General features: G+C 35.9%; 5 protein-coding genes, 2 long non-coding RNA genes and 11 pseudogenes across 21 annotated transcripts; 11 read left to right on the top strand and 7 right to left on the bottom strand.

The window, feature by feature from the left end:
• Window positions 1-229,261: 229,261 nt before the first annotated feature.
• Window positions 229,262-651,335, bottom strand: TAFA2 (TAFA chemokine like family member 2). Of its 3 annotated transcripts, XM_036237812.1 has the most exons (7): window positions 623,567-624,267; window positions 620,611-620,658; window positions 603,277-610,168; window positions 355,846-355,952; window positions 271,952-272,104; window positions 270,949-271,073; window positions 229,262-232,924 (listed from the first exon to the last, which is right to left on the bottom strand). In XM_036237812.1, the coding sequence occupies exons 3-7, from the start codon at window positions 603,306-603,308 to the stop codon at window positions 232,913-232,915; spliced, it is 429 nt and encodes a 142-aa protein (XP_036093705.1). In that variant the 5' UTR covers window positions 603,309-610,168; window positions 620,611-620,658; window positions 623,567-624,267; the 3' UTR covers window positions 229,262-232,912. The 3 variants fall into 3 exon arrangements, with proteins under 3 accessions (XP_036093705.1, XP_016006243.2, XP_016006240.1); XM_016150757.2 differs by lacking the exons at window positions 620,611-620,658; window positions 623,567-624,267 and adding an exon at window positions 651,304-651,335; XM_016150754.2 differs by lacking the exon at window positions 620,611-620,658 and having other exon boundaries at window positions 608,633-610,168; window positions 623,567-623,964.
• On the top strand, window positions 343,571-343,689 carry LOC118614076 (annotated as a pseudogene).
• On the top strand, window positions 349,930-350,048 carry LOC118614704 (annotated as a pseudogene).
• LOC118614673 lies at window positions 432,040-432,158 on the bottom strand (annotated as a pseudogene).
• LOC118613835 lies at window positions 488,763-489,596 on the top strand (annotated as a pseudogene).
• Window positions 651,336-653,556: 2,221 nt separating the features above from the next.
• Window positions 653,557-757,916, top strand: USP15 (ubiquitin specific peptidase 15). Of its 5 annotated transcripts, XM_016150748.2 has the most exons (23): window positions 653,602-653,706; window positions 656,568-656,745; window positions 671,801-671,928; window positions 685,260-685,390; window positions 692,029-692,155; window positions 698,183-698,328; window positions 702,516-702,577; window positions 711,021-711,107; window positions 716,862-717,006; window positions 739,291-739,464; window positions 740,804-740,962; window positions 741,041-741,265; window positions 746,072-746,155; window positions 746,246-746,340; window positions 746,441-746,632; window positions 747,529-747,644; window positions 747,809-748,081; window positions 748,458-748,528; window positions 748,862-748,977; window positions 749,634-749,783; window positions 751,387-751,490; window positions 754,142-754,230; window positions 757,451-757,916. In XM_016150748.2, exons 2-23 carry the CDS (start codon window positions 656,708-656,710, stop codon window positions 757,631-757,633), a joined length of 2,895 nt encoding a protein of 964 aa, XP_016006234.1. In that variant the 5' UTR covers window positions 653,602-653,706; window positions 656,568-656,707; the 3' UTR covers window positions 757,634-757,916. The 5 variants fall into 5 exon arrangements, with proteins under 5 accessions (XP_016006233.1, XP_016006237.1, XP_016006235.1 ...); XM_016150747.2 differs by lacking the exon at window positions 656,568-656,745 and having other exon boundaries at window positions 653,557-653,706; XM_016150749.2 differs by lacking the exons at window positions 656,568-656,745; window positions 711,021-711,107 and having other exon boundaries at window positions 653,561-653,706.
• Window positions 683,602-683,910, bottom strand: LOC107513741 (annotated as a pseudogene).
• On the top strand, window positions 723,119-731,153 carry LOC107513739 (annotated as a pseudogene).
• Window positions 757,917-775,821: 17,905 nt separating the features above from the next.
• Window positions 775,822-775,940, top strand: LOC118614699 (annotated as a pseudogene).
• A 14,041-nt stretch (window positions 775,941-789,981) lies between these two features.
• MON2 (MON2 homolog, regulator of endosome-to-Golgi trafficking) lies at window positions 789,982-886,559 on the top strand. 4 transcript variants are annotated; one of them, XM_016150759.2, is made up of 35 exons: window positions 789,982-790,512; window positions 803,486-803,549; window positions 811,661-811,788; window positions 812,752-812,883; window positions 815,572-815,701; window positions 818,153-818,250; window positions 818,919-819,044; window positions 823,522-823,716; window positions 828,782-828,906; window positions 829,297-829,433; window positions 830,191-830,344; window positions 833,815-834,047; window positions 835,773-835,854; window positions 836,356-836,540; window positions 837,381-837,493; window positions 837,841-837,945; window positions 838,315-838,395; window positions 838,474-838,547; window positions 838,633-838,723; window positions 842,007-842,108; window positions 843,262-843,372; window positions 844,801-844,976; window positions 846,903-847,065; window positions 848,617-848,910; window positions 850,673-850,871; window positions 854,970-855,598; window positions 859,430-859,573; window positions 860,186-860,203; window positions 860,490-860,618; window positions 864,145-864,335; window positions 873,622-873,682; window positions 874,830-874,953; window positions 877,843-878,050; window positions 880,250-880,332; window positions 885,874-886,559. In XM_016150759.2, the coding sequence occupies exons 1-35, from the start codon at window positions 790,402-790,404 to the stop codon at window positions 886,035-886,037; spliced, it is 5,160 nt and encodes a 1,719-aa protein (XP_016006245.2). In that variant the 5' UTR covers window positions 789,982-790,401; the 3' UTR covers window positions 886,038-886,559. The 4 variants fall into 4 exon arrangements, with proteins under 4 accessions (XP_016006245.2, XP_036093597.1, XP_016006247.2 ...); XM_036237705.1 differs by lacking the exon at window positions 789,982-790,512 and adding an exon at window positions 808,618-808,698 and having other exon boundaries at window positions 803,487-803,549; XM_036237704.1 differs by lacking the exon at window positions 803,486-803,549.
• On the bottom strand, window positions 799,934-809,007 carry LOC107513746. Its single transcript, XR_001597623.2, has 2 exons — window positions 806,794-809,007; window positions 799,934-800,079 (listed from the first exon to the last, which is right to left on the bottom strand). It is a non-coding gene; the product is annotated as an uncharacterized LOC107513746 (long non-coding RNA).
• PPM1H (protein phosphatase, Mg2+/Mn2+ dependent 1H) lies at window positions 856,213-1,148,287 on the bottom strand. Of its 4 annotated transcripts, none has more exons than XM_016150766.2 (10): window positions 1,147,595-1,148,282; window positions 1,064,317-1,064,482; window positions 1,052,369-1,052,713; window positions 1,044,541-1,044,653; window positions 1,008,896-1,008,980; window positions 994,047-994,165; window positions 970,649-970,712; window positions 967,048-967,155; window positions 949,959-950,110; window positions 856,213-856,456 (listed from the first exon to the last, which is right to left on the bottom strand). In XM_016150766.2, the coding sequence occupies exons 1-10, from the start codon at window positions 1,147,837-1,147,839 to the stop codon at window positions 856,387-856,389; spliced, it is 1,467 nt and encodes a 488-aa protein (XP_016006252.1). In that variant the 5' UTR covers window positions 1,147,840-1,148,282; the 3' UTR covers window positions 856,213-856,386. The 4 variants fall into 4 exon arrangements, with proteins under 4 accessions (XP_016006252.1, XP_036093599.1, XP_036093600.1 ...); XM_036237706.1 differs by lacking the exon at window positions 856,213-856,456 and adding an exon at window positions 889,470-891,221 and having other exon boundaries at window positions 1,147,595-1,148,287; XM_036237707.1 differs by lacking the exon at window positions 856,213-856,456 and adding an exon at window positions 910,399-911,296.
• On the top strand, window positions 884,561-884,679 carry LOC118614047 (annotated as a pseudogene).
• LOC118613827 lies at window positions 891,235-984,161 on the top strand. Of its 3 annotated transcripts, XR_004955936.1 has the most exons (4): window positions 967,950-969,350; window positions 974,566-974,663; window positions 979,032-980,181; window positions 983,234-984,161. It is a non-coding gene; the product is annotated as an uncharacterized LOC118613827 (long non-coding RNA). The 3 variants fall into 3 exon arrangements; XR_004955935.1 differs by lacking the exons at window positions 979,032-980,181; window positions 983,234-984,161 and adding an exon at window positions 891,235-895,569 and having other exon boundaries at window positions 968,444-969,350; window positions 974,566-974,900; XR_004955934.1 differs by lacking the exons at window positions 979,032-980,181; window positions 983,234-984,161 and having other exon boundaries at window positions 974,566-974,900.
• Window positions 895,566-898,664, top strand: LOC118613826. Its single transcript, XM_036237708.1, has one exon. The coding sequence runs from the start codon at window positions 895,862-895,864 to the stop codon at window positions 896,705-896,707; it is 846 nt and encodes a 281-aa protein (XP_036093601.1). The 5' UTR covers window positions 895,566-895,861; the 3' UTR covers window positions 896,708-898,664.
• On the top strand, window positions 950,528-950,643 carry LOC118614186 (annotated as a pseudogene).
• On the bottom strand, window positions 1,031,376-1,031,497 carry LOC118614802 (annotated as a pseudogene).
• On the bottom strand, window positions 1,123,705-1,123,823 carry LOC118613884 (annotated as a pseudogene).
• Window positions 1,148,288-1,148,488: the final 201 nt, after the last annotated feature.

Raw genomic sequence — 1,148,488 nt, 5'->3', positions numbered from 1 at the left:
TTCAGTTTAGAGAAAGACTTTACAACAATAAATCAAAATCCAAAGAAAAAAATGAAAAAGTAATAATTCAATTACATAACTTGAATAAATAATGTGGCTGTTTTATATTCCACATATGAGTGAAATCACATGATTGTTGTCCTTTTCTATCTGACTTATTTCACTCATCATGATACACTCAGGATCCAACTATGTTGTTGCAAATGGCAATATTTCATCTTTTTTTATGGCTGAGTAGTATTTGCATATTGCATATACAAATTAGTAATTATATTTGCACACTGTATATACAAAAAGTGGTAATTGTATATCTGTAACATATTTTCTTTAGCCAATCATCAGTAGAAGAACACAGGTTTTTTCCATGTCTTAGCTATTGTGAATAATGCTGCATTAAACATCAGGATACATATTTCTTTACAAATGAGCATTTTCAAATTTTTCAGATAGATTCACAGAAGGGGGATTGTTGGGTCATATAGCAGCTCCTAGTTCTTTGAGAAACCCCTATTCTCTTTTCCATAGTGGCTGCACCAATTTATATTCCCATTGGCAGCATATGAGTGTTCCCTTTTCCCACATCCTCTCCAACACTGATTGTTTATTGTCTTATTGATAATAGCCAATCAAACAGGTGTGAGGGGGTATCTCATTGTGGGTTGATTTGCATTTCCCTTATAACTAGTAATATTGAGCATCTGTTTACATAATGTGTTGGCCATCTGTATGTCTTCCTTGGAACAATATCTATCCAGGTCCTCTGCCCATTTTTTTAATGTATCGTTTGGGAGTTTTTTGTTGCATTGTGTGAATTATGTATATATTTTGGATATTAACCCCTTATCTGAGTTATTGTTTGTAAGCATCTTCTCCCATTCAATTGGTTGCCTTGTTTCGTTGATGATTTTTTTTTGCTATGCAAAAGAGAAACATGAATGAAATGACAAGACAATTGACAAATTGAGAACAAATATTTGCATCATATAAAATAAAGGGCTAATATCACTAACATATAAAAAATGAATAAAAATTGAGGAGGAAAATGGATAAAAATCCAATAGAAAAAGACATGTAGAGATAATTCACAAAACAGATAAAATATCCCTTAAACTTGAAAAAAGAAAATGTATTTAATCATACTTATAATTAGAACTAAAAATATACCGAGAATCTGTTTCTTATCTCAAAAATAGATAAAACCAATAAAAGCCTGACAAAACAAATCTACTGTCTAGAATTTTTGGGAGCTGGTGAAAACAAGCACTCCTGTATATTGCTTGTGGGAGTGCAAACTGGTGAAAAATTTTGGAGTACAATTTAGCAAAATATATCAAAATTACATATTCACTTACCTATTAATTCAGCAATCCCACACTTAGTAATTTACCCCAAAATACATATGCAAAGTACATTCATTGCTGCAATGACACAGCCACCTCAATGCCCATACGTAGGAGAGGTGTTAAACATAATATAGTAACTATACATTATGGAGAACTGTGCATCTGTAAAATAAAATGTTTTTAAAAAGAAGACAATCACTATGAATGGATAGGGGTTGATTTCAGGTTCTGTTATTACATGAAGAAAGCAAAAGAAAAAGTTTAATGGAAAATATAAGGGGAAATAAAATACATACATCTGCTCATTTCTTTAAATGGAAACATGGAAGGGATAAATAAGAAACTAATGAAAGTTCACATGGCAAGGGATTCATAAGGGTTTAGCAGTTCATGCATAGAAACTGGGTGGAAAGAATGGGAGAATAAAACAGATTAGATGGAATCATTGGAGAGGCAGTAAAACTACTCAGTATCTTTTTAAAAACTTCTAATTCTTATAACCATATTAATGTTTAGACATTAAAATAAATAAACACAATCAGTAGAAATGGGGTTGGAGGCTGAAATAGAATAAAAGCAGAAACAAATGTAGTTCGCTATACTGTAAATGAATAATATAACTCATGGCACAAAAGAGAATAAAAATAACCTTAGAAAACAATATTTGACTATAATAATAACTAAGACTAAACATAAAGAACTATATTCAAGTATTGTCCTCTTGTTGGTAGGTTTGTTTAAGAAACATGGGTTAGCAGTTTTGAAGCTATTTTATGCATATTCTAGGTTTGAGCAAATATGAAAAATGTGCATAATGAGAGCTAGGTTTCTCACTGTTGTAGAAAGGAGTTATAAATAAGGAACTAGGGAAGGCTAGAATGTATCCTGTGATGTTAGATGTACATTAGAAGTATCAGTATGAAATCATGGTTTTATAGAGAAGTGAGGGTAAAGAAACAGACTTACTAATTTTATGTTCTTTTTCAGGATAAAAAACTATTATAGGGAGAATGTGCTCAAAATGAGTGAGTGAAACAAAAGAGAAAACATCTAGGATATAGAAATTCAACACAGGTGTAACATTAAGAAAATTACAAGGAAAAGGGTAAAGAGAAATGGAAGGATGAGAATATTTTTTGAGGCTTATTGATGAACCAGTCCAGATAGGAAAAGGACGCAAAACTCCTGGAAAGATGTCTCTAAGATAAAAAATTATGAACATATTGGATTGTCTGATATATTTTATCCATAGGGAGAAGAGTTTTATGTCTCTGGCAAAGAGATGTGGGAAAATTATTACCAGATAATTAGAACAAGACATATTAAAAATGAGGCATTTATTAATTCCAATAAAATTTAAAAAGACTCATTGGAAAGGACAAGTAATCATAATATTTGACATTATGATTCTCAACAGCAATTTTAGATGTAAGATGATCATAAAGTATAATTTTTAAAGAACTTTGAACCTATACTTTTATGTCCAGCCAAGTTATTATTTGAAACTCAGAGTTAATAAAATTATTTTTGTGCATTCATGGTTTCAGGAGATTGGTCTCATTATATAAAAAAAAGTGTGGTAAGTAGAAAATTTGAAAAAAAAATGACAGAAATAAGTTCTAATATAAGAATAATTACTATCTATTTATCAAACTTGCCTATTGCAACTAGAGGCTCCTGGATAAAATTAAAGACAAAATAATATTGAACCATATGTTGCATTCAGAGACATATATATAAAGAATGATAGTAGGATTGAAAATAAAAGGATGAAAAAAAAAACAGGCAAAAATGAACTAAAATGACACCAGAAGAAATTTGAGTATCTGAAAAAAAAAGAGGCAAAAAGCCTCATAAAGACAAAGACAAACATCATATGCTTTTATAAATAACAATAGAGTATAAAGATAAAACCACCATAGTCAAATAAGCACGTAAAAATTCAGCCTCAAAATATATCAAGCAAAAGCTGGTATGGTGAAGAGATTTTAATAAATGTGGACCACAGTTTGTCATACTGTGTACTATGAGCCAAATCCTTCCTGCCACATATTTTTTAATAAAGCTTTATGGGACATAGCCACTTGTGAATCTGCATGTTATCCATGGATACTTTAGCACCACAATGACAGATGAATAAGTGTGACAACCATTTGACCCACGAAGCCAAAATATTTATTGTCTGACTCTTTACAGAAAAAGTTTGCCAATCTCTGATATAAACAGTTCAAATATTAAGTTCAAGCTCTTAAGTATTTATAGAATGCTACACCCAACAATCAGAGAATGCACATTCTTTTCATGCAAATGGAGAACATTTACAAAAAAGACATCATATTCTAAGCCACAAAATGGAAGCTCTCAAAAAAACCTGCACAATTTCAATATTATAAAATTAAATTACATATTCATTTTTAATGAACAAAAAAATCACTGTGTGAAAACCAAATAACATTCTAAAATAACCTCTGGTATACAAAATGAATAATTAAATGGAAACTACTAAAAATTAAAGTTCAATATATGTGGAAATAAATGAAGACAACCCAAAGGAGAACAAGAAACAGTGACTTAATTCAGAAATTGCTATAGCAAAGTGGTCAGCCACCATATCCATTTTCTATTCAAAATACATATCTAAGATTTCAAATGTATTAGCCTGAAATTGTTCATAGTACCTCTTATGCATTTTTAAATTTCTTCTATCTGAAATTTTGCTTTATTTATCACTGTGATTTTATTAAATTATATCTTTTCTTTTCTCTCTTGATCAGTGTTCCCAGAATTTTGTCTAAATTATTACCCTCTAAAAAACAATTTCATTTTATTAGTGATACTGTCTCCTTTGTTTTTCAGTCATTAATTTTTGCCATGTTTTATTTCCACTCTTTTCCTTTCTTAAGATTTATTTGCTTTTTTCCCCCTTCCTTGAATTATGTGTTTAGCTTGTTAATTTTTAATTTTTGTTTTCGTTCTTTTAAAAGTTTCTTTTTAAAGTTTACAGTTTTTGCAGAGTAAGGTGATAACAAAGAAAATAAAGTACTTTATTAAGTGCTTAAACATACAGTATTTTAGTACTTAATAATAAAGGATTTATTTATTTTTCTCCTTCTTTTTTTTTTTTTTATCGTACCTTTTTTAGCACCAGGGTGATCCCAGAGCATTGTAATGCCAGTGTCTCCTTAAAGATACACTCTTAGAATGGTAATTTAAATTTAGTACTCCATAACCACATTTGATGCGTCAATTTTTCATTAATGTGATATTTTCAAACTTTATCGGGATTTTTTTTTAAAGATATGCTCCTTAAAAGAATAAAGAAAGATAAAATAACAGTAAAGATGCAGGACCAGATAATCCAAAAATAAAAATAAAAATAAAAAGACAAGATTGATGTTCCAATCAGCTTCTTTGTGTCTTACTTTTAAATATGACTAGATAGCTATAATGATCTGAGAAATATGAAGAAGAGTAGAAAAATGGTATCTCAAAGTGAGGGCTTCGCAGCAGAGCTGCTGACCAGCACCTGCAGCTCTGAACAGGGAGAGACAGGGCTTTTATTCTACAGTTAGATTGCCTGGGTTGAAATAATGACTTCAGGAGTGATAGCTGTTTTACCTTGAGTGTCACTAGATTCACAAAGGCTGTTTTAGAATTAAGACTGTTAGAACACTTCGTACCTGTTAGGTGTTTTGAGGATTATCTAAATTAATCTATAGAAAACATTTGAGTGCCTGGTAGAGGTTATCAGTCAATAAGTGGTTAGTATTATTATTATCTCCTCATATAAGTAAAAAGCAATCTATATATAGTAGCTAAACTCATAGTAATTTTCCTTTTTGAGAATTTCCTCAGTGGCATAGTAGCTAAACTCATAGTAATTTTCCTTTTTGAGAATTTCCTCAGTGGCCTTCTCTATTTTACAAAATTCTATGCCACTACTCTCCTACCTGTAGAATTGCACCATTCACAGGGGTAACATGTGGCTATTTAAATTTAAAATAATGAAATTACATAAAATTTACAATTCTGTTCCTTAGTTATGCTTGACATATTTCACATGCTCAGTATTCAGGTGGGGCTAGTGATTACCATCTTGGATCATCACAAAAAGTTCTCATGGGCCACAATGATAGAGAGAGACACAACTTGAAGCTGAGCCAATCACATTCTCTCTCATGGAAATCTGAAATTTGAGTGAAGAAGCATGGTGCCCAGAAGCAGGTAGGACCAAGTACCATGTTATCAACACCTTAGGAGAAAATGCCTGATCCTGGGTGTGAGGAGATAACCTGGTAACTGGCCTCTCCAAAGCATGTGTATTGAACAATTCCCTAGACTCTTCAATATACCCTAACAAATGATAAGGTAAAGGAGATCTACTTAAGTTCTCCTAAGTAGTTGCTTTACATTTAACTTTGCTTATGATGCTTTTCAAGTAAAAATTTTTCTAATTTGTTTTATTAAGTCAGATCTGCCTATTATTTTATCACTTTTGAGATTAACAGTATTAGGAAGTCCTATTCATTTCCACACTTAAATTTCTTCTAATACTTGTGTAGGTGTATATTATTTATGTTTGTCTTATTTCTATAGGATTAATTCCCCAAAGCAGCCTTGCTAAGCATATCTGTTTATTTTATTGTTTCAACACTACAAAAAAAAATGGTAAATAATATAAAGCATCCAAAAAGCTATAAAGCAACAATTAAGTTCCCTGACACCCAGACCCATAACTCTGCAGTTCCCTTCCCTAGAGGAAAACACATTTATCAGTTCTGTGAGATGTACTAGCAGAGATAATTTTTTCTTTTATGGTATTACATTTAGATTTCCAGTCAGCTTCCAATTTATTCAATTTGGTTTAAGGCAGAATTTCAATTTTTTTAAAAAATAGCCAATTATTCCAACATCATTTATCTATAGAATAGTGTATTATTTTTCTGAAGATTTTTAAATGCCAGTATTTTCATACTCTCTCTCTATATCTGTACGCCTATTATTCTCGACCCTCTCTTCTATACCACTGACCTTCATTTTTCTAGTCTCACATCATTTGTGAAATATTTCTAAATTATGTGTGAAAAGACTAAGATAGAATTAAAGAGACATAACAAAGAAACTAACTTTATTTGTAATTGATTTATTTAATGGTAATATTGGTTAATGAAATCCAGTAAGTTTCAGCTGTACACTATAACAGTAAGAAATATATATATTTACATTGTGCATTCACCTCCCATAGTTAGATTTCTTTCCATCACCACATATTTGACCACTTTTTACCCATCTACCTCTCCTCTCCACCCTCCCCTCTACCCTCTGGTAACCACTAGTCTATTGTCCATGTCCATGAATCTCTGTTTGTTTGTCCTGCTCATTTGTTGCTTTTAAGTTTATATCCCATATATAAGTGATATCATGTGATTTTCTGCTTTTTCTATGTGGTATAGTATGCTGAGCATGATTATCTCAAGGTCCATCCATGTTGTCATGAATGGCAGTATTTCATCTCTTCTTATGGCTGAGTGATATTCCATTGTATACATGAACTACAGCTTCTTTATCCAGCCATCTACTGTAGGACATTTCAGTTGCTTCCATGTCCTGGCCACCGCGAATAATGCTGCCATAAACATCGGTGTGTAAATATCTTTTCGAATATGAGTAGAGGGATTGCTAGACCATATGGTAGATTAATTCTTACTTTTTTGAAGAATCTCCATACTTTTTCCCATAGTGGCTGAATCACTTTACAGCTCCACTAGCAGTGTATGAGGATTCCTTTTTCTCTGTATCTTTTCCAACATTTGTTATTACTTGTCCAATTGATAATAGCTATTCTAACAGGTGTGAGATGGTATCTCATTGTGGAGCATCTTTTTATATATTCGTTGGCCAGTTTTATGTCTTCTTGGGAGAAGTGTGCAGGATCTCTGCCCATTTTTTGATTGGATCATTTGTTTTTTGTTGTTATTGCGTTATATAAGTTCTTTGTATATTTTACATATTAGGCTCTTATTGGAGGTGTTGCCTGCAAATATATTTTCCCATTCAGATGGTTGTCTCTTTACCCTGTTGATGATTGCTTTTGCTGAGCAGACGCTTTTTTGTTTGATTTAGTCCCATTCATTTATTTTTGCTTTTACTTCCCCTTGCCTTTGAGGTCAAATTCATAAAATCCTCTTTAAGTCCAAGGTCCTTGAGTTTAGTTTGTATGAGAAACTAACTTTAAATAACAGTTAATTTTGTGACAAAGCAAAGCTCTTCTCACTGTTTTACCTTTTCAATATTCTTATGTCTAGAGGAACTTTTAAATCAAATTTGTAATATCCATTTAACAAGATTGGTTTGAATTTATAAAATTTTTGGAAAAATATATTTTGTAATAAAAATAGTCGTCAGGAAATAAATAGACAATATATACTTAAGTACTTTTTTCAAATTATAAAACACTTTATGTTATTATTAGAAAACATTCAACATTGAGAAGAAACGAGTTAAGAATAAAATGTTAAAGTATGCCTGTCATGAGACAATATTCTTTTTGTTGTACTTTGATTATCTTTTATGATTACAAAGTAGCTAGGTGGGATTGCAAGACTGTATTTAGAACAAGCATGTAGAGTTGATTTTAAAAAAATGACAGCATTAAAAATTAAAAAGTTATTGCATATATAGACAGGTGTAGAGGTCAGATTTGTCAGTGATGTAATAATCAACTTGGTTCCTTGACTCAGAGCTTTTCTTAATTCACATACTTCACTGTAAGGAAGTGTGGATGTTTCCGCATTCGTTGCCATATTAGGCTCTGGCATGTTATGCCAGACTTAAATTTTTCCCATTCATATCACCTTGAGGTCATCATGTCTTTATAAGGATTGTTTTAAAAATCACAAAAGCGACTCTGTATTGTTATTGCTAATCTTTCTTTTTAATGAGGCGATTACATGTATATTCATAAAATTCTCCTTTCTCACCACCTTTTGGGAACTATTTAAAAATGATTTCTATCCTTAGCATCCCCAAATGTGAAACAATTTGCCTATCAATTGGCCCGATTTCCATTACTTTTGAGAAGCTTATCAAATTCCAGCAATCTTTCACATTCTGGACAAAGGGCAGCACTAAATAGATATTTAACAATAGAATAAAAATAAAATAAAAACCCTGAAACTATAGTAGGTGTAAGCTACATACAGTGCAATGAATAATAGTGACATTCATGGGATGTGTATTATATGAAGTTCTAGTTAAGGGTTCAAAACTAAACATATTTACATAATTGTTTTTTAAGTATGATAAAAGTCAGTTAATTCATTTGGAAAAAGGACTAGTTCTGCCCTCACAATCCAAGGAATGCCAGCAATAAAGTTTGATTGTGGGTTCAGACTGTACCTTCTGGGTACTTCTCTACTATTGGCTTTATCAAAAGCCACTGCAGACTACATATAAGCAGAGCATAATGCCATTGGCACTGATAATGCCATGAGCCAGTTAGGTCTAGTTTGTGTCGAGACAAATATTTTCCCAGGTGAAGGGAGATAAATACTTGGCCAACTTCCTAAAAGGACCATTTTATTATCTCTTAAATAAGATTATTGGAATGACTATTACTATTTTTCTCACACCTACCTTTATCGATCATTTTTAAAATACAATTCAAAAATATATATCGCCAAGTTATACCAATACTTTGAGTTTCAGTTTCATATATAATACACAGTATTTTCTAAACATTTCTTTTAGATGTTTTATACCTTAAGATCAGATAGTCTCAAACTCAACTCATGAACTTCTCCAACTCTGGTACTTTACATTGAAATCACCAAAATACATGTAGCTCATGACTAAGAGTCATTTTTATTCCCCTTAGTATAATATCCAGTTGATCACCTAGTCCTACCAATTTTGCATTCTGAACATCAGAAGCACCCAGTTTTCTCTTGAGCATGATTACCAACTTGCTAACCCAAACAGTTTTAATTCTTGTGCTGCTAAAATGCCTTTCTTATTCACACTTCATCTCATCTTGTCCCCCTTAAACTATTTATCAACAGCTTAATTTTCTTTTTTCAATACTCTAATCATATCACCTCCCTATTACCACTTAAAAAATGCCATTGGCTTTTTATTACTCTTAATATAAAGAAGTAAATTAACAATATGCTCTGTACCGTCATATTATTCCATGATACCTCTCTTACTCTCTGGGCTCTAGTTACCACTGACATTGGTATAGGCTTTTCTTTTTGCTGACAACTTGTGTTTACATCTCTTTCTCTATTTTAAAGTTAACTAAAATATCACTTCTTCATGGAAACCTTTACTTACACATCCCCTCCTAACTTACTATGTCAGGTTCAACTGATATATGTCTCATAATTCCCTATGCTTTTTCTTTGTAGAGGTTTTCAATATATATGTGGGCTTATATTGTTTTATATCTATTTTGTGAGGTGACTGTCTCATAAATGCAGATGCAATGAAAGAAGAAGCCATGTCTATTTTGTTCATGATCATATCTTCATCATTTACTTGTGTTAATGAATAAGTAAATATATTGTGTCCTTACTATAATGCTATGTATAATCCACTCTACTAGCTTGATAAAGGATACAAAAATAAGATCGTTCTTTTCTTCAAGTTTTTTAAAAAATCTAAGTCTTATAGCCCATTCATTTCCATATTTAAATCTGCAAACTCCCTCCCTCACCTTTCCAATACTCCTCATCCTCATTACCGTGCTTTTTTTCTTAGTACTTCTCATTTAATATACCATAAGACTTACTTTATCGTGTCTAGTGAGAATAGGAATTTTTGTCACTTACGTTGAATGATGAGTCCAAGTTACTTAAAACAGCTTTTATCACATAGTAAGCATTTAGCAAATATTTGTTGGATGAAGCAATGGATGAATTTCCAAAAATAATTAATTACAAAATGTCTTATACATAAATGTTATCTCCCACAACATTGACTTTCACCTTAGTTAACTACATAATACACCTATAGTTGTACTCTCAATAAACATGATCCTTCCCCTCCCCCACCACCCCAACTGCTGGAACACTTGGCAATGTCTGGAGATGTTTACAGTTGTCACAATATAGGGTGGGGAATGATATTGGTATCTGGTATAGAGTACAGTGATGTTGCTAAATAAACATCCTCAGTGTATAGGCAGTGCCCACAACCAAGAATTATGGGGCCCAAAATGTCAGTAGTCCAGAGGATAAGATATTCTGAACTATAGTCTCTCTTGTTCTGTGCCCCTGCATTTCTTTCCATTTACTTGTGTTACTTTCTCTCTCAGGCTCTTAAGTTGTGCCCCCCGTTCTCTCACTTTTTTGCATCTTAAGCTTACCATTGTGCCCATGAGATTTGATTAGTGCTACTTATGATAAATTTTTTAAAAGTTGTTGTTTTTCGATTTACTAAATGAGATGCCTTATTTCATTTTCTCTCTCCTGTAGAGCCCAGAACGTGGAGGTATCCTAGCTTTATCTGTTACCAGGCTGTTTGAAATTAGCATGGTTACCTAACCTCTTTTTGATTTAATTTATTAATTTAAAATCAATGTTACTTTAATAATATTTCAATAGCTTCCATTTATTTTAGAGACCAGAAACCAGAGACTTAGCCCAAAGACATATATCCTCAAAGTTTGATACCTGATGTAACTGCTCAGAGCACTGAATTTTAGGCTCCATCTGATTTCAAACAGCATAAGTTTCCCTTTCAACTGGTTCTTCAGGAAGTGTACAGTCACCCTATAGAATTTGGGCATAATTCCCCAAGGACTCCTATTATTTCACATTTAAAATGTTAATTGGAAATTATTCATATTCTGTGAAATAAATTATACTTGAGTACTAAATAATGTAAAATTGAGCCAAATAAAATAATGTGCATCTCCCAGGACAGAATTATTCAGGAGATCTTATTTATCATAGTATTCTCAGTGCCTAGTATGTTATTATCACATAGTAGGTGTTCAGTAAGTATTTGGGGAGAGGGTAAATAAATGTATAGCATTAATGACCAATCTTTCTTTACTAGTATACATGTAAAATCCCTCTCTTTAAAATAAATTTTATTCCTACTTTTCTAATAAATTAGTAGAAAATAATTGGATTGATATTCTGAGAAAGATTCTGAGTCTGTCTAGAAGCTTACTGGGAGAAAAATGGCGGGCTAATTACCAATGTCTAGTATAAGGTATAGGAATGGCAAGTGGCAATACAAGTGATATGCATTTAGCACCCATTTCCACAAAGCTAGGGATCTCTCTCTCTCAATATTAAATAGGGTCCTCGTTCTCTTATGTCATATTGTGTTTATGATAACAACTGCATTTTATAGCAGTTGACAACAGTGTACATAAGACTTGTTACTTGCTTGTATTAAAGTAGTCTCAGCTTCCATTTCTATATATGCAGATTGAGCCAGGCTGAGTCCACTTTGGCATTGTGTGTGTGTATGTGTGTGTGTTTGTGTGTCTGTGTGCATACGTGCATACGGGCACGCATATGTGTATGGATTGAAGTAAGATGTACATGAGGAGAGGGGAGGTTCTTGAGGTCTCTTAAAACAGATACTTAATCACTGTTGCTGAGCATTAATGTATTAATTTGGATCCAGAAAAAAAAGAAGGAAAATATTTTTTGTGAATATACCTGTAAAGGAATTTGGTGAGAAGTGGGAAATTAAGAAGGCATGACCCAGGTGGGTACTAGACTTATCAGGGGGATCACTTTGTGAATTATATAAATTTCTAACCATAATGCTGTACACTTGGAGCTAATATAAAGTAATGTTGAACATCAATGTAATTGAACAATAAAAATAAATTTTTTTAAAGGCATGGCTTTTGGTTTTAAAGGTGCTATGAATGAAGTGGGATATACATGTATTCCATTGCTGTATAACAAATTACCACAAAATTAGAAGCTTAAATAATATCCATTAATTATTCCAAAGTTTCTGTAGGTCAGAAGTCTGAGCACAGCTTGAATGAGTTCTCTGCTCAGGTCTTATAAGGTGATCGAAGTGTTGGCCAGGTCTGGGGTTTCACCTGAAACTTGGAATCTCCTTCTGAGTTCACATTGTTCTTACCAAAATTCAGTTCCCTGCAGCTCTAGAACTTATGGAAGCTTGTAGGCCAGTAGGAAAATCTGACTTCTAGAATTTCTTAAATGGCTTATCTGATTAGATTAGGTCCACTAAGAAAAATCTTTCTCAAAATTAACTAATTTGAGACTTTAATTACCTCTGCAAAAATCCCCTCAACTTTGCCATATAACAACCTAATCACGGGAATAACTATTCCGTCCCATTCACAAATCTTACCCGCTTTCAAGGGGAGAGGTTACGTAGGCATGCACATCAGGGGATAGGTATCCTTAAAGTCATCTTAGAATTCTGCCAACCATAAGTCCAGCAAGAGGAGGAATTAGGGAGCTGATTTCACACCCATTATTTCTTTTGAGTCTAAGGGACAAAAATACAGTACTGGGAGAGAACTGTTATAACTATAGTTGTTGTAAGCTATCAAAATGTAGTTTTTAAATATAGATTTGACTTCTTTTTTACATACAAGCTAGTTATACTGGTTCAATTTTAGACATTAAATTATAGATTATGTTAATATGATTTCTATGGCTTTAGTGATATCTCCTCTGATTAGTCACCAAAACAAATGCACAAAAACAACCAGCCAGCCAACACTGAGCAATAACGAAATGGTAGAGATTTGCTCCCCTCTGTGGTGGACATGCTCTGTCTGCTAAAGCTTACTTTTCTGAGATACCACAGTCTGTAGAATTTTTTAAGATTCTCGATGTGTTTTTAATAAAAGAAAATAACTCGAAACCTAAGAACTACAAGAAAAGTGTTCTATTACAAAGAATTGTACTATATAGTTTACTGTGTCCTAAATGTCTACCTGACAGTCACTTTGAGGAAAAGTGAAATTTTCACTTTCAGTTTCACCAGTATTTTATGTTAAACTGTCCTATGGTTCCTTGTATTTAGTATTAACCTCAATTCTGAGTTGTTATGTGACATGATGGAGATAATCACTATTTCTATGTGGTCTGTAAGTAGAAAGAGAAAGTATAATTCTAATCTATTCTCATAAAATAAAACCTTTCTATTCTTCTTTTCCCAATTTTCCTCCCTTTCATTGGATAATGCTCTTCAGAAAACACGATCGAGTTGGCTTGTTAACAAAATTATGACAACAGAATTAAATATCAAAATTATCAACAAAAACTATACATTACTGCTGTTGATAAAAGGGCTGCAAATTGCAGATACCTCTGCAGATTGTCTGCTTTCCTTTGATGGAATTCTAAAGCTAAACAGTCACTAGAAAATCCTTTCCTTTACACAGACCATCAGATTCACAGGGGATTCTGACAAGCTGGAATTGCTTTTTTTGGAGTTGGGGGAGGGACTGAAGAGGAAGGGCATACTTCAGGATAAGGGTTTGGATTGTTTAAAATATATAAGAAGCATTCTAATGCAAGAATCACATTTCCCACAGTTGCCTTGCTTGGAAGAAACACTAAAGCTCCAATTCAGAAATGATCCATTGCATTTACATATGATTTCATGATTTTTAAAGTGCTATCAATATGTTACTTAAGCCTTGCTACAACTGTGTTCAGTCTAATAGTAAAAGGGAATAAGGAAAAGAGTAGGACTCCATTCTATACATAGGAAAGGTAAAACTAAAAAAGAAAGAAAGAAAGTAACTTTCACATTATATAGATAGTGTTAAAGGGACATTTAATTATATTTCCATACATAGAATAGCCTATTCCCTATTGTGCAGAAGAGAAAAGACAATTAAAGAAAACCAAGAGATGCATAAGACAATAGGAAGGGCATGAACATTGATGCTTAGAAAACCTATACATAATTCTAGGATTTTTCTCTTTGAAAAAAAATCTGGATTTTTCCAGCACTAAAATGAATCAATTAGCCCTTGTTCTTCTGGTGAATCTAATGTTTATTGAGTCGCAAGTCTGCTGTGTTTATATGCAAATAACAGTCACTTATATTTTAATAACTTAATGACTGACTTTCACCCCCACCAAGAAGTAATAATAGGGATTTAACCTCTTTGACCATAAACAATAAGAAACATCATAAGGAACAACAGTTTTTGGACATTGGAAAATAGTAATGCCACTCTGAGAGAAAGGCAACAACCTAAATAAAGGCTACAACATATTAGTTAATTGTCTGGAAACCAGGAGGAGGAATCCATACAGAACCCAATGATCTTGCTGAGTTGAGCAGACAAAGGTTAGAGTTTAAAGAGGTCAAAGTGGCTGGACTTTGCAGAGAAGAATACTGTCCATTCTTCCTCAGTGCTTGAGTTGACAGGGACATAATTATCTGTTTTCAAATTGTGGGCATGGGAGCACTGTGTAACACTTTTCCATGAAACACAAATTACAGATTATTTTACAGATTAATTACAAATTATTTTAAATACATGAGTTACTCTCATGGACATATCCATATTTGTATCAAAGAAGGAGTCACTCATTGGTGAGAAAGTAGGCAAAATATGATCCATTTGGCCTTTGCTTATAAAATTAATTTTACAAACTTAAAAATAAAATTGAAGACTTAGCTAAATCAAAAAATGATATTCTGTGAATAAAAATAAGTGTGATTTATATTACATTTTATTTTATTAAGTTTTACTGTTTTCAAGACCATGTATAATATCAGTGAACTGACTAGGGGTAGACGATTTAAGGATAAACATTAAAAAAATGCCCTATTATCCAAAATTACAATATGTAGAATTGATTGATTTTTTTAAGCCATAACAAATAATATCATTGCAGCTTTCACCTGCATTGTATATTTGATAGCTTTGAGTTAGTCAATGTAACTATTGTCTATTTAAGGCAATTAATTTAACATCATTCTTACCTATGTGTAGACATTATTTTCCATTCAAAAATATTTATTGAATATTTACTCTGTGCTAAGCACTGTTTATAGTGAAAGAACATGAACAAAAGTCCCTACCCTCATAGACCTTGTGTTTTATGGGAGGAGACAGGTTTAGAATAAGTGCTAAAGTGAAAATAATTAAAGCTGAGATGGTGAATATGAATTCTTGGGTTGAAAGAAGGGAAGGCAATTTTAAATATGTTGGTCACTTGAAAAAAGTAACTTCAGACAGTAGCATGGCAAGGAATTTAGTGTGTTTAGAGTAGACGAGAGAGAGTAGAAGAGTTCAAAGAAGTAATGAGCAAGATCATGTAGTACCTCGTAGGTCAAAGTGAAGTGCCTTGGGTTTTATTCATAAATGAATTTGAATGATTGGGAAGATTTTGAGGCAAGAAATAGAATCAAATTTATATTTTAATTTAATCACTTAATTTAATTGTGTAAGCTGCTGGATTGAGTCTAGATTGGAGGAGGGAAAAGATACAAGTTGGAAGCACTGTCAGGAGGTTATTGCCATAATCTAGGTAAGAGTGATGGAAACTTGATCAAGGAATGCTGTAGTGGTTGGATTCTTGGATATATTTTCAAGTTAGAGCCAAGAGCATTATGTGACATATTAGAAATGGGGTCGAAATAAAAAGAAAGCCCAACTTATTGCAGGTTTCTGACCTGAACATCTAGAAGAATGGAATTGACAACTAAGACAGGCAAGGTTGTAGAGAAGCAGGCTTGGTGGAGATTATCAGCTCAGCTTGGATTTGTTAGGTTTGAGATGCCAGTTGGACATCCCAGGAGAGATTTCATTAAGTCATGTGTTGATAATCAATCTTTGCTCTCTCTCGTTTACAATTTACCTGCTGATAAAACTTAGAAGGAAAGAGAAGCACTGTGGTATCACAAGTGAAAAGCCCAACCATATTATATTATCATCGCCTCTGTTAATGATACCTTAATATGGGCTATGGTAGTAATAAGATAGGGTACAGATTAACCAAATTTCTGATGATGATTGTTCATTTACTCCTCTCCCACTCAAGAGAGTGTATTGATGTGTAAAATTTGATGACTGTGAATATAGTTTGAAATAATGAAGACAAATCAGTAACAAATTTCAGTACTTTACCCATTATTGGAAAAGCACTCTAATTACCACAAGAACTGAAAAAGATAAAGCGAATTCAATCAACGTTACTTTAAAATTGCAAGCTTTTTCAGAAATTATAGTAGGAGGAAAAAATACTTCAGTTTTAACCTTTAATCATAGACCCTTTACTTCCTAAGACCTATTTATAAATGCATGGAAGCTTGTATCAGAATCATAACTGAATAGCAGATAGACATATTTGTTCTCAGAATCATTCTTTCATTAACGTTTTGTGAAAGAGGCTGTGTGACCCTCTCATTCCATAGGTTAAATTCTCTCCTAAGAGTCATCTGTGTCCTTCATATAAACCTTCATCTACTCTGTCCCATGACTTAGTGAATTATTCTAAAATATGTCCTTCATAGTTCAGGTTTAGGCTGACAGTATGAATTTATAGCACACATGGATGTATATAAAAGGTTATGGTTTTAGAATAATGATGGTTTTATTATTTGATCCTGCTTCACACCAAAACTCAGTTGACTAAAAGGAATAATGCAAAGGCATCCTAAATGATGCTAACTGTCTATACTAATTTACAAAGGTTACTCAATGAAGCTTTCCAAGACTTCTGCATCACAAATGTAACTATTAATTATTATGTTACTAGGATATCTGTAATCACTTCAGAATTAACCTTTATATCCTCAGGATGTTTGTATTTATAAGAATCACTTGCTGTCTCACAGAGAAACTAATTAGTCAACAAATGATAAGTACAGAAAGAACACAAATTAGTTCTTTGTTTACTGCTACATGGTTGTACCATATAACTTGTATTGTAATTAAAATGTTTTACATTGTAAACAAAACATTTAATTCAGGGATAGATAATAACAACAGTTTGAAATTTTCCAAGATACATATTGACAAATTCACTACAGTTTACAGTTTAGGCAACTCACAATGCAAGAAAGAAAAGGTGGAAGAATAACTGCAATATAGCCATTATCAAGAGACCTTCCTCTCTTCCATTGTCAGTTTTTGAATTTCTGACTAAGAGATCCTCTCTTCATAAAAGCCAGCAATATTTTGGAATAGAGAAAACAATAATATCTAGACAGGAGGAATGGGTTATTTTTTAATGTAGCAAAACATTTTTTCAATGATATCTCATAAAAAGTAGTGTTTCCAATGGAGAAAAAGAAATCTTGACTGTCAATTACCCATACAATTATGAGTACCACTAAGCCATGTCATTAACCTTCTTCTCCTTTAATAAAGAATTGAAAAGAGGCAACAATTTTGGGGTTAAAATTTTAGTTATCTTTATTTTGTATAAATGAAGGCCTTGATTGTGGCTACTAATTTTGTTTTATTAACAAAATTCAGTTTATAGTGCTAAAAAACCAAAACATGCAAAAATGTGGGTCATAATTTTTTTTACTATGGTGATGATAGACTTAAATTGTCTTCTATGTATTCAGATTTTATCCCTTCAATTAAATAACTTTTTATTTTATTTCCAATGATTGTAATTCATTCTTTTATATATTTTCTTTGTATTCTATAACTGAACATTTTTCTTTCATTTTATAATAGTTTCTCCTGGACAGTGCTTGGCAAATTTATTTTTAAAAGTCACTTTCAGATTGCTCTTTATTATTATTTTTTTTTAATTTAACTGGTCAGATCCTTTTGACTTTTAATGTTGGTGTCATTCCGATATTAATAATCTTCATGGATATCAAAATATGACTTCATAGGTTGATTTGAGGTACAAGTTTATTACTTTGTTTTTCTCTGCAGTGTTCATCCTTTGTTGTATAGCAATTCTGAAATTTTCCCTACCTAGCACCTCCAGTGGTCTAGATCCTGACCATTTAGCTACCTCTGCTTCCTCCCATCCTCCAACCAGAGGGATTTAAATACTTATAACCCCAATGATACTTACAAGGTGTTTTTTTTTCATTGTGTTTTGCAAACAGTGAAATCTCAGTCAGCCCTTGCTTCCTATCTATGAGACTTGCTTCTGTTTCCCTACCTACATTGAGCACACCTACTAGCATTTTCTATCAGCAGGCAGAAAATTCTTTGGCTTTAGCCCTATTTATCACATTGTATTTTGATCCCATTAAAGAGACGCTTATCTAAAATTAATAAGTCTTCTAAGGTTTTCAGACTATTCTTCTGAGGTGACAAAAAATGTTGCATGATTTCAAAGAAAACATGCCAAGACTGTTAGTTTTACTCTCTATTCTTCATTCTCACCCATGTTATTTATTAGACATTCCTTTATATCCTGGCAGTAAATTATCAAACTTCATTTCTACTGTGGTTTAGCAAAGTGAAAGTTTTTGACATAAGAATAGCAAAGTGGTTAAAGGCATTGATTCTGACAGTAGAATCTTAAGGTTAAATCTTACCACTTTAGCAAATAATTATGTTTTAAGAACTTCCAGACTATCATATAAAGATAATTGTATTACTGCAAAATAATAATAATTAAGAAGAATAAATGAACACTGCCTGAATCATAGTAAGTATCCACTAAATAATATTTTCATTATTTATATAGTTACAACCAGTTCCTTACCTTATGAACCATCTTCTACTTCAAATTATGAACTTTAGCTAGAAAAAGTTGAAAATATCACCTTCAACTTCAAATTCTTCAGTTTATACTCAGGCATTTAAATTTACTGAAAATATATTTACAATTTCTTTGATTATCAGTATTCATTCATCAAGTGTCAGAAGAATGCTTATGAGTTGGAGGTTTTCATGTTTTGTGTGACACTCTCCAACTACTTTTGGGATGTAACCTCCTAAAAGAACAAGCAACTCTGAGTTGCCATGTACAACATGCTCTTCACCATTGAGTCACCAAGCACTACATTAATGTTTTATAGAATGAAAAATGGAAGTCTGTTTACCCATAAGGAAAATTCTCCCTATAATTCTTGGAATGTGAACTATTTGCTTACTGTAGTTGTAAAAGGTCAGATAGTGGAGGAAGATAGTTTTGTTTTCCCTTACTGACTTTATCACTTACTATGTGGCTTTTAATACATTATTTAATATATTTGGCCCTCATTTTTCATCTCTGTAAGGGATTTACATTTCCCCCTTTTAAAACAGATTTATTTTTAAATTCCAGTGGGTAACCATAATTACAGTTGTCTAATCTCAATAGTATAATAACTTTTTTAAAATATTCATTATCACCTTTATCCTCTGCCTTAAAGTCATAAAACCATAAAATGTGTAACAGAAATAGTTAGCTGAAACCTCCATTTCCAACCTCCTTCCCTTGTGTCTGACTTTTGTTAGAGACCAGGAAAGCAAAAGCTCGACTTTCTAACTTCTCTGGTAACTAGGAGAAGCCACGTAACACAGTTCTGGCTAATGAAATACGTGTAGAAGTCTGCTTACACCTCTTCCCTTTCTTTCTTTTGCCTGTTTGAAACATGGATGTGGTGCCTAGAAATCCCTTTCTACTTTTTTTTTTGCTTATTTTTCTGGTACTTTCTTCTCTAGTTCTACAAAATATGCTTACAATATTTATTGATTTATAAAGTTTAGACATATCTTAACTTTCCTTTGGAAATAATGGAGCATACATTCAACTCCATATCCCTCCCTATCCTTTTAATATTGTTATATTAAACATGGATATGGTGCCTGGAGATAAATAGCCATCTTACTGTCACTGGGCAACAGCTAATATGCTGAAGAGGGTAGGATGGAGAGAAAGGAAAAAAAAAAAAAGCTTGGTTTCCTAAGAGAATTGAGTTTCTGTACCATATCTGTATTACCTATTTCTAGAAGTATTCTTATATGAGGAAAAAAAGAGTCATCATTTGATTTAAGACACTTGACTGTTTTTCTGGTATTTGCTACTAAATGAATTACTATCTAACTTATATTCAAGTTTTAGGTCTGAGTAAATGAGAAATTGGGGAAGCAATGTTAAAATAAATCTAAAAATCTGTGGTCATTCAGAAATTAGTTATAATCTTGAATGCTTGTATTTTCTTCATATAACCTATTTTCTCATACTTTTGTTTCTTTCCCTATATTATTTAAATTAAAATTTTATTTAAAATGATATACATATTAATCAAAAAGCACAGAAATACGTATAATGCAAAGGTTGCAATTCTCTGTACTGTGTTACAAAGTAATTTATGCTAATTGTACAAAGTAGCTATGCAGCTACTTAGATGAAATCCCCTTCTACTTTTTTTTGCTTATTTTTCTGGTACTTTCTTCTCTAGTTCTACAAAATATACTTACAATATTTATTGATTTATAAAGTTTAGACATATCTTAATCTTCCATTGTTACAGATGATTATATAGCCTACATGCAACTCCATATCCCTCCCTATCCTTTTATTATTGTTATGTCATTCATTTTATTAAAATTATTAAAAAGCTTTTAAACTACCATGAACAAAATGGTGTATGCCTGTACTTTTTCGTTTATGCAGATTTCCCCCTCCAAAATTTTTGCCTTGAAGTTTTACAAAATATGCTTAATGGTGAGTGTATTTCATTCATTTTACTGAACTCTTAATGGGTCTACTCATTTAGATGACTGACATGCTTGAGTTTTGAGACCTTTTCTGTTATATTTGTTAACTACTTTTTTCTATTTTTTTGTTGTTGTTCTTCTGATATTGTATCTCATAAGGTCTTATAGTCTGTTTTATTTTTTATCATTTTTCTCTCTCAAGTTGCTTTGTATTCTATTTTCTAGATTTCTTTGATTTTCATCTAATCTTTCTGTTGGATTTATTTTTCATTTTAGTGATCATATTTTAAACTTCCAAGATCTCTTTCTTGTAATTTAAGTAGTATTGTATTGTTTTCTATGTATGCGATTATTTTGTAGACCTCAAAGGTGTATGACAATTGGATTTTCTTAAACATTTATAGGGTAGAAAGGATGGACGTTTTCTTTTGTTCTGTGAGAGAACAATATTTCTTCCAAGTTTGCATTTTACTAGTGTTTATTTTACTCTATCCATTGCTCATTTTTAAGGGTTTACTCAAATGTCTGCTAATAATCGATTCATCCATTATATTTAATAATGAAATAGTTTAAAAATATTTATATTATTTTATGTACTTGTTTGTTTTATTTGTTATTTGTATTATTTAATGTAACTTCTGCGAAAGGAAGGTAGATCTGTATCAAGTGTGTTTGTGAAAAGAGCTTGCTTTTTTCACTGGGGAAATTTCAGCTGGCAGTTTTTCCAGAATCTCTGAAGAGTAGCGACCAGGATGTTGGCCTTTTATTTGAGGGCTGAGGATGTGGATCTTAGAAGTTAACTTTTTGTTATAGAGACTTTCCACTTCATTCTTTATTTTCACCTCCATATGTTAAATTCTGCCTTCAGTCTCTACTTGGTGTCAAATTATCAGAGTGAGGCTGTAGATGTTTGAATCTTGTAACTCTGTAAGAAGGGTTAAGGGAGAGAAAACATTCATTCCTCCAAATATTGACTTCCAACCAATCTACATGTTAAATTATTTAAATTGTTCCTATGCAAACTCTCTTTTTAAATTTTCAATTACAGTTGACATTCAGTAATATTTTATATTAATTTCAGATGTACAACATAGTGGTTAGACATTGTTATAATTTGTGAAGTGATCCCTCATTAGTCTAACACCCAGCTGGCACTATACATAATTATTCAAATATTATTGTCTATATTGTCTATACAGTACTTTACATCTCCATGACTATTTTGTAACTGCCAATTTTTACCTTTTTCATACAACCCACCAATTATATTCTTTTTTAAGCAGCATCTTTGTGATTGGAACATCTCTGTGACTCAGTGAGTCTAATCGGCTTTCTTCTCATTTGTATCAATGAGAGAATATGCTATTATATTCCTTTTCTGTATATATATGTTTATTTGCACAAAAGTTTATAAAGCCTCTTACCTACAATTCTTCCATTTTTATCTTTATCAATTTCTTTTTTCATGGATATGTTTTAGTGCACGCTGAGAAAACTAAGAGACAGGCATATGTAGTCAATCTATATATACAGTAAATGATATATTTTAGATGCTGTATCATAAATTTATACAGTATAACAAAACTAAGATTAGCTGAGGGCATATGAAAAATAGCAATTAGAATGGTTTCTGAAATGCTTATACATCTATGAATATGGATTTGAGAGTGGTCTCTCAAAAGAGCCAGTCAGTTGGCAAAAGAAAAGCAGAATGATGAGTAAATATTTGGAAAATATTGCCAGTTAGAAAGACTTAAAGTAACTGGGTGCATTTAGCCTAGAGGCGATAAGCTGGCAGTGAGAGATGATTTAATGTTCAATATGATAACTAGTTCTCCTCCTGTCTTCCATCTACAAGCAAGCAAAATATAGTGCTTGCCTCAAAAAAAAAATTTTTTTAAAAGAATCTTCCAATGCCAACATACCTATTTAGTGAGTTGTGGCATTTCTTTCACATAGACTGATAAAATCTACACAAGTATTACAAATTCAATATTATATGAAAGAATGTATGAATGTAATGCAAAAGTCCAGATTTAAACAAGACAGAATTACATAATAACAAATATAGGCAGTCCTCAATTTTGCATGTAGATGGCACTCATTGCGTTAGTTTCTTGTGTCTACCACAAGCCATTATTATAAACTTGGTAGCTTAAACAATAGAAATTTATTCTTTCATAGTTCTGGAGAACAAAGTCCAAAATCAAACTCAGCAGGGCGTTTTCCTCTGATTCTAGGGCAGAATCTCTTCTTTGCCCTCTTCCAGCTTCTGATGGCCACCAGCCTTCCTTGAATTACAGGTACATTACTCCAATCTCTGCCTCCATTAACACGTGCCCCTCCTCTTCTCTCTGTCTCCTATAATGTCTGGCTCAAATTTAATTCCATTGTTCTCTTATAAGGACATTTTTCACAGGATTTAGGGCTCACTTGGATAATCCAGGTGATTTCATCTCAAGATCTTTAATTTACAGTGGTAAAGGTCCTTTATCCTAATAGTCACAGGTCCCAGAGATTAGGACATGGACATTCTTTTTGGGAGCCACCATTCAACTTACTGAGACTATATATTTTGGAACCACGTCCTCACATTGATTTCAGTTATCATGAAACTGTGATAAGCGAGAACTCCCTGTAATTTATACTAATTATCTGGGTTTTCTAGATGAAGAGTTAAAACCTGGAAACATTTCCCAAATCATCCAGTTTAGCTTAGTGTGACAAAAGAGAACATCACAGATGTGAAGAACCAGGGTATAATATTTTACGTGCCAGTACTCTACCAATAGAAATTTGAAGACAAGGCTAAAACTATGGACAGCAGGGCTTCTATGACTATCCATAAAGTAGAGCCAGATGCCTCAAGATGATACCAAACTTCCACAAAAATTCCTATAATTAGTCATTAGTCCATCTTCATGGAGTTATAAAATATCTGAAATATGCAGTGTAACATCGTTGTGGGTATGTATGTTTTTAAAGAGTTAAATTCATATAGTAAAGTAATTATTCATTTCTTCTTTTATATTTAAATATATTGTGGAATTGAAATTTATGCTATTACTGGTTTTAAATTAATACTGATTTTATTACTCTTGTTAGTTTGCAAATGTTCAAGGGAAAGGAATATCAAACTATTGGTAATTAACAATAGAATACACAATAATTTAGTATGTTCTCAACATAAATAAGTAAGAGTATTTAAAGCAAACAAAATGAATGTAATCTTTATGTGAATAATCTAAATATCAATGGGAAAAGTGAATATTATAGTGATGACATTAAATGGCTAGTATCAAATCACCAAAATATAAGAATACTGTATTTGTTATTTAATTAGCACTCTTAAAATGTGTGTTAATTATGTAGTTTTAATTTTGATTTGATGAACAAAAAAAGGATACAATAAAGAGAGGGCATTACTCCAGTGGAGCCATTGACCCAGATGTTCTGGTCAAATATTTTCAGGAATTAATCTAATATCAACAGTTCAATGGTAAGAAAGTAGTCTGTGGGTAGGTCTATATTTCAAGTGAAAATGTTATTTATTCTAAGTTAAGAGAAAGTTATATTGATTTAGGTGAATGCATTAATATTAAAATCGGTTTGAATCTTGAATTCATTACTTATTAACTCTGTGACCATGTATAAGTTCTTTAATTTCTCTGTACCTCAGGTTTCTCATTTGTGATAGAGATAGTAATACTACTTTCATTGGTTGTTGTTAAGATTAAATGAGTGACTTTTAACTTTATGCTTAAAGTACTAAGACCAGTAAGACTTTAGCTATAACAATGATCATTTTAAAAAGAATCTGCTGGTAGAATCCTCATCAAATCTTTTAGAAGTATCTTCTTAAGTACATACCAGCCAAAGGTATCAGTTCAAATTCTTAGCTACCCAATTATAAGTGCTAGAGACTAGAAGTAAGCTAAAATACTTTACTCAACAGTTTTAACTAAGTTCATTTAAAAATATATTTAATGCCTTCTTTGTGACAGTTATTGAGCTGGAAAGTAATTGAATTATAAAGATGAGTAAATATTAGACTCAACCTTCAAAACTTTACAGTTTAGTTAGGAAGATAGGTAATTATACAGTAACTCAATACAGTCTTTATTCAAAAAGTAATTGGATACCAAGTATTACAAGTGGTGCTATGAAGAAAGGGTCCAGAATAATAAAGGGAGAGTTATTTTTTGCCCTGCAGGTTTTGTAGTTGTGTCATAAAATGAATTTACTTACACTTCCTCAGTGGGACTCTAAAGTCTAAGATTGATAAGGATAAGGTATGAAATAGAGTGTGTCCATAGATCTGGGAGTAATTGAAAGCAAAGGGCATGCATAATGGGATGAGGATAAATAAGGAAGGCACATTTTCTGGGAGCTTTATACACCAGGATGAAAAGTATATTTTCTTCAGTGACAAAGGGAAATTGTTCATGAATGTCCTTTTTTTTTTTTTTTTTTTTGATCAGTGAAAATGGCATATTGAAGCTATATTTTAGAAAGAATGATTTAATTTGTAACCTAGTATGAATTAAAATAGAGAAAGTGAAAGTAAGAAATCAATTACAAGGCTACTTGTATATAAATATCAGTCTACACAAGAGATAACGAGAGTCTAAGCAATGTATTTGGGAATGTGAGTGGCATATATAAACAACACTATGGCATTCAGTTCATCAGGACTTACTGGTTGCCTGTAGAGGAGAAAAGAAAAGTCAAAGAAATCCCTGGGTAATGAGATCCAATAAAGAGGAATGAAATCTTGTGAAATGAAGGATGATGCTAGGTGAGCATAAAGTCACAGAAACAAAGACAGATATTTTCATAAAGGAGAGGTTGCCCATCACTAACAAGTACCACTATAAATTTCAGAAGAGTGAAGTCTGAGAAAAGGTTATGACATTTGGGTGGTTACTGGGAACTTTTAAGAGAATTTTTATTTTAGGATTTGGAGGTAAAAGTTAGATAACTTATCTAACTTATCAGGCTTAATAACTCTCTCTCTCAATACACACACACACATATGTGTACATATATACACACATACATATATATAAGCATATATATGTATGTATATATATGTATGTATATATACATACATATATAAGCATATATATGTATGTATATATGTACACATATATATGTCATTTCTTTACACACACACACACAAACATGCACACAGCACACAATATACGTATGTTGTATCAATGATGAGAAAACAAGAAAAATAAAGATTCATGAACAACAAGGAAAAAAATTTAAAGAAGAGTGATGAGCCTTGTAAAGTGTGCAGTCTGTTTTTGAGAGTGGAGAGAGAGAGAAAAAGAAGAATAAGAAAGGAGGAGAGAAAGGCATATTACGAATTCTCAGTTCAAGGGACCAAAAGTGGTACAGTATGAGTAGAGTGCAGAAATAGATGGACAGGGAGTTTTAGCAGGTTTTTATAAGCCATATTAAAGATTTTAGTCTTTATTCAAAAAGTAATTGGATACCAAGCAACCCCCTTCGGCAAGAGTTGTCATAACTAGATTGCATTTTGAGATCGCTCTAGCCGTAGGGTGGAGAAGAGTTTATATAGAAGCCAGGGCAGATAAAGAAAGATCGCTTAGTAAGGTATTGCAATAGACTAGAATATGAAACTGATTTAATAAATGATTGGAAAAGGGAGAAGTTGATAAATGTATAGGATATTTAGGAGATTCATTTGACTGATAGTGATGGATGGCATGGGAGTGGAGGTGAATAAGTTGTCAAGGATATCTTTTTGGGCACAGTTAAGTGAATGACGACATCGCTTATGGAAGTAGGGAACTCAGGAAGGACATCATGTTTTGGAGCAAGTGAACTTAAAGTGCTTTGTCTTTGAGATATCACATTTGGTAATCCTTCCAGATTTCATAATGGAAAGGTCATTAGCAAATGAATATACTGGTCTAGAGTCTAGTGAGAAGTCTAGGTCCAAGCTATGAGGGTTCTAATAGCTGGACAAAGAATAAAATTACAAAGTTATGGTTAACAGAGTAGCAGGAAATCCAGGATATTGAATGTCAAGAAGACAATGGAAAGAAAGTTTGCTATTGTTAAATTTTGTTTTTGTTTTTCTGAGAGAGAGGTGGTAATCAAAAATGCCTAACCTTTCTGAGAGGTCAGATAAATTGGGAAGTTAAAAAAATGCCATATGGCTTTGGAGATATGGAGATTATTTAATAAGTTTTACACAAAATCATTCAGCAGAGTGGGAAAGTGGAAAACAGATTAAAGTGGATTGGGGTGAGAGTGAAGAAATAAATATGGAAAAAAATAAAAAACTTGTTGAAGAAGTTTATCTTAAGAAGAAGAGGCAGGGTGGGAACTCTTCTAGTGATTATGAAGTAACTGGAACTGAATTTACCTTCCTGACATACCTTCCATATGGACAAAGCATGTGGAACAACTCTTTTCAGACACTGGTCTGCAGAGAAGGTGGCATTGTGACCCAGGAAGGAATGAGGTGTGCCCCAATATTGCCCTGCTTTTCTGTCTAGAGATAACTTTGGCAAGCAGAAATATCCTAAAACATTTATGGAATTCTGACAAATGAAGAGATAGAGAGGAGCATTCAGTAAGGGGTGGTGGTGAAATCTGCAGAACAGATTCACAGAAGGAAACTGTACAAGGAAAGAGCTCAAGAAATCTTGAATCTACTGTTGAATTATAAGCCACAAATGCATAGGTGTTATATTAGATGATGCAGCACAAGTTATGACTCATAATTTGTCATGTATTAAATAATTTTGTATTAAATGTTATGAGGGAACTGGAGAGACAAGGAGATTTGTGGTTTTTTTCGATGTAAACAGATGCCAAAGACTTGTGACATTGTAACACCATTTTCTCACCTCTTACTCATGATGGGAGATAGGAAATTAGTCAACAGTGGTACCGTTGAAAATAAAGAAAATGAAGAAATGATGTGTGGGCCAGAAAAGAAAGACATGGTCTGCATACCAGTAAAAGACCTTTACATGCCCTGATTACAAAACTGAAATACATAAGAATTTCTCCTCTATTATTCTAAATATATATTGATTAATACTACATCTAATATAGACCCATTAATTTTGTAACATATTTTTAAACCTACTTGTTTATATAGACAGTGGCCACAAAAAATATTTTCTTGGGTGCTGCATGTTCTATGGGCAGCTGTTTTTAAAAAATGGCTACTCTAAAAATGTCTTAACAGTCTTACAACAAGCTTCAAATCAATTGATTTCATCTGCAAATAACAATTGCCTAGCAAAAAATAAAAATAAAAAAGTCCAGTAATCTTTAAAGAATAACAAAATCTGGTATTCTACAATATAAATTTTACAATACCCAGAACCAAATAAAAAACTCATAAAATATGTGAAAAAAATGACCTCAAATAGGACAAATATCAGTTTACACACATAGACACAGAAATAGTGGAAATGTTAAAATTAACAGAGAACTATTATTTTTCTAGCTTTATTGAGATATTGACATATGACATATATAATTTTAAAGTGTGCATGGAGAAAAGAAAGCCTCTTCAATAAATGGTGCTGGAAAAATCAGAAAAGCCACATGCAAAAGAATGAAACTAGACTGCTATCTGTCACCATATACCAAAATTAACTCAGTGTGGACCAAAGACATAAATATAAGGCTTGAAACAATAAATTGCATAGAAAAAAAGTACTCATGGACCTGGATTTAAAAAGGATTTTATGAATTTGTCCTCAAAGGCAAGGGAAGTAAAAGAAAAAATAAATGAATGGGACTACATCAAAGTAAAAAGCTTCTGCACAGCAAAGGAAACCATCAACAAAACAAAGAGGCGAACAACTGAATAGGAGAAGATATTTGCAAACAATGCCTCTGAATAAGGTCTAAATATAGAAAGTACTCATACACCTCAGCAACATCAACAACAAAAACAATCCAATTAAGAAATGGACAGACCTGAGCAGACACTTCTCCCAAGAAGACATACAGTCAACAGACATATGAAAAGATGCTCACCTTCACTAGCTGTTAGGGAAATGCAGATAAGAACCACGATGAGATACCATCTCACACCTGGTAGAATGATTGTTATCAAGAAGACTAGTAATAACAAGTGTTGTTGAGGTTGTGGGGAAAAATGAACCCTCATACACTGCTGGTGGGAATGTAAACTGGTACGGCCACTATGGAGAACAGTATGGAGGTTACTCAAAGAATTAAGAACAGAACTACTGTTATGACCCAGCAATCCCTCTTCTGGATATATACCCCCAAAATTTGAAAACATTTATCTGTAAAGATATATGCACCTTGATGTTCTTACAGCATTATTCACAGTGGCCAATGGAAACAACTAAAGTGCCCTTTGATAGATGATTAGATGAAGAAGATGTGGTACATATATACAATGGAATATTACTCAGCTATCAGAAAAGATGAAATACTGCCATTTGCGACAACATGAATGGTCTTAAGATTATCATGTTAAGCGAAATAAGTAAGAAAAAAAAAGTTGAGAATCATATGATTTCACTCATATGTGGGATATGAAACTGAAAGCAACAAACAAGACAAAAAACAAACAACTCATGGACACAGACAACGGTTTAGTGATTACAGAAGGGAAAAGGGGTGGGGGGAGATAGATAAGGGTAAAGAGAGTCAAATATGTGGTGATGGAAGGAAATTTGACTTTGGATGGTGAACGTACAATGCGATATACAGATGATGTATTATTGAATTATACACTTGAAACCTATATAATTTTATTAACCAATGTCACCTAAATAAATAAAGATGTATAATGTGATGATTGGATACACATATATATTGTAAAATGATTACCACAATAAGTTTAGTTAACACTTCCATTCCCTCACATAAGTACAATTGTGTGTATGTGGTTATAACATTTAATATCTATTTTCTTAACAACTTCAAGTATATAATACAATATTAATACAACAAGTATATAATACATCCCCAGATCTTATTGATATTATAGCTGGGAGTTTGTACCCTTTGACCAACATCTCTCTCCATTTCCCCCACCCCTGGGCCCTGTCAACCACCAACCATTTCAGTCTGTTTCACTGAGTTCAGCTTCTTTAGATTTCACATATGGATAAGATCATACAGTATTTGTCTTTCTCTGTCTGACTTATTTCACTTAGCATAATGAACTCATATCTATCCATATGGTCACAAATGGCAAGGTTTCCTTCTTTTTTTTTATAGCTGATAATATTCCATTGTTTACGCATTAGTATACCCTATATTCTTCATCCATTCATTCTCTGAGGAACTTTTACATGGTTTTCATGTCTTATCTGTTGTTAATGATGCTACAGTGAACGTGGGGGCACAGACATCTCATTGAAATAGTTTCATTTTCTTTGGAGATAAATATGTATATATCTATATATGCATACACACACATGCATACACACATATACACACACACACATGTATATACATATACATGTGTGTATATATGTGTATATGTATATTAATACATATATGTACATATGCATATATATGTATACATATACACGTATATATACATATGTATATGTATACATGTACACACATATATATATACATATATACGTATGTATATACATACACACACCTATAAGTGAGATTGATAGATCATATGACAGTTCTGTTTCAAGATTTTTGAGGAACCTGAATAGTTTTCCATAATGGCTGCACCAATATACGTTCCCACCAAGGGTGCACAAGAGTTCCCTTTCCTCCACATCCTCGCCGACACTTATATATCTTGCTTTTTTTCTGATAATAACCATCCTAACAGGTGTGAGGCGATATCTCATTGTAGTTTTGATTTGCCTTTCCCTGATAATTAGTGACGATTGGCACATTTTTTTGTACCTGTTGACCATTTGTGTGTCTTCTTTGTTGAAATGTCTATTCAGTTTCTCTGCCCATTTTTTAATTGGATTATTTGAGGGGTTTTGTTCTGTTTTGTTTTTTGTTTTTTGGTTTTTTGGGTTTTTTTGCTATGGAGATGTATAAGTGTCTTTTACCTTTTGGATATTAACTCCTTCTAGAGTAGATGATTTGCAGATATGTTATCTTATTCCTTTTCATTTTGCTAATTGTTTCTTTTTTTTGTACTGAAAGTTTTTAGTTTGATTTTTTTCCACTTATTTATTTTTGCTCTTGTTATTTACTCTGGTGTCATATTCAAAAACTCTTTGTCAGAACTAATGTCAAGGAGCTTTTCCTCTATGTTTTCTTCTAGTAGTTTTATACTTTCAGGTCTTATATTAAGTCTTTAATCCAGTTTGAGTTAATTTTTGTGACTAGCATAAGATAGGTGTCCAATTTTATTATTCTGCATGTGGTTATCGAGTTTTCTCACACCATTTATTGAAGAGACTATCATTTTTCATTGCATCTTCTTGGTTCTTTTGTCAAATGTTAGTTGGTCATATATGAATGGATTTATTTCTGTGTGCTCAGTTATGTCCCATTGATCAAGGTGACTCTTTATGCCAATTCAATATTGTTTTTGATTACTATAGCTTTGTAATAAAGTTTGGAATCAGGAAATGTGATATCTCCAGCTTTGTTCTTGTTTCTCAGGATTGCTTGATACAGTGGAGTCTTTTGTAGTTCCATATAAATTTTAGGATTTTTTTCTATGAATATAAAAAATACCATTGGAATTTTTAAAGGAATTGAATTGAGTAGTATGGACATTTTAACAATATCAATTCTTCCAATCCATAAACGTGGGATATTTTTCCATTTATTTGTGTCTTCAATATTTTTCATCACTGTTTTATAATTCTAAGTATATAGATCTTTCACTTCCTAGGTTAAATTTATTCCTACTTTATTGTTTTCAATATTATTGTAAATGGGATTTTTAAAAAATTCTTTTTCAGATAGTTTGTTGTTAGTGTACAGAAACACAACCAATATTTTTATGTTGATTTTGTATTCTGCAACTTTACTGAATTCTTTTACTCTAATAGTTTTTTTGATGGAATCTTTAGGGTTTTTTATATATAAGATCATATCATCTGTAATCAGAGATAGTTTTACTTCAACTTTTCTAATTTAGAAGTTTTTTATTTCTTTTTTTCTTGCCTCATTGCTCTAATTCAGACTTCTGGTACTATGTATATTGAATAAGAGTGGTAAAAGTGGGCACCCTTGTCTTGTTCCTAATCTTAGCAGGGAAGCGTTCAATCTTCACCATTGAGTATGGTATTTTCTGTGGATTTTTCACATGTGACCTTTCTTATGTTGAGCTATGTTCCTTTTATGCCCATTTATTGAGAGTTTTTGTTATGAAAGTGTGTTGAATTTTATCAAATGCTGTTGAAGCTTTCTGATTCTTCAGTTCAATCATTCTACATTCTACAATTCTTCAACTCCAGGATTTCTGCTTGATTTTTTTTTTTAATGGGTTCTATTTCTTTGGTGAACTTACATGTTCATGCATTGTTTTCCTAATTTCATTCAGTTATCTACCTATGTTTTCTTATAATTCACTGAATTTCTTTAAGAGGATTAATCTGAATTCTTTGTCAGACAGTTCATAGATCTTTATTTCTTGGGATCAGTCATTGGAATTTTTTTAGTTTCTTCGTTGGGAACCTGGTGCTATGGAAACTGCCAGGAAAGGCAGGAGCTGTTTCGGGCTACTGGAGCAGGCAGGCACCAGATGAGACCAGGCCACAGAATTGCAGTCACCTGGGAAAGCCTGGTCTTATGGAAAGTACCTTGTTCCACATGAGATGCGTGAGGCCACAGTAGCTCTCAGGCATCAACGTGAGCTGGGAGCTTGGGTTGGCTGGAGCCCACCCCTAATATGTTACATGGATGCTGCCTAAGAGTTGCTAGGGCTAGTTGGTGTCAGACTGTGCTGGGGGCCTGGATTCGAGGAGTCTGACAGGGGCCTACAGAGGCTGCAACCTGGGGCCACTGGAATCAGTAGGTACTGGGTGGGGGTACTGGAGGCACAGGAGTCTGGTATCAAGGGAGTCCCCTAGGGTCACTGGAGCCAACAGGTGCCATGGTGATACAGGGCCTGGTTTTCTAGGGAGCCCTACACTAGAAGCTGCCTGAGGCCTTGCTTTTGCCTGAGTCACTGGATAGGCTCTGGGGTGGGGAAGACCTGCGTTCATTGGAGCCTGCGGGGAGCCACTTAGAGCTATGGGAGTCCACCTGGTGTTGGAATAGACAGGCTCTGACATCCATGGTAACATCAGGTGTTCACTTTACTCTCCTTCTCTCATGAGAAAGGTGTCTCTCCTCATGCTGGGCTGCCCGGATGTGGTTAAGGATACTGGGGGTATTGTGAAGCTTTTTCGTACTCTCTTCAATGTGTCATTTTGTAATCCTGTACCTCACTTGGTTTCTATAATCTTTCACCTGGAATTCTTGGCTCTTGTGAAGGATTTTCTTCACAGTTTGGAGGTCGGGGAGGAGAAATGGTAGAAATTCGTATGCTGCCGTTTTACTGAAGTACAGACTAAAACTACAAAATAGTTATTAATATGTGGAATTATACAAAGGAAAATATAGACGTAATGAAGAGAAATAATATAGATGTAATGAAGAGAAATAAAAAAAAATCAATGAAATAAAACTTCTAGAAATGAGAAAATTCATGACTGAAATGAACAAGTCAGTGCAAGGTATTACTAGCAGACTAAATACTACAGAAAAAAAAGAAAGATCAGTGAACTTAAAGATAATAGCAATAAAAACTATCCAAAATGAAGTCCAGAGAGGAAAATGAAAAAAAAAAAATTAAAAAGCTTCAATGACCTAAGCTACAGTATCAAGCATTCTAATTCCATTGAATTTTTTTAACTACTTGCTATATCTTTATGTTTATTATTATTTGAACTTAATGTTTCATGTTTCAAGCTTCATAATGGGGAAAATATAAAAGATCTAAGAATATGAAGCTTCTACTAAAGTTTCTGTTTTTCTCTTTCATTTTACCCTAAAGACTACATTTCTTTAAATAAAACAAAATTTAAAATAAAGAAGATAACTAACTCCTTTATGTTCTTCAATTCAGAATATGTGTTTACTAAACATTTTTTTAAATTTCCAGATACTTTTGCCATTTGTTTTCATATCAAGATTTATTGATTTTGTTTTAATATGCCTTACAACTAAATAGAAGAAATACCAAATTATCTCAAAATTGAGTTTTTAGTTAAAATTCAGTATACAATGTTGTGAATCTATTACAAGTTAAGCTAATACTACATTAAGCAATAAATATAATAGAACAGTCTGAATGTAGGCTAATTTAAAAAAACGCATTTGAAGGATTTTTTTGTAGAAGGCACCTATGCAAGCTAGACTAGCAGCAACTCAGTGGATCTAGCAGTAACTATAGGGATCCCCTTCGTAGTGGGCTTACAATGTGCTTATGAACACCTGCCAGGTTCAAATGTGAATTTGCATGGTGCTTTTTTATTATATATTTCTAAAAAAATTTATATATATTCCTCATTTGTAAATTGTTACTGGGATGTGTAACAGTAATATAAGTATGGTAACAGCTAATCTTTACTGAAAACTTGGCCTCTACAAGGATTTCGTATAAGCTTTTTTCCCCCTATAATCCTCACAAGAGCCTTAAGTAAGCAGGATTATTATACCTGATTTAAAGAAGAGGACACTAACGTTTAGAAGAACCAAGAAAGGTACCTTAATGTATAGAGAATATATGAGAAACAGCTTGTCTCATCTGAAATTAGTTAATATAGGACAATAACCAATGGAAAATAGAGGTGGATAAATAGTTTGAATAAAATAATTTTTTTGAGAGCCAGAATAAGGTGTTGGTAGAAAATGAAAAGAATGTTTAACAGTTTGATTTTCGAATCAGACCACAATTCTCATCTTTATCACTTACTAGTTAAATTACCTTGGCCAAATTTCCCTGGATATAAAATAAGGATATTACTAATACCTCATAGGATTGTTGTGAAGATTAAATGCAGTGATGGAGACAGCGGATGGTGGAAGCAATTAGCACATGATCAATAACTTTCAGTTATTGACCATGATTCTATACATAAAGGATGATCATTGAAGGTTATTGAGCAGGGGATAATGTTGCAAAAGTTTTTAAGACATCTCTCTGGTGTAACTACTGAATTAGAAAGGACATGAATTGGATGTAAAAAAATGCCTGTTAAGGAGCTGGGGCCTGATAATAGCAGGGATGGGAAGCAAGGGGGGAAAATAAAATGAGGAAAGGGACAGGGACAAGGACAAGGAAATGAAAGTAAGAGACATTTATGAAACATCTGCAAGTCTCGGATAAGGTCTGAATAAAGAGTTCAGGCCTCCAAATTTAAATAATTACAGAATTTTACCAATGGACTTTCATCTAGATGCATCAAATGTTTTAATTTCATCTGCAACATTCCTGCCAAATAGTTATAGAACACATAATAAACTCTGCTGACAGGAATAAGCTCTTAAAATAGATCATTACTTCAGCCAACTTTAACTGTATAAAAGCAAACGCCTCATTATATGGAACTGAAATATATCTATCTAGCGTCTCCAATACTAATGTCCAATTCTGTGGTATCTGATCCCATTTCCATACCAGTCCTTCAGATAGCACACCTACTAAATTTTCTACAGTCCCTCAGCCTGATCAGTTGTTCATAGGCTGTGTTTTTTAATCTTCTCACTATCCTCATTCTTCCTTGATGAGTTCTGGTCTGTCATGTTCCCTTTCAAAGAATGGAGCTCTATATTTGGCCTCTCCACTTGAACAGTGTTCACAACCTAGTGTGGTATAGGGAAGCTTAACAGTTAAGTACATATAGTACTTAACAGAGCTGCGCTCAGAGTGCTAAAGATAGATAAGTATCAACTCATTCTGCCTAGAAAATGACTTCTGTGAGGACAAAAGTCTTCACAACAGAGTAAGATTTGAACTTGGAAAATTAGGAATTTCTGAGTAGAAAGCGAATGATGTTGGTCCATATGTTTCAATGTATGGAGTTTGATGAAAAAGTACAGCATGATGGAGAAAAACTATGACTCCCTGGTGGATGAATGAAATTTAGAGTTCTTATCAAATAATGTTCATGAAGGATAAACAAGGCTCAAAAAGAAGGTAACAGACTGTGAATGATCCAGCGTAGTATGCAAATGTTACAAAATAACATATCTATTACTTAAAATGTTCGATTATTAATGCTATTAAGGTGACTAAAATTACTAATTTATTTTGTTTATACTTGTTTCTGTTATAAAGCTATGTTTTACCCAACCTGAATTTAAACACTTAATTCATTAGATCCAACCCTGCAAGTCATCAGACAAGCATATTAAGTTTTTTTCTATGATGATTCTGTCATATCTTTTTCTTACCTTCCCATTATCCCATATTTCCCAATTTTTTCATCACTTTATGACATAAAGTACAGTGGCTAGAGCATAGTATTATGAGTTCTGACTAATATCATACATCACATACAAAAATTAAAATGTACCATAGACTTAAATTTAAAATGTAAACCACTAAAACTTCTAAAAGAAAATGTAGGAGAAAATCCTAGTGACCTTGGGTTAGGTAATAGTTTTTTATATATAAAAAAGAAAAAAGAAAGGTAAATTGAATTTCATCAAAATTAAGAAATTTTGATTTTCTTTAGTTTTTTTAGAATTTTATTTTAAAATTACAGTTAATACACAGTATTATATTAGTTTCATGTATATATCATAGTGGTTAGACATTTATATACCTTATGAAGCAACCACCCTGATAAGTACCTATCTGATACCATACATAGTTATTACAATATTGTTGACTATATTTCCTATGCTGTACTTTACATCTCTATGACTATTTTTATAACTAGCAATTTGTACTTCTTACTCCCTTTACATTTCTTACCCATCCTCCCAAACCTCCTCACATCTGGCGATAATCAACGACTTCTCTGTATATATGAGTTTCTTTGTGTTTTGTTTATTTTGTTTTTAGATTTCACATATAAGTCATATCATATGGTATTTGTCTTTATTTGACTTACTTCAGTTAGCATGATACGCTCTAGATCCATCCATGTTGTTGAAAATGGCAAAATTTTATTTTTTTTATGGCTGAGTAATATCTTATTGTATATTTGCATCACATTTCTTTATCCATTAATATATCAATGCACACTTAAGTTACTTCCATATCATGACTATTGTAAATAATGCTGCAATGAACACATGGGTGCGCATGTCTTTTCAAATCAGTGTTTTGGATTTCTTTGGATAAATACGCAGAAGTAGAATTGGATCATGTGGATGATAGTTCCATTTTCAATTTTTTGAGAAACCTCAGTTTTGCTTTCCATAGTGGCTACACCAATTTACAAACCCAACAAAAAGGGACAAGGGTAATTTTTGCCCTACTTCCTCCCCAACACTTGTTGTTTGCTGATTTATAAATGACAGCTGTTCTGACAGGTGTGAGGTGATATCTCAGTGTGGTTTTAATTCACATTTTTCTGATGATTAGTGACGTTGAGCATCTTTTCATGTGCATTGGCCATCTGTATGTTCTCTTTGGAGAAATGTCGATTCAGGTCCTCTACTTAGTTTTTATTTGGATTTTTTTTTGAGTTAAATTTTATAAGTTTTTTTATATATTTTTGATATTATCCCTTATCAAATGTATCATTGGCAAATATCATCTCCCATTCAATAGGTTGTCTTTATGTTTTGTTGATTGTTTCCTTCACTATGCAGAAATCTTTGTTCGATGTTGTTCCATTTGTTTATTTTTAATATTGTCTCTTTTGACTGAGGAGACATATCCAAAAAAAATATCGCTAAGAATGATGTTGATTTTTTTTAGGGGTTTAATGCTTTCAAGAGTTATATTTAGGTCTTTAATCCATTTTGAGTTTATTTTTGTATATGATGTAAGGCAGTTGTATAATTTTGTATTTTATATTTATCTGTCTAGATTACCCAACACCATTTATTAAAAAGACTGTTTTTACTCCATTGTCTGTTCCCACCTCCTCTATCATAGATAAATTGACCATGCAGGTTAAGAGTTTATTTCTGAACTCTATTCTGTTCCATAGATAGGTACGTATGTTTTTATGCCAGTTCCATACTGTTTTGATTACTAAAGCCTTGTAATACAGATCAATATCAGGTAGCATGATACCTCTAACTTTGTTCCTCTTTCTCAACATTACTTTAGCTGTTCAGGGTTTTTTGTGGTTCCATATAAGTTTTTGGATTGCTTGTTCTAATTCTGTAAAAACTGCCATTAGTATTTTGTTATGGATTTTATTTAATGTATAGATTGCTTTCGGTAGTATGAATACTTTAACAATGTTAATTCTTCTTGTCCATGAGCACAGTATAGACTTGCATTTGTTTTTATCTTCTTTGGTTTCTTTCATCAACGTTTTATAATTTACCGAGTATGGTCTTTTTACCTCTTTGGTTAAATTTATTCCTAGATATTTTATTCTTTTTGATACAATTGTAAATGGTATTATTCTCCTATTTCTCTTTCTGATAGTTGTTGATGTATAAAAATACAACTGATTTCTGAATATTAATTTTGTATCCTGCTACCTTACTGAATTTTTTATTAATTCTGTTAGTTTTTTGATAAACTCTTTAGGATTTTTTCTATATAATATCATTTCATCTGCAAATAATGATACTTTTACTTCTTCTTTTCCAATTTGAATGCATTTGATTTCTTTTCCTTGCCTGATTGCTGTGGCTAGAACTTCCAATGCTATATTGAATAAAAGTAGTGAAAATAGGCATCCTTATCTTATTCCTGATATTAAAGAAAAAGATTTTAGCTTTTTACCATTGAGTCTAATGATGCTATGGGCTTGTCATATATGACCTTTCTTATGTTGAAGTATGTTCCCTCTACCTGTACTTTGCTGAGTGTTTTTATTATAAATGGATGTTGAATTTTGTTAAAGGCTTTTTCTCCATCTATTGATATGATCATATGATTTTTGTCCTTAATTTTGTTTATGTGGTATATCACATTAATTGATTTGTAGATAATGAATCAACCTTACATCCTTTGCATCCCTGATATAAACCCCACTTGATCATGGAATGTGATCTTTGTAATGTATTGCTGAATTTGGTTTCCTAGGTTTCGTTGAGGATTTTTGCATATATGTTCATCAGGAATATTGGCCTATAATTTTCTATTTTTTGTATTATTTTTGTCTGGTTTTGGTATCAAGGTAATGCCAGCCTCACAAAACAAGTTTGAGAGCCTTCTTTCCTCTTAAATTTGTTGTAATAATTTGAGGATAGCTATTAATTCTTTTATTGTTTGGTAGACTTTACCTGTAAGGCCATCTGGTCCAGGACTTTGTTGGGAGCTTTGGATACTGATTCAATTTTATTAGTAGTTATCAGTCTGTTCAAATTTTCTGATTTTTTTTTCTAATTTAATCTTGAAAGATTATATTTTTCCAGGAATTTATCCATTTCTTCCAGATCGTCTATTTTGTTGGCATATGATTATTTTTAGTTTTTATATAAATTTTTATATTTCTGTGGTGTTGGTTGTCACATCCCTTTCATTTCTGATTTTATTTATTTGGGCCCTCTTATTATCTCGAACTGGTGAAATAATTATCAGTTATGTTTCTTCTTTCAAAGAACCAGCTCTTGGTTTCATTGATTTTTTTTCTATTTTTTGAAGATACTACTTTGTTTATTTCGCTCTGATCTTTATCATTTCCTTCCTTGTACACACTCTGGGCTTTGTTTGTTCCTCTTTTTCTAGTTCCTTTAGTTGTAAGGTTAGAATGTTTATTTGACATTTTTCTTATTTCTTGAGATAGGCTTGTATTGCTATAAACTTTCCTCTATGAACCACTTTGGCTCTGTCCCAAGGATTTGGGGTCGTTGTGGTTCCATTTTCATTTTCACAAGGTATTTTTTGATTTCTCCCTTGACCTCATTGTTAACCCATTTATTGTTTAATAGCATGTTATCTAGCCTCCACGTATTTGTGAGTTTTTCAGTTTTTTCCTTGTAATTGATTTCTAATTTCATACAGTTGTGATTGGAGAAGATGCTTGATAAGATTTCAGTCTTCTTAAATTTATTGTGATCTAATGTGGTCTGTCTCGAAAATGTTTTATGTGCACTTAAGAAAAATGTATATTCTGCTGCTTTTGGGTGGAATGCTCTAGAAATATTAAGTTCACTTGGTCTAATGTGTCATCGAATGCTATTGTTTCCCTGTCAATTTTGTGTCTGATGATCGATGGAATATTAGGTTCCATACTATTCGTGATCTCTCCCTTTATGTCCGTCAATATTATATAGTTAGGTGTTCCTACATTGGATGTCGTTACAAGAGTTATATTTTCTCGTTGAACTGATTCCTTTATCATTATGAAATGCCCTTCTCGTTTCTTGTTACAGCCTTTGTTTTAATGTCTATTTTGTCTAATATGACTGTTGCTATCCCAGCTTTTTTTCTTTTCCAGTGGCATGAAATATATATTTTTTTCATCTTTCAGTCTGTCTTTTGGTCTGAAGTGGGTCTTTTATAGGCAACATATATATGAGTCTTTTTTTTTTTTAAATCCATTCAGTCGCCTTATATCCTTTGATTAGAGCATTTAGTCCATTTACATTTAAAGTAATTATTGATGGGTATGTATTATTGCCTTATTATTGTTTTCTGATTGTTTTTGTAGTTCTCTGTTTTTTTCCTATTCTCATACTCTCTTGTGTGTTGATGACTTTCTATAGTGTTGTGTTTGGATTCCTTTCTCTTTATTTCTTGTGCATCTTTTATTGATTTTTGGTTTGTAATTACCATGTGCTTTATATATACCAAGCTATGTTTATAGTAGTCTGTTTGAGTTGATAGTCACTTAAGTTAGAACACATTCTAAAATCACTATCATTTTTATCACCCCCTTCACATTTTTTCATCGTTATTTTTTTACTTCTTGTGTGTGTGTGTGTGTGTGTGCTTGTGTGTATTGTTGTAATTACATATTATCTTTCTACTTTTGTCTTGCACTAGCTTTATAATTGGTTAATCAGCTACTATCATTACATGTTTGCCTTTGTCAGTGAGAATTTTTTCTTTCCTATATTTTTTACTCATATTTTTTTTCTGCTTAACGAAGTCCCTTTAACATTTCTTATAATAAGAGTTTAGTGGTGGTAAACTCCGTTAGCATTTTTTTTTTGACCCAGGAAACTCTTTATCTCTCCTTTGTTTCTAAACAATAGACTTTATGGATAGATTAATCTTTGTTGTAGGTATTTACTTTCCATCATTTTGAATATTTCATGCCATTTTCTTCTGGCCTGCAAAATTTTGTTGAGAAATAAACTGATAGTCTTATGGGAGCTCCCTGCTTTTCTCTTGCTATTTTTGAGATTCTCTTTGTCTTTAACCTTTGGCATCCTAATTATGTTGTGTCTTGGTGTGGCCTCTTTGGATTTATCTTCTTCAATAAATAATAAGTTGGACTTCATTAAAATTAAGATTGGGAGAAAATAATTACAAAAAGAGTACTAATTATTCATTCCATTATTTAATCTATAAAATTCAAATGAATATATAAGTGACAGAAAGCAAATCACTGATTACCTTCGAGGGGAGTAGGGAAGGGCAAGTAGGAGGCATTATAAATGGGCTGAAGGAAACTTAAAGATGATAAATGTGTTTATCATTGTGACTGTAGTAAGAGTTTCACGGATATATACATATTTCAAAATTATCAAATTGTTCACTATAAATATGTGGAGTCCATTGTGTGTCAAATTACTTCAAAAAAAATGTTTTAAATGTCAAATGATTCGATTTGAACATAGCTTCCAATGTTTGCTAGATGATGGATCTCTCTTATCCCTAGTCTTTGTCTCTGTGTGTCATGGTACTCACTAATGATAAAACAAAACTGACATTTCTGGCCATTTCTTAAGAACCCAGAAGTGAAAGATTATGATTCGGAATTAAAAGCATCTCCTACAGTCTGGAAATAACTTTAATAGGAGACCTGATTAATCAGAAGGAAGAAAACACTAGTGCTGAAAAATTTATTATAAATGATATAGTAACCCTGTGGATACCTCAATTAGAGTATTTATCATAGTTTCTCTAAATGTTTGTTTTACTTTTCTGCTTCCCTGCTTAGACTGGGATTTCTTTAAAGAAAATAATTTGAGTCATTTTTCATTGCCTAGTATAGTTCCCTGGAACATACCTGTGCCCAGTAAATATTGGTTGAATGAGTAACTGATTTAAAAAATAGAAAACATATTTTATGCCATAAATGAAATCTCATAACAGGGGGAATACTAAGAATTATTCACCAAAAGTAATTGGGAAAATGGTAGGAAATAATATCAATCAGCTCAGAAAATCATAGCTATTCTTATTTAAATACCTTTTGCGTTAAGGACACTTTTTACAGAGTACTTCTGATCCTTAAAATGAACATATAAGCCAGGCATTATTATGCTTCTTACAAAAATAAGGAAATATTATATTCACAGAGTTAAATGACTTGTCTGAGGTAGTTAATTCTTTAAGTAATTGGTGGACCTATGATTTCTTTTGGAGTTCAGACTTAAAATCAGATCTATTGAGTGTAACCACTATGCTTTTCCATTATACTTTGCTGGTGCCTAGCAGGTACATAGAAATTGACAGGAAATTAATTATCATGATTTGAATTTTAAATCATAATAAAATACAGTGAATAGTCTTCCTTCTCCATTATTGATCTAAAAGGGATATAATTGAAACACATCTATAGAACAGTATTTTCTATTAAAAAGTCTAGTTCTATGAGCAACGGCTGGGTATACTTTTACCTATATGGAAAACAAATTCTAGGACCAATGCACTCTGGTTCTGAGGCATTACATAGGAGTGATAGAGAACTTTAATTCTTTAGATACTTGCCAGAAGTTTTATTTAGCTAAAAACATTACCCGATAAGTTCTTGACTTTCCTTACCAAAAATGTCATCTTCTATTAGATATAACAAGTGATGGTGAAATCACAGGTGATGTGTGGGTTCAGATTAAATGAGAGAGGAATAGAAGTGATGTTATTGGGGAATTGTATTACCAATTGCTTGGTCAAATGAAGAAAATGGATATTTTCCTGACACAGATCAATATCAAAACTGGCCATCTTTTAGAACTTCTAATGTATGTTTCAGTCTAGAATGATTACATTGGACTGGTTCCGGTATACCTCCTCTTTCATTGTCATCATCTTGATCCACAGCATACTTCAATATGCTTGTCAATAATAATTAGGCAATAAGAATATAGATAAATATAGCAATGTGGGGATATAAGTAAATATAGCTATGTGTCTATAGTACTGAAGAAAGTTTATGTAGATGAAGGTTTTGGAGCCATATGTATAGAAATGAGATCAAAGCTTTGAAAGTAAAAGATGTCTATAAGGGAAGGAGTATACACAGAGAAAAGAGCAGCAGGCCAGTGATGAAAACTATTACCCAAAGAGGTGGGGTAATATAAACATGTTTAAGAAAAGTTAAGGTATTTGCTATATGGGAGTTGTCAGGTTTTGGTATCAATTAATGTCCATTTTCTAGGTTAAGAATTCAAGTGTCCTGTAAGCCAATAGCTCACTCTGCAATGAGATCTCTTATGGTACTATGTTAAACTTAAAGAAAGGTACTTGGAAACATAGAAGCATTACAATATGGTAAAATTAAATACACATATATCCAATTAAAAATATACTTCTGTGACCACTGATACCATCTTGGTCAAATATCTTATATATGATACTCATAGGAGCTTTGTGGCCCTTTAGAGAAACTCATTTTCTGGCAAAAGTTTGAAAGCATTTCTGGCATTTAAAAAGTATCAATGAGGGAAAAAGCAAGAAGGATGAGTGGTAAACTCTCATTAAAAAAACTTGTACACTCAACAGAATGACTCTTTGCAACCTCTCAGTGAGATAGGACATCTTTAATTTTAACTGAAACAGCTCGCGTTCTATATTTTTTAGCTTGGCTGGCATAGAGGTCACAAATGTACTATGTGACAAGTTGGAACTGCTCACATATTACCCTAAATTTAGATTTGACCTAGATTTTTTTTTCTGAAATGATGAGAGACATGGCAATAAAATGAAACTTTCCTGCTTTTATCATTTTCTACTTACAAAGTTAAAACCATAAAATAGATTGTGCTTACGGAAACTACTGAGCTCATCAAATTCTGTCTCTTTAAAATGATTAAGGAATTTTATCCCTCAACCAGCCCTGAATTGCTTTCTAAGTGACCTTGTAGCATTTCCTGAATACTCTTTCTCAGCAGACATGTACAAATATATACAAATGTGAGAATAAAATTATGTGAACTATAATAGCATTCAGTTTGAATCTTTGATATTTCAAATGCTACCCCAAATGTGCACTACAGTTGCTATTGTCACAGAAGAGTATAAAAGCAATACAGTGTACATTATTGAGTACTATAAGGTGAAATGTACTCTGCTGCTGGGGCTTTGCCTACCTTCAAAAAAAGAGAATCGAACAGGCAAGATATAATTCCATAAGAATTTTATTAACAATTAAATATGAAAACAACTCAATCAGCAATAGAGTATTTAGAAGAGGAAGTGATCACTTTAAGTAGGAATGACAGATTAATTGATAATGTCTTTGCGAAATTATACAACAGTGCAGATCCGGCCCATCACAAGCTACTCAGAGCTAAAGAGTTGATTCCTTCTAGTAGGATTGCCCTAGTGACTCTTGCCTTTGTTTCTATTTCAGGGATCTCATTTGCATCTTACTGCCAGCTGCTTACATCCACTGATGGGCACCTCCACAATTGCGTCATAATATATCCCAGTAAACATTTATAATGAACTCCAGCTAACCCTCTCAAACTCTTCATTTTGGATTACACAATAAATCAAGTGAGTAATACATACCATTAGATTCAACCCTAAATATACAGATGCAACAAGAATGGTTAGCAAAGGTGCTATAGAGTAAGTGTATTATTATCTGTCAGGATTTAGCCCTGACCAGGCAAAGCAGTTGGTGTTTAGACCACTCATGTCAATGTGCTTTCTATGCAGTGAGTGATTAGTGAGCCCTAAGGACTAGAAGAAGGGAGTTAGCTAGGGGCCAGGAAAAACACAAGTATGTGGGAGAGAGCTACTGTGCTCTCCCTGACCAATCAAAGCAATGAAAGATCTGACGTGTGAAAAAGAATTTAACATATAGGTTAAATTACAGGCTTGGTCCTTGAGTCTAAAGAGAGAGCTGATTAAAGAAAGTAGGAGAAAAATAGGGTTTAGAACAGAGAAGGCATAGGAAGAGTGTCAGTTAGAGCCTAGAGAACCCAAGGAATTCCACAGAAATGAAGGAAAGGACTATTAGAAAAAGGTCTAGAGCTGGCTAGAATATAAAAATATGTGAGAGGTGCTATTCTAAATAACATGGTGGGGCAAGACTCAGTAGAAGGTCTCATTTAAGCAAAGAGTTGGATGGTTTTATGCTAAATTGGAATGGCCTAATTCAGAAAAGATCTTTGATATTTAACAACAAAAAAAAGAAGACCAAACAGTAGCAACATATTGAACAGGAAGAGAAGACTGGGTGGCTATAAGGCTTCAGAGGTAGGTAAGTAGGCAGGAGCAAGATCACAAAGGATTCTGTGGATCACTTAAAGTTAAATTTTTGTTTTAATATTGAGAAAAGTAGGAAAGGTTTTAAGAGAGAAAGATTTTCAAGCAGGAGAATGAAATGCATTTTAGAGAACTCTGATTTACACTTTTGAAGTTTCAATTTGGCAGTTAGGTTGAAAATGTATTAGAGTGAGGCAAGAATAAATGTTGGGACGTGGCTTAGGTGCCTGCGATGAGGTTAGTTTAGACCAGTTCATAACAGTAGAAATGAACAAAAGAGAATAGTACTTCATGGCTGATTGGATGTGGGCAATGAGAGGTAAAGTCAGAAATGAATTTTAGGTTGATGTTATCAACACGTGAAAGATTGGGAAGGCCATGTAGGGAGATAGGATTCATCAGAGTTAAAGCAGGTTTGAAGGATTCTAAGAGAGGGTAGAGTGGGGATGCCTCATTAAAGATGGCTCCTCGGAGCTGAATGGGATGAAACTGGCATAATCTGGTTTTAAGAGAGTCTCGTTTGTAAATACAAATTCCACTATTGCCAACTTTCATCCCCGGTTTATTTTCACACAGCTGGCAGAAGGATTCTTTTGAAATAAAATGAGAGTATTTTTCTGTATATTAAAATTCTTCCAATAAATTCCCATCTTCCTACAAGGCCTCACATGATCTGCATTCTTCACCCTTGTTCTCAGCCTCTGCAATCCCTGCTGCAATTTTCTGTCACTCTCCAACTTGCTCACTTTCTTCTGCCCCAGTAGTTTCCTTACTTGTTCATGATTATACCAGGTAATTCCTATCTCTGCCTGGAAAGGTTATCCTCCAGATATCCTTATGGATTACTCCATTAATTTATTAATGTCTCTACTCAAATCTCACTTTATCAGAGACACTCTCATTGACAAACATTTAAAATAACACTCATTTTCTCTGTCCTTATCTGGTTTATATCTTTTTCTTAGCCTTCATCACAACTTGATTAATTATATAGTTCTGTGTTTATTAAGAATATAAGTTCCTTCAGCATAAAGAATTTTTTATTTTCTTCCCTGTTGTAACTTTAATGCATAGAACGTAGTATGCACTTAATTCACACTTACCAATTGACTATAGATTTTGTTCAACATTTCAGCTCACCAATTTCCTCTTTTCTTACACCTCTGCCCTTTAAAAATACTAGTAGAAGCTCTTAATAAATCTCCACTAATTCAGCTTTCCAGTTTAACCAGTGTCATTTGTTTTCTCTATTAAGTCTGATGTCTGGAGAATACTGAATCTCACAGCTGTTTGACTACTTGTTAGCATTCTTATTTACTTCTACCAGTAAATCAATGGCATTGGTTCCCAATCTGTTTCTACCAGTGGGACTTGTCAGTGTCATTACATTAAGTAATTTATTATTATGTAAATCAATATGATATGAATGTAAAAGGGAAAAATTGTTATTTCTGTGAAAACTAATTTGAATAATATGGAAAGACTTGATAAATGGGACTTATATTTAAAAACATTGCTATTGGCTGAGGGAAAAAATGTTATAAATATCCAAAATTATTTGCTCAGTATGTGATATATATCTTTCCTTATTCTATTTTAAGTTCAAACTTGAAATCTTAGAGGATGCCTTATTTTAGATGATGCCTTATGAGTGCGGTTTATGCCAAAAGTATGATATTGAATTTTAATTAGTGAAAAGTAAAGGCTGGACATCAAAAATTGATAAAATTACATTTATGTTTTAGGTTAAAATAGTGTTTAGGACATTCATGCATATATTCTCCAATTTAACTGTTTCTCCTCTCCTTTGCCCCCCATTAATTCTGCTGAAATTTATTAGGCAGATGGACCTCTTTTTAACTTAAACCCATTGTTGCTCCATATTCTGCCCTTTCCTCTTTCATCTCAGCACATCTCTTGTATAAACTGGGATCTGTGGACAATGATTGACCTTACTTCTATGTCGAAAAGAGGGGAAAATATGATTAGCTTCCTGTTGTGGAAGAGAAAAATGTGATTGCAGTGTTACATTTTTGTTGTTCTTGACCTGAATACTTAATACTTCCCCTGGAAACTTGGTGTCAAGTTCCCCTGTGACAGCGGCACACAGGGCATACCTATCCCATTTGACAACTTCTTATATCCATTCTTTTAATTTTTTCCCCCAGTTTTATTGAAATACAATAGACAGTTAGTTGCTTGTATTTACATTGTACAATTCAATGAGTTTTTTAAAATTATTGTTGGCATACAATAATATATTAGTTTCAGTTGTACAGCATAGTGATTAGAGATCTATATAACTCACAAAGTGAATAGCCCACTAAATCTAGTATCCTTCTTTCCCCTTACATATTCATCACAATGTTGTTAACTATTTTCCTTATGCTATACTTTATATTTCCATGTCTATTTTGTTAACTACCCATTTGTACTTCTTAATCCCCTGGCCTTTATTCACCATTCCCCCCATTTAGTAGCCCTCAAAATATTCTCTGTATCTATGAGTTTATTTCTGTTTTTGTTGTTGTTGTTTATTTTGTTCTTTAGTTCCTACATGTACATGAAATCTTGTGATAGTTGTCTTTCTCTATCTGACTTATTTCATTCAGCACAGTACCTTCTAGGTCCGTCAAGTCAATATCTTCTTCCATACCCTTCCTTTTAGTCTGTGCTTGTCTTTTAATCTGAAGTGAGTCTTTCGTAGGAAGCATATGTAGGAGTCTCAATTTCTTACCAATTCAGCCACTCTATCTTTTGGTTAGAGCACTTAATTGTATCCATTCTTATCTTGCCCCAATTTAATTTCATTCCTAATTTTTACTTATTCCATATCTGACCTCCTATTGGGAATAAACTTAAGGACATGTCAAAATCATCAAGACAAAATGAACATGAAGCTAGAGAGAAAAAAGAAAGAAAAAATGACAGGGACACTAGAGATTTAGGAAATACAAAAATATATGTCTTAAAAGGCCAATAAATAGGTTGAAGGTAGACCACAAATTGAGTTCTAACAGAGTAAAAATGAAAAAAAAAAAGCAAATAAAAACAAGTTAATTTCTCAGAAGAAGCAAAATAGCCATTCCAATATCATCCTGTTTCCCTAGGTAAGGTTCTCTGGAGATGAAATAATTTCCATGTGTGCCTGCCTTCTTTTGAAATACTTTTGTACCTCTTCTATACCACTCTAGTAATAATTTACCTATGTTATATATATTTTTCAATTATATATTTTTATCTCCTTAAAGAGATGACTACTCCTTTTAATTAAGCCCCCACCTGCATTAGTTTGCTAGGGCTGCTATAACAAAATATAACAAACTGGGCGGCTTAAAATAACAGAAACCTATTGTCTAATAGACCAGGAGGGCCAAAAGTCTAACATCACGGTGTCAGTAGTCATGCTTAGGGAAGGATCGGTTCCAGCCCTTGCTCCTCATTTCTGCCTGTGTACCTGTCTGTGTTCAGATTTCCCCCATTTTATAGGGACACTAGTCATATTGCATTAGAGGCCCACTCTACTTTCGGGAGCATTACCTCATCCTAATTTAACTAATTACATCTGCAATAATTTTGTTTCCAAATAAGGTCACATTCTGAGTTACTGAGGGTTAAGACTTCAACATATTAATGGTGTTGGGAGGAGAGAGACACAGTTCAACCCATAATATTACCTAACACAGACCTTCGAAGATAATAGAAACTTAGTAAATTCATGAGAGAGATTAAGAAGTGAATGAGAAAGTATGTGCATAAATGAATGAAAGTATGAATGTTACATTTTCCTTTTTCTATTTTCTTTTTCCATTATTTTGCCAATCTTATGGCTTATCCTCTAAAAGTTTGATTCACTTTGCCAACACTAATAACTCTAAGAAGCCAACTCTGCAAGTACACAAATGGACAGATACAAGTATTTAAGAACTTTACACAGTTTTTTTTCCCCTTGAATATAACTATCTTTCAGTGGAAAAAATGTTGACCACTTTTTATAACAAATACAAACTTCACTGTATATAGGGTCCTAGTTCTTACCTGAATATAAAAATGGATTACAATTTTAGTCCAAGATTGTGTAAAACTTAATACAATATGTTTAAAGAATCCTTCTTTCCAACATTGAAAAGTGCAATAATCAAATCATTCTTAAACCCTTATTTCCATAATAAGACAACAGGGTATCTGTATGAAAATGACAATCTGAACGAATTGCTGAAATGCTGGAGTGCTCAGTCATGCATAATGAAATTAAAGTGAAAGTCTGAGCAATAATTTATTGAATATAGAGCTTCACCATATAGTCAGTTTAAATATATTAAGTAAGTTAAAACATTCAGTTACATATGTATCCATTAATCCACTGGTAATTATAAACTCTGCTTTATAAGCCATAATAACTAAGTCAGCTTACTATGACTTTAGGTTTTTTTGTTTTATTTTTTTTTCTTCTAATGGCACTTCCTTTTTTAATAGCGAAACAGTTCTTACATTGAAGTATGCATTAGCAATGCTTACATCTTCTCTTTGAAATAGTGGGTGATTCATCATTAGGACAGGTTTCTTACAAATGACTCATTTAACTCAGCATGCAATCTTAATTATAAAAAAAAATTCAATGACTTAATATCTGTGATGGCTAAAAAGACACACATACACAACTTACATGCGCTTTATTGCCAAATTTTAAAATATTAAAGTGAGACAAGATGATTTTCTTCATCTTCTATGAAGAAAACAATCTTAATAAAATAAGTTGTAGCAAATAATTTTATTCTTAGTTACCGGACTGAATTTTGAGAGCCAGTAATACAAAGAACTGACAGCAGTAACATATGATTTTTTCAATTGTCACGACCACTGTGTCTTTCAGTTGACAATCTAGTTTTCAACCTATTTAGCTTTTTAAATCTTACCTTACAGAAACAATCTCATTATATTTCCCCTTCTTTCTCTTTATTTCTATGAACAGCATCACCATTCTCTTAATCAACTATTACTGAATAAACTTTATTCATCCATTCAACAAAGACCCAATGATTACCTGTTGAATCTTGGTGGAACTGTTCTGGCATCTGAGGATACAAAGGTAAGAAAAGACAACCTGCAAACAAAAACCATATCAGACACTATTTCACACTCACGAAACGGGAGGGGAAAAGTGCATTAAAAAAGCATTAAAATACTAAGTTTTGTGGAGGATATGGATCAAAAGGAATTGTTACACACTGTAGGGAGAGTACAACTTGATATAAAAACACTGGAAAACATTTTGGCATTGTCTAGTAAAGTTGAAGATACACATACCATATGCCAAGAAATTCCACTTTTAGGCATATATCCTAAAGAAACTTCATGCATGTATGCACTAGGACATATACAAGCATGTACACAGCTATAGTGGCAATTATCCATAGGCCCAGTATATGTCCTGGCTTTCCAAAAGTGAATGATAGCCAGTGGGGTGATAGTGAGAGGTGAGTATTTAGGTGATGGTGGTGGTGGTATTCTTTCTTGCCTTTGTTATAATTATTTTGTAGGAATTTAATTTTAAAGGTAAAAGGGATAAAGAAACACTACTAATTATAAAAATGAGATACTCATAAAAATAGGAAAACAATCAGAAAAATATAAACTAATAACAATAGAAATGATAATCAAAAATCATAGAAATAAAAATAAAGCTATTGATGTAAAAAGTAATTAGAAAAACTTTATACTATACTTACATAGTCAAGAGAATTAGTGAATGTGAACATATACTCAAGAATCACCCAAAACGCAGTTCAGAAAGGTGCTCTTAGTGAAATCCATGCCAAACCCACAACAGTGTCCTACACTGAGTTTAAATATTGCTCAGTAGCTTTGTGATTTAAATGATGCTTCCAGAACTCAACTTATATTTTAAGATTAACTCTTCCCTGACTGATCCTGCCTTCAGCAAGATGTGAGGCTCAAATCTCTGCCACCTCCTCTGTGTGTTCTGACACTGGCTCAGGCATTTCGTTGCTATGTGAATTTGTGACTAATTTTTCTCTGCAGTGTGTTTGTGTATAAAATTAAGAACATAATAGTACCTTCCTAGTATTTTAAGGTTAAATGATATATTATATGTAAAATGCTTAGTGTTTGAAATACAGAATTTTCCTTTTTTTAAAAAATTTTTATTTCATTTTTTAATAGTTCCCATTGCTAATTCTCCAGATGTATCCATCTTTTCTTCTGCAGTGTCTAATCTAATACTAATCTCTTCCGATAATATTTTTCATACTAGACATTATAGTTTTTGTCTTTAGAAATTCAGTATTGGTCTTTTTTTTAATATATGTCATGTTTCAACTTTATATAATTGATATTTCCTCTACCTTTTTGAACGTTTGTAACAGTGTAAAACTGCATCAGAGTTTATGTCTTCTAACACTATGATCAGTGTCATTTCTGGGCTTGTTTACATTGGTTAATCTTTTTCCTCATTATGGGTTTTATTTACCTGCTTCTTTTCATCCTAGCAATATTTGATTGAATTTTAACTTATTGGGTCTGGAATTTTATATTTCTATAAATATTCTCGAGCTGTTTTCTAGAATACAGTTATGCTACACAGAAACAGTTTCATCCTCTCTAAGCTTGCTTTTAAATTTATTAGGTAGAACCAGAGTGGTCTTTGGTCTAGGGATAATTTTATTTTACTATTAAGGTGATACCATTCAGAGTACTCCACATAATACACATTAAATTTCAAAATTTTACAGTCTGGCAAGGGAAAATGCAAACTATTCCTGGCCCGGCTTTGAGTTTATAGAGATTATTTCCCTCTGCTCCTTTCGGGTGTTTCTTTCCTGCTTTGGATAATTTCCTCATATGCAAATGCTAATCAGTGTTCAGAATCTCAAGGGAGACTCTCAAGATCTCAAGATCTTTGAAACCCATTCTCTTTTTTTTTTCTCTTATTCTCTGTGAAACACTGTACTCTGCTATGTGAATTCTATCTACCTTGGCCTTCCTATCCTCTGAAATCAGTCTCCTCCACTTAGGAAGACTGCCATATATTGTTTCATATATTGTTTTTCATTTTTTTAGCTGTTTCAGGTGGAAGGGTAAATCTGGTCACTGTTCACCCAGTTGGCCAGCCACAAAAGTCACGTTAGCTTTCTTAATAAGACACTTTCCTCTGAATCTTGTCTAGCCTTTAGCATGTTACATTGCACAAAATAAATGAGGATATGTACCTGTGTATTTAATAATGACACAGTTAACTTCAGATGGGAAAACAGGCATCATTACATTCAACATGTTATTCAGCTATCTTGTCCAATGGAGTTTCGTTGGTCCTTTAGTCACTGAATCCCAATAAAGTTCTAATTAATTACTTCATACTTGCAGTCATCCCTTCTTCCTTCTTCTGACTCTTCTCTTCCCATTTACTTCTGTGAAACAGTAAAAACAACAACAGTCTTCTCCTATTTTTTTTTTTTTTTTTTTTGCATGATGATGCAGACATTTTCTTTGCAGATTTTGTTTTTTGGCCTTCACTCAGGTCCTACAAACTTTACTTTTCGAAACAAAGGCAGTATTTTCTCTAAGTAAAACGATCAGATCAGATGTTGAGATAGTAAATATAGTGGTTACATACCCAGTTTTGGACTTAGACTGCTGGGTTTTAATTCTGATCGTTTCTGCTGCTTGTACCCTAAATGACTTGGAGCATCAGTTTTACCATCTGAAAACAAAGATAATTATACACCATACGCCAAAGAGTTGTCCTGAGAAGGGCAACTTTTTACAATGTCCAGTGCACAGAAACTGTTCAATAAGTATGCGTTATTTACAAGAAATATGAACATAAAATCTTCAAGTTGCCACTTTCCTGGGACTTAACAACAATTAAGTAGCAAAGCCTGAATGTTTCTTCATCTCTTCTTGAATGTTCAGAAATGCTGTGACTATTACTACCCCTCATTCTGATCATATGGCAATCAATGTAAATTAGGCCATCATAGTACTATGGTATTGGTGAGAGACCTGTTTCTGCTGCCAATATAAGTTTGAGACCCCTTAAGTTTTCTGAAAGTCTTCACACAATGATGTATAACTCCATATCCATTACAGTTGTTAAAATTAAAAACACAATACCAATTGTCAACAAAGATATGGAGCAACTGGAATACTTACATATTGCTAGTGGGAATATAGTTTAACGCAACTATTCTGAACGGACGTTCGAAATTTATTTATCAAGTTAAATATATATTTACCATGCTACATAGCAATTCCACTCCTATGTATTTATCTAAAAGAAGTTAAAAATGTATGTCCACAAAACAACTTATCCACAGATTTCCTTAGCAGCCTTATTCAGAATAGCCAAAAACAAAAAGAACTCAAATGTCCATCAACGTGTGAATGGATAGAAAAAATTGTGATATACTTATTCAATGGAATCCTAATCAGCAATAAAAACAAACAAGTATTTATATATACATTAACATGGATGAATTTCAAAATAAATATGCTTACTGAAAGAAATCAGAAACACAAAAGTGTACATGTGGTACGATTTCATTTCAATGAAGCTTTAAAACAGACAAAATTTTAGTTCTAGAACTAAGATCAGTGCTGGTCTAGGTAGGGGTGGGGAATTTGAGTAAAAAAGAGACACAAGAAAACTTTCTAAATCTGTATTTTGGTAATGATTAAATGGTCATATACACGTGTCAAAATTTATCAGAATATGCACTTAATATGTGTTTATTTTGTTAATGTAAATTATACCTCAACAAAGTTTAAAAAAGATTTTAAAAAACACAATTGACAACATTTCTACAAAGACAACCTACATTCTTAGTGTATATACCATTTAAACATTTTTCACTTATTACCACTTAAAAACAGTATGTTCCTTCGGAGTCTTTAAATTTTCTGTTCTTCTTTGCCTGCAGTGCTCTTGCCCAAAATGACAATGAGATTCACACAGCTACTTCATTGTGACCTATGCTGAATGTTATCTTATGAAAGACATAGTCCACAATATCCTATGTAACCTAGTTCACCTGCTCCCTCCTCCCATCATTTCATCCTCTCATCTTGCTTGATTTTTCTTCATAGCACTTAATACTACTTATACACTATATGTGCATTTGTATATTTGTTTATTGTCTACTTTCTCCCACTGCTCAAAAAGGCAAGACCTTTGTTCCATTCAGCTCTGTATCCTCAGAGCTCAAAACATGTAGATGCTCACGTGTAAGTACTCACTAATAATTGTTAGCAAGTGAGAATGCAATGGTAAAACTGTCTGTACAGTAGTCAGCAAAGAAAGTGATTGCTGCTGTTTTAAGCCTAGCTGGAGTTAAAATTGGAGGCAATGCAATTAAAATTATAGGAGAGTAGAGCAATGGTCTTCAACCCTGGCTGCAAATTAGTAGTACCTGGAGAGCTCTTAAATAAAATACTGCTAATATCCAGGCCCTGCCTCCAGAGAATCTAATTTAATTGATCTGGAGTTGGGTCCAGATATTAATTTTTAAAAGTTCCCCAGGCGGTGTTAATGTGCAGCCAGGGATGAGAACCAGTGATACAGAACCGTTCACCCTTGTCCTTTGACTTTTGCTGAGGCATCTCTTCAGTATCCTCATGGGCCGAAAACTGTGGCCACTTTCTTGGCTTCAAAAATCAACTCTTCCAGGCAGGGAGCAAGGAAGACATGATTCTAGGCATTTTTTTAGTAGCACATGTCAGTGAGGATGTGTCAGTGTGTGTGTATCTGCAAGTATATGAATGTGTCTGTAAGTGTGTCTGTGACAGAGAGAAAGACAGAGACAGAGACAGAGACAGAGACAGAGAGTATGTATTCTAAGTATTTGAAATATACTTTTAGATTTGTTCAGAGAGGCACACACACAGTTGGATAATTTAATAATTTAAGTGCCATAACATTTGTTTGGTTTGCATGGTTGCATGATTTTTTAAGTATTGTGAAAAATAGCATCCTAGTCAACAAACCATTCTTTTTCAGCTGGAATTCTAAGATCAAATGCCAGCTGTGGGGGCTAACATCAGGCCTGAGATACTGGCTAGAAAACTAGATGCAGTGCCAAGGAACCTACAATAAATAAAATGTTTAAATATAAATAAAATGTTAAAAATAATAATACTAAATAAAAAATTAAAAAATAATTAAATAAATAAATGAGCAAATAAATAAATAAATAAAAAGAAGGCCACCCCAAAGGTGCTGCTTCCACTTGGTGCTCTGCATGTTAGTTCGGCACCACAGGAACCAATGGAGACCTGCAGCAGGAGAAACAGAATTCCTTCCCTCCTGCAGTTTTCCTCCTGCACCCTCAACTAGTAGAGGCTGACATGGGCCAGCTGGCCAGGGAGAATTATCTGTATCACAAGCAAGGCAATGAAGGGTAGATTTGGAACTGAGAAGCAATAAACTGATAACTGCCCTTCTCCTACCCCTCTCACCCCACCGATATCTAACACTGTTCACATCAAACTTCCAAAAGTTCGAGTTCTGTGTTTTTAATAACTGATTATTGTGTTATAAGGTTTTACATAATTGATTTTGTTATAGGTTTATTAAAAAATGATCTATATCTAGCAATTTCTCTTTCAAGATCTGTTTCTAATAAATTAAAAATCCCAGAACATCAGTAGCTTTCCAAAGACATCGGTGGCAGTGACCTTATGGTTAATATTTCTTGGATACTTTGAAGATAAAACTTAGCGTGTACTAAGTGAACCCATTATTACATAAATATCAATCATTATTCATAAGTGCAATTAATAATGAGTACATTTTTCTCATCTACCAAAGATACTTCTAATATATAACTAAGTTGTATAGAATTAATTCACTTTTATTTTTAATAAGTCTCTTAAGAACTTAAACAAATATAACTCATTAAAAATCATCTTTTTCCTAAATATTAATTTAAAATATTTAGAGATATCCTTAAAGCAATAAATGAATTTAATGCCCTTTTGAAAATATCATTAATAAAATAATACTTTAAAAAATCAGCTGCTTTTCTAATATTTTTTGCTATAGAGTTTTACTTGCAAATGCTGTTTAGTTGGCCAACTGATAAAAGAGAATTATTTTCTTGCTCAGTATTTGAGAGGAGAATGGAATCTGTAATGGCCCAAAGTACTGTACTCTGTCTTATTTATAGAGAAATTCCACATAAACATGTATATAAATAAACTATAAACCATATAGAATATTTGTTTGTACTTAATATAACTACTCACTATGCTTTTATGTTATTTGGCTCTACGTGGTGTGTCGAAGAAAACAGTGAATGTTGAATACAGCAAATAAAACCTTGGTATTTATAGAGTATCCCCTCACAAAATGCAAAGTGCATTGAAATAGACTATCTCATACTATAAACAGAATAAACTGTAGGATCTAGGTTCCTACTAAAGGCACAAAATCTAAGAGACCAAACAAGCAAGAGAAAGACATCCCCACTGCTTGGAGCCCCCACAAAGCAATATGCTTCTACATAACACCACCCTTAAGAAAGAAACACAGCCCCAGTTGCCTGTGAGCTGGCTCAGTGCAGCATCAGTAATGTCGCACAGTGTACAAGCTAGACCCACTATGCAGGTCACTTCATAGAGGTCAGGCCAGTTATGTTTTCTTTCACTGGTTGTGCCAAACTTCTGTAAGCTGCTTATATAAAGAGAAAATGATATCAAAATCCCTGAATCTGTCCAGCTGTCTTAAGGAACCATTTGTCTCAAAGAAACATTTGTTAACATTTTCCCTGAGAACGCTTTTCTTTCAAACACATTGTAAAACTCTCTGACAATACTTCTACTGGAGAGTTTGCCTGATAAGGAACATTAATAGAGAACCAGTATAGATAAACCTCAGTTGGAATTCCGAGACCCTCTAAGATATTTCTTCTTTTTTTACAAAGCCCAAGGTACTCATTTACCATTACTGATATTATCATTTAAACACAAATAAATAAATAAATGAATGAATGAATGAATGAATGAAAATTCTAGTGAATGCTCAAATCACAACCAATCACAGTGAATTAACTGAGTTTCTGTGAAGCAGTGTAACCTAAACAATATGGTGATTCTGACATTCCAGAGTAGAGCTAAATGGTGTAAAGGTTCTCTCTAAACCCAGTGAAAACTGTCATTTTACTTACTTGATCTCATTTACAATTTGGAAAGTCTGGAAGTCAATGTCAAAACCAATCACTTCAAACTTTCTGAAAATCCTGACATTTTTATATTGATTATATGACCATCTGAATAAAGTAGAAATGTAAGCTACTCTTGACTATTTGAGGGTTAGTTTATAAATTAACTAAGTCCTGTGGGCGTCACCCCTCTCTCTTCAGTTGTTACATTTAAAAAAATATATAATGCTCCATGGATAAAATGTTTAATTGCAATTAGATGTGGAAAGTATGTGAGTTAGTGTCAAGACCAGTCACCTCAAACTTTCTGAAAACCGCGACATTCTCATACTGATTATATAACCATCTGAACAAGATGGAAATGCAAGCTACTCTTGGCTATTCAAGGGTTAGTTTATGGTTAGGTCCTATAGACCTCACCCATCTCTCTTCCATTATTATACTTTAAAAAGTATAAAAACTCTTCCAAAAACATTCATATCTCTTTTATTAAGTCCCCATACTAACCTCAGTTACACAAACAACATGTAAGGTATAAAAAAGAGTGATAACACTGTAATAATGAAACATCAGAAAAAGAATTGGAAAAAATAATTCCTTTCACAATGCAACAAAAAGAATAAAATACCTAGGAATAAATTTAACGAATCATGTTGAAGACCTATATAATGAAAACTAGAAGACCCTATTAAAAGAAATTGAAGACAATACAAAGAAATGGAAAAATATTCTGTGTTCATGGATTGAAAGAATCGACATAGTTAAAATGACCATTACCTAAAGCAGTGTACAGATTTAATGCAATCCCCATCAAAATCCCATTGGCATTTTTGAAGAAATAGAACACAAAATCATCAGATTTGTATGGAAGCACAAAAGACCCCAAATTGACAAAGCCATCCTGAGAAAAAAGAATGAGGCTGGAGGAATAACTGTGCCCAACTTCAAATTATAATACAAAGTGATAGTAATCAAAATGGCATGGTATTGGCAGCAAAACAAACACACAACCAGTGGAACAGAATCAAGAGTCCAAAAGTAAACGTATATTTATATGGGCAAATAATTTTCGACAAAGCCAAAAACATACTGTGGAGAAAGGAAAGCCTTTTCAGTAAATGGTGCTGAGAATATTGGAAGACCACCTGCAAAAGAATGAAACTAGACTATTGTTTGTCACCACACACCAAAATTAACTCAAAATGGATTAAGAACGTGAATATAAGACCTGAAACAATAAAATGCAAAGAAGAAAACATAGGAACGAAACTCAAGGACCTTGGACTTAAAGAGGATTTTATGAATTTGACCTCAGAGAAAAGGGAAGTAAAAACTAAAATAAATGAATGGGACTAAATCAAACTAAAAAGCTTCTGCTTAGCAAAAGAAATCATCAACAAGGTAAAGAGGCAACCATCCAAATGGGAAAATAAATTTGCAAGCAACGCCTCTGATAAGGGCCTAGTATCCAAAATATACAAAGAACTCATATGACTCAATAACAACAGAAAAACAAGTGATCTAATCAAAAAATGATCAGAAGACTCAAATAGACACTTCTCTCTAGAGGACATACAAATTGCTAACAAATTTATCAAAAGATACTCACCATCGCTAGTTATTAGGGAAATGCAAATCAAAACCACAATGAGATACCATCTCACACCTGTTAGTATAGCTATACTCAACAGGACAAGTAATAACAAATGTTGGAGAGGATGCAGAGAAAAAGGAACCCTCACACACTGCTAATGGGACTGCAAATTGGTACAGCCACTATGGAAAACAGTATAGAGGTTCCTCAAAAAGACTAAGAATTGATTTACCATGTGATTCAGCAATCCCTATACTGGGTATTTACTGCAAAGACTTGAAAACTCATATCCATAAAGATAGTTGCACATCGATGTTCATAGCAGCATTATTCACAGTGGCCAGAGCATGGAAGCAACCGAAGTGTCCTACAATAGATGACTGGCTAAAGAAGCTGTGGTACATATATACAATGAAATATTACTTACCCATAAAAAGAGGTGAAATACTGCCATTTGCGGCAACATGGATGGAACTCAAGATAATTATGCTAAGCGAAATAAGCCAAACAGAGTTGAAAATCACATGATTTCACTTATATGTGGGATATAAACCTAAAAGCAACAAACGAACAAGACAAATAAACAGAGACTCATGGACATGGACAAAGGACTAGTGGTTACCAGAGGGTAATAGGTGGGAGAGGAGGGGAGAGTTAGATGAGGTAAAAGGAGTCAAATATAGGGGGATAGGGAGAGGGAAAAGTGGGTTAAGGGAAACAAATACATGGTAGCCGAAGGAAACTGGACTTTAGGTGGTAATCACACAATGGAATATATAGATGTCAAAATATAATGTACACCTGAAAATTATATAATTGTATTAACCAATGTTACTCCAATAAACTTAATTAAAAAATTTTTTTAAAGGGTGATAACATTAGTGACAGATAAAGCTGGCAAACTGATCGTAATATTGATGAAAAACATTACTTTTTTTGTTCCCAGCATATTTCCTTTTTATCCGTACTGTTCTCATTCTCTGTCCATGTACCTTTCCTAGATTTAATTAATAGAACCTTGTTCTCAGCAAACTAATCTAGACATGCCAATGGTTAATTTTAAGTTAAGTTTAGCAAACTAAATGGCGAAAGTGTTTAATCTTTCAGAAAGGCATTTGCATTATAGGGCTTCAGTTTAATTTTTGATGTTGATTGTTCCATGCGCTATATCAGGACACTTATTTTGTACTACTTCATTTCTCAGTTCCACCTTTTATTCCAGCTACTGGAGAAGTTACAAGTTCTATTAACTTTAGCAAGCTTTGATCAGTTGAAATCTAAAAGAGCCTTTCCTCAGCTCTGCGCCATGTTCTTCTCATTTGCTTCCCTGAGTCTCTAGAATGTTTCACTGTAGGATATCCACAAGAAACCTCTTGGCATTCACACATGTGAAAGGACATTTTGTGTGGAAGGAATGGAAATCTGAAGTGAGAATATACATCATCCTGGGAACTTGCCAGTGGTTTGGTCATCTGAGCAGGTGCCTGAAAGGAAAAGATTGGATGACCAGAGATAAGGAAGCCTGGGTAGAGAATAGGGATAGACAAATAGAAGTTGGCAAAACATGTGAAGATTTCTGTATAACTGGAAAGCAGCCATCATGGAAGAGGCACTAAGCAACCAAATAGACAAAATTATTAGTCTTCTTTCATCATAAGCACCCCAGAGCTGTCATAAAGGGTAGATGAATAGAGTACCCTTGGTAGCAAATGAGGAGGCTGTTTTGGGCCCAACAGCAGGGACTGCAATGTACCAAGGTCTGTCTTACTAATGCTGCTGCCTTTAAATATCCAACCTGTCAAGAACAATAACTATTCTTGAGCCTTTGGTTTAGTGGCAGGTAGATTAACTGTGTGGAAGGGCCAGAAGTTCATCCTCATAGAGATAACCACCTATTCCAGGTATATGCTGGCCTTTCCTGCCCTCAGAGACTTAGCCAACACCACTGTCTGTGGGCTTATGTAATATCTAATTCACAAATATGCAATTCTAGCAACACAGCACCCAATCAGGGGATGTACTTCACAGCAAAGAATGTATGAGAGTGAGCTCATTATCATGGGATCAAGTGATTATAATACATGCTGCGTCATTCATAAGAAGCTAGCCTCATAGGACACTGTAATGCTTTCCCAGATGCACAGCTGAAGTGCCAATTCAAAAACACATTCTAAAAGAATAATATGTTATCCCTCAGGATATGATACATGCATTAAATCATAGACCATTATATATCCTATTTCCCCAAAAAGAAGAAACCATGGATCCAGGAACAGAAAGTTAGAAGCAGAAGTGGGCCACTATCTTCAGTTATCTACTGAGGAACTTGGTATTTACCATCCCACAGCTCTGCAGGGTTAGAGATCCTAGCATCCAGAAGAGGTGAAGTTTTACCAGGGGACACAATGAAGGTTTTGTTGAATTATAAGCTATGATGGCCACCAGGATACTTTGTAATCCTTGTGTATAGGAACCAGCAGGCAAGAGGTGAGGTGATTTTGGGGGGAGTAATTTATCCTAATCACCAAGAGGACACAGTATTGTTTTAGCACAATGGAGACAAGAAGGAATGAGTTAGACATAAGCGATCCACCTGGGTGCTTCTCGATATTCTTTTTCCATTGTAACTGTGAGTGCAGCAACTCCGACATGAAAAGAGTATGAAGCTGCTTTTATGAAGTCCCTGAAACTTCTCTCACCCATTAACATAGTAAATCAGAAGCAACAATACGTCTGAAAATGAAGAATAAAGGTTAATGCCACTATTAAATATTTAAAATATTTAAGGATGGTAATGCCCATTACATCCGCTATTAATAGATTTGTTGGACTCTACAAAACTACATGAATAATGGCAGATAATTTTGAGCTCCATAAATTTTTTTCAAGTGGTAGCTCCAATCACAGCTGTCATGCCAAATGAGGTATCTTCACTGAACAGAATAATGAAACACACAGTACTAGGTGTGCAGTAATTGCTCTGGTCAGTGCACTCTTCCTAATCTTCATCAATAAGGAGGATCAAAAGCAGTTATGTGTTGTTTTGCATAGGAAAGCACATATACTCCATTTGCTCTATGACCATATTCATTCTCCTGTTTTGTCATAGTATAGCCCTTAATTATCTTGATATTACATAGAGTATCATGCTGTTTCTAAATCAATGACATCATGGGAACAGAACTTGCTGAGCAGATATGGAATTACCTCTAGAGGCCCTAAGACGACATATGCATACTAGTGGGTAGGAGATAAATCTCAGATATGCTCAGGGGCTACCAGATTGGTGAAATGTTAAGGGTGCAATAATCTGAAGCATACAAGTATACAAAGTCTTACAACTTGGACAACCTGGCCACTAAGAAATAAGGCATGTGGTACATCTTGAATTTTGGAGGCAGTACAGACATATCATGCTTTGGAATAGTGCTCTATCCCGTTTTTCAGGTGACCTGAAGACTGCCAGTTTTGACTAAGGCCTACAGAAGAGAAGTCCCTAGTGCAGTATCAGTCTGCACTGCCTACTGCCTTGTGGCCATGTGGCCAGAAGATTTCATAGTGATAAAGGCAGCCATGATAGGTGGAATGCTGTGAAATTTTCAATAAGCCCAAACAGGAAAATTTTGTAGCATATCCCTGAGATTTTTGAGGAAGGCCATGCTTTTTCTTTTAGAGAACTGCTTGCCATTTAAAAACTGTTCCAGTTATGCTATTCATCTCTGGTAAAGATGGAGTGTCTGGTGATGAGACAAGTGATCATGTGAGCAAAAAAATTAGAAACTGGATATTATTGTAGCAAACCTTATGGTTCTGAATCATAATGATTGGTGGGGTCAGCAGCAATTCCTTGTGCATTGGAAACTGTACACTTAGAATATGGTCCAAGTAAGTACAGAAATTATGAATAAAGCACATGAACCAGTAGCCCAGATTTCCATTTCACCCATCTCTGCTGCACTGACATCTTTTTTCAGCCTAGTCATTTGGTCTTATGAGGGATTTCTCATATCCAACTGATAGAGGGGGGGGAAATCTTTATCAAAACTGACACCTTTATATATATATGATGCACTGTACTGATAATATTATTGCTGAATTTGATTTATTATACTCTTATAATATATATATATATATATATTTTTTTTTTTTTTTTACTTTCCCTTCCCACAGTTCTTCTACCAAGAGCACCAGAACTTAGAAAATGCCTGCCTGGTTCCAAGATAGATCAGTACAATGTGTGGCATTACATTAATTCAGAGACGGCTGCCATACTAGAACCCTATCAGAAGTGGACCTAAATGTCAGTGGTGAAGGGAAGTCTCCCACCCCTCAATCCCACACACGCACAGTGGGAAGAACTGAGGGAAGCACATCTGATCATTCAGTTCATTTAGAAGAAGTAGCCTGAAATATGATATATTCCCTGGGTAGTAGCAAAAGGACTGGCTGGTTAAGAGGCCTAAAAGAGTAAGATTAGATATAAGATAAGAAAATTTGGGGGAGAAGCATATAGTAAGACACTTGAAAGAAGGCCCAAGTAGTAGGATCTTTGTGTATTGTGCCAATATCACCAGAGGGCAAATAACACAGAGGAGGCATTGCAAAACCCAGTGGGTAAAGTGATGCGGTCATCTTCTTTCCTCAGTCACTCCAGTACTGGCACAACTGGCCGATGAGTGGAATGACATTCGTGGCAGAGAAAGAGACTATGCATAATACTGGCAGCATTGGCTCTGTTTCATCAAGGCTGATCTAGCTACTGCCACTAATGAAATTGCAGACTTCCCACAGTAAAGGCTTGCAATGAGCCTTCAATATGCTATCATTCCTTAAGGAGACTACTCAACCTCTTTGGAGCAAGTTTATTGGATGAACTCCTTCAGCCCTGGAAGAGGCAATGATATATCTTTACCAAAACTGACACATACAATGGATGTGTATTTATTTTTCCTGCCTACAGATCTATTGCCAGCAGCACCAGAACTTATAGAATGCCTTCTCTGTTGGCTTAGTATCCACATAACATTTTCTTTTAGATTTTTTGAGGTTATGCCACTAGGCAAACACTTAAAGCAGATGACGTGCCAGTCAGTGGTGAAGAATATCTAAAATGACTAATGGAGAAGGGAGATGAATTATATTATTTATAGCTTCTGGACCAACTGCAGCAGCCAGAACTGTTTTTCCAATAAACCTCTCATATTAAGTCTTTGTAGAGTTTATGGTTGGCACCAAGTTAAGGAGGACTCCGTGCTATTTAGGATTTAGTAAAGGATGTAAACACCACAGAGTCTATCAGGCTAACCTCTTGCTAAATAACTGTGGGATTACTAGTTTTGTGCAGAATTTGTCTGACTTGCTCAGTATGACATTCAATGCCTCACCTCAGGCTTGTGCTCTATACCTGTTGTTCTGGGCCTTCTCTGATGTGCAAGCACAGAACATCCTGGGTCACCCAGTCAGCATTCACACAGGCAAAATTCATAGTGTAAAAGGGTTAATGCCTGCAGGGCACCTTCGTTTATAAGAGCTGAAGACAGATGAATGAATATTTGTCCTTTCATCTTCTTGGCAGACAGTTCTAAGACATATTTTCTATAGCTCTTAAGAAGGTGATTTGGGATTGAGCACCAGTCATGATGGACAACTTAATAAAACATCCTTGTGTTCTCTCTCCTTTTCTGCTCAGTACCATAGTCCCTCACCCTTTACTCCCCGTGATCTCTTTTCAAATAAACAATATGAAAGTAAGCTTTTATCACAGGCTATGGTTTTACGAGCTTCTGTCTAAAACATAGTTAGATTTGTCTCTGTGTATAGTAAATCTTCTTTCATTTAAGTTTGCACTAAAAAGAGTTCTTACCTTTATACTTTGCTATTAATTAAGCAATTATAATGTTATTTGAGCATTTGCAGCTCTTTACTGATTATAAAGACTAATACAAACTCTGTGGACATGTTCATGCAATTGAGAAATACACAAAAGAGAAAATATAGTACATCTATAATACTGTTATGATAACTCCAGTTAACATTTATTTGAGACTTTTTTATGCATAATGTGAGTGTCCATTTCCAAAAAAGGAAATGGACCATGCTCCCACTACTCTTTTGGAATATGATTTTTAAAAAATTTATAGAAATAGATTCCCAGTACAGTCATGCAGTGCTTAATGATGAAGGTATATTCTGAGAAATGCATCTGTAGGCGACTTCATTGTTTTGTGAACATCACAAGGGTACTCACACCAACCTATATGGTACAGCCTACAATATACCTAAACTAGATGATGTAGCCTACTGTTCCTAAGCTACAATCTATTCAACATTTTACTGTACAGAACAACATGAAATTACAGCAAGCACAAGACAAATGCAATCAAGAGACATGGTAAGCACAAGATGTCTGAGGCTGCTGCCTGGATACTGGCACACTGTTTTACAGCAAACTTTTTTAGAAGTTAGAGAGTACGATCTAAAATAACAATAGAAAATATAATATAGTAAATACATAAACCAGTAATACAGTCATTTATTATCATTGTCAAGTATCATCTACTGTACATAATTGTCTGTGCTATACTTTTATATAGCTGGAAGTACAGTAGGTGTGTTTACACCAGTGTCACCACAAACACGTGATTAATGCATTTCAGTATGACATTATGATGGCTATGATAGGAATTTTTCAGCTCCATTAGCATCTTATGGGATCACTGTGGTATATGTTGGTGTGTCATTGACTGAAATGCCATTCTATGACATGTGACTACATAGATATTTCATATCAAGAATATAAATATACTTTTTTATTTTAACAAAACAGCATATTCTGTTAGATTGTGCCATAATTTATTTAACCTTTTACCTATCAACAGGTTGTTTTCCAATTTTTTGTAAACAATGTAAAAAATTTTTTATAAACAGTACTCCAATATTTTCTAGACAATGCACTTGTATGAGTTGTCTAGTAATTTTCTTAAACCATAGGACTAAAATCAAATTTGTGGGCCAAAATATACATAATTTTTAAAAACTTACATATAGATAGAAACTGTTATCTTATGAAATATTATCCCAGTTTTCAATGCCAACAATATTTTTTCATTTATTCACCAACATTACTATCTTCCTTGGTAAAATCTGTTCCTTCCTCTCCTCCCCATCACACCCTTCTCACTCCCTTTCCCCTGCCTCTGTCTGTCTGTCTGTCTCTCTTTCTCTCTGTCTCTGTCTCTGTCTCTGTCTCTTTGTCTCTCATTTCTTTAGTGCTTAGCTACCTCAGGATTATTTCAGCATTAGAAGACTGCCACTAAACTATTTGTTTCTTAAGGGTCTGGTGCTTTTAAATGAAGGGTACTTTTAAACATTTTTCACTTACCTTTATGAGTTTGAGCATTAACATTTTGGGAATAAAAGATAAAGCTAGACGACAGAGGGAATGCAGTTAGCATTACTATGATGGCTAGGTGGAGGGCCAGGGGAGGAGGGAGCAACTGGGGGGATCGTTTTATGAACTAGATATACGTCTAACCAATGTACTGTATACTTGAACTAATTTAAATAAATTAAAAAAAGATAAAGCTAGTTTGATTGCTCCATATATAAATGACTAAGGAATTATGAGATCCTCACAGAGCATGAGATCTGGAGAGCAGAGGAGAAAAGTAAGAACAAATAGCAAAAGAAAAAGTGAAAGAGAAAGCATATATAAGAGCAAAAGAGAACAAAGGAGAGGACAGAATAAGGGGTGGGGGGAGAGAACACAAGTTAGTACTCATGTAGATTTAAGAAAAGAAAGGTATTTAAAAAATAGGATTGGCACAGGTGATAGGTGATGAGGACATTTGAAAGGGAGAATGAACAAGAGCTTTTAAATGGTCTGTGTTAAGAGGTGCAATAGAGACATCTGAAAAAACTTTAGTAAAATTTATCATTAATGCTATTGTTCAAATAGAAAAAAAAAAGGAACAGGGTAATGCTGAGTCCCAGGTCCTTCACCTGCTCGTCAGTGATTCAGGTGTTTCATCAGAGCTTCTTGTGTGTTGAAGAGTAATTATGGGCAGCTCTGGATCAATGAGAAAACACTCAGCCTCAAGTCAGAAGATTTAAATCCAGGCTCTGGTATCACCTTTTAGGTGATAATGAGAGAGTCACTTTTAAAGCCAGCCATCTGAACCAAAATTTCTTCAGTAGGAAATTTTAAAAGATAACATTATTGAACACTCTGGGTTTCTAGACTGGTTAAGTATATAATTTTTGAAGGAAAAAAAAAGATTTGCAAAATGTCTTCCACATAGTAAGCAAGCAGTAAATGTTTGCTGAATCCAAAAAGATCATAATTCTTAGAAACAATCCAAAATAAAATATGCAAACCAATGGGAATTAAATTAGGCAAAAGGATTTTACAACTCTGTTAAATGGTTAAAAGGTCTCTTTCAAGAAATATTTGGCTAAAACCCAGCAGTATTATGAATTATTATGATTGTTTAAATGTACTTAAATATTAAAAATATTTATAAAATACAGGAATTTTCAGCTTTTTCAATTTCTACATATTTGTTATTTTTACAATGTCCAAGAGTTTTGGAGGGAGGGAGTTGTTTAATTTTAATTATCATAGTCTATTTGATTGACATTAAAAAATTTGAATGATTTAGAAAACTGACAGCTATGTAAATTGATTTCTTAGAAGATATCGACTGAGGAAACCATAATAATCTAATGTTAAAATATGTACTTTGAATATTTTTAAAATATGAATTATTGATCCATCTAATAGCTCCCAAAGAGCTATTAATGTCCATCATTAAAATTATTTAATGACTTTTTAAAGCAATAATTACTCACCTAATTGACCATAACAGTTGCTTTGGTAGAGTTATGGTATGTCATTTAAATCTAGTTAAAGACTTTTTTAAAACTATGATTATTAGTTCATTGTACTCGTCACAGAAAAGTAAGTAATTACTACTACAAATTGTCAACTGTAGAGCACAATTAACAGCTCACTCTTGTTCTGTGGAGTAATTTTCAACATTATAACATCAAGGTGTCATAACAGAAATGAATTTACCTGTCAAGATGGTTTGTAAGTTTAAATGTGCTGGTTACTGTACCCTCAATGAATTAAATCCATTTACCTAACTTCTTTTCCTCACACTTTTTTTTTTCTGTTCTCCCTCTCTCCGTCTTTTAACCTCCCCACTTCTTTACATCATTTACTATATAATTAACAATTTTACAGTGTTCTCAGGTATACTGCTTGACACTGGGATCACAAGTTGAATAAAATTTATTCTCTTTTTCATATCCTAGTAAGGAGAAAAGTTGATGAAAAGTCGTGGTACAGTATGCTAAATATTATGATAGATATTCACAATAGCATCACAGAAAGATGTCTTCTAATTCATATTAGAAAGTCAGAGAAGGATCTCTGGGAGTGATCATGGTACAGAACCTGAGCCCTTATGGAAAGCAGTCTATTCAAGTGGATCTGGAGAGAGGGGCTGCATCTGTGTGTGGACCATAGCAAGAATTCATATTTGACTTATCTCAACTTCTAAACATCAAGTGAGTTAAATTATCCTCTTTGGGATTTGACAGAAGTAACACATGAGTCATCTATTGTTTCGGATCCTAGTGTCTCCTGCTGTTTATTTATCTGAAGTAGTATCATGGTTTCTACAGAAATAGAAGACAGTCACTCAAAATGTCTTTGCTTCACTTACTGAATAATAAGTCCTCTTTTCCTGCCATTACTGACAAAAAAAAAAAAAAAAAAGGGATGGTGAATTCAGGGACTGATAGGATTTATGATAGCTAGAAAAGCCTAGAATTGGAGTATCCATTGCATAATTAGCTGAGATTCTAAAGGAGATGATAGAAAACTATATATTAAGATTTTCCAAAAGCAAAGGAATTATAGAAACAGTACAGCTCTGTTACAATTTTCTGAGGGACATTCCCAACATCAAGTTGTGCTGAAAATGAGGCTATCATGAATATAAATGATCACTCTTTCTAGGACAAATAGCAGGTGATACTGTAACCTAGGAATTTATAACAGCAAATTTCTATCTTTAGATTGTGTGCATGTATTTGTTGGTTCAGGATTTGAAACAGGCCTAACAAATATTACAGGCCTAATAGTAATATATGCAGCCAAGAAACAGAATCTGATGAATAACCTACTGTGTTTCATTTAAGTATGGCTGGAATATGAAATGTGTAGATGTGTGTGCACACATGTTCTTGTGTAGCAATTGTGCTATGTGGATTGGGTAGTAGGGAGGTCATGAAATATGAAGCTACAGAGATAAGTAGGGAAGTGACATGTAGGCTTTACATGGCCAATTTAGGAATTTGAACTTCATCCTAGAGCTTACATAGAGGACAGCCGAGAGTCAGTATGGAACAACAATGTTGGTTTCTGTAAAATTTACTCTGACACCTGAATGAAGGATAAATGAATCAGGTGGGGATCTGAGTGAAATTAAGACAATCAGTAAGGAGGTTTTGGATATTGCAATAATTTAATCGAGAGAAAATCCACATTTCAATTAAGCATTACCAATAACATTAAGAGAAAATGAGAACAAGATGAAGAGTTATGAGGATGAATTGTAGTAATGGTTGCAAAATAATGTCAATGTATTTAATAGCACTGAATTGTACATTTAAGATGGTACATTTTATGTTCTGTATATTTTGAACGATAAAAAAATGAAGAAGAAAGAGGAAATGGCAAATGAAAGAAATATTTGAGAGGCAGAATTATATTTAGGGGTCAAATGAATATGAGGATAAATAAAAGGAAGGACTCTTTGGTGAATCTTTTATTTCTGCATTGTGCAACCGAATGGGAAATGTAGACATTCTCAGATTCAGGGAAAAAAAAGAGATAGGGTAGATTTTTTGATTGGAAGAAGGGTGACAGGATAGATCATGTGTTTGTTGTTGGACATGTTGATTTTGAGGTGTCTGTTGCCACTTAGTTTATGATGTCCAATAAGATATGAGAAATATAGATGTGGGCCTGAGGGGAGAGGTCTGAGTGAGGGATATTGGAGACATAAATCTGAGTTATAAAATTTCAAGTCATAAATAGGAGTCATAAAATTTGAACTTAAAACTACGGGGCTGGCAAAGAGAATGCCAAGGAGGCTTAGCCAGGATGAGAGCTGTTTTAAGCTGAGGATTGAACCATGGTTACCCCTGCATGAATGGGGCAAGTGGTGGCAGAGTATCCTGGAAGAATGAAGAATAAACTGTCAGAAAGGGAGAAAAGGGACTGGAGAGATTGAGATCATAGGATATAAGAGAAGATAAGGTCTCAAAAGAGAGAGCACAATGGTACAGAAAAAGTATGTAAAAGAAGGACATTCATTTATGATTAGGTAGTGTGAATAGAATGTTGGATACAAAATAAGCAGGGCTAAGAGTGAATAGATAAGGGAATGCCAACAAGGGGAGATGTATAGTTCAGACATGATCTGGACATATAGTTCATACTCGCTATGGAAGGAAGTAGAAAATAAAGGCTGTAACCACAGGGAGTTGAGGAGTGCATAGGTGCAGGGTGAAGCAGGTTTTTGTTTACTTCTGTTTTCTCATTTTATTTTTAGATGGGAGACACTTAGGTCTGCATTTCGCTTAAAAAGAGTGTGTGGAGCGGGGTTAAAGGTTCATGATAATATAAGAAATAATTAGGAGAGTGGGTTTCTGAAACATGGGTGCTGTTATCAGCCTAGAATAGAAGAAGGAATGATATGTTTGTTAAGAAAGCAGCCAGGAAGGAAAGGAAAGATTATAGAGAGTCGCTTGGGAATTCATGCCATTTGTCCTCTATTTTGAGGCAGAATAATAATACTGTTACAAGCCGGGGCTCTGAAGAAAGACATTGTGGGTTCAAATACCAGTCAAACTGTTTGGGAAAGTTACTTCTTTTAAGCCTGTTTCCTTTTTTGGAAAAAATGAGATGATATAGAGTTAATTGAGATAATATGTATCAGGTGGTTAATATATTGTATAAATGCTAAATTCATGTTACAAGCCATTGTTTTCTTTAGGAAAAAAACTGAGACAATTACCAGTTGGCTAAAGAAGTCAGTAACATTGTGAAGGGGTTTAGTAAATAGGATTGGGATTTGGGAGAGTTGGCCAACTATAAGTGTCACATGACATTGAGAATTTTGCTAAATGAAGATGGGAAGCCAATAATACTATTCTTCAAAAATACTGTGCTGGAAAACCCAGTTGTTTCACAGCTTCCATCTCATTCTTCCTCCACGCATTCTAGCATTTAATGGCTCCCCATTAAAGTTTTTTTTTTTTCAACTAATACTTATCGATCAGCTTCTATATGGCAGCTGTTATTCTAGGCTCTGAGGATACAGCACTAAATAAAACAGACACTTTCTGTCCTTATGGAATTTCAGTTAGGCAGGAGAATTATAATGAGCAAGATAAATTAATGCAATAGATAGCACTAATAGAAATAGGAGGAAGCAGGGCTACAGAGTTAGATAGGATGACAGGGAAGGCTTCACTTAAACAGTGACAGTTGAGTAAAGATCCCAGATTGGTACAGGATCAAGTTATGTGGAACTGAGGTGTTCCAGGCAATGACAACAGCAAATACAAATACCCTGCGGCAAAAACATACCTAGTATGATCTAGAAACAGTAACATTAAGGTGACTGGAAATAGAAAGCTAATAGGACATCATAAGGATATTGGCTTTCACTCTAAGTGGGAAAGGAAGCCACATTTTAAAAGCCTTGCCTTTGCTGATCCTGTTCTGCTCAGCAAGGGGAAAAAAGGAGAGGCAGGGAGAGCAGTTAGTCTACTACAAAAACACAGTCCAGAGATACTGATGGCTGGGACTAAGTGGTAGCTGAGTGGTAGCAGAAGAGGTGTGAGAATGCTTGGATTCTGGATACATTTGGAAGGCCAAGTCAAATTTAAGGTATCAGCTATGGAAGTGATATTGTGATGTCCATCTCTCTTACCATTGCGCCTGCCTTTCATTTGCTTCTAACGATGGGGACAGATATCAATTCTACTTCACCTTAGAATTTCCTCAAATTGCCTTCTGTTTATTTCTGACATCTAACATCATAAATTTCAGAATAAAATTCAAGGATTAGGACATTATTATTTAGGCTTCCTCTGTCATTATTTAAATTTATTCTGATATAAATGTTATGAGTTTAGTTTAAAAAATAATATCTAATACCTTGACCTTATGCAAATGAGAACTCTTATTAATCTCAATTTTTCTGGTGATAGAATTAGGATATTAATTTCTGCCCTTCCAAATTTATTCACTGGAGTATTCAGGTCAAAACTGATAATGTATGCTGTAGAAAATGTCATTTGTTATTTGTATCACTTCTCATATATAAACACCTGCTAAAGAATAACTTTACCTTTTACAATTTTTCAGTCCTCTGTAGTTATAATCAGATTGCTTACATTCTGTTCATCTCTGATCCTCTATGTTACAGAGCAATAAGTAGAAACTAGAACGAGTTGATTCTTCTCAATGTACTATTATAGAGGTTGACTTCAGCTATTTGTTACAAATAAATATTTTGAAATAAAATCACGACCAATATCATTTTTTAGGTTTCTTTAAAAAAATTTGCTTGTCTTTCTTACTTGTCCCATTTAGTCCTGCAGCAGAATTTTAAAGTATAAATACCTGACATCACATATTAAAACCCAAGGTCACTAACAATTGACATTTTTGTTTGAATGTCCACACACTCATCATGAAATGGAAGAGAACCAAGTTATTTAATTTAGTCACAGTCCTATGATTAGGTATGGTGTACTCCAGCAAACCATTACGAATATTTCTTTGTTAGAAATTAGCCATTTTAGCTGGAGTAGAAAAATAAAATTATAGAAGTATAATCACATGGAGAAACTGATTTTGTGGCAAAGTTCAACCCATTTCATTTTTAAAAAATATTTAACTATTTTTATATTAATGAGGTGCATATACAAGTTAAAAAGCAACTTGATTATAATGCATTGTTAGTTATCCAGAGTTTTAAGCTGTTTCAGGAAGATATTACTAGGCTGTCAGTTTAAATAAATAAATAGTACTATTGAAAAATTTAACCTTTGAGTAAAAAACATAAATTTTTCTACTAGGGTTTTTAAATACAACTACACAGTGTTTTAGAACCAGTATAATTTTTTCCCACTTGTTTGACCTTTAAAAAAATAAGCCTTAAATATTTTTCTTCTTTTTGCATTAGTTCCTAGTAATATATTTAATTTATATTTACCTGGACCACATACTTCATAGAAAGTATTAAATTATATAATACTTCAAGACAATGGGAAACCACAGAAATTGCATATGTTATCAAAAATTTATTTATGAAATATGTTTGGCTGTTTTATAATTATTCATCTTTTAAGAACACGTTCTGCAAATAAACCTGTCTATTTAAAGGAAAACCATGTGTATATAACAAGCTATTTCTTATTCAGAAACAATCTGGTCTCTGTTTAATCACTGTGGTAGGAAAACTGTAGGTTTTAGTCAAGTCCTCTATCTCATACAATCTGAGTGACTAATGTAAAATGTTAGCAGTACCTGGAACATTTGAAGGTGTAGTTATGGGTGAATAGAATCAGATTAGAAAACAGATAATGTCTTTAGTCAAAAGATTCTCTGAGAACTCACTTTGAGCTGGCCACTGCCAACATGGAAAATATTCCAGGTGGACAAGATGCTTAATGCTGTGTTTCTAGATCCACATTTTCCCCTTACATTTTACTATCTCTGACATTGTGGTACCTTTTGCAACAACCAAATGGCATTTTAGCTTCGATGAAACATGCTGATTCTAATTCCCTTTACTAAAATAGCATTTTTCAAAAAGAGAATAAGTAGACCAAACTGCCTGGAGTGAAGAGGACGTGGGTTAAAGATATGAATAGATCCCAATCCCTTTTCTTATACCACTGTGTGGGAGATCTTATATTAATATTTATGTACCATGCTCTTAACCATGTATATGTGTGAAAACACCTTATTTTCTCAAGTTGTGAGCTACTTGAAGCCAAGGATGTTATCATATTCTTCTATGTCCTCCAACATGTATAGAATAGGCACTTACACAGCTATGAATGGAGATATGATCATGGAAACTTGAGTGACAAAAGGAAGTATTTCTCCTATTTCTCCCATTTCATTTGTTTTTATTCTGTAACTCACAGGTACTTTTTAAGGTCTCATTTGCTTGAATTTTTAAACATGTAGGTATTATAAAAAAATGTGTGTGCATGTATACATACAACCATAAATTTTTTTTATTATGGTAAAATCTATTATATTCAGTAATATTGTATGAACATTTACATTCACTGAAGATAATAAAACATTTGACCTGGAGCTTTATCTATATTTTAACAAATACCAGATTAAAAGTTACAATTATAGTAATTTTAGATATTTTGTTCTTTAACTTGCTCACAATCGTGACTACATCTGTAAAATATTATGTCTCTCATTTTGAGTTCTTCTAAATAGGAAGCACATAATGAGCCCCAACTAAATATTTGGGCATGGATTAAGGTGATGTTCTTGGCTAGCTGGATTTTTCCTCATGACAGAGGGTGTGTGTGTGCATGGGTGTGTGTGTGTGTGTGTAGCCTCTACTGTGGAGCTATGCTCAATACCAAAACTCTCTTCTCCCCTGTTGCCAAAGAGGCAGATGGAATCCTGCAGATATGGCTTGTATTTTGCAAAAAAAAAAAAAACCTTTCTCATCTGCTTTTAGAAATTTAACTTAGTTCAGGGGAATTTCAACTGCAAGAGCAAGCAAGCAAGCAACTTGCTCATGCTGTTGTGAACAAAAGATTCCAGAACCACGTGCACCAGTTCTTCTGGAGGCCTACAAAGGTAGCATCCTTTTTCCTCTTCTGCCCACATGCTCTCCTGCTCAATCCTCCCAGGCTTTGTCAGCCCTCCTATCTAGTTTCTATTTTGTGGATTCAGTTGACTCCTGGTTTCACAAAAATCAGTCTGTTAATTTTGTTTGGGATTTCTTGTTGCTTTTGGATAATTCTTAGGAAAGATAGTAAAAAATGCTAACTTTACCTCATCATCTTTAAATCAGATATTCTTTGGAATTGTTTCCGTTAAAGGAAGAACAATCAAATGTACTTTTATTATAGGTGCAATAACTTTCTAAGGAACTACTATCAGAATTAATTGATGAATAGCAAGCTGTTCTTATATATTTATTCTTCCCTCCACTGAGTTACTGCTACTTTTTTTACCTCTGGCTCTGAGCTCCAGGCCACATTTGTAAACTGAATTCTGCCTCACCAAAAATTATATAAATTCCCATGACTGTCTCCTAAGTTGAAGCAAAACATATTAGTTACTGTTGAGCAAGGTCATTTTTTTATTGGTCAGCTCTTTGCCAACTGCCCTATAAACATGGAAGAGCATTCGTATACCTTTGGGCAAATTCTGTTCTAAGTATTTGCCTTTTATTCTGTCTGGTGGCCCTATTTATGATCTTCTTCATCAGCAGTGTGTCCCTGGATCCCAGGGTTTTTTTTTGTTTTGTTTTTGTTTGTTTTAAGAATTCTGTTAAGCAGATTAGATTTCTACTCTTTCTCTGGGCACTTATATTTTAAGCTTTTCCAGTATTTGGGAGATTTACAACCTAATGCTTTCTCGACCTTCCTGTGGATGACTTCTCTGTCATGTCTCTGAACCTCTCTGAACTTCAAGACTTAGAAATGCATTCAGCCAGCCCTGCCTACTTCATTCTAAACCTCGAGCTCTCAATTCATCATATCCTGAAACCCCAGTCTCTACCTCAGCAAACCAAATATGAGCATCTTATCAATATAAACAGAACCCACACCCACTAATTTTCTGCTATGTCAACCACCTTTTATTGAGCTATGAATATCCTCAGATATACTAATTTTTTTAAATTTTACAGAAAATAGCATTCTCCATAGTCTTTAGAAGTAGGGTAGAAGCTATTTGTTAAATACTTTATGCCTAGCACTGCCTATGTCAGTTTAAAACAGATAATGTTTTAAGAATTAAGAGAAGCACAACATGAAAAGTAAAAAAGAGTGCCAAATTGTAGCTGAGTTGACAGCTGTGGCCTAGATCTAGAAGAGCTAAAACAAGAGTGCTCTCGATTTAAAATGAATCCTGTGAAAGTCTTGAATGGCTGATCTCAGAGAAACTATGTTTAAATATCCACAGTATAAAATTAAAGAACTCTCTTTTATACACAAAGCAGTAAGTGGCAGGAATTCAAAGTTGGTCTCTTAAATTCCTACAGGCTTTTCCAGAATATTTATTTGGATCTCTCTGTTTATCTCCCTACAAATTAATTGTCAATGTTTATGTATTAGCCTTTGAGAATTGATCAACTCAACAATTAATAAAATGATAGAAAGTCTGAATGTTATTGAAAAAATTATTTCCATAGGCTTAAAGAATAAGATGCTATCTTGAGGAATTATTATTATGAACATTTACCAGAATACTATTATGCTCAGGTTACAATATCATTAATAAGAGTGTTTTATAGCATGCAAATGTATTAAAAATAAAATTAATATAAATTGAATTAACTTCCAATTAAAAGACTGCTTAGTTCATTTGTTTTTCTTCTAATTGAAAGAATGAGGCAATTATTTAATCGTTGACGTAATTATTGGTTTCACTGAGGTCTTCTATTAGAAGAAAAGTTAGATTATTAGTATAAATTTGGAATGATACAGCTCTTCCTGCAAAAATAATAAACTGAACTGTATAAAGACAAAATATAGACATATTTGATTACATTCAAAGAAATAAAAAAGGTATAATGATGATGAATAGATTATGAACAAAGATCAAAGACATGATAAATTGAGAAAAATATTGGCAAAACATGAGACAGATAAAAGTCAATACTCCTATCACTAGCAAATGACTATAGATTGAGAAGAAAAATACAACCTAAAGAAAAATCAACAATGATATGAGTAAGAATGTTATAGAAGTAGAAATCCAAATATTCAATGAATGTATGAATTCCCAAGTTTATTCATAGCTTGGGCAAATGCAAATAAAAGGAACAACAAGGTGCTATTTTTAAACTGTCATGTTGGCAGAAATTTAATATACAACATCCAGTGCTACTAAGAACATGGATAAATGTATATCTTAATTTATTATAAGTCAAAGTGTAAATTGCTACAAATGTTTGGAGACTAGTCTGGTGATATCTATTAAAAATGAATGAAACTTGAATTTACTGTTTGGAGTGCATTCCACAGAAATAAAAGAATTAATATATAAGAATACACACACACACACACACACACACACACACACACACAAACAAATGAATAGGAAAAATTAATACAAAAAACAACCAAAATGGACAACAATAGGTAAATGATTGAATCAATAGTGTTGCTTTCATTCAATGAAATAATGAACAGTTATTAAAAAGTATGTCTAGTCAGTATAATTCATATGAAAGAATACCCAACATATACTGTTAAAAGGAAAAAGAAGTTGCAATATAATGTGTACTAAATGGTCTTATTTTAATAGAAACAAACAATTGCAAAAATAAGAGTATCATTTGTGTGGGTTTGTATATTTGCATATATTTAAATAAGCAGGAGGAAATAGTATATGGATCAGGCCATTAATACTGGTAATTCTGCAGATAAAGATGAGAGTTTGAATACAAAATTCAAGTGCAATTTGATATAAGAATTACATAAAATAAAACCTTAAATATAAAAACTTATTAAAATAATCATACCATTTTTCTACCTGATTCTTATTTTGGTATAAGAATTGAGGTTGGAATCAAATTTTAGTTTACTTTCCCAAAGATTAATTAGTTGTTGGAGCACCATTTATTGAATGACACATCTTTTCGTTCATCCATCTTCATGTGTACTGCTACCACACTGTTTAATTTCTGTAGCTTTATAAAAACAACCTATAATATAATTGAAAAACTCTATCATTACTTTTTATTATAATTTTTTAAAATACTATTTCATGAATTTTGCCATGTAAACATTTTGTTAAATTCCTAAAAAGTCTAGTGGACATTTGATTACAATTACATTTAATTGACAAATTTGTTTAGAGAAAATTTTGACTTCACTATAAATTCATACTTTACTCAATAGTTATTTCCAAAAAAAAAAGTATATATTTTTATTTATTTAAATATTCTTTCAGTACATCAGCAAACTTTTCATTTTCTTCCTCTCAGTTCTGCACATTTTTTATTCGAGAATGAGTTTTGAAAATATGATAAGCTATCTTGATTCAAACTTAGTTGTACAAACTTAGTTGTACCTTAAGTAGGTACACTAAGTTTGAGCTTGAATAATTCAGGAAACTACCAAACATGCTTCTATGGCTAGAAACATGCTACAGTGGCTTGACATGGTTCTTAATCCAAAATGTATTCCATGTTTTTACAATTCATAAATAATACTTTATTCTAAGTTCTTTATTTTTTAGTCTTATTCTTTATTCTAACTTGCCTCATGCTAATAATTTTTTCAATATATATGAGGGGAAAGAACATGGAACTGAAGCAAATTACGACTTTTGTTAACTCTTTTGGGGACATTTCTAGATAGAATATAGTACATTTCTCATGTTATAGCTTATTGAGTTATAATGTTATAATAAACATTTTTAAATACCTTTATATTTGAGATAATTTCCAAGATAAGTGTATATAATATAAAAATATTTTTAAAATCTAGAAGCAAAGAATACAAATGTGATATAACGGGCATAGTATTATATCCTAAACCAATAAATTAGTCTGAATTTTATCTTTCTGTGTAGCAAAATATGCTCAACTAATTCTTATTCATTAGTGATTATACTAGATGCTGGAAATGTACTGGATGCTGAGGACATAGAAATGAATATTACTTGAGTGTACATACAAGTAAACCAGCAATTACAACATACAATGTAATATTTGCTATTTTAGTCATAAGCTCAGAATGCATGACAGGCTCCTTGGCTCTTCAAGCTTTTGATGAGAGAGAGAATATAGTGTTTGAGGAAAGGCTTCTGAGGGAAAGTGATGTTTAAGCTGAGAATCAAAGGAGGGGTAGGAGTTAGTGTATAGAAAGGAGGGAGAAAGTTCTGACAGATGCCTCAGTGTGAGAAAGAGTGTAGTAGTTTAGACATTGATAAGTACAAGACAAAGAAGTGTATTTAAGTTTGCTGTATTTTGTTATTATTTAACCCCGGAAATGGTAAAAAAAAAAAAATCTAATACCCCCACTATACACATAATACTTGTAAATGTTAAAAAATGTTGATATTCAGTATTAATGAAATGCCTAGCAACAAAATAGACATAACTGTAGCTATATCTTAATTCTTAACATACTAAAAGTTTTAACTGCAATTATGTGAACCTCAAAACATCTTTGGTTATAATTTTCTCTAGTTTAGCATTTTTTTAATTCTTAAAGCATTTAGAAATACTGAAACAGTATTATATTTTACCCAAATTTTTAAGAATTCACCTAAAAAGAACTAAAGAAATATAGCCACAATCAAATAACTGAGTTAGTTTTCAATGAGGAATATTTTCTTCCAAATGAGATAAGCTGAAATAGAATTGATATACATAATTTGAGCATGTACTCAAATATTTAATATGCAGAGCTTGCGGAAAAGTAAAAAGGGAAGACTTCAAAAGAGTCAGAAGGGCAAGCAAAATAGTCTTTTTGGCACAAGAAATACTAATTCAAGTAGTATCGATATTAAATACATTAGTGCTCTCTGTAGCAAACCCTTATATTCTCAGCATTAACTCTCATTATTATACTTTTGTCCTTCATGTCTTCCCTGCAAATAGCCTAGCTCATGCCACCTCCTTTCCTTTATTTACATAGGTCTGGTGGCGGACATGTTCACCTACTTCCTTCAAGAGCCTCCTCAAGCTCCTCTTCATGAAGCTTTCTGTTAGCACTCTTACTCATATCAATCTTCCCATTCTCTGAAGCACCAATATGATCTGTAACGTGCAGTTTGGCATCATTTAGCAAACAGTGATTGGTACCTACATCATGTCAAGCACTGTACTAGGTGCCAGGGAAGCAGTAATAAATGATGCCTTCTTTCAAGTTGCTCACAGTCTAATCAGGGAGACAAACATTGGGAAAAAAAATATGAAAAGTGCTATATTAAACATATTCAGGAAATGCATTACAAGAACAGAGGCTGGAGGGTTGGTTTAGTCATATTCTATGTTTATTCTGGTGTTTCTAGGTGAGAATATGTTTCCTTACCTTTTCTAGCCTCTAGAGACTACCCCTATTCTTTAGCTCACGGTCCCATTCCTTCATTTTTAAAATTAGCAACAGTGAGCTAAGTCCTTGTCACACTTACATCTCTGATTCTCTTTCCTTTGCTTCTTTCTTTCAGTAATGAGAGTCCTTATGATGACATTGAGCCCACCTGACAATCCGGCATAATCTCTCCATGTCCAATTCAGCTGATTAGCAACCTTCATTCCATCTGATACCTTAACCCCTCTTCACAGTGTAACTCAACATATTAAAAGGTTCTAGAGATTAGAACTTAGAATTTTGGGGGACCATCATTATCTCTACTGCAGTGCTAATAAAATTTTTGCCCTTCTCTGATTGGACAAGGCAGAACCAGCTTTTCAGGGTCCTACAGAGAGTGTAAACAAGATTCAACATCCTCTCTGCCTCCCAGAAAATATAGCACCTTGATGGTACAATGAGTAATGAAAACTTTTAGCTTCCCTTAAATTAGGGGTATTATCTTTCTCAGGAGGTGCATCTGTTGAATCTGTTTTACGTGTGATGAGGCTTACTGGGTTAAAAGCAATAAAGCCTGTTTTCACTGCTCTCTTTGGAACTCAATTTTAACAATTTTAATAATGGAATATTGGCCAAGATTTTACTGTTCGGTCATCAGATTAAAGCTTATCCTGACTAGACATTGCTATGAAGAATATCCAAGTGCCATTTCTGTACAGTGGATTAGATAACAGCATTGTTTTAGCAGGTTTTTATGCTGATCATGAGTTCAAGCCTCATTAATGATAGGCTGAAGGATTCATCTAGTCATTCACCATGATTTTGTTGAAAACTACTCTCTTCAAGGCAATGGGCTAACAAGTGAGGATTCAGAGGAAGTAAAGACTGATGTAATCTTACCTACACAAACTTAGCATTTTACCAGGAGATAGAGATGTGAAACTCCTAATTATGCAATGAATTATTTAATTAGAATTTATGGCCAGTGCTGTAAAAGAGAACACAATTCTATATATCCAATAATTCTCTAGCTATCATCAATTAGGATAGAAAGAAGAGCTCATAAGAAGAAAACAAAAGCACTAATGAAGTAAAAATTTTAGCTGTTTAGTTCACCACTGTGTATATATTACTTTGCACAGTGCATGGTATTTACTAGAAACTTATTAAATATTTACTAAATGAGAGAAGATGCTAGAATGGAAAAAAAGTATTTTCATTAAGAATTATATTATTAAAAATGTATACTATTTGGACAGCAGAGCTGCCTTACATAAACCATGTTTCCCATAGGTTTACACAGAGGGGAAATTTTTTTTCTGTATTGAACAACATATCCCTTCCTGTTTTTTACCAGGTATTTGTTTGGGCTCCCTCACATACTGGAGTAGTAGGCGTAAAAGCAATCTGATATATCTCAGATGCTTGAGTAAATAGAGCTGGCATGCTCAAGTCTATAGTTTAGAATGAAATCTAAGACCTAGATTCATTCAAATTATACCTAACTATAGAAACAAATATGAGAAGGGGCAAATATGAGACCCAGAGTAGCAAAGAGAGGACAAAGCTGGCAAGTGCTAATGAGAAGTCAAGCACAGAGATTAGGAATATTTTTGTTAACATTTATCTGATTGCATTTGTACAGACTACCCTCTTCTGTCTCGGGGTGTCTTATGAAAGTTATAGACCCCACATTCCATGTTAAGCTCCTAAAGACTTTTAGATATTCTGATAACTGACAATACTTACTTTCAGAAAAGGAGGTGTGTAATCAATGGCAGAATTATTCTTCTCTTCTAAATTAGCATGAAATAAAACTAAAGAAAATATATGACATGGAGACAAAAAAACTCTATTCATTTTGTTTTCACATTATGCATAATATCCTAATATTGTAATAAAATTAGCTATATAGCTTTTTTACATTATGTATCACATCTCCAGAAAAGAAATCAGTTTTAGCCTTTCTTATTATTTTCTTCCTTTTCCTTTTATTTTCTTTTTAATCTGTCCTGGAAACATTAAGAAAGGCAAAGTAGTCTCACAATTCTTTCAGTCAAAGAGAAAATAACCTTGAAGTCAAATAAAGAATGTCTATCATCTAAAGTAGAGATGAAGGAGAACTGATTAAAATCAGAATTCCCATCACTTCATCTCTACTAACCACACCAAAAACAGGAGCTATTGATTCCTTTAATTAAAAAAGATCTGATATGGAAATACTACATTGAGACCAATTCCACATGGACAAGTCTGTTAGGATTTCTGTTTTTGTGGCTCATACTTCAGAGATAGACATGCTTAAATTTGCAATTAAATATTATAGGGATATGATACATGCTCATCCACTGAAAAATCCCAAAGGGAAAGAGAGTAGAAACAAGAGGAGAGAAATGTGGGAAAGTAAATGAACTCTTATGTACAAAGGGGAAAAGAGAATAAGAATCCACAGCACAGAACAGTGAGTCAAAGGAACTATAATAGAAAATAAAGGAAAAAGTAAAAATTAATGAGAGCAGGTCATTAAAATAAAGGTAAATTATGCAGTGATCACTCAAATCCCCCAAAGTGTATAACCAGTATACTATGAAATGAAATTTAGAGTGGGTACAGACATGTGTTAAATACCAACATATAAAGATTATTTATGTATCATTCCCTAAAAATCTGAATAAACCTTGTTTATTTAGACTCTACGTGTCCCTAATACTGTCATTTCATAAAGTTAAAACTAAAGATAGGCCTTGGTTAAGAAATAGGAGAGTGTACAGTTTAGATTCTTTCTTTCTCTTTTCTTTCTTTCTTTCTTTCTTTCTTTCTTTCTTTCTTTCTTTCTTTCTTTCTCTTTCTTTCTTTCTTTCTTTCTTTCTTTCTTTCTTTCTTTCTTTCTTTCTTTCTTCTTTCTTCTTTCTTCTTTCTTTTTAACTAATAAGCACTAATAACTATAATTTAAAGGAAACATCAGTTTTCTGAAAGTATGCAGGTCGATCTTAGTTAATGACTTTATATAGTTCTTTTCTTTCTCATATGATAGTATTTATAACATACATGTGGCAAGAGAAAAGGGAATAAGAAATGAAAGGCAAGATAGGCAGGAAAAGAGAGAGAAAGGAAAGAGAAAGAAAGCGTGCCACTTCATTAATGGACCTGGTCATTAAATTTTCATTGCAAGTTATTTCAGTTTTACGTTTCAAGTCCTTCAAGTTAAGATGCTTACATTTATTCTGTTTATTAAGTGGCAAACTGGTTTAATGTTCTTAGGTCTGGGACCATGATGCTGGCAATTGAAGCAGAGCCAGTTCTCCACACTTATAAAACTGTCCTAAATATCTTTTCCTTTGTGTATCATTAATAATTAATTTTTCTCTCTCTGGGACAGACTCTTTTATATTTGCACATGGGGCAGTTCTAAAATGCAAAATTCAGCATAAAAGGAATAAACTACTGCAGCAACTTGCAAAGTTCTGAACAGAAAAGCATAAAATAAACCTACAAGAAATGATTTTTTTAAAAGGAAGTAAATGAAGAAACATAAACTGTGAGACAGAAAAAGATGCTGAGAAAATGAGGTATGGGTCAATTTAGTGGATCGACTCTAAAGCTCTTCCAGACATAGCATCTGGTCACCTGGTTGTTTCCATTGGAAAGACTGATTCCTGCAGACTTCTGTCAATGATTCCTCTCCTTGAAGGACCACAGATGATTGATTAATCTGTCAGTAAGCTATAAACATTTCAAAGGCAGTTTTTCTACCATGTTTGTGGGACCTCAAAGCTCAAAAATATTTGGCCAATTAAAAAATGTTTTTGACATTCTATCGCAGTAGTAAAGAGGGAAACTATTGCCATGTATTACCATCCAGTTAAAAAAGATTTAGAACAAAGATTTAAATCAATTTTAGAGGCATAGTTTATAAATTAAAGAATTGGTGATGATATTCAACTTCAGTCTTCGCAACAATAGAGAGGGAACAATCCTTCGAAAACAGAAAATAATTTGAAATCACAGAATGTGTAAGTTATTTTAACTGCGATCATTGAAGATCTGAGGAAGCCATTCATAATTAGGATGGCTGCAAGAAAAAGATGGTGTCCTTCTCTTTGCCGAGAGAGAGAGTCCTTTTAAATGTCCAAGACCTGGTTCACAGAAGAGTTTATGAACAACTAAGATTAAAATTAGGAGCAAATAATAGACCTTATTTTCTAGAAATGAGATTGGGAAGGAGAAAGTGAGGAAGGAAAAAAAGAAATGCAACAATGTATTGACCACTCTAAAGATCTTAACTGAAAGCATTCTTGAAGTTCTTATCATCATCAATAATAATAATAATAACAATAATAGCAACAACAATAATTAAAGTTTACTGAATATATGCCAAAGAACTACACAGTGTTTTACATGCATTTTCCACTTAATTTTTAAAATAATGCTATGAAATTGCAATTATTTTCCATCTACAAATAGAGGAACCAAGACACAAAGTTTAAATAACCTGTAACCGAGTTAATAAACAGTTATTTGAACAGGGAAGCTTAACATAAAGAATTGTTAACTAAAAATAGAACATTAATAAGGGATACGGAAAACTCTAAAGAACTACAGGAAAAGCAGGATAGGGAGGCACCCCTAACTCCAGGCTTAAAGAGAGCTCGCAGGGAAAGAAAAAGTCTGTGGGAGCCCCACTTCACCAGGCTGAGATCCAGATCTCTTTGAAGAGTTGGGGCTGTGGTCCACTGGATGTCAGAGAAGTCTGCTGAAGGGCGCAGGCTGGGGCTGGAGGGCAGAAAACAGCTGGGTGGGGTGCCAAACTCTGGACTGCATGTATCACTTAGTCTGCCTATCATTCAGCAGAAAAAAAAACAAACTGGCAGCTGTGGTCCAGGCAGCCATACCATTTGTCCAAGAAGGAAATGAGAAACATGGAAAGGAGGAAGAGAAGCTCTTGCCTCAAGCATGGTTCTTCCATCACCCTCTATTCCAATACAGTGAACATTGTGCTCGCTGGAAACCGAGAAGCACTGCTGACAAAAGTCCAGCTCCTGTATCACAGAGCAGGGAAGAAAGGGCTGGGTTTTGAGCTGAGAGTTTATAAATTGGTAACTGGCACAACCTGTGATGACAAACAGTATGTAATTTAAGAGTGAACCATTGCAGAGAATTTTCGTATTTTGAAAAATAATCTGGGGCGAAACCATTTTAAATATTTTTAAAACCTTGATATTTCTGCATTCATTTTAATTTGTTTATACTAGAAAATGGAAAGCCTGAGAAATTACCCAAATCCATGAAAGAGTCTTGTATATGATGAGGTATGTTCTTCAAATAAGAGTTTTGGAGAAATATAATTTTTTAAATGCCAAGGAAATACCAGTAACCATCAGGTTCTGCAAATGTACAAGTTATGCATGCTGTGCGATATAGAAGTTTTGTCTCCTTGAATTTTCCTTGCTGAAGGACTTGAGTTAGGTCTGTTTCATTTTTTTCTCTGTCTTCCCTACTTAATACTCAATGTCTCTCATTATCTCAAATTATCAACTTTCTGTTCAGCATTTTTGCCCATAGGAGCCAAGGCTTCTCCCTGGTCTCTCATTAGGGCCAAAGCCACCCCTAATGATTGAGTAAGTTAGATATCTTTCCTGAGAGTAGTATGAGAAGTACTGTCCACATCTGAATAAACATTTGTGTCAGTTGATGGATATTACAACACACTTCTTACCTGTAGCCGAGATGACAAATATCCTGACCCCCCAAAAAACAGCTATAGTGATACTCTCTTTTTCAACAGTATCCTGATAGTGCCCACTCTCTCACTTGCAAGCAACAGGGGATCCAGTACTCCAGTTTCTCATTGGTTATATTCCAAAAGTAGTCATCAGTGTGTTAAAATGTTGAAATAAATACAAATACAAATTATAGAAAAGTTGGCAGAAAAATACAGTAAAATATTTTTTTATACTTGAAGATCGGCAATAATTCTCTCAGCTTCGGAAAAAAATTAAAAAGTCATAAAATATTGGCAGTTTCAAAATTATAGAAGCACCTTTACAATGAAAACCAGTAAAATGGAGTCATACAGGAAAGCAAAAGACTTGTAAATGTAGGCGATTATGTATGACAAAGAATTAATGAATGTATTATGTATAGATTACATTTAGATTTATGAGAAAAATATCGACACCCAAGAGATATGAAGGCAAGAATTATGAATAGATCATTAGCAACCAAGTAAATACAAATACTGTAAAGGTGAAAACAGTTCATTCTCACTGCTAGACTTAGACATGCATATGAAATTAATTAAAATACCATTTCAACTGTACTGACTTGTGGGGAGAGGAGTTCCACTAAGCTTTTTATGAGTAAACAAATATGTTAATACAATGCTTGTTGAATTTGATTTGGCAAAACTCTTTAGACAAGCAATATACTGACATGTAACAAATACAAAAAAAAATTTTTTCATATGGTCCCAGGAATGTCACCCCTGGAAATTTATAAAGATAATCGAATGGATGAAAAAAATCCATAGATAGAAGCTCATCACAGATTGTCAAATAATAACCACAAACACATATACATACACATACCGTCTATGTTTTTTGAGTAATACATAAAGAACATGAAAAAAATATTCAAGTATTAAAGTCATAATTTTGAAGACCATGTAAAGACAGAGACAAAGTTTGTGGTGTAAATGGAAAAAGAATAAAAATAAAAATAAATGAAAGCAATTTATACTGTGACAGTAATTATGTAATACATTCAGAGATTTGTTCCTGGTAGGATAGACCATTTGTCATTCTCAGCACTGTCAAGAAAATTATAAAAATTGTGTTTGCTCTGGAAATAAATTAATTAAAATTTTAGTTCACACTAAACCCTGTTAAAATTTTAATCTACAGAGAGGGGGAAATTTTAGAACTAGAAGAGAAGGTGAGATTTCTTCCCATTTAAGGAAACCCAAACTGCCCTGAAATAAACATTTCTCTCTGCTCACTTAACTATAGAAAGGCAAAATAAACTCATGAAGACAAGGGAGCTGGAGCATGTTTGAAATTATTAGATCACCCGTATGTCAAAGAAATTAGTCACAAGTTCTTCTCTAAGCTAAAGTACCTATGGACCCAGCTGCAAGGAACAGTAAAAATTCTAATGTCCACAGACATCGTTAAACTAAGAATTTTGATAATAAATTACAATAATAGCTACATTAATTTCAAGAAAAATAAATCACTGAACTGCAGATATGCCTAGGGATTTCTCATTTTTATGAACTGGTGATGAAAATACTCAAATGTTTCTCACCTTTTAGGTACTACCACATGAGAGTGAAATCTTTTTTTATTAACTTGGCTTATATTTTTATTAAAGATAAATATACGATAATGTAAGGAGACACATAATTCTACAAAGATTTTTTTTTAAGTAACCTTTTTGTACACCATTTTCCCTCTCCAGAGAATTCATTTTTAGCTAAATCTTTTCATATTTACTTCCTTATCCCTAAATAATTGCTTATAGTGACACTTGAAAAGTTTCATCTCCATTTTTAAGTACTATAAAGTAAGTAGAAATGTCTCCCAAAACACACACACACACACACTTGCTCACACACACACACACACACACACACACACACAGCTCCCAAACCTCCAACCTCTGTATTTGGTTATGATAAATATTCTATTTTACTTTACTAGATTCATGATAGTCATAGCTGAACTACTTTCTCTACCATGAATATTTTTGCTTTCCTAAACAATATTTTATTTTTCCTGTAGTTAATTTTTGCCCTCATTTGCTTAGCTTCTATGTACTTACCATTGATTTAAATACCCAGATTCTGAATCTCTCCTCAGTACTGTGAAACAATTAATTATTGGATTACTTTCATTTTTTTTTTTTAATAAATCTTTCCAGAACCATTTGTCCTGCATTAGCTTGGATGTCCTCCGAACCTGATGCATTATTGCTTTGTTGGAAACCTTTCACTGATCTCTTGGGCATTTCATTTGCTTCCCATGTGTTTTGGAGAACTGTATTTTTTATTCCAAATCTTTCCCTAGTTGGAAATAAAAATTCTAGATAGGATAGGAAATAATTTTCCATCAGTATTATTAAGCCATTGCTCTATTATCTTCCAAATTCCAATGTGTCTATAGAGATTATCTAATGTCAATCTGATTGTTGAAATTGTGGATATTCTTGTTTGTATTATTTGGAAATTTTAGAGTGGCGGGCATCCCAGTGGGTCTGTTTCTTCCAGTGTATCCCAGGTGGGGGAACTTTTGATCTTGGAAATGATGTTCATGTCTACATATTGTTCTTGAGTTGTTTCTTTGATGATTTTCTATACTCTTAATATTTTCTCTTTCCGGAACTCATATTGTTCTTATGTTGGACAATTCGGACTGGTCTTTTAATCTCATTATTTCTCTCTTGCTGTTAATATCCTTTTCTTTTTACCTATTTTCTGGAGATTTCCTAACTTTCTCACTCTTTTTTAAGTTTTTCATTTGTATATTTTCAAAATCCAAGAGCTCACTTTTATAACTAAATGTTCTTTTTAATAGCATATGTTCCTTATTTTATGGGTGTATTTTCTTATTGCCCTTAAAAATGATGTTTTAAATGTTTTCTTCTTCCTTAAAAGTCTCTATTCATTTTTAATTGAGAGGCCATATGAGATAGTGGTTATTGCCATGGACTCTAGTAACTAAGTGCCTGCATTCAAGTCCTGGCCCTACTACCTATTAGTTATGTAACCTTGGGAAAGTTTACCTTTCGGTTCTTCTGTTTCTTTATGTATAAAAACTATATGATAGAGTTGTTCTGAATATTATAGACTAATACACATAAAGTGCTTATCACAATGTTTGACATAGTGTGAGCCCTATATGTGTTATGTTAAACAAGAAGCTGATTATTTGTTTTTCCATGTTAGTTTTGACTTTGCCTTTCATAGATCATTTCTTTAAACATGTTGTGATCTCCACTACATGGTCAGATCAACTACTTGAGAGTACTGAAAAGATGACTGGAAACTCTGTACATGTCAAGGGTCTTTTCATTTGCACACTTTACTGTAGGCCATTTAGTTGGGGAATCCTGGATGTCATCATCAAGTCCCTTGCCTGAAGAGTACTCACCTGTCTGCCTGAAAAGAGAAGATGGCCAGGGATTTAAACCTTTCTATAAGGTATTTCCGTCCACCACTCTCCTGCATGCTTCCTGGAGAATACACTCCAGTGCTCCATCTGGAAGGAATGAGCTAAAGTAGGGAGAAGATCTGGGTGTCTAACTTCCTCTTGAACTAATTTCTCAATTTAAGTTAGTTCCACGATTTCTCTGTTACTGTCTTGAGAGTCATATGTTCTGACCTGGTGAGTTAGCAACCATTTCACTATTTCCAGGTCCAATGCTCTTGACAGAAGTGCTTTTATATCTTGTTACAAAAATCTTTTCTATTTTTAATGCAATTTTACAGGGAATAAAGGTAAATGTGAGTGTTAAATTTACCATCTTTAACCAGAAGTTGAAGTGACAATATAAGACAATGAAAAGCAATTATCAGTGGGGGAAAAAAATTGTCTAAGTTGTACCTAGGCATTTATCTCTATAAATGTCCCTTTCTTAACGAGCATTGATATTTGGGACACTTCTGAATTGTACCCTGTGCCCATTTAAAAAATTTTCTCAATAGCAAAGCCAAAATTAAACCTTAGTTCTGAATCCATCCACATAGTATTCTACCTAGCCAGCACTGGCTCTCTGCAGAAAAATTTCCAGTAGCACTAGCTAGCATTCAGCATCAACCAGCAAGCATTGCCTTCTCCACTTTGTGCTTAAGCATGTAAACATATATGAGGTTGTCATTTATGAGGTGTTATATATCAAATGTTTTTGCCATCTTCTCCAAAATGAGATTTAAAAAGGGATATAGTACTTCTGAAATAGCAAGGACTGCCCCCCCCAACCCCCGCCTTTGAAAATGATTCAGAAAAGCTCAGCAGAACAGAATGAAAAGGTGCGGTAGGGTAGCAGCCAGAGCACCACCCATTTTGTGTGTGTGTGCATGGCATGGTGAGAGACAGTTTACTTTTATGTTTGAATTTGGTACAAGCAGCACTGTATTTTTAAACAGAATGTCCTTTATGGTAAGAATTATTTCAGAAAATGTCTTTTTCACCTCATACTTCATTTGAGAGAAAACAAAGACATTAAATTGGGAGTAGGTGTATTTCTTTTGTAAAATGTGGTTTCAGCAATGCTAATTAATATTGCCTGGCTTAGCTATTCATCTATTCTGTTTTTTAATTAAGTAAAATTCTAATTGAATGGAAATATTTTATTTCATGTCTCCCTAAATATCACTATGGAGTTTAAAGCTACACCTATCACTAAAACATTATTTCAGTGGAGCCATGATGATACCGTAATCCCTACTTCAGAAAAGTTCGTACTGGAAAACTGTAACCATTTCAGTACTGTACCATCAAACCTACTATACATACAGGGTGACAGCAGCATCTGGAGCAGAACACCTCTTTTGAAACACTGTGTCTGTCCATGACATGTTATAGCTGATCCAAATATTTCAAACAGTATTAATATCAAAAGTACACAGTGAATGATTTAAGCATATAAGAAAAACTAAGGAGTGAAACATTTCTCCTCCTTCCTACATCCTGTAAGATCAGATCCTGGAATTATCAATCCGGTCTTCAAATTTCTCTGGATTAATAAAATGTATCTTACTAGATAAAAACCTATATTCAGTTCTTAGACTTAAGTAAACTCCAGATGTTCTGTTAAACACTCAAGTTGAGACAGCCAGGGTGATAGCTGTTTTGATGTGCAAAAAGATTTTAATTCCTAGAATTTTAATTCCTCATTGTATTTCTAGAATTTTTTTTGCTTGGCACACATTAAAATTAGACCACTGATCATGATTTTTAAAAATTAACTCTATTTATAAATGCATACATATATTACATATCTATGTATTTTGTATATCTAGGTATTTTTTTAAGCAAAATGTGATGAGACTTTGCAAATTTACCAATCTCACAAAAGTGTCTCTCCACTGACCAATATAACTCACACCTCCAACTTTGTATTAGGCTTTGACTTGGAGAGGAATGATGGATAAGATTATGTCATCATGTAGAAAAGTAAATTATCTTAGGCAAAAATATTCATTATAAAATATTAGAAACTTAAATACCGATTACCCATTATTTTCTTTTCTTAAATCATACACAAGATGTAAGACAGAAATGTGCCCTTGTTGCCTGGCTGAATGATGAGTGCATGTGTCAGATGCTGCCTATTCAAAAACGCAGGCAGTCCCTGATAAAGATTGAAATTGTAGAGAATATTAATGGAAAGACAAGAGTCTAAAGTTCTTCTGTAGAGGCTATTACTTGACGCAAATGAAAAATGCAGAGTATAGTGCTCTGGGCTCTTTTGCCCATTCTGTTGGATTGAAAAGGCTCCAATTATTCCATTTATTACGTTGATGAGTTTTTATAACATGAAATGAATTTTGTGATTAATGAGGATTTTATGTACTCTGTACATGAAAAACTTCATCTACAAAAAGCAAATAACATTATTTTCTGGCTAGTGAAGGTGAAAATGAAATGCAAAACAAAGTTGATTGACTTAAATTTAATATATAAAAGGTAGCACTAGTTAATAGAGTATTGATTAAAGATATAAAAAGAGATGGTGACAATTCATCAAATATCCTTGTTCTAGGTCTTCAGGGTGGCTGCTTAATAAACATCTTTTCTTATAACTGATTTATATTATTATATTACTCTTTTTATATCTTGTTTCTTTTTCTTATAGACATATCAAAATCACACACTATTATTACCGTTACATACCAATGCAAAAAATATTATTTAAAAAACTCTTAGTTATTTAAACATCTTAAATGGTATTGATCTTACAATAAGAGCAGGTGCCAAAGGGGTGAGAAGGAGTTTAATTCAAACACCGTAGCCTGCATTAGTCAATTAATTCAGGGGCAAAGCTATAATTGAAAAATAAAGAAGTATATCTATAATCTGAATGTTTTATCTATATAATATTAATTTTGCAACTAATTTGAATATATGATCATTCATACATGAAATTTATGATTTGTTTCTATAAAACATTTGTACTTAGGACCATCTTTAAAATATACCAAACCAAATTGTAAAAGAATTTTTAAATCTTAGAAAAATGCTTGTTTTTTTTTACTGAATTTATCTTTTCCACTTTACAAGGTAGACTCTCCACATGAAGACAACTTATATCCTACACACACACACACACACAAACACACACGCACACGCACACGCACACGCACACGCACACACTCCAGCTTCAGTTGAATTCTTAGAACTGTGGGGAAAAAATCCGCAAGCAGCCTCTCCCCAGGGTTATGCAAAAACAATTCCAAATCCTAATTCAAGAAAATATTTAACTACTCCATATGCAACAACTTCCTCCTTTGTTTTCCTTGAAATTATTACACAAAGCAATGGACAAGTCTCTGAAGACTATACTTTTACTCTCATGAGATTACTTCATGGAGTGTATACCATTCTGCAATTTGAAAATCTTGGAAGTGAATATGGGGGAAATCACCCTGTTAAAAGCATAGTGTTTTAAGCATTTTCTTCTTTTTCTTAATTCACAGATAACTTTGCTCTATGTTTGGCCATTTGAACCTAAGAAATAAATCAGCAACTCTGTGAAATAAGTGCCAATCAATCCTATTCCATGTCACTCTCTGGACACTGTGCTGGAATAATTTTGAACCCTCATGAGGAAGCTGCTGAATATGGTTAAATGTGATTATTAATCACTAGCTATGCTCAGGATCAGTAGAGCTACACATTAAATTTAGCTTAGCCTGAATTATGCCTGAAAATACATTGAAACTAAATATGGTTCAAAAGACCATACAACCCAAATTTTCCAGCCCAATCCCAGTATTAAATATTATATTTCATTGTTAGCACATATACCTGGTTATTTTGAAAGATTTAGCCACTTTATATATTATTGATAGTCCATGTGTCATGATATTTATCTACCGTATTCTAATTAAATTTTCCTCTTGCTGCTATAATAAATACAATTCCATATGGAAATAATATGGAAATGCCATGTTTTCAAAATCCATGAGCATATTTTTCTTTAAAATGTTAGTGTAAACAATAAAAGAATACTACAATGTTTGCCATGCTGCTTTATAGTCACCAAATTATAAATGAATGTTAGTTACAATGTGCAAAATATCAATCACTGCTCAGTCTAAAAAAGTAGGCTAAGGGATTTTTCCTCAATCACAATACAGGAACACAGTATGCAAATACATGTAGCTATCTGTAATAACTTAGGTTTGTAATATTTCAGTTTACAAAATAATTTCACATTTTTTAATGTTTTGTGAAGATTAACTTTATAGTTTCCCATTTAAAGGAGGCAAATGTGCTAGAGCAAGACTCTAAATGATGTGGTCTTGTCAATTTAGTCTTATCTGTCTGGGTCCTTAGGAGAGATGTTCTGACTAAGGAAGTGGGGCAGACAGCCACCCCCAGGCAGAAGTGTTTCCATGCTGCTGCTTATTGATATCTTCCCTTTTAATATTTCAAGTAGTATAGAGGGAAATGAAGTCAAGATACTCAAAGATGGCCCAAGGAAATTTGAGTGGAAGTTGAGAGAATAGATGATTCTGAACATAATTAAATAGAGGTTTATATTCATGCCTTGGTTACTAGGAAGAGCCCAGCTGATCTTAACAAAAAAAAGTACAAACCGAAAAAATAAATATGACCTTAAAAATAAGAGTGTAATAATTATAAAACAAGGACAGAAATTCTTCAACACTTCTTATCCCCTTCCCTTAGATCTGGGTGGAGTTGTGACTGATAGAACCATATAGTACAATGCGTATAATGCCATATGACTTCTGAGGATAATTCATATAAAATCATGCAGATTCTGCTTTGTTTTATTGGAACACTCACTTTTGGAGCTCCAACCTCCATATCTGACTACTTTGAAGCCTTCATGCTACCCAAAGCCACCAGGAAAATCATCCAGAGATATTCGTGAAGATGTTTCCAGATAATTTCAACCCCTGGTCATTCAAGTTACTTACAGCCCTCTGGGTCTTCCTAGCTGTGGCCTGAACATTGTCGTAACTAACTACCCATACTGTGCCCTTTCTAAACTTCTGATTCACAGAACCTGGGAGCATAAGAAAACAAACAGTGGTTGTTTTGTACCTTTAAGTTTTGGGGTAGTTTGTTACACAGTAATAGATAACAGATACAGTGAATAATTTTGATAAATGTCAGGGCAGGGTTTTATTCCCCACTTCTTCGGAGGAGCAAGGCTTTGGTGAGATAAATAAGAAACTCAGTTTGCTTTGTAGTGGATACAAAATAGCTAAGAGAGGTAGTCAAAAGCAGCAAGATAAAGTGTTGTTTTGTAGTTATTTCCCTCTGGAAAATGTGAGAGATCTAAATTTCCCCTTCACACTCAGTGTAAAGACTGAATGATCTGCTTCCTCTTCTGCATCAATAACACTGAGAAATAGAAGAACCTTGCCTATTCCTGAAATATAGTCTGGATTTTAGAAGGAGGACATAGTGGTGGAAATTACAAAAAGGAACGTACAGAGGAGGGGAGAGAGAGAAGGTAGAGAAGAGACTCCAAAATGCCCACCTGAGGTGGATGCTGTGTGTACCAATAGATGAGTTCAGGAAAGTTTTGCGCTGTGCTCTGGACTTATCTACTTATGATTCCTGCTGGTGGTTATGGAAACAATATGGGTATTATTTTGGAAGGTTTCTCTAGTTCACTGTTAAATAACCATTTTGCAAATAATTTCAGTAATTCACAGTTTTAAAATCTGTTAGCAAAGTTGTTGAAATGAGAATGTTGACATGGGTGGGGACCTCACAAAGAAACAGAGTAGCCACAGCTGGCAGTAGGGCTGCTATCATTACATAAATTTAGGACTCAGAGAGCAGCAGAAGGAATGAAGGGAAGGTGAGCATACTTTAGCCTCAGAAGTTATACACTCTCAAGTGCAGTTTTCTAACAGTTCAGTGCTTCTAGCATCTGGAAACCAGAATCAAAAGACCTGCAATAAACTGAACACCACCCTCTAGATACAAACAGGATATGAAGAGAAAAAAAAAATTGGTGTAGGAACGGAAATTAATTTTAGTTCTTTAGATCTATGCAGTTATACAATCAGCAAAAGGAGTTTCACTTTCCCACTTAATTTGGAGAAATTGAGATACAGTAAAATATAGAAAAGAATCACCCGAAAGCCTAATCCAATAGACTGCTATCAGTTCTCAGAGAAAGCCAATTTTTTAGAATTTGATGGCTTCACTTCTTTCTTACTCACCAGGAGTTTCTATTTCTTCCAGGAATCCCTATTTATTTGTAATTTTAAAATATCATTCTTTAAACATTATCTGACCAGTTTCCTTCCACAAACAAAAAAGGAAGGTTGATGTTTTTATAATTTGTTAATAAATTTCAGTACAAAAAAAATCTTGTCTTGACAATGACAAGACCTAATGTATTTCAAAGATACTTTATAACTAGGCTGGGATTTCTGGGAAGATGGCAGGGAAAAAAAGACCATGTTTATTTGCATTTTAATAGAGTAAGAATCCCATTTTGAAAACTGCTGCAGTTTCATTTTAAACCAAGCCATGTCTGAATACATGCATTTCAGCATTTTTAAACACCTCTGTTTTCCATTAAACCAGTACATACATTTGATTTCCTCAGTTGACTCTTCACCGAAATAACGTTATACAGAAAAGAGCATGAGCACTTAGGACAATCCACTGACAGCCCTAACAGTAGTCATGTGGTATGTTCCATCTCAGTGCCCAGAAGAGTACCAAATCTGACAAAATAGATTCTTACTCTCTTAAACATACTCCACTACACTAGCCTAAGGTGACTCCATAAGATTAACACTTTTTAAATGAATATTTTGTTTACATATGCTTCCTTGGCTCTAAACCAAATTAATTGTGTTAACTCAAATATTTTATTTTGCCCGGTGACCTTATAAATCACACGGAACATCTAAAAAAAGGTTTATTACCAAATATTTACCACTGGTAATGTGAAGGAATTATGGTATCCATTCATATAGGAAAGAAACTAGAAAATTGGAACTATTGAATTACTGCTTATATAATGAGGTTTATAACTTCTAATTTTAAGTTAGTGGCACTTATTCCTCTAATGGGGAAACTAAGTTTCACTAAAGTTAATTAGAAATAAATTCATTACATTGAGAGATTATTCTACCTATCAGTAAAACCGATGCTAGGATATTTTGAAACTTGTCACTCTAAAACTCATAAATCTTGAAAATAACTTTATCATTTCTTAATTAAATAAATATTAACCTCTCATCTCCTCCTCCCCTTCTGTTTCAGAAAATAAATTATCCTGTCTTTTTTTTTTTTTTTTTATGGCTGCCTTTTGGAAAAAAGTCTTTTTCTAATGGAAGATACTATAAGAAGTTGAAAGTGATGGACTTTCAGGAATAAACAGACCTGGGCTCAGACCTTCATACCTCACTGCTTCCTAATTCCCAGATGTGTGACCATAAAGAAATTATGCAATCACTTTGCAGCTATAGGTAAAGAGTTTGCAAAACCCTTTTCCCTGTGGCATGGAAATTTGGCCATCGGTTAACTTTAGCCAGATGACTCCTGCATGGTAAATTATATCTGGACAGGGTGGAACTATAAACATACTATGAATACCTTATGAGAAAGCCATAGGTATGGACTTCCCTAAATATAAAAAGACTCTTGCAACTAGGATCTTCCTTACAAGAATGCTGGAAACTATGCTTGTGGTTGTTCAAAGGTTGTTGGCTTCTATGGAGCATGATGCTTCTAGGCCAGACCCATTTTTCATCCTCCTGATGAATTTCATCTCCTAATACTTGAGCTGTTGGCTGGACTGCTGCATGGTTTCCTATAGGAGAAAAATGTATGGGGCTTCCCTGCTGGCATTCCATGTTCCTGTTTGGTATATCCTTCTGAGCATTCTAGTATCAGATATGACCTGTGATAGTCTTGTAAGTCTGAATGTTTAGCTGAGCCTAAGAAGACCCCCTGCAATGAGCAGTGAACAGAGATAATAAAATCTAGTGATACTGAGAATTAAAACAGATTGTACATAAATACATACACCTATATTGATTCAAACACACACACACACACACACACACACACACACACATATTTCTGCACATATGTAGTAAGAGAAAGCTTATTGCATTAGAGTTTTACCAGAATATAATTTTGATAAATGTAATTTATGATGTCAGTGTTCTGATAATTATAAGTTTGAAGCAGGCAGGGATAATTACTTTCATTTTAGTGTTCTGAAGGCTGCCACATAATAGATGTTCAATTTATATCTGTATTTTCCTATTAGTGAAGATCCCAAATTGAGATCTGTGGAAAGCCAACTCCTTTATAATTTTGACAGGAGTTATTCTAAATAGGAAAAAAAAAAAAAGATTTGTGGCCCAAATAAATTTGGGAAACACTTAGTTAGGTAATGCTAAACATATTTTCTTTTTATTACAGGACTTCTTGCAACTCTCCAAAATAGAGTGGAGTGGGAGAAATAGACATATACTTACTGCTTGTGCAATTCCATCCCTATCTTTTTTAGGGCCAGCTTTTAAGATGGCTTTTTTGTGCAGGAAATACTGCCAAAAATCTAAAGCTGGGTCCTCTTAAAGCTGTAAGTGTCCTCGGCTATAAACAGAGACAACTAATTCTCTCATATACAAGTGAGTGGAATGAGAATGGAAAGATTTACTGAATTTCCAGAGATCCCACAGCAAGCAATATGTCCCTACAAAGCTCATCCTATTGTTGACTGAAAATTGCTCATACAATTTGCCACAGCTTGTCTGTATTATACTTCCTGCCCCCTGCCAACACCCTCCCACACACACACACATACACACATTATTGCAGATGGTAACACAATAAGATGAAGTAGATAATTGAGCATATGTTCAAGAACCAGAAGGATCCTCAGATGTTATGTCTATGGTAGTGATCTAGCCTAGTCCTCGTACATGTAACTACTGGAATGTTTGTTCTCTACAAGGACAAGAGGAAGTTTTGTATCTGCTTTTCCCAGTCTCCCTTGGATCCTCAACCTTCAGCTCAATCATAACAAACCTGTGGCTTCCTTAGTGTTTCTAAAGCTCTCTAACATTTTGAGATCTTGTAAGGCAGTGGTCCCCAGCCTTTTTGGCACCAGGGACTGATGCTCCTATGAGAATCTAATGAGTGATGGTGTAAGGTGCAGCTGAGGCAGTGATGCTAGCACGGGGGAGCGGCTGCAAATACAGATGAAACTTTGCTTGCTTGCCTGATGCTCACCTCTGCTATGCAGCCTGGTTCCTAACAGACCATGGACTGGTACTGGTCTGTGGCCCAGGGGTTGAGGACCCCTGGCCTACCAGGCATCTCCACATAGATGACCTTGTGGGCACGAGTCTAAAACCCATTCATTTCTTCCTTCTCATAGACCACAGCTGCTCCTCTTCTGAGCTTTATATCATCCTAACAGAATCACTAGTAGTCATTCACCATTACTGGAAAGTTAATAACTGTCTTCCAGTGAGCTGTTTCACAAAATCAATTCATCATGAAATATCTCAGTTGATGTCTACTAGTTTCAACATGGCTATTTCCAAACATTTTCTATTTTTCTTTAAGCCCTGATTCCTAACTCTACCATCTTCATTTTCTGGAATGATACTACCTTATAATTTCATAAGAGAGTTCTGATATCAACTACCTCATCTTGCTGCCTGTTCACCTTAAATCTTCTCAAATCTCAGTCACTCTGTCACCCTTCTCCTGTTAGAGAAAGAAAAATCACTCTTTCTCTCTATCTACCTTAAAAAGGAGAAAAACCTTGTGGCAATTTAAAAAAATACCCAGGTTTAAGGATCAAAGAGTCTCGGATTCAATTCCAAGTTTATTCAATTATTACCTGTATGATCTTTAACAGCTTTTTTGTTTTATTCATCTGTAAAGCAGGAAAAATAACTACCTCAAGACTGAGGTGATGATTGAAAATGGAAGAGCTTTGGAATGATGCCTTTACCCTATTCTTGATCCTGCTTCCTCTTGGTAATGTCTCCCCTACTCTCTACAATATTTACTCTCTCTTTCCCATCAGTAGACTTGTAACCTTAATCTTTTTAAACTGAAATTGTCATTTGAGACTAAATACCCTTTTTCTAGTCCAGATTGCCTGAAAAATGTTTCATCACCACATAGGGGGTTTCCAGATTCAGCAAATAAAAATATAGGACACCCAAGAATTTCAAGTTCAGATAAACAGTATTTTTCAGCATAAATTTTTTAGTATGAGTATGTTGCTTGCAATATTTGAGACATACCTATTCCAAAAAGCATTCATCATTTATCTGAAATTAGAATTTAACTAGGCATAATGTATTTATCTGGCAGTGTTAACCATATATTACTTAGAGATAGATAGGATCTTAGAAAAACTTCTGCTTTAATCCTTTCAAGGGACTTAAATAGAAAGAGTGTTGTGAAAGTGAAATGAGTTAATGTATGCAGAGTACCCAGAAAAATGCAGGGCATATGGTAAATATTTGTTAAATGGTTCCTATTCACTATATCTTTGGAAATTCTTATAGGTGCTTCTATTAATACTGACAAATATTATTTTATAGATGATAAAATATAGGCCCAGAAAGAGTAGATCACATTATCAAGGTCTTGCCGGTATGGTGGAAGCTCATGTCCTCTAACTGCTAAGCTGATGCTTTTCATACTATTCCATTCTGTCATTGGTTCCAATTTGTGCAACAATATGTGGTATTACTATAGAGTACTAGTGTCTTGGCCAAAGCGTCAATATAGTTTAAAAAGATGAATCTGCTCTCATAAAAGAAGGAGAAAAGAGAAAGTAAGAAAGAAAGGAAAGAGAGGAAGAGAGGGAATGCATTATCACTCTGGGTTTCCTGGTTTAATGAAAGTAAGCTCATTGTAGATAATAAAGTGCTAATACATTTTTACTTCTGCTGAGTGATTCATGCAACTGAAAAGATTCCTGTTATCTTTATCCCTCACCTACCAGTGGATAACACACTCTCTCTTAATAGTCATTTACATTAGAATTGGTGAAAACAACTATTTAAAATGAACTGTTTGTACTTAGTCCATAGCCTAGAGAATTCAGCTCTGAGAAAAACAAACTGCTTGCTGTCTTCCTTCTCTACAATGGATGAAAATGTGCCTGATACCACTGTCTAGGTCTTCAGCTGTGAGATATTACCAACATAACAGGACCAAACCATTGATGGGTACAGAGGCAGAATACTCTCAAGTTGTCTCACACTTGAAAAACACACTGGACTATGTCTCGTATGACCTACAACCCCCCGCACAGTATGAAAAAACACTCTACTGAAGAAACAAGGTCTAGTTACAAACAGCTGCAGAAGTAACTAGAAGAAATACACTTTTGACTTTAAGCATTCAAAGATATAATAAGCATTTAAACTGACTTTATTTTGAATTGGCAATGTCAAGCCTACTATTCACTTGAATGGACTCATGAGAAACCTGATCTTATAATTTAATTCTTGAAAAGTAGAGGACTAATATTTATTTGATTTTGAAACTAAATGGCTATAGCAATTAATCACAGTATAACAAACTCTCCCAAAATACAGGTTGACTTGAACCAGACACATTATATTATGTATTATGTAAGGATAAGTATTGTGATGAAGAACAGCACACATTTGAATTACTATTACTATCTATTAACTTATTTAAGAGCCAATACTTAGTTTTCTTATTAAAATTGTCACTTTCACCATCTTGATTGAAAATCAGTGACAAGTGTTTTAGACTTATGTTTTTTACTACATTTTGGGGGTAATTTCTGGACCGTAGGAGTTACTCGATGTCATCAGTAAAAATAAAACCATTAAAGAAAAGTGCAACACTAACCTATCTAAAAAAATCACTTCTAAATAATAGCTTCAATCACTTCTTCTTGGCTAGCAGCAGGGTTTGCTAAAACTGTTAGTGCTCACAGTGACCCACACACTTGGATAAGTTTTATCTTACACTTTGTGGAGTGAAAATAATTAGGGGAGCAAATATGTTTTACCTCAGTTAGAATTCTAGGAGCAGCTTACAGGAGACTTGTGCAACAACCAATTTGTGGTAGCCAAATCAGTCACAAGCACTGTGCAGGGGACATTTTGCAAGATGGGTTCACCATAGATAGGACAACTTTTGATGAAGAACCATTAGGGTAACTAGGGCCTACTCATCATCAGTGGGGACCTGGCTGGTTCAGTTAAGTTTAGTACTTTTCCAGGCAAACATAATCAGAGGACTATTGTCCAAAATATTAGGCATTTCAACTAAAATCCCTAAATATAATTTAGAAGATAAAGGATATAATTAAGATGACTCAAACATCATAATCAATGAAGTACATGTTGCTAATGGAAAAAAAAAAATGTAATAAGCTTGTTGCTCAACTCAGCTCAAGGCCAAGCCATAAACATCTTGGAACAACTGCTAAATGAACACGTATGGACTTCACTTCCTTCCTTGCTTTCACCACCACCCCTCATTTGCATTTTGGGACTAACCAAACCCTATCAATCTAACCAGCAGTTCTTCATTTGCATGAAAGAATTATACTTCGTGTCTTTTGCCTTTATTAACTCCGCCATTCCTTGTTCTCTTCAGAGCATAGTTTGGGTTGCCACATGAATCCGTGTCTCCTGGTTTTGAATCCTTTAAGGCCCTCAAATAAACTTTTAAATTATTTTCATAGCCTCGCATCTTCGGTTGTTAACAATATAAATTAATAAAACACCAAATAGTTAACAAAAATCCTGATTTTGTTGTAAACCTAAATTTATGTAAAAAATTATCTTAAAAATAATTAACAAAGATACATATAAACAAGTATTACATGTAAAGTAATAATAAAATAGTGATTGTAGTTTAACCAATTTTAAGCTCTAAACTTAATTTTTCTTACAAGTGCCAAATTATACTTTTTGAATTATTTTTTTGTTATAAAAACCTATAATTAGTCATAAATTTGATATATAAATAGCTATTATAATTTATAAAATTTTTAAACAAAAAGTATAAAACTGTCAAACCAATAAATTCAAATTTTGCATTATTTAACAAGTTGTATTATTTTCCTAAAACAATTATTTTTAATGTATATATGATGCATACTGTATTTCTGTGGTGAAAGTTCTGAGTTTAATATGTTTATCTGCTTTTTAACTGTGGGAAAACAAAACAAAATTTACCATCATAGCCATTTTTTAAGTGTGCAGTTCTGTGGCATTAAATATATTTGTATTTTTGTGGAACCATCACCTCCATCCTTCTCTAGAAATTTTTCATTTCTCAAACTGAAACTCTGTCCATAAAACACCAATTTCCTCATCTCCCCTTCCTCCCAGCCCCTGGCAATGACCATCCTTCTTTCTGACACTATGGATTTTACTACCCTAGGTACTTCACATAACTTTAATCATAAAATATTTCTCTCCTGATGACTGACTGACTGCACCCAGCCTAATATCCTCAAGTTTCATCTACGTCATGCATGTGTCAGAATTTCCTTTTTAAGGCTAAATAATCTTTCATTGTGTGTATGTGTTACATTTTATTTATCCATTAATCTGTCGATGAACACTTGGTTTGCTTCCACCTTTTGGATATTGCACATAATGCTGCTATGAACATTGGTGTACAAATATCTGTTTGAGATTCTGCTTTCACTTATTTTGGGTACATACACACAAGTGAAATTTCTGGATCGTGTGATAATTCTATATTTAATTTTTTTAGTAATTGTTATGCTGTTTTCCACAGCAGCTATATAATTTTACATTCTTATCAGCAACCAAGTAACACTTTTGATTCCAGTCCTTTTTAGCAGTGCCCTCATCTTGAAGCCCAACTGCCTAATTTGGACTGACCATGTTTGTTGTTAATGAAAATATCTTCAAAAATTATGCTGGTAGTCCTCAAAAGTCTTTGATTTTAATGAATGAAGATTTCTGCTTAAAGCCCTGTTAGTATTCTGCAATGGTTATTCTTAACTTCTGCCTATTTGGGGCTCTACATTAGCATGTGTGTGTATTCATGTAACAGAGAGAAAGCTACATCTCTATGTCTACTTAGGAAAACCAGTCGTCTTTTTGTTATCTTATATTCGTTTGTAGTTGGTTCAATATCTCTCGTCCTTATTAACTTCTTGTCCTGTTTACCAGGACTGAGTTTTCTTTAGGTGCAATCTCAGATTTACCAGTGCTGTCCCTAACAAGTGATGTCCCTAGTCACATTCCCAAGATAAGGGAAATTCTGCCCTGGCCCTGGGATCAGTAAGCTCACGGACCCTGTCTTCTTTTCCTGGGCTCCTCAGGTGGCCACAAGTTCCTCTACTGTTAGGACCTCATCCTCACCATCACATCTTCTTAGTCACTCTTAACTGTTGGCTTCCTGCCAGGTACCAATTTCTGGACTCTTGCATTCTCCCTTTTTTGAGGCAGAAAGAAATAACCCCAGAGCATCACTCTGTTAAGAAAAATATCACCTGTCTAATTCATTCTGATATTTTCTAATTCCTCCTTTAAACAGAGAAAGTAATTTAGGATATCTGTAGAAAAATATATAAAAGAAAATAGATACTTTTTAAATTTTCTTTATAAGAGAGAATTTCTATCCTTAAATATAATGGAATAAATCAAAGGAACTATAACATTTAATATATCTGTACATAAAGAATTTCTACAACATGGATGGACATGGAGGATATTATGCTAAGTGTAATGAGCCAGACATAAAAAGACAAATACTGTGTTATCTCATATTTATGTGGAATCTAAAATAATCAGACTCACAGAGGCTGAGAACAAGTAATTATCAAAAGGTACAAAATTTTAGTTACGTAAGATAAATAGTTCTGGATGTCCACTCTTTAGCATAATGTCTATAACTGTATTATATATTTAAAATTTGTTAAGAGGATAGATCTATGTTAAGTGTTTTTACCACAATAAATACATAAGAATAGAATACTAAAAGGAGTGGGTGGAAATTTTTGGAGGAAATGAATATGTTTGTGGTATTAATAGTGATGACTGTTTTATAGCTATGTACTTATCCCCAAAATCATGAAGTTTCAGGCATTAAATATGTACAACCTTCTACAAGTCATTCATAGGTCAAAACAGTTGTTTTTTTTTTTTTAAGAAAGACGACATGTGACCTAGGAAGAAATGCCTCAAAATATTATCGGTAATTAAATCAAGTGTTGGGCTGATCAGAGATTTGTTTTTCAAAGACATTTTTTATGTATTTTTTAAAAGAATTATACATTACATCAGTGAAAATAAATAAAGTAATTGATGGTTTTTTAAAAAATGCAAAATAGTGGAGGCATATCATCTTGGTGTAAATCTTGTGTTCCACCACAAAGTACTGTCTGGTCTTGGTAAATTATATAAACTCTCTGAACCTTGGTTTACTCATATGAACATTAGATATGATATTTTTAACCTGAAGGTTCCAGTATAAGGGCTATGAGTAAATATAAATGTGAAGCAACAAAATGTGATATGTAATAACCGCTCAACATATGAAAGCTAATATTACATCTTGTTGTAAAGTTTTTACTTTTTAATCATGCTTTTCCCAACCTTTGGAGTGCAAAGGACACTATGTTTAGTGCACTAAAGCTGTGGCTGGCATTATTCAACTTGGCAGGAAGTTCATTTAAACACCTTTAACACTTAAAACTTTCCCAGCCCTACCTGTCTACCTGCACTAATGATCCCCAGCAGTAGGAGACCTACCTTTTATTCTTCCTTTAAGGCTCTGGAATCAACATAGTGACTGATTGTATTTCTCACATTCTGTCCTTCACTTTCAACACTTTGTTTAGAGTACTAATAACATCTTAGAAAGTAAACTTACGTCAACCCAGGTAAACTTCGTTTTCCCCTGGCACCATCTTGCTGAGTCATTAAATGCCTTAGAGTAAATCCTCCTCCTCTGCAGCTTAATAGAGAGTCACTCAGAGTTGTGGAATCAATTATGTTCCCCTTTCCTTCTTCTCTTTACAGAAAAGAAGTGACAAATGACACACAAAGGCCTGGTTAGAGAAATGAGTCAGTTTTCCCTTAACTGCAACTTAATCAGCATGGTAGCCTCAGTGCTAATGAACATTAGTCTAACCAAACATCAGCTGGAAGTAACCCAGAGCAATTCTCCAAGACAATCATTTTATAGGTGACAAAATTGAAGTCAAAAGAAAGAGTCAACTACTGGGACATAGGAGGCACTGAATACAAACTTGTTGAATGAATGAACTTTTACATCGGAGGGCTAGATTGAAGTTCAAAACATGATAGCTAATATTTTGTAAGGTCTGACTATTGTTACATACTATTCTAAGTGCTTTGTGTGATTAGCTTAGGAGACCCTTGCCACACAACACACATTTTACGAATAAGAGAACTGAGGTATACAACAGTTTAGTGATTCTGCTAAGACCACATAGATGATAAGTGGTGTAGGTAGATTTTGATTCCCAAAACTCTGTCTCTAAATCATATACTCTTTAATAAATATACCATACTCTCTTTCAGAGTAGGACGTCAGTTCAGTATTTCTATTTTAAAAATAGCTCTTAAGTCTCTCCATTTCTTTAGATCATTAATATTAATCAAGTTCAGCCACCGTCCTCTCTCACCTCTATTCCTGAAACGGCCTCCTAATTAGTCTTCTTATCTCCAACCTCCCCCCTCTACTATTCTCTCCAGTACTGTCAGACCAATCTTTCTGAAAGACAAATTTAATCATACCATTCTCCATGGTTAAAACTTTACAATGCTTCTTCATTATTTTTGGTATATAATTCAACTTACTGGCTCATAGGACCCTTGCTAACCATTTTCCCCTTGAAACTGATACACCAGTCTATTGAACTTCCTACAAAGCCGTACTCTCTTTGACCTCTAATCTGGTCCATGCTTTGTCCTTGCCAGCTAACTTCTATTTCAGGTTTCATCTTACACATCACTTACTTTTGAAAGACCCACCCACCCTCTCCCAAGTCTTGCTTGGGTTCCCCTTCTTTGTATCTGATTCAGCAAGGAACTGATCATGTCGTTTTGGATCTTTGCCTATTGCCTTTTAAGTTGCCTATTTCTCCCATTAAATCATTTTCTAGGGCAAGAATCAAACTAAATTTGCCTGTTCATCATTGGATCCCATTTGCATAGTAAATCTGTTAACCTCTTTGTACTCAGTTTCCTCAAATAAAATGGGGATTGTGGTACCTTATTGAATTAAATGAGAAAAGACATAGAAAGTATGTAGTACCTTGCACATAGTAATGACTTAACAAATGGCAATAAATATACATTTTCAATATATATACGCTTTGTGGTATTTCATTAGGAAGTAAATATAATTATATAAAATACCAGCTAAAATGATGTCTAATATGTTTAAAATGAAATGAAAATTTCATTTTGAATAGTTGAAGTAAAAGAAATGCTATGAGAGAGGGTGAAGAGAGAGCAAAGGAAAGAGGCAAGGTAGAGAGAAGGAAAAGCAGGGAGAGGAAGCAGCTGGCCTTCCAGTGAGCCTGCAGGGTTCAGCTTCATCTTATGCAAAGCCCCCATAGTCCAATGAAGCTCAGCCCAGCTTCCCGGAGGAAGGAAGACTCTATTGGGTTCAAACAGGAAGTACTCAGGGCATGTTATTTCAATTTGGAATATTTCACATTACTGAAGACATTCCCATCTAAATTCTAAACATAAAAATTTAAATAAAAAAAGAATTGCATTATCTGTTTGCTAAATTTCATATTTTTTAAAAAAGAAACAAGACATTTATTCTACAACAAATTGTGAAAAATGTAAACATTACAAAAGATTTCTAAGCTAACGATTTTAAACACATTCATGCTAAGTACAACTAGTCTACCAGCAAAGTGTTTGGTAGTTATTAGGTTCTTCCCACTTTCATTTCTAGAGTCAGATAGAGAGCAGGACAACTTTAGTTATATCAAAACACAAGCATGTGGCTGTCTTGGTGTCTAGGGTGGGGGTAAGCAGGATTGTAGATGGTTAACACCAATCAGCACAACATACAATTCAAAGACTTCTTAAACTTAGCTCAGTTTTGTTAAGCAGCCTTCAGGGGGAGGGGTAGTGAGAGTGAATAGGAATTGTGTATGAAGGTGTTTTTGTCATTTTAGACTTCAAATTCACAAAGATCTGCTTCATGTATTTTAGGGAAACATGATTATTTAGTGTGGAATCTCTGTTCCAAGAGGAGTTCCTAATCTGTGGTTGTGTGCATAGGAAACTGCTCTCTGAGAACCTAACAGCTTAAAAAATAAGCCACAGATGTGCCTGTGTGGGCTGTGGCCCTACTACTGTGAGGTCCATATTCACTTAGACCACTCGCCCTGATTTTCAAATGTCGACACCGTTACTATCAGAGAGGGCTAAATTTTTAAACATGTTCTTAATTCAGCCTTTTATACCATCTAGCAATAGTCTCAAAGAAGTCCTGTATCTCCAGAATTAACACTTTCTTGTCACCTGCCCAGGACTGCACAGTCCATAACTTTATCAAGGTCAAAATAAAGGAGCTGCTGCATTCACCTGAAAATCCATACTTTTATATGGGCTCATACTGCCTCCTCTCCAGAAGAATGTGGTCCATCTTAAAAAGAGAGCTGCACCAGAGTGATGGTTCTCCAGCGTAATGAACCAGGCATTCTGTAGGCTGTCACTATAAATACATATACCTCTGTGTGTGTATTTGTGTAAAAAATGGTTTGCAGTATAATATATATACGAAAAAAAATTTTATTAAAAATAAAATAGGAGACAAAGTTCTTGTGGTAATTCGACTTATGAACATTAACTATATGACAGACATCATGCTAAGCACTTTGTGTGTGTCCCCATTTATCCTTACAATGACCTTGAGAGAGATTTGTTGTTATCTCTGTGTTACTATATAGAAATTGGGGTTCATAGAGGTTAACTAAATAGACCAAGCTGACACATCAGTGCATAGCAGAACTAAAATTCAAGCCCTGCTGAAACTTCCTAGCCTGAAAGACTAGGTCGTAGCCCCAAACCACAGCTCAGATTATCCTCATTTATTTGCCAAATGAATTACCATCATAAAGGTACCTGATTTGGGGCAAACACAAACACAGAGGCAAGCAAAGGTCCTGGGTGATGCAGCTTAAAATCCAAAGGGATAAATGAAGTCAAGATTGGGCCTATCCAGAATGCACCCCAAACTATGAATAATGCCATTCCCTTTTAAATCCACCCTTATGATGCCAAGCTACCAAGCATTTCCTTGACCGGAGAATACCACAGTTTTCTGGAGGACACTAGTGCTTCCTACTCGCCTTATACTCAAGCCCATGCCTCAGCTTCCTATTTACTCATCTTATAAAGACCCTCCAGATCAAATAATAATATCAAACAAAAGTAACTTTTTATTTCATTAAAGGACCACTTCATGCCAGAACAAAGATTCTTACAGCTTAATCTTATTTTTATATCAAACATCTTAGTTGAAAAACAATTTACTGTCATGGATTTTCCCATATTCCTACTCCCAAAACATATCCCGAATATTTATCTTCTAGGAAGTTCTGTAAGAGCAGATTATGTATGTATTTAGGTACATTGGATTATGATCTATTAGACATTTAAAATAACATAAGCAATAACTAAAAATACAACCTTCCAATTTTCCAAAGAGAACTTAATAGGCCAATTTTCCATACACTTTCTGACAATGAAGGAAAGGAAACAAATATGTGACTATTGAAGCAAGACAATATTCTTCAAAAACTAAAGTAAAAATAGGAAGTTGATCTCCATGTAAAATTAAGAAGTTACATAGCATGTTGTAGTACTTCTCAGATTTTAAAGTACATGTAAGTTACTGCAGATCTAATTAAATTTGAGGTTCTATCTCAGTAATTCTGGAGTAGGACGGACATTCTGTATTTCCGACAAACTCCCAGTTGATGCTGCTACTTCTGGTACAGGTACAGGTACACTTTGAAGAACCAGAGTCTGGTGGTTAAAGCAAGGGCTCTTGAGTTAAATAACCTGGGTTTGTATCTGGCTCTGCAGCTTAACAACTGTGAGAACTTGGGTGTATTATTTAACCCTAAAGCTGTTCAATATCTTCTGTAAAGCAGGGCTAATCAGAATATTGTTATATAAGATGATGTATGTGAAGCATTTATCACAGTGCTTAGTGCATAAGAGATAATTAGCAGAAGAATCAGAGAAAGGAGGAATTGGTGAAGAATCGATGTATTTTCTGTTGATGCAGCTGTTTAATGAACACGGGGGATGGATCCTCAGCCTTCTCAAAACTGTGAAATACTGTGGGTGGGGAACTATGTATTTACTATTTCTCAGCTGTTTCAATATTTATGCATATATATTTACTATTTCATAATAAGATAGTGTCAACTCACATTTTTATGCAACCTTTCTCCAAAAAAAGTGAGAATGAATAAGGATGAGCACCCCTTAACATCTAAAGAGCAGATATGAATGGGGCACCCATGTGAGCTTTTTCGCTAAGCCCAAATCTTGGGGCTGGCTCAGAAGCCAGGATTTTCAGTCCTGAACTCCCAAGACCGCTGACACAGGACTAACTCTGCTACTGCTAAGACTGCTGAGACATTTCAACTGCCACTCAGAGCTAATTCCTAGTCAGAGGAACTCCTAATCAGCCAGTGATGATAAAATATTTTCAAGAGGAGTACAAGGTACCTAGTAGGGAGAGAAAAACTTTTTAGACCAAGGAAACAGCATGTGCAAAAGCAATTGTGATGAAATAGAGCATGGTGGGAAAGAATCATTGAAAGAAGGTTAGTATTGTGGGAGAGCAAAGGACTAGAGGCTACATGGCATGAGATGAGGGTAGATACTGGGGCAGGTGCCAGACCCAGAGGCCATACGAAGGAACTGTGTCTTGATCTTAAGAGCATTAATATGTTTTAAGTAAGCATCGACGTGATCGCATTACAAAATAATGTACTAGTTTCAACATGACGTAAGGCCTGGAATGAAGCCAGAGCTGACGGTCTCCAGTTAGGAGCCTATTTAAGTAGTTGAAGACAACGGTGGTAGAGTGAGAGAGGGGATGGTGGTGCACAGGCACTGGAAATGATTAAAGGATTTTAAACGGGGAATTAGAACTTCAGATTGTTGTTTTAGAAACATGCATGGTAAATCGAAGCTGTCAAGCCCAAAGGAAGACCAGTTAAAAGGTATGGCAAAAGTATAGGAAGAAAATTTGAAAGTCTGTACTAAGATTGTGAGGTTAGAGAGGAGAGGATGGATTTAAGAAATACTTACAAATTAGAAGCCCTTTTTTAAAACCAAGTTTTGGTGGTCTCCCAGAATTCAGTGACATCAATAAGGGAAAGATACAGAAAAAGGAGAAAGGGATTTGAAAGGCTGGGTTAGAGGTTCAGGACTTGGCAACATGACTTAGTTGATACACAGTTCAGCAGCCTAATGAGTGTCTTCCCTCAATCCTTCCACCATCTTGCTAATAAAATTTCAATAGTTATCAGAACAACACTATATATGTCAAAATAATATCATTTAAATCTAATTTTCCAAATATTTTCATAAAATGGAACTGTATTCTGACCAAGGAGTTGATATCCAATGTTTTAGGAACCAGACCTCAAATGTCACGTTTAATCGACCGTAACTTGACGTGTGAATATGCTATATGCATACGAACCATTTTGCCAAGAGACAGCTTGAGTATGTAAACCAGATGGGACCTCAAGAGTAACACTGGTCATCACAAGGTTTAGCTATCGAAACGTAAAACTAGAGAAGCAAATTTTATGAACTGAAATGCATTGGGGGTTAATAGGTCAATGTGCTATTGCATTAATTGCTATAATGGCACTAAGCAATCACACAGATGGATTGGCAAAGCAATGTACCCATGAATGGCTATTATAGAACCATCCTGAGTTTGTTTTTATTTTGAACTATCTATCAAAGAGCTGGAAGAGACACCTGGCAATGCCTTTAAAGGAGATGCTGTGACTTAGGAGTAGTTACCACCATGATGAGTGTCTATTTAGTCTTCATCACAGAGCGCTGGATGGCAATGCAGCCTGGGAAAGTTTCAGGGACATAGCTCACCTTTGATGATGAAGAGATCAGTGCTTGGAAAGAACTCAAGCTTTGAAACTAAACTAGATAAACCTGGTTTTGCACTTCGGTGTTGCGCTTCCTGGCTTTGTGATCTTTGGAAAGAGAACTGGACCAGATGTTTACTTTTGAAATAATAAGAACTGATTTATGCCATATGTAAGGACTAAAATGCTAATATACAAAAAGCACATGGAAGAGTGACAAAAACATAGGTGCTCATCAAATGTATGCTCTTTTTTCTCTTGTTTCTACAAAAGTAATTCAAAACTTCAGTGTACATAAAAATATCCTAGGGTGCTAGAACCTATAATAAAAATCTAGGTGCTAGAACCTATAATAATATAGATTCCTACACTTTACTTTCCAGTAATTTTAACATATAGCTCTAGAGTAGTACTCAGAAATATATATTCCACAGCACCTACAGTGACTGATGCAATGATATGCAGACTGACTACACACTGAGAGACTGGTAGGAGAAAACTGAGATAGTTACTCAAGGATACAAAGGGGCAATCCTGGCACCACTACAAAAAAATAGGAGTCAAGTTCTGATTCAAAATATACTAAAAAAAAAAAAACAAAAACAAAACCAAGTTTCCTGGAGTGGACCAGAATCTCCACAGCAAAGGAAGGTGTTCATTATCTAGGGCCAAATGTAGAATTTTCCACAAAAAGCCAAATGTCACTGACATTAAAGACCATGTTCTGCTGTCACCTCAGGTCTAAGATAAAACCATAAGCAATGGTCCTAGGACCAAGAATATTTAATTGATAAAGGTTAACTGTTATTTAAGCTTGGTGAATGAGTTTTCAGGAAAAATAAAACAAACATTTGAGTATTAGGATATATGTTTTTCTATTCAAATCCATCATTTTCTGCATTTTTGTTTTTGTTTTGCTACTTCAGGATTCTTGAAGAGCTGAGTCAGCTTCTCATTACTCTTCACTTAACATTTTTTTTGTTATTCATTTCTGTACATGGAGCTCTTACATGAAGAACAGTGAGTTAGTCTTCTCTGTACAGGATATAATATTTTAAACAATGCTCTCACATAGTAGCAGGTACAATGAGATTCTACCTGAATTTCCAAAACTGTTCATCTGACTAAGCAAGCTCCATCCATTTACCTCCACAGCCAACTTCTCACACCACTACTGGCCAGTGAGGGGACTCACCATGCTCGTTCCCTGGCATTTTTCCATTCATCCAATAGCCTGGCTCTTCGAGACATGTGAATACATTGAGTCACTCAGTGCTGAGTGGTAGTAAATCACTGCTCTGCACTCCTGAGTTCCACTGAAGCCCCTGACAAGAAAACCTTATAAAAAGAGATCACTCGATATAATACTCGTGTTCTAGATATGATTTGGCAAGAGCCAGAGGCCACAAAGGGGAGGAAAAGGGGAAAGGAAGAAGATGTAGCCATGAAGCATGAATCGAAAATGAAAAGAAAAAGATAAGAAACATTTTAGACTCCTTCTTTTAAAATAGCTTTGGCATATGAGAGAATGAGAAAGGATTTTGCCCTAATCACAATTCTTTGGGAACAAAACAAAACTGGGCTTTGTAAATAAGAATTTAGGACTTAGGAGAAAAATAATTTAAAAGTCACTAAGTATCATTTCAAATTCTAGTACACTTTCAAAAGCTCCAAAAAATAACTCCAAATCTCTCTCTCTATGTTTAGGTCTTTTAATGGCCTCAGAGAGAAATCAAAGAACTGGTAATCGGTACTTTTTAGATTAAATTCTAAGTGCCCCAGTCAGAAAATGGCACTTTCTTCTCTTTAAAGGTTTATGTACTATGTAACCTTACTGAGTACAATCAGGTAAAGAACATAGAAGAAAAGACGTGATTCTGAATTAAGACCAAATTTCAGAAGTACTGGGGAAAAGGAAGACCCCAGAAAAGGGGAGAGAAAAAAACAGCAATCTGTATCTCTCAAAGTTTTTAAGACACAATATATTGTACTGTATCTACAGTCTTTGTAGCTGCAAGATGTTGCCTCGAGCTAGAAAAACAAATGAATTAAGGAATGGTTTGTTTTAAGAAAAGTAACAATAAGGGATGTCATGAGGTCCCCTGTAAGTAATCAATTTTATATAGTGCTCTCTAACTGTACTGAAATGTATTTCTTTACATATTTCCCCAGTCATATTTATTACTTAAAGTAAGTTTTACCTGCTTCTGGTTTCCATCGTAAAGCCTTGAATGCGCCTGAAGTTTAGTGAATAAAAAACTTATTTTTATGAAGGAGAAAAGAAAACTCTTTAAAGTTTTTTATATACTTCCCCTTGAATTATTCCTGAAAAACTTGAATGAAGTACTATATTCATTTAGCAAAAGTTCATGGAGTAGCAATTGTTCCAGGCTCTCTGCTTTCAAGGTTTAAGGCTGCTTCATTTATGAAGACTTGCTATGCAACTCGACACCATCAACACATCTAACTTTGCTCCCTAATGCTGAGGTAGCTTCCTGCCACACACACAGCACACCCTTCCTATTAAATGAATGGCCGCAGGGGGAATGGGCATGTTTACATTTTATTTCTGTTCATCACTGGCCTACGCACCTTATCTTGCCCTCCCATTAAGATTATCAGGCTACTTGACCCACACTGTATTTCATCACTAGCCCTAGAAAAAGTTTGAGCTCTCACAAGTACAGGAGCAGAGTACTTTGCTACCTAGTTCATTGTGATCTTGTGCAGTAGATATGGTAACAAGGCCAACTCGTTATATGCTCACCTTCCCTAAGACCACCCCACCCTGTCCTTTCTTCTAATAATTAGGCTTCTATTGTCCCTATGCCAAAGACCCTCAGGTAGTCCTAATTTGTCATGATGACTTTAAATACCAGCTTGCGCCACAAGGCTACCCACAATATGCACCTATCTAGCCCAGCCTCCTCTCTGGCCTCTCCAACAATAACAGCAAAACAAATGTATGTGTATGTGCATGTTTTTTATATATATATATATATATTTAATTTATATATATATTTATATATAAATTAATATATATATAAAATACACGCACGCGCACACACACACACACATATATGTAATACACGCACATACACACTACAGTCATACTCCACCAATTAGAGTTCTGTGAATGAGGCGTTTGGTTCCATATCTCTGTACCTTTGAATGTTCTTTCTCTCTGTGTGAAAAGCTAATTCCATCCATCACATCCTTCAAAACTCTACTCAAACACAGAATCTCCTAAAGTTTTCCCTATCCTTAAGCCTCTGTCACCTCTGCCCCAACAATCTACTGCACACAAATCTATAGTGACTTTTCACTGTTCACTTACTGGTCCATTACCCTCAAGCACTTTGACTCATTGATTTATTAGCTTGTTGCCATTTTAGGAGCTCTTTTTATGTCTGCTTCTATGCTAAGTACCCAGACCTCTGTTGTAGCATTTAATTCTTGGAAGTCAGAAATAGGAATTGTTTTGTCTATTTTCTCAAAAGGGAAAGCAACTTAGAAAAAAAAAAATTGTTCAAGGACCTATAGCTAGTAGAGAGTGAAGCAGTGATTTAAACCTAAGTCTGCCTCCAAAGCTCTCAGTTTTCACTAGTTTGCAATACTGGTCCTCTCTCTTCAAAGACTTTGGCAATGCTTTGCCATTACTGGGTACTAAATAGATACTTACTGATAAAACTATGTGACTGAATGAATAAACAAGTTCATGTTATGTTAACCTACACAGTATTATCCTGGAGAACATCACTAATTTAATGACAAATTGAGCACCTAGCTCAGAGTCTCTCCTTTAAAACCTGCCATCATCATGGGGGAAATGGGATGCCCCATCTAACATGTTCAGGGGAAGAAGGCCTTCAATATACTTCTCTAAAGACATCTTCTCCTGATTCCCTTTCTCTAATAACTGACTCTTCTGTGCAGGGATATGACCCCGGAAAGTCATGTTAGCAGTACTTAACATATTCCAGGGACAAAGTTGATTATATTAGGAAAGATACTTGACCAGAGATGTGCCAATTAGATTCTCTCTCCCAAAAATTTAGAATCAGGCTGGTAAACTGAACAGAGAAAATGTTTAAACTCCAGATTGTGAAGTGGCTTCCTTTGTTCCTGTACATGCCAAGCAGCGAAGTCTGGTATACAGAGAGAGAATACTGAAGCAGATACATAGAGTAGAAACCAAAATGATACATAATGTCACTTGAGTTATTAATGTTTTATGCTTACTTTTATAGCATGGCTTAGTGCCAGGCTGCCCTTGGGTTTGTTCCATGAACTCTCTCTCTATATATAATCCAATAAATTTTCTTTATTCTTTTGCTTGATTTGCATGGAAAGTTTTAACTGAGGTAATTCTTCATCACTTTTCTTCAGTCACATAGACCTTGGCGGCATCCCAAATAGCTCTACCTCCAGCCTCACTAGGGCCAACATCCCCCTTCTGACCACAAACTTATGTTTTCCAATTTGATTTTTCAACTAATTTCTCTACCTATTCATTAATCTCAATTAATTCTCTAGACCATTAGCACCTCCGCCTTCTCCCTATCCAAAAGCACCATGTTGCATGCGCACTTCCCTCTCTATTCAGTTTAAATGCATGATCTTTCACTTCCATCACTCGTCCATACACTTAACTTCCTTGCCATGTTGATCTATTTTACAGACAAATAAACCGAGACACAAAAGGAGAAGCACCTTCTCAAGGTTACACAGCTAGTAAGAGGCAGAGCCTAGATTAAAATCTAGGCAGTTCTGGTACTATAGAATGTATTCATTCATATTTCTTCACATGAAAAATATAAATACCATTTTATAGAAATTCTCTCGATGTCCCACCAACAAATCTAAATGTGGGTATATGCCCCCATCCTTTTTGCCTTTCTTCCCTCCCATCAGTTAGAATAATCTTTCTGTTTATCTCTGGGTTTTCATTCCCTGCCTCCCATCTTCTCAGAAATCTTACTCGGGTTAGTACACTCTCTCTTCTGTATCTAAATCCTCATGTTCTAAATTTTGAGGATTTTACTGTGTTTATATTCCAAACGTTTTGTTATTTATTTTCCTATTGTATTTTTAACAACACAGAGGTATTTCTTGGTCCTGATATTTCTTTTTTAGTTTTACCGTTTTCTTCTTTAAGGCTTAAGAAAACTTTTCCTATCTCTCAAAGGACATTCATTATATTTTGAAGATTACTTTGTTTCATTTTATCTGTGTCATCCATGAACCTTTCATCTCTGTGATAATTTTGATCTGTCTTTCATGATTGAGGTTTCTAAAGTATGTTGTTTGCTCTTTTGCTATAAATATATTCTTAAAGCACTAAGGGCTTGATGGATCACTGTATGTGGGGGAAGAGCTTCCCATTATGAACTGAAAGCTGTAAGGAGTGTGATCTGAGCTTTCTGTTTGGGGACTCTAAAATATATCTAGGTAGGTACAAGTTTGACATAAGTTATGGGTTGAATTGTAGTCCCCCCAAATTTATATGTTGGAGTCCTGACCCTCAGTACTTCAGAACATGAACTTAATTGTTGCAGATATAATTAAGTTAAAGTCAGACTGAGGTAGGATGGGCTCCTGATCAAATATGACTTTTTTCTTATAAAAAGGGCAGTTTTGGACACAGCAACACACACACAGGGAGAACATCATGCGAAGGTTAAGGCAGAGATTGGAGTCATGCAATAAAAGTCAAGGAAGCCAAAGATGGCAAGCAAACAACCAAAAGCGAGGAGAGAGGCATGGAACAGATTCCCCCTCACAGGCCTCAGAAGGAACCAGCTTGGCTAACATCTTAGACTTCTAGCCTCCAGAACTGCGAGAGGATAAAACTTTTGTTTAAGCCACCTGGTTTGTGGTATTTTGTTATGGCAGCCCTAGAATACTTATACAACACCTCTTGATGCCCTCCAGGAGTTTGTTTCCAGCTCCTGCCTTTTAAGGAGCGGGATGAGGAATACCAAGCTGGAATGCCCATTTGTCAGTGTGTAAACTTTCACTCTGTTCCTTTGTTTTTAGTCTTGTACTTCACCACCTACTCACGTGCACACACACACACACACACACACACACCTCCTGTTGTGTCAGGTGTCCTGAGCTTTTTGGTTTAACTTCTTCACAGAAGTCCTCTGGATTGCTGTGTGGGAAGATGGTGGTCCTGGGTGCGCTGACCCTGGCAATGGATCAGCAACCCCATTTGCTCCACCCACAGTACCTTCAAAATCCTTCTCTGGTCTTCCTACGCCTGCAGATTACTTTCCGTGGTACATGGTGTCACTAAGATCTGAAGCTCTATGAAAGGTCTTAATTCCTTTTAGGGTACTGAAAATGTAACCATGTTAGTATCTCCCGCTGCAGTAGCCTAGTTTCTAAGTTTATATGCTCCATAATTATCATTTCTCTGCTTTCTGGTTTTCAAAAAGTGTGTTGCTTTCTCATTATCACTATTGTGGATACATATTTTTCTTAATCCCTTTTATCTCATTTTAGTTGACTTTCTGTAGGAGCAGAGGCAAACATATATGAACAATTTCTATCAGCAAAACTCCATCAGCATTTAAATACGTTTCTAAATTTGCACCTCTTTTGTTTCCACATCTCCCATTAACTAGTGTTCTGTTAGCCGCCTCCTCCTCACAAACCTTCAGTTTTTTATACTCTAGTTCATCACCCCCCCTTCAGTCCTCACACCTCATCTAGCTTCTGCCGCTACACCAACTCCATTAAAAGTGTCAAGATAATGTCCCCTAAGACATCAATGTTACTAAAAATCCCACAGACGCTCTTCAATTGACTTCTTATCAACACTGGTTCGATAATCATCCCCTACTTCTTTTTCCTTTCCTCTCTTTGCCTCTTGTGACAGGTCATTCTCATAACTTGCCTTCTATGTTGGTACCTCCCTTTGTAATAGCCAAGGCTATGCCTTTTCAGTCTCCTTTGTTGGCTGAGTCTCCTCTACTTGAACTTTAAATGTTGAGCTTCCCCAGGGATCTCTCCAAGACACATTTCTCTTCCAAGGCTACTCTGCATGGCGATGCATTCTACTCCCATGGCTTTACTTACTAGCCATTTTCTTATGATTCTTAGATGTGCTTCTTCAGTTCAGACTGAGTCTGGGACCCATTGGCCCATATATTTGATGTTGTCTTTCAGATTTCTTATAGCTATTTCAAACTAAATATGTAAGTAATAAAAGAAAATATAACATACCAGGACCATTATATGAGAAACGGAAAAGCAGGAGTGTGTATAGGAAATCGCAAAGTAATAGCCAAAAGTATAGGTGATATTAAGAGTGCTTGTTGTCAAGTAAAACAATGGAATAAAGTAATACAAGCATGAATTTATAAAGCAAGGTATTATTAAGATCTGTCAAGGATCAACACTTGGAGAAAATAGAAATTAGGTGAGATAAGTTTTGAAAGAATGGTTTGGCCAAACTGTGGTTGTGCTAGCGTGGAGGCATTTAGTGATGATGTGTGAGATGAAGGTGCCAGAAACTAGTATTTTTCTGTCTTCATAATTTGTCCTGATGTTGGTTCTGATCGTAGATTTAATTATTATTATACGATTTATGTGTAAAATGTTTATATTTTCAAATCATCCATTTGTTATTATCACTTATTTTTACTGCCATATGGGGATACAGACAGAGCTAAATTGGACTCTACAGCTTTATTCCATAGTTTGGCCCTACCAGCTAGATCCTGATTTAAAGTCCCTACCTCTGTATAATTCCAGTCAGATTTCATGAGATAGAGAGCAAGGTCAGTGGAAGGCATGACCTCTGTGAGGTCTGCGGAACTGTTTCTTGTCCCTCTTATGAATTCTTAGTTTTCCTCACCAGTGAGGTAGTACAGACTTTCCAGGAAAAAAAAAAAAAAAAAAAAAAATATATATATATATATATATATATATATATATATATATATGTAGGTATCTAGTATCAACATTATTTTCCCTCCTGTGTTGTTGTGGAACGAACTATGCTGGTTTGTTGCAACAACCATATTGCCAATTTTTCTGCAAGAAGTGTCATACAAGGGGCATATATTGAGCCTTTTGTTTTCTTTCTCCCATAACTCTGATCCCAAAAGGTTATAAAATGCTTCTCCAGGGCCACGAGTCAGATTACATTGTCCTGCAATTCTGTCATTCTGACGGTTCTTTAGTTTTCTAAGTCTCATCTTGAATCCAGTTTTTAAAATTGTTTCTCTTTATTTGACATGGACATTCAGTTTCACAAGGCACCACAGGCTCTAAACAAAACTCTACCTTTCAGCCATACCTTTTTCCTAAGGAACTGGTCTTTTCCCTATGCTTTCTGTCCTGCTACATCCCCATAGTTTAGTCAACAGATTCAACTTGATTCTATTTCTTTTTGGAGCTGTAACTGCCCATTCTTAACCAATTATTAAGAAATGGAACCCATTTTATGTTCCCATCTTAAAGCTGAGAAAAATTACACTCAGACTTGTTAAATTATTTTAGCAAATTCATAAAGCTGGTTAAATGAGAGACTGTCTATAAAATACTTTGCAAAGAATTATACTTCTCACTACTTCCACACCACTGCCTGGCTAAGTCATGATTATCTCTCATCCAGATTATTCCAATAGGTTCTTAATTGATCCCTCTACAGTTTATTATTCATTCTCACACAATGGCTCAAATGATATTTTTAAAACACATTTTTAATTAGGTCATTCTGTAGCTCAAATCCCACAGTGGAATCCATCTCACTTGGAGTCAAAACCAAAGTCCTAATGGCACCCTATGAAGTTCCATCTGATCTGGCCCTTTATTACATCTCTTAGTCTATTTGAAACTATTTTCACTTGTCTGCCCCTGCCACATTGGCCTCCTCACTGTAAAGGAGTACACAAAGCATGCAGCCTTATTTAGGCCTGTGCACATTTCTTCTCCATCTAGACGGTTGGCCTCTCTCCTCAAGTATTTTCCTGGCTAGCTTCTTTACCTTATTGAGTTCCCTGCTCAAGCATCATCTTGGCAACTTGCCTAGGGACCCAGTTTCGATTATAACACTCCCATGGCTCCCTGAACTTCCCAGCCTCCACACTGTTGTATTTGCCTCCATAATACCTTTCACTATCTGAGATACTCCACGTTTTAATTAATTTGTTTGTCTCTTCTCTTCTCACACACATACACATACACAGATACGCATGTGCGTGTACATACACACAGATAACATTGTAAGTCGTAACAATAGGAATTTGTACCTGTTTTGTTCTTTCCTATATCCCCAATGAATAGAAAACTACTTGGATACCTGTTACATGTTGGTTGCCCAATAAATATTTGTCAATTAATAATGAAAACTCTTTCACATAGTAGACCTTAATAAAAATGTGGTATTTTTATTATTGCTGTTGGTGTTATGCCACTGTATTAGTCAGGATGAGAACCCAGTTCTTCTGATGTGGCATCTCAATGGTCTTACTCATCCCAAAATACTGTGGGTGAGAAAATAAAGAGGGAATGAATTGTAACAGAAATAAATAAACAAACAAACAAATAAATAAAAAGGACTCCAATATGTTAATAAGTTTTCATCAAATATTCACTGAAAATACAAAGAATGCAGCACAACCGTTAAAATATGTTCCAAAATATGTTCCTTCCATGTTATCTTGTAAAGTAGTATAGAGGCCAGTGATGCAAATAATGATTCATGTGTTGTTATCAGAGAATAAGCATTACATGCTTCAAGGTCCGTGGATGTGTATGTACTAAGTATTTGGGGAAGGCATTTCTTAATTGGCAGAAGCTATCTGGGAGAAAAAGTTTATAACTTTTTTATAACTTAAGGAAATAGCAAACCTTCTCCTGACATGAGACTGGAGAGCACTAAATACATATTCTCATATTGGCCAACAAATGGAAATAACTCCCAAAGACTCTCTCCTTAATTTTGCAGGTTATTAGATCATTCTCATGAAGACAGGCATATTAGAGTTTCCTCTAAAGACACCTACTGCCTATTGAAAGAAGTATTACTAGCAGCATGCCTACTCTACTTATGCTTTGTGGGCTACGTCAGACAACTGACAACTTCCTGTCCATGTCACAACATGCCTAACATAGGAAGACCACAGAGTTGGAATCAGTGTCTTTATACTCTTTGAAGGAGCCCCCATGAGCCTTCTTTTTCTCATCTGTAAATGACTGTCATTGCATCCTCCTCATATGATTATTGTAAGGATTAAAGAGATGGTGTATGTAAAATTCCTGGCAAGGAGCCTGGAAAATAGCAGGTGCTTAATAAGTGTTAATTTTCTTTCAATTCCCCCAGATATCCCAACCCGCGGGCCTTTGCTCTGATTAATTCACCTGATCACTTAACCCATGTTAAGTATGTTGTATGTTACCCTTCACTAATAATAGAAAACATTCTTACTCAAAGTTGATCTGTGCCTAAATGAGTGACATAATTGATAGTATTATAGTATCTAAAATGCATCATGGAAGAAAAATTTTTAAGCTGATAATGTAAGTAGCTGACTGACAACTTTTCCTAGGTAAGCCCAAATCAGAGTAGACGCTACAGATGTTGGTAAGAGATGATTTAAAAGGGTTGTAGTGAACAGATATTTTTAATTCTCAGCATCCATGTCCTCTTTTCTTAGAAATTTTGCCTTATGGGACCCAACCCTGCCCCACTCTCATGCTGTGCCTTTAGGGTAAAGTAAATGCCTTCTCTGGGCTGAGAGATGGAACATATGGGTTAGGCTAAATCACACAATGCATTTCACCAGCATCTTCACACTGAATGTCTCAGAAATGGTACCTGTCTGACCATTCAGAGCCAATGAGACCAGTTTTAAGCTCTCAGGTACTCTTCTGCTGCACTGAGTAGGCTAAAAATGTAAACCTAAAGCTGTGGGTAACCCCCATATAAAGCCTAGGAATGAAACTGTTCCAAAGAAATAGAACCAAATATGTTTTCTTGTGTTATAATTTAAATCCCGAATTTAGCAGCATGCATAACAGATATTGTTGGTGCCTTATTTGGCTGCAGGAGCACACTCAGCTGGAGAGCAAAGGTCAGAATTGTTTAGAAAGTATTAGCCCCTAGGAACAGCCATAAATGAATTGGAGGATAAATACCCCCAGCTTTCCGAATCCTTAGAGTCGATGTAACTCTGCAACAAGATGTAAATTTTGCAACATTCCTTAGTTTTGAGCCTTAGTTTTCTACAGAGGCAAACTGTTAATACAGCTTTCCTTGGCTTCCTTCATTTCCTGTCTCACTTTCCCATTCCCTTGCCAATTCTTCCTGGGATTACTTCCAAAATAAAGTACAAAAGCACAGAAATCCTTCTCTTGGAGCCTGCTTCTGAGAGAATCCAACCTAAGACGGGTGATGCGAAAGTAGCTCCTGGGAAGCAGGCCCTCAACGTGGAATTGCTGAATTAGAGCACTCATTGGTTGACAGGCCTCTACAGCTGGTTTGTGCAGTGGAATCCCTGACACGAGATAGGATGGGGCTTATTAAGAACCTTACCTACAGTAAATTGGGATAGGGTACAAATGAAAGGCAATGCACAGGCTTATGCAATATTCTAGCCTTTGAAAGACATGGGAATGTTGTAGTTATAATCATTATAGAGTTGGTAGGCTGCTGTTTTTAGGCGAAAGATCACTGACAAAAGATTGTGCTGAACATCAGGCCCAAGATTTGATTGTGATAATTGTGTTATGAAAGAAGCCGGAAAGAAGACTTCACCCTGGCAAGTCTACTGTAACGTCAGAAACTTGACGGGAAAGGAATGAGGCCCTGCATCTTGGGGTGAAGAAATTGAGGGTAGTTGGAGGAGACGAGCTTGATATAATTGGAGTACAGATGACTGTGAACCCTGTGGCCAGCAGAAGTGGCTCCTTTCTCCTTGTTAGAGGATAACAGCCTTCCCTGCTTGGAGATTCCTAAAAGGCCTCACCTGAGCAGATATTCATAAAATTCTGCTGGTCTTCTTTCAGATCCACCCCAATCATGCCACTTTTTATGCCACAGTCTCTCAACAGAGACCTTTAGAACAGATTCATTCTTTGTTGTGGAGGGCTGCCCTGTGCATGGTTTAGCAGTATACTGGCCTCTACCCACTAGATGCCAGTAATGCTCCCCAATGGTGACAATCGAAAACATTTCCAGACTTGGTCAAAAGTCCTGGGTTGGGGTTAGGGGGAGCGAGAAGGCAAAATCACTAATAAGATCAAGCAGGAAAATACTATCTGTGCTGTGGGAAGAAAAGGAACTTTTTTTTTTTTTTTTATAGAAAGAGCTGTGGGACCACACTAATATGTATCAGCAGGAATTGGGAGAAAATATGTGGGAATGGTTCTCGATGATCCTGGCTATGATGGGGTGACTAATGCCCCCCGACTAAGGTGTACATTAACTAATCCCTAGAATTTGTGAATATGTTATTTTACATTGCAGGTGTGATTAAGTTAGAGATTTTAAAATGAGATTACCCTGGGCTAGCATAGTGATTATATTTCTTCCCTATTTTAACTCTTCTATGTTACGATGGTTTTAAATACAGAATTCCATCTCCTGACCATATAAAGCCCTTCATAATCTAATACCTGTATTCTTCTCAGTCTCAATCCCAGCAGTTCCCCAAGCACAAGTTTCCTAAACTCATCTGGCTTCTCTGTATGAATTTCTACATCACCTCCTCTTGGAAGTCCTCCCTGACTCCTGAAGGCTGACTTAGTCAAGTGCCCCTATTTCTACCCCCATGAACATTTTGTGCAGATCCATTATGCTAAATATCTCACTATATATAGTTCCATCTGACCCTAAACCCCTGAGGGCAGACAACTTTATTCATCTTTAATTTTCTAATACTGAGCAAAGTCCCTTGTATGCAGTAGACTTTTAAAAAATACTTGTTGAAAAAATAAATGTGGGAATGAGCAGGTCGGCATCACATGTGGTATAGCTTCTCTACATAGCATTGAAGGTGTGTAGCAGAATCCATGCATATTTGTTTTCTCAAAAATCCCTTAAAGATGTTCCAAAGGGTCTCAGAACCACCATCCCTCTGGGTATGGAGGAAGAATAAGGCAGCTCAAGTCTTCAAATGGAGTCTGAGCAATGAAAGGTCATCTATAGAGCAATGTAATACACTGCTTTGGAGCAAAGCCTTGTGGCATATTTTCAATGACTTAGCAATGCATTATGTATTGTCAATAATATCCAGACTGCAGCCAAGTAGGTTTGCATGCGACTAGAACACAAGGTCACAGGAGAGTTTATGGTGCTTGTAACTGAACAGCATAAAGTCAATCTTATGTTCAATGAAGGAAATAACAGCACTGACAGCATCACTTTCCAATACGAGACAAATAAATTGCTTTTACGATTAGAGACATGTAACAGAAGTATCCGAACTCCAATTCACTTCCAACAATGAGTTCAGCTCTTATCTAACCGGAGTCTTCAGGGCCAAGCAGGTTATCATAAGACAGCATAACACCATCACAAGATTCTCTCTACAACCTCTCCACTGCAGTAAGACTAACACAAATGCACGTGAGCACATACAATTACACACACACACACACACACACACACACACACACACACCATGTATTATTTCATACCTCTGCCTGACCCAGGCTCAGTGGTGTGCTCCTAATAACAGAGAGTCTCCTTGCTTTGAACTCCTAATCTTTTGCACTCTCTTCTCTGAGCAACGCTCTTTGTCCAGTTCAACTATCAATTTCCTTTTTTTTGAAGAAATCCAGCCCATCTTGTTCAAAATGAGTCACTCCCCCAGTCTATGTCCCTTTGAACAGAGAACATCTTATAATACATTTATAAAAGTTATTTTAATTATTTGTTTACTTACTCTACTATTTCACGTGGAGAATTTCTTAAGGACAGAAAATATGGTTTGCTCTGTTTCATGTCTCAATGCATAGAAGGATGTCTGACGCATTTAAGATACTCAATACATGTTGTTGAATGAATCAAGCATTAGATTACCTCTTGGCTTTCCCATTATTCTTTTAAAAATACAGCTTTAAGGACAGATAAATAATCTTGTTCAGATGATCTGCATGATTATAATTCCATCATCATTTATATCTTGGAAAAGAAAACATAGCTCACCTGGTCTATCCAAGAGGTTAGAGCCCTGTGTACCTAGTAGGAGTCCTCCTCTCCACTGCCCTGTACGCATTAGATGCTAATCCCTACCATAGTAGCTTAGTTTATATGCTCTAGAGCTCCCGTCCTCCTCTCTGTATACTCGGCATCTACCCATCTTGCAAGATTCACTTACAATCTCACCTCTTCCAGAATACCTCCCCAACAAGTTTGGTGCTGACCTATCTCTTCATTCCAAGACTGAAGCCACGGCTATATCTAGCACCTAGCCTGAAGTTGTCCGTGTCTTATCTGTAAAAATTTTAATTTATATCCCCCACAATACTCAGTACTTATAAATCATTTCCTATATTGCTTTTCAGTTATTTTTCCAATCTTATTTCCAAAGCCCCCTGAAAGATAGAAGTCATGCTGATGTTTCCTTTTCAAAGCATTCAATAGATATAGATCATTCACATTGCAACCATATAATTTGGCAAGTACCATATCATCTCATGCAAGAACTGATTAATTCCCTAAATATGACTAAATCTGGGAAGCTTGATTACAAAGATGATATTAAAATAAAATCAAATTTCTTATTTAGTATGAAATAAAAATTTTAAGGCAAAAAAAGGAAAAGAAAATTAGACCTTAGGCTATTTGGTAGATTAGGGCAGTAAATTTTCTTTCCTTGGGCCCCAAATTTTTTGATGAGTACAAAATTAGTACTATAAAATTACAATAGTTTTTCTATGAGCAATAGAAAAGACGTTTATATTCAAAGACGCTGAGAAATTAAAAATCTATCTATAGCAATTTGACAGAGAAGCTTTACAAGTAAATGTCTACAACATATATGTACAAGTAAACAAAACTATACCTCCCAGAATCCCTATAATAATTGGATACGTGTTCTCTTCTCAGTGTTTCACACGTAACTGCATTAGTAAAAGCGTAAAAATATATGTGATTTATAACACCTGATATTATGTGGCCCACCATACTAATTTATGGAGAAAGGTAACTTACATAATTGACTTTCTCTTTCATAGGAAAGGTGAAAAGTATGGGAAAATTACTGTAAGAGTACAGGGTTATATCTTTCCAATTAGAACATTTATAGAAAATATTTTATTGAAATAAAAGAGGGGCTTCATTTCCCAGTTGTTTCCCAATGTTTAAATATTTGTATTATGTAAATTTGGACAATTTGCTTTATTTTTATTTCTTATTAAGATACATTAAGTCTGTGGAGATGTATCTTGGCAATTCTGTTTAGATAATGATTTTGTGAAACGTTTTTAGCCTTCAGGAGAGGAAAGAAATTGCATTTATTCATCACCCACTGTAATGCAGGAACTGTGCTTGTTTACTTAACCCTTATTTCCTGTTCTATCTTGTTAATAAACTTATGTAAAGGCTGATTCAATCAAAAATATTCAGAGCCATTAACATTTTTAGTAGTATTGTTTACAGTATACGTAGCACATAGAAGTATAGCAGGCTCTGGAGTGACAGCCAGTACATGATTCAGATCACAACTGTCCCATCTGCTGTTTGTATGGCTTCTCTGTGCCTCAATTTCCTAACCAAAAAAATAATGACAACATTAAAACTTCTACCTCATGGGTTTGTTGTGAAGATTAAATTGAGTTCAATATTTGTAAATCTCTTAGAACCATGCTCTCTAAATTTCAGCTAATGTTATTTAAAACTAGTTGGGTAATGAATTATTCCCTTTTTTTGTTATAGTTGCTTCTCGGATGTCAGTCATATCCTTGCAGAGTCACCAACATGGAAATGAAATGAGAAACTGAGCTCTCCTAAACATACATTTCTCAATAGATTTATTAAATTAGTACTTTAGAGACAAATGGATGATTAGAGGTTAGCCAAATAATATTATAAATAAATTTTAAGTGGTTTCATTTAGTAAATAATCAAACATTTTCATAAATTACAGGCAGTGATATGCTGGCAAGCTAACTCTCTGGAGAAATAAAACTCTGATTTTTTTGTGTTTGCAGCATTCTGTAGTGTAAATCCTCCCACACTAGGAGAATTTCAAGCTAATTGTGCTTTAACACTGGCTAACACCATTCCTGGATGTTTAACATTTGGTTCTTGTGAGCTGGCATGAGCCCGTCCCACAGACCACTGGTCTAGGGGCACTGTCTACCTCATTCCAGTTCTAATCAGAATCCCTCCAGTGACAGGGGCAGAGGTTACCTTTGTCTTATGCTCCCTTTTCCATTTATTACCTGTTTGGGTTCCAGGTGACTAGAGTGTTTTCACTGCCTATGTATTTAGACAGTCTCCAGCCATATGTCACAAAGGTTTTCATGTGCTAACTTCCAAGTGAGCCCCAAACAGCAGGGTGTAACATAAAGGCCACCACCCCTCAGTTACCAGGCGTGATTCAGCCTCCAGAGGAGTTTTGTTTTACCAGTCAAACTTTCTGAAATATTGAATTAATTAGCAGCCACAAATTAAGAGATTTCACATAAAAACATAAATTCCCATGTTGTCTTACGAAGTTTGAGGACCTGACAACACCGAGGCCACATCCCCATGTGGCAGTGTCTTGTTGCAGCTAAATGGATGCTTCTGCCTTTAAATAGAGGATACGCTGTCCAGATTGCCAAAGTGCCCTCTACTCCTGATGACTCATACCCAGCCAGTTTTGCTCATTTTTATTACTTGCCTGGGCCTGAAAGATTTTGACTTGGGAACTGTAGCATAATGTGTTAGAGAGAGGGAGAGAGAGGGAGAGTGAGAGAGAGAGAGAAGGAGAGAGGGAGAGAGGGAGAGAGGGAGAGAGGGAGAGAGGAAAGAGAGAGAAAGAAACTCTGAAGTGAGACAAATCTGGGAACCAATCCAGCCTCTGCCACTGATAAATGTGTGAACATAAGCAAATGATGAAGCTAGGCCGAGTCTGTTTCTTTTTCTGAAAAATGTAAGTAGAAATGAAAGGCACCTTATAGGATTATAACTGAGGAATAAACATGATCGCCCACAATAACATGTAGCCAAGTACCTACCCATCATAGAATAGGGGCTCTGTACATATTAGCCCTCCGCCCATCTTCCCCCAAGTTGAACTTAGCTTCCATTCTTTCATATTTTGTTCTAATCACTTTTACTGAGTTTAGTGTTTCTTATGCTGTGCTGACTAAATTGAGCTCACTTTCTCACAAGCATTCTTTATTTCTTTTCCTTTATCATTTCATTTGTTCGAAGTTATATTTTCTTTGCACAGTGCTGCTTGTCTCCGAAATGTCAATTACCTCACTGGTCTCATTTTTCGCTCTGGTCACGTCAGTCATCCTAATTGCTTAGGCCATAGGTACATCTGTGGATCCGATCCCTTGTCTCATCTTTCCATGCACAGTGAAAGAAATAGAGAGATATCCAAGTGTTTTAGATCGGAAACAACTGTTTACTGACCAATTCGCAGCCCCGCCCTGCTCCACAGAAAGCAAAGTACAGACTTTCAGTTATAAGATGAATAAGTTCTGAGGCTCAAACTTATAACATGGTGACTATAGTTCATAACAGCGTGTTGTATAATTGAAATGTGCTAAGAGAGTAGAACGATTTTTGCCAGAAAAGGAGAGGAAGCAAATATGTGAGGTGATTGATGTATTAATTAATTTAAAGGCAGTCCTTTCACATATATCAAATCATATTTTTCCTTTAAATGCCTTGCAATTTTATCTATCATTTATACCTCAGTAAAACTGGAAGGTGGGGGGGGGGGCAAAGTGACTTTGCCCTTAATTATGCTCTGTTCTTTCAGTTTAAAGTTTTTTCCTACTGAGTGATATTGGATGAGGTAAAAATTGCCAAAAATCTAACTTACAAACCAGGCACTGATTCTATTCACATTTCTGATGCCTCTATAGGAAAGTATTGTATCACTTTTACTTTAGTTATTAATCTCTTCCTTCCTGGTACATATATACCACCAACAATCTAACTAAATTTAGTTGTAATTTTTACTACTACTAATAAATTTCTCTTCTTTACTACCATCTTCTAATAAGTCCCCAACCCCATTCATTCCACTTCTATAATATGCCTTGGGTCTGTCTATGTCTTTGTATCTCCATTACCATTCAACTAATTCTGAATCGGTCCAATTTTTTGCACAAAAGACTATAATAGCCTCACAGCTGCTCTGGCCACTTATACTTTGACCCACATTAATCTAGTCTCCATCCAGCAGCTAGAGTGATCTCTAATCAAGTCAGATATTATTATTCCCATGCTTGAAATGCTTCAAGAATTTCATTGCTCTTAGGATAATGACACTGTAAAAATGAACTGGTAGTATAACAAGGAATAAGACAGACGTGGGCACTGTCTTCAAGGAGTTTAAAATCTAGTGGCAGACAGAGACAGCACAATAATAAAAGCATAATTAGCTCTATAAATATAATTTTGTAAGTTCTGTGCAGAAATTTTTATAAATATGTATTGACATTAACTTACAGCTGTTATTTATGTTTTGAAGGTTGCTATGAAAAGATTCTGGCAAGTAAAAGAGAGGAAGGTACAAAGCTTTAATTGATAGCAGTTTCTTATAATAATAGAACAGTTTCAAGGTGCTTTGTGCACATTTCCTCACCAACTTTTTGTAAAATCTGTTCTTTTGCAAATATTTATTGACTACTATGCACTAGGCATAGTGTGAGGAAATGACTTTATATAAAGGCAGAAAAGAGAGATTAAAATCATACAAGAAAAAAGGTAGAATTATAATTTTAAAAATTACTGTAAAGGAACGGATGAGGGTGGTGTGATGGATATAACAGGGGCCAAGATTAGGGGTCAGGAAATTTTTTGGCAAAGCTGTAAATGATGAATAGGACTTAAAGAAGAGTTAACAGTTAGTTAAGAAGCGAAGACACAGTCTAAAACTAAGGTATCTAGAGTGTTAAAATGAATTCAGATTAGAAAACTAGAATATAGACAGATTTGGTGAGCATATTATCCCTATTTTGTAGATGAAAAAACTGAGGCTGAGGAAAACTAATAACGTGTTCAAGGTCACTTATCTATAAAGCTTCTCCTCAAAGATTCGAATGCAGATCTACTCTCTGAACCGCAACATTATGTATGCTAGCTCCTTGTGCTCTCTCTACAAAGCTGAAGCATGTATTTAAATCAAGAAGTGTACATTTATCCTGTTATACACGTAAAAGAGCATGTCTTTATTACTTTTAATAATTAAATATAGAATTTTAATTATAAAATAGTTTCACACATTAAAAGCTACATAGTAATTGAAAAACAATGATTCACATGGTAGAGTGTGAGGATTTGTTAATTGCATAATTAATTTTATTGATCTAAAAATCCAAATCACTTAATTACTCAAATCTTATAGTTTAGCAGTCTCTATTGACCGAAATAGTTGGAAGATGGCCAAATTCTCACTCCCTTTTGAACTGCAGGTAAAGAGTACTTCAGGATTTTGTTTTGTTTTGTTTTGTTTTACTGGTCATTTCAATATTTTAAAAAAAATTCTATTATGACATTACGTCTTTGAGGGTCATGTCTCCATATCTTAACATACATATTTCAATGGAGAGAGAAATACAAAATATAGTTCACTGAATGTTTTCTTCCTGGAAGAATGAGGAGTTTCAATGACTTAGGTAAAATAACTACCTAGTCAAGCTGGATCACCATATCCCTTGAACCTTTTCATCTCAGAATCGGACAGGATAGGAAAGGAATACATAGCCAGCCTACTTTTATGTGCTTAAGTCACCTATCAACAGTCATACCTGGTAGTTATCTGGCATATAAATGAAAAACTCTAGTGATGAAATAGCCACTTCTCAAAAGAGTCCATTTACTCTTCAGAAAACTGGATTAGAAAATTCTTCCTCATCTGGAACTGAAGTCTCATTTCTGAGGCTCCCAGTCATTGGTCCCAACTGTCCTGTTTGAGGCACACAGAACAAGTATGGTTTCTCTTCAATATAATTAGCCCATTGGACATTATTATGCATCTGTTAAAATGTCTCTTTATTAACAATTAAAAGCAGACTAACCGTTATGTTACATTTGAGTTTTGCCTCTTAATTGTCAATATAAGTAAGGGCATCTTTCTGATTCTATAGCTCTGCAGAAATGAGTAACTGTTACTATAATGTTCTCTAGGCCTCCCAAGGCTGTTTACTCCTGTTTTTGTCTTGTCAGTTTTCTCTCCATCTTTCTTTCTTGACTGACCATTCTGTTCCTACAAACAGTCATATAAAATACAGTTTACCCTTGAACAACATAGGGCTTAGATCCCCCTATACAGTCTAAACTCCACATACAAATTTTGACTCTCCAGTCATCCCTTAGTGTCTGTGAGTGATTGGTTCTAGGACCCTCAAGGATACCAAATACTCAGATGCTCAAGTCCCTTTTGTAAAATCATGTATATCAATACATACAGTTGTTCTGCATCCGTGGATTCCTAACCATGGATTGAAAATACTGTTTTCCATCAACAGTTGGTTGCATCCATGGACTCAAAACCTAGGGATATGGAGGACCAACTGTATATTTAGTGAAAACAATCTGTGTATAAGTGTGCCTACACAGGCGAAACCTGTGTCGTTCAAGGTCAACTATAGTTGTAACTTCTCTGAGTATGTTCCCAATTCATCTGCATTCCTCTAGAGATCATGGCTCAAAGTGAATTCGACAGTTACTATGTATATTTTTTTCTAAGCTATTTAGATTACAAAATTTAAATAGAAAACTTGCTTAAATTAAAATTTGAACATATTTGTTCAAATGTATTGGTTCACATAAGTGAAAAGTTCAAGGGAAAAATCTATCTTCAGGCCTGACTAGTACAAGAAGGCTGCTAGAAATTAAGTCAGGACCTGTAAGCTGCATTCAACTCTGTTTTGGTTTTATTCTCTGGTAGCAGCTCTCTCTTGCATCCAACCTACATAGGAAAACTGTGGAGAGAGAGCACTCATTTTCCAGTTCTTCTAGCAGAATTTTCAGATCAACGTTAATTCCTGGCCTGCTCACATGACTACTTTTAACTCAACAACTGGATCTTTGGGTTAGTCTATTTCCTTTGGCTGGGCCTTAGACATGTGCCCTTTCCAGAAGGGACCATCAGTCCCATTCAAACTACATGGACTAAAAACAAAAAAATAGTGAGTTTTCTCATACCATAAACAAGAAGGCTGAACAGGTGAAATTTCTGATATTCATTACAGTGTAGTAAGAGCCGTGGTGACAGCTCTTGTATGCCCTGTGATCATACAGAGACAGAGAACAAATGATCTTTTTGAGTACCCAGTACCTAGCACAGTGCTTTGGCCATTAGAGATGCTTAGGAAACATTTGTAAAATTGTTATTGTTATTGTAAAATTGTTACAAGCAAACATAACTGTATGATACCATAAAATGGAGAATTTGTTTTTAAATATAAACAATATAATTAGGACCCAAATATAAATTGAGAATGAACCCAAATACACATCAACAAATGGAAGAGGAAAGTACCAGCAATGTACAAAGAAATTTATATGGATTTAGTTCTTTAAAATAGATGAGGGGGCTATAAAGAAGTTTGGGGAAAATAGGAGGAAAACTATATGCAGGATGATGGAAACTAGGGAAGGAGGGTGTATATCAGTAGAACACCTTAACTGTGAATAATCCATGTAATTATTAAAACTGAAAGCAGAGTAAACATTCTGTTTACTTTGATTTAACTCTCCCCTTTTATCTTAAATTAGAAGATGAAAATAGACAGGTTTTTTGTAATTTTCTAAGTAGTCAGTTTTGGTTCTTGATTACAGCATAGATTTTTCATGGGTTCACAACAAGGCAGAGAATTTGTTGATGCAATGAAAACAATTTCCACATGTTTTAAAAATAAATTTAATGATAGCTTTCCCACTAATATTAAAGTTTATGAAATTCATTTTCAAAAAAGTCATACTTTTCATTATGTCTAAGGAAATAAGAAAATATAAAATGGGAAAATTCATTAATCATTAAAAAATGTATCATTTGAACTATGCAAATTACATTCTAGTAATGGATACAAAGAACAAACAATTAAGCAAACCAATAAAGTAATTTAAATTTTAAAATTAAGCTTCATGCAAGATATAAAATAGGGAGTGATGCAGAGAATGATAGAGAGTGGTTAGGATCAGTATTTCTGAGTAAGTTATATTTTAACTAAGACAAAAATAATGAGAGGGAGCCTTTCATTCAGAGAATGGAAGGAAATGTATCCCAGGCAGAGAGATCAGCACATGCAAAGGCTATAAGGCCAAATGACATTTGCAAATTTAATGAATTGTAAAAAGCTGTAATGTGGCAGGTGATTAAAATGTCTAATGTGCAAAATAGAGAGTTCAAATCATACAGGACATTACAGGCTATGGTAAAGAGTTTAAGTTTAGTTTCAGTTACAAACAATAAGATGCATCAGAGGATTTAAAGTAGGGGAATGATATGATTCAATTTGCATATATATTTCTATAAATAAATTGAAATCAGCAAATATGTGTGCTCTGAGAACCCAATATTTCCATAATTAAATAGTGACCTTAGTTCTCCCACATCATTTGCTCAGGATGATGAAATAGTTTAGCTGTTGTAAAAACTCTCTAGATACCTCAAAATGGAAAATAAATAAGATCTTCTTCTGGAAATGGTAAAGAGAATAATCTCAGAATTGTTAAAGAGGATGTAGAGATAGTTCTAGTAAGGGGTTTGGAGAAGGCCAAATAGATTCTAAGAAAAACTCACTAGGAGAAAAATAGCATTACGTACTCAAGAGCAAACACTTGTTGAACACTTACTATACACAAGGTAATAGTGAAAGCAAGTATGTGTGTAAACATATCTAATTCTTGTAATGATTTACTCTGGCCATAGGTGCTTTACCGTTAAACTCATTTAATACTCATAATAATGAGATAGTTACCATTATTATCTCTATTTACCAGCAAAATAACAGAGTAGTATGTACCTTGACCAAGGCCATAGAGCTATCGAGGGGTTAGAGCTGAGATACGAGTGAGTCCAGGCAGCCTGGCTGCAGAGTCGGCACTCTGAAATATGCTCTGTTACACACAGGAATGGATGAGCTTGCTTGGAACACTTGAATGAATCAATTTTCTGAACTTCTGTCATGGGCCAAGCAAGCTTACATGACACTTTCCTCCCATAAGCAGGTAGAGAGAGGTATAAATGCACTGAAGTACATAGGAAACTTGCAGTCTTTAAAGAGGTGCACCTCTTACTAGGTATATCTCTGTTCCTGAAGGTGAAAATCTCTGTTCTGGAGCCGTCATGACAGGTCCCATCCTGATACATGAACACCAATTATGAGACCTGGAGCACACTTTAGTCAGGTTCCTCTGAGGCCTCTTCTCACCCTGGCTTCAACCTTCTCCTGCCAGCCCAGGTTTAGCAAAGAATCCTGCTACCATTAATATCTGATTGTTTTGGCCTCCCATCAGCAAAAATTCTGTTAAGTCAGTTTAGCAAAAATCCCCCTACCCTTGAGATCTAATCAAGGTCCACTTTATAATTTTCCATCCACAGTCTGCCTTACTCTGCCTGTTGGCTATAAATCCTCAGCTGTCTTTTCTATGTTCAGAGTTGAGTTAGGTTCTATTCTGAAGACTCTCCATCCTACTACAGTGGTTTGAATAAAATCTGTCTTGCCCTTTTTAACAAGTGTCCAGTATGAAAATTTTTATTTATAGACTCTAACTCGAAGAAAGCTTCTGCTTATACCTAGCCATAACACACACACACACACACACACACACACACACACACACACACACTTAAAGTGTATGTATCTAAAATATTTACTTTGGCAAGGCGCAGTACAACAATACTGTCCTGTGGAACTGTATAAATATATAAAATATATCACAAACCATCTAAAGAAGAAAAATCTATTCTATATAAGTTTATATGGTATATATTTAGCTATAATTTAATATATATTTAACCACTACTTTTTCTTCTGTACATGTAGATAAACTAATGTTGGAGGAGACTAAAATATTCATATTTTAATACACCTAACTAAAAAATCCTAAATACTTTAAATTGCATGAACATGTCTTCAAAATGATTATTTTATACAATAAATGGATGGACCCATAATAGGTAAACTTAGATTGACAATAAAATTTAAATTTTCAGAAGCACTCGTAAGGAATATCAGCATGTCTTGTCTTCTCCAATGTCATTCAAAAGAGCAAAGCTTCCTGTTAGAACAACATATGCCTGTTTAAACCTTCTCTAGTTTCTTTTTGATTCCTAATGTTTAAAAAACTCATTCAGATTTCAGAAAGTTATTAAAAGAATAATTCATTGCAAATATTCAGACTATTATGAAATATATAAAGTAGAAAGAGAAATCTCCTTAATTGCATCCCACGGAAATTACTACTTCTAACAGTATGTGTGTTTTATTCCAGGTCTTTTTCTCACTCTCCATTTATATTTTCACCTGCACTTATATGCTGTATATGCATATGTATGTCAAATAGGAGTTTTTGCTGATCATGCTCTTCTAATTCCTTTTTTATTCAACAGTATATCAGTATGCATTGTACATCTTTCCATGGAATATGGACCTACCACAATCCAAGTTAGAGCACGGAAATCTGCTTTTAATCCATTCATAAAATCACATGGCCACTATGTAAACTGGGTCTTTCTCAAGATTTCAGTAAGCTTCTATTACTTTCTATTAATTAAAAAGTTACCAAAGGCCACAGGAAAAAAAAATGAGTACACCTACCAATTAGAGGAGGGAAAGGAAAACTCTAGCTGGAGTCACTCACCATTGCACAGGTCTAAGGGTAAAATGACAACCTGAATTTAAAAGAACTTCCGTAAGGAAATACTTCACAATCACATAACTGTGGAGCATAAAATGGTTTTATAGCTAACAAAAAATATACTGCTCATAATGGAGTAGTGCACTGAAAGCTAGTTTTGGGGAAGACAATTGTTAAAGAAAAGGTCTGTCATCTCTGTCATGTCAGAGTTCTGAGGGTTATGGAAATAGAGTCTATCAGGATTGTAGCTCAGGAAATGGAGTGTAACAGGTCAAGCACCGTATCAATTTGGGGCAGGCCACTGGGCAGAAGTGTTCCTGGCATGGGTCAGTGCCCCAGCCAAAATGAAAAAGAATATAAATAGATCCAATTAAAAGCAATCCCCTTTTGGAGGTCACTTTGGCCTCAAAATAAGACAGGCAGGCATATCTGCCTATTGTATCATTAAGGTTTGGGGGGAGTAAAAAACTGCTCTCGCCTTCCATAACTAGAAGTAGAATGAATAACTAGTGTCGAAGGAATAAAATTAAGTTCCATAATCACAAATAGATTATCTAAGGAGACTTGAGTCAGCTACTTGGATGTTCAATTTCTGTTACATAAGTGTGACCTTAGGAAGTTAACTATTATAATTCATCATGGCTAAACTTCCATAAGCATTAAGAACCAGAGAGCTCAAAAAATTAGTTGGACAATTTGGGGACAAGACCATTTGAGGCAAACTTTTTTTGATGTCTTAATTATACTGGCAGAATACATAAATGAATTCACAACATGGGCCCAAATTTCATAAATATTTATTTATCGAATACTCTGTTCAAAATATTTTGCTAGGTGCATTCACAGAACCTTTCCTAATCTAACCAAGGCAACAGTTATGTGAGAGGAGGATCGTGGAGACTGTTGCTTAGAGTTAAGAAGTGACTTACTGAAAGTCTTTGTTAGCGAACAGAAGAACACTTTTGAACCCAATTCTCCATATACCACAGCTATAAAATTGCTAAACGTTCTACTTCTTTTAAACAAAGCACATTCTGCAACACATGATGTCTGGTAATATACAGTGACAAATGTCACCCCTTTTACAGCAGGGTCCACCAATAAAAAGCCCATTGGACTGCTCATAGGAAACCAGGATTTCAGCCCTATGACCACCCTTAGCTGTGTAATCCAAAGCAAGTCAATTCAACTGACTTTGATTTCCTACAAAATAAGCGGATTGTTGAAAAATATGTGAGGTGTTTTCTAATTCCACAATGCAAACTTTGATGGGTACTAGTATCAATAATGTGAGTTTTGGCTCAAATTCAGTAAAACATGTTTTAAGAATCTACTGAATAAAAGGTACTGTGCTAAATATTTTTCCAAAGTTAGACATTTTATCATCCCAACAATTCTATGGAGTAGATATTATTGTTCCTATTTTGAATATTTAAACAAAAAATAGAATCTCAGAAAGTATAGAAAAATAAGCTCTCTCTGATTACAAATAACATAAACCATAATTTATACATAGATATTCAGACAAGTTTAGTGCCTCTGTCACTGCTATCCAGCTGTCTTTTGGTCATGGTAGGCGAGTTGAATTTATATCTGCTCCATTACCCCAAAACTCCATCTCAAGACCGTGTTAGAGGCTAGGGTTTCAGGAAAACAACATAGAAAAACCCAACAACATCAGCTTTTTTAGGAAGTTGGAGTAAAACTGAAATATATGACACCAACTGTAAGTTGCTCACAACTTTAATCAGCCTGAACCATTCACAGGAAGAAAGTCTATTACTACACTTCTATTTCTAAAACTCAAATCCAGAAATACAGTCTGGCTAAGGGTAGGGAAATGTGATGGCAGCATTTGTGACCCTAGTATTTGAGAGAGTTTCTGAAAGCGACTTTTATGTTTTATCCTTTATTCAGTTTCCAAGGTCCATTTTTACACAAGTTACAATATAGGCTGCAAGACTGGAAGAGAACATGCAAACAGCATCCTTTATTAATGCCTTCTTCCTTTGGAAATACATCTGGATTTCTCCATTTTAGTGTTCTCTCCTTCTGTTCTTGTGCAAAAAAAAACAAAAACAAAAACAAAAACAAAAAACTTAAATTCTGTTTTTTTCTCCAGTTTTATTGAGATGCAATTGACATATAACATTGTATTAGTCCAAGATGTATGACATAATGATTGGGTATCTGTATATTGCAAAATGATTACCACAATAAGTTTAGTTAACATCAATCACTTCACATAACCACAATGTGTTTTTTTCCTTGCGAGAACTTTTAAGACCTACTCTTAGCAACTTTCAAATATACAGTATAGTATTATTGACTTTAGTTACCATGCTATACATTTTCCCCAGAACTTATTTATTTTATAACTGGAAGTTTGTATCTTTTGATCACATCTGCTATGTCCCCCACCCTGTACTTTTCTTCTCTGGCAACCATAAATCTGTTCTTTGTACCTGAGTTCAGGTTTTTTAGATTTCACAAGTAACTAAGATTGTACAGTATTTGTCTTTCTCTGACTTATTTCACTTAGTATAATATTCTCAAGTTCCATCCATGTTGTTACAAATGATAGGATTTCCTTCTTTTATATAGCTGGATAATATTCCATTATACATATGTAAAATATAATTAATATAATATAAATAGTATATAAAATGTAAATAGTATATAAATAGTTTATAAAATATATATTACATTTTCTTTATCCATTTACCTGTAAGTTGTTTCCATGTCTTGGCTATTATAAATAATGCCGCGGTGAACGTGGAGATGCAGATATATCTTTGAGACAGCCATTTCACTTTTTTTGGATATATACTAAAAAGTAGAATTGCTGGATCATATGGTGCAGTTGACTCTTGAACAACATGGGGGATAGGGGCACTGACCACTCCCCTCTGATGCAGTTGAGAATTCACATGTAACTTTTGACTTTCCAAAAACTTAAATTGTCCTTCAGGATCTGCAGGGTTTGGGGGCCCAGGACCCCCACTGATACCAAAATCTGCAGATGCTCAAGTTCTGTATAGAAAATGGTGTAAATCAATACATAGAGTTGGCCCTTCCTTCCATATACTCCCAACCATGTATTGAAAACGGCATAGGTATTTATTGAAGGAAAAAAAAAAATCCAAGTATAAGTGGACCTGCCCCGTTCAAACTCATGCTGTTCAAGAGTCAACTGTAGTTCTGTTTTTAATTTTTTGAGGAACCTCTATATTGTTTTCTATAGTGGCTACACCAATTTACATTTCCATGAACAGGCCATGGAGTTCTCTTTTCTCCACCTTCTCGTCAGCACTTGTTCTCTCTTATCTTTTTGAAAATAGCCATTTTAACAGATATGAAATGATATCTCATTGTGGTTTTTCAAAAGACTTAAATTCTTAAAACCACTGAAAATAATATTTCTTAAGGAATAAGGAAAAACGAGAGTCATGAAGGTCATTCCAGTAAACAAGATAGTGCACATTTTCATAAAAATAAACATACACATACACACACACACACAAACTTCCCCTTTAAAAAATTACTCTGTGTAAAACCAACTATTTGGAATTATAGTAATCTTTACAAATAGCAACAAAATGATAAGGAAATGTGTTCGTGAGTATGCTCTATATTCTGGGGAACATATTCAAAGAACTATAACCCTCAGAAAGTTGAAAACTGCTACTTAGATATAGAGCTAAAAAGTTGAAGTCTACTAAAATTAATTGGACCATAATCAGTAAAATACATTAATTTCTATTTTAGTTGGGTTAAATATAATGAGGATTATTAAATTACCTAAATGGCAATTGGCACTTGGTGCTATTGGATAACTCATGTTGGATAACTTTGTCACTTACCATTCACATTGAACGATTTATGGAACATGCAAAAATCAGTTTACATCACTGTCAACATAATCCCAATTTATTGCTATGATTCGTGATATCATAGATGGAAGCTTGTTAACTGAATAAGATACTGTACAACTTATTCTTTTATAAAAAATAATAGTCTAGGGAAAATAATGAATTTTTGTCTTTATTCTGAGTTGCATATTGGCAACACTTAAACAATTTTTTGTGCCAAAAGATGTAAGGTGCATTTCCTGACCATCCGAGTCATATAGTCTCTCCATGTTTTCTTCAGGTTTTATTGGTTTATTTAAAATATCCTTCTTATTATAGTTATTTGTATTTATATATTCTCCTCAAATAGATGAAATTCTCTTAAATAGAGACTTTAAAAGATTAAATGTCTAGCTGCAGGATATGAAATGGCTTAGGAGATGAGACTGGGAGGAAGATTATTATAGCAATTCAGGGCTTGGATAGAGAAAGGGCAAGTGGAATAGATTTTGAATTTATTTGAATTAAACAGATACAGAACCATGAGTAAACTGAAAATGTGTGGTGATACTTGTCAAGAATGTCTCCACTATTCTTGACTTCAGAAACTCTGTCAGTAGTGGAACTTTCTTCTGTGAAAAAATAAGAGGAGCAGTTTGGGAGATGGGGCAAGGTATTTCAAGAGTTTATTTATATGTATTAAGTTTGAGATGCCCGTAGAAAATGCTAGTGAAAATAAATATCTGGTTATAGGAGTGAGGAATGTAGAACTCAGAACAGACGTTTGAGTTGGAGCAATACAGGAGTCACTACCACATACGTTACATTGTAAGTCACGTCTTAAACACTTTAGAAAAGAGTACAGAAAGGGAATTTAGAAGGGTCTGAGACCAATTACTTGAAAACTCTGCTATTGAGAAATTGTGAAAGGAGTTGAAGTTACCAAAGGATGTGGAGAAAAAGAGCCAGAAAACCAGAAAGAACATTAGATGACAAAAGAGAAAACTTTCAAAGAGGAGTGATTAACAATATTATATTCAGCCAAGTATGATAATACTTCTGTATTATAGGAGTCACTGGTAACCTTAGCAAGAGAATAGTGAATTGGAAGGGCCATGCATGTGAAGAAAATAAACAAAAGTGTTTGCAAAAACTTTTTTACAAAACTTAATAGAAAGAGGTGGAGGAATAGAGTGGTAGATCTATTAATCAGGGTAATTTATGCCAGCTGCCACTAATAGACAAACCCAAAGGCTTTACACAATAAACGTGTGTCTCACTCACATAGACGATGACCCACCGGTGCCCCATCATGTAGTTATGCCACCTGGAACATGTGGCCTCTGAGTTTACCATGGCAGGGAAAGGATCCCTGGAAAAGGTATATCGGCTCTTAGTGTTACATATACTTTTACTCACAATCCATAGCCAAGAACTAGTCCTGTGGCCCAGAAAAGTTAGGAATTTTGAGAGAGTGCTGGAAATAATTGGTGCATACATACTACTTTTCCACAAAAATTGAAGCAGCATTTGGGGTCAAGAAATATTTTCATTGGTTGTTTTCTTTGGTTTTAAGATGGGAGATATTAGAACACATTTATCTGATGAGAATAGTCTAGGAGAGAGAAAGATAAAAAGAAAAGAAGCAGCAGAGAAGAAAATCTCAGAAGATAAAATTTTATGAGAAGGCAAAAAGAGATGTAATTCAAAACACGAGGGAAGGAACTGGCTCCTGACATTTTATCTGCTGAATCAGTGTCATAAAAGAAAGCAATGGAGATTGGTTGAGGTATATTTATAGACTTAGTGATGAAAAGATGAAGTGCCCATCTGATGACTTCTGTCTCATTACAATGTGAAGCAAGGTTGTGAGCTGAAACTCAAGAGGGTGGTGCATGATGGGATGCAAGCCCAGGAGAGGAGCATGATAAAGATATTATATAGTGCCTGTGAAGAACAGAAGTCTTCACTTGACAACTAATTTTATTTATTTTCTGCTACTTTCCCCCCAAATATTCAGTTCTCTAACCACCCTAAAATATTTAACATAACCTAAATATGCTATGAACTTGCTCAGATTCCATGATTTCATTCTTGCCTTTTCTCTGCCTAGGCTGTTCTCCCCAACATCACCTCATCTGCCTTGCAAATCTTCAGTCATCTTTCATCTCTTGACTCAAGTAGGGGCTCTTTTATGAAGTCCTTTCTGTTCTTCCAGAAAGTTAGTCCCTTCCCTTTCCTAGTAATCCATGTCTTCCCCATGAGACTCTAAGTTTCTGACACAGTGAAAGCTTTATTCTCAGAATTTAGCGCAGGGCATTGCATGAAATGCATAAATGCTCATAATTTCTTGTGGGCCAACTATAGGCATTTAGTAGAGTATAAAGTATATTAAAGATTGTGATTAAAGTTTGTCACTCCAAAAATCTGATAGAAATCTAAACTTTAATTAAATATTTAAAATGACATTCAAAATAGAAAAACAAAATAGAAATCAGCTCATATTTACCAAAGGAAGACGGGTGTTTTCAACCACATAAGAAGCCAGTTCCAAGTCAGAAACACCATAAATAACTAATTAAAATATCTTTTTGTTGTAATAAAAATAAAATGCCTTAAGCAGACTAACCTGCTTTCCCCAACTCATTTAGCAACTTCCTTACTGTGTAAACGACCTTTATGAAACAGGCACCAGCTTTACAGAAGGTATTTTTGAATAATTGAAATATGAAAGCAAAAATTTTAAGGCATGCCATCTGTTTTGTTTTCCTTGGAGCCCAACGATTTTATCTTTCCTAAGGTTCAAACCACCTCATCCTTTATAGCAATTCATTAAAACTTCACTGCAGGGGGAAGGTGAACAGGAGAATCACAGCCATAGGATATGAAAAATAGCTGCTTCTGCTCTGATTTCAGTATTCAAACCTCCCAATTAATTCAGGGTATTTCTATCACTTTGAGTGATTCCTCTCAGCTCAACAGGTTCTATAGGCAGGAAAATTTGAAGCTACTTTCCAGTCTGGCAACTCAATTTTTAACCAGTCTGCATTGCTATTGTTATGTCTTCCATACCATTGTACAAATCCAGTTGCAATCACTAACGTTTGGGTAATAGAGTCTTGGCATATTTCACAAAATTAAATTGAAATCCAAAGTTGCCATCGCCACACACACACCTGCACGTTGTTGGGAAGCAATACATAATTAGTGCGGGTAGAGTTCATGTGGTGCCCTCAAAGGTATTTAGCCAAAGGCAACGTTTTGGAACATAGTCCTTTATCCTTAATTAAACTGTAAAATTAAATGTCATCTCCAAAGTAGAAGTCCCCTTTCCATGGAAAACCCTGAAATGAAACTATAGCACAATGGAATGAACACTAGTCACAAATGTGAGAGCCTCAGTTTTCAGCAATTCTTCCACTACATAGCTGCACAATGTAGAGTATCTCTGAGTCTCAGTTTCCTCAACTGTGAAATGAGGGCATTGGACCCCTTGATTTCCAAGATGAATTGCAGCCATATAATTTTAGGAAATGCGAAGGCTGTCTAGATAAGATGTATGTCCCATTGTGAAACCTGTCTGCATGTTACCACATGCTGTGAAACTCAACAGCTGTTCAATAAATGGTGTATAAGCAAATGAATGCATATTTGTAAGCAGGAATATAAGGAGACTTGTAAGACTCAATGGAATGCAGAGAGAGAGAGAGAGAGAAACAAGGATAATGGGTGGCTAAAAAGAAGGGGTAAAAAAGACAAATGAAATATTTACCTTTATGTGCCATGCTGCCCACTTCTTTGACTCACCTTCTACTTACACTTTTTTCAGGTACTGTTTGCTTCTAAACTAATAGTGAAAGGAATTATTACATTAAAGTACCTGTTTTAATTAGTATTTAGCTCAGCTATCAGCGTCAGAAAATCCAAAATATTAGTGGCTTACTTGAAAAAAAAAGATCAGCTCTCATGTAAATCAGGAATTCAGAGCTGGTGGTGTGGCTCCATGACCATCAGTAACTCAGGCTCTCTCTTATCTTGCTCTCTCATTCTTAAAAGGAAGATTCTATCCATAAGCTGAGCAAGCTCTACTACGTCTGCATGCCAGAGCTCAGAGAATGAAAAGGAGGAAAAAGGTTTGTCTTTCTTTGAGGACACATCACTCCCTGTGCAAAGAACATAGTCACATGGCCACACAAAGATACAAATGAGGCTGGGGAGTTTAGTCTCTTTCTGGGAAACTGTTATTTTCACTAACATTTGGGGGAGTGTCCATTACTTTGAAGGTAAAGGAGAATAGATATGGAGGGATGGTATACTCTGTCGAACTTCTGTACAGAACCTTGTTCTAGGCTCAGTGGCAAAACTGTGAAGTAGCTTTTAGGAACACCTTGTTTCTGTGTCCCTCTCACTCCTGTAACAATTGTTTCCTCCCAGTCTGTCTTAACCTGGTGGAAATTAGACAAATAAACTCCTTAGTTTTAATCTTAGATGTTCATTGTGGTATCTCTCTAACAAATGTTCACGTTCTCAAATAGAATCTCAAGAAGTCAAAACTTAAGATAGAAATGAAATTAATGTCTCAGTAAATATTCTCATCGAATGCATGAATAAAGTCTCATCAAATAAATATTTCAAAAAAGGAAAGAGGGGTTTTATAAGGCACTCTTCCCTGAGCAGCTCAAATGACACAAATGAGTATCACCTAGCCTTTTTAGTGATAGACCCACCTTGTAGCACGTTCATTCTTGTTTTTTCTCCAATAGCTCTTTACTGCACCCTTCCATGGAGTCATGGTTTTCTTCTTCTTGTGTTCTTATTAAATATTACAGACCTACATGATATATAGCAGTTTTATTTTAATACCATAATTACATTTGATCTTCTAAATCTTCGTGAAGATTATGATTTAACACAGTGGAAACTTCAGGTTTCAAGTTCAAAAATATAACTATCAAAATCTTAGTAGACACTGATTTATGGACACTAATATGCTCACTTGTTATTAATAATATGAAATTTTAAGTGAATAATAACTATGCTAACTAAAGCTATAATAATGAAATAAATGATATCTACTACTATAAAAGATTTCAACTTATAGAAGAAATTCAGCTTTAATGTTCCCCACAGTGTCCAGCTATTACAGCAAAGGGATTATTCTTTATTCTATATTGTGAGTCACTTGCCATTCATTTGGTTTGCTTTATAGCCACTATGGTCTACTGGGTGAATTCCAGACTTCAAATTAAATAGCTAAGGAGCATAACAGCTCTTCATATCTATAGAACTCTACATGTTTAAAACAATAGACTGTTTAAAATTGTGCTAAAGCATCTGGTAGGTGTTATTTCATTTAAACATGGTACATTTTTATTCTAAATTAAAATTTTAGGATTCTTTGAAAGATATCACAGTTATGCTTAGGAGTTGGAAAGAACTGGGACACGGTTTCATTACCACCTAGTCTATCAATATGCAAATCAGAGAGCATTTATTCAGGGTTCCCAAGGCAAATCGATTCAGACTTGGTCAAAAATAAAGAATGGTACATAAAATGAGCAAAGATGTGCATAAAAATATCTGGGAAACTCTTAAAAGTGCAAATTCATGCAAATCCTCAGGGTTCAAACATGTAAGGGCATAGAGTGCAGATAGAATAGGAGACTCATCCTTTTTTAATTATAAGGAAATCAGCTGATTTTAATAAAGGTTGTGGTAGGCAGAATACTGCCACCTACCACTCAGCCTAATCCCCAGAACCTGTGACTATTTACCTTACACAGAAAAAGATGCTTAGCAGGTGTGATTTCATGGCAAAGGGCCTTAAATGAGTAAGAGCCTAGATTGTCCAGGTGGGCCTAATCTAAGCACCAGGATCTTTAAAAGTAGAGAACCTGGCTGAGCAGTGTCAAAGGGAGCCATGAGTTTTGAAGAACGGTCAGAGAAATGCACCGTTGCTGGCTTTGAAGATGGAAGAAGGGCTGAAAAACAAGAAATATGGATGGCCTAGAAGCTATAAAAGGTGAGGAAACAGACTTTTTTCCCCTGGAGCCTTAGGAAAGAAATACATCCCTGTTGACACTCTGATTTTCACCCAAGGAGAGCTGTGTTGGACTTCTACAGAACTATAAGGTAATCAGTTTTTGTCTTTTTAAGTTATTGTTTGTGTTAGCTTTCTGTGGTTGCTATAATTAGTATATGAGTGGTCAGAGCATTGTACTTTGAATTTCTATCAAACATTCAAAAATACTAAAACAAAATCAAATGGATTTGAGTAGAGTATGACCTGTTCCTCAAAAGAGAAAATGTTTCCTGTTGCATTTGACAATTGTTCAAATTCAGGTATGGGAGTGTTTCTTTATGGTTTTAAAGCACATGTAAAACAATGTTTTTCAATTTCATCAAAAACTAAAACAGAATAGAGATGTATGGATGAGAAATAAAAGAATACAGGAGGTTGTAAGGGAATAAGAAGGAAACAAAAAAAAATTGAGGAAAAAGGGGGAGACTGTGTACTTTTATCGGGATGAGTAGCCTGATAAAGACTTTAATACTTTTCTATTATAAACAAACCAAAGGCCTAACAAGCCAAAAAAAAAAAAAAAAAAAAAAAAAACCAATATCATGAAGTGGCCTAATAAAAAGCCACAGCTGTTGTACAATGTAGTATTTTTTCCTGATTATGCCAATGCTATTATGTCTTTTGAAGCACATGTGCACCAGTAATTTTTATTCTGTTCTAAATTTGACTCACACTCACTATTCCATTTTCAATCAAAAATGCTTGCATCTATCATCTCCAAACATTTTGATATTTTTACTTCTGTAATAAAATCTGAGTCTGATAAAAACTACATATTTCTCAAATCCTGTATTTAACAATACATTTTAAAATGCAGTTACCCAAATTTCCTTATCTCTTCTATAAGATCACCCACAAGCAAAACTGTAAATGAGGTGAAGCATGTCTTCAAAGGGTTTTATCTTGCAAGAGGCTATAGTCAGTCTCATTGGTTGGAAACCCCAAGGCTGTATGGAAAGCCCCTAAATTGTAAACTCAGGCTGGGATAATATGGGGGGGGGGGGCATGTATGAGGTTTGAGTTTTCATATTTCAAAACCAAAGATTAGATTCAGAAAAAGTGGCTGTTTGAACATGTACTAGTTAATAGTAGATGTCATAACTCTCAAGCTCAGTAAGACTGAGGAATCTTGACAATTGACCTTAGCCCTCATCTAGCTAAATATGCCACTAACCTCATGTGCATTATCTTGGGAAAGCTTCCTTCTCCCACTGAATATTTTCCAATCGAATACCCTCATTTACCAGAAATATGCCAATGCTCACTACCATGTTTATAAAAATACTTAACTTCTGACACTAATCCACAGAGACCTTAGTCTTCCATAAATCTTCATTCTCTATTAATATCTCTATTCGCTTTTTATACTTCATTTCTCTTCTGTACCGTCCATGCAGTGCTTCAGGTGTCTCCATGATTGTTCTGTCAGCATTATGGGTAATTCACAGACCTTCCTTATCACCCGGAATTGCCCCACCGGTGTTCTAAATTTACAGTAAGCTCTAATTAAGGAAACACATAGCAAGCCAGGATCCAAGGATGCCTCCAGACCAGTTACCTTTACAATATATCCTAAGAATTCAGTTTACAAAAAAGCAGTCAGATTTGGATTTTTAAAAAATCTTTTAAGACAATATAGGGAAGAAATTTAAAAGTTGATCCTTTTAAACTGAACTAAGCACGAGTAGAAGAAAGAGATTGCTTTATAAGATGGACTGCTTTTTCTGCTTTAACTGATGCTGAAACTCAAGCATAAGAATCTGCAAGATAATGAAGTGTTAGTGAGGCGCAGCCAGAGCCGTGTGGCAGCCTACCCCTCAGGGAAGTGGGTGATGCTGACGTTGCTGATAGCATGTGTCACCCTTTCAGTGTAGCCCATGCAAGAGGGAGGGGAATGAATGATAAATGGATCAAAGACTTGCACGTTGAAAAACCCATAAAAGTTCGGAAAGTAACAACATAGGATGTTTATTGTTGAGGCGGTTATTTTGCTGTGAAGAAGCATTCGTTTTTAACATTCCATTATAAACATTTTCAAAAATATAGAGTGGTAGGCACAATGGTCCCCCAAAGATGTCTATACCCCAATCCCTGGATCCTGTGATTATATTACTTTACAGGGCAAAAGGGATTTTGCAGATATAATTGAGGTAATGGATTTTAAAATAAGATCACCCTGGATTATCCAGGCGAACCAATCTAAAACCAGAGGACTTTCTCTGGAGTCAGTGATGTGGCAGAAACTGGAGAGATGGAGAGTGTGAGAGGGATTTGACCCATCTTTGATGAAGGGAGGGCATGTGGAAAGCATGAGAAGCAACGTGGCAGCGTCTGGGAGAAAAGATGGAACCCAGCTGACTGCCATCAAGGAAATCAGGAGCTCAGTCCTACAGCAGCAAGGAATGAATTTGGCTAACAACCTTAATACCCTTGGAAACAAATTTATCCCCCAAACGTAGAAAAAAAAACTCAGCTCTGCTGACTGATTGAATTTGGTTTTGTGATTACTATAAGTAGAGGTCCTAGTTGAACTAGTGCCTGGTCTTCTGACCCATAAACTAAGATAATAAATTACAGAAGCAATAGAAAATTCATATGGGGGGGGGAAGAAAGTTTAAAGTGCCGTAACTATCGATATGCCCACTGCTTAGATTCAACAATACTAAATGTTTTATCACTATTTTGTGATTTGCCCAATCATCCCAAAATAAGATCTAATTTCACCACTAAGTATGCGACCATGCATCTCCAAAAAAATAAGGATACTCTTCTATATAACCACAATATCATTATCACAATTAAAGTTGAAAATACAATCAGTTCTATAATGTTCTGAAAACATGAATTTGTTTAATACAACTAATATATAGGGAACAATTCAAGCATAACAGAACTTTGAATTTGTTTATGATTTTTATCAGCAAGCTATAAATACTTTAAGCTTCTTATTTTGGAACAGAATCAAATATAACAGATTGTATTTGGTTTTTATGTCTCTTAAATCTTTTATCTGGAAGAGCACATACTTTTGTAATGACACATTGTTTTAAATTGGATCAAGTTGTCTTAATAGACTGTCTTAGATTTTTTCTGGACTTACGTGATTACTTATTCATGATTTAATTTATATTTTTCCTTATATTTTCTGTAAAATGTTAGATCTAAATTCTTAATTAGAAGCAGGTTAAATATTTTGGGAAGAACAATTTATAGGTGGTAATTGTAAACCCTCCTTCCTTTCCTTTCTTCCATCATCTGGGTCTATTTGTTACCTTGTCTAGATTCTGATGTCAAGAAAAATGTTTAATTCTCCTTTAATCAATTTTCAGAATAAGGATTAGGTAAAATAGGTATATGGCATTTCTAAGAATGATTCAAAATTCAGAAGTCATAAGAGATTAATATAAGTGAACTAGAATTTTAAATGTATGAATCATAGTCATAAAGTCAAAAGAAAAAATAGAAAAAACATTTACTACTCATAGATAATAGCTAATTCCTCTAAAGGAAAAATTCATAAATCAGATTCTAAAACTCCAATAGAAAAATAGAAAAAACAAAACACTTGTCACTATAGAGAAATGCAAATAACTTATAATATGTTCAACAATATTCATCTCGCCTATCCAACTGCCAAAGATCAAAGACTTATCAATGCATTTTATCAATATATAATAAGTACATCGAATTGAAATTATATGGTGAAAGGTGTTCCTATGTGTTGCTTCTGGAAGTCAAAATTGGTACAACCTTTATTGAAGCCCATTTGGTAATGATTATCAAAATTAATCCACATACGCTCTGAACCAACAGTTCTCTTTAAGAATTTAGCCTATGGACATTGTTAAACAGAATCAAAACTAAATGTTCATTAGTTGGAATTGATTAAATGTGAATTTGGGCAGGTTTATAAAATGGGATACTACTCAATAAGGGGAAATAATGAGACATAATACTGTGAAATAATTTTATAGATGTATTAAGTGAAAAAGCGACATGCAGAGCAGTGGTTATAGGCCGGAACTGAGACTTACTAAAAAATAGATGTATACATACAAGTGTACACACACACACATCACACACGAATAGGCATGTATTTGCTTGTATATGTACAGAATATCTGCAGAAGTAACTGACAGTAGTTTCCTCCTGGAATGAGAACTATGTGGCTTGGAATAATGATTGGAGAGGATCTTTTACTGTATATCTTTTTGTACTTTATGAATGTGATGCTTTTGGATATGTTACCTCTCCAAAAATAAAATACATACATGTGACTGGAAGAGGTCACCTAATGAGAGAACCTAATAGAAGAAATTCAATAACTTAATTTTCTCACAGTTCTGGAGACTAGAACTCAGAAATCAAAGTGTCAGTATGGCATGTTCCCACCAAAGGTGCTAGGGAAGAATATTTCCTCACTTCTACATTGTGGTGGCTCTAGGTTTTCCTTGGTTTTTGAGAGAATAACTCCAATCTCTGTCTTTACACAGTCCTCTTCTCTATGCAGTCTCTCTCCAAATTCTCTCCTTAAAAGGATACCAGTCATTGTATTTAGGCCACACCTGCCCACCCAAACCTAGGATGACGTCATCTCAAGATGCTTAATTACATATGCAAAGACTCTCTTTCCAAATAAGGTCACATTCTGACATTTCAATTGGACATGAATTTTGGAGGAGACACTAAGCCTGCTACACACACCTACTGGGGATACTGAGAAATACAGCATTTATTCTAGGCAACATGGATTTGGTGAAAATTGTGGGTTCTGTTACTATGAGAAAGAAGGCAAAACAAATTTGGAGGGGAGAACCTAGCTCTATCTCACTAGACTAGCTGAGTTTTCAGCTTACTGGCTGTTCCTTTTCAGTCTTTATTAGTTTTCTTCCCTTTTTTCAAACTCAGTGTTGAAGAGCCTCAGATCTCAGTTCTTGAATTCCTCCTCTCTAATTGATTTCCCTGGTAATGAGGTTTATATCTAAAAGCCATCATACATGAGCCTCACATCTGCTATCATTGTGCCCAAGCCAGGACCATGAGTGTTTCCCATCATACTCTAGAAAGATGGTCCTTCCTGGACCCATGCAATTCAGTCTGTGCAGCCTATTTGGCAGCCCTGGGACTGGCCACTACACATATCTCTTCATTTCCAGTGCTTCCATTCTCATACCTTGTACTTTTCCCTCTACCTGGAATTTCGATTCCTCATCTGCCTTTTACAACTCATCCTTCAGCTGTCAGCTAAACATGGCTTTTTGAGAGACACTCTTCCCACCTACCGTGACTTAAAGTATGTCCCCTTATTGTATCCTCTCGTGGCTCTACAATTTTCCATTGTAGCACCTATTTCCATTAAACCAAATTACTCATTTATGCAACTGTATTTAATGAAAGGCAGCATGACAGTGACTAAGAACAGACTCTGGAATCAGATCAAGTTAAAATCTTGACTCATAACTTTTTAGCTTTGTGACCTTGGACAACTCGCTTGACTATCTTCAGCTTCCTCATCTGTAAAACAGTAATTACAGTACTACCTGATGAGATTGTGGGAATACAGATTTAAGGATATGAATGTGTTTAAATGCAGTTATGTGAATACATTGGATATACATTATGACTCATGAAATAGTCACATCCATGAAATGGTCATGTGTCCAGAAAGCTATTTATTAACTGTGTGTGACACAAATATAACTTGTGACAGCTGGAGCTTATTTTATAATTGCAGATGATTTGGAGCACTTTTGCATATTTGGTTTAAAATATGTTTCATTAAAAGGGTTTTTGTATGTGTGTGTGGAAGATACCATAGGTTGGCTCAAATACACAATTACTATTTTTCCCCCTTGTCTTGCTCCAAATACTGGATTCTGTGTAGGACACTAGGATTCTAAACTTCCTAGCAGTCAGAAATAACCAGGGGACCAAGTTATGGCCAATGATGAGAGCGCAGAAATTCCTGGGAGGACTTCGCCCTCCCAAATGAAAGGACAGATTCTTACAAGGATGAAGTCTTGGGTGGTGCATTATTTAACCCTTTGATGAATTCCCCTGCCCAGAATTCAGGTGTGACACCTAGCGGTGCAGCAGCATTTGTACCTTCATGAGATCCAAAGCCATATGCTTAAGAACGGTAGAGCAAGAGAAAGGAAAATCAGGTTCTTTGATGACTTCCCTTGTGTGGGATATCCACCCTAGATTTCTTGTTATGTGAAAAACATTAGCTCTAATGTTATAAGAAATATACAAAGTCAAACTATATGTGACAGTAAAACTCTGATCTCCATTTCTATCCCAGGCAACCAAACCACAGTCTACAGCAATGGGCCCAGAATGGTTAGGAGTTTGTCAGGGAAGACTGACAATTATTTTTCTCCCTCTTCTCCCAACTCAGAAGAGCTAGAAGAATTAGAGAAAGCTAATATCTTCTACCAAACCAGTCACATGCCCTACTTCTAGTTCCCCACCTCCAGCATCCCCACACCAACAACCTCCAATCGGAGCACGCATGAAACCTTGTCATTTTTCTACTATAGAGCTTTCCTCCTCTAATTGTCCTTGCATTTCTGCCAAATGCAAATCAGTGTCTGACTCCCTTGTTGTAGAAACTTCTGAACTAATAGCTTCTATTTGTTCTCATTTGGGTGGCCTGTGTTCATTTTACATAACCTCATTTATTTAAACATCTGTTTGCCAGCTTTTCTGTTACTAAAAGCTAAGTGAATTTCTGAAACACCATTGTTGTTGTTTTGTTGCTGTTTTTAATGATCTGTTTGTTGTACTTTACTAATAAGACAAAATGGTCTGTTCTATAGTGCAGTGCTTCTTGAATTACAATGTGTGTAAAAAAACAACTTGGTTTCTGATTTAGTAGGTCTAGGGTGAGGCCCAGGACTCTAGTTCAAACAAACTCCCAGGTGATATTAATGCAAATGGTCTGAGGACTAGGCTACAGTGAATGCCTTCCAGCCAGTATTTAGATTTCTACCTTCAAAAACATTATAATTAAAAATACCAATTTTCTTCTTTTTATGAAGAAAAGAGATGCCAGAAAGGCATATGAGTACAGACAAAAGAGTAAACATGGTTTTTCACGTTCCCCTTGCCTCTAGTCTTTGACTCTTTGGTATTTGGGGCTTCCCTGTTTTTTCTTTTTTGACCTTCTGGGAAGATAAGAGTTTATCAAATGGACTGGAGGACCAAGGATCCAATTTCAATTCCTCATTCAAACACACTTGTGAAATGAGATGAGAAACCATGCTTGACATCCTGGGTACTGCAGTCTTTGACCACCCATCAGTCACACAATCTGGCCCTCCAATATCAAAATGATGATACAGCAGTGCTTTGGTAATGAGATGAAATGTTTTTAGAATGAGCCTGCAAAGTGCTGAGTCTCCAACAGATAAATATGACAATGAGAGATAAGGGAATTCAATAAATATTCTTTCAGTATATGTCACATTTTTACATTCAAAACAAACATTTCCTAAACTGCTCCCTTATACAAACACTGTAACAAAAAAATGGAGAGGCACACTGTAATAATGAGTCTATTTAAAAAAAAAATCACAGGAAGGTGTGCTCTGAATTTTGAGGGAGATTTTACTTTTTGAAAATTTAGTAAGACTGAGCCTGAAACCTTGTCTAAACAAAATTTTCACAAAGGTCTTGTGAACAGAATAGAATCTTTGAATCTAGTGGGTTTTTTTCCTGGACATCTCAAAATGCATGAAATTTACAGTGAATTTGCCATAGTAGTCATAAGGCTCTCTTGAGGCTACCTTCTGTCTCAGTTTTGTGCCACCTTGGTTCTAGGAACATTGTGAACAAATCTACCAAGTACATAGTTTGAGAACTGTGAATCAGTCTATCTGCTCAATTCAGAGACAATAAAGCCATATCTGCATCACTCAGGAATCTGTAACACTTACTGAAAGAGTGAATGGCTATTGTGTCTGCTGATATCTGATAAATGTATATAAAGCATGTGTACAAGCAACTGTATCATAAAGTGATAATCTGACAATCTTTGTGCTCTGATAGCATAATAAAGTGAATATAATCTTAAACATAGCAGATGAATAAGATACCCTAAGGTTTACTTGTACTAAAGCTGCTTGACTAAAGGTTAAAAGGACTCTTTTTTTTGTTCTGTTTTGTTTTTTTCAGGAATGCTTATCATTTTAACTTTTCAATTAGAATTAATGTTTTATATTAGTTTCAGGTATACAGCATAGTGGTTAAACACTTGTATAGTTTATGAAGTGATACCCCCATTAGTCTAGTACCCACCTAGCACTATACATGGTTATTGCAATATTATTGACTTTCTTCTCTGTTGTACTTCACATCCCTATGACTATTTTGTAACTACCAGTTTGAACTTCTTAATCTCTTTAACTTTTTGACCCAGCCACCTAACCCCCTCCCAACTGGCAATCACCAGTTCTCTGTATCTATAAATCTGTTTTCATTTTGTTTGTTTAATTTTGTTCTTTAGATTCCACGTATAAATGAAATAGAGGATTTGTCTTTCACTGACTTTTTCACCTAGCATAATACCCTCTAATTATGGCCAGATAATATTCCATTGTATGTATGTACCACCTCTTTATCCAGTCATCTATTGATGGGCTGTGAAAGTTGCTACCATACCTTGGTTATTATTATAAATAGTGAACATAGGGGCGCATATGTTTTTTTTCAACTTAGTGTTTGGTTTTCTTCAGATAAATAGCTAGAAGTGAAGTTGCTGAGTCACAAGGTAGTTCTATTTTTAAGTTTTGAGGAACATCTATACTATTTTCCATACTGGCTGTACTAATTTGCAATCCCACCAGTTGTGCAGGAGGGTTCCCTTTTCTCCACATCCTGACCAACACCTGTTGTTTTTTTATTTTTATTTTTTTGGATGGACATTCTGATAGGTGTGAGGAGATGTCTCCTTGTGGTTTTAATTTACATTTCCCGGATGATTAGTGACACTGAACATCTTTTCATATATCAGCCATCTGTACGTCTTTAGAGAAATGCCTATTCATTTTAAAAGGACTTATTCTTGATTATAAGCCCTGACTACTCTTTTCTTATAGAATTTATATGAGAAAACTTGTGAATTTTTCCTATCCCTTTGAGATTTAAAGCTTCTTAAAAACTTCAGTGCTATAACCCAGAGATGAAATGAAACCATTAAGGAAGATAGAGTCCCCACCTCCCAGTCTCTGTAGGAGGGTAGGAGCCTAACTTCTGCCGGTGCCTTGTTCCACTTGTAACACCACTTCCTTCATGAAGATAGGAGAAAGTTTTTTTCTTGGATAAGGTCAAATACCAGTGCCCTAAGATTGCTTCCATCTCAGCTTTTAAAAGCTCTTCAGCCCTCTGTTTCAGCTGAGTTGAGCTCAGACTGTTCTGGTTTCTTGTCTCTACTGCAGTCATCTTGAATAAAGTCTTCCTTGCCTGTTTAACTATCCAGTGCAACTTTTGCTTTGATACAAATTATGTAATTTATATTTATGAATATACCTAAGCAGTAGTAACAGACAACATAACAAGAAAATCCTGAGCCGTTTGGATTAGAAAGAGGTACCATTGAATTTGTTTAATTCTTATACCAAATATTAGGTTTATACCATTGCACAGATAAAATGTAAGAAAATAGAGGTACAGGGAGGAGAGGCACATTCCTTGCTCACTATCACACACTCCCACACTAGCTGTTAGGGGAGACTGGAATGTAAATCAACAGTTGTAATTCTGTATGGTAATTGCTTTCAGAGGAGTACATGCACAGAGTCTTTAGAAGGTCAAAGAGAAGAATCTAATTTAGATTGGGAGGTTTTAGAAAGCAAGTGACATTTTAATTACAACTTGAAGGATCAGTAGGTATTAACAAGGCAGAAAGTTAGAGAAGAGTTGATCCAGGTAGTAGGGCCAGCATGCATAAACCATGAAAACACGAGAAGGCACAGCATAATCTGAGATGCCGTGTACTTTAGTGGACGGCTGGTTCATAGGGCATGTGTGAAGCTGTTAATTCTTTTTTTTTTTTTTCTCACCCCACAACACATGCAATAGTGCTTTTAATTCAACTTCCAAAACAAAACCTGTCCATTTCTTTCCATCTTTACCCTACTTAACACTGAAAAACTACACTCTGAGATTTCCATTTCAGAAGTCAGAAGTTTAGAGTTGAGTCGCTATGGCTTGAACAAGGTCATAACACTAGTAATAAAATGGCTAGTGTTAGAATTCAACTACCTGTCACTACCTCCATCATTGCCACCCTGACCTGGTCACCAATTTTTCACTTGGTTCATTCGAACAGCTTCTTAACTAGTCTCCATGCTACCACTCTTTGCCCTCCTACAATCTAATCTTCAGCCTATAGTCAGAATGACCCTTTAAAATTGCAAGTCATATGTAAATCTCTTAGACAAATTTTTGCAGTTGCTTGCTTCCCATTGCCTTTAGAATAAAATTTCCACTTTTTGTTTAAGGAATGGGAGGAAAAATATGTCTGGCCTACTTCTTTGGTTTCATTAAGGGTTTTAGCAAAAGTCTCATAGGCTTTTTCTCCATTTTAAAATCTTCCCCACAGAAGTATCTTTAATTGCAGGATCAATACTTTGGAAGAGGAAGTAGGCAAGGATGGCTCAGCCTCTCCTTTCTGTTTGGGAATCTATGGACTTGCAGAGAACTTGCCAGCAGACCTGCTCTCTGCAAAGCAAAGAAAGGGCCTTGGCCTAGGTGGAGATTTTCTCTTGATAGGCTTCTCTTAGGTACACATCTCAAATGTCACCTGACCATCTTGTTTAAAGCAAGCCTACCTCCCCCATTACTTTCACACAAGAAACATTTCAAAAACAAAATATGAAGGGAATTTAATTAAACATTAATGGTTTTTGTAAAGGAGATTAAGAATTAAAATAACTATAATTGTGTAGATTATATAGTACTTTCTATTGGTTAGTTGAAAGAAATACATCAATAGACAGGTTAGGACTTGATTACATCAAAAATGGTGGTGTTTAGATTAATTGCATAATACCTTAATAATGTAAATTTACAGCTTGCCAGTTCTTAAGAGCTTGAGAAATGTAATTGGGTTTTCTACCTTGTGTGTAATCTCTAATTTTCGTATTCTATTAATCACTTATAATCTCATGTGCAAAAATATGCTGCTGCTCTCAGTTGTCCAAGTAGAAACATTCATTTGTAAATGAATGCAGCTGTAACATGACTCATTAATCTCTAACATCACAGGTGATTTAAAGGACATGACTTTAAAACAATTGTCTTTCTTGTACTATATAAAGACAATTTTTAATGTGCTGTCAATATCTCCTGGTAACTTGCTAGTGGTTATAAGATGAATCTTAACCAAAGTGTCTAGTTTGATTTAGAAAAATCTAAGGCATCATATATCTGAGGCAAACATAGTGCTCTTTTTGAATGATAGTGTTTAAATTCTCACTGTCCATATTCTCCAAAAGAAATGTATTAATAGAAGTGAAGATGCTCAGGCATTACAAAGATGAGATAATTTCTCCTTCAAACACTTCTTTCCATTGATCCTCTCTAACTCCTCATGGACGAAGCTTGGTAAGGCACCTGGGGCATAAGATTATCTTGGCTGCTGTCAAAGTGGCATGTGATTAAACCAAGCTGTTAGGGCTTGCATTTAAAAGTACTGGATTCTTATGCTAAGGAGTTAATCCTTGTATTTCTGATTCAGTTACTTTTGCAGATTCAACCAGGGTTTTTAATTCTATCTCTTCTTTTAAGGGTGATTATTTTGAGGGAGTTCTGATAGCCTAAGTGATATTTGCTATTTCTTTTGGAGATCTTTACATAAATTAAGATAGCCTTAGAAAATTTGCTTTGCTGAAAACATCTATTTTTATAAAGTAAGGAGATCCTTAAATTCTTCTAGCAATTGATTATTATTATTGATTTTGCTAGTGTTTCTAAAACAAAGTAATGTACAAACCACTTTTTAAAATATGTCCTAAGGACTCTTGGTATTAAAATTTAATTTTCAGTAAAGTGACTTAAAATTTATACACACATAAAACTAGACATAAATTCATCTTATTTCTAGATCTAACTACTATAAAACCAAAATAAATGGAAATGTTAAATACTAAAAAAACATACAAAACCAATAAAGTTATTTTATTTACTATGATTGATGACATTGTGTCACTGGAACTAAATTGCCATAGTTGAGGTTTTAATAGTTAAAATATGGAGCTTCAAGTCTAGTTCTATATGTAATACATTTATAAGCTTTTAACTTAATATTCAGAAATTAGATTTTTATAAAAATATTTGGTAAGAATACATTAATAATTCCTACTTTTGTTTGCTGTCTCAGCTCAATCATCCCTTACAAATCATGGCCACTTATATTCTCAATACCAATTTTAATAGTTGATAATCCTGAACACTTTCTTACTTAGCATTAATCTGAATTATAATCTAGTAGTCGATGGAATTTGGAAAATAAGCATTACTCATTTCATATTTACTATAATAGTTACTGCTAATGAAATATAAAAATTGATCTATTCAAATTAGATTTACTATAATACCTCTCACCACAATATTTATATATGGTGCAATTTCAGCACAGCTTGAAACTTCATTTATCCCAGTCAGTTAGTTCCCCACTGATGGTCTCTGATGTACATCAACACTTTTTTCATACACTACATCACAATGTATTTGCCCTTCATCTGTGGCAAGCATATAAATACCAATGTAAATGAAGGCATTGTAATTATGACAATCCTCAACAGTAAATCTTGAACTTGTGAGCACTTATCCCCAGATCCATGGAATTTTTAACTTTAAATGATTATTCATTTAACCACCAAAAAAAAGGGTGAAATTAGTATAGTGTATCAAAGGCAAACCATACCCTTTTCCCTTTTTTTTTTAACCCTCTTCTCCCCATATCCTTCCCACCTCTCCTCAAAGGCAGATACGGAGGGCTCAGCAAGGCTGAAAATGTATCCATCTTCTGTGTGCCTGGTGATTTACATGATCTCACTTAATCCTCATGTCATCTTTAAAAATTAGGCTACAGGAGTTCAGAGAGATTATATAATTTGCCCAATTCCACAAATTAACAATTGTTACAATTGGTTTTCAAGCCTAGTTTTTCCCTCTCCAAAGCCAATGTTCTTTTCCCTGAAGACTTACCCTGAAGAACTCATGCCATCAAATTTAAAGCAAACTCTTTAAGAAGAGATAGCATGTTTACTGTGGTAACCAGAGTCTAGCCTAGTGTGGTGACATTTAATTGCCCACTACTACTTTTCTGTGAGTGAGTGAATGAATGAGTGGAAGAATGAGTAAATTTATTCCTGGACATAACATTTATACCTTTAAATCAATCCAAGTTTAGATGATTATCCCTCCACAACTGGATTGAAACATTACAATGACTGATTTCTGTATGCCTTCATTGACAAACCCAAAAAACATGGAACCAGTGTTCTAGATGAATTGCATTATGGAGCTAACCCTAATAAGTACCTGGGTACTTATTATTTACTAAAGAATCTTAAGCATTATGACATAAGTACAAGGTCAGGCCCTGAATGATACCCTAAAGAAATTAAAAACTGGCAAGAAAGTTCTGGTAATGCATTTACTCTATTAGCCAAAGTAAAAAAAAAAAAAAAAAAAAAAAAAAAAATTTCTTAGTCCTAAAGACATAGACAGTGATCTTATGAGCTGCTAAAAATGACACATTTCTCATACCTCCCTCTCATTGATTCATTTAGCTACTTTATTATTACTACTACTCCTATTACCTGTTTTCAACACTATGCTGGATTCTAAAGAGTATGCCAGAAACAATTTGGTAAATGTTTTTTTGTCCTGAGAAAACATTATCAGACTAGAGGTAAGAAAATAGTTAATCGTAACAACTGAGAATGTACAAGGCAGGAGAAAGACAAATGCTAAATTAACTGACCCTTGCCTTAACTATAATGAGTAATGGCTTCATACCCACTATAATATACAATGCAGTGAGCAACCACCTAAATTCTATTTTTTTCTAATTATTCTTCATTTATGTTTTTAACAAAAGGAATAACTTTTATCAAAAAGTTACCAAAAGGAAGTACGAGAGCTCTAAGCAAGTTTTCTCAGGTTAAAACTGAAAGTATCAGCACCCTGAAGCTTCAAGAAATAGTGACCATGATGAGTTTCCTAAAGATGAACACCAAGTTTTTGGGATAAATACCCAGTAGAGGGAATGCTGAATCATATGGTAGATTTACCCAAAAGATTCGAAAACCTATATTTGCACACTGATACTCATAACAGCATTATTCACAGTGGCCAGGATATGGAAGCAATCAAAATGTCCTATGATAAATGATTGGCTGAAGAAGCTGTGGTACATATATACAATGAAATATTACTCAGCCATAAGAAGAGGTGAAATACTGCCATTTGCATCAATATGGATGGACCTTGAAATAATTATACTAAGTGAAACAAGCCAGACTGAAAAGGTTGACAATCACATATCACTTATATGTGGGATATAAACCTAAAAGCAACAGATGAACAGGACAAACACTCATGGACGTGCACTATAGACTAGTGGTTACCAGAAGTTAGGGGGTAGGAGAGGAGGGGGGAGGTAGACAGGGTAAAGGGGGTCAAATATAGGGGGTAGGGGGTGGATGAAGTAGGTAAAGGGGATTAAATATGTGGCAGCTAAAGGAAAATGGACTTTAGGTAGTAAACACAATAGAATATACAGATGTCAACTATAATGGACATCTGAAAATTATATAATTGTATTAACCAGTGATTCCTCAATAAATTTAATTTTTAAAAAGTTAAAAAAAATAAAGCACCAGATGAGTTTTTATTCTTATTCAAGACTATTGGAATAAAGTAGTTCTCCCCAAAACCTCATATGTCTTAGGAAAAGGAAGAGTAAAGCTCAAATTAATCACCTATCATTCATCATTCCTTGCAGAGAGGTACAACACATTTTAAAGATGGCTACTGTATTTTTTTCCAAAATAGTGTAAAAGTTTCTTTTGCAGAGATATTCTCAAGAAATGCACTAAAATTGGCAACAAAACAAAGTTTTTTTAAAAGTTGTCTCTTTGCCCTGATTATTTCTAATAGAAACATTGCAAAACAAATTTATATATATGAAAAATTTCCACTAGATAAATGGTGTAATTCACACTTAAGTTCTCTCTGATAATAACATGGTATTTGTGAATATAAAGTTAAATTCAGAAATCTTGTGGATTTTATTTTAAGCAATTGAAAAGTTAATTTGAAATATTAAAAAAGAAATTGAAATTATTTGAATTATTTTAAGTTATTAAAATCTTAAATTGAAAAATGAAATTTATAGGTGCATAAACATTTTTCTTCTATTTATTTTTACCCTATTTGGAAATACATTAATAAAGCTGTGTCCATTGATAAGTTGTAAGAAAAGTTTCAGTCTTCTCTTAACATTTTCAATCTAGTTGAAATTGTCTATTAATAGTAATACAAGATTTCATTATGTCACTTGTAACTAAGCTAACTCATAATTATTGGAGCAGTGTTGGGGGTTAATAATGCATTCATTTCTCAGATTGTTTTCTTAGCCATGGAAAATGTGAACCATATTCTTGTGCAGTTTCTTTCAGCTTGTTCCTTGTAGCTTCAGAAAGAATTATACTTAAATATTTCCTATAGAAAGGAGGCAGGCAGGGAAAAGACATACAGTCCACAACAGAGAAATACATTAGGAAATGCCATTATGCAAATTCCTTCAGTGAGCACTTCTTACGTGCCAGGGACTGAAGCCATCACAGGGAATACAATATACAATAATGAACAAGATTGATCTTGTATAGCCCATTATAGAACTCAGACTGGTTGAAAATAGGAGAACATTCCAATATTCAAAACAGCACAATCAAAAAGCTTTAAATTAGCAAGCCCTCTGGGGGAAGAAAATAGGCTTGTCCTGATGGAATTTATAATTAGAAGGCAGTGAGATAAGATATTTGAGAGATGATGAGGAAAGGAACAAGGATGGCTAGAAGACTAGGATTAATGTCTCTGAATAAAATGAAAAATTGAATTTTAGATATAGTCTAGAGTATGATCTGAGTGAAAATACAAACATGTAGCTGCTCAGTGAGTTTGCTCAAACCATAAGTCCATGTATTATGACCATTAGTTACTCTAACAGGTTGTTCTATGTAATCGTTTTGATTTTTAGACATTTAAAATGTATTGCAGAAAACAGATGTCATGCTTTTAAAAATTATTTTGGGAGGAAAAATTTGAAAGATACAATTTCAGCCGACTAGGAGAGGTAAAACATAAAAGCATGTAAAAAAAGTAACATTCATTCATTTGTTCAGTACTTTTTCTTTGACTATTTGCTATGTACCAGGCACTGTTTCTGTATTTTGGGTGTAAGAGAACCGAAAAGAAAATTTCTCCTTTTATGAAGCTTGCATTAAACTGAAAAAGATGAGAAAGCAAACAAATCATAACACAGTGACAGGTGGAAATGTGTGCCATGAAGAAAAACTATAACAGGTGTAAAGAGGTATGGAAAGACTGGTGTGCAGCATAGATAGGTATTTTAGGTATGATGAGCAGATAGGAATGTCAAAGGAGGTGACATTTGACCAAAGACCTGAAGGAAATAAGGAATGAGTCATAGGCCCTTTGGGAAGAGGGAACAGTGAGTTTGTTTAAATGTCCTGAGATGAGAACTTGACCTGTTTGAGAAACAGCAAGGACTATAGGGCTATGAGCAAAGATAGAAGTAGGAGAGGAGGACAGAGAGGTAATCAAATAGGACTTTGTAGGCCACAGCAAAACCTTCGAATTGTATCTTAAATATTATGAAAACCAACTGGAGTTTGAACACAAGAGTAATATCCAAATTGTGTGTTTAAAAAATCTCCTGTTTTGAGAATTAATTATAGGAAATGGTGACAGAAACAGAGATGGTAATTAAAAGGCAATTAACAATAATCTAAGTAAAAATTTGGTGATTTGGAAACAGGTAAGGTGGTCAAAGTGGCTAGATTCAGAATATAATTTGAAAAGTACAGACAGAATTGACTAATGGATATGATTCAATAAGCAAGAACATAAGCAGCGTTCATGACCAAGAAAAAAAGCCTGAGGTCTAAACAGCTGGTTATGTGGTCATGCCATTTACCAAGCTGGACAGTATTAAGAGAAGGGTAGATTTGGTGAGAAACAGAAAATGAGATAGGAACTGAAGAAAATGTAAGAGGAGATATTCAGTGCAGAAATAGAAAGTAAAAGCAAGAAATTGAGAATAAATGAAAGGTGAAGATAGAAGTCTCAAATGACACTTTAAATGCAATGATTGTGTTGGATAGAAATTTAAAAATTTTAAGTTTACTTTGTAATTGAATAGTTTCGTTACCACAGACTGAGAAATAATTCTTACATCACTGGCAGACTTCAGATCGAATAATCATATTATTGTTATATTACATTTCCCTGGAGATCTGTTTTAATAGAGTATTAAAATGTCAGTTGCTTAGAGAACTCAGACAAGTAAAACACAGTAGGTCTGTGAATTCATGTCTTATTGTCAAACCTAAAAGAGAAAGTACAGCAGTCTATGTGTCTTGCTCATGCAGAAGACGATGGCAGCCCTAGAAAATAATGATCTTTCGTGGGGTGGACAAACAGCCAGTGTGCTGTTGTATGCTACTGCTGTGTCCTCCCAGAGCAATTTATTGCTCAGAAGTTTTGAATTTCCCTAAGGAAAAAAAAAAAATCCTTTCATGGGCACAGGTTTCTTTAGTGAATGCTTATGACAGAGCATTTCCTCTTCATTCTCTGTCACAAAGCTGCCTATCAGGAATGAGAAAAGTCAGCTTTGATAAATTGGAAGCCTATTTAAAATTCCCCAACTCAGAGCCATTATCTCTCAATGCCTTTTAGTATTTCTCATTCCCAATTTTCAAGCTAAAAGGACAATAAGGAGAAAAGGCATCCTTCCTAATATAATATATGGCTTTGATTGCTGGAGTTTGGTTGCAAAACAATTTGTAAGTCACAGACATTAATTACATTAACTTCCAATTGCGGTTTTTATAGCTATAAAAAGTATGAGTTGGTTTTAAAAGGAAACACAGCAAGACCACCATTTACACTTCAGCCCCTGACCCAAATTCCCAACACAGATTTTCAGCCTTTGCTTTCTAGTAGCAAAAAATTTGAATAGAAATAACTTTATTAGGTGAGGAGTGTGATCCCATATCAACATGCTATTGAAGTTTATGACAGCTATTCAGTAATAGATCTTAACCTTATATCTGAAAGGAAAAAGTATAAAGTCTTGGCGAGCAGTAGGGCCAATATCAAACCTATTTGCTTTCCAACATTGTCTAAGGTTGCCTAAGAATATCCTAAGTGGCATGGTAGCACAATTAGGGAATCTCCACAAAGTTAGTAGGCAAAAGAATGCAAAACCAAATTTTGAAGAATCGCACATTTAGGCAAGTCATATGCATACTCATCCAACAAAGCTGTTGCTAAGCTCTTTCTATTGGTATTAAACCAAAATCACACCCCCCACCTTCCATCAGTGTGCTGAGTTTGAGTACATTTAAACCTTGCTGACTTTATTGGGATATTTCACACTTGCCCCCAAATAATGTTTTGAAATGCAGATTATCTCAGACCACTAAACAACTCCAGCCAACATAACAGACAGTTCTTCAAATCATTCTATTATTCCTCTTTGCTCAGACTAATCTCTGGACCATCCTGGCTGGCCCCTCTGATACACAGGATTCCTTCCATGTGATTGAGTTTATGCTTGTTAGTACCAATCATATTTTATTGCCTTAGTTCTCCATATTGAGTGATAATATTAAGAGCTGACACCCAACACTACCTAGAGCAAAGTAAGAGTTAAATAAATGTTGACTAGATTAGCAAGTTAATTCTAATACCATAACAGCCCCCTGACTCCTGGAAATCCTCACGATCGAAACAACCATTGATCTGAATCTACATATTGCCTAATATTAGGAAGACCTTCTTTATTTGCTCCAAATTTGTTTTTTTTAAAAAATAGAAATCAGCTTTTCCTTAAAATACAAAGGTATTATTGTTATTAAATACTACTAGAATGAAATTCTGCTGATCAAAACTACTTGAATGATCTAAGTCATTATATAAATGGACTAAGTAGTTTCATATGTGGTGTTCATTACACTATAATTTATTAATTTGGAATCTCCAGGTAATGACACTCTTAAATAAATGAATTTAAGCATAGTGCATGTTCAGTTTTCTTTTTAATGTTACTTCCTATGTCTAAAACAATCTTTCGCTCTGTATTGCTCCCTATATTTGGAGAAAACCTGTCTTTAACAGTAGAGACAGCCTAGAGGAGAGCAAAGAGACTCCTTAAAAGGCAGCCAAAATCATTATTTTAATATTTAAATAAGATGATGCAAAACCTGGACAAAGGTTAAGTAATAGAAAGAAAAAGGATTCTGAAACCAAGCAGTATGATTCAGTTAGAGAAGTAACTTTTACTTATGTAACGAAATTATTGTTTAAAAACTACAGATTAAGGATGGGTACTGAGAAAATCTTAGACAAGATCAGACTCTGTCACTGCCTCCAGCAAGCCTGCTAACATGTCTGAAAACCTGTGCTGGCCTGCATGTGCCATAGCAGCTTGGCATGTCATCATGTATTGCCTTAAAAATGTTCTCGGCATATGAATGTGTATCCATGGAAACTTCAATGCATACCTCTTGAATCCTTCAAATAGCTTTGGTCAGTGTCACTAAAGCATTTGGTCAGCAAACTGGACCTAGTGAATTATGACATATGGTTGAGCCATTTAGGGAGTCTTACATCAGGACCTTGAGGGAGAAAAGAAGTCATTCATAGTCTTAGATTATAACTCCAGGCAGGAAATAAAGGAATCTCAAGTACAATAACCTTTGATCAAGACAATCCTAATGTTCTTTTGGCTTGGCTTGACTTGACTAAACCCTAGACAGGTTTAGTCTAGACTGCAGGCTGCTGATTTCCCTTTTCTAAGAGCATTTACATTGGAAAACTCTTTCTCTCCCTCTTTAAATTGTAAATCTTTTTAAAAGCCTCTTCCAAGTTTTACAACCTAGGAATATCTTTCTCAGGGACCTGGGAGCCATCCCTTTGAAATGTAATACGAAGGAAGATAGACCTATGTCTCCTAGTCTCTGTGGGAGGATAGGAGCCTAACTTCTGTGGGTGCCTTGCTCCAAGTTGTAAACCCAGCACCTATTAAAGTCTTTCTTTAGGATAAGGCAAACTAGCAAATACAGGTGACCTGAATCCCCCTACCAACACTTGTTCTTTAAAAACTCCTGCCCTTTGTTTCCTCCTAGCTAGGCAACCAGATGTGATATGCTCTATCCTTTATTGCTGGTAATAGTATCAGAATAAAATTAACTTATATTTTCCCATCTTTTTCAGTGATTAAAATAATTACTGCTCCTACACCAAGAAAGGAAAAGAGTTTAGGCTTAGAGTCCTCTGGTCCTTCCTCAATAGGCCCATAGGCCTTTGTAGGTCTGCCACCTGCTTCAGCTCTGCCAAAAAAAGTGGAGCACATTTGGGCATTAACCAAGCTCAATGTGCTTCTAGTTGGAGACATCATCTTTTTCCTTTTTTCCTTCCTTTCCTCCTCTTCCCCTGTCTCCTGCTTCTTTCCCTCTCCTCCCTCTTTAATGACAATTATTCACCACTCTTTCTGAAGGACACTTAATTTCTTTAATGAGTGTCCAGTACAGTCAAGTAATTTATATTATCAGACTTTCAGAGAAATAGAATGAAGATGATATCATTCTAATATGCAGGAAATCGCCAACATGGTTCTGCTTCCTACCCTGAAAAGGCTATTGAGGCAAGGAAAGCTGAAGTGCCAGGCCACGTACATGAAGGGGAGAAGGGTGGAGACGAAATAGGCATAGAAAACAATCAGACTGATATCTCAGCAAGTATCCTACCGAAATAGCATGACTGAATCATTCTATCAAAGAAGTGAGACTTTGGCCTCCATTTTTCTGTGAACAATTCAAGTGTAACTCCCTGCCATGAAACAAATTGGTAGGCAACCTGAAAACTAGATTTCGGAGGCACAATCTCAGATTCAGTCTAGACCTACTGGATTTGACCTGCAATGGCATAAGGATCTCAGGTGATTCCAATGGTCATTACAGTTTGAGAAGCCCTGATGGAGAGCATGTTCCAAAATCAATAATAATGGCAGTTCAGCACATGTGTTGAGTACAGTCAAGCAATTTGTTATCACCAACTTTTTTTTTACATGTGAGGAAAGAAAGGAAAGAGAAGTAACTTGTCCAAAGTCACAATGCTAATAGATTGAATCAAAAATTTAAATAAAACTCAAATTGAAACAAGCCATGATTTTTCTGTTTACTGGCTGGTGACCTTGATCAGGTTATCCAAACTTTCTGAGGCTGTTTTCTCATCCAAAAAATGGGAAATTGTATATACATTCCATAGTTGTCATGTAGATTAAATGAAAATACTTGTATAAAGGATCACACATATGTATACATCATTTATATTTTCAATGCTTCTGATAATCTCTAGAAAATAATAGTCAGCCTGTTCAGGAATAAATGTTTAAACATTATGTTGGATATGAGTGAAGGTAACTCCAACAGGAGGTATATGAAACAGTACTGAAGAGATTTTAATCTTCAGATCTTTGTAGAAATAATACATTCCAAGGGCAGAAACTAGAGAAGAAATTGACAGGTCAGATCTCAAAGAGGAAATGAAGTCATGAGAGAAATGTTTAAAGAGGAATCTTTTGTTGCCAATTAGCAGATTTTTTAAATTTAATATCTGTATTAAACCCTCAAGAGTTTAAAGGTAGCATAATCATCATCATCTCATGCTTTTTGCTTTATGCTTTCCCTTTATTTTTTTTTTTTTTGCTTCATTTCTTTTTTCTTTTTTTAAGTCAGAGGTTAACTCCATAGGGTAGAAGATGAGAGACATGAAAAGGTGGAACCTGTTGAGAAGTTGTGAGGTTAAAATCATCTTCCTAGAATCCTGGTACTATAGTAGGTCTGCCAAACCAAGAGGCAAACTGGGAAGCCTCCTGCCATGTTTTCAAAGATACAAAAAAATCTAAAAACAAGCAGTGCGAGATGAGAGAAAAAGAAATGCTGTTACAAAGACCCTCCCTCACTTTAACTGGGGTGCGCGTGCATGCGCGCGCGCACACACACACACACACTATGAGTGTACTCATCCCTTGCATGTAGACATGCTTGCACACCCATAAATACACACTGACACATCCTATATACCCTACCCATCTATCTGTCCCTAGTATATTTTGCTGACCACGGGGTTCTGAAATTATATTGTATGTGGTATCTTTGAAAAAGGAAAAAAAAATTGATTTAAATCTTTAAACGTATTTTTACCTTGCAAGTTATCACCAAGCACATGTAACATGGGGCATCCCGCAGGGCAGGCAGGGAACATGACTAGGGTTTCCAATACAATTTGAACTTTCAATTTCCTAATTATCGCCTGCCTACTACTCCCTAGAATGAACCTGTTAGTGTATTTTACAGTATTAATAGATCTTTTATTAGCAATTATGTTTCAGAATTACTTTTCATATAAAAGCCTTGTACTGACTATATCATCCCATTGATCTTACCTCAATGTGCTCCTTACAGTCATTTCAAATGGCTAATAACTTGTTAATATAACTTTACAGGTACATTTTGTACCTTTCTCTCCACTGACTGTAGACATACCAGCTCATTAAACACTGAAAGAACACAGGCTAAAACCCTTTCTTTTAACAAGCCAGCAGTGTAAAACCAAAGCCTAAGTTTCTTTCCTTATAATGATCTCGCTGTACCACTTTTGTAGTACTAGGAGGCAGGTGTGGGGAGGGAATACCTCATGGAGCTGCTTCGACAGAAGGTATTTAATATTTTGGTGGTATTTCTGGAGTTCCCTTTCAGATATTTGTCTTCTCATTCATATCTCGTGTCATTTCAAAGTCTCATTGGTGCAGTTAGCTGGCTGAAGGAGGAGCATGCCAAGGTCATATTGAACAGTGACACTTGTTTCAAGGCACATTTTCCACTCTAATATGAATTCCAGTCCAGGCTTACCTCTGACAACACAGAAGAGAACGAATTGCTGTCACTTGGCAAAATAGCATCAAGGAAAGTGAGTCTGCAGGAACCCTCATGGGATTGCGGTTGCTAACACAGTTGCTAACTATAAAACACAGGATTTTTCTATTCCCAGTAGTTCTTGTAGTTGCATTTGATTTCTTGGGGGTAAACTTGGAATTAAAGGTGTTTTCACTAGTCCAGTCTGTTTAATAAACTGCTTAGAGGGAAGGGAAAAATATTCCTGAAATTGTTTATATATTCAATAAGAAAACAGAAGCCAGTTAACAATAGAATCAATAAGAATTTAGTAGCATCTCTTGCTGAGTTTACCATATATTTATATGAAACAGATATTGCATACCTGCCAGAAAAAAATCAGCACAGAGCTTAATTTGAATTCCATTACCTCAGTTAAATTAACACAAAATGACAAAATTGTTCAATAATTGTATTTTTATTATACCACTGCTTACGCTTTCAAATAAAATTAGTCAGCTCTTACAAACTGTTTTTCACAGGAGACTCTTTTAGTGAATGCCTGCTTCCGAAGTCTTCACTCAGTGAAAACCCCCACTGATTTAATTCACTTACAGATATTTTCATAACCTCTCTCACACCAACATAAATGTTCATGGGCTACATCCAAGAACTTAACAAGCCTGAGATAACAGCTCGGCCAAGCTATGAACTCAATTCCTACTCTACTTTGAGGGAGAATATGTGATGCTAGCAAAATAATGAAATGCAATACATCAACCTGTCTGCCTAGAGAACTCAACTTGCTCAGAATAAATTAATTTACCAATCTGGAGAGTTGAAATGCAAATGAACCAACATGGCTGCACTACCAATTCCTTCTAGTTTTCACCACGGAATTCCTTTTAAGTGATTGGAACACAGAGATAGAGGTTCTCACTACAGTGCTCCTATAATGTTTTGTACACACTGCTGTTCTAGCATTTTTCAAGGTATTGTATTTATTTTGTTGAATGAATTTCCCCCTTAATAATCTTGGGTCCCCTGAAGGTAGGAAGTATATTTTTGGTTTTACAAATGCTTGTTGAATGAATACTAGACATTTCTGTTTTCAAATGGCTTGAGCTCTTCATTTGCAACTTATATCATGCTTTTAATATTAATACTATTTTATGTTATGTTCGCAGATATTTTAAATTTCAAATCTACCACATTGCTTCATTTTGTTAATCATCTTTCAAAGACCATTTCAAATATAATTAACTGCTATGATCTCTTCCTCCTTTGAATACCCGTAGCACTGGAAATGTATCTCGTTTCAGAACCTTTCTGACTCCCTTTAATTTAGAACTATGTTTTTGTAAGTCTTTTATTTCCCCAAACCCATAATAGGCTAACACTTCCTCAAGGGCAGGGACCACTTTTTCACCACAATTGAGTTTAGCATGCAGCCATGTACATGGTAGGTGTTTGATTCAAGGTAACTTAACCAAAATTATTGATCACGAAATATAGCTCAATACTATAAAAGATATCTTAATGATTTCAAAAATGTAAATAAGGTATAATCCTGGCTTATAAAACATTCTGGACTTAAAAGTAAAATTACTATATATGAAATCTGCCTAATTTAACTAATTCATCAAAGAGATGAGTGTGGACTAAAATAATTTATGGATATCTGCAAAAAGAAAGAACATGTCGAAAGGTAGATAAGAAATAAGAAACATGACTATGAAAGACAAATACCAGAAGCTGTTATAGTATAGCGAAATGAGCTCTGCCATTTGCTATTTCATGTGACCTTGACAAAATTGCATTGCCTTTTGGGGTCTCTAATCGTGCTCACTTTGTTTTGAGAAGAATGAGATTTCTGAAGCTACCTCTAAACTCTAAGATGCTACACAGGTATGAGGTGCTTTTTTAAACACACAGAGGATGTGGGTTCAGAAATAGAAGGAAATGAAGATGGATGGGAAGGGTAAGGTTGTACTGAAAGCTCTCAAAGTCAAACAGAGCAACTTGGATTTGACAAATTAGAGAGTAGAACATGTGCATATTATTTAATGCGGAGAATGATATAAATTAAAAATAGTTTTAAGGTGTATAATTAAGAAATACTCAGCCAAAGTGAAATAAATTTGACATAAAGAGACATGCTGTATGTTCTCAACTCTATGTGGAATCTAAAACTAGAAATAGAGAGGAGTATAATGGTTTCCATGGGGTAGGGGTGGAGCAAATGGGGCAATTTTGGTCAAAGGTTACAAATTTCAAGTTGTAAGATGAATAAGTTCTGGGGGTCTAATATTGTATGTTGACTGTAGATAATGATGATGTATTATATACTCGAAAGTTGCTAAGAGTAGATCTTCAGTATTCTAATCACACACAAAAAAGCAATGAAAGTGTTAACCAACATTATTGTGGTAATCGATATATGTGTATCAAATCATCATATTGTACACCTTAAGCTTACACAATGTTATATGTTAATTATGTCTCAATAAAACTGGAGGCGAAGAGATACAGTAAATTTGTATATGTGAAATAGAACCCAGGCGTCAGTATTTTCTAAAATACGCCAACTGACTACAACGTGAACCAAACTGAAAGTCAGATCACATGCAGTGCATACCACATCTTACTATGCATAAAGTCCACTTGGGGACATTGTCAATATGCATGTTTTGAGGCAGTGGATCTGGGTTGTACCTGAGATTCTTTATTTCTAATAAGCCATAGGTCCTACTGAACTCCTCTTTAAGAAAAAATAAATTTGATGGATAAAAATTTCTAAATAATCTGCAATGCTTCCAAGTAAAAGTTCCTGTATAATGTTATATTTGGGAGAATTTTTTGAAGGATTTTTTAATATTTTGTCCAGTATCATTGAGATATAATTGACATGTAGCACTATATAACTTTAAGGCATACAACATAATGATTTTATATATGTATATATTGTGAAAATATTACTACAATAAATTTAGGTAATATCCATCACCTCAAAATTCTTGTGTTGAACTTCTAAGATCTACTCTCTCAACAACTTTCAAATATACAAAACAGTAGCTATAGTCATTATATTGTACATTATATCCCCCAAACTTATTTATCTTAAAACTGGAAGTTAATACCTTTTGACCACCTTCATCCAACCCCTACCCCATGCCTGTGGCAACTGCAAATCTCATCTTTCTATGAGTTTTTTTTTTTTAAACTTCACATATAAGCAGATCATACAATATTTGTTTTTCTCTGATTTATTTTACTTAGCATAAAGCCCCCATGATCTATCCATGTTTTCCAAAATGGCAGGATTTCCTTTTTATGGCTGAATAAAAATAGTGTTCCATGTGTATATGAATGTGTGTGTGTGTGTGTGTGTGTGTGTACGTGTGTACACATACATACCCAGAAGTAGAATTGCTGGATTCTATGGTTGGTCTATTTTTAATTTTTTTGTGGATCCTTCATACTATTTTCATAGTGGTTGCACCAATTTACATTCCCACCAACAGTACACAATGATTCCCTTTACTCCACACTCTTGTTAGCATTTGTTATTTTTTGTTTTTGATAATAGCCATCTTAACAGGAGTGAAGTGGTATCTCAATGTAGTTTTGATTTGCATTTTTCTCAAGATTAGTGATTTTGAGCACCTTTTCATGTACCTATTGGGCATTTAAATATCTTCTTTGGAAAATTGTCTATCCTGGTCCTTTGCCCATTTTTAAATTGGGTTATTTGTATTTTTTTTTTATTGAGTTATATGAGTTCCTTATGTTTTTTTGGATATTAACTCCTTATCAGATGTGTGGTTTGTAAGTATTTCTCTCATAGGTTGACCTTTCACTTCGTTGATTGTTACCTTTGCTGTGCAGAAGCTTTTTAGTTTGATGTAGTCACACTTGTTTGTTTTTATTTTACCGGCTTTGCTTTTGGTGACATATCTGAAAACAAATGTTAAAACTTTTTCCTTATGTTTTCTCCTAGAAATTTTATGATTTCAGGTCTTACATTTAAGTTTTTAATTTATTGAGTTAGTTTTTCCTATTGGTATAAGTGCCTGATTTCAATCTTTTGCATGTGAATATCCAGTTTTCCTAGCACCATTTGTTGAAGAAACAGTCTTATTTCTATTGGGTATTCTTGGCTCTCTTGTCAAATATTAGTTGACCATATACTCATTTGGGGGCTTTTGACTCTAATCTAGTGTTCATTTGTTATGCCAGTACCATACTGTTCTGATTACTATAGATTTGTAATATAGCTTGAAATCAGGAAATATGATACCTCCAGCTTTGTTTGCCTTTCTTAGAATTGCTTTGGCTGCTTGGGGTCTTTTGTGGTTTCATATGAATTACAGGATTTTTTTTTCTACTTCTGCAAAAAATACCCTGAGAATCTTCTTAGGGATTACATTGAATTTATAGATGTCTTTGGTTAGTATGGATATTTTAACAATATTAATTCTTCTGACCCATAAACACAGGATATTTTCCATTTATTTGTTTATTCAGTTTATTTTATCAATGTCTAATAGTTTTTAGTATAGAGATTTTTAACCTCCTGGGTTAAGTTTTTTACTGTTCTTAATACTATTGTAGATGGGATGGTTTTATTTTCCAGATAATTTCTTGGTGCATAGAAACACTACTGATTTTGAATGTTCGTTTTGTATCCTGCAACTTTACTTAATTCGTTGATAAGATCTAAGAGTTTTTTGGTGAACTCTTTAGGATTTTCTCTATATAAAACCACATTACCTGCAAATAGAGCTCATTTAACTTCTTTCCAATTCTGATGCCTTTTTTTTTTTTTCTTGCCTAATTACTCTGGCCAAAACTTGCAGTACCATGTTGATCAAGACCGGTGATAGTGTGAACCTTTGACTTGTTCCTGATCTTAGAGGAAAAGTTTTCAATCTTTCACCATTAAGTAAACTGTGGGCGTGGGAGGTTTTTTTTTTTTTAAGGTTGAACTCAATTTTTAACACACACACACACACACACACACACACACACACACACACACACACGCAGGTATTGAGTAGGTTCTGGAGACTGAGGATCCAGAATCAAGGAGACTAAGCCAGGAGATAGCTGTGGGAATTTAGGCAAGAGGTGTTCGAAGACTGACGGTGGCACATAAAATGCAGAAGGGGAAGAGCTGAGAAAAATCTTAATGGAATACTGACTAGAACTTGAACAGATAGAGGTAGGATGATGGGACAATGCTAAACATAAAACTGAAATAAAGGAAATGAACAGTAGCACAGTAATAAATGGAACAAGTGAAAAGGAAAACCAATGTAATATTTAATGTTGGATATATATTTGGAAACAGTAGTCAGAATCTGCAGTTTGGGTTATACACCTTTGGAAATTTCTATGAACTTGTTGGACACAGTTTCACAATTCCATGATATTTCTTATGTTCTTTCATCTGCCACCCAGTTTCAAACTCGGTTATGATCCCTAATCACTTACTCATCCAGTCTTTGTTCAGATGATAAATCCCAACTTCTTTTTCATTACCAAGCTCTGACACAGTTTGTTGTCTACAACCTTTCCATTTGTTTCTTTGAAGACTAAATCAGTACTGTCTCTGTGAAGCTTGAAAAATCCACAAATTATAAAGGGGCTGCTTGCCTAAATTTTCCCTTTTGGGTACAATAATCTTAAATGGAATTTTCTTATGGATCCCACCGATCTAGATATCAACCTAAGAAAATACCTGAGCAACCGAAAAGATTGTTTAACTCTGAACCTTGTAAGGATAACATATTTAGTTGAGAGTAATATTCACTACTGTAGAATAGGAATCTTATACAGTACATATTACTTAGCATAATTATATGAAATGTTTTATTAAAAACTATACGTGCAGTGGGACTATGATTCTAATACTGTTAATTCTCGTTAGGGAATGGTGAAAACCTTTTGCCTAATGTGGCACCAGTCCTGATTTGATTGCTCTTCTTGTGTTAAAGTTATGCTGATCATCTCCTGTGGACTCCATATAATTCTTGACTTTGAAAAGTCTGTTCAGAGATGTTACTTTTTTATCCTCCATGTTACCTTTTAAAATTGCCCAAGTTCTACGATAAGTACCTCAATAGGACAGAGAAGAATTGGTTGTTCACCAAGCCTATCCCTCTCTTCTGAGCACAGGAATAGATTATATTTTCTTGCAATGAGGTATGACCATGTGATTAAGGTCTGACCAATGGAATACAGGCAGGGAGCCACACATAAAATTCTTCCATAAAAAAAGCGAGTGGTTCAACATGTTCTGCATCTCTATTGATTAGCTAAAGGGAGATAATTCTGTGGAGCTTGCTTGTGAACAACAAGTTTAAGGTGATAACATCACAAGAAGAGAGCCTGGGTTTCTGTATCACCGAGAGAGCAGTCACTCACCAATCAGAAATATCTGTTTGGACATCATGGAAGAAAAAAAAATAAACTTGTGATAATTTACTGAACTTGAGGTTTTATCTGTTATAGAGGCTAGTATTACCTCAGTTCATAATATACTATATTATTTAGGTCTAGAAATGGCCAAAGTGCTGCATTTCTGCTCTTTGTCTAAGTTGGGCATTGTGTGCTTGGCCCCTCATCTGCTAAGGCATCTACCTATACCTTGGGTTTGCATTTCTAAGCTCTAATTAATTTTCCATTACTTTCTTCCTCAGTAGTAACCAATTTTACTGGTCTAGTTATATTTCAAAAATTATGTGTCGATGTTTTTGCTACTCATTTCTGTACCTTAAAGGAAATAGAAAACAGGAAAGGGAAAGGCATACAACTTCTCAACCAACTTCTCTCATTTTGCAATAGTGAAGGAACACAGCCCTCAGTGACAATGAGACTGGCCCAAAATATCTCTGCATGTGCAGGCAGATGAGCAAAAAATAGTCTCCGAGAACTGAATCCCAAGTTGGAAAGTGGTCTGTGAAGACACTCACATGAAGATTGTCCACCCAGTTGGGCAAAATCAAGATCTGGGAAGTGGTGGCTAGAAATCTGTCTAAGCTGTCAGGCGCCCTACCATTCTAGATTTCTATTCCTCCATCTGCCCATGGACAGATGCACTCATCTTCTCTGTGCTCTGGGCACCCTGCCTCAGCAGATGGCAGATATATTTCCTTTGTGCCCTTTCTTGGTGCTTAGAATTTAAAACATGCTTTACATGTTTTACCAACACCATTCTTTGTTATGTTAGAAAGTTTATACAAGTTAGCTTACATATCCTTTCAAGGACAAATAACTTTTATCCGATCTTCTTGCATGAATAACCATTTTCATATACAAATGTCACAGCACTCCTGACCAAGTTATAGTCCTTACAAAATGCTAGTTCCCTATAATGACAGCTTCCTTCCTGGAGCAGGTTTCTATCTAAATTTTTTCAGGTAGTTAAAGGTTTTTTTTTTTTCCCCGAGTCTTTTATTTCTTAAAAATAACCAGCTCAACATGATTAATATCCCCAAAAGGCATATTTTGGGGTGGCAAATTCTGTTCCCCCTATAAGTTTGTACGTCCTTTAACACAGCAACCATATTTTATATATCACTATTTCTATTGCCAAGAACAATACATGGTACACGGTAAATTCTCAATAAATATTTAAGTGATTTTACAAATAGTCCTGTGACCAAGATGCCTGGGTACTATTTCCTTTGACGTAGAAATGGCTGCTCTCTCCTGTTATTTTTTACTATGCATATGAGAATCAGAGAAATGTACGCTATTGGTTGTAGAAAGAGTTCAGTCAGTCCTAGAGAAATCTCTTCACTAAACCTGTTTTCAGTTCAGACTCAAATATTCTCAAACCATTGCCAACATCATCCCCATCACACTAACTCCTGGAAGTTATTTCTAGGTATATCCTTCTACTCACACAGTAAGAAAATAGCAGGGCAAGTTTACATTCTTGCCCTTATTTCAAGAGAAGGGACTGTGAGGGTACAGTCATCAATCACTCCCTAGAAAGTAACGAGAGGAGTAAAATCTGGGAAATCAATAATAAGGTGAGTGGGCATGTAGGAGACAGATGGCAGAATCTTGAAAATCAGTAATTTCAATGACAACTTCCTTACTCCTGATACTATATGAAAATATTACCGGCATGTTTAAAATATCAAATTCTAAAAAAGAACACTGAGTGTAGTTATCAGAAAATCTTTGGCACTGACCTATTTCTGTATTGACGGCAACTTTTTCTGAATACTTAATAAGAAATTAGTCATTAGGGATCATAAACTACTCATGCAGAAATTCCTCAAAAAGCATGCGTTTTGTAAAGTATGAGTTTGATTTGATTTAGATCTTTATTTTATGGCTCCATGTGGAGAGGTTATTTCTATATTACCATCAATTGCTATAAAAGTTTATGTATACCAGAAGGCTACAAGGTTATAAACATATGTATTTATTTATATATGTGTGTGTGTGTGTATTTATATATATTTGTATTATACCGGAAAGTTATATATGTGTGTGTGTGTATACGAGAGATCTATATGTATATCCATATGTGTCTATATATATATTCCTATAAACATAGGTAGAGATTATATCACCTTCTGGTCTAATTAGAGGTATTTATAATGCTTTTGTTAGCTTGAAAATAATAAGTGGTTTAAATGATAGCCATATCAATAAAGGGGGCTTTCATTTCTTATACCCTTTAAAGCTTTTACTATTATTGGTTTATAACAAAGCAAACATAATAATCCTAAAATTTTATTGTCAATTAAAAAACAACTTCAGCACAGTCCAGAAATTATCTCGTATCTTTTTTAACTTTTGCAACGTTTTTGGAATAGGAATAGAAAAACTATCAAGTTAGTTGGTATTGTTGTAATTAAAGATAAACTAATCCTAAAAGGCAAATACTCTTTCAAATAGTCACTCTGTTACTCCACTGTCCGTAAATATTGAAATCCTAGGTAATGCTTATATTAATCATTAAATAATATTGTTAATAGAATTGTTCAAGGAATAGAATGATTTATTACATTTAAACAGGGAGGTGGTTTATCTTCAAAACAAACACATTGAGAAATACTGGAGTAGATAATAAAAACAATACTAATTCATTAATATATCAGATAAATTTTTATGTCAACGATAGCTAATGGGCAACCATAATTTAAAATTTCCACAGAAAAATAGATGAGTAAAAGACCATATTCCCCATGTGCGTGTGTGTGTGTGTGTGTGTGTGTGTGTGTGTGTGTGCGCGTATGTATATATATATGCATATACATATCAACCAAAATAGACTACAGAGTGAGAAATGAAATCCCCTTAGGAATCAACCCATCAAGTAAAATGGAATTGATTCTCAAAGACAACTCCGCTGTATGAAAAACTGCATAGAGTGGATCAATAATAAAGTGAGAACAAGTCTCCAAGCCATTATAATCCTAACTCCTGTCCCCATAGTTCATATGCCTTAAAATGTAAGATTGAATTTATGCCCCTACAAAAAATTTCCTACTTCATTCTCCAACTTCTAAGTTATCTTATAGGAGGTGATGAATAGAACCTTCAGTTGATCTGAGAATAAATTCAATTTGATTTTTCCTGAGGCAGCATCACTTTATCCCTTGAGTTGAAATAATTCTTAACATTCAAATGAACAAAAGTTAAAAAAAAAAAAAAAAAAAAACAGAAAATATAGCTCTGGAACTATTGAATTGCAGTCCAGATCTGACTATAAGATTTAGGAAGTTTAGTATAAAACCCAAAGTACACAATATGGTGAACATATGGATTCACACATTGGTTGTAAACAGCTCTATGAGGAAAAGTTAAGTGTATTTCAGTCTTTAATCATCCTTTACTACCGGCACAGCCATTTTTAGTGTTTAGAGAGTGACGGGGCAATAATAGAGAAGTGGTCATCATGAGCACCCCTTCCCACATTATGAATTAAGTTCAGTCCACAGTGCAAGAAGGGTATTTTTTGTTTGTTTTTCCCTCTCTTTGTACAAATTTTCTCCTTAAATCCTATGTTTGAAGCCAAGATCATCAAAGTTGCAGGTTAGTGTTTAGGTTCCTCTTCTTGACATTACAACACAGACACAGTCAAAGCAAATGTCATCACACTATGCCAAGAATGTGCTCTCAGCTGCTCTGGATGGACTTCTACTTTTTATGTCTCCCTAAAATTATTTTCTACCTAAGAAGTGAGAATGTGACCATGGTTTAAGCATCACAAATTATACACAAAGCAAAAGGCAAATTCCATTCTAATTACTTAAGGAAAGGAGGCATTAATTCTCCTTAAAAGGAAAATTTGATTTTAAATACGTGTTTATTTTCTTTTAATATGAGACAATTAAAAGATAGCAAAGAAAAATATAAATGGCCATTATGTCACCAGCTGGATAGAACTATCACTAATATTTTAGAATCTTTTTCATTAGTATGTTCATGTATGTATATATACAACCAACATATTTTTATGTAGCCTACATTTTTTACTTATATTTGCTATGTAATTAAAAATTCTTCATAGAAATTATTTTAATGGCTACATATTTTTAAATGATTGTCATACTATTTTTTTAGTTTTTCCAGTTTTATTGAGATATGTAATATATAGTTGTACAACATAATGATTTTATATATATATAGTAAAATGATTACCGCAATAAGTTTACTTGACATATATCTCCTCATATAGTTATAATTTTTTTCTCGTGAGAACTTTTAAAATCTGTTGTCGTAGCGACTTTCGAATATGCATTCGATATTGTTAAATATAGTCACCATGCTGCACGTTATATCCCCAGAACTTAATTATCTTATAACCCCCCAGCCCCTGCCTCTGGCAGCCATCAATCTATTCTCAGTTTCTGTGTTCGTTTGTTATTTTAGATTCCACATATAAGTCAGATCCTACAGTATTTGTCTTTCTCTCTCTGACTTAATTCACTTAACATAATGTCCCCATGATCCATCCATATTATCTTAAATGGCAGAATTTCCTTTTTATGTTATGTTGTAAATATATGCCACTTTTTTATCCATTAATATCCATTTTTATCCATTAATCTACTGATGCTTCCATATCTTGGCTATTGTGAATAATGCTGCAGCGACCATAGGAATGCATATATATTTTAATTTTATTTTTACTTTTTAAGGTTTTTATTAAGATTGCTAACTACAATATTAGTTACAAGCATACACTATAGTTATTCAATATTTATATACTGAAAGAAGTGACCACTATGATCAGTCCATTTATGGATAAGATCACTACGAGCAGCCACTGACACTGTACAACACTATCGCAACATTGTTGAATATTTGCCCATGATGTATACCACATCCTCATGACTTACTTGTTTTGTACCTGAAAGTTTGAATCTCTTATTCCCCTTCACCCTTTTTTTTAATCACTTTTTTTATTTTTAAATCACAGTTAACATTTAGGATTTTATATTAGTTTCAAGTATACAGCACAGTGGTTAGACATTTATATAATTTATAAATGCACATATATTTTTGATTTCCTCTTTTCATTTCCTTAGGATATATATTCAGAGGTGGAATTGCTAGATCATATGGTAGTTCTATTTTTGATTTTTCAAGGAGCCTGTATACCGTTTCCATAATGGCTGTACCAATTTACATTCCCACCAACAGCTCACAAGGGTTCCCTTTTCTCCATATCCACACCAACACTTGTTGGCTCTTTTTCTTTTCCATGATAGCCATTCTAAAAGCTGTGAGGTGATAACTCATTGTGGTTTTGATTTGCATTTTCCTGATGATTAGTTGTGTTCACCTTTTCATCTATTGGCCATTTGGATGTTGTCTAAAGAAAAATGTCTATTTGGTTCCTCTACCCATTTTCAAATTAGATCGTTCTTGAGGTAAATGAGGTTTTAATATTTTTTGGATATTTACAATCTGATATATGGTTGACAAATATTTTTTCTATTCATTAAATTACCTTTTTTTATTGCTTTTGCTGTGCAAAAGTTTTTCACTTTGATGTTTCACTTGTTGACTTTTGCTTTTCTTGAGTTTTCCGGTGTCATATCCAAATAAATTGCCAAGACCAATGTCAAAGAGATTTTTCTGTTTTCTTCTAGAATTTTTATGATTTCAGGTCTTAAGTTTTAATCTTTAATTTATGTCATGTTAAATTTTGCGAGCGATGCAAACTAGGGGTCCAGTTTTATTTTTCTGCATGTGGTTTTCCAGTTTTTCTAGCACTATTTATTGAGGAGGCCATTCTTTCTCCATTGAATGTCCTTGACTCTCTTGTTAAATATTAGTTGACCATATATGTGGGGTTTTATTTCTGGGCTTTTGATTCTGTCTCATTAGTGTATGTGTCTATTTCTATGCCAGTACCGTACAATTTTGATTACTATGGAGCTTTGTAGTGTAGTTCTAAAACAGCAAGTGTGATGCCTCCAGCTTTGTTCTTTCTCAGAGTTGCTTTGGCTATTCAAGGATTTTTGTGGCTTTATACACATTTTAGTATTTTCTTTTATTTCTGTGAAAAATGCCATTGGAGATTGTGATTACTAATGTGATTGCACTGAATCTATAAATAGCTTTGAGTAGTAGAAACATTTTTACAATATTCTTCCAGTCTATGAACATGGAATATCTTTTCATTTGTTTGTATCTTTTTCAATTTCTTTCATCAAAGTCTTAGTTTGTAATGTACAGATCTTTTACCTTCTTAATTAAATTTATTTTGAAGTATTTTTGATGCTATTGTGAATAGGATGGTATTCTTTAGTTCTTTTTCAGATTTTTCATTGTTAGTGTATAGAAATGCAACTGATTTCTGTAGAGAAATCTTCTGGGAGGCACCTCTAACTCAGGGCATTATAAGAAATTGGGTACAGAGTAGTACAGGGTGGAGGTCAGTTAGAACCTTGATTTCTAAAAGAGCTCAATAGGATGCTAAAAGTTGGCATGGTACTGAGGGAAGGCACTTAATCCGAAACAGCATAGGAAACCAGGTTGGCTCATGTTTTGTCCAGAGACTCCAAGAGGCATAGTCAGGTGTGGCCAAGGACTCAACTTGGAATGTAGAGACAGGTGAAATTAAAGGAAAGGTTTGTTGCACTACCCGTTGGCAGTTTCTAAAGTGCATCACTGGTTCTCACCCCAACGGAAAGTGACAGGCTTGCATGTGATTGCATATGTAGGGCAAAGAATTAGTAAGAGATGAAGAATGTGTTGACTCCAAAACATGAATAGGCCTAGTATGTGTGGTCCCTGATTCTGCATAGAGGGGCCTAAGTCTAGAGTAACTGGGCATCAGGTGAGAATCTCCTCCATGTCTAACAAACATGTCAGCACCTTCCAGTATCTTTTGAATGGTTTTTATGGTCCCAATAAAATGTAATAGTACTACCCTATAGTTAGAGGGAACACCTTATAAAAAGAATTCTCTAAAACTCGGGGGCAGATGGGGCCTCTATAGCATTAGAAATGAAGAGGGGGTCATTTAGATGACTATAATTATAGAAGTGGTAAACTCATTGGACCATGCTAATTTTGCACAGAAGGAAATGGGCCACATCTAATATTTTTCATTCACTATGAGCCTTTGCAGTGATCACTATGATGTAAGGATGTGCATTGCGCCAGGCAGTAAATAGCCAGGTGAGGAGAGGGAGGGCCCTGTACAAATACTGGTGGCTCTAAGGGCCTTTGCCTTCCCTTCTTCTTCCTCCCTGGAGCCCCTGTTAGCTTTTCCTCTGGTGGCAGGGCTTCCTTGTGAAGTGAGTTTCTTTGTTCTGCCTGGTTCAGGTGAAATCTGAGGTGGGGCTCAAGATATGTGGTACCTCAGAGGAAATAGGCAGATAGCCCAGATGGCTTTTTAAGAACATTATGGATTTCAGGGTCTGTATAGATACCTGCCAGTTGGTAGATTTTGGCAGCCGTGAGTAATAATTCAGAGCCCAATCAAAAAACCTGCAATAGCCTTCCTTATCTCCTCCCTACTGCATAAAATTTTTAAGGAAAATTTAAATTTCAGTTAAGGAATAATTTCTAATCTCAGTTTCTACTTTTTGATTTTCTCTTGTTACCTTGATCTTACATGTTACTGGGGAAAAATTATTGATGACGTCCCTATGAGCTCTCTTCATATGCAGCTACCTCCCTTTCCAGGGGTCTCAGTCAAGCTCTCCAGGATCAAGGTCTGCCTTCACTAGTGTCATACACATACTTGGAAAAAGTCCCTAGGTCTTCCAAGTATAATACCAGAGCCTTGGCAAGCTGATATGCTAAGGCATTGAGCAATGCCCAGAAAGCTTTTTATAAGAGTTTTGCGTTTATCAAGGAGCTAGTGAACCCCCTTGGGGTTTTAGAAGGCACTGGCACAAAATGTTCAGGACATTTTTATTTGTCCATTAGTTTTTAATTAACATTATGCCAGGGATTGAGTCCATGATATCCAATTCGGTAGGGGGATGAAGAGTGACAGCAGTGAGTGAGAAAGCCGCGTAGGGTTAAGACAGGACAGATGGTTCCAGCATGACCCACCAATCCGGTGGGCACAGGAAAAAAATCTCCCCCCTCCTCGCCTACAAAAATATCTTTTCCTTGTTCCTTTATCCAAAGGTTCACCTTGGGCAGTGATAATACTCTTGCAATCCAATTCACTCTTTGGAGAGGCATGGAGGACCCTGGCCTATTTAAATAATTAAGACCTCTATTGGTCTGTATCATTAGACCATATGGCCTTGATCATGCTGCTCTGGGGAGATAATTGAATTATTACAGCAGCAGTAACACTTTTGAATGAATACAGCAGGCCACACGTGAAAAAAGCAATATGCAATAGCACATAGCAACTCAGTGAGCCTCCAGCAAATGGTCCTGCTTTCCCAATTGGTGTTAGCCACCTGGGTAAGCCAGTGAGTAAGCCATTCACAGCTAAAGGGCATTACCCATGGTTAATCAAAAGTGTGATAATGCAGTCTTGCCAGTTATGTCACTTGTGTCGGTCTCAGACTATTGATAGTGACACTATTGCCTGGGTTTGTATTACTCGTAGCAAGCCCCTACAGACATTTCTCTCACCAGGGCCAATATTGTGACTAAACCAGCCATTGTGAGTCTTATTATGGTGGCAGTACATAATTCAGCAAAATCATAAGGGAATTTCGAGGAGCTAGATTTATTTACAAGTCTTGGAGGGTACACAGTATGCCTGAGGACCACACAGCAAAGTCATGGGTAGAAAGAGAGCATGGACCTTGGGCTTTGCCTTTATTAGGATCCAAAGATGGGGTGTCTAGGTGCTTTAGGTAAACTCTTTGTTGGCCAATTTAAAGCAAGAGCAAGAGCTAGTGTGCAAGAAGAGAGAAGTCACACAGTGGTCATTTATCTAGGTTACCTATGGCTTTCTAAAAGAGATAACTTTGGGGGCGGGGTGGCTCATTCCCTATCTGATCGTTTTGCTGGTAGCTGTGTCATACACAAAGCAATATGTTTATTTAAGATGGATGTTTTTTGAAATGGATGCATCAGAAATCAATGTCAGGTACTTATAGTTAGTTGATTTTATATCCACCAACTTAAGTGATTTCTTTTTATTCTAACAGTTTTTTGGTGGAGTTCTTACGTTTTCTGTATATAAGATCATATCATCTGCAAACAGACATTTTTACTTCTGATTTGGTTGCTTTTTCTTTATCTTGCCTTAGCGCTCTAGCTAGGAATTTCAGTATTACATTGAATAAGATTAGTGAGAATGGTCTCCCTTGTTTTGATGTTAGAGGAAAAGCTTTCAGTTTTTCATTGCTGCGTATAATGTTACCTGTGGGTTTGTTGTATATAGCTTTTGTGATGCTGAGGTGTGTTCTTTCTATACCCATTTTCTTAGCCTTTTTTTCTTTCTATGATAGGATGTTATATCAAATGGCTTTTTCTGCATCTATTAAGATAATATGATTATCTTTGATTCTGTTAATGTGGTATAATATAATACATATATTAAACCATTCATGCATCCCAAGAATAGATCCCATAGAGATCATATTTTTAATGTGCCGTTGAATTTAGTTTACTAGAATTTTGTTAAAGTTGTACATCCATATCAGAGATATTGGTCTATAATGTTTTTTTCATTTAGTATACTTATATGGCTTTGGTATCAGGTAATGATGGCCTGGTAAAATTAGTTTGGGAGTACTCCCTCTTCTTCAGTTTTTAGAAGAGTTTGAGAAGGATTCATTTTAATTTTTCAAATGTTTGGTGGAATTCAACATCGAAAACGTGTTCTTGGGATTTTCTTTGTTGATAGGAGTTTTTTTTAAATATTTAAAAATGGTTCTCCAATTACAGTTAACATTCAATATTAGTTTCTTGTGTATGGCATTTATAGACATTTATATATCTTATGTAATGGCCACCATAATAAGTCTAGTACTGACTGGACACCATACATAGTTATTACAATATCGTCAATTACATTTCCTATGCTGTACTTTACTTCCCCATACCTGTTTTTATAACTGGCAATTTGTACTTCTTAATCCCTTCCCCTTTTTCACCCACCCCTCCAAGCTCTCTTCCATCTGACAACTACCAGTTCTCTGTATCTGTATGTATTTGTTTTCTTTGTCTACTTTGTTTTTTAGATTCCAAATATAAGTGAAATCATATAGCGTTTGTCTTTCTCTGACTTATTTCACTTAGCTTAATACCCTCTCAGTCCATCCATGTCATTGCAAATTGTAAGATTTCATCTTTTTATGGCTGAGTAATATTCCATTGCATATATGTACCACCTCCTCTTTATCTGTTCGTCTATTGATAGACACTAGGTTCCTTCCATATCTTGGTTATTGTAAATAATGATGCAATGAACATAGTGTACTTTATCTTTTTGAATTGGTATTTTGGATGTTTTTGATACCTAGAAGTGGAATTGCTGGGTCCTATGTTGGTTCTACTTTTAATTTCTTGAGGAGCTTTCTTACTGTTTTCCATAGTGGCTGCACTCATTTACAATTCCAAAAAGAGTGCACAAGGGTTCCTCTTTCTCCACATCCTCACTAACACTCGTTTATTGATTTACTGATAATAGCCATTCTGACAGGTGAGATGTGATCTCATTATGGTTTTAATTTGCATTTCCCTGATGAATACTGGTGTCGAGTGTCTTCATGTGTCAATTTGCCATATGTATGTCCTCTTTGGAGAAATGCCTATTTAGGTCCTCTATGCATTTTTAATCAGATTGTTTATTTTTTTGATAAGTTGTATGAGTTACTTATGTATCATGGCAAATATATTCTCCTATTTAGTGGGTAGTCTATTTGTTTTGTTGATGGTTTCCTTTGTTATGGAGAAACTTTTTAATTTGGTGTTATCCCATTAGGTTTTCTTTCTTTTGTTCCCCTTGCCGGAGGAGACACGTCCAAAAATAAAAGCTATGTCAAAATGTTTACTGCCTATGTTTTCTTCTAGATTTATGGTTTCAGGTCTTACATTTAAATCTTTAATCCATTTTGAGATTATTTTTGTATATGGTGTAAGATAGTGGTCTAGTTTCTTCTTATTATTATTTATTATTATTATTAATTAATTATTATTTTGCATGCATCTGGCCAGTTTTCCCAGCAACACTTCTTAAAGAGACCATCTCTACTCCATTGCTTTCTTTATCATAGATTAATTGACCATGTAGGGGATAGGTTAATTTCTGGGCTCTTTATTCTGTTCCTTTGATCTGTGTGTCTGTTTTTATGCCAGTCCTATGCTGTTTAGATTATTATGAACTTGTAGTATAGTTTAATAACACGTAGCATGAAACCTCCATCTTTGTTCTTTTTTCTCAGGATTGTTTTGGCTATTCGGGGTCTTTTGTGGTTCCATATGAATTTTAGAATTATTTGTTCTAGTTTTGTGAAAAATGCCATTGGTATTATGATAGGTATTACATTGAATTTATAGATCGCTTTAGGTAATATGGACAGTCTAACAATATTATTTCTATACTTGAGCACAACATAGCCTTCTATTTGTATTAAATTTCTTTCTTCAGTGTCTTAGTTTTCCAAGTACGGGTCTTTTATCTCCTTGGTTAAATTTATTCCTAAGTGTATTTTATTCTTTTGATGCAATAATAAATGTTTTCTTAATTTCTCTTATAATTCATCAGTGTGTAAAAATGCAACCGATTTCTGATTATTAATTTCATATCCTGCTACTTTACTGAATTTGTTAGTTCTAATAGTTTTTTGGTGGAACCTTGAGGTTTCTCTATATATGGTATCATGTCATCTGCAACTAATGACAGCTTGATTTCTTTCTTTCCACCTTGGATGCCTTTTATTTCTTTTTATTGTCTGATTGCTATGGCTAGGCCTTCTAATACTATGTTGAATAAAAGTGGTGAAAGTGAATGTTCTTGTTTTATTCCTGATCATAAAGCAAAAGCTTTCAGCTTTTCACTGTTGAGTATGTCAGCTGTGGGTTTGTCATATTTGGCTATTATTATATTGAGGTATGTGTCTTCTATCCCCACTTTGCTGTTTTTATCATAAATGGATGTTGGATTTTGCCAAATGCTTTTTCTGCATCTACTAATTTGATCATATGATTTTATCCTTAATTTGGTTATGTGGTATATCCCCTTAATTGATTTGCAGAATTTTAACTAGACTTATCTCCCAGGGACAAATCTCATCTGTCATAGTGTATGATCTCTTAAATGTATGCTAAATTCAATCTGCTAATATTTGTTGAAAATGTTTTCATCTGTGTTCAACAGAAGTATTGGCATATATATAAACATGTACCATATAATGTATAAATATATTATATATATATTATATATATATAAAATATAATATATATTAGTGTCTTTGTCTGGTTTTGATATCCCGGTAATGCTGCCCTCATAAAATAGTTTGGGAGCCATCACTCCTCTTCCAATTTTTGAAATAGCTTGAGAAGCATCAGTGATAATTCTTCTTTGAATGCTAAGATTTACCTGTAAAGCCATCTGGTCCAGAACTTTCATTTGTTGGAAGTTTTTTGATCACCGATTTGATTTCATTATTCAGATTGTCTGTTTCTTCATGATTCAGTCTTGGGAAAATATGTTTCTAAGAATTTATCCATTTTTTCCTAGGTTGTCCAAAATGTTGGCATGTAATTATTAGTATTTTCTTATAATCCTTTGTATTTCTGTGGTGTCAGTTGTCACTTCTCTTTTTTCGTCTCTGATTTTATTTATTTGGATCCTCTCATTTTCTCAATGAGTCTGGTGAAAGGTTTATCAATTGTGTTTATCTTTTCAAAGAGCAAGATCTTGGTTTTACTGATCTTTATTTTTTTGGACCCGCTCTGATCTTGATTATTTCCTTCATTCCACTCAATTTGAGCTTCGTTTATTCTTTTCTAGTTCCTTTAAGTGTAAGGTAGATTGTTTATTTGAGACTTCTCTTATTTCTTAATTCATAGCCCATATTGCTATGAATTTTCCTATTAGAACTATTTGGCTGTGTTCCATAGATTTTGGGTTGTTGTGTTTTCATTTTCATTTGTCTCAATATATCTTTTGATTTCTTCCTTAATCTTGTTAAGCCATTCACTGTTTAGTAGCATGTTATTTACTTCTGATGTGTTTGTGTCTTTTGCAGTGTTTTCCTTGTAATTGATTTCTAGTTTCATACCATTTTGGTCAGAGAAGATGTTTGGTAGATTTCAATCTTAAGTTTATTGAGAAGTGTTTTGTGTTGTGTCCTGGGAAATGTTTCATGAATACTTGAATGTATATTCTATTACTTTTGGATGAAATGCTCCAAAAATATCAGTTAAGTCCATCTGGTCTAATTCGTCATTCAAGGCCAAAGTTTCCTTGTTGATTTTCTTGTCTGAATTATTTATCCATTAATGTCAATAGGGTATAAATGACCCCATCGTTATAGCCTCTTGTTGGATTGATCCCCTTATCATTTTGAAATGCCCTTCTTTGTCACTTGTAATAGCCTTTGTTTTAATGTTGAATTTATCTGAGTGTTGCTACCCTAGCTTTTTGTTTCTATTTTCACGAAATACTTTTTTTCCATCCCTCTACTTTGTCTATGCGTGTCTTTACTCTGATGTGAATCTTTTGTAGGCAGCAAGAAGTGAGTCTCTTTTCTTATCCATTCAGCCACTCTATCCTTTGATTGGAGCATTTATTCCATTTACACTTAAAGTAATTGTCGATGTAGTTATTATCATTTTCTTATTCATATTTTCATCTTTTTTCTTTTCCTTCCTCATCTTCTAACATTTCTTGTAATATTGATTAGGCGGTTATGAACTCCTTCAGCTTTTTCTTGTCTGGGAAGGTCTTGATCTATCTTTTGATTTATAATGATAGGTTTTCTGGGTAGAGTAATCGTGGTTGTAGGTGCTTGCTTTTCATACTTTAAATATTTCCTGCCAACCCCTTCTGGCCTGCTAAGTTCCTGTTGAGAAATCAGCTGACAGTGTTATGAGAGCTCCCTTGTAGATAAGTAATTACTTTTTTATTTTTAAGATTCTTTGTCTTTAATCTCTGGCATTTTAATTATGACGTGTCTTGGCGTGAGCCTCTTTGGGTTCATCTTGTTTGGGACTCTCTGAGCTGCCTGAGTTTGTATACCTATTACCTTCACCAGGTTAGGAAAGTTTTCCATCATTATTCACACAAGTTTTCAATTTCTTGGTCTATCTCTTCTTCTAGTACCCCTATGATGTGAATGTTTGTATGCTTGATATTGTCCCAGAGGCCCCTTAAACTATCCTCATGTTTATTTGTTTTTTATTTATTTTTGCTGTTCTGATCAGGTGTTTTTGCTACCTTATCATCCAGATTATTGATTTGACCCTCTGCTTCATCTAATCTATTGTCGATTCCCTCTAATGTATTCTTCACTTGTTATTGTATTCTTCATTTCTGACTGATTCCTTTTTGTTTCTATCTCCTTGTTTATGTTTCCTCTTTGTTGGAATTCTCACCAAGTTAATCTGTTCTTTTCCTAAATTTATCGAATATCTTTATGTTCAGTGTTTTGAACTCTGCATCTGGTAAATTGCTTATTCTCATTTTTTTTTTCCTGGAGTTTTATTCTGTTCTTTCATTTGGGGCATGTTTCTTTGTGTCCTCATTTTGACAGATTCCTTGTTTTTTTTTCTATGTATTAAGTATATCTGTTTTGTCTTGTCTTGACAGAGGGGCCTAATGTAGTGGGTGTTTTATGGTACTCAGTGGTGCCATCTCCCTGTGCACTTAAGCTGGATGCTCCAGAGGCATCCCTTGTTTGGGTAGTGTGTGTCCTCCTGTTATAGTTAAGCCCTGATTGCTATTGGCATATTAGTGGGTGATACTAACCCTCATACTGACTGGTTGTGAAGGCTCGCTATGACTACAGCAGATTAGCTGTTATATGGGATCTGACCCCACAAAGTGGGAGTTCCTTTAGCAAGAGTCTAATTCCAACTGAGTCCATTCTTTAGGTATGTCATCTATGGAGCTCTGGTGTGGTCTGACGCTAGAAACCAGAAGTGTTACTGAAGCCTCTAATGAGGGGCTACCAAGGAGGTCAATGTCAGCCACTACTTACACCCAGCTTGAGGTGGTCTGGTAGGAACTACAAAGTGATCTGCAGTTGGTTGCTGCTTGTGCCAGGGTTGGATTTGCCTGGGCTAGGCTATTCCGTGAATGAGGCTGATTGCCACTAGTGTCAGCTTTGAGACCCTTTGTTAGGCACCGTGATGTGAGTTGAGGCCAGCTGCCACTCATGCTAGCTTTGTGGCCACTTTGTTGAGGCTACATTCCTAGCAAAGACTGGCTGGTGCTTATGCCAGGCTCAGGGCTACCTGATGGTAGTTAGAATGCAAATTGACACCAGTCACCGCTTGTGCTGGGCTTGGGGTAGCTTAGCAAGAGGTACAGGGCACACCGAGGCCGACTACTGCTAATTTGGAATTTGCGGACTTTTGAGTCATTTTAGGAAAATCTTCAATGCAATCCTTGGCAAGCCACCTGTGTGGAGGAGCCACTAGAAGGGGTTCAATTAAGTGCACAAGTTGGACGAAGAAGAGTCTCAGGGAATCACCAGGGCAGAGTGAACTGTGTAGTCAGGTTAATGGAGAGCTCAGATTTGATGCACACCTGGCTAGCTGGCTGAGGGGAGGGCTCAGCAAAGGAACAACAGCAGCGCCCAACACTTTCCTCCCTAGAGAGAGTTCTCTCAACCCTTGCCCTTCTTGCCCTCGCCATGAAGCTAGTCCCTCTCCATAAGTCTCTTCTGTTTTCCAAGGTGCAACCTCTGCTCTGAAGCCCAGAGTGAGTGAGTTTGTGGGCAGTGAGTCTGTGTGCAGGCCCTTTAAGACCTGTAGCAGCTGGAGCTCCAGCAGCCCTATGTCTCACTCATCTAATGTGGATGCAGTCCTTGCTGTTTTTCAGAGCCAGTTGTAATGGGATTCTTCTTCCTGGGACTTGGTGTTGGGCTAGGACTCCTCATTCCTCAGGGGGATCTCTGTAGTCGAGGTAACCCTCCAAATTATTAATTATAATTACCACGCTGTGGAACATGCCCAATCCACATCTCCACCCTTATCTATCTCAATGTGACAGCTTCTCTATATCCTTAGTTATAAGACTTCTGTTCAGACTCCAGTGGTTCTCCATGATTGTTATTCTATAATTTAGTTATAATTCTCATGTGAATGTGGGAGGAGGTAACCACAGCATTTACCTACTCTGCCATCTTGACCAGAAGTCGTAAATTGCGAGGTTTTTGATTACACATTCAGTCCCCTTACTAGTTATTGGTCTATTCACATTTTCTATTCATGATTCAGTTATCGTAGGTTGTAAGTTTTTAGGAATTGATTCATTTTTCTAGGTTGTCCAGTTTGTTGGCATACAGTTTTTCATAGTAGTCTCTTATGATCCTTCATTTTTCTGTGGCCTCAGTTGTAATGTCTACTTTCAATTCTGATTTGAGTCTTCTCTTTATCAGTAAATGTTATCTAAAGGTATTTTCTAATTGGTTATAATGTGTTTATGTCAGAAAACAGGTTTTAGATTCATTGATTGTTTCTATTGTCTTAGTCTCTAGCTACTCTGATCTTTATTTCCTTCTTTCTACTAATTTTACACTTAGTTTATTTTTCTAGTTCCTTCAGGTGCAATGTTAGGTTATTTGAGATCTTTTTTTCTTAATGTAGGTTTTATATCTACAAATGTCCCTCTTTGAACTATTTTTGCTGTTTCTCATAAGTTTTGGTATGTTGTGCTTCCATTTTTGTTTGAAGATATTTTTATTATTTTTTTCTTTGAAACAAAGTTGTTCAGGAATGTGTTTAATTTTATGTATTTGTAAATTTTCCAATTTTCCCCCATCATTGATTTCTATTTTTATACTGTGTTCATAATAGTAGATGCTTGATATCGTTTACATCTTTTCAAATTTATTGCAACTTGTTTTGTGGCTGAACATGTGCTCTATATTGGAGAAAGTTCCAAGTGCAGTTGGAATAATGTATGTTTTGCTACCGTGGGTAGGAATGTTGTACAAATGTCTGTTAGGTACATTTCATCTGTGGTGTTGTTCAAATTAGCTATTTCCATGTTGATTTTCTGTCTGGATGATCTATCTATTATTGAGAATGGGGTATTACAGTTTCCTATTATTACTGTGTTGCTTTTATGTTTCCTTTTTGTTCTATTAGTGTTTGTTTTATATATTTAGGTGACCAGATATTGGGTGCATAACTATTTTCAATTATATTTTATTGGAAAATTAACCCTGTTTTCATTATATTATAACCTTTTTGTTTCTTGTAACAATTTTTAGCTTAGATTCTATTTTGTCTGGTATAAGTATACCTACTCTAGTCTCTTTTGGTTAGCTTTTGCTTGGAATATCTTTTTCCATCCATTTGCTTCAGTCTATGTGTGTCTTTAAGGCGAAATCCAATCTCTTGTAAGCAACATAGCATTGAAATTTTTTTCAACCCATTCAGTCACCCTGTCTTTTGACTGGAGAATTTAATCCACTTATACTTAAAGTAATTATTGATATGAACTTACCTTTGACATTTTTTAGTTGTTTTCTGACTCTTGTAGTTTCTTATTCTTTTGCTGCTATGACTTTTTGTGGTAGTTTGTTTTGATTCCTTTATCTTAGTCTTTTGTATATGATCTGAAGGTGTTTCCTTTGTGCTTGTAATGAGGCTACATAAATCTTATTACATTCCATATTAAGTTCAGCCAGTAGCTGTACTCCACAGTCATCTCTGGTTGAATGGCATCACAGGCTGTATTCTTTGGCAGGACAATGCCACTGGTTGGAGTCTGAAATTATTCAGTGCTGCAAGCTGGGGTCTGCAATTGCTCCTGGTCAGATGGGACCACAGGCTGTGTTTCCAGGTGGATAGTACTGCTGTCTGAACTTGCAATCAGGCAGGGCTGAATATTGAGCAACATAATCAAACAGTGCTTAAGGCTGTTCACTCTGAAGTTGGATAAAGCTGAAGACTGGACCCTACTGTTGGGCAGTCATTGGCTGTACTATACGATTGGGTGAGGTCGGTGGCCAGGTTCCCTGGTCAGGTGGGGCCTCCACCTCTACCCTGAAAATAGGTGGGGCTTGCTGTGGTCTGTAGTTGAGTGGAGTTTCTATCCAGGCTTCCTGGTCTAGAGGATCCACAGGCTGTGCTCAACAATTGGGCAAGGCTATGGTTGGGCTTTCTCATTGGGCGGGGCTGTAAGCTGGGCTCTAAGACCAGGCAGTATCCTAGACTGGGCTCCAAGGCTGCCTGAGATGACTATTTGGGCATCCTGGTCAGACAGTGAAGGAGGTTGTGTTCACCAGTTGGGTGTGTGTACTGACTTGCTTTCCTGCCTAGGCACACCACAGAGTGTGTTTCTTAGCTGTGTGGCATCTGTGCTCAGACTTTCTACTGGGGCAGAACTGAATGCTATACTCAGCAGTTTGACAGGGCTGCTGACTTGCTTACTTGTCCATGTGGGGCTTCACAACTGATAACGGCCATTGGCTGGGGACCCAAACAAGGTAGAACTGCCAACCGAGTTCCTTGGCCAGATGAGGTCATCAGCTGGCATCTGTGCTTGGGCACCATCTCCAGCAGAAACATGGTCTTCCAGTATTCACACACTGGTTACTATAAGCCATAACCCCCTTGCCCATTTCTGTCTGCTCCCTGGTAGTCCAGGTATACCAATTATCTCAGTGATCCCATGAAGCAAGACCCAAGTGGTCTTCCTAGGAAGCATCCACAATGCTGTGAAGCAGGATATCCACTTTCCTTTTACCCACTAGAGAAATAGTAAGCTGAGGGGCTCCTCCCTATGTGGCACTATGCCAACTTTGGTAAAGAGAAATGATGTCAAAAGTCTTATCTTTCTAGTGTCCTTTTTAGTCTTTGTGATTCAAGGGGGTCTTTCTGACCAACCCCTGGGTCCTGAAATTTTTCAAAGTTTTTTTGTATATTAATAGCTGCTAGTTGGTTTTTTTGTGAGAGAGACCGAAGTCGGGAACCAGCTATTCTGCCTTCTGGATGACATCACCATATTGTTTCTTTTTAATAAGGAAAAAATTACCTGGCTCAGGATTGTCAGTAAAAGGAATACAGATTACCCTTTGTTCTGCCCCTTAGTTATTAGACTGTTATAAAAACTCGACCACTGTCAAGCTTAAAGTAAACAGATATAGAATATAATGTATAGCTCACCTGTGTCGAGCCATAGGAATTCATCTGGTATGATTTTACTGTACAGAGGTATATCTCTGCCCTTATTCCTTGATTCGGTATCAGAAACAAATTGTTTCAGTCCAACACTGTCCAAATTTCTTCCTTATATAGGTTTAGTACACGAAAGCCCACATCTGCTAGCATGTACCTCCACACCCACACACACACATCTTTGTTCCTCTCCTATCATCTACAGTGCTTGATGTAAGAATATCATATATATAAGAATCCCACTGTGATACGATGTGATACAAAATCATATGTATCCCACTGTGCACCATCTACTTTCTGCTCAATTGTTTCCTAGTAGATGTAGGCCCCAAAGGATGTACGAATGTACTAACAGGGAGGGAATGGTCCTGATTTTGCTTTAAAAACCAATACTGCACAGTAGGGGATTGATTGCCAATTTTCTCGTTGCTGCACAATCTGCATCACAGTGCTAGAAGTAGATAGCAAGAACTAAACCTGCTTCATGGTAGATAGGACTATTCTATTCTAAAATGGCAAAATGTATCACAATGTTATATCTTACTTCAGCTCCATATTATCTAGGGTAATTGTAATTTATTCTCAGTCCTACGCTTATGGTAGCCTTAAATGCAGTTAATTTCAAGAATCAATCAGTTAATCAAAACATTAATTTACCCAATGTAACGAAACAATGATAATAATATGGTAATGATGCTACCACTCTAAGTCTAATAACATAAGTGCATATTCATTAATCTGTGAGCCACTGGTGAACACTTAACTGCTATTTTTGCTCTGAGGGTTTCCTGGACCTGGAAAAGTATCGGTCTTCCTGTATCACATACATAGAGCTCTGTGCAGTTTTAGAAAGTGTTTTTCATAATCCCTTTCAAAATGAACTCTGAAGTAAAAATGCTGTACACCATTTTGCAGATGAGAAAACTGAGGTCCTACAAAGTTAAGTAAATCAAGACCCAAACTGAGATCTTTCTGATTTTTGTCCATTAATCTTTACTAGAAAAGCTGTTTTCACCTTAGCTTTTCTTGCGCCCACCATAAGTGTACTTCCAGTGCTTCCCAAACTTTTGAACATAGTTATAATATTTGTCGAGTCACTTTGGGCAAAGAGAGGTGTAATTTGTTCATTATTCTGGGACTTCAACTGTCCCAAAATTTCTGAGGCCTCAAAAGCCTGAAAGATCAATCATTTGACACACTTGTGTATTGTAGACACTGACTGAGAATATCGACTTAGCCGCATATATATAGCTTAATGAGGCTTCCTACTTTTTTCTCCTACCACATTTTAGAGTGTAATTAACACCACTATTAATATGTCACTGAGTATGAATTCATATCAAAATCACAATGATTACTACCTTTATCAGATGTTTTATCTATATAAATATATCTTTGTTTCCTAATTTAAACGTTATAGAAAGATTAATTCAAACATCCAAATTATTACTGGAGGTAGATTAAAGAAACAATTACCTCTTTAGAGAACACAAATGGCTAGAATCTTTCACTCAATGTTTTCTCATCACAGAAACCAGTAAAAAATATTAATTATGATATAACCATGTTCTTTCTAGTGGACCATTAACCTTACTTTCCCATACTATTATAATTCACTTTACTTAACAAAACCAACATCCTTAATGACATATTAGCTCAAATTTAGCATAATATGTCAGGAAGTAAAACTATGAATCTCAGACATAATAACACGTCAGTCTGAGTGAATTTCCTTCTGTGTCTGTCTCACTTTAAAGCCTGTTTTTCCCCTATTGGATTTTGGTTTCTACAAATAACACTTCCTAACCCCCATCACACCATTATGAATAAGTTTTAAACCTTTTTGAATTAAATAACTTAACAGTTTCTTCTCAGCTAACCTTTTTCTCTAGCTAATCTAGAATTTTTTCAGAGATGAATAGATCAAATAATCACATGCAACCTATTTTTTACTTGAGTAATAATTGTTAACATCTTCTTCCAGTATGTCCTATTACCATGAGTAAGATCACATCTATTCACTTTATCAAAGATTAGTCATTTGTAGGAACAGAATTATTAAATAATTTATTTTATTTGTGTTTTTAGTAAAATTATAGTTGAAAGAGATTATAGAATTTTCAAATATGATATATTAGACATTAGCTTTTTCATGGCTAAAAGCTTTTAATCTGCTTTGTTAGTATATTTAGTAATTTAGTAAGTCTCATAGTAAAAAGACAGTCACCTATGAATGAATTGTCCAAAACCTACCCTCAACAATTCTAACACTATAAGCTCATGTTACCTAGGCTTTCAAAACAAATACCTTATATTTGTACTTTTTGCTTTTGACATAGAAATTAAACTAAAAAAAAAAAAATCTTTGTGATCAGCCTTTCTCTTAACCTAAAAAACTTAGCTCAAATCACAGTAAATTTTGTCTGTTTAATATAAAAATAATGTTTATAACAACTCCTGTTTAAGAAATACACAATATGAATATATAAATTTCTTTTTCTATGTAGAGAATCGTGCTTATGAATCAAGAAAAAATTTAAAGATAATTTATAGTGACTCACAATTTGCAGAACATTAAGAGAAAACTTTTTCAAATATATTTATGTCTATCCTCTGCTTAAATAGTCTTCATTAATCTACCCCCAATGACTTCAGGATAAATATTAAGCCCCTTATTAGGCATCCAAGGCTCTTTATGATCAGACCTGTTTGCTTTCCATCCTCATTGCTCACGCCTCCTCACCACACCTTCTGATCCATGTCTGGTCTATCTGATGCTCCTTGAATCTACACACCAGGGCGGTTGTTATTTCATGCTTTTGTCTAGAAACACTTTCTCAAGCTTTTACACCTGATAAGTTCAAATACTGTCTGTTCAGTGAGTGTAATCAGCATTCTTGCTTACCTCGTGCCTGTAGCCCTACTCTGCCACTTGCTCTTCTTATGCTACCTTGTGCACACCTCTCCCTCCATTAAGCATGAAAAATTTCCATAGAACAAAATGTTTGATCCTCCATCAAGAAACTTACAGGAGCTTAGAACATGCATTTTGCACAGTAACTTTACACTTGTTTCTAGTTTAGGTTAACTTGTTTTCCCTCATAACCTCATTTCTTCACTTAATTTGTTTTTACTTTATCATTTTACAAGAACACATTTTCAAATAAATATAGCTGTATTAACTTAAAAGCTGGCCACTGCAAGTTTTTTTTTTTTTAGAGAAAATTGCCTTTATTAGGTAGTATATTTTTAAGCAATGGGGGCAAAGGTAAGCCTCCGCAAGCATGTGTTGACAGCCTTCAAGACAACAAAAGCAGTCATCAAATTGCTCTGCATTAGCTGTGAAGAGAAATTTGTTGGTAAGAATGAAGAAGGGTGGGGAGGGCGGAGAAAAGATTATAATATATAAGATATTTCAGTTAGAATTTTTAATATTACAGGAGGACTTAGGAACAGAATTATCCTAAAATTAATATTAAGTTAATTTCATGGATATATTCCAGACCTGTCTATCATTTCATATATCCAATTTATGTTCTGCTCTCAGGGACAGAATTCTACCTCTGGGATGTCTAGGCACATAGCAGGAACATTGGGAATGGTGCTGTAAGAGAATCCCTAAGCTGAGCTAATTGCAGAGACAGTCAGGTATGTCCATGAGAGCATAGGAACCTCTGATATTTTTAGAAATATCATTCTAGGCATTGACCACAATTATGGAAAGAATGTTAAGTCATTGTGAGGTACACTTTAAGGACAGTATGATACCACGTGATAGTATGGGAGAAAATCTATCATAGTACATTTAACATAAGTATCTGAAAACGCTTAGTGGGAGAGGGCTCCAAAGGACCTTTCTATTGAGAACTAAGGGCAGTAATTTTATAGAATATTAGCATAAGGGTTTACATAATTTCTAGCTTATTTTAAGAATAGTGTAAGAGCAAATACAAATTTCAGGTAAGAGGCTTACTTCTCCTTCTTGAAAATAAAGAGACTTCTCCCCTCTTCTTTTCTTTTGGACATTTATTTTAAAACACTTCTAAGTTCTTTCTCTGTCTCTTTGAAATTTATGTAAATCTTTTTAGAAGTTATGAAGTGTCTTGCTGTATTTATGACCCAGGAATGTCTTTCTCAAGGACCTGGGAGACATCTGTTTGAAATGTGAACATCATGAGAGATAGCACCTTGCCCCCTGTTTCTATGGGGGAACAGGAGCCTAACATCAGCAAGTGCCTGACTTCAAATTGCAAAACTACCTCCTGTCATGAAGATATGAGTTTATTTTCGCTTTGTATCAAAGCAGTTAAGTAATCCAGATAGTCACTCCAATTAGGTGAATTTAGGATGAACTGTGTATGCCAAATGGTGCTGTCAAATATTCTTACCCGAAGGCTAGTTATTATCTTTTAGAACATGTATGCAGTAGGATGTATCTGCCTACGATTTCTTTCCATGTTAGCAGTCTCTTAGCAAATTACCTGTAGTACATATCACATTATGGTTTAATGCTCATCCAATAATAAAACTGTTTTCTTTATTATCCTTGTGGAGAGGTTTTCTGGGTTGGGAGGTTTTCTTTTTAATTATTTCACTGACAGCAATTGGTCAAAAGATGGTTCTCCCAAAAGGAAGGAATTTTTCACTTGGGTAAGCAACCTTTGAGCAATTTGGATTTTATTGATAAAATGGGGAGGAGAGATTATTACACAGAGACCAATATCTTGTACAAAAGAAGGTGGGGAAGAATAGCCGTAGGAGGGAGGGACACAAGGGTGTGTATGAATCACAGTGGAAAATTCTTGTTCAATTTCTATTACAGTGAATTATGGAAATTAACAAATTATTTGTTTGAATGATTTCTCTCCAATAAATACACTGATATCAAAGGGATTGTGTAACTCATATTTTCATCCTTGATATCTAAAATATACTACCATCTAATAGATATTGCTTTTATTATATATAACTTAACATTGCATAAATTTAAAGGTGTACAACATGTTGATTTGATATATTTACATATTGCAACATGATTACCATCATAGCTTTAGCTAAGATTTCTATTACAAAATTATCACTACTTTTGTGTTGTCAGACATTTAAAGTCTAGTCTCATAGAAATTTTGAGCTATATAATATAGTATTGTTGACTAAAATCCCTATTCTGTGCATTAGATTTTCAGAACTTATTTATCTACTTGTTGCAAGTTTGTATCCTTTAATAATATCTCTCCAATTCCCCACCCCCAGACCATGGTAACCATGATTCTACAGTTTCTGAGTTTGGCTTTTTTAGATTCCACATATAAATGATATACAATATTTGTCTTTGTCACCTCACTAAGTATAATGCTCTCAAGGTTCATCCATGTTGCAAACAGCAGAATTTCTTTCTTTTCATTGCTGAGCAAATTTTCATTGTATATAAATACCACATCTTTATCAACTTATCCATTGACAGACACTCAGGTTGTTTCTAACTCTTAGTTATTGTAAATAATGCTGCAATAAGCATGGGAATGCAGATCTTTTTTTTCTTTTGGTGTATATCCAGAAGTAGAATTGCTGGATCATGTATTTATATTTTTAGTGTTTTGAGGAACCTCCATACTGTTCCTCATAGTGGCTGCCCTACAAACAGCACACAATGGTTTTCTTTTCTTCCCATACATGTCAGTTTTTCTTGGCTCTTGTCTTTTTGATGATAGCCATTGTAACAGTTGTGAGGTGATGTCTTAGTGTGGTTTTGATTTTCATTTCCTTTATGTTTGGTGATCATAAAGTTTAGTACCTTTCCATGTACTCATTGCCATTTGTATGTCTTTTTTGAAAAAATGTTTATTTGATTTCTCAGCCTATTTTCTAATTTGATGGGTTGGCTGATTGTTAAATTGTGTGAGTTTTTTTAAATATATTTTTTAACTTAGCCCCTTATATATGCTTTACAAATACTTCTTCCCATTTTGTAGGTTGCTTTTTCATTTTTGTTGATTATTTTGCTGTACAGGTCTTTGGAGTTTGATATAGTTCTACCTGTTGAGTTTTGTTTTTGTTGCTTCTGTTTTTGGGGTCACTTCCAAAAACTCCTTGCCAAGACCTATGTCTATGAGTTTTTTCTCTGTTTTCTCTTAGAAGTTTTATGGTTTCAGGACTATGTTTAAATCTTTATTCTAATTTTTATTAGTGGTAATAAGATAGAGGTTCAGTTTTATTTTTCTGCATATGGTTATTCAATTTTACCAGAACCATTTATTGAAGTAACTATCTTCTCCCATTGAGTATTCTTGGCTCTCTTGTCAAATATTAGTTAACTGTATGTGGGGGTTTATTTCTAGGTTCTCTATTCTGTTCCATTGGTCTGTGTGTCAGCTTTTATGCCATTACAGAATATTTTGATTACTGTAGCCTTGTAGTAGTTGAAATCACGAAATGTGATGCCTCCAAATCATTCTTAGGATTGTTTTGGCTATTGGGGATCTTAAGTCATTTCATACTAATTTTAGGATGTTTTTCTATTTCTGTAAAAAAAAAAAATGCCATTATAATTTTGATAAAGATTGCATCAACTCTACAGATAGTTTTGAGTGGTATAGATATTTTTTAATATCAATTCTTCTAATCCATGAACATGGACTATCTTTCCATTTGTGTCTTTCTTTCATCAAAATCTTGCGTTCATTGTGCAAGTCTTTCACCTCCTGGTTAAATTTATTCCTAAGTATTGTTTTGATGTTGTTTTGAATTGAGATAATTTTCTTCTGTTTTATTTTCATATATTTAATTGTTGATGTCTAGAAATGCAACCAACTTCTATATGTTGATTTTATGTCCTGCAACTTTGCTGAATTTGTCGATTAGTTCCAAAAGTTTTAATTGAGTCTTTAGGGCTTTCTATATGTAAGATCATATCATCTGCAAATACAATTATACTTCTTTTTTTTTTTTATTTGCATGATTTTTATTTCTGTTTCTTGGTATTGCTTTAGCTTGGACTTCCAGTATATGTTGAATGAGAGTGGTGAGAGTGGACACACTTGTCTTGTTCTTGTTCTTTAAGGAAAAGCTCTCCCTTTTTCACCATTGAATATAATGTTAGCTGTGGGTTTGTCGTAATAGCCTTTTTTATGCTGAGGTATGTTTTATCTGTCGAGAGGTTTTATCATGGAAGGATGTTGTATTTTGTCAATTTTTCTGCATCGAGATGATATTTTTATCTTTTCTCTTAATGTGTATCACATTTATTGATTTATGTATTTTGAAACATCTTCGTATCCCAGGTATAAATCTCACCTCGTCATGGCATATGAACCATTATATGTGCTGTTGAATTTGGTTTGCTAATATTTTATTGAGAAATTTTGCATTTATAGTTTATCAGGGATATTGGCCTGTAGGTTTTTTTCTTTCATCCTTATCAGACTTTGAAATCAAGGCAATGATGATATCATGAAATGAATTTAGGATTGTTCCCTACACTTCAATCCTTTTTGGAAGGATTTCAGAAGGATTGGTATTTTTCTTTAAATGTTTTAATAGAATTCTCCAGTGAAGCCATCTGGTCCTGGGGTTTTCTGTATTGGAAGATTTTTTATTACTGATTCAATCTTTTTACTAATTATTGGTCTGTTCAGATTTTCTATTTCTTCATGATTCAGTTTTGGTAAGCAGTTTCTAAGAAATCATCTATTTCTTTGAGATTATTCGATTTGTTGGCATATAATTGCTCATGGTAGTGTCTTTGACTGCTGTGTTTTTTGGTGTTTCAGTCCTAATGTCCTGCCTTCATTCTGATTTTATTTATTTGATTCTTCTCTTTTTTTCTTATTCTAGCTAAAAGTTTATTTACCTTTTCAAAAAACTAACTCTTATTTTTGTCGATCTTTTCTATTGTATTTTTTTCCCTATTTCATTTATTTTCACTTTTATCTTTATTATTTGTTCTGCTAACTTTGTTTTTTTTCTTTAACTGAAATATTTGTCAAGTTGTAGACTTCCATTACAAATTTTTAGAACAGGAGCAGTCATTGTGTAATACACTGTAAAAGAAGAGATCTTCTTACGGATTTGGATGAATGTTTGTCTTTAATACTTTTATTTTTCCATTAATTTGTTTGAAAGAGTAATTGGGTTGACCAGAACTTACAGTCATCTAAACCTGCTTTTGAAATTTGGCTTTTTCTTTGTGGTAGTTTTGTTTGGTTGGTTAGGTATGGCTTTTAATCTCTATTTTTCTAATAACTTCTCTGTCACTACCCTAACACCTTTTCACTATCAAATATTCCTTTAAAGTATACATGTTTCCCAGTATAGATTTTAAGAAAACTTGGAATTTAAGGATATGGCTTTCTCATTTTTAGTATAGGTTACCTCATGGCACTGGACACTCTCCTAATTACTGTCCATTCTAGGGGGAAAATGTTGATATGGCCCTTGAAAATCCCATACCTAATCCACAGGGCTGCTTTAATCAAACCTTTAATTTCAGCAGGTATAAATCATTATTTCTTCCTCGCTTCCTCCACTGTAATACTCATCACCCTGCTATAATAACGTCTTAACTTTTCTACAAGTTCTTCCACCAGACTAAGAGATCCCAGAAAATCAGAAATATATTTACATTTCTATCATTGATATCCAGTACCTTTCCTGGTACTTAATAAATGTTTGCCGATTCAACGAATGATTCATAATTTTTATGAATACAAATGAAATTTGCTTAATGAGACCAGGATGAGAAATAGTTTATCTAGTGTGCATCTCTGGACGATTGGTAGTGACTATTTGGGAGTTATGTTGAGAAAGACTGAATATAAATATAAATAAACATAAATATATGCACACTCTTTGAAAAGACTTCTATAATCAATTAGCAATATTTGCTATGAACTAGTAGAATAATGCTGGCATGAGTGACACATTTATCTCAAGACCAGATAAAAAAAAAAATTATAGTTGGTTTTCAAAGACCCTAATATAACTTAAAGCATTTGATTTTTATAGCAACCTTGTTTCCTGCTTTACAAATGTATAAAAGAAAAAGCAATAAGTCATTTTTCAAACCTTATAACTTATAAGGTTAATAACTAGATGACCAGGGACTCACACCTGACTTTTAATAACAATAACAACAAAATGCCAGAGATATCCTCACTACACCACTATTGCTCTCTCCTCTATTACCTGTAATTATACTCAGCTATGTGTAGGTTTTTTCAAGCAGTATATGTATGGCTACAGTTCGAGTGTAGTTATAGCAAGGAAACAGGCTGGAAAGTGCAAACTGAACTATTTTACCAAAATGTATACAGATGCGTCTCTTGAAAACACCACTCGCATTAACAGGTACTGATTATGTGTTTTTATGCTATATTCAGTTCAATGTCTATATAGGCCAAGTGATTAGAGGTTATTCTAGAGTTTAACAATAGAAATGTTCAGATAATGATTGAAATTTGATGGTGAAATGAAGTTGAACCCCTTTCTTATTTGCTTTATATTTCCTAGAAAAGTTAAGGTAGCCTAAATAAGCAAATATCTCTAACAACTATGAATTAAGTATTATGTAGCTCACAAATATGTACAGAGGAAAAATAAAACATGAGATAGAAACTCAAGAAGGGTGACCTAAGGCATTAGCCTTTCCATGCACTTGATATTTTTCATTCTATTTATTCATAGTCCCCCTCACCCCTCAGTCCACCTCTTCAGTGTCTTAGAAATTGATGATCAGGAGAGAAACAATTCCAGAGATTTCTGCAATTCCCTGTTAATTCTGCGAAGGCCTTGATCTATAGTAATGTGTCCTGAATTAGGGATTGAGGAATAAAGAAGTTACTGGAACAAAGGATGGAAGCCAGGGATGTTGTACAAGATGTGGGAAGACATCTTCTTGTCAGCATAGCTGTGTGGCACTGGCCAAATACATTTTCCACAGGTCTCTGTCCTTGGTTCTCTTATCAAACAATTGGGGTAATAACATAGAGTTTTGTCAAATATGCAAATGTGAAAAATGCTTGGGAAAATGCCAGGCATATACCAACTGTTCAATGATTATAAACCACTAATAAAAATAGATGTGGCTTTCAAAAAATTTTTTAATTTGAATAATAGGAGGAATTTTTAAGACAGTGCTATAGTGGAAAGAACATGAACTCTGGAGTCTATATACCTGGATTTGAATCTAACCTGTAAAACCTCATCATTTCTTAGTGTCATCATTGATAAAATGGACTTAACAATATTTAATTCACAGGTCTTTTGTGAAGATCAAGGCCTTACACATTAAGAAGTCCTTGTAAACTAAAATAAAAAATACTCTATATAAATATGGTTCCTACTTACACTCAACAGAGCCAAGTCTGAGTTGAGGGTGACTGAATCTTCCTGACTAAAATCTCTAATAGGCTTCGTGTAGAATGTCTTTTTCCACCATTAGAGATTATTTCTGTAGCTTATCTTAAATGTTTCTAAAGAAAGAACATATAAAGCTGTTATGTCAATTGTACCATAAAATAGTCCTAGTCATATAACGGATTTATCCTACTCTCTTCCACTCTGACAAGGTAAGAGTAGATTTGCATGGTGACTTAGAGGAGGAGAGCAAAATCAAAAAAAAAAAAAAAAACTAGAGCATGAAATACTATTTTTCAATTTTTCAAGGGCAGAAGTGAGTAATTGATAGGATGGGCAAAGAGTATTAGATTTCAGAGAAAGAAGACCTTAGTAGAATTAAATACCGAAGAGAAATTTCACTAACAAGCAACACAGTTCATCTAAGACCTCGCTTGAACACACAACTTTTGTGTGTGTGTGTGTGTGTGTATTTATATGGACTATACAGTTGGAAAAAATATTTTTGCTGGTTTAAATTTGATGTGAAAGCCATTTTTAAACAGTTCATTTTATTTACTTACTTTACATGCCCATTTGCTAATTCATTCAAGTTAACTACAGACACCATCTATAAATTATCATTTTATTTAATCACTGAGAGGAGGGGGGAGAAAACTATTATCCTAAAATATGTTTAGTATATTGAGTCTTTGATGAACAGTACCCAGTTCTTGATTAGAGTCTTTGAAACTCACTTTGGAAAAACAAGACAGTGTTGTGGCCACTGGCCTTGTGGAAGAGCAGAGCTGTGGGAGGGACCACCTCAGTGGGTCTTGGGGAAATGGGCAGTGTCTCTGCTCTTTAATATGGAAATGAGATGTCTCAGGATAGTTTGAAAACTGTGATTTCACCACATTTCACTGCATCTGCATGAGCCATAGAAATGACAGCAGTATTCCCAATCTCATTTCAAATGTCATTGACAATTGCCTTACCTTACCATTTTTGCTTTGAAACCATAAGTTCTATCTTCTGTTTCTTATCCTAAGACCATATATCTAGACTTCCCTGGAAATAGTAACTTTAGTTAGAACCTTTCGAGATACACTATGGTAATGGTAATTCACACAAAATGGTAAAAAGTCCATGATTCTAAATTGTGTCCTAAACCATACTTGATTAATGCACAAACTTAATGTGTTCCTATTCAGTTTATTCTCTACCTAGTCACAGCAAAGCCACAGAGAGGTCTTTAAGGAGATTAAGATTTAATACTTTAGTAATCAGACTGGGGAATGAAATATAAAGATGAATAAAGGTAAAAAAAATGAGTTTAAGGAAAATTTAACCCATAAAAACTTTCCTCCAGGGTTATAAGTACTTTGGGTATATCTTTCCTTCACTCCATGCTGCACTCAGTGCAATGTCCTGCTCAAATAAGCATTTTATAAAGACCTGTTGGTGATTAAACCAGAGATAACCTTTAATAATACCAGAGCAAGGAACCCAAAGTGCCAAGTTTTATTAAACCTTTTTTAGTATATTCTCTTCCATATTCCCATTATTTAGAATGGTAGAACATTTTAACTTCTCATTTATGTTTTAGGTCAAAATGTTATTTTCTGACATGCTCATCATCCATCTCTGGATAATTTTTATTAGGATCTCACATGTTTATAAGTAGAGATGAGTGCTGCTCTTTGAAAGTTAGTATTTGCAGGTATCTCTTTTTGGGGAGGCTGAACAGTATCCCAGAAAAAAAGGAGGATTTCCTCTGAAGTTTATAAGTATAAAAAATATTTCTGATGGGCTAAAATAAACCAATTTGAGACCAGACTTCAAAATGAATACCAGTGCTCCTGCGAGGGAAATCCTCATAGAGGAAAACTGTGGAGAAATGGCTAGCTGCTGCACAAAGATCTAGGCATGACTGAAGGAGACGTTGAGGCTCTGGCAGGGCTTGTGTTTCAGTGGTATCCATGCTGATCCAGTGTCCCTAGCATCTTCCACGTGTCTAAGGTTAACATCAAAAGGCACGTTCTCAAAGAGAGACACCACCACTGTTGGTGGCAAAGATGGCTACAGTACATATTTTGATGGAATGTGGGTTCATTCTCTTGATTTGCTAAACCTGGGCACATAACATCCTTAGAGTTTTGGCTTCCTTAGCAGCATCACAACCCTGGATGTTCCCATGGGAACAGTGATTTCTGAGGCAAGTAAGGGCCACTTGATTATAACTCCACTGCCTCTGGCCAATTCAGGGGTTGGTGAATTCCTTCTGAAGTGAAACTGACTTCCAGGGCTACATATAAGTAAAAAACACATTCCTAGGTTAATGAGTCATTTTTGGATGTAGAAGAAATATTTGATAAAGTAAACCAAAAAAAAAAAAAAAGACTTGATTTTTTTTTTTCTAGTTAACAGGTGGAATATTAGAGCATCAAAACCTGGAGCAAAATGTAAACATGACCTTATTTGATAATTGAGTTATCCAACTGGTATACCTAAACTTTCCTTCTCCATAATCCAACTTTAAGGACTTTGGGATGATCCGAGATTAAAAAATAATAATAATAATTAATTAAAAATAAATAAAACTAATGGAATATTAAGAATTATAGTAAATCAAAATGTCAATTCTACAGTATATGCAAACTTGAAGTGCCATTTTCTCATTTGCACCAGTTTTCCTGCACAATATCTATGAACTAGTTTAATATGGCTTATTCTATCAGTTTCCTCAGTTTAGCTTCCTGCAACTGAGGCATACATCCTTCATACTGAATAGTGATCACCAAGGGATGCTTATTTCCCGCCCTTGTGATACCTCTCCATTCAGCCTCCTTAAGACAATGCCAATGCCGTGATTTACATACGCATTGAACAGCCCTGATATGTCTAAGGAATTGACTCATCTTGATTTCAGTTGTATCTTTTTCTCTTCCCTGTCCCCTCTTTCAGATATTATGTTCCTCGACCACCTTGTAGAGCAGTCATTTTAAGCTTTCAGCTATCTCAAGCTAATCTGTCGACTTCTTGTACCATGGTACTTCACCTATTTACATGATGTTCAGTGGATTTTCTTTTCCTCATTTTAAAAGTACATAAATGTATAACTGAAAATCCTTTTGTTTTAAAATCTGATTGTTTCTAATAATCTCCTATTTGGATCTTTAATTTTTTCTATCATAATTAGAAATTTAAAAAAAAACTTTCCTGGGTTTTTCATTATTTCAGCAAAATAATTACTAAAAAGCATGTAAAACCTTGCCAATTCTTTAGTATCATATAGTATAATATGATACATATAACTATATGTGTATAAATGATACATAATACACATAATATCATGTATTCTTATAGTATGGATAAATTAGAGCTTTTGGAAAAGATTTAAAGGGAAAAGAGAGCCAAAGTATCTATAATCAAATGTCATGACCCTATTAAATAGGACATGTAGCAGTATAGAAAAAGAAGGTAAATTGTATAAAGTATAAGTAATAATGAGGTAATGCTCTTCATAAGTTCAACAGAAGTTATTATTGCCCCCTCCCCCCACCAGCCAGAGTAGCCAATAACTCACAAAACCCTATTAGGCTCACATGTCAATCTCTACCAAGTCCCAGAGAGAAATGACAAGTGGCCTTTAGCTGCAGGAAAGTGACTGAAGATTTGAGGAAAATAAAGCTACCTTACTTCCAGTATCACATGTGCAGAAGCAAAAATAGCTGTATGACACAAGGAAGTGATCACATCAGTGCGGTGAGCAGACTTATTTGTGGCAAAAAAACATCCAGACATCCATAGTATACATGAAAGAATAGAGATAGAAGTTTGCCTTTTTCCTATAACAGTCCAAGACTAGCAGATAAGCTCCATTTTATTCCATCCACTTACCTCAGATCCAGATTGGCCTGGCAGCCCTACCATCCTACCAGGCATCGTTGTCATATGCATAGTTAAAACGAGTTTCCACCAGGCTAGTCAGTGGAAAAGAAAAAGCGAGCATGAAGAAAACCATCTTGAAGCCTAGTCCAAAGGGGACACGTTTCACTTCTGCTCACGTTCCATTGGCAGAACAGAGCAAATTTCACAGACAGCAGATTTGGACTGGAATTAATGGTAGGGCTCTACATAAATATGGATACGTTTTATTTGGGGTTTGAGAGGGATGGATGGTTGGATGAATATTGGATGGATGATTACCATTTATCAGTGGTTTTATAAATACTGTATAATGCATTTGATCTAGTTGGGGTAATGACTCTTAACTAGCTTTTTATATTTTACAATACCCTGAGCTTAAACAACCATTTACATTGTTTTCAAAAACCTTATTGATCTGGACAGGCTGAAATTGCAGAGGTCAAAGTGTTGAGAATAAGGGGAGTAGGCAAGCAGCAACATCACCTAATGATATCTAAATCAGGACAGCTCTAGACCTTCCCTTTATTGTTACCAAGGATTTACATCGATTTTGCCCATTCTTGATTTTTTAATTAATGTATTACTGTTTGCTAGCTTTCTATATAATGACCAATGAGAGGTACAGTATAAATATGTACGTATGTAATGAATCATTGAGAAATATCCTATCCCCAAAACTAGTAATAAAATGTGCTGTGAGGATGTGGAGAAAAGACAACCCTTGGGTTCTGTTGGTAGGAAAGTAAATTGGTGCAGCCATTATGGAAAACAGTATGGAGTTTCTTCAGAAAATTAAAAATAGTACTGCCATATGATCTAGCAATCCCATCTTTGAGTATATATCCAAAGGAAATGAAATTAGTATCTCAAAGAAATATCTGCACTCCCATGTTCATTGCAACAGTCACGATAGCCAAGATATGGAAATAATTTGTCCATCAGATAAATGGATAATGATGGGGGGCATGTATGTGTATATGAAAATTATTCAGCCACAAGAGAGAAAATCCTACCACTTATAACAGTGGATGGACCTGGAGGACATTGTGCTAAGTAAAATAGCTAGAGAAAGACAAATGCTGTATGTAGAATCACTTACCTGTGGAATCTAAAAAAAAAAAAAATTCACCCTCAGAGAAACCGAGACTAGAACAGTGGTTACCAGGGGATCAGGGGCAAGGGCCTGGGGAGACGTTGGTCCCAGGGTACAAAGTGTCTGACACATTCACTTTTATCATGTGGGAGGGGGTTCTATGACAACCAATTTAAGGATTTCCGGATCAGAGGAGGGAATATGCCATTAATCTTACGGTAGTCTATCAGAAAGGAGAGTCCAAAGAATGTCTTTAACTTGACTTTTTTGAGCTAGACCATTTGTGAGACCTATGTCCAAGCACCACCCTTTTGTTTTCCCATCACATTGATCTCAGCAACATCCAAATAAAGAGAATGGACTTTTCTCAAAAAATAGTCTTTTAGAATTCTGCTGAGCTGTGAGCAGTGGCAGCCTCTTCAGAAAGATGCATAGAAACAGGATCACACTATTTTAATGGAAGCCTCTAACATAGTATTCCTTAGAGCTTTAAGCTTATTTCACTATCAAGAAACTGATCCTTCCATCCTATAAAAATAAATGTTTTCCAGTACAGTTTTCATTTGTATATCGGTATTGCTTACACGAAGCAGACAAATACAGTAAGGAAAACAAAGAAGAATATCTTGCATCCAATGGTTAGACATAGAGGCTTTGCAGGCAGGCCAGTAGATACACATCTACTACTTGGGAATTTCAAATTTGACCAAATTATTTAAACAATCTAAGGCTCAAGTTCCTCATCTGTAAAAGAGTTATGTTTATTTTATAGGTTAAGTAGAAAACATAGAAAATGCTTCTGACAGAGCCTGACACATGGTAAACTGTCACTAAGCATCAATAGTTACTGTTGTTTATCCTTTGACTGACTCTGAATTTAAGAATAATGTTGACCACTTTTACAATTTATGGCAAAATACTGCCGTGGTCTATTCCCAGGTCTGCAACCTGCAGTGTCTTTCATTAGTATTTAAATTGCTTGCAAATATGTACATTTCCACAGCATTTCAAGATAATGTTTTTCTATATGTTTCAGTGGTGACTGATGGTCAAAACATCTGAGACTCAGTATGCTTGGGAAACTGGTAATGAAGCTTATAGAGCTTATTGAAAGTGCCATTTAACAAAATTTATTAGCCCATTCCAAATGTCATCTCCAACTCTATTGTATTTCAAGTTAAACGCCATGCAAAAACACATCTAAAAGACTCCATTACTTGCTTATTTTCAAGGGCATGAGAAAAATGTCACCAGTTTACAATGTAAAATGAGGGTTTCTGTAGTGCCTCTGTGACAAAATCATAGAAAGCTAGCTAAGCACAAAACTGGTAATGATTTATCACTTATTAGAAATAATTAATATTTTGTGATTTTCAAATATTCTTTCAAAATAGAATCTGCTGACGTCACTTTCATAGCATCTTTTTTGTATCTGTTAATGTAACATTTCCTTCCACACTCAGCTGGTGAGATTTCTTTCCTGAAATGTCACCCTCCATAAATAAGTGTATTGTAAGCCTTCCATCACTGTAATAGTTAAATGATGACAAAGCTGAGTAATTGAAACAGAAAGGAAAGTCACCTTGACAGTCCTATAACTGAGAAAGCAGTGTAAGCCACCAGAGCTTGTATTGTGAATAACTTGAGTGAGTTTATATCTATTCATCAAACATTATATTTAAATAATATTTTAGACAAATCAAAGAAATTCTTTTTGGAGTTTTTTTTTATATACTATCAATTACAATAAAATATACTTTGGGAAATACATAAAATTAACCCATAGTTTCTCTAGGCATTATGCAAATTATTGATGTTACCTTGGGCCTTTTACAAAGGAAAGTCACTAAAATAAGTAATAAGTGAAGAGCTTGTTATTGGCCCTTCCTAAGGATTCTGGGATTGCTTAAATATTTGGAATTTTTAAAAATTTATTGTTTAATAGCTCATGATAGGTATTAGTAAACTAAATATTTTAGATAATCTGGTAGAGTTGTGCTAGCCAAAGTGGATATTAGGGAAAAAAACTAAACTACAAGGAATTTAGAAAACTAAGCATGCCTTTTTAATATACAGCTCACTGGAGTAGGATCTTTTTTCCCCTGAATTAAACATGTAATTATATCAAATTGCCATTTGGCTTCTCTAATGTCGACCCTTTTTTTTTTTTTTTTTTAACATTTTCATTATTTTTTATACACTCCAGGAAATGACAGCACTTTCATTATAAAAGTTATTTTTTAGAAAACTACTTTGAGCCACAAACATGTAAAATATTTTATAACTTTTAATGTAAGCAACAACTTTATTTCAATGATCTGAACAGAAATTAAGCTGCCAGCTCAAAATTATTGACATTTAAATTCCATGTAGGAAATACTGTATGACCCAATAATGAAAATTAGAGAGCATTTCATAAAAAATTACAACTCTTAGCCTTAATGTTTATTGCCTATCAAACAGATTTTCCCTAAATTTAATAAAATGTAATGTGTTCCTGCTTTTATGCATTAACATTTCCCATCACACTTTCAATAGCATGATAATTATTGCTTAAAATTAAATTAAACTTGAGCAGGCCTCGAAGTCTTAGTTCAAGAGCCATTCAGTTACCACATGACATGTTTCTGGAAGTGATAGAAATATAGGCAAATATGAGGTCAATTCATCAAGAATATGACTCATAGCACCCCACCAGGCAAGCCAAGTTGCTTTATGGAACAGTTACTAAAGGACTTGTTTTGATGGAAGCAACTGGAGAACTTGCATACTAACTCAATAAGCAAATCAAGGAAGCCATAGGTGCCCCAGATGTGACTGCACAGGTATCGTTGGACTTTTCAGGACCTATGTATTTTAGGAATCCCTGTCCAACATAGCTCTTCTCCACAGAATGTTTATTGCCTATATACAAGATGCTTAGAGTTTCTCTCCAATTACTCTCCCCCTCTCACACATACACTCACATGTCGAGTTATAGGGATGTTTTTCTTTTTTAAAACATTTTTTTACTTAAGCTTACTATTTTCCTTCATGTAAAGCACAATGAAAACAAAAATTAATACCATAAGGATCTTGATAGAGCACTGAAAGTCCAGAAACATCTAAAGATGAAATTTGTAGATTTGTTTCTGACATATATACATATATACATAATCTGTGTGTGCATATATATTTTAAATGTTTATCAGTAAAAATCAGTGGGGGGTTTATTTACCAGTGCTGTGAATAATGTCGCACAGTGTGACACATACAAGTATACTTAAGAAGAAAATAGAACAGGATTTTTTTCTATCAGAATTTCTTTTAGAAAAAAAAATGTATATTATTTCCTAGACCTTATTATTCCCTGTGGAGACATCTGTACCGGATATTGGCAGGGCCAATTGGAGACTGAACTGGAGTCATCACCCCAAAACAGGAGATTAGAGTAAAAGGATAAACATATTGAGTGGGTCTAGATCTAACTATATAGGCCCAGGGTTGGTTCTGGAACTTCCATTAACATAAGTCTTAATGTACTTTGCTGAAAGCAAATTCTTAAAGCGCCAAGCCTGACAATTCTCTTCATTTTTAAATGACCTTTTAAAACTTGTAATAAATCCATAAAGCAGCTATATACTGCTATAACATAATGGAGACAATGATTACCTTGACATTTTTCCCTCTGCATTATCATTTTTGCTTCCATAAGTAATGCCATAAATTTTAAGTACAACCACCCTTTTATATATAGAAAACGGTATTTAACATAAAAATCAGCTTTCAGCATTGTTTGACCTGATTATTACTAAAATATAAATCCCTATACTAGGGCAAGTAGTGCTCAATGGTTTTGAGATTCTGTACAATTACGAATTGTCTTTGCCAAGCTGATTCATACCTGAAAAGCAAAAGATACGATGAGCGGCTTCTTAGTTTAAAACTACTGCATAATTAATTCAATTCGGTATTTCACTTGGAACGTGTTAATAAGCCACTGATGGCTATTTAACTGTCTCTCTTTAGATGACATTTTTTCTTTGGACTCATCATCCCCAAGATGTAGCCCCAATGTTTTTAAAATTGTCTTGTCTCTATATAACAAATATTGTGATTATTAGTCCACTATTGGATTGATTGAAAAGTTCAAGTTAATATTTAATCCTATGCTGGTATGTATCTTTTCCATAGAGCGGACTGACAAATCTTGTTTCCTCAGTTTATCAAGACTGATCTTGATGGTAAGTCACTAGAAATGATTATTCTTTCAATCCATTCAATAGGGAAGAAAACTGAGTTTTGTCTCCTGGCATATTTGTGTATAGCCCATCCCTACAAAACTCTGAAAAAGTGGAAATGCTTGGATAATCTGAAAAGCATAGTCATAAAACATAACCCACTTTTCACATCCCATATCTAAGCTTATATTTTTGATACCGAATGCATAATTCCAAGATTTCTGCTTTTCTCAGCTTCCTCAAAATAGATTCTAAAAAAGGAAACAAAACATGTCATCCCATTTCCTGGGACCCTGGAAGAAACTCAGTGTAAATCAGGGAAAATGATGTTCTTAGATCCTGGCATTTGCAAATCTTATAAAAAGTTAGAGGAATTATTGGTTTTCAAATCTAGATTTTTTTTCCCGTCACTCATTTCTCAGCTGAGATGATTATTCTTATGGGATCTTTCCATTAGCACTAGTGACAGAGGGCCGAAGGTTTTAATTAACAGAATTCAAGAACAGCAAAAATCAGATGGGCTATCGTGATACATTTAAACAGTAGACCTGCCTTACCAATTGTGCCACTGCAAAGACCTTGACTATCAAGATAGCAAGCTACTACAAAATAATGTCTCCTGGTAGAATATTTGGTAGAAATCATGGTTCATACTCTATAAATAGATGACGATAATATGCAACAAACCTTACAGACAATAGAGAGTCAACTCTCAGTAACAATGAAAAAATGAATCCTATTTCAAAACTTAGTTTGGCTGATTTGAACCTGGATATATATTTGTTCACTATGATAATTGTCACTCTCATGAAGAAATGAAAGTTTCCATTATCTCAATGTCCTATGTTAGTTACCCTTTAGCTAATAAGGTAAAAATATTTTTTTAATAAATGTATTAGTTGGAGAACTGCTCAGTAATAATGATTATAACAATGACAACTTATCTGTGAGAACCTGCTTCACATTCATTATCTCAGTAAATTCTCACAACTACAAAGTTAGACACTATTGCCCTTATTTTACAGATGAGAAAATTAGGATTTAGTGACCATAAATAACTTATACCAAGTACTGGAACCTGAACTGGAGCACAGGTCTTTCTGACTACAGACTCCAAGCTCTGAACCACTAAACTAAACCACCTCTGTCTTTTAATGTGAGTATTATTCCATGGAAAGTGAGATTACAGCTACAGAAAATTCCGTATCTTCCTCTCTTCTAGAGAAGAATTGAAGTTTCTAAAATTCACTGACTAGACTTTTAATATTGAGAAAGAAAATTAGAGAAGACAACTTGTCTGGCCCAAAAGCCAGTTTTTATTTCTATCGAGAGTATGTTTGTGCTTGTGTTTAAGACTGAGAATTATGTCACTACCTGCTGCATGAAAGAGCAGCTGTTACTATTTTTAGTAAGCTATTTGCAGAAGACCTTTTAGAATATAAATACGCTATTATACAGCATTTTCTACCAATAGTGTCATTGTTTTCCTCCATATGTTCTTCCTGTGGGTGTCTAATGACTCCCTACATATGAAAAATGACAAGGAACTCTGAGGAATAATTCCAGCAACTATGGCATATGGAGACATGGTTTTCAAGTCCCTTTGCCATAATTTCTAGGCAAAGCAGCAAGAGTACCTGATGGTAGAGGCTAGAAGAATTGTCATCCCCTGCTTGTAAGTTCTGCTGTGTTCTCGTCTGCAAACTGCAGGCTTTGTGCTGACAGTGATAGTGGGAAACAAGGTAAAATTCTGTCAGAATTTGAGTACTTTCTCTCGTCCATCTATAATGAACATTTCTCTACCACAAAGCTTAATTCCATGATTCTATGAAATGAATTGTTAGGACTTTTGCATTTGGTACATTTATCTCTATACCATTTATGAAACTCTCTTGTATTTTGAGTGTTTTATGCTCCTCTGAATCCTTGTGAGGATTTGCCAGACTGACAGGTTTTGATTCAATAAAGACATTTCCAAGTTTATAACTCTGCTTTTCTTCCATGCAAATGGAGAGGACTCTAACACTTTTGACTCCAGGTGGTAGAGATGTAGCGACTCTCCACCCTCTCTGTTCTTACAGATCCTTAAAGGTAGTGATTGTGCAACTTATTTCTCCCACATTCCAGCCACACAGGGATATATTCACTCATCAATTTACTCATTCACAAGTAGTATTGGGCACAATACTAGAATAAGCAACTCAGTACTGCTTTCCATTATATTTTTGTGTGTTTAGTGCTGCTTACTAATACATATGTTTATTTTACTGATTATGTGCCAGTCTCCAGTTTGGTCTTTGGCTTTTAGACATTAACAGAATTTACAGTCTTCATTCAGGCCTATTTTGTGATTCAGCTATTCAAGCAAGTGGCTATTCCTGCTTTCCTTTTCTTTCTTCCTTCCTCCTTTGCTCCCTTCTTCCTTCCCTTTCTTATAGTTCATCAATATACATCTGCTACTTGCCAGATACTGTTTTAGGATCTTGGGAAGCAATGCTGAAGAAAATATAACCTTACCTTGGTCAGTTCACATTTGAGTTAAAAGGGGGAGGAAGGTAGAAAGGCAACGTATGTAGATAATATATTTTGATGAAAGCTTTAATGAAAATGAAATAAAGTCAAGTGGTGGAATGAATGGACAGAGTAGGGTGTTTCCTAATTTTAAAAGGGTAGTTAGAAAAGGTGTCTGTTAGGAGTAATCATTTGAAAAGATTTATGAACAAGTAGGAAGATAACCAAGTGAAGACCTGGGGGGAGTCCCTTCCAGACAGAGGGAAGAGCCAGAGTAAGGAATATGGGGTTTATTTTATTTGATGTGTGGCAGACCATTACAGGGACTTTTTAAGAGGAATGACACACATTTTTAATTCATTTTTTCTGGAAATTTTTATTGAAAAAATTATAGAGTCACATGCAGTTATAAGAAATAATGAGAGATCCCCTGTACCTCTTAACAAGTTTTCCCACTGGGAACATTTTGCAAAACTATAGTCAGTATTACAACCAGAATACTGGCATTGATGCAATCCACTCTGCTTTCATTTGCCAGTATTTTTTATTATAGCCATTAATATGTGTGTAGTGATACCATGTGGTTTTCATTTCCCTAATAGCTAATGATTTTGAGCATGGTTTCGTCTACTTTTTGCCATCTTCATATCCTCTTCAGTGAAATATTTATTAATGTCATTGCTCTGTTTTCTGTTCAAATTGCTTTGTTTTATACTATGTGGGTTTTTTTGTTTGTTTAGATATAATTGACATGTAGCATTGTATTAGTTTTATGTGTACAGCATAATGATTTGATATGTGTGTGTATGTGAATGAAATAGTTATCACATTAGTTTAGTTAACATCCATTACACATAGTTAGAATTTTTTCCTGTGACAAGAACTTTTAAGATCTAATCTCTTAACAATGTTCAAATACATAATACAGTATATTGTTACTGTACATTACGGCACTGTACAATACAACCCTAAGACTTATCTATCTAATAACAACAAGTTTGCACCTTTTGACCACCTGCACCCACTTCACCCACTCACCCCAATTCGCATCTGTGGTAACTACCAATCTGTTCTCTGTACTTATGAATTTATTTATTTTTTTAGATTCCACATATAAGTGATTATATACATATATTTCTCTGACATTTCACTTTTAATAATTCCTCAAGGTCCATGTATGTTGTCACAAATGGCAGATTTCCTTCTCTTCATAGCTGAATAATATTTCATTATATACATATGTATACCACATTTTCCTTATTTGTTCATTTATTGATGGATGCTTAGGTTGTTTCCATGTCTTGGCTATTGTAAATAATGCACCAATGGCCATGGGGATTTAGGTATTTTTTAGAGATAGCGATTTTATTTCCTTTAGATAACTGGAAGTAGAATCACTGGATTACATGGTAGTTCTATTTTTAATTTTTTGAAGAACCTCTGTACTATTTTCCATGATGGCTTCAACAATTTACATTCCCACCAATAGGGCAAAAGGGTTCCCTTTTCTTCATAGCCTTGTAAACACTTGTTATCTCTCTCTCTCTCTCTCTCTCTCTTTTTTTTTTTGATCACCATTCTATAACAGTATGAGGCAATATCTTATTGTGGTTTTGATTTGTATTTCCCCGATGAATAATGATGTTAAGCACCTTTTCATGTACCACTTAGCCATCTGTATGTCTTTGGGAAAATGTCTATTCATGTTTTCTGCCCATTTTCAATTGGATTTTTTTTATTATTGAGTTGCATGAGTTCTTGATATGTTTTGGATATTGCCCTCTTATCATAAACAATTTAACCTTGAGCAACATGGGTTCGAACTTTGTGGCTCCACTTATATGTGGATTTTTTCCAACAAATATATAGTTGGCCCTCTGTATATCCAGGTTTCATACCCACAGATTCAACCAACCTCAGATGGAAAACAGTATATTTGATCCATGGCTGGGAATTCACAGATGTAGAGGGATGATATTCAAGCATCTACGGCATGTGGTATCTGCAGAAGGTCCTAGAACTGAACCGATCCTCTGCGGGCATAAGTAATGACTGACTTTTGGGAGACTCTCAAGTTTATACACAGATTTTTGAATGCACAGGGATCGGCACCCCTAATTCCTGCATGTTCGAGGGTCAGCTGTGTAAGAATTGCAAATATTTTCTCCCATTCTATAGTTGCCTTTTCATTTTGTTTCCTTTGCTGACAGAAACTTAAATTTGATGTAGTCCCACTTTTTTATTTTGCATTCTATTGCTTTTGCTTTTGGTGTCAAGTCAAAAAAATTATTGCCAAAACTAATATCAAAGAGCTTACTCATTTTGTTTTCTCCTGGAGTTTTATAGTTTCAGGTTTCAGCCCAAATCTTTAATCAATTTTGAGTTGATTTTTGTGTATGGCATAAGATGGAGGTCCAACTTCACTACTTTGCATGTGGCTGTTTTATCATCATTTTTTGAAGAGACTATCCTTTCCTGATTGAGTGTTCTTGGCTCCTTTGTCATAAATTGGCCATATACACATGGGTTTATTGCTGGGTTCTCTATTCTGTTCCATTGATCTATAGCTCTGTTTTTATGCCAATATCATACTATATTGATTATTGTAATATAGTTTGAGATCAGGAAGTTTTAAAATTGCTTTGGTTGTTTAGGGTGTTTTGTGATTCTATGCAAATTTTAGGATTGTTTATTCTATTTTTGTGAGAAATTCTATTAGAATTTGGATAAGGATTATACTGAATCTATAGATTGCTTTAGGTAGTAATTAACAATATTAATTCATTCAGTACCTCAGCATGGAATATCTTTATGTCATAAATTTCTTTCATCATTGTATTATAGTTACATACACAGAGCTTTCATCTTCTGGGTTAAAATTATCCCTGGGTATTTTATTCTTTTTAATGCAATTGTAAATAGGATTTTTTTTCTTAATTTTTCTGGCAGTTTGTTATTAGTGTATTGAAATGCAACTGATTTTTGTGTATTTCGTCTCCTGCACCTTTACTGAACTTATTTATTACAACATTTTTGCAATGGACTCTTTAGTGTTTTCTATATATAATGTCATGTTATCTATAGACAAAGACAATTTTAATCTTCCTTTCCAATCTGAAGCCTTCTATTTCTTTTTCTTGCCTAACTGCTCTGTCTAGGACATCCAATACTATGTTTAATAAAAGTTGTGATGTGGGAGCTTTTGTCTTATTCTTCATCTTATAAGAAAAGCATTCAGCATTTCACCAGTGATTAAGATGTTAGTTATGGATTTGTCACATATGGCCTTTCTTATGTTGAGGTACATTCCCTGTATACCCATTTCGTGAAGAGTTTTTATTATAAATGGATGTTGAATTTTTCTGCATCTCCTGAGGTGATCATATGTTTTCTATCTTCACGTTGTTAATGTGTTGTATTTTATCAATCGATTTGCAGACATTGAACCATCCTCCTTTCATCACTGAAAAAATCTCACATGATCATGATTCTTTTAATGTATTGTTGAATTCGGTTTGCTAATATAGTGTTTTTTTTTCATCTGTGTTCATCAGGGATATTGGCCTGTAATTTTCTAGAAGTGTCTTTTTCTGGTTTTAGTCAGAGTAGTGTTGGATTTGTAAAATGAGTTTGAAAATGTTTTGTCCTTTTTTTTTTTTTTGGAAAATTTGAGAAAGATTAGAATTAATTGTTTTTTAAATGTTTAGTATAATTCATCAGTGAGCCATTTTGTCCTGGACATCTGTTTGGGGGGTGGTTTTCCAATTACTAATTATGGCTATTAGTCTGTTTAAATTTTCTATTTCTTCTTAAGTCAGTCTTGGGTTGTATGCTTCTAGAAATTGATCCATTTCTTCTAGGTGTCCAATTCGTTGGTATATAATTGTTCATAGTAGTTTCTTATCCTATTTATTTTGTGGTATCTATTATAATGTTTCCTCTTTCATTCATAATTTTATTTGAGTCCTCATATTTAATTGTTATACTGGGCATGAATCTTTGATTTTTAATATTTTTTATGAATGTATTATGTAAGAAATTACTAATGATCCAAGTGAAATAATAACAGATCTTAGGTTAGGACCTTGTATTGTGCCTTATTACACCTACAAAATTAAAATCTATTTTAAAAAATAAGAGACCTCAGAGAGTGGCTCCGTGGTGTAGTGGTTTGCACGTCTGCTTTACACACAGAAGGTCCTGGGTTCGTGCCCCAGGTGGAGCCACTGACCATACCCCGGGTACACCAGGTCCCCTGCATGCACCAGGGGTGCCAGGCCTCAGGCGCACACTGCAAACATGTGGGAGGAGACACCCCACCTTCAGAGATCCAGTTCTTAAGGGAAACAGCAATATCCATAGGTCAGGGGTGGAAGTTGGGGAGGAGGGAGAATTAAAGAGGGGGAAAAAAAAAGGCCTCAGGTTACTCTAAATTTATTTTTCAAGGATAATCTCAATGAAATAAACAATATATTATTGGCCAAACATTATAAGTCTTTAACATAACTATGTTTCTAAGTGAAGGCAACACTCAAAATTCCCATCAGTCCTCACACTGTATGGATTTCAGAGGAATCCAGAGTGAGTAGATTAGTTCTGGATATAATAAAAAGATTCAAGTCTCTTTGGGAGTGAATCGAAGCTTGTTCTTAGGAATCCTTAGTCAAAGATATTCTTGGATGCCTATAGACTGGAAGAAAAGTTCGTTCAAGAAGACTGAGAAGTTGAAAATGGGGTAGAAGAATTTACCTGAAGATACTGATGTGACTATACAAAGAGCTCTATAATGAGCTAAATTAAACATATATATATATGTATATGTATGCGTGCATAATACACACATATGTGTGCAAAAGATGAGAACACTTTAAGTATAGACCTGTATATTAGAGACTTGTATAACTATTAAGTGGACAAAAGAATTGAAATGCATGGGCAATTTGTGTAAACTTAATCTCTTTAATTTCTCTTAAAAGAAAACCAAAATTCCTATTTTTGCTAAATGCTGATATGTTAAATTGTGCTCGAGAGAATATTGCAAAATATGATAGAAAGAATAAGTCTTTGGGAGTTTGGGAAGAATTAGATTTGACATTCAGCTCTTTCACTTACCAGTTTTGTAGTCTTGAGATAGTTATGTATCTGAATTCATGTCCCATGTAAATTCAGTGATTATGCACAGTCTTACATGACTATAGTATCAAATGAAATTAAATCAAGGGTCCAGTATTGTGTTTTAAAATACAATATCTTTAATTCCTGTTTAACTTCTGCCTGCTCTCCCCAAAATAATCACTCTCTACTGCAGAGGGGTGATTAACATAAGTCATAAGATATTAGACGCATATATAAGGAAGAGATTCTTTTAATGTATACCTCCATTTCACATGGACTGTCTCTCAGAATTATCGAAAGAATTTGTAGATTACAGCACCAAATCCTGGTGGTGGTAATGGACAGTAATCACGAATAGTGTACGAGTGCCAGAAGACCAGGGATAGTAAATGTAGTTCTGATTTCCAAAGATTAAAAAAAATAATAATGATTGGATTTGGGCACAAAAAGTTGGTGTATGCTAGTCTAGGAACTCTGCATGCTATGACTTATGATGTTTTCCTATACACGGCTAAAGGAAACTCCATGATTAAGAACAAGTCAGTGTTTGGTAGCACCAACTCTGTAGCTGGATAGTCAGGATTTGAATCCTGCTCTTCCACTTACTGTGTGAGCTCTGCAAATTCAGTTTCCCATCAGCAAAATGTAAACAATAATAGTACCTACTTCATGAAGTGGCTATGAGGATCCAGCGAGTTAAAATGTGTAGAGGGCTTAAAATCATACATAACATATAGTCACCTCAAAATAAATGTTTGTGAAGTAAATACTTTAAGTTATTGCTTTAATTTTGTCTTTTAAATGAGACTTAACTAATTTAAAGATGGCCTTTTTAAAAAAAATCTCATAATTAGAAGTGAGAAGATCAAACATAATTCAATGCTTAGAATAGCATAAGAACATCATATACATACAATATTTACTCAGACCTATGAATGTTTAAATAACATGTTTCTGTTTGTTACAGTATTAAAAATTTGTAAGAACTACAGTATAATATGACCTTATTTTAATTAACAATGCAATGTTAGAACTCTCACTGATAGGAAACTTCATATGTATTTTACCAAGAGCGTCAAGTGCCAGTTGTCTTCTCTGACACATTCTAATAGCGATAATAACATTAGAACATATCTGTCTGACACTTTTAACTTTACAGAGAATTAACCAATCTTTCACTTAATCTTCCCAATAGTCCTGAACAGCAGAGAAAAAGATATTTATCTTTCAAAGATGAGAAAATTGAGGCTCAAAGAGGTTAAATAATTTGCTTGCCCAGGTTCACAACTTATCAGTTCACGGCCTGATTCTCTGCAGTGCCTTCAAGTAGTGCCTAAATCACAAACCAAAAACCTCTGTCACTCTTATTTTCTACATTCCTTTGAAACAATGCAGGAAGCAAATACCTCTTTCACAATGGAGAAACTGAGCAGAGTATACAATTGTGCAAAATGAACACTGCGCAGCTCTAGGGACTGACCTTCACACGGTGGTGTGTGTAAATAGTGCTCCCTGGAATTGTGAGGTGCCTGACCTACATGACTACATGAGGCACGTGTGAAGCAATTAGTTTCACTGATCCAAAAGCCTAAGTTAGAAGCAGCAAGCAGCAGTAAAACTGACGTCCCAATTTCCATTTCATTGTGTGGTTTCACACAGCAAAGAGGAACAAAGATGAAATCAAACACAAGTAACTTAGAGAGAAAATCTGTCACTCAGGTTGAATTTTCTCTTACTTGAAATTCATCCTGTCTATATTTAATTGAATAGAATGACATTTGATTGAACTGACCTGGAAAGAAAGTGACAAAATACATCCAGATTCAGGCTCTCAAATTTGGCTTATTGTTTAGTGCAGCAACCCCTGAAATTAAATGAACACATACAGGAGATTCATCATAATGCTATCTGTGGAATCCTGTTATAGGGAGACAGCGCTATTACAAAGTCCTCCCACAGTTAAACTCCCAAGATGGACTCGATATTCGGCAAAATACCACATTGCATTTAAGTGAGCCTGGAACTTATTTTTTTTCCATTTTTTCACTTAAATTAGAAATCTTATAATTGGATTTTTTAAAGCTCCTTGTGAAGTTATTATCTATAATCCATTGTCAAGTATTCTTTCTCAGTAAACCTGTAAGAGTCACAAAGAGATATCCCATTACCTTTTCTTTTACAACTGCTACATGGTTCTCTTTGAAACTGGTTACAGTAATGAGTCTTTTAAAAGAGAAAATGGACCATTTTAACTTTTGAAAACTAAATCAGAATCACAAGACAAAAGAGGCCTAATGTTTTGTCAGAGATGAAATGAGGAGGGTCAAATGAGTTTCACATAATATCATTAGGAATGCTACCAGAAATAATTAAGCCAAGAAAAATATTTGTATCTATTAATGTTTAGGGATGTTAGCAGCAACCATCATTAGCTATCATGAGGAAACACCATAGAATTTAAAAATTTTTTAAATCAATTTTGTAAAAGTATAGAATAAATTCATAAATAAAGCATTGAAAGTGAAAATAAAAGGTAACCAATGTCAGCAACATTTTTAGTCAAATAATTGAAATATCTGACAATGAAATAGCACTAGATTGTTTATATGTTCCAGAACAAATAACTTTTAAATTGTAATTCGAGTGTGTTTCCTAAGCCTTTAAAGTTGACAAAATGGAAATATTTTCCATGAGAACTCACATACCAAGACTGATAACAGTGATTAGGTAATATCTTTCTGCCTTTTAGCACTATGGAAATTATGAAAAGCCACTTAATCCCTCAGATTGTTTATCTGTGACATTTGTGATGCCTAGTACAAGAAGTTAAACTATAAATCGGAAAACAAAAGAGATTGGCATAACATCTGCACTACAAATCACAATCATGCTCAATTTACTAGAATCTTCCCTAATAGTTGATACTCAGCATTTGGATGTTAGGAACAACTTAGTCAACAAGAAAGAATGTTGATTAAGTTGTTCTACAAAATGTTTCTGTAGTACATATTTAATCATGCAATGCTTCCTTTAAAAAGCAATGTCTTGGCCGCCTACTGCATCCCAGGCACTGCTTAGTAAGATTTCTAAGAGGTAAAGACTAGGATTGCAGAAGTTAGCTGGACAGCAAACAAATAAGCATTTGTAAGAGGAAAGCAATGGGAACACACGTCTAAATCTGCTTATGGGAGTCAGAGGATACTTGGCCAAGGCATACATTATGAAGAAAAGCTCTAAATATTTTTTTGTCTTACATCATTTTACCAAAAAAAAAAAAAAAAAGATTTGAGACTGGAATATAGATAACCTCCTTATAAGCCACTTTAAAAAAAAATCAATGTAGAACATTTTCAATTCAACTATAAAATATCAACAGAAAAAATATATAACTAAGGTTATATAATTTTTAATAGTGAATAGTTTTTAATATTTAATAGTGAACTTACATAAATGAAGGCTAATTGGGAAAGCTGAGGGGAAGATGGAGGGATAGCTGAGCTTCAGAGATAGAAGTATTTGTAGGAGCAGAGTCCTATGTTCTAAGAACTACATACAAGGACTTGGGTGTGACAGGATTAGTAGTACTATGTAGGCATAGGGGATATGAAGAAGTAGACAGGGGCCAGACAATGGAATATCATTTACATTTGATTAAAAGACAATGGGGAGCCATTGAGGAATTCAGAATTGATGTGTATCAAAATCATATAAGGATTGAAAGTAAAACAGAGGATAGATAAGCAAAGTTTGTATTGAAGTTTGTATTGAGTAAGACTAGCATAAAGTTATGAGTGATAATTGAAGACTTGACTCCAATTCTTTATCCTTTCCTGTATCTAACCTTGCAATGTGACTGTGCCACAACTTTCATCAAGAGGTGGAGTCTCTCATCCTTAGAATGTGAGCTAGCTTTGTGATTTGCTTTGGCCACAGAACATAGCCAAAGTGAATGTGTGCCCGTTCTGAGCCTGAGCCTGTTTATCTTCATTCTCTCAAAATTTTGCTACCTGTGCCATGAGAATAAGCCAAGCTAGTGGAGGGAGAATAAGCCAAGCTAGTGGAGGATGCGACATTACTTGATAGTAGCCTAGTCATTGCATCTAAGATCAGCTTATAACCAGACCCCTAACACATGTGGGAAAGTCCAAACAGCATTGCCTACCCAATCACAGCTACCAGCAGACACAGGTGTGAGCCCAGCCAAGTCCAGCAGAACCCCCTACCTCACCCATAGACTTGGGAGTAGTAATTGAGGGTTGTTATTTTATGCTGCTGTGTTTTGGAGTTGTTTATTACACAGCAGTGAGTTACTGATATATCACTCTAACAAATATTCCCTTTCAAATTCGAAATTAAACATAAACCCTCAGTATAGAATACAAACAATTTGTTAAAATCCTTCTTTTGTAACCTACTTAGGCATTACTGAGGTTCCTAATTATTAATATGGCCTACTCTCATCAAAACTATGGGCTTTATCATCCATCTATCTATCTATCTATCTATCTATCTATCTATCTATCTATCTATCTGGGACATTGGACCTCCCTGCTCTTCATTTCCCAATTTTACATTCATCTGCTTCTCTCTCAAGCATTGCTATGCAGCCTCAGTGCTTTGTGGAATTTATTTGAAGATTTGTAAGCTAAGTAGCTGAAAATTTAATTTATTACCCTTTTCAGGAAGGATATCATTTGAAAAGTAGGTGAAGCTTACCATTTAATTTTTTTCCCACTGCATCTAACACAGTTCCTGGCACATAGGAGAACAAAAATATATGTTAATAAATTAATGGATCTCTCCTTATTCCTCATCCTAGGCAGTTGGCATTATTTCCCTTAGCTTTGCTTTTAAATTTCACTCTAGCTTTACTAATCTTTGTTCATTTGTCTAAAAGTAGAAATATTATTCCTTACATTAACCCTTCCATTTAATATTTCCAATCCTATTTTTTTCTTCCTCCAGAATGTTAATTTATCCCTTTAACATTTTTTCATTCTCTACTGACTCCTTGCACTCAGCCTATAAAACTTTCTGTCCTCTCAAAAAAATATTTTACTTCATCTGCCACCAAAATTACTCTTTTACCTACCCTGCAGCCACTTAATTCCAGTTGAAAAAAAAAAGTGACAAATATAATGCCTCTATATCTTCCTTCTCTATTTAACACATATACTAGCAGGCCTCATACACTTTTATATCATATACAATGTGATTATATTTTCTATCAACATGATTTTTACATGATTGCAGAGCAAACTGAAATGTGGCATCTTTCACAGTTGAAGACCCACCATTTAGTACATATTTTTATGCACTAGATACTATGCTAAACACATTATGTATTTTAACTTATTAAATATTCAATAATAAATATTCAATATTAAATATTCAACAATCCTGTGAGGTAGATAAAAGTATTTTCATTTTGCAAATAAGGATACTGAGACAGTTAATTTCTCTCTCATTTAGTCATTTATGATCTTGGAGTCATTAACTTTCTATGTCTCAGTAGCCCAGGTACAAGTTAATACTCACGATGTACTAATCAATATCAATGATTGCTCTTTGACTCATGGTCTGCCATATACCAACACTGCTCTATTGAAGGTCACCAAAGACCGAAACATCAATTGCCTCTTTGCTATTCACATCCCATTAGATTTTCTATGGGATTTGGTCGTGCTTATTCCCCATACGATATGAGGATACCTGTCTTCATCAATTTTTTTTCTCATTCCTTGGTTCTTAACCCTATTCTTCTCTCTTCTTTGCAGTATATATAAGCAAACTCTTATTTCTCCCATATTAAGAAAAATGCATTCTTTCAATTCTGCCTTCCCTGCATAACCACTACCCTATTTCATTTTCATTTCCATTTTTAAATCTCTCATTTTTCAACCCACTAAAATCTCGATTTTACAATAAGTACTTCATTGAAGCTGCTCGTTCCAAGAGAAGGCTGTGTCATTTCCATTTTTAAATCTCTCATTTTTCAACCCACTAAAATCTCGATTTTACAATAAGTACTTCATTGAAGCTGCTCGTTCCAAGACTAACAATAATCTCTAATTACATATCAAATAAAAACTGTTCACTTCTTATCTGACATAACTTTTCTGAAAGTATCATTGGCACTTTAAACTCAATGCTCATTGTTTCCACTTGTCACTCAACTTGCTTTCATTCCAGTTTTTATCTTATATTTAACTGAAGCTCCATTATCCCATTTTAGTAGGCTCAAGCCCTTCTGGAATTCTCTTTCACATCTCCCTTTCTCTCATCCAGTTCTTTCAGCCAACTCCTCATTTCCAGCTTCACAAAACCCTTCATTAGTGGTTCTTAACCCTAGAGGCATGCTAGAATCGATCACCTGGGAAGCTTAAAAAAACAAACAAACAAATAAAAAACACTTGTCCAGACTCTAATCATAGACCAATTAAGAGAACTTTACAGAGTAAAATAGGGCATGGATAATTTTTTGGGGTCATCAAGTAATTTAAATTGCAACCAGGATTAATATCTATAATTTCACACTCTCCTCAGTATAATAGCCCAAACTCAGGCCCTCATTAGCTCTTCCCTGGATTATTTTAGTCTCTTTTAACTTTTCTTCAAGTTCACAATCTCTCTTAAGACTTTCAATTACATTTTTGCTAAAATCTATAAAACATAACTTTGGACCTGCACTGCCCTGCTCACATAGCTTCTAAAATAAAATTCAATCATTTTCTATAACAGATAGGACCTTCCAGAAAAATGCTTGACATAGTACATACTATTTAGTAATTTGCAATATAATGAAAGCAGATATAGAAAATATCAAAACAAATATGAAATACTTATAAGTCTTCTGTGTACCCTTTCCATTGGTTAGCATAGTGTCATGCAGGGATAGGACTTTGAAAAATATTGAACTAATTTGAAAGGCCATTTTTAAAGGTAAACTGGAAGTTTTCATGTGCTAAGGCAACAAGAGAATGTTTTAAAAAAAATTTTTAATAAAGCTATAGAATATTATTCCAAAAATAAAGAACTTTAAAAAAAGTTATCACAGATCAGTTACTCATTGACCCATATTCTAATCCACATTATGGTATACTACAGTGTATGGATGCCAAGTTAGTCAAAATGGATATGATCACAACACGTACACACACACACAAAGTGCATGTGAAAACTGGTGAATCTAAGTAAGATCTATATTTGAGTTAATAGCAGTATTGTACCAATATCAAATTCTTGGTTTTGACAATATTAGGGTTTTATAATATGTTATCACTAGGGGATGATGGAGAAAGCATACATTTCTATGTGCTATTTTCATAACTTCTTGTAAATCTTAAACAATCAAATATTGTACCCTTGTGTAAATGGCATGATTTGCCTCAGGTTTTTATTAAAAAAAGATTGAGAATTTTATGGCAGCTTCCTCATGAGTTCAGAGGTTTTCCTAGATAGCAAAAGAAGTGCTTTTAAAATAAAACACTAGAAAACAGATTCTCCAAATGTAACTCTTGAGAGTCCATTTTATATCCCAATTTTATTCACCTTTTCTGAATAGTCACAACATTAATCTACTGGGGATAATCTAGTATATTTGAAATTCCATTTATTTTTCCATTGATATGCATGTATTACACTTATATATAATACAGAATTTTCAGTGTTTTAAAGGACATAGTTTAAAAAATGAGAGGCATGATCTATAATCGCAAATAAACTTTGGACAAATTCATAATTTTCAAAATAATATAGTTTTCCACTTTGTTCCAAAGAAATTAATGATATTATACGTGATGCAGAAACTCCAGCACAACTGTTATTCCAGTCTTTGAGTTTAAACAGTATTGAACCATTGCAAAATTCACTTGGAGCCATCTAACGATAAGTTTTATGCATAATTAAAATGAAGGGAGAAGTCATTTCATTCCATGGACTTGTAGGGTGGTATACTTTTAGTTCAATGTCAAAAGCATACTTTACAAACTTAATTTTTAACAAATTTTATACTCTTAGTTGTTCTGCCCAGAAAAGATCCTGGGGAATATGTTAGTCTTTGGAAGTTGTTAACTAATAGACAGAAGGTTTCCAGGGTGTGTCAGCCTCCCATCACGGAAACCAACATATAACTAATAGGCCATGTCAGTGAGTTTTAAAAATACAAAGATCTGCACACCTTCTCTAACATAATGGAACTTCTAACAGGACAATTTCTGAAGTATCTTCCTGTAAGCTTAAGGTGAGTAAAACACAGAAGTCTCTCCCTTTACATTCCTTCAAACTGTACATTTACACAATATTATTACAGAATAGCTTTTCAATTTCCTTTCTCCCTTCACATCAAAAATGAAACAAAATAAATATAGTATAAAATTATACATTCTATAATAACTTAGAACAAAATGGTACTTACATGTTTAAGGCCTTTAAATATTTATAAGACTTTCCTGTAGAACTGAAAACCACAAATGTTAAAGTGACTACAAAAACATGGGCAAAACTGACCTAAGAAATTGCTTGAATGAGACAATGATAAGCAAATATTTATAAATTTGAGATCAAAGAAAATGAACAATTTATTTTAACAGACTGAACAAACAGCATTCAAATAGTCATGGGGATCAAGCAAGAGACAGCCTTCTAAAATGAGATAGAAAGGACAGTTAAAAAATGTTAGAAGAAATATAAGCGACTAACTTTCAAGCTAAAAAATCAGAAACCCACATGCATCCCTGGCAATTTTTTGAAACTGAAGGCTACCTAAATGCTCACTGCTTACTGCTGATTTCTGTGAAGGGAAAGAGTAAACATAAAAAGCAAAGAAAAAGCCCACTTAAAAAAAATGGAAAGGAGAGCGCTCTAGAGGTACAAAATAGTATATAATGAAAATGGTAATTCAGTTCTAACTACTACCTATTTAACTGACAGAGAGCTGCAGTAGTGTGTTAGCCTTGGGGAAACATGTCAGCTAGTCTATATGTTATGTGATTGATGAATTCAGGTAGCTATTACTTGCCAACGATAATTATTATCAATGGATATATTTTTCCATTCCTTTAACAAAAGCATCGTTAAGATGTTAAAACATGTAGGCTTTCAGAGCTCCAAGATTAGGATACAAATAAAATTGTCTCAGTCCACACCATGCCAGAAGAGAAGTTCGCAAAGAAAATGTCACCAAAGCCATGTACAGTCTCACTAGCCACCGAACACAGGACTGGACCCAGGACCAAGTCCATGACAGAAGGCCAGTGCACGTGGGAGACTTTCAGAAACAAAAGCAGTCACATTGGGAGCCAAGAGCCCAAAAGGCGAGTGTCTCTGGCATCACCCGGAAACACTAACTCTTTAGATGATGAGTTCGAATTCTCTTAGCAAGTGTAATTTTACAAGTTAAATACAGTTCAAGTCTGATGAAATCTTCATGACATAGAAGTTCATGTCTGACTCTCTTAAATTCTTAATTTCAAGAAGAGGCTGTTCACAGGCCACGAAATCTCTTGGAAATAAGACTGGAGTGCCTCTTCTGAGCAGTATAAAAATCTTCATCACGATCACCTCAGGAGTTAAGTTCCTACGCATACGGTCAATCTAATCAGCTTTGAGGATCACTTTATTCATTCTTAGTTAATGAGTTACCTACAAAAGAAGAAGAAAATATAATTTCTTAACATAGCTATAATATTAAAACTCTAAACACAATTTAGTATTAGAAATAGGTATCTGAAAATGCTAGTATTTGCTATATTAAATAAATTAAATTTTAGAAGACTACCATGTTCAAATATTTCTAGCTTATAAAAATACATCATTTTTTCTCTATCAGTTCACAATATTTTTAGAGCCACTTGCATAATTACCTCAATGACTCAAACTGTGACCAGGAAGATTATAACTGGTGATGCTACCCATCTGAGACCCAAAGAATGATTCTGGATTTTCTGTACCTTGTACAGGTTTGGTGGACATGCTATAGAGATCAGAAACATGTCATGCCAGGCCTCAGTGAAGAAAGACCTTTGTTCACAGGAATGCTATCAGACCACATTTCAGGAAAGCCCTTGGGAATTGGCTTCATAAAATCCATTCTTGGAATAGTTTAAAATTGAGTATTTGACTCAATTATATTTCAGAAAAAATAGCCATTCATGAGGACAAAAACATCTGAGAAGAACATTTAAGGACAACACAATGTTTTAATAAGTTTTAAAGGCGCCTAAAAATTCTCTTAAAATTGTTTAAAGTAGTATTAATGTTATTACAAATATTACTGAAGTAGATTCACACTGGCTTTTCACACCTACTCAAGTCCAAAGAATGTGTATAGGAAAAAAGAAAAATGCACAGATAGACTACCTGATAAATACATATTATCTCTCTATATGTATATATGTAGATGATAAATTCCTGCTGCATCAAATTTCTAATTATACTACAATATCAGGGTGTTTAGAGTTGCTTAACAGTTCCTTCCTAGCCATGGTCATAACAAAAAGTGAATTTTAAAAAATTTTGTGAATACTTTGGTTTTATTTCATTAAATGATATAGTTACTTGTCCTTTCATAAAACACAAAAAGACTAGTTTTTTGCTTGGTTTTCTTGTTTTTTCTTGATTTTTTTTGTTTTTTAAACAAAACAAAAAGCTAGCTCTAGATTTTGCTCTACCACAGCTAGTCTCAAATGATGCTACATATGAAAGTTGTAAAACTCAAAAGTGTATTTTCTGCAAAGAGGCAGCCATCTTATTTGTCTCTTTGGTCTTTCCCAAGGAAGGAGCCTCTGCATTTTTGAAACTTCTTACTCTCATGCATAGAGGAACTCTGGGAGGATTCTAGAACAATCATAGGTTGGGCAGCAATTTTACTATCAATTTTCCATTCAGTGGTTACTTTACACAAGTTATGGGTATGGCTTCTAGTTTGAGTGTCAGTGTAAGAAGAGCATGGGAAGAAAATAGTACTATTTCTATAAACATTGTGTCACAGATTGGTAGGAGATAACTGATTGTTGTGAAAAATATAGAAACCTTTTATTATAAACTTTCTTGATAAACATTGATTTAACAAATCTTTGATTTTCATTAGCTGAGAAAAATCCACCTGTCTCTTCTTAGTAGAAGAGTTCTCTTCTTAGTAGGAAAAATTATGGAATATAATAGAAGACCATACTTCTAAAAACCTGTGCTTGAAATGCCAGGAAAAGAAAGGAAGTAATACAGACAGGAAAAGAGACTGAGAGAACAAATGCTTTAGCCTCAGCAGTGATTCAGCATAGGCAGCTGGAGGGACATAGTAGAATTAGAGGGATATCATGCGATGACTCCACAAAAGCAAGTGAAGTGACACATCCTCTGGAGTCATTTCAAGCCCAAGTTTCTAACTAATTTGTTGGTGGGCATGATAGATGTATTCTTATGTCTTCGTTCCAAGCTAAGCTAAGTATTTAATCCTTCTGTTTTATATAAAGCCGAGAAGTTACACTGTCAACTATTTATACATTAAAGCTTTGTTTTTAAATTTTAAAAATAGACATCCAGATTTTTCAGTATAATATCAAAGCTTATGTACCTAGAACAAATTTTTTCTCATTAGAGAAAACATACAAATATACATATAAATGCATATAAATATAATTATACAATCCATATCATCAAAAATATCTTAAGTGTTCATTCTTATTATGCTACATTTCTGTCAGCTAAAGTAATTAAAAACAAAAATTTAAACCTTATTAAAAGAAGTAATTGTTTAAGCATGGACTGAAACATAAATAATTTTTTCACACTAATTTTGAATAGTATTCCTAGTTTATTAGTCCTAAAAATATTCTAGCATATTTTATGAGATGAAGAGTAGGACGTGAGTTATTTCTAATATCAGATGAAAGAGGAAAATTGTTTTAGATTTGATTTTTGCAAATTATTTGATTTTGATCGGAAGACGATTGTGGTTCAACATGTAGAGTTCTGGATTTAGGTCAATCTGGTATTAATCATACCAGAGGTGCCATGCAACCTCCAGGACCCTCAGTTTTTTCCATAAGTAAAAAGGGGATTATCCTGTTGACCTCAGAGGGTTGCTGTGAGGATCAAATATTATAATGTCTATGAAAACAGGCTCCGAAGTACCATAAAAACAAAAGTTTTAAAGTTGTTTTTTTAAATACATCTTTAACGAAAGCCACTAATAGTAGAATGAAAGAATCACACTAACAGATAAGTTAGCGTACTACACTTAAGGAATTCAAGCAAAGGCTAAGAAATAACTTATCCTTTTTATGTGGCATAAGTAGGAATATGTCAGCACCCACCCTGACACTCCCAGATTTTACCAAATGAAATGACAAAACCAAAGATTTAAAAATAGATGATTCTGCAATAGATACATTATCATCAGTTTTCATCACCTAATGTGTAATTACCAAATAACATTTGTAAATGAAATGACAGTCTAAAGTTTAGTACAAAGAAACTCAACCTGTTAATTTATACGATCATTAAATAAGACCAAGTGACTCAAGCTTAAATTCTGGCATGCTAGTAGGGGACAACAAATGTCATTTTGCCTACTGTAGACTATGAACTGGAACTTCCTGATACTCAAGAGGTACTTAAGCAATATTAATAGAATCCAACATTTACAATTTTTTCTCATTTAAAAGTAATTTTTTAATATACCAAATTAGGCGCCACTTTATTATTAGAACTTAAATATTACTCTCTTCATTCAAGCTGATTCATTTGGAAGAGGACAAATAGTGCTTTACTGAGGAAGATTTTCAGCAAGTTTCCAGTAACTAAAAGCAGGAGATTGTAATAAGGCCAGTCTTAAAGGATAGGAAATAGCATTTGCTACTGTGAATGTACTGTCTTCTGGTTCTGAGGGCAGTAGTCATAAAATATTGGATAAAGGAGAGCAGTGGTCCTACAATCATTATGACTATGCCTGGAGCTTCATATATAATAATAGCTATCAATAAATTTGCCTTTCTAAAGGTGATATTTTATAGAGCTGTTATTTTTATGTAAATCTTATTTGTGTGTGCTGCACACCAATTCCTTAAGTGAGATCACTCAGCTGCTGAGCACATGCAAGATGCAATGAACACATGCAAGATGCAATAATAATAACAGTTTAATAATAATAATAAACAACAATAGCTTTCTAGTCACAAGCACAAGCTATCTTGGTAATGATTCACCAGGATGAAGAAACAAATCTGCTAACATTAAACTAAAAGTACTAATTCTTTAAGATGAAAGTTTCCATTTATTTCTCTCAGTCCAACAAATCTAGTGTAGGGCCCTGATTAGACTTCTCAAATATTTATACTAAAATTTCTTTTACATCTATTCATCTTTTAAAATAAGAAAACAGAACCAGGTAAATGGCATATATAATTTTATTTAAATTTGAAATCAAGTGAAATCAAATGTTTCATATATTTTGAGCATTGTGAAATATCTTCTGCCTATCTTCAAGTTAAAAGAAATTAGAGAGGCTCAAAAGGAAGGAAATTTAAGAATCTATTCTGTCCCCAAGTGTGAAAGTAGCTTTTATAAAGCTCTTAAAATCATTATATTTACGGAGTCTGTATTTTCCCCTGTTAAAGTCATGCTGACTCAGTTATCATTTGTTGGAGACAACATATTATGGTGAGAGCCATAATGACAAACAGTGTGGGCTCTGTAAGCAAACTGCCTGGATTCAAATCTCTGCCTTATCACTTTCTAACACTGTAAGTTGAATAAATTAAACTCCCTGAGCCTTAGTCTCCCCCTGCGTAATGTGAGAATGGTCTTCTTATTGGTCCCCATATGGTTTCTACTGTGATTAAATCAGATAGTCCCTGCAAAGTGTCTGTCATGCTACATGCTTTTTATGTATTACCAGGTGGTAGCAGTAGTAATTCCCAAACAAGAGACAAAAAGGTGTTACATAGGATACCTATTAGAAGGCATTACTTCTTATTTCTCTATAAATATTGACTTAATTAAAGATAATTTTATATGTCTTACAGTAACAGATCTTGCAATTATTTCCTTTTATATTCTTGTTAATCGGAAAGGTTATATATCAACAATGAAGCACCACTGTTATGGCCAACTTTGGGCACAATATTGTCTTTTCAAGGTAATAGTGGTGGTTAAAAAGGATGTACCTTGAAGCCAGGCTGCCTAGGTTCAATGATCTGTTCTGCTGATATCTTAGTGCATGATCTTGAGTAAAACAGGTATAATATCATTATCTACAGCATTAGATTGTATGAGCTGAGGTACAAGTTAATAGGTCACGTGCTGAGAACACCGCTAGGCACAAAATAAGCATTATACAAGTGGTAACTATTATTCAGAAATATGTACATTTCTAGGAATCTGGATGTACTGAATTCCTAGTTTTTGCCCCTAATTATTTCTGAGCATACGTTTTACTAGTCTACACAGGCACAGAATTCCATTCTTTTTCATCCTTTGCCTTTCTAATGCCATCAGACTTTGCATGCAGACTAAATATTTAGGAAACTAGCACTGCACTTTAGCTATGTAGGCTTAAAAATGAAATCTGGTATAATTATGCCAAAACAAAATGGAGATTTATAAATTTCCTTATTACTATACCCCAGTTTTTTTGAACCTCAGTAGTCCAGTTTGAGTTTTATCATATACCCATTTTTTTGAACTTAGTAGTTCACTCTACGTAAATTTGTGAAATCACTGCCAAATCTCCACAGCATCAATGCGAATTTTATATAATATTAGCTTAATTCACAAAATAATATATTCTCTTCTTCAGTGTGGTCATTAAAATCTTATTATGAGAAACTGTTGAACAATATTTATATTCTTGTGAATACAAAATGAGTCACATACAATAATAGAAGGTAATGCATTATGAACATTGAAAGTCAGTTTCATTTTTTGAAAAGTTAAATTTTTACTGGGATGCTCATGTCATTAGAGAAACATTGAATTTGATGAATATTCTTTAAACAATTAGAAGGCAAGAAATATGTAGCACTACTTCTGAAAGGAGGCGGCAGTTTAAGTGCAATACATGTCCAATTTTTATAATACAGCTGTTAAATAACATCATAAGTAGACACTATTTCAAACTAACATTCCAACAAATAAATTTGATAAAGGTAAAAAGAATACTTTCATAATCCTAAATGCTGATTTTAATGCACTGATCCTGGCTTGGAATGTAAGTGCTGCTTCACTGCAAATTTTTTTTTTTTTTTAATGTAGCTCTTACAGGTACATCAATTAAGCTCTTCACTTTTTGTGTTCTAAATGTGCAATTAAAACATCATTACTCTGCAGTAGCAGGTTTTCTCATTTAAGCTAGAGAAAAGCTGTCATTGAATTGCTCATAACTGTACATGAATGTACTTGTCCTATCTTAAAACACCTCATACAGTGAGGCATTAAAAAATGGAATAATTCAAGAACAAGCTGACCAGACAGTTTTTAGGTATCATGAGGCACTGTAAGTTAATGACATATGAATTGCCTTCATAAATATACCCACCTGTACAAAAATAAGCCTATAATTTACTCTCATGGTGATGGAGGTGATTCTTATAGCCCTGAAAACTGTTACATTTTCATACCATGGTTTAATTTTCCTTCCTAAGAAAGGCTAGTGCTGGATTGGCCTGAACATTTATGTTAACGTTTGGGGAACCACCGGTCATCTGTTTAATACTTTCTTTAGAGTCAACATTTCTACTAAATTACTTATCTGTTCTATAAGTTATTAAAAAATGTAACAACCTATTGTGACGGAACAGAGAGCATTTCTGTAGCTAATTGATATTTATGTGTAACTCAGTGTAGGTACAAAGGTGGACTAAGAAAATGGCATATAATCTTTTTAGATTTAGAACCAGAACATCAAACGTGACTGAGGAGGAAGAGAATTCTTTATTCTGATAAGAGTTTTATGCCAGTGTTACTACCTGCTAGCAGTTTTAGAACTTTAGACAAGTCACTTAAAAATCTCTGCATCTCCAGGGTTCATATCTGCCAAGCGAGTCAGTTTAACTCAGTGAACTTCTAATTCCCTTCTATATTCAAACTACTATGACTTTTCTAAAGAAGCAGTAATTCCAGATGAGATAAACTTAGGTAATCAGGGCAAAGTTATCAGTGGTGTAACCCCTATGTAGACTTCTTTTTTATAAAAAGCCTACTCATTATATTAGAATGTAGAGCTAGTGAGCTTTTACCACAAATACATCTGTCAATGGCTTCTAGCTTCCTGTGCTGTGCAAATGAAAATCTTAACTGGAAATGAATCTTTTGAACAGATGGACCTGCACTGTTTCTTGGAACTTTGAAAGCTGTACAGTGTGTCTGCCATGAACTCTTCTGTGTGACTCATGAAAACAGATGACTGTTTGCATTGCCATTTATGCACATTCATCTACTCAGAAGCACATCAACTGTTTCTCTCTTGATGACATTCACTGTTAGCAAAACATTCCTTGATTTCAATTTTGGTAGTTAACAAATTCCTTTGGGGCATTAGGGAATTTTAAAACTTCTCTTCTCTTCCCCTTTCCATGCTCCCACCCACTACCGTACATTTCTATTTATTCCAGTGAAAAAGGATCCCAAATATTTCATTTAAATTTGAAAGACAACAGTTGATTGTTTCTCTCAGAAATATAAAAAAGTCCTCAAAAAAGGAAAATTATTTTGAATATTTTGAGGAAATCTGAAGATTTTTAGATATCATTCCATATACTAGTATAGTTTGTACATTTTTAGAGACAGTTGAGAGTTTTAATTCCATTGAAAGGTATTTGATATTAGGTTCATTTTTTAGACCTCTCATTTGTAAAGGCATAATTTGAATTGATAGTTTTCATGCACTTTCTGTCATTAAGCCTTACTTTAAAGATTTAAATCTGCTCAAGTACTACTCTCCTCTCCATCCCTCTTTTCCTATAAAATGAGGTTTAGAAATGATTGTGCGTGTTAGATCTTTGAAAAAAAAAAATCCCTTTCTGTAAGTTTCAACATTAGAATCCATTTTCCGAAGTACAGAGAAGTATAGTCAGTGATGTTTAATATGGTGGGTGCTTTTGTTTTTTTCTCCACTTCTGTTTCCCAAATATCGTCTTCCTTGGCTGTTTTTTTGTTTGTTTGTTTTTGATAATAGTCAAAATTCCAGAGTCTCAAATTCTCTGTTGATCAAAATAGGAAGATTTATTTCTTATTGCTTATATGTTGGTATGACATAGCAGATTTAACTATGGAGCAATTTAAATATATAAAGAATGGACCATTAGGTCAGGACACAATCTTCATTTGGTTTATGGAAATTTAGTGAAAGCTTGATGGCTCAATATTTTTCTTTGCTAATTTTCAAACTAATAGGCAGGTTGAATAATGACAGAGGTCCACTAATACACCCAGGGTTTTATATTATCCATTTTCTATTCTTGGGAAAACAATCTGTCGAATTAGGGCCATCATAAATGACAATATTATGTTCACCAATAATGATATATTGGCTATCTGTGGCCCTCATTTCAGTTCAAAGAATGGTGCCCCCTTTATTTTTAACAAAAGATAATTCAGTGCCTTTCTTTACTGACCACAGGGGTAGTTCTTTGCCTGTGATCCCTAAAGCTATATACCACGTTCATCTTTTCCTCTGAAATCAGGATCACCTGGAATGCTAATGATAACTATAAGGAAGAGTAGGTTACGGTTAATCCTGTAACACAAAGTACACATCTGCTGCTCTGTGAGAAATAAAGCAAGACGAGAGCTCATTTCTGGAGTTGTTTTGAATCTTTACTCCTCAACAAAACTTCTGTCCCTTCCTTAGAATCCAACCAACACTAGGATTCAGTACACTAGTGCTCTAATGTGGAGCTAGAATTTTTTTGAGTGTGGAAAAACAAAAATTGTCATCAGGCACAGCAGAAACCTTCTCTCTCTACTTCTCCATTCGAACTTGAAGAGTTTTACATGTTTGCCTAAGGAACAAACACATGTCAGGTACTCCACTGTTCAAAAAATTATTACAGGAAGCAAACCTGGGAGAAAGAGAACATTTCAATAAGCATAAAGGGACAATAAGACAATAACTTCCTTTACCTCCATAAAAGTCACAATGGGGATAGTCTTGTATCATCTCTCCTAGAAGATTATAAACTCTGAGAACATTTTTTATTTCAGAGAAACACATACCCATAAGTGGAACCTAAAGCAGCTTTTACAGGAAATTGATACAAGGATAGTAAGTGCTTCTCATGAATATTTTAGAAAACATTCTGCAAAAACGTAAGAAAAAAGTTCATTAAAATCCAGGAAGAAAGTAAACAGAAGCCAACAGACAATCATTTTAACATAAAAGAGTAAAAGAATTGTAGAAACAATTTATGTAGTAATATTCAATTAGAATTCAAGGATCTAATATTTACAACCATTCATAGACTTGCCTGAATGTCCATGTGTATAGAAATTTGTAATTTAATAAAGCATGAACCTATCTCACATACTCTTTAATGCTGATAAATGAGGCCAAATCATTTAACCAATGTATGGGTCAAACATTCATGGGCAGTCTTATCTCAAACCAGCTTTGTTGATCTCTGCTTATCAATTGTATAATCTTCAACAGTCTGAATGATATCCATGACACTTGTCAGTTGTAATTTGTGATATATATATAGACTTTCAAAAGATTTTTTTAAATTTCTTCCTGAAAGTATTCCTGATATATATAACAAGTACTATTTCAGTTTCCAATATTTGAATAACTTGATATTTGAGAGTCTAACATATAAAGAACTAATAGAGTCAAGAGGAGTGACTAGTAATTTAGAATTCGGTAACAGGGTAGATAATATGAAGCAAAAAACATCTACATGAATTTGTGAGCTAGGATAGTTAAAACTAATAGAAAAACTAATCATATCATAATATAAAAAGTTATTTCCCAGTTTAGAAAAAAAACTTGAGTCAGCAATAAGAACAAATCCCTTTCACTGCTAACCTTTGCCTCTCTACCTAACTATAAGACTAAAATGATGGTATGAGGAAGAACAGAACTTTTGCGTTCTGGTCACCATGTTTACTTGACTTTAGATATGCCAGAGCCAACACAGTCATGAAAGGAGTCAGTGTCGTGACTTGCCATGGACTATTGTGACTGAAGACAAGGATGAAGGTAGAGAAAATGTACAGATGCTTCATACCCTTTAGAAAAAAACAAAGTAGATGGAGAAATATACCACTTAACATTTCTAGACTTCCATTTTCTTCACATTGTTCAAAAATGTGCAAAATCTTTGTTCTTTAATTTTATATATCCCCACTGAATACTTGGAATGATAACATAAGTTTTGTCCGTATGTTTTAACTAATCGGTTTCTAGATCCTAGTCATCATTCCAATCTGTTCCCAACTCTTCAACTTTCACTATCTTAATCAAGGCTTTTATTCCATCAGGTGTGCACAGTTGCAATAATCTCTTAATTTGTCCCCCCGATTTGTCTTGTATCTTATAGTTCTCTTCCTCTTTGCCACCACCGCCATGACAAGAAAACCCTGTATTAGTGTCCTATTACCAAAAAAAAAAAAAAAATTAATTCTTTCTGGTTACATAAAATCTTCTTCATGATTAAGCCTCAACCCACCCAGCTCCATCTCTCCATCTTCCTTTGCCTAAAATACTCTTCTTTCAAACCTCAGAAGAAATGTTACCACTTCATAGTTCATGAGCCGTGTCATTCAACCAGTCAGCACTTTGTCCATACTTCTATTATAAGATATATCTCACCATATTATGATTGTTTATTAACCTGTGTATTTCTCCCACTCAACTATAATGTATTGGAAAAAAGAATATTAGCATATATTTTGTTTTGTTGGTGCTGAGCATCATTTCAGGCACATAAATAATACCTAATATTAAGTAAAAGATTGAAACGATAGATGGGTAGATGGATGCATAAATGAACAAATAGATGAATAAGTGAATTAATACAAAAGGAAAGTGATAATTAATTTCAAGAGAAGGAAAATAAGAGCTACTATTTAGATTCTCCATGAATAGCAAGGGGAATGATTAAGTGACCCAAAAGGTCAGGTCCTCCATTTTTATTTTTTTTAGAGTTATTCCCCCGATTCTGTGGTTTCAGTATTGAAATTATAGATATGCATGGGTCCTGACATCAGCTTCGCATTCGCACCTTGGATATTTAAATTTATTCTCATTTGGAAAAGGTCTCATTTTTAAAACAAAATTAATTCATGAAAATAATAATGCAAGAGAGTAATAGCAATCTGTGATGCTTTAATTGGTGTTAGCCTAACCACTTGGGATGTGGAAAATGTCCAAATAGATAAATCAAGGTTGATTCTGTCATATTCATTACAGTTGATATTTCACATAGAATTTATCCTAATTTTTAAAAAAATATGCTTCCCTCTTGAGTAATTTTTATACTGCTGCTTAACACTGTCAGGAAAATTTTCTCATGAAATATTCTGTGGTGACAGTTATCATACACCTAGGTATTACATGCTCACTTGACATCAGGTATGGTAGTACAATGAAGTATCAAATTTCTTATAATGGAACAAAGTGAACAAATACTACAATGACTGATTCACTCTCAAAATAATCTACTCCCGGCACTGTCCTAGGTGTGGGGGGAAAAAAAGGCAAAAATCACTGCCCCTGTGAAACTGTCAACCTAGAGAGACAAATGAAATATAATGCAATAACTAAAATTTTCAAGTACGTTAGGCTGTGATAAGAAAAAAGTCAAGAGAAAGATTTTTGAGACAAGGATGTACAATTTTAGTTATCATAGATAGGGAAGACTTGCTGAGAAAGCGAGATTTCAGTAAAAGCCTGTAAGAGATGAGAGCCAGTCAGGCTGATAGCTGGGGGAAGAGCATTTCACACAGAGGGAATAGCACATGCAAATGACCTGAGACTAGAAAAATGAGGGCAATATGGTGGCAGTGAAGTAAACAAGAGGGGCAGTAGTAGAAAATGAAGTCACAAAGGCTTGTTCATTCTTCTTTTGTTTATTCAACAAGTGTTATTTTTGCTGTTATTTTACTTGTTAAGGAAAGCTAAATGACAAAAGCAGATATTGTCCTTGTCATGAAGACAGACAACAAGGAACAATATTGTAATTACCGGAAACACACATGACTTCATACCCTCTTTTCAAAAGCCTCATTCCTGGAAGTTGGACCTGAATAGAGCCTAAATAGACACAAGAGAACACAATGACTTCTTTTTATAAGCCCTGGAAGCCATTGTTCTTTCTGTTCAGACAATAAAGAATAGCAAAGTTTTAGGAAAGGAGAGGATAGTAAGCGAGTGTGCGTATGTGTAAGGGATTTAACAGAATTTTTTCCTGGTAAATGTTTTAAGCTGACTGGTGGAAAAGAATTCCTGAATGGATGACTTACATTCATTTATAATCTAGCTAGATGCAGACATCCCCCTAGTATAGAAAAACAGTCTAGAATAAGGTCACTCATCCCTCCACTATAGCTTTTAGCTTTTCCTGTCTAATGAGAAGAGTTTTCAAGGGATGTCCTCTCCACAGACTATTCAGCTATTCTTGGGGCAATGAAGTTCAAGAGAAATGTGAGTTCAATCACGAAGAAAAAATACCATATCTCCACTTTTACGGGGTTCTGCAAGGAAGAGATGGAGAAGGACTTAAACTAATATCTGACGCTGAGAGAAAAGCATGCCTTAGGTGTTACCCCATTCATGGCAGAGTGGTTTGAAATGCATAGCAGAGGGGAAGCCAAAAATGATTTGGTCCATTTAGGCTTGTGCTGCTCAAATATTTATTCTCATAACTTAGAGGCTAAATTGCCTGAGTTTAATCCTCACTCCATTGCTTATTTAGCTCTGTAACTTTGGGCAACCTCTTCACTTCTCAGTCTCCTTGTATATAACATGAAGATAACTAAGGCCTAGTTCATGGGGTGATGACTGTGAGCATTAAGAGACCTAGTATGTGTTAAATGCTCATAATACTGCTTGATCATAGTGAGAACTTTATATTTTTACTAATTGTAGTAAAAATGGAAGTAGTATACAAGCACCAATGAAAGTCACTTATTATGTGATTTCTGACCAAGAAATTAAATGTTTTTCTCATTCGGAAATGTTCCTCCTTAGCAATAATTTTTGCTGCAAATTCTTCTGTAGTATTAATATTATATCAGCTTTCTTTAGGTCTGTGTTTGCATATGGTATCTTTTCCATTATTTTTTATGTTCAGTTTTTATTCTTAAAGTTTACATGAACTTCTGTTAAACAGTATATACACTTGTGTTTTAATCTTTCGATCTGAATTGACAGTTTTGTATTTGTCTTTTAATTGGAGCATTTGCATTTGATGTAATCACTGATAAATTTGAGTTAAAATCTACCAAGTACTTTCTATTTATTCCACTTGTTCTAGATTCCTTTTTTCTTTTGTCTTCTTTTGTGCTCCTTCTAACATTGACAATCACTTCCATGGGTTAAGAAACTCTCAAAACTGAACTAGTCTCTCTTGGTCTTCAGACTCCTCTAGATCCTGGAGCAGTAACTCTTCACTTTTTTGTTGACTTTTCAATGCCTCCAACTATTCCATTTTATATTTTATTAAACTCTTCTGTCTCCTTTGGGAGGGGGGGGTAAAAAAGGAGGCACTTACTAAATATCCAATATCAAAAGTGAAAGTCAAATTGTGTGGGTTCAGTTTTACTGATGAACTTGGTGTTGATTAATCACCAAATTTATGTAATGTGTGAAATTTACCTTTGATATTCTACCTCTATAGTACCTCTGTATTACAATCATGTTTAGATGGAGTATTCTCTCTAAATTTTCATCTAGTGCTCAAAAAAGAGCTCTTCTTAGACTTAGGGTGACTATGTTGTCCAGTTTGCCTAGGATAATTCTGATTTATATATGTTATCCCAACTTCCTATTAAGGTTATCCTGGAAACATGTCCTAGTATGGACAATAAATGCTATCACTCACAGTTACCCTTAGTGTGAAAATTTAATTTTAGTAAATCTTTAATGTTGAAATCTTCAAGCTGCGAATGAATGGCTCTTTAACAGAACTTCAACCACTGAGATAGGCAAAACTGAGCATTCCTTAAAACATTTCTGAAGCTTATTAAATCACATCAAGTTGCTAATAAATTTTTGAGGAAGGATTCCTAAATATAGCTCTGTACTAAAATCTTCAACCTTTCCATCACACAGATGAGACATGGAAGTTGTAGTGTGAAATACTGAGTATAATATTATCGGTGGTGTAATACAAGGTCATAAACTGAGAATCAAAGCCATAACACATACTATTATCTTTGAGATAAAAGATTTATTATAACAAAGAGATCAAATAGCCTTCTTACAAAATCTAGATCTATTCTAAAACATTAATTCTCTCAAGTATATGGTTCACTTACTAAATTCTTTGTCATAGTATAATGACAAAATTCCATTATGATAGAATTTTCCCAGTTTTGCCTAATATTAAAAATGAAAATTACCTCTGAATTTCAATTTCCCCTATTTTCCTTTTCCTTACCATGAATAAAAAGTTGGCTAGGAGGCAATGTGTCCTACATATACTCAGTGTTTATCTGCTACTGCTGATGATAAAGAATATGATGAATTTAAGATATCCAGAGAAGCAAGCAGTAATTATAAGTAATGGTTAAGAGCGTGGGTTATGAACATTATCCAGCCAAGGGCTGATATTGACTTGGCTACTAATTTGTGCGACCTGTTTTTTCACTACAAAAAACAACAACAACAACAACAAAAACCTTCAGTTGTCTTCCTTCTACATAGAAAATAATCCCTTTCTCATCACATTACTGTGAAGGTTAAATGCAATAATCCCTGTAGTGAGAATAAAATAAATGGTAACTCTTAAACACTTTCAAAAGTACTTTGAGATGAATTTTTTCCTAAAACATAAGTTTATCTACTTAAAATTATTCTCGATCCATTGTTGTCATAAAATATTAACTCAAATTATATAAAGCATTTAGTATGGATGTATTTCTGGCTCTTGATACTATGATTGTCCTTTCCAAAGCTATGCATTTCCTGTGAAGTCTGCTTTCTTTTATCTCCAAAGGTTATATTAGAGCCAGGATAAATTATAAAGTATACTATGCGCATAAGGTCTAACAATTTTCTTTTATCTCCCATAAGCAAAAACTTACATATAACACATTTTGTTTGAAATGTACTGAGATTTTAAAAAATCACTTTGTTTTATTTGTTATTCCATAAATAGGAATTATTGGTCTCTGCTAATTGCTGAATATCTATAAACACTTCTGCATGGTGTTTTTGTGATTTAGTGAGAACATTAATGTTGTATTAGTAATAGCAAAATGGGCAAAGGTAGCTCAGTATTCGATAAAACAGTCCTTTACTGCTGCACCAACTACTTCAAGCTAACCTCATCTTAATTTGATTTGCTACAGGCAAACAATTACAAAAGAAAAAACAAAATAAAATTTTTTTAAAAACCACAAACCTAGTACATAGATCCCAGCATACATCTTTCCTTCTCAAGTTACCAAAACATTTTAGCCATAACAGGATATTTTTTTATGAGGCTATCTTTGAATTGTACCAGAGGATATAGAAATATCAGTTGAGTAAATGTTAATGATTGCAGTGGTCAGGAAAAAGAAATTGCCTCCCTCACTTTGTAGCTCTGATAAGTCTTCAAGAGATGTTGCTGAAAAGCCAATGTCTGTTGACTGTAAAGGGGAAACTGTTTCTGCTCCTACAGGATAAACCTGGGGAAAATGCCTTTACAATTAATATAACAGTTCCTAGCTGGCCCATCTGTGACAGGAAATTAGAATGACCCAGATCCTGTGACCATTACAGACATGGAATCCACTTATTCCATCTTTATAGTTTCTATCTAGGATGAATTTCTGAGGCTAATTTAAAAGGGAATATTTGCAAGCAGACTATCCTTCAAAGTACTTCTTTTTTTCTTTTTAAAGGCCTCGTTTGTTTATCTGTGAACATAGGTGGTAAAGGAAGTCTTGAGATATCTCTACATTATTTAACAAGACTAACTATTGTGGAATAATAATGTTTGTAATTCAGTTATGAATACTTAACAAGCATATATAGTCCTTACATTTGGCCATAAACTGTTTTAAGTATTTTACAAATATTAACTCATTTAATCCATATAAAGAAACTATGTGGTAGATATATTATTGTCCCAATCTCACAAATGTGCAAATTGAGGGGCATAGATGTAAAGTAACTTGCTGAAGGCCACCAGCTAATAAGTGGCATGGTCAGAATGTGAAACCATTGAAACTGGTTTCTTAATAATTATACCATCCTTGAAGACATCCTCAACAGAACATCTTTCTTACTGAGACAATGGGACTCACTGTAATGTTGGATGGATGCATGCATGCATGCATGCTCCCAGCAATGTGTCTATTGAGAGTGGTTAAGGCAATGCTAATAGAACTCTCGGAACCATTCTGAAGTCTTCAGCAATTTCGGTGGTTTGTTTGTTTGTTTTCATGAAAAAGTCCTGTTAAACATAGATTCTTACTCCTCTCCCAAGGAACAAGGATTTCTTGCATATTGGGCCCAAACCTATGCATAGAGCTCAAAAATGTTTTTTTATAACTACAGTTCTTAGCTCTGTTCTACATGGTATGACTAACAAATGAGATTATTTTCTTTGGTGTAATAATATATTTTTTTAATAAAAATATTCTTTAGGCATAGATGTGTTAGGATGACAACTTTTTTAACTACTTGCATTCTTTACATATTTTCTCAGAAGACTGCCTTTTCCAAACCTGGCATCTCATAGATATGAGGTATGTATCTAAAGAGGAAGGTCAGAATTATGTCAAAACTTCCACTGTAGATAGGACAAGAAAATGTGTAATCTGAGGTGATATCTCCATTCAGCAGGAAGATCGTGACTATATTTATCTGTGGTATCCAGTTCCTGATCCAGTGACTGGCATTGAATACGTGTTTGATAAATGCTTAGAAAATTAACAATTTCCATATGATTTGGTTCTACCATGTCCACTGACAGGTACCACAAACAGAATAAAAAAATCTCCAAATCTGCACACATAAAAAACATTTCCTAGGCACATGGAAAGACTCCACTTCTGAAATCCCCTATAGTGAGGTGGGTGTATCCATAAGAGTTTTGAGCAAGAATTATAGTCCAGTTTATTGCTTCAGAGCTAATTGTATAACTGGTAGTGCAAAACTCTCCATGATTTTCTTTATCATGGCAACAATATACCAGATCATATCTGCACTGCAGCCTTGGTTCTAGAATGAGCAAGATCCAGAATTGATACTCCAAAGCCACCTAAAATGGCAGTATAGCTATTGAAAGCTGCCAGTTTCTCATAGAATACCTTGTGGAAACTGCTACCTGTCTTTTTTTTTTTTTTTTTTTTAAGTATAGTTTACATACAATATCATAAGTTTCAGGTGTACAACACAGTAATTCCAAATTATATACCTTATGATGTGATCACCACAATAAGTCTAGTAACCATCCATCATCACAGAAAGTTATTATAATATTAACTGTTTCCTGGGGTGTACATTACATCACTGTGACTTATTCTACAAGATGGTACCTCTTACTCCCCTTTACCTTTTTTCACCCATCCCCCAAACCCTCCCCTTTGATAACTATCATTTAGTTCTCTGTATCTATGAGTCTGTTTCTGTTCTGTTCATTTCTTTAAGATTCTACAAATAAGTGAAAATATGCAGTATCTGTCTCTCTTATTTCACTTAGCATAATATGCTCTGTGTCCATCCATGTTGTCGAAAAAGGCAAGATTTCATTCTTTTTTTACAACTGAATAATATTCTATTATATCTCTATATATAATATATACATTATATATTATATATATATTCTATTATATATATATAAGATGTGTGTATACACACACACACACACACACACACATCTTCTTTATCCACTCATCTATTAATACACACCTAGGTCACTTCCATATTGTGGCTATTATAAATAATACCATAGTGAATAGAGAGATTCTTTACAAATTAGTGTTTTGTTTTCTTCAGGTAAATATCCAGAACAGGAATTGCTGGGTCCTATGGTCGTTCTTTTTTTAAGTTTTTGAGGAACATCCGTACTGTTTTCTATAGTGGCCGTGCCAGTTTATAATCCCATCAACAGTGAACAAGGGTTCCTGTTTTTCCACATCCTTGCCAATACTTACTTGTTGACTTTTTGATAATAGACTTTCTGACAGGTGTAGGGCGACACCTCACTGTGATTTTCATCTTGCACTTCCCTGATGATTAGTGACGTTGAACGTCTTTTCATGTGTCTGTTAGCCATCTGTATGTATTCTTTGGAGAAATGTCTCATTAGTTCCTCTGCCTATTCTTTAATTGATTTTGTGATGTTGAGTTGTATAAGTTCTTTTTATATTTTGAGTACTAACCCCTTTTTGGATACATCATTTGCATATATCTTCTCCCTTTCCGTTGTCATTTTGTGTTCTCGATGGTTTCCTTTGCTGTGCAAAAGCTTTTATAGTTTGATGTAGTCTCATTTGTTTATTTTTTTTACCCTTGCCTTGGAAAATATATCTAAAAGATGTTGCTAAGAGCAATGTAAAAGAGTTTACTGTATTTTCTTCTAGGAGTTTTACAGTTACAGGTCTTACATTGAAGTCTTTATCTATTATGAGTTTATTCTTATATATGGTGTACAAAAGTGGTCCAGATTTATTTTTTACAGGTATCTATCCAGTTTTCCGAACACCATTAAAGAGACTGTCATTTCCCCCATTATTTAGTCTTGACTCCCTTATCATAAATTGGCCACATAAGTATGAGTTTATTTTTGCACTCTCTATTCTCTTCTACTGATATGTTTTTTTTTGTGCCAATACCTTAACAATTAACAATTTTGATTATAGCTTTGTGGTATAGTTTGAAATTGGGAACATGATACCTCCGATTTTGTTCTTTCCCAAGATTACTTTGGTAATTCGGGGTTGTGTGTGTGTGTGTGTGTGTGTGTGTGTGTGTGTGTGTGTGTGTATGGATTATTTTTCTGGTTCTGTGAAAAAATGACATTGGTACTTTTACAGGGATTGCAATTAAGTCTGTAGATTGCTTTGTGTAGTACATATATTTGAACAATATTAATCCTTCCAATACATGAGCATGATATATCCTTCCATTTATTTGTATTCTCTTCAGTTTCTTTCATCATTGCCTTATAGTTTTCAGAATACAAGTGTTTTACCACCTTGGTTAAGTTTATTCATAAGTATTTTATTCTCCTTGATGTAATTGTAAATAGGATTATTTTCTTAATTTCTCTGATATCTCATTATTAGTATAGAAATGCAACAGATTTCTGAATATTTTGTGTCCTGCAAAATTACTACATTTATTCTAATAATTTTTGGTGGAATATTTAGGGTTTTCTATGTATAGTAGCATGCTATCTGTTTGCTAATATTTTGTTGGATATTTGCATCTATGTTCATCAGGGATATTGGCTTGTAATTTCCTTTCCTTTTTTTTTTATAGTGTCTTCATCTGGCTTTGGTATCAGGTTGATGCTGGGTTCAAAGAATGAGTTTGAAGTGTTACTTTCTCGTGAAAATTTTGGAATAGTTTGAGAATGATAGGTATTCATTTATTTTAAATGTTTGGTAGAATTCACCTGTGAAGATTTTTATTCCTAGGCATTTCCTCTTAGATTGGGAATTTATTAGTATTAGTATTACTGTTTCAATTTTGTTACTAATAATCTGTTCAGATTTTCTATTTGTTCCTGATTAAGTCTTAGGATGTATATTTCTAGAAATATATATGTTTCTTTAGGTTATTTAACTTGTTGGCATATACTGGTTCATATTATTCTTGTATGATTCTTTGTCCTTTGTTGTGCCAGTTATAACATCTTCTTTTTCATTTTTGATTTTATTTATTTGATCCTCTTTTTTTTTCTTGATGAACCTAACTAGAAGTCAATTGATTCTGTTTATCTTTTCAAAAAACCAGTTCTTAGCTTTGTCGATCTTTTCTACTTTTTTTTGTATCTATTTCATTTATTTCTTCTCTGAACTTTATTATTCTCTTCTAAAAAAGTTTAGGTTGTGTTTAATCTTCTTTTTCTAGTTCTTTTGGTGTAAAGTTAGATTGTTTATTTGAGATTTTTCATATTTCTTGAGGTAGGCCTGTATTACTATGAACTTCCCTCTTAGAACTGCTTTTACTCTATCTCATAGATTTTGGACAGTTGAGTTGTATTTCCATTTTAATTTGTCAAAAAATTTTTAAAATCTCTTTGATTTCTTTCTTTTTTTTGACTCATTGGTTGTTTAAGGAGCATATTTACCATTATGGTCGGAAAATATACTTGATATGATTTTAATCTTAAGTTTATTAGACTTGTTTTGTGGCCTAGTATGTGACCAATCTTGGGGAATATGCTATATTCATTTGAAAAGAGTGTGTATTCTTTAGTTTTTGGATGAAATGTTTTGTAAATACTGATTAGGTCCATCTGGTCTAATGTGTCATTCAAGGCCATTGTTTCCTTATTAATCTTCTGTCTGGGTGATCTATCCATTGATGTTAATGGGGTATTAAAGTCCCCTACTATTCTGATACTGTCAGTTTCCCCTTTATGTGTTAATATTTGCTTAATATATTGGATGCTCTTATATTGGATGTGTAAATATTTATGAATGTTATATTATCTCTTGGATTAATTCCTTTATTATTATGTAATTCCCTCATTTGTCTCTTTTTAAAATCTTTGTTTTAAAGTCTAGTTTGTCTGAAATGAGTATTGCTACCCCACCTTTTCATTTCTATTTGCATGGAATATCTCTTTCCATCTCTTCATTTTCAGTCTACATGTGCCTTTCAATCTGAAGTGACTCTCTTACAGGCAGAATATAGGTGGGTCTTGTTTTTTTATTCATTCAGCCACCCTAACTCTTTTAATTGGAGTAGTTAATCCATTTACACTTAAAGCAATCGTTGATAGATACGTACTTATTGCGATTTTGTTAAATTTTGTTTGGCTGTTTTTGTAGTTTTCTTTATTTTCTCGGTTTCTTCCCTTGTGAGTTCCTTTCTCTTTATTTTTTGCATATCTTTTCTAGATTTTTGTTTTGTGGTAACTATGAGGTGTATGTATATATCAGTCTATTTTAAGCTGATAGGCATTTAGGTTTGAACTCATTCTAAAAACCCTCTATTATTAGTCTACCATCTGCACTTTGTTTTTGACATATTTTAGATATTTTTAGCTATTTTTGTTTGTGAACTCCTATTTTATCTATTTTACTCTTTTAATCTCCATACTAGCTTTTTAAATGGCTGATCCACTGTCTTTACTATATATATATATATATATATATATATATATATATATATATATGCTTTTCCCCATGTGTTTTTTTTTCTTTCACATATTTAAAATTTCCATTTATGACCTTTTCTTCTTCTACTTTAAGAAGATACTTTAACAATTCTTGAAAAACTGGTTTAGTGGTGATTGACAGGTGCACTCACTGGCACTTCCCAGAGAGTTCCTGCAATTCTTCACCCATTCAGCAGGCACCTTTGGATTAGTAAATAGATTTTTTTTACATGTAGTCTAGATACCTTTTAACTTGCTGTTTTATCACAGTGCCCCAGAGCAGGTGGGGGACCCATGCAGGCCCCTCAGTGATATCCCTCCTTACTGCAGATCACCCTGTCAGGGTGAGGTTCCCATGGTTACTGCATCTCCACCTCACCTACCCTGCTATACGTGGTTCCTCTCTCATTTGTTAGGAAGAAACTGTTCAATCAGCTATCAGTTGTTCTTCAGAATAAATTACTTTATACACAGGTGTATATTCAGTATGTCAGTGGGATGAAGTGAGTACAGGGTCTTTCTATGCCTCCAACTTGGACACTCCCTCTACTATCAGTCTTTTATCGGGCCTCTACTGGTGGTTAGAGTGTTTTGACTTCTGTAATTGTATGTTGAAGATTATGCACACACATTGTTTTGAATATTCACAGCAGTTCTAAGAATACCTATGTAGTCATAACATTTGAAAAACACATGATGGTCATGTCCATATTAGTCAAAACTTTCTGAAAATAGGCTGGGTAGGGATATATTTACATCATAATGCTTGCAGGGCACTTTTACACATATTAAAAAACAATATGTTTAATTGGAAAGAGTATAAACTTTGAAATCAGACAGATCTATGTTTGACCTCTGCCACTTTCTAATTACATAGCTTTGGGAAAGTTAATCTCTTTGAGCCTCTTTTTCTTATCTGTACTAAGGAATAATAAGACTTAAAATGTTAGTTATAGTAGCTCTCAGAAATATTTTGTTTATAACATATAGCACAGTACTTGGCAAAAGTTGTCATTCAATAAAACAAAGCTATTAGTAATATCAAAATTACTACTGTTGCTATCTTGATCTTCTATTTTTGGATACTGTTGAAAATACTAACATATCTAAGTTTATTAGGGTCCTCCAGAGAAGTAGAACCGATAGGATAGGGGAAGTCAGTTTTTTTTTCTCTTCAGGCCTTCAACTAACAGGATGAAGCCCATCCACTTTATAAAGGACAATCTGCTCACAGAAAAGTCCAGAGTTTTGTTTAAACAAATATTCAGAAACATGACCCAGCCAAGTTAACATATCACACCAAGTACTACCTTGCCCTTGACTTTCAATTCCTATACTTTATTGTCTGTGAATAAACAAGGTTATTTCATGATTGAACAACAGCTTCAATACTTCTTGAACTTCTTTGTAGTGGTGCTTGAAAGAGACACTCAATGTGACCATTCCCTTTGTAAAACCTTGTGGAGAGGTACTTGGCATCTGCGTTTGGAACATGGATTAGTCTTCATGGTTGGTTTATGGACCTTCCATTTTGTGCTAGATGAAAAAAGAAAAGGGAACTGCTCTGGAGAATCCAGTATGCCTAGTCCAAATTAAAAGATGTGAAATCACAAAAGGGTGAAGAAAAAAGAAACTGTCCATAAATTGTCAGCAAGACTCAACTTAAGTGACACACAACTAAATATGCATCAGCACAAGGTGGCATCATCAATCTCTATCCTCTTAGCAAAATTCACACAGTAGTACTCTGGAAGAGCAGAGCATACTGTGTAAACATTCATCATGAGATGGAGTTGGTATGCATTTGTGGGGAGAGAACCACAGTGCAGAAGAAACGGGAGGAGGATAAGGCCCGTGAGACCTTGACAAGTTGGATAGACTTAACATCACTGTGGAGCAAAAACAAATGACCGTGCTGGGTAAAGTGGAGAATTAAAACTTACCTAATCTATCTATCTGTAATTTCATTAACATCAGAAAGGCGAACTCTTATTGAGAGGTTCCTGGTACTACCAAAAATACTTTTGTCCTTAGTGAGAGGTTACTAGTACCCTAGAAATACTTCTATTCTAGATTTTTTACTCCTCTGATATAAACACGTTTCTTTCATGTTATGTTAACTTTGCCTTTGGTATCATGTAACAGTGTCATATAATTTCACTGAATAGGGTCTCCTTAGACCATTACATACATGAAACATAAATTTGTCAAGGTACTGTTAACAGCTTTTGTCATAAATTTTATTCACAAGGGTATTTCTTTACAGCTGATAGGAGAAATCCTCAATTATAATGTGGAAACAAATAGTCCACATCTTTTATATGCAGGATGCTCTCCACAAGTTGATTTCATTTGTGAAATTTAATGTTAAACAATGGTTGACTAGCTAGACAATTGACTTCAGTAATCTCACAAATCAATCATATGTTGTAATTGAAATTGGAGGTTGAGATTTCTAATCATGATACCTGTTTAAATTATTGTCAGCCAAGGTGTCTATTGAGAATATTCAATTTTATTTCTTTCAAGATAAAATAAAAGCATCTCAATATATGAACCCCAGAAACAGGCTGACCAAATCAACTCTCCCCACAATTACTCAAACAGCCCTTTCAAGGAAATGATATTTTACAGTTGCAAAGCAGAGATTGCATTCAATTATTTGCAAACATCCTTTGAAAAAGAATTTGCAGTACTTGGAATTACCTAGTCTGTATCTCTGTCTCTCATTCCTAGTTTCATTTTAACAATACTAGAAAGAAAATAGGAGACGCAAGGTAAAGGTAAAATATGTTTGCCACCAGCAGAAAACAAGCAGTAAGTAAAGGTAAATAGCCAACAGGTAAGCAGAAACTCAATAGAACAGCCCTTTATTGACTTGAGGCTAATCCCACCATAAATCAAAGGAAGCCAACACTGCTACTTAATAGGAGCAAAACACTAATGTTGAACCACAGGAACTAAAGGTTCATTCAACAGCTAAATAAGTTTCATCTTTAATAAGTTCAATATTAAATATTTTAATAAATGTAATTCTCTGGCTTAGTATGAACTATGAAAATTTTTATTTTGCTAATTTGTATCTTAGATCACATTTCAGTTGGATGGCTGGTTTTGCTCTAAATAATATACATTACTTAAAGATTTTTAAAGTGTTCTAAACTTCAAGCATTAATAAATATATGCGACATTGTAAGGTTCCAATATTCTCATTGGCTGGTAGTAATGTTTAATTATTTTCAATTTAGAGTTGTTATTATGGCCTTACGTACAAAAATCCTTCTCATATAAGTGGAAGAAAAATTTTAAATAATTTAAAAGTCTAATCCCAAAGTATTTATTCAGTATTGGATTTTTCTCTATGAATAGTCAGTTCATCACTAGAAAAGTAGTCTTGTTGAGAAAGAATTTTATTGAATATTTGTTTTATCATGGTAGTGTAATACCAGATGCAAAAGTGGAAAACAATTCAGTTCAATTTTGACATCACAGAAAAATATTTTGATTGTTCTAAGTCAGTATACACTAAGACAAATTATTGAATAAATTGCCTTTGAATGGCATCATAATCAGTTATCCCTGAGTTTTAGGAGGGATATGGGCTATCTGGTATTAAATTGCCAGTATTGCCCCATGGCACCTATACAAACCTCTATCCAACCACTTCTGTACACGACAATGATTTACTGACATTCTATCCACGTGACTGTGAACTCTTAGTAAAGAGTCATGATTTTCAAACTTTGAATCCCTAAAGCCTACCAGAGTATCAGGCATCTAAACCATAGGAGACATTTAATTTATCTTCATACAGAGAATGAACAAATTAATGGACAAGCTTCCCGTAAATGGAATTTGTTAATTCTGCTAAAGAGATTTACATTTATTCTTATTTCAAAAATATTTCTGACTTTACATTCTATTTTAAATAGATGCACGCTCTGCAGCGTTTATAGTGCGTTACCAATGATACCATCCAACTAGGAGGCAAGTTTTAAAAATATGGTACAGTAAATAACATTCAGTTAATGGATCGTGAACTTCCAGTATTTCTTGCAAATATCACATTCAGAAAGAGACTTAAAGGCCACATAATCTGTTTGTAGTTTCTATGTCTTTGTCTCATTTGACAGCCTTGGCTCCCTGGAACTCCTTCTGTATTCTCTTAAAGTCTGGCCTCGCTTGGTTTTCCTACTCTCTGTCCATACTACATGTTCCCTAGTTGTCACTTTCTTCTATATTAGCTACTAAAATATTTTTGATGCTCTTCTTTCAACATATTCCTTCTGAGAGCCTACTTTTTTGTAGTAAAATGAGTTTTTTCACCTTTGTATTTTAAGTTTATTTTTTAAGTATAATTGTTATACAACTTTGTATTGATATTAGTTTCAGGAGTACAATAGCGATTTGACATTCTTATACCTTACAATGTGATCACCCCACTAATTCTAGTTAATTGTATGTCATCATGAAAAGTTATCACAATATTGACTACATTCTCCTTCTTCTCCTTCCTCTTTTACCCATCCATCACCCTCCCTTCTAGTAACCATCCTTTTGCTCTTTTTCTATAAGTCTGTTTTCATCTTGTTCATTTATCTTATTTTTAAATTCCATGTATAAGTGAAACCATATGGTATTGTCTATCTCTGACTTATTTCACATAGCATAATAACCTCTAGATCCATTATGTTGTCACGAATGGCAAGATTTCATTCTTTATTGCTGCATAATATTCCAGTGTGTGTATCACATCTTACATATCCATTCATCTATTAATAGACACTTAAGTTTCCATATCTTGGCTATTGTAAATAATGCTGCAATGAACATAGGGGTACATATATATTTTTGAATTAGTGTTCTTGTTTTCTTTGGATAAACAAAAATGAAATTGCTGGGTTGTATGGTATATCTATTTTTAGTTTTTTTCAGGAAGCTCCATACTGTTTTTTTATAGAGACTGCTCCAGTTTGCAATCCTACCAATGGTACACAAAGGTTCCCTTTTCTCTCCATCCTTGCCAGCACAGGTTATTTGTTGCTTTTTGATAACAGCCTTTCTGCTTGATGTGAAGTGGTGTCTCATTGTGATTTTAATTTGCATTTCCCTGATGATTAGTGATGGTGAGCATCTTTTCATGTGTCCGTTGACTATCCATTTATCTTCTTTGGAGAAATGTCTTTTTGTGTCCTCTGCTTGAATAGGAATTGCACTCAAAAAGCTAATTAGCATAATAATCCTGAGTTCTCCAACTCTCTGAGTGCTGCTAGGTTTCTTGCCAGTATGATCTTTGCATCTTTTCTGCAACATGCTCATTTCTTAATCATCTCTGCACCTTCTAAGAGATAACTACCCAGACTCCTATCTTGATCTCTCCTCATCATGTCTTTATCAACTAATAGCACCCAATAGGTCAAGCCAGAAATATGAATCTTTCTTGGATTTTCCCTTTCATTCACTTTGTATATTTAATTACCAAGCCCTATTGATTCTATTTCCTAGCCCTCCACATCCCCACTATACCACCTTCCCACCTGAGTTCAGGCCCATTATCTTATACTTTCTAAAATGTAATCAGACCCTTCTCTCCTACTTAAGATTCCTCAGTGGGGAACCATTGAACAACATTCAGATCTTTAGCTTAGCATTTAAAGGGCCATCATGGTATAAATTCAGTCTGCCATGACTCCCCTCCCAGGGATTACCCATCATCCCTCTCCACCTTCCACATATTAAGTTATTCTGTGAACAAGCCATGATCTCCTATACTTTCATGCCTTTGCATAGCTCTAATTTTGTTTTTGTGTGTGTGGTAAAGTGAACTAGTCAACTCTACATTTTTGCTCATTTTTTAAGTCATAAATTGATAGCTTCCAGAAATGAGAAACTTACTATTTCTCAGGCAACCCATTCAACACCATCTAGAGCTGACAAGAAAGGATTTAATTTGGGGGGCCTTAATTGTAATCCTTGAAGTCACACAAAACAGATATAATTTTTTCTTTCACATGATATATCTTCAAATAATCTAAAACATGTTACTCCTAGTGCTTCTATTTTCTGAGGTGAATATCCACAAAGTCCTATAAATAAGCCACTTTTTTCTAGCCCACTCAAAGTCGTCCAGAATGTGTCTAAAACTTTCCTGACTACCCCAGCTAGGGTCTGATCATTACAGAGTGAAGCTCAACTCCTTATAACTAACTCTTCAGAGGTAGATTACCCAACAGGAAGCTGGGATTCACTCACATCGAAGAGAGAGGAATTAGGCCAAATCTATGTTTTCCTTCACAATCTCTGCACAAATCATAAAGCATTCAGAATTCTGAGCTGTGGCAAAAATTTTTTCTCAGCTGTACCTTTCACCCCACTCTCCAAAGAAAGAAAATAAAATTGGATCTTGCTTAAGGGATTTAAATTCCACAGAAAATCTGTGAGGAGTAAAGAAGGGAAATAGCCTTGGAGGAATGTATAAGAGGAGATTACTTGTATTTTTTAACAGGAGGGCTGTCACCCAACACAGTAAAAGGAATAAGCGTAGAAGCCCTACTAGCTAGGGTTCCTTGAATTCCTATTCTATTCTTCAAGTCCAATAAGGTACTACTCCTCTTTCATTAAACCACTCCCAGTAACCAAAAACAGGTAAAAGTGTTGCCTCTCCCAGGAATACTTACCTCTGAATAAATATCAAGCTCCTCAGCATTAAAAATAAGTCCCTGACAGAATTTTAACCCTCAGGTCTCAGGTAAGAAGGCAATTGCCCTCACAACTTAATTCACAGAATATAAGCAGTAGCATAAAAATACATCTCAATGTTGCTAATGAAAATTCTGTGATGCTCAAACTAGATTCCATTACAATGTGTGAACATTGATAATTAATTTTAAGATTATAAGCAAAATATTCAGAGTAATAACTACGAATATGTGGCTCAAATACTATAGATGCATTTAAATCTTGCAAGAACCTCAAAGCACTCATGTTGTCCATTTCTCATTTTAATTGCAAAAATATAGGCCAAGTCTTAGAAATACAGCTCTGATGATACATGTTTTTAAGTCTTTGCATGAATTTCTAATAACTCTAAACAAATACCAAGGCACACACTCTCTGCTCTATGAAATTATTATTAAGCAGGTCTTAAATTTAGAACACCAGGTTTGAAATGTTACTTTTACTAATACTACTTCATGGACACCTCACTTGGTATCCTACCTAACTTTTGGACTCAATATCTAATTGACCAAAAATATACCTTCAATATATTAATCCATTTATGTCTACATTTCTTTTAAAATATTTATTATTGTAATTATACAGTTCCTTTTATGCTTTTTTCCAAATGTTCGTATCATCTGAAATTTTAAACCTTTTCTAATATGAATTTCACTCAAGGTCTGCATTTCTTGTTACTATAGTAAAAATTTTTCATTTACCACTCTTCATAAATATTAAATTCAAGGTGTTATACCATAGTTAATTTTCCATTAATTTAAACAACCTAGCTAGAATTCATGGACAGTAATATAAAACATAAAACATGCTCTTCCCACAGTTTTCTGAATCTCACCCGATGACAACCTCCTCATTCTATTTGCTTAGGACAAAAATGTAAGTCATGATATGCCTCATATTACTTTTCTAACCCTAAATTTGAGCACTTATCATATTCACTCCACTCCTGCCACACTAGCAACCATTGCTACCCCTTGAACATGATGTTCCCAGGGCAGCTCCCATTGCAGGTAGTTTGTTTGTACTCTTACCTTTCCCTGGATAGCTCGTCCTCCAGAGAGCCAAGTTGCTCATCCTCTCATCTCCATTAAGACCTGAGTCAGACATGTGAACTCCCTTGCTCAGCACTCTCCTTTTCCCTGCCCTGATTGATTTTCCACAGCACCTATCGCCATCAAATATGCAAGTACTTTATTTTTTTGTCTCTCTCTGTGTGGTAGGTAGAATTCTAAAGGTGCAACCTCCCAAGATTTCTGTCCTCTGATTATTCAGACACTAAGTACTGCTGTGAAGAGACTTCACAATATAATTAAAGGTTTTAATCAGCTCACCTCAAAATAGGGAGATCATCCTGGACTATCTGGGTGGAACCAGTGAGCTCACCTGAGCCCTTAAAAGCAGAGAGTAAGGCAGAAGGGAGCTGGAGGAAAGTGGAGGTCAGAGAGATTCAAAGCATGAGAAAGATTTGACATGCCATGGCTGGTTTGATGATGAAGGAGGCAAGAAAGTCTCCCAAATGACAACCACCAGGGGAACAGAAACCTCATTCCTACATTCACAGAGAACTGAATTCTGCCAATAACCTGAATGAACCTGGAAGCAGATTCTGTCAACCTCCAGAATAAAACACAGCACTGTTATGAAAACGTGAAACACATCCCATGATTTCAGGCATGCGAAATCCAGAGCAGAGTAACATCAACTGTGCCTAGATGTCTGACCTACTGATCAGATATTGTATTAAGTCAATAAATTTGTGGTAAGTCGCTAAAACTGCAGCAATAGAAAACTAATACATCATCTTAAACAGTAGGCCTTATGAGGGCAGAGATTCTCATGTTTGTTTTTCTATGCTGTGCTGCAGAACCTAGAATAGCACCTAAAGATAATGAACATTCAAATACTTGTTGAATTAATGAATATGTACAGTGTGCATTATATACATTCTTTTCTATGAAAATATTTTATAAGATCTTTTGAAATTTTAACCCCGAATATTGAATGAAAATATTTAAAATTAAAATGTAAAAGGTGAATAAATTTGAAAACTCTCTATTCTGTAGTTTGTATTTCTTCAAATTAGTGCTGTCTGTCACTTCCAGGGAGCAGACACAGGAAGTAACCAAATACCACTTCCTAAAGCAGTGGTTTTCAAACTGCATGTTGTAACATATTGGTAGGTCTGAAATCAGTTTTGGGGATTGAGATAGGAAGGAAGGAAATAAAACCAAAAAAAATCAAGACTTTAATTTTAGTATGTGTATGTGTTGTATGTATGCTGGATCACAATGTAATATGTATTTGTTACTATAGGTATTATCAAACTAATTTGAAAACCACATACCTACAGGTCATCTCATTCTGTGCTGTGGACCAGGGTGCAATCTAGGGCCTGACCTGAGGTAGATGAAGGCAAATGAATGGGAAATGTGTCCGTTAAGAATGGTCAAGAAACAAGTACACTATCCTAAATTTGTAATTAAATTCACAAGGGAAGGGAGAGCACTATGAGTAAAGAATTGACACAGATTTTACCACCTTAACTTGAGGAAATGAAGATTTTTCCTCTCGCTATGTTCTTCCTTTGCCTTGAGTACCCCTGATCACTATTCAGACCCACCAACAGGGCAGTCACTGAGTCTCGGTTTAAATCTGGCAACATCTAGAAGGGGAAAGGCTTAGGCTTTAGTCAGCAAATCATAAGATGTTATTTTTCTCCCTTATAAAAAAAGGACTAAAAACCAAATGCTTATCTTTCTTCTGAAATTAGCCAGTTATTTGTGTCACATAAATTTAGCTAGAAAGGAAGTTAGAAATATCTTTGGCACATGGAATCAAAGAATAAATGTTGATTAGAGGAACTTGAAATTGAATCTAGCTCAACAACCTCATATTTCTTTGCAGATGAGGAATTGAACTAAAGGCTTTTGCTCTTCCATTAATTTAACAATGTTACTCTTGCCTTATATGTACCAGTGATTCCAATGTGTACTGTCAGTAGACTGCATAGAGAATAATGTAACTACATTATTCATTCCTCCACTCAGGTGCATACTCCTGGTGGGCAGGGATCAGGCCTTGCATCTTTGTACTCTTCTTAATGTCTATGGTGGTTGTGGAAATTAAGATAATACCTTCAATGCACTTATCAGAGTATCCAGTACAGAGTAAGAGCTACTTAAATGCACTTTTGTTTTTGTTGCTTTGTGAGCATTATAATTATAAAATTTTTGTGCACAGGAAATTCTTAATATCTTATAATTTTTACTGCATTATAGAACAAAATATTTTATGTCCTTAAAATTCATTTATACTTAAAGAGACATTCAAAAATTACAGAATTCATATCTGTTTAAGGAACTTTAAGTAAATGAGTAAAGATGAATAGTAGTTAAAAATTACCCCGAGAATTTCTTCTTAAGTTTAGGAAAAGTAAACAAACCTAGTATTCATGATTCATAAAGTTAATATTTCTAATGAAAATATAAAATCTTGTATAATATGAAGTTCATTTTCCCTTAGGTAAAAATCAGACATAAAAGCTGTAGTGACCATTGCAGTTTGAAATCCATACCAATGGCAAAGGGACAGAAATCCTAAAAGCAGAACGTGACCTCCTTTAGGAGATGTTCTTCAGAGAAAGAATATCAAAACATTAGAAGATACGAAACACGATCTGTTTTTCTGAGGATTCCAACAATGTTACCAGAGATTTTTTCCCTCAAATCTTATAAGCTCTACAGCACCTTTCCCCTTTGCTACTTTACTATTATGTAATTAGCATATAATTATGTGCTCTTTCACATCAGAAAGGCTATTCTTTTCTTAATGACTCTTTGAAAAGTTCTTTATTATTTATGTTTGAAAGTGAGTTTGAAATCAAAAAGCTTTTATGACTTTTCCTTTCTGTCTTTTTAATTTAGGAGTTCTTAAAAGTAATAGAATAGATGGCTAAGGATGCCATAGACAGCCATAACTTTCCACCTTTAAAGTGAGAAATAGGGTTTGAGAAACACATTAAATGTTTGAGATTTTCAAGAACATGTATGCAAAATACTGATGTTCCTACAGCGACTCTTTATTCTTTTCCTTTTCCCTTTGTAGGACAGATAGAAAATGGGTCAGAACAATGTTTCCTGAATCCAGTACAAATACAGGAGGAGGATATAATTCACATTTACAGTGGGAAGTACAATGTGAGTTCAAATTTAGTTCTAAATGAAGAATTTGCCCAACCCATGATCTGCGGTCAGTTCTGGAAGGTACCGCATATTTCTGTTGAAGCCACGCGAACCTCATTGCTGAATGCTTTTTTTTCTAATATTAGGTTTACCCGAGCACTCCAGATTTGATATAGGCAATTATAAGGTAGGGTGTACATTACTGCAAAATTTTAATCATTTCTTGGGCAACTTTGCTTTAATTGATAATCCCAGAAAACCAACATATCATGTATAAGAAACATGATGCCTCTTGGCTAAGAGCAGCTCTTCAGTTACATTGTAACCTATTTCCTGTTTAACTTCTGGACTATCCTGTTTGTGGCTGGGATCAGCCAAGTCAGGGCTTCAGCGGTTGTTTGCTTCACCACAGCCATGGCTACCTTATTCAAGTCTGGCAAGCGGAAAATAACACCAGTGGTTAAAACCATGATCAGGTTACTTCTCAGTAATATTGCTGCTCTTATTGCAAGGCACGAACCACCTCTGTGTAACACTTCTACTGTGGGCAAAGTAATACTGTGCAAGAGAAATTTCAAAAATGTTTCTTTTCTCCTATACTTTTTACACTATTTCCATGGAGATGGTAGAACAATAATAACCTGAGGACCTTGGAAACTGGGCTTCTGTTTAAAAAAAATTTTGATTACAATTGACATACAATATTATGTTAGTTTTGGGTATACGACATGATAATCAGACATTTATATAATTTATGAAGTGATTACCTCAATAAGTCTAGTACCCATCTGACACCACGCATAGTTATTACAATAATATTGACTATATTCTCTATGCCATACTTTATTTAATTCCTTCACCTTATTCACACATCCTTTAAACCCCCCTCTGAGTCTGTTTGTTTTGTTTGTTCCTTTGTTTTTTAGATTCCACATATAAGTAAGTCATATAGTATGTTTTTCTCTGACTTCTTTCACTTAGCATTATACCCTCTAGGTTCATCCATGTTCTTGCACAAGGTAAGATTTCACTCTTTTTTCATGGCTAATAGTCCATTGTATATATGTACTTACTTTCTTATCCATTCATCTATCAATGAACACAGGTTATTTCCATATCTTGGCTACTGTAAATAACACTGTAGTGAACATAGGGGTGCATACATATTTTTTGAATTAGTGTTTTGGATTACTTTGGATAAATAACCAGAAGTGGAATTGCTGGGTCATATGGTAATTCTATTTTTAATTTTTCGAGGAACCTCCATATTGTTATCCATACTGACTATACCAATTTGCTGTCCCACCAACAGTGCACAAATGTTCCCTTTTCTCCACATCCTCAACAGCACTTTTTGTTTGTTAATTTATTAATGATAGCCAGTCTGATCAATGTGAGACGGTATCTCATTGTGGTTTTGGTTTGCATTTCTCTGTTGACTATATGTCCATTTGGACAAATGTCTTCATGTCCATTGCCCATTCTTTAATAGGATTGTTTGTTTTTTTTGGTGTTAAGTTGTATTATTAATTCCTTATACATTTTGGCTGTTAATGCCTTATTAAATGCGTAATTGGCAAATATTTTCTCCCTTTCAGTAGGTTGTCTTTTCATTCTAGATTTCGTTTGTTTGTTTTTTACACTCTGCAAAAACTCTTTAGTTTGATGTAGTCCCATTTGCTTCCCTTGACTGGGGAGACATATCCAAAAATGTTACTAACACAATGTAAAAGTTTTCTTCTAGGAGATTTATGGTTGAGAGTTATGTTCAAGTGTTAAATTCAAAAAGATATATTTTTCTTGACCTTAAAAAGCTTTCAGCTTTTTATCATTATTTTTATAGTATCTCTGATTTTGTATCAGGGTAACACTGGCCTTATAAAATGAGTTGGGGAGCCTTCCCTCCTCTTCACTATTTTGAAATAGTTTGAGAAGATATTCTTTGTGGTAAAATTCACCTGTGAATCCACCTTATCCAGGGGTTTTATTCATTTGGAGTTTGATTACTGATTCAATTTCATTAGCGGTTATTATTAATCTGTTCAGATTGTGTTTCTTGCTTCCTTTTGGAAGAATGATGCCAAGGAATTTGTGCCTTTTTCCAGGTTGTCCAATTTGTTGGCATATAATTGTTCACAATATCTCCTTATAGTCATTTGTATTTCTCTGGTGTTGCTTGTCACTTCTTTCATTTCTGATTTTATTTACTTTGGTTAAAGTTTTTGTTTTTTAATTTTGCTTAGTTTTTCAAAGGACAAGTTCCTGGTTTCATTGATCTTTTCTATTGTTTTTATATCTATTTCATTCCCTTCTTTCTACCCACTTTGAGCTTAGTCCTTTTTCTAGTCCCTTTAGGAGTAAGTTTAAATTGAGATTTTTCTGATTTTTTGAGATAGGCCTGTATTGGTGTGTCTTTCCCTCTCAGAAGGCAAAGATTTTGGGTCACCATGTTTTCATTTTCATTTGTCTCAAGGTATCTTTGGATTTCTTCTTTGATCTTGGTATTAATCCATTCATTATTCAGTAGGATGTTATTTAGCCTCCACATGTTTGTATTTTTCAGTTTTCTCTTTGTAATTGATTTCTAGTTTCATACCATTGTTATTGGAGAAGATGCTTGATGTTATTTCAATCTTTTTTGAGTCTTTTGTGGCCTAACATAGTCTATCATGGAAAATGTTCCATATGCACTTGAAAAAAATGTATATTCTGCTGCTTTGGGGTAAAGTGTCTTAGACATATCAATGAAATACATCTGATCTAATATGTTATTTACGGCTACTATTTCCTTGTTAATTTTCAGTCTGGATGATCTATCTATTGATGTCAATGGGATTTTAAAGTCTCCTACTCTGACTGCTACTATTTCTCCCTTTAGGACCATCAATATTTGCTTTATAGATTTAGGTTCCCCCTTGTTGGATGTGGAGATGATTGAGAGTTGTATCTCCTTGTTAGATTAATCCCTTTATCATTATGAAATGTCTTTGTCTCGTTACAACCACTATTTTGTGTAAGTATTGCTAAGCCAGCTTTTTTTTCCATTTCTATTTGCGTGAAATATCTTTTTCCACCCCTTTATTTTCAGTCTGTATCTTTCAATCTGAACTGGGTCTCTCGTAAGCAGTGTCTTGTTGTTTTATCCATTCACCTGCCTTACTTTTGTGACTGGAGCATACAGTCCACTTACATTTAAAGGAATTATTGATAGCATGTAGTTATTGCCATTATATTGTTTTTGTAATTCTTATACTTTTCTTCTCTTTTGTATATTGATGACTTTATAAAGCATTGTGTTTGGATTACTTTCTCTTTGTTGCTTGTATGTCTTGTAGATTTTTGGTTTGCGGTTACCATATGCTTCATATATACCAACCTGTATATTTAGAGCAGTCTGTTTTTAGTTGATGGTCACTCAAGTTTGAACATATTCTAAAATCACTACAGTTTTTACTCACCCTCTTCATGTTTGCTTTTGTCATATTTTACTTTATGTATTCCTTAATTTATTGTTGTAATCATACATCTTTTAACCTTTGTATGAGCTTTACAGTTGAATAATCTACTGTTTGCCTTTATCACTTAAAATCCCTGTAACATTTCTTGTAGCCTTTAACTTTTTGTCTGGAAAACTCATCATCTGTCCTAAATGATAGCCTTGCTGGGTAGAGTAACCTTGGTTGTAGGTCTTTGAATATTATCTACCATTCCCTCTGGCCTGCATTTCTCCTAAGAAATATTTTCAACATTGTACCCAGCCACAACTGTGATCCTAGATCTGAGACTGGTAGGTAATACCTGAAGAAACACCAAGAAAAAATGCCCAACTGAAACTTGCTACAAACTTTCTCAGTCAGAATCTCCATTCAGACTCTTAATTGGCATACTGTGGGTATGGTACCTGCCTGTTCCTTACCTCTCTGCTCTCATCATGGCTTCTTTATATCCTTAGTTTTGAGACTTCTTTTCAGCTAGTCTTCATGTGGTTCTCAAAGAGAGTTCTATAGTTGTAGTTGTGGGAGGAGGTGAACATAGCGTTTACATACTCCACCATCTTGAAGTTCCTCAAAATGTTGCTTCTTTATGGCCTCAGAGAATTTAGATTGCTCCGTGAGCCAAACTAATATTTATAATTGCACAACTTTCTGCCTACCCATTTGGAATGCCATGACATTCTTTTAGTCAAAAATATCTAAGTAGCTTCATTTTCACCAGCGACCTTTTTCTTGTGAAGTAAAAAAAGAAAAATAAAAGAAAATTATACTTAAGAAACTCCTTCTTTAAAGCCCTCTTGTCTTACATGATGATTTTTTACTTTTTAAATAAGACTATAGACTCTCAGAATTTAAAGGAATCTTAAAAGTAATTTAATACAAACATGTACAGTTGCATTAATCCTCTATCTTCAGTGAAGTCTTCCATTAATAGCTGTCTCCAGGGCAAAAGGGATGAAAAAAAAAGGAAGTGCAATCCATTCTGGTGGATAAGTTTTAGCTAAAACAAACTAAAGGATCTAGATGTAGTCTTTGAGAACTCCTGAGTTTTCAGTCTCTCGTGCCTCTTGTTTTATTACATTATGAAGACTTTGTAAAGCAGAGACTCAAATTTGGACCATTGTGAATTTGGCCCAACAGTGAGTGAAGCAACACTTCTAAAACGATTCACCATGAGAATTTAGATCACATGGTCTTCACCTTTTATTTTCAGTAATCAAAAATCTGGAAATAAATTTATTATGTAGTATAACTAAACATTAAAATTAGTTTCTGGAATGAGACTGGTTTGAACTCTGGCTTCTCCATTAATTAGCTATATGACCTTGGGAAGTCACTTACATTTTGAAGTCTTGGTTTATTCATCTGTCAAAAGTTGTTATATTCTTTGCTGGGCTATTCAGAGGATTAAATGACCTAATTCACATGAAACACTATGTTCAGTATATGTTTTAGGTATCTAATGTTAGCTTTTCATGTCCACCGAAGTAATAAAAACATAAATTTTAATTTATAGACAGGTATTTTTAAAAATTGTTTCAGATCTCAAACCTTCGATGAATTTCCATGAGTGCTATTTTGGACTAAGAGCTAATAGTGTTAGGAAAAAAATTTCATGCTACAAACAGCTTATGAGGAAATTTTATATTGCCAGAAAGTTTTTAATAAATCAGTATGGATTGATAATGCACTGGATTTTGGAATGGTGTGCCAGCATTTAGTCAAGAAGTTAGAGTTACAAACAATTTGACAAAACATAGTTATTTATGATATTGAAAATTTGGTTACTTCTATGTACCTCTGAACAGTCATACACAGAAGTAACTTGGTAAACTGAACCATATACCTGAAGGGATTATAAAATAATTCTCAAATATATCCAAAGTTTTATATATCCAAAGTTTTGAAAAAACTGCTATTGTCAAATAATATTGTAAATTAACAAGTCTCTAGTTTTGTCACTTTTTTAATAAAACATCCTCTTATCCCATTATTAGGTTCTATTCCCCAATTAGTCAATCCTAATCAATAATCTGCTTTCCTGTCACAGCAAAAACAAGACCCAATTTCCACTTATTAATTCTACAAAGAAAAGAATTTAAATTCTGCCAGTCCAAAATATCCATTGAGGTGATTTATCAAAGAATAAAGTTAACTATTTTTCCCTGCTCTCCCATCCCCCAGAAGTCAGTCATTGCAAGCTGCAATACATCACTGCCTGAAGAGTATTATTTTCATATCGACCCATGGAATATACCATTCTATATGAGCACTTAAATCATTGTTTATGGTAACATCAATTAAATATGTCCATATAAAGATTTATATCCTATTAGAAAATTGTTTATTGATCCAGAAATCAGGGAGATCAAAATAAGTACTTTCGTAAAAATGAAAGAATCTTAGTTGGTAAATTTTATTTATTTAATTTTGAGTTTATTCAGATTACTTTTCATGAGAAGAATAAGTGTTTAAGGTCCTCTTCCCAGCATTTCTAACATGTGCCCTTAGGGGGTTTCACATTACTATCAACACCTCATGAAGGAACAAACAGTATTTGTTTATTAGATAACATGACAGTTAATGGCAATTTATAGAAGATGTTATTCTGAATGAAAATGTGCTATGAAAAAAATTTAAAAACTGAAAAAAAAGTGTAATGGAAAACGATACTCTCATTCTACAATCACCACTTACAGATGTCACTGCACATGCCCATGCTGTGAATGCAGAAACATTTTGCTTTCCCAAGCTGGCTGTCCACTTACCCTAGTTGTTTTCACTTTATTCCCAGAGGAACAGCTCCATCCTTTCCGATCCGGAAGAACTTTACATTCCTCTCCCTCTAGACATGGTTGCATATGGCACCACCATTTCTGTTCCACTATTGAAGCTACAGGAGATAGAAAAATGGATTTATTGTTTTCCATTGGGTTTGTTAATTATCTTGATGTATGAAGAGGAACAAAGCCACTTTTTCCCCACCACTGGAAAGACTGGGTTTTGAAGTATGCTTCTTTTTATTTCCTAAAGGGGCTAAAGCTTTTAGATTTTCTAACTAGAAGAATTGTATTTCATTGTGATAAAAACACTTCACATGAGATCTACCCTATTAAATATATACTAGTTGAAGGAGTTTTCATGTGAGTATGCTTCATGAAAACTAATATGTTGGAAAGAAACTGAGTATTCATGCACTGATTTACATGAAAATCAGAGGGCATTAGAGTTAATACATTTTTTTTTACGGTGGGCAGTAACCTTCATCATAAGAAATGTACCATGCTAATGTGACCACTTAAATAGGTCCATATAAAGATGTATATCCTACTGTAATTAGCTGAACCCTTGAGAAATATCTTTATAATATCTCATGTAAATTCTATCCACAACTAAACATTCTCTCATGATGTGTAAGAATGATCTATGAGTTTAGAAATTTATACCATTTAATCAACTATTTTCATATTTTCTTCCCCAATTAATTTGCACACAACACATATCCTCAGCTGGTGAATCAATATTCCACACTATCAGAGTAAGAAACACATGGACATTTTGGAACCTCATTATAATGCCTTTTCTTACAGAATTACATAAGATTTTATACCTCTTTCCATTTCCAAATGCCTTCCAAACAACCTCATATCAACCACCTAATTTATATAGTGTGGTTCCCCCAGGCTTGGCACCAGTCAACAATTCTAGTGGGGTTCTAGTTCTCGGCATTCCCCAGCTGTACTATTTCAATGGGCAATGTGAAAGTCTCACCATCCACGCAAGATGGAGCAGCTCGTGTAGTGCCTGCCACCTGCCCAGGGAAACAGGAGCACTTGACCGTTTGTGACCGTTCTTCTATCTTGTTCTTATTACAGCATCTGTGGAGTGCCACCACCTCACAAGTGCCGGTTTTAACATGGTGAGCTGTACAAACAAAACAAAAGATGAGACCTTTAGAAAACATCGGACATGTCCACCCCTCTTTTTAATTAGAAGTGCATTATGTATAGCTCTATAAGGGACCCACCATGCATGAAACTAGAAATACAGCAATGCTTACTCCACAATTGAGCTTTGATTTGTAAATGTGGTTGGACCGTTTCTGTCAAAACAGTCTGAAATATAGATGCAGTATATGATGCTATGAAGAACATTTATTTGCATATGACTTCTTTTTATGCCTTTTTGTTTGATATGTTTTGTTAATAAAAGTAAGGCAAACCCTTAGACAAAGTACCCTGCAATGGGGGTGAGTATAAGGTCAGGCAAGAAGTGAGGATATGGGAGGATCCCCCTCCTTAGTATTCTTCCACACAATTTCCATGAAAACAAACTAATCTGGTGATTCTTGAAATTGCTATTATTTTCCCAAAAGTTCTAGCTAGTCTCAGTACTCAAAAATCATTCCTTCTAGTTTTGCCTGAGAGGACAAATGGCACCAAGGACAGCCAGAACTTGGATGGATTTATATGTAGCCTAGAAACCCAGTTCAATAAGTTGTGAGGTTTCCCTGCCCAAAGCTACAAAGGTAAAAATTTTTGGACGTTAGTTATCATGTTACGATAAGGTTCCAGTTTGAAGAAGAAGTGCTAGGGGAAAAAATGATGATGAAGAAAAAATTTAATCTGCTAAAAATAGCTTAAAATCAAGCATTTGTTGAGATACTGTACTTTCAGAAGTCTCAGAATTGCAATTGCTATAGAGATCTGAAGTTGTCTAAGAGATAAATATATTGAAACCAAATGTAAAATATCAACATATCATGCATTTATATTCATCTTTCCCCTGGGAAACAAGGGACCACTCTGGAGTAATTCATGTTAGATAGCTTATGAGAGAGAGCAAATCATACATATTGTCATCCTTGTCCCTTCACGTGAGACTAAGAAACTCAGGTGTGACATGCAGTTTTGACATGTAATCCACAAAAGAACTTTCAAGAAGCAAATATTTCCAAGGTCTCAAAGATTTTTCTGCCACTGTAGATACTTATGGAGATTTTTTTTCTGTGTTTGAATCAAGCTCAGAGATGTCTCTACAAAAGCTAAATCTTGAGAGCCAAACTTCCTCTCATGCTATGGAAAATATTTTCTTAGCCAAGGATGATTCCATTTGTCTTGATTGCTTTGTGTTATAGTATACAAGTCATTATACTGCTTTCTACACTGTTCTTAGTCACATTTTAAGTCCTGGGGCTGCGACAATGAAAAAGAGGGATATGGACCTTACCCTCTGAAAGCTCATATTCCTGTGAAGAAAACTAATAACTAAGTTAATGATTGAAACAAACAATATTAGATTTTTAAGTCCTTGAAGGAAATGAAGTAACGTGATTGAGAGTGATTAAGCAGGGAGAGAAGGTATATTTTAGCAAGAGTCCCAGGGAAGACCTCTCTGAGGAGATGATCTAAGAAAGGACAAACATTCCAAAGAGAAGGCGCAGCAATGACAAGGTACTGAAATGGTAAAAAATGTCGTATGTTCTCGGGCAGCAAGAGGACAGCTGTGGCTGAATAATTGAGAGGTCAAGGGAACTATTTCAGAAATGTAGGCAGATCATGTAGGGGCTGGTACGCCTCAGTAAGGAGAATGGATCTTATTCTTATTCTCATTGCAAGGGAAGCCTTTGGGTTGAAATGGTTTCATCTCATTAATGCTTAAGAAGTGTACTCAGGATGTTCTTTAAAGAATATACCAAATGAGGATAGAATGGAATTGGGGAGACTATGAAGAGGTTGCAGTGATAAAGGATGGAACTTAGACTAACAGCATCATTAGAGAGAAGAAATAAGTTAGGTATATTTCAGTGCAGAGTTGGTTTGACTTGCTAATGCATAGGATGTGAGCTGTGAGGGGAAAAAGAATTAAGGATTGGTCCTGAGCAATTAGAAGTTGGTAGAGAAGTCTCGGGGAAAAGATGTGTTGGGTTAAAATATCTGTAGTTCTGTTTTGTCTGTGTTAAGTTTGAGAGCCTTTTAAGATACCTAAGTAGAGATGTAAATCAGGCAGCACCATTTATGAAATAGAGCTTAGGGAAGAAATTCGAGCTGCAGATACACACTCAAGCCATAGGCTGAACCAAATTACCATGGCCAGGTTACCAGCAAATAGAAGGGAAAGGACAGTCTAAACATGTATCTGGAATAGGGAAACAGCAAAAAAAGACTGATAAGGAGCAACACATAAAGACATGGAAAACCAAAGAACAAAATGTTTCAAGAAGGAGGGATCAATCAGCTATGTTGAAAACTTCAAAAAATGAAGACAAATAAATTTAAAAAGTAATACCTAGTGGTTAAGAGCATTGACTCTAAAACCAGAGTAGCTGGATTCAAATCTCAGCAGCTCCTAGCAGCTGTGTGACATTGGACAGGTTACCTAACAGCTCTGGGTAGCAGTGTTTTGTATCTAAAAGAGTGAAATTATTTGTACCATCTTCTTGGGATTGGTTTGAAAATTAAATGAGTTACATATAAAGCATTGACAACACTGCCTGCCTCACAGCAGGCCTTCTTTGTTAGCTTGTATTACTAGCATTTAAACTTTGTAAAAATTTTAGGTGCTGAGGAAAATAAAGTCGTGATTGAAAGTATATGTCTAGTAGAGAATGGGATGTAAAATTATACAGACAATTATAAAATTTTCTTTCCTAGAGTTTTTCTGTGAAAGGAAAAAGGAAATGGAACAACAGCCAGATGGGAACATGGCGTCCAGGGAATTTTTTTAATGGATGCCATAAAAGCATGTTTACTTACTGGAATGATCTGGTAGAAAGAGAAACAGTCAATATAGGCGAGAAAATGGGTAATTTAAAAAGAATGTTCTTGAGAAGGTAAAAGGAATCAAGTTTCAGGGCATGTGGGGGGTGTTGGTATTAGATTGTTGTGGGAACACAATCCTTTTTACCAAGAGAAGGGTGATATGTAGATAGAGGCAGGGAGGTGCTAGTGGATAAGGCAGAGAGACGAGGCATCTCTTTTTCTATGAGAGATGTTTGAAAAGACTAAAAAATATCTCAGAAAGAGGAAAAGTATATTTATTGGGAAGTAGTAGTAAAACTGTCAGGCAGGGAGTTGGCTGGCACATACTATACACTGCAGAGGACACAGTGAAATGGAAGAAGGGGTGGGATTAATGGCAGAATGCAGATATTTCCATGATGATAAATTATTTGGGACACTTGGATTTCCGATAGTGATTTAAGGAAACATGTAAGTCAGGATGACATTAAGCCTGCAAGACTTCGAATGGAAGCTGGGTTATAGATATTAGTAGGGCTTCTTCAGATAGTGAAGCTGTTAGGCAGAGCACTGAGCAGAGACAGCTTCAGAGAGAAATTCGTGATGGCTGCGGCTCTGTTGCCTCCCACTGTACTACTGCGATCAAGAGCATACAGTGAGATTGCACCAACCTCCCCTCCATCCCCCGAAAAAAGAGGCATTTTTTCAGCACCAAAGCCTTTTTACCATCTTTGTCATTTATGGTGGGGAAAGAATTACAAATGAAAACTATTTCCCCCTGCAATATCAAAATTTCGACTTTGACAAAAGGACAAAGTCATTGTGGTTGTCATTAGTACTGTTCATACATTTCTGATTCTCTCCCTTCCGGACTCCTGGTGATACTGTACTTCTCAACCCCATTAAATTGAGATGTGTTGATGTGACTTGCTTTGATGAATGAAATGAAAGCTAAGTAACATGAGTCATTTATGAGAAGCAAAGGATATCAGTCTATGTGAACAATTAACCTATAACAAAGGGGGCAAGAATATATATTGGGGTAAACACAATCTCTGCAATAAATAGTGTTGGAAAAACTGGAAATACACATGCAAAAAAAAATAAATGTATAGTGGACTAAAGACTTAAATGTAAAACCTAAAAGAAAGCATAGGCTGCTAGCAATAGTTTTTGGATATGTCTCCCCAAGCAGGAAAACAAAAGAAAATAAACAAATGGGACTACATCAAACTATAAATATTTTGCACAGCAAAAGAAACCATCGACCAACCGAAGACAACCTACTGGATGGGAAAAGATATATACAATATCATTTATCGACGATACATCCAATAAGGGGATGAAATCCAATTAAAAACTGGTTAGAGTACATGAATAGATATTTTTCCAAAGAGGATGTACAGATGGCCAATAGACATATGAAAAGATGCTCAACATTACTAATCAGCAGGGAAATGTAAATTAAAACCACAATGAGAGATCACCTCACACCTGTCAGAATAGCTATTATCAATAAATCAATGAACAGGTGTTGGTGAGGATGTTGAGAAAAGGAAACTCTCGTGCACTGCTGTTGGGACAGCAAATTGGTACAGCCACTATGGAAAACAGTTTGGAGATTGCTCAAAAAATTAAAAATAGAAATAGACCCAGCAATTCCACTTCTGGGTATTTACACTAATTTGAAAAGAGACATGCACCCTTCTGTTCATTGCAGTATTACTTACAAAAGCCAAGATATGAAAGGAACCTAAGTGTCCATCAATAGACAAATGGATAAAGGTGATACATATGTGTGTGTATATATATAATATATGTACACACGCAATGAAACATTACTCAGCCATACAAAGAATGAAATCTTGCAATAACATGGATGGAATTAGAGTACATTATACTAAGTGGAATCTATAAAACAAAACAAAAACATAGAGAACATATTGGTTGTTGGCAGATGGGAAGGGGTTGGAGGGATGGGTGAAAAAGGAGAAAGGATTAAGTAGTACAAATTGGCAGTTATAAAAATAGTCATGGGGATGACTACTTGATTTATGAGGTGATCACTTCCTATGGTACATAAGTGTCTGATTACTATGTTGGACATCTGAAACTAATATTGTGTGTCAATTGTAATTGAAAAATACATTTAATAAGCTAGTATGTAATTTACCACACTTCTCTCCACCAGCCAGAGCAACCAACTATGTTGATAGTGGAGACTATACCAAGCTGAGTTCTCAAGTGAAGAGACACAGAACAGAGTCCCCACCAACCATGATAGACCTGCGAATGAGAAATAAACCTGAAATTGTGTACGAGTCTCTAAAACTTAGTTATTTGTTACTGCCACAAAACAACCTCCTCTGGCTACACAGTCGTACTTTCTACTGCTCCCTAGATTGTTCATAGGGTATATTTTTCCAAATACATTAGTTGGAGGTAAGTCAGTGAAGTATGACATCTCAAAACCTGGATCATTTATTCTACATTAGAATCAATACAGGATAAATATGAAAAAGAAAAGGCTGTTTAGATAGTCAATGGATTGTAATGAATTATTCCACAATTGGATAATTACATTGGGTAAGGTCACTATGTCAGAGCTCTGGTGAAGAAAGTGTGCTTCTTTGGGGAGAAAGGAAGTGACCGATGCTTTATATGGATGGTAAAATGAGGAGAGGGATGAGGTAGTTGGTACACTGAGAAGAGAGGAATTTTCCCCTTCACATAACATGGTACCAAATGTTAAGAGATTAATAAATGTGACCAGCAAGAGCAAGCCTGAGAGACCAAAGCCTTGCTGCCCTAACCTGCCTATTCACTGCCTATGGATACATAGACACACAGGTTTAGTTTCCTGGTGAGAAATGTAATTTTGTGAAAAATCTCTCTCAGTCTTTATTGTTCTCATTAAAACGAGCTTGCAAAGCTTACTGTGGAGGAGGATAACTAACCTTTTTAAAAAATAGATGAATGGATGTATAATCTCGTAGTCAGAGTTTGAAGGCATAGGTAGAGAGAACATTGACTGTTTGGTATTTTTTATATATGTTAGTACATATACCAAGTGAAGTAAGATACTTTAAAACTGGTAAATGAACTTTTTAGCAGATTCTCATCTAAGCATGACATATGTTCAGTTTTCTTATTTGTCTGATATGTATCTTCGAATGAAAACCAAATTCTTGTAGACAAACAATTTTTCATGTAAACTTCTCACCATTTGGTATGTGTTTAATAAATGGTAAACAATTAAAGAGGTGAAACTAATTCCTGTGGTTTTCTTTTAAAAGGTTAATGAAACTGTAAGAAATTCAAGCAGTTACTAGAATTCTTTACACAGATTCAGATAGAGCTGATGATAAACTAACCTAATCAAATAGGGCTTTCAAATGAACACATAGGCTTCCCAGACAATCTCTTAGTAACACAGTAAACTGATGCAAGACCTCCTGGAGAAGATTTAAATGAAAAAAAGAACATTTTTTAATGTCATAATTCCCAGGTCAAAAAAAAAATATATCTTTTTGTTGTTCCGCTATTTTTTCCTTCCTGGATATGATGTATAAACACAAAATTGCCTCCTCTATTTTTGTGAAATGACACTTAGAGACACACAAGTTAAATTCTTATAAAAAAAAGGGATACTAAGTATTAACCAGCTCTAATTATTGCCTTCCACGCTTATTACTCTTATGTTTTAATTCAATATTAGTATCATTGACTCTATAATGTCCCAGAAATAATGGCCTTAATAGACTGCCACTTAAATCATATCTTAAGACGCCTAAACGTTTTTGCAAAGTTATTATATCTGGTGTGTTCTGGCATGAAATCCTATAAGGAATTTTAGCTAAGCTTTTATTTCCAACTGATTTTTTAACTAATGAAAGGAGCTTCACTATAAGGGGGGAAAAATCGAAATGTGTACACTTACTGAATTTTCACTATATGCCAAGCATTATTCCATTTTATCATCACAGCAACCATTAAAGAGGAAGCTATAATTATCCCCAACTTACAGACAAAGAAACTGAGCCACAGAAATGTTAAGTAACTTCCGAAGGTAAAATAGCTAGGTAAGAGAGAAAACCAGAGATGAGTCCAGGCACTTTGCTTTCTGAAACCATCACCTTAAACAGTATCTTCTAGTGCCTTTTTCTATAAAGCTCCACATCCATGCAACAGACTGCAGTTCTAAATGATGTGGAGGATCGCATGACGTGTATCACTGTCCCCACATGCAATGCTTGGTAGCCTCAGTCTGAGCCTAGTTTCACCTAAACTATACTTGAGTAAACCCTTAAGAAGTCTATTCCCCTTTCAAAGAACTGGTTTGTTCATATCTAAAATGGTTCCAGAGAGCCTTATGAAAACCAAATGAGATAATGTATTTGAAACTACTTTTAAATTGTTTAGCAATTTAAATGTTAATTTTTACTTTTAATATAATCAATAAAAATCAAAATGATGGAGCATACATAAAGATATAGCTGATAGAAAGTTATGTATAGTTTATAAAAGTACATATTTCATGTTTAAAAAATAGATATACACACTTGTGTTGAGATCCATATAAAAAATTAATCTGACACTTATGCTACAGAAGAAAGTAAATTTAGCATCAAGTTGTGAATTTGTTCCTACGTGGTTTCCTCTCCATTGGATTTCAGTTCTTATTTGTATTCCAATTTGTCTCACTGATTCTGAAATTCTGTTTGTCTCTATACACTCCTATTTAATAATTTTACTTGACTAGCTCCCAAGAGAGTACTTTTAAACAGAAATAAAGTGCCACCTACATGCACCAATAGGCATCTAAAATGCAAGCTAGTTAGTGGATTTAGGTTACTGTAAATCACTTTGAATGAAAAAAAATGTGCAGAAACGAAAACTTTTGAGACAGCTAATTTCTCACTGTATTTCATTAGAATGAGGAAATAGGGGACATTTTTAGACTTTCTTGTAAAGCAATCTAAAAGAAATGGTCATTAAATAGATCAATGAAATTTTGAAAGTTTATGAGCTCGGGATTATCAGGGAAGAAAAAGCCAAGTGCTAATGACATCTTTACAAAGCCTGTTTTCTAAAAGTTCTCCATTTTATATGCAAGAAATTAAATTATTGGGGAAAAACAGCTTGCCACTCAAGAAGAATAACCCTAACAGTGCAGTCAGTCCTCTATTAACAAAAGCAAACTCTCACCCAGAGGATGTGCCCCAGTCTACGTAAAAGAGGCAGAACAAAAGAAGATTTGCTATCACAACAATTTTAGGTTCGTTCCCCCTCAGTCTAATCATGAACATCTCGTACACCATTTTAACTGAGAATCAATATTAAGGCAAACCTCAAGGAACAGTGGTCTCTTCACAAACTGCCCAGCAACTTTTGCTTGTAAGGCCTACTAGGAAAAAGAATGAGACGGATCAGATCCATTTCTCTAGAAATTTGGACTAAAAGTCACAGAAATGTCACATAGAAATAGGCATTTGAACCCAAAAGTCATCTTGCATCAGATGATAATTGAGCTTTGTGCACCCCATGGTGATGACAGGGACTCAGAGGAAGCAGACACGAGAGGGAACAAGGCGCAGGTGCAAAGAGGGGTGAGAGATACGATGCCAGCTGCCTTGATGTCTCCGTATTCCTGAAAATTTTCCTGAATTCCTGAAATATTGTACAGATTTCAACAGGCCCCTTTTTTCCTGAGGCAACTCGATGATGTCTCTGTTCCTTGACCCCAAAAATGTGCTGACTAGGGTACTGTCTTTTTAAAATTAAAGTTAAAATTAAAAGCTAATTAGCAGAAGTTTTCATTACCCCCACTTCTAAGAGCAAGAGACAAGTTTACACCTTCAACCTAGGACCCAGGAAATTCAGAATCCAACAGTCATACCTTCTGCTGTAACCTCATAGTGAAAACTGACATTCTGAATGATGACTTTAAAGCCATTTCAAATTACTGTGAAGGGAATATGGTCCATTATACTTTTTTAATGTTTCTAATGGCAAAGGCTAAAAGAAGATTTTTGGCTTAATCTCTCAATCTATCTCTCTCTCTATCTCTCTCTCTCTCTCTCTCTCACACACACACACACACACACACACACGTGAAGGATCAGATTATCCCCAGCCCCTAAACACTATAGAAGTCACACTGTTCTTTAATGATTAATATTCCTGTAAGTGTTCCTAAGGAGGACAACAGTACAGCCCAAGTGATTCCTGAGAAAAATGACAGTGAGTAGAGAGAGCAGTGAAAAGAAAGATGGGATATTTTGGCCCTAATGCATAGTTTTCTGTGCCTGAAGAGTGTAATGTTGAATAAGTCGTTTAGATCTCTGGGTCCCTTTCCTCATCTATAAGATGAAAGAATCAGACTAGTTTTAGAGTAAATTTAAAGATTCCTTCCAACTCTAAAATTCTATTAGTTTATGAAATGATTAAGTTTCATTAGAATGGGTAAAGAAAATGAAAGTCAAAGTAAACAGATGTTTTTAATTGCCTCAAACTAACATAAATTAACTTCATTGAGTCGCTGAACCTGAAGAAAAACTGAGAAGGGAGTCTGTGAAATTTATATTTTTTATATAAATGAGGTCATGAATCTTTACAGTTATAATACATGAGTATTATTCACTATAAAGTCATCCTACATCCTCATATTGTTTTATGTACGAACCAGTTTAATTACTGTTGATTCCATGAGCACATTCAAGTACAAAAGATAATACAGAACAGTGAGGATTCTGAAGTCAGATAGTATAGGTTCAAGTCCCAGCTTTAAAAGACAGTGCTACCTATTCACCAAGTCTCCTTTTTCTTTCCTCCTGGACACACACCTAGACTACATTTTCTAGTCTCCCTTGCATGTGACACATGGAACGTGGTGGGAAATGAGTTATACTTCTTCAAGACCACGCTCATAAAAACTTTCTGCTTCATTAGCCACTCTCTCTTCCGCTTTCAAGTAGAGGTCAGTACCAAAGGTAACCTTGAAGAGCCACTATCAACCAGAGTCCCTGAATGACTATGTAGAGAAGAGATCCATCCCCTAACACTATCTGGTTTCACATACACCAGAAATAAACTTAGGCTATGTTAAGCCAATGATATTTAGGGGTATACCTGTTACAACAGAAAGTATTAACTAATATGCAATAATATTCCTATTGATGGACCTGAGAAGGAATTGGGTACAGTCCAAGTAGGACTACACTTTAAGGGAAATTACACAGTGATTACAAAGAGCAGTGCTATGGTCTGAATGTTTGTGTCCCCTCCAAATTCATATGATGAAAACCTAATGCCCAAGGAGATGGTATTAAGAGGCAGGACCTTTAGAAAATGATTAGGTTTAGTGCCCTTATAAAAGAGGCTCATCTCTTCTGCAACGTGAGGACACATGATGTCTGCAACTCAGAAAACGGCTCCCCCTTGACCATGCTGGCATTTTGATCTTGAACTTTTAGCCTCCAAAACTGTGAGAAATACATTTCTGTTGTTTTTAGGCCACCCAGTGTCTGATATTTTGTTATGGCAGCTGTAACAGACTAAAACACGCAGAGAACAACAATGTGATTCCAAAAATATTGTTTCACCTCTTTCTGTTTCAGTTCCTCAACAGTAAAATGGGAATTATAATATCATATACTGTAAAGGGTTGTAATGAGGATCAATTCATTATTGTTATTATTTATAACTCCTTATATTTGATAAAGAGCATATGTTAACCAATAATTAGTATGTAGGTTAAGAAAAGCTTAGTCTCATAGATCTATTTACATAATGCAGATATCTAAGAGAGACTCATTGACATTAGAGACTTTAAGAATAACAGAGATAAAGTCCTATCTTGCCATTTACACAGGAGAAATTGATGGTTAGACCGCATCTAGGTATTCACTAGTTCAAAATCACAGCTGGAGTATGGAAGATCTATAATTAGAACTCAGCTCTCTTAATTCCCAGTTCAATGTCACTTCTATTACCTACCTCCACATCTCTTTGCTCACCAAATTCCTCTCATTCTGCTTCCTGTTCACCTCAATTTCCCTCACTCTTCCACAACCTTCCCTCTATTGACTTGACTTAGGCATCCTTAGCATCTTCTTTTGGCATAATCATGAGGGGACCCTGACTAGTCTTTTTATTTCCTAGCTTGTTCCTTTACATGCACATAAAGACACACATTCTAATGTGGTAGATCTTTCTAAAATTAAGTCCAGGGTATAAAACCATTCTTGGCTCATCGTAATTCAAAGAATGACTTCAAATTCTTAGGCGTAGCCCAAGCATTCTTCCATCAGCCCATCTCTGACTTTTCCAGCCTCGCTTTTCTGTACACTCTTGTTACACTCCACACTCAAGTCATATAAACTATTTTTAGAATCTTATCTGTAGTCAGGCCACCTCTTACTCTTTCTTGACTCCTTACCCCACTCTGTACACCCTAGGAAATACCTACCCCATCTTTCAAGTTCAGAACATTGTAACATTTACTCCATGAAGCTGTTAACCAATCCCTCAAGTAGACTAGACAACTCTTCCCACCTCTGACTAAATTTTTCTTACTTTTTCTGCAACACTTGTAACAGTTTTCTGTATTTACTATTTATTTTCTTCTACTAAATTGTGAGGCTCACATTCATGATCATTCATTCCTGATTCCCCAGCCGGAGGCACAGTTTGAGATCTATAATAGAAAAATCAATATGCTTTGTGAATAAATGAATAAATAAATGGTTCATCACAAGAGTTTTCAAAAAAGAGAAAAAAAAAACGGTAATCATTTTTCAAGTCCAGGCTTAGATGAACTTACTAGAAATTTTTAAAAACATTGACATTGCCAGTTTGTGGATATGTGGGTCCGTGTTCTTAATTTGTTCTTTCTGAGAGCCAAGTAAGGTTTCAGGAGGAGGGAAACACTCAGTGAGGCCCAGGTTGTGATGTCAGAAGCCCTAGGTTCTGTTTCTAGTACTACCACAAACTCTTTAACCTTTGCTAAATCGATCACAATTCATAAAATTAAAAAACTTAGCCATATATGATAGCAGAACATTTCATGTGATGTTAGCTAAATGTATTTCAACAAGTAGTATTCTGTCCAATGAAATGAAAGCCTAATGTAATCAGCAAAAGTATTCATCAGAGAAGTCATGTGTCTTTGTACTCTGACCCAGGAGATCTTGATTTTTTTGCCCAGGTTGGTCAGGACAATTCTTTGACAGTCACTTTACTTATTTAGAATTCGGTTTCCTTAACTAAAAAATCAGAAGGATCTCTAAGTTTCTTTTCCACTCTAAAAAGGTAGGATATGGTGTGCTATGTACAAATCTAGATGGATAGAGACACCAAAGTCATTTAATTTCAGGAAACAATTATCCCTTGAGAAAAGGATGAACTTCTATTTCCCATGTCTAATTTTGCAGATTGATAATTCCATGCCCATAGTAAGATGTTTTCTACATCTGGGGTATTCTTTGAAGCCAAAAAGATACCTACAAACAGAATAAATCAGTATTATTCAAGAAAAAATGAAATCACTGCCTTCAACAAAATTTTTTCTCACACATGGAAAGATTGCTCTGTATGCGGTGATTGACATGAAAAGCAAATTTAGGTTATCTTTCTTCTGTACTTCAGCAGTTTCAATACGGAATATTCAGGTTCTGAGTGTCATTCTAGATCAAAGGATATAAATCCTAAGTTGTTATTAAGGCAGACTTCAGGCTTATCTTCTTCTAAAATGTTTTTAGTTTTTAAAACATTTTAGTTTTTAGAAGAAAGATGCTAGTAGCTCTTTGAGAAACTATATTTTTAACTACCCAGTCACTGAATAAGGATTTTATACTGTGGTATTAAGATTTTTTTGTTGTTGTTATTAATAGCTTCTGAATATGTCCTTTAAAAATAACTTTATAACTCATTTATGATGTGAAAATCAAATGAGAATAGAGAAGTGATGATGTGTAGTAGGAGGGTCATTGGTTCCTGGTAAGTTGGGAAATCTGTGTCTTTTTTTGCACTCCACTCCTAACTAACCAGGAGACCTCTGCCAACTCATTCACATATCGAAGATCTGTCCATCGCTGATTAAGTTCCAGACATTGTGCTAGCTCCCGAGAATATAAAGTCAAAGGAATGACCATCCCTGCTTTCAAGGAGCTTGGAAAGCTATAAAGGGAGAGAGCCACGCACATGAAAAGTAGAATTGATAAAGGAGCCATGATTAAAATAGCCACAGAATATACTATTAAAAAAAAAAAAAGCCATTTTCACCCAGAGAAGGGCAGGTATAAGAAGATCAGGAAAGAATTCATAAAGATGACGCTTAATCTAAATTTTGCAAGATGCCTGAAAGCTTGCCAAGCCACCTCAGCAATGCCGGCCTCACTTAGTTTCCTGGTCAGAACTAGGTGATTTCTGAACTCCCTTCTGGTTATAAATTTTTATAATATTATATACATGTTTAATAACAATATAGATAGGTATGTTTCTGTTCACATATGTATATATTTAACCATACTGTGTATACTATCCAAAACCCTATATTAAAATATTTCTAATAAAATATTTCTAATTAAAATATTTCTATTATTCCTGTAAAGCTTTTTAAAACACTTACTTTGCTGCTTTAAACAATATCTGCTAGACATCATTTAACTTTTAGGTATTATTCTTAGCCACGAATCTGGGGTGTGTTGGAGTGTAGCTTTATGCAGATGCAAAAAACCCAAGACATAGTGTGAAATGTAGTGGATCCTGACCAAGTGACATCCCACGAATTTATTTTCTTTAAGAGGTCCCTGGTGTTAATATGTTCTTTTGGTAATTTGCCTTTTTCTCCTGAAAGCAAAGTGAGTATGTACAGTAACATGCCCTCCTGGGCAGCGTAAAATGGATACCATTCAGCCAAACTAATTAATGAATCAAAGGCTAAAGCAGCCTTCTGGTGGGAAGCAGGAGTGTCTGGTAATTACAAGAGGAAATGAGACAGATGCCGGCTTTTTCACAGCTGTTACTAGCTGTGTGACTTTGAGCAAATTACTTGCAGCTAAGCTTCAGTTTCCTCATCTATGAAACAATAATAATAAATCTATTTTATTGTTGGGAAAATTAAGAGAAAGCAGGTAAAGCTCAGCTCTGTGTTCAGCATGCAGACAGTGCTCAGTGATCACTGGCTATTATTATTGTTACTACAAATCCAGGGACTCCAATTATCCTTGTGAACACATTCTTCAGGATGAGACATGACAGGTGGCGAATGGTTTTCAGTGAAACTAACTTATGAATCAGGTCCTTAGCAAGTTACTTTCTTATCTAAGAGTCAGTAACATAGATAGCTACATGATAGGTGAGAACACAAATGCTAGAGCCAGACTACTTGGATTCAAATTCCAGCTCTGCCACTTACTTCCTGCCTAACCTTTCACAAGTTACTTAACCTCACTATGTCTCAGTTTCCTCATCGGTAAAAAAAAAAAAAAAAAGAAAAGAAAAGAAAAGAAAAAAGAAAAATCATACTATCTGCCTCATAGCATTGTTGTAAGGATTTCATTAATTAAAACATATGAAGCACTTGCTAAGTATCTGGCCACAGCAAGTATTCTGTAAATGTTTGCTATTGATAAAAATAGAACTTTGCATAACACCTTGGAGACCTAGGAGGTAATGACATCATCCATGTGGAATTAATGGTAATAACGTAGGGAGGAGGCAAGAGAACTAAATCATTAAATCCAGCTACATTCAGAGACTGCAGTATGCTGATCAGCCCTGCAGCTGACCATGAGGAAACCTACAGAACAAAGGAAGATTTCTGCTGGGATTGCTAAACTAACCTTTTACCCATACCATGAAGGGAAAATAGAGTCTTTAAGTTGGGGCCTACACAAAATGAAATCATTCATTCCCTGTGGCTAAAACCATGGTAACCTATGAATCAAAGGCTGGGGATTTTTTTCTTTGCTTTTTTTTTTTTTTTTTGGCTTTGCTTTCTCTTGTCTTTGCTTTCTCAATCTATGGATTGTTACCCCTTCTCTAATAAACTTTCTTTCTAACACTGACTCCGGCATGCATTTGAATTCTTTCCTACGGTCAGTCAAGAACTCTCTCTCACAATACAGGGCTTGAGCTCCCCGCCTGGGGAATTTGCCCTGACCTGCATCAGTGTCTTCTTAGCCTGGTAATAATAGCACTCGCACAGAGCCCTCCTGGGGAGAAGTGTTAAGGGTGGAAAATTTTCAAGTGAGCCAATTTCTGCTTTTGTAATTTTTTTGCTTGTTTAATGTTAACCAGGGTGTGGTTCTAGGAGATGTATTGTGCAAAGATATGCTAAAGGCCAACTTCTGCTTCTGTAATCTGCTTGCTTGTTTAAAGTGGTTCTAGGCTTTATAAGCTGCCTCTTTTGGGAGCTCGTGGCTGATTATCTGACCCTGCTTGGTGGAGAGTCAGTCGCTGGCCGGCTAATAAAGGCTCATAATTAATCTCAATTGGTTCTGGGTGTCTTAGAATTGATCGCACCACAACATTTGGAGGCCCCAGCGAGATCTCTCCAGAGAGGGAGCTCTCCTAAGACCTGAAACTCTGGCCACCTTGGGTGAGGTCCTGCCCTATCCAGGGAGCGGCCACTCGGAAACGTTCCTCAGCCCCAGACACCAGGCAGACTCGCCCAGGAGGGCAGGTGGACAAAAAAGTTCAATTCTGTAATAATTGGCCACGAGCCATCTGGAGCAACTTCACTGGTGAGTAAGAATGAGCTTGGATTTGTCTGTTGGTGGGCCCTAAAGGGAACTACTGGAAGGCTGGATGCAGCAATACTTCCCTAGTTTGGTGAAGGTCTGAGACTGTCACCTGGGCACAAGCCCTAAGCCATGGCACTTCAGCTCAGCAGGCTGAACTAGTAGCAGTGACTCAAGCTCTGCGGTGGGGTAAAAACAAGACTGTTAACATCTACACAGACAGCAGGTATGCCTTTGCCACAACACATGTACATGGGGTGTTATATAAGGAAAGGGGGCTACTGACCTCAAGAGAAAACAAAATTAAGAATAAGCAGGAAATACTAGCCCTTCTTGAGGCAATTTGGCTGCCAACGAAAGTGTCAATCGTCCATTGCCCAGGGCACCAGAACTCGGGCTCTGAGGTAACACAGGGCAACTCCTTCACTGATCAAACAGCAAAGGAGGCTGGCCAAAAACCAGTGGGGCCAATTGACATTCTGCTGGCCCTACCACCCAGGGTGCTAGCAGACACCCCTACCTACACTCCAGGGGAAGTTGAATTATGTAACAAGCTGGGAGGAAAAAAGGAATCTGCTGGGTGGGTTAAGGCTCCTAGATGGCCGTATTGTGGTACCTGAGGCTTTAAGCTGAGACCTTATATATAACCCAGGTTCACCAGAGCACTCACTTGGGAGGGACCAAGTTGATTGAACTGTTGAAAAGAGACTATTACATTCTGGGGCTGCAACGAATGGCCAAGCAGGTATCAGCCCAGTGCCACATCTGCACATAAGTGAAGCCAGGGCCCTCCAAAGGAGTACAGCAAGGGACGAGACTTCATGGACAGGCACCGGGGGAACATTGGGAGTTGGATTTCACTGAGGTCAGCCCAGGTACCTTTGGATTCAAGTACTTGCTTGTGTTCATTGACACTTTTTCAGGATGGACTGAAGCCTTCCCCACCAAGCAGGAGCCAGCTCAGACCTCAGAGCTCAGGACAAGTAGAGAGGATGAATAGGACCCTAAAAGAAACTTTGACTAAGTATGAGCTGGAAACACGAAAACTAGTCCTTACAGGCTCTCCACCTGGTGCAGCAAAAGACCCACCAGTTAGTTTCTGCAACCAGAGCCCCGGCTCAGCCCCTAGTCCAGCCACACAACTACTCTCCGGGTAACTGGATATGGGTGAAGAAAAAACAGCCTGCCTCACTTGAGCTTCACTAGGACAGACCTTTTCCTGTCATCTTGGCCACCCCCACCTCTGTTAAGGTAGCAGGACGCTGCCACTGGATTCACCACATTAGGATTAAGACAGCTCATCCTCTTCAGGCATCAAAACAACGGACCCTGCGCCGGACAGAGGACTCATTAAAGATAAGACTATTACGGGTCCAGTCTGGGCCCTTTTAATTCTGTCTGTCCTCTTCCATTCCTCTGATTGTAACCCCAGTACCCCCATCAGCCTGTGCCAGTTAACTGAGAGCTTACTAGGTCAGAAACTTTTGTCTCCATTTCCATCATCAATGCTACAGGACAACCAACATATCACTTAGACTTACGTGACATCCTTGGGCAGTATTAGAACCACCCATACAAGGGACAGTTCTCCCCAAAGGGAGGATCGAACACTGTAGGAGGGGGCATGTTCAGCGATATGGGACCAAGGGCCAGTTTCTCACTACCCTCATAGCTACTCCTTCCTATTACTACCTAGTAGCCCCCCAAGGGACTTGGTTTGCATGTAATACTAGACTCACTCCTTGTATCAATACTGGCTACTGGTCACAAGGTACTGGAGGATTTTGTTTGTTAGTACATGTTGTTCTGCAAGTATATTTTTACTCTGGGGGTGGGGGTGGGGGAGGGACGTGAACATTTCCAGTATATAGATCACCAAACTAAGAGAGCTCCCATCCTAGTCCCCTTACTAGTAGGTATAGGCATTGCAGGTTCCGCTGCAGTAGGGACCACAGCTCTAGTCACTGGAGATTCCAACTACTGGACACTCAGTGAACAAGTAGACAAAGACTTATAGGATATTGAAACTTCAATATCTCACTTAGAAACTTCTGTAAACTCATTACCTGAAGTTGTCTTACAGAATAGGAGAGGATTAGACCTACTGTTCCTAAAGCAAGGGGTTCTTTGTATGGCTTTAGGTGAAACCTGCTGTTTTCATGCCAATCATTCAGGCATTATTAGAGATAGCCTAGCTTTAGTCAGACAATGGCTCAGCAACAGAGAAGAACACTGGAGGACAGGATCTTGGTATAAGAACACGTTTAACTACTCTGCTTTCCTCTATTGCATGACCCCTAATATTAGCATTTCTATTTGGACCTTGTAAAATTAATTGGTTAACTACGTCTGTCAAAACGGGGTGCAGGCAGTGAAACTCATGGTTCTCAGAACTCACTACCCACCACTCCAGGTTAACGAATCAATGATTTGAATTCCCCTAAAAACCAGTGAGAAATGTCAAGAGTGGAAAATTTTCAAGTGAGCCAACTTCTACTTCTGTAATCTGCTTGCTTGTTTGATGTTAACCAGGGTGTGGTCCTAGGCTTTATAAACTGCCTCTTTTGGGAGCTTGGGGCTGATCTCCTCTAACTCTGCATGGTAGAGAGTCAGTCGCCAGCCGGCTAATAAAGGCTCATAATTCATCTCAATTGGTTCCTTGGGTCTTAGAATTGATTGTGCCACAACACTGACCACTGCCCTGTACTGCCTCTCTAGCCTAAGGGGCAAGAAATCTGGTCAGAAAAAACTGTCAAATTGTTCTGCCACCAAACCTTAACTCTCAAATATTTTTGCCTCATTATTTCCATCCCCCAGTGCTACACTGGCTTCTCACCAAGGATTCTTAGAGTCCTAAAGATTCCTCATCAACATTTACTGACAGGCACTTGTCCCCATTCTTGACTTTGCTTTTCTGATCCAATACTGTGACTCCCTCTCACACTAGTTCTCATTCTTATTCCTTCTCTCTTTCATGCATGACTTCATCATTCATTCATTTAACATTTATTAAAGGCCCATGGTATGCTAAACACAGAAAAGGCAGTTTCTGCCTTAGTGGAGAAGATAAACATTGAACAAACTATGGCTAGAGGCAGCACAGAGAACCGATTCAGGATACAAGATATGGAATTAGATCAGTCCCAGCCTTCTTAATAGCTGTGTCTTGAATGAATTATGTAATTGCTCTAAGCATCAATTTCTTCTGTTGGGAAATGTGAATACCAATGTCCACTTGTAACTAGAAGAATAACCGTCCTCCATTATTATCCACCCCTACTTGCTTCTGCGAATTTGCTTTATACCAAAAAAAAAAAAAGAAAGAAAGCAAATTATTTTACCAGTTACCCTTTGTTTACAGAAACTGATGAGAGAGGATAACTTGCTTTAAAATGTGATCAGTTGAAAAGGAAGAAAAATGTTTTCAAAGCTTTGGAAATAAAAGGTTACCACCACATCTCTGTTTTTTGGAAACACCAAGCAATGAGCCCCATTGGGGAATGGACTGTGCTTAGCATCATAATGTAAAGCTCTGTCCTCTGGCAAAGATACTGTGGGCAGGTATCTTTGCACATTATGTTGCATTTAAGACAACATTTTTCTTAAATTACACTTAAAAAGTAGTCATTGAGAGAACATTTTTAGTGGTGTGTGTATGAGAGAGAGAGATAGACAAACAGACAGATAGACACGGCAGGGGGAAAGTGGGGGGGGGGGAGGGAGGAGGAGGAGAGAGAGAGAGAGAGAGAGAGAGAATGAATGAATGAGAGTGAGTTTAATCCAATAAGTGTGCATCTGAAAGCTAAATAAAAAGAGGAGGTATATCTTCACTACACATTGGTAAAGGACCCTCAGAAGAGATAAAAAATTTAGAGTGGCAAAGCTCAAGTGTCCATTTAATTTATTATCCAAATCATGATCCATTTGAGAATAAAAAGGTTTGCTATAAATGATTATGCTAAAATAATAGGTGTTAACTGGTCTGGGTGCAAAGTGGAACATATAATTACTGCCAGTGATTAACCTGAACTGTTCAGCCAAAGCCCGCCCTCACTAACTATGGTCTTATTCTAGGCTAAATACCAAAGCTTTGAAAAATGTGCTGATCTGAATTATGTTTTATGAACTCTCCTAGGGGTGAGAGATGAAAGGAAATTAAAATCTTAGGAGAGACTAAAATTGATTGGTAGAGAACAAGTTTTCTTGTATATATAGAGAGAATTTACATTCTAAAAAGTCAGTGGCATTCTCTTTCTCTGAAAATCCTATGTTTGGCTTGAGGCTTGTCCAGGTACAATGAAGGTGGTTTCCTGTCTCTTTCAGAAGTCAAAGCTGCTGCATCTATTGTGTCTTTGTACTACATCTGTTCTTTTCCTTTGTTTTGTGACTACAAATATTAATCCTCACGATGATAAAACACCACTATTAATGAAAGGAAAGCAGCCCCAACTATACTGAGTTTAGGAAAAGCACCATAACCAGGGTTGTAAATAATATTGTGCTTAGAGGTGTGTTTGGGGACATCGGATTACAAGCAGTACAGCATGAAAAATCATTAAAGTAAATGAAAACAATGTCAAATATCCCAGAACATAATGCATGTAATTCAAAGCCACAGAGCATATGGAAGAGATCAGATTAAAATCAAGAGAGGGCATGCAAGGTACTGAGAGAGGATAAATGCCAACAGGCATTCCTGTGCTAGGGTAGTGAGACTGGACATCACTTGTAAATTCTTTTAGCAGGAAATTAAATGGGACATCTCTTGCAGAGTTAATCTTTTTAGTAAACCTAGTTAAATTTTCTTCCTTCCTTTCTTTGGAAAAAAAGACCCTCTCCCTCAAATCCTGATAACTGCCCTGGTGACTCAGATCTTCTGATTATTGATAAGGGTCATCAGCCCATTGTTAATCAGAAATGGTTTTAAGCTAGGCAGGGCCTTTAGAGTCTGAGGAAGAAGGGACTTTAAGCTAAAGGTCTTTCTTTTTACTCTTTAAGAAAGTGTTAACCAAGCCTATTCCCCTTTATTCACTTAATAGGCAAATCAATAATAGAAATTAATAGATGTATGATTTAAATAATGAGTTTGTATCTTTTCCTTGTCTAGGGACTGAGGTGGCACTTCAGCAGGAAACCCAAGACCTTACCCTGAGACAGGAAGGGAAAGAGCTCCCCAAGAAACCCCTCTAGGCAGGGACTTCTGAGGGCTGTTCTCAGCAGGAAGTAGATACTGTGGAAGAGACCTCCTATTCCTCAACATCCATACTAATAATAAGGGAATTCATGGCTCTTAGATAAGTGTTAGGCAAGAAAGGGGGTTTCCTGTCAGCCTGCAAAGACACTGAGGTCATCCTATCTCAGAAGGGGTCCACCCTAATCTGCCCACAATTAAGCCAGAAGGCATTTTTTTTTTAACTCACACAAACCGGTAGGCAGAGATTTAGGTACCAGTTTAAGCCAATCACTTGCACCAGTGCAGTGAAGACCCCCAATGACCTTCAACTCACTTGAGTCTCATTATACCATCATTAGAATATGATGCATATGCTCAGAAGTTCATTAATATCATTATAATAGACTGAATTCTGGGAACAAACATGTGCAGAAAGCAAAATGATGAATCACTGAGTCCTGTCAATCTTCATTGTCAATCAAAGAGGCCCACTCCTCTAAGAAAAGTAACCACCCACAGCAAATAGGGCTAAAAACCCCAAAGGCTTTGTTACCAGGCCTTCTGAGCCACGCCTTTCTTGCTCAGGCCCGCTTCCATGTCTGGAAGTGTACTTTTCCTTCTAATAAAACTTTTCTACTGTATTTCGGTGTCTTGCTCAATTCTTTGTTCGAGACATCAAGAACCTGGACAACGTGCCAGGAGAGGACCCCACTCTCTGGTAACTGTAGGACGTGTCACAAATGGAAGAAATTAATAATGCAGGGACATCAGGTCAACTTCAGCCAAATTCAGTAAAACCCAGAAACATTCATTTATGATGTTTTTGATGAACTGGAAAGCTTGAAGAGTTAATAAGGGGAAGAGTATGGAAAGTGGAGGACTAAGAGGGCCTTAATGTTCTCAGCTTGACTAAACTTGAGAAGGGCTTTTTCCAGACTTTAGGCCCTTTTCTTACAGCATTTACTTTAGAAAATTTGTAATAATAAATTCTTCATCTTCCTTTTTGAGATGTAAATCTTCTAGTCACCTACAAGTTTTACAACCCAGGAACGTCCTTCTTAAGCATCGCTAAAGCCATCCCTTTGAAACATAATCATCGAAGAAGCCTGTATCCTAGTTTCTGTGAGATGGTAGGAACCTAACTTTGATATGCACCAATTAGTAAACACAGATGGCCTAATCACATTGACCAATCTCCCCACAGTGTCCTCCAATACCTTTGCACTAACTCAGCCCAGTGTTTAAAAATCCTCTTGCCTTTTATCTCAATGGAGTTGAATGCAATCTCTCTCCCCTTTTGCAATAATCTTCAATAAAGTCTTCCTTGCCATTTTTAACAAGTATTCAGTACATTTAGAAAGTGGGGGGAGGTGGGGGCTGACTGTAGAGCATCTGCTTGGGTAGCTGAAAACATCGTAAGGTCTAAATTAAATTTGCTTGACTAGGACAACTGTGATTTCAGAAGCTCCAAAGGACCTCCTCCTTCCTCACTCTCCAAAAACAATCTCCACCAGATTGCAGAGGAAACAGTTTTTCTAACAAGGAATAATCCTCTCCTCTATAATCAGAGATAAAAGGCTGGTTGAGGTAATGTTTCAGTGTGAAGCATTTCAGAGATGGTGTAATCAGTCAATCAATAGGTATAAATGGGTCATTATAAGATCCTTTCCCATTTGGATTGAGGAGCAGGGAGTGTGAGAAGAATAGAAGGACAAAGAGGGGAGTGGAAGAGATAAAAAGCAAAAAAAAAAAATGAGGTTAATGACAAATTTCACAGGATTTACAGCTTTGCCTAGAGTCTGCCTCATCTACCTCCAACTGGGTTGGGATAAAAAGAAGTTGGGGGCTGAGGTATTTTTGTCATGCAGCTGCAAACACAGGCAGCCACACTAGGCTTGATTAATGAAGATCTTCAGGGTTTGTTTTATTAAACACTTCTGACTTCTTGTAAAGTAGCTTAGATTTTATTTTAGGATATCACCTAAAATCTGACATTGTTTTTCCACTTTTCTTTCCATGGCATGCGTCAAATTAGTGTGTGTATGTGTTTGGGGGTACAGGGAATACATCACAGCCTCAGGTAAAACAAAAATTACCAATCCCCATTCATTATAGATAATGCTATTTTATAAAGAAAAAAAAAGCCTTCAGTGATAAGAATGTTAGGAATAAAACAAATATATATTTTGAAATTATTAATGAATCTTAGAGGGAAAAATATTGTAATACAACTATATATTGCTGCAAAAATAGATTTTATGAAATAACCTACAACCAACACAATAATTGAGTTAAAATAACAATAATTACAATTAAAAGTCAAGAAGAGCTGCAATGTTTACTTTTGCTTAGGGATAGCTGTTAATTAAGTAAAAATAAAAATTTATGAGATTTCGTGCTATTTGCCAACCAGTAAAGCACACAAAACTCTTCTACATGTTTGGATTTTTTCTTATACCTCCTACACTGGGGTCTCCCTTAGGTAACAGTAGGGTTTGGGGCCAGGAGGATCGTTAGACATGGTAGTGTAAATGATTGCTAAAAAAAGTCTATATTTCCATGTAAATATTTGAGCCCAAAAGTATAAGGTTAAATTCTAGGCCTAAAAAAATAAGCTTCCAAAGATTTTTTTTTCCCCTTCTTTTGTTATTTAATCAAGTTTCAACCTCCTCGGTAATTCAGGGACTGTTTAGAACAGGTTTTAACTCAAGTTGACATGTTATGTAATGTAGTATGTATGAACTTGAGTGAAGCAAATATATTTACCTCCTATTTATTTAAGATATCTAGCAGAGACTTGCAATCTGTTTCCCCTAGGAACATTCCAAAGAGGTCTTTTATTTCCTAATAATGAAGAGCACAGCTGACATTTATAATGCTTTTCTAGGAGGTTCCAGAATCTAATATTAAAGCTTGAGGAAAATATTTATTCTTGGAGAATTTATGTCAAAATGCTTTACATGTTTAGTTTTCAACGTACTTTTACATCAAAGGGTCAATAAGTTGTTTGAAAATGACTTACATAAAACACTGCTTACAGATCATTAACTACCTGATGGACAGCCCCAGGCAAGGAAGTCTGAAGTGCTTATAGCCCACAGAAGATCATTCAGAAATATGAAAACAAAGCTATAAAGGGATATCATAAAGAATACAGAAATCAGTATTCATTTCACATAGAATTGTTGTTTAATGCCTATTCCAGTTGAGACAAATTCATGTGAATAGGCTCTGATTTCACATTTCTAATTACACATGATAGAATCAAGTTTATTCCTGAAAACAAAATTAAGAACTTGTGACAGTTTCTCTTTTGTCCCACCAATGTACTTAAGACAGTTATCAAAATCTATTGTAAGAATTGCCTCCCTCTAATAAGATAGGAATTTCTTGAATTTGACACAGAGTAGGTATTTAATAAACATTTATTGAATTGAAATTAACACAAGGATATGCTACGCAGGAAGCTAACAAAATAATCCTTACTTCCTATTCCAGATATGTTATTACTTACTTCATTAACAGAAAATTAGTTCAGAAAAAGGAAATGGCCAAGAGGATCTGTTCTTTAAACTAGTAAAACAGTAGGTGGTTAGTCTTTTAAATTATTTTAAATTTAATTCATTGGTATTCTTAAGTTCCAAGACAAAATCAATGACAAGACCTCACTAGAAACTGTAGAATTCAGCACCCTATATTTACATTTTTTAAAAGAAAATTCAGTGTTGGTAAGTAGGGAAACATGTCCCTTAAATATTTATGTAGCTTAATGTTCCATTCCAAGGCTTTTACTAATAATTCATTTAGAGGAGATTAATATTGGTATTTTCACTTAACCCAGACAATCAAGTTTAGATCATGTAAAAGTGGAAAATTAAATGGCAATCAGAAGCAGGAAAACAGCATGACTACTTTATGAATATCACATACTTTTGTCATCAAGGCTTGTTTGGATGGCCATGCTTTCTCCTGTGAGACAGAGGAAGTCTCTGGAAAAGGGAGAGAAAGTAGGGGAGAAGAAAAGGTAATAATCTAATTATTTTGGATAGTTTGGAAATAAGCCCACACTATTCAGAGGAAAAAAAAAAAAGGAAAGAAAATGAAAAGGGAAAAGGATATAAGGAATAAGAGACTTAGGAGACTGTCTTAGTTCAGGCTGCTATAACGAGACTATAATAGATTGGGCAGCTTAAAAACAGACATTTATTTCTCATAGTTACAGAGGCTGGAGAGCCTAAAATCAAAGCACTGTCAGATCTGGTGTCTGGAGAGAGCTTTCTTTCTGGCTCATAGACAGCTATCTTCTCATTGTGTCCTCGCAAGGCTGAGAGAGATTACCCCTCTCTCATCTCTTTTACTAAGAGCACTAATCCCCTTCACCACAGCCCCACCTAATACCTGCCAAAGGCATCCCCTAATACCATGATGCTGGGAACTAGGAGCTTCAATATATGACTTTGGGGAGGACATAAGCATTCAGTCCATAGCAGAGACTATAAGTTTGGGTGATTTGGGGAGAGTCTGAGAAGTTATTTTCTTGCTAAAAGAGAGGTCCAGTATCAGGGATCAGCATAGCAAAAACTGCCAAGCTCAAGATAAGTGATATACAAAAAGCCCTCTCAGAAAGGTATGAGGCATTATTCACCTCTGGTCCTCACAGTGTCTAAGATCAGAAGTGAGAAGAACCCCTCTTGCTTCAGGTTTCATAGGCTGAGTTTCTTTATTCCCCTTGTACTGGCACCGTATTATCTTCATGGAAGTGGTACTAATCCCCAGTTTGAGAAAATTTCTCACAGTCCAGTATAAGGGGAGAGACTACTTTAGAGATAAGTTTGGAGTGTTCAAGAATTTTTTAAATCAAAAGACAAAGTTAGGTGAGAGTTTACCACTAATTCTAATTAAACTAAATGGGAGGTTCAATGTGTCATAATATCTCCCTCCCATTTAAAAACAAAGAATTTCAAATTTGCATTACATATAATGAAAGCTTTATATATTTAATCTTCCTTAAAAATTCCCTCATATTAAATTATTTACTTTTCTCTTTTAAATTTTTATTTTTTACTTTAAGGAATCATAGGAAAGGAACACATTATTACATTTCACTATAGTGTAGTTTGTCTATGGAATCAATACCTAGATTATTTCTATTTTCTGGCAAAGAAATAATAACTGCAAATATAAAAGGTGCACTTCTTAGCCCTTTTTGTAGTCCATGAAGTGCCAATCATACCTTGAACTTTCTGCAAAGTTGACTAAGATATAGGCAAAAAACATTAATGCCATATATACACACGGCTCCTCTTAAAATCCTATCTAAGAAATGTTGGAAATAGGATATAGTTATCAATAAAAATAGGATATATTGGAAATATGAGAAAATAAAAAATTGAGCACAAAACAGGAAAAAAGTACTATATTAAAATATATTGTTTATAAGAGGATTGCCATCTTAATAATACTTGCAAACAACAAGATATATATGCCATATTTATCAAAACCCACTGTTCTAGCACTGAAATAAAAAGCATGCATAAAAATAATTTTCATCCATAAGCCTCTGTATCAATCAATCACTTATAATTTATTTGTAATGATTAAGTACTTCTGCATATTAAAATCCAAACCAGATCGTTTTCCTCAACTGACACCCTAAAAAATACAAAATATTAACTTTAAGAAGAGTCCAGAATATCACAGTGAAGTTCTTCTCTAACACCTATTATCTCATATGAACTTCATGTGTACTTACAGGAGTAGACAGGGAAAGTTGTCACACTTTACACTTTTAGAAACTGAGGCTCAGAGAAGTTTAGCAACATGTTCAAAAACAAGGTTACATCATTAATAAGTGATAGAGCCAGGAATGAAACTCATGTCTTCAGATTTCAAATTCTAGTTTCATATAGCTGTAAATGATTTAATTTCTAAGAGGTTAGATGATTGTTATAAGCCCTAAACTAATTGTGGTATATTGGAAGTTACTTAAAAATTATTAGGTGATTAAAAAATTAGTTTTATATTTTCTCCAAAGGAAATAATTTCCAATCTAAGAATAGTTTAATCCCTATGAGACTCACATACAAAAGGAAATATTAAACCAAAAAAATAGAGTGGAGGAACCCAGGTGGAGCCTGACTGGATCCCTGAGTTGAAGAGGCAGACTTGTGAGTCTGAGGCCAGAGGGGTGGTAGGGAGCAGTTAGAGTTAACAGAACCATTTACCAAAGAAGAAAAGCTGTATAGAAAGAAAACTTAAGTTTTCAGCAGAGCACTGATCAGTACATGCTTATGAGGGAAATGTCTGGGGTAAGAGGAAGAAATACCCAAAAGGATTAAAAAGAAATAGTAGCCAGAGATCAGTCAAGATTGGGAATAATACTTGGTTTCAATAGCCAGACTGGGAAACTTTTTAATCCATGAGGCACTGAACAGAGAACTCAAAAGGATCTTGCCTCGGTAATAAGGGATACTTACTTCTAGATGACCTGCTGCTCTGGTCCTGCCTTTCTAATCTTAACAGCCAGACCCAGAGATGATAAAACTATTTCCAAGTAACTTAACTGTGCACCATAACAAAGTTTAACAATATTTATAATCAAAAAAAAAAAATACAGCACCTGAAAAAATAATATTCACATAGACTTTCATCCAGTCAAAAACTATTAGACATGCAAAGAAGCAGGAAAATATGACCTATAATAAAGAAAAAATAATATAATTGAACCTGATCCAGAATTCACACAGATGTTAGTATTATCAAACAAATCACATAATCAGCTATTGTACCTGTATTAGATATGCTCAAGAGGTTAAGGGAAAAAATTGAACATGTTAAATATAGAAAATATAAAAACAATCCAAATTAAACTTTTAGATATGAAAACTACAATGTCTGAGATGAAACAATACACTGGATAAGACTACTGATGATTTAGACATTGTAGAAGAAAATGTGAATAAACAAAGACATAGTAACTGAAATTATCTAAAGGGAAAAATAAAATAAAATAAAAAGCTCAGTGAGTTGTGGGCCTAAAATATGAATAATTTGAGTTTCTGAAGGAAAGGAGAGAGTTTGGGAAAAGAAAAACTATTTGAAGAACTAATGGATAAAAATTTCCAACGTTGATAAAAAAATATAAACCCAGAGATCCAAAAAAAGTTCACCAAACCCCAAGCACAAGAAACATTAAGAAAACTGCAGCATGAAACATTATAATCATTTTACTCTGAAAAAACAGAAAATCATAAAAGCTACCAGAGAAAAAAGACCTCTTAAGTACAAAGGAACAAAGACAACAATAATAGCAGATTTGTCATTTGAAACAATGCAAGTAAGAAGCAGTGGAATCTTTTCAAGGATGAAAGATAAAAACTGTAACCCATAATTCTGTAGCCAGCAAAAATATTTTTTACAACTATAGGGAAAACAAAGACATCTTCAGACATTCAATAGCTGAAATAATTTATCACCAACAGAGCTGCATTAAAAGAATTGTTAAAGGAAGTCTTTTAGACATAAGGAAAAATTTTTAAATGAAATTATGGACTTATACAAAGGAATGAAGAGTACTGGACATGGTGTGATTTGGAAAAACGTACTATTTTTCTGATAATTTAATTTTCTTTAAAAGATAACTGAATTCTTTAAAATGACAACAATATAGTTTAAGGCTTTAACAAATGTAGAAATGAAACGTATGACAGCAATAGCACAGAGATCAGGAAGGAACAATGGAAGTACACTATTGTCAGATTTTAACATTATATATGAAACATTATAATATCACTAGAAGGTAGACTGTTAGGTTAAAGATGTGCACTATGTACTCTAAAACATCCACTGCAATAACACAAAAATTTACAGCCAGCAAGTCAACTAAGATATAATGCAATCGTAAAAATTATTCAATTAACCTAAGAAAAGTCAGAAAAATAAAAAATAAAAACGGAATGAAGAACAGATATGACAAATACAAAGCAAAGAGAAAGATGAGTAATTTAAATGTAACCATATAATCACATTAAATAGTCTAAATATTCCAATTAAAAGGCAGAAATAATCAAATTTGAGAAACTTGAAGACACAACTATTTTCTGCATATAGGAAATCAACTATAAATATAAAGACGCAAGTAGGTTATAATAAAAGAATTGAAAAAGATATACCATGCAAATGTTAATCACAAAAGCTGGTGTGAATATTAATTTTACACGAAGTTGATTTTAGTGCAAAGACTATTAACAGGGATAAACAAGAATACAAACAGAGATAAAGAGGTTAGCTCATTGAAGGATATAACAATCAAGCTATACAAAGCATATTTTCTGTCTACAGTGGACTTAAATTAGAAGTAAACAATAGATATCTAGAAATTATCCAAATTTCCAGAAACAAAACAACACATTCTAAATAACTAATGGGTCAAAAAAGATATCAAAAGGGAAAATAAAACTTGTTTTTAATTGAAATTTTAAGTGAAAAATGAAAATATTATCTATTAAAATATGTAGGATGCTTGGAAACTTCTAGACTAAGCAACTATATTATAAAAAATAATAATAATAAGGATCTCAAGTAATGACTTCAGCTTCCATCTTAAGAAACTATAAAAATAAGGGGACATAAAACCTAAAGCAAGGAAAAGAGAGGAAATAATAAAGATTAGTTAAAATCGGTGAACTGAAAAATAGAAAAACAATAGAAAATATCAATAAAATCAAAAGCTGATTCTTTGAGAAGTTCAAAAAACTTTATGAACTTCTAACCTGGGTTATTAGGAATAAATATGAGAAAAAAGTTACCCATAATGAGAGATTTGACATCATTACAGATTTTACAGATATTAAAAGGAAAAAAAATAAAGATAATAACTTTATGCCAATAACTTTAATAATTTAAATGAAAAGGACAAATTCATTAAAATAAAAAAACTACCAAACTTCACTTAAGAAAAACTGGGTGACCCAAATAGCCCATAACTATCAAAGAAATTTAGTTTTCAATAAACGACCTTCCCACAATGAGAATTCCAGGCTCAGATGGCTCCACTTGTTAATTCTACAAAACATTTAAAGAAGAAAAATGCCAGTTCTACCAAAACTCTTTCAGAAAATTGAGTAGAGACTGTTTCTCAACACATTTGCTGAGGTGCTCATTATCCTGACAAAAAACAGCGAACACATTACAAGAAAACTATAGAAAAACTCCTTCATGAACATAAATATACGAATTCTAAACGAAATTTTAGCAAAACAAATTTAACTATTTAAAAATGATAACACACAGTGACCAGATGGGGTTTATCTTAGGAATACACTGATCTGAAAATCAATTACTGTAATCTGCTATATTAATAAACTAAAAAATTATTTTAATAAATACAGAACAAGCATTTGACAAAATCCAACATCTTCTCATAACTCAGCGAATTAGGAAGAAACTACACGATAAAGGAATATCTGTGAAAAACCTACAACTATCATACAGAATTGTAACAAACTGAATACTTTCTCCCTAAAATCAGATACAAGCCAAAGATGTCTACTCACAACACTTCTGTTCACATTTTACTAGATGTTCTGGACAGTTCAATCAGGCAAGATGCATAAATAAAAATCATCCAGATTGGAAAAGAAGAAGTAAAATGTATTTGCTGACAACATAATCACCTAAGTGACTTGAGCAAGGTTGCGGGACACAACATTAACATACGAAAATAAACTGCATTTCTATATATGAGCAACAATTAGAAACTAAAAAAAAATTTAAATAGTATAAAAGTTTTGAAATACTTTAGGGATAAATCTGAGGAAAGATGTACAAGACCTATATATTGAAAATTATAAAACACTGCTGAAAGAAACTAAGGAAGGTCTAAATAAATGGAGACATATATCTTGAGTCAAAATGCTTAACATTAAGATGTCAGTCGATACTCCCCATATTGATCTTTAGATTCACTGCAGTACTAATTGATATAGAAACATAGCTAAAGATTTTGTAGAATTTTACAAGCAGCTTCTAAAATTACTAAAGAAATGTAGAGCCTAAAATATTCAACATGATTGGAAAAGAAAAATGAAGCTGGAGAATTAACACTTCCTGTTATCAAGATTATAAAGCTAGAATAATTAAGACTATATAGTACTGACATCAAAATAGACAAATAGGTGAGTGGAACAAAAGAGAATCCAGAAATAGACCCACACCTATATGGACAATTGGTTTGAAACAAAGAACAACAACAAAAAAAAAACAGGTAATTCAGTACAGGAAAGATAATCCTTTCAACAAATGGTCCTGGAAAAATTGGCAATCTGTATGCGAAATGGACAATTCAGCAGCAACAACAAAAGATAGGTGGTAATTACGGATATGAAAGAATATTCGATGTTGGTAGTCATTAAAAATATTCAAACAAAACAAAAATGAAATATCACTATGTACCTATTAGAATTGCTAAAACTAAAAAGACTAACTAAACCAAGTGTTGGCGATAAAGAAAATGGAAGAACTAGAAGTCTCGGATACTCCTAATAGCAATGTAAAATGAAATGACCAGTTTGAAAATTGGACAATTTCTTAAAATGCTAAATATACCATATGACCCTGTCATTCTACTCCTAGTATTTTCCCAAAAGAGATGAAAGTGTGTCTATATAAAGACTTATAAATAAATATTTATAGCAGATACACACACACACTCAAATCAAAAACTTAAAATAACTTCAATGGCTATCAATAGGTGATTGAATAAATAATTATTGTATAATCATACAATATAACACTGAGTAATAAAAAGGAATCAACTATTGATACAAGCAACAGTATGGATGCTTCCCAAATACTTATGCTAAATGAAAGAAGCCAGATGTAAAGAATATGTATTATATAATTCCATTTACATAAAATTGTAGGAAAAAATCAAACTAATTTATAGTGACAGAAAGCAGATTAGTGGCTTACTGGGACTTTGGAGCTAGCATGAGGCAGAAAGGAGAGATTTTTAAAAAGAAGAATACAAGTAGAAAAATTATAACATTATTTTCAATCTAAGAAAGGATGGAAAAAAGAAATTAAGAAATGAGATTTGAAAATTATTAAAATTGTGCTTTGACTTAAAAAGTCATGAATGCTTAGCAGTTTTAAGTCCTGCTATTTGTCTTTGTGATGAGTGAATAACAAAATTAACTTATCATTAAACTTGTCTTAAATTTGGCACCAAACAATTTTATGCAGCATCTTCCTGTTCCTGGAGTAGAGATACCAGGATCTTTGTGAACCTGAAATTTACTGACTACAGTTTACCATAAATTTAAATGTAGAAACTAACACCTAGGAAGTAGTATAGGTAAGAGGTATGCTTTATTGTGTCTCTTTCTAACAGCTATTAACACTCTCTCAGATTACTAGCTCCAGAGAGAGCAGTTGTGAATTCACAAGAGTAATTCCTAGTGTTTGCTACATAGATGTTGGGCAGCTAACTGATCTCACTGAGCTATTAATCTATTTACTCTAGTTGGATGTAGAACGGTGAGAAGAGTTCACACAGCATCACACCCCAACAGAATCTCTAGTAGCCTTTCAAAGAGAGGCTAATGAATAGGCCTGCCACAGATGAGTGTTCTCCACTGCACAGTGCCAAAGGAAAAAAATTCTCATCCATCAGCTTGCCTGCCAGCCACTGGTAGCAGCCATCTGTCAAGGAAGACTTTTCCTCTTTGGAAAAAAATCAAGGAAAACTAAAATGTAAGCATTCTCTATGGAGTTAGGCACTAATGACCCAGTAAAATTAAGTCTCGGATAGTACCAGGACACTACCCATGAGCTGCAAAAGACAGATGGATGGATTTATAGCTGCTGAATCAGGAAAAAATTCTATGAATTACATGGCAAATTGGCCTAGACTCAGCTGGGCTCAAATATCTGTAAAGAAAACACACATACACACACACACATAAAGCCATGGATGGAGTACTCTATCTAGACACTGTAAGACCTTGCCAGTTTTCAGCCATCTGACTCGAGCCTCCTGGGTTTATAGGCACTCATTTTATTCAATCAGTGCTTCGGTACTAGTAAAGCACATTTCTCTGAATAGGTGATCTCATCTTCCACAAAGTCTCCACAAAGTCAACACCCCTCCCCTTTATTGCCAGTGTTGCAATTAAAGCTGCAGGCATGTGGTGCATACCAGTTCCCTGGACTTACTGATACAAGAGTTTGCTGCCAGTCAATTAATTAGACTTTCTCTCATCCGAAATATTTGACTTTCGATTTTTTGACTTTCAACCACAATAAACATATTTTATAGCATGAACCAGAACACTACACAGAGATAATTCTCCAAATATTTAACAATCATTGTGTCACAGGAATCAGTCTATCAGAATAGGGCAATGATCAAAGAGACCAAGAAATCAGCCATATACAACCCATTACCACCATGCCGATGCCAACTGGTTAGATTATAATGAAACAGAAGTTTGAACAATATTTACTCTTACTATGAGCGATGCATTCACAGGCTTGGTTCTGTTCTATTCTCTTTCATTTGCTTAAATGTTGATCATGACCTATTAAATTTCTTTCATGATCAACTAATGCATCATGGTTTTCAGTTTGAAAAACACTGCCTTTGACATTTTATTAATTTTATATTGTGATAAAATGCACATAATATATAAAATTTACCATTTTAACCATTTTTAAGTGTACAGATGAGTGGCATTAAGTGAATTCATATTGTTGTATGACCATCACCACCGTTCATTTCCAGAACTTTTTCATCTCTCCAAACTGAAACTCTGCACCCATTAAACGTACTTGCTGTTTCCCTCTTTCTCCCCCCAAACCCCTGGCAACCACCATTCTACTCTCTGTCTACTCTATGAATTTGTCTATCCTGGGTATCTGTGGTTACTTTTTAAAACATTATGTTTCTATAAAACAGGAATAAGCATATAATAGCACCACTATCAAAATGCAAAGGTGTCTCATAATTACCTGTTATATTGCTAACTGTCTTCTAAAAAGATATTAAAGATCAGTAGTACAGAGATCTACTAGGTACATGAGATATTTAAAATATTCTATGGAATTTGATCTAAGATAACTGATTATATGGTCTTTCAAGGGAAATGCTCAGCATTAACAATTTTTATTCCCCATTTTTCCCTTGCAGGGCCAAGTGCCAATAGTTTGAACGCAGCGAGAAGCAGCATATTGGATCCTAAAACAGCTCTCAGCCATGAAACAAATGGATAGAAAATACAGCTTCCTTCATTCTCTACTCCACTGGATCTCTATAAAACTTGTACCAAATTTGCACATATGCATTATTATCAAATGTGTGAGTAAAACATACTCTTCGCTTTTAAATTGACATAACAGATAATAATACTTTGTAGATAGAGAACAGTATTACAGAATCTGTTTGTGATTCTCACAGCCAATGTTATTCCTTTTTATCTTCTTTTAAAAAAATAATATGCTGTTCATAGTCCACTACCTAGCAGTATATTATCGTCATCATTTTAACTTTCAGGAAGAAGTCACACGTTAAGCGTTATCACGAATTTAGACTTTATCATTAAGGATGTTGGTCCCAATCTTGGGATTCAGTTTTGATAGGTGTGATGAAGGGGCTTGTGTGAGAACTGAGGCAAAAGGTAGAGCACTTCTAAGAGGGCAGAGGAACCAGAGCCCTCTTGGGGTAGGACCACTCTCCAAGACTCCATAACTTTGTAAGGTAAACAATCAGAAAATATATTCATATCTACAATTTAGAGGTAAAAAACTAAAGTGCCAGAAGATAAAGTGATTTAACCAAGTAGTGGAATCTGGACAAATATATGGGTTTTGTGTTTCTAGTACAGTTTTCTTTCCCTCTAGGGAAGTATTAATTTTCTTATTTGTTCCAGTTTAAGAGTGCATAAAATCAAGTAAACTACATTTACAGTGCTATCATTTGGAATGGTAAGTAATGGATATTTTTACATAAATGATAACTAAAAAGATATCACAGAATTAATTTAAATGGTGCTAAAAAAGCAAAATGTATTTGAAGTAATAAAATTAGTGATCAGTAGATAATATAATTAGCCACAGTCATGAATAATAATACATTGACTGTCTTTATATGTGCCAGATACGTTAGTCACCCTTACTTATGATTTCTCTATTAACCCTCACCACCACCCTAAGAAGTTAATTAATATTCTTGGCTGGGAACTCTGTATTCAAGTTTAAAACCTGCTGACGAAAGAAACTGTACAATTGGAAACTTGCTTTAAGAAGATAAATTTGACAGCTTTCTGTAACTTATATTTATTAGGAGGAAGCTACAGATGAGAAACTTTGATTCAATAACTGAAATCAGGAAAACATGAGAAGGCTTTATTTGGACATGTTTAATTAGTGGTTAATAGCTCAACATTGGGCAGGGGGTAGTTCATCAAGAACTTGGAAATGTACGACAAATATTCAGGGACTTGATGTGCCTAAGAAATAAGCTGAGAAGTCATTTGATACAATAATGAAATCTATGAAGTTTTAGAAGGATAGAGAGTATGGGCAATGATAAGGGTTCAGAAGGCAAAAATCTTAGAAAGGGAGGAGAATTAGCAGCACAAAAAAAGAAGGAAGGTTCAAAGACATAAGAGAAACAGGATGATGCCAGGCAGAGAAAGAAATGGAAAATAGACTCGAGAAGGAGGTTGTGGGCAAATTGTGTCAAATACTTCAGAAAGGCTAAAGATGACCCTTCTGGAGAAAAGCCCTTTGCTGACCTTCAAGAGAACACTTACAAGTCTTAGGGTCGGAAAAAGACTCCGCATGGAGCAAAAGAGATAAAAGTTAATGAGATGTCATTTATTATCCTCATAGTGTAAGACACTATAAAAACAGCAAGGACCACTGTAGTATGTCAGTTTTAAAGAATGCCTCTAAGGAATCCACTGGGCTGCCATATTTTCCATTATCAGAGAGTTCCATGTGTATGCTGTTCTATCCTGCAAGCATCATAACTTGAAATTGGAAGCATCCCTCACTAACAGTTTTTGAACTTTGAAACCAATATATTTGTGAACCTGAAATTTCTCCCACTTTTTAAGACTGGATAGCACAAGTAAAATAACTATTTAATATTTTTCCTCCTGTGGAATATAGATCCTACCAATAGTTTTATCCACGGAGTACAAATGATAAGACAAATTGATAAGAATAAAAGATATGCTAAATGACCAACAAGATTTACTAGTGAGTACGCCTATCGTTTCAGCTCTAAAGCTCAAATTTCTATTAGTTCAAAGTCTAACTAGGGAAAAGTTACCTTAAAGTTGTAAGTTTATCATGCAATAGAACAGGCTGTATTGAAAGGAATTATTAATGGCAAAGTTATAAAATTAACTCAACACAAAACTGTCTCATTTTAGAAGAGTGGGTTTCGTTCAGATTCCGCAACCATCTTTGTGCCTAGCCTTAAGCACTGATGTTATATTTCACCTACACATGCAAAATAAGAATTTTTGTGATTAAAAGCAACAAACTATGTCAGTAATTGTACATCTTATGGATAATAAAATTAGTCTAAATCCCCTTACATGTATATCAGTCACCCTTATACTGGCATATACATAAACACGAATATTTTTTCTAAAATTTTACTAGATATTTTTAACATATAATTACAGTTCATTTATTTAAACTAATATTTTATTAATTTTTAAAACCCAACAAATAGCTTATTCTTTTATGGCTAGCCAAATGAATTCTTAAGAGATTTCTTATTATAAACCACTGAAAAACAAAAACCAAAAATATGTACTCCAGAATAATAACAATAATGACATCTAAGATTTATATGTCACTCCCTATGTGCCAAGTGTAATTTTATGCATCTTACATATATTAACTCTTAGTATTACTACTAAGTCAATTATTATTTACTCAGCAAACTAAGAAAGACAGTAGTGAACCCAGTGCATTTGTTCAGTTTCCCACTCACAATACTCAGCATCTTCAAATGACAGTGGATATTCTTCTGAGACCTGGAGTACCTGTCTGCAGTTTTCCTATCATGTCAAGACTAGAACTTAATGGTTTTGCATACTATAAATTTAAAAACTTATGACTCATATTTCTCTTCTGATATCATTGGAATTTTGAAATTTTGTTCATGTGGATCTTGGGTCTTCCAGTTATAAGCTGTATATTCTTAGGTAAGTAACTTAATTTTTGTGTGCCTCGATCTCCTCAACTGAAAAGTAGGAATATTAATAAGTGTGAAGAGTTAATGTAAGGTTTAAGTGAGATAATGGGTATAAAGCAGAATGGGACCTAACTCTTCAATAGTTGTAAACTTTTGATATTTAACAAGCAATTGATGCAAGTGTCCAATTCACTAATAATGTTGCTAACATCTATTATGTCCGTCTTCAAATACATTTGTCACTAATTATAAACATTCACAAGCATATCTGTCAAGAACTTGCTTTTAAACAAAGCTGAATGGTTTATACTGCCCTCTTCTCCCACTTCAAATTCAGGTAGACTTGAATAAGCAGGCAAACTCTCCTTGAACTTCTCCAAGAGAAAAAGACAAGGGAAGGGTACTTCAACTAATTCTTATTTATAAACATGCTAAATGCTACCCAGGAAATGGATTAGGTCAAGATAAGAGCGGAGAATGGAGTCACGAACTGCATTTTGTAGTACAATGATTCTGGGATATATTGGCCAAGGTTGTTGAGACAAGTTAAGTTTTTATGATACAAGTTTAATAGTTCAATTAACACCCTGTGGAATCATTCTTCCTGGAAGCCTTTTAAAAATTAATAAATTCTAATAGCTTTGAAGCCCTTTCTAGGTCCCAAATGTTTGGCATCTGATCAAAGACTTCCCTTGTAGAAAAAAATAAACACAGATTTCCTGTTCCTATTTTATCACTTAAAGTTTACCCAGATATTGATAAATGATCATTATATTTTTCCTCAAAATAAGCCCTGCTCAACATTTTAATAAATTCTGCCTCTGATTTTCAATGTATCAGAGCTTCCTAAAATGAGTTCTACTCTTCCTCTAATGGGTTAAAAGGTGTTTTAAAGGATTCATAACCATTCTTTGAATTTCTTTAAAAAAAAAATGTAACTTGAGATCATGAATTTTGTGTTTTAAATATAGATATTTCTACTTATATTTAACTACATTTAAAGAGATTAAATGTAGTCTCAGATAAAGACAAGATGATTAGTAGTGTTGACAATCAAAAACACATTAGAATTATTGTTTCACATACTATAATTCCTATTGCTTTAAGGCAACTGCTCTAACAATATCTAAGCATTAATAAAGTTAACATTATGTGGTAGAAATAGCTAGTTACCTAAAAAGCTAATTATGCCCCCTGTATTCCCTTCCTCCTTTCACAGCCATTACTGGAAAGTAGCTACCTGGCTAGAGAATACATTTCCCAGCTTCCCTTGTATCTTGGTGGGGCCATGTGAATAAACTGTAGTCAGTGGAATCAGGAAGAAGTGAAGTTTCCCACTTCCAGTCCTGGAGCAAAAGAATCTCCTATACAACCCTTAGTGATCTCTCTTCTCCCATTAGCCAGCTGAAAGTATATGCAAAAGGTAATCTTGCAAGCCAGACTGGGTGAAAACTAAGACCAACCCACCACAATTCCTGCTGCTCTAGAGTGGATGAGAATAAACTTTTATTGTATTAACCCATTGAGATTTGATAGTTTATTTTCTACAGCTGCTAGATAACCTTAACTAGTCCATGTAGTCAAGTTACTACACAGTAAAGGAAAATTATATTAATGCTATATAACATGTATAAATAAAAACAAACATTTCTCTCAAAGGGGGATTTCTAAATGATAATGCCAACATATAGTTAATAAAACTACATAGTAAACATTATTTTTATAATTTAACATTGATTGCTTACAATGTGTCATTCTATATGCATTATCACATTTCATTCTGAAAACCCTAGCATTGAAAAATACAAAGCACAGACATGTTAAGCAACTTGCCCGATATTATGTATTGGTAATAGTTGATAGAGGATTTAAAATACCCATCATTGGAAGATAATCATGTGGCTAGTAAATAAAGAGAATATAAAAAAAACAAATTAATAATAATAAAGCAAAATTTTCAGTTCACGTTCATTCAAATAGGGCATAATGATATTCGATGACTGTGGGAAATAAGGATATGTAAAGGACATGAACCATGACATAAAGCACACTAAAAACTAGTTGGGGGGTATAAGCCATGCACAAAAATAACTATAATGAAGTATAGTATATGGTAAATATCAGTAATATTACAGAATATGATGAGAGTTTAAATGAAAAATCAGTTGTAGCAGGGAGTCAGAGCACTCTCTCTGAAGCACTTAATCTGGCTCTTTGTAAATGGGTAGAGCTCAATAGATAGAGATGGGAGAAAAAAACTCTTTCCAGTGGACAAAAATGTGGCATAAAACAAAAACAGGAAATGGATGAACAAAGAGCTAGAAAGACAAGTTGGAATCAGTTCATAATGGATCTTAAAGATCAAGGTAAGTTTTGATTAGGTTAAGGACATAACCGAAGCCATTAGCAGAGTTATAAACTAGCTAGATAAATCTAGTAATCAACTATGGGATGGACTAGAGGATTAGTATATAAAAAACCTCATCTTTTTCTCCCTGTGTTAGTGTAATGACTTTTTATATATTTTTTATCTTTCTCTTAAATATTTACCGAAGACAATTCTGAAAATACAGATGAATAAGAAAAAATAACTTCCTAATTTGTCTGCTCTTATCTTCTTTCCAATTTTCCCTTGAAAATATATAGAGAAAATGTTTTGTAAAAATAGCATCAAACAACACTTACTATTCCCTAACCTACTTTTAGCATTTCATAATCATAATGACTGTGTAGCATTCCATCAGTTGACTAATTCGTTTCTGATGAACAGCAGAATAATACCTTTCCCTCAAAGATGGCCACATTCTAATTCCCAAGACCTGTGATTATGTTCCCTTACATGACAAAAGGGACTTTGAAGATATGATTAAGTTAAGGATCTTAACACAGGAAGATTATTCTGGATTATCTCGGTTGATCCGATGCAATCACAAGGTCCATATAAGAGGGAGACCAGCGGTCAGAGTTAGAAAAGACAATATGACAATGAAAACACAATAAAAGAAGTTGGAAGATATTATACTTCTAACTTTGAAGATGGAGGAAGGTACCACCAGCCAAGAACTGCAGATGGCTTCTAGAAGCTAGAAAAGGCAAAGAAATGGGTTTTCTCCTGAATGAACAAAGCCCTGCCAACACCTTGATTTTAGCCCAATGAGACCAAATTTGAACTTCTGACCTTCAGAATTGTGTTGTTCTAAGTTACTAAGTGTGTGATCATTTGTCATAGCAGCAATAGGAAATTAATACATAAGACTTTTGCATTATATAATTAATGTGAGAGATGATAGTGTCATGCAGTAGAGTGGTGGTGGCAGAGATACCAGAGAAGTGGATAAATCTGATATGTATTTTTTAGGAAGATCTGATAGGATAGGCATTGGATGGGATCTATGAGTTCAATTTGAACAAGTAGATAGATAATGAAAACACATATTAAGTTGGGAATGTTGTAGAAGAAACTGGTTGGGCAAGGAAGGAGAAAAGGAAAATGAGTTTTATTTTGAAAGTGTTAAGTTTCAGATGCTTATTAGACATTCAAGAGAGAGCTAAGAAGTAATTGAACATGTTCATATGAGGCTCAATGAAGAAGAGGTAAGGGATAGAGATAAATTTTACTTAGAATTTAGGAGTCATCAGTATTTAGAAGGTATTTAAAACTGTGAGGTTAGATGAAATTATTCCTTTATGTACTAAATATTTAATAAACATCTGCTTTTCTAAGATCAGGGAGTGCAGCAATCCCTGCTCTAATTTTACTCCAGTGAAAGGAGACAGATAATAAACCAAATGAATATATAAAAATATAATTAGGAATAAGTGTTATAATAAAAACAAAAAAGATGGTGTGGGACTCAAGGCTATTTTAAATAAAACAGAAAATCTCAAGAATTTGCAAAATAAATTAGAATTTAAGGTAGCAGAGCATCCTTGCATTGGGGTCAGAGAGGTCTTTATTGAGGAATCATTTAAGCTAAGAATTGAATGACAAGGAAGCAGCCATACTTGTTGGGCAAGTCTGTCTCCTATCTGACTGAGTACTTGAAAGACAAACATATTGCCTTTGTGTTTTGTTTTGTTTTGTTTTGTTTTTTTGTATGCACAGAGTCTGGCATTGAGATAGCTATTATGGCATATAATAATATGTATGTCTTTAAAAAATTATAAGAAAATAATGAGTATTTACTATTAGGTTTGGGAGACCAAAAGAAATAAAAATATTTTGTTTTCCTTTCCAATAGCTCACAAGTTGAAAAGACTACATAATCACAGTGATTGAGAAGGCAATACATCCAGCGGCATGATGCGTATACTACAATATTATATGTTTTGTGAAGACATCCTGATAAAATGAATGAAAAGTGGACGTATATTAAGAAGATAAGATTCTTAAACCTGACCTTACACACAATCGGATTGAAAACCTTGACAAGAAACTCCACTTCTAAAGCTTAAATCTCCTAATCTATAAATAGGATTAAATTTATTTTCCTATCCTATCTGCCTGTGTCAGGACCAAGTCAAGCACAAAGTAAAATTAATAATAATTGCTATAATAGCAAAAATAATACATATTAGGATAATATATTTTAATTAGGATAGCATTAAGAAACTTGAGTGCCAAAATATACTATAGAAATCAAGAATATATAAAAAATTTATACTATATGGTTTTGAGTTACTGGAAATCTTAAACATATACAATCAATGCCTAGACAAGAATTTTATCCCTCAAGAGAGAGATTTTTACTTTTTCCTACTCCAAAGGTCATTTTGAAGTTAGTGCTTTAAAGTTGTTTTCTGTGTTAAGTAGCAGCTATGTCTGCCCTAGGTCTTTAAAGGCTGATGCCATAACTCTTTCCAGTTCTGATGCAGATTACCGAAGCACTGAGCAGCCATAAAATGGCCACAATGAGTGAATTTCAGCACAAAGAAATATCAGTGATATATAAAAATGACCAATATAAACATAAATCAGCCACCTCAAAATGACATACTGACACAATTGTGTGGTCTGCTCAACCAACTTCTACCTTCCTCCAGGCATTTTTCCCCCTAATGCTCCAAACTTCATTCTCAGAAACTTTAAATAACAAGGATGGCTCTGGGGAGCCTCTGCTATTCAGTTACCTTCACTTCTCACTTCCATCATCCTTCAGCAACACCCAAGGCTGCCAACTAGCCAAAACAGACTCTCCCAGGCTTCCACTATCAGCTGTATCATTCTTCATAATTCAGCAGCAGCAGAATGCCTGCTGTCCTCACCATGAGAATGGAATCCACATCTTCCTCCATCGGGACCTTCAGCCAATTGACTGTGATCATTTTTCTGAAGCCCCAACTTTCTATCCTTCTTACTCATCATTAAATCTTCAACTCGTTCTCTCTTTTATATTGTCACAACTTTTTCTTTACCAAATAGAATCTGCCAAACCCCATTCTATAAAAATTGTGCATCTCAGCACTCACAGTCTTTTACCTGTGTTTAACAGGTAGTGCCTCCAAAAACAGTTATTAACTTGGGGTAAGTAATATAACCTTCACTGGGCCTCAGTCTTTCTCATCAGTAAAACTGGGGTGGAGTGAACTAAAATTAGTGGATTTCAAACTTTATTCAATAGTGAGATCCTTTCTTCAAATGCTATTGTTTACCAACGTGTAAAACAAATCCCTCCCAGGAGAGCACCAGCTGATGCATTTGGAATGGAATTCCAGAGCCTGGCCCCTTGGTGCAGTGCCACCCTTTCTTATGATGGCTCCTGGGATATTTCCAAATCACAAGACTCCAAGGAGCTGATCAATAAGTCCCTTTCTAGCTCTAACACTCAAAGGTCTATTACAGTTATGTAGTAAGAACAATTGAGTGGCAAGGAAACTGTAATACTGCTGAGTGCCAACTTCGTTTTATTGAAATGTCCCATAAGCAGTATCTCATGCAGTTCCCCCCACAATGCTGCCACAACACTCTTTTTTACCAATGAAAAGCAGAAACTTAGAGACTGTAAATTGTTTATGCTTGCATATTTTATAAAAGGCTGGGACAGGATTCAAACCCTTACTTTTACCATTGTTGTGTATTACCTCTAAACAAGGTCACTTCTTCCAGCCATTATCACTACTTCATCATATTCTCTTACATATTTTAGTGTCTGGGTGTTTAGTATATCAGACCCATAGAGGATGCTGATATTTACTTATACTAGTGCAAAAGAGAATAAAAGGAAGGAGTAGATTTTGTTTAAAGCACTAAGAAATAACAGTTTTGACTTAAACAATTAGACAAGATAGTATTGGTAAGCTTATAACATTAAAAATTTAAAACCAAGAGACTTTTAAATGTACAAGAAAATTGTGATTACCTAAAAATATTACTTCAAGGATATATTTTTAATTCCTCCTAACCCATTCGGTGCCATCAAGTTCAGAGAACACATTGGATTTCTAGCACTTGTAAAATCTTTCTAATAGTAAAATGAAAAGACAAGCAGATTTCTTCTTATATGAACAGCTGAATCCCAAGTCCTTAGAATACCTCCTATGCAAATCCAAGTATCTCTTGATAATTACAGAAACAGTATAGTTGCAGAAAACATACTAGAGATCTAAACTCGAAAACTTGTTAGATGCTGTATTATTATGCCCTGTTTATCAGCTTATATCTTTTCTCAGATTTTGTTATCTTTCCTCTTTTTCTTCTGGCAGGTGTTCAGGGGTGATTGTACAATTTAGAATCCAAATTTTCACTTCATCCAGATGCCTAATTTGCTAACTATTCACTTGTCAAAAACACATGTTTACTATCTATTACACAATGACTACAGCTCAGAACAGTTTTGGGTTTCCATTTCATGAATCAATACTGGATATCTGACAAATGTCCCAAGAGATTTTTCAGTGCACAGCTCCAAGAAATTTTATTAAATTTCATAAATATACCAATATCTGGGAGGAAAAACTTTCCTCCAAAAAGTTTGCAGTTTCAAAATCATTATACATCCTTCTTTTCAAAATCCATGGGCAAATCTGTGTAATGATAATAAAATTTCACTTAGTCTACAAATTTTGTCGAAAGTTTAGCTGACCTCGGAAAGGGCCACTCCTATACAGAAAACACGAAGGAAAGAAAAAGTCTACACAAGCCTTAATATTCATTCTTGAATTCTTCAAGTAAATTGCATTTGCATCAGTTTATCTCGCCCCGCCAGTTGCCAACACCCTTCATTATGTCAAGGATTTCACTATGCTGTGGATCAATGATGACATAGTGATAGCGAATGCATAGGAAGTTTATGAAGTGGTGGCATGGGCATGGATAGTTCAAATACCTGGACACCAATAGTTAATGATATATTGTGTTCCAACCCTAAATCTGTCACAGCATATTGAAAAAATGTGGGAAACATAAGCATAGACGAACTATAACATCTACATTCATTTCCTTCAGTATTTTTACTTAAGTAATAATAGTATTGTTTCCTCCTTCTTTCCTTCCTTCCTTACTCCCCTCTCCTCCTCCCCCTTTCTCCCTCACACCCCTTTCCCCCTCTCCCCATCCCTCTCTCTCCCTCCCTTCAACCCCCTCTCTCTTCCAAACTGTGAGTTTTAGAAACCCCTAATATCCAGATTAATACCTATCAAAGTAAGTAATACAAAGGTGGGAAGAGAAAGGAGAGGGGAAAGGAGGGAAGGGAAGGGAAGAATGGGAGGGGAGGGAACAGGAAGGGAAGAGATAGAGGGAGACCTATAGTGGTTTACGCTTCGTTTGATAGGAATTTACCTACACACACACACCCCATGCAATTAAATGGAGGCACTGAAACATCTCATTGCAATTTGAAATAACTTTTATGTAAGATAAACATATCTCCTAATTTACTTTCTCTAGCTAGAGGGTAAAATGTTGATATATTCATACTGATGATTAAGTATTTATAACATAGGTGAATGGCTTTAAAATTCTCAATTTTTCTTAGATGGCATCTGTTTTTTGGTTATTTTCAATAGCTTATCTAGAAATTGGTTAAAGTGGATTACAAAGAAGCAAGGGAAGGAGAAAACAAAGGAGGAAGGGAGGGCAAAGGAGGGGGAAAGAGAAAGAGATCCTTAGAAACAGTGTTACTTTAGAGCTATTCTAGGAAATTTTGTGTATCATTTGGACTGTTACTGGTATTAACAAGAAAGGACTCCAAGAACATATTTGTCTTTCATCTTTAAAATTCCATGCATACCTCTCCAAGAGAACACTGAAACCTATATAATTTTATTAACCAATGTCACCCCAATTTAATTTTTAAAAAGTTGTATACTAGATAAGAAATAAAATTTAAAAATGTATAACTAACTTTAAGAGATTTAAGTGTAGAGAAAAAAACATTTTTAATTTATTTTCTGCCATGCCTCAAAACTCATCCCCAAAGTTAAATCAAATTTTTGAACCCAGTTTTCAAAACTAAGTGCTTTTCATGTCTGCAGAGCTTTTAATTTATAGGAAATTTTTATGCATTGTCTCCCTTGAGTTTCACAATCTACCTGTACATTAAATTGGAATTGTTAGCCCTGTTTTACAGATAATCAGTTACACATGATTAAATGAATTGATTTTAAAATGAGCTACAACTGAAAATCAATTATCATATAAAGCAATAAATGCCAGAATTTATGATAAATTTCATGGAAAACCTCAGTTTGGAATATAGTGTACAAATAATTTCATTCTGAAGGAGTCATTGGCACTAAAAGAAAAAATTAATTTGTGTACTAATTCAGTCTGTGGCTACTATACGTAAAACTGTTCATCCTATTCTTCATTGATGATGAGAAATTCAAGATATTGAGATATGGTTCTTTCACATCCTAAATCTTGTAACTTGAGCATCACAGATCTAAAATAAATGACCTATTAGACACTTATAAATACAAGTGGCCGTTTGCCATTAAATCGGGATCAGTATCAAGTAATAAAAGCAATAAATAATGTTGCTTTCATCCCTGCCTCCAACTCCAATCTAGTAGAACTTCAAAGCCACCTAAATCATAATAAAAATGAAACTATGAAGAGTTGAAATGCAGGCAAAGTAAAATTGCTAGAAAACTGAGAAACTAGTGGGAAGGACAGGATATCTGTTCTCTGGGCACCATCCTGGTGTTATAGGTCACTTTATTAGAGGCCCTTCCAAGATTTCACACATAGGAACAGTTCCTCGCTGTGGATTTGCTCAAGCTAGTTCTATCACCCCACTATATTGATACAGGCCATCACTTGCAAAATTCTTAATCTTTTTAGTAAACCTAGTTAACTCTTTTCCTTCCTCCTTTCTTTGGAGAAAGAGCACCTATCTCAAACTTAGATAATTACCTTGAAACTGGCAACTCAGGTCCTTCAGTTATTGATAAGGATCATTGAAACTCAGCATTTTCCTTGGCCCATTATAAGGCAGGGATGTCTTTAAGTCAAAACAGGGCCCTTGGAGTCTGAGAAGGGAGGGGGTCTTTTACCCAAGTTTTTTTTCTTTCTTTTATGAAATATATTAATCAAGCCTGATTTCCTTTACCCTGCTTGATGGGCAAATCAATAGAAATGTAACTAGATATGATTCAAGTAACAAGTTTGTATCTTTTTCCTTGTCTAGAGACTTGGGTTTCACTTCGGCAGGAAACCCAAGACCACCGCCTGACTAAGGTAGAAAGGGAAAGAGCTCCATGAAACCCCAGTAGGCAGGGATGACAACCCTCCTCAGCAGGAAGCAGATAAAGAACAAACCTCCCATTCTTCAACATCCATACTAATGATAAGGGGGTTCATGGCTCTCAGAAAAAAAGGTTAGTCAGGAAAGTTAGATAGGAGGTTTTGGGTCCACCTGCAATGACACTAAGGTCATCCTATTCTAGAAAGGGTCCGCCCTAGTCCACTCACAATTAAGCAAGCCAGTAGGCATATTTGGGCTAGAAGTAACTCAAACAGAGAAACAAGTGAGCAGAAAAATGGGTACTAGTTTCAGCCAGTCACTCGCATCTGCTCAATAATGACCCCAACAACCTTCAACTCACCTGAGCCTCATTATACCATCATTATAATATGATGCTTATGCCTGGATGTTCATGAATATCACTATAACAGAAAATTCTGGGAACAAACATGCACAGAAAGCTAATGATGAGTCACTGAGTCCTGTTAATCTTAGGTGTTAATCAAGAAAGCCCTCTCCTCTAAGAAAAGTAACCACCCGCAGCAAATAGAGATTAAAAAATCCAAAATCTTTGTTACTTTGCCCTTGAGCCTTTGGGCCAGGCTTCTCTCGCTTAGGCCCACTTCCAGGTCCGGAAGTGTACTGTTGCTTTACTTTCCCCTTCCAATAAAGCTATTCTTTTCTGCTGTACTTCGGTGTCTTGCTCGATTCTTTGTTCAAGACATCGAGAACCGGGACAATGCTCTGAGAGAGGCACCCCACTCTCGAATAACAATATCATATGATATTGTTAAGAAGGAATGCTTCCTTCTTCCCCACTAGAATATGAAATACATAAAAGCAAGGACTGAGTTATAACCTTTATATTCCTAGGGCCAGTATAATGTCTAAGCTGCATCAAAATGTTATTAAGAAAACAAAGGAATGATTCATGCTGAGTGAAACATAAATACATTCTCCAAGTAGAGCCTAACCAGGACCAGAAAAAGTAGGACTATGGTAAGAGTTCAGATCAAGGTATTTCATGTATTTGTGACTGATAATTTTGACTATTCATTCACTTCATGTGCATTGTCTAGAGTTATATCTGTTAGGAAATACTATAGTAGTTATTTTTTGCTCTTTAAATAATCTGACAGCATATGGCTAAAAGATCTCATTGAAAAATTGTGTAAAAGAATCTTTTTAATTTTATTCTTTGCATACCAAAATAAGCATAATATCTGTATAATTTTCACTGTTACACCAATTTTTAAATGTTTATAGAAATGTTCTAAAACCTGCTTCTTTGGCTCAAAGCCAATCTCCATAAACGATATTTAACTAAATTAATTTTAGGGCAGGTACTCCTTAACTTTGCCATCTAAGAGCTCAGGGTCTTCAGGTACATCACAGATTCAGATTCAATCCTAGACAAAACACTCAATCTCTGAGCACTTTTGTTTGCAATTCAGTAAAATAAATAGTTGTACCAGATGACCTTAGAGGTTCTATCCTGTTCATAGCATTACGTACTGGTATAACTCCTCTTTGGGAATGTTCATATGAACTCTGCAGTAGTTTCAGTCCTTGAAACCACCAGCATATAAAGATCTTCCTCTCCACTCCAAACCCACCAAGTCCTTCAATATTTATATACTATCAATGGGAATCCAGGCATGACAGTTTAAAATAAGAGGGAGAGGGGATGATTTTTAGAATTCTTACAGCAGAACCTGATGCAGGACTTAAGCATGGACAAAGAGGAACCACATGCCAAAAGCCATCATCATGGCTAGACTTTAAGTTGGCCCCTAAGATACCTGGCTACTGTTGTTCACACCTTTGATTCCTCTCCTTTTTAAGTGTGGGTAAGAATTGTGATTGGCTTCTAACCAGTAAAAGGTGACAAGTGACAGGATGTCACTTCATGATTATGTTATATAAGATTCTGTCTTGCTAGCAGAGTGGCTCTAGAGTCTCTCTTCCTTGCCAGCTGTGAAGAAGCAAGCTGCCATGAAGTGGAAGCTCATGTTGCAAGTAATCGCTAGCAGCCTCTAGGAGTGAGGGCAGCCTTAGTCCTAGGTTACAAGGAGATGATTTGCCAATAACCTAAGTGAACTTGGAAACAAATTCTTACCCCAGTTGAGCTGATGAGATCGCAGACCAAACCAACACCTGAACTGAAACCTGCTGGGATCATGAAGCACTGAACCCAGTTATACCACAATTGGACTCCTGACTCACAGAAACCTTGAGGAAATAAGAATGTGTCGTTTTAAGGTGCTAAATTTGTGGTAAGTGGTTAAGCAGCAATAGATACTTAATATACCTGTGAAAGTAATCCTGGTATCTCCATGCCTGCATTTTGTATAGGGTATTCATTAGTGCCATATACTTAGGTAGTAAAAGCATACTGACCCATGTTATCTCCTCTAGGAAAACAATAGATATAGCTATTTTTCTCACACACACAAAAAAATCATACCATTTTATTCTTTCAGAAAATTTAAATAAAGCATATGTCAGAACATGCATGGGGAACTTATTCTCAAAATAACTGAGTAGGTCTTTGGCTATTCTTTACATTTAGGGTCCACTGATACTGATAGTAACAAATCTTAAATTTATTCACTCATTCATTCATTAAATATTTAATGCACTTTCATTTTATGGAAACTGTGAAAAGTTCTCTTGGGAATACAGACATGAATAAGGCATGGCTAGTGCCCCAAGAGAAATTACAACTTCGTTGCACTAAGTTTTGAGAATCTGTTGCCAATGCAAAACAGTTTAAATTATTTACACTACTGTATGTATTAAAGGATCATAGTTTTAGAGCAGAGCTTTAGAACTTTGCTATAAATACATTATAGCAAAGTAAAATTGCTTAAATGAATCTATATAATCTTTAAAAAAATTGATTTTTGATAAATTACCATGAGTCTTATGAATGAGTATTATTTTAAAAACTGGATATGTGGAAGAGAACCTTGTATGGGAGAAAACAGCAAATAAAGGCACTTTGAGGCAAGAATGAGGGGTGTGTTCAGAGAACAAGTGATTTTGTCTTGAAAAGCATCATGGTTTATTAGAAAAAGCAATAGCAGGATGTAGTGCTAATTAAAAAATGATGGAGGCCTGAACCAAACTGGAATGGAACAGAGAATCCAGAGAGAAAAGATAATGTAGATGTGGACCCTAGAATAAACAGGACAACTGACCGCATGAGACAGATTGATCCTGTGAGAAAAATTGACGATGAAGCTGCAAACCTGCATGAGAAGGAAAAGCATCATAACAGAATTAGGAGCGTTAAGAAGCATTATTGGTTTGTAAGGAGGAAATGGTTCCATTTGATATGTGCTAGATTTAATGGGCTAGTGAGAGGGGAGGCTTGAGAAGATAGGTGAGGAGAATGAGCTCAAGATATGAAGGAATCTCCAAAACAGCAGTTTCAGTTGAGTTAGGTTTACAATGAGTGCAGAAGTGGTAGAGAGAAAATGGACATAGTGACTACATATAACACCTTTTCAAGGTGGCAAAGCAACAAGGATCTTTAATAAGGACATGGGAAAAACTGGAATGAGATTGGAGTTACTTAAATGCTTGTCAGGGTATGTTTTACTAGAACTCAAAGGAGAGCTGTATTTTTTAAAACATGAAAAGAAATACTTTATCAAAAGATTCCATAGAACTATATCAAGCACAAATTTGAAATACAATTCTTTTTCGCACACATCCCCTTTGGAACACAGCAACTCCCTTCTCTGTTAGGGAAAATTAAAGAGGAAAAAAGACTTTCCATCCTTATTTTGAATATAGTGTAAGACACTGGATATATAAAAATGAAATATATGCGCGGCTGCAATGAGTGTGAAAGAACTGATGAAAGTTCGGAGACATCTTATTTTATATATATCTTTGGGCAATTTTCCGACATGCTTTCCATTTCTGAATACAGCACCCTAAGTTGAAGCAATGACAGCTAGATGCACGATTATAACACCTATGTTTTCAGCTATGAAAAGCAAGTTATTTCTTGATGATGAGTGTTATATTCAGACAAGCAGATAACACTATGCCTATTAGTCCTATAATTTGCATTTGTTTTAGAAATTTTTGTTTTTATTTTTAGAATGTGTAACACACAACCTGACAGTAACCAAAGGCTACCCTTTTTCACATCTTCTATAGAATTTAGCACAGTTCTCTGTAGAGAAGGTGCTTAAAACTACTTATTGATATATACACATGTATATATCAATTACATATATTTTTGTATATCAATTTATATATCAATTACAAATATATATTTGTAAATTTGAAATTGTGTGAGAAAATGGATGTAAAATAGCTGGCAAAGTGATCGCTCATTAAATACTTAAAAAACATACGATCTTAGATATACTGAATGACAAAAGAGTTTTGAAATAAAGAAATTGGGAAACGATTTTAAGCTTAGACTCTATTATGTAAAAATATGCTTTGCTAACACCATCATAAAGCAAATAATTTATGAATACATGAATCAGGCAGCTCGTGTGGCTTTTTGACACAGTTCATATTAATTTCCCAGTAGCCAGGGGATCTCACCTTAAATGCAAAATGTTACCCTCAGCTTTTACTCACAGCAAGATCCACTATGCATGGTCTAGCCTGTCTTCACCTTCTCATTCATTCAAAATTTACCTTCTCCTACTGTTCGTTCTCTCTTCTTTTTCTCTTAAGTTTATTGGTTACATTGGTTAATAGTCATATAATTTTAAGGTGTACATTATAATTTGACATCTATATATTCTCTCTCCCCTCTATTATTAAATTTTGTATTTTTCTAATTTTCTTGGGTCTTATGATATATACTTCAGGGAGTAAAAGATCAGTAAAGAAATGTAGCCTTAATTTTTTCTAGAGGTAATGTTTCCTTACAAATATTATGTTATCAGAAGTAACTGTACTGACAATACACCCATATAGCAGGGAGGGTAGGTCCTCCAATTTCCTTGCTCTCCTTTTATAGCAGGAGAATTTCTCAGTCTTTAGCTGGGCACATAACCACTCAGGAAAAGCTAAGCCCAGTCTGTTGCAGTTGCAGGTAGCTATATGATTCAGTTTTGAGGAAAGACATGTGAATAGATGTATTCTGTGTGATTTACTAATTGTGCCCATAAGAGAAAGTAGCTTGTCCTCTACTTCCCCTTTTTTTTGCCATCTTGAACCACAGAGAAGAAGGGATCACACTAGGAGGCTGTAGCAACAAGGGAGAAGAATCCTCAGTCTGGATAAATTCTTGTCACAGAGCTCCAACACCACTACAGAATTTTATGAGGCAGACATAGCCTTCTATCTTGTTTAAAGCAGTATTATTTTGGATCTTGTCATGTTGCTGAACTTATATCCTTGTGATTCCAAAAGGCTCACATATATTATTGAGGAAATAGGAGGTGCTACACTGTAACTTGTTCTTAGACACCAGGCTCATTTTAGGTTCCTTTCAAATTTGTAGTTCCACTTTGAAAAACTGATTACATTCAAATAATCTCAGAACTGTAAGGAGCTTTATGTAACATGTAGTCTGATGTTTCCTGATGTGTATTTAACTGGATAGGCAATAGTCTCATGAGATATGAATAAAGGACATCAAAGTCAAAAAACATTTGGAAAGCACCTAAAATTTATTCTTTTCTTTAAGATTCCCAAGACATATTAGCATATAAAAAATGAGTATTCCTGAATAAAGAAACATTTTTAACTTTTCTCCCCTAGCAATAGAACATAGATTTCAGCCACAATATATATTAACATACTTTATAACTATTATTACATGAAACATTCTTTGGAGAATTTTAAATGACTATATGATGTCTAAGTCCCTACTACAAATGGTTCTTTAGCTCTTGCTTAGATACTTCCCAATAATAAAGAAACTTGATACTTCAAAAGATGGTCCATTTCGCCCACTTTTCACTTTCGAAAATAAAGACATTAATTAAGATGGATACTAATTATTTCTATTAAATGTGTCCACATCCACCTACTGGACCTCAGTCCCATTTACCACATGTATTAAGAATTATTTACCAGTTTAGTGATGACATCTGAAAGTTTAATGAACTCATTAGCAACAGCTCACACACTCCATCTGTCTAGTGTTTCAATTTCCCTTCAGCAATGTTTGATCAATTCATTTCAGTTTCACAAACATGCTACGTGTCAGAGAAGAAAGAATAAATTTAATCCTGCTTTCACCTACTCATCAGATAACATAGCAAATATCACTAAAAGAAAGTCAATTATTTTCTGATAACCAACATGACCAGTTTTATTACTTGCCATTTGACTAGAAATTCAAGAATTGCAAAGCCAAAGAATTATTTAACTAAAATTCACACTTAGTCCTTTGCTTTCATTCTCCTAATCAATAATTGTTGCCTCAGTACTTGGTCATAAATCCATATATGTATGGGCCGCGTTAATTTTTCATTAGTCATGATAATAAAGCACAGTCTATTAGAAATGTGAAAAAACATGAATCTAACAAAATGGTAACATTTACAGTGTAACTAACTTAATTTATATAAGTATACATTGTAATATGTGTGGTAGTACTGATTGACCTAAAATTAAAAATTCTTTTACCAAAATAACCAATATTTGGAAAAGTATCTAAATTACTAGCTTTGACCAATTTATTAATAAAATTGTTGCCTTGGCCAATTTGTTTGTGACCAAGTTGCTTTCAATCAGTTTATCTGCTACCTTTTCATGAATTAACCAAATATACAATTTTTAAAATTGTTTTTTAAAGCTACATTCAATAAGCTTAACAAATCAAACTGATTTCAATCAAATCTCTTCGGCCTCACAATGGTAGTTCCCAGTATTAATGTTGTAAGTTTAATTAAAGAGGATTAATAATGATTCCATTGAGCTTTGCATAATGTGTAAACTGTTGAATAGCCATCTAGTGACTCCACATGTGCTGCTTGATTCTGAATACAAATACATTCTTGAATAAATTAATGTTCTTCTTTCTTTTCCCAATAACAATATGAAATTAAACTTAGTATTATGACATTGGTAAAATGCTTGTGAGTATTAATTAATTCTATTTAAAACTAAAAAGATCTCAGGATACATTTAGTTCCTGAGCTCTTTATTGGACACTTACGTTTTTACAAGAGCATAGACATTTTAAAAGGCTGAACTAAAGTTTGACTTTGGCCTTGGTATTAAGTCCAAACCTGCTATTAGGTTTGGCTTCAGACATGGCCTTGAGAAGGCCAAATAGTCAAAAGCCTACTTAATGCCATTCTAGGCCTCACTGAACTTGTGTGTGGTCAATGGTCATATAATGGGTAGGTTATCATCATTTCTAATCACAATAGTATCATAAGTTAAATAAAGCTGGTAAGTCATTTGGATCTACTGTTATGTGAACATGAAACTTGGAGAAAATCTCATGTTTTGTGCGTATTATGTAATTATTTCAGTCACTAATGCAAATTTATTTTTCTAAGAGTAAAATACTGCAATAATTTATATTTAATAGTGAAAGATGCCAATAGTATGTCAAAAATGATTTAAAACATCCAAAGTATTAAACAAATAGGGAAATATATGTATTTAATAAATATTAGGGGAAAAACACATTAGCTAGATAACTTTATGAAAAACATATCTTTTTGATCCAAAAACTTTTTTGAAATGTAATAACAACAATGCAAATATCAAGGTAGAATAATAGAGATTATATCATAATTCTATATTCTCTAAAATTTTATAGACATGTAACATTAAAAATATTTGAAATTATTTTCAGTCCAAATACAGGGAACTCAAAGTACAAAAAAGAAGGAAGTTTGAGAGAAAAATGTAGTACCTCAAAATATCTTGCTCCCCCACCTACTCTGGTGTGCAGTGAACATCTATTTTCTATCACAAATAATACAGTAGAGTGTCTACAGAAGCATTTTAAAAGATGAGAGGACAGAAAAGATGTGGTTCCTGTTCTATAATGTCAGTGCTTTACACTTTAATACTAATAATTTAAAAACTTGTAAAACTATAAATTTATGATCATACCTCAGAATTTAACTCTATGATTATGAAATTCAACTTTGTCCTTGGCTTCAGTGGGCCAAAAATGTATCTAGGGCACATCTACCAAACATATAAGAATTTTTACATATAAACAAGTATTTTATTCATAGTAATAAGTTAATATATTTTTTCCAAGTTTGGCTCTTAAGAGTGTTTTAACTCCATTTTTGTTAGAATACTATCTTTGTAGACTAACCAACTTAGTTTTGAATCACCAGGTGACCCCTAAACAAGTGATTTGAATGATTTGATCCTGGTTTCCTATAAGTTATGGATTATAACACCTACTTCGCAGTAGTAAAAGGATTTAGTGGGATCATATACATAAGGATCCAACTCAATGCTTGGTATGTAAAGGTTTTCAACAATTGGTACTTTTCATATTCTTCTTCCTCTTGCATATGCCTTTAATGTTTAGAATTGTTGTCTATTTATGGAGCATACAGAAATTATAGAAACACAGAAAGTTGGAAGTCTAAGGGAACTTTAAGAACATCTACTTCATTGTTTTTCATTTTTTAAAGCAGTAAAATCCTTTATCGAATTAAATCCCACATGGAACCCCAATATAAAACTGATCAATTCAGAGTTGCTCTAGTTGAAGCAGAGACAGAGGGCCCTGAATCTACCTGTCCCCTTTCTCTTTGCCCTGAGCACAGATTCTGAATTACCCACTCCTACAGAATTCCAGGACACTGTAATGGAATGGAAAGCAGAAAGCAGAGATCTGCTTTCTGGAAACTAGCTTCCCCCCAAATTGTGTGCCTTGTGCAGGTTGCTTAACCTAATTGGTCAAACTCTTCAGGTTTTGCATTATTTGAAAAGAAGTTTGAAATATTCCACATAAGTCTAATTCACTCTATTTTACCACCAAACTTCTTGAAGAAGAGAAAGCTACATACATAAATTGTTTTATCAAACATTAGCAATTGTGGCAAATTATACTTTCAAAGATGGCAGCAATGAATTCCCCGTTTCTGCATGTTCTTTTGCAGTGCGATCTTGCCACTCACCAGTCCAGAGATGGAGTCTAATTACTCTCCCCCTTGAGTCTAATTATCCTTCTTTATCTGTTCTGACCTGGGTTACTTGCTTGTACCCAACATCATGCAGCAGCAGAATGACACTGTGATTTTCTAAGTTAGATCAGAAAAGGTCATGAAACATACCTACTTCTTTCAGACAGCTAGCTCACTTACCATATTGTCCCTGTCTGGACACTCCCTCTGAATGAGGAAGAATAGTGATAGAAGATGTAGCCTCAGAGTTTTCCAGCAAGCAGACTATATATGAATTTTTGGCATCACAAAGGCTTTGGATATTATTCTGAGTAAGATTATTTTGGAAACATATTATGTTTATGAAACTCTAGTTCTCCTCTCTTTTGGGGCCATAGAAAAATATACTTCTCAGTTCAGCAAGACCTTTTGACTGATGTGGCCAATGAAATATGAGCAGTAGTAATATGTTATTTTTGAGCAGAGGCAGTAAAAATGTCATGCAGGATTCTTCAGCCTGTATCTTCACAAGCCCGAGAAACCAAGAAAACTGCATGTTCCAGCTGGTTAAGCTACAACAAGATAGACTCTCTATTAGCTTGGATCCCTGACGGATGACTAGGAACAGAAATCAATGCTCCTTACCCCAAATATACAAAGGACATGCTGCATGAGTGAGAGCCTTTAGGCGGTTCACCATTGGCATATATTTTAACAGTATAAGCTAGCCTACCCTGCTCAAGAATGAAAGGTACTAGAGGGTTTGCACATAAAAGTGACTTGATGACATATTTTGAAAAGCTCATATCGGTTATTGTGTGAACAGAATATAGGAGACAAGAATGAATTTAGGGACACTAATGAGAATCAATAACAATAGTTCAGGAAAAAGATAACAGTGAAATGTATTAAGGTGGCAACTAAGATGACCATTATCCAAATTAGGACACCTTTTGAGAGTAAAAAAATGCTATCAATAGCCTTGAACTAGGAGTGTGTTGGGAAAAACAAATGGTAGCTGTATGGATGGTGAAAAGTTAAGAATCTATTTTGAAGATATCAACAGGATATGCTGATAGATTGAATGCCGAAAGACAGAGAAAGGGGCATCAAGGATGATTCCCATGTTTTATCTTAGCAACTAGAAAATGGAGATTGGGAAGACTGAGAAAAGAGTAAATTTGGGTCAAGAAGTAAGGAGTCAAAATATGATATTAGAAACGTTAGGTTTGAAATGTATGTCAGATATTATTTAATTATTAAAGCAGCCCCAACCCCCAGGCTGTGGACCGGTACTGCTACACAACCTGTTACGAACCAGGCTGCACAGTAGGAGGTGAGTGGCAGGTGAATGAGCAAAGCTTCATCTGTATTTGCAGCCGCTCCCCAGTGCTAGCATCACGACTTCAGCTCCACCTCAGATCATCAGGCATTAGATTCTCATAGCACAGGTCCCTGGTGCTAAAAAGGTTGGAGACCACCGACTTAAGGAGAGTATCACTTAAAGAGTTAGCTATGTAACTATGTATATAAGGGGAAAAGGTGAGGCTAGAGATTTTAAAAAATTCAAGTCATAGTGTATAAACAGCATTCAAAGCTACAGGACTAGCTGGCCACACCATGGAGTCTAGATAGAGAAATGAAGAGGTCCACTTCTGATAGCCAAATAGATGAAAAGGATCCTTCAAGGATACTGAGGAAAAATGGCAAACGGATATAGAAGAGAACCAATAATAAGAAGGTCTCCAAGAAAAATAACTGGGGTAACTCACTACTCCAAACATCATAGAAAGCTCCCCATCTCCTTGCATTTCATTATGCTCCACCTACAACTCCAACTTCAATTATCTCAAACTTGGCAGTACATCAGAATAATTTGAGGAGGTTTAAAATGCACATTATGTAGCCCTTTTGCAAGATCTAGGGCAGAGCCTAGAGATTCTGTATTCTTAGTAAATTTCCCATGTGATTCTTGTGCAGCCAAAGTTGGTCCCCAAACCAAGGATGAAAATCACTGCACCCACCAAATCCATTAAAATTCTACTCATTTTTCAAGATCCAAGGAATGTCTCTTTACCATTATTCCTTTTCACTGAAATTCATTATCCCCTTTTCTCTCTTAAATCACTGTGTTTATTCTACATGCTAGGCATTGATCTAAATGCTTTCATACACATTAGCTTATTTAATTCTCACAAGCACCATGAATCAACATAGCTTAGATATGGCTTCTGCCCTACTCTTATTGTTTTACTTCTGGCCCAGCTGTGGACATGTGTCCAGCTTACAAAGATCTCCTGTTTCCTTACACCCAAGAGAAATGAGAATTTGGCAGGATGAGCAGGAAGCCAGTAAGATCAATAGCATCGGGCTGTCTGCTGTGTTACGGCTTGTTGCTGGATTCCTTACCTGTGCATCAGCTCTTATTTCTGCTATGAATAACTCCTCTAATTTACAGTTTTGACCTTAGCCTGACCCAGTGACTTTGGCTTCTGCAGAGGGAAATCTGGCAGCCTGGCAGTGCCTTCAGGCCAGTCTGCAGCTCCATTTGCAATAGGTTACAAGTCTCTATATAGTTGTACAGTGACCTGGTGTACAGAGCTTTGTACAATGCTTTGCTAAGAGGTCAACACATGTTTTCTCAACTCTCTTCTTGGAGAAGACATCAACTCATGGGGGACTCTCCTAATTAGATAACTTCAAACAGCAAACAAAGCCTGAATATAAAAATAAGTGAGGGAAAACACTGCAAGAAATATTCAGCTTTAAAATCCTACCGACAGTTGATTTTATCATTTGGACTCATTCTTTTTGAATCAAAATACAGCCATTTCTCTTTATTATCATTCTCTATTCAATAAAATCAATAATACTGTAAAATTTATTGAAGCCGCAACAATTATTTCTAACATCAAATCATGCAAGTTATTTCTTTCATGGTTCTAGTCACTCCAAACTTAATTTTTAAAACACAGCCTTTTTTTTTTAAGTCACTTTCTTAATTTTTCTTTCTCTGTGACTATGATCCTCCATAATTGCTTTTGTTGTTTCAGCTGCTCTGTCTTCACTGTTTTCTGCATTTCTAACTAAATGCTAATCCATTTCCTCTCATTGCCTGAGGGAAAAAATCAGTTCCACCTCAAATTTTACTTTCTTCTGACCATAAATAATACAAAAAACCTGTGAACAGGTATCAAGAAGAAAATAAAAATTACACAGAGCTGAGATTTATTCACTAGTAACAGTAATGTGTTTTTCCTTCCAGACTTTGATATATGTAGATATACATAACTATATTAATTAGAAAATTAGGATAATGCTATATGTAGTTTTTACTGTAATTTTAAAAATATATAGCACATTTCAAGCATTTCCCATATTCTTTGAAAAAAAGGAGACTTAATATTAAAAAAACTAATTATTTTCAATACTGTATATTTTAGCAGACACACCACAATTAATTTAATTATTTTCATGCTGTTGAATGTTTAGAGTATGTTCTATCTTTTACTACTGCAAACAATGCTTCGGTGAGCAACCCAATAGCTATTCTTACACTGTCAAAAGGAACTTTGAATAGTCATTCTTAGACATAGATCTTTGACACAGGTCTGTTTCTCCTAAGATAAATTTACAGAAGTGCAATGTTACTGAATAAAAGAGCACAAACATTTTGTTTCTTCCTTTGTTCAACCAAAAAAATAGGTTGTTTAACACCTGTTTTGTGCCAGACTCTATCTTAAACTCTAGAAATATAGCCATTGAAAGATGCAGCTCATCCTTAAGGGGTCGACAATTTGGCAGGAGATGCAGTAATTAATTGTACAACTGCACTTAGCATCTTCAGTAATGAAATAACGGCAAATATCGTAGATGTTCACTTAACTAACTTCCACTTAGACAACTCTGTTTTCTAATGTTGTCAAAACCAAGCTTTAATTAATGGACTCCCCAACACCAAGAGTAGTATACTCTTAGATAATGGCTACTTGATCCTACTGATTGAATTGTGTACTTACCAAGATTTAGTTGTACGTGTGTCACCAAACATGTTTATATCAATTATATTTGCTACTGCACTTACATAATTTAATCAATTATTAATGTGAAAGTTTTGGTAAGATGTAAGAAAGACAAGTAACTAAAAATGTATTTCTGAGGAGTGAGGTGTGAGTGAAAAAATTTATAAAAGATTAGGAAAATTGATGTCTGGAAATATTCTGCATACAGATCATTCTGCAAATGTCTTAGATTCTTGAATCTCAACATGGAAATTTAGATGATACATTATGTGTGTTGTTTACACAGGAAGATAAGGAAAAGCTCTATTCAGAGGACCCCTCGGAACAGTTGAGTGAATTAATATATATTTTGCTGGTTTTTAATTTTACAGTTTCTTCCTTCAACCAGCTACTAGATTAACTAACCACTGTTGTTCTCAATGACTCTGAATACATAAAACCAAAGCTCTTACAAAATAGTGCCAAACTGCTTCTTTGAAAGTTATTCTAATTATATTCCTTTAAACTAGTTCATAAGTGTCTTTTTACCATAAATTAGCTAGCACTTAATATTCAGAATCTTTGTGAGTTACACATTTCACTGGTATGCTTTTAGCAAATTAATAGTGAAATAGAATGAACTTTTATATATTTATATGTTAGTTGGGAATTTATATTCCTTCCTTTGCGAATTTCTGGCTAACCTATAAAGTGTTCGAAGGTTTTTTCCTTATTGATTTGTAAAAGATTCTTAATATGTTAAAGCTATTACCCTTTTATCTGTCATAGATATTTCTGAATTCTATTTCTTGTATTTTATTTGTGGTGTTTTTAACTAATTTGAGTATTTAATTTTCATATAGTAAAATTTATCATTCGGTATCTTTCATCTCCAAACTTATCTATTTGTGAATAATACAACAACCAAGAGATTTGCTAGGAATTGTAATCAATATTCTATTCTCAGAACCATCTTAACTTATTTTTTTCTTGTTACTATTTCTCTGAGTTTGTAACAAAGATTATGTGGCACACCCTGTAATTTCCATGCGTGATTTCTTCTCTGGTATTTAACATCTCTCCTCACAGAAATAGAAATGAATGTTGTTCTTTATTCACATTATAATCCTTAACCTATTAGTGCTACCTTATAGTTACATAAATTGCAAAGCACTTCTGATATATAATCATCTTAGCAATAATATTTAAATGCAAGTCCTCATCTTGGTGTAGGTACTATGTATATTACATGAAATCACTAATGTTCCTTTAAATGAAACTAATTTGGAACACTTCCTCTCTAAAATATCATTTATATGTCTTATTTGTTAGGTTTGAAATTTTATGACTGAGTCCAGGAATTCATTCCTACATTCAATAACTACTAATCAGATATGTACTCTTAGCAAGAATCTGTGCTAATTGCTGAAAATAACACAGAACAAATAGATATGGTTGCTGCATTCCTAAAGCTTGCATTCTAGTGGAGAAGAGAGAGTGCAAACAAATTATGCCAATAAAAAAAGTAATTATAATTTTAGTAAGTGTTATGAAGAAGGGTAGAGAGCTTCAAGAGCTTGTAATTAGGGTTCTTTGAGGTAATGGCATCAGGGATGAGCACTGGAGGATTGGAAATAATTTTCCAATAGAGTAGACAACATCTGAATTGGCTGAGTGGCTCACGAAATTTGGAAAGAACGCTGTGCTGCCACATCTGTTTTCCATGAGCGTAGCCGACAGCCAGAGCTAATTGAAGCAGGCATGGACATTTGATCCAAGGTGAGCCAATTCTTGGGACTAAACTTAGGAGAATGCTTCTCTGGTGGTAGAACAGTCAACACTGGAAGGAGACCTGGCACATTGCTAAGCCACTGTTTTCTGTGTGTGGAGGAAGAAAGTTGTAGGAGAATAAAATAAAATTATATCAGAGAAGGAGAGATGTGAAAGGCAGAAACAGAAAGGGGATCCAGGCAGCATTTTAGTTTCCCGTGCCAGTTGTCCCCAAGGTCTCGCTCATTCCTGCCCTTATATAGTTATGTGAGATACTAGTGTGCTTCTCATAAATCCCTCTTTTCCCAAAGCTTGTTGAATATAAATTTCTATAACTTTCAACACGGACATGCTGATTCACATAAGTATAAGGGGGGAAGAATATTCCAGAGAAGACAACGTATGCCAAGGCTCAAAGCAGACAAAAGATTGACACATTGAAGGAATCCTTCAAGATGGAAAGAAAAATCATCTGAGATGAGACTAGTCAAGTAGGAAGAGCTGAAATCATATGGGACTTCAAGGGCCACACAGGATTTGCGATATAGCCTACAAGCAATCCCCACATTGTTCCAACTGAAGCAGATAAAGAAGTAAATAAACAAATAAAAAGGCAATTCAATGATTGAGAAATGTGTTCTTCCCAAGAGTTTTCTAATACTTTCCGCAAACATTTTTGGGCACCTATCATATGCCCAGCACTGCAAAAGTGTAGCAGAGGGTAGGGAAGCAGGGAGAAAGATAAAAGCATTTGATTTCCCAGAAAACATTATTTAAGGGGTACATTTTTTAATAATTTTGAAGAAATATAACATCTGTAAAGTTTATGATGAATAATCTTAGAGCAGCCAATTCTCAAGTGAGGAAAACTCTACCTTCAACCCTCCAGGGATATTCTGCAATGTCTGAACACATTTCTGGTTGTTACATCTGGGAGGAGGGGTACTGCTAATGGGTTGAGATGAGGGATGCTGCTAAAATCCAAAGGATAGGTCTTCACGACAAACAATTTTGCATCTCAAATATCAATAAAGCCCTGCCTTACAGGAAACACAGTGATATCAAGGTTATTAGACACAAGGAGAAAACAGTTGAAGAGCAGGAACTTCACCCAGGCTTCTGCCAGAGGTTAAATCTTGCCAATGGCTCTGGGGCATTGAAGCAGGTGATCTTTTACCCTCAAGGAACTTACAGTCTAATGGGGGAGACAGATTGGAAAGATAAACATAGAGTGAAGCTGTCAATACTATCGATAAGCATATGGTAAAACAATGAAGTGGACATCTAGCCCAGTCTAGAGAGATCAAGGAACACTTTCTAGGGGACAGCTGTCTTAGTTGCTGCCTAAGAAGGGAAGAGAAGAATAAAAATTAGCAATAGAAAAATGAGAAGGCAATAGCTAGGCAAAGCTGTGACCGACACGAGGAAAAGATTTCAGGTAGAAGGAGATTTACAGTCAAAAATCTATAGCTGCGAGAGCATATGGAATATCCATGGGTCAGGGTCTCAGGATGTCTAAAGCAGAGAACTCAGGAAGGGGCAAGGCTAGCAGAGATAATAATGGAGGAGTAAAATCTTGCTGTTCTCAGAGGGGCAGTGATTCAAACCTGAGTGCAAAGTTGCAGTAGCCAAGTTAACAAAGCACAGAGTTGTGACTCGGCGTATCGTGAAGTGGGATGCAGTGGCATTTTTAGGTTAATTCTGACTTAATATGCTTCAAGTCTATTTTTATATATGTGCCTGAAGTGCTTCAGTTCTGTATTTCACTGTGCCTGCATATTTATATCGAGAGTGTGATAAATCTGTGATAATGTTATTTGGCATGTTTCACAACCAGTCAGTTTGACTGACACAAGGAAGCAATCTCACGTAGTTTAAAACTTCTTAAATCTACCTAGGTTATAATGCTGTATATATTAAACATCTACCTCCATTGTTCCTTGACGAACCGTCCTTTAATTTTATATACATGATAACTTGCAATATACACCCTACAACCAAAGAGCAGACAAAAAGCTGCACAGATTCTAGGAAAAGAATTCTTACTAAAAGGAACTAGTTGAGAGATGACAGAATGAATGAGCCAGACAAAAAAAATCTCAGGTGTAGAGCAAAACAATCTGATACCAGTTGCCACGTAATATTCTGTGTTTCTAAGGTAACTCCCAACACAGCTTGTTATCTTCAGTATCTATTATACTTTAGAAATTTTTCAGGCTTTTTCTTTTCTTCAAGGTCTTTCACTCTTTTAAATATTCGAGATCTTTAGTTAAACAAAAAAATGTACTATTTTCATGACCAACCTTCTAGGAAAACAATGACCTGTTTCTTTTCTATAGGATTTTAATTCAATTTCTCTTCTGAGACTGTAATACCAAGATAGTAGGAAAGTAAGGACGGTGGTAGAGACAGACACTTGAGAGACCAGAAGCGGAAGTCATGCGGGAAATTTGGAACTTAAGTAAGGCCAAGACCAGCAGTCAGAAGCCAAAAATTATAGACGTGGCAGAAATCAAGGCTAATCAAGGTCAACCATCTGTATAAAAGAGTCAAGATCCCAAGTTGTAAAAATATCTTATACTAATACAAAGCCTCTTTAATTCAACAAAGACTGATGGAGTACCTAATGTACGAAGGGCATTAGACATATGCAATTTTTTTGCTGAAGCAAGTATCAACACTAGAGAGAGGTCAGGCCACAGTCTGCTTGCAGCAGCAAGTGAAGCCCAGTGTAAACATGGTCCATGAGCACTATACCTGCCACAGACAGTGTACAACCATAGTGAGAGCAGACCATGGCTGAACAGTTACATTATATTAGGTCCAAGGCTAGTCCTTTTATTCAAAGTTTGAATAGTCAAAATAAGACTTCTTTTCCTATTTTAGAAGAACTTGTTTCAAGCCAGTACACTTCTTAAGAACGAGGCTGATTCAAAGAGTAGAAAGAAAGCTAAAAAACCAACTGGCTGATAAATAGGGTATCCAAATTGGTCAGAAAGATGACAAAGAAAATAGTAGGCCAGATAGAGTCTGGATTAACCAAGTCATGATTTGAGTTCCTTAACCTCAATATAAAGACTGGTCTGTACCAGATAAAACTTAAAGCTTTAAAGAAAATGCCGGGGGGGAGGGGGGGAGCGGGTTAATGCCATGCTTTTTTGCTCATGATTCAAAGGTGTGTAGAAAATAATTATACTTTACACCATGTAATGAATCAGTTACCTACATCGGTTTCTAAAGCACACAGGGAACAAGGATAGGAGGAAAAAGAAGAAAACAAAATATAGTCCAGTTTGCTCAATTAAGGAGCTTCTCCCACATGGGGTACCTTGCTCTTTGTTTTGGGGGAGGTCAAATTGCCAATATCAAATGCAACTCAGTACCTTCATTCTAATTGCAGATGCTATTTCAGCAGTGTGTTCTTGACTTTTTTAAAAGTTGAACTCTGCCATTCTTGGTATCAGGTACAAATCCTCTGAAATGTCTGAAATTTTCAATTCCTAATCAATAGAATGCATAAATATGTACAAAGAATAAGAGGTCATGTTAAGAACCTGAGTTTATTCAGGTTTGTAAGATTATTATAAAGAGTCCATTTAGAGGATTCTTATGTCAAGGCTCAATGGAGTCAGTGAAACACCTTCTAGAACTTAAACTAAAACATATATTCTAGGACTGGAAAATCAGATGGTACTTAATTTTTCAGAAATCTTAAAGCATAAAAAGTCCTAAATATTTTATGACATTTTAATTTCATCAAAAATGAAAAAATCAAAAATAGTAGCCACAGAGTGAGGCAAACCAAAGAGCTGTTCAACGCTGAAGAAGACATCCTTTCCCTGTGAAATGCCTTACACAACTCATATTTATACCCAAGCCACTATTAGGGCATCTCTCAGGAAATTTCACTGCTATTGAAATACACTAGTCTCAGATTCAGTGTGTGGCTACAACTAATACTGTATAAACCTGAGAGCTGATGAGTGGCCATATACATGGAGAGCAGAGTAGGTCCACAAAAGGAAGAAGGAACCCACATGCAGTGATATTAATCACCATGTGGAAAGAGAGACTATGGGAAAGGTTGCCTTTGTATCCGAATATGTTCGTTAGGTCTTGCAGGAGAACTTCAGAACAATGTTTACCTCACTAAAAGCACATGAGGAAGAAGAGGGCAATCATGGAAGATTACTTCAGAAAAATCTTTTCTGCCTATTACTACAGATCTGAGACCCCTAAGTCTATTTGCTGAATTACTCTATTTTACTCTGTTCTTAAAACAAAGTTGGTACACCATTTAGAAAGAAGTGGGACTCTGGGAAAATTATATTTGGAGAAGCCGAAAAAGTGAGATTGACCAAACGATTGCAGAAAAAGCAAGAGAAAAAATTTAGAACATTGTGTTTCCCATTTTATTCTACTTTAGGTAGTCCATATTTAATCTGTAATACACAGAGGTAAGTACTCAAAGGATCATAAAGGTAAAAACCTGGTTTTGAAAGTTAATTGAAAAAGTTGGAAGATGTTAATTCTAAAGCAAAGAGGTCTAAATAAGAGAGAAGACAGGTGTCTGAAAATATTTAAGGGACCATTGTACTAAAGGAATAATCATGTAACTTCCTGTTATCTATTTTTAATTGGCTGAAGTTATTCAGCATATACTATTATTTTTAATTATGAAAGTAGATGCATATATACACATATAAACAAGTAAGCTCATGTATAAATATATAAATACCTGAGACAGAACTTTCAAACAAGTCCAAATTTTATGTTTCAAAAAATAAAATAGGTGAGCTTGTGAAGTAGTAAGCTGTGGTAATATATAGAAAAAGCTAAAGACTGGTCAGGAGTATTATTGAAGGGAGTCATGCATTGATTAGTAGTTAGAGTATATGACATCTAAGTGTTTTTTTAATCCTGAAAATTCTGGGTTAATTGGTTACTTGAGAAGAGAAAATGTTGTGTCAATAATACTGGAAAAATAATACATACCTGGCTTATAAGAAGTAATTCTAAACGGGTTTAATAATTTCTGTAGAAATGTAGATTATTGCAGTAGAGCGCACTGTAAATGATGAGAGTTTTATAAACTTGTACTTTCTCATTATTCATTTAATAATTTTCCCTAGAACAGCTAAATGAGACTCCATGAGAATTCCACTTTAAACTGTTTTTATATTTTAGCCAATAAAGAAATACTGCAACCTTGAGCATAAGACTGACACGGAGTGGCAAACATCTCCAGTTTGTAAAAGATTCTTATCTAAGTGATTTTCTGAAAAAAAATGTTTCAAGGCATTTTCAGCGAGACTGAAGTCTGGTCAAGTATAGTTTCAATGTTTCAATATTCAGAACTGAATCGTAAACATGGAGTCATTTGTCAAAACAGAAGGAAAAGTTTGCTCTATTGTTATAATAGCACAAAAGAAGGCAGCATTTTATACATACTTTCTAATGGTTATTGAGATACGAAAGCTTATATTACCAAGATTAAGGTCCTAAATAATAATTTAGGTAAAAATGGATCTTTTTTTTAAGGAATTTTAAAGCTCCTTACACCCAGAGATTTCCATTATGATCTAATTTGAAATGAAAGTACACAGAAATAATTTTGTTCTGCTAAAAGAAGAAGTCACTGCGCTTCAACAAAATATCACAAACACAGTAACAGAGAAGTAACAAATTAACTAGAAAGTATGACTCATGAACAATTATTAGCCATGTGAGAATCCATTATGAGCTCATAGAAAATCATCTTTGTTTGATGGGTAACTGGCTGTCTTCTCATCCCTAGATGGTATAGTGTTGCCTGCCTTGCAAACACTCCACAAAGCAATCTCATCAGGCAGTATCGCAAAACTTAGAAGTATACAAACAGTGTGTATTTATTTGTTAATATAATACAGACAATCTAAAAATCAAAGATAATTATTCCAAATATGCTCCAGGGTTTGGTCACCTCCAGATTCTAGCACCCAATATCTCAAGCCCAAAGCTTCTCATTGTCTTGTAAGGACAGGACAAGTGACATAGAGACCTTGAAACATCCTATCATGAAGCATGTGACTGACTCCATAGTCAACTTTTGCTTTATTAACAAGGACAGGATCTTTAGCACAAAATTTTTCCCTACACAGAGTTGATATTAAGGCTTTGAGAAAAAACAGATTTTGAGACATTAAAGAAAATCCTCTAGAGGGATGAGCTAGGTTAGTACCCTTCTGGGAAGATTACTCATTTTCAAAGAAAATATCTCAGCATTCAAAATTACAACCTAATATTTTAAAGTGCTTCAGTGGATCCAGGGGCATAAATGATCATTTGATAACTCTGAAGTTTAAAGTCCTTTATCACCAGGACTCACAGAAAAAAAAATGTGCAAACAAGGTTCTATAAAAATACAAAACAGGATGTTCCTATCGATCGAATAAACGGTTGCCTAATTTCATTTTACAAGACCAAAATTCCTTCACTAACGCTGCAATGAAATGGTTATGTTGAACTAACCACAGAATTCCTTATATAAAATATGTTTTTAGTCCATTTTACAAGATAATATTAAAAGTACTATCAGTCTACATTTTGAAATAAAAATAATATATTTATAGCACAGATTGGGAGTCTATGCTCTTTTTGAAATATCAAACTTCAGCCTAAAAAAATGTCAGTCTTGAAAAATGGTCATCTTAGGACTGATCAATAGTAAGATCTTAGAATATCTTCACAGGTGCTGTCATTGCATGTTTGAAATACCAAATGGATAGACATTTTTTCTATATTTATTAATGTGTTGTAAATATTATTGTGGCTTGATCTCCCATATTTCTTAACCTATTTTCTTCAAGTTATTAAGATTTGGGGCTCGATTTTTCTTTTGATCAAATATACTTTTGTACTTCCAACAATATTTTTCTAAATGATTAGATTCAAGTTCAAAAATACCTCTGAAAGATGAGTAGGGAATCATTCTAGTATTTTTACCACGGTGATACAGCATTTTCATTAATGAGAGAATTTCTTAAAAGTTTATTTGAGAACTCTGTACTCCAATAAATAAAATCAAAACCCCAAAACAAATTCAAGATAGAAAACCATAAACAACTGTTTTTAAATGTTTCCATGATACAAAGGTTGACTTGATTAGAGATAGTCTTTATGCAACTTGAATTTTATTTCAATTGAAATTAAATTAAATATTATTTCAATTAAAATGTAATTGATTTGTGACTAAATGAGAACTCGAATTACAACCTGAAACAACTGCCTAACCAAAGACAGCTCTGAGAATGAGTCACATTTTGATAGAGGCATTTAATGTCTTCCATGAAAATACAAGGAGATTTTGACAACTGTTAAAGTGGTGAAAGTTGTACAATTCTAAATTCAAGCTGTTACTCTAAAACTAGACTCCAGTTCATCTCCCGAGGGTATTTCATCAAACAATTTATATTGTGATCATAGCTTGCAGTCATCCTTTACTTCTTACTGCCCACACAGATTTCTCATACTTCTCTTAGCTGCCTTTCAACCACCTACACTTTGCCTCCCAAACAAGTCCTTTACTTATCCACTGCAACATGTCAGCTCCTATTTTCACTGACCTTCTCAGGGTGATACATACTTATGCACTTTCTAGTAATTTTAATTTTTTTCAACATTAAGATGGACTTGTCTCTCTCATTTCTCCAGCTGTTGTTATTATGCATATGCACATGCTTTGTCCTTATCTGTTTTTGAAAAGGTAAGATTTTATTAAATACTGATGTGTTCACTTTTATTACACAAGTGTGTTTTGGGGGTGATTTTTAGTGGGTGAATTCCCTGAGACCATAATTATCTAATTCATTTAAAGGTCTCTTGGTGCCTAAGTAGTGTCTCTGGCATAAAATAAACACTTGACATATTTTTGAATAAATAAATGATAAATTACCAGAAACAAAATATTTGGAAGAAAAGAAACCAATGAGAATTTGATATCATTTCTGAAAATTAATTGTCTTCAATATTTGATATGTATAAATTATTTTGAAAAAGCCAATTATATGTAAAGTGTATAAGTTAGGTTATAATTATTCACATAACAACATGACTGATCTGAGAAGACTGAAATTTCTTTGTTTTCAAAATGAACTCACAAAGTTTATTTAATGTTTATTTTAGGAATATATATGCATATATATGTATATGAAAAAAATGTTATATCTAAGAAAAAAATGTTTCACCTGCCTTTGACCTCAAGGTCTTCCTGGCACTAGCATTCTAGAAGAGTATTTGCTATAGTGTTTTATAACAATATTAGAAACAACAACAGTAAGGGTGATTGTACTTAGGTAATATATATTTTGAGATAAGACATTTACAGAGTTAGAAAATAACACACAGGCTATAACTACTACACAAATAACCTAATAACTTATTAAAATGGCATGCTAACATGTTTTCTCCCTGAATCCTCTATTAGTGGAACTGTCACTTTTATCTATAGTTGAGTTTCATTTCTCTTTATAACTCTAATGCAATTTGCTTCAAATCAGAAAAAAAAAAATTGTTCATTTGATTGATTTTCTCAACATTAACCTTCCGGTGAACTAGTAATAACTTAAAAATACATTATAAAACAGCTCGATTCTTTTCCTACTAAGAGGTAATGCTCAGTTTCCTCAAAATACTCCCACAGATACATATTTGGAAAAAAATATTAACTTCATGCGTGGGCAAAACATTAAGGAGCTAATTATTATATGTATTGTATATTTCAAAAGCAAGGAATTGCTCCCTATATCACTCGAAGTTTAATTTTATTTCCCAAGAAATGCCTTTCAAAACTATCAATATTTATAAAAGTATTATCAGTAAAATTTAAATTTCTGCATATAGTAGAAACTATACCAACTTATATTTTATGTCACTTTCTTTCCTATGTATTATCATTTTTCTTTTATCTCTATATCAAGCTGATTTAAGAAAATTAACACCAATTATTACTATTTCATAGATTAAAAAAATAAAAATTCAGAGGTAATGTATTTCACCCAAGGGCATTCAGCTCAAACCCTAAGTTCTCATGACTTTAAATTCTCTTCTCTTTTCATCACTCTGATCATATAAGTATCTTAAACACTATTTCAAATTAGTCTTTCAATTTATTTATCTCACATATGCAGTCTCCCATACTCATTGTGAAATTATAAACAAATTATTTGGGAAAGTAGACATGTTCATCGTGAGTGATCAGCTAAGCAGTCATTTTGCTTGGTAATTGAATATCCAGTCTTGTGTCCTGTTTATTTTATTAAATCCAAGTATCATCACCAGATTTGAATTACTAAGTAAATTATTTCCTATTATAGAGCCATCCAAAACATTAATGATACAGAAATGGAATTCACATTATGAAAAAGTAGAAACTATAGAAGAAATAAAAAATATTTCCAGTGGTCTGACAACTTGTATTATAAAAATTATAGAACAGTATGGTTTAATGACTTGATAAGAAAGGCATTCACATGACCAAGACTAAAAGCCTGGTGTGATTGAGCAAAACTTTAAGTACTTCAGTAGGCCAGCATCTGTTTTTTTATAACACTCATGGAAAGATATGAATAATTGTAAGATATAAGAACTTTCCCCCTCAAATATTTTGTCATGTGAACTCATAAAATGTAAATTATTGATCTAGTGGATTATATTAGCTCCTTCAAGCCCTTAAGGTCTGTTATTTTGATAGGTTATTAGGGATTTTTATAAATGATGATTAATGGCAGGAAAAGAATAGTGGTACTATGAAACAGGTACTACATAGTAACAAAAATTGACTAATTCTGGGTCATGCATTTCAACAAAGGTGACCCAAGAGGAGGTGAAAACTGGTTCAAGGGAAGTGAAAACATCTAACTCTCTTTATCTATAAATCACAGATATACATGTAGCATGTTAACAGATATTGTATATCTATCTGTTATTAAAATTCCAAGGGACTACAGCAATGCCATTCTGAACATGCCCAATCTTATCTGATCCTGGAAGCTAAGCAAGGTCGGGCCTGGTTAGTACTTGAATGTGAGACCACCTAGGAATACCAGGTGCTGTAGGCATAATAAAATAAATAAATAAATAAAATTCCAAGGGCGTGCGATCAATTAGAAAAAAGTATATCTAAAAAGCTCCTTAGAGAGCAAAAATGAAAAAAAATGGTTGAGAAACACAGCCCTAAGTACTCAAGTATTACCAAATTCTAATCTTAAGTTTAATAAATTCAAACTCTCTTTGATTTCCTTTAATTATTGCTAGGTCCTAAGGATCAGTTATAAGAATACATTGAATTCTCCAAAATAAGTTATGGAATACTTGTGATAGCTACACAGTATCCATTATATGCCTGGAAATAACTAAATATTTTTCAATGAATGAATTGTTCATGATCAAAGAGAACAAATGCTTTATCATTTTCATTCCTTTTTTAAAGCATGCAACTATGTAATAATATCATAACTTCATTGACTATCAAACCCAGCACACCAGAAAAACTATATTCTATTTTTTGAAATAGTAAGATTCACTCCCCTCATAATAGACCTGTTCTGCTCTGAGTTTATCACAAAAAAAAAAATCTTGACTATATGAGAGAGGAACTACAGTGAAAAAACATTCCTTTTATAGCCCAAAAAAAGTACATATATGAAAGCATACAAGAAAAATAAGTAGGATTACTTCATTTGTTTTAACATTGAATATTCAGAATTTTCCTAATTTTATGCCTCCAAATACATTCTATGCTGAAAACAAAACCCAATCCCTTGAAACAGAGAAAATAAAAAAAATTTAATGTAATTTTAAACTATTTTTTTGTCAACATTATTTTTAATACCAGAACTATGACCATTAATTTCTCAAACTCTTTGTTTTGAGATACAAATATGAAATCTAAATTAAGAGTGTATTTAAAGGAAGAGACTGTATCATTTTAATTATACTAGACGCCAAGCATGAAATACTTGGATTTATCCTCATCGAACGTATAGCTAAGTGTAAAAGTAAGCACTAACAATTAATTATACAGGACGTGGTTCCATAGTGTAGCAGTTAGCTTCTTTGCTTTACACGCAGAAGATCCTGGGTTCATGCCCCACTGGAGCCACAGTCCATGGTCTATGGCCATGCCACCCTGAACAAGCCCAATTTCTGATCTCAGAAGCTAAGCAGGGTCAGGCCTGGTTAGTACTTGGATGGGAGACCACCTAGGAAGACCGGGTGTTACAGGCATAAATGATAATAATAAATAAAATTTTAAAAAGAAATAATTATACAAATAATTAATTATAATAGTAATAAGAGACATAAAGGGTGCAAGGTTCTATGTGATCATATAACAGAGAAACTAACCAAAAAGGATAAGAAAAGCTTTATGAGGGAGATAATAGACCTGAATGATGGCTTACGGTTAGCTAGACAAAGCAATAAAATGCAAAAAGCACAGAGGGAAATATGGTGTAAAGGGGCACAGCACCTTTAGAAACTGCCAAAGACAATGTTTCCATATAATATTGAGTAAAAGAGAAGGTACCTAAGAAGAGGATGAGAGACAAATCACACAGGGCTTTGTCAACCATGTTATGAGTTTTGAACTTTACCTTAAGGTTTCTCAATAGAGAAGTAAAATTATCAAATATATATTTTTAAAAATTCACTTCAGCAGCTGTGTGTACACCTGATTAGAGTTGGGAAATTCGAGTAAGAGGAGAACAGCAATATTTCAAGAAGAGTAAGGCCATGGATGTAGAGAACAATGTTCAAATTTGAAAGACAATTAGGAATTAAAATGAATAGAATTTTACAAGTGATTGGGTAAGATGGCAAGAAAGGTGTCAGGGATGACTCCAAAGATGCTGGCTTGAACAAGTAGGAAGAGAGCAAGAACAAGCTGTGGAATGGGGGACGTGCTGTTAGGAATGCTTTCTGAGCCTTCAGAATGAAACAGCAGCTGTTCTGAGAGGCCAAACAGAAAATCACAAGGATAACGGTATTCTCCCTTGCCTTAGCTGGCAGCAGGATCCGGAAGAAGATGGAAATGTCTTAAATACCTAGAATAGAAGCCATACCAAGTCCAAAATTAGATGCAAGTATCTAGTGCCTATCGAAGCAGCTTCCACAGACACGAGGCAGAAACGAGGCAGGGACTAGTGGAACCAGCCATACCTTCAGAATGTCCTACCTATATTCTGAGAACAGAATTCCAACAGGATACACATGAGGAAGCAATATTAGTAGCCACTGTTTTCAGAGTGGTGAAATGAAAAGTTTTATATACCTCTGTAAGGGAATAAAAAGTAATTAGACGATATGTATAAATATTCCCGTGACAGATATTTGTCATTTTCATTTTCAGAATTTATCTTTCTGTATTTCTCTCTGTATTGAAGGAGGATGAAAGCTTAGATACTTAGATATCTAGGACTTCCTTTCCATCTGGTTTCTGGTTCGATTCTGCCCATAGAGTGTGGCGACCATAAAGATGTGTGCTTAGATCTTCCTCAAAAGAACCTTGCAAAGAACGTAGTTGACCAATGGCCTCCAGTTGCTGCACCTGTCAATGCATCACAGGCTCTCACCAAAGCCACACTTTTCCTGGGCTGCTACCAATCAGTGCCTGAGCGTAGCACGAATACTATAGCCTATCCATTGTTAGACTCTCTCCAGTGGGCAAGCTTTGCTCAAAGTTTCCAAACTGACCTGGCCAAGACTTTTTTCAAAACTGTGCTAAAGTTTGAGGCTCTTCCTATTAAACCTCCTTCCTCCCTACCTTCTCTTCTTTCACAGAGTTTCTCCAAGATCTGAAGGTTCACCTCTATCTACTTCTGCTCCCTCTACCTTTGTACTTCAAAAGTGTTTTCCCCCCAAATTTATTGCACACTGAATCTCATCTTGGAGTTTGCTTCTTGAAAGAAGGTACTCATAAAAAACAGAAGACTGAAGGAAGGAAGAAGTCTTTTTTTTTTTTTTTTTTTTTTGCTTCTGGCTTAAGAAGTGCTAAGGGAGGATAATGTAGATGCCTGTGGGCTTTAGCAGCATTAGCAGAGTCTAGAGGCATTAAGCCTCCCAAGCTCTTGCAATTTCAAGACAGAATTGGTTCCAGACTGCATACCAGTGGAAGTGATTCCTAAAGCAGCAGCAGCTCTTCAGCAAACTCAGTAGCAAATACAATCAGGAACCCTGGGTAACACTGCTTTTCTTTTGCTCCAGGTCGAGGGGCAGTCATAGCTTTCTGCAGTTACCAACATCTGGGTGGTAGTATTACTGTTCCCTGTTTCTTTCTTCAGTCCTTTTATAACCAGGTCCCTAATTTAAACTACCCGAGTGTGATTTCCTTTTTCCTAAGTGAGTGTTGAATGATATGAATGTAACCATTTCAATCTTTGACCTCAGAAATTCTTTTGTTAACTATATAAAGAAATTAAATGTGAACAAAATATATTAATACATTTAATTAATATTAAATGTAAACAAAAATTATTATACACATGTTTTAATATTAGTATTCACAAACAAAACCTCAAAAAAATGTAACAGTGACGATTTCCTTAAGTAATTTAGGGTATATTCTAATGTTTTTCCGTGCTCCTATTAAAATATGTGTTGATAGTTTTTAGATATAGTACAAGCACACATCATTTACTGCTAATTTTACTGCTAAGTGGGAAAAAAAGTGAAGTCCAACATATGCATATCATATGACCTATAAAGTTCCATTCTTTGAAATATACCCTGGGGAAATCGAAACACACATACAATAATGTCCACAGCACTGTCAATAACAACAAACTGGAAAGACCCAAATCCATCAACAGTACGAGATAAATACATCACAGTCTACTCATACAAGGGGATCCTATGGCACAATATGAATGACTCTCAAGAGAAAATGTTGACAGTAAAAAGCAAATCACACTGAAAAAAAAAAGTCCATAGTAGCATTCCATTTTTACAAAATTAAAAAACAAGACAAAACAATAGTCTTTTGTTCAGTCATAGGAAGTCAGGAAAGGCGGTACCTCTGTGGGAGGAGGGGCTCAAACAGGGGAAAGGAATGAGGATCTTTGAGGAGCTGACAATATTCTATTTCTTGTCCTGGTTGGTAGTTGTGCAGTTGTCTGCCTTATAATTATTGTTTTGAGCATAAATATAGATTTTATGCACTATTCTGTAAATGTGAGTGAAATATCTTAAAATAAAGAAAGAGAAGAAAAAAATCAGGATGTGGAAAGGTAAATTCCAGGAAAACAGGACCTTTATCTGATTAATTTAAAGCAGAATCATCAGCTCAGAACAGCGCAGTCTCTCTCATACCAAGTCCATGTCAATAAATGCATAAATAATTAGAAGAGTGAGTGAACACCGAGATCTCAAATATGTTTAATATGTTCATAAATTACACTAGATTAAAAAAAAATATGCCCAGATGCCATCTAATAATTTCTATGTGGAAGAATGATGTATGACTTGATTTCTCTACTTGATATTTTTCCTTCTTATCAAAGTTTTCAAATAAACATGTTATTTTGAAAATTCAATAAAATGTATCATACAATGTATTGCTAAAAGTCCAAAATAGAGTCAGTTTAATGTTATAGCCATTTTTTCTTTTCTTAGGCTTTTAATCCAATTGTTTTAATAAACAGGGTCCTTAAAATAGTGTGAATTATAAATCAGTGTTCTTAAACTTCAATGTACGTCATATTTGGCTACAAATCAGCCTAGGAGAACCTAGTAATATCCTAGCTAAATTGGATTAAATAATTTTAACTGTAAGAAAACCAGCATTCTGGACATGGCCCCAAAGGACCTGCCCCAGCCACCTCTCTCGGCTAACTGTACACCGTAATCCTCGTTGCCTTTCGCTCTCTAGACACTGACTTCTTTTAGCTCCAGAGAATTATGTCTACATAACTTCCACTCCCTTTTCAGATCCCTAGAAAAGACTTCCATGATCCCTCTCTATCCATTTATAGTTTATATACTCTTATACTGAAATTTTATCTTTATAGCACTTTAATCCCATTTATAACTAAATATTTGTCTGATTATCAGATTAATGGATTTCTTCTCAATTATATCATAAGCTCCATAGGGCATGAATCATGTCTGTTCTGGTCACTTATATTTCCAGAACTGGACCAACACTTAACAGACACTCAATATATATACTCAATATATATTTTGTTTCCTGAACAGTCAATTGGATAAATGAACTATCAAACGAACCAATCAACAAATAAAGAGCTACCAAAAAATTTAAATGACTGCTTTCTCATCTAGGCTTTGAACTAAAAATCATCTTATTTTAAATTTTGTTTTTTCTTTAGGGGAAAAAAAGTCCATTTAATCAAAAGTTTCAAACTCAGATTGGTAATTACTTTGTATGACAGTGAACACAACAATCTTAGCTAATCAAGTGAACTTTTTTTGTTTTTTGGTGTATATCTTGTGTATACCCCTTACCTGTATAGTTCACACTAAATACAGATCTTTTTCCAACACAAATATCCAATGACAACTCATTCTTTTAAGATTTAGTTTGGATGTGATGATGGGTAGAGGAAGAAAAGGGAAGAAAATACATCAGCCATGTGAGATTAACAAGTATATTTTTTTGTTGGGAGCTTGGAGTCCTAAACTGAAATGTTTCCTCTCTGATCCCCAATATCTAAAACTGTACCTAATATAATTGCTTCCAAGGGGGAAATACTGCTTATACTTTCTGACTGACTGTCACAATGCTCTGAGCTAATCACTGTCCCTTCCCAAAATGCCCAGTTCGAAAACAATTGTGAGAATTCAGGACTGAAGCTCAGAGGCAGTTTGAGAAATAAAAGTATGTGTTGTGTGTGAGGGATTTTTAGCTCCCAAAGGCCCAGAAGATTTTATTAAGCAGGTGGCATTTTCTGATTTTTAGATAACTCATTTTTCAAATCCAAATGCCCTGGATTTCCACAGGTGTTTTTATACTGTGTTTAAAAAACAGAATAACACAATTCGGCATATGATTGCCCTTGAGAGTACAATACCATTGCATTGGTATTTTGAAGAGCTATTTATTCTGTTCTTTCATCTCCTACATTCACCTGTTCTGTAATGACCTAATCTCTTACCTCTCCCTTTTTTCATGCTCTCCTCTGTGCACACCATCCTTCTGGCCATTTCGCATGGTCCCCAAGCATGCTCTTACTTGAAAGCATTCATACTTACTGCTGCGTTGCCTTCTCAAGTATATTCATGACTGGCTCTATTGGAAACTTTAGGTCTGGCCCAAAGGTTTTTATTTAAAATTGCAATTTCTCATCTATGGCCATACCACCCTGAACAAGCCCAATCCTGTCTGATCTTGGAAGATAAGAAGGGTCAGGCCTGATTAGTACTTGGAAGGGAGACCACCTAGGAAGACCAGGTGCTGTAGGCATTAAAAAAATAAAAAAATAAAGGATTGTAAGCTGAAATGTCCTTGCAATCCATGAGGTCAGCCAAGGGTTGCCTCACCGAAAAAAAAAAAAAATGAAATAAAGTATAATTACAATTTCTCTTGAATACTTTTTATTCTTCTTTCCCCCTTTATTTTTTATAGCATTTATACTATAAAACTGTTGTATATTTCTTTTTATTATCTATCTTTCCACTTCTGAAACAAAACTCCATAAAAACAAGATTTTGCCTTTTTTATGTACTGCTATATCCTCAGCCTTTCGCGTATATACTTGAAAATTACTGAGTAAAACAAATTTTCTATTGGAATTATCCAGTCTAAAATATTCCTGTGAAAACTATCAATAGACTATGAGACTAAGAGTACTAGTTCTCAGAAATAGAAAGCTTTGCCATGGGAAACAGTGAAACTCCTGCTAGATATAAAGCTACAGCTGCTGCCTGGTCAGCCCCATAGATCAGCAAGAAACAAAAGGAGTTAGATATTTATGGGACAAATGACCCTAATGATCATGAACTGGGGCAGGAAAGAATATGTTAGGCTCTCAGATGATCCACTGGGGCATTTCTTGGCATCCCCATGCCCAGTTATAACTATAAATTAGTAAGTACGACAACCACAGCATCAAGAGCATGATAATCCAAAGCTAGGAATCCTCTGGTATGAGGTCTGGGTAAAATATCTGGCAAGCCTCTTTAAAAGCAGAAGTGCTAGCTGAAGGAGAGGGAAATCTAAAATGGCTAGGGGAATGGGCAGAAAATGAGTATCAATAATGGTCTTGGTACCAACTACTTTAGTGGGGATCTCACTATCCCTACTCAAATACATTTCCTTGTAAATTCTAAATAACCAGAATCCTTGATAAGCTTTGGCTGGATTGAGTGAACTTAAGTGAGAAGCAAGCAGATCTGAGGGGCATAAGGAGTGGACTGCAATGCAATATAGCTGATGATTCATTACCAAGATCCATTTTTATCACTGTGTACCTTTCCTCCCCTTGCTGTAAATGTTAGCAGATTAGAATTCCCAGCTCCTCCCTTGTTTGGAGACTCACCTTCTGCTAAAGAGGGGTCACTTCCCCAGGAAGGTACCTCCCTCCCACAGGTGATAGGTCAACAGCCAATGACAAATAGACACAAGGGCAGAAGAGGCTGTCATCTTGCCTCAAAAAGGTACCAACTCTGTGGAACAATTTATGTTTCAGAGACTCCCCAGGACCTGACCAGGCTGTTCTCCAGCTGAGACTCTATTTGTGCTTAGCTTTTACCTCCTGCTCTAACCTGCTACCCTCATTCTCCTACAGAGAGCGTTCTTTCAATAAATAACATCAATGAGAATTCCTGACTTGGCCTCGCTTCTAGGGAACTACACCTAAGACACATGGCACATGCAAATCATCTCTGGAAGAGTGCATCCTAAGGATAGGCCTTTAAAATTCTCACAAATATGCTCATGATGAGCATTACCCGAAAAAATTTTAAAAATCACGAACCCTAAAATAAAGTATCATGAGTAAGAGTCACCAAGAAGAAAATGCCAAAATTTCATAAAATAAAATCATCAGATAAAACTATTTATGTAACAATTTGATATACAATATATTTTGATATCTATATAATGTATAAAACAAAATGAAAATGTGAGGACAGAAATATATCCAAAGCCAAGCCAATTTACAAGAAAAAAGTATGTATAGTAGTATACAATAGATGAAATTAACGCTTACATGGATTGAAAAGCAGATTATACCAGAGAGAACACAGAATTAGTGTGGTAGAAAGTAGATCTGAATAAATATTCTAGAATAAAGCATGGAGACACTTGAAAGTGGAAAATATAAAGACCGAAACACATGGAGAACAGAAAGAGAAGGCTAACATACACCCAACCGGAGTCCTAGTTTAATAAAGATAGTGATGTAGAAGCAATATTGCAAGAGATGATGATGCCTGAATGTTTTTCAAAGTTCATTAAAGACACCAATCCACAGATTCAGGAAGTCAACTAAACTCTAAACAGTATAAATAAAAATTTACTACTAGTAATATATGTCATATGGTGCAATACTACCTAGATTTGATTTCTGCCTCTAATAGTTACTAGCTCGGCAACCTTATACAAATTATTTAACCTTTCTTTTCAGTTTCTGATCTGTAAAATAGTTTTAATAATTGTGCATACCTTAAGGTTGTTATGAGGATTAAATGAGTTGATCATTATAAACCTCTTACAATAGAGCTACTGGGTTTTTAATATTCATGTTTATTATTTTTATCTTGAATACTCTCACAAGGTGCTCTGGATCAGAGACAGATTTCTTATTAATTACTCACAATAAAAATATAAGTGAATAGCCTTTCTTGTCCTAAGCCTTACCCATGATGAAAGGCAGGTCAAATGTGCTACATAAGTATAGGAGAGTCACAGAGAACATGGATTTTTTTCCCACTACATGCAAGAGAGAGATAGTCATTCCCCTCCTGAAAAAGAAAAAAAAAATCTTTTGCTCCTTTGAGATTGAGTGGTTGGAAAGGATCCTAGGTTCTCACTCTAACCTTTTGGAATATAAAATACATCTTTCCAAGGGCAGATAGTGCCCTTTATGGCACCTTGAGAGCTTACCCTAGAGGCCTAATTTAAGCTGCAACCAGTTAGCCTTCTTGGGGAGATAGTCTCCTTTTTAATCAAAACAATTAATTACACAAATGACTATAGATCTAATCCTCAGGGTATGTGCTCGGTATAGGGAATGCAGTTAGTGGAGAGCCAGAGGAGAGAAAGAGCAATTAGGGGGATGGTTTTATAAACTATATAAATGTCTAACCAATGTACTGTATACTTGAAACTAATAATAAAATAAAATTAAAAAAAAAATGTCTCAGGAGGCTGGGGCTTTCTACAGGAGCACTGAGAGATCCAGGGAAATTTCACTTCTCCACAAGTACCTGGCATATATTACTAAGTATAAAAAGTGTTTGTAACATAAATAAAAATTAGTGAAATCATAAAAGAGCAAAACAGAATGAAATACAAGAACATACAAATGAGTGGATCAGCAAAGGCAAAAGCTGGTCCTTTGAATGCTAATAAAAGTGACCAACTCGACGAGACTAATCAGGGAAGAGAGAGAGATGACACAAAGGAGCACTATTCAGGCATAAGGAAGAGATGTAACTATGGATACAGCAGACGACAAGATAGTAAGGAAATATCTTGAATGACTTTATTAGTATGACCACTTCGGAAAACCATCGGTCCTAATCTGGTAAGACTGAAGATTTGCATGCCCTGGATCCAGCGGTTCTGCTCCTCGGGATGTGCTCTCTAAAAACCCCTCCACACAGGCACCAGGAGAGAAGTGCGACAACGTTCACAGAAGCACTGCTTATGGCAACTAAACACGAGAACGCCAAATGTTCATGCACGAGAGCATAAATATGTAAATGGTGGTGACTTCGTATAATAAAATATAGAGCAACAGTAAAAAAAAAAAAAAAATGAATAAACTGCAGCTACATGCCATCGATTACAATAAACGTCACAAATATATTGCTGGGAAAAATAGAGAATTGTAGAAAAACACAGTATACTATCACTACGTAAATTTAATAACAACCAACATTAAGCTATATGTCATTGGACATATATGTACATGGTGAAATTATAAATCAAAGCAAAGGCATTATACTCAGAAAATTTAGAATAGTGATTATTTTGAGTAAGGAGGCAAAGAAATGAAGTCAGAATGGCAGACATACCCTGTTTCAAGAGATTTAAAAAATGCTATATTTCTCGTTTGGGTGGTGAGCATACTGGTGTTCTATTTATGAACACGTCCTAAAATGGACATGTATATTATCCTTATTTTAAGTGTAAAATAGTTTAATCAAAAGGGCATTTTATATGGAAAATACAGAGAGGAAAAAAAAAAAAAAGAAAAGAAGGGAAGAAAGGAAAGAGGGAAGTATGAAGAAATCTTGCCTAAAATCTTCATCAAAAACACCAGTGGCAGGTGGAAATGGGACCGAAACAGCACAGAACCTTACCTTCTCTACTCTACCGGGTTTGGCGCTTTAAGTAGATTTTCTGAGACAATGTATAATCTCCTAAGTTCAAGAAGTATTTTCTTGGCAAAAAGTAAGAAAAGATCTTAGTTTTGGAGGTAGCATAGACCATAACACAACTTAAAAATACTTAAAAGTAGTTTTAAGAATTTTACGCAATATTCACTGTGGGGCAGTCTTTATAAGGGATTCTCTCAGATATGCCATCACTCAGCTTTGGAGATGAAAAAGCATCTTTACCATGAACCCCTGCTTTGCCAGGCTGACACCACCACAGTTACTATAATTCTCCCCTCCAAAACACACACTTCCCTCAACTCTTCTTTATAGGCTGGGAAGGGCACTGGGGCAACTGTCCATCAGGATAATACAGATGACGTGTCCTTTCTTGTTAAGCCCAAGGCAGTGGGTCCTGCGTTTTGCAACTTTTTTTAGAAGGTGAGTATTTAACACTACTTTGTACTTAAGTTTGGTTCTTTGTTGCCAATTGGGAAAAATGGAATAATGTCCTGCTCCACATTTTTTAATTTTGCACTAATAACAATTATAAAAGAATATAAAGTTTCATGTGTGGATCGGTATGTGTGTGTGTGTGTATGTATATATGTATTCATACACACATAAATACATATATCACAAACACATATATACAAACACATACAGTGGAGAGAAAACAAGATTATGAAATTTGAAGGGCCACTTCCTAAAACTCGTATTTCGAAAAATGACTCTTTTTGACTTAACCACGGGGCAAAGATTTTGTCTGATAGGCATCATTCCCTCACCACATCTCTCCTCTCCCTAGTGTTAATGTTCCATGTAATGCTAATTAAATGTACATGTATAACTAATTTAAGTGTTCCGGAATTCAAGGCAGTCTTAACTCCCTCTTCACCCCAAAATAAAATATGAAAGTAAGTTCCTAACCTCTAAAATTTACGGAGGACTGAGAACTGAACTGTAAAATCATATTTCACAGAAAAAATCTAAATTGACTTCTTAGGTTATGAATACTTGATTATGGTAGGAACGGTTCAGAAATAACCCCATTTTAATTCATTTGGAAAGGTAGTTATTCATTATACTGACTCTTTTACTCAGGAAAGAGAACAGAAAGGACATAATTTTGATCTGTCAAGCTTAGCACACAAGTATAAAACAAATATTCTCATTCTGTTCTATAGCAGAATTAAGCCTGCTAAATCTCAAACTAGACGTAGATCCAAACAGTGGTCACAAAGCTACTCTGGCATGAAGAAGTATGATCTCAAAAAGCACTGTAGGGAAACTTACATATATTATATATACACACACGCATGCACACACTCAGGTATACATATATTATTAAGATACATATCATTAAAGAGGCTTTCAGGACAAGAATGACTACAATTTGAAACTTGTCTTCATTATAGCTCAACTCAACATTTCACCATCACTATCTTAAAAATGTAAATGACAGGAGAAAGCCAGAGTCACAATTCCAAACTCTTGAACACTATTGGCAGAAATAGCAGTTATTCTGGAAACATTTAAATAATCATGTTTCTCCTATCGAAGCCATATTAAGGATAACTATCCCTGCATTTTTATTTTACTTAAAGAAAATCATGAACTAGTAAAATGAATAGACCAGTGAAGACAGAACACAATAGTCTGTGTTAAAGGGAGTCACCTTCCAGCTAGCTGAGAAAGAAAACAGAAGACCTTACCTTTATGATGGTTTGCACTGGATACAACTTTTCCCCACAAGGTTACAATAAATATTATTATTAGCAGTTTTCCTTTTGTTGCTTTCTGTAAGTATCTCTTACTCATCCTGCAAATAAAAAAATAATAAAAATCCTAAGTATGTGAAACCATTGCTTTTCCATTACAATTATGCTACATTTAAAGATTTCATAACATGTTAATATATTTAACTCCTGAAAATTACATTTCTTATATTTAAAATGCTGTTCACTGTACATAAACTACAAATAGAAAGAATAAAAATTTTCCAAACAAAGTACCTTGATATGATGCAAAAGATAAAAGAGGTTCTGCCTCAGTCAGTCTTCACTCATTTAACAATGGCCTAAATCAATTGGGAAATATTACCATTTTTCTCTCCATGTAAATATAAAGCTAACTTATTCACAAAATTCAAGGTACAGTTGTTTGAAAAATCTTTAAATAGACTTATTTTACTTTTTTCTCCCCCAAAGATTTCATCTTCACTGCCAAGTCAAATGGTCAGAGTAAGCAGTTTAGATAAAATGAGTTAGATAAATTCCCACACAGAATAAAATCACTCCAAATCTATTATTTCTAATGTGCTTTTTAAAAAATCACCTGGTACAACAGCTTTCTTATTGTACATCTTGAGCACTAGAGATACACAGATGTTTTACTGCTGTTGGACTCCACTATGTACTTATAAGAAGTAGGAGAAAAATGGAAAGGCAAATAGAAAAATATCAACCTAATGTTTTCGAGTTGAGTCCACAAAACTCAGGAAAGCAAAGAAATGTTATAAAAAAAAAATGATAGCTACCTGTCATTGAAGTTCAGCACCTACTTTCTCTAGCAATTTATAGAACATTATTTCAACTGCTCTTCAGAACAAATTTAGGGTGTTTATATATCTATTCCCATTTCACAGATGATGAAATTTGGAAATTTCCCTGAGGTAACATTTAATGATAGAATAAAAATTCAAACCCATAATTGTCTAGTCTTAAAATCTCTATCTATATTAACTACAACATTGCTAATGGGGTAAGCAAAACTAATATAAAATATCATCATTCTGCATTTATTTATGAGGGAGAGAAAATAGATGTCACTCAGTGCCTTCTCAGATTTAGAACCTATACTGAACTCCACTGTTGCTTGACCTACAGCCCTTTATCTTGGTTCTACTGCAAGTTCATGAGGTCACTTCCAAACATGGTCTGATTCCTCTTGAATTCTCTAAGTAAGCTTTTACCTCACACCTTTGTTTCTAATATATTCCATCTCCAAAAATATGACTCACTGGTATCAAAGAAGGAGTCTTTCATACTGATAAATGCATGAAAAAATAAATATATTATGCATGTTTAATACAGAGATATCTTAACATTTCTTGGCCTGGAGATTACACTCATTAATTCAGATGTTGAGAAGGCAATGTTGATTAAGAACATGGACTCGCTCCTGAGTCTGGTTGGATTTGAGTCCAGGCCCTACTGGCTTCTAATTGTGTGATCTTGTATGGTTTCTGTAACTTCTGCTTCAGTTTCTTTTTGTATCATGGAACAATGTATGCTAAGCACCTGGCCCACTGGTTGGCATGTATAAGGAATCAATGACCTGGAGATTAGTGAATGTTCAGTCATTTACGTGTTATGTTTGGTCCTTGAGTGTATGAGAAGACAGTCCCACTCACAAGAAAACTGAATAGAGTTTCAGTGGCACCAGCAGCTCCGAGTTTTACATGGACCTTGCTCTTGTGACATGTCAAGATAATGTACTAAAAGATATAAGTCTGACCTTTTAGATTAGATTGCTTGGTTTAAAATATGGCAGCTCCCTGCCTACTGACTATATCACTTTGGACAAATTAATAAGTCAGGGTATTTTTGTTGTCATTAAAATGAGGATAATAATAATATCTACCTCATCATGTTCTTAGTATGAAGACTACATAATCCATGTAAAGAGTTCAACACTATTCATAGAAGATAATACATGCTCAAGAAATGCTAACACTTACTATGATCATTATTCGTTTAGACTAGTATTTCCCTAGGTGTGCCCGTGAGGCATCATTTCCACGGAATGTTAATACAGTATTAATGAAAAACAGAGGGGGCAAATACATTTGTGAAATTTTGGGTTCAGCAAATTTAACCAGGTTTTTGAAAAAGGAGGTACATTTGCGTGTGCAGCATTTTCCAGAAATCTTTAACCACAAAATAACACTGGATGCTAGTGTCTTCAGGCAACCTCTTAGAGAAATGATCTCATAGAGTAGTCCCTCTCAGTAGACCAAATGCCCATTTTAAATCTTCCATTCTACTGTCTTCGTTTCCTCTTAGCACCCTCAGTATTAGCTTTGTAATCAGATTCTACTTCTTCTCATTTTTCCAACCATCCTACCTCTCTACTTATATCCGATCCCTGCAATATTGTTATTATACTGCATATCGTCTAAAGGAATAAACAGATTAGCAAAACTCATCTGACACTAAGAGCTGCTTAGCATAATTCTTGATAATGGCTTTCATACAGCAAATGGCCTCTGCCCCGAGGTCAAAGACCCATTGTATTTTCCATCCCATTGCGTACCCACCAAATGAGAGAACAAAACTGACAGCTGGTCAAACCGATAACTAGACATATGGGAAAGGAAACACCCACAAAGTCACTAGGCAGTCAAACTAAAAGAGGAAACAGAAAGTAGGTCAACATTTAGAAGTCTCTAAAGACTCATGGCTTCTTCCTCTCATATCACCCACCCCGATCAGTCAGTTACCATCTTCTGTTAACACTCCTTCATAAATAACTCCTAAATGTATAAACTTATTTGAATCCCTATTGCAATACTGCAGTTCAGACTACCAAAACTTCTCATGGGCCACAGCCTCCTAATGGTCTACCTGCCACCAATATTGTGATCCTATGGAACTAATGTCAGGGTCTGTGTCTGCCTTTTTCATGACTATATTTGCAGTATTTAGTACTTATTAAGTGCCTGATAAATACTGTTGACTGAATGTAATGCATTTTCTGTGCTGTAGCCAAATATGTAGCTATAACCTTATGAGACACCATTCATATGACCAACACCTTCACTATTCCCCTCTACCATCAGAGTGGGGGTAGGGAGGAGGCCAAAACCCTTAGCAGCGTATAAAAACCTGTATCAGGGTTAAAATTTTATTTTTGACTCTTTATGACTCTAATCTTATTCCATGCCATTCTTCCCCATCTCTTTCAACATACACATACATTCATAGTCTATATTTTCACTCTACTAAATTTCCTCAATGTCTTCCAGCTAAATTTCACCTCCATGTCACCTGAGGCATATCAGCCGCCCATCCCATTGCCCATCAATTCTTCAAAATGCTAACTTCCTATTCATTAGTCAGAATACATGTATTCCTATTTTTGTTCACTTTGAGCACTCGTCTTTATGTACAACAGCCATGTGCCACACTGTATTATATTTTTCCATTTACTTATCTCCATTCTCCACTCTAAGATCCCTAAAGATGGGGACCGTGTCCCATACATCTGTGAAAACCTAGGGCCTGGTCCGAGATACAGACTGTGTCCCATATATTTCTAGTGCCTTAGAGCCAAATATATTGTGTAGTTGTCATGTGTCATTTCTTTAGGATGAAATTAGGGAAGGATGAACAAGAAGAAGAATGTGAGAAAGAGGTAGGAGTGAAAGAAGGAAAGAGAAAGGCAAAATGGAAAAGAAGAAAAAGGGAGAAATCTGGTCTACAATAAATTTTATTCTAAATTACTTTTAAATAACAATCAAACTTGAACAAACTGAGGTGTAATGGGAGTGATGGAGGATTTTTGACGAAGAGGCAATATTAAAAAAGAAAACCCAAAGAAAAAAAAAAGCTGAATGGCACATTTCTTCTTGACCTTGTATAAGAGCACAAAAGGAGGAGGCATTTCCTTCTTATCAATGTGCTAACGGACAGGTCTCAGTTTAAAAATTTCCACAACAGTCAAGGCCCAAAGGCACTTTCAGAATTGTCACATTCTCTTGTAAAAACAGCAAAATTTAAGTGAATTTTTTTTAACAGCAAAAGCTGAGGCAAAAAGAAACAGGAACCTGAAGGATAAATACACACAGAAAAGGAAACCTTGAAATTGCTCCCCAAGCAGCAACAGCTTGCAAGGAAGCACAAGGGAAATGGGATAATTGAGAACGGTAACCTTGGCAGTGAAGGATGCTGAAGTCAAAAGTTGTCAAAGTAGAGAACTGACAATTAAATCTCCAGACTATCTCCCACTCTTCTCTTCTGTATTACATGTTTTAGTTATACTCACTGAGATTTAGACTTTTGGAAGATTTTGAAACCTTGCACCTCCCCACCAATGTTAAGAATGCCTTTAATTGTAAATAAGCAAGATTTAAAAAAAAAAAAAAAAAACTATTATGCTACTAGAAAAATCATTTCCTCATAAAAACAGAAAATAAGTTTAGCTGGTCAAAAGAAGAAAAGGCAGAAGGAAAAAGGGAGAGAAACCTCATGCACACAGGTGATAAAAGCTGGAACTAAAATCCAACCACTTAGCCTCCCCTTGAGCTTAAGGCACTTCTGCAGAAATAAAGGTCACATAAGACAATACATATAAAAACCATTTTGAGACATTTCTCTCCATTGATTTACTATTAAGGCCAAGCTGGTGTTAACTAATTACTGTGGTATTGGTATCAACAGCCAAAACTAGTACAGGAATCTATCCTTGAAGTAGAATCCAACTGATGAGTAAGTTCCTTTTGTCCTTATAGGGACCAGAATGATCACTTTAATATGTAAATTTCACATTGCTCACCTTACTCCTTGATTAAAATTGCAAGATTTGCCTACCCATTGGAATGAGAGTAAACTGAATTTCTCATTTGAGAGAAGGCTCGACATTATGTCCCCTCTTGACCTCTCTAACCCAACTTCACATCCCTGTTCCCTTCTTTCCTTACACTTCAGCCACATTGGCCTACCTCGTCCCTAGTGCTAAGTCTGATTTAGACCTTACGATAAATGCTTGCTCTGCCTTGAAGACTCTTCCTCCAGTCTTTGCATGGCGAACTTCCGTTGATGACAGCACCTCCTGACCATCCTGCCCTCTAGAGTCCAGAGACACCAAGGCTATGGTGTCTCTTGCTTCCAATATCTTGTAGCACTTTCTTTATTACAATCTGAAATTATCTTATTTACTTATTGTGCACTTAAGTATTTATTTTCTTCTTTCTCCCATTAAAATGTAATTTCCATGGTGGCAGATCCTGTCTAGTAATCACCGTTCCAGCACATAGAATAAAACCTACAACACAGGACAACAGCACATGCTCAATAAAAGAATCAGTGTATCGATTTTATAATCAAAACAAAAGAGATGAATCCTTTTTAATGGAGAATTTTCATTATTTATTTTCATTTAAACAATTAAATTTCTATTATATTCATCATCTAGGAATGTCAATGGCAAGAATAGTGCACGTATTGGTGGAGTGATACAAAATGAAATAAGAGGGGAGACTGGGAGATGAGAAAATGGAAAGGGAGTCAAGATTAATCTTTCAAGAAACATGCAGAGAAGGGTAGCAAAGGTAGAGTGGTAGCTAGAGTTATTTTAACGAGGTGGGAAAGACCCAGAAGGAGGAGATAAGTTAAAGATACCAAAATGAGGGTAGACTATGAAAAGAAAAGTTTTTGTAAACTTTTACATTCTACAAGTATCAGTTATTATTACAATATTAATATAATTACAAAAAGTTGTTTTTGTTATTACTTTTAATTTCCATATCATATAAAAACAAATATATCTTCCAAAACTAAATCATTCTTTGCTTACTAATAGGTTATTAGAACAATCCTACTAAAAGGATATCTAGAGCCACAAGTGTTACTACATTCTTGGTTTTACCCAATAATCGTGTCCAACTTCACTAGAATTTTATGGTAAAGACTACAACTGTGTCTAGGATAACCACGTTATTTATTGAAATAGCAATTATCTTTGAGGCGGATAGTAATATTCCTATTGAGAGTGGATGGACAGAAATAAAGATTCAGTAGATAAAAATGTGTATTCACATGTAAGAGATTCATGTATTTATGCATTTTGTATATATAAGAATATATAGGAATAAATTTAAGAGACAATCATGTAACCCTACCAATAATCCTACATTGTACATTATATCTTCCAGAAACTGAGGTGGTTGGATCTAGTCATTTTTACTATTGTTATTCATTTTGTTTTTATTTTACATCGCATATCTAATATCATCACCTTATGGTATCTCACAGCACACTTACTATATACATTACTTGAACTCTGTCGAACAATTAGGATCTGAACTTCCCATCTTGTAAATTATTAAAAGTTTCTAGAGTTGCCTTTTCATATGCCAGCCATATGATTGGTCAATTAGCTCATATTTTCTCAGGTAAATTCAAAATAAAAATGTGCAATCTAAATCAGTTTCTCAACTCTTTCTGAATCAAAAAGGGAAAATGAGAATTTTAAAACAATTGTTTCATCAATTTTTTTTTTTGATACATCAGTATTCCAGAATAAATCTACCTTTCAGATTCCATTCTGTTAAAAAGTCAGCCCTGGAGATTTAGCCAAGAAAGCTCCCTCCATTGGTTTCTGAGGATTGCCTGGCAGCAAATGCAAGCCTCATTTAAAAACCACAATTTCCTTCTTTCTTCACCCAAATGTTATACTTTTATTCTTTTCCCCACAATACTGCAATTTGGGTGGGTACAAAAACCCAGGAGTGCTTTTACTTTATGCTAGCATTGTACAACCAAAGTGTTGATTTTGTGCAAATGCCTTTGCCATCTACAGACTATAATAATAGGAAATAGAAATGTATTATCGTTTAAATGATTTCTCCAGAAATGTACAATATTCTAAAACTCTAAGCTCTAATACTCAAAACAGACAAAAATGCTACAAGGCAAATAAAGCAATCATTTGAGATTATGGGATAACTAGAAAGACCCCTGAAATGATCAGGGCTAAACTAAACCATAATGAGATGCATTTGTTAGTACAACTGAATCAAATCAATTACCCTCCTTTTCTATCTATAAAATGGGAATGTCACCTATTTTCTTCAGAGAAAGGTCATTATAATAAACAAGAAATCATGTGATAGTTTGAACTTAATCAAAGAAAGACATAATAAATCAGAGGTATTACTATTTCCCCAAAGGTCTTTCTCTCAGAGCATGGACTGGTAAATCAGAAATACTTACCTGAGTATAATCCTGGCTTCGACACATAATAGTCAAATGAATTTGTCAAGTTTACCTAACAACTTGAGCCTTTATTCCCATGAATGAAATGTGTTAATACTATTATATATTGGTAGGATTGTTGTAAGTAATAAATGTGTATAAAGCATTTAACACAAAGTCAGAATAGAGTAGATGCTCAAACAGTAGCTATTATTATGTTATTAATAATATATGGAACATAGCCTCCCAGCTAGGAATGAGTGGGAAATAGAAAGTCTTTGAGCAACAAATAATAGAGCTCATATGTTTTAATCATAGGTGAAAAATGAACCTACTTTTAGGACTTTATTCTAAGTCTATGGAACTGAAGGTAAGAGTGTGAAGCAACAAGCTAAAAATGGAATAGGGCTGGTTAACAGAGTCTTCTTATGGCTCTGCAAACTGAATACTGAGACCTGGATGTCAGAGAATAGGCATCAAATCTATAAATGTACAGCACTCTAGGATCATTGTTTAAGAACAGATATCCTCTGTATTGATATTCCTAGATTATACATAGAATCTGATAGAATACTTTGAAAACAAGTAATAACTGTCAGAGGAGACTCTTGGATCCAGATCTTCTGCCCACTGGCTTAGTTCTCATCACAACGGTGGTTAAAGAATGCTCCACATAGTCTATAATGGGTCCCAAAATTATGTGGTGCATTTTAGCCAGCACTAGAAAGGCTAAAATGAAGTCCTAGCTTTTGACTATCTAGAAAGTTATCAAAAGAAAATCACTTCATTGCCATATTACTGGAGAAAGTAAATACGATTGTATCTCATTACTGTGCCTTATGGACTACAAAATGATCAGTCATTAAGTGGTGCACTTTTTCCATTTATACATAATTATGTGGTCTGGCAAAAGGTAAGTTCATATTGTTGTATAGAATCATGTTGTTCTACCAGACAACAGTCTATTGAGATTAGACATAATGGAGTTGCTACAGCAGAAATGACAACCTTCAATAAAATACAAGGGTTATCAGATAAAATACAGCTTAAATTAGAATTTCCTTTTTTCTGGTTTGTTGAGATATAATTGACATTCAAAAATATTGTGCATATTTAATGTATACTATTTAATACTTTAGGACATGCAATACCCATTACATCACCATAATCAAGGTATACATATATCAAGTTTCCTTATGCCCCTTTGCTTTGTGTGTGTGTTAACATTTAACATGAGATCTACACTCTTAACAACATGCAAATTACACATCATATTTTTAACTATATGCAGTATATCGCATAGTAGATCTCCAGAACTTATTTATCTTCTATAACTGTATTTTATACCATTGGACAACCCCCAGCCACCACTGTTCTAGTTTCTGCTTCTGTCAGTTTGACTATTTTAAAACCCTCATGTAAGTAGAATCATGCAGTATTTGTCCTTCTGTGACTGACTTACTTCCACTTTACATAATACCTTCCAGGTTTAGCCATATCATCACAAGTGGCAGGATTTCCTTCTTTCTTAACACTGAATAATATTCCATTTTATGTATATACCATGTTTTCTTTACCATCCATTTATTGGTGGACATTTGGGGGGTTTTCCTATCTTGGTTATTGTGAATAATGCTGTAACAAACATGGGAATACAAATTTCTCTTTGAGATCTTGATTTCAATTCTTCTGGACATATATCCAAGAGTGAGATTGCTGGATCATATGGTAGTTCTATTTTTAATTTTTTAGAAACCTGCATACTATCTTCCATAGTAAGCATACTGTTTTACATCCCTACCAACAGTGTACAAGGGTTCTCTTTTCTCCACATTCTAACACTTGCTATTTTTTTGTTTATTTGTTTATTTTGAGAATAACCATCCTGACAAGTGTGAAGCGATACCTCACTGTAGTTTTGATTTTCATTTCTCTGATGATTAGTGATGTTGCGCACCTTTTCATATACTTGTTGGCCACTTGTATGGAGATATGTCTACTCAGGTCCTCTGCCCATTTTTTCTTTATTTCTTTGTTTTGCTGTTAGACTATAGAAGTTCCTTATATATTTTAGAAACCAATCCCTTATCAGATTACTCTGAAATTCACATTTGAGTGTTCTATAATTTTAGTTGCCAAATCTGACAATTTTCAACTATATTATTTTGAGCAAGAAACTAACATTGACTTCTAAGCAGAAGGATGCTTGTTAAAGAAAAATAAGCTTAGAATTTCATAGAGGATAGTAAAGACTCAAATAATGACTCTTCATTTGTTTTTTGGTTGACTATCTTCTGCATACAGACCCAAGAAGAGATGTCTAAAAACAATTTCAATTTGCCTGTTGGCTAATTTTGAAGATCTTGAATTGTATACTGTGATTTCAAATGTAGCAAATTTAGTCTCATATCGCAATTAAGAACATGAGGTTTGAAATCAGAAACTGAATGCCAAGACTTTACTATGTACTGGCTGTTACAGACATGCTATTTAACCTCACAAAGCCTCAGTTTCCTCTTCCATAATATGTGGGTTACAACAATACCTGCCTTAAATAGCTGTTGGGATGGTAAATGAGTTAATTTTTGTAAAGTCCTAGCACAGATCCTGACACATAGTAAATGATCAGTGAATGCTAACTATGACAGAGCAGTCATTTACGATTATTCTGTGATTAACTACTTTATTCAGCAGGGATTAATCAGTTGACTCATCTCCATATCTGTCTTATAAACACCACAAGGCATAAAGAAGACAACGCTAACCACATGTCTTTTATTCTAATGTGCCCTATTGAGTCATTTTACTGCTTTCCCATGAGCTATATATAGTCTGAGGGTAGATTTAAATTTCTTATCTCTTTTCACTTCAAAATATTAACCTTAAACTACATGCTTTCTCTGAATTTCTGTACTATATTCATTGCCCCTATCCTTACCATTTATTTACTGATTTTTTTTTTAAAAAAATTATAAACTATTGCTTCTAGGATCCAAATGTGCTCTTCCCAAAGGAAAATATAAACAAAAGGCAGTATGATTATGTGGTATAACCAAAGTGAGATTTCTTACTGAATCCCCCCTACAACAAGCAATATATCATGTCAGTCAATAAGCTCTAAGCAAATTTGAATATAACTGAGCTAAAATTTAAAATTCATTCAAGTTATTTAATTAGAAATAAATGTAGCTTACACAATTTAATATAAAATGTGTGTGTACCACCAAATAATGGCACGTTGATGATGTTCATTAAGGAAGAGCGCTGGATAATTGAAATCTAGAAAACATGAAACCTCATTTTATATTCTATTTCCTCTCCTACAAAAACTTCAGGCAAAAATGTCGACGACTAGAAAAATTTGTATTTACCTCCATCCCGCCTTTTACAGCAATGATGCTATGTGACAACATGGCTAGAGATTAGTGGTAGCAGACACTGTACAGACAGTCCACACAGCGCCCACTGCTGAATGATAGAGATGGTTACACTTCACGACTGTTGACTGAAGTATCACTACATAGAATATGAATGCGAACTTTAATCCTATGTACCTTTGTAATGGTGTCTAAATCACAATCCTAACATTTAATTTTGTGATTACTATGGCAAAAACAAAAACAAAAACAAAAATAAAACAGAAATAGCTCTACACGTAACAGCTAAGCTCCACATACAGGGTTCATAACAAAATATTCTTTTCTTTTTAAATAAAACTTTTATTGTTATTAAAGCAAATAATTTACAGCTATGGAATCAGTGCTAAATATTTGTCTACTCTGTTACCAATGGAGCTAGTTAAGTACTTTTACCCCTTTTACTGCAGTGTACCTGTTCTCTTGGGAAATAAGGCCACAGAAGAAATCCACTCCATCCCAGCTCCTTCTCCTTCATGCTAGCAGAGGAGCAAAAGAGTAAGTGAGGAGGATGAAAAAATTTAATCTTTCAGTGTTCTTTGTTAGGATAAAATTTGTGGTCCTAGAAAAACACATATTCTCACTGTGAATATATAGCTACGGGTCTGAGGGAGTCTTTTCTCTGGGAATTCAGTCATCCACTGTGTCCGTTAATTAACAGCATGCATTCAGGAGAGAAAAATGCCTTCCTCAATATACCAATGCAACACAGACCTCTCCTCAACACAGGATCTTCTCATAGGTAAGTGAACTGAAAGACCAACATTATACATCTAAAAGCCTCCTTTCATACAACCATCCCCCAAAAGGAACCAAAGTTAACATTTCAATCTTACCATCAAAAATTCTAAAAGCAAACAAACCATGAAAAAGACAGTGACAGTTGTGTTGAAAGGCAAGCCATCCTATATCACAACAGAAGCCAGTAAAAAGAGGTTCAAGAAGAGGCCTCTTAATCAAGTTCACTAAAGTCTGCACTTTGCTCTAAAAATAATAGTTTAAGCAAGATTTTTGGACAACGACCTGTATCACAATTAAACTCCAAGCACAAAAACTTCATAATGCAATGAGACAGTGGTCCTGAGATACTTGTATTTTTATAACTACATTTAATACATGCTCCTTGTGTGTTTTTTATATTTATACATAACTTCACATATAATGAGCTCCTTTTGAGCAGGAGTGGAACATGATCAGTTTTTAATATAGCAAAGTGCCATACTCACGTTTCAGTTAATAGATTAAGCAACTGAGAGCTCAACCAATTAAGAATCAAAGCAGCAACTGCTATGTGGTAGAAACCTCAGTCTACAGAAAGCTCTGTAATATATATTGCATTCAGTTTGTTCCTTTGCAACAAGATTTCAGCTCTTTTTAAAATTTCACTTTCTTTTTTATCCTTTCTAATATCTAGGACTTCCTATCCTGAAAAATATCAAACACAAAATACAGTTAGTCCTCTTTTAACATCATCAACAAGTTCTGCACCTTTAAGCTAATGACATATAACAAAATTAATTTTATCATAGGCTAATTGATATAAACAAGAGTTAAGTTCCTACAGTTTCTCCTCAGCATCATAAGGAAATAACATTGAATGAAAAGACGTTATTCGAGGACCTGCTATCTACACTAACTCTATCTTACTTTTGCCATCAACTGTTTCTTTCCTCTTCTAACATTTTCCTTATGAATGAACTTGGTTTCCTCAGTCACCAAGCATGTATTTTTCAGTAGTATGCAATCACTCTGCAAAACAGCACTCAACTGGTTAAATGTGCAATCTTAAGAAATTCTCCCAATGGTGACATTTAAAAGATTGCGAAATTGTGCCCCAAGGTGGTAGTAGAAGCCCATTATCCGAATTTATTCTAGAAAAATTTTCCAATGACACCCTGAAAAGAGGAAAGTCCCACATTAGGGGAGTAGGTAGGATTATAGTCATTGTCATTTCATATTTTCTGAAAACCTACTGACCTTATTTCCTTCCAATTTATATACTCTTACTTCATTGTTGGTAACAAGAATTCAAATAGATCGGATAGAATATTATGTAGAACAACTTGGTTAGATAGCACTACAGTTTTGTGACAATTTAACCAATAATCCCTGAGTTACTCTTCTTGCCATGTACAATGGCTATTATGGTGCTTTGTAAAATAGATAATATTGTGAATAAACATCATTGTGTGTATACACAGTGTAATATTATTCAGCTTTAAAAAGGAATGGAATTCTGATGCATGTTACAACATGCATGGATGAACCTTAAAAACATGCTAAGTGGAATAAGCCAGACACAAAAGTAAAAATATATTATTCCACTTATATGAGATATTTTTAATAGGCAAATTCATAGAGACAGAAAATAGAATGGAGTTTATTGGGAGCTGAGGGGAGGAAGAAATGGAGAGTTATTGTTTAATGGGTATAGAGTCTCTGGGATGATAAAAAAAAAAGTTGTAGAAATGGATAGCGGTTGTGGGTGCACAATATTTTGAATGTATATAATACCACTGAGAACACTTAAAATGGTAAACATGATAAATTTTATGTTATGTGTGTTTTATCACAAAAAGTAAAGGAAAAATGGTAAGACGGTAAGAGACATAACAGCAACAGCTCTGCTCATCAGCTCTGTCATCTAACCTATATTTTCTTCATGGAACTGTTGTATTTGAAATAATGATATATCTGTTTACTTGTTATTGCTCCTCTCTCCTTCTACTAGAATACAAATTCTAAAAGAGCAAGAGCCTAGACTTTCTATTTAAATACTTTACCTCCAGCACTTCATTTTTTTTTTTTTTGTCACAGAGTAAATGCAAAATAAATATTTGTGGAATAAATGAATTAGTAAATGGAAGAAATACTATATATGTCTTTTTGAGTTTTCATTTTGAGTGCATAATCATGTACGTTTTCTTATGTCTGATAACATTTAATGCCTCCATCAGAAGGATACTGTCAACTGTCATTTATCTTATATGTAAGTCCTATCTCCATAACCAGATTCCAAGCTCCTTGAGAAATCAGATACTATAGCTCTGCTTCTTCATAAAATATCTTACCCTTGCATAGTGCTATATGATGTACTAAGAACTTTCACACTCATGATCACATTTGAAACACATGACCATGAGACTAGCAGACATAATCACTTCCATTGCAAAGATGAAGAGAAAAGCTCGAAGAGGTAAGTTGTTCAAGGTCAAAGTTACTAAGTGGTAAATCCAGAACTCAAAACCTGGTTTTCTAGTTTCAGGTCCAAAATTCTTTTCATTAAAAGTTTGATAATGAAAATAATGCTAATGTCATATTTTCTATACTTAAAACAGAATGCTTTAAAATGATTCCTACTCTATTTTTTTATTCTGGGCTTATAGAAATAACTTGATCACACATTTTTCAGGAAGGCTCAAAAATAAGCAGATTCTACATGTCTGAAAATAAATTTAGCTAACTATTGGTCAACATAATACTACTAGAAGGATGGGGTGGGAGGAGAGAAGGAGGAAGATAGAGAGGGAGGGAGGATGTTACTATTTACAGATCTCTGATGGGGCCAGTAGGAGAAGTCAGGTAAGTAAGTGAAAAGAGAACTCAATTTTACCTTCCAGTTTACCTGTAGAAACCATCCAGCTTCAGCCCATTGATTACACATGGAAATGTGAGCTATGTTCTGACATACCCTCCCATTTCTCACAAAAAGCCAAAATTCAGAATCCTACCTGAAATCTCTCAATTTTTTAAATGTTTGCAATTAATTCCACTTTTAAGAACATTATAGATGACTAATACAGCCAATGGGCAGCCAGCGTGTGGCCTCTGATCTAAGCCATCGTTTTTTCTGGGTATGTTTTAGAAGAGACAGTACTTTCTAGACATAGGGTATGTAAACTCTGATTGGATCAGGAAAAAAAAAAAAGCAGAAAGGGAACATATAAAGAGAAATATGACCTTAAATGAATTAGTTTACTTTCTGTTCCTTTTTTTAATCCCCATTGAAAATGGTGCCTGGACTTACGGGCTTCAAATGAGTGCTTTAATATCACATAACTGTGCTTTTATGAGTATTTTAAGTTCCTTAATTCAGAGATGTTTAATACATGAATGCAACTTAAAACTAAGTTTGCCTTCTATGGGAGAATCCGGAGGCTAAAAACTGAGTATTCGTTCTCTGAAGGACAAGATCTGATGCTGTACATTAGCAGTGGCACATAAAGATTATAATTGGGAATGAAAGAAAGAAAAGGGCCTACTGAAAAGCAGATGTCTTGAGCTAGAAGCAGCAATCACAGCATCTGCACTCGGGCATAGGGTGAAAAACACTGGAGGAAAACAATAAAGTACAAGGTATAAAAATACCAAAGAAGTCAGCTGGTTCTTTTCAACTGGTAAGAACAAAAACTACAGAGTACAAAAGGATATTTAGAAGACTGGTAAAAAGCTGAAGTTTTAAATAGCTATGGTTCAGACAAGCTGGAAAATAAGGAGCAAAGTATATGGAGAATGAAATATTTGTACTGAGTTTTTCTCCTAGTGTAAGGTTCAAAGAGCCATTCAGAACTGCCTCAAATTTAGACTCTCTCTCCAAACTCAGTAACATTGCTTACTTGGTGGTACGCTCTTGCAAAAATCACTTCAATTTATTACATATAACTTTCTAGCCTTAAAAGGGTATCTAACATGATTGCCCTGGCCAACATTCTATGCTTGGTTTATATCCTCTACCAACTACATGAAAACACAGAAAGAATGATGAATTTGCAGTAAGAATACTTGGATTCAAGACTTGGTCATTTGCTACTGCTTAAGTAGATGACTTTTGGAGTCATTTAATCTCTATGGGTCTCAGTTGATTGTTTTGTAAGGTGAAGGCACAAGGTTGTTGTGAAGGTCAAGAGAGATAACCTATATGATAATGTCTTACAAGTTTTAATCCTAATAATATATTATCGAAAGAGTCAAAGGTTCATCATTTAACGAAAAGTAGAGCCTCACTGATTATTCAACAAATAGTATTAAAGAGCTACGGTTACTCTAAATACTGGAGACATAGCCGTGAAAATGACAGGCAAGATTCCTACATGCATGGAGCCTACATTCTGATTAAAACTGCAAATTCTCAATTTAAGTTTTGACGATAATATAGTGAGCAAAATAATTCATCTTTCAACTAATAAATTGATTTTAAATAAGTTTGTGATAACGTGTTGCTTGTTTTCCACTAATTTCCATAAAAAAAGACCATAATGGCATAGCTTAATTAAATTCAGAAAGATATTTATCCTGAAATCACATAGTCAAAGTATTGTTTAATACATGTGTCACCAGTACATGGTAATTATTAAACAGCACGGACACACTTGCTATCAGACAAACTTAATGGAAATGCTGCTCACTTAAAATTTGGCTTGGGAAATACCATGTATTCCACCTAAATAGCTGTTATCAAGTGCTTATTTTATACAAGGCCCTATGGGGGACATCCTGATTCTAAGATCAGCAAGCCCCGGTTCCTTCCTTCCTCAAAGGATTCATAATAGAGGAATAAGATTTATTATGATTACCTAAATAAGAGAAAAATGCATGGTGTATTAAAGGAGTATAGTACTTTAGAGAGACAGACCAACCTTAGGGGCTCAAAGGTACCTTCATAATATTTTGACAAATAGAAAAAACTACCAGACTGGTAGTCCAAATTCTGAGTTAGATTTTAGTCAATGTCTTAGCCCAAGTATGGTTATATGAACTAAAGCAAATTATAACAGTTTCCTTATAAAATAAAAAATAAAAATAAAAATAAAACATTAGCAACCTTCCAGCCTTCTCAAATCCTTTTGGAAAAAAAATACAGGGTAGAATAAACAGATTTATCTCAACTTCAGTTACTGCACAGTTTTTGTAGGGCACTAGATAACATATGTGAAGCACCTCACTACTTCTGACACTAAGGACATCCTCAATAAGTGTTGAATCTCAGTTTGAAGTATGAAATAATCGAACTAAACCTGGAAGCATGTGTAAGAGTTTAATAAGCAAAGATGGTAAGAGAGGCATGCCAAGTCAAAGTCTGGGAAAAGACATGGAATTGGCAACACGCAAGGAATAGAAAAAGCAAACAGTCTTATCTGACTTCATCTTAAAGTCTATGGAATGGAATAATAAGAGTTAAGTCTGGAACAATGTATTCAAAAAATAAGAAAACTGAGGCTCTGAGAAGTGAAGTGATTCATCCAATAAGAATCATAAGTGATTGCTTTAGGACCCATATTGAGGTTCTCTGATTACAAATTCTTTGTTCCTTTTACCACATCATCCTACAGCAATATTTGCAGACACATCACACACTGGAAGAACAGTAGAGAAAGAGATTCTGGCTTTCACATTATGTGCTAATTTGCACAAAGGGAGAAGGATGACACATTGCCAGGGAACAGGGTTGCATTGTTCCTTTATTCCTCTTCTTTAGTTCTACACCTTCTGTACTGAGAATGGTATAAAAATAATCAAGTTCACAGAACCCCTGACACCATCTGCTGACACCACACTATACAAACATAAAACGTGGGTGATGATAAAATTTTTAGTCTACTTGAAGGTGTTATCCAATTTGTGAATTATCAGAGGAACATGTGTCCCCCACCATGGTTCACCTTTATTGTTCACTTATTTCTTTATTAACTCTTTCTTTCATAATGTATGAAGAAAAAAAAACTGACCACAAATATATTAAAATGTATTTAAGAAGATAATTGTATGCCAGAAAACTACATAATAGTCCCTAATGGTAAACAGCCATAGTTTTGTACTCTCTACTATTTGGGTTTATAGGTATCACTCTTCTCCTCCATCCATGCCAGCAACTTGATCATTGATGTTATGCCATGTCTAAACAGACTTAATTCCCACCTTCTGACAGGATAACACTATTGATATGATCCTTCCCTTCTTTCAGAATTTTTATTCCTGTGTAAGTCACTCTATCTCAAAAACCAATCAGGAATCTAGTAAGTACATTCAATGGAATGCACCTAAATCTAGAAATAACCCCCATATTCATAACAAATAATTAGCTAATATTTGAAAGGGGATATAGTTAGGCTTTCCTTTGATAAAGGAGAAACAGTTTTTCAAAGCCTCCCCCTCCATTAGGATCAGCCCTAGCAGCTAGAATGTGAATTTGAAGATCTGGCCCAGTACCATGGAATTCACATCACATTTGTCAGTCTGGCTCTCCTGTGGTGCCCCAGCCCTGGAACCTGAGCTTCTACTGTATTCCCAGGCCTGACTCCTTTCAGGCAGCTGTAAAAGACTTTGCTTTGCTCTTGTCTCCCCATCTCAACACACATACCTAGAATACTGTCCTGAAATTCAGCCCTAGCCTTTACTACTTCATGATAGCCTTTCCTAACACTGATTGCTTACTTATACTTCTCCTTCCCTCCACAAGAATCCTCTGGGCTATACTGCTCTCATCTTATTGCCTGAATACCATTCCTCACCTACCAGAATGAACCTTCCCTTAGGATGTACACTGACCCTGATCTCATCTTCAGGCCCTCACAGTGGTAAGGTTAAGTTCTGGGTCCCAAACGTCTCTATCTGTGTCAACTTGCTAGTTTTGATCTCAAAGGGCTAATAGTCTGATTTTAAAAAATATATAGAGAAAAAAGATCAGTTCTTGACATTTATTGCTTTATATTGTTAGCTCTTATAAGCATCTAAAATATCGCATCAAAAAAAAGTGTGTGGTTTATGAATTGGTATGCTATTGAGTGTTATTAAGCAATAATTATGACCACCTTATACGATATTGACAGTGTAATGGCCATACTGAATAGTGAGTCCGTAACTCAAGAGCCAGACTTCTTGCATTCAAAATCTAGTTTTGACATTTACCAATTTAGGCCACTGGGCAAAATTAACAAGTGCCTCAGTTTCTTCACCTATGAAATGGGCGGGGGGTGGGGTACGGAAATGATACCTTTCTCAAAGAGTTGTGAAGATTATTAAATGTGGTAACATATATTAAGTGCTTACAGTAGGGCATCACTCATAATAGATGTTCGACAATTAGATATGGACTACATTATCTAACAAATAATTAGAGGAGTCAGAGAAGATCAAAATTAGTGCTATGCTGAAATCAACTTTAACTTTCCCATGAAGACTTCTCTGACCATCCATAGGACAGCTGGATTTTCCTCCAATGTACCAGTAACTATTTAGCAGGGAGGTTTGGAGAACTAGGCCCTCCTTGACAGCTTACCACCTGCATGAAAGTTCTTTATCTGTTAAATGCAGAAAATAATGTTTCCTACCTAATAGAGTTAGCCTTATTATTAACTTAGTTAAGACATATATAGCATTTAGAAGGATATCTGACATATAGAAAACAGTTAAGTGTTAGCTAATTTCTATTATAAGTGTAGCCCACACAATAGGAAGATGAGATGACAAAACTGGAATATCTCGAAGCAATTAGAGCCAGGAGGTATCCATGTTTCTGAAAAATGGGAAATTAGCCATTAGCTCCAGCCCCAGTCAGGACCCTTTCCACCAAAAGTAAATTAAAATCTTAATTGCAGCCTACAGGAGAACACACCACATGGAAAAGATCACTCAGATAAGAAGGAAGCAATCATAGCCACAACCTCCTTCAAACAGAGAAAGCAGGCAAGTGAGCATAACAGGTACACATAACAACTCACATTTTGCAAAGCTTTTAAGGGATGCAATCTTTCTTGGAAATTCAGCGAGAAATTGCACTTCGAAAGAGCGAATGGATAAAAAGACTCTTAGAATAAAAATTGGGGGCCCCAAGCAAGAATGCAACAATCTAACACACACTGGTATGAGGCAAGAATAGTGTGGACACAAAGGCAGATTGAAAGAACCTAAAGTAATTTCAGTTGACTGAGCCATAGCTATTATCAGATTCTTACTGACCAGGTCCTAGAGATGAATACCCAAATTCTACTCTATACTATTTGTAGTTGTACATAAAGATGCCTTAGTCACATACTAAATTTTAAAGTATATTTATTTTGAATGTAGATTCAGTTATTCTCAATCAAAGATCCTTTGATCCTGCCCCTCCCCAGTGGAGGTTAAACTCTCTGGGGTCATTGGAGACTGTACAGCAGATCAGCTTTCACTATTAACTACCTGTGTGACCTTGGCCAAGTTATTTCATCTTACTCTCCAATCATCTCTTTGTCTAAAAAAAAGGACCTAAGGCTGGAATCTACCAAACAAGAGTAGCATGATTATTAAATTTGTTACCACAAATGAAACACTTAGGATAGTTCATGACAAATAGAAAACATATATACATTCTGTTGTTCCATAAGGTACCAAGTTAAAGGATGTCACCATATGTTGTTTATGACTATCTAAAATAAATTGACCCCACTATTTCAATCAATGTTCTGGAGACCAGAAGAAGCAAAAATAGATAAACACCACCTTAGAATGTTGCGTTCTGCCTTGTTCACCAGAGCACGGTCCCCACGACTAAGTTTATTAAGGTTGATTTTCTCTGGATTTATTTTATGCTTATTTATAATTATATTTATTTTACAAGGAATGAGCTGCTGGAGAACACAGATGATTCTTTTGCTTTCTGCTGCACCTTACATTTAACCTAATGCCAAGAACAAACCACGGTCTCGAAAAGTAAATAATGAAAGATTCACAAATGAGTAGCAAACAAGAAAAAAATTATTCTAAATCCAGAACTACTTGCTAAAATCAGCAGCCTTCTAAACTCATTAACAAAACAAAATTATCATTTTAATGTTTTTTTTAAATAGCTTACTGCTAAAAGCATCACTTTTTAAAGTGAACTGCGTAAACTGTGAAGTCAGATATCTTGAAATGTTTTAACTGAATATCATCATTTCCTTTTGTCATATAAAGATTTTTAAAAATCTTTTGTCTGCCCCAAATGTTCTGAGAAGCTTGTGTATTCTCTATGCATTGGGCTGCTTAAACGTAGAAAAATTATCTGCTTCCCCATCAACCACTGATTTTTTTCCATTACCAAATGAGAGGTTCTAAAGGCCTATGATGACTAGGATAAATCACTCCATTTCTTTCACTCTATTAAAGGAGATATTTTATGTTCCACTGCTACAAAATCCAAGATGAACACCAGAAATAGCCTGAGAGTTGAAGACTCATTTTAAAATGGCACCACAATTTATCCTATTTCTTACTGTATCGTGAGCATTACATTATTCATTAGAAGTTATTTGTTTTTTAAGCAGTTATTATGCAGCCTTTGCTGAACATGGCCTTCTCAGTACACGGTGGTGATTTTGAGGGACGTCTTCCAGAGATAAGGTCACTTTGTAGAATTCCCACCTACGTGACCCCAACGTGTTTGCATAAATATAAACTCACTCTATGACATTCCTGTCATGTTTGCTCAGTGAGCAAGTAATTTGCCACTCTCATTACTCCAGGTACAAGGTACCTTGTGGAAAAATCAATCTTTCTGCTTCATACATCAAAGCTTCCACCAGACATCCAGGGTATTCTGTCTCTAAAATGCAGCTGCAAGATAAAGACACAAGTCTGTTTCAACAACTGCATTGTCCAAAAGGGCTAATGAATGTTACAGCTCACTGGGAAACCCCATCTTGAGGCAGGGAAAATGTCTATATACAAAGCAAAAATGCTGTTTCCTGCAAACCATTTCCTATACCAGAGGGAGGGAGGTCTTAATAGTGGAACAAACAAGTAGCTACAGGGGGTTTAGTTCACAGTGTTTCAGAAATATTAATCTACCATTTCTTCAGGTCACAAATCATTTCCTCTACCTCTTGACAGGCTGGAATTTGACTCTGAAAGACAATCCATTGCAGGATCCTGACTGTCTATAATATGTCAGGCTTCCCCCCAGGGACATAGCCAGCTCATACCAGCAGATGAAACCATTTCAGAGTTTTCATTGGTACTGATTGCTATTTTCTCACCAACATTTCCAACTCGACATCACAGTAAAAGTGCCAGTGGTTAAAAAAAAAAAAAAAAAGGCAGAAATATTTTCATTCTACACCTATCTTCAAATCCAAAGACGGGTAATATGCTAAAATTTTCATGACAGATTATGGTTCAAGTCTATTTTGGAAAACCATTAATTCAAATGTTAACAAATATTAATTGAGTGCCTACTATGTTCTATTCCTGGAGCTGTAGATAAAATAATTAACAAAAGAAACAAGCTCCCTCTCCTCATGGAATTTATATTTCTGGAGAGAAAAAATAAATTAATACAGAAAAATACCAATGTGACAATTTCAAGTATTAATCAGTGCTATTTAAAAAAAAGTCATGTGATAGATAGTGACAGAGGGATGTAGTTATAGAGCAATAATAGATAAGATGGTGAGGAAGATATTAGCCAAAGGAACAAGCCATGAGAAAAAGGAGGGGAAGATATAATTTGGGCATAAAAGAATAAAAGTAGAGAAGTAGTGAAATAGAGAGAAGGCCATATGGTAGGAGTAGATAAGCGGGAGTCAGAAAAATGGTATTGGCATGTCAGATCACAGATACCTAGTTTGCTACGGTAAGGAAGTGCAGTGAGAAACCATTGGAAAGCGGAATTAGTGGGAGCTTTGAAATAGTAGGACTGATGACATGATCTGACATTATTTGAAGGTCTCTTTAAAATGTGTTTTTGCATGGATGAAGAGTTATGGGAAACAGATGTAGTAGAAACAGGAAGAACAGTTAAGAAACTGTGGTCATAGTTGGGGCAAGTTATCATGATAGCTTGACCTAGAAAGGTCTCAGTGGAGATAAAGCAAAATACACATATTTCTGATATATTTTGAATATATAAACCTTGGGACTGTCCAAAGATTTAACGAGAGGATGGTAAAAAGAACATTGGTGTCATTAGTAAGATGAAGAGGAGATAAATGTCAATAATTTTCTTTTGGACATATTAAGTTTGAGAAGGCAGATATCCAAGATACTACTTCGGAAGTTGGGATCACAAAACTAGAGCTTAGGGAGAGGTAAATTCTGGGGCATAGAGATAGTATTGAATAACAAGTAACCGAATAAGCTTACCCTGCATAAGATTAGATATAGGACACTAGTTAAATTTAAATTTCAGGTACAATGAATAATTTTTTAGTATAAATATGTTCCAAACATGCATGGGACAAATACTAAAGTATATTCCAATAGTTTATGAGATAGATGATACATAGATCAATAGATGTGTGTATAAGTGTGTGTATTACATGAAACATACACTAAAAACAGTTATCTGAAATTCAAGTGTAACCCTGGACATCCTATATTATTTTCTAAATCTGGCAAACTTAAGTCAGAGTGAGACTGTAAATAGAGAAGATCCGAGACCTGATCTTTGGAGGTAGATCAGAGGAAGAGCATTTAGGAAGTGTTTATAAAATCCTTAGAAGAAGGAGCCAGTAAGGAGACTGTGGTGTCACAGGCAATGGAAGAAAATGGTGTGCCAAGGAGAAAGAGATGCTCGACTGAGTCTAAACTTTTCACTGTTGCTTAAGGGTTGAATAAAATGAGCTCAAAAAGTGACCATGACATTTGGCAACATGGAAGCAAGACTTCGTGGCTTTTAAAATAGAAGCTACAGCGAAGTAAAGGAAGAGAAGACTCATTGGAATGGAATAAAGAGATGAGGAAGTGGAGATGGTGAACATAGAAAATAGACTGGTAACTATAGGGGAACATAGGCTAGAGGGGATTCAGGAGGCTGTATGTATGTTGGTGGGAATGATCTGGTGGAGAGAAAGAAGAGGATGACTCAAGAGTGAGACAAGAAAATGGGAGGACTAAAGTCCTTAAGAGGAAATGAGATCCAAACCATGATGGATATGTTGACTTTTGAGAGTAGTAAAAACAATTATTCCATTTTGACAGAAAGAAGATAGTGAATGTGAGTATGGTTTCTGTTGGTTTCAAATTTTATAAATAATTCCATTTATAAACACATACATAAAAAATCTCATTTATAATAAAGCATTTTGCTTACATTTTAGTTCATTTGAAATTACCCAGCTATTATATTCCCACTGAAATGAATATAAACATAATCAAAATTAGTTGCTTATTTCAAGATGTTTTGATAGCTAAATGAATTATTGTTAGATAGTTGTTTAGGGAAAAAAAGTGTCCACTTTTATCTTCTCATGGTTGCCTTTATTTTTCAAAAATATGAGAAGTATGAACTAGTCTCTAAACTTTTATAACATCAAAATTGAAGTTTTCTGATGGAAATGAGATATTCCTTCATAACATTTCCCATAACAACTGATCCATACCATACATCATTAAATAGAAAATTTTGCTAATACAAAGTAAAAGCAAATATTGCCAAGCTCCAGAGAAACAAAGGTCAGTTGCTGTGGGAACCACGCTTTGGACCTTCTGACCTTTGCATGTGTTGCATTAATGTGAATATTTGCATTGGATCTACTCCAAAATAAAAATCAGGTATTCAGTGATACAGCTATAAATGTAGCTCAGAAGCAAAGTGACAGTGCTGCATTTTTGGGAGCTCAAAGAGAAAAAATAAAGACATTTAAAAAAATATAATACCTTTATAACATTTCTCTGAGTATTATACAGTCATGTCAGTTACCTGAGATCCTGATTATATTTGTAAATGAACATGAATACTTGCCCCAGAATACTTCATGTTCTTATTAATAGAAGAGTGACAGTCTGGCAAACAAAATTCCCTGGTTTATTAAAGTTTTAGAGTAAGGACTGTCTGCATGGTTCCTGTTATTTTTAAGGCAAAGCTCACAGTTAAAGCAATCTTATATCCTTTCGAATATTTAAAGGAATGTGTCTCCTTTCCATACCCTGTATCTGAAATCAAAGTGACACTGCTATTAGAACTGATAAAATATTGAGGCAGAAAAAAATTGTGATTATTAAACCAACAAATGTGTTGTTATCTATTGCCAACACTTTGCAGATTAAATAGGCTTCTTTCTAAGCACATTTACTATGATTTAAAATTGCCATGTTTACTATCATTGGAGAGTGTTTTCCTCAATTTCCCTATATAGATGAAAGGAGCACAGGGCAAAATTTAAGCTCCGTAAAGACAAAGGACTGATATGTATTGCAGAGTGTCTGGTACCCAAAAGCCAGTGAATAAATATGAATGTCTCAATGGCTGGCCAGAGGACTATGGGGAAGTGAAGCTATGACATTTAGTCAGACAATAAAGAGATCATAAATATACTTTTCTTAATCTGGTGAAAAAAAGATGTATCAAAGATTCTCAAGAACTTCCTGCCATCCCTAAAGCCACAGTTACTGACAAATATCTTAATTCCATTTAAAAACCCTAGTATTTCTGCATCCTTCCACCCTCTTCAAAGGATACACTCTCCCTCCCCCATCTACCTATTCACATATTCAAAAAGTAAAAGAGATCTCACAAAAACCCAATGACAGTCTAGGCTCTCGTGGATAAACATTTCTCCAAAGAGGAAATACAGATAGCCAATAGACATATGAAAAGATGCTTAACCTCACTAATCATCAAGAAAATGCAAATTGAAACTACAATGAGATATCATCTCATACCTGTCAGAATGGGTATCAATAAACAAGTGCTAGCGAGGATATGGAGATAAGGGAACCCTTATACACCATTGGTAGAATTGTAAATTGGTTCAACCACGATGGAAAACAGTGGGAAGCTTCTTCAAAAATTAAAAACGGAACTACCATATAACCCAGCTACTCCACTTCTGGGTATTTAGCCAATGAAATAAAAACACCAATTCAAAAAGACATATGCACTCCTGTGTTCATTGTAGCAGTATTTACAATAGTCACAATATAGAAGCAACAAAAGTGTCCATCAACAGATAAATGGATAAAAACAAGATAAACACGATGAGATACACACACACACACACACGTATACACACACACATATATGATAAAATATTACTCAGCCATGAAAAAATAATCAAATCTTGATATTTGCTACAACATGGATAGACCTAGAGGGGATTATGCTAAGTGAAATAAGCCAGACAGAGAAAGACAAATTACCACATGATTTCACTTGCATGTAGAATCTAAAAAAATAATAAAAAAATAAGCAAGCAAAACGGAAACAAATTCATAAATACAGAGAACAAATTAATAGTTGCCAGATGGGAGGGGTATTGGGGGGATGGGGTAAAAGGGGTCATATATTTGGTGACAGAAAGAAATCTATAACTACAGTTGGTAAATGCATGATATATATATATATATACACATATATATATATATATGCGCCTTACTGTTGAATTGTACACCTGACACTTACTGAATTTTGTTAATCAATGTCACCATAATAAAGCAAATAAATAATATAATAAAATAAAAACAAAAAAGTGAAAATAGCTTAAGGACTTATGGTATATCATCAAGCAGAGTAACACTTGCATAATAGAGGACCCAGAAGGAGCAGAGAAAAAGGGGTAGAAAATTTATTAGAAGAACTAATGGCTAACAATTCCCCTAACCTGGAAAAGGAAACAGATATCCAGATCCAGGAAGCTCAGAGCTCCCAAGAAGTTGAACTCCATGCACATGATAATTAAAATGTCGAAAGTTAAAAATAGAGAATCTTAAAACCAGCAAGAAAAAAAACAACAACTTGTTACACACAAGGGAACCCCCATTAGACCTTTAGCTAATTTTTCAGCAAAAACTTGGCAGGCCAGAAAAGAGTGGCATAATATATTCAAAGTGCTAGATGAGAAAAAATTTCCAATCAAGAATATTCTATCTGGTTAGGTTATCATTCAAAATTGAAGGAGAAATAGTTTTCCAGACCAGCAAAAGCTAAAGAAGTTCATCACCACTAAACCAACTTTACAAGAAATGTTGAAAAAACTTATAAGCTGAAAAGAAAAGGCACTAACGAGTAACAAGAAAACATATGAAACTAAAAATCTCACTGATAAAGCCAAATACAGTAAAGGTAACAGATTAACTACTTAGACAGCTAGTACGGAAGTTAAAAGACAAAAATAATAAAATTAACTATAACCATAATAATTAGTTAAGGGATACGTAAAATAAAGAGAAAAAAATATGACATCAAAAACATAAAATGTGGTGGGAGTAAAAATGTAGAGTTCTTAGAATTCAAACTTAAGTTATTATCAGTTTAAAATAGATTGTTATATATGAGCCTCATGGTAACCATAAAGCCAAAACCTGTAGCAGATACACAAAACATAACGAGAAAGGAATCTAAACATAACACTAAAGAAAGTCATCAAACCACAAAGAAGAGAGCAAGAGAAGAAAGGAAAAGAGAGGAACTTCTAAAATGGCCAGAAAACAATTAACAATGGCAAAAAAAAAAAAAACCCATAACTATTGATAATTACTTTAAATTACTTTAAATGTAAACAGACTAAATTCTCCAATCAAAGACATAGAGTGGTTGAATAGGTAAAAAAATAAAAAATAAAAATGATTCATCTATATGCTGCCCACAACAGACTTACTTGATTGAAGGAATGAAAAAAGATATTCTATGCAAATGGGAGTGAAAAGAAAGCTAATGTAGCCATCCTTATATCAGACAGAACAGACTTTAATACAAGACTAACAAAAGACCAAGAAAGGAAATACATAGTGATAAAGGGGTCAATCCCACAAGAGGATATAACATTTGTAAATATGTATGTACCCAACATAGGTTGAGAGTTAATAAAATTCTGGAATGAAAAAAAAAATAACAATGGCAGTCAAAAGCACAAACTAAGCCAAGATCTAATTATATTAGACTTTCATCTATGCAAAAAACAAAACAAAAAACCCCACTATAAAACATTTAATAATCTACCAAACTCCATGTTTTTCATCTGCCCAGGGATCCTCTAGACTTACATAGAATTACCTCTTCAGTTAAATACACAGCACTCAACAAGTGCTTAGGTCTACATTCACAACATTGTTCGTGATGTTGTGGGGCTACTTCAAATGCTGGGACCTCTTCCCTTGTCAAGCTCTGTGCTTAGAGAGGTTTAGGTTATCGGGATTTTAATCTGTTTGTCTTAATCAGTGCTCCTGCAATATTTGCTCATACCTTATGGATGAGTCTTTGGGCAGATGATTTATTTGATTTTCTTTATTCTTATCTTGCCAGCACTTCTAAAATTGAAAGAAGGATAAAAGAAAGGAGGCTTAGCAGTCACTAGATAACATGTCTCATTGTCAACTGAAATGCTAAATATATATTCTGATTTCTGAAAGACCCCTAGAACCTGAGCTAAGCTTTCAAAGAGAGATGTAACTTTGGACTGTTTGTGTTCTTTCCTTTTGTTTGCCATCAAGCTATTTGTGATATAAACAGCAAATGGAAGATAGTTACCTGAGAACATAGTAACATGGGTAGTACCTTGTCATTTTGTCAGTAAAGATGATCCCAATAATAACTGATTTCATGAGATACTACTTTTCTATACTATTTGATATACATTAAAATGGGTAATGTATATATAGTTAGGAAGCATAATTAATGTGAATGCCTACTAAGCCCATTTAAGAACAAAACAATACCACTGCTCTTAAAGCTCTCTATTTTGTGCTCCTTCACAGCTCTCCTCCTGCTTCTTTCTCCACGTCCAAAAATAATTACTTTCCTTTTTAAAAAAAAAATTTACACCATATATATATGTATTCTTAACCAACATATCACTTCAATTTGCTGGCTGAGGCTTATAAATATGGTATTATATTATGTGTAATCTCCTAAAGCTTGCACCTCAGGGCTGTGTTGGAGACTTCTGTCTACAATTTCTCCCCAGGTGATCCTAGTAGGTTGTGATCTGGCTTGTTCTACCTCTACAATTTGATCACTTACCTTTACCCCTCCCCACTCACCTCTTTTCTAAAAATGTTAAACTCCAGTTCCTCAAGTCTTTTACACCGGGGGTCACCAAACCCCAGGCCACAGACCGGTACCAATCAGTGGCCTGTTAGGAACCAGGCCGCACAGCAGGAGGTGAGCAGTGAGGGACTAAAGCTTCATCTGCATTTGCAGCCCCTCCCCAGCACTAGCATCACCACCTCAGCCTCACCTCAGATCATCAGGCATTATATTTTCACAGGAGCACCAGTCCCTGATGCTAAAACAGTTGGGGATCTCTGCGTTATACCAACTAGTTCCTATGACTAAAAGTTCCCTTCATTCTTCAGATTTCTTTTCAGAGAGCTTTTCTGAATATCACATATAGCTTAGTACCTGGTTTATCTCCATCCAAAGAACATCATCATCAATAATAATGTATTTGTATATTTGTTTGCATATTTTCTGACTCTTCCCATTAGCATCTAAATTCCATGTGAAGAAACTGTCTCATTTTGTTCACCCCTATGTTCCAAACAACAGGGTCTAGAACAGTGGTGGGTTCATAGTAGGCACTCTATAAATATTAAGTAAATAAATTTTATAAAGCTGCTGCTCCTGATACCCAATACCTATTCCCCCAAAAACCCTGAATTAATTTATTTTCACGTTAAAATTAACAGTCTTAGAGAAATTGTTTGATTTGTGTGCTAATTTATTTCTATTAAAATTCTCTTCCCTTCAGACAATAGAATAATAATAGTCTAAGCTATCTGAAAAAAAAATGTGTGGCTTTTGGCAAATCCTGTTATTTTTTAAAGATCTATCATCAGAAATTACTATAGACTTCTATATCTTCAAAGCCATTCTTTTTGGACACCGAAAAATTGACACAATATTATATGTTAGAAGTGTAAACCTCAAAGCATCCATCTATATCAACTATATTACTTAGACAAAGAAAAACATAAATTTGATCAACAGCAAAACATTCTGGCAATTAATGGTGATGATCTAAAGATATAACACAAAGACTACTTTGGCTCTGCAGCCACAATATCAGGTTGAAGGCAAACAACCACAAAAATAAAAGTTTGGATAATTAGATGAAAATATGACAGGTTTTTTTCCTGATGGGACAAACTCCTCCCCCGCCCCTTCCTCCCCCCTCCCTGCCCACCAAACTTGGGTATTTAAGAGGCAGAATAGAAGAGTGAAAGTATAGAGAAATTGTAGATATAAGTTCAAAACTTGGTTCTGCCTCTTACTGGTTTGTACTTGAGCATATTACATATGTTTCTTTCATCAAATATTCACTGAGCACTGCTAGGGCTTAAAATAAGCCTTTGCACTAGTTTAGAGACTTAAAGTTTTAGTTTTCTCCTAGATAAAATGGGAATACTAACTCCAGTAATGATCAATCAAGATAAACCAGGAAACATACTTAGCACAAAAGAAAACACTTGAATAAATTTATGTTTACAATATTTAAACAGGTTATACTAATCCATGCCCTATGTGATTTTTCCTAGTGATTTACAATATAGGTCTGAAATGAAAATTTAGACTCATTCAATTTCATTGGCAAGGATCATATTTTAACTATTGGCCTGAATGTAAAATAAAGGATACTAAAAAAAATAGTTGTACTTACAAATTTTCAGTGTGCCTAAAGGTTTATTAAACAAATGCTTCATTTGGCCTCAATTCTTAGATTCAGTGAAAAAGTACAAAAATTCACCACTTTAATTTTATTCACTAACCAAGATTTTTTTTGCATGTAATATCTTCAGCAGATCACTAGTAAAAATGAGAATCTAAAAGGCAGTCAGATGAAAATGTACATTCAGTATCCATTGAAGATTCAAGAATGTTTTTTCTTATTCCATTTCCTGGTTCTCCATTTCATAACAATTAATTGGTTAAATCTAGAAACATAGTCAAGAAGCATTATTCCGTTTCACAGAGAATTAATGTATCTAATTCAGCAGTACATGAGATTCTTACTGTGTTATAGAACTATTTTATGACTCTCTTAAAAATGTAGTCTCTTATCTTCTCATAGAGTAAGAGATATTATTGTTCAAAAGCCTGTTATTACTAAGCCTTCTAGTAAGTTTGCCAGTTACTTGAAATAACATGAGAAGTACCACAAAAGAGCAATAAACTATCAGTTTTTTTGAAACTACAACTACAAACTCAACATTACTATCACCTTAACATCAAGATTCTAATTGAGAGTTATTAATAGCTATAACAATGAGCCGAATTAAAGAAAATAAATTATTAGCTAACTTCTCAAAAGGTAAGGTGGTCTTGATATTTCATTAATATTGGCAATCAAGTTTGATATCGTATATAAACAAGTATGCAAACTGCAAAGTGCTAAATAAATGTACAGAATTAGTATCACCAGGAAGTCTCAATACCATCAGACAGATCATTGTTACATATATTAAAGGCTATGGAGGCCTCTAGGAAAAATTTCCTCATACCAAATTAGTATGAAATGAGATTTTAATTAGAAAAAAAAAAAGGCTTCCTGTCCTCAGTTATAAAAGCAAATCATAATGCAAAATTCCTTTCTCATACACAGGGGATAACAGCTTTCTGAAAATTACCAAAAGGCAAATACTCATTTTATTAAGTCTCAGAACAAAATGCTTCTGACATCTATTTATTGCTAAAAGGCATGTAGACACAGTCTCACATGCCGGCCCCAAATCTCTATCTTTTTCAATGCTTTATCAATTCATCCGAGTATATATGAAGAAAGCCTAAGTTCAATAATCATGTTGTTAACAAACATCTTTACTAATTTAAATCACCCTTTGAACAAAGAAAGTATTCTAGCTGATTCAGAGTAACTGTAGACATGAAATTAGTTCTTGATGGATTGTCAAGGAAAAGCATAACTATTCTGACATTGAATGTTAATTTGGAAATATAGAAACGTCACCTATATTTCACCACATTGCAGAGTATCACTGTCTGCAGGTTATGAGGATGTCATAAACCCTATGAGGACCTGAATTCCAGGGAAGCTCTAGAAAATACAAAGGAGGTAGATTTTGTAAGCGTCAACCCAGTGTTACATGGTGCTGGAATGTCCTAGAACTTTAAGGCTGTCAAGAAACATAGGCCCAGACACCCAAAATATGACATCAAGTAATGATCCACTAAATATAATATTATTAAAGAACATGAATCTAATTCCATGAAAATTTAGGGAACTCTCTTTACACAGCAACACAGTTTTACCAATATCTGAGAATGAGGGAATGAGCTAAGTAATATCTCATAGTCTTTCCCATTCCTGTATTTCATTATATGATCAAATGTTGCACTCTCCAAACCTAAGCCAAACTGATATTAACTTTTCCCCAAAGTCAGTTATATTCCCTGGCCTGAAGTGTAATTTTTAATTTAAGAGTGATCCAATAGTGCAATTTCAAGAAGCAAGTTTTGAGTGAAGGAGCCTGAATTTCACTGTTAGAGATTTACCAGAGATGACAGTTTATAATCCTATGGATGCAGTGAAAGATGTTCACGGATGAGGAAATCTGGAGAGAAAGGCATCCAAAGCCCTGCACCAGATATGATCAGTCACAAATTCTTAAACCACAACAAGCATTTTGACCTTGAAGTCACAACATTTTCCAGGTTCTATTTTATTGTTTGTAAAAATGGAGGTGAATTACCAAAGTATGAGAAAAACTATGCAATTTCAGAGCATCCTAATAGTGCCTGAGGATGCACGGAAAAGTAAGGCACAAACTCTACTCATGGGAAAAGCTGACGAGTGGGATGTTTTTCTGTCAACTCTGAGTCTCTGGAAGAGACATTTAAATTAGAAATACACATTTGGGAATCACGGCAGATGGGGGTAGGGGGTTAGGACTAAAAGACATGATGATATTAACCAGGAAAAAGTTTGGTATTAGCAGAGCCATAGAAAATGATAAATCTCTGAAGAAATGCCAGGATTTAATGAGAAGCAAAAAAACCAAACAGATGCCCACCAAAAACATGGAGGCTTGAGAAGTGCCAAGAGGGTGAAAGGGTTAGGCACACAGTGTGGGGCAAGAGAATCCTGTGGGAAGGAATTATAAGCAATGACAAGAACGGTAAAGAATCACAAAAAGACTGGAAATCACTCAATGTTTACAGAATGAGGGAAAGAGGGAATTGAGAGTGGTCACATTTAACGGCTTCTAGTTTTGCATAAATTAAAAGGCACAGTAAACAGTGGAAAATCAAAGTGAAAAATTTGAGTATGGTCTTGAGAGTGGTGAAAGTCTGGAACATTCACTGAGTGGATTGTCATCTACGTAAGGAGATCTCAAGTAATATACTTAAGAAAAAAATTTTCTAGGCTACTGAAGGGAAAAAATGATACACTTACAGCCTTTTAAATGTGTAAAGATGATACATTTATTCAATAAGTAATTATTAAAAGAGGTTACGGGAAAGGATAAGGATACCTAAGACAAATCTCTGACATCTAAAATTCAACTATATAGTATGGAGGTTCCTCAAAAAATTAATTAATCCCTCTTGTGGGTATTTACCCCCCAAATTTAAAAATATTTGTCCATAAAGATATATGCACCCTGATGTTCACAGCAGCATTATTGACAGTGGCCAGACAGGGAAACAACCGAAGTGTCCTTTGATAGATAACTGGATAAGGAAACTGTGGTATATATATAAAATTGGATATTACTCGGCCATAAGAAGAGATGAAATACTGCCATTTGCGACAACATGGATAGATCCTGAGAATATCATGTTAAGCTAAATAAGTCAGACAGAAAAAATTGAGAACCATATGATTTCACTTATATATGGGATAGTAAACTGAATGCAACGAATGAATAAGACAAACAAACAGAGACGCATGGGCATAGACAAGTTTAGTGGCTACCAGAGGGAAAGGGGGAGTGTAGGCGGAGATAAATAAGGGAAAAGGGGGTCAAATATATGGTGACGGAAGGAAATTTAACTTTGGGTGGTTCATATACAATGCGGTATACATATGATGTATTATTGAATTGTGTACTTGAAACCTATATAATTTTATTAACCAATGTCATCCCAATAAATTTTGTAACAATTCAACTGTGTAAATAATCAACAATAACATACAAAACGAGGCCTCAAAAGAAGCGTAAGAATTCTATGTGTGCGTGTATGTGCGCCTACGCGTGTATGTGTGTATGTGTGAGCGTGCTTGTGCTTGTATATATGTGTGTGTGCGTGTGTGTGTTGGAACTGGTGGCTATGCTGATCCATCTACATTCTTGTCTCTTTCAGTCCCTCAGGACACAAGGCATACACTAATAAGACGATTTATGGAATTTAGGGATACGATCCACAGCTTGCAAAGAAAGGTTCCATGATTTTATTCCCTGATATTACAATTTGAGTGTTAGGAACATAACTTATATGACTAATTAGACGTGCTAGAAAAGGTCATTCCCTCCTGACTTCCACAAAGCTTTGAGGACAACCAGCAACTGTAGAAACCAAGGTTGCTGAAAAGCTGTGACTCTCTGTCTGTCTCTCAACTCAGTGGACATTTTCTCCAGAGGCTGACTCTGGGGTAAACATAATCAACAAATATCCCCTGGGTTATGGCTTGGGGTACAATGGCATGAATAGTCCCTTTCCTCAAGGAGCTTCCAATTTGACTGGAAATTAAAATTCGCCATAAGAAACCTTAAATGACCTACAGATTTTGTAGGCTGGTCAACAAGTTGAAGAGGCTTGTGCATAAGTCTTACTAAAATTCGTGCTTTAGACTGAAATCTATTTTAAAAAGAAAGGATACGCTTCAAAGAAAGCTTTGGAAGAGGCAGGAATTATGCCGGGTCTTAAAATGAGGTAAAGGTCCAGACCCCATGCAGCACAGCAGAGCACAGCACAGCCAGTCCCAGCATAATTAATACCCCCTTTGCCATCACTCCCGATAAACACCCCATGCAACTCTGAACCATCTGTGTTTCTTCAAAGCTGGTAACTCTCAGCCCTAACACTGCCAATGATTTGGACAACTCTATTTTAGGAGGCATTTGTTCCAAAGATCAGATGTTTGACTGTTTCTTGTCTTCAGGGCTTACAAAAATAAGACAAGTAATTTGCCTGCAAGTTCCCTGCATGGCTTAGGAGTTACATTACGTAAAGATCTTCATAAAGCTTATATTTATTGGTATTTTGTCCTCACGATTTTTAGAAGAAAATAGCCAGGTTTACTTTACATGATACTTTCTAAACAATTCATTTAAGATTGGAAAGCTTGAGTTTAGATTTCTATATTTAAAAAATAAAAAGTAGCAATTTACCATAATTAGCACTCTTATAATCACTCAGCAAGCAGCAGGACTCTCCTTCCCCAGTTCTCTACTCTGTACTCCCACCTTCGCCCAGACTCTGGGCAGCATATCAAGCAAAGAGGCATTGGGATTGGCTCAATCCTCCAAAAACTCTAAACGATCAACAACCCTACCATTTCTCTTACATTCAGTTCTAATCTAGCAAGTTTCATGTGCTACCAAGCTAAGTTGTGTTGAACCCTTTGCATGTCTGAGTTAAATCATGATACTGTACACTCACGCAGCACTTAAATTAGTTTGCCTTGGCTACCAAATTAAATTTCACAAGGATTTCACCGTCGGGTTTAGGTACAGGTACTGAAAATCACCCCAATCTTTAGAAAGTGCACACTTCTCATGCAATCAGTGAGCAGGATTATCTGTCCCAGTTTGTTTTCTGGGGTAGAACAAGAATAAAACCAGGGTTGGTGCCAGAGAAGCTGAAAGCAAGCATCGGGCCCAGACAGTGAGTCACAAATAGAACTGGGGATAAAATCAGATTGATTACAAGGAGTTTAAGTAAGAGAGATCAAGAACTTGAGAAGGTGAAACATCAGAATAATAGCCAGGAAACAAGTAAGGCTCTGGTGAGGGAAGTGAGCGATCAAAATGCAAATGAAACAGGACACAGAAAAGGATATAAAGAACCCCAAAGAAGAAGAACCAAAGCAATGCCAAACAGAAACTAATGCTTCATCCCCACTAGCTAATAGTTCTCATTCAGCTTTTATTAAGGAGAAAGTTAAAATTTTTATCCAAACTCCCCAGTGAAACCTAATGACACTGACGGTTATTTATCCAGTGCCTGGATATTAAGCACTTTAAATACTTAATGTCATTTAAACCACACAACAACCCTCTAAGCATTTATTAATTCTCTATTTTACACATGAGAAATTTAAAGCTCAGAAAGGTAACTTCCTTAAAGTCGCCCAGATAGTAAAAGCCAGAGGTAGGATTCAAAGTGCTACTTTCTCTATAATATGCTATTTACGCCGATGTTTATGCATAGCAAAATGCATGTAGTTCACTTTCTAGAAATGTGCTGTCCAACATGGTTGCCCCTAGCCACATGTAGTCACAGGATTAAAAATTTATAGAATGTATATTGGTTATGAGAGAAGTTGTTCTAATGTGGCACAATAGGGAATGGTATTAAGTGGTAAGTAGGTCATGTATATCTGTTAAAGGCATCAAATTTGAAATTTTTGAAAACACTGCAATAATGAACAACCTCTCCCAGGTCTGAGGCTGTAGGTTTTATTACACTAGAATGAAGTTAAAAAGAAAGAACCAGACAAAAATAATAGGTGGACAAAGAAGGTTCAAAGAAAAGAAACTGAGCATAAAATGATCCTGATTACTAAAATGCCCATCCACATAGAACCTAACAAATCTGCATCTTCCATTGACATTTATAATATAAAGCCTCTAACATTTCTCACAAGGCTTTATGAATATGTGTTGATTATTATGCATAATCCTCCTTGGAGGTAATTCTAATTCGACAGCTTTCGTTAACACAGAAAAAACTGGAAGGAAGACATTGGGGAAGAAATTTACTCAAAGTTGCAAAATTTAAGATGGCACTCTGAAAGCCTATCTATGATTCTGTCCTCAGACTATGAGTCACATTTCTTTGTTTTATAGGATAGAAATCAGGAGGGTGTGAGTCACAGGGGGAAAGTGCATAGGGATCATGATCCTCACTTCCAAGTATCTGTAACATTTCTTATTCATATTTGTTGTGCTACTTTGCTTTCTCAGTAATTTAATCCTGAAGCCAATAAATGGGGTCAATAATAATAGAAGCCAAAGTCCTTCATGCAAGAAAGTCACAATTGGGCAATCTGGTCAGAGAAGAAGTATGCCTGCCTCTAAGGTAGTTTATGCCCACCTAGCCAGAGACAAGACCTTAGGAAAGTCAGATTACAGGAGAAGCTAGATGTGATGTCTTCACAACCCTTCAACAGAGCTCAACATCTGAGTCCTGAGGGCGATGGTTTTATTGTATTCAGAATAAAGGTGACAAAATAAACTTCTATTTGTCTATAGCCAGGCTACCCTCAACAAGCCTGATCTTGCAAGCTAAGCAGGGCCGGGCCTGGTTAGTACTTGGATGGGAGACCACCTAGGAAGACCAGGTGTTGTAGGTGTAAAAAATAAAAAAAATAAAGGATTGTAAACTGACAAAGTCCTTGCAGTCTATGAGGTCAACCAAGTGTTGCCTTGCCTAAAAGTAAAAAACAAACATCAACTTAAATAAGAAACTGGGGAAGTGACTTTCTTGTGTAATAAGAGGAGCACAGGACTAAGAGGTAGACCCAGCTATACTGCTGTCCTGATCAACCTCAGGCAGGACACTTACCCTTGGTGGAGTTAGACACTCAATCGCCCAAAATTCTAATCCCCCAAAATTCTAACATTCTAGGTTTCTGTAATGGAGAGATATGTTCCCTATATTTATTCTGTGTGATTATAAACCTATAGGTAAAAAGAGTGACGAGATATGGGAACATCAGGAAATCCACCCTAATCCCTACTCTCTCCCTCAACATCAGCCCCTAATGCCTTGACTTTAAGAATGAAGACTCAAGGGTAGTTTCAGGTAGCATAAGGAGGGAACAATGTTAAAAGTTCAGCTGGAAGGCATTAAAGTCAAACTTCATTTATTTCACAATTTTGCCATAGGCCATCCCTGTCTTAGGATCTATTACAAATTTTCTATAAAAGGCCTGCAGCTGGCCTCACACTGGAAGTATGAGGGGATCCAGAATATGGGTATACATTCACCATACTGCCCTCTCTCACAAAAATAGCTCAGGGGTCCAAAAGTGTGGGAAACTGAGCAGTCGCCTTGAGTGTCAATCAGGTCGAAAATGCATTATTTAGAAAGCTTGGTTATTTGAAATTAAGAGTTACTCTAAGCCCCATGAAAATGATTAGTGCTATTCATTTAAAGACTCTCTTGGTCCATCAATAAGTAAAGACTACCTAACAGATAACATTAGAAAAGTCTCTTCTAAGAGATTTCTAAAGAAATATGCTCATTGCTAGATTGTAGGACCTGCCATTGTGTTCGCAAGATTTCACTCTAAAATTATTATATACCATTCATTGATTCATTCAACAAGCATTTCAGTGTGTATTGTTGCCAGGCAAGGGATCTAGAACTGACAAAGAATTAGACCGACAAGGCTTTTATTCTCTAAATAGCTATTTTCTAGTTGGAAAGACAGACTATGTTAAAATAAAATTAAAAAAATAAAAAACATTTTATACGTAGTATAAGAAAATGATATGTCTTAGGCTGGATGTGATTTGGAACTTGCTCTGCAATTCCATTTCCTAGATTAATATAGTTTAAGGTTTGAGAGGACCACAAACATGTAGTTTAAACATCCATCCAATCCTTTCTACAAGTACCTCATGAAGCGGTACCACTCCCACCAATTAGGACAAAATCATTTTCCCAAAAGAACCTGTCCCTAAGCCATGTAAACCCAGATTCCCATCCACATATACATTTTTAAATACTAAAGAATAATTATCACCATATCCTGACTGATCTAAGATACCCCCAGGGACTTCGGCCCTTTCTCACGTGAAATGGCATGAAACACTTTGTCATTGAGGTCACTCTCTTCTAAACAGGTTCCAAATTTTGTCTATGTCCCAGATGCCATCCAAAATTAAACATAATAGAGAATAGACATCATATTAGTTATAAATACAAGCCTTGGGGTCTGATATATCTGCGTTAGAACATCAGCTCTAAAACTGCCAACTGTTTGACCTTCAGCAAGTTAATTAACATCTGTTTTCTCATGCAATCTTTCTTGTACTAGGGATCAGAATGTTTCATATTCCTTATAGCTTGATTGTAAGGATTAAATGTGATCTAGTATCTATAATACTTAGTATGGTATCCTATATATAGCGAAAGTTTAATAAATGATAGTTGTCATTGTTTTTACCATCCAGCTATAATCTGACTAGCCCAAAGTAAAACATTGCTGTTAAATCATCTTTGAAGTTGTATAAAATTTACTTGAAGACTATTATCTATTTCCATTTTGCTCCATTTGGTTGCAAGTCTATGTGCATGCTTTTTTATTCTCTGACTTCTTCACTTGCTAACTCACCTACCTCTGATTTGTGCTTTCATTCCACTTTTATGTAGAAAAAAAAAATTATGAGTAAGGACACCTGAGCCATGTGTCACAGTAAAATCTCTTATTCCCAACTGACTGAATCACAGTGAAAATTCCAAACTAATCTAAGATGCTCTCCATTTTTGCTTGAAAAATAATTAAGGAAGGATATATTTCAGGTTTTATGCTTCCTTATCCAAATTATGTACAGATGCTGCATGGAAATGTATTCTTAATAGGTACATTAACTATGATAAAGTTCACTCACATCATTGTCATTCATGTCTAATTAACCTAAATGCCCAGCTGGGAGTAGTAAGAACTTGCACAAGGCAAGGAGAGTGAGCCATGTGGACCTCCCAAACCCCAGTCCTGCCATTTGAATATACAAGGATAGAGGAGGGAAAAGGAGATGAGTATTCAAGATCAAGAGGGTTAACTATCAGGAGAACCTGGCAGGACTACTTTAATAGCATAGCTCTGAAGTCATTGGACACCTTCTTGCGACAAGCAAAGCACTTGTGACATAATAAAATAGTAAGAAAAAGCATAAAACTGCCCCCTAGGAATCAAAGACTGAAGAAGTGCACAATAAACTTTTACATAATTTTCACCTGTCAGAAAAAAAAATATTTAGTTCCCTTTAATAATAAAGTCAAAGTTATATCCAGTTCTTTGTGTAGTATCTTTGACCACTTGGCATCCAGGCTCTGTTTGATCGATGTCACTGGTGAAGGGCTCACCAGCTCCCAAGCCATAGCATCCCACTGATGAAGCCCTCTTTGGGTTAGACATGTCTTCTTTTTATTCATTTTAGTCTCTATACCCTCCCTAACTTCCCCCAGCCCCGGAACTGACCTGTGCACTTTAGAGTGACATATCAGGAAGCTCAGCAGGTAGGAGACTGAACGGAAGGAGCAGGGAAGTATCTGGGGACAGTGCATCTTCCCCTGCTGTCTGTTAAAGCAAGTGGGGCCACTTATTTCTATGAGACAAGCCCTACTAGGAGGCAGAGAAAGATAGGATAAGAAAGTTTGTTACTTGGGTACAGGTCTATCAGAATCGCACTATTCCTATATCAGACATATATTAAAAGGCCCAAGAAGCCATATGCTAAAAAAGAAAAGAGAAAAGACAATAAAAAAGAAAAAAGAAAAAAAAGGAAAAAAGAAAATCCCTTGAATACTTGGGCTAACAGGCAGGCAGAGTCTGGCCCTATGAAATAGAACAACTAAGTTTTGGAAACAGAGGAGAACACTTTGTTCAGGAGCTTGTGAATCTTATGCATATATGTGGTTCTAAAGAGGCAGTACTTGGTATTTTAGGGATACAGGGATTCATAAGTTATATTAGGCATAAGAACCATGCTTGTTTAAAATGCAGACTATTGGGTTCTGTCCTTGGAGATTCTAATTCAGTACCTCTGGTGTGGGACCCAGGAATCTTCATATTTAGCACGAGATGGCTCTTTGGGAAATATTGGGGCCATGGTTAAGAGCTCTGGAGTCAGAAAAATGTGAGTTAATACCTTGGCTTGCCAGTACCAACCACGTTTTTTCTTTTGAAAAACGGAGATGACAATCACAATTCAAATCTTTTTGGGTTGCTACAAACATTAAATAAGGAAATTGGTATAAAGCATATAGCACACCATCTACAGTGCCCCATTAAGCAATTTGTAGCAATTAGTATTTTTATTATTATAATGTATTGATTTCAACTTCCCCTCAAAAAATTACTTATACTGTCAAGACCACACTTCCCAGAGGTGAGAGGAGAAGGTAGAAAAGGTAAAGGGGGTCAAATATATGGTGACAAAGGGAGATTTGACTTTGAGCGTTGAACATACAACACAATATACAGATGTTGTATTATAGAATTGTATGCTTGAAATCTATATAATTTTATTAACTAATGTCATTCAATAAATTCAATTTTAAAATAGAATAAAATAAAACAACTTCAAAAAATTAGAAGACCACATTTCCCTCTTGGCTTCCTTTCTCTAATGCTTTATTTGAAATTCAAAAAGTATCTTTGGAAATAGGGCATAGAGGAATCAACCAGAAGATCTGTTAACTTAATATTCACTGTATTTTCACATCCAATCTTTCTCCCTTTCAATTCGCTGCCTCCAGATACTACCCTTCATATTCTTGCTGCCATTTCTCTTCTACAAGCCCTCTGGCATGTTGCATTTTGCCTAGAAACCCCTTACAACTGCCTTTCTGAATAGCTAAATAGTTCCCATCTGGGAAACACTCAGATCACCCACTATTTCCCCAATGCAATCTTTCTTATCATTGCATTTTGTTTTCTAATTGTATAATGGTCAATTTCTTCATTTATCTCACCTGATCATTGAGTGTAAATCTGTAGTAAGAGTGGGAAATGAGGAAATAGGGCAATTTTTGAAGTACTTGAATCATTATCGAGCACTGATATTAAAATATCTATAGTGTTAATATAACTGATATAAGTGGGCACTAATTTAGATACTAAATGAGACAGTGGATTGTGAAAGAATATTCATCTTTCCACTGACAACTGAATTAATAATAAGTAAATTATATGGAATAGTCTAATAATACAATATTATAAGTATGCTATATGGAATATTAGATAGTGATGTTAAGATGCTTTGAGGGGGAAAAAAAAGGATAAATGGAGAGTTGCCATAGATGCCCTCACTAAGAGAACACACAGACTGGGAGGAGGTGAGGGAGTAGCCAAGTCGATATTTGGGGCAAAAATTCCCTCTGGAAAGGCCAATGCAAAGGCCAAGAGGCAGAGGCCAGTGTGGCTGGGGCAGAACAGGAAAAAGGAAAAGCATAGGATCCAATACTAGAAAGGAAATGGTGGGCTAAGTCATAATGGGATTTACCGGCCATTATAAGGAATTGGCTTTTACTCTGAGAGGCAAAAAGAGCTGCAAGAGTGTTTGTGCAAAGGAATGACAAGAACTGACTTAGGTGTTAAATTAATCACTCAGGCTGCTTGGCTCAGATATACAGTGGAGGAGGGGAGAAAGCAGGGGGACCACTTAGGAGATCATGTACTAATCAGGTCAAAATGATGGTGACTTGGGCCAGAGCAATAACAGTGGAGGGGTTAAGAAGTGACCAGATTTTGGATATAATTTGGAGGTACAGTAAGAAGACTTACTGATAGATCGAGTGTAAGTATAAAAAAAAGAAGTCTCAAGAATGACTCCAAGGTTTTGGGGTGAAGCAATGGGAGAATGGAATTAACACTATGAGGTGGAAAATGCTATCATCTATCAGCTCTTCGTGGACTTGTAGAATTGAGCAATTACATGAATGAGGAGTTAAAAAGATCTGGATACAAATACCAGTTTGGGATCCATTAGCATATTGGTTATATAAAGGCATAAAACTAGATGGTATGACTATGAGTGAGCATATACAGAAAAAGAGAATTCAAAGATTAAGTTCAAGGCCTCAACAATAATGAGAGATCCAGGGGGAAAAGAAGCAACCAGGAAAGGAGACAGAGAAAATGAGGTAGGAGAAAAATCAGGAGTGTGGTGTCCTGTCAGCCAAATAAAGAAAATTTATCAAGGAGAAGTGTTATGATCATCTACGTCAAATGCTGTTAACATGTCAAGTAAGATGAGTGATAAGAGCCGAATATTGGGTCTGGCCTAGTGGGGTTCTTTGCTTATCTTAGGAGCAGGCTTAGCAGAGTGGTGACACAATTAGATATACCATAAAAATGGAAGAAAAGCAAGATTTTCTGCAAAGGAATGTAAAATGATGGAAGTGGAAAGGGGGGAAGTGCAAAAATAACTTTTAAAAAGTATTGGAAAAATAGCAGCATGTTTGTATACCGGTGAAAATGCTCCACTACAGAGGTGAAAAACTGTTGATGGAAAGAGAAGGGCGAGTCTCTAGTGTTATGTCCTCGGTAGGTGAGATGAAATAGGATCCAATGAACAAAGCAAAGGGATCAGCTTTAGATAGGAACAGGGATGCTTTTTCTGTAGCGATGGTTCACAATGCTGGCTGGACAGAAATACTCCCAGGGGAGACTTTTTAAAATACAATTCCCAGGCCCCAACTAACAAGTTCTGATTTAACTGGTCTGGTACAAGAACTGAGGTAACAGTAGTTTTATAAAGCTCCACAGTGATTCTAATGTGCCCACAGGGTTGAGAAACTGCTGCTCCTAGTAGGAGACCAGAAGGTAGATGTTGGTAGGCAGGTAAACGTGCTGGTGGAAGTTTTCTGCTGATTCTTCAGTTTTCTCAATAAATCAGGAAGCAAGACCATCAGGGAAGACTGATGATAAGGAAGATGTGCTCGTTTTGAGAAGAGAGGAGAAAGGATGAACTAAGCATGCACAGATTAGAAGAGTAAAACTAGTGTAGGACAGTATGATGACCAAGAAGCATTCAAAACCCATTTAAGGTGTATGGTTACAGATTTAAAGTGAAACCAGTCAGTCTGTTTTACTCTAGCCTCAAGCAGCTGCACAAGTGCAGAAATAGAGTAGTTGGATTTTAAAAGGGTTATGCTTCTCCAAGTTAAGAAAAAAAGAAGCAAAATGAGAGTGAGTGAATTAAGAATGTATGCAAGGTAGTGAGTGTAATGATTGACTGTGGGATTCAAATGAAAGAGGGTTGAGAGAATATAGAAGCTGAAGGACAATAAAAAGATGGTAGGATTAATGGATTGAAGGTCCTGGAGGGGTTGAAGGATTAATGATGGATATTAGAAGAATGTCAGAATAGTAAAAGGAATGAAAAGATTGTAAATGGTAGTCAGAGAGCAGCACAGCTGAAACTGAAATTATGTGTGGGTTACAGTTACTGGTAATACAAAGGCCAGACAATGACCATGAGATTAAGTGGCTAAGGTAGGAAGTAGGGCAAGACTACTGGAGAAAGCAAGTTTAAGATACTGAGCTGCCCAGGTGGTGGAAGGAATATGTCCATATATATTAAAATTCCCCTAAATTAAAGCAGGAATAGTAATGAACAGTGACAGGAGCTTAAACTGTCAAAAAAAATGTAGAAGAATAATTTAAGGATCAGTTGATGAGAACACCGAGAGGCAGAGGATCATATAGTCTGTCGACATGAGATGTTTCAGGGAGGACAAAAGAGAATGATCTAAAAGTGGCAATGAATAACTAAGAAACCTTCCCTACTTCCAGCCTTGATGGTGGGAGGGCTAGTGGAAGAAAAGAGCCACCCTTAAGATATCCACAAGGGAAACAAGATCCTCTGAAGAGCCAAGTTAATATCAGTAAAAGAAGGTAGATGAACTGTCCACAGAAAAGGTGAAGAATACGGGAGCAAAGAGAGACTTTGAAGGGCCCAGTGGAAAAGTTTTGGGAGATGGGGAAGGGTGAGAGGAGGAGACAGTCAAACCTAATTGGAATTAGAGTATGGGAGAAAACTGGAGTTTCTTGCGGAGGATATTTTAAAGGAATAAAGGGCAAATAAAGGCCAATGGACTCAAAGCAGAACATGATAGTGAGGCTGAGAGCATTTGGAAAATGGAAAAAGAATTTAGGCAGAATCAAGGTCTGGAGTAACAGAATATTCTTAGCCTTCCTGCTGGTACATTCTCCATTTAAAATTTAAAATAAAATTTAGTATAAAGAAATGGATTGAGTTGATTATAGCAACAGTGAAAAGAACAAGAGATTTAGAAACAGAACACTTGCAGTTAAATTTCATTTAGAATAATTAGTAATCAAAATCATTGTTTTTACAGATTTCAACACCAACTGCTCATTGGTTATCACAGCCCTAAAGAGATTTATGGTCACACAAGGTGTCCATTAGCATCCTTATTCGGTTTGTGTTATCCTAGTCAATAGCATACTCTTCTGGAAGAATTAGAGTCACTAATAGTCTTTATGATAAACAATCTCACTAAGCACAGTTTGCAAGGGCTATGGGGTCAATAGGCCAATAAAACTAGATGGGCAATTCAGTATCAAGAACCAAAGCAGAACCAAGTCATCAGCAGAAGTCCACCGAGCTCCCCCAGATCAATCACTGTGCAATTTCCACAAAGAGAGAACAGGCAACAGATATATTAATACAATAGCAGCAGATGGCAAATGAAAAGCAACACAGATCATTTGGTACTTTTGTCATACTTCCTTGATGCCAAAACTATCCAAAAGCCCCTAGGGATTTAGGATCAACCTTGAGGAGAAAGGGAGAAGAAGGGAAATAGAACCTTGAATCTATTTGCCCAAAATAGAAGTGACTATATAACCTTAAATTGGCAAGATTAAGTCTCCTTTCCCTAAGTGAAAACAAAGCCTCGAGAGCTAAACTAAGTTCAGATAGAGGAACGTATAGGTACTTACATTTCTGGGTCCCCTGTATGCTAAGAAGCCACTTCAATAATAGTAGGAAACATGCACTGAGCACTTAGTATGTGATTGGCTTATGCTAAACCGTTTACATGGATTATCACATTCCTCTTCACAGCAATCCTATGAGTAAACGCTGTAATTTGCTCTATTTTGTTCGTTTAAAGCTGAAACCTCATACCTACTCAGAAGCAAAACCAAGATTTGAACTGCTGGATGCAAAGTCTCTGACCCTTCTCATTGTGCTCTGTACTGCCCCTGTCCAGTTGAACAAACCATTTGTATAGTCAACATTTTAGGAAATCACATTAGGACATTAGATTCAGTGGGTATCTCCCAAAGACTTATTATCCCACCAGATTTAAGTTATCCAAGACTTTGGAGCATACTTCCGCAAGTTTTCATCTCCCCTTATAGCATTCTGCGCGAGGCAGGGGGTAATGCCCTGAACAGCAATGTCCGTAGCCCAGCTTGCCAGAGGCCATGAGGCGCGATGGTCCCCAGGAGAGCAGTACTGCCTTTGATAGCCTTGATGTTAACTCCTAAGAGGGGATTTGGTGTCAACATCTTAATGCACACAGTGAGAGCTTGTCTCCCACGTAAGCCTGATAATAGTTGGTTTGATAAAATAAATGATTAGACAGACAGGTGAGAGATCACTGAGAGAAGTTCCCCTTATCCGCAGTTTCAGTTACTCTCAGTAAGCCGCAATATGAAAATATAAAATGAAAAATCCCAGAAACTAAACAATTCATTAGTTTTAAACCGTGTGCCATTCTAGGTAGCGAGACGTAATCTCCCGTCCTCCCGCTCTTTCCGACCCAGGTTGTGAATCATCCCTTTGCCCAGTGTATTCATGAGGTAGATAGAGCACAATAAGATGTTTTGAGAGAGGAAGAGACCGCATCACATAACTTTCATTACAGTATATTATTATGATTGTTCTTTTTTATTATTAGCTATTATTGTTAAGCTCCTACTATACCTAATTTATAAATTAAACTTTATCATAGGCATGTATGTATAATAGAAAAAAAAAGCATATATAGGGTTTTAGGTATCCATTGCAGGTCTGGGGATATATCCTCTGTGGATAATGGAAAACTATCATATTTCCTTTTAGAACATTTAGCTAAAGAAATTATGCTGTTTAACATGTTTCACTTCTCATGCCATCAGTTTAATCATTACAATAAATAACAATAGTTTTTCATAGGGCATTCTATAATTAAAGTATATTATCACTTTTTTCAATTTTAGGATTATGAGCCATTCCACATGTTGTCTCTCAGCTCTCAAAATTAATCCCTGCTATAAACACACCCAGATTAATCCTCATGCTGTATGGCTATATTAGATTGGAAAGCTTAGAAACCCTAGTTCATCCGATACATAAAAATACTTTAATTTTAGATGCAAATATTGTAGTATCCCAATTTAAATCACTGTAATAAAAAGGGCACAATGCCTGATCTTAGGCCATGTGTGCACTCAGCACTGTCCAGCCAGTGTGTAATTGAATACCTTTTAATGCCTTTCCGTAATAAGCCTATTATATGAATGCCATGAATGAAGAATCTACACTCCTACCATGTAATTTTCATTGCAGCTTACTTGTGATTTTTGCGAAACTCTACATGACACAGAATCTTAGATATGCTCTGCTTCTCCCAGTAGCCTCAAAAATCAAAGAGAAATAAACTATTTTAATCTCCAGTGTAGCAGGTGTTGTTTAACTCTAGCTACATGTATCTCTGGTGGTCACTGTCATTTTGTGCCGTCACAAGGACTTTTGTTTTAAAATGTATGGTGGGCTCATATAGCAACTTTATCAAATGAATCATCTTCTTTGGGAAATTGTCTCGAACACAAAAATATACAGCAAACGAATTTTCGTATCAGATTTTTGCCAGTAAATTTCTATTGATAACCAAATTCCTGCATATGGGGCTGTTGCCAGCCTACATAAATACATTTGAAGATAATTCTGGTCACCAATGTTTTTATACTTTGCAAATATTATACCTAAGCATAAATGTCCTCCTTCACCTCATACCTTTTTTTTAACCTCAGCTACATCAACTAACACTATAAATCACTGAGTTATTTTAAATTAAACTTTGTACCAGAAAACTAATTTTCTCATCCAAGGCATTAAAATAATGTATACATAAATAAAGGAGCTAAATAGTATTTTAAAGAGACAATAAGTAGTTTGTCAGTTTTCCTCTTTGGGGAAAACACAGTCCACCAATCGCATGAGGGAGGGTGTCCTTTACAGCAAAAGACAAGAGACTGTGATGCACATGATGCAATGTTATTTTCCCCTTCCACCTGTGTTCAAATTTGAAAAGAAACTTTAAGATGGTAACCCATGCACGAGAGTGGTAATAACAGATGCTTTCCAAAGCTGGGGAATGAAATAGAGAGGTGAAAAGTGAGAAAAAACAACAGTGCCACAGCAAAGAGAGGAGAGGCATCATGCACATGCTGTGTCTTTTAATGCCCAAGAATAGGCCCCCAAAGCGCTTCTTTTCTATTCAGTAGGGCTCTAGATTTTCTGCACCCAAGTGGTTCCATTAACCTTCCACATCCTTCCTCTTCCTGGCAGATACTTGATTCCTTAATATTTTATGAGAGTCCATTCAAAATTATTCTGTGTGGTAGACTTTTTGCTGCATCATGGAGCCACCGAATCAAATGCTCAATGGAGGTTTCCCCAGGCTACAAGCTGCTCTCTCTCTTGGGACTAAGAAACTGTGATCACTGAGCTGGGTTAAAGGCAACCATGAAAGTTAAAAGAAAATTGAGTTTATCCAGCTGAGCTTATTATCAAGTTCCCCAAACTATTTCTACATAATGGAAGTGCCCTATGGAGATCAAGGTAAAGGAGATACTTGTGCTTATGTGAAAAGGAATCTTCATATGCGAATCTGAATTTCTTTCACATCTAGATTTATCTCTGATGCTTCATGGCATCCAGGAAAAAATACAGAATTTGACATCAGATTAAGATACAATCCTAGTTCAATCTCTTAAAGATTCTTAAAAAAAATATTCTTAATAGCTCTGAGCTGTAGTTTTCACATTTATGTAATGGGTAAGTGAAACCTACCTCATTAGTTTGTCATGAGGATTAAATAAAATTATATAGAGTTCTTGGTGCAGAACTTTGACCCAGGAGCTTAAAAATATATCACCTATTTATGGGTCAAAAGTGTTCAAAATAATTTAATAGTAGCAGCTATTATAATATATAGCAGACACAGTAAGAACAATAACAATGACCTTTTATTGAACACTTTGTAAGTGAGGCATCATGCTAAGCATATGCACATAGAATTTCTAAATCTCATTTTAAAAAAACATACAACATGGATGTTATTTAACAGAAAAGTATCCCTGTTAAATGGCATAAACAGCAAGGAGATAACTAGACAGGTAAAAGACATTTCATCCTTGCTTTGAGTCAGAGTTCTGCCAGACAAACTAGCATCTAATTTGACTTAAGGAAGGTTAAGTAACTTCTCTAAGGTCACACAGCTAAGAACTGCCCAGTGCTCATTTTCATTACATTTTCTAAATGTAATAGTTTTCCCTGGTTTATGCAACATATCCCAAAATCTAAAAGCCAAAGAAATCCTTGAAGCCCAAGTAAATTAAATTCATACAAGCTCACCACCCTAAATCCTGTTGTTGCATAGTCCAAGGCTTTCAGATGAATACTGTTTCCCAGAACTCCCCCAACCAGGAACCCATGGAGTAGGCTGAAGTAATACCATACCTATCAGAAAACACCTGCACCTCTAGTCGAACAAGAAAATCCTACAGAGGTGGGCTGACAGTGACCCAAGGTCACAAAACTCCCATTCAGAGTAGCTTAGAGACTTGGAACTAAGGAACAAAAACTCACCTCACCACTAATGATACTAAGGAAGTACTGGAGGAAAGCAATCTTCTCAGGAGTTAACATTGAGTCCGAAGAATCACCCATAAGAATCACAGTCAGTGCCTCAGAAGAGAACTAAACTGTTACATGAGGATGATAAACCACCTCCTACCTTTTTTTTATCATGCTAAAATGAAATCTGAGATATAATATTAATAAACCCTTGGGATCATCAAATATATATCAATGAGATGCTCATTTGCCTGGGAAAACTCTGTCTCAAAGCAGGGATCAATTGACCACATGTTCTCCAGATGTTTCTTCATGCTGTTTGTGACACCTGACAGACACTTTTCTGTATCGCAGAAACTGTGTTTCAAATATTGGACTTGAGCAAGAGTTTCTCTACATTAAGCACATAGAGAGCACAATAGCTAACTCGGAAAAGTAATGAGAGAAGTACCTTAACTGAAATCTAAATAGAGTAATCTTTCACACTTCTCCACTTCTTGAAAGAATTTCTTAATAAACCACTTCCTTATGACATTTAATGTGTGATTGTTTACATACTTAGAATGTTTGGTGAAATATATTTATTTTACAAAATGAAGAATATTTCTATGACTCAGGTCAGGTAAGATTTATGAAAAAATAAGTCCACTTAGCTGATAAACATCAATTAAACCTGCCATGAGTATATGAATAACTAATTACTGATTGTACAGCACCATCAACTGAATCAGGATGAGAAATAGAACTGCAAAGGGCTATATGCAAAGTGTTAAGTTTTACTAATATTCCTTACCATGAAAAAAATGTTGATTTTATGAGAGTATGTTTTATTTTTAGAATGTCTGGTTTTTGACATTATCCAAAATTAATTATTCAACAGTGAATGCCAAGACTGAAGTTCCAAAACTACATTTCAAGCTACTTTTCCTAGAAATACAATGTTTCTCAATCGATAGAAATTTATCATAAGCAACTGCCTATATTATAGTTCTTGAGAAAACTTTATCATGCTCTAATTCATCAAAAGCCACCAGACTGAACTGCCATCTTATCCCCAAATCAATGAGATCGTCTATCTAGCTATTTGTAAGTTTATAAACACCTTATCGAGAACTTGATATGTTACATCACACCAATTTTAAACTCCATCCAATGTATCAGAAACTCTAATTCTTGATATAAACTTATTTCATGATGGGATTTACACAAGCTTTACAAGAATTATAGCTTTAAGAATAATAATGGGATTCCTCAGTATATTCATTACATAGAATTAGAAAATGTAAAATATTTATTAATAAAATTTTGCAATAAGTTAAAAGAATCTTTTTTTAAAGATCAACTTTTAATCAAAACAAACAGAAACAGACTCAAAATACTTGGGGTTTGGCAGCCCCGAACACTCCTCACTGAGTTACACGATCTTAGCCAACTGGGTTTTTAAATTCCACATATATAAAGTAAGAAAAAAACAGTTTGTACCTATTGCATGGACTTTTCTGTGGAACAAAAGGGATAATTTATGAGATACAAAAAGGTATATAATGTTAATATTGAGGGCATTTTCAAGTGAAAGGAAACAGCGAAAATATGTAGCGGCTGCCTTCCCTTACGTGACTGTTCCCTTCACCCACTCTAAGCAGAAGAGCCAAAAATAAGTGGTTGCCTGAAATGGGACCCAGCGAAAAAGAGCGATGCTCTGGCACTGAATTTACTTGAGCCTTGGTATCGCTTCCTTTCTAAATGGCACAGCTTACCTGCTTCTGCCTACGCAGACATATGATAATAGATTTAACAGTGTTGTCTTGCTCGGCTTTCTTATCTCTAAAACTGGCTTTAAAGATAATATATTTAATTCCTGTAGCTTAGTGCTTAGCACAGTCATTTATTCAACAAATAATCTGTTCTCACTTCTGCAGATATAACAGAGAATGGAACAGGGAAATCTCAGGCCCCATTGAGATATTCCCAAATACAGGAAGATAGACAATCAACAGAAGAACTGAGAAAAGTATGCAGTCTTTCAGGTGATGGCAGTGCCAGCTTTGTGGGCACACGGCCTGTGTAAGTATACAAGCCGTAAGCTCAGAAAAGCTTGTGCTTCTTTTAATGCTCTGCTATTACAGCCTTGAAATTCTTAATACTTTTAAACGAAGGACGGGCCCCACATTCTCATTTCCTGGATAGTGGTAGATACTCTGGAAGAAAATAAAGTGAGAAGGGGGATAGGGAGAAGCGTGGTGGGAAGTGGGAGTAGTAGTCGACAGGGCCTCAACAAAACATTGCGCTTTTTGAACACTACACAGAGGTGCCTAGCCAAGGGGACACGATGGGACTTAAAACTTCCTAGAGGAAGGGGCCCTTTTTCTTTGCACAAAACTGACCCCAGGCACCTTATCCTGGAGATGACAATCACATAGATTATAATGTATCACATGCATCTTTCAATTCAGTAGCCCAGCAGCCCTCCCGCTTGTCCAGCTATGAACCACAGAGCTATGCCTCCAGGTGGTTGCTGTTTTCTTATTGACACAGAGGTGCCAGTTAAGCCAGCAGTGGGGCTGCATGTCAAAGAAGGCATCCCTGAAAAGGTGAAACTTAAGCAAAGGTCTGACAAGGTGACCAAGTGAGTGGTGCAGAACAGAGAAGGAGGGAACTAGACAGATGAAGGGAACAGTGAGTACAAAGGCCTTAAAACAGGAGCCTGCCTCATATTCCAAGAATAGCCTACAGGCCAATAAGCCTTGAAGAGGAGGAGAAAATCAGGTCAGAGAGGCAAGAAGAATGGTGAAGCCATTATCAGAACCATGGCTTTCATTCCAACATGGGAAGCCATTGGAGTTCTGCACAAAATATCATGTAATGGATTGTGGGCTGAGAATAGACTGAACTGGCCAAGAGTGGGAGCACAGGCAGTTACGGTAATTATCCCGATGACAATGATGGTGTCTTAGGTCAGGAGAGCAGCAGAAAAAAACATAATGAGAAATGGTCAGATTTTTTCATGTATTTTTGAAAGTAAAGCCAACAGGGTTTGCTAATGAATCTGTTAGAGTGTGAAAGAAAAGGAGAGGAGGCAAGAATGATGCCAAGGTTCTTGCTCACAATAACTGGAAGGATAGTTACCATTAACCGAGATGGCAAAATCTGTCAGTGGAAAATCAGGAAATCAATTTCAGATACATTACATTGGAGGTGTATATTAGATATCACACTAGGCAGTGGGGTAGATATATGAGTCTGGAGTTCAGGGAAAGGGCTGTGCTAGAGACTGAAAATGGGGAATCATCAACATGAAGATATTTAAAGCTAAGGCACTGGATAGGATCACCAAACACTGAAGTCTGACGCCTTTCAATTTTTAAAGGTCAATGAAATAAAGAGGAAAAAGAAAGTGAAAACAACTAGCCAGTGAGTTTAAAGGAAAACTAGGAGGGTGTGATGGCATGGATCCCAGGAAAATGTGTCCAGGAGAAAGAAGAGATGACTGCATGACAGGCTGCTTAGAAGTCAAGTAGGAGGATGCCTGAGAATAAAGATTTGGATGTAGACAAATGAAAGCATGTAGAGAGCCTCAATAAATGGTGGCTATTATGATAATTCAGAAGAAAAGCAGCATGAAAAATTGGTCATATCTATAAACTCCTTCATATAGCCAGTAAGATACTATAGCTGTGAGTTATCATTTGGCTATATTAAAAGAAATGATATTCATTTATTAAGAGAAATATAGTTAATACCAAGTTGTCTGATATGGAAGCCATTAGTCCTATGTGATTTTTGAATACTCAAAATGTGAGTTGTGAGTTAGAAACTAAATTTTTAATTTTATTTAAATGTAATTAATTAAATGTAAAACATATCTTATTCAGCCATTTAAAATATTTTATGTATGTTTCAAACAACTTGTATACATTAATCTGTTTTTTAACTGAAATACAAATGCAGTATGTTCTATGAAAATTTGGAGTCTGAATTGGATATGCTTTAACTGTAAGCTGCACGCCAAATTTTAAAGACTTAGTATCAAAAAAACTAATATATACCATTAATAATTTTATATTGATTACATGTTATAATAATAATATTTTAGATATGTTGGATAAATAAAATATATCAATAAAATTAATTTCGACTATTTCGTTTAATTTTTTTAATGTGGCTAATGGAAAAATTTGAATTCCATATCGATTGACATTGTATTTTATTGGACAGCACTGGTCTGATGGAATGATGTTGTAGGCAAGGAATAAGATTTTGCCGAAATTAAGAACTTTGTCACCTGTTTTGTTATAAACTTCTGTACAACAAATGAAAAACAATGATGTACTGGAAACCACATGATGCTCTTTCTATTTACATGTACTCTTTCTATTTCGTCCACTCATTGGAAAACCCACCTTTGTTCACTGGGTCAATTTCCATCTAGCCATCGAAATTCTGCTCCAGCAATAGATGCTTGAAGAAGGTGAATTTTCTGACCCCTGAAAGTCAAAGTTCTCCCTGTCATCTTATGTAGATGAGATAGGTAATAGTACTAGCACATTAAGCTTGCATGTCTGTGTGCCCTTCAAGACTTCCCCACTTTCAAGCAAGAATGTGTCATTCATTTTTGGATCTCAAGAGCTTAGAGCAAGTCCTGACACATGGCAAGCTTTGAAAATACTTGTTGAATAAAGAAATGTGGACAGCATGTGATGACAGTACAGATTACAAGAATATATACAAGCATACAGTAGGGAAACTCTCATTTATCCAACTGTAAAACTTATCAAAACAATCAAATATGTAAAAAAGAGCCACATAATCTAAAAGAAAAAAATTGAAATGATACTAAGAATGACTAAGTACCTAAGGCACTTTGACAATTTTTTTTCCCATTTAATCTACACAAGAACCCTTAATTGTTATAATAACCTTTAACAGTTACTGAGTGTTATTACTTGCCAGACACTGTGGTAAGCACTTTACATATATTAACATTTTCTGTCTTCACAACTCCATTGTATTGGTTCTATTATTATCCCCATTCAACAGAGCAAAGAAGTTAAGTAACTTGCACGAGGTTACACAACTAATAAGCATCAAAGCCAAGATTAAAATCCAGGCAGTCCCTAACACTTGAAATCTGAAGTAACTATAACCTTAATGCAAAGGACTTCTAAGACATTTACAAATCTGAAAGCCAAGAGAAATCAACCAAAAGTAAATGTTGTCCATAGAAGGATATGCAGGTAATTAATAGTGAGATACCTCAAGAGACCTTGGAAATATGGTAAATAAATATGATCAGAGATGTGAAAGTTCACGTTAAAGATTAATATATTCAGAATGGGTCCATTCATATAAAGCACAAAACTTAGCAGAACAAAGCTATATTATTTCATCATATATACTTAAATTTTAAAAATATAAAATTAAGCAAATGGTTTGGCACAAATGGATACTGGTTTCCCCTTGGGAGGAGTTTACTGTAAACGTGGGGAGCTTTGGGGGTATTGTAAATGATCTATTTACTGACCTGAGTGGTACATGTGGCAATCCTTTAACTCTCTGTAATTTTATGTAAATACAACAACAATAGTGATACCTTAGCACCTTAGATCTAGAGCCCACACTAATACACCAACAGAAAGATGTGAGTATAAGTTAAGTAAGTGCCTCTCTCTACAGCTAAGTCCTGCTCATCACTCCTGTTTCACCTTAAATATCATCTCCCCACTTAAGCCTCTCTAACTCTCCTTTTATGTAGGTCCTTTCTTTTTACCATCATTTACTACTTAGTTAGCATTCGTGATGATTAATTTTATCTCACCTTGACTGGGCCATAGGATGCCAGATATATGATCAAACATTATTCTGGGTGTGTGTGGAAGCATTTTTGGATGAGATTAACATCTGAATCAGTAGCCAGAGTAAAGCAGATTACGCTCCCTAATGTGGGTGGGCCTCATCCAATCAGTTGAAGGCCTAAATAAAACAAAAAGGTTGACCCTTCCACAAGAAAGAGGGAATTTCTTCATGTCTGATTGCCTGAGTTAGGATATTTGTCTTTTCCTACCTTCAGACCCATACTGAAAGATCAGCTCATCCTTGGTCTCCAGCTGACCAGCTTTCTCTGGAACTACATCAATAGCTCTCCTGAGTCTCCATTTTTAAGTGTATATTTCAACAGTATTAAGCTCACATCGTTCTGAAAGAGATAGTCAGAATTTTTTCATCTTGCAAAACTGAAACCCTATATCCATTAAACAACAAGTGCCCTTCCCTCCGCCCCCACCACACCTCAGCCCCTGGTAACCATACCATTCTAGTTTCTGTTCCTATAAATTTTACTACTTTGGATACCTTATATAAGTGCAATCATATAGTATTTGCCTTTTAGAGACTGGCTTATTTCACTTAGCATAATGTCCTTGAGGTTCATTCATGTGGCAACATGTGACAGAATTTCCTTTCATTTTAAGACTAAATAATATTCCATTGTATGTATATACATTTTGTTTATCTATTCATCTGTTGAAAAACATTTAGATTACTTTCACCTCTTGACTATGGTGAATAATGTTGCCATAAACATGGGTATCCAAAAATCTCTTCAAGATCCTGCTTTTAATTGTTTTGGGCATACACCCAGAAGTGGTATTACTACTTCTTTTGGTAGTAGCAATCACATGATAATTCCATTTTTATTTTTTTGAGGAAATTCCATACTGTTTTCCATAGCAGCTGCACCATTTTATAATCCCACTAATAATGCAGTTTCTAATTTCTCCACCTCCATACCAGTACTTGTTATATCCTGTTTTTGTTTTTATTTATAGTAGCCTAATGAGGATCATAATAAATGTAAGATGCTATCTCACTGTGATTTGGACCTGCATTTCTCTGATGATTAGTAATATTTGGCATATTTTCATATGCTGTTGGCCATTCATATGTCATCTTTGGAGAAATATCTATTCAAGTCCTTTATTTTTTTTCAATTTGAGTTATTTGATTATTTTGTTGTTGAGTTGTAGGAATTCTTTATATATTCTGAATATCAATCCTTTATCAGCTATATGATTTGTGTTTGTTGTTCTTGTTATGAGAATAACAACTTATTTCTTGATGTTTTCCTACTGCTAGGTGGGGAGCTCCATAAATTATCATGTCTGTCTCATCTCTGCTATTTACCCAGAACCTATTACAATGACCAGTATATAGTAGGCAGCCAGCCAATGGGACTTGAAAAGCAAAGAATAAATACAAGCTGTACAGCTAGGACAGTACACATGGGCTTTGAGTCATCTCTCTACCATCAGCCCTTACTCACAAGAAAGGTGGGATCATCCTTGGACTAAAGCTTACTGATTTCTTATTAGCTATAGAATTTAGCAAACATGTTCATAAGACTTTCCCTAGATTAGAGTTTTGCCCAAATAACCAGGTGCAAATCAGATGCTAAAAGGTAAGGGTTGAGAAAAAGATGCCTTTAGAGAAGATGACTTGCTGATGTGAGGACAAACAAAAAGGAAGAAGTTAGAAAAATCAACAGAAGAGCAAACTAAGGAGATTTGGTTCAGGAGAAGGCAGCTTCACATCTGTGGATTTTCCTCAAGGGATCCACAGAGCCCAGGAAGAAGAATGGTGCTTACGAAAATGATCTTACCAAGAAAAGATTAAATTCTATGTTGTTTACGGGTAAATACATATTTTAGAAAGTTTTGTAATAAAATGGTTGAAATAAAAGAAGTCAGATGTTTGAAAAAGAAATAGAGGTATTCCCCACCCAGAAAACCTCATAACTGAAAATAACAAAGAATTAACATGCATGTCTGCAATAAATCTGCACAAGTATATACAAGTATGACGGCTCTAATTATACAACTGACTATTGGATGTGAGATGAAAACTAAACAAACCATCAGAGAGAGCAGGGGAGAAAGGTCAGAACCATATGGGAAATCCTTGGTGACTTTATGTCTGAAAAACAAAAGCTACAGAGAGAGAAGAGATAAAGGGCACCGAAAGAAAGAGAAAAGTAAAGATGGTGTCACAAAGGAAATGTAGTTTATCCTTTTTTTCCTTCTCCAGATGACACTGAGGAATATGCCATGAATTTCAAAATAAGTCTGAAATCAATACGCGCAGCTAAAAATATGTCATAGTTTCATTATGAGTTATGGAAAGACTGCCAATAATACTACCTTGGCACTCTTCAAACGACGATCCACAAAGATACCTCTACTTCTTTAGGCTTATATGAGGTAAGAACACCTACTGAAAAGGATTTGGAGACACAGAGAACCTTGACAGTAATATGTAACTGTGTCGATGTTTATTATGCCTATTTCCTCTTAATACAATATCTAGTCAGATAATTTATGTTGAGTACCTGTACCATATATCAGGTATAACCAGGAAGAGTAGGAGTAGAATATTAGCTAAAAATAAAAAATATCTCACGAAATCAATTAACTAGTAAATACGTATACAAGTAAATCAGCGCAGGGGTTCCATATCTGAAATAAATATGAAATAAGTTAACATAAGATGCTTAGAATAGTAAGTGGAATATAAAAAGTATGTGCTAAATAAAAAAGTAAACTGTCTGTGTATGTGTATGTATTATATACATGTATCATTTACTTTTCTCAGATATTGCCTATTGTTTAAAAGAATTATCTATTTGAAAATGGGCAGCAAAAGTCCTGACAAAATGCTACTTAGATTTCGCTGAGACTTTGTGGTTTTGCAATAGAATTAACTGTTCTGTTTGCCAAAGATACTCTAACTTTAAATAAATCTTTAGAGTTTGGCCCTTTGGCTCTTCTGATTTTAAAAATGAGTAGAGCACTCTGGGATAAGCAATTGTTGCAATAAACTGATTTTCATTTTGTTATTATGTTGTTTAAGTGCCTGAAAGGCAATGCGGAGAGAAGGCATATTACAAAAACTACAGAGATACATGGAGGTGCTATCTGCTTGGCTTTAACTTTGAAAGTCTATAAAAATAAATCTGAACACAAAAAGAGACTGTAATACTGTTCTTTAGCATTAGCTGAAACTATAAGGTTAAAATAAACCCCTAAACTGTAACTGTAAGGGTTAAAATAATAGTTAGACTCTATATGTAGTCAAGAACTGTCCAAAGGAAATAAAGAAATGTACCTTAAACAGGATGCTGGGATAAACTCCGCTTGTGCAGTTTAAGGATAAAGGAACCCTGAACTCCAAAGTTATTTTCCACTGTCTGCCTCCCCCAATTCACCCTACTGCAACAGTATGAACTCCCAGATCCCCAACTCATAGAATGCTGGAAATAAAAGGAGTCTTCTAAGCTATTTATATCTCTCTTGAAGAAAGAGACCCAGAGAACTTAAGATTTGCTCATGGTCACACAACCGTATTAATCAGAGTAACACTCAGACCACTTTCTGCCATCCAACACTGACACAGCCGGTTTGTTAATCTTTAAGATGATCACCTTGCCATGTCACTACTTTTCCAATTTTGTCATTTATCACCACTTCTAAACAGTCTTTCAACAATTCTCCTACTTCAAATATGCCACAACCCTAGAATCCTAATCACCATCCAAGTTTCAAAATGTAGGAAATTATTAATTAAGGCTTATCTCTGCCAAACTAATCACTAAGCGCACCTACTATGAAAACTAGTTGATCTTAATGTTAAGGTTTCAGTCTGAGATTTCTGTAAGCTGAAATATTCACCTCATAAGAAAAAAAAAGCTAAATATTAAACAGTTTAACTAATACACACCAGAAAAAAATGCAAAGCACTTTAAGCAATGTGTTAACTAAAATGGCCAAACCCAGAGTAGCAATTTGTCTTCTTCCTGATGTTACTGATGGCTAAGTGGTGAGGAATATAGATTGTCAAAGAAAATACTTCTCATCTCTACACCTACATTTTTTTCTGCTTCTTTTCTTGTGTGCACATGCTTAGTCCCAAGTCTCTACCAATGCTACCATCTATTTAGGTGACGATTGATAGGAAGGCAGACAGAGCCAAGAAAGATCTGTGCTAACCACTTTCTACCACAGACTCTCTAAGGTAAAAATGTGCAAACTACCAGTCAATATATCTGTGCTTTCATTAGATAATTATCTTTCTGTAAGATGATGAAGAAGCTATGAGACTTTCAGTGGAAAAAAAAAAAACCCATAAAAAAGTAAAATATTAAATACTAAAGATTTATTTCAATTTTTTTTCCATACCCAATTTGCTTCGCCTGCCCCTTTCAGAGGTTTTATATTTTTATTCCTTGTTCTTGTAGTCAAGTTATTTTAACTTATACTTCCCTAGACTTCTAGTAGTGAAATACTTATTTTCCTGGGATCAACACAAAAACTTCAAGAACTGACAAAGACTAATAACCTGTTGGAAAGAGAAAGGCTTCCAAAAACACAATACTTGCACTTGATTATTTACAGGAAAAAAAAAAAAGCAGCCAAATTTTTTATTTCTACACATTCATTCTTCATGTATCTATACCATGGTTTTACAATTGGTTATTTTTAGGATTCTTTTTGTGCTTAAAAATTGCATATCTAAAAGCTATAGAAAACTTATAAGATAGATGAGCGTTTAAGAGAAATCATTATATGTCTCAGAATGGGAGGAGCTCCCTGACAAAATATGTGATTGCATACTTATTATATGATTATATATGTAACATATAATATATGTCATATATTATACATATAATATATAATATTATATATGATATATGATATTAATATCATATATTATATATATTACATATTAATTTTGTATATAATCACATAGTACATGTTAATATGTACATAATCACATTATATGTGTGATTATATGCATATATATAATTATATACATAGCCATAGAAACAGCCAAGTGTCTGTTTTTGTACCTAACAAGTTCTTTAGATCATTTCTTCCTAACTTTTATAACTTATAAAAATAGAAAGATATGATCTATTAAAACAGCCTAAAAAACCAAGACCAATTCATAAATATGTAATTTTATTCTGAATAGCACAAGGCTATGTCTTTCACAACTGACTTTACACAAATGAATGGGAATTTTGAAAAACAAATGAAAGGAATCTTCTGGAGTTATAATATGCATGGACCTATACACTATTTTTACTGAAGAGACCATGCCTTAAGTTTCTGTTGGTTGGGTACTTAAATATGAATACTACATGGACTCTGCTTTCAGAAAATTTATAGTATTTCATGAGAAAGAATGAGACAGGAGTAGAAATAAATAGTAGATAAGGAGAGGCACAAGTAAATTATTACAGGAGTCCAAATGAGAGGGAATGAACATATCTGCTGAGAGAGATCAGAGGTTCATATGGAGATGAATTTTAAATAGGCCTTGAAGGATAAGAAGAATTGTGACAAGCGGAAACAGTAAGGGAAATGTTCTATGCTAAAGACAGAATAAACAAAGGCAAAGAAGATGTATTAGAAGAATTGAGCATACTGAAGGCCTGGAGGATATAGTTTTGCTACAACATACAATATCAGGGAACTACTGTAAAACAAGACCAATGTCTAGCTAAAATATAATTGAACAGACAAAAGGAGCCACAAAAATTTACCCAAGGCAAAACTATGAAGTGTCTCTTTGTCCCACCCCCTCCCATTTATCGCTTTCTCCATACAGCAGTAAGGCTCTTCTGGCGGTCAAGAGAAGCAATAAATGATTCAGCTGCCAGTGTTTTCAAAACCCATCGCCTCCTCCTGAGAGCATTATGCAAAGCATTGCTTGAATTTTCCAAAGAAAAAGATGACACTCCCCTTTAAAAAGCTCTAAAATTTTGTATTACCACCATCCGCCTAGTCTGCATTTTTCAGGTGGTTATTTCAGTTGAATTACAGGTCTTTATAACTAGAAGTTTAATGCAAAAGACACTAATCCATTCCTAAATAGGTATAAGTCAGCGCTGGCTTTCAAGTCAGAAAAATAGTTGAGTTACAATAACTCAAAAAAGGTGTAATTTTGGCAAAGTTACATTGTAGGATATGAACAAACACAATGCACATATGATTCAGTTTTTCCCTGAAACTATTAACTACTGCCAATCACTCATTGAGTAATTCACATTTCTTACAGCTTCTACCATCATTTATTTGCTACATTTCTGTGGGCTTTTAGCCTAAAAAAGAAAAAGTGTATGAGTAATAAGCAGTGGCTTCAGTTAAGAAGACATTTGTTAGTAACGTAAGGGACATAAGTTTCATGGTTCCTGTACAGTTGGGGAGTCTACCTCTGTATCTCTCCTAACCTGGAAATACTTCATCCAGAAAAACATCAGGGCATGGTTGGACAAATTTAGTACCACAGAAAGTCATCCATCACAAAGATACAAAGAGGACTGGAGCAAAGTGTGACAAAATCAGACATAAAGATAAGGCATTTCACTGATGACAAATCACTACTACGGACATTTTTTATTTTTTTTTGAAGAGCATATTAAAAGAGGGCATACTTTCTTAAGTCTACCATTATCTGCATTTATTTGGAAATAAAGGTTTAGAAATCAGCTTAAGTGAGACAGTGAAGCTAAAGTATGAACTTAAAGCAACTGCAGAGTTACTACTAGGAAGTAATAATATTAAAAATAAAGGGTTAAAAATCTGCTCAAGATTCTATGGAGAACAATTATCTTTTTTGTGGGAGGGGGTGACAGACAGGACACCATATTATGCAGCATCTGGAGTTCGGAATATAGTAATTTAATTCAAGTTAATTACTTTTAGAAAATAAGACTCATCTGATTCGTAGTATAGATTTGACCATTGTCAATCAACATTTTTTCTATGTATATAGGTTCTTAGTTTAATTCTATAATAAATATTTTTTATCTTTTTTGGGTCCTGATGGAGGGGCAGGAGAAAATAGGCTTGGATGTCTGAACATCAGAGGTGGCTCAGAAAATGTCAGCATTGACTGAGGCACTGAAGCTGTGACCATTCTTCCCAGAAGTCCAAACTTATAGGATCTCCAAAGATCTAAGGAGTTGTCAGGGAGTCCTGAGAAGAGAAACACCTGGGTGCCCAGGGGGCGTTACAGTACCCTCACTCCAGATTCTTCCACAGGGAGTCTGGCTCACACCACCTATCATGCAAACCCCACTGCTCATGGACATCTCACCTCTACCCAAGAGTCGCAGTGTGGTGGCACCTCACTCTAAGCCCCTGCTAGGTGCAGAGGAAGGTTTGTGGCTGAAAGACTATACAGGACAGGCAGCTTAGAGGCCAGAACAGGAAGTGAACTGTGCATGTGTCAGCAGAAAATCTATAGCTTTCCAGGAACTATATGACGCTGCGGTAGTGAGTTTGGGCTTACACAACCCAGAGGCCTCAGTCCCAGATCTGCCTAAGTCTAAGGCCATAGCAACCCTAATGTGCCTGTTCCACTGCACATCCTTAGGGTCACTTGTTCCTCCTGGCAGCTTTCAGGTGTCTCAAATTCATTCCAGAAGACCATCGCTGCCTGCGCCTTGAGCCTTTACCCTAAAAGGAGACTCAGGGCATTACTCTTTCATTCTGACCCAGCCCATTTATCAGCACCCTGCTGTGGGAGAATTTTATACACATTGGAAAAATATCCATCATAATACTGCTTAGGGATATATAAGTAAGGTGGACTGTATGACTCTGGTGAGTTTAAATGCACAGAGAAGATAATCACCATCCTTCAGGGAACTTGGTCCAAATAGTGCTCAATTCTATTTGGGTGAGCTACTTATTATGGTGTTAAATGTAATTTAAGTTTGGTCAAAAAGGGAAACATGTACATGAATGATACTAAGCAACTTCTAGTGTTTGAAACTAGAACAGACCAAAAAAATTGCTAGCTATTGCATTACAACACAAATATTTCAACTTCGGGGACTTTTTCTCATAGCAAGACCTATTTCAGAATTTGTTGACCTACACAAAATCATAAAACCACAGAAAAGATTTATTAATCTGGTCTTCATTTACTTTAAAATTCTTAGAAGCTTACCAGGTACTAAGGTAATAAAACCTTTCCTGAATAAGCATATATCATCACCCCCATAAAGAATATATTGAGGATCTTGATGTAGTAGTCTACAGTATCTGGAAATATTAGTTTTACTAAAAATAGTGTCTTAAATTCTCCATGTTATTAGAGTAATAAAATAATATCTGGATTATAAACTTGCTAGCTGATATTTATTGCTTAATTTACAGAAAACGTTAACATAGATTGGTTCGGCACATAATGTTTACTATATCATTTAAATGAAAAACCAGGGCATGATATTATCTTATATTTGCCTTCATACAATAGATGTTTGTAGAAAATTAAGTTTAATCAAAATATTGTGTTATCAAGTTAATTTTAAATTTAATACATAGTAAAGAGGAGAGCTGAGTTTTTCTGGAAAGGACTATAAAATTGGAAATCCATGGATTTCACAAATAGTCTAATTTACAAATGTTACATGATATTCACAGTGGACACTAGGATGGTAGATATGATTGAACCACGAATCAAGCACATATGATAATTTTATTTAAATCAATTTTCCATGTGCCAGGAAGCTCTAATAATGTCCCAAAATTTATGATGCAATTTTAGTGAATTTAAAATTCAATAGCTCAATAACATATACAAATTTTAAAATTTAATCTCAATTATGACTTATCTGTTAAGATGAGAGCATGAGATTTTGTGGAAGATAATAACACAGAATAACATTTATCAAAACTAGGTTCTAGTAGCCTACTAATTTATGAATGCTAGCTAGCTAGAATTTTCTTAAATACCTTGGGCCTGCATTTGCTAAAGATTTTCAGTAGCCTATGTCAGAATCAAAGGTCTCCACCTTACTCTGTTCTATCTCACTAGATTCTTTTGTAAAGAATTCTTTAGCAATGCATCCCTTTATTGATTTTACATGTTAATTTTCATACACTAATACCTCTTAAATTGAGACAAATACGTAATCCTTGTCTTTTATAGGCGGATTAAGAATTTCATTGGCAAAATAAAATGAAACGACTCTTTCATAGTCGTATTTCTTCCCCTCGATCATCTTCTCAAAATCCAAAAGGCAGGAAGACACAGTAATATTGATTTGATGACTCTGTGCCTTGTAATTTTTCTAAGAATTAAGAGGGGTAAAATGAGCACATTTCAGAATATTTAACAATATCTGAAAATATAGTTGGTTTGTTGGGCTTTTTAGGTTTGCTTATTCTGTTTGTTTGGTTTTTTGTTGTTGTTGTTGTTTTTTTAAGAATCTGAAGTTTTGTTTCACAGAAAAGCAGATGGTGTTTTTGGTTTGGGGGTAGTAGTAGAATTTTGTTTTGTTTGTTGTTGTTTTTAAAAGCAGGTGTGACAATCATTTTCTCCTGCTACTGTATTAGCACATGTAATTGCTAAATTCACAGGCGGCCATCTCAATTCTTTTACCAGCAGATGGTGAAAGTGATTTTAAAAGAGTAAGGATTTTTCAAAAAACATTTCAGAACAGTATGAGATCTGCTCTTTTCCTCAATGAGTGTGTCAACCTCTGATGAACACTAATGGAAGTCACATAACAGCATCTACAGAGCATTTGCCTTTAATTACTTGACAGTTATCCAGATTTTGTGAAATTACTCCCACATTATCTAACAAAGCATTATGTACTTGCAGTAACTTTCTTCAAATCACTTTATAACGATTAGCTAATTAAACTGCACAATACTTCTATAAAATATGTAGGTAGAAAGTTTTACAAGGTTCATTTTACTGAAATTCTAGGCATATCACTGACAGAGATGAGGTTAAATGTAAGTGCAAAACTCACAAGTATTTGTGCCCCCACATCACCCTGCTCATCAAATGCAAATGACTTGCTTTTAGAGTAAGGAGATCTTTGATGGCGTAGGCACTGTTAGTTGCTTCTCCATTAACCATTTTCTTCTTCTTAGTTAACAGAATCCTACTCCTGTTCAGATTGACCACTGTTCAAGGAAAATTATTCTGACACTTGTTAAAATGCTAAGGAAGACTTCATCTAAGACTATCACAATTGAGATACTGAAATAGGGGACAGAAGTCAGACTCAACTCCAAATACAGCCAAGATGGCTGAGGATTTATAGCCAAGGAATAGAGTGAGGGGGTCGGTGGACAGAAAATTACAGAGAGGAGACATCAAGCGTAAGAGAATTCCTGGTACAATGACCTAATAAGATTCTTGCTAAAGACAAACCAAGAAGTTATCATCAAAGGTAGGGGATGAGGAACTTGATCATATCAAGGGTGGAGGGAATCTCACTATACCGATTGGCAGGATTCTTTGTTAACACTGGGCTGGATAAGCCAAAGACAGGATGGAGGCCAAAGCAGAGGCCTAGTCTAGAAGGGGGCTCAGGGGAGCCAAACTAAAGCTTGGTGAAAGAGTGTTTGTCATCATGTATCCAGCTAAAAGTTCAAATCTCCCTTGCAGCTATGTGAGACATATTACATGGTTCTGAACAACAACACATAAAGCAAAGTCTGCTGAAACATTTTGGGAATGTTTCATTTTTCTGATATAGGCAACTGCCTCTTTCCTTCATTTATTTCCTGAATGCAATGAATCCCAATTGGGACCACTGGGATTAAAATTACATGCTAAAAACAGTGGAACAGAAAGAAGGAGCCTAGGACATTGATGAAAATGCGGCACTGTTGATGTAACTCTGGGCCTCTTCCTCCAGACTTCTCATTATGTGAGAAAAATTTGACCATTATAGTCAAGTTTTCTGTAATTCACAACAGAAAGCAATCTTGGTTGAGACATGATTCCCTCAGTCTAATACAGCATGCACGGTAGAATTCTATGTTCAACCAGAGAGAGAGAACTTAAGAGATAATTCTAGAAAAATTAAATATTAAAAATGAATGAACCGTAGACATCTCTCTCTTCAGCATTCATGTAATGCTTGTTTTAAGAATATTCCACCCAGAGGAGAAATTGGGGCTACAAAACATAAGGATTTGTTACTTTTTTTTAATTTAGCATAAGATATTATAATCCATACGTAACAAGAGGATTTCTGGTTAAGCAAAACAGAAATTACAGTATTCCGAATAACCACACAAACACTAACTCTCCAGTTCTCTGGAGCTGAACCTCTCCACCTGGGCAGCAGGGCACAGGGCTTTTCGGAGCACACAGACCCTCCGCATGTCTGCACAGAGCTGCAGACAACTCCCCCACTACCCCAGGGTGCTGAGCAAATATTATCGTGAGATGAAAAACAAAGGGGAAGCCCTCCTCTGAATAATGATTCATAACTGTGACTTGGGTTTTGACAGAATCACAAGTAATTTATTACAAAAATAAAATATTAAATTTACAAATGACTTCTTTTGAAATCATAGGTAAATTTAGTTACCCGATAATAGCACTGTCTCACTCACATTTTGATAATTTCTTCTTTAGTTTAATGCTTTTAATTTAAATTATACATATAAACATATATACATATACATGCATACACATAAATGCATAAATGGGGTTCACACTTTAGAGAAGGGCAATCTTATTTCTCTCATTTTCTTTTTTACTTATCTTCCCATGTTCCCTTATCCTTTGCCCATCTCCTCCAGCCTCCATCTACAAGAGGACTCCATTCTTGCTCCTCAGCTCACCTGCATTGGCAATCTGGAGTGTGGTTCTTTCCTATGGTCTCATATAATCCTATACAGATATCTATCTATGTGCACAGGGATAAATACATACAATTTGCTTTTCATTTTCTTATTAAAATTGAGTCATATTATTAAACTTTTCTTACATAATAATACCACATGGAAATCCCTCTAAATTACCCAGTATAAATTTAATATTTTCATTGTAATGGTTGCAAAGTATTCTGAAGTACAGATATATACCATACTGATGGGTGCTTTGCTTTTGGCTTTTCAACACAATAAAATGTCATAATAAATGTTTACTTATACACTGATGCTTTCTATGGTATAAATTCCCAACACTACATTTCTAAATTTTTCCAAAGACTTTTCAAAGAGGTTATTTCTATCAGCAATATATGAATATCTTTTTCTATAGTCCTACCAATAATCTGTTACTAGTCTTTTTAATTTCTGCTTTTCCAATATTTATGAAGTTACATCTCATTTTTACTTTCATTTGCATTTCTCTAATTTGAGCATCTTTTCATTTTTGTTGACCATTTGTATTTACTCTTTTGTGAATCATATATTCTTAACATTTGCCCATTTTTCTTGGGCTGTTTGCCTTTGTCTTACAAATTTTTTATCCATATAGATATTAACCATAACAAGTACCTGTATTTTCCAGATCTACTATGTGTTTATCAACTTTGTTTGGGTTGCCATATATAGGTTTTTAATTTTTCAATAGTTAAAATTTTTTCTTTTCTTTGTAGATAATGGGTTATTAGTGCTGGCTACTGAGGTTTCCCTAACCCCTATAATTTCTTGAGTCATTTATACATTTTTTTCTTACTTTTTACATTTTAAGCTAAAATTTATTTTTGTATATCGCTTAAGATGGAGATCCATTTTTATTCTCTTCCAGAATTGAAGTCATCATGTTTGTCGATATTAATTCCTTCGATTTATCATATTAATTATTCTCTATCTTTTCTAGTAATCTATTCATCTATTTCTATAATGATCTGATTACAGAAGCTTTATAGTATGCTCTGAAAGCTGATATAAAAAATGCCTACTTGCTGTTTACCTTTTTCACATTTTTGCTGGCTGTTCTTAGATATTTATTCTTCTAAATGAACTATAAGATCATTTTATCCAGTTTAAAAAATAAATCTGATGGGATTCTTACTAAAATTGTATTAAATATATTATGATAATTTGAGGAAAGTTGATGATTCTCATGACATTGCTTCTCCCACCCAAGAACATGATATATCTATCTTTTATTCAAATTCTGCTTTACAGTTTTAATTAGGTATCATTTTGTTTGTATAGGTCTGCAACTCTTCTGGTTAAATTTACTTCCAAATATTTTATATTTTGTAACTATATTATAGGTAGTATTTATAGGTATTTCTTGCTAAAATAAGAAAACTCGATTGATTACTTTTGTTTATATTGTGCATATCTGGCCATCTTACCAAATTTATCATTCATTCTCTAAGTTGTTTTTATTCTCTCTAAATATAAGTCTAGAAATCTACTGTATTGAGTAGGAACAAAGGAGTGAAGCAACAGTACAGACCCAGGAATTAATCCTAAAATTATGTCCATCACATAACATCAATCGTTCTGCCTTTGTGGGAAGGTAAAAAAAATAGAATGTCTACTCTGAGTATCTAATAAATATGTGGATTGAGTAAACTGATCATATGTACTATTACACAGTTTCCACCCACATTATTCTCTTCAGCAAGAAATAAACATTTGTGTGTGTGTTTTTTTGAACATCTGAAATGATTTTGTAAATTAACAGTTTATCAAAAGCCTTGGTGCATTACTTTTTATACAATCATAGCATAGCTGGTTTGTGAACTGAGATTTATTGATTTAATTTTTATTTTATATTTTAAATTTCTCATTTAAAATTTCTTATTTAATTAACTTGGTAATTTCCTTAGCATTTACCATTTTAAGTCCATGCATATAAATTTTAATAACTAAAATCTGTTTGGTGTTTTATACTATGATTCTACCTTCAAAATACTTCCCTAGAAAATGTCCCTGGGTTCAATGCTCCTTCCTCAATGCTCAAAGATCACCCTGCACACATCTCTAGTTAAGTGGCAACAAAATTGCACGATAAGGTGCCTATCCCCTTATATTGTGGGTTTTTTATGGGAACAAGCTATGTTCAGTTATCGCTGTTCCCCCAATATCTAACACACTGCTGACATATTTTTGGTATTAAATGTTTGTTGAATAGAGTTTTATAGGTCACTAAATTTACACTGATTCATTTTATCTTTACAACTACCCTGTAAGAAATGTTTTATTATTAATCTCATTTCTCAGATGAGGAAGTAGACTCGGAACAGCTCAAAGAGTAATTATGCAAGGACTGAAACCTAGTCTTTTCTCTCCCCTACCCATATACTCATTGCTGTTACCCACATGATTGATACTGCATTCTCCAATTATAAATCAGTGTGTGGCTATTTAATCAGTTGTATGTGTCTTTCAATTATACCACCTTTCCACATATTTTTTAAATTATCCTTGCTCCTTTTTCTTAATACAGCCACTTATTCCTGACATACTGGGAAAAAAAAAAAAACCTTCCAATCTCAAATTTCCCTTGCTAAACATTTACAACACGTCATAAGCACGTACAACCTAATAAAACCAGAGAAACTAGAATTCTTTTTACGCTTCTGTATTTTCTAGCAACTTGGCCTACAATTTTTATTTGGATATACACTCTCTGTCCAAGTCTTAATGTTATATAAGTTTGGTTACTTTGGCCGATGAGATTATATGATATCTAATCAAAATTTTATTCTAGAGTTAAACCTTCTCCTTTGTTTTCTGGGAGCTTTTAGTTTAACATGACACCTCATATTCCATATTGCTTTTACATAAATTTAACATCAGTAGAGCGGCGTCTTCCTCTCTTATTTTACAGGTTAAGAAGTTATGGTCTGAAGAGGATAAGCACCTCATTCAGGGTCACAAAAACATTGAAAGGCAGAGCAGAGATGCACATCAGGTCCTGTGACACCAAGTTTAGAGAGCTGTTTTTAGTTTGTTTTTTTTTTAAATTTCACCATGTAATGGGGGTAGAGTTCCAGTTCTCCATATATTTGGTTGGTTGTTTTGAGGATAAGGCAGCCTTCCATGTTTGTTTCACTCTTTTCTATGACATCAAAGGCTTTACTTAGAAAGATTCCCCAAGTTTATTTGGTTTTACTTTGTTATTTACTTAGGCTAAGTAGATCTAGTGCTTTTTCCACAAACAAATGGGAAAAAGCATTCAGCTCCATTTTGATTTCAGAATATTGAATCCTCCTAATCAGTAGAAAATTCAGCTACTCTTTTTCTTTCATTAGAATTCAGTAATTTGAATTTTGATTACAATTGCACTATTTTTGCTACTTGTACTGATTTACATTAAAACCAAAGGGCACATTCATTCTTCATTTGCTACTGTTAAAGATTATGTGCTTTAAAGTTAATATAGAACTTCCAGGAATTTCTGTTTATCTTCATATTTTAACCCAAACCCTTGAAACGTAAGTATCTGCTTCACAACTTAATTCAAAGCAGAATTCAGGAAGTATAAGTTATCTCCCTCAACTCGTTTTTATTTATACATATTAGGCTTGATCTGGTCATCTTTTCCTTAGAGTAGTGTTGCATTTAAACACAATAGAGCTCAAAAGTAGATAACTAAACAGGCAAGTTCATAATTCTGAACTTGGTGGTTTTTTGTTTGTTTTATAATCAATATATATAGTCTATATTTTGCCTTGTTTTCAGATTACATTCTTGTAGAAATTCTGTATTAGAAAATCCTATCATTCCTTTCTAATTATTTCCCATATCCAAATTTATACTGTCATTTTAATGTAGATTTTTTACAAAGTATCCCAAATTATCTCTCTCAAACTCTTTCCTTCTTTCCTCTGTAATGAATTTCCTTTCTGTGAGCTGCTAAAGCTGAGCTATAAGAATGCTCTAACCTCTATGAAAGTGCTCAAGGACTTCAAGTTTACCATATGCCAAATAGCTGTCTCTTCCCCTCGTCCACCCAAATCTGCCACTGCTCAAGGCTCCTGAGACTTGGCATCACCCTATTGAGTCATGTGCAGCATAAGGACATTTCTCTTGGACGGTGGTCCCATAAGATAATGAAGCCGAAAACTTCCTATCACCTGGTGACGCCATAGCCATTGTAATGTCCTATCACAACACACTCTCACGTGTTTGTGGTGATGCCAGTGTAAACAAACCTATTGCACTGCCAGTCATATAAAAGCATAGCACATACTTGTACTCTACATAATAATTGATAATAAACAACTATGTTACTGGTTTATGTATTTACTATACTTTTTACCATTATTTTAGAATGTACTCTTTATACAAATAAAGAAAAAATTTGCTGTAAAACAGTATGCCAGCGGGTTTAAATACTACAGTCCAAGAAAAAAATAAGCATTAGCAAATAAGCTTCTGGACAGTAAAGGAAACCATCAACAAAATGGAAAGGCAACCTAGAAAAAGAAAAAAACATTTGCAAATTAAATACCCAATATAGGATTAATATCCAAAATATACAAGGAACTCATACAACTCGATAGCAAAAAACACAAATAACCCAATTTAAAAATGGGCAAAGGACCTGAATAGACATTTTTCTAAAGAAGACTCACAAATGGCCAATAGGCACATGAAAATGAGCCAATCATCACTACTCATTAGGGAAATACAAATCAAAACCACAATGAAATATCATCTCACACCTGTTAGGATGACTATTATTTGAGAGAACAAGAGAGAGAGAGCAAGAGAGAACACAAATGCTGCCAAGGATGCAGAGAAAAGGAAATCCTGGTACATTGTTGCTGGGAAAGTAAACTGCTACAGTCACTACAAAAAAAAAAAAAAGTAGGTAAGTTTCACAAGAAATTAAAAATAGAACTGCTGTATGATCCAGCAATTCCACTTCTGGGTACATATCCAAAACAATGGAAATCAAGACGTCGCAGAGATATCTGCACTCCTACGGTCATAGCAGCATCATTCACAATAGCCAAGGCATGGAAACAACCTAAGAGTCTGTCGATAGATGGAGAAAGGAAACGTGAGGTATATGCATGTACACGCGCATATAAAATGGAGTGTTATTCAGCCTTAAGAAGAAAATTCTGTCATGTGCAACAACATGGATAAACCTTCAGTGAAATAAGAGACAGAAGAAGACATGGTATCACTTATATGCATACAAACTTTCAGTTATAAGATTAATAAGGTCTGCAAAGCTAATGTATAACAGGATGACTACAGTTGATAACATAGTATTGTATAATTAAAATTTGGTAAGAAAATGAATGCTCCCCCAAAAAATGTGTGCTGATGAATGAGTTAATTAAATCAATGAGGTAATCCTTTCACAATGTATATGTATATAAAATCATCGCATTGTACACTTGAAATTTTTTATTTAAATAAAACCAGAAGAAAAAAAAAAACCACTAATTTCCAGGAGGGGACTGAAACTCAGGAGCAACAACTAAGAAGTCCAATTACTAGAGATGGACTAGTTCCAGGAGCACTTTGATAGCTTCGTGGAATTATGACTCTTTAACCAGGCATAAATGGCGCTGTGAAGTAGCAGATTGCAAGCACATCACTGGCCCCAACTCTGGGAAGCTGAGAATGACATGGAATTGCGCAACACCTATAACATCTAATCAGAGACACATTCAATTGCATTTAATAACCATTAGTCTTGGGGTAAAAGGCCAAAATCCATAATACATCCTAGCAATTTGTGAAAACCATGGGCCCTGCCTCCCACTACAAACTCATCTGATATTACTGTCTACTTAGCATATTCTATGAGCTTCAGCCATGCTAGCATCTAATTTCTCCACATGCAAACCGTCAACAGCGCTCTCTACATTTTCTCTGTCCCCTTTCTATATTCAGGTAACTCCTACTCATTCTTTAGTTTTCCACTCAAATAAGTATAACTTTATTCAGCTCATCACCACAAAAGAGATTGTACAACACTTAATGGCAGAAACTGTGTCCTATTCATCTTTGTGTGTGAGACAGAGGGTAAAATATACAAAACATAAATTTTACCATCTTAATCATTATTAAGTGTACAGTTCAACAGTGCACAGTACATTCACACTGTTTTACAACCAATCTTCAGAACTCTTTCCATCTTGCAAAACTGAAACTTTATGTTCATTAAACAACGACTCCCCATCCCCTTTTCTCCCCAGCCTCTGGCAATGACCCTTCTGCTTACTCTCTCCATAAATTTTACAATTCTAGATATCTCATTTAAATAGAATAGAATTTTGTCTTCTTTTTGTGGCTGGTTTATTTCACTTAGTATAATGTCCTCCAGGTTCACCCATGTTGTCACATGTGTCAGAATTCCCTTCCTTTTTAAGGTTGAATCATATTCCATTATATGTATATCCCACTTTCTGTTTATCTATTCATATCTGTAGATGGACATGGGTTGTTTCCACCCTTTGTCTATTACAAATAAGCTGATATGAACATAGGTGTACAAAATCTCAAGACCCTGCTTTCAATTCCTTTTCATACATACCAAAAAGTATAAATGCTGGATCAATATTTTCAATTTTTAAGTTTTCCACAGCAGCTGTACCATTTTACATTCTCACTAACAGTGCATAAGAGTTCCAATTTCTCATCCTCACCAATACCTATTTTCATTGTTTTAAATCTAATAGGTGAGAGTTGGTATTAATCTTCTTTTATCATCCACACTAGAAAGTCCATGGCTGAGTGAGTATATAGTAAATGTTCAATAAATACTCATGGAGTTAAACTGGAGAAGATGCAGCTCAATAACACCCAAAGAAAGTAGACACATATTACACGGTGTCATTCCATCGTAAGGACACTTGGAATAGAGCTTATTTTGTCTCACTTACAACTCTGCTAACACGATTTCTATCTTCCTACTTCCGTATTTGAGGTGTTTTAAACTATCCAGATATATTTATAACACTAGAGTGGGAGATTTCAAAAATAAATATACAATTTTTGTATGTTTTGCTAGTTAATGAAACATTTTTCTATTTGTATATTCTACTGCATTAAGTAAGTTTCTGAGCTGAAGGCAGGTAGAAGAATAATACCCAAGCTGACCTCGGGGGCGAAATTCACACATTACAAACAAATTTTAAATAGCTCCAGAATAAAAGTGACAAGAGCTGAGGGACTATATCAGAGTGGGTCTTGATCTTTTCTTGTACATCAGGCTTCAGTTAGGAGGTGACATTTGAGTGTATCTTTTTCTGTGTATACATTCTATTGTGTTAAGTGTTTAGAGCAGCACTTGTACTTTACTATAACTAATAATTAATTCAATCAAGAGACATTATTAGTCGCCTGCTAATTATAAACACTGTGCTAGGACCATTGAGTTACAAAGAAGAACCCAAGAGCCTGACTTGCTCCCAAGAACTGACATAAAGACTAGGAATAATCATCTATGTTCCACAGGGGTCCTATACCAGAGAAAGTTCAAAGTCCTCAAATGCAATAATGTAAATGTAAAGAATAAGTTAAAGAGAATCTAAAAGCCATCCATTATGTGTCCAGTGCAATAATTTAATTCTAAAGTATACACTATGCCCCCATTGTTTCTTCCACCAGTGAATGAAACCTGTCCAGCATGCCAAATACATTTTATCAAAAAGCACTGGTAGGCTGGTACAGTTCTTCCAATTTGTAATAGTATAAGGTGCTGGAAATTGAAGTAAAAGTTGAACTAAGTCCTTGAACCATTCAAAATAATGTTCACAGGAGTGTCCACCTTTAAAATACCAAATATTTTGGATTTAAAATTTGAAAAAAACAATCAAGACTAGTGGCAGGAAGAGTAAAAATATATCGGAAGAAAGTAAACTGATACGTTGGGATTTATGGAGTTCCTGCTTCTGAGTAGTAGTATATGAAGGGGGTGATGATCTGTTCGGCACTATCATCCATTCCCCAATAAAGAAGACAACAGTCCATATTTAATATACACAGAAGCAATGAACCCATAAACAGGTCTCTAGTTCCACATTTCTGCACTCCAGGTCCTGACCTGATAATGTGTTGGTCCACCATTGTTTAATAAGATGTCCTTGTGGGTTCGAAGGATATTCCTCACTTAATGGACATCAGCACACCATATCATCATTTAAAACATTTTATAAAAACATGTTCCCTATCTCCTTCTCACATTAGCTGTTCTTCTAGGTGGCAATAGAGATGGCTAAATACTTAAAAACTGAAATTTAAAAAAACTTTATTTCTGCTTGACTGACCTCAGTTTCTTCTTCCATATAGTACGATTTGTTTATTCCCATTTCTGGGCCTTTCCTCATGCTAGTTTACCTACACAGCGTATTTTCTATAACCCTTGTACCATCACCTCCATTACAATCCTGTCAGTATTCTTAATCTTCTCTAACTCATCCATTCTCTAAGCCGAGTACCACTTTCTTTGAGCTCCCCTATTACTCTACACTGTAGAATACACAGTAGTATAATAAGCTTGTGCTTCAGCTACATTTTTACCTGCCTTAATAATGCACATTAAAGCTGCTTGCTCATTTTAAGCCGCTATACAAAAATATGAGACACACAACATGAGCCTCAATCTCAGCATCACTGCTTCAGCATTTTGAACTTGTTGTGTTTGGCTACATATAGGTCTTCTTTGCTTGTTTACTTTTTCAGAGGTACTATGATTAAATCATGAAAATAATCATAATAGCTTCCAGCTTTTGAGAGTTTACTCTGCTTCAGCCACTGTGTGAATCATTTTTCACATATTATCTTAGTCAATCATTGAAACAATACCGTGTAGTTTAGTTGGTATAAACATAATTATTTCAACTAACTATATTAAGAAATTGATAGAGAAAAATAAAGAATTTCTCCTAGAATTCAGATCTCTATGAAGTCTCTTATTTATTACAGATAATATTTGAAACAAGAGTGTTGACTTTAGAAACACATAAAACTGGATGATTTCAAATTCTTTCTCTGCACCTCACAAGCTAAGTAACCTTGACTGAATTCATTAACCACTTTGAGCCATATTTCTTTTTTTTCTTTTTCTTTTTCTTTTTTTCCACTTACAGCACCTGGCATTCCTAGGTGGTCTCCCATCCAAGTACTAACCAGGCCCGACCCTGCTTAACTTCTGAGATCAGACGAAATTAGGCATGTTCAGGGTGGCATGGCCCGTAGCAGCCATATTTCTTTATCAATGAAATAATCTGGTTATGAGTATTAACAAGAATATGTATATAAAGTACAAAAGAAAGTGGCAATCATACAAGAAACACTGAGCAAGTATTTCTTTTACCCTTTTCCTTCTAAATAAATTAGAAGTTCTTTAAGTCAAGAAACATCTTTATGACAATGATAACTCTAGTGTAATAATGCTACCATAAGTAATCAACAAATGCTTTATGATTGAACATTATTATTATTAAGGAAAAAAGATAAATTCATATACAAACCAATTTTAAGGTTTTTTTAAATTCCTTTTAAAGATCTATTTTAAATCTTTTTTTCTTCCTAACTTTGGAATCCATTACCTATTAGTGAGGCCATACAAAGGATATGAAAAACAGCTATTTAACACAGGTTGTCTAGAAACATATTCAGTAACTGAAGAGAAGAATCTCAACCTGGCTTCTGGCTATTAGACTACTTTAAAACTATAGGACATGGTCTGCTTGTCCAAATCTTATTTTATGCATTGTGTAAGAGTGTAATGTATAAGAAGCATGTATCTGTAAGCATCTCTAGTGAAAGACCTACTAGGTACTGAGTGAAAAATAAATCAGGACATACACCTGATGAACTCACAGTCCAACAAAGAAAATATGTATAACAATGTTGTAAATACTTTTTAAAAGGTACAAAAATGATGATATAACAGCACAAAGGAAAAAGATATTCACTAAGCTTAAAGGATCAGAGAACTCAACACATATTTGAACTTGGCCTAGTAGAAGAGTACAATTCACAAGGCAAAGGAGACAAAGGGATATTTCATACAGAGAAAATTGTGAGAACAAAGGCATAGATGCATGAAAAAATTAGGTTATGATATATTCAAAGGATGCCAAGAAATCCAATATGGCTAAAGCAAAGGGCAAATAAAGATGTACAGTCAGAGATAGGATGGGAAAGGAACATACAGTCAGACTGTTAAAGACTTTTACAGCCAAGCTAGAAGCAGAGAGTCAAAACAGAAGTTATGACTATCATTTCAACCCTGAGACTATTTTTATTCTGCCATTTTAACCGAGTGGAATACCAAATTCCTGTGTATTTGTTCTTTATATATACATATTTCCTTGCTTTTTATTCTTGACATTAAATAATCAATTGATTATCTAGTCGATAATGGAGATTACTAGTAGATATCAAAACAGAACTGAACTGATGATGGCTAAAATTACCTACGATAAAACTTATTAGCAACTACGAATTGATGAAAGACTCCATCAATTTTCTTAATAAAATTTATATCTGAATATTTTTTGTTCCCCAAATATTGAATTTGTTAGAAATAATGGCCACAAAAAATATAATGTCAGAAGCTATAATTCGTTAAATGTGATAAGAACAAAACTGGCTGCAAAGGATATACAAAATTTAAATAAACAAAGGAGAGTTAATACATCTGGGATATAAGAAATAAACCCATTTAGTCAAAAGAATTTTTTCTTCAGAAGTTATGGTCTTAAGAATTAAACAGCAAATCAGACCCAGGTTCTGAAGAACTTTACAAAATCAAGGAGTGTGGCAATAACAAAAAGTAAGCTCTTCTGCAAGAAAATGATATAACAGAAACACTATTTTTAGATAATTCATTAGCTAATAAATGTGCATTAGATGCCAACCACAGACCATGAGAGAGGAATCACTGAGAAGTGGTTACAGAAACAAGAATCAGCAGTTAGCGAACTCTTGCAAAAACCATCATGAACATCCGGAATAAAATGGTGGCACTGGGAATGGTAAGTGAAAATTCAGAGCATTTTACGATGAAAAAAAAATGTCATCAGTGATTTATTCTATATAGGTTTAAAAAATAGCAGACTAAAGAATACTTCTGACATATCTGCATTCACTCCAGGAATTTCAAAAACAAGAGGGTAACCCACAATATCTAGTGACCCATTAGTTCTAGAAAAGTGAAGATTGAAAAAAGCCTCTGGATATAGTAAAACAGGTCGTTATGAATTTAAAAGAAGAAATAGGAAAAAATGGGAGAGTACGACAAGCAGGACAAAATACAGAGTGGAAATCAAAATCATAAAGACTGTAGATATAAAAATCCTCATTTAAAAATCATGTGGGAAAGGGTGATCAAAGAAAATTTCCTGGAAAAATAAAATGGGAAAGTTATTTGGGTCTTGAATGATGGATAGGAATCAGATAGACAAAGAGAAAGTGGTAAATAATACAATATTCTTGAATCTACTCAGGTTTGTTATTGCTCTCATGGTGAGAGAAATTAATAAATAGAAGTTATATTCAATAGAAGGTTTGAGCTAGGGCATCAGCCTTGCGTATGAAAAATTGAGAAGAAAAGAGGACCTTAAATTGGTTTCACTAGGAGATACATCAAAGTGATAATTTCACTGTCCTAGCCCTTCCAAAGTTGTATGAGTCCTAAATCCCTGTATTAAAGCCTTCACACTTAGCATTCAGTGACTGGATTCTGTTTTCTTGGCTCGACCCTGCCTACGGGGCATGGTATAAGGGTGTTAGGTCTGGATAACTTAAGGAAGCTAGATATGAGAAAAGGACTGAGCAGTTAAGAAAAGAAGAACAACAATAGAATGAAAAAGTGTGCAATAGAGGAACAAATAGAATGACTTTTTTAAAAAATCAAATGACTTTTACCTAAGAACAAACTGGTCATTGGAAACAGAGATTACTGGCAGCAGTAAATAATCTAGAGGAGCAGCTGGACAGCATAAGATGAGCTGCCAAAAGGAAGAAGCATACAAGAAATACCTGAGGGAAAGTAGGTGTTAAAAAATAGAGACGACAGGCCCAAGATGGAGTCACTTATTCTAAGCCCAAGTCACCAAACCGAGACTTAATACCTAATCTAACTGTAGTTTCAGTCTCTGCAGGAATGTAATCTTAAACCACTCTGTAATTACCTGGCCCACACTAATAAGGTAATCCATCCAATAGACCCCCTTCCATTCCTACTCCCCCAAAATGAGGTCATTGGTTCTTTTCTTGTCCCTGCCCCTTTCTGCCTATAAAAGCCATCCATTTTGTATGGTTGCTCAGAGCTCCTTTCTGTTTGCTAGGTAGGATGCTGCCCAATTCGTGAATTGTTAAATAAAGCAAATTTGATCTTTAAATTTACTCAGACGGATTATGTTTAACAGAGGTAATTATTAAACTGGATCAACTGGATTACAGAGAGTTCTAATCCATGATTAGGAAGTAGAGGATCTATCTTACACAAAAATCTAAGGACCTGAATCGAATTAACTCGTACTTTAGAAATGATTTCCCTGCATACCTCAATACCCCAAATAGTAGTACCAGAAAATAGAACATTTATTGTACTGCCGCCCCAGATAAAAAATATTGATGTGAACTGTATAAAAGAACAGTTTGTTTTTCCCTTTAGATCATATAACACTCATTTTAAAAATGCATGTTTTTATACATCTGTCAATGATAGATTATAGATACTGTTAGTAAAGGTTACTGGGGTTGATTACTTCTTCCTAGGAGCATACATATGGATGCAAATCAAAAATGCACTACAGCAGTGCTGTAAGAATTCTAAGTCCCTCTAACCCTCTCACTTTTATAACATTAACAGTCTAGAACAGAAAAGATTTCATACCTCATTTTAATCAAGTACATAGCCTCCAAAGATGACTACTTATTGCAAACACATAAGTTCATATTTCCTTAGAAAATATTTTTTAGATTTTTTTCAAATTACAGGTTAACAGTATTCTCAAACCTGTCTTTCTATTAGAATCAGATGGAAATTTTTTTAAAATATCAAATCTGAAGCAATTAAGTCACAACCTCTGGGACTGGGGCATAGGCATCATTATTTGGGGAAGGTCCCAGGTAATTCCATGTGCGGACAAGGTAGAAACCATTGCGCTAACATAAATCTCCTTAAAGGAAACCTGATTAGCCCTTGAGAGCAGCAATTTTCAGACTCTGCTGCACTTCAGACCTATCTGGGGAGCTTGGAAATCCCTAGACCCCAGTTGCTGCCTGGACTAATTAAATTATAATCTGAGGAGTGGGAGCCAGCTATTAGTTGTTTTTTAAGTTCCAAATGTACAGCCAAGTTTGAGAACCAAAGCTTTAAACTAGAGGAGGATTTGAAATACTAATCAAAATCATTAGATGTCTGGAAAAAGAATTTCATTAATACAATAAAAATTCTTATTAAAACTCTCCAAATTAAAAAGGAAGAAAAGAACCAGAACGTGTAAAGGTTATGTAAAGATAATGATGCTCTAATAAGTAGACCAGCTATTATGTTAACAATATTAAAAATTAAGCCAGAAACAGAAAAAGACTAAGCAAGACAAAGGGAGAAAAAAAGAACTGCAACCTACTGTCATTAAGAGATATGTGATTGAACCTTTCAATCGTTATATAATTAACAAAATATGTTCCTGTCCTATTCACTACTCTTGCCAAATGTGTAAGTCTAAGAAAATTTTTTAAAGAATTTTAGTAATGGAAAAGGTTTTCAAATACTCAGATATGTAAATTAAGTTACTGAATACCTTCAAAGCAAGAAAAGGTCATCGCTCTTCTCTCACTACCAGTCTAATCAGTAGTTACTGGCCACTCTGGTTCTGTTGCTTATTATTAGCTCACTAAGAACAAAATGTATATTATACTTCAAATGCAACAAAAGGGGTGGTTGAATTAAAATGATTTGATAATATAATTTTTAAGTATTTAATATTCACTTTTCTGTAAATATCTTTCAATGGAAGGTTTGAGTATCAGTTAAAACAGATTTTATAAAGTATAATTAGTTGTGCTGTCAGATGGGAAGACAAATTAAAAGTATGATTCACACTGTTACAGTAGCAATGCCACCCAGGAACAGCTGATCTTTTGCACAATGCTCACAGCGGAATGTAATCCAGTCTCAACAGTACACGTGATTAAAGACTTGCAGGGATACTAGCATTTAAATTATTAATCAACGCAGTTTCCTTTAGTGGGAAAAAAAAAAACTGTATTCTACATAAATGGAGGAAAGATTTTTTTTTTTTTTTTAACTTCTACAAACTGACTGCCTGGTAAAAAGCCTCAGTTATTGCTAGTTCGTCTATGTAACAGCTGAGGAGGTATATACTACCAATTAACAATACATGCTTAAGATAAAGTTATGTGCAAACATCTAGACAGCCAATTATTTGGAGAGGATTTAGTAGTCGTTATAAATGCAAACGCCCAGGCCGAAGCCAGATGAACCAACAGATTTCTAAATTATCTGCACAGCTTCTAATGTAGAAGTAGGTTCGATTCCAGATATTGGTAATCTAGATATTGGTACCCTGAAGCATCAAGGGGGAATAAAAAGAGAAAGCTTTAAAATCACTTTTCCTCTTCACTGCCTAGGAAGAATCTCATAGGTGAAAGTCAAAGATGACATGATTTGCCTTTTCAGCTTCTTCATTGAACCACTATTGGACACACTAGTTATACAATCAAAAGGCAATATGCTTCTCCCCAACAACCTGAGTTGTTATTATTAAATTAATTAAACTAGGAGGCCATTAGACTGAGGTGGCTCTAATGCTATGGCAGGCTAAGTAGGCAAACCAAAATCTGAGCCTGTAAATACCTCAAGGTTATAAATTCAAAACCAAAGGACAGCCAATCACAAACAGCCAACCAAATAATTTCCTTTCTTTGCTCCCACACCTGGACTCTGTAAGTCATTTCCCTGGGTCCTATAAGTAGATGGCTCTTAACCACTTCTACTTTGGCACTGCCATATTGGAATCGTTTTGTTCAACAAAACCCCAAATTTTTAATATGCCTCAGTTTATCTTTTAATATATATTACTTTGAAAATAAAAATCATAAAAATAATTTTAAAGTAGATCCTCCTAGTGAATACAAAGACTCACACACAAATCATCTAAATTAGCTTTTTACTTTGAATCTGGTGAGAGGGAGCAAAGTCTACCACTCCAAAATATGCCTTCTAAGGGATATTGATTATTTTAAGCTGGTTAATTTAAAGCTGTTATAGGTTCAGAATGTGTCTCCCCAGAATGTGCCACCCTAGCATGCAGATTATTTCAAGATGAGGACAATTAAAGCCCAACAAACTAAAGAAAAACATTTTACCTCCCTCTTACCAACCCAAAGGAAGTGAGACATAAAAACCTCCTCCTACGACTTGATGCTCGCCAGAGGGTTGAGGGGCTGGAGAAAGTGGTGAAGGGTTAAAGAAGTATGAATTAGTAGGTGAGAGATGGTCACAAGGATGGGGAGCACAGCGTGGAGAATGTAGTCAGCATTAATGTAGTGCCTAGGAGTAGAGCCAGAGGAGAGCAAGAGTAATCAGGGAGATGGTTCTATAAATTATATAAATGTCTAACCAATGTACTATATATTTTGAAACTAATAATAAAATAAAAATAAAAATAAAAAAAAACTCCTGTTCCTAGAAGGGAGTTATCACCTTAGCATAATATGAACTAGGTGTGGCAGACAGGGAGGAACCTAGGAAGTCCGTTATTCTCCCCTCTGTGTCCCACTGTTTCTGGGTGGCCCAGCAAGAATTTATTTACCAATGTTTGCTCTTTCTCATCTACTTGTGAATTCTCTACTTTCCTTTTCAAGTCCTAGACCCCTGCCTCCCTCTCCTGAGTCCAGAATGGCATATGAGTGTCAACTGCCCCATTAGTCCTTGAGTCCCCTATTCTTATGGAACCCCAGTATCTACATATGTAATTAAGTGTGGTTGCTTTCCTCTGTTAATCTGTCTCATGTCAATTTGATTAGACCAGCCAGAACTAAATAGAAAAAAGAGGAAAATTTTTCTTCTCTCTAATGCCGGTCAGCAATGCATATTATGATCCAATTATTAAAAAAAAAAAAAAAAAAAAATCATTCTTTCTAAGCACAAAATATATTGCAACTTTCCATATGAATTTGTATTATAAACTACATATACTTTATACCAAAATGAAAGACTCAAGTAAACTTTTCTGCCTAAGCAGAAGATTAAATGGTTGATGTGATCAGTATTTCAATTTTTTTTCTTAGCAAGAATTTTGGATATTTTTTTGTCTCCAAATTTTAAAATGGTTCCAAGTATAATATTAAATAAGCAATTTTAATATTAATTATCTCCTTCTCTGAAAGGTGGTCCATGCTTTTCACATCCATGCTAGAAATATTAAAAAGAGCTCTCACGAATTATGAAACAAAATGCCTTATTGTTTGACTTTCCTATTCAGCGCTGTTCACCAAGTGTGCACTGAACTCAGTGGCTTTCCATTGCTAAGCTCGAAGAATGGATGTGCTGCTGTCAGCAGACCCTCTGACTAAAACCTCTTCTTTCGTAAAACTCATTCAGTAACCCTGTACCTGGCCTCTAAGAATAAAATTGCATTTGTATGTCTTACTGTTGGTAGAAAATTTCACTCCTTTTAAAAGCTTAGCTTTCTCTTGGTTGCATTCATTTAATTCTATGGGTCTTTGTCCTTTCCTAGAATATGCAGCCATTCTTTCACTTCGGCTCTCTCTCGCCATAAAATAAATCAATGCAAAATAGCCACTTTTGTGAACATCTGTCTTTCTTTCAGCCAGACTCTTATAATGCAAACATAACAGTCTCCTCATTCTTCTGATCAGTTCTCAGTCATCCTTTGATTGAGGGGAGGGGAGAGGAAGGAGGATGTAAAGAGGAAAGGAAGGAAATCATAACACAGATTTCAATAGAGTAAGGATTTGCCTTCTTTTAGACTAGGAAGTCTTTTTATAAGAATCATGAAAACATTCCTACAACTTTGACCATGATAAAGATGCTCAGAAGCAGCGAAAGGGAGAATTTACCCCTAGAATCTTTCTCTTTGGCCTAATGATTATTTTAGACTGATTCTTTTTAATAAACAACAGACATAGAAAAAGCTCTGAAAACTAAGTAGAAGTTACATTTATAAGGGAAATCTCCAATTGTAAGGGTGTCTCCCTCGCTGTAGCAGTAACAGAAGGATCACTCTAAATTTTTAGAAATTCTTATCAATGGAGAAGGCATGGACTTAAATCTGCACAACAACCATACCCTTGATTATTGTGCTTTGCCTGGTAATCTCCCATAACAGGAAAGCCCCCTCACTCCAACATCTTCTTTTGTCTTTAGCTAGAGAGAATATTTAAGGTGGTATCTTGGGCCATTTCAGGAGTCATTTGATTTTTCTGGGCATTTCCCATATATATAGGAGGTATATATGTTATTAAACGTCTATTTGTTTTCCCCTGTTAACTCACTTTTTATCATGGGGGTGTCTCAGCCAACATCCTAAAAAGATAGAGGAAAATTTATTCTTCCTCCATAACAGCAGAATTATCCAGATTTTGCTTAGCAATAAATATTTGAGTTGTATGACTTTGAGCAAGTTACTTAGCTTCTCTGTGCCACATTTTCCCATGTGAAAATTAGTATTATAATATTACTTCTCTACAGGATATACCGTTGGATTAAAAGGGATAATGTATATAAAACACTTCACTCGCCTGAGTAATTGCCCAATTAAATTAACCCTTACTTTCAAAGTAGAATTTAATGAAGATCTCCAAAATACCTAACGGCCTCTATAAATGCCTTCCAAAATGTATTTGGTGACTCCAGTATCTTTATCTACATTTATCATATATGTCACACTCCACATTCCAAGATATACACCTATTAATGTCACAATATTTTGTGACGAATATTCTAATTGGGGGACTTAATAATTTCCAAAATGAAAATGTGTTTTGAAACTGAAAAGAAAGGAGAAAGGTGACCATATGAGAAAGAATGGAGGATTGGCACACACCTATGTCAGACAGAAGTGCCAGGGTAGAAGAAACACCCCGCAGGCATCCAAACATACTTGCGCACTTTAGATCTGAATGTCCTGATGGTGCTTGGTGTCTCTCAAAATGATGCCTCAGATTCACCTGGAGAGCATTTAAGTGCATATGGGAAAAATTCAGATTTGGGGACCTCAGCCTAGACCTACTGAATTAGAACCTTGGAGAGAGGGAGGTGTTGAGGCCAGAAACTGACATATAACAAGAAACTTCTGCAGAGTTCAAAGTCCCCCTAGTGACTATGATACCAGTAGTCCATGCGCCATACTTGAAGAAACTTTAAGAACTGACATCCAAGTGATGAGTAGCTATGCTTGCTGAATCTTGCCTATTCTTGCCTATATTTACATTGTTTTTCAAACTAGGCACACATGAAGACAATCAATATTTCCTCACTGAACACTTGCAAGTGCCTTTCAATCAGAAAAATCAAGAGCCTAGTTTCTCCAGCAACCAGCAAAATATATGAAATTCATTTTCATGGGAGAATACACTTTGCTTCTCAGTGCTAAACTATAATAGGATATAACATGAAACTAAATGGCATTTGCCATTTTCCTACAAATAACTCGAAGGTATGCTCTTTCAGTATCAAATGAATTATTAAAACAATTCTAGTCAAAACCCCCAAATACCAGTCACTACATAATTGTACATTGTTTAATTACCCTGGCACTAGCACTTATCACATAATTAGATAAATACTAATTATCATTTGAGGCGCTTATAACTAAGTAGAATTAGAGTTATGATAAAGATAATCACAGCTATAGTGAATAAACAAGAAAAGGAGATCATCAATGAAGGCCTTAAAATTAAGCCACTGAAGAACATCTCAAAGGTCATGGGTTTTAGATTTTATCACCTTAGTTAAAAAAAAAAAAAAAAAAAAAAAAAAAAAAACAGTCAAATAGATAAAATTTAGTAAAATGGTGATTCATCTACTGTATCATCATTTCAGAACTAAAAGCTAGCAGCATAAGTTCACCCTTCCCACTCTAAAAATAAAATCCAAGTAAACCTAGACAGTTAGGGCACAGGAATGGCGTGAAAGGGGTGTGCTAATACACATTCCAGCAAATCACTGAAGTACTGCTCAAAAAATGTCCTGAACTGAATTAAGTGTCATCAGAGTTGGAAACGGAAGGATAGCTCATAAGGAGAAAGCTAGGAAATAACAGGAAACAAATTAGGGTAAAGAAAGAAAAAACAAAAGGAAAACCAATCTCAAAGCGAAAAAAAGCACTACTGTGACGAAGTAAGTGCACAGCAGCGCCCCCACCTGGGAAGATCCATCACTACAGTAAAGGCACTTGGAAGCAGATCAATTAGTAAAGGATGAAGATATGGGGGATTAAACTGGAAGAGGTCTCACAAAGGAAGTATCGTGGAAATAAAGAAATAAAAAGGGAAAATTAACAGCCCTCTATGTTCATCCTCCATCCCATATCCCCTAGGCAGGTCTTACCAACACTGTGTTCTATAAAAGAGTACTTTAAATGCCACACCGACTAGGAGCATGAGTGTTAATGCTTATTTAGAAAATGGTTTACTTTCTTTTATATAAGTTATCCTTAAAGTGTATTTCATGCTAATGATTTGTTTAGAATTACTTTCAGATACTCTTTCCCCCCTAGGAATCTGCCCTTGGAATCACAATACAGTATAGGAGAATCGGAAAAGACTCTTTAATTTCCAAATAATAGAGCATGACTTTCCTTTGTCTTTTGAACCTTAGGTGTAAGGAAGTGAGTTAATCGCCTTCCTCAGTTCACAGCACGCTATCATTGTTGCAAAGCCTCTCTCATTTTAGTTTAATTTCCAATGTATTCCTAATCATCCCTTGCCCCCTTGTCTCCCTTCCCTAAACTGCTGGCTATATGTTCTTAAATATGCCATATCCTCATAAAACAGTAAGTTTTATAAATGTGTTTAATTTACAAAAGTGGTGTTAGTTTATGCATCTTTTTATTACTTTTTTCTTAATTTCTTAATATCTATCCAGGTTCTTAATATCTATTCATGTTGTTCTATTTATAACTAGTTTGTTGCCTGGAAGTGCCCTTGTTAAGCATACATCCTTCACATTTTACTTCTTCAGCTCCCTAGTTACAGATATCTATCTCTGTTTCCTCCAACCTTCAAGTACCATTCCCAACACCATCATGAAAGAGAAAGATAATCCTCAACATAGTCCTTTACCTTTGTTAGAATTTTCTATAGTGTATACCTAGGCCTGGGTGAGCAGCCATGGAGCGAGCACAAGCTAACATTATTTCACTAAGTGCTACCAGACTGCTTTCCAGGATTACTAAATTCCTACCAGCAACTGGATGAGAAACGAAGGTACTTTTTCTTCCTGTCCAAGGTACATTTCTTTAGCTCTCCTCCCCACCCTGTGGATAAACATTCTATTTAAATTATGTTTTCAAAAACAGAAGAAGGAAAGTAGTAAGAAAGAAAGGCTTATGTTAGAAAGTAAAAGTTCAACAGCTGGAGCATAGTAATTTCAGTGAAGTAAGAGATAAAATATGCCATAGTTTACAAAGGCTTGGCCATGGAATAGACTACTAGAAACCTAAAAAGTTATACAATGCTGTAATATGGCACATTTTCTATGGAACCCCCCGTTTTCCTTTACAATAAGCTATCTCTCTCATAAATCCACTCTCCCACTTATACCCTGTGTGATCCAAAAGGACACTCTTGGGGCAGCAATCAAACAAAAGGTCCTATCCAGATTACCACTGCCCCTCAGTCTAAGAAACTGCTCTATTATCGCCAAGTAATAAAAACTGGGGTGGGTTGAAATTCTAGATACTATGTCCCTATGATTATGATCGACATTTCAGGAAATCAGTCCAAAGCCCCTGCACTTTAAGAATTGGCAAAGTCAGGGCAATATCCTGCTCAGAGGCTGAAAACAAGCTTAAAAGACTCTATTAAACAGATAAGCCTAATAGCCTCAGGTCCTAATACTAATACACCTCTCTGATCTCAGGCATATTCATTTTCATGTTTATTTTTATTACTATTCTATGAGAACATTGAGTGTCCCAGGATCTCTTGCTATTTACTCTGCCCTGAACTTTCTATCCCCCTATATCCACATGGCTTATTCCGGCTTTGCTCAAGTGTCAATTTAGCAGAAAAGGGCTTCCCTGACACTCTTTGTAGCATTGTGCTTCACACACTCTGCTATATTATCCTTCGAAGCACTTGATCACATAGATCTTCCCACGAGAGTATAAACATCATAAAAGCAAGGATTTTGTCCATTTCTTTCACTGTGCTGTCACGAGCATCTAGAACAGAGTCTGGCCCAAAGAAAGTGGTCAAAATTTATGGAACAAATCCATTTAGATTATGACAGATGCTGAAGGTCCAATAATAAACAAGAGAACTTAGTCCCTGCCCTCGGGGAGCTTCCAATCCTGTTAGGGAAACAGACTATTAGGCTATAGGAATTGTAACAGAATGCAGTTCTGACTCATGCAGCTCTTTCCACTTTGCCATGAGAAACAAGGTACAAAAGCTGGGTTCGATTAGTTTGTAGCAGTTAAGGGAAGGCACTGGCAAGCATGAAAAAAGAAAGCTGTAATGGCCAAGTTAGTTGCCTTTTTTTTTTTTCATCTAGTATTTTGAAAGCTTAATTGCAGTTTTTAGACCCATTCAGATCAAAGATCCCCAAAGAAGTAGCCATGAGAACTCTTTATAGACTTTTATTATTCTAATATGCATTTTCAGTTACATTTTTTACACATGGGGTATTATTTAGGTTTTAAATTATCATGGTAGTGATTTAACTGATGTGCATAAATTTACACATATATATAACTCCGTGTATAGTTTAACAATGAGAACAGAAACTGACAATTTGGAAATGTTTCAGTGGTTATATAACTTGTCCTCATTGAGTCACGATGCTTACTTTCTGACAGCATGAAAGTTATATCTACTAAGACTTATTGGAACTGTGATAGTGTTCAGTGAGCAAGTTACAACACAAAGCTTCAGTCTGTGTGCACTGGGATAGGAATAAAGATCCTGTTTTGTATTTTAAGCCAGACTCTGTTTGACTAAACCTGAGAAAAGTGAAAGGAACTGATGTTTTAAACACTGTCTTAGAATTTAATTCAGAGAGAGAGAGAAGGTGAAAGTTGCTTTGAATGTGAACTTGGGCTGATCATGCAATTTACTCTCCAGAAGCCACCTTTCATTCCTGTTGATGGACAATGCTGTCTAACGCTCTAGAAATCCAATCAAACAGACTAGTTCCTGCATTGAGAGCTTAGGGAAGCATGCCTCAAGATCAGGGGGAGGAGGAGGGGGAATGTTGTTCTGACTGTGACTTGTATAATATGTCCTAAATATGAGTGAATAAAGGAACACAGAAATATTTTGCGAATAATCTGTATGAGAAGTTTATTTTCTCCTGTGTATACTTTAAGTCCCGGGAACCATAAGAGACAAAGTGTTAAGCAGCAGTCATCTAAGCCTGAATTATTGAGGGGAGGAAAACAATATTTGTCAATTTTGCACTATTATTATGAAATTCATTAAATTGATATGTGTATTCTGTGTAGGTATTGTGAGATCATTTTCTATTTTAATCATATCTTTAACCTAATGCATCCAAATTTTTGTCAGTTCAACATATAGCCAATATGAAAGTTATGAGATATTACACATCCTTTCGTCTTTTCTTCCCTAGATTTATTGAGATGTAATTGACCGATACAATTGTAAGATATATAATGTGTATAATATGATAATTTAACATACATATGTATACATTGCGAAAGGATTTCCCTCATCCAGTAAATTAATACAACTATCACCTCACATATTCATCTGTTTTGGTGAAAACATTTAAATTTTACTCCCTTAGCAAATTTCAATCATACAATACAGTGTTATCAACTACAGTCACCATATCATACATTAGATCTTTAGATCATATTCATCTTATAAATGAAAGTTTTTAACCTTTTATCCACCTCTATTTCTCACACCACCCAGCCATGGAGTTATTTTCAAAAGTCTCAAGCATAAGTCAAATGCACAGGTTTGTAATATTTGTGAGTCATAAATCTTCCTTGTTCAATGTCATGGTATTAACATATTAGACTGAAAACATAATTATTCATGAAAAATGGAACAAATAAGTTACTATGTGCTTAAACCACTAGCTTCTTCCACTTGGAAAGTTTTCCTGATGTCTCTAACTTTCTAATCATGTTTTTCTCTTTGTTGCTCATATTTTGAATTGTGAGTAAAGGAAGTAATTACAATTATTTCCACTAAATTATAATTTTCAGAACTATCAAATGAGAATTGACTTCCTCTCTTATAGATTAAAAAATTATGTTACATAAAATAAATTTCTGATTACTATATTTATATTTAGATGTGAAATACAAGTCTGTATGTTTCTTGGTTGTGTTTGGTTTTTGAATGGAACACGCATTGGTAATCATAGCACTGGACTGCTGAGAGTTTTCACCAGCTTCCTCACCGAACTCAGCCTACACCCTTCATCCTTGGATATCATTTTTCTCATGCTACCTAATGGCTTTCCTCAGTGATTACTACATAAATAGCACACATAAAGTGGCTCTGTGACACATCATCTTTGCATCATGTTCAGTGTCTTTCCTAAGTGAAGGAGTGATAGGACCCACGTCAAATGATCTAAGTTCTACAAAAGGGTTTATCACCCACCCACTGGCTGTGAGACATGGAAAATAAATTACTTAACCTCTTTGATGGTAAAACTCACCCTGCCTTCCTAACAGGATTAACAGCATCAAATAAAAGGTGTTTTTATATAGTACGGAAAAGTGTGTGTGTGTGTGTATGTGTGTAGTTGGTTAATAGTAATGAAATTACAAATGTTATTAGATCTTGTGTATGCAGTATTCATTCAAGTAGAAATAAAATACAGCCCTTAGAAAAATAAAGCTCTTTGTGGTGAAACAACTCAATATACATGTATTGGTCATTTTCACCTTCCTCCTCTGCATAGCTGTTTCTCTCAGACTTCTAGGATCAGGAGGAATTTTTTTTAATTTTTAAATCCCAAGAAATAGATTTATAAAATGTTTAAGAATCAAAAGCATATAAACTTTCTGTTATATTTAAAAATCATTCAAATTTTGAATAATTACATAAAAATATGACATTATATAAACTGGTCTCGCCAAAAGCAAAACCAAGGAGAAGACAAGGTCTTCTAGGTTATAGGCTAACGTTCTTCAGCACAAAACCATCTTTTGCTACAAAGTGATTTTCTTGGTTAAGAAATGGACTCCAGAAGAACCTCATCTTGGGGAATTATTTTAAACAGAACACACAAATTATTTCCTTTAAGAAATTCATCTTATATAGCTGAATTTCTTCCTCCAAATATAAACTAAGTCATCAAAGCCATAATTTTCCTATAATTTTTAAGCATCTAATTCCTTTTCAAAATTCAAAGGAAACAAGCTTGCAGGACAGTTTTAAGAATCTTAGTGCACCATATCCCACAACTCATAAAGCATAATGTGCTTCCTTGCAGCATTCTCTTTACATGTAGTTAAATTTAAAAAAGGAATAAGGGGTGAGCAATAGTACTACTGGTTTCTGTTAGCATGACTGCTCTATCTACAGATCTCTACCTGTGTTTTAAGCCAGTAATTTATCGAGATCCAGGACAATGCAATAAATGGTTCCAGTCAAGTCATCACTGAGCAAACACGTAAATGTACTTACCTCTGGGTCTGGTGCCATTACTGTACAGCCTGAGTATTATGTGCAATTTGCATTTTGCCTTGTTCAAAATGGAGATCGCCTTTGTTAGAGACTGACAGGAAATATCATCCCCTGCAAGCCACTAAGTCCAAGAAAGTCTGCACCTTCTTAAACAGGTGACCTGTTGACAGCTGTACTTCTGAGAATACAATAATATCTAAACCCAAAATAAGCTAATCTAAAAGCACTTCAATTATTCAGGCTGCTCCTCCACCTACAGTAAATGGTCAGAATATGTAAATAAAATAACATAACATCTTATGAAAGGTCTCTTTGGTGGAAGGAAGTGAATAGACGTGAAAAGTTGCCCCACAACAGAGCGTACTCAGGAGGCTCAGGAGGAAAACCTACTGTTCTTGCAAATTGCCCAACTTAAATTGAGACTCTCAACAAATGTTTGCTGAAGCAAATTAAAATCAATAAACTTTCCTAAGGCTTAAATCACATAAAATAAGTCAAAGATTATCACCACAATGAAACCCTTCTTTCAATTAGTATTTTTCCTGGTAGATGAACTGGTGCTACTGATAGATACAGTGGGTTATGGCCAGGTTGTAGGTTTACCCTGGCAGTGCCCACACTTCAGGGGGTTGTATATGAGGGTTTTACCATGGCTCATTCCTGTTCTCTAAACTTAGCACCCTCCTTCACAGATGTCGATGGAAGGATCTCCTTCTGAGGGAGCTGTTTGAGGGACATTATTTTGTTGCTTTCTTTTTCATTATCATATATGCCCTCCTTATTTCCCAATAGAATTTGAAACATTTTAAGCAGCGGATAGTGAAACAGACTAAATGAATTCTAGAATGCTCCAAGATTTAGAGTCAAGATTTTACAATATTAAAATACATAAAACGGCTAAGTTAAAAATTAAAATGAATCAGAAACTATTTAGAAAGTAACAAAATCAAAAGAAGTATATGAATCCATATGGAAAGACAAACTCTCCCGGTAAGAAATCCTTGGAGAATTTTTTCACATGACGCTTCCTGTGGGTGACCTTAAGAAACCAGGAAAATAATGTTTTCAATTTGGTCATTAATTCAACAACTGTTTATTGAAAGCACCTATGTACACTGCAATTTTGTTTAACATTTTTCAAATAAGTTTCTTAACTTGGCCTCTGACCAAAGCCGAGTGTATAACATTTAATTATACTCATCACAATACATTTTACCAGAAAACTAAGGTTTTAGCCAAGACTTGTTATATTCTGGTGATATAATTTGGCCCCAGCAACAGAGTTTAGAGACTATTCAGTATTTGTTGAATAGTTAGTATGTCTCTTGAACAGAAATGTTTCTCAAAATACTGTTGCAAACATGCTTCAGCAGGAGGTGGCCTATGCAAGCTGGGAATCTCTGCTGAGTGCTGCAGGATGTGGGAGGCTGAGTTTTTAATAATGTAGGCATTCTACTTTGACTATTAAGAACACAACTTTCATCTTTGCTTCAATGGGAACAATCCCACCTCAGTATATTGGTAGGTGCATAGGTTATCTGTGAACAGAACCAATGTTTTTTCCTCAAAAATAAGGATATTCTCAGTTGCTCAATTGATTCTTATATAGTACATGACACAGATGTATTTAAGCAGAAAACAAATTTAAGGTGAATACTTGTTAACAGTGTTCTGTACTGGTGTGCTCTTTAGATGACAAATTTAAAGTAGCACTCCATCTTGACGCTCCTCACCAAGATGAGTTAGCTGTAAGAGGCTCCTCGGGTCTGTGCTCACCAGTTTTGTGCAGCAGCATAGAACTCTAAAATCAAATTGTGTGTATACGCTCATCAAAATGTGTATGATTGCCTGGAAATTTGTAGAGGAGAAGGACAATAACAACATGTACCTCATACAAAAATGAACTGTTTTCCTTCTCCTCCGCAAAATGGCTTATGCCTAAAACATACTGAAAAGCTGGGTCTTCCCGTTAACTTTCTCCCACAGAGCAAAACCTTAAAAACTGTACATGCCATTGACTTTGACAAATGCCCATAACATTCCAACAGTTACTTGGCTGTGTGAAATCACTCCTGGCTAACCAAGAGTATGAAAATATGTGCTCCCCACTCTCTAAATCTTTACCAAGCTCTTCAGTACCACGGCTGCAAATGCCTTCCTCATCCAGGAAGAGTGTTACTGCCCAGCTGCTCAGAGAGGAGAAGCCAGAGCCAACTCACTGCTTGTGTTAGACGATGGATGTGAGAAGCTAACACTTCTTTGCCCACCCCCGGAATAGACATAGTTCAAGAGTGGCATCTGGCAGATCTAATCATCTGAAGCAAACGTATAGAAGTGCTCCAAAACAGGATGCCAGAAAGCATATTGCTGTCATAGCCTGTCAAAATAAATGGAGAGAAGAATATGCAGAGGAAAAAATACCAATTATCCAAGCTGGAGTGTGCCCAAGTCAGAACAACTAACATATCCTAAATGTATAAATAATCACCCTCAATATTTTAATTATTTCAGTAATTGAGAATTGTCTTTTCTTCATTCATTTCACCTCCAAAACAGCACTCCCTACAATTCAGTCTCTATTAGCAATCTGCTGAGACGTTAATTAAATATTGACCCGAAAAATGTCTGCTACCCATGGCATCACCACAACTCTCCAATCAAAAACCACCTCTAAATTAAGGTAGAGCAAGTTAAGAATTTCATCTCACACCTTTGATTATATTTTAATTGCTAGTACTCAGAAGCCAAGGGATTTTATTTAAAATAAGAATCTAAAAAATTCAAGACAACTATAGTATAATGAAAAAAGCCCTAGATTGGCAGTCAAGAAATCTCAGCTTTCTATGATTGCTCTGTTCTTCTGAACTCTATGAGTATGACTATAAATCATTCATTTATTTATTCTTTTTATTCAACTATTAAGTAAGTGTCTACTCTGAGCTAAGCACTGTGCCAGTTCCTGTCAGTCTCTGATTCTTCATTTGTTTAAAGAACAATATTTATATCTATTCTATCACAAGGTTGTTATGAGAAATAAATGATATTGTTTGTGTGGCAGTTGTTAGTAAACAATAAAGTATACTACACAATTATGAAGTGACTATTATTAAAAACAACATTCCCATCTGCTTGATATGACCTAACCACCACATCAAGAGGTCTATCTGTATATAAACAGAATTCGTGTGCATGTAAATTATGCACATTGTAATACATATGAGCTATAACAAATGAAATATGCTTTGCAGAATTAATAGAAGTAGGCAGAATATTTAGGTAAGAAAATAGCTAAATTTTTTAGATCCTCATACAGTGGCTGTAAATGGGGCCAGAAGAAATTTACAGTTTAGAAGACAGCACATGGAGAGAGGCAACAGAGCATGCTGCATTCGTGCTGTATTCTGGCACATGACTGTGTGGGCTCACTTACTGGCTCTACAACTTACAGATGTTGCCTAGGAAAAGTTGTTTGATCTCTGTGCCTCAGTTTCCTCATCTATAAAATGTGTCCACTTTCCGGAATTGTTGGTAGAGTTAAATGGATTAGCCTGTTATACAGTACACTGTAAGTCTACCTAAGGATGAGCTGTTTACAGTGCAGAGATTTTTGCATCTTTTATATTTAAGGAGCAGTTATCAGCAATAATGTTTATAAATCAATTCAATATGTTTTATGACAAACACATACTATTTCTCTATCCGAATATCTAGAAAAACTTCATGTTACCTACAATATATGGTCTAAAGTCATTCATTAGCTCTTAGAGCCCTATGTTATCATTCATTACCTAAACATTCGTCGCAACTTTTAACGTGAACTCTACAGTTAATTACATCAATATTCCCCCTAATTGCCTCTTCTATTAACATAAACAAACACTATATCTCCCTTCTTAAAAAAAAAAAAAATTGATCTTCCTTAATTTCTTTACTTCCTTTTACAGCAAAACTTCTTGAAAAAATTGTCTATAGTTGCCATCTGAATTTCCCGTAGCATTCTCTCTTGAACCTCTTCTAATTGGACTTTATTTCCTGCTAGTCCCCCTAAAACAGGTCCTGTCAAGACCACTAATAATCTTAACATTGTCAAATCCAACTGTCATTTCCCATGGCTCCTCAGCTTCATCTGCTCAACAAAAGTTGACTTACTGCTCAGGTGCTACTCTTTGAAACACTTCCTTCAATTTCAGACTCTAGAACAGTTTCAATTCTCCCACATCACTTCTCAGGCTCCTTTGCTGGCTACTTCACATCTTTCTGACTTCCAAGCATGGATACAGCTCAGGCCTCAACCTTCAGGTCTCTTGTCGCTCCACATTATCTCCCTAGCTTGTCTCATCTAGTTGTATGGTTTTAAAAATTATCTAAGTAAAGATTTCTTTCGAATTTATATTTTCAGGTCCTTTCTATTTCCTGAAATCCAGGCTCATATTTCAACTTCTATTAGTTGGTTACATTTGGAAACCCAAAAAATCCAAAAGTTAATATGTCTTGAAGAACTCTTGATTATTCTTCTCATACTTGCTTACTATACCCATTTTCCTAATTTCAATATGGAAACTCCATTCGTAAGAAACCTTCTTCAATTACCCTCTTTCTCTCACATTTCACATTCAGTCCATCAGCAAATAACATCAACTCCATGTTGGCAACATCTACAACATTCAACCCAATATCACGGCTTCTACTACTACCCAACCCAAAAGCCCCTTCATCTCTCAGACTTCTTGCAAGAGCCTCCATGCTTCTGCTCTGTCTCCCTATAGACTGTTCCTATACAGCAGCCATAGTGAGCCTTTAACATAAGTCAAATTATGTCACCATTCTCCTCAAATTACCTAAATTGTTCCCCATTTCACTCAGTCAAACCTAATATCTTCACCACAGCCCCATATGGTGCCTTCACTAAGGTCCTAGATGATCTGACCACTGCTTTCTTTCTGACCTCATCCATCACTCCTCACCACCTCCTCCAACCTTCTTTTCCTGCCTCAGCTCCCCTGCTCTTCCTTTTCTTCTAATGCACATCCCTTCACAAAAACATAAGCTCCATGAGTGGAAACTTACATGTTTTATAAACTGCTAAATCCCCTGAACCAAGAACAGTGTCTAGCACATTCATATATTCACTGAAAGAATACACTGAATGAATAAATCTTTCTCTACTGTTTCATTAATAATATGTCCCACATATTGAGTGCAAAGCCAAATGCCTACAATATGACAAATCTTCAATGAAAACTCTGAGGACAAACATTATTATTCCTATTATGCAGATGAGGAAGCTGAATCCTGGAAGGTTGTATTTCACATCCCAGGTCACATAGCTAGAAAGTGGCAGCAGTGAGATTTTAACTAGAGTCTGCACTCTTTTCATTAGGCCTCTCTGTTTACTAAATATTCCAATCATTTTTAGTCCTTAAACTTGTGTTTTTCCCATATCTGGAAAGCCGTCTTCCAACCCTAAATCTTGGCTTTCTGCTACAAATCAAACTTCTCTTGGTAATTTCCTTTTTCAACATCCCACTCATCCATATGAATCATTCCAATTTGTATCACTGTATCAATATGTGGGACATATTATTAAGGATTAAAATGCTTAAAGTTTGTGAAGGACTATAATGTTCTCAAGTATACATGCTTTTCCACAGGTTACTAATTTTTAGGTTTGCTTTAGTCTCATGTGCCCAAATACAATTTAGGACTTTATTTTGAAATGAGTTTCATTAAAATGTCTTCCTGACTCATCTATTGGTCATTGGGAATGTTCTTAACAAGTATTAAATGATAGATTAACCTGAAGACACATATATATGTAAAAGAATAAAAGGTACCTGGATGTCAGAAACTACACACCTCATTGTTGTCATTTGAAAATTATTATCGAAGAACATAGATCCCTATTTGCTCAGACAAATGAAAGGCTCAATGATCAGGATTTTCCTTTCTAGTCCTGCCAACCCTATTTCCCCATTTGTAAACTGGTGACACTCCACAAATGGTCACTGTTAAATACAGATACTGAAATAGGTCTTAATTCTCTAACACAGAGACTAAAGTATATGTGTTAACAGAGTGTGTATTTGCCTGAGCGATTCTATTCCATTCACCTCAAATCTACATTGAAGGCAGATGAAAAAGTCACGTTCCTTAAACACCACTTCCCTAACGACGCTTCTCCTGTGAAACCCTGAGCAGGTCTCTACTACCTGTAGACTAAAGTCTAGACTTCTCAGGCTGACACAGAAAACTTCTCACAACTGAATCCCACTCTCCACAAACTCATATTCCACAACTGGGCATCTAAGACTCGAGGTCAATAAATTTGCTCAATTTTAGGTAACTCAGTTAGGAATTATCTGCACATAATACATTTATTCTGTGCTTTGTCCCCATATCAGGTAAGTTCACCTGCACGGTGCACCCTCACCAGCCCTCACATTATGATCAACATGTTCACCATTCTTCAAAGTACAGACACCTCCACTGAGAAAAAGGAACAAAGTGAAATAAAATTTTCCAACAAAGTAGAACTCTGTCATTATCGCAAACTCAGACAACCCTATCCATTTGTGCCTGTTCCTCTTCTTTTCTGATTACAATGGAGAAAATATCACTATTTTTGTTAAAAACCAATGTCTGTAGCCATGCTCAGAATCCCCTGCCCTCTTGCCTTCACAAAACCTCTTTCCTGAAACTTCAGTATCTCACCCCCTCCTAATTCTAACAGTCAAATATATCTTAATACATCCCAACTGGGAAAATGGAGAGAGGGGTCCCAAACTGAACTCACTCAACCCCTCCACTTGCTTTCTACTCTCCTTAACAGTTTACACAAACTACCTTCATCTTTTTTATACCCATTCTCATTTCAGTCCAGTCTAACCAAATTTCCATCCCTCTTTTCATTAAAGTAACCAATAACCTCAATCTTATCAAATTTAATGGACTCTTTTGTCCTTATTTTTTTTTTGACATTCTCACAGCTTTTAATACAATTTCTCTCACTCTATCTTCCTCAGTTTCCATATCTTTATACTCCCAGCTTTCTTCCTACTTGCCTGGAGATTCTTCTCAGTCTCCCTTTCTGGATCCTTCTCTGTTATCTCAAATCTAAAGGTTCGTTTAGGGTTTAGGCCTGGACCTCTTCTCTATCCTCTACAATATATCTTGAACATATTCATTTCTCTGCATCTTTATTAAACTCATCCCTTTCCAGGTCATCATCCTTGCTAGCTTGGTCCACTGAAACTGCCTCCTATCTGGATTCCCTGTCTAATGTCTCTTCAATTAGCCACTCAGCAAGAGTGACTCTCTTAAATATAAATCAGTTCACTTCATTCTGTGTAATACCCTCAGAGGCATCCCATGGACAGAGAATTTCAAACTCATAATAATCTCCAAGGCCCTGCATCATCCACCTCACCTCCTGCCCCAATTAAACTTGAGCAGTCCTGTGCCCCTATCGCCATTAGCTCACTATGCTTCAGCCACAATAGTCTACCTTCAATTCCTCAAATAATCTAAATTCTTTCCCATATCTTTCCCTTTACACGTGCTGTTCCCTCTTCATAGAACACTCTTCTCCCACTCCATATGGCCAGTTCCTTCAAGTTCAGCATAAACATCACCTGCTTAGAGATGTTTTTCTCATGACCTCACAATTCTCTACCATCGTTTTCTTTATTTGTATACTACATTTTTATTATAGCATTTATCTCAGATATTATGTGTTTGTTTAGGTTTACTTTTTGTTTGTTTGTTTCTTTCTCCTCTAATAGAATTTACCCTGGGCCTAGGTCTGTTTTTTCAACATTATGTCTCCCCTCTGCCTAGCACCATACCTGGTTCATAGTGGGTACTCAAGACATACATGTTTAATGAATCAACAAATATGTGCAAGCTTTAAGAGTACATCTGATTATATGTTATATGATCCCATTTATCTGAAATATCCAGAATTGGCACATTAATAGAAACACAAAGTAGGTTAGTGGTTGCCTAGGGCTGGAGGTAGGTGAAAGGATCATGACTACTAAATAGTTAAGGATTTCTTTTGGGGGTGATAAAAAGTTCTAAAAATGGATTGTGATGATGATTGCACAACTCTTCAAATATACAAAAATCACTTGTACACTTTAGATGAGTAAATTGTATACTATATGAATTATGTACCAAAAATGCTGTTTCCTCCCCTCTCCCACAAAAAGTACATTAGATTAACCCATCAACTGTTATTTTACATTTCACAGATAAAAAATGTACACTAGCCCGCATTTTATTTGTTTTGTGTTACTTAAGGGTGCAATCAAAAGTAAATGAATACAGGATAATGCTAATAAGGCAGTCAATACTCACTACATACTATGAAAGATATTGAAGTAACAAAAAAAAGAAAAAACAGTCTCAACCTTGCCTTTAAGGAGTTTGAAGAATCAATTTAATCCAGATAAGTTGATTAAAAGGAAAAAAGTGAAGATCACTGTATCTTAAGACCCTTCTCCCATCCTCCTCCAACCCTTTTTATTCCAGTTGATGCTTCGGCAACTAGCAGTATACAGAGGTAACCTAACAACCCCTCACCACAGCTTCGGGAAGGGGCTTCCAGAGCGGCCACGTGAGACACTGCGGAACTGCTCAGCCATTCCAACACATGTACAAACCTGCAATAGGTTGGAGTTAATAACTAATATAACCTTTGACCACATTGGAGCTGATGCATACATTTCTATTCTCCTGCGTCTTAGGTGCACAATTCTCGGGTATATTGTATATCACTTCTCAAACATTGCCCACACTGAGATTGAGTCATAGCTTGATTGGGTAAACAGCTTAAAAATGCACCTTGAATAGGCTATTATTTCTTTCCACTTTCTCTTTTCCAAGTATTTCACTTCTTCATCCTGGGACCATTGCTCAAAATAAACTACCTGGGTGAAAGCCTCTGTCTCAAGCTCTACTTTGAGAAGGGAGGGGCCTCGGTTTCAAGCAATCTGCAAAGTCTGTTTCTCTGTTCTCATCATCTTACCAACAGCAACCAAACCCTCTGCATCCAAAGCATGGCATAATGGCAATAAGATAAGAGAGCCATAAATTCTGCTTAGGCCTACACATTTGCCAAGCTAATTCATTCAACAATTCAATCATTCCTTCATCAAATATTGTTTGTTCACTATAAACTAGACTCTCTTTTAAGTTCTGAAAATATAGCAGTGGACGTAAAATCCACTCTTTCCAGAGGTTATATTCTAGTGGGAGGAAACAAACAATAAACAAATTAATAAATGTATAATATGCGAGGTGGTGCTAAGTGGTATAATAAAAAATAAAACAAAGCAAAATCATAACAAATGATGGGGAGAGGTTGTAACCAGAGAATGAATCTCTGAAAAGTGATAGTTGAGCGGAGATCTGGTGAAGTGAGGAAGTGAATCCTAAAACTATCTATCTGGAGGAAACTGTCCCAGGCTAATGGAACAGCAAAGGCAAATACCTGCAGCTAGAATGAACTTGGTATGTTCAAGGAAGAGCAAGGAAGCTGGACAACCGGAGTCAAATGAGCATGGATAGAGGACAATGGCAGGAAATAGGCAAGGTGGCTTTTGAAGACCAAGGAACAAAAGTTAGAATTTATTCTGAAAGCAAAAGGAAGCCATTAGAGAGTTTTGAAAAGGGAAATGACATGATTGAATTTACATTTCTATAAAATCGTTCTAGTTGTTGTGTAGTGAATTTGCTGTGGGAGTACAGAGGTGGCCTCAAAGGGACTAGTGAGAAAGCTGTAACAGTGTTCCAGGAGAGAGATAACAGTAGATAAAAATGTAGGGAGGGATTCAAATGACTTAACCACCTAGAAGAAAGTGAACATGTTAGCTCTGTTCAAGTGCTATTTTTCTTGCAAATGAACATTTGAAAAAAAAAAAAAAGCTATTCATATTTAACCAAAGAACATTTGTAATAAATTTTTAAATAATAAAATATAAAACAATTCTGGAATATCACATAGTGTTTGTACTGTCTACAAAGAAAAACAAACTTTTATTTTTAAGAGCTTATTTTAAGGAGAGAACTTAGATCAGCTCCCCACCCCCACCCCAGTCACAATCTACAAGAAATCAAAGGTCACATGTAAATTATACAAGTCAGGAGGAAAAAGAAAATCCTAGGCTCACTGTTCCATATATGAAAAAATTAAAAGAAATTTCATAAATACATTTAATGAAGGAATTTAAAGAATAAATCAGCACAAGTAAAAGGAGAGTGGAAATTTTTCTTAAGAGTATGATGCTGATTTCTGTCACTCAGAACATCAGTACGAGGAGAAAGCTGAGGTTTCAACTGAAATGATAAGATTTCAGACCCACAGGTTTTAAAAATAAATGTAATACAGTATAATACTTTTTAAAGATTTCCAGAAAACCTCATTTTAAAATATACCCTTTGCTTGTTCATTTATCTCATCTCCTCTAATTACATCTTTAAAGAGACTGCTTGCACGAAGCTTGAACCTAGATGTAAAAACGCAATACTTTTTATGGCACATGAATGCTTTTCACCTCTTTAACGAAAACTTCGTTTATTAATGGCCAACACTTACACAGTATTTACCACATGCTAAATACTATTCTAAGTGCTTTATATACATAAAAGCATTTCATCCTCATAACTGTACTAGGCATGTACTATTATTTGTCCTATTTCACAGATGAGGAAATTGAGGTTCTCCAAAAGCAGTTAAACAAATATGTTGGCTAGACCTCACAGCAGGAAGCCAGAATTCAAACTCCAACCAATATGGCTCTGTGCTCTTACCACTATACATATCTGTTGTACTGTACAGATGATACCTTGGCTTAGGAGGAGGAAAAAAGCAGCCCTGGTGGATGCAATTGAAGAAAAATGAGGGAGGGGCTGGGAATACACATCTCTCTTCAACAACTAATTCTACCACACCAGGAAAGATGCAAACAACATTTTCTAATCCTGCCAAACATCTCACCTGGAAGTGTGATTCACCTTCCATATCACAGACGGCTTCTCATACACCTTCTAGTTGTAGCAGTCAAGTGCTAACTTGCTTTGTAATAATATCAGGGCATTGTGTCAAAGAAGCTAGATTTTTCTGCCGAGTGAAAAAGATCTGATTTCAAATACTAGGCTTCCTTACTCCTTATTCAAGGGGATTTCATTTAAGACTGAAAAATACCCTTGCCATACTAGGATCTTAATAGAAAAGAAACAATTTTATTTAATTCCAGGGGAGGTTTTCCTCCAACTTAACTGAATGACAAATTGAAAATAAAATTCACCAAAGCATATTGTCTTCTTCAAAAGTGGCCTGAAGACTCCAAACTCAAGAAATTTTCCCAGGCAATTCCTTACAATTTGTGCAACTGCCTTAATACACAAAAAACAATATGCTCTCTTCATTACAAACAATGGCTTTTATCTTACAGTACCCATAAACATCCATCCAAGAAGTTTCACCAGATATTAGCATCTGCATTTGCTAAAGAAGCTGAAAGACAGAGAACTTAAATGTCCAGCATAGAATCACCTAAGTAGGTAAAGTATGGAGAAGATACAGGGATATAGCTCCATTAAGAATAAACCATTTGTTCATCTATTGGAGGTGAAAGCCTGACATGTGCCCAGTTCCATGCTTATCAATAAAGCTCCACACAGAATCATTTGAAACTCCCAAGTTACTTAACCACCCTGCAGCTGTTTCCTTATCTGTATAATGAGGCTAATACCTATATCCCAGAATTATTGAGATTAAATGAGGTATGTCGGCATTGAGCACACTGCCTGGCACAAAGGATTTTAATAAAGAAAAACTTCTCAGTCAGAGAGGTCTAATAATGATTGAGTTTCTCTGACTAGAAGGGTGGAGAGAGAAGAGGCTTGGATAACACACATCGGGAATGAGGAATGAAGGCTTCGCCAAACCTGTGAGATTATGGAAAGAGATTAGTCAAATTCTCGACTAATATCAGTTCTTCTTACATCTATACACTGACATAGGAGAACTTTCTCAGAAATTTTCATATATTTATAAAAAAATAATCTTACAAACAAAAAAGCAATTAATTTTTCAGGCACCGAAACAAATTTGATCAAATGTTTAGATTGACCAACTCATTTATTTTTCCATTAATAGTACTATCAATTTCTGTTGCTAAAACTTTTTTTAAAAAGAAAACCAAATGCAGGAACTGAATTATAAATATTTAATTAAGGTAGCTGTTATTAACTTAATCTTATGATTTAGCATGTTATTATACTGCCTGTGTCATCCTTTAGTTCCTCCATAGGTTTTAGCTATTCCAACTATATTAGGAGAAGCTCAGAGACAGAAACTACATCGTATACTTTCTTTTTTCTCTACAACACTTACTATAATTTCCAGTACGTAGTAGATGGTCAATACCTTGAAAAAGCCAATATAGTTGTGAACTAGATTCCATATCAAGTATTGGCAAAGATATGGAGGACACAGAACTCTCACGCATTATTAGAGTCAAAACTGGAGCAAACACTTTGGGGAAATGTTTGTCAGTGTTTACAAAAACTCGATACATACATATCCTATGACCCAGCAATTCTACTACTGGTATATATTTAGTAGATATGCACAAATATATGCACACAACACACACACACACACACACACACACACACACACACACAAAGATGTTCAAAGGAGTATTATATGGAACAGCCCCATACTGAAACAATCTAAAGGTTATTCCAAGATGGAATAAATAAGTAAATTATGTTATATTCATATTATGGAACCCTGTGTAGCAATGAAAATTTAAAAACTCATCACCCTCATATCAAACATGGTGACTCTCACAAACACAATGGTGAACAAAAGAAACCAGACCCAAAGAGGTTTACATTTTATGAATCAATTTATATAAAGGTCAAAAACAGGTAGGATGAATCTATAAATATAGAAGTCGGAAGCCTCTGGGAGAGGCATACAGGAGAGACTACTGGAGCGCTGGTAATAAAAAAAATGTTTATGTGAATTAAAAGCTTCAAGCTCAACATCATCTCTTCCCTCTGCCTATTGCTATCACTGTAATTTGTGAATGTTCTATAGGAATTACAAAACACAGAGGAAAGAACATCATAGCAAAAACATTGGCCTCTAGACCTTCTTTGAGGTTCTGTTGCTCCCATAGGCAAGCTTGGCAAGTTAGTCAAGTTGCTCAAGTTTTCTATATTCCCTCACCTGGAAAAAAAAAATGTATTGTACTAACCTCTTTTATCCCCTAGGCCACACAATATATAGTGATTCAGACTGTAGGTAAAAAGTAAAACAAAAATACGTAATAATTACAATTAATTAAAAATGATTTAACCATCAGAAGAAATTACGGAGAGCTATAATTAGCTAAGTGATGATATTGTAAAGAGGTTTTAATACAAACGAAACTTGGAATCCAAAGATTCCATAGTGCTCTTAACAGAACGGTTCTACGACCAGCCCAGAGCACCCTCAGTCCTCAAACCTCTCCCTCTTCTGAAGCACCACATAACTCGCCCAGCCAATGAAAAGAACCTTCCAGGATTGGCAATGTGGTGGGGCAGGCCACTGCAATGAAGTCTTGCAGTGGCTTGTGCTTGGTTCTGTTTGAATAGAGCAGGGCACGTAGTACTCATTCTGTAAATATCTGTAGATTTGATTTCTTGGGATAAAGAAGTTTTCTGTAGGACAGAAACTTCAATCATATAAGACATGTCTAGGTTTCTCATTTCAGTGGGAAAGTAGTCTTCTTGTAATGTTCACCTTCTTTCTCTAACAGAAACCCTGATTCCTCCGTGAGCGCCCTGCTTCCCTTGCATCTCTCCTGAAGTGTTGGCTTTTTCTCACAATCTTTACACAACTGGGCCTAGAAATGAGGTGTGTGTCCTTGCTTCTCTCTGCAGCTTCCCTCTCTCATTACATTATTGTTATGTGCTACATTCTTTGTCTTTTCCATAAAATTTTCTAGTTGGGAATCTCATCAGATATTTTCCCTAAGTCCTCATCTATTGATGTCATCTACTGATACCTGAGTCATTCCTACTCATCGTTGGACAATTTTAGCTTTTTAGCTCCTAGTTCACTATGACCTATGGCCTCTTCATGAATTTCTCTCCTTCAGTAATCATGTCCTACACCCTATTCTAGCCAGTCACTCCCAACTCATGTTTCTCACTTATTACTTATAAATCCTCCAAAATCTAAATCTCATGCATCTCATTTCCTTATCCCTTCCTATTTTCAAGCTCATTCTTTCTAGTGTCTCAATTCACTCCAACAATGCTTAAATTCCACAGGGATTGTGGAACATTGATCCTACTAAATTTTTACTGTCCTTCACCCTTCCGATGTCTCTGCATCCTCCCAATCTCTCTCCGTTCTCCTGACTTGATTAAAATTTCATGACAAATCATTATAATCATCTATTTGCATACATCCTTAACTATTCTTTCTCACCACCATCATCTCTCACCTGGATTATTGTCTTAGTCTTCTAACACGGCGATCCCCAACCTTTTTTGCCACCTGGAACTGTGCTCCTATGAGTCTAATGCCTGATGATCTGAGGTGGAGCTGGCACTGGGGAGCAGCTACAAATACAGATGAAGCTTTGTTCATTTGTCCCCACTCATCTCCTGTTGTGTGGTCCAGTTCCTAAGAGGCCACAGACTGGTACCAGTCTACAGCCCAGGGGTTGGGGACCCCTGTTCAAACAGTTTTCTCACCGTCTATCTTTACCTACCAACAGTCTATTCTCAACAGAGAAGCCAGAAGGATCCTTTAAAATGCAGTTCATATAATTTCTCTATTCAATACTCTCAGCGGCTTCCGGCTCATTCAGAATAAAATCCAAGGTCCAAGTGATGGCTTACAAGCCCAGCCATGACCAGGGCCCCTTATTTCTGACTTCCCCAAATACTACTCTTTTCACTCACTCCAGGCCGAAAACACTAATCTCCTCACTGTACCTCAAACCCGCCAGATACGCCCCTGCCTCAGGTCCTTTGCACTATCTTCTCTGCCTTGAATGCTCTTATCCTAACTATACCACCATGACTGCCTCCTTTGCCCTCTAAGTTTTGCTCAAATCTCAGCTTCTGAATGAGGCTTACCCTGAAGTCTTTTTTAAAATTGCAACTCTCCACCCAAACCTAGCACTTATACCCCCTCTAAACTCTGCTCTATTTTTCTTTTACTATTGTACTTTCAACTGTCCACTATATAACTTGATTATTATATGTTACTTTTCCCTTGCCCCCTCACTACTAGAATTTAGACTCCATGAGGGATAAAAGTTTTGATCTGTCTTGTTTACTTATACATGCCAAGTACCTAGAGCAATGCCTAGGACATGGTAGATACACGATAAATATGTTGAGATAAATTACATATAAATATGTCTATATGTGTGACTTGCTGGATTTCAATAGAACTGGAATCGGATTGTAGTAAAAACTCCCATATACCTCATTTGCAATCTTTGCATAGGAAGTGGGCTCAAAAAGAATAGAAAATTCCTAACTGACCCATATGTTATAATCTAGAAGTTGATTTCTACATTTTTCCCCATAGGTAAATATCTTATTGTAGATCCATAAGTCAGTCTATAAAGCTATATTTAATTTCGGTTATCTAAAATATTATCTATTATAAAGAGATAACAACTAAGTAAACTATCTTAATATCAGCTAAGAAGTAATGCAAAACAAGAGGAAACTTTTGGAGGTGATGGGTATGTCTTTGACCTTGATGTGGTCATAGTATCATGGATATATGCATATGTCCAAATTTATCCAATTGTGTACACTAAATATGTGCAGTTTTTTATATCAATTATATCTCAGTAAAGCTGTTTATTAGAAAAGAAAAACAAATTAGTAATGAAAAGTATTATTTTACCTTGAATACCAACACTTAAGGACTACCATATTTAAAGAAAGAAAGATGGAAACTTTTATGCTAACTCTGAAGAGGACTTCGAGGCCCTTTCAAGGTTATTAAAAATGTAATCTTTGTTAAGTCTGTTTTCACTTCAAAGCATTGTTCCCCTTATCTCTGTTACAAGTAGATCACCAGCACTGCTCTTACTTTCTAGTCCATGGATAGATTTTTTTCAACTTGTGAAAATGAAATACAAAGAGCTAGAAAGACTGGAGGGCAGGGGTTTCTGATATTACTAGGCAACAGCTGGAAGGAAGGAAACAAAATGACGTTAAGAAAATTTACTTGAGCTGAAAAGAGGTGTACTATAAACGAAGAGGGAGCATCTCCTCTGTGCTCAGACATGAGCAGGGAAGGAGAAAAATCAGTGTCTCCAAGTCTGGTGAGAAATGTGGCAGTGTGTAAAGTGCCTTTAAGGTAAGCAAGATGAGCAAGCTCACTGTTCAATTAGTGAATCAATGAATAAGTGAATGAATTCATAAGCCATGAGTTTACACCTCAAGGGCTGCTTTCACTCTGGGAAGAAAAGTGCCCGGGGAAGAAGTGTTGCATTTCCTCAATAGTCATACTCGCTACCTTTAAAGAGTTTTGGTTTCATTTGCATTGGCTTCAACTTAGCCTTGTTTCTTTCTCTTTCAAATCAGATCTTAAATACAGATCATTGTGTTTCCAGTATACAGATATGTTCCTGGAAATTCAAGTGCAATATAAGTTAAAATCTCAGGAAGTGTATGTTTTTTATTCAGTTACATAGATATAGCACTTTCCAGTTTACTAGCCATTTTGATGGGAAACTTTAGCATGAAAGTGCTTTCAGGAACCACATACCATATATTTGGTATACCATCTATATCTGGTCCAAACCGTTCATTTTAAAGGCAGGAAAATAAGGTCCATACATGGTCAATGATTTGTCTCAGGTCACAAAGCTGGCCTAAAACACAGGTTCCATCCTGCTTTCTTTTCAATGACCTACACAAATAAATCAGGCAAGTATTACTATGTGCATTTTACAAATAAGTGAGGTGTAGACAGGTCATTTGCCTTAAACTGAAAAAATAGTAAGCAGCCCAACTCAAGTAGAATGCTTTTTCTGATATGCATACCTGCCAAAGGGAAATTACGTCTGAAAAAAGAAACAACTGCGAAGCTAGTAAATCTTGGGTAATATCCCCAAATCATCTATTAAAATTTGCATTTTATTATTTTCATATCAAGCTCTATTTAGCCAAAAAAAAAATGTTTCATATTTTCTTTTTTTAAAATACTATTAAGACTCATAACGAAGATTTATTATTGTATTTTTTCTTCTTTTGATTTATAAAAACAACTTGTAATCTCTTGGATAATTTGGAACAATATAAAATCTAGCTTGATAATAGAAGTATTGACTAGATCCTAAATTTCCTTCCATTAGTTTTGTAAACTATGTACAGAGGATTTAAAATGTTATATTTCTCCAAAGGTTTTGTTTTGTTTCTTAACCTCCTTTCCAATTCATCTGTGCTTTTTGTTGACAAAGGCAAACAGGGTTGTGAAGCATGCCCTCTGCTGGTAAAAAGAGGAAAATTGTCATACTTTAAAGCAAAGGACCTGTGAATTATCTGAATATCATTTAATTATCTAAAGATCTAAAATATATGAGGCTACAAATAATTGATTTTTAAACTAACCATCATGTAATTATATAAGCACTTAATATTGAAGATAAAATAGATTTACAAGGCATAGAAACTGAAATTGAATGACAGTATTTATATTTATTTCAGCATTTTATGTTTGTTACTAAGTGAAGTCTAACAAAGGTTACAGCTAGAAAGAGAAAGCTAAATTAATCTCAGATAGATGGAGCCACTCCAGTTTTTCATCATATTTTGCCAAGTAAACTTTCAATTGCTTACCAGCTGCAAAATAGCAATTGCAAGAAGTAACACTGTCATTTAATGAAAGTCACCAAATTCGGTGACCAACATACCTTCTCCCCACTCATTTTCTACCACTTTTCTTCAATAATTCTCTCCAACAATCTTTTTAACATCTGCTTGCAAGGCAAAAAGAGAGCAATCCCAGCTAACTACTACAAGTGTGTGCTTTGGACTGAGGCTGGGTACTTCTGTCAACTATAAACTTAGGATAGATAATATTTCTTACCTCGCAAGGTTGTTTTGTGGACTAAATGGACAATATATGTTCTTTATTAGGCAGTGTTGAGAAACAGGTCTTGCCCATGAAGCATGACACATGTGCTATGATAACGATCTGTCCTATGTGATCTGTCACCTGGCTACCTCTCCTACCATCTCCCTCTGCTCCAGCCACACTGACCTTCTGCTAAGCATACCAAGCCCCTGGGGCCTTTGCACGTGCTGACCCCTACGACTGTAACATTCTTTACACATATAGCCACACAGCTTGTTTCTACAGGTCATTTAGGGCTCTACACATCAAAGTGATCTCTTCTGATCACCCTATATAAAATCACATTCCTTTACTCTTCTTTTCTTTCTAGCATTTATCACTTCCTGTTATTTCAGTGATTTTGTTTTGTTTATAATCCATAGCTTCCCACTAGGAGGCATGGACTTGACTTACTTGGCTCACTGCTCTGTTCACAATGATGAGAAGAGAACCTGGTTCACAGCAGATAATCAATTAAATATTTTTTGAATAAATAAATATTACAGAGATCATGTCTTCTTTGAATGGAAGAATGATCTAATGACTCCTAGAGCCCAATCCTGTGATTTTATAAAGATCATCTCCAATAAACAGACCCCATGCTCCTCCTATTGGTTACTAAGAATATTTTCAGAAGTTCTCATAAATGCACTACCACATACAATATTCTTCTTCTGGATTACTGTCTTTTTCCATTTGATCAATTATTTGAAGACAAATAAAGTATAGCAATCAAAAAAAGCTACAAAAATAACACTTTCCTAGAAATGGTTAACTGGTTAAATGTTCAATATTTCACAATTTTCTACTCTCTTTAAAATTAAGCAAGTAATAGGATAATGCTTCTCAACAAACCGAAAAGAAAAATCAACAGAAAAATAGAAAATTTCAAAGTGTGCACATATGCTAGTACTCAGTTTGTTATCATGACACTGCCAAACCTTATCAAAATAGAAGCATTTTAACAAACTATGACACTCTATAACATCTTCTAAATCTGTTCCAAAAATAATATGCCTAAAATTCATCTTAAAGAAATACTGTATTAAAAATATGCTACTATGAAAGCCCAACTTTAGGATAAGGATACTTGTAATCACTGAGGAATTAGCAAAATGAGGATGTTGTTAACACATCCAAATATTCCTCAGTGGTTTTCTGGCATCGCTGTCTGTCTACCTGCATCAGGATTACACACAAGAAAAATGATTGCAGTCATTTGATGTTTTGAAAAATGCCTGACACTATCCATTTTATTGCCAACATTTTAAGCCCTATATTGCACATGATGAGAGAACTGACCTTTGAAAGAAAATTGTGGGGTCAAATAGAGAAACATAAAATGACAGAAATTGATAGACAGGACTGTTGTCGCAATCATACTTGGATCTTCTCAAATGACCAACTTTTCTAACCAGTAAAATTTTGTTATTTAATCATGTTCCTCAGTAAAAATTTCCCATCCAATTATGTATTACATGAAGGGAAATCCTGTAGCACACATAATCAGCTTTAAAAAAAAAAAAAAAGAAAAGAAACCATGGGGACTTCAGTATCTAGTAATATGTAGAATCATACTGAATGCATAATTTCAGAACTTCGTAATATTTTTCAAAGTAATAAATTATTCAAAATTTAATTAAATGAATTTTATAAATATCATAAGACAAAAAGGTGAACCAGGTCCCGTTAATTATGAAATCTTCATGTTCCCTGGTACCTATCCTTCTTATAGAGGCGTCAAAAAGCAAAGGAGAAAACTCCAAGTTCATCAGAAATAGTTCTCCATTTATTCATTTAACAAGCATTTCTTGAGTACCTAGTATGTGACAGGAACAAATAGCTGCTAGGAATAATCCAACTTTTTAGGGCTGACAAAAGCAATAACATGGCAGAGAGGACTTCTGATTTGGGGGGGGGGGGGTAACACTACCATCATGAAGATGTCTTAAGGAAGTGTCAAAAAGAGACTAAGCATTAGATATGGAGCAATTCATTTGCTATATGTATATAGTTTTACACATACATACACACACATACACAATCATGTGAAAGTCTGATATCATTTCAAATGACTAAACTATCAGCGGTGTTACATTATGTTACTATATCCATTTATCACTCCTAGAAAGTAATTAGAGAATTATATTCCTTTTTTTGCAGACTAAGATACCAATATTCTGGAAACTTTGTAACATATGCAAGGAAAAAATGGGTAAGTCTTAGATCTAAACTCCTGTCTGCTAGCTCCTAGTCCATGGTTTTTCCTATTATAATAATTTCACTGACCATACAGAATTTGTCTGCCTCCCATTTCCCTCTTCAAACACTGATGGGAAAGGCCTTAGTGACAAAGTAGTGTGTATTAAATTAAGTCAATGTACTTCGAATGCCACCCTGAAAGAGATTTTCCAGTAATAGAAATGGGCTGAGGAAGCAACATTGTAATGGTTTTAGATGTGGCTAAGAAACACTTTTCTCCATTAATTTCTACATTTTCCTACTATATTTTTCGAGCATTGAAAATATCTATACAAAAACATTGATTTGAAACTGTAGCATAAGGTAGCCAAAGAGCTCCTGGGCTTGCATTAGGTGGACCAAAATTAAAACTCCCACAATTCCATTAAGCTCTTCTTTAAACCTCAGTTTGCCTCATCTTTAAAGTGGAGCTAGTACCCACTACCACATTTGTAAAATGCTTTTTACATTTAGCACATGAATGCTAAATAAATTATACATTTGTGCCTAATTTTCAAGCATTCTTGAGTTTCATACTGCATGTTCAGCATTATGGCTAGAATCTATAGAAATGTAGAATTTCTAAGGCTTTATTTTTTTAGTTATATTTAGTAGACATTAAATAAGTGATTTAGCAACAAGAATAAGAATCCAGACTTCCTGACGACATAAATCAGAGCAAGGAGAATCATCAATAAATGTTAATTATCTGCCTGTCACATTATTAAAAGTTGTTAAGTCTGTACTTCTCCTAAAGCAAATAGAAGAAACAAAACATTTTGTCTGTAATAAAACTCTAATTTTTATTACTTTTATTTTCCTTTAGGTGAATTCCCCATATTGAAGTCAGTGGGAAGTATACATGTTATTGTTCTCACATCCCAGCATTTCTAACAAAACAGACTGTTGATTAATAATAGTGTCATTGTTGTTGTTTTAACATCTGTCGATTTTTGGTGAAGGCGCAAAGGTGCCTGTGGTCAGAAAGAAGATATTTTCCATTTTTATTAGTACCTTCAAATATCCATTGTTTTTTTTTTTTCCTCGTTGAATTTTCTCAAAGCATAAAAGTAGCGACATCTCTACAGGACTGAAACTGTACGCAAATTATTCCAACTCAGACTTTGTCTTATTTCTAAGATTATTCTACAGAAACTAATATTAGGAAATTCAATGAGAAATGACAATCCAATGAAAAACGCAGTACTCGAAATTTTACCTTACCAATAATGACAAAGAATCAGTACGTTTTTGAGACTGTAATACTGCTAAATATTGCACAATAAAATGCACTCGGAAGAGAAAAAAAAATTTTTCTTAAATCTAAATACTGGAGGGAAATGTAGTTTGCAGAAAATAATATGAGTGCACTCATGCTGCAGACTAACATCACCCTGAAATTTGCCCGGTTAACAAAAGAGTTCAGAGCCTCAACGCACACTTACACATCCTCCTTATTAAAATGCTGGAAATTAATTCCTTGCCCAAGAGGCGTTCATGGTCCCATACTTAAAATCCTGCAGATTCACAAAAGGAACATTTAGATTATCTGCAGATGCTGTCATGCGAATTTAGCCCATTATTGAGCATTTGCAGTTTATGTACAAAAAATTCAGTAAATTCAGTGGGATAGGCTGCTTAAGAAGGATTAGGTTATCAGACTATAAATGAGGTAGAATTTCACTACATGGAAATCGGTGATATAAATTTCAAGCTTTGCAGCTTATAAATATGTGGTATTTATGGTAAGGGCGGCGCAGTAGAAACCAATGCCTGCCACTACCAACCCACAAACCTGTAATCGCATCATGTTAACAGGTTTGAACTAATGCAGGTTTGAGAAGAACAGAATTTTCCTGGTTAGCATAAAAAGTAAGTATTAATAAACACACAATAAAATAAAATACAAAAAAGGAAGACTTCCCGTAGCCTACAGGTACCATATGAGACCTTAGTTCATAGTAAGCCTAAAATTCCAATATCTGATTCTTCAGGCAAACACTACACCCAGATATTTAACACTACGCACATTATTATCACACAGCATGGTAGCTCTGTTGGACTTTATTATTAAAAAAAAAAAATCACCCTTATTACTAGCCTAGTACCACGGTGTGAGTAATGAACTGCATTGTAAGCTGTATAGGATCACTTAATGAACTGAAATAATATGAAATTGGTTTTTGCTGGAATGTGTTGAAGCCAGGTTGTTACATTTAAAACCTAACTTATTCATCCAAATATTCAATCTTCAAATCTTAACCTTCTACAGTTAGGCACTGTGGGAGATTCGATATGTAAATATGATCAATTAGTTGTTAATTGAGCAATGATGTAAAGTCACCTTCAAATATAGTATAATCAAAAGCCAAAATACCATTACACTTTTATAATAACTAATATAATGTCAACAGGGTCTATCTTACAAAGCCTACCCAACTGGTCTCATCAATACATACAGAGAGGAAATTACCAATCTTGAATCCACTTTTCATGAATAGGGCATGGGACACAGTGGATGCTTCTTAAATACTTTATATATGACCGTTGACTGATACCTTAGAGAGCTACTGTGAAACAAATTAACCAAATCTTTAAAATATATATTATTCCACTAAGTTCTATAAATATACATTAAGCTGAAAGACCCTACTAATATCACAAATTTTGAGTCTATGTTAGGCATCAAGATGCAAGTAATTAGAAAGCTACATCCTCAAGGTTACTGTGTAACCTTGCACATTAGTGAACTAAATCTAACTGTGAGATACCAATATCCAGACCTAATCAAACAGTACATTAACCAATGCTGCTAAGTAATTAATTTTGTGTTTGTGAACTGGAAATAATTTGAAAACCATTTTCAGTTTTCAGATACTTTACATATTGGCTGCTATACTTAAATGTACCATAAAGCAATTCAAAGTTAGATTTAACCAGCATTTATTAAGTAGAATTATTAAATACCAAGTATCGGCTTGCACCTTTCCACATAAATTGATGATTCTGATGACCAAACAGGTTTGGAAACCAACCTGCCAGTGTTCAGGTACAGTATCTTCACAAAGCTATACCCAACTAGCTCCAATGATAGGCCAGAAAACCTGAGAAACACCATGCATTTCATCCTTGAAGAGCTCTATTAGCAAATCATTTCCTAATTAGCCAAAATCTGTGTTCTAAGAATGTCTATCACAGTACCTCTTTAAACCAAACAAGCTCTTTTACATAAGAGCGCAGCTCTTCACAAATGTGAAAATAGTTATTACATCTCAACTTCCCTCAAATTTAAAGTTGTTCCACTGTGATTAATCTTTCTGGTAGCATCCTATCTTTTTCCTTCACATAATTTACAACAAATGTTTTGTTTGACTGCTCACATTTTTATATGCTGTGCTCTCCACTAGGACTCTGTCCATGAGTTCAAGGATTGTGGCCATTTTTTGCACTACTGCACAGCCAGCATCTAAAATATAGCACACATTAAATATTTGATGGACAAGTTAAAGAATAAATTATTAAAGGAGGGGGGGCACAAGCCCTAGTCATTTGGTTTATATCACCATAACTTATTTTTAGAGAGAAAGCCATAGGAGAAGAGTAAGTTCCGATTTTATCTAGTCTCCTATATAGAAGAAAATCTCAGTAAATTATTTTTTAAGTAAGCAGGTTTTTCAATGATGAAGACAAAGATTAGCAGCATTTGTTTAGTCTACAAATATTTGTTCTACAAAACACAATGTATCAGACACTGGTGATATAGTGGTGAGCAGAATACATACAGTTCTTACCCTCATGATGTGATAATGAAATTTAAGGGGTTACTATGTAGAGATGCAAAGTAGAATATTTATTGCAAGAGAATTGCATTAAGTTCACATCCTGGCATAGATCTAGTCATGGAACGTCAATCCCAATAACTAGATAATAACCACAACAAGGGGAAACAAAAGATAGTAGTAGACCTCAATTTAAACTAATAAATCATGGAGTCATGAGACTGAAACACAAGCAAATTCATAGAAACGGCAAGCAGAATGGCAGTTGCCAGGGGCTGAAGCGAGAGGAGACCGGGTAGTCATTGTTTAATGGGCATGGAATTTCAGTTTGGAAGAATGAGAAGGTTCTAGAGACGGATGGTGGTGATGGCTGCACAACAATATGAATGTACTTAATGCCACTGAACTGTACACTTAAAAAATTGTTAAAATGGTTAATTTTATGAATATTTTACCACAATAATAATAATAACTTTTTAAAAAAGAAAAAAATGAGTCACACAAGGCAGCTATACCCTGTAATAGTGTGGTACTCATTCGACACCCCTATGTACGGAACTGCTAGTCCTGAATGTGCTACCAAGTTCCACAGCACAAGTATGAGAAACACCACCAACTGCAGGATCTTCAAGTAAAGAAAGACAACTACATTTGACAAATGATACATCATTATGCAACTGGCAAGGAACCTCAAGGACACTGACAGCTCATTTTTTACTCTAATTCCCTTTCAGGAAAGCTCTCCAGAGCTATGAGACTCAGGGATTTTTTTTTCTCTTTAATTCTCTCACCTCCAAAACACAAAGAAATTTTTACTCATCCAGTAAAAAAGCCTTACTCTGAAAATCCCAGGACATGACCACCAGAAATGACTTCAGGATAAAATGAGAAATACTGGCAAAGCTAATTGGAAAACGGTAACTCTGCCTGAATACTCTTAACGTTTCTCAGTCCTTTGTCCATGCAGGCACAGGGGAAACAAAATTTAGAATCGAGATGCAAGTATCATATTAATGAAGGGGAAAAAGAACTTTTTTAAATATAATATGTAAGGCATACTGTAACAACATTCCTCTGTGTCCTTCTCAGAGTCAATCATCCTACCAATCATTCACACGGAAAGCAAAACCAGGAAGTGTCGTCACCAAACCAGTCAAGCTGTCAACAACATTTATTATTGTGTGTACAGAGCACTAGTGGATGACACAAAAGAAAGTCTCATCCTTTGCCCTTCAAGAGCTAATAATAAGGAAGCACAGTGTTCTGTATCATATATTTTGGCCAGGCAGTTGGAATGCAATGATGAACAGAACACAGACTCTGGAGAGAGACAGATCAGCGATATAATCCCAGCTCTACAACTTTTCAGCTACATGATCTTAATAATAGCTAAATTACTGAGGGCTTACCACACACCAGGACAACTGGTCTATAATCTATCCCAGTTAATCCTAATAAGCCCTATAAAATAAATACTATTATTATTTTACTCAAGTTATTTAATTTACCTGAGCCTTGATTTTCCTGGGGGGAAGAAGGACTAATGCCAACATCATACTATTGTTTTGAAAGTTAAGTGAGTTCGCATGTAAAAAATAACTAGGATACTGTAGGCTCCCAATTATTGAATGCTGATACCATCATTTAATTATTGTAAGTTAATAGAAATAGCACATGTTTGGAAAAGTTATTCTAGGGGAGCATTTTAGAGATCTCTACTTTTTTCTTAAACACACTGTCTAAATGGTTTACAAATACACTTTAATTCAGCCAATACATGTATTCTTGTTACATATAAGATACTGTTCCAGGCACTTCAATATACACAAAGATACATGACACAAATCCTATTATTAAGGTATATGAAATTCAATGAATTTATGAGAAAATATATTCTATCGTAAATTAAGGGAGCTAACCGATGACCTAAGGATTGGGGCTTGGTGTGAAATGCCCCCTTTCAGGAGTGTATCCTGTTACAATCTCCACCACTGTTTTGTCTCCTAACAGCAAAATGACTTCTTCCCCTGTGAAATATGACGTTCTACAAGTCAAATACCAGGTAAGTTCACCCAAGCATTGTTGAACATATGTTGATTCCTAATCATTGGTATTCAATTCTCTCAGTAAAAGAAGACCAAGCACACAGCATTCAAACATTCTGTTCATGACAACCTAAACTATTATTCAAACTTACTACTATCTGTTATAATTGTCAGAATGAATGAAAATGAATGATCAATAATGAAAAAGCTTCTTATTCACTTAACATGGCCATGTGCTTTCAATTCCTAGTGAGATTTCCTGAGATAGTTATGGTGAAATCTATCCAGACCATCTATCTCAACTGGAAATCTTATAGTTTGAGAGAATTCAAAAAATTTCCCCAGGGAAATAGGGAGATTATATAAGATAGAGGGTATTCCACAGTAAATAAGTGCTTAGCATGTATAAAATGTCTGAGAGAATTTATATTAACAATATCTGATGCAGTAAATAATGTAAAAAATGCCTATCTTTTCCAGGTAACTCTATCAAAATTAAGTTTTGAAAGTAGTTAACTTGCTGAAATAACAATTGGTCGAAATCCATTATATTTCACCATGAAATCTTTAGTACTATCATTATCCTTCATCTTTCCAAGAAAGAATACCAATACATATATATAGAGAGATAAATGATATCACAATTTATCCACACAAAGCCAAGTAAAGGCTTAAAAACAGTATTTTTAAAATACATCTAGAGATTTCAATTCAACTAAGCTTGAAATTAAGTTATAAAACTGATGTTTCAGACCACACATAACACTTCTAGTTCTTTCATTTCCAATTTACTTATTTGCAATTTCTTAATACTTACATTTTTATTCAATTTTAATTGTATTCATTTCCATTTCAAACACTAAGCCTACCCCACTATAGATGCTGGAAATAGTCTCAACATTGTGGAAACTGATGCCAAGCAGTCTCAATAGGATACTGGGAATTTAGCTTTAGTATATGAAAGTATTTTATTTTATTAAGTTGTTACTAAATGACAACCAATGACAAGTTTCATACTGGCACTAGGCATATAATGCAAATTTAGAACATGATGGGAAAGAGCACCATACAGAGATAAGAATTACAATACAAATGAAAGTGCAACATGCATGACACGTGCAAAGCTCTATAGAAACAGAGGGATGTATCCTCACCACAGTCTCCATCCCTTCATTTCTACCTGGAGAATAACTGGATCTTGAAGGACAAAGAGCTCACTAAGCAGAAACTTCAAACAAAGAAACAAACAAAGAATAGGAAAGGATATTCTCAGTAAAGAAAGATGCAAGACACATGGCCTAGAAGTAGGAATGAGCATGGTGTTTCAGAAAACGTCAATTAGTTGAGTCAATGAGTTGCAGCATAGATGACATTGGGACGGGGACATGAGGGACCAGCAAATAAAATAAGATGAAAGTAGAGATTAGCTACCTACAAACCAGATTGTAAAAATTCTTCTTCTATACCATGCTAAGGAGTTTAGATTCTATAATACAGGCAACAGTTTGTCATGTAAATTTTCCCCTTATGTCCCCTTTAAAAATGATTTCAATGAAAAGATACCACTTTACTCACTCACTCATTTACATTTGAGTAAAAGAGGAATGCTATTTCTTGATAAATGAAAATTATACGAAATTCAAATTTTGGTGTGCATAAATAAAGTTTTACTGAAACCAAGCAATGTTTATTCTTTTGCACATTACCTATGGCTGCTTTTGTGCTACGATGGCAGAATTGAGTAGATGCAACAGAGACAGTGTATCCTACAAAGCCTAAAGAATTTACAAAATTAGAAAAAGTTTGTTGATCACTGTGCTAGGTAATAGCAAAACAAAATGAGGTCTAATTGTGGAGATGAACAAGAAAGCAGACCTATTCAGCTCAGTATGATAAGTACTGGAGTACAAATAATCTCAGAATATTGTAGGAGCACATAGTTGGGACACATTGCCTAACTGGAGAAGAGGGACGATGAATAAGGAAAGGCTTATGAAATTGGATTAAATTAAGAGAAAAAGTGATGAAGAGCCTTACATGCCACGCTGAAGACCAGATTTCATTCTGAAGAAAATGGTAAGCCTTTGCAGAGTTTTCAGATGGGCTGTGGCATGATCGGTCATATTTTGCAACAGCCATCCTGATGGCAATGTATCTAAATTATACTTAATGCCTTTTTCTGGGCCAGCAAACACAACACTGGAAAGTAAAGATTATTTGCTCTGGGAAGAACTGATGAGCACTATTATCAGGCAACCATTTTTCTTATTCATTTTCTCCTTAACAATAGCTGATACTTTTTGAGTTACTATATGCCGGCATTTACTAAGTGCTTTAAATGTATTAACTCATTCAGTCCTCACTCATATGACTTATGCAGGTAATTCTTGGTGAACTTGATACATAAAATACTGTGATTAGTTTTAACCCTCTTCTGATAACATTTTTAGTATTCGAGCCACATATTTGTTCTGTTCCTAGGTAAATATGTTGAACAGTTGCAGCATAATTTTAATTCCCTTTGTCCGACAAGATAGGTAGTTGAGTAATCACTCATTCATCCACTTCAGTTATGTACCAAATGTTCATATCATGTATCAGGAACTGTGTTAGGGAGGCAACGTGCACACAAAAAGGTGGTTCCCATTCGCAGGGTTGAGACAGCTGAATGAGGAAAGCAAACACCGCCAATCTCAGACCTGAAACTTAATCATCCATCAACTCAGGATTATATACTCTTGGATACATCTAATTCTTAAAATCCTCTTACTAAAGCATCTGACTTTTAAGTAATTTTGTGAGTTGATGTTCTGGTAAGGGGGACAGAGACAGAGAGACGGAGAAAATGAGAACAACAAGCAATGATGATGAGAATAAAGGCAAAAAAGAAAGAAATCAATGCTTCGTACATGGTATTTTGGGCCTGTTGTCCAACAGCAAAACTGATGAACTAACAAGGAATTGTTATCTGGAGTGACTATTTTAGGAATAAAGGGGAAAGTGTCTAGGGAAGGGGAAGAAGACCGCTATGGTATGAACAAGAGGTGGACCTCCCTCTGGTGATAACTAGCATTTGCCTTCATTTATACTATACAAGGGGTAAAACCTCTAAATGTTTTGTTTATGTTTTGCCTTTGAGTCAGATCTAAATTTATAATTACATGTATATCTAGGATATGGTATATTTTATAAGTTTACTCACCTTATTAATAAGTTAGATCAAATCAGATGACAAAGAAGTTACCATTTTATTGGAGCACTGCCCACAAAGCACAAGAGTAACAGTCTGAGACCATGGACCATGAGTTAAAGACCATCATTTTGTAACTAAAAAGGTAAAGTGTATCTGGAATTTCATCTCAATTTCCTTCACACCAATATACCTTTGGGACTCACTAGAGAACATTGAGAAAAAATGACAGTATTTCACTCCTCTGCACTTTTTCAATTCACCTGAGATGGATGGCTTTACTACAACATCCACTTCTTACGTCTGAACTTGACCTGCTGTCAAATAGGAGAAAAACAGAGAAAAAACCCAAATAGGGAAAACCACACATCTCCCAAAAACTTCCCACCAACATTTACTTCTCACTTAATTTTTTTCTTTACCGAGAATAATCATCTTTATTGCCAGAAGGTTAGGTAACTTTAGTTACCTTATTAGGAGGTTTATAGAAGAATGAAGTAGAAATTTAAGGTTGTGAAAAGTCAGAAGTGTTGATTAGTGCTAAAGTGTCCTTTTGTGTCTGATTTGATCAAAAGTTTTCCAATATCAGAATCAGCTGTCTTACCTCTATTGCTTGAAACATCCTTTGTTCCTATTTCTCTTGCCTCCCTCCGATGTGAAAACATTTTCTGCATTATGCAGATCCCTCCTTCCCCCTCTCCACACCATAATTTGGTATAATCATCCATGGCTACACCAGAAAAATCAATAAACAGCTCCATGATCTCAGCATTCATTCTCCTTAGCAGATCTGGTATGTAACCCTGGAAATACAGCCTTCTAAAACTCATAGCTTAAGTAACCTGTCTGTATTATACTGATAGAAAATGAATAGTCATGGAGAGTTAGATGAATAGTTGTCTAGAAAGAGATATGGATCTCACCATGCATGATTTCTTCTAAAACGATTCTGTGATAGTGTTCACAATGCCCACTGCTTGATTAGAACAAAACCTCTGCAGATTTGTTTTCACTCTGCAGCTAAAGTTAATGCCCCATGTGAGAAACTATTGTGATTTCTACATAATGACAAACTAATATTTGACAGCTTTCTCTCGGTATGTCATAAATCCAAAAAATGTTACTGTGGACTATTTTTACTTATAGGAAAGATTTTCTACATAAAATTTATCATCCATATTCATGCAAACAAATAAAATTTAGCCAGAACATTTTATTATTGTTTAGCTATTCTAAAACAAAATATGTTTTAACTTGTTTTGTATCATACTTTGTGGAGCACAAGCAGCATTGCATTTTAAAGACATCTAGTAATGAAGAATATGTTTTTATGAGACAAATTGTAGCCTAGTTCAAATTTCATTTTCTAGCTCCAATTTTTAAAAATTGGTTCTTCTACCTTAATTACAATGCAAACTACAGTTTTTACCTACAGAAAAACTCTAATAAAAAAATATTGAGCACTTACTACATGTACTGCCAAGAACCCAAGATAAATAAGTAGCCAAGACTCTAAATTAACTGGTAAGACATATTACCATGGCAAACAATCAACTCTGCTTCATTTTTTTATACCATATATATTTCAGTACATGCAAAATCCCATTTGATGAGGATCACTGATGATTTACGTTTCGGGGGTGGGGGGACCTGCTAACAGTATAATAATTGGGAGACATCCACATCATTCTTTTTAGATAAACATAAGCACTAACCATGAAAAAAGATTAATTACATTTAGTCTATTGCCTTTCTCTAACCCTCCGATAAATCACTGGTGAAATGCAAAGTTTGCTTAAACATTCCATTTGTGTCATTTCCATTGCTCACTCGTTTCAAGAAAATTTACCTGAGTAGATGGATGTAGCCATTCAAACACACACACACACACACACACACACACAGAAGAGAGAAAGGAACGTGTACACCCTCTGCTAGGCCTGCTCACAGTTTGCACCAAGGTGAACCCATGATAGATTTTCTTCGTTCTTGCTAATGTAGATTTCCAGTTTCTTGGCAAAGACCGGAAACCTCGCTTGTCACTAGAACAGGGTGACCTGCCTCTTGATCTGATTTTCTTTCTTCCAGCTCCAGCTTGACTTTACCTTTCATGTTGTACACGTCCTCATTTGTTTCACAAACAGGTCTGATTCCTCCATCATCTGTCAGACAGTGGTCATTTTGTCCAACTTTGTTTTGGTTCGCGGAGCCTGGGAAATGGTCTATATTTTGAATTTGCTGAACAGTGCCATTATTCAGCCTATTCTCTGCATCTTCTATTTTTATCCAAGTTTTCCAATTTAGAAAGCACTCAAAATCATGTATATCTTTTGGGAATTTCAAGTTTAAACACAATGCCTTCAACAAAGGAAAGCACTGAGAATTCTAAATCTGCATTTAAATGCATGACCATGCCGACATCACTTATGTGGCAATATCAAACAGCATGAGATAAATCAAGACACAGCTTGAAATTATAGTTCTAATTTATCTGATTTCATAATAATTTTAGGGCCTTTCCTCTAAAAGCCAATAGCTCAAAGACTTACATTTTTCCCAAGGAATTCTTTCTTTGAATAGCTCTCCTATGGTTCACAAAATGACATACATTAAAGCACTGTTTCTACAATAATTATTTTTTAATTTTTAAATTCGGCTAGACAATATCAACCACATATTTAGAACTATAAATTAGACAAAATCACTGGACTGAAAGAAGACTAATTTAAAATATGTAAATGAAAATTTTCTAGGCTGGACCAAAAACTTGCATATAAGTTACTATTTCAAACTGCATTTCACGTGATAGCAAGATAAAGAAGTAACAGGCAGCATATGGCCTTTTGGCGTGGCTCTAGACACAGGACAGGAACTAGGAAGATAGTTTTTACACTCAAACAAATTAATAAACTAGAGTGTTGTTCAATAGAGTAGGGATAAAAAAAAAAAGCTACTACAAAAAAATAAAATTATCCTCTAGAGAAGTTATATAAATTTAAAAATTTCTCAGAAAGTGAAACTGATTGGGACAAGCAAAGTTAAGAAAACATGTATAGTTTCTTTTTGTTAGGCTTATGATAGATAATGTTTATATTTGTGAAGCACTTTCCATATAAGAACTCCAAACCATTCTAATGATATTTTTTCTTGCATGGAACATCAATGTTATCCTAGCTTAGAGAGAGTAAATTTTACCATGACCCCAAAAGAAAAAAATCTCATGTGTAGTACTTTGCTATATGCCAGTCCCGGTTTGAAGCTTATTTTTGTATTCTAAATCCTCTATACGGTAGATACTATTTCCATTTTAGAGTTAAAGAAATTGAAATACACAGTGGCTAATTAATTTACTCATTTATTACAGGTAGAAAATGGTAAAGCAGAGATTCTAATCCAGGTATTCATATTATTTATGGGTTTAATCACTATGTTTTAATGCTTTTCCATCACCAAGCTCCTTTAGAAAACTATGAAACTCGCTCAGGAGTTTTGAGGTCTTTAGTTCCTAACTCATCTGCTTTAGAGACAGAATCTATTGTCGGATCGATTGGGTTCGAATCCCATGTGGTCATGTCATGAAGGAAGGAAAACAATGCCCCTGTGTTTTCATTTTCATAAGAGAAAATTCCCCAAATATTTCTGTACTATTCTAGTATCATATTAAGTTGTCAAAGAATATATATAAAGGCAAATGTTCGTACTTGTTTCCTATGGATTTGGTCTGGCCTTCTACTATGGCAAGCTAGGCTGGGCTCAAGGACCTAGTCTACCTAATAAGAGCTAGACCAGGAAGGGGCAGGAAGACAGATCATTCACACCTTCACAATGCATCTCTCTTTTCCCTACCTATCTTTAACCTCTGAGCCTTACCCCTCTATCTGCAAGAAGAGAAATTCAAGAAATCTTTGGGAAAGACCTCTTCTGCCAGCCAAAAGCTCAAAGCAGAGACAATTATGAAATAATTCCTATCCACCAGCTACTGAATGCTTACTATGTGGCTAATGCTAGAATCTTCTATGACCAAACATGTCAACACAGCATTAGTATCACATGAGTCACTAGAATGCACCTTAGCTTACAAGTTAAACTAATTGTATAAACTCAGTTAATTTTCAAAAGTTTCCTCTAAACTATTGCTTTAATCATAACAGAAGGTTCTCAAAACTCCTGACAGCCAGCAGTTGCAGTCAACTACAGGCTGACTGGCCACCTGTTGTAAGGTAGGAGCCAAGAACAAATGTGAATAAATTCAGCTTTGTTTATTAAGCAGGAAAAGCGACATCTGCCACAACAGCCAGTACAACCACCCCAAAGGACAAACTATAGACACAACTATCTCCCAATTCCTGGTTGCTTCTATTCACCCCTCTTTTACATCTAACACAGGAGTCTCTGCCACCTTTTAGCTGTACTATGAGAACAATAACATGCTACCACTTGTAAAACATGAGCTAAAACATATGTATTTAATATGTTATCAATAGATATGCATTAGAAAATTTATAAAGATGAATATTTTAAAAGACTGAATAATATGCTGTTAAATACTGAAAAAGGAAAATGTTGCCAGTGTATTTAACTTTTTAATTAAAAGTCAGGTAGGTAACATTTTAAACTCCACTAATTGCTTTTAAACAATCCTTTTACATTTTTATTCCAAGTGAAATCAAACTAGCTATCTCAAACCAGTCAGAATTTATAATCTATAAGGGGAACACCCAGTGGCAGCATTTTGCAGTCAGCTGAAATGACAGAAAGAAAGGAAACTATCAAATTATGGGAAACCTAGCATGTTTGTGATGTGGTAGACAGGTTCAACTGTATGGTATCTTTTTCACATTAATATTATGCTTATTAGGAAGGTATTCTCATAGCCACTTTACTGATAAAAATTATATGTATGAAAGCTCAGCAACTCATTTAAGTTCACAAAGCTAATAATTAGCAGGTCTTCTGCTTGCAAAGCTGCCGACTCCAATAAACAATGCATTATAGAGTTTCTATGTCCCACATCTGAAAATCTTAAATTCATAAGAATGTGGCTAAGTGTCAGATGATATGGCAGAACATCTTGAATTGACAGGACAAACTCTTCTTCTCCTTCCTCCATCCCCTGCCAACACACACACACACACACACCCCAAAATACAAAAGTGTGGAAGAGAAAGTACAATCACCTTGTACTTCTGTATTGCCTCATTAGTTAAGCATAGATCAAGGTTTCTCTGGAATAACAATGAACCAATGTAAGGAAATCTGACTCTAGTCCTCATGAGCATGGCCACATAGATGAACTACATAGGATGAAAGTGCTTCTCTTCCTCTCTCTCTCCCCTTCTCCCCACCCCCTCATACAAACACCACACACCATGCAGAACTCTAAAAAAAAAAAAAAGTTTCTAGACAATAGGAAAAACATAGCAGCAGCACGACAGCATTGTCTGAAAAAAAAAATATGACCTCAGAATGAACACAGAGCACAGTTTTCAGCACTACATTTACCTCCCATTGATCCCTCATATAAATAAAGAGTAATCACAACAATTCTTCCATGGTGTCCCCCAGATGTATTTTATCGACATAAAGGCACACAATTTAACCTACAGAAATAATTCACAATGTCCATTCCCACCACTATTTCATTTTCATCATTCCACTGTTGAGGAGAAGCTCAGATAGGGTCAAAGACATACTAGATTCCTTAGGGTGCTCCAGTAGGATGCCTGAAACCTTCTTATGAGTGAGAAATTGGTTGAGATCGGAAGATAAGATCACGAAGAAGTAGACTGCTAGGAACTGAGAGGCAAGGGAAGACCATCCAATAGGAAGAATCATTTAAGTGCACATTTCAGTGGGCAAGAATTAAGATAAGATAGTATGGGGAAAAGTAAGCCACAAGCGGAAATTACTGAGAAATGAGAAGACCCAAAAGTTGGTAGGCAAGAGAAAAGAGTAAGAGTAGTTAAAAAGATTTTAAGAGGAGACAGGAGCATGGTCTGAAAATGGCAATGAGGAAAGAGGAAGATGTCTTTTCCAGCCCCCAGCCTTGTAGTATGAAGTGAAGGTATAAGAAGAAAATAGCCACCTCTTGCCAGGCCTTCAGTGAAAGCAGCAACCTCAGGGAGAGTCAGTTATCAGAACAAGAAAGTAAAAGTCATATATAGAGAAAAGTCTGAAACGATCACAGATTTTGCTGATAACAGTCCATAGACTCTAAAAAGCACAAAGAAGAAATTTTACGAGTTAGGGAGAGGTGTCATAAGAGGACAAAGACTAAAATTATTAGAGTATGGGACATGGTGGGGTGCAACCTGAGAGACTGAAAGTTCTTATTGTGACTGTCTTACACAAGATTAACAACACGGATTTATCCCAGTAGATTCAAAAGATAGTGAAAGGCTATGAGTGTTGGAGGTAGGAGGGATGAGTTTCTCAGGCCGCTTCTTCACCCTCACTGACTCAGGTGAAAGGCATAAGGAGCTGTGGGCTTAGTCTCAGTGTACATCCAGTCCTCGCAACAACCCTACATACTAGGTACTGTTATTCTTTCCACTTTACTATTTATGAGAAATAGAGCTTAATCTGTAACTAAAAGTCAAAAACAAGAGAGTCACGAACTATCATTTGTCTATTTTAAGAAGAGATGTGTACCTGCAAAGAGAGAGACAAGTTGCAAAGGGTCAAGAGCAAGGGGTAGGCCCTGTGTAACAAAGCCAAGACCTTTTTGACCACTAAGAAGGTCTTTGAGGCCAGACAAATCCACAGAAGAGCATAATGACTGCACTCTGCCTATGCATATACACTTTGAAAGCTTGGAGAAGACGAGTTTAGTAGTCATCTATAGCACAAATTTCTCTCTCTCAACAAAAGCACAAAAATCTCCATGTTCCAGAATAGTGTCACTTATAGAGATACAGATTTTGTAGCATTTGGAGCATAATTCAAATATTTATGGTGGCTGACACTATTGTGAATCTTACTTTTGAGTGCATTCTAAAATTTTCAGGATTAATTTTCCAGGCTAATTTAATTTCTTATCTGATAAGAAAAATATAGCTGATATAGTATGAGGAATATTATATGGAAACAAAAAGTGAATTTCTAACATTAGCAAAGATTTTAATTAGGCTCTGTTTACCTCTATTATCAGATTAGGAAAATATGGCCCATAATTTAAGTAACATTGGAAAGTGTACTTAAAAAGCAGTTATTGATGGTATGCTACTAACCTGGAGATGCAAGACAAATATTCATTCAAGAGATCAGTGGTGAATGGTCATCTACAAACACCTCTGTTGGTAATTTTAACAAATAAAATAATGCTGAACACATGAACAGGAGGATATGGCTATGAGAAGGAAAAAACACACCTGAGAGAGGGTACAGGACAGAATTTAATTCAGTAATACGATTCTTTCCAATTTTATTCAACTCAAAATTTCACTGCTGGAATCCAGTAATACATATGGGCATGGACACAACATGCATATTAAGATTTAATCAACCTTTGCCAATATGACAACAGTTCTGGAACTGTTTTACAAATCAAAAATATATGAAAGGGTTATAAGGAGTAAAAAGTATTGCATTTATATGAATAATTGTGTTCATAATAATTTTAGTATTTCTAATCTGACCAATATGAAATGCTTACAGTCTCAATAACCCCTTGCATGATAAATATTGGCATATTATTATTTGATTTTTAAAATTTTTTAAGTTCCACAGTAATAATGCTTTCAAAAAAAACTCATAAAACTTCTTGATGCATTAATAAATAATCCTGAGGTCTTTCTTAATGAAGCAAAAACAAAAAACCTGCTTGGAGCTACTTAGCATCAAGAATGCTGTCAGCTTCTCTGGCTCTATATTAATCAGAAAAACAGCAACTGAATATGTGGAAGTGCCCATATTCCTCTATTTATCTAAAAAAATCAGAAAAGGAAGCAATATTCTTACTTCCTCATCAATAATTCCCATTTCTTCATGTTTTTTATTACTTTTATTATTGTTGTTATATCCTCAAGGGATTTAAAGAGTCAATAAAAATTTGTGATCCAAACCTTTATCTCTGCCTCTCCCCCAACTAAGGATGTGCCCTGCAACAAAACAGACTGCCAGCCCCCTCCTACAGCCATGTCAGTCCAGCACCTGAAAAGTTAATCTAGCCTGTCAGTGGAGCAGTATTGAGCTAAGCTGTTACCCTTGCTTTTCCAAGGCTTAAATTATGGTGGATTACATCATCCTTTGGCAGAAATATCACCCTTCCTGTGTCTCCTTATGAAACACCACCAGATGCCCACTGACATCATGAGGTTTTTCATGAAAATAGATATTTTCCTGTGTGTCTTCAGAGCTAAAGGTCCATGAGCTAAGGAATTCCCAAAACCTTAAGATAGAAAATAATCAAGAAAAATGATTTCATTCATTGTAGATCACTGATACAGAATATACCAGGCCTTAGGGGAAAGGTTTACTTTTTATAATTCTGCATATTTTTCCTACATTTCATCAAAGACCCTGTTCCCTGTTCCCTAGTGACAAAGGTTTCTGTTAATGAGTAAATGCCTCCTGAAGAGGACTCCACCAATCTTTAATTGCTAACCCCAAACCAAACAACTAATAGAGAAGTTTCTATCAATTATCCTGTCAGAAAACAAAGATAATTACTATAAGTGTCACCAATTTATGTCACCAATCTATGAATAAATTGTGCACCAAACATTCATATGTGAGTTTTGTAGTTGACATGTGTTTTCAGACAGGGTCGATGGTTTAAATTATGGCTAGGTTTTCTGGCTAGCCTATAAAAATCTATTTGAACTACTACGTACCTAAACAAAATAAAAATAGTACTATTTCAATTTTATTTCACTCTTAATTAGAACATTGTTTCTATGGAAAAGTTCAAAGTTCATCCACTCATTCATTTATATTAAACTAAACCATACAATAATGTCATTTTTGTAGGTCAAAAATAGTTGAAAATGACAACTTTACAGGGTTCAACCTGATGTGCTCGTTCAAAAATAAATAAATAAATGTAACTGAATAGCATGAGCCATAAAGAAGCCAGAACAAAGACGTGAAGGACAAAGACCTTATATTTAGACATCATCACATCCAGTTAACACACAAAGGTGTATGAGTAGCAATTTGATGCATTTAACTCAAGGGCAGTTTAAAATAGACACTGCATTTTAAAATTACCAATCACCTTAAGCGGTAGACATCTTCCCCTTTCTTTAAGCCCTTTATTCTGAGTAGGGACAGGATGAAGGTTAAGCCATACTTGGCAGACAAACCACATGAATGAGAGTCAAATGTTTACTAGACTTGCCTACAGCAAGAAGGGCCAAAGACAGCTCATTCTCTATGAATTTATCCATATATAATGGTCTGTAATTCAAATTTTCTTATTATTCCCTTTAGCCTTAATGTTCATTCAAATTAGTTTCAGGTAATAACTAGATTAATCAATTTAATAAGAATATTAAGTCTGTTTTCCATTTGTAAAATCTACAGAATAAATATCTCTGCTTTGTGTAGGCTGCCTAATTATCTAACCATATTTGACTGAGTATATATTAGAGTGAGCCAAGCAAGGTGTGGATCACAATATGATCCCTTATTCAACTCCAAATTTCATAGTTAACCTTTAATTAAATTTATCACAGATTTCTCCATAGTCAATAGTATCCATGTGTTCTATTAATATTATTAAACTCCTACAAAACTATAGTTTGGGGAATTAGATGATATAAGCTTAGAATCCAGTCCAGTTCCAATAAAAGTTTAAATTTTTAATCATCTTTCTGAATATAAAATATCCAATTTTTAAAAAATCAAACAATGCAAAAATAAAGCAAAAATTGGAAGTCAGCTATAATTAGAGTGAGGGTGTAGAATAAGGTGAGCAAGGGATGGTGATTTTTTTTAAAAAAAAGTAACTTTTTACTTGTAAGAAAACAATGATATCCTAAAAGCCAGAACCAATATACCCTACTTTGCCCATAACTACTATACAAAACCATATATGATTAATACTAAATATTGGTTTAAATAAAAATGCTTTATAGATTTAGAGGACATAAGTCACCTCCCAATAACATGTCAAAAATAGCAGTGGGTCTAATTCTTTATAAATCACTATCTGGTACATTATCTTATTTGATGACTCATTCATTCAACTGATATTTATTGAGTGAACACCAGGTGCAAAGCACTATGCTAGACACTGGAGATAGAAGAGTGAATAGACCCTATCCACTTGAGATTATATTCTAACAGGGGAGGTAAGATGTTAACAACCAATTACAAAATAAATTGTTAGCTAGAATGTTAATAAGGTTAAAGGCACAGAAATACATGGTGCTCTGAGAGCATAAGGCATCTAACCTAGTCAGAGAGGATGGAAGGCTTCTTTCAGGGGTGCTATTATCTGAGTTCTGAAGGATCCAGAGTTAATTCATACTAGGCAAATGAAAGAAGTGGGAAGAGAGTCCATGTAGAGTGAGCCACAAATACAAAATTCTAAACAAAGAAAAAAGCATCAGAGGCTATTCAAAAAACTGAAAGGAAGTAGGAAGAGTAAAGGAAGGGTAGCCTGATATGAGCCTGGTGAAGCAAGCAGGAGCCAGATACAATAAAGTTTTTGAACCTCAATCCTATTGATAATTTGGGTCAATAATTCTTTATGAGAGGACCTATCCTGCACTTTTTAGGATGTTTAACAGCGTCTCTAGCCCCTACACACTATATGCCAATAGCACCATTTCCTACTCCCAGCCACTCTGTGAGAACCAAAAAATGTCTCCAGACTTTGCCAAATGTCGTCCTGGGGACAAAATCATCCCTAATTAAGAACCACGGTCACAGGGCCTTATGGATGATGTTAATAAATCTGGCCTTTGTCCTAAAAGCAGTGAGAAGACACTAAATATTTTACAGAATCAGTGATTTTTCAAATAATCTTGATAGGGCAAGAGGAAATTAATTAAAAGAGTGACATTCTACAATTGCCAGAGAAATGACAGCTCTCCAAGCCTACAGAAGAGTAGGTCAACCACTCCAAAGATGTTCTCAAATAGGTAATCTGCCTCGCTGAAAGTAGGAACAAGGCCAATGGTCCTGCAATTTCCCAATGTATAATTTTTATCTGGTTCATTTAGATCTAGGGGCCCTTTTTGCATCTGTGTTCACCATACAGCCTGGCAGTAATGCTCTAGTGTTTGCTAAATAAAACGTTTGTTGATGACTTGGAAGTCCAATATGTATATTGAGGAGGAAGGGCTGGGACTTAGATTAAAAAATAGTATGAAAAACATTGTAGATGACAATTATAAAGATAGAATATGTAGGAATAAGATAAACAACAACAAAAGAAACCTTGATAAATCAAACATCGAAACCAAAGCAAATATCAAATACTGAAAATAAATAAGTTGTGCCACCAGAAGCAGTCATTTTTTTTTTTTAAGAAGTGTTATGGCACCTTATAGACTGGAAGCTGAGACTTCAGCTCTCTTTCCCATCTTGCAAAATGGTGAGTGAAAAAGCTGAGAAGATGGACACTAATGAGAAGAAACCTGGAGCTAAGAAGGCTGATGCTGATGGCAAGATTAAGAAGGGTAACCTCAAGGCCAAAACACCTAAGAAGGGGAAGCCCCACTGCCACCAAAACTCTGTCCTGTCAGAGGAATCGACAAATATTCCCGGTCAGGCTAAGGTATTCCCAAAAGACCATGTACAAGAGGAAGTATTCATTAGCTAAATTCAGAATTGCAAAGAAAAAGAAGGTTCTTGCTGTCATCACAAAACCAACTGGTGGCAACAAGAATGGTGGTGAAACCTTGTGAAATGCCTAGATATTATCCTACCGAAGATGTGCCTCAAAAGCTGTTGAGCCATAACAAGAAACCCTTTGGTCAGCATGTGAGAAAACTTTGGGCGAGCATCATTCCCAGAACCATTCTGATCATCCTCAATGGGCTCCACAGAGGCAAGAGGGTCATTTTCCTGAAGCAGCTGAGCAGTGGCTTGCTACTGTAACTAGACCTCTGTCCCTTGATCAAGTTCCTCTGAGTAGAAGACACCAGAAATTTTTCATCACCACCTCCATCCAGATTGACATCAATGATGTGAAAATCCTCAGACATCTCACTGATACTTCAAGAAGCAGCAGCAGCTGTGTAAGCCCAGATACCAGAAGGGTGATATCTTCAAAAAATATGAGATTACAGAGCAGCACAAGTTAATCAGAAAGCCTTGGACTCTGAAGTTCTGCCAAAAGTCAAATCTGTTCCTCAGCTCCAGGGCTACCTCTGCTCTGTTTGCTCTCACAAATGGGATTTATTTTCACAAACTTGTGTTCTAAATTTATTAAGAAGAACCTAATTAAATCCCTGATCTGTTTTAAAAAAGAGAGGGGGGAAAAAAAGAGTCCCATGGCTACACTAACTTAAGACATTTATTGGTTAGAACAGAAAGTCAACTGTTTTCATCCTTGTTAACTCGATTGCTTCTGCTCTTTAGGAAAAACATGTAATTTGTCACTGTGGATTCTTTTCGCTTCAATTCTGCTGCATTGTTAGTTATTTTTATTTTAATGAGTGCTTGGAAGGTATTTATTATATAATTTAAAGGTAATAAATAAGATAAATCTGGATGAGCTTCTAAAAGACTTGCTATGTACACCCTTATTAAGAAACATAAGGGGGCATATTCTGCAATGACCAGGCGAAAGTTTTTTTTGTCTAGTGCCTCTACCTCTAGCCTTTGTCTATTTCTCTCGCTCTTTCCCATGTGTTGGCTCTGCCAGTGAACTTGCTGTTCCTTCTCCAGCTGTCCTCGTAAACCAGGGCCCATCTGTTCAGGAATGAGTTCCACTCAAACCAAGAACCAAGAAGCAAGAGCCAGTGTACTTAGGCATGCTGGAATGGAAAAACACTGCCGATGGAATTTCTCTGACCCATGAGCCAGGTTAAGCTTCCAACAGCCAAAGCAGTCATTAAACTGTTCTCACTTGAGATCTTGCTCCAAGTTCCAGGCAATTTCCTGATTTTTAGAAAACCGAATGATTCTTAATCCATATATGCCACAAGTAAGTAATATACAACATGTCTGCTTCTAAGTACTTGCAACAGAGGTTCACGATCTTTGATGGGCATCAGAATTACCTGCACTGCCCTTCACAAAGACACATGCCTGGGCCCTACTACAGACTTATGGAACAAGCCTAACTGGAGATGGGGGCAGACCATCAGTTATTTCAACAAAATCCCCAAGAGAACCTGCCCACCAAATTCTGATGTACACCAAAATTTAAGAATAACTCCTCATAGACTAAAGCAATAATTAGTAATGGCAATTATTAGTTTCTCAAGGATAAATATAATTGACAATATAAATTCCTTAATTCCAGATGGTTTCAGCCTCCTCTCCAGATCCAGTTATACAGTATATGCATAATGAATTTTAGAAAATAAATACATACATATCTACAACATAAATATCTACTTTAATCACTTTTCTCATTTTATTTATATATAAGAACTTCTAGACATACCCCCCAAAAAAGAAAAATACAAAATGCCAGGATCTACACCTTATTTGATCACTTGGAAATGTTATCCAAGAAAGTACAACATTCCAGGTTCCTAGAAAGGAAAAGTTTTTTTTACCCATCTTTTCTACCATGAGTGCATTTTGTCTCAATTATTAAAAGAAATGAATACAAGCCATGTTATACATAAAAGTCATAAAACTCCCAGGAAGAAATGAGATTAGTCATCCTTCTGTGTCGAAGGGAGATTAATTCCAGGACTCCCACTGATACAAAAATCCATGGACGCTCAACTCCCTTATACAAAAGACATAGTATTTGCATATAACCTACGCAATCCTCCCATATACTTTAAATCATCTCTAGGTTACTTATAATATCTAAAACAATGTAAATGTTTATAAATAGCTGTTAAACTCTATTGTTTAGGGAATATTAACAAGAAAAAGTCTGCCCGTGTTAGGACAAATGAAACCATGGTAGGCCTAACTACATAGCACATATCAGCAACAATGTAACTTGCTTTGAATATTTTGAATGTTAAACTCTATGCACCTCACATTGGTCCTCTATTTTATTTATTCTGAATCTGTCCAAAAATGACAAATGTTTTTCCACTTAGAGAGCACTCCATGAAAACTGCTGAGTAAGGGCACTGGAATAGGTTCTTCATTCCTAATAAATCACTATAATTTATGTCGCACACTTCCCCTTGGAGAGGATAATAAGAGGCTGATGTGCATAACATATTTCCTCAAAAAAAAAAAGAAAGAAAGAAACGCCTTTTACTGGATACTTACTCATTCTGGACATGCAGTTGTAAAGCAAAATTGACATTTTGAGAGCAGGGCATTAAGCAATGTTGAGAGAGATCAGTTGCCAAATGGAGCTTAGAATAGAACTTTTAAAGTAAATCAGATGAAATTAATGCTACACTGCCCCAATATCAATGTAATCTTTGCCATTAGTATACCTAGGAATACTGCTGAAAACTCAAGGGAAGGAAGTTAAAGGTGGTGACCCAACCACCTGTTGCTTAAACAGTCCTGAGATGCATATACACTTGTGCAATCAACCCACAAACCCCACCATCACTACCATGGCTCATACCCAGTGTCCTATACGTACCCAATCAAATTGAGTACTTCTCAACCTGCGAAGTGTGTAAGATTCACACACTTTGGGGTTCGGGTGTCTGGACTTCTTAAAACAGACACCCAAACCCCGCCTCTGGAGATTCTGATTCAGTAGGTTGAGATTGGGTCCAAGCATTTGCATTTCCAAAGATCTCCCAGGTGATGCAGATGCTGCTGGTCTGTGGACCACACTTTAAGTCACATTCTTCCAAGTGATGTTTTATGATTCCTTTTATACTTCAGGGTTATTTCTGGGTGTTCATATTAACTCTGTAAACTAAGAATGCTGAAGGCAAACCGGTTTGGCCTGTATTATACTACTCTGGGCCTTGCATTTCCCCAGGAAGTACCCTGGTAGGAAAATGCCATTCAACAGACCCAAGTAAATATGATTTTTATATTGCTAAACTCACTAGGAAGTAAAATAGTCAGAATCCTATGTAAGAAAGCCTGACTCCAAAGACCACATTCATCTCATTACACCACAGTTATCATTAAAGTCATGAGGAAATGAAATTACTTGGAGAGGACCAAAAAGAGGCTGAGATCAGAATCTCTGGGAACACCACTTGTTATGGGGTGAGTTGTGTCCTCACCCAAAAAAGATATGTTAAAGTCCTAACTCCCAATCATTCATAATACGGCTCTTTGGAAACAGAGTCTTTATGAAGGTGATCAAGGTAAAATGAAATCATTAGGATTGCCCCTAATCCAACATAAATAGTGTCTTTATTTTTGGAAAGAAATAAAGAAAATTTAGATATAGAGACAGACATGCAAAGGAAAAACAATATAAGAACTCACAAGGGGAAAAAATGGCCTTGTGACTGGAATAATGCACCCACAAGCCAAGAAACACCAATGGTTGCTAGAAGCTAAAAAAGGCCAGAAAGGATTCTCCTCCGGAGCCTTCAGAAACAGCATGATGGTGCAGACATCTTGATTTTGGAATTCTAGAGACTAGAATTGTGTGACAGTAAATTTCTGTCATTTTAAGCCACCCTGTTTGGAGTACTTTTTTTTTTTTACAGTATGCACAGGGAGTAACACAACAATGTTCACAGGAACAAAAGGAAGTGTCGGCAAAGGAAGCTAAGAAGCCGCAGTAAGAGGAGAAGAGTGCTATATCATAGGACCAAAGGGGGAAGAAATAAAACTGAATTTAAAGAGAGAGAAGTAAGAAAATCACAGAAATTACCTACACAATTGTTTTCCCTCTAAAATGACCTTTCTGGGCAGGTGAACAACTGTAAGTGCCCACGTGATTAAGAAATCTCAAAACATGTTTGAGGCATCTCTTGTTAGCAAGAAAGAATAATAATAAACCCCCTTATGTGTCTACAGAATTATTCAAAATGTCTTTATCATTGATTCTCAAAAACAATCTGATGAGGGAGGCACTGTCTCCACTGTTTAAATAGGACGCTGAGGAAGAACTAAACTTGAAGTGAAACTATAAAATGTGCAGCCATTATGTTAACTGTTTCCTTATTTAATATCTACAACGACCTTCTGAGGGAGGTGTCTTATCCACTTTTCTCAGGTCAGGAAACAGAAATGTTAGGTAAATTGTCCGAGATCAAAAAATTGGTATTAGTTTAAAAAAAAAAAAAGGGCATTCAAACTCATATGTTACCTCCAAAACTCGTGTTCCTCCCACTACATTCTAAATAAATGGCCTCCATGCGAACTGCTGGGCTCCGTGAAACCGTTATTAAAATAAGACAGGTATCGAAAGTGGATTTCTGAAACTATGGCTCCCTAACTTCACGGAAATAGCTAAAAGATATTTCTCTTATCTGAGAGACCTTCATACATAAAGTAGCTGAGGAAATCATTCTCACAGAATTGGAGTTTACTGCTGCCAAAATAAAATATATTTCCCACACATGTGTATTAGTTAGAATGCCTTATTGTCAGGTGAACAACTTTAACCTGCTATGTAGTTAGGAAATCTCAAGGTAGAACATGGAGGTTACTATCAGAATCACATGTACTTAGTCCTCTCCTTGATAAGTAATGGGCAATCAGCTCAACACCAACCATATGGTACATTACAATATAAAATTTAAGCATTAATAATAACAGCATGTTTTCTTACCACGCTGAAGATTAAATAAAGATTTATGGTTTAATAAAGATTTCTCACGAGATGTAGACAGTTGTTTTCATAGACTATTCTACTTAATTTTAATGTTTTTTTTTATCTTTAAGTTCTGAAGAAAAATACCAATATTGCTTATAATCCAAGAATCCAGAATAGCAAATGATATAGCATTCTTTTTAATTTTATATATTTATTTTGGAATCAGTTATAAAGGATGTCCAAGAGGCATTTAACTAATCCATGTAGTCTTAATAACTTATATAAATGTATTTTATATGACGACCATGATAGAAAGTCTCTAAAAGGGCTGCCTTCATCGTGGCAGCCACTCCACATTTAAAGAGAATTCCCAGGACTGAGGGAGTCCTCTGCGGGATGTCCTACCAGTCCCCAAGCTCTCTTCTCACAACCAAAAGCACTTGAAGGCTTACTTCTGCTCCAGTGTTCAGGCCAACCCTGATCTCTTAGAGAAACATTACAAACAACTCTAGCCAAAAACTGAGGGTCAGAAAAAATCAGCATCAGTCTCCTTGGCCACTAGCTCAGCTCAGATGCTTGTACCCCAATTTTGATCAGCTTGATTCAGTTCTAGGTTCCACATTCCAGTCTTTCAGTAATACACGTAGTGCATGTATTCCTCCAGATCTTCAACTGATCTGAATGGTTTAGTAAAAATTAAATCCTCAAAAAAATATTTTAAAAGGAGATAGAGCTGTCTAGCCACAATTGATAAAGGCAGAAGCAACAAATATTTATTAGTATGAGTAGTTTCTCATTCCTAAAATAGAAATTTAAAATATGCCACTTTTAATTATTATTTTAATGTGTTTTTAAATCTGCCTTATTTCAGAAGAATAAATAATAGTTGCATTTAATTAAAATTATTATAGCAATTGAATCTCAGTGATTACATGTATCTTTAAATTTTACTTGTGTTTTGTTTTGCCTCAAATAATTTTGGAAATATGCCACATTTTAAGTACCTTACAAGGAGTCTAAGTTCTTCAAAGGGCTATACTGTCTTGCATATAACATGTGATAATTTCATCATATATTAAATCCATAAATCCCTACACGTTGGTTTAAACCATGTGCTGGGGAATTATCATGATTTGTAAAATCTACTGCCATCAAATTAAATGTTGTATTAACAATTATGATAATTACTTTGGAAAAATAGAACAAAGAAAAGCACTAGACAGTAACAAGTGGTACTTGTTCCAACATTCTTTTTTCTATTTTTTATTAATGTAGGGGGGTAACATTGGTTAAAATTACATGGGTTCCAAGTGTACAATTCAATAATACGTCACATGTATATTGCATTGTGTGTTCACCATCCAAAGTTAAATTTCCTTCCATCATACATTCTAAAGCAAATACAATCCTCTTTAATTCAAAATTCTTCTATTAATTACTCAGGAGGCCCGTAACAGTTCTACATAATTTGCAAACCTTTTTCATCTTTGAAATGCATACTTTCAGATACAAGGGTACTTGAGAATCCACTAACAGTATGATCCTAAAGTGAGGGATCTTCCTTTGGAGAAGGAAAGCAGGCAGTGGGTAATAGAAAGCCATGATTTTTTTTTTTTTTTTTGAGGTACCAGGAAAACTCAAATTCCAAAATCTCTTTCCCTCCTTACATATTTTCTGTTGTTTGAACTACTTTTTAGTTTAAGTTCTTACTAATAGTATAACTGGCAACAATTTGAGAATTTTAACATTTTAAAGTTGCTATCATTTTTATATAACTTAGAGTGACAAAAGCTCTATAGGTAAAGATGAAATGGTGAGAGGACATGGATAATGAGGATCCCAGGAATCTGAGTCTAGGGAAGGTGCCACCAAAAGGGAAGAAAAGCCACCAGGTTCTGGGGATAAAGCAAGTCCCATCATGTATACTTCCTGAGAGGTGAAAGCCTGCATAGCTGGATTCTGGCTTACACTAGGCAGGCATCATCATGGCCCAGGCCAATAAACCAAGCATTAATCAACATAACGGTGGCAAGGGACTTTCAGCTCAGACCCCATTCTTCCTTTCACCTGGCTCCAATGTCTGCTTCCTTCCTACTGGTAAATTAACAGCCTTTAGCAGACATTATCTGATGTGCCAAACATCTTGGGGACCAATTGGTTTTGGAAAAGTCCATGAGATCTAGAGTCATTTATCTTTATCTTTTACTCTTCTGAGGTATCACTATTCAAATCCTAGTTGATTAGCTGGGCTTAAAATCTCTCCCAGGTATAATGGAAAGAGAAGGCAAGCAGTAAATCTCCTTCAAGTTTTTAAACCATGTAAGAACAGAACAAGACATAGGATGGTCAGGCAGATTTCTGCTTCTCACATTGGGCAGAACAGGGTCTCTATCTGTGTCCCTTGGACCCTCTGAAAATCACCACGCTTAACATGTTAAGGCCCTGAATACTAGAGACAATATGCCTTTTAGAGGGAAGAACAGACTATATCATCCATCTAATGTAGCAATGGGTTTCTTTTTTGAGAAATTTAACTAGCCCATCAAGCAGACATCTGAGACAGATACTCTCTACTTAATATGGACACAGCCTAAGTCATACAGAGTAAAAAATAAGACTATAATTCTAAGGAAATATAAGTTCCCACAAATTAAATTGATTTCATTCATGCTCCAGTTGTCCTGTTCATTCCCAACATTTTTAATGCTGATAACCTTCTTACCAACTTCTCTGTTCATGCCTGGGCTCACACAGTCTCTTAATCTGTTAATTATCTCTGTTAGTTATTCATCAAATACTATATGCTTCTAGTTGGAATCTAACCAAATAAAAAAAAGTTTCATGCTCTCCTAGGAATAACTTATAAAAGACAAATCTAGATTTCATCATACAGTGCACACACACCATCCAGTACCCTCCAGAGAGATAGTACAGTTAAAACAAAGCTGCTTATCCCTTCCTTTCAAAGCAAAGTAGTGGATTCTAAAAATTTCAGCAGAAAATAAAATACTCAAAAACAAAATATGGGTAAAGTTATTATGCTTTCAAAATTATTTCTACAAAATTTTGCCATGTCTTCTGTTAGAAAATATCAACCTAATGCTTAAGTATCTGGGGCTATTTTAAAAGTTCCTCTTTTAAAAAATTGAGAAACAGTACATATGAGAGAATCTACCATGACATTTTTCCTTTAGCCTTTTCAAAAGCAATAACATTACAATGGCTACCAGAACAGTATGAGAGAAACCTCATCTTCACAATACATATAGCAAACAGCAAGAAGGCTTCCCAAACCAGTACTGCATGCAGAGTCAACAAAAAACAGGAAAGAATGCAAAGTGCCTGCAGTAAGAAAGACCAGAGCAAGGGATCTGAGAGCCAACAGAGAACTTAAGAATCAAAACTGTGATCCAAAGAAAATCTGAGGGAAAACAAGATGAATAGTGAAACTGAAAAGAAAACTAGATAGAGAAATAAGAGGTCCCAGGTAGACAGGATCAAATTAGCCTGTGGACATAACAATGGATTCAGAAAGCAACAGTTCTGTAATTTGCTCTTTAAAACCAAGACTGGATCTAAAAGATTACAGCATGTTCCTGATACTATTTGACCCCAAAATTCGACCTGCTCCCATGTTTGTTATATATCAGAGCTAGAAAAATGAGTCAAGATAAGTCAGTTCCTGTGCTGATTTATTGCTATCCAATTAGGAAGCTCTCGGCTCACTGATCAGAAACAAAGATTAAAGGAAAAAAGATACTATAAAGGCTAAACCTTCTACAATCTTCTATCTCAACCGACTACACACAAAGATATGTAGAACCTAATTTAGTATGGGTTATAAATCACTGCAAATGTTAAAGAAAAAAATGGTAATATTTAAACATATTTCTTCTGAATTCTGGTGTATTGGTATCCAACCAGTAAAAATACTTTTTAAATGAAGCTAAAAATGCCCTTATTTTGAGAATCTACATAGAGCAAACATATCCCATATTAAAAGATACTATGTAAATGAAAAATATTTATAAAAGTATAGAATACTGTACAAATATGAGTAAATATTGTTACTATAATTGTTATTTGGCTCACTTCATTCTAATTGCCTATTCCTTACTGAAAGCAGCAAGAACACTGGTCAGGATCAATACATGGTTAACTAGCACCATGTGGACTGAGGGATTTGTCTTGGTGCAATAGTTATTTAACAGATTACTGCTGCTCTGTTCATTAGATGATGTTAATACTTAAACACCGTATTTGCAAAATCCCAAGAATTTCACATTATATTTTTATTTTTTATTTCTTAGGCTAGCACACATAGAAAATGCATGTAAGAAAACTAAGATTATCTTAAAGTAAGTAAAGTAAAATTATAATTAGGTCAGAAACTGAAGCGTCAACACGTGCTGATTTATTAATAGGTGATGAACATTTTTCAGCAAGAGATTTTGATCAATTCTGATGACTATTTGGCGTATCAGTGGTAGCAATATTTTTAAGACAGAATAAAGTAGGCATGGAGGGAAAGAGGAAAGAAAGAAGAAAGGGCAGGTGTCAGAATGCCTGAATTTTAGATCTTCCATCGATAAACTGTATGATACTTGGCAGCTCAATCTCTCTACACCTCAATTTTCCCCTAATATATAAACTCAGATTATGTCCCAGGAGCATAATGATGATTAAATTAGATGGTATAAGTGACATTATTTTACAAATGATAAAGCCCTATGTAATATAAATGTATTACTACCCCCAATACTCAGCTCAAAAGAGGAAACAATAAGAAATAATGAAGAATAAATTTCATTAGGTGCTGGGTTTATTTGATCACAGAGTACTGTTAAGTTTCATTAATTCAATTTCCAATGCAGATTTTTCAAATTTATTTACCCAAAGTGTTAGGTGGCTTTTTTTTTTTTTTTTTATAAATACCCGTTAAACAGAAAAACTGATTCTCGCCAGATAATTAGGAATTTTCTTTCCTTGAGGTACGCATAGCTGCAAATGTAAAGAAATTTTCATTTCACTATGTGAGATTTTTTTAAAAAAAAAAATAATCCATTGTTCTCCCTTAGCCTTCTGGCCTTCCAGAATAATTTAGTTCTGGATTCCCTGGAATACTGGGAGGTTAGAATGGGGAACATGCAACTGCTTTCTCAGGCAGAGAGTTCCTGAACAGAACCTCTTCCTGAGTCCTTGATGTGTCTTCAAAATATCACAGGAAAAATACCCCAAACCACATACATTCCTGCTTTAAAGAATGTGTTCTGTTAAAGTGATCTCTGAAACGTACTTTTCCAAATAATTTTGGTGATCACTTTAAAATAAAGATAGATATCTGAGAGAGAATTTCCAATCAGGGAAATTCTCAAATATCTGCACTGAATACTTTCAGTAAAAGCAAAAATAAGACAGTAACAATCCCCTTAGGATACTGAAAATTAAAATCCTCCCTCAGCAGTTCACTTTTTCTTAGTTACGTGTCCCAAATTTCTGAATCTTCATTTGTTGTCAGCTACCCCTTTATTTACTGCTCAACATTCCTCTACTGATCATAATGCTGTTATATCGAATTCATATTACTTTTGCCCCTGATGGTTTCTTTTTATTATTATAAATAAGCCATATTATGAGTAAATTCAATATGCAAATGATCCAAATAATAAAATTAACAAAATGTAAAACTAATTCTGGATAACCCAAGGCCTAAAACTTGTTATCATAATTGAAGTATTTCATAGGAGAAGGCAGCACCAACTAGTGTGTGTGACTATTCCAGCTGAGTACTGCATATACATTGAATAAGCCAAAGGAGATGAAACGTATTACCCAAAGATTTAACAATATAGGCAAAATATCTGTAGGCAGGGGGACATTATCAGGCTGCAACTCATGCAGTTGCTCAAGTTACTAAGAAACATCACTAGAAATGTAACAAGATGGAGAAAATTATATTTACACAGAGGCTATATGAAAGAATACTTCACTGAATCTCATGAGGTGGAGTACATCCCACAGTAGATATGTCCGAGCAGCTGTGGTATTATAGCTTCTAGGGATGCAGGTAAGGATTCACTGAGTGAGCCACCAGCAGCCGGCATGGCACCCATCCAAATAAATATTGAATAGAATTTTCTAGAAGGGACATCAAATTATTGCCCTACCAGAGCAGCGAGATGTCACCTACATAATCGGATTTTCATTTTAGATGCTGTACTCTGGCAATAGATTGGAAGGGAGACACTTAAAATCACAGAAAGACATTAGCAGACAATTGTAATCAACCCAGGCAAGAAGTATCTAGCACCTAACTCAATCAGTAATAGTGAGAATAGAAAGGAAGTAGCTGAATTCATGCATGATTTTGAAAGTGGCCATACAGAGAACAAGTAGATAAGGAGAGTAGAGATTGTCCCTAACGAAACATTTTCAGTTGAATTATGGGCAAAAAAGCCCAACAATACTGGGTTCAGGAGGAAGTGGGAGAAGATGAAGAAGAGATAAATGTAAACCCCTTTTTCATATATATTTACTAAAGAGAAATGCTTTAAATCATCTTAAATGTCATAAATAACCTTAAAAGAGGGTCAACATTTATAGGAAAAATAGGATATGAAAACTAGGTTTTCAACATGAAGTCAGTTTACATGTATTATATACATATGCTATTAAGTTTATTGAGTGACATATTAACATAAAGAAAAAGTGAGTCAGAGTCTTACCCAAAAACTTCAGAATGAAAGCAAACCCTCCATAGCTAATGCACAAACAGGTCTGGAGGAAGCTTTGTTACCGTTGCCCATAAAAGAAAGTGCTTTTGAAAAACTTCAAGCTGACACTTGAATGTCAAAAATGAATAATGTACTTAAGTGTGAACTACCCTCAGAAAATGTATAGATTCACAAGTGTAAAACCAGACAAATGTTGGCTAGAGTGATTGCAGAGTCTTGGCCCATTGAGATGTACAGCAAAAATTCCCAACGCCATCTATTCCTTTTATCTTTGAGGTAGCCCATCTTTAGGAAAGACAATTAGGAAATGCCTTTACTGGTACCACTACCGAAGGGCAAAGAAAATGCCTGAGACCATGCCCTCTGCCCCTGAGACACAAATTTTGAAAATTACAATTGCATCTCTTGCCAGTACATCGCAAAAATAAAAATAAAATTTCATTACAAACATCGCACAATTCCACATTTACCCGCGTATGTAAAACAAATGATCACATCCATACAATTAGCTAATAAGATGAAACACCTTCATATAGTTCCCAGTACCTTGGCAGTAAACCCCTAAAACAAAGAGCTAAAGTGACTTTAAGCAAGCCATGTGCTAGAGCTAGCTAGCACTGACTCCCGAGAGTCAATTTTGTGTATTTCTTTCCAACTCCATGTTCAGTGATGTCAAGTCAGTAGCTTAACTCAGTCATGGTGTAAGGATTTATACCACAGACACTGGAAAACACTACAAATCGGAGTTTTTGTCCCCTCCTAGACAGTGGTTGTTAAACCTTTACCAGCCTATTACTGCTCTAAGCATCCTTTTGTCAGTGCTATAAAAAGTAGACTTGGATCCTTTCCCATTTCTCAGTCTGGAAGAGTTCTCCAGGAATTCCAAAATGCCAACATTTTCAATTCTGAAAGTTCACTCTCTCCAAGGGAATATACCTGAACAGCATCCTTGGTATTGCTAAATTATACCAGAGTAAAAAAATACTTTTTTGCTACATCAGCTTCTGGTACTGCTCTAATATGTCAGTTCATGCTACTTGACAGCTAGGAGTCTAATTATCACTCTCTCATTCAAACATTCAGCATTCCTAGACTATTTAGACTTTCAACCCATTGAGGCATACAGATTACTCCTTATTCCTCTTATTATTGCCTGCTTCACGCAAAATGACTTCAGATGCAGAAACAAATGCCCATTGTTTTGTAACAAAGAATGTCAATCATATTACTAACAACCTTGCCTCACAAATATATACTGCATGCTCTGTGTCAGGTGCTGACAGTAGAAAGATGGACCAAGCACAGTCCCTCCTCATAGAAGGTGGCAAGATAAAGTATGGCAGCCAGACATCTAAGCAGCTTCATCCCCACTATATTTTAAATGAGAGGAAGAACAGCGAAGAATATTTCATAATAAGAGTAAGAAGAACAAGAATATTTTGGAATTCCAGACTTTCAAAAGTGTACAACTTCTCATTACATGGATACTTCAGTTCCAAGAAATTCATTTCCTTAATGAATGCAGTGAGCCAGGCACTGTGTATACCTTTCACCCATCCATGAGAATACAGAAAGTGAGAAGCAAACATGCAAATCATTGAGTTTTACTAGAGTATGAGCTACATAAAAGATGCCATTCAGCAATAAGATACACTTTAGTTCTTAGAACTATATCACATGTGGCCAGAAAAAAATGTTTAAATGAATTAAATAAAACCAAAAACATGCAAGCTGGCATTCTTTCAAAAATATTTCTCTGCACCTTCAAACAATATACTAATAAAAATATACTAAATAAATATACTAATAAAACCATTATCTTTCAACCATAGATGTATTTTAAAATGTAAATGATTTTTCTTGTCATAAAACAAGAAAAATGTATATACGTTACATAATGTCAGATTGCTATTGAGTCAAAGCAACATTCAATTGATATCTTGTAATTTATTGTCAATGAAAAATTCTGTAAATGAGAAAATTAATATCTACTAACTCCCATTAACGAATGCAATAAGCAAAATAAAAGCTATGTTAATTTTCCAATTTTCATTAAGACATAATCAAAATACACAATTGATAACAATTAAATCTTCAGACAAAATACAAGTTCATTTTATTAAAAGAAATACACAGCAATCTGTTCCTAAAATAGTTGAATCATGGTGATTTAAAACACATCTTTTGCAAAAATAGCTCCTGAACATAGCTTTTCATATTATAAAAAATTTAACAATTATTCAATGTGGTCTTTTTAAAAGATTTTATTCCAAACCACAATACTCAAGCTACATGATATATCAATTTATATGTATACGTACAACATGTGGAAGGTATCTTGCAACTAGTTTTCATATATGATTTAGATTAGGAGTCAACAAATATTTTCTAAAAAGGGCCAGATAGTAAATATTTTAGGCTTTGCAGTCCTTATGGCCCCTGTTGCAACTACTAACTCTGCCTTTGTAATATGAAAGCAGCCATAGACAATGAACTCATGAGCATGCCAACCTCCAATGGCCAGAAATGGCTAGTTTGCCAAACCTGTCTTCAGTTTTAAAAGTTGATCTGACTCAAGCACTTTCATAAGTACCTCTGACATTTCCCAATATCTCCTTCCTATTTTACCTCTTCATTCAGGGAAAACTGTCTTAACACGTACACTCCAAGAAACTGGTGATTAGAATTTTCATACATTAATACTTTATGTTAAATAGACATCTGCTTGCATAGCCTCTATCAATCTTCCTAATATCTGGCAATGAATAAGCACATAGTAGGTCCTGGGTATAGGTGATCGGTTCTATTGGTCCCATTAAAATGATGAAATTTGCTATGCCTAACGAAAGCTTCAGGGTCTAATCCAAGACATAAATACAAACAAAAACAGAATTTAAGAGAACATGCAAATTTTGTGGAGATATTATTCACAAAAAACAATTGTATTCAAGCACTGATTGTTACTCTTTGCTAAATAGGAAGTGCAGGTTTAAAATTGATCATTTCTTTAAAGTAAGTTATTTGGGCATTATTTGGATAAGTACTAGTTGCAAGATTATTGAGAAAGTTTACCAAGTTCATTCCGGCTTTTTCATAAGTTAATTAGCATTGGCTCTTTCAAGAAATGAAAGATAGAAAAGTTTGGAAGTTTAGTGTTTCCTTAATTGCACAGACATTTCTGAATTGAGAAATAAACCAAAACATTGCAAAGATCCAAAATTTAATCTTCTGGGGTTAGTAAACAAATTATTGATGGTACCATAAAGACTTCCAAAACAAGAATTAGTTTAATTCACTGTCACTCAAATCAAAATAATGAAAGTATATAAAAAGCAAAAGATACACATACATGCAAAAAAAATGAAACTAGATCTCCTTCTTATATTATATATAAGAATAAACTCAAAATGGATTAAAGACTTAAATATAAGACCCAAAACTACAAAACTCCTGGAAGAAAAGATAGGCAGTAAACTCATTGACATTGCTCTTAGTAATATTTTTTCTGCACTGTAAAATGAGAATATTAGAACCTGTCTCATAAAGTTGTTGTGATACTTAAATATTTGTGATCCACTAAAAAACACATAGAAAATGTTGAATAAATGTTAGCCTTTAGTAACATGCTCATTTTTCTTGGTGCTATGTCATTTTATTTACTACAAATTGACCTCACAAATGACAAGAGACTAGCTGCACAGAAAGGAGAACTGGGGTCAAGCAGTTGGGACAGGAGAAATGCACCAGAACACAACTCAATCCATGTGACACAGCCATGCTCTTCTGGTGAGCAGCAATGGATGTCAGGTGAATGTAGTGCCATGCAGGCAGGATGCCAAAGCAATGTTTTGAGCTAGCGACACCAAGCAGACCAGAAATTCAAAAAGCAAATGTATATATAGTGACAGATTCTATGGTTAACAACTACAGCTCAAATACGGAAACTGTCTTCGTAAACACAAACTCAAATATAGCCATGATAGTAAAAGATTTATACTTTGCTTTTTTAGCCTTTTCCACCATTAAAGCCTTAGATTTAATATACTTTCCCATTCTGTTGCCAACAAAGTAACATTTCAAAAATAAAGTTCTAGAACTCTAAAATCTAAGTCCCGACCTTGCAAAATCTGAGTTCACTTCAGTGTCTTCAGCCTGAAGGAAATGGATACAAGGTACAAGACACTTTCAGCTTTGGCTCACTAAAATTTATTTAAAAAGAAAGGGAATGTGTATTTTACTGTGGATTGCATTTTAAAGCAAAGGCAATATAATGGTACTTCTGGAATCTCATAAACTTTGAATAAAAATGAGTTCACACTTAATGCTTTGTTTTATAAAGCTTTTCCAGATACTTGAAGTGTGAACGCCGCTACTTTACATAAAACAACATTGCATTCTATAAAGCTATGTTCTAAATATATAACACTTGGATACATTTCATGGCACTTTAAAATGCATTGTTTTCTAGACCTGCATTTATTGGTGATGTCATAACTAAAGAATTATAAACCAGTGTCACAATTTAAGGTAAGAAATAAGATTCCAACAAAGAATCTTATTTTTAAAATAGTATTTTTATCTTCTAAATATATTTAAAGAACAGAAGTTATTCTCATACATATAATAGGTTTTCTGGATCACTATAGCAGTTAATATTTAACCCATGCATTTCAGAATGATTTTTTTTAATCCTACAATAGAAAAGAGCCTCTCCATCAGATTTTCCACATACCACTTATTGCAATGATAAGTACAGATAATTCCACATTCAGGTACGACTGGCATTAACTTCAACTTGCAGCAGAATTAAACTTATCAAAGATGATTATGTATTATACAGGTCACGATTACTGTTCTGCCACCATTTCAATGACAAATTAGAAAGATCACAAAAAAAATTTTCAAGTGACTATATCTAAATAAAATTTCGATAACAGAGATCAACAGTTAATTCAAGAGATAGTAGCAATCTAAATATATTTTTGACAGTATTTTTCAAACTGCAGGTTATGATCTATTAGTGTGTCCACAAATCAATTTAGTAGTTCGCAGCCTGTATTTTTTTTTACTTAAATGATAAATAGAATAGAAATATTAAAGTCTAACACATGTATAATAAAAATATCTCTTCATAAAATGTTTTTTTCACCTATATGAGTATTTATGTACACACTGGATTATAATGAAAATCTATTTCTTATTATAGGTAATTGCCAAAACCCCCTGAAAGTCAGTAGACAACTATCGTGCATAAATATCTGAGACTCTGACTCCTACTTACAATTTATATAATTCACTTCCCACACAAACCCAAAAATTTAACATACATTCACAATGTCTAAAGTTCCAACAGATAGAGAAAAATGATTCTCCACATTAAAGCTTAAATTTTCATTCCTGACGTTATGACTTACATTTTTGAAAACTAGAAATAAATCTTTTCTCTCTTTATTATTCTACCTCCCTACCTCTGTGTGTATTTGGGGATAAGTGAAGTTGAGTACTACAAGGCAACCAATACATTAGTTAGCTTGCCAACTTCCTAGAAGTCTAAAACATTCTCTTCTCCAGTTCAGCAAAATGCTATTATAGTAACCAATATTCCCTAATTTTCAAAAATACGTATAGAATAGCATGCTTTAAAAGTAACCAGAATGCACGAACATAACATATGTATATGTAATCATCGGTGTGGCATATATTAATAAATAATAAATAGTAGTAGTACCTGGTATAACCAGTCACTGATAGTGATAGTGTATAAGCAGAAGAACAAGAGTATCCTAGAACTTACAGGGACCTGGGAGTTTGTGGGCCTGAGACTCCCCTACCAACCTCATCTCCCTCACAACATACCCATCAGTAATCTGCAATTTTCTAGGGCTGACTTAAGGCAACCACTAGATACTTTTGTCTCTCTGATACAGATCTGAATACCTGGGGATGAACAAACCCTTTAGCCATGATCTTTCAAAAACATTGAGGTCACAAATGTATAGCCATTGAGGAAAAATAAAAATCAAAAACCTCAGAGACACTGACTCATGTGTTCCCCTCTAAGAGGCTACACCTGGAATATAACAATAACGAAAACAGCAAAGTCCACTTCTTAGAAGGGGAGCAGGGGAGGAAATGAGGTGGTTTCTAATACTTTCTCATACTTTCTACCTATGTCCATGAAATTGAAAGACCTGCAATTTTCTTGTCTCACACTGTCTTTTTCTGATTTTGGTGTCAGCAGCAATGCTGTACCTCCCAATGCTATTCTCTAAAAAAAAAAAAAAAAATTGTTGGAATGTTGGAATTACTTATTCCTTGAATGTTGGGATGAATTTACCTCTAATACCCTTGGAGCTCAGTATTCTATTTGTGGAAAGATTTTTATGAACTAAGTTGTAGTGGAAAGTGATTTTCCAAAAATTTTCTCTACTTTGTCTAAGTTTTCAATGTTACTACCGTAAAATTATGCTTCTCTCTCTGATATTGCTAATTTCACAATTGTGTCCCTTTCTTTCTTAATTTTTATTCTTGCTTTTTCTCTTGATTCATCTTGCTAGATATTTGCTAATTATGTTAGTCTTTCCAAGAAAAAACAAATTTTGAGTCTATTGATCCTATCTCTTAAAACTGTTTTCTGAGTTGTGATTATACTTGAGTTTGCTCCTATTACATTGTCTTCTATTTTACTCTCATTTTCAATGTTTTTCTTCCTTTCTTGTTTTACATTATTATTTGTTTCTCATTCCATTTTTTACATTAATTTTGAAATTACATACTCTGCCTTTTCTTTGAAATTTACCCTTAAAATTTTATTATACGTACTTTAAAAGGTAAAGTTTAAAATGAATCAGTATTACCCTCCTTTCAAAAAATATAAGAAATTTAGGATACTTTAACTCATATACTCTACTTTCATTTATATGCTATTGCCAAAATTTCAATTTCGATCATTTTAACAATGTTAATTAGACATTTTGTTACTGATTCTGCAGCAGGTATCTGTTTAGCTGTAACTACAATTTCCGATTTTCTTTGATCACCATTCCTATTTGCATTCAGATTTCCCTTAAGGAATCACCTTTAAGCATATGCTTTAGAATTTTCTTTTTTTGTGTTTGTATTTTTTATTAAATTTATTGAAGTGACATTGGTTAATAAAATTATATAGGTTTCAAGTGTACAATAATACATCATATGTATATTCTCTTGTATGTTCACCACCCAAAGTTAAATTCTCTTCTATCACCATATGTTTGACCCCCCTTACCCTTGTCTACCTTCCTCCAATCCCCCCTTCCTTCTGGTAATCAGTAAACTGTTGTCTGTGTCCATTGTTCATGAGTCTCTATATTGTTCATTTGTTGCTTTCAATTTTATATCCCACATGAGTGAAATTTTCTTTAGTGAAGAATTTGTTGATGACAAACTGTCTAAAAATAATCTTTGTTTTGCCCTTATTCTTGAAAGAGTAATTTGCTAAATATAAAATTTTAGAAAATTTTCTATAATAACTTAAGATATTATGCCTGTCTCTGGCTTCCATTTCTGCTATATGCCATTACTTTCTAGGGACTGTCTTTTTGTTAAGCTAATTATAAGATCTTGGCTATAATGGATGAACCTCAGGTGTAGATTTCATATTTTGTTTACTTTGGATTCCTTGGGTTTTCCTAACCCTCAGAAGTAATATCTTCTATATGTTTTGAAAATTTCTCATTAACTCTTCAAAATTTGTCTCTCCATCACTCTCTCTCCTCTCTCCTTCCAAAATTCCAATTCAATAGATAATAGAACTTTCATTTATTATTTTATTCAGCAATAAGTATAGAGTGCTCACTAGCTGCTAAACACTGATTTAGGCACTGGAAATACAGTAGTGGTTAACAAAGCCCTGTCAAAGCCCTGCCCTCTAAGACCTAACATTCCAGTGAAGCAAGGTTGAGAGTAAATAAGTACATCATAATACATTTGATAGGGCTAAGTGTTTCATCTTCTAGTTCTCTTTCACATGTCATCACCTCTTTTCCCTCTGTTCCCTTTCATTCATTCACTCATTTATTCAAGAAGTAGTTACTATCTACTATGGAAAAAGCATTATTTTAAGTCCCAGGGTCACTATACTAAATATGAATAGTCTATCAGGTGGGATATGGGGAGACATACAATAAACAAATTAGTTAATAAAGGATATGTCATTGAGTAATAAATACTATGGAGAAAAATAAAGCATAATAAGAGATATCACATATGCGGGAGCAAGCAGAGGTTGTCTTTTATTATGGATAGTCAGAGAAGGCCATACTTGTTAAGTCTGCTAATAAGGTATCATCTGAGCAGAAACCTAAAAGAAGTAAAAGAGCAAGCCATGTGACCATCTGAAGTAAAGTATTCCAAGCAGAATAAATGGCAAGATCCAAGGTAAGTTCATTCTGAATAATTTCTTCAGCTTTCTTTTATAGGCCACTAATTCCATGTTCAGCTATGTCTATTGTTTAGGCTGTCCATTAAGGTTTTAATATCAATTTTTATATTTTTCATTTAGAAGTTCAATTTACTTTCTGAATATTTGATTGGTTTATAGTTCCTTGTTCATATTTTAATCCCATTCCTTATTGCTTCAAATTATATTAAACATATATTTTGTTTTGATAATTCTAACATCTGAAGTTTCTGAGGACTAGTTATTGTTGCATAACAGTATTATCACAAACTTAGTAACTTAGAATAAAATATACATTTATTAACTCACAGTTTCTGTGGGTCAGGAATCTGGACATGGACTAGATTGGATCTTTGCTCAGTGTCTCAGATAGCTGCAATCAGGTGTTGGCCAAGGCCATGATCTCATCTGAGACTCGATTCAGGGAAGGACCCACTTCCAAGTTCATGTGATTATTGGCAATATTCAGTTCTTGCAGTTTTCCAAACTGAGGGTCTCACTTTCTTGCTAGCTGTTGGCTAGAGACTGCCCTCAGCTTCTTGCATTATGGCCTTCTCTACAGGCTATCTCACCACATAGCAGCTTGCTTCTTCAAAGCCACCAAAGGGGAGAGTGCCCTCGAAAGATGTGTGATATAATATTATATATGATCATCGCAGAAATGACAATTCATCCCCTTTGTCATATTCTGCTGGTTGAGTCACAGCTTCCACCCATGCTCAAGGAGAGGAAACTACACAGGATGTGAATATTGGAAAGTAAATATCAAGGGGTCACATTAGAGTCTGCCTGTCACTGGGTCTGATTCTGTTATGTAGTTTTGGCTGATTCTCTCACATGGGACCGTGTTGACACTTTGAGTTCATTTTTTTGCTACCTTGTTTAAGAAAATTCTTGGAGGCATAGATAGAAGGAATTTCTAAAGATTAGCTCTGCTTCTACCTTTTCTAAGGAAAAAGGAAATTGAGATGTTGAAATTAGCTTTTGGCTTAAGGGTTTTTATGAATCACACAAGTGGAAAAAATTCAAATTCCAAACTCACATGAGAGTTATATTGTTCGTACAAATTCTCAGGAGTGATTTTTCTTTTTCTCTACAACAATATGAAGATAAACTTATTTTCTTGCCTTGTCTTTCTGCAGAGTGGGTTTTTACTGTTTTTTTCTTTCACTGATGATGCAGTGCTTTTGTTTCTAAAATTGCCCTTTTTGGGTGGGCCTTAGGTTTTACCTCCTGTCCTCTACCCTAAGAAGCCACCAAATAAAAGTTCCTGTAGGAAGATACCTGCAGGAGTGTTACAAGTATTAAAGAAATCCTATAATGGAGTGGTAAAAGGGAAGTCATAAGATGTGAGGGAGAAAAAAATGCTATGGTTCTAGTATAATCTTTTCATATAATTTAATCGTACTGTCACTACGAGGTTACTCAGGAGGTAAAAGAATTTTGGAAACTGGAGGCACCACAGGAATTGGAAAGGTATAATGCTCAAATAAAGTAAAAAGACATTATTCATTCATTTGACTAATATTTATTGAGTATCTACAAGGTATCAGGTCAAATGATTCTCTTTTGGTGACATATCCATGGATACAAGCGACAAAACTCCTTTCCTGCAAGGACTTTACATTCAAGTAAACATTTTACTAAGCCTGAGGACATTATTTATTATAAGGGTAGGAAAGACACAGCAGCAAGAAATCCAAAGAAGGCTCAGAGAAAAGAAATATAAAGTACAAAACTCTACTTGGGCACTTTACTTAGATCTACTCTTCATTTTCAAGATCAAATCGATTATCTTAAAATACTTGTTAAGTCTGCTAATAACAGACTTATTAAAGTATTCCAGGCAGACTAAACAGCAAGATCTGTCCTCACGCTTCCTGTATCTAGATGGGAAACACTGATGGAGGAAAAGATTAAATTCTTATCTCTTTCAATCAGTGAAACGCAATGGAAAGTCCAGAAATAAACCTATGCATATATGGTCAATTAATTTAAGACAAAGGAGCCAAGAATATACAATGGTGAAAGAACAATCTTTTCAATAAATATTAGAAAAATTGGACAGCCACATGCAAAAAAATGAAACTGGGCCACAATCTTATGCCATACACAAAAATTAACTCAAAATGGATTAAAGACTTGAATGTAAGATATGAAGTCATAAAACTACTAGAAGAAAACATAGGGTTTAAGCTCCTTAACATAGGTTTTGGTCATAATTTTTTTAATCTGACACTAAAAGCAACAAAAGCATAAACAAACAAGTGGTACCAAAACTAAAAAGCTTCTGCACAGCAGAAGGAACCATCAACGAAATGAAAAGGCAAGGTACTGAATAGGAGAAAATACTTTCACATGAAATACTTGATAAAGGGCTAATACCCAAAATATATAAAGAAGTAATACAACCCAATAGCAAAAACAAACCAATTAAAAAATGGGCAGATGATCTGAATAGACATTTTTCCAAAGAAGACGTACAGATGACCAACAGGTACATGAAAAGATGTTCTACATCATTAATCATCAGGGGAATGCAAATCAAAACCACAATCAGATATCACCTCATACCTGTTTGAATGACAATCACCAAAAGACAAATAATAAGTGTTGATGAGGAAATGGAGAAAAGGGAACCCTTATGCACCATTGATGGGAAGGCAAATTGGTACAGCCACTATGGAAGACAGTATGGAGTTTCCTCAAAAAATTAAAAATAGGACTACCATATGATCTAGCTATTTCACTCTTGAGTATCCACAGAAAATAAAAACACTAACTCAGAAACATAATGCAACCACCACGTTCACTGCAACATTATTTAAAATAGCCAAGACATGAAAACAACCTAAGTGTCCATTAATGGATAAGTGGAGAAAGAAACTACAGTATATAGATTCAATGGAATTTTATTCAACCATAAAAAATGAAATCTCACCATTTGCAACAACATGGATAGACCTTCAGGGCATTATGCTAACTAAGTCAGACAGAGAAAGACAAATACCATACAAACTCTCTTATATGTGGAATCTAAGAAAAAAATTAATTTAAAAAAATACAGAAATAGAGAACTGATTGGTGGTTGCCAGAGGTAAGGGGTGGAGGGTGAGATAAATGATGTTTTTTAGTTTGAATTAAATAAGATGATGATAATGATGATGATGGTAATAATAATGATGATGATGATGATGATGATGAAGATGGGCTATCCATGTAACCTGACAAGTTAAAGCCCTTTTCTCCTGTGCATGGAGCTTTAACGATTTGAATTTCTTTTTTTTTAAATATTCTCTCTTGACTCTCACTCTTTCTCTCTTGACTCTCTTTCAAAGTGTTTGCTATCATGTATTTGCAGTGGAAAGACATTTTTGGACTGCCCAGCTAAGGAGGACCTCTGTCCTTCCCACTTGAGGGACACCTGTGAGTGAGCCAGTTAGGTCATCTCTGTTCTAAATCTCAGGAAGAAATGTAATGGGGCTGGGGGGGGGGGGGGGCGGTGCAGGGCAGGAGAAGGGCCAAGGAGTACAAGGGCATTGTTTTTGGTCTAGGCCTTTCATCGGAAGACAAAAGATGCTGGAAGTCTGTGCACAGTTCAATCCAAGTTATAAGAGCCAGAGGTTTGGAGACAAAACTTAAAATGACAAAAGGAGTTATTGCATCAGAATATCTCATGTTCATGCTTCCTCATGATCCTGCAATTGTGGTAGAGGGCTAGTCAAGAATTGAGCAGTAGAGGTTCCAGGCCAACTTGGTTTCTTTCCACCCTGAAGATAAACTTAATTAGGTCCAACCCCATTGTCCACTTACGTTGATCTGCTTGGAATGGTGTATAGAAGTAAACTCATCTGCACTGGTTTCATTTTGTTGCTATAACAAACTACCACAAAGATAGCGGCTTACAACAAAAATGTATTACTTTACAGTTCTATAGCTCGACATACTAAAACCAGGTATTGGCAGGCTACATTCCTTGCTGAAGGCTCTAAGAGAAAAGCCATCTAGCCATTTCTTGCTCATTGACAAAATTCAGTTCCTTGCAGTCATAATGATGGTAAATTACAACTATCAGGTGGGCATGACTTCCATGTAAGTCACAGAATCTCCAATAACTGTCACCATAGGCATAACACTGACATTCCTCCCAGCAAGTCTTCCATTGAATTTGCACCATATTATGAACTAGAAGTCCAATTTATGTTGTCTATATTTTTCTAAGTCATCAATATTAATTTTTCTATTTCAACTAACAATATGAGGCTTTGTGCATTTATAATCGAATGCCATGTATACTACTACTTTAAATAGCTGTTTTGCTATATTTAACACTATGCCTAAAAGCAATCCCTCAACATCAGTATACCATGAAGCCTTGTTCTTCCTCCAAAAAATTTAGTTCTAAAAACCAAGCATGGTGCAGGCATTTTCTGCAAGTTGTTTTCATAATGAATACAAGCTTCGCATGAAATTAAAATGTGATACACAACATATATATTTTACTAAGAAAATCTCATTAAGGGGATATGCCATACTTTCAGGAAAAAAATCTGAGCCATACATTTCACTTCCAGGAAAAACCCTACAGCAGTCAAAATGGCAACACTATTTGGGAAGTAAACAAGAATAGGAATTTTCAAATTACAAAAATCGAATCATCAGAAACCTGGTGTAGGCTGAAGTTCTGTGAAAAAACAGTCACTGATTAATGTAAAAGGCTCTTGTTTTCCTGTGTTCTCTTACTAATAAAAATACCATAATAATGTTGAAAAAATGTTCAGTTAAAAACTCCAAATCATACCCAGATTTGCAAAATCAATATTCAGACTGAAAAATGCATCATACTATCTAGGTACATGTCCAGAGTTTAATATATTACAAAACTTTTGTATTTATTCCTAGTTGGTCTCTGTATCATACACAAGATCATCAGGAATGGTTTTTAAAATCATACAGTTTGACCAAGAAGTATTATATATGCTGATGAAAAAATCTGACTGTGTATGTGCGTGTTATCATTAATAGAAGTAGAAATAGAACTCAGTTATGCATGTATGAGAGTTCACCTCAAAAATAATATTTATACCTGTGTTCAGCCTTATTATCCACAAAATGATCAAAGTAAAACAAGTTATTTCTTGCAGGTCAGTAAAAAACCACACCAACAGCCTCCAGAACCATGCCACTTTAAAAAACAGCTGGTTATAATTACTAATGTCAGTGTCATCTAGAGAACACCAATGCATGTAGGAAAATCTTAAGATAAACCCTGTCATTTCTATGTGGCTATAAATGGCAATTTTTCATAGAAAGAATATTGTGAATTAGTAACTGAAAACTAAAAACTAGCAAATTCTCCATACAAATAAAATAAAGGCTGATAACCCCTTCTTTTCCTGAAACATCTCAATGTTTTTAATGTAAGGTAGCACACAAAATTTTATTGTCCTTAAACTATCTAAAGGAACTTTCAAGAAATAGTCAGGGATCTTCTAAATATCCAGGGATCATTGAAACAGCAAATAAAACATCAGATTTCACAATTAGATTTGAATTTTTATGGTATTATTTAAATGGCTTATTTCAACTTGACTCTGTGTTTCTTTATTACTTTCCTTTTTAATTATTTTTGTTTTTACTTTTGATTTGTTTAGTTTCCTCTGAATAGAACGGAAGAGTATTAGTACCAGATCTTCAATCTTATAAACTCCATTCCACAATTCCACAGTGGCTCTAATCTACACACACTGGACCATAATTCCTTTTCCCTTGGCTTCTACAAAAATAGAAACAATAATCCTTATTTACCTCCCTCACTTTTGAAATAAAACGTCAATGCAACTCAGAACAAATCTCTACACAAATTTTCTTTTTAATACAGGAAACTGTGATGCACAATTGTGATGTTCTTATAAATACAATCGAAAGGAGGAAACTAGAATTACAAAAGTGGATCTTCAAAAGATTTTAAATTACAAACACCTTAACAAGAGTTGACATGTTCTCAGTGGCCTCTGTATAGTTCCAATGACACATCCTCAGTTACCTGTGTAAATCAACCACGTAGGCATCTTGGCACTAACAAAGTTGTAGGATATAGCTGTGCAAGAAAGAGATGAGATGGAATTCTCTTTTTATAAGTTCACCTCTGATCTCTTTTGAAAAGCTGAAAAATATCAAAGTTAAGCTATTTTTCCTGCTGGCATTCTGAAAGCAATTATCTTGTCTTCCACCTGCCTCCTTGGAATAGGTCTTACAATAGTTAAGCAAGGGGCTCGTATATCATGCCAGTCAAATCATCAGATGGGCTCACTTTCTGTTAGAATATGGAAATGAAAAAATCCACGGACTCCAAATATTATTCAAAAAATTCAATTTAGACGATTTCTCTTTCACCAAGCTAAATGTTATCTTTGACTTCACAAAGAGGATTTCAGATGTTTTGTCCTACTCAATCATTGTTAAGAGCCGCTGGGAAACACGAACCTGCAGCCTGCATGACTGCATCCATCAGAAATATTGATGATCACAGGTAATCATGTAATAATAGAAATGACAAAGTCCTGATTGAAGTCATCAGTATTTCCAACATCAATGCCCATGCAAATAGAACAATGCCGGTCAGAAACTGTGAGCCTGAATGGCAACAATTTTCTCCATGTTTGAAAAGTTTCTTATGTGGGGACATCACAAAGCACGTACTCTCCAGAAATGAACAAAACCAGCTTACAAATCTCAATCACAAAAGAAGTAGAGTGGTTTTGTATCAGTTTCCACAGAAGAGATTAGCTTATGCTACTGGAAGCCACCAAGAAATGGCCTCTGGTCTCCACACTAGTCACCTGCCCTTTCTTTATTGCTCCATGACAGCTAATGACTCTTTGTAGTATATCTCTGACCATAACAAAATCTTTAAAGGTTTGTTTTATTTATTGTCTGGAAATTACTGATCTGGTGTGTTCTTCTTATGAGTCCATGTTTCAGGGACAGCATCTAATTCTTTATTCTATACATACTTAATACATTACTAAAATTAAGAGCACGCTGAATTATAGTTTTCCAGGGCTTGATAGATAGCCACCTTCAGAAGCTACATGCCCTAGGAGTTCAGCCAAATTGGATTTTAATAGCATGAACAACTTCCACAGGAACATGAACAATAGACAAGAAATGCCTTAAACAATATAATGACACCAGCTAACGCATGCTGAGCAGTTCCTAAATGCCAGATAAATGTGTAAATAAGTTCCTCATACACGTATGCTGAGACCAAGTGCCTTGTTTCTTATATTAAAAAATAGAAACAAATAACATACCACTATTCAAGACTTAATTGCCACCTTTGGATGTTTGAATTTTAGTTCTTCCACATGACAATACAATAGTGACCATGCACGTTGCTTCAGCTTCTATGTGCACGTCACTGCGTTCTTCATTAACAAGGTAAAGGTGTGCTACCACATTTTTTAAAGATGTATTTGGATTATCATGTTTATTATGGTCAATGCACATATGTTGAGTTTTTTCTAATATCTATAATGTTGCAAGGTGGCCTTACTTTCCAAAGATATTTATATACTTGCTTGTTAGTCTTAGGAGTAATATTAATTCACCTAGTCATTCATTATTTCACGAGCCTTCTTTGACCAGCTCTCAGCAAGGAACAAGAGGAAATTCCAAAGGTACAGAAATCAGTTTCCTTTTTAAGATATTTATTGCTTGTGCTGCTTTATTTTCAGAACATTATTGGAAATTTTGAGTTTAAAAAGTGTATTGAGTAAAATACAATATTAGTAATGGATTGCAGAATCTTTCTTAATCTCTTTCAAACACTGATAGAACTGGCACTTTTTTTTAAGCAAACCTCAAAGGATATAATTCTTTCCATAAAGACAAATTGTGTATGTGTGGGGCAGGGCGGGGGGGGGGGGCGGTGGAGTAGAGGGGAGAAGAGCGAGGAAGAGAGACTATATGCCACAAAACTCACCAAACACATATTGAAAAACAGGCTTTAAAAAATGTCAACCAGGAACAATAATCATAAAAAGAAATATATTAAACAATCTGATTTTTCACATGATTTAATTGAAACCCAAAGACTTTTGGTGGCAGCTCTTTGGCTAGGAAATTTATATTGAGTATCCCCTTACTAATGGAGAAAGCAGTATAGCTCATTTCCTTGGCTCTACTAGTAGTTAGGGCTACACCTGTAGTAAGGTAATCTAAACACAAATTCTTTGTAGCTCAAAAAAAAATACCAGTAGAAAAATCCCCTCATTATCTTGGACTCTGAACACCTCACCTAAAGGTTAAATAACCTAGAATATCATTTTAGTGGATCATAAGATATCAGTACACTCTTATTTTCTCTTGTTTTTTCATGTCAATTTTACAGGGGTCGGTGTATAGTTTATTATAGTCTCATCAACCATTTCTTGGTTATAAAACATAAATGTTTCAGCTATCCTAAATTTCTGACTAATTAAATCTGAAGACATGAAATAAGCACAACCTACCATTAATTAGTGTCCTCATATAATTAATGTGAAGTTAACTCTTGTCGATGACACAAACTGCAGAGAGTTCTATTCAAAATGTAAAAAGTATTTTAATAAATGTGTATTAAATGTGTTGTAAACAGGCATTATTCTAGGTACTGTGACCACAGTGACAAAGAACTTGTCAAGTCCCTCTCATGAAGCTTAGAGCCTAATGGTGGAGAGGGTGATACATGCTAGGGAAAACTAAAAGTGGCAGTGTGAAGAAAAGCAACAAGATGTCGGGAGAAAGAGAAAAGACAGATTTGAGATATGTTATGAATGAAGGGTTAATCGTGAGAGCTGATAGAGTAAATGTGAGAAGCGAGGCTAACTTCTAGATATTGGTGCCACTGGGTGGAAGACAGTGCCACTACTGAAATGCAGAAGACCAGAAGCAGTAAACTTGTGGGGATGAGGAAAACACAGTTTTGTTTTAGCCATGTTCTGTTTGAGATGCCCAGGCACATCAGTTCTTGGTGCTTTATCACTACCCTGATGTTTATAGAAATTAACATTAGCAAAATGGGCAGTGAGACTAAACTACTTATATTAGATTTTAGACACTATTTTGTCACACTCATTCTCTAAACATCCTTGCTTAGTCAAAGTTGCTTCTCTGGAGAAAGATGGGTAAGCTGAAAGGTAAAACGGGCCTGAGGACAAATACTCTTGGGCAACATGTCTTGCCTCCGTTATGTTAAAAATGACCTACTCTACAGGTTGAAATACTGAATGACCGAAATGGTAGAGCAAAGTAAAAAAGAGAACAAATCCCCTCATCAGCTAACAGTGCTGACTTTAGTCCTGGAGCAGGTCATTCTTGTGCAATGAGACTGTTTAGAAAGATAAATCAGTGTGGAAATGTAGTTCTTGGATACTCTTGTTCTCATCTGAAGCCACTGAGACCTTTAAAATCTCTCCCACCAGAATAGAACACAGGACAGGGACAGGGCTAAAATAAACTAATCCAAGATATTGTTTTTGATACTAGGAAGTGCCACATCCCATTTACAGCATTATGGAAAAAAAAGACAAGCAAGGCAGATCAGTGGGCAGAAGAAAAGATACAGAAATCTGAAAAAAAAAAATACCACAAATACCTTATCCTAAACACTCGTCTGAAGAGTCTAGAATTGTTCCTTTCTGTGTACTCGATATTTTTCACACTCTTCTTCCATTTAGTCTTCACATCAGTTCTGAGAGGTAGGTATTATTATAGATGAGAAAACTCATGTTCAGAAAAAGTAACTTGTATAGTATATTACAGTGACAGTCAGGATATAATTTTAGGTCTGTTTAACTTCAAATTTCATGTTAGTATCTTTTTTTATAATTTGCTAGATACATTTTTAGTTACACAGGTGGTATACAGTACATTTTATAAAGTAACAGGTGGACTCAGGTGGCACTGAGATCTTCCTGTGCCATGTCTATACAGACAAAAATGAATCCTATAAAACGATGAAAGTAAAGACTGTTCTTGATAATATGAACCAGGATGTTGCACGCTGGTTCACATGTACGTGTTGCTAAAACAAATTAGATCTTTTATGTCTTGACTATGTTATATGTTTATGATAGAAACATTTTTAAAAGTATGTGTTAAGGTGAGGTTGATGGGTACAAACTGGCTTTTTTTGAATTTGCTAAGAGTATTTTGTAGTAACATCTATTTTTCATAAGTGTACAATAATGAATGCAATGATGTTTTATGTATTATCCATTTATTTCCCAGAGCTAACACACACATACACACACACAGGAAAAGGTAATGAATGTATAGAAATGCCAAAATTAACTTCAGATATCTGTGCCCAGGCAGTATATAGATCACCAGGCACATCATTCCAGCTAACAGAATAGCACAGGCATAGTTTTTCTAACATATGTCATTAAGTAAATATTTTTGCACTGCAAAAATTCTTATACTTAATGTTGCATGATCTTGATACTGAAGGGCTCATTGAAAAGTGTTTTTTTAACCCGCCCCCCTCAAATGCTAGTCTCTAATGCAATTTAATTGTTTAGAGAGAGAGAGAGATCTTATGAGCTCATTCATAATTCATGAAAATTCTTAGATGGTGATAAATTTGTTAATTTGGGAATATTTGCAATAAGACATTATATATGTCAAAGCTTCTTTCATCACTAACAAATCCATAGATAGAGAACACTTTGAATAAGAAATTCTATTTCCCTCTTGCTTCTGAAGCCACATCCTTTAATCATCAATTTATTTTTTGTAACGAATAGCATTAAGCAAGATTATATATGCAATATTCACATCTAGTACATCCAGAATCCTTTTATCTAAATAATTTTTTAAATATTTAATGACTACAGGAAACTTGTCACACATTAAAAATGGACATGTGCTATTATACGTTCAGTTACCAAGCACTATACCAAGAACACAACGTTCTTGTTCGTTGTTATTAAATGAAATGTTCATATAATGATAACAGCTATCACTTGAGTACTTACTATATGTCAGACACAAATGAACTACCTACATGGCATATTATATAGTATTTAATATATAAATCATTCAACATACTATTTTATTAAAAAAAAATTAGGAATAAGTAGTAGCCATCATGGGGTACATGCTAGCTGTCCACAAAAATCAGCTCTTCTGATAGTGATATAATTCTAGGTGAGATATGGATGCCAAGCTAGACACTATTTATATATATTCCCATGCACTTAAATATGGCCACATGCCCAAGCTCTTGCCAGTGGACTGTGGGTGGAAGCAATGTGTGCAAATTCCACCTTGCTTGCATGGAAGTCAGTGGACCCAGAGTAGACTCCTCCCCTTTTCATCATTACAATGGCCATTTCAGCTCTATTAACTATAAGAACTGCCAGCTAGATGAAAATAATTTAGCACTGTTATTTAACCACCATTTTGATATTTATTTATTCCAACAGCTTAGCCTACCCTAATTAATATGTCATGCACACACATATGTATGTATATACATTCACACACATATGTATATATGTGTGTTTTATAATCAATAACCAACAGGGATTTCTGTTTTTGCTTTTGTAGGTTTATTAGTCTATTAAGTTCTATAAGAGTAAGTACAGACCAAAACACTGAGAACACCCACATGATCTACAAATAAAACTACTCTTTTCTAATTAAATTGTTAATGATAAATAACATTCCAATTATATGGTTTCAAACAAAAATTTTATAGTTTTCATTTTCAAAAATTCTCACTTGATCCTCATTATACTTCTTTTATTTCACAGATCCCAAACTAAAATTCCAAGCATTTAAGTGCCTTGCCATATAGTTCACAGCCCTCGGCTGGCATAAGCAGCACTAAACCAAAAGAGTCTGTGTTCTTTAGACTACGTCATACGTATCTCTAAAGTTTGACTTGGTAAATTCAGCTAATTTGAACTGTATATTTTAAAAGGAAGTGAATTTTGTCTGATGTTTTACTCAAAATTAGCTAAGATCAGACTTTCCTTCTTCCTACATACTTCGAGTATGTCTGGTGTAATCTGTATTATTCTGAAAAATACAATAGGCCTATGTGGAGAAATAGACCAAAAAAAAAAAAATTGTAAAGTTTAAAGTCTCTCAGAAAAAAGTCTCTAAATTATCTTTAGGTTTTTTTAGCAGGGTAACTCAGTGAGCTTTAAGGAACTAGAAATAGAAGTTGATTTTTAAAATATTTCCAGTGCGAAATCTGTATAACTTTTTTGAAAATCACTTTCCTGTCCTGGATTTCAACAAAGTTTTATTATTGACAAGACAGTTGGGACGGTTAAATTTTTTCCTGCTTCCTAAGGTTTCCTTAGGGTTTTCCAGGTACCTCTCTCAATAAAATCTAATATTCTCCTTATGACTCCTACAAATACTTCTTTTGCTAAGGTTAAACACCACACATAAGTCTGCGTGTATTGGCTGGAAACCTTCCAGAAGCATTCTTTACTCAATTTCATGTCACATTTAAACAATACTTATCTTACTCCCCAAAGAAGGGAGTGAAATAATAACTTTTACCAATTTCTTTTCTTCCACAGAATTAACCAGCTGTTCTAGAGTTATACAACACAAAAAGCAGAAGGAATGAGAATATAATTTATTTCTTATCCCCATAAGTATCCTTATGGGCTAGCATTCAAATAAGACAGTTTTTCTGAAGGCCTTGAAGATGTAAATAGCTGCTTAGGGCAGCATCAAAGTGTCTGGGAAAGAATAATATGAAACTGGGACATCTGAAGAGAAAAAAAAAAGCTCAAAAGTGGAATTCTGATAGAACTTAAGCCTCAATGAATTTTAGATTCCTCCAAGTATATTAGTCTAGATTTAGGTGATTAACTTTCTAAGATATTTAATATAAATGAAAATATTACGTATTCTTCAAATCCTAGATAATTATTTATGAATCCATCAACCATAAAAGGAATTATTCAACACTAGATAAATTATTAAATTCATTAATTAGCAACCTAGAGAATTATTGTTGGCTGACTTGATTAGGTCTCTCCTTAAAACCAACAGTTTAAAGACAGTTCTCTGAATTAATATGACACTAGTGATTTAGAAACTGCAAAACACAGGAACATGGTTTAATGAGATGCTTTTATTCTGTGCTATGTTTCCAGTAATTGACAAAGAAATATTCACTGATATTTTGGCTCAAAGTCATTGCATAAGCTATCCTTTATATAAGAGTAAATTAAAAATTAAAGTTCCTTCTTAAATTAGCAAGTAATGATTATTTAATTACAAAAAAGGAAATGCTTGGTAAATTCTTTCTGGATTGTTAAAGGAAAGTAATACTGTTGGCAAAGAAATGAGGATCACCATTGAGTGTGGCTGACTTCCGAGAAGAAATTTATTTTAATGACTGGATCGTTAAACCCCTCTAAAGCTATGCAATAGATATTATAAAGCATGGAATAAATTTTATAAAGATATAAAACTTCATTTTTCCCTTAGCTGCCAGGATACTACTTTGTTTCAATTCTCTTCCAAACTCTAACAACTTATCAGTATTTTCCAGTATTGCCTATCTCCAGAACTTTCCCTCACTATCCTATATACTCCCTCAACATGATCTCATCCACATCCATGAATTCAACTGCTACCAATATACTGTCAAAACACACACTTTCAACAAAACCTCATTCTGAGTTCCCAGTCTATATTTTATAACCTCTATTTCCATATTACAGGGACCTCAGAATCAACATGTTCCAAATTTACTGTCTCTACTCCCTACCCCGCACACAAATAATGTTAGCCCTCCTGCGTTCTCTCTCCCTCTCTATCAATGGTTTGTCTTCTCCTGCAGTGCTGTCAGTGTTCCTCTGGGTACATCCTGAGTACCTATGGCCTTCCTATCTCCAGGGCAATGCCATGGTTCACAAGGAAGAAGGTAGAACACTAAAATCCTTCACTCTAATTCATTTTGGCCCCTGGAGATCCATGCAGCCCAGTTTATGTGCATGTTTCACAAATTTTCCTGAAAACAATTCCTGAAATTCCAACTATAGCCTTTCTCTCTGTAAGATAATATGTAGTCCAAGTCAGATAGTATTCCCAGTGCCAAGTTATCACCTGCAACTCCTCCTCTCTCCAACCTCAGCTCTCCAGGAACCAATAGATTAACATGTCCTTTTGCAGGCCCCTTTTCTCCAAGAGTCTGTCCACACAAACAGAAGCCTAAGCATACTGCTAGTCTCAAACACACAAATACATATGAATCTCTGTTTAATCTCATCACACACACACACACACACACACACACACACACACACACACACACAATGTCCTCAAATCTGCAAACTCAAAGTTTGCATTTCTCATCACCTATCACCTTCAAGTCTGTCACGGTGGCAGATAGTAAAATGATATTTTAAAAATAGAGCATTAATTTAAAATGTATTTATAAAAATATTTACCAATTTCAAATATTTAATATTTCTGAAAGGTCTATGAGTTTAGAGCCAACATTGTGGCTTGATAAAGGTTTAACAGCATGTCATTATTAAATCTATGATCTAAAATCAGTATTTCTGTCTCAGAATAATTCTAGGATATTCAAGTTAATCTGGTCCAATTTACTTTTTTTCAGAAGCAGCTGCTCATAGAAAGTAAATCAAGTATAACACAAATAGCAAAGCCAATCACTTAATTTCCCTGCATTAACTTTCTATTCCTCCATCACAAATTACCACAAACTTGGCTACTTAAAACAATACCAGTTTATCAGCTCATAGTTCTATAGCTCAGAAGTCCCAGCACAAAGACACTGGTTTCACTGTTCAGGCTTCACAGGTGAAAATCAAGGTGTCTGCCAGACTGCACTCTCGCCTGGAGCTCAGCTCCTCTTCTAAAACCATGTAGTTGTGGCAGATTTCAGTTCCTTGCAGCTGTAGGAGTGTGGTTCCTAATTCCATGCTGTCAGCTGTCTCAGTTGCAGGTTTCTCTCAGCTCAAAGAGAACACCCATATTCCTTGCCACGTGGCCCTCTTTATATTCATAACAAGCAACAGATATTCTCTTTTGTGTCCAAAAAAAAAAAAATTCCACTGACTCTGAATCTCATTCTGTATAGGAAGAGTGTAGTAGACTCACCTGATGAGGTCAGGCTCACCAAGTATAATCTCTCTTTCTTAAAGCCTCATTATAGTAACAGTTCAGGTCTACATTTGAAGCAAGGGAATTATGTAAGGACAGACACCAGAGCGTAGAAATCTTGTGGGGCATCTTAAAATTCTGTCAACCACAATACCTTTTCCTACTTATAATAGTTCTTTCCTACCATGTAAGCATGCACTAGATTGAATTACCTCCTGGGCAAGGATAGGAGGGAAAATGTTTTTCAAAGGAACAATGGACACAGGGGAGAAAAATGTGTGCTGCTGTTATGACTTCTTTGATTTGCCACATATATGAACTTTACAAAATTCTAAAATCTATACATTATTCAATGTAGATCTATTAAATCTATGAATTTCTCTGGTCTTCAGTTTTATAATTCATAAAACAATGATTCTCACTTTGTATGGTCATACATACACACATATTTATATTATAAAATTTACCAGGGACAGAAAAGAAAAACAAAATGCTCTCAACTTTAATATACACAAAGAGTAGTCTCTACAACCAGTTCATGAAAAAGTAGGCTCCTAAGCCTTTGACAAACAGTCTATTTGCTCTTACCATCAAAACCTTCTCCTAAGTATTACTTCTATTTGTAGAATTATAATAATATCCTTGCAATTATTTAATCATTTTAACTTTTCAAGTTACCTTTACAATTACTGTCACATCAATTTTACAATTTAAAAATCCATGTAAAATAGGTAGAGCATATATTCCGTTTCTCATTACACAGATGGAAAAAACCCTGAATTTGAAAAAGGTTAAATGATTTTTCCTCAGCAAGTTAGGAACAGAAGCAAGAGCAGATTTCAATTTACTTTTTGTCTGGCCTGAGGCACTTCCTGTTCCACCACTGCTATGTCAGCTTTATTAGTAAACAATTGTTTTGTTTTGTTTTTTAAGTGTACAAATATCACATATTGTTCATCTTACTTTGCACGGGGCATAGCACATAGTCAGTGTTTGCTGATACAATTAATATTGAACACTGCTGTGTGCCAACTACAGTTCCAAGCTGAGGTGCTGAGGCTGCCTCAACATGAGACACAGCCCTGTCTTCATCAAGTTTGGGTATTACTTTCAAGGATAGTGATGTCTGACTCAGTCTCCAAGGACCACCTGAATGCCTGAGCAGAGTCTTGATATGGGCAATGAAGTCAAGAAAAGACAGTAACTACATAAGGTGCCAAAATAATGACTCATAAACTCATCACAGTGGAACATTTCAATTGAATTTTGAAGAATATCTAATATAATTTTTAAATATAGCCTCTAAGAATAATTTGTGTCATTTACTCATTCACTAAAAAGAAGTTAACATTTAACAGTAACTACAAGTCCACTGTTCTACAGCGATTTTTTTCCATTTAATCCTTGCAACAAACCTTCAAGAGTAAGTGGTATTACTATCCTCATTTTAAAAATGAGAAAATTAAAAATAAGGGGGAAAAAAAACTTGCCCAAAATGTTACAAAGTGGTAGAGCTGAAATTTAAATTCTCAAAATCTGGTTCCAGCATCGAGGCTGTTGCCTCAATAAACATTTGTTGAGTGTCTTCTAAATTCCAGGCACTCAAAAAAATTTTTTTATTATTATTATTAATGGAGACTATAAACTGAAGCAGCACTCTTATCTGAAATGAACTTGCTATGATCTGATATGAATATGAGACAATCTGATCTGAATTGTCTCTTCAACTAGAAAAGATACTATGACGGTTTCCATGTCTTTCACAGTGGTAGTGACCACTTCTTTCTTCTAACATAACTGTTATTGGATGAGTTTTCATTTTAAAGGAGTTTCAGAAAGTAAAGCAATGACACATACTACCCCAACCCACCCTTGTCGAAATTCACTTACATATTTCTCTTGGGTATATGCCAAATACAGCAGGTGTTAATTTTTTAAATACCTCTGTCTTTGAATAATACCTCTCTCCTCTCCACCATAAAGGAAAACAAACTTAAATAAGAGTGAGTTTTTGTTCATCTGAATCTGAACAATATGTTTATAGCTGCAAACCAAAATCACATTTGACTACAAAGACTACATACCTTTTACAAATAAAATTTTATTCTGCCATTAAGAACTCTGGTTTGTCTCCTAAACATTTAACATAAGGCAGAAAAATATGTCTCATATGTTTTAAATATTCTTTTTATGTAGCAACAGTCATAAAGACAGTGGAAAAATTAGTGTAGGAGTATCTTTAGTGTACTAGAGTCTCAACAGGTTATATTTGTCACTAAAATATCTAGAACATCTAAATTGTTAGTAGCCTTAGCATTTATGTGACCTCTTCTTTAATCATCTAATTTAAATTCTTCCCACACTGCTGACTGTACTTGAAGAATGTTTTATTCTCATTGTGTGTGTGCTTCAAAAGAAACATATTAGAAGAGATGCATCAGTATTCTCAGGGTGTTTTTAAACTGAACTCCAAATTCAAGAGATTTATGGCTTAAGTATGAGTACACAGTACATTTTCCAAAATGCCAACCTTTCATCGAAATCTGTAATAGGTATGCAAAGAGACAAAGTCATCTGGCAACTGCACTACATTTTTCTAATATCTTCTCTCACTTTTTTCTATTCCTTTCCATCCAACAATTTTCAAATCGAGTTTACAGGAAAGCTTTTGGAGAACACAAAACCACTTTCCAATTATATGTTTAATACTTAAATACCTAACAGCTTATCTAGTACTCATTTAAATAATGAACCCAATTATGACAATCATTAGCATTTTTCCATTTGCTCTTCTCTAATTAAAATAGTACAGTACAGAAGTGGAGACATAATACAAATGATGCTGAATAGAGCAGTGCAAAGTCATATTCACAAGAAGTGGGAGTGGTCTCTTGGCATATTTACTAATGCACAGTTAAAAATGTTTGCCAAAGCTTGAGAGCAATGTTTGGGCATGAGTGTGCAGTAATTCTTATAAGAAAAATTCTGCTCCCAGAAAGTAGAAAAATAGTCAAAGACGAGTTCTCCCTCCAGTGGTTTATTTACTTCTGTTGAATTTTTTCTTCATAATTAGCAGACCTCATGCTTAGACTGTCATAAACTATCATGTTTATGATTATCATGCCAAGAGCTAAAGATTGGACAAAGAAGTAGTAGAGATATCAGGCATATATCTAAATAAGCTTTCAGAAACACTCTAAAACCCACCAAGAGAATGTTTTATTTTATTTTTACCCATAATCTGTAGAGTTGAAAATAAATCTCATATTTCAAAAGAAAAATCAGTGAGACAGAAGTTATTGTCAAGACATGTTGACATCAATTAAAACTTTTACTAAGGCTTTTCTGATACAATAGTTGTTCCTCCATGCCACATGAGGTAGAGGATATACCCAAAATTAAGTTCTTTTGATGATCTGAATTAAAAGAATATCCAAGTCTCTTACTTTCCTCAAAAAAGAAAAACAGAACCTGTTTGAGGTGCCTCAGAGGCCACTGTATTCATCACACCTGACTTTGAGTTCCAACTAAGACCTAAAAAACCCAAGTGTTGTTGGCTTGTCAGACCCCTGGTTTGTTAGATTTCTCCAAGATAAATACTCCTTTGCTATTTTTTCAGGTCCGAAGCCCCTACTCCACAGCCAACCACAATGATTGCCCCACCCCAGACCGAAATGAGTCTATTTTCCACTGTTTGCACCTGTCCATCCTTAGATCCATCTCTCGGTTCCTGAAACCTCTACCAGCAAAGAAACTATGACTTGTCTTTCTTTTATCAGATCTCCCTATCTGTGCTAGCAGAGGAGGGATGGTAGAGAGAAGAGTCTTCTCTATTCTCAATTATGAAAAGGGGCAATGCTGAAGCTTTTAGGACCATTTCTTCAATTATGAAAAGGGGCAATGCTGAAGCTTTTAGGACCATTTCTTCAATTATTGGTCATATACTATGTTAAGAATCACAGATAGGACTGGATTTTCCCCAGAAACTAGCCAAAGTTAAAGTGAAAAAAAAAAAATCTTATATGAAACTTAAAAAATCTGAAAAAACTATTTGTTCTGAAGCTCATTGCCCCCATTTCTTCCTGAGATGAAAGAAAATTTTTCTCCACTACATTATGTTAGTTACTTATGTTTTATCCCAGTCTTAGTAGATTGAGATAAATTAAGTCTGATTAACCATGCTTCCAGGAGAATAACTTCTAGGCTATATGGTCACAAAAGAAACAAGAATGACAGAAGAAAGTTGATCTAGAAGGTAACCAATGTTAGTTAAAAAAAGCTTCAAGCTGGCATAAGATTCTATGATTCTGGTAAGTAAACATTAATTTCCTCAGAAACATTACTTGCATGTCTTCTTTTATTCATTAATTCCATATTTTACCATATGTCAAGCCCTGATGGAAGGACTGGGAATACAATGTAGAGCAAGACAGGCACAATCCATGATATTATTGAGTTTATATTTTATTAGAGTGATAAAAATCAAAAATTAGAAGGGTACCATAAACCATATGCTAAAATTAATTTAAAATGGATTAAAGATCTACAATGTAAGAGCTAAAATTATAAGACTCTTAGAAGAAAACATGAGGGAAAGCTTTATGACTTTTAATTTGACAACCATTCCTTGCATATAATATCAAAAGCGTAAGTGATAAAAGGAAAAATAATTTGAACTTCCTTAAAATTAAAAATTTTGTGTATCAAAGGACCCTTGCAACAGAGTAAAAAGGCAACTCATAGAATGGGAGAAAATATTTGTAAACCATATATCTGACAACCATATATTTAGACTATACAAATAACTCCTATAACTCAAAAAAAAAATCTGATTTAAAACATGGGCCAAGGACTTGAATAGACATTTCTGTAAAAAAGATATACAAATGGAAAATAAGCACATAAAAAGATGCTCAATGTCAATATAACTAACCATTAGGAAAATGCAAATCAAAACCACACTGACATACCACTTTACATCCATTAAGATACTACCCAAAAACAAAAACAAAATACCCACACAGAAAATAAGTATTGGTGAGGATGTAGAAAAAAATCTAGTTCAAACCCTGTTCACTGCTAGTAGAAATATAAAATGGTGCAGCAACTGTGGAAAACAAACAGTATGGTGGTCCTGAAAAACTTAAACATAGAATTACCATATGATCCAGCAATTCCATTTCTGGGTATATTCCCAAAAGATTTGAAAACAGGAACTCGAACAGCTATCTATATGTCCATGTTCAATGAAGCATTATTCACAATAGCCAAAAGATAAAAGCAACTCAAATGTCCATCAAAAGACGAATGGATAAACAAAATGTGGTATATACACATACAGTGGAATATTATTCAGCCTTAAAAAGGAAAGAAATTCTGACACATACTACAACATAGATGAACTCTGAGGACATTATACTAAATAAAATAAGTCAGTCACAAAAGAACTACTACTATATAATTCTAATTATATGAGGTACTTCAAATAGTCAGACTCATAGAGCAAGTAGAATGGTGGGTGCCGGGAATTAGAGAATGAGAAGAATGAGAAGTTATTTTTTAACGGGTATGAAATTTCAGTTTGGGTAGATAAAAAAAAGTTCTGGACATGGATGGTGATGATGGTTGCACAATAATGTGAACATACTTAATGCCACTGACCTATAACTTAAATATGGTTAACATGGCAAATTTTATGTCATGTACATTTTACCATAATTTTAAAAAATAGATTAATTTCAGATATTGAGAAGTGCTCTAAAGAAACACAGTATGACAAAGCAATAGGAAAAAGTCTGAAGAAAGCATTAGAATGAATTAAAGGAGGAGGTGACATTTTTTCTGAGATCTGAATGACAAGAAACGCTAAGGTATGTAAGGGGAGAAGCATGCATTTTAGGCAGAGAGAAGAGCAAATACATGAGCTTTGCATGTGAAAGACTAGAAAGAAGGCCCATTGGAGTGAGTGCTAGGAATATACTAATATGGAATGACCTACAAGAGATAGGTAGGCATTGTAGGCCAGGGAAGCAGTGTGGATTTTCTTCTAAGGACACTGGAACTTTGGGAGATTTTGTAGCAAGAGAATTATGTGATCTAATTGTTCGTAAAGATTATTTTGGCAGCTGTGTAGAATCAAAACAAATCCATCAGGAGTTGTTATAACAGTACAGAAGAGACATGGCGATGGCTTGGAATAAATGATAGCAGTGGAGATGCAGACAAATGAAGACAGTTAACATATTTTTTAAAGGTAAAGCCAACAAATCTTGCTGATTTATTAATGGATAGGGTAATCATACATTGCCTGTTCACCTGGGACACAACTGATTTCTTTCTATTTCCCTAGTGACCTGTACAGTTGGTGCCTCTTTTACTCTCAACATTACCTCAGCCTGGACAATAAATAATATAGTCATCCTAGCTATGGAGAATAAAAGATAAAGAAGAATCAAGGATGACTCTCCAACTTGACCAACTAGAAGTTTGTGGTATTGATGTTTCAAAAACGGTCTATTAACCACATCACTTAGGAAGGAAAGAATGTAGTTAGAACTCTATATTGCATTTGTTATATTCATGAGTGCTTTTTGTCCATGGTCATTCGACAATCCCATGTTACTCTTTCTATCCGAATTCAGTAGATATGTATGCATCTCAAAACTTCAATAGAAAAAAAAATTAATAAGGCAAATTGAATTAGCCAGCTAAATAACAGTTTAAGTAACTGGCCAAAAAATAAAGAAATAAAGTAATTTTTTAAAAAAGGAGCAGTATGTAGAGGAGTAGCTGCTGTCATAATGGTCCCTAATTCTTCTCCTCATGCAGAGACAAAGATCATGAGAGGTGATCTTTGGTCTGGCAAGGCTGAGGTAGAATGAGCTCTATCCTGGAACGTCTGATGGGTTTCTACTGCTAAGGCGCAAAAGGAAAGATTCTCAAGAAAAATCTCAGGGAAAAAAGCACTAAAGAGAATCACTTGTTCCACAGAAAATGGCACTGGCAATGGGTTAGAAAACACATCAAAAGGGACTAAAGCTACATAAGAATTCTTCTTTAGAATGAGGATAATGACATAAGAATACCTTGCATCTAAATAATTAGATGTGGTGAAGATAGCCCAATGTAAAATTAGAAGTCAAGAAATATGTTTGCACATTTGGAAGTTGTCATTTCCTAAAAAACTCTCAAGTATTGTCAGATTTATTATTTTGCATTGTGGGGGGGGGGGGGACAGGATGATGCAGCCTAAAGAAATACCTATCTACTCTCCTCACAAAAGAAAAAAAATTCTTATAAAATAGTGCTGCTTTTTCTTTCCTTTTATCCAAAGGAGAAACAGCAGCAATGAAAAAAACTCAAGTTTTTTTTCTTAATTCTAAAGTTCAACCAATTTCCTCAAGGCCAAAATAGGATTTCAAATAACCCTGAGATAACTGTTAAACCAAATTAACACCAAAGTTTATACTAGAACTATTCCCCTTTATTAATATTCAAAGGCCAGTTAGTTAAGATTAAAACCTCTCACTACAAAATAAATCAACATTTTTTTAAGTGATGGATAATTGACTGTGAACTGTCAGTTCATGTGATCTGAGTAAAGAAGTAAATAGATTAGTTGTGTTTCAAAGGGAATTGTTGCCTTTCACCTGCTACCCATAGTTTCCAGACTATTTTAAACTCGGTTTTGTGAACCATTACATATGATTTCCAGTATTACCCTAAATGAAAGAACTCTAACAGTGCCCAAAGACTCAATGCTGTTTTGTTTTTTTTTTAATTTCAATAATTGGTTTTGTCAGTTGATAGCCTCAGGATAAGCCAAACAGGATATGAAGAGCAGCAGGACTTAACTAGTGCCTAAATTCAGCTGTTAACATCATGAGGAGGAAAGAGAGAGAGAGAGAGAATATGAATCCCTTTAGGCCAATTCAATCTACTCTATATTCCTGTTGACTTGGTCCAATCTTTTAAGCATATATGATTCACAGAAATATCTGAATGATCTTTTCAAAACCACAAAGCCGAAACAAGTAACTGCTAAAGAGTTATTAGAATTGAAGGTTAGGTGAAGCCCCTATTTTTTCAAGTTCAAGATCAACAGCTGTGGGTAACATATTTGATTACGTTTTTGCCTATGTGAATATCATTCATCTTGCTACCATCATTTGTTTTTATTCCCTTAACAGAGTTCTTTAATCACAGTGTTGACACAGATCCATCAAATATCACTCATCATTGTATCCTGTACTCTAAATTAAGCTGGATATCATTTAGATCTTATCCTTTATGAGTTTTATACTACCTAAATAATCTCAATTCTCACAAGCCTGCCTGAATATCATGTTCCACACATAGTTACCTTCAGGCCCTTACAGTGACTGCTCATTTTACATAACATTAGAATCTCCCTTGGTTTCAGTTCACATTCAGATCTTGGCTTTTTCAGTGGATAAAATAGCTACAGGACTTCAAAATAGTCTCTAACCTCTAGTCCCGAAGAAGAGTTAAACTCTTGGGGAATTTATTCAAGAATTTCAATTAATGGATTGATTTGAAAGCTTTCTCTACAAATAAGTGATTAGCTATAGGAATTTGGACTCAAAATCTCCTGGCAGTCACTTATACATGCATAATCTAATAAAAAAAATTTTCAAACTCTACCACAAAGTTATCAAAATTTCACTGCAAAAGCAAAGAAAATAGAAAATAAAATATGTTTCTAGTTTGGAAAATAGAAGCATACTTTTACAGTTTAAAAAATAGTGAGGTTTTTAAACAGAACAGTTGGCATCACAATCTGCTGATTTAGAAAGAGAAAAGGCTTGCCTCAAGACTGAGTAAGACATTTCCCTTTGGCAATGGAAAAAAAAATTGGAGGTTGAAACAGGGTCACCAGGATTCCTGGGCTAGAGCCTCAAGGTCAACTAAAACACTAGTCTATATTCTCTACCTCTTTTCCACAATCACTTAATCATTCCCTTTTCTTTCTTCCTGGACAAATATTTTTCTAAAAAATAAGTAATTCCAATCACAATCTTCATTTTCCAGAGAAAATATTCTCAGTTAGATCAAGATGAATGAGTAAAATTACCTCTTTTTTGGTTGCTTTGTCCTTTCCAGAAACCTGCCACTTTTGTTAAAACATTTCACAAATCCTTTGGAAGATCTCCAGTTTGGACCTAAATTAGATTCCTAATTAAGACTGGATAATCCTGGCAAAACTGGATTCTCTTCTACATATATACAGATATGTGTTCCTATTCTCCATTGTTTTGTCACTTTCAGGAAATGTGAACAAAAGATCTGAATATTCAAACACACAATATAGCAAAATTAATCAAACAGGCATTGTTAAGTGCTTAATACATGCCAACCATTTTGCCGGATGCAGATACAACCTTTTCTTATCTCAGGTATCAAGACAAAGACTTGGCTTGAAGTCTGAGTACAAGTTCCACACTTCTCATCCAAGTTTCCTGCAATTATCCTAGCCCAAAGTGATTTTTTTCTTTTTTCTAAGCAACTATACCATTTATGTCTATATTTCTCATTTTAATTGAAGGCTATGAATGCCCATTTGACATTAGATAATATCATTACAGAGGTTGGCACATGCTTAGCATACAGTGGATGTATACTAAATATTTGTCTCCCTCTTTAACGTAATGTATATACTAACGTAAATACATGGAAATCCATTACATAACCTCTCTCCAGATATAGACCTTACATTTTCATGGCATGTATATCACAACTTTCCTATTACTAGAGGGTGAAGAAGAGGAGGATCATCAAAATTCCCATGAAGAATTAATCAATTGGTAATCAGACCCAGTAATTCATATCTCATAAAGCTATTTGCCATCTTTTCTCATTACTCATATCTCCAGTGCAATCATTTGAAGGTCCCAAATTAACAGCCACACCTAGGTGATCCCAGTCGCTGTTTATTCATTCACTGATTTGTCAAACTGAAGGCAAAGGGCAAGCTCAATCACAATACATTTCCATAACTGTCTCAGACCTGCTCTAAGAAGATTTTGAAGCACCATTTGAAAAGTTGCTATTAAGTGCTTTTAATGAGTTTCCAAACGGCTGTAAACAGACTATCAAGTTGAGTGATATATTGTTTTCAGTGGATCATTATCTGATGTGATACTGGGCAACAATACTGAACCCTTTGAACATTTTAAATAATTTTAAAGAATAAATAATACCCACTGCTACATCTACTCATCTATTGGCATCTGTGCCCACATGCTTTACCTTCTTTCTTGATAACATGGAGTGATTTGTGCTCGTAAGATCTATTTGTGCACTAGATTTCATCCCCTCACACACGCAGGAACATTTGGCTCTTCTTTCTTCACTCCTATAAGAGCAGATTGTCACTCTACTAGATCATTACCACAGACACACAAACATGCTGTGATTTTATTTCTAGTTAAAAAAGAAAAAAAAGAAGGAAAAAAACCTTTGACTCCATTCCCCTGTACTTTCATCTCCGCGTCACTTCATTTTCTCAGCCCTTTTCAACAAACCTCCCCAAAGGAGTTGTTTGACTCCTATCTCCACTATCTAGCTTCCTAATCTCTCTAACCAGCTTTTATCTCCACCAAAACCACTCCTATCAAAGTCACAAAAGACCCTTCAGCTTGATAAATTCCATGGTTAGTTTTCTGTCTTCATATTACCTGTCACAAATAATCAACCCCATTACCCTGAAATATCTTTCTGACTTCCCCAACACAACACTCACTAGATTTTCCTTCTACTTATTTTAAGCCTCCTATGGTGATTCCTATTCAACTTCCCAACCTAATAGTCCTATTTCTAGAACAAGATCTGGAACACAATAGATGTCCAATACATATATCTGGAATCAATGAATGAATGAATCGCTCAATCAATCTCATTAACAAATGTATTGAAAATCTACTAAAATAGGTTAAGAGATGGCTCCAAGGTTTAATGGTATGATTTTTTTACATATCTGCCTGTTTGCAGGAATATTCTGTCAATGGAGAAAAGGTATGTTTAAATTTCCTTAGACAGTTTCAGAGATATGGCCCCACAAATCATCTCCCTCCAAATCCCATATAATTTTTTAAACTATTATAAGTAAATGAACAATTACCATTTATTATTGATCAGACATTAGTTTCCAGTCAACTTTATATGCCAATAGATGTTTTCTTTGCAATATAAATATATCCCATTTATATCCCCTTTACAACAATACATCCAGTATATTTATGGATATTTGATAGTATACAACTTTATTATTTTAGACTATTATAAAAGGGTTGGCTGTTAAAATTTGCATTTATAATGCATTTTTGCTACAGCTCTGATTTATTTGATTTTCTGTCATTGGTTAGTAGTAAAACCTCCAACAATATTGTCCCTTTGGGAAAACATTATCTGCTTTATGGCACCATTTTTAGGAATGTGATGTGATATAAATCAAAGACTGAATGCATTTATGTTTTTAATATAAGCCACTCTCATGTACATGCCATCAGTTTATCAAGTACTGATGATGAAAATGAAGATTTCAAATATGTGCAATTAAAATAAATGTTTAATGTAAGATCCTATGATGAAAAAAATAGATTGCATATTGGCATCGCTAGAGATTTTTTTTTAGCTAATAGAATTCGTACATTCAAATGAATTTTGGCTTCAAAGCTATTACATATCTTAAAAGCAAAGAATCAACAAGATCCTCTGGAGAGTCTAAATTTTGGCTATAAAGATAATAACTGCTAGAAATTACATATCCAAATAGGTGATGTTCTCCTCAGAGTAATAACCTTGCAAGGCTGTACCATATTCCAATGATAGTGCCATATGCTCAGAACATTTGTGGAACATCACCTTCAAAAACATCACCAAAGTCCACATCACACTTTTGATTGTTCTCAACATGCTCATCGTTTGAGAATGGATTTTTTTTAAAGAACCAAAATTATTTGGTGTCAAGTTCAATAAATCAGGTGAATGATAAAATTGAGTAATACTGTCTCAAATCTAAAACAAGATTTAAATATGAAATTAAAAAGGCAGATGTCCTTGTAAAGATTGTAAATTTGCTCTGAAGGCAAATCTGAAGTTCAAAGAGGCGATCTTTAACACGTACTGAGCAACTGCAGCAGGGTTGCAATGTGTGTAGCCTTTAGGGATGAATACTTTGAGAGATATCACTTTGATTATACATCCAGAAACTTTGTGTTTTTTAAATTCCTTCCTGTGAGTATTTGTAAATTGAGGTACCTATGAATCAACCTTCCTCATCCTTTTCAGGGTTGGTTTCCCAACTTTAAAAATATCTGTATTAGTAAGATGGCTCTTGGCTTTATTAAGAATTTTAGTAAAAAAAAAAATAATTTACCTCTTAAAATTTCAAATGGACACATAACATAGGGAAAAACAAAACAAATGTAGACCTAAATTTTATCCCTGAATTGTCTAATATATTTGTTTAATTTTGGTAACATTGAATGTTATTCTCTTCTAGATACTTTTCTAAACACGTTGAACATGTTATTTTATCTCATCATTACAAGAGCCTTGTAAAATTTTACCTTCATTTATAAAATGATAAAACTAAAATCAGAGAGATTAAGAAAACACTAAAAATCACATAACTCAAAAGAGGTAGAGAAAGGATGGGAACACTGGAGAGTCAATCAAGAACCTGTTCTCTGAACTACAGTGCTATATTAGAGTACTGGCCAAATGATCATGGCAAATTGGAAATATGTATGTTTTAAAGGTAATAATTTGCAGGTATGAGGAGAGATAACAGTAAATTATCAGCCATTGACAAAGATGTTTCTAATAGTGTCATTATACCTACTTGACATCATCCAGATCCCAGGTCGCAGACCTCACCGATAAGACCTTGCTAAGGAATCTGAGTGATGCCGTAAAAACGTCTGGCTTGCATACTCTTAGAAAACTTCCCTACCTCATGATATGTACAACCATGAGAGCATCATAAGCATGGAAACTACAGGAGGAAATGCAAGGTCCTTAAGTGTTTGGACACTGTGCTCGCCACTTAGGCTATACTTGAAAAGAAGGGATATAATTGCCATGCCGCTGGAGTTAACATTTTGAGGGGTAGAGAGTCAAGAAACAAGTAAACAAATTAAATAGCGTTATTCAAATTTATGAAGGAAAAAAGCATGCCAATCTGGTAGAGAATAAAGGGAATGGATAGGAAAGGTCTAGAGCAGTGGTCCCCAACTTTTCTGGCACCAAGGACTGGTGCTCCTATGAGAATCCAATGTCTGATGATCTGAGGTGGAGCTGAGGCGGTGATGCTAGCGCTGGGGAGTGGCTTCAAATTCGGATGAAGCTTCAGTCACTCACTGCTCACCTCTCACTTTGTGGCCAGGTTCCTAAAAGGCCACGGACTGGTAATGGTCCACAGGCTAGGGGTTGGAGATCCCTAGTCTAGAAGACCAGTCAGGCCTAACACACTGAAACCATGTAAGGCCAGATGGTACAGCAGTGAATACAATGCAGAAGTGCCACAGCAAGAAATCATGAATCCAGTATCCTTATCTAAGTGGCACAGTTCAAACAGAATTCTTTTAACAAAGCAGACCCCCATGAGTTGATATGCGAAACTCTCACACTAGTATAAAAAGGTTTAAAGGGCAGAAATCCCTTTTATCTAAAGGGTCCTTCATGCCTGAGTCTGTTAAACCTCGGGTGAGGCTCTGAAAAACACAGATTCTAGGAATTTACACCCATTCTCACCGTCGTCTCATTAAACTCATGTGTACCCTTGCATCGCTTATTTTCTGATTCATAGTACTACAAAAGAAAACTAACATTGCTCAAAGATGAAGAATCCTTTTCTGCCAATCCTCAAGTTTCAACCAAGTCTTTGTGAACTGACCTACCTCAGAAAGCCTGGCTGAGGATGTGATATTTAAACTGAAATATAAAAGATGAGAAGGCATCAGTTATGCAAATCTCAAAGGAAAAAAGGTATTACGGATCTGGTTTAAAGAGTAAACTTTTACAAAGGCTGATACCAGAAAGATGGTTCTCTATATTGCCATATCTTTCTTAATACCTTTTTACATTACCATGTCCCACTATCATGAAACCAGCATCCCACGACAACATGTGGAAATCTATCAAAAGAAGCAGAGGGGTGACTTTTGGTCCTCTTCTTTGGAGCTCTTAATGGTGGACTCTTAATGCCTTTAAGCACAGCCCAACTCCCCAGATGGATCTGAAGACTCCTATCTTGATGTTAAAGTTGTTGCTTAGATTGAGATGTGCTCTTTCAAACACTAGAATCACATAAGACTATAGAGAAAACAGAGGGAAAGTGTGGATGCTCTGTTCTGATTATACCTGAATCAAAAGGAAAGCATTTAAAAAAAAAACAAGCTGAGATAAAAGAACATGTTTCACATCAAAATGTCATTCTATTCATAGATAAGAAAATGCAAAATATTAACTGAAAAAGCAGGGGAATAAAATTTATTTAAAAAAAGGTTTATTAAATTGGGTAATAATGATTTATTATAAATAATTTATATTCCAGGACTATAGGTCTTGATTACAATTCAAGTCTCTCCCCTTTTGTAAATATTCTCAGAAGAAGGTAAATGATCAAATTTTGACTTTTTTTCATGAAAATACCTCTCAAGTGTACAAGGCAACTTCCAATATTTCACTAATGATAACTCCATGTTACAAATAAAGTCAAATCAGCCGGTGGAGCTTGTGTTGCACCATGGGCACAAATGGCTTAGCTTGTCACAGGCAGTGAGCAAACTGTTCCCCAGGCTGCTAACCTGTACTGATTCCCAGGCCTCCCAAATGTCACACCGATTGGCTCAGAGGATGTTGGGCAGGAGGTGCATGTGCCTGTGCATGTCCTCATGGGCACATGCCTGAAATCATACAGCCCTGTGCCCCAGGCTGCAATGATGTTCCATGGGCTTTCTGAATGTATCTCTGACCCCACACTGGAATGTCCACTGTTGTTTATCCCTCCCTTGCTATTTCTAGGTTTTGTAGTCAGCTGGTGCAGTAGTTTCTAATCTCCCTTATTCCCTTTCCATTTCTTCACTGATTATCTGAAAAGCATTTATTGAGTAAGAATTATGTCCCAAGCGCTGTTAGGCACCAAGTGAAAAACACAGACATGATACCTGATTGCACAGAACTTATAATGCAAAAGGAAGAGAGACATTAAATAAATATATCCTTACAACTTGCAATAATACAATTCTATCAGGGGAAGACTAGAAAGGAGTTCATTTAGACTTAGGTTCCCAAAGGCCTTAGTGAAGAAATAATAATTAAACCAAGGCCTAAAGGGTAAGTAGGAGAGAGAGAGAAAAAAAAAAAAAAGTAGAGAGGACATTCAAGGGATAATATAGAAAAAGGCCTAGTAACAATGAGAGCTTGGCACATGTAATGAATTGAAAGAAGTCCTGTCAATGGCTAACATGAAGCTGGCAATGATGAGGTGGGGAAAGAAGTAGGAATCAGATCAAGACTTATAGGTTATGTTAAATATTTTTAGCACAAAGATTGGCCAATGAACAGATCATTGGCCAATAATCTGCTTGATTATATTTTAAATGACTGCTCTCCCTTAGCTCTTTCCATGGGAATGGAATATGCAAATACTTAGATCCATGGAAGAGAACTAAGAAGATGACAAGAGTGGAAGCTAGGAGGCCAATTATAGGGGAAGACAGTAGTCCAGGTGGACTGCATTTCTTTTCAGTGAGTTTCTGCTATCTCCTTGAATCATTTATACTCACTGATTTCTTATGGAAAACCTTGACTTATTAGAGATACTAGGATCACTCTTTTCTTCTATGTGGCAAATCGAATAAACAGTGTGAGAAAAGTTCTGGTTCTTCTCACTGTTTGTTAAATATTAAAGATATTTTAAGTCTTTAAATTCCTTTATACTACAAGGAGATATTTCTTTAAATGCTACTTGGAGAGACACACACATGCACATGCGCGCGCGCACACACACACAGTACTTTTAACCAGAAAAAGTTTACTATATAGGAACAGAAAACACATTTGCCAAAATTTTATTTCAATGATGAATCATGTTGCCTTAACATTTTATCACAGGGGCCCTTAATTTGATGTTCATAAACCTTTAAGGAGAGACTAGGAACTAGCTCTCTGAAAGAACATACAAATACTTAGATCTATTTGTGCTTAGAATTTTCCTGCAGAGGTGTATAATATTCATCAGATTATCAATAGGGTTCAAGAGTGAGTGACTGAGGTTAAACTACCTATGCCTAGCAAGCCTTCCCATCACCCCCATGGGCATATGACCAAGAAGACCTGGCCATTCAGAGTCTTCCCTGGCACTGACAAATGAACAGCAAGAGAAAGAAGCTGTTTGTCCACTGGAGTTGCAAGACTTGGGCTGCAATGGCCACGTCCCCCACCTTACGGAAAAATCCTTCCAAATAGAATAAATGTGTAAAGAAACGGAAACATGGGTTTAAAAAAAAAAAAAACTGGCAGAGAGAGAGATTTGTTATCATTAAATCCCCAGTTCCACTCACTAAGGCCTTAGTTCTTCCTTCTCTTCCTCCAATTGAGATCTAATCCAGTATTCTTCTGAGATACTTGAGCCGATCAATTCTTTTTGATAAGCTGGTGTGACTTGGAGTTCTCTGTCACTTACAACAGAATTAGTCCTGGGTGACAAAGTAACCTCCCAAAACTGAAGAATCATCTCTGCAATATACAGATCTGATATCAGACTCCATCAGAGATTTAAAGATATCAAAACTGAAATTAAACCAAAATAGAAATTCATATTTGACCAATTAACATTGAGAGATACTATGACTTGGAGATCTACACACATTTTACTGGATTTAATTCTAGTAGCATAAATTAAAGCCTAATTAGACACCTGTGGGAAGCTTATTATGTTACATTTACACATTAAATGTTTGCTTAATAAATCTAATAAACCATAAGATGACTTGAGGTTACAAAGCAGATGGCATATTTTAGATAAACTTAAATTACGCAGCTCTCATAAAATTTTTTAATCCTGTACATATCATAAAAGACTCTAAAAATTCCATGAAAGAAAACGATCTATGGGTCTTTTCAATTTGATTCTAGTGGTAACAATAACACAAAGAGCAAAAATTGCTAAATCACAAAATATAGAAACATTCTGTCTAATCAATAGTGTAAGTCTCTAGAACATCCTCCAAATCAATACGATATATAATAATGACAAGCACCTAAGAGTAAATGAAAAAAAAAGTGAATTGTAACACAGCCCAGAACCATTTTCCAAACTATATTAAAAGTGCATTTAACACAAGAATGTGATCAGTCTTCTTAACTTCAGGAACACTGGCAATAAATAAATTTTATCTTTCCTTCTTCATACTAGAGTGTCATAACATTGCAAAAGTCTCACAAAAACTACAAAACAAATAGTTCTGAGACTTGTAGACCACCCTAGCACTTTACTACAGACTCATACCTTAGGCTTTTAGGAGTATATAAATCAAAGTTAATAATTACTGAGTTCAATGACCAGTTATTGTCTGAGGTGTGCATTATAAATTTAATTTCTAGTCAGAGAAATAGCAAGGTAGTAAAATCTCATTGAGAATGAGGTGTTTCAGATAAATAGATTTCACCAAGCAGATGAGGAGGCAAATAATATATTTAGAAGCAGTAATGTGCCTGTCCCTTTCTGGCTGCACTTAATATATATATCATCCCAGACTCACAGCACCCCTACATTGTGGGAAGTACCACTTCCACTTTATAGATAAGATTTAAAAAAAAAAAAAAAAAAGCTCATAGCATAGAGTTACCTGCCCACATCCTTTTAGCATAACAGATGATTGTGGAATGTAAATCCAATCTAACTCCAAGTCCTGTTTCCACCATATTATGCTGCCTCCTCTTAACTATCTTTTTTTTTTAAATTTAGACTATGTTTTAGTTGTAAATGGTCATAAAATGGGAATAAATTATAGATATGAATTTTCTTTTAAAATTGAAAATATTGAGCATGTTTCCTTAATGTCTCAGGGATAATCATCAATATGGAGTTTTTTTTTTTTTTTTCATTTTTCTTTTTTACCCCATTCAGGTAAAGCTTTTGACTATTCCATTTGGTTGTCATTGTGTACTGTATGTATCACAAACACTGCCTCTTCATAATAATAGTTCCCCACACACATATATGTGCACGCATGCGCACACACACACATCTCTTTAGTTTTACTCTTCCAGTCAGTCATGGATGTCCCCATGTTGTTTAAGAACTACAGGTTTCTAAGTCATTAAAATTTTGGAAGAATCCAGAAAGTCAATTTCATGTCTGCATAGTAAAGTCTTTGAAACTGCTATTGCAGAGGCCTCTTCAGTTTATTTCCTTACTTCTAGAAAAAGTTACATTCTAAAAGATTAACATCTCAGAAAGTAGGATTAGATAGAAAATCACCTCCTGATTTTCTATCTAAATGTGGCTGTAATTATACATATACAGTTTTGTCTGGGATTTCTAGGCAAGAAGCTGATTTCTAAACATAGATTTTAGTAATGATTTACAAAATAGATATTTTTAATCCCTTTCACCTGTTAGCATCATTTAAAATATTATTTGTTATAGTCCATGTCATACCTCTTATTGTATCCAGACTTCTTAAAAGTGAGAACCTTCCTAGAATAACGAAGGTGACCATTTGTTGTGCACACCTCAATGCCAAGCCCTGTGCTAAGTAAGCACTGTATGTGCAGTGACTCATTAACTCATAACCAAGCAGGTGTTCCAATAGTGGCTGCACTCATTGTACTCTTCACACTTCAGGGTACCTGTCATATAGACTGCAATGTGAATAATGCTTCTTGGGGATGGACGCACTGCCTAACTCATACAGCGGCCTAAAGGTAGGTACTACTTTGATCCCTATTATCACAGAAATTGAGGAAAATGAGGCTTATAAAGTTATGTAAATGGTAGAGATACATCCGAAAAAGAGATCTTAATCACTATGATAAGCTACATCCTCTAGCTTCCTACCGAAAGCTTTTTAATTGTGACACTCTAAGACATACCTGTTATGGGTTGAATGTTTGTGTGCCCCCAAATTCTTATATTGAAATCCTAACCTTCAAGTGATGGTACTAGAAGGCAGGGTCTTTAGGGGAGTAATTAGGTCATAAATGTGGAGCCCTCCTGAATGGGATTAGTGCCCTTATATAAAGAAAAATGACAGTTTGCACTCTGTCTGTGTTCTCTGTCATATGAGGATACCAAGAGGAGACTAAACCAAAAGGAGGGCTCTTACCAAGAAATGGACAATGCTGGCAATCTGATATCAGATGTCCAGGCTCCAGAACTGCGGGGGTGAAAAATGACTGTTGTCGAAGCCACCCAGTCTGTGGCACTCTGTTATGGATGCCCGAACTAAGACAATACCCACACATGAAGAAACTCAGATTCACATGCACGAACACTCACAATGAAGAAATGGCCTAAATTAGTAGCAGATTATCCAAAAACCACTGTGAATCAGTCTGTTTTTCAAGAGTGCTCCAGAATTAACCAAGATCCAGGAAAGGAAGGTTCTGAGGACTCTGAGAAATCCCTCTAAAATCTTTGGAACATAAGAACAGTTTGAGGAGCCAGCGCTCTACAGTCTAGATTTTTTGACCAACAACCATGCTCACCTGAGATTCCCAAGAGCTAAAATATACTTACCTCATAGACTTGACCCATATGGTACCATGCTGACACCAAATTATCCGACCATCTCCTAAATAAGTCTAAAGGTGCAAAGAATTAACATATCTCTCATCCATAATCATGCTTATCATGAATCTGAACTTACACTGGAGGTATTTTGCATTTACCTGAAGATGTGCACTCATCATACAATAGTGGGTTATCACATTTCCTTAGATTCCGAGTTAGTTCTGCTATAAGCAGACATGGCTCTTTTTTACTGTGGAAAACACGTGGGTTCCCAGGTAGATTTGTAGCTGATTAGCTACAGGAGCCTAGCTTTTGCAAGAGCAATCCATCAGAGGGCGTGCATCATCAGCATCCTACATTGAAAGTTGTACTTTAACACAGAAAAGATAGACCATTCCTGAAGTCTGTTTGAGAGCCCATTCATTTTTCTCATTTTTCACAAAATATTGAGTACCTAATCTAGGTCTAATACCAGATTTAGCATCAGACAATAGTGTATCCAAATAAATAAAGACTAGTATCTGTCCTCAAGGAACTCACAGTCAAAGGAGGAGAAAAATATAAAAATAAATTTTAAAATATGAACAAAGTGCTGAGCAAGTCATCAGCTTTGCCTGTGGGTAAGACAGAAGGTTGTGAAGAGTCACAAGAAAAAAAGCAACATTAATAATGGGTTTTGAATGACAAGTAGGAGTTTGCCTGGTTAAGAAGCTGAGGTGAAGCTAGCATAATTGTAAGAGTGTAAGAGGAAAATTCTTTCCTGCTCTCACTATATTAGTACTTTGTCCTCCCTTGATTATACTTTTTTAAATTTTATTTTAAAGTAGGTAATCTGGGAAGATTCGCTAGGTTATTATCTGGATTAAAATGGAATGGGCTAAATTCGCAAAGAAACTACTCCTATATTTTAAATGTTTTCTAAGTCCATTAAAAAAAAATTAGGACGTGCTTCTATAGTGTAGTGGTTAGTACATCTGCTTCATGTGCAGAAGGTCCTGGTTTCAGATCCAGTGGAGCCATTGTCCATGGTCTATGGCCATGCCACTCTGAACAAGCCCAATGTCTGATCTTGGAAGCTAAGCAGGGTCTGGCCTAGTTGGTACTTGGATGGGAGACCACCTGAGAAGACTAGGTACTGTAGGTATAAATAATAACTAACAAACAAATAAATAATCAGCTATATCACCTTGACTTTTCAACAGTTCATATTCTGAAAACATGAGACATTTTTCTTCAAAAAGTATAACTTAAAGGTCACAACTAAATTAAACATCAACATGTATTAAGATCAAGTTTATACTCCCTGAAAATTATTCTTTCTAGTGTGTATTTAAACTGGCAGCTGGTGACTAATATGTTTTCCACATTGTTACACCACAGCAACATAGAAACCATCACACAGATGTAAAATTATTGCTGAGATGGTGATCCCTGAGATCTTTTCCAGTAAATTCCAAGAGCTGAGCTACCTATTAAAATAACAGTATCAGAAATGTTCTAAATTATCATAGCTTTATTGAATTCCAGAGCTACCATCAAAATCTAAACAATTCCTTTATTATAGAAGAGTAATATATCCTGGACCCACTGCCTCATTAGCTTAAAGTAAGATAATGACAATCAAATATATCCTGGTAGAGAAAAACTAAGCTAGCAACTTATGATATGTAGGCAAACCTATAGCTACCATGTTCAATCCTCATAGATTTTATTTAAAAAAAATTCTGGGGTTATCCTGAGAAGAGTTACTCCATCATCACCTTTTTGTTTTGGCGACAGTCCACTCCAGTCTATAATATCCAGGATGGTACTAGCCTTCATTTCTTTTTCTACAGCACACCTTTAGGTTCATGCAACCTCTAGCCCTGTTGACAATAGATGTGTGAACTCAATTACATGACTTCCACTCATCTGATCAAAGTGCACACTTGGAAAGGTTGAAGAAAAGCATCTGTCAACACTGCCATCTCACACTCTATGTCTAAAATCAGAAGACTCAAACCAGAGGAAATATTGACTGAAATGTTTGCCTTTCGTTCAGAAATGCTGCTTGCCCAGAACTGCTGGCATTCACCTTGCTAACAAAAACACCTTCTTGGAATCTGTAATATTTGCTGTATGTCTACCTGAACACCTTCGTTTCTGATCTCATCCTAAGGTCAAAATCACATGCTTACCCCATCAGAACCCAGCTGCAGTGGTCTATTATTGTCCGGTCCAATATATGAAGGATATCTTAAAATTAAGACAGCAACTAGAGTTGTACAGAAGGAGTATTTACAGACTACATGGCTCCTTGTAAATACCTGGAAGCTGGCAGGGCAGGATGGCAGGCACTGATAGGAATGATATAAATGAAAAATGAGCAACGTCTAATTATTCCAGGGCTGCTCGGACTCAGAGACAAAAGCAAGCAAACTGTGAGTCAGGGATCAAACTCCATCCTCCTCTAACCCTATTGTGCCTATGTACTGCAGTACATATTAATATAACATCAAGCCCTATTTTTAGACCTCTGCAATTCCATGGGCATAAATCATTCCTGTGCCACAATTTGCCTTTGAGTTAGCAATGCCAAGTTTAACATTTTGCAGGATTCTACAAACTATATAATTAAAAGCAAGTGATATTTAAAATGAACAGTGGTAACTTTAATAGAATAAAATTAGCCTAAATATAGATTGTTTGAGAGAATTTATTAAGTAATTAAAAGAAAAAGTAACAAACGTGCCACTTAGCTACTGCTATCTGCACAATGGCTTTCACACTTGAATTTGGAAAGCTGTTCTTTTGCAAAAAAATGCTAATCAAACAGTTTTGTTTTCTTTTTACATAACACTATTCAATCTTCAGTGCTTTTTAGCCAAGAAGGTTTCTCTCTGGTTGAAGAAGGTAAGACAACACAACTAAAGGCACAATTGGTCAAAGTGTCACTTTTCATAATAGTCTATGACGAATGTTGGGGAAATATAATTAAAACGAAATCTTCTCACAACTCAGAAATCCTCTCCTAAAGGTAATAGAAAAAAGAATTCTATTTTTGAAGAAAAACTAAACCAGAATGTAATGTACATCACATGCAATCTGCTAAGAGATTGCCAAGATGGAAGGAAATCTCATCCTCAGACACAAATCATTACATATGTATTTTCAACATAAACAATAACCAGTCCTCAAATAAGAGGACTTGACAGCACCATTTGTCACACACAGTTCATTTTAAATTTACCTGGTTATTAGCTTTATCCACAGGAAAAACAAACCTCACATACTTATGACAGGAGGTAGTTTTGGAACTTGGTACAAGGCTCCCACCAAATTAGGCTCCTGCCCTCCCACGGACACTGGGAGACTGGTAGTATCTTCCCTGATGTTTACATTTCAAAGAGATGGCTCCCAAGCCCTTCTGGAAAATATTTCTGGGTCATAAAGCTGAGGAAAGTCCTATCCAGTTTTCAGAAGGATTTATATACATTGGAAAGAGAAAAGAAAGTACTTAGAACCATGAGATTGCTAAAGTAAATGTTCTAAGAAAAAGTGGGGAGAAGTCTCCTTCCTTATTTTCGACATTGAGAATTGATCCTCTTAAGTTGTATTAGTCCTTAAACCAAACAGTTTCAGTGTGATTACCACAATGCAAACTTGTTTACAGAAGATTCGTGGAAAACTGCAAGTCTCGAAAAGAGAAAATCAAAATGGTTTCTAAACCATTAAATCAGCATAAATTAATATATCATGCCAAACCACATGCATTATGGACTGCAATGATTATTGATAATATATTTCACCAAGGGAAAAGCAAATTCTTAATAAGCCTTTGTTTTCCTAACTGTTTATGACAGGAATGATGATTTCATTTTTAATTTGTTCAGAAGTAAATTTATAATGATAACCAAAGGAAAACACTTTTGCTCCCATGTATGAGATTATATATACAATCATTAGTCATTAAAAATGTATTATATTGAGTACAAAGGAGAGTTTTGCATTCATCTAAATAATGCATGTTACCATACAAAGGACAAAAAGTATAGCAGAGATAGGTTAAATGAATCAACTTACCAAAATTTCCAATCAGTCCTATAGTTAGAACATATATTTGGCTGATGATGCATTCCAGACACATAGTTCAAACTATTTCATGAACCTTCTACCTATATACAGTAATTTTCCACTAAGTGCTCTTATAAAGCATCATCTAATGTTAGCATTAAGAGGGATGTGTAATACCAATCAATAGCCAAATAAAACAAAACCACCAAAAGTCAGAAGGAGATAATGCAGAGAGTAATGCTTTTTGATGAGACTTTAGAGGGCAACATCAAAAGGAATCATCCAGAGGCTGTCACCATTAGTAGATCGCATGCTAACACAGATCCTATTTAATGAAAAATAGGTACAATCCTAGTTCTTGCTACATGTGCTTCAATCTCTCTAGGAAGATACTTTGATAAAAAGGAATATCACGAAGGAAAAGAATCAAGTTTTAATGAAAACAAAGTAAAATCCTAATTTCAGACATCATCCAAAAAGTTGTCTATTTTTTCATGTTTGGGAAGGTAGAGGAAGATGCAAAAGAAAAAAGATGCTTCGATGCTGTCGATCTAAAATCTGCCTTCAGATCCAATGTATTCAGCAAATTAAAAGAAGGTGTAAGAGAATCACTGAAGATGACACTCTGGCCTGCTTGCAGAGAGTCTGTAGAGTAACAGTAAACTTTTCTTTAGTATATTCTCCTTTAATTTACATGAAAAGAGAAGCTGTTTCTCTAACACACACCCCTAACTTCCTACTGTGAAGACAGCTGCCTTACTTGCCTTTCAGCAAATTAAAAGTTAAAATAGCTTCACTGTCAGGAGTACCAGCAGCAATGGAGAGACTTGTAAAAGAGCTTCATTTATTGCAATAGTGTGTTCTATTTTCAAAGGATTCACAGCTACCTTTTGACTCCAGCAAAGAATCTCAAGAAATGATACCCTACCTTTACTCACTATCGCCCTCTGCTGCTCCCCTCATTAACAAAGGGTCAAGACAAAATCCTAATAAGAAACATTCTGCTTCCTTAAATGCTCTGCATACATTGATTTTTGTTTTCATATTTTTATACTGTTAAAATTCACCAGTAATAAAAATGACTCATAAAAAGTTTAAAACAAACTAAAAATTTAGGTCACTCTGCATTTAGGTAAAAGTATGAAGTATTTCTGATAATTCTTTTTTTATTCTTCAGTTACAGTTGACACAAAATATTGTTTCAGGTATACAACACAGTGATTATACAATTATGTACCTTATGAAGTGATTACTCCCAATGAGTCTACTACCTGTATCTGACATCATAGTTATCACAATGATTGACTATATTCCCTACACTGTACTTTATATCTCCGTGATTATTTTTATAACCAGCAATTTGTATATCTTAAACCCTTCATCTTTTTCACCCAGCTCCCCAACCCCCTTTCCATCTGGACACTATCAGTTTGTTCTCTGTATCTATGAGTTTGTTTTAAAAATAATAATGATGATAAATTTGAGAATCGGGACCAATCAGAGTCAATTAGAGTTAATAAATCTACTAGAAAAAAAAGATGGACATCATTTCTTCAAAAGGCAAAGAAGGAAGAATAACTACAGAGAACCTCAAGTATATGCTACCAGAGTCCTAAGTTTGGCTTGCATTTTATTTTTCCAAATAAACCATATTCTATTTCAAAAATGAAAATAGTGAATTAAAGTCATGTTTTAGTCTAGCGACCTCAACATTTTCAGAATTCTGACATAAAGTATTTTCTTAAGTAAAGCTTTTATTCAGAGAGGAAACTGAAACAGGAGGTCAACGAGGAAAGAAATTTATTTCATTAGGATGATATTAATGGACTTCTTAACTCTTCTGAATTTATATTTTCATCAGTGCAAATTCATAACCACCACCTCCTCTTTCCTCACTTATCTTGTAAAAAGCTCACCAGTTCATTTCATTAAAATCTCCTGGATGACTAAAGTAAGAATGCTACTAAACAGAATATAAATTACTTTAGCATTTATTATATTAAATATTATCATTAGTATCTGCCAGAGGCCATTAAAATTACCTTCTTTTTCCTATTTTAAGAAGCCATAAGGAGTATCACATAAAGAATTCATTCTTTCACTGTATTTTCATGGCTTTTTTAGTCATACTTTGTGAAAAACCCTATGAAAGCTTTTATCATGTACCAATAATTTCTAATGTGTGACAAAATTAAATTGCAAAAATCATAATATTTCAATAATTAAACATATTTGTTTAAACCAACAAAGAACAACATTTTATTTCATGGGTCAGGCTGTTAAAAAAACCTCCAAGTAATAAAACATTTAATAATAATGTAAATTAAGACCATTGCCAGGCACATTAAATATGTGATTTAACATCTGCAACAATACTGTGGAGTTGTGCTCATATTCCCATTTTATTGAAAGGTAAAATGGGCTGCTCAGTTCATACAGATACTCAGTGGTAGAGCCAGCTTTTGAATCGGAGTTGACCTAAATTCAAATTCCAGGATTTTAACCACTACTTGCTACCTCCAGGCATATTTACATCAACTATCACAATTGTAGTGGTACAGGTTGTTTTTCTTAGAATGATTTGATTCATAACTCTGAGTTCTCAAATAGTCCTCCAAGAACTTTATTTTTATTAATAATTTTGTCATAGTTCTGATACAGGACATATTCTAATTCAAGGGCATCATTTAATTGAACATGGAATGATATAATTATGTATTGTTGAAATGCCATGTGATTGTAGTCACTTAAGCTAATGCTAATTTCTACAACTAACACAACGCCTTTCTTTTTAAATATTTTCTAAAAATACTGACCCCCTTTGAATAATTTCTCCCCTATTATTTGGCCATTTTCCATTTTTATTTTAATCTTAAATCTAGAAGAAAAACTAATAAATTCATCATGCCCAGAATGTTATCAAACTGAAGACTAATGAGAATTACCTTCCCATTTGCTTGAGCTGTGTACACTTCCCTCTCAGGCCCCCATTTTCTGAGTTTATAAATAAGATCACCTTCATGCTGCTACAGAAGGCCAGTATTTCACACTGTACTGATATTTTTTCCAATTTATGACAGCATATTACAAGAGCTATGGTAAGAGTTTTACAGTTCATGAGTCCCTAGCCTTGGATCAAACCATGCTCAAGCTCAATCTTTTTTCAGTCCTTATTAGCAGAGAGACCATTGTAACTAAACCACCACATATGGAATGTACAGTGCCAGATGCAAATCACAAAACAAACTCAGATACCACTTTCTGTATATTGATGTTTCTATAACTGTCTGATGAAAATATCATCTCAGTAAATTTAAATATACATTCCCTCATCTACCCTCACTCACTCACCCCACTAGCCCTAGTTTCCCAAGGTTATGTCCAATTTCTGCCCTGTGGAGGGAGATGAACTGTACCACAACCCAGAGACTAGGAAGTGAATCTCTCAAACGCCATTTATCTGCACTGGTATTTACTCAGACATCCTGCTTCCTTTCTTGTCCTTGTCTCATCCAAAAGAAATAACAAGTGTTGGCAAGTAGAGACTAAAGAACCTTTGTGCACTGTTGGTGGGAATGTAAATTTGTGTGGCCACGGTGCAAATTACTATGAAGTTTCCTCAAAAATTTAAAAAGAGAACCACCATGTGATCCAGCATTCCACTTCTGGATATTTACCCAAAGAAAAGAAAAACATGAACTCAAAAAAATATATATGCCTCCCCATGTTCATTGCTGCATTACTTACAACAGCAAAGATAAGGAAACGACATAAGTATCCATCAATAGATGACTGGACAAAGCAACTGTGGTATATATACAGTGGAATATTATTCAGTCATAAAAAAAAGAATGAAATCTTGCCATTTGTAACAACATAGATGAACCTTGAGGGCATTATGCTAAAGTGAATAAGTCAGGCAGAGAAAGACAAATACCATATGATCTTTCTTATATGAGAAATCTAATAAATAGATTGATTAATTTGAAAAAGCAAACTCATAGATACAGAGAACAAATTGGTGGTTGCCAGAGGCAGGGGTGGGGATGGGAGAAATAGGTGAACTTTTTTGTTTTGTTTTGTTGTTCTAATTTAAACAAATTTGAATTTAAAACAAAAAAATGTAAGCAAAGATTTTCTGAGGGGCTTCTAGGAAACTTTTGTTCCCCAGATTTAAAAAAAAATAAAAAGAAAGACATAAAAGGAATCACTTCCCTCCTACCCGTTCGGGACACTGGTGTGAGGATATGATGTGTAGGGCCATTTTCCAAACATTAATTGACAAGCTCAAGGACCAAACATTGATGTGATGAGAAATACAGAGGAGAGAGGAGGAAAGGTCTAGGATTCTCACAATCTCACAGAGATGCCATCGAGAACACACATTCTTGACAAAATGAAGTAATTAAAATTTTTTGCTGAACTGCTTGCAGTTCAAGTACTTGCAGCCAAAAGTGAGCCTTACTGATTGCATTGGCCAAAGATGGGATTTATACCCATGCTTCTATGATGCCGAAAACTGCGTATCTGGTTTGGGGAGTAGGGGTAGAAGATGAGGGGAGAAGACAGCCCTCAGTGCCCCTTCACCTGGGAGCCACTTTGCCAACCCTAGGCTGCATGCACCTTTTGGGTGTGAGAAAAGCTTTTATCTTGTATTAGCCATTTTTCTCCATCTCTACGTCACCTATTTCCTGCCTTAAAGTGACCCGTGTTGTCAAACAAGTACAATAAGGTGTTAGCTTTTGGAATGAGACACAATCCTACTGAAGTTAGTCTGCAAAAAAATAAATTGGAGGATGTTTGAGATTCTTTGGTTTCAAATATATATGGTGTAGCTTACCCAAATTTCCCTTTGAGAGACTAAGGAATACCTCAAAAGACATAGGTAGCCATCTTGCAGCAAGGGCAGCTAACAGCAAGGTGCAAGAGGCCCACATGACCACAATTATAAGAGACACATCTCAGGCTTTGTTTTTACTTGTATTATATTGCTAAAGTTCATTCACATTTGTAAATACTGTACTTCATTTGACTACTGTGTTATATTTTGTTGCAAATATATCACAGTTTATTCATCTACTCTACTACTGATATACATTTGGATTGATTCCTGGTAATTCCTTAAATAGCACTAATATGAACATCTTTGTACGTGTCTTCTGTTGTACATGTAAATGAGCTGTACTGGATACCTAGCAGTGGAATTGCTGAGTCACAGTATATATAAATACACAACTTTTTCCAAAAGTGTTCAATGTTTTCTAAAACGATTATACCAATTTGCACTCTGACCAGCAGTGAACATCTAGTGGATCTGTATCCTTTTCAATGGTTGATATTATCAGGATTTTGATTCTTTGCCAAATGAATAAAACGATATTGTATTATTGTCTTAATTTGCATTTCCATGATCACTAGTGGATATGAGATATAATGAACAGTTTTATATGTTTGTTGGTCATATAAGTTCCTTTTCTGTCAATTGTCTATTAAAGACTTTTGTCCATTTTTCTTACTAATTTGTAGGTGTTTTTGTGCTCTACACATCAATCCTGTGACAGTTGAATATCTTCCCCTGGTTTGTGATAGGACTTTTTATTTCCTTTAAGTGATCTCTTGATGAACTAATTTTTTTTATTTTAATGTAATAAAATTCATGTATTTTATAATCGACATGTTTTATACCTTGTTTAAGGAGTATTTTCCTACTTCTAGATCAAAAATACATTCACCTATATTTTCTGTTTAATAATTTGCTTTTGAAATTTAGATCCTTAATCCATGTGAAATTGATTTTTTATATAGTGTGAGGTAAGGATCTAATTTCATATTTTTCTTTACAATTAATGAACTATTTACTCTTTGGGCATTGATCTCTAGTTATAGAAAATGGCTATTACATGAATCTAAAATAAACTATTCAAAAGTTCTGATATTACTTATACAATACTTTTGTACATGAAAGAAAATCTTGCAGAGTAGAAACTAAAGTTGTTTGTTCCATTATATACAATAAGAATAATTATACAAAGGAGAGAAACATGAAGGTAATTTTCTTGACAACTAAGCATCCCCAGTCCCCTCACCACAGCATATTTAAAAATCTATTTTGGCTAATTGAAACATGCACACAAACTCACACATACACGCACCATACACAGAAAGCAATGGCAATGTAGAAAAGGAAGCACAATCATTGTTCCACATGTCAACTTCTATTTTTATTTTTGCATTCCTATTATGATTTGTTTTACAATCTTTTTATATTAGTTATTCTAAGATGAAAGTGAGTTAACCTCCACCTTGTATATAACTGGTTCACAAATAAAGAAATGGCACCCAAAAAGTAAATTGCCAAACGTCCTCTGTCTCAGGGATCTTGTTTCTGTGTTTCTCTACCATTTTACTATATAAAGGGATTTGGTTTCCAATCCATTTAATGAACAACTATTAAACATCTACTATGGGTAAAATGCTCCACTAGATAATATAAAGAACACAAATTTGCTCCAGAATATAATTTCAGAGACATAAATAAATTTAAAATGGGACCAACTATGATAAGTCATGTAATAGAAATGTTAATTGAGTTCAATTATGTTTGTAGTTACTAAGCACCTAAGAGGATATGGCATTGTACATTTCAATGGTCTCATTAAGCGGACTTTTTTTTTTTTTCTTTTTAAAGAGTCCATTTAGTAATTTCATGACATTTGGGAATTTAGAATTGAAACAGTCAACAGTAGTAAGAATAATTATTTGTTAGAGAAAATCCATTTCTAGGCATCCTTCAGCCCATAACATAAACACTGACAAATGATACATGTCGTGAACACATTTGATGAAGGCTTTTCTCCAAATCCAAGAGAGAAGAAAGTACTGAAGGGCAGGGTCTTTCCAAATTCTCCCCTCCTGTTTATATATACAGTCGAACAGTTCCAGCCCATTCAGTTACTTGGCTTTAGGTTTCTACTTACCCAAGAGCAAGACCAGCATTACATAAAATTATAAATATTTTTAATGCCTGCTTTAGGTCTATTTTCTAGCCTTCCTTGTCCTGTATGTTTTCCACACTCTCGCTGCCTTTATTCAGAATCTCAAATGGAGTGGCCCATCCAGGCCTTCCAGTGCCAATCGAGGCATGATTTCGTTGAACTACCCAAGGTAAATTCAAACTCTGCTCACTATTATTCCCACCTCAATGTTCTACCCAGTATCACATCCCCTGCGAGCTTCTGGGTATCTTCCAAAGCAGTCCCAACTGAATCTCACAAATAATGTACACAAAAATGAGAAATTTAGAGAGGCTCCATCCTTCCTAGGGAAGTAAATACACTCGTGAGGCATCCAAATCAGGTAGAAAGAAGTATGGTGCCACAAAAATCTAAAGAAAATCTTCAGTCAAGCAACCTTAGATCAAGTCCAAAGTCCATAACAATTTGTGTGAGAGATTGAGCCAGTCATCTAATTCTACTGAGACTCAGTTACTCAATCTATTAAATGAAAGAAATAATAATAAATTCACATGAATGCTGTAGAAAATGACATGAAGTATAAGAGTATTTGTAAACTATAAAGTGATCTAAAATATAATTTTCACTTTATGGCAATAACAAACCACCAGAGAAGGTATTTAATTAAACATTCCTTAAGACGTTCTGTCATTATGCCTACCTCGCCCATGCTAGAAATAGGACTGTCAACAAATTTATAGAAGACAAGGATAATTTTCAAAATTATGCCTTCATTCAATCATTGACCCATTCATTCAAAAAAAAAAAAAAAGAGTGAACATCAGGCACAGGACATAAACAGTGGCCTCATGGAGTTATATTCTGTCCATGACTCAAAACAGCTGGAAAATATGGAGACAATGCAAGCACAGGGCCACCAATTCCCAGGTGTCATTCTTATGGAAATGGCTGTCATCTTTTTTACTGAAATAAGAGGGGCCATGCTATATGACTTACTTCCTTAAATCAGCCTGTGTGATCTTAAACCATATGACCTGATTTATCATTCTCAACAAGCAAAAGGCAAAGTAGTCTAGCTGAGACCTAGGATTTTCACAACAGAAAGCTTAATGGAATATTTCTTTACCTGAAAAAGTAGGATATTGGCTTCCTGCTTGAGTGACACATTAGCTCTTTGATAATAACAAGTAACACTCAGGGCTCACTAGGCTCTAGGCACTGTTTTAAGCAGATGATATAGTCTGTCTCATTTAACCATTACAACTCCATGTAGTGGGTCCTATTATTATCTTGCCACTTTATAAATGGGGGAAATAAGGCATAAAGAGGTTAACAAATGTACCCTAGGCAACACATCTATTTCTTGATGTCCCCAGGACTCAAATCCAGGCTGCCTGATTATACAGTCCAATCTGTACTTACTGTTCCGTACCTTATAGGTTCCTCTCTAAAGAGTGACTGAAAGTCATAATACACAAAGGGCACGGAATCACTGTTCAGCAGAACCATAGTCACTCCAGAATTCATTCTAAGGCCCTGGGTACCTCAGGAGCATCATTCACATAAGCTTGATGAGAATGGCACCCCCCAGGGTATACAATACACAAACAGCATACTCCCACCAGTGACCCTGCATCTCAATCATATACTTTCTTGCTCACAGTCTTTTTTTCTATTGTAGCTTCTCCACCAGGGAAGGCACAGCCATATCCTCCTTGAATCTTTTTGGGCTCTTCTAGCTAACTCAAAACTCTGTATCTCTCTTCTAGGAATGCCTATTTTATATTCAGTTTACTTTATGGGCACTTTGAACTACCGCTTAGCATTTGGTTACATAATGTTTTGTTTTTACCAAACACATTTATTTACTCAGCTACATGTAAGTTTACTGAGAAAACAGTTTTGATTCTCCCTCCTGGCTATACTCTTCCCTGTACACAAAGGCACACACTACTTACACCTTATATAGTACTAAAAGTTCAATAAGTACTGTTTGGATAGTTGGTAGACTAATTGATTAATCTATTGAATAAATATTCACCTAAACTTAAAGAGCCTCCAAGATCTTCTATGCTCAGACATGTATGCACACACAACATGTGGGCCAGTAAGGTGAGAGAATGAAGGAGAAAATTCTAAAAAGCTTTTCTGGGAAATTATTATAAATATAAAAATCACAAGAAATAGAAACATGTAAGGATTTAGTAAAGGAAGTTTTAAAAGGAGAATTAGCTAACTGGAAAAGTAAGAAAAAGAAAGTCGCTTTATACATTTATACATAAAGTACCTTCTCACGATCTAAAAATCAAATGTTTCTCTCCATCAGTTCTGTCATTTTCCTTCAGAAGATATATCTCCCACATTTCACGTACATCTTAAAATTCACATAGCTTGCAACTTCTATTTTACTTCTTTCTTCTTCTCTCTCTCTCTCACACACACACACAAACCCATATATCCTGACTCCCATCCCACCCCTTACTCCCCAAAATCACCTTTTGACTATGAATTACTAGTTCTGAGTCATCAGAACAGCTGTTTCCTTCATTAACTCGGGCGCCCTCTGCTGGGTCTGCAGCAGTAAAACATACAGCTCTGTAGAACTCATTCCCAACAGAATTTCTGTTTTAATTAATATTAAACTTAATATCTAACAAAACGTAGTACCTAAATCAAGACAAATGGTTTTTTTAAAAACTGCTACACAAATCAAGTGTTTTTGCCCCTGTTTATTTCATTTGCGGTGGAATGATAGAACTCAGCAGGGGATCTCAACGATAACAAAGATGTGATGAAACTGTGCAAAAGAAAATGACCATGAAAAATAAGACCCAGATTACCTAGATATTTGTCAGAAGCCAATGCAGATGAATATGACCAAGTCCACATAAATTCTCTAAGGGCTCTGCAAAGTAAAGAAAAAGCAGCAGCAGCTAAGTGATATTACTAAAGTATTACAAATCAAAGCTGTTGATAATATACTAGCAAATCTGATGCTATAGTTTTTGACCCTACAGTCATACACACACACACACACACACACACACACACACACACACACACACACAACCTAAAATCACAAAGTGCATTCACATTTACTAAGGATAACAGAAATGTAACTCATACATCAAAACAGAAAAGGTAGATACTTATTCCTGTCAAAAGGAAATATTTCTTATTTGATTTGGTACTTACTATAAAAGAGACTAGTTAAATTGACCTAAAACAAACCATCATCAGACTGGAATAAAGAATGAAAATACATCTAAGACCTTTAAGAATGGAAAAAACTGTGTGTATTATATATTTCTTCCCTTAAAATAGACTGGCATTCTGCGATAAATATCTTAAATCTGTTCCCAGGTGATCCTGTAGAATCACCAAATACTCAGGGAACTGGATATTCTCTGGCCTAGAAATTCAAGACCTGAGCTTTTCTCTCCAGAGTCCAGTATAGTGGCAGAACCCCTTGTTACTGAAGGTCTTCACTTGTAGTCTTTTTGATATTGCCAGTCCACCTCCCTTCTCCAGTGTCAAATAATCAGCTTCCAAAAAGTAAACCAAGACTTTAGCCCATGACTAGCTACAGAACTTGAGATCCACAGTGTAAAATGAAAATGCAGTACCCTTTATTCAAAAGGTATTAACAATTTCAAGACAGTGACAAGCAGGAAATCAGCCAAGTAAACCCTTCTAAGCATAGCCCCTCTAAGCACGGGGGTCTGTGTGACTGCATAAGCCACACACCCATGAAGTTGGCCTGCTCTGGTCATGGGTTAGCTAGAGGCTAGCAGTAATAATGTCTTTGTGGGTCCTTCATCGTCAACACTTATCAGCAAAAAAGCTAACATCTTACCATCCTCACAGAAATTTCTTTGCAAGAAAGACATCTTTACTAAGACAAACACGCTCCAGTTTAGCTCCCCAAATGCATACTGGAACCTATTAATAGGGCGTATTTTTGTCCTGTCTATCCAAGTGTCATTTTGGAGACAGAGCATCTGTTCAGAGACCCTAAGGTAACTCATGCAAATTTTTTTCTTTCCTTACCTATGAGGGGCTACATAATTTTAATGGTTAAAAACACAACCTCCAGAGTCAAACTACTTAAGTTCAAATCCCATCTTCACTACTGACCGCCTGTGTGACTTTGAACAAGTTACTTAACCTTTCTGAGTCTGGTTTTAATAGCAGATAATAGCAGTACTACTTCACAGGTTTGCCATTGGGGCTATTTTGAGGCACTACTCGTAAAGACTTTAACTCAGCACTTAGTGCATAATAAATATTGACTCTAATATTATTATATAATAAGAAAAATTTTCAAACATATTAGAGTCCGGATCATGGTTGTCTATGAGCTACCTGACATTTAAAATTCAATTGTGCTTAGTGTGGCTTAATGGTTTACCTTATATAAAAATAACTTTGATGTAGCCCCATGGGTTCCAGATTTTTAAAGATCTTCATTTATTCATTTCATTTCTGCTCCAAATGAGCTCACCAGACACTTAAATGGATAATTTTAATACAATGTACCAAGTGCAACAACTGCTGGGAAACAACTCTCCAAGGATATCTCCTGTTTCTGCACTTTTTGAGCAAAGGCATTAACAGACCTTTTGTTTCAAACTGACTGTTCAGGAATGTTTGTATACCAACCAGCCTTGGAAGATATAGTGTGTGTCTCTACGTGGTAGAGGGCAAATTTGTTTTCTGACCAGAATAAAGATAATGTGTATTTTGAGGGCAAAGTTTGGGCAGGCTTGCTAGCAGCCCTTTTTAAAAGACTGAGGTTTCCAACATTTGTAATTACTCAATTGTGCTACAAACATGCTGTGTGTGTGTAGAATGAAAAGGTAGTCCATGCAGAGGGAACTGAGGTATGAAACAAGCATTGTATGGATGCATAAGTATAAATAATGCAGTAATGTCAATAAGTAAGGTCTAAGACAGGAATTGGGGAGAGATAAGGCTAGAGAGCAACGCAAGGACAGAACCTCGGGGGACTTTGTGTACCAAGTATAAACTTATTTCATAATAACTGTTTAGCTAATGATTTTTCACCACTATGGCCTTTGAAAAGTTATGCCATTATTTGAACAAAGCTTTTTTTAATAGAGCAATATTTTTTTCCCCAAAATCCACTTAATAAATACACTGTCAGATATGATATGCTGATGTTACTATTTTAGGGAGACGTGCTCACCAATTTACTTGACTAATCAGTTTTTAGTCAGCAAGTTGTCTTGTGGAATACGTTTAAGTGCCGCATTTGGATAAATTCAAACATTTTTTGAAAGAGATTTCATCATGGATTCATATACTAGATGTGGTCTTAGGTTTAGCCTTCATTTTGCCCAAAGGTGTTTTTCTGTGCTATCACTTATAAAGTGAATCTTAAGTACAAGATAATCCTAAGTCCAAAAAGGTTGAAGAATTGATGGAGAAAATGGTACAGAAAGGAGATAGTGCCTTCCAAAGAATGATTTCATTGTACTCTACATCCACCAATCACTACCCACACCCAAGTGTTTTCTTCCTCTTTTGGCAAGTATAATAAACCTTCATTTTATGTAGAAATTGGGTTTATTTACTTTCAAATTGTTGTTTATTATTTACATAAACATGTTCCCATTGTTGAATTGCTCTTTTTCTACCTGTGAAAACTGTTTAGGTATCTTAAGTTGGCATGGAAGTCATTATAATTTTTTTCATTAAGATTATTTTTTTTTTTACTTTTAGTTTTTCATTTAGAAATAGGTTCAATGAGTTAAAGTCATTAAATGAGATGTAAGTGTACTTTGAATTGTGTGGTAGGCTCTTAAGAGACAACAAATGCCTTAAGTAGAAGAGCATAGCATGGCAGTTATGACCTAGTGTTCCCAAGTCAGGATACTGGGGTTAAATCCTGCCTCTAGCACATAGTATGTCAACAAGAGCAAGTTTTTCTTGTGACTTAATCTTTCTGTCTGTATGAAAAAGGTCATAGTTCTGATATCGCACTGTTGTAAAAATTTTAAGATTTACTGTATATTGAGCACTCAGAAGTACATAGTAATTACTCAGTTAAATGTTATCTGCTAATATTATTATTCCTTTCATATTTGTAGTTCCTGTAGATCCTGTAGATCTGACAGCAATATGGAGAACAGATTTAAAGGTATGAAGACTGGCAAAAAGAAATCCATTGTAGGTGTGATCAATGTAAGAAAAAATGGGTAGGGAGTAAGAAGCAAGGTTATGGTAGAAAATAATGCATTCTATTTTGGATATGTTGAGGTTAAGGTGCCTGAGTTACATTTTTTTTCTTCTATCTCAGCAGTTTGTTCAGGTCAATTTAATCAATCTCTTCTAAGACAAAACAAAAAATATATATGTATTTAAAAGTTGAATTAGGATTATGCTTTGAAATAGAAACTGCAGAATATGTAGGCCCAAGAATTTTTATCGTTTATTCAGAGTTAATCTATTCAGAGAAATAGCTCTGGAAACCATAGGCTTGTTATTGTTAAGAGTGACTAAATCAATGCACTGAGTTTGCCCTCAGGTAATTCATTACTTTGGAAACTCGGAGGCTGTGAAACAAACACAAATTAAGCTTGTGTTTACCCTGCCCTTCCCAAGGCTAATTATTCATAAGTGCCTAAAAGAAAGGGTTAAAAACAAATCCAGGTAAAGAACAGGAGGTCAACACAGGTATAGGTGACAGATTGTATGCCTTCCGTGCTTTGCTTATTCTTTTACCACTTATAACACATTATTTAGCTCACTATTTCCTTACTGCTTTGGTCCCACTCAACATTCTCAACACTCCCCTCTCATTCCCCTGTCCCACCACCTCCTCATGCAGCTGCACAGAAGGGCAGAGGCTATTCCCGATTCATGTTTATGTCCCCTCTTCCAAGAATAGCATCATATATATTAGATGTTTAACGTGTGCTTAATAAAAAAGGAATCACTGACTGCATAAACCTACTTAGTGATAAGCTACTTAATCACCTCATGGCTCAAAAGACTGGTTCTGAGGACAAGATTGGGGTTATACAATAGGCAGATTCTATTAATTTAAGTCTCTATAGTTGTAAATACCATACATTGTATCTGAATTCATGTGTGCAAGAAGTTACTACAGACATAAAATTAAATTCAGTCTCATGCTTTAAACTTTATTTCCAAATAATTCAGTAAATGACATCATTAAGAAGTTCTACCTTATTTACTGTGCTAGACCCAGAATGTGAATGAGACAGTACTCAATAAATATTTAATTTGCTAATAAATACAGATTCCTTTGTTTTCCTACCCAGAAGTGGGTGCTTTTCTTTTCCATTTTCTTGGATTGTGCACACAAATTAACTTCATCCAAACAGAAGAAAAAATTTTCTTCCTTCTTATGTTTCCCCCAGTAGACTTAAAATAAAAGCATAGGACTTTGTAATAACAGCTGTATTGACAGAAGTATTCTTCCAAGACCATGTCATTTATTATTTTTAAAGTATATTCAAAACTCATTAACAAAGATCAAGTTATATTTTAATTCTGTTGTAATATAAAAAGTAAATAATCTTCTCTATAAGAAGTAGCAATTTTAACTCAAATGGCTGTGATGACAATTCATTGAGTCTCTTCAGATAAATATCTTTATCTAGCAATCAGAGTCCTCATAAACCAACACTTTTACACTCCACCAAAACAGTGGTAACTGAGACTGATAAAGACACTGAAGCTCTGTAAGATGCTAACTTATTATCTCAATCACCAAAAATGTTCTGTCATTTTGACGTTTAATTGAATTTTGCTGAATTCTAATATGATACAAAGTGCTAACCTGCAGAGTAGTTTGTCCAACTCAGATCTATAGATATTCTGGACCAGATAATTCTTTGTTTTAAGGACAGTCCTATGTATTGCAGGATGCTCAGCAGCAATCCCAGGACTTAACCTGTTAAATGCTAGTAACAACTCTTCCTCCCACAACGCTGATAATCAAAAAGGCATTGCCCAATGTCCTAAGGGCAGCAATCCCCAACCCTTTCAGCACTGGGGACCCATCCTCCCATGAGAATCTAATACCTGATGATCTGAGGTGGAGCTGAGGTGGTGATGCTAGTGCTGGGGAGCAGCTGCAAATACAGATGAAACTTGGCTCTCTAGCCCGCTGCTCACCAGCCTGGGGGTTGGGTACCCCTGCCCATGCGAGCAACACTGATATAAAGTGTCTAATGTGTAGTAATTCTTGAAGATCCATAATACGATGATATTCCATTTTCCAACCATTCTGGATATACTATAAGTTTGTCATGCCTTAGTAACATTCCATTACCCAACATATTAGATTAACCCATAAATCCCATTTCCTTGTTATAAAAAATGATAAACATAAATTCAAAGTATTTACTGAAATCATGAACTTAACTTTCCTATGTTTCAACAGGTATTTTTAACAGTAAATTAGAAGACATGGGGTGAGGGGTTCTTCTGAAAAACTGGCTCCATTTTCCCAAGTGACTGGGAAGCCCGAGGGCCTTTACAATCCTGGCTGTAGCCTGACTTGTAATGCCCCGCCCCTTAGCTTTTTCCCTTACTCTCCATAAAAACAGATAAATCATGTCTTTTCAACTGCTATCAGGAAGGCGCCAGAGTTTCTCCTACTATTGCTCAAACTCACATGAATTAGGAAAAATATTACATTTTAGTTCAAAATGAAAGTGATGAAAATGAAATATACAATTCAAGAGGATAAGAAGTAAGTGAATATATAAACTAATCTTGCAAATAAAGTAAAACCAGTTCATGACATTTCACTGGCTCACCCACTCCCTAGGATATATTATGGTAGGAAAATTAATGAAAACTAGGATTTCTCATTAAACTCAGAAAGTGATTATTTGCAAGAGTTCCTCATTTTGTCTCGACATTTTCTGAGCACCCACTAAGTGGCAGGTACTGTGCTAAGGAGGGTGACAGAGGTGAAGAGCATTTTCTCGCATAGATGACATACTCCGCATCATGGTCTTCTCTTCTCTAGGTGGTACTAGGAATCCACTGACACATATTTGATATGCTTTAATTGTTCAGATTTCTGAACATAATATGTTTTCTTTGAGAAGGATATACCTATTTAGAAGGAAGGGTCAAAGGGAAAAGAGAGGGACGGGAAAATGGTATGTTTGGTAACATGTAATTAAACTGTAAAAATCCTTTTGTGAACAAAAGAGAAAATCATGTCAGCAGTTAGCAAACTGAAAACCTGACAAGTGATAAGAATCAACAAATTGCTTAACAAAACGTTAGCTACTGATTACAATGTTGATGCAAAACCAAAAAAGCCAGCTGACACAAAATAATATGCTCAAATTGAAAGCCTCACTAATGAAAAGGGACAATTCTGTAGAGTTCATTGGCTTTTGTGGAAAGAATGTCACATATGAAGCAATAAAAAAAATACATACTTCAGTTCACTAGAAAAGGTAGAAATTTAGCAGGCAAAAGCAGAATGTCAGAGCCAGTTCTCTGCTAAGTAATTACAGCATGAACAGATCACCTACCACTCCCCTTAAATTGTAAGGACTCTGGGTGGCATCCACACACAGAGAGAAATAAAGAGGTAAAATGTGCACTTTCTCTATGAACTTAAGTTTATTCAACAGCAAGTAGTCGGCTCCTACATATTTAAAGAATGTTTGGTATATAAGTCAGTTGTTTTATAGAAACTGAGTACATCCTAAAAGTACAGAGCTTTGGGAGTGTTACCTAGTAGCCCCACGAATCCCTGTGTAAAATTCAAATGACTCACAGGCAATTCAAATAGTAAAGCGTCATTCTAACTGTTAGGTGATTTTTTTCAAATAGGTGAACAAATCTTGGAAAAATTCTGAGCAAAGTATAATATTCTCACATACGTCCCATAGGCACATTTCTAGAAAATTCAGTATATATTAAAATAGTGCCCCCCCATACCTCACTTTGTATTTAAATATGAAATAGCTAAGTTCTAGGTTCAGATGATTATATAAAATTTTCACCTATATATTGTCCAGAAGTACATCCAAAAGGTATACAGAATGTTGGACGATTCTTTGTGGTGCAGGCTTGTCCTATGCACTAAAGGCCTTTAACATCCCTGGCCCTCAGCCACTAAATGTCAGTTTTGCAAACCTTCCCTTCATCGTGACAACAGAACATTTCATAAATATTTGTGCACACTTTTCCATAATTTCCATGTACACACACACACCCTCAAGGGTCAATATCACTCCCCATTAAGAATAACTGGGAATATCCTTACCACAATGCTTAGCTCAGGAATAAATACAAAAACCAGTCAACATGAATATTCTTCTGGTTCTATCAAGGTCAACACAATCAGCACAAAGCTCAGAACCTATGACGGAAACTCTAGAACCTTTTCTCTTTTTGGATAGTGTGATATATAGATACAAAATTTGAAATTGGACAAAACTGAATTGAGAGAAAGAAAAAAACAAATGGAGATTTACTCCACCATCCTGGAAGCCTAATTTCAATTACATAAACAAACAATTCTCCTATAATATGTAAGCCGGACTGATTTTTTCCCATTACTTACAGATGGAAGTTCTCTTGTCCTCTCCTTGCCCTCCAAAGGTGCAACATGACTCAGGGAAAAGAGCAATACATAGCCCCACGAAGGCTCAACAAAGACTATTCTCTTCTTTCTTCCAGTAAGACTGGTACTAAGATCTGATATTGTAAACCAAGAGCCTATTGCAAAAAAGAACCAGTTATTTGGTTTTTTCCAAATGACTCGAGCAAAGCCAAGTTCTTAGCAAAATTCAACTCATGTAACTTGGTATCAAGCAAAATGCCAGTTCTGAAGGACTGGGTAGTTCAATAAATTGCTTAGCACTCCAGTGACAGGTATTACAAGATTGTCGTCCAATTTATGATTTGGAAACTCATCTATTCAACAAAAGTAAAAATCTCTTCATCACAAGATTACAGAGCCAGGGGAGTTTGACTACTACAAGGTGAATAAGATTTGGAAAATTCATTACAGATGTAAAGCAAAGGTAATTTGAAAATGAAAACAAACATTAGAAAGAAAAAAGATAATAAAAATAGATTTTATGAATCATAGTAAACAACCAAATTAAACAAGAAAATAAGCACTTTTAAAGCAAATTTAGAAGTTGATTTACCACCTCTGAATTATTCTACTTATGAATATCATCAGCTCAATTGAGTTAGTAACAAAGCTTGCATTATACAATAAACTGAAAAATCAAATAAAGTGTAATTAGAAAAGCTTCTCTCTTGACTGGTCAGTAGTCAAAAAATGAGGATTTTACTTAGTCTGTGATGTGAACTGATAAACAATGTGAATCTCAGGAGAATTCATATGTGGATAGAAGAAATGCATGGCTTCTTCATCCTGACTGATTTTTCTCTCCTCTCCATGGGTCTCAGGAGAAAAATGCTCTTTTTCATGCTAGATGCATCATGATGAATGCTGATAAGACAGTATTTGACTCATCACTACCTAGACACTTATTCTGCAAGCAATTTTTCAGCTTTGTAAATTCATTGGCTTACACACACAGCAGTAGTTGGGGTATGATTCCTAGATAACGAATGGACAGGGTTTTGTTTTCAAATTATAGATATTTTTATCAGAAAGAAAAGTATATTCCTTTTCATCAATTTAGAAGATTCAAGAATCTTAAGTTATTTTAATACAGTGATCCATGATTGTTATAAATTATTTAACATAAGTATGGATACAGGTGGGTTAGATAGATACAAAGCCAGGTTCAGACAGAATATAACAGTTTTCATCGCGTTTGCAATTCTTGTCAACTCTGATAATTTTCAAAGAAGATATCTGCTTTTTACTTATTTAAAACTGTCATTCTAATACTCATCCAATACAAATAGTAAAGGACAAACCTTTTCAGAATCTGATTCTCCTCCCAGGGCTTAGGGGAACACTGCACGCACACACACACTTTCACGAGCTATCCTTGTAATTCACAACAATAAGTATTAGGTATAAAGACATCCTAAGCTTTTTTTGTAAACAGAATATACGCAGAAAGGTTTATAATTAGCAGTGGTTGGGAAGTCAAAGACGGAAGATATTGACAGACTAAGAAATATAAGAAGCCAGGATAGCATCTTCTAACCACAGTGTTTTGTGGTGAAATATTTGTTAACAGAATTAGCAAGAGTAGGCAACAATTTCTCTTATGGGGAAGGTGGGATGGGGAGTGTTTATAACACAGCCATTCGCTAAGTAAAGCTTTATGGAACAGTAACTGGTAATGTTTGGGAGTTCATGAACCTCTTTGAGAATCTTATAATCTTCAATTTCTTTAACAAAATTTTCATAGAATTTGAGGGAAATCTCTGAGTCCCTAAATCTATCCTTAGATACCCACCTTCAACTCCCCATAGAAGCCTCTGCTTTGGAAAGAACCCTTACCTTAAACATGTGACAGAAATGTAAAGAAAAAGAAGCATTGTACTAGGAATTTGTCTTCAATTGCAACTATTTGGCCAGAAAAGCTCCTATTTCTTACCCTGCTACCTTAAGGACAAATATACCAGAAAACGCCATGCAGACTCTACCCAAAGAGTCCATAAATTTATAGTTTATGGACAAAGGAGCCATGATCTAATGAATTTACATTATAAATGACCATAGCTAAGCTAATGAAGAAGTGAAGATAATACTTAGGAAGTACTTAGGTGTGTTAAACCCTCTACGAGTTGTTTTTACCATATTACCACATTAAATCTTCATAAAACCCTGGAAGTTACTATTCTTTGTCTTAATCCATTCGGGCTGCTATCACAATACCACAGAGTAGATAGTTTATAAACAAGAGAAATTTCTTTTCTTTCTCACAACTCTGGAGCCTGAGGTCAAGGCACCAGAACCGTGAGACATTCAAGTCAAGGCATGTCAAGATATCAAGCATAGATATGTTCTGTGAGAGCCCTTTTCCTGGTTCACAGCCAGCACCTTCTCACTATGTCCTTACAAGGTGGAAGGGGGCCACAGGTCTCTCTGGAGACTCTTTTATAAGAGCACTAATCCTGTCCAAGAGGGCTCCACCCTTATGACCTGACTACCTCCCAAAGGCCTAACCTCCAAATACCATCCACCATATGGTTGTTAGATCTCAACATATGAATTTCAAGGGAACACAAACATTCAGACCATAGCAATCCCATTCAAACACAAACAAAAACAGTGGTTATGAGAGGTCACACTACTGGTAGGTCATAAAAATTGGATTCTAATTCAGATTTCTCTAATTCCAAAGCCCACATTCTATTATATTCAATTTCCCCACAGCTAAGTTTGTTATAGTCAACCACAGTGCTTGGAATACAGTCAGAGGTCAGGGCCTCTTTCTTGGATCGGATACCTAATCTAGTCTAAAAAAATCCCAGCCCTTTCTCATCACCCCTATTCCAACCACCCTGGTAGAAGCCATCATTACTTCCATATGGATTATCATAATAGCCTCCAGTCTCCCAGCTCCTGTCTTTGCCTCCATTCATTCTATTCTGAAAACAGCAGTTAAAGAGATCCTTTTAGAGCATACGATGGATCACAGCATTACCCTTCTGCTAAATCCTGTAATGACTCCTCAACATACTCAGAATAAAAACTGCACTTTACAAAAGTCAACGAAGTCCAACTCCATCACCCCTCAAATGCAACCTCCTTTATGAGGTTTCCTGATCACATTTTTTAAAATTGCACACCAACTCCTACCTCAACATTCCTTATTCCCCTACCCTTCTTTGGTTTTTCCTAAAGCATCTATTATCATTTGACATACCATTAATGTCACTTGTTTGCTTATGCTCTGTTTACTGCCCCCCACCCCCGTAGAATATAAATTTCGCAAGAGCAGAAATTTTTGTGTAATAGTTTACTACTGTAGTTCTAGTTCCTAGAACAATGCCAGACAGAGTAGGTGCACAATCGACATTTGATGAATGAATGAATTAAATGATCGCTGGCACGTCGAGTCTCCGTTGACACAACAGAAGACATTGAATTGTGGAGTCTTCCGAGAGCCTACTTGGATGACAGCTGCTGTAATGGGAGGGCTGCCTCGCTATACTCCACTGCACGCCAATTAAATGCAGCCTTTGAGTGCACACACAGTGCTCAGCAAAGTTTGGTTTCCCCTGGTACAACCAAATGTCTGTTTCACATCCTCTTTTCAGTTCAGTGCACCATTTAAGACATCTAAAACAATGAAAACAAATGCTCATTTTAATTTAAAATCACCTACTTCAGAAGAGGCATGAGCTTTACATTTTAAACAGGCTTGCCAACTGAATCTTTAGTTCAATAATGAGTGCCAAAAGAATTCATAAATTTCATGCCAAAGATCAGCTATAGGATGAAAAATTAATTTGTCCTTGCTGGTGGAATAACTGGACATATAAATGAAGAAACCATATGATTTTATGAAATTGTTAGATGTAGTTAAATGGGAATGAGTGTGGAAGGGGGACTCTCACGAAGCTGTTTACCTTTAATGCCAACTTACGTAGAGATCTTGTCAATCACTTGTTAAAAGGTGAGTTTGGGAGAAATAAAATAAATACGAATAAGTAAGCAAATGTGTTTTAATACTCCTGAAGAAACTAATAGTGAGCAAGATAAGTCATTATTATAATTATTTGGTACCATCATAAGCAAAGCATCCAACACTGTCAAATGAGTACTCTTTACTAAATTACTGAGCGTCATAGAATTCTTAAGTATTTTGTAGGACTCATTTCCCCTATTTAGGGATTATAATTTACAAAGAAGTGGGATAAATTGAAACATTCTACCTCAGAGTATCAACACTACAAGTTGATCTTACTGGAATAACAAAATATAAAATTTTATGATAGAATATGAAGATGATGCCTACTATTTTATAGTTTATACATTTATTTAATATAAAATCAAGTACTGCAATTCAAAGGATTCATTAATGTCTTCTCTTGGTTGGGAATAGGAGGAGTGATATGTTAGCCAGTGTCTATACCAGAGAAGCATCTCTCCAGTTAGGCGGCCATGTGACCTACAACATACATCTTAGTAACAAGCATTGCTTGACACATAGCATGACGTAAAATGCTGTATCACACAGCATGTCATAAAAAGACTAAGGAGCCAACATTTTGGAGAGAGGCTTACTTATTATTTAAAAGTCATAACAAATATATCAGAACCGAAAGGGATCTAGCCCAATTTTCTCATTACACAGACAAGATAATTGAAGTATGGATTTGAGGAGTGACTTGCCCAAGGTCACACATTGACTGAACCAGGACTGAAATAAAGTCTCCTCACCCTCAATTTAATTGTCTCTTCACTACATTGTGGGTACTCAATTAATATTGGTTTTCCTTTCTTTGAAGCAGCAAGAGGAAAGACAGAGAGGGCACTGTCATTTATTATTGTTTATTTGTATTTCTTAATATAAATACTTTGGAAAGACAATACCAGAGCAGCAATGTGTATTTTATTTCCCGAGAGCATGATGTGCTCTTGGGTAAATGTGTTTTATGGAGAGATTTGTCCTGGGAAGTTGGCAGATTTTACTGTAAATATTTTAGCAGTTTCCCATTATTTAGTTGCGGGATAAAATTTTTATCCTAGCCTCCACAGGCTGATGTCTACAGATTATAAGTGGTTTTGTGAGGGAGTGCCTGCAACAAGAACGAAGGTGTTCTTCATTGCAGAATGTTGGGGCAGACATTCAAAAAAGCACTTCCTCCTTCCCAACAAGAACACACAGCATCGGCTATCAGCTCCTTTAGCTTCCCCTCAGCTGCCGAGAATTGCCTTGCCAGAACTCAAGCCCTTCTGGTGCTACCCAAATCTGGTGTCCAAACAAGGTGAATATGATGATGAATACTTACTCCACAAGTCATTGCCAGGGAGCAAGGCTTTGTCAAGTCTACATCACAATTCAACTTCTCTCTGCCCTCAACCCTTTCCCTTCACAGGTGCTGATTCCTAACAAATATCTTGCACCCCAAGCTGTCTCAATGTCTGCTTCCACTCAATCCAACCTAAAACATGCGTCTACTTTCTCAAATAGACACGTTAACCATGAGCTTTCAGCCAGCCTAGAGTGGAGCCCAGTTCAGACTATAATCAGTTTCCCAGTGCTGACTGTATACTAGTGCTGTCAGAAATAGGTTATTTCCTGTGGGAACAGGGAAATTTGAGAGACTAGCTGATCAAAGACTATAGGCATTTCTCACATCAGATCAAAAAGTTAGCACATGGGGCTGAGTGAAAACAGCCTCTACCAGAGAAAGAACAGATGAACCCCTAAGGGTGGATACAAGGGAATGACCCTCTGTTCATGTTTTATTATGATCAGCTTCTCCTGGTAAGTTTTAATCATCCCTATCTTATAATTTTGGAAACAGTCTCAGAGAAGCTAAATAAATTGTCCAAGGTCACGACCTGATGAGAGATGCCTGAAATTACTTTAACAATGAACAAAGTCTTCATTTCATACACAGAAGGTAGGTTTAAAGCCCCTAAGCATCTCTGGAGATGGAAAATTCAGAGAGAATGCTGACTGGGTTCTGAGGCCTGTGTATTCCATTTAGCCTGACCAGAAACATTGCAGGCATAGCACTTACCTGAGCTAATGGGTATGTTTTTTTCTGTAGTGGTTCAACATTGTTGGTGCCTGCCTGGAAGGATCCAGTTCCTGGTGCTGTTGGATGGGCTTTCGCCTAGCCTCGATTTTCAGAAGCTTTACCTGAAATCTTCTCTGTCTCAACTCCCTGCATTGAGGATAAACTTGCTCCTCACAACATTCAAATGAAAAAATTTGGCCTGGCCCTTTGACTGATATGTCATTATTTAAATTTTACTGTATGTTGCAGTTTCATGGTTTTGTCTTTTTTCACAAATAATCTTTGATTTGGCTTTATATTATCTGCTTTTAAAAATTTTTTAACTATAAACAATAAGAGACAATATAGGCAACGAGCTGTGCCCCAAATAGGAGAAACCAATTGTTTATTTTCTGTAGTTAGTTCTGCAGAGACCTTTTTTAGATCCTTACGGGGATTCCTAGGCAAGCCTCAGTGAACACGAAACTCAGTCAACTAAGAAATCTTGACAGAACCATGCTCATTCACTGATCCTGGTAATTTAAGAGACTCAAACTAAATTTTCCTATGGAAATGCACTGGAACTGGCCTTCACACTGGATTGCCATTGTTTCTCTTGTTATCATCAACCACATACAATCGCCCACAAAAGCCTGGCTTTACAGGCTTTACACCACCCAGCAAAAGAGGCATTTTTATCTCCGTGTGTGTTCGCTTCTGGTAGGTTATTATTGTCCCCTTTTTATAAAAGAAGAAACCGGGGCTCATAAAGGTTAAGTGAATTGCCACTTATGAGCTTGTGATCTTAGGGAAGCTATTTAAACTATCCGAGCCAGTTCTGGCATGTATACAATGGAAAAAGTATTACCCACTGTATACACTGTCCACTCCCCTTATGCTCTGCCTGGCCCACACTGAGCCCTTGACTAACATTTGTTGAATGAAAGTCCCAAGTTTAAATGTGATGAGAAAAAGGACTATCACATGAAAACTGAATAGGACAGTCTGGCGAATGGTGGCTCTATCTTTGTTATCCAGAGTTACACACTGGTAAGCAGCAGACTAGAAATTCCAACTTTGTCTCTCAGTCCTCAAATGCCTAAATTCCTTTTGCTACACTGTATCAGGTTTCAGATCACAGCTTTGTTATGTACCAGAACAATTTGGAGCCTAACTTAAGACACAATAATGAAAATTCATGTTGTCTCCCTTGCCTAACTACCCAATATTGCAAAACAGCTGAGAAGAAAGTAGGAGAAAAGATCTACCCAAGTCAGACCTTTCAATAAAATTCTTCGGTTCTACCTCAAGCCAAGTTCCTATGACATTTGTTGAAAGAAGGTATAGCAGTCTATAATTAAATTATTGAGTGCCTGAAATAATTTTTAAATGGTTAATATATATTGAATTGTAAGTATATTTCCTGGCAATGGCTTTAACCACTTCATGTAGATAAACACTCTGCGTGTTTATGACCACCCTGGTATATAAGTACTACTAGTACCTGTCTCTCAGTGGAGAAAAGTGAAGCACATAAGAGATCAAGGAACATGTTTGAAGTTATACTGTGAATAAAGACTTAGCAAAAATTTAAAACCGGGCATCCCAGTGCCAGAGACTACTTGCTATACAAACTTTCTAGGTCTGTCTTTCCAGATTCCTTTGCTGTCAAAGAACCCTAAGAAGTGGCTCAGTTTAAAATTGTACCTATCAACATTTTTCAATAAGAGATGGCTACCCTATGTTAGAGTACCTCCCACTCCCCTCTTGCATAATCCCACAGATGAACAGCCTTCTTTACCTCCCTGAAAATGCTGAGCCCCTTATGCAAAAGGATCCCCCACACATAAAGGGTCACTTGAAGAAAGTCTCGAAATTGTATCTGCAAATTTACATAGGAAAGAACCAGGTATTGTTAAAGGCATGCCTCACCTTCTAGCAAGCCAAGTGATCAATATACAGAACTTAGAGTTTAGAACTAATCATGTAAGAAAAATTTTCACCTGAACTTCTCAAACAATCTGACCAAAGACTATGGAACTAAGACCAATTTTTCATCTGTAAAATCTGTCCAAGGTAACATCCCTACAGCCACCACATGGCACAGCTCCAGCATGTGCCATTCACAATGTCCACGTGATGGGAGCTACCTGGGTCAGTGTAGCACACAACATGAGCAGCTGCTCTGACACATCTGTCATCAGAGTGGTGCCCACAGTCTCATTCACCAAGTCTCCTCTCGATGGTACCTGTTTCTTGGAGACCCTTAGTCAAATTATCCTTTCAAGTTCTAAAACTCTCTTATGTTTCCCATATAAGATAGCTTTTTATCTTTCCTGCAGGAAACAAATGGAACTGGCAAACTCTGACTGTTCTCTATTCTTAAGATGTCTTTGTCCTTCTCTAGAAGATACATGTCAATATATAATCAGATGTCAGCCGAGTCCCTATAAGAAACATCTCACTTTAAAATTAGGCCAGCTTCATGTTTAATATTGCTTCTTCTAAAACGTGGAAAGAGGCTTGCCTCTGGAACCACCTCTACTGAGGCATACAGTCATGACTAGCTATCATACCTGCCAACTGCTTCCGTTCAGGAGAGCTCAACAAGGAGGTAAGATCGCTAAAGCCCTAGGAAGGAATAACTCTATGCCTCCTCCACCCAAAGAGAAAGAGAGGGAAGGGTCCACATTTGGTTGGACATTTGTAGGAAAAAATTAAGAAAAAGAAACCACAAAGAGAGCTGTTGCCGATGTGGCAATATATAAATGTGAGATATTGTTTTAGGTACAGAACAAAGGAGCAAAAGAATAATCTTTCACTCATTTACATATCTGAGTGTCCTGGATTTCTTTATAATTTAAAATATACATTAAGATTAGCCCCAAAGGAGAGACCTCTAGTATTTGGCATCATTTAAGCAACATCCCAGAGCCTTTGGTAGAGCCCCACCTATATCCAGTGTCATAAGCCATCATCACCACATGGCTGGCAGTTTTCTCATTAAGCCCCTGCCCTCTCAAGATGGATTGTTCAAGGAGGCCTATCTTCTCATTTCATAAAAAAAATTGGTCTGGTAGTTATGCCTCAGCCAGGTGGGACTTGGCCTTGATGTCCAATCTGGAAGAGTAAGTCATCATCTACATGTATCGGTTTATTTAAAAGCCTCTTCTCAGTGGGGTATAGGCATAAAATGATGCTTTCTTTCAAGAGCCTCCTAAGTGGTCCCTCCCTTCCCCAATGTGGCAGATCATTTAACAGTGTCCTGAGCAGGCTCCATAACTGCTTAATCACTTTTTAATAGCTTGCCCAGTGTGATGTCCCACTTTGTATCAAATGCAGATCTTTCCCCCCTCCCATCATTGCTCCATTTGTGGTAGAAGGAACCTGAAAGAAGCGCAGGAAAAGATATTCTTTGACTCCTCTTCCTCCTTCTTCTTACAGTGAACATCAGTGGTCTGCTGAGTCATCCCCCACCACTGAAGATTCTCTACCTTTTCAGATGAAAGGACAAAGGTCTCATACCTGAAAATCATTACTGGCTTCCACTGGCCACGGATGCCCAATCTGGACAAAATTCCCAACTCCTCCCTCTCTCGTGAGACACATGTGTGAATTCTTAGCTGACTCTGCCAGGTGTTCTCTCCGAACAGTTCCTTGACATGATGAAATCTAGTTCAAGTCCGGCTTAGCTGGCCAGCTCTCATCTCCTTCTCCCGGTGGCACAGCCCAAAGCCATTTGCTGTAAGAAAGCCCCTCATACTCTGTGGGGTATTGGAAAACAGCTCAAGTCCCGCTACTTTTTGTTACCTGCATGACCAGTAAGAAATACATGCTTTCTTTTTGCCATGCCAAATATTCTCTCTGCCTCCTTTCTGTACTAATATTTCACTAGTTTTCCTTTCCACTGCTTATATAGGTGCAGGGATATACCAACGAGTACTTCGCCAAATCTAAAAAGGAATGACATTTACCTTTTTTACAGGCACCATCCCCCCCCAAGAGAAATTTTTTTTGGAGTCCCCCTCATTTCACCTTGAGAAGCTAAAGCACCTTCCTTCTGCTTGGCATCCTCCTCCCACCCACCATCGCTGCGCTGCTCACCTAAGACTGTTACTCTCTGTGCCTGTAAAGCTCATACTTCTCTCTCATTCCATCTTCTTTTATAGACTGGAACTGGGGGGTCAGCATGCTGGGGATTGGAGGTAGCAAGTCTTCTGCCCCCTTCACCCTAAGTGAAGTGTGTAGCTCCCAATTATGATGGCTTTCTTAAGAATGGGAGGTTTAACCTCTCTGTCCCTAATTTTCAGATCCAGTTCCTATATCCCAGGCAACAGGAAAACTGCCACTCAACATCCTGTTACATGTAGAAGTATGATCCAAGGCTTTAAGAGGCAAGGGGCTGCCTTTTCCATGACCTGAGAATTCTGGATATATTTGATAAAGACAAAATCTTTAGGATGTCACAGGATTAAAAAGAAAAAAATCAAATACAGATTCTGACCTGATAATCTCCTTTTGGAAGCTTTAAAACTTCTAAACTCCATTGGTTTATACAGAGCCTGAGATCAAAAGAATGACTTCCCCTTGGTAAAGTTTGGGTCTTTTTTAAAAATATGACCACTAGGCAATGTACAGACAAGAGGGAGTTGTCTCGCTGATCTTTAATATTAGAGGGACTTTTCTTAGTTACCTGATATATCCAGTTAGAAATCACTCTTTCTAATACCAGCATGTCCCCCTCTCCAATAAAAGATGATCCAGTATGTCTTAATCTGTATGCTGGGCTGCCCCTATTGAGGTATCATGGATTGGACATCCCAACCTGATAGTCTTTCAAATTTATATTTTCTATGACCCATTACCTAACATAATCTTAGGATCACATAGAATCCTATTCTAGACCATGCCTAATTCATAGACTTCAGCTTGAGTGATACATGCTCAGCCTGGACCCGAGCTAGGTCTCAGCACAGACTTAGTATAGCATTTGCTAAGGTATCATTTGCTTTCGATTCCAAGACAAAAACATTTATAAATCCACTGTATGTTCTTAATATAAATCCAAGTAATATTCTTTTGTGTTCTGTATTGTAATTTCTTACAAACCAGCATGAACAGAAATTGGCTCTTAAGAGTTAAAATTCAGGTCTTATAAATGCTGGAGAACAAGATAAGATATAGACCGAGGCGACTTTCTAAAGCTTTTAGAAAGAGATTTTAAAATGGTTCTACAGAGCCCTGAGATTCCATAGAGGTATCATGGGAGCCTTCATGGTGGTAGGAAATTCAGAAGTGTGGCTCCCTGCCTCACTCACTCACGCACAGTCAACCAAAGTAGATCAGGTTCATCTAATTGGTATATTAGGCTTAAGATTTTGTATGAGAAAAAAATGATTTTGTTGCCAAAAAATAAACATGTTATATGAATTTCTTTAGATGAACTGAATACATATCCTCTTGCTTTTGTCAGAAAAGAAGAAAAGGTGCCTGAAGGAACAACTGAACTTGCTTATCAACTACAGTACTATCATAAAAAACAATATGTTAATAACTATGCCAAAACTCAATTGAGATTTTTGAGATTCACTCTTTAGTATTTAGCTATGCCAAATAACTTCCTTCATCTCTCACTCAGCCCCAGAAATGCCTTCATAGGATGATAATATTACGCCTTAGCCTTTATTGAGGTCGATATAAGGAAACACAATATGACAAACATGTCCGCCTTGTGAAATTGCTGTTGAAGATATTGTCCACATCCCTTATATAAAGATACATTAAATAAACTCCCCCTTAGAAAAACATAGAAAAATCTTTTTTTTTATGTTTAGCTACCAAGGAACTGTCATTTAGGTTTTCCTTTAGCTGCCAGCAAACTAAAAGTTAAACTTACTATTCTCAGGCAAAAGGTCGGGAGGAGAACCTATATTTAAGATGATGTTTTCTGACCCAATAATCAATTATCATCCCATTCTCCATTAATTCAGGCAAAATTAATTGAGGAGCTAGTTGCCATGCACTGTAGTATTCACCAAGATTACTAAAACATGATGCTTCCCCTAAAAGGTAGATTTTCCCCTAAAAGGTAGATATATACCAAAAAACCATGAAAATAAAATAAAATAAACAAGAGCAGTTCTTGTTCTTTATTTTCATGATCTTTCTATCATCCACCTTTATTTGTAACCTGTCCCACATTCATTTTTGAAAACAGACATGGTAGTATAGGTAAATAAATGAATTAGCATGCTCTGGAAAAAGAAAGCATTGATTTCAATTTGCCTAGAGGGGTAGATAACTGATATTATATTCTCTCTTAGCCTCCTAAATCATATTTCAGACTGAACCTCTCTTCCAACCCATCCTGCAATCAATAATCAGATTAATTTTCCTAACAGGCCTTTTCTGATCCTGTCACTCATCTGCTCAAAAATATTAACTGCCATACCACATACATTGCCCACAAAATAAAATTTAAAAAAGTTTCAAGTCGGATATCAGAGGTAGTTTGGAACAAAGAACATGGAATCTGCCTAAATGCTTTGTCCCCCATATGTGCTTATAAATGAATAGGACTGGATAACCCATTCCTAGACTGAAATAGCTACATCCAAGGGCTAAAGACCTTATCGTTTTTTTTTTTTTTAATGTCACAATAGACACATGTGTACTTTCACCTAAAGTTCTACTTAATTTTATCCATTTGGGATCTTATCTTATCACCATGCCGGTTATTTAATTTCACACGTTTGCTCACATTCATATCACCACAACCACCACCAAAGCAGGAAGGCAAGGCGTTGGAGTGGAGAACTGATTCGCAGTTCTAGTTTGTAACTTCAAATGTGCCCAAAATCTGACTCCTAGAACCAGAGCGTCTCCAAGAGGTACCTTGAGATGTAGACAGGTTTCCTTCTTTTAAGCAGAAAAAGCATTCTTTTTGCTCTTTACAAATTCAACAACTTTAGCAAACCAAGACCCAAGATCACCCAGCCAATTAGTATCTATCTTGCTGCTTTCAGCTTCTTCCCTTGGTGCCTCTACGAAGCACAATGCACACCCACCAGCCAGTGCTGAAGGCAGTCCACAGTGACTGTCCACTATCCATCAGTGTATTCCTCTTGCCCGCCTCTTGCAGTTGAGTCCTTAGCTGAAAGCCTCCAAAGAGAAAGATAGTGTTCCTAGATTTTGTTACTTGCAGAGTAACCTAAATTGTGTTCTCTATGAAAAGGACTTCTCTACTTTAAACTCAGAGATTGTCCAGAATAACAATATATATGTCCTATTTGCAATATTTGATGTGTAGAAAGATATTTAGAGTCATGTAGAAAAGACCTGATACTTTATAGTAAGACTTCAGTGGCAATTCCATAGCACAATTATATATTGTCTTGGAGAGCAAAGTCTTTTAGCCAGTTTACCGTGATTTCTACTGTAATTTTTTCACTTTTCTAGTGAGAAAATTGTTAGCAAGCTAATTTCTCTCTCCTTCAGATTTGTGTACTTTGTACATAGAATAGATATCTCTATTTCTACACACCCTTGAGCCCAACAGGGCTTCTATGCCATCCATTAGAATAGACTCTATTATTTAGAGTAGTATATTTATGGGGTTAGGAATACTAACAAGACTTGAGAAATAAATTCTTCAGTTATGTTTCATTTAGTCATCAGATGTAGTTACCCAGTGAACAAGTGAAACAAAGCGATGTTAGTCTTTAAGATGTTTATGGTTCTAGGGGGGAATAGGAAACACAATGCAAGGCTGTAGTGTAAAATATTTTCAATAAAGCAGACATTTCTGATTTAATACATTCCTCTGGAACAGCAGGCCTATCTGTAAAATACACAGCAGAATGATATTGCTTTGGAAAATGTGCAAACACCTTACACTGCAGTCAACTGTATCTACGGGGGGCGGTTGGGGGGGAGATGATATCTTGAAGGTTTTTATTGTCACTCATTAGAGAGCATTTTCTAATTACATTCACATTCTCATATTACTAATTTATATGCACAGAGAACAATGTGGAGGAAAAACTTAAAGTAAATATGATTTGCTGCAAGCAACTGGGGAAAAATGTGAACTGATGTCAGTTCCTTACACAGATAAAGCAGCTTAGGAGTAAGATCCCCAGAGAGACCAAGGCACCTTGACACTCCTCAGACTCAGGAATTCACTCTTGACCCAAATGATAGCACTAAAATGTGACTCATCATTCACTGTTTAGAGATTTTACTTATTTGTTGATTGGTTAGAGCATAAAGAGGTCCCAAGTTCTCTGGAAACTTGGATCCCAAATTGTCTAATCTGGATCTGAAGAATAGACGTGAACATTCTGACAATGTTTTCCTTTGCATGATAATTCGTCTCCCATTTAAAAATTTGTGGTACGCTATTCTGAAATTCAGAGTCACTCTCCCCGAGAAGTGAGGCATAGAGCTCTGATAGGGGCAGTGAATACTTTTAGGCTATTTGTACACAGCTGCAGCTACTTGCATGGGTAATTGCTTTTGCCCAAATCAACAGCGTAATTGTGGCTCTAAAGACATAGATTTAAAAGCCACTGAAGTGTCAAATTATATTACAACAATAGAGCCAGTTCTCCAGAAAATATTCATGTTTTAATTTTAATCAAACTCTAAAAATGTGTTGGACCCTTGCTTTAGGACAAAAAAAAAAAAAATGCCACAGTGTTGTGATATCTTGATGTCTGGCATGACAAACAAAGAGGGATGCCTACTACACATACTATAGTTAGAATCTATTAATTTTTCTAGTACCACCACCTTGCCCATTGCTCGGCATTCAATAGTTTTGTTTATAATGAATGAATACAACTTTTCATTTCTACAATTTATATTAGAAATTTAATTTTATATTTTTGTCTGAGGGTATAAGGGCCAGCTATAGTTTTTCGGACAGGTGGATGGTAGCGGCTGTACAAAGCAGGATGGTGATTACAACAAAAATTGATTTATCTGCTACCTCTGCATATGTTTGGTACATTGACCTTTAACTGATCACATCTCATTATTGTATTAGGTGAAGAAGAATATTAGTCTCTGCTTTGGAAAATATTCCAATCTAATTAGACAAGGTTTCTAATTAGATGACATAGTACAGTGAAAAGAGTGTATGTTACAGAGTCTGAAGACTTACATTCAAGTCCCAAAGACTGCCACTTATGTTCTGTGTGCTCTTAGTCAAATCACTGAAACTCAAACATGAGAAAACTAGTAATATACTTATTAGTAATGGATTGCGTGCAGATAAACTGTGGAGGTTGTTTTCATAAAACAAGAAGTCCAGGAGTATGGAGCTTCTGGAGTTAGTTTGCCAATTTAAGGATGCAAGGATCATGTCACTAGAGTTCTCTTGGCCTTTCCCTTTGATTTCAAGAAACCTGTGACAGCTCTGACAATTGTGTCTGTGATAAAAGGAAGAAGAGGAGCAAGTGAGGAGCAGGAAAATGGGGCAGAGGCTTTATTAGAATGCACAAAGTTGTCCAGATCCAAGTAATATTTCTGTTAATAGTTCATTGGCTAGAATTGTCACATGCCACTAGTAGCAAGGGAGGTTAGGAAATGTAGGTTTTTTAAGCAGGACCCATTGCCAGCCTAGTCAAAACTGGGGTTATATAAAAGAAATAGAGAATAGAATGAATAGCTAACTAGCAATGTCTGCCTTGATATTCTTTACAGAGTTGGTGTTGACTATATGAGATAACATATTTGAAGTATTTTCTCAACCATAAAACTGAAAAAAGTTGATTTTTTAAATGCAATAAATGTTATACTATTTTCATATATAGACGATATCATGGAACATTACCTTTACATAAAACATTTAAACAAATATATATATATTACCTGACATATAGTATATTATGTCTGTATCATACACACATGCACACACACACATCCTAAGCCAATAGGAGGGATAAATTTCTTTTCCTTGTGTATTTGAAATAATATAAATTAAAAACATATGATTCAATTATGATCTATAATATTACAGCAAAGTATAAAAGGTTTTTACTCTTGCTTTAAAGAACATGATTTACCCTCGATAATTTTTTTGTCTAAAAATGGGGTATATGCCTTTACCTCATTTACATGTGTTCAAAGTAAACAGTAATTATGCAGTTTGTGAATTAAAACACTCTCCTTCAAAAAAATTAAAAGAACTATAAAAAATTTTAAGCACAAATTTCAAAATAATTTATCTTCAGTATCCAAGAACATAAATAGACACTGTATTTTTTTCTTTCAAGAAGTCTATGAATTTTTTCATATCCTATAAAAACAGTTTGGGAAAAGGAAGATATTTTTATTTTAAAAAATCAACTCAGGAAAGAAGAAACTAGGAAAAAATGTTTCTCAGTGACAATATAATTACAGTACCCTATGAAGAAGCAGTTGGCACGGTAACTTGATTTTTATTGAATTTTAGAGCACAGACAGACATTAAAATGCAATTTGAATATGCATGACGTTAAAGTAGTTAGTGATATTAAGGAGCAGATTGTTTGGAAAGCCTCAGAAAACACCTTATCTACACCTTACCATGCCAACAAAACCTCCCTGAATTATACCAGCTCATTCCTACCTCAGGACTATTGCACTTGCTATCACCGCCCCCATTTTCCAAATGGCTGTCTCCTTTTCATCTTTCTGGTGCCGATTCAAATATCACCTACATAGAGATAACTTCTCTGAACACCCTCACCAAATAACTGACTTCCTCCAGCCCTTTCTTCTCTGAGACACTCACCATCACCTTGCTTTTATTTCTTAATAGTGTTTACAATGATCTGACATAGTTTATTTAGTTTGTTTCTCTTATGCCTTCCCATCAGACTAGAATGAGTTCCACGAAAGTAGGGGTATTGTCTGTCTTGTTTAGAACTCTATCTCCAACACCTCAAAGAAGGTGCATCACAAAGTAAATGCTCCATAAATATCTGTTGAGTAGTAGGGGGGATGGATATATATATGTAAGCTCTGATGGTCTGATAAATTGTGTTCCCTTTAAACTCTTCTGAAAAAATTAATAACTTTAAGATGTATCCCAAATAAGTCATTTAAGCTATAAGCAGCATTCTATACTTAATATAATCTAAACAGACAGAACCTGACATGTAGATCTCAGTAACTAGCTGAATTACATTAATTCAAAGTTTATTTATATTTAATCTATACATATGAAAAAGTAACAAAAGACACTTGGAAAGGGCTAAGCTGCTGCACACAGGTGTACACAGTAGGTAGCATCTCAAATCCTAAATATAATTATTCCATTAAAACATATTATATTGGTATTAGTCTACTGAGACTTAATTACCTCAAGAATACAGCTAAAGAACACAAGACATTCTCCTGGTGAGTTTCTCATAATTTATTAGCATATAAGGACATATTTTTATAGACACTCTCAACTCTCCATGAGACCAAAGTCTTCTCAGTTCTATAAGCCAGATTCCTTAAACTAAGGACTCTTAGATTGCTTTGTCTCTTTAAATTAGCACCTTGCATCTTAGTCCTAGATCTTTCTCCTTCAGATTCAGTCCCTTCCTACCCAACCCAGTTACTAACACATGGTTTAAAAATATAACTACTTTTAATTTGGATGTTTCTATTTATTCTCTCCCCTTTAGTTTCCAAGACAAGATGGTAAAGGTAAGATATGTAGTTAAAAGCAAAACCGAATGTTATTCTCCTTCACTGTCTCCATCACTTTAACAAGGTTCATGTACTTCCAATTCCAGTCTAAAGACTCCATACAAATGAAAAGGAAAAGGCATCGGAAGGTAAGCATGTGATTCCTTATTCAATTCCTTTAAAGCAATTAAAAGGACATGTTCATCTTTAATTGAAATACTCCAGTTTAAAAGTAAAAGGTAATAAATAACTTTACATAGTATACAGGTATGACAATCAAAACTTCTTAGTTCAATATGAAGTTCTAAAAGAAATTATTAGAGTTCAGGCTATAAAAAGACTCATTATAAAAGAAGATAATTTCTTCCTGTCCCATGGTGTAACTTGACATAGCACTGAAGAACTCTTCTGTTTCTTTAAATGTGTTATATGCAGCTAAAAGATATTTTGAATGCCCAAGTTGTTTCCTTAAAGTATTGGCCCATGTGGTGCTGTAGTCAATGGTTTGCCAAAAGGTGGGTTCAGGGGAGAATAAAACAGAAATAAAATAGCTAAACAAAGGATTTTAATAATCCTGAAGAAATTAACATTCAATGTAATGGCCAAAAATATATTTTAATATTCAAGCTATCATTACCAGCGCAACTGCTGCCATAAACTGAGTAGACTATGTTGAATCATTGAGAATCATAAAACTCGGAAGTATCTTGTAAGATGCATTTCCCCCATCTGGAAATTACAACTCATAATATTTTAAAAGGAGCAGTCTGCTCCTTTGAGTGTCAGGCTCCAATAGATAGCCACAATAAATATTTCTTATGGTAGAATCAGAATATGATGCTTGTATTTTTCTATTGTCTCAGTTTTTGAACTAGGCTCAATATGATCAAAGTAATAAAGGGAGACAGTGTTTGGCGCTCTCAGCAACCCCCATAATATGCTTGTTCCTACATTCCTGGGATGCCCTGCCCCTGGAGCTCTGTGTCTTCAAGCTTCTCCTCTCACCTCTCTACCCTTACCCACATCATTCAGCTCAAGAAGTAAGTACTGAACATCCTGTGTGCCAGATCCAAAAAGGGCTGGGTTTTTAGAGCTCTCAAAGGCAAAGTGGTTGGTGGCTGTTGAGGCTATATCTGAAATCCTTTTTGAAAATATCTTGGGAACCCAGCCACGAAATTGTCTTTTCCACCACTAGGGTTCTCTGTCTTGGCCTTTCTTCTCTCCCGAACAGCATTAGGATCCCAGAAGATGATTAGGTACAAGAAAAAGTTAATATGTATATGAGTGTGCCTGTAGGCAGTTGATAGAGATTTCTAGCAAGGTTTAATGTCACTTCCTGTATTAGACAGTGTTCTCCAGTGAAACAGAACCAATAGAGTGTAAATTTATTATGAGGAATTGGCTTATGCGATTATGAAAGCTGCAAGCTACAAATTGAAGACACAGAAAGGGCAGTAGCATAATTCAGGCTTCAGTCCAGAGGTCTGAGAACCAGGAGAGCCAATGAGATAAACTGAGTCAGAGGTCAGGAGAAGCAGCAAGCAATGAGGCAAAATGGGAGGAAAAGGGCAAATTCCTCCTTCCTCTGCCTTTTGTTCTATTCTGTCCCCAAGATTAGGTGATGCCTACCACATTGGGGAGGGCAATGCACTTTACCAAGTCCACTGATTCAAAGTTAATCGCACTCAGAAAAACCCTCACAGAAACATCCAGAAATAATGCTTAATCTAGGCACTCCATACCCCATTTAAACTGACATATAAAATTAACCATCATATCTCCTAAATGGGAATCTTTCCAGAATCCTTCAGGCAGTTAATAACTCCATCCTTCGAGGTCTCAGAACATTTTGTTCATACTTATAAAGGCCTTGACCAAGTTACTTGTAATTACTTAGTGATCTCCATATCCATCTCCATACTTTTAGCTTTAGCACAGAACCTCTCACAGTAAATATTGAAGAAATTTTGCTAAACAATGAATGAATTAGAGAATAAGAATAAATTGTTTTCTGTCTACCATCCAGAGACTCCAAGTCATACAAAGGAGATGAAGCACGTATATAAATAATTCTAACATATGAAATTAATGTGTTATTAGAGAAAGGTACAAACTCTTACAGTCAGTTTCTGATGTCTTCAATACAATCAGCTAGCTGCAAGTCTCATGAACAGGGAGGCAGGTCTATCTCTTGTAGGTACAACCCTGACCGATTTTGTGTCCCTTACCTCCAAGAGGGGTCTAAAGTTAGTCTTGTCATGTTTGGGGTGGTATTATAAGGGAAAACACAAATTCAAAGTAAGAGGCTTAATCACTATTTCACTCCCATGTTCATTGCAGCATTAGTCACAATAGCTAAGATATGGAAAGAACCTAAGTGTCTACTGATGAATGAATGAATAAAGAAAATGTGATACACACACACACACACACACACACACACACACACACACACAGGAATATTATTCAGCTGTAAAAACTGAGAAAATTCTGCCATTCAAAACAACATGGATAAACTTAGAGGATATTATACCAAGAGAAATAAACCAGAGAAAGAAAAATATTGCATGGTCTCACATGTGGAACATATATATGGCTTTTAGGCCAAACTCATAGTAAAAGAGAGTAGAATAGTAGTTACTAGAGGCTGGGCCATGGGGAGAAAGGAGAGAAAGAAAAAAAAGAAAAGGAAGGAAGAAAAAAATAGAATGCTGGTTGCCAGAGGGTGGGGAGAGGGACATGGAAATTATTGTTTAATATGTACAGAGTTTGTTTTGCAAGATAAAAATAATTCTGGAGATGGATGCTGGTGATAGTTGAACAATATGAATGTACTTGATACTGATGAATTATACCCTTTAAAATGGTTAAGATAATAAGTTGTATGTTATATGTATTTTACCACAGTTAACATTAACATTCTGATGTATAAACCACTAGAAAAGAAAAATACTTTAAAGAACATCTGAATGTGTATCTATCTACAGCAAGGAACAATGAATGAGAGGATTACTCTTCTGTATGTTAAAAAAAATGTTTAAAACCTTGAAATTATAAAACAATAAGATGAAAACAAGGGTAAAGATGTCTTTGATCACACCATCCCTTTTATTATTTACTTTAGAAAACTTTTAAGTTCTTTCTCTGTCTCTTTGAAATATATGTAAATTCTTTTAATAGCTTAAATAGGTCTCTTGAGGCTTTAAGATCCAGTAATATCTTTATATGGGAGCCATCTCTCTGAAATGTAAATATCAAGAACGACAGCCCCCTATCTCCCAGTGTCTGTGGGAGGGCAGGAGTCTGATTTGATGGGTGCCTTGCACCAAGTTGCAAAACTACCTCCTGTTATAAAAATAAGTTTGCTTCTCTAAAACCAAGTAGCTAACACAGATGCTCTTCCCAATTACCAGGTGAACACAGGATGAACTATGCCTGATGAGTGCTGTTATCAAGTCTTCTTGCTTGAAGACTAGTTGTTGTTTATCTGAATTTATAAGTAATGAAATCTTATAATTTGGAAGGGTTTTAGATGTCATCTAAAAAAATACTGCATCTACTATATGAATGTCTCTTTGTGGCATTTCACACACACACAAAAAAAGTCCAGCTTTTATATGGTCTAAGAAAGGGAAAGATATCTTCAAAGGTAGAAATGGAAAAGATGGCATTGCTATTAGAAGACACAGCCTGAACAAAGTACATGAAAAAACAAAGAGTGTTTGTAGAAAACTGAGAAATCTAATCACAGTAAAATGTCAAGCATATGTAGAGGCTTGGAAGACAGAACCGGTAATGGAAGTAAGTGCAGCAACCTGAATGCCAGAGAGAAAAGTTGAAAATATTTAAAAAGACTATTAAAATATAACCCAGCTTGTCTCTGAAGGGAACGACATATATGACTCAACAAGGATCTTTTCATGGGAAATATGAAGATCAAGTGCTACACTCCCTTTACGATTCTGACAACTGAGCCTCAATTCCACTCAAAATCTCCACACGTGAATAGAAAACACTAATCACAACTTTTCGTTGCTCTAAGAGCTGGTATTTTAACTGACCATAATTACCTATTTTTTCTCCATAACAGCTAATAGCAGTTGGGGGCATGACTGTTCAAAAGAGCCACTTTCTTTGTTCTCAACAACTCATACTCTGGGCCAGAAGCAATCGTTGCTCTCACTTTTCTTATGCTTTTGCTGTCTCTTACAGTGGCTAAGGCCAGTGGTTCTACTTTTTCTTTGACCTTCCTTCTCTTCTTCAGGGAGGTATCTTATCTATTTAAAGATGATTTGTTGAAACCAAATGAGCAGTCACGGAAATGTAAGAACCCACAGAATGTCCTCTTTCATTTGTAAAATCTGCATTCAAAGACAGATGCATTTAGAGAGAGGCTGTTATTTAAGTATGGCAAATATACCTGTTTTTTTCCCAAATAATGTAAATCTCTCAATGCCCTAATATTATTACAATGGATCTTCAGAAAGGTGGGAAAAGTGAGAAATGGACATCACAATAACCATTTGTATTAACCTGTCATTTTTCTTTTGATGGATATATTAAAAACACAAGGATTGGGGGTGAGAAGAGAAGCGGGGGAAAAGGGTGCATTTTAATTCTTTCCCATGACTTCATTAAAAGAATTTTCACTTCAGCAGATGCTTCTATCAGCAGAGCTGAGATCTAATTTATTTTTGGAAAACAGAGAAAATGAAAATGTTATGAATAGTCTTATTTTAGGCAATCAAAGAGAGCGAACAAGAAATCTAGTATTTGATTTGTTTTTCACAAGTACAGTTCAAAGAACATCTGTGCTTATGCCATGGATCCTTCTGTATAAGGCTCTCCCTTAGAAGTTTTAGTAAGGATTGAGTCCATTGATCTATAATTTGGTAAACTTGAAATTTTTGAAGGGCAGCCGAAGTTTCACTTCGTTTTTCAACAATTCTCATGCGCACGTGAACCTGGGAACATCTATCTTGTTCCTAGAGAACTTAAGATAACTTTTTAATCCTGAAAACATTGTGCTAAAAGTTACTATAAAAGCCAGGCAGACTTATTGAAACACTGAATTCTTTTTAAGGAATTATTTCTTACTTAGAAAATGTTTCATTTAATTTCTTAATGAGCATGTCTGGCTTTCGTGGAAGAAATATGCCTAAAAATACAAGTGCTACATCCTACAGGAATTTATAAGTTTTAAATCTAGTTCAGGTCTTAGACATTATATACACATGATTCACTCAAGATTTAAAATAATTATTTTTGTAAATCCATCCAGCAATTGATCAATTGGAAAAATCAAAAAACTGGAAAAATTTTTAGACATAATCTTGGTTAATTCAGAGTAGTTTCCAGTATTAGTACTTCTGAGGCATTTCTGATTAAATGATGACATTTTAAATAAAAGGAACATCAAATATAACGTAAATGAAAGAATAGGCATAAAATAATCGGTATATGGCCTGGTACACAGGGCTCAATAAACAACAGCTGGTAATTTAATAGTATATTAATGGTGGTAATAGTTGCAATCACATACCTTTGTCCATATACCCCAACAATTCAGATGCCCAGAGAAATTAAATGATTTGCCCAAAATTACAAAGCTAGCTAATGGCAGGGCTAAAATTGGAATCCAGGCACCCTAACAATATTGTTTCCCCAATACTTTGGGAAAAATATTTTTTTAATTATAATGAGCTATTTTGTCATATAAAGTATCCTTATAAAAAAGGGCTAAGCTTCACTTATCTTCAGGTAGCAAGCCTTTTCAGTTTCTATTCTGATTACCTTGTAATTTCAGAACCTGATGGCCTTTTTCTTACCTTTTTTTAACCTCTCTGCTACATTCAATACCATCACCATTAGCCTGAGGGACACCACATTAATTCAATTCCTATCTCTCTTGTTACTTCTTCTGTGTTTACTTTCTCATGTACCCAAAGCATAGGAATTTCAAAGCTTTAGGTTTTGTGGAAGCTGACTGTTTTGGCCAATACCATATAGCTAGTAGGCAACAGAGCTATTATTCTAATCCTAGTTTTTTAATTCCAAAGTCTATGATCTATTTGATACACTGAGATATTTCTCAAATGCACCACACAGACACTAGCACACATCATTTGTAAATTGATGACTATCTGTATTACAGGTATTAGTGTATTAGCTTCGCAGGATTTTCTGTGACTTCAATATACATTTAGCAAAGGTTTTGTAACTGTATATGGATTATAATAAGAGTGAAGCCAACTAGAAGAGTGGTAAGTTAGAAAACAGCACAAGAAATAGTTTTTTAAAAAAGTAACAGGTTATTTTTTAAAAAGTGTTTTTATTAGAACATTCTATTTATAACTGATAGCACCTATATAATAGACATGAGTCTGAGGTATATAATAGAAATTAGCTTACAATATAATCGCATATCTAAAAAATACATTAAGATTCAAAAACAATGTGTATCTTGTATGACTTTCCAAGTTCTTTACAAGCACCATAAGTGTCTTCTTGTTTGTCTTGTTGTGCCAGTGATTTATGAAAGCCAGAAAAGAAAATTGCCGTCCTGAGGACCTTAGGGCAAGACTTAATAGTACCCATGAGGCCTAAAATAATTGATATCTTTTTAAATCCCCCCCCAAAAAAAAAAAACTGTATTTCAGAGTCCAGTATTATCATCGCCGTAATTCTAAGATATTTTTTGTCAGGTGAATCTTACATTAAGTCATTAGCATCACACTGGGTGAGCACTTAACATGATCTCTTGAAGTAAAGAGATTTCTAGTGATACAGATAGAGTCAAGTCAAGATACACCACCTTCTGCTGAAATGTTGCCAAGACACAAAAGAAATACTGGTTTTGAAACTTGTCCAACTTGTACATCAAGTCAGCCTGAGATAGATCACTCTGCTTTTATGTTCTTCCATTTCCACATTTGCTCTACCAAAGCTATGTACTTGTTTATTACTTCTCTACAGGATTCACTAAATAGGGACCATCTAGTACTATAAATCCCAACTGCATTATGGGTTTTATCAGATAGCAGACTACCTTAGCTATTGGTCTATTATCATGGTTCTGAGAACATTTTATATCCACAATTTTTAAAACTGTTTTTTCTTCATTTTATACTTAGGCTGCTGTAGCATTTCTTGATTGATATTTTGGAACCAATAAGTGGTTTGCAACCTAGCAACATTATATTATTCACTTTGTTCTGACCCCCACACTTAAGGTGTCACATAGTCTCTTTAATTATATGTAGTATTATTGCTATTATTCTATTATTAATCACCATTATTGTTGTTTTATTATTAATCACCACCTCTCTACCAATAGCTGATTCATGCAATCTATAGTATTTAAAGAGAAAAAACAGAACAGAGAGAACAATAGCAAGGAAATCCTCCATGCGCAAATTTTGAGCTCCACTCTGCTAAAATTTTACATTACAGAACAATTCCAAATTCTGAAACATAGGCCCTGCACTTTGAAAGGAAACTACAGCTGTGACTAGAACAAACTTAGAGCAATAACAAGAAACTTGTGCTGCATGACATTTCCTTGGTCATTAATCATCAAGAAAAGTTACCCCTCAAAAAAAAAAAAAAAAAAAAAGGACAAAAATTTCACAAAATACTTTATAGGGCCACTTTTCTTCCCTTATGATGCATTATGTATTGATAATACTGAGATCAAGTAAAAATATATAAATCTATAATACTAAGAAATTCGGCACAGGCCCACAGTTATCATTTTTTAAAAATTCATGGAGGATTAGGATGATGTCAGAGTGTAAGTATATTGTCTCTCATATTTTTTTTTATATGAAACTGGAAACCTACTGAAACAAATCATCACAAAATCTGTCAAAAAGAAAAATAGTATAGATTATGTAGTAAAACCATTCTTTAAAAATGGAAAACATTTTGGACAAATTTAGTATCCTTAATTGACAAAATTATAGGTTCAGGTAACAAGACAAGGATGCTTTTTTTTCCCCTTCATCCTTCAACAAACATTTACTGAGGGACAGCAGTGTGCCGGGAAATAGGAAAAAAACAGCTGCTGCCCTCAAGAACCATATAATCTAGTGGCAAAAGCAAATATATAAGTAATTTCATTTCAAGGAGGATGCATTGATAGATATAAATTGAAGTTGTGTAAGTACCTGAAAGAGAGCCCCAACAGCTCTATCCATATAGAAGACTTTCTTGACACTTCTTGAATGATATATCCATCAAAATACCAAAAGAGAGTTTCCAAGATCATGTAACTATAATAATTCAACAGGAAAAATGAAGTGCTGCAGGCATTAATCTTGGATCCAGAGTGATTTTAAAATATTTTTTCACAACCTTCATGATGAACCAGAAAGCATGCTCAGTAACACTGTAGGCAACTAGGTTAAAATCTCTTTCAAGAAAAAGGCTGATTTCTGCCTCTTTTACTGCATATATAATACTCAATATAAACACAAAGTAGATGCTTAATACATACTATTTACACACTGAAAGCTAGATGAACATACAAAGTGTTTTCACATATAGATAGAATTAAAATGCCAGTGCCCTTGATAAGTTGAAAATATAAACAAGAAATAAATGAAACTTGGAGAAAGCCTTTGCCATAAAATTCATATACGGAGTGCAAATTCAAGTTAAGCCACCTAAAAAGCTTACTAGCCTTTAGCTGCATTCCTAACCTCTGAGAGTTTAAACTGTTTAATCATACTAATCCCTTGGGCCCTTGGATCACTGTGAAGAATAGATGAATTTACAGAATACATGAAGATTCCTAACTTAGACCGTGGCCTAATGTAGGGTACTCAGTAAATGTTAGACTCCTCTACATACATAGAAAAAAGATTTCCTAACTGAAAAAACCTTGATGAGTCTCCTCATAAATTTCCCTTTAAGACATCCTAAACTGAAAATATGCAGAAACAGTTACTCCACAACATTCCTTATCCAAATGATTTGATCTCCTTGAGAGGGGGGTGGGGTGTAGGGGCTCCATTATCAGGCATACATTTCATTCATTCATGTGCCATGGATTGTGTCCCAGACGAGTGTCTTTTAAACCTGTGTCCGTGTTTCTGCTCTAATGACCTAGTGAATGATAAGTATCCAAGACAACCTCCAGTTGTGGAAATTCACCACTTTCCAAAACAACTTTTAGTTTTTTAATTTGTTAACAAAGAAAAACAGAAAAAGAAGACTTTTGAGGGAAAATAAATGCAATCTGAAATATGTAGAGTTTGATTCCTTTGAGACACCCAGATGGAGAGACCTAATATACAGTTGGAAATTCAGACTGAAAAGTTCTTGCCAGGAACCTCATATTTGGAAATCATCAACACACGAGGCAGGCATTAGTTAAGTGATCAGAGTAGATGAGATCAACAAGGAAATGTAAGTGTGTCAATAAGAAAGACCTGCCAAGAACAGAGTACTGGGGAACATCAATATTTCAAGGAAAGGCAGAGGAAGACAGGTCAGCAAAAGAAGTTCTAAAGAAATGACCATAGAAGTAGGAAGAGAACCATGAATAAGCCTGTGGGTACTGGAGTGAAATTAGAAAAGAAGGGAATGGTCATCTAGATAAAAAGTCAGAGATATCAAATAAAATGAAGCCTAAATAAAATCCACTGGATAAAGAATTTAATTTAGCCATAAAGGAGTTCAAAAAAAAAGACAATAAAGGGTCCATCTAATATTTGAAAGCCCTTCAAATCACGCTCTCCTGGGAGCTGTCTAGTTGCACCTTCATGAAAACTCCCAATGTTAGAAATTTACCACTTTCTAAAACTCTTAATCTTTGAACAGCTGTAAATATTACAATTCTCTCATTTGAATCAAAGTTTTGTCCTTGTATGTCTGCCCACTGATACAACACTTTTCTAAATATTTGAAGGTAAATTTTCTGATATAGCACTTATCCTAATTTGAAAATATATTTGTGTATATGTACATACAGAAATACATATTTGTTTATTGTCTGTCTCTCCAATTAGATTATAAACTCCAAGGATACGCTCTGCTTTATCAAGTACCTGCGGCATGTAGCACAGTGTCTGACACATAGTAGGTGCTCCATAAATAATGACTAAGTGAATGTGTATAAACAAACAGGGTTTTAAACTCTAGAATAAATTGCTGAACAAATGTTAGCATTCCTTTCTGTCTGGATTTTTTTCTTCCTTAATTGGATCGATATTCATGTAACTTTCTAAATCAGTGTAAGAAAGCAAGATAGATTAGGTGCCTTTCAAACTCTCTTCTGAAACTTTGATTCTATGAAAAGCTGACGAAGATCATTTGTAGTAGACACATCCCATTGGGAATTCAGGAAACTTGCATTTCCGACCTAGGTCTGCCACAATTTCTGTGCCATTCAGCAAATCTGGGTATTTTCCTGGGCCTAGGGACCTCATTTATAAAATGAGACTCTTGGATTCTATATACTGCAAAGTTTTCCCCTGGTTTAAAACTACAACATTATGGGGGTGGGGTGATTATATGTAAATGCTATAACAAAATGTGTAAAGAAAAATATTTGAACTGTCTGCTCACTGCTCTGATTATATCATTTCTCCAAACTTTACATTTTCCTTCTTAGTTATTGTGTATTTACAATAAGCTCCTTTTAAACATTTTCACTTTGCCACATCCCCAGTCATTTAAAAAAGAATGCCCTGTCATCATTAACAAAGTGGCTCCTCAAATGAAATTACACTCTTGTTTGTTATGAGTTTATAATCTCATTCTTCGCAAGGGCCTCTCTTAGCCCCAGCTAGAAAGTTTTGTTCCTATTGATAATTTATAGAGCACAATCTATAATAATATTTAACCTGCTGATAATTAAGACAAATTATCAGCAATTACTATTCCATTCTATAAGCAACAACTATAATTCAGACCAAGGAAGTGAATCAAGTATACAAAGAGCATATAATATAGATTATGTATTCTGAAAATATATACATATACACACACACTGGTATTATACCTCTCGTTAAAAAAAAAAAAAAAAAAAATTCAATCTGTCCCATTCTTTTCCACCACTGAGTTCTAAAGACAGAGTTAAAAGAAAATATCATTTGGCTATAATACAGTATTCCTTCTCTGATGTTGACATCATATAAAAACATTCATAATATTCAAGAATAGAAATGTATTCATATTACCAGAACTATCTGTTGCCTATATTATTATTAGGGAAAACGACCCATTTACAGATATATAGTTTGTTTACTCAAAAAGGAATTGTCTAAATTCTTTCAATATAATTAATGTTTCCATGAAGCTTTGCCATTAATCAGAAAATTAGAAGATTGCACTGTTCAATACTTTGCTTCTAATTAGTCTTATATCGATGTTCTCCAAGTGCAACTGAGTTCTGCAAACAGGGCTGCTGCATCGGCTATTCCCACTCCGCCCTCAAGATTCCCATTTCTTACACAGCAAAGAGTCCGAGAGAGATTTTTGTAAGATAAATGTAATAGAACATTTCAGCCTGAATTTAAATTCCAGCAAAAGACACACGTTGGCTCACATGTGGTTAGGAGCTGGAGTTGTTTTGTTTTTCAATTCAAATGAATAAATATTTGAGTACATAAATTTTTCAAATTCTCTTGAATACTAGTTCTGCATCTCATTACTTAAAATTTTTTACCACATAAAATAGGAGAGTCATAGAAAGCCACTTAGGGGAAATCTGTGATATATTCAAAGAATACTATGGATGTTACAGAGTAATTTTAATGATATAATTCTAAACCTGAAGAAATAGGACATACTTAGGATGTCTAGATATAAATAATTTGAACCAAGACAATTCTCTAGCCAGCATTCTGTTAAGCAGAATGAGTCTCATTTTCTAACAAGTATGACTGAAATGCAGTACTGTATGGTTAAAACCCAACTCTGAAGGCAGGGTGTAATTCAAGACTTGTCTCCATATCTTACAAGTTGTATGCTTGATCAAGCCACTTGTTTGTAAAATAAGAACAACAATAGTACATTCCTCTGGAATTACTGTGTGGATTAAATGAGATAATTCATGCAAAGTGTTTAGCACAGTGGTTGGCGCATTGTAAATGCTCGAGTTTTTAATTTTTAAAATGTCTATAGATTGTGACAGAGAATGAAGGCCACACAGAGAAAAAGTCTCTATCCCCTCACAGTGTTCTTTTCCATAAGAGCTATGCAGGGGCACAGCCTTAGTATATAATGATATTCAGGGGGTAGCAGAGAGAAAAAGAAAATAGGGAACTCTGGGCATGCTCCCCACTTTCCTCCATTGCTCTTTCTGCTATCCTCAGCTTCTCTAGACAGAAAGAAAGATGGACTCCATGGTTTATGAGGCCAAGTTGCTACAAACTCTTTCTGCTAATATTAAAGGTGACTTTCTGCTGATATTAAAAAGAACTGAGATTCTTTTATATACATTATTGTACTCCAGGGCTCTCCTTCGTATGTTTAAAAATTCTTCCTGGGGAGCTCATCCAGTTAGAGGTTTCATGTACACTGCTATATGTACACTGACAACTCCTAAGCCTCTGTCTCTAAACTGAGGTTCCCAACTGTTCTGGCAGCAGAGACCCATGCTCCTATGAGAATCTAATGCCTGATGATCTGAGGCGGAGCTTAGACTATGATGCTAGCACTGGAGAGTGACTGCAGATACAAATGAAGCTTCGTGCTTCTGGCCCGCTCCTCTCCTTCTGGTGTGCGGCCAGGTTCCTAACTGGCCACAGACAGGTACCAGTCCACGCCCCAGGGGACTGGGAATCTCTGCTCTAAGCCATAATTGTCCTGAGCTCCAGACTTGAATTTATCATATTTAGATTGCCTCTTGGGTATCCCAAGGGCACCTCAAATTCAAAATGCTTAAAATTAAACCTACTGTCTTCATCTAGATAGACTATAGTAGTTTGGGGATCTTACTGTACAAACACCACCAGTCACCTAAGCCAGGACCTATTCTTGAGCCTTTTCCCTCCCTCTCCCACACATTCAGTTGTCAAGACCAGTTGCTTCCATCTCCCACCTCTAAACTGAGTCTTATTTTTCCCCCTCCTTCCCACTCTTTTCTTCAAACTCTTGCCATTTCTCACAAGATGCACTGAAATAGCTCTTTAGTTGGTCTTCCTGGCTTCCTATCCTGCCCCCAATATGATCTATCCTACAGCCACCAAAAGATGTTTCTAAATATTAGAGGAAGATGGGTCTCAAGAGGACTACTTGAGATGCAGCATGAACATCACATTTCAGTTGGTTCCCTTTGCCCCCAAGTCCCACTGGTGTGATGCAAAGGCACCCATGTAGATGTTGCACACTCATTGGTTTATGTAACCTTGAGCTTGGCAAACCTAAATATTTTATAAAGGCTACAAGCAGACCTTCCCTTCGCCCTAGAGGGAGACATTATTTTTATTAAGCAAATCTGTCCTGTGATTCAAAGAGAGACATTATCATCCAAGGCTGTTCACTTTTTTTAAACATCCTTAAAAAGCTATTATAGAACAAAAGGGCAGTGAGACCTATGAAGAATTGTCTCCCCGCAGATAAACCCTAAATTCAAACTAGCCTCTTGGCACTTACTGGATGTATGATTTTTACCACTCTCTACAAGAGCTTTCTCACTCAAAACTGAAGATAGCAATCATTCCTAACTCACAGCCACTTTATAGTATCAAATGAAACCATATGCATGAAAATATTTTTCTAAACAATACAGTACTATGCAAATATAGTTATTATGTATGCCTGTGGAACATACTTCATTGTTTATTATGGAAATATAAGATGAAAATCATTTAGAATTCTAGAATAAAAATTTAATATCAGTTAATAAACAATAATTAAATGTCTGATTATGTCCTAGGTTAGTTTTGGTAGTACGCAATGACCTACAGTCATCATTAACATATAGAGCGTGGAGGGATCTAAGTAATGGTGAAATCCAATTCACCAATGAGAAAACTGATGGCAAATGTTCAGTAATGCCCTTTCTGACTTTTAGTTTGGTAAAAAGCCTTGACAGAAATTTCTTATTCCTTGATAGAGTGTTTTTATAAGACCAAGCAGAAATTCTGGTTTGGTCCCAGGTGTTTTTCTCTCCTCTACAGTCTTATTTCAGTTCTTTGCCATTTTATCTTTTTGTTCCCCAAGAATCATAATGGATTTATTCTTTGTCCAACTTCTTACACCTCTCTCAAAGGCCATGAATTTCCTTTTTTTTTTTTTTTTTTTTTTTTGTATAAAAATGCTAGCTAGAACAAACTTCCCTTCTGACCTCTATTTTCTCCCTTTTACTCCATCTGGCCTCCAAATTCCTCTTACCATTCATATCCTGCAAAATGTTAACTTTCTCAATCTCTGACTGCCAGTTACTCAGTCTGTTTTTTTCTTTGATTTCACTCTAGTTTGCCATGCAATCTATCCAGTGAACTTGAAGCAGATTTCACAAAATACAAAGTGAAGTATTTAACCACAAACCTTGAATGCCATGGTAAAGATTAGATGTAATCAGCTGTTAGGAAAAGATACTAGGCAAGGGAAATCATAGCTGACCCAGTCATCCTAGAAGTATAACATGGGCTTTGACCCAAGGTAAAATTCACTAATATATAATAAGCTTGATTTTAATTCTGATTGATTTTGAAAATCAGCACGGTCCCTAAATTTTTCATAGGATTAAGTTGGGGAAGAAAACTAGTTCTATCTTTTTCAATAAGTAGCCCTAGCTCAATAACCCTATATCTTTAGTGATATAAATCTCTAAGTGTTTGGGGACTGAGGGGGGAAAAACAGGTCCATTCAATTCAAAGCCTGTCTTTTGACTCATTGAAGAGTTCAAAAAATATGTCTTATACTTCAGAGAATAAAGACATCATATTCAAGAATTTTGAGAAACTTTTTGAGCATATAGAGATGCTAATATATACAGTTTAATGTAATCTTTTAAAATGAAGGCAATGCGGAAAATTCGACTAAGTTTTTAAAGATCTAGTGGGTTGTTTTTTTTTTAATTTTAAAATACACATGAGTTTTCTTAATAATCAAATATAAGAGTTTTAATTTTGTACAACCTTCTATAGCAACAAGCATTTAAAAGCTTTACTTGACCCAGAAGGACTAAAATAAAATCAATAAATACTTGAATGCATACTATCCATACTAAGCAGCATTTAAAATTAGAATACCAATAATTTTCAATATCATTAAAGCCAAGAACAATGGTTTCACAGTTAAAAGTCTTCCTGAAGGTGAAAAAAGCAAATCTGGTTCGTGATAAATTATGAAAATGGTAATTACGTAGATAAGAATAAATGGCTTTAAATTTCCTAATGAATGAGTCAGGTCACTGACAAGAGCAATCAAAATATATTCCATATGTGATTAACGACATTTAAAATTGACATTGACAAATTACTTAATTTATATAACAGTAGAATCACAAGAATATGTAGCCTCTAAACCTCCAGGTTACAATAAATTGTGGACAGAATGGAAATATCAGTCAGCATGCTTAGCTTATTTTTTTATTGATGTTTTGCTTAGAATGTATTTTTTTAATGCTAAAATACCTGTCAGATGTAATTCAAAATAGCCTCTCCATCTCCCTCTCTCTTCCCCTCTCCCCTACCCCTTATTCTAATAAATTCCGTTTCTCACACACTCAATTAGGCAGAATAAATGATGGTGCTCCACAAACTACTTTCTTATACTTTGAAGAAATACTTTTGATAAAAAAGACTTTTTATCAATATGAACTCTTGGTCATCTGCCCATTAAATTTATTAAGTACCTATTATGTGCCAGACAATGCTAAGAACTGGGGATTGATAGAAATATGACATACATCGTGCTTCCTTACAGAGTTTAAAATGAATTCATCTCATTACTCGGCTAAGAGCAAAACTATTCTATATAATAGAAATTTCTAAGCACTTAAAAGAAATTGAGTAAGCTTTAATAGCATTACTATTACAAACTACATTTATCATACATGATTAATACATGAAAAGAAAACAATTAATACAATTTGCAAGAAAACAAATTGCTTCACTCCCTCAGACTGACATGTCTAAATCTAATTTCAGTTTATAATTAATATACCAGCATTAGAAACAAGAATTTCCAGGGAACTGACAAAAATATTTTAACTAGTGAACTGAGCTTGTAACATAAAGCCCTACTACAGTAAAGTCACAAACATAGCTATGACACTTGGCATTAGTAAAACTGGTTTAAGGGGGAAAAATGCTAATAAAATATAAAGAAGTCAAAATCCCTAAATAAGTTATTATGTCTTCAATCTTAGAGAGACCATTTTTGAAAGACATTTAGGATTAGCAGAGCAAAACAAAAGATATATTCACTTTAATGTTGTAAGCCCAAGAAATACACAAGGAAAACCATCTTTTTTCAAATCTACTCCCCCACCAACTCATACTAACTACTTAAGTAGAACAAAAATCTAGACATTATGGCCAAAATTTTGACATTTAAGTCCTAAAAGGAAGCAATTACTGTTGAAATTCCAAAAATGATTTAGAAAGTTAAAATTGACCTTGTATGAGAGAATATATCTATGTATAATACAATGCCTTAGTTATGAAATAAATTTCTTCAAACTGTAGTAATTCAAATTTGCATTAATTTGTGAAGAACAGACAATTTCTGATTAATCCTTTGCAGATAAAATATGTTCTCGAAACAGAACATTAGAAAAAAGCAAATGCTTATGTATTCTGTGCTCTGATTAAAGAAGCTTTGAGAAAAGCGTTTAGCGTCAGTTTGGGCTGCTTACTACAGGGAGAAACCTGTCAGAGGAATAAGAGTTGGAGTCCTCCAACCTTTCTGTATGCATAAAATGAATTTCAGTGATAAAAAAGCTCTCTAAAGCTTTGTAACTCAAACTGTAGTCCATGGGCCAAAAGCATTAGCTTCATCTAGGAGCATGTAAAAAATGCAGAATCCCAGGCTCTACTCCAGAGCCTCCAATTTAGCAAAATTCCCCCAGATGATTTATGTTCATATGGAAGTTTAGGAAGCACTAAACGAAAGGAATAAGGCATTACAGAACTATACAGCCCATTCTAAATATTTGCTATAAACTTAAACTGCATTCCCAGCATCTCTCCTAAACCCTACAAGATACCACCAACTTCAAGGTGAGTTCAGCGTCAACTTCACAATGAGTCAACAGGAAGAAAACTAAATACAGGTGTGAGATTGAACCACTCCTCGTTATCATTCAGCTACTACAGCTGAGCCCTTTACTGGCAACCACCCTGACTCCAGCTGCCTGTGGAGCTGGAGGATTATGGCTAAAGATGACAGAAGACAGACATATACATATCTCCCTAACTAGCTGTCCTCACCTATCCCTGTCAACAATGACACGTTCCTTAGCCTGAATATGGCCTACATAGTATTTGTTGGCATTTGTTGGCCCACATAGTATTTTAACTTTGAACTCATTACTATCATTTATAAATCTGGAACTTTTATGTTAAAAAATCTGCACACCTATGTTCTCTTCTACAAATCAGAAAATCTGGCAACACCAGACCTGTATTCTGGCATGGCAACAAGTGGAGCCAAGGCTCAGCTGCCCCACTCAGATGTGAACCAGAACCTCCACCACTCCCCATGGTCTCTCCAACATGTGAGGCTTCATGGTCATGAACAGGTGAGGCTGAGCGGCAGTTGACATTTGTCATCTTCCATTTGGTATGGTTCGCTCATTCACATGTCCGGCATGACCCTATAGGTGTTTGAATTTGTGAACCTTTTAAGAGGCTCTAGGGAGTAACATGTCACTGATCTCAAGTCATTCAGCCTATCTAAATTTATTCTTTTACATGTGTAATTCGGGAAAAGGAGCTATTGTTTGTCACCCTCAGTTTGATTATAGACCTGATGAGCTGGAATCAATCCTCTAAATTACATACCACATCACCTTAAATATATTTTTTTCTAAACAATGCATTCTAACTCAGACATTTTAACTATTTTAACTATTTCTTTTCAGAACTCTTCACAATTATAAATAAGAATTAGTAGCAAGAGTAGACATAGTACAGTACATTCTTGAACCATTCCTCCAGATTCATTTCAAAATGAGATACCCCAAGAACTTAGAGTGTTCGATAAATATTTATTGAATAAATGGACTTTCCCAAGAATTACAAATTCTCAAAATTCACACACCAGTTTTGAAGGAATGTGTTTAATTATCAACAATACTATGAAGATTATTCATTTGCTAGCCTAGTTCTATTTGAGTTGAACAAAACCATTTTATTTCAATGACTATGAAAACCAGCAATAGAGAAAAGGCATGTAACCCTAACAAGCCTAAGACTTATAGCCTATCACACCTTGTTTAATAGCATAACAGCATCATACAAACTAGGCAAAATAGCTAAACGAAAACATAAGATTTAGTCTGATTCGATTTTATGTCCCCATGTCTGTAATCTTTAGTCATCACCATAATTATTATCATCATCATCCACCCAATCTTACAAAGCTAGACAACTTTCATAGATAAGTTATTTAAAAGCATTCATGGAATATTTACTGATGTGCTAGAAACTATGTGCTAGATCCTAACTTAAAGTTATATCCTGCAATACTATTACTATACATACCATGCCATAATGCTTAGTAGGTCTGAACACAGGAAAAAAGAAAATTACATTTTTAATAGTCTTGAAAACTTGACTCAAGAATATGTTGCTGAGAACCTGAAGCACAGAGAAACAAAGTGATTTTCTTGTGTTACATGGTAATTTATTGATAGAGCTATAATAGCATCTCCAGAGCTCTGGCCACGGCACCACATTGGTTTTATAACAATTTTCAAAATTTATCTGCTAACCAAAATGCGAGCCAATGAATTTTAACCACTCAACAAATGGTATGATTAGCAAATATATCTTCAAATAGCAAAGTCTAAATTTTGACCCAATCCTGGTATATTTATGAACAAACCAACAATCTAAAAGGTGTTTTCAATAATGCTAAATAGTATCTTAGCAGAAAACTACCATAACATTTCAAGAACTAAAGCTAAAAAAAAAAAAAGAAAGAAAAGAAAAGAAAGAAAAAAGAAAAAGTAGGTTAGAAATTTTCCTTGAACTTAAAAACTTCTCAAAATGGTTTTATGGAGTATGAGATTGGAATGCCCTTTCACTCTGCCCTTGGCCTTTGAATTGCCTGACTGAAATGTAAATCATCTACTTTCTCCTTATATCTACTTTCTCCATAAAAAGAACTAAAGTTAGAGCTGTTGCAGTTAATTCAACTCAACTTTCTGAAGAAAATACAAACAAAAGCAAGACTAGGTCACTGATATGTCTGATGGCCATTCTAGAAAGGAATTTACTGAACTCTCTAGCACCAACAAATTTAAGTATGCCATTCGTCATATACCTACAAAAAGGTTAAAGAAATAATAACTATGTTTGTATGCCTTAAATGAATTTGGAACTGTCCATAAACTAATACAAGTAAAAACATAGTGTATGTTGTTTACCTCAAATGATCTTATTGGCCATTTCTGAACTCCTGACTCAACTAAACAGTCACAGATTCACTACATTGGGACATAAAGCTCTACCGTTTAAGTCGACCAAGTTTTAGAGTTGTAGAAACCTGCCCTCTCAAAGAATATACACTGTGTCTTATCACTAGGTTGAGGTTGTGTTATCAAAATTCCTATGACCACATAACTCTTTGAGTTCCCTCCTTTTGCTTACTCTAATCCATAAAGACAAAGAACACAAAGCCACGAGAAAGACTGGAAGAAATAACACACCTTGCTTTTCTCACACAGATGGTCTTTTTCATAACAGAGCAGGAGAGAGCAAGCACCTTTCCTTCCTCCAATATTTAAGTATAATTCTCATTAGAATCTCCAAGAAGGACACTGAAAAAGAAAAACTGAGCCAAAATCAAATAGAACCATGCAGTTTTTACATATAATTTTGAATGATGGGTATTTTTGTACCAGAAAGAAACTGTCCATCTCCTCATAGCCTAGGCCACTCCGGCTTTACAACTTTAAATCCAAAGCACAAATATACTTTTCCAAAAATCTTCTGTCATAGTACTTACTATGGATACCTTCATAAATGTGCTTATAAAGAGCTGCCTAATCTGTCACGGAAAGCCAAAGTGTTACTCTGTTATTAAACTCAACAGAAAGCTCCATATGCAACAACAGGAGGCCATAGGCAATTAACACCGTAAATTGAAAGGTTTAGAATTTTTGCATGACCTTTAAAGGTCAACACAATTGCCCATTCACATGCATGCAATTATACAGTGACTGGTTTGTAGCAGGGAAAAAAAAAAAAGAATATTTAGTAAAACAAACCTTGCATTCATCAAAAACTACCTTTCACTTTCCAGGCTTTATATGAAGAGTTAGCTTTACATAGCACAAGAAGTTAAAACAGCAAAGGAGACTTGTTTGGCTACTTTTCCCCATTTTGTCAAAATTTAGCCTACCCCATTCAGACTACCACCATACTTGATAAGAATGCAACATTATCACATTATCTAATCTTGGTAAAGAGTTCTAAAGATCTACTTTATAAAAGAAGCAATATAAATATAAATTTAATCGAATGACTGCCTTTGTGCTATTGCCAGGAGAAAAGAAGCGATACCTTCACTAATTGGCCATTCAAGGGAAGTCATAAAACATAGTTACTATGGAGTAATTTAGGAGACTGAGGGAAGTGATTAAAAGGCCTTATATCTAATAAAAGCATACTATAAGGTCTGATTCCTTAGTTATCTCTTATACCCCATATGGATCACCGTAAACAAAATGGAATGTTCTCCTTATAGCTAATATATTCATTTTTCATCTGAATCCCAAATAACCTGAAAGTCATATTTTCCAATGGTCAGAAAAATCAATTGCCTAAATAGGCCAGATTTTCACTAATTCCAGTGACTAGTTTGTCTATCATTTTGGCATAGTTGAAATCTGACATATACAGGTGGTATACACATTGGAAGTGGGTGGATTTTGGAGCTCTAACATGATTTTGGAGTATAATATAAATGTTTCTGGAAAATTTGTAGATGCCATTTATAAGCCAGAACTAGTATGCTCTAAATGCATGGTTTATGTTTTGACAGTGGAAGTGCACATTTAATAATGACAGCATATAGTCAGGGTTTAAAATGTATTGAAATTCCCAGTCATAGTGTCAATAAACATATCTCGAAATGCCCCTACAGAGAACACTGATTTTCTTTTGCATTTGTAGCCTAATATCTCCAAAATAAAAACTAAAGAGAAAAATATATTGCATGTAACAGTGGCTCCAACTCAATTATAAACCTTGTTAAACCATAAATACAGTTAGACTGTAGGTCAAATCATGTAAAATAGTGAAAAACTATGTACTTAAGAATGTAGACAGTTTTCAAAGTTGTTCTTGCTTCCTTAAATACAAAACCGGTATTTTACATAGGTGCCATTAAAAGCATTTGTATGTATATATGCATGTGAATATATATGTATAAATACAGAGATTGGATAGGTATTAGAGAAATGTATTTAAGTAGTACTTTTCATGTTCCAATAAGTCTAATTATTCTTAAAACTTGTCAATAAGTAGAAGACAAAAATTGTTATAGTTCATTGACAAGGGCATTGAGTCACTGCACCAAATGAATAAAATCAGACTTTCTAAAAATGACCCAATAAATCAGTGGTCAATGACAACTAAAAAACAAAAATTAACTTCTAGGTCTCTGTTTGCTAGGCCTACATTTCCATCTCCGTTCCAGACTGTGCTCCAAAACTAAAGTAAAACTGTTCTCTAAAAAAATGTATGGTAACTCATTGTAAAATTATTCTTCCTCTTCCAGTGGTATAATTCAATGTGCTCCAAGTACTGTAGTTCAAAATAAAGTTAACCAAAGAATTTTTTAACAAAATGACAAACTAATAGTATTACATGACATTAAAATAATCAGTGCTTCATAAGAAAAATTTATCATGTGAAATACTGTGCAAGTATATGAACCAAATATGAGGTTAATTCAGCTGGTTTGGGCTTCGTATCCAGCGGCATCTGTGTTAATACATTTCTTCTTTGTTTTGATAGAGCCCTACTAATAGGTTGATGAATTACATTTGTAAATGTCAGGCATAGATCAAAGGGGACTATGTTAGTTGCTTATTTTACTTTAATTTAGTTTTTTACCAAGAAAACAAAACTGCATTGCACAGTAGTTTCTTATTTTTACTTGAAGCTTTAATGAACAAAACAGCTGCAGAATAATGTGACTTAATGAGGCATCCCTAATAAAATACTGGAGAAGTAAAAGCAGGGGCAATGAACTGTTTGCACTCTGGTTGTTTCATCTTCTCAAATAGATTAGAAATAACTGATGACACTTTGGAACATTCCTCGTTTCAGACATGCATTAAAGAGGCAAATATTCATCAGTTTGTAGCCACAGCTGAACTTAGGCAAAATCTGACAGTACCTTTTATTGGGGCCCATGATAAGAAATGCCTGAAAAATGCTAAAGAGGCATATCTTACTCTACCTGTATAGAGTAATCCATAATCTGCAGTTAGTAATAAATCAACCCTAAAATGCACTTTCAACATTTAAATGTTCAAAAATATTGTAAAAGGATTGTTAGAACACTATATTGAAAAAAAAGAATACTATATTGAAGATATTGGATGTAGGACCATAAAAATTTTCTGATAATATGCAAAATAATTTTTATAAACTGTTCTTTTACACTCAAAGTTTCATCACTTTATATTTTAAAAGAAAAGTGGCCATGTCTAAACACAGACCTTTTTACACCTGTGTCATCACATTTTATAACTTGGTGGTTAGTAAATACTATAATGCAGTATCTAAACAATATGTATCTTTTCTGACACAGATCCATGGAAATCTCAATGAATCCTCATTCTCCAATTTGTCATTGTTAAAATAGCTAATATTTTTCAGAGTTAAAATCACAAACTCAGATACTTTCAATTCCTCTTTAGCACAACTTGTAGCATTACAGGTGTTTGCTTTAATATCAAGGTTTCTGGTTCTTCTTTAAGAGACATATAACATAGCACTATATATCAAAACGTAAGTTTGAGTAAACTAAACTACAAAATTTTATTAAAGGCAAGAACTAAGATTTTAATCTTTAAAAAATGCTTAATAAAGAGCAACACACTAAAACTGTGTTCTGCCTCTTAGAAGAGTCACAGTGCCTAAGCACTCAGTTGGCAGGGTACTGCTCTCATAGTATTATATCTTTAAATAATACAACCCCATTTTTTTCATTGAAAATGAAGAAAGTCAAAAACAAGCTTCAGTGTGGTTTACTGATGGCCTTTCAATGGCTACTGATGGCTCTAAAAATTACACTCTAAAGAGGTCACATGCAAACAATTGACCCAGGATGAGATCCAGAACAGAATAAAGTAGGAAAAGAAAATTAAATGTGCCTGATCATTTTTAAGGCTCTTAGGTGCCAAATCTGAAATTGTAAAAGATTCAGCAGTCAGAGAGTACAAGTGGAAACATAGAAAGGCTGAAGTAAATACAAATAATCTTAATAGTCTTGTTTTCAAAGCCTTTAGAAGTGTTTTCAATCTCCTTTGCTAGTTTTGCTATTTCACACTTTAAACAGACATCTTAAATTAATTACTCAACTGTCTTAACTTACATTGCCTAATAGAGCAGTTTTAATGTGTTAATGGATAACAGTCTGAACGTTGATGTCTCAAACAATCTAGTTGGGAAGACAGAAACCAGATAATTATTATTCAGTCAATAGTCATTGAAACTCAGCTCCTGTCCTGAGTGAAGGACGCCTATATGCTGACTGCTTTGGGGTACTTTTAAGAGTAAAGGTTCCACAGAGGTTTGTTTTTGTTTAAAAATAAATACATTTAAAAAAAAAAAACTAAATTCTGCAAAATTCGAGAGGGGATTTAACATTCACAAAATGAAAATATTTTTTCTGTCTTATTGCCACAAGCCAAACTCCCCTAGCACAAGGTGAAGAGAGGCCAACTAATCACTGCCATAACTACACATTTGATTCCAAAAGCTTCGGGGAATTGTTTATCAATCGATCTGGAAAGGGAATACTGAGAGGGAAAGCATCGCCTCTTCCTGGGGGCTCTTCAAGCTCCCATAGTTCGTCCTTTTCAAGTGGAGACTACACAGAGCTCAGCCTGCAATTCTAAGAGAAATAGGGCAACGGATCTCAAACTTTCCTTTGCAAAAGCAGTATCTGGAAATAACACGTTCCCCACTGGCAAGTGAGGATCGGTAGCCTGAAGAAAACACCTCTTGGTAGGAACCTGGCCTTTTGGAACAGAATGGGGGAAGGGACAGCAAAGCAGTGGGGCAGAAAAACCGTATACTATTAGCAAGATTTGGGAGGCATCTGTCCAAAAAGAAATGAAAAACCATTAGTTTCTCGAAGCTGTTCTTTCTCTAAATGCTGTCCTAAAGCTGTCCCGTAGTATCCTTTATTAAAGCTTTATTTCATTCGGTAATAAAGCGTCCGTTCCCAAATCCAAATAAACCTCTAAATAGGTGAGGCTCCAGAACTTATCAAGATGATTCTTTACGAAGATAAAGAAGTATAGAAATCAATAGCCTGATCGAAATGCCCACGGTCTGCAGACAGGCCCGAGAATTAACTAATCAGAAGTGGACAGAAAGTAGGGATTTCAGAAATGCGACCTAACATCTCATTGATCCTTCCTTGAACGCGACCCTGAACTCCTAATTAGGAGTCCAAAATGGTTCCCAGCCGGGACGGGTTTGGTTGAGGGATCTAATTAAAACCCACTTTAATCCTCGGCCAGGTCGCTTATAATGTTGGGACAAATAGGGCAGAAAAGAGAAGGAAGGCGCAGCTCTCGGAACCTCCTTCGTGTGCTCAGATCCCCTCTCGGCGTCCCTCTACCCCCGCCCCTACCCTGACCTCCCGCGAGGGAGACGCAGGCTGCCCAACCAGCATCTGCGCTCACCTCTCGCTTTTCCCGGGCGAGCCCCTTACAGCCCCCAACACCAAGGAGGGGAGGCCGTCCCCGCCCCGGGCCCTCCAGCTGCCGCGCGAGTCCCCAGCACAGGCGGGTCGCGGGGGGCGCGGCTCGCACCTACCTGCAGCCCCGCTTCCTGGTGGCGGCAACACCTAGCGATGCTCCTGCAGCTTCCGCGGGCCTGCGCCAGCCTTATCGCTCTTGCATTGCTTCCCAGATGCCAATCCGCCGTCCCGGTTCAGGGGCATAGGGAACCGAAGTCTGGTGGTGTGTGCTCGTGGAGGGCGTGTGAGCGAGGTCCTAAGCGTGCGTGTGCGCGCGCGCTTGTGTTTCCTCCTCCGATGGCAAAGAGGGTTCAGGAATCTCTTGACATCTAAACTGGAATCCCCTTAAAGTGGGTAAAAGATGGAGCGCGCGAGCCTCGTCTTTTTTCCCCTCTTCTTCGTTCCACAGTATCGAAGTAATGAAAAGATTTGTTTACTGAGCACAATCCAAAGTCCCGCAGCTAGACCAGCGTCCGCGGTCGCCCGCTGTCCTCGCCGGATGCGCGCGGTGCGCTCAGCTCCCGGGACTGCAAGAATCAAAGCGGTCTTGCAGCAATTACCGCGCTTATTCCATCTCTGATTTGTTTGCTTTCAACGACGAGTACAGACTTTTCCTCTCGCCTCACGCCGTCTCTCCTGCTCACACACACTCACACATCCTCCGTTGCCTGTCTCCCGCCCTCCCCTGTGTTCTCTGGGGAAAGGCAATTGGACGGAACAATTCACCTTCACGAAAGCAGCCTTTGCCACGTACTTCACCAGTTCCCTGGCTCTCGCAGGTCCTGGGTCTCCAATGTGGACGAGTTGCTGGGGAGATTCGCGGCAGGATGGAGGAAAGGCTCTGAGCTCGGCTATCCTCCTCCCTTAAGACGCCCGAGTTCCTCGGTTCAGGTGCCCGTGTTCCCGCTTTTAGCAGATAGGTCCCAGGTGATGCCCTCTCGCAGACTTTGAGCCGAGTCCAATTAGCAGCAACTCCTGGCCAGCTGCAGCCCCTCAATCCCGCCTAGAAGCGCTGCGGGCAGAGCCCCACGCGGCCCAACCGCTGACCCTCTCGGCATCGTGGGCTGGAAGAAAGGGAAAATTCGCCGTTGTCTCCCTCTCCCCAGTACGCTGGCACCGTCAGCACTGAGAAAGTGTAAGTTCCAACATCCAACACAAGCGAGCAGGTGTTGCCTGTGTCACTTCGTTAAAGGCGGGAGGGGAGAAGAGAAGGGGCCGGGGAGGGAGCCGATGGCGGGGGAAAATCCAGACCACCAGAAGATTTAAAAAAAAAGTAACCGGTTTAGTAAAGCCTCCTCTCCGTCTCCCACCCTAAGCGCCGTACTGTCTAAAGACACTGGTGGTATCTTTTAGAAAGTCACCGTAAAGGGCAGAACCCCCTGTTCCACCCAGACCAGTTATTTCACCCAGCCTGGCTAACCAGGGGGTACAGAGTGACTGGCCTCCCTGTATAGTGCAAGGAGAACGCAGGGAGAGGATAGATCCCAACACTCGAGGTTGAGTTAAGCAGTAAAATGGGATGGCAGGACCATGCGGCGTTGCCTTTCTCCGTCTCTCTCCCAACAGCCACTTCTGATAGCATCCGCAGCTGCTGCTGAGAGCAAACTGCGGTCCTGCAGAAAAAAAGACAGTAAAAAATGAGAGGGAGGCAATTGGTATAAAAGCTGGACTATGTCTCCCTCTAGAGGGAGAACCGGGTTGGAAAGCTTTACTGGCTGTTAGGATTCCAATCTCTCCACAAAGAAAAAAACGTTATCTGGTTTCAGAGAATTTTGCATTTTTACGAGTTCCAACCTCTAATGGATTGAGAGAGACGATTTGCACTGCGGCCCTATGTAACCAGAGTCTTCGCTAAAGGAAACTTGTACTCTTTAAAGAAATTGAATAGCAAGACCCTGGAAGGTCATGTTCTTACAGATTTGGTCAAACTAGCTGTTAGTTTAAGCAATATTATGCATATGAGCTCAAAAGAAAGGTCTTCTACAGCTCACTTTGATCAAGTTTGGTGATGAGCAAAGCCTTAATCTAGTGATTAGAAAATTGTGCAAAAATGGATAAGTATTAATAATAGATTTAAGAAAGGAAAGGAACGTCTGAAGCAAACAGGGTATTGATTTAGGAAATCTTACAGGTGCCTTGTAGCTAAGGATATCTCAAAGATCCTGCTTTGGAGCTGATATCCATACCTCTTATTCAACTAGACTAGTAATCATCAGGATGACTAAATTCCTACAGCTCTAAAGTTTTGTGCTTTTATAACTCTGGTTCACTAAACCATTGACAAACTAGATATCACATGTTCTCTCCACCAACTATAAAATAAAAGTAATACTAGGTACGATATTTATAAACAAGTATGGAATATATGTTTCTAATTCAACCATATTTTATATCTAAAAGGATGTCAAGTATTTTAACGAGGTCAGGGTGGTTGTTTTAATAATGTTTTGTTAGGTTTGTGAAATCCAAGCTAGGTCCCATCTATGACTTTAATACTTAGATTTTGGCAAACTTACTGTTTAAAGGTTTTCTTTTAAGGTGTTTTCATATATTTAAAAATTATAAAATATGTATTAAAGTTATGATTAAACTCCTTCATATTCACTCTAAATTTTCGAAGTCTTTCCATTTTAAGTTGGTAATCTAACAGCATAGGATTAAAGAAAATAATTTATAAGGAAATACCTTAGACTGATTGAAGTCATTTAAAACAAGAAACCAAAAGTAAATTGTGTAACATTTACTATTTCAGCTAATTTTACCACAGTAGATTTGAATCACTCTAGCACATGGCAATCATTCGAGGAACCTTCGAATGGTCTCTTTCAAAAGATCAAGATTCAAGTCATGTGATCAAAGATTTTTATTGTATTCCTCACCTAACAGCTTAATTCCCCAAGGAAGAAAGTTTGCATTTTAAAACACCTGGCACTATTTCGCTGTAGATCTTACAGAAATTCTCTGTCTGCTCCAATAAGTGGTAGGATGTAATCCAGGTGGGAATGACACTGGAAACCCAGGCTCTGTTCTGGGAAGAAGAGCCATTTACAAAATCACTTTAGAACATTGGCCTATCTTTCCCATGAGAAAGGTATAACATACATTATAATCCCTCTAGCTTCTAATTCATTAGCTCTCTATTGTCATAGAAAAATCAATAATTTTATAGTGTCAAAAGTTTATTTCTTTTAAAATATATGACATTTCATCCTTACTTTCCTAATTTGTTAAATGAAACAAAAAATGAAAAATTAAACATAACATATATAAATTAATTGAAAAATATAGAATTTCTTATTCAAAGTTATATTACTAAAATTATATAACCTTTGTATTTTTATAAATATCAAGATAAATAACTCCCAATAATTTAAGATCAAGATATTATTATTCCCAGCACCTCCTAGATGTTAAAACAAAGCCTTTTTCCTCTTTCCAAAAGGAACGATATGACAAATACCTAACAGAAATCTTGAGATGATATTTCTTAGCATCTGTTTATTTAAACCACCTGCTTCCTCCTGTCTAAGCAGTAGAAAATAATTGCTTTGAATGCTGAAGTTCACTGAATTGTAACTGCATGTGTAGCTTTCCATGTTCTGAGGGCTTAGTAAAATGTCTCTTTAAGGCACTTAAAGCTTCTGCTAGAGGCTTTATATGTAATTTCAAATCCTTATCTCAAGTCCTCACCATATCCCATAAAGTAGAGGATATAATCCCATTTTACATCTGAAAATTATTGAGACTTAATTTCACTGTTACTAAGTGGCAGAGCTGGAATTCAAACCAGATGTACCTAAATTCAAAGCTAGTTTTTGTTCTTTGTTTGGCTTGGTTTCGGCTATGATTTTTTTTCTATCTTCCTCAGCACCGCAACTAAAATATGCTATCTCCTATATTACATGGAAATGAAAATGATTTACACCTGGATATGGAAAAGACTTAGCCAGAGGACTTGGATCTATTAATAAGAATTGAAAGAAGTTATCTGTGGCAAAGATGGAAAGAAAAAATAAACGGCCGCTCCCCTCACTGTTCTGCCAAAATGTATGGTATTAAAACAAATGAACAAAAAATTCTGATTCCTAGTGCAAAAGCGAAGAAGAGTGCTGCATATAAGCTACTCGGTCCCACTTGTTTCCTCTTGTTTTGTTTCTTTGGTGCTAACTACCTTATTTTTCAATAATACTTCTCCCACTCATCTTTTAAGTGTTTTCATGTAATTAGGTGAACAGAAGGAAGCATATAACCCAAGGCTGCATGTTATTAACTTTTAGTATTCCCTACATAGCATAGTGCCTAATAAACCATAAATACTCTATAAATACTTTATGGTCAGTAATCAGGAAACCAAATAGGTCAAGTGAGCAAATAGATGCCATAGAAATAAATCAAGAGTACTCCAGAGAGCAGTTCAAGAAAGAACAGAGGCAAAACAAAAAACAAAAACAAAATAAAACAAACAAAAACCTTTCCTTAGTAGTAGGTAGGCAAATGGAAAAAACTGTCCCAAAATTTAGTGACTTAAAACAGGGGTCTGCAACCTCCAGGCTGTGGACTGGTACAGGTCCATGGTCTGTTAGAAACCCACAACAGGACGTGAGTGACATGGGCTAGCAAGTGAAGATTCATCTGTATTTGCAGTCACTCTTCAGTACAAGCATCACGTCAGCTCCATTTCAGATCATCAAGCATTAGCTTCTCATAGCACCAGTCCCTAATGCCAAAAAGGTTGGGGACTACTAGCTTAAAGAACAAACATTTCTGTGAATTGCCAATTTGGGTTGAGCTCAACTAGGCTCAACTGGGCAGTTCCTCTGGACTCAACTGAGCTTACTTATGTTTCTGTAGTCAAGTTACAGTGTAGTACCTCATTTATTATCTGACAATTGGCTGACTATAAGCTGGAGAGTTGGGAATTAACTAGGAGTTACTCCTAGTTATCCCTTAACAAGCTAGTCTAGCTGTTTAACATGATAGCAGTCACAGGCTTCCAAGAATAGCAATAGGGGAAGCCTCAATACCCAAGCACTTTCCAAGTCTCTGCATATATTTGCTCCAGTCCCCTTGACTATGCAGTTCATCAGTCTAGCCCATACTCAAGGGGTGAGGAAAGACTCCATCTCTTAATGAGTAGAGATGCAAAAACACATTCAAGAACCTAGTACAGGGAAAGAGTTTGTTTTCAGTTTTGCAATCTAGTACTATCTACTACTACTACTAGATTAGTACTATTTACTAATCTACTACTACAATCTAGTAGCTATCTCAGAAGGCTAGCATTTTACACAGCAGCTTAAGCCACCAGGTGTCTTGTAGACTCACCTGTGTAAAGCTGAATATTCCCATTACAGATTAAAGGACACTTAGCTTGGGGATGAACAAGTTTATCTAGATTATCAAGTCTTTGGACTCACTCCCATTATCAATTTAAAAGATACAGTCTTTCCAACAGCTTTCACCAATACAATGGAACATGTCTCTGTAATTCTTTGTCTCACTAAACAGCATAAATTTTATATAGTTTCCTCATTAGCCACTGAATAAATCCCAAAGTTTTAATTTACAATTCAGATTTATCAACAGAATTATAAAATCTGACCTCTTAAGGTAGAGATCACTAGCCATCTTTGGTACATACACCTGACATCATCTTTTTTGGTTATTCAGAGACTTCATTTGCACAACTCTTGATTTTTTACCATGTTCCAAAGAGTTAAGATAAATATCTATTATAAATGGCTTCTCAAACGAACTTAATTGAAACCCTTAGCACCACCACACCACACCTGTAAACTATCTCCACCTAATTAATTACAATGCATTCATTAAGGTTTAGGACAAAGGTTATCCCCTCTAAGAAATCATCTGCAGTTCCCTTAATCCCGTGTATTAACTGTTTCTCTTGTGTGCTCCCAAATACCTGATACTTCCTTCCATCTTAATACTTATCACATTGCGTTGTAATTGACTCATTTTTTATAGATATTTCTCACATTAGACTATATGTGACCTATTGAAGGTATACAGTCATATACATTCTTGTTTTCACTTAGTAAAGTTGCAGACATGGATGGATGGATGAGTAATCAATATATCTCAATTCACAAGATTGCATACTAACATATGGTCATATTTATTTAAATATCCAACAATAATGACTTCAGGTCCCCGTCCTGCTGATCACAAGAATTACACTTATCTAAATACTGAATTCTCAACTGGTTCTGGCAATCTTGAAGAATGTTGACATGTCTATAAAATTAGCCCTCTTCACTGCTGCATGTGTGTGTGTGCACACATACCAGAGACAAGGAGCTCCAATACTCTCCTTAAGGCCTCTCTTGACCTGCCGACTTCCTAAGCCCCATCTGCTTGTTTCTGTTTCAGGGATTCAATCACTTCCATGCACATTTTAGTGCTAAGCTCCATTTTAGAATAGTAACTGAAGCCCAATTTGCTCCAACAGCTGAATCATTGTTGTTCCTAGAATATAGGGGAAGTTCCCCTTCTCCATAGTGTTTTACTGAAAGATCAAAGATAAATAGCCCTAGATTCCAGAAGCCCCAGTTTTTTGGGATCAGCTCATTTAAGTTGCAAGTGCACAGGCTTTTTTCCCAAGGTGCACCCACATCGCTAGAGTGGATAAGGAAGAGACTCAGCATCAGCTTCATGCTGAACCTAGTACAAGCCCATTCTTTTGACAACTTATACACTGGTGTTGAGCCTGGGTCTTTTGTGTCTAGACATCCTAACCCCTTGTTAACATGAAGGTTGGCCACAGGGCATGATGGGGTGAGACAGGCAATCTTGGTCTCACAACCTGGCTGGATGCTTGCAGAGGCCAAACAGAAAAAGGGCCCTTCAGAGAATCTAACATGCTTCCCAGTAGTTTGGGGGCAAATGTGAGATTAGAGAGAATTCCTGCTTCTTGTCTGAAAAATCCTAAAGGTGGAAGGCTGGCTGAAGTGACCAAGAATGGCAGTCCAAAAAAGATGGATTATCTGATAGTCAAGAGGCAAATCTATCATTTCATGGGCCAACGACATTAGATCCATGGACCAAGTGAGCATCACACAAAGTAGTAGCCTGAGACATCAAGGTAACAGGAGAAAAAAAAACCATTGATTGCACTTAAAAGTTGGTACTTGTTTATTAATGTGCTGAACATTAGGTTTTATAAATATTGGCCTTTTGGATATTTCTGCAGTATAAGGCAGCAAAAAACAATAGATACCACTTTCTAATAAAAATAAGCTATTGATATCATGGTACACTGAGATCTCATGATTTCTAGAGCTAGGTAGGCAGCAAGTAAGTAGCTACAGGATTGTTATGAACAGCTAGTATGGGGTTGAACTGAGCAGAAATTGACAGACTCCATATCTATGAGAAATTAATAGTCTATATAATGAATGTACCAATAGTAGCAATAGAGATTAGAGGGTAAATCATCAAGATTGAGAATGTTGTCTTATCAACCACTGCCTTCCTCTGTCAGAAATAAAAATTTCCGTTGGTTTGAGGTGGGAAGTCCAGGGTCTTCAACAACTTTACCTTAGTTAATTCATTGGCTGTCTTTGTTCATAAGATTTTCATAACAGTTATCTAGAATTGGTCCTTCTTTAGTCTCCACTTGGGGTGTGATACACAACTCTTGCCAATACTACCAGCTTCAGATGATCTATCTCTTGACTTTGTCATGCTTGTAATAACCATGTACAATTAATGTTTTTCTAATCCTCATTCTTTCTTCCTGGTTTATCGGATTAATTAGATTGCTTTTGGCAACTCACTCCCTTTTTGCCTTCTTTCCTCCCCACTCTTCCCCAATGCAAAGTTGTCGAAGCAGACACTCACTTTAGCAGGGAACCAATGTTTTCACATGGCAAGGTACGTTCTGAAGGTAAAGACCAAGATGAAAGTCAATTTTCAGTACCATACGTAAGAAGCTTAGCCTTTTGCTAAGCTCCCATTTCCTTGTATTATTTGCTTACTAAATAGATAATCATAATCTATGTTTTGTTTATCCACAGAATGTGACTAAGTATGGAGAGGAGTTAGATCTACTAATTGACCTCACATCAAAGACTATTTTTAACTGAAACTAAATAGAAAACAATGTTGACAAATATTTAATTAAAAAGTGGAATATAAAACTAAGAAAGAAAACTAAAACTTACCTTCTCATAACAGTTCCATATTAAGATTATAGATACTACCTATAAAGTAGATATAATCTCATTTTGTGACACATAAACTAAAGCTCAGAGATCAAGTAAATCATCCAAGTAATTCGGTTGACAAGTGAAGGCAGCCAAAATTATAATTAGTTTTTTAATCAATAACATAAACAAGAACTTATGTCTTCTTGTTCCTGGTCCAGTGTTCTTTTCATTCTACATATTGTTTTGATTTAATTCTTCCCAGAAAGCTCAAACTCAGACCCTGAAATTCCTCTACTCAAATTCTCTTTGTGTAGCTGTATAAAATTTGCTCTCATTTTTTAGTGTGATATAGGATGATTTCTGTCATGCAATGTGATCAAAATATTGCCTACAGAAGTTTGACAGTTTCAACTAGTCTATGCATTCAGCCACCTAGTGTCAAAACAGAGCAACTGCAGGCAGATGCTAAACGTTTCTACAGATAAACATGATAGTGCATATTGTCTGTTTTACAAGCAACCAACATAAATCATAACAGAGGTTCTGGAGTCTTTTTGTGGTAAAACTTGTGCATGTAGAAGATACTCCCACAGCAAAAAAAAAAAAACATGAAAATAAGGAATCAAATTTTTAAAAATGAAAAATTGAAATAGCATACATGAAGAATATGTGTGTGTTCCAAATGCTGGGGGTGGGGGGAGAAATAGAAGAAAATGAGATAAAAAATTTAATCATAAGTAAGAAAGCAGTCAAAAATAAAAGGAGTTATATTCCTTTTTTTCACACTTTTTTTTTTTTTTTATGGAGAGGTAAATTAGAAAGTGTAATGACCCACAGAAAGAATTAGTGGAATTGCCAATATTGGAGGTATTCAGCAAAATCTCTAGCTCAACAACTGATGGGAAACCTATAGAAATCAAGCTCCACCAAGATGTAATGACAAACGCAAGTGAACAACATACAGCAAGAGATCTATTAGGGCTATTACTAGAACAAGATCAGCATCTAAGTGGATTTACTGCACACTTAGTTGTACGTAGATAGCACCTGCCTTTTAGAAAGCACAACTTAACAAAGCAAAAATGATGACATCACCTCAAAATAAAGCTATTAGCTTATCTAATTATGTGAATGGCAAAGAGGAGAGAATTTTAGAGATGGGGTATAGAATACAGGTTTATTTTAAATTTTAAAAGTAGAAAACTTTTCATAAAACTCTAAGGAAAGAATTTTTAATATAATGTCTTCTTTCATAATTATTCAGGGTTGGTGCTTGGACTTTCTGGGTCAACTTCGATTGTAAAAACCTCTCTATTATGGTGTTGGCCCCAACACAGTGCCCAAATGTACAAGGCTATAGATTAAATCAGCATCTCAACATTTTGATTAGTTTCTACCTGTACAATAGAAAGCATTCTCAAAATTATTAAGGATTATTCAAAATTTTTGACTTCTTATAAGTCCTTTCTCTGCCACTGACAATAGCATAGTTAATACAAGTGAGTAAAAAAAAGGCAAGTATAAAAGACAATTATAGGAATAATTTTCCAGTTTACATTTCAAAATAAATATTTCCCAAAGTTCAGTGTTTTATTAGTAGTAACTGTATTATTAATGACTAACTTCACAAAAGATCACCAAATTGTATGAAGCCAGTGGTCAAGCAATAAATATTGATAAAGATTATAACTTAATTGTCCCTGGTGTTTCAAGGCATATACCCCCCCCCCATCAGGAAGAAGTAGGCAGAAAGATTTCGTCAATACTTACTAACAACTCATAAAATTGGAAAGGAAGTTTCAAACGTACTCAATTTTCCTTTAATTCTAAACATTTGCCTTCAAGACCCAAAGCCTCTCTCTCATTTTAATAATATTCTTGGAGAAATTCAACAATTTCTCCAAAAAGCCACTTGTCAGGAGTGCTTGAGCCCTCTATTTCACAGTAAGCTTATATCTTCTGGTTTTGTCTTTTGTGGGTTTTGAATAAGATAGACTCCATCTCTTTATGATTGGGTTTCATATTCTCCAAGGATATCTCTAGGAAAACTTTTCTCTGCCATCATTAGATGATTTGTAAGTTGAAAAGGCAGTAAACTGAGCCTACCCAAGTCCTCTGACATCCATGGAGAAAAAGTCACTCTGCTTCTCTCTGTTTAATAACCATTCCCTAAACACCACTTCTTCTTTCCTTGGCAAATAGAATTGCTTTCCTTTAAAAGCCTGTAGGGATAGTTGAGATACGCTCTATCTATCCTTCCCCAAAAAATAAGTACTAATAAAAATAAGATATTCGAAAACATTTTATTTTTTATTTACTTGACACTCCAAATTATCAAAGGCGTACTCCAACTCTCAAGAGAAAAAAAATAAATTGCAGCTGTGGTTTTACAATAGGTTTCTTATGTTAAGGAGTGAAAAATACACCTAACCACTTGAGTCTGCGAGGTGTAAATTCCAAAGTAAAAATTATTTACAGAGGATTAAAACTTTTAGTATTAGAGTGCCTGAAGATGTCTGAAAATAAGTCCAAACAGATGGTTGTTGCTTGAGGTCTTTGCCCCATATTCTAGTTCTAATAATAATAATAATAATAATGCAGCTTTGGAATTATATCAAACAAAGGCCACAAATAATGAATTTTGTTCTGGTTGGTGGAAATAATTATATTAAAGCTTACGAAATAACTATTAGTAGAACTTATACCGGCAACCCAGGAAGTTTTGAAGCCATAAATTTTAGCTCCTGTCTTGGAATCAGTTAATATCCAGGAGCCACTATAATTGTCTGTCTTCATTTCTGGATTTAGACCAGGCAGCTGCTTGTGTGCCATACACTTTTCAATCCCTCCTCACCTGGGTAAGAGACATGGTCATAGAAATGGTAGGAAGGAGGAATAGAACAGTTCTCAAAACATACGTAAGAATTCAGGGGAGAAATCTCTACTTGTACTCTGTTTATGAGCAATCTGTGTAGTTTTCAGGATGATTACTTGAACAGTAAAAGGTCAATTTATTTAATAATTATTAAAAATACAAGTTGCCATTAGGTACTAATGCATATGTATGGTACTGTGTTTTGTAAAATATACATGATCTGGTTTTTTAGAATTTATAATCAAAGCTAAAGAATAAAAATATTCATCAGCCACTGAAATCCTTTAAACTCAATTATTTCTTATCCCAACTCCAGGTCTTCAATTTATGAATGGGATATCTATTAAGATTTTATATATTATTTGGAACTTGGAATGTTCTCATCCCAAGGAAACAATTATTAAAATGGAGATTGGGTTCCCAGTCCTTTGTATCAAAATTAAAAATTTAGAAAAAACTATTAAATGCAGAGATGCTGAATCAAGTTCCCAATTGACATCACCATCAGTATATAAACACCATTTGTACTCTTAACCTTTGGAGTAAGCTTGAAAACCTGATGAAGCACATACTTCTAAAGTTCCAAAAACTCTTTCGAGTAGTCCAGAGATCGCCTGGACTATCCAGGCACATGGGGTTAACAAGGGCCTAGTTAGACAATTAAATGGCAGCAAGATGGTACAGTAGGAAGTCTCAGTCTATGTCTCCCCACAGAGACATTAATGAAACAGCAATAGGAAGTTTGGGGCCAAAACACCTTTATGAGGTATCCAAATCCAGTTAAGAGTGCAACACTACAGAGGAACACAAACCAGAGAAAATCAGCTTTAAAATGAGTAAGAAGAGCAGTGTCATTGTATCCATGTCAGGCCCTCCCTCCAGCCTCCTAGTTCAGGGCTGAGAGAAACCCACTCAGCCTGCAATTTCTCCCTCAGGGGAAAGAATGATTGAAGTGTCCATCCTGCATCCCCAGGCTTTCAGGGTGCTGCCCAAAAAACCTCCTCTGTCTCACCTCTCAGAGCGCCGAGGTAATCAGCACAGTTAGAGCACCTGGGGGGAGCTAAGCACAAAGAAAAGATGACATCATCAGTATATCTTACCAAAGAATTAATATCAAACCTTCCAAAACTCTTCCAAAAAAAAAAAAAAAAAATGAAGACGAGACATTTCACACTCATTTTATGAGACCAGTATTACCCAGGTACCACAGGCTAGTATCCCTGATGAATATAGAAGGAAAAATCCTCAACAAAATAAAAGCAAACCAGATTCATCAGCACATTAAAAGGATCACACACCATAATCAAGGTGGATTTATCTCTAGGATGCAACATGAGCAAATCAATAAATGTGATATATCACATTAACAGAATGCAGGATAAAAATTCTATGATCATCTCGATAGAAGCAGAAAAAAACATTTGACAAAATTCAACATCCTTTCACAATAAAAACTCTCAACAAATTAGGTGTAGAAGGAATGTACCTCGATGTAATAAAGGCCATATATGACAAGACCACAGGAAACGTCATACTCAATGGCGAAAAGTTAATAAGCTTTCCTCTAAGAACAGGAAAAAGACAAGGATGCCCACTGTCACCCCCATACCAGTACTGAGACCCACTCTCCTGATTCAAGACAAAAAAGTGGCATGTCTAGAAAGGGAAGGAAATTGTGGAATTTTCACCTAAGACAAATTACTAAAGAGCTAAATGATTACTTTTGCATACGATACCTTTTAATATCCACATAGGAGAATGAAACTTTCCAAAACACTCATACTCTTGGGTTTCTGATTTGGGGAACAAAAGGCAGTTTCCACTTGTTCACATTTGGGGTTATGATAAGTCGGTTTTTCATAAAATATTTATTGATTACATGTAGATGTGCAGTTACCAAAAGAATCCCCGTGTGTCCTATACCTAGATCATTTAGGTTTTCTGTCTCAGTACTTGCCCTGACAGTATTAATGGGGGAAAGGCCAGGTAATAAGATACAAGAATAACAAATTTTCCAGCACATCTGATAGCCTAGGGATGTACTGACATTTTTACCTATTCTTTTGCCCTTCAGTTTTATTTTCAGACACAAAGAATTATCTGAACACAAATTTACTCAGGGCAAATTTAGGCAGCAACAGCCTCTCCAGGATGGTATTTCACTTAAGAGAAAGAACATTGTTTCACAATACAGTACAGGTTTTGCAACTTACTATTTGTGTGACCCAAACTTCCTGAAACCTTGGTTTCTTAAATGTAGAGAGAGGGCACTTATATAAAACCAGCTATTCTAATTACAAGGGTTGCAGTGAGCATTATATAAAATTATATAAGAATTGTTATTTGTAAAGACCAGTCGGTTTTGCTATATGTAAAGATCCACTGAACGAAGTTGTCCCCAGGATCTATATCATCATGGAAAGTGAGTGAATTAACAACTTCCTCAATCTTTCCCCAAAGGGACCTGAACTAAGGCTTTTACTCCACTAAGAAAATACTCAAATATTTCAAGAGCTTTTGGACGCTGAGTTCAAGTTGACACTGAAGCGACTTCATTCTCCCTGTTAGAGTAAAATATATGAGGGTAAAATTAGAGTCCTGGCCAAATTCTTACCAACAGTGAGTCCACAGAGAAATCCAGTGGTTATTGTCCCTAAATGCATAATTATAATGGACATAATTAGCAGAACCTTGTATTTGTTCCTTGGACTGTGGGATAAGACCAAGGTAGTAGAAAAAGCCAATTAAACATTTCTGAAATTTCCCCTCCCCCAAGATTATAAACGTTTTTAAAAGTATTTTATCCCTGAATGGGAGTGGGGGGCGTGGAGGTGGAGGCAAGGGGAGTGGCGAAGATTAGTGTCACCTTAAAGAGTATGGTTGATGGTTCGCATCATATCCTCATTTAATTAGCCTACCTGAACTGTACACAAAACAGACATATCCTGGAGAATGGCAACTAAGTAAAGTGACCTCAGTTAGAAAGTAATCCAATTGCAGCTGCTATGCCAGTTGTGGCCTCTTTGCCAGAGCAGATTATCATGGCCTCAGGTGCATGATATACCATCACTAATTTGATGAACGTGTCATTTTCTATCTCTATTGGAAAGATCTAAAATTGTTTGAATTTACTTGAAGCAGATATGTGTATATATTTAGTCTTAACTAAAGCTCAGATAATTTTTTGCCCACTGACATAATATAGTCCAGAGAGTCCTGACCTGGTCATTCAGTAAAACATTGTGTCGGGTCACTTTATTGATGGCATCATGCTGATTGGACTTTATGAACAACAAGTAGAATATTTATAGCAGGCCTTGATGTAACCATGTGCATTAAAGAGAGTGGGAGTTAAATTCTATAAAGATTCAGGGAAATGCCATGTAAGAAATATGTAGAGGTCTAGTGGTCTGAGATAAGTCATGACATCCTTTCTAAATTAAAGAACAAATTATTGTATCTGGTATCCTCCTGCATAAGGAAAAAGCACAATGCCTTGTATTTCTGCTTGGTTTCTGCAGCAACATGTTACACACTAGCAAATACTGCTCTGATGGACTTATCAGAGTGAAAGTTTGAGTGGGATCCAAAGCAGGAAAGAGACTTACAGAAAGTCCAGTTTGCAGTCCTTAGACCATGCTATCTGGCAGACTCTTCAGTATTAAAGGTATTTATGATAGAAAAAGATATAATGAGCAGTTAATGATAAGCCCTCAAACTAAAATCACAATGTAATCTCTAGGGTTCTGGATCAAACTACACCACCATTTAAAAAAAAAAAACAACAACAACAACTCTCTGGAGAGCTATTGGACCTTCGTAAAGACAAAGAGCCTGACCGTGGGAGATCAAGTGACCTGTGGGCCAGAAGTGATCATCAGATGGATTCTGCCTTATCTCCCCAAAAACAGCTCAAAAGAGCCATCTGGCCAAGATCAATCCCCTTTCCATGGGACCTACCTACCTACCTCTAGTGATGCGAGGGTATAAAGGCTCAACATTTGTTCAAACTGGAACAACTCCGAAGGGCCATAGTAGTTCTAGAGCTTCTCTCAAGATGGTTGAGGCCATCATCACAATGAATCACAGTTCAGCTCCTCCCTCTTGCCATTCTTACTTCCTTTGCCTCCTGCATGGAAAGCGATCCCAAAGGCATTTTCAATATGCTTTTTGCAAACAAATCTGGATCTGAGAATCTTCTTTCCAAGCAAACCTACCTAAAAGATACGTATCAAAAAGGCAAGTAAAGGAGACTCCCCTCCCTAGGCTTGATTAAAACATCTCCCCATTACTTGAAATGCTGCGTATTCAATTGAAGAGACTTTCTTTCACTTTCCAAGTTACTCAAGTGGAAGATAATATTAGCTTGGAGAAATACTACCATCTGCTATTGAGCAAAGAAGCTAAATATGTTAAACCAAACTAGTTTTTACCTCCTGTAAAAAGTCTGAATTTCGTTCACTCCCTTAATAAACATTTATTTAGCACCTATAATGTCAAGCACTGTTCTACAGTCTATATAATATAGTACTGTTAGCTTTATGTACATGCTTAAATCTCTGAATCAAATATTCTTGGATATAATGTTATTCCGAGACACTTATTCTTCTTCTCTTTCACATTTTGTTGATTCCTCTTTGCAAGTCACAAAGTCAATAAAGCAGTGATAATCAGAGTAGATATCAAAAGGACATTTAAATTAGAATAGTTTTCTATTTACCAAAGATATTCTGAAGGACATTTTTCAAGCAGTTTCTCATTTACATAGGACATTCAATAATATCATACTTGCAAAGTAGCTAGACATTTTGGCATTTTGGATTTGAGATGATGGAATTAAAATGGCAATGTATGAAAACTGTGACTTGGACTAAATGAGAAAAGATGAGGACAAAATAACATTTTAATTACTGACAATGAATATGTCAAGGTGAATGTAGTAAAAAAAAATTTTTAATGGAAAAATATTTTTGAAAAAATAACAATTTAAAAGTTCTTATTAATATTTATCTCTGTAAATTGATGAATAAAAATATGCTTTAGCTCTGAAAATAAAAACTTAAGTTTATTTATAAGAATTAAAATGCAGAGCTAAAAGTAAAAGGTTTTTGAAGTGTGAAAATAGAAAAATAGCTTTAGTTAAAATTATAAGTGAAACCATAGGTCATAGTTTTATTTGTATTTTATAGAAAACTTGAAGAAGTTGCTAACGCAAGTGCTTTTGGAAATGCAAAACATTGGACATAGAAAGTTAGAGGATATTTGCATACAGTAACCACAAAATAGTTAAATTTACACTTAATCTAAAACAATATAAACCTGAATTTTTGTATACCAAGGATGACGGGTTGTTTTATAATATTCAGAAGTTAATTTTAATAGTAAAATTCCCAGGACTGTTGACTTGAAACATTTAAGATTTGCTAGCAAAAACTTTGTTCACTTCAAGTTGTAAGCTATATTTGTCAGAGTTGAATTTGCTCACCAAACTTATGATACTTAAATTACTAACTATAACCTCACTGCTCTTATTATAAATAACCCACCCAGTACATAAAAACTGTGCCTCCTTCCATTAAGTTAGAACTGTATCTGCAAGTCTTCCTTCTTGAATAGGTTATTAAAATAAACTAATGATTCTAACATATTAACTTTAAAACACAATGTAAAATCTCATTCTTTCACAGGAATTGCTCAACAAGCTAAACTACAGTTTTGAAACAATTTTAAGCCTAGTGAAAGTGGAAGAATCTGGAACAAAATTACAGAGTATTTTTAAATCAATGACTCAGAATAGATAACTGAGAAATATCTATTCATAAGTGAACACTTGATATATGACAGGAGTAGCATGATAGATTGGTAGGTAAAAGATGGAATTTTAAATAAATGGACAAGGGATAATTGGGAAAAATGACTTTGGGCCCCAATCTCAAACCATTCATGAAAATCAATTTCAAGATGTTTAGAGAAGCAAATGTAAAGAAAAAAAATGATAAATCACTTGATCATATATTACCTGTTAATTTTCAATACATAAAGTTTAGAATGAGCTTGGCTAATTAAAAATCTTATTAGAATCCTTACTGGGATTGCATTAAATTTATAGATTAAGAAGAATTTGTACCTTAATGACATTGAGTCTTTCTAATGGAAAATATGCTTTGCTTCCTCATGTAAGTCTTCTTTTGTATCCTTTAATATTACTTAAAAGTAGTCTTTATGTAGATGTGACATACTTTTTATTTAATATATTCTCGAGTGTTTTTATTGTTATAATAAGTGAGACCTTTTTTTGATATCTTTTAGCTGGTCTTTGACCTAAATAAGAGTTAAAACTAAAAACTTTTAGAAGAAAACATAGAGGAAAAGCTTCATGACATTGGATTTCACAGTGATTTCTTGGTATGACACCAAAAGAACATAACAAAAGAGAAAATAAATAAATTGAACTTGATCAAAATATTAAACTTTTGTGCATTAAGGAACACTATCAACAGAATGAAAAGGGAATGTAAAATGATGTGGCCATTGTGGAATACATGTGATGGTTCCTCAAAAAAATGAAATAGTTATCATGTGATCCAACAATTCCATATCTGGGTATATACCCAAAAAAGATGAAAGCAGGGATTGGAACAGATATTTGTACACCTATGTTCACAAAGCATTATTTATAATAGCCAAAAGGTGACAGTAACCCAATGCCCACCCTCAGAGGAATGGTTAAACAAAATGTTATATATATTTTTATATATATAAAATATTAAATATTATTCAATCTCATAAAGAAAATTCTGATACATGCTATATTTGAATCTCAAGAACAATATGTTAAGTGAAAGAAGCCAGTGACAAAAAGACAAATACTATATGATTCTACCCATATGTAGTACCTAGAGTAGCCAAATTGTAGAAACAGGAAGTAGAATCATGGTTGCGAGGGCCTGGGGGAAGGGAGGAATGGGAGTCACTGTTTAACAGGTACAGAATTTCAGTTTGGGAAAATGAAAAAATTCTGGAAATAGATGGTGGTGGTGGTTGCAAAACAATAGGAATGTACTTTTTATTTCATTGACTATACACATAAAAATGATTAAAATAATAAATTTTATTTTCTGTATATTTTACCACAATTTTTAAATAAAAATTAAAAATTTTTAAATACACAATCGCCAATAAATTTATGAAAAATTATATTATTAAAAGGGAATTCGTTCAACCAATAATTTAAATGGTTTAATACTAGGAAAGTAATAGGCCAGCAGATGAAAGAAATGAACTTGAATATCCAGAAACCGATCAAATATAATGAGAAGTTAGATATTTCAAGTCACTAGACAAAGATGGATAATTTAATAAATGGTTTTGGGACAATGAATAGCCTTTTGGAAAATCATAAAGTTAGATTCACTAATTTCCCTTACATAGTAAAAATTTCTCCAAATTAGAATTATAGAAATAATATGGAAAATGGGCTCTTGGAAAACATTGTGAAAAGATGCAGACTTTCTCACAAGAAGAGTAACGTATATACAGATACACTAAAATGCCAATTTTCACCTTTAAGTTTGGCAGAGGTCAGAAAGTTTAATAACATATTCTTGGCAAAAACAGAGAAATAGGCATTTTTACGCATTACTGGTTTGTGTGTAAATGATTTTAAAATCTGTAGAGGACAGTTTGGCAATATTTGTCAAAACTTCCAAAGTTCATGCATTTTGATCCAGCAATCCTGCTTATGGAAACTTGTCCTACAGATGGTTTCACACACTAACATGCACCTCATTCCCAGACAAGTTATTCAGATTTTGCTCCTCAGGCTATACCTGTCGCCTTTGAGAAATTCACTGGTTCTTTCCATATTATTCACAGTGGTGTGTTTTCTCCGATTCCTCTTACTAATACCTTTGCTTAATTTTGAAAGCTTTTGCCATCATTTCGGCCTACTTGGCGGCTTGATATTTAAGCTGTTTCCTAGTTCATGTTCTTTTATTTTCTCATTCTCCTTGTTGCTATTAGATGGTTTTTAGAAGAGAGAAGAAAAATGCCAACTATCTATGCCACCATCTTCAAACTAGAAGTCCTCCTGATTCCCTGAATTCTCTAATCCTTTTTGGCTTCTGAAATTTGAATCCCTCCTGCCCCTTCTTTTCCTGCCTGCCCCATCCTTCTTATTTGCCTTCATGAATTCTTCCCACACCCATTCCTCAAATGCTGTTGTTTTTTAGGATTCCACGTGTTCCTTTTAATAAACTCTACTGAAGTAATTCCATCCCCTCCCTTGATCTTAAATACCATCATTATGTTAATGGCCCCCAAATCTTTAGCAATAAGTCCTGCCTCAGACTTTTACATCAATTGTGTGTTACCTAAGACCTTCAAATGAGGAATGCCTAAGACTAAGTTTATCCCACTCTCCCCTCCAAACACATTCTTCCTCTCATATTTCCAATATCAATTAATGACTCCACTATTCACCAAGTTACCCAAGGCAAAAAATATAGAAAATCATGTCCAGTAACTCCTTCTTTTTCACTTTTCACTCACAGCCAATCATTAAATGGTATATTCTAAACATTTCCCAAATCTGACTTTTTCAACTGCATCCTTGTTACTGCAACTTTAGTTCAAGCCCTTTTGTTTTTAACTGGGATATTGGAACAGCTAAATAACTCCCCTTCCTGTGTCCAGTGTTGCTCACATTAAAGTCATCAAAGCCTTGGCAATCTATCTAAAATCCAGCTCTGAATATGTCAACCCTCTGCTTAAAACCCATCACCTTCAAGTTAAACCTATTTAACCTGACATAAGGTTTCCATAATCCATTGCCCTCACCTCATTTTTCATCATTCTATATCTTGAACTTTGTGTTCTGGTAGTGCAGAATTTCTGGCAGTTTCCTCTTCATATCACCCTGTTTCTTACCTCTATCATCTCTGTTTATCCTCCCACCTTTCTTCTTTTTGGCTAAGTCTTATTCATCTTTCAAGACAGGAGTCATTTATTCATCATATCCTCCCAAAAGCCTGCTTTGAAACTCTTGGTAGGGATAAGGATCTAGCTCCACTATGTACAGTTGTGGAGTGTATGCACTGCACTAAAGTGCCAGGCTGAGGGGACAAGTGGGGGCAGACAATGACATGGCAGAAGAGGTACCTTTTTCTAATTTTAACTGAGATACCACAGAGGCAGAACCAGCTTCATGGGCATGTGGCCTAGGTAAGTCACACAAGGTCGCAGGCTTAGAAGGGTCCCATGCTTGGTTTAATGCTCTGATATCACTTTCTTTAATGCATTTTTACTATATCATAATAATTTATTTTTGTGAGCTTTATGTGTTAGGTTTTTCATGTGTTGGGCACTGTGCTAAGTATTTTACATGTATTATCTCATTTGGTCTTCCCAACTACTCTCTGAGGTAGGAACCATTACTTTCCCATTTTATTCTCATTTAAAGAGATAAGTAACTTACTCAGATTTTGGCATTTTGACTCTAAAATTCAATTAAACCTTTACTCCTCAAGGATTTTAACTAAAATTTTCAATTTCTAAATCTGGTCATCCCACTAGAGTAAGAACAGGATTTATATTTTATTCATTTTTACAGCCCTGGCAACTAGCATAGCATTCTAAGTACTTGTTAAATGTTTATTGATCTAAATCCAATCTGAAATGAGTTGTATTTGGAAGTTTACAACAGAACTATGGTACATAGTTTTTGTATATGTGGATATATTTTTGATACATTTATACATACTCTAATACGACTGTGCATTCTTGGACCATTCTTGCACTGTCTCTGAAACTTCCTTTAAGCCAATTAGAATACATCTTCACTATCCCAAAAAGCAAAAGTCTAATTCCAGGGGCACTGACACATAGATAGACATATAGATAGGTAGGTAGGTAGGTAGGTAGGTAGGTCAATGGATAGATGGATAGATAGATTTTTACAAAACAAAAGAGCAAAACTTCTTCCAAATTCTCTTTGAAAACCTCAGAAATTTTCTGACTTTCTCTTTCTACAGCAGTTGACCTGTCTTTCCTTTTTAGTCATCTATCCCTGGACCAATTTCATTCATCTGTTACTCCAGAGTCTTCTCCCTATTATATCTACAATTTATCTCTTTAGGCTTCTTCAATTTTCATTCTTATTGTGGCAGATTGTATTTTCCAAAGATTGCCACCACAGTATATCCCATCCCACAAGCGCATCCTTTAAACAGTATTGTGCTTTAGGGTTCAATTCTTGATTGATATCTTTTTCTTGTTCTACTTGTCTTAAGCAATCCCATCTACTCTCTAGTCTGGGCCTCATCAGTATCCTAATGGCCCCCAAGTCTTTAGCACTGATTCTTATCTTCAAACTTTTATAATTTTTTACAGTTTTATGCAAATTTTATTATAGAATGATACTGATACTCATCTCATCAAAGAATAGACCTTCTCTTAAATCTGAGTGGATGGTGTGACTACTTCAACCAAGAGAGTATGGTGGGAGTGATGCTATATGGCTTCCAAGGCTAAATCATAAAAATGATATGCATTCCTACCTTGCCCTCTTGGAATGCTCTCTCTTTGAACCCAATCACCATGCTGTGAAGAAGCCAAACAGTCACATGGAGAGGCTATGTGAAAACAAGTCATCTAACCAAGAGCCCATTGAGGTCCCAGACAATAGCCAGTGTCAACTGTCAGATATGTGAGCAAGTACGTCTTCAGATGATTCTAATACCCTGCCTTTGAGTTACCCAGGCCACCCTAGATAATACTTCATGAAGCAGAAACAAGCTGTCCCCACAACGCCCTGCCCAGATTGCAGATTCATGAGTAAAATAAATGATTGTTGTTGTTATAAGCCACTAAATTGTGTGTGGTTTGTTACACCGAGAAAGATAACTGAAATAATTACCTAATGCTTGCCTTAACAATGCTAAAGATCTCTTCTCCTTAGAAAACAGAGAGAGGTTATAAAAAAAGATTCTAGTCATGTATACATGTATAGGTTTACTACACAGCAAACTTAATGTAGTTTATTCCATAGTTTAGAATGGTAATGCTCATATAAACTTTTAATTTAATACAATATATTATTATTAGTAGTAGTATATTTACTATTATCTTTATTAAATCATAAGATAAAATAAAGCCCTTAGGAACTATGATAAAAAAAATAAGTGAATTGAATAGATCTCATTTAACCATTTTATTCACATTTTGGCCTCTAGAGTAGGTGGACCAGAGAAGCATCATCCATTACAGAATGTGTCCTATAAAGATTTATTCTGCCTACCTATGTCACATGTTATATAAACTCCTTGAAGAAAAATGTCTGATTTTGTTCTTGGTCTCCATCAGCACCAAACAGTAAAGCAGAACTTATTTATCTCTGGGCTCAGGTGCTCCTTCTGCAGCACATGATGATAAAGATGCATCGAGGTCCCAGAATCAAAGGAAGTTAGAGAAGCAGTAAAGATGGAGAATACTGGTCATTGTTATTTGAATTATAACTGTTCTTATCTTTCTTCTGATGCTATAAGATTAATTTTTCTTGACTGCTAATCAAGGAAAAGCATGACCATTATAGCAGCCAAACTTTCTTCCAGTAGAGGCCAAAATCTAATTCTCAGATTCAGGAAGCTTACCCTCAGCCTGAGTGGACTCACTAGGCAAAGGCTGACTGACCCAAGAAATTTGAATAATAAGTACTATTGCCTTGCTATGCACTATTATTTCCTGTTTCCTATGCTGTGTAATTTTTTAGTTAGCAAATACTACTTAATAGGCTCTCCAATTATTGGGCATAGAGATCTATAATAATTAAAGGTGGCTTTCATTCAGAGTGGTTTTATGACATAGGGAATTAGAAATTATAGACTTGAAGAAAATCTTGAAGATTTGTGTATTTCTTATCTCTGTGTTAGAAACACTGAACTAGCCAGACTTTTAATGTTTCAAACCATACACTCAAACATAGAAGAATCAATTATCTGAACTGCCACTGATTATGCCCTTCTTATCACATCCCGTAGACTTATAATTTCAGTTTTCTGTTAAAAAATAAGGACATCATCAAAAGGTTTTTAATTATTTAATGTAGCAATGTCTATTGAGTATCCACTTATAAGCAAATCCTCATGCTTGATGCTTTGAGAGGTATAAAAATAAATAATAGAGGTTCAATCTTTCAAGAGATTTATAGTCTAGGGATGATGGAAATGAGTAATACGTGTAACTCTTCCATGTGGAAAAATATAATATATGCCATTAGAAGCATAGAACTATAAAGGGTCAGTGGAGGAAGAAATAATATCTGGATATGGCAATGGAGGAGGGTGAGGACAGGCAAGAAGAGTTAGAGGTTGCCTTTGAGAGGATCAGAAACAATGAGTGGACTTTGGCTACAGAGAAGCCTAAGGGCAGAAGAGAAAAGAAGTGGTGAGAACATTCCAGACAGGGGTTTGTCAATCCTCAGTGCATACTAGATTATTGTTATTTCTCAACACCCTTATCTTACACAAACAACCTACGGTTGAGAATCATTTTTCTATGCAGAGAGAGTAGCATGTGTTTTTGCATAGCAAGGAGATATAAAAAAAACAAACAAACATATTTTGGGAAACTGAAGGATCCATTTTGGTTTAAGCATGAAGTAAATGTAAGAAAGTAATAAAAGATAAACTTATAAAGTTAGATCAGGGTCATATCATACAGCAAACTTGCCTCACATTGGTACTTCCACTGCAAGCACTTAAAGGTGACCTATTTTCTTTCTGTCTTCACTTACTGTATAGTTTGGAGATACAAATGTCTTTCAGTTGCATCAAAGAAAAAGACTGGGTTTTATTTTTTTTCTTCTCTTTAATGTTTTGAGAAGTCAGAAATATCTTTGCCATTGTGAAACCAGACTACCCTTTTCTTTATATTCTACAGTAATTTTTAGTTTCCAACATTAACTTCTTATCCTGCCTGATACAGAAATTTTTCTAGGTTGTTTTTTTTTTTTTTTCAGGTAATCTCAGTCCAATTTACCGACTTTTCAATTGAGTTCCTAATTTATTTTCAGCAACTGCTGCTGCAGTAGTTATTAGGAATGTGGAAGTCCAACTTCTGGGTTCTTGGAAGAAGCAACATACATGGTAGAAGGAAGGGAAGATGTTTCTAACTGCTTCCTCCTTTGAAAATTACATCAAGCAACAAGGAAAATAAGAAAAAGAAACACAAAATACATTTTTGCCTATACTAGGAAAGGCAAAGAGAAACAAACTGCTTTAGCCATCAGAACCCTAGAAAGCTCAAGAATTGAAGGCAGTGATCCAAAGAAGTGGCGTTGTCTGTAAGACTAAACTAATTAGACCCCCAGGTCCTCTTCCCCAAGGAAACCAAGCTACTACCTTTCTTCAATCCCTACAGGGAAATACGTGTTTGTTCTCTGTAAATACAGAGAGGTATCAATTTGAAGGTTATCAGATCAGGCATAGGTGCAGGTGGTGAAAACAATTCATACCGAGCAGTGGTGTACCCTTGTTCTCTTCTTTCCTCTGTCTGGATGTAGAAAAAAGAAAGAAGAAAGAAGAAAAGTAAAGAGAATTCCAACAATGGTAACAAAGGCAATTTCCCAAACAGTGAACATCAAAGCAGAGAATGCGACCAATTCAGGTTTGCAGGACACCAGACTTGACCAGTATTGACATTTCCAAAAGGGAAAATAGAACAAATACGTTGTCTTAAAGTTTAGGCCTAATGAAAGTGATACTGAAATATATTTTATGGAGGTTTTGACTATGGGAAAACTTCAACCAAATTTTCAAAGAAAACTACAAATAAAAATGAGAAATCCAGCAGTTATTAACTTCAGAATAAGCAAAAAAATAAAAACGATAAGATAGGAAATAAAAGCATATTAACATGGCTCAGCAGTGAACAATATTTATATAGTCAAAAGATGCAAGCACAAAATAGAAAGTTAATAATCAAAAATTGAAATACAAAATTATATAGACGAGTAGAAGCAAGGAATGAGAAGCTATAAATAAGCTAAAGTCTTTAGGTCCCCGAACAGGAAGACAATAGATCAATCATCAATCGATGTCAGTATGTGTATATTATATTTAATTGAAGTAAATATCAGAATCAAGTTTTAAACAGTTCAAAGTGGTCGCTTTCATGGAGAAGCATAAAAGAAGCTAGAAAAAGAGACTATAATTTTTATGATACATTCTTTACATTGTCCATTGAATTTTTGACTATTTGGGTATAAAACTTTGTCAATAAGTAAATAAAGGACATGAAGGTTAACATGAACATACTGTATAACTCAACATTTCTACTTCTAGATACACCCTCTAGAGAAACTCTCACACTTGTTTACAAGGGAGTGTATGTAAGAATGTTCATTTCATATTGTTTATAAAAGCAAAATATTGGCCAAAACTGAAATATCCATCAGAATGAGAATAAATAAATAAATTATGGTGTGTTTAAATGACAAAATATTATATAGCAAGTAAAAGTGATCCTGTAATTATATATAGATCTATATATGCATGTATATATATGTACATATATATATTTCAACATGAATGTATCTCAAAAACAATGCTGGTTTTAAAAAAGCAAATGCAAAATGATTTTGCAGGATGAATTCATTTAAATGTAGTTTAAAACATCAAACAATACTATATATCTTTCCTGAGTACATTTTTATATATGTAAACCATAAAATTTGAATGGAAAGACACATTAAAATTAGGAGGAATGGAAAAGGAACTGAATTTTTTGGGGGGGTGGCAAAGACTCCAACTTATCCTTAAGGTTTTATAGTCACTATATCATAAAAAAATAAAGGAAATATGACAAAATGTTAGCCATTAAGGATTCTTTGTGGTCACTTCACAGGTGTATGTTTTGTTACTTTATATAATTTTCTATATTTTTTAAATATTTCATGTTTTGAAATTTAATTTCACACGCATCTGCTTTGTGACTGCATTCACGAAGCAAAGTCTTCTTAGTCTGAGAAAATACAGTACATTGATTAGAGTAAAGTTTACATAAATTGAATTTTACATACCCTGTATGAACATACCTGTAAGTAATAAGAACTGATCAACTTGTAAAACTCTCCTCAAAAACTTTCGTTTAAATATAAGCACCTTTTTCTCAAAAGCTGGGTTCATTTAAAGGTCCTTTAAACAAGTAACTGACTTGAAAAGTAGACAACAAATATGTATCTTATATAAAATTGTTTTGGAATCTATAGGCTAAATTATTAAAATTCTCAGAAAGTTATTAAGATTTTAAACACTAAGATATTAAGAAAATAAAAACACTCTTAGTTATGAAAGATTTACATAATAAGAAAGACTATCAGATATTAGTTTTCCATTACATATTTTCATATAGAGACAACATTTCGATGTCAGGCTGTTCAACTTAGTAATATCACTGATAAAGGAAGCACAACAAGAAAATGCTTTCGTACTTATGCTGGATCTACAATGTAGCGCTAGCAAATTTGGCTTGAAGAACTGCCTAATTCCATATTTATAAATGCATATCATGTACCTTTAGGCTAGAATGAAGCCCTATAGCCATTTCAGTTTATCAAGTAAATGAAGTCATTTTTAAGAAACATTATGCGGCTGATTAAACCAAGCAACAATATATACTCATGATTATTTGTAAAGGCCAACATTTATAGACGGATTATCTGTTTTATTGTGTGGCTAAATGTCAGGGATTTGAACCAGCAAAAACAAACTACACTGTATAAATCTAGAAAACTGAAATAATGGCTCGGTAGCAATTTTCTCTTAATGATTACAGCTATTATTTAACATTCATTGCACACTGGCAGCATTCTACACATTTTATAAAGTATCCCTGCCTTCTCAAAGGGCCTGATTTTGGCTTTTTAAAATTTTTCTTTTTGTTATTGTTTTCTTTTTCTTTTTAATTAATTATTTATTTATTTATTTATTTATTTTATGGCAATATTGGTTAACGAAATTTAGTAAGTTTTAGCTGTACTTTTTAACACTGTATGTTCACCTCCCATAGTTAGATTTCTTTCTGTCAACACATATTTGACTCCCTTTACCCCATCTACTTCTCCCTTCTTCCCCTATCCTCTGCACTCTGGTAACCTCTAGTCTACTGTCCATGTCCATGAGTCTCTACTTGTTTGTCCTGTTCATTTGCTGCTTTTAGATTTATATCCCATACATAAGTGATATCATGTGATTTTCAACTTTTTCTCTCTGGCTTATTTCACTTAGTATGATTATCTTGAGGACTATCCATGCTGTCGCAAATGGCAGTATTTCATCTCTTCTTACATTCATTTATTTTAGCTTTTACTTCCCTTGCTTTTGAGGTCAAATTCATAAAATCCTCTTGAAGTCTAAGGTCCTTGAGTTTAGTTCCTATGTTTTCTTCTATGTATTTTATTGTTCCAGGTCTTATATTCAGGTTCTTAATCCATTTTGAGTTAATTTTGGTGTGTGGTGATAAACAACAGTCTAGTTTCATTCTTTGGCAGGTTACTTTTCAGTTTTCCCAGCGCCATTTATTGAAGGGGCTTTCCTTTCTCCACTGTACATTTTTGGCTTTTTTTGTCAAAAATTATTTCCCCATATAAATATGAGTTTACTTCTGGACTCTCGATTTTGTTCCGCTGGTCCGTTTGTTTTTCTGCCAATACCATGCTGTTGTGATTACTGTAGCTTTGTAGTTTAATTTGAAGTCAGACAGAGCAATGCCTCAAGCCTCATTCTTTTTTCTCAGGATACCTTTGTTAATTCGGGGTCTTTTGTGCTTTCATACAAATCTGATCATTTTTTGTTCTATTTTTTTAAAAAATGCTGATGAGATTTGATGGGGATTGCATTAAATTTGTACAATACTTTAGGTAATATGGTCATTTTAACTATGTTGATTCTTCCAATCCAAGAACACGAAATATCTTTCCGTTTCTTTGTATCTTCTTCGATTTCTTTTAATAGGGTCTTCTAGTTTTCATAGGTCCTTCACATGTTTTGTTAAATTTATTCCTAGGTATTTTATTCTTTTTGTTGCAATTTCAAAAGGAGTTATATTTTCCACTTCTTTTTCTGACACTTCATTATTAGAGTATAGGAATACTATGGATTTTTGAACAGTGATTTTATATCCAGAGACTTTACTAGATTTGCTTATTGTTTGTAGTAGTGTTCTTATGGAGTCTTAAGTGTTTTCTATATGGAGAATCATATCATCTGCAAATTGTGACAGTTTGACTTCTTCATTTCCTGTTTGGATGCCTTTTATATCTTTCTCTTGCCCAACTGAATAACAATGATGATAGTGGATAGCCTTGCCTAATTCTGAATCTTAGAGGGAAGGTTTTTAGTTTTTCACCATTAAGTATAATGTTGGCTGAGGGTTTGTCACATATGGCCTTGATTATGGTAAAGTAGTTATCTTCTATACCAATTTTGTTAAGTGTTTTGATCATAAGTGGATGCTGTATCTTGAAGGCTTTTTCTGCATCTATTGATATGATCACATGATTCTTATTTTTTTAATTTGTTTATGTGGTGTATCACATTAGTCGATTTGCATATGTTGAACCACCCCTGTGCCCCTGGGATGAAGCCCACTTAATCGTGGTGAATAGTCTTTTTAATATGTTGCTATATTCGATTTACTAGGATCTTATTTAGAATTTTTGCATCTGTATTCATGAGAGATATCAGTCTGAAGTTTTATTTTTTGTGTTATCTTTACCAGGTTTTGGTATCAGGGTAACACTGGCCTCATAAAATGAGTTGGGAAGTATGGCCTCCTCTTCAATTTTTTGGAAGAGTTTGAGGAGAATAAGTATTGAATCTTCTTTGAGTTTGGTAAAATTCATTGGTGAAAACATCTGGTCCTGAACTTTTACTTTTGGTATGTTTTTGATGATTGTTTCAATTTCCATACTGTTGATTAGTATATTTAGATTTTCTAGTTCTTCTTGATTCAGTCTAGGAAGGTTGTATGTTTCTAAGTACTGGTCCATTTCTTCTAGGTTATTAAATTTGATATTATATACTTTTTCATAGTATTCTTGTATGATCATTTGTATTTCTGTGATGTCAGTCATAATTTCCCCCTTTCATCCCTGATTTTGTTTATTTTATGTCCTTTCTCTTTTTTCTTTATTGAGTCTAGTTAGGGATTTGTCAATTTTATTAACCTTCTCAAAGAGCCAGCTCTTTGTTGCATTTATTCTTTCTATTGTTTTTAGTTTTCAATTTCATTTATTTCTGCTGTAATTTTTATGATTTCTTTCCTTCTGCTGACTTCAGGCTTCATTTGTTCTTCCTTTTCTAGTTTTTAAAGATGAAGCATTAGGTTGTTTATTTAGACTTGTTCTTGTTTTTGGAGATAGGCCTGTAATGATATGAACTTTCCTCTTATGACCGCTTTTGCCGTGTCCCAAAAGTTTTGATACGTTATACTATCATTATCATTCGTTTGTATGTATCTCTTGATCTCTCTTTTTATTTCTTCCCTGACCCAGCTATTCCTCAGTAGCATGTTGTTTAATCTCTAGGTATTTGTGGTTCCTCCTGATTTCTTTTTGCAGTTGATCTCTAGTTTCAAAGCATTATGAACAGAGAATATGGTTGGTTTGATTTCAATCCTCTTATATTTATTGAAGCTATCTCCGTGTCCCAGTATGTGGTTGATTCATGAGAATGTTCTATGTGCACTAGAGAAGAATGTATAAGCAGCTATTTTGGGATGGAAGGCTCTATAAATGTCAATTATGTCCAGTTGGTCTAATGTATTGTTTAAGGATGCTATTTCCTCATAGATTTTCTGTTTGGATGATCTGTCCATATCCAACAGAGGGGTATTTAGGTCCCCTACTATGATAGTGTTTTGATCTGTTTCTCCTTTTAGTTCTGTTAGTAATTGCTTTACATATTTCAGGGCTCCCTGATTAGAAGCATACATGTTAAGTGTTATATCTTCTTAGTTCATGATTCCCTTTATCATTAGGAAGTGTCCCTCAGTATCTTTCTTAATCTTTTTTATTTCGAAGTCTATTTAGTCTGATATTAGTACCACTACTCCCGCTTCTCTCTGAATGCCATTTGCTAGAAATATCGTTTTCCACACTTTCATTCTGAGTCTATATTTGTCTTTGGAGCTGAGATGTGTCTCCTGGAGGCAGCATATGGTTTTGTTTTATTTTTATGATCCAAATCTGCAACTCTGTGCCTTTTTATTGGTGAGTTCAGTCCATTTACATTTAGGGTAATTATTGAAATATGAGATCTTCTTATAGCCATTTTATCTTTTGCTTCTGGTAGCTCGGTGTTTCCATTACTTCCTTGTCCTTGTGCTTCTGTTTTATTTTGGTTGGTTGGTTTTGTTTTGTTTTGTTTTGTTTTGTTTTGTTTTGTTTTGCTTTGCTTTGTGGGTTTTCCCTCTGGTTCTTCTTGTTTTACGTTATATACTTCAGTTCTGAATCTTCAGTGTGTGGTTACCATTAAGAATATGTAGAGGATTGTTATATATATATACAGTTGTCCATTTTCTTTTGTGTGTGGCTTATCTCCATTCCCCTTTGTGAATTTGGATCTTTGAATCCTCCCCTTTTCAGTCATTGTTAACTCAATTTTCCCTCTGTATGCTGAACATTCATTACTATCTTGCTATAGCAATTCTCTTCCTATTATAATACCTTGTTCTTAGCAAGGGTTGCACTCCTCTGCTTCTATTTGCCTGATAGTCACTTTACTCATAATTATGTATTTTTTTCTGTCATTTTGTTTTAGGTGAGCTGACCTCTTTCAATATTTCCTGTAATGCAGGCCTCATAGTGGAGAATTCCCTCAATTTTTGTATGTCTGGAAAGGTCTTAATTTCTCCTTCATATCTAAAGGAGAGCTTAACTGGATACATTATTCTAGGCTGGTAGTTCCTTTCACTTAATAGTTTAAATATTTGATTCCGTTCCTTTCTGGCTTTAAGGTCTGCACTGAGAAGTCCAAGGATAATCTAATACGGGTTTTCCTGTGTAAGTAATCATTTTCTTCTCCCTGGCTGCCCTGAGAATTCTGTCTTTGTCATTGATTTTTGATAATTTTAATACAATGTGACTTGGTGAAGGCTTTTTTGGGTTGAGAAGGCTTTGTTCTGTTGACTTCTTGAATTCCAAGCTTCAGCTCATTCCTTAGATTTGGGAAATTCTCATCAACTATTTGTCTGAAAATGCTTTGTAGTACCTGTTTCTTTTTCTCACCTTTGATAATGCTCATTTTCTTATGTTTCCTCTCTTGATGGTATTAGCTGGCTCTTTAATTTCTCTTTCATTATTTTTCATTCTTTGGTTTCTTTCTTCTTCCTTCTGATTTATTTCTATATTTCTGTCTCCGATATCACTGATCCTTTCCTCCATTTGGTTGATGTCCCAAGCTTGTTAGTTCATTTTTCAACTCTTGTAGTGTTTTTTTTTTTTTATCTCCAGAAGATCTATTCTGTTTTTTTTTTTTTTTTGAGGGTTTCAATCTCTTTGCTCTGCTCATGTAGACGATTTTTTCAACTGAAATTGTTGATGTGACTCATTTTGGAACTCACTGAGTTTTTTCAGAAGTACCATCCTGACTTCTTATCATTTAAGTCACATATTTCTATGTCTGTAAGCTTATTTTCAGGAGACTTTTCTCTTTCTTTCTGAGATTCCTTGTCCCTTGATTGTTCATGGTGTTTGATGGACTATTTCTCTGCCTGGATATTAATGGAAGTGTGTTCTGCTTCCTCCCCCCCTCCCGCCCCCAGAAAAAAGATTTGTTATATAATGATCTCTGGCCTGTTGCAGGGAAGGTGTTTTTCTTTTGGTTTCCAGTAGGTGGTGTCCAGTTGGATCTCTGCTTTATATAATGTCTTAATAATGTCTTTTTTTCTCTTATAGATATTTAAACACACTGACTACCCTCCATCTCAGTTTCCTGTCAGTGTTGGCGACAGTTTCAGAAGTGTTTGCTCAGATTCCCCTGGGGCTCCGTAGTGGTCTGTCTCAGAGGGGCCCTCTGGGTTGGGGGTTGGGGGCTGCAGCTCAGCTTCATTTTGCAACTGTGGCTGGTAAAAATCAACTGTTTTGTTGTTGTTGTTGTTGTTGTTGTTTGTTTGTTTGTTTTTTGCTGTCTTGCTTCTCTGCTTTCTACCCTGGTGACTGGGCCCTGCCTCTGGCTGCATGGAACTCACAGCACTTCCAGGCAGTGCCGTTTAGAGAAGTCACCGCACCTTCTCCCTCCCCCTTCTAGCCCTCATACTAGCCTTTGACCCACCACTGGTGTCCCAGGCGAGTGTCTGCAGGTCAGAAAGCCTGTGTGCAGATCCTTCAAAGGGACATCTAAGGATGTCTCCTTCTATATTACCCAAATGTCCAGAATCTCCTCTGGTTTCTACAGTCAGAGTTATTAGAATCTCCTCTTCCCTGGTCTGAGACCCTGGACTGGGGAGCCCCCAGATGAGACCAAGACCCCTCTCTCATTCAGAACCTCTGCAGCCTCACTCTCCCTCTTGGTGATCTTCCACCACCCACGGGTGTGGGTCCAGCCTGATTCCCAACTTTGCCTCTCCTACCAGCTTCAATGTGTCTCCTTTATATTATCAGATGTAGGTGTTATGATCAACTAGACTTTAGGTGATTCGCCACATTGATTATTTTATAATTTGGTTGTAATTCCAATGCAAACCTAGGAGGAGATGAACCCTGTTTTTACCCAGTCCACCATCTTCCAGCCCCGCCCCCCTTATATTTGTTCTTATTTCTACTATCATAGATATACTGCTTTCTATATGCTATGCTTTCCATTGCTTCTTTTTTCCCCGTGTTCTCTGTTGTTGATCACCTTGGCTGCCTTCTATTGGATTGGCTCGATTTACTGTATTAGTTTTCTCTCTTCTACTCTTTTGAAAGTTATACATTTTCTTTTTCTTTTTTTAATAGTTGACCTTAAATTAGTAATATTCTTGTCTTAAGATAATCTAAAGTTAAATGATACTTTTATATTTCAGCAATTTATTGAATTCGTTAAATTATTTCCTTTCAAATTAAAAAAAAATTTAATTATAAAATACACAAAACAAAATTTACTATCTTAACCTTTTTTAAGTGTTCAGATTAGAAGTCTTAATTACATTCATGTTGTTATATACTCAAACTCCAGAACTCTTATCATCTTACAAAACTGAAACTCTGTACCCAATAAACAACTCTCAGCCTTTCGCAACCACCATTATATTTTCTGTGTCTATGAATTTTGACCACTCTTCGTATCTCTTGAAGGTGGAATTGTATAGTCCTTGTCTTTTTTTGTGACTGGTTTATTTCACTTAAAAAATGTCCTCAAGGTTTATTCATACAACTTCTTTTTTAAAATTTATTTTTCAATTATAGTTGAGAATATTATATTAGTTTCAGATGTACAATGCAGTGATTAGACATTTATATACCTTATAAAGTGACCACCCCTGTAAGTGAAGTATCCATCTGACACCATACATAGTTATTACAATGTTATAGACTATATTCTCTATGTTGTACATTACATTCCCATGGCTATTCTGATAAAGGCAATTTGTACTTCTTAATCACAAACAGAACTGCCAAACAACCAGCAATTCCACTTGTGGGTGTTTATCCAAAGAAATCCAAAACACTAATTAAAAAAGATATATGTACCCCCATGTTTATTGCATTATTGACAATAGCCAAGATATAGAAGCAACTTAAGTGTCCATCTATAGACAAATGGATAAAGAAGTGATACGTATATACAATGGAATATTACTCAGTCATTAAAAATAATGAAATCTTAGCATTGGCTATAATATGAGAGGACCTAGAGAGTATTATGCTAAATCAAATAAATCAGACACAGAAAGATAAATACTATATGATTTCACTTATATATGGAATCTAAAGAAAAACAAAATAAACAAACAAACAAAACAGAAACAAAGTCATAGTACAGAGAACAGAATGGAGATCACCAGATGAGAGTTTTTAGGGGATAGGTGAAAAGGTGAAAGAGATTAAGACATACAATTCTTTGTGGAACACTACTCCCTTAAAATCAATCTAATCATGGTTACATTTATTTGTTTCTTTGTTTACAATTGCCTCTTACATTTTACTCACTCCTAAGTTCAATTTTCATCTTCCCAAAGTACATCGTATGAGAACCTGTGAGGTCAGTAGGTTGTAAACTCAATCTTTTCCTAAAAATCTCTTTATTTCCCTTCATCTTGAATAACTTGAGTACAGAATTTTAAGGTGACAGTAATTTTCCCCTCAGCACTTTGAAGATATTATTCTAATGTCTTCTTGAATATATTGTAACTAAATGAAGAGAACTTTTTGATCTAAATGAGATTTGTTTAATAGGGAACTGTTTTTCTCTTTGTATTTATGATTTGCTCTGAGAATCATATTTTTATGTTTATGAAAATGAATTTAGGTGTTTATAGGTATGCATGTATACATTTTGATTTATTTTTATTTTTATTGTTCTCATCAAACTTGCAATTTCTGTACATATAGGTATATATGTGTTTATGGTGAGAAAGTATGTGTGCACACATGTAAACAGAGAGTTGTCTTTGTTTTGTTCTCTTCAAATGCATTTTAATTTTTAAATCTGAAAACTTTTTTACTCTGGAAAACATATTTAGGCATTATCTCTTTGATTGTTGTTGATCTTTTATTCCAAAACGTCAACTGGACAGATGAGGGGGGTCGTCCTTTCTCTATGTCTTGATTGTTCTTTTGTATTTCCCATACTCTATCTCTCTATTTGCACAATAGTAATATAATAGATTAGAGGTATTTTTCAGGAGGAATATACTTCTCTGCTACTGATTCTGGGCTTGCATAGTTGAGCTTGTCTTTTGATGTGCCTTCTACATGAGAACATGACTCAACTAGCTTCTGTCTTGAGGAGTACGAAATATATGTGGATCAACTTGGACCTAACCTGTAGTTTGGAGACCAGCTGAGTTCTGCCAAGTTAAACTCCAGCCAACCCACAAATGCATGGGTACGAAATATGTATATTTTATTGTATCCACTAGGATTTAGGGTGTTTTGAGAGGCAGAAAAATTTGACTGACACAGAATTTAGTATTTAAATGGAGTGCTGCTGTAACAAAACCCTAAAATATATTGCACAGGCCTTGGGAATGGGCAGCAGGCAATGACGTAATTTTCATAGGAGAATGGGAAAATGGTAGCAATGTCATGTAGTGGCAAAACATTTGGAAAATTTTTACCAGCAACAAAATATGAAAGGCAGAACATGTACTTAATAAATTTGTGAAACCAAATGAGGTGATTTCAAAGCAGAATGTTAAAAAGCTGGCTGCTGCTAGCTGCATTTAAAATGGCATAAGAAAGAGGTGAACTCAAAAAGAACTGCCTGGATTACAAATAAGAGTTGAGAAGTAATATGGAGTCCAGAAATTTTGAAACTTGCAGGGTTAAAAATGGAACTTTGAAACTAATGAAAAAATAATTTGTTTATGTCCAAATTTCATCTTCAGAGAAGAAGTAAATCTAGGCTCCTGCCAGTAACACATGACCACAGGGGAGAGGCCAAATTAAGGTTGTAACTGCAAACACCCTTTATTAAAACATCAGTGAAGATAAAGGTGGTATTGCAGGTCAGAGTGGCATGACAGCAACTCAGAAAATCCATAGTGGTTTGTTGTGTGGCCATGTATTCAACTTCCATTACTATGGAAGAAAGGGGGAATATACCCTTGAGGACAGTAAGCAGTCTCTACCACAGGGAGTACTATGATTTATGGCATTGTTAATATAGTTTCCAATTTAGTAGCCAATCATGTTACATTAAGAATGCTCAATATCATTACTATAGTGACTTATTGAATCTGTGTGATATTACAGCAAAAGCAATGAAATAAGAGGTTATTTAGATGCTGGTCGTGACTCTACTTTTCCTAGCTTTATGACCTTGCTAAGTCACGACCTCTCTAATTATTAAATTGTTCATCCAAAAGGTAAAGATTAAACTAGATCACTGCTATTGGTCCACTGAGTTCTAAGATCATTTGATTCTGATTCCACAATTTATGTTTTTACAGATTCTGTTTCCTCCTCATTTACCATTTCAATAGTCAAGCACTTGTTTAGGTTCTTCCCTTGAGCCTCCTTCATGTATATCAGCCACTTTAAATATTGTTTAAATAATATTTACTTCTCAGTCTCAAATAGTTGATTTTTAATTTTCTTTGTCCTTTCAAAAGTTTGTATTTTACTATTAGAGGCACGGAAAGTGAATAAGAGCTTTTTTCCTCAGTACTTATTATAGACTCTTAGGACTGAATTAGATATCAGGGTAATGAATCCAAAGCCCTGACTTAAACAGAAAAATATCCAACTACAATTTTAAATATATGAGTACAGGAGACTTCCCAAATTATTTGGCAGTAATTTCCAAATAGGAAATTTTAGTTATACCTAGCCAAAAGCCTTCAGTTCTGTCTGTCTCCAGTTAAAAATGCAACTCTAAATAGCATTTTTATAGCTGTTTTCCTCTTAATTATATTTAATCTTTTATTTATTTTTAATTATATATAATTAAATTATTTAAATTACATATTTAATCTTTCTTAGCTATTTAAAAAACAATCTTCTTATTGCCATAGTCACTGTGTTATCTAAGTTTATTTGTTCAAGACTCCTTTGATCCTCATGTTATATTCTTTCCTACCTGTCAAAATATGAGAGTCCAAAAGAATTAATTTTTATAAACAATACATAGGACCCTTCAGTACCTTTTAGATAAGTCATGTTTTCAATCCCAGGGGTCCCTAAGCTGCTCCCTAGGCATGTGCTCATAAGAAAGGCATAGGTCCGGGAAGGAAAAACCATTTAAGCTCATTTTGGGGTAGGATAGATATGGGTATCCACCATTATAGTACAAAATGTTAGGGGAAAAAAAGAATATTTACCAATGCTTTCATTTAAACACATGTGGTCTTGCTCTCTAAAAGTCAAGATTTCTCAAAGGACTACTTAACTGCATAAAATCATCTAAGATCCTTCCAGCACTGCAGGTTCCTAGTTCTGACCCCCTGATTTTCTGATTTGGGAGATACTCAAGAGTGTGCCATTTTTACATAACCTGTTTAGCAGGAGTCCCTCAACCCCAGGGCCCTGTGGCTTGTTAGGAACAAGGATGCACAGCAGGTGAGCTGCGGGCCTAGCTGGCAGATGAAGCTTCCTTCCTCTGTATTTGCAGCTGCTCCCCAGCATCACCACCTCAGCTCCACCTCAGATCATCAGGCTCTAGATTCTCATAACACAGGTCCTGGTGCCAAAAGGTTGGGTACTGCTGCCGTATAGGATTCCTATATACACTAAGTTTGACAGCAGCCTACAAAAAAAAAGAGAATATTTTCCTTTTTTAAGTGTTTTCAAAATGAAATAAACCTTTAATAATAATTTTTTTCTGAGATGGCAATCCCTAAATGCAGTAATAAAGATTATGATCTTAAAAATATAAAGCTAACAAGGTTTCAATATAAAGTCCACAAATTATTACACATTTAAATTGTCATAGAGAAATATGTATGGTATTTTATTGCCTCTGCTTAAACATTATCTCTAATTATAAAAATCCATATGCTATACAATACATTTGTATTATATTTACATTTAAACATAGCTCAACAAATTGTACACTAGGTGTTTTTATGTTAGCAGCACATCTCTTTTAACAGAAAAAAATTAATTACTTTGACATCATTTGCTAAAAATATCACTCAATGGATGCACAATTCTTAGTTTTATTGTGTTTTAACTAAAATACAATTTATATACTAAAAACAAGAAGCCCAATAGACTATAAATGATTAATGTGAACACGTCAAATAGGAGAAATTGTTGAATATGTAATCGACCTGCTGATACAAGCCAGCATCATTGAAGAAATTATAATTATTACAAAAAAAAAAACCTAGATGAAGTGATGCCAGTTATGTATGTGAGAACTATACAAGAGTTTGTTTATTTAATTTATTGAGGTTAAATAATACTAGAGGGTTGCAACTATATATTGAGCTCTTTTATGAGTTTCACATTCATTTTTTCATTCTTTTTTGACTGAATCCTATGAAATAAGTCTATTATTCCCATTTTAAAGATGAGGAAACTAAAGTTTCCAGTATCACAGAACAAGCAAGCTGCAGAGTGGGGCATTCAAAGGTTGGTTTTTCTGATTCTAAAATGTATAATCTCATTACATTTTCATTACATTTTCATAAACATTAAGTAATTTAAATTATAGATAGAGGGGTTTTATTATTAATCCCTCATGCCATACAAATCAGGTCCTATATAGTACATAGTATCCTCGGGCCACTAGTAATTTTACAATTCCGTGATTGACATAGTTCAAAAGGACCTAAAAAGAAGCATACTGGCTAACAAAAAAATTAACAGTAAATATTTTTATAAAATCACTAGACTTGTTTTATCTTCATTGTTGATATCTTCTATCAGAACTTAATAGAATGTATAATGCCCTATTGCTGAGAGATAACTGGAGGGCAACTGCATGAAAAATGTCTCATTTAATGTTTACATCACTTCTGGAACTTAAAGATATTCTTTAAGCCCTGCTATTGTTCTAAAACTCTTTGTAAGCAGTTTAAATCTTTTTGCTGTCTAAGCCAAAATGAAGAGAAGGATAGTCCAAATAAGAAATCTGAATAATTCAGTCCTCTTGGGAGAAAACAAACTTTATCTCTCTCAAATCTATATAGTTGCAGAATCGCCGGATCATTACAGGACTCTCTCACTTTGATGTGTAAATTTCCAAGATCCCTGAACATAAAGAAGACATTTTTAAATTCCTGCATGAAACTAATATAAGTAAAAATGGTCAAGTATATAAAGTTAAGATCAATATTTTGTTTAAATTAACTTGTCTTTTAAAACTAAAGATCAGCATGTTTGAAATGATTTAGCTTTCTAAAGTCCACTAATTATTATGAAGCTTGGGAAAGAACCCAGGGGCTACTCAACATTTTTCTTTTCTTTCTTTCTTTCTTTTTTTTTTTTTTTGTGAACTGGTTCTTAATCAACTTTGAAATCCATCAATGAATATAAATAACATATTCAATCTTGAAATCTGTCAATAAATGTAAATAATAAATAAAGAAAATATAAAACATGCAGATTTTCCTTATTATCCATCTTGATTTGCTCTATACCACTCTTGGTTGGACAGGATACCCAACTCTTTCTTGGAAAAGTTTCCCACCATTTTTTTTTTTTTTTGCTATAATTCTAGACCTATAAGACTATTTGATTTATTGATTGATTCAATGCAGTTTAGTTCTATTACCATTTAGTGAGTATCTACTATAGAGAAGACTGGCATCAACCTTCAGTATAGTGTCAGCTTTCATAGCATTTTGTGTGCTTCCAAAAAAGAAAATATAGTGACTCAGATTAATCAATTTGAGAATTTCATGCCAATGTTAAAATAAAACTTTCCACACATTTCAGGTAAAAAATATTTTGTTCTAACTTTTTTAATATAAGTAACTTTTGTTCAGGCAGACAGTTCATGCAAGTCCCCATAATTCCTTATTATCTTTTAAAAATTTTTATTAGTTTCAGTATATAGTACACTGGTTAGACATTTATATAGTTTATAAATGATCCCCCTAATTGCTTTTTTCTCTCCTCTGGCTCTCTACCTAGCTATTACATTAATGCTAACTGCATTCTCTTTGCTGTGCTCCACATCCCCATGACCATCAATCAACTACTAATTTGTACTCCTTTAACCCTTCACCCCATTCTCCCAGTCCCCCAGCTCTCCCTCCCCAAATTGTCCTCTATATTTATGAGTCTGTTTTTGATTCGTTTGTTCTTTGTGCTCCTTAGATTCTGCATATAAGTGAAATCATATGGTATTTATCTTTCCGTCTGGCTTATTTCACTCAGCATAATAACCTCTAAGTCCATCCATGTCATTGCAAACGGTAGAATTTCACTTTTTTAAATGGCTGCGTAATATTCCATTGTATATATGTATCATAACTTCTTTATCCAATCAGCTATTGATGGGCATTTAGGTTGCTTCCATATCTTAGCTATTGTAAATTGTGCTGCCATGAACATAGGAGTGCATAGATCTTTATGATTATTGTTTTGGTTTTCTTTGGATAAATATCCAGAAGTGCAATTGCCGGGTCAAAAGGTATATTTCTTAACAATTTTTTGAGAAACCTACATACTGTCATTCATAGTGGCTGTATCAATTTGCAATCCCACCAAAAGTGTATGAGAGCTCCCTTTTCTCCACATCCTCACCAACACTTGTTCTTTGATTTATTGATGATAGCCATTCTGACAGATATGAAGTGATATCTCATTGTGGTTTTAATTTGCGTTTCTCTGGTTATTAGTGACCTTGAGCATCTTTTCATATATCTGTTAGCCCTCTGTATTTCCTCTTTGGAGAAATATCTGTTCAGGTCTTCTGCCCATTTTTTAGTTGGATTGTTTGTTTTTTTCATTAAGTTGTATGAATCCTTTATATATTTATATAGTTTGTATATTAACCTCTTATCAGATGTATCATAAGCAAATATCTTCTCTCATTGACTCAGTTGTCTTTTTATTTTGACAGTTTCCTTTGCTGTACAAAAACTTTTTAGTTTGATGTATCCCTATTTGTTTATTTTTTCTTTTGTTTCTCTTGCCTGAGGAGATGTCTCTGAAAAGAAATTACTGTTAGCAATATCAGAAAGTTTATGCCTATGTTTTTTTCTAGAAGTTTTATGGTTTTGGGTCTTACATTTAAGTCTTTAATCCATTTTGAGTCTATTCTTGTATACAGTTTAAGAAAATGGTCCAGTTTCTTTCTTTCTTTCTTTCTTTCTTTCTTTCTTTCTTTCTTTCTTTCTTTCTTTCTTTCTTTCTTTCTTTCTTTTTTGCATGTATCTGTCCAATTTTCCCAACACCAATTATTAAAGAGACTGTCTTTACCCCCATTGTATATTCTTACCTTCTTTGTCATATATTAAGTGAGCATATAGGCGTGGATTTATTCCTGGGCTCTCTATTCTGTTCCATTGATGAATTTATCTGTTTTTTTTTTTAATGCCCGTACCATGCTCCTTACTATTTTACAACAGATTTTCTTCACCCATTTACATTAACTATAACCCTTGCAGGCATTTGAATTTCAGCCCTGAAAGAGTCTGATCACCGTATTTTATCATGAGAACGCTAATGCTCACAGAGATTAAATAACTTGGCCATGGTTACACAGCTAGTTAGTGGCACTGAGCCAGAGTCAAAATCCAAGTATACTCTCCCTTATACAAGACACTGTATTCATTTCACTACTTTTTCCTTCTCTTTATCAGGATCTAACATTTGTCTGAAATTAAAAGGCTTTGGATTTTTTTTTTTAAGTTTTAAAAACTGCATTGTGGCACTTAAAATTTTTATTGATATCTCAAGTTTCAAAATATCATTAACAAGTTAAACACTTGCTGTTTTGGTTTTTGTACTAATCCTCCACCTTTCCACTGCCTTTTAGCTGTTCAGAAAGCTAGTAAAGGGAGAAGGGACTTATAAAATTACAAAAGAGAAAAGAATGAAGGGTTTAGAGTGGTGAATGAAATCGGGGGGTGGGGTGGAGTGAAGAGGTTATCAAAAGGAATAACTATAGAGGAAGCATAAGGTGAAAGCAAAAAGTGAAACTGGTGTCTGAAGACCAAAGTTAGAAAGAGTTGAGAAATAGACAGCTAGGTCATCAATCATTTTTCTTTCAGGGTATGTGCTCTTTCTGGCAGATTTTTCCTTAGGCTCATGTAACCAGCACCAAACAAAATTGTGAGGTAGGCAAAGCTTGTGTTGGAATTTTCCTTTGTACTTTCTTCCATTCAGCTTTATTAAACAATGCAGTGCTTTTTTCTTCTTTCCCTGGCCCATCCCAGGCTAAAAACCGGTTCTCATTTGATATCTTAGTTTTAAGCCTTACTCTGTCTTTGGAGTGTTTACATTTGAAGTCCTATCTCTTAATTGTTGAGTACAAGAACCTTTCTGAAAAGGGATCATTTAAAATCACTGAGCAGAGAGGGGAATTATGTGGAAGATCAAGAAATCCCTCCTATAGTATCTAATTTCAAAAACTACTCTACCTCTATATAAGGTGCACTTTGTTCGTACCAAGCCTAATTTCTTAAGTATTCAGTATGCTTCTTTTCCCTTCATAAGGCTAGAAGTTAAGTTTTTGACAATCAAGAAAGGCGCAGAGAGTCTGAGAAGTTAATGACAATCACCAAGCAAATAGTACGTTCTTACAAAGTTAACTAAGGCAAGCATCAATGAAGACACTTATTCCAAATAAGCAGATATAACCCTGGCTTATATTCAGTTATCTGTGTGAATCAAGGGAAAGTAACATTTTGCATTAATTATTTACTTATTCAGTAGAGGTGTGAACCTTAACCAATTTAGTATTTATGAACAATATCTTATTTCTCTTCATAATTGAGTCGAAGAAGCATAAGTCAAAAAAGCAGAATTTCCCAAAACTAGATCATTAGAAAGTTGATTGCTATAATCAAGATCATAAAGGTCAGTAGGAAAAAAAAAAGAACTTACTCAAAACGTCTAGATTCTGTAGCTAGACTGTTTGGTGTCAAATTCAGGTTCCGTCACCTACAGAATGACAATAATAATAATACTTCATAGGGTTGCTATGACGGTTGAGTTAATACTTTGTTTAGAAGAGGGCTTGGTACTCTCTAAGTGCTTGTTAAATAAAATACTATAACTATTATTTCTTTCCTGACTCTGAAGGCAACTAGTTAGGTATACAAAATGACCTTATAAATCTGATGTATAATCCAAACTGACATTGAACTTGCACATCTATATCTAGTTAATTCGTTGCCTTGAACATGGTACAAATGAAATATTTTACTTTGCTTCATGGATATAGGCTTCAATATTTCAAAAATGCATTTTCTTGAAAGAAAACTGAACAGCAGAGTGTGCCTGAGGCATTGCCTCTCAATTATGTGATGTTTATAAAATGATAGCATGGTTTTGCTTTCAAAGTCTGTAATGATTTTTTTTCAACAGCTTTGAGATATAATTTATACACTATACAATTCATCCTGTCACCAGTAAACTTTAATCCATAACATTATGTTCCAGGCAATAAATACACATTGTTTAATTTGATCTTCATAAAAATCCTTAAGGTAGGTATTACTATGTCCAATTTTATGATCGAAATAAGTTAAATACTTTGCAGCTAGGTTGAGTTGAGGTTTGAACTCATATTCATTTAACTCCAGTATTCTTCCCACGTCTTGTTGCCTGCCTTTGGAAAATTACTTTGCTCCCTTTGAGAGATTGGCTGAAAAAGGGAGAAAATGTGACACTTTCATGGTACTTACAGTTAAAGAAACTCTACTTTTTTAACCTGTCAAAATAAAAATAAATAAGAAAAAGTACTAACTGGAATGTTTTCAGACTCAAATTAAGGATGATAGGATAATGGGAAATAGTATTATTATGAAGAAATAAGCAATCATGATGCTGATATACACAAATCGTAATGCTAATATATACTACTTTAATTTGAAAGAATCCAGTATTCTTACTAGCATAATTACACCCACCTTTACTGCATTCCCACCAAATAAGTTAATGTAGACATTAAAAATAAGGAAACAAAAGAGATCATGCAGGAATTCTTATCCATCTTGTAGACTTCTTATATAATTTACGTTATCTTAAAGTAAAATCTTTGTCATAGTATACATCATCATGCTTGGAAATACCTAGTTTTGCCACAATTTTTATTAAACATATATTTAGGTTGTTCTTATGTTAGGTAGCACTGTGCTAGCCACCAGATGTAGCGAGATTTAAAAACAAAAAGATGGATTCAGCGCAGCCTAGTTTATGTTTCAGTTAGGAATTTCATTAAGTAATGAGTGTGCTATAGCTGATAATCATCAGCACGTGGGCTTTGGAACTTGGGCTATAAGCTTGCCTCTCTACTTTGCAACGTTGGCTTTTTATTTTTGAGAGACTCAATTTCCCCATTTGTAATAACTGGCTTAAAATAAAAGCTGATATTATATAGTCTCAGGTAACACACCAAGGGAAGACGTGGCTAATAAAATGTTACTTTATGATATCCAGGAGAGAGGGTTTCTTGCAAGTTTTCTTCCCTTTTGATACCTCGCATTATTCCATACAAATTTTACACCATGTTCACAGAGAAACTGGAACTTGTTTTTCACTGCATCTTTAGCCGTCTGGGTGTGTCTGGGGAGGCGTCACAAAGAGCCTATAAAAGCTCTCCACCTACAGCAGGAGCGCAGGAAGCAACCCAGGAAGGGCTTTGCGGCTAAGCGTTCTGTTTCGGCTTGTTCTTTGTTCGGGCCAAACAGAGCTTGGGTTCTGTGACTGGCAACGAAAGGCTAGTCACGGAACTGTTAAAATTTCTGCTGTATCTTAGCCGTTTCCACACCCCCAACCCCGCCGTACCCTTCCCTCGAGCATGAGTGAATGCGCAAATATGGTTTTTCAGGTGTCTGTGGGAAAGCGGGAGGAAAAGGCAAAAGTCGAGGACGCACGAGGCGGTAGCACCTCTCAAGCGAGAGAGGACCGAGGATCCACAGAGAACAGTTAAAACCAGGTGGTCCCGGGGCCGGAGGAGGCCAAGGCGAGATGCTGGAGGACCGGGGACCGGTGGGGGGCAGTAGACCACAGCAGTGCACTCAATCCTCCCCAGGGCCAACGCTTAGGCGCAACCGCCCCCCCCCCCCCCCCTTACGTCTCCTTTGGTTTCGACCCGCCGACTGGGAGGGGCCGCGAAACGCCGTTCCCACAATGCTCTGGGGCGTGCCGCCGCCGCCGCCGTCGCTGCCGCCTCCGCTACCGCTAGTGGAAGAAGATGGCGGAAGGAGGAGCGGCGGATCTGGACATCCAGCGGTCTGACATCGCGACGCTGCTCAAAACCTCGCTCCGGAAAGGGGACACCTGGTGAGGGAAAGGGGTTGAGGTGGCCGCGGTTGCCGGAGGTTGGTGGAGAACTGGGCGGGAGCTGCGGGCTGGTGTCTTTCGCTGGTGACAGGTGCGGGCAGGTCCGGCGACGACCGCCCCGGGCAGCGGGATTTTGGCCGCTCCGGAAATGTTGGAGCAAAGACTGGACCCGAGATGAGGGCCAGAGTTCGTGGCTGGTCGGGACAGGCTGGGAGCCTTGTGGAGAGCGGCGGCGGCGACTCGCATAGTTCTTTTCGTCTTCCTTCCTCCCATAGTGCCGCTCCCACCTCAGGCCTTCCCGAACGTTAGGTTACAGTCGTTCTGCGTGAATTTCTTAATGTTTGACAGGTCGTGGTCCCGCAGCTTATCACTATCTCACCCTATTTACTTCTCCAGTCATTTCCTTTCCCGGCATTGTCGGCATCCAAGTTTCCTATTATTCTGATTCTTGTATTTTTCCGGGAGGAAGGCAGCAGGATGTTTGTGGTTTGTACTGTACAGGTGGCGTGTGTCAGGGAGCCACTTAAGAGAAGGAAACCTTAGTTCCTTGTCGGAAGGAGGGAGAGGAAGGAGTAGAGAACCTTAGGCTTGTGAGAAATACCACGTGGTCTTGTGCTTTAGTAGAGGCTTGGTAGAAACCGGCAGCGTTTCTTAGAAGTGCCCGCCTTCCCTCCTGTTTGAAGGATAACGTAGGCCTGCAAGAAGTCGATAAGTCCACTTGAGGTTTAAGTCACTTGCTGATATACAAACTTATAAAATACGAAAGGGTATATTTAATATAGTGATGTGGATATTTTAATACTCGTTGGCCATATCAAGTGGTATCCAGAATAACTTTAGTATATGAATGTGTAATATAAAGTGCCATGTTTATTAGAAAAGATAACGTGCCTCTTTTTGTAATAAACATTATTTTTATTTCCCATGGTCAGCATAACAGTTGTATATAATTTACAGTGTTTTTTCCTGTACTCCAGTATGAGTGAGTGGAAGGAGCATAAGATTTAGACCTGAATTAAGTCACCATTTCCACCACTTAACTTGCAGTATGACTTTGAGGAAAGTTAATTTAAATCATTGCGCTTTAGTATCTTCATCTGTGAAATGGACAACAATAATTTCATTATAGGGGTTTATCTTGATTCACTGAAGTATTCTAAGAGATTTTCTGTTTGTGAGATAATGTTAAATTTCAGTTACCTTCTTATCACTGCCATTTGCTTCTAATAAAATGCCATGGTGTTAGGATCATTTTTATGTAAGCTAGTAGATACATGGCAGACTTGGGACTTGAATTTAAGTACTTTGATCTAAATCGTACTTTTTTTTTTACTTTGTTAGGCTACATATTATGTTTACATGGTAATCTCTAAGAGTGTAAACATATACTTGTTGCATTAGAGCAAAAAATGTGAACGATCTAATAATTGTTATTGTTCGTATAAGAGCGTTCCTAAGATGTTTATTATTGTGGAGAAATTGGACATTTCCTGGGACACTGATGTTTGCTTTGGCCTTTGGATTGTTATAAATGAAATCAATCCTTGCTTCCAATTGTTTGTTAAAGAACACTTAAAAATTGTTAATTCACCTAGCCTGTTACCAACTCATAAAAGATAATTGTGAATTTCTGTAACAAATCTTTAAGTTAAAATATGTATGTTATTTATATGAATATTCTCTTTAATGTTATATTTTTGGTATAATGAATAATACTTGGTATCGTTGACACTACTGGATGATAGGAGCAATATACTTATTGTGGGCATTAAACTTTAGTATTTTTCCAATGAAAGCATTTTTGTGTTTTGACAAGGTTGCTGTAAATAATTTTAAAGAGTTAATACAGGAAGTCCATAAATTTGAGTCATTTCAATGCTTTCATTTTAAAGAAAGAGACTGAAGCCCAGATATTTAGGTAATACCAGAATTTTCATCCTTACATTGATTTTCCTGCTTATTTTAAGGAAAAAAAAAAATGTAGGAGCAAGATGGGACTGAGAAGTCGTAGAGACTAGTTTGTTTATATGTGAGCCAGTTTACTTTCAGTTAACAGAAGAAACCTGTCAAAAAAGGAAATAATGTAGAGCAAAAAGTTTTATTCAGAGTTTTAAAGAGAATAATTTGATAAGTACAAATTTGATAATATTCACAAGTATAGAACTGTTAAAGATATTTAATAGTTTAGTTACTTGGGCTCATGTTTTTTGAACTCACTAAAAATTAAGTTTTTAATTCATTAAAAAGTTACTTCTCTTTTTAACTATTTTTAAAAAATCTTTGGATCAGTCATTTATGGATATTGCAGTAAATTCTGTTTTTTTTTTGGTTCAAATGGGCCATATGCAAACAGAACATTGTCTTGGTATACGTTTAAAACCATTTTGGAAAATGGATTGGACTATTAAAAAACGGTAGTTTACCATAAGTTTATTCTTGAAAGTTTAGTACTGATGTTTGATGTTATAGTCACATGTATTAAAATGAATACATTTCATTAATTAGGTTGTGAGCACTTTGCAGATAATGACTATCTTGTAGTAGTCTGGTAACTTAACTATTAACACCTGGGCAAGGGTAAAGATTTGATTTGGCATGGATGCTAGATTTTCTGTTTATTTGTAAATAATGAATGATTTTTATCTGCAAACTGACTTTCTAGAGATGAAAATAAGTCACACATGTCTGAGATTAGGAACTATATGATATGTTTGGTACTAGACTTTATACTGATGAAAAGGTCAAAATTGATGCAAGAGAGTTATATCTCTTAAAAAGGTGAAGTATGAAAGTAACACTGATCTACACTAGAAAGAGTAAAGTACTAGTCTTATAATGCTGTTTCTTGATCTGTGTTTCAGCTCCAAGGAGAGATTCAGAAAACCATGAACAAGATTGTTAGAATTTAGGAACTATAAGAAAAGGATAAAGGAACTAGAATTGTTTAGCTTAGGATGAATGAGAGATAACTTAATCTTCAGATACATGATGGTTTCTCCTGATGAGACAAAAGGAAAATTTGTTTAAAGTACATTACATGTAAGTATATTAGGGATGGAGGAACCTTGTTAAGGGGGTGGTAATTAAATGAGTTTTAGACAAGTTGTGGTTTATGAAATACTTTCTTTGGAGATTGCTTTTAAAATAGCCCTATTATGAGGAAATAAACATAACTACAAATCATCAAAACCTCTGCTTTATTTCCTCATTTTTATTAAAATTTGTTCATTTGCCAAATATTTTTATTAATTTAAGTGCGAGTATGTTCAATGGTAACACAACTTCACAAATTAAATTTAATATATCATTTTTTTTTATAAACTCTAATAACTCAGTAGGTTTAAGGTAACTTTGGAGAGTAACTTAATTTGTATTTACAGTCATTTAAAATGTGTATGGTATTTTTGTTCCAATAAATTGCCAAGGAATAGTCAGTCCATCAGATCAATGAGTTTTTTTTCAAGAGGAGACATCGATTTCAGTTTTAGAGCTTTCCTTCCACACCTACTCTTTTACTTAGAAATCTTTGAGGCCTTATTTTATATAGTCCCTTATGTTTGTACAACTTTCATTCACACTAACAGAAAATAACCTTATATATTACTATTCTGTTATAATTAATTTTAGTTATGCCAAAGTTTTTACCACTAACATAAAATTACATCATTTTCAGGAACTGAAACCAGAAAGCAAAACTATTTTTTAGGGTTGGCAAATTGGTAAAAATAAAGACAGAAGTAGTGACATTAAAGCATATTTTCACATTTTAGTTACTTAAAATCTAGAAAAGCATTTTTTTTTCTAATTTAAGCTTTTTAATACGTTTTTAAATCGCTTCTGAGCATTAGTGAATCCAAGATTAGTGTACATTGTTTGGCCAAGATGATTCAGATCTTTAGTCAGTGATTTTATTTGTCTATTTAGTGACATTCAGGCTTTACTTTTTTCTAAATCATACCATTTTCCCCATTAACACATATAAGGTGTTAAATAAATGGTCTTTTTACCAGATAGTTTTGTGACAACTATTAATTATGCTTGCGCATATATATATATATATATATATATATATATATATATAAAATAAGAAAAAAAACCTATAACATTTCATTTAAAAACATTGTGCTAGGGTGCTGTTTTAAGTACTAACATATATCAATTTATTATCACCACAATTTTAGGGCACTAGAAAGTTATAATTCACACTTAACAGAATAGGAATCCTAGGCTCAGAGAGGTGTTCACACTGTAGTATATCTGGGATTTGAACCCAGGTAGTCTGGGACTTTAATTCAGTTCTTAAAATCACTGTACTACACTGCCTTTTATTTTAAAGATACATTTTTAAAAGTTTCACTTTAAAAAGAAAAAAAATTGACATTTTTAAAATCTTTAAATGGAGCTTATTTTAGTGGCACAATTCTACCATTTTATCCCCCACTTGTCTCTTGTGACTTTTAAGATATGATAGAATGTGTAAAAAATCTTAATAACTTGTTTCTGGAAATTAAAATGTTTAAAAATTAGTAGGTAACTAACTGAATATGTATTTCGATCCAAAAGTACATTAAACAAAAGAAACTGGAGTCATTTATTATTGAGATTTTGGATTTTAATTGTTTATCAGTAATCATAAACTTTTGTTAAGGGCCAAATGGCTTCTTCTCATATAGTTTTATAGAAATAACACATCAAGCAGATAGTAAGAGCTTGTAGGATATTTTGTTTTAGTACTTTACGTGTATTTTTAAAATGCTGGATTACAGTAAGCTAAAATTACATAAGCCTCTCTTCATGAATCCATAGGAATAACCTAGCTTAGAAAATGTAAAACATGATTGGTATGTTATGTTCCAGGTTTACCAACTGATTCTTTTTTCAGAAATAACTCTTTTAGTAAAATTTCAGTCTAAAGACATTTGAATTAAGACAGTGGAAGATACATAATTGTATTGATACCTTTATAATACTTCCTGAAAACTGACTGTCCAAGTTGCATCACTGCTAATAGAACAATCAGTTTTTCAGTCTTAGTCATTAGATATATCCATTTTATTACATGAATTTAGAGTGATTTTTCTTTATTTTGAGAATCACTTTAATAATGTCATGATTTTGATAAAAGTGAATTGAAACATCAGGTATTATTGGAAGGGAGATAGAATAAGGTTGAGAAGTATGTTTGCATACATTATCTGATTTGATCCTCAAAATAAGGATCAAAATATGTGTTTATGTTCCTTTCTTATGCATAAGGAATCTTAAATCAGTTGTTTTGTATGTGGTTTGCAAGTGATAATACCACCACTAGTAAACATTTATTGATTGCTTACTCTGTGCCAGCCACTATTCTAAATGCTTTATTTATGCATCCTTTAAAGTAAGTGTTCTTATTCACCTCTTGTTATAGACATTTGATGATTTCAGAACTAATTTAAGTACCTGATTTATAATTTAAAATACTAGATATATCACTATCTTCTTAGTATTAAAAATGTTTTATGCTATCACTAATCAAACATAGCTCAAATAGTATTTCATTAAATTATTCAACTATTAAATTATTCCTTGGTCCCCATCTAGAATTTTTCAACAGTTGCTAGTTTTTTTTCTTCCTTGAGTAATGTCATTTCAGTTTATACTTTTAGTTATTCCTCAGTTACCACTGTATTTCACACACTCTGTATCTCACATTTATGCCTTTGAAGTCATTTCTCCAGATTCTTTCTCCATATAGTCTTTAAAGAAGAGAGTGGAGTTTCTTTCAGTGTTGTGGATACAGATGAAAATGATGTATCTGAGGGGACAATCAAAAATGGCTCCTCATAAAGTAGTAAAGAAAGTAAGATGGTAATAAAAGAAAACTTCTGTTGGTTTAGTGTTATGTAATTACATGAGGAACACTTACTGTTTCCATCAGTAAGATTCTTCATGGTTTCCTTATAGCTCTCCAAAAGGAAAAGAATGGTAATGACGACTTTTTCTTCTCCATGAGGAGGAGACTTAAGAATGCTAACTCTTCCTTCCACTATTGGATACTTTTTTACTGTTAAGGAAAATTGGTTAGCAGAAGTAGCCGTAGAAAGGACTTCTTTTGTAAAAGAAGTCAAAGTCTCTCACAAGCAAGTCCAAGAGTGGCTCTGAGGGCGGCCTATTCCAAGTTTTAGAGTCAGTTAAATTAAAAACCTGGGAGCATTAGAGACAAAATTACTTGAGTGAAAAGAGCATCAAGCTTCTTTAGTAAAAAACAAAAAGATCAAGAATGATATGGGGAATTGTACACTTGAAGCTTACTGGATTTTGTTAACCAATATCACCATAATAAAAATAATAATAAATTAAAAGAGAAAAAGAATGAAAAAGGTGAAAAGAGACCCAGTAATTTGTATTGTTTTATATTATTTAACAATATGTTTTAACAGCTTGACAGAGTATAACCATTTAATCAGATTTATTTTTGATATAGATGGAAAATTTATATTCATAAATTTAAATGGATTTTAAGCTAGAGAAATGTTTGATTGTCAGAAGAGGTATAGCTAAGTAGTTATATGTACCATGTAGTTTTGGCTGTGGTTACCGCTCATTTACTATGCTAAGAGCTTTTGACATGTAGGAAGTGAGTGAGAATTCTCATTTTACAGTTAAAGAAACTGGGGTACAGAGTTAAGTGCACATGGGCATGCATTCGGACAGTAGTAGAGCAAAGATTCTTAGTCAACTCTAAAAGCCTGTATTTTAAACTGTACTGACTGCCTTTGAGTGATAGCCACATTATGGAAGCAGCTTTTGGAGGGACAAATACTTGGAAGTATTAAAATCAAGAAGTGACAGCTTTGTCACATTAGTAAAACACCATGTTCATCTGCTATCCATATGAGGAACCTATAGAAATTTCTGTGTCTCCTTAGTTTAGCATTCTAGTCTTAGAATGTCTCATTTCTAATATAGCTCTGCTTTGATACAGATGGTGGTTGCCATTGCCTGCAAATTATTTTCTTATTCCTGCCTTACAAGGCTTTACACATCATTCATATTATTTCGGGTACATTTTACTAATTCCTGACTTTCACTTACTTCAAAACCTAACTCAAAACCAGTCTCTATAAAATCATTCCTAATAATTCCATCTAGATCCATGACCCTTCCACTCCCTCTCCCCCCTCCCTTAAAATATAACAACTTTATTGTGTTATAATTCACATATCATACAATTCACCCACTTAATGTGTACAATTCATCGGGTTTAGTTATATTCACAGAGTCGTGCAACCATCATCAAAATCAACTTTGGAATATTTTTATCATCCCTAAAAGAAACCCCATACCTACTAATCCTCCAATTTCTCTCCACCTTCCCCTGTACTAGGCAGCTACTGATCTACTTTCTGTTTCATAGATTTGCCTATTCTGGGTATTTCGTATACATGGAATCATAGTACATGTGACTTTTGTGTCTGGCTTCATGCACTCAACATAGTGATTTTTAGGTTCATCCATATTGTAGTATGCATCAGTATTTCACTTTTTATTGCCAAGTTATATTACATTGTACAGACATAACTCATTGAATTTATTCCTTAATTAGTTGATGGACATGAACTGTTTATACTTTTTAGCCGTTACTAATAAAACTTGCTGTGAACATTTGTGTGCAGGTTTTTGCGTGGACATAAGTTTTCGTTTCTCTTGGGTGTATACCTAGAAGTGGAATTGCTGGATCCCTATGGTAAATTTTTCGAGGAGCTGATAAACCCTTTTCCTGCACCATTTTATGTTGCCACCAGCAGTGCATTAGGGTTCTGATTTCTCCACATCCTTGTCAGCATTTGTTATTATCTCTTTTTTTCGTTATAGCCATCTTAGTGGATATGAAGTATCTTGTTGTTTTGATTTGCATTTCCCTAATGGCTAATGATGTTACACATCTTTTCATATATGCTTATTGGCCATTTGTTCATCTTGTTTGGCAAAATGTCTGTCTAGATCCTTTGCCAGTTTTTAAATTTTGTTATTTCTCTTTATTGAGTTTTAAGAGTTCTTTATGTATTCTAGATACAAGTTCATTATCCAGTAGATGATTTGCAAAATCTACTCTGATTCCGTGAGTTTTCTTGCCATTTTCACAACCTTACTAGTCCACTTTCTTGAGTTCCTTGTTTGTCTCTTAGTTTAGATGTAACAAGAGGTCATAAAAATGAGTTATGCTAACAGATGAATTTGTACAGAGCAGAAAATAGTTGGAAATTGTTGAAATATAAAGATATTTATATTTTTAAGATATAAAGGGATGATTAACGAAGCCATTTGTTTATTTAAAAGAACTTCATAGCTTTTTGGTTAAGTTTGCAGCAGTGACATTCTGAGTTTTAGTTTGTGGTACTTAAAAAAAATCAGTGAAATATCTGGTTTATAATGATTTAAACTACTAGATACTAACAATATCTCTTGGTATTAAAAATGGTTTATGCAATTGGTATTTAATGTAATTTAAACAATATTTCATTAAACAAGAGGATTAATCATTGAGCAAATTAACATCCAGAATTGTTTATGTTATTAATTTTACACAAGATAGTTATACATATTGTTCTGAGATTAAGTGTGGTATGTTGAGCTAGGCTGCGATTTTTGTGTATTTTCTTAGTTGTAAAAGAATGACTCTTATGTCTACTTTGCAGAGAAAAAGGTCGGATAAAAAAATAACATGTCAGTATTAGGCAATTAAGCAGAAACCGCTTATCTGAAAGTTGTCAGCATAAACATACACTAATCAAAAGAAAAAAAAAGGGACTATGCATTTACATTCACTAGCACTATGGTTTCCTAAATGCTATTGGGATTTCCTCATTTCCCTGGTAGAACTATTTATGAATCATTTATTGGCCCCTATGTATTTTCTTAAATTTTCTTCCAGTGTGTGTACAAACGCTAAACAACTTTTGAAACTCCTATATCTTTCCCCTACCACCAGTACAAATAAAAAAAAAGAAAAGGAAAGGAAATAAAAAGAAAATCTGGCCTTTTTAGTTCTTAATGTAGCTTTTCTGTATTTGAAGACTGTCTTAAAATTAACTCAGATTTATTTGGGGTACTAAAATTGACACAGACTCTTGAGCCATTGAAAAATTATTCTTTACAGACCACAATACAAATTATCTTTCTTGATGACTTCAGAATATTTAGCACCATATAATTTAGACTTTTTAAAGTATTCATAACATGATTTTATGTAAGTTTTTGACTTATTAATCATTTCACATGTATTTGATCCTCTCAGGAATCCTGTGAAATATCCTGGAGGCCTTCATGAAATGTAAATCAGATCATATTTCTTCCCTTCTAAAACGCTTTCAATGGCTTTTCATTGTGTTTAGGATTAAATCCTTATCATTACCTTGAAGGCACTGCATAGTCTGCCCTCCCCGCCCAACAAGGACTTATCTAGCATTCCCCTCCCCCTTGTCTTAAACTCCAACTGCATTTAGTAAGTTCCTCCAATTTACCAAACTCCTTACATTGTTCTGGCCCTAGCACAAGCTTATAGTTTTATTTTCATACTTTTCTTGAAATTATTTTTATTCATATGCCAAAATGTTACTTTTTTCAAGGAGGTTTTTCTTTATTCATAGCTCTTTGTACTTTTCATTCACAGCACTTACCACACTATTTTACTACATATCTTAATTACATACTCTTTCTACTGGGCTCTGAATTCCATGAACATAGGGACCTTGCCTATTTTGCTAACGACCTGTTCATATGGGATAGCATATACATAGTACATCTCCAGTAAATATTTTTGAATGAATGAATTTCTGTTTCTAAGATGAGCATTCCAAAGGTTTCAGTGTTGAGTAACTAAGACCTCACAGCAAGTAATGTCAGAAAAAGAATTTTGGTCTAGTATTTTTTCTACAGTAAGTTTAGAATTCATAGCTACTCATCTGATTTCAGCAGGTTAGAAAAGTTATAAGCAAAAATCATCATGAAAAATTGAGGTTGGATATGGAAAAATTTCATCCACAATGTATTGTTTACCACAGCTGTAGAAAAACTCCTAAAGATAGTGTTTATTTTTTTGTATAGTCTTAATTGAGGTGAAAACGACTCTCATGTTGGCATAGAGTGAACACTTAGGCTTTACTACTAAGTTCCTGATAGACAAAGATTTAACATATACCAAAGATTCCCCACTTTGAAAATACTTATTTTCTTTGTAAGTAAAATGGATAAAAATTGCTAGACTGTGCATTTTTAGTTATTTCAGTTCTCGTTTATTATTTGATAATAATATTATGCTATCCTATTTTATAAAGAGAACCAGGGAATATGATGTATGATTTTACTAGGTATCTTACATATTTAGGTCTTTGTTAAATAAAGGAGATTTAAAATTAAGTTTAATATAGTAGAGCATTGAACTTCAGAGTCTGAAAACTAGAGAGTACATACTGAAAACAAACTCTGCATACTCAGTAGTATTGTGTGATCTTAGTAAGTTAGGTAACCTCTCTGAGTGTTGGTTTCCCCGTTAGCTAAATAAAGAAAAAGGTGGGGAAAGTTACTATAATGATAAACTAAGGTGAATAAACACTTTAAAAAACTTTAAATATAAGGCATTTATGTTCTGTTATGTGATATTAGAACTTTAAATAGAGAAATGACATTATATTTGTGTTTTTAAAATGTCTGTGGCAGCAGAATGGAGGATAAATTGGAAGCAAGCACAGTTAAAGCACAAACAGTTGAACAGCTATTACTGTAAACTGTGGCATGAAAAAATGATGGAGAGTGGGAGGTACAGAACTTAGGTACTTTTCTGAGAATGAAGTGGAGAGGGACAGATTTGGTTACTAGATGTTACTGGGTGAAGGAGTAATAAAGGATAATATTCTGGTTTTTGGCTTGGGAAGTTAAATTACTGATGACATCATTTATTAAAGGAATACTAGAGAAGGAGTACGTTTGAAGGTGAGAAGATGATTGATGACTCAAGGTTGAAATGTGTGATAAATCCAAGTTGACGTGAACTAGTAGGAATTGGAAATATGGCTCAAGAACTTGGAAACTGGCCCTGGGATACAGATTTTGGAATTAGTGGTATGAATTACAATATCATTGGAAAGTATGAACAGTAAGAGAAGAAGAAATTAGAGAACAGTTCTGTGGAATACTAACATTTAAGCAGAGGAAGAAAAAGGTAAAAAAAAAGAAAAAGAATCCTAGTTTAGCTTTAAAAAGGATTGATAAAGTACATAAAGTTATGGATCCTTTGGGTTTGTTAGGTTGGTCATTGGTGACTTTGTGAGAACCCTTATGAGGGCCCATTGGGGTAGGAAGACCTGTTTGCCAGGTTGAAGAGTAGATGAGACTTAAAGGAGGATGAGTAAGCTTGGTTGCAAAGACAAATCAGAAAAATGGGAGTGGACAGAGGAGGAAATAAGTATGTGAGATGGGAAGTGATTTGAGAGAAAGGGGAGAAAGAATTGTCCCTTTTTGTAAGCTGAGTGGAGAAAGAAAAAAGAGAGAAAGGATACAGAGAGAAACATAGAGGCAAGGGCTATTATTAATGGAATAAGTTTCCAAGGAGGCAGAAAGAAATTAAATCCAAAACTCTGGAACAAAAATATAGTCTTGTATTTAGGGAGGGTTATATCTTCCACTGATATATAGAGGAATCAAGTAAGATTAAGATGTGGAGCAAGAGTTGGACAGAAAGTTGAAGCTTCAAACTTCTTTGAAAAGTAGGTAGTAGGGTTGTCTGTTCAATCTAATGAGTTAAAATTAGCGAGACTGGAAAAGGTTTGAAATAATAATTGAAAACAGAGAAGGCTGTAAATATACCAAAGGATTGTGGATCATCTTTGAAGAATTTGAGAAATTGAAGGCCATGGATCTTTAATCTCCATGAGATTTTCCTTAATTTTTGAATACAGGTAGTATTAACATTATGACAAAACTATTTTCATATTGATGTATTAGTGTGTGAGAATCATGGCATGAAGCACTCTCATCATTTTTTGTAATTCACTGAAACAAAGAAATGGTAGTAATTAAGCCACAGACAGAGGCCTCAACCATAAATAAAGTGATCTTGATCATATTTGGTACATTTACTTTATAGCTTTTTATATGGAGACACAGTCAGATAGATGGCTCACTGTTATTCAGAAATATTTCACCTTTAGTCTCATCCATAAGATACAGATTCCTTTGTGCAAGAAACTTAGTCTATTTATCACAAAGCAATTAATCACTACTCTTGAGCTATCTAGATGTTTGTACATTAATATTCAGATGAATTTATGTGGTTGCAAGTCTTTTATATATGTAATATTGGGTACTAAAGTTTTATCAGCTTAAATCAGTATATATGTCAATTTTAGGGATTTAGAATGATTGTTTTGCTCATATTCCCAAATATCAAGGTGGATCTACTTTATGCACTTTGTTTTTCTTATGTCACCCAATTATTTTTACTTTTCTGGCTTGCTGGTTGGTCTAGTTACCAAAAGAAAGTAATTTCTTGAAAATTAATATATTACTATATATCAGAATCATAATTTGATGTTAGAAACAGTCAAATAAATCATATTTTTCCAAAAAATTTTCAAAGCTTGTGTAAATTTTAAAGTCTAATGCAAATTCATCTATTTGGAAGAGATAATATAAATTATAAATATGAGAATATAAAATTATAAATTAAAATAGTAAAACTAAAACTTTTTATTTTTATTTTATTTTTAAACTATTCATTTTATACATTTTCCTGTACATATTTTTTTATCCCAGTTAAAAAAAAAAACCAAAGTTGTATTGTGGTTATTTTTCTTATCTTTATGCTTGAAATTTCTTTTCATTTTTTGACTGTCACTTAACTTTATCAGTTTTGTTGGCCTCAACATTATAGTCTGTACATTTGACTACTTCATTTTAGTGCATGTATATGAAGATGTGTATATAAACCATTCTATATTAAATAGAAAACATTTATCATATTTAATGTAATACTTCAGGGGGACAGAAGAATATGAAGGAAAATACAACAAAATGTGTATACTTCTTAGTTTAAGAAAATGAAACATTACAGATACAGTTGAATTTCCTTGTATGTTTCTCTAATCCCACCCACCTTCCCTCTATAGCCAGAGGGAGCCACTGTCCTGAAACTGATTTTTATTATTCTCTTTATACTTTTAATATGCATGGGTCTATAAATACTATGTATTATTCGTGGCCATGTTTTACAGTTTTCTGTGTTGCACTGTGTGTGCTTATCTCTATCTTAATATATTTGTATTATATTACATGTATGCTTTTCTTTTTTTGTTCAACATTGTAGTTTTGAGATTTATCTATGTTAATGCATGTAGTTGCATTTTTCATTTCAGTTTTTGTACACTATTTCTTGGTGTGAATAATGGATATTAGGGTTTTTCCAGTTTTTCTTAGAAATTATACTGTAGTATGTACTTATAGTTGTATTCTTATAGATAAGGGCAAGAGTTTGTATAGAATAAAACTTAGTGGCAATACATGATTGTATGGTATACTCATCTTTAATTGATAGTGCCAAATTATTCTCCAAAATTTGGGTTCTAGTTTACATTCCCTTTGGCAGTATATGAATTTCTGTTACTACACATCTTCTGTGCACTTAGTATTGTTGACACATGTGCATGCGTGTACATAAACCATTCTATATTAAATAGAAAACATTTGTCATATTTAATGTAATACTTCAGGAAGACAGAAGAGTACGAAGAAAAATTTTAAAAAACTGTGTTCACCAGTTTCATGAGAATGGCATGGTATTGTGTTAATTTGTATTCCCATTGCTAATAAAATTGAGCATCTTCTCATGTATAGAGGTCATTCTAGTTTTCTGTTCTGTGAATTGCTTTCTCTCTCTCTCTCTCTTTTTTTTTTTTTTTAAATGAGTTCTTCCTGTGTCCTAATCCTTTGTTGGTTACATGTGGTATAAATATCTTCCCCAGTCTTATCTCTTTACTTGGTTTTATCCATTGATCATAGCTTCTCATTTTAATCTTGGCAAGATTATCAAACTTTTAAGATTTTTTTGCTCTTTGTATTAACTCTTTGTATATTCTGAAGTAACAAGGATTTTCTCATATCTTTTTTTAAATTATAATTTTACTTTCACATTTATATTTTTAATACAACTATTATTGTATAATTAATTCTTCTGTAACACAGCATATGTTCCTAAAAATCACCATGCTATATGCAAAATCATGCCATAAAAACCATAGGGCATATGGGGATAATGGGGCTGGGCTTCATACTCAAAAAAATTTTGTCAGTAACACATTAAAAAAAATACTTAAAAATGGTAGCACAATTTTACACATGCTAAATGGTTAAGAAATGCATGAATATCATAATAAAGTTGATATTTTTATTTGGAAAAAAATGAAGATTATTTGTGGAAGTGGAATTCAGAAAGATCGCGGCTTATAAGTTATTGTGAAGTGGTAGAAGGAGGATTGTCTGAAATCTGCCAAGAAGTTGTAATTGCAGTTGTGGAGAATGTGGCTCATAACACACATGAATTTAGGTAGATGTTTGAAGTGTGTGTTTTGTGCATTCCTGTGTGGCTCGGTACAGCTGGGTAATGTTCTACAACCCCCTAGTGTTTGTTTCAGCATTAGGACTAGGGTATAAAATTTAAGGAGACTCACTCTGTTAGGATCCATAGATATTTTACTCGTCTCACCTTGGTCTTGGCCCTGGTTGTGGGTGAAGTAGTACTTAAGCATAAGCTGCAATTTGTGTTATTCCCTAATGTATCGATCATGTTTAACATGTTCAGTTTTTTGAAATAAGCATTAGAGTAGAATTTAGTGCGTATGTAAGGGTTGGCTCTAGTTTTTTGTATATAGCCAGTACAAAGGCAGATCTTTCCTCACAAGTTTGTAATGATACTTTTGGCATACATCATAGTTCCACCTATATATGAGGCTGGTTCTTGTTTCTTTGTGCTGTTTCTTTGGTCTTTTTGCTTTTCCCTATGCCAGTACTACATTTTCTTAATCACGGGCCTAGCACTAGCTTTGTAACCTGGGGCAAGTTTTAATCCGTATGTGCTAATGAAGTTTTAATAGTACCTACCTGGTTGGGTAGTTAAAGGAGTAAATGAGCCAATATATTAAAGTGCTTAGATGTATGTGTCTGGCCCAAGAGTAAAGCTCAAAGGTTAGTTATTTTGTTGTTATTAAAAGTAACTTTTGTAACTTCATATATAGTAGACTACGATTGCCATTTTGTTTTTCTTTTCCCAAATTGTCTGAGAGGAAATAGAAGCTTATGGAATGACTTTCTTATCCCAGTGACATTTAGGCTATCTAGATGATGATAGGAGTTAACTAGGTATTGAGAGTAGTAGGAGAATATATTCCAGGCAGAAGAAGCCATGAAGCAGAAAATTGTATGTCCAGAAACTGAAAAAAGGCTCTTGCAGCTAGATCTCAGCATAAGATACCAGCTGAGAAACTAGAGAGGTAGGAAAGAGCAGATCGTGTAAGACCTGTTATGCAGTATTGAAGATTTTAGTCTTCATTGTAAAATCGTAGTTATAACAACTTGTGAAAATCAATATTTCATGACTTTTATTCTTTCTTAGAAATCTAAAAATAAAAGCCTTGAAATATCAATTTTCACAAATAGGTATAACTATTTAAAAAGAAACTCTTAAGCTGAAATTGGAATCATCTGGACCCATATAGCATACCAAGGATTAAGAGTGCTGTTGAGAATGTATAAATTCTGGTCTTTGTTCACTCATTAGTAATCTTGGTGAGCTGTTAATTCTGTTCTAGGCTTTCATCTGTTCAAATTGAGGAATTGGGATTTTGGCAGATCCATAGATTAGGAGTAGAGTTTACAGACAACAAATCTGTGTAAATGTTTTGAAATAAAATTTTTTAATTTATTTGTCTACTTCATCTAGTATTGTTGTCTTTCATGGGTACACCTAAGAATACACATTATTTCTGTAATTGATGGTTCTATTTTTTCTACTTCCTACCTGTTTCATTACCACAAAATTCTACAAGTAAGATACAGGTGGTGGTCTGTAATAGAAATACGATACTCTTTGCAGTTAAAGTTAGTGTTGAAAGCAGCAAAATATTCATCAAATGACAGAGTTGTCTGTCATAATAGTATCATTATACAGAAAATAGTCACTCCAAGATCTAGAAAAGAGAAAAGAACTAGAAATGTTACGGCAGCACAGATGAATACTGCCTAGTGGAAACCTCCACTCTAACTGTGCAGGATTCATTAAATACTTTCGGAGATAAAGCCCCATATTATAAAAATATCTTTTAAATAAATATAGATAGAATTTTGATAGTATTCAATAAATAGTTTTTAAAGTGTAGTTTTATAAATGAAAATTTTAAATTATAGTATTGTTAATCTATAAATTCAACATGATTCCAATCAAAATCTTACAGGTTTTTTTTGTGGAACTTGATAAACTGATTCTAAAATTCATATGGAAGGGCAAATGACAAAAGATAGCTAAGACAATTTGCAGCATGCAAAGGAGGGGGAAGTTGCCCTAAAAAATATCAAAATTAAAGTAATTAAGACACTATGAAATTGACACAATGACAGAAAAAAAGATGAAGAGAATAGAGGAAAGGCGTTTAATATGGCATTTATTTGCAAAGAAAGCAAATGAAATGTCTGAATATCTTGGTTAAATTGCAGAGGAGAAAGTCTAAAAAATTTTTAGTGTGTGAAATAAAATTTAATATAATTTGCTTTATTGTCAATTTAACGTATAAAGTCATTGTTAGTTTATTTCATTTGTTTTACTAATAGGGTTTTCTTATGACTTAGTGTCTCAACTTTTTTCCTCATAAATCTCAAATTTTATGATTTGGGGGCTTTCAGTTGCATAATCCTGACAGTTTGGAGTACTCATGTATAGAAATTCTGTCATACTCACTTATAGAGAATTAAATTATCGATGACTATTTAAGAATTGTGGGGTTTTGTTAGGGTGGTGCCTTTGCTTCAGAGATTTTCAGACATAACTATAGCATTTCATTTTTATATTACTATATGTAGTAAGCACAGAAACATCAGAATGATGATCTCCTAAAAACTTAGTTACCCAGTATTATTATACACATGGGCTTTAAACAGCTTGTTAAACTTTTACTTTTGATTTTGTTTGTGATTGAATTGGGTATATGTGGGGAATTTGTTTCTGGAAAAGTACTTAAAATTATAATAAACCAGGGGCAAAGCAGAATTTCATAGGTATATATAGTTAATACATTTGTAAAGAATTTTAGGTTTATGATTTTTTTTATGCCTTCTTTGCTAGAGGACCATTATTTTACTTTATCTGTCCCTGGTCACTTAATGAGAAAGTAATTCTAGGTATTAGAAAATAAGATGAAAATAAGTTTCAGTAATGCTTATAGTACTAAGTGTATCAGACTTTTTAAATCAATCAAAAATCAATCTTGCTTTCCCAGTAGGTTTTACTGTTGTATGAGAAAGACAGATTGTTACTAACTGTGGTAAAGATAATTTTAAAGTTTTTTTAAACTTTGATAATTATTATAATCAGTCTTGCAAACCTTTAATAATTACTTTCCTTACTTCCCAGAAGATGCAGTAAAATCTATAAAATTAACACACTGTATTTGTAAGTTTTTACAAGAGAACCGTTTTTCTTATTTATATTTTACCATATTGCATTTTATAATTTGTTTTGATTTTTATGATTACCTTTTGAATTTTTGGTCAATTGGAAATATTTTATTGAAGAGATACTGCATTTTTTAAAAAGCGCTGTGAAGAAATTTTTTTAAATGTGTATGTCAGTACTTGCCCTCAAGTAGTAGATATTTATAGAACAATAGAAAAATGATAGTTTACACAAGTGAAATATTTTTCTTCCAAATACTTGTTATTGTATTTATTCTCAGTAATCTATGACATAAGCACATACTTTAAATATAAAATGAAATATCAAACCTAGGTAGCTTCTCTGCTGTTCCTGTATTTCCAAGTTTTTCCTTTATTGATTTCTTTTCTTTTTTAGGTACCTAGTTGATAGTCGCTGGTTCAAACAGTGGAAAAAATATGTTGGCTTTGACAGTTGGGACAAATACCAGATGGGAGATCAAAATGTATATCCTGGACCTATTGATAACTCTGGACTTCTCAAAGGTATTATTTCCTTTTTTAAATCAATTCGTAAATGTGTTCATTTCCATATATTAAAGTCGGTACAAGTAATATAGAAAATAATAATGTAACTAAACTGAAAGGTTAGAAATTCCTTTGTATTGTGGATTTGACCTAATGAACTCAGATTTTTCTGTTAAAATTATTGTTCCGTATCATGACAAATTTTGTTTTTATATAATGTAATAAGGGTTTAATTACTGTTTAAAACTTTAAATGAAGAATGTAAATTAGAAAGCACTCACTATCATTATTTTCGGAAAATGCTGTGTTGTATATTGTTTTTCCTAATGGACACATGATATTTTTTCTTTAAGTTGGGGAGCACTAATGTATGTTTACATTCTTGGATTTTTGCATTGATCTTCTACAACCCTCACTACTTGCTAGCTCTTTTATACCTCTCATTACACTGCAAGGAAACTAAAACCTAAGTAGCAGAACTGCCACTTCTGGCCATGATGTAGTAACAGGGACCAGATTTATCTTTTTACCTGAACAAACTAAAACCCTGATAAACTACATGAAAGAAGTTTTCGAAACATTGGACATTAGGCAACTCAGGCAACAAAGAACAGTGATCCCTGAAAGAGATGGAACAAATGAGGTGAGCCCTATGATTGCCTCAGCTTATTGCACTGAGAGTTTCCAAGACACAACCCAGATTGCAGAGCTTGGCAGTCTTCTGTAGTTGAGGAAAGAGTTTGGAGTCCAAGGAGACCAAGGCTGCCAGAGTTTTCAGAGTTGAGTACCAGAGAGGAATAAGCAGTGCAGAGAGAGAGTGAGACCTGGAAATACACAGAGGTTCTCTTTCAAGTCTTCAGCTGACTACTGATCAGTGCATGCTGATGAGGAAGCTCCCCAAGGCAAGGGAAAGAACCACCCCCAAAAATTAGAGGAACAGTCATTGGAGCTCATGTGGGAGGGACCAAGAATAATGTGTTCACTGCAGCCAGAGTGGAAAACTTTATATTTCACAGGGTAGACTACTGAGAATAGTTTTGCCTCTGTAATAGGGCAGAGTTAATTCTCGTGTCCTTCTAATTTGAAAGCACCAAACTATTTCCAAGTAACTTAACTGTATCTCAGAACAAAACACGAGTATTTATAAGAAAAGAATATGCAGCATCCAACAAGATCAAATTTAATGTCTTGGATCCAACCAAGTATTACCAGGCATGTAAAAAAGCAAAAAAAAAAAAAAAAAAAATGCATGATTAGGAGAAATTTTTTTTTCTTTAATTTTTTTAAGTGGATAAAAGGAACAAACAGCAAAGAAAACAAATACAAAATAAATAGCCAGATGGCAGATTTAAACCCAGCTCTGTGAATAATCACAAAATTAAATGTAAGCTCCCCAATTGTAGGTAGATACTACAAGATTTAATTTAATAAGTAGGAGATTGAAAAAGATAAATGCCATATTGTGGTAAAAGCAGCATTATACGACTGACCTCCATTGATCCTCAGTCTTGTATAGTCGCATCTCCTTTGAATGTAGGTAAAATCTGTGAATAGGATGAGATATCATGACCATAATTACTTGTTGTCCAATAAAAGGGGAATTTTCCCAGTGATCTTAATCTAATCACATGTGCCCTTTAAAAGCAGAGTTTTCTCTGGCTGGTGGCTAAAAAAGAGAGTCAAAGCATGAGATGAATTCAGTGCATCATTGCTAATTTGAAAATGCAAGGGACCATGTGAGAAGGAAGACAGGAATACTCTAGAAAGAGAGGCCTCAGGCTACAGCCAGCAAGGAAACAAGGATGGATAAATTTAACAAAATATTTACACTGAAAACTGTAAGACTTTGCTGAGAGAAATTAAAACCTAAGTAATTAGAGAAATCATATTAGTAGATCAAAAGACTCAGTATTGTTGAATTTCCCCACTCAATCTATAAATTCAACATAATTCCTATTCCTAGTAGACTTTTAAAAATTGGAGAGAAAATTTATATACCATAAAAGTAATCCTTTTAAATTATACAATTCAGTGGTTTTTAGTAAATTTACAAAGTTGTGCAACCATCATCATCAGCTAATTCTACATTTTCATCACCCCAGGAAGAAACTTCATACTCATTAGTAATTCACACCTCATCCTCATTCAGAACCCCCAACCCTAGGCAACCACAAATCTACTTTCTGTCTCTATTTTAGATTTACCAGTTTTAGACATTTTGTCTAAATAGCATCATACAGTATATGGTTTTTAATGTTTGACTTCTCTCACTTAGCGCACAGTTTTCAAATGCCACCCATGTAGTGTGAATCAGTATTTCATTCCTTTTATGCATGAATAATTTTCCATTGTCTGGATATACCACAGTTAATTTATCTATTCATCAGTTGATGGAGATTGTGTTTCACTCTCTGGCTATGAACATTCATGTACAGATTTTTGTATAGATGTGTATTTTCATTTCTCTTGGGTATGTTACCTGTAATTAACTATTTAAGGAGGAGTTAAACTGTTTTCCAAAATAGTTACACCATTTTACATTCCCACCAGCAATATATGAGGGTTTCGATTTCTCTACGTCCTTGTCAACACTTAACACTTATTATTGTTTGTCCTTTTATTATAGCCATCCTGATAGGTGTGAAATGTCATCTCACTGCAATTTTGATTTCTATTTCCCTAGTGATTACTGGCATGAAGTATCTTATCTGTGTTACCTGTATATCTTTTTTTGGGGGGGAGGGGGGGTGTGTCTGTTCAGATCCAGTGCCTATTTTTGAATTGAGTTATTTGTTTTTTAATTGTTTTGTTTTAAAGGTTGTTTACATATTCTCATACTAAGCCCCTGATCAGATATATGATTTCTAAAAACTGTTTCTCGTTCTATGGATTGTCTTTAACATTCTTCCCATTCAAGTACTAACCAGGCCTGACCCTGCTTAGCTTCCAAGATCAGACGAGATTGGGCGTGTTCAGGATGGTATGGCCATAGACTCTTTTACTTTCTTAATGGTGGTACCTTTGAAGCACAAGTTTTTTAATTTTGATGAAATCTAGTTTACCTGTTTTTCCTTTGGTTGCTTTTTGGTTGAGATTTGGTGTCAGAAAGCATTGCCTAATACAAAGTCATAAAGGATTTAAACTTAAAAGAGTTTTATAATTTTAGCTGTTTCATTCATGTCTTTGATCAACTTTAAGTTACTGTTTCTGTGTAGTGTGAGATAAGAATCAGTTGAATAGATTAGAGAATCCAGAAGTATGACCATCCAAACGGACATGGTCAATTGATTTTATTTTATTATTTTTTAATTTTTATTTAAAAAAAATCTTTTCACTTATACTCGACATACAATATTATATTAGTTTAGGGCAAACAATAGTGATTGGACATTTATATAACTTACGAAGTGATCACCCTGATAAATCCAGAATCCTTCTGACGCCATACATAGTTAACTACAATGCTACTGGCTATATTCCTTATGCTGTACATCTCTGACTTTTTATTTATTTATTTTTTTTCTGGCTTTATTGAAATATAATAGACGATTATTTACTCATATTTACATTGTACAATTCAATTAGTTTTTTTTCAATCGTAGTCGGCATACAATAATATGCCAGTTTCAGTTGTACAGCATAGTGATCAGAGATCCACATAACTCACAAAGCAATCACCCCACTAAATCTAGTACTCCTCTTCTCCTTTACATATTTATTAAACATTATTAGCCATCTTCCCCATGCTACACTCTACATCTCCATGTCTGTTCTGCAACTATCCACTTGTATTTCTTAATCCTTTCGCCTTTTTTCTCTGTCTACCCTAAACCCCCTACCATCTAGCAGCCCTCAAAATATTCTTTGTATCTATGAGTTTATTTTAGTTTTTGTTGTTGATTTTGTTCTTTAGATTCCACATGTACCTGAAATCATGCAATATTTATCTTTCTTTATCCAACCCATTTCATTCAACTCATTACCCTCTGGGTCCATCAAGGCAATATCTTTTTCCATCCCCTTCCTTTTAGTCTGTGTGTATCTTTTAATCTGAAGCGAGTCTCTGGTAGGCAGTACATGTAGGGGTCTTGTTTTCTTATCCATTCAGCCACTCTATCTTTTAGTTAGAGCACTTAATTTTCCATTTGAGGTACTCATTGATAGGAATGTAGTTATTAGCATTCTTTATTCTTGTTCTTGATACATGTTTTTTTCTTTTTAAAAAAGTCCCTCCAACATTTCCTATAATACTGGCTTGGTGTTGAATTCCTTTAGCTTATTTTTGTCTGGGAAGTTCTTTATCTGTCCTTCAATTCTGATAGCTTTGCTGGATAAAGTATTCTTGGTCATAGATCCAGGATTTTCATCACTTTGAATATTGTGCCAAGCCCTTCTGTTCTGCATGGCTTCTTTTGACAAATCAGCTGCCAGTCTCATGGGTGCTCTCTTGTAGGTAACTAACTGCTTTTCTCTTGCTGTTTTTAAGATTCTCTCTTTATATATAACCTTTGGCATTTTAATTTTGATGTGTCTTGGTGTGAGCCTCTTTGAGTTCCTCTTTCTTGGGACTCTCTGAGCTTCCTGGGGTAGTATGTCTATATCCTTTATCAGGTTAGGAAAGTTTTCCATCATTATTTCTTCAAATAGCTCTTAACTTCTTGTTTTCCTTCAGGTACCCCTATGATATGGATATTTTTACATTTAATTGTGTCCCATACGCTCCTGAAATTATTATAATTTTGGTTTCTTTTTTCTTGATGTTTCGATTGAGTGTCCTTGGCTTCTCCATCCTATATTATCAATGGTTCGATCCTTTTTCTTTATCCACTGTTTATTCCATCTTCATCTTAGATAATGTGTTCCTCATTTTTGTCTGGTCCCCTTTTATAATTTTTATTTCCATTTTTATATTATCTTTTTGTTAAAGTTCTCACTGAATTCATTTACACTTCCTCTGAGTTCATTGAGCATCTTTATAACCAGTTTTGAACTCCGCATCTGTTAGATTGCTTGACCCTATTATTCCTGGATCTCTGTTTTGTTCTCTCATATAGTTTCTACTTCCCTGTCTTTTCATTTTGGCTACCCTTCCATGTCTGTTTCTTTGTGCTAAGCACAGCTCTTCTAAGTCTCCCAGTCTTATTAGCTCGACTTTGTATAGCATGTATCCAGTGGCACAATCCTGTGGGATTCAGCTGCAGGTCAAGTTTAGCCCCACCCCGTGCCTCTCCAGAGCCACTTGTTAAGATTCAGCAAGCAATCCACAGATGCTGTGCTTATAGTTGCCTCAAAAGGCCACACCAGATACCCAGCCAGCTGCCACCAGCTTGAGTCTTGGTGCTGCTCAGCAGGAAGTACCAGACTTGTTGAGGAAACACCTAGTTGTGGCTTGGGTGGGGTCACAAGAGAGGGCAGGCGGAATTTCAGGGAATCCTCTGGGCGGAGGACCTCTGTTACCCAGTTTGATGACAGCTCAGCTATGGCAGTGCTGCATCCACACACTGGGCAGGGGAGGGAGGGCTCAACAGAGGAACAATGGATACGGCTGGCCCTGCTGCCCTGGAGAAAGCCTCACCTCTGGCCCTCACTCCAACAATTCCTTGTTCCCCTGTAAGTCCCTGGTGCCTCCTGTGCAGCCAGCTGGTGCTGGTGCTCAAGAGCAAGCAGGTCTGTCACCGCGAAAGTCCACTCGCGGACACAGCCTTTTTAAGAGGCATCTGCAGCTGCCAGCTGCTGCTGCCCATAGCCTATGTCCCACTCAGCCACTTGGGACCAGGCAGCCTCATGTCTTCGCCCCCTCCTGCCTTCTACCTTTGCAGTTTGATTAATTACTTCCTCCTTAGCTGTAGTGCCTCTGTTCATCTAGATCCCAAGTGACTTCCTTGCTGTTTGCTCCGTGTTTCTCTTACAACTTTGATTTGTTCGGAAAAGGGATGAAGAAAGCCTCTGTCATCTATGCTATTTTCCCCATGACTATTTTTCACTACCAGTTTGTACCTCTTAGTTCCTTGTCCCACTCCATCCTGCCCCCAGTCCAGCAACCATGAAAATGTTCTCTATATCTATATGCATGTTTCTGTTTTTGTTTGTTCATTTATCCAATTCTCTAGATTCTACATATAAATAAAATCACATGACATTTGTTTTTCTCTGTCCGACTTACTCCATTCAGCACAGTACCCTTTAGGTCCATCCATGTTATTGCATATGGCAAGATTTCATTCTTAAATACGGCTGATGGCTGATTTACATTCCATTGTATTTATGTACCACGTCTTGTTTATACATTCCTCCATTGATAGGCAACCAGATTGCCTCCATATCTTGACTCTTGTAAATAATGGAGGCAGTGAACACATGGATGCATATGTCCCTTTGAACTACTGTTATGGATCTCTTTGGATAAATACCCTGAGTGGGATTATTGGGTCTTTCTTTGTCTCTTGATATAGCCTTTGTTTTAAAGTCTATTATATCTTGTGTTAAGTCTTGCTACTCCAGCTTTTGTTTGTTTATTTGTTTCCATTTTCATGAAATATCTTTTCCATCCCTTTACTTTCAGTCTGTCTGTTTTTTGATCTGAAGTGAGTCACTTGTAGGCAACATATGTAAGGGTCTTGTTTTCTTCTCCATTCAGCTACCCTCTGTCTTTTGATTGGAGCATTTAATTCATTTACATTTAAAGAATTGTTGATAGAGATATAGTTATTGCCATTTTATTATTCCTATTTTGATCTTTTTTTTTTTCTTTTTAAAGAAGTCCCTCTGACATTTCTTATAATACTGATGTCGTGGTGATGAACTCCTTTGGCTTTTTCTTTTCTGGGAAGCTCTTTATCTGTCCTTCATTTCTAAATAATAGTTTTGCTGGGTAGAGTAATCTTGGTTGTAGGTCCCTTTCATCACATTGACTATTTGATGTCAGTCTCTTCTGAGCTGCACAGTTTCTGTTGAGAAATCAGCTGACAGTGTTATGGGTGCTGACTTGTAGGTGACTAACTGCTTTTCTCTTGCTGCTTGTAAAATTCTCTCTTTGTCTTTAAACTTTGGGATTTTAATTATGATGTGTCTTGGTGTGAGCCTCTTTGGGTTCATCTTGTTTTGGACTCTGCACTTCCTGGGCTTGTATGTCTGTTTCCTTCAACAGGTCAGGGGAGGTTTCTGTCATTATTTCTTCAAATAGATTTTCATTCCCTTGCTCTCTTTTTCTTCTGGTACTCCTGTGATATGAATCTTGGTACACTGATATTGCCCCAGAGGCCCCTTAAACTATCTGTATATTTTGGATTCTTTTATCTTACTGCTCTTCTGATTAGGTGTTTTCTGCTACCTTATCTTCCAAATTGCTAATTCGAACCTCTGCTTTATCTAATCTGTTGATTCCTTCAAATGTATTCTTAATCTCAGTTACTTCTATTCTTCATTTATGACTAATTCTTTTTTATGTTTTGATCTCCATTTTTATGTTTCCTATGTGTTTGTTGAAGTTCTCACAGAGATCATTGAACATCCTTATAACCAGTGGTTTGAACTCTGCATCTGGCAGGTTGCTTGTCTTCACTTTGTTTAGTTCTTTTTCTGGAACTTTGTTTTCTTCTTTCATTTGGGACATGGTTCTATGTCTCCTCATTTTCGCTACCTCTCTGTGTTTGTTTCTCTGTATTAGATAGAGCCACTATGTCTCCCAGTCTTAGTAGAGTGTCCTTATATAGTAGGTGTCCCATGGGCCCAGTGGCACAGTCTTACTGACCTCTTGAGCCCAGGTGCCCCAGGTGTGTCCCTTGTGTAGGTTGTAGATGCCTTCCTGTTGTAATTGAGTTTTGGCTACTGTTTGCAAGGCAGTAGGATTGACCCTCATGCTGATTGGTTGTGAGGACTGGCTGTGACTATAGTGGAGGAGGATGATTCACCTTAGCAAGGGGTCTGGTGCCTGCCCAGTCTGCCCTTTTGGTGTGATTTGCAGAGATGCTTGAGTGGTGTTCTGGTGTGGTCTGAAGCTGGCCACCCGGTATATTAGTTCTGGGGCTTCTTGGAAGGGGGTTGTTGCAGGCCAAGGTCAGCCACTGCCTATGCTCTTCCCAGGGCCACTTGATATGAGCAACAAAGTGATCTGCAGATGGTTGCCACTTGTTCTGGGCTTGGAGGTGCCTGCGAGAGGCTAAGCTGTGTACTAAAGCTGGCTGTCACTAGGGCCGAGCCTTAGGGCCACTCAGCAAGAAGTATGGAGCCCCCTGAGGCCAGATGCTGCTTGTTCAGGATTTGCGACTCTTTGAGAGATTTTGGAAAAGTCTATAACATGAGCCCAGACAGGCTCTTTATACGGAAAAGCTGCTGGAAGTATCTAGGATGGGCCTACAACTTGAGCGTGATGGGATCGTAGGAATCAATCAGGCAGGGTGAACAGCGTTAGCCAGATTGATGGAGTCTCAGACATGGCACTTGTGTATATTTGCATGCTGGGTGGTGGGGGTACCTCAGTAAAGGAGCACTGATTCTACCAGTACTTTTGTCTACCCCTCCAGCTCTCTCCCTGAAGCCAGACAATTTAGTTTCTCCCTGTATGTCCCTGGTGCCTTTCACACTGCTGCCCCAGTGCTGGAACTCAGAGCAAGTGAGTCAATCTATAGGTCCATATGCAGGACCTGTAAGAGGTATGGCTGTGACTCTAGCTGCCCTTTCTTAGTCTCAGCCACAGTCTCTGCTAGTTTTCACAGCCAGAAGTTGTGGGAAATTCTCTCTTGGCCCTGGAACCTTGGGCTGGGGATCCTGATATGAGGCTGGGACCTGGTGCTTCTCAGGGTGGACCTCTATAGCCCAGACAGCTCTTCTGATATTTAATCACTTTTTCTGAATCTCTTCCCCTCCTACTAGTCTCTGTGTGGCTTCTTCCATGCATTCTTAATTATAGGACTTATCTTCAACTAGAAATCAGGTGATTCTCAATGATGGTTGTTCTGTAGTTTAGTTGTAATTCTGATATGATTGTGAGAGGAAGCAAACTCAGCGTTTCCCTACTCCACCATCTTGACTGGAACTCCATGGTCAATTGAATTTAGACAAAGATGTAAGGAGAAATTCAGTGAAGGGAGGATAGTCTTTTAAACAAATGCTGCTTGAGTATTAAGTATCTCTTTGCAAAAAAAACTTGAACTTTGATCCATATCTGGTACTATACACAAAATTATCTCAAAACAAATCACAGACCTAAATGTAAAACCCCAAACTTATAAGACTTATAGAAAAAGGAAAAAATTTTATGACATTTTGTTAAGTAAAGATTTCTTAAATATAATACAAAGAAAATTTGATAAAATTTCTTTGATAAATGAAGAATATTGATGAATTACATTTTATCAGTAATAAAACCTACTTCAAATGACACTGTTAACGGAATAAAAAGATAAAACCACAGTGTGGGAGAAAATATTTGTAAACCACCTCGCTGGTAAAAGACTTGTATGTAGATAAAGAATTCTTGGAACAGTATTAAGAAAGCATAAAGCCCTGTGGAAAAAGAGGGCAAAATATTTGAACAGATGTCACCAGAGAAGATAGAGTTTTCAAAAAGTACATGCAAAGATAGTCAACATCATTAGTCATTAGAGAAATGGAAATTAAAACCACAATGAGGTACCACTATACATGTATTAACATGATTAATATTTAAAACACTGACCCATACCAAGTGTTGACACGGATGCAAATAGAACTTCCTTACACTGTTTCTGGGAATAAAATAGTCTGAGAATTTCCTTTAAAGCTAAACATTTATTTACCATAGGAATTAGCCATTTTATTCCTAGGTGTTTACCCCCCAAAAATGAAAGCATATGTCCATATGACAACTTGAACACGAATGTTCATAGCAGTGTTATAATAAGAAAATAGGAAACAACCCAAAATGCCCATCCAACAGCTGAGTGGGTAAACAAATTATAGTATATCCATATCCTACTTAGCAATTAAAAAGAATGAACTATTGATACATTAAAAATATGAATGAATCTCAAGATAATTATGCAGCATAAATGAAGCCAAAGAAAACAGTATGTACTATTTTTATATGAATCTAGAAAATGCAAATTTACTTTTAGTAATGGAACGCAGACACAGTTTTTATATAAAATTCTAAAACATGCAAAATAATCTATAGTTGCGAAACACAGATAAGTGGTTCTCTGGGGACAGGATGGTGGACCTTGGATGGACAGGAAGGAGAGATTACAGAAAGCTACGAGGAAACCTTTGGGGGTGATGCATATCTTCATTTTGGTAGTGGCTGGTGATGATTTCACACTTGTATTGATATGTCAAAACATCAAATTGTACATTTTAAATACATGCAGTTTATTGTATGTCAATTATATATATAATATCAGCTATTTTTTGTTTAGAGGTATTCTCCCCACATAAAAATGATAATTTTATTATGTGCACTAGATACAAATTATTACTTAGGTTCTGGTACAAAATAAAATCATTTACCCAAACTCAATTTATTGTGGAAAACAGCATAGAAGTCTTAATTTTAAACTTTTTAATTTTTCTCAGCGTTCTTAGATGTAGTTTGTTAGAGTGAGAAAAAATGGATGATAGAGTAAATGTGTTTGTGTTGTAATCCATTCTGTATAATTTTCTGTCAGTGTGACCTTGGGCAAGTATATCAATACCTGAGTCTATTTACTAATAAAAATGGAGATATCTACTTCATAATAGTGTTTCAGAAATCAATTGAGATTACAGGGTTTTTAATAATACCTTTTACTGCACTTGCAATTTTTTTTATGTATGATCTTGGACAAGTTACTCAGTTTCCCTAATATTTTCTAATCTAAAATGGAGATGCCTATCTCATAATATTGTTTTGAGAATTGTCTGAGATATCATGGTTATCTGCTGTATTTTTTTTTTCATAATCAAGATTTTTATTGGTGATTTTTAAGATAAGTACATGGACATTTTGGTTTATACACAATTCTTAACGTATGTGCTAAAAGACTAAAAGGTCATATGGTTGTGATTCTTTTCTGAACAGTTATTCCAGTGACTTTGCAGCTTAAAATTTGGAGGCTAATTTTCTGTAATAGAGTGTCAGGTACCAATACCTCCAAATATTGGTTCGCTTTTAATATATATAGTACATATCAAATTTGCAATTGTTCAGAGCCTATTAACAAAGTTACTAGGAAAACTGGACTACTATGACCAAAAATGTTACAGAGGGTGCAAAATTCTGACAGGGAGAGCCAAGATCAAGGAGTGCTTTCCTTTAGAGGAAACAATTCTACCAAACACGTGGAATAAAAATAATTTATAAATGTTCACAACATTTATAAATTATAAGTTAAATGCACGACTGACTCCAAATTGCCATTTAGTGTGCTTGTGTTATAAGATGTAAAAACTACCCCCATTTGTGGAATGTTAAACTGACACCCAAGCAATCAAAGCCTCCCGTATTCAATATCCCACTATTTGTTTGGTTGTACCAAATGATAAACAACCAACAAATAATGTCAACTCTTTAAAAAAAACATTTACATTTTAAAAAGTGGGGTGAGGTGGAATTCCCTCCTTAACAATGTTTCTAGAGCTACTAAAAAACTTGAACTTAGGAAATAGTTGAAAAAAATATTCCTCTGGATTGTTCAAGAAGGGAGACGGACCATTGATAAGGCATGGTATATGATATTAATCAGACTTGTCTTCTTTCTCTCCTGCTTTATCAGAGGCTGGACTCTCCTGGTATTTCGTTTCTGTGTTTTCTGCAGGTAGATCTTTAGTTTCTTGGTTGGCCACTTCGGCCTGTTATCCCTTTGCTCCCCTTTTCCCTTTTGTTTGCACTTTTTTTTCCTGCAGATTTATCCTTTTCTGCCACCTTTTTTGGCTTTGTTTCCATTTTTGCAGGAGCAGGTTTAGCTGATATCCTCTCCAGCCTTCTTTTGAGCTCCTAGTTCGCCCCCTCCCCCCCTTGGCAGAGCTGACCTTCCTCTTGGGCATCATGGCGGTGGGGCAGCTGTGGGCTGGGTGCCAGCAGGCCATAGCCTCCCAAGAGCCTTCACAGAGCTGAGCTGCTTGGCATCTTGCTGCTGCTCCTGCCACCTGAGCTGCTGGGACCTACGGAGAGGGCACCCACTGAAAGAACCCGTTATCTGCTGTATTATGTCTCAATAGTACATTGTTCATACAGGGCTTTAGAATATTTAAGTTTCACCTTCAGAAGGTTCTGAAAATATGTTGCAAATTATTATCAAGAATTAAAAAATTACAACTAAGGTTTTAAAAAACTGAGCTTAAAAATTAACAGTCGGCATCTGCTGTTGGAGTCTGTACTATAAATGATTCAGAGATTTCCCATTTTGCGCTGTATATGAACCATAGTTTTCTCAAAGTTTAATATGATTCTATGATTGTAGATTGATCCTAGATAGAATAATTTCTTTAATCTCTTCAGCATTTTTCCTGCTTCTTGATTTATATTATCATATCTAGTAAGAATAGTATGTGCTCATATTGAAATGGTACCAACAACATTTTGGTTTCTCATGTTTGTTAATTTAAGACTAACTCAGAATGAAAAAATTTCCTTTATGTTGTATGTAACCCCATAAACTATTTCTGTTTTTGTACTTTGGAAATTCAAGTAAAGGACCAGATAATAATAAATAAATCTCCAATTAGTACTGTGATGTAGGTGTAACACAGGTATTGCTTCTATATCTCTGGCTTCCCTTATACTAAATTTTTAATTTAACTAAAATTTTGAAAATGGATCGTAGAATCACATCTGAAAAACTACTTCCACTTTAGATCTGAGAAGGAGTCTAGATCATGGGCCTTCTGGAGTAATGAGTTAGTTCACAGGATGCCCTTTTGTGATTTCTATCATGGTTTCTAAGGAGTCACATGGTTTACAAGGACTCCCATGTACTTCGGAGTCATTGTAAAGGTTATTGGTTTCTTTCTGAGCTTCCTTCATCACCAAATGCTAGAATGACCACTAAACCATATTAGGGATCTTCGATACTGAGCATATTTGGGAAACTCTTCTTTCAGGTCCCTTGGTTAACAATTACACCTTATTTTATTTTTAAGAGCCTAATAAAAGAAAATCTAAGTTTTTAAATCCTGTTAGTGAATGCTAAGGATTGAAACTTTTTCACGCAAGTTTATGTTGGAATATGTAGATTTAGGTGTGAACCTCCTCAGAACTTTCTTCACAACTCATTGAAACATTTAAATAAGTCTTTATAAATTTAAGTAATTTGTAATTTACACAACCAAAGTATTGAGATATATACTATCTTTTTTTTTTTTTTTTTTTTAATGAGCTTGTTTTTCCTTTGCAGATGGTGATGCTCAGTCACTTAAGGAGCATCTTATTGATGAATTGGATTACATACTATTGCCAACTGAGGGCTGGAATAAACTTGTCAGCTGGTACACGTTGATGGAAGGTCAGGAACCAATAGCACGAAAGGTACATATTAAAAATAACAATACAACTTTTTTTCTTGAAAAATTCACATTTTATTGTTAATCTAATGAATTGTGAAGCCTCGTCAATTATCTTTGAGAAAAAGACCGTAAAAATGTTACTGTACACTGTATAATAATAATAACGGTTTACACATGTAGAGGGTTTTCTTATAGGCCAGCTGCTATTATAAACACTTAACAGCAGTCCTTCCTTATCTGTGGTTTTGCTTTATGTAGTTTCAGTCAGTTGCAGTCAACCGTGATCCAAAAATATTAAATGGAAAAATTCTAGAAATAAACAATTTCTAAGTTTTAAATTGCATGCCATTCTAAGTAGCAAAATGAAATCATATACTTTCCTGCTCCATCCTGTTTGAGACATGAATTATACCTTTGTCTGGCGTATCCATGCTGTATATGCTACCTGCCCACATTAGTCATTTAGTAGCTGTTTCAGTCATCAGATTGGTTATCAGAGAGAGACAGACAGAGACTATCTTCATACAATGTTTATTCCAGTATATTGTTATAATTGTTCTATTTTATATTGGTTATTGTTGTTAATCTCTTACTAGGCCTGCTTTATAAATAAACTGTGGGGGCGTGGCGGACATAGTATACACGAGTTCGGTACAATTCATGGTTTCAGGCATAGACTGAGGGTCCTGGAAGTATCCTCCATGGATAAGAGTACCACTGTATACATAATTAACTAATTCTCAAAAAATGCCTATGCAGTAAGTATTATTGTCCCCATTCTATAGATGAAGAAATGAGAACAGGAGTAGAGATTCAGGGACTTTTTTAGAAAGTCACATCAGTTTACAAACTAAGTCTTTTCTTAACTCTTTTCTTAACCACTGTGCAGGACTGCTTTTTGATAAAACAATTAGAAAATAATGAAACTAAAAGTTGAAATATTTTGCAACAAATTTTTTTAAAAACTTGAAAATTCACATATTTTTCTTTCCTGTTTTAAAGTTTTACAATTATAGTCTGGAAGCATTAAAAATGACCAATTTTCTTTACTTTTGGAACTACAAAGCCATTTATAAAAGTGAGGGTATTACCATAGTAGAAGAATACCAAATGCTTAAAGTAGATATGCCAACCTTATACAAGTGTTTGATAGTGTATTCGTGTGGGGAGGGGAGTGAAGAGAAAGATGGGAGAGAACCAGAATCTCTGACTCATATAATTGTTTATCTGAGATTTTTTTCCTTTTGAAAACAGTTAAATACAAGGGTATAAACTTCTAGTAGACCAAACCATGTTTGGGTTTATTTGGAATTGATGCCACAAAGTTGCTATATTAACAATTTGGGTGTATGTGGGACAGAAAACTTAGTTCACAGGTCTGTAGATCAAAAGGAACTATACACAAGATGCTTAAATCCTCGCTGCACCTGGATCAAATAGAGATGAAAAGTTTATGAACTTTGAGTTAATGTTATAATGAGATGAGACTAGTGAGAGCCTTTGCAGGGATTGTGAGTGTATTTTGCATCGTGTGGGGGAGGGACTGTGACTTACTGGGGACCAGAGGGTGGACTGTGGTAGGCAGCCTCAAAGATGATCCCTAGTGATTACCTCCCACACTCTAGTGTAATCTTCCAAATTGGACCATGGTTGGACTGTGTGACCAGTAAAATACGGCAAAAATGATAGTATGTCAATTCTGCATAGTTTATAAATATATGGATACTTCTTACTTGGGAGTGCTCTCATGATCTCTCCTGCATCCATCACTCTGAGTGAAGAAATATGTCATGCAGGCAGCCTATGGAGAGACTTGTTGAAGAACTGAAGTCTCTGCCAACAACTGGAGAGGAACTGAGGCCTGCTAACTACCACATGAATGAGCTTGGGAGCAGATTTGAACAATGTGATTAACCACCTGACCTAATTGACATGCTTAGTAGTGCAGAAGACAAATTTCTTTTGTATTTTAAAATTGTCTAGTATTTTCAACTGAATGATAATACAACATAAAAGGGTGACTAAAGCCATTCTTAGAAGGAACTTTATAGCTTAAATGTATATATCGGAAAAGAAAAAAGTCTGAAAATCTGTTGTCCCAAGAAGTTAAGAGAAGGAAAATAAGCCTAACCAAGAAAGACTATTGTACAGTAGACATTCATAAAATAGACAAAAACATACACTAAACAAAGTTTACTCATAGAAACAATGAAATTAGAAATAAAGGTGAGTCCTGGCAAACTTATCAGGAATGAGAGTACAAATAACCTATATTAGAAATTAAAAGGAGACATCATAGAGCCTAAAAACTCTTAAAAGATTGTTTTTGATCAGCCTTATGTAATAATTTGAAAATTTAGCTGAAATGGACAAATTTCTAGAAAAATAACAACAATGCAGAAACAATGAGAAATAGAAAATCTGAGTTGCACTTTGTGATTAAAGAAATAGAATCATTAAATAGAAACCCTCCCACAAAGAAAACTGCAGGTATAGAAAGCTTCACCAGTATATTCTACCAAATATTTAAGGAGGGAGTACACTAATTCTATATAAACTCTTCCAGAAAATAGAAGGAATACTTCCCAACTTGTTTTGTGAGGCTAGCATAAACATAGCACAAAACCCTGAAAAAAAGAATAATTACAGGCTGGTCTCACTCATAAACACAGATGCTTAATTCCTAAACACAATATTAACAAGCCAAATCCAACAGTATGTAAAAAAGACAATTTTAAAAAATAGCCAAGCTGGATTTTTTTCAAATGCAGTTTTGATTTAACTTTGAAAATCACATTATAATTTTGGTCTCAGTTTAATAAAAAAGAAAAGTAATCTCAATGCAGAAAAAGCATTTGATAAAACTCAATATCCATGTATGATTTTTTTTTTTAACTCCTAGAAAGCTATGAATAGAAACCTACTACAAATACATTTATTGGTAAAACATTCAAAGCTCTTCTCCTTTCTCAGATCAGGGACAAGGCAAGGGTAACTGTATTAAAGGTTTAGCCAGTATGATAATGCAAGGGAAAGAACTAAAAGAATAAGAGTTGAAAAAGAAGAAATAAAATTATAATGTTCTAGGAGACATAATTGTATATGCTGAAAAATCCAAAAATTGTACTAATGAATAGTTAGAACTAATAATTTAGTTTAGGAAGGTAGCCAAATATAAGGTCCAATATATGAAAACCAATTATATATCAGCAGCAAATAAAGTTGAATGTTAAAATAATGTTTACAACGTATCAAAGTACTTAGGAATGAACGAATAAAAATTGCTTTTCTACACTGAAAATGACAAAACATTACGTAGCAAAATTAAAGAAAATCTAATGAATATATGGCCATGGAGGTCACCAAACTTCTGTGTAAAGGGCCAGATAGTATTTTCAGCTTTGTGAGCGAGAATGGTCTCTATGGAAACTACTCATCTGTGCCGTTTTGAGTGCAAAAGCAGCCATAGACGATACATAAATGAATGGGTATGACTATGTCCCAGTAAAATGTCATTTACAAAAATAGATGGCAAGTCAGATTTAGCCTGTGGGTAATAGTTTGCCCACCCCTGATCTAGGCACTGGGTAATTTATGCCTGCCAACATCACAAAAAGAGATGTAACTAGATAATATTTACATCTTGTATCTCACCATCTATAAACTAGTCTTAAAACTTGCAAGAATAAAAAAGGTAGATGATTAACTTTTCAGTTAAAATACACTTAAGAGACTTTATCATTCAGTTGTAATGTGCAAGTTTTATTTGAAAGTCCCGATTCAAACACTATATTAAAAATGAGACAGCAGAGACAATTTGAACATTGATCAGATATTTGATATGAAGGGGTTCATTTTAATTATTTTAGGTATGATAATGATATAGTTATGTTTGAGTCCTTGTTTTTGAATAAATATATCCTGTAGTATTTATGGATAGAATATCATATGTCAGATTTGTTTGTTATGCATTAACACCTATGATTTCATAGTTGTGTTATACTTCTCTACTTGTCCGTCTTTACTACTAGGTGTTATTACCTTGAGTCCAGGGACTAGGTCTAATTTACCTGTTGTTCCAAGCACACAGGTGCTCAGTAAGTGCTATAAAAACGAATGTAGCTAACTCTTCAAAAATAGTAAGTGTCCATTACTCCTGGTGTTATCAAATTAGTGTGGAATACCAAATTTCTTCAAAAATTATTTCCTGTTTACAAAGGGAGAGAAGTAGGCAGTTGAAATGAAGTAAAGTTTCTGTGAAACTTTCATCTGCTGATGTAAAGAGTAGACTACATTAGGTTTATTAAATATATTACATGATTTAGTACAAAATGCTTTCTAATATTTCTAGCAAAATGAATAAGTAGAAATAATATTTGTTTTAGTTCAGCATAAACTTGAGTTTCCGTCACTTAGTAAAAAGACTTTACCTTTAATGTAGCCTTGAATTAATGGAATTATTTTTGTATAGTCATAAGTCTTAAATTTTTAACAGGGAGCCAGATTTCATCTTGTGTTCGCTCCTTATTTATAATAACATAACATTTAATTCACTTACAAAAAACATTCATCTCTAATTCTGAAACTTAACTGTTATTTCTGAATATTCATCGTCTTATTTCAAATATATATTTTAATGGTTGTAATAATTAGGTAAATATACTTTGTACCCTGTTTTTAATAAGCCTGTTTCTTCTTGTTACACAGTCTTTATACCTATCATTTTAAATGATTATTTACAGTGCAAACATTTTTAATGAATGTAGAGGTTTATATAAATAAATCTAAAAGACATTATATAAACATAATTTACATAACCATAACACTAATATATAAATATGATTATTATTTTTCTCTGATATGGTGCCATTATATTCAAGCTTTAATCATTTATATAATATAGTTCTTTTCAAATAAAAGTAATTGGTGGGCAAACATTTTCTTTAAAAGAACAGCTTTTTAATATACTACTTTTGGAAGTAATAAAATACAAATATATTAGTAATATTCTAAGTAGTGATGATGAAGGTTTTTAGCAATGTAAGATAATATTGGGGAGAAGGAAAAATGAGAAAAATTCTGAATCCCAGTAAAATGTGGACTTCAATATAATCTAGATGTCTTATTTTTATTGTTTACATTGACTTCCTGACAGTTAAATCGCCAGGTTCTTTCTAGGAAAATATCTATTAGTGTTATGAAAATTGTATTTTTTAAAAAAAGCTATGCTAATTTAGAAAGTATATACCTCAATATAATCATAATGAGAGATTTTCAGATTTTTTGTTATTTTATTCTCTTTTTTTATCCCATTACCTGATCTATTGTTGGTTATTCCATTTTTCCCCCATAAAAACGAGGCCTGTAGGTATGTCAGTTTTAGCAATTTATCAGTGATTAGTAGCTATCTTAATATATTATTTTAGGATTCTTACTCACATATTGGATCCAAGAGCTGAAATTTATTATTGACAGGAATATTCGATTCCTAGTTTTTCTAGTTAAATACAGCTACAAGCAGTGCAGTGAAGTTAAATGTTATGGTATCTTTTGATACATTCTTAATCTCGGTAAATAAGTGTAAGATAAAATGAACTTCATTAGTTAAGAGATAGTTTATATATTAGTTGGAAAATGAATCGATTAATGAAAGGAAAGCCACAGGCTTTTTCCTGAAACAGCAGTAGGAAAATATATGTGACAGAGCATCATAGAAATTAGTGTTGGGTTTGACATTAAATGCTAGATAAACTACATTTGAATTTTTTGAGCTAAAACAATTTCCTTGCAAGTGAGAGAAATATTTAAGTCTCTTACTAAATTAATGCGAAGCTTGTGAGTACAACAGCCATTTGGAGCCTCCCTTTTGCCATATTTGTCTAATGTATCACATATCAGTCTGATTACTATTTTCAGCAACAGTATTCATGACTGAAATCCTAGCGTTACCCTTTAGAAGATCAAAAGGAAATACACTTATTGAAAAGGTGACTCTAATATATACATATTTCTTATTTTTCTGCTTTATTGCTTGCATGTTTAGCAGAGTTTTTTTTTTTTTCATCGCATAGAATTACTAAGTTCATTTAAAGGTCAAACAAAGTCATCTTAGGGTGGAAAACTAACATATCAGTTACAGGGCATAGCTGAATATTTTGGCAGCAGTAATTTGGAATTATCTTAAAATATTTATTTTAACATACGTAAAATAAATATGATGTGATAGCTATTGCTAACTGAAATTGTATCAATTTTTAAAGGTTTTCTGCTTGAGAACAAGTACTAAAATCTTTAAGTATGTCTGTATCTTTGATCAGAGTTGTATTTATATTTTGAGTAAACTTTCTCATCATAAATATTGAAGGTATTCATTATGTACCCAGGTATCTTTGTAAATCAGTAGAATACCTTTCTGAACTCTCTGTTAGTGTTTAATATTGTTATTCATATTCAGTTAAATAATACATTTTCCAAAAATGTTTCTTGTTTTTTTCAAGTATCCAATACCTTTTATTCTATGATGATGAATTTAAAATAGTAGTTGCTTTTCATTGGAGATCTACATTTTTTCTAAAGCCTCTGTAGATAAATTTATTCTGTTAGAAACAGTGAAATATATTGAGCTAAGCTGACACTGATTTGTTTTATTTTGTTTTTTAGGTGGTTGAACAGGGTATGTTTGTAAAGCACTGCAAAGTAGAAGTATATCTCACAGAATTGAAGCTCTGTGAAAATGGAAACATGAACAATGTTGTAACTCGAAGATTTAGCAAAGCCGACACAATAGGTAATGCAAGATCCTCTCTTTGGTAAACCATTGCTATTAGAAATTTAAACATAATTTATTTGTTACGTGCTCCTAGGATGATAACCATTTTAAGGATTTATACTTAAACATTGTAGATTTCCAAATTTGATGCAGTATATCTTAGAGTTGAATTATTTTACATTAGTAGATGAATTTAATATTTGTGCCCTTTTACCTATTTAAAAAAAAATCAGTTATTGTTTTTAGCATTTAAAAATGTATATTTTGTTTTTAACAAATTAAAGTAGAACTTTAAATAAAACCTCATTTAAATAAAACTTCGTCAGACAATGTAATATAGTCATAATGATGATGTTTTCCTTGCTTAGCATGGAAAGTGACAATTGTTTATTTCCTTTTTTCTCTCAGCTCATTCTTTGGATTCTAAATACAGTTTAATTAGCTATGTAAATAAGCCAGCAGTTTTAGCATTATATATGACACAATGATTTCTTTTTTATAATGAGTAAATTAGGGAATTGTAGCCTCATGTATAAGTATACCTAACTCCTTCTATATATTCATACGTCTACATATCTCTATATATTCATATATCTGCACATATAAATGTACATTAAAATATATATAAATTTTTTCATTCTACTTAAAAGCCACATTTTAATTTAAGATCCAGAATGTATTGAATAAATTTTTTAAATAAGGAATTTAATAACAGAATTACAGTAGTTTTTGGTAAAACACAGCTCAAAATAAAAATTATAAAAGTTATTTTTTAAGTATTTGGAACTTTGTAAAAGTTATTGGAAAACAAGAGTAATAGTAATAATTTGATCTTATTGGAAAATTGGACAGTAGAGAAGGACATGACACTTAACATAGAACTCAGCAAGGAAGAGAGGTTAGCACATGTATGAATTATAACACCTTATAGCTTTCCTTGTTGGAACCAATCATAAAGTACGCTTTGGTTAAAGTAAATAAAAGTATTTCTGGATTTCATATATCATTTGACTTTCACTGCTTACTCATTTCACATCAGGAAATACTTTTAACCTATATTTTTCTTGAAATAGTACCATTCTTGAAATAGTACCATTCTTGAGTGCTTGATTAATCTTAAATTTTTGCCAAATAAAATACGTAAATTTTTTTATTTTCACCCTATTCATTTAGCTAAAGCATTTATAAGTTTGAAATGCAATTTTAGTAAACTTATAGTCATCTTTCTAAAATGAATGTTTAAAATATTAGAAATTACACATATAAATATCATGTTATGAATAAGTTACTTTTGAACTTCTAGATTTATAGAACATATTCACGAAATAAAACATTTCTACATATTAAAATCTGAAAGTTTTCAGTATAATACAGTAGTGTTCCCCTTATCAGGGAGTCATATGTTCCAAGACCCCCAGTAGATTCCATGAAACAGTGGATGATACCAAACCCTATATATACTATACTGTTTTTTCCTAGCTATGCATACCTATGAAAAATTTATAAAATTTAATTTATAAATTAGTATGAGATTAACAATAACTAATAATAAAATAGAACAGTTAAAACAATATGCTGTAATAAAAGTTATGTGAATGTGGTCTTTCTCTCAAAATATTTTATTATGCTTTGTTCACTTAAATGCTTCTCTTTCCTATATCCAAATTGCTAGCATCATTGCTCTTCTGTTTTGGGGCTATTATTAAATAAAATAAAGGTTACTTGAACACAAGCACTGCAATACAGCAATAGTTGATCTGATAACTAAGATGGCTACTAAGTGACTATTGGGCAGGGAGCTTTTACAGCATGGATGTGCCAGACTCTATATCCCAGGCAGTACAGGGTGTATAACACAAGACTTCGACACTTGCAATTTAGAACATATAAATTTTATATTTCTGGAATTTTTGCATTTCATATTTCAGACCACATTTGACTGTGGGTAACTAAAACTTCAGAAAGGAAAGCCACAGATAAGGGGAGACTACTGTACAGAAAATTACATTAATCAAGATAGTAAAGCGTGCACAATAAGAATCTATAAGTCTATCTATCTATTAAAATTAATTCAGAGACTAACCTCTGAAATGTTCAGCCAACTGGAATATAAATGAGAAGCCACCTCTTAAAATACGTGATACAGATAATATTTCCTAGTTATTTTTTAAAGTTTAGTATTTTCTCTCCTTACCTCATATCTGTAGGAAAATCATATATAAATATGAAACAATCAGAATTCTTATTTTAGAACATTAGTTCACCAAATAATAGTTTAAAACTTATGAAGATTAGCAATTAGTTTAATTTCTAAATTCAAAACAAGTATTATGGATTTCTCACATTAAGTAGTAAGAAAAAATTTATCAAGGAGATATGTAATTTATAGAGAATCTGCTTCAGAAACTTTGATTCACATAGATTTTAATCAACATAGTTTAAATTTACTAATACTTTAAAATTCTACATATATTGGACATATGCCTTAAAATTGTGTATGAACTGAAATTTTGTATAGCTAAAAATTTTTATTAAAGCAATGTGTTTCAAAGTGTGTTGTCAATATTTTGTTATCATTGAACAGTTTTGCGAGTAAAGAGAATGGAATAGAAAATACCAGTATATGTGCATACTAGATTACAGTTTCTCCCTGTTAGTTTGAAAGGTTTGAAAGTTTATATTAGAGCTTTCTAAACAAAAAGATTTGAAAAAATTAAAATGTCAGTAATTTTAGATGCTTCATAGTTATAGTTACAGTACTTAGCAATTATCGAACACTTATTTACTATGTTTTAGGCACTTTTTTCTTATTTTCTTCTTTTCTTATTTAAACATCAGCAACACCGTATCCTCATCTTATAGGTGATAAAGCTGAGATTTTCAAAGGTTATGTAACTTAACCTAGGTTTATCCTGCTACCAAGTGATAGAGTCAGTATTTTAACTCCATCTTATACCAGAGTCTAATATCTTTTTTTTATTAAGTTTATTGGAGTAACATGGGTTAATACAGTTATATAATTTTCAGATATACATTATAATTTGACATCTATATATTCTATTGTGCAGAGTCTAATATCTTAATTGCTGACTTACATAATCTGTGCAGTGTTAATTGGGCCGATTTTGTTTTTCTAAAGGAAGTGAATTTTGAAAACAATAAAGAATTTGGATTAAAAGAAAGGAAATATGGGATATATATTTTTCCTTTGTGATCTTTTAAAAAGTCTTGATTAAAAATGATCAAAATAGCTATGTACATGAAATATAGCTAAATTTTATAAATAAAATTAAGAAATAGAAGTACATGTTTTGTTTTTACCAAATTAATAAAATATTTCTTTTTCAGCTAGTACTACCTGCATTGATTTATAATGAAGATAAGAATACCATAGGCAGGATCTAAATAATTTCCCACATTCAGAGCCAAAATACTTTACCCGTGAATATTTTTCTTCTTAAATTGACATATTTGGGTATTGAACATGTTCTAATTAGAAGGATAAAATTTAGTTTTATTGCCTTTTATTAACTGCCTCTAAGAGTCACATTTATATATGGAAAAATATATACACTTGCTCTCAATGTCTTGATATTCTTAACTCTGGTGATCTTGATTTGCACCCAACCTCCAATTCTCATACACTATCATTGTCTATAACTGCACTTGCCGAATTAAATTTGAGCATTCTGCCTTCTGGCTTCCTCTGCTGCCATTCTCTCTTGAGCCTACTGCATCAGACATTCAAGCCTGCCACTCTCTTGGCACTGCTTTTGTGATGGTGTCTAGCTACTTCTACATGCATAAATCCAGTGGTAATTTCAGTCTTCCATTTTCTTAATCTGCCAGGAAAATTAACATATTTACTTTTCTGTCTAGAAACACTTTTCTCTTCACATGGCTTTCAGGGCACAAGTTCTCACTAGCTGCATCTTCTCTGAGTTCCATGTAAGAACTCTGTATTCTTGATCTTAAAACATCCATGCTTAGTCCTTGGATCTTCTCTCTTTTCCTTGGTGATTTTCCTCTAGTCCCCTGGCTTTAAATTCCTTCTGCATATTGATGTCTTTTAAATTTATGTTATCTATCCAAAACCCTCCCTTAATTCCAATTTCACCCATTTCATATCTTCACTCATGTCTGGTAAGAATCTTGAGCTATAACATATAAGAAACTAAATTCTCCCTTCCCACAAAACCTGCTACGGTCATTCTCCGTCTGAGTAATCACCACTTAAATTCTTCCATTGCTCAAGCCAAAAACCTTTATATCATTCTGATTATCTTTGTATCTCTCACTCTGCTGTAATCAAGCAGCTTATCTTAGCAGTTTCTTCAGAATCTGTTCTCAGTCTTACCAACTTAACATTGCTTCTACTACTACTACCACTACCACCTTGGTTTGAATTACTGCAGTCACCTAGTCTCCCAGCTTTGACATCCTGCAGTTTTTTCTTCATTAGCAGCAAGAGTGAACATTTAAAATCTCAATTAGATCATGCTACTTCTCTGCTGAGAACTCCTCAGTGGCTTCCCTTCTTATTCAGATAAAATAGAATACTTTCATAGCTCACAAAATTCTATATGACCATAGGTGAGTACTTTTATGACCTCATTTTTACTTTACTTCTTCCACTTCAACCACATTGGTGTACCATGCTGTTCTAAGACATACCTAATGCATTCCAACCTTAGGGCATTTGCATTACTCTTCTGCCTATAATGTTCTTTCCCTATATATGAATATTTTACAAAACTCAGTAAAGAAGAAATTCCCATATGTGTTTGTATATTTGTATTATGTATATAAATAACTCTGTGTATTAATAGAAAATGTCTGGAAGAAGAAATATCAAATTTGTATTTTCCGAATTTTTTACAATGAACAAGAATTATTTCTGCAATCAAAAAAGTATTCATTTTTTTATAGAAAGTTAAAATGACATCCCTTCCTCAGTTTCTTCCTCTTCACTCACTCTTTCCTACATAGCGTTCTGTTTCTTTATCTGGGTGTCGGTTACATGGAGTGTTCACTTTGGAAATTTGTCATAATATACTAATGACTTATGCATTTTTGTATACATTTACATTTAATAAAAAGAACAAAAAAATTAACCCCTTTAAAATAGAAAACAGTACTATCAGATTATTTATTTTATGTAATTATGAAATGTTCTGGCTAATTTGCTTTAAGTTTTGAGATACGGTGTAAGATTTACTACTTTTTTAATAGGAACATAAGCTGCTAAGTAGAACCTAAACAATATAATTGGACAAAATTTGATTATGTAGGATAGGCATAGTTGATATTTCTTCAGAGAACATATATTATTAGGTTTAGTATTTTGTAAATAATGTTTTTTCTTAAACAAACTAAGTATTCAGAAATTTAGAAGTATTTTATACTTCTTTGTCATAAAATGTTTTATGGTTTTTTTGAGTCTAAGTTAAGCAAGTTACTGACTAGAATTCAGAATTCAGTGAATTCAATAGTATTTTCTAATATTTCTTTCTAATGTTTAGACATTTTAAAGAATCATTTCACTATGGTACTGAAGCTTAATTACATTTGTACACTCACATGTGTAGATACGCCTATGTCTTATTTTATAGCAGATTAAGCTGCTCTAGTTTTTAAAAAAGATATCTTCTACTCAGATAATTGATTTAGAAATAAGGAAAATATATGATGTTACCTTGAAAACAAGAAATTTTGACCAATATAGACATTCCTTCAAAGAAGGCACTTTTATTTGTGTTCATATGTTCTCTCTAATTTTTAGTTAGCTATTTAAACTGTAAATTATATTCAACTTAATATAAATTGACCTTAAATGGGTTATGGTCTAACATAATATATTCCATTTGTAGCATCTCTGAATCATACTTTAATTTCTGACTCCTACATGTCATCAGAAAATGTGTAAATTTTATAATATGTATCAGTATTTTAAATTTAGGATTTTTATGCTCGTGAGCACTTAGCTCTATGTGGTATATTTTTAAATATTTATTATATTTACTTATCTTTTCTCCTTCAATCTAGATACAATTGAAAAAGAAATACGAAAAATCTTCAATATTCCAGATGAAAAAGAGACCAGATTGTGGAACAAATACATGAGTAATACATTTGAACCCCTGAATAAACCAGACAGCACCATTCAGGATGCTGGTTTATACCAAGGACAGGTATTGTTTAGTACTACTGTTTATTTTAAGCATACCATACACAGACCATTCTGGAGTCACAAACGTTTTGAATACCCCAGCAATCTATAATGGGTTTTACTGGCTCTGGCTTCCTATTTCTAAGTCATCTCTTCCCTATTCCTACTGGTCCTTAGCTTTAACTTCCTTGAGCTTGAGAATAACCTACTTCTTAAAAAAGAAATTATTTTCTATCAAAAATATAGCTACTAAGATGGGTCAGCAAATTTTCTGTAAAGGATCAAATAGTAAATATTTTTCGCTTAGCTGGTCATTTGGTCTTTGTTACAACTACAGCTCTGCCATTGTAGTAGCACAAAAATAGCCATAGAGGATATGTAAACAAATGGAAATGGCTATGTTCCAACAAACTTTATTTACTAAAGCAGTCATGGAGCTAAGTGAACTGTAGTTTTCCAGCTCCTACTAAAAGGTATCAACCCCTAATTTAGTCTTTCTTATAGTATAATCCAAAAAATGAATGTGTTGAGAAATGAAAATGTTTAGAGTCAACAAGTCCTACTAATTCCACCTTCTTAATATTTCTTGAATTACTATCTTTATGCCATTCGCAACCCTTATCTTTTACAGTTGGCTCTATATCCCTCTGTCCACTTTTTTACTCGTCTATTCTTAATCTTCCATATTTTTGCCAAAATACTCTTTCTAAGTTGTAAGCCTTATGATTTCCTTTTCTAAACATTTTCTGGTTTCTCAATAAATAATATAGTCCAGGCACCTTAACACAGCATACAAGTTATGGTTTGACCTTTTGCCAGTCTTCCATCATCTTTAGATTATCCTTGCCTTGTGATTTGCACTCTTAACAGAACCAAATTGAACTGCTTATAGTGCATTAAACATATTCTACTATTCATATTCCTGTGCTTTCCTGTATACTGTTTATTCAGTCTTTTGTACCCTTCTTCCCAGTCCCTGCATCCATTCAACAAAAAGTCCTTTTAAACATCAAAATATTCAAATTAACCATTTCATCTTATCGTGTAATCTAATCGGATCAGATTATTCATTCTTCAAATTCCAAATTAGATATCACATCATCTCTTCAATCTTTTCTGATCTATTTTTCTCAATATCTATTCGAGATACAGGGTTTTTCTACTGTGGAGAAAAAGTTACTCCCTTACCTTCCATAATGATTTATATATGTCTTTTGTATAATTTATTATATTCTTCAGTTATTTATATGTTAACCTCCCCAGCAAAGCTATGAGGCCTTTGTTTTGTTGGACTTTCCGTCTTATTTATTTTTGTTTTTACTTTTGGTACCTAACAGAGCATGGTGCTCAGATATATGGGAGTTTTGGTTTTGTTCTGTTTTATTTAAAATCACTGTTGACATCAATAATATGATACAAGTTGTTAAAAAAAATTCAGAGTAACAGTGGGAAATTAATTTTTAGTAAGTGCCTACTTGATGTCAAGTGTTATAAGACGATGTAAAAGCAGTGATTTTTCAGAGTTATTTAGCCATTATATTCTTAGATGAAATCTTACAAAATCTAATATGAATTACAATTAAAAGGAGAGTTACAGGATTGAAGCTAGAGTGAAGAACTTGGAACTCTACTGCCGAGTCTTAACACTCCCCTCCCCTCCCTAGCCAGCCAACTCCTTCTTTCAATAGACAAACACCTCTCATCCAGCAGGCATTGAGATAACTCCAGGAGTTCAGCTTGAAATATATAGTATTATTTAACTATTTTCAGTGGTCGATCCTATGTAATGGCTATTATTCTCTACAACAAGTACATTAGAAAACTGAGTCTTAAACAATTTAAATAATTTGATGATAGGAATGCATTTACCAGATTACAGATGACAGAATAAATTATTTTACGTAGAATAAGATTAAATATACTTGAGGATATTTGATCATTTGAAATAGCAGTGTTTCCAAAAATATGTATTAAAATATTTGTAACAGTTATTTTCTGACTAATGACAAACTAAACACTATTCTGGACTTGATTGTTTTCTTTTACTAAAATTTAAAGTATCCTTATTAGGAAGGTGAAACAAAGATACAAATTGAAGAGTTTGCCTCCCCAAATTAGTGGTCTTTATCTCTCTCCCTTTCTCTCTCTCCCTAAGAACATTTTCATCCTGAGTTAAAGTTTTAACCATGAGCAAAATTTTATTCAGAAAATTATACATTTGAATAAAGGATTAAATTTTAACATTCTGATGTCTTTCCACATTAATACCTGTATTGTGAAAACATAAACTTTTACATACAAATACTTTAGGAATTTAGATGTTATGGTTAAGCTTTTATTATTTACCTGATTCTTACTTCAGTTTTGGGACCTTCCTTTAAAAATCAAACCATAAACAATGATATTAAATGCATAACTTTGAAATTTTCTGTAGCTAAATTGTTTTGTTTTTTAACTGATTTAAGTCCTCTAAATCAGGTATCCCCAACCCCTGGGCCGGTGGACCAGTATCAGTCAGTGGCCTTTTAGGAACTGGCCCTCACAGCAAGAGGTGAGCGGCAGGCAAGCTAGCGAACCTTCATCTGTATTTCCAGCCACTCCCTAGTGCTAGCATATGCCTCAGCTCCACCTCACATCATCAGGCAACAGGTCCCTGGTACCAAAAAGGTTGGGGACCACTGCTCTAAATGACTATAAAGTGTATATGTACTTATGTATATTTTATATATGATATCTACATAGTTATAAGTTGCAGTAAAGGGAAACTTTCTTCAGTAATTCAAAATTACTCACTAAATTCAATTTTATAAATGTAAAAAAATATAAATATATGACTATCAGAATGCTATCAGAAAATCGAGGATAATGATTGTCTGTGACAGATAGGGAGAGGAATATGATCAGGGAGGGATCAGTATGCTAGGTACACAGTGTACTTATTCTTTATATGGTATGTATACTTCATATGTTCATATGTGTTTTTTGAATGTAAGAATTAACTAATTTTTTAGACACTTAGTATTTTAATTAGCATACTTTTTTAGCAACATGGTTCCATGATTTTTTTTACCGAAGTTTTATTGTTTGTTATAACAATATGGAACAGGCTTACATTTTATCTGGTTAGGATCCAAATGCCAGTTTATAAACAGCCTGAAACATGCAGTCACAAAAATATATTACCAAAAGTATGTAGAGTAGGTTACAAAATTGCAACTTTAAGAAAAAGATAATGAGACTGAATAGGTAGAATGTATTCAAATTTGCAATACCTTGAATTTTATTTCATGACGTAATTTCCGTTTTATAGTCTGTCCGTCTTTTCCCCCTATTCAAACCTCCCCCCAGCCCATGGAAATTTAGATATTAGGTAACTTCTTATTGAGAATATCACAGTTTTTTGCTAATTTAATTGTTTCTGCTTAGTTTTTCTTCTTTGCACAGACTCACTCATAGCAAAAACGAGAAGAAAGACTTTTTTTACTGGAATATATAAGGAAAGATTCTGGGATGTTTTAGAATAAAGAATAGCTCTGCATTAGCCAGTACTTTTCGTTTATTAAAAATGATTTTTGTCTACCTTAACCATGCTGCTATAGAGAACTTCAGTCTGATTCTCACAAATGTGATACTATCATTTATGTATTAAAAGATTCTATTTACATGTTAATTTACATGTTAATGAAATGAACATGAATTTCAAGACCCCAAATAAATTATGTATAATCTATAATTTGGGATTATCTGTGTCATTATTCCTTACAGCTTATGTAATAATAGTTAGCTAAGATCATACATCAGTATATTGAATCACAACCATAGCCATTTAATGAGCATCTGTTTTTTTTGCTCAGAACTAAGGTTACAAGTGACAAACAGAAGAGAAATAGAAAGCATACTCCTTAAATTCAAGGAGTTTGTATTCTACCTACTTGGCTTAAACTTTCTTATACATAAAGTCATATAACCAACTGTGTTCTCCATAGTTTACCTTCTGTCCTTCTGACTTAATTGCTTGCTTCTTATATTTGACTTCTTATGTTTTTGTCTCTTTCTTACCTTTGGAATCAAAATGCAAATACTTCTTCACCTTGTCTACTGCGTCTTTTAAGTAATCACAAAGTTATTTTCTTAGTGAATTCAGCTAATCTAAAACTATTTTAATGTCAGGGTTAAGAAAAACACTCCTTTATTGTGTCATATTTGCAGGTGTTAGTGATAGAACAGAAAAATGAAGATGGAACATGGCCAAGGGGTCCTTCTACACCTAAGTAAGTGCTCCCACTTTTTATGATTTATTGAATGATTTTGAAGCCTTCGCGATAAAGACATCTAGAATGATAGAAGAATGTAATTGTATATGGCACATATATATACCTGTGTATTTTAATATTCTCAGTATGGAAATTATCTAAATTTGCATTTAAATTAATATGCTGTTACTAAAAGGCTTCCAATTCAAATCTCTTAAAGAATGAGGTACAGTATAAATGTTATAAATATTGTATTACTTTGTCTAATACAGTTAAATCACTATTAAACATTTTGTTTAATATTTTGTTTCAAGCTTGTTTGTGATATTTTTCAAGTATTTGTTAAAAGATGTTCGTTATCAGAATGATTCTAATGTGAAAGTAATATTTTTATGTATTAAAGTAAGTGTTTAGAATATAAAAGCACAAATAGACATAAAGGAGTATAAGAATTGCTTTTGATAGTAAATGAGCGATGAAAGAATTAGAAATCTTTTTAACTTTTCTTGAATTACGGTAAGAACACTTAGCTTGAGATCTACCCTCTTAACAAAATTAACAAATTTTTAACCTCATAATACAGTATCATTAACTATAGGTGCTTTATTGTACAGCATATCTCTAGAATTTATTCATTTTGTATAACAAACTTTATTCCTGTTGAACAGTAACTCCTTATTTCTTCATTTCTCCAGCAACCTCCATTCTATTCTGTTTTTATGAGTGTGACTAGTTTAGATACTTCATATAAATAGAATTATGTAGTGGTCATCCTTCCATAACTGGCTTATTTTACTAAGCATAATATCCCCCAGGTTTATCCATGTTATCACACATGGCAGGATTTCCTTCTTTTTTTTTTAAGGTTGAATAATATTCCATTCTATGTATATGCAACACATTTTCTTCATTTATTCATTCATTCATTTTTCATGGACATTTAAGTTGTTTCACTATCTTGTCTTGTGAATCGTGTTACAGTGAACATGGGAATGCAGATATCCCTTCAAAATACTGATTTTGGTTCCTTTGGATATATACCCAGATGCGAAATTTCTGGATTATATTGTAGTTCTTTCTATTTTTAATTTTTCGAGGAATCTTCATACTGTTTTTCAAAGTGGCTGTATCATTTTACATTCTCACCAACAGCGTACAAGAGTTCCAATTTCTCCACATTCTTGCTAACACTTTTAATCTTTTGTTCTTTTGATAAAAGCCATCCTAAAAGGTGTGAGGTAATATTCATGGTTTTGATTTGTATTTCCACAGTGATTGCTGATGTTGATTGAACATCTTTTCATAAACCTTTTGATAATTTGTATGCTTTCTTTGGAGAAATGTATATTCAAGTCATAGGTCCATACTTTTTAATCTGATTATTTGGGGGTTTTTTTGTTCTTGAAATGTAGGAGTTCCTTATATATTATGGATATTAACTCTTTATCAGATATTTGGTTTAAAGATTGGAAAATAAGACCTGAATCTATAAAACTTCTAGAAGGCTCCTTAGGAGAAAAGCTTCATGACACAGGCAATGATTTCTTGAACATGACACCAAAAGCACAAGCAGCAAAAGCAATAATAGACAAATGGGACTGCATCAAACTAAAAAGGTTTTGCACAGGAAAAGAATCAGCATAGGAAAAAGGCAACATATGCAATGATAGAGAATATTTTTAATGATTTTAGAATTATCAGGGCCTAGTACAGTTTTAGGACCTTCAGAGTACTTAATTCCTCTGATTTCAGTTGTTATAAAAGGTCAGACAATTAAGATACTGACATGCTTCCTCTTATTGAACATATGCCCATTGTAGTGTATTCTTCCATTTTCTTTTTCATAAGCAGCACCTAAAACACAGATTTCTGGACCCATCATAGAGATTTATATTATGCTGGTCTTGGATGAGGACCCTGGAAGCTGCTGCCAATGGTGGTTCACATGATATATATTAAGAAATATTGCTTACAGAATTTTTCAAAGTGTGAACCTTAGGTTAGACCAACAGCATTAAATCATCTGTGAGCTTATTAGAAATGCAAATTCATAAGCTCCACCTAGTTCTACTGAATCAGAAATTGTTGGGATGAGTCTAGGAAATCATGTTTTAACAAAATAGGCGATTCATCTACCACCATATTAGCTTTTAACAATTTTTCCTTGACTTTTGATGCTCTGTGTACAAACTGCTTATGTGCTAAGCAGTATGAGCACCCAAGAGATCACAGGTTAGGGATGTTTATTTGTATTCAAGATTTCTTAATAAAATAAGTATACTATAGATTTTGGGTATATAACCTTTATCAAGTTAGAATTCCCTTTTGTTCCTAGTTTTCTGATAGTTCATACACAAATGCTATTTAAAAAAATTTTTTTTGGATTCTAATGAACTATCATTTGGCAATTTATGACATGTTGTTATATGGTTATTTCTCACATTTTATAGTGAATGGATACTTTTTATGCTTTAATATTTGGGTTCCTTATTAAACTGGTTGATTCAGTGAAGAATGACTATTGTACTTCTGTGCATCTCTAGGATAGTAGTACCTTCATTCACCAGTATTTATTGCAGGCGTATGGTGTCTTAGCTATTATTTAAAATATTGTGTTTCCTCCTACAGAAGCAAGTACTACAGTTGTTTAAGTAAATAAAAATAATACCGTACCAGCTGACAGAGAAGAAAATAAAAGAAAATATATAATTAATTCGGTCTTTCAGGTGAAAGTCAATACTTTTAAGTAAAAAAGATCTCTCAGTCTTTGGTACCCATGGTACTTTTCTAATGATACTTTAGAAAAATTTTAACCCCTTCAAGTTTTTTCTGTTTTGTTTCATTTTCCAGAGATGTTGGCATCAGGTGAAAATAGTCTATTAACTTTTTTCTGTATGGTTTCACTTAGGTGTAGTTATTTCAAAGAATGCCTTTGAGATTATTAACATTATAGAAATAAGTTTCAAATTTTGCAGTTTTTCTGATAAGTAAAAATTCCTCTTGTGAAAGTAACATGAGAAGTTGATTTAATTCAGACATTTTCATTAATTGCTCAAAAATATTGACAAATGTGATTAAGTATCTGGTGGAAAAAAGTTAAGAGTCATTCATTGATGATTGTGAAGAGGCAGTTTTCATGGGCTAGAAAATAACGAGAGAAGACACGAAAATCAACCAGCTAAGGCATGAGAGGCTGAAAAAAAAAGGAAAATGAAGCCAGTAGGTCTTACTCATATGTTCTCCTTCTGTCATTTATGTTGTTCTGATTAACAGAATTCCAGATTGATGACTAAAACACTAAGAATAAACAACCTAGTGCAGTATTAGTATTTTTACAGCATTCTGTTCCTGAGGACACTGCTTGGAGAGAGGGAGCACTTTATAAATAAAACCATTGCATGCTATTTTTGGTTAGCTTAAATAATAAACATGTAGGTGACTCTGCAATATTCTTTTGTTCGTTTGTTTGTTTTTACACTATTTCAACATTGTACTTGTTTAAATGCAGGTAGAAAAACAGCAAATACTTCTTTAGAATTTTTAGAGACTAATTCAGTCTAATTTGCATATATAATTGCAGGAGTAACTGTGTAAATGGTTTAGAAACATAGACCTATTTGAAAATTATTAAAATATATCTTAGGAAACAACACATTTTCATTTTAATGAAAATTATACTGAGACTTTACAAATTTATGAGCACAGTAGTCTCTGCTTATTTGAAACATCAGTAGATTTATTTAGGACAGTTTGTTTTCATACTAAAAAAGGTATCCTAGTTCACAGAAAGTGCTCTCTTAAAGTTTCTATGAACGTATACGAATTTGTTACCAATTTTAACCTTGTTCAAGTACTGGGTAGGGAATTGAGAGATTTTGGTTTCTGAAAGTTGAGAGGAAAAGCCAGCTTTTCATTCCTTGTTATTCATCCATTTTCATATATGCAGATTTTCCTTTGAAAAGCCAAAAAGGCACATCAATTAAATAAATTTTTTTATCATCTAAACATTATACTTTCTTATGTGGAAAGATAATGTATAATCTAGTACCATGTCTCCATGTTTTACCAAACAGAGCATGGTCAAGTTCATAAATGGTGTTAAATACAGTATTTAAGGGTCATTTCCAAACTTAATTGAAGTAAGAACATTTTGAGTCTTTTTCATGTATAAATGAATGTAATTTAAGAGTACAGTTCTCATATAGATGCTTGATATTCACAGATACTCACAAATGATTTGGGGTATCTCATTTCTTCCTTTCTTCCCACGTTTATTCCAAATGAACAATTTAAAATAACACATATAAGTCAAGGTTACCTATATGAATAGGTATAGAAATCAGGACAAAGGTAAAATAAGCAGGGTAAGATGAAGCCGGAGGAGAAATTAGTTGGGAAGAGCAATCTGCAAATACATAGACTTTTTTTGGATGCTGATTCAAACTAACTAACTGGGAGAGAAAGATACTTTTGAAACAGTAGGATAACATTGAACATGAACTGAGCATTAGATTGGGAATGACTGATATCACAAAAAGACCTCTTATTAGGGGTGCATTTTTTAGTACTTACAAGTAGAATTATGAATAATTGTGAAATGATTAAAATAACAAAAACATAGGGGAAGAGAGGCTAAGGAGATTATAGATAAAACAAGAGTGGCAGAGTGTTAATATTTTAAGCTGAACTACTGATTTTAGATATATAAAGTCTTATGTATGCTTAGAAATTTCTATAAAAAGTTGAAAATAAAAAGAGATTTTAATTTTGGTGCTGGGATTCATAATGGCTATAGAAAATTAACATTTCCTTTTTTAAGTGGAATGCTTTGTTATGAATGCCTTACATTCTTAAGAATTCTTAAGGACCTAAAGAACTATCATGTGGGTTATATCTATTGGTACCTATATTTTAGAAATTAAAAATAAATTTTTAAATATCTATAAATAACAAAAACTAAACCATTATATTTTGACATAAATAATATTTTTGTGAAAAATAACTTTTCTAAAACAAAATTTACTGAGAATAGAATTGTTTTACAGTTTTGCAAATTTCTTTACTATCTGAGTGAATAGAAGACAGCTAAATTCTCATGTGCTTCAGCATTCAGTTTATTGTGATATATTGTTTGGGTTTAAGTACATTCAGCCTCACACAAATGTGTACTTGGAACAGGGAGATTTTTTAGATAATTGGTACCACATCAAAACTTAACCAGTGGCAGTTTAATGATAAAAGGTTAATCGCAATATGGAATCTGAAATCATGTCAATGAACTTTTTATATGTTACATTAAAATCTATCATCTGTAACTTCATGCAGTAGAAAATACTGATTCACTGAGTTATGCAGATATTTTTAATGTTGACATATTTCATTATACAATATTTTTTTAAATCATTTGTTTAAACATCACCAGTTGTATGAGAAAATTAAATAGTGGGACGCTATCAAGCTCACAGTGTAAAAGTCAAGTTTTCCAAAGTTTTATTTTTTTGCTTGTACAGTTGAATTTTATCATTGGCAACAAATGCTTTAAGTTGCTTTCCTTGAAGTAACAGACTCCCTTCATGTTTTTTTGAGAAAGTATCTGCCAGATACCCTTTTGTATAAAAGAGTGAAAAGAGCAGTGTCATGAAAAGAGTTGCTAGTTTGCTTGAAATTCAAATAATAACACAAGTCTTTTTCCTCAGGACAATCATGTTACTTCAGTATGTCGCAGATATGCTTTATGCAAACTTTCTACTTTGTTATACAGTATTGAAAAGTTTAATTAAGGGTAATGATTTAATAAAATCAATAATTTTTGTTTTTTTCAATATGGATATTCTTAAGTGAAACTATTTTTTACTGCTGGGGTGGGGGTCAGGGGCATGAGGGCATGCAGTGAAGAATACTGTATATATACTCTAGTATATAGTTTGGTGTTACTACTATAACTCACAGTGGAATGTCAGCGGTTTTACCCACCTTTGCTTTTGCACTGTCAGTGCAAATATCTACCCAGAAAGAAGTTGAAGAACACTTAAATCACACAGTGGTGTTGTTATGAAAGCAGTGCTGACTTCATAGATGGCTACTCCAAAAGGGTCTTGGAGCCCCCTAAGGGTCTATGAACTGTGCTTTTGAGAACTACTTCCTAAACATTCAAGACATGTTGCCCTTGCATACTCCACTTTCTTAGGCACATCTGTATTCTCACCTTCATTATTTTATAATCTCCTAAATGACCTTCCAATCTTCAGTCTCCTTCTCTTCCTCAAGAGTTTAACCTTTCTAGAATACAAATCTAATTATGTTGATACAGTATTAAAATATTTCAACATGCCCTAGCACAATTGGATAAAATTTAAATTCCTTCATAGAACATAAAAGATCCTTTATTATCACACCTACCTTACTAACTTCTGTTCCTATCACTAGATACTTCCTTCTCTTTCAGTCAAGCTGAATTTATTGGTAATTCCCTAAACATATCATAGTATCTGTCTTGCCATACATTTGCATGTGTTTTTCTTTCCACCTGGAATACTCTCATTTCCAACTTGCACATTATTTTAAAAATCCTCACATGTTACTACTCACAAAATTGTTTTGTTATAATTTTAAAATTTATTGTAGGACTTACACTTTTATCATTATTTTGCTTTTGTGTCATTTCCTTACATTAGTTTGTGAGCTGTTTGAACTCAGGGACTGTATCTCTTTGTATTTCTAGCATTTACCCAAGGGTGAGGCATGTAGGAATCATTTAATGTTTGAGTGTTTTAATGAATTTCATAGAAACTTCTAATGCTGTCCTTGGGGTAGAGTTACTAATGAATAGTAAAAAGGCCACAGATGGGCAGGAAAAAAAATTGTGTGTGTTAGTGTGGGTGCCGTGCTTGCCCGCACGTGTCAGCTACTTTACTGGATGAAGTAATGTATCTTTATTTCCATAAATTTTATTATAAGTAAAATTCAAGGGAACATTTAGTTTATATCTGTGTTCCTGAAAAATTGTAATGAATTGAATTGAATTATAGACAAGTAGATTGCATTTTGAAAAAGTAACCTTAATTCTTTATATCTCAGTATCTAATATATTTAGTTTTTTCTAATTTAGTAGTCTTAATGTGAAGTAAAAAATACCAGGATACTTCTATATTTCTATTAATATTTTATAAACCTGAAAATATTAGGTTTATAAAATTTCCTTTTAAATAGGTTCTCTACCTTTTTCATATTAAAACTTGATCGACTATATTTTGTGTTTTGAGCTTAGTATAACAAAAAATTTTGTAAGGGTCTTCTGTCAGAAAGGTACCTAAATAATAGCCTCACTTAATGAAATCTACCTATATGCAACCTGCATCAACAAAAATAAAGAAAAAAATTTACAAAGGTTTTATAAAAAAAACCTCAAAAGTTAAATAAAAATTTTCATATGTAGAAATTTTATTGCCCTTCATCTAGTCTGCATTACAAGTTTGTAGATTTAGCGAAATCCAGATTATTAAAGGCTGATTTTATAGATTTTACTTTCCTGCCCATTGACCATTTTATTGTTCATTAGCACCTGAGTAGAAGAAATAATATAATTTTTAAAAACTAATCTCTTTGGGCCTCACTAATTTAGAATATATGATGACTGAGATACTAAACTGAAAATTATCTTTTTACAGACCATGGCTAGGTGTTTGTTGCCTAGTAAATTAAAATCGTTTACAAAGTTAAAACAGAAATTGAATCTCAGAGGTCTTTAAGTACTTTATAATGGATTTGTTGATTATCAGTTTTGCCTTCAAAGTATATTACCTGATTAAAAGCTAATAATTGAGTAAAAGCTCATAGTTGAGATTTCTCCAAAAAGATTCTGAATTAGTGACGTATATAACATATAGTCAGAGTTATGTCTTTTCTGTTTTTGCAGAGATAACTTTAGCCAAAAATTACTTCTTGGGATTGTTTTTGGAATTCTCTTATATATTCCATCCCTATTGCCATACATTTTAAAGAATTGGTAAATCCTCTGATATGTGTCGATGTTGTATATAATTAGAATGCCATGGTACCTACTGAGACACAAAGTGGATTTTTTTTTTACATGCACCCTTAAAAATTAGTGTTTTAATTCTATTGATTTAAGGAAATTATTGATGGTAAAATATTCATAATGGTTACCTGAATTCAGAAATGGGTGTTTGGGGGTTAGTAGATTTATAGGAATAATATCAAGTTGTATATTTAATTTTATAAATTTCTTTTGAAAATAATTCCCTTTGTAACATTATTTTTTATATAAAAGAATACTTCAGAATTTGAAAACCAAAAGATATATAGTGATTTTGCTCATAAATCTGTTTTCCAGCATTCATTTACTACATACATTGTCATCTGTTGGTTCTTTTCTTTATTTCATAATTAATTTCAAAATTCAGCATTTTTTATCTAATTTAACATTTTCATATTTTTAAAGGTCCCCAGGTGCATCCAATTTTTCAACTTTACCAAAGATCTCTCCTTCATCTCTATCAAATAATTATAACAACATCAACAACAGAAAGTAAGCACCGAATCTTAAAAACTCTTTGTTTAATTGATCACCCTACTGTGGTTGCAAAAAAATCTCTTGTTATCTAAAATTTAGGATAAAAGTCTTAATGCATTAAAATTTATTTTCTTTTAAATTACTCATCAGTTCTTTGGGAAGTAACTTCACAAGAAAGAAAGCACAGTTATAAACTTCTTGCTTTAATACATATAGTACAATAAGTTACTAAAAGAGAAATAAAGCACTTTCAGAATCTTACATTCTAAATACTAATTATTGAAATATGTTAGAAATCTGTTAGATTTCAGTTTTTTAGAAAGAGTATAAATTTCAGATGTCATTTTAGAACCAGATATATAATAACCTACATGTATATATATATATATATTACATATATATATGTAACCTACACACACACACATACACACACACAGTATTTTTTAAAAGCATGTATCAGTGATTCGCGTCTGAAAAGCATATACAGAGTTTTACATTTATTAAAATGCCAATCACTTTTTTAAAAAAAAGTTCAGAGAAACAGTTCCCTTGCCCCATCATGAATAATACAAAGGGTCTTGGAATTCATAAAAGTTAGTGAAAGTATTTGTATGCTTTATTGCTGAATGAAAAAAAAGTTGAAAATCACTTGGGCTTCACCAGTACTTCTGACATTGGTATTTTACCTTGAAAATTGTCATGCATTTTATCTTATAGAAAAGAATAAAAAGAACACTTTTATTATTTGTAATTAGTCCATTCAAATTATGGGAATAACTTTAATCTAGAAGTGATTATCTTCTTTATTTCTTAGATATATACATTGTGGTTTATACATTAGATTAACGATACTTATGTAGTTAAATATTTGTACTACTTGTCCAGTTCATAAATGGCATCCAATTATCCCAAAGAAAACATTAAAAAAGACTAAAGCTATTTGTGAAATAATCTTTAAAATAACATCATTAGTTGAATATATGGGTTTTCCCCTAAAATTTTTATTTTTGGTGGGGGGAGGGAGGAATTGACAAAATTATTTTAACATGCATCTGAATGATAAATACATGAAACTAGTCAAAATAATCTGGAAAGGAAAAACAAGAGAGGGTTAATCCTACTAAACATCACAACCTTACAAAGATGCAAGAATTAAAATAGCATATTACTGAGCTAGGAATATCCTGCAGATTAGTGGACTGGAAAACACAGCCCAGAAACAGATCTTTATATATAAAAGAGATTAATGTGGTCAGAAGCAATGTAGACTAATAAAGAACGGGCAGGTTATCCAGGAAATGTTGGTGGGAAAATTGGATTGCAATTGAGAATTTCTCTTTAAAACTTTAAATTAAATTACTTTTTAGGTCAGATACCTAACAATTTAAAAGGCAAATAAATGGGAAAAAATACTTGTTACAAATGACAGATTAAGGCTGAATATTCTTAATATATCAAGTTCAGAAAAATCATTGTGAAATTTTCTAAGACAATTAGAAAAATGGGCAAATGATGTCCCTGGACAGTAAAAAATAAAAATTAAAATATATAAACATTTTAAATGTTCAAATCCACTATTAACTAGGGATATATAAATTAAAAGCATTAAAAAACTCTATTCATTTTACCCCACCTCACTCTCATTGGGAAAAACTCAGTGATGAATATCTGTTCTTAAAGGATTCTGTGTGAGCAGTTGGGGAATTAGTCCAACTTTCTAGTAAAGAGTTTGCTGTGTATCAAAAAGATTTAAAACATTCTCTTATTTTAGTAATTCGTAAAAAGATATGTGTAACAGTTTAATAACATTACATTATAGTGTAAATATCCAAAATTGCAGTGTAGTTATGTTTTTTCTTTTTAGAAATGTATATCTACGGGTAAAGAGTGAAAGGAAATATTTTCCTTTAATCTTGTTTATATAGTATCTTATAATTAAATTCATTAAAAGTAATTTTTTCACAGGAGATAAAATATTACTGTGTTTCTACCAATTGCAGATGGTTCCCATGTTTATTATAAAAGAATTCAGTTTCAGGTATATGTATTTATAGTTATTCTTTGGAGAAATTTTCCACACTGTATTGAATATGGACCGTATTTTGACCAGAGTTGCTATATTAGTATATGTGGTCCGGTGTGTTTCTGTTTCTGTGAAAATATGACAGTAAAATCTAATATCAAAATCTCTGACTGCAGAAAACATTTAGAGAAATTGGAGTGCTTTCTTAAGTTTAAAACATGATTAATAGCTCTGCTCTTAACTACATTTGTCTATTTTAGGCACTAAAATAGTCCTTTCATATTAGGAAACTTAAAGCAAATAGCTGCTAAGGTATCACTGTACTTGAAAGTAAAGCTTACTTTTCTGAGTAAGGAACAAAATTTAAACATCTATAACATGGAAATTTAAATTAGAAAAAAAACTTTGCTAGTGTGGTAATTATATGAACAATTATTTCACATAAACTTTATTTTTTAACTTTCCATTCAACTTGTGGAAATAAGTAGCAGCTTAAGACTTCAGATGGAAACAACAAAGTTTCTTTAAAAATATGTAAAATGGGTAATGACCTTTTTATATTATATTTATTTTTGAAACTACATGTATGTGGAGATATTCTATAAGTATAAGGCATATCTTAAAATCAGTATAACACAAGTTTGTGAAATTTATTTACAAGTTAAACTGATACATTACTGAGATAGAACATTTTCATTTCCAAAAATAAGATTATTAGTTGTAATGGTAATAACAAAGTGTACCACAAATTATTTAAGTTTAATAAAGGTTTTTTTGAGGACTAATATTATGAAGCACCAGTTGCCAGAATATTATTTGTTTACCCTATGTGGTTATTTTACCTGTTACTCTATACAGTATTTGTTTTTGCCTTAATTTTACTTTAAGTACATTTTTAATATATACCAAATTCCTTTTTTCTATTCCCTACATTTTTCTCTAGCTGCATTTGCTTTGATATAATATTGCCTTTAAAAACTCTTCTTAGTACATTTATTGTTTCAACTCTTGACATTCCACATCAAATCACTTCTATTTTTCTGTTAATTTAAAATTTTTTATTTGGAGTAGAAATGATTCCTTGTAAGAAATTAAGCTGGGAAAAGGAACTGGATTTTGGAGACTTCCAAAGCCAGCTAGCCATCTAGCTCTTGACGAGCTACTTGCTGAAAGTATCATTTCATTAACTGCAAAGTGAACATAATTATAGTTATGAAGATTAAGTTATAGATTTATAATATTTATAATCTTAAATGTAAGTGCTAGTTGAAAAGTCAATTTAAAATTTTTATAGAAAAGTAAGGGCTCACTTTTCCAAAAAAAATATTGTATTTAAGATGATAGATTTATAATACAGAATTAATCTATTATAGTATTAAAATTCCCATTCAGATTACTGGCAAATTTATTTATTTTTGCAAAGTAGCATAGCTTTGTAGGATGAGGACTAGTTTATAATCTTGAGGGGAAAAAAAGAGCAAAAATAGTCATGAAAGAATAGAAGCTGTCCTTAGGGCCTAGGTTTCTACCTACTTTGTTGAAGTATTTAAAGAAATGATTGCTGCTTTTGGTGTTTTCCATTACAGACTTTAATACTTGATTTAGAAAGCACAAAATGCTAAGTGACCAGTTAAGATACTACTATTAAATCAAGATACTATTAAAATATTTTCATTTCATCAGTTTTCATTCTCATTGAGCATTTAAACTATCTTAAGTCTCTGAGAAAAGGTTATACTTACCCTGTCGCTTAAACTAAAATGTAGTTTGCAAATAAGTTTTTTGTTCATGTCTCAGTAAATAGGAATCATGACCCCAGCAAATTCCATACTGTTGCCCCACAGAAGAATAGAACTTTCACTATCCATTTGTGTTATGTATGGGAGAGACAGATATCTGAATATATACTTGTGGAATAAACATATAAATGTGCTTTCAGTCTTTTCACTTGCGTGTGCATGCACGAGGTGTGTATGTGGGGGGGGCATAAGTATGCATTTGGGCATACTCTTCCATGTGTACTTGTAGACTGCTTAAATTTTATGATATTTTTATAATCAAAATATCTTTTTTCTTGAATATGTAAATTACATAGAAAATATAGGCCTTGCCTTTTTTGTATTATATATAGCAGACCTTGATTTTTAGTACTTATTAAAGAAATAAAAGGAAAACAGGATTCACTTTTTTCATTGCATGTCTTCAAAGTTAGATTCAAGAATCCAATCATCAGTTACTTGAATTAACATATATTGAATTGCTGGGAGGTACCTTGTACTTTATTAGTTACCAGGAATATAAAATAAAATATGAATTCTAAAGCTAATGATCTGCAAACGCCAAACGGTGCTTAAATTGTATTTGTTTCATACTTCCTTTTTAAAGTTTAAAACAAGCAAAAAGCTACATGACTAGCAAGTCTGAATTCGAATTGATCAAGGTTGCATTTCTTTGGGCCTTGCTATTTTTGTTCATTCTCAGGGTGGATAGTTTTTAGGTCTGAGAGTCAGTCTTTTTGTTTGTGGTGGAGGGTGGTATTTTCTTAAAATGGCAAATGTGTGTGTGTAATTTTTGGTTGATGTGGTTTTGTGCATTTTATTTAGCGTGTGTGTGTGCGTGTGTACTAAAGGCTTAGTTAGGATAGGTAGTGGTACAGTTCACTTAAGCTGTTAAAATAATAAAATGAGGGTATAGAAGTTACAAAAAAACTATTTGAAATTATAAGTAAAAACTTTTAAATTATCAGGAACAAATTATAACCAATTGAGATTGTCAGTTACTGATTCATCATGTTTACTTGTAACACTTTTTTAGTCACATCATCATTTACTTTTAGAAAATGACCTTGATTCATTTTCAGGATTATTCTAATGAATAAAAAAATGATTGAAAGTATTCTTTTGAATTATATCCAAAGTATCCATCATAAATATAAGATAACCTATTAAAAATTAGAGGAGAAGGCATACTTTTCCGTAAAATTCTTTTTTTTTATTACATGCGAAAAGAAAGAGGGATCGTTTTAACTTACTGATTGACTTTTGTCCTTTCTAAAAATACCCTGATTCTCTAAGTTTGAAGATTATATAGTTTTTTTAAGATTAGTATTATACTAATAATATAAATTATCCCGAGATTATTTTCATCTAGTTAAATAAACTGCATTAGTCTAACTAGATGAAAGAAAGCCAAATAATGCTGGAATGTACTTGCTTAGAGTCATTTCATTTTTGCATTTCTGATCATTTAGGCTTTTTTCCACATTCAAATACTAAATTTTGTTGGTACAGCATAGAAACTATAAATAGAATCTTCCATGCATCCGAACAGTGATGTCACAGAGGCCTTGTAAATCTGTGCTCTCACCTGTAACTAAAGCACAACTCTTCCTGTTTCTACTGTTCTTACTCTGTTAACAGTAGCAGGATGTGAAAGGGACATAAATGAAATGATTTATTGCTGTGGGTGGTGTTTAAAATCTGAATGTTTTAAATTTGATGGAGCAATGAAGAATGGAGCAAACTGCGAAGCTGCTCCAGTTAATCAAGGGTAGAAAGATATAATAGTGGTTTGTTTTGGTTGGTGTGGTATATGATGGAGTGATTTTGTTGATTAGATGAGGAGTATCTTAAGGGAGTATTTTGATTTAGGTTCATGTCTTTAAAAAAAAGTTTAGTGACAACCTCACATAGTTTTAAAGTACTCTCTTGGCTGCATTATGAAAAATATTTTTTGTTTTCTTCCAGTGTGAAAAACTCAAATTATTGTCTCCCATCATATACTGCTTATAAGAACTATGATTATTCAGAACCTGGAAGAAACAATGAACAACCAGGCCTCTGTGGCCTAAGTAACTTGGGAAATACGTGTTTCATGAACTCAGCTATTCAGGTAGGTATTTCCAAACAAAGTGAAACTCATATGTTTCATGGAAATCAATAGAAGAAGAGTAGAGTTGGGTTTTACATGTCAGAACATGAGTATTATATGGATTTTGAGTTTCTATTTTCATGGAAGATTTAAGCATACACATTTGACTCATTCATTCTAGCGCTGGTAGTAGAATATCACTATCGTGTTCCTTAGTTAGGTGGCTTGTGACTGATTACCCCATAATAGAGGATTAAATAGCATTTTATGCAAAAATATAATTCCAAACAGAAAACCTAGGCTTTCTGAGAAGAAAAGAAAGCTAGTGAGATCTCTATATATTCAGTAGCAGTTTTTTGCTTTTTTGGACATTGGTAGGAATGTTAGTGAATATTTTAAGGTCACCAATCCTCTAACTCTAAATAAAATTATTTTTAAGTCCTTTTTTTTCCCCATAATGTGAAATTAAGATTTTAAAAAATGGAAAATTTTATGAGCCTCCTTTTATATGCATATTTTAACACATTACTTTGCCTTAAGGATCTTTAATCTGGGGATATAAGAGATCACTGCCTTTTCTTACATTTGTCTCCATGGCCCTTTCCTTTTCTGGCTACTCTGTCTTTACTCTCTTTCAATTTAACTTGTAAAATATTTCTGTCTTTAATGGATTTTGAATTAACAAGATCTACATATATTTTAACATATTTTAATATCACTGTATGTCACTATGTATAAAATTAGATCTGGGTATTTAATTCCTCTTTTACAAATGAAATTCTGTTTCAAAAACCCCAAATAATGATATACTATTTTTGTTATTGCAATTTTAATGGATTTTTTGGTCTTTTTATTTATTTATTTATTTATTTATGGCAATTTTTTTGGCAAATTTTTATTTTTAAATCTGCAACTATCTGTTCTCTATTAATATTTAATGCTGAATCTCCTGTGCACAGGAGGCAACGTCCAAAGATACAGATTAAATACAGAGTGTGGATTGATAAGGATATTATCACAAATCTTGTTGACTGAGAAAAATATAGCAGTTTTCACTTTCCAGAATTCTAAATAAATCATTTTGTACATTGTCTTTAATCCAGTTGTCTCCCAATTAACCATTATCTTTACAGCAATCTTGGAAAATTAGAATTAAAGTGTCATAAATCTGTAGCCCAGGAGTTGGCAGTCTTTTAGAAATGCACAAGGGGTTATAACTGGTTATTTTCTGATTTCTTGGTTTAGAGTTGAGCCACACAGGAAATAGCTTATCTGCTCAGGCAGATACTGTGTAGGTTAATAAACTCTTCCTTTAAATTTTCTTTGATGAATAATATTGTTTATACTCTAATGTGAATTACTTTATTCAAAATTGTTTTTCTAGAATCCTAGCATTAGTTAAATAAACTTTTAAATTTTTATCTTTATTTTTCTAGAAGACGAGAAAGGGAACTTACCTGAGAAAAGCAACCCAAAGCATAGTATGCTAATGTTATTTAGATAACAAACTAAAAAGTACATGGGTGCTTACCCTTCAGAGTTAGGGACAAGGTGGACACATTATAATTTTGTTTGGATAGCTGTTGGACTACCCTTCCTAATCACTGAAAATCATCTTTAGTGTCATCTCTAGAAATGTTTTATGTAAATGGTGGATACCAGAAAACCTTGTTCTAGTATTAACAAGTCATACTAATTTTTATATAACCCATTATTTTTACACTGCCATAACTACTTAGGTTCTAGAGTAAGCTTGAGGGGTTTTTTTCTTTCTTTCTTTCTTTTTTTATTTTAGTCCAGAAAACCAGTGTTGGTATTTTTTCATAAAGATTAAAATATTTTAATGGCATAGGCATTAAAAATTTGAGTCAGAAGAAAACGAGAATATTCATGCTAATCATGGGAGGATCTGGCTTGCATTCAGACTAAATTCTTTCTAAGGCATTATTACATTCTACTTTCCTATGCCTTTGATGTAGTCTGTTGTTCATGTTAACTGCCGTTTCTCAAAAATGAGTATTAAAGTTAAATCTCATAATCAGCTATGCTAAGCTAGTTTTGGCATTTGTTTAATTTTCTTATATATATGTTTTTAAGGAATCATAAAATTCACTTTATCAGTTTTTTCTATTCAAAGCAATTTTATTACAATAAATTGGTAGATGTAATGCTGACCCTCTCTCTCAATATATTTCACCCTTCACATGTTCCATTACAATTGAGTCAGAGCCATGAGGGTGAGGTTTGTTAGAGTAATAGTTTGTTCAATTTTCTAGTAATAATCGTAAAGTACAAAAACTTTTTGATGAAAATTTCATGCAAGTATTTTAAGCGGTGGGTATTATTTTATATCTGTATCTTGGTTGGAAACTGTATTTTCTTTAAAATAAAACTCTCCAAGAAAGTTGAAGAGAAAATAATGAGTTTTTATTTTTGCTACTTTTGACTTTAAATCTAGATCCAGAATTAGAAAACCTAATACTTTGGTTTTATTTTCTTAAAGTTCTGTGATTTTGAATTGATTTAAATGTAAGCTCTCAAGCTGAAAAGTTATTATAAGAGGGAATACAAAATGGTGACAGTAGCCTTTTTCCTTTGTTTCATAAATGCACATAAGTTCTTAGGTCTGTAGATGAAAATCATAAAAGATAATTAATAGAGTAGTTATTTTAAATAATTTTTAAATACTGTTTCCTCAATTATGCTTTTTTCGTTTCCTTATAATTTCTGTGAAGTTGAAGACTATATGAAGTTCATAAAATAAAACATTTCTAGTGATAATTTAAATTTTATGTAATTTCTTATTTTAATTCAATAATCCTAAAAATGTAAGTGGGCATTTTAGTACATCAGACATTATAATTATTGATATATCTAAAAAAGTGAGTGTGAAAAGCATACCTTTTCTTTTTAATGTGAGAATGGGGTATGCTTAACCCATCAGTATCCTTGAAATTATATAATCTTTTGATTGCTCATGATTAGAAACTAAACAACAGTAATCCAAGTGTGATTTAATTTTATTGTTATTCAGTTTTATTATATTGTTATTTAAGATTTCCTCTGATGTGATGGTATGTATAAGTATTACATTTTTCAAATGAGTGTAAAAGTGCTATATAGTTTGAATTTTATTAAGTTAATGCTTAATGTCAAAAATGTGAGATACTTTCGGATATAGATCCTGACCTTTTGAAGATTGTAGTCTAGATATTGTGGTTTTCAAATGTTTCCTTTTTAATATGGAAAAAATTATTACTGTAAAAAATTTAATTGTATCAACAATATTTAAACAGTTGTTGTAAAGTTGCTTTGGTTGGGTGAAGTGCCCAGAGTTTCTTCTGCATTCTTGTATTTTACTTAATAGCCCTAGAAGCGTTCTCATGGTATCCCAGGACTAAGAAATAGTTTAAAAACCATATTCTGGCTAGAAAATAAAAACAATAAAAATTGATAATATAGGTTAGAAGCACAGACTGTGGAGTTATACTGCTTGGTTTGAAAACATGTTCCTCCTACTTATTAGCTGTGTTACCCTATACAGGTTATTTCCAGAACTCATTTTTTCTCCCTAGTTAAGGAAAATCATGGGACCTGTATCTTAGGAGCTTTGTGAGGATTAAGTGAGTTCATGAATATAAAGCTTATAAGACAGTGGCTGGCACATTATAAGTAGGTACATATTAGCTTGATATATTTTTTCTGTTTTTAAATTCATGGAGTTAAGCAGAGTGACTCTGGCAAAATTCTAAATTCCATATCGGTATTTGTTCTTTCCTGCGAGTCTTTTTCCACTTTGGCAAATGAAGAAAGAATTGAATGTACTTTTATTTTTCTTTTAATTTTTTGCACTTAGTATTATTGCAGTAACGGTGTTTATCATCTCCATTTCTGAACTGTGTTAGTGTACTTCTCTCTAGGCAAACTAATAGACAGTTGATGTAATTACATGGAAATGTTTATAGATAGTCATTCTGCAGAGAACTCAAAGTTCTCAGGTTCAGATTATCCCTGTTCTCAGCCTCCTGAGTAGTTATGATTATAGGCATATACCACCATGTCCCAGTCATACAAAAAAGTTAACAAAATAGTTTTCTAGTGCTCTAAATGTATTACTCCGTTGAGAGAATGTTTAATTTTTTTAATTGGAGGTAATTTTAATTAGCATTAGTTGAGTAGATTAAGGAGCACTCCAACCTTGTCTTTTTCATTGTCAAGGCCTAGGAGGCTCATGATTGGCTTCCTGGAAGAAGCAACTCTTCAGATGGATTTGAAGCAGGGAAGTGATATGGTCTTTTCCACTGGAAAGCAGCATGGCGTAAGATGGTTGTTTTCACACTCTTTACTTGGAAGTAGTAGGGCTCCTTAAATGGACTTTAGGAAGTCATTGAAAAAAAATAATAATCAAGGACCTGTTTGTTATTCCTGTCATACAGTGTAAACTCAATTGGGATTCCAGGCATTTTTAAGTCAACTTTTTTCTTTGATCTGTTGGGTTAGGAAAAATTTTTTCAGTAAATTTCAAAGAATGTTAAATAGAAAGTTTAAAGTTTTTTTTTTTAAGACTTAAAGAAAATGAGTAATACTACACAGAAATAACTTTTAAGAAACTAGATTCTCATTATAAAACCAGTGAAAAAATCATTACTGAAGCTATTATTTCTGCTTCAGTACTTCATAGCTTCGAATATGATTAAATATAATGTTCTACTCTCACCTTGAGACATTCTTTTAGCATTTATTGGAACATAGATTCTTGAAAGTCCAGTTTAACATGAAGCTTTCTAATTTTATTAAAGTTAACCAAACTTAGAGTAAGTGAATAGGATTTCCATTAAACACGGAAACAACCCCTGAGACATGAGAATTTTTTTAAAAACAGGATCTTGAAGAAAATTACTTCTTCTGATAAACTGAGAATGTGACTGATTAGAAATTCAAATACTTCTTCCTAGGGCAGATTTTTATCTAATCTAGGAAATTAAACTCAGTTGTTTGAATTCCTTCCATATGATGTGCCAAAAGTTGCATGGTATACTATCATCAAAAATATATTTAATCATCTATCAAATGACAACTCAATCAGACCTCCTTTCCATTGTGATTAAAGAGATGGAAACTGCCTTACTTGTAATAAAACCATTCACTTTTTCAACACAAATACCAATGTTTTTACTTTTCCTGTTGTTTGAACTAGGGTAAGGGAGAAGTATCCCTTTTACAAAAGAAAGTGAGGGGGAAAGGAGAACCAGAATCTCAGGCAGATTATTTTGGGAAAGAGTATATATAGCATAGTTTTGTTAAAATTTAATTTTTATAACTGAGGGAGAAATGGTATCTCTAAAAGAATGGCTTGCATCTGTGTAACTTGGTTAATAGTGATTTTTTTTTTTTTTGGTCATGAAAATATTCGTTAACCTCAGATACGGGAGTAGACAATCTTAGTTGTCGGCTTTTCACATTCTTCCAAATTAATATACAAGTTTCTCTAAGATTAATACTTCTATTTATGATAATAATGACTTTTTAATGTTTTGTATGTTCCTAATTCTGTAAGAGGAAATGACATGAGTATAGGTTACAGGGAAATATAGGGGTTCTTTCAGGGAGTTGTAAATAATTATATCTGACTCTAATACAGAATTATTTTTCATTTCTCTGGCTATAGAATATAAAAGATGAACACCAATTTAATGATATACTCAATTAGGTATAATTATTTATAGATCATACTGTATAATTTTGAAAGATAGATTATTAATATAATGAGACTAAAATCTCGTTGATTTTAATAATTGTTTGAAGGATTTTTATTTGTAATTGAAAAGAAAGCATAAGAAATGTCAGTCTGTAATTTATAATGGTAACTACAAATTTCCCCCCTCCAAAAAGCAAAGAGAGGGAAAAAGTGGTTTCAAATTTATTTTTATTACTGAAAAACAAACAGTTCATTTTCTTTTTTTTTTAATTAATTAATTTTTTTATGGTGACATTGGTTAATGAAATCCAGTAAGTTTCAGCTGTACACTTTAACAGTAAGGCATATACACATTTACACTGTGTGTTCACCTCCCATAGTTAGACTTCTTTCTGTCACCACATATTTGATCCCCCTTATTCATCTACTCCCCTTCCCCCCTACCCTCTGAATAACCACTAGTCTACTTTATTTTCTTGATGTTGAAATATTTTCTAAAATATATTTTTCTTATTTATTAAATGTATACTAACATCATTAACACTTTATGATTGGAAGTTTCTAAAGTGTTTCAGGCTTACATTCTAAATTACAAATTGGTGTTATCGAAGTATCACTAGAAAATATAGGATAATAGAAAAAGCCTTACAATGAAGAAAACCACACTAAATCCCTAATAAGGACTTGTTTTGTTGTCATTTGCCTGTTTGGTTTCATGTTAATTTATACATTTAAATTCTAGTCAACTGAAGCTATGCCATGTCATTTGTTGGTTGTTTTTCCTTTTAATGTCACTTACCTTAAGATCATCTTTCTGTTTTAGTTTGTGAGCAGAAATAGTTTGTGATGCTCATTGCCCATGATCAACTTCATTAGTTTTGTCACTTTTCCAATAATGAATGCTTAATTCAATATTCTTTTAGTACTATCTGTATAAAAACCAATTACTCAGTGTTATCAATCACCTCTTTGCAGTGACTTGTAAATGATATTCTACCGACCAGAGAGAGGGTCAGCGAGTTGGTTATTGAAAACCATTGCTTAATAATAATATTTAAAATAAATTATTAATTCTTTTAAACTCACATTAAAATATTAACAACCCAGTAATGAACCTGGAGCTTCTGACAATAACAATACCTTTCTTTGTGCATAGCGCAAATTGTTTTCATATCATTGTCACTTTCTTAATTTCCTCTTCACAGTGGTGTATGACTTAGGGCCTGAGGTATCCTTATTTCACTGATAATAAAATTGAGACAAGGAAACTAAGTGACTTGTGACTCACTAAGACAAGTTAATAAGTGAGTTAAACCTGGGTTGGTATTCAGAACATTTTGAGATAATCTATCTTTCAAAATTATACTAATCAACTTACAAGAAATGGTTTAAAATGTTTTATTGTAGTCAAGTATACGTAACAAAATTTGCCATTTTAACCATTTTTAAGAGTATAGTTCAGTGGGATTAAGTATATTAACATTGTGTAAATATTAAAAACGTTTTTATGTTTATGCCAAATACATGGCCCCCATAATACAAGATGCTCCTATTAAAGTAGTATTACTGTTACACAGTTGAAAACAGTTTCCCTAGGAGTTTATATACACACTTAATCACTTGTTGATAAAAATGCTCAAAACAACTCAAGAACTCCTTTTGGAATTGCTTTTATTCTACTGAATATCACTAGTAGATATTTCTCTTCCTTTGATGATGAAATTAATTTTCAAGAACCTGAAGTTGTTCAGTGCATTATCTTCAGAATACTATAGGTGAGCAAGCTGGGTAATAATTTTTTTTCAAATAAGATATACTTATGAAGTTAAGTATATATTTATTGTGAGCCCGCTGCGTGTCTTTCACTGTGATAGGCATTAATTATACCATAATGAACAAAACAGTATTTGTGTCCATGGAGGGTAGTCTAGTAGGGAAGATAAACATTAACTAAATCAGGATTATAAGTATCACAAAGAGAAAAAATGGAGTGCTGTGAGTAAATAATAGAAGCTTGGAAAGTACCTAATTTATACTGGATGTCGTGTTCTCCATAAATAACATTTGAACTATGACCAGAGAACAGTTAATGAGTTAGGCAGGTGAGAGTCGAAGTTACAGCAATAACATGTGCAAAGCCCCTAAGATGGGCAAGTTTGAGGGCCCCCCCAAAAAAAGATAAGTAACCTGTGGAATAATACTTGAAGGTGAATAGTTTAAAATGAATTTGAAGAAGTAGACAAAAGCCAGATCATGTAGGAGGAATTTAGATTTTAATGTATTACAAAGGCATTGAAGGTTCCAGGCTACCATCATCTCATCTAGTTAATTGCAGTTATCATCTAACTGATTCCTCTGCTAATACACCTAAACTTTATGGTCCTCAAAAGTGATTCTTTTCAAACCTAAAATATTTCTTGTTACTCTTTTTATAATACTAAATGCTTCTCATTTCACTCAACAAAAGCTAAAGTCTTTAAAAAAGAATGTAAGGCCCAATATGCTATCTTATTTTCTACCACTTTTCTTCATGTTCACTTTGCTCCATCCTCACTAACCCTTGTCAAAGAATATTCTTGACTCAGGGTCTTCCTCCAAATATTTATATTTTTGCTCTCTAGCTTCCTTTAGGTCTCTATTATCAGTCATATCCTTCCCCCACTCAGTCTATATACAATAGTAACTGCCTGCCATCCCACTTCCAACTCTCTTTCCCTCCCTCCCCCCCTCAGTCATACTCTCCATGACCTCAGAGGCTTTATTTTAGTCACTACTCTAGCCCCATTATTTAGATCAGTGTCTGGCATGTAAAAGGCACGCAAATTAATGAAAAATGAAGGAAGAAATTACAAGTTTGTCTCTAGTTTCTGGCTGTACATCATAATGATAACTAGTGAAATCGGAGTGTTAGAAGGGACACAGAAAGAGTAGATTTGGGAAGGGAAGAGTAGATGATTGAGTTAATTTTAGACATATAGTATGTGATGCCCATGAAACATCCAAATAAGATACATCATAGGCAGATGGATATACAGATCAGAGGCCTAGGTTGGAAATAGAAATATGGCTGTTGCAGATCATATTTAAAATCAGGGAAATGATTTGATCTAAATGAGAGCATCTATGAAAAAGAGGCCCCAGGACTAAGCCTTACAATGCAATATTTTAATGGAGGAAAGACACTACTGTTGCAACAGGAGAAAAGGAATTATGGATGCAGATAATCTCTGGATTTTGTGATGACTCATATTAATCTAAAAATACAGGACCAGATCATTAGGCAAGAGTGAAAAAGATTTCTTGGTAGTACTTGAAATCTAATTTGAGGTTGAAGATCATTTTAGAATGGTATTACTATTTTCTCTAGCAGTGTTCAGCTACATAGTGCATGAAATAGATGACTGAGTTCATACAGTAAATTAAATAATGGGGTTTATCTTGTGTTGGAGAGAGAAAGGGGCAAAGGAATTAAGAACAATTAAACTAGTTTTATTGTTTTGGGGACTAATTTATGTAGCTAATACAACAAACATTTATTGAGTCTCTACTATGTGCCAAGCATTGTTCTAGACATTGTTAATAGAGAGTCGAAAAAGTCATTTTTATCCTTTAGAAGTAGAAAAGAAAGCCATTGGGAAGTAAGTGAGGCTTCATCAAGGAGATTACATTTGAGTTGGGTCTCGATTTCCGTTGCTAGAGTACATTCATTATGATTTATGTTTTGTTTATGTAGTCATAAAAATAGTAATGAATTAGCAGAGATGTAACTATAACATTATAGTTCATGCTTTTCCCACATTTTTCTACCACAGAAATTCCTATATCAGAAATCTTTTTTTACCATAGCAAAACACGTGGTGTTTATACACTCAGTAAACACATATTTGCACCTCCTATGTGCTAGATATTGATGCTTTTTCTTATATATGCCATCTCTAAAAAGAGAAATGCCTAAAATATTTTGAACCATGATAATATCAATGGAACATATAATCTCCTAAAGTAATCACATTAAAGATGATGTTCATTTGAATTTGAAGAGTTTAGTGAAAAATCACTTTCTGCTTTATAATCATGTCTCGTGCGTAATTAGAAATCTGTTTCTGGCCTTCATTTAAAGAGATATTCCTTTGAATAGAAACTGAATTATTAACACTCACTAATATATATATACACACATATGTATTCATTATGTATATGTGCATGAGTATGTGTGTGTATTGTGTATTTTTTTTATGGATTTAGTATATAATTGAACTATTCTGAAGTAATCGCCCAGGGCTTTTCTATACATTATGTACTTTTTGTTAGGAGAAAGCTTTCAATAACTTTTTTTAAAAAAGAAGTTAAAAACAAATTTTGGGGGAAAAGTTACTAATTATATTTATATGGAAATTTTTAATAGTAAAATGGATATACTTTAAAATTCCTCTTATACTCATTGAATACCATACCAAAAGTATCTCTGTCATCATGATTATGCCACCGTCTTCCTGGGACTAGTATTACCTTCCCTGAGAATCTCAGGAAGATTATTTTGGGAAATAATCTGGGACTAGTATTACCTTCCCTGAGACTTGTTTCATTGATCATCTCCTCTTTGTTCTGTACCTTTAACATCACCTCTTCACTGTCTTCCTTTCAGCATATATACATGGTCAAGTCTTTTTTTAAAACTGGTTTAGGGGAGTGAAGTCAAGAGGAGCCTTGACCTTGAAAAAGATGGTCTGCTTTCTCTCTACTTTCTCATCTCCTCTCCTATTCAGTAGTTGCCTCATCTCTGCAGCATAGCATAGTAGATAAAAATATGGATTTGGGAACCTGAATGCTTAGATTCAAATCTTCGTTCTACAACTTATAAGTTGTGTGACCTTAGATAAGAACCTTCTTAGTTAAATGAAGATAAAGTGCTTGGCACATAGTAAGCAGTACATAAGGTATCAACTGCTGTTATCACTGTGACTGTCATACTACTCCATAGAAATTGCTTTTGATAAGATCACTCTTGACCTATTCGCTAGGTTCTTTGTAGCCCCTTTACCTTTAAGAAGTTCACATCCACTTATAACTGACACATCTCATATCTCTCCCAACTATAATTCTCTCTTCTGAGTTATCCTTCAATATATTACTAATTAGATAGACATTCTTATATCTAGCTAACATTACAGATAACTCAAATTCAATATGCCTTCTAATACTGACCACATTTCCCCAGAGACCTGATTCTTTTGTTTCTTATACTCCCTTGTAGATACAACCATCTACCTAGTAACCCAAGTCAAAAACCTGAGACTTAGCCCAAGGTCCTGTTCATTCTGCTGCCTCTTAAATACCACTTAACATTTATTTTCTTCAGTCCTATCAGTAGACTGTTTCAATTCTTGAGCATCTTTCATGTAAACTAGTGAAATACATCTTGAACTTACCTCTCTGTTCTAGTTATCCTCTTCTAACCCATTTAGTACACTGCTTCCAGAGTCATTGTTTTAAAATGCAAATATGATTATGTTACCTCCTTACTCAAAACCCTTTTACCCTCAACAAAGGATAAAATTCAAACTGGACTTTGCCTACCTCTTTAGACAAAACTAAAAATTTTTGGAATTCATTAAGTTTCAAACCTCTTTGTATATACTGTTACCTCTTTGTTAGTTGCCTTTCCCACACCGCTCTCCCACCCTACCCTTTGCCCACTTTCTTTTTTCTGGAATACCTTTTGCACAGTGAGAATCATGAAAGTAGAGACTGTCTTTGGTTTTCTTTTATATCCTCAATGTTTGATATAATGTCAGATAATAGAAAATATATTAGAACATTGTTTCTCACTGTGTGTCTATGTATGAAACAGTGCTGGTCAGCAATAAAATAAGTACAGAAATGAAGAGTAAGTGATCCAGTACATTGATAGCAGTTTGAGAGATTAGTGTTTTTTAGTTCATTTTTCTAATGGTTCATTTTTATAGTTTACAAAAGTATCTCAGTCTGTGATGATGTGGAAATTTTTTAAAAATTAGCCTTTCTACACAGATGGTTTGACAAACACTGCATTAGAAAAATTTACCAGAAATGTTTATACTGAACCTGTACCAGATTAATGATATTTCTAAACTCCTGAAGAGCACAATAGTTTTAAAAAGAATTATAGTATAGAGACTTCCAAGGAAACTGCCTCCAAACTGGAGCTGGAGGCTAAAGCGACCAGAGGCACCGCCACTGGGGCTCAGATAAGAATTGCTGCCTAGGCCAGGGCCTGTCTCTGACAATTGATGAGGGCAGACAGGCGGCTTTTTCTCAAGTATATTTTCTAGTCTGTTTAGAACCCAGGAAATGAGAATTTTATTTGTAGGATTAGATAGAGCAGGAAAAATGATAATTTTGTACAGATTACAGGTTGGAGAAGTTATTACTACTATTCTTACCATTGGATTTAATGTCAAGATGATAACATACAAGAACCTTAGATTCCAGGTCTAGGATAATGGAGGACACACATAAGACCATACTGGAGTTGTTATTATTCAAACAGATGCAGTCATTTATGTAGTGTAGACAGTTGTGACCAAGATCAAATTGGCATTTCTAAATTAGAGTTAATTGCCATGTTGGAGGAGGAAGAACTGAGAAAAGCCATTTTGGTGTCGTTTGCAAATAAGCAGGACATGGAACATGCCATGACTCCGCCAGAGATGGCACATTCACTTGGGTTACCTGCTTTGAAGGACCAAAAATGGCAAATACTCAAAACTTTAGCAGCCAAAGGCACTGGCCTTGAGGAGGCAGTGGAATGGTTAGTTGAAACATTAAAAAGCAGACGGTAATTCAGTCACTCTTCTAAAATGAAAACCACATCACATATCCTTTTGGAAACAGTTAAGCGTGCTTCACACGACTAAATGTTAGAACTGTGTATGATTGTTGGCATATACTGAACTGACTGCAATATTTGTAATAAATATTAAAAAATAAGAATTTGATTGGAAGGGTAACTCATAGTGATTGAACCAACTGAATGGTCTTTGTAATGTAAAATATTTCTTCTTTAGTTTCTTGTGTTAAGGTATATATTCCATATTCTACTTGTGTAAAATTCTTATTCAAATACAGTCCTATTAAAGAATGTACTCTTATCGAGGAAAAAGCCCTCCTGTTTTTGAATTAGTGGTTGCAGCTTGTTGGTGTAAACACTAATAAATATCTTAACTTAGGTTTTTTTCTCCCTGAAATAATTTTTCCCAAAAATTAGACTCAATAAAGTGGGCTGCGTCTTCATTTGTTTAATGACTACTTTATTTAAGCTATTATGTTTCAAAGCTTTTGGTTATAGGCATGAAGTTGAAATAATTATTTTGTTGGTTAATTTCACTGATTTATCTGTAATTATCATTTTATAGTACTTTATAGTTGTCGAAAAAAAAATTATGTATATTGGTTGACCTAATTGATTAGTTCAAGAACACTGTGATATAGCTAGGACAGGTTGTAATTTCTTCATTTTTATGGACGTGTGGAATCTTGGGTTATGATAGGTTGGCTACGCAACTAACTGCTAGTGAGATTGTGAGCAGGGCTCAAAATAATAATAATACTTCAGGGTCAGAAGCTTGTCTCATAAACTACACCTGAAAATGCCAACACAGACAACCTAACTCCTTAAATAAAATTATGCTAATTGAAGTAGACACTGTACATTTAAAGTAGTGTCTACAAATTTATTTGTCCATACTAGTAGAGGTAATAAAATCAAAGCTAACTGGCTATATTTAAAGGTTTCATAACAAATTAAAGAAAACTTTCACAGTGAAAGAAATAAAAAAAGATCTATTTTAAGAAGCATTGTAAAAAAAATTGTACATAAATACACACACATTTCTTGCATCTGAAGGGTCAAAGACCTACCAATATATAGAGGTCTAAGACATTCTACGGTTTTTGTTCCACCATTGTAACAAATCTGTACACTTGCTGCCTTGTTAATCACAGCTTGGCAGAGCATACTCCTGCTTCCATGCATGTAGTTCCCTGAATGATTTCAGTAAATGATATGAAAAAAATATATATTTTAGAACATTATTTCTGTAATTCTAGAGACTCTTAAAATAATGATCCTCTGTTCTTAACAAATATTTGTTATGTGATTATTTTGATTAAGTTCTTTTTCAATAATCAGAAACCTTCATGGTTTATGCTGTCAAATGGTCTTTAAATTTGTTTCAAATCAGCTTAAGTATTTATTGGATTATGGGCCTAGTGTAATTAAAAGATACAGAGAAGTATATGACATAGTAGTTTCTCTTAAAAAATGTAATAAATCAGTTAAACTTAAAAAAATTTTCTGCTATTCCCATATTCCTTTGCAGATTAACAAATTCTTAATACTCATTTTTTTTTTTTTTAGGTGAGGCAACCCTTGGTTGACCTCACAGATTGCAAGGAATTTGTCAGTTTAAAATCCCTTATTTTTTAATGTTTACGCCTACAGCACCTGGTCTTCCTGGGTGGTCTCCCATGCAAGTACTAATCAGGCCCGACCCTGCTTAGCTTCCGAGATGAGACAGGATCAGGCTTGAATACTCATTTATTTAAAAATGTTGCTTTGCTAAATATTGATTATAAGGTACTGAACACACAAAATTATAAAGAACCATTGTCTTGTCTTAAATTCTTTGATTGCCTTGCTTGCCTAAATTATTAGCATTCATTTCATCGAGCCCATTTTGAATTTTTAGTGAGGTAGGAGATAAGATACTTAATATTAAAATTGAATTCGTAAGCTTTAGTTCTTTAAAATAAATATAACTTACACTAGTGTTTATTAATGTTTTGGAACCATTTGGTTGTAGCATGCTTCCCATAAAGTGAATATCTAAACATAAAATTACTCATTAAATAATTATTACTAAAAAAATAAAAAATAAAAACTATCTAGTAATTTTAAACCTCATTTAAATATACCTACCAGAAACTTTTTAGCATTGTCGCTGGTATAATCATTATCACAGAAGCTTTCAAATTTATCTGTATTGCAAGTGGATCTTCTGCTTTCTACTTTTAGCTTTAAAGATGAAAATCAGTGCTCTTTACATAATCGTGGCCTTTTTAGTACTGATATTTCTAGTCACAATATTTACTCCCTGCAAAGTAGCAGGGTTGCCTTTTTGACAAATTTATCATTCTCCTTCCTCATTCCTATACATGAAGGTGGAAAATACATGGACATTTTCTTGCTAATCCCCAAAAATGTTTCCCATTAGTTCTCTTACTTCCCAGAGCTTTCAAAATAATTCTTCACTGAGTTAAGTAGTGTATAAGGGAAAACTTCCATAGGATTTGAAGGAAAGCGTGACAGCAGGGGTTTGAAATGAAGTTTTAATTTTATTCATGCCTTAAGCATAGTGACTAGATTAATGATATACATTAAAATATTAGAACAACATTCTCATCCAATTCAAAAATGCTACCTTTAGAACTGTGTAAAATTCTCATATTTTAAGTAGAGTGTATGCCAGTTCTCTCTTCACTGACTACTTGGAAGGGAGAAAAAAACAGTTCAAATAAGTTTTTTAAAACTAAGTAAATTAAAGTTATATTGACTTGTATTTTACTTACCTAAATTTGTTCTTTAAAGAAAGCGCGAAGAGAGAATGGCAAGGCAAAATAGCAAAATAGAGCTATAGTTCTGTTTGCTTTCCAGAAATACGTGGCAAAGCTTCAGTATTGAGCTTTCAAATGTAGTGAAATTTGCCTTTCCTAGGAAAAAATAACAACACCACTATATTAAAAATCTCATTTTGTAAATTTACTTGATGAAGGGGGCAGGCTTATATTTGTAGTTCTTCACCATAAAAGTCTATATTACAGTTCCCTGTCTCTCTATTTAATTACAGAACTATAGCCAGTATCCCAGTATTAATAGAATACTTCAAACTTATACAGTACCTTTTTAGAATGTTTATAGTGTTGTCATGACAAATTGAAAAACAGTAACATGGAAAATCTAAAAATTCCTTATCCATATCTTAAAATTCAGAAAAAATAATTTGGGAATATTTTAAGGTTACTGTGGATTACCTCAGGGTGGGTTTTTTTTTTTTTTATCACTATAAAATGATTTTCTCATTTTAGATTGGGTTTTTATTTTTAGTATTGGTCAGTTTAAGTTTTTAAAGGATTATGAGTGGTGTTACATTTTAATCAGTTACAGAATGAGTTACACAACTCAAAAGCTTTAGGTAATCAAAAATTAAGTTTGTTTTCTTTCCTGTTCTAGTTACCGGTTTACTAAAATAGCATACATGATCACTTGAAAATTGGGCTTCTGGAGCACCTGAACAGAAAGGGAGTGGTTCATATTCAGCATTACAAAAGACAACTTTCTCTTTTTGAAGGGGATTACTTTGGCTATTTTCCAGGTACTGGGGAAATTCCAGATTCATTACAAATTATTGGGATGGCTATTAATTATTCATTTCCTGAAATACATTGATTACAAACGAGATTTGGTAATATAGTAGAACCTTATTTTATTTCATCAATTAAAAAAAAAGACTGGAAGTTTATAGTGACATACAAAATTGAGACACTCTTATACAAGTCACGTATGTTTTTTCAGAGAGCTCTAGAAACATCAGTTTTACTGATGAGAACATATTTCATAGGAGAATTTTTTGAAAGTAATGTAAGAGCAATAGAATTTGTGCATGTGTATATAAGGAAAAATGATGGGCAAAGCATCATAGTCTTTCCAAGTAATTAAATAATGAAAGAAAATCATTTTATATAGTATTCCAATTTTAAGATGTTGGGTTAAGGATGGAACTTTATAACTAGAGAGTTTTCACATAGAATTAATCCTTATAAAATAGTGGGATGGTTATATGCATTCTTTTTAAAAACAGTTTTTCGTGGTAGCAGTGGTTAAAAGTCTGTATACATTGAACTACATAGCAGAACTATATGTCCACTGGATAAGACATTGATTATTTAGGATAATTCTCTTTAGAATTCTTTTGTCTGATTCCAGGTGAGAGTTTTGGGGAAAAGAGATGTCCTAAATTTGTATTTCCAACTATTTTTTCTTCACATATCTTTCACTTATTTTGATTTATCTTGATCATTGTTGGAGCATTCACAAAAGTTATTTTTCTTCATCAGGAAAGCCTCTTTAGGCATTATTTGAACTTTCATTTTTGACTTGTAAAACTTCTAGGTAGGTTATAGTTACATGACTCGGTGCAATTCAGATTTCCTTAGATAAGTGTTTTCCCTTTACTCTGTCTCTCTAAGGGGTGCTTCCAGTCTTTCTAACATACAAGTTTTCACTCATTCAACATACATTTATTGAGGTATGTGTCAGGAATTGTGCTAGATCCTCACGTGCAAAGGTGAATAAGACCTGGAGTCTGGTCTCAAGTTCAGTTTAAGTGAGTTCAAGGTATAGTTAAACTAGAGGATGGAATAGTAGTTCTTCCTTGAGCTACTAAGGATGATGTAACATTTAGAAGAGATTTGAGATGAGTGTTACAAAGTAGGAATTTCTTACAGGAAAAGAATATTCTAAGCAGGGGTCAAGAGTACATGCTAAGGCTCAATCTTAATACATTAAACTAAGGAATATGTTGTAAGACTCCTAATTCAAATTTACATTTAAGAATACTCTTATTACTTGCTGTTTCCAATTTTAAATACATATGTAAGCACAGTAGAGAACCTCAAAGCCACTTTGAGGAACAGATACTTAGCTGTCATGTCTACTCACAAAATGATTGCCTTATACATACACCAATTATTCTCATCATTCTTTATGGTTCAATAAGTTGTCATTACCGGCTTATGTCCTGAACCTTCCATTATATCATTATATCATGAAGATTAAATTAATGAATGCCAAAAGTGTACCATATAATAAATATGAAATTTAGTTATTAAATTCTTAGATTTTCAAATGCGCTTGTCAATTTTGTACATGATTAAGTCACCTAGGGATCATAAAAAATACTTAAATATAGAAATATTTAGCATTGTTAATGAGTGCATTTGACTTTTCCTTGATGTAAGTGTTTTACTTTTTTGCATTAAGAATTGAAACTACTGGTACAGAATCTTTTCCTTCAGTCTGAGTATTACTTTATTTTTAACATGGTATTTGACAAAATTCTACCTGATTTCAGGACCAGCTCTATGCACAATTATGATATAAACAAAATGGATTAAAAAATATGTATTATGGTCAATCATAGTACTTCATGTGGATCTAATTTTTGGGGTGATGTATTGTAAAAGCTAATTCTCAGTGAAATACTGAAGTATTAGCATTTGTCAGTGTCAGGCAGTTGATATCAAATGAATTAATAGAGGTGAAGCACAGAATTGCTCACAAAATTCATAAGTAGCCACAAAAATAATGTACTAATACGGTTTATATATTTTTTTTTGTTTTTAGAATATGTTCCTACATATTCTCAGTTTTTGCTAAGAAAAACCATATAAAGAAAGGATGAATTTTGTTCTATTTTACAGTTTAAAAAGCACTGAGAGTAAGAGAGATATCTACATAGGCACAACATCTGTATATGATTTCTAGTCCAAATTATATCACTAAGTAAAAATATCTTACAGATTAAAAAGGAAATTTCCTATATCTACACATGTATGACTATCTATCTATATATATATATGACTATCTATATATATATATATATATATATATATATATATATAGAATCATTTTAGGACAGTCCCAATCAGATAAGAAAGTTGTTTTTTTTTTGTTTTTTGTTTTTAAGTAGAACAGTCTTTGAAAGAGGTGTTTCAGAACTCTGGTTATGATTTTTGTTATTAAACTAATGAAAATTATCCATTTTTTTAAACTTTGTATTTAATGTCACCAATCCACATAAACGATTTTCTCATAATTGTCGAAGTTGTTCATGTTTCTAAGATACGCTCATTTTAAAATACTGAATAATTACTTGCATAAATTACAAAGCAAACTTCATGACCAACTTTAAGAAACTGCATTTTTTTCTTTTACCAGAATGATGGCATTGAATACTGATAACACCTGGGGAATGGAAGTATTTTAGTTGTTTTATCTCCATTCCAGTTATGCCTCAAAATTTTTATCAGAAGTTATAAGAACTTTTACTGTTTTAACTTGTCTTTATACTATTTCAAGAATATAGTGACTCCTGGAATAATATTATTTTCAAGGTGAGGGAGAAAAGTATGATATTTTCAAGATGAGGAGAAAAAGTCACATCAGTTTAGTTTTTAAACTTGTGATTATGATTAGTAGAACAATTAAGATGGCTATTGAATATATATGTGTTTGTATAAAATTATAGAAAATGTAGTTTGTGAGCTTCCTAAAACATTATGTTCAACAGATAGTATGCTTTTTTGGACCATTTAGGACTTAATGGTTTAAATATAAGGTTTATCTGAAAATATATTAGTTATAATATCTTGACAGGCAGTTACATATCATTAAAACTATTTGTGTTTTGTGGGTTTTAGTTTAATAATGTTGAACTATAATCATTCACAAACTGGCATGTGTCACTTTGAAAATGATCGCTGGTCTCTATATCAGGGACTTTTTAAAAAATCCAAGCAGAGATACAGTACAAAGCAGATAGTGGATTGAATGAAAGTCATACAAAGAGGGTGAAGGTGCGGATTTTTTAATAGGCGCTATTCTTCCTTTGGTTTAGTAATCAGGTGGAAGTGCTTGAAGAAAGTGCTTTAATTACAAGCAGGTATATTTTTGCCTTACTTGGTAATATTTTATTCAACAAAAATTTAATTGCAGAGATGTGAAGTGCAACATAGAGAGTATAGTCAGTAATATTATAATAACTGTGTAAGTTACCAGGTGGTACTAGACTTATTGGAGGAATCACTTCATAAATTATGTAAATGCCTAATCACTGTGCTATATATACCTGAAACTAGTATCAAATAATATTAGGTATCAACTGTAATGGGAAATTTAAAACATAAATAAGTAATAAAATTTAAATACTCTGTGCCGAACATTGAAAGAAAAGAGTGAAAAAATGAAGAGGGTAAATATGTTATTAAATATAGGCAGAAACATTTTTATTAATCATATGTTTATTGTTCACATGCTAAATGCCAAGTGACATAGGTGCTTAGTGCTGAAAATATAAATATAAAGGATACCACAAATTTTGCTTTCGTGGAGGTCTCAGTCCATTTATCAAGACAGACAAAGTAAAAATTAAAGTTATAGTATATTATAAAATAAGTGATATAATAAAAGTGAACACTAAGCAATATGGAAACATACAAGAGGAAACAGTCTAAAGGAATCTAGGAAGGCTTTCCAGACAGGGTACCTGAATCTTAATGGTTTAATTAGAAATAAGGCAAAGAAGGTACATTTTACATAGAGTAATGTTGCAAATTTACTGAAAGAGAATGTATGGAGATCAAGGAACCACAAGTCAAGTAAGGTTGAGATGGAGTTTTAAAAAAAGTTTTTGGCAAGGAATGAGGCTACATAGGTGGGCAAAAGATAGACCCTTCTATAGATCTGAGATTTTAATATGAAATTGCTATGAAAGGATTTGTAGCAAAGAACGTGATTAAATGTAAATTTTAGGTCATTCTGGATGCTATTGGAAAGCTAATAAAATTTTAATTATATTTGGAAGCACCTTGCAAGATAAAGATATATGTGAATAATATAGTGGAAAACAAAATTCAAAAATTATGCTTGCACAACTGGATTCTTTGAGGTGTTTGGTAAAACTATAAATTAGATTCTTTGTTACAGCCAGTAGTGGAATATTCTTAATATGCCCTAAGCTGATCAACTATAAGGATTTGAAAACTAATCGATAATTGTTGGGCATGCTGTCTGACCTCCGCTTTGCCTCATTGACTATTTAGTGTTGATCTTCTTGTACTAAATCAGATGATACTAAACAGTGGCATTTATGCCCTGTGTAGCCATGATGTTTGTATTCTGGGTTGCCTGATGCTACCTCCAGTGCTGGGTTTATAATTAAAAGGATAATCAAAAGAAAAAGAGAAAATGAAACTCAGAAGACATGTAACATTATGAAAGGGTGAGACATAAAAGAAGTTAAGAAGAAAGAAAAGAATCCTTTTCCTAATTGCCTTTTACATTGTAACATACTTCTATCTTCTTGCTCACATAACATTTTTTTTGTGCTGAGAATGGCATGTAAATGATTCTAAAGCCTATATAACCCTATCCAAACATTTTTAACTATTTATATTGCCTATAAATTATATAACAAATGCCATGATATTACAAACATTCATCTCTTTCACCTCAATGTAGGGGTTAGACTACCAATTTGGACATTATTATATTTATTTATTATATAAAAAAAAATTCCAAAATAGATATTATGGCTACTTAAGTAAACATAAATTGATTTATAATTGAAACCACAAAATAGAGCACCATAGTTTATTTCAAAAAATTGAATATGCTTAATTTTGGAGTTTTAGCCAAACACTATATGGTACATGGTCATAGCTTATAGCATCCAAGTTATCAACATGAACTCAGCACAGTGAACCTTTCATAGCTATCAAGACTATTTAACTTAATTTAAATTGAGTGGTGTGCAAGCTTCAAAAAACTTTGATTTCCATTACTATAACTCCAAGCCCTAATAAGAGTGGGTTTCTACTTTACATGCAACTAGCTGCACTTAAAGCATTTTGCCACTTGACTCCAAGACAAATATCTTCCTGCAGGTCTGTCTTTCATTATATATTCTACTTAATGACACTAGACATCTAATTGATAAAGTAATATTATATTCATATTATATGTTATTATCAACTTAAAATTATTCCAACTTGAGATACACTATTGTGGAAAAACTGTACTTCTATTTTATTTTAAATCCTAGATTATTTAATTCAAAATGGAAAAGAGTTGGAGAACTAACTTATTAATAGCTTTAATCTTGCCATAAAGGAGAATTGGATTATGCTATTAAAGAAAAGCTTGAAGAAGTAAGAAACACACTTAGTTAGCCAGGGTTCACATAACAAAAATTTGTTTTCTCAGGCTCTGCTAAACTCTACTCTTCCTTTTTTAAAATGGTTGACCACATGGAAAATTTAAAGGCTGCTCTTTTCATGTTAAGGAATTGACATTGAAAGCAGTAAATCCTCTTTTAAATTAATTTCGTGCTTACACTCTATCTCAGTTTTTACCTACTCAGGCTAATTCGCAGGTCCCTGGGATGAGTAGACAGTTCATAATTTCTACCAATAAAGTAAAAGAAGGAAGGAAAACTCTGAGCTTCTCTCCTAGTTAACAGGTAGTTTGCTGTGATTAAAATTAATGCAGATTTTACAGCAACAAATATTAGCATTTTCATTTATTTATTATAAGTAGTTGATTTGAAATTTAAGAAATGAATAGTTGAGTGCATCATTTGAGTGTTTATTTGACCAGTTATTGATTAGTGCAAGAAGCCATCATGTAAATTTTTCTCTATATGTTATGGCAGATCAATTTGTTTGTTTCTTCATTTTAACATGTTTAACTGTGGTTACCTTGACTTGAAAATTTATTTTCTTCTTTGCAGTGTTTGAGCAACACACCTCCACTTACTGAATATTTCCTCAATGATAAATATCAAGAAGAACTGAACTTTGACAATCCTTTAGGAATGAGAGGTGAAATAGCTAAATCTTATGCTGAATTGATCAAGCAAATGTGGTCTGGAAAATTTAGCTACGTCACACCAAGAGCCTTTAAGGTTAGTATAGTAAATACATTTTCAATGAGGACTATATCACCCCAAGAGGACAAAAATTCATTTTTTGAGCAATGGGTGAAAAGGCATAGCTATAACAATTATTCGTGGCCCTGCAAAGGGCCACAGCACATAAATAGATAGACAGTATATCTGTGGTATTAAATTTCCAGGCCAGAGGATGGAACAGATGGTTAATTTTTAAATGTTTTAAAAAGACTCTGGGGGATGGGGAAGGAAATAATGAAATAAAGTTGAGAAACAATTGTATGGTACAAAGTGACAATAAAGAGACAGTAATGAGTATCTACAGGTTTTAGAATACAGTTCATCTCTGAGAAACTTACAAAAATATTTTATACAAATGTAAAGACTAAATTTGGGCATGTCATTGAACTCTGAAGAACTCAGTTTATTTCAAGAGTCATTGTATGAAAAATAATTAAAATGAAACTGGTCTACAAAACAAACTAAATATTAATTAAATGTATTCTAATATAATTCTTAAACTTTTAAGTTTATCTTAATTTGTGAAGTAATTACTTCTTAGAATCAGTAAAATCTCTAGTAGTTTAGTTTGTCATTAAAATTTCAGAGACTAGGCAGTTTTTAACCATTTTTTATTCAAACATCTTAAGGGATATTCATATAAAATATCTACTAGGCAACATTTTATTAGCTATATACTAGTTCCTAAAAAATAAAAAAACAGCAAACCAAAAACTGTGTTATCTTCTTCAACTTTCTGAACTATAGAAAACTAGTTCAGACAAACCATTTCTCAACTCACCCATAATTAGTTTCATTTTGCTAGATATTCTCTTTTAAAATTGTATAAATAGCCTCCTAATATCTGACTTTTTTATTTTACATTTCTTCTTAGTCTCATCTAAAAAATAGTACTACAAAGACTAGGAAAATTATATATGAACATGAATATTACTGTCATCTCTATGAGATTCATTCTCTTTTTATATACAAAAATGAAATAAGAGCTTTGTAATTTTTTCTAGTGGCCCAGAAATATTATTGAATTTTAATAGTCTTTAGTGTTTTCCAATCCTTTGTAGAAAACTTTTCCATATTTTCTCCTTGTTCTTTCCTCAGGTCATCATTTCTATTTTACAGATTAGTTATCATTTTAAAATATTTTTAGATATGTAATTATCATAGCTGCAGATAACTGTAAAAGTGCCAAAAGTTGATTTGGGGCTCAAATAAATTTTAGCAAGGAAGTGAATTCACAAATAAGGAATCCATGAACAATGGGAATCAACTATGTATTTTTTTTTTAAATAAATTTGTCTCTAGAACTGATTTTATAGTTTTGTTTTTCCTGCAGACACAGGTAGGACGTTTTGCACCTCAGTTCTCTGGATATCAGCAGCAGGACTGTCAAGAACTATTAGCTTTTCTATTAGATGGACTACATGAGGATTTGAATAGAATTAGGAAAAAACCATATATACAATTAAAAGATGCTGACGGAAGGCCAGATAAGGTAAATTTAATGATATTATTATCACCATCATTTTAGTAATGTAATATCTTTATATAAAAGTGTCTGTTTTCTTTATAGGTAGTTGCTGAAGAAGCATGGGAAAACCATTTAAAAAGAAATGATTCAATCATAGTAGATATATTTCATGGCCTTTTCAAATCAACTTTAGTTTGTCCTGAATGTGCTAAGATTTCAGTAACGTTCGATCCTTTTTGTTACTTGACACTTCCATTGCCCATGAAAAAAGAACGTACCTTGGAAGTTTATTTAGTTAGAATGGACCCACTTACCAAACCTATGCAGGTAAGTAATGATTATTTTCCTTGCATTTGCTATTTTAAAAAATTAGTATTAAGTCTTTATGCCTCAAACACGATCCAGTAATAAATTTATTTCTGTAAGATTTTATTAGCTAAATACATGGGAAATTAGTACAACTTTTTAGGAACTTGAAAGGGTAGGGTGAAGGATATGCAAAGTATCATTATTTGTCATGTAAAACAAAATTCTCAAAGACGTTTTTCTTATCAAAAAAATGAGAGGTGGTTTGATTTCACAATGTTGGGGTTAACGTTAGCTTACAAAGATTAGTAACATAGCATTATTTTCCAACTTGAACTGAATGTTAATTATAATTTTTTCCTAGTAGCTGTTGGAAGTAAAACTAATACCTACCATACATTTTGATTTATGATATAAGATAATGGTAAATTCAAATATGTATAATTTTTAGGCACCATAAGAATTTGGAGGAGAAATGGAAATATAGGTAGACAAAAAACACTTTCTTCAATAATTTTTTAATCTTTTAATAGTTTAGAGTATCAAATATTGCTTGTTCTATTCAGGAGCCCTTTGCTAGGCCTTGGTATCAATTGTCTGCCTGATTGCATTACATTTTGTGGCACAAAGCACTATATTTTCATCTTTCAATAATTAGTTCATCTATTTCTAACACTCCACCTTAATAAAAGTAATTCCTTCCTCTTCTACCTTCTGTTCCCCTAAATTCTATTATAGTACTTATCAAATATCATTATGACCTTTGGTTTAGTTTGATCTTTTCTCCTCTGGGCCATGAATTCTTTGACGATACGGACTTTAAATCTTTGTATTTCTAACCCTCATGATTGTAGGTACTACTGCAGAAGTAGTGTTCAAAAATTTTATTTATTCAGATATGTATTGCGCACCTACTGAGTGTAAATCTCTGTTTGGTAAACAAAGCAGACATGGTTCCTACTTTGAAGATTGTTTACTAAAGATTCTTAGCTTAGGGTTCCAGCCAGATAGTACAATTTGTTAGGGCATAATTTAGTTAGTCTACTTGGGCTGCCACAACAAAATACTATAGACTAAGCTATTTTAACCACAGAAATTTTATTTTCTCACAGTTCCGAAAGCTGGAAGTCTAAGAAAAGTGTACATAGTTGGTTTGTAGTGCACACTCTCTTCCTGAACTACAGACAGCCTCCTCCTCTCTGTGTCCTCAAGTGGCAGAAAAAGAGAGGAGGCATACACATAAGCTCTCTGGGACCTCTTCTTATATGCGCACTGATCCATCATGAGAGTCCCACCTTCATGATCTCATCTAAACTCTCCAAAGGCCTCATGTCAAAATATCATCACATCAGTGGTTAAGGCCTCAACATATGAATTTCGAGGAGACAATTTAGCCCATAGCAATATTCATGGAATCTATGTGAATGAAGGGTATGCTTTGAACAAAACTATGTGGTCTTATCATTCATCTAGTGGAAGTGATTGGGTTTACTATCAACAAGGGCACAGTATGAAGTGTTCATAAAATATAGCCCTTCCATTAAAAGTTAAAGTTTGGTAGAGACTAATTAAGTAATGTTATACAAATTTCACCCTTCTGCTGCTTTTTTATGTTTTCTTTATGAACCCATTAAACTTAGTGCTTTTATGTCAGTATTTCATTCAGTAGTGCTGAGAATATTATGGAGAGCCAGAGAAACTTGGTACTTGCCCTTATCCATGAGCAGGGCCAATAAAGACTGCTTTTATTTGTCCAGGACAATATATGTTCACATTTCTAAAATCACATGCTTTAGATACTCACTTATTCACTTGTTTATTAGATTGTTAACTTTTTTTCCCCAGTGGAAGGAAGTTAGCAATGCTAAACTACACCCTTCCCTCTCTAGTTCTTAACTTTATAAATATATGCCAATGAGTATAATAGAATAAGAGCGTATAAAACAATGAGTAAAAATTTATTGCAACAATAAAAAAAAAATACTCTTTCTCTGCAGCGCCTTTGTTAAAGACAGTATTCTCCCATGCCAGTAATACAATCTGGATTATATAGATTGCATTCAGGTTACACATTAGCTATAAGGTATATGTATATGTGTTGAATGTTCTTCCATAATATGAGTTTTGAATTATATTTCCAGCAATTTGAATTTATTAATTTATCTCTTTTCTCACTTGGTGACCAAAATATAAATTTATAGAGGTTCAAGCTATGATCAGCAGAGGGGAGTTGGGATTTTTTTTTCCACCTGGAGGCAGTATCAATGCAAATATAAAATGATAGCCTCATTGACACTATGCCTTAACCAGCTGGAGGGGAAAGGGAAATTAGCTTCGTTAACTTACTTGAGTTTGTCCATCTCCGAAGTTGATTTATATCTTAGAAGTTTATTAGTAATTGTATTGGACATGTATTATGTATTAAACTCTCATACTAATGCAAGGTGCTGGAAATATAGAGGTACTCCTAGTCTTGGTTCTCAAGAAGCTTATCATACAGTGTTGAAAGTACTATGACAAGGTGTAGTATGAGTTTACAAAATGAGCAACCTACCCAGACTGCTGGTGGTGATTCCTTTGTTGAATTCTGAAGGGTGATTAAGTTTTAAACACTTGAAAGCTAGAAATGCAAGCATTATAGACATATAGGCATGTACAAAGGACTGAAGGAAAAAGAAGATATGGCCCACTTTTGGAAACTGCAGTTAGATAATATGATAAATGCAGAAGCTAGATCACAAAGAACCTTAATGCCATGTAGGAAGTTTGAACTTTACCCTAAAGACTAGGGAAGCCACTTAGGATTATTAAGTGGAGAGATTATGTGGCCAGATTTATATTTGAGAAAGAAGACTGGCTAGTGCAAAGGTTGAATCAGAAAGGCTTTGATTAGATGTACTAAGAGGTTTTTTGTAATGATCAGATGACAAATTAAAAGGGCTTGAACTCCTAAGATTAAGATTAGTGTCAGGATGGCAGTTAGAAGAATCAGTTGAATATAGAAGGTGAAAATGTTTGAGTATTCAAAAATGATGCCAAATTTATTGGATTGGAAAACTGAGTAGACAATGGTGCTATTTGTTTTAATGGGATATAGAAGAAGAAAGGTGTAAGAAGAAACTTGTTTTAGGATTGGATATGTTGACCTAACATGACCTAAATCTGTATTTAGTATTGGAAATGTTGAGATACATGAGGAAAATTTAGGTAGATATATCAATAGATTTAGAGTTTACATATTTAGAAGAGAGAGGTCTGTGCTTGAAATAAAAATTAGGTGGTGAACTCTGTGAAGATGGTAGTGAATGTCTTAGAAGGATGAGATTACCTGCAGTTAGGGTTACCCTGTAATCTATCATCTAAACTTGAATTCTTTTAAAAAATAAAGGTGGCTGTGATTAATTATACCAAGATAACAAGCTAATCCGGGACTGGTGAAAGCAAACCAGGATATATTGTCACCTAGTACAAGGAGAGCCTGTAGAATCAGGAAGATAGCTAAGGTTAAAACTCTAAAGGACATGAGAGAAGATCCTCAGAAGAAGGTGTGACCAGGGTAGTAGAAGAGAATTAAGTGATGGTGTTGTAGGGAAAGGAAATTTTTAAAGAAGGGAGTGGTCAGCAGTCATGCTACAGAGAGGTCAATAAAATAAGGACTGATAAAGACTTGGTTGTATGATAATATTGACAACCTTGGTAAAGGTTAAAGAGGTGAAGACAAAAGCCAGGAGTGGATTAGTAAATGAATGGGAACTTGAAGTTAGGCTAGTCAGTGTAGACATTACTTTTAACAAGGTTCTTTATAAAGCAGAGAGAAATTATTAGAGGGAAAACAATAAGAGACTTGTTTTGTTTTTTGAGAGACTTATGTAAATTCCAGTGTTTATATACTAGCCAAAATGAAATAGAGGATAGGTCCCTGGGATTAGGTTCAAGAGGAAGCAGAAGAGCATGAGATTCAAAGCATAGATGCTAGCGTTAGCCTTTAATAGGAAGAAAGACATCTTATTCTCTTTCCCTGTGTTCAGAGAGACACAAAAGGACCTTTCAGAGTCAAGTTAATATGGGGACAGGATGTTGGATATTTTCCTGTCCAGTAGCTTTTAATTTTTCAGTGAAATAGGCATTTTGCTGATAGTGAAAGGAGAAGTAGTGAACTAGGAAACCTAAGCAATGGTGAAGGTTTTAAATGTTGAGAGAAATAGAGAATAAGCAAATGAGGGATACATGAGAAAATTTCAGGCTAGTGTTGAAGGATCAGTTGAATTTAAGAACTGTGAATTTGTAGTGCACCAATCTTTAAAGTCGGGCAGTTTTCCCTGGCAGTTCTGAACAGCTCTGAACATGTAACAAGAATAAAACTGAATAACAAATAACTAAAGGTTTTTCAGTGGAATGGTTGAAGTGACATGTGGGGTCTGGATAGAAAGACATGAAGACAGGGAGCTAGTAAACTGGGGAAACATTCAGAATTAAAAGGACTAGAGATTTCAGTATAAGCCAAGATTAGGAAATCATGAGTTTCCAGGAAAAGTAAATAGTGGTTAGAGAGTAACCTGTTAAGAGTTTAAGATATCAGAGGTATAGCAGGTTATGACAAGGTCCAAAAAGTTAACCATAGTTAAATGCAAGTATAGGTCTTTGAATTGAGGAGCTGAGGAACAATAAGGCGCAGATAAATCATATTTGTGGACATTGTCACCCAGGATTGGAGGCACTGTGAGCCAAATGCCAAGTGAATGTGAGGAAACAACCATGAGTTCGTTTTTATCTACTGAATATTTTTTGCAAGGTAATAAATGTATTGCAAATATTTTTGTTTTTTAGTACAAAGTAGTTGTCCCCAAAATTGGAAACATACTTGATCTTTGTACAGCATTGTCTGCTTTATCAGGAGTACCTGCAGATAAGGTAAGATGTTTCTGGGTTTGAAGTGTATATGTTTGAGTTTAGTTTTGCAGTGTTGTAAAACCAGCTTAATAGAAATATATTTTCTTTTAGATGATAGTTACCGATATATACAATCATAGATTTCATAGAATATTCGCAATGGATGAAAACCTTAGCAGTATTATGGAGCGGGATGATATTTATGTGTAAGTATAAAATTCATTGTCCAAAATATTACTTGAGAAAAAATTCAAAAGAAATAATATAAAAGTTTTTCAGAATTTATGGTCAGTTTTGTCCTTGTAGGTTTGAAATTAACATCAATAGGACAGAAGATACAGAGCATGTGATTATTCCTGTTTGCCTAAGAGAAAAATTTAGACACTCAAGTTACACCCATCATACTGGTTCTTCACTTTTTGGTCAGCCTTTTCTTATGGCTGTACCACGAAACAATACTGAAGATAAACTCTATAATCTTCTGCTTTTGAGAATGTGGTAAGTGCCAGATAGTCTACATTAACAAAATAAAATATAAAATTGCTAATGAAAGTAAACGTGCAAGATACTATCAGACTATAATTAAATAAGTAGTCTGTATTATCTCAACTTCATTTAAACAGGTAGCAATTTTAAAAAATAAAATTATACTCTAATCCACTTTCTTGATCATGTAAAACAGTCAACTCAGGGAGCATGAATTCTTTTAACTGTTTTACAGTGAAAAGAAAAATTAAAAGTTAACAGTTGAAAGAAAATTAAAATTTAGCTTGTTTGCAGACTGAAATAACAAATGTCAGATGTTTTTATTTCTGTACATACACTGCTAGTTCAAGAATTCATACTAATTAGTTTTATTTAAAAGGATAAACTTTAATGTTTGGTAGTGTTGTAAGGCAACCCATTTTTGTATTCCTAAAACTTTGATATGAATTATAGGGTAATCAGGAATTCCATTTGATCCCTTTCTTTTACACTTTACAGCTGACGTGTTTAGTATTTTTACATATCTATTTTAATATTGTGGTTCCATAACCCATACATAAAGATTAAATTATACAACTATAAATGATCTTAGCAATAATATAACTTATCATCTAAATGAGGATTTTTATATAAATTTTAAGTCAAATAATTTGTCACAAACTTTTAACATATAGAAGAAAGATGTTAAAACCCAAGAACAACTAACTCCTTTTTATAAAGACAACCAAAATATAAATGATTAGTCAGTTGCACTTAATGGAATTGTATCTTGAGTCTGAATTTATTCTTGAATATACTAAATGACAACTCTTATTACCTTAAAGATTTGTTTTATTGAATGTATGGAAAACTTTTTAAATTCTTACCTTTATAGAACTGAACTTGTTTGATTTCTGATTTTATTTAAGCCGATACGTCAAAATATCTACTGAAACGGAAGACACTGAAGGATCCCTACACTGCTGTAAGGACCAAAATATTAATGGGAATGGCCCAAATGGCATACATGAAGAAGGCTCACCAAGTAAGTCTTCCTTATTGTAAAAACACTTTGCTTAGATTATTGCCTCAGAGAAAAGTTGAGAGGATAGGGATTAAGGAACTAAAAAATACCCTCAAGCATGGGAAAATGATACTTTTTAAATGCAGCATTGAGTTTGCTTAAAGACTTCTAATATCTAAAATTAGGTGAAATGGAAACAGATGAGCCAGATGATGAATCCAGCCAGGATCAAGAACTTCCCTCCGAGAATGAAAACAGTCAGTCTGAAGATTCAGTTGGAGGAGATAATGATTCTGAAAATGGATTATGTACTGAGGAAACATGCAAAGGTCAACTCACGGGACACAAAAAACGATTGTTTACATTCCAGTTCAACAACCTAGGCAATACTGATATCAACTACATCAAAGATGATACCAGGCATATAAGATTTGATGATAGGCAGCTTAGGCTAGATGGTAAGTATTTGAATGAAAACAGCTTAACACTAAACTTGAGGAAAACATATTTGGGGTTTTTTTGGTGAAAACCACAAAATTCAACACATGAAAAATAACATTTACTTTATCTGAAATCTTAAAGTATAATAAAACACATGTCAATGTTTATTAAATGGAGGTTCAGCTTATGCTTAAGTTTTGTTTCTGTTTTTGTTTTTTAACTCCTAAAAATATTTTAATGGCTTGGAAATGACAGTTTGCCTTGATCACCTAGTAAAAATAGAAGAGATTGCTATTTGTTTATTCTGACATAAATCTTACTAATATTAAAATACATTAACTTTAACACTAAAGCATATTAAATTTTAAAGAAAAAATATGTTTCCCACCTTAGAAAGATCTTTTCTTGCCTTGGATTGGGATCCTGACTTGAAAAAAAGATACTTTGATGAAAATGCCGCTGAGGTAAGTCATTACTCATTGATGCTTTATCTTTTGATCACAGTTTGTTACACAGTTTTGCTGCTACCACATGTTTATTTTGTCAGACAATTGGTATGTACTAGAAAAGAAAAGGTTCGTTGATTTTGAACATGCTTTTTGTTTCCATTTTTTAGTCGTTTATAGGTGTGTATACAGGAGTTATTTAGAAGTGTGGTATAAATCTCAGTGGAAATAAGCCTTATGATTCTTTAGAGAAAGTTTAGGAGTTTTTCATTACTATTCATAGTAAGATGGTATCACTAAAATGAGTTTTGTTTCATTTGTTCTCTTAACTCAAGAAATACTTCTCTTTAGGATTTTGAAAAACATGAAAGTGTGGAATATAAACCTCCTAAAAAACCCTTTGTGAAATTAAAAGATTGCATTGAGCTTTTTACAACAAAAGAAAAGCTAGGTGCTGAAGATCCCTGGTAAGAAACAAAGTTAAATGATTGTTTGTAATTTTTTCATAAGGAGTTTTTCTGAGGTATGTGCTTCATCAGGTTAAAAAAGTGATAACTAAATTCCCTTTGATATTTTAAATAATAAGTATTTATATGATAATAGTCTATTAGGAGGGATGAGAGTGTCTTAAAAGTATAATCATGTTAAGATTTAATCTCATTACTATATTTTCCATAACAGCCATTTTACTATGAATAATTAATTTTAGTTTCATTTTCTTAAGAAATTTTAGCTGTGCAACCATTTTGAGAAAAACTTTTAGGAAAATGATAATGATATGTTTTATGCTGTTATTAATTCTGTTAGAACCCAGAAATTTTTGAGATTTTCTAATACCGGTATCTTAGCACAGTTTTGTGATGCATCCATTTCTTTTTAGCATGCAGAAATGTAAATAATCTAGGCCTCTTCATTTCTTTGAATACTTATTTACATATTAATTTATAGTAGTTAACTCTACTTGGAAAATGTATTGAAGATTAAATAAGAGTTCCTGTCAATATGGTACATATTAGGCATACAATAACTGCTCACTGAATAAATGTAGAACTTTTCATAGTTTTCATATATATATTGTTTTAATTACATCTATCAAGCTTTAAATGATTCTCTTTATTTTTAGGTATTGTCCAAATTGTAAAGAACATCAGCAAGCAACAAAGAAATTGGATTTGTGGTCCCTGCCTCCAGTACTTGTGGTACATCTCAAGCGATTTTCTTATAGTCGATACATGAGAGACAAGTTGGATACCTTAGTTGATTTTCCTATCAAGTAAGTTCTGATTATACTTCATAAACATTGGACAGCTCTTAACTTCTTTTAAACATTAGGTAGCTCTGGGCCCAGTTTCAGTTTTTGAGTATATTTTTGAGTAGTTCTAACAATTTGTAAGGATCAGTAACAATTTTTATTGCTACTTATAGAGATTTTTTTTTCAAAGAACAAAGAGAAAATATACTCTTTTTAAAAAGTAGAATAAAACTCATTCTGAATTACATTATTATGGGTTCATTGGCTCCGTTTATAAATCTAAGCTACTCAATAATTGTGTTTTTCATAAGAACTATTTCATCATTAATCATCAGATATTCTTAAATATGCTTATAAAAAGAGACTAAAGTAATATAGAAAAATAGAATTTCTTAGAAGGATAACACAGTAACGTAATCATTTCTATCGTGTCATCCTTCAGTTCTCTTACTGCACTGCCCAGAGTATGACAATATTTGTAAAAAGGTATAAAGTTGTCCGGAGCTAGCATCTTTGTAGTCATTTTTTTTAAAGCTTTCATGAAACATAATTGAGAATTCAGAAGAACAAAAAGGAATATTATGTTCTCATTCACATAGTCCAGGAAGGACTTTATCACACAATATTTTACACCAAGAACTTGATCCTCTCATTTGCCAAAAAGAACTCAGATATTCTTTTATATTTCATGATATTTATACACCAGATTTACTTTGATACAGTTAATAAGTAGACAGATGCTGAAGGTGAGTGTATATACAGAGGTTTTTAGAAGGAAATAAATGATGTAATATTGAAAACATTCTTTGGATTGCTTATTCTAATTCATGTTTATAAATTTAAAATTAACATGTTTTGCAATTTTGGAAGTAAAAAAATGGTAATTTTCTCTTTAACAAAATTATGATCTCTCAAAGTTTTCAAGAATATATCATATTGACAATGTAAGTACAAGAAGCAGAATTAATGATAAGCTAGACTCTATTAGAGATGTATTAGAAGTTTAGAATCAATATTGCTTTTTAATGAGGCAAGTACAAAAAAAAAAAAAGAATAACCAGAAAGAATGGTAAGCTAGAAGATGGTCATATTCCAGTTTCATGCATGACAGATTATAAACTGGTTACATTTCAAAGAATATTACCCATTTGAGATACATAGATTATCAAAACCAGGAAAGTGTAGAATAAATGTTGAGGTTTAATATATATTTAAATTATTATAAAATTCCTAAGAAAGTTGTTTTTCATTATCCTTTTATTCTTTCCTAAATAAATCATTCCTAAAAATGGCTTTAAAAATATAAAAAATAAAAAGGACCCAGATAGTAAATAATGTTGACTATTTAGTACTTAGCATAAAAACATCTGAATAGCAGCAATCAGCAGAGAATTTGTAAATTCTCAACCCATAAGAAAATTTTTGCCAAAACGTTCACATCTTGGCTATATACATGATTTCTTTCATAAAGTCGTTTGACTGTTAGTAATTTCTTTAGTGAGATAGATATATAGATGTATAGATATATCTTTGTATATATAAAAGTCAAACAATGCTAACAGAAGGAAATAGAATTCATTGCATTTAGGGAAAACAAAACTCACTTGATCTCTTTTTAAAACAGTGACTTGGATATGTCGGAGTTCCTAATTAATCCAAATGCAGGTCCTTGCCGCTATAATTTGATTGCTGTTTCCAACCATTATGGAGGGATGGGAGGAGGACACTGTAAGTTGACAGTTTACTTTTTTACTAAAATCATGATATTTGATAACTCCAGACTTTTTTCCTTAAGATATTTATTACTAGTTAAAGGGAAAATGTGAGCTATGTCTTACATGTAGAAGTTGCTCAAAAAATATTGATTAATAAGTAAATCTGCTTTTGAACCTTTTTCTTTTCTCTTTTTTCTTTTTTTGACATCAGGAGTAGAGGATTAAGTTATTCACACTCCTCAGTTCAAAGCCCAAGAAAATTACTTGTCCATTCAGGGCTCCTGTCCTCCCCATTCTCTTTTCCCTTCCCTTTCTAATGTGTTTAACATATGTGCTCTTATAAATCATACATCATTATTAAGTTACATAATTGGTATTATATGGTATAAATCTTACCTTTTTCTCTTGCTACATATCTTAAGACATGTCCATTTAGTCCATTGCTTCTAAACATGACTCAGTGTCCGCTGTATTTTATCTCTCTGCTCACTTCATGGTAGACATCCAAATTGCCTTTAACTTTCTACCACTGTAAAACTGATAAATATCATTGTTTATGTTCACCTTTGTGAGAATTTCTTTGAGCTACATACCCAGAAGCGAGATTGCTGGGTCATGAATATTTTAAGTACCGCCAGATGGCTCTCCAGGATGGTTATACCAGTGTATACTCTGTTGAACCATCTTAGCATTCCTGGAAAATTTTACTAAGTATTTTTTTAATGTACCCGATTGGATTCGGATAACTAATTTTATTTAGGATGTTACAATTTAATTTGTAAGTGAAAAGGCCTTTTTTTTTTAATGTTGTTATTACTTTGGAATGAGATTAGAGGTCTGTCTTTTTAATCTGTCCAAAGAATTAGCTTTCTGTTTTATTAAATTTTTCTTTCTGTTATTACATGTATGTATTATATCTCACTGATTTCTTCTCTTTATTATATTTTTCTTTGTGTTGCCTTGTGTTTGCTCTTTTAAAATAATATTTTTTATTTTCTCAACTTTTTGGATTGAATGCTTTTTGTTTTCCATTTCCCCACCCCCCTCTATTATAGGCTAAAATAAAAGCTCTAAATTTCCCTCTAAATACTGCTTTATCTCTATCCCATAAAACTTGAAATGTAGTATTTTCAGTTATATACTTTTCTAAAGATGGCATTTGTGAAGCTCTTCATTTTAATTTTATTTCCTAACAGGGCATAGGAGTTTATTAAAGCTTCCATGTGGCTTAACAAATCTGTTTCTTTAATGTTTGTGTGCTTGAAAATCATATTTTCTATTCAAACATAGAATTCTAAATCTAATAGTTTAAGCTTATCAGTTGTATTCAAATTATTACCATCTTTGGTCATTTTTGATGTTCTATTTCTAGAGGAATTTGTCCAGACTCCTGCTGAAGTATTGATTTATCTGTTTGTTCTAACAGTTTTATTAGTTATTTTGCATTATTAGTTTCATTAATGTTTACAGTGGGTAGCTCTTCTTTCTCTGTTGTTCCTTTTACCACTATTTGACATTCTTTTTTCCCCTTTTATTTTTCTCAGAAATGTTAGTCTAGCTTTCTTTTGCTATCATTTAGTTTGCAAACTGTGTGCCTTTTTGGTGGTTCTGTCTCTTACAAACTATATTATTGTTAGAGTTTTGTCTTTTTATTCAGTCTAACAATGTATTTATTTTAATTTGTGAATGCGGTGGTCATAAATTCAGATTGACAAATTTATGGCCCACAGTGGGATCCCCAGGAGAACAATCAATTTGTTTTGCAAAGTGTAGAATTATTTAGAAGACAGGGCCTATAAAGTGCCATTTTCTAGAAACTATAACAGCAGATAATTGTTTTGAGGACATTTTGAAACTATTCTTCAGTCATTGGATAGTTTGTACAAAACACGGGATAGGAAAGGGGACTTTTTTTTTTTTAATTACGCAGATTCACCGCTTTTTGCCTTTGTCTTGCTCTGTGTTTTTGTTAGACTAAAATGTGCTTCTGGTATAAATATGACTACAAATTAGTGAGATAGTATTGTTGGAGAAATATTTAACATAGAAAATTTAAATTATAGTTGAGTTTCAAGCTTTGGAGTCAGAGACAGACCTGAGTTTGAATCCTAATGCTGCTACTTAAGAGCTACATTGTTGAACAAATTAAACTTCTTTTCACATCTCATTTTCTCCATTTCTAAAATTGTAAGAATAATGATAATGCCTTCCTTATGAAATAACGTGTGTAAACTGCATGACAGTGTGCCTGATACATGATAAATGTTAATTACCATTTATTGTTATTCTGTGAATTAAATAATAAATCCATTCTTTGTGTTCCTGGAATGAAAACAGTGCCTTAGCATGTAGATTGTAGGAAATTATTCTAAAAACCTTTTAATCAATAAAATCAGTTGAATATGTAATAGATAGACCTTATATAGATGATCATCACATAATTTTTTAATTAAATTTATTGGGATGGCATCAGTTAATTAAATTATATAGGTTTGAAGTGTACGATTCAATACCGTGTCATTGTGTGTTCACCACTCAAAGTTAAATTTCATTATCATGTAATTTTAATAGGTATTTCTCATATAGATGATTTTAAGTTTTAAGGGTTCTCCTCAGGAAACCATAGATATTTCATTCACCTAAGTGATTATATCTTTTCATTAGATACTGCTTTTGCAAAAAATAAAGATGATGGGAAATGGTACTATTTTGATGACAGTAGTGTCTCAACTGCATCTGAAGACCAGATTGTGGTAAGTGTCTTTTATTTTCTGATAATCAAGGAATCCACTGTTTTAAAGGGGGCCCATAGGACACTGTAATCTATATTCTAGCAATTCTGATAGCTAAGAGAGACTTGCTCTGTTTTAAAGAACTGTAAAATCATTCCCTAACTGCAAATTTGTCTTCAGATTTACTCACTAACAGAGGAATAAACTGCAACGTGAAAATTTTTCTGGTAGTTTTCAACGTGAAAACTGGAATTTTCTAAGGACAATAATAAGTTACTATTCTAATAAAAAAAAAATTTTCTGGAAAATAGGCTTTGACATTTCTAGGCATTGACTACTTAAGTCAGAATGCTAAACTGGGAAGAAAAAATATCCCTCAAGAGCCTTACCACACATGTGATTTTTAAAGTAAAGTCTTGTCCTTTATGACAGTTAAACACTTAAACTCAAATTGATATAATTAGATAAAACAAAATCATAGATTTTTAAAAAATTAACCCTGCGTACTTGTTGCTTTGATATTTTCTAAATAGTAGAAAAATGAGGAAGTTAGATCTGTTTACACGTGCATCAGTTTATCAGTCACACCTGGAGTTAAAGTGCTGGTATTTATTTTGGTTTCCATCAGAACAGATTTTTATTATCAGATATTGATTGATGAAAAGATGACTAGTATATCCTAAGAAGAAAGCTAAAGCTTGCTTGATAAGTGTTTATTTTTCTATAAATTTTGCATTTCCATAAATTTTACTTATTGATCACAATATTATAAAGAGTGAGAAATAGAGTATTTGTTCGTGTGATATTTCCTGTACTGAGGTTTTTTCTTGATGTGGGGAATACTAACTGCTTTATTGCCAAGTTTAAATTACATATTCCTTGAGGGCAGAGATAAGCTTCTGTTTTAGTTTATAATGCTTTAATATCCTTCAATTTATGTCATTCAACTTAATAAGCTAATAAACTTCTGAGCCCAATTATTGGTATAGTTTTAAACTGTCTTTGGATGGACAGATAAAAAATTTTGAATCGTTTCTCTCTAGCTGTTTGATATTTTTATCTATAGGTATGCATTATGCATACAAATTATGTGCCGTTACTTATCTCCCTATAGCTATAACAAAAAACGACTTAAACTCTAATATTAAATGCGTATATGTATGTCTAAGTTAATTACATTTCCAGTTTATATTTAGACTTCTGATTTCAAGTTGTATCCTTCACTTTTCAGTTCTGTTCTACTCTTTAATTTCCCAACAAAAATATCCTGAAATAGCCTATATACTCCTTCAAAGTCTGACAACACTGCCTTAATCTTGCCTTCAAATAAACAGTTTATCTTGTTTATATACAATATATGAATTTGATATTTTGATATTACCTTGCATCTTACAATAATGATTCTTCATTTAGTCAACAAGTATTTGAGTACCTTCTACATTTAGGACTCTCTTCCAAACAAGGTTAAAAACAGATATCTCTGATTTCAAGAGCTTTACAATGTAATAATGACAAAGGAACAAGTTAACAATTATATATGATTAATACTTAAATATCTTGGCTACATAGAAAAGGGCAGCTGTCTCACCTGATCTGGGATTTAAGGAAACAGGACCACTGCAGGGAAGTTTGCATAGAAAAAGTGGTATTTAATCTAAGACAGCAAGTACAAATAGTAAATTAGACAAAAGAAAAAAGAAGCAAAGTATTCTATGTAAAAAGAACAGTACCTACAAAAGTACTGAGTCATGACAGAACGTGGCATTTAGGGGAACAGCAGATAATTTGATATTACTGAAAGAAAAGACACTTGTTAAGGACGTGAGGGAGAAATTGGCTAAATTTGGAACTCAGATCAACAAAGATAGCATTCTTCATTGTTTAAACCTTTTATTAAAGCCTAGATGATTGTTAAGCAATAGAAGAATATACTAAATTTTTATCTTAACACATGTTTGAGAACACTGTAGAAGACAATTTGGAAGGCACCAAGAAAAGAAGCAGAAAGGCCATAATTCTGCCTCCAGCAGAAAGGAGGCTGTCATTTAATTTAAGCAATAAGAGCTTCTAAGTTTAAAGTAGTGTTATTAAGTATATAGACAAGGGAATAATGGATTCGAGGTTCTTACTGGATAGAATTAAACAAACTTGATTAAGATTAAATATAAATAAAGATAAAGAAGTGCAAAGAGGGAAAAGTTGAAGATGACTCTTCACAATTCATCAAGATAGGAAATGAAGATAATTTGCTATTGATGTTTGAAGTACCTGTATAATAACTAGGTGGAAATTTTCATTAGGTGGTTGGTTTAATAGAATTAGCATTCAGGAGTGAGAACTAGCCTCAATTATAAATTGGAGTTGTCAGTGTTAGGTAGCATTTGAAGCCATAGGTTTGAATGAGTCACCTAGTGAGAAGGAAGGTACAGGTTGAGAAAGACTAGTTGGCTAAGGACAGAACATTATTTTTTAAAAGGTCAGGACTTAATGAGCCCACAGAAAAGTCAGAAGAAACTGTAGAGACAGAAGATCTAAGGAAAAGTGGTGTCACAGAAACCAAAAAAGGGATGCAAGAAAGAAGAGCAATAAAGCATGAAATGCTGGAGATATTGACTAAAAGAAATAAAAAAGGCGTTTATTTAATTTGTTTATAGGAGGTTATTGACCCTAGTGAAAGCCGTTTCATTAAAATGATTGGGGCAACAGGTGACATTGAATTGAGGAGTGTGTATGAGAGTGAATGATGAATATTAGACTACTGTCTTCCAACATGGTTGTAAGGAAGACTTTTTATGCCGGAAAGTCCAGTAGGTAAGGACTCATTAAAGATACACAGCTAGGATTGATGGAGCAATATCCTTCAGACAGTAGGAACAGGCAGACTCTACAGCAAACATAGAATGAAGTGGTGAATATTAGAAAGAAGCTCATCTTTTCCTTAGAACTAGGAGGGAAGAAGGCACAGAATTCTATTTCATATTAGAGTAACTAGGTTAATCTGTGACTGAGTTGCATTTATTTATCTGTCCAACTTAGAAGAGAATAAAAATTTTAATTCCAGTAACCATTCTTCCTTTATATATAGAATTCATATTTAATCAATGTTAGTAACTTCCATTTTACTGTGTGTTGTTTTTCTGTTTATGTCCTGTCAGTAAAATTGGTTACCAGCTAAAAACTCATATTTAATGTGATCTTTAAGAATCATGATCTTTTTAACATTCTTTGTTTGTTTCAACAGTCCAAAGCAGCATATGTACTCTTCTACCAGAGGCAAGACACTTTCAGTGGAACTGGCTTTTTTCCTCTTGACCGAGAAACTAAAGGTGCTTCAGCTGCCACAGGCATCCCATTAGAAAGTGATGAAGATAGCAATGATAATGACAATGATATAGAAAATGAAAACTGTATGCACACTAACTAATGAAAGTCCTAGAAGCCATAAAAGAGAGACTTTCCTGCTGGTGGTATCTATTGACATGATGCAGTTATCCACCACATTAAAAAAAAGTCTGAGATGGGGAGTTTCAGATAACCGAATGTAAATCCTTTATCAGATTTTAACTTGTGCAGTACTTGAAGTGAAACACAATGAAAACTTTAACAGAAATTGTCTCTTAATACATTTACAGTCTTGTATTTACAAGCTAAATATATATAGGAAATCACAAATAAATCCCTTTTAAGTTTGCTGCTGTTTTGATGAATTATGTTTTCTTTAATTTTTTGGATGTGAGTTAATTGATGACAAATGTTAAATTTGTGGGTGTTGGTCATTTATTTTGCTCTAATAATACTGCGAGAAAACTATGGCTGAACTTAGTTTTTGAATAATCTAGTTCATGTGCATTAGACTACCACATATACTACTATGATATTTAGCTGCAGTATCAATGTGGCATAAATACTGCAGTAGTATTCTTGGAAAGCCAAATTTTCAAGCTATCCCTGGTAATCAGTGTGAGCCTATTAAAAAACCAAATCATGATACAAGAAACAATCTTTAAAAAGTTATTTCCTTTTGTAGTATCATTAAAAATCCAGAATATTTTGTTCATCTTACTACTACTGTGGAAACAGGTTCTAGATTTCATACTTCATCTAAAATCATTTTTTAGTTAACTGTAAGCATTTTTAACCACTATTGGGATCTATTCCTTAGACATTCAAATTCTTTTTGACTTGTTCTAAAATGCATACCTTTAATCTGGTATTGGTTCAAAACTAAAATTTTTGCTGTTTTTCTCTACCCCAATTTTTGGTAATTTGGAAACTTTTAGCTCTCCCGATTAATATAATATTAGGACAAACTTAATAGTTTTCTGTATCCATAGTAATAATTACATCAAGCTTAGGATGAGAAATTTTTTTCATATACTGGCCTTTAAATCGTTAATGGACAATTGGCTTTAAAGGTAGGTCTGTTAACTTTCTTTGTGTGTTCCTGATGGAATTCACCATAGCCTTACAGCTTTTCTCAGAAGGTAACTTGCTATAAGAGAATTGGCATTTGCATGTTCCAGAGTCAGACCTGTATAGTATATAAAACATACAAACCTTGAATTTGATTTTAGTTCACCACATTCAAGGATCCAGGATGCCAAAAATATGTGTGAACATTTGAAACATTTTTTATTTGCTGCTTTTTCCCTTTGATCTAGTTGAAAGAATGTATTGTCAATTGGCATACAATACTGCCTTTAATAGAAAATCTAAATACTGGGGCACATTTCACATATCGACTACCTGAGAAATTGCTTTGTGTCCCACTGTTATTAAAGCAAAAAGTATAATGTTCTTCACTTGAACTAATCAAATACAATAGATTATAAATTGTGTATTGTAAATAAAAGTTCACTCTGTGAGTGCACATTTTGGTAAATTATTTATTTATGTTAGCATTTAAAAGTTAAAAAAAAAATGCATTTGACCAGGATAAATGAGGTATGTTGATCATGGCTTTGCTTTATACCTTGATATTAAAGCTGGTTTTTATCCTGGTATTTTAAAAGCTGCTTTGGGTTTTATTCTTTTTCTTTTTCTTTTTTCTTTTCTTTCTTTCTTCTTTTTTTTTTTTTAATGTAAACTAACCTCCTGCATGACAGAGGTTAAAATTTTGTCTGCACTTGAGTTCACTTGAGTTTACATTTGAAATGTGCATGTTTATTTATACAGATTTCAATAAAGCTATTCAAGGCCTTATTTAGTCTTTTATTTCTTACTCTGAATCTTTTGATAAAAGTCTATTTTATGGGTAAGAGACTATGTGCTAGACTTTTTAGTTATATAATTAAAAAGAAAGGAAAGCATATCAGAGCAAAGTGAATCGTACTGTTAAAGGACATGTTTTAAAGTTGATATTTTAAATTTAAACATTCATTAAACCAATGTTCGTACACCTGTGTTTCACTCTTCTAGAGTCTCAAGATAAACCAGTAAACAAATATCCCTGCAGTCACAGAGCTTAGTCTTTCTGCTGTCTATCAACTAATAGACTATATTTCCATTTTTCTGAGGTTTAAAAGCCAAAATTAACTTTTCTATCCCTAGATTGCAGTGCCCATCCTAATTGTCCTTAGAGACCATTTTTTAATGCCTATAATTAACTTCTATTTCCACTAAAAGAAGTGTTTTTTAATTGGAAATATTAATAATGTCATTGAATTTGTCAAACTCAAATGACATTTTCAGTTGCAAAAAATAAACTAAAAATAATGTAAAAGAGTAATCCATACTCTAAAAGTAGATGTTCATAAGTGATACAGGGTGGTAGGAATATATCCAGTCTAGAATTCTACTTCTAACTTGCTACTGAGTAATAGTATGACTTTGAACTTAATTTCTCCTAGTCTGTTCTTTTACCTGCAAAATAATGATAATAGCATTTATTGAGCACTGACCATGGACTAGGTACTATATTAAAGTGTTATGTATTATCTCATTTAATCCCACAAGAGCTATGAAGTAGGGACAGTCATCATCCCCATTTTTCATATGGAGAAACCCAAGGTATAAAGCAGTTAAGTAAAACTCCCAAGATCCTATGGTTACTATGTGGTGGAGCCAATATTTATCCTCATATATATATGTACTACTTCCCACTGTTATAGTGTCTGCCTCACAGGAGTCTTTAGAGTTCAAATGAGATCATGTATTTTATGGGAAGGTGCTTTGTAAACTATATGGTATACTTATTACTGATTTTGTCAGTGTAAATAGAAAGTCATCTTGAAGTCTAATAACTGCTTCAAAAAGTATCTTTAGCTCAGTATTAGAATACAAAAGATACCAGCTAGACTATTGACCTACTTTTCCCTTTTAAAATTAACTTAATTCAACTTATGTACATTTGTTATTTTAATTAAATTTCGAATGTTATATGGCATTTTTTTCCCTTGTTCATCTAACTCAAGAGTCCCCTTCTTTACATTTCCCCAGATGCAACCCGGATTTCCAGGACTTTTTTCTTCACCTACAATTTTTAGTTTTAATTAAACTCTGAAAAAGCTACAGCTTGATGCTTTATTTAAATACCCTGCTTTCTCTTAATCTGTGTTCTTTTAGTAGTCATATGTTTATCCTTGCTTTCCTGACAACTAGATATGAAACCACACAAAATACTGATTTGGGCATGAAGAAAATCAGTAAGTACTAAAGCCATTAATACAGTATGAAGACAGTGCCTTTTCATCAACTAATTTATTGAAGTGAGAACATCTTCTTAGGAGGAAGCCAAGAGGCTATGAGACAAAATGAGGGGAGTCTCTTTCAGTGGCTTATTAAAAGAGGAAAGTGGGAGCATGCCAGTAGGAGCCTTTCACCCCAGAGAGGAGGAATATACTATCACTGGTGCATGATGATGATCAAAAGGAAGTCAACTTTTAGTCTGTTTTATTTAAGTTCTTTAAAGACAATGGATTTCATTACTGCCTACTTCCCACCCTCCTTGGTATGCTTCTGATCTTTGCTTCTGCATTGTAGATGAACACATTCTCTCCAGTTTAGTTTTTAAGGTAGAAATGTGAAGAATTCTTGTATATTAGAGGAAGGAATAACATCTCTAAAATCTCAGAGGAATGAGAAGGAAAGGAAAATAAAATTTCAGTTTTGGAGCCAAAGAAGTGTACTGGAAATCTTTATTGATATTTTTAGTCTACAATAAAACAAACTTGATTTTCTTTGAACTGGCTTCTCTTCAAAGTAGAATTTGATTGAAAACTCCTAAATAATTCTCTTAAATGCCAGAGGATAGAGAAAAAAAAGGAGAGTATTTATATCCTTGCTTATTTGCATATTAAGTTGCAGAGCTTTTCTATATTTATCAGATTTTTCTAATGAGAAATACATGTAATTTTTCTTGTAAGCATTCTAGATTGAGGAGCATTTCAATTCAATCTGCATGTTTTTATGTGTTTAATTCATATTTACTTTGTATTGAGCAAAGGAATTTCCAAGTTCAAACTGCAAAACTTTAAAACTAGGTTAATAAGTATATTCAAAATTTTATAAGCTACATAGAATAGGTTTTTGAATATCAGAATTGAGAAGATAAAATGTACATGATAAAAATAATTTAAAAATGAATAGTATAAGACAGTACAAAAGTTATTTTTAACAAATGTATGCATTTTCACCCCACATCATAATCATGGTGTGATTATACTCCAGCTCTACCTTTGGAAGCCTGGAAATTGCCAGGGTGAAAAGAAAAAACTACATTATTAAAGGGAATATAGAAGGTGAATAACCATTTAAGAAAAATTAAAATTTGACTTAGTATTTTGGAGTAGAGTCTCAAAAGATAGGGAGAAAATCAGTCAAATAAGATTTGATTTTTTTTTCCCTAGAAATATCTATTGAATGTGCTTATACAGCTAAAATTACAGCCATCTTTGGAAATTTGTTTAACAGACAGGCTGTACAAATAAGACCGCACATTTTTAATATGCACAAAAATCAAGTATTTTAAATGTTTACATTGTCTTGCTAATTAACTATGTTCTGTAGAAAATCTTGTTTCGAAGTTGGTGCTCATTTGCTCAAAGTTTTTCCTTCATATCAGGAACTTGTAGCTTATTCTATATAGTTTGGTGAAACAAAAAATATTTATTTGCTGTGTCCTTCAGGTCCATTGCCAGCTGGAGTTAAATCTACAGACATAAAGTAAAACACTAAATATGGAAACATCTGAACAGTCTTTTCCTATGATGTTTTATCTACATTTTTCTCAATAATAACAAATTCTTAACATTTCCCAAACTTGTTTTTAACCTTAACTATTACCTTGCTTTTATTTCATAGTTAAAATCTTTAAGGATTCATAAACTTTGTAATACCTTAAAACAGAAGTCTCAAAACTTTTTACAGTACTTTTCTTTTAAACTTTAGCAACATTGTAGATTAACAGACATTGCAACTCCTTATTCCTCTTCTGCACTGATTCTTAAGTATACTGGGATTTAAATAATTTGGACTCATATAGTGAAGTCGTCTTATGTGTAGGCTTACAGTGTGCCTTCCCTTTTTTACCTGGCTTGCTTGCTTCTGACCTTGAATTCTGCCTTTAAGTAGTAAAAGTGAGAAGCATCTTTGTTGTATCAAGAGGGCAATTTAAAATTTTATGAGTTCATCAGAATTTCCTCATGACCTTTTAACTCATTTCCTACAAGAAGCTCAAGACACCCAGGTCATTGTTCATCCCCTGAACTCCCTAATTCCTGTAGTGAATTAGCAGTGTCCTGATAATTCTTAATTACTTGACAAAGCAGCCTACAAATAAGAATTATTTTAGAATTTCCCTCATTTAAAAAAATGTAAATATGGAGAAATTATACAATTTGAGGAGGAATTGCTATAGGACTTTTAAATAGTGCATGGCTTTAGTATGATAAAACTCTTCAACTTCTAAAACTCAGGATTACATTCGATTTTGAGCCATGCATTGTACAAGTTGAGGTAATATGCAGATTCAAATAGTAACATCCTTGGGTAGTATATTTGTTGGGAGACAGATATGGTAGGAAAGTTTATATTTAGAACCATTTCATCACAGCTAGCTCTAAACAAGTCATTTGCTTCTGAATTTCAATTTTCTGAACTGTAAAATGATACCAATTTCTTGCAGGGATTGAAGTAATGGATGTAGAATTGTGAACTTCCAAGTTTTGCAAAATAAGGCAGTATTTTCTATTATAGACAACTAGAGTGCTGTATCATCACTCTTTACAGACTTCAGTGGAAGGCTCAAACTCAGCTTTTGAAGTTTTTGTTGAAGTGTGTGTGTGTGTAGCAAAAGAATATGTAGTGTGGGTCAAATTAATATTTGTTTTTTCGTTTAAAAAAATTTTTCTCCTAGCTCCTATGAAAAACTTGAAGCAGAAGTCTTGATGTGATGGTAAGCTTGGAAATTAAAATTTTATCATGGATGTTAGAATCCAGTTATATACTAACAGATATGATTTTTAAAGCTATTTATGAGCGTAACTTTACATTTAGAACCTTTTCTCAGCCTTCAGTAGATGTAGATTATGTTATCTAGTATCCTCAGTTTCATAAGTCATCTAAAATCATTTGAGTTAAAGATAGATAATAATCTAAACTCCAGAGGTTATGGCTTTTATTACGTTTGGATATATTTAGTGACATAGATATTTTAATTTAACCAGTATTAAATAACTCTGAATGTCATGGCAGATGATGATGTGGTATCATACAGTCAGATCCACTCACCAGGACTATGTCTCCTGGCCACCACTCCCTTCCTATTCCAGTCCATTCTCTATTCTGACAAAGTAATCACCATTAAAAAAAGAAAAATCTATTCCTCTCTTTAAAGTTCTCCTCTAACTCCCCCATAGGGGGCGGGGGTGATTTGGAACATAGAGTTAAACTACCTGGACTTATTTTCTGCATGTCATGTCACCTCTCTGACTCTGACTTCTCTAATTTACAAACTAGAGCAGTTTCAGGATTTCCATCCAGGAGGGTTTGGGGGATGAACAGTCTGATTAGAAAGAATGTGAGACTAATCACCCACATATTTGCTTAGCAAACACATGAGTTTTCTCAGAATGTACAGTTCACTTGTGGTGTAGGGTTATTAACAAATTTCCCATCCACCTAAGCCATCCACTCCTGGCACTGAGTATTACCTTTCAGAATGATTATAAGGTTTTGATTATGTCTGGATCATTATTAAAATGCAGCAAATATTATTACTAAAAGAAGTACCGAAGTATGCTGATTGTTCTCTCTTTATATATGAGAGCAGTTACCACTATTCAATATCATTCACACTCAAGTTCCAACTAGTTTTCTTTAGCAAGAGACCAAAGAGTAGGTTAACCCCACCAGGGTTGCCTGTTCAACTGGCATTCAAGGGAAAAAGTTGACAATTAGCCTTTATCCAATTCCTCACCTTCCCTCAAACTTAAAATTCGACAACACTGGGCTTTTCCACATATAATTTTGTTCACACTGCCTGCCTTATCTCCTACCTGACAAACTACATTCTTTTAAGACCTATCACAATACATTTGCTTGGTTTCTCTGACACATCGGTTGCCACCTTGGAATACAGTTTGCATACCTATCAGACGCCATTACACTGAATTATCTGATGGAAGAGTCTTGTTCATAGACATTAAGGTGGTGTAGGGCATACTATGTAGTATTAAATGTGATCATTATTAAATGAAATGTGCTCAATGTTGGAATTAAAATTGTGTTTTATCCTGGATATATTGCTGAGTATGTATTCTAAAAGCTTTAAAAGTAATTTTGTCTTATGAATGTGCATTAAAATATAAATTTAAAATATAATAACATTCTAAATTCAGCATCACTTATGAAATTTGGAATATTCAGAATCGAATGTATAAGACAGCACATTTCATTTATTTTCTATTTTGTTATTTATTTTACATTTTCTAAAAACATTTTTATTGTAAAGAATTCTGTCTTCTAACTCAGATTTTATCTGTTTTTCATGGCAGAGTAACTATTCTGTGACTAGGCTAATAGCCTCCTTTTGCCCAATATCACATATACAACATTCTGAAGTCAACTTTCCCTTAAGAGTGTCCATTTTGCTTGAAGAGTCCAAGGTTTTCCAGGAGAATTAACTACTGAAAGTATGATCTAGATTCTTTTTGCTTCTGCATTGACTGAAAATGTAGTCACCAAGCCTGTTTTCCTGTGTCCTCTAAAAGGTAGAGTTATTAAATTCTAATGAGAGCTTACCTAGTAATTGCTTTCAGGCAACCTGTGAAGTGATAATTATATTTAAACAAACACTGCCAGAGACCCCATCCCCATGGGAATGCATGATTTGTATAGTATGAATCAACTTGAATGAGTTGTTACCACTGTCCCTAAATACAAGTCCCTAAGTCCCCCAAGCACATTGAAATAGTATAAATATTGGCTATTTGCTTGGAACAATGTAGGTGTGCAAATTACTAATTTGGGGAGTGAAATGGCCTATACTTGTCAGACTTGCATTCCTATTTTTAAAAAATATTTTACTTTTGAAGCACAAAGAGTCTTGATAGCCAAGGGCAAGACCGTTTCACAGCAGGGTACATTAATTTTGAAAACAAAAGAAGCCAAAAATTGAGAAAGGAGAAGATAGTCAAGTCTGATTGGAAAAGGGAGATTTTCTGTGATTTATTTTCCTTCATGGAAGGATTAAGCTACAAAATGTTTTCATGAAACGGTCCTCCAAAATTCCCTTTAAACAACTATTTAGATTTGGAACATCTGGAACTTCCCACTTTCATAAAAAGGCACTTGAAAGATTGGTTTGTTTCATGGCAACAATTCTAGCTGTGTGAAAATAAAATAGCCCAACCAGAGTTATTTGTACGTATAGTCCATTAACAATATTTTTAACCCCTTAATTAAACTCAGAAAGGAAGTTTAATTACTTGTTCAAAACATGCTTTTGAAGCACATGGCAGACCATCTAATTGATGTATATTCTAGAAATAAGTGATACAGAAGTGTTTGTGTTATTTTAATATATACAAGGTTCATAATGAGATGATAGGGCTAAGACTAAGTGTTTTCTTAGATGCTACTGAAATTGTTGGAACTTGGTAAACTGCTTTCATACTACAATTATTAGCAAATACAAAATTTAACTTCAGAATTTAGTGCAATCATACCAGATGTTTTTGTCTTCAAAATAAGACCATTAAACCAGGGCAGAAAGAAGACAACTTCTTGTCTTTGATGATAGTCTTTTCTCCCTCTTTTGTCACTGGATCCACATACTCTTTCTGGATTCTGAGACATTTCTATTCACTTGAAATTTTAATGCATATTTGTGTCTACCCTTACACTTGGCTGGTATATCTGTAAACTTGAATTTTGACCTACATATCCTTTTATCACTCCTGTCTGTTTCCACACTACATTGGATCTCCAAGAACATGGTATATCCATTCAAACTCTTTAATGCTTGCTCATTTGACTCAATTTGTCAAGATGTGATGTTGGGGTTTACCCTTAAAATTCAAGGTTACTGTATCATATTCTCTGTCTTTCTAAGGCATCTTTTCTTGGATTCTCTTGATCTACCCTCTTCTAAAGCTGTGCATAACCCACAGGAACATTAGAATACTCTACCTGTAACTTGACTATGAATTTCAGGGATCAGGGATGTTCTATAAATCATTTGTGGCTATAGTTCCACAACTATCATGTTTTTTTAATATAACTTCAAATACAGAAAAACCGAGTTATTGGAGAAGGTCAGGATCATTTCATGAAAATTGTTTATCATAAAAAAGTAAATGAGAAATACATTCCAAGGATATACATAAAAATGTTCATTTCTGAGGCATTGGCATTACTTTGTTGCCTCCATATGTTGTAAAATAGAAAAAATTGTTCACAATTACTAGAATATAAAACAGAAAAATATAACCCATGGTCAAAGGAAACATCTAAAAATAACCCAGATGTTAGAATTGATAAACAAGGACTTTAAAATAAGTGATAAATACATTAAATAATCTACAGAAAAAGATAGAATGAGAAGTAGGGAATCTCAGGAAATATATGAAAACTATAAAAAACATGGAAATATTAATATTTTGTATATAATAAAAATTTCAGGATTAATGCAGATGAGTTTAAAAATAAATTTAAAAAATCATCCAAAGTAAAGCACAGAGATTTTTTTTTTTTTCTTAATAGGGACTCAAAAACTTCTGAAACAACCAAACAGAAAAGTAAGTGAATGGAGTAGAAAAAAATAAAATAATTGAAGATAGGTAGTCTTTCCAAATTTGATAAAAAATGTCAGCTCATGTAGGAAGCTAGGATACCCAAGCAGAATAAATAAACCATATGTATACCCTTATGGCCTAACTGATTTAAAAAAAATTCTTAAAAGCCATGCCAGAGGTGGGAGGAGGGCTGGAGGAGAGTCATATTTTTAGGAAATAATGTGACATCTGACATTTCATTAGAAACAATAAAGGCCAGGAGAAAATGGAATGACATCTTTGAGGTGCTAAAAGGGATAAGGAGAGATGTATCCGATTTAGGATTGATACAAAGGGAAATGTCAAGAATTGAAGGCAAATTAAATATTTTCAGATAAACAGAATTTGTCCACCAGTAACCCATACTGCAAGAATGCTGGGGGGAAAACTGGAATAATTTCCAGATGGAAATTCAGATCTATAGGAAGGAATGGAAGCTCTGAAAATGGTGAGTAGAATATGTGGATCGATATAATAACTTTTATTAGAGAAAATCAAATGGTTGCTCAAAGCAAAATGAATGACAATGTACTATGGGGTTGTAACTTGGGAATAAAATATAGGACAATAAGATGAGAGGGATATATGTGAAATACTGTTATAAATTTCTTACACTAATGTATAAGATCATGATATAGTAAGAATGTATATGATACATAAATTTTAGGGCAACCACCAAAAAAAAAGCCAATAAGAGCTAAAATGGAATAATAAATATTATTATTACTCCTCCCTTCCCCCCAAAAAAGTAAAGGTAGGAAAGGAGGTAAAGGAACAATGAACAGAAATAACAACTAGAAAATGAAAGTGGTAAATTTAAACACAACTATATTAATAATTAAATATGATAGATTAAACTATAAGGCAGCGATTGTAAGACAGGACAAAAAAAAAAACAACTAATCCAACTATGCGCTTTTCCTAAGAGACACACTTTCATTGTAAAGACCCAGATGAGTTATAAGTAAACAGAAAATTATACACCATGGAAATACCTAACATTATAAATTTAGTGCAGATATATTAATATAAGATGATTGACACTTATATAACACTACACACGACAAATGCACATGAAATAGCCTCTAAGATAGACCAAATTCTGGTTCATAATTAAATTTTAGTAAATTGCAAAGGATTGATGCCATACAGGGTATGCTCTCTCACCGCCAGATAATTATAAATAACAAGATATCTAGAAGGTTAACATGGGTTAAAGAAGAAAACTACATGACAATTTGTAGGTGAAGCTGGAACGGATTGTCAACCTCAAGGGAGATTTATGACTTCAAATACTTAGAAAAGAAGGTTTAAAACAAATTAAGCATTCACTTTAAGAAGCTAGTAAAAAAAAAATTAAATGCAAAGAAACTAAAATAGTCAAGAATAGAAATCAGTGAAATCGAAATTAGAGAAAATCAACAAAGCAAAAGAGGGTTTTGGAAAGTCTAATAAATAGTAAACTAGAAAGACTGATTGTCTTCGTTTGCTAGGGCTTCCATAACAAAAAATAGGGTGGCTTGAAAAAATGAAATTTATTTTCTCTTCTTGCTTCTTCATGTGGCCCTCTGTGTACACCTGGTTCTAATCTTCTTATAAAGATACCAGTCATCTTGGATTAGGGCCCACCCTAATGGTCTCATTTTAACTTAATTACCTCTCTGAAAGTTCTTTGTACAAATACAGGCAATTTTGAGGTACTGAGGGTTAGGTCTTCAACATATGAATGTGGGGGGAACACAATTCACCCATAACACTAATAGAATAAATTACCAATATCAGAAATGAAAACAAGGACATCATTATAAATTTTATGAAGAATAAAAGCGTAATAATAGAATATTATAAACAATTTTGACAACAAATTCAATAACTTAGATGAAATGGACAACTTCCTTAAAGAGTACAATTTATCACAACTAACACAAAAGAAATAGAAATTCTTTAAAGCTCTAATCTTAAATAAATTGTAGCTAAAATACTTCCCACAGAGAGAAAAAAAAGGTTTTGTTTCTTCAAGGCACTAAAGCCCACTAGCGCTTACCTCTTGTGAATTATAACTATAATATCTTGAGAATATTCATAAAGCAACTACCTGAGTGTTCTGAAAAGTAAACAAAAACAGATGGATTGTGGAAAGAAGTCAGAAGGTGGAAAAGCAGTCCATAAAGGGGTAAATTCCCTAAGTTTCTTTTTCTCATAGCTATACCATTAAGTACAGGCCCATTTGTAGAAATGTGTAATCAGATGCTTAACTTCCAATATAACCTTGTTTCCTTGTCTAAGGGAACCATTAAAAGGTAAACCTTCAGGCCAGAAAGTATAACAGGAATTCTGGAAAGGAGAGATTTGGAGAAGGGGATTACCTAATTCATTGTTAACACTTAGACGCACTCCTGAGTTGTGCATGGACAGGACAAATCTAAAATATCATAACTTAACATTTAGACCATTGCTCAAGTCTCATGTTAACCCCCTGACAAACAGAAGTTCAGGACAGACCTAAAACAATAAGCAAAAGCTCTATGACCTGGGCTAAGATTTAAACTATAGCCCAAATCTCAGACTAATCCTTAATGAGGAATGGGAAAGTCCGAAAGGAAAATAGCAAAGGCTTTGAAAACAGAACTGATATTGAAAGCACTGTCCACAGAAGGCAAGACAGAACTTTTGGTCTGAGCCTAAACTGTGGGTTGATTGGTTAAAACAAACAAACGAACGAACACTAAGTTTAACATCCTCCATAAAATAATAAGATAACCCACAGTCTACAAAACATCACAGTCACAATTTCCAAGATAGAATCCAAAACCACTTGACATACAAATAATAAGGAAAGTGTGACCAATTCTCATAGGGAAAGACAACAGATTTCAAGACATATAGCTGTGGTAATTAAGACTGGTATTGGCAGAGGGATAAACATACGGATCAGTGGAACAGAAGAGCCTCAAAATAGCATCATCACTCAAATATGGCCAACCAGTATTTGATAAAGTTGCAAAGCAATTCAATGGAGAGAGGATAGTCTTAAACAGCTGTGCTGGAGCAATTGGATATTCATAAGTTAAAGAATAAGCCTAGACCTAAAACTCAAACCTTATACAAAAACTAACTCAAAGTGAATTATAGATATAAATGGAGAGCATAAAGCTAAAACTAAAAGAAGATAAAGCATAGACATAGCGACGATTGTAAATCCTAGTAAAGACAAAAAAAAGTGATCTCATACATTGCCATTGGCAATATAGAATAGTAAAGCCATTCTGGTAAATAATTAGGCATTTTCTTTAAAAACTATGTGTACGTTTGTCATACAACCCAGCAATCTTTCTTGACAGTTATTCTAGAGAAATGAAAATGTATGTATTTGTAAAAACCTGAACATGAGTGCTCATGGCTTTAACTCAGGGTTCTATGTCCAGCAAAAATATCCATCAGAAAAAGGTGAAATAAAGATTTTGAAATGAAAGAAAATTATAAGAATTCATCAGCAGCAGATAGATTCTAAAAGAATACTGGCAGCCTTATTCTCCCTGTGTGTGTCTTTCTCCAAAGACCCATAGTAGACTGCATCTCAATCATTTTTTGTTTTCATTGGTCATTCATATTTTAGGGAACTTAAGAGGAGAAACAGTTTACCTATTAAACTATTAAATGTATTCAGATCGTTATCATTTCTATTGCTTTTCTATCATTTTTCAAGTTCTAAATTTCCCTCTGGTACTTACTCTTTAGCCTAAATAATTTCCTTTAAGCATTTTTAAGTCACGTAGAACAAATCCCCTCTCAAAATTATAACACTGCTTGGTAGAAATATTAATATATACAGATGGAATACATATGACAACTATAACAAAGAGGGGAGGTTAAAGCAACCTATATGATTGTAAGTCTTCTACGTTTCACTTGACCTGCAAAATATTAACCTGGATATAATGGGGAAAGTTAGGTATATATAATTTAATTTATACACAGACCACTAAGACAAAAACAAAAGTCCAAAAGACACTGCCAGAAAGCCAATAAAGATAGAATATAAAAGTATTCAAATAATAGCAAAGGAGATCAGAAAGGTAGGGAAAAGGATCAAAAACAGAGGGGACAACCAATGAACAAATAGAGCTAAACCCAACAATAGCAACAATTCCATTAAATGTAAGTAATCTAAACATACTAATTAAAAGATAGAAATTGGTAGATTAGATGATGTATTAGATTTCTGGAGCTGCTGTAAAAAGTACCACAACTGAGTGGTTTAACCAACAGAAATTTACTTTCTCACAGTTCTAGAAGATAAAAGGCTGAGATCAGCGTTTGAGCAAGGCTGGTCAAAACAAACAAACAAAAAAAAATCAGTACCAAGTTTTAGTGAGGAAGTGGAGCAATCGGAATTCTCATACATTACTAGTGGGAATACAAAATGGTATAGCCACTTTGGAAAACAGTCTGGCAGTTTCTTATAAAGTTAAATATATATTAACCATTCTACCCAGCAATCTCATTTCTAGGTATTTACCTGATAGAATTGAAAATTTCATGGGTTTATAGAACTCAGTACAGTAAACCAAAATAATGTTAATTTTACTATATGTAAGTTATACCTAAACTTAAAAAAACTTTGCCCCCTCCCCCCAAAAAAAGTCTTGAAATTTCACTGTTAAATTCTATCGCACACTTAAGAATGAAATAATAATCTTATACAAACTTTCAAAAATTAAGAAGGAAACGCTCCCCAAATTGTTTCATGAGGCCAGCATAAACTTAATACTAAAAACTGTCAAATTCAGTAAGCATAAATGCAGAAATTCTCATATACACACACAAAAGTTAGCATAGGAATCCAGCAATTTATAAAAAGTATAGTACATCATGACCAAGTAGGGTTTATCCCAGAAATGCAAAGTTAGTTCAAAAGTTGATGAGTTATTTCTTGATGGCTATAGAGTTTCAATTTTGCAAAATGAAAAAGTTCTAGAAATCTATTACAAAATAATATGCTTTATATATTTTAATGGCCTGTCATTGCATGTGTAAATTTTTATAATTGTATTGTCTTACCGTATTAAAACTTTATTAATATATAATATCTACATCTCTTGTAGCCTTTTTTGATTTAAAGTCTTATTTTGTCCAATATTAGTATAGTCACCACTGATCTCTTTTGTTTATGATTTGCATGGAATATCTTTTTCCATTCTTTCACTTTCAACCTGTTTATGTCTTGGGTCTCAAGTGAGTCTCTTGCAGACAGTGTATAGTTGGATCATGTATTTTTATCCACCCTGTCGTTCTCTGTCTACTGTTACTGATATGGAAGGACTTCTGTCATTGTATTGAATACTAATTCAGTCAGTCTCCTTATTAGTAATTGGTTGGTTTAGATTTTCTATTTCTTCTTGATTCAGTATCAGTATGTTGTATGTTTCTAGGAATTTATCCATTTCTTCAAGGTTTTCTAATTTGTTGACATAATTGATCACAGTAGTCTCTTAACAAGCCTTTGTCTTTCTGTGGTATCAGTTGTAACACCTCCTCTTTCATTTTTTATTTTAGTTATTTGAGTTTTCTCTTTTTTTCCTTAGTGAGTTAAGATAAAGATCTGTCAATTTTATCTTTTCAGAGAACCGGCTGAGTTTCATTGATCTTTTCTCTTGTCTTTTTAGTCTCTATTTCATTTCTTTCTGCTCTGATCTTTATTTTCTTCCTGTCCTAACTTTGGGTTTAGTTTTTTTTTCTTTTTATTGTTTCTTGAGGTGTAAAGATAGGTTACTTACTGAGATCTTTCTCTTTTTTAAAACATTTGTTATTATTAGTTATGCTTATAGCACCTGGTCTACCTAGGTGGTCTCCCATCCAAATACTAACTAGGCCCAACCCCCTTAGCTTCCAAGGTCAGACGTTAGGTTTGTTCAGGGTGGCATGACTGTAGACCATGGACTATGGCTCCACTGGGGCATGAACCCAGGACCTTCTGTGTGTAAAGCAGATGTGCTAACCACTACACTATGGAACCACATCCAGAGATCTTACTTTTCTTAATGGAGGCATTTGTCATTGTAAACTTCCCTCTCAGAACTACTTTTGCTGCATTCTATGTTTAAATATGCTTTTTCTGTTTTCATTTATCAACGTATTTTTTATTTTTCCTTTGATTTCTTCTTTGACCATTGGTTGTTCAGAAGCATATTGTTTAATCCCCACATATTTGTTAATTTTCCAGTTTTCCACTTATAATTAATTTCTTGTTATATACCACTGTAGTCAGAAAAGATATTTGATATAATTTCAATCTTCTTAAATGTATTGACTTGCGGCCTAACATATGATCTGTCCTGGAGACTCTTGAGAAGAATATGTATTCTATTGCTGCTGGATGAAATGTAAGATAAATGTCTGTTAGTTTAATCTGATGTGATGTGTAGTTTAAGACCAATGATTCTTTATTGATTTTCTGTCTGGATGATCTATCCATCATTGAAAGTAAAAAGATTTAATAAATTTTTAAGCTATGGTAAAAAGCTACTAAAAAATTTTTCCCCTAAGATTGTTCTGGGTCCTCTACCATTCCATGTAGCTTCCATTTAGTGATCAAGTGTAAGAAGCACTGGATTGATTAATTTGATTCCCTGCTATAGTGAGGTCATCTTTGATGTAAATATGTCCCAGCAGGCAAGTGACTTACATGGAAAGATTGATGTAATACTCCTGAAGCTTTTTCTTCTCTACCTGTGCTCTTACCTCTTCTTCACATCTTTTGAAGAGGCGCCATGCTTGTTAAAAGTGTGAACTGTGGAGTCAAACTTCCTGGGTTCAAATCCCAGCCCCACCAATTAGTAGCTTTTTAGCCTTTGGAAATTTAATTTAACCTCTTCCTGATAGAGTCTCCTCATCTGTAAAATGAATATAATAGTGTTTATTTTATAGGATCATTATAAGGACTATATAAGAATATTTTTTAAATGCTTAGGTCAATATTTATGTTTGCCAACTTAACTGGGTTCCTGTTTCCTATACCTAGAACATACTAAGTGTGATATTAGTATTTCTGACATAAACATCTCTCTGAAAAGATGGGAAAAGTCCTTGAAGGAATAGGTTTTGTCTCTCTTCCTCCTCTTTCTCAATCCCTCTCCAGTTTTCTCTCTTGCTGTCACTCATTCACTCAATAAATGTTTACTGATCATCTTCTATGTACTAGGTACTATTTTATGCTGGTGATTATATTTTGAATCAAAAAAGCATTGTCCCCATCTTCTTACAATATAATGAAACAAATCAGCACTTGAGAAGGCTACTACAATACAATAAAATGGAGGGAGGGGAGGGAAAGGCGCAAATGCAAGGTCTTCCGTGTGTGTGTGTGTGTGCGCGCGCGCACATACCTTTTGAAGGAAAAAAAACTAAGAAATTTCCCAATCAAAGCATAGGAAGAACTGTCTGTCTTCTATTAGAAAACTTGACAGGTATCAAGAATTACTGTTAGTACAATTAACCTGAGTCAGGTTGCTGTCAATTCTAGCCAGCAGAGGGCAGGAGTGTTCAACTGTATAAATTATTGCATTTACTCTGATTTTTCCACTACCTAACTTTTAAAAAGTGCTTCTAATTCGAAATGTGAAATCTTTTCAGTTTTAAACTACATTAATTGGTGCACTGTAAATATGACTATTGGCATTGTTGTGTTAAAACTGGCAAATTGGAATAAGTTTCTACTGATATGACTTGATTTTGTTTTTCCACAAAGATTTGGCTTCTCTTTAGAACTCCAAAGAACAAAATTTTTTACCTTTACATTCAGCAAATAATCTCACCTGGGGACAGGGATGAAGGAAAAGACCTATACTCTCAAGACATCAGGACTTACCAGCTAGGCAAACTTGGGCTTGTTATTTAACTTCCCTGAGTTTTTGCCAAAGAAGTTCGCAAAAGACCATATTGGACTGCCCAGGGAAGCACACCCTTCTAGGACTGTGGAGATTATGGGGATGTATCCAACTGACACTGAAGGACTAAGCCAAGGGCACCACCTTGCTCTCCGACCTCTTGCTCTCTTGGCTTTCTGCAATTGCAGCATTTACAACAGAAGTCAGACTCAACTGTGTTCAAGAGTTGGGTTTCTTGTATGTTTCCAGGGAACTTATCTTTTACCCCTTTGTTTGATCATTGAAATCTGAGTTTTGCAAGGATGACTCTCAGGGTTTTTGTCACCCTTTCTCCTGCTAGAACCACTCCCATCCTCAGAGCCTGCTTGGTGGTTGCACAATATGTGGCACTGGTCTCTTTCTTTTGATCTAGATTGGAAAGAGCCTTGTAGACACTGAATTTCCCATTTAAAAACAATGCCTGGGCCACCCTGAACACACCTGATCCTGTTTGATCTCAGAAGCTAAGCAGGTTTGGGCCTGGTTAGTACTTGGATGGGAGACCACCTAGGAAAACCAGGTGTTGTAGGTGTCAAAAACCAAAAATCAAACAAAACAAAACAAAACAATGCCTGGACCTGGAGTTCCTCCTTGTTCTGACTTTATTCAAATGCTGGAAAACTCTGTCTAAGACTATTTCTTTCCAAGATTCAGCTCCCAAAGTCACATGTGCCCCTTGAACTTCAGGATCCCAAAAGCCCATGTCAGTTCTACCTTCATCTGATCTTGTACTTTTGCATAGAAGCTGGTACTGACTTAACTTTTTGCAGTGAGCTTTCCTGCCTCTTGTCTTTTTTCTGGAACCAAACTCACTGAAAACAGCATGTTATGTTTTTTTTCCCATTTTCCTTTGGAAGGACACTGTCTGTTCTGTAGCAGGACTGGCAGAGTCTTACAAACCTCAGATAATTCACTGGCCTGGGTAGGTTGGTTTCTCCCTCTGGCTTGGGGATCCTCCAATCCTTTTTGATCTCTGCCACGCCCTTCTGTTTTGGGGCACATAGTGTCCTCTTGGTCGCTGGGGTTGCATTCTTTTTTCTGGCTCTTTCTTGAAGCCTAAAGTTTAACAGGCTCCCACAGGCACAGGCTGCTCTCTCCAGCCTCCCTATCAACAGCAAGCACCTGAAAAGCTGCCAGATCTCCACTGGCCCCCCTCTGGGATGACACTCAGAGATGCAGAAGTCAATCTGTCTGAAGCTAGGGACAACACAAACAGGCCTGGGCTGGTTCTTAGGCTCTGTGTCCATGGTTACCAGGAAGCTGCTCTTTAAAGCATGGCTATCCTGAATCTGGGCAATCAACATGTTTAGTAGTGTGAAAAATTCCTTGCCTACTGAAGTCCCTGGACCACATAGATGCCTATCTACCATATGGTAATTTCCCAGGTCACTAGTTCCTACAAAGTCTCCCGATAGTTGTTGAGAAGCAAGGGCTTATTTGTACTTGACTATTTCCAGGGTCTCCTTGGCCTCCCCTAAATTCCTAAATTCCTTGGTAACATTTTTTTCCTTAAAGAAGGAACTGATATTCCTGGATTTCAGTAAGCCCACAGTCTTAGAGGTGAGGATCAGTCCTTCCTTTCCTGAACCCTATATAAACTCAGAACAACAACTTCCTCTTTTCCTTCCCTTTGAGTTTTCTGGCTCATTAATGTTTGAGATGCCTTTTGATTCTGGTGGAGGAACATGGAGTTCTTTTCCCTAACTTTTTCCCAGGATGCTTTGACTGTGGTAGGAATATCTAAAGCCATCTCCACCAACTTCTTCCAGGCATGAAAACTGAGTTCAGAAGGGGTGCTTTTCTTCCTTGGTGAGTCTGAAAAGGGGCAGGCTTACCTCAATGGAACATGGAGGATTAACTCAGATTGAGTCACAGTGAAAGTAGAGGCTGCTGCTGATGGTGCAGAAAGGATGGCTGATTGGGGGAGGATAAGACCGATAAATCACTGGGATTGATGGTTTGGGTCATGGTTCATAGATATGTATGTTCTAAGAGAGAGTGCCTTCAGGTGAGGAGATGTAGTTCAGAGACAAATTGAAGTCTGGGAAGGGAAAGGGGGCCAAGAATCTGAGTGTGCTTTCACTGGAGAGGGGAAAAGACAAGCCATGAGGGTAAAATGAAAGTCCATTACAACTGTAGAATCTGGGGCAAAAAGCACTCTGCTGTAAGGAGAGGTGCCCAGAGATATGAATAAAGCAAAAGAGGAGTAGGTTTCAGGTCCAGAGGCTACAAATGCTCTGGTGAGTGAGAGAAGCCCATATTTGAGAATGAGAAAAGGGAAAGATGGGGAGAGTCAAGAGAGAGGACTCTAGTGGCAAAGGTAAGACAACTGGTGGAGGAGATAAGTAGAAAACAAACAAAGCTACATGGCAAGGGATATCTTTGAAGCAAAGGAGATAAGGCCATCAACATAGTGGGGAAAATGGTAGTATAAAATGGGGCCAGTCTTAGAGGAGCTGCTGGTAGTAGAAGTAAGGTTGGTCATGAATATGAAAGCCAAAATGTCAGGGTAGCCATTGTGAAGTAAGAATGGAATGAGAAAAGTAGAAAATGAGGGAGAAGAGAACAGAGCAGTGAGTGAGGATGGGACTCTGCAGGCACCTCTTGTCAAGAGGTTGTCAAATAGAATAGTGTTAAGGGGCACGTACAGAGGGCTTGTTAATTGGGGTTCTAGGCAGTTTTGCCTTAAACATCTTTGCTGTAAGCATTTTGCCATGCAACTAATTGTGTTAAGGCAATTTTGCTGTAAAAGAATAATAACTTTGCCAGTTTGGTTTGCATTTGGTAGACAGTTATTTTGTCAGTTTGTTTTCATTTCTCCATTGACAAAGTTCTCACAGTACTCCTATTTTTATATTATATAAATCTTAACCCTCAGAAAAGTCTATACAGTGAAGAGTAGACACGATGATCTTAACGTAATGAATGGTAACAACTACATATAAATCCAGATTGCAAAGCTACGCGTAAGGCCAGAATGCATACTAGGATCGCGTATCAGTTTACAAATCCTTCAGTGAGCATAGTCATCCCTCCCACCCATCAAAACCAAAAGTTTACCAAGCTCTGGCAAATGTAAGAGAGATGGCTTGGCTGCTAATTCACAAATCTTCCAGAGCATTAATTATAGATTCTTCAGTTGGAAACTGACACCTCTCTTAGCAAAAAAGAAAAATGTGCAGTGCGTAATGAGAAGACAAATCAACAAGAAAAAAAGTGTAATACTGTGAACAAAAGACTTCAAAGAAATGTTCTTGCTTGATATTCACGCCGGCCTCTCAGATCCTTTCCTTCCTGGCCAAGGAAATTGAGATCAATCGTGTATTAGTCTGCTAGGGCTGCCATAAAAAAAAAAAAACAAAAACCACGAACTGGATGGCTCAAACAACAAAACTTTATTTTTTCACAATTCTGGAAGCTAGGAAGTTCAAAATCAAGGTATCCACAGGTTTGGTTTTTTCTGAGGCTTGTAACTAGGCTTACAGATAGTTACGTCCTCCCTGTGTCCTCAAATGATGGTTCCTCTGTTGTGTCGGTGTCTAAATCTTTTTTTATGAGGATACCAGTCTTATTGGATTAAGGTCTACCATGTGGCCTTATTTTACCTTAATTATCTCTTTAAAGGCCCTATCTATAGTCTGATGTATTGGGGGTTAGGACTTCAAAATATGAATTTTGGAGGGACATGATAGCACATAGTGTTAAGTCACAACTCTTAATTCAGTCATCCAGACATTTGTGGAATTACTTTGATTCTACTGAATGGGGGGAGGGGCTCTTCCTGATTCCTTTCTGTTTGATCAAGAATCTTTCTGGACAAAAGTTATCTTGGCTCTTTTTAAAAATGTAAAGAAATTGTGACGAAAGATATATAATATCAAATTTACCATCTTAACCATTTTAAGTGACTACTAGTTCAGTAGTATTAAGTACATTCACATATTTGTGCAATCAACCTTCAGAACCTTCTCATCTTGGAGAAATTGAAACTCAAAACCAATTAAACAACAGTTCCCCTGCCAGACTCTGGCAACTACCATTTTACTTTCTGTTTCTAAGAATTTGACTACTCTAGATACCTCATGTAGGTGGAATCATACAATATTTCTCCTTTTGTGATTGGCTTATTTCACTTAGCATAATGTCTTCAAAGTTCATCCTTGACACGTGTTGTAGAAGATGTCAGAATTTCCATCTTTTTTTAAGGCTAATAATATTCCATTGTATAGCGCACATTTTCTTTATCCATTAATCTGCCAATGAACATTTGGGTTTCTTCCATCTTTTTGGCTATTATAAATAATGCTGCTATGAATATGAATATACAAATATCTCTCTGAAACCCTGCTTTCAGTTCTTTTGGATATGTGCTCAGAAGTGGATTTGCTAGATTAGATGGTAATTCTATTTTTAATTTTTTGAGGAACTGTTACACTATTTTGCATAGCAACATCTCAGCACTTTTTGAGTGAGCGTTTAATCCTTGACTCTTTCTACTTAGAGAAACATTTCCTGGCTCTTTTCTAACTGACAGCATTTTTCTGAATGGAAGTCTTTTTGTTTCTTTTTGAGTTAAGATTCAAACCTTGACTCTTTCTGTTGAATGAGAATTCTCCTGGATCTTTTGTGAGGTCTTCCTTTTTTTTTTTTTAATTTTAATTCTAGCCTAATCCTATGAGTGATTCTCACTGTACCAGGCTCCTCTCCTCTTGACTGTATGCTTCATCACTACGGCACTAAAGCAGTCTGATATCTTCAAAAATGTCAACATTTTGAAAAGAATGGTTTGGAGCTACAATATCCTCTCTCTGGGTTTCTTGGTATCTCCCCAAGTTGCTTCATCTACAGGAGGCCCTTGTATTCTAAGTATCCAAAACCCTCCTCTAAATGATGGTCTACTCACTTTTCTTGGTATGAAGAATTTGTGGTTTTTGTCACTTTGATCAGGCCATTTAACAATCTCAATCTCTTTTACTTGGAGCTATTTTAACCTCTCAAGGCTCCACCTGTCATTCTCAACCATTGCTCCCTCATCCACTCCAGCCTCAAAGACACTCATACCTGCCTCCTTTCCCTCCCCTTATCCATCTGCAACTCCAAACTCCTTCCTGTCTTCTTTTCGTCGATATCCTGACACTCCTTGTACCTACGCATCCTTCTAACCTGTTCCTACTTTGCTGGCTTCCCAAGTTCCTATAGTTACTAAAGACCTTAGCTGTACTTCTCTGGTACTTGGACTTCAAGAAAGGAAATTGAAGGACCTCAGTTGCCCCTCCTCAACAAGTAATTTTAAAGTATTGGTCTCATTCTGCCTTATATGATATAATAAAGGACTTCTCTGAACCATGAAAAAACAGAAATGATCCATACAATTCAGAATATGCCTGGAGGCATATTCTCCAGGATGTTCAGACTTTTTATCAATTAGTCACATTTCTTGTGGGTCCTGGAGAAGTCCCCTAATGATTTGAAAAGACCAATGAATACTCATAATTAAATCAAAATAAAACCTCGGTTCCTCATACAGCTAAGGACAATGAGGAATAACTTTTAGATTCCATCCCTATAGCCTTTCCCATCTAAAACTGGCTTTTCAAAGATTCATGCACAGAAATAATAAAGAAACAAATCAGTCTCTAATTGTAGGCAGATCACCATGTTATTAGAAAACACCTGGAAGGATTATGCAGGCCTAATCCTGATGACTGCATGGTATCCACCTCAGTTACCAGCTTTGTTAGGGGGCTCTATGCAGATCTTAGAGAAGCTATTCAAAAACATCAATACTAATTGGTAGAATGCTCCTCTTTATGAAATCCATGCACAGGGTGATAAAACCAAATTCACATAATACAAGCTCATGGCTCTTCAACTTAAGCAGCTTAAAGAAAATTGAAGGTAGGAAAGGGCTCCCTGGAAGCACACACCTTAAGATGAAGAAATGGTGAGGAAAAGTGATGAAGACTCCCTTGCTCCAACACCTGGATAAAGTTTGACTTTATTAAAAGTAAGGATTTATTTTCACTGAAGGACCTGATGAACAGTTAAGAAACATATAGCAAGTTAGGATAAATCATTCATGCTCTCTAATACTGATGAGGTGCTGATACCTGGAATATATGAGAAATGTCTCCAAGTCATTTCTTGGAAACCCAGTGGAAACACAGGCAAATCCACAGAAACGAAACCCAAATATCTAACACATGCATAACAAGATGTACAAAATCATTAGAAAGTGATAAATACAAATTAAAACAGTGAGATAAAACTTCAAAACCATCAACTGCCAAAATGCAAGAAGTCTAGTAATGCGAAGTGTTAGTGGGAAGGTGGAGATACTGGACACTCATGTGCCACTAGTGAAAGATCAGATTCATTCGTCCACTCTGTAAAAGGATCTGGCAGTTCATGGTTTAAATGTGTGTGTGCGTGTGTGTGTGTGTGTGTGTGTGTGTGTGAGTGTGCGTGCATTCATATGCATATGAATATATAAGCACAGTCTAAATATATATAAATTACCTTTATATATTTATAGCAAATATAGTGTAATATATAATTTATATATACATATACATAGATAGATCGATATACTATATTCAAGAGAAAGAGTCCTAAGTGTGTTCTTTTGCCTTGCAAAGGTTTTGCAAAGAATGCCCTCACTTAGCTGCTTTTCTACCCTGAGAGAGTTCTGAATTAGGCAAAGCAAAGGTCATTGTGTTGTGTCAGTTCCTTCAGGGAACTCCCAGACAGATCAAACACCATTCCTTGGGAACAAGGTCCACTTTCCTCTCTTCAGCACCTGTACTCACACCAGGCACATGAACTGCCATCTAGAAGACTTGCAGCTATGCTGGGCAAGTGGGTGGGACAAGGCTAAATTAAAATACCGCAAACCTCTCCCAGTGGCTTAAGTCACTTTTTTCTAGATTCGGTGTTCTCTGGGTTGGTGTAAATCATTTGACTATTTTCCAAAGTTCTGACAAAGTTGAATATGAGAGTTTTATTCATTGTTCTGGTTTTTCTGTGGAGGGATGTGCCCTTGGAACTCCATTCTCCACCATTTTGACTAATGTCTGGCCCTGCCAATAATTTTTTTTTTAAAAATAAAGCCACCTGCTCACAAAGTGTCTTAAAAAGAAAATGTGCAATATTCAGTGCCTAAATGTAGTGAGGGAAAATATTCTCTGGCTATTCTTGGGAGAGGGGAGTTAGATAACAAAAGTCATCTATTACTGCATGCAAAGTAACCAAGTCTTAGTCAAGAATCCACATTTTTTCATTAATCTCAGGAAGAATTCTTGGTTGTTACTCAATTTATATTTCAAAGATGTGAGATATTTACTTCTGGCACAAACCATATACTACATATAGTTATTTTTACAACGGCCAGGTATTTTTACAGGTGAGGTCTTAAATTTTGAAGAAAGACATCTCATCCTAGTAGCAGCATTTATTTACTCAATCGCTCATGCACTCACTCACTTAACAAATATTTCTTGAGGTAAGGAAGCAGCTGTTTGGGAAAAGATGTATGGTGGCATGTACATGGTGGCCCTCACTTCTACCAGGTTTATATCAGTCTTCTCCATGGGAGCATATTGCCCAGTGTGCACATACTAGTCCCTTCCTTATTTTGTTTTTCTTTGCTTGAATTCATCTCTTGATAACCTTTCAGCACCTTTATTCCTCTATGAGAATAAGAATCCATTTAGCTAAAACAAATGTTTTTGACGCCTTTACCAGAAGTATAGCTACGAATAATACAAGGGCCTTTCCACTGCAGAACTTACAGTATAGCATGGAGACGTAAAAATAACCTTACAATTAAATGAGATATATGTTACAATTAAATGGACTACATGGGAAATGTATTGAGTCTTATGGTAAACCTATATAAAGTTCTTTCTTACTAAACAAATAATCAGTCCCAAAGGATGATTCCAGTCAATAAGATATTCAGGAAATAGATTAAGGGAAGAGACAGGCCTCAAGCTTTACCAGATTTTTCATGGGACAAACTGTCACTTCTGAAATACAGGTGAAGTAGGAATACGAGTTCTAGAGTCAAAAACCTGAGATGAAATTCTGACTTTTGCTAGCTAGAGAAGCTTTAGTAAGTGAATTAATAATCTCTTTGAGCCTAAATTTCTTCTGTAAAAGAGAAACAGTAATTCTTAATTAACAGGATTTTTTGCAAAGGTTAAATTAAATGAGATAGTAAATATGTTTAAGATAGGGCTTCCCACACAGTTGCTCCACAAATAGTAACTGATATTTCTCTTCAGACTAAGAGAAGAACTTATAAGACAAACCTAGTCTGAATGCTGCTTTATATGGACCACTTTTCTCCTGATTTTTCCAGTTAGGAAATATTGAGCTAAAACAACATGATTTCCTACCTCTATAATTGGCTTTATGGGACATGTTTTTTAACTCTAAAGCACATTTTGAGGTGTCTAGTCAAACAGCTAGACATAGATTTGTTAACTGCATTGAGATAGGGCTAACCAGGAAGGATGAGAGTGTGAAATTACATGAGCCCATTTGGTGAAAAAGCAGTAGGTTGAGAAGTGGGAAGAAGTGGTCAGAAGAGAAAGATTAAATGGCAGCCATAGCAAGAAGTCTAGACAGGGAGGTGGCATTTGATATCCAAGAACATATTAACAAATGACAGATGATATTAATATTCAGGATGGATAACTGACTTGAAGATCCAGCCAGAGGAACCTACTCAGCCATGTTGGCAAAGCTCCTAGATATAGGGACTTAGGAGCAGACAATATTCTGAGATCCAGGCAGGTGGGCATGACATGAAGCTGGGGTTCAGGAACTAATTCAGTCTGAGCAGAGGTCTTGGATTCATAAGGATAATATTAGAGAATTGGGGGTACCACACAGGTTCTAAACCAGAGTTTCAGACATAGGAGAATGAAGCAGTTAACCTGAAGCCAGATGCAGGGTTTCTTGATCTCTGCACTATTGACATTTTGGATTGAATACATCTTTCTTTCAGGGCCGGGGGTGAGGAGTACGCTGTGCATTGTAAAATGTTTAGCACAAGCCCTGTGGTCAGAACATGGACATCTATGCTGAAGAAAACATATCAGAGATCAGTTAGAACATAGATGCCCGTGTTCCGTGCTATGTGAACCCTGTATCCTACCCCTTAGATGCCATTAGTATCCCCTCCCCAAGTTGTGAGAGTTTAAAATGTCTCCGGACATTGCCAAATGTCCAGTGCAAGGGGGGTAGGGAGGATGAGAACTGCCGAGCTAGAGTATGCCTGGTGAAAGGGTGTTCCTCCAATAGTGCAGGCTGGAATAAGAGGGTCTCAGGGATGAGTCAGTCTAGAAGAGGTAATGAATGACATTGGCAGTATTTCAATCTCTACTTCTATAATGTAGAAAGAAACTGGCAAATCTGTACTCTGCCCCCTCCTCCCTTTGCTGGTTAAAACATTCTGTAAGCTGTTAGGAATGGAGGACATCTATCGGAGGTGAGGGTTGCTTTTGTTTCTTCACAACAGAACTGTTTCTGTACCGTTTGCTCTCCAGTAGCTGACTGATATAATAAGTTAGAGGAGGACCAGCTAAGAAAAAAGTTTTGTTGTAAAGATGGCTATCTTGCTGTAAACCTGTTCCTTCACTGTTATTTCATTGTTAGTGCCATTCCATACAACATGAACCAAACTTTGATGTATCACATATAAGAATCATTTTTATTTTCTGAAAGTAGTTACAATAAGGACAGAAAAGAAAATGTTAAAAAAATAATTTTGGAGAGTAACCCTAAGAAACATAAAAACAACTTATTCTTACATCTAGGAGCATAGTATTTGAAACAGTAAATTATAAGTTCTTGACTCCTACTTTGTCTTTTGTAATTATTTCATTATTCTGTAAAGAAATCATCATATTCTTCCATCAGTATGTAATTTAGACCAGTCACTAAGTTATAATTTTTAATTCTGAATATTAAAGCCTAAAGGATTCTTTGAGAATATGTTTTAAGAAATACATAGAAAGGTTGTACCAAGAGATGTTAAAGACTAATCATTTCTGGACTAAGTAAAATTCTTTGAAAAAGAAAACTATAAAAATGAATTAATTTCAGGGAAAGTAATTCAGAGATAGAGAATTACTGATAAAAATAAAAAAAATGAAGACTAAAACAAATCTAAAATTCATAGTAGCTATTGAGTTCAATAATTTTAATCTCCAAACATAAAAAACTTTGACTTATAAATAATACTTAAAATATAATTCCTGATAAAAAGTGGGTAAGAAAGCATTTCCAAACACATTTGCAAATAAAATTTCTTATTAGTTCATTCAACTAACTGATCTCTGATATATTTTTTTTTCAGCATAGATGCCCATGTTCTGTACTATGTGAACCCCTTATGCTGACCACATAAACCAACTGCCCTTGACCATAGCTGTTTGAATCAGGGGTGTCTCATGCTCTAAGGACAGTTGATCTGCATTCTTTTGAGTTACTTAGGAGGTATAAAGCATAGCAAAATCAGAATATGCTATCTATATTCAATTCCCTGAACCACTTAGATTCTCTTTCTTTAGAAATTAGGATGTGATACATAAAAAGAAAGTAGGTAGTTGGTAAAGAAGTGAGATGGAAGCTAAACAGACATAGAGAAAGAAGAAAAGCAGCAAAGGCCATAACGCAGTCAAAGACATGAGGAAGCAGAAGCTCTGTACAAAGAGAATTAGGATTGAGACAATTTGTTGGTAGAAGTAGGACAAATCTTGGCAGAGACAGAGTAGAGAGATGTGCCTTGGTAATACTTAAGCACTAGAGGAGGGAGAAGGAAGCAAGCCAAATACATTCATGGTTCAAATTAATTGAGCAATTATGGATGCCAAAAGGGCTTTCTCGTCCCCAAACTACATTCTAGGCTCTGTAAAGCCGAGCTTTTCCTATATTCCCATAGGGACTGACTTTGTGAAATTCCTATTCCTTTTATTGTCTCATGCATTATTTCTTTGAACCTCTATTGCTTGAAGTATCTAAAAGAATCTAACTAGTACACCATGCAGTTTGGACTTTAATATGAAAATCATAAAAAGGGTTCATATTTTTATTTTAGAAAGAGGACTCTGGGAGCAGTGTGGAAAATAAATTAAAAATGGACTAGAGTTAGGAATTATACTTTGGAAACTCATTTTAAACCAGTGATGGCTTGAACCAAACTAGTTAGGACTGAGAAAAGGAGATGAATGAATAGAATTTGATTCCCCTTACATGTAGTGAATGAGGAAGCAGGAAGAGTCAAGTCTGATTCTTAGTTTCCTGGTCTGGCCAATTGGATAGTGTTCCCTTTCATTGAGAAAGGTAATATATAAAAAGGACCAACTCCTTTTTGGAGAGGAATGTTAGGTGCCAATGAAACTTCCAGGTAAAGATGTCCAGAAGATAGTAGGATATTCATGTCTGGATGTCACTCACGTAAGAGCTCTGGAGTTACAAGTTTGTGTATAAGGGCTTGATGTCGTGATTTTCAGAGATATCTGGCAACAGTTTCTTATTTTATTCCCATAGGCGTAACTTCAGGAACTTACTTGGACCAGGCTTTGTTAGCCTAGGGAATTTGAGAACAAAGGATTTGTTCAGTCTGAATATCCTCTGTATTGCACATTAGCTATCATGTTGTGCATTGTGCAACATGAGATTGATGAGCTACCTTGCCTAAGTGAAGTGATCTCTAGAGAAGGCTATGTACAGCACCAGACTAGCTTTGTGTATATAAGGCTAGGATTGGAAGGGGAAATGAAATTTCCACAAAGTCTGATGTTAAGTATTCCAGAAGGTATGAGTATTTGGAAGGTTTAGAAGCTTGTACTTTCATCTCTTAGCTGATATTGCATCTACATTTCTATCTGTATCCTTTAGATAAGGAAACTCAAGTGGTATCTATTATGATATTTCCATTAATCTGAACATTCTATTGGTATTTATCAATATAGAGGTTATACAGGGTGGTATGAATAGATTGGTGATGTTCAAGTCACTGGTGTGCATAAGATCACTCAAGGAAAATAAGAAGAAAAAAAGCAAAGAATAGAATTCTAGGAAATACAAATATCTAAGGAGTAGTAGGTGGAAGAGAGAAAAGTCCAAAAGGAGAATAAACGAATGGTAGCGAAAAATGAGAGACCGAAAAACTAGAAAGGTTTATCGAGTAATATTTATATTTCATCATTAAACTAAGACGGCTATTTCAGAATATTAAACAAGTTTTCTTATTACACATGAATACATGCTTGTTGTTAAATAGATAAATTTTCTAAAAGATTCATAATAAAGGTTCAGAAAAAGACCTGGGTTTGCTAGGTTTCAAATAGAAGGTTAAAATTTGCTGATAATTAAGTCTATTTAGAAGTTAATAGCCTGGGCGATTGCAAAGAGTTACCTTTTTCTACTGCCTATTTAAAACATTTTTACTCAATACTTAGTATGTGCCAGGCATTGTGCTTTATCTGTAATATCTCATGTAGATATTACATATGGAAACTGAAGATTAGAGACGTTATGTAATTTGCTAGAGTCACCTACATATGAACTAACAGGGCTAATATTCAAACTGAGGTCTTTTTGACATCAGAGCCAGAGGCATAACTACTATTTGATGATGCTGCAAAAGCATTACTTATGGTAATAAAAGATTAAATTTATTAGGTGTTTATTAATGTAATTTTCAATGAAGACAGATTTTGTAGCCACAGAAGACCACTTTACACTCATACCAACACTTATAGGTATGCTATAATTTTGAAAGTACTTCTTGAGGTACTTCAAAACAATAATACATATTTGATTTTTTTTTTTTTTTTGCTACAAAAAGAGAAATGATTCTGTTTTACAGAATATTAACTTTTGAGTTTGGCTCATTTCTTAACCTATAGAACCAAAAATTACTTTTCCCTTTGTTAACTTGCTTGGTTTGGGCATAAAGGCATACATTGCTTCTGGGGCAGTACAATCTCTCTGTGCAATGCAGAAAACTGTGTTTGTTTTTTAAAAGAAATTTACAGAATACTAGATATAGGTAATAGTTACGGCTTAAGAAAATTTTGGCTTTTCTAATCATAAGTATTGTTTTTAATTAATGAATTCCAATTGGATTCCCTTAACTATATGTAATAGAGATGTAAAAGACTCCAAGAAAGATGATTTTGAGTCAATCATTCCAAATTTACTAATAATAAAAAAAATCAAATTTCAAAAGAAAAATTGGCTACATAGAGAAAGGCACTGGGCAGGATCTTTATCCTAGATTACTGTGCCAATTATTAGAAGTCATTTTTAAAAGCTGCTTGGGACCTCAAGAATAATGTCTGCCACAAATTCCAACTGTTTTTTTTTTTTTTTTTTTTTGCTAAATTTACAGCTTTTAATATATGAAGCTTATACTATAGGGACTGTCAAGTTTCCCAGTTGTGTAGCAGGCACAAATGATCTAAATTCTTGTTCTAGGAGTGCCCTTTTCTGCCACTGCATCTGACACTTTCATCCATGCTTTGGTTCTTATCAGAAGGAAAAAAAGTTAGTTTACAAATTACTTGTGGTGCAAGTACTTCTTATTTTACAGCCAAACATTGCCACCCACTGAAAATCTCATAGTTCAGTCTCCAGGTTGTCTGCAGGTGTTCATTTTGTAATCTCCTACCTCTACCCTGGTTCAGGCTTCCGCTCTATCTTCTTCTGCTTCCTACTCGGCAGCTGCGAAATGTCTCGTGCAAAGGCATACCATAAGCTAGATCTTCCAAGCACGTATGAATTTTGTTTACCTTTGCCCGACATATATTAGGCACTTCAGAGCTAATGAAGGCTTTTATATCGGAGCCTAATTTGAGCGTGAAAACACTGTTTAGTAGGGTATTCATTCGACAAATATTTATTGATCTAGTACGTGACAAATATTTATTGATCTAGTACGTGCCAAGCACTGTTCTAGGCGCTTGAGATACAGCAGAGAAGAAAACAGGCGGTAGGTAAATCAAAGAATTTTGGCTTTTCCTTTGGATGAAACAGAAAGTCAGTGGAAGGTCTGAAACAGAGGGCAGCTTTATCTCTCGCTGTATAGGTTAGAAAAATAAATGATTACTCCGCAGTAAGTGCACCAGTAGTACGCTTTGTACAACTCTCTGGAGAGATTCCAACGTAGGTGCCCAGGCGGGATAAACAATTAACAGGAGGTAGGCGTGTTTTCGTGGCCACTCGCCCAGAGATTACAGGGGGCAAAAATGAAGAGGAAACAAACTGTTTACACCGAAATAAAATTTAAACAAACATACGCCAAGAGATATGCCAAGGAGTACCCGGAGCCCCGTTCAGACACTTGTCACCAAAAAGGAAGCAAATTTTGAGAAGGCAAACGGTCTGCTAAGGCCGCTTGGGTTGGTAGTGGGGCTAGGAAAGGCGCCCCGCCCGCCCGAACCTGCTCCGAGCGTGACCACGCCCCCTGGCCACGCCCTGCCCGCGGCTCGTCGGCCCGGGTTGGCCTCGGCGGGGGCGGTGGCCACGGTGCCCGGAAGTGCGGCTGACGTGTCCCCGCCGCGCTCGGAATTGTGGGCGACTCGGCTAATGGCGTCCGCGAGCCTTCGGGTCGTGGGGAGCCAGCGCTGAAGCTCTGGCCAGTTGGCTGGTGACCACCAGTGTGGCTGGGCCCCGCGGAGCGGGAAGGATCTGCCCGCACTGTGGGCTCCTCGGTTGGAGCCGGCGGGGCCTAGCGGGGCCGGGCGACTGCGGGGAGCGCCTCGGAGAGGAGCCGGGGGAGTTGCGAGGGGGCTGCGGGGAGCGCTCGGGCACGCTCCGAGTAGGCAGCCGAGGCCCGGCAGAGTCCAGGCAGAGCCCAGGAGGTGGGCAGCGGAAGGGCAGGAGGCTCCAGGAGAGTGCTGCCTGTCGTCCCGAGGATCTGACAGTGCCGGAGTTCGTTTGCGCGGCTTGGAAATTGGCTCGGAGCTTGGTGTATCATGTCCGGCACCAACAGCCCCGAGGCGGTGAAGAAGCTGCTGGAGAATATGCAGAGCGACTTACGGGCCTTGTCCCTGGAATGCAAGAAGAAATTTCCGCCTGTCAAGGAGGTAAGCTTCGGGCGATGTCGGGACAAGGCACGGTGAGCGTGCCCGGCTGGTCCTGTTAGACCCAGTCCTTCACAGACGTCCACCAACCCTGTCTGATTTTGATTTGGCCTTCACCTTTCCAAATTTGCGAGTCGCTGGGTTCCCAAAGCGTCTTATAGTTCCCTTTGGAGAGGTCTGAGGGCTTCGATTTTCTCTACTCCCCTTTGCTGGAGTTAGGAATAAAGTTTGCGGTGTGCGCTGATTTAGCCTTTTCTGGCCTTTTTTCAAACTCGAAACTAGCCAAGCCAGAGTTGGAAAACTTGTTTGTTGTTTCTAAAAACTAATATGCATCGTTGTGGTAAAATCTGTGCTCTTCACGTTTATAGTATATATCACTCAGTGGAAGTAGCTTTCCTTCTTGTCATGTTGTCATGCAACTTTCTTTATCATTCCCATGAAGTATTAATAAATTCTTCAGAGCCACCTAACTTACGACATATAGTGAAGACCCACAGTAACCATGTTAATCCTTGCTATGTTATGAGTGGGAAGTTTGTGCTAGCAATACATCCTATCCTCTTTGAGCTTTAGTATTCTTTGAGCATGTTAGATGGGGTTAAAGGGTAAATTTATTAGATTATGATGGGAAAGTCCTCAGAACAACAAGAGCATTATTATTATTAAAGAGGCTCAAGTCAATAATATATCAAATTAAATTCTCCAAATATTTCCTGAATTGAAGTTTTTAACATTTAGTCACTATTGGCTCTTTCTCTTAAGGTGTCATTTTATTTCTCTTAAAATTTTAAAGAACCATGCTTTTTAATTCGTTATGTCTGAAATAAGATATATTTCAATGATATTTTTGTGCAAGCAATTATTTTTATTTCTATTTAACATAGTTTGGTATACCTGCAGTTTCATTTACTAATTGCCATAAAAGTTCAACAAGGAATTTTGAAATATTTTCATGTTTATTTAAATGTTTTACCTTTATTATTATAAAGGTTCTGTAATTGGAACTTACCCAATAAAGTTTGGATTTTAGGTTTCCAAGGAACCTTAACTTTTCTGTAAGTACTTTGGTTTCATCAGTCTTCATCAGATACTGTCTAGTATTTAATAAAGTAGCAAAAATTACCCAATGAATCAAACCAAATGTGCCACTTTTGGAAAGATGACTATTGTGATATGTTTTATTCCAGATATTCAGTAGTTTGTTTTGATATCATTTTTCATTATTCTCTCTAATCATCAAAAATTATAACAAATAATTTTTTAACAATAGACTGTTTCAATTGTAAGATAAATGCTCTTATTTAGAAAATGTCAAATCCTATTTTGTAATTTTAACAATAATTTATAGAAGTGACTTATTATACGTAATCTAAAAATTATGATTCCTGTATATTATAGGCCTTTGTGGGCTAGCTTGGGAATTTAGTTGCTATTTATTACATTATTTCTATTGGAAAATCCATTCAGAGTTCCAAACAGGTAACTCACAAAGTTCTAGAACTCAAGTTTTTTCTAGAAACTTTTAATAAAGCTCATCAGCTTTTTTACTTGAACATTGGCTAAAGAGATTTTTAGTGACTACACCTAGTCTTTGAGGTAATGACAAATACCAAAGTAATTGGCGTGATTATTTGTGATACATAATTTCATGTCTAGTACACACTCTGTGAGAATTTATTGAATGTAAAAACTTTGACTCTTTAACCAATGGCACTTCTAATATGTTTAAGACCCTACTTTAGGAATTTAAAAATGACTTTGAGTATGTTACAAGTTTAAAACAAGAATGAAGTAATTAGCCTAATAGTGATGATGTTTTAGGATATTTCTTGACTTAAAAAAAATATTTTTGTTGAATTAAATTTTTCCTCGTAATAGCAATGCTGAATTTTGGCTTTTGTTCTTTAAGGAACCAAAATGTTTTTAGTTTTATTTATTTGGTGGGGGAGGGATGCTTGGTAGACCCTAAGGCAAAGCCTTTCTAAAATCTTTTCCATCTGTATACTGGTTTGCTAGTTAACATTCTCCCAGTATCTTCATGCATATTACCTGAAAATACCCGTTCTGAACTACTTATAATTTAATACAGTACAGTGCTAACTGCATATGTGCTTTAGAAGAGATGGCTCCTTCCTCAATACTTTTTAAGCAAGGTACAATGAATTGAGGCATTCTGTATTTAGTCTTTGTTTTAAGGTTTTAGTAATTTCTACTTTTTTGACCATAGTGCTTGGCTATATGTAATTTAAATTAATGATATGCTTGATTTTTTTTTTTTTTAAAGATCTCAAATCTGTTAGAAAAACAGAAGGAAAGAATATTGATAATGGATAGTGGGTTACATACTGATATTTTCTTATCTTTGAATTTCTGCATTTGTCTCCATATTAATCGTTTTTATAAATCTATTCTTTGAATATTAAATAGTCCTTAAAGTGGCTATAATTTATTGTCATTTTATAAGAGGAGTAATTAAATAATAACAGCAATAGTCCTTCCTCTTTTTCCCCTGGTTATTTTCTTTAGTCCTTAAATATAAATTTTCATGCTTCAGTACCGTACTTTTTCTTCCTTTTTTTTTTTTTTTTTTTTTTTTTTTTTAGCACAAGTGTACTAGCTAATTTGTTCTGGAATATTTGTATGAAAAAATATTTTTGTCTTAAAAATGAAAGCTTTGTAAAATCACTTCTGTATAATTGATATTCAGTGGCCTTCAGCGGCAGTAACCTTTGAAATTTATGTTTGTGTGTTTAATGAATAAAAACTTTTTGGTCATTTCCTATTTGCAGACACAACTCTAGAAACAGGTATAGGGAATCTAACTGAACAGTAAAGTGTAGTCTGAGTTTGTAATTCTTCAGCTTTATCTTTATAGGATAGTGGAAGGTAGCAACAGAAGAAGGTGGTAGTGGTGGTGGGATCATTCTAGGCAAATGAAAAAGCACATGTTTGTATTCCACGCAAGATAAATACCATGCTGAAGGTGACTGAAAGCTGTTGAAACTTTGAGAGGGAGTATATAATCAAATTCATATTTAGTAACATTACCATAACAGTATTGGTGGGAACAATTAGGATTAAGACTGAGGCAAAGATTTTAAAAATGATGATTGCCTACATTAAGGTAGTAGTAGAGGTATACAGGAAGATACTTGCATTGTGGTAGACATGGGTGAAAGAGAGTATGGATTAAAAAGAGACCAGGTCAGATTACCAGGGCACAGTGACCATTTGCATTTGTAGATAGAGAAATCTATGATGCCTCTCTGGTTTCTGGCTTGGGAGACTGAGTGGATCACTAGGAGAAGGAATATGGGAGGAAAATGAGTATTAAGTTTAAGATTTATATGTGACATCCAAGTGTTACTGACCAGTAGGTATTTGAAAATGATGGTTTAGTATTTAAGAGGGAGATTTAGAATTTCAGATTTAGGAGTATCAGTTTATACATGATAGTAGGAACTATAGGAGAAGATAAGATAAGCCAGAAAGAGTGTGTAGAGTGAATGTTGGGGCTAAAGAAGGAACTTTAGTAAACAACAGTATTAAAGGGAAAGAGGCAGCTGGGCACACTAAGGATATGGGAGAGAATGGGAATACTTACTAGAGTAAGGTCCTTGAGAAAGCTGGAGTTTCATGGGCATAGTGTATGAACTGGCTTTCAATTTGAGAAGGGTCACATTCTTTTCTGCTAGAAGAAGGGTGAAGGAGAAAAATAGGTTTGAATGTGATAAATTCAAATGAGGGGGATAGTGGAGAGAGGAAGTTTTGGACAGTTTGACCTCTGACCTCTGTTTTTTTGGTAAGATTGGAAACAGGCTTGTTGCTGTGAGTAATTAATGATGGAAGAAGTAATGGGTAGGATGTTTGAGAGGAGCAGTGGATCACTTTGGAAAACTGGAGGAGAAATTAACTTGAAACACTTGAGTCATGGCAGGAAAAGTGGTTGAGATGATGATGGATCATGATCTCTAGGTTGGATTCCTAAAGAAGGAAATCCAACAGAATTTTGATTGATTGGAAGAAGATGGAAGAGTTAAGGGACCAGCAGCACCAATTTATTTAATCAAAGAGCAATGGAATTGGGGAAGTGAGACCTAGAAGGTTAGAGATGGAGATTATAGTGGAAATATTGGATTTCAGATTGCCAAGTAGTGCCGCACTAGAGGATGATGAAGTCCGGGGAGTGGGTGGTAGAAGAGCAAAGGGAATGAAGGTCATTTGAGTTGAGATGGTCACAATGATGGATTTTTTTTTTTTTTTAATGAAGTGCAATCTGTAATGGTGTAAATAATAAAATGCAAGTAGTCATCCCAGCCATGTACTTTAAGTTTCCTTTTGCCCATTCAGACCTCACTCATAGAAGTTGGTTGGCAGGGATTTTTGCCTAATAAGCAAAGGTCCTGTGGTACAGTTCCTCACGGTCCAGTGTTAGTTGGCTGGGGATGCGGGAGAAGGGGATCCATGGTGAAAGAGAGGCCTTTTACTTAACCATGACAGGATTCTCCCTTTAACCAGCTGATTAGGGACTGAGGCCCAAATCATTTGGCTCTTCTTGTAGGGAAATCTCATTTTCAGGACCTTATGACAATGAAGAATGAGAGCCGGGTAATGTTTACATGCTACTTAGGAGTTATTTTGGTTTAGTACTTTATAATATTCTATAGTTTTTTTCCTGTTGACATTGGTCAGAGAAGTTTGCTCATGCTACAATCGTGTTCTTTCTCTCAAGCATAATATAAAAATTTATGTTTTATATAAATAAATTAGCTGTCATACTTTATTTAAACCTTGCAAATGTGAGTCAGAACAATATGACAAGTATGGTAAGGAGTTATAAGTCTCTTTGGTTAAGATTTACCTTCCTCTGTAATGCATTTTTATATAAGTGTGTAGATGGGCAAGTGGCCTTTGTTTATGACTCTGCTCTTTCTTTTTATGCTACTGTTGACTTTATTCCAGAAAAACTACATTAGATTTCTAAGGTCTCATTAAATTCATTTTCTTCTGATAAGTATTTTAGTTGTTAACTTTAAGAGTAATATAAGCAGTAACTTTTTCACTAGGACTTCTAGGAAAAATTTACTAGCTTATTGCAGTATTCTAAGAGCATTTTACAATGAGACCTCTTTCAAAGGCTTTTGCTTAGTCTACGGGGGTCCCAGCCCCTGGGTTGGGCTTGGATACCTGTCTGTGGCCTGTTAGGAACCAGGCCAAACAGCTGGAGGTGAGCTACAGGCCAAGATGTAGCTTCCTCTGAATTTGCAGCCACTCCCCAGAGCTAGCATCACAGCCTCAGCCCCACCTCAGATCATCAGGCATTAGATTCCCCTAGGAGCACTGGTTCCTGGTGCCAAAAAGGTTGGGGACTGCTGGACATGGTTTATATATTTTTGGAAGTTAGTGCCATAGCCACTGAAATTTATTGTTAAAGTATAAAACATAATAGTTCATTTTTACTAAATTTTTGATCATTTTATTTTTACTTTAATGTAGAAAATGAATAGAGAGCAAAGATGAATGAAAACATATTTTAATCAAGAAGAATGTATTGATCATCTTCCTAACACTGCTTCGGTGATAGAAAAGAAATAAAAGACGTTGTTCCAGGCTTAAACCAAAAATGAAGACATTTCAAAAATGAAATTGTATTCCTTTTTTTCTTTTATATAAGTATAGCTTATTTTCAGTGACATACATAATATTTGGTTTTGCTATTACTAAGATAATTTAATAAAAATTTATTAGTTTCCTAATTGTAAAGTGTGGCAGGAAATACAGAAATGAGTGAGAAACTGCGTTTATTGTCATGATGTTAACTCAAGGTTGAGTAAAACATTGTCTTTGCACTAGGCTAGGAACTTTGCATATATTGACTATTGCAACATGCCATTTCAGTTTTACATATGAGGAAACTGGTTTAGAGAGGTTCAATAACTTGCATAAAGTAAGTAAAGCTAGAAAGAACTGGGACGTGAATCCATGTGCATCCATCTCTAACTCCTCTCCTTTCCATTATATCATGCTGCATATGCCTTTAAAACATACTTGGTTTTGTTTTTGTTTTGTTTTGTTTTTTTAAATCTTTATGCCCATTCATATGCCCATTTTACTATTTGTCATTCTTTCCATCTTGAAATTCTCTCATTTTGACTTTTGTAACACTGTTTTTCTATTTCTCCCATCTCAGCATTCCTTCTTTTCTTTACATGTAAATGTATTCCAAGTTCTTTCTTCGACTTCTTTTTCCTTCTTCATTCTCTAGCACTGTCCTCTACTCCCATTGCTTCTGACCACAATGCTGATGACTCTTAAATGTACTTTGCTAACTCTGCTGTCTTAGACCTGAGATTCCAGCTGTCCTTTGAACACATCTGCCAGAATGTTTTTCACATACTTCAGACAGAACTTTTTAAAATTATTTTCCTTAAAACTTGTCCTTTCCCCCTGTTCACTTGCTGTGTTAATGATATTCATCACATATTTGTCTCCCTTCTCTCCCCCAGCGCTCTTTTATTGTTAGCTGTTCCTTCCAGCTCTGTAATTTCTAACATGCCTCTCCTTTTTTCTGTTTTGTCAGCTATTATTATAGTTCCAGATTTCAATCTTATGCCTAGCCTTTGATATGCATTAATAGCACAAACAACAACCCATTCTATATATTACCACTAGATTAATGTACTTAAACAGCTAGAAAACCCTTGTTGGTTACTTTGTACTTACATAACTCCTTGACATAGCATTTAAGACCCTCTTGATCTTCCCAGCCATCCTATCTAGCTTCATCACCATTAGCTTTTCCTCATATGGTTTTATATTTCAGCCAAACCTTATTGCCTACTGTTTATTCTCTAGGTATGCCATACTGCTTCCCTCTTTCATGCACTGGCTTTGGAGGTTCCTTTGGCTGGCCTGGAATCACTTGTTCACATCTTTTTAAAATTAAAATCTTACCTTTTGCTTAATCCCACTTTAAATAGTTGCTCATCCATTTGTTGCATGAATGAACCAGTTTTACAGATAATTTTCTAATTTCTTTCCTCATTCTATTTGTTCATGAAATAATTTTTGAATACCTACTGTATGCCATGAACTACTAGCTAGTTGCTGGAGCAAAAACAGTTGTAGCTCCTGCCCAGGATTTTCAAGCTAGTATGTTTTCCTCTGCTTTCTTAACTTTCATTTAACCTTATTTTATAAGGCATTTCCTTATAACTTTTATATTTTACCTCCTTTATAGTTATGTTAGCATTTTTTTCTTTTCTAAATAGCTTCTAAGGGTCAGTTTTGCATCTTGTTTATCTTGTTATCCTCCATAGTGCAAAGCATTTGATATATCTAGGAGGTGTTAAGTAGATACTATTTGGAGATAAAATTTTTTTTTAATAAAGGAAAGAGGAATATTATGTGTGTATAGGCATGCCATATATATAGCTTTCCACATGTAATCTGGATTTCAGTCTTTTATTTGATATAAGAAAAGTTTCTTGTTTCATATAAGCCATAGGTTTGTTTTTGTGTTTTAGTCCAGAATAGGTATATATTTTTCAAAATTTGGGGATTGTAGACTAATTGCATTTTATAGTAGAAATTCTTATTGGTTTCAATATAGTAATTGTTTTATGAGCATATTGTCCTCTAGTGAGAGTTCTGGATCTACCTATTAGGCATTCCCAAGTGTGGACTTGACTTTAGGTCTTTTGATTTTACCTGCCATCTAAAATCCTAAGTCTTCAGGAAGCTTCATACCTCCCTGGTGTCCCATTTTTCTAAGTTGCCATGAACTTGAATTTTACATTTCTTCTTTAGCTCTTGTTTCATGCTATGTTCTATGAATAATTTATTGGATCCTTTGGTAAATTCGTTCTAATTTTGAGGCTTTACACTCAGAGATGTTGTGAAGAATATGTTTTTGGAAAAACAACATAGGCACTTTGGTGAAGAGAAGCAGCGTTCAGTTTTTTAAAATATAAATTTATACATAGTTCTAGTAGTGGACATTAATGTTAATTCCCTTCCTGGTATCCATTCCCTCTTGGTTCCTTCAGTTGTAGGCTGCACTTTTCCTTCATTTTCAGCCCTTTAGATCTATGTCATTTAGTATCGTTACTTGCTCCAGGGTATCTCGATTAGTTTAATGTAGTTTAAACCCTCACTACTTTTAGCTTCATTTCTGCTCTAGTCACATAATGCTAGTGAGTGCTCCTGAAAAAGGAAAGTTTCTTTCTTCCTCAAGAGCTAATGAAAGAGACCCTTTCTCTCTTTCTAGATAGTGTCATATAAAATTGTGAGGTATAGAATGGCTGCAGATATTTTTATTGCCAAGACTAAAAGCAGCCTGAGAATGAACCTACTTATGGAATAGGAGAGAACCAAGAGAATGGCAGCCCCTATTGCATTGTGAATCTCTGGATCAAATTTTCTCTAGGTTTTTCATTTTGTAAAGTCTCTCCTGTGTTTGCTTAGAAACATTTTTTATGTGGCTACTGTATGCTGGGCACTGTGATAGGTAATATGATTAGTAATGTGGAGAGATGAATGAAATATATTTCTTATGCTAATGGGGCTTAAAACTAGAATAGAGAAACAAATATGTAATGAGATGAATGAGATAAGGTACAAACCATAGAGTGCCCGATGGAAAGGCTTTTCAATAGTTGCCATAGAAAAAAGTGGTAGAAGAAATGGTTTCTGCTTTTGGTCACTGTAAGAGTGCCAAAATTAGAAGAACCTGCACAATAAGTCTACAGCAATCTCTTGTTAGCAGTGGTTTCGTTTAAGTGGAACATTATTTTTCACATTAAATTAGTGCTAATTTGGGTTTGTATTTAATTTGTGATTTTTTCGACTTTATACTTTAAGAGCTCTAAAATGACTTAAATTTTATTTATAGTTAAACTTGTTAGTGACTGGATAGGTCCATGAGATTTATTTATTTATTTATTTTAAATGAAAGATAGCCTTATGCTACCCAATTTTGAGAACACTATAGAGGTTAGTGCTGGGGAACCACTGACAAGTTGAGATAGTGGATGGATGGAAGACAAGATTGTAAATAGAGAAATCTCTTGGTTCAGGTTCATAATGAGAAGTTTGAAGGTATAGAAGTGGGATTTGAGAAGAAAGAGTACAAGGTATGTTCACTACGTAACCTTTGTGGCTGATTTATATTTGTGGGATGTGGGAGAAACCTCAGATGTCTGGTCAGTGACTGGAGGGATGAGGTTGCTGCTCAGAAAAATAGAGATTATTGGATGAAGAAACGGTTTTTTTCGGGGACTGAGGTAGGAGTTGGGGTGCTCGTATGTGGAGATGACAGCATCTGACATCTAGGTTAAAAAGTCCTGTAGTTCATGAGACAGGTTAGGAAAAGAAATATAATTTAGGAGTCTTCAGCATTTAGAAAGTAATCGAAACAATGGAATTATAAGATTGCCCAAGAAGATTTTATTGAGTGAGAAGTGACGCCAGGGTTATTCTAGATGATCTTGAAAGAGGAATCAGCATTCTTCCCTTCTCTTGCTTTTCTGTGCCACTAGCATCCATATTCACAATCCCTGGTGGATGTGTCTGTTTGGGTAAGAAAAAGATATTGAGAAAGAAAAAATAATTCTCGAGAGATTAATTTTAACAGTAACAAGTATTAAATGCTTCAGTGTGTTTAAGACTTTTGGCTTTCTTTCCTAACTCACAGATTGCCCTCAGGAATAGAGATTTTAGACTACCCCCCTTAACCCACATCTTTGGCACTTTTTTTTTTTTTTTAATCTATGAGAGCCAGTTCAGAAAAAATAACTGTTTACTATGCATAGTTCCCCTCTGTATATACAAAGTATGTGATCAGAGTAGGGGATACTTTTAAAGCAAGAAGTTAAAGACTCTTTTTCATACAGACAATCCTTGACAAATAGAAGGAAATATGAGTCTGAACACTTCATGTATATAGGGTACTCTTGAAGATATAGATTAGGCTTAGGTATGAAGTAAGACTGCAGTCATTAGGGGATACTGATAATGCAGGTATTGTCAACGGTGATAGTGAAACTTCAGTAACCCAGGATGCCTATGAGGACAAGACGTTACAATTTCAGAGTTGACAGTCCAAACTTGAATGTAAAAAATGAAGAGCTTGAGATAGGTCTAATTATACTGAAGGCAAAAGACAGTCTTTTGGTGATTTCCTGTGTTTAGGAATGAAAATGTCAGTTACATATCTTTTAAAATAGTACTTTGGAACTACTTAAAAAACAGCACTCATATCCTTTTCCATATTTGTGTGTATAAAAATATTTGTTAAACATATTTTAAAGTTATGCATAACTTGATTTATTTATACTTACGACACATACATGAGTCCACTCTTATTTATTTTAGGAAATCAAAATAGTGTCTTGGCAAATTTGACATCCTTTATTGATATCTAGCATGCTACAGGACTGATTTTGGAAACTGTTAGGATTTGCAAAGGTCAGACTGACTAGAATTCAGAAAGTCAGGACATATTACAATGGTATTTATGATGGTTCAGTTTGATCAACTTCTCTTGACTGAAGCAGAATTAAGTATTTGAGCAAATGCAAGGTACACAGAGCAATAGTGAGGAGGGGAAGTTAAATGTTTGAAAATGATGGTGGCAGAAATCTCAGTGACCACAGATTAATTTTAGCTGGCTCAGTAAGAAGATTACCCAAGAGGTTTGAGATGGGGTGTGTGAGTATAGCAAAGTATGCATAATAATTTCAGTGTTTTTAAATTTTTACAGTGGTAAATATTTAGTGGTCTGTACATCTTTAAGATATATCCAGAATATGACCACTTCTTACTATCTCAGTTAGTGTCACCTTGGGACTATCTAACATCGTCTTTTGCTTATATTATTGTAATAATATACTAGATATTGCTGCGTTTTGGAATCACCTGAAGATTCTTTTTAAATACTGATATCTGGCCTCCTCTGGCAGTCATTCTGATTTAATTGGAATGGGTTGCCACCTGGGCACAAGGATTTTTTTTTTTTAAGCTTCTAGTCTTTCTAATATGCACTGCCTCCAGTAATCAGAAAATCAATACTTTTTCTGAAGTAGTCTATTTTTTTTAATAGTCCTTTTATCTTGACAACATTTAAATGTTAGTAGCTATGTTCATTTAATTTGGGACATTTTCATTTCATAAAGTTACTAAGTCCTAAGTGTATCCATTAAGCTTCTTAGATGTGAGTAGTGAAAGCTGACTGGCTGTTCTAAGCAGAATAAGTTTACTGATAGAATACTAAGTGGCTCACACAATTTGTAGAAAGCTGGATGGAGCCAGCCTTAGAAAAAGTACAGGAACAAAAGGAGACTAAAGAGGTAGACCCACAGCACAGCTCATGCCAGTGAGACCGTTACTGTTGTCTGCTGAACAGTGACTGGATGCATGAGATTGCACTACTGGCTGTGCTGGCCACTTAATGCTACCACTGGTTCTGTTGCTGTTACTGCCATTGAAAACTACATGTTGCCCCTACTATGGCCGTGCGTGGTCAGAAAGAATTCTCTCTTGTCTCTGCTTTTCTGTGTCACTAGCCTTTGTATTCAAAATCCCTAGTAGGTATGTCTATTTGGATAAGTGTAGGCTGCCAGGGTGTGTGGAAAAGCAAGTACATATCTGGTATTTTCAGTTTTTAGTAGTGGAAGCATAGGCTGTATCTTGCAGCAGAACTCATGAAGTTGGGAATTCTCCAAACACAAGCAAGGGCTTCTCATGGTTGGAAGCCAACCAGATGATAAAGGTGCACTACACATAGTACAGCCAACAATGTGTTATTTATTTTATTCATTAATTCCTGGTCCTCAGACTAAGAACCCATAAGACACTGGGGTCTTCCACAATTATTTTTAAACATTTAGAGCCTACTACCACTTACTTGTCCCTTAGCAAACAGTAAGAGATAACAAAATAAATGAACAAATAGCAAGCAAATTAATAGGGAAACTTGGATATATAACTTTTAAGTACTTATGTGTTAATTTTGGAGGTGTGGATGCCAGTATAAATATTTTAAAATAGGCATGTTTCTTGGTAGTTACGATGGAAGTTATTTATCAATGTTATATGGTAACATTTCCAATAGAAATATAATGTGGGCCACAAATGTCATTCATATATGGAATTTTAAATTACTGTAAAAAAGTAAATAGAAACATTTAATTTTAATAATGTATATTATTTAACCCAGTGTGTTCAAAATATTATCACTTCAACATTTATTCAATATAAATATTTAAGGGTAGTTTACATTTTTTTCATACTAAATCTTCAGAATCTAGCATATATTTTAAATTTAGAGCAATGCTCAATTCAGATTACTCACATATAAGGTAATTAATAGCCACATATAGTCAGTAGCTACTGTATTGGACAGCAGTTCTGTGCCATTGTAGTGCTCTATGACTTCGAAGAACTGCCAGCTAAACAAACATACTTATGATGAAGTGTTTTAGACACCTTATGAAACTGGATGTGTGTTAAAAAAAAAAATGTAACCTCAAAGTAATAACAAATGCTTGATTACCCATTCTCTTCTAATCTAAAAGTTACACTTGATTTTGCAATTTTGCAGATTTTTGCGACAGCAAGGGAAGTTTGAAATGAGAAAGAGAAACCTAAATTTTTCCATTAGGCTTTGTTTTTGTTTATTAATATTTCTTTTCTGAATATTTAAATTTGTGAGGGATTAGGGTATTCTACAAGCACCTTAAAGCAGAGAAAGGCAACATGCTAAAGTTTAGTGTTTGTGTGTGAATAATTAAATATGTCATATTTTATTACATTTATTGTGTATGTCCCTACTAGGCTTTAGTAGCTGAAGTTTTGAAAATAAAAAAGACACTAGTGACTGTGTGCTTGAGATTTTATTTATCATATATGACTTCTTTTCCCTAGATAATTCTTGTTGATAGTAAGTTTTGTGTTCTAATTATTTTTATTCTTGCAGGCTGCTGAATCAGGAATAATAAAAGTTAAAACAATAGCTGCACGAAACACCGAAATTTTGGCAGGTAATTTTTTACATTAAAAATTCAACCATTAATGAAAATTTGACTAATAGTACAAGTAGGATCTTAAAATAAATAAATAAATAAATAAAGTCATTTTTTGGTAGCATAACATCCCTACCTGATAAACTAACTGGGTTTCCCAGAGATGAATGCTATAACATTTTCTGAAATCAAAAAGTGTAAAACTACTAACTTCTAAAAGGCAAGAATTTTTCTTACTCATTTCTACAGGCTTCTCCACTTTTTGTCAATCATGTAAGACACACCTAACCCATAAAAGGCATTTAGTTAATATTTGTTATATTGAATTGAATGGAAGAACGGTTCTCAGTTCACCTTCCAAGATCTATTTTATTTTTAATATGAGCAAGTTATAATGTAGTGTTATAAAGTTAATGTTACTACATGAGTTTTTGAGTCCTGGGACTAAGACAATATGGTCATGAACAAAGAATGGGAGTGGGGTGGAGAAAACAAATGTTTTCTTACATTTTCTTGATGGAACCTGATTTTCAAGGAGGAATTTTCAAGAGTTTCTCTTTAACATCATTTTGATGATCAGTCTACTTTTTTTTCTTTAGTGCCTTTGTGTTCTTGCCTCAATAATGAACATGGGAAAGAAGGAAACTGACATTTTTTGAGAATTTGTTACACATGTAAGGCATTTGTGCCACTTTGTCTTATACAAGACAACCTTTTGAGAAGAGATTCTTATTTTATAGTAGTGCAAGTTGAGATGCAAAGAGATGAAGTTGCTTGCCTGATGTCACATGCTAAGTGGTGGAACTACATTCAAATCTAGAGCTGTTTAGAGCTCATGTTCTTCCTGCTCTGGTGTATTTTGAGGTTACTACACTGCCTCTCCCTCCCAAGTGTTTATACATTACCATGCTTACTTCACTGGTCCTTCAGTGTGCATTTTCATTTCTAATAGTGCTATTAGTCTCAGCTAATTATAGGACCAGAGCATCCCTATTTTACATAAATTCACATAAAGTAATTTACATAGTTAATTTACATAAAGTCCAAATACTAGTAAAGAATCTAACTCTCATAAATCTCCATGCGTTTTTTAAAAAAAGATACCAATAAATCCCTAATTGGTGGAATTTCAAGAGTATTACAAAATGAAATGAAGACTTTGGGGAGAAGATTAATGGGGGGAGGGGAGAATGGATTTCACTTAGGCTTGTCAGCTTTGCTGGAAATTTGCCCTTAGGGTTAGGTCTCCTAAGTTACATCTGTTTTTCACAGCTTCTTCTGTGATTTTGAACATTCTGTCAAAACACCAAATAGTTTTATAATATTATTTACATCATTGAATAATGCTCTGTGTGCATGTTGAGAACGGGTATAGTGAAAGTGATGTTACTGGTAAAGGCAAAGGTATGTATGGTTGAATGGGGAGGGTGGGCAAGTGGGTTTTGGGAGATGCATGTGGGGTGGATTAGTTACTGTGAGGAAATTAATGTTTAAAGATAAATTATGACCTGGATATTTTTAAGTTGGGGACATCATTAGCCAGTCATTTTAGAATATCATTACAAATATTTACTTTTATTACTATAATTGCTGATATCATGGTAAGTCTTTAATTATTCTCCGGTAATAGGAGTTTACATTGAGTCTGTAGTTGATGGAAGATATTTTTAAAAGACCGATTTCTTCAGAAGATCACTGTCTGTTACAGAATTGTATACCACGTAAAATGTCTAATTAGTTAATCTTAAGGATGAGTAAGGGAAATTTTGTCTCAGTATGAGTTTAATATAGATGAGCTATTAATTTCATTTTAATCAGTTAGCTTTATTGAGATCAAGGTATAACAAATCTTTATGCACATAGAATTAATTGTTCATACTTTAATATCCATAGTATCCAGAGCCATGTACTTGAGAGCTTTATTAGCATTTAAAATATTTTCTGGTATTTTTTTTTTTTTACCAAGTATTTATAGCAATTGGTATCTCAAAATTTATAGATTTTAGACCACTGCTATTTTGAAAATCAAAGGCTCTTAAGAACAGGGAGACTTTAAATTCATCAATACCTGTAGTTTCTAAACTAATTCAAAGTACAATTCATAGTTCAGTTAATACTGAGAAAAAATTTTAGTTGAATTTTTTTGTTTTTTGAGAAATGTTTACTTCTCTATAGTGCTAGAGACTGTAGGTTGCTATTTTTGTGCTATAATGGAAGTTGAATATATACAATTGAGTCTCAAGTGAGATATTGAATCCTCAGATACCCTGCATATTCAGAAAATATAAAGGATTTCTATAAAAATCAGAACCCTTAATATCAATTTGAACAATGATACTCAGCATAAATTTCTAGCCAACTTTAGTTTTCTTAGATTTATTTCGAAGGGAAGGTGACTACATTGCAGAATAAATCTTTGCTTTACATCTCCCCTTCTTTTAAGCATCCTCCTTTAATGTTTATTTTTCTTTGTTTTCACTGCTGTCATGAATGCTGACATAAGTGGGAATGCTATGCCAGGTAATGTCAGCATTGATTCAGATATACAGATCATTATCTCAAATTTCTTTTTTCTTTAAAGATAAAACTCTGTGAATGAAAGAGAACAACATCAAGTTTTTGATTTAGAAGGCCAAATGCCTTAATCTTACATTTGACTATCATATATTACAAATTGCTTTTATTATCTCAGCTTACAACATATTTGAAATTGAGAAGACTTGTGTTATACAGAAATTACATAAACAGATAATCCGTTTTTAGGATAACTATTTTAAACAAGGAAATCAATGAAGTTGTCATATCTTTAACCCCTGTTCAAAACTCTAAAGATTACATCTACCTATGGCTGCTTTCAGCTACTGTCAGTATACGTATAGAATTTTTGCAAAGATAATCATTACGTGTGATTTGCGTTCTTTTCTCACACAGTTTCCCTCAACTTTTTCATTTCTACATGGTCTTATTACTAAAAAGTCTCAGTGATTTGAATAAATATACTTTGGATTTTTTTGCCTGACATTAAAAGGTAAATTATCTGCTGATTTTCATCAGTATATTCTATCTTATCAATACATGTACTTGTGGTATTTTATAAACATCTTTAGAATATCTCATACAACATATTCTTAGTAAGGTAATAATTATGTAAGAATCACTGAGGATATACAAAGATGGTTAATATAATTCACCAAAAATCTACATAGAAATGTAAGAAATATACTTGACAGTATATTTGTGCCATTCATGCTATTTAGCTTACCTGCATTTTAAAGTCCGTTGCCAAAAATTTTCCTTTCCAGATGACATTACTTTCTGAGGTCAGGATCAATATCTTTTTCTTCCTTATGGTGCTAATAGTACATTACATGTGAAGTAGTAAGTCCTGGTTAAATGTAGGCTGCTATGTGCGTCACTTCAAAAAATGCAAATAAGTCTCTCAGTGCTGCCTCTAGTATGTTTGTCTACTTCTCTTTAATTTTAGATGTTATGATTATTTGAGTACATGAATTTTGTTTTATTTAGTTCACATCAGCCAGATAACAGATGAGATAGACCCTAAACAGAGAATTTTAATATTATGTAGTAAATGCCAAAATGGAAGTATAGATAGGCTTGTTATTAGAACCTAACCCATCCTGGGAAACTGAAGGTGAGTTTTAAAGTTTTAAGAGGAGTTAGCCAGGCATGTAAGGTGAAGAGGAATGTAAAGGAGATTACTTAAATATGGGAAGTATAAAACAGCTTGATCTATTTGGATACACTATTCAAGTATTGCCATTGTGTGATATCCTCAGCAGCTTGATGGAAAGAGTTTGAATCAGGGAAATGACACATATTAATATTTTTATGTGAATTACTCTGACAGCAATTCAGAGGATACATTTCATTGTGCCATCAATAAGGCAGAGGCCTGTTGATAGGCTTTTCTTCCTATAATCCTGGCTAGAAGACATAGGGGGCTGTAACTAAGGCCATGAACACAAGTTGACCCACCCAGCAAGCCAGAGAAATTATGTAGTTTCTCTACAGTATAATGTTTTCTTATTTATTTATTTTTCCTTGAGTTTCTTTTTTACTTCTTTAAGTTTTAATTTGTATCCTACCTTCTGTTATATCATATATACTTTTCTTTGATGCCATCTTTTTTTAATTCTTTAAATTGCTCCATAATATTTTAGCAAGTGATTGTAGTTTATTTAACCATTCTTCTATGTTAGGCATGTTTCAGTGTTTAGAGTTTTTTTTTTTTTTTTTTAAGATAAATTTCTAGCAACAAAATTATTAAAGGGTATAGTCATATTCTTAGAATTTGTCATCACACTGCTTTCTGAAAAGATAAAACTTTTGCCTTTACCAACAATATGTGAGTATATTTTTATGACATCCTGGGCAGATTATTATTTTAAAAAATCTTTTTGGTAATTTAGTAGGCAAATGACTTCTCATTTAATTCAGATATCTTTTTAATGTTGAACATTTTTCTCCAAATATGTTAAATTCTTTCTTTTTTTATTTTACATTTCTTTTTATGTGTCTTATCAAATTGCTTGAGCTTTAGGTAGCAAAAATATTAACTTCCCATCATGTGTATATCATATTTTCTGCAAGTCATTTACTTTTTAATTTTTTATCTAGATGCTTTTATTTTTACCTAATTTAAATTTTCTGATTTTTTTTTTTTGTACTCTACTTAGGAAGCTTCTCTTTTGTGTAGTTGATAGTCATTTATTTTCTTCTAGTTTTTACCAGCTTAATTTGTTGAATAATCCTTCCTTTTCTAATAATCTGCTTTTTATATGATACTACTTGTGCTTTTATTTGTTATTCAGTTCTTGAATCATTTAAAACATTGTCAGACTTTTTAAGCCATTGGAATTTTAAAAAATTTTAGGAATTTCAGTCTTTCCCATAAGATTTTAAGAGTTTTGAGGATAGCAGTTGTGTCTATATCACATTTTATTACTTTCACAAGAATTATAATTTGTTATTTAATGACCATTAAAATTTATTATAATAAAACTTTTATTAACCCCTATTCATGTGATTTATAGTGGGGTATCCTAGTTTAATTCTTTTTTTCCAGGATAAAAACTGCAATTATGCAGTGAAACTGCTCAGAGCAAGGAAACCCCTAGGATATGGGGACCTGCTGGACCTCTTTCAGGTGTGTGAAAGCGCTTCATCTGATCTCACAGTTATAAAATTTAGAAATAAAATATATTTAACAACACTCAGTGTTTTCTATTAAAGGAGTTATGCTTATTAAGGGATTTAGGTAGAAATAAAGTTTTACTTTTTATTTTCCCCAACAACTATATGTTAATGGAAATTGAAGTAACAGATTTTGATTAAGGAGAATTGACCTTTTCTTCTTCTTTTCCTGGAATGATAAAAAAAAAAAAAAGTGGTTAAATCAAGATGTCTTTATATTGCTGTACAGCCTTTCCTTCAGTGTGACTTCTAGAGTCTAAACCCAGAGTTTTTATATAAACTTATGCTTAAATAACATGTCATTAAAATTACTGTATATAAAAGGAGAGCAGCTGTCTAAACTAGAAGAGCATGATAAATTTCTGCTCCCTAGGACAACTATCACTTTTAAAAGAAGAAAACAGATTTTTATCTAATGTATTGTGATCTGGATAGGGTGGATATGTTTTTGTTTTTCATATTATGCTTCAAAAGACAAAATAGATCAATAGGTTATATATATATATATTTTTTTGATGACTATCCTGGATAACAGAAAATTCATTTTTGATAGCTATATTGTCATATAAACTAGGAGGAAAAAGTTAGAAGAAGAGAGATAGATGTTTGATTCCTTTGAGTTACATTAAAATGAGATTTTTAAAAGTTATTTTCATTACTGCTTTATCTAAGCTGGATAACTGTGACCGACATGTATACAACACTTCACTATAACTCACCTTATTCTTTATAAGAAGCACAGTTTTTTCACATTTTAATATTCCCTAAATTGGTATGCATCTTATAATTGATGGCATTTTAGAATCGCTGTGGGCTAGGTAGTGTTGTGTCTTTTTGAGTGCATATGAACAAGTTCATATTTGTTCAGTTGAGTTATGAGCATTGTCGATATCACATAAGTTTAATTGCTATTTTAAGTGTCACTTTAGTTGTGCAAAAACTTTCCATTAATGTCTTATGGTAAGGTTAGAAAAGCACCAGGCTCAAAACATGCAGTGTGGGTGCAATTGGTTTAAAAGATCTCAGAGTCAGTGGTGAAGTACTCTTTCAATAAAATGAAGTATCCCCAAAGCTCTTGATGGCCTTGATGAAATTGTGAAGAAAAATTCTGAATCATTAGTGACTATTTTGTCATAGTTTAATTGGCATTGATTTTCTTTCTGTGTGATATTACAGCTGTGTCTTAAAATCACTGTCATCAGAGACTATGAAAGTACATTGTTTTTCCTTCTATGAGGATAGGATCCCTTTTCTTCATATATCTGAAGACTTCAGACAGACTTTAAAGTGCAGATCATTGGTTCATCTTAAATACTTTTAACTCTTTTTACTTCTATTTGAATTTAGTGCTGTTTATTTTAAAAAGTGGCAAATAACATAAGAATAGTGAACCAGAAGTTAGAAGACATTTTCAAATTCTGATTGTACTACTTATTTACTTGTCACTTGGGCCAAATTATGCCCTATAAACTCTGTATGATTATTGTGATACTCAAATGAGATGCATATTAACATGAAAATTGCAAATGCAACTTGTTATTTTTGAAAACTTTTATTTACCCAAACAACATTTAATAATTAGAAATGTTCAGCAGAGTTGGGAGTAGCCTCATTCTAGCATGATCGAATATGGCAGGATATTTACTGCTTCAGAATAGTATTTTTTGAGCTTTCTTGTTATCTTTTAATGATTCATGTAATTGTTTCGAAACATCGTTATGGAAAATTTATATCTCTGGGTTTAAATCAAAACCTTTATACATAAAGCAAGGAAACTGTTTTTTTCAGTCATATTTACCTCTTGTCTCATATATGTCTCTTAGCTGTGGTGATTTACTCATTTATGCTGGCATACTGAGGGACTTTGCCGAGCATGCTGTAGGAAATTGTAGTCTTTATTTACCATACCATGAGGAGAGCTTTGGGAGCAGAGAGCTGGAAGTTTAAATGATAAAATTGATGTTAATATTGGTTTTATACTTTTCAATGATGATTCTAGATAACTTTCTTACAGTTTCTTTTGAAAAATATGTCGAAACTCAGATTTGTATGTCTTTATTACAAATTTTAATCTCAAAAAGCAGTTGATGGATTTAGTACCTTGGAAGCGTATACCAAATACATACATTTATGTGTTCTTGATTCGGAATTCCATATTTATTTAAATTTCCTGAGGATGACAAACCTGTCTTATTTATCTTCATTTAGGCATTTAGTGCATATTGATTTAATTTTGTTTTGTAATTATATATGATTCAGTTTGTGCATTTCTAACCTTTTACATTTTTATTGGCACTCTAAAACTTCTGAAAGAATTGGCTTGGTAGGAAGAGTTAGGATTTGGAATTTTAGTATGCGCATCCAATTAATTAAAGTAATGCTTCAGCAATGAGATGAATACTGTTATTGTTTTAAATGAGTTTATTTCTTGAAAAAGAAATTAAGGCTATGTAAATTCAAGGCATATAATAAAATTATGGGGAGTTTCTGAATATTCAGAAATGTGGTGGCGATGATGTATATGCTATTTTAAATTACTTTTTCTTCTTTAGAATACGAATTCTTATTTGTGTTTTTTCTTTTGCACTATTGAAGAAATAGTATGCTTCTCTGAGGCAAAATAGAACTTCTGAGTTGACTGTAAAGAATTTATGATAAGAGGGGAAGAACCAGAGGATGGAGTGTCAGGAGAAATATATAACAAAGCTGTAGTTAGGGATGTAGTTTAGATACAGAGTCTGTTCTGTAGTATCTATTTGAAGTGTTTTAACTCTAATACTTGATTTTTACTTTGGTGTTTATTTTACCAAAAGTAATTTTTATTAAGTTTTCATTACTAGTTGTAATTATATAAAAATGTATTGCTATTTATGAATTAGATTTAATAATTTATTTTCTATGTGTTCTAAATAAAGCACTGAAAGAGAACAGCTCAGAAGTTGTTCAGCCTTTTCTAATGGGTTGTGGAACCAAGGAACCGAAGATCACTCAGTTGTGTTTGGCTGCCATTCAGAGACTCATGTCACATGAAGTTGTGTCTGAGGTAATGTGAAGATTTTATATGAACTGTGCACCTAAGAATCAGATCAGGAGGTTTCTTAAGGGGAAAATGAAACATACCTGATATTTAATGTCAAACAGTTTTAGGAATAGCAGTGTTCTTGAAGGACATGTCTTAATTTTAAAAGATTAACAAAATATTTTATTAAACACATTAATAATGAATAAAGATGCAATGTATCTTGTCAAGTAATTTATAACTTACACAGTCATAGTTCAGTAATATAGATGATTATTTTGAGAAGCAAATTTTCAATATCGTTGAAGAGGATTGTAAGTCAAAAAATTTGTAAAGGTAGGAGGGAAAATCATGACTTTCTTGGATTATCTGATGTGTTAATTTGTTCATTAACTTAAGTGTATTGTTTGCATCTAATCTTATGGTAAAACAAGAAGAAACATTTCATCACTATGATTCTGCATTCCGCTTTCAAACGTAGTGGTGTTAACCTTAACTTTGTACTCCATGAGGTACTTCAATAGAAGTAGTAAATTCTTTTGCCTTTAGTATAGCATTCTAAACAATGTCAGATCTGAGTTTATAAATGTGTTGTTAGGTTTCATTTTATTTTTTCTATAATGTAAATGGAATAATATATAAGGAACAGTAGCAGACTTATAATTTGCATATATCCATATTCATCAGTGTCCAAGTGAAGTATACCCATATTATTGTAGACATGAGCTTTGATTTTGACTAGGTATTTCATCACTGTATGCAGATACTTGCTATTTACAGATATTCAAATAGTATATTATATTTTAAAGAAATTAATTTTTTGAGAAGAAAATTGGTTGTCTCAAATTGGTTGAGAGACATGTGTTTGGATCTGTATATCTAGAAATGCAGGCCTTGCTATTGTAATCAAGGAATTCTCTCCAGTGAAGTAATAGTTATACGCTATTTAATTTTTTTTTGACAGTAATTAAAATTATTATTTTACAGACTGCAGCTGGAAATATAATTAACATGCTTTGGCAGCTAATGGAAAATAGTCTTGAAGAACTTAAACTACTTCAAACAGTTCTTGTTCTTTTAACAACCAACACAGTAGTTCATGACGAGGCACTCTCTAAGGTAGGAAACCTGTTTGACAAAGTTCATAAGTGCTTTGAGATAGTGTTTGAATACTGAAACAGAAAAGCCCTGGTACTGTTTGAACTAAAAGCTACTTTCCTGTACCTACTGTGATAATGGACGCTGCACATTAAAAACCATCAGCACCTTAATTTCCTCAGATTAGAGTTTAAATCAGCTTAGGGTGAAAGCAAAGCCCTTTGGGTATAATTAACAGGCTTAGTAATGAATGGGAAATAGAAAAAGAAAAGTAGCAGAGGAATAAAGAGTAAAGAAAGAGGAAAGAGAGAAAAATATGTTTTGAGGTATCAGTGTTCTCTACAATTGCCTCGAGTATTCCCTTTGATAGCTCTCCCTTATCCCCCTTTAAAAATAATTTCACATGTATATGATATATAAGCTAGATGTTTAAACCTGTCCCTTAAGTAGCTGTAAAAGTGTTTTTTTGTTTTGTTTTGTTTCGACATTTGTACTAGATAAGGGCTGCATGTGTGGTAGCTATTTCTCATTTCTTACTACTCCCACCCTCTTTGGAAAATATAACACCTGTTCTTTTATTTATTTCACTATTTAAAAAGTATTTTAAAATGATGAACTATTTCTAAAGAACAGTCTTTAATTAATGGTTAATTGTTTAAGGAATTTGTTAGACTTTTACTAAGAGTTCTTATATAATTTGCATCCTTTTAAAGATGGATGACTTATAAAGTAGAAAAGTACACTGTCAGATTAAGCTATGTATGCTATCTCTGGAGAGTATACTATATTTTCTAGTTATTCCTTCGATGTTCTTAGGTCATAATAAAATTTTACTTAATTGCCTGTGGCTTATTTTAAGCTCATACACGTTTTAGAAAACTTTTTATCTACTTTTACATATACTTTTGTCATATATAGTTCCTTTTGGTTTCTAGCTATCAAATTATGTTCTTATATATCTCTTTAAAATGTTATAAAAGATTACCATTTGACCTACCAAAACAATAACTGATAATAGTTTTATAACTAAATAACAGGATTTATTTTAGTATGTTGGTTAATTTGGAACTATAATATTTTGAGATTAAAATGAAGTATAAAGGAATATTACAAAATTGAATAATACAAAAACTTCTAAGTAACATGTACCTTTCCTTTATGTTGAAATTAAAGAGTAATAGTGGTATCAAACACTTATTTCCTTAAAAACTTTTAATATAATTAATATGATAAGGCATAGAATTTAAACTACCATTATGTTTTTCTTCAAGAATTTTTTTTAAAACTGTGAAACTTCTAGAACACAAGAGAAAATCTGCCTTGGGATATACAGATTTCTTAGATGGGGCACAAAATCCATGAATCATAAAAGATGTTGTAAAATGGGAAATATTCACAAATATCTGACAAAATATTAGCTATAATTTATTTAAAAATTCTTAAAATTCATTCATAAGATAACCCAATAAAAAGTGGGCAAGTGATTTCAAGGAACACTTTACAAAATAAGGTATTCAGATAGGTAATGAATACATGGAAATTGGCTCAACATGAATAGGTATCATGGCAAAGCAAATTAAAACAGCAATTAGATATCATAACACATCCATTAGAATAACTAAAATTAAAAAAGACTTATTATATCAAGTCTTGTTGAGGACATGGAATAGTTCTGAACTTACCCATACTACTGACAGGAATGTAAAATTGTAAAGCTACTCTGGAAAACTATCAGTTTCTCTGAAAGTTTACCCTTTACTTACCATAGGATCCAGCCTTTTCACTTCTAGGTGTTTATTTACCCAAGGTAAATAAAAACACATGTCATCACAGAGACTTGTATATGAATATTCATAGCAGCTCTATATAGCCCCAAACTGGAAACAACTCAAATGTCTATTAGCAGGTGAATGGATAAGCAAAATGTGGTATACCCATACCTTGGAATACTACTCAGGAATAAGGTACAAACTACCAATAAAAAGAACAACATGGATGAATATCGCAAGTATTACAAGTGAAGGAAACCAGACACAAAAGAGTGCATACTGAATGATTCTGTTTGTAGAATGCCAGCTGATTCTATAGTGAAAAAAGCAGATGGGTGGTTGCCTGGGGCTAAGGGTGGAAGAAAAAAATGGACTGGAAAAGAGCACAAGGATACTTTTAGGATGATGGAAATTTCTTGTATCTCAACTCTGGCAGCAGTTTCATAGGTGAATGTAACTGTCAGAACTCATCTAATATAAAATTTAGAAGGGGTACAGTTTATTTTATGTAAATTATACTTTATAAAGTTGATTTTAAAAAGAATGACTCCTTTAAAAAATTATTCTTTTATGTATATGCTTAGCAAGTTTATATAGTATTTCTCTAGATGATTTAGTGATATAACAAACTTTGGGTACTTGTTATTTGCAAAGCAAGTTATTCTAGGGTAATAAAAGCATAGCACATTGTTATATACTTGTTAGAAGTACCAGATTGTATTACACATCACCTTAGCTAGCCTTACATTTATTGAGAGTTTGAATTATTTTAAAATACAAGCATCGTTGTAGTTTTTTTGTGTAAAAGGGTAGGACTTTTAGTATCTGTGATTTGGACAGTTAAACATATATTACTTAATTTCAGTTTGGATCAGATAAAATAAAGATAATAGCTATGTTCTTCAGTCTTATTTCACACTAAATTAAAATTGTTTTTTAGGCAATTGTTCTTTGTTTTCGACTGCACTTCACAAAAGATAACATTACAAATAATACAGCTGCTGCTACAGTGCGACAAGTTGTTACTGTTGTTTTTGAGAGGATGGTTGCTGAAGATGAACGACACAGAGGTAAAGTAATAAAAGTTGTTTGCTTTTGACATCGGGCGACTCTTATATCCATTATTTTTATTCACTTTTAACCTTTTTCTTCTCAACTTAGGCTACCTAAAAAAGAGAATACTTTGAAAACTATATTTAGCAACATAATTATATTGATAATGACAATTCACAAAATAAATCTTCCACAATTCTGTCACACTGAGTCACTCTGTTTTCCATGTTTATTTCTAAGATATGCATAATTTAATAGTATGATGATAATTTCACATTTATACTACATACTACATTACATATACTTTTAACCAAACATATGATTTTTTTATATTATTCTTTGATTTATTAATTTTAATGGTTGTTTTATATTCGGTTGCTGTTCTATAATGAACTAGTATCCTATTGTCCATTGCATTTGATATTTTAGTGTTGTTTTGAGTGTCTTTCTACATGTATTTTTTCCATTGAAATTACTGCTTTAGTGTAAATTCCTAAGAGTGGGATTCCCTCACGTGAATTTTTGTCTCTGCCTATTAACATGAATTAATAAAGAATATTTAGTAATGTAAGGATTAATCTTTTCCTATTTTCACCAAACACCTTTATTGTAGTTTTTAACAATTACATCTGTTTTTGTGATTTAAAAAATTTCCTGAAAACTTAGAAACATGTCCTTTCAGAGAACTGGCAGATACTCTTGTTTGTTTCAATTTTTTATAATTTCATAACTTTTGAAAGGATCATAAGAAGGTGCCACAATCATGAGGAACCTTTCTGCTTTAGATAGTCAAGAAACAAGATTAAGTTATCTTTTCCTTTACATAATATTTTTCCCTTAACTCCTGATTTTATGTAATCTTTCACTTTATTTGATGTTATTTTGGTAATACTGGTAAAAATAGCAATACTAGTAATGGTAATGCCACCTACTCTAATAATTACCTCACTTTTCCTGAAATTAACCATTGGTCAAATTTTTCACATTCAGTTTCAAGCATTCTGAATCTGTTGGTTTATTAGAATATTCCCACTGATTTTGGAATATTTATTTTTATGCACTTTTCCTGTGGGAAATGCATTTGGAATTATAGCAGTTTGAAAATTGACTCTTCCTGTAAGTGGCCTGAAGTGACCTCTGAAAATGGTTTGCTATTCACTTGACCTAGAAAACCCCACAGAATCATGCAAATCTTCATGTTTACTTTAACACTTGCGAAACTGCTCAGGCCATCAAGGGTATGCATATCTGAAAAGCCACTAAATTATCAGAAGGATGTTACTTTACAGAAGCAATGTGTGCCATTCGTCATTTGATGGTGGAGTTGGTAGGTGTGCCCAGGCCAAACAGTGAGTCTGGGTACAGGGTCGGTGGCCGATAAAGAATGCTGAATTTTTGTTGCGCAAGCTTAAAAATGCAGAGAGTAATGCTGAACTTAAGAGTTTAGATATAGATTCTCTGGTAGGTCATTGAGCACATCCAGGTGAACAAAGCTACCAAGATATGACACAGAACTGACAGAGCTTGTGGTGGATTAACCCCTACATAAGTTCTCTCTGCCATATTGAGATGATCTTTACTGCAAAAGAGCAGGTGGTTCCTAAACCAGAAAAGGAGATTGCACAGAAGAAAAAGATCCCAGAAGAAGCTGAAGAAACAAAATATTACGGCTCAGGAATAAATTCAGCATCAATAAATGCTAATAAAATTTAAAAAAAGAAAACAAATACTAAGAAGTTAAGCTTATGGGATAAAACAGGGCTGTTCTCTAGTTTGAATGTCTTATATATTCATAACCTCAATATAATTCCTGGATTGGTCGTTTTAGCCGTGTGTCTCAAGACTAAGGTCTCATTTGAAACTTTCTAGGAAGGTAGAACGTATTTAGAACCTCATTCTTTTCAAGTAATCATTAAGTCAACATTTATTCAAAACAACCTGTCATAATTTACAGTGAATGATATTTTATTAGTATTCAAAGAAATGCTGAGAGGATAAGTACCATTCTCACTGACTCTTAGCTAGTCAATATAACTGACATAGTAATTGTGGCAGATCAAGCAGTTAATTCTCTTCAAGGTGGTAAGATAATAAAAGAATTAACCATGTAGTAAACTTTTATATGTTCGATTGATATTTAAAGGCATATTCAAAGATCATGTGAATTTCAAATTCATGAAATAAAGGAGCTGCAGAATGGGAGACTGGAAAATCAAATGTGTGGCTAAAGAGACTAAACTTATTAAAATGAATATAAGAAAATGAACTGTGATTTTTATGGCATTTTTTACTGGTATTTTGATAAAAATAGATTTCTCCTTTTTTTATTTTGGGGGTATAGTTCTAAGCTTATAAAGTTTATAATTCTATAGACTAGTATTCATTTTAAACATACCTTTTTAGTATGCAGTATTTGATTTATTAAAGATCATTCTGAACTCCTAAACCCCATCTTATTTTGATTGCAGATATTATAGAACAACCAGTACTGGTCCAAGCAAATAGTAACCGAAGATCTGTCAGTACTCTTAAACCTTGTGCTAAAGATGCATATATGCTTTTCCAGGTATTTCAGTTGATATAAATAACTTTTTTTATAGAATATAGTTTTGGGTGAATTTTTGATTTTGGAATTTTATAGATCTGATTTAATTTTTTAAAGTATCAAAGTAGTATTTCAAAAAAAGTTCTAAAGCATTAAAGAACATCCATAGCTAATTAACATGATAAAATGTTACGTTTCACTTTAAGGAAATAAAATAAATTAAACCCAGAACTAGAAATTAGGTAAATTAGGGATGACTAGTCATAAAATATTTCTTCAACAGGAAAACTTAAGTAATAAACCTCTAATCTACTTAATATAATTTGATATGTGAATATCTGATTTATATTACTGGTCATGAATAAATATTGAAGTAAAATAAAATTCCTCTGTACTTAATATTTTATTAATTTTATTTTAAGTGGGTTTTCATTAAGAGTGTTAGATCAACTATTTGTGCACTGTATTATCGATAGTTATATGATTCTTTAAAGGTTTACTTAAATGATTAAGTATACAATTTGTCAAAATTTGAATCATCAATGCATAGTTTCTAAGGAGTTAAAACAACTATTGTATAAGAAAAGAGATTTTTTTAAAAAGTTTATGAACTATGAATTTTGAAAAGCATATTTTATTCCAGCTTGTGAATGTTTATTATTTACTTATGGTTTGACTTATTTTTACAGGACCTTTGTCAGTTGGTTAATGCTGATGCCCCTTACTGGCTAGTAGGCATGACAGAAATGACTCGAACATTTGGCCTCGAATTGCTTGAATCAGTCCTGAATGATTTTCCACAAGTCTTTTTACAAGTAAGCCATCAGTAGTGTCTTGCAACAAAATTAATGTTTAATTTTTCACAGATAATTTTCAAGAAAGCAACATGTATTTTCACATTAAAAGACGCAGAGAATTATGTCCTTAGGTTTTAGACATGATGATTTAGTGTTACCTAAACTTACATTTTTGTAGTGCCCTAGCATTTTGAAATTTTAACAGTAGAAGGAACCCCTAGAGACTGTCTAGTCAGGCATTTCTCAGTCAGTGAGTATATGAGGGAATGAGATATGTGAACTATTTTTATAATATTTAAAACCAAAAGAAATAGTTATTGACTTTTATTTGTTTATATGTAGATATGTGCTTTTAGATGAATTAAATGGAGAAAAAGTAGTCATGCTTTACAATTTTAATGTGCAATAAAAATATTTCAAATCAGAAAGCTAATAAGGGAAACAGTAAGAATTCAAACTTTTCATTTTACTTGTTAGAAGCTAAAGTACAAAATTGATTCAGTGATTTACATAGGGTTCCTTAGTTATTAGCAGATCTTGAACTAAAATTTAGATCTTTTAGTTAAAAAGCTACTAATCTAGCTTCTTCCTAAAGTCATCTATTTTTATTCTTTGCTCTTACTACAAAATATGTGAATTAAGTACTGCGATAGTATATCCTTTATCCCAGGAGGTGGGACTGAAGATTTTATTATATAGTTTGTAATTTTTGGCATATATTAGGCAAATATTCAGTGCTTTTGGTGATAGTGAACAATATTAACTGATGATTCCCTTATTGTACTATAATAGAATAAGTAGTATTTAGATATAACTTGTTTAAAATGATGGCCATAACAGCTGCCACTTTTTGACTGCTATACTGTGACAAAGTCCTTACATATACATTCATATTACATTCTCTTTAATCTTTACAAATGCCTAAGTACCAGTTATTCCTACTTTACACAGAAGGAGATTGGGACTTCTAGAGGGTTAAGTGGTTTGTCAGTGACATTTGAGATTTGAACCCATGTTGATCCAGATTCCAAATTAGTTTTTCTCCTATCCCTTTTTACAAGCACACCCACATCTCAACCATTACCTTTAAAATATATACAGGATCTAGTCCTTCATGTGACTTTTACCGTAATCATCCTAATCCAAGCCACTGTCACCTCTTACCTGAATTAACGCATTAGCTTTTCAACTGTTTTTTTTTTGCATTTATACCTGCCCTATTCTATTATAGTTGCTTCTTACACCACATCCAGAATGGTCTTTTAAAACAGGTCAGACCTTTTCAGACTTTTGTAAAAGTGTTTCAGTAGATGGCCTTTTTGTCCAGAGTAAAAAATAAAGCTTAATTATGATCTATGGAACTTTTCATGACCTAGTCCTCAGTATTCCTTTATCTTATCTGTTTTCACTTTTCTTCTTGATTTTACTTTTTAGCCCCACTGTGAGTCATGCTGTTCCTTAAATGACCCAAGTAGACTCCTGCTTAAGGGCCTTTGTACTTACTGTTTCCTGGGTCTGGAATGCTTTTATCCCATACGGCTTCTTCTGTTATTCTTTGGAGGTATTTATTCAATGGTCACCTTATCAGACAAACCTTCCCAAGCACTTTGTTTAAAATGGCAACTTTTTTTTTAATGTCAGTACCCTTTCTTACCCCTCTTTATTTTTCTTTATAGCACTTATTACCTCCTGACATATATGTATTTGTGCATTAGTTTATTTTTTTCTCCCCATCTATAGGAAAAATGACCTCCTGTGAGGCAGGGACTTAGTTCACTGTTGTTCAGGTGCCTGAAATAGTGCCTGGCATATTGCAGGTGTTTAATAAATATGTGGATGAACAAGTGAATAAAATGGTGAATGAATTTAATTAGAAATTTCTGGTTTGGATTATATGTTCTAATTTTGTAATGAAAGATTTGAAAAACTGTCTCCAGATTTCCTGTGCCCACAAAATTCCTACTCTATCCTTCCTACTTTACAGCAGAGGGGGAAGAAAAAGAATTATTCTATATATAATCCTAGAATTTACTCTTAAAAAGTTTTTGTTAAGAAATAAATATTTGTTTTCTTTTACTCATCATTTACTTGTTCAACCAAAATTTACCAATCACTTACAATGTGCTAGTGGTCTATGTATTCTGTGCCAAGGATACAGAAATTAAATAGATAAAATTCCTGCCCTTACAGCACTTACAAGTCTAATTGAGAGAAAATAGTAGCTGAATAATGAGATGTGATGAGTGCTGTGAAGGAAAAATATAAAAGTTGCTGTGGAAATGAATAACATAGGTACTAAGGGCAGTGGAGAGTTGATAATAAATCAAACATATGAAGTGATTACATGAAGGCTGAAGCGTAGTTAGTTGACCAAAGCAGGTAGAATAGGAAGAGAATACGCAGAGCAGTGACCCTGAGAGGGGTCTGCCTCAAGAAAATGAGCTCTAAAAGGGCATGGATAAAATTCAATTTAATCCTGAACTCCTTTCTCTATCACAGTGCCTGGTACATATTAAGCAGTTAGCAAGTCATTGCTGAATAAAGCAATGAAATGTGGTGGGTGTGGAAAAAGACAGTCTTTTGCCTTCTTCAAAATAAGATCAGTGAATTATATAACTTATTATACTTTATAAATCAAAGATGACTTACAGTGTTCTGGCTTGAGCAACGAATTGCTTGCTAAGATGGGCAGAATCTTATTACACTATGGGCAGAACTTCTTTTACAAAAGATAGATTATTCAATTTTGAATACTTAAATATTCAAAGTGAGATACCACAAAATGTTAGCTGAATTTATGCATCGTGAGCTCAGAAGTAAGTTTGGGCTGATGTTATAAATTTAAATGTCACTGGCTTATCATTGTTAGTCGAAGATATGGGAGTAAATAAGACCACCTGTGGTGATAACACTGACTAGGAAGTGAGAAGCTGGTACTTTGGTGCTCTGAAGAATCTCAACATTAAATGGTTGCACATAAAATGATAAGAATATAAACAAGTCTAAGAACATGAGGTCAGGAATGCATCTGAGAGTGTGTCATGATAAAAGCCAAAAGCAAAGAAAGCTTCAAGGTGAACCAAGTAATCAGTCATCTCAAAGATTTCTGTAAGGTGAAGACTGAAAAGGCAGTGTTTGCTTTGACCATAGAGATCATGATGAATATAATGAGAACTGTTTCAATTGAGTTAGAGTGGTTTGTGGTGATTGTGGAGTAACCTAATTGTAATCAGTTTAGTAGTTAAGGGAAAAGTAAATCAATAAAACTTTTAAGAGCTGCCTGTAATATAAATTAACCAATATATAAAATTATTTAGTAAAGTATGAAAACAAATTTAACTATGCCTTTAATTTTGGCAGTCAGAGAAATTAACTGTAGATAGGATAGTAGAGTTTCAAATCTCTAAAGTCTAAAGATCCTATTTTGGGGGGGAAGAATTAAAAAGTACAGAACAGTCTGGAAGAATATACGTTTGGAATTAATAATGACTAATTTATCTCCTGGAGATGAGATGATGCAAGGCTTTTATTTTTATCTTTTTTACTTATCTGTATTTTTTCTCTAATGCATCTGATTTTTTCCCCTTCTAATTTTCTTGAATGAATCTGATTTTTTAAAGATACATTTAAAAATTTTTGTGATTCTCAGCAAATAAGCTACTCTATGCCTTATTTTTCTATTTTTGTGGGTTTAAAGGATTAAATTGGGTGATTTTTGTAATTGTGTCTTTGTTCTCAACCTCAGTGAAACTTGGATAATTAAAGCAAAATAATATATGTTTCAGTTAGACATTATATGTTGACTAGGACTTACATTGTCAGTAAAATGGGACTACTTTGACTCATTAGGTGGGGAATTAACAAGTTAAAGGAGGTTTTCTGCATAATATGCCATGACTATAAGTAAAATTTAAGAATTTTTTGACTTTAAAAAAATGATGCTTGTTTGTCATTGTATTTTTTATCAGTTTATATGTTCTGTTTAAGCAATCTAAGTAGAACAAATATGCCAATTAATCATATGCATGAATAGAGTTGTTTTCTTGGCAAAAAAGAATCAGTAAATTGTACCTTATACTTTATTAATCAAATTTTCTCTCCTTGGCCTCCTATTTTAAATGCTTTATTTGTTGAAAATGTGTAATTTATTTTCTTTCTTCTGTTCTTTGGTTTTAAGTGCTAGTGTCTTACTAAAATTAAAATTTCTGGCAATAAGCATCACTTAATTCCAAAATCACTAAATGTTTCTTTTAAATTAGATTCTTTAAAAAACTTATTGAAATATTATCATTTTTGATATTACACTCTCAAAGAGCAATACTAATTTCAGAATTGTGTGTAAATGGTAAAATAATAAACTATATAAACTTAAGGCTAAATTAGTCATACCAATTATGAAGAAGTTTCATTTCTTAGGGAGAATGTTTAAGAAGCATTAAGTACAAACTAAGTTAATTCTTTTTTTCTTTTTCTTTTTTTTTATTTTTGCAATTAGCACCAGGAATTTAGTTTCCTCCTTAAAGAAAGAGTATGTCCTCTTGTGATAAAGCTTTTTTCTCCAAATATAAAGTTCAGACAAGGTTCCAGCTCTTCATCTTCTCCGGCACCAGTTGAAAAACCATATTTTCCTATCTGCATGCGTTTGCTGAGAGTAGTTTCTGTTCTGATAAAGCAGTTTTACAGTCTTTTGGTAAGTGCTAATTTTCATATCTATGTGTGTGTATAATTGCAGGCACTACTCTTTTTAGAAGATGATCTATTATAGTGTATTTAGCTTTTTCACTTCAGTTAAGCAGACATTTTTAAAAAATGAGTACCTGTAGGTATTCTCTGAGATACTCTAAAGGTTCATTCTATTTATTTTCTTTTGAATCTTTCTTATATAATATTTTTAATATATGTTTCAGAGAGTCATGTCCTGTTATGTGAAGCCAGCATAGGATTTGTGGATTTGGAATTTGATTTTTAGCTAATTATATTTAGATGAAAATTAAAAGGATAGTGTCTGCAATTTACTGTTTTCACTTAAACTATATCATATATATTAACACATTAAAGATTTGATGAACTGTAGGATTAGAAATCATTTTGACTTCTAGTCTCATATTGTATCTATTTTGCATTAATGTATGGATGCAGAATACGTTAAGATATTCCTTATCATAGTTGTATCAGTGTAATGGCTTACTCTTAAACATTCAAATATTAGAGAAAATGGTGTATTTTATTTTATGTTGTCAATTTCAGTATTATATAATTTTAAACATTTATATCCTTAATTTTCATTAACAAAAATAATTGGTTATTGATCACTTACTGTGAGCAGTCAGTATACTAATGTTAGAGCTAAACAACAATATTACAAGCTAATGGAGAGTATAGATAGTTTTTATACTAAATTCTTTGGAGAGCTTTTTAAAATAAAGTTTTTTCTATAACACTTGTTATAGATTTTGTTTTCCTATTCAAAATCCATTTATGCAAAATGTATTCAGAAATAATCTTTATAAACACTTGTAGTTATTATTATTTCTGGCCACACAAGATTAATCTATAATACATATGTATTTGATGTATTTAATGCATTGCTTAGAAATACTTGTGAAAATCAAATCATTTCAGAATGTGTTACAGTCTAGAGACACTGTTAGCTATCAGAGTTTGTTGACAAGGGTAAGAGTCTTTTGATATCATAATTGTTGGCTTGGATGTGTTTTGTTCTTCCAAAATTAATAATATGTAAATAAACTTAAGGTGCATAGGTTTATGAACTTATTGCCATCTTTTTCTATAAGGATTAACCTTTTAAAAATTGTAATAAGTATTCCCTGCAACATGTAAGGTATTTGATGAAATTTTCAATAATGATATTGAATTGAAAAACCAAGATTTTGTTGTCTAATTATATACAGTTAAAATGGAGGAAAATTCTGTGAGTTTCTACACTGATAAATTTTTAGAAATTTTGAAAGGGCTGTTGGTATGTGCTGAAATGAATGAAAGATAGTTTAGATTCTCCAAAGAAGGAAAGTTTTTACATGTCAGTTGTTACATTTCATGTATTGTATTTATAATTTGTTTCAATCCATAAAGAAACTTAAAAAAATGTAAGGTGGTGGAATAGGAGACTCCAGGCCCTGTATCCTCCATGGAGATACTGACTTAACAGTATACAGGCCAGATTGCATTTGGGAGAACTTCAGAAACCAGTTGAGGGATTACAGCACTCTAGGCAAGTGCAAGGCCTAGAAGAGGTTCATTAGAGTGGATAGAAAAGCCTGTTGCACTTACTTGCCATACTTCATCCTACTCTTGGCACCGCATAGCCTGGCATGATCAAGAGAAAATTCTCAATTTATGACTTCTCCTTCAGGTGGGGAAGAAGGGTGAAATGTGCAACCAACATCCTGACTTTTTGGAGTACTGTGCAAGGCACTGGTTTTTGTCTTACCTAATTCTTGAAGCACTAGCAGGAAAAGTGACAGCACTCTTGAATACCTGGGGGCTTGCTGAAAACAAAGGCCAGCCCTGTGGCTCTCTGTAGCACCAGAGAGTGCAATACTCTAGATAGACATCAGTGGGAACTCCTGAATAGAAACAGGCCAATCACTTCAGCTGGGAAATTACACACACAAGCCCAGAGGAGACATATCTACAGAAAAGGTTTGAGAGGACCCCAGAATCTCTAGCCAGGTGGATAGGTGATCTTTCCCTGTACAAAAATAATCTATAAAACGTAACAGAGTTGGCTTTATTTTCAAATGCCCAAAATATAAATGGAAAATAACAGGGCATTATGAATAAACAGGAAAACATGGGCAAATTAAAGGAAGAAAGTAAATCTTCAGAAACTGACCCTTAAAAAAAGAAGATTGATTAGTTACCTAATAGAGAGTTTAAAATAAGCATTGTAAAGATCCTCGATGAGCTCAAAGAGAACACAGCAACTTAACGAAATCAGGAAAATTGTATGAACAAGATGAGACTGTCAACAAGGTGATAGAAATCGTATAAAAGAGCCAAATTCTGAAGTCAATGAATAAAATAACTGAATTGAAAAAGTTACTAGAGGGGATCAACATCAGAGTGTTACAAGCAGTAGAAGGAATTGGTGAACTTGAAGACAGGCCATTTGGAATGATCAAGTCAGAAGAACAAAAAGAAAAAAGAATTAAGAGATTCTAAGAGACTTATGGTACACTGTAAAGCTGACCAATATATATATGTCTAGGAAAAATGCACTACGATTTACTCTCACATTCATAATACCTCTGACAACAGATATGTGGATTCTTTCCCCCCACACTTACCAGGTCTGTGTCAGCTGGGCGTCTTATGTTTCAGTTCCACAAGTAGTGGGTCCCCAAGTAATCCACAACTTCTGTCTAACTTGGCTACAAATTGAAGGGTGTTTTCACACCTTCCTTGGTTTCAATAATTTGTTAGAGTGGCTCATAAAACCCAGGAGACATTTTACTTATTACATGTATCTCCCACTTTCTGAGTTTGCATTACACTACTTTTCTGAAAAACATGTTTTCGCTAATTGAAAGAAATCTATAGAAGATTTTCGCTCTTAGGAAAAAAGTCATTACTGTGCTAATAATGTAGGTTTTTCATAAAAGCAAAGCGATGTAATGTGAACTATTGAAAAGGGGAATACTCTTTGCTTTACACTATTTTGACTTACAAAAGGTTTCTTAGGAATACTTTGCTTCGGACAGTGGGGGAAACCTGTATTGCTGATTTATTACAAAGGATATTTTAAAGGATACCAATGACCAGGCAGATAAGATAGGGTGAAGTCTGGAAGAGTCATGAAAGCAGGAGCTTCTGTCCTTGTGAAGTTGGTGTATGCCACCAGCCAGCACATGGATGTGTCCACCAACCTGGAAGCTCCCCAAACTTCATATTTTGGAGATTTTTATGGAGGGCTCCTCATATAGGCATGATTGATTATTAACTCAATTTGCACCCCTCTCTCCTCTCCAGAGAATGAAGAGTGGGTCTGAGAGTACCAAGCTTCTAAATCATGGTGTGGTCTTTCTGGTAACCTGCCCTTATCCCGTCATCCACCAAGATTTGTCTCATTAGAACAAAAGATGCTCGTAGTCACCCAGCAAATTCCAGGAGATTTAGGAGCTCTGTGTCAGATGCTGCTATCATTCAGGGAATTACAAGGATTTTAGGAGATCTGTGTCAAATCACAATATTTTAGTGGCTGTACTGTAAATTGAGTGATTGATGGTACTGTGGTCACCCTTTCATAGGAGAGAAAATGATATACTCTTTAAGGCAAGTTATACAACATTAGTAATTCCTTCCTTTAGCTGTGATATACTTGATGCTTCTGAGAGCCTTATTTTCTGGCCTCAAGACCTAATTGATGAACCTTCAGTTTTACCACCATGTCTATATTCCACTTCCACTCTAAAGCAGAAAGTGCACTGAAGGACCTACAAATGTTAAAACTTTTCAGTAGATACAGCTGTTGCCCAGTGAGTCACTAGCCTGATTCTTTTTCAGTTCTTCACTAAAAGTCATGTTTAGAAAAAAATAATCATTCTGTATATATCACTTTGTCTTAACTAGGGAATGTTTTTATTCTGAGCATTTTTTAAATTTGATTTTTCAGGAAGATGTATTTCCTTTATAAGAAGGGTTCCTTGCTTGTCATCCACAAAGTTAGTGGATAAAAAAGCTGAGCCATTTTGTGCTTTTCCACATCATGTTTAGGGCAGTGACAAAGCCTGATGACTTCCCCAGTCATAGCAATCTAAGGATAAAGCTGATTTTAGTTATTTCCTACTTTATCCTCACGATTATGTCCTATTTTTAAGCATCCAGTTAAAAATACAGAAAGTCATTAGAAAATACCAACTGCTAAGACTTTAGGCTAAAATCCTGAGGGCTACTATATTCCCATATCTCTTGCCCCACATATTGTTCACTCATTTCAGGGCACCACTGGCTAAAATGTCCAATAACCTGCTACACCAGAAGTAGAAGGAAGATTCATTGGCCTATTGATCACAATGTCAGGTTAATTGTTACCTCCCAGATCTCCTCCTGGGTCCTCAACTAATATGTAACAGAAACAATCCATTAACCTCTGAATTAAACTGGTTACTCTTTGTTCAGTCATCAAACATTTAATAAATAATTTTGAGAATGGGTTTTAAACATTATTTATTTACAAAGTCTTCCAAGGAGATGGTTGATAGTAATAACAAAGGTAACTAATATTAAGTAAAACTGTGTACCAAGCTTTGTTCTAAGTACTTTATATATATTACGTCTATCAACTACTACAGGTTCGTTCTTGTTTTCCTACTAGAAAACATATGCATCCCTTGGCTTAGCCTGTTTGTTTGTTAAGAAGCAAAGAACACGTGAAAAAAACATTGTGGTATTATTGAAGGGTGGAGTATTAACAACAGTTTATGCTACCAGCCAGGAATGAGGATGGAGTAATGGTGCATAGTGCTTTCTAAAGAATAAGGATAAAAAATTAACCTTGTTAGCAGATCTCTAGTGAGTTTTCAAGGATGTATTTAGAGAAACACTATTTTCACTGTTAGACTTTCCACATATAACTACTTTTCCCCTCTTTGTTTTCTCTACTCCCCATTAAGAATTTTAATTTGTTTAAAATTAAAAGATTTTATTGGTTTGTCTGTAAGACTAAGAACGAGAATGTATCTTATAATCCTTAGATTTAAAGAAATGTTATTTTAAAATCTTATACTTTTTAGGTAACTGAATGTGAGATATTTCTTTCACTTCTGGTGAAATTTCTGGATGCAGATAAACCACAGTGGCTACGAGCTGTTGCAGTAGAATCAATACACAGACTCTGTGTGCAGCCTCAGCTATTAAGGTAAACCTCAGCAACATTTTGTTAAATGGGGAGGTTCATAGGAAGAGTTTGTTTTAGTCCCAAATATTAGTGACTTCTAAACAACAAAAATGTGTATTGTGTTTATATGGAGAGGTAGGGATATGGGTATGGAAAGCACTGGGAGGTGGGCAAAAAGTATAGTTAGTGATTGCCAGCAGTCGAATTTACTGAGTTGATATGGCCAAGGTAAATTTTTTTAGAGCATTTACCTCAGTCTGAACCTTTGTCCTAAATTAGTAAATTCACTTATGATGAAGTTTTAAGTATAGCATTAACACTGATTGATCAATATTCCTTGGCTGTTAAAAAAGACTTAAATTTTAATATATTCAAATATTTTCCTCAGAAACATTTAAAATTATTTTATAGGTCATTTTGTCAGTCCTATGATATGAAACAACATTCTACCAAGGTATTTCGTGATATTGTGAATGCACTGGGATCGTTTATCCAGTCATTGTTTCTTGTTCCTCCTACTGGAAATCCTGCTACAACAAACCAAGCTGGTAAAGGCTTATTTATATTTTTATGTTGTCAAAATTTACAATATTCACTATTCTGAGAGGATATTTTATAGAAATCTTGTAACTAGTGAAATTTGGACTACTTAAATGTATATATTTATTTTGTAATATTTTGTTATGCTTATAGTATTTTTATTTTAGATGTAAGTATAAATAAAGTCTTACACTTAAATAATAATATGATCTCATTGAAGCAAGTATGTTTATTTATTTCCAGAATATGTTTTCTTATTTGATATACTTTCAGTTCCTCTAATCACATAACAAAAAATGGAAATGCTAATTTTCATTTTCGAAGAAACTTTATTTGGCGCCTTTCTTTAAAGAGTCTGGTTACTACCTTGGGAGGTCTGTTAGTCTCTCTTTTAACAAAACAGGTGAACTTGATTTAAATTTGGAAATCAAAATGTGTCTTTTGTTTCTCTTTACCTTCTTTCTCTTCCACTTTTTATTATCTGATTAGTGGCTTTTATTCTCTGTTCCCACCTCTGATAAAAAGTGATTTACTTATAAAATTCATCTGCGTTTTTATTAGTACCTTATATATAAAAATGAAATGGTGTTTTTGGGGAATCAGGGAGACTTTTTAATAGCCAAAATAGGATTGATAAATTTTATTTTTTTGCATTATCCATTCCTATGGCACAAAAATCTTTTTAATTGACCAGTCATTTTAATACTGTTGATTTGCATTTAAATAGTAAATTGATATATTTGTTTTCTTCCCTGTATCTAATAGGAAACAATAATTCAGGTGGCACTGTCTCAGCACCAGCTAACTCAGGAATGTTGGGGATTGGTGGAGGTGTTACTTTGCTACCAGCATTTGAATATAGAGGGACTTGGATACCTATTCTGACTATAACAGTACAAGGCAGTGCTAAAGCAACTTAGTAAGTAGTAGTAGCATTATTTTGTAAGGAATGATGTTGTTGGGGATGATATTTTATCCTAAAATGTTTCTCTCTGCTTTATACTTTAAATTTTAGACCTGCTTTATACTTTAAATTTTAGACCTAGACTCATTTTCTTTGCTGTATTTTAAGAATTTTATCTAGGATTGGATTTTGTTTTATTTTGTATTATCTGTAAACTGTATGACAGCATTATATAACCAAATGTGGTTTCTTCACCTAAGGACCTCTTTCACTGTTTTATATGGCTTTTTGATTTAAGTGTATGGCTTGATTTCAGACTCTGTGAACATAGATCTTCTAATACTGAGTTACCTTCGGCAGATTAGTTCACCTTTTTAAAATCTGTTTTCTCATTTATAAAATGGGACTTGTGATATATCTATTTTTCAGCCTGAAAATTTTGAGTGTTCTTTTGCACATGGATTAGTATGTTTACATTGGAGCTTCCCTATTGAATTGGCATCTTCGATTCATTCATCGTGAGGTTTAGCGTAAAATAATTTTCACTATTTTATTTGAAGGCATACATATGAATCTTAATTGTGTATTCTGTTCTTTTCAATTTCTTAAGTATATAATAATTTGAAAACAACTGATGTATAGACAGAAGTAGTTTTGACATAAGTAGTGATGACATTCTTTCAGATTTATTACACTATGGCTTCCTTCAAAGTTGGACTTGTAGCAGTTTTTGCAAGCTGACCTTCATTTTAACATATTTAAATAAATGGATTACATTTTATTTAACAGTTGAATTTATAGAGTAATTTTAATAAAATAGCAATTGAAACACGTAAGATGATGTGGGCTTTGTTAAGATTCGTGGTGTAAATAAAAATAAATACAAATTACCTTTGTCTCTTAATTATTCTAGCATTTAAAGTCTGTACCCTAGATTTGAGAATTAGAGTTTCTAATATTTAGGATTATTTTATCCATTTTATATGCATTTACTAATAGATCGTATGTTCTTCAAAAACAGATTTGTCAAACAAAGATGCTTAACACTTACTGGTTTAGGATATAGCCCTATGAGGCTAATTAGCCTGACAAAGATTAGACCTATCTGTAAACTTTAGCTCCCCATTTGAGCTTAAATTTCTTGATCAGAAATGTAGATGTACTTTTATTGATTACCCAAATTTTAAAATACTCAGAGTTGGCACATACTAGGGATTAAGTTGATAGGCTTTAGAGTCAGATTTGGGTTAAAAACTGCTGATTAATAACTGTCACCTTAGTCTTCAAGTTCATCATCTGTATCTCTTTGAATTTCAGGGTTTTCGTGAGAAGTTAATATATATATATAAAATGAGATACACACATACACACACACACACAAGAAACCTTACAGTCCCAGGTTGAGAGTAATTGCTCAATAAATGATGGCTATACATAGGCATTTTTGTTGTTTATTCTGAGTTAAAATTTATAAACCTCTTTATAAATGTCCTGCCTTATCTAATCTTGATTATGACTCAGGGACTTTAAGAATTTAGGATAGGAAATTACTTTTATTAGCTGTCTTAGTGATGTTTTCTTTTTGAGGTATGATTTACATACCATAAAATTCAACCTTTTATAGTGTACAGTTCATGGGTTTATTATATTCAAAAGTTATGCAACCATAAACTCCATCTAATTTCAGAACTTTTTCATCATCTCAGAAAGAAACCCCACATCCATTAGCAGTCATTCTCTAATCTCCCTTTCTTTACTCCCTAGCAAGCCATTTACTGTCTTTTATTGATATGCTTATTCTGTATATTTCATATAAATGGAATCATGCAATAAATATTCTTTGGTGTCATGCTTCTTTCATTCAGCATAATGTTTTCAAGGTTTATCCATGTTGTAGGGTGTATCAGTACTGCATTTCTTTTTATGGTATAATATTTCAATGTATGGATATATCACATATTGTTTATCTCTATTAATTGATGGACATTTGGATTGTTTTTTGGGCTATGAATAATGCTGCTTATGAGCATTTGTGTACAAGTTTTTACATAGATATCTGCTTTCCTTTCTCTTGAATATATATGTACCTAGGAGTGGAATTGTCGGCTCATATAGTTACTCTATGTGTAACTTTTTAAATAACTGCTAAACTGTTTTCCCAAGTGACCACATCATTTTACATTCTCACCAACAATGTAGAGGGTCCAAAATTTTCCACATCCTCAGCAGTACTTAATATTGTCTGTCTTTTGATTATAGCCATCCTCATGGATGTTAAGTGACATCTTACTGTGTTTCAATTTTTATTTCTCTAATGACCAATGACATAGAGTATCTCAATTCATGTACTTATTGGCCATTTATATATCTTGAGAGAAATGCCTATTCGGGTCATTTGCTTCTTTTTAAATGGTTTATTTGTCTTTTTATTATTTAGTTGTAACAATTCTTTTATAATCAGCATCTAGTCCCTTACCAGATAGATGATTTGCAAAAGTATTTTTTGCATTCTTGGACTGTCTTTTCATTTATTGATAGTGTCCTTTGACACACAGTAGTTTAATGATTTCAACTTATCTATTTTTTCTTTTGTTCCTTGTGCTTTTGATATCACATCTAACAAAACATTGGCTAATTTAAGGCCATGAAGATTTTGCCAGTGTTTTCTTCTAAGAGTATTTAGTTTTAGCTCTTACATTTAGGTCGTTGATTCATTTTGAGTTAATTTTTGTTTATGGTATAAGGTAGGGCTCTTAATATCACTCTTTTACATGTGACTATCCCATTGTTCCAGGACCATTCATTCCTTCCCCATTGAATTTTTCTATATAGAAATATCTAGACAGATCTTAAAATTAAGGAATTTATAACTATAATTCTCTATTTGCCATAATTTAATACAAAAGATTTGTTGTCTTCTGAAGCTGTGTCCAAATCATGGAGTAGAAACTGCTCTAAAATTTGAACTTGACACACTGATAGATACCCTGTTATTCTTACTTTGTTAGCATATTGGATCTGAGATGATAGGTGTACATCTCACAGTGATACTTTTCCCCAGTTTGAAAGCATGTTCCTTTTAATAGGATTGATTTGATTTTATAGCACCTTATTTTAAAAGCACCTAAATCAGAGTTTGAGACATTTTATAATTGGTTGAAGTCTTATTTTATTTTTATATATTTTTCTAATATCAACAATTAATGAAAACACTGGCATAGTAGTGGGAGGAGAGACAAAAAATAGATTATCAAATAGTTATGACAGTAGTCAGGACTTATTTTTTCTAATCAGTTCCTTAGAATACCTCCTCCAAAGGAAATAAACTCTGTAATGTCCACTTACTTTTACTATTCTGTTAATTTTGATTTCTATAATTTACAAATTATGGAAGTAGTTTGATATATTTTTTTTTATCATTGTGGCTTCTCATTAGTGGTTTCTCTCTCTCTCTCTCTCTCTCTTTTTTTAATATGTAATTTTAGCCTGGAGATGCTAGACAAAGTTGAACCACCCACTATACCAGAAGGTTATGCCATGTCTGTGGCTTTCCATTGTTTGTTAGACCTTGTACGTGGAATCACTAGTATGATTGAAGGAGAGTTAGGGGAAGTTGAAACAGAATGTCAGACTACCACCGAAGCAGCTTCTTCACCAACACAGTCATCAGAAGAGCAAGAATTACAGTCAACATCAGACCAAATGGATAAGGAAATAGGTATATTATTATGATTCCATAATTTTTATTTTGAAATAATTTGAAATTTACAGAGAAGTTGCAAAAGTAATAGCTTCCATATATCCGTAACCCTGATTTCCCAATTAATACCACATTTGCATTATCATTGTATTTATGTACATGTTTCTATGCTTTTTTTCTGAACCATTTGAGAATAAGTTGCGGACATGATGCCCCATTACCTCTTAATGCTTTAATGTGTATTTTCTAAAAATAAGGACAGTTTCCTACATAACCACAGTACAGTTACCATTAGAAATTGAGCATCATTCCAGTATTTATCATCTAAGCCCAGACCCCATTCAGATTTTGCCAGTTGCCCTAACGATGTCCTTTATGTGTAAGGATCACATGTTGAATTTAGTTCCATGTCTCTATATTGTTCTTTAATCTGGAAGAATTACTTAATTCTTCCTTGTTTTATATGACCTTAACATGTTTTAAGTGTACAAGCCAGTTAATTTGGGTTTGTCCTTTGTTTCCTCATAATTAGATTTAATGTAATTATTTCTGTCAGGGCTACCACAGAAATGTTGCTGTGCTATATATACATAGTGTATTCAATACATCAGGAGGAATACAGTGTCAGTGTTTCTCATTATTGGTGATGTTAACTGTTATTATTTGGTTGATAAGATGTCTGCCCTGTTTCTTCATTTAAAAGTTCATTATCTTTTTGTTGAGAAATACTTTGAGATCTCTACTATAAAAGAGAGCTTTCCCTTCTCCTTCATTTATTTTTTTATTTGTTTATTTTTCTTAATATAGATTCTTGGATTCCTGTTTTATTCAAAGGGTTATAATCTGTGATTATCATTTTTTGGTTTGACACTCACATTGTCCCCAACATGGCCAGTGGGGACCCCTTTCAAATTAGCCCTGTGCCGTTTTTAACCTGTTCCCATGTCCTTTTGTTGTTTTCGGAGCATTATCTTACTATCTAATGCAACAAAATATTCCAGGCTCACCTTGGATTTTTCTTATCTGGCCTGGGAGTTAGTTATTTTTCCAAGGAGCTCTAGCTCCTATTAGTGGAGAATAGTATTTAGAAACTAACATATGGGTACTAGGTATGCTTCTTGGTTCTTGGATAGGAAATACATACACACACATAAGCACCGTCTTTCTACATTTTAAAAATATCTATATTTATTAAATGCCAAGAGGTCACACCAGTTTTTCCAATTCCAGTAATTCCCTTCTTCCACAGTGAGAAATTTGATCCCATTTTACTCAGTGTATTTACTTATTTGCTTGATTCCCAATGTATGTAACCAGTCTTACGGCTGAGCTGGCTTATTACATTGACACAATGACAATTGGTCACAGGCTGAAAGTTTGGTCCTGTGAAGGGAAAGGGAATAGAAACTGATATAATATATGATAAATACATAAATATATATGCGTGTATAAATGTACCTATAATATCAGTTAACTTGTATACAGAAAGATCTTACTATTGATATTTTAAAATACCTCAGTTTTAAAGCTTCTTAAATTCTGAAACTGTAGCATGGTTTTTATGTTTTCATTTATTCAGATATATTTTAAATATAGGCTTTAGTATTGAATAATTGAATTGTTGATGAAATATATGATATATTATCAAATGACCAGAGATTGTTTAGAATTTGACATATTATTATATACTATGACATCTACAATTAACATTAAGTATTGTATGATTTTTTTTTCCTCTTTAAGTTAATAGAGCTGTTTGGGAAGAAATGGTGAATGCCTGCTGGTGTGGTCTACTTGCTGCTCTCTCACTCCTTCTTGATGCCAGGTATTAAGTCTTTGTAAATTTTACATTGCATGTGACAGTTAAAAACGTTAAAATTGTTTACTTGAATTTGTCCTAAGAATTGTTTTTATATTAGTTTTTTATGTGTACAATATTCTCTTTGTGCAATTTGCTCTGCCATTCTATCCTTGCCCTACTCCCCAAAATGATTATTATCACAATGTTTTAATGGAAAAAACTGTCCTAAAATTACAGACTGCCTTTCTCATTTTAAGCCTTATTACTAGTTTTACAATTATGATCATATTATTCAATATCTTTGATGTTTTTCTTCAGAGTTGCAGAATTCGCTGATTTTAAAATGCTTGATCTTTTTTATTTTCTGATATATATTAGTTAAAATTCCTTAAGTATGTTGATTTTGACAATTTTAAATAGATTTTCTTAAAATTTCACTAAATATCTAATTCCACATCACGTTTGTACCGTAGTTAAAAGTAAGTCATATTAATCATGTTAAATGGCATACTTAATTTTTTTCAGCACAGATGAAGCTGCCACTGAGAATATTTTAAAAGCTGAACTGACTATGGCTGCTCTTTGTGGAAGACTGGGCCTTGTAACTTCAAGAGATGCCTTTATAACTGCAATATGCAAAGGTTCCCTGCCTCCCCATTATGCTCTTACTATATTGAATACTACCACTGCAGCTACACTTTCCAACAAATGTAAGACTTTAATTTACTCGAAGTTCCGTTCACCTAGTAAGGTGACATGACATAGAGAAAAGATTACAGAAATTCTTAGTTCAAGCCTCTACTCTTCTACTCACTGACTCTGTTACCTCTCTGTGAGAAGTTAATGTCCCTGAGCCTCAATTTCTTCCATCTTTTTAAAGCAATGGAAATATGGTGGGGGAGAATAATACCAATTTTAATCATTAATATGATTAATGGTGAGGATAAAAGAAGATAAATCTGGAAGTCCTTTGTAAACTACAACATACTGTTAAAATGATGGTGGTTTTTTATTTTTCTTTATTGGAACTAGTAGAACAGTAGTGTTTGTAACCACTTAGATATTCAGAAATTTTTTTCTTCTTGAATACTTTGAAAACATTCAGGTTTGTTTCATGTAATACAAATATATTTTAATATGATGTTCAGTTTTTAAATTGAAAATGTGAGTATTGGTCTTTAACTTTGACTAGAAAAGTTTATTGGGAATCATGTTTACAATATTTAGAGTCCAAATTCTATTTTGCTTATGAAGAAAGTTTTATAACGTTCAAATTATATAGAAAATTACCTAATATTTGCTTATTATTTTGCACTTCCTTAGTTTTAAAAATGTTTGTGTATAGGTTACTAAATAAATGTCATAGTTGAGCTTAGTTTCATCAAATTAATGTCTTAAAATGTAACAGTATTACTTTGAATGCAACATAAAAAGTGATTTTTAGGGTTACTCATCATTGAGCACTCTTGTATATATGAGCACTACATACATAAATTCTGCTTTTAAAAATATATATGTGTGAATAATTTAGGCATTCTTTTGTGTTCTAGCATATTCCATTCAGGGCCAAAGTGTTATGATGATAAGTCCATCAAGTGAATCTCACCAGCAAGTTGTGGCAGTGGGTCAACCGTTAGCAGTCCAGCCTCAAGGGACTGTAATGGTAAAGTACCATTTTCTCGGTTACCAAGTAACTGTCAAGGAAACTTTTGTACCCTTTTTTGTGTATTTGCCAAAATTTATCATTATACTTATTTACTTTTATCTGGGCATACCATTAGAAGAAACTAGATAAATATGCAGTTGACATTATCATAACCAACTATAATAACACAACTTTTAAGCAAAGGAATTTGTTCTATACAAAACAAATTTGATTGGTATATTTTATATTTTAATATTTTTGATTTTTGTTTAAATAATTGTTTGAGTACAATAATGCTGCTTTACAAGCTTTTAATTTTTAAGACTGTGTAACAGTTCTTGCAAATATATTATTTTTTAATATAGCTTACTTCCAAAAATATCCAGTGTATGAGAACTTTACTTAACTTGGCACACTGTCATGGGGCTGTTCTTGGAACATCGTGGCAACTTGTCTTGGCAACTCTACAGGTATGTTGTCATCTCTGGATCAGAGGCAGTATTGTTTTTATATCCAAGTGCCAACAACTAAATTAAGCAATGCCTGCTGGTCCTATGAGCAGGCCAAAGGAATAGACAGTATGAAAAAGAAGAAGTTGGCAAGGAAAAAGACATGGCTTATGTAAAGTAGTGGAATACGTCTCATAATGGCCTAAGTTCTACTGCCTATGCTTAAATAAGTACTTTATATGAATATTAATTACTAATTTAAATTTAGTTATTAGAAACCTGCTGATTTTAATTTTAGTTATTAGAAGTCACTACTGAGTTTTAATTTTAGTTATTAGAATTTTTGTATTATAAATTTCTTTGTTTTTACTTAAAAATTTTTTTTTTCAGCATCTTGTATGGATTCTGGGATTAAAGCCTAGTAGTGGTGGTGCCTTGAAACCTGGGAGAGCTGTAGACGGACCTAGTACAGTAAGTTCTAGTCATTTTTACTCAGTTAGTACTTCCCAAAATGTTTATATGTTACATTTAATTTTATTCTTTCCTTAGGTTTTAACAACAGCAGTAATGACAGATTTACCAGTGATTTCCAATATACTTTCAAGATTGTTTGAAAGCTCACAGTAAGACTGTTTTCTTAATTAGTAGAAACATTATTAGCTGTATATTTGAAATCAGTATGTCTTACTTCTTCATTTTTCATTTTAGATATCTTGATGACGTGTCATTGCATCATTTAATAAATGCGCTTTGCTCCTTATCCCTAGAAGCAATGGATATGGCCTATGGAAATAATAAGGTGTGATAGTCTGCCTTTTTGTTTTAAATATGGTATATTATTTAGTTAAAGTGTATACTCATTACGTTGTTAGCGTTTTACTAGTGGAATCAAAACCTTGTAGGCTAACCCTATTATTTTGGGTTTTTACCATTTATGGTATTTATTTGTTGAGGGAGTAGTGAAGAGGACATGATTTGACTTGATTTGACATGATATATCCCAGTATGTATTATGATTTTCAGTTGTGTCCATTTTTCTTATGTACTGTATATTTAAAAAAATATTTTTATAAAGAATAATGCCACACCACTTTTATAAATGAGTCCCATAAAATGTCACAATAATAATTAAATTTACGATTGGAGCAATATAAGATTTAAATGAAGGAATATATGACTCAGTGTCTCTTGCTTTTGTTGGGATAGCCAATAAAGAATTAATTAATTCTTTCTGAATGTAATGATTCTTCCTGCCTTAAAAATTAGATTTTTACTTTGTTCATTGACTACATGAATAGGAGGTACTTTCGAGAACATTTTTTTCTGTATACAAAATATTATTTTCTGTTATACTTGGAAAACACAAAAATACATAGGTTTATTTGTGTCTTAGAAATTATTTAAAGTAACATGTTTTCTACATTTTAAAATGAATAAATGTCGTCGGACCATTTACAAATAAGTGAAGACTTCCAGAAAATGATTAAAAAATCAGAGAATGGAGCTTTGTAACTTGTTTAACATCTAACTGTAGGATCCAAAATTATGTTGTCTGCCTAGTCCTTAATTATAATTCTGTGTACTGTGGTTTGGCATCTAGGCTCATGTGATTCCTTTGAAGATTAGCTAGTAAGGTCTTATTGTGACAAAGCTTTGTATGCTGTAGCACGTAGCTACAGAATTATATACACATCCAGGTATTTGAAAATATATATTAGATTTACTCCAAATCAAGGCAAGGATAATATAAAATATAGTGAAGTAATATCTTGATATCTTCAGTAATCCTACATTTTTAAGATTAATTCTTAACATAAAAATATAATATTTTTAATAGAGTAGCTTAATGAAATTTCAGCAAGTTTATATGGTGATATCTTGAGAATTTATATATTAGTTCAATAAGTACAGTAAGTTTACTATGTACATGACACTGTTAGGAACTTGATCATTTTTAAGTGGCAGTTAAGGTGTGATAAAATGCTAAATAAATAGTGTAGTATTAAGTGATGTGAGATTTATTCTTTGAATCTTTAGTGACTTGTTACATTAGACATTTTTGGTACACATTTCTACTAAAATGAGTTAAGATGAATTAGTCTTATTGGAGCTGGATATTGATGGAATGGTAGGTTATGGGTAGGAAAGGACAGGATCATGGAAATCAAAAGAAGAAAATGTTATTAGAAGTCAAGATCAATGAGGACTGAAAAAAATAAGAGATTTCATTATTATTAGTTTATCATTAACCTTGAAGAGTACAATTTCAAGAGAGTGGTAGGAATACATGTGATATTTTAGGGATGCATGGAGGGAACAAATGTTGAAAAAATGGATACACTAGAATAGAAATGACGTCTGTGAGAATGTTACATCTCTCCATTTTACGATTTAATTTTATAACCTGGAGTGATAATTATGGAATAGAATTAAAATTAAAAATATTCAAGTATCAACTTTATAAAAATGTTTTCTGATGAAAGCATAAGATGGTTTATTATTCAGTTGTGCTTTCTATAAAATTATAAATATACAGATGTTAAAATAAGTAGAAATTTCTATATTTTTCTACGTTTTAAAAAAAACGTTTATCAATGTCAGCCATTTGAGTAAGTTAAATATTCTAGGGCTTAAAGATGTATATATCACAGTGTGGTTATATAAATTAACCATTCTATCATATTGTCTCCAGAATGAAAAATTTTTTTTCCACAAAAATTTTTAGGGTACCTACAAAATTAACACAGTCAGAAAGGGTCAGCTTTACCATATTTGTTTAAAAACTCCAGTGTACTTAGTTCATAGGCTTCTACTAGGAAAGAAAAATATCAAACATTTCCATGTTAGATTTTTATCAGCACTGTAAAAATGTTAAAAATATAGAATAATTTAAATATCTTTTCCTTTAAGAATTATAAAATTAATGTGCTTATTATTTGCTTTTTAAAATTTCAGTTGCCATTTTTTTTTCTTTTTCTAATACATTGTCTCTATGTGAAATACCACAGCTACCCATAAGAAAAATCTCATAATTTTGGTCAGCTGAGTTTGCATTTAAGCATATTTTAACATCTCTATTAATACTGGATTAGAGATGATTGCCCTTTTTTTTTTTTCACTGAAACTGTTCTTACCACATATGGACCAAGTACTCTAATTTAGCCATATGTGAGATATACTGACTCCCTTTCTGATTTTTGAAATGTCAGCAACTGAGGAGAGGGCTTTGTCTTCTGACTCTGCAAATTTTCTGTTAGTTTCTAAACTGACAGCCCTCACCTGTGCCTTATCTTGACTTTGTACTTCTTTACCCTGATCTCACTTGTCTCTTTTAGTTTTTTTGACATTCACACATTAAACCTGGACATTTGAAGACTTTGTTAATAAGATTATATATTAGTCAACTCAGGCTACCATGACAAAATACCATAGACTGGGTAGTTTAAAGTACAGAAATTAATTTTCTCATAGTTCTGAAAGCTGGAAGTCCAAGATCTGGGTGGTTCTCCAAGGTTGGTTTTGGTGAAGACTCCCTTCCTGTGCTTTTACATGGCAGGGAGAAAGGCGGGTGGGGAGAGAGGAAGAGAGGGGAAGAGAGCAATGGAATGGAAGGAGTGGGGCGGGAGATCACAAGCCCTTTGGTGTCTCTTCTTATAAGGACACTAAACCTGTTATATCAGGGCTTTATCCTTATGACCCCATTTAATTATAATTATCTCCTTATAGGCCCTAACTCCAAATACCATAGATGTTAGGGTTTCAACATAGAGATTTTAAGGGGACACAATTCATTTCATAGCTTAAATCACCTTTTCTTCTAGTCAGAAGCCATTCTGTGTGTTTGGTATAATTTTTCAATTTCACTCTTCCTAACCAAGTATTCTATTTAGGAGCTATTATGGATACTTGAGGATGAGCAGGAAGGCTTGTCTCTTTATAACTTAGATTTTGTTATATTTATTGTTAATTTATAGTAACCATTTATTAATTATACTCATGCTCTTTAGAATATTCTCAGTTTTATTTATAGGCAGAGTACTAAAATCTCTTTATAATATCAAGATGCAATATTTTCTCCCTAGGAACCATCTCTTTTTGCTGTTGCTAAATTGTTAGAAACTGGTCTAGTTAACATGCACCGAATAGAAATTCTGTGGCGACCTCTAACTGGCCATCTACTGGAGGTAACCTCTTTTTAAAAATTATATTTCTTTTTTTCTTAAGAATAAAGATAGACATGGTAAACTAATGATTCTGGATAACCATATGAAAAATCAGGATTAACTTCTTTTTTTTCCTGTATTTATATCTATATGTTTTATCAGGGACTAAAGTTTTATAGTAATTGCTTTGATGAAGGAATAGGTTGCTTTTTTTTTTTTTCCTTTGGCTAAAAATGGATAAAATCTCAATGGAATCTCTGAAGTCTACTTCAACTGCTAGCCTGGGACCCTTTTCTTTTATTATACAATCTCTTGATCACCTCAGTTTCTTCTAGTTTTGAAGCTTCAAGGTAATTGGGGCTAAGTTAATAGTAAATACTGCTCTTTTAGCTTTTCCTATAATTATGAGGTAGGTCTTCTGTAAAGGGAAAAATCTGTTTTGGTATTACTAATTATAGAGTGATTCTTACTAATGAGCTGCTTCTTAATAATAGTTGCTTCTATAGGATACATATTTATGTGCAGTTTAGATTTAAGTTGCCGTGATCATCATTTTATATTATTTTAGTAACCTGAGAAAAGTATTCTTTTTTGTTGTATATTACATCCCAATGACTTATTTATTTTATAACTTGAAATTTAAACCTCTTATTCACCTTTATCCTTTTCCCCCCTAGAAAAGTATTATTCTTAATAAAAACAAATGAGCTTGTCCTGTTCTTTCTTTTTTCCATTTTATTGGGATTACTTTTATGAGCTATTGAAGGATATGTGCAAATTTCTTTATTATGGACATTCTCATCAAAAGACAAAAAGTACATTTTTAAATTGTAGCACATTATTCGATTACGAGTGTAGTTCTAATATTTGTTTCTTTTGTTTACTTTGATGACATCACTTTTATGAAATCTTTTGTTTTCTGTGACTTGTTTAGTTTCATCTTTTATCTTCTGTCTCTCTATTGCTTCCTCTTGCCCCTTATTCAGAAGGTAAGCTTACTTACATTTCGGATATAATATTCCTTCAGTTTTTATTGAACATTTGATATAAATTTTTAAACATGAAAGAATAGAAAATGTAATTTAATATTTTCATTTTTCTTTTCTCAAATTGATGTGCGAGCTTAAGTATATAAATTATGTATTTAATTTTTGTTCAACGTATGTACCTTCAGGTTTGCCAGCATCCAAATTCTCGAATGAGAGAATGGGGAGCAGAAGCTTTAACTTCACTTATTAAAGCCGGATTAACATTTAACCATGATCCTCCACTTTCGCAAAACCAGGTTAAGAAAAAAATCTTTTTTTACTATTTAATGTAAAATCATCTCCCATATGCAATGTTCTTAATTTATCAAATGGATGATATTCTAAAAGTGAGTTTTGTTGCTTAGTATATGTAGGCCACAGATCTCTTACAGAGGGTTGGTATACATAGATTTTTTAGGATTATCTTTACTTAAAATTGTAAAAACTTGTTATGTACGACATTGATCTAAGTTAGTAAACTACTTAGAATTGGTCTCCTGTCTAGAAGTTTCAGTGCTCAGGCTTCATTTTGGGTCCCTACTTTATTAGCCCCATTTCCTTTGATCCTTACCCGTCTCTGATTTTTTTTTCTCATTACCCTTACATGGGGAGAAAACAAATGACAGAAAAGAGAGATATAGTGAAGTAGATTTTTATTTTTAAGTAATTTTAAGAGTTATTTTATACTTTCAGAATTTCTTTTTGTCATGAGTCCTTTGCCCTCACTCACCTAACCATTCACATAGATCTAATACTGTTTTTTAAAAGTCTACCAAAATTTTTTTGAAGATTGAGTAAGAATGAGGCATTTACTAACCATTTTCATTGCCCTCATTATCTTACTATTTTGTAGTTGAGTTCTGCAAATTTACACATCACACAATTATCGAATAGATACTATGTGCCAGGCAGTATTTCAGCTTTTAGAATAGAATGATGAGCAAGACAGAAAACATCAACGTTTTTATAGAGCTTTCTTTTTAGTGATTTCATTTTTTTTACTACAATTTAAGTTTTTTGAAAAGAAAACCCTTGTTTATGTGTATCCTCAGTGTCCACTTAATGCTTGACACATAGTGAAGTTTTAGCAAATGTTTGTTTAATCAGTGAACTAAATGAATCTTTGGAGAGAAGAAAGTTAAAAATAAAGCAAGTGCTTTCAGGTGCTGAAAGAAATAGAATGGAGTGCATTTTTAAACTCTCCAACAGGTTTTGTGGTTATATGTCATCTTTGTTTACCTTTTTCATTTTTTAGGAGTTTTGAGAATTTTAAATTTAAATACATGTGGCGTACATTAATAGAGTAAATGAAAGGTAATTTTAGAAATTGGGAATTGTTTTCCTCCAAGTAGAGCTAAATATTATATAGATATATTTCCTTTAGTGAGATTCATTTCTATGTGGGTCTATAATTAATATCTTTTAACACAAGGTCACTCTCCATTTATCTTTAAATCTAACATCTTAAAGATTGATTTTTATGTGTTTTTTTTTTAAAGACATACATGACAAAATAAACCTCTATTACCATTAGAAAAATTATGGTTAATGTTTATTTTACTACAAAAATTTCTGTTTACCATTATAGTCTGAGCGGAGGTGAATTTAAACTTAAAAAGCAACAGCAGAGCCTTCTTGTCTTTTTTGGGCTTCTTTTCCTCATTAGTTTTTTGCCTCCGTTTCAGAGGCTGCAGTTGCTTTTACTGAACCCATTAAAGGAGATGTCCAGTATTAACCATCCTGATATCCGACTCAAGCAATTAGAATGTGTGTTGCAGATTCTGCAGAGTCAAGGTGACAGTCTTGGGCCCGGATGGCCATTAGTGCTTGGAGTCATGGGAGCAATCAGAAATGATCAAGGGTAAGTGTTTAAAATTAACATCCAAAAAGTGATAGAAAAAAGGAATACATCCTAAAATCTTGTAATAGTGGTAATTTTGTGTGTATGTCCCTTCTGCTTAAGTTTAAGATCTAGAATAGTTTTTCTTAATTCTACCCCCCCAGTTGGCTACAGGGAATTTGGCTCACCTCTTTTTGTTTTGGAAGGATGGGAAGATTGCTATTTATTTGACATTTATATAAGAATACAAGGTTCTTCTTTATAATAAGATAAATGTACCAATCTAACAAATTTTGTGACACACCAAAGATTGGATTTTCTTTTGTTAAATATTTGGTAAGGTGCGAGTTAACATTTAGGGCTTGACCTCTCTTTATATATTAGAACGTCTAAGAAATTACTTTTAAGTAACTTTTTTCATTGATTTGTTTATTAAATATTTATTCTATGCTTAGTATATTCCAAATACTATGCTTGCTAGTTATCTCAATTACACAGATAAATAGCTCCTGCTCTAAAAGTAGAATTTTATGGAAAAGGCACATGCCCTATAAGTAGGATCCTGATTAAGAGAGGAATTTGTTATGCCACAAAAGAATAGAACTCCAGTGGATGGGGCCTATGTACCTGGTGAGGGACAGAGCCAAAATAATGAAGGACCTTATATGCTTTTATAAAGTATTTGGACTTATCCTCAAAACATTTGGGAGGCATTTTAGGATTTTAATCAGAAGAGTGATGTTGATCTGATATACATTTGACATATATCACTATGTCAAGCAGCATGGAGGGGGGCGTATGGGAAAGCCCACATACTCTCTAGAAATAGGAGGAGATGGATTTGAGCTGCTTGACAGATTGGCTATAGGAGAATAGGAAGAAATAGGAAATAGAATCAGGAATAATTCCCAGATTTCTGACTTAGATGGCTTTAGTGCGTGATGGTATCATTAACTAAATAGGGAATATAGAAAGAAGGGTACATTTGGAGGAAATGTATGGATTTGTTTAAGGTAGGATATCACAGTGGAGTTAGCAGACGTTTGGTTATGTATGACTGTTATTCTGCAGTAAGATTCATAATATCTTGTTTTGATTACTAATTAAGAGTTTTACATGATTGAGATGCTTGAGACTTTTATGGAAGTCTAATTTTTCTTATTTATTTGTAGTAATAAATTTCCTTAAATCCTACAAAATGTTGAGATGATTAAAGTAGAAAGAGATCAGCCATAGCTTAAAAAGTTGAAGTTTCTTTTGCCAGCCTACAATGCAATTATGAAAATAGGTTGTTGTTGTAAGGTTGAAATTGATTAATACACGTAAAGCTCTTAGAAAGTGCCTGACATAGTAAACACTCAATGTATTAGCTGTTATAATTCATTTTCATTATTATTTTTCACCACCAGAATTTCTCTCCAAAACCAAATACTTATTCTCTTTATTTTAACTTTAAAATTACTCTTTTCTTTTACAGACTAGATGTAATGTAGGGTTTAGTATAGATGTAAAAGAATAAGGGAACTGATTTTCTTTCAGTGAGTAAATTGTGTGTATTCATCTGTGCTAGGCGTCATGCTACATATTGGGGGTATAATGGTGAGAAAATAGCTTTAGGCAATTTCCTTTCTCATTCACTGTCTGAAGTTTTGTTGGGCTAGTTGAAGCAAAATACACATAAAAATAGTATGGCATTAAGACATATCTTCCTTTTTCTAGTCTATTTTTATTTCTTATACCTTTGAGGTTTTTTATTTGTCAATTTTAAGTAAGCATATCTTAAAAATCTACATAAATGTGAAGTACTGTATGATCTGTATTAGGAAAGACTTTCTCATTCAATTTTTAAATAAAATTTTGCGTGGTTCAAATTACTGTAAGATATGTATTTTCTCTTGTATTTCTTACAAATGCATTAGTATAAGTTTCTTTTTTTTTTTTTTTCAGCGAATCCTTGATACGAACTGCATTCCAGTGTCTTCAGTTGGTTGTGACAGATTTTCTACCAACAATGCCTTGCACTTGCTTGCAGATAGTTGTAGATGTTGCAGGTAGCTTTGGACTTCATAATCAAGAACTTAATATTAGTTTAACTTCAATAGGTTTACTGGTAAGTATCATTGCCTTTCTTATAATCTAGAAATCACTATTCGCAGTTGAGAGTAAAGGCTAAGCAAATATGCTTTTGGCTTTTTAGGAGTGGTTTAAATGACTCTGGAGTACCAAACATCTTGCATAAAGGGTTAAATGACATCATTTAAGAAATAATTCATGAATAGCAGACTGTTTGGAATAATTTTGACATATTGAGCTGAAATTCGGCTTTTACAAGATTTGTCTTGGGCGGATTTAGTAAACAAAGACAAGAGAGAAAGTTAATTGACTGTAGCTAGGTGAAGGTTAATTAATTTTCAATATTATTTTGGTAGCAATATATTCATATACTACTTATTTAGTAAATAAAGCTTCATAAAAGTAGTTTGTCAACACTGCTTTGTTAGCTATAAGAAGACAGCGTGTGATAGTGGAAGAGCCTAGACTGGAAACAGATAACATGTGTTTTAATTCTGTCTACTTCTTGTTAATTGCTAAATTATTGACCTCTTGAGCCTCGTTTACTTACTTTGAATATAGGAGTTATGAAATCTAAGTTAAGGTATTGATATATATTACGTAAAGTAAACATATATAGTAAGCTGTTCCCAATATAAATTTATTTAAAGGCAATTATATAAACTCTTTTAAATGTGTAATATAACTCAGAAGTTTTATTTTTTGTCTTTTTTTATTGTATATTTTATTAATTATTTTTTATTTCTTTAATTGAAGAAATGATTTAAATTTTTTTCCCCCTGTATACCTCCCTCTTCCTCCTCCCCTCTACCCTCTAGTAACCATTAGTCCATTGTCCATGTTAACTCAGAAGTTTTAAAAGTCAAACTTAAATATTACTCACAAGCTAGATAACTTAATATTTTACTCTTAAAAATGTAATCATGGGAAAAAAAACTTAGGTATGTTGTGTATATAATTGCTCCTAAAGAGTGTTTGATTAAATTTTCGGTGTTGATTAAATTTTTTCTAGCTGTCACCTCCTTTATATTTATGTTCACAGGTATTGGACTCTATATACTCTCTACAATTGACACAATTCTCATTAATTTACATACTTTACTGTGGTTAAAAATGAAGCCATAAGATGTGCTTGGAGATAGTAATCATTCTCGTATGAAATTACAAAATATTATTTAGTAATACTAAACAATTGTTAATTTAGGGTGATAATAGTATCAGGGTTGTGTTTTTTAAAGTCTTAAATATGAAATACGGGCATAAAGTAAATATAAGATATTAACAATTGTTATATCTAGATGGTAGGTATATCAACATATTGATATATTCTCCTGGTTTTTCTGTGTTTTTGAAATTTTTTATAATAAGAATTTTAAAAAATATTAATGTTAGCACAAGATTCCTCCCCTATATTCTCCAGAAACCAGCTAGAGACATTTGACAGGAAGAGGTGTTTTCATTAAATCCCTTCTATGAAAGGGATTTTTGAAGTACTTTTTAAAAGTTTTATTCTGAGTTGCATATTTATGTTTATGTGTTTAAAATAAAATCTGTAAATAAAGTGATATTTTTCTACTTTGCTTTTTAGTGGAATATTTCAGATTATTTTTTCCAAAGAGGAGAAACTATTGAAAAAGAATTAAATAAAGAAGAGGCAGCACAGCAAAAGCAAGCAGAAGAGAAAGGAGTCATTTTACATCGGCCATTCCACCCTGCACCACCGTTTGATTGCTTGTGGTTGTGTCTTTATGCAAAATTAGGAGAACTGTGTGTGGACCCCCGACCTGCTGTCAGGAAGAGTGCAGGGCAAACTCTTTTTTCAACAATTGGTGCACATGGAACTTTATTACAGCATTCAACATGGCACACTGTTATTTGGAAGGTATTGTAAAATAGCTTGATGTATTAGCTTTTAATTGGAGCATACTTACATACTTTTTTCAATTAAACTTATTCCTGTTTGTTTTTAAAGAATTTCTATGCATTTGTGCAGTTGACAAGACAGAAAATATTAGCTTTGTCATATTTTAAATTGCACCATGCACAGAATATATTATTTAAAGCTCATCTCTTATCTGTCTCTGATTTCTGCCTTTGCTCTTCTCTTTTAACCATTTTCCCAAGTGGTAAAACTAGGACTTAATAAACTGCTACACATAATTCAAATATATATATAACTAAATGAGAATTTATAAATAAAAGAATATCAACAATTGTGAATTTTTCTTGCAGAATCACCAAACAAAAGTAACCTTTATTTGGTAAATTCTACATGTTCATTCATTAAATATGCAATTTTATTTTTCAATTTTTCTTTATCCTTTTTTTAAAACTTTCTTAACAAAGGCAACAGCTTATTAGTGAGCATCTCCTCTTTGTTAAAGGCTTTCTTTTTTCTATCTGTTCCGTTTTAATAAAATTCCATTTATAATTCTTTCACAGCTTTCATGAATTTTTGAGATCCGTAATTTTGCCAATAGGCAACATAGTAAACCTAAATTGTATTTAACAATGCTTTCAGTTTAATAAAAAGTCCCCAAAGTGTCTTCTTAAAAATTTAATAATTTATATTCCCTAATAAAAATAATTAAAAGCTTTGCTCCCTCCTGTGTCTTGTGTTTCAACTCTCCCCTGGCGCCTCAGATCACAAACATGCTAAGTCTCCATTACTGTTTTAAGAAATGAACTGGTATTTTCTCTGATACCTGTCTTCCTTTCATACAGCTTCATTGTTAATCATGCTTCCTAATTCTCAGTGATTTTTTTTTTCTTCTTCACCTCTCCATGCACTCCCATTATCCCTTGTAATTTGATTTTCAGATTATTCTACTTAAGAGGTTTTTAAAACTTAGTAACAGAATCACCTAGAAGACTTGTTAAAGCACAGATTGCTGAGCCACCACCCCTATCCTCCTGAGTTTCTGATTCTTTTTTCTCCTGTCATTGGGCCCGAGAATTTGGATGTCTGTAAAACTCGTGGGTGAGGCTACTGCTGCGCATTCTGAGACCATATTTTGAGAACCACAGAAATTGTTCATAGGCTACAGGTGGTCCTCTAATTGCCGGGTATTTTGCCCAATGTTCAATCCTTATCTTCATTTTTTTTTTTTGTAGAATTTAATATTGTTGATTACTTTTCCCTTGAAATTTCTTTCCTTAGTTTGTTTACAGCATGCTTCTGCTTCTATATTCAATTTTTATTTTTTGTCCCTATTTCTTCCCCCAAATCTACCCTTTAAACATTCTCCAATTCCTAACCACTTTCTGCTTGATTTGTCCAAGTGCTCATCTAATCCTGAAGCTTCAGTTATAACTTCTATCTAGATGTCACCCATAATTATATTTTTTGCTTAGACCCCTCTCTTTAGCTTTGTTTCTTTCTTTTAAATTACCCCATAAATGCTCCACTGACACTTCAACTCAACAAGTCTTAGACAATATTCTGTGTAATTTATTTTAATTATTCATATTTCATGACCTTAAGGGTGAACTTAAGCATATAACACCTCTATTGTTCAATTTCTTCTAATATCTGGGACTGATCAGATCGTCAGGTATAAATTTTTATAACAATTCCTAATTTTCTATGTGGTTACATAAGCTATGTTATCAATACTTTTGTACGTATTTTAATAAATATTCAGGTTCTCTTTCATCTATTGGACCGAGTTCGAGAGTCTTCTACCACTGCAGACAAAGAAAAGATTGAATCTGGAGGTGGCAATATTCTCATTCATCATTCAAGAGACACAGCAGAGAAGCAGTGGGCTGAGACATGGGTTTTAACTTTGGCTGGAGTAGCAAGAATCTTCAACACTAGAAGATATTTACTGCAACCTTTAGGTATATATACATTTTTGTGGTGACAAAAATAATTTATGTTAAAGGAAATTTGGAAAATACGGAAGATTCTTTTAAAATTCATATAAATACTACTTTACAGGAATAATCGATCTTAACTGCCTGTCTTTGTGTTTATATATGGTGTGTGCATGAGCATGTATGTTTTCATTCATTTCATTGAGAAGATATGTATTATGTACCATTTGTGGACTCACCTATAGGTGATACAATGATGAGCAAAATACACACTGTTCTTTCTGTCATGGCCATGAAGGAGGAAGTATAATTACATTAAAAAAGCAAAACTGCATAGGCATTTCTTCAGAGATGACATATAGATGGCCAATAGACATACAGAAAGATGCTCAATGTCATTAATTTCAGAGAAACGAAAATTAATACTCCAATGAGATATCACTTCACACCTATCAGAATGGCTGTCATCAATAAATCAGCAAGTGTTAGTGAGGATGTGGAGAAAAGGGAACCCTCCCGCACTACTTTTGGGGCTGCAAATTGTTGCAATCACTGTGGAAAACAATATGGAGGTTCCTCAACAAAGTAAAAATAGAACTATCATATGACCAGCAATTCCACTTCTGGATATTTATTAGAAGAAATCCAAAACACTAATTTGAAAAGTTTTATGCATTCCTCTGTTCATTGTAGCATAATTTAGAATAGCTGAGATATGGAAGTGACCTAAGTGTCCATCAGTAGATGGGTGGATAAAGAGATGGTACATATATACAATGGAATATTAGCCATAAAAAAGAATGAAATTTTATCATTTGTGACAACATGAATGGACCTAGAGGTTATTATGCTAAGTGAAGTAAGTCAGATAAAGACAAATACTATATGATTTTACTTAAATGCAGAATCTAAAATACAAAATAAATGAACAAACAGAAACAGACTCAGAACAAATTGATGGTTGCTAGATTGGAGGGGTGTTACAGGGCTGGGTGAAAAAGGTGAAGGGATTAAGAAGTACAAATTGGCAGTTACAGAATAGAGATGGGGATGTAAAGTACTACATAGGGAATATAGTCCATAATATTGTAATAACTGTGGTGCCAGGTGGCTACTAGATTTAATAGAGGGATCACTTTGTAAGTTATATAAATGTCTAACCATTATGCTGTGTACCTGAAACCAATATAATATTTAATGTCAACTATAATTGAAAAAAAAAAAAGACCTTACCTTTAAAAAAATGCAAAATTGCTACAATTATAAATGCTACAAAGTAATGGTGCATTGTGAACCAGGCCAGTGAGGTCCAGACTTAGGCTTCCCTAACAAAGCAATATTTTACTTGAGATCTGAAGGATATGTAGTAGTTCATTAGGCACAGATAAGATAAAAGGTGAAGAGCCTTATAGGCAGGAGCAAACTGAGGAGGGATAATAAGGATCCTAGCATGTTTGAAGGTCTTGAATGAAGAGAACAAGGAAAAGTGTGATTCTGGGTAAGGTTGTAGAGGTAGAGAGAGGTCAAACCATGAATATTTTTGGAGGTCATGTTCATAAGTTAAGACTTCATCTTAAAAGCAATGAAAAAACACTAAAAGGTTTTTAACTTATGATGTGACATGATCAGATATGCAGTTCAGAAAGACCACTTTGGATGGTATGTGCGGAATGAAATGGCAGTAAGGAAAGGTGGCAGGACACTATTAGACTGGTTAGAAGCTGTTGGTATAGGTCAATGATTCTCAGCCAGGGCCAGTTTTGCCCTCTCTTTCCCCCAGGACATTTAGCAATGTCTAGACATTTTTGGTTGTCACAACTAGGGAGGGAGAAGAGCTACTGGTTTCTGGCGAGTAGCGGCAAGGGGTGCTGCTACACATCTTACAATGCAGAAGGTAGCCCCCACAACAAAGAATTATCTAGCCCAAAATGTCAATAGTACTGAGATTAAGAAACCCAGTATAGATTATAAAATACCTTCAATTCTGGTAGTAGTGATAGTGGCAGTAGAAAAAAATGAATACTTTTATACATAATTATAAGCATATTGTACATGTTATTTATTTTATGTTTGGCTTTGTTTTACTGTTTTTGTTAAAGTATATGCATATTTACTCTTCATAGGTATTTTTGTGTGGTGTTCATGTGAATTTTTTCCATTTTTTTCAAGAATAATTTGTAGTGTTTGATCCATTTTGCACTTTATGCCTTAATTTTAATATATATATTTAATCTTAATTTGTTTCCATGTAAAATTTATGTACACAATAAAATGTTTAGATTTTAAATGTATATGTGCTGAGGTTTGACAAAATAAGCATTATTTTTAATATCTCCATGAGTTACTTTTTACATCGATTTTTATTTCTTTATTTCTTAAGTTTAAAAAAGTTAGACATTTATACAATCCATGAATTGACCTCCCCCAATTAATCTAGCACCCATCTGCACTACAGAGTTACTTTTTTAAAAAGCTAAGAACTAACAGATACAGACTTAAATTTTTTAAAATGAAAACGTAAGGCAATTTGTGTCACATGAATAATTCTTTATAACTTGAAAGCTAAAAACTGGTTTTTATTATTTTAGAATGAGGTTGATATTTTGTGTAATGTGTAATTATACCTAGACTTTTAGAAAGATGACTTCTTCCTAGACATAGAATATATTAAGAGGGGAATTGTAGGGTTTTTTTTTCCCCTCAATGGCATAGATATTCTAAATCTGATAATAGGTCACCATTCTAATTGGTAAATGTAGTGTTTCATCTGACTTTTAAATTGGGTTGTCAGCAAGCAGAAGTGTTTTTGTTTAGCTGTTTTGATAGTTTTAAAAGTAATTTGTCAAAACTCTTAGAACAGTTTACTGAAACAAGTCTGTGTTTTTATTGTATGTAAATTATATTGCAATTTTTAATTAAAAAAGAATATGGAAAAGAAGAGGCATGTAACTGGGAAGGTGTTATAGTTTGTCCTGTGTAGGCATAGTAGCGCTTATTGTTTCATACCAGACCTACTTCCAGCTTTCCTATTAACTGAATGCTCCTTCAGGGATATGGTTTTATACCTTAAAAAAATCAAGTCATTTATAGCCTTTTCAAAATGGAAGTCTTTAAACTTCAACTGTTTATATGTTTCATAACCTACTTAGTTATCATCCTTTGGAAAATGTCAGTTTCTCTGATTTTTTACATTATTTAAATGCAAGTATAGGTAATAAAGTGACTATTAGAATAAAAATGGCTATTAACAAATAGCCATTGGGCTAGATTGCTGTAGGAACAAGGTCATTTTTGCTGGGCTTCATAGAAACAAAGTACACCAGACTATAGAAAGCTTCATTAAAAATGTGTTTAGTTGTTCATAGAGGTAGAGCAAGAGATTGAATTGATCCATGGAAACCAGCAACTACTATTCAGCCCATGCTCTACTGACGATGGATCACCAAACTCAGTTTCATAGGAGAGAAATAAATTTAGACTTATTATAAAAGGACAGTCTGTTCTTTATGGTGCATTTTCTACTGGTAACTCACTGATTGTTCTGGGGGAAAATGTTTAAGGAAGTTCTGCAAGTATAAATTATTTAAATATGAAAACTAAAGTGTAAAGTGAAGATTTAATGGAGTATGACGTACGGTTTATTTTAAACATTTAGACCTATAAAAACATGTATCATACTGTTATAACTTGTAACTTTTCCAGTATGCTTAAGAATGATAACATCTTTATTGTTAGTAAAAGTAGATAGATCAAAGATGTTGCTAAAAAGCTTTTGTTTTCATCTTCTTACGTTTTTATTCGGTTCTCCTTAGGCAGAAGTACTAGGAAGTAGTATAAATATGAAAACTGACATTTATAGTTTTGTATTTAAGGCCAAAACTTTGTTTGATATACCCATTATCTTCTTCTTGGTGCCCTTTCTTCCTTTACCTAAAAAAAAAATTCCCTGGATTTTCAGGTCGTAAGGATTTTAATTCACATTGTTAGTACCTTAGTACTTAAGCAAATGTTTTCTAGTTTCATAGGAATTTAAGCAGAAAAATAAAGCAAATAAAATGTAAAGCGTTTAATAGAGAAAATTCAATCACTTTTATGGTGATTTTGTTTTTCTTCCTAATATAGGAGACTTTTCAAGAGCATGGGATGTTCTTCTTGACCATATACAGTCAGCAGCACTGAGCAAAAACAACGAAGTATCTTTGGCTGCACTGAAAAGCTTCCAGGAAATTTTACAGATTGTGTCCCCTGTCAGAGACTCAGATAAGCCTGAGACACCACCTGCAGTTAACGTACCTGTGCCTGTCCTTTTAGGGTCCATATCAGGCCCCGGCCTGAGTAGGCCATTTGTCAGAACAGATTCCATTGGAGAAAGACTTGGAAGATACAGTAGTTGTGAACCACCCATAGTTACTGATGAGCTTGAAGATTTGAATCTCTGGTGGGCTGCATGGAATACCTGGTATAGAATTGGATCTGAAAGCACTAAGCCTCCTATTACTTTTGATAAACTGACTTTCATTCCCAGCCAGCCTTTTCTTACAGCTTTAATTCAGATATTTCCAGCTCTCTACCAACACATAAAAACTGGTTTCAACATGGATGACTTGGAAAAGTTGGGAGTCATATTGCACAGTGCTGTTTCAGTTCCAATAAGTTCAGATGCATCCCCTTTCATTCTTCCATCTTACACTGAAGCAGTTTTGACAAGTTTACAGGAAGCTGTACTTACAGCTTTAGATGTTCTCCAAAAGGTAATAGAATTTTAGTTGCCGTCTAAGCAATATTACATATGGTTCTCTGGAAGTTTTTTACATTGCTATATAGACTTTTTGGGATAAATTTAGGAATGTAAAGATCTAGTTATTTTAAAAACTTGTGGATTTCTATTATTTTATAGAAGATAATTCATATTTGTTTTGAGAGTCTTTAAGAAACTGCCTGCATCTTGTTTCTAGTTACAGGCGGTTTTAGTTTGTGGATCTCTTCACAAGAGGATGTACTTTTTGGAATAACAACTTTAGTAAAGTACTTATCTAGTTAGAAAATTAATAAGCAATGAATTATATATTTTTCCATCTATTTAAATTTAGCTTTGAAGTTTTTAGAAACCTATATTTAAAAAAAGTAATAAATTTATAAAATATTTCTCACAGAAATAGGTAGATATATTTTTACCTATGTGTGTTTTGTTACTGCAATAAATTATTAAAATAGACCTAAAAATTATTGAGCAAATTCCAATTAGTAAACAAAATCAAAGAATTCTTTTAAACTGTAAATGTAATTGTTAATGCAATTCACAACAACCAAGATGCTAAACAACAAAGTGCCAACTGAAGAGCCAGCAATTCTAACAAAGTAGCTACGATGTTCTAACAAAATTAGAAGGTAATTAGATCTTGATTGCACATGTGTGATCAGTAGCCATTTGTATACTATAAATTGTGTTTTCTAATTAAATGATTGCATTATATCCAACTGGAATCATGAAAACTTTCACAGTAAGAATGGAGGTTTCTTAATTACCTCTGGAGGGAGTCTAGCTGATGAGTAATTCCTTAATCTCTTTAACCTTCGTCTCATTGCACAGGGAAACATAGTGTAGAAACCTAAAATTTAAGAAAACCTGCATTTAAAAAAATTTATTGTAGAGATTATCAGTTTTCTACAGTTGAAATCAAAATAGCTGTTTTTAATTTCATTGGGGTAAAAACAGTAGCCTCTCAATAATTACTTTTTCCCCTTGGTTGACCGTGCTCGTAAATTGCTTACAGACTGCCCTGGAGGGAATGGAAAAGTTATTCTCTCAGAAGAGAGAAGCCACAGGCCTGTGGGATGCCTATAATCCAGAATTCTCATTCAAATGTTTAATTCAAGCTTTTATATATGTGTAGAGGATAATAAAGAAGAAACGACAAATGCCAAAAATACTTTTCAAAGAAAAAAAAGTATATAATTAAAAAAAAAACCCCTATAGTTTGAAAACAACAATACCTTCAACTTGAAACTTAAAGTTTATTGTTCATTTATATCAAATTGATATTTTGCATTATTAATAAACTGTATCGTCTATTATATAATTATCTAAATGATATTTCATAATACTTGAAAGTGATATAAACATGGGGTCTTTAATACTTCCTAACAGAGAAAAATTAACATTTTCATTATCTGTAAGAGTGTTTGGTATTTTCTCCCATAGATGTTGGATACTTTTTTAGCTTTAGGACAAAATTTACTTTGGACTTTATCCTTAAACTAATAAGCTATCCAGCAAAGTATTTTATTGATTAAAAGCTATTTTCCTTCCTAAAGGAAAAACTGACTTAGTTATGTATGTTAATTGATTTTTTTTTCTTTTACTGAGATATTTTGTCATACATGGGAGATTTGAGAGTTTGATTGTCTACTTTTCCTAAGTTCTGTGATCAGGAGACTGCATATGTCTTATTTATTGCTACACTTCCTAAAGTCAGATGGCTAGATACTCTATCTGCCTCATCGTCACAGCTGCTGGAGCGGTACTTAAGGAAAATCATCACATTGTGAATGGTGCCCTTGGAATTGTGCAATAAAGCCCTGTCTTCTAATTAATAGGGCCAAATGTCTGAATCTGTACTTCATCTATAAAATGAAAATAATAAGTCTACAACTTTTTTTCTATTCAGTGGGTTAATATTTTTAAGATATTTAGTGCTTGGCACAGTTAAACATTCAGTAAATGTTAGCTGTTACTATCTTTATCATCAAGTTCTTTAGCAAAGACCTTAGTACATGATAGGCACTGAATGTGAATTATTGTTAAATGATTTAATGAGAGAAACCTTGAACCAAACTAGACATCCAGTTTGTTTTCTTGTTTTCACATAGTTTTCAAGAACTGTTAGGAAGTATTATTCAGATTGCTTATTGAGTTTCAGCTTTTGGACTAAAATTTGTTATCAAGTTCATACAATAGGTTCTTTTGATATACAGACTTCAGAATATGGAAGAAAAGCCAATAATAACTTCTTCTTAGATGGAATTTGTTGTAAAAAAAAAAAAGTTGACTGTATTTTGCATTTCATGATCCCTATAATCTATAACACTATGTTTTCTTTTTGTAAAGGACTACAAAAATCAACATATGTAGTCAAAGCCATTATTTGGTCCTAAGATATTTTCAGAGGAGTTGCGATACTTAGTTTTACACAGCTTTTTTTTTTTTCAGTTATTGAAAATAAAACAATTCATTTAGGATAATTGTCTCTTTTCCACAGTAATTATTACTTCTCTACTTCTAAGATTTAAGACTCAGCAAGATGTTAATAAAAAGGATGAAGCTATTAGAAACTAGTCAGTAGAGAGAATTTTTTAGGCTGTATACCATTCAAGTTCTCCATTCAATACTTCTGGCAAAAAAAAAAAAACATAAATATTGAAAGATGGGGTTAGAGATCTTTACTCTTTTTTAACATTATAATTATATGATGATCTTATTTAGATATGGGCAGCACTTTGATTATCCACTTTCTATCTCAGGATAGTTTTATCTAAAATTTCAGTTACAGCTAAATGGCTATGTTGTCTTTGAGGGAAAATAAAACTAATCTAATTATTATATGACAGGTTAAAAAAGCCATGAATAGCAAAAAAATATAAATATTGTAAACATCTTTTAAAAGAAATTCCTTAAAAATTTATTTTAGTATTTTGAGGGTAACTAAAGTGTAGGTAATCATGGTTTTTGTTGTGTAGAGAACAGTATATTTTAGACATTCTATAAAAAATATCATTAAATATTTTTCCCACAGAGAAAAATAAACACTAAAACAAGAAAATATGAAAGGATGAGAAGATACATTTGTGGCTAGAAAAAAATAAGATGTATTTTAAGTACTTTTGACATACTTGAATTGGTAATTAAAATTTGTGATGGTAGGATGTGCATTTTATTCTGTTTCGTTAAATTATTTGTAGCAATGAGTTTAATTTCTATTAAGATATTTTAACTTTCTTTTTAAAAAATCAAATGTATATATTCAGATACATTAGATATTATTAAATATAGATTACCCTGTTAAAAATTAATATATGCACTTCTTTTAGAAACAGATTTTTATATGATTTGTTTTCCCAATTGTAATGCACATGATTATTTGTTAAAGTAAGTGGACCAAGTGTGGTGCAGAAATCAGCTGTGTCTTCAATGAACTGATCTGACCCCTTAGATAGAACTCAATATCATCTTGATCAGTGAAGCATTCTCAATGGTTTGATGACTGTATTACTGAACAAATGATCAAATCATAGAACCTCAGGACTGCCTGGGACTTCTCTTTAAGTGCTTGCCCTTTTTCCAGCATGTTAAGTAATAAATCACTTTTTATTAACATGTTTTAGTTGATTAATACATTTAGCCTATACTTTATTCAATAATAGTTTAAAATAGCTTAAATATTCTTGAAGGCTTATAAAAGATTGTATAATACTTAGGTAAAATAGACAGTCTTCAAGGGTCTTTATTTAAACAAATGTGCATAACAGTAAAGAACTTAATGGAGTTCAGATTATGCAGTCTACTCTTTATTTTGCTTTTATAGGCTATCTGCGTAGGTCCAGAAAACATGCAGATAATGTATCCAGCTATATTTGACCAGTTATTGGCATTTGTAGAATTTTCCTGTAAACCTCCACAGTATGGACAGCTGGAAACAAAGCACATTGCAAATGCAAAATATAATCAGGTAATTTACTCTAAATTACATTTACTCTTTAAGATTTCATGGCTTATAAATACAAGTCAGTTTCACTTAAGAGGCACTCTGATTAAGAAATTTTTCATTCACAAATAGACTTTCATATGTCTGTAAACAGTTTAAGCTGAAAAGAAATACTACTTGGAAAATCTTTTCTGTGTTTCTTTTTTTCTTATTTATGATTTTTGTTTCCAAAGTGGTTCTCTAGGATGTTTGGCCTTTCATGTTACTCTATAGTACATCTTTCTTCAACATTCCTTTCTTGGCTGCCCCATCCCACTACAAAATGGCTTCTAAATTCCTAAACCTTATCTTGGATATGTGCAATGCAAAATGAAGATATCAATGTATACTAAATAAGAAATTGTCTACTACTGGTGTGAAATTTAGTTGGATTTTTCATAAAAGAATTTTATAGCCATAATTGGCAAATTGTAACTTTGTTTTGGATTAGGGGAAAGTAAATTTCTGAATGCATGCACATGTCGATTTTGTTCACACAACATAAAAATTATAATTTTACATAGTCCTAAAAGTAGTTTTAATGTGTATTAACTTTTCTCATTCTATTTGTCTTGCAACACAATGGAATCACAATAGATCCAACTATTTGCACCGGTGAGTTAAATTTCCTAAAATTGTCCTAACCTATTGGCAACAAATAAAGTACATCTTTCCCAGTTCTTGTTAGAATGCTCTATTGCTTTTCCCAGTAGCTTTAACTTTTGCCTGGCTGAAAATTATTTCATGAAATACATATCTCATTGAAAACTTTGCATGTAATATAATCTGACCCAAAACCAAGGCCTGAATTTTAAGACAAAGAAGCTTTCTCTTCGAAAACAATATGATTTCCTTTAATCTCATGTACTTTTAACTTCATGTGAAAAATATTACTTTCTAGGCGGAATGGGTAGCCTTGAATTATGTACCGTTTGCTGAAAGGTCTTTAGAAGTAGTTGTGGATTTATACCAAAAAACAGCCTGTCACAAAGCGGTGGTGAATGAGAAAGTGCTCCAGAATATTATTAAGGTATCTCTTTTTAAAAACATTTCTATACTTTCATTTGATGATGACAGTGTTATTGAAATTACTGTTTAAGTAATAATATATTATCATCTTGAGATAAGTGGAAAATATATTATTATTTATAATAGTGACTTTCTTCCAACATTCTTGGGTAGCCATTTTTTTAGAAGGCTGTTTTTCTAAAGTATGAGAACCTTTTTTTAATGAAAAATATTGTAAAGTAAGTATGCATTATATGTTTTACAATTCTTAAGTCATTGAAGATCCTTAGGATAGTACCTCTCATACTTTGAGGTTGATGAGCATTCAGGGAGAAATTCACAACACAGCCCATTGATTTAACTGATCATGTGTAATGTCTACCTATAGTCATTTTTAAAATTCATCTCTGTTGACTGTATCCCCTTCCTCCAAAACGTCTTTCTTTTTTTTCTCTATTTTGAAGGACAAACTTAAGCTTTGCTCTTCTCCTAACACATATCTTGTATATACTGAACAAACACAGGCCAATATGAAGAGTCTTTCCTCAAGGAAGAAGGCCTTTCTCTGTTCCTTTCTTTGTGCCCATCCTTTCCTCGTCCCACCTTTCTTTGTTGCTGATTCCTTCCTTCATTTTTCTTTCAACCTCTTATACTTCATTCTAAAAAGATGAATAAGCCTTTTAAAGAAGAACTGTCTCTCAATTTACTTTCTACTCAAATTGCCATCTTTTTTCAACTTTACTTCTAAACTCCATTAAATAGCTTGTGGCCTTCACAGCCACCAGTCATTCTTGACCTATTGCATGCTGGCTTACTTATTACAGAAGCTACTTACTTAAAGTTACAGAAGACTAAATCTTCAAGTCCTAAGCTGTTTTCTAATTCTTTATCTTCCCTATAACATGGTACTGCCCTTGTCTTAAAACTTTCTTCCATTGACTTTTGTTGTACTTCTTTCTGCCCCTCACCACTCACACCATCACAGCTGTCCTCTGTCTCCTCATTTATTGAAAATATTTTTAATCATCTCTGTTACCAGGTATTAACTAAATAGTAAGGATTAAAAATGAATAAGATTAATTCTTACATTTCATAATTCAGTGTAGGGAATATAGAAAGATAACAAATAATAACATGGTATGTTAAGTGCTAAGTGACAGCCTCACTGTGGAGGCACCTTTGCATTCATATAGACCTGGCTTAGAATAGTGTACTGCAATTTATTTGCTGTTTATGATTTGGGGGAAATAAACTGGTCTGAGAGTGTTCCTTATCTGTAAAAGAAGTATAATACCAATACCACTTACATGTCTTAACTAAAAAGAGAATCAATTGAGATAAATATACTAGTACTTTCTAAGTAGTCTGCTGAATAAAAAGTTCCTCCCATAGAAAATGAAGTAACTAAACCATCTAGGAGATTTTGACAAGGATTAACAGAAGTGACACTTAAAGGAGTAATAGAGTTTAGTAGATAAAAAGAGAGAAAGAGGTATTTTTCGGTAAACTAAGCAGCATAAAATATCATGGTATATTTTAAACCAATGTCGAGGAATCCTGTTTAGGGAGGTGACAGACTAGAATAAGTCTCGAAAGGTAGCTATAGGTTTTATTCATAAAGAATCAGACTTTATTCTTTAACTATTTGAAGGATCAACATTGAAGAGTTACATGAATCAGTTTGTATTTTTAAGGGGATTAAATATTCCTTTCTGTACTCCCAAATACTTTGTTTATGCCACTTACTACACTGTATTGTCATTAATTGGACAAGGCTCTTCCTTTCTCTAAAAGTGAGCTTTGTGACAGCAGGAAATGAATTTCCCAGTTCCACAGACATTTACTGAGTATTCACTATATTCAAATCCCTGTATTAATTGGTTAAATATTTTAAAAAATAAAATGTATAAATTGAATAGATCTGCTGTGTTTAACATTTCCTTGATTTTACTAAAATATTAACCTTGAGTTATGAAATGTTAACTTAGAACAGTGGCCCTTGTATAATTTAGTGTTCTTTGCTTGCAAATGACGTACATTTAGGATCTGACTAGCTTTAACAATAAAAAGGATTTATTGGTGTGCTTTGTTGGAAAATTCAGAGATGGAAGCAAGCTTTAGGCTTGGTTGATTCAGCGATTCAGCAGTATCACTGAAACCCCAATTTTTTTCTCTGTGGCCTCCTTGCTAAGATTGACTGCATCTTCACTGTGTTTTTCTTCTTATAGTTTTGGCTAAAAAAAGGATTATATGTCCAGTGTGTGTGCACTTCTATTACATTAGTATTAATTTCCTTAAATTAACCTTAAGTGGACTAGCTTTAGTTCCATGTCTAATTTTAAACCAGTGATTGTAGCCAGGGAAATGGAGTAGATTGGTTTAATAAGCTAATCATCTCCTTACCCTAATTCCCAATTGGAAATGGAGTCAGCTTCCCCAAAGCAATGTGAAGGGGAAAGGGATAAATAGATTCTGGATAAGCTAATCATCTGTTTGTGGAGGTCCATTTCATGCTGATATATAATGGTTTATATGTATACTTTATGAGTACTCAGTAATAATTTGTGTGGAGGATGTTGAAATTGGGTTTTATATTCACTCCATAACATTAAAGTATGAAAATTTATCTCTTTACTCTTTTATCTTTCCCTGACTAGAATTGTTATATAAAAGCAGAATTTTCAGTCTAATTCAAATTAGCTGATAGTACAGGGGTACTATTAATTGATGATACTCTAGGATAACTCTCTGTGATAGTTTGATGAGTCCAGTCTTCTAGTTGCTGCATAGGCTTATGACCAGGGAAATCCATTCTGAATCACCAAATTAGTTCTTCAGTGGTTAACAATAACCTGTCTCAAAAGTCGATCAATTAAAAAGTAGGTCTCAACATCTTAGTCACGATAGCTCAGATGCTCTACTACTGTATCCTCAAGCGTTAAAGATAAACCATCTTTTTGAATTTTCAGGTTTACTGAAACATTTGGAAAAGGTATATTAAAATGTTAAAGTGAAACAAAATTCACTGAACTTTAGAGATAAAACATGAGACTTCAAATTAATGATGCTTAAGCTACATTTATTCTCCCCTAACCATTAGTGGAAAAATGTAAGCAGTATTGGTCTTTCTTGGATGGAAGAATTCCATCAGTCAAATTATTTTCTGCTAGAAAAACTATGGCAGAATGTTTTAATTCCATAACTTTAAGCTAAGAGAAGCTACAAAGTTGTAAGTTTCCTACTGTTACTCTTAACTTTTCAATAACATCCCTATCTTTTATGATGAGAAACTGAAGTTCAAAAAGGTTATTTATTTGGGGTCATTGCTTATAAAATGGAGATAGTGTTTTAAAGTATATCTTTCTAGGCAGTAGGATTTGAGGACAGTGACTGAGAATTGGTCTTTCTAGAAAATAACATCCTTTTTTCGATAAAAACGCGTATGGTATTATTTTTTTTCTCTTTGCTGTCCTTTTTTAAAAAAAAATTTAAAATGGTGTTTATATGTTTTGATTAATACTTACTTTAAACTTTCTTTATTTTAACAGACCCTTAGAGTTCCTCTCAGTTTGAAGTATTCCTGCCCTTCTGAAAGCACATGGAAACTAGCAGTATCTTCTCTCCTCAAAGTTCTTTCTATTGGGCTACCTGTTGCCCGGCAGCATGCTTCTTCTGGAAAATTTGACAGTATGTGGCCAGAACTAGCCAACACTTTTGAAGACTTTCTCTTTACTAAAAGGTCAGCTCATTTATTTTTGCAATTAGGACAGTCTTTCAAGAATTGCAATTTATACCTGTAATTGCTTTAAAAACAGTATTTCTAATTATTTATTAACAAAGTAATTGATTATTAAGATTACTGGATTGTATACAAAGCACAACTGCAGTAGGCATTTATCTGTTGGATATATCACATGCGAACAAGGGAGATTTTTACTCTGTGTTTAGTGGTTTTGCTTGTCAGATAGGAATCACTATATGAATGGTTTTAACTTGATGAAGCTAAGAAGGTCTGTTTTTTAAACTGGATAGTTATTTGTATTACAAGAGTAAAACAATTTCAGAAATCAATGTTCTGTTAGAATAGATAGGATCAGGGTAATAATGATTGGCTCTTTAAGGTGTTTAGGTTTGGAAATTCATCAAAAAATAAAAAATGGAAGTATAGTAGTCCCCCCTTCTCCACGGGGATATAGTCTAAAACCCCCAGCTAGATTCCCGAAAGCACAGGTGGTATATACTACACTTTTTTCCTATACATACATACCTGTGATAAAAATTTACAAGTTAGGTACAGTAAGAGATTAACACCAATAATTAATAATAAAATACAACAATTATTATAATGTACTGAAATAATAGTTATGTAAATGTGGTTTTAAAAAAGGATGTTGAGGTTTGGCAAAGAAAAATGGAATTTTCATTGTATGAAATCCAACTGAGGGCATAGGTTAAGGATGTTATTTTGATTCCTCACTAAGTGAGAATATAATAATTGGAATACAGACTAAATTTTTTGAATGAGAAATCTGCTGTGGTCCATCTAGAGCAATACTATCCAATACAGTGGTCACTGGTTGCAGGTAATTTTAAGTAAAATTAAAAATTCAGTTCTTTAGTCTCACTAGCCAGATTTCAAATTCTCATTGACATGTGTGGCTAGTGGCTGTCATGCTGGACTGCGCAGATTTTGGAACATTTCTATCATCACAGAAAGTTCCTTTGGTCAGCACTGATCTAAAATGTGACATTTTACTAATGATGGACTTACCTGTAATAGCTGTGATAGCCAGCTAGTCTTTAGCACTACAACTTAATTTTCTTTTGTTCTATGGTAATAAAATTCTGTGACAACAAAAAATTTCTATTTTTATATCCATTAATCACTTTTTAAAACTATAAATGTAAACATACAGTGCACTGCTATGTAATCATTTAAATTAGTTTGAAACCATTTAAATTATGCATTTGATATACTTTGAGAAAAATACCTACATTAGCACAATTTTTTTAATATTGCTCTATTAAAAAATTGAATAAGCTTTTTTTAAAAAAAATAGAGGTAACATTGGTTTATAACATTATATATAAGTTTCAGGTGTACAGCATTATAATTTGATATGTGTATATCCTATAGCATGCTCATCACCAAAAGTATAGTTTCCATCTGTAACCATACATTTGACCCTTTTTACATTTTGTTCTCCCCCCACCTTCCTTCCCCTCTAATAACCATCAATCTGTCGTCCTTATCTATGAATTTACTTTTATTGTTTGTTCGTTTCTTTTTTCTTTATACTCCACGTATGAGTGAAATCATATAATTTTTGTCTTTTTCTGACTTATTTTACTTAGCATAATACCCTCAAGTCCATCCATATTGTCACAAATGGCAATATTTTATCTTTTTTATGGCTGAATAGTATTCCATTGTGTATTTACAGACACCAAATTTTCTTTATCCAATCATCCATCAATGGATGCAGGTTATTTCTAGATCTGGCCTATTGTAAATATGGGTGCCTGTATCTTTTCAAATTTGTGTTTCCATTATTTTTCAGACAAATACCCACAAGTAGAATAGCTGGGTCATATAGTAGTGCTAGTCCTAATTTTTTGAGGAACCTCCATACTGTTTTCCATAGTGGCTGCACCAATTTACAGTCCCACGAACAATGTGTGAGGGTTCCTTTTTTTCCATATCCTCTGCAACACTTGTTATTTCTTGTCTTTTTGATAATAGCCATTTTAACAGGTATGAGGTGATGTCTCATTGTATCTTTGATTTGCTTTCCCTAATTATTAGTGATGTCGAACATCTTTTCATATACCTGTTGGCCATATGTATGTCTTCTTTGGAAAATGTCTATCCAGAGCTTCTGTGTATTTAAAAAAAAATTTTTTTTTGAGTCATGCGAGATCATGATATATTTTTGGATGTTAGCTCCTTATCAGAAATACCATTTAAAAAATATCTTCTATTCAGTTGGTTGCCTTTTCATTTTGTTGATGGTTTCCTTTGCTGTGCAGAAGCTTTTTAGTTCAATGTTGTCTCATTTTGTTTTTGTTTTTGTTTCCCGTGCTCTTAAGGTCAAATCCACCAAAATGTTGCTTACTGATCTCCAGGAGCTTAGGGACAATGTTGTCTTCTATTTATCTCATGGTTTCAAGTCTTATATCGAGTCTTTAAACCATCTTGAGTTAATTTCTCTGTATGGTGTAAGGTTGTGGTCTAGTTTCATTCTTTTACACATGGATGTTCAGTTTTTCCAGCACCATTTAATGAAGAGACTTTCTCTACTGTCAGTTCTTGGCCTCTTTGTTGTAAATTAGTTGTCTGTGTATGTGTGGTTTATTCTTGGGCTCTGAATTTTTTTTCCATTGGCTTGTGTGTCCTTTTTTCTGTCGATACCATGCTGTTTGGATTACTCTAGCTTTGTAGTATAGTTTGAAATTAGGTAGTGTGATACTTTGGTTTTGTTCATTTTTCTCAGCATTGCCTCGGTTATTTGAGGTCTTTTGTGGTTCCATACAAATTCGAGAATGTTCTTTTGTTCTATTTCTGTGAAAAATGCCACTGAGGTTTTGATAAGGATTTCACTGCATCTATAAATTGCTTTTGGGTGATACGGACATTTTAACATTGTCAGTTCTTCCTGAGCATGGAATATCTTTTCATTTCTTTGTTTCTTCAGTTTCTTTCATCAGTGTCTTACAGTTTTCAGGGTACAGGTCTTTCACCTACTTTGTTAAATTTAGATATTGTATTTTTTGTTACAATTGTAAATGAGATTCTTTTCTTGATTTCTCTTTCTCTGATAGTTTGTTATGAGTGTATAGAAACAACAGATTTTTATATATTGATTTTATGCTCCATAACTTTACTGTTCCTAATAGTCTTTGGTGGAGTCTTTAGAGTTTTCTATGTATAAAACCATATCATCCACAAAGAGTGACATTTTTACTTCTTCCTTTCCAATTTTGATGCTTTTATTTCCTTTTCTTGCCTATTTGCTCTGGCTAGGACTTTTCAATACTATGCTGAACAAAAGTGGCAAAAATAGGCATCTTTGTCTTATTCTTGGTCTTAAAAAAAAGCTTTCAGTTTTTCACCATTGCTATGCTATTAGCTGTGGGTTTGTCACATTTACCCTTTATCATGTTGAAGTACTTTCCTTCTATACCTATTTTATTGAAAGTTTTTATCATAAAGGAAAGTTGAATCTTGTGAGATGCTTTTTCTGGAGCTATTGAGATGATCATATGATTTTTATCTTTCATCTTGTTAATGTGGTATATCATGTTGATTGATTTGCAGATGTTGAACCATCCTTGCTTCCCTGGAATAAACCCCACTTGATTATGATGTGATTTTTGTCCTGTGTTTACCATGAATGAGCTTCATATAAAAAGAAGATAAAAGTCTTTTTTCTTCTGCTAGCATGTTATATTCATTTTTCTCTACAAGATTTGTTCTTTCCTTCCTCTCCCTCCTTTTTTAATTGTCACTAATAATCCTTTTTTTATGTTGTATGTTCAGCTACCAAATTAAAGTAGCTATTGTTATTTTAATGCTCTTTTTCCTTTAACTTTTATGCTATAATTCAGTATCTCTAGTCTGTAATAGAGTTGCAATTTTCTGATTCTGTCCGTCTGTCACCCTGCTCAAAGTTTTGTATACTTTTACCTTTTCATGTCCAGTAGAACTGCTCCTTTAAACATTTCTTGTAAGGCAGATTTTGAAGTGGTGAACTCCTTCAGCTTTTCTCTGTTTGGGAAAGCTTTTATTTCTTCTTCCTATCTAAAAGATAACTTTGCTGGATGTATTATTCTTGTCTGATATTTTTTATCTTTCATTATTTTGAATATGTCATTCCACTCTCTCCTAGCCTATAGAGTATCTGCTGAGAAATCTGATGATAGCGTGATGGGGGTTCCTTTATAGTTTACTATCTTCTTTCCCCTGGCTGCCTTAAGAATTCTTTTTTTTTTTTAATCATTGACTTTAAGATAATTTTAATATAATGTGTCTTGGAGAAGATCTTTTTGCATTGAGATAATTAGGTGTTCTGTTAGCTTCTTGGGCTAGTATATCCAGCTCCTTCACCAGGATTGGGAAGTTCTCATCTATTATTTCTTTAAATAGGCTCTCTGTTCCTTCTGCCTCTCTTTTCCTTCTGGGATACCCATTATCCTTTTGTTGCCTTTTCTAATGGACTTGAATAGCCCTTATAGATTTTTTCACTTTTAAAAAATCTCAGTTCTCTCTCCTCTTCCACCTGAGTTGTTTATAGATTTATACCTTTTGTTATTTAGATAACAGTCTTTTGTGGCTTTGAGTTTGGTTTCAGAAGAATTGTCATTTTCTTTTTGTGATACTGTGTTACTATGATTATTCATGGTGCTTTATGGATATTCTTCTGCTGGTACATTTAAAGTAGCAAATGCCTTCTTTAGGTACAGCTTTAATTTTAATAATTCAGCAGTTGACAATTAGAGGCCTTTCTTTAGTTTTCCAGTAGGTGGAGATAGAGCACAAGTTTTTGGTTTCTCTTACATGAATCAATTCTACTTATTTTTGAGAGCCAGCAGTTTCCACATTCTAACTTCTCTGCCAGAGGTGTCAAATGAGCCCTCTTTGTCACTGCTTGTGCTTCTGGGGGTTGCTGGTGTGCCTTGTTGTTTTCATTGTTGCTGCATCTGTGGGTTTCCCTGCCGTTACAGGCATCACTGTTAGTGTTACAGGGATGGCCATGCCCCTGATGCATCCAGGTTGTCTGGGTCTCAGGCCATGTCTGGCAGGGAGCCAGAGTCCCAAACCCTGCCATTGCTACTACTTGATTTCTTGTGGCCACTGGCACTGCTTTAACCAGGTAACCAGAGATATGTGCACCACTGCTTTAGTGACGCGGTCTTTCCACAGCCGCAGGAGGGGCCTTGTGTCTCTGGCGCCCACCCTGCTGAAGCTCTGATAGGGTATGCTAGAGTTGTGGCCCCATCTCTGCTACTTCTGCTGAGCTCCCTAGAGCTGCAGGCTCAGCCACCATGGTTGGGGAACCGGGTTACAGGCAACATCCCTGCCATTCCTTCAGTTCTGCTTACCCTGTACATTCCAGTCCACCTATCTTCAGATGTACAGATGTGTGGATCTCATAGGCATCCTAATGTGTCGAGCACAGGAATCTTTGCTGAGTTATAGATGTCCCACTAGTTGTAGATAAAATGGGAGAAAAAAAGGGATCATTTCATTTCACCATAATGCTGATGTCACCTCGGAATAAGCTTTTAGATCAGTTTTGGTTTTTGTATTATTTTTGCAATGAGTACAACTTCTTTAAGAATTTCTTTTCCTGTGACCGAGTCCACCATCATCCTTATTCTCAACTTTCTTGTTGAACATTCTTTATTTTCCAAACTTTGTTCTCATTTTATTAAATTCAGTTTTACGAAGTACTTTTTGTGCAGGAAGGTAGACAGTGGAATCAAAGGGCCAGTAATAGAGAATTTACATTTTATATAATTTTGTATTAATGCAGTTGTAGTATAATTTTATTACAATCTTTTGCCTGACTGAGGCCCTATTTACATTAAAGAAGTGTTTTGGATATGTTGAAAAATCACATTGTTTAAGAAGCAGCTAGCATAGTGGGTAAGAACACGGACTCAGGAGCCAGACTACCTGGATTCAAATTTCGGCGGTACTTTGTGTTGTTTTGGACAGATTATTTTACTTTTTACTGAATGGTTTCCTTCATCTGTTCAATAGGAATAATAATGCTACCTATCTTATGGGTATTGTGAGGATTAAATCACTTAAAGTAAATGAATACTCAGAATAGTGCCTGTAATATAAGTGCTTTTAAAATTCTTTCTACCATTGTTATCCTCATTATGGTGATTTTTTTCCCTTAAGAGAAACTTGACATTATTCATGTCCTTTCCCATGACAGCCATGTTTTAAAGTTAAAAGTTAAAAAGATCAAAACTCTAAATAACTGGGACTAGGAAATTTACATCTAAATTTGGAGTTTTTAATGGCTAGAAAAAAAGGTACTGAGTTCTGCTGTCAAGTAACAGGGAATCAGTGTTCTAAGTTGTGGTTATTCTGGTTACAGATTTAAGCCTCCTACTACATAGAGTAGTTGAAACAAGCCCGATATTGAGAAGGAGACATGTGGCCTACTCTTGACTCCGCCACCTACTTTCTGTTGACCTTGATCTTGTCATTTCCCCTTACTAGGCATCATTTTCTTTAATTGTAAGAAGAAATTGATAAGACTAATTGTAAAAGTTCATGACTGTATACATTTTCACATAATGTTTTAAACTGAACAGCTATACGGATAAAGCCAGTTTATTTTTCATTTCATAGTCCAAAAAATACTTTAAGGCTCAAATTGAAAGCTTTCATTCATTAGTTGATACTAAAAATTAAGTGCTCACTAAGAGAATTAAAACCATGCATATTTTCTTTTTTCTGTATTTGTTTTCCAAGTAACTGATTATTTGGAAATCACAAGCTGTTAAATTTTAAATTTTATTTTATGCTACAGTAGACCATGTTCTGTAACTGAAGTCCATCAGCGGTATTTTGGAATGTTGCTGAGAATAACAAGACCGTTTCACAACTGTGTTTGGTCTGTAAGTTGCTTCCTTTGGCAAGCAGTAAAATTATAAATAAAATACAAATAAAACCAAAATCAATTAGAAGAAAGCCTTTGAACATCTTTGAGGGCTATCATAAGTAAATAGTTTAAATGAAGAGAAGAAAAACACAAAGATGAAAAAACCTAAGAGCTGTAATCTGTTAGACACTGTCTATTAGGAATTCATTCAGCCAACCTCTTGAGTACCAAAACATGGTACTTGTCCTCTAGAACAGTCCCCAGCCTTTTTGTCACCAGGAACCAGTGCTCCTATGAGAATCTAATGCCTAATGTCTGAGGTGGAGCTGAGGTGATGATGTTAGCACTGGGGAGTGGCTACTAATACAGATGATGCTTTGCTTGCTCTCTGCTCACCTCCTGTTGTGCAGCCCAGTTCCTAATAGGCTGTGGATCAGTACCAGTTTGTGGCCCTGGAGTTGGGGATCCCTGCTTTAGAAGATACATGGTCTGTGGACCTTAAGTTAAAAATTACTAGGTACTACCCAAAATAATTAAAATGAAACATGTTCACACAAAAACTTATACACTAATGTTCATAGCAGAATTCTCATAACAAAACAATGAAAACAGTCTCAAAGTTCATCAGCTGATGAATAGACAAATTAAATGTGGTATATTCATACTTGGAATATTCTACCATAAAAAGGAATGGAATATTGATGCATGCTACAACATACATGAATATTGAAAACATACTAAGTGGAAGAAATCAGACATAAAAGGCAATATATGATCTCATTTATACAATATATCCATAATAGACAAATACGTAGAGACAAAAAATAGATTATGGTTGCCAGAAGTGGGAGAATGAAGTAGAGAGTTTTTTTGGAGGATGATGAAAATATTCTAGAATTAGAAGTGATGGTCACAATCAATTGAGAGGAGACATGTGGCCTACACTTGACTCTGCCACCTACTTTCTGTCGATTAGTCTAATCAGTTTCTTCTTACAATTAAAGAAAATGACGCCTAGTGAGGGGAAATGACAAGATCAAAGTCAACAGAAAGTAGGTGGCAGAGTCAAGAGTAGGCCACATGTCTCCTCTCAATATCGGGTTTGTTTCAACTACTCCATGTTGTGCACAATCAAATAATTTCCTGATTTTAATGATTTTAGGATTAGGAGGAGTGAATATTTCAGTTTTTAGCTTTGTATGTGACTCTCTTCCCTCATTATTAGATATTTTAAAAATACAGTGCAGTGTTTTTGATATATGATCCCAATATTATTATTATTGTGTTTCTAATAAGCTTTTTTTAAATTGGTTGTCAGCCAGCCAGTTGGTATTTGTGCTCATGTGTGTGTGTATTTTAATGCCTGTGAATAGATGAACCAAATAATACCAAGTAGAGCAAAAACAGCCTTAAATACAAAACTATGTACTATACCTTTAAATCTAAATGCGATAATACTGTTTTAACACTTACAACATAAAAAAGAATTTAGGCTGATATATCAGATAAGTCTAGGTTCAAATTGTGGCCATGTCATTTATTTTCTGCTTGTTCTTTGTCATGTAACTAGCCATTCTAAGCTTTGGTTTCCTCTTGTGTCAATTACATACAGTAATACTACATATGGTTACTGTGGGAACATAGCAGTTAATACAAATAAAGCTCTTACTACAGTGGGGGAGCTCCCTAATTTTTTCTGTCATTATTGTTGTAATAATCATTACCATCTTATTCTCAGCTGCTTTTAAGTAGTTAATATTAACACTATTTCAGAAGTTTAATACCATTTTACTCTCTTTCTTATTAGGAGCCACAGGGTCTAGAATTCACCTTGATTTTCTCAGAACTATTGATTTCTTCTGATCTTGCTGGAACAATTTTCTGCTTTGGAAAACCTGAATCAGTTTTCTTTTTTCAGATGTTCTCTGTATTTTATTGTAAATAAATACAATTAAAGAATGTATTTATTACAAATTTAATGATTAATGGATAGTCTCAAGTATATAGTTCAGCAACTTGACTAAGACTCTCTTGAATCACTGGCAATATATGTTAATTCAGGTATCATTACAGTACTGATTTTAGTAATTTTGCTATGGCTGCAGATGATTTATTTTTCTTTGGTTTTGCATTCATACTATTGAAAGAAGTTTCATTCTGTAGATTTTATTTAGCGTTGGGCCAAGTATTTTTGTAACTGGAATTTCAAGTTTGTTATTAGTTTAGTCATTTATACTAATGACTTTAATTAAAAATAATTTTAATTAAAAATAAATGGTAATGTCCATCCTAGGTGAGAAAATATAATTTTTTGTTTATTTGAATATTGTTTCTTTTCTATTTGTGTTTCCAGGAAATATTTTACCTTTAAAAATCGTGTTTTATTTATTTATTTTTTAGTATACCTCCAGATAACCTCTCTATTCAAGAATTTCAAAGAAATGAAAGTATTGATGTTGAGGTGAGAAAAATAAAAACATTTTCCTTTAACCGTTTGTCTAAACCACCTAGTAGAAATGTTGGAACTAAAATACTAAAAGAATAAAATGAATAGGTTAAGCTCGAACTTAAATGCATTAAATCTCATAAAAGTTAAAGGTTAATTTTAAAGCACTGACCTTTAAAAAATGACTTTCTTATATTTGTTAGCTATGTGTTATGTGTATATTTTCTAGATACTTAGTTGTGTCCATGTAATAATTTTAAACAGCAGTTGATTCAGTAAAATAAATCCATTAGTCAGCAAGCTTGTATTTGAGAGCTTACTCTACAGTTTGATGATTTAAATCAGATGTTTGTAGTTCAAATTACTCAATGAATTGTTTAGATCTTTTCATTTTTAACCAGCTATAGTTACAGCCTCTAGAATTCTTGAAGCAAATAATGAGTGTTTTTTTTAAGAATATATTTTGTTGACTACGAATGGAGTTTAAAGAAGTTGTTCTTGATTATGGATTTTTTTGTTGTTGAGGGAATCATTGTTTTCATTTTTTTTAAAGTGCAGTTGGACAACTTTTAAGTAAATAAAATCAAATAAATTTCTAGTGTGCATAAAAAAATAGGTATGATCATATAAGCACAAAATGTTGCCTTTTGTCCCATTACTATGTTAAAATTCTCGTAAACTTTTCTTTGTCTTCAAAAGGCAAAAAACACATTATATGTTAGAAATAAGCTATTAAAAAGTGAATATTACTTTGCCTTATTTTATACCTCATTTTTTTGGTTCTAAAAGATTATTTAGATCTTATCTTGTTTTGGATATTTTTCATATGCTGATAAATTCATGGATAAATTTCATATGCTGACTTTTTCTCTAGAGCGCTATTTGCATTATGCCATGTTGAAGATCAACATTTACTAAAATTGTTGCATAGTAAACAGTTTATACTATTGACTACGTTGTGATAAAGCTATTTACTAAGACAGAGGGGGAAAACAGACTAGTCATCCTCTGTATTAACATTAAAATGTTTGTGTACTTCTATTAAGAAAGATTCTTTAACTGAATTTTTAAAAAGAAAATTTAAATTTTACTTTAGAAATTATCACTTGAGTCAGTCTTTTTCAGGAAAAAGATATATTTGAATTTGCCTCTTTTGTTTTAGGTAGTTCAGCTTATTAGTACTGAGATACTACCCTATGCCAATTTTATTCCTAAGGAATTTGTTGGTCAGATAATGACCATGCTTAACAAGGGCTCAATACATTCTCAGTCATCTTCATTTACAGGTATGTTATTTCAGTGATTAAAAAAAAAACTTTTAGTAAGTGTTGAAGTACTTTTTAAGAAGCTGACAGTAGAAATGTTTACTCCTATGATTGTGGTAAATGTAAATGGGAGAATGGCGAGGTAATTTTTAAGACTGATTTAGAACATTAAGTTTTATGAGAGGAAAATGTGGTAAATATTTTGTGGACCATGGGTGATGAATTAAATTGCAAACACTTAAGGAGTCTGCTTAATTCTTGGCAGGCTAACACAAGTTACCAGTTTTGTAAAGTCATGGACTATTGGGGGAGATAATGAGTGTGTATTCTGCCACTTAGTAGTTGGTTAATTTGTCTAAGTCTGAGTTTCGTCATCTATAAAATGAAGATATGAATACCATCCTCTCAGGACTGTAAATTGTAGAGTAAATCCATTAAAAACAAAAAGATACCGTAGCATCAATTAAAGGAACTAACATTAGTGAATAACCTACAGTGTGAAGGATATTATGCCAGAATGTTAATCTCATTCCTCACAACATTTCTGTGAGGATAGGTTCTACCATATTATAGATGGGGAAATGGGTTTAGAAATCTTGAAAAAATTGCTCACAACCTTAAGCCTGGAGGCCAAAATTCATAACTACATGCTTTTTTTGATTATATGATGCTACCTTATTGGGAGATTATATATGTTACTTTTGCTATTATTTCTCTTTTTCTAAATCTATGCTCAAGTGTTAAGTGTAATGGTGATTAAAAAGTTGTAATTTCGTGTCATGCATATCCTTAATCCCTAGAGTTTACCAGGTTTAACTTGCATTAAACAGAGTTGAAGCTTAAAGAGTATAAATGTGCATAGTTTGACCACTAGATGTCTCTCATATTTTGCTTACTTCACAAACTACTTCTAGCCCAGACAGTTTTTAAAACTGATCTCTGGTAAAGTGCAAATTTCACAAACATGAAGACCTTGGAGAAAAAAATTTAAAGTTCATTTATCTTAATGTACTCAACTTTTTATTATTGAGTATATAGGAAAAGTTTAGATACATTTTAATAAAATACACATAAGAACGATATTTATAATCATGGATGCAAATATTCTGGGCGAAATATGGACTACTGGGTTATCACATATACTTTTTTAGTACTTTTCTGATGATCTCTCTTGTCATTTATACTATTAAATGTACCAAGATAAAGAAGGTACATGGATATTCTTCCAATGATTGCCATTGGACACAAACTTCTCAACTGTGAGTTTTCTTTAACTGTATACATACAAAGCCTTCCTTGCTAAAGAAGACCAATCTATAAACACAGAGGTTCCAGTGATCATTTTTTGTCCCCTGCTTTTAAGTATGATCTGACAGCCAAAGCTCACAGATTTTAAGAAAATCCTCCAACATGAAAGAAAAAGACCAAAACAAATGAAGAAGGGTGAAAGAAACTGGTAGGAAAGAGATAAGGCACAGTCATAGGAAACATTATATAAAAGAAAGCACAATTAGTATAATTAGGATGCTCAAAGAGATAAAGGATTTTACATCCATGAAACAAGAAAAATGCTTTTGGAAAGAAACAATTAGACCATGAAAGAACTCATAGAAGCTAAAATAGTGGTGGCTGAAATTACAAGATCAATAAACATTTAGGAAAAAAAAAAAAAAAACCATTAAGGAAATAACCCAGAAAGTAGAGCAGACGAAAAAGTGGACAATATAAGAAAGAAAGAAAGAAAATGAATCAAAGAGTCTAACATTTAACAAGAGCTGTTCCAGAAAGAATAGAGAGAAGCTAGGAGAGGAAATTCTCAAAGAAACAACACAAAGAAATCTCCAGATTAAAAATGGTCACTCAGGACCCAGAACAGTGAAAGAAAAATGACCTATGATAAGGCATATCATGATGAAATATCAAAACATCCAGATATAAAGAGAAGAAAGATCCTAAAGAGTTTCTCAGAAAGAAAAGAAAAAAGTTCCACACAAAAGAATTGTATCAAAATGACTTTGGAATTCTTAGTGGCATCATTGGAAGCTAAAAGACATTGAGGCAGTGGTTTCAGAGTTATAAATGGAAAAGATTTTTAAGGAGTTTCACACCAGTCCAAGAGTAGAACAGTAATTCTCAATTGTCAGCATGCATCATAATGAACCCTGGAGGAGCCGTTGCTGGGCTGTGCCCCCAGAGTTTCTGATTCAGTAGGTCTGGGGTGAGACATGAAAGCTGCATTTCTAATAAGTTCTCTTGTGATGCTGCTAGGAACCACACTTTGAGTAATGACACTTACAGAAGTGCAAGGTCTCAAAAATTTTACTTCCTATCACTCTTTCTCAGCTACAAAGGAATAAACCAAAAAGGAGGAGGACATGAGATCTAGGAAGTAGGATATAATACAGAAGAGATTAAAGGCAATTCATCCAGTGATGGCAAAGACTAGTTCCAGGGTATAGATGGTGGACAGCATTTCTAGAGAGCAACTAGACAAGACTAGAGCAGAGGTCAGGTCAGGCTCCAGGAAAGATGTTGCCAAGAGGGAAATAAAGAAAGAAAACAACAAGTGAAAGAGAAAGAGGAGGAGGGAAGGGGTGGGAGAGGGAAAAGAAAGAGGTAATTACAAGTTTGACAATGTAGAAAACTGTTGAGAGGTATTTTGTAGTGCTGTTGAAGGTTATAAAAAGACCAAGACAAAAATGTTGAGTAGAAGTGTTGAGAGTGGACAGTCTAGCCTTGTTTTTGACCTTGCAACAGGGAAAATGGTTTACATATATATGCATGCCATTAGCTTTAAGTTTTTCATAATACCCTTCATCAATTTAACAATTTCCTGTTTCTAGTGTGCTAAGAGTTATCATCGAGGTATATTAATTTAACTTTTATTAATCATAAAAAATTATTTTACAGAAGCAGAGATTGATATTCGTTTGAGAGAAGAATTTTCTAAAATGTGTTTTGAAACATTGCTTCAGTTTTCCTTCAGTAATAAAGTCACAACACCTCAAGAAGGCTACATCTCACGAATGGCGCTCTCAGTGCTTTTAAAGCGATCTCAAGATGTACTGCATCGCTATATAGAGGATGAAAGATTAAGTGGTAAATGCCCTCTTCCAAGGTATGTATTTTAACTTATTAAAGAGGGAAATGTGCTATTATAGTTATTAATTTAAAAACTCTGAAAAACCAAGTGTTTTCATAAATGATCTGAATTTAACCTGAGGCTGTTTATAATTTTTTTTATTCTATACAATGTAAATACTCATAAATTTTGCTGCTGATATAGTACTGTATTATAGGGTGCTTTTTCAGACTCCTCATGAAGGTTAAATAATATATGAATATATGTACCAAATTGTCTTTTTGAATTTGACAAACAAAAGTGAATTCTAAAATATGTCTTCTCAAGGATTCCTGGATAAGGACTTAATGGATCTCTATGAGCACATGATTGTGAATCTCTCTAGAGAGAAAATAATAGATAAGTTATACTGTAGGAACTTCCCGGTTTAGTTTACAGTCATTTCTAGGTTTCTCTAAGTCACCTAGCCATATCTTAGATCTTCTTCTATCCAGTTTGCTTATTTAAGCCCTTATACCTAAATTGATTTGCTTCTCATTTAGCCAGACTATAACAGTGGAAGGGACTCTAGGCCTTTATGCCAATTAAACAAGGCTAGTCAAAGTTTGGGTATAGATCAGAACTTATCAAAAAATGCAATCATAAGTTGTGGTTATGCTGCCAGTCTTTTTAAATGTGCAGTAAGAGTTTAAGGCAAAGCAAATGAAACAAAGATAAAATAATATTGGTAAAGTTATCAAAGTTAGGAAAGAGGAAAATCACTGTGGGTCCCATCCCATTGGAGACATAAATCACAGTTCCTAAATCTTTTTGCACATTCTTATTTACTTATAATAAATATCTGGAGTTGGAATTGACCTGTCAAAAGATATAGACATTTTAAAAGCTATTGATATGTATTACAAATTGTCAACCAGAGATTTCTTTCAGGTTACATTCTCCCAGGAATATAAGAATGTCCTTTTCTTCCTTTGTTAGCATTTTAAAATTATTTGCCAAGTTATCGTTTATCTTTTTCAAATTCGAAGAATGAAAAATCACGTAGTAGTTTGCTGGCTTTTTTTTTTCTTCTAATTATCAGTTATTAGCCATTGTATTTCTACTTTTAGGATTCACTTTATTTTGAATTTTTAGGACATAAAAATTATACCTTCCCATATTTAGATTTAGATACAAAGACAGTTGTTAATAATTTGGTAATATAGTCATGATTGAGAATTGATTTAACAAAATTTATCTCTGAAGTATACTTGGAAAAGCAATAATAAAGTTGCTTTGCTTGGAATATTTTTATTAGATTATAAGATTTAATTTGAGAAAGTAACTTTTCCTTCATTTTTTATGTTTTGTGTTTATTCCGTTGCTTTTAAATTGAGTCTTAATTATAGTTGTGCTATGAAATATTATATTGTATTATCCTATGTTTGGTGCAGTCATCATTATATTATTTTCCAAAAAGTTACATTGCAACACAATAAAATACTTCTGTGCTTGCTTACAAACAGTGGCTTGAAATAGTATCCTATCATAGCATTAGGAAAATCTTATCTGTAGAATAACACAAATTCATGCCAGGAATGAGGTTGCGGGTAGGGGATACTATCGAACAGAAAAGCTTCACTTCTGTAGGTAGGAAGAGGGGACTGAAGCTACTCTTGTTGATCCTTTACTCCACGTTCATTTATCATTGCTAAGGTCTCCAAGTAGTACTACCTTAGGACAGATTTTAAACACGTCATTTGTTGTATTAAAATGTTAAATAAGTACTGTTGTAATTTTAAATGTACTTTTAACAGGGTGATAAAATGTGTGACAAGAGGTAATAGTAGTCTTTACTTCTATTTAAGCTTTGGCAAATCCCTTTTAGTATTAATTAGTTAAAGATTTTTTAAAAATAAGAAGCATCTCATGGAGAAGTTTTAAAAGCACGTATTATAAAATGTCTTAATTTTAAGTAGTTATGTGAAATATCTTACAAATAAATTTAGATTTGCATGAATAGGTTGCCTCTTCTCCCTTTTTTAAGTTGATAATTTACAGTAAGACTCTTATTTGCACATTGAAGTACATGTTAATAAAATGATTTCTTTAATAAGAATTTAAAACAAACATGAACTTTGCATTGTTATTGTTTTTTTTTTTTTCAAAGTATATTTACTTGTATAAACCTGGTAAAAAAAAGACGTATACCATATCTTAAAATCTTGATGGAGATAATTTCCCATCTTATTTTAGGCAACAAGTAACAGAAATCATATTTGTTTTAAAAGCAGTCAGTACTCTCATCGATTCACTTAAGAAAACTCAGCCTGAGAATGGTAAGTGCTTAGAAACTCAGTTATTCTATAAACTCAACATTTATTTTCTATTTGTGATATAATTTTGTATTATTATCCTTAACTGAATTTTTAACAACATAACAGTTATGTTCCTAAATAACGTTCTTTTTTCCAGTCTTTATGACAGCACAGCATCAAATCCATTAAGATGTCAATTAAGTACAATTAATTTGTAATATTTTATCTTTATGTTAAACAACAGTTTGGCTGACTTTTTTTACAATACTAAATTGGTTTGAATTCAGAGTGTTGCATGGATAATTAATATTTCATATATTTTTAATATAGAGCATCACTGACTTTTTTGGGTGGGGGAAGGCTTCCATCCTGCATTTGTACTGATTTACTGTATAGATATAAAATTTATAAATAACTTTGAATCATGTTTGTAGCCCTTTCTCATTTGTTTCCCCGTTCTCTTACTCATTCTTATCCAATCCCTGCTTTACATTACTTGCCAGAAATGATTTTTCCAAAAGTACATTTGATCATGAATTTTGCTATCCTTGTAAGACAAAACAAAAATATCTTTTTCATTTACCAATGCCTATCAAGTGTGCAGAGTACTGTCTGACTCCATTCTATTCATGCTTTATTTCCCACTAGACTTTATTTTCCCTACTGTCCCACCAAACTAAAATGCTCACTCTACCCAAGTATTCCCAACCCTTTGTTTATTTCATTCTCCTGCCTTCATCCACCTAGTTCAAATACCACTCCACTTTGAAGCCTGTTTTTTAATGCTTAAAGGTTTAGTGATTTGTCTTTTCATTGAACTCGGAACTTTTTTATGTGTACCTTAAAGCACTTTTTTTGTATTATAGTTACACATGTACATGACTCACTCCCCTTAAATTATAAAGTTCTTGAGAAGCTTTTTGGACCATGTTTTGTTCTATTTTGAATCCTCTACAACATTACTACTGAAAGTGGTTTGTTGGACCAGGCACTGGTCTTAAGAGTTTATTACTGGTCCAAGACAAGATAAAAAGCTGGCACCAGAGTATAAACCAGTTGTGTCATCAAATACACTGGTTCAGCTGACATTATTATACAACAAGACCTTGTTTAAGAAGGAAGTGTGTTGATATACATTCTGGCACAAGCACCTTAGCAGCCTGGTACTTTAAGCAGCATTACTTTTAATGCCCAAGAAAAAAAATTTCTAATAAATGAGTCATGGGATATTTGTTCCTGTCAATTATTATATAATTAAATACATATTTTTCTGTTTTCAAAATTTACCCATTGGTACTTTTGCCTAGAAAAGGTGAGCATTATGTGAAATTTTAAGAGGCAATAGACTTATATTTATTCAACCCAAAGGGAGGGGTGGAATTTCTAAGAAAAATCTTGGAGGAATATCCGGAATTCATTCCTGAAGTTCAGATTTGAGTTCTCTTAAAATATTCTGGTTGATTTTTTCTGAGAGGGAAAGCACGCATTGACTTTATAGAGACTGGTAAAAATTTTTATTGTATCACAGGATAGAATATGATTCTTTAAAATATATTTAGGAAAATTCTCTATTTCCCATGTTATTTCTTTATTAATATAACCAGTATATTTCAGTGCATGGTACTTGCATTATTTTGTATGATCTTTAGATAACTCAAGAATTTAACCAGAGTTTGTATAAAGGAAGAATAGGGAAGGAAAACTCAACACTCCCTCCCACCCCCACTTTTTTTAATAAAGCCAATGGGCCATGGATAGGGCATTGTAGTAATTAATGTTAAAAACTGTTTAAGAGAATTTGAATTATGCTTCCAAGAATAGGAAGTAAAAATTTAAATGTAATCGTAAATGATGAAAGGTATGATAAGCTGTATTAAGAAACAGAAAAAAAGAAGATATTAGAGAAAGCCAGGGCTTCTCATCAGAATTATATTGGACTGCACATTGTCAGTCCAAAATTAATTCAGGAGGATGGCTACAAGGTTTGGAACCAATGTGTACCCAACATCTGTTGAGCACATTTGTTATTTGTTTGAGATTTTTCTAATGGGGGAAGAAGCATTTGTTGGACTTATTTTTAGTTTGGGGAAATTTCGTTTTTATAATTTTACTTGACCTTTATTTAAAAATATGAATAGGTAGTAAACATACACATGGTTCAAAACTTTAAAAATATGAAAAGATATACAGAGAAAAGTTTTAAGATGATCTTTCTCATATTCTCTTATCTATCCAGTTCTTAACCTCACCATAGGCAACCATTTTTATTAGTTTGTGGATATTTCCATTATTTTATTATGTAAATACAAAATGTAAACTCCAGTATGCCCCCAGTTACAATACAAATGAACATCCTCCATATTGTGCCTGTGTTCTCAACACTGTATTTTTCTACTTGATAAAATACATGGAGAATCTTCCATATCAATACATACATTTTTTTTTTTTGATAGTTAAGTCCAAACTGCCCACTAAGATCTATATGGTGAGTTTTTAAAAAATATTTTAAGAAATGTTAGTAGCTTCCCGAGTTTAAGATGTTATCTTAAATAATGTGTTTTGTATATTTCTGTAATAAACCAAGAATTAGTTTGGTCACTTAACTCTATATCTGGGTAATTTAGGTAGATTTCAATCTATGCAATTTTCCCTCCAATTTTTATTGTGGTAAAATACATATAACAAAATTTACTGTCTTTAACTATTTTTAAGTGTACTGTCGAGTGGTATTAAATATATTCATAATGTTGTGCAGCCATCACCACCATCTCCATAACTTTCATCTTGTAACTGAAACTCTGTACTCGTTAAACAATAACATTCTATTTCCCACTCCTCCCAGCCCCTGGCAGTCACCATTCTTTCTGTCTCTATGATTTTGACTACTTGTACCTCATAAGTTGAATCATATAGTGTTTTTTCATGATTTGCTTATTTCACTTAGCATGACGTCATCAAAGTTCATTCATATTGTAGCATATTGCAGAATTTCCTTTTTGAGGCTGAATAATATTCCAGTGTGTGTGTGTATCACGTTTTCCTTATCTGTTCATCCATTGTTAGACAGTTGGGTTGCATCCATGTTTTAGCTGTTGTTAATGTTGCTATGAACATGTGTGTACAGATTCTTCAAGACCCTGCTTTCAATTCTTTTGGGTCTATGTTAAATTATATGGTAATTCTATTTTTTTTTTTTTTTTTGAGGATCTGCTATACTATTTTTTATAGCAGCTGTTCAGTTTTAAATTTCCACCAGCAGTGAAAAAGAGTTCCAGTTTCCCCACATTCTCACCAACACTTTTTTTTTATAGTAGCCATTCTAATGAGTATGAGGCACTACTTCATTATAGTTTTGATTTGCTTTTCCCTAATGATTAGTGACGTTGAACATCATTTCATGTATTTTATTGGTCATTTATATATCTCCTATGGAAACACATCTATTCAAATCTTTCTTCTAATTTTTGAATTGAGTTGAATTGAGTTTTATTCTTGTCGAGGCTTCTGTCTGTACCTCTGTTTTCAGAAGACTAGAGCACAGATTCTTGATATTTGGAGGATAGGGTCCTTTTAGTCTGCCCTGGCCTCCTGTAAACTGTATACAAGCTGCTCCAGGAAGACATGCACAGCTGTCTACCACATGGCTTAGAGGTGGAGGATGGGTAGCTGCTACTGTACTAAGAGCTGAAATTGGCCAAAATTAACCACAATACACTGCCCAAGTCTTCCTTTAGAAGTTGCAAGCCTTCAATAGTCCATCCATTATGGTGGCATCAAACAGATTATGCCAGTGCAGTTGTTGTCTAGGTGGGTAGACAGATTTCTGGTACTTCCTACACTGCCATTTTCCTAGAATCCTTTCTTTGAAATCTTTTGTTAAATGATCAGTAAAAAGTTTCACAGAAGACAGCTGGAGCAGACTCTTTAAAATATCTTAGATCAGTGACTTTTTGTTTTTTCTTAAGCAGCAAAATTCTTTCTAAGAGTGAAATCTGTTATGGATTCCCAACATATAAAACAGATAAAAGCAGAACAGCTCTGGTCTGATATTCCTTCCCTCATCATTATCCATCAGCCTCATTCCCCTTTTCTTAACTTCACTCCAAGGAAGTCTCTCTTAGGGTGGAGAGGGGATTATATGAACCGTTCAGTATTACTCAGGATATTTGTAGTAAGGAATGAATGTTAATGATGAGTGATATTAGTAGATATTGAGTGGAAAAAATTCCACAATCAAACTAACTTTGGAGTCTGCAGCCATGCCACCCTGAACAAGCCCGATCTCATCTGATCTCGGAAGCCAAGCAGGGTTGGGCCTGGTTAGTACTTGGATAGCAGACCACCTAGGAAGACCAGGTGCTGTAGGCATAAAAAAATAAAAAAATAAAGGATTGTAAGCTGACAAGGTCTTAGGGGTTGCCTCGCCCCCCCAAAAAAATTAACTTTAGAAACTCTGGATTAGATAAAGCTAACTCTCTTACTACAAGCCTTTAATACGTGTGAATTATGAATCCCCAGAAGAGAAGATAATATATACAAATTTTGCCAAACTTTCTTGACCATAAGTTTTTTAAAAGAGGTAACTTTAAAAACACTAATTTTAAAAACTCATTCCTTTGTTCTACAGCAGAAATTGAGATAAAAAAGAAAATATATGACTTGATCAGGGACACCCAGCACTACCTTATTTCAAATAAGTTTTTAAGCACTCAGTAAATTGGAGTAAAAAGTAGAATCAGAGCTCCTTGAGCATAATATAGTATTCTTTCTTTTATACTGTACTACATCCCAGACTTGAGAGTTATTCCACAAAGGGTCACCACATACTTATGCTATCTAAGAGAAATCTATCAGCAAATTATATTGCATATTACACTTTCAACAAAATGCACAGTACTTATAGGAAAATAGAAGTACAATATGTGATGTCAGTAGAAGGAAATTATAAGCTAATTGGGATATAACACTTTTGACCATCACCAAATAGCATTCAAATATACTAGTTGTTCGTGGTAGTGGTGACAAAGGTAGTCATGTTTCTTCTAACTATAGTTTAAATCTAGTGATATACATTAAAGTTTATCAGCAGTATAAGAGAAGAGTGATCATTTGAAATTAATATCAAGGACATTACTAAAAAAAATTTAAGATATTTATATTTTGGGATATAAAAATTTAATTGCTTTCTAATTGTTCTTGAAATGTACATTGCATTCCCTGAGAATTATTCCAAAAATAACAAAGGTTTGAATTATTCTAAGTTACTTGAATTAGCTTCCAAGACCTTCACAAATTGAAGTATCATTTAAAATGCACTTTATCAAATTTATTGGTATTGATGACGCTCTGCACGGTGACCATATATTTTTCTCTCATACTTTATGAAATATTGCAGGAAATCTCCCAAAGATTAAAAGAACAAAAAGTACAAGCTGTGGAATCTCCTCCATATTTTGGAATTTTTTCTTTACATCGTATTTAAGAATTGTGTTTATGTTAGTTGGATAATCTCTGCTATTTAAATACACCCTGTTTTGAGGTTTTATGCTTTTTGCATTACAGTTGATGGAAATACCTGGGCACAAGTTATTGCCTTATACCCAACTTTAGTAGAATGCATCACCTGCTCATCTTCGGAAGTCTGCTCTGCACTTAAAGAGGCACTAGTTCCATTTAAGGATTTCATGCAGCCACCAGCATCCAAAGTTCAGAATGGAGAATCTTGACCAGCTACAATAAATTTAAAGAAGATATCTAAAGAATGTTTGCTTCTTAGCGAGTCTTCTGTAAAAAGGACATTTATTATTATAAATAATTCTTGGCAGCTGTTATTGGCCTTTAAATTGTACTTATATGAGTTAAGTAATTCATATTACAATCTTACATGTCCACAAAGCCTCCTGAATGAGTAGCAGTACAAGCCTTGAAGAAGTTAAACTGGAGGGAGAGGTTGTTAATATTACAACATACCTGCTACCATATCTTCAATTGGTGATTTAAAAGTGAGCTTATGTACAGTTTGTGGTGTGTGTGTTAATGATGTACTTTTTAAAAAGAAAGAAAAGATATTTCCTTCAGTCAGATTTATTAGGCTGGTGTTTCTGGGCCCTTTTTCAAATACAAAAGTATACTAAAATTTTATGCAAGATGGTACTGTAACATTCCATGTTATCTATAACCAGCCTTTGTAAACAAAGGGAACTGATACACTTGTGTGTACAATAAATGGTACAGTTCTGTATAAAATAGTTGCATTTATTATTTACATTTTTAAAATACTGATAATGTTAAATGCTTGATGATATATTTATTATTAATACAAAATTATTTGCTTACATTTTTACTTATAATTTGCCTTCTTAAGTGGCAGATATGCTCACCTTATGATTGTGCATTTAGCTTAACGCTTGTTTTAAATGTGGTTACTAGTGACTATTAAACATCTGACCAGAAAGGTCATATATACACAGCAGCGAATAGCTTATGATTTGCCGATTTTGCAACTTCGAAGTATAGGTTATTAACTTAATACATTGAGATATATTATAGCACTATGACTCCATTATACCTCATTTCTTTAATACCTTTCCCAGCTTTCACATAAGTCTGTCTGTTTTTATATTTGCTGTCTAGATTTTAAAGACTTTCATATTTTATATTTCTACTGATTTTTTTCCCATTGACTAACATTTACCACTGTCTTTGAATTATGATGACCCAGGCAAGATGATTTCAGATTTCCTAAAATTTTGCCTGTAAAATTTCATGTATTTCAGTGCTTCATTTTGTAATGTCTTCTCAAGAAGAAAAATATGCTAAATCACGGGTAGAACATGTGTGTGTATTTTAAAACAATGAGAAGTGTATTTTTGAAGACAGTGAAGCAATTAGAAGTATAGTAAACTTTCTATCATGGAGTAAAATGTTAATTTTGTTTCCTATCCTAGTGAAAAAGAAAAGTACTCCTAAGTACCTTAACTTAACTGTTCTTTAAAAAAAAAACTAATTGACCTAACTCATCACTGTATTTTTATTTTATAAATTATGCTATTATATTTTTCTTCTAAGTTTTCATAATCATGTGAAGACTCATGGATGTTTAAAACAATGATTATTCATAAGAAACCATAATGGTCTCAGTATTATTTTAGTGTCCTGAAGGCCTTTGATTTTAATAGAATTTATAAATTTTAGCTCCTTTAGAATAATTATAAAATTATGAGAAGACATTAGAATTGAGTCATGAATGAGATAAAATTTTGAGGCTATTGTAATCGTGCAGTTATTTAACTTGCACAATTATCTGTAAATGTGGTAAGATCTTTTTTTGAGGGGATATTTTTTACATGAATTAATGAATATAATTTCACCTAAAATGAAGGTAAAACATGGCATTTCCTAGATTCTATCTTCAGTATTTTCTTTAAAGAAAGTTGTAAAAAAAAAAAAAAATGGTTCGAGCTGTGTGTTAATTTTATTTTCTATATTTGGATATGTTAAGTTGGAGATTAGAAAAATCTGTTTATCATTGATAAGTATGGAAATAGGATAATAAGGGTAGTATACCAGTTCAGTAACATGTTAAAAATATTGCCATGAATTTACATGAAGTAAACTTATGTCTGTTCTTGAGAAATAACAGATAAATGATAATTAGAATAATTATTCTCCGGTGAAAGTTAAATATGTGTCAGAGGTGTGTTGTATATATTTATATAAATTGAGTGGTTTTGGCTGATACTGTATTAACTTTCAATACCAAGACCATATCCTCCATATCAAAATATAAATGTGGCAAATCTGTAAATACCATATCATGTGGTAATTAGTACCAATCTTGGTGACAAGCAAAGTGGACCACCCCCTTGGTGGTATAATTTGACTGGTTTTTCCTCCAGAATATCTCCCACCAACCCAGGAGTCAATTTATTCCCTTGAGTCAAACATTCTTCTAGGCTACATTTTTAAAAATATCCTGATACCTGGGAGGTTAATGTATTTCCCTTGTCTTGTTCTTATGAATTGGGTTCTTCAGTGAATGGAAAAACTGGGCTGTGGGATATTACTACATGCTGGGAGATTCAAAAGAGAAACTTTCAAAACTAAGATAATTTTACAGGACAATTAAGACTATGACTAGTCCTTGAAACAGTACTAAAATGTCCTTTGGGATACCTATTATAATTATAATGAGATTTAAGCCTCACATAATCACTTTTCATCATTGACACTGCCTGTCATATAGATTGTTGGACAATAGACATATGCCAACAATTAGATTAAACTCCTTTTCTGACTTTTTTCTTTTATAAAGGAAACATACTAATTTTCAACTTGAATAGCTTACTTTTTAGTTTCCTGTAACACTACCACTGCCAAAAAAGGAAAGAATAAGTCATTTTGTAGTGTCTTATTTAGTATTTCTTTATAACCAGTGTTAAAGTTTTGTTAGTTTTACTGTATTCATTGTGAGTAATATTTATTTATTAGGAACCTGTTAGGTGACCAAAGGAAAAGAAAATGCATAATGGCCTTAGAGCCACTTTTATTTGCTTTCATTTTTAATTTTATTATTTTAACAGCTATGTTGTTTTTACCTGTTTTTCTCCCATATGATTGTCGATTCCATTCTTTCTTGCTATATTCTTTAAATTATATGTAGCACCAGAAGGAAGAGATGAACAATTAAGCATATATATTTTATTCTGAAGAATAGCAATTAATTAAATTAATTCTATAGCAGGTTAACAACAACTGGATTATTTGTCCTTTCACAGTATAACTTTAGAGTATTTTGTTCATTGTCATAATTTGGTACCACTAATCCCGGGTAACCATATGGCCAAAGGGTCAGATAAGAAACTGAGGATGAAAAAGCATAAATTATTGAACAGTGTTAGAATACAACTCAAAAGTGTTAATGAGGTTGTCATTACACTTGTGTTAATGAAAGACAGTGTAGTTATTACAAAATGACTAATATATTCTCAAATGTAGAAAAATTCAGTTGCAGCTAACTCAAGAGATCAACTGCTGTAGGTAAAGTCTAGTGAAGGCAGAATACTTTCAGGAATTCACCTACCTGTAATTGCTATAGATGTCAATACTGGAGATTTCAAAGCCTTTGTAATGAATCAGTGTCCAGGCCAATAATATTGTGAATTAATGTTGTTGTTTTTTTTTTAATAGAAAACTACCACAGATGTGGACAAAAATGGTCTCATGAAATCATTGTCAGCAGCCTAGTATGTTCTTTAGATTGCTATTTAATAGGTTTGGCATTTTAGCAGATATGCTTATCTTGTGTAAGGTACCACCTTTTATATGATTGGTGTTTCCCGGGTTGTGTTTATCTACATTATTAGAACGAACCTTGCTGTTTTTTTTTTTAAACGCCTACAGCACCTTGTATTCCTAGGTGGTCTCCCATCCAAGTACTAACCAGGCCCAACCCTGCCAAGATCACACGAGATAGGGCACGTTCAGGGTGGCATGGCCGTAGCACTGTTTCTTTTAAATTATCATTCATAGAGTAAACGAATGGGAGTTCATACCACATGGTGTGTTACCAATTTATAGGTTATGGGAAAACAGTTTTTAATACTTCAAAATCACTTGAATTAAATTTTTCATATCTCTGGCAAGCAAAGTAGTGCTTTCAATTTGAATGAAAAATTTCTATAGATTGGGAAAGAAATTATAATGTCTTTCTAGCTTGATTTATATAAAATTATTTCAGAGGCATTAAGTATCAATTTCTTAAAAATCTAGTTATTTTGAATGCACTGGCAGTGTTGGCTCTCTTTAAAGGAGCATGCAATGAGTCCTACTGTGAATATAAATACCCTTAATAATCTTGATTAATTGTGAGGCAATGAGGAGTAGAGTTTCTCTCTGCCTCTTATTTCAGTTATATTAACTTTTCAAAGCCTTTGTTTTCTAATCTCTAAAAAGAAAATGATAACCAATGAGTTCTCACTAATTCTTTAGAGAAAAAAATTACGTAGTTTGAATTGAGTTGATTCCATGACATTCTTAAGGTAACTATTCAAGTTGTTTGGTAAATTTAATAATATATCCTAATTGAGACCTTTAACTATACATTTACCTCAATTTCTTCTTTTTTTTTTGAAATTCGATGTTTACCTTATCTTTTTATACTTTCCCTAAATTTTCTCTTTTTCTCCTTTCATTCCTCTTTTATTTTCTGCTTCATCTCTTCCAGCTCTTTCTCTAATTTCACCTATACTTTGTTCAAAAGAAGCAGAGATGTTAGTGATAGAACCACTTGCTAACTGTCTTTCTATTAAATGAGACTGGAAATACCTTCTACTTTGGCCACCATTGCTTTTTTGCAAAGGTCAAGTCCTGCTTTCATTTCAAAATAGTTGAACAAGTTGAATTTGTGATTAGAGATTCTACTATACGAATCCACAGAATTTAGCAACCAGTATGCTCACAAAATGAGATTGCTATAAATTTGAATTTAGCAGCTAAACTTAGAATAATCATGTCTTTTCTGTTATGTGATAGAGATTGTACCACTTTTCTCAAAAGGAAGTCTTTAAAATGTGTTTACATTAATTTTTTTTTTTTTTACTTTGTCTTTTTTTTGGGGGGTAGCTTTTTTTGAAGGCAGACGCTTTGAGCTATTTTAGGTTTATGTTATCTAAATATTATTTATTGATTTATAATAATATTTGTACTGTCTACTTTTAAGGAGCATATTGCTCATGTATTTCAGCTTTTCTGTTGTAAAGAGGTATTCTTTTGACAGAAGACCTATAATGTTATAATGCTCATATCCGGGTCTTCCTAAGATGTATTTGGTATCCATGTGCTTGGTCCTTACAGTGATACAGAAGTCAGTTGAAGCATTCCTAACTGCATTGTGGGATTGATTGTAGCCCCTCAGGTAAAAAAAAAAAAAAAAAAAAAAAAAAATTTAATTTTGATATTCTTTTCAGTTGATACAAATTTAGTTACATTGTTTTATTTTAAACTAACATTCAATAAATAGTGCAAATAGGAAAGATCTCCTAAACCATTCATTATTTGGAAAACTATTGCAGTATAATGACTCCTTTCTATGAAGTATATTATATAGGAGAAAAACTCCAAAGCTATATAGTATTGCAGTTTTATTCTTTATATCTAAAAAAATAAAATATTAGGCTTCAGACCCAACTGTGCAAATTGGATTTGCTTTCCAGCCTTTACTACCTCTGTGTCATAATTTCAACACATAACATACAACTCCTGTCTCTTAAGGCAGTTACCATATGGTGTTTATGTCAGACTGGATATATTTATCTAATTTTGTGAGTTTTTTTTTTTTAGCTTCCAACACAGTTCTTGAAAGTAATACTGCTGTTGTTAAACTTTCTCCCTACAATTTTTATGCTGTTGCGATGTATCAGTTACATATTATAATCATGAAAGTCTCTTAGACTCAGATTTTCTTTGTGGCTAGGAAAGATTTTTCACAAAAACTACATAGTTATAGCTGTGACTCTATAGATCCTTAATTTGCTTTACAGTTACCACTCAGCTTGACTCTAGGTTTTTAATTATGTTCCAGCGGTGCTAGTTTTCTTGGTATAACTTAAAAGCATAACCACTTTGAGAATATACTTTCAGATATGATAGGTGATTCACTTTTTCTCTAATAGACTTTGCTTTTTCATCCCCACTAGGTTCAACACATTTGTGAAACCCTACATCATTGCCTCTGTTTAAAAGACTTCATAAGTAATAATTTAAATATGTTTAGGATGGCTTACATGTGTGGTCAATTTGGGATAACTTTATAAGAGAATAACAAAATGTGTTTTTGAGAGCTGTGTTGAAACAATATATAAAATGAAAAAATAGAAGAATATAGTCAAAAGGAAATTATGAAATATCTCAGCAGTTTTGAAGGAAAGCAGATTTAGGACTTTGTGTAAAAATTCTAGGTCAAGTAAAAAAAACAATCCTCATATAGGTTAGACTCTTAATCATTTGTTTTACAAGCATTCCTATTTTTAATTTAGTGTGGCTAATTTTGAGACTGCCTATAGCAATGCTAGACCATCTCTGCACCTCTCAAAGAAAAATAGTTTGTTTTAAAGTTTTTTTTTTTTTGAGAGACTGGATTGTGTAATAAATGTATAATGCCAAAAAAAAAAAAATCCTGCCTAATATGTAATTATAATAATTTCCCTAATTTCTACTTTTAATCATAATTTCTGGCGTACCTAGTGTCAGCCAGGACTTTACCTGTGTTATTCCTATAAGGAATAATAATCCTCACAGCAATCCTGAAAGGAAGGTATTATTATACGCAGTTTACAGAGGAGATAGTCAGGGTTTAGAGGTTGTAGTGACTTGCCTAGAGTCACATAGCTAAAGTCTGTGAATTAGCATGTCTTACTTCAAAAGCAGTTCTCGCCACTGCAACATGCTAGTGTCATGTTTTACAGAAACAATTCCCACTCCATTAAAATCCAAGCCTTACTAAAATAAAGTGAAAATAGTTTTTACACAGTTACTATTTCTATGAATAGGCATTGGGACAAATACACATACCAAAGAACTTCAAATACTGTGGAAAAAAACGTTTTGTCTATGTCTATGACCTGCAGAGCTGCATTGTATTTTTGTTATTAATCCAGCACAGTTTGAAATAGTTTACCGATTTGTAGTTTGTAATCAGAGGTTATATTATAAGCAATAGCATAATAGTTAAGAGCCCAGTCTCGAGCCAGACTTCCTAAATTCAAATTCCAGCTCTGTTATTTACTAGATGTGTGACCTGGGGCAAAATTAGTTAACCTGCTTTGGTTTCCTCATGTAAAATGGAGTTAGTAGTGTTTAACTCACAGAGTTCTTTATTAGGACTTAAAAAGCAATGTTACAAAGCACTGGCCCTGGCACGTGGTAATTGCTGGGTGGGTGTTACATAAATAAAATGTTTTGCCTTTTACTGGACAAGCACTACATATTAAGAATCTACTGTATACTCAACTGTGTCTTTGCTCTATGTGGAAGAAATCTTTAGAGGCTCTTGGGTTTTTATAGCTAGTTGAATAAACCACATACATAAAATAATACTAAATACAAGACTATATAATTAAGTACTCATGTGTCAACATTTTAGCTCCTTTTATTTGTTAGGCTTTGGGTTAGTCTCTACCCTCTTGGAGTTTACAGTTTTTCAAGGAATATAGACCTTAAATGTGCAAAGTACTGTGGAAGACAAGTACATATTAATAAGGGATCATAAAATAAAAAACCTTAGCTTAATCCTCTACTGCTCAGGTTATTATTACTATTAGTATTAAGAAAGAAAATCAGTAAAGAAATGAAAAGGCTCAATGGTGGATGCAGAACTTAAAATGGGCCTTGCTAGCTAGGTAGATTTGCATGGTTCCAAAGGATATTGGAGGGAATTTCAGGTAAAGACAACGTGAGCAAGGCATATCTGAAATATGAGGAAACCGATAGTACATTTTGGTATGTTGTGTAAAACAAGGTTGCAGGTGAGGGATTGAAGCTCATTCATGAAATTCCTTGAAAACTAAGAGTAGATTTGAAATGGCAGAAGTGTGGAATATTTTGGGAGCAAATTATGAAACTAAGGAAGATAAACCTGCAGTTATAAGCAAGATAGAGTGGAGGGATTATAAGTAGGGAAAGCTAAGATAGGAAGCTGTTGGAATTTTCCTGCTGTGAGGTCATGAAGAACTGATTAGATGAGGGTGGTCACATTTAGAAAAGGTGCTTAAATTTTGGATATTATGGGTGGAGTAAAATTTTAAAGAGTTGATAACAGCATATCGTATCTGGATGATGAATACATAGGTGTCAGCACTGTCAAAAAAGACTAATTGTGGAAATGAATCTTTGTACAATTACTGTAATGAGTAAATTTAGTTGGAAACTATTGATGTATCTGCTGTTAGACTGAACAACTGTTTAATGACCATTTGAAAATCTGTACCATTGTGACAAGTGTCATTTGCTATGGTGCAGGATTATGTGGTCTACTGTGCAGTGAAGGAGCAGTGAGGGGTGATGCCCTAGTAACCCAATCATTGTTTATCGGGGCAGGGTTGTGTGAATCATAATGAAACTACTAGTGAAGTTTCTATAGACTTTCTGGTAAGCATCATTCTGATGCATGGTCGAATTTATGCTTTGTCAAATAAAGCATTTAATTACTAGTATCTTCCACTTACACACAAAAATAAATACATATTATTAATTGGAAATAGTTCAGATTGGACATCCCAGGCAAACTACATTTAACAGTTGCTTTAAAATGCAAATAAGCATAACATTGAGGTCTGCCAGTGGATATGTTCCCCCCCTTAATTTGCATATCATGTAATTTTAAACGTCAGGGAGGATGCTTTTTTATTTGAAAACTCGTTCTGCAAGAAATGGTGTTTCATCACCAATACCATATAGGATAGAAACAAAAAGACAGTTATGTAATCTTTAATTTGCAACGAGTTTCTTGGCTGAGAGTATCTGTTATTAAAATTTTTATTGTGCTGGTTTAAGGGGGAAAACCTTACTTTTCCAAAAAGGAAATATCCAGGGATGCCCCTTATTCGTAGTTGCTGCATTTTGAAGTCTGGACCTTAGCCCTATGGCTTCCTTGAAAGAATCAAAGTCTCTACACACAGTCCCAAGTTTGAACTCTCTCCAATTCCTCCATTCCTTCCTTTTGTTATATGTAGTGTGGGTGTTCAGGAGAGTGATGACTAATAGGATTGTCAGATTTAGCAGATAAAACACACAGGTCGTCCAGTTAAATTTGAAGTTCAGATAATTTTTTTTTTTTGATACGGAGGACATATATACTAAAAAATTATTCGTTTATCTGAAATTCGAACTTGACGTTCTGTATTTTATCTGACAAGCCCTGCTTACTTTTTCTTTAAAATGATTTGTAAACTTACTCCAAAAAATTCCTAAATGGGAGAAAAAAGTAACTTGTCTGGGCCGGCAGCAGACAAGGCTTAGGGAAGTAAGTCGGCCCTTCTCCCAAACTTGGCCTTTAAGAAAAAAAAAAAACAACCCACAAGTCCCAGGAGCCTGAGCATTAAAGCGAGCTGTGCAGCAGCTTTCCCGCCGGTTTTCTGCGGAATGTAGCTCGGTGGCTACGCTGGGGGTGGAGCGCATAGGGCTGTGTCCTAGCCCGATAGGAAAGGAGATGCCGGAACCTTTAAACCCAAGACAGACTACAACGTGTCTACTCAGACGGCGGTGAGTGCCGCCATTTTCTTTGCGGGCAAAGACCGGGAGAAGTTAGGGGCTCCACTTTGCCCCGTTAAGCGGATTGGGAGTCAGAGCCCGCGCCCTCATCACTTCGGTGACGTGTTATCGACTCTCCCGCTCCGTTTGGGGGCTGATTTCTAGTGACTCGTTGAAGCTTGCCAAGGCGGGGAAAGCAGACGCCGCTTCTGTCCCGGATGTAAGATGGCGGCGTTGGGGGGGGCGGCCCGGCGGGGCAGTCACGTGTTGGGGAGTAGCGCGCGAGCCTCCTTAAGTGATCTCTATGGTTCGTCCGGGCGCACAGGAGCAGCAGAGCGCGAAACGGGTCGTGTGTCCTCGCGCGCGCGCGGAGCCGCCGCTACAGCTACTCGTCCCGCCGCCCTGCCCGGTTTCAGTTCTCGGGGTGTTTGTTGGTTTTATTCTCGCCTCCTGCGGAGGTGTACCGGATTACCCCGCAGGGTCCTGGAGAACATGTGGCTGGGGACATCTGGGCTGTGCCTGCGTTTCTTATCGCAGCGCCGGAGCCGGTGTTCGCCTTCGGGAAGCGCCCGGGTGTTCATCTGCGCGAAGAGCCGACCCGGCGACGATGTGGGGCGCGGGGAGCCTGTGGGGGCCCGGCCGCGCCCAGCCCCCACCGCCGGCCCGGGGCGGGGAGGGGCGCGGACGGCGCAGCCCGGAGACGTGGCGGGAGCGCGGCGGGAACGGCCCGCAGCTCCTGGCGGGCGGGCGGGGATCGCGGGAGCGTCGCTCGCTGCCTCTCGGGGCCGGTCTGGATCCAGCTGGCGTCTGGCTGCGCTTTTTCTGCCCATTTCCTGCTTTTGAGCGGCCGAGGGAACGAGCTTCTCTTGGGGAAGGGAGGGAGCGGCTGCGGCCACCGGGACCCCGCCGCACGTCTTCTCTTTCCAAAGCGGGCGGTTACGCGGAGAACGCCCGGTCGGGTCGGGGACCGCAGGAGCTCCCGGGGCGCGGCGCTAGGCGGGGTCTCCGGGCGGGCGCGGGGCGGCGGGCAAGGGCAGGGGCGCCGGACGGACGTCGGCGGCGGAGGAAGGATGGAGGAGCGCCGGAGCCGTGTCACTCAACCTCAGCGTGGTCCGGCGCCTTCCCGACACCATGGCCCTGGCTGAGGTAGTAGTTTGTGCTGTTGGTCGGGTTGTGACATTGCCCGCTGTGGAGATAACTGCGCAAGCTACTGCCTTGCTAGTGCTGGTGATGCTCAGCACCGCGGAGGACAATGGCTGGGAATCCCCTTTGTTTTCCGGGGCGCGGGGACAGCCCGCCGAGCCCCTGCGCCCGGTCGGCGCGGCCACCTGGGAGACCGTTAGTTTAAGATTTTCCCTGAGGGAGGAAGGAATTGCGGGGAGAGGGATGGACGGGGACGTTTTAAAAACGGGGGAAAGCGCTAAGCCGTTTAGTTCGCTTTTTACTCTTGAAGGAAGGAGTGAAATTGTGTAAGATAATGACACAGACAACTTTTCCACTTCAATTTTAACTCTTCTTTCAGTAGTGGATGCAGGATTTCGTTTGTACCTGTTTTACTTGATGCTTTAGCTGTAGGTCGGAGTAGAGCGAAACTATCTTGTGCTGAACTGTAGTAGACCCATTAATTATAAAGTTTATGTCGTAAAACATTTTAAGTCTGGCTTTTGATATGTTTCCTCGGTAAATTTAAGAGTTTTTTTTAAATGTAAATCTAAAGCAATTTAACTTTTTTATTTAAACTTTGTTTTGCAACTCTTTGAATGAGATTGAATTTATAGTTAAATGCACTACTGAGATTTTTTATATTTGCAAATAAATCGTTTCTATAGTGTTCTGAGTGTTTTTTCTTTTTAGTTTAATTTGGGGGGCTTAAATTCTTTGGTGTGGTGGGTTTTTTTGCCTTTGGTTCTCATGATAATTTTTAATTTATATCATTTTATCTATGCATTACATTTTAGTATGGACGGAAAGGATCTAGGTATGGGTTCTGGATACTTTGGTTTTAAAATCCAGTAATGTTGAGGTATCATTACTCCAAATAGGAAAATAAAATTTTGATAAAGAAAATTTAATTTGTATAGCTAACGAAATGACTTGGTATTTTAAATACACTGAAGTTTGTCGTGGTGGAAAAGAAGGTAATCGTATCTTGTCTTTTAATTTCGCTGAGATACATCAGTTATCAATTTTTAGAACTTAAACTGACCTGGTTTTGATTTGTGGAGAATAATTAGCTGTGAATGTAATCACAGTTTTCTGTGGTTTAAATTTTGATTCTTAATTGGAAAAAATTCTTAGCGACTCTTTACTAAGAAGAAGGCACATATAAAGGAGAAAATTTTAAAGAACCCACTGAATTCCTTTTGTCCCCTTCAATAGGAGTCAGATGCATTTGTAATTCAAAAGTGATCTAATAAGTGCATTGATTTGGTTTGGTTTAGCTTTGAGCGATAACCTTACTCAGTCTGATCTCATCTGGATGGAGCTGCCTCATTGTGGAAAGGACAGTTAAGAACCTTATGTTGAATCTTAAAATGAAGAAAATACTTAAGTGTTGGCTCTTTGAGTTTGCTCTTCTTGATATCAAAGAACAAAGTAAATTCAGAACTTTATTAAATGCCAGTTCTTTTAAATGATGAAAATCTCAGGATGTTATTTTCAATTTTGGTTTTCAGAGAAACTAATTATAAAATTCTCATTGTACTGTAAAAACTCAATTTCCAAAACATTGTATTCAGCAAGCCAAGCTAATCCTCATCCCACAGACGTCATTTTCTTTCCTACTACACTAACATTTTATAGAGGATCAACAGTTGTTAATCTGTACCCCCAAAGTATTACACATTCTGCCAATACTTTACTGAACTTCAATGGATCAGCCGATAGGAAGCTATGCTATGTAGATGACGTATCCATAGTTTATCCTTGGCTTTTAAAGTAGATTTTATCCAAAACTATATATCGCCCACATAAGAATATTTTTGAGTTGTTGGATGTAAAGGTACTTCCATTTTATTCTTGTTTGCTGAGTTATAAGCAGAAATACTGGCCCAGACAGCTTTTTAGTATCATAGTTATAGTCATGCTTTAATATTCAGTTTTAAAAATGTATCAGCCTTTCCCTTTTACATTTCTCTATATACTGGTGAATTCTATTACCTAATGAACATTTTTACTGTTGACAAGATGAATTTGTATTATTAAAAATGTAATTTCTAATCTTGGTATTTTTGACATTTATTTGGCACAATTAACTTTTTTGTTAAAGATCTATTATGGTGTGAGTTAGCAAAAAGCCACTAATAGAAAAGAATAAGTCAGTATTTTGAGTCCCCTTCTCAGTACGAGACCAAATAAAAGCTGTATTATGGTAATGTTTTAATTTAATCTTTAATTACTGGAAATACAGATGATGTATATGGCAGGGGTCCCCAGCCCCCAGTCTGTGGACCTATACTGGTCTACGGCCTTTTTGAACTGAGTCGGACAGCAATAGGTGAGCAGCAGGCAAGCTAGAGAACCTCCATCTGTATTTGCAGCCGCTCCCCAGCACTAGCATCACTGCCTCAGCTCCACCTCAGATCATCAGGCATTAGATTCTCATAGCACCAGTCCCTGATGTCAAAAAGATGGGAATTGCTGGTATATGGGATACCTGGAGAAGATTTTTGGGGACCACAGTTTTGCTTCATGCCCCAAAGTGAGAGTTCCTGGTTGTTAATCTTATATATAAAAACTTCATAAACTATTTAAATAAAAAATTACCTTTTGGCAGGTAGGCAAGACTGACCAGTCAGGGTGGACTTAGGACATATGTCTTATAGAATAGCTCCAAAACAATTATCACCAAAGGAACCTGACAGCAGGGATTAGCTTTTCAGTGTAAAGGAACATGGTGCCAAGAAAGCTGTGAGATTTCTACATAACTACACATTCTCTCCCCCTATCGTTTATTACACCATACCTCCTCCATAATAAAGAAACCTGGGTGGTACTATTATTTTACTTCCCCCATTGAACATTCTATAATTTCTGCAACAAAAGGGAAGTAGCACAATTGTCTTCAAAGCGAATTAGGCCAGATCAGTAATACCCAGTAGAATTATGTCCATTGTCATAAAATTTTAAAAATCATAGGTGCCACTGATGTGTAGATAATTAAGACAAAAATATAACAATCACCTGAATGTCTAATGCCATTAATTGTTTTTATTAGATTATCGCTTAGGCACCATGGGAGAGCAATAATTGTATGGCTAGGTTACCGCCCCAAAGGAAAACACAATTAGAAAAGATCTAGCATGACATGTGGATGGATCAGGAAAACATTTAGTGATCTACTTGACCTTTGAGACCTGACAGGAAGAGGGTGGAAGCTGAGGGGAGAGAGGTATGGACCTCTTAGAATAGATCATGCAGCTTCGAGAGGTCTCTTGATTATGCTTGTAGCCTCTAGTAGTCTAAAAGTGGGTAGGCAGGCTAAAAGTGGAATTGAGATCTAGGAGATGAGCAATACAATTGTAGTTGATAGTGAGAACTCTGGGTGGCTTACATTTTAATCTTGTAATATCTGCTACTAATATACTGGAGTGTTATTTGAATTTGTTTTAACAAATACTACTAGTTCCACATGGAATGTAGTATGCTTTCTTATCTCAAGTTGAATAACATAAATATATATACAAATATATATATATGGAATTGTGCCACACAGACTTCTGGCTACTAAATTTGTAAATAGGCTCCTTTTACACTGCGTCATTGACATCGAACAGTACAAATTTGGTCTTTTAATTATATATGGACAAGACTAAGATAAGAGCCTTGTATTGATATTAAAGGATAGGTTTCTAGTTCTCGTTATTCAACCTCAAATAACACATTCTGAAAATATTTACTTTTAGTCAGGTTTCAAATTCTGTTCCATTCAAATATAATCGAGAGTGTTTTGTCTTGGGAGTCAACGTTTCTCAGAAGACCACATAGTGTCAAATGTCACTGAACTTAAATTAGGGAATAAAAAGTGCCCATGGACTTTGGTGATTTGGATCATATAATGCTGCATTTTCTGTTAAAGAGATTTTCTAACTGCTCTTTGGTTGAATAACAAACCACAATTATGTGCATTTCATACTACTTTGGACATAACTAACAAAAGTTAAGATTCAGAGGTTGCTATTTCAATATTCTGCATACTTAAAAGCCCTCATTAAACAAAAGATATATATAATAGTAATACTATATATAGATGTATACATAAGAGTAATATTGATATAATGTTACCCAAATAGCAGAAAGAACTAAGCTCTTTAAAAAAACATACATAAGCAAGCAGAAATATATTTTCCTGTTCTTTAGAAATAAATTTACGTACTATTTAATAAGACTGAGTGAATAGAATAAGAATCCTATCTACTTTTAGTTTCTTTTTTAGTGAATGAAATGCATACAGAATATGTTCCAGATAAATCCATTCATTTTATTAAGTATATTGATTACCTATTATATACCAGGCACTGGGGATACATAGTTGACTAAAATGAACAAATCTCCCCATAATTCAATGTACATCCTATTGGGAATACATTTGTTTATGATAACAGTGTAGTGAACACTATCCATGGGTCACTTGGGTTGTTTTCATACCTGAGTTCCACTCAGGTACCTACTTTAGAGCCCTTGCTCCAGAACCACTCATGGTATTGTGGGTAAGCCATTTTCCTAACCATTTTTGTTGCAATTGTACCAGCATTTAAAAAATTATAATTGTTTAGTTTCACTAGAGGATCACAAAATGTGGCGTCTGGTTATGTACAATCTTTAGATTTCTTCACAAGGTAGTCAGATATCATACGTGACATTTTGTAAACATAAAAATTCAAGGAAGCAAGAGTGCCCCTGAATATGGTGTTGAGCTGGCTCATGGAATGCACCTCCCTAGAGCAGAAGTGTCAGGTTATTGTGGTACAAGCAATGAAGAACCAGTTTTAAACCTTTCCAAGGACTGAGTACGGGGGAGAGATTCAAGTATTTATCTTGCCTTACACAAATTACACCTTAGGGTAACTAAATAGTTGTGAGGAAGATTTTGTTAAAAATACAGACAGTATGATAGAAATAGGACATTAGCATTTTACAACAGCTAATGAAATAATCAAGCTAGGCCTCCTCAATGGCTGTTAGGACTGTTAAGTGAAATGCCGATGGGGAGCAATTTAATGCATGGATCCATCAGACTACACCTGAACCTGCTGATCAGCCTTAACACTACAAAGATAGAGACAACTAGATATTCCGTGCCTCCTGAGGTGATAGAAAGGAAGTACAGAACACCATTCGTGAAGTTCAGATAATTGAACTTGACTCTCCTCAAGCTTCTATATCTGACTACCAGTTTATAAGTAATTTAAGATACAGAGGAAAACGTTAAATCACAGAGTGCAATTAGCAAAATCCACACTGGAAAATTCCACAGGACAAATGGCATGACTTGAAAAAGAAAGGTAACTAATAAACTAAAATGGACTTTTTTTTTAATTACAGCTCTTGTAGTAATTTACTGTAGCTCTCTAATATACTGTTGCCCCTTGAACAATATGAGTTTAAACTGTGGGAGTCTACTTAAATGTGGATTTTTTTTCAGTAAACATACACTCAGTCCTTTGTATTCCCAGATTTCCATCCTGGAGTTCAACTGTGAATGGAAATAATATTTTCTGTCCACCATTGGGGATCCTCAGATGCAGTAGGCCAACCATATGTGTTGATCTACACCGTTTTTATATAAGGGACTTGAGCGTCTGCAGTTTGGTATCCACTTGGGTTCCTGGAACCGGTCCCTTATGGATACTGAGGGATGACTGGAGTTAAGTTTTTGGAAAGTCAAAAGTTATGCATATATTTTGGGCTGTGTGGGAGTCAGCGTCCCTAATCCCCATGTTCAAGATTCAACTACACACATAACATGGGAAATACGTAATTATTAACATGTCACATTAAGACCAAGAAGTGCTAAATAGGAAAGATGTGGAGGATAAACAAGTTTCTGTGTACGTTTTTTTCTAGGATGGTTCTTTTTTGGTTCTGCAGTATCCAAATACATTTTTTTAAAAAAACTTTTGTGAACTACAGGGCATCTTCAAATATTCCATATGAAGAGATGACTGGTATCAACATCTGATTCGTACTCATAACTGACACTTCTGTGGAGAGCACCTAAGATGTTGTGGGCTGAAATCATTACTTAGTGAACTTGAGATTTTCAACCTTACTCCCATATCTCTTTTTTTTTGTAATTAACAGATTAACAACTCATTCATTATGACTTATTTCTCTCTGCCCTTCATCTCATTAGTTCAGGTATCACCTTGTATATTCAACCCATTCTGTTTGCCTTTTTATTTTTAAATTGAGCTATAATTGACAGCATATTAGTTTCACTTGTACAACATAATGATTTGATATATGTATATATTGCAAAATCACCATAATGGTTCTACTTAACGTCCGTCATCATACATAGTTAAAACATTTTTTTCTTGTGATGAGAACTTTTAAGATTGACTCTTAGCAACTTTTAAATATACAGCACAGTGTTAACTATATTCGCTGTGCTGTACCTTAACTTTTTTTCCCATACCTTATTTTTTTTATAACTGGAAGTTTGTACCTTTTGACCCTTTAACTCATTTCACACCCCTGCCATCCACCCCTGCCCCACTTCTGTCTGGCAACCAATACTCTGTTCTCTGTATCTGAGTTCAGGTGTTCGTTCATTTTTAAGACTGCACATATAAGTTACGTCATAGGGTATTTGTTTTTCTCTGACTTATTTCACTTAGCATAATGCCCTTAAAGCCCATCTATGTTGTCGCAAATGGCAATATTTCATTGTGTGTGGTTTATCACATTTTTTTTTTATCCATTCATCCATCAGTAGACATCAGTAGGTTTCTATATCTTGGCTATTGTAAATAATGCTACAATGAATATGGGGGTGCATTTATCTTTTAGAGTTAGTGTGTTTGTTTTCTTGAAATAGGCTTAAAGAGATTCAGGCATCCAATTGCAATACGTAGGACTTGTTTTAACCCTGATTTAATCAAATCCAACTGCAAAAAAATATATATGAGACAACTGGGATAATTTAAATACTGACAATATTTGAAGTTAAAGAATTGTTAATTTTCAATAATGGTTATGTTTTCTTAAAAAATCCTTTTAGGATATGCATTCTAAAGAATTTATCAATGAAAAGATGATCCCTAGAATGTGCTTCATAATTCAAAATAATTCATGAGATAGAGGGTGCATGTACCTGGATAGGAGAATACTGAAAGAAAATTGTTCTTGTGTTGGTGTTTGTTGAGCCTGGGAGATGGGTACATGGAGGCTCTTTATACTATTCCACTTTTGGTATGTTAGGAATGTTTCATAATAAAAACTAAAAACAACAAACAACAATCAAAACAAGAGAAAGAAAGAATCTTGTGGTTGAGAGAGAACCAAAGGGAAGAGTGAGAACCCATACAAAACCACACAAAGATTAATAGGATGCATAAATGGGTATTTTCTATTTAACTCTGGGATTTAAGTTGTCTTAGAGGAATATTAAGGATAATTACTATTGTATAGATGCTACAACTACCAGTATCTTTAGTATCCTCTGGTGACTATCCATGAACCCCGCGGAGTTCGTTAGGCTTGACTTGACTAAATCTTCCTTAAACTCTTCCTGATTCTGCGTTATAACCCCTTCTTTGTTAATTTTCTCATTACCATTTTATTTTAGGGAATTAAAGCTTCCATTTCCAAGGTTTGGAATTCTCCAGTAGTCAAGTCAGACCATAAATAGGTATGCAAAAAGCTAAAAGGTCTTCTACCACTCCCAGGAAATCACACGCCCAAGCAAAACATATTATCCCAAAAGTTAGCATGCAAGTTTCAAAATGACCCGTTGGCATTTTCATCTGTTGTTCTTTTTTCCTTTATCATGTCCCTCTTTTTGCTTTTTAAAAAAAAAATTAATAGAATAATTTTTATCTTTACGTGACTTTGGTAAAAATATTCCCCTTCTCCAAAAATCATGGTCAGTTGGATGTGTAAAGGTAGTTGTCATTAGCTGTGAGGTGTTATGTATTTTTCTAATGTAAGGAGAAGTAAGCCAGAAAAATAAGGTGGTGGTCTCATAGGTACATATGTGGTTTGTGCACTGTGAAAGCTGTTGGGAGGAGTTAAGATGATGAAATGCATGCAGTTGAGCTAGGCTAAGTAGAAAGTCATGTTGGAAAATAGATGGAGTTTTGAAGTGCTAAGAAAATGATTTAATGAAACTGGGACTGTAAAATTCCTAGAAAGATACGGGCTTATTTCTTCCAGAATTTAGGAGCTCTAGGAGTAGAAAAGAGCAAGAACAAGAAGAGATTAACTTGAACACCAGAGCTGCACTGCTGGGTGAACTTGGAGAAAAGGGTTGGTTTTCAGTAATAATGTAAAAGGATCTGGGATCATTCACTCAATTTTTTTTTTTAAAACAATTGTTAATTTGTGTGTTTATTAAGTATCAAAATGAAAAAGAGCTTTTCTATTTGAGGAAATAAACATGTATATAAATAATTGAAAACAATAAAACAAGTGCCATTTAGATCTATATACAGGAACATGCTATGGGGATGCGGAACACTGAGCAATTAATTTCCATCATGAACGGGATCATTACAAAAGACAGGAATAAACATGTTTTAACTATAACAAGAGTGAATAAATGGATATTTCTGGATGTAAGAACAGCATGAAAAAAGCTATGGATACATGAAAAGGCATGGACTATCAAGAAGCATATATATATGTTATATAGGAATCTGGGGTCAGGAGCATGGACAGGGGGATAGACAGAGGCTCGAAACGTGGTTATGGGCTAGATCATGAGTGACTTGCAAGAGTAAGGCGTTTTGACTATTTTTTTATTGAGGTATAATTGACATGACATTAGTTTCAGGTGTACCATATAATGATATGGTATATGTATATATTGCAAATTGATCACCATGTTAAGTCTAGTTACCATCCATAATCACACATTGTTATAAATTTTTTTCTCGTGATAACTTTTAGGATCTACTCTATTAGCAACTCAAATATATGATACAGTATTGTCAACTTTAGTCACCATGCTGTACATTACATCCCATGACTTACTTATTTTATAACTGGAAATCTGTACCTTCTGACCACCTTCACTCATTTTGGCCAACCCCCACCTCCACCCCTTGCCACTGGCAGCCACCAGTCTGTTCTTTGTATCTGTGAATTCATTTTTGTTTTTGTTTTTTAGATTCCACATATAAGTGAGATCATAGATATTTGTCTTTATCTGACTTATTTCACTTAGCATAATTCCCTTAGGTTCCATCTATGTTGTAGCAAATGGCCAAGAGTTTGTTCTTTTTTATGGCTGAATAATATTGTATGTGCACACGTGCGCACACGTGTGTGTGTGCATCTCAACATTTTCTTCATCCATTGATAGACACTTAGGTTGCTTCCACATCTTGGCTGTGTAAATAATGCTACATTAAACATGGGGGTACACATATCTTTATGAGTTAGTGTTTTTATTTCCTTTAGGTAAATGCCTATAAGTGGGTTTGCAGGATCATATGGTAGTTCTATTTTTACTTTCTTGAGGAACCTCCATACTGAACCTCCATACTGCACCAATTTACATTCTCACCAAAGGTGCATGAGGGTTCCCTTTTCTTCACACCCTCACCAACACTTACTTTTTTTTTTTTTTTGTAATTAGTCTTTCTAACAGATGCAAGATGGTATCTCATTATGGTTTTGATTTGCACTTCCCCTATGATTAGTGATGTTGAGCACCTTTTCATGTAGCTGACCATTTGTATGTTTTCTTTGAAAAGATATCTTTGTGAATCCTCTGCTCATTTTAAAATTGAATTATTGTTTGTTTTTTGTTTTTGCTATTGAGTTGTATGAGTTCTTTATATATGTTGGATATTACCCCTTACTGGATATATGATTGGCAAATATTTTCTCTAATTTATTAGGTTGCCTTTATGACTTTTCTTTAGGAATAAGAAACAATTATGGTTTTTGAGGAGAGAAGTTATACAAGGGGCAAAGAAAATTGAACTTGTAAAACTTTAGGGAGGTGGTAGAGGAAGAAGGATTATTCATTGTGAGATGAGAATGTTGGTAGGCAGATAGAGGAAAAATGAGAGGAAATGTGGAGATTAGAGATTGACTGTATAATAGAAAAGGAAAAGGAACAAAGTCCTTTTTTTATTTTAGTATCTATTTTGTAAGGAAAATCTATATAGTAAAAGCATCCTAGAGGTATGTTTGCTGTTCTGTCTATGGTAACCATCTGCAAACACATTCAAATGTGCTTTAAAATAGGGCCAACGTTTTCTATAAAGGGCCAGATAGTAAATATTTTAAGGCTTTGCGGGCCACATATGGCCTCCTCTATTGCGTATGCTGCTGCTGCTTCTTCCTCTTTAAAAACATAAAATCACTTTCAGCTCATGGGCCGTACTAAAATAGGCCATAGGCTACATTTTGCCTGCAGGCCATAGTTTGCTGACCCCTGTTTTAGAACATGGCTTTTTTGTCCTGATGAAACATTTGGTGTTTTCCTTCCCTTTTCTCTCTTGCTTCTTTTTCTTTTCTCCTCTTTTTCTCTCTCATCTTCTCCCCTATCCTTCCTCCCTTTCCTCTTTCCTCTCATTGAAGAAAGAAATAGATCTTTCTTGGAGAATAAAAAGTTGGAATACTTTAATACATTTGACTGTATGTGACCCCTGACCTGCTTTTGACTATCATCACTCAGATTTGTGACTATAACTGCCAACCATTTGGGGCCATAGGGTATAGCATAATTTCAACAACAGTTCTTAGGCCTTTCTTTCTGTCTTTTCTTTTACCTTTTTTACAACTGTGGTAGTTTAAAAACATATATGCAAATTATTTGACACTTTTTTCATGGAAAAAAAAAGTTTATGTTCCTTTCTCTTGAACTTAAGCAACATTTGTGACTGACTCAACAAATATAGAATGTGACAGAAGTCACTTTGCAATTTCTTAGACAGGATCATAAAAGGTGACAGAGCTTCTGTCTTCCCTTCTCCCTCTATGACATGTACTTTTGGAGCTCTAAGCTGCCATGTAAGTACAACTACCCTGAAGCTTCCATGCTGAAAATGCCATGGGGAGATCACATAGAGTTAGGGAGAGATGTTGGAGGAATCCCAGCTGTTCCTGCCCCCAGCTATTTAAGTTTTCCCAGATCAGGTGCCATATAGATGAAAGAGCAAGTCTTCAGATGATTCCAGCGTCAGCTACCATCTGGCTGCAACCTCATGAGACACCTCATGCAAGAACCATCTAGTTAAGCTTAGTCAGGCCCCAGAACCATGAGAGAGGATGATAAAATTGTGGATTTTTTAAATTAAAGTTTTGAGGTGATTAGTTAGCAATAGATAACCACAACTGATTTGGGGACCTGGAAATTGAGGGTTAAAATAACAAAACCTAAAACATATGACAGTGACTTTGGAACTGAGCTATAAGCATAACTTGAAAGGGTCTTGAAAAGATTAGTAGCAGAAGTCCAATGGCTCTTGAGGTTAACAGTAGGGATTAAAGGAAAGCGAGGGAAAAATTATTAACACGGGAGGAAAAACCCTGGTTAATAAAAAATGTTACCTGTGATAATGTACAAATAGAAAATATACCTAATGAACTGATGGATTGGCCTGATGAGTTTTCAGGTTAAAGGTTAAAAGCTTCCTGGTTTCTCTTAGCTGTATATCATAAAATACAGATAATGATGAGCTTTAAAAGAAATCACTCAGTGTTCAGGCAAAATTTAGAGGAAATATACAGGAGTCAGGAATTTCTGAGTTAGAAAATAAAACCTTTTTCTGGAGATCGGTCTCTCCCAGTCAGATATTCCCAAACTCAACTAAAGGACTTAGGACAAAAGTCAGATTCACAGCCCTATTATAAAAACTTCCCAGGGTAAAGATGAAGCTAAGAATATGATTGTAAAAGTCTTTATTAAGACCCCAGAAGAATTTAAGGTGATTCCTTCTGAGTCCTTGCAAAAAGACAAAAGTTTTAGACAGTAGGAATTCTAAGAATATTAGAACATTGATCCACAGCAGCTTTATAGGGACCCCCAGGTAGAGAAGATTTGTTGATGTGGATTTTGTCTAATGAAGTAAACCCCAAGAAGATCAGTAAGGTTCATAGGAAACTTACAAAGCTTTTAAGAGAATTATACTTGTAAAAATATTGCTGTTTGGACTAAAGGAACATAGATGGCTTCAAAATGAAAAGCTTTTAGATCCTGGAACTTCCTAGGCAGGAAGTAGGCACATCAAACTACTGAACTTAAAATATGGACTATATTTTATAGAATAGGAAGGATAATTCAGAGGATGGAGCCAAGAGCTGAGGAGAATTACTGCCAGTAGTAGAAGTAATCAAGGAATAGGCAATATGTGGCCAGCTAGATTTGCTGGACCAGAGAATGCCTTTTACTTTCTCTTTTTGAGCGATAGTGTTTATAATTGTTATATTATGCCTATCTCACCATATATATTTGGTGTGTGTGAGACAGATGATTTGTCTATAATTCACAGGTTTTTAGACCAAGAAGATGGTACTTTTCTTCTAGGAAGAGGTACTTTTCTCATTGCTTCTCTTCCTTATTTTTTAAAAAAAACTTTAAATCACATAGTAAAACAAAAAATATATATACAAATGTAGCTTGGATGACTGTAAAGAAGCACAACAATTCTCTGTCCTCTAGAATTTCATATGTTGGTATATGTTAAGTACTTAGCACAGGGCCTGCCTGGTGTGTAATCGTTTTTTAAAATAATGGTTTTCTTTGTCATCATCTTTACTTATGGAATCCAGTGCCTTCATGCTGACCAGGACTCTTTGCCCCTACAACCCCCTCCTTCATGCCGTCCCCCCCCCCCCCACCCCACCCCAGGCCTCTTTATATGCTGAAGACATTTTCTGGCTTTTTATTGTCATCTAAACTCTGAACTTGCCTACTTCACTTAAACAAACAAACAAACGCACAAACAAAAACCAGCAACTAGATAGTTAATATGAATAATGCGAAAGAGTTAACACAAAAATTTCACTTGGATGATAGCAAGAGCAACTTTCAATATTTATCCTGCAGAGTAAGCAGAAATTTCAAGCCCTTTTGTAGGCCACTTGAATCTATTTTAGGTTAAGACTCTTAACTTGATGCTCAAGTCATGATATTTATGTCCCATACTAATGGAGAGTTACCATTTTTAAAGGACACAATATAGTGTAGAAAATGGTGCTAAAAGCCATCCTGGTACCTCACCACATTATGGGCCATCATAATGTGGCCCATAAGCTCCGGGGGATGGGTCAAATGTATCTCATCGCCTCTTCCCCAGCATTTTGTTTAGGATTCTAATTTAATTAAAACTGTAATGTTAATAGCAATGTCGAAGTGGAAAACCTAAAAGAAAGTGGGTTTTGAAGGAAGGGGTACTGGAAGACAGAAGGGAAGTTTTACCTGAATTGTTTGCCTTGGAAAATAAATGTGCTCATGCGCTGATGTGAGTCAGTGAATATGTGTACAGTTGACCCTTGAACAACATTGGTTTGAATTGTATGGATCCTCTTATGCATGAGATTTTTTCAGTAAATACTGTAAGTATTTTCTCTTAGGATTTTTTTAATGACAAGTTTTCTCTAGCTTACTTTATTGTAAGAATACAATAAATAACAAAATATGTGTTAATTGACTGCTTATGTTATGAGATTTCCAGTCAACAGTAGGTTATTTGTGGTTAAGTTTTGGGGGAGTCTAAAGTTATATGTGGATTTTTGACTTCACAGGGACATGGTGCCCCTAACCTGCACATTGTTCAAAGGTCAGCTGTACATAATACACATTTCTTTATTTAGCCAGTATTATTGAGTATCACCGTGTGACTCCTTTAATTTAGTAGCTTTTATGGGGATGAGCTAAATTAGAGAGACCACTTATTTTGAAGGACAGGGCCCAATAACAGTTTAGTGTCATGCACTGCGTAGGAGGACCTGGGGAACATGCCAATTTGCCACACCTTAGGGGAGGTTTTGCATAATGTCAGGTCATGTCTCTTACTGCAATGCATATACATTCTTAGATTTAAAAATAATACTGAGTTCTCAGGAAAATTTAATTTCATCACTAGCAGCATCTTTCCATAAACTAAAAACTTAAAAAGCCTTAGTTCAAAAGAAACTGTCTAATTTTTAAGAATGAATGTCTTACTAAGTGAATTTAATTCACAAAAGGAATTTTTTTCTAATATTTAGGCTGTTATTGGTTTTAGCTTTGTTTTTAATTGACATTTTTAATCATTTGCTTTGGTCAGATATTGAATTTGAGTTCAAAGATACATCTTCTCTGAGGATGAAGTCTCAAGACACCAAATAGTAGAAAACCAGAATTTTCAAGTTTTGCACAGCGGTGCGCTCTAGTCCTTCAGTGGCAAACAGTAGGTGTGACTTTTTCATATTCTACAAAATTGAGCTACTCCTTCCTGATTTTTGTCTTTTTCAAATTTCTTTGCTCAGTTTCTTTATTTTATCCATCTTGTTTGCTTAATTTTTTTATTTCTTCCTGTATAATGTATAGCTGTCTTTGTGGTGAAGTGATGAGGCACTAGAAATGAAGGGCAGACACACAGTTAGATTCTGTTTCATCATGGGACTAGGCAGGTCACAAGTCGGGAAATTGGGGAAGTCAGTTCCGATTAGGGATTAGTTGACTGAGGAGGCATAAGCCAAACCGGGTGACTTTGGGGCCTGGGCAGTGGAGCTCCTACATGTTTTCATTGCTGCCATCTACCTTGTAGGCATTAGGTGATCCAGCAGCGAGAGTAATTCTGGGCAGGAGTCAGGTAGCCAGAGTGATTTCTTCTTTCTGCTATTGAATAGCTGTGTAACTTCAGGTGAATTTCTTAATCTCATTCATCCTCAATTTCCTTGTTTGTAATACCTACCATGAAAGATTATTAGAAAGATCACAGATAATATACCTAAAGTGCCCAACAAATGGACACTGGGAAATGGCCACATTGACAGTTTAAAGAAATGTTCAGGAAATGACTCAGGAAATGATAAAAAGCAGAAATGTATTATTCTCTTTAAAAATTATTCCTTGGTAATTTTAACTCTTTCGCTCCTTCCTAATTGTGATGTCTACCAGCATTGTCAAAAACTATACCCAATCCAAGGTTTTTCTTGTTGATTGAAGTCTAACCTATCTGAGACTAGAAAACCCCTCCTTGCTTGCTACAAATTGCTATAGCAATTGTATTACTTGGATTAACAAATAAATGGCCAGGAGTCATTTTGCATGACAACTGTCCAGTTCTAAAGAAATCATAAAACTGATTTGTATGTTGCCCTTTCATTAGAGTGCCAGACCCTCATGGCTGCCTTTCAGGGCAGAGGCAAGACCACTGAGAGCTGCACAGCATTGGTAGGAAGAGGGTGGGGTCAGGTGACTTGCTGCAAGAGGGGCTCTGTCTTCACCTAAGTGTATAATATTATTATTGTGACAAGTGCCATTTTAGCCAAACCAATAAATCTTCCCTTATTTAAATGACAGATGGTTATTAGGATTGTTACTTTTGTTCCCAACAAACCTGTAGAAGAAAAACAAATAACTGACATGTAGAGTTCTTGTTTTTCAAGAATACTAGGGGAAATTTGAAACAGTGTAGTTTCAGGAAAGTTATACAGTATTTGTGGTCCTCCCCGTCAACGATTTCCACATCCTAATCCCCAGAACCTATGAATATGTTAGGCTACATGGAATTAAGTGCAGGTGGAGTAAGGTTGCTAATCAACTGACTTTAAATTAGGTAGATTATCCTAGATTATCCAGTCAGCCTAGTTTAGTCACAGTGGAATAAGGAGGTAGAAAAGCCGGAGTCAGAGAAATATACTTTGGAAGGAAGGGGGCCATGAGCCAAAACATGCAGGTCGTCTCTGAGAGCTGAAAAAGGCAAACACAGTCCCACCTAGAACCTTCAGAAAACCCTCTTGACACCTTGATTTTAGCCCAGTATGACCTATTTTGGACTTTTGACCTCCAGAACTATAAGGTAATTTATATTGTTTTAAACAATTAAGTTTGTGGTAATTTGTTACAACATTTAACTATGAACTATCTAAAATTGATGAAACAAATTTCATCTCTTTCCAAGAAAGGTGCTATTATCAGTGAAATAACAAAGCAAGAGGAAGTGGAGGAAAGCAACAGTAAAGGGCCTGCCTGGTGGGCTTGCTGACTGCTGATTACACTGGGCATTATTCACTTCCTATCTTAATATGTATCCAGTGCCTGGCCCGAGACTATGCGCACTCTTCCCCCATTGCTGCAGTCCTCATGTCACCGCCACTTCTCTTTTCGTTTCCTTTTTTGCTTCCCGCGATCCCCTTTTTTCTCATCTTTCTCTTTTTCCATTTTCCCAGTTGTCTTTTCCCCACTTTTCCTCTTCTGACAGGAGCTAGCAATAATGGCCCAACTAGTGAGAAGAAAATGAACATTGCTACTAATTCCCTCCACCCTGAGGAAGAATCTTGACGGAAAGCTAACAAAGAACAAAAGGAATAGATAGGAAAGAGGTGCCTGAAAACTGGATTGAAAACAGACAGGAGATGCCGCCTCATCTTGTTACCTGTCACCATTTTCCTTAGAAAAGTTATTGTAATGTACTGTACACCAGGGCTGAGTGTAATGATTCCTGTGCTCTTAGCAGTAGGGTGGAAGCGTCTCCATTTCTTTAAATAGTTAACTAACTGCACATTTAAAGCTCTTGGCAGAGTTTGGGATACAGAGTTAAGTACTCTGGGTATACCTAGTCCCATCACCATCTGTGATCCGTACAAAATTTGATACACACTTTAAGCTATTCAAATATTCATTGAGCCTCCACCGTGTATTTGGCAATGCCCCAGGACTAGGTAGCAGTGGTGGGCGGCAAGCAAGTGGCAGGACCAGTGGAGCCTGCTTTCTGGTGGAGAGTGATCTCTCAGGTATGATCAACAGTTGCTGTTTCCTTGGTGCAGCATAGAAGCAACTTCCCGCAGGTCTTGCCCCAAAGACATGGGCTTACCTAATTTAGAAAAGAACACAATCAAAATTCCTCCCCTAAAGGTTAGTCAGTGGTTCCGTGGGCCTCCAAAGAGTACAATATGTTCTTCCTTTGGAGTCAGGGAGGTGCTGCTGGGGCACGGGGAAAGAACACTCCATTCCACTGCCTCCGGTGTGATCTCCCACATATGCCATATAATGCCTTGGCATCGTTTCAGCCATTCGTTGTCATTTCATAAGTTTTATCAGATGACTTTATATATTGAGTGGAACCAAATCTTTAAAATGATGATATGTCAACTTTAACACCCCGTCATGATCTAGGTATTTTGCCTGGCAGGGCTACATAATTCATTAGAGATGGAAGAGGAGATATAAAACGTCTAATCACCTTTATTGCTACAACCCACTAACTGGTCGTCTTGGCTTCTGTCTTTCCTTCCTCCAATTTTGCCCATGAAATTTTGCTAGAGGGATCTTTTTCAAACAACACTGGCGGCCACCTCTCCCTCTCACTCTTGCCTCCTTATCTGAGTGAGATGCTCCCATATCACCCTACACTTCCTGCTCTGTTAGCAGTCATCATACTGAACTGTGATTGCCTATTTATTCACTTGTCTGCATCTCTCACTAAATTCTAATCTGTGTGACCAGCCCACCCTGTCTTCTGTATGTTTGTATGTACACCACTTAGCCCAGATGCCCAGAAGCAAACAATACATGCAGGAGTGTTGTAAGTGCAAGCATTGTGAACTAAGAACTCACAGTGATTCCTCATTGTTTATCAGATCACGCCCTGACTCTTTGTTTCACTTTTAAGTATAGTCGATCCTTGAACAACGCCGGTTTGAATGATGCAGGTCAATTGCAAACATCCATGTGTAAGTGGACCTGCGCAGTTTGAACCCGTGTTGTTCCAGGTCACCTGTTCTCTGATTTTCTTTGTACACAAGCCTTTAGATCTCTTCTTGGGCCTCTTCTGGTTCTTGCGTCTTCATTCTGTGGGTTGTTTTCTCTGCCTGCCCATCTGTGGTAGCTTGTCTCCAAAGATAGCTGCCATCAGTTTCTCTCTTGTATACATATGCCACTCCCTCACTGAGAGATGGAGTCTGTTCCTCTGCCCCCTTGAATCTAGGCTGGCCTGTTACTAATTTCACTAGTAGAATCTGATAGAAATGACACTGTCACTTCTGGGCCTACTGATTAAAAGGACTGGCATTTTCTGCTTCCTACATCGTGAAGCCTTGATCTTCCATTGATAAATCCAGGCAACTCTTCTGGAGAGGGAAGCTACATTGAGGAGCCTGAGGCACCAAAACTGTGAGCGAAGAAGGCATCTTAAGACAGCCAGCCCAGTCAAGCCTTGACTCCAGTGACCCCAGTACCAGCTGCTCTCTGACTGTGACTGCATGAGAGGTCCCAAGCAGAACCACCCAGCTGAGTCAGCCTGTAGAACCACAAGATAACGATAGTAGTTTTATGCCACTAAGTTTTGGGATGGTTTGTTATACAGCAATAATTATCCTAAATACCATCCTTCAGTGTCCTAAACCGATTTTTTATAACATTTTGCCTTGCTAGTCTAGGTGATGTTCATCTTTCCCTTTCTTATTAGCACCACACATTTTGTTATCCAGCTATACAGTATGCATCGCTAAATGGCAGGGAGACATTGAGAAATGAGTTGTTAGATGATTTCATCCTTGTGTGAACACAAGTATAAGAGTTTACTTATACAAACCTAGATAATATAGCCTACTACACACCCAGGCTATATGGTATAGCCTATTGCTCCTAGGCTACAGGCTTTTATAGAATGTTACTGTATTGAATACTGTAGGCAGTTATTACATAGTGGTATTAGTGTTCGTACACATTTAAACATAGGAAAGGTACTGTAAAAATACAGTATAAAAGGTAAAAAAAATGGTACACCTTTATAGGGCACTTACCATGTATGAAGCTTTCAGGACTGGAAGTTGCTCTGGGTGAGTCAGTGAGTGGTGACTGAACGTGAAAGCCTGGGACATTACTGTGCACTACTGTGGACTTCGTAAGCACCATACACTTAGGCTACATTACATTTATAAAACAACATGAGATTAAATCGTGCACATGAGAAATGAGGTGGTAAACAGGAGCTGTATGAGGCCGCTGCTGGCATAACAGGGCATAGCGATTTACAGCAAACTTTTTTTCTAAGTAGAAAGAGTGCACTCTAAAATAATGATAAAAAGTATAGTAGAGTAAATACATAAACCAGTAACATAGTCATTTATTATTAAGTATTATGTCCTGTACATAGCTGTATGTGCTGTACTTTTATATGACTGGCAGCACAGTAGGTTTGTTTTATACCATCAGCACAAACAGGTGAGTAATTAATTGTGCTATGGCATTACGACGTCACTGGGCTGAAGGAATTTTTCAGCTCCATTATGCTCTTATGGGACTGACATTATACGTGCGGTCCGTCATTTTATGCGGTGCATTCCTGTATATAATACTATTTTCCATTTCCAGTATGCTAATATCAGTTCTTATAACCAAACTTCATGATCTCTGAAGAAACTCAACAATAGCAATATATCTTAATTGTAAAAATGTAATTAATAAGCTGTTGAACTGAATTTAAAACATTCCTGATCATTTTAGCTCTCTGCCAAATATTTTAGCTTTGACTCTTGTTCATAGTATCTTGGAGCATTCTTTCAAGTCACGGTCATGACAGGTATGTGTGGCAGCAGGCAGCCCTTGCAGTCCCTGCACCTGAAAATAGTATGTTACGGTGCGGTGGTTCTCACGTGCGGTCCCAGATCAGCAGCATCAGTACCACCTGGAAACCTGTTAGAGATGTATATTTTCAGGCCTACCCCAGACCTATTGAATTAGAAGTTCTGGGGGTGAGGCCCAGCATTCTGTATTTTTAACAAGCCTTCCAGATAATTCTGATGCATGCTAAAGTATGAACCGTACTCTTGTAATGCAGTCCTGGTTTTGAAGTCAGAAATCCTAGCTTTCTTTCATTAAACAACATTTACTAAACATGCATACCTGCTTGTGCCAGGTATTACACTAGGGACAGAGGATACTAAGATGGCTATAGTTTCATCTCTGCTCTTGTAGGTTGAGGGAGGATGGTGGTAGCAATATTTATATACATATAAGTGGGACATGCCCCAAATTATTTCCATAAAACTCCCCCACTGAATGACGTAGTCTTAATTTTTTTATCCTCACTTTTCCACATATGGATCAGATGCTATTATTATGAACTTAAACTTTAAGGACCTTTTTATTACAATGTGTTTATATTAAAGATCAATCAGCAGCCCATTAGTTTATATATGAATGTTCATGCTCACTGTAGTATAGGAAATCCAGATAAGTAAAAAGAAAATTAAAATCGTTCATAATCCTACCACTCATAGGTAATAGATTATAGCTAATATCATTTCAATGTACTTTCTTGCAAACTTTTTCAGTGCCTGAGTCTTTTTTTTTTTTTCTTCTTTTCTATTTGCCTTATGTTTTTAGTGGCATGTTGTGAGCATTTTATATCACTTTGTTTCCTGAGGCATCAACATTGTTTTGGTAAAGTGGATATAATCATAATGATATTTGCCTTGGGAGTGAGCCTTTGAAGCATGGGTGCAGTTCCACAGTAGTAGAGACAATTGCTAATTCCTCTTTTCACTCTTGTCCTGTCTGTCTTCACTTTTGTTTGTTCTCTCTTTTCTGCCAACCCCATGGACTCCTCCCTTCCGTCTCCACGTGTCCTGCTTTTCCTCCCATCTTGTAAGCTTTGTTTTCCACCCATGCTAGCACGGCCATTCCCCTTTGACCAGTCCTTCTTCATCCTTCACGACCTGGGCAGTAATCAGCATGTGAGGGAAACAGTCCTTGATCCTTTCAGACTCTTAAATACATTCTCTTCTGACTTTCCATAGTGCTCTCTTCATACTTCTGTTACTGTGTTATCTCATAGAAGCATTACATATTAAGGTGTCTCCACATCCCCTATGATATAGGAAAGGGCTTTTGTAATATATGCAAAATGAATACATAAAACCTAAGTTCTGTCCAAGTCACCCAGAACTGCTATTCACAAGCACATCCGCAAGCCCTTGGGCTATACAGGCTTCTAACCTTGAAATGCAGGCGCTGCGATTCCTTCAAGGAAGCCTCTCCGAAAGCTCAAAACACAGTCATAGAGAGAGGTCTTGAACAACACAGCCAAAAAAAGGAGGCACTTTCAAGTAAGATCGTAAATGGACAGTGTATGAGAATAGAGGTCCCAGAAATGCTGTCTGTGATGGCCTAGAATCTAGACTAAGGGAATATGTGTCCTCTAAGGCAAGATTAGTACTACTACATCTTATAGAGAAAACTAGAGCTTCTACAAGACAGCCTGTGAGGTTAACTTTAAGACAAAAGAGGTGTTTTCTTTTTTCCTTAGCTGAGGGCAACAGTCAGTTCTGCAGCCATAATTTTGATACGTGACAATGAGAGGTTCAGAGGAAGGAGGAGGAGATTGGGAGGCTGAAGAGGAAGGAAGAAAGAAAAGCATTCGCTGGCTGAGTGGCTTGGGAGGGAGCTTCCCAGCGAGGGAATGAATGGAGCTGATTTTTGTTGTGATGACAGATGAGTTTCTTGCAGTGTCCTCAGAGTAGCCCAGTGGGGAAAGGCTGAGGGGCAGAATCAGACCTTTGTGCAGATGTAGGGAAAGCTGCTTCTTAGCTGCCAGCTCCTCTGTCCTTAGAGAAAAATTACACTGTGGTTCAGCTGGAAAGCTAGAGAGAGAGCACTTTGAATTTGTTTCTGTGTCATATTAGTGGAGTAGGATTATTTTAAGCTAAAAAGTTATACTAGGATTTCTGAGTTTAGTTTTCTTCTGTGATTTGGGCTTGCCTCTGTAGTCATGACTAGATGTGCTTAAAGAAACATACAGTTTTCTGTTATGTTCTTTAGAAAATTAGGAGATACTTGACTGCTAATAGGGAGTGAAATTTCAGGCACCTTGTAAACATTTAGTTTCACAAAGAGGTGAGATGCACCTTGAACTCTTATACCTAGGATCTTCATCAGGCACTAAACCTGATGTCTTTGCTTCATAAACTTGATGTCTCCTTTATGCTGTGTAAGTCACCATGGCTAGCATGACCTTCACCCTATCTTGACCAACTCCTCTTCATCCTTCATGACTTAGTGCGGTGGTCAGCACTTTTGGAAACCCTTCCCTGACCCTTACAGACTCGTTAAAGTGATTCTCCACTGCACTCCCTTCATACCTTTATTACTTATTTCATGTACATTTAGGGAGCTGGACAGAGGACTTGTGTGTCATATGCATGTGCTATGGCTTGAGACCCAAGCAAGTCTCCTCTGCTGTTGATTTCCAATTCTATTTGTGTTGTTTTGGGAAGTAACCAGTACCTTCTGTTCCATTTTGCTTTTGTAATAGGACTAAATGAACCACCTTTGTTTCTACTCAGGCAGCATTTGCTAGGATTAGTCAGTTAGGCAGCCCTCATCCCCCACTGAGCCAATTCTACCTAGCAGGATTGCACTTGCCCACCTTGATAGGTGCCAGGACAATTACTGGTCTCCTTCTAGACCTGCTTCAAAGCTTCTTGTAACTTGGCAGTGAATGAAATGCACAACCTTCCAACTCAATGACATTTAAGGCAACCAACCACTCATCAGTTCAGGCCGCAAAATAATTGGTACTCAGCTGCTCCCAGTCTATTTTTCTGGTTAGACCTATAAATAAAAGAAGTGATTGTACCATTGTATGTGACACCAATCTGCCCCCACCCCAAGCAGTCACATTCTCTTGTGGTGGCTCTGGCTTTGCTCTGGTCCTCCTGAGGAACAGAGTGTTAAAGATTGTATTTGGAGGTTGCCTAGTGCTATGTGTCTACATTTGAGTTCTACACATACTAATAAATATAATAAATGAATGGGTGTACCATTTGAATTGCATATCCACCCCTACTGAATTTGTAATTCATTCATATGAAAATATTTTTTAGTAAACATTATAACTTTTCCAATATCCTTATATAGTCCCTTTTATTCATGAGACTAAGCTGCATCACTCAATGGTGACATTTAAATGACAGTTACTACAGTAATGCAGAGTAATGTCCTTGTGAAGTGTGCTGTATTGGTGTGCTTATCCAGTAATTTATATACCCCATAAATGCTAGCTGTGATGTCTGAAGAGAACTCAAAAGGGAAGAAATATTTTCCCCCACATAAAAATTGTGAACTGTGTGATATTTTCAGAAGCATGTTTTGATACATATTTGCCCCAGGATTCCCCCAAATCTCTTCCCTTCTAAGCTATAAGTGTTTTTTTTTTCTCCAATACTCAAATATTAAAAACAAAAGGAGAATATACCCTTCCTGCCCTCCCTCCCACCCCAATGCACTGATGTCTTTGGTCTGTACAAACACAAAGAAAAAAAAATCAGTCAAATCAAATGATCTTCCACTGTCTTTCAAACTAAATCTGCTTTAATCAGTGTGCTAGCACATTCTGTCAAACCCCATGACTTTTAAAGCAATACATTATTCCCGCAGTTTCGACAAAAGCTAAACCCTTGCCGGCCCCAAACCAACTCTACATGGAGGCTTTTGCCAAATTAACTTCCCTGTCTCAGTCAAGAGGCTGCTCCCCGGCTCTGCTCAAAATTAATAAGGCCAATCAGAAATGCACAAAGCCGGCATGGCCAATCATTCTCCAAGCATTTGCCATCTCCTCTGCAGTCAGATAAATCATGTTAAAGCTATTATACCAATGACTATAAATTAGGGGGCATGGTGGTCCGTCCCTCTGGAGGACACTGCAGACTAAGATTATTACAGCAGCCCACTCCTACCCCTGGGCGGGTCGCTGCAGTGGGGGAGGGGACAGGTTCCCCCGGCGTTGGAGAGGGGAGGCGGCATCGCCAAGTCCCAGGTTATCAATTGTCACACAATCCCTAAGCTGATGCGCACAGCCTCCCCCTAGAATTAGCATCTGGGCGGCACCCACGTGTTTGTTAGGGATCTGTTCAGAGATGGCTTTGACCCCCAGATGCAGGGACTCCATCTGCGCCGCTCCACGAGACAATTTACAGCTGAGGTTAGGCTGGTGATTGCTGGCATGGAAAACTCATTTCTCAGCCTGGATTTTATTTACACTCTTATTAAGGTGCCTTTCACTCATGTCAGAATGGCATCGAGTGGCTGCGGGGAACGCTTGGTGGCGAGTGAGCGACGGGTGAGCGACGGGCGCTGGTGACCTCGCTGCACCGAGAGCGCGCGGTGGGCACAGAAGGACAAAGGCGGCAGGCGCGGCACGGAAGCCAGCGCACCGCACAGCAGAGGCCAAGGACAGTCTTTGGACCGCGCTGGAAAACTATAGTGGCTTTGTGGCTGGTTTCCCCTTGTAGTGTTAGCTGGTTTCCAGCTCTCGCAGATCATGCTCTTTATAAACGTCCAACAGGTGCTTTAATATACATCTAAAACTCTGAGTAAAGATTTCACCCTTCTCTAGACCCCTTTCTGCCCATCAGAGCCTCCCTTGCCCTGTGGAGGTAAGACTGTAATAAGGACTCTGGGAGGGAAACTTCCGGGCTGTTCTTTCCATTGGCGTCGCCTAAAACTAGAACAGGCCTGTGCAGCCTGGGCACATCTTGGCTCTTAATCATGCATATTCATGCCCAAAGTGCACTAAAACTCAGGTCAGCTGGTTGGAGACAGTGACCTGTGCTCCTGAAGGCTGACCAAGACTGAGATTTCAATAAAATGAAGACTGGCAGTCTCCTCTCTGAGTCCTGTGCATAGTCTTAAAAACGCCTGAGGCACATTTTTTTTTTTTTTTTTTCCTTTCCTAAAAGGAACAAAGGAAATGGTAGAGGCTTGCTTTTTTCTTTTTGGTGGTGATAGGGTGGGGTTGGGGGATAGTTTCTATGGTTCTCCTTTTTGCTATAGAAATTGTGATTTGTTTCTTTTATCCTACCTACTCCTTTTCCTAGGGTCCATAACCTTTGGAGTAGTGGATAATATCTTCATATTCCTTTGTTCTGCATGTGATCTCTCCTCTTGGCTTAACATGTTCTTCTCTTCCCCTATCATTCCCCCAGCTGATGACATCTCTTCCCCTTTTCCTCCCTTTCTTCCTGGAAAGGAGTGGACTCTTCTGCTCTCATGACCCTCATTTCTATCACTTCCCTCAGAAATGTCCCTTTTCTCTTTCCTGGACTCGGGCACAGTTCCTCTTCTGTGCTAGGGTGGCACTAGCAAGAGGATATAAAGCAATAATGCTTGATCCACAAGCTACCCCACAGCCTCCCAGGACTGCAGTCCAGTGAGTGGTACTGTTCTGGGCTAAATTGTGTTCCCCCAAATTCATATGTTGAAGTACCTCAGACTGTGACTGTACTTGGTGATAGGACCTGTGTTGTGGTAATTAAGGTAATGAAGTTATGTTGGTGAGGCCTAATTCAGTGACTGGCGTCGTAAGAGGAAATTTGGACAGAGACCCTAGCGATACATGCACACATGCAAAAAAATTTTTTTAAATGCAAGGACACAGGAGAATGCTGAAAGCTAGAGAGAGAGGCCTCAGGAGAAACCAAACCTGCCGCCACCTTGATCTTGGACTTTTGGCCTCCAGAACTGAGAAGATAAATTTCTGTTAAGACACCCAGTCTGTGGTGGCCCTAGCCAGCTAACACTGGCACTAAGGAAGCCTGCTTGGGATGTCCCCGTGGCCCTCCCTCCGCTTCTTCCTCCATGACTTGAGAACTGTTTCCTTTGTGATAGCTTTGGCCTGGCACAACTTTTCTATTTAATGTTCCAGGTGGTGGTGGTGGTGTGTGTTTGTGTATGTTCAGGTAAGAACCTACCAACCAGTGATATTCTCTGCTGATAGAGCTTTATTTCCACCACTCTTGTTAAATTTTCACTTTTGTCCTGTGTACTGAATATAGGACAGTCATCCATTTAACTTTGAATTTCAGATAAACAGCAAATAATTTTTTAAGTATATCTCAAATATTGCAAGGGAAGTACTTATAGTTAAAAATTCTTTATGTGGAATTCAGATTTAACTGGGTGTCCTATAGTTCTTATTTGCCAAAATCTGCCAACACTCGTTCATAAATATGTCATGAGTATCTTCACACAGTGGTTCTTTCATTAGAATCACCTGGAAAACATTTTGAAAATAATCATGGCTGAGTCCCTTCCTGGTGGAATCCTGATTTAATTGGTCTGGGGCAGGGCCTTTGGACAGGAGTTTGTTAAATCATCTAGGTGATTCTAATGTGTAGCCAGGACATAGAACCCCTACAGGAAGAGACAGACTTTGATTAATTAAATGCTCAGAGCTACTGCATTGTTGGATTTAAGCTCCCTTAAAAGTAAATTCTTTGGGTTTTGTGCTGCTAAAATATGTCATCTTAATACTCTATTACTGCACCACAGGCAAAGGTCAAGTAGATCACTGAAAAAAGCCGTTAGTATATGAAATGGTCTTATTTCAGGTCAACTGAGCCTATAGAGAGGTGTCATGAGCTATAATACTGATTCCACTGCAGCAAATGACTCCTCCATCCCAGCACCTCAGGTTTTGCAATAATGCAGCTGTGCACCCTTTTACTTTTTACCATTACTTTTATTACAGGTCAGTGCTCAAGACTATAAGATCTATTTTAAGAATATACTTTAAGAGGATTTGAACATAATTTTCTTCAGTTCTTCCAGATCCTGGGTATCTGTTTTTCAAATATTAATTGGCATGTACAGAGAACTAAAGCTTACTTGCTGCTTACTTGTTACTGAAAAATTTATAGAAATTTCAGATATTGTGGCTGATGCTCCTGGGGTGGCACATCATTCTTTCTGCTTGGGTTAGGCCCCTATATTTGAGTCTGATACTAAATTTCATCCTGAAGATAAGCCTTGCCAACATAAACCCTCATAGTATTTGCTATGGCGATGCTGGCATAGAGCTCTAGCTGAGTAAGGGTTAAAAGAATGGTAGGGAAATAAAATGCCTGTCACAGAAACTAGTTTTATAGGTAATGGTGTTGGGGGTCATTAGATGACATTGATCAGTGCAAAGTCGAGAGATGGAGATGTGATATGAAAAGCCTTGTTAAAAATTCCATCCAAATAAGTGTATATATGATGGAGGTTTCATAACTACAGTAGTCTCCTTTTATATGCAGTTTTGCTTTCTACGTTTTCGGTTACCTGTGGTCAGTTGTAGTCTAAAATTATTAAATGGAAAAATTCCAGAAATACACATTTAAATTGTGGATTAAATGTGCCATTCTTAGTAGTGTGATGAAATCTCATGCTGTCCAGGTCTGCCCCTGTCTAGGACATAAGTCATCCCTTTGTCCTGTGTATCCACACACTATACATTACCCTCTTTTGGTCACTTGGTAGCTGGATCAGTTTTCACATCATCTGTCATAGTATCGCAGTGCTTGCATTCAAGTATCTTACTTAAGAATGCCCCATATCACAAGAGTAGTGATACTGGTAATTCAGATATGCCAAAGTGAGGCTTTACACAGTACTTCCTTTAAAGTGAAAAGGTGAAGTTTCTTGACTTAAGGAAAGAAAAAATGTTGCTGTTCCTAAGATCTACAGTAAAAACAAATCATCTATCCATGAAATTGTGAAGAAGAGAAAGCTGTGCTAGTTTCGTTTTTGTACCTCAAACTGCAAAAGTTATGGCTACAGTGCATAATAAATGTCTAGTTAAGATGGAAAAGGCATTACATTTGGGGGTGAAGACATGAACAGAAAATGTGTTCTGATTGACAGCAGTGTGTTGCACCAGAAACCATTGAGTCTGTAAGGGGTTCCCTACAACAAGTGATTCCAAGCCATTTACTACAACTCAGGGGTGGTTATACAGATTCAGGAATAGGTTTGGATTGAAAAATATAAAAATTACTTGAGAAAGACCACATTCACACATCTTTTATTCAAGCATACAGTCTTATAATTATTCTTTTATTGTTAATCTTTTATGGTACCTAATTTATATACTTTATCATTAAAGTATGTATGTATAAGAAAAACAGTATGTTCAGTACGATCCATGGTTTCAGGCATCTGATGGATATGATGAGACTACTGCATTGCTTATTATCTAATGAGAAGTTTCAGAAAACTATTGTAGTAGGAGGCAGGAACAAGGGCAAGGATGTCTGCTTTTACCACTTTTATTCAACATAGTATTGGAAGTCCTAGACACAGCACTCAGTCAAGAAAAAGAAATAAAAGGCATCCAGTTTGGAAAGGAAGAAGTAAAACTGTCATTATTTGTAGATGACATGATACTATATATAGAACCCTATAGATTCCACCAAAAAACTGTTAGAATAAATGAACTCAGTAAAGTAGCAGGATATAAAATTAATATTCAGAAATCAGTTTCATTTTTATACACCAATACAAACTAGGAGAAAGAGAAATTAAGAAAAGTCTCATTTACAATTATAATAAAAAAATAGCTAGGAATAAATTTAACCAAGGAGGTAAAAGGCCTGTCTTCAGAAAACTCTAAGACATTGAAGAAAGAAATTGAAGAAGATACAAATAAATGGAAAGCTATGATGCTCATGGATAGGAAGAATTAACATCCTTAAAATGTCCATACTACCCAAAGTAATCTACAGATTCAAGGCAAGCCTTATTAAATAACAATGGCATTTTTCACAGAACTAGAACAAATAATCCTAAAATTTATATGCAAGCACAGAAGAACCCGAGTAGCCAAAGCAATCTGGAGAAAGAAAAAAATTGGAGGTATCATGTTACCTGACATCAAACAATACTACAAGGCTATAGTATCCAAAACTGTATGGTATTGGCATAATAACAGACAGATCAATGGAACAGAATAGAGATCCCATAAATTAACCCATGTCTATGTGGTCAATTAATCTATGACAAAGGAGGGAAAACTACACAGTGGGGTAAAGACAGTCTCTTTAATAAATGCTGTTGGAAAAACTGGACAGATCTATGCCAAAAAAGAAAAAAGAAAAAAGAAACTAGACCACCTTCTTATACCATATACAATAATTAAGTGGAATAAAGGCTTAAATATAAGCCCCAAAACCATGAAACTCCTAGGAGAAAACATAGGCAGTAAATTCTTTGACATCACTCTCTCTCTATATATATATGGATATATCTCCCCAAGCAAGAGGAACAAAAGAAAAAATAAATGGGACTACATCAAACTAAAAAGTTTTTTGCACAGTGAAGGAAATCATCAACAAAATGAAAAGACAACCTACTGAATGGGAGAAGATATTTAACAATGACAAATCTGATAAAGGGTTAATATCCCTAACATATAAGAAACTCATACAACTTAACACCAAAAAAACCCCAAAACAATCCAATTAAAAAATGGGTAGAGGCCCTGAACAGACATTTCTCCAAAGAGGACATGCAGATAGCCAACAGACATATGAAAAGATGACTGACATAATTACTCACAGGGAAATGCAAATTAAAACCACAATGAGATATCACCTTACACGTGTCAGAAGGGCTATCATCATCAATAAATGAAAAAACAACGAGTGTTGTTGAGGATGTGGAAAAAAGGAAACCCTTGCATACTGTTGGTGGGATTGCAAATTGGTGTAGCCACTATGGGAAACAGTATGAAGTTCCTTGAAAAATTTAAAATAGACCATATACCCAGCAATTCCACCTCTAGGTATTTATTCAAAGAAACCCCAAACAGCAATTTTAAAAGATATATGCATTCCTATGTTTATAGCCAAGATGCAGAGGCAACCTAAGTGTCTATTATAAATAAATGGATAAAGAAGAGGTAGTACATATATGCAGTGGAATATCACTGAGCCATAAAAAAGAATGAAAGCTGGCCATTTGTAATAACACAGATGGACCTAGAAGGCATTACGCTAAGTAAAATAAGTCAGAGAAAGACCAATAAATACCATATGATGTCCCTTGCATGTGGAATTTAAAAAACAAATAACAAGGAAAACAAAAACAGACTTACTGATAGAAGAAATTGATTGTTGTCAGGTGGAAGGGAGGGGGGAGGATGGGTGAAGGGATTAAGGAGTAAAGATTGTAAGATGAAGAGTCATGAGGATGTAATGTACAGCAAAGGGAATATAGTCCGTAATATTATAATATGTATAATGTCAATAATATTGCAATAAATAGGTATACTGGAGTGATCACTTTGTAAGTTATGTAAATGTCTAATCACTGTGTCGTACACCTGAAACTAATATTGTGTGTAAATTGAAAAATTAAAAATAAAAAGAAATCACACAAGGTATGTTCTCTGATCACAAGGGAATGACATTATTTCCTTATCTGTAAAATGTGATACTATTTACCTGTAAAGGGAATAAAAGAAACTAGGTCTCAACTACCTAGCATAGGTCCTAATAAAGAATAACTGAATACATGTTTTTTGTTTTTTCCCCCGCCGCTTCACTGGAGTGTAGTAAATAATGGGTTAACTTCCTTATTGACATTTAAAAAAAAATTTTAATTTTTCTGAATTCAAGGCAGATTATATAACTGATGGTGTCTTAGTATTGAGGAAATACAGTATTACAACGCTGATGCATCCACTATTGTTAAAAGCTTTAAGACTTTTAACAGTAAAGAACTGGCAGATTTATAAATTTTCCTGTTTGTAACTCAGTACAGCATAAATGATTACTGATCCTGTTTATTATTATTATTTTTTAATAATAGGCCATTAGTGTTCATTGAGATGTTTGACATTCTTATTCAAGTCATACTATAAATAAGGCCATATTTTCTTGAGTTAATTCTTCTGACCAAGATACAAAGCTTGACATTTAATACTTTAGAACAGATCCTAGTTCAGATTGTCTATGGCGCCTTTCATGCAACAAAGTAGAGCTGAATAGCTGTGACAGAGTCCAAGCGGCCCATAAATCTTAAAATATTTACTATCTGGCCCTTTACAGAAAACATTTGCTGAATTAAATAATCTTTAGGTGGGCCTAGTAGATGGAAGTTCCAGGAAAGACATGTGTAATAATGATAGCACTTATCTTTTTCATGAGAACTGCCACAATGTTGTCCTTCAAATCCTGTGCAATTTGGGTGATTGGCTATATATCCCCAATGTTTAGGGCTTCCAGGAATTAGAAATTTTCTTCTTCACCTAGGACACTGAAAGTAGAGATTTCACAGTTCTCCAGAATCGTGTCCCAACTTTTTTTCCTCACCGACCATACGCGAACAGGTAGGTGATATCTAATATACAGCTGCTAAGATTGCTATTTTCAGGTTCCACATTCTTTAGTTTAAATCAGAGATGTTTTGTTACTAACATACTGGTAGTGCTTAAAAAGTGTAAAATGACTTTGTTTGGGACATTTTGCTGCTGCAACTTCACTTTTCTTTCATCCTCATGTCAATCATCCCCCTACCATCACACCCACCTCACAACACTGCCTTCTGAATCAGCTCATCTACCTTTATTTTTTACTGACTAGATTTGTTAATTAAAATTTTAAAAGCAGGTCACATAGGAAGCTCTGATTTATGAGCTCCTTTCAAAGGAGTGCTGTTCTCCAAGTCTGCATTCAGACCTTCCAAAGCTCTCTCCAAGGACCTCTCGGACTAGCAGTGCGATCAGATCTGGTCCCTGGGATGCAATCAAGGTGCCTGCCCCCTGTCCACACCTCGTGCTCCGTCCCACTCTCAATCTCTTGCAGGCTGCCTAAATGGAATCAGTAAAGTAAATGCGGTTAGCTGGCTGGAAAATCTCATCAGAAATGAAAGACAAGACAAAATGTAGAGAGAGAAACTGAAAGCAACAGTCTTTTCAGGGCTCTAATTACAGAAAAAGCAATTAAAAAGACAGACTAATTGCTAGAACATATAGCTCACTCTTTAGCCTGTCACTTCATTGAAGGAAAAAACTGGGAGGGTAACAAGTTTGAAGTATTTTGTAGATGAGAATTTTTAAATGATGATGAGATTTAAAAAATATGCATACACATACAATTTGAAAATTGTCTTGTTTTTCCTTATAACCTAATACTTTCAAGCAACAGTCTTGAGAGCCAAAGAACCATTTAACTCTCCCGAGGGTCATAAATGGTACAACATGGGATGGTCTTATTCTAAGTGAGGGGTTAAAGACCTTTCCTTCCCTTTTCGTGGCTCATGGCTCCAATAGCTGTACTTTTCCAGCTTAATAACGACCATTAAAAGCTGCATGAAGAATCAAAAGTACAGGTGTGGAGAACTCTTGCTGAGATACCAATACAGCCATCAGCATCTCTGAATTATTGCTATTTTAAGCTGGTTTCCCCCATTTCATTCACTCCACCAAGTGCCATATGGAGGGTTATTTCCCAAGTTATAAATGTACCTTCTCAATGCCATTTTCTTCTCTTTTTAATTTATATTTTTAACCATTTTTCTCCAAATCCCCAAGCCAGGTTCTCTCTTTCAGTTTTCTATTGCTGTGTGATAAACTACCCAAATATTAGTAGCTTAAAACAAAAACCATTTTATTTGCTCATGTTTCTGTAGATCCAGAATTTGGGCAGGTCTCAGTGTAGAGGGCCCACCTCTGACCTTTGATGTCTTTGGCTTTAGCTTAAATGACCTGAGCAGCTCGCTAAGAGCTGACTGGGCCTCTCTCCTTACGGTATCACCTAGAGTGACTCGAGTGGGGCTCGAGGATCAAAGATGGACTCACTTCCAATGTCTAGGCATTTTGTTTCTCTCTTTAGTGGCCTCTCTTCACTGAGTAATCTAGTCTGACATATGCGGGGTGGCTGGCTTCCAAGAGTGAAAGCAGGTACTACAAGGCCTCTAAAGACCTAGGCTTGTAATTCTCAGAATATCACTTCTATATTCTGTTAAAGCAAGTCACAGGCCAGAGCAGATTCAAGTGGTAGAGAAACAAACACCACTTCTTGATGGGAAAAGGAGCATTTGTGAACAGACATAGGAGGCATTGCTTGTAGCCTCTTTTGGAGACAATGTACCACAGTTTTCAAGAACTAATATAAGCTAAGCACTGCTCATGAGAGAATGTTAGAAGACCCTTCTAATCTTCAGGTATGTAATCCAAGGATTCATTCTTTTCACGAGTTTCTACTATTGAATGGCAAGAAGGAGGCACTGTAAGCATGAGGGTAAAAATGAAGGTGAAAAGATCTGGGGAGATTTTACAACCAGTTCCTTCTAAATATGAGTGTTTTCTGTCTAGTTAGCTGTTCTGAACGAAGCTTCAGATAAACCATAGCCTACTTTTAGCTTTCTTGTGAATTAATACTTTATTTTTAACATTATGCTGATATTTTCTAGATTCATTTTACCTTCCTGGATTCTATAATTAAGCAGAATTAGCATTCTTTGATGTCTTATCCTACATGTTATAAGATGTACATTTTACTAACACTTTGTAGTAGTTAAAATGTTTAAGTGACTAGGCAGAGTGTTGACTCTTACTATCTTCAGCAAGGATATTAGTCACTAGTGCTCTCTCTTAAAAATACCTCTTTGTATAAAGGGTTCAGTCCAAAAAGAGTATATAACATTTGTAAGTATTTATATACCCAATATAGGAGCAACTAAATATAGAAAGCAAATAGTTACAGACCTATGGGGAGCAATAGATAACATAATAATAGGGAACTTTAATATACCATTTACATGAACAGATAGATCATCAAGGCAGAAAATAAACATTGGCCTTAAATGACACATTTAGACCCGATGGAATTAACAGATATATACAGAAAATTTTATCCAAAAGCAACAGAATACACATTCTTCTCAAGTGCATGTGGAACATTCTCCAAGACAGGTCATAGATTAGTCCACAAAACAAGTCTTAACAAATTTAAGAAGATTTGAAATTATATCAAGCATATTTTCTGACTATATTAGCATGAAACTAGAAGTCAATTACAAGAAGAAAACTGGGAAATTTACAAATATGTGGAGATTAAACAACATGGTACTGAACAACTGTTGGGTCAGTGAAGAAATCAAAAGAGAGATTAAAAAAATATGTTGATACAAATGAAAATGAAAATACAACATACAAAACATGAGATGCAGCAAAGGCAGTTCTAAGAGGGAAGTTCATAGTGATAAATGCCTACCTCAGGGAACAAGAAAAATCTCATAATAAACAATGGATTAAAGACTTGAATGTAAGACCTGAAAACATGAAACTCCTAGAAGAAAACACTGTCAGTAAGCTCCTTGATATTCGTCCTGGCAATGACTTTTTGGACTTGACAACAAAAGTGAAGGTAACGAAAGCAAAAATAAGCATAACTATATCAAACTAAAACGCTTCTACCTGACAAAGGAAACCTACAGAATGGGAGAAAATATTTGCAAATCCTGTATCTGGTAAGGGGTTAAATCCAAAATATACAAAGGACTCATATAAAATATAAAACAATCCAATCAAAAAATGGGTAGAAGATCTAAATAGACATTTTTCTAAAGAAGACATATAGATGGCCAACAGGTACATGAAAAGATGCTCAACATCACTAATCAAGAAAATGAAAATTAAAACCACAGTGTCGCCTGATGCCTGTTATAATGGCTGTTATCAAAAAGACAAGCAGTAACAAGTATTGGGCAAAGATGTGGAGAAAGGAAACCCTGGTGCTCTCTTGGTAGGAATGCAAATTGGTGCAGCCACCATGGAAAAACAGTATGGAGATTCCTCAAAAGTTAAAAAACAGAGCTACCATATGATCCAGCAATCCCACTTCTGGGTTATTTATCAAAAGAAAACAAACACACTAACAAAAAAAGATATATGCACCCCATGTTAACTACAGCATTATTTACAATAGCCGAGATATAGAAACAACTTAAGTGTGTACTGATAGATGAATGGATAAAGAAAATGTGACACACACACAAATATTCAGCCATAAAAAAAGAATATTGGCATTTGTGACAAAATGGAAGGACTCTGAGGGCATGATGCTAAGTGAAATAATTCAGAGAAAGACAAGTACCGTATTATCTCACTTAGATATAGAATCTTTAAAAAAACTAACAAATACAGAAAACAGATTGGTGACTGTTAGAGGTGGGGTGGGGGATGGCAAAATGAATTAAGGGAATAAAAAGATACAAACTTCCAGTTATGAAAGAAATAAGTCAGGGCGATATAATATACAGTATGATTATTTTAGTTAATAATACTGTAGTGCATATTTGAATGTTGCTAAGAAAGTATATCTTAAAAGTTCTCATCACAGGGAAAAAAAATTCAGTGACCAAGTATGGTGATGTATGTTTGTTTAGTAGATGTATTGTGATGATCATTTCACAGTATATCTAAATATCAAACCATTGTGTTGTACACCTGGAACTAATATAATATGGTATGTCAATTTTACCTTAATAAAATAAAAAGAATACCTCTTGGTAGTAATAACCTTTATGGCTATTCCTGTTAAGATGAACAGTTTTGGCATCCTTTCCCTTTTGATTTTCTTTTGAGTCTGTTCACAGTTGATAACTCCATATTAGGTCATGATACATCACTCCATTACCTGATATGAAGAAACTTCATAGTGAATTAAAGAAATGACACAAAAAAATTTGCTAAAAGTGTCCTATATACATATATATAATATTTTATTTTAAAATGTCATTAAGCATATACATTTCTTCAGCTTTTTTCCAGGGAACATTGCACCTAAGTCTCAAAACACACAAAATAGATTCCCCATTACTAAACAGTTTTCACTTTTGGGTTACAAAAGCCAAGGTTTCACAGTCACAAAACATAAAAGGTGCATGGTTCTGAAACCATTTTCAGGCAGATTCCTCTCATTCATTGTACGTAGGGTATTTTGGAAACCTTGACCTTATGATACATTCCTTATAAATGACCTCCACCATTGGCCTCCCTGGGTCTCTAGAAGAAACAAAGAAAATGGAGGCAAAAGAGGAGTAAAAGAGTTAAACCTTAGCACTCCCCAAACAAACACAAAATACTATGGAAGATGGGAAGAGTGGAGGACACGAGGTTCTCCTTCAAGTACATCACAGTTGAAAACAACAGCACATATACAGCCTCATTTGGTCACTGTCTACCTGGTCTCTATGTGAACAAAACATCTAAGACACAGAGGAAAAATTAAAGCTATTTACACAGGTAACATCGTGGATTAGAAAGTGCAGTACTCCGAGACTGGCACTCAGACCTGACCAGGAGCTGCCACTGTGCTCACATAGGAGGCTGCCTGGGCTGCTTGCGTAGTGTCCTTTGAAAAATCCCAGTGTACAGACACGAGTCACATCACCCGCACACCACCACAGTTTGCTCAGCACGGTGGGCTATGTATGGTGTGCAGGCTGAAAAATTTCTCTGTAATTGTAAGTCTTCAAAAATCCAAGTTCCTAACACATAATTTTTACCATTTTCTTAGATCTGCAACTTTTCGGGTCAGCCTGGTTGCTTTGCATAGACGGTGACTCTCACTGCTTTCTCCGAGTATCCCAGAAGCACTAACTTTACTGAAAATAGAATCTCATGAAAGCCTAACATATCCACTCTGTAAAGTGTGGAGCTGCTGGGCCATTTAAGGAAAGGGTAGATCCTTAAACTGGTGAAAAGAAAACCACTGACCACTCATGGCCTTGTAAATAAAGTTGATTGACAGATGAGAAAGGAGGTGAGGTCAAGAGGAGAATCTAAAGAATTTTAAAGATGTGGGGGATTTTTTTCCAGGTGTTTCCATGCTAGTCCTTTTGGTAAACCAAAAACTCCACCTGAACGGCCAAGATCTGAGGCCAAAGCTGGGTATTGGGACTCATCCCTGCTTACCAGTACCTACCCACAGCTGTAATTCTTCCCAGGAAGTTAATAAATACTTAGAAGAGTGTGAGCACAGCTGACTTGATGCAGCCCCATGGAGATAAGTAGTTAGGGATTAAAAAATTAAACACCCAAATTCTCTAAAATTGTATACTGTGGGAATTCCCACTGTTTTTGGCTTTGTCCTACGAGACAGCTGAGTACTTGGCCTAGGCTCATTTTCACCTCTCCCTTCTCACCCCAAGAACCGCAGTTATATAAGCACAGCCACTACAGCACATCCCCTCCACCTCTTTGACTGCTGGCACTGCTCAGATTTCAAGTGTTACAAGAACAAAGGTTTGGTTGTTGCCTGGGAAGATGCTGAAGGGTGTGGATGGAGTATGAGTTTGCTCTCTTTGAAGGAAGAGAGTGCCACCAAATACACTAAGGAGCAGGGGCCAGCCCAGCGAGATTGAGAACCGAAAGAGCCCTTCTCTGTCAAGGGAGTGGCCACACGCCTCAAGACAACCATAAAGACTTGACTAGAAATCGAAAGCTTTTTTTAAACGAGACTTCCACTGAGGCTGTCGGGACAAGCACATTTGGCTACAGCTCAGATACAAAAGATTTCAGAACCACGTATAAATATATTCTGCAGGATTTTGAGTATGTTGCCTTTTGACCTTTTCATGGAATGCTCCAAGGGCTAACCTGTTATGTAGACACAGTTACTGCCCTTGGGGGATGGAATGATGTGGGGTCTGGGTAAAAAATAAAGCCAAACCTAGTAAGTAAGCTCAATTCACAGAGCATTTGATTTATTCACCTCATTTGTAGTTTTCCTCTCATTTGCCAAATATAGAATCAAGGCTTCAGCTTGCTACTGAGATCTCCCCACCCAAGGGGGCTTATGAAAAGAATTCCTAGGTACCTTTCTAACTAAAACTAGTAGGACTAAATGCTCAAGACTTTAGGACAAATTGAATAAGTTGGTTCCGGAGTTTTTCCTGAGACATGCTTCGGCAGTAAATGAATTAATGAGTAGAAGGTTGTCATGACATCTATGTGACATCTACATCCAAACTCACTCTGGTGGCTCAAAGAAAACTAGAGAAGCTCAAGGCAGGGCCCAGAGAGCAGCTCAGGAAAGGAAAGAGATGACAGGCATCAAGATGGCGATGGCAGCACAGAAGCTCTGCAGGGAGCAGCTCGATTAAAGGTAACACGGGACAGAGGTGACCGCTCGTGGGAACAGCTTCCTAATGCTAGCGGCTCAGAGTCCTCCAAGGAGAACTTTCTCAAGTTTCCAGTTTGTATATGGCTTTGAGAGTCTGACCAGGAACAAAAAAATGGACCACGCTGCTGTAAGATGTCTGTGTGTTTTCCCATGGCTTCAAATTCTGCCAGAGAAACAAATAGTTTACCACAAACTTTTCTTCACAGAGATGATTGGGGTAGCTGAGATTCACCAAAAGGGTAGGGGAGCTATCAGATGAAGAGGACTCCTGGCAAGGTTGTAGTCCAGTTCTTCCCAGGCAACATTGTGGCAACCCCCTGGTGGCTAAATTCCCAAATACTTGTTTCCACACTGTGTGATGAAAACATTCCTGAGTAGGAAGACTCCAGGCCATTCCTAAGAAAATACTACAACTCTAGGAATGCAGGCAATTAACTGTCCCAGAGGTTCCTCTCCTCTGGGAAAGGGATTCAAAGAATCATGAGACCTAGAATCGGCTCTCCAGCATTTGGAGGGATCACACCAATGACCGTTTTCTTCACTGAGTGGGAAGAATCTTTTAATTACCAAAAGCTGTCAGGATGGCGATGATACCATAGGAGCTCTGCAGGAAGAAGACTCAGTCATTGGGCTTTGCTCTATAAGGTCCCCCAATCCAGGGAAGCGGTGAGAGAGAGAAGTGATTTTAAATATCTATTTTGCAGTTCCTCCTGGCAGTGCAGCAGCAGGTAGATCTGATCTGTCTACTGCTTCTGCTGCTGCTGAGCTTGTGAGGACCACTTGGAGGTGGCGGACAGTGAGAACTGGGTGGCTGGGATATGATTCCTGGAGAAGGAGCAGGCATATGGCATGAGAAGGACTATCAAATTCAGTTTTAAAAGGCCATTCTGAGTGGGCCTTGTCCAAAAGTGGTGGAGAGCAGACCTGCTGCTCCTTGACAGACCGACACTTACATGTTGTTCGGAATAGGCTAGGGGGAAGTCACAGCCCATGGAACTTGGATCCGAAATGGAGGGATAATCCTGAAATGAGGTATGGTGAACTCATACGAGGAACTTCCCGTACTGCTCTACTAAACGCTGCTTTACCTGCGCCCACATGCACAGTGGGGGTGAAGGCAGGGGAAACATTTCAGAAATAAGCACCCGGGCTCAATAACAGAAATCTCAAGCCATACAAGGGGGACCCTTGAAGACAACAGAGGAACTGTTGGTCCAAAGAAACACCCAAAATTTCATGAAAACACTGATTTAGTGAGAAAATTCAACTTGGGAACAAATTATTACACAATAGACAGCACTCTGCTAGCCAAGGCACCACTCCAGATGGCTGCCTGGGTGGTGCGGGCTACAGAATATGGGGACAGCCCAGGCTGGACTTTGACACAAATACCTCAGCAAGGAATTGGAAAGTCCCAGGCCTGTTCTATGGAAGGGAAACAATTAAGATTCAAAGAATGCTGCTCCATTTCCCCCCTCCCCCAGATCCCTGCCTCACCCATCATCGTCATGAAAAAATAGAGATAGACACACACACGGCATTCCCTGAACTGCATCTCAGGCTTACTAGAAGGTGGACGCTCACACTTCCTGAGGCGTGATCCCCAACTTTCTAATGCAGCACTTTAACCTGTAGAGAAATTGGCAGCTTGACAGGCTGAAGAGTCTTCTGCCAGTTACACCTGAAAATGGCTGCCTCAGCTGCTCTAGATAAAATAAATATGACAGTGTGTGCCCAAAATGGGCAGTGGCCACCTAGGAGGCCTATTAAAGGAACCAAAAGAAATACAACACTCAGTAGCAGCCTTTATGTTTTGCTTTTGTTGAGTATCCAGACCTGTTACTGAAGAGGAAACTGAAAGCTAAGGATCCTCTTAAAGCACAGCCAGAGGCCTTTTGGCAGCAAACTCCCCACCTGGGCTGGGAAGAGGGTGGTATCACCTGGAGTGCTGCCCGGGAGGCACTTCCCACCCTGCCCTGCCAAGAGGCATCCCAGCTTTCTTCTGTTCTTCCAGTCACCTGGGCTGTTTTCATGACAGTTTGTTTCCATGTATTAAAGGAATGACATATACAGAAATGTCATCTCCTGAGCCCAGTCGGTCATTAGATATCCGCCATCCTCTGTCTTTCAAGACACCACGAGCACGCATCACCAAATCTTGAGCTGCTAGTGTGTACCTGTGCAGGGAAAAGCAGAAATGAGACCATTGGTGCAGCATTAGGTAAAATCTGGGTCAGGCAAGGCTAGAATTTAGTCATCACTACAGCCTATAAACAGTTTTCAGACACCCTTAAAGTCTCAAAAAGCCTAGGTCATCATTTCCCCAAATATGGGATGCCTAATGTAAATTATTTTTTAGATGGTAGATGAACAAGATACGAGATAAATAATATCCTAAATTTTTCCATTGCTCAGTCCTCTTTTGAGGTTTTTGATGATGTTACGGAGAGAGTCTCAGTTTGGTGCTACTGTATGGTTAGCATGGATCTGCTCAGGCTCAGGGCTTCCCCAGGCAAACAGTGTCCAGCTAAAGAAGTACATGGGAAAAATAAGAGCTTTTACTTTCAGTATGTTTATTTTTAGGACTAAATTCTTTTTAGGACAAGGATAGTCATTTCCCATTTATGGTAAGGGTAAATCTTTTAAATTTTGTTTTTTAAAAGCAAGTTAAAGAAAAATGTTAATGATATACAAGTAGCATAGCAATATAGTAAAAATGTGAAGGTTTTATGACTAAATGACTGATAAGTCTTGGTGTGGGTAAGCTGCTCTACCCATCTTTATCATTGCCACATTCTCCTCTTGACCAATTTAAGTACAGTGAGGGATCTCCCATGAACTTGAAAATAAGGTTGATCATTGAGATTTAAACTGTACCCTTAAACAAAAGAATGACTATATGCTGCTATAAGCTGATGAAAAGTATTAACATTTAGAGAAAGACTAATATGGGAAGTGATTTGGCTGGATATGGGCCTAGGCTAGCATTAAAAAATGAGACCAAACATTGGTAGGTATCTATCCAAATACTGATCAGAACGAGAGTCTTAGCTGACAGCCTTCAAAGAAATTTAGTTCCACTGGTAGGACCATATTTAGTGTGGACGGATTACTCTCTTAGCTTGTGCCATTAAAAAGGACTCACTTTTATTCTGATTGTATGTTCACCAGACAACCTGATTATGATCTACCTCCCTGTGTAGGCCTGCCTACATGGAAGGAATGAGCTAGTCATTTGTACTTTAAGAATATCAGTCAGTTATATTTTTCTGTATAAATGTAAACTGGCATTTTGGTTTGCAGATCAATCTTTAAGCTTGGTTAAGGTGATTCCAGCTCTGACAATGAATCTGTTCTTTGTATACTGATTGATTGAGTTTTGAACTTGAAAAGCTCAAAGCCAGACTCTGGTAAATCACCAAGACAATAAATATCACCCAGTAAGGAAGGCCTCTTAGAAGCCAGCCTCTGGGCCTTTAACCCAAGAGCACTTTGATATAACTAGTGGCCCTTCCCTACTTGTTTTTGGAACTGTGAGTTACAGGATTCAGAACACCAGAAATCTCCATTTCTTCTGTTAAAACCCTTTATGAATTTACCAGTTCTCATGTTAAAAGAGACCTGTATCTAGTCCCATCATTACATTATGTAAGACCAAGGTCTACAGCAAATAGTCTCAGGATTGTCAAGATTCCAGGTTATAGAGTCTTTGAAATTCAAGTCTACTTACTCATACAGCGGAGGTAGCAGAGAGAGGTGCAACACACACTACAGGAGGCAGAGCAGAGGCTATTGTAGTTAATAACAAAATAAATGCTTTTCTTCTTGGAGGTGGGAAGGAAAGACACCCCCTATTTCTAGCAGTATTGAGAGAATTATCAGCTTTGAAGTAGGCATCTTAAAGTTACACTTGAGGGTAGTTACACTTGAGGTCAGTCCTCTCTGGGATCAGGAAATAAACAAAAAAACCTCCTAAAGAGCCAAATAAATGTCCCCAAATTCACATACTGCACACAATTCATCTACTACATTAAGAAGAGCCTCTCAGATGCTCAACCAAGGTTACTCTTGGTTTTATATTAAATTGTATATCTGAGATATAACCACATAGGGAAAGGCTACCAGGAATATCAGAGTGTTTATTGTCCTGGTGATTGACCAGAGTTTGCACCTTAGCCTTTTAAGTTCAGGAACCTGGCTAAGTCAATATACAGAGTAGATTCCTCTGTCAGGGCTGAACATACCTTAACCCAACTCATGAGCAGACTACACATAAAAAAAAAACTATGGCAAGTTATGGGATAAGATGGCTGATCGTAAAAAAGATGTTCAAAGATGTCAAAAAAAATAAACAAAAAAACACATAAATAAAAAGAATTCGAAACAGTCCCTATGGCTAGTCTAGAGGCATACAGGCCTCAACAGGTCCTGCAGTCAAGGGGCAATGACCAAGAGATCAAGGATAAACAACGTGAACTGGTTTTAAGTCATGAAAGAGTATCATTCATAAAGGTAAGAGACCACCCTGATATCGCTATTGCTGGTGACTGGGTATTTAAAATGGTCATTTTAAATGGCCAAAATTAGCTTTGCTGTTTTAAAAAGCAGCATTAAGTCACCTATAAAAGATGTTTTCCTCACTTCTAGAAAATTAGGTTTTTATTCTTAAAAATGGTTATTGCCTATTCCAAGATAACTTCCTTTGAGCCTACATTTCTCTTTCCATGAAACTGTTAGCAAGATCACTTTCTATCAGGACTGCTTTATATAAAGACTGGTACAAAAAGAAACAACTTCTTCTGGAGGGAAAAAACTTCTCTCTCTCATTTTGTTCTCCAGTTTCTACCTGACAGAGACTGTCTGTTGTAAGGACAGTGAAAGAAACTGTTTGATATAGTAGTAAAATTGGAAGGCTCTTTGATTTTGGTACTGAGGCTGAACACAAGGGTATACACATGCCACAGACTGAGGGGTGTAGGGAGCAGCAAGAGAAAATTTTAGTTAAAATGTGAACAATAAGTTCAAAATATATAAGAGTAGCAAAGAAAAACATGGCGCAGCTGAAGGCAGTGAAGGGAAGTGGATTCCACGATACAGCAGCCGGGACTGTGAGGCAGGAGAGGGAGCCTGGCGACTCTGGAAGCTGGAAGTCGGGCAGCGGAGGGCCGTTGCTGAATGCCTTATTCAGAATGCCTCGTCAGACCGCCTTAGAGGACCGCTGGAGTAGTCTGAAGTACTCCCTCTCTCCTAATGAAGAGTCTCCCTGGGAGACAAGTTTTGTATTTTGAGAACATTTTTCTTCTCTGGCTGAAGCTTTCAATATTGATCAGCAAAGCTCTGCTGAAAGAAATGGCTGCTGGGGAGGGATCTGACTTGGCAAACTTCACAGGGCTTGGCTCAGAGGCTTCCTCAGGCTCCAAGGGAGAGAGGGAGCAGGGAAAGGCCAGCAGGGAAGGGAAGAAAAACAAAGAAAGGAAGAGGGGCTGAAGAACTATGAGGAGGCCAGAAGCTCCTTTGACAACCCCTGACTCTAATGTCAGGGTGGAAGGGGACCCGATAACTCCTCAATTGTCTCTGCTGTCCTTGCCATTTCTATGGCAGCTCTGAGTTCTTTCACCTCTTCAGCAGAGCATTCAAAGGGCTCAGAGGGTGGGTTAGGTTGCCTAGGGTCCAACCCTGGCTTTACCACCACCCAAATGGGTGGTTCTGGAAAAATTCCTCAGCCTGTTAGAGCTCCTCTTTTCTTTCTTGTAAATCTGGAATAATGACAATGCAGACCTCCTGCTAGGAAAAAACAAAATCCTTCCATAAAGCATTCAGCACAGTGCCCGGCACTTGGTCAGGGGTCAGTAAAAGAAAGCTGTCATTTTCCTCATTAGATATAAAATGCTTTTCCCCTCCCCAAGAGTGTTGCCTTAAATCATCCACCTCTTGTAGAGTCTTGTTTCCCACTAGCCCACATCTGAATCAGCACTGGATTGTCAAAAATATGTCTATTTCAGGCTTAGGCTGTAACCTTGCCTTCAAGTCTTTAATAGTTTCAGTTGGGCGGGAACTTCTATTGCCATTTGGATGGTACAGACAGGGCCTTACAAGAAGGAAGGTAGGTGGCAGGAACTGGGGAATTAATGGGTTCCAAATATTTGCATATAAAAGGCAGCCTCCGTCTGCCGATGCCCTGCAGTAATAGAGTGTGATGGGAACAGGAGGAGGAATCCTCTTTGCATTCAGAGCAGGCCCTTAGATTTAAGAGGTAGAAAAGCTCTCCCAAGCTTCGGAATGTTGGCCTGGATCTGTAGTGGGTGGGTGTGGGAGAGGACTTGGAGAGCGCTCTTTGTTACCTCAGACCCTGGCAACTCACCCTGGAAGAGGCATGTCTTAGGCTCACTGCTGGGAACTGAGCCACACACGTCCCTTGCCTTGCTCTGAAGCCAATGAAGCTGCTCACACCCAAGGTGTGTGCAGAATACATTGAGACACTGGAATAATAACAGCTGCCGTCTGCCCACACTGTCTACTGTGGCCTCCAGGGGTTTGTGTGCCAGCAGGTACAAGGTCACAGACTGGGGAGAGGCCCCACCCGCCACCGCAGGAAAGAGTAAGAATGCCCACCAGGCCTTGTCTACTTCTCTGCCCTCTGGCACCAGCTCCCTGGTTTTTTGGGTGGTACGTGTTTATTTTAGTTTGAATCCCAGACAGCAACATTTCAGTATGAGGGGGTATAATAGACTACTTCCTTCTCAATCCTTGGCAAGCCCTTTAATGCCCTGCTGTGGCAACTAAGTGGCCACACAGCTCTGCTTCGACTGCCACATAAATAGAACTGAGGCAAGATGGTGCCTGGCCATGTGCCTTTCCGAGGCTGTCACGCACAGGATCACAAGCTGACTTTTAAATTCCTATGAATCTGAATATGCTAAACATTGATCTAGTTTCCAAACACCAGATCAAACAGACATGAATTTGTTTATAAGACCTGTAATTGATGGGGCGGGGCGGGGTGGGGAAGCCCTTCCTTTTTGCATATGAGCCATAATTTTTGAAAAGCACGGTGCTGGCAGAAATTAGTTCAGCTAACTCATGGAAAGATTTCATAAAAAGAACCTCTGTCTTTTGCCAAAATAAATTTCATATTATCAAAGTAATGCGAAGTAGCATTTAATAGCTACATTAGTATCTTGCTGTCAGTGTTGGTGGGTGTTTTACTATTAACTTTCCACTGATTACTCTCTTCTTATGAAGGCACACAGTTATCTGAGCCACAGAGAACACGGATGTGAAGAACAGCATTCAGAACACGACCATCAAAAAGGCTTCTCTCATTAGGGAAATGCTCTATAGAGTTTACGGTATATTGGTACCTATAGGCTTAATGCCCCATTAATAAGTGTCATGGCAGGGGGACTGAGGGTCATCAGGTCCAAGTTACAAAGATGAGATTTCCAGACAGGTTTGGAGAAATAAAGGACCGAGTAGCAAAGCTTGCAAAGTTTTGCCAAGGCACTGGGCACGTGAGTCCATGCCACACTTTCACGTTTGGTTAACTGTTCTTTTGTCCCTAGTTCCTCTTGGCTTTGCCCACGCCCTTTAGTAATATTAATAACTTATTCCTTTCTGACAATATCAAACTTCTCTGAGTGTTTATATACTTGCCTTCATTTTGAATATTCTCTCCAGGAGACCCACCCCCAAACCTCTAGCCTTACAGATATTTTGCCTCAAAAAACCCCTTCCAGGTCTTTCTCTGAGTTATCCTCTGCAAAATGTGCAAGATCTTTAGGCCTCAAAAAATTTTTTACTGGAATTATAGAGAACTATATAGGTTTGTGCATCTCAACCTCCCTGACTTCCACCATCCCTGTTCTAGAAATTTGGCTTGGTATATTTCCTATAAACAGTTTATTTCAAGACCCTACAAAGGATTCACGGAACTGCCAGCTCTGCTACACTTTAGGGCAAACTCCAATAAAAAGAAAGAAAAAAACAACAACAACAAAACCCACCACACTCACATTCTGGCTTGTCCACAAAGCCTCCTTTTAATTTTCTAGTTCCTTTGTCAAGACAGTTCAGAACAGCAAAAGGACTTAAAATACACTGGGGTCAGGAAGATCATACAGCTAATTTTTACCCATTTCTGCCTCAGAGGATGGTGTGAGGGTCAAAACTTCGCAAACATCTTTATGCTAATCATCTCTTTTCTCATAACATACTCTGGAGGGGGTGATGCTATTTTAAATTTCTTACTGGGAAAGATGTCTTCAGAGGAAGAAGATGCTAACAGTTGAGAATGGCTGTCACTAAGAGGAAAAAAGAAAAAAACCTACACATAACACAAAAGCCAAATAATCAAACTGCAAAATCCAAAAGTCCTGCCTATCACAGGGCTAAGGCTCAGCCCCTTTCTTCCCTAAATTTCTAGACAAAACTGGGCAAACATGGTAAAACTCAGTCAAACAAATGATGAAACATTTTGCTGTTCTTCTCACTTGCTTTGTGGTCTTTCCTCTCTCTCAGGCCGCCCACACTGGAGAGTATATCTTTCTCATTTTCTGTCAAATAATAGGCTGACCTCATTTGGACAACCTCCTCAGGCTTGGACCCAGGAACCCCCACTCCCATGATTAAATAAACAAACCTGTGGTCCTGTGTTAACTGGGGAGAAACAAATCCTTCTGGCCAAGGAAGGACTCATAGAGACTCTGGAATTACAGTGGGTCTTTCTTCATCAAAGAAATTAGAATTTAGGCTAAACTTTAGTAGGATAAATGACTTTCACTCACATTTCTGTTTTGCATGCCAAGATCAGATCTGCTCTCCATTGGAAGGGCAACTTCAGGCAACCCCCCTGCCACGGCTTTTGGGACATGGGCCTCCCCAGGAGATACACTAAGCCAGGGCAGGAGTGTGGTGCTCTCCTTCCAAATTACACACAGATATGTGCAAATACATCACACATGAAAGAGAACATCATTTTATATAATTCCGAAGTCATGCATTTGAAATTGTTTCTCCAAGTTTCCAATACGGCTTAAATTACTAAGGAACACATCTCATGTTTTTGCCATCAGATTGTAGAGAATGTTTTCTGATTCAGGATCGGAATGAACAAATTATATAAATTCTATATCATTATCATAGACATCCTTTCCTACAACTAATTTTCATATTCATTAATTTTGTGAGTTCGTAAGGACTGACACGATCTGGCCCATTTACCTCTCACACCTCACTCACTGTCACGCAAGCTAAGCCCAATCAGCCACACTGACTGTGCCACGTTCTCCCTCCCCAATTTCCCCACCCCTTCCCCGCCAACACCAATTGCCTGGCTTATACTTATTGTACAAGTTGACATTTGGACATCCTTTGCTGAAGGTTAGACTCCTCGCTTTAATCACCCACACTGTAACTTCCAATGCTTCTGTAACCCTCTCTAGACTTTAAACTCCAAGAGGGCAGGTACCAGGTCTGTTTTCTTCAGATTCTTCCCCAGTGTCTGGCAGGCCTTGGCTCATAAAATAGTTCCTTAACATTCCCCAAATGAATGAATCTGAATGGGAGTTATTTGGCAAAGAAGAATACCTCTGCCACTAAGTTCTGACCATCTTAGTATCTCAAAAAACAACCAGAATTTTTCTGACCTCCGGCCTGATATTCTACGTGTTACCAGTCAAACTTCTCATCTTGTAGCTTTTCTTTTCAACTCTTTCATCTGTCTGATACAGGGCTCATCCACGGGCTGTGGTTTGCCATCTTCCCTGAAAGACAGACTGAAAATCTTCTTCCTTCCTGCCCTGTTTGTGCCATGCAGAGCGCTGTATTCCCTGTCACAGCAGGTAACAGTCCTCAGGACCCCTGACCTGGCATTCCCCAGCACAGTGATAACACTGCCCAGAGGTTACCACTCCCTGGAGGGCAGATTTGTTGCCATGGAGAGAGAGAGGCTGGTGAGCAAGACCAGGCCAACTTGGAGAGATTTAAAAAAAAAAAGTGTGGGGTGCCTTTTCACTCATACCTGCCAGCTGGCTTTGCAAAGCTTTATAAAAATAATCACAGTAAAGAAAAATCAACATAAGAATGTTGTTAACAAGCAGGATATAAAACAGATTAAAACTAAAAACTCAACGGGAGAGAAATACATTCAAATTTCAAGAGAAGACTCTTTAATTACAGTGCCATCAATTCCTTTGCACCTGAGTAAAATTAAAATGAACCATTCGAGGAAGAGTCTAGCTTCATTTTTCACTTTTTTTCCTCAAGGAATTTTTTGTTGTTGTGAAGTATATGAAACATACACAAAATAGCAAAAAACAGAATAACAACAAATACCCATTAGTGCTTACTATATAGCAGACGCTTCTTTTTATGTACCTAAGTGTATGAGGGCAGTACTGCTACAACCCCTACTTTACATTGAAGAAGCTCAGGCACTGAATTAATACTTCCCTAAGGTCAAAAGTATTGAAGGAGCAGAACCAGGATTTAAGCTCAGGCAGTCTGACTACAGCTTTCATGCTATTAACCACTAGACTACACTGCCTTTCACAGTTTACATACAAATGTGAATGTATATAACGTATGTACGAATGACATGAACAGTCCCGCATCTGTCATCTAGTTAAGGAACAGAACATTACAAGTATCTTAAAGACTTGGTCCTTCCCCAGGCATATATCCCCCTCTGCCACCTTTCCTCCAAAGGCATCCATTATCCTGAATTTTGGATTCTCTTGCTTTTTGTTATAGTTTTAATGTCTATATCTCTAAATGACATATTATTAGTTTTCTACTCCATGTAAGTAGAATCATAACACGTGTACTCTCTTATGACTTGCTTATTACACGTGTTTTTGAGTCTTCCGTTAATGAGCATGAATTTGGTTTATTCCCTTTTTTGAGTTATATTTTATTCTTTGTTTACTCCTCCTATGATCAGACATGCATGTTTCTTCATTTTTGTAATGAAAGCAATTCTGTGGATATCTTTTTGCATGAGTCAATTTTTAGTAGCATCATATTCACCTGGATGGTTTGTTAAAACACAAGCCGCTGGGTCCTACCACTGGAGTTTTATTAGTAGATCTGGGGTGTGGCTTGATAATTTGCATATCTAACAAGTTCTCAGACCCATTGCTCCTGGGGATGGGACATGTGTGTGCTCAGCTTAACCAGGTATGCCAACCTGTCTTCGGTCTTTCTATAAATTCACAAACCCACCTGCAGTTGTTCCACATATTTTAAATTTGTACTTTTCTATATAAGCTGAGTGTTTTTTTTCATATATTTATTGACCATTAATTTTCTGTGTGATGACTGGTTCTTGCTCATTTTTCTATTGTTTTTTTTTTTTTTGGTGTGTGTGTGTGTTTTCTTTTTAAATCTATAATAGTGCATTATATTTTATAGATATCAATCCCTTTTGTTATAAAAATTGCAAAAATATTCTCCCAGTTCCTGGCTTGTCATTTTGCTCTTTTTGTTGTCTTTTGAAGAACCAAAGTTGTTTATTTTAATGTAGTCAAAGTTATTAATCTTTAATTGTCTGTGCTTTCTGCGTCTTGTTTAAGAAATCCTTCCCTATTCTGAGATTATAGTTTCCTACATGCTGTTTTCTAAAAGTTGTATTCAGTTTTCCTTTCACTTTTAAGTCTTAATTTGCCTGGACTTGATTTTAGTGTATGGTGTGAGGGAAGCATCAAATTTTAACTTTTTCTACAGTCTTAATTGTTCTGCTTTTGTCTTAATATCCAGGAGGGTAAGACCAATATGGAAATGTCACAAACATTCTTAGCATTGTGTTCTCCTACATACATCTAGAATCAGCTTATAAAGTTCTACGAAACTCTATTAGAATTTTGATTATAATTGTACTGACTCTATAGATAAATTTAGGGGGAATTAATATCTTTCCAATGTTCTCATTAAAGAATATGTATATGTTCATAATATCCTCTTATATTGAATTGCTGTTGCATCTCAGTTATTATTGTTCTTTATTCCTAATATTGTTTATTTGTCCCCCACCTACCCACCCACCCCTCTTGTTTTTGAGTAGTTTCATGGGAAATTTTATCTACTTTGTTGGTTTTTCTATTTCTTTCTTGGGGAGATTTTTTATGTGGTAAAATATATATAACATGAAATTTAGAATTTTTAACCATTTCGGGTGTACAGTTCAGTGGCAGTAAGTACATTTACGTTGTTGCGCGACCATCATCTCCATCTTTCTCCAGAATCTTTTCATCTTCCCAAACAGAGATTCTTCCCATACAGAGATTCAAACCAACGCCTCATCCTCTCACCGCCAGCCCCTGGCAACTACCATTTATTTCACTTTCTGTCTCTATGAATTTTACTTCTCTGGATACCTCATATAAATGGAATCATGAAATAATTGGCCTTCTGTGACTGGCTTATTTCACTTAGCATGTCCTCAAGGTCCATCCATTTTGTAGCATGTGTGAGAAATTTATTCCCTTTAAAAGCTGATTAATATTCTATTGCATGTATATAGCACATTTTGTTTATTCATTCATTCATCTATGGACACTTGGGTTGCTTCTACCTTTTTGCTGTTGTGGATGATGATGCTATGAGCATGAGTATGCAAATATTTCTTTGAGTCCCTGCTTTCACCTCTGTTGGGTGTATACCCAGAAGAATAGTTGGATCATATGGTAATTATATAAAAAGGTTAAAAAAAATTAAGCATGTACCTTTTATTAGTACTTAGCAGCTTGATTTGTAAAAGAAAAAAAAAATGAATATAATATGTCAAAAGATAAAGGGTGTGCTATAGAAATTAACATAAGGTGATACTACATTCCTGTTTTAGAAGAGAAAGTTGTTGAAAATTTTCTGCAGAGAGCAGCTATGGGTTACCTGGGAGGTTATCTTCTAGGAAGGGCTACCCAAAGAAGAACGTAAGAGAGGACTTCACTGGGAAGGTGCTGATTGTGGCAAGACCAAAAGGAGCATATTTACAATGGGGTGTGAGGGGATAATAGGAGACCAACCCGGACACAGGAAACACAGGCATGAGTGTGAAGTGGTATTCCATCGTGGTTTTGATTTGTACTTCCCTTATGTGTTAGTTGTTTTAAAGCAGGGGTCACCAACCCCCCTGGCCAGTTCTGTGGCCTGTTATGGAACCAGGCTGCAGAGCTGGAGGTGAGCGGCGGGCAAACAAGGGAAGTTTCTTCATCTGCATTTGCAGCCTCTCCCCAGAACTAGCATCGCCGCCTCAACTCCACCTCAGATCATGGGGCATTAGGTTCTCGTAGAAGCGCCAGTCCCTGGTGCCAAAAAGGCTGAGTACTACTGTTTTAAAGAACCAAATGTTGGTTTTGTCATTTGTTTTTATTGTATATTCTCTATTTTGTTATATTTTATTTTTCCTTCTATTACTTATCCTAGGTTTTATGTGCTATTTTCACTTTTAAAGTAAGGTGTTATTGAAATAAGGAGTATAGACATAAACTTTTAAATTAGGATGGTTGTTTACTAAGAGCTTGCACACGGGAAAAGAATATATAGTCCACAAATAGAAGGTTCCATTTCTTTGGTTCTTTAGAACTCTGAAGTTACAAGAATTCTTTTCTACACGTTTATGTGGATAATGTAGGCAGAACTAGCCCAGTAATACATGGGCTATTTTAATTCTGTCATTTTTAATACCACACATTAGATATTCCTATTACTGTTTTATATAGTCCATGTATGTTTAAATATACCTACCTACTTACTAATATCTTAGTAACCCATCTTCTGAGATCTTCCATCTGGGATCATTTCCTCTTACTTGAGCACATCCTTTAGAATTTTCTTCAGAGGAGGTCGGCTGGCAGTAAAATTTCTCAGTTTTTGTTTTGCCTCAAAATGTCTTACTGCATCCTTTTTATTGATATTTTTACTACATATGAAAATTCTAAAAATTGAGTTCTCAGCCAACTGAAAATATAATTCTACTGTTCTTGGCTCCTATTGTTGTTTTTAAAAAGTCAGCAGTTGGTGTAAATGCTATTCCTATGTATCTCTTGTTTTTCTAGCTGCTTTTAGCATCTTTTTTTGTTTGTGTAAAGTCCTTCAGTTTCATTGTGAAATGTCTACTGTAATTTTCATTTCTTCTGCTTGAGATTTGCTGGGATTTCTGGATCTTGAGTTTAGTATCATTTAACAATTCCAGAACTTTCCTTTTTATTCTCATCTTCTTTCAGAGTTATATTTATAATATCTTAGGCTATCCTTCTGGTCTCTTAATCTCATTTCACATTTTACCTTCTCTTTGTCTCTCTGAGCCATATTCTGGAATAGTCAGATCAATTTTCCAGTTCACTAGTGTTCTCTCCAACTGTCTCTAATCTCTTTAATTCGCTGAATTTTTAGTTTCTATTTTTATATTTTTCATCTCCACTTCCACTTCCTTATTTTTAAAATCTATGCAGATATTTTATAGTCTTTTGTTCTCCATATTTTCAGCGCTTTTAAAAACATTTGATACATGTTAAAATATTTATATTTTTGGCTGATAAGTCCAATAATGCAGTATTTACAAGTCCAACTCTGTTGTCTGTTGTTTCTGCTGGCTTTTACTCATGGTAATTTGTTGCCTTGTGTTTTAAGTAAAAGCTGCCTTTCTCCAGAGGAGATTTCTGTTTATTTCTAAGAGTCACTTAGGGTTGTCTAGACTATTGACATTGCCATTATGATATGAAGGAATACTTACTTTAATTTTTCTCTCCTTTTTCAATGTTTCTTAAAAGAAACAATTCCCCAGTGGATGAAAACTTTTGTTGGGAGCACTCACTATCACTCTTTTCAGGAAAATCACAAATTAGACTATCTCCACTTTAGAGGACATGAACTAAGATACTGAAATATCTTACAAATCGAATTCTTTACTGCTTATATCTAGGTTCAACTTAAGGAAGATTTTTTAATTAGCTGTGAAAGTACCTGTAATAAGAAATGAAGTCCCTTCTGCAGTCTGGTTTCTAAACCATCCATATCAGCTCTACTATACACCGTGAATGACTAAATTGTAAAGATTATTTATTTCAGTCACATCATGAAACACTGCTCCAAGAATAATGCTACAGCCATAGAAATGCACAAACCTGTGAGGGTCATCTGGATCACAGTTAGGAAGAAACTGAGTGATTGCTTCTGCCACTTCCTCATTTGCTAAAACATCCCAGAGTCCATCAGTGGCCAGGACCAGCACATCATCTGCTCCATGCTCATATTTGGAGAGGTCATAGACTCTTACCTGAAGAGAACAGGAATAGTCCTACTTAATTATTTTACATAAACATGCTTTTTAAGGCTGAAGCAAATCTGGCTGGTTTTCAATGTGAAGATAAAATTTTAAAATTGTTCTTGTAGTTATTTCTAAGTAGAACTTGTCTCTATAGCCAATGTAACAGAAATGTATGTGTAAATCTGATTCATCAAATGAATCTTTGGCTAATAATTCTTTGAGAAGGATGTTAACATCGTGCACAGGAATGCTATGTTTTCTAGGATTTGACATTCTCGGTGATCAAGAATTACTCTATTTTGTAAATGGAAATACCACTACTAAAAACAGAACACTATTGACGTGGTTCCATAGTGCAGTGGTTAGCATGTCTGCTTTACACACAGAAGGTCCTGGGTTCGCACCCCAGTGGAGCCACGGTCCATGGTCTACGGTCATGCCACTCTGAACCAGCCTGATGTCTGATCTCGGAAGCTAAGCAGGGTCGGGCCTGGTTAGTACTTGGATAGGAGACCACTTAGGAAGACCAGGTGCCATAGGCATTAATAATAGTAAAAAATAAAAAATAAATAAAAAAACAAAAACAGAATGCTGTAAATTGAATGATGTCATTTGTGTCCAAAGACTACCTCTATACTAGAGCGATGCGAAAATAATATAGTTCGTGGCAAACTTGGGGGTAAGGTTAGGACTGTAATCTGCGAGTTATCTCGTGATAAACGCTACAGCTGCAAGTGCCACCGAGTATTCTCAGGGCAAATGGGAAATGGGTTAAGAAGAAGTTGGGAACACATTATTCCCTCTAATAAGATGGCTTCTGATTTCCCTTCCCTTTGCATGAGCAAGCCCAGGGATTTTCAGGTACACGTTTTGAGGTACCTGATTGTGTAGCAGGCTTTCTGGCCAGGGATAGCCTCCAGAGGAGACTTGCTGTACAGACATATGGGGCTCAACAAGTGGGCTTAAAAGTTTGACAAAGAAGAAATTAACTGAAAATATAATTCTCAAGATGGAACACTGATTTACAGTAGACACTGTGCTGGCTAGAAGGGCAGCCAAAGACTTTCTTCCTTCCTCCCTTTGCACATCCATTCTGCCAATATTAATTGAAGGCCTGCTCTGGGCCAGGTGCTCTAAGTATAAAGATTAATAGCAGATTTCCGTGCTTCTGAGCTCTCAGTCTGAAGGAAGATAAGGCCAGTCTAGGAGTCTTAGTAATTTCTCTGTATGTAGTGGTCTAGGCCTAAGGAGACACATTTTATTCAATGCACTTACTTGAATTACCCTTTGGCTTACCTGTCTGAGGCCCAAGGGGACACATCTCATGTAAGGATGGGGCTCTGATGCTACGCTCAGGTTTGAGGAGACTCAAGCTAGCCTAAATTGCAAAAAAAAAAATGTATTCTAAGTCTGAATCTCCAAAGTGTGTCTTGGCAAACTTTAAGTCTTTCCTCATCTCTAGTACCTGGAATGACTTGGGTATTTCAACATCTACCTAAACTCTTTGAAAAGAACAGAGTAATCTTGGCAAAACTGATAAGAATAAAAAATCAAGTCTTTTGGGGTTAGGCCATAACTCTGTTCCTCCTGTTTTGGTGGGGTGGGGGGAGAAAGGGTTTGGGATTCTTTGCTCTTCCCTCCTAAGTTGGCCCCTGCCTATACCACTCATGAGCTGGGGACAAAGTCAGGTTAGTTTCATCCATCTTCCAGCTCCTTCAATTCCTATTTTCTAAAAACGAGTCTGAGTGAAAGTTGTACGCCAGGGGAAGGAAGGGGAGAGAGGAAGGAAGTCGTATAAGCAGCTGCTCCTGTGCCCCATCACACACAGTCATTACTATTTCATCTCACATCTAGAAAGAATACAATTCTAAGAAGCTTACAGACTGTTCAAATCCATGTCTTTGAAAATCAAGCCTCTTATGTTTTAGAAAGGTTTGGCCAGGCTACAGGGCTGGTCCTGTGGACTAACAGTCTATGCCCAGCAGCAGCAGAAAAAAAAAAAAAAATACCCCACACCCCCACACCTACCCACAGAGCCCTTGGAAAATGAGCATAAATGAAAAGCAGCCTCTAGGTGCCAGACCTCTGTGGCCTGTGAACTAGATGGCAACAATTAGCTAATAGCCCAGTGCATGGACTGCACTCAGGGGTATACGGTACTGGACTGACTTTTAACACTTTCTCTAAAGGCGTGTTCACTTAAGGATAAGCTTACATACTAGTGAAGGCACTGTGCCTTATGAGGCCACATTAAAGAAAAGAGAGAGGCAGAATCTTAAGTTTGCAGCAGACCAGAAAGTCTCAAATGCCAGAATTCTATCCTTAGGCCACTGAACTCATGTGGTCCAATTTTCACTCTACAGAAGCAAACAAATCCCCTTTGCTTTATTTCCTATAGTTCCTGTGTGTCTTAGATGTTAATGTGCATAGGACTCAGCTGGGGATCCTGCCAAAATGTAGGTTCTAACTCAGTTCTGGGGTGGGGCTTGAGAGGAGGCATTTCTAACCTGCTCTCCTGTGCTGCTGAGGCTGCATGCAAGTTCGCTTTTGAGTACCAAGGCTATAGAGGATCCCTGTTGATCTGTAACAAAGAAATCAAGGGCTCAGTGCCTTCTGTGATGCCTACATAGACTACCCCTAGGGTAGGCTATTCAGAGGTTAGCCAATGTCACTCCTGAGCGCCAAACTTCAAGTTCTGGTTCACTGTGGTGTTGCTACTTTTGGTAAGCAATAACTTTGCTTAAGACAGACTCTAGCTTCCTATTGGGGTATTCCTACAATAAATTTCTGTGATAATTTGTGCTCCAGAGTATAGAAAACGTTAAGAGGATAACTGAGAAGATACGGATGTCTGGTGGTCTAATCTTGTGCTTGTAGCTGTCCATCTGCCTTCCGACTCCTTCTGAAAGAAAGGTTTCTAGGTCTGAAATTAACCACCATTTAATTTCAGGACCTACCCTCTGTGTAGGCCGCCAATATCTCTTCAAGTACTTTCTGCCGGCCCCCAAGATGTGGAGATTAGAACTGCTTAAGCTACAACTGCCCTGCCCACTTCTTAAATGGAAATCTGGCCAACAGAATGGGTGTGAGTTGATAAATAGAAACATGTTAGAAAATGCTCCTTTTCAATTCTATCAGTAAATCGAATCCTTCCCTAATTCCACCGTTCATTCCCACGCGGCTCTCTAATACAGTTTCACTAGCCAAAACGGTATCCCTTTCAATACCATTCTCCAAGTAATTTTTATGTAAATAATAAAAAGCTGGTCTCAACCATATTCCCTGAGGTACTCCCTAATTAACATCCTTTTAGGTTTTTACTGCTACCCTTTGTTTCCTGCCCTTTAGCCAATTTCCAAAGGACTTTGCCAACTTTCCACTTACAACCCATGTCTTATACATTAACCTGTGATGCAGAACATTTTGTGAAAAAGCTTTCAGAAAAATTGGACTTCTACGCAAGACATCCCACCGCATGCTCATCCTCCCCAGTGGCAAGGGCTTCAAAGGGTTCCGGCGGGCGGGCCCCGGAGTCCTGACCTTCCCTCCTTGAAGCTGTTGTCAGCCCTCCTCAATCAGACCACACTCCTCTCCCCAAAGTTTCCTGTTCAATTCCTTAAATAGCTTCTTTAATGTTCCGAGAAGACTCACATCAAACTAATAGGCTCTGAGGCTCCTCAGGATTCAGATGTCAGGAAGAGAATCTCTGCAGGTCTTGGGAGGGGAGACATGTATTACACAAATGCTTGTCTGAACGTGAGCTGGAGAACATGGTTAGGGCTTCTAGTGGCTTCTTCCCATGTTCCCATCTGCTAGGAAAGGGAGAGAGGCCACAAGAATCCTTGAGATTCTTGCAGTTTCTCAGAGCAATATAATATGAGTAGCTGAGGGATGAGGCCTGTACGGATCCATTTGGCAGCCTGGAGCCGTCATTATGTGTTTATTGAGCATTTACTATGTGCCAACTACTTTTCCAGGAACTGGAGCCATCAACAAAATGACAAAGTATCTCATAACTTCTAACCTAGTAGATGTAATAGAACACAAATAAATTCCAGTGTCAGAAGTGGCTAGCTAGGTGCTCTGAAGAAAAGTCGGGCAGGGTAAGGAGAGTGACACGTCATTTTAGAAGATGTGGTTATGGTGAGCCTCTTTGGGAAGGCACTATTTGAATGGAGATCTGAACAAGTGAAGTGTTTTGCCAAGGTCTTTTCTTGTGCCTTCCTATTCTTCCTTTGGGGACCCATCACTTCTCCACATTGAGAGTGTGTCTGGCACCCTCTGCTGCCAAAGAAATCCCAAGGAAGACCAAAGAGCAGCATCTTTTTTTCCCTGGTTCCCCACAGTCACACACAATCCTTCCACAATATTTACCTATTTATACTAGTCTGGGTTCACTTGTCTATCTCTTCCACAAAATCAGTTATTCTCAAATTCAAATGTGTTTAATAATCGCTTGGTGCTAATTAAACAAATTCAGATTCAAGGGTCCACCTTCAAAATTTTTGATTGTGTAGATGTGAGCCCAGGTATCAGCCTACTGAAACACTAATCAGGTGATTCCGATGCAAGTGGTGAGGCAAGCGAACCTTAAAAACCCCGTTCTAGGCAATAAGCTCTTCTAGTTGTTTTAAGCTGTCCTATTTGTTTCTGTCCCCACAACAGAGCAGAGAGCCCAGCACTTGGTAACCATCCAGTAAATAACCAAGGGAAGCATTTCTCTGTTGGACACTTACCCTTGCCCTGCCAAAATGAACATCCAGTGAGTTGGTCATCTTATTCCCCCCACCTCCTAGATTCAACCTCTGGAGACCAGCTTCCCATTTTGCATTCTTCTGTGGACCTAGCAGTATCTTTCACAGTATTAACTATAATAGATCTTCAGGACATTTTTTCTTGAGACAGAATGAACAGGAGAAGAAGGAAAAAAAAATCAACATACGAGATACATTCAGAAGACCCCTGAGCTCATGGTGGTCCAACAGATTTAGCTTATTAACTCGGACACCCACAAGCAGTCACCAAAATGTGACACACCGATGCTTAATAGAAGCAGCAGACTTTCCCTTTCTTCCCCTGTCCTCAGTGGGGCTGCTAACTAACAAAACACACTCAGTGTCAAGGAGGGAGCAGGACTGAGTCGGGCAGAGAAGAGCCTTGCTAACGCACTCCTGAATGAACCAAGTGCTGACTGCTCTAGCAGGGCCCTTGGCTCCAGAGCACTTAGCGAGGTCCTTAATGTCATCACTGGGCACCTATTTTACACAGGAGCTTGTGACAAGCAGCTTTTTAATGCAGCACCTCCACTTAGTGCTCAGCCGCAGTCTGCCATTTCAGCGTTTGTCTAATATGTGTTCGCATCTTTGCTCTCTTACTGACGAAATTTCAGTAGCATGTTAAGAGAGCTCATGCTACTGTAAGCTGACACTGGCTTCTTAAAACTACTTTCGAAATCCATCAATTCTTTCATTTGCCAAATCTCAGCAGCTTCTCTAGGATGCCCTCACAGCTTCTACATCTTTATCGGCTCAGCAAATTCTCCAAACCTTTTTTTCCTTTTAAGGTCTCAATGTAGGATGATGAGCTCCCACAGCTCAGGCCTGACTTTCTGGAGGAGCAAGAGAGTCCTGTCTTTGTTATTAGAAGCCCTCACTTCAGGTCCCTGCTTCTAAATGGCTTTGGGATTTGAGACAACCCATTTATTTTCTTTAGCTGTCAATTTTTCATTGTAAAATTGAAAAAACAAAACAAAACAAAACAAAAGCTGTGCCTACCTCTCTCACAAAGCTGTTTTAAAGATCCGATGAGATAATATGGAAGGGAAATGACACATTCTAATGCACTACATGTTAACTTTTTATGGCACTGATCTCAGGGCAATACACCTGAAAGTAAGCTAGTCGATGGAAGGAGGTGAGTAAGAGTGGGCTCAATAAAGCTGGGATTCGATTCCAAAGTCTTCATTTAAAATGACAGTGATTGGGATTCTGAATAGTGTTCTTGGCAGAAAAGCCAGGCGGTTCTCAAAGTAAAGGCTGCCAATAGGTGGTGGAAAATAAGGAGCATACAAAGTCTTGTCCCTTCTGCCCCATGTGGCCAAACTGAAAGCTCAGCCTGTAGAACTCGGAATTTGGCACTCGTACTAGAAGAAAATAAAACTCTCATATTTCCTTGTGGTCCTATAAACTAAGTAGATTATTTCAATATTGGCATTCTGTCAGGCCACCAAGATTGCAGCCAAATTTGCCGTTGTGACTCTCTCTAAACTACACGATGTCATGAAGCACACACTGAATTTGGTGGCAAAGGACTCAGGTTTGAGATCCACCTCTGCCCCTGTAGTAGTTAGGCAAAACCACTTTGTGTGCTCATTTGCATTTTTGATCTACTGTCCCCTGCTGGGAACACTGAATGAACTAATGATTTGTCAGGTGGAGAGTGTCAGGGAGGAGGTGTTGGACATGACATGCCTTACATGCAGAGGGAACGGCAAGGGCCAAAGGCTGGGGATGTCACAGAAGGCTGGTGTGCTTGGTGCTTTGGTTTGGCTAAAGTGCTGGATTTCTGCTGGGGAGTGGTGAGGGATGAGGCACGGCTTCTCACATCTTCGGTGTTGCCCTTTGTGAAATGAAAGCGCAGGATGACGTAGCCACTGGGGATGCTTAACATTCTCCTACTCTTTCATCAGAGAGTGAGTTAGACCTTGATGTGACTGACCACATGACCTCAAAGCATTTGACTGCAAATGAATCAGGGGACATTTAAGTATTACAAATATGTTGGTTGCTCGTGCTACCCCAAAGGAGCTGGCTGTTTTGGCTGTGGGTATAATCTTCTACTTGCAATATACCACAGATATTCTTGAGAGTTTCTTTTCTTTTCTTTTTTTTCTTTTTTTTTTTTTGGAGTCTACAAACAGTTGACTCTGGGGGGCTGATACAATCTAACGGCTCAGAAAGTTTCTAAACCAGATAAAATATTAATGTCAAGACAGCCTGAAGTTGTACCCACTGTCTGGCTGGCTGCTATAGCATACGCTTCCATTTTCTCCTCATGAGTCCCGAAGCTTACAACTCAGTGAGGCAAGTTACAGGAAAGAAATTTCAACTTCCACACTGGGGCACTTCCATGATCTGCTTTCTCTGGGCTTCCACTGGCTTGTCCACCACTGAACCCAAGGCTCAGAGTGAATTAGTGAATGAATGGGCTTGAATGTAGCTCATTAATCATTTGAGGAATGAGTATGCATTCACTAAAATGCCCATTTACAGAGAAAAGGATCAGAAGAAATCCCAGCCCATGAGAGTACATGGGTGCAGTGTAGATGGACCGAGTGGTATCAAATCCATTCAGGAGGCAGGTGAGGCATGCACAGAGACCATACAGCCCTGTTTGCCTGAGACGGTTTTGGTTTGCACTGCTTTCCAGCACAATTATTAATAGTGTCCTATTGGACTCTCAAAAATGCCCTGGTCAAAAGGATAAGTTATATGGTCACCTGACACACAAATAATGAAATGATTGCTACTTAGTATTCTTCTAGTTGCCACTTCTGGCCATCAGGACCGAAAATAACCACAGCATGTAACCATTACACAGGACTCTTCACAATGGCAAGTTTTCAGAGCTCATAAATGAGCAAGAGAACAACTGACTATGTATCTTGGCCTTAAAAGAGGAGACATAATCATTCCTGGTAAACTGTGGGACATCTGTTGTGTGGCAGTAAACCCCACTGATGGCAGTTATTCTGGTAGCAAGCAGCCCAGGTCTCAGCAGACCCGTGTTCAAGAGGAGAAGGAGGTGTGTAGGATCCTCACAACCTGGCAGGGAGCCACCACACACCGTAAGAATGAATCCTGCATCCAGGACTAAAGCACAGATGCATCACAAATCCATTTGAGGATTTTAAAACTGAAGTTCCTGAACCACAGTGAAGAATGACTTATGACAGTGTTATTCAAAAAGCGGTCTTTGAATCACTTGCTTCAAAATTGTCTAAAAATTTGAAAATTGCTAGGACCTACTTTAGACCTAGTGATTTAGATTTTCCAGGAAATGGATTCCAGGAATTTGCATTTTTAACAGACTTCTCAAACTATTCTTATATACATTAATGCAATAAATCAATGCAAAAAAAAAAAAAGATGCATGTTTAACTGTAAAATTCGAATGAAATTATTTTTCAGGAGGGGGTCAGAGGGAAATAATCTCCAATGAGAGAAATGGCTCCCTTTGTGTGGACATCAATTTTATAAGTTGCCAAACTAGTGAGTGTGTGTGTGTCAAAGTAAATTTCAAATTCTGGTTTTATTCAAATAGCTGGTTAGCAAATCTCAACTCACTATCCAATGGGAACAACATGGATGAATATAAGTGATTTTTACAGAAAGACTCATGAGCTGGAGATACAGATGGACAGGCTAGATCATGAAATCTCTCCTATGAAAAGTCACATGGTACCAGAATCAAAGCAGCTTCTATATACTCTTCACATGTGATTTTTGGGGAAAGAAATGTTTTCTTTCCCCAGAATATTTTCAAAGTGCTGCTGCTGGTGGTGGTGGTGGTGGTGGTGGGGAGAGGCTCATATAGCCCCAAGGGGATATCACCCCAACTGAGATGACGGATATATGAGACGATGCAGATGTGTGAGACTGGCAACATTAAGAAAACTGCCCGTAAAGCCAAACCCAAGGAAACAGAGTAGAGTGGTGGCTACCAGGGGCTGGGAGAGGGAAGGGGTGCAGGCAGTGTGAAGAGGTACTGGCTAATGGGTACAAACTTCCAGTTATAACATGAGTAAGTTCTGCAGAGCTAATGCACAGCCTGATGATTATAATTAACAATAGCATGTTATATACTTGAAAATTGCTAAGACAGGTCTGAAATGTTCTCACCACAAAAAAACAAATGGTAATGATGTGAGGTGATGTCGGTTTAGCTAATGCTATGGTAGTAATCATTTTGCAATATATAAATATATCAAATCAACACACTGTACATCTTAACGGTGTTACACGACAATATTATTAATGTTACACGTAAGTGTTATATGTCAATTATATGTCAATAAACCTGGGGGTTAGGGAGGAAAACTATCAAAACACCTGAGAGAACTCATCATTTGCACTTTGTACAGGGGGCACCATGGTTTGTGAGGCCTGAAGTTTATACAATTTGGGGAGCTTTTTAAGAAAAAGAATATAGGAATCATTAAGAATATACACTTAGATACTAAGGTGAATGTTTAAGAGTAAGAAAAGAAATTGCAACGAACCACTGGAGTCTTAGAAATTGAGGTCCTTTCGTATTGAGTATTGTTTACAAAAGATTCCTGACTGTAACCTTGCTCCTCCTTGCCATCTAGAACATTCTCCATTTCTGAGCAACAACCAGAACTCGATAAGGGCTGGTCTGAGCGAAGGGCCCTGGTATTACTTTCTTTGTAAATCTTCCTCTTCAGTACAAGCTAGGTTTCCTTTCATAATTAACTAAGCAGCTAACTCAACTTCTGTTAGTTTGCACTGGAAAGACAGATGATCACTGCTTTAATCCTCAAGACCTCTCAGCAGCAAGGGAGCTTCTACAGGTAGGTGGTCCCCAAGGTGGCTGCCATCAGTCCCTTCCCTCCGTATACGAGCACGCTGCTCTTCCCCTCTCCTCAAATGTGGACTGGCCATAGCAATCCGCTAGACCTCTAGAATGTGGCAGAGCTGATGTTCTGGGGCTTCTGAGGCTAGGCCTTAAAGAGCCTTGTAGTTTCTGCCTGAGACTCTTAACGCGCCCATTCTTGGGATGTTTTCTCTCAGAATCCAGCTGCCATGCCATGAGAAGCCGAAACCAACGGAGAGGCCATATGTAGCTGCAGCAGCTGAACTCTCAGCTGACAGCCACATCAATTGCTCGCCACGTGAGAAAGTCATTTTGGACTTGCTGCCTATCTAGCCTTCACTTGACTCCAGCCCCAAATGACCTCCAGCTGTGCCAATGCAAGAGCCTCCAAGGGGGAACCACCCAGCTCAGCCCAGTCAAGCCACAGAACTATGAAAGATAACGATAAATTGTTCTATTAAGCCTCTAGGTTTTGGGGTGTTTTGTTTTGCAGTGAGCAAAGGCACTATATTTAAGTGTCTATAACACTCCCGACCCCATCTCTTCCCATAGGATTGGTGATATGGGACACTGAGCCCTCTGGGGATTTCTCCTTGGCCCCTTGTCTGTAAGCAGTGCTTGCTCACTCTGCTCCAGTCCTGCAGCAGGTGGAAACTAGGAAGACCTCCCTGTGTGTGTGTGTGGGGGGGGGGAGATGGGGGGAGGGGGTGGGAGAGGGCACAGCTGCTCAGTGGGTAAATTTAATTTGAGGGCTGGAGAAGAATAACGAGTCCATTTTACTCTTAAATCCAAACCGTGGTTTCTAAGCTAGCTTTATACCAGCTATAAAGTTATTTTCATCTGACTCCTATGTCTATTTTTTTTAAATTGGTTCAAAAAACTCAGAGGGAAAAGGGCATAAAATTATTTTTCTTCTTCAGACCCCAACGAGCACAACATTCTTCCTTTCTCATAGGCTAGAAAGCAAAGTTTATTATTAATTTTTTAATTCCACTCAGCTTTACCTCTAAATCAAACCCACCATCAGTTCTTGTTACATTGTTTTTTGTTTTGTTTTGTTTTGTTTTTCCGAAATGTCTCTCAGGTACGCCTGCTCTTAGTTTTCACAGTCCCTGTCCTAGCTCAGCAACTCAACGCCAGAGTTTCAGTTCTACAGCGGCCTCCGAGTCTGCATCTCCCCACCCCTCGGCTCCCCCATCTACCTGCTGTTACAGGCTAAGGCTCCCACTGCCACATTTATCATGCTCTCCCCTTCCTGAAGGCCTTAGCTACTGCCATGGGTCCAGTTCAAGGCCCTGTATGATAATAAGCTTTATTATAGCAAATAGCCCTTTGAGCTACTTATCCCAAGTCCATGGCCCTGTAAAGCAAATTTTACTTCACATCGGACTCACTCTTGCTTCCTTCTTCTCCTTGCCCTATGTATCTTGTTCTTCTTTTTCTTCAGCTTATATCATTGTCTCTCCCTTCTCTGAATTCCCCCAGTCTTTTAGGAAGCAGGAACCACAGGATTTGGCTCTGATTATTCTTTGGCTATTCTCACCTTCCAACTGGCCCCAAACTCTAGTTCCTTGAGGATATGTCCCCAATGTTCGACTTCATAAATGCTACTGGACCTGTGATCCATACGTAAAGAGCCAGGGAAATTTTGTGGTTTTGACGGAATGTGAAGAAGAACTAGGAGCTAATATTTATCATGCCAGGTTATGTACCAAGTACTTTATATATGTCATTTGTTCCTTAGGTTCTTGAGTACAACAACAACATTGTCCTTTCATTGAGGTTTAGGTAAAGTAACTTTCTCAAGGTTACCTAGCTAGGAAGAGACAGTACTTTGAGCCAAGACTGATTACCTGTCGCGTTTCTAACAATTATATCACACTGCCTCCTAAGGTATTTTTGAGGGGTCTAGGGAATTTTTTAAAACAAGTTTTTCCTCTTCTATCACCCAAAGATAATTACTGTTACCATTTTAGAAAACTTTCTTCCAGATTTATATATAGACATATATGTGCGTATAAATATGCACATACCTTTTTTACTTGTTTATGATCATTCTCTTTGTACATACAGTCATATTGTTTCACTTAATACCATACGACCATTATCTCATGTCATTACACACCAATACTGTTTCTTATGAATTAGCCAGACTGGAGAAAGGACATGAGATGATAAAACGTGCCCTTTCCTCAAATGGGATTTTGACTCGGGGCATGAAAAGCTACCAAGAATCAGAAGACTGTAAAAGTTAAGATGTCAACATGAGAACTTAAATATTGTCCATGTTTTCATGGGCTCTAGCAGGAGAGTCCCAAATAAAATAGTTATTCTCTCTTAACATGGAAGTCAATCCTGAGAACCCCTAAGTGCCAAGCAAGCCTAAAAGCCTGTGGGGAAGGAAGACTTGTATTTACTGCCCCACACCAGGCCCAGAGATGTTCTCATTTGCTTTTCCCAGCGCCTTGTCAGTACAGGCATTTTCACCCCACCTAAAGGAAGGAGAAAGACAGGCTGAAATAACTTGTACAGGCCACAGGCCATGCTGGTGCTAGAGTTAAAATTCAAACACTAGATTTTAAGGTCTTCCTTCTTTTAGAAAAGTCTGTTTCAAATGAAAGAAAAAAGGTGAAGAAAACCAAGAATGAGTTACACGATTGAGCTGGAGTTACAAAAAAAACGGCTGCCAAGAATCTTGAACACTAAGGAGAAGAAAAATGAAGCCGAAAGGAAATTGGGCTCCTCGTGGTTCAGCCTGGCAGGGGCGGGAGGAGGGGACCGCTGAGTTGAGGGGGTGGCTTTACAAACTGGCCCCCGTGCAGAAAAAGACCTCATTCTTCCGAGAGCCCCAAAGAGAGCTAAGGCAACAGCACGGTCTTAGAGTAAAGGCCAGAAAGCAAGAGTGACATTACGAGGAATCCTAGCTGTAGGGAGGGCCTGTCACAGGCCAGAAAGGGGCGTGGAGCAGAGAACATCTGGAAGTTTAGGCTGCAGGCCTGAGCCAAGCGGCCCGAGTAATAATAGGACACCGATGTGTGCGCTGGGCTGGGGTGGGAGGACTGCTGGAAAGGAGATGCAGAGCGGCTGGGAGCCAGTGCCTTTAGTTCACACACCCTTTCTTCTCCCCTGGAAGTCTTTTAGGATGGTATGAAAAGGTGAATGGTGATGAGCTCCATTGAGCAAGGGGATGGAGGACCTGGCTGGGCACAGTTCCCTTGCTGGGGGTACAGGCTGCATGTCATGCTGTTACTCAGAGAAAACAAGGTGCTGTGACCAGAGGAGAGCCAACCGCCTCCCACCCTCGATGAATAGGCCTGCCGTGGCTGGCGGGGGCCTCTTGTGGAGTTCAGTTCTGGGCCAGAAATCCCTGCTGGAGACCTCAGAGGATCTGAGGGGAGGGAGGCTCAGCAAACCTGGCGGCTGCTCTTCGGGTTTGGCAAACTTGAGATTTTTCCAGCGCCTTGTGTTTAGCAAAACCGAAAATGTGTTCGGCTAGAAACCCTCCTCTAATTTTTAAACCCTTGTGCATTTTTTACGTAAATTTGATCCACATGTTTTTTATTTATTTTTATTTAACTCATCAAATCGAATTAGGAGCTACAATGATGAAGGGAACAGTGCTGATTTCCAAGAAGATTTTTGAGCCTTTTTTCTTAGAACTAAATCACCTTTTCCCCCCGACCGTTAAAACTACCAGACTGAGCTGGGTTTGAAATTTAGAACCCAAATGTGAAATAAAGATCCACACTTGGCAAAGACGAAGTATAGCAGAGGGTCGTTCTTAGGAAGTCACAGAAAGCCAGAGTAGGCTGGGGGTGGGGTGGATGAAGACAGGAAGGGAGACAGTTCTTCTTCATTAGATGTTTTAAATCGAGTTACCTGGCTTTCTGGGCGCCCAACAGGAGCCACAGCTGTTTCGCTAAGGCCCGACCTTCACACCACCCCCCAGAGAAAAGGAGTTGCTGGCCCAGGACTGGGAATGAGGGGTCCCCTGTGTCCATCTGCTTTTCTCTGCACTCCTTGTGTACCCAATTCAAAATGCTCCTCCATTTCCCTCTAACCTTCCTCTCCTTTCCTGGCTCTGGCTAAGGCCTCTCCATCTGGAAGCATTTAAAATGTATGACAATTTTAATCTCACGCAGAGGAATCTTGGGATCTACGCTACATACCCATTATGTGAAATTATAGGCACACAATCTTATTTTGCACAATTCTGTCTGGCCTAGGTTGGCACACACTAAAAGCCATTACTGTCTTTCCCAATTACTTTTTCTACTACACCATCATTTTCTACAACTTCGGTCTGAGGCTGGCAGTATTTTTATGAAAAACTCTGGCCACTGAAGTCCCAAGACAAAGCTCTCTTCAGAACCCCTCGAATCAGTACTCAGTGGGCACCTTGGCCACTATCCAAAGAAATGTCCTTGAACTTAGCATCAGTCCACTACAGACTCTGGTCGAATTAGGTAGACCCAGGTACAAGTACCACCTTGTTACTTAATAACTACACAACCTTGGGGGAGTTATTTCACTTCTCTGGGTCTTGATTTCCCATTCTGTAAAATGGGTATAATAATCATGCATACCACACAGAGTAGTTCTGAGGATTAAATGAAATGGTGCATGTAAAAAAAAAAAAGTTATGTTGTCTGGCACAGACTAAGTAGTTAACAAGTGTGACTTGTCACTGTTATTAGAAAAACTCTACACTTAATTCAACTCTACACCTCTCTAAGGGCATTTAAATGTTTTCGGAGGTTGCCAATTTCCTTTGGAATCCTCCCTACTCCTCACCAATGCTTCCCTGCAAACCAGCGTCACTCCAGATAGGTGGCATGAGGTTTCTGATCAACCAACAGGGATGCTACATCAGCCCTCGGAGCGTCTCTCACACAGGCCCATATTGTAAACCTCCTCTTGCGATCCACAGCAGCAGAGCGATAGGAAGATCTATAATCCAACTGCACAGAGATTATTCTCCTTCAAACCAAAGCAAACCTCTTCTCACTTTATATAGAAAGCATATGTGTGTACGGGGGTGGCGGGGGGTGAGGAGGAGGTTTTCACTCTGCTTAAAGAAGCAAATGGTTAATTAGTGCTTCCTGAGACACTCCCCACCCCAGGAACATGAATCACACTTAATCTGTCCCTTCTGAAAAGGAGAAAGGTGATGGCTCCACTTAATATACCTGATAAATGCCTCTCTACAAAAGGGGAAAATACAGACACCCATAAGTCTAGTATTTATTGTTTTTCTCTGGCCAGGAATAGTTTTAGCATGAATTCATGGATCCTGATGTTGGCCAGAAGAGAGGGACCAGGGATCCTCAGCTTCTGGGGACCTTGGACATTTTCTGAGGTAATGGTGCTCGTCACGGAGAATTGCTATGAGGGATAAAAGGGAGACAATTGCAGGCTCTTGATGCATGCTAATTATTTCCACCAAGCTGACCTCACCTGAACTGCTGGGTGGTATCAGGAAATGTGTCTTCCATGCCTGATATTTACTAGAGAGCTCCCACTCAGTGGCCTCCTAACCTCCTGTGGCTACGCAAATTTTGGATGCCAGCCTCAGCAATAAAGGACTCCAAAGGAGCTACCCCTCTGACAGCCCTGCCAAGGTGTGGGCCTGGGTGACTGACTGTGCCCATTGATGACTCTGGGGTGGGCCTACAATCCAAAGGAGCAATCTACAGGCTGGGAGGTCACTTGTGGCCTAGTATAAAAGGGGAACTGGGCCAATGAGAGTGCTCTGGTAATCTGGAATCGGGAGAGTGAGAACTGGGTTGACTGGCAGCAGAGACATTCAGAACATGGCTGGCCACGCTGATGGCAGAACATCCTCACGGAGGTGACAGACTCCCACTGCTGAGGCTTTCCAGGGCCCCCTTGAGTCCAGAGCCCCCCTGCCACAGAGCCTGGCTATTTAAGGGTGCTTCTTTGTGGACACCATAAACATCTCTTCCAATGTCATTAAAATAAACTTTTCATTTTTCTGAGTTAGCTTGAGTGGGTTTCTGTTTCTTCCAACAAAAAGAGCCTTCACTAAAACAGCACCTCTCCTTGGAAAGAACATGCAGATGGAGCTATGGCTAAACATTCTGGGCATTTCCAGTACAAGGCGTTGCTTTAACAGTTAATTACACAGTACGTAAATGCTGCTGGTTCCCGACTCGCTCCTCCCTGGCTCCCCTCTGCTGTAGAAACTGAAAAAGTGAGAGCTCTCTCCCCACCTCCCTTGCAGCTAGGGGCGATCACGTGACATGGTTCTGGCAAGTGAGATGCAAGAGCATATCTGCTGGGACAGACAGTAGGCTGCCCCCTCCACCCTGCAACCACCGAAAGAAAAGTCAGAGACAGAGACGTCGGCCCTGGCACCAACACTAGCAGCCGCCCGATTCCGGCCTCTTTGTTACGTGAGAAAGACGTATCCCAAAACTACCGTTAGAATTTTCTATAACTTAGAAGCAAAATCCTTTCTAAATTATATACTCTGGAATAGAACTTGATACTGTTTCCTGTACTGTAAGAAAAATGATCTTTTAACCAAACAGATGACAACCTGTTTTTCAATTAACTTCTCCAAACATCAACCAAATGATACAAGCTCTCCAGGTAATTAAAGTCTAAGAGGAGAGAAAGTATCTACATCAACAACTATGCTATAGGGCAGAAAGTGAAAACGCCCTAAGAGGCAACTACCTGCTCTAATGTCGTGGAGTAGAGGGAGACTTTACTTCTAGCGGGGGCGGGAGAAGTCAGAGGAGGCTCCATGGGAGTAGCATTTGAGTTAAATCCTAGAAAAAGAGAACTTGGATGTTTGGAGAAGGGCCTTCTTGGTAGAAGGAACAATTTAAGTAAATATGGGAAACTGAAGGTCATGTAAAGGAAATAAGTTCTGGCTGATGTAGGGAGGGGAACAAAGATCAGATTAAAAAGTTAGGCCCATTTAGAACAATCCTCAAATACCAAGAGAAGGAGTCTGAGCTTTACTCTCCAAGCCATGGGGTGTTGTTGAAGGTTTCTCTAAGCAAACGAGGTCAGAGGAGTTGTTCAGGAGAACTTGGCGAATAGCAATATGTGGGGAGGATTGAGGAGGCAGGGAGTGCCACTAGGGGGCGATGCAGCTATCAGGGCAGAGGCGACGAGGGTAAGAAACCGGACAGGAGACGTGAGAATGGCGTAGGAAAAAGCAGCGGACGTGAGAGCTGCTGCAGAATTACACGTGACAGAGGCTGGCTACTGTCTGGATATGGGGCAGGAGCCACGGGAGGAGTAACGTAATAACATACTTCATTGTGCAAAACAGAAACCAAAACTTCATGGGGTACCTCTGGAGCCGAAGACAGGAACGGTTTTATGTAGATGTTGGAGTCGTGCACCTTCAGGTCATGGTCCCCCAGCCCCCTGGTCACTCCGATAGTTGCCATTACTCGCGCCTAGGAGTAGAAGCAGAGAGTCATGAGAAACACACACACAGAAAGCATACCCATCACTGCGTCGCTGCCGCGGGCTAGGAGGGTGGCAGTAGTTTTCCAGTTCCTCTTGGCGTCCCTTGCCGCTAACGTGTGTGGGCAGTTGTTTCGAGGAAGGGCTCACCAGGATCACTTGTGTCCTTAACGAGTAGCTTTTCCACCAAGTATCTTAAGTGTAATAAGTCACTGCTATCTCTCTTCAACTTTCTTTTACAGAAACTGAAGGGAAGGGCGTCTAATAAACTGAACCCAATACATGTGCGAGGTCTACAGCTACTAAAATCAGTTCATGTCAAATCCAGCAGCATCCATCCATCCATCTGTCCATCTGCTACATATCCACTCTTCAAGTATTTGCTAAACACCAGCTATTTCTAGTTCTGTGATAAGGCACTAGTAAAAGATGTAAAGAAGTCAGTGGCAGCTCCTGTCTTCCCAAGTCTCACATATTATATTTTATAGCTGAAGAAATGATTAGCAACTCGATAACCTACACTGCTATTATCCCCACAAATTCCCTCTGGGTGGAAAGGAATATGTCACTTTGCTATAACCACACAGAACCCTCAGGGCTGAGACCACCGCCCGCCCCCCCCACCCCCCACCATTCGGTTTTCTGAATGCTTTAAGGAAGCAAGAGTATTACACTGATGCCTACACGGCCAACCTAAAGACCTCCCAGGATGCCACAGATTTAATTTACACATTTAGTGAGTGCCTACTGTATGCAGACACCATACTATGGGGGACAAATGTCTATGGTCTGTCTCTACTATAAAGGAACTTAGTAAGGGAGAGAAGAGGCACATGCCTAACGAAATGTAAAGTATGGTCACGTGTTGAAGACATAAACAATGGGTTATGTAATTCAGAGGAGGTAAAAATTCTGCCGAGACGGTTCCTTAGAGGTGGCACTAACTTCTTCTGCAGAAGGATGGGCAGCATCAAGACAGGTAAACACAGAGGGATGGAGTAAAGGTCATTCTAGGTGGAATGAAGCCCAATGGCTTAACGCTCAGATCATCAGTAATGTCTTCTGGTGTAGTGTCATGATTCAAAGACCCGAGCTTGAATCCTCACTACCGCTTGGGTAATAACATAAATGCTAAGAATCATTGTCATCTAACATTACCATCATCGTTCTCTTAGTTTCCAAAAAGGGCTGTGGAGTTTGGAGCTGGTTTCAGATCAGAAGGTGGGCAGGTTTACATTGAAGTAGAAATGAGACCATGACATTTTTTTTTTTTTAAAGGCAAGAATCAAAGGGGGCAAAACACAGACATGTGATGTGAGCCTGGGGACCTCTGCTCCGGACTGCAGAAACCCTCCGCCCTGCCGGGAGGCTGGACTGGCTCCCTTCTCACTGAGGAGTGCTCAGCTCGAAACGTGAAGTTCCGAGTCCCGTGTAGCTCGTGAAGTTCCAAGTCCCGTGTAGCTCGTCTGTGTTCCTTCCTGCAGTGGCACCTTCTCTGGCTGGAAGAAGCACAGGTGGCTGTGTTCATGCAAACAAATCTGATGTTTCTGCCAGTGACGGAACTTGTTTACAGAGCACGAAGGTGTCACCGACACAAGTCCTTAAAAGCACTGGCACGAATAAAATGAAAAGTAACAGCAGTGAAAGTAGCCTGAAACTTCTGGGTAGGTGTGCGCCGAGAGGAAAAAGAAAACCCCTGTAAAGGATCTAGACAGGGCTGATGTGTTGCATTTCAAAAGACTTCTCAAGAAATCATGGATCCTCAGAGAGGGGTGGTGTGTTGCTTTGGTGCGGGGCAAGCCAGCCGTCAACTAGAGTCAGAGTGGCTTTTAAATAGGTCAGCAGCTACAATGACAGAACTTGCCAGCTGCATATCGCAGAACTGTCAAGCCCTAATGAACGGAAATGCTTGAGGAGCATGATGGCCTGGTAAATTCAACTTTTTGCTTAACTGGGAAAATCCATGCTCTTTTAAATCTTATTGCTGATAACCTTTGAAGAACACATTTGTCCATTTTCCTGTTGTATGTAGGAAACTGAATGTAACTGAAGAACTTATTTGATACTCATGCATTTATGGAAGGCCTGCCATGTATCAGGTACCAGGCTAGACAGGTACTAGGGATATACCATCAAGATGACAGGATGTGGTCCTGAACTCCCTGGACAGCACTGGGAGAGCAAGGTAAGTGACACTAAGAAACTCAGCCCCACAAAGAACTGCAGGTGGAGGTCACCAGCTGAGTGGTTTGCATTAGTACCCACTGCCCCCAAAAGCTCACATAATCCTATCAGGAAGAGAGCCCTGTCCTGTCGTGATTCCCAGCCAGCTGGGTAAGGTGGTAGAAGGTACCTACTTCCAGGAAAGGGGCAAGTTAGTTTGAAAAATGATCTCTATATGGATCAGATATTTATATTTTATTTTTCCCCTCTCTCTCTTCTCCTTCTCCCTTCTCTCCCTCTCTCCCCCTCCCTCCCCACCCCAGATATGTGCACACACACTCAAGTTCTCAAGTTCTGCCCAGGAAGGCATGCGTCCTTCCGTTTTTTTGAGTCCCTTCTTCCTGCAAAAAAACTATCAAATGCTGAAAATAATTTCAGTTGAACATTCTTAATGTGACCACATTTTTCACTTCTTGGAACTCTTAGCACCTAGCTGAAATGTATTTGTGTTTTCAGGAAGAATGCAATGATTCAGAAGGTGTTTGTTCTTATTGGGAAATGGCTTCAAAGCTTCCTTATCTCTGCTCCAGAACTATAACCTCCTCCTGCCCCAGCTCACAGTCCATTTTAAGAGCCACGGCCTTCCTTCTGTTCAGCTATGCGCCTGCTGCTCACTGTGTGATTCCAGCGGGGACCCTGGGAGCTGGGGATGAACAGTCTGTGCTGTCGCAGCCTGGGCTCTGATCCCTGTGATCCTACAGCTCGGTCACTGTGAAGTTCTGGGTCCCCTTCCACGGGGCAAGTGGAGAAGCGGACTTTCAGAGTCTGAACTTCCACGGCAGAGTGTGAGGGCACAAGAAGGCAACAGAAGGCCAGGGCGCCACATCTGGCACCACCCCTCGCTGGCTGCGTGACTTTGCCTGAGCAGTTTCAACCTCAGAGTCCCAGCTGCCTCATCTATCAAATGTATATAACACAGCTCTGCCTGCCTCATGGCTTGTTTGTTGTCAGATAGACAGAGATGAAATATGTGAAAGTGGTCATGTTTACACACTGCAAAAAAAGTTATTCGAATGGATTGAAAAGGAGGATGCTCTTTTCACAATACTGACTTTTGTACCTTGAGCTCTCTGCCTCCCTCCCGGAACCCTGCCTGCCACTCCTTGGACCCTCAAGGCAGGAGGCCCGAAGATGACGGAGGTGATATTCTTTCAAGCTGTCAAGGCTATAAAATCACAAGCTGTTGAGTGGAATGCACAGATTGCCACGGGCTATGCAGAGACAGCCTTGTTCTCAGGCTGGGGGAGTGCACGTGCCTACCTTCTTGCCTTCTCCGTATATAAGGGGAAACTTCAAGTCATCATCCTCAATGGTTTTGTATGCCCTGTAGGGGGATAAACAACATTTTTAAAAAGGTTTGCACTCAATTAGTGACCCACTGCCCTGACACAGTCTGCTAGGTACTTTCTTTTCCCAGAGAGTCTATCTGCTCACCACACGGACAATCTTTCTTTATCAAGAGTTATTCTCCCTGCAGAATTGTGTGTGTGTGTGTGTGTATGTGTTTTTAACAAACCAGAAAATCCCAAGGCTTTATATGCTTGAAGAGAGAGAAAATAAGTTGGTATATCCATAATTAGTGAGAAAGGGAGATGAGTTTCCATCCTAAGCATTCAGTGCCTGTGCAGTAATGAAGGGCCCCAGCTCCAGTAATGAAGGGCCCCAGCTCGGTGACAGGGTCCTTGCCATTAATCTGAAACTGTGAGCAACAGTGGAGCTCAGAGATAGATGGAGTGTGAAACTGCTCTAAGAGCCAGTTCTCACCTTCAGGGATTGTTTATACCAAAGCAGTCTCATACTGCGATGGCTGGAGAAGGAATATTTGGAGCCTGTTTGACCTCGGTATGATATTCAAGGTTGGCAGAAAATTTCTTGTTTCGCAATAGCTATTAAATGGCCATTTGACACAGAGAAAGAAAATCTAGTCTATGCTTCAATGGCTTACTCCAGACATGGCTCTCCAGATGCCCCTGCATACTCAGGGAGAGGCTGGCCAGGCTGAGGTAAGGGGCAATGAAGCCTGTGTCTTGCAATTTTGCTCATAAGGAAGTTAAAAAAAAGAAACAAACAAACAGGGCGCCCCATTACTAGCTACACCACCTTGGGCAAGTAGCTGCACCTATTTTGGTCTTGGTTTCTCATCTGTAAAATGAGGATAATCACACAGGATGTACAGTGCCTAGCACAGAGCCTGCCACTCAGTGAGTACGTGACGAGTGGTAGCTATTACTAGTGTTCAGTAGATGGTTAATACTTGGCACACCAGTTCCCCTTTCCACAGTGGGGAAAGCACTATTTACTATCTCAAAGAAATATTAGTAAGACCAAGTAAAAGCTGGGGTAGGTTCCACTAGATTAGGTGCTAGAAGCAAGATACTTTAAAAAACGAACAAAAAAAACCGTTTTCTCTGGAATACGTGAAAAAAAAAAATAATTTAACCCAATGGCCTCCTAGTCCTGGATACATCTAGGCAACTTGGGAGTGAAGCTGAAGTCAAATTTATAAAAGTTCTCAATATACAAAAGAATGCAACCCAATTTAAAGAAGCATTCGGCCCCAAAGCTAAAGCAGGCATCTATATTTTCCAGGAAGTTGTCCAGATGAGTTGCTGATTCCCAGGGGGTAGAGGACCAGAGAAATTTTGGAACCAGACATGCCTGGGCTCAAGTTCAGCACTGCTCTCTGCAAGGCCCTGGGCAGGTGCGTGGGCCCCTCTGGGCCTCAGGATCCTTATTAATCAGGCAAAAATGGGGCTCCCTCGTGGACTTGTGAGGGTTCCAATGGGCTAATGCGCATGATGAGCTGAAGAAATATTTAGCACAGTGCCTGGCACAGGCCAAGACCGTGCTAAAAGGTAGCTGCTGCTGCTGCTGCTGCTGCTGCCGCCAAGTAAGCCCAGAGGTGCTCTAGGAACTGAATTGTCAAAAACAGAACCTCTCGCCCTCAGTCTACCAAATTAACACAAAGCAGAAATAGCTACTTACATGTTTTTATACTCGGTGTGAACTATTTAAAACCCTGTGGTATACAAGTCACTGGGGAACAAGATCAATTATTAGCTCTATTATTAGAACAGATTCGACTTGGGGGCTGGGTAAGTCTGAAGTCCACTGGTTCTCAACCTTGGTGGCCTAGTCAATCACCAGGGAGGGTTAAAAAAAATCCTGATGCCCAGGTCACCCCTCAGAAAAATTAAATCTGAACCCTCAGAAAAATTAAATTAAATAAAAATGATGGAACCCAGGCATCACAAATTTTTTTTTAAGGCTTTCCAGGTAATTCTGTTGTGGGGCCAAGGTTGAGAATTACTGATGTAGACCAAGTGTCATTAGCTAACATCCCAAATCAGTTGAGTGACAGGCCCCCTATGAGCTTGACCCTAAAGCTGACAGACTACATGGTTCAAGGGAGAGGATGGGAAGGGCCTGAGAAAGGTTCTCAAGTGTGCATAAACAGGGCTCGGGGACCGTGGAGAGTGAGAAGACAGAGGGTCAGACAAGCAGGAAGACGCGGTGTGGACAGGACCGAGAGAGGGGCCAAGGCCTAGAGATCCAGGCCCAGGAGTCTGCCATTTTAATGGGAGGCAGAAGGCAGCAGCTCTAGAATTGATGACTGGAAATTACTTAGAGTTCAGTACAGACAGGCTAAGAGCACCCTTAACAGGCTTGAAAAGGCAGTGAAAAAACAGCTCTCTGACTCCACCACAAACCCAGGCAACCTAATTCTCACAGGACAGAGAAATTTCAGGAGCCTGAAGTCTGTGCTACCACAGCTCTGAAAGGCAGACCTTGGAATTGTCACCCATGGGATGAAGACGGTGCAAATTCTAATATATTTGAGCTTCTGTTTCCTCGTCTTCGAGAACAAGAAAACTAAAAATAGAAGAGACAACTCTGTTCCTGCCATTGTTGGTTTCCAAATGTGAGCCCTCTCTCCACCCTTTATCCACAAATAACAAGAGTGAATAGCTATAAATAAAGAGAGAAAGTACAACACCCCCTCCCCCTCGGTCTTTGGGTAGCTTAAGCACAGTTCATTGTACGAAGATAAGTGGACTTCCCTCCACAGTTAAAGTCTTGAATAATAAACAATGAAATACTCAAGAGCTAAAACTGGTAACCTGATTAAAGTCTGTAAATTAATGTCAGCTAATAATACTGACAGCAGCTATGATTTACCGATCACCTTCTACATGCCAAACACTGGGCCTGGTGCTTGCTTATAACACCTACAATCTCTCACACACCCTGCAATGTCCCATCTTACAGATGAGGGGACTGAGGGTCAGAGATGTTAAGCTACACACGCCATGTCAGTGGCCCTAATGCTACACTCAGACTTTCCCAGAAAATACACCAAAGAAATGGGATGTCAGGGCTCAGGTCTGAGTTCTCATTCCAGTTAAAGAGTGTCAAATCATACCATTATTGTCCACCTCTCAGGGAGTGAAAAGCAGGCATGTTCCATACTGTCTACGGGGAACGACAAAGGAAAAGTTGAGAACACAACCTTCTGTGCCCTTGACCTGCCACTGCTTCCCAGGTCATTGCCTCCGTGGCCAGAGCCCGACAGAGCCCTCTTCCACAGACAGCAGGACTCTCAAATCTGTTCTCACCGTTTAATGGGGAGCACCCCAGTTTCTGCCTGCCTGGAAGGCCTGTCTGCTGTTCGTACTATGTGAAAGTCCACATCGGGGCTGTAGGCTTGAATCTGCACTTTCAACTCATCCTTGGCTTTCATCCTGCTCTGCTGCGGGAGGTGAGAGGATTAGGAGGGAGGCTTGAAGCTTGAGACCTCCAAGACATGGAGGTACTTGGGACTGGAGATTAATAAGTGATGTCTGTTTTTTCCCAGCAGATCCTGTGATTTCTAAAATCCTGATAAAACTTTTACAAATAACTCCAAAATCAGATTGCTCACTAGTTTTATAATAATATAACTGACCGGTGATCATATTCAAATTATTACTTGAAGCAAAACTGAAAGGCTTAGGAAAGATTTTTAGAATAACTCTTACTTTGAATCAATTCCTATATGAATATTTATGAGGCCAATTGACAAAAAGATGATGAGAAAAAATGCAAGGCTTAAAGAGGGCTAAATTAAAGGGCATTCTCTAGTTCAAAGCAGTATGCTCAGAAGCTTCCATTAACTTTCTTTTTTTTTAAAATAATAGTTTCCTTTGCACTGTTGATCCTGTGAAGCTGAAAAGACAAAGCACAAGTGGTATGGACCTACTGGAAGGAAAAGTTCAGACGTGGAAGATACTGAAAGGTCAGTAAGTACCCCAAATTCAGGAATAGCTCCTTCAACACACTGCATATTGGTTCCTGTCCTCTGTCATCGAATGGACTGAAATAATCGTCCCGGGAGCTTTACAGCACCTACTGTCAGCCTACTCCACTGGAGAACAGCCCTGGGACATTTTCTTCAATTGACCCAAACAGTCACCCATTGGTATGTTTGGTCTGTCTTCTGGAAAAACATGAAATAAATCTAGTCTGTTTTCTACTTGAGAGCTCTGCAAATATTTGAAGAGAGTTATCTCAAAGCTGACTCCTTCCTAGTTCCTTCGACTGTTCTTCACAGGACCTGGGGCACCATCCCTAACCACTGAAGCACCAACCATTCAATAAATATTTATTAACTGAGCACTGAATACTGTGGCAGGGGCTGTCGGGGCTTTCTAGTTTGTCAGTGTCCTCCGAGAATGGCATTCAGAACTGGAAATGCTTATGATGTAGCCCGCAGAAAGATGAAGTGACTACTTCTTTGACTTAGACCTTGTTCTTTTTTAAAGTACTGCAGCTTATATTTGCATCATGTGCATGTACAAGTGTGTCTGTACGTGCAGTTTAGGGCCATATATTGAAATGATGAGTGAAAACAGACAAAAAAAAAAAAATCCCCAACTAAACAAAAACCCAGTTAGTGCATAAGAAAAAAGGGCTGAGAGGTTTCTTGGGGTTTCTTGACTCATCCTGTCCTCTAGTTTACATTTACAAAGTGGATATTTCACTCTGAATGGAAAACTTCACTGCCAATATAAATTTATCTTGCTGGCTTCAGTCCACTGTTTCAACCCACCCAGAGACGTCTGAATTCATACCCTTTCATCCACAATATTAGCTCTCCTTCTATGCCTTGCCACAAATTTGATAAGCAGCTCTGCCATCTTCTTTCAAGATTTGGAGAAAAAAAAAAAAAAAAAAAGGCTAAAAAGAACCCAGTCGTTAGAGACCTCGCTCCAGGCCGAGCTACCCAGATAAGGGCTGTATCGACATTTCTTGCCGGCAAATGGATGAAAGTAGGTGCAATATGAAAAAGTGTATTCTTGTCAGGTGGAAAAGCACAGAAGACAGACTCAACAGCAGAGGGTAGACCATGAGACATTAATGTTTTAACAGGGGTTGGCGGGGAGGGCGGGGGCATTGTAGGATTTTTAAAAGGCTAAAAACACTGTCTAATAAGATAGACAGTGTCTGTCTTTGGTGTAGAATCTTTGGGTAGAGCTCTCAGGCCATCTGCAAAGCAGTAACTTAACTATTATCCACACAGTATCTCTCCATCTTTTCAAAAAGTTTAAGAAATTATCACATTTCTTACAAAGTCAAAATACATCCATGTACACTATTGCCGGGATGAACCAGACCCTGTCACAAAGATTACGAGTTGAGCTTGACTGATCAGTGAATCTGAGGCGTCCCCAGATTTACACCACCTCTAGTGGATGCTGCTCCTTCAGACACTCTTAGTTCCGAGGCGAGAGACGCTCTGATCGTCCCCTCCCTTCCAGACCGAGCCTCTCTCACTGCCACTCACTCAACCCCTTCATCGGCTCCTCCGTCTGTTCACACAGCCCCCTCTCCTCACCTTTCAGAATATTCTCCCACCTTCCCTGATGAGTTCAGCCCAGGTCCTCTGATGATGTTTTTGGCAACTTTATATTTTGATGGTCCTCCTGGAATCCTGACTTTGTAACTGCCACCTGCTTCCTGATGACTTTCTTCCTGGCTCCCTATCAGCACCACGGTCATGTGGGCTGCACCGAGAATATCCTCTCCTCCAAGACTGGCGCCCTGAACCTTCTCCCTGTTCACCCCCTTGCTGTGGCTCTTAGGACCACTATTCTATCTATCTTCTGGCTACTCCTGTTCCTGACCCAGCCTCTACTGGTGGCACACCTTTTGCATACCTCTCTTGCTGGCAGCCTAGAATTCCTCACCTTCTTGATCTTCTAGTAGGAAACACAACAGGGATTGAGTATTTTGTCTATTAACATTATTTCAAATGCTGTCATCCCTACTTTCCAAACAGATCCAGAATTGAAACAGTTTTCAGCACCTTCACTGCCATCGCCCTAGTCCTGGCGCCATGTTCTCTTGCCTACAGTACTGCTTGCCTCATTAAGCCTCCCTACAATAATCTTAGACAAGAGAGAATGATGCCAGGACTAGGGTGATAGTAGTGAAGGTGCTGAAAATTGTTCAGTTTTGTCCTTTACCTCTATTCTCAGAGCAACCAGAGTAATTATTTTAAAATGTCAGATAACATCATTACCCTACTCCAATCCTCCAACGGTTTTCCTATCATATGCTAAATAAAAAACAAGTAATGAAATAACCTTCTTTAAAATCGCTCCTCTCCCCCAAATCTCCTATTCCCCTTCTCTGCTTTATTTTTCTCCGTGGCATCTACCACCACTTAACAGTTTAAGTATTTTACTTCTTTATTATGTTTATTTTCTCTACTGCAACCCCTGCAACACCCCACCCCCCTAACATACACACACCTAAGTTCTATAAGGAAAGAGTTTTTGTTTTGATTCCTGTGGTATCCCTGGTACCTAAAAGCATGCCCATTATTTGATGGCTGCCCGAAAAACATTCAACTAAGTGAGCAAGTCAATGAATTCTACTCACCCCAAGCAGGGGCTCTATTCTATCTTACGTCTTTTCCTGTTCTTTATAGGAAAAGAACAGGAAAAACAAAAGCAAAGAGACTTGTTGTCCATGACTGCATTCTAAGTCTCAGATGTGCCAGTCGCAGTTGACACTCACTCACAAGCAAATCCCCTTCTTGCTTCTCTGGTCTTGGCTGGCTCTGTGTACTGCTCCTGGGAGTCTTCCAGACACATTCTCTGAACATTGGAACCCGAGACATCCTCGTGCAGCCACACTGATGTCCCTTCATCCTTCTGATGAGGAACGATTATAGGACTTTTCCAGGATGAACACATCTCGTCTGTGTCAGTTTTATAATTTTTACCAGAAAGGACTTTACTTGTATTTTCAGACTTGCTGAGGCCTGCAAGCAAGTTCCCCACAACTATTTCTCTATATTTCTCTATAAATCCAGTCATTACTCCTCAGCTTAAATTTCTCCCTTAGCTTTCCATCATCCTAAAGTATAACCCAATGACAAGGCCCTCCGTGATCTGATCTTTGCACACTGATTTGACATTTTTTATCACTCAGCCACAAGCTCATAACACTGGCTTTCTCGCTGTTTATTTAATGTGCCATGGGCCTTGTCCTACCTTCTGCCTGGGCCATTCGTGCCCTAGATCCTCCCAGAGCTGTGCATCACTCAGCTCACCTGAAAGTATGCTGCTCCCCGCTCCTGCCTATCGCATTTCAGCTCTTTGTGGCCTGTGCTCAGCACAACCTGAAACTACCCCACTTATTAGTTTATCTGTTCATACTTTATACTCTGCCTCCTCCTTTAGAACATTAGCTCCCGGAGGCAGGGACTCTATCTTACTCACTGCTATATGCTCATATCTATAACCGTGTGGGCACACTGTGGATGCAAAGAATTTACTAGCTAGAAGGATGAATAAATGGATGAGGTCTGGCACTTCTTCCTTAGCACACAATCTTCCCTCTGAATATATACCGTCGTCTTTGCTTCCCCATTTATTTTGCCTTAATGATAAACTTTCCTATGGCAGAAATTCAGGGTTGAGTCCTATCGGTGATACCTTGGACTTTTAATATTAAAATGTTAGGTTCCCTTTTATTACCTCTATATTAGTAGAGAGTCATAAATAAAACAGCACTATGGTCCTCTTGCCTATTACTCTCTTGAGTACCACCTCCAGAACGGTAGTTTGGGTTGCAGCGGTTCTCCAGGCTACACGGTGTTACCTAGACAATTTCCGCTTCCATATTAACTCCAGTGAAAGTCTCCTTGCCAAGGCAAGTCTTCCACTTAAGAAAGTTCTTTCTAGTCTTTGCTGGATCCTTCCATTCCCGGCCAGAGCCCCGAGACTGACTTTTTAACCCGCAGGGCACGAACCCAAAGTCCATGCCTTGGCGTCGTCCGCACAGATCACTTCCCACAGTCTCCCTTCTCTCCTAAGTCATGACCTTTAATTGGAAAGAAATACTACTTGTTTCCCTAAGTCTTAATTTTCTTAGCAATACTTCAAAGTCATTTAAGAAGAATGTGGCCCTTCCTGGGGGAGTAAGGGCCCCTCTTCCTTCAGGGACTGCCTCATCTGGACAAGCCACTCGTGCAACTCCAACGACACACACCAGAGAGCCACATTCTTCCACTCGCTAACCTCTCAACATGGCCTTGGATGCCTCTCCTCCCCTGGGAAGCTCTCATCCTGGATTCTCTTTTCCTTCCTGGCAGAGTCCACTGTGGTACATTAAAGGACCCTGGGCTGGAGTCAGAGGTTTTAAAGTCACATCTCAGTCCTCACGTGAACTAGCTGTGAACTTGGGAAAGTCCCTCGACCTCGCTGAATTTGCTTCTCCAGCTGCACTCTTCACGGAAGGCTGCAAGGATGAAATGTGAATGTGTCTGGGAAAGTCCTTGCGAAGGATGAGGTTCTATTAACTATGAGTTGTGGCTGTTAAGGTCTTAGGAGGCACAATCTTTCTTCACTGAAGATGTGGACCACAGATAAATGGTGACCGCAGGCAGGAAGACAGCACATCCCCAACAGGAAAGCCGCTTCTTGCTGACCTCCCAAGACACCCCGATTCCTACATTTCCTACTGCTGCTAATGACATCAAAGCATGAAGGACAGAACCTGGGTGACTTTATCCAGAAAAATCCATGGTTCCACTCTAAAGTGAGTCTCAGAAGAATATCTCAGAGCTAATAATCTAAACGGTGCTTGTGGGTTAGTCTGAAAGTCATAAAAAGAGAATTTTCCCCTCAGCTGGAGGCTCAGAGCCCCTCTAGGAGGGAGGTAAAAGCCACAGGAAGTCTTGTTTTGCTCATAGCAGAAACCAAGTCCTAGGCGGACAGAGGCACATTTCACAGTGGCTGAGCAAGTCTGGATGGGGGATGGTGGGCAGAAGCACCTCGGTCTTTTATCCCCACTTCTGCCTCCTACAACCAAATCTTAACAGAAGCTTGAAGCCCAGCAGGCCTGGGATGAAACACCGCCTAGGCCTGGGCTAGTCAGGAACAGACACATACATGGAACTCAAATGCCACTCATGGCTTTTAAGAGCTTGGCATGACCCCAACTAAGCAATTCACAGAATCCGCAGAGGCTCTCCCCTCACTCGCCTCTCTCCACACCCACCCTCTGCAGACCTTCCTGGAAAAAGCAACGCAGGATTGGCAGTCACCTCACGCTTCCTTTTTCCAGCCAGCCATCTGTATTTCCAAAGGAATCAAACCCAAAGCCTAACCACAGAGCTCAGTAAATGGAGGCTGCTTCCTGCTCCTTGAGGTGTTCCTGCGGCAGGCGGCCCCCCTCGCTCTCCCTGCGGCGTGACTGTCCACGTGTTCACGTTTTCTTCAAGGGGACACTACAAGATTTTGGTATTTTATTACATCTTACTCTTATTTTTTAAATGTCTTCTTTAAGAGGCCTTCCCCACCCCCACCCTCCACCCCCACTGCCCCCAGTTGCAAAGATTTACAGTTAAGAAATCCTCAGAAATTTCTTAAATTTGTCTTTGGATCAAATCTTAATACGCTGGAAAAATGTTGCTAAACTGTCAGGGAGAGTGAATCTGAGCCAAGCTTAATGAGGTCAAGCTCAAGTCCAAGTTGTAGAGGAAGGATGACAGGGAGCCCCACTGGGGCCCAAGGTTATTTGGCAAAGGCTGACGACGTCCCATATCCAACAGGTCATTTCAGGATTTAGAAATATCCTTTATAATGTTTCTGCCACAGGCTCGCCATTGTATAGCAGGCTTTCGTTATTTGCAAATCTAACTTTTGGGGAATGGGGTCATATTTTGATGCACTGGGTCCCTGGATTTATGAGCTGGGAGTTGTTGTCAATGGGCATCTTGATTACATGATTCCTGGAGGAGTTCCCCGTGAGGCCAAGTGCTCCACGAACGAATGCTACCTGGTCTTCCTTTGGTCCTTGGAATGTCATTTAAATGAACCAACGTCTGTAGGCCCTAAGCTATTATACAGGTTGATGTGCTTGTGCTAATACAGTACAGCAGTCTGGATTCAGGCTCAAATAGGATACATGGATTGTAAGAGTATGGTTAATATGTAGTGATATAATTGAAGAGAGCTGGTAGGTGCACTGCAGCCCAGCTTGTGTACGTCTGGCTATCTGCGATGAGAGAAACAAATAAAAGGGGGTTATCGCTCCAGGAAAACTTTTTCCATAATAGGGCCCAAGCTTTGCTCCCTGACATTGCTGTTGCCCTTGTGTAAGTCCCCTGATTAGTAGGGCCAACCCACAAGTTTTAGGAATATATACCTACCTCTCGCCTTACTCCTGTTAGCATGCCTGCATCAGACCCCGCCTGGAGTTCTGCGAGCCATAACCATTCCTTTCTTTTCGCCTAAATACTCCTCTTCCCGCCATTAGCCTATGAATGATGATAGCAAGAGGCAACAGAACTTGCCTTCTTTTCACGTGTCCACACTTTGTGGCCCACCGTGAGAAATGTATCATCAATCTTGGTAACCCAGTGGACACACAAACACATCTCAAAAAATAGTACTCACTCTTACCATGTGATATACACTTTGATGTTTTTTCTCTCTATGCTACTTCATTTGTTTAAAATGCTCATCTCCATACACTAAATTGACCTCACAACCCACTAATGAGTCCTTACCCACAGCTGAAAATGTGCCTAGAAGAACAGAACCGGCTCCTGGTATGTAGCACAAAACGAGGAGCTCAGGCTTTGACCAGATGAGAGTGACGGGTTCTATCGGATTGATTCGTGAATATGTACCAAGCACCTGCCATGTGCCAGGCACTAGCACGGGTGCTGGGAATATATAATATAAAGTAAATAAAATATAAAATATAAATAAAATAAAACAAAGATCATCTCTTGACTCATGGGCCCAAGGTTAGCCGTGGAAAAGATTCATATAGAAGAAAATGGTTTGAACTAGTCTTTTGAAGATATAATTGATCACGCATTCATGTAAAATAGAATCCATAATGTTTCAAGATAAAAGATTCTGGATGACTTTTAGGGAAATTTCAGATTTTCTGATTCAGTATCCAGTTGGTTGACATTTAGCACTTGGCTAGGAGAGCTTCGTCTTCTAATCAATAACATTTAGATCTCCCACAGGTATGAATCAGAGATCCTTATTTTATGCTTTCTCAGGGACCATTCATTCCAAAACAAACATGAATTTCATTGGCATTACCTTTACATTGTATGAGGCCACGCCAATATATACAAATCAGAAAATAATAAAAAATTGACCCCACATCCACAAATGATGGGGAGAAAAAAGCAAATAGATTGTTCGCTACAAAGAGCATTTTACTGCAGAGGCCACTTCCTCAGAGCTGGCTTTGCGGCCCCGCTTCACAAAGCCTCCCTCACACTGGTAATGACTATCGATATTTGTACCCTGAGCACCAAGTCGTGCGGTATCCCCTGGGAGAAACCACTCACAAGCGGGCTGGGACTCTAACCTATGCTACATGGTTTCAAAATTTCCACTCAAGTGCCCCTGAACTGGTAACACCACAGGGGGCAGAGCTCAAGTATCTCGGAGTAAGCATCAATGCTTTTTCAAGTTTCCTGTTTTATCTTAAAAAGCCATGAGAATTTTGCATAAGCACACACAAAATCAACATTTATTTCAACACACAAAAATATCCCCCCAAGAAAATCTTCAGGTGAAATAGATGTTTATCCTGTGGCTTCCCACACCCTCCTGGGAATCCAGATTATTCACGCCCCAGGGTAAATGCACAGGGTGATGGTTGCCAATCTTCACCAGTGGGACTCTCAGCTCCTGCATCAAGGTGGCCCTACTGTTTTAGAAGATGGACTGCAAAGGCAGTGACTGTTAAATTTTCTGCTGTTGCCTCACGCCTAACACAGACTTCTAATGTACCCAACGTTTATTGTACTTACTTTGTCCTAGGCACTGTTTGAGCACTTATATATTTCAAACTTATTTAATTTTTAGAACAACTTTGTAAGAGATATTAACATTAACCCCATTACGCAAGTAAGAAAATAGAGGTCATACAACTAGAACAAACAGAAGTCAAGCTTACTTCCAGATCCTCTCCAAAGTGCGTTGCACTCTTAACCATGGCCCTCTGCCCATCCCTGAAGGCTATGAATCTGTGTAAACATCATAAAACGGCATGCTATGCAACAGGGATCCTCATCCTCAGAGTAAATCATAAAAAAAAAATTTTAAATCTCCTCCTTCCCCCCTCCCCAGGTTTTTGCACTAGTAAGACACACAGAAGTTTAAATAAACCACTTTCTCAGGCTTTTTCTTCTCTTGACAATATGGTAGTATAAAAGGTCTCTGTAGGATTGAGTTTAACTTGAGGTTTGGCTTTAAAATTATTTGGTTGTTAATAAATTGAGACTACATCTTTAAACTTGGGTGCCCTGTTTTTCAGAAGGTGACTCAGGATCGCCTGGAAGAATTAGGCAAATTTGGGGAGAGAATATCATTTACTCAGGATGAACAGGAACAAGAAACCAGCAAGTTAGCTGCCCTGGGAACATGAGTCCTGAACTACTCCGTGTATTTATACCATGCCTGGGGCCTATTCAAGTTATGGGCACACGCATCAATAGGGGAAAAGAGAGGCTCAACTGTACTCTGACTCACTGTTGGCACCAAAAGGTTTTATCGCCCCTTATCCTTTACTGCTAGACCATCCACAGCCTTCTCCTGAACACAGGCCAACACAGATGGGCAAAAGTCACAAACCTGTTAAAGGGCCCGAGTTGCCCAATACTCTTTAACCAACTGTTTCTGCAAGCTGTTGCACAAGGTCAATATGTAAGAATATACAGGGGTCACCTGAGAAGCTTTAAAAAATGCATATTCCAGGATGTCAGGAATTTTGGAATGTTTTTAAAAATCACCCCAGATGAAAAAGCTTCACCGTGGGTAAACATTTCTCTACCAGCTTTGGTACAGGATTGTAACCATCCGTCTCTGGGCCTGTCCTACACTTGATTATATGCGCCACGAGGGCAGGGATGGTCTTCCTTGTATCTCTGATGCCTCATACAACACCCGCATCACTGAGTGAATACCAGGTCAGGACTGATAATCCGGCAGCGATGAAGCCCTGAACTCTCTCCTTTAAGCTACCAAGCGGGATGCAGAGGATCTGGTTTACCCTGAGGGACTGATAAGGCTGTTTTAATCCTCGTGAAACTGGAACCTAGAATTTGGCAGAGTATTATTGCCTTTGCCAGAGCAACAAGATGAAAAACAAAAAGTGAATGTGTTACCGAGAATTCCAGATGTTTCGGAAAAATCTGTATTCAGTTCTTCAGCAAGGACCAAACATAAAACCTTAATTAAAAGTCTGCTCTGGAAAAGTCTCTGATTTACTTGTCTGAAAGTAAAAGGAACAATACAGTAGGTAAGATGAGATCCTTTTGGAGTGGTGGTTCACCAACCCTTGCCTGTGGATTCCCGGGCCAAGCAAGGGTTTTAAACCAGTACCTAAGCTGATTCTGGAGAAGATACTCCCAGGCCATGGTGGTTTAGCTCTTTGTGGGATATCCATCTTGAAACCAGCAACACTGGTTTTTCTTACCCTGAAATGTGGTGGCAGAGACAGGGTAGCAGGGAAAAGGAAATACTTTACCAAGCTCTGGTAAGAGTAAACTTTCTAACTGGAGGAAAGTAGGTTGGACACAGGAAAATGTTTCCTTGGCAGAGCTGTAAAGTACCTGGAAACCTGCTGGAGTGCTGAGGCATTCACTCCTCTGGAATTTCCTTAAAAACAGGATCTTATAAATAGGCTGAGAATCGGACCATATGTCCTTCTAAATACACTGTCAGCTCCATAGTTCTGCTCTGCTGTGTGTCATTTTCATACTTCGCAGAGTTATAGCGTTCTTACGGGTGGGAAACAAAAAACTGTTTATTATTGCCATCCTTAGCGTGGCATTCAGAGTTCCCCATGAGCTGGCTCCAACTTACGGATCTAGTTCAATAGTTCACTCCGCGCCCTCTCACTTCCCTCTGCGTGTCATTTCTGTTAGGCTACACTGGAACTCTCATCTCGTTGATACACACCAATGTGTAAGGAGGGTGCAAACACTGGAAACACTTCTGTGCTGGTTAGCAAATTATGACTGTCCCACGCCCCCACCTGCTGCTCTCAATCTTCCCCTGGAACCCCTGTGATGTAGGAAGTAAAGAGTTAAAGCCTTTACGGCAAAGAATTTCTAGGAGCCTAGTCCTCCAGGTTGAGTGTCAGAATATTTTGAATATTACCTCTAGCTTCCACATTTCCAAAATATTCGTCTTCTTTACATGCCTCTGGGCTTCTACTGGGGCTATGTCCTCCGCTCAGATGTCCCTCCCTCCTGCCCTCAAGCCTCTTAAACTCCTCTCCTATTTCAGATTTTGGTTCAAATGCAGCCTTTTCCTTGAAGTCTTCCCCAATCCCAGCCTCCCTCTTAGAAACAACCACCCACTCTGCCACAAACACCTGGCCTTTTCTTTAAACCCCTTTTTATAAGCCCTATATTCAGTCTTGCTTTAGTTACTTATTCACAAATTCCAGCAGATCTACTTCCCTCGCTCCTGAGATTTTAAGAATAGATTTGTTCAGCAAATTGTTCAGTAAATTTGCAGAATGTCAGCTGGGCCATCTGGTCATTCCTATGATGCTAACACTGTCCTATTTGATAAGGTCCCTCCTCTGTGAGGATATGCTTTGCAGCTGAGGGGCTTGGATCCCTAGATCCTTGGTGAGGCTCAGGAGGGCTGCAGGGGTTCTTTAACAGGTCCAGCAGCTAGGACTGAGAAGGGAGACAGGAAGTCAGTGTATGGAAACCCTCCTTCCCCCTCCCACACACACAAATAAACAAAAACAATCTAACCAGCAGCATCCAGGGATGGAGGGGCTGGTACAGGATGGCTTCCTAGTCATATTGACAGTTTCTCTTCTTGTAGATAGGAGCCCCTCCTGGCATGCTGGGGGACAAACCTGCCAGGCAGAAGTGGCCAGCACACCCTGACCTTACTTCAGGTTCTTGCTTCTCTAAACTAACCCTTCCCCCCTTTTCTTTTTGGTTTCTAGCCTCTACTTTGAGAAACAAGCATCTCGACACATATTATTAGGTTTACACTTTCTGAGACAAGGATCAGATCCTGCTGACCCTTTCACCCTTCATAATAGCTAGTGATTTTATATATATAGATATATATATCTATATATATCTATATATATATAGATATATATATCTATATATATGCACTTGACCATATTAACTCATGACATCCTATTATTAGCTACTGTCATTAGTCCTACTTACAAATGGGAACACTGAGTCAGACAGAGGCGACATTATTTGCCTCACATACTTGGGGACTGACCTAGCCGGGGAGCCGGGCTCCACATCCCTGTTCTTAACGACTATTCAATGTCCGACATAGCACGTGTTCGATAAAGGATTGCCAAATATAAAACAATGCCCCTTGGGTTCCTCTGCTAAAAGGACACTGGCTATTTTAACAAGGATCTTTGCAAGTACCTGACATCCTGAAACTCCCTTGGAACACGTGGCGCTAAGTCGCCACCACACGTTTACTGCAGGACCCCAAACAATGGACCCGGGGAAAGAGCAGCACATGAATGGGTGCGGGTCAATGCTGTGACTGTGTGGAGGGCCTGAGGGCAAAGTAAATGCTTGGGGGCAGTGTGGCCACTTTAGGAAAGATAAATTTACACTTATAATTAAAGCAGAGAAAGGTGAGTGGCCCATCAATAGGGAGCAAGCTGGTTGGGCATCTCTTTTCTTTCTCCTCGCCACAGCCTGACAATGCCTGTCTGTCTTGGTTTCCAGCCATTTGTAAAGACCTCATAGCTTCCACTGGCCTCATGGGCAGAGTGGTGGGGAGGAGGCCAGGGGAGTGAGGAGTCATTTATCACTGTCAGGAGATGTGCTGCACACAGCAGGGCAGGCTTTCTTCCCTGCTGTTCCTGCAGCTAGAGCTGCAAATCTTGAAAAGATGCAGAACATGCACACTGCAAATAACCATTCATCATCTGGGCTCCAGGAGCCCGGAAGAGGCCCCTCCCGAAGATCCGCTGAGGCGCTCTGACTTCAGCTCCGGGAACGTTGGGACATTTTGGGTGCCCGAACCCTGTCCCGGCCAATCCCCACCCCACACAATCTATTGAGGTTTGGGGTTAAACTGCTCTGAAATGACATCCAAGCCCCTCCCTTCTCAACGAAGTCAGATTTGCAAATTGCTTTCAGCAATCGGATTGCTGCCAAGGTGGCTCATAATCATTAAATTATGAAAATACAAGTTGCTGGGAGGAAATTAATACCAGGTTTAAACAGGGGAAGGCCTGCTTTCTTGTGAAGTCATTATAAAATTCTCTGGTGAGTCTGAAAATCCTCCCCGTGAGGTCTACAGCATAACTGTAAGGTCTGGGTTCGCACTAACGCGGAACTGAGAAATCCTTCTGTGCCCAGTGTTGCTAGTCAGGGACACTTGCAGGTACATATCCAAAGACTGGGTTAAAAGTGATTAAAAACAAAAAGAGGGAAAAGGACAGAGTTTGAATTTTCCAATTACTCTTTAAAACTCAGGAGTCGAGCTATTAGAAAATGCAGGCTTTCCCATGAAGACTAATAATGCTGAGCTAATTAGACCCACAGGTCTGGCCGACATATCAATTCAGGCCCAAAAGAGGGACACTGTCCCTTTAAAAACTGCCTGGGGATCAGTGGCAAAGCTAATGAGGAGTGTCAGTTGGGGCTGCTTTATTAGGTGGTCCTCCGGAGGGTAGAGCCTGGGGTTTCTGTAACAGGGCTTCTGTGCTTGATTCAATAAATCAATTTATATTAAATGTGGTACAGCTCTGGAGCTGGCTTCTTGAAGCACTGTGTGGCGTTTCTCAATCTGCTTGTCCTCGTCTCTGTCAGCCTGCCTGGATGCACTGTCAGAGGGTGCCAAAAAGAGCAATGCAGAATAAGATAGAAGCTGGAACTGCAATGTTTGTAAAGCTTGACCCAGGGGCTCCAGACCATGCTTGGGGCTCCCTCCAGTGAGCTGAACGGCTGGTAAACAGCCCAGTGCTGTGGGACTGTGGGGCTCGCCTCCAAACTGGGCTTTAGGCTGCAGATCAAGAATAAAGGTCACCCCAAACAGAATGGAAGGGTTGGCAGCGAAGTTGCTTTTTAATCCAGTCCTCGGGGTCTGAAATACTGTCTGAGAAGCAAAATGGAAAGCAAGAGGAACGAAAGTGCCAACGGCTGGCATCAGTGCAGGAGGCAGAGGCGAGGCTGGGAGACAGGTGTGCTGCTGATCGGGGCCAATGAAACAGGTCTTCCTCTAGGCTTGCCAGTGAGCGACTCCTGGGAACGAGTCATCCCTAAATACAATGGCTGACGCCCCTGAAGGTCTGAGAGGGGGAGAGAAGCCTGTTCCATAGATGACTCAGTGGTGGGGCCAGAAGCCACAGAATGTGGCCACGCCATTCCACTCTCCCTGGCTGTGCTCAGCTGTCCCTCTTCGGTTTGTTTTTAAAGTCTTTGCCATTGGGATGTTTAGTTACAGACAGCTCCTGGCATCATCCTCCACCTCAGCTAGACCTATATCCATTTCAGCAGCCACTCGCACATGTGGCTACTTAGCAACTGAGATGTGGCTAGTATGACTTGGAAAATGAGTTTTAATTTTATTTAACTTTAATTTAAATTTAAAAGGCCACACGTGGCTCGTGGCTACTCTGCTGGAGAGTACACAGAACAGGAAATATTTCCTTTGCTTTAATAAAAGTAGTAAGTGCTAAAAGAAGGAAATGGTAGTTGACCCAGGTTTGTTCCCAGTGGAAAATCCTGACTGGCTCATAGTTTTAAGGGCAATACAGGAAGGGAAAATTACCCTGCTGTGTCATCAAGTTAGAATCATAAGGAGTGAAAGGCTGCCAGAGATAAAAATGAAAGGTTACCATCTCTGGAATCTTTCTAATGGAAGCTGTCTTTTCCTGAAGCTCTGACAAGCATCCCCCACCAGACACAGAGATTGGCAGCAAAGGGCAAATAAATGAGAGACCTAGGTCCAGAATTTGCCCACATCCCCAGAATCTTGGCAGAGCAAGGGCCATTACCAAGGAGCCTGTCCCCCAAGGCTGTAAGCTCTTTACTAAGAAGCCATCCCATCTCAAGTTACGGGTCCCGCCTATGCCTTGAAATGAGACCATCATGAATGTTGGAAAGGCTTTGCTTAAAGAACGGGGTCTGGTGTACTTTACTCATAACCAGAACCGTCTGGGAGCAATCTCGCAGTCACACGATGGACTGCTCTTCCTCTCTGGCCCTTGCTCTCTCTACAAATCCCATCAGCTCAGGAACAGCTGCCGGAGACTCTGGCCCAATGCCAGGGGTGAAGAAGCTACAGCCCCCTCCCACGCGAATGTCCTCCTGGGCCCCCGGCCTGCTCATCACCCCATGTAGCTGGACAAAGAGCACGACAAACACTGATCTTACATGAGAGAGTGAAATCACCAGGAGTGTGGACCTGGTGCCACAAAGCCAGCTGTGAGAAACCGTTGTTTCAATCGGTAACCTAGATGCTTGCCAGCAAATTATGGCCTGAGATGGCTCGGAGGGCTGCGGATCAGAACGGAAAGCTCACAATGCCAGCTAGTGTGCATCATGCAATAGCAGCTTGACACAAAGGGCTGGGAGGAGGGGCAGTGGCGAGCACTGAGTGCAAGGCCGAGATTCTGGCACTAGGACCAACGGCACCAGGCACAGAAGGTGAGAGCCGGGCCGCATCAGGGACCAACTCAGCTCTGGGGGTGTTGTGAAGAAAATGACTTTGTAAATCAAACCACTGGGCAAACTATCTGAGGAGAGGGGGAAAGGGAGGTGGGGGAGCCAGGGAAGAGGCCGATTTCATGATGAAGGTCCTGATGACAATAACCTTTTGTCCTCTATGCAATCTGGGCCTGCCAAGCTGCTCCACAGTCTCTGAGAAAGCACGAGGGTGGGAGAGAAAGGATCCTCGCCAGGAGGCAACAGACTCATCCTTAATTATGAGACAAGGCTTCCCAGAGCTGACATCCTCTCCCACACTTCCTCCCCACTGCAGACACACCACAGAACGCTGGTATGATGCTCCTCTAATGAAAGCAGGCAATTTTTCTAAGCATAGGAGATCTTGTCCTTTGAGGACCTTCCCCACCATCAGCACCCCAAAATCACACACAGGCTCTTAGCAATTTGGCCAACGGTCTACTGGGTCAGAGTGAGAACTAGAAAAGTTACTGCCTCCACAGGTCCTGAAATGCTTCGTCCCATCCTCTTGAACCCTAAAGGACTGTCAAAGAGATGCTAATCCTAGCCAAAAGAGGTCCCCTGATTAAATTTATGTCACAGCTCAAAACTGAATAATGATGTCTAATCGCCCTGAAGAAAAGTTGACTGGTGCATTGTATCAGAAACCTGGGTTCTAGTTCTTATTCTGACATTTTTGCATTGGCAGGAGCTGAGCAAACCACCTAATCCCTCGGAGCCTCAATTTGCTCAAATGCAAAATGGGAACGAGGAGGAGGAGCCATTCAGCATTTAGCAGTTCAGCAAACTAGTAATAAACAGTGTGCACCCTGGAGTGATGCTGTCCAGGTTCACATCACAGAGCCTCCCCTTACTAGTCGTGCAACCGTAAGCAACTTGGCCTCTGCACCTCACTTTCCTCATCTGCAAAAGGGATCTGGGTCACAGGACTGTTAAATATGAGGAATCACGTAACACAGCAGCTGGCCCTTAGCTTTCCCAGTCACTGTCGGCTAGCCCCATTACTATCATCAGTGGGCCATAAAAGGGGAGATAAACATTTCCACAACTAGCAATTTACTACAAGGATTAAACAAGCAGCTTTACAACAGGGGGACCCTTTATTTGTTAGAAAGATCAGAGAAACAAGTTCATGGGCCAAGGTGAATTCCGAACCAAGAAACAGAGACTAGGCAAGGGCTTTTTGTCTCCTTGAGCGTGACACATTCCAAACTGTTCACCTTAAACCAATTCTAACAACTTGGTAGTACAGCTGACCAGTCAAAATCTGTGTGTAAATTCTGACTCCCCTAAAACTGAACTACAGTCTTCCTGCCGTGTCTGCAGGGGATTAGTTCCAGGAGCCCCGCAGATACCTACTTCTGTGAATGCTCAAGGCCCTTACATAAAATGCTGCAGAACAATGCAGTCAGCCCTCTCTGTCCGCCAGCTCCCAACCACAGATTGAAAATCCTGGTTTTGACAGTTGGTTGAATCCGCAAATGCAAAACAGAGGGATGAGGAGGGGCTGACAGTATATTTATTGAAAAAAAAGTCCACATATAAGTGGACTCGCACAGTTCCAACCGGTGTTATTCAGGGGTCAACTCTAATTTAAGGCTTTTGTGGGAAGAGAGGCTGCTGATCCCTTTCCAAGGAATTGCCAGCCTTTCTCTTGCTATAGACAACTCAAAAAGGCAGCAATTTGTGGTCCCGTGTCTTTAAATCCTTAATAACTGCTAGATCTGAGGTTTTCTGTTAGAGTTTAAAAACATTTTGAAAAGGAATTCATTAAAGTGGGAGTGGGGGTAACATAGGCAGTGGTCTATTTGAGTTTTAAACATCTCAACTTCTTCCAGCAGAGGTGTAAAGAGCTCTCCTTTTCCTGAAGTTTCATTTTCAAATCAGAAGTAAGAACAGGTAGGAAAGATGCCAAGGGGTACATAAATCTCCGCTCATAGCCGAAGCTGAAACAGACCTGCAAATCGCATCTGTGGAAGCCATTCTCAGGCTAGGCTGAGCCTCAGTTATTCAGTGTGGAGTTCCATACACTAAACACAGCCCGCTATGGACCGTTTGCTGACTTAGGGCCATGCCAGGACTGCATGTGTGTGTAAGAAAGAGAGAGAGCAAAAGACGGCACCTGTGTGCATACAAAGTTGGATGTAATCTAGTCCTCAGACTTATCTACATTTTAAAAATTATAAAACAGAGGTAATCTTTAGCCATTTGTTTACCCAATTTGTTTTGGCTGCTTAGATCTCATTTGCCTTTCTGGCACAGAATGAACATAAAAATAGTCTTGCATCAAGTTCAACATGTCTCACTCGCATGCAAGCTCCTTGTTCCCACCCTTCCCATCAACCACCTGCATCGTCGACCTGTCCCCCTCAGCTTCTGTCAATTACACCCCTTTCTTCCTTTCACCCAATAAGTAGTTGTGGTCTGTCTATGTGTCAGGCACAGGATGAGGCATGGGGCTCCCTCTCAGGGGTTTATCGACTAGTTCAAGAGACGTATTTAAGCAGATAATTGGAACAATTAATGAGTTAACCCTTATGTTTACCCCTTGGCCTAAATCACCCAGTTTCTTTCCTTCTCTGTTTTCTACTTCCATTCCTCTGTTTGGCCCTAGAGACCTCACTTACACATTTCCATGGTGTTTTTTTCTGGTTTCTTTGAATGCACTTTCTCTCCTAATCAGGTTCCTTCGAACTCCTCTTTGAACCATCTTACTAGAACACTGCTTTCACCACTCATTCTCTTTCTCAGAAACATACACAATTAACCTACAACCCCCCACCCTATCCCCCGCCCCCATCCCACCCCACAGTAAATCTAAATTTCCCTTATCCTTGATTACGTTCCCTTAATACCAGCTAGGTCTGATTTCCCTGACGCTTCTCTTCATTTTGTCATTTTTCTCACTGTCTCTTAAATCGACCCTGTTCATCTGCATCGATAATCAGGTGAGAGGCCTTTCCTTTCATTGTTCAAAACTCTGCAAAATTCAGACCAAACCCCCCAATGCTTTTCTGAACTAGAGTAGCCCTCGCCTTATACTTTTCTGTAAAAAGTGCTGATTTTGCTAACTGAATAAAAATGAGTTTACAACGAACACCCAGGTATTAGGGTAATGACTCTGGGGCAACAAAACTCCAGAACCCCTTCTGGTAAATCCATTTACATTTCAGAACGGGTAAATATTTTAAGCTCTGTGGGTCTTATAGTCTCTGCTGTAACTACTCAACTGCCCTGTTGTAGTGTGAAAGTAGCCAAAGGTCAAATGCACACAAATGAATGAGGCTGCATTAAAAAAAAAAAAAAATTCACAGAAAGGGGCTGTGGGTGGAATTTGGCTTTTAGGCCATAGTTTGCTGACCCTGCTCTAGAAAGAAGAGCAGATGCTGGTGAAGATTTTCTCTTTTGAATGGCAAAGTACAACCGGAAGTGCCTTAGATCATCCCCTTATCTTCCCGGGGTAGCTCAACTGTTCCTTTAAGACAATATGTACCCTCGGCGATTTCCAGCCTGGAAGACATCACCATGGGAATGTGACCATCTGTTATTGCTATTTTGGTCAATGAAGAAGAGATAATGGAATCTACTTCTTTGCCTGTGTTGGAGGTACGGTGAGGAAGGAGTCCACTGTCCCATTGTCCTGCTATCCTCCAGACTGGCAAGGGGCTCAGTGGTCAGGATCCAGGGCCTAAGGGCAAATCTTCACCCACATGTCTACATTCCAGGCCCTGATCTCTCATTTAATCGTTATAACCCTATTAGGTACAAGTCCTTTACCATCATATCTATTTTTCACACAGAAGAAAAAGGTGAGGTCTTAGTTAATGTCAGCCACCAATACATGACAGAAATGGTCTTGGTGCCTAGTGTGTTTTGGGGCTAAACCGCCTCTGCAGAGATTCTTATTTCAATTTGACTATAATAAAATAATGAGGATAGCTCATTACCTAAGGTCTTCACGACGACTCTTCAAAGGGTATATTTTTTTCACTTCATCCATGGAAAATTGGGCTCATAGCGGTGAAGTGATTTATGCAACTTTGCCTATCTAGAAAGGTCAAAGTTAGGGTTCAAATCCAAGCCAGTCCGGCCAAATAAACCTCTGGTCCGTTCCTTAAAAACCAAGTTTTTAGGTGTTTTAAAAGCCCCCGAATGCTTCTTCTGTGTGAACTGAGGAATTGCGTCAGCTTTGTGGGTCCTGGTCACCCCAAGGAGGACCTCACAGAAGCAGAGCACTGTGACTCGAGAACTGTGTCCAGGTGCAGACAGCAGAGGCGGCATCACCCCTTTCGCTTCCCCACACCCCCGGGTCTCTGGCTGCACCTCCTGACCCAAACTGTACCAGTGGCTTGTTCTGGCGATGACGCTTCCATCACACACACTGTGGCTGAGCTGAGGCAGAGGGGGGCGTGTTCTTACCAGCCTGTCATATTGAAGTCCCTGTAGAGCATCTTCTTTCCAAGTTCCTTCCTCTGCACTCTCCTTGGAAACTCCAAATGTGTGAACTCATTTCCTAGCAAGTGAGGCTGCATGAATGCCTAATAAAAGAAAAAAAAAGAAAAAAAAAAAAACCACACGTAGATTTAGAAGAAAAAAATAAGACTCGAGGATGTTTTGCAAATTGAGACAGGCCATATTTTAAAAACAAAATCGTTCTTATATTTTAAGAGAAATAGATTTAAGAACCTCAATACAAACAGAATATCAGCAAATAAAAATTGACTTAACTTATAAAGGGATATCCCTTTTTATTTGACATGAGAGATTAATTGTAATCAAAGACATGCATCCCCCAAGTCATCAGGAAAAGAGACTGAGTTTCTCCCAAGGTTCACTTTTTCATTCAAATCCAAGATGGTTTTGCTTTTCTGAATGCCATATTGTGGCAAGACAACTCATCCCGACCCTCGGCCTTGGCTTTCTCCACTCTGCTCTTGCTCACGCTCCTAGTCATCATGGCCTTGTCTTTGAAACCTGCATGCGCATCTTCACGTCAACACAACGGCCTCAGAGAGTGGACTGGGGCTGGATACACCAGACAGGAACTTTCCGTTGGATGCCCTCCATTTTGCTCTGCAGTAATTTGATCATGTAATTGGAAGACTATTCCAGAGCAGATGGCTTCTTCCCCTCCCCCAAATCCCTGTTCACACTACAAAAGTCTCGAGCAAACAGCCACTTAGGGAATTGCTTTGAAACAACAGTCTCATTGTCATGTTCAAAACTCAGCCTCAGCTATCCAAGAGACGAAGTGCTCAAGAGCTGGTGTCCGTGCGCAGAGGCCACGCACTGTAAGCAAACCTGCACTGCCCTGCAGCAGCCCCATACCAAGCCATGTGCGTGTTACCAGACTGTGGTGGAATGGATCTTCTCTCTGTCTTTTTGGCATGGAAAAGAGTGGGCAGAGCAAATCATGGCCTGGCACTGCAGGAAAGCAAGGGATCCCTGCCATAGGACAGATGGCCATGTCCTCAGTCTACTGGAAAAAGGCATCTCCCACAGCCTCTTTCCCAGGACCTGACATCGGCAGATTTCCCACCGATTCTCACAGTGGTTCAGGGCTATTAGTTAGAAATTAGTCATCAGAAGTTAAGTGTATCGGGAATGAAAGGAGGCAAACTGAAATGTCCCCAGGCTGGTCAGACTTGGCCAGATAACAGAACTCTGAGCCAGAGATTCTGAGCAGGCTTAAGGACAGGGCAGGATGGGGCTGAGGGTGAGAAGGGGAACTGTTCTTACTGTCTGTGGCAGTCTCAGAAAGTTCCAGGTCTGATGGGAATTCCTGATCATCTTTGAGGGGCTCTGAAACCTCTGCTGGGGGTGACGCTTGGCTGCTGCTCATGGGTATTGAGGATGCTAAACCCTGGGTGTTACAGAGAGGCTCCCTGGGAAGGAAGGGAACTAATAACAGGGCAGGTCAGTGGTGTGGGCTTTAGGTGAGACAGACTTAGGTTTGAACCCAAGGTCTGCACTTATCAACTGTGTGATTTTAGCAGGTTATTTAACTTTAGGCCTCGGTTTCTTTATTTGTGCATTGAGATTAATTATATAATTCACTTATCATGGTTGTCTCTGTTGATAAAATAATTATGTTCATCAAATGATTACTAAGGCTTTTACATCCTGAGTATGGTGCTAAGTGCTTTGTGAGTTCTCATTTCACTCTCCCAACAACATTATGGGCACCACTGGCTACATAATGTGTGGGGCCCGGTGCAAAAGAAAAATATGGAGCCTCATTCAAAATGAAGATTTTTAAGACAGTGACAGCAGAGCTCTAAGCCTGGAGCCCTGTGTGACCGCACAAGCCGCGCAGCTATGAAGCCATCTGTGCTTACAGGGTAGATACCATTGTTTTTCCTTTATTTTGATCCACCCATTAAAACTGAGACAGAGGCATTAAGTTGAGGAACAGCAGCATCTACTACGTACCGTTTATCGTCTCTCAGAACTTCGGGGCTGCATCGGCATGGAGCTCTTTCTCAGCCCCTCAACTCCCAAGCTGGACGAATACTGATTTAGATGTTACTGTACCAGACATTTGCTATGCCTTATGTTACTACCCCAACAATACTACGACACATGTGTCGCAGACTCAATTTACAAACGAGGAAACTAAGGCCTAGAGAGGTTACGGCACCTAGCCCAGGGTTATCAGCCAGGACTAGGTGGTTGTAGAGCCTGAGCTTAATACCGTGCCCATACCCTCATCCTAATCCTTATGTTGGACCCTTAACCTACCCATACACACACAAATACAAACAAAAATAAATAACGGGGCAACAAAAGGCCTATAATCTTGTTGCTCCTACAGCAAAGTCTAAATTACAAATAGATACCCGTGAAGATCCAGCTGAACAACAGTACAGATGCGCACAAGATGTTTCTGACGTTATTTATAACAACTGGAAGAAATCATTTAATTATACAATTAAATAAATGAGCATAAATTCCATATAAAAGAATTTGATGCCGTCTTTTACAACAATGCTAAAGAGAGTATGTACTGACATAAAAAGAGCTGATATATTTGTAAAAAAACAGGTTATCAAACAATGTGTGTATGTGTGCGTGAGCTTATGTGAACTGTGTCATGTGTATACAGATCTCTATATTAGAGATATATGTATACAGTTGGCCCTCTGTATCTGTGAGTTTTACATTTACAGATATGGAGGACCAATCGTGTATGCATTGTCTTACATCATTTTATATAAAGAATTTGAACATCCTCGGATTTGGTTCTGGAACCAATCCTCCATGGATACCGAGTGATGACTATATATAAACGAGCACATATGTGTGTAAATATAAATACACGACACACATATATTAACATACAGGCTAGTCTCCAAAGGCCATTCCTAAGTAAATTTCTTCCCCAAGCCGAGGGACTAAGAGGGGTGACTATGCAGAGGTCCAGGCACTTGCTTCCTAACAGGATCATGAGTGGGACCCTCTGACAGTGCTTTGTTCAGGTCCCCTCCTCATGCCCTTTGGTCGGTATACATTTGCCTGGGCAATTATATGGGTAGCTGTGCCCAAGCGGATGCCTGCGGGGCAGCTGGAAACTCCTCAGCAGCTTTGCTACCTGAGGAGCGGTCCCACCTCTGGCTTCGAGGAGGAGCAGGCTTAAACACTGTGACATCTGTAGCCTCATCACATGCAGAGCCTTTCGGGGTCTCAACAAGCTGCTTGCTTTTCCTATAACAATAGGCTACTATATTTCATCGATTCTAAGATTTCCTTTATTACCTGCCCCATTATTTTATTATCTCTAAGACAGGGAGAAATAAAAGCTGCAGGTTAAATATGTACAATGCTTTCTTACCACTTCGAATTTTTATTTTACTTTTTGAAAGGGCTCCTTTAGACTTACACAAATTTTTATTATCTGTTGTGTATATTTAAAAAGGCAAGTATAAATGAAGTCTATTGGCTAAAGTTTCCTAAAACTTTTTTACATTTAGAATTCAGCAGCTCTCACCAGTTTTCAACTCTGAATCATCTATGTACATGATTTTCCACATACTAGTGGCCTGTGTTCCATGGGAGCATTGGTTGATGCAGAATTTCTTAAATAATCCACAAAAGAACCACAAGCCTCAAAGCCAGGAGTGTGAAGCTCTTAAATCGGCTTTGCAATTATCTATCTGGAGCCAGCTTACTCCTGACTCCCACTTCGGGGATGTGGCTGAACAAGTTTGATTCACATCTTTCCAAGTCCCTCCACAGGGCTAGCTGGATCCAAGGAGGCTTAAAGATTGCTTCATTTTTGTCTGCGGGGTTTTATTTCAAGAGGCTGGACATCCGTCCCGCGACTTTGGCGCTGCTCTTCGGATGCCTGCACGAGCCCAGGAGCTGACGTCCATGTCATGCCTGCTGCCTGGCAGACAGCAGCCATCAGCTGCAAAACATCCCAACTTCAGATACGGCAGAAGATGAAAAACAGCATCGTAGCTCTGAGGAAATATTGAAATATTCATCCCCCATTGGTACTGATGTCACCGCTCAGATTTTTCCATTTTTATATTTATTTTTCTTTTTCTTTTGCTCATTGCTACAACACTTTCCACATATTGCATGACACATTTTTTTTGGTCACAGTCATGCCCACCAAAGAATCTATGTTTATTCCATGTGTGCCTATGACATATTTTTACTATTTTTTAAAACCATCATCCACGTCCTAATGACAGGCCTCCTTCTTACCAACACTTTCCATACTCATGGCTGTTACATTTGTCAGATCTGATGGAATTACTGCTGTTAAAGAAAAAAACAACTTAAGAACTAAGTACACGAAGAGCAAATGGGTGGTTGATTAATGACAATGAGATGCAAAAATATATTGGGACACATATCTGCTAGTTATCAGAGGAAAGTGCACTTCTGCTCATTAGTGTATCTTTTTTTGTGCACTACTCACAAGTTTGTAAATATGGTCCTAGCTCGGGAAGTTATACCAAAATACCACAGATTGGAGGGTTTAAAAACAAAAATTTGTCGCAGTTCTGGTGGCTGGGAAGTCCGAGATCAAGGTGCCAGCAGACTGGCTGCCTGGCAAGGGCCATCTTTCTGGCTTGCAGATGGTCATCCTTTCTGATCTCATGTGGAGATAAATCAAGCTCTCTGGTGTCTCTTCTTATCTGAACACTAATCCAATCAGATCAGGATCCTACTCTCATGACCTCATTTAACCTTACTTCTCTAAAGGCCCATCTCAAATTCAGCACATTGAGGATTTGGACTTCAACATATAAATAGGGCTTATATATGTACATACACTCAAAATCATCAAAATATTATTAAATGTAGTAAGTTTTCTTTTTACTTTACCCATACTCACGAACATTTCTAGCACTGAACATGGATTATTTTTGTTTAAAAAGAAACATTGAAAATTAATTCTCAAGCACACAGTTTTTAAACTGGATTTTAGAAAATAGTTGAGAGGAGTCTCACTGGTCTCTTCTTATTCCAGTCATTTGAGAGAATGCTAAAGTCACTGGGAAGGGGCCCTGGTTCCAATAACGCAGGGGTCGCTGAAGCCCGCTGCTGCCCAACAGCCTGTCACAGAACCATCTTGTTTTCAGAAGCAGAGTTGCCCAACAACTTGGGAACTCAGAAACTTCTCAGGGCCTGTTCGGCATTCAAGTGGCTTAACGGGTTGGAGCTGCTTCGTTAGTGGTCCACCCCTGCGGGAAGCACCAACCATGTCAGAATTCTAGAATCCTGAATATCAAAAGTGACTTTCTTTCTAATTCAACCTAAGCAACATACCCAAAGTTTAAAGTTTGTAAAATGTGAGAGCAGGAATTTGTTAGGTTCCTTCCAGCAACGAATCCCAATGATTTCCTGACTCCAAATTTATAAGATTCATGGGCAATTTTAGCATGTTTTACTCCACTGCTCCTACCTAGGCAGCTCATAAATGTATACACATGACTACTACACTCCTTCCCAAGGCATATTTCATAGGGATGCTGGCCTATTAAAAATATGTGGACCTTAACAGGATGAAGTCCAAAAATGGAGCAAGTACACATTAAGATTCCATGTCCAACTTCAAAATAAAAAATTCTGGATGCTCTTCTAAATATTTCTTATTTGTCTGCTATGCTGGACATATTTTATGTTCTTCGCTTTGATGATGCTATTTGGATATATGTATGTTAGAAACATCTGCATGGTGATGCAAGTAATACCAGCTACACTTAAATACGTTTGTTATTTTTAAAACCTTAGCTACAATCTAGGGCCTGGCATAGCACTTAACACAGTAAGCCTCTAAATAAGTATTTGCTGAAAGAATGAATATAGAACATCCCGACCTGCTTTACACAATTGCTTTTAGTGATTATTTAAACTTCACAAAAAAATACCATACAGCTTTCAATCTTTCAAAAAAGTTAAAACCAAGGTCTAGGGCACATAGAAACAATCTTGGAAACAAGTTACCATATTTTATATTTAGTTAACTTTTTCTAACTGGATACCTTCTTGTAAAACCACATGTGTGTAGGTGGGTACAGATACACCATTTAAAACTCCATGATATTTCACAATCTTAAGAATTTCTAAATAATGTTATGTCTCTTGTCTATCTACTAAGTATGTAAACTAGAAACCTAGAAACATATTTTGTACTAAAATCAATTTAAAGTGTGCTGCCTGCCCTGTATGAAAAAAAGGAAAAGGACTGCTTTTCATATTGGCATTTTTATCCTAAATTTTGAGGCTTTCCCTCAGGGAAACATAACAAAGAGGGGTGGAGGTACCCCTGTCATTCATGTGTGTGCCTGGGGCTGGGCGGAGAAGCTAACTACAGCCCTTGCAAAACCAAAGACATGTCACCAAGAGCCTTCTAAGGACTCTGGAGAGCACAGGTTTGCTAAAAAGAGGGTAGGACATACCTTTGTTACTTACTTAGTGTCTAGGCAGCTAAGGAGAACAAACTTCCAGACATGGTTCTGTCTGGCCAGGGACAAGAGGAAGAGACACCTTCACTGGGGAAAGGATGCTGGAGTAACTTGCCATGCCAAGAAGTGGCAGGACACCGAGGATGGGGTAGGAGGACCGGACATCATCTTCTGAATACTCTCCTCTCTAGTCCTGGGCAGAAGTCAGCTTCCAGCAAAGGGGAGGGAGGTGAGCACCGCATTGGGAAGAAATATAACCATCTCATCCCAGTGAGAGTCTCTGAGTAACAGTAGGGAAACAAGTCTGAAGATGAGAGATCTTCTGGAACCTTCCAGGAATCCTATCACTAGAGCAGAGTGGGTGGATAAAGCGAACCCAGGTCTGGCTGGCTCCAGAGCACATGGACCTAAGCTCCACCCTCCAGGGAGAACAAGAGCATGGAAACAGGAACTGGATCCCAGAGAGCTATACGTATATAAAGGTTATGAAAGGAGACAGCACCAGGCTTCCTGCAGACACTGAGATGGTGGGTCCTGAGGTTACTCAAAAGTGCATGCTGGGGGACATAAAACACTTCTTCCATTTATAATAATTTCCTTTTGCTGCCTGTGGTCAGCGTGCCAATGAGTGGTGTCAGCCAATAAGGAGACTATCTCAGGTTTCAGGGTATCCAGCCAAAGGCATTCATGCAACTAACACATGAGTTCCAGCATGTGCCAGGTACCAGGGGCTAGAAATTCAAAGGATAAAAAGAGAGGCCTTTCTGCTCAGCGCTCACACACTAGTGGGGAAGACTAAGGAAGGCTTATCAGTAGAAATGGAGATAATTCAAGAGGCTAAGGGACAAAGAGTGGGGTATTCACTGGGTGGGGTCAGAGAGAATCTGAAAGGGGTCTTAATAGCTGGTCATGCAAGAGCAGAGGCAAGGAAGTGGGAAGAGGCCAGGTGTGCAGCTCCTAGGAGAGAACAGAGCAGGGCAGAGAAGTGGCTTCCTGGGAACCTGCCCTGCCACTTCACCTTGGGCTCCTCCAGGGCACCCAGCGGGACCCCTCTGCAAATGTACGGTTAAATAAAGTGAAAGTATTTTTTATATAAAAACTTTAAAACAAAGTATAATATACCTATGCAAAGTACTCATACCATAATGTGTACAGGTCAATGAATTTTTACAAACTGAACACACCCATGGAACTGGCACCCAGTTCAAGCAATAGAATATTACCAGTACTCCAGGGTCAGGAGCCCATTTAATCACTGCTGCTCCCATCAAAGGAAGCACCATCCCAGCTTTCAGATTGGCTCTGCTCATCTCTGTACTTCCCATGGAGTCCTGCAGCCTGCCTCCTTCGCTGGGTGTTAATTAAGCCTGTGAGAGTCACCCATGTTGTTGTGTGTAGTTACAAGCTGTTCATTCTCGGTGCTGCACAGTGTGACTCTGCCACGTATATTTATCCATTCCACTCTCCATGGGCATTTGGTTACTCTCCAGTTTAGGCTACTACAAACAGTGCTGCTGGACACATTCTAGCCTCTCCGTAGACATGTGTACACACCTCAGCTACGTACACACCTAGGGGAGGAACCGCAGGGCCGTGAGATGCTCAGCGTTCGGAGTGACTGCCAACCCCCTTTCCAAAGTAGTTGCTCCAATGGCCACTCCTATTAGAATATGGAAAGTGAAAATACTCATGTGTTAACTGAGAGGGCAGATTTCATAACAGGAAATATTTTAGAAAGTCCTCTAACCCGAAAACTTATATCTGCATTAATTTTTAAAATGTTCAGACCTCTTGATATGTGAAAAGAAGTTATCAAAATGTGGATTTTCAGTGTTTAACAGTGTTTTTTGCCTTTAAGGGGGGGGGGGAAACCTCATCAGATTGTATGAGAGGCGGACTGGAAACCTTACATTTCAAGAGGATTTATCGTGAAAGAGAGTCTTAGGTCACATACGAAATGAAATTAATAACATCAGCCAAACCACGGGTAATCCAATGGTCAAATGAGATGGCTCCTCTGGAGCCAAGGCTGGATGCCTGATTTGCAGAGCAAGAACAGAATATTTCACTTTGGGTTTAAAAAAAAAAATGAAGGAAAAATGTGAAATGGCTAAGATCGAAATATGCATGGGCTGGAGTCTTACATAAAGAATTCTCTAGTATTAATTTGTCCTGAAAAGTCTTAAAATAACAAGAACCGAGCTTGTATATATTAAGCTATTATTGAACTGAATATTGATGAAATTCTGTCTGGTTTATGTAGCTGTCAAGGAAGGTTCACATTTAAATTTTTACATGGGACTATACTGATCAACCAGAGAGAAGTATCATGTCCCTAAAATAACTTTAAAATTGTAAAATTTATATCTTGTGATAAAGGAGTCACATGGAATCTGGTATGCAAATGGACATATTAAACAAAATTGCCTAGATTTGTCAACTCTACAACAGTTTAATGTATAGAATAAGGGGTAAAAAGTATTCATTTACATAAAACACGTAAGGTTTCCATATCCATTTGCCTAATGCTTTTTCTTCCTAAGTTAAAACATGAGGGAAAAGCATTCATTTGAAGAGAACAACTCATGTCAGCAAAAAGGATATGCCTGCATATCTTCAATCTCTTTGCATATGCAAATGAAATTTAGAAATTTTATAAAAGGCCACCAAAGTAGTCCCAATGGCAGGATGGCCATAAAACAGCTCTTCCTACACGGTTAGATTTGAAAACTAAGAGATTTTATTTTGTCTCTGTTCTAGGCACTGCTATAAGCATATTACAAATATTAACTCATTAATCTTCATACCAACCCTGTGAGGGTGCTGTAATTACCCTATTTCACAAATGAAGCAACTAAAGCTTCATTTGTGAAACAGACAATTAAGTGTTTGCTCTAATAAACCTCGTTGAATCCTTCCTATCTACCTCTCTCAAAGCATATTTAACTTCAATATATTTAATACGGTTAAGGGATGCATGACATTATGTTGTTCTTTATACCGAGATCAGTTCTTAAGGGACCCTACAGACAGATGGCTCTGGCTTTATGTGCTCAACTTTTTTCAGAACATTGGGTTGGGGGACAGGGCTTTAGAGAATCTAAAGATTATATAGGTGTAGCAACTGTGCAGTAAGACTAATTTTTTAAAGAAGAAAATTTAGGGATACATTCTCATGGTTATTTGGTTCAGCCGTATGGAATCCATTTTCTTAGATCTACATAGTAGGTTTATAATGCCTCAACATCAAGTCTGACTCCTCCCACCTGGAATAAACAAAATATCGATTTATAGTCATTTTCAAAATCAAGGCTCTGGAAGTGGTGAGGTTCCATTATAAGAGCTAGTAAATATGTTTTCAAATCTTCACCCAACTGCTGAGCAGCGCTCCCAAGAGAGCCAAATATAAGTCCCGCCTCCAAAGCCCTGGGCTGTGCCATTCTGCACTCTAAAAATCTCCTGGCTTCTTCATGACATCTGTGTGATCAATGGAACCTATAGCAAGTACTAAAAATGTCAACCACTTTAGCCTGCCATTTTTTAATTAGAAAGTTTGAAACTCACCTGCAGTTTTGTGAAAGGGGGTTAAGTGGGGATTGGAAGGAATTTTTCCATGACTCAATCATCAGCCAAAGCAGAATCGTGGTGAAGTTGCCTCCTGATGACTAAAGCCAGACTTCCAGACCTGACAACCTACTCTCAAGGTTAAGTGTGATGTCCGGGTGGCGGGTCAGTCACTTTTACTTACTAGCACACTTGACCCACCTGATTACGTATGTATAAGCATGTTCAGGCTTATACAATATACTTTTTGGAAGATAATTATTGAGCACGAAAAACCCCAGAGAGCCCAGAAACACAATCCTAGCCTCCTGCAACCTTTCCAAGCCCAGCAAGAGGGAAATGGCAGGCAAATAGACCCAGACTCAATGTAGAGGCTGGGAGCAGTTCCAAGGACACAGCAAGAAATCATCTCAGATAATGCTGCACTTGTGTGTATCAAATGTGTATGTGAAACCCACTTTCATCTCTTCTGTATATTGTCCTTGATGAAAAACAGCTGCAGAGTTGGATTATCTACAAGGATAGAAGTATATTATTTGAAGGTCTGATGATAACAGCACATCTTAATGTAATAAAATCGGAGTTTATAAATATGTCTAGGCAGAATGGAAGGGAAGCCATCACTCTCACACCTACGGGCTATAGAAGTTCCCCTAAGGAAGATCCATTTCTGGCTGTTGCCTGAAGTAATATCCGGTGATATCCCGGAGGCCACAGCATCAGAGCACTAAACTCTACTGAGAATCGCCCACAAACTAGACCGTATTCCGTCCTATCTGGGCTTTGACTCCATCAAAACATGCTACCTAGCTTGGTGGACTTCCTTAAATATTTTATTTTAATCACCCTGGAGACAATAAAAAAACAAAACAAAACAAAACAAAACAAAAAAAACCTCAGCGACAGAAGAAGGCAGTGTATTCATGGCTGTAGGATCGTCAGTTCTCTCTGGCTGCTGGGGCAGACATGCACAGCCCGACCCCTTCATCACACACCTGCCTCATTCCGTGTGAACACGTCAAATCCTCAAGCCTGCTTGATTAATCACTCTGCCCAGGAACCTATGGAACAAAGTTCACATTACCCAGAGAGCTGCCGGAAGGGGCCTCCAAGGTCAGGATGCAAAGCCAAACAAAATTAACATGCCTGCCACATCCATCATCCTGTAATCTGCTTCCAGTTCTATAATCCCCAAGCATCCAGACTGTGCATACCAAGAACATTCCTCGTCCACACAGACCAAAATGGTTCATTTGTAAAGGGCTCTCAACCCTCCCTACCTCTAAGAAAATCACTAGCCATTTCTGTAAGTCAAACGGCCCTGGGACTACAGACAGCTACTCAAATCAAGTCTCTAAGGACCTGGAAGTTTTAATAATTCTATCATAAAGGTTTCTTCACACCTCAAAAAATTTGATTTGACCTAAGAATAAAGAATACATTGTTAACCTTCCAGCTATGTACTAACTTGTTTAAATCATGTAAAGGACACTACAACTATCATTGCCCCAAACTGTTTCACAATTAGTTCAAGGAAACTGTTTTCAAAAACTGAATTGATTAAGATTAGATGCACTCAAAAATATAAGGTATATACTGTACTTAATATTACCATGAGATTGCTTCTCATTTCAATTTCAGAACATGTAAAGAATATGTCAGGGGAAGCATTCCTATACCTTTCACTCAGAAGAAAAGGAGATTCAGAGATACTGTGTAAGGGGCTTGAGGTCACGCAGCTGAGGCTGTGGCTGGAATAAGAGAAGCCCACATCACGCTTCTGTTTTCCTCTGACTGATATTATTTTCGAGATTTTACACTATAAACCTCCTGATTCTCTCAAGTACTTTACCATACAGATTTCGCCACAAGGTTATTTGATGCTACAGATCTCTCAAATTTTTCCGATATAATTCTCTCAACTACTTCACAAAGATTCACATCATAGATCATGTTGATATTATCACTGGATTTGTTCATTTCAAAGTATACATTTCTAGACTCTTGACAGAATAGGAAGTTGGACAACTGGGATAATTTATGTTCCATTCATTTACACTCTTGTAATCCAGGGAGAAAAGTTTTAGTTATAAATTAGGGTAATCTGTGTGATTTCGGAGTAAGAATTAGAAAGAATGGGGACAGTGTCCTCACCTTTTAAAAATTCAGACATTAGGCTCACTTCTATGTCCACACTGATTATTCGAGAGTGACACCAAAATACACAATAATCTCAGGAATATTAGGAGTGATTCTTAAGTAAAAACAAAGAAAAAATATTATCGTGGTTTACAGACCACTAGGATTTGAAGTGGCAAGACTATGATTCATCAAACGAGAACCAAATGATTGCTGGGTGTCAGAGAAGAATTCTGCATATATTATTTCATTTAATTTTTACACCTTCCTTCTGAGGTTTTCTATGCCCATTACTGATAACGAAGCTGGGGATCACTGAAGGGCCTTGTTGAAATCACACAGTTATGTGACAACACTGAGGTCTGAAGCTACACGCATCTTACTCCGACCATCTCAAAAATCGAGATTTTCAGGGATCTGAAAAACGTCAGCATTCCCATCCCTCCTCAATGTCAATGATTTGAGCTCTCTGTACTATTCTTGTAACATGAAAATGTAAAATTATTTCAAAATTTTAAAAAAGTTAACCTAGTATTAACCATTGCCTCTAGCAGGAAGGCAGGAAATCATTTTCACTAAGGCACGGAGGTGATGAAGATGGTGCCCACTGTGATAGGTTCTAGGGGAGGGAGGGAGGGAAGTACTGTGTGGTCATGATCCAGACGTCAACATGAATACCGATTCATTCTTTCTTTCAGTCAACAAATCCCGATTCAGTATCTCCTCTGGGCTAGGTATTGGCAGCGTGAGGCGACTGCTGAGTAAGGGGTCTGCCCCCCAAGACTCAATCAAGATGGAAGACATAGATCAGAATACACAATAAAATACTATACACCGAAGGCCTCTGCACAGTTCTGTGTGAGCACTGGGGACTGACCCCTGGAGGAGTTAGGGGCACTAACCCCTGGAAGAAGTGACATTTGTGTTGGGTTCTCCGAGAATGAGGGGATGTTTTTCTGGCAGAGGAGAGATGGGTCATTCAGGCGGAGCATACTCCCAAAGCCGTGGAGGTCGCGGAGACCGCGGTGTGTCCTGGAGAGGGAGGACGGTTCTCCGGGGCTGCAGCCTGGGATGCACGGTGGAGGTGGGGTGACAGTGAGATGATGCTGGGGAGGCAGGTGGGAACCACGATTCTGGGTTTGCTGAGTGCGGCCCACATTCTGTGCCTTGTGGTGAGCCAAGGTACGCACGGGAGCGACGAGGGCTGTGGTTAAATCACTTGTGTGTTTTTGCGGAACATGGACTGGAGAAAACCAGACAGGTGGCAAGGAGGCCAGCTGTTATGAACTCTACTTGGAAGACATCCTGGCAGCTTGAGGGTCCTTGGTGACCCTCTAACCTAGTTCTCCAGTTTATAAATGACAAATTGAGGTCTGGAAAGGTTAAGAGACTTGCACGAAGGTACTAACTGGAGAGTAACAACAGAGCTGGGACCACAGTGAAGACCTTCCGTGGCTGATGCAGGATCCCTTTCATCTGCCTAGACAGCTAAAGAAAATGAACAGCTCTCAAGTCTGGGCTCCTAGGTGTGGCTTCAAGTTTATCCTCTTGAAAACAACAACAGGAGGGTTAGAACACAATAGCCACTAAAAGAGTGAAGAAATGTTTTCACACCGGTTTTACATTCCTGCTGTTTCATGTACCAGATAACTACCCAAGCAACACAGCTGAGCTATTGAATAAAACAAACAAAAACACAGACAAGAGAACTGAGGGAAAGTATGCGGCTACCGTCTAAATTAACCAAAGTAATTAAATTTTGGAAGTTCACGCATGCTGAAATTCAGAGACGTAAACAAAGCTATTTTTGTGTAGCCCAGATCAATTCTTTCCTAAGAGCAGAGGGTCGCTTATTTAGCCAGGTTGTCCAAAAAGAAAGCCAGTTGACAAGAAAATGTTTCATCCACAAAACGGCTATTCACACAAAAAGATTTCCCAAAGATTCCCCACCAAAAGTAATCTAGGATGATGACCAAAGTCACTGAACTGAGATTCCAAGCGTAATGCCTGGAATAAAATTAAATTTATTCTGCTTTCCTGAAAATTCAAATCTGAATGAAGCGAAAATTCTCGGGATCTGAAAAACCAAATAGCCCCGCTATAGTCCTGTCATAATTTGACCCCGAAGAGAGTGATCTACATGCAGAATTTATTTTCAGGGTAGAAACAGATTTTGACACCTGCGACTCTCCCAAAGGGCCCTTGGGATTTCACATCTGAGCATGAAGTAAGTGGTGTGTCAGCAGGATCTCAGGGCTGCCATCCTTCTCACGAGGTGACTCAGACAGACCCCCTTTGTTTAAATTAAAGGGAGTAGCAGGCCAAGGAAGAAGGTATCTGCATTCTCCGACCCCTCATTTCATATTGTATATGCCAAACCATTAAAAGAAACAGAGCATGCTGTGTCTTCTATTGGTCACAGATGGGAGAAAATCAGCCACAATAATAAATTCACGGAGGTGGAGTGTGTCGTCACACACGGAGCCAGGATGTGCGATCCAGAAGGTGTGTGGGGGGAGTTAATACCATATGTCGTCTGACTGCCGTGGGCCTGCTCCCCGTCAACAGCAACGAGTTCCTCCAAAACAGCTCCGACGCCGTCCCCGACACCACGGCGTCCTGCCAAACCTGCATGGCTCTTACCAGGTACTGAAGGCGCTGGCGCTCAGTCTCGGGGGTGAATTCCGAAGACATGGGGACAATTTCTCCATTTCTGATGATTATTGCCCTGGAATGGTGAAAACGCACTGTCAGCCAAACTCACAGGCACCCTGATTCTGTGTTAACTCCACAGTTTGGTTCAGAACACACGAGAAATGCCCAAGAGATACTCTCTTTCCCCACCTGCCCGGCAAGGTTCACGGCTGCCAACTCCGATCCCTCAACGCATCGCTGGGATCTGAACTTTAGGAATGTCACATTCTGGTGCGCTTACGTTTTCTTTTTCTGCTAGCTGGAGCCGTCCTTAAACGCCCAACACCAAGCATACTACTTGGCACATTAGAAGTGCTCAGCGAATAAACGGGTGCATAGATGAATGATGCAACAGAGGCCCGCTCTAGACGAGTGCTCTCCAATAGAACTTCCTGTGATAATGGGAATGTTTTCATCTGGGCCATCCTATACGGCAGCCACAAACACTCAGTGTGGGTACGGAGCATTTGAATTGTGGTCAGTGCAGATGAGAAATAAATTTTTTGGTCCAATTTTAATTAATTCAGCTTTAAGTTTAAGCAGTTACAAGTGGCTAGTGTGTAATGTAGTCGACGGTACAGCTCTAGGGCCTCGTCACTCAAGGTTTCTGTGGGCCAGCAGCACTGGCCTCACCTGGGAGTCTGTCGGAAATGCAGATTCTCAGGTGCAGCCCTGGATTTACGACATCAGAATCCACATTGTGGTAATAAGATCTCCAGGCGATTCATAGGCTCATCAAAATCTGAGAACACCTTAGTCTTTAGCATAACATCCTGGATCTAGGAAAAACCACTCTCATCTCATTTTAAAGCTCAGGAAATTCACACACCCCAAAATGTGCCCAAGAGCTACTTTCAACTCAAAGACTTTTGAGGGAACAGACTTTCCCAGAGCAGATGTCTAAAGGAGAGACTGCATGATTGATAATAGTGGAACAACCTTTCTGAGGCCTCTTCCTGGTGGGTCTCCTATTCTTAGACCTTCTTGTTCTGAAGTGGTTTCTGACAGACACTTTTCAGCTATTGATCAGTTGTAGTGGAAGGTTGCCATTTCTATGACAAATGGAAGCGGTTTGGGGAATTGCAGTCTGTCTAAATCCAAAAACTCCCTGGTAGCAGGGAGCCAGAGACCTGAGACCTGACACACTCCTCTGCGAAGACCCACAAACACTGGAAGTGTCTCTGAAAAGCTCAGCTCTGGGCAATGCCTCCTTCACTCCAGGAGAGGCTGCATTCTTTGTACCAAAAAGCCCCTGGCACCCCTGCCTCCCACTGCAGAGGCAGGCCCTGACTTAGAATCAATCCCTATAAAAACGGCTGCAGCTGTCATGACCCCTCCCCCAACTCTTTACCACTTGTGCCCAGTTGCTGCTGCCATAGAAACCGGTGGAGGGGGGCAGGCAAGAGAAGAGATGACAACAAAAATCTTGGGGGCTTTAGAGCATTTTCAGTCTAGGAGAAAATCAGCGAAAATTGTGAGAAAATGGTAACATTTAGGGGAGCTGACTCTGTGAAGAGGATGCCTCCTGCTTTAAAATTTGTATCACTTATTTTATTATGCCACCGAAAATGGAACAAATTAAAGATTCCTTTTTATAAACCTAGAGCCACCTGTAAAATGTAACCTCAGCCCCCATCTCCAAGAAAGGTGATATCCACCATTCACAAATCAGCGTGAGTTAACTCAAATTGTCTTTGTCTTAGTTATCAGCTGAGAATAACTACAATAAGGGAGTAGGGGTTTTGAAAGAGGATGGAGAAACTTAAAAGGAAGGTCTAGGTTCAGGCCTAATCTTAAGGTAGCAACAAGGTCCCTGAGAACCTGCAGGACGGGAGCAAAAGTCATTCTGTAACGAATTCCAAAGGCAACCCTGTTTCAAAATTGTCCTTAAAGCTAGTCTTAATTCCTTTTCTTCCCTTTATCTACATGTCCCCTGAATTCTAGCTATCAGGCTTGGACTAGAAAAGGTGCATATCCAGGAGGGAAATAAAAGGTAATGAATAAAAAGAAAAGGTAGGGAAGGTGGAGACTGCGGGTCAGTCCTGGCAGGAGGAGGCTGGGTGTCACTGGGTGTGGGGCCCTCAGGGAGGAGCCACCTTGCTCACTCAGGCCACGGAAGATTCTCCTCCAGGACCTAAATGCCAGGTCAGGGGCCTTGTCTGTTCTGTTCGCCACCCATTCCAAAAGGCATTGTGCCTGTCACACAGCAGGAACTCGACAAATACTTGTTGACTAAAGGAACAGATGAGACATTTAGGAGAAACTTTTCCTTAAATTTGAGGCAGGAAAAGAGTAGAACTAAGAGGCAACAGATGTTTACTAACACAAGTAAAGTGGGGTCGACTTCACATAGCCACAGGGGCCCTCACTGAGAAGTGTACCTGCTCCCCAGCTACTTTTTCCTCTTCTCTTCCTGACCAGAGCGAGTCCATCCATTACTTACCTCCTCAGAGTCTTCCCTACCTCAGTTATTCCCTCTCTGTATTCCTAACCTCCCTCTCCACTGGCTCTCTGCCCATAGTTCAAAATCATGCTCAAAGCACTTTGTGTTTAAAATCAGCCAAACCAAACCAAACGAATGATACTCTCCTAATCCAAAACCCACATTTAGAGTCTCTTCTCTTTCTTACTAAGCCAAGGTTTATAAATATTAATCTACAATCAAGGTCTCTACTTCCTCACCTCCCTCTGATCCCTCATGGGTAAATTCATTCTTGCCCCTCTCTCTACCGGCTGCTCCCTCGAGTCATCAGATGGCCTCTCTGTTGCCATATCCACTGGGCGTGACCCCATCCTCGGCAGCATCTGACAGTCTCTGCCAACCTGGAGTCTGGGATACTCGTTCTCCTGGTTTCCCTCCCACCTCCCGGGACACTCCCTCAGCCTTCTCTATACCCCCTTTGGTGTCGTGAGCTACCATTTCGTCTCCCTCTCCCTGGGCAATGTCATTTCCCGACCCCTTAACTCCCGAGAATAGTGTTAGAGGTCTCTCCGACACGCTCTCTTAGCCTGGTACTTCTAATATAGAACCATTATGTTTTGTTCCTGATGGCTTAATTGTCTGTTAGCCCGTAAGCTCCTAAGGCAAGAACCATGTCTGCCTTGCTCAACACTGTGGCCCCACACGGGGCCAGGCTACTATAAGCAGGACTGGCTACATAATTTCCAGGGCCCAGCGCAAAATAAAAATACAGGTTCTCTTGTCAATGAGAATTTTAAGATGCTGACAGCAAAGCATTAAACCAAATGTGGGGCTCTTCGGAGAGTGATGTTGTGTGACTGCACTGGTCACACACCCATGAAGCTGGTTCTGACTGTACACCCTTAACATTTACTGAATGAATAAATGGCGTCCACAGCTACATATGCTGATGATTCCAAATCTCCTTTCCAGCCCCCATATTTCTGCTGTGCTCCAGCCTAGAACAGCTAACTGCCAACAGGTATCTCCACTTGGATGTTCATTGGCATCTAAGTCTTAGCATGTTTCAAACTTAAAGATCCTACTTCCACCACACCCCTTAATCTGTCCTACCAACATTCCCTATTTCCAGAAACGACATTGCTTTATTTTTCATCTAGTAACTCATCCCAGACCAGGGAGCCATTTCAGACTTCTCTCGTTTCTCACCCTACACATCCAAGTAGGCGCCAAGTTCTGTGGATTTTATCTTCTCAATAGCATGTGAATCTGTCCCTTTCCTTGATTCCTGCTGTTACTGCCTTGGTTCAGATCCCCATCAGAACGTGTCTACATGACTCAGGAGCTCTCCACTGCTCTCCCTGCTCCCAGTTCCGCCTCCCTCTGGCCATGATCCATGTGGCACTGAGGTGACTTTGAAGCATGTCATATCTCTGACCTAAAACCCTTTGATGGCTTCTCAGAATTTCCAGTTTCTTTCATTATCTTGCTTTTGCCTATCCTTCTGGCTTTAGCCTCACTCTTGCCATACCTAACACTTCTACTTCTTCCTTCTTCTGCCCAACCCATTCCTCTCTGAGAGTTAGCTCGAGAGAATACCTTCCTTTGCCTTCTTGGTTTACCTTCAATTCCTCTTCTCTGTGAACCACCCCATGGTGTGGTATGCTCAGCGATACCACAGCCCTTACCAGTCCTTACTGTGACGGCTGGCTTCCACCGCTCTCTCTAACTACCCAGGGATCTTTTCTGGACAGAGCATAAGTCATTGTCTCTGAATCTCCAGCCCTCAGTGCCTGGCCAGTGCTGAACACACAATAACTGTTTGCTGATAGTAAGTGACTAAATGGATGAAGAGTGAGCTTGACTTGGGAGGAACAAATGTATCTAGAGCAGAGGCCTCAGATAAAAACTTTTCTTAGTAACATTATTATCTGTAATTGTCTAACTGTATATAGTCCCAGCTCTCAAAAATCCATAATGCCTTTTCATTGGTTTTACAAAAAGACCATGGACCTCTAAGGATGTTGTTCTGGCTGAGTCACCACTGAAAAGTGACTTGAAAGGTAAGGGGAAACCAGGCAGGGTCCCTGACCTTAGTGGGCAGAAGGGAGAGAACGCAGCAAAGGTGGCAGCCGCCATTGTGTTTACTTTGTTTTTCGATTTCAAATTCACACACAATGAAGTATTAGCATTCAAGTCCAATATTCACTCCTGGGGTACCCCTAACTACTTTTTTAAATAGATCACTACATCGAAATCCATACATGTATAGGACATTATTCACTTCTGTTTCAATTACCAAGTTCTTTCTTTATGAGATATCTGTGGATTAAAGAAGAGAGCATTTGGGGCTCTAGATCATGATGCCTCTTCCTATATGATTCTTGGCTTCCTTTTGATCTTTCTCTTTTCATCCTCTGATCTTTGGGGTCCATTTGTCAGTGCTAATCTCCAATCTGGAGTAGGGCAGTGAGAGGGAAGGGGGTTCAAAGGGAAAAGAGTGCATGTGAAAGCTGACAAATCTTGTACTAAACCACCAACGAAGTAGGGAAGTACCTTAACACTACATTCTGTCACTGTAGGATTCTTGTATACTTCGTATCTTCTGCTTCATTATTTTAGGAAATGTTTTTCCTAAGGAAAATTTAAAAAAGAAAAGAAAAAAGAAAGAAAGAAAATTGTGGCAACAGTGAGAATTAAGGAGAGTTAGGCACATGTCCTGATATTTCTTTTGGGACCTCAGGTCTGGACCTGTGGATACAACTCTGGTCAGAAATTAGATGGCATTCTGTTACCTACTCAGAGTTCGGCCAAAAATTAAGCGAGAAAACTACTCGGGGTTGGTGTAATGTAATCACTTGGCAAGCATCTCCCACCTGGCATCCTTTGCAGTACTGAGTGGGTGGTTCCTAAGCATATTCCCCAAAGTTAAAGCCTCTCACTCAGAGACAGTAACAGAAATGCATACACTTTAATATCTTGTCCAGTATAATAAATGGGGGATTATTTTTAATATGGTGAATGATGAGGTTTTAACATGTTTTTATGAGTCAACTGCAAGGACGGGAGAAGAGGAGGTAAAGCAAAGATATAAACAGTTTTTTAAATGTTCTCCCTGGGACCTCCTTCCCAAAATATTAGTGCAGCAGAGGATCAAAGCAATTCATTCCTAACGGATGAGAGTTTTGAGTTCAGAGAACAGTTTCTAGGAAATCCTGCTCCTTATATCCTCCAATGTCACAATCTGGAGTCAAAAGAACTATACTTTGTTCCTCAAGTTAGTCAAAATGTTCACTGGTCAAGAGAAAAACAAAAGAGGAAGACTTTTAGATATTGGAAGGTCAGATAGTTTACGCAGAAGGTTATAATGGGAGAGCCAAAGCACTAAATGACAAAGACTGTGGGGCAATGGCTCATTGTCAATCCTCCTCCCGGCTCAGAAAGTCCATGGCATTGGAGGGATTCACAGTGGTATGCAGAACTGTTGGTAGTGAAGCCGTGTAGTGCGGTGGAAAGGACACTGGCCTGCGAATCAGAGTTTATAGGTACTAGCCCCACCTTACGCAAATCTTCAGCTCTGGGCCTCCGCGTCCTTGCCTATACAAAGAAGGGGGAGGGCCAGATCATTTCTCAGGTAGCTTTCAGGTCTAAATTTAAATGATTCTGAAAAAAAGCCTGACACATGTGGGGTGGAGAAATACTACAGTTACTACTCTTCTTCTCGGGAGGTAGCAATCAGCACAATTTAGATTCTAATCAGTATAAACCAATAGAGAAGTGCCAAGATGGGAGAAGGCGCCCTCCGTGCATCTCGTAAATCATAAAGGACAAGGAGCCCGTGGTCAACCAAACCCCTTCATGTAATTTCGCTGTTGTCACCAGTCCCCTTGGAACACAGAGCTGCAAACAAAAGCCATCGTTGACACTGTTAAAGAGTATTCATGGGATGCTCCGATTCCATTACACACATTTTCAGCTGAAAGTGATTCGAAACGCAACATTAAACTGCACATGTCCAGAATGGAGGAGAAAATTTGCTACAAGGTGACAGAGAGAAACCATTCGGAAAAGCCTTTTTGACAGTATGTCAATTCTAAAGTAGACGGAGGAGGTATCCATTTTGTCAAAAAGAATCAGACCTTGTGACTTTTGTTCAGACAGAGCAAAAGCGTCTGTCTCCTTCAAAGGTATTGGAAATGTGTCGATGGAAAAGAAAGCAGGGCAGCTGAAGGAACAGGCTGGGGTGACCACTGTCAGAGGACAGCCAGGCTGTCAATGCTAATTAGAGGTGTCAAAAAATAGCTGAAGGGAAAAAATAATCCCATGAGCCTGGAATTAGTTTGGGTGTGTTTCTACTCATTCCATTTTCAGAATGGATACTGAAGAAAAAGTTTGCAAATACGATGATTCATTTAACAGGTCCCCAAATACGCAATTAAGTTTCTCAGCAAAAATATTCACCAAAAATTGGACAGGAAAAAAATTTAGATCTTTAGATAGCAGCAGAAATAAGTGACCACTCGCAGAGCAATAACTGAGTCAGATGTTCCCTGTTTTCCTCACAACCAGCCCAGTCTGTACTCACACCACCCAGAATCATTTCTCAATGTCCTAGTTCAGCCACTTTCTACAAAATATCTTGCTATATACCAAGCAACATTTACGAAACCCAATGCCCCAGGCACAATATTTTCCACAGAAGGTAAATGCCTCTTAATCATTTAAGAAAACTTTTTAAGGTACTTGTTATTTCTTTAAAAAAAAATGACAAGGGATCCAACTATAAATTAACACTGGGGTTATTTATTATGGTATCTTTAAAAATGTAATCCACATTCCACTCTATGAAATTCATCCTTTTAAAGTATATAATTCAGTGGTCTTTAGTATATTCACAAGGTTGTTCAATCATCACCACTATTTAATTCCAGAACATTTTTATCACCTCAAAAAGAAAAGCCCTGCTGACCATCAGTAGTCAGTCCCCTCCTCTCCCCTCGAGCCCCTAGCAACACCCCATCTACATTCTGTCTCTCTGGATTTGCCTGTTCTGGATATATCACATAAATGAGCTGACGTAATGTATGGCCGTTTGCGTCTGGTTTCTTTCACTTCGCATAATGTTTTCAAGGCTCCTCCATGCTGCAGCATGCATCAGTGCTTCATTCCTTTTTATGGCCGAATGACTGTTCCACTGTATGGATGTACCACATTTTGTTTATCCATTCATCAGCTGATGAACATTTGGGCTGTTTCCACTCTTTGGCTGTTGTGAACAATGCTGCTATAAACATTCATGTACGAGTTTTTGTGTGAACATGTCTTCAATTCTCTTGGCTCTCTGCCTGGAGAGAGACTGCCGAGCCACACGGTATCTCTCTATGTTTAACGTTTTGAGGAACTGCCAATCGGTGTTCCAAAGTGGCTGCACCATTTTATATTCCCAGTTGCTGGGTTTTAAAATTTTCTCTTAAAGGATCATAGACTACAAACTAAATTCATTTGTGAAAATCCTACTGTGGTTTCTTATTTTTCACAGTTTTAAAAGCACTTTGCTGGAAAAGTTTTGCTTGTACGCTTCGGTTACAACGCACCCATCACACACTTAATGGTTTACTTCTCTTTTGCATCCAAGGGTATATATATTCTGTTCTTTTCAAGTGCTGGGTCAATCCCTATCATCCACAGCAATAGAGTCCCCCAGCACAAATGTATACAAGCACTTCTCAAGCCCCAAAGTGAGCATATTTTTCTCCCTACGGCAAGTAGCCAGACCGGGGTGAGGCCACCAAAGGCATTTTTTTTTTTTCCCCCACTGCAGTCATTTTTGGAGTAGGATGAATCTCCTTCTTCTTCTTCTTCTTCTTCTTTTTTTTTTAATATATAATTGATGACTACAATAGCTCACTGTTCGTGTGCCAAGGCAGGTAGAACATGCAGAGCCTGGGAAGCAATCTCTTTCCTAATGCTCTGCATTAGTCACACGCATGTTAGAGTTGTGTCCAATTCTGACCTCTTTACTTTAAAAAGGCAATGCAGTGTAGTAACTGAACAGAAACCTAAGAAGAGAAATAAAAACAATTCAAGGGGTGGAAAATAGATGCTCTGAAGGAGGTTAAAGCAATTTTGATGCTTTAGCCTGAAGGAAAGAATGAGGAGTGATTGGATCGCAATCTCCTTCATGGAATTTGAAATGGTTTTATTCAAAGAATGGTGGGTGACTCGTTCTTCACGCTCAGAATAAAACAAACAAGAGGAAATTCTACTTAAATCAAATCAGTAAGATTCCACGGTTGAAAACTGGAAAAGAATTTCCTGATCTTCCCGTTATACATTGACTGAAGCCCATGGGTCTCCACCCCTGGAATTCTTCAAAAGGACATGAGGGGGCTTTGTCTATATTCGCCTGCCAAGAGTCTTGAGGCAGCCTTCACTGTTGTTTCTTTATGATGCTATAAATCAGGAAGTACATCTGCTGCATGAGAACAAAGCCGAATCCATGAACAATTCCTTCTAGACTGTAAAACGTATTGAGAAGGTCTTGCAACCTATGTGTAAGTAAATGGGGGCATACTCCTCGCCACAGCCCCTGTTCAAAATAAGCTGCAAGGCTTCATCTGGCAGGGCAGGTGGGCTTATCTGTGACCCATGGTTAGGTTACAAGCTGGATGCCTTACCTATAATGCCTCTCCAGCTCTCCCTGATAATGGTAACCCCATGTCAGTTCCTTATACAACAAAAGCTTGTAAAACCCATCTCTCATCCACTGAACATAACCATCAGTTGGGTTTGAAAAGCCAGATGACGTGTAATGGAAAGTGATCAAGGCTTGGAGTCCAAAGTCTAGTTCAAGCTATGACCTAGCTATGCTGGGAAAATCAGCACTCAGACTCGATTTTCCCCATTTGAAAAATGGGACAATACCAGTTTCTTCACATTGAACAAGTCTATGTAGAAAAGGACTTTAAATACAGCTTATTTAGTGGCGCTGATGGAATTATTAAAGGAAACTCACACATACAAGTCAAGCTAGTACAACTACTTGAAACTATTATTTTGTGTAATAACTGTCCACAACTGTGATGCTAAGGAACTGTATGAATGAAAAGTCAAATTGTATTTAGTGACCTCATTTAGGTTTTAATAAAAAATGGTATTCTGATTTTCCATTGTCATTTCCAGTCATGTGCTCACATACCCCCAGAATTCCATAGAAAAGAAGGGAGATTGACAGGGTAGTATCAAAGCATTCCTTCTTCTCTTATCACTAGCTTGAAACCCCACCTTATTCATTAATGTTAATGCTGTAATCTCAACATTTTCCCAAGTATGTATGTATGTATGTATGTATATATGTATGTATATTATGGTGACATTGGTTAATGAAATCCAGTAAGTTTCAGGTGTACAATTCAACAGTAAAGCATATATATATATATATTGCCTTGTGTATTCATTGCCCATTCATATCTGTAATTTAAGAGGTCACTTTCTATGTATGGTGTCAGATAGGTACTAGATGTATCAGGGTGATCACTTCTTAAGTTAATATAAATGTCTAATCACCATGTTGTATACCTGAAACTAACATAATAATATATGCCAACTATAATGGAAATATTTTTTAAAAATATTTTAAAAATAAGTTATATCATAAAAAAAAGATTTTATTTTGACAAACAGATATAGGAAATGTTCCCATGCCGGATCTCCTTCCCTGCGAAAATTCTACTTAACCCATAATTTAAGCTATTACAATTGTCCGAATGAAAAATGAGAGGCTGGTCTGTGTCTATGGGAGCAGAGAGGAGAGTCTTAGAGATAAAATACATTAAAACTTTTTATTCTATGTGTATTTATTATATGTATGTAATTGTTAAATACATTTTTCCAAGTAAAGGGGATGAAAAGGTCTGGGAATTTGCTGAGGCTCCCAGCTTGGTCGATGGAGGTTAATACTACTACTATTGCGAGGAGAAAGAAGAAAAGCCAGTCTGGAGATGATACTGCATTTTGACTTGAGCATGGTGAATTCAAGGTATGTGTCTGATGCCCAGGTAGAAGGGCCAGTGAGTACACAGCCGTGGACATGTTAATGTGGCGCTATGGGATGAAGTCAGTGCTGGAAATACAGACTTGAGAAGAGTTATGTTTATACAGTAGTTAAAACTATGGAATTGAAACAAGTGCTCCAGGGAATGTAACAGAAAATGTGCGGATAAATATTAACTGAAAACATAGATGAGTCTATTCCCTCATTTGCCTGGTGAACCTGGTCATGGAATAAATTAATGCATTGAAGTTGACCTCTATTATGTTTTCCATGGAACACTGTTCTGAGTGATAATAGGAAACCACCAAAAAAATTGATGCTCAAAAGAGTTTGGGTACCACTTTTCTGACCTTGAATATACTAATATGTGCTGCTGTTCTCCAAGACTAGCTATCTGTGCAATCATTCCCAACCCTGACTAAAACCTGAATCTCTCTTAACATCTCTTCATTTTTACTAAGTACGTGGGTCAGATTCAGGATGGGAGCACTTGACTGAGCTATAGTCTAGGGAAACAGTGGACCTCTACTCCCAAAAGCCTTATAAGATAAAAAATCAGGGCTGCTCTCTCTTGGGAAAAATCCACACATGCATCTCTCTCTCTGATTCCATTTTCTTTTCTGAGATGCACCTCATTCACAAAGCTGCAGAGGAAAGGGGGGCTGGGACTGGAGTGGGGCTGCTGGGGAGAAAGCTCAGCTCTTCCTCCCTCTCTCCCCACTGTGGTGTTCTCCATTCTGGCTCTTCTCTTAGTTGACCAGGTAAGAGAGCTCAGGACGTGTTCCTGCTGCTCTGACTTCAACAGGTCCTAATTGGAAGCTTAGGGGCTTTCTTGCTCTGGTGCTCATTTTACTTTTGTATTTGCTGCTTCTCTGGAATGACTTTCCTTTATCACCAGGACTAGCAGGAAGGAAGCAAATAGGCTGTTTTGGTCTTAAGCCCTGGATCTGGTCTTAGCTTAAACAAAAGACGATTCTGATGTGTTCCAGCATGGCTTACAAAGGGACTGCACTAGGATTTAAGACCAAAATTGTTACTTATAAAATGGGTCCCTCTGCCTCATCCCCTGTCCACATACATTTCTCTGCTTAACTTTTTCGAATTGATAGGCTGTGTCCCAAACAGGACTTGAGAATTAGAGTTTCCATGTTTTGGCCATGTAGCTTCTTATTCCACCCTGGACCTTCCAGAAATCAGGTTGAGTTTTAACTCACCTCTGCGGGATGTTGTTGCACACTGCCTCCTCCCCGCCCACCACGGCTTCCCTAACAGATCTTATTCCCCATGCACAGGAATCTCTTTTGACATTTACAGTTGAAGAACCGTATTTTGGACTTTATATTTTCCCCATTTGCAAACACTCTGAGTATTAGTATGAGGTTAATTTAAGATCCCATTATTTCTGATGGGAAGGCCAAAGATGGATACCACCAACCTATCAAAAGTGTTTACAAGGCTAAATCCAAGAACAGATGTATATTTATGAAACATGGTGAAGACGACAGATATGACCTTCTTTAAATCATTTAGTCTCAATTTGAAGAATTGAGATGATTGAGGAAGAGACTAATCAACTGTTTGAAAACAAAGGTATAATGCTGATGGATAAGGAAGTAGAACTAGTACTATTTTATTTCAGACTGAGGAGAAAATACCACAAGTAAAAATAAAACAAACAAAAAAATTCAGGCCCAAGCTACATGAAAATACTTTAGAAGAGAACTCTGACTCAATAAATGGGATCAAGTCCTTGGACTTCAACAGATTACATCTTGGGACCCTAAAAGTCCTGGAAAATGAAGTTGTCACAGTTCTGTCAGGAATCTGGGAGGAATGGCAATGAAGAAGAGATGTGCCCAAAGGGCAGAGATGGGCAAATCAGGTCTGATTTTCAAAAAGGGAGATGTGGATTTTGCAAACTATGGAGGAGGGACTTGATATTAATCTGGAGTAATATTTTAGATTAAGTCATTAAAGAAAGACTTATGAGGACTCGTAAAAGAGAGCAGTGGTCACTGGTGGTCTGCCTGGGTCCTCCAAGAGAGTAAATCATGTCATTCCTAATCCTTTTCCCTCCATCCCTTTTTTGGTCCAAATAAAAGAAATGCCACAGGCAGAGTATCTACTTGGACTTAAGAAACCAAGAAAATCTTTCGGGATCTTTTTGTTGACAATGAAGGAACTTGCATAAATAAAAACAAGCAAACTAAAAATGCTTGAAATGTCCACAAAATTAAAGAGTTTCAGTCGCTCAGACAGTCATTGTGATTTGGCCCTGTGGCATGCCTACTGAGAACATAAGAACAGGCTTAAGAGTTCTATCTTTATGGGTGTGTATGTATGTGTGTGGCGGGGGGCCGGGAATGGGTGGCCATCAGCTCTATATTGCACAGGTCAATTCAGTTCTGAGTGGTACCATATGTGAAGAGGAAAACTTCACAAGAACAAGGCCAGGGCCAGAGAGCTGGATGATGAGGTCTCAAACCAGCTCTCTCAAGAATATGTAAAGAAAATCAGGAATGTTTATTCTGAAGAAGAGATGATCTGTGGAGGATTGCGATAGGTTCTTGTAGCATCTGAAGGACTGTCAAGTGGGAGAATGAGTGATCATCTCTAGGGGGTAGAAACATGCCTTTCTTAATCTTATTTATATGTATTTTATATGTATACAAGTAACGCATACTGCTTACGCGATGGTAAAGTTTTATCTTCTTGTTTTTTGTTTTTACGTATGTTTCATGAAGTACATGCATACATGTAAATATATATAATAAAATACTGAAGTGGATTGTCATGAATAAAGAGGAGTTTTAAGCCAGAAAGTACTAAGATACTGCTGAGCTGGCAGCAATGGGAGTGAGGTTATGAAAAGGTGAACAGTATTTACTGAGAAATGTAAGGAAAAAGTGATAGTGGGAATGATGAGGGTAGGGAGGGCAATTGAATTTCGGAGCTGACTGACAGAGCTAGGGAAAAGTGACGGCACAGGAAAGGCTAAAAACATGTTCAAAAATCTCTGCCAGGAACTGCAGCGATGAGGGAGAGAGAAACCAGGATCTCCAGCCACAAACCAGTTGGACCTGGTTAAACTGACTGGAGAGGCGTCTGTGATGTTAATAAAGATTTAACTAAAGGCAAAGAATATCTCCAAGGGCTTAAACAAGAAAAATTCTCCTTCTTCCAGAGCTTACAAGGAACACTGGATGCTATGATTGGTCCAGTTGGAAAATGAGGTCAAGGAGTGAGTGGGTGACAAGAAAAAGCAACCCCCCCACCCTCAGGGAAGACCCAGAAAAGAGACCTGTGGCCAGTGGGGAGCCAATGGGCACTGTTTGCCTATTTGAGTATGTTGGCAACTGAGTTATTCCAACTGCCCAGGTGAAGAGGTGCTTCAGCCATATGGCCTGTTATCCCCACAGTACCTCATGCTCTGGGAAGGTTCAGTTATAAATCCTAATTATCCGAATACGGAAGGTCCGAGACAGAGGAAGAGCTCCAAGAACATCGCCAACAAAATCAGGAGAGTGACTCTTGATAGATACACCACTGCCCGTTTTTGCTGGGATGAGCAGTGCCTGAAGCAGAAACTTTCATAGAACAGTAGAAATGACATTCCCTTGTCCAACACAAGAATGGATGGGATATATTTACACTACGGGCGAGGACATATGAAAAAATTGAAATCTTTAGGTGAATAAAAAAAGCTTAAGCTTTAGACAAACTTGTCAAGAGTTTAACCTCTTCCTCAAATTGCAAAATAAAAATAAACCAATTCGCCCTTGTATATCTCACAGGAAAGAAGGAAAAAAAAATAATGAAGAGGTAGAGTCACTGGAAGAAAAACATACTGTAGTAAATCCACCAAAAATGTATTATCATAGACACGCTATTTTCAAATGTTCTTCTGGGGGCAAGGTTTAAGTTGTAAGCTTGTTCTTATAATAACCCTGTTGAAGTGGCACTTCCTAAAACCACTCCATAACACACTCAGGAGAAATACAATCCAGCAAATCCCACATTTCGGTATCCCAATTTCTATGGACCTATTCAAGTTTACATTTCAAATGTTTAGCATCCGCCAGCAAGTCACACACTCCACAGAACAAGAGGCTCTCAGAGCACAATCGTCCTGGAATTCCCATTGGCTGATGGCATTCACAACCACCTCTCAAAGGAGGAACGCAGATGGAGGCTTTCCACACGCAAACCTTACATCCTCATCCTGGTGCAATTTAGGAGAGAGATTGAGAAGCAATTAGAGGGAGCATTAGTAGAGACATTTGTTATAATTTGAAACATGAGTTTGCTGTTCAAAAGGCTAAACTGTAGTGCTTGAAGCAAAGTGCTTAAAACTACCCCAGAACCCTGAAGTAATGTATCCTAATTACAATCACATTCCTTCAGTCACAGATGAAAAAGTTAACACTTTCTCGAGTTTGGCTGGGATCAGAGTCTTTCATTGTAGCTGCGAGATCTCCTTCGTGAGAATCAACATCTTCATTTGGTTTCCACATGAATAATTCTTGGAAGCTGCAAAGTCTTTGAAGGGCATCTATTTTTGCCTTGAGGTCTGGTGGCGTCAGAGTTCACATGAACCTCGCAGATGAAAACTATCTGAGCGTGATTCATTTATGCCTCCAGCATTCTCACCAAAGGGAGGCCCCAGCATGTGTGTGGGGTATCTGCATTTGTACAACTTACGTTGTTTATTTGTAGTTAAAATTGCTTTCACCGGTTCCTGAAGCCTAAAGAACTTAAAGATGATCGACGATGCATATTCATTAGACACTGAATGTGGGAGGAATCACTGGGACGGTTAACCCAAAGAAGCTCAGTCTTGCCCGAATCTGTGTATGTTCTACCTTGGCAATGGGACAGACGCTTTGCCAAAGCTTCCGACCTATCTTTCAGCCTACGCAATCACAGTCTTTCTCCCCACTCTGGCTACATTTTATTTACACTTTTACACTGTGGAGAAAAGAAAGGGGATCGGACCCAAGAGAGGTTTCAGTCAGGAACTATCTGACGGCTAAGTGGATTTCTCTTTGTCACAAAAGGTTGTGGGGGCAAGGCCATGTCCCAGAATGACTAAAAAAAAAAAAAATGACTTTTCCTATAAAAGGTGGTAAAATGGCCGAAAGACCTAGAATGGTTCTGAGGAATAAACACTGAGTCTCGGGTTAAAGATTAAGGTCCAACCACATACCAGTCAGACTCTGCTATACAAAACCTTAAATATTACTGCATGTTATGCTATGGAGATAATTATTTTGTGAGTACTGGTAAGGGCTAAGCTCTGAATCTAGGTAAACAGAGGTAGAAATGGATCTGACTTCAGGTCACCTGCTTCGCATGTGGAGGACTGCTTTTGACCTGTGAGTCTAATTGTTTACAACTTGACAAAGCATTTGAAAGTACATAAATTGCTACAACCTCTCGTGAGCCCTCAGCCTTTTCTTCCTCAGCTCCTCCTCTCTCAGGGGATAATTAGAGAGAAAACTTCTCAGAGACAAATATCGAAATCACTAATGTGACTCCAGAACTCATTTTAGATTAAATATTTACTAGAGGTGCATAATGCAGAAATGCAGTAAATGACATTTCTTCACAGAAATTTTTAAGCTTAGAAATCCTATTAATGTTCAACCGTTTCTGTTTAGGAATGAAGAAACCAGCATCTGCATCTAGGGAAGTCGGCAGTTTGGCCAGACTGAAACCCATGTCTTAACTTTCGCCTCTGGGTTCTTCCTTCAACGCGCTGCGCTTCCTCTCACTCACGGCAACTATGACTTTCCACCTGAACTTGCGGTCGTCTTTGGACATTTAGGAACACCCACAGATGCATGTTGTTACCCTGTAACGAAGGTCAGGATCCTTCCCAGGCCTGAATTCCTGCCTTAATCCAGCCACTACCCATTTTGCCTGCACTGGGTTCCTGCCCCATGTCAGGGCTGACCACCCTCTTTCTTCTCTCCTTTGTAAAATCTGATAATACTAAAAATGTTGAACTCTTGATGAATTGCCCTCCGGAGAATTACCAGGGACAAAAATAGTGAAATGAGAACAAATGGGAGTGACCCAGAAGAAAAGAGAGAGTGTGCACCCAGAGAGATCACTTACTCTGGAGCCAGTATGTTGAGTGGTACCATCTGGGGACAGCAAAGTCCCTTGGCTTATGTCCTACATTGCCGAGAGGGGAACACATGTACTGGAAATCTAGGTGTGCCCTAAATTAGAGAGAGGAGATCATGGCTGCAAAAGCCAGACAGAGCCAAACCACCAAACTGAAGTGAATCTGTCTCTACTGTTGGGTAACAGCTATGCTGAACAAAGCACTCTGTACATATGGAGGGCTCAGCGTCCAAAGGAGCTTGATAGTTTTCGCCATAGAAAACTGACTACAATTAAACCCACGTGACCTTGAGTGTGATGAAAGCCCCAGTAACGCCATATTCTTACTGATCAAATTAGAACTCCCATGACCTTTCTTCCTCTCCCTTGTTTTCCTTCTTTCCGTGCCAGCCGCTGGGCTCTGGCAGGGAACCCGAGGGAGCAGTCTCTGCTCATGGAGCTCACAGCCTTGGAAGGAGCAGTGATCTGTGTGGAAGGTGCTGGGACGCTTCAGACACAGAGGCCAGCAGGGGACAACGAGGCCCGAACGACTGGCAGCGGGTGCCATGTGGAGAGCCAAGGAGAGAGCAGTTCGGGCCGAAGCAACTGCAGTGCAAAGACTCCATGGTGGGAGCGTGCCCGGCATGCACGAAGAGCTGGACGAGGGTCAGTGAGGAAAGAGACGGGTTTGGGAGGGGCTGGAGAGGTGGGCAGAGGCCATTCGGAGGACCTGGCAGGTGTCGAGAGAATCGAAAGGAGATCAGCAGTAAGCTCTGAAGGGCTTAGAGCGGAGGTTTGATCTTTTACACAGATCATTCTCGTTGTGTGTGAAAGCAGACTGCTGCAGGACAGAGCTGAGAGAGAGAAATAAGGGTGTGCTGCTGAAGTTTACGTGAGAGATGTGTGGTTCTGACCAAAGGAGGGGCAGCAGTGGGGACGAGAAGTGATGTATTCGCGATGTAACCTGGAGTCAGAACCAACAGGACACAGGTTTGCCTGGAGTGCGAGTTAGGTCAGCTGAGGGCGGGGGGCATGTTTATTAGGTGCCTCTATGTACCAGGGACCTCGAGAAGGTGTTTCCCCACAGTCAGCCGTCTCCTTCATATTCCCGGTCCCTGTGCACTCGTCATCTAGTGTTGTCTCTAGACTACATGCACCTACCTGCCTAGGCTCCTTTAAAAAAATTATAACGACTACGACGGTATCAACATTGTGGTCTTTTCAAACAGCAATCCTTTTTAGAAACAATTTTTTGAAGAGCCTAAGCAGAGCTGAGCCTACTTCTGGAAGAGCTTTGAGGGGATATAAAGATAAGATTTGATTTCTGCCACAAATGAGCTCTGGCCTATTAGGGGAGAGACGGAGAAATGCTCAGTGATGCCGCAGCATGAAAACTGAAGCAACGACATGCTGCAGGGAGACCCCGGGTCCCTGGGCAGGGAAGGGGCAAGGGGGACAGGAAAGACCTCAGAGAAGTGAGAGGGAAGTTGACTCTTCTGGAAGAAGACATCCTGGCGGGGGGGCGGGGAGAGTCACTCAACAGACAAAGAGGGACACAGTGGCATGCTATCATGACAAGGCACAGAAGACAGTTAAATGCCAGGAAGCAAGCATGTGGTCTTGTACTGACAGGGCCTGGGGTATGAGGATAAGAAGCGACAAGAGATGGAGGTGGAGAGACGCTGACGAAGAAGGCTAAAGAGTCCGGACACGATTCTCAAGATGAGAAGTCACTGAAGGGAAGGGGTGTGGCCACCAGCAGTTCAGTGTCTCGGGGAACCACTGAATGGGTACCAGCCAAGCGGCAATCCCTGTTAAGGGGACCACATGGGGCCCCTGTGTGGAGTATACAGAAGATAGTGTTGAATTGGGAGTAGATACGGAAGGGGATAAGGGAAAGGAGAGGGCAGTCACTGTAAATTATCCTGGGTTTCCAGTTTATGTGATGGGGTGCTCGGTGGCACCTTAAAACAAAATTGGGGACACAAGGGGAAGGGCACTATTTGGGAAAAGAAAACTCCTTCCATTTTGGACATTTTAAGTGTAAAGAGGTTTGCAGAATATCTTATTTATTCAGAACTTACCTTGTTCCAGGAAGGATCTAAAGGGAGATTACACAAATATACACAAGATAAAATAAAAAATAAACATATGTGGAAAACTAGGGAAGCTCAGAGGAAGGTAGGAATTAAGTTACCACAAAAACACACATGCTGCGAGGCCCTTAACTTTCCTAAAAGCAGTCACAAATGCTTCCTGACAGGCAGCACCAAGGCAACTACGATTCGTTTATCCATCTCAGGGTCCAAAATGAAAAAACATCGCCTCCCTCTAAATCCCAGCCTTTCCCTACGGTGCACGTAAGAGAGAAGTCCTCTGTGTGATGAAACGCACAAGTGCTTCAGCAGGACCCCAGCAGTAAATGCAGCAACACACTTCCCAGCTTCTGGGGTCGCGGGCAAATCTTGGTGTTCCTTAACTTTTGTTGGCTTAACCCTCATCTCAGCCTCCATTCTCACATGTCCTCTTCCCTGTGCCTATCTTCACACGGCTTTCCTGTAAGAACACCAGTCATTAGGCTTAGGGCCTACCCTAATTCAGTACGGCCTCATCTCAACTTCTATTTCAACTACATCTGCAAAGAACCCATTTCCAAATAAGATCACATTCACAGACATGAGGGTGAGGACTTGGACATATGTTTTTTTTTTTTCCCTGGGGGGCAGAGGGAAACACAATTAAACCATTATAGTGTGTAAGAGGTTTTTACAGGATCAGGCCTGAGAAGTGGTTCGCAGGCCCCTGGCTGAAACTTAGCCAGACAGCCACACCTAATGGCACAGAAGGATGAGGAAGGAAAGTGTTTGGAGAGCAGTGAGCCAGCTCTTCCATTTGGCAGTGCAAGGTGAGGAAAGGAAAATGTATTCCAGGAAGGGGCTGGGGTGGGGACAGAATCAAGGCTGTGGTGAGAGGAGAAATAGGACCAGGCAATGACAATCTCCTTGGAGGCTCTTGGGTGAGAAGGTAATTAGCTAGAAAATAAGGGAGCAAAGGCACAGAGAGGTTGGGTACTTTGTTCGAGGTCACAGGGTACTTTGATAACTAGCAGAGCCAGGACCAGAATCTAGCTGGGTTGTCTCCAGAATCTGCTATTAGCCACTGTGTAACCTGTCCTACTACAAGGTTCTTATCTGCTTTATATATGGGGCGTTTGCTACAAGATTTCTTTTAAATGAAAGACCTGAAAAGTGTGTAATATAGTCTAGCCATTTCTTAGATGACCTATCAACACTGAGAGCTGGAGCAGCCCATTTGGAAGAGGTACCATATGTCCTTGAAATCCTGGTAGTGATTATGGCTACGACCTGCCATTTCAGATTCACAAAGAACATGACTAAGAGGAGAGGGAAAAAGCTATCCATAAACTCCAACACAGAAAACAATCAAAACTTTTGGTCCTGGGGGCTGGGAAGGAGGGGGATCAAGTAGAGAGATGAATCCATGTGCAAATTAATTGCATGAATCCCATTTCTGTAGGCAGGCAGGCCTGGTGGAGCACCATCAGGAATGAATGAGTTTCCACTTAGCAACTTCCAAAGCCTCTTCATTGCCTGGATTGCTGCTGGAAAAGAAAAGCTAGGGTCCAAGAGCTGGGTGGCCAAGCACAGTCTGATGCAGAGGCTCAGGCAGGCTCTGGGCCCACTGAAGGCTTCTCGTGCCCCTGAGCTCCCTGGGAAGCATGACCTTGACTTCACAGCTAAGAAAGAGGAGAACCTTGTTTGTTTGTCAAATGCCTGAGAGCCTGGAGACTTTTTAAAAGGCTTTGCTGAAAAAAGACTTTTCTGTGTTACTTAGAGACAACCATTGCTTGCCAAAACATTAGGTAAAAAACACAAACAAAAACATCACGAAATCTGAGAGGTGGAAAGAATATTAGAGGCTGCCTAGCGTGCCCTCAAAGCACCTAAAATATAACTGTAAGCTACATGGAGCACCACGCTCCACGGTCTTACAGAGCGCTGGCTTGAATTCAGCATGTCATCCAGATCCGATCTGGTAAGAATATAGTTGTTGGGTCCAGAGATAATATTTAGCAACACTATTGGCAAGGATGCGTTTACTCCACACTGGGGTCCTACGAACAGCTCAGGAATGCTTTCTGAAAAATTCACAGCACACACTTTTACATTAGCTCAAAAGTTAATGTAGCCCTTTCATATTCAAGTCACCTATACTGTAATGCAAGATTTACTTTACGTTGCATCATAGTTTTATTATAAACCAAGCTAAATTACTGGCAAACTCTATAGTATTAGTAGTAACAGCAGTAATAAATTGATAATCGATATTAGTAACTAACATTTTTAAGTGGTTTCCATATATGGAAAATAGACACTTGTCTCAACACTTTAAATGCATTCAATCAATGTGCCATGTTTAATGCTTTTACATGCATCATGTGTTTTCCTTCTTTATTTTATTGATTACCAGTCTCCCTCCACGAAAATACAAGCTTCCTGCGGACAGGGGTTTTAGTCTCCATTACTAAGTCTCTAGCTCCCAGAACAGTGTCTGGCATATAGTAGGGATGAAAATATATTTTAAATCGAATTAACTCATTTAATCCTCATAATGACTGAGATAGAGACAGTTATAATTCCTATTTTGCAGATGAGACAAACGAAATGATTAAGTAACCTGCTTAATAATTGGAGCTGAAATTCAAACCCAAGCCAGCTGGCTCCAAACCCTGTACTTATAGTCACTACCTAACCTTTCTGACTCTCTATTTTAACACAGACAATAGCTGACATGTACTGGGTGCTTACTATGTACCAGGCACATAGGTAAATGCCTTGTGAGCACTTTCTGGTTTAATAGAGCAGTTCTCTGAAGGAGGCTATTATTATTTTAATCACATAGATGAGAAAACTGTGTCTTAGAGATCCTGTACTCTGCCCAAAGTCATGCTGTAAGTTGTACAGCTAGAATTCCAACTCAGGCCCGTGTGAGTTCCAACTGTAAGTGTTTGTGGTCATTACCCCATTCGGGGTCCTGATTGTCCTCCACCCAGAAAGCCACATGTACACTTAGCTATGGGGCTCCCTGAGCCACTCTGAAAACTTTATTCTACCTTTGTATCTCATTTTTTATTTCACATTACCTTTTTTGTTCATCACCCATATATGTCACGGGTTGTTAACACAAATGATTACTGAGTCAAAGAGCAGTGCCACCAGCCTGAGGTGTGGTGCTGACTGGAATCGGGGCCTGCATCGAAACCATCCTGAGCTGGGACGGAGAAGGAACCCGCCTCCTCGCTCAGGGGGAAGCGGTGCCCACTGCTACTGTACATCTGCAACGTGCTGAAACCCCAACGAGGGAGTCAGGGAAGCCTCTTCCTTTGGGTAGGTACGGAGGGATGAGCTAACGGCAATGGGGGTGGGGGAGGGTAGACATGTGAAACTGATCCACCACGTGAGAGGAGGCAGCAGCACCAGTGGTAGTAGTCGTAGTAGTAGTACTAGTGTCATGGCAGTGCTAGTAGCAGTGGTAGTACTACTAGTAGTAATAGCGACAGCAATGCCAGCAGCAGTAATACTAGTGGTAGAAGTGGTAGTTGGAGAATTAGTAGTAGTAATGGTAATACTACTAGTAATGGTAACAGCAGTCCTAGTAGTAGTAGTACCAGTGGTAGTAGTACTGGATGTCACCTTGGGCACACAACATTTATTTATTTATTTATTTATTTTTAAATTTTTTTTTTGGTGAGACCACCCTTGGTTGACCTCACAGATTGCAAGGACCTTGTCAGCTTACAATCCCTTACTTTTTATTTTTTACGCCTACAGCACCTGGTCTTCCAAGGAGGTCTCCCATCCAAGTACTAACCAGGCCTGACTCTGCTTAGCTTCCGAGATAGATCAGATGGGATCGGGCTTGTTCAGGGAGCATGGCCGTAGACAGGCCACAGTATTTAAAACAAAGGGGTTAAAGAGTCTGATTCTTGTCTGGAGGGCAGGATGCAACAGCTAAGGGAAAACTAGTGCCCACGGCCCAGGGTCCACGTGCAGCCACTAACCTATGCACTGCTGGTTCAGAATAAGAGGTGAGTTGAGCTTTGAAAAAGCTCACCCTTAATACCCAGATGACAGAAACGGTGCTAGAGGCAGCAGACCAGGGCCTCTGAGGCTTGCAGAAAGCAAAGGTCGGTGCTGGACAATCCAGAAGCTACTGGGAGCCTAGGTCGGGCTTCCTGGGGTGCTCAGATCTGGGGAAGCCCCTGAGGCACAGGTTCTCATCAGAGCCGGCACAGATGATAACTGAAAACCTCTGGGCTCGCAGGTAGGGGCATCTCATCTGTCTTCTGGCATGTAAGCCAACAAGACAAGGGAGGAAAGTGGATTGGGGCCTCAGGATGTGGGGAGCTGCACAGACTGGGCCAATCTCTGGCTGGGTGGCCTTCGGTGGTCACCGGATTTCAGAGCTAGACGACAACAGTTAACAAGAGCCTAATAATTCCGCTTGTTTTCAAAGCAGGAAACAGAGGCTCAGGGTTGGAGTTTGTCTCCCAGTCTCTGGGCTCCCAGCCCAGTGCCCTTTCTAATTCTGCCTCATTGAATCAACTAAGGGTGACATCAGACATCCACACTCTGGAAACCTTCATTTCTGTACTTTGGGGCTCTACGCTTATGCTCTTTTATTTTGATAATACTTGAAAATTGCAACCAAGGAGAAAATGAAGTCTTCTCTACAACTCCCTAAAATAAGCAATGGCTCAGCAAACTGGTAACGGGAAGGAAGAGAGGGGCAGGAGTAGTAATTTGATCTTAGAAAGAGCTGATGTGGCTGAGCAGACACCAACCAAAATCTTAGAAAGTGGGTCCTACAAAAGCAGGTGACGACCTGGGTTCGAATCCCGGCCCTGCCACTAGCAACTACCAGGGGGAATTGGAGAAAGGCGATTTCTCTGGACCTCATTTTCCTTACCAACAGAAAAGGGTATTTGGGCCAGATCAGTGGTTCCACCAGAATCATCTGGAGTGCTTTTAAAATAGTTTCAGCCCCACCTTCAATGATTCTGATGAAGCAAGCCTGAGTATAGGGCCCAACATTTTTTTTTTTTTAAATCCCCAGGTGGGTACACAGATGTCTGCATTGGTTCAACAGAGACAGACAGATATGTGATTAAACTATTATCATGGTGACTGCAGAATTTAAGTAGTAGGTATATGGGAGTGTACCGTGAGTCTCTCGACTTTTCTGTGTCTTTTAATTTTTCATAATAAAATGCTGAAAATATCCCAGGTGACAGGTGATTATGATGTGGCAGCAAGTTTGGCGTCTCTGGAGCAGACAAGTAGCCTTCAGACTAAGTTCAGCTTTACAGCCCTACAGAGCAGCCTGGGCACCACCTTGAGAAAAGGGAGCTGGCATGAGCACTCAGTCTGGTTCCCAACATCAAAACTACTCCCACCTTTATTTGTTCTTATTTAATGGGAAACTGTACAAGATTCTACTAGAAAAACAACAAACAATGGTTCCATTGCTTAAAGAAAAAAAAGGTGTATAAGCCACTCTACAAGGTGGTCTTTAAAGCCCTGTATATATATGACTGTATAAATTTATAGAATTCCTTAGGGTTTAGCAAGATGGAATGAAGGCTTCAGAGCTACAGCTGGGGAGACCACTCCATTATTTGAAGAGTAAAAGCAAGAGAGAAGAGCTCGTGCAATGGTGTCTCTGTGGCCAAGGCCATCTTCACAGCAGCACTAGCTGCTACTGAGAGGCCCTGGGCCCTGTTTGCACCTCCCTGGCCTCACCCCCTACCGCTGTCTTTACTTGCTGGTCCTCCACAACAAAAGGCACATTCTTGGCTCAGGGTCTTTCCTATCTGATCTGCCAGCACTCACACCCCCAGATATCTGCGTGGCTTGTGCCTTACCTCCTTCGGACCTTTTTTACTCAAAGGCGCCCTCCTCAATGATGCCTTCTTTGGTTTTCCATCTGAAATGTCAACCCAGTGAAGACTACTGTGCCCCTTCCCTTACCCCATTTTTCTCTACAGCAATCATCACCACCTAGCATACTCAACACTTCTTTTATTTGTCTTGATTATTATTTGTGTTGCCCGCTAGTCTATAAGCTCCTTGATGGCACAAGGTTTTGTTCCTGGTGCCTGCAACAGCAAAGGGTGAATAAAGGAATGAACCACGTGCCATTCTCCGTCCATGTGCTTCGTGCCCAGTACCTATAACCTGCATGGCAGTCCTGAAGAGTAGGAACCAGCCCTTCCACAATGGGAAACCTGAGATGTTTTCTGTAGGGGTGAGGGCTAGCTTTCCTGATCTCCGGCACCCCAGGCCCACCCCATTTCACCATGCTGCATTGCCCACAACATCAGCTCACTTCTAGGGGCTGACACCTCCCTACCTCCGTTCTTGCTACTAACAGCTAAACTACCTTTGGTCCTGGGGAGAGTGTTGACTAGCTCACAGAAATGAGGACAAAGTTGAAAGTTAAATGCCCGTCTCGTCCAGTTCACTCCCAGAGCAAACCAGCCACCATATAGTGCACACCAATAAGGATTGCTCAGTGAATAGTAATCCTGCCATGAAACAAGAAAGAACTTCACATACCATTTCGCACTGATGATGGTTTGATGAGGCTCACAGTTCACAAAAACAAGTATGGTTCCCACTAAAAATATTCGTATTACAAACCGACCCCAAGTGCCAACCAAGGTTTCAAGTGCTATTCACAACCACAACAGCGACACTGTGGCAGAATAAAGCAAGGGGTGGACCGGCAGAGCTGCAGGCTTTCGACCTGTGAAACAATCTCCATTGGTACAGAGCCTGTCATTGTCATTTCAAAGAGCACGATGACAATTATGCGAGAGCTTCACCCCCTTTAACCCGAGGAAGCCTCCACTCATTAAAGCCTAGGGCTTATCTGTCTCCCCAAATCCTGCATTTGCCCATCACACCGTATTGTAAATGGAGACGGAGACCCTGTCTGCCTCGTTCACTGTGTTTCCCCCACACATGCCTGACACATGGCCGACATCCAAATATTGGGTGAATTCTGTCCCTCCAGTCGCATTTTAGTCAGCTTATATCTTATCTTCACTTTGGGGCTCTGACAGTATAAACGCGCAATGAATCGTACAAGTTTTATATAAATAAACAGGATGAACTGAGACATTTATTAATGCTCCACCTATAGTAATTATTTTGACTCTATCAAAGATGACCTCGAAAAGAGAAAATGTGCTCAAAAAAAAAAAAAAAAATATATATATATATATATATATATATATATATATATATCTCAAAGAACTAAAGTTTGAGAGTGGATAAAAAGTTAAACTATTAAACTAAACTGGTATGTCGTAATTATTAAACAGAACTGTCATTTTAAATTCTCTATCACTATGACAATTTAAAAATAATCTCAGAACAGAAACTGAGATTAAAAAATCAGTTTTAATAAAACTGATAAAATCCTAAAACATTAGTATATTCATATATAACCTTTCTTCTTTTGCATAAAATGAATATTACTTTCTATGATGGACTTTCTAATGACAAATATTTGGCATACTATTTACTTGCAGGCTTTTTAAATATCCAAATGTGTTCTTCTCCAAGATAAAAGTGAATCATAGTGAATCATAGTGAGAAGGCTATTTCTTCAATAATGTTTTTGACAATCTAAACTGAACTTACTGCATCTCTTCTAAAACTAACAGTGACAAAATTAAAGAAATGAAAGAGATCTGTAATTGGTGTTTGGGCTTTAAAAAAGATACTGACATCCAAGTTGCGGTTTCATCAGCTGAATGAGAAAAATCATAACGACAGATAAAGAGGCCATCACCAATTAAACATGAATCCCCTTCTCAATGCTCAACGATGGCAGAAACTGTGTCCCTTGAACTTAGGGATACAACTTAGGAAAAAGGGCTCTGTAAAAAAGTAACCTCACAGAGTGATCTGATCATAAATTCATAACTGGACAGGTCATAGTGGATAGTCATGCCCCGGGCCTATGAAAAGGTTTATCTTTGCCTTAAGCAAGACCTGTTTATTGTTCTTGTGCATCTAAGTTAACACACCTTTGAAATGATCTCTTTCAGACCCCTCCTTCTAAAGCAGACCACCCTCAGTCCATAATCTTGTTAACTGTCCTGTAATCCAATCTCAGAAATTTCTCTGCCTTGCTTTCTCTCATCTTCCTGTAATCTTCCTTACATCCTCTCCTTGATGCCAAAGGAATAAAAGAAACTGCAAAGCTGTCATTTCCCAAAGCATTTTCTCAGTCTGTTGAGATCCTGCTTTCAAGCAGGCCCTCTGTTTGGCTCAAATAAACTCTTAAATTTTTTTTCTATTGGTTTGGATGTTCTTACATCAACGACATTTCCCAGCACTCTTCCTTATTTCTCAGGATGGCCATGTACCTGAATTCTAGCCATTGGAAATCATGCAGACATGATGTCTGCCTCTTCTAGGCTTGGGCCACAAAACCTTGCCTGAGTGCTCACTCCATGCTCTTGTTCCCTTCCAGTGGACTGGATGGAGATGCCCCTAGAAGGCCTGGGAATCTAAGAGTCAAAAGTGGTAGACCCTCCTTCATCCCAGGTCCCTGAATGCCTGCAAGAGACAAAGCCACTGCTTCTCTAGACCAGTGAATTTCGGGGTCTATTGTTTCCACACTTTAGCCTACTTAATATATAACATCGCACAGCAGAAAACATGTGTGCCTTTCCTTATACAAATTGTGAAGTCATTAAACTCATAAGGAAGGAAAAATGAAAACAGTAATGTGGTGGCTGAAAAATTGACTCTTACTGGAAATTACTGTTTGACTATCACTATGGGCACGTAGGCCTTTGATTATAGGAACATAACATTCTAAACAAGCTTTCTGCTTCTGTACCCCCACTTACGCACCTGACCTGTGAGTTGACAGGTAGTGAATAAAAGAAAGATAGACCTTTGTGTTTAGACAGAATGAAGAACGGGATTCTGGGCTTAAAAGCCCTGTACCTCTACATTTCGAGGCTGCTTAATTTGGGGTCTGTGTACCCCTGGCAGACCCAGCTGGCTGAATAAAGAGTGTTTCCTATAACTCACTGAGTTCCGGTGGTCTGTGTGTCTTTCGGGGGCTGGCGGCCACAACAGTTACAATACATTTAAGATTCTCCTTAAGTCACAGAAATGGTGCTTAATGGAGAACAAAATTACTTAGCCCAATATTTTTGCTAGGTGGTAATACAGTTGATGCATAAATATTTTTCTTAAAACAGAAGCCACGATTTCCTACAGGTGCTCACTGCATCCCTGGGCAGTTCCCACGGAGTTCCGACAGCTCTCATTGAGCACGATGACAATAACGGTGCGTGACTACTTCTGAGCAGCGCCATGGCCCCGGCCCTGTGCTAAGAGCTTTCCACACATGTGCTAATCTAACTGTCACCTGGGAAGTGGTTACTATCATTATCTCCATTTACAGATGACAAAACTGAGGCACGGAAAACATGAGACTGGCCCGAGTTTACACGCAACTAAAAGTGGCACAGACAAGATCAACCCAGGCAGTCTGAGTCCTTACTCTTAACCACTACCCTGTCCTCTCGTGGCTGTCGCCTCTGTCCCAGACGGAGAGCAAGTCTTACCGCTCTCCCTCATGTATGACAAACACTCCAAAATGTCTTTTATGTCAATACATGTTATCTTTTCACGTGGCTGGAAAAAATTCAATTTTTGTGTTTTCCTCATCCCTTCAAACACGGCTTCAAATCCCTTCACCACATTCTGGTCTCTCTTTGGAAGGGCCCTGTTCATTCATGCAAATGTGGAATTGTGTCACTTAGACAGGGATTTCATGTGTAAAATGAGATTGATAATAGCAGTCCCCCAAAAGGGCTCTGTGAGGATTAATTAGGTTATTCATGTAAAGCCCTAGGAATTAGAAACAGCACTTGAGACACAGTAAGCCAAGAAAAGCCATTAGCTATTATTTGCCTTATCTTTCAAATGCTATAGCCTATGATTATATCAGGTTCTGGTGTCTATATCATACTACTGACCAGGTTGAATTTACTGTCCACTTACAGTTTTTTTTAAAGAACAGGAGCCATTGTCAAGCTTTGTCTCCCCTATCCTGCTAGTGTTTGTTTGTTTGTTTGTTTTCATTTTCCCTTTTCAACAGATATTACACTCTACCTTGCCTATGGTTAAGCTTCACCTGGTTAGGTTTAGCCCATCTTTCCAGGCACTAAAGGTTTTTCTGAATCTTGCTAGTTCATCTGACTTGGTTTCATATCATCAGGAATTAGATGATTAGGCCCTGAAAATCTCAGTGTGAGCTAGAGTGGCCCAAAAATAAAGCCTTGAGGTTCTCCACTAAAAAGTTCCCTCTTGACACAGACCAACTTTTTCATCCTATCTCAGCAGCCAGGAATAGATAAGGTCACCATCTTGACTACAAAAATTTCATGCCAGCATTTGTAAGTGCAAATATGCCATTTCTACCAACTCCACGAGACTTCCTAGGCCAGCCCCTCAGTGGGCTAGGATTAAAGTTGTTAAAAGTGTAACTTGGTTAGGGTGGGGGGAACAATAGCCAGAAATCCACTCTCCCAGGGGGCCAAAAATGAGAGATCGAAAATCCACGTAGAGTCATGCCTCCCCCGTTTCTGATAAGGGACTCCTAGCCTGGTGTAGGGTGGGACGGGGGCTTCACAGCTACCCGGCAGTTGGTGGGAGGCTGAGATAAGGAGCTGGATCACGCAAGAAATCCTCACCCCAACTCCCACTTTTCGAGGAAAAGGACCTATGCTCCAGAACATCAGGATGACAAAAAGGACTCCACAGCCAGCTATAAGCGGGGCTCCGCCACCTCAGGTGGCAGTGCTGGGGAGCACTGGGGGAAACGGAACCCTAAAAGCTTCCCCACCTGTGGGGACTGCTAAATGCTTGACAGCTTCAGAGTGTGACACTTTAAGCCTCAGGCCAGAAAAGGCTATACTTTTTAAACCCTGAAACACAGATTACTTCCCCATCCCCACTATGGGCTTCTAATTTAGTAGATCTGGGTGAGAGCCCTAGAGTTTACTTGTCTAATAAGTTCCCAGTTGCTACTGCTGCTGGTTTGAGGGCTACATTTTGAGAACCGTTGATTTAGGGAAAGGGGTATCGGGGAGGGGTTTGAGAAAACCCAACGGGAAGAAGTTCAGAAAGAGAAGGGCTTCTTAGGTATAGTCTGCATTGACAGCGGGTGACTTGATAGGAAAAACAAAGACTGTTTTGAATGATCACATGGCCTCTATATTTTTGTATGTATTTGTGATCAATTAATAATATTATTTTCTTTCTGCTAATCCCTCCTATAGGTTTTGAGTACAGCTAAGGGATGATGTAAATATTTACTAAAGAGATAGGGGGCCATGCAGGAAAAAGGTAGAAATAGTGATTCAACTCTCCTAGTAGAGAATGGTGATTAACTTTGGTTTTTCTTGATGCCATTTTTCAGCTACTTGTCAAAGAAAATGAGAGGTGTGGTGAACTTGGTGCAGTCGATGGAAGAAGATCAATTACATTTCTGAATTCAGAGGAAAGCTACTATCATAGAAGCAGCTCCTTGGCAGGTGTGGACAGATGAATCACGTCCGAGCAATAAGCAGTTTCAGGAAGGTTCTGTACTGGCCATTTATGTTCGTAAACATAAAAAGGAAGGAATAGTTCTGTATATTCCCTTGGGTTGGAGGCAGTTGCATCATGTTTCATTATCTTACCACTAGTAAAGGGGAGAAGCCCGAGAGAGGACACCACAGATGTTTAATTGGTTTTGAATTTAGAAATGAAAGACTTGTTTAATACCTAACTTCTATCCTCAAGAAAATTCAGACTTGCCACAGGAATTCACCTCTGAATGAACAGGGAGAGCTTTAACTTAAATGCGGGGTAATTCTGAAAAATTAAGAATGAGGGAAAGAGAAATGAAAAAATACCAATCTGGCTGTACTTTGGCTTTGTTTAAAGGACAATTCGTGAAATACTCATTCACTTCTGCTTCGTGAACACATTTGACCTTTGTGCCCTCCTCCTTGGAGGACCTTCCTGAGTGCAGAGATGACTTTGAACTCCTCCAGAGCCTGTTACTCATTTTGAAAAATTCTGCAAGACACTTGCTGCCAAAGGAATTGTAAATATGACAAAATGGGGTCTGAATTTGTGACACTGATCATTTATAAGAAGATCCAGAAAATGCTTATGTTATTTCCAACAGATTATCATCAAAATGAAAACACAAAATTTAAAATGGTCTCATAGAACTTTGAGGCCTTTAGAAGGGGATGGCAGCTTTCATTTTGAGAAAATATCATTCCCTGTATTATAAATGAATGAACTGGCCCACCCAAGCTTATTTGCTTCACTACTGCAGTGCATGTAAATTAGCTTCTAGAGCAGCCATACACTCACTACAACCCATAAACCACTTCAGGTGAAATCAGAGATGCCACAGATGAAAAGGTATGCCATTATTTTTCATATAAATAGGAAAAATGTTAATTAGAAACTGTTGAGTTTAGAGATGCTAAAATGTGAAAAACAAAGCCGAAAATCCCCTTTGACTCTGCATGGATGGGAAATCTTAGGGTATAGGGTGTTGCTGAGAACCTGGTGCTCTGACTTTCAGTCTTGGGCTGGTTGGTACCCCTGCTCCTTTGCAGCTGTGGGACCCCAGGCAAATCAGTTCACCTCACTAGGCCTCAGTATATTTATCTGATATTAACAATGCCTACTTCTCACTACATTGCTGAGAGAAATAAACAAGATTCTGTTACAGTATTTAACATGTGCCTAGCACTTATTAGCTCTCTTTTTGCTGCCATTACTATAAATCTGGCAAGAGCAGAGTCATGAATTTAAATATTAAATGGTTTCTTTAATCTAAATGGGTTAGCCTAGTCTCAGTTGCCAAACCTTTAGACATTATTTGAAATAAGTGGTAACAACTTTGCCTCCTCGATTCCTTAGCTCTCTAGCAATAAAATGAAATTATCTTTTAAGATGGAGTCAAAGCATCTTCTTGAAATGAAGAATCACTCAGAGCCCTAAGGAGTAGATGACTCAAACGCAATGGGTGATAGTTTGCATACTACTTTGTATGACATTTGAATGCTACCAGCTCATTTTTGCTTGAAGTGAAAATCCGCCCACCATCTGTTCTTTCCTAGTCCCTTATGATCCCCTAGGTGTTGAGTTTACTGACTCTGCCTGGGAAAAATAAAACAATTGCTGTACAATAAGGACTTATCCCACGTGCCTCCATGGTGGGTTACTTCGGCTGAGGAGAGAGGGGCGTCCATCCCAAGCTGTGCTGCACCAGTTGCCTGGTATCACTGTGGACATCACACACTGAGGGTGGTTATTGGCTCAAACACCAGTAAGCCACAAAGAGCATCAGGTTCCTGACTACAACCCCAGGCACAAATGCGCCTGATGGAAAGTCACATGCTCCACGGCTCGCTAAGTGGCAAAATAGTTCCTCACCACCAGCAGCTCCCAAATCCAACGAGTACAAAGCTTCTCTTTTCCTGATTTTGAGCAATCATGGGGTAGGGAACCTAGAACAAAGATTTGCTTTCACTCTCAAAATTGTCAAGGTTTAAGATAAACACATGGTAGGCAATATCTGGCGATAAAGAAGAAAAATTAGCACTTAATTAATCAGGGCCCTGTTACCAGAATCCTATCAGCTCTAATCATTTGATTAAATCGAACCATCTACATAGGTCCAATCAAAGTTCATTTAATTTGTTTCTTGGGAATAAATGAATATTTTTGCACACTCAAATATTTATAATATGTTATTAGTATAACCTAAGCAATGATCCTATGTAAGATGATATGAAATATTGTTCATACAAGAGCTGAAAACAGCATCCTAATGAGTAAGTGTCCTATAAGTTATCCTTTGCATACAAACACCAACCCAGATTTCTCTTAGGTTTCTAGATGGCACAAAGCCGTATGTGAACGGCAAACCCGACCAAATCAGCCATAAAACCCCAAATTCGTATCTGAATACTGGAGCCAGAACACTATAAAAGTAATTAAGCCTATTAGGTTTTAGAGACACTATTTTATCATTGGATAATATTTTTTGGTGCTTTACGGTTTTAATAAGGATAAAAATGCTTGTTGGGCTTTTCAAAATATTGGGAATAATATGTAAAACATCATACTTTGATGGACACTGAGGAGGATGGGAACCTCAGTTATACTAAAATTTCAAAAACTGACTCTAAGAAAGATAAAATAACAAAAAGATCAAGCTTTATATCACCACTTTACTTTCTAAAAATGTCACTCCTCATAGGATAATTGTTAGAATGCCAGCAATTTTAGAGATTTAGTCCAATGTCTACCATTATTTTTGTAAATGAGGAAATCAAGATCTGGTCTAGAAACTGGTACTTAAAAAGGAGGGGAAAGAGCCCAGAGGATGAATATTGACAGGTGATAGGACTGGCAGATGCTGGACATGGGCCTGACGCTTCCAGGAAGCAGGATCGGAAGGCCTGGCTGGGTGTGTGGCTCTGGTAAGTTGCTTAGGGCTTTGAAAAATGTTCGAAAATGGCGGGGGTGGGGGTGGGGGGAAAGATATTTGAGGAGGAGTTGCTTCTATGAAAAGAATAACCCAACTTAAAAGGTATTCTGGGCACAGAAGCTTGGTAACCTTCTGAGTCTGGGGTCATCTAGTGAGAGGTGCTTCCCTGAGATGAAGGGTGGGCCTATCCCCAGGGAGCAAGGCGCTCAGTCACTGCCACAGTCACTGGAAGGCTAGGAAAGCAAACTCATTTCAGAGGATGTGGAACTAAACACAAAGACAAAAGGTGAACTTGAGTGCAGCAGCTGAATCACTGATTTGGTCTTACTCAGAACAGAAAGGAATCATCTTCTTATCTACTCTCCCAGTGAGCTCAAGATCCAGAACAGAACAAGAGACCCAGAGGCTGGCACCTCAGTCTGTGTCTTAAAGGCCCCTGAAGACTGAGAATTTCTATTTTTAGATGCTCAAACCCTGGAGACAGTGAAAAAAAGAAGGAGTAGCAGATATGCTGGTTATTCTCTGCTTGCCCCTACCCCAGAGAAGAGGTCTTGGCCAGTGTCTGTGCCCTGGCTGGCTGACCTTTGTGACCTGTATTACCTGGGCTCGTTCAATGGGAAACCTTGGCAAGAGACAAGAAGAGAGAGAAGCAGAGTACTTCTTCCTATTCTCCCCTGTAGTTCCTGCCCAGAGACCCTCACCAGAGGCCCCCTCTCCTGGCTCTGCTGTAGCATTTGCTCCCTGGTCCCTGCAGCCCTGAGGTGGTAAACGCCTTTATGGCCCCACCGCTCCAAGCCGGTTCCCTGCCACTTCTTCAGCTGATGCATCCGATTAGTCTGTCTCTTGCCAGGAAGGACCCTCATACAACACTAGGGAATAGAAGCCGTGGGATAAACGTGGCATCTTATACACATTTCCATTTGCCTGACAAAATTTTATATTGAAACTGAGATGTCTTATAGAGTAGAATGGAAATCCACTCTCTAAAAATAAACAGACCTTCAAAAAACATCAAACTTCCCACCCCAAATATTGCTGCTTTGGTAGTTCTCTCTCCTTTAGTCTCCAAGATCTTCAGTGGCAAGCCTGGGAAAGAATGCCAAACTAAGGGAAATGGAGACTCCCTCGGGCTCTCCTGCTTTGTAAAAATGAAAGTACAGTCACGGCCGCATTACCACGTTTCAGTCGACAACAGACCACCTACACAACGGTGGTTATGACAAGATTATACCGCATAGCCTAGGTGTGAAGTTGGCTATCCCACTTAAGTGTGTGTGAGTATAGTCCATGATGTTCACACAACAATGAAATCACTTAACAACGCATTTCCTTCTCAGAATGTATGCCTGTCGTTAAGCAACAGGGACTGTAATAACTAAGGTGAACTCCTTAATTGCCTGAGGAAGTTGGTTTTCCAGGCCACAGAGGCACCAGCCACAACCTGATGGAGGCAGGGCAGGGGAGGAAGGGGAGGGGAGGAAGGCCAGAGAAAGCAGGGCTGCTGAGAAGAGGCATGTGACCTAGAGGAAGGAGACAGAGGAATGGGAGCATCCCAAGACCGCAGCCTGCAGAGGAATTCCCTCATCCTCTGAGAACACCGTGGGTAGAGTTCGGTACACTCTGATTACTTTAAGAAAGAGTCAGTCTTTAGCAAAAAGTCCTGCTTTTGTTAATAAGAGGCAGAGAAGTGTGTAATACGTATTAGATTATAATATTTTATGTATGTATTAGCATATAATACATATTTTCACAAAGTCTACATTTTAAAAATTACCCACACCTAAAGTGAGGACGCTGCAGTTATTTAAAATAAAATTAAAACACATGTTTATCTTATTCCTGGTAATGCTGGCTAGAGCAAGGATAAACCAGAATCTCCTGGTCAAATTCCTTTCGGTTGAACTCGGAGGCGAGGCGAAGGCAGCCTCTAAGGGCATGCGCGCGAAGGAGACACTCGGGGGATTCTGGGAGGGGACGGCGCAAAGTCACTGAGCAGAAGTGGAACCAGCTGGCGTGTCCTCCCGAGTCTCCTTCAAACACCCACTTCATTCCTTTCCTCCCTCCCTGTCATTCTCAGATGTGATGCCTCTGCTAAGCTTGCATTAAAAATCAGGTTCTGAAGTCAAAGAACAACTGGATACTACCGGTGTAGACTAATCACAGGTATATATGCAAACGGCTACTGTGGACAAGAAGACTGCCTTTACCTTTTCATCCCAGCCTGATAATTTTTTTTAAATGCATTTTTACTCAGATGTAGAAGACTCATCTTTCTCAATATCTAATCCCAAGCAGAATTATTTTATTTCTAAGCATTTTTTTTTAAAGATAAAAATTATCAGAAGGCATGAGAATTAGTAAGAACCAGGAGGCCAATTCGCTTACCTGCTATCCCCAGCATTTGCCACATACAGCTTCCCCAAAAGGCAAATCACAATGAGGGCTGTGCAGCCACCAGATATATTGTATGAACTCCTCTCTCGCTCTATCTGCAGGTCCTGGGGAAGAAAACAGAGTTAGTGCTGGATTGTACAGGAACTCATATCGAAGCCTTTCTTAGCCTTGCTCCCTTGACGCTGCCCTAGGGTGTGAGTGTGCTTTAGAGAAAGGACGAGAGAATCTTCTGTACTTGCTTTTCTACCATCTAATGAGCATTTCTGGAGAGGACACTGGTATAAATCTGTCACCTGCTAGACATTCTGCAGACAAGAGACAGGAAACAAGGGATGGCAAACAGATATAATCAGGCAAAAACAAGAAGAATAAAAACCATCTGTTTAAAAAATATCATAGCTTATGGAAAATGTCGTTTTTGTATGGACTGCCTGAGCTGCCATGTGGAAAACACGAGAGGCTAGTAATGCCAACCGCTTGCACCTGATCAATGTCTCCAGTACATAGTTTCTTTTACAACTAGATGAGAGGTGACTTCAAGTACAGTGTCCTCTATTCAGTGCAGGCAGGAGTGAACCCATCATACTGATCAAAGCCATAAGCTCTTGAACTCTGATCTGATTTCCTCTTCCCACTAATGCACAACAGTGTCACCTGTGCACAGCGATGGCCAACTTTCACTGAGCACGTCTCGAGGGCAGGCACGACGCGAGGCACTTACGGAATCTTATCTCATGCTCACAACCAAATTATTAACCTCACCGTTCCGATAAAAAGAAGTGGGGGTAACTTTCATGATTCACGGATGAGCACCTCACGATGTAAATGTGTGTACACTAAGATGATAAGTCAGCAGGAACCCATGCTTCAGGTAAAATGCAGTCACACAACAAGATAGAACTAACAGTTCTCAGAACCTACACAAGGATGGCAGGAGGCTGGAGGAGATAAAGGGAAGGAGGGGCCTGGCTGTCAGCTGGGAAGGACTGTCACAAAGTGAAAGAGGAGAAAGAAAGCATCAGGCTGTCAGAAGTTTTCTGTTTAACCCCCGAACAATGCATAAAACAGAACCAACAATTCTATTTACAAATGAGTTTGTGGGTGGACTTGACTCATTTTTTTTTGCATTTAAATAATATGAAGTTGATATTATGATACACATTTAACCAAATTAACACATAAATTGGTAAGGTCCACTTCTAATATTACTGTTTTTAATATACTGGAAGGAACTGCTCTAGCTACAAAAACTATCCTTTCACATCCAGAATCAATATTTGTTTGAATACTTAAAGTCTGAGTGAAAGACAGTTTTTATTAAAAATCCCTGCGTAGCCAACTGCTTGCATGCTGTATGTTGACTAGAGTATTAATGATTCTTGACAGACTTAAATCACTGGTTTGATCCAAAAGCAAGTGAATGCTATGGTACAGAGTCCATGTGAAAGGGCCGTCAAGGCAGAGAATTAGTCTGGGGCTCAGACAAACAACTTTATTCTGCATCGTCATGGTTTATACCACAAGAAAATCTGATTATAAAATTATTAAATCCTTTAAAAAAATCAAGACAGAGTGTTTAACACTAAGACTTTCTACTAGGGCAGAGTTCACATTTGCCTTTTATTTTGGGGGAAAAAGTCCATTAGCATACCCAGTCAATCCCTTGCTATTACATTAATAGTGATTCAGTATTTTTTTCTATTTGATTTCATCATTTCTTTCATCTTTTCCTGTGTTTCAACTATTTTCCCTTTCTAGCTCCCCCAGCATAAGGAATGCTAAATTTGGCAGCACTTTTACATAAATACGTTTTATCCAAGAAACTTTGCTAATATGTTTATGCTTTCACCAATACCCCCATTCGTGTGGTGTGGTAATATACGTGTGTGTGTGTGGGCACATGTACATATGTACGTACATACGTACACACACACACACACACACACTCTTTAACTACATGTGTGCTCTCTGGAATTGCAGTGACAGGGATTTGAAAGATGTGTTTCTACAGACTTCGTCACCCTGAAGGATTCACTGACATTAAAATACTCTCTTCTATTTCTTCTAAAACTGGGTGTAACTAGAACACATTCTAAAAATAATCTCTCCTCCTTCCCCTCCCTAGAAGCCAAAATAGCAAATTTATTTTTTCCTACACCACCTACTCCTCTTTAAAAGATGTTTCACAAAATCCTAGTACTGAAAGGAACATTAAAGGACCATCTGGATGGTTCTTTTACTACCAGATCAAACATGATAAATGAAGTCAATAAAGATATATTTACCGTTGAATTAACTATTTATTGTTTTTAAGCTCTCAACTTTTCCAACTAGTTTAAGCTTCTCACACTCGAGGTAAAAATTACAAAAAGGTATATAATTATTATTTTTTTAAAAACCCTCAAGTTTGAGTATTTTTTTCAAAAAATCTGTGAAAAAATGTGAACAGCTGCCTACTGCTTTGTGCTAAACAAAAACCAATTTGGAATACTTCCTCATTTTAACTTAAACTATTTCGTTAAACTATTTTGTCTAAAATGAGGAAATCAGCGAACCCCAGAACATAAGTCTAGAAAAACGAGCAAAAACCATGCACATACTATCATTCTTTTTCAAGTATGGTCTACAAGGATCAACTTAAATGACTCATAAGATTCAATTAACGAGATAATTGATTTATCTGCTCAAAGCAGGAGTCCTCCAGACCTCTCAAGGCTACTTTCTACTTAGCAGGACTGATTTATCCTGTGTTATGTCTAAATATTGCATTAAGGCTAGGGTTATCTCTAAATCAAAGAATGGATGCAATTTTTAAGACCTGGGGTTTTATTTTCTCCTAATTGTTGCAAAGAAGAGTGGGGAAAAAAGAGATGTGTGTCAAGTGAGACTAATTCAGCAGGAAAGAACTGCAAGATAGAAAATACACTGCTCGGGATGGTTGTAATTTGGTTTGAAAGTCCCAGAGATGATGCAACCCCAGGATTATTCTTTGTTTCCTTACCAATTTCAAGTTGCAGAAGGAGAGCAATATCAGACAACAGAAGGGAGTGAGTGTTGTTGGGTAGTTTCAATAGGACTTGGCAGCTCCCCCTAGCTGGGTTGAAACATGGTTCTGAACACACTGCTAATTGTGTCAGTCACAAATAATAAGATTCTGCATGGTTTTAGTATCTGGGTCTGATTTCGGTTTATTCTGAGAACAAGTCAATCTCTCAGCCTTGCATTGGGGAAGGAAAAAAAAAACCACCAGTCTAGTACTGCCTAATATTGCCACCTGCTGGCTGTCAGTGGAATCACATGCTCATTCCTTGGGGGAACTTCTTGATATACCAGAAACAAAGACACAAAAATCCACAAAACTCTGGCTTAAACATAGACAGACAAACACACAGGTCCACAATTTAACATAATATGTTGATTTTTTAAAACACCTGGACTTCTAAACTATAAATAAGATTTACATTTATCCTCCTCTTTTTCAATGTAGTATTAACATACAGTTTTTACCAACAAAAGTACTTCTGAGTCATTTACTCAGTAATAATAAGCTGTATGGTAGTTTTACAAGTTAAAATATTGCCATTTTTTCTCCCTCAATACAGCCAAATTTCTAGTACGTTCTTCACTGTGGTGAGGAATCTATACCTGCACTGAAAAGGAAATAGGACAGAATTTTGAGATCTTCCCGCCTGTGTGTGCCCAGACCTCAAATCCTGTAGGTGGCACTTGGTTCTGGTTGCTCAGAGGGCAAAGGTCTCTTGCAACTGTATCAGCAATGGAAGTGACTTCTTTCAAATGCTGACTATCAAACCCTGTTTTTGTAGCTCCAGGAAGCAGGGAGGAGACTGACATCAGGACTTAGAAGTCATTTATCTTATTCACATCTATCGTCTTGGGCCAAGCAACAACCTAAACACCACAGGTGACAAAACTTAGCTGCTAAATTTGGCATTGTTACAAAGCTCTGTTGGGAAGCACAATGGAGGTAAGTCAAAAAGTTCTGAAATTCTGGTCCTTCAGGAAGCCATAGTTCATTTTCCACAGAGGACACAGGAGGAATTGGCTATGCAGCTTTCTCACTATGAAGGAAGATCTAAGACGAGGTACAATAAGGTGCCATAGGGCAAACCTGCCCTTGATACGCATGCACAGTGAGTATTAGAGGTCAGCGGTCAGAGGTGACCTTTATCACAAGCCACATACTGTGCCAGGCAACCTGAGGACCCAAGAGGAAAGGAAAAGCAGTGCCCTCAAAGAAGCCTACAGCATTTGATGAAACTGTCATCATCTTCCCTTGTTCAAAGTTGTTTTTCTCTCTTTTTTTTCACTTCTATTTGTCTATATTTTTGACTAGTACCTACTTTTTTCCTGGAAATAAATACTACTTATTCCGGCTTGTGTTTCTGAATCATTTAACCCATTATCCCTTTTCAGATAGATATCAACATTCTACCACCCATCTTAATGTTACTTGGACATCATTAAATGAGATATTGTGTATTTCTATATTCATATAGTGTGCGACTATAAATGCCCCAAGATATAAAATGTAATCTTTTACTGCTAGACCCTTATGGTATCTATAAGAATTCTGGTTATAAAATATTAGCTCAATATATAGTAGTGATTGAGAAGGGCATCACAGAAAGAGACACAGAGAGAGACCAGAGACCTCTGATTCTATGTGGCTGAACTGCCATAAATAAGGCAACCCCATGTGAAGGGCAAACTTGGCCTTGAAGGTATTATTAAGCTAGTTTCTGAATCTCAGGAAGGGTAGCTGCAGAGATGTCATCCGTGAGGCAAATTTGAGACAGGGCTTGGGAAATTTTTAGGGATTAAAAGTGAGGGAGAAAGCAAGAGAGCCACAAAGCTGCAATGACTGAATCTTATTTAATACTGAGTTCTCTTGTGTAGAGGATCAGAATGGCACAAAACGTGTAAGACCTAAAGAACACGTAGGAACAGGAAAGCTAGAAAAAGTGGCAGGCTTTGTGACGAAAAAAACTAGGAATGGCAGGGAAATTCCAAATCTGATCCTCTCCGAAAGGCCTGAGAGAGAGCCACCAAGATCAGGCCAACAAGATAAGGACATCAGCTGCATGTGGGGCATTTCAAAAAATCAAAGTTTACCTTGAAACGATGAGTCTAGAAAACCTAATATTGAGAGTGGCAGGAAAGAAAAAGCATTTACATGAGCCAGCAATGCGCTTCCAGACCATTGAGTTGTGGCTTCTGAAGCTCACCTCAAGCAATTCAATGGCTAAGTCAGGCACTTGTTTCTACGACACTGAAAGTAGCTTTTTTCCTGAATTCCCTAATGAAGTAAAGAGAAAATATGAGTATCTATTTGTAATTAGGGTAAACATAAGGCATCATCCAAACAGGGACACTTTTGAGAGTAAAAGGAGACAGCACTAATAACTATTCTGGGCCAATAGGTATCAGCTGTCTCAGTCGCCAGTAGGGTGGGAGGTAGGGCCACCCCGCCAAGCACCAGAGAACCAAAGAAGTCAGATGAGTGTTTCACGTAAGGCCAAGCACATGGTGCGAAGTCCAGGTGGGCCTCTGGCTCACTGGGGCCTAGAAGAATGAAGAGGAAGCTATAGGGTGGGACGGATTAAAGAGACAGACTTAAAGCCCAAAATCCATGGCATAGCACAGCAGGTTCTCCACAGGTGGGTTCCAGACTGCCCCTCCAGTTCACCTCACATCATTCCTACCGTTGAAATCATCTCCTAACCATGGTAGACATCGGCTTGCTGCCTGTGGCCCATCTGGCTTCTCTCTTTGATGTGGTTCTTCCCCTTAACAGTTTCCTCTGCCCAAAACACACTCCCAGCCTCTTAAGTTCTGTCTGATTTACTCCTACCCCCCACCCCCTGCACCGAGCACTTCTCCAGGGAAACTTCCACTTTGCCTCTTTATGAGACTCCTACTTCACCCTGCGTTTCATCTCTAGAGGTCCTTCCCATGTATATCTTATTTATTTAATACCAGCTTTGCCTAATTCAGTCAACGTCCCTTTTCCAATTAGTCCTGACATACAGTTAGTTCTCAACAACTATTTATTGATTAAGTGAATCACACAGGAAAGTGAAAGGATCTTTTCACTGGCAACTAAATTTCCAAGAAAAAATTCAGGTAATGAACTAGCTGGTTAAAAGCTGAAAAAATATAAAAGACAAGAATGAGGCTCTTTACCATTTTTCTGAATGAGCCTCTTATTTCAAATATAGTTGTTGCATTAATGGGCAGGAACAGCCTGAGAACCAGGCCTGACTCAATGTGACATTGGCCTCTAGTAGATAAAATTGAGAATACAGAAGTACCAAGTAAAAGATATCCTATACTAGCAATTACTGAAGAAAATGAAGACCCCAAAGTTCCTTTTTGTTTTTCACTTTTCTCTCATTAGGGGGATAAGCCCATTGTCAAATTTTTACCTCAGCTAAATATTTAGCATTCTGAACACTGGTGTCCAGAAACACTTATTTACATCAGAGTTTCTATCATAGCTGGAGACCTAAATTTGATATGATACCAAGCTTGAGTAGGAGTCAATTTCATTGCCTTGATTTCTTTTTTACTAAATAATCTTTTCCAGCTTCCTGGTGTTTTTCTTGGGACTGAAGGCTACTAGATACCTCTAAGATACAGGTGCATTTTAAACCACCTGCTATTCAAAGGGTAAATATTATCTCTGTGACAAGGAGAGAGATACTGGGACCAAAGAAGAGTTAAAGTAAGGAAAGGGTATAAGTTTCGAGGTGTGAACATATTAACTGTGTAATAGTACTTCTCTCATTACCACACAACCTGACGTCAGGAGACCCAGGGATGTGCACGCTATACACTCAATCCTGAGGATGCTTCTAGTCGCTCTTGCTTCACTTAGAAGCTTGTCATCCCTTTTTAACCTCCAGGTTTTAAGGACATTACTGCCCACTCACCTTACTCAAGTCCTTATAATATCTTTACATATCTCTTACTTTTTATCTGCATGCAGGTTGCTGCTTGCTCGGGAGAGAAAGTCCTTGGAACCCACATATTGCCTCAGTAGAAAGTGCTCAGAGAAGGAAGAGGGTGGTGTGGAACAGAGCAGGGACTGGACTTCTATTTGCATCCTCGCCAGGCAGAGGGACAGCAAGGGACACTGAGAGCAGCTGCAGTCTCTCCCTGAGTGTGTTCTCCGGAGTGAGGCTGACAGGGAAGGAGGCTGAATGCCTTGATTAGGCACATTCGAATTTCAACGTACAAACAAATCTATGTTCCCAAGTAAAACAAACGATTCTCGGGTATTGGCCTGTACTTTTTTAAAGCACTGAGAACCACATTGCCAATCATGGTAAAAGGCTGTTCTCAGATCAGATTTGTAAAAAAAAAAAAAAAGGGGGGGGGGAATTCTGAGTACTTCAGTAAAAGCTGTTTCCCGAAACACCTGGAATTCATACACATGTAGAAAACAGATGGCAACCAGGCCCATTTCAATTAAGTGGAATTGTACCAGCTGGCATCAACATGAGTCTGCAGAACGAGAAGCAATAATGCATACATTTATTTAATACGCCTATTACCTCATGCACCATCCCTTTCATCTTTTTAATTCGGGCCCGCACTCAATGCCAGGAACTCTATCTTGCTGCCACCTTCTACTGAGAATAGAAACCCTATAATAAAACAGAGATGTCCCAGGGGAACCACGCAATAAGTGGACAGATCAGAGAGAGGCCCTTTCGGAAAGAACCCTCAAGAAGCAAAGATTTAGGTTAAGTGGCCTCCCTGCCCCTCTTGCCCCGGACTCTTTAGCCATACCTACCATCTCCTTGAACGCACTCTCAAGAGCCCCGATGACCAGACACTCGTGGGGAATCTTCTTCTCGGTGAAGAAGCGCGTGGGTGGGGTGCTCGGGGAGCCTGGGGCCCCCACCCCTCCGCGGAGCGAGGCCGCTCGGGTCAGAGTCCGGCTGTTGGCGGGCGTGTTCTCCGGCTCCTCGCCCAGGCAGGTGGGCGGGAGGACGGCTGAGTTCCTCAGAATGTCCACGATGTCCTGCAGCTGCTCCGTGATGTGGTGCTGCAGCAGGCGGGAAGCCACCACCGCGGCCCCGGACCCCGCGTGACCGTCAAACAGCGACCAGTAGTGGCAGGAAACGCCTTCTGATTCCTGGTGGGAAAGGGTGACAGGGAGGAGTGAGAACCACAGTGGCTACTGCCCAAGGGGTGACACTGACATGCTGAGGCCTAGGGACCCCAGTGCATCTCCCTGGCTGCCTGTCATTGGTCTGCAGACAGTGGGGTCAAAACGTGGCAAAGATACCCAGGGGAGGGTCCCCAGATTCGTCACAGCTGCTACCACCACCCAAGAGATGAAGCGGTCCCTGCCTCTCCACCTGGGGGGCAGGGGTAGGGGCCCAAATTACCCACAGGCTCAGCTACTACTTTAATTTGAAGTGTAGATGTTTGAAGTCAAATTCCATATAAGTGGATGAGTGTCTAGAAGTCCAGCTTTCACATCTAACCTGGCACCTCCTGACTCTGCAGTCCCAGAGCAGGTCTGGCCTGGTGTCTTTGGAGAAAATTAGGCCTTTTTGCAGGTTCTTCAAGGTGGAAATAAGTGGACTAATTTTTCCCTTTTAGGGCCCTTTTATTCTCAGATAATTGCCCCATTTTCTTTTACATCTTGAATTTTTAGAACATGTTTTTCCCTTAGATACCCAGTCTAGTCCAGGCTTCCTAAGATGCAGCCAATTCAAATCTCCTTTTCCGGTTTCCTGCCTCCCACAGTTTCCCCGCTGTCATTCAGCAACTGTTTCCTCTGCTGACCCTAAAGCTATACACGCAGCCATGTGTGCCCATGTTCTTCCACCTCCCATGGATTTAGTACCTGGCAGTCGATTTCTAGATTTCAAGATGAACAGTTTAACCATGTTTGAATCGCACATGCCTAAGATCTTAGCTATGGAAAAAGAACAGCTTAATTATGCTATATCTGGGGAAGATATTAAGTACTGAGATTAAATAGGTAAGGTGCATATAACATCCACTCCTGACCACTAGGCTTATCTATCCTGCAACAATAAATTCACTTTTTAACTGATGCTATTACATAAGTTCTTTTTGGTCCATCTTATTTTTGCAATTAAAATACATTTGGCGTACAATATTGTGTAAATTTGTGGTGTACAATATGTTGATTTGATACATTTATATACTGTAATATGACTGCCATTATAGCAATAGTTAGCGCCTCTATCAAGTCACATAATTATTTTTTTGATGGAATAATTAAGATCTAATCTCTTAGCAATTTTATTGCAATACAAAACTATTGTCTATATTCATGTACTGTGTGCATTATAGCTCTAGAACTTATGTGTTACTTGTTACAAGTCTGTACCCTTAAACAACATCTCTTCTGTCTCCCCCCACCCTCATTCCAGCCCCGAGTAACCACTATTTTTGGTCTTAGAATGGTGTTGGAAGATACTATGTTATGGTGACATGTGCCACTATTCTATAATTTGTTTTCACTCAGTTCTGTGCTAGGTGCTGAGGGATAAAATAGGGTTTTTGTTTGTTTGTTTGTTTTAAGTCAACAAACATTTACTGACCACTCTCAGTGACAGGCATGAAAGTGGGCACGGGATAAAAGACTGGATGCAAGAGATTACCGGACATGATCTCAATCCAGTGGAAGAGAGAGCCACTGATCAAACAATCATGCAAATAACCCTAAGGTCATAATTCTGGTGAGGGCCACAAGGAAAGGTTCTGTGCTGTGAGGCCAACCTGCAGAGGGGCACACTGGCTTCCTGAGGACATGAGGACCAGACTGAGGGCTGCCTGGAAGTTCACAAGATCAGAAGGGGAGCGGAGAAAACACCAGGCAGCAGCAAGAGCAGGTGCAAAGTCCCTGTGGTAGGATGGCGCCTAAGGAGTAAGAAGAGACTGAACCATGGTCATGTGGCTGGTTAGGGGACTGAGGCAGGCAAGCAGGGGGTGAGATGCGTCTGCAGAGGGAGGCAGCAGCTAAACCGCTCAGTTCTACCAGGGCACACATGGGGAATCTTGAGGGAACAACAAAATTATGTTTTTAAAAGACAAACTACATACACTGTGAAGATTAGGGGAGAAGAGTGAAAGTGAGGATGCCAGTTAGGAGGTAAATGCCACCCTAATAAGACATTTAACCTAATTCAGGCAGCAGGAAACACTCGGGAACAACTAAAAGCACTATAAAACAGAGGCAATAGGCCCTCTCACTCAGAAGAAAGGTGGAAAGAACAATGACTTGAAGATCTGAAGATTGGGTTCTAAAGGGATCTTCAATGCCAGTTCCCTGAGTGAGAGGTGGAGTAAGGTCGGGGAGCAGTGCAGGCATTAGACCCTGGCTGAGTCATTCTAGAACTCGATCTTTCTGCTACTTACCATCTCTGTACCATGCTTTCCTAATACGTAAAATCAAGTGATGGCTACCTTACAGGGGAGTGGAGATTTGGGTGGGTTAAATGGTCATTTATGCCAAGTGACTAGCTAAGTAATATCCCTGGAGCATGCACTCGTGTGTAGCCGCCATCACTACCATTACAATATGATCTTGGGTAAGTCATTTTCTGGGCTTTGATTCTTCAACAAAATGAGGGGCTCCCTTAGAAAGATTCCGATGCCCCTGCTAACTCTTAAAATTCTGTGTGTAAGAAGTATAGATCAGTGTGGGCTGGAGATATGGTAAAAGAAGTTGGGCCTTGAAGATGGGAAAAGTAGAACTTGAATGGATTGAGAGGTCACGTGGAGGTCGAGAAGAGGAAAGTGCCAGGCTTAGGAGATGTGGCTGACTCAGATAGATGCTCGCTGTGTATCGTTCTCCCTTCCTCCTCATCACTGATTCTGCTGGGCGCAGCAATGTATCCACTAAAATACACAACTCCCCCGACTCCCCTGCAGCCGTGTGTGGTCAGATGACACTGTAGTGGCCAGTGAGCTGCACGTGGAAGTCTCCTGGATGAAACTTCCAGAAAAACTAATGTTTTTCTAGTAAAAAGAACAGCTCAACTGGCCCAGACTTTTGAACTTCATCCTTCCCCCTTTCTTCCTGCCTGATCACAGAAGTAATGCCTGGAGGTAGAGTAACCCTCTTGTAAAAAAGGGTGAAAGCTGCAGCTCAGTTTGGTGGGACAGGAAGTCAGAAGGAGCCTGGGCCCTTGATGGCTGGCTTGGGCGAGTACACAGGCCCATTACAGCCTACCTCCTGGCGTCGTGTCCTATGGGCTTCACGACACTGCGATAGGCCACTGTCTTTAGATTCTGTAACAAGAGCTGGGAACATACAGAAGAAAGAGTGTGCATGTTTACAATAGCATCCTGGGACTTTTAGAATGTGTGGCAGGAAGGAGCAGTGCCAGGTAAGTAAGGCACAAGCACAGAAAAGAATTAGAAGTAGGTACAAGTAGGTAGAATAAACTGAACCCTTAGGAAAAGGTTCTTAATTTAAGGCATCCTTAGACAGAATTTAGGGATTCCATGAATCCGTATTGATTTTCACAAACCTCTGAAATTTAGCATTTCCTCTTACTATGGTTGTAAGGCAACAAAGCCCAATGGGATTAGCAGAATCTGTGACTTGGACGCCAAAAGAAATAAGGTCTTGTCATTCCACACATCTTGATTTATTATGCTCATCACTACTTGCAACAATGGTAGTTATTTGCTGTATTAGTAACATGCATATTGCCCTATTCCATCTCACAACTAGGGAAAAGTGGCCAAAGGAAAGGAATTCTTGCTCACGATATTAAATTCTCCAAGGGGTCCAAGGCTACTCGAGCGAAACCCTCACACACAATCCTTCTGCACCCAGTTTAAATTTAAACCCAGCACATGTCTTTGAGGAAGCTGCTGCAAGGGCGGGAGAGGGATGGCAGAGGAGCAATTGTCTCAGTGCCCAGACACAGACTTTGTGACAGCAAACGTCATCATGTTTCTAGAGCCATGATTTGAACCGAACAAGATGAAACCCCATAGAAAAAAAATAGCTACAGTGCAAGGGAATGCTACCACATTTTAAAAAAGCAATTCTGAAATTTTTCTGACAAGTAGTCCAACCATTTCCTTCACCAAGGCAAAGCATTCTACAGACACAACAACAACCAGTTGACAATATATCTGAGGAATTTCTAAGAAGTCAAGAGGGAACGTGGTTGGGGGACTTCTGAGGGGCCCAGAGGCCTGACTCAGCACCCCTCTTCTGAGAACCCCTCTGATGGCAGTGCTACACACTCTGGTACAGCTAAGTTTTAAAATACAATTAATAACTTTCACAGCTAAAACTTGTAAGACGTAATTTTTCCACAAAGTTTGTTTCTTACTGAATCATCTAGCACCGGCTGATGTAGAGGCCAAGCCCAAACCGTTAAGTCGGTATCTCTGGAGATGCAGCCTCAGCTCTGACCCTTTATTAAGCCCCCTCCCCCCACCTTGGGATTCTACATGAGCAGCCAAAGCTAAGGCCCCCTTCTCTCATAGAAAGGGGGTTGCTAAGCAGTCAGGAGACCCACGTACTAGCCATAGGTTCGCTGCATGACCTTGGACAAGTCATCACTTTTCTCTGAAATGACCAGACTGAAGGTGTCCAAATTGTGTTCCCTGGTTCTGAAGTGGTACATTAGGAAAGAGGAAGTTAAGGGGGTGCTTAAGTGCCGAGTCCCTTTGACAATTATTTCAATCAGAGCAGTTTTGTCAGTTATTAATGTAAGGGTTTTGTCAAAGAATTTGCATAAAAGAAAAGAATTCAACTGTTTTTAAAAAATTATTTTGAAAGCCCTTGATCTAGGTAAAACCAAGTCCATGGCAGGGAACTTAAAGTGAGTGATATACTACTTAAGGAAAAGATATCACAAAGTGGGTCCTCACTACATGCTTTACTTCCAGGTCACCTATTAAAGTCTAAGAGGCCAGAAGAATCACAGGAAGTCTCCAGTGACAGTTCTAGAACACCCTTCCCATCACTTAACGAACCTCACATAGCAGGTAATATTCTAAATGCTTCACCCATATTATTAGCTCAATAATCTTTACACCAAACCTACGAATAACTGCCCTGTGATGTTGTTCCATTTTACAGAGGAGGACGATAAGGGGCAGAGAGTATAACTGCTTGAGGTCACCATGTCTAAGTGATGCAGCTGGGGCCAGAGTCTAAGCTCGAAGCCATCGACCCCCACCTCACACTCCACTGGCCCCTGGAGGAAAAGCTCGCCCTAATGTACATGTCTCCACTCTGCACCCAGAGTTACAACCTGAGTAATTTTTTCTAAAACACTAACAACCTGCTCCGGGGCTGGCTCTATCTCTATTCTATGAGCCCCCAGTTTGCGATCTGATCTAGTCTCTGATTCTCTCTCCACACTCTCTTATACTCCAAATCCTACCCGCACCAAACTATGGCGCTTGCAGCTCATCACAATGGTTCCCAAGCTCTTGAAGCTAACCATCTAGAATGTGAACGCTAACTATGATTGTGCATAAGAGTGGAGAATATGTATTAAATCTATAGACAACCATGGGTTATAGTGGGAGGGTATGACTAGCAAAAGATAACATGAGGGAGTAATTGTAGTGATGGAACTGTTGTGTTCTGACTGCAGTGGTACTTATGTGAATCTATGCATGTTAAAATTCATAAAACTGTATACCAAAAGAAAGAAATGTTAATTATGGTGTATAATTTTTTTTAAATGATAAATACATCAAACATATAGCACTGTGTCCAGCATATAAGAGAAACAAAAAACCCAGAGGTAATAGTAATTCCTTATACTCACTATTAAATGGCCTAGGGTGGGGTGGGGGAGATGAGCAGACAGGGACCCTGGGACACCAAGCTGTACACATTAGTGCCTTCCTTTCAACTCTGCCAAATGAGGTGCTCATTTTCCTCTACTGTGCAACTCCTGTCACTTCTATTCTTCCTAAGTTACTTCCCCAATGAGAAGTCTAAATTCAAAGGGCATCTACTGAGTATCTACTGTGTTTAATCCCCACGAAACTATCATAAAATGAGCATCACTATCCCATTTTACCAATGGTTTAACTAGGGCACAGACAGCCAAGTAACTTTGCTGGTATGTGGCAATACCAGGATTTGAACCCATTTCTTCAGATTCCAAGTTATGGGATCTTTCTAATTTCCCAGAACGAATAACTTCATGTAATTAATCTCCCTGGCTTCTGTTACTCTATATATAGCCTTTATCATCTCAGCACTAATTTACTTTGTTACTTACTAGCAATTGCATACATGTCCTGGGCCATCAACTGATTGCTAAACTTCTCGCAGTGGCCCTGCATTACTCTCTGGCAGTATCAGAAAATGTTGCTGGTCACACCAGCCCAGGATGCAAACTTTTACACCTGAAAAATTAAACCCTTCAAATTTACCCTTCAAATTCACCCTTCAAATTCAGAGTAACATGCTCTTGACATAATGAATTTTAAAATTACTAATCATTATATTTTAACAAACATTTACCTTGTTTTTGCTCCAGATAAACATGAATTAAAAATGCACTCTACTTTAAGAAAAACATAATCAAGCCCCTTCCTGATTTACCTAATAATTAAATTTGGCAGCCATCATTTATGCCTCACAAAAGAATAATTTCAAAGTAGTTTTCTAAGTAGTTTTGCATTCTAAATCATTTCACTTACAAAAAAAAAAAGTCATATGTAATTTACTAAACACACACACACACACACACACACACACATTCCCACACCTTTTCAGGAATATACCTACAGTCAGATGAAGGAAGATGTCAGAAGATAACAAATTGAGAGTTTAAAGTTCAGTTTCTCTTTTAGATTTCTCTATAGCAGGCCCAATGTTCACCCTTCTCAGAAGTTCTAGAAACTGCTTTCTAATAATATTGCTATTTTACTTTTCCAATTTTCATGAGCATCTATCATGCCAGAACTTAAATTAATGGGTTCTAACTGGGAAGAGCTCCTTGGGCATTTCGACAAAAGACTGTTCTAAACAGAAATTTATCTGCTGAATGAGGAGCAGAAACAAGTTCTGCTACAAGCAGCTCATGTCCATTCTGTTTCAGGTATAAGTATAACACAGCTAGTCAAGTACGTCAAAAATCGGTAGCCGAAATTTTAGCCCTATTGAAACAGGACCCACATCAACTCTGGAGAACCCACAGGCAAAATAGCTTTTGTGAGCTATCTGGGAGGCAAAGAGATAGCTCCTCTTACAGCACATTGTCAAAGAGGGGGAGATTCTAGACAAAACCTAGATGTTTCCTAGGGAGCCTGATTAAAGTGCTGAGATGTAAGGCAAGAAACAAAGAAAAAAATGTGGCTTGATGCATCTGTACCAGTTTGAAGACACCAAGGCTTTGCATTCTCTTACTTGCTGCCCAGAACTCCCAGTTTGCAAACCCCTTTCATCGCTCCTCCCTCCCAGGGTGAGCGCTTTCGACAAAAGAGCACACAAAGGTGAAGGGACATTAACAACAGTCAGTGGGCATGTAGGAGGAAAATCAGAAATTCTTTCATATTTTTTCACCTAAAGCTGAAGAAGAAATTAAGCTTTGCTAGTGTTTCTCATAAGGGTGACACTGGCGCCCTCGTGTGGTAGGTTTGTCGGTAGGTTTGTCAGACGTCTTCGGGGAACGCAGATGCTCTGGCACATCCATCAGCTTTGGCGTACTACAACCCATTGCTGTGTACACGTGCCCCAGCTACATGGTCTTGTCCATTATATTACCAAGTTTTTAACTTAATTATCCCTTACAACGTGGAAAATAGGTTTTTAAAAAATTCCTGCAAAGCAACTGCTGATAGAAAACATGAATAAATAAGAACATGACACAGCTGGCACTTAACTCCAAGTAATGCCAGCCTAGTCACCTCTGACTAGTAATAATAATCTGAAGTGCTCTAGGAGACAGCTGAAATATGGAATTATGCTTACTATTGTTAATAATGAATAGTGCCTGGAGATTTTAGCTAATGCGAACATGAAGCCGTTGCTTTTAGCAAGGCGCTAAATGAGTTACTGTGGGAAATTCACTTAGAACAATGCCTGGCATATAATAAACACCATATAACTGTTAGCTGTTATCATTTTAAAATATTGCCCTTTCATCGTCATTACCTTTAAATTATTTAATACGTTTTTATAATTATTAAATGTATATATACACATAGAGTAGCATGGTTAAAATAAATGAGCAAATATATTGGGGTTATATAGTCATAAAATTATATTTTAACTGATGGTTTGGAGATTGCTACGCTGGAAATAGTTGTCCTATGGGAAAAAGTGGTATCCTCCCCAAAGACACAAGAACTCAACTTATTTGATGCTCATCTCCCCTTCTCTGCCCCACTAGGTTAGGTATCTAGATAATGTGAGGAGAGGCCCTATCAAGAGCATGAAATGACTGTCACAAATGTAGAAATCCAACTCTGAGTTAAAATCTCATGGCTGATTTCATGAAAGGCTCATAATGAGCATGGGGTACACCTGCCTCCCTCCTGTCTCACTGCCAAAGAAAAGGAATTACTTATTTGTCGTTAAAGAAACATAGAGTTGATGTGTTCTTCTGAGTCTCCACATAAGCTACTATATGGCCTGATTTCCATAAAATTTCTGGCCAGTTTTCAAGGCATCACAGCAAAAATGATCATTCTAAAGCTAGAGTAACTGTTTTCAGGCACCTCATCCATGGGGTTTTCAATCTCTAGGTCTTCATCTGATCCTCATGGTACAGCAAGAGGGAGAAGAATAAACTAATGAAGAAGCAGAGACAAGAGAATATTTGAATAACTTCATGAAAGTCTTTCCTAGGACTCATGTTCTAGTGCTGTCTGCTTGGAATCATGCCCATACTGCATAGTTTGTTTATCACATCTTTCTTCTTGAAAACTATTCAAATATCTCCCCAGCGGGAAAGAACCAATAATTTCATATACTGAAGTGAACATGCTGCTTCCTTCTCAGGAGCTGACAATACAAAATACACGTTTCTTTAGTTCAATTCCTCCAACATTACTTATTGCAATAAGATGTAGGGTAAGTGGAGTAAATTTGTTTTTTGTTCCTAAATGGCAATTTAGTTTCATATTTAAAAATACTACTAAATAATTTCTGAGAGATCTGAAATAGATCTCTAGTAGGCAGTGTATATATGGGTCTTATTTTCTTCTCCATTCAGCCACCCTATATATTTTGATTGGAGCATTTAATCCACTTACATTTAGAGTGAATATTGATAGGTATGTAGCTATTGACATTTTATAATTAACATTTTTTTATCATTTTTTTTCTTTCTTCTTAAGAAGTCCCTCTACCATTTCTTTTAATACTGGTTTGGTGGTTGTAAACTCCTTTAGCTTTTTCCTGTCTGAGAAGAAAAGGAATTTTTTAATACTAAGTTTGTAAGATGCCCTAAGAGTGAATTTATCTGATATCCTCCTCTTTAATTTCATTCCTAGAATGAGGAGGTGCTTGAGAACTGAAAAGCAAAGCTCTTGGAAAAGCTCTGTTTTCACTATGGAGGACAATCAGTGTGATAAATAAAGACTCCTTTAAAACTTCTCAAATTGAAGGAAAGAAAACCTAGTAATGGTGATTAGTTCCTGAAGATAGTGTGATAAGTCAAAGAAGCCATATATAAAAAAGTCAAATACTACATGATTCCACTTACATGAGGTACACAGAGTAGTGAAATTCATAAGAGACAGAAAGTAGAATGGTGGTTGCCAGGTGCTGGGGGAGGGAGAAATGGGGAGTTAGTGTTTAATGGGTACAGAGTTTCAATTTAGGAAGATGAAAAAGTTCTGGAGAGGGATGGTGGAGATGGTTGTACAACAATATGAATGTATTTAATGCCACTGAACTATATACCTAAAAATGGTTAAAATGGTAATTTTCATGTTATGTAAATTTTCCCAAAATTGAAGAAAAAGCACAGTTCTTGCCTTAAACTCTAATACAAGCCTAACATATAAGGCGGATAGCAGTGAAGCTTCTAGAAGTGGCCGAAGCAGGGGACGGTGTACCAGGTTGTGTCCACTCTGCTCGGCACCCCCTTGCTTCCTCCTGGAGCAGACCCCAGAGAGATTCAGAACCATTGCAGGGAGGATCTTAGCTCCATCCTAAAGTGCTTATGTCCTGGTTTTACTGTTCTTAGTGACAGGAAGTCAAAACATTACTCCTAGTTCTACTTCCAGGAGGAACTTAGCAAGAAAGAAAAATGCCATCACCAAATGGCCTTAGGCCAAATGTCAACACTGACTTATTTTTACAGAAATCACTTTATATCCCAATGGCAGTGGGTACATATCAAGGGAAAGGGCAATATTAAGTCCCTGGCACCCATATCCAACTATCATTAATGTTGCACATTTTCTGAGCTCTTTTCCATAACTCGATACTCAAAAATCTGTCAAGAAGGTATGAAAGAAATTTTGTGATTTCCACTTTGCAAATAAACAAGACATACAAGATTCTGTGGGCATTATCAATAAAGAATGACATAAGTAGGAGTGACTTTAGGATAATTATCACTAATATATATCAAGGATTGATACACTGGCTCAACATTTTCCATGGCCTATTGGATTTTATACTTCCAACCAGCCTGTTCCTACCTACCATATTTGGTAGTTACTACCATTATTACTTCTTTTCATAGAAAGGAATACTGTGGCTCAAAGAATAAGTAATGGTCCCCAAATTAAATAGCTTAAGTGATGGAATGCACCAAAACACCTTACTCCAGAGCCTGTGCACTTAACCACGATGAATCTATACTGTTCATCTGGGTCCTTGACTCTGACTCTGGGGGGAGTCTAATCAATGCTTCTTTCAGCCTTGAAAACAAGTACAACAGGTAAGTTTCCATAGATCACTGTGTTTCTAACTCTGAGTTGAAGTGAAACTAACAAAATAAATCAGTATTCTTACTCTCTAAGCAGAAATACAATGAGACACTATTTCTTAAACTAAGAAGAGATCCCAAGATCTTTTATAATCCTATACAAATTTATATACAAAAATATCTTCAAGATTATTAGAATAGTCACATCTGGGTCATCCATTCAATGTCTATTTTCTGTAGGACTAAATAACCCACTGATGGACAGAGTATTGATCATTCCCTATCCTTTACTAAGTGTTTCTTCAAAACTTTCTGATGTTATCTGCTTTATCCTCCAGAAATTTGAGAAAGGAGAAATGCTTTGTGGTTTGTCAACAAGGCATTCAGTTTGCAGGGCGGCCCCATTGGATTCAAGGGCTTTGGGCCAATTGAAACAAATATTAATCTGCACAGGCTCCAACTAGACAACTCCAGTGGACAGGCAAGGGGAAAGAAAGGTTCAAAGTCATAGCAGGACTGTAAGCCAACGGTGAGTTATTTCCACCCTTCATCAGAAGCTTCCAGTATCTCCTTCACAAAAAACCTTGAAGTGGCTTCTTCAAAACCGCCAAACATCATATATACTAATTCTTACAACAAAACCTATATACGACGTCGGTGTTTTATTTACTTTAAGAACCTAAACACCAGTTCTTCATTTATGTGTCACTTCCAGCTTTGATTGATACTCCCCCCCCGCCCCCGACTCCATCTCTTCTGGGAACACTGCTTTTCTCTCTTTCATTACTAACCTGGATTCAGTTAGAAATCTCACAGTGGGGCCAGAGTATGCATGTTCCTCTCACCTGAGAGCAGGGATAAAGGAGGGTCTTACCGAGTTCTCCTTCAGTTGCAGCCCCTCCCCATTGGGAAGGGAGGACCGTCTCTTCGTTGAGTTCCTGTTTGGGGTTGAGGTAATGGCCCCTGCTTTCTTCTTCACAGTGAGCACCTCACAGCTGGCTTGGTCTTCATTGTGTGTGCTCTTCCCAGCATTGATAACCCTGTAGAAGAAGCCAGAAAAGCCGATCAGACAGAGCGATTTCCAGAAAGCTGAGAGCTTAGTCTCAAGAGTCAGCCAAGGCAGTCTCCACAATTGGCACAAAACTAACCCCCTACTAAATGCAAAGGATCTTTTATGTTCCTGAATAAACTGATTTTTTTTAATGGAATTATATCAGCATACATTAAAACATTCACTAAAGTGTTGTCTTGAGTTCGGCTCACTTTTGCAGGTGCCTGATAAGATGTGACCAGCTCCACAGATCCGTTCTAGTCAAAACACACGAGAAAATCACTCTATTGGCAATTACAAGGAACCTGGATCTGCAAGCCCAGGGAATTCTGCTGCATTTCTCCAAGTGATAAAGGGCAAAACCACCATCAATCTTTTCAAAGAACAAGGCAGTAATTTATAGCGCACTGTAAAATCCAAGGGAACAGAGAATCATATTTTTCTACCGCCATGCCCACTTCCACTTCACGCATAGAGAAGTGAATGGATTAAAGGTTTACTCTTTTACAATTACTTTAATTCTTTCTCTTTTCTACTGTAGAATGCTCATCACATTGTACTATCACGCTGGGCTACAGGGCACTCTGATTTGGACACATAATGATATCATGGTGTGTTGACACTGCTTTGGCCTAATTACTATTGTTTTAAGCATAAGAATGCTTCTGAAAAATATACTATATCATCCATATACCTTTTTCTGTATCAGGTAACTGCAGATGGAGTTCTGGGTTTCAGCGCCATTTTCTTATTAAGTAATTAAAGCACCAGCTAAAATAGTTTGCAGAAAAGAGCTCTCCTTGATTTTCCAAACTTAAACAGAGTTGCAGTCAGTGATAAGAGTGTGGAGGACATAGAATTCAATGGCAAGAATAGACAAGATGCTTTTTTTCTCTTATGGAAAGATAAATTGAAATCTACTCTGTGAGATGTGTACACTGCTCTATTAATCTGGCTGTACTCCCTCCTAGCAAGCAGAAAATGATTGTTTTCAAATGACTTTTCTACTTTTAAATTCTGAAATAATTATAGACTCAGAGAAAATTACAAAAATAGTACTATACAGATGTACCCTCCACCCAGCTTCCCCCAATGGTAACATCTTATATAACCGCAATACAATTTCAAAACAAGCAATTGACACTGATACAATACTGTTGACAAAACTGCAGCTATTATTCAAATTTCATCATTCTTTTATATCGAACGACTTTTAGTTTTGAAAAGTGTATAGATCTCCATAAGCCAACACCTACAGACCACAACCAAACAGGAAACGGACAGCAAATTGAGATCTGAATGCTACAAGATCTGAGGGAACATGTTTCAAGCAGCCTTCTGCCAAACCTCGGGATGCTACGGAGGTGTTTCAGACATTTTAACACTTACTTTAAATTTATTTTTTAAATGTATAAGCATTTTGAAAAAAGAATGCAATAATTTGAAAGTTCATTCCCATCTGTTACATGTGAACAAATGTGTGCCGGTTCATATATTCTGGGCAGCTTCGGCATAAAAGGCCTTCTATCTTTTCTTGTTAACTGACCAGTATCACTTGACTGAAAGAACCGTTTTTAAAAAATTACATTTTGCAATTATAGTCAGGCCTCCAAGCTCAACTTGAAAACAGTGTTTTCAATATGCGGTTGGGAATCCAGCAATGCGGAGGTCAGCTGTGTTCACCGTTCAACGCCTTTTATGTAATAAAAGACTTGAGCATCCATGGACTTGGGTATTTGCTAGGGTCCTGGAACCAGTCCCCCGTGGACTCCAAGGTATAACTGTGCTCACCTCTATGTTCTAGGGAAGACCATACCATTCAAATCTATGTCAAATTTCTGTATTAATCAAAACTGCTTCCTAATTTTTATTGGGTTTATTAATAAATTTCAACTTCACCTATTTTTAGACACAAACGCCTATTTCTACTCATTTTACATATCACAGTTTTATGTTTTGTGTAACTTTTTTAAAAAGACTATTGCCTACAGAGTTTAAAAATCTTTGTCTTTGGGGCACATGTAAGGAGGTAGGAATCCTTCCCCATTGCTGTGAGATCAAACCTGCCTCTGATGTTTATTATATCCTCTTGAGGATGGGAGGATGGAAGGAGGGAGAGTTCAAGGTCTAGTTTTCTGCCCCACCTTTACTCTCTCTAAGGAGAAGACATCTGCACATAGTTTAACAATAAAATGTAATTCTTGAAGACAGAGTGAGGCTACCTTTATGATGACTACTAATATTACCACACTTACTACCTGAGCTAAATAACTCACCTCAGGTTCTACAGCCAGAAAGTGGCATAGCTGGGATTCAGAATGAATCTTGACCCCAAATTCAGCCTCTTCCTATAATACATGGAGACTCATGTTAGTCTGTCAGGCCAAGTTGGACTATCTAGGGAAGCACAGAATCAGCAGAAGGCAGGCTTAGGTCTGGGCTAAGGAAAAGGAGAATTCTCTTCCCGCTTCTCTGGCCATTGGAGGAGTATGAGACAGGACCCAGAAGGAGGATGAAAAATGGGTGATTCAGCTCTGCCCGTCTCTAGAGAAGCCCGTGCTTAGTCCAGGGGTTTGCAGCTGGAGCTCATAATACAGAACATGCATTTGCCTGGAGTTTACCTCTTATGTCCACCCTTAGGCAGCTCTGACATAAAAAGAACAAAAACCAGGCAGAGGAAGGAGGTTCGAAACACCACCTGCTTCTTCTTAGTCACTGGCAATAATGTCCCATGCAACATGTTTGGTGTGGACTATTTCCTGGATGATGATGTTACACCCCCATGGTCTCCCACGGAAGTGTCTTCCCTGTGTACAGCTGACGTGGAAGTTTGGCTGGGAAAACCAGTTCGTGACAACCATCCTTCCCATACTGTCCTCTGTGCAAGAGCCTACCTGCTATTTCTGGAACTTGGCATCACCCTTACCACTGGCACATAACCTTATGCTGTATTCAGGTCTTTTTTTATTTTTCTTTCTTTCTGTCTTTCTTTTCTTTCTTTCTTTCTTTTTTTTTTTTTTTTAAAACAAAAACAGCATCACTGATCTCCAATAGTTCCATGCCAGGCTGACTCATTTGCCACTGCTGTTTTCCAACAGTCAACGAAGCTACTATAATTACATAAATCATGAATCACTGTCCCCTGGAAGTGTTTTATCTCTTATCTCTCTTAGTGGATATTAAACTCTAAAGTTGACCTAACTTCAGCAAGAGACCCTAGAAACTTTAATTTATGCCAGAGAAACCCAGGGCCCTAGAAGTCTGACTTGTACAAGGTCATTCAGCTAAATACAGCAGAGCTGTGAACACATTTCTGAGCTCCCAGCTCTTTCTGCTTCAGCTCTCAGTGGTTTTGTTTTCCTATTGTGTCTATTCTTATCAGCACTTGGTTCAGAGGGCTGTACTGCAATGACTCATCGAAGCCAGAAAACTGTGAAAGAACAATTGCGGGTGGCCTTACTTTGCCATTTCATGTTGAATACAGCTTGTGAATGACACTAATAAAATATCGCAAAGTCAGAAGTGATAATCTAGAGAGAAAGGAGCAACCCCAACCTTGTAAAAATTTGTTTGGTCAGATATCTGATTATTATTCAGATGATAAAGTGATATTAATTTAAAGCCACTGCCTTTAAAAAAAATAAAACTCTTATTCCGTATTTTATATTATTTTAAATTCCATACAGCTTTAGGAGAAAGTCCTGATTCTTCTTAATTTACTTTGCTTTAAAAAGCTTGACTTCTATCAACTTATATACTTGATTTTGTTCTTCGAAGGCAAATGTTTTGTTTACTAAATGTAAATGAAACCTTTAATTCATGAAACCTTAAATTGAGAAAAACTTTGCTTCCCAAGGAACAGATTCAATAATTGCTTTCAATGTAAACAGCTTATTTTAGTAGCTACATTTTCTTATTGCCTTATGTTTCAGCATGAAGTCAGCACTATCTTGAGATCAACAGAAATGACTATACGATGTGCATTTCTTTATCTAAACAATACCTACCTATGATGCTTATTTTTAAGACTTCAAAACAAAATGCTGGTGAACCATGCTTCATCATATCTTTGGTGATGCTTTTCCAATTTCTTACAAAGCAGGAAAGATGGCTTCCTTGACATTAAACAGGTGGCAGTAAAGCATAAGTGGTTAAAAACATAGGCTATCTCCCCAGAATGTAGCAACATAGCACATGCTCAACAGATGTTTGTTGAGTGAATGAACAAAATCAGACAAATCAATTCTGCCACTTCTTAGATGTGGAGTAATAATAGTAGATGACCTATGTTGAGAACTATGCGTCAGGGACTGTTTAGCATTTTACATGTTATAATTAACTCATTTAATCCTCTCGTCAACTCGTATGAGTTAGCCACCATTATTCTCCTCTTTTAAAATATAAGTATGAAAGGGTGGTCAAGTTACTTTAGGAAATCTCAATTCCTTAGCAGTACTCCATGGATTAAATTCTGGGAGCTGCTAAAATGTAAGAGAGTGTGTGTGTGTTGGGGAGGGGGATTTTAGTCACCTAAATTCAGAATACAGCAATGTTGAAATTAAGATTAAAATTCGGGTAGGAGAAAAGTCAGAGAATGAAGGGGAAGCATAGTTTCTTCAATATGGCAAGCTAAGAGAGAGACACATGGCAGAGGTAAGTTCATGTATGGACTGTGTTAATCTACCAACCTACCTTCATTTAACCATAACCTAGATTTTTTTTTTTGCCTTTTGTTAAACCAAGTAAACACAGAATTTTAAGTACTTGGAAGTCAAAAATTCTGTGTGTGGATCAGATACCGCTTGACCTGCATACCAGGCATGAATGTGACTGTGAGAACTTAGCAACAGCAGGTCCTATTTAAGAAGAATAATTGATTCATCCTGTGCTGCTGTCATACACTTTTCCTTCTTTCTGTTTGTGAAAAACTCTAGTGACAACTTTTTAAAAAAATTGCCTCCGCCTGAATTCCAGCAGAAAAGTCTGGCTTTTAATTGCAACTCGTAAATTACCAAGTTATCTGCCTTCTCATCTGCTTAAAATCTTGATTACAAGAACACTCATCTGATAATATGACACACAGAACAGGTCCCTATTACTAAATACAGACAAGTTAGTACTCTCAAGTATCCTCAAGTGGTGAACCCCTGTCATAAAGGCCATTCCAGAGAACTCGCAATGAAATTGTTTTCAAAAGGATTTATAAGACCGTCAATCGACAAAGGATAGTTACAGTTCAAATTTTTTGAAGGACTCCCATGTGTCACATACTATGTGCTCAACACTTAACAGGTGACAAGTCCTTATTACCGACACCCTCCCCCTCCCCGCCATGAGGTTCTAGGTACTCAGCAGAGTGCAGAAGGCACAAACAGGGATGGTAGTCAGATAAATCAGGTCCAAACTTGGTTTCTGCTAATGACTCCAGTTGTGTGTTCTTGCCTAAGTTGCTTTCTCCTTCTAAAATGGGGATAAGTCACTTCAAATCATAGAAGAGTTATGAGAATTAACTGTTTTATAGCATGAAAACGGTGTCTGGCACATACTGAGCACTCAATATATATTATTTAATAATAATATATCAAATACAACATTATCTACATGTTCTATTGGGCTCAGGGGACTTTACCCAGCCATGTGAGTCCATGGAGGATCTCTTCCTCTCTCCTCTTTCCATCAGTATCTCTCTGCCTGCCTCAAGGACACACGGCCACTTCTGGGATACATGGCTTCTTCCAGGCTTCTAGCGCCTTCAGGTGGCATGGCATGACATTTCCCAGAACAGGGACCTTGGACAAGGCCAATTGCTCCTCTGGGCCCTCTTCTCAAAGTTATTTCAACACTCGAGCCACACATGTGACAGAGATCTGTGTACAGGAAAGCACTCACACAGTTATGAATGTGCTGCTTCTAAATTCCTGCCCAGACCTGCCCACAGGTGGCACCTGTGAGCCCTCTCCCACCCCAGGCTCCTGTACTCAGAAGCTCCAGCCCCAGACCTACAAAAATAGATCAAATAGAGAATTTTGTTGGTTTAGTTTTTTTTTTTTTTTTGGGGGGGGGGGGGTGGTGCTGAGGAGATGGGGGAGGTTTCTTATTATACTGCTTTGTTTTTAAAGAAAATAAAGGTCTGACCAGTTTCTACTAAAAAGTTTACACTAAGTGTTAATACTTCCAAGCAGACAATAATTACACTGGTAAGAAGAAGGAAGTGTTTTATAAAGGCCATCAGGTGAAGTGAGATATTGCTGATTCGTATACAATTGAGAAGCAGACATCAAAAGGCTGTGGGGAGAAAGGTGGTAAATGAACCATTTATGGAAGACCAAATACAGCTATGAATTATTAAAACTTTTTCTAGGTAACCTCTTAGGTGATTTTTCCTGTGATTCTCTGAAGAGGTCACTGACCACCCAGACAGGCTAGAACATAAGAATAACTTAATTCCTAGCTCCAAGGGAGTTAATAACCTCTCTCATTCTTGGTGTACTGGAAAACCAGGGCTCTGCCTAGGAACCTAAGCCTTTGATTACAGCCATCAGCAAAAACAGCCAGAACATCCATCAAGAATAATAGCTTCTCCCTGACAGCTTCAGCCACTTCCGGGAAGGAGGGAGAACAAGAGGCCCACCCAACCCATTCAGTTAATAGTTGGGTGTTACCAGGCAAGAAGGAAGGACAGTAGGGCATGGAATTCTCTGGTCTCCAGCTTTCACATTTTGGAAGGTGACTAAGTGCCAACCCACAGAGGAGAAAGCATGGTCGAGAAGGCAGGATAAATACAGGCTGGGGAAAGAGCACACACATACAGGTCTTTCCCATCACACGACCTTATACCTTCTGGCTCCCAGGCCCTATTTGTGGCTGATAAAGAAATGTGACCAAATCAGAGGGTGCAAACTGGGATCTCAAGGGTCACATTCAGCCCATATACAGGTTGGTGTTTTTAAATTTTTGCCTACAAAGTTTTTTTTTTTAAAGGTTAATTGGTTGCCATTATTTAAAAATTGGGATGTTTGCATTTAAAAATTTTAATTTTCCCATTTGTCTTGAAACAAATGCATCAGACCACATAACGGCCAAACTTTTTTGTGACAATGACCAGCTGGACCTGAGGGAAGGCAGCCCCAGGAGATAGGACACATCCTTACTAGCTCACCCCAGACCTCACTCTGTGCACTTTTGCCATTTAAGTTAACAGCTTGGCCCAAAAGGCATTAGATTCTGCAACCCTGCAATCAGATCTCTGATGGCTTCATTAATAAACCCAGAAAACTATTAGATGCATATTCACCATACCGACTGAAATAACTACTTTAAAAATATTTACTGTATAACCAAGTAGGGATAAACCAAGCAGACTAGGACACAGTTTCCGCTCTCAAGGAGCCCATGGTCATCGAAAATAGGAAGACTTTCTCACAAATAATTAGTCTGCTGAGACCGATGTTGTTCTTGAGGTATGTGTCACGTGGGATCTGAGAATGAAGAGGAGACAAGTCTGTGAAAATCAGAGTTGGGCAAAGTGAGTGGTGGAGAGAGGAGCAAGTTCAAAAGGATTGAGGGAGGAAACCAACAGAGAAAAGGCTCTGCAAGCCGAGGAACGGCCTGAGAAAACAGAAGTTGATGTGAACTTTATAACGAAGGATTGAGTGTGACCCCTCTTTATAAGTGTAGGTTTGGTGAGGGATCAGAACTAGACCAGGAAATTCTATGGGAAATTTATCACATAGAGCCTATGATGTAAGAATGCTTAAACAAAGGAATGTTACGATCAAAATTATTTAGGAAAATGACAGTAGTGACCTAACGAAAGATGGATTATAGAGGATAAATGACAAAAGCAAAGGATCAGTTTAGGGTCTCATAATAGTTCTGGTGACAAAGAGGTCATGGACCAATCAATGGCTCTGGGTGGAGGGGAAGAGAGGGTTTAAAAGGAAGTGAATGAACTGAGAAGTCCTAGTAAAAATCTGCTGGAGGGGTGGCTCCACAGTGTAGTGATTAGTATGTCTGCTTTACATGAAGAAAGTCCTGGGTTCGCACCCTGGGTGGAGCCATGGACCAGGCACCGGGGGTGCCAGGGGTTGCCTGGTCCCAGGTGCACTCCTTGAACGTGTGGGAGGAGATGCCCAACCTTTAGAGATCTAGTTTTTAAGGGGATACGGCAACATCCATAGGTCAGGGGTGGAACTGGGGTGGGGGGGGGGATATTAAAGAGGGGGAAAAAACCCTGCTGGATGTGGGTGGTGGAGAATGACTCACAGGTTCCTACTCTTAGAGTGAGCAGATGAGGTACACTGATTATGAAGGGAGATGAGCAGGTGACACAAGTCAAGGAGATGGGGAGTTCTGTGGGATAAGACAATGGGACTGGTTTTAGGTCAGCAAACAGGAAGGACCAGAAATTACAAAGGCAGTGGCGGGCAACTTCAGCTCAACCAGGGGTCAGCAATCTATGGCTCATGGGCCAAAACCAAGCCACTGCTGGTTTTTGTATGGCCCCCAAGCTAAGAATGGTTCTTACATTTTTAAGTTGTTGGGAAAATTTTTTAAAGAAAATTTCATGACATATGAAAATAATGAAATTCAAATGTCAATGTCCATAAATAAAGTTTTATTGGAACACAGTCACATTCATTCATTTACATATCATCCACGGAGGCTTTCCAGAGTTAGTCATTTCAACAGAGACTCTCTTGCCCAAGAAACCTGTGTTATTTACTATCTATACCTTTACAGAAAATGTGTGCTGACACTTGAACTCGACTATTAGGTTGAACTCTGAAACTGTTTTTGTAAGACAAAAGCTGAAAATTTTTCACATGATCATACGTAATACATAAGTGAAGCAAAGGAGAGAGGTAGGCTCGAGTAGAATTAAATGTGCATTTTGGTGTTATTAGTAACATCCATTTTGGATATACTTAGCTGCTAGCATCTGAGGGCTATTGTTAGCATCTGTCCCCCTCACCAATATAATTAAATAACTGAAGATTAAAAAACAAACACTAAAAATCAAAAGATATGGTGGTGTCTCATAGAGCTCCCCACATAAATATCAATGTTTTCTTCTCTGTAGTGGCTATTTAGAAAGCAACTTTTAACACAGTAAAGATAAAAATTTAAAAAGCTGCTTTTGGGCATTTCCTTTCAGTTACTCTCTGGGTCCTCTTGTAAAAACCATCGATACCACTAAAATCCAACTTCCGTATTTAAATAAGGAAGTCTACACTCTGGAGAAATTCCTATACAAAGCCATAGTGTCACTCTGTTGGGGCCAAGTGAAATCAAAATAAATGTCTACCGAGAAAGAACTTTAAGTTTAGGAGTTTTACATTAAATAAAGCAGAAAAATACTTTTTGAAGGTTTAGAACAATTTACTTACATATAGCTGTTAGTTTCTGTTGGCAATTAAGGGAGAAAAAAGCAATGTGCTTGAAGCTACTATATTTCTAAAGGTAAAGTTTCTTATTCACTAGATATATCGGTATCATCAGCAATGTGAAAGAAATTCACTTTTTTAAAACAAAGTGAAAGTCACTTTCAAATGTGTAATTTAAAAATGCAAAGTTTAAAAAGCCTGAAACCAATAAAATGAAACCAAAAGATAAAAGTACTCTAATCAAATAAAATACATCAATTTTACAGTTTCTTCAAAACACCAGACACAATCTTGGCTTTTCCTTTCCTCTGGGATAAAGAAAGTTTTGCACAATCTAAAGCTCCGATATTTTCCTTTTTAACTTTAAAGCAACACAAGAACAGTTTTATACGGAAGAGGATTGTTTGGTGGTAAGAAAGATAAAACTCTAACTTGGGAATTCTGATCCCTGCTTTAGAGAAGATCTTAAAAATTGTGCTCTCGTCCTTCATATGAAAGGTGAAGGCCACTCACCTATGTATCCACAAATGCACCTGGCTATGCTGCTCAAACACACAACAAATCAGAAACACCAGGCGGGGGGCGGGGTGGGGGGGGGACAGGCAGACAAGTTTCTCTCTGCTAGAAATTTGAGAGGCAGTCTGCTGGAACGAGATTCCACAGGTTGGAATCCTAGTGATTTTCTGCAAATTACTTTACAGCTCTCAATGCCTCAGTTTCTCATCAGTAATATGGGGACACTTACCAGTACTTTCCTTATTGGGTAGCTATCTGACTGCTGGACAACAGGAAACTGTTTAAAGCACTTTACATCTAACAACTTTGTTAATGCTTGCAACTCTAAACACGAGAATGGTGGTATTATCCTCATTTTATTAGCTTTGTTGATGTCAAAGGCAAAATGATTCCATTAAATATCCTAGACAAGCCATTCTGGGATTTTCTCATAGCATTTGAGGTTTTAAACAATGCATTGTGTTCACAAAAATGATGCATTAGTAATTAGCTGCACAATAGCCTATAAATAGAACATAGGTATTGCAAGGAACTGTGACATGTCACATGGTTTTACCACTCCAAAACACTTTTTCGGAGGCAAGCACAGCATTACTACAAGTGTACATCACAAACAATAATTAACTCTCCCCTCATTACTTTGGTCTTTAAAAACACACACACACATACTTTAACTGAAAACAACCTGCTTGGGAAAAATCTTCACCCTATATAGACTAACTTGTAGAGAAAGTCTGTTCTGTGTCTACATTTAAGGCTGAACAATATAAAAAGTAGCCCTTTGAAAAGTGGTTATTATCTGATCTTACATTTCTTTTTTACCTTTGGGCCCAGACCCAGGGCAAATCTCAGTTAACAATTCAAGCCTCCTTAATTTACAAGGGAAAGAATATATCAATTTAAACTTTGAGGGCCAATCTGGGTCCCATTTTAGGCAAATTGATCTTTTTATCCTCAAAAAGCTAAAAAGTACAATGAGACTTCTATGGCCTTGAAGGAGACAAATGCACTGACAAGAATGCAAACTATTTTAATGTGGATGCCCAATATCATCCTTAAATAAAAAGGACAGTGTGGACTACCAACATATTTCAGTTAGTCAAAGACAGATATGCTCCCATGATGTTCTATGTTGATTTTGGTTAAGTGGTCCCCTATCTCAAGTTACAGAGGAGAGAGCAGGCACTCAATACATATTAGCTGAATAAATGAACAAACGAACTCATTTCCCCCATAACATCCTATAGGGGAGACTAAACTAATGACTGAGCTCCAAATATGCCTGTTTGCTTCTTAAAGCATAAAATATTTTTTATTGGGATGTCCCATCAATGGGCTTTAAGAAAAATAAGTGTCAGAATGGCCTGTTACCTTTGGTCTCTGTTCCAAAGGAAAAATTTTTTTACTGATAAGCATTAATGAACTTGGGAGTAGGATATGTAAAGTGAGCCCCAAACATCTGCACAGAGCAATGGCTAATGAAGTCAGAGACTAGTACATCTCTAGGTGGAACCTTGATCTGAACTCCACTGCTGATTTCTGACTGCTAACCAAGTAAGTGCTTGCTCGATAACATTGTTCTGCTAACAGCGATAGCCTACAAGGAGGGCTTGGAGGGGCCAGCCAGGAGAGCGTTCTCAACACTGAAACACTGCTTGCTGTGCAGGAGGCAGATTCCAGAGGCCAAAGGTAACGGGCCATTCTGACACTATCAGTTTAAAGCTGCTCAGCAAAGCAATGAATTACTACTTCAGAAAGTAGGAATTCTCTTTACTGGAAATCTCCAAAAACTGGTTTTGTTAAGGGTAGAAAATTTTCAAATGGCCAACTTCTGCTTCCATTGTTTAATGTTAAACAGGGTGTAGTTCTAGGAGATATCCTGTGTAAAGACAGGCTAATAATTAATGTTAAGGGTGTAGTTATCCTGTGTAAAGATTTGTTAATGGCCAGCCTCTGCTTCTGTAAATCTGCTTGCTTGCTAGAGGGGGTTTTGGGGCTTTTTAAGCGATTCATTCTAGAGGATCGGGGCTGATTCTCTTGTGGGGAGAGTCAGTCACTGGCTGGCTAATAAAGGCTCATAATTAATCTCAATTGTCTCCGTGGGTCTCAAATTTGATCGCACCCCAACAGTTTGTTATCTTTCAGGGGTACTCTGAGGATCTCTGCATTGAATGGGAAGGTTCTAAGGATTTTTGTTCCAGTTGCTGAGTCTGTATCTGTCCCACCCCCACACCTCTACGTAATGCAAAACCTTAACCGTTTTCAGAGCTAAAATTAATTTATGCAACATAGCTTTAGAGCAGTACTTGTCTTGCTAATTCTCTGGTACCTGGTAAATCATATTTGACACATGGTAAATTGCTATGAAATGGAAATATGATTAACTCAAACTTCCAATCCCAACTAGCCCTTGAATGTGAGGGCTGCAAGTGAGCCTCAAATACTGGTATTCCCTGGGGATCCCAAATTGGCTTTTCTCCTCACCCAGTTTTCCCTGGGAGATCTCTATTCCCAAGGCTGCATTTACGATCTAAGCACTAAGCAATGCCATATTCATATCTTCAGTACATATCTCTGGGGTGTATGACTTGCATTTCTGAATGTCTTCAGGATATATGCATTTGCATATTGCACACGTTCAAGCTGCCCAAATTTGTTTTCATCTTTTCCCTCCTCCTGCTGTCTACCTCTCTCTCAAATATGATCCTCCTCCTGGTGTTTCAGTCTTAGTGAACTGAATCCCAAGGAACACCCCTGTCCTCCTAGCCTCTCACCCACATCTAGTCCCTCAGCCAGTAAATTCTCTCTCGTAACTATGACTTAAATTCCCCAATTCCCATGCCTTATTTAGGCCTCATCATATCCTCCAGGCACCATTGCATAAAGCTCCAAACTAATTGGCTCCTCCCCAATAAAGTGTGCAAAACATAGCCATACTGACCTTTCCCAACCATCAATGATACGGCCAGATATGGCCATGTTTCTACCACATTCAAATTCCTTCAAACAGACTCCAGTGACTTCAGCATAAACTGTAAACTCCTTAGCTTGCCATACAAGGGTCTTCATGATCTGGCCCCATCACATCTGCTCTCCTCATACCCAATCCTCCCCTTCAGTTCTCAGCCATAAAATACACCTGCAGTTTACAGAAAACAGTGTTGCTACATATCACAACTTCCTCACACAGGTCTTTCCCTCTGCCTGGAATGATCTAATTTCCTCTTGTCTGACAGATGCCACCCCGTCTTCAAACGCTCAGTTTAAGCACCACCTAGGCTGCTTCATATGACTTCTTTCTTGTAGTTTGTAAACACTGCAACATAATCATTAAGTAGTGAGAGGTTACTCTGATGAGGATTACCAGAAACTTGGATTGGTTGCCCAGCTCTGACGCTTACTAGTTGTGTGACTTGGGTAAGTTAACTTTCCTAAAATTCAGTTTCTTCAGCTATAAAATTGTGCTATGTAGATTAAGAGAATGAGTGACTATAAACTACTTAGCAAAAACCTGGCAGAGACATGTTTTATCTGTCCGAACCCCCCCTTTGCATTGTTTTTCCCTACTATCTTCTTCCACTCCAAATAGTTGTTCTCTGGCCATAGCTGATTGGTCTAGAAATAGCCACTTGACCTTAGTTGAGCCAATTAGGGCACTTCCATGGAAAATAAAAGAGAAGAAAAGTAGCGGGGAGAGAAATGAAGATTATATAGGAGAAGAGTACAGATTAGGAATAAAGAGAATCTCAATGGAGTTCGAGTCCCTAGTTCCAGCTGTTGCCAAGATCCATGTATCCTTGGACTATCTAGGGAACCCCAATATCCTTTAATAAATTCCCCTTGGGTGGCTGTCAATTGCAGGTTGAGTTTAACAATGCCCAACTCTTAGACACTCATTGTACTATTATAGTAATAAGTAACTTGAAGGTGGAGGTAGAATCTTATTCAATTTTGTACTCTCAAGAGACTAGTACAGTGCCTGATATACTGCAGGCAGTTAAGTATCTACTGAATAAAAGGTTGACTTCAAGATAAATAGTAATTTCGGGTTATAATTCTTATCACAAGCTCAAGAATCTCTAGATACCTGTCCTAAGAAATAAAAGAGAAACTTAACAACAAAAAAAGTAGAAAAAATTTGACAGTTCTGACCAGAAAGAGGTCAGTCACTTCTAAGAGCCACTGGTCAGGCATATTTAGTCCCCTGAATATTTTTGACTTGTTATCAATTGAGCTAATCAATGTTTATTGGGAGAATTTTTTTAAAAGCTGTATTCTATGAATAAAAGTTAAACTATTCCAGAAGCCTACCTTCAGGAAACACTGGATTGTTTAGCTATTAGAAATTTAGCAAATGAGAACTAATCACTACTCCCAATCATGACCCTGGGACATAGAGGGACTTACGTAAGTCTTAGAAATTGTTGGAAATTCCACAGACTCTGAAATGAGCTGTTTACCTTCCTTACTGCCTTTCAACCTAGAGATTAAAATAGATCTCATTGTTCCAGAATCCTGGCAGTCATAATAAATAGGCTCTAACTGGCTGAGAATGAATGTTAATAGCAGAACCAGGGGCATGACAAAGGAAATCAGGAGAGAGAATCTTTCTCATAAAAAGAGCCTCAGGGTAATTTTCATCCCATTACATTTTGAAATTGCACAAATTTTTGTATGCTGGTTGCGAGCATCCTTTCTGCATTGACATAAAGTACGAATTAATCAGTAAATAATAAAAAGTGTAAACTTTATTCTTACATAGTACATTTTCAAAATACTTTTTAACTTACTAATGCATTCCTAAAGGGCTATAGCCCAAAAGTTTGTGAATAAGATGACTGATGTACATTTTGACCAAAACATCAGACCCACTTACAGGCTTGCCAAGAAACTTTACTAAACCACAACCTAATGAAGCACAATACTGAATAACTACAAATGAAATTTATGACACTGGTTCTATGGAAAAGTATATTTAGAATTCCAATCTCTGTTGTTTATAATGGTTCCCAAACTTTTGTGTGCCTACGAGTCACCTGAAGAACTTGTTAAAATGTGGACTTCAGGTCCCAGAGATTCTGACTCAGTAGATTGGAGGTATGAAATGAAAAAAGCTCTCAAGTGGTGGTGACACTAAGTAGCACAGTCCCTTTGATTTAGCCAAGACTAGAATTCCCTTCAGTGAGGAAATGAGACATCCTAAACTAAATAATATGTGATACTCATTGTTTGTAAGACACTGGTACTGGTTAGCATTGCTAGAGTTAGAAGCTCAGGAGGCTTCTAGAGATGGAAAGGGGGATGGATCCCAGAGAGGCATGAAAGTCTGAACCTGAAGTAGGTGAGTCACTCCGTGTGGCAAGAATGTGACTGGGGCAGTGGGGACCCCAAATGAAGGAGTTGAGAATAACAGTCTGAGCAAGGCTCTATGGAGCCACAAGCTACAGGGGAAGGGAATTTTGGAGTAGTGGTGGTTGAGAGTCTACCACATGTGGGACTCATCTTAGGAAATGGTTGGCAGTAAAAAAGACATGGTAAGAAGAGGTTGGGGGATGGAAAGGCAATACACAGGAAGCTTGTTTTCGAAGGCGGAAGAGACTGCAATACAAAGGAATAAAGACCATTCTAATTAGCATATCAAATCTGGAAGGTAAATTACCTTCTGGGGTAATATTCTCATATCAAAGATAATTATACACTATCTATACTCCAAATTATTAATTACAAGGTACATTTCACTATTAAAAAAAATGACTAATGTGGCTCTTGTCAATACTTCTTAATTTAATTGCACATCATTTCATGTGAGCCTCCCAATAGTAGATAGAAAAGGTATTATTTGTTCAATGTTTTTAAAAAAACAACTGAATCCACAAAGTTGACTTGTCTGGGTTCCGACAGCCACTGAGCGGTAAAGCCAAGATAGTCCCATCTAATTCCAGAGTCTATCTTTACTACCGCCCTACACTGCAGCAAGAGAGAGAGAAAAAATCACAGATCCACAAGGAAAACCTGAGATTTACTGCTGTCCTAGAAGCCAAAGAGGTGAAGAGTTAAGAAGGGAAGTGTCAAGCACTAAGAAAAGATCAAGTGTCTACTAGATCAGGCAATTAAGAGGTTATTGGTGGCCATTCGTAAGGACTATATAAAATCCAAAGTACTGAAATACTCTCTCCTCCTCGAAAAAGTTTTAAGGTGATAAAATGCACTAAGTCTGAGATTGAATGTACTAGTTTCCAGGAAAGTATTTCACTTGTCTGTTTTTATGAACAAGCAAGGAAAAAAAAAAAAACCTTACATCTACACCTCCCTATTAACAGACTTCAGCTTTGATCCAAAGGCGACACTATTAACTACTCTTAAGAGGCTTTCACAAATTCCAGTAAATTCCTACTTTTTGATCAGCTCTAAACTCCAAAGCTGTATAGACATTCCAAAAATTTAATGTATGTATTTTTATAGTTGAAGACTTACTGATAATGTACAGTTTTACCTGTTCGTAGTATTCTTTTAAAACTCAGGTTCAGCTTCTGGTAAACAGAAATTTTTATGAACATTTCATGAAGTGTTTTGCTATTGTTGTTTTAAATGTATTATCAACTACCATGATATCTGGGATACAGTAAATGAAAGAAAGTGATATTCTATTTGTCTTTTGCAAAGGAAAAAGAACACACACACACACACTTCTAAATAAAAAACTGAAAGAATGAACTAGAAGTTAATAAAAACAGATGCCTAAAGGGGCTACATGTGGGAAGGATGAGCTAAAGAAAGAAATGAAACCTAAACTTTTTAAAGTATGTATATCTTTAAAAGTTTTTTTTTTTTACTTTTGAAAATAAAATTAAAAACACACACATTATACAGTTGAAAACTAATGGGAAGTATGTATTCAATTAGTAATCTAATCATACAGGCTAATGCAAGTGACTTTTGGAAAACTGGGATATAGAGTAAAAATCTTCAAAAAATCTTCAAATTTACTCAAAAGTTTTACTGTAAGCAGAAATATTGATATTGAAAATTTGAAACTATCTTATACATATATATATTATTAGGATATAGGAAACATCAATGACATTTATTAAGACCCAAGGTTTTTAATGTAAAGCAATAAACTCGAGAAAAATCTTATATTAAATTTGAGTTGAAAATATCAATAGGAACTCAATTATAGAAAAACACATTTCATAACTCTGTCTACCTTCAGGGCCTTTTAGCAATGACACCACAGAGTGTGAGCATTCCAAGCACCCAGACTTTGGTTTCTAAATACCATTTCCCACTGGGGAAATAGTTGATTCTTGATATGAGACGATGAGAGCATAAGGTAAATCAGAGGCAGCTTTTGGGTAAGAAAGCAAAGAAGCACTCAAAGATGATAGGGCATTTCAGAAGGACACAGGAGTACACTTGAAGGAGGTATAAACTGATTAAATTTGAGATAATGTGAGCATCAAAAAGGATTAGATTTTTACACAGAAAAAAATCCCTAAATTCACAGTGATAGTTAAAAAACAAACAAACAAACAAATAAAACCACTAAATTGCTACCATTAGAAATGACTATTAATGCTAGCTACTTATTCTGAAAATTGACAATTAAAGGGAAGAAATTAAATAATGATCCTTTCTTTTTTCAGGAAGAGCTGTAGTTCATTTCTAGTTAATAAAGAAAAATCCTTTACAGAAAAATGCCATAAAGTACACAGAAGAATTGATCATTGGCAAACAATCATTTGGCAACCCTCAATAATATAACTCTCTTTGGGAAAGATCATCAATGATTCTAAAAACCTTCGGTGCAAGATTACTGGAAAAAGATACATGGTGACAAAGTGTTACCTCAGAGACCACATGCTAATTTTATAGGGATAAACACACCTTTCTACGGGAAAAACGTGTAAACCGCCACCTTAATCAAATGATCAGATGTGGACAAGTGGGACAACCTGACATTACATGGCTCCTGGTTTGATGTAATATGAAGTACACAGCCTCATCTCTAAAGTAGTCTTCCCAATCTAACCAAACCTTTAGGCATAAATCCCAGTTTATGAGAAACAAAGGAGATGGAGAATCTGGTTAAACACAACAAGAAAAGCGCCAAAAACGCAGCATATTCTGTAGACAACTTGTTTGGTTTCTTCAAAAAGCCAACCTAATAAAAGAGTTATAAAAAACATTGCTGGGATAGTGCAAAGACATGTAAATGTGGACCGCATCCTAGATATTTTTGAATTAAAGGGAAGGTTCTTAGTGATAGTAATGGTTTTGTGCTATATTAGAGAATGTGCTTGTTCTTAGGTGATTCAGACTAAAAGATGGCTGGTTTTTGCAGTTGTTACCCCAAATAATCCTACTTATTTTATTATCATACTTATTCCTGCAATAGGTAAGACTATAAATCATCACAAAGAGAGAAAATCTGTTCATAAAAGAGTGTCATAAGCCTTTTTACAAGTGACTCCAAGTTAAAAACTCTCATGAAGCCTTTATGATGATGCCTCAAGTACATGGATCCAGCCACTTGTGGTCTGGTTTCAATGCCCATTGCATGTTGAGCTTCTTTTTATGTCTTTCATGCTCAAGTTTAAACTGATTTTATTATGTTTGTCATTAAAAGTCCTTTCCAACCTTCTCTTCTCCAAATTAAACCACCTCTGCTTGGTTCCTTGTACTTTCTCCCTCACCCCTCTGAACTCTGTACAAAACATTTATTATATTGTACACATTACATCTTATGTTCTTATTTGAATGCATGCTTGGCTCTCTTCATGAGGGCTTCACCAGGGAAAGAAATCACCCAGCAAGGTGCTTTGCATAAATAAAGTGTTTATCTAATGACTACTGAATGTATACATCCTCGTCCATTTGTCAGCCATCTTCAAACTCCTTTTTTGGCTGTCATTTGACCTATCTTTCAAAATAAGTCCAAGTACACATTTGCTATAGATCCCCAAATGGACCATTTCCCTCACGGAAAAAAATTTTTATCAATTTTTTAAAGAAATTAAAATTAAAAAGTACAACGAATAGCAATGATGAGAAAAATTCTGAGGTGTCTTAAACTTAATTACAGTAGGCAGGAGAAAGAGAGCGGGGTTATTAATTAGTTAATATAGCTGTAGGCAGAAACTAACAAAAGACTACTCACATTCCTGACCGTGTTGGAGTTTTGAATCAACTTCCAGGTAGCTATCTAAATAAAAATGGCCAACCACCAGTAGCCATCACACCCTGCTGGTGCAGGAACTTTCCAGACTTCTTCTTTATAGACTGGGCACCTATCCTAGAACTGCCCCCACACACTTCACTTTTACGCACCCACCTTATCTATAGCCAGTGTAAACTTTTCAAAACAACTTAGTCTTTGTGTAAAAGATATGCCATTGGCTCTAGGATGGCAGACATGTTTGTCTTTTCTATCTAGCCCTGCTGCTGGTGGCAATTTAGACTGTAGGTCCTAGGACCTGGTCCTTTTTCTGGCTAGTATACGGCTGAAAAAACCCTTTCTTTCAGAAGTAATTTCAGCTATGAAAGTTTCTGTTTAATAGCAAATTTATAGCTCGCACATTTTAGAAAAGTTGTTACTCTTCCAAAGTTATGTCATACACTCAGATGTCACAGAACTGGTTCTGTGATTTTCCAACCTAACCATTAAGTGCAAAATATCCTAATGGATAGACATAGCCACATTTATCACAATAGTCTTTGTAGAATCTTTTATTTAGCATTTACCAGGGCACCATTTTTATTCAACAGAATCTGCAGTATATCAAATAGTTTATGGTAATAAAAATGATGTTAAAGAGTGAGAAGAAATAAACTGTGTTTCATATGTGAAACCACATTACATTTATTATAAAATTCGTGATGTTTTAAATAAAGTATCATTTGTGTAAGCATAAGAGGTAATGACTATTTAAAGCAGGATTTCTCAGCCTTTTCACTATTGTTTTCCTAAGAAAATAAATTTAAAATCTTCCCAAGAAAATAAATTAAAAAGAAAAAAGATTTTCTCCCCCCTAAGGAAGGGTAGCGCTTTGAAAGACCACAAACCACTGTAATATGTATCTACAATTTTTTCCCCTCAAGAATCAATTTTTTCACTAATAAGATTCTCATCATCTCCTTTGAGTATGAACGACAAAAAAGATTAACCAATACGTTTTAATACTACAGAAAAGTTCAGAGTTTTGGCAACAGGAACACTTAGTAACCAAATAAATTTAACACACTCCATATATAAAAGTGTTAAAATGATGGAATCTCTGAACATTTCAATATTCTGGCACTTTCTTCAACGCCTACTTAAAACCACTTCAGAAAACACTGTCCCAGTTCTCTCAATTAGCCCCAGAGACTTATTCTCCCACTGGTACTTCCCACTGATTTTCTGCCCCTTTCAGAGGCTCCAGAGGCCATCTTGTATTATAATTACAATACTCGGGTTATCTTTTACCCTATTAAATTGACTAGAGCCCAAAGAGTAAGCACTCAGCACTAGTCATTTTTGTGCTGCTCACAGGGTATGGCTCAGAGACTGATATACAGGTACAAATTTATTGTTACTAGAAGCAGCAACAAAGGTCCTCAGACCCTTCCCTTGGAGTTCCTTGTACAACTGGATAACTCGTGCTCATTTATTATGTGAGATCGTGACATGAAAAAGCTTTGTTTATTTCTTCATAACTGGCTAAACAACATTCCTTATAAAAGTTTGCTTTTCAGCGACCATTATCTGATATGCAATCTCTCGCCCCTGCTGCCCTCCCTCATTCTCCCTGTGCCAATTCCTACAACTTCCAGCCAGGTCTGTCTGTGCTTTAAAAGCTGTCCACTTACTTTTCTAGTCTTACTTCACTGTGTCTATTACTTAGTTGAAAGGAAAATAAAAATGCTGTTCATTTAAATCTTCTTAAGGCCTCATATAAAGAAATAAGGGTGAATATTAATTACTACACACCTCAAGGCCTGTTGACAGTTGTGTTGCCCAGCAATAACATCTTTATAACTTAATTGCTTTGGTAAACAGAGGAGCTTTAAATACCCCTCACCCCTTGCCAGACAGGGAAGATGAGCAGTAAAAGGATACAAAGTATTTTTTTTCATTAATAGAATTTCAAAGAGAATATGATCTAAAAGGCAGTTTAAGGGTTTAATGTCTTCCTTACCTCCAATCTTTACACATAAAAAGGTATCATTAATTTCTCATTATTTGCCTCAAATTATATATAAATACAGATTAGTTAAAATTATACAAAGTCAAAAGCGAAGCTGATAATTACTACAGGGAAAATATATCCCTGGAAGAGATACTGGAAGTGCCTTTTAAGGAAGTGACTTAATTAGGAAATAAGCCTCCGTGAAGCATGTGATCTTCAATTCCAGTTCCTCATTAACATTCATCCAGAAACATGGTGGTTGGTGGTGGGGGTGGGAGGTGGTTAGTGTATAAAAAGCGAGGTCAGATCTCCAAATATATGCTGGCTGCAATGGAATCAGTCATTTGTTCACATTTCTGCCCCTCTTTCTGCTCCACAGGTTAAACCAAGACACTCGAGCTTCTATTTTCAAAACGAATCCCGCAGTGACTTGCATTTTAAAGAGCACGATGCATTATCTTTAATAACCGTACTGGCCACATTATGGAGGAAGTTAACTGTCTCCGCAAATGGCAGAAACAGATCCTTTCACATCTGCACCTAGTAATCTAAGCTCTGAATAGCTGCTCATTCACAGCAGTTAGCCAAGTAGTGGCCTCATTCTTCTAAATTCATACTGCTCATTGTCTTACAGAACAATCACAGATGAAAAGCCTTCAACACTAGCATTCAAAAAATCTGAAGTTAGGAAGTAGATCATCTGAATGAAGGGAAACAAAGCTATCACCTGACACTCCAGCTGGGCAGCAGGCACTTCAAATGCCAGTAGACAAGGCCCCACCTCCACTGTTGCTGTGGGAGGCCTCCTGGCTAGGACTTTCTCAGTAGGCTTTTCTTTCACTCCTCACAGGACATGCAAAACTAAAATAGTATGAAATGTGTGCTAACAGAAATCGTCATAAACGGAAGAGGCTGGAAGAGAAGGTGTCAAGTTCGTATTTGTCCTTTGGGAGGATGGGTGGAGGTGTTGAAATGAATCAACAACTGAAACCTCTGAACATATTCCTTACAAAACTAAATATTCACAAACAAACCAAAAAAAACAAACAAACAAACAAACAAAACAAGAAACAGAACAGGCACACACCGTTCAATGTCACTTAAATGAATGACTGTGGAAAATCAGAGCTGGGACTTCAGAAATGATTTGGAACTGTTTCAACTTTCAGATGAGGAAAGTGAACTACAGAAAACTGTTTAAGTTGTTCAAGGTCACATGGTGATCACTGATTATGAAGTATGGAATCCCTGTCTAATGCTGTTCCTACGCCTTACTGCTGAAAGTTCTGGCAGGCCTTGGGCTATGTCTTCCAAGTATAAAGGTTAAATTTACGACAAAACCATAACCTCTGCTTCTAAAGGATCATGTTCCAACTTCCTCTTCTCCAATTTGAGAGCTATTGAGTTTCCTGGCCATGGCACCAGCAAGTGTGAACACGGCGATGGGAAAATGGAACTGCACCGCCTCTTCCGGTTGTGAGGTGTTCTGTCCTTTACCCAACACTTCCACTTATATCATCTCTACAAACACTTCGACAGTCTTGTGAGGGAAGAAGAATAAACATCACACCTCCACTTTTCCAGATAAGAAAACTGAGTCCCAGGCCTACATAATCACAACCAAATGCGATGTGAATAAGGTGACATTGATAACTTACCAAGACAGGCAGTGATGTTTGCTGAGAGGAGCACAACGTAAAAATCAAACAAGACTGGGTTAAATCCCATCTTGCTCCCTTATGAGCAAAATAAGCAATGAACCCCATTTCTGTCCTCTGTGACGTGGGGCCACTACATCCACCTTCTTGGCAAGCTTTTGTGAGGATTAGCTAAAACTTTTCCACAGTGCTTTGGACAGTAGCAGTCTCTCATTGAATGCTGGCTATCATTACAAAGCACTAAAACGAAATGTTCTAACAAATTACAACTTTAAAGTCATGAAAACTGTAACTAAATAATATAATTTCCATTTAAACCATAAAACCTTCAGAGACGGAGTTGACAACAGCTGATTAGCTATAGCTGACATCTGTTGCTTCCCCTCCTCTAGTTGTTCGATTGTTTCCTGCTGTCCTGACTTTTTAACTACTTTTTGCAAGTTATTTTCTCCTATTTCCCAGCCGATTACTACTTTGTATATTTGAATACATATTTTATTACTCTCCATTTCACTCCGAGCAGTATACATTTTAATTCCAGAAGTGAAACCATATGGCTGTAAAGAAAGTGACACAGGAGAAAGTGAACTCTCACTGCTAAGACTGCCTGGAAGAAAGGTTTCCATTTTCCTTAGAGCAGGGCGTAAACCCAAATGCTTCCTGGGTCAGGATGTGACATCTAGGCCAAGGTGGTGCTTGCGCAAACTGAAGACCATGTGCCCCTCTAAAAGGGGGGCAGGGCCTGCACCCAGCTCCAGCTAATTATGGGAAAACAGCTCAGTTTTGCCAAGTCTCCCGGAACTTTAAGAGAGAGAAGCCAAGAATCTACATTATGGAAAATTTCTAGATTTTGAAAACACTGTGTGGGCCAAGTAACATACACTTATAAGCAAGTTTGGTTCATGGGTCACCAACGTTTTCCATTGTTGCCTTAAAGCCTTTGAAAATACAGAAAAACCCTGCTCTGGAATTTTCCACTAGGAAAGGTGGTCAGAGAGGAAAAATTATGACAGGCCTAGAGAGTGGGATACTGCGAAAGAAAATGACGAAATCTTAAATAGAATTCACTGGAAATCAGGGGTTAGGCTGTATGACTGCTGACCATGCACCCTGCCCCGAGAGGAGACAAGGACTCTGGTGGTCAGTGGACAGTGATGAGAAGACAGTTAGAGTTATTAGCAGGAAGACAAAGCCTTCCAGAGAGGTTTCTGAACAAAAGCACAGATAAAAGGGCTTCGGACTACATAGTAGTGCTCTAATCTAAATGTGAATATCTGAGAGTAACGAACTGATGTAAAGTTTTGAGACTTATTCCCCATACTTGAAGGCTTTCTGATACATGAAGATGTATGATCTTTAGGCCTTTCTCAAAGACTTTGTTTTTGATGAAACAGCTCATGCCTTTCAAAATATCATTTCTGTAAGAGCAAAACTGAAAAAGAACTTGATATAAAAAAATGTAAAAAACCTTAGCAAGCCTTACACACATATCACTTTTATAGATATATACAGACAGCTACCTTCCCTGATGAAATAAATCTAGTGGTAGTAAGGAAAGTCAGCCACTTTAGTATTTTCTTTAGAAACATATGACTCATAGAATAGTCAACTTTAAAAAGTATACTGAGAAAATCAATTCATCAGATTTCAATCAATCCCTACTATACAAATGGCAGAGACAGTAAAGTACCAATTTACCCTTTATTGTTTAACACACGTTATTTCAATCTTTTGAAAGTATTTTAGTGAGAATTCAATAGTTTTCTTAAGGTTTTTTTTTTTTTTGGTTCTCCAAGGAAGAATCGTATTATGCAACCCTAAGAATTATTCAAAGCTTTGAATTCATTGAAATTCCATTACACAAAATGAGTTCCACCTACAGAGTTGTTTAAATAAAAATAACTTCAACCACGATTTGTTATTTAGGTGTATGGACTTTATAACCCAAATATTCCTATTCAGAGATACTGTAAATGCAAAGGGAGTTTCTGATTCTATGTCTAACTTGCTAATTACATGCATCAATTTCTTAGAGGCAAAGTCTCAACAGACTTACTTTCATACTTAAAAAAATGTACCCACTGCACTAACATTCTCCAAAAGAAAGCAAATATGTGGAATTGATACTGTCATTCCCTATAAACCTAACACTGAAAATTTTTACATTTGTTAAGTAAAAATTAATCTAGCAATATAGGATTATTACTGCTGTTGATACTGTTGCTGTAAGCTATAGCTTCCATCGAAGTAAAAGGGAGAACTGAGATTTGGAGAAAGAAACAGGTTTAATTTTAAATCTGAAAAATGGTGTAGGAATATTCTCTCCTTTAACAGAGATAGAAAATAGTCACAGAAGATGAGAAAGGTCACTCCAATTAGCCAACAGAATTCAGGGATCTAAATTCATTCCCAAAGCTTTTTCCCTGTTGAGGTTCCTGATAAAAAATCAAGGAAACAATATGTACACCTAATATTGGGACACAAGGATATTTTCTCGTTCTATTCGCACACATCAATATTATAATCTCATTTTCCACACTCATCTGTCAGCACTGACTCTTAGTTTTGTTAGGTAGTCAGGCATGAGCGACAGGAGCCAAGGCCCAGCTCTGTAACCATAGCAACTTCCCCTGAAGACCTTCCTTAAGGATCTCCCAGAAACACCTCCCTTTTAGGGTTATAAATTACCCCAAATCCTAGAGCTCGGAAGGCCATAAAAGCTGCTGGCTAAACCAGATACAAATGCATGCATAGAAAGTACTGCCCCTAACTTCAGCCTCATTATAGTATCATTATAATCTCATGACTATGCCTGGAAGTTCATGAATCTAACAGACCGAATTCTGGGTAAGTACATGCGCACTAGGCAAAGTATTATATCACAGCCAGGTGTCAATCAAGGTGACCTCCCATAAGGATCATCTAGACCTACCATCACCACCCAGATTTAAGGCAGACCTTCCCACTTCTGCATTGTTACAGCTCTTTGCTGAAAACCCGCTCCTCCCTTAGGGCATGCTATCTTGTCTCTTCGACTCCCAAATTCTATAGGGATGCAGCCTTCCATAGGGCGGCTGTCTCCTTCCAAAACATACTTTCAATAAATCTTACTTTTTCTAAATCTTGCCGACCTGTAATTCTTTGGTGTGTTGATGGGGAAGAACCGGGGGACAACACACAGCACCACCATCGTTCTCCTCCCCCAATGCCGCTGGGGCGTCGCCAGATTTCACATTGTCCCAGCAGTAACAGCTTAGAGCAGTAGTTCTATTGCAAGGGACTCTTGGCAACATCTGGAGACATTTTGGTTTTAGCAGTCACATGTGGTAATGAGGCTGGCATCTAGTGGATAGAGGCCAGGCTGTTAAACATCCTACAGTGCACAAGACAGCTCCCCAAAACAAAAAATTATCCTGCACATAATATCAACAGGACCAAGTTTGGGAAACCCTGGTCTAGAGGTAATAAGGTGGACATTTCTTCTACAGAGCAAGTTTGCATTAAGAAAGTTGGATATGGCACTACAGTTGAAATGTGGCACATGATTTTTAAGACACGAACCAATATTGGTTTAAAAAAGTCAGAAATAGGTATCAAACTTGAATAAGATAATGCAAGCCTAGAGTGGCTGGTTACTTGGCAAACATATGCATGTATACAGTTGGTATTTGCTATAAACATTTTCTAGTTTTATCTGCACATGCTATTCAGGATTTCTTCAATGATATTCAGCATTGTTTTTGTCAGTTTAGATCAAGCCTTCAACCATCCCACAAACTGCGATCCTGAGACCTATTTATTCCCGTGGCTCCTCTCCACATCCCCTGGCCCATCTACAATGCCTTTCCCTCCTTTGCAGCTCTAGCCAAATTCCACATGCACTCTAGGGTTTAGCTTCTAGTTTTAACCTCCCAGCTCTCAAACCTTCCCATGTGGATCTCACCCTTCTTTGAATCCCTACTGCAACCCTCTGGGGATCACTTATTCTGGCCCTTCGTCATTTCTTCCCTCTCTTCCTGATTATTAAAAGCCTTACTTCTAATAGGCTTTTCTCTCCCATTAGAACTAAATATAAAACAATATATTTTTCAAACTGTCTATAAAGTCCAGTGGAACATTCAAATTGCTCTTGACCAGGAGTAACTGTTACATACATGAAGCATGGAAGAGGGTTTGGACTAGAGTGGTCACAATAACTATTGGGCCCCAGCTTATTCCATAAATCTAAACTTTCGCCTCGGCACAAGAGCTTTTTTTTCCAGTACGCATTTAAATAAGCCATAATCTGTGGTGAATTCCAACAATCCCCTCTCCCAAGCAGCCTAGTTGTCACTAGGTTGGAAGGAAGGGGTATCACTGGAATACGGAATTGCTTAGAGGAAAAGTCAAAAGAAACTTGTATGAAACTTTTCCTCTATTTTCTTCTTCCTATGTTCCTGGATCTCAGCAAGGCTCCTTGACCCTATCCTTCTGATGTCGCCCTGTCCCACTGGGATGTCAATGGCCTGCCTAGTCCCTCCAGCACCCTAGTTTGTGGTACTGACTTTGGTACTTCCTGGCATCCGCACTCAACACCTCTGATGGTTTTCAGATTTGTCCATAAATTCCTCCACACTCCTCCCTCCGAAAAGTGGAGCCTAATTATCTCCCTTCTGAGCGTAGACAAGAATTAGTGACTTTCCGCTAACATATAGAATGTGGTGGAAATAATGGCATATGAATAGATATTAAAGTACATCAAGGCTTCCTTCTGGCTCTTTCTTTTGACCCATTCACTCTGGAGAAGCTTAGCTGCCATGTATTGAGGACATGTGGCAAAGAGCTGAGATTCCTTGCTGAAAACTGGCACTAATTTTCCAGCCATGTAAATAAGCCATCTTAGAAATGGATCCTCCAGTCCCAGTCAAGCCTCCAGATAACTTTGGTCCCAGCACCTATTTGCATGGCAGCCTCATGAGAGACTCGGCCAGAACCACCTAGATAAGCTGCTCCTGGATTTCTGACCCACAGAAACAAAGTGAGATGTTTGTTTTAAGCACTAAGGTTGGCGCAATTTGTTGTGCAGCAATAAATAACATAACACTTTTCTCCTTTCTCCATTCCATCCCTTAGAATTGAGTTCATGACTCTCACCCCTCAGGGACAAGTTCCAGGCCAGTCTTAACCAGTATTTCCCAGTTCTGCTCCCCACAAAGTTCCTCTTCCTGTCTCAGGGTTGCACAGAAAATAGGCATTCCACAAATATTGATTCAAGAAATGCCTCCTGTTCCAGCCTTGCCTGTGGCTCATTCACAACCCAGAAAAACGGCACTAAAAAACTGAGTTGATCCTCAAATGGTCACAGAACTTAAGGCAGAATGTCGTCATTTGTAACATGCTTCCTGATTTTATGAAGGGTTTATTATTAATACAGGCTTTGAATTTGGAGCATTAAATTTGGCTCAGACTTTTAATCTGTCTGTTAATTTAATGCTAAGTCCTAGCTCTGATGCCTTTATTTCCACAGTGTTTATATCAGATAATCAGTCACTTGCTACACATTAGGAGTGGAGAAAATTCTATTTTACACCAGATCAAGGGCACTTCAAACTTTTTATCCTAAACTTTCACCTTGGATTGTTTTGCCCTCTTACCTACCTTACTCCTAGGTTTACCTTCCTGCCTCTTCACATAACCCACATCAGTGCTAAATATAACTCCAGGAAACAAAACATTCTATTTCATCATCATAGCTGATACAATTACTTTAAACCAGCTTCCCCTTCCGGAAAGGTCTTAGGAGTACATTTATCCATCAATGAAAGCAAACATTCTCTTGGAATTTGCTTATGATGTCCAAAGGGCAGCGTTAGAAGTAAAATGCGCCCTGCTTCCTGGGCTCCAACAAGCTGGTGTAACATGCCCATATTACATTCCAGGGTGGTTGCAGGGGACTGGGTCTGTTTTCACTTTGCCATTATGGTTTCAGTTTCTCGCCAACGCTAGCAAGATACAATAGGCCAGTAGAACGCTGCCAAGGTCAAGAGCAGTGTAGGTTATCAAAAGTCTGTCAAATGCACAATGATCCTTAATACCTTAACTTGACCTAAACCTGCAGTATGGCTACACGGCCTAAAAATAATTTTTATTTTTTCCCTTAATATCAAGAACAGCTCAAGGTCAATCAAATTTCTCATAAGCCAGGTACATGAGACCATGGGTCTCTCTGCTCAATATATGTTCCTGTAAGGGAATCTAGAAACTAAACAATTCATGAGATACTTCCTCTAAGGATCATGTAACATCTAAACTTGCAGAATGTGTGGGTCCCAAGCTGGTGCCTGTTTCTGGCCACTGCCATCAGTGCAGCTCTTCCTGCCTCACTGGCCAGGGTGACTCTCGGGCTAACAGAGAACCCGGGCTGAAGAGCCATAGTTCCCACCTTCTCCCTCCCCCAAATAAAAAAATCCTGAGCTGAATTTTAAAAACAAGGTTGGCATCTACTCCACTCCAACTTATTGACCACTGTGGAACATTTACAATTTTTGTAGCAACTACTCTCGGCAGATAATGGGCTTGAATTTTAACTTTTAAACACTATTTGCCCTTCTATTATCATATACAGTGCAAGTGTGACCAGGAGAAGATGCAGAACAGGAGCTAAGGGAAGTGCAGATGGGGAAAAAATACTCCAGAGATGTTGAAAAACTTCTGTATGTGTGAATGTCCACCCTGGGCAAGTGCTGTGCAAAGTGCTTTCTTGCACATTACTGTGTAATACTCTCAGTGTCCAATGAGTTCCAGAGGATACTCTATTTCTTACCTACAGAACCAAGGTTCCCTGAGCCTGCAAATCCTGCTCGGGGTTGCACAGTTAAAAACAGCAGAGCCTGGATCAAAGCTGGATGTGAACGGCTTCCAGGCCCCGGTCCCAACCACTCACTCACTGTATGTACCCACTATGGCTTCAGAGTTCACATGGTCACGCAGAACAGTGTGACTGGTGCCCCTGGCTGCACCTTGCAGTGCATAGTTTTATACGTTCTTTCACCACCACACCATATTTGGTTTAAACATTTAGAACACGGGTACACAGCACAATGAAATGAAAGTTATCGCCTTCTTAGTGTTTCCCCTAGAACTATTTTCACAGTATTTACATCTTATTGCCCATTTTTAGTGCGTTATAAATAATGTTTCGGCAGTATTCTCAAAGCCATTCTTTTAAAATATTTTACTATCATTGGTGGTAATAAGACATTTGCCAATTTATGCCAAAACCTGTTCTAAATGCTTTACAGGTATTAACTCACTTATTCCTCATAACTCAAAGGGACATATAATATTGATGCCCATTTTATAGATGTGTGAACTGAGCCACAGAAAAGCTGAGTAACTTGCCCAAGGTCATAGAGTAACAGAAGCAGGATTTGAATGCAGGCATTATAGCTCCAAAGTCCGTGTCTTAACCGCTATGTGAAATTACCTCTCTGGTACATTTTTAGTTGCTTTCCTACGTCCATCACCACTGTCCTCCATAACAACCACTTCATGAAAGTACTTTCTGGGGATATTCTAACTTAAAACAGAAACATAACAAGATTTGATCTTCTCCTCAAAATCCTTTCAATGACTTCTCAATGTACTTGGGATAAAATCTTAAGTCCCTTAATCTGGCCTAAAACCCCTGCATGAGCTAGACCCCTGCCTCCTACAGCAGCCTCAAGAGTGCTTGCTCTGATTCTAATCTCTGGTCTTTTTTTCAGTTCATCAAGCATACCAAGATTATATATGTATATATCAAGCCTCTAAACACACTGTACCATTTGTCTGAACCACTGTTTCTCCAACTCTTCTCTGGACTGACTTCTGCTCAGTCGTTATTAGTTGCCTTACACTGCTGCAAAGAGAGAGGCCTTCCCAGCCCTTCATCTAGAGGTAGGACCTTGTCTGGTAGCCCTGAACACCGAGCACAGGGCCTGGCACGTTGTGGGTACAGTGGATAGGGGCTATTTGAGGGGTTACTTTATCCCAGAAACTACAAAAGCACTGAGAGAGGAGAGGAAAAAAACCAGAATCCACAATGATTAAAACCAGAACTCACAAGTGCTTTGAGATAAATGCTATAACAAAAATAAAGATTGGTATTGTGAAGAGAGAAAAGAAACACCACCAAAATTGGCGATGCCTTGAGTCAGGGGGGGCACCCAGAGGTGAAGCCAAACTTGAACTCTGTTTTGAAGAGATTCTGGGCTAGTAAAAGTAAAGGAGCCAAGGCTTGCCAGCCATTTGGTCACAGGCCTTGGGGAACCCTGAAAGGATTTTCAGCCATCAGATTTATTACAGGCAATGCAGAAGAGATGAGAAGAAGGCTGTAGGTAAACCAGCGAGGAGGTCATTGCAGTTTTTCAGAAGAGACGGGAGGAGAGCCTGAACCAAAGTGCAGACAGAGGGGATGAAGAAAAGATGGATTTGATATTATGCAGGAAGAATCTACAGGACATACTAACAGATTAAACGTACTGAATGGATGAGAAGATTATTTTTCTTGAAAGAAGTCAGACACAAAAGACCACATATTATATGATTTCAGTTAAAGAAAATGTCCAGAACAGGCAAATCCACAGAGATAGCAGGTAGCTTAGTAGCTGGGGAGAGGAGTGTGGGGAGTCATTGCTAATGGTATCAGGTTTCTTTTGGGGTGATAAAAAAGTTACTGGAATTAAATAAAAGTGATCAAAGTAATGGCTTACAACCTTGTGAACATATTAAAAACCAGTGAATTGTACATTTTAAAGGGATGAATTGTATAGTGTGTGACTTTTATGTCAATTTAAACACGATAAAAACAAAAGAACTCATGGATGACGTAGGATAGACCTGCAACATCTATAACTTGCCCAGAATTTGGTATTAATTTCCAGGATTTACAAAATCCTATGATAAGCTCTTACTAAGCTTCTGAAACTCAGACCTATGAAAATAAATGCGTCATTTAGTTTCTTGCCAAATGTTTCTCCATAAACGTTACATGCAGCTTTTGCAATTTCATCAGAATTTCTGATGAGGTGCAAACATGTGAATTGAAAGAACACAACTTCAATAATGTTCTGCTCTAGCCTAAAAACTCACTCATCCTTGGAAGCCATTTGAATTCATAATAAGAGACCGAAGTGCTGCAATGTCAAAAGCAACATCAGGACACAGTGCCATCAACAGAGGTGTTCTGAGAGAAGTCAGAAGCACCCATGGTTACAGACCCACATTACAGCCCGCCCTTAACTCCAAACTCACTAAGATTCAACACTAGCCAGAGGGGAAACAAGATGGGATCATTTTTCATTCTAAGATCTGTTTTTAATATTTTAATTCTTCTGAAATCATGATGAATTTTACGAATAACATGACTGAATATGATAGGGTTTTTGTTCATTTTATTTCCTTTTTGGCTAAAATGCTACCATTAAACTTTTTGGCAGTTTAAAATCAACTGATGTCAAATGGTAGCCTACTCGAATGGTGTTATTTAGAAGCGCACTTCCTAGGTCAATCTCTCTAGAAGCACACTTCCTAGGTCAATCTCTCTATCAGATATTTTATGCCCTACATGCATGATTTCTCCGTGCTGAAAATAATAACATGTACATACATTTTAGCAGTCACCGTGCAAAAATAGTGAGAACTGCTCCCTTGCTAGCTAATGTTGATCAGAATATACTGCCCTTACCAATCAGGACATATGGAAATTCTTTTCCCAAAAGGGTCTACAAATCCACATATTACAGTTGCTGCATTCATAAGCCCTCTAACTGAAAATAAAATTATTTGGCTAACAAGTATTACCAAAAAATTTACATATAAAGTATGAGTGAAGGAGGTACTTTATGCAGTTATTGAATGAACCTTTCCACAATTCTGAATTTAGACACTACTTTCTGCACTTAATACCTTATACATATCCAAAGCACATTTACATCCACTATTTCATTCAAGCTTTCCCAGTAACAACCCTCTAAGAAATAAGAGTAGTAGTGTTTTTCATGACAATCAATTTTATAGTTAACAAAGAAATAGAAGTCAAATAAGTTTCTAAGGCCACAGACCTGGTCAGAAGCAGAGTTAGGATTATTTTAAGATGTCTCTCTAAGAGTTGAGTGTCTTCTCACTGTGGCACATGACCTCTAAGTGGAAATGGTATAGAAAATGGTAAGACTAAAATATCTGTCTTACAACCTGTGTGTGCTTTGCCAAAGAAGACCTTGTCTGGGAAGACCCGATGTAGCTCTGCACATCCTCCTCACACACACCCCACACACACACACACACACACACACACACACACACACACACACACACCACACACACACCCCTCCCCTCTGAGACTGGCATCTACTCTGTCCCCACACTTGTGCACTGGCCCCGTTCCAGGTCATTTGTTTCTTCTTGTTTTTGCTAGTTATTCATTAAGGACAAAAAGGCACTCTACCATGTAGTCCCCAAGTACTTTCATCTACAAACTGACTCGTTTGACCTTTACAACATCTCCTTAAGAAAGGTAGGTCAAGATCGTTATCCCAAACTTAAAATAAAAGGCAAGTGGAGCACAGGGAGGTCAAGAGATTAGAAAAATTGCTAAACAGCAGAACAGGGTCTAGAATCCACATATTTTTATTGCAATGCCAGAGCACCTTCTAGTTCACCATGTCTGCTAAGATGAAATCGCACTGATTTATTCATCTATTTATTCTTTCAACAAATACTGAAGCACAAAGTATGCATTAGGCTGTGTAAAAGGTTGTGGGGACTAGAGCAGAAAACAAAACAAACGTGGTTTCTAGCCCCTAGAAACTTGAAAGTTTGTGAGGACACAGAAATAAAGAGATAATTACAAATCATGATAATCGCCAAGAAGAAAAATAATCAAGAGCTATGAGAGAATATGACAAGGAGCCCTAACTTAGGTAAGAATATTAGAGAAAACTTTGAGGCAGTTACTGAGGCATGAAGGCAGCCAGGTGAGGGAAGGAAAAGCATAGTCATTGCAGAGGGAAGCATGTGCAAAGGCCCTGAGGCAGAACATATCTTGGAAAAGGGAAAGTGTGCTAGGAGCTATAACTAAAGAGATATTCCAGAGACAGATCACAGGCCTCACTATAGAGAATTTTTGGTTTTATCTCAAATGTAATAGGTACACATTAAAGAGTTCGAAGCAAGGAAATACTGTGATCTGACTTGCAATTTTAGATCATTTTGGCTGCTAGAAAATGAATTAGAGGGAGACAAAAATGCTAGTGGGGAGACCACTTAGACCATGGTGAGATGGTGCCCGGTACAGTGTGGTGGCAACATGAACCGGAGAAGAGTAACTGTGAGAAAGAGAATGAAGCTGGTTGGGCAAATTCAAAGAACCAGGGAAGCGGATCTCTGCCTGACAGACCAAGTCATACACCTTTAACATCCTAACCTCTCAAATAAACGTTAATAGCAATGCATGAATCTGAAGTGAAAAGATGGTCAAGTTCTCCAGCTGGTGGAAGCAGCTGGCTACCTTTATTATGATTAGCTGCCTCCATATTACTTTGAGCCAAATATAGAAGGCACTCCCCAGACACTACTGTAAAACCTTTCTAAGCTATTACCAAGACTTGGCATCTGAGAAACTGGGACACATATAACTCGAGTCTGCCGAGAACCATTTCCTAAGGTCAGAGATTATTCCCTTAAGAAAGCCCGAGACCAAAATTTACAGACATTCTCATCTACATAGGAATGCTTTCAAATATTTCTTTTTCAAAGAAAACTAGAATGGCATTATCTCAAGAAAAGCATAAACATTTTTATATAGCTTCTGTGCTTTGTGTTAATTTAAGAACAAAAAGTAATCTGCCTTGCCACTGGCAGTCCCAGTACTGAACCGTGTAACACTTGAAGAGTCAGTCACCCTTGGATTTCCACATGATAAGAACTGAGGAGTGGAAAGAACAGGTAGGAGTAGGGGGGAGTCGCAAAAGCTCACAGCCAGATTGCAACTATTCTGACATCTGTCCTCTGCAAAAGGGCAAGGGTCCTAACTGGCCACGGCTAAGTGCCCACAGGCACTGCCCCAGCAGAGGTGATGGCCACTGAGTACCCAAACATTGGTGGGACCCTCTTTTTCATTTATATACAGGCTCCAGCCTGGGAGGAGTCTTACTGTTTCTTGCACAGAGGCCATTGTTTTTGGTCATACACCCAATGAATGGTAAAGCTTAGGTTGGAAGCTCTCAGACAACATAGACATGACCCTAGGGCATAAAATTCTAAAACAGAAGAGTGTTCATGAAGTCTAGAAGCCCTGATTAAGCAATCCACAAAAAAGTCCTAATGAAAAGAAAAGTGAATGTTTCCATGGAAACCGATGAGGGTGTTGATTTTAATCATTCATGCTAAAAGCAAGGAAGGCACAGAACCAAAGGCAAATAACTTGAAGGAAAAGCATTTAAGGTGAACATAGGAAGATGTTGTGGACAGGTACGTTCAGTCAGGAATCCAAAGGCTAGAATGAACTGGGGATTTCAGAAATTTTATATACAACAAAATTAGGCTCCTGGAGGTAGGCCTTTTGTTAAAATATTATTAATGTTTTTAAGTAGCAAGATCAAAAAAGGGACATTTCTGGTATTTGGTCTTAATGAAACTTATATTTGATTTATTTAAAGAAAATTTTCTTCAGACAGAATAACGACATTGCTAGGGTAGAGTGGAAGTCCAAGATGAATAAAAAGATTGTAAAAATGCTGGTTCGAAATGGGTTCAAGTCAGCTTGCATGTTTTTATCCTTTATTCTAACAACTTGGAAATGTTATTGCTGATTAACTGTTGGAGAACTTTTAAGGAAGAAATCAGAAAAAAAATGGGCTTCATTAAGGTCTCTGAGAAACTTCTCAGGATATTTTTACAGAGGGTAACTTGGGTAGAACAATATGAAGAATTAATGAGCATGTTCAAAGCATGCTGATGAGTGCCTGGCTTAAGGAAGAGAGTGGGGTGCTGACTCATTCTGCACCCAGCCTGAAGAATATGATCTTATATTTGGTGAGAGGTGAAGATGAATTTCCTGTCCTGCTGAATCAGGATTTGATCATCTTTACAGGCTGCAGAAATAAAACAGGGATCAATAAAAGGTCTAAACTTCAGTTGTTAAAAACAAAGAGAACAGATACAGGAAGGGCAGCAGAAACATAGGAGATGCTAGTTAAACCATCAAGAAACAAAACAAAACCATCCTCTCAAGGTCTTAACAAGACAAGTAAGTTCAATATGCCAGTCTCAAAAACTCAGGTGTGACCTCAGGCTCTAGTGAAAAATGGTTTAGGAAGATGTGATGGTGATCCACAATCTTGCTCTATTCAAGGCAAATCAGGCCATTTGTTGAATAGTGCTTTATGCCACTGCTATAGACTGAGTATGTGTGTCCCCCTAAAATTCACATGTAGGAATCCTAACCCTCAGTGGGATGGTATTTGGAGATAGGGCCTGTGAAAGGATTACATCCTAAGGGTAGAGCCTTTGTCAACGGAATTAGCATCCTTTTAAAAGAGAGATCTCCAGCAGCTCCCAGCTCCTTTGATCCTCCTTCCTCCACATGAGGACAGAGAAAAGGTAAATGGTTATCCGTGAAACAGGAAGTGGGATCTCATTGGACATCATACCTGCTGGAACCCTGACCATGAACTTCCCAGCCTCCAGAATTGGGAGAAATAAATTTTTATTGTTTAAACCATCCAGTTTACGGTATTTTTCTTATAGCAGCCTGAGCCAAAGCATCTACCCACAAAAGGAAAGGGAAAGGACTAATGTATGAAGGCAAGTAATCAAGATGGTGACAAGACTTAAAAACACGTTCCACAAGGCTGTTCAATTCAGGAAAAAGAAAACAAAAGCAGGCAGGAGAGCTGTCTGTCCTGGAATGATGTGCTGTCTTATGGATGAGGGTGTATGTAGGACCTTACCTATATGTCTCCGAAAGGTAGAACCAGCTTTAAGACCAGAAGCCAGCTGTCTGAAGTAAAATGGAGTGGCCTCACAGTCTGAATTCACCATTGTATAAGGGTTCAAATGGGGGCCAGGTGCCTCTTAACAGGAATAATGCAGAAAAGACTGGTCAGATTTGGATACTCGTGGCAGTCACTTACAAACTCGACATTCTGTTATATAAGTTCAATGACTCGTTCCTCAGTTGTGCCCAGTTGCCTGCAGGCACCATGTCTGATGATGTAATTGCCACCTACCTTTCTTTCTTTCTTTTTTTTTAGCACACATTCACATGCTAGGCTTTCCTTTAGCAAAGTATCAGGGTGAGCCTGGGTCAACCCTTATGCCTATTGTGAGTGAAAGTTTAAGTTCTTTCTGCTCATACAAACATGCTGACATCCAGTTTATTTCTTGCAGTCTCTCATGTCAGAAAAGGGTGTGTGGTGTTCCCTGACCTAAATGATGTATATTTTGCTCTGATTAGAAATATAGTCTATGCTCAGTCTGAGACAACCATTCTGGAGGCGTATACTTGGCCAAATCTTTTGAAAACTTGGCAGTATCTTCCTCCCAGGACTTAACATACTGTGTGAGCAGCCTGCTATTATGGGCTATTCTTGTGGCTGTTGTGTTCACAGATGCACTGGGCTTCTTGGCTACTGAACCAGGAGATATGATTAGCACATCCTCATGCCGTGAAGCACTAAACACTTTCCACAGAGAATGGCTGCCCCACCTCCACAAAGTGGCCACGGCTCCCAATATTGGCTTCTGTCGCTGCCAGAGCCAGGCCTTCGGCCTCACCCCTCACTACTTATCTGTTCTAAGATCTTCCTTTCATGAGCTGTGACAGCCACTCACACAATCATACATATCTCTGGTCATGCCTGTCAGTCTGAAATGCCTTCCTTGCCCCTCTCCCCCCACCCTATGGAGATGCTCAGCTCACAAGCCCTCTCCCCCATAATAACGTACCCCACCTGCTTCTGCTCTCCCCATGGGTCTATTCCAAAAGAACTAAGGCTTCTCTGGCAGAGCTCTTATTGTCTGTCTTGGCCCACGGCTGCATTTCCAGCCCTCCATCCAAAACTTGGACCACAGCAGGCTATCAATAAACATTTATTGCATAAATAAATAATTTCCAAAAAGTTAGCCAGCCCCCTGCCCCCACCCCAGATTATAAGCTCCTTGAGGACAGAAAGCATTTTGTTCCAAGGTACAGAATAATAGTAACTAACATCAACTGAGCTTACCATATGCCAGGCACTCTGCTAAACACTACATGAACTGTCTCCTTTAATTTCTCCCAGGTACCCATGAAATATATATGATTATTCTCATTTTGTGATAAAGCAATGGAGAGCAATGGAGTCTTCAGGAGGTTAAGGAACTTGCTTAAGGTCTTGATATTGGTTAAGCAGCCCAGCTGAGGTCTAGTCCCAAAGCCCAGACTACCTGGGCATAAACGGGTGTCTGACATAAGAGATTATGCTCTCAAAGCACTGTCTGCTCCTGTGCCTTGTACAGCCACCTGGGGAAGGAATGATTCACATCCACGTGTTCACAGAGTGAAACTGCACGGATCACACGAGAATGGTTAATGGAGGCTTGCTCTTCTAGACATTAAGTTCCCAGCTGAGACCATAAATTGATTACTATTATTTTGTCTTTGCAGGGATGCCAGCTCAGACATTTTAAATAAAGAGGAAGGAGTCAGTACGATGCACTCAACTTTAATGTCTAAAACTAAATTTTATTTAGCTTTCAGTACCCATTTCCTGTGTAAAAATGTTACCTCAAAGTAGAAAAATGTCCTTTATCTCCTCCTCTGCCCTAGCAAGGGGCATCACATACTGTGGGGATGGAAAGATACTCAGGGCTCCAGTGGAGGGGAAAACCTCAGAGGAAATAATAGATCACAGTTTGAGTGCTTGTTGTGAAACAGCTGGTTTCAATTTGATGCTATTTTTGCTTCTACTCAAGAAGTAGCTTTAACACTTGATGCTTTGGTTTTTAAACTGTTTTGAGGAACCCTAGTGTTCCTAAGAAGGGTCTCAGGGAAGGGTGGTGCCTGGAGGGCAGAGGTTAGAGTTTCAAGAAAGATTCATTTGAAATAATGGTTCTGCTGTTTAAAATGAAACAAGACTTAAAACCATTACTCTAGAGGGATCTGTGAAGTAAAACTGTTTTCTTATTAGTATTAGCAAGTGGGCTCTATTCTGTTGGAAGTCAACCTTTACTACACTAGAACAGGGGTGCTCGAGCCCTGGGGCCACAGACTGGTACGAGTCCATGGCCTGTCAGGATCCAGAGTGCACAGCAGGAGGTGAGCATCAGGAGAGCGAGAGAAGCTTCCTCTGTATTTGCATTACCGCCTCAGCTCCACCTCACATCAGGCATTGAACCAGCCCATTTGTACCAACTTCTTGCCCTCTTGGCAGGGTAGGATGGAGAAATGGACTATTCTAATGAGTCACCATTTAGAATGAAGTGTTTCTTTCACTGTTTTCATTTCCTATCCTCCTCAGGAGGCTGTAGTAGGTCTTCTCTCTCTCTACCTAAAATAGATATAAATGCTATGATTAAACCAGAAGTTCAATCCTGGCTGAACACTAGAATTTTCTAAGGTGCTTAAAACTCATATTGATGGCCAGGATCCTCTGCAGACCAATTAAACTGGACTCTCTGGAGAGCGGGGCCCCACCTTGGGCATTTCTGAAGAACGCCTCAGGAGACTGTGATGGGAAGCCAGGGTGGCAAAGAAAGAGGCAAAGATAACTTGGCCACAGATCTGCAAAACTTTTATTAACGGAAGACTTTGCTTTTCAAAACCTACCAACTTTAAAAAGAAACCTCTGGAGAATAAAATAAATTTTACCCTAATTTAAGCGTGTTCCTTGATAAAAGTAGAAAGAGAAAACATGGTTAAAATGAAACCATTTTACACACACAAATTATGTATATAATATACACCTCTGGGATATAACTTAGAAGTACTTAGTAAAAAACAGACATCTTCTCAATAGAGAGCAGACTAAGTTGTAAAACACTTCTAAAGAAGTAAAAATAAATAAATTTGCAAAGATCAAGTTTGACTAGGATTATTGGGGAGGCAGGGTATTACGTGCCCTTTTCATGTGGCTAATTCCTGAACCATCCCGGAGATCTTAATTTTGGTTATTTCTTCTGTGAAGCCTTCCCTAAGCCGAAAGGGGTTCCTCTCCCATGCCAGAGCCCCACTGGCATTTGAGTTTGTAGTCCCTGGCCTGGAGGCAGCACAGAAAAGGCAGTTAGTGCACTTGAGGGAACACACTCCGAGGACCTGATGGCAGGCGTGATTGCTCAGGTCACAGCTCTCCATTCCATTCCCTCTGCACCCTCCTCTGACCATGGATCAGCTATAACGTCAGCCTCATGTGCTCCTCCAGCCAGGCAGGGAAGAGCGAAATGTGCCATTCTGCAGACTATGCCAGCACAATCCTTTCACCCGTCTGTCTGCACTCAGCACCACCTTGGGACGTTTCTAGCTCAGCCTCTGTTTTGGCTCCACCTCCCTCCCCAGCCCCTTGGTGTGGCCATTCCCTGTCCCAGGCTCTCTTCCTGATGATGTTCCTAGATGATCAGTGTAGCACTTGGTTCGAACCACCAAGCCTATGCCGAAAACCTACCACCTGTGTCTTCAGTCCAGACACTGAACCCAGATTTATGAACGGGATACGTAATGGTCTGCAGCACTTCAGAGCCTCAGCAAGTCACAAGTAAATTCGTTATTCCTCTCAATCTCAGATGTTCTTCCTTTCTTCCTCTTATAACCCTGATCTTGGTTCATCTAACAAATGTATTCACACAGTTGCCCTAATCAGAAAACTGGGCGTTACCTGCGATGGCTTTGTGGCATCAATCTGACCAGGCTAAACTATATGCCCTTTTCTAGTATGTTAACACAGACTACAAGAAAGAGTCTCTCATAAGAGCTGGAGGATTGAACAGAGGAAGTGTCATCCTGTAGTACATACCCGTTCTCCCAATTATTTGATTCAACTCTAATCTAAACGCTATTGTGAAGGGATTTTGAGAGGTAATTAAGTCCCTAATCTGTTCACTTTAAAGGAGATTATCCTGGTAAACCGACTTCATCTGGGGAGAGAGAGAGATGGGGAGAAAGGAGAGAGAAAAGGAGGAGGAGGGGAGAGGGAGTAGAGATAAGAAGGGGAGAGGAAGACGGAAAAAGGAGAAAAGTGTAGGAGAAAAAAAGAGAGGAAACAGAAAGTGGGGGAGGAAGGTAAGGGAGGAAAAATGGAGGGAAAAGGGAGCAACAAGCTTCAGCTTGAGCGCATGGGGTTCCCGCTTGCTTAGCCAGCCCTCCGTTGCATAAGCCAATTCTTTATAATAAATCATAAACACACACACACAACCTACCTACTTGTTCTGCTTCTCTGGTTGAACCCTGACATCAACCCTACTTCTTCCTTCTTCTGCCTCACTCCAGCCCAAATCAAGTTGATTCTCTCCCCTGAAGAGTTCCCTGATTTGATCCCTAGTCTGTTTGGCAAATGCTTATCAATCCTCTGAAACTCAACCTAAATGGCTCTTTTGTGGAATTCTTCACTTAACCCCTCTGAGAGAATGTCCATATTATATATTTTTTTTCTATGAGTGACCGCTAAAATTTATACTTTCTGAGGTCAGGAACTATTTTTTTTGTTAATATCACGTTGCCTAACCCTGAGCCTAGTATTGTGGGAGAAAAGAAGTTTCACTACCATCCCTCTTTGTCCATCAGGCTCACTTCTGCCTAATTCCCTTCCAGCTTCCCAGAAAAGCGAGGGAGGAGGAGATCCTGCTGATTTGTTTCCTCTGAACACATGTCAATGACAGGCCACCATTATTAGTCATGGTTTCTTGTCATTGGGTCATATGAAGAAGGAATTCATGACTTCCAGCTGAACTAGTACTGTCCCCATCCCATTACCTCTGGTTCCATGAGGCTGGGTAGTTAAATGAACAGAGTGTCCCTTTGATAAACTCTGCCATCTCTCCCCACAGTCGCACCTGCCTAGGCTGATCTCAATATTTAATCTGAAGCTAACGGCCTTCATTCCGACTCAGTGCTGGGGCACCGGATGCCATTGAAGCATCTAATCAAGTGGAATTCTGATTCTTATGGTAGAAAGCCTCCCAGAGCCTCAGAGTGGGGCGTAGGGACTGGCAGGGCACACGATGGGCATTTTTGGATAAATAGTGCCCAAACCCCATTCTTTATGAGCAAGACAATAGACGGTATTTGAAAAGACTGAAGTGCTGACACCAAGAACAACATACGAGGGACAAGAAAGCCTAGATTCCTACCATGACAACCACAAAGCCCCTTGCGCGTCTTTAACAAACAGTCTCCACTTTGTCACCTGTGATGTGACTGCACTGAGTATCAGGTCACTACCATGGTCATTTGGTAGTTGGAGCACTCACAAATCTCTTGCTAGGCCCCAAAACAAAAATTCAGAGCACAGGAGTTAGAGCCAGCAGGAGACGTTTCTTCACATAATTGCATCCTTCTCAGACAGCTGGATCCTGTGCAGCCAGGAAATGAAAAAGGACAACAGAGCCCGATGCCTGTTTCTTAGACTCTCAGCATCATGTTGCAGCTCTGCATGCACATGACACACCCCTCTGACAAGAGGTAGGACCTAACAGACAAAAGAACACCAAGTCCTGGAGTGAATCACACCACAATGTTAATGTAACAAAACCTGAACTCAGATATTCAGATCACACCCCTGTCCGCCTAATCAATGAGATGAAATCCCTTACAGACACTTTATTTTCACAAGTTGGTTGCTTATCATGAAATATCAGGAATAAATGCATCTTATTAGGAATGAGAGCATTAAAGGATCATATGTTTGGGTTAGATCCTGGAACAGAACAAGGACATGAGCAGAAAACTGGTAAAATCTAAACGAAGTCTATACTTTGGTTAATAGTATGGCACTGTATTTGTTTTCTGTTGCAACATCACAAATTTTCACAAAGCAATACACTTTTTAAAAAATCTAAAACAACACAGATTTATTGTCTCAGAGTTTCTGTGGGTAGGAAGTCCAGGCACAGTATGGCTGGATGTCACAAGGCTGAAACCAAGGTGTCAGTGCGCTGTGGTTCTCCTCTGGAGATCAGGGTCCCCTTCTGAGCTCACCGTTGGCAGAACTCAGTTCCTTGCAGCTGTAGGACTGAGGTCCCTGTTTTCTTGCAGACTATTGGTTTCAAGTCCTAGAGGTTATCTTCAGGTACTAGCTATATGTCCCCTTCCATAAGCAATTTACAACTCTTGCTTTCTTCTAGGCCAGCAAGAGTGTGGCTGCTGCTGCTGCTACTGCTTAAGTCTCCCAAGGGCTCACTAAGTAGGAAGGCCCACCCAAGATAATCTCCCTTTTGTATACTCAATTGATTGGGGACCATAGTTACACCTGCAAAATCCCTTTTACCATGTAATGCATCACAATCATAGCATGTTATTTCATACTATTCTCAAGTTCTGCCCACATTTAAGGGAAGAGGATGATGATACAGGACACATGTACCAAGGGTAGGAATCTTGGAACCGTCTTGCAATTCTGCCTACCACGGGTACATACCAGTGTTAATAGTTTTGATAACTGTACTGTGATTGTGTAATGTTAACAACAGGGGAAAAAGAAAAACTCTGAAATACTTCTGCAGTTATTCTGTATCTCAAAAGGAAAAAGTTAAAAATATGAAATAAAAATCATGCGCTTTGAGATAATACAACAATTTGCAAATCCATAATGTCCTGTTCTATACCCTGTGCTGTTATGTGGCATGTACCAAAAAGGAAAGAGTTGCACTAGGGCTATAAAACTTCTCTAAGGTCACATACCAAATCAAATTATTGGGATAAGAATCACAGGGCACCACAATACTACTTCCTTATCTTCAAATAAAGGTGAATGGTCCCGAATTTAAGACAACCCATACAAAATGGCTATGTGAAAAGTCTACTGTACACCTACAGTCAATATTTATGTCAACTCCAAAAGCTTCCCATTAATGGACAGCCTAGTTTCTTTCATGTGCCACCATCATTGTCTTTGGGTCTTCATATCTCACAGAGCTCCTGACAGTCTATCACTATTACTGTCTTTATCAAGCATCACATTACACACATGTGTACATCATTGTCTCTGTGTAACTTCTCAGTGTCAAATCTCTGTTATCTGGGGATATCTTCTGCAGTTAACTAACCAAACCATGTGTACTTATACTATCAAAGGACAATGCTATTTTGTGTATTTTAGAGATGCATAATTTCACATAACTGAGTAATCTGTTAAAGTCATAGGGTTGGAGAAGTATTGTATTTTTAACATAAACAGCATAAATTGAACAATATCACTAAAAGTATATAGTCATTCTGTGGGAAGTATCTACACCCCCACTCACGGGGATATTTATCGATGCATAAAACCTCATTTTCTAACCTTGCTGGTTAAAAATGTTAATAGAACTGTCACTCAAAATGAAGAAACAACCAATTCATAAAACTTCTAAAAGTTCATCCCCAAAATATTTTCTCAAAAGGGACAAATCTGGGTTAGCAAAAGCTCATCAAAAATATTTTCTCATAGAAATGCTTTTAAGTAGTTGCAACATACAGAATATTTGGGATTTTTTTAATCTTCACAAATTCCATTTATATAGACCTAGAGGCAGAAAAAGATCAGCAAGGTCATAAACTGCTGAAACAGAGGCTTTGTCATGGTGGTTTTGATTTGAGGGATCACATTGGCATTTAGATAGGGAAGGTCAACCCATTAGTAGACTAGAGGAGACAGAGAGACCCGACTGACTACACAAAGGTGGCTAGCTGAGCCAGAAATAGTATGTACCCTATGGAAGCGCAGGAATTGAAACACCAAACTGGCCTAAGAATGAAACTGTTCTAGGTACCGAGAACATCACGCTGAAAGAGACAAAAAAGGTCCATGCTCTCATAGCGTTCATCCTATTTATGAGAAAACAGACAATACATAAATAAATAAATGAACAAGGTGATTTCAAATCATGGTTTGTGCAGCAAAGACAATACACGGAGACATGGAATCGCACTAAGGGATGGGGGGAGTTACACTAATTGTACATGGTGGTCACAATTGGTCATGGAAGGTCATGAAGAGGACATCTGAACTGAGACCCACAAGACAAGGAGTCACCTGCCAGCGGAAGGTGAGAGCAGTGTTCCAAGCTGATGGCATAGCAACTGCAGAGGCCTAAGGAGAAGGCAAGTTTAGTGTGGTCACAGAACAGAAAGGGACCAGTGCAACGTGAGCCTGTGAGCCTCCGAAGCAGTCAAGGAACCGTAACACAGGAGGCCTGGAAGCCACTGATAGGCTTTCAGCAAGAGTGACACAATTTAATAAACACTGCTTATGATCATTCTGGGAGCTCTATGAAGAAAAGGGGGTATGAGTGGATGCTACAGGAACTAGCAAGAAAGCTATGTTAGGAGTCCAGAAGAAGGCAGTCCTGCACAATGAAGATGTGACGGGGATGATTATGGGATATATTTTAGAAGCAGAGCCAAAAGAATGTACTGACAGGGGATGGTGGTGAAGGAAAGGAGGAAAGAGCTCAATGCCCGAGTATGTTACTTGATCATCTGGGTGGATGTTGGGGCCATTTACTGCAATTTATAAAATGGAAGGTGGGGCAGGATTTAGGGGCAAGGGAACAGAAAGAGGCATTGGAAACCTATATAGTTCTGCCCTTGATGAGGAAGCCAAGAGGAGTCAAGTTTCCTTAAGGGTTTGGGGCTCGGGCCTGGAATAATTTAGAGGTCATTTGCATATGAGTGGTATTTAGAGACAATAGAGTAGAAAGTCAGGATGATCAAAAGAGGAAGGGTCAGCAAAAGAAATTTTCTAAGTAGCATCCTAGTAAGGGAGAAAAAAACAGGAGGTTGTTGCTGCAGAAGACAACAAAAGAACAGAATGTTTCGAGGAGGGAGTGGCCCGTGGGTCACAAACTGCTAAGAACGCATGCAGAGACTTTTGCAATATGGTGGTCACTGGTGACATTATGAAAAGGAGTTTCAAAGGCAAGTTAGGGAGAAAGTTTAGAGAAGGTGGAGAAAAGACAGAATGGAATATAAGGAAGTAGAATCACGATTTACAAATAACTTTTGAAGCACTTACTTATTTCATTTAATCCCCCGGCTAAGTCCACTATACAACTAAGAGGTTATTCGCCAAAAGCCTTTTAAGTGATGCAAGGTGATACATACAATCAGGATTAGAAACCCTGCATACCTCAACACTAATGTGGAACTTCAGTAGTTGAATATGGCATGAACAAGGGTTTGTAGTAACCTATGCTCATGGTTTTCAAACTAAACTACCCAGAATCTCTAGCAACGCCTCTTTAGAAACCATGGATGGCCCAAACTGGTGACAAGAGTTGGTTGCCTGGCCACATGCAGCCTCAACCTACATCTATTCTGGACCTAAAATTTCAAAATCAAAAGGTTCTCAATATTGAAGAGTCATTGTTGAGATATTGGTTCTTTCCAACTCAATCTATAGATTCAATATAATCCCAATCAAAATCCCATCAAGTTTTTTTTTTGGACATAGACAAACTAATTTTAAAGTTTATATGGAAAGGCAAAAGATTTAGAATAGCCAATCCAATATTGAAGGAGAACAAAGTTGGAGGGCTGACATTCTCTGACTTCGAGACTTACTATAAAGCTACAGTAACAAAAATAGTGTGGTATTGGCAGAAGAACAAACAAGTAGAATAATGAAACAGAATAGAAAGCCAAGAAAGATATGCCCTTATATATTGTCAGCTGATCTTTAACAAAGGGGCAAAGACTAAACAATGGAACTAAGGTAGTATTTTAAACAAATGGTGCTGGAACAACCACATATATACATGCAAAAAAAAAAAAAAAAGAAAAAGAAAATATGAATCTAGACCCGGAGCTTAAATCCTTCAGAAAAATTAACTTAAATGGGTCATGACATAAATGTAAAATGCAAAACTATAAAACTCCTAGAAGAAACATAGGAAAAAATCTAAATGACCTTAAATTTGGTATTGATCTTTTAGATACAACACCAAAGGGCAGAATCAATGAAATAAAGAATCAATAAGCTGGAGTTCGTTAAAATTGAAAATTTATGCTCTACAAAGAAGACACTGTCAAAGAACGAGAAGAAAAACCATAGGCTGGAAGAAAATATTTGCAAAAGGTATATTTGATATAGGATTATTATCCAAAATATACAAAGAACTCTTAAAAGTCAATAAGAAATAATTAAAAAATGGACCAAAGTCCTTAACACATTATCTCACCAAAGATTATACGGATGGCAAAAAAATCATATAAAAGGTGCTCCACATCATGTGTCATCAGGGAAATGCAAATTAAGCAATGAGATACCACTACACATTTATTAGAATGGTCAATATCCTGAACACCGATGACACCAAATGCTGTGAGGATGGGGAGCAAAAGGAACTCGCACTCACTGCCGGTGGGAACGCAAAATGGTACAGCCACTTTTGGAACACCACTGGGTGGTTTCCTGAAAAACTAAACAACTCTTACCATACCATCTAGCAATCGCAATCTTTGGTACCCCATATAGTTGAAAACTTATGCCCACACAGAAACCTGCACACAGATGCTGACGGCAGCTTTATTCATTACTGTCAAAACTTGAAAGCAACCAAGATATCCTTCGATAGGTAAACAGATGAACTGTGGCACATCCAGACAATGCAATATCATTCGGAACTAAAAGGAAATGAGCTATTAAGTCATGAAAAGAAAGGAAGAAACCTTAAATGTATGTTATTAAGTGAAAGAAGTCAATCCGAAAAGGCCACATATTGAACGATTCCAGCTATATGACATTCTAGAAAAGGCAAAACTACGGAGACAGTAAAAGATCAGTGGTTGCCAGGAGCTAAGGGGGAAGGACGAATGAGTCAACGGAGCACAGAGTTTTAAGGGAGTGACGCTATTCTGTATGAGACTATAATGGTGGCTAAATGTCACTATACATTTGTCAAAACTTAGAATGTACAACAGCAAGAAAGAACCCTACTGCAAACTATGAACTCCGGGTGACAATGCTGCATTAATGCACATTCGTCAATTATAACCACTCTTGGGAGGGGATGTTGATAATGGAGCAGGCTATAAATGTTTGCTGAGAGTATGTGGGAAATCTCTGTACCTTCCTCTCAGTTTTGCTGAGCCTAAAACTCTTCTAAAAAATAAAGTATACATTTTTGAAAAGGTTACTGAGCAATTACCATTTGCAGACATTGCTGTGAAAACAATAAGGATGTTTTAGTAGCCCCTGAAAAGTAAACCTGTCATTAATGACTAAAGGTTTCACATCTTTTTTTGATTTTCAGTCTTCAAATAGTTATTCCTGGAATCTATATAATACTCTCAGAACTTAATTGATTAGCTGAGAATATATAACATACATATATGAAACAGCAAGAAAATAAGTCTAATACTTAATTCCTTTAAGATTTGGTTGTTTGGAATTTGGAGTTTCTTTTTCCACAAAAGTGATATAAGTGCTTAATAATTTTGTTCACATATACCCTCTCTGTGAAAATGCATTTTGAAATGCACACTGAAACTTGAATAGAAATCCTTCCATCATACCTAAACTGGAAACTCCATGAAAGCAGAAACTTTTGGCTCAGTGCCTAGCATATTTACCCAGTCTAGGACGCAATCAATTTTAAGAGGAGCCACCAGTTTGTACAACACTAAGAAAAAATGCTGCCAAGTACAACACAATACTTTCTTGTCACTTAGAACTATTTTATAATTATTCAAAAAGCTGTTATATAATTAGATTTATTATATATCTCTCATGTAGCTACATAAAAATAAAATCGACTGGTTAAAATATTCCTAACACATCTTCACATCCTGAGTTTGACTTTTCTGAATCATTTTAATCCAGTTTGCTAATGTCCATTTTTTTTCCACTTGATGCTCCACTGTTGTCTCTGAGACATTCTTCCAGCTGCCAGACACTCAATATGCCCATTTTGGGGCTGGTACTTTCTTGTTCTTATCAGATGTCACAACAGAAGGCTTTTCAGATAACCAGGACTCATATCTTTGGTGATTAAAAGTGATGCACACATGTGTGCACAGACACACTGTCTTTGAGGAAGAACTTTTACCTGGGAATTGTTTTGAAGTTTATGATTAAATTATAGCGGCAGCTTTCAGCCACCAGTAATTGTGCAAAGTATCACAGAAAAGGTGTTTCTCATAGAGTATACTCAGACCTTGATCTCTTTAGCACCTTTAACGTTACAGGAAAATTTCAAAGCCTTTTAGAGAATGCTGGATTTTATCAGCATTTCTTATCTGTCTAAACTCATTTTTCCTCAAATCCCGAATCACTAGAAAATAAGCAGCTACAGCTCTAAGTTGACAGGAAGTTTGATAAATTGATATTCTATGCCTCAACAACAGTCCTGTGCAATTTAGGAACTAGACACACCAGCCACTTATTGCTTTGAAATTCCTTTCATCTCTTTGAAGGGATTTACCAATCTCTCCTTTTTTCAAGTTGCATAATTTATCATTCAGAATGCAATACTTTTGCCATAACCCTGTAACACGGCTTCAGCTACTTATCTTCGGTCTCAGGTCCAGCAAAGCTCCTGGTTATTTCTTTGCAAAACATTCTAACTGTGGTCATTCCTCTAATGAAAATTTGCTTTACTAGTATCAAATTTACATCATGCTGCTCTGTTTCTACAACTTTTTATGTACACAAGAACTTACTGTTTGTTTCTGTGTTGAATTATGATTTAATATTTTTGAAGAACTTTTATATGCAATTAACCTTGACATTTGTATTATCAACAATATACATAAACACAATTGCTACATCACATCTGCACAACCACAGGTAATGACAATAATGCATCAGTGCTGTCTAGTCAATGGTGATAAGATGCTATCATAGTAAATGCATCCTGACTTCAGAGGTGTTAAAACAAGGGAGGAGGTGTGTGCATCTCAGAACTGATGGAACATAGTATCTGAGGTATACTCCTTTAATTCATGTAAAATATCATTTTCAAAGTCAGACACCAGAAATTCCTCTCATCCCTGTGTACACATGCTGCTCCTCCCAAAGAGATAAATTCGCTCCCCCACTTCAATTTGAGTTAGTCTTGTGGCTTGCTTTCACCGAAAGAATGTGGCAGAGTCACATTAAGGGTTCCTGCTAGATTTCTCAGCCCAGCCCAGGAAACAGCCTCACTATAAATCTTCTCCTTTCTCCACCCCTATACCTCACAAGCAAAGGAGCTAAGCTATAACATATAATTAGCCTCAAATTGGGGGTCAGTAGCCACTTCTGCATTTTGTTATCTACAGATTCATAATGGATGCAAAATGCTTCCAAGGTTAAATAAATTATTATAGATGTCTAAAATGGGAGTGAACTCTGTTTACTCTTTAAAACTGACTTATCTGTTTATCAAAGCAATGTTTTCTAAGTGAAGTAAGTTTGAAGCAGAAAGTCCTCCTGTACTTTTAATTAATCCTTAATTAGGAATGCCTATGTATGCCCTCCAAGTGGGTAAAAATGTACAGTGCGGGAAGACAAAGACAAGAAGGCACAGAACAGGAAAAACACACCACTCTCATTTTTATGACTTTTATATTTATCAAATGTTATAAACAGCTTTTAAAAATACCTACCTTTAGAGTGGTTTTCAAAACAGTAAGAACATACACAAATCATAGCATACTTACTTAATTTGTTCCTCTTTGTCCTTCCATGTTGCTAAGAGACTGTCTTTTTCAAGGCTCAAATACAGATATTTTTCCAAATTTAGAAAACAGGCAGACTTGCAAAAAAAGCTTCAAAAAGGCAGTCACTTAGAGGTAAAAATTCATTTGGCAACGATCAATCCATACTTCTCTAATCAACTTCCTGAAATACATTATTGAATGCTTGGGTAATTCATGCAAATTTCAAAATTTATATCTTATATGTGGCTTTCTTAGTTTATACACATTAAAATTTGTGATATTCCTTCACTCTTTACTGAAGTGAAAATAATAGGAAACCCAACCTTTCGATGAAAAAGAAACAGGCTTCAATTGGTTTTAAGACAATTAGGAGGCAACTTGAAAGGCTTTGCACACATGATTTCTGATGAATGTTTAGGGCATGTTGATCACAATTAAGGATAAACTGTAACCAAAACTTCAGTATGTGGAAGTGGGAAAGACAACTGTATAATGCGCTGATGCATTATTAACAGAAATACATGTTATAACAATAATATTTTGTTCCTTAATTGAGAAATTGGCGCGTACACTGTAACATATTGTTAAACATATAAATTATAGGATCATGGTAATACAAAAAACCCTTAAAACTCCTGGGTGTACTTATATATTTGTTTACAGTTTTACTAACCACCTGACAGCAGGGGAAAGAAACAAAAAGGTAAGAGGTGCCCCTAACAGCTTAAAATCAAAAACTCCCAACGTAACTGGTTTTAGAATGTAAATCAATGAAGAAATGGTTAATTTTACAAGATGCTGACAGACAAGCCTTGGAGGCACACACCTCTCTCTAAAAACTATGCAAATACATAGGTACTGGAAGAGCTTTTATAGGCATACCTACCACTACCCATGGCGAACCAGAGGGACGGGCCAGCTTTTCTGAGTCAAATCCACAGCCTTTATTTGTATGGAAAACAACACAACCATACTCAATTATGAAAAGGACAAAGCTCAGACAGCCTTGTACCCTAGCTAGCCCAATGCCAGACATGTATAAAACACGCACAGTCTTCTTGGGAAACAGGTAGCAGGACTTAAAAACTAAAATAAAAAAAGAGTGTAGCCCCAATTCTGTCACTCAGGCAAGCCATTTCTCTGAATACTGATTTTTCTCATCTGGATATGAGAGGAAAGATGTGTGTGGACAACATGTGGGGTCGGGGAAGAAGCTAATGTATTTTGAGCATGTCTTATGTGGCTGGCCATTGTCCTTACATCATCATCTAATCCTCACACCAGTTTTCAATTTTATGAAAAGGAAAAATAGGATAGGATTTAAACTCTGGTTTCTCTGGCTGCAAAGCATTACTGCCCAACTGCCAGACTTACCTCACACATTCTGTCTCCGGAGATGGAGGACGAAACTTGAGCATCCCCTTCTCAGCGCTCCCACATGTTTCTATCCCTGCATGCGGTGACATCATTTCCAAGCCACATCTCAGATCTCATTCTCTTTAGCAAACTCTGGCCTTTTTGCTTCACCACCACAACCTAAACCCAGACATGTGAGAAGAAACAGAGTTTGCCACCCCAGGAGGGGAGCTGTCATTATAGATAACTATGAACTAGGTGTGGTAGACAGGGAGGAATCTAGCAAGTCTCCTTAGGTCAAAGTCCTCTTTTAATAGTCTCGCTATTAAAAATGGCCCAGCAAACATTTATTTGCCAAACATTTGCTTTTCTATCTTTATGCAAATTGTTTTCCTGTCTTTTCAAGTCCCAAATCGCAACCTGCCTTTTCTTCTTAGCTCAAGATGGCATGTAAGCCTTAATTGCCCGATCTGCTCTCAAGGTCTCATATTCTTATGAAACCCCAGTTTGTACATACATAATAAATCTGGACATTTCTCCTGTCAATCTGTCCTAAGCTAATTTGATTATTAGTCCAGCCAGAAGAACTAAAAGAGATGGGAGGAAAATTATTTTTTTTTCCTCCATACATGCTCTTTGGTTTTCTCAGGGCTGGTGAAAATCCCACATCTACAGAGCACAGAGAACTTAGAGGCTATGAAATGTCAGCCACCACCTCTCTTTCCACATAACCTGAACTCCTTTTGTGACAGGCAGTTAGCTCAGGACAGACAGAGGAGACATCCTAGTCTCGCAAGTTCAGTGCCTTCTAATGGCCTAATGGCAGTGGAGGGCTTTCTGTTGCATGATGAATATTAGTATTTGCTAATAACATAAGTCCCCAGTGGCACCAGCCAAGTCTCCAAAGCCACTTTTTCAAAACCCTTAGGTGGTGAGTTTACATTTACAATGAAGGAATGAAAATTATCAGCAACTAAATCGAATTAGTTCTCATATATCTATTTTTAAATTACTTGAAGGAGAAGAAAAAACAAGATCGCCAATAATGAAACTCGCTGCCTAGTTTTATAAAAAAACCTGCCACGTCACAAACAAAATCTGAAGCAAGCCAAAGAGAAACCACAACAGTTTATGCCCTAGGAAAGAGAAGCCTTTTGCTGATGGGAACTGCCAGTGGTACTTGCTCTGAAGTCACATACATACATACGCCTTTATAGAAGTTGCCTCAACAAAAGTGCAACCAGAGCAGTACGCATACACTTAACACTAAGGACATCGAGCTGAAGTACAAGAGCAGAGCTGCTCAACAAGTGACATACATCCTCGACATTCCTAACAGGTCAGGAAGATCCTTTCTATGCGTGCCATCCAATTCCAGCAGTCCTCCCTATCCAGAGTTTCACTTTCTATCGTTTATTACTCATGGTCAAATTCCAGAAATAAAACAATTCATATGCTTTAAACTGTGTCATTCTGAGTGGGTGATGAAATCTCACGCCGTCCGCTCTGTCTCTCCTAGGACATGAATCATCCCTTTGTCCAGAATATCCACACTGTGGATGCTCCCTGCCCCTTAGTCACTTAGTAGCCAGCTCGGTTCTCAGATCCAATGTGGCTTTACAGCACTGCTCATGTTCAAGTGACCCTTGTTTTCCTTGATAAAGGCTCCAAAGCACAGAAGTAGTGATGCTGGCAATTCGGCTATGCCAAAAAGAAGCCGTAAAGTGCTTCCTTTAAGGGAGAAGGTGGAAGTTCTTGCCTTAATGAGAAAAAAAATCATATGCCGAGGCTGCTAAGATCTACAGTAAGGACAAATCTTCCATCCACGAAATTGTGAAGAGGGAAAAAGTAGTGTTAGTTTTGCTGTTGCACCTCGAACTGCAAACGTTACAACCGCAGCGCATAACTGCTTAGTTAGGATGGGAAAGGCATTAAATTTGTGGATAGAAGGCATGAACAGAAAGAACGTTCCGATGGATGGCAATGTGCTGCATCAGCAAAGTACTGAGCCTGTAGAAGACTCCAGCAAGGGAGCCCCTGAAACAGTGACACAGTCACGTAACTTTTATTACAGTACATTGTTATGGTTGTTCTATTTTACTATTAGTTATTATTTTTAATCTCTTACTGTGCCTAATTATTAATTAAACTTTATCACAGGTATATATGTATAGGAAAAAACAGTATATATAGGATTTGGTACTATTCATGGTTTAAGGCATACACTGGGGGTCTTAAAATGTATTCCCCATGGATAATGGGGGACGACTGCATTCACATGCTGGAAGGTGCTGTGGTAGTCCCTTGACAGGTAGGTCTGAGGAGACAGAGCCCCTGCTCCAGGCACCCCTGTGGCTCTTGCATGTCCTTCGTCCATGAAGCTAGAATGAAAAGTACAAGGAGGTTTCAATTCCAAATGAAGGCAAGGAGGGGAAGTTCTACAAGCTGCTAATTCTGAGGCAAACTACCAAGATTAGAATAAAATGGGATAATAAAAGACAATACATATGAGAATATAAACATTTCGTGATTTGCTTACTTTAGAGAGTTCCTCACAAACCAATCCAGAAGGCTCAATAACTAAATATAAAATACTATTTTGAAAAAGCTTATAATTTTTTTAAAAAATTTACAAAGCAGAAATACTTTGGCACTGTTTGTGACTGACCAACACTAGAACATTTTCCAGACAAAGCACACGACATCAGGACTCACTCCCAGCCCTCTCTGGCACAGCCTAGGGAGAACCAAAGCTAATGAGCTGTCCCTACCCCCCACCCCGGAGGCTGTCCACCTTGGTCAGCATCCTGACTTCCCACAGTGGGCTGAGGCTTTAGACAAGCCATTTAACCTCTAAGAATCACTTCCTCATCTTCGTGGTGACACTCCTGGTTCCACAGAATTACTCTGAGAATTAATTAAGATAATATATGTATAATCCTTAACCCAGTCTCTGGAACATAGAAAGGGCTCAATACTGTTGAGGCTCCAATTATCATAATAATTATTGTTACTCCTAAGAATGATAGAATGATAGTGGAAGTAAAACCAGAGAGGATCTACAACAGATTGGAGGACCCACACATATCTGAAACAAGCCACAGCTGAGAGACAACCTATACAGGCCTATCTCTTATGGCCAAAGAAGCATCTCCCCATCTAGTCTAATTAGACTAAATATTTGATCACCACTTTTTTATAGGGTACTTGTATAGCAACCAAATTGGTGGGCTTGAGGGGAAAACAATCCCACTGCCCATCATGGATATATCACTTTGCAAGGCAAATCTAAGGACAATTGTCAACCCCTCTCCTAAATGACACATAAACAGACTAGATAATACAGTGAAGAGTCAAGTTTTATGGACACTGCATTTGAGGCATCACCATAATCCCAGTTCTTCCCATTTGAAGTTAACTAGTACAATCGACTTAAAAGATATCCTCAATGATCAACTTCTGAAAACCTCTGTAATGCTTTAAGGTTAAGATAAGAACAGCTGGTGAAGAGGTGGAAGCATGTCAGTGGCAAACACTCTAAAAGAAGAACACTGAGCTGGGTGATAGACAAAGCAACAGGAAGTGAAGCACGTTGTTGGTCTAGAAATATCCTGAAATATTATTTTAAGACTTCCGCCTTTGAGATAATCTCATCCTCCATATTCTAGTGCTTTCATGACATCTGAAGGGAGGGGTAGGAAAATCACAATAGTGGATATAATGGATTCTAGTTAGGTAAAACTAGGCCTAAGAGACAGGTGTCACTTAACAAGAGTAAGAATTCTGTCCACACTTTAAGATGAAGTTGAATACAAAATGATCAAGAATGCCTACCCACCGAAACTCCTCCAATGATAGAAAAAAAACAAACAAACCACTAACGATCAACTTTGCTTAAGATTTGCAGACTTGAATAGTACCAAGTAACCAGCATTGTGTCTAGATATCACTGCAGGAAACAAGGAGGGAGATCAGGGGGCGGGGGGAAGAGGGATGCAGAGTCTAAGAATTGAACCCTTTCAAAAATATTACTTAGGAACTAGGTTATATATGAATAGTCAAACCAGATTTGCAAGGAGCCATCGATTTCTAGACAAGAACAGAGAAACGGAAGGGCAACTCCAAAATTCGGTGTATACTTACTTACGTGCTTATATGCAATCTATTTCCTGGGAAATAATTTCTGAAAGGGTTTCTTTCTTCTGGCGTCACTCTGTAATAGAAAGTCTTAGTGGCTGGTGACACCTCATGGTATAAGAAGAATAGGGTATAAAAACACAATGCAAACTTGAATTGGTTAAAATTGTTCACAGAGTCACGACTTCAACTGAATTATGTGCACTGTTGGTACTTCTCACGCGGAACTGAGATACCATAGAAAAAGCCTTCGCAAAGGCTACACTCCATGCAGCACTGAAGCAGAAGGTGGTCGTCCACACACAAAGCCCAAAGACAGAGAGCCGTGGGGTATAAAACTGATTATCACTAAAGCAAATACTTGTTCTGTCATATTTTCTTGCAATGCTATAACCAAATGCCTAATGGGACCTAAGAAAGGAAAAAACTCAGCAGTAGACGAAGCTTTGCACCTTCTGTCATGATAAACAGGTGAAAGGATTCCTGTCAGATGCTTAACAAAAGTGGAGGCAGGAGGAGCTGCCTCCCTTGTTAACACAGGAAAGAAATTCTAAAGCCACAAAGGTTGATGTGACACGTTCAGGTGTCATCCAGGATCACTGGGCTGAGTACTGTCCTAATGAAGGTTGCAGCATTTTTTTTTTCTTACTAGTTTATGAAATAGTGTGTCTAAAATCGATGATGTTTTAGTATGTGAAATGTTAATTTCTTAGAAAAATCGATTAAACCTATAAACTTTAAAAATTTTCCAGCTCTAACCTGGATATAGTTTAATAGCTGCAAAAGCTTTTTGCCACCCCAACAGCACTCACAGGCATCTCTCAAGCAGCAGAGACAAATTCAGAGCCAGGCTTCCTGCATTCAAATTCTGGCTGGGCCACCTACCAGCTGTGTGACCCTGGACAAGTTAGTTATCTTTTCTGGGCTTCAGTTTCCTCATCTATTAAATGAGGACAATAGTACTCACATCATACGTGAATGAGACCGTATTTGGAAAGAGTTTAGAACAATACCTGGTATATAGTAAACATCACGACAGTACTTGTTACATAAAAATACTACCCAGATTTTGGTTTCAAGCTACTCTCCAATTCTTAAGAGGGTAAACAATGACATATTTTGGGCCGGGAAAACTAAAGATGGGCAAGACTGGAAAGGTAGGAGGTATTCGAGGAGGTAAGGGTTAGTGTTGAAAGGACAAATCACTGGCCAAGATGGGACAACACAGGCCTCCTGGGCAGTAACACGATCCCAGTGTGAAAGGCGGTGTGATTTTATAATAACCAAGTAAGAAAAGTTATACAACATAGTGTTATGGTGCAAAAGAAAGGCGTATCAGTTGTTTTTTTTTAAATAGAAGAGTGCTAAGTGTTTTGTTTCTTCTATTGAATATTTCTGTAAGTAGAGATAGGTGAATTTGGGGAACTCAGTAATACTAGTCCTAACAAAGGTAGAGTATACTCTTAACTAGAGGAGAGAAAACCACCATGTGTTGAGATGATGAATTAGCTAAATGTTCTTAGAGGTACACTAACTGCAGACTTCATCCCTCATATCCTAGATGATACCCTTAGATGGCCCCACCAATGGAGTAAGACAGTCATAAAGCATATGTACGTTTCTGTAATGCAAAAAGACCTGGCAACCACCAGTGTGACAGGGCAACAACGGTCCATGAAATGTGAGCCAGCCAAAAGTTGAAGACTAAAACATTCTAGGGGGCGTAGCGTGCCTCAGAAAAACTAGAACCTGTATGGAAAGCATGGCTCCAAATATTATTGATGTAATCCGTGTAGGACAAATATAAAAAGGGCCCTAACCAGATGACCAGTGGCTTTAATTTGATGAACGTAGAGATGACCATAAAAAGCAATCGGCTGATAACTAGATCCTGTCAACTCAGCTGGACAGACCATTTTTCTGGGTCTGATAAGGCTTCTATAATTGTGGAATTGTACTACTGTATCACTGTATCCCTTGGAAAGTATCGAAATGTGTACTGCTCTAACAGTAGAAGCTATCAAAATATATGTTGCTACAAATCTGGAAAAAGTAAACAAGCAAGTTCAAGAACAAAAAATGAACCCCCATGGCACTGGAATTTTAGAACAGGTTTAAGTATGTTATATGTTTCATAACTGCTGGATCTTTGAGTGCTGTTTACAGTACTTGCAATATTCAAAAGAATCATCATTGTAATTTAAAATGTTAATAGAAATTTAAGTCTACAATCATGTTTACATAAACTGAAGAACTGTCTAATAAATTAACTTTCAAAGTTTGGTTTTAGATATAAATTTAATAGTTTGAGCACTGAAATACATATAGAAGATGCTTCTCTCCATGAACAAAAATACTTGGACAGTAAAGAATATAAAAAGTAGGTCACCAACAGAATGTCCAAAGGGTATAAACTGTATTGTTACACATGAAAAACCCTTAGAAACACAGTAGTCCACTTCTTCCATTAAAATGACCCCCAAAAGAAACAAAAGACAAAGGCAACAAAGAAGATGAGAAAGAAATGATAAGGGTTCTTCCACCATCTGTGTATTAAAAGTAGGACATGGGAATAATTGGAATCTAACACAACGGGCTCGAGTCAGTTTGTCACATAAATGTAACCAGACATGAATAGCATGACAACAAATTCCTTCTCTTTCAGCTTTGAAACAGAATCTGAAATGATTAGGGATGCTAATGTGTCTAGAGAAATCAAATGCAACGGTGACGTAGTTCTAAACATGGAGGAGGGTGAACTGGAGCTGAGAAAAGCTCTTAAGATTCTACTGACCCATTTCTCCCTGAAGAAGGCGTTACACCAAAACAGATCACCTCCAAATGTTTGGGTCTGTTCATCCCCAGCAATTACTCTCCTTACAAATGTAATATTTTCTTCCAAAAGGCTGGATATTTTTTCTACAACACTCTCGTGCTCCTGCCCCTCCCCCTACCTAAGAGAGGCCATCTCAATGAGCACCAGCAAGTGCCATTACATCTCAACTTCATCACTGTGAATCTTGGGAGCTGGATATCATTACCCTCGTTTGTTTGTTTGTTTGTTTTATTTTTTTTCAGGTGAGGCAACCCTTGGTTGACCTCACAGATTGCAAGGACCTTGTCAGCTTATAACCTTATTTTTTATTTTTTAAACACACCTACAGCAACTGGTCTTCCTATATGGTCTCCCATCCAAGTACTAACCAGGCCCAACCCTGCTTAGCTTTCTAGATCAGAGGGGATCGGGCTTGTTCAAGGTAGCATGGCTGTAGACAACCCTAGTTTTACAATGCAGAAACTGGAGTTCTGAGGAAACAAGTGAATTGCCCGAGGTCATTAGAGCAACTGAATGTCCAGTTCTGCCACCAAAGCTCTCCCTCTGTCCTCTGTTCTCCGTGCTTTGGGTTCTAGGCCCTACTCACTATACTAGAACTCCTTGTCAACAGTCCTTTCTCAGATGAATTGCTAAATCAAAATTTTGACTCTGAAACTAAAAAAGGGGGGGAGGGGCATTATAAATAAGCCTTTGGTCTAATTCTTTATCTGATGGATATTTCTCACATCAGGGGTGCTAGCAGCCACCTGAAGAAGCTGGAAAAGGCAAATTTCTGTTGTTTTAAACCATCCGATTTATAATAATTTTTCTCTGTAGCCCTCTGAAGCAAATGCATTAGGCATTACTGAACAAATACTTACCATGTACAAGAAAGCTCCAACACACTGTTTCTCTGGCTCAAAAGTCTCAGCCAGGCAGAAGACACAGATCTGCCCCACCTGGTAATTAAATTGGAATAGGCAACCACCGAGCAGTGACCAGGAGGGATGCAGATCTGCAGCCAGACACAGGGTCTCCCAGACAGCCGGCTTCACAGTGCTGTCCCACCTACTTCTTGACCCTTACAATAATGCCCTCTTGATTTTAGGCAATTAAATTTTTTTTCTTTTTGGAGAATATGCTCCCCACTCCCTCACACTCCCCAAAACATAGCTCTCTGGCATAAGGATTATCTCGAGGTGATTATTTTTAAGAAAAAGCAAACAGGAAAAGTTCTGAAAACATAGTAGAAACGATCCTTTTATAAGAAACTTTTACCTTTATATAGGAAATCTCCATTTTTAAGGGTGTTTCCCTCTCTGTACCAGAAAGGGGAGAATGACTATAAGTCTAGAAATTCTTATCAATGGAGAAGGCAGTGATTTAAATCTGTATAACAGCCTTACCCTCTTTAATGTGCTTTTCTTGGAAACCTCCCATAACTGGCTCCCTATCCCCATTACCCCCTAACGACTTTTGTCTTTAGCTGAAGAAGTTATTTAAAGTGATTTCTTGGACCATTTTGGGGAGTTACTCAGTTTTCCTAGGTATCTCCCACGTATACAGGAGGTAGACATATTATTAAATTTCAGTTTTCCTCTTGTTAATCTTTTATTGTGGGATTGGGAGATCTCATCCAAGAATTTAGAAAAGTAGAGGGAAAATTACATTTCCTCCCCTATAGAACCCCTTCGTTTCATTATTGGGAGTTTTACTGCACCTAAGGGCCAGGCCTATACGAGGGCTGGGAATCGAGCAGTAAACAAAACAGAGGCTGACCCTGCCCTGAAGGAGCTTCCCATAAGAGTGGGGTATGTATTAAATAATTACAAGTTAACTATTTGCCACGTTTTCTTTTCTCAGCATTTGTTTAATCCTCATAAGCATTCTGAGTTACAACTAATCCCTGGCTCACACATATGGAAACTGCCATTAAATGTCAGCTAGGAGGAGGTGATTTCGGATTGGAACTTGAGCCAATGGACTCCGCAGCCGATTCCTTTAAAGACAACACTGTACCAGTCCCTTTGCTTGGCCTCCCTGCCTTACTATTGGGCCCACATCTCTGGAATCATCCGTGACTCCTCTTTCCCCCCCACATTACAAGCTATAAAATTACCCTAGTTTGCCATATTTTTAAATCCTACTGTATGAGAGTTCTTCTTGCTCTCCCAAAAGCAACTTTTAATGTAACAAGTTTCTTAATCAAATGGAGCATTCAAAAGCTTTTTTTTTTTTTTTTTGCATAACGTATTATGTTTCCAGGAAATGTATTCATTATCTTGTACAATTCATTTAGTGACCATTAGCTAACAAGTATGTTCCTGCACAAGGCCCTTCATCCTCTGGCTCCTCTCCAGCTTCATCTCACAACCCCACTCTGCACACAGGCTTCCATCTTCAGGAAATGTGCTGGCCAGCTCCTAGTAATCGGTCATCCCTCAGCTCTGAATGAGGAGTTCAGCAAGGGCAGGGATCATGCTTTTCTTCTCTGCTGTATCCCCAACCTCCATCATATTACCTGGCACAGAGCAGATGTCTAACAAATTCCAGTCAAACAAATGTCACACATACACACGCGCACACACCAGAAAACTTCCCAACGCCACAACTCAGGGTTAGGGAGCCCTTCTTCCTGTCCTTAACAATCTTAGCTTCCTCTATAATAGCACTTATCACCTGATACTTTAATTGCAGTTTATTTCCTCTGCTAGATTTTCTTGAAGGCCCAGGTTTTAACTTGGTTACCATTAAAACCCAAAGTCTTCCTTTCACAGCACCTGAAAACATTTGCTGACCATCCTTACTAAATCTTTCAGTAATTCACCTGTTTCCTTATTTCAATAAAAAGGAAAAAATGACATCTATTAATATTCTTGAGTGCCTGTAACGGCATAAAATGGTGATTATATTAAAGGACTCTAATAAGAAATTCAGATAATACAGTGAAACCCACTTAATAAGCTAGAACACTCATTTGTTTACCTGAAAATTATTTCTTCCCAGTCCCAACATACTGCCTGAGATACTAAGAAAATCTAGAACCACTCTTATACACCAGGCATAATTAACTTTAATTTTCCAAATACCGACGAAATTTGCAAAAGTGCATCAGTAAGGTTGGGCTATATTATGCTGCGGTAGCACAGTTTTACTTCTCACACACTCTGCATGTCCATTTCAGGTTGGCTCTATGTCTCTTCGAAAGGGAGGATGGAGCTTCCACAATCTAGAGGGTCACAGGTTGGTGAGGAGAGGGAGGTGCCATGTGCCCAAGAACAAGAGAATTGGAAATAATTGGGGCACACTACAGGAGGTTTGGCAGAAACGTAAACATATCAACAAGTGTAGTTAACTTTCTACCTATGGCATCCCAAACAGTAACTCTGAATCAACATACAGACTCAATTAATTGCTCTAACAAAGCTAACAATTTAAATGCTAGTTATTCCTCTTCATCTGGCAATTCACACACACGCACAAAAAGAATCCACTATAATGTAACTGGACAAGAGAGAATACATGTTTCCAGAAAACCTAAGTAACAGAATTGTATAAATGGTCCAACATAACTCCAGAAACTAAAAGCAGATTTGTTCCCCAGCTGTTCATAGGTATTGGCACGAGGAGGTCTCAGCACTATCCAACAGCTTCCACCTGGCACTGTCAAAAACCATTAGCTCTTGAATGATACATGGGCATCGAGTACACTCACGTTTCAAACAAATACAAATTCAGACTCAGGCAAAGCACACGATATAGGCAGGCACAGTGAAAGGATGATTACCACAGAGGGGACCATGTGAAGAGAGGCAAGGCTGAAAATAAATTCAAATTTCAAAGCAAGCTGTATGGATTTTAAAAAAGGCTAATGGGGAGGTTGAAGAGAACGGCTCAGAGAGATGTGGAGAGCTTGAGAACATCAGTATTTAATAGAGATTTCTGAGAAGGGATCTTGGTTTTAAAAAAACAGAAAAGGACCAGAAGGAAGGAATCTCCAGAAGTTGAGAGAAAAAAAGAATTCAGGGACTAGAGAGTGAGCGGCGACAATGACAACAATCACCATTCCAGTGAGGATGTGGGGGGTAAACAAAAATTTTAAGTGACTCTTTGAACCTAAAAAGTCCCTGGTGACCTGTGGTGAGCCTCTTTCTACATAGCACTGAGGATGAAGCAATGAGCGGAGGCCACCCAGTTTCTGAAGTCCATTCTACTCTCACCTTTCCATGCACTCACACTTGTTCTCTTCTCTGGCCCTTCCACTGGCTGGCTGACCTCTCTAAAGGTCACTCGGCTCCTCCAGGAAGCCTCCTCTGATGTTCCAAGTCTAGCTCTGTGCCCCTCTCTGGCACTCCATGATGTTCTTGCGCTGCACCTCTATCAACACCCAGCACACTCCATTGCAGTGGCCTGTTCAGTTGGATGAATCGTCCTATGAAAAGAGGTTTATCTTGTCTTTGCATCCCTGGTACCAAGAAGAGCACTTGGCAGAGGGTAGGCATTTCAAAGTTTCTCTAAGGAAGGAAGTAAAGAGTTATAAAAAATAGCGCAATAGTAACTTGAAGGGGTGATACAGCTAGAAGAGGAGATATGTTGTTTGACCAATAGCAATGATTGAACACATCTATAGGCAAAACGTGAAGCAATGGAGAGGAAAAGACTCAAGATAACAAATGGAAGAAATGGAAGATGGCACAAATGTGGGGAAGGGAGGATGTTAACACTTCTGGCAGACATTTCTCCATCTGAGACAGCAGGGAATAAAAGGGATGGTGTAAAAGACATCCCAAGGTGGACTAGGAGTTTGTAGAGAACACATTCAGTAAGGTGGGTAGGTCAGAACCTTTGCCTACACAAAGAGGTTTAGAAATGGAACTGATAGCTTAAGGAAAGGAACAAAGGTCTAGAAAGTTACTGTGGAGGCTGGTAAGAAATCAGCTGGAAATGAGTTGGTATACAGAAACAATATGACTTCTTTATTCTTCCTTTAAGTATCCAGTAAGTCACACCACTGCCAATCCTTTCAGTTTTCCCTCTCAAATCTACCTTTCCTTTCCAGTCAAGGACTCTTCTCGCAAATAAAAATAAAATGTATACAATTAGTTTTATTCCTAGACTATTACAATTGTGTAACTTGGTATTTCTTTAAGCGCATTCCTCAAAATGTTAATAAATGCACTTATTGAAAAAGGTGATTCATAGTCAGATAAATTTAATAAATGCATACTCTCCCTCGGCTTGGAGTTTCAAAATTCACCACATTGTATTAAAAGCTCTAAGAAATCATACAAAGAAACTTACCTAATTCTAGCTCAGCACGTGTACAGGTGTTTTCTCAGGTTGCACCTATTAAATGTTAAATCTGTTTTTCTACTGTCGGTTCCATCTACAAGTGCATACCACAAAATTATTACCATGTTTTAGTCAAGATATGCTAGACTATGCTGTGGTAACAAACATCTCCTGAAGATTAGCAGCTTCATAACAACAAATGTTGATCACTGTAGACCTGAATAACTCTACAGGGTAACTGTCTCCCCTACAGGGACTCAGCTGACTGAGGCTTCAGCAACCTAGAGCTGAAGTGTCTGAAACAGCCTCCTTGTTACTGTACAAGAGAAAGATGATGTCGGAAGGTCTTCCAGTGACAATTAAATGCTTCAGCCTGGAAATGACATTCGGCTTCTGCTCACGACACACTGGCCAGAACTAGTCACAATGGCTCAGCCTTGATGAGGAGGGAGAAGAGTATAAGCCTTCCCATGGGCCCAGGCAAGAGGAGAGTCAGAGAACAGTAAGCACTCGATGTCTCTACCCACACCACTTCCTCCTTCCCAATCAGTCCCCACAATCTGCTACTTTTACATCCAGAAAACCTCCAACGGTCCCCTCTTTTATTTCACCATTATATCTTACCTTCTTGTTTTTCTCCAATGCCCACCAGTTATTTTCCCAAAATAAAAATGGCATCATGTCATTCACAATAACTGCTTACTAAATGTGTGTGTGTGTGTGTGTGTGTGTGTGTGTGTGTGTGCGCGCGTGCGCGCGCACGTTTATCCTTTGTGACTGCTCACTGCTTAGGGCATAAAGTTCCTTATGAGATAACAAGAGCCTTCACAAGCTTTCAGCCCTATCCCTGGCCTGTCCACTTTTTTTTTTTTTAAGTTCTGACACCTTCTGGAATATGTTTTACTCTGATTTTAATGGTAATGAGTCAGAAATCACAGAACAAAAGAAAAATTGGCTTAGAATTTCAGTGGCCCTTTATTTCTTGTCAAATGCAGGCAGTATCCACAGTGTCTGCAGCCCTGTGGCTTAAGGCTGGGCCTTCGGGAGTTTTAGGGTCCTGAACTCCAGAATGAGCTCTGATCCCTTGGTGATTCTCAGAGTTTCTGGAGGACACAAATCCAGGGCATCCCACCAGCAAACGAGGGTGATATGCCTCCTCATTATTGCCTTTCCTGTAGCAAAAGCTGTGGTCCATCGTGAATTCACCTTACACCTCCAACCATGACAAGCTCCACAAGATCTTATCTGAGAAGCACATAAGATTTCACTTCTTTCCCACTTCCTCTTCACTCCAGGACATGTAAAAGTGCACGTCCCAGGGGCAACCCAGCAGGGTTCCTAAATACAGAGGCTTCATTTGAATATTGTCCCTCCTACCATAAGGAAAGGCAGCACAGTCTTGTAGGGAGGTTCCAGAGGCCATGCGTAGCATGACATAAAGAGCAGTCAAAATTGTATCAGCTCTCCCTCTTTCCATACGAAAGGAGAATCGTTCTGTCTAGTGCCAAGTGGTTTAGGTTCCAGGTGGGGATTTTTCTCTAAGGAGCCTCTACAAATGTACACCGACAAATAGCCACAAAGATTATTCTAAGTCCCCAAAATAGCCATTTTCGTTCCGCCATGCTTTTACTCACGCTACTGTCTCTTTCATATGCCTTCTCTAGCCAACAACCATTCCTCAAGGGTTAGATCAAGGTCAGCTTTGCTAACCCCCTTCCCAGTTTCCCCAGAAAGAACTAAACCCCTCCCTGGCCCCCATTTGCTGGGTTCTCACTGAGTTTCATCAATTCTTTTATCTCAGTGGCTCACTGTATTATAGTTATGCACATAATAGCTCCCCTGCTAATCTGTGAACTTCTTGAAGATAGAGAATGCTTTTTTTTTTTTTAACATTCACAGCCTTATATTCAGTGATTTAATGTTAACTGACTAAAAATTTAATTAACTTAGTGTTTTCTGCCAACCTAACTGAAATAGTCCGTTTTACTTGTACCCACAATGACTTATTAAAAATGGACGCCACCAATTGTATATTATTTTAATAAACATAACTTTAACAATCAAATTGTCTATTTTATGAACATTACACAATCTAAACACCTCGTGTTTTGGTTTTGGTGTCGATCCTCTAGCATACTCCGAAAAGCTTAAATGCTGTATGGAATAAAATGGAGATGGCTCACCCTTCGATTTTTAGGTACTTAACCAATTATATTTAAGGAATAAAATAATGACTTAGTTTCTTATAAAGCTGTAAATTAGCTTTATTGATGAGGAAAATCACTGCTTTGAGATATGGTAAAAAAAAAAAAATTTGTATCTCGGGAAAGGATATGTAATTTAAGTTCGAAAACTCAAGAGCCTATGTTTTTTGATGAGAAAAAATCAGTGGAGCACACCATTTTGAATGTTCCTATTTAAATCAGAATAACCCCACCATAGAAATGGAAGCTCAAGCAGTTTGGGTATGAATGAAGATACTGAAAAGTAAAATAAATCAATCCTATAAAGGTATCAAAAAGCACATCAGGAAAGAGGCTGAGGTAGGCAGAGTCCAAACCACTCATCCTTAGCCACTTACCGCTGATGACCTACAAGGACTTACTGATGCTAGCAAGCTGCTGGTCACTAAACGTTTGAAATGAACATACCACTAGTTATCATCCACTTTAGAAGAATGCAGTAAAGTTTAACTCACAAAGCACCAATGCTGATTGACAGAACTATTCCCAACTCTGTGAAAATATGTCCTGCAGGACACATTTTAAGTAACAAGTTTCCTGGTGCTTTTAAAACATAATTTGACTTACATAAATTTTCAAAACCAAATCTCAAGCAAGGAACTGTGTCCTTTATTCTTAGGTCAGAGACACTAAGAGTAGAGTGATACAATTGCCACAGGGCCACATATAAGTACAAGGTATTGATTAAAATTACATCAAATACAGCTGCTTTCCACAGCAATTTAACTGCCAAAGTGGAGGACATTAGCTCTGCACCAAGCGACAGCACAATTCTGAGAACATCGAATGTCCTCAGGTCACCTACTGTCAGGCAATGAGAGGTACTAAATTGAAAACCGGCTGTGATCTTCATTCCCTTTTCTCTGGAGCAGAAGGAAGTTTCAACCAATTCTACATTTTTCAACTTTTCACAGACTCGATTCAGACATCCACGTAACTTTACAAATTATAATTTGGCTGTAACTGAATCATGCCTCAAAAAAGGACATCCCAGAGTAGAATCAACTGGAATCAATTATGGTGGAATCATTACCACACTAAATTTACCTTTTCATTGATAAAAATTTGCAGCACTTCTCATTTTAGACAAATAGTTCAAATCATAACTTTTCTGGACTATACAGTAACTGTATCATTACTCTAAAAGAATTAGGGGGGAAAAGCCTAAAATGTTAGTCCCTTTTAAAATCTAAGATAGGCTGTTTATGTAAAAGCTGATTTTTATTTTGTTCTAGAAACAACATTATAATCTGTGCTTGGTGCTCATCCCTCCAATGCAGTCAGGGGAGGGAAGGAAAGGCTGTCCTCCAGGCAAGAGACTTAGTTACCACCTCACCATCCTTGGTTTACCACGCTGTTAGATGTAGAAATTTGCATCATTAAATCAAATTTAATTAGATTTTTTAATTCAATTCCACCTTTCACTAAAATGCATATTCAGCCTACATATCCTGCAGAGATTTAAGACAAAGCAAATGAAAAAGCATTTTTATGAACTGAACACAGGTATCCTACTTAAAAGTCAGTAGAAATTAAGTAACCAGTGCACAACTTGTTATGCTACTTCCTCAGCACCTCACTAGCTAGAAAGGACTGAGTCAATGCCCTAGCTTTATAAATACACCAACTGAGGACTAAAAAGTGAGCCAGATTTTTGCTGGAACCACAAGCTGGTTAGAAGAGCCGAGAAGACCTCACACTGCCTTGTGGAAGTACTGATCCTCTCCCAGCATCATGCTGCTCCTTTGTCACACTTGTTCAGGTTTTAATTTTTTCATGAATGTATCTTCCCAGCAAAAGTCTAATCCTCTTCAGGTTAAAACCTCTGCATCTTTTGCCCCTTAGCCCCTGTGAAGTATATAGTAAATGTATGATAATGATACAAAGAAAACTAAATAATTCCAGAGTTGCTATAATACTAAGTCCTCGGACTTGTTCTTTAGGCCTAACTAGTGAATTCTGACCCCTATCACTTTTATTATTATCTGTTAAAAATGGATAACACTAACCCCCCTCAATCGTAAGCCTTAAAAGGCCCAACCTTTGGAGAAGACGAAGCTCTCTACATGTGGAACAAAGACCACAAGGGATGTGGAAGAGTACCCTCCTGCATCGGTAGAAACATTCATGTCAGAAATGGAAGCACTGCATTTCACCATAACTTTTTAAAAGTAGTCTAAGTTCATCTATCTCTGAAAAGTTAAAAAATGAGATTGAAAGTGATGCTCTTTATCCTCTGTATGGTTCTCGAAGTACGGTCTGGCAACCTCTGGAGGTCTCCAAGACCTTTCCAAGGGATACGTGAGGTCAAAATGATTTTCACCATAATGCTATGGTGTTGCTTTCCTTTGTCCTCTCCTTCTCTCATAAGCATTAGTGGAGTTCACTCATGAGTGTGACAGCGTACAAGATTAAATGCAGAAGCAGGTAAGAATCCAGCTGTCTTCTATTAAGCCAGACACTTTAGAGAATTGCCGAAGTGTATAACGATGCCACAATTCTTACTAAATGGGTTTTTGTTTTGGAAAACATGGTTACTTTTCATTAAAAATATTTACATACTTATTTTTTAATGAATCTATGGTATCTTTTAAATTTCTCAGTTTTAATTTCCAATATGGCAAATATTTATGTAGAGCTGACAGAAAAGCTCTTCAGGTCAGTTTGAGAAGCAATACCTATATAGGAATAAAAATTAATAAAATTAAATACAGAATTTCTTTATCCTTACTGATTCATATCTACATGTACATTTTTTTTTTATGGTTTTAATCCTGGACTCTCAATTCTATTGCAATCTGAAGTAATTCTAATGCAATTTTAAGTAAGAAAATATTGGCTTGGGGTTGGGCAGAGAGAGAAATGGGCCAATTATCTTAAGGGACTTTGAGTTTTTCTATCAAAAGCAAACTGCAAGCTTCAGCATAAAAAATCCAGTCCATAAATGAACTAAATCATAGGTTGTGCCTAATTTAATAATGCTTTGTGCAAAGAGAAAGGATTGGTGAGCAGGTGCTTTATAAATATACAAAAAAAAAAAACCTACAAAGGAAAGAAAATGAGGTAGAGGGAGGGGAAAAGCTGAATGGGTAAAGGGGCAGAGAAAGAACTGATGATGTTCAGAAATTCCAATGGGTTTTTGAACTCAGTATCTATACACATAGACTTCTCATTGCTAGCCAATCATTCATAAATACCAAGAAATCTACTTTTTCCAGCAGGATCTGTTCTTACTGCTTACCTCTAGCTAAGAGCTAGAAAGCTAGATATAGTCTGTGCCCTCGCCTCCCATTTCCCTGAAGGATAGTCTAGATGCAGAGAATACTGTACCATGCCTCCAACTTTTATTGAGCAGATGGATGTTTGAAAAAGTACTGTGATAACTGTTGGATTCCCAGAAATTGAGCACATAATTTGAAATCAGTCTAGAGAGTAAAGGTTATCTTTCCTCCATTTGAAATTAAAAGACCTATATTGATTATGTCTCCATTATTTCAGGTCTATATATATCTGAGCATCAATGTGTGTGGTTCTATGTAAAGTATTGGAAGAATTAAAATGTATGTAAGTAATACCCAGACCCTCAAGATTACTGATTAAAAGTTAAATCAATTAAAAAGGAGATGCCACCAATTACCTATCGAATGCATGATAGCCAGTAAGAACCTTTAGTTCTGGGGAATCATGGGCAGTTCTTCAGAGTAGGGTCTTAAATTAGTCCTTAAGGGTCATTTTTCTGAAACTCATTATTTAATCCTAAATATAGAAATGAAACAATGTTTCTTAAATCAGTAATCCTGGCCCACTAATACACTACTTTGATAACACTACTTTAAAATAAAGTACATAAAGGACATTTTCTCAAAACAACTTTAATTGTTAACATTAATCTTTTCAACCTATTAAATAATGTCACTAGAAATACTGGCCAAAGTTCAATCTGAACATGCTTCCCAGAAAAATGTCACTTTTCAAATTAAGGCTTATCAAAGATTTATGCACAAGGATATTCATCACAGGGCTATTTTTAATAGTAAAAAATTGGTTACCACCAAGGGAAAAAATGTATGTTAAAATCATAAATGAAATAAAATGCAGGCATTAAAAATGACAAAGAACAATATGCATTTACATGGAAAAATAGTCACTCCATTTGAAGTGAAAAAACTACTAATCAGTATGTAGAATGATCCCATTTTGTAAATAAATACAAGTGTACTTAGAGATACACAAATTATCAACTGAAGCTAATTATTAGTGATAGAATTTAAGAATGTTTATGTTCTTCATAGTACTTGAGAATCTGACAGTGCCTACAATGAACACACATCAATTCTGCAATAAGAAAAAAAAGTATATCGTTAAAAAAATTAATTTTATGTTCTTGAGTAATCAATGCCTTCCTGAACTTTGACAGGTTAGTAAACACCTAAAGGTGTTCTAAAGTTCTTCTCACCCACAGTAAGTGACTAACAGAAATTTTCACAAGATAAACTTTTGCCTGAGTCCAAAATCTGCTAGGAAAAGTAATATTCTCAGCATGAGCTTAATTAAATTTGTAGCTGACAAACATCAGGTCTCTTAGACAACTAGCAGCACTTTATCAGCCAAGAAAACAAAACTATTAAAACATAGTTTTTCAACAGGAAAAGGATATTTGGGACTTTAAAGTGATGTGCTCAAGGAAGGTGTTACACATTTGAATCCCAAACAAAAATGTTCCTGACAGGAATCTGAGCACACCTGGCTGAACACCCAGGAGTGAGGCCGAAGCCAAGCCTGTCTGCAGAGTTTCAACTAGTGCTCCAGGCTCCTTAAGGATCTGGGAATGCAGCACTAGGAGACTTGAGTGATTTTAAGTATTGAAGGGGGAAAAAAGCTAATGAAAAATAGATTGTGAGTAATAAGGACACACATGTTTACCGAAACAAAGGTTAATCCTTTGCTTTTAAAGGCTGAAATGTTAGTTCATTCACTACGCCCACCCTTCCTTCTGACTAGATAGTATGTGTTTGGTTCAAAATTCTTTTAAGGGGGCAACTTAACACTTATTTTATAAAGCTTGCTGGACAAAATCTTTATAAGAGATCCATCCAAGAGAAATAAACTTAAAAATAAAATGGTCCATGATAGTGAGAAGGTTGGGAACCAGGACTGGAGCGAATTTACAGCCCCACTGGAAACCAATGCCACCTCGTGGCACCTCTGAGGCCGGCAAGGCAGCAGACAGGGCTCCAGGTGGTATGTGAGGCAGGAAAGCATCGGCATAGCCAGGTGGCCTCTGTCAGCACTGACCTGATGACCTGGGGTACAGGAAGAGGAGGAGAGACAGGGCTTCCACCATGGCACATCAATTCCCATCTGAGCACCTAGATATTTTAAAAAATAAACACCAGCTGCTATAGCCTGAGTTGCCAGTTCTTTTCTTCTTCCCATTTGCTGCTGCACTAAATCACCAACCCGGCTTGGACACCAGGTTCTAGCAGGGCAGCATGGCCCCATTATGAATAAGCACAGGGAAGGGTGCCAAGAGGCCATCTAATCTGGCTCTCAAAGCCCGCTTCACAGGGTAAATGCTGTCCTAAAGGGCTCATAAAATTGCCTGGTTTTTTTTTTGAAACATATATTTTAGAGTTCAATGTCGTATGTAGGCTATTTATTTGCAAAAAACTATTGTAGCTATTTCTTCTTTTATATTAAGAAAAAAAAAAAAAAACCTCTTAATAGTTCTATACGAATACCAGTTTGGTTCGTTCCCTCCCCTCACACCCTCTTATGGGTTATTCATATTCACTGCTTTCTAATGCACATTTATTTTCTTTTTTCCATCTGTGTATTCTATGTGTCAGTGCTCACCTTTTCAAAAAGGCATAGAATAACTATTAGTACACCATAACAGACTACTTAAAGATAATCCGCAGCATTTTTATTTTTTAAAAAATCAATTTATCACTTGAGACTTTTTTTTTCTTCCTAAAATTACATGGAAAAGGTAACGTGGCAAAGGGGCATCATTTTTTAATAGCTTAAGTAACAACCTATTTTGGTCCTCTCAGCCTGGCAAATTGACTCTTTCTGCCCCACAGCCTTGTGATAACTAATTAATTATACCACCCATCCAGCACTCCACTAGGCCTGACTTGTGTAAGTCATTGATGCACATACTCCAAGACAGTCCCTGCAAGAGCTCACAACGCTGAAGAACAGCAAACCAACGCTACACTTGTGCTGCTAGTCTTGATGGCCTTACATTTCCTTTGAAACTTGAAAAAACTTGATTCTGCTTAAGAACGTAGGTAACAGAACCCCCAAAGTATATTTTAAAAGGACTCTCATAAAAATTGACTCATGATGTGAACCCCACTGTTCAGAATTCCTAAGTATATTTCCTCACTTCTATGCAGCTATTAAAACACATAATCTATTTATTAACTTTATAAAAATACCAGTACAAAAAATGTGCAGGTTGGTAATAAGACTTACAGGGTTCTAAAAACATTAAAATATGAAAGAGACACTTTGCAGTTAGAAGGCCTAGACTGTTATATTTAGGAAATTCACATATACTAAGAAAGTTTGGTATAATTAACAAAGTCTATTATACTCAATAGAACAATAGTTGACCGTTGAACAATGTGAGGGTTAGCACAGGTGAAAATTCACATATAACTTCTGACTTCTCCAAAATTTAACTATACCAGTTGTCTCTTGGAATCCACAGGGGATTTGTTCCAGAACATCCCTCAGAAGCAGATACCAAAATCCAGATGTTCAAGTCCCTTACATAAAATGGTATAGATTGATGCATACAGTCGGTCCTCTGCAGCCACAGACTCCCAACTATGAATCAGAAACGGTATAGGCATTTATTGAAAAAGATCCACATAGAAATGGACTTGTGCGGTTCAAGCGTGTGTTGTTCAAGGGTCAACTGTACTTTTAAAAGCTTTGAAAAGCATCTCTTTATACGAAACTTGATGTGCTAATATGACCTTATCCAATTTAAAGCCACCTGGAGATTAGGCCTTATTAGTTTCTTTTTAAGTAACAAAAAATATTACATTCTTTTCTGTGACATTTTGTTCACAGGGATAAATATGTTTTTATTAATGAATAATTTCACACAACGAACCACAACTAACGGTCAGGTTCAATGATTCCCTAATAGTCACCAGGGTTCCTGGGACTGCATAAGATTCTAAAGTAACTTAGGCTCTCTCTGAGCCTCATTTTCCTCTGTTATTAAACATGGATAACAGATGCTTTCATTTAAGTGTACATGGCAGGGCCTTAATAATCATCCAGAGCTATACAGATGTAACTTGGCGGTATCATTATTCTCGAAGTAAGGAAGTATAAAATCCACACAGAGAGAAAATACAGATAAGCATTTAAATTTGACAGCCATTTAGAGAAAACTAAGTCAGAAATAGTATAACAAAACACTACAGATTGACATTCCAGAAGACCCAACTGATCTGACCACACCAGAAAAAGAATTAAGCAAGTATTTTGATTTCCCTAAACCTCCCAGTGGATAATATCTACTGTGAAAGTAAAGGAAAACACGGCACAATAATGTCTTCATTCATCATAAGCACTTTTCGGGCAACATATTCTGAAGTCTTTACTGAATGGAGTACCCCTCAGTATTCAACCGACTGGCTACTAGTTGAAAAGAGGAGTGATTCAAGTCTTAAACAAATTCCTACTGATTTAATTAAACAATTATACTTTCCAATTTGACCCCATGCAAAGCTCTCAGTTATGTGCATGCTAAATTATGGAAAGTGTACAGACTGAGTGAGCATTTGCGGGGTGCCAATGATATAAAAGTTAAATTTGAGGTCCCCCATCCTTACACAGATGAGGACTCAATTATTCGTGGCTTTCTCAAATGAGAATGTCAAAGGTACTCAAATCTAATTTTTATTTTACCATGGAAAATAACTTAATTGCATAAAGCAAAGCCACTGGACTAAAAGAAACACTTAAAAATAACAAGAATGTACTGATAGGCAGGCAAATGATTAAGCAAATAAAGCAACATATGCACTGTAGATTCTAAATGGTGGGCATATGGGTACTAAGTATATAATAGCTTCAACTTTTCTGCAGGCTGGGGGGAAATGATTCAAAGTTGTAATCACAATAAAGGAGACAGCAGGCGCCACTGGGAAAAACTCAGCCTGGAAGAAAACTGGTTCTTAGCCTAACCCCAGGAACTCAGAGTTTAAAACTGGAAAGGGGCCTTGAGAAACCTCTAAGGCAGGTAAATGCAAGGTTTCATGGCTTTTCGAAAAAATAGAAAACTTAGAGCAATATCATAGCATTTTCAAAAGATAAAAAACTTTTTTGCTGACTTGTATGCCTCTACACTTCCGGTTTTAATGTTGGTGACAGTAGATGTGGATTTGGTTTTTTATATCATGACTTAACAGTTAAATCTGATCACCCTTAATATCTGATTTCTTCATCTTCTGCCTTTGATGTATAAGTACTTAACCTGCCTTCAGTAAGAATTCTCCTACCTTTGAAGTCTTCTCTTAGTAATTTTCCATCCACTGACCTCCTCACTCTGCTCATTGGCTATAAATTCCCAGCTGTCTTTGCTGTATATGTAGTTGAGTCTGATCTCTCTCCTTTATTACAACGCCCTATTGCAATGGTCTTGAATAAAGTCTTTCTTATCATTTTAAGAAGTGTCAGAATAATTTTTCTTTACTCATACCTCTATATAGGTACAGAGAACTTGGCAGCTAATGACGATGCTTGCTGGACAGAACAGTTTGCTTCTCTAGAGTGGATCAGAGACTCTAAATACTGAGATTTATACTTGTTCGTAAGCACGGAGACATTAACACACACGCACACCCCAGTGCTGGTCTCCATTAACCTTAATAGCCCATGATTTCATTTTAATTTTAAAGAGTGACATTAAAGGGAGAAAGATTATGCCATAAAATTTTCTTGAGAATGATTATTATGTTATATTATGGACCCAGCATGGGACAAATGCCTAACTCATAACAGGAATGCAATGATTTTACTGGCTGAATTAGAGAAGTAATGAAAACAAATGAATGATGTTTATTTCCTTAAAGATGACAGCATAAATTCAAGAGGAAATAAATATTAATCCTTTGTTCAAATTAGGCAAATCAGAGAAAACTATAAAACAATAAATGCATTTGCATTCTTCATTTCTACCAAACATCAATAATTAAAGATAAGTTCCTTTAAAATAATTTCTCCTTCCTTCTTAAACTCTTCTAAAAAAAAAAAAAAAGGAAGAGGAAATAATACCTCCAAATTCATTTCATGAAGTCAGCATTATCCGTATATAAAAATCAGGCAAGGACACATGAAGAAAACTACAGACCACCATTCCTGATGAAAACACATGCAAAACTCAACAAAATATTAGCTAACCAAATTCAACAATATGTTACAAGAATCATACACCATGATTAAGTAGGATTTATTCCAAGGATGCAAAGACGTTTCAACATACACAAATCAATGTGATATACCACATCAACGAAGGATAAAAATTATATAATCATCTCAATATATGCAGAAAAACCTTTTGAAAAAATTCAACACCCATTATTGATAAAAACTTTCAACAAAGTGGTACAGAAGAAATGCACCTCAACATAATAAAGGCCTTATATGACAAGCCCACAGCTAACATTAGACTAACTGATAAAAAGGTAAAAGCTTTTCATCGAAGATGAAGGAACAAAATAAGGATACCTCACTCTCTGACCTTTTATTCAACATAATACTAAAAGAACTGGCCAGAGTGATTAGGTAAGAAAAAGAAATAAAAGGCATCCCAATCAGAAAGGAAGATGTAAAAATGATCACTATTTGCAGATGACATGGTATATATTTCATAAACCTTAAAGACTCCACAAAAAAAAAAAACTGTTAGAAATAATAAATTTAGTAGAGTTGCAGGATATAAAATTGATATACAAAAATTAGTTGTGTATCTATACTCTAATGAATGAACTATCATAAAGAGAAATTAAATAGGAAAAACTTTAACCAAGTAAGTGAAAGACCTTTACACTGAAAACTATAAAACACTGCTGAAATTGAAGACACAAATGAACAGAAAGATATTCCATGCTCTTAAAGTGAAAAAATGTTGTTAATGTGTCCATACTACCCAAAATGATACACAGATTCAATGTAATTCCTATCAAAATTCCAATAGTATTTTTCACAGAAACGGAATAAACAATCTTAAAATTTATGTGGAACCACAAAGACCTCTAATAGCCAATCCTGAGATAAAAGAACAAAGCTGGAGGCATCACACTTCCTGATTTCAAATTATATTACAAAGCTATAGTAACTAAAAGTTATTGGCACAAAAACGAACATACTGATCAATGGAACAGAATAGAGAACCCAGAAATAAACCCACATATATATATATATATATATATATATATATATATATATATATATAGTTAATTAATTTATAGCAGAGAAGCCAGGAATATACAATGGGGAAAGGTCAGTTTCTTCGAGAAGCGGTATTGGGAAAACTGAACAGCCACATGCAAGAATGAAATTGGACCACTATCTTACACCATATACAAAAATTAACTTGAAATAAAGACTTTAACATAAGACCTCAAACCATAAAATTCCTAGAAGAAAACATAGGCAGTAAGCTCCTTGACATTAGTCTTAGAGATAAATTTTGGATTTGATATCAAAGAAAAGGCAACAAAAGTGAAAATAAACAAGTGGGACTACATCAAACAAAAAAGCCACTGCACAACAAAAGAAACCCTCAGCAAAATGAAAAGGCAACCTACTAAACAGAAGAGAATATCTGCAAATTATGTATCTGATAAGAGGTTTATATCCGAAATATAAAAGAACCCATACAATTCAAAAGCAGAAAGACAATCTGATTTTTAAAACGGGCAAGAATATGGACATTTTTCCAAAGAAGACATATAGACAACCAACAGGTACATAAAAAAGGTGCTCAACATCACCAAAAATCAGGAAAATGCAATTCCAAACCACAACGAGATATCACTTCACAACTGTCAGAATAGCTATTAAAAAGACAAGAGGTAACGAGTATTGGTAAGAATGTGGAAAAAGGGAAACCATTGTGCACTGTTGGTGGAGATGTAAATTGGTGCAGCAACTATGAAAAACAGTACTGGAGGTTCTTCAAAAAATTAAAAATAGAACTACCATATAATCCAGCAATTCTACTTCCATGTATTTAGCCAAAGAAAATGAAAACACTGAATCGAAAAGACATCTGCATCCCTGTTTTCAATGCAACATTATTAACAATAGCCACGATATGGAAACAGCCTAAGTATCCGTTGATGGACAAATGGATAAAGAAAATGTGGTATGTACGTTTATTATATATAATAAATTATCATTCAACCATAAAAAAGAAGGATATCCTGCCATTTGGGACAAAATGAGGGCATTATGCTAAGTGAAATAAGTCAGAGAAAGACAAACACCATCCTAAAAAACAACAAAACCAAACTCATACAGAGAACAGATTACTGGTTATGGGGAAAGGGAGGATGTGGAGGTGGGGGCAAAAATGGGTGAAGGGCATCAAAAGGTATCAACTTCCAGTTACAAGATAAATATGTCTTGGTGATATATTGTACAGCCTGGTGACTACAGTGAAGAATCCTATATTGCATATTTGAAAGCTGCTCAGAGTAAATCTTAAAAGTTGTCATCATAAGAAAAAAATTTGTAACTATACATGATGATGGGTATTAACTAGACTTATTATGATAATTCTTTCAAAATATACATATATACAGAATCATGTTGTAGAACTGAAACTAATTTATATATCAATTATATCTCTAAAAATTATCTTCAATAATGTATTTTTAGAAAACAATTCTAGTATGTAGTATTATCAATTGGTATTGTTGTAAAGATAATATGTGGTAGGGTAATATTAGAGATGATGTCTACCTAACTGTGGCTAAAACACAGGATAATAAACACAACCCTTGAGAATAGTTAAATTCTCTGTCCCAAACTCCACTAGTATTTGAAGGACGTTGATGCATTTTCATAAGAAAAAGGACAGCCTGGGAACTCCACCCTAGAAGAGGTAACTTTATTAAAATGTTAAATTTGAAAAATGGAGGAGAGCTTAGCTACTTCCTTTGAAATAGGAAAATTAATACCTTCTTCAGGTTACCAGAAAAGTATGAGAAATATTCTAGACTACTTTGGACGTTTGAGTCATCTGCTATGGAGAGCTCTGTTAAATAAGACACCCTCTAACACACACATTTCTTTTTAACCCGTACACAACAAGAAGTAGAGATCCTGGAGGTTCTTCAGTTGCAAAAGTCAAACAGGAAGTTCCCCAACAGGAGCTCTGCTAAGCAGTGTAAGATGGGTGGCTGTGTTAGAGGAGATTAGAAGGAAAAAATAAAGACCAGGGGATTTGTGAGCTTTGAGGTAAGAGAAAACTAGTTGTTCTGTCAATACCACTGCAGGGCAAGTAATGCAATTTATTGGTAATTGCTAATTACTGCCAATGACTGGAGAGACAAAACAGCCTATAGGATTCCAAAACAATCCAAATATTTATGGGCTGTTTGCAAGATTTAAATAATGTTATTTCATCCAAAATTTCACAATTTTGATACTTTGTGAGACACAAAGAACTTATGTAATGCATTTAACAGAAACTCTCCAGGTAGCTTTTGTTGGTACCCATGTCCATGAATCTTTTATAAGAAAGGAACTAAAAAAGAAAAAAAAATTGCATAGTTATAGCTATAACCTAAGTAAAATTAAGCTATAATTATCACTTATTCTTTCTGTACAAGCAAAGAAATTTATTACTGATTAAAAACCTGAATACGATTCTTTCTCATACAGAGCACTACACATTCATTCTTTGGCATTCTCTACTGCTGCAGTTTCAAGTGCAAACACCATGTCCACTTGAACCTCTAAATCCAACTAACCATCAACAGGAGAAAGGTTGGGCAAATAGGTCAAGAAGAAAAATAGTCAAAATGGGCTCCTAACCTATTAAAAATTGAACCTACTTCCAGGTCCCTGAAGCACAGAGACTTGGTGGTATTTACATTTGTGGAGAGAGAAAGGAAGTACCTGACTGGTCAGGTCTCTGGGTCAGAATGTAGCTTCCCATGGGCTCTCTTTAAGCAGATCTAATAGGCTGTCAGTGATTTCAAAGCCAAATAAAAATAAAACTTGCTGATGCAGGTTTTTGAATGTTATCTGTAACTGCAGTGCTTTACAGAGCTTTACAACCAACCTAGAATGTAGCCCTTAATCAAGTGGCTAACCTTTTCAGCCACAATAGGAAGCTTTCTGAGGAGCCAGGAAATTCCACCCAGTCTAATGCCAGTAAATATTGATACAGTAAATGAAGGTCTTCAGTTTCTGGATCTCCAAATCTCACAGGGACTGCTTAAACTAATTCCCTTGTACTATAACCTAGACTGCCTCTTCTTGAAAGGGATTAACAATAAGTGACAAACAATATCTATCTCTCAATTTTTCTACCATCTAACAGGTCATCAGCACTATCTAGAGCTCAACTCACCTCTAATGCCTCGCTCACTCACCAAGTGATGCCAATTTTTCAACCCCAGAAAAGCTTACAAAGTAGCTCACTTTAGAGAAAGGTAAGCAAACCACTTCTGACTCAGGCCTTGACTCATTAGCATCTCTCTTATCCCCACTCTGAGCAATAATCTTTCCACCAAACTCAAGTACCTTCTAGAACAAAGATAATTCCTCCTCCCAGTACATCCTGTAGCAAAGGGCAATGTTACTGGCAGCAGCCTCTGACCACAGCCACAGTTCTTACTTGTCTATCTCTCCCCTTCCTTATTTCAGCCATTTTGATCATTCGAGATGTATTTTTGCAGGAAAATAAATTATAGTTTAAGGTGTGAGGAAGTGGTACAGTACAACTTCCAACAGAGAGAGGTGGCAAGATAATGTTAGTGGTTAATCATGAGTACAGATGGATGCACCATAATTCCATACACTGTGAGGAAACAGTTTGTTGTTATGGCCCCCAGAGTCAGACTGCTTGGGTTCAAATATAAGCTCTGTAAAGGTGGTATGACTCTGGGGAAGTTACTTAACCATTCCTTGCCTCTATAGATGTATCCTCATCTATAAAATGCAAATGTTAGTGCCTCCCTTATTGGGTTAGGAGAATTAAATGATTATGATACAAACTTGGAAGCAGCATAAGCATTAAACAGTAGGTACTATGTTACTAGCTATTATTAGCACTATGTATACATTTTGAAAGAATGAGGTAATTCTATATGTATTGACTTGGAATAAAGTCCATGACACAGTGTTTTGTGAAAACGTTAGAGAATAACATGCTTAGTATGAGTCTATTTTAGGAAGTAAAAAAAAGCATGATGTATATTTATAGGTGCATCCAAAGAGGTCTAGAAAGGCACACATACTAAACATTCAACTGTCATCACCCTTAGGGAGTGAGGGGTTAGGGGAAGAAGCTTATATTTGTATACAGGTCTTAGCTTGAATTAACAAATATGTACTACTTTTATAACTACTTTAAAAATTAAACATTTTACAGTGAGCTCATCCTCAAGTTGAACATCTCTCATGTCCTCATCCAGGAAAAGATAAGCTTCTTAGAGATAAGGAAACTGAGGCCCAGCTAGGAGAAAGTAGAGCCCTCTTGGTACTATCTCCTACTTATCTCATGTCTGATTGTCTTACTCTTTTCAGCCCTTGGCACATCATGTGCCTGCCACAGGATCCAAACATACTGAAAATGATGGTGTTTCCCCCTTTTCTTCCTGCTTATCTGAGGTACTGCTTTTAATAGTGCCCAAGACGCTTCCCCATTCCGTGTTTTAACATCCTCCTTCCTACCTCTCATAACTTTCTCATCATTTCCAGCTTGTCTTTTCTGCCCCTCGAACATGTGCGTTTGCCCTGGAAAACCCATTCGAGCAACAATCGGGCCCCACACATTCAGGTTTTGGGCAGAGACAGGGGCCACATCCACACAATTGCAAGATGGAGTATGCCTCTAAGTTGCTTTTTGTCTTGAAAAGGGTTCAAATGACTTTTAAACATTATTTTCTTATTTCAGTCAAGAAACAGTGCTTGATATATTTTGGCAGACACTTTTTCCTCCTTTACTTCTTTCCTTATTACACAGGTGTTTATTTTTGCTTTAGCTTTCTCCGGGAAGTTACAAAGCTGTTCTGTAACTCCCCACCCCCAACGATCCCTACCACGCTTATCCTTTATTATATGTTGGTATTGTTCTAGCACCCATCACTTGCACTTGTTTCCTCATTATCTTTTATACTACAGCTATCTATTTCCATTTATACACATTTTCTATTTCAGTCCGTGGAGAAACGGTTATATGATTAAAGGGGAAGGAAAAGAATTCGATATTCCAGCCAGAGCATCTTCCAGGCCACCTCTCGCATCGGAACCCAGAGCGCCGAGAACCATGCTTGCCGGAGGGTATCCGGGCCACCAGAAAAGGGTCAGCATCAAAAGGAGAGAACGGAGGGGGGGAAAAAAAGGCATCGGGAGAGCTGATTGGTTACTGGATGAACCAATCAGCGGGCAAGGCTTGCACGGGTAGGGGAGGGCCAAGATTACAGAGCCGACTGAGTTAAAGGAAAAGGGGCAGGTGGGCCAGGCATCAGGATTTTCCATGCACTTTTGCACCCACCGAGTCACGATTAACTTCAAAACTCTAGTCTATTACATGCCGCCTTCCAAGTTTCCCAGTTTCATAATGCTGAACAGAGGGAGAAACATTATTTAACCTACCATTCATGAGATGGCCATCAATAGTCAATGGAGTGGGGCAGAGGCCATTAAAATCCTCCCTCTCTCCTTTCCCAGTTCCACTCCAGGTCGTCAACCTAACTCATTCGGTTCTTGAAATAGTAAATCACTCAAACGCTCACTTAATCGCCAAAGCTGATTACCAAAACGCTATCATTAAACACCTGGAATAAGTTTACCCCTGCCCAAGGACTCGGGGAGATAGTATTGGCTGGCATTTAACGAACGCGCAGGGTTTTATTACCTGCTAAAGGAGAAGAGAATGAGCTCTTCGGCTAAAGTGGGAGAAAGAGACCTGAAATGGGTACCACGCAAGCCAACGCGGCCGCCTCCAGGTCTCGGACACCGCCCCTCCCGCTCCCCCGCCCCCACTCCAACCCCGCGCAGGGACCGTTCCTTCAGGTTCTACCCCACAAACTTCAGGCAAAGGCACAAAGATTTGGGGAAGGGGGTTGGCCGCAGCGCACAGATACCAGATTTCCCTGCTGTGTTTCGAACTTCAGCAGAACTGTTCTACGCACTTTCTTCCAAGTGTCAGAGCTCCAAAATCACAGACCGGTCCAACCTTAGCTTTCCCACGGTCCCGCACCCACCCATACCCGGGCTAGAGATGCAGCGTCCTTGGGGTTGGGGGAAGGGGGAGTGGGAGAAGACAGAAAGGGCCAGTGGAAGTTAAGAGGTACCCGCCGAGGCCTGGACGCTGGCAGCCTGAGAGCTCTGGGGCCGAGGAGCAAGGAGAGAGGACGGCTGGACCCGTGCGGGGAAGGGCCGCGAGGAGAGCGGGGGCGCCGCCGGTGTTGCTGCACTCACTCTGCGTAGCCAGTGGCCCAGGGCAGCCGCCGCGTCTCCTTGAGGATGAGGATGGGGCGAGCGATGTGGTCGGCGCTGCACTCCACCTCGTCCTGAGACAGCCCCAGGAACTCCGGTCGCCCGTAGGGGAAACGCAGGGGCAGGTCCGAGCCTCCGCAGCCGCCGCCGCCGTGCTCGGAGCCGGAGCTGCCAGCCATGATGCCGCCCATGAAATTGGCCACGGCAGATTTCACTCGAGTGAGCATATTACTCCAGCGCCCCGCAGCAGCGTTGCGAGCAGGAGGCGGCGGCGGGGGCACCCCTGGGCGCAGCGCGGGGCATGCAGCCGGGCGCACGAGCAGCCGGGCTGCTGGGACGCGCCCCGCGGCTCCCGGAGCCTAGTGCTGCAGGGGGCCGAGCCCCGGCCTCCCGTGCTCCGTGCCGCCGCCGCCTCCCACCGCTACACTTCCGCAACGGGGAGGCATGGAGGAGGTCGGCCGGACAGGCGGAGACGCTGCGCGCTCCGGGAGCCGCAGCTGCAGCAGGTCCCTTTCCCGCCCGCTGCGCTGGACTCCTGCGTGAGCGGAACTGAGACCACCAGGCGAGCCCGCGGAGCCCGCGCAGCTGCTGCCACGGCTACCGCCGCCGTCGAGTCATGTGATAATCAGGCTGCAAGGGCTCTAGCTGCTGCTGTGGCCGGAGCTCAGCCCCTCCCCTCCCGGCTCAAGCAAGGCTCGCACCAGAATCGTGACCTCCTGGGGGATGGGGAGCCAGGCCGGGTCGGTACCTGGCGCGGGGGATGGGGGCGCTGTGAGCCCGAGCCCGTACAGGTGCTAGGGGACGTCACGTGGAGCCACGCAGCCAGGAAAAGCCAGTTGAGGAATCCACTCTTGGAGGAATGCACCCTACGCCTTT

Source organism: Rousettus aegyptiacus, unplaced genomic scaffold (genome assembly GCF_014176215.1).
Source record: "Rousettus aegyptiacus isolate mRouAeg1 unplaced genomic scaffold, mRouAeg1.p scaffold_m13_p_2, whole genome shotgun sequence".
Classification (NCBI taxonomy): Eukaryota; Metazoa; Chordata; class Mammalia; order Chiroptera; family Pteropodidae; genus Rousettus; species Rousettus aegyptiacus.
This window is presented reverse-complemented; position numbering and strand designations above follow the sequence as displayed.

What these genes read in the sequence shown, in the direction of transcription:
- TAFA2 (XM_016150757.2), bottom strand. Translation starts at nt 603,308, where the DNA reads ATGAAAAAGACCATCTGTGTGAGAAAAGCAAG. An exon ending in CAGTGCAAACCATCATAAAG is followed by an intron (nt 272,105 to 355,845) that starts GTAAGGTCTTCT and finishes TTGTTTGTACAG; the next exon opens with CTCACCATGTTAAAACCGGC. An exon ending in TGCTCCATCTTGCGTGGATG is followed by an intron (nt 271,074 to 271,951) that starts GTGAGACTTTCA and finishes TATCTCCTGTAG; the next exon opens with CTTCAATAGTGGAACAGAAA.
- USP15 (XM_016150747.2), top strand. Translation starts at nt 653,618, where the DNA reads ATGGCGGAAGGAGGAGCGGCGGATCTGGACATCCAGCGGTCTGACATC. An exon ending in AACAACATCAACAACAGAAA is followed by an intron (nt 711,108 to 716,861) that starts GTAAGCACCGAA and finishes GTTTTCTTCCAG; the next exon opens with TGTGAAAAACTCAAATTATT. An exon ending in TCATGAACTCAGCTATTCAG is followed by an intron (nt 717,007 to 739,290) that starts GTAGGTATTTCC and finishes TCTTCTTTGCAG; the next exon opens with TGTTTGAGCAACACACCTCC.
- MON2 (XM_016150759.2), top strand. Translation starts at nt 790,402, where the DNA reads ATGTCCGGCACCAACAGCCCCGAGGCGGTGAAGAAGCTGCTGGAGAAT. An exon ending in ATGCATATATGCTTTTCCAG is followed by an intron (nt 818,251 to 818,918) that starts GTATTTCAGTTG and finishes TTATTTTTACAG; the next exon opens with GACCTTTGTCAGTTGGTTAA. An exon ending in TAACTTCAATAGGTTTACTG is followed by an intron (nt 847,066 to 848,616) that starts GTAAGTATCATT and finishes TTTGCTTTTTAG; the next exon opens with TGGAATATTTCAGATTATTT.
- LOC118613826 (XM_036237708.1), top strand. Translation starts at nt 895,862, where the DNA reads ATGGTTCGTCCGGGCGCACAGGAGCAGCAGAGCGCGAAACGGGTCGTG.
- PPM1H (XM_036237706.1), bottom strand. Translation starts at nt 1,147,839, where the DNA reads ATGCTCACTCGAGTGAAATCTGCCGTGGCCAATTTCATGGGCGGCATC. An exon ending in AGAGTGCGTTCAAGGAGATG is followed by an intron (nt 1,044,654 to 1,052,368) that starts GTAGGTATGGCT and finishes TTTCTTCCCCAG; the next exon opens with GACCTGCAGATAGAGCGAGA. An exon ending in TCCTGTCTTCGGCTCCAGAG is followed by an intron (nt 950,111 to 967,047) that starts GTACCCCATGAA and finishes TGTTCTCTTCAG; the next exon opens with GTAAGAGTCTATGACCTCTC.